General features: G+C 45.3%; 13 protein-coding genes and 4 long non-coding RNA genes across 72 annotated transcripts; 9 read left to right on the top strand and 8 right to left on the bottom strand.

Annotated features, from left to right (window-relative positions):
* The first annotated feature begins 73,080 nt into the window (after positions 1 to 73,080).
* On the top strand, positions 73,081 to 77,466 carry LOC149919258 (uncharacterized). The gene is made up of 3 exons (XR_016464855.1): positions 73,081 to 73,531; positions 74,013 to 74,179; positions 76,636 to 77,466. It is a non-coding gene; the product is annotated as an uncharacterized LOC149919258 (long non-coding RNA).
* A 1,622-nt stretch (positions 77,467 to 79,088) lies between these two features.
* On the top strand, positions 79,089 to 203,116 carry KIF13B (kinesin family member 13B). Of its 2 annotated transcripts, XM_031603832.2 has the most exons (41): positions 79,089 to 79,303; positions 91,607 to 91,700; positions 127,206 to 127,221; positions 129,235 to 129,295; positions 130,788 to 130,880; positions 131,545 to 131,725; positions 132,281 to 132,368; positions 133,722 to 133,856; positions 135,725 to 135,837; positions 136,261 to 136,372; positions 139,095 to 139,307; positions 142,002 to 142,112; positions 144,904 to 145,038; positions 146,788 to 146,918; positions 148,073 to 148,159; positions 148,943 to 149,133; positions 150,120 to 150,330; positions 151,405 to 151,567; positions 152,514 to 152,660; positions 153,139 to 153,288; positions 153,926 to 154,054; positions 155,363 to 155,533; positions 156,650 to 156,807; positions 158,161 to 158,293; positions 159,154 to 159,300; positions 160,802 to 160,831; positions 162,479 to 162,578; positions 163,500 to 163,626; positions 165,551 to 165,606; positions 166,762 to 166,886; positions 168,663 to 168,839; positions 170,383 to 170,475; positions 171,458 to 171,610; positions 172,666 to 172,743; positions 173,352 to 173,405; positions 174,357 to 174,377; positions 180,336 to 180,453; positions 181,253 to 181,386; positions 193,129 to 193,191; positions 194,708 to 195,731; positions 198,365 to 203,116. In XM_031603832.2, exons 1-41 carry the CDS (start codon positions 79,249 to 79,251, stop codon positions 198,658 to 198,660), a joined length of 5,874 nt encoding a protein of 1,957 aa, XP_031459692.2. In that variant the 5' UTR covers positions 79,089 to 79,248; the 3' UTR covers positions 198,661 to 203,116. The 2 variants fall into 2 exon arrangements, with proteins under 2 accessions (XP_031459692.2, XP_031459693.2); XM_031603833.2 differs by lacking the exon at positions 174,357 to 174,377.
* Positions 203,117 to 220,096: 16,980 nt separating this feature from the next.
* HMBOX1 (homeobox containing 1) lies at positions 220,097 to 334,203 on the bottom strand. 22 transcript variants are annotated; one of them, XM_090136583.1, is made up of 13 exons: positions 333,773 to 334,178; positions 329,463 to 329,572; positions 285,965 to 286,048; positions 277,841 to 277,938; positions 273,326 to 273,805; positions 271,233 to 271,318; positions 261,533 to 261,643; positions 253,636 to 253,789; positions 228,938 to 229,020; positions 226,945 to 227,040; positions 225,188 to 225,282; positions 224,851 to 224,982; positions 220,097 to 221,583 (listed from the first exon to the last, which is right to left on the bottom strand). In XM_090136583.1, the coding sequence occupies exons 5-13, from the start codon at positions 273,790 to 273,792 to the stop codon at positions 221,446 to 221,448; spliced, it is 1,362 nt and encodes a 453-aa protein (XP_089992709.1). In that variant the 5' UTR covers positions 273,793 to 273,805; positions 277,841 to 277,938; positions 285,965 to 286,048; positions 329,463 to 329,572; positions 333,773 to 334,178; the 3' UTR covers positions 220,097 to 221,445. The 22 variants fall into 22 exon arrangements, with proteins under 22 accessions (XP_089992709.1, XP_031459699.1, XP_089992702.1 ...); XM_031603839.2 differs by lacking the exon at positions 277,841 to 277,938 and having other exon boundaries at positions 333,773 to 334,175; XM_090136576.1 differs by lacking the exons at positions 277,841 to 277,938; positions 333,773 to 334,178 and adding an exon at positions 333,286 to 333,302.
* A 71-nt stretch (positions 334,204 to 334,274) lies between these two features.
* On the top strand, positions 334,275 to 405,006 carry INTS9 (integrator complex subunit 9). The gene is made up of 17 exons (XM_031603837.2): positions 334,275 to 334,412; positions 337,906 to 338,033; positions 342,701 to 342,761; positions 344,808 to 344,870; positions 348,061 to 348,200; positions 349,821 to 349,907; positions 354,618 to 354,738; positions 356,750 to 356,884; positions 362,823 to 362,934; positions 369,739 to 369,919; positions 371,956 to 372,016; positions 381,700 to 381,871; positions 386,942 to 387,066; positions 388,367 to 388,534; positions 399,463 to 399,561; positions 402,139 to 402,276; positions 403,434 to 405,006. The coding sequence occupies exons 1-17, from the start codon at positions 334,404 to 334,406 to the stop codon at positions 403,608 to 403,610; spliced, it is 1,977 nt and encodes a 658-aa protein (XP_031459697.1). The 5' UTR covers positions 334,275 to 334,403; the 3' UTR covers positions 403,611 to 405,006.
* Positions 405,007 to 409,675: 4,669 nt separating this feature from the next.
* On the bottom strand, positions 409,676 to 540,897 carry EXTL3 (exostosin like glycosyltransferase 3). 11 transcript variants are annotated; one of them, XM_090136565.1, is made up of 9 exons: positions 540,836 to 540,876; positions 539,771 to 539,901; positions 498,943 to 499,009; positions 439,341 to 439,464; positions 433,018 to 435,590; positions 415,198 to 415,325; positions 412,126 to 412,270; positions 411,215 to 411,343; positions 409,676 to 410,175 (listed from the first exon to the last, which is right to left on the bottom strand). In XM_090136565.1, exons 5-9 carry the CDS (start codon positions 435,163 to 435,165, stop codon positions 409,966 to 409,968), a joined length of 2,760 nt encoding a protein of 919 aa, XP_089992691.1. In that variant the 5' UTR covers positions 435,166 to 435,590; positions 439,341 to 439,464; positions 498,943 to 499,009; positions 539,771 to 539,901; positions 540,836 to 540,876; the 3' UTR covers positions 409,676 to 409,965. The 11 variants fall into 11 exon arrangements, with proteins under 11 accessions (XP_089992691.1, XP_089992696.1, XP_089992697.1 ...); XM_090136570.1 differs by lacking the exons at positions 539,771 to 539,901; positions 540,836 to 540,876 and adding exons at positions 459,186 to 459,286; positions 520,688 to 520,939; XM_090136571.1 differs by lacking the exons at positions 539,771 to 539,901; positions 540,836 to 540,876 and adding exons at positions 452,196 to 452,315; positions 520,688 to 520,939.
* Positions 486,922 to 494,689, top strand: LOC149919257 (uncharacterized). The gene is made up of 3 exons (XR_016464579.1): positions 486,922 to 488,708; positions 493,337 to 493,453; positions 494,510 to 494,689. It is a non-coding gene; the product is annotated as an uncharacterized LOC149919257 (long non-coding RNA).
* A 90-nt stretch (positions 540,898 to 540,987) lies between the features above and the next one.
* On the top strand, positions 540,988 to 545,627 carry LOC149919256 (uncharacterized). Its single transcript, XM_090136596.1, has 5 exons — positions 540,988 to 542,178; positions 542,546 to 542,772; positions 543,408 to 543,485; positions 544,311 to 544,400; positions 545,551 to 545,627. Exons 1-5 carry the CDS (start codon positions 542,168 to 542,170, stop codon positions 545,592 to 545,594), a joined length of 450 nt encoding a protein of 149 aa, XP_089992722.1. The 5' UTR covers positions 540,988 to 542,167; the 3' UTR covers positions 545,595 to 545,627.
* On the bottom strand, positions 544,202 to 596,259 carry FZD3 (frizzled class receptor 3). Of its 2 annotated transcripts, XM_090136575.1 has the most exons (8): positions 596,137 to 596,259; positions 591,426 to 591,928; positions 567,504 to 567,700; positions 565,719 to 565,875; positions 564,858 to 564,932; positions 548,932 to 549,080; positions 547,668 to 547,901; positions 544,202 to 547,381 (listed from the first exon to the last, which is right to left on the bottom strand). In XM_090136575.1, exons 2-8 carry the CDS (start codon positions 591,612 to 591,614, stop codon positions 547,168 to 547,170), a joined length of 1,215 nt encoding a protein of 404 aa, XP_089992701.1. In that variant the 5' UTR covers positions 591,615 to 591,928; positions 596,137 to 596,259; the 3' UTR covers positions 544,202 to 547,167. The 2 variants fall into 2 exon arrangements, with proteins under 2 accessions (XP_089992701.1, XP_031459712.1); XM_031603852.2 differs by having other exon boundaries at positions 564,858 to 565,875.
* Positions 596,260 to 596,377: 118 nt separating this feature from the next.
* On the top strand, positions 596,378 to 636,303 carry FBXO16 (F-box protein 16). Of its 3 annotated transcripts, none has more exons than XM_031603855.2 (9): positions 596,378 to 596,463; positions 602,485 to 602,627; positions 607,845 to 607,880; positions 614,843 to 615,049; positions 616,340 to 616,504; positions 617,355 to 617,560; positions 624,178 to 624,283; positions 633,385 to 633,610; positions 636,099 to 636,303. In XM_031603855.2, exons 2-9 carry the CDS (start codon positions 602,532 to 602,534, stop codon positions 636,242 to 636,244), a joined length of 1,188 nt encoding a protein of 395 aa, XP_031459715.2. In that variant the 5' UTR covers positions 596,378 to 596,463; positions 602,485 to 602,531; the 3' UTR covers positions 636,245 to 636,303. The 3 variants fall into 3 exon arrangements, with proteins under 3 accessions (XP_031459715.2, XP_089992690.1, XP_031459714.2); XM_031603854.2 differs by lacking the exon at positions 596,378 to 596,463 and adding an exon at positions 597,759 to 597,855; XM_090136564.1 differs by lacking the exons at positions 596,378 to 596,463; positions 624,178 to 624,283; positions 633,385 to 633,610; positions 636,099 to 636,303 and adding exons at positions 597,757 to 597,855; positions 619,614 to 619,727; positions 621,611 to 621,857.
* Positions 636,304 to 642,105: 5,802 nt separating this feature from the next.
* Positions 642,106 to 727,332, top strand: ELP3 (elongator acetyltransferase complex subunit 3). Of its 3 annotated transcripts, none has more exons than XM_031603856.2 (15): positions 642,106 to 642,253; positions 642,975 to 643,071; positions 644,298 to 644,436; positions 645,672 to 645,742; positions 647,553 to 647,616; positions 649,255 to 649,323; positions 650,996 to 651,150; positions 669,764 to 669,925; positions 673,458 to 673,584; positions 689,365 to 689,558; positions 694,735 to 694,825; positions 698,318 to 698,383; positions 704,011 to 704,238; positions 708,066 to 708,147; positions 726,881 to 727,332. In XM_031603856.2, the coding sequence occupies exons 1-15, from the start codon at positions 642,235 to 642,237 to the stop codon at positions 726,955 to 726,957; spliced, it is 1,641 nt and encodes a 546-aa protein (XP_031459716.1). In that variant the 5' UTR covers positions 642,106 to 642,234; the 3' UTR covers positions 726,958 to 727,332. The 3 variants fall into 3 exon arrangements, with proteins under 3 accessions (XP_031459716.1, XP_031459717.1, XP_089992686.1); XM_031603857.2 differs by lacking the exon at positions 726,881 to 727,332 and adding an exon at positions 717,306 to 726,869; XM_090136560.1 differs by lacking the exon at positions 642,106 to 642,253 and having other exon boundaries at positions 642,975 to 643,082.
* An 8,543-nt stretch (positions 727,333 to 735,875) lies between these two features.
* LOC116235612 (serine/threonine-protein kinase PDIK1L-like) lies at positions 735,876 to 744,778 on the bottom strand. 3 transcript variants are annotated; one of them, XM_031603860.2, is made up of 5 exons: positions 744,722 to 744,778; positions 742,595 to 743,222; positions 741,324 to 741,540; positions 739,656 to 739,908; positions 735,876 to 736,589 (listed from the first exon to the last, which is right to left on the bottom strand). In XM_031603860.2, the coding sequence occupies exons 2-4, from the start codon at positions 743,138 to 743,140 to the stop codon at positions 739,673 to 739,675; spliced, it is 999 nt and encodes a 332-aa protein (XP_031459720.1). In that variant the 5' UTR covers positions 743,141 to 743,222; positions 744,722 to 744,778; the 3' UTR covers positions 735,876 to 736,589; positions 739,656 to 739,672. The 3 variants fall into 3 exon arrangements, with proteins under 3 accessions (XP_031459720.1, XP_089992688.1, XP_089992687.1); XM_090136562.1 differs by lacking the exon at positions 744,722 to 744,778 and adding an exon at positions 744,507 to 744,601; XM_090136561.1 differs by lacking the exon at positions 744,722 to 744,778 and adding an exon at positions 743,822 to 744,417.
* A 4,867-nt stretch (positions 744,779 to 749,645) lies between these two features.
* Positions 749,646 to 756,917, top strand: PNOC (prepronociceptin). 3 transcript variants are annotated; one of them, XM_090136732.1, is made up of 5 exons: positions 749,646 to 749,745; positions 752,307 to 752,442; positions 755,232 to 755,384; positions 755,460 to 755,649; positions 756,685 to 756,917. In XM_090136732.1, exons 1-5 carry the CDS (start codon positions 749,660 to 749,662, stop codon positions 756,732 to 756,734), a joined length of 615 nt encoding a protein of 204 aa, XP_089992858.1. In that variant the 5' UTR covers positions 749,646 to 749,659; the 3' UTR covers positions 756,735 to 756,917. The 3 variants fall into 3 exon arrangements, with proteins under 3 accessions (XP_089992858.1, XP_089992857.1, XP_031459780.2); XM_090136731.1 differs by having other exon boundaries at positions 755,232 to 755,649; XM_031603920.2 differs by lacking the exon at positions 756,685 to 756,917 and having other exon boundaries at positions 755,232 to 756,448.
* Positions 756,918 to 758,925: 2,008 nt separating this feature from the next.
* On the bottom strand, positions 758,926 to 772,342 carry ZNF395 (zinc finger protein 395). Of its 2 annotated transcripts, none has more exons than XM_090136559.1 (10): positions 771,744 to 772,342; positions 768,348 to 768,555; positions 765,709 to 765,884; positions 765,248 to 765,360; positions 764,439 to 764,674; positions 764,251 to 764,351; positions 763,146 to 763,410; positions 762,660 to 762,752; positions 762,452 to 762,555; positions 758,926 to 762,308 (listed from the first exon to the last, which is right to left on the bottom strand). In XM_090136559.1, the coding sequence occupies exons 1-10, from the start codon at positions 771,881 to 771,883 to the stop codon at positions 762,197 to 762,199; spliced, it is 1,548 nt and encodes a 515-aa protein (XP_089992685.1). In that variant the 5' UTR covers positions 771,884 to 772,342; the 3' UTR covers positions 758,926 to 762,196. The 2 variants fall into 2 exon arrangements, with proteins under 2 accessions (XP_089992685.1, XP_031459721.1); XM_031603861.2 differs by having other exon boundaries at positions 771,755 to 771,846.
* Positions 772,343 to 778,733: 6,391 nt separating this feature from the next.
* On the bottom strand, positions 778,734 to 783,308 carry LOC149919255 (uncharacterized). The gene is made up of 4 exons (XM_090136558.1): positions 783,223 to 783,308; positions 783,053 to 783,101; positions 782,426 to 782,477; positions 778,734 to 780,021 (listed from the first exon to the last, which is right to left on the bottom strand). The coding sequence occupies exons 1-4, from the start codon at positions 783,306 to 783,308 to the stop codon at positions 779,564 to 779,566; spliced, it is 645 nt and encodes a 214-aa protein (XP_089992684.1). The 3' UTR covers positions 778,734 to 779,563.
* Positions 783,309 to 800,079: 16,771 nt separating this feature from the next.
* Positions 800,080 to 808,880, bottom strand: LOC116235616 (uncharacterized). 3 transcript variants are annotated; one of them, XR_016464574.1, is made up of 5 exons: positions 807,617 to 808,880; positions 805,452 to 805,580; positions 804,791 to 804,928; positions 802,501 to 802,579; positions 800,080 to 801,261 (listed from the first exon to the last, which is right to left on the bottom strand). It is a non-coding gene; the product is annotated as an uncharacterized LOC116235616 (long non-coding RNA). The 3 variants fall into 3 exon arrangements; XR_004168400.2 differs by lacking the exon at positions 805,452 to 805,580; XR_004168401.2 differs by lacking the exon at positions 807,617 to 808,880 and having other exon boundaries at positions 805,452 to 806,568.
* Positions 806,760 to 962,382, top strand: NCOA1 (nuclear receptor coactivator 1). 8 transcript variants are annotated; one of them, XM_090136546.1, is made up of 23 exons: positions 806,760 to 806,984; positions 823,455 to 823,504; positions 854,495 to 854,663; positions 906,345 to 906,447; positions 910,630 to 910,796; positions 929,338 to 929,432; positions 933,070 to 933,247; positions 935,882 to 936,061; positions 937,247 to 937,342; positions 937,971 to 938,111; positions 938,457 to 938,604; positions 939,342 to 940,683; positions 944,445 to 944,619; positions 945,704 to 945,889; positions 948,744 to 948,870; positions 951,999 to 952,167; positions 954,597 to 954,911; positions 955,110 to 955,211; positions 956,426 to 956,825; positions 957,734 to 957,908; positions 958,666 to 958,849; positions 959,709 to 959,798; positions 960,954 to 962,382. In XM_090136546.1, the coding sequence occupies exons 4-23, from the start codon at positions 906,362 to 906,364 to the stop codon at positions 961,119 to 961,121; spliced, it is 4,524 nt and encodes a 1,507-aa protein (XP_089992672.1). In that variant the 5' UTR covers positions 806,760 to 806,984; positions 823,455 to 823,504; positions 854,495 to 854,663; positions 906,345 to 906,361; the 3' UTR covers positions 961,122 to 962,382. The 8 variants fall into 8 exon arrangements, with proteins under 8 accessions (XP_089992672.1, XP_031459725.1, XP_031459724.1 ...); XM_031603865.2 differs by lacking the exon at positions 823,455 to 823,504 and adding an exon at positions 960,807 to 960,863 and having other exon boundaries at positions 960,957 to 961,094; XM_031603864.2 differs by lacking the exon at positions 823,455 to 823,504 and adding an exon at positions 960,807 to 960,863 and having other exon boundaries at positions 960,954 to 961,093.
* Positions 856,094 to 857,475, bottom strand: LOC116235617 (uncharacterized). 5 transcript variants are annotated; one of them, XR_004168402.2, is made up of 3 exons: positions 857,434 to 857,475; positions 856,822 to 856,913; positions 856,094 to 856,740 (listed from the first exon to the last, which is right to left on the bottom strand). It is a non-coding gene; the product is annotated as an uncharacterized LOC116235617 (long non-coding RNA). The 5 variants fall into 5 exon arrangements; XR_016464577.1 differs by having other exon boundaries at positions 857,430 to 857,471; XR_004168403.2 differs by having other exon boundaries at positions 857,388 to 857,436.
* Positions 962,383 to 962,792: the final 410 nt, after the last annotated feature.

The raw sequence follows: 962,792 nt of genomic DNA, 5'->3' as shown, positions 1-962,792 counted from the left end.
TACTCAATGTTCCCAGTGGCCTTCCATGCTGTATATGCTGCCTGCATGTATTTAAATTATGTCTCTTAAATCAGAGGTGTTCTTTGTTACAGGAAAAACTGCTTTGTCACCCATTGCATTCAGCTGCTTCATTTGTGAAGCTGACAGCAGCAGAGCAGGGCACTAAAGGATTGACACTGAGACTCCAAAACAGTGGTTAGAGCAGTGACAGATAGCAGGGCTGCTGAAGCATTTCGATTACAGCTATTAAGGGCAGGAAACAGTCTTTCATTCTGTGTTTGTATGGCACTTCACACACTGTGTTCCTGCTTCGGAGCTGGATCCTAAGTATTAAATAGTAATAAGCCATGATGCCACTTAACAAATAAAAACTGCTGGTTTACACAAGTGCTTAGTGCTTCTTCACTCAGTGGAAACAAAATACTTTTTTAATTTGTTAAATTTCCTTTATATTTCAGGAAAATGTGAACTATCCCTTTTTCTCATTCTAGAGGCTGAGATGGAAGAGTCTAAAAATTACACCGTAAATTTTTAAAGTTTTCGTACCAAGAATTTGCCTGTCCAAGCAAGCAGCAGAACCCAATTATCTTTGTGTTGATAATATACTGAGCTTCATGTTGAAACGTGGACTTCATATCTGCCAACACATGAATTGAATTAAGAAGTACAGCAAAAAAAGAAAAAAATCACATTGAAGTGCCTGCCTGTTGCTTGGATTCCCATTTAATAATCATGGTATTCCTAGTGCAACCATTTTACAGTGTGTGCTGAAGACCATCAGGAAATCAGTGTGAAGAAGAAGAAGGGTGCAAAGGAGAAAACAGGAAGAAAAGGGATGTGAACTTACCTCTGTCTTTCCAGGCAGAGCTATACACAGATTCCCAATCATTCCATTTTTTAGGAACGGGTCAAAATACAGTTGACATTTACTGTATATAGTCCTTGCTTTTAGAGCAGGATTTGCTCACCTTTTTGGATAATTGTTTTTCCAGTGTAGCAAAATTTGCTGTGTTTTGCAACCAGTAAAGCCCTTGTGACAATCCTCCCCCTACCCCAACCCAGCCCTGCTGCTGACTATCTGTTGGTAATAATACTGATTGTACAGCCAGGTTTCTGTTGCAGTGTGCATCTTCTGGAAGAGCACTGTTTCGGTTTTTGTTTTTTGATTTTAAAACGTGGCAATAGAGGATCCTCCGCAGGCTTTGGTGGTTTATTCAGTGTTAATTGCTGTTAGAAACAGCACTTTATTTTTAGTTCAACTTCCTTTGAATCATAGCTTATCTTTCCTTGCATGAAGAGATTTCTTGTTTTCTAATTCTGCAAGTATTGTCATTGCCCTTCTTTGAACCCTCTCCAGGTTTTTAGTTGACATATTTCCTTATTTAATTATTTATTTCATTGCCTAATCTGATGAAGATATGAATAATTAGTGCAGCATTCTGGTACTGGTCACAACAAAGCAAGTACAGATCTAATACAGTTTCCTGATTCCTGCTTGGTTTTGTGTTCATCTGTCCAAGGGCAGTCAGCATTAGCCTTGCAGCCCTGGAGTTATGCTACTGGCCAAGATCTCTTCAGGAATTTATTACCAATGTATAGAAATACATGGATTATGGCAAATATATAGGAAACTATGTTCTATGTCTTTCCTTGGCCTCCTTTAAATTAATAGGATAGTCTTCTACCAATTTGTTACTACCACTTCTGCAGTTTTTGGGTCAGCTTCTAGCAGTTGGAAATTACTGTCTATATTCCTCTATAATTGTTAGAAATGTCAAATAGTGGAGCTCAGAACTGATGCCTACATGACACTGCTGTAAACATGCCAACCCTGTGAAGACTGTCTCACCGCAGTCAGATTTTGTGACTAATTAGGTAACGAGATCTCTGAAAATGAACATATTTTCATCAGGACAAACCTGCTGCTTCCCCACTTTTAGCAAAGAGACATGAACTGCTTCTCAGGAGATTTTTCAATCAAGGGAGCTAGAGATTTTAAGTACCACAATTCTTTTTGGAAGTAACAGACATGAATTCCTGTATCAGCAGCTGTATCTGTTACCCAGAAGGACAGTGAAGATGATAATACAGTAAAGCAATCTGCATGAAACGCTTTCTAGAGAGAGGGGGGAAGATTAATCAGTCATTCACGTGCCTTCCATTTGTGATCTAGATGAGAGTTTGGATACAGATTAAGCTACATAAATTACACTAAAAATGGAACTGACGTGGAAGAGCCATCAGCATTGTACCTCAGAGTAGTGCGGTGATTTGGGATTTACAGAAGAGCATAAAAAACAAGGGACAATCTAATAGAGTACTGTGCATGCCAGAGAGAAGGCAAAAATGCAGGATACCAGCAGTGTGCTTATACAGGTTGTTCTTTGCTTTTTCCATTTCATCATAGCAATTATGTAAAAAAGCTAATGAAGCAAGTCTGCTATCTGCAAGTTTTCCTTCCTATCAGTGCGCATAAGCCTCGATTTTCTCTTTCAGTGAAGGTTCAGGATGCATCTTTACAGCTGATCCCAATATGTTCAAATAAGCCAGGGTGATGCAGGGAAGCATTCTGGGGTCTGTCCATCAATGTTTCTACGTGAATCAGCCTTAGAGCTCTCCCAATAACCAGGAGTTAGCAGCTGGCCAGTTTACAGATGTCTTCTTGGGTGGTGTGGCTTCTCTCAACTCTATAAATGTGCTGGGCTTAAAAGCAGTTACCAGCAGCTGAGGCTCAGCCCTGGGGTTTTTTTAATCATAATTTCCAGCTGTGGTACAGAGTACTCTGTAGGTCAATTCTAGTTTCTAGTCTGAGAGGACAAATTACTCAGCACGTTCAGTGGCCAGTGCTGCACACATCGGTTTAGATTTCAATATGGATTTCACCAGAAACCGTTGTGATAATGGCCCTTCCCTTGGTGAAATTATATTGTTGATGCATTTTTCAGTGAATATCCTCTGCATCTGTCACTTCGGAGTTTCTGTGTTTCTGTCCCCTTCAGTGCTAGTTATGCAGAATGGTCTTCATGGATAGAAATAAAGTGGGGCAGATGAGAACAGAAAAAAAAAAACTTTGGGTGCATCTGATATCATCCAACCTTAGATCTGGCATCTCATCCAAACTGAGCTTCTAAGCATCATCTATACCAAAGGAAGAATAATCTCCAGAATATAATTTATCCCTTCTTACAATAGCATAGGAAAGCAGATAGGCTGGACTCAAGTTTATTTCTTCTAGTTCACAGCAGAAGGTGCCCTGCTGAATAGCTTGGAACTGATACCTTCTGATAACCAGAATTAGATATGTTTTTTTCCTTTTATTTACCTAGAAAAAATGCAGAATTTTACAGTAAATTTTTTTCTTATTTTGTGCATTGACTTGCCATTCAAAAAAAAAAAAAAAAAAAAAAACTGTTTTAGCACAGTCTGCTTCATATCCCCCATCACAATGACTATATTTCATTCCACACTGTAAATTTTCCTTGTTGATCTCATAGCTCTCCAGAACTTTCTTCCCTCCTAAGGCATTTTCTTCCTGAACCACAAATTCATATTTGCTGATCTATTTGTCTTTTTTAAGTTCTTCCAAGTCCCAGAAAAGTCTTAAGTCCACTCATATAAATCCATGCAAGTGGCTGAAGTGTATTGAGATCTTCTGTTTGTTTAAAGTGGTCGTAGTGAAGTGCTAACTTGCAGCCTGTCCCTCTACTTGAGAGTAACCTTGCACTAGGGCAGCTGCTCTGTAACAGCTACCATGTGATCTGCCTTGCAAATGCGGACAAATGGAGTATAACTGGATTTCCTTCATAATCTTCCATAACAAGGAAGACCCACTTAAATTCTGCAGATAACATCGAATATCTCTGAAATCTGTAAAAACATCACTTCTCTAACCAATAAAGCAAGGGCGTTTTTTCCTATCAGGATGCCTTGTAATAGATTAGATAGCAGAAAATGTATTACTGCCATGTGTTTTTGGCAGCCTGCTTTGCTTATATGCATGGAAAAACACTTAATCTAAATATCGTGGCTCTCTTTGTGGTTGTTTTCATCTGAAGTTAAAGCCATGCAATTAAAAATAATAATAATAAAGCTAATGGAATCGATTAAGTTTTTTAGGTGGAAAATTCTGCCAGTGGAAGGTTGGAGCTGATGCATCGATATCCCATTCAGAAGATGCCATCCCTCGGAAATGCTCAGAGACCTCTGCAACGTCAACGCGGGCTGATGATGTTCTCTAAATGCTTTGCACAGTGTCTCATAGATTCCTTGGCTTTGTCAGCTGGTGCTGGATTGTATGCAGTAGCACTGATGACTTTATAAAAACAAATGACAGAGTTGTTTACACGGCTTTGCTAAAGGAAATAATCACATTTAATAGCACTGGTTTCCCATACAGGGCTTTAAAAAGGGGATCTCGTGCTATATGCTGTAATAAGCTTTTTATAAATGCGTTCATGTGGTGCTCAGTACAGCCTGCTGTGCTGATACTATAAAACCAAAGGGGAGCTTCATAAGCTTTAAGTGCAATCATATATTACTGTGCAGCAGCATTCCCTCTTATTAATAAAGTTTGTAAGAAATACCCAGGCAAAGATTAAAAATACATGTATGACACTATCCACGGTAATAAAAGCTGCTGTTGTCTGAACTGCTTGTTTATTTGCTAATGCCGTATGAGATGTTTTAAGGAGCACGGTGAATATGATTGAACAGATGAGCTCTTCCCTCGGGCCCTGCCTCGCCTGCCCAGCACCTTCCCAGGGATGCTGATGCTTCCCAGAGCTGGTGGCTGCTTCCTGAGCCCTCTGCTGGGCTCCTGCCTCCATTGCAGCAGGTCAGGAACGTGAGCTGCTTTCTCATCGACTTGCATAGGCAAAGCATGTGAAAGTAACATTAAACCGGTGCTTCATTAAAGGTGATGAGAAGTTTTCACTGTTTTGGCCACAGATATCTTATTTTGCTTCACCATCCAGGAATAACAGTGATTATTGAATTGCAACACGGAAGGCTCTTCTGGGAATAGATGCACAGCTCAGGTGCTGAGAAGGGCAGAGGTCCTATGTTTCAGATTGGAGAAATCATAATAGAACGGGTTAAGACACACCTCAAATGCAACCGAAATATCAAGGCATTTTCTGAGAGCACCTGGTCTCGTGAAAGAGAAATAAAGTACTAGATAATAGTATATTTGGAGGGAAAGAAGTTAACAGCATGTGTAAAACAGACCAGACCACATACTAAACTATTATACACCAACTATTGACTTTTAGATTCCATTTGTTAGTGGAATTGCTATGCATCATATTGCTTTGCAGCACGTGCAGGAAGACACAGGTCCAGATCTTCAAACATACTGAGGCATTGAAATTCTGTAGGCTCTCTACATATTTCAATCCTAGGGCAATCAGTGGGACTTGGTCACCTCTCCTGCCCCCAGGGGCTTATATTCCAAATGAGACAGAGTATCTCAAACCCATAATGAGCCCTGTGCAGGAGCTGATTTTCAGATGGAGTTTTACATAGTGATGGGATAGAATTACTAGACTAATTTAGAAATAGTGGTGTGAAGAGGATTAAAGTACAGTTCATTCACAGAAGTGTGTGTTTAGACAATTGTGTGGCATAAGGCATCAGAATGAGTGCAAAGCATTGCAAGTGAGACAGAAAAGTAGTCTATTATGAGCCTAGACTATGGAGAGGAGCAAAACAAGGTGAAAAATGGAACTTAGATATCTGCAAAACTGGATATAACTCTGTAGGTGGTCATTAGCAATATTTCTTACGGAGAAACTGGACGGTGCATAAGATAGGACCAGTGTACATGGATAAAACTGAGGTTATGACTCCCAGCCGCAGTGTTCTCAGACGATGAAGGGTCCTACAGCTGGAGTCATTAAAAATTCAGCATTTGTCATATCTCTGTAATTGCAGTCCCTTGGTATCTTCTATTCCGAGTGTGAGAGGTTATAAATATTGTTGATGGCTCAACATTTGCTTTAGACTTCTTCACAAGGCATCTTTGCGCCACTTACTCATGTTATTTTTATCTATGCAACCCTTCAGCTACATGGAGGAGATTTACAATGAAATCTGCAATTTGCTTTTGTTTCAGTTCATGCAAGTTTGGACCTTTCTTTCTTAAAGTGGCTTTTAAAAATCGCTTTCCCTTTCCACTGAAAGATGCAAAACAAGAAGACGATGGTACAGTTTTAACCTGTCTTTGGGAGGGTGTGTTCCTTCAAGTATTTTCCAGGATAGCTGGAGGCATGCAAAAACCCTCATTTGGGGATGAGCAGTTCTGGCACAAATACCAAGAGACGACACTTCCATCCTTAAAATAAGCCCCCCGACATAAGTGATAATTTAATATACATCATGCCATCTGCTTTCAGAAATGTGCAAGCTGCTCCTAGAGTAGTTAACGGGAAATGCATTTTTCCTATTATTTTCAACATCCCAAGATCTAACTTGATGTCACAAAAGCATGCATCTAGTCATCTTTCCCCAATGTAAAGTATAGCTTGCCACTGGATAGAATGATAACTGGTGCAAAACCCACTGCTTCTCCCCCCTTTTGCCCTTCACAACCTGCCAGAATTAAATACAGACGTTGCAGAGTGCTCTGCTGGTTAGAAAGGCAGATGGGGAAGAGAGAAGCTTTCAGAACCGTGAGGCTCAGAGGCCCTGGCAGCAGCTTTTCTCTTTCTCTGCCAACAGCTTCCACCTTGAGCACTTTTACTTCACCTATAGAAACATGTCACCAGGCAGGAGACATGCCAACACATGGAAGTAGTGTTCAAGGCCACAGGAAGGACTGAGCTCGCTGTTTCCCCTGTATAGCATCCCAAAGAAAATGCTAGGCCAAGCCTTGCATAGGTGTAACCTTAGCAGGGGGACCCAGTCTGCTGAGTAATCTTTTCTGAATGAGCCCACTAGAAAATGGTGGTAGAATTTTTCTTTTTTTGTTTTTTTTTTTCCTGTAAGCGTATGTTCTACAAGATGTGAGGGCACATAGTATAGCTTGGGTTGGAAGGGGCTTGTAGATCATCTAGTTCCAATCCCCTGCCATGAGCACGGTTGCCACCTGGCGTGGCCATGACTTACAGAGTTGCAATGCAACACTGGAGTGATGAGTAGATGGAGGGATCTTTGGAGGTCTCTGCTCAAGTCTGTGCTCAAAGGAGGGTCAGATTAGCCCAGATTGCTTACAGCCTTTGTTCATCTGGGCTTTGAGTATTCCCATGGATGGCAATTCCTTTGTTCAGTGTTTGATTACTTTATAGTAAGGATTCTTTTTCCGTCTGTCTAACCAGAACCACCCTTGCTGCTGCCTGTGTGCACTTGAACCTTGTTCTTCTCTCTGCACCTACAAAAAGACTTTGGCTCAATCTTCTGAACATTTCCATTAAGGCAGTTGAAGGTGGCAACAAAATCCACTCAGCCTTGTCTTCTTAAGATTAATCTCAGTTCCTTTAACCTTTCCTCATATTTTGTGTATTCCATTTCTTTAGGAATGTTGAGGGCACCAATGGACTCACTCCAGTTTGTCAACATGATTTCTGTGATGGGGAGACCAAAAACTGGATGCATTTCACCAGATATGGTCTTACAAATGTGAAACGATAGGTTTTCTTTTATTATTTTTTTCACTTCCTAACAGCTCCTAACATTCGGTTTATCATTTGGAGGGGAAAAGAAATCTTTTTATTTCTGTCTGAGCAATGGTTTTATGATGTTTTCATGGCCCTGTCTGCCTCAGCTCTAAGATCACATCTCCGCTGACAGCACCTCACTCAGCACCAGCACTTGTCAGAGTTTCAGAGCTGCTTTTCCCCGTGTGCTTTAATTTGCCATGACAGCACAGAACCTCAGCTGCCATTTTATCACCCACCTTCTCGGAGCTATGAGGTTTCTGCAAATGGTTTTCATTTGCACATCCTCAAATCATCAGCAAATAGTCGAGTAACTTCAGATTTGTCCAATAGTCCATGTCCCAGCACTATGATCCTGTTAGCCACCCCAGTCTTGTGAAAACACTTTGTTGTTCATCCTCTGATCAGTGAACGACTTTTTACCTCCTATAATAATCATGCCCATGGCCTCTTGCACTCAGCAGCTTTTGGTAGTGGCTTTTGAAAAGCTGCAAGGACAACACCAACCAGATTGGCACGATAGTTGGTGCTGCAGAGAGCTGACAGTTCTGTTAAGCAAGACTCCAGCCTGCCAAAGCCACATGGACTCTTCCCCAGTTTCACAAGGTCTTAGGCACCCTGCTCAGAGTGCTCCTTCTCAGGGGTGATTGGACCAGATGGACCCAGAAGTGCCTCCAATCTCAGCCATGCCATCATTCTCTGAGATGTGAGAAGTCCAGCAACATATTTGCCAATCTAGTAGTTTCATATTCAAGTTACTTTAGCATTATTTCATGCATCAACTGCATTCTGCAGACCTGAAGTTATTCACCATAAGCCTCAGTCCTCTGCTGGCTCTTCACACTGCCTGACAGGCTTTCTAACCCAGTCATATTTGAAAAAGGATTAATAATCTTTTCATGATGCTAGAAAGGTATTCTTCGAATCTTCTTATTCTACCTTTTTAGGAGAATACATGCTCTCTATTTTTGCCTTGTTTGAACACGAAGACTTCTTGTTTATAACAGTCTCCTGTGCTCTGATTCTTAACTACAGTAGCTTTCTTCTGGCTTTTTAAAAAATCTTTTCTGATACACACCATGTGTTTTCTCTGAGCCTTTATTATGGTGTCTTTAAACAACATCCATGCTGCTTGCAAACATTTCACCCATTCCTGGCTCCTATTAATTTCCTTTTAAAAAATTGCCATTTTTCATAGGTCTCTTTGCTAAATCCAGGCCTGCACTGGTGATATTTTTGGCTGTCTTCTTCCTACAACAATACCAAATCTCACTGCATTACAGCTTCTCATAAAAGCTGCTCTTTAATAACACCATAGCAAATGTAGGCTGCACAAGGAGTTCCTTCTCCAGTGATTATATCTCCAAGAAGTGGTTGCTCATAGGTGTCTATATATTTAGCCTCAGCAACGTATTTTGCCACTGTGTTTATCCAGTGTACATGACTTTTTCCCTTCTTACTGCATCTTATAGTCCCACAGCGTTCTTTTTTGGGACAGCTTGGACATAGTCCTTGCTGTGATCAAGCAATCCATCAATAAATAACCTTGTTACATTCTCCTCTTGGGTGTGGAACTGCAATCTATTGACATCACTGTTATTTATTGATACAGTTAACTTATTGATCTGCTGTGACTTTCAAGTTTTATTACTGTGATAATGCTCCTCCAGGAGTATACATTAATCCTGTCTAACTTCCAGTTTTCTCAATGGTGTCCTGATTATCTTCTTCCCAGTAATTAGCTATGATGCTGTAGTGGAAATGCTAAGTCATAGCTTGAAACAGTGACTGAACACCTAGAAGGAGGGCAGGGCCAACCCAGAGGAGATCAGGTGCAAGTAATGCACCTGAGTGACCAGAAGAGGTGGAGTTAGGATTCACCCCTTCCCAGACCTCATTTAAGGGTTGGCAGTGGAGGTAGTGGAGTCTCTCTGGAGATCTTTGTGTGCCTGTGGCCTTCCAATGGTAAGCAGCCTCTTTCCCTTATTTCTGTGCCCATGGCTGTTGCATTTGAGCAAATCCTCATTTCCTGCAGCCTGGAATTTTGCCGTGCTGTTGTTGTGCTTTCTATTGTGTTACACAACCTATGATGTTCATATCTGCACTCAAAGTGGACTATCCAGTTCAACTACCTTATCTTTTAGACCAGTGGTATTGATATGAGAAGCACATCAACATATGCCCCAGCTGCCTGCTTTCAGCATCCACTGAAGTAGGGGTTGTTATCTTCCCTGTTGTAGCTTTCTCACTTTAATTCTTATCATTCCAGGATACACAATTGTAGAATCATAGAAAGATTTGAGTTGGAATGGACCTTGAAGCCCACCTAACTCCAACCCCTGTCATGGGCAGGGACATCTCCCATCAGATCAGGTTGTCCAAAGCCCTGTCCAGCCTGGCCTTGGGTTCTGCCAGGGATGAGTAATCCTGGTTAATTCTTGGCCAAGATTCTACTTCTAGACAACCAGCCCCCTTTACATTCATACTGGGCCACTGTAATACCAGGAAGGATAGAGAGAACAACTTTACAGCTGGCAGCTGTTCCTGACTCCTCTTTATAGCAACTCCTGCACACAATTCCTCTGTCATGCCCCATAGACCTGGTCTGCCCATCATCCAGACCTTTCCCATGGGAATGGTGTCTTAAGCCATGTTCCTCTCCTCCAGAGCAGAGAAATCTAGTACAGTGCTGTCAGACTTTTCCCTACTCTTGTGATTTGTGGACTGAAGGCTCCCTCATGTGAAGATGCAGTGTTTCTTCTAACCTGGGACATCCTTTGAGAGCATAAGAAAAAAAGAGAAGATTGCTGCTTTTCTTTAATTGATGGAGTAGAGAAGTCAACCAGTTTATGGTAGACTCATGTTTGCTCCACTGAGGTCTTGAGATTGCAAAACAGACTTGGATTAAAATAAACCCAGCAAAAATATTATCATAATTATTGGTTTTAACCCAAACCAGGATCCTATCCTGGTTCACTAGATTGCCATACTTTGATTCTTCCAAAAACTGCCATACAAATGGCTACACTACTCAACTCAGGTACCTTGGTTGGATAAGCAGCATTTTTCAAGGTCTATGATTTCCTAATTGGCACCTTTCTCATGTTTTGGAGTGTTAAATCTTTCCTCAGTCCCAGTCCTACCAGACTTTGGAGGTGACAGCCACCAAAACCTTGTCAATGTGGATGTTCTTGACCATCATTAGGCTCTGGTGGGATCTAAGCATCCTTCTGACTCTTGTGAGAGTGGAGCTGCTGATTTGGGAATGGAATTGGAAAACATTCGTTTGCTCTGAGTTGTGCATGCTACTGCACAGCTCTTACAGGTGTGCTAATGAGAGACAGCACTCTGCTCATCACCAGCCGGAGACCTTGGAGAATATAAGTAAAAATGCCAATTTGCATGTCTTGGGGTTAATTGAGGAAATCTCCAATGGAAAATCTTGCTGTCACTTCTGACGCCTGTTCTGAATATAAATTGTGTGTCTCCGTGGGATATTATGAAAGCTTTTCAACTTCCACACAAACATATAGAAACAAGGAAGGTTGTTAGCTCCCAGAGCTCACAAAGAAGGACTTTTTTCACCAAAATTTAGTAGTTTCACTATTTACCTATCTTGATGTTAAAGCGGGACTTAGAGGCCAAGTGCATGGAACATGTGGGTTCTTAAACAAAAAGTACAACAAAGCGGCGTATTTTCTATCACCAAGGCCACAAATTTCCAAAGAAAAAAGTCATTTCTGCATGCACAGAAAAGCACTTATTTTCGAGTGAAGTATCCTTTAGTATATACCACGTTTCTTTTGGATAAAAATATTTAGTGGATTTATTCTGTCTTCTAAGAAGCCAGGAAGTTGTTTAACCACATGCAGTTGTCTCAATGAGAAAATCAGGAAAGTGCAAAAGAAAGGAAGTGGTTAATTCACTGAATACTGAGGATGAATCAATGCAGATTTGTATTATTCCAGAATCACTGCATGTTTTTTCATCACCTGATCTTCTAGGGGCAGGCTTCATTGCTTTCACAACTGTTTAATTATAAGCCACTATAGGATTACCGCCAATGGTGCAACGCACAACCAGAAATCCAGATTATTTCTGTGTTTAATTGCAAATGCTGTGTGATTCTCTGATCTTCCTATCAGCCTTTAGAAGATTTTATAAATGTCTTTCTGCACATTGTGTCTATATAATTAACTGTTCTTGTTGGAACACCTATTTTTTCTCAGTTTATGGAGAACACCGGGGAGAGGCATAAGTTTGATGCTGATTCTAAGTGAATCATTGCTTGGTTTTCAAAGTTATCCTTTAGTGATTTTGACATTCAATCTTTTTTTTTTTTTTTTAATCCTGCATATCCATAATGATAAAGAAATTAATTGGAAAAAGCAGAAAAAGAGAGCAAAAAGACCAAATTTTGCTTTCGGCAAGAGATCTACGAAACCCACTCAATTCCTGGTTACTCCAACAGGACAGGAAATTTTTACCAAATTCCTTTCACTTCCACTTTTTCACTTTTCTTATTTGAGCATTTAGATGTGGCTGTGCAACGCTGCTGATTTCAGTGTGTTGCAAAGGATATAATTAAAAGCAGAATCCTACTTTGATTATTGCTCCACTACATGCACTTACCATCAGCTGCAAGGTGATGAGCTGCTAAAACCATACAACCATGTGAAGCATTGTGGGTAGAACAGCATGCCCACATTTTTAGTGCCTCTCTAGATAGCTCCACAGAACTGCCAGCAGTAGGAGAGAGTCTTGGGGTGATGCCACCAGAAAAGCACCAGAGCTGGGTGTGAACACCTCGGCATTGCAGTGCCTTTCCCATGCATTCTTGGTGAGTTCCAATTTTCTATGCCTAAACACCACATGGGTGAAATGGGAACAAGCATCCCTCCTTCCTTCTCATGCAAAGACAATTAATAAAATTAATCCAGCAGTCCCTGAGATAGTAACAGTACAGAGTACGATGGTTAACTGCACAATGAGCACAGGTTTCAAGATCTGTCACAAGCTGCTGAAGGAGAAATACAAATCTTTTTTATTTCTTGCTGCCATTAACATGGGAAATGCAACATAGGCAGTCACTTTTGAAGAAAAATCAGGAATAAAAGAGAACACATGCAGAAAAATGTTACAATACTCAAAGCCAAAATATCCTACTCATTTCCTGTAGGAGGAAAGTCATCGAGAATTGGAAAAGGGAAAGCCCACATGATTAAAAGGAGAACAAGATTGGCTTCTCTCTGGCTGAAAGTCTGTGCATCAATGCTATTCTGTTTCAAGGCAGGCATGTTTGCCAGACAGTACAATCAAGGCAGATATAAACCTGCAGAAAGGCATAACGATGGGCATGGAAAACATCAAAGATTCAGCTTTTCAGTGTAAGAAAGAGACAGAAAATTAAGCTTCAAATAGGAAACAAGGTTCTGACCCTTGCTGAGACTGACCAGAGAGACAAGCCCTAAGTATGGTATAGAAAGTAGCCAGTCCGAGATTGGAAAAAACAGGGCATTGGTGTATTTTACATGGAACTTGCAGATCTGGCAAAGTGTTGAGTTCCATTTCTTTACCTTAGACACAAGGTGAGGGTGAGCTTGGTGAAGCCATGTCAAAGCTGTTGCATCCTAAAGTTTTACCCTGTAATAGAAAACTGAAGAAAAAGGGAATCCTCATTAGATCTTTCTTATGAAACAACTTCAAAGCTTCAATGATTTTTGCTGTTTAAATGAATCCAGAGGAGGGCCACAAAGATAATTGGAGGGCTCGAGCACTTCTTCTATGAAGAAGGATTGAGGAAATCAGGCCTGTTCAGCTTGGAGAAGAGAAGGCTCCGGGAAGACCTCACTGCAGCTTTCCAGTACTTGAAGGGAGCTTACCGGCAGGAGGGGGACCACCTTTTTGTATGGTCTAATAGTGATAGGATAAGGGGTAACGACTTTGAACTAAAAGAGGGGAGACTTAAGTTAGAGGATAGGAAGAAATTCTTTACTCAGAGGGCAGTGAGGCCCTGGCTCTGCTGCCTGGAGCTGTTGGTGCCCCATCTCTGGGGGTGCCCAAGGCCATGGATGGGGACCTGGGCAGCCAGAGCTGGTGGTAACCAACCCATTACAGGGGCTGGAACTAAATGATCTTTAAGGTCCCATCCAACCCTACCATTCTGTGATTCCATGTTGTGGAGGACTGTATCAGAAGCCTTTTTAGATGACACCAGTGACTCTTTTCCACTGATGCAGTTATGCTATCATAGAAGGCCATCATATTGTTTCTTGCTCATAACAAGTTTGGATTAGGGTGCAATAAAACTGTCTGTCCTTTCCTCACTTTGATTTACCATTCTGCAGTAAATCTAAGGGATACCTGCCCAGTTCATCAGCTGTGCTTCTATATTTATTTCTCAGTGACTTATAAGTATGTGGAATGGTGTTGGACTTTGTTTTGATCTGCATGAATCTTACATTAACATCCCTCCTTTTGACAGCAATCTCCTCTGCAGAGTGCTTTGTGAGATCTTCCTGTCCTGAATCCATTAAAAGCAGGTCTCTTTGACATTGTAGCGTAACACAGTGCAATGTAAATGCTTTATAGAAGTCCAAGGACAATGTATTTACTTAAAAAGCAATGTTCATTTTTTGCCTTGACTACCCGCTGACAAACGTTACAAAATTGTTGTCTGTCCGATATGATTTACCTGCACAGTGTCACATAGGAGGAGATAATCCTACCTACAGCAGGTTGTTATGCCCTCACATTGGGTGTGATAAAGCTGAACAAGCACTTCTGTATCTGCCCTGACCTGCAGGACATGATGGTGCACCTTGTTGTTGGAAAGCAAAATTTGGAAGTAAGACTCTCCCAGCTGGCATCAGGCATCCCAAATCCATGTGCTGTGTCCTGACGCTCTGTTTGGTACAGTGCTCAGACTAAAGACCTGGTTTTGTTTGATCTCAAAGCAATTTTACACAGTTGTCCAGCAATATATTGCTTTCCCCACTGAAATTATCTTCTTTGAGGAGGGCCAATGTCTCTGATCTATGCTCAAATACAAACCATTATGCTGTGATGGTGGTGGGCAAAACCTACCTTCAAGGTCTAGTTTTTCATAGCACTCAGAATGCAGGCTAACAAGAAGATCTCCTCTCTGCTGACAAATAAAACCATTAGTGATTTCTTCATTCTATGCATGGCAGCAGAAAACTGAGCAAACAGGGCCTATGTTCTACCCTGAAAGCCAGAAGAAGATACGGGGCTTATATTGACTTTGAGTACAAGTGAAATATTTAACATGAATGTTATATCAAATACACATAATTAAGCAGTGTTAACTTTTTGTGTTGAAAAGTCCTGAGATTAGTGCGAAGAATTATTATTGTACATCACGTTTTAATCTGAATGACTGGGTGTTGGAACTAGATGATCTTTGAGGTCCCTTCCAACCCGGGCCATTCTGTGATTCTACAAATAGTAAACACATTTTTTTATTCACCTTCTGCGTTTAGAGCTGCCACTCTGTAGATGCTCTGCAACTCCAGGAGATAAAAACTTGCATAAAATGTGAAAGTTGGTGTTTTCAAGCAAGGAGACACTGCTAGATCCTGGGAAGGTTCTCAGGATTATCTTTAAAATCCTGTGGTTTACAATAAAGTCGTGAGTGGTAGTGACCTCACATTTCTTTCTGGTAGGATAGTGTGTGCATTCTATATCCTAGGGTATAACAGTAAAATATTTCAAAAAGAAAATAAATGTAATGTATTCATAATTGCTAATGTGATTGAGAATGTACATTTAAGAAATGTAATGGCATAAACCTGAAGAAATCTAATTTTGAAAGGAAGCTGTCTAAATTTAGAGTGATGTAGTGCTAATTAATCCATTTAGCATTCCATTCTGGTTTCAGCTCTAGGAATGAATAAACAGAGGACTGCCCCTGGCATAGAAGGGGCAAGGAAAATGAAAAAGGTTAGATTTTTTTTTTTTTTGCTATCCAGTCAAAACTGTTCATCTCTAATCATCTCAGTGACAGAGGTACTGTTTCTGGGCTGATTTGCAGGAGCTGGGTTTGCAAATGCATTCTAACAAATTGAGGGTTAAACTTTTTAGTTTTCATGCAGGTAAAAGCTGTGTCTATTACTTCATTGAGCATTACTTCATTGAGCCACTTACAAAGATGTCAAATAACACCGGTCCTGGCACCAATCCCTGAGGAACGCCACTCATCACCAGTCTCCACTTGAACACTGAGCTGTTGACTGCAACCTTCTGAGCACAACCATCCAACCAATTCCTCATCCAGCAAACGGTCCATCCATCAAATCCATTTTTCTCCAATTTGATGACCAGAATGTCACGCAGGACAGTGTCAAACACTTCGCACAAGTCCAAGTAGATGTCCCTGTTCACTGGAAGGGAGTTGAACTAGATGACTTGTGAAGGTGTCTCTTCTAACTCTAAGGATTCTATGATTCTATCATTCTAAGATTTAAGACGAGATTTTTTTCTTTTGAAGATGGAGTCACTGCTCTCCAGGTCCAGAAGGGAGTAGTCTGAGTTTTGGCTTCACGGAGGAGAGATGGTAAATCCACATAGTGGTGGTACGGGGAAGATGGGATTTGGCCAAGTGTCTGCAGTGAAGTGGCCAAAGAAAGGTTCTAAGTCTATGCTGTCCTCTTCCAAGATGGGTGTGAGAATCAGTGTGTGAAGAGGGTCTGCTCTCCTCCCTTATTGCCATGGAAAAAAAGTACATATTAAGCAAGAAGGGAAAAGTCATTGGGACTATGGGACAGAAACAGAACCAAAATCCCTAGAAAATCCTGGTCTTTGAGCTATGAAAGCTTCCACATAAACAATACAGCGGGGAGGCTCCTGATGCAAAATCAACAGACATCAGTGATTTTTTCTACACTGAATGATGTCAGGTCCCAGCGTTTTTTCTTTCTGGAGGGCTGTGGAAAACATCAGCCTGGAGTTTAACTATTTTTATTCTTATTACTCATTTTTAACCCATTTCTCCCTATGGAAAACCCAATAATCATCTTCAAAACCTACCCAAAATCTGAACCAACAAGTTAAAGCAATGGTGTAATCTCATACAACTCTCAGGCATACACATACAGCTGCTTTCTCTATGAAAGATGTAGTAAAAAGTCACAGTATTCAGCAGTTGTGGACAGCATTGCTATTCACGGTTGTTTTTTATATGGTACAATATTTGGGATCAGACCTAAAAGATGCTCCTGACTTCATTATTATTATTGTTGCTGTTCTAAAGGAAGAAATTAAAGGAGGGAGTTGAAGACTAATGTGTCTTTTGAGTGCCTTGGCATAGACAGAAGGGACTGAGAAACTGCAGAGACAAAACTGTCACCTGAATTAAAAACATTAGGTGTCAAGGGATGGTACATTGAGATACTGGGGACACAGAGATTTTTCTTCCTGTGTTAGTCAGACAAGTAGCACTGCGGGACCTTGGTCCAGGCATGCGGAAAAAGGTGGTGAATACCAATTGGCCTCACTTGAGCCATCACTGCGACTGTATGTAGTGATAGAGTGAGAGGTAATGGCCTTGTGTTGTGCCAGGGGAGGTTCAGTTTGGGTATTAGGAAAAATTTCTTGGAAAGAGTGGTGATACAGTGGCATAGGCTGCCCAGGGAGGTGGTGGGGTCACTGTCTCTGGAGACGTTCAAGGAACATGGAGATGTGGCACTGAGGGACATGGTCAGTGGGCACGTTGGGGATGGGATGGGGTTGGGCCTGGTGGTCCTAGTGTTCTTTTCCAGCCTTAGTGATCCTATAATTCTATAGGAATGCACATTTTGAGTCAAGGCAAACCCCTCCCACCCAAATCCTAGGAGTAGGTCCACACTGGGTTGTGTGACAGGAAGTTCCCCTGGGGGACTGTGCTGATGCTTCTGAGTGTATTTCTTCTATGCACATCCATATCACTCTTCCCACGTGTATAAATATGACATTTGTTCATGACAGCTGTTACTGGACACCCATCCTGGCCTTCAGGCAGTCCAAAGCAGTGACTAGGCCCTGTATTTTGCAGAGGAATTCACCACTGCATCTACTTCTCGTGACCATGAAGTCCCAGGGGAGAGGGAGCAGCACCCAGAGCAACTTTGCTTGCATGATTTCACTGGAATTACGTAATTACTTTCTTCAAGCTAAAAGTATTTCAAGTGTTTAATTGCCAGCGCTACATAACAATCTGGAGTAATTATATAATTAACAAGAAATTGCAGCTCCCATTAGGTACTTAGAACAAGTCAAATTTAGGGTTGATTTTTTAAAAAGGTGGGAAGTTGTGCACATGTGGTTTTTTGCATAACGATATGACCTCAAAGTAATGAGTTGATTTTTTTTCTTTCCATAAATGAACATTTCAGAATTCGTTTAGAAAACTGTTGGAGTAAGACTTGGCTGCAAAAATCAAGAAATATATTGGAGTTGTTGTTTAAAAAGTTCATTGGCGTTGTTTCCTTACCGGAAAGCTCGCAGGAAGAGGTAATGCTGGATTTTGATATCATTTTGAATAGAAGAAGAATTGGACCAACCCCAGGGACAATGCCTTGCTGTGATGGAGATGGGAGAAGAAACCTGATCCTGTGCTCAGGTTGGTGTTTTAGCCACTGGGTCGTCATTCATCCCCACTAATGGGAGCTGCCCTCTGACATAACAGTGTTATCTGGTACTTTATAACCAGGACTGGAAAAAAGGTCTATCATGTCCTTGCCATATTGCTGATCCTGTTTTTCAAGTGACCAACATTGCATTCATTAAAGCCGCTGGAGCATTGCCATGCAGACCAGCCAAAATTTTCCTCTTTGAGCAAGCCCCCAACTCTCCAAACAACAAACAATTTCATCAAAGGAATGACACCAGCCCTCCTTAAGTGCAGGCAAGAAAGAAAAAATGCCTCTGCATTTTCCACCCAGATATGTAAAATGAAGATCCTGCCTAACTAACCTCTTTTAAAGTCTCAAGCATGGCCCGGGAGATATAATTGATCTGGAGTTTTTAAAAGCCGCTGCCAATTTCATCAGAAAGATGTCTTGTGCAACTAAAACCCACCGGGAGCCTGACTGAAATAATGGAATGGTTAAGTAACTTAGTACAGGCAGCAAGGAGAATTTGTAGCAGAAACTGTAGGCACGTTGATCTGGTGCCAGGCTGGGGAAATCAGTTATAGAACTGATTTCATTTGGTGCTGATGCAAAAACAAAGGTGCCAGACAAAGGAGGCAGGGCAAACGCACTATTCCTTCTCCTCTGGGTGGGGAAAGAGTGGTAAAAAAAAAATGGGAGGGGGGAAAATATGCTCAGATCAGTGCATAAGAGCTTGAAACCGTACCGCAAACTTCGGAAGCTTCTTTGTCACACAGGGAAATAATGTAATAGCCCAGCAGGCAGAGGGCTGTGTCTCAGCACAGAGTGGGTCTGAGCAAATTTCCATAGGAACTCCTCTATGGAGGCAATGGGGATCCTGCACTGAGGTTCGTTCTGCTGCAAACAGCAGAGGGGAAAGCATCCCGTGCTGCTTTATTATCAGCAGCCAGACAAGGAATCTGATGGCGGAGATGGCAAAGCGGGGAATGGGGTTTGGAGATAACCGGTGTCGCGCCATGGCGGATGTAAATCCCTTGGTGGGGTCTGGCCGCTCACCCCGCAAGGATCCAGCCCTTTGTTCCCCGCAGACTCCGGGATTAGTGGCAATGAAAAGAATAAAGAACAGACCTCATGAAGCTGCGATTCACCCGCACATTAATGTATGCGCATAAAAGGAGCGGCCACCCGGGCCAGGCTGGGAGAGAAAGGATGCGAAGGTCATTCAGGAGCAGATGTCACCTTAGTAGAAAACAAAGCAGTAAAATGAACAAGCCTCAATGGACCCAACGCCTTTTCAGGCAGGCTCCAGAATTCGTGTTCCAGTAACAGAAATAAATGTACAGGGAAAATGTGTGTGTTTGTTTCTTTCTTTCACAGCAATAGAATCACGTCCCCGCGTCTGTGCAGGAGCTCCTTGAAATAAAGCTAGAACAACACTTATCTCTTATCAGCACTTGGGATATGCAATAATGAAAAGATTTGCATAACAAATGCTCCTTCTCCTTGTTCTGGTTGGGATGGAAGTATTAATTTCCCTTAGTTTTCTATAATATTTTTTTTTTAAATATATCTACCTTTCCGTGAAAAATTCAGTCCCTCTTATTTTTAACAACTATCCAAGCCCTTCTGTATGACCTTAGCCTGCTGCACTTTGGGAAATGAAATGTATATATATTGCCCTTGTTTATATCTCTACAGGCTCTTACATGCTTTCAGAAAAAAATGAAGAAAAAAGATCTCCTCTACACCTTGCATGGCTCTGCTTTACTCCCATGTCAGTCTGTGGGCCTCTGCAGCCAGACATAGAGCAAGCCAGGCAAGAGAAGGTTCTACACCATGTAGTCAATTAATTATGAAGTCAATCAGGAGGTAAATATATGCATTAGCATTGTCGAGGGCTAGAGGGGATCTCTTCTGCGGTAGCAGAGGCTCTTTATGCATGTCAGCCTGCTCTGCCCTTTGATCATTTATGCTCCAGCCATGCCCCTCTGCAGGCTCATGTTGTATCTCCCAAGCTTTGCGCCTGGCCTGTCTGGAGCTGGAGGAATGATCTTCCACAGGCTCTCCTGGCTGCAGCTCAGCCTCTCCTTATATTGGGACAGGATCATAGAGACATCGAATCATTGAATCATAATGGTTAGAAAAGACCATTAAGATGACCAAGTTCAACTCCAACCTTGTTTAGCTTGGAGAAGAGAAGGCTATGGGAAGACCTCATTGTGGCCTTCCAATACCTGAAGGGTGTGTATAAACAGGAGGGGGAATGGCTGTTTACGAGGGTGGATAGTGATAGGACAAGGGGGAATGGTTTTAAACTGAGACAGGGGAGGTTTAGGTTAGATCTTAGGAGGAAGTTTTTCTGCCAGAGGGTGGTGAGGCACTGGAACAGGTTGCCCAAGGAGGCTGTGGATGCCCCATCCCTGCAGGCATTCAAGGCCAGGCTGGATGTGGCTCTGGGCAGCCTGGTCTGCTGGTTGGCGACCCTGCACATAGCAGGGGGTTGGAACTGGATGAGCATTGTGGTCCTTTTCAACCCAGGCCGTTCTATGATCCTATGATTCTACCCCCCACCACGTCCCTCAGTGCCACATCCCCACAGTTCTGGAACACCTTCAGGGACGGTGACCCCACCACCTCCCTGGGCAGCTGTGCATCACCGCTCTTTCTGGGGAATTTTCCCTAATATCCAACCTGAAAGTAGTAGATGAAGTAGTTCATCCTGCTCCCAACATGTGTTTGGCTCACTCTTCAACCCAGCTGTGGCTCTTGGAGACCTTCCCCACCACACACCAGAACTAAACCACAGCAAAGTGACCACTTGTGGCCAGGACCTGGTGAAAACATAGCATGAGACCTGTAAGACTTACAAGATTCATCATTCAAGTCAAAAATGCTCTCCTTGGAAAAGAAATCATACTGATGTATTTCTTTTTCAAGACCTTCAGACTTTCTTGAAAAAGGTCTCCTTCCACACTTACAGTGGACCAGCTTTTAATATCTAAGGTCAACCTTCCTTCTTCCAAATAAAGCCTCTTTCTTTCAGCCCTCTTTCTGGGAGACAACCTCTATTTTCTCCAGAACACCTTTTCTCCTAGTGGTACCCTTCTGATGTCCTGACATAATATTTTCTGTAGCAAACAAAGACAAAACAAAACAGAATAAAATCATTTTTATCTCTGAGCCTTTTCTCCTGAAGAAGCAAAAAGCATAAGATACATTGGAGGAATTCTCAACTCAAGCTCCTACTTGGGTCACACCTACAATTTGTCCTGCCTGTTTGGAGTGTCACATCTTTGTCACATCCATGCCTTTGCACGGAAGCAGTGCAGGAGCACAGTATTCAGCTTGGATGTGGGGCTGAGCAGCTTTTCCTTTGGGACTCTGCAACAAATCTCCATCTTGGCTTGCATGAAAGTGATGCTCTTGCTATTCCACTTTTTCTCCTCCACTAAAGCAGTGCATGGCAGCAAAAAGCTTTCTTCTGCCTTAATAATTCTTTGGATAAATCTTCTTTTTTTTTTTTTTAATATAACAAAGAAAGATCAAAGATAGTATTTCCAGTTGGGGCTTGAAGAACACAATGTGTTACTTGCAGTGTGACTTTCTGCATATGAACTAAACTCCAGGCATGACTATTTTGCTTTTCTGTTTTGAAAAGACAAAGTGCAGAGATAACAGACCGGCTCCTTTTAGTCAGATAACTAAAAGGAAAGAGCATTATTGATCTTGTTGTTATTCTTTTGTGTCTTTGGAAAGATCATTAACAAAATAATTTAGGCAGGAAAATGGAAGGCTAAGAGCTGCACTAAGAGGATGGTTAAGTTCCCTTGCAAACTCCTGGAACCACTTTACTTCACACCTTTTGCTGCTGCCTCACTGTGGAGTTTCTAGCCAACTAAAGGCAGCTGAATAACTGATTTCTACTTCATTGGTATCACTTGCAGTCATAGAATCAGAGAATCGCAGAGTCGCAGGGGTTGGAAGGGACCTCAAAATAGCATTGAATCCAACCCCCTGCTAAAGCAGCTCCCTACAATAGGTCACACAGGTCAGCATCCAGACAGGTTTTGAATATCTCCATAGAAAGAGACTCCACCACCTCTCTGGGCAGCCTGTGCCAGTGCTCTGTCACCCTGCCTGTAAAGATGTTCTTCCACATGTTTGTACAGAACTTCAAGTTCTAGGCCATTTCTCCTTGACCTATCACTACACGCTACCAAGAAGAGCCTGGCCTCATCTGTTTGTCTCCTACCTCCCTTCAGATATTTATCAAAAAGTTGCCTTATCAGTTTTCTTTTCCCCAGGCTGAACAGACCCATGTCTCTCAACCTTTCCTCATATGGGAGATGCTCTTTATCATCTTTGTAGCCCTGCACTGGACTCCTTCCAGAAGACCCCTTCTTTTTTGAATTGAGCCCAGAACAGGACTCAGTAGTCCCCAGGACAGAGTAGAGGGGATGGATTGCCTTCCTCTCAACCTGCTGGCCACACACTTTTTAATGCACCCCAGGATACCATTGGTGTTCTTGGCCACCAGAGCATACTGCTGGGCAAGTGTGGATACAAGAACACAGTCTTCTGTGAATTATTCTTGGGAAAAACCACAAAAACTAGGAGAAAGTTGGGTTTGTGGTCCAGCTCATGAGTGCTGAACTACACCTTTAGTTTGCTGCAAAATCATAGAACCATAGAATGGTTTGAGTTGGAAGGGACCTTTCAAGGCCATCTGGTCCCACCCCCTGCACTGAACAGGGACACCACAGCTCCATCAGTGCTCACAGCCCATCCAGCCTGACCTTGGCTGTCTGCAGGGACGGGGCACCCAGCATATCTCTGAGCAACCTGTACCAGTGTCTCACTACCCTTTCTTACTCATATTCTTGCTACAAAATAGAGACAATTGTCCATTTGCTAAAGCATCTGGCAGCTTTCTGCAAAGAGAGTGTCCTGTGGGAATTCTTGTGGGAATTTTGTGCTGTTTTTCCTTAGGATCACTTGAGAAGAGATGCCATGAGTTGTCTCTGGAAGACTCATTAGAATTTGCAACATTAAAATTGTTTCCTGAGGTAATCAGACTCTGTTCTGACATGAACAGAATCCAAGACAAAGTCCCACTTCATGTCATCCAGAAATCAGTGTATGACCCATGAGGACATTAATATGGTAGAGCAACATTTTCTGCCGAGGAGAGGAAATTAAAAATATTAGCATTCTTTCCAGTTCATTGTGCTGGAACAGTCCATACTAATGATATCCATTGGTCAAAAAGGAAGAGGAGGATGCTTCCTCATTCATGGACATTACGTAGAAAATTTAACAAGTCATTTCTTTATTTCTCTTTATTTAGGACATTCATGCATGCCATCTCTTATTTCGGGGCATTGTGCTTTTTAATTAGGACATAGCCTTTGTAATAAGCACATTTAAGAAGAATTGCTAAAGAAATAAAACCTTAGGACATTAAACTAAAGTGACAAGGAATTAAAAAGGCATATGATTTTCCTGATTTTATCCCCTAGGAAATATTTTGAGATTGTTGGGTGGTCAACAGAAGTTTTAAACTCAAAACACAAGAAACTTTATACTTTCCTTATTAAGGCAGGAGAGGGGGATGAATCCCTGCAACTTAATAAGCAGTCCTCAGCTCTCATAACTCTACAGTTATGGAAAGTATAATTTAACTACATATTCAGCCACGATTGTGCCATGACAAAGTCCATGTTCCTATCTACTAGGGGAAAAGATATTCTATTTTCATTCTGGCTGTTTGGTCATACAGGAAATGATGCCTGTCTTCCTCAATTTGTCCTCTTGACAATGAAGTGCCAAACAAAAAGCAGGAATAAAAAGATAAGAAGGAAAAGTTAACACCATAGAATTCGTCTTTTGCTTCTCACTTGCAGAGGAGTAATTAGAATGACAGGTGAATAGATGTGATTTTTTTTCTGCCAAGGAATAGGTGACAGAGAGGACAGTTGAAGGATCTTCCTATGGAGGCCTTCAGAGCACCTGCCTGTCTGCCTTGAGCAAGTAACAAGTATGCATTTATTTGGGGACAGGAACAAAACAGCGGTTGAACTCAATGATTCTTATGGTCTCTTCCAACTTGGGATATTCTATGACTCTGATAGGCATAGATTGAGTGCTTTTACAGAGTACATCTGATCTTACTTCTAGCTCTTGGAGCAGGAGGTTGGACCAGAGACCTTCTGGAGCTACTTCCAGCTCAAATCCTCCTTTGGTCCAGCACGAGAATGACGCCTTGTCAATCTTCCTTTACTTCAATCCCTTTGCACTGCAGTCTGTTCTCACCTTCAAACAGCAGTGTCTTTGGTGCCAGTTGGTGACCTGGGACATCCCACTTCAATCCCATCTTCAGCAGTGTTCCCTACACAGCTCTCCATGCCTCCAATCTCTGCAGAATAGAGGCACTGCTATGCTTGCAAGAGGCAGCTGTGAGTTTAAATTCATTAGAGATCACAAAATCTTAAATTCAGTGGTAACAAGGGCTGCAAAACAGGGAAAAATCTGACAAGATACTGATATCTGGTCTAGTTGCCTGGATACTCTCTCCTGCCACAGAGAATGCGTGCTCCAGTGCCACCATCACAAGATGCGAGCTCAGAAGTTGATTCACTTCAAGTTAGGATGAATAAACACAAAATAAAATATCTTCCACAGCAATTTCAGGGTCAGAACAATAGGAGTTAGGAGTTACCTTTCAGAGCTAAGGGTACCTTGGCTGAGATAGAGGAAGAAGATTGTCATTTTGCCACGAGCCTTGGGTTTGGAGCAGCTTATGGTTGCGCTGTGTCAGGAGCATCGTTTGGGAAACTTTGTGACAGACAGTCAAGATCAGCAGCCTACTTCCATATGGCCAAATTAATTTCACAGCTTCGCCATGGAGAGAAAGACGATGTGCCTCCCACCTTCCTTGTGGAGGGAGAAGCAACGCTCCTGCCAAGCAGCTTGCACAGGACAACAAATACAAGTGCTGTGTCCCCTTTGAACAGCACGGGAGCTTCAAATGAGGCTGCTGAGCCCTCCCATTGCTAGGCAGAAATCACAGTGCTGTGATCATCCCTTTTAAGTTTTGCAAGGACTCCATGTGTCTTTTCTTCATGGGCCACAGGAAAGTGGAACGAGGGCAACAAACAGAAAAGGAGCTCGGGGGAGACCTCATCGTTCTCTACAAGTCCTTGAAAGGAGGCTGTGGTGAGGTGGGGGTTGGTCTCTTCTCCCAGGTAACAGCGGTAGGATGAGAGTTAATGGCCTCATGTTTCATGAGGGGAGGGTCAAGTTGGATGTTAAGAACAATTTCTTCTCAGAAAGAGCAGTGCTGCACAGCTGCCCAGGGAGGTGGTGGGGTCAACGTCCTTGGAGGGGTTCAACGTGGAGATGTGGCACTGAGGGTTGTGGGCAGTGGGCATGGTGGGAGTTGGCTGGGTGATCTTAGAGGTCTTTTCCAACCTGAATTATTCTATGGTTCTAAGAGAAATTATCTCCTTTTTCTGGGGAAAGGTTTGAATGAGTCTTCAGCCTGTACTCCTTTAAAATTAGGCAAGTGTTTTCTATCTGCATTGCTAAGAATGGGTCATCGGCATAGCACTCTTCCTCAGGTTGTCTGATGCTGTTGGTGCTTGTCTGTGAAGAAGAACTTTCTTCACCAGCTCTTCTCTCCTGTTTTGTTCAGTGCCAATTTTCAAAGCCGTTTTTCATTCCTATCAACCTGACTCTGAATTTGAAGTTGTGGCGTGGAGGTTTGAAGTTCTGGATCTATGGAAATGTCATGAGTCACTCCCTCCCTCTTTGGATAACCGTACAAGGAATATCAAAAACAGGAATTTATAACATAATTAGTTTATTAATTACAAAGTCCTTTCAGAATACTTTGTGAAGGTGGCAAGATTGCATATGGCTTGGATCAAAGTCTATGTTTCCACAAAGACATGCCAATTAATCTCAGCAGAGCAACCAGTAGACATGAGTTCCCATAGCTATGACACTGTAGGAAGGATTTAAAAACTTTAGGGGCTGAGCAGTTTAAAAAACATTAAGAGCTGTACCTAAAATACCAGTTGCCAATCTGCAGGCACTGCAGCCAGCAGTAGATGTTAACATGCTTGTGCTTGACTGCTCAGCATTACAATTGCAAATGGCCTATACTACTGTTTCACAACATTAGCCTAGCAACAAATGAGCAGGAAAAAAACATTTACTCTGTAGCACATTTGAAATGCCATTCCATATCCATTGAACAAACTGCCCAGTATGAAACCTACGTGCTAGATCTACACACTGCACGGGATCTCCTCTGAAACTACACAGTGTCATTGCTAACAACAAAATGGCAGAGGTTGGACTGAGGGCTCCTGTAGTCCGTTAGGGGAAAGCTTGGCTTTTGTGAATGGACAGAAGGATGGACAGACGGACAGATGAATGGATGGATGAATGGACAGGCAGATGGGTGAGTGGATGGACAGACATTGGGTGGAAGGGAGGAAAGCTCACATCAAAAGCTCAGTTTTCAGCCTCTGAAGTTAAACTCTCATTTATACCGATCTTCCATAGTGCAAATTTAATCTTGTTTCCTGAAACATGGCTTTTTAAACTGTGCTACCACTTAGGTGCCAGACTTAGCATCTCTCAAAATACAAACATAAATCACAAGGCAACCCCTCTTCCAGTAAGTTTGTTATCAAAATCGGGAAGAGATACTCATCTTTAAGAGTCTGAGTTACCACTAACAGTGACAGCTATTAATTTTCTGGAGGACTGCATGACAATAAAGTGTTAGGGGCCCAAGTGAGTTCTGGTTCTCGGTCACACTGGACAATGTGCTGGTTTTATTAAAAGGACAATTGCCATAATTTTGCTTTTCAGATGACAGCATAGAACAGCAGGAGCAACGAAACTGGGAGAGAGAAGAGAGCAACTGGGGGAACATAACAGTAGGACAAATATATTCTAGTACCACTAACACTAGTTACAGTCCCCACCTAAGTAATCATTCAGCTGTACAATTCAGCTCTGATCAAGAGGTTCACAAAATCTTTTCTGACAGCCAAGAAATTTCATCCTCATCTACTGGTGGACTCCTTGCATCTTTTATCTGAAGTATTTAGCAGGCAGCATTTTGCTGAGGTTGACTTCAATCAGATAAGATAGCTCAGATATTCCTAAATTAAAATTCAAAATAAAATGGAATATGTCCTCTTGACCTCCACCCGGCAGATAAAACGAGGACAATAAAATCAATGACATTCACTTCAGCTCTCAATACATTTATCTCCCCAAAGCTCTGCAAGCAATGGGGGATGACAGGGAGCCTAACAGGAATAAAAATCCTGCCCAGCTTCTATGGAAGGACAGTCAGCCTCTTTTCTGTGCCAGACCTTGCAGGAGGGTTGGATATGCAAGACCAGGAGGCACAAGCAGTGTGATGTATCCTCAACCACCGAGTTCTTCTGGAACATTGTGAGCTAACACTCTGACTATCTGTGTATTTATTGCAGCTGGACAGTGTGAGCACTGCTACCATCACCTGCACAGCCACTCCTCTACCGTGTCCAAGCACATCATCACCATAGCCCTCTTCAGAGCTTGTGGCTGAGCAGGGAGCTGAGCTTGGTGTGCCATTCCCAGTGGCTTACTGGGAGCTGGGACTGTGCTATCCTGCCTGGCGCAAGCGACAAGATGGTAGTGCAATGTTTGCTCTTCAGAGAGGCTAATGACACAAAGCAGATGTGTCTTTGCTACAGACGTCTTTATTAATGAAGTCCAAACCCATGTTCTTATTCCTCACAGGGATCTCTCACTGATATCTCCACACATCTGCAGTTGAGGGGCTGCTAGGACAACTCCACAGTTTCCCTCCTGGCTCCATAGAATTCAAGCCTTTCCATCAGCAAGGGGTTATAAAGACCAAATCTTTGTGAAAGACTTGTTTTGGTCCCTTTAGAAAGACTCTTAACAGTGGTTTCAAAGGGAACCATCTCAAGCTTCAGTGAAGAAAGGATCTTTTCCATTTTCAGTAGTTTGCTAATTTCTTGCAGTTCATTTTTACTCACATAGTCAGTAAGCAGTGCCATTACTGAGGTAGCACTATGAATATCAAAAATGTTTTCCTATTTAAGGATCCTTTTTGGTCAGAGTGTGCCATCTAAATTCCTTAGCTTCTGCAGGTACATATGGGGATGGATGTCCAGAACCATATCCATTCAGGACAACTTGCCTTCTAAGAAGCACGAGGAAATTCAGACATGCCACCAGGCTGCACTTGTTGGACATGCTGGCACCAAACGTGGAACAGTCCTGGGTATCTCTGTGCTGCTGATGGCAACATCATATTGAGCACATACTGAGCTCAGCTTCTAATCATTTGTGACCAACTAAGGTGCCAGAACACGTGTTCTGATTATCAGAATTGACTCCAACACCCTGGCTGGGCTCTAACTTGAATAATTACAGACTGTCCTGGAATTTCTATATAGCATTTCAGTTCCATTTAGTGCTCTATGCACAGGGCCCTCCTTCTGGAGCATTTGAGATCCCATCTCATGATGTCCATGGCTAACTCTCCACCGTTAATAACAATAGAATTTCTTTAAATCAAAAAAAAACAAAACAAACTCTTTCAAAGCGAAAAGCTATGCTGAGCATGCAGGCAAAGAGTTTTATTTTAGCCCCAAGGTAGCAATGAGTCTTTATGTCTGTGTCCATGCTGTCTGACACATCACTTTTCAAGTCAATAAATGAAACACCAGCTCCCTGAGGACTTGCCTGAGATCCAGGTGCAATGAGAGCATAGGGGAGAGGACAACCTGAGGGCCAAGCAAGTTGTCTCCCCAGGAACATCACTGGAGTCACTCCAGAGACTGCCTCAGGAATGTACTGTCCTGTAGGAACCAAAGAGCTGTGGCCTGTGAGTGCTCTGCACAGCATTAGAGATGCAGCCCTGATCTCCCTAACCTCATCCTCTGGGTACTTCAGTGTACTTTATTTGACTAATATTTGTGAAAGGCTTTGAATAAAGGCACAGAAAGGGTACAAGGTGCACAGCACTACGGACGGTTGTTCTCTCAGTTATCTGTTCTTTGTACCTTGAGCTTTTGATGCATTTCTGTGCCACAAAATCTGCAGGTGTCTCATTGGTCAGTCAACCAAGTGCAGCAGCAATGAGTGGAACCATTTTTTTTAAACTCCTTTCCAATTAATGGAAAAAAAGGATGAACGCGATCTCCATCTCTGCTGTTCAGACATGAGCCAAGACAAGCCCTGCGTCATCACAAGGCAGCAAAGACAGCACAAGATACATTTTTCCCCTTCCCCAGCACCATGCTTTTAAGTTGGGAGTTGAGGACCTTGAAACATCCCTTCGTCCCACCTGAGCTCCCCCATAGGTGCAGATTATCCCCATGGTTTCTGGTTGGGGTCTGACTCATCATCATGTTGATGTCAGTGCTGCATCACTATCCTGCCCAGAACAGTACTTTGCACCCACTTTGCAATCACTTTGAGCACGTGAGGGCATCAGGTGGGAGACAGGCCGGGCTGGCAATGAGCAGAGACTCTTCTCTTTAACTGTCTGATATTTTCCAGTCTTCTCATAAGCAGGCAGCTCTTGTTTCCTTCCCAAAGAAGATATATCCTACAAGAGGCTGTTATAAAGCGCAGTGAATAACTTTAGATTGTCAGGTTTTCCACCTTAATTGACTGGCAGACAAAAATAAAACATCAGCAACAGTAACAGCTTCATGCTGTCTTTCACTTGAACTTTCCCAAGCACTTTGCAAGCCAGAATGAAATATGCTTCACAGCCTCTTCCGAGGCAGGTGGGGATGATACAATAGAAGGTAGAAGGGAAATAATTTTTTGAGGTTACCTAAGAAACTGAGATATAGTTTCATATCTCTTGACTCACCCTTCCATCCTCTAGGTGACAAGATGGAAACCAGCATGAAAATCAAGTGTGTGTTTGTTCAGTACTGGGGTGGACCAAGGAACATCATCTGCTTGCTGAGGGCTACCTTGGCAGTGAAGGTTTATTCTGTTTTTCCCCTTATACTGAACCTATCTTTATTGCAAGTCAGGTCTTTGCTTCCTTTACATAATTTCCTGACCTGTGAAAAGAAGACATTGACCTAGAATCATAGAACCACAGATTCACAGAATATGAGGAGCAGACCCACATGAGTCTTTGAGTCCAACTCCTGGCTCCACACAACACCACCCAAAATTCAAACCCGATGTCTGAGAGCAGTGTCCAAACATTCCTTGAGCTCCATCACCTTGGGCTGAACAAAGCAAGGGACCTCACCCACTCCTCACACACCCTGCCTTCTACATCCTCCCCCATCTCCATAGCCCTCCTTCGGATACTCTCTAATAATAAATGTCCTAAAAACCACATTTTCCCTCTAATGCTACTGTAGCGTGGAGACAGTGTTTCCAGGATGACTCGGGGCTTTGGAGAACCCAGATGGGTACTGCCCTCATGCTGGGGCCTAGCTGAAGGCGTAGGGGTCCCAAGATGGCCAATGTCCCCAGCACAGAGCAAGGCAGCAGCAGCCAGCAGCTCACGGCATGCCAGGGCACACAGCATGCCGAAAGTGGAGCTGCTGCCACCCTCTGGGAGAGCCGACAAAACATCTGTGACATTTGGGATCGTTCCAGGACGAGGGAATCAGAAGTGGATCCTGGAAATCTGCCTGTTACCCTAATGAGGATGTTTCCGTACGGTGGCAGACCGCTTGTGCTCGAGCCGAGGAGGTTGGCACATGGGGTGGGTGGACCAAGCGACCTCCTGATGTCCCAAAGGGTTGCCCCACACAACGGCCTTTCTGTCTTCTGTGTGAGGGATCGGTTACTGGATTGCATGGCGTGCTATTGCCTGTGTAACTTTGGCTCCCAGGAGGATTTTCCCATTAAGAGAAAGAAAAAAGAAAAAAAAAGCTTTGCATGGGCTTTTAAGCAAACAAAATGTGGAACATGTGTGCACACAAGATTTCACACCCACGCACAATTTCCCTTCTAACGTCGCAAATGGCTCGTGCGTGAGGACCTGGGGTAGTGCAAAGGATCAGCATTGCAGCAGAAAGAGGTGGGAAAAACAGCGAAGACAAAGGGAGAAAAAGATGGGCAAATTTCAGTTCCTACTTCATCTTGGAGAAATCGTGTAGGTTTTTAGCTCCCCAGAAGGCCTTATCTGATGCTTGATCCAGTTGAAAAGACATTGGCATTCCCTTCCTGTGCACTGCCACAAGGATACTGTAAAGCAGATAAGAACTTGAAATTGTGGTAACAGATCTGGGGTGGCAAGTGGGGATTGGAACCTGATGATCCTTGAGGTCCTTCCCAGTCCAAGCCATTCTATGGCTCTATAATTCTGATTCTAAGTGATTTTATATGGTATTTATTGCCACCAGTCAATCTGGGCTTTTGGACTCCCAAACGAGTGGGGAGGGCTTGGGGCTGCAATCACAGTGTGCCTTCTAAGGCAAAGCTCTGAGAGAGCTTCAGGCTTGTGCTTAAAATCTACCAGAGTCCTTATCAACAGCAGCAGGAAAACATCCTACTAGACCCAAGATTCTGGGAAAAAAGTACGTATATGAAAACTAGACTTTCCCTCTGCATATTGGACAGCAAACTTTTCTGCGTGCTTAAAATATCAGTACATATCCCTCGATGGAGAACTATGTGAAATAAGCCACAGCCAGGACTTGGAAACCATGCAAGAAGGTCAAGAGCACGCAGTGGTGGATCTTGCTGTAAGTGTCTACATGGTGCTACAGCAAATCAAAATGAGCTGTCTATAGACAGATCCTCTCTGTTGGCCATATGGGCGTGAGGAAGGCACTGTTCACTCCACCTCAGTGCTAAATTTCACAGCACCAGCTTGGGTCACCATCAAAATCAACTCAAGGCCATGGCATCGCTCCTTATTTCCCAGAGCTGGTTTCTCTGGTGTTCACTGAGTGTCCAAAAGCTTCTTCCCCACCACATCGGAAACACAAATGTGAAACACGTGGCTCAGCTTCATTAAAAATTATGCTAATGAGTTACATCATTTAAATTGCTAATAGGGTCGGCTGTTTCTAGTAAGACATGACAAACAGTCTGGAAAGATTTTTTGCATTTTTAAAGATCTCCTTTATTCCCAAAGGGAAGCAAGTTGTTTCAGAGGGGAAAATATATATATGTATTTACATATACACAGGCACTCACACACAAACATGCATACACACATGCAAATACCTTTTTTTTTTTTTTCCTACCTAAAATGCAAGTGCTACAAAACAGCTTTTCTGTTAGATGTGGGCCTGGGTGCACCAAGCTGAATCTGCTTTTGCCATGGCAGCTTCAAGCTTGGGAAAAGTCCTCTTGAAAGTTGGAGGAGCCCATGAAGGACTCCTGGCAGAAGATGCCAGGAGAGAGTCATTTCATTGCCTCAAACACATCCCCACCCTCCACCAACCACTCCCTGAAGACTAAAAGCTGCTCTTTGCAAGGAATGCGGATGAGCAGCAGGCAGGGGATATAAAAGCCACACGGATGGATAAAGATGAAGCCAGAAGTGGAACCAGGAGATTTGGTTTTCTCTTCCATTCCCTCCCTTCCCTGGGAAGGAATAGTTCTGGAATAGGTTATTTTTATAACACATTGGTGTGGAACCTTCAGCAAAGGGGAGTTAAATGGCTATGACATGTATTAAATGGGCAGGACACTTGGCTGTGCCATGGCTGGGCATGGTTTGCAGGTCTTTACATGCCACCAAGACAAATGTTTTCTCTACCCAGCAGCTGTAATGGGAAAAACTGTCCCCTGGGAGCATTTGGGAAACCCATCCCAAAGTGGTGATGCCTCTGGGTTGTGCAGTGTTGGGGGAACAGATGGCAGCTCAGCCACTGGGGACAACTCCAGTAACGTCACCAGGCTGCCGGAGGGAGAGGGCTTCCATTGGGAAGCACAAAGAGGAGAGAGAGAAGCATCCAGAGGCAAAGCCCAGCAGAAGGCTTTCATGAGAACCACTGTGAGGAGCAAACAGATGCTAGAGGACCACAGCTGAACTTTTCCAAGGGATCTGGATGCCTTCCACTGACTTACCAGCAGTCCTTCAGCCAGGAACGTCTCCATCTGATGTTACAGTGCTGACCACAGCAAGCAGAGAAAACGTGTTCTTTGCACTCACAAAAGGTGTCGTGGGTTTTGTCAAAATCTGAATCCAAGCTTCTCCCAAGCCTAGGTCGGGCTTCCTGGTAGCATCTTAGTAAGTAATCACTGCTTAAATGATGTGCGTTGTTACTTCATGATTTCAGTAGTTGTTAATACATTTCAGTTGTATAGGGAGAGCTGTGCATCCACTTCTAATTTTAGATGGCTTTTTTAAAAGACATTTGCACTGAACATGCCAGTTCTGCAGCCGTTCCTTTCAAACTTTCTGTTTAATCCGTGTTTACTCAAAGCCACAGAATGCATAGCAAAAACAGGAACAGCCTATATTTGGGGCTGTCCTTCTGCTGTTGGTTTGGAAAATGCACTTTAGCCCAGATAACTTCACTATATGGGATTTCTATGGGTGTTTGGATAGAAGTGGGTGCAGATACTACATCCGCCATGGCTCCAAGCTGATGTGAACCAGGCAGGAGCCCAGTTTTGCCCTGGTGTGGGCAGGAGAGGTGACCATGTCTCTCTTTGAGTAGGGCTGCCATGTCCCCAGTGAGGTTGTGAATGCCCTCTCCCTGGAAGCATTCCAGGCCAGGCTGGATGGGGCTGTGAGCATCCTGGTCTGGAGGGAGGTGTCCCTGCCTACAGCAGGGGTTGGAACTGGGTGATCTTAAAGGTCCCTTCCAACCCAAACTGTTCTATGATTCTATGATGTGTCATGGGAAAAAGAAAAAAAAAACAACAAAACAAGGGAACCAGCAGGCAACAAACTCCTGCTACACTTTAGTAGTACAGGACGTACTGGCTTATTCTGTCTCTGATGGAATATGATTACATCTGGCATACAATGGGCAGAAAAGCTACCCGACAACCATGCAACCATTAAATTAAATTTCAAGAGTCCAATTACAACTTTCTCACAACACAGCTTTAGAAAACGCAGCCAAAGCCCATCACAAAATAAATGCACAATAGCACTGGAAGATGGCTACTCTAATAACAGGCTAGAGATGCCAGCACATGTAACGGTAGTGCTAGGACTGCGTTTATCCTGGTAAAATAAAGACTGCTAGGGACTGCCCCAGCCCCAGCCCAGCTGGAGAAGTGCAGCACATCCAAGCCCCCCTATTCACCCAGGCAGGGTGATTACAAGCTCTTTAGAAGGGTGGATAGTGATAGGAGAAGGGGGAATGGTCTTAAACTGAGACAGGGGAGGTTTAGGTTAGATCTTAGGAGGAAGTTTTTCACACAGAGGGTGGTGAGGCACTGGAACAGGTTGCCCAAGGAGGCTGTGGATGCCCCATCCCTGCAGGCATTCAAGGCCAGGCTGGATGTGGCTCTGGGCAGCCTGGTCTGCTGGTTGGCGACCTGCACATAGCAGGGGGTTGAAATTTGATGATCACTGTGGTCCTTTTCAACCCAGGCCATTCTATGATCCTATGATTACATCCAGGCAAACTATTAAGTGTAATCTCTAACCAAAGCTAATATTGAGCCAGGAGTTGGATTCAGTGATCAGTATGGATCCTTTCTAATTTGGGATATTCTATGCCTCTGTGTTGCTCTGTGATTCTATGATTATCTTGGATTGGGGATTGTTTAGGTCAGTGCTACTTGCCCCAGATCAAAACCATGTCAGGGATGTGCTAGCAATGACCACTGGGTTCCAGCACCTGTTAAATTCACTAGTTTGGACAGACCCTCCTGTGATACAAATTCTGGTACCCAGGGATGTGACATTTGGGTCTTGCATCCAATCTGTGAGTCACTGAGGTGGAAGGTGATGAAGATGGAGGCCCCACATCCACACGAACCCGCAGGCGAGGGGAGAGCAGAGTCAAGTGGCACTGAACTCAAATGGGCTGCTTTGTGGAGAAACACAAGCATTAACATTTAGGCTGATAAGGCCTTTCCACTTGAAAATGTGCTAAGGCTCATTTGACTGTTACAGAAGGCGCTGAGAAAACCCTTGATATATGCTGAGAGGCTTTTACTATATGTAAGTTATATCCTAATGTTGATATGGATAATATGATACGCACTTCACTAAACAGGTGAAAGTACTTTACTTGCCATGTTTCAAGGGAATTTTGCAAGAAAAATGTATTTATTTATAAGAAGAGGCTGTTAAGAGAGAGCTTGTAGCCTGTGTTTCTCTTAAGAGGTTATGAAAAAGTGTCAGAGCCACCTTCAAAGTTCACAGCAGGAGCAGCGTGAAGATGGGTACACAGTGTTCAGCCATATATAAAAGGTCAGTAGGATCCTCCATCGCACCCAGAATTAGAATAAAGAAACACAATCATTCCAAGTGGAGATGGAATTATGTGCTCTATAAAATCGAGCTTGAAAGGATTACCTCACCTTTAGATTTATCTCAGATGTTAGATCGCATCAGCACAGGTTTGTACCAAGTGTGGGTCCCAAAGGGATGCCTCTATACTATACAAAAAAAAATCAACTGCAGTCCTCTAAAAAGGTTTTTACATTCATTGGGAGATGTGTACCTTCACAGCTCTTTCTTTTTTTACCTTTTGCTATACTGACTTTTAGAGATGTGCAGCCATACAGAGAGGCTGAAGCAACATGGAACGTGCATTGCAGAAATCTTCTACAGGCAACTTAAACTGCACTGCAGCATAGATCTGGGATGCTTTAGGATTACTGAGGACTGAGGGTAGAGCTCTACACAGAGCTCTGATCTCAGAGGAGGTTCCCAGACACATCATCTGTGTTGCACATCTTCAGGAGAGGTGGAAAAGGTCTTGTGCTGGGTGAATAAATCTGTTGGAAAACAGCTACCAGGCTGCTAAGATGTGGATGGAAACCCTGCACCACTCCCTGCATGGAGCAGGATGACTTGCTTCTGTGAGGCTTTAAGCAAGAGGGAAACTGGAAAACACCATTGTGCAATGGGGGTCATTTGTAGCAGAGGCCAACAAGGTACAGTCTCAGTGATCAGAACAAGTCCTCAGCATTTTCCCATGGCTCAGCTTCCCAAAATAACTCACAGCTCACAAAGCTCAGCAGCTGCAGCCACATTCAGCCAATTTGTAGACAAGGCTCCTGGAGCAGCGTAGGGTTGCGTGACATCTCATGGCCCTTGGCCCGAGTTGCCAAGGAGCTTATGTTAGAGCCGGCTTTAGGAGGATGGATAAGCATCTCACTGAAACCACGTGCAGTGGCCCACACATCACCACCAGCCGTGGGATGCTCTTAGTATGGCAGGACTCCACCAGAGTCGTCAGCCCCAACACCAGCCATACAGGGCCACTGGTTAACTCTCTGTCTAAAATCCAGACTTGGGTAAAAATAAGCTGCTCACTTATGGGATGTGCAGTACTGAGTAAATTAAATTTAAGTAAGCATCAGTAGAAATGTGACTGCCCTTCAGCCTGCATTAAGGTCTCATTATTTGTTACAGTTTTTCCCTATCTAATAGTCTGCAAGGAAAATTAAGCCATGGACAAGAAGCGCTTGGAGAAATCAACCTCTGAAACTCAGCACAGTCATAAGCAATAAGAGCTGCAGACCAACAGTGGTCCCCAGCCCATTCCAGAACCTGGAGACCCACTTGGAGCAGATACCCTGTTTTATTGCCATGAACACGGCCAGGATATGGTCCATGGTTGTGCTGTCATTTAGGTCAGGGAGAAAACCCCCACACCCCACACTGGATGTGTCTAGGACATTCAGGGGTGGGACTCAACCAAACAGGACCTTCCAAAAGCTAATTCTGTCATCTTGAGATGGCCTCCTCTTCCTATCTCTCGAATTGATATTTTTGAACATCCATATTTTTTAGTATCCTTCACTTGGGACCGGTGCTCTGTAACATCTTTATCAATGACATCGATGACAGAATGGAGTGCACCCTCAGCAAGTTTGCTGACGACACCAAGCTGAGTGGTGTGGTTGACACGGTTGAAGGAAGGGATGCCATTCAGAGGGACCTCGAGAGGCTAGAAATGTGGGCCCGGGTGAACCTGATGAGGTTCAACACGGCAAACTGCAGAGTTTTGCACTTGGGCCGGAGGAATCCCAGGCATCCCTACAGACTGGAAGGAGAGGTCCTTGAGAGCAGCCCTGTGGAGAAGGACCTGGGGGTCCTGATGGATGAAAAGCTGAACATGAGCCAGCAGTGTGTTCTTACAGCTTGGAAGGCAAATGGGATCCTGGGCTCCATCAAAAGAGGAGTGGCCAGCAGGGACAGAGAGGTGATTGTTCCCCTCTATTCTGCTCTTGTGAGGCCCCATCTGGAATACTGCGTCCAAGTCTGGAGCCCCCAGTACAAGAAAGACAGGGAGCTGTTGGAGAGGGTCCAGAGGAGGGCCACGAAGATGATCAGGGGACTGGAGCACCTCCCCTATGAGGACAGGCTGAGGGAGCTGGGCTTGTTCAGCCTGGAGAAAAGAAGGCTGCAGGGTGACCTCATTGCAGCCTTTCAGTACCTAAAGAGAGCCTACAAACTGGAGGGGAATCAATTCTTTGAAAGGGTAGATAACTGCAGGACAAGGGGAAACAGGTTCAAGTTAAAGGAGGGAAGATTTAGGTTGCATGTCAAGGAGAAGTTCTTTCCTATGAGAGTGGTGAGGTGCTGGAACAGCTGCCCAGAGAGGCTGTGGATGCCCCGTCCATCCCTGGAGGTGTTCAAGGCCAGGTTGGATGGGGCCCTGGGCAGCCTGGTCTGGTATTGAATGGGGAGGGTGGTGGCCCTGCGTGTGGCAGGGGGTTGGAGCTTCATGATCCTTGAGGTCCCTTCCAACCATGGCCATTCTGTGATTCTGTGATTCTGTGATTCTGTGATTTTCAGTGCACCTCCTATGGGTACCACTCCACTTCATCATCACCTCCCACAGCTCATCAGCATTACGTGTCTACCTGAGATTTGAGTACATCATCTTGTGACTCCTGACTGGATTCAGAGGGAGGAGTGGGTTGGCAGAAAACAGTTTGAGTAAGTTACTTTCCACGAGATGTTAAAAATGTGTTAGGAGGAATATGAGTTGTTGTGACTGTAATGGGAGGACAATCTCTGCTTCTTGAAGTGATATTCAGCTCCTATTCAGAACTAGACTGAAACTCACAAATTATATTAATGGGTCACCGCAGGAATCTCATTCTATTAGCTGAAAAAAAAAAAGAAAAAATTGGATCTAGGCTGAGGAATCCTGTCATATCCCATACCTCTATAGATGACCTACTTTAGCTTTGGTTGGATATGTGAAATTTCAGAGCTTAGCAGAGATGCTCACAGGCATATTTCCAAAGATATTTTAATTGGAAACAAATAATAGTTGAAAAAAAAAAAAAACATATGATTTTAAACCACTCATTTCATTGGATATTCAAGGCTTTATTTATAGTAACAAAAACAAAAACATGGATTTATTTCATTTCTTCATAGACAGTTTCTCTTTCCCTTTTCCCCCAGTCTCTTCTTTGATGAACAGGATTGTTTTTTTTTAACAGAATAAATATTTTCCGCAGATATTTGCCTTAGGTCATTGATCTCATGTATTCATACACTACGTACAATCTTAGTGATAGCACTTTAGCTGACTCAGTCTTGATTAGTTGCTCGTCAAGGTGAGGTTTTATATTCGGATCTACTCCTTAAGCAATGGTAATTGGTCCTTGCAGCAGTTTACAAAGAGTTGCAAGTACTTCTCCATCACTCAGTGCCCTGACGAAGATTACTCAGGAAGCTCAGCTACAACCCCAGCAGATCCATAAAGCTGCCCTTGGTGCAGTAGGCAGGCTGCCTGCCACAGGAATAGCATGAGAGATCGTAGATTTAGTAAAAGAAGCTAAAGGTGCAGCTCCTTTTGTGATTGGAGCATCAGCTCAAGCACATCTTGGCCAACGAATAGTCTTCAGGATCCCTTGGATGTACTTTCAATGCCCATGGCACACTGCACAGCACACATAGGGTTTTTCTAGGTTTGCCAAGTGGCCTCATGAATACCACAAAAGGGGTAACTATTCCATGTAAATTACCACTGTATCTTCATCCACACCATGGTCCCTTGCAAATGTAGCCATTCCATTTTCCACTGGGAGTGGCTATAAAGGGAAAACATCAAAGGGCACTCACAGCAGGGATTTAGAGATACAACAGATCTATAAAAACATTCGCACACACGAATGCATGTCTCAGCATAGGATCCCCCTTTGATGAATACAGATCAGGACCAAGACCCTGTGTTACAGAGCGTTCATCCATCAGTCATTAGAATTTTCTCACGTAAAGCACTTTGATGCTGGTACTATTAACAAAGAGAGGTATTTCAATGCACGCACTCATCATTTTGCACGTCAAGAGTTGGCCATCATCGTGCCAGTCTTGTCACCAGAAAAATCCCAGTGTATGGAGTATGCATTTAGATCAGTAAAGGGAAATATTGCAAGCACATATCTGAGAGGATCAGGTGCACAGTGACTGTAGAAGGGTGCAGTCAGGCTGCTCTGACAGCCCGAGGGATGCTGGAGAGGCATCTTCAGAGGCATGGAGAGGAGTCCCCCATCATGGGAGGCTGGCCAATCTGGTCTCTAAGTTTGAAAGAATCCCTTGATTCCTGCCATGTCTTTTCTAGCGGTACAAAACCTCATCTTCTGAAGGAAACAAGTAATGCTTGATAAGGCCTGAAGCCACATAGCACGGCCTCTTGTTTGTGTGACAAAAGGTCTGAAGGTGGAGAGGTTAAACCTAAGCATGTGGCACTGCTTGCCCTTAGCTCCGAGTGCTCTCTCCTGGCTTCCATTTTTGTTGTATCTCCCACTAATCCTTCCTCTCTCATGCCTGATGTAATCTCTTCAAGCCTTCTCCCGTATTGGTGGGTGCTCTTTAATCCAATTACAAGCACTGCTATTTTAAAACTCAAGCTGACTGATGCTCCAAGCTCTGCCCAGTCTTTTACCTGTCCCTGAGGTTTGCTGCCTTGCTGGCAATTCCAGCACGGGTTCATTTGGGGTGATGCACTCAAATATTATTCCTAAGATAAAGCCTAAATCCCCAGGCTCTGCTTTAGTCCCTGCTCAACACATTCACTCAGGAGCCTGGTCCTGGTCCTGACAGGTCAGGATTTGTGTGAAAGGGACTGAGTCCATGTCCCACTCAAATTCCCTTCCAAAAAGCCACTTGGGTTCTGCCTGCAACTGAAGAAGTGAAACACAAACCGCTCGAATTTCCTTGTCTGTTTTTCAACTAACAGCTGACTTCCAGTGAGGGAAATAAAACCCAGAATACCCACCAAACTTTCCTCCCACATTGACCAATTTTCTGCTGACATTGCTTACGTTTTCAGATTAGCGGCACTGAAAATAGTAGAACTTCTAATCACATAATCCAAACAAGATTGGTTTTGTCTCCTCTTGTTCTAGATTTTCCTTCTGGCCTCTCTTTAGAACCCAGAGTTTAACCAGTTTGTCTCTGCTGGAAAACAATTCCTGGCTGTAAAACCTTGATTTGATATTTATTTGGCCATGCTATGCAATACCCCAGCCCCGGTTCCTCTCCCAGCTGCTGGAAAACCAAAGCAAAGCTGGAAACCTTCTCCAGGTGCAGATACCAAAAGCAAAACCCTTCTGTAGGGCTCAGAGATATGAAATGTCCCTCCGTGCAGAGCCATATAGCTTAAAAATAGGCTGAATATATTTCTGGTCAAAACATGCTATAAATATTAAAATCTCGTGCTGCCTGCTGGCAGATTAAATTCAGCTGAACCAATGCAGCATAGAGGGGAGCCTTCGTGCACAGGTCCACGCTCCGTGGTGCCACCATTCATCTGTGGGATGCAGGGTAGGCAGGTAATGCCATGCTACTAACAGCTCTCTGAGATCCAGTTCCTGATTTTCTTCTCCAATCTGTGGCTTTCATCAGGATTTAGAAGAGAGAGAGCAAGAACACTCTGTCTGCTAATGAGCTCCTTCCCTCTCTAACCTCCTTGCTGCTTTCTGCTCTCCTGTCCCACCAGAGAACACAGAAAAACCAAACCTATGGGCATGAGAGCTGCCAAAAAAAAAAAAAAAGGTTGCCACGTGCCATTAAACATCTCTTCATTAGCAGAAGTGCTGCACACAGAGGATGAGGATCTGGATAAACAAGGTCCAAAAGCGACTCCCCATCCTGCTGGGATAGCACCGCTCTTCCTTTCTGTGTCAGTGCAGATCATTTACAGAATCACAAAAGAGCACTAATTTCAGATGAATGAGGTTGTGTAAGCTCATTAGCATCAACAGTGGCAAGTGCCATCCTTCCTCTTTCTTCACATCACACATGATCGACTTTGGCATTCCCTCTTCCACAAGCACAGTGTTGCTCGTGAGCGTGATTCTTCCTTGGTTGGAGGAAGATGCTCATGTTTTGAGCCAGCACATGCACCAGAACAACTGGCTTCATGTTAGTGATACATCGTGTATGTTCCAGACTGTACATGCGTACTGTGAATGTCTCCCAGAATCATAGAATCATTAAGGTTTGGAAAAACCATCTAGTCCAACCATCCAGCATTTACCCACATGCTATCGGTTACCATCCACAACTTCTTCAAGAACCCAGGCCAACCTGACCACCAAACAATGCTAAGTTGAACCTAAGTGACACTACAGTTCTGCTTGGAGTGATGAAAACATGAATAAACGATTCTAACTCAGCTTGTAGCACGAACATCCATATATATAGATAGAAAGTGGGGAGTAAGTTATTCTCTTCTTTTTGGTTTGGGTATCATCACCCACAATTGGATTCTGAGAGTCAAACCACAGAGGATGGAAGAAGCAGAAAGAGATTTTGATTTTCAGATGACCTGAAGCTTAAAGACTTGTAGCTCTAAGGAGGCTGCATAAAGTTCAGCTCACTACACAGGAGAATCGACTGCAAACCCCAAGATGTCTTTTTAGCATCATTTTAAATGGTCAACCTTCCCCAGTACAGTGAGTGCACCCAACTGATGGAGCAGGGAGAAATGCTCATCCACCTGCTCTTTACCTCTTGTGAGCCCAAGGCAAATCCAAAGCAAACTCAGAGCATATCACCCACAAATGTGTCCACCCCTGCACAGGGCACACACAGCCTTATTGCCATTCTACTACCTGCAAGACGAGGCCAACTGCCACCTCACCACAACCATCTTTCAGGAGTTACAGAGAGAGTGATGAGGTCTCCCCTGAGGCTCCTCTGCTCCAAACTGATCCATACCAGCTCCCACAACACTTGTGCTCCAAACCCCTCACAGCTTCACTGCCCTTTTCAGCAAGGAAGCTGAGATACCAAAGAAAGTTTCAACTGCATAAGTAGGATGGATTTTTGGAGCTTTTTTACTGAATTCAACCACTTTACATAATTATTGAATCCAAAGCAAAGTCGCAAGCACTGACTGGGGAGGCTGTTTTGCATTCAGACCCTCCAACCTGAGCTTACAGGACCCCAGTGATAAATCCCCCCATTGCATCTGTAATGCCTTTGTGAGGACAGATCAGAACAAAATTTGCTTTGGCTGCAACTACTAACAGGAAGGAAATGATTGTGTTTTCTCTCATCACGCACAGAAGCCTGGAGCTAAGGAACATTTGCTTTGCCACAGTGCTCTGCACACGATGCTCCACTCCGACCAGCTGCTCCCACATCACCACCCTGCTCAGAGAAAGCTGCTAGGACAAGAAGCCATAGCTTCAGAAGTATATGAAAGTCTTGCAAGAAAGCTTGCAGAGCCCGCAGCTATGTCATGCACTTCTGTGAGTGGAGAGATGAAGCAGCACTGCTCTGCCCACCCAGCACTCAAAGTGAGGTACAAGTGCTTATTTTTAAAACCCAAATGTTTCAAGGTCAGCGTGTGCTGGAAGACTCACCAGCACCACCAAATAGCACCCAGAGCCACAAACCAGAGGGGCTTAATGATCCCTTTGTTCGTACAGGCAAGCACCAAATCTAGTCCCATGGAGAAGCAAAACGTAGCACCTACACAAATCTATGTCCTGAAGATCATATGGGCTTTAAGGCTGAGCCTTGGGCTGAGAAGGAAATACTATGGGGATCACCACACACAGCAGAGCAGGTATAGGTCTGTAGACCCCATTTAGGTCATAGAACTGTACAATCCTTTGAGTTGGAAGGAAGCCTTCAAGGCCATCTGTCCCACTCCCTGCACTGAACAGGGACAGCCTCAGCTCCATCAGTGCTCAGAGCCCATCCAGCCTGACCTTGGCTGTCTGCAGAGATGGGGCACCACTGCCTCTCTCTCAGCCTGTGCCAGTTCCTCACCGCCCTTATTGTAAAACACTTCTTCCTTATGTCCAATCTATATCTCCCCTCTTTGAGTCTGAAACCATTTCCCGTTGTCCTATATGAAGAGGCCATGCTAAAGGGTCTGTCCTCTTCTTTCTCACAGCCCCCCTTTAGGTACTGAAAAGCCAAAAGGTACTGCAAAGCTGCCATAAGGTCTCCCCAAAGCTTTTTCTTCTTCAGGTTAAAATGGCTATGTAAAGTTTGGCTGCAAATCAGTGAAATCAGCTGAGTTTGTCTGCAAGGAGTGTAAATGAAGTCCTGCTCAACAAACAAATGGCAGAGGGATAATGCCATTAAAACGTACAGATATCCCTCACACCAAAGCTGGACATTTCAGAGCTCTGCCTTGTGCCTCAGTAATAGACTATGGGAAAGGAAAGCATTTCCAAACATGTAAACCTGAGATTAGAGTGTTCAATCCAGCTGAGTTATATCTGCATAACTTCCAATAAAAAAAAATATACCTTAGGGATAGATCCTAATATTAGTTTTAGGATGCTTTAAGGAATCTGCATTGCAACACCTTCCGATTAGCCTCAACTACACAAACTTTGTCTGATAAATTGGAGATTTATATAAGTGGAAATAAAGGGGAACGAGAAGAAATAAGAGGACAGGCTCTTTAGCAGGGTCTGTTCTGACAGGACAAGGAGAAACCGTTTCAAACTGGAACGGGGAAGATTCAGATTGGATATAAGGAAAAAGTTATGATGAGGATGGTGAGGCAAATGATTGCCTAGAGATGGATGCACCATACCTGCAGACAGCCAAGGTCAGGCTGGATGGGCTCTGAGCACTGATGGAGCTGTGGGTGCCCCTGTTCAGTGCAGGGAGTGGGACAGATGGCCTTGAAGGGTTCCTTCCAACTCAAAGGATTGTATGGTTCTATGACCTAAATGGAGTGGGACAGATGGCCTTTGTTCCTGCTGCACACCATGGCATCCCACCCCACCAGCACTCAGTCCCTGGAGCAAGAGGCTGAGAGGTGGGCACAGAGTGATTTGGAGCTTTCTCGGTTATATCGGAGTGTGGGGCTGTCAGGAATGGGAAAATATTCATGCACGGTCTGGTTTTTCTCCTCCAGTTAGCTGAGCCAAGATGACATTCAAGTGGGAAGTGGAATAAATATATGCAAGAAGTCTTTTCGCAAAGTTATTTAATTCACCAGAAGGGACGTTTAAACATACAGCAGCACCTTATTTACATTGAATTTCTCTTTTTGCACCCTGTAAACATCAGAAGCAATTTCTAATAAATTACAGTCCAGGGAGCAGCAAATCAACAGTATCACCTGAGTTGCTTAAACGAATTCATTACAAAACACATTGCCTTTTTCCCTGCGACTTTCTTCAGGTCGCATTTGAAAACATTATTCTTCTGAGTTTTCTTTTTGGGATACATGTGTGTAAAAATATCTTCAAGAAAGAAGAGATTGTATTTTAAACATTATTGCCCTTGACCTCACATTCCTTTGAATGTATTGTGGTCGGGCCTTTCTGGCAGCACCATGGCCAGTGGCACCTAGCAACAAACAGCCCAGCAGCAGGTAGGGGATGGCTCGATCTGAGATCACAGATTCAGCAGTGGAAGAGTTTGAAAAAGAAATCCTTAAAATTTCTATGACCTCTGGGCTTCTCTCTACCAGTAAGGATGTTCTCCATGAAGTAATAGGAAAATGTAATATTGTTTGCCAGTATAATTGGATGTGCTCCTGCGCTGTTATCAAAGCACTGCCTCTTGCTGATCATGAATAAGGCACGGGGTGAGAGTTGGTGCCGGTTGTTCGAAGGGAAAAAAATTACAGCAGCAATTTCAGACAATATGAGGTCAACTGGGACTTTTCCTTGACCTCCATTGCAGGTGCAGGGAGGGACTCTGAGGTTGGATGTCAGTCTGTCTCGTCCAAGTCTCCACTGTACTGAAAGTGGGATCAGAGGAAACCCCAATAACACAGTTACCAATGTTTGAGGTTAGCACTGATGATCCTCACAGCCCTGCTGCACTCTGCTGCTGCAGGCATCAGAAGAAACCACTGAAGAGAGGGATGAGGATTTGGGGATATTAGGAAGAGCAGCACTGAGGGCTGCTCTTGCTGTCCTGCACAGCCCCGACTGCTATTTATTACAAAACCAGGAGATGAAAGAGAAGAAAGGGGAATCTGGGGAGAAATGCTAAAGAAGCGGGTTCATCCACAGAAGCAAAGTCTTGTCCTAGCAGTTCTGAAAAGCTCCTGTAGGCCACAAATGGCCGGGTGGAGAGGTTCAAGTAGCTGCTGTCTGCCCTGCTTTCTCTTCCTTCGTTTATAGAAAGCCATGAGAAATATTTCATTTTCTTTGTTGAGACAGTTTCCTGCGCTCAGGCAGGCAGAACAAGTGCTCTCACTCCAGGACTTGCTGATGGCCCTGAGAGGCAACCGGGGACTGGGACTGGGCTTCAGAAATTCAGTGGTGAAGTGCTTTTGCATTGGGCGAGAATGAAGAGAGATCTTTAATCAAACAGCAGCGTGCTGGATGAACTCAGCTGCCCTCCAGAGCAGCCACGGCTACAGATAAAGGCTTTTTGACAAAGTAAAGTGGTCTCCCCTTACTTCCCAAGGTCAGCCATCCCTTTGGAGGCATGTAGCTGCCATTAGGCAAAGTCCAGGGAAACCTTGGGCATGCACCAACCTTAGTGGTACCCTGAGGATGCTGTGTTGACCACCTTGGTAAATCCCTTCATACAGAGGATAGGGAGCTGTTATAGAATAAAGAATCAAGCTGAGTTGCTAGAGCAACACAGGCTGATGAACCAGAAATCCATCCACAACCCGAAGTGTTGGATCACTCTGTTTTCCATCTCTCATTCACCCTAGCTGGGCCCAGAGCAGATGTGGAGGGCCTTGGTGATTAATCATGTATTTATTAATAAATAAGCCTGTTCCAGAGCCTTTTTCCTCATCCGTGAGGCCATGTCTTTGGGATGAGGTGGCTGTGACCATGGCATATGTGTGCAGTCAGGGTCTTTCTTTGATGACCCCAGAGAGCTGCCATCTTCAAAGCCCTCCTGGGGCAGATCTCAGCACTGGACAATCAGTAGCTCAAGTCTGGAGAGACAAATCCCATTCAGCTGTGAGCAGGGAGACTTGGAGACTTGGCAAGTGTTTCAGCTTTGAAGATGTGGCTCAGTTATGGCAGGACGCTCTCTCATTAAGGTCCCTCTCCTCCCTACACCTCAATTCTGTGTATACAAAACAGGGTTAGTTCTCCATCCCTTACTCAGTGTGTGAGTCTTAATTGACATTTTTGAAGAAACTCTCGGAAGACCTAGACCAGGGAACATTGCATCCTTCCAGGCATTTCCCAGAATCATAGGATTACTAAGGTTGAGAAAAACCTCTATGATCATGTAATCCAACAGACAACCCATCTCCACCATGCCCATTAAACCACATCTCCAAAACCATGTCCCAGCTTTGTTAACATGCCCATGGATAGCCCCAAGACATCAATTCCAGCTTTACCTTTTGCCTGTCATGGTAGGCAACTGTAAATGGCTTCAGACTACAGGAGGGGAGATTTAGATTGGATGTAAGGAAGAAACATTTTTTGCAGAAGGGTGATGAGGTGCTGGCACAGGTTGCCCAGAGAGGTGGTGGCGCCCCATCCCTGCAGACAGCCAAGGTCAGGCTGGATGGGCTGTGAGCACTGATGGAGCTGTGGGTGTCCCTGTTCAGTGCAGGGAGTGGGACAAGATGGCCTTTAGGAGTCCCTTCCTACTCAAACAATTCCAGGATTCCATGGTTCCAACTCCCCTGCCCTAAACGGGGACATCTTATGAACTGGACTTTTGGAGGAAAAAGCAAACTGTTTGGGAGGCTGATGTACCTAAGGGCCATGTATTTAAGGGCCAGGGAGCAAATATTACCCAATTAATAATCAATAACCGCTAGCAGAGTGAGATGATTCAGGCCAGATTGTTCCCTCATTGCTATTATTGCTATTCTGGTTTAAAACCAGCTCCCCTTTGACACTGCCACAAGTGATCTGAGGCGACGCATTTTCAATCTGGGTCGCAGGCACGCTGCAATCCATCACCTCGCCTCATGCCAACCCCAGCCAGGCATCGAAATGCTTTTGTGCTTTCGGTGACTGTACGCTAAGTCTATGTTGATTGCTCCGAGCATCATCTCGGGAAGTTAACTAGCGTTAAAGTGTTGATAATGCCCCACTTTGGCAATCATATTTGCATAGCGCACAACAGAGTTTTGCAGCAAAAATTATCTTAAGTGGTGTTTTTCATCAGCTCTGTCAGTCTCGCACTGTTTGCTCCGTCGTGGTGCGTGGGGCATTTGGTGACAAACGGCGACAACGGTTTTCCTCTCAGCATTACGTTCTCCTGTAGTCACCTCTGCCTGTAGGAAGAGGAGGGGGTGGAGTTGGAGCAGAGGAGAAGGAATTGGGATTTTATTTCTGTTTTTGGTTCTATTGTTACCCCCTCTTTGGCAAATTATCCCTAGTATTCCTAATGCTCCTTTCCCCTTCCCGTTGCTGAAGGATTCCCATGGGCACTGAGCATCCCATGCATCAATGCCCACAACGGGCGACTTCTCTTTGTCTGGGGCTGCCACCACCAAAGGCCTTCTCCTCCACATGACCTGCACAAGGTGCCCCGTACATCACCACAGCACGGCTTTTCCATTTCTTCTGAGCTCTATTTTCTTTAAAATGCAGCAATATTTTCCAAAGATCACTGAAACATTTCCTCAGCTTGGGCATAAAATCCTTCGGAGTTTAGGGATAAGAGATCTCCATAGAGATGTATTTCAGGGCTTTTTTCGGCATGTTTTTCCCCTTGGTCACTCTTCATCTCAGTGTTGTAACAGAATTTAGGGCACCAATTTTTCTCCTCACCTGCATCGCTCGGAACTTCAAGCCATCATTCTGCAGCTTCTACGGTGGCAAGTTCTCATTTCAGGCTCTGCTTCTGTCATGCAGAATAACGCACAGGGCAAGCTTTGCTCTTACACTGCTAAACACAGCGGTAATAAAGCTCAGCGTTATCACAGAGCGGGTGTTCAGCCCGCACACCCCCTCCATACATGGAGCAATTCACCCCCATTGCCATTAGGGATTCAGGCGCTGCGTTGCGGCGGGGGCAGGGAGGGATGCGTGGTGCTACGCTGCAGATTTCATGCCACGCAGGTCGCTGCTTTGCTGGCACAATCCTCCCGCAGCAAGGTCGGGAAGGGGGAATAAGTGGGGATTGCAAAATGGTTCCACTTCTACCACCCCACAGAGCAGGGCACGATCCCCTGGGCATTAATAGCAGCCCCATCATAGCAGAACGAATTCCTGCTCGCACGCATCCAGCAATGCAGCTCCTGCTCCCAGCACAGAAGCAAGGGAAGGAAAGCAGTGATTCCATCCTCGCGAAAACAAATTCTGTGACACAAATGCAAGCCGACATATGGTAAAAATTGCCTGCAGCCCTGCTGATTTACAGAGCTGCTTTCACTGGCGGAGAATTCATTAAAAATCATTTCATAATGGCTGTATATACATAAAAAATATTGACTTGTGTAAATACCAACCGGGAAGGTATTGCAGGTCTAGGTTTGGTTTTATTTTCCATTTCCTTTTCTTCGTCTATATTTTTTTTCCTTTTCGTTTTGACAGCTGAAAGGAGAAAAACCCTACAAAGCCATGGGATGGATGTAGGGGAGAGCAGAGGTATGCTTGGCACCGTTGCTGCTTCATCCGCTACCTGGGCCATCTGCTCCATGGGTCAGCGGTGTGCGGGGACAAAAGAAAATAGGGAAATGCTTCTACCCACATCAGGGCTCCCTCCTGCCCTACAGAACAATAATGGAATAACGGATACACATGGGGATGTCACTGGGAAGCAGAGGGGTTTCAAGGCCGAGAGCTGCTGTACTGAGAGCGGCTCAGAAAGAAAGAGCAAATTCCAGCAAGGCGAGGCGAGTTCTGGAGGTAATCTGCTTTGCAAATGGCCATGATGTGGATGTGGGGAAGACAGAGCACACAGCGGGCTCACAGATTCCTGCAGGTGTATCTGGGAGAGCACCAAAATCTCACAACCGTGCCAAAAATCGTATTCCCTAAAATATATGTTGTACTCAAAATGCTCAGCGGTGCTCCAAAGGATATCTGTCCTTCTCTTCCCTTCTTTTACTCCAAAATCACTTGCTTAAATACAACGCGTTACGTTAAACCCTCAGCACGGAGACCTTCGGGTGATTATTTTTCCCCCTCGAGGAGAACCCAGAAATACATCACTGAGTACAAGAGATGTGGGGTGGGAGGGCTTTGATGGCTTTTTGGTTTGGGGGTTTTTGGGTTTGGCGTTGCTTTTTTATTTGCCTCTCAGCCTCTATCCAGCAGATGAAATATTACTCATAGCGTGGAAGTGGTCTACGGTCCGCCAGCTCCCATCCACAACGACACAAAGCAGTGATGGCTGCGGGCTTGCAGAGGGATGCTCTGGGGGGGTTCATTAAGATGGAGAGGGCCACAAGCAGGTTTACATCCGATGGCTCCAAGGGGACAAAGTTTGGGCCCATTTCCTACATCAATCCCCATGAACGCTGCCCAAACTGCCCCACGGAGGGAGAATTTCCACATTAAGCTGAACCAGGAAAGGGGGAAAAGCTGCTTCTGCGCAAGACAAGATCTATTTATATGCTGCAGAAATCGACCTCCAGCCTGTTACCATAGATAACAGCATTATTTCTCTGCTGTTATCCCCAGCAGCTTCTTTTCCCCCCATCATTTTGCCCTGTTCCTGCCTATGGCCTCAGGAGCTACACTCTGGCTTTAGAGCAAATTACACTGGGCAAAGTGGGACAAGGGAGCTGCTCCCCACAAATGGAGTTTGGGTTCCCCACAAGCAGTCCTGCAGGCAGACAGCCGTAGGTGGCTGCGGCAACGGCGAGATGAATTTGACCTTCTGCAACCCCCAGCAGTTAAGCCAATATTTCCCATGGAAATTATCAAGATGTTCTTCCAGTGAGGTGCTGAGATTTTTGTTTGGAATCTGTCCCTAAATGTACCCAGTCCTTATTTTGGGGAGCTGTAAATGGAGGGTTTCCCCTCCTCGGGATGGGGAGGTAATGGGATTTGGTGCTCTTGGATGGGAACGAAGGGGGTTAATCCTTTCCTTTGTGGTACGTCCCAGATAAGCAAGTTAAAGCTGAAGTTTTTGGGGTGGGTTCTCTCCATTTATACTGCAGTGCTGCGTACAGGGATGGACACAACACCCCAAAAAGGAGCATCCTCCTTCCCCAAAGCTTTGGGAACCGTGTGGTCATTGCATGGAGAGCTCCCATAGCATGGAGAACCTGGGGCAGGAAAGAGATATCTGCGCCATCCGTTGCAACAGGGATTCTAGTGATGGGGCTTTGGGTTCCTCCCACCATGGAGGTGGAGCAGAGGAGGGAGAAAATGGGGAAGAAGAAAAGGCATCTCCAAGCTGAGCCGAATTCTCCTCGCATCCCTTCCCCATCCCAGGCTGCCGAGCGGGGCCGCACACATATGCCATGCCATATGGAGCTCCGTGCTCCTGGTCAATCGGATCTTTAGGAGTTTTATCGTTTAATTTCTTAATGTGCTAATAGCGCAAAGGGAGGGGATGGATGGCTGGGTAAGCCTGAGGATTTGTGTTTTTTAAGAGAGCGTAATGGATTTTCAAGCAGGTCGGGGTGGGCTCATAACCATGTCGGCAAACTTGATGGGGAGAATGCAAGAGAGTGAGACAGATAAGACCCAGAAAGAGCCTTGGGGACATTCATGCACTCCCCATGGCTGAAATGCCAGCTGAAAATTCTCAAACCCAAATACATGGGTTTTCACCCCACTGGCTGGGGGGAAAAACACCCTGAGGTGTTCAGAAGAGGCTCTGTCTCCACAGTTTGGCTCCACATACAAAAGGTCCCTGAACCCCTGATCCTCAGTTTCCCCATTGGTGGAAAGGAGGGATTGAATTTACCTCCCTCAGAGTCTGCGCTCCTGCAGAGTCCTGAAATGGGATCATGGCAGGGAAGATGTTAAGGAAGGATACTTAAAATAAAAAAAAAAAAAGCAGAAAACGATTTCAGGAGGCAACAACATCACAACTTTTTCCCTCCAAGTGCTACACAAATTTATTTGCTTTCCTTAAACCTCTAAGACAGCAGAAAACCAAAGAGATCCATCAGGCAGAGCACAGCCCCGGCCCAGCGCAGCCTCGGCCCCACAGCTCCGAAGAGATGCTCTGCTGCTGGCTGCTGTCAGCCAGACCTTGAGCATCCCTGTTCCTATTTGAATCACAGAGGGCTTGAAGCAGGTATATGGAAAATACGGGTAAATATGGATTATGTTGGTGGGGTTGTTTTTTTTTTTTTTTTTAAGCCTTGAGTAATATTGTGTCACATTTCTCATTGCAAAGGGCAGGCTGATGGGCTTGAGGGCTGCTAACGCTCCCCTGCGATTTTCATAGAATCTTAGAATCATAGAATGGCCTGGGTTGGAAGGGATCTCAGCATCAGATTTTGAGTATTTCCTTGAAAACTCCTGCAGTTCTGTGCGCTGGGATGAAATGCCATTAACGTAATGGACACAGAGCGATGCGGCGCAAAGGAGAAAGGGCCGCGGCTCGCGGCACCGACATTCCCAGCACATCACGGGGAGGGGGAGGAGAAAGGGGGGATGCTGCCATGCGGATTTTTCCCAGCAGCTCCTAGGCCTTAGGGATAAAAAAAAAAAATAGAAAGAAAATCAGCAAAGCGTTTCTCTTGATGCAGTCGGGAGGAATATGCGTGCAGCGCAGCGCTGTGCGTCGCCCAAATGATCTCAGTCTGCGCTGCTATCCCACAGAGGGCACATGCCCTTGGTAGGAAAGCACCCGGCAGGGAGAAAGGATTTCCTGTCTCTGCCTCAGGGGCTGAGCCTGGGTTATGCTTTGAGGTGCCCTGAGATGGGGATGGGGTGTGATGGGTGAGAGTGGTGATGCTGGGGGGGCACTGAGTGCATAGAACAGGTGGATGCACGCTTCATCCTTCTGTATATGAGTGCAGAGATACCCACATGGTGCATTTCATCCCTCTGTATAAACACAGAGAACCAACCCATGAGTTTCGTCCCTCTATATAAATATATGGATGCACAAAGCATGCGTTGCATCTCTATATAAATGCATAAATACCCAATCCATGTGCTTTGTCCCTTTCTATAAATGTAGAGATGCCCATTTCACGTGTTTCATTCCTCTGTATCAATATATAGACCCAAACCATGTGTTCCATCCCTCTATACAAATGTATAGATACCCAATCTGCCTTCCATCCCTCTATATCAATGCACAGATACACAAACCATATGTTCCATCCCTCCATAGAAGTACATAGATGCCCAAACCACGCATTTCACCCCTCTCTATGAATGGATAGATACCCATTCCCTCTCTATAGGGCTATGGACACCCACACCACGCACTTCTAACCACTGGACCTCCCCATAAACAAAACCCACGCATTCTTCTCCTTGAAATTCACCTTGAACACAGGGAGACGGGATGGGCTTCATCATCATCATCATCATCATCATCATTATTATTATTATTATAATTATTAATTTCCCCAACCGCCATCAGCAAAGAGGCTGAAAAAAGAAAAAAAAAACAAAAAAAAAAAAACAGGAATAATAATTAAAAAAAAAAAAAAAAGCCAAAATAAGAAAGAAATAACAAGGAGGCAGCAGCTGGGGAGGCACTGCAGCCCGCTGCAGCCCTGGGAGCTCAGCCCCACGCCACTGCAGTGATGTCAGCCGCACAACACAGCCGCTTCCACCCCCAGCCCCTCGCACACGCACGAGTCGCAAGAAGAAGAATTCATAATTACAGTAGCGTAGCCATGAAACCATCGGGGGGGGGGGGAGGAGGTGTTGAGGGGAGCGGGGGGTGGAAGGTAGAGGGGGAGTCTTTTTTTTAAAAAAAAAAAGACCTATTTTCCTATTATTATTATTTTATTTTTTTTAGGGCTGCACCCAGCTCTGCAGCAGCATCCTCTCTCCGCAGCGGGGCCGGGTGGAGGCCAAGGGGGGGCACAGCGAGCAGGGGGCTTCCCCACATCCACCCCCTCCCCATCCATCCATCCATCCATCCATCCATCCATCCATCCATCCATCCCCGGGCAGAGGGCGCAGGGCAGTGGGGGGATGGGGGGTGGGGGGGGGTTGGGAGGAGGTGTGGGGGATGCTGGGCAGGGCTGCGGGCTCTCTCCCGGCGGGGTCGCTCCTTGTTTTAAAAGGCGGCATTGCTGCGGACAACACCCGGAGCATCTCAGCGGGAGCGGGGCCGGGGGGTGCAGCCGCCCCTTGTTTTCGGCGCACGGAGTCAGCAGCTGGGATTTTTTTTTTTTTTTTTTTGGCTGAATAATCCTTTCGGGGAGGGGGTGCGCGGGGAGTGGGGGGGGGGGGGGGGGAGAAAAGGGGGGGGCTTGGGGGAGGAGGGAGGGAAAGTGGATCAACATCACCGAAGGAGGACAGCGAGCAAGATTAGGGCTGGCTAATGATAAATGAGAAGGCGCCGCTGACAGCTCCTCTCTCCGCGGCTCCCGCCCGGCAGCTCCGCGCTGCGCGCTCCGTGCGCACCTCCGCCCGCACCCGCGGCCGCCGCTTCGCTCCCCTCCGCCCATCTCTTCTCAGTTTTAATCTCTTTTTATTATTATTATTATCATATATATATATATATATATATATATATTTTTTTTTTTTTTTGTAATTTTCACCTCCGCGTAGCGCGCAGAGCGCAGTGGGGGGGGCTCCATTTTAACCCTCCCCCCCCACACACCTTCGCCCCAAAACCGCTTTCCTCGGGATTACGCCGCATCGAGGGACCGGAGCAGGGGGTATTTTCCTTCTTTTTATCGGGATTTGGGGTGGGAAGGGTTGGGGGGCTCAATGCGGGGGTCGGGATGCTCTGCGGGCACAGCCTCCCTTCACCCCCCCGGAGGGATGGCGATGGGGATGGAGGGGATGCGGGGCTGTTTGCCGCCCCCCCGCCCCCCACGCGGGTGACCTTTCCCATCAAAGCCCGCTCGTCCCCAGCAAGGTGCATTGGGGCAGCGGGCGGTGCGGGGGGGGGGGGTGGAGGGGAGAGGGCGCCGCAGCCGGGCTCTCCCCCTCCCTCTGCTTTCCCCCTCCCTCCTCCCCTCCCTCGCTGCTCCCTCCTCTCTCTGCTGCATTTTGCATGAGCTATCTAGGTCATTAGCATTTTAGCGTATGCAAGACTTGACAAAGCTGATGAGAAGCCAGATGGGCCCCTCTCCTCTCTTTTTTTTTTTTTTTTCCCTGCCTTTTTTTTTTTCTTTTTCCTCTCCTTTTTTTTTTTTTTTCCTTTTTTTTTTTCCTTTTTTTTTTCCCCTTTTTTTTTTTTTTTTGCACCACTTGGGATCCGAGCGAAAAGGATTTGACTGCAGCAGCAGCAGCACAGCAGCACAGGCGGACGGGGGAAGGCTCCTCGCGCTCCTCCAGACCCCTTTTTAGAGCAGCAGCAGCAGCAGCAGCGCAGCGCAGCGGGGCTCGGGCTGCAGGTAACGCACAGCCCCCCCCCAACCCCCCCCACCCGCTGCCTCCGTGCGGCTCCGTACCCGGGATGCGGCGGTGGGGAGGGCAGGATGAGAAGGCGGAGGGGGGGGGGGGAAATAGAGGGGGGGGCCGGGGGTTTATTTGGATTTCCCCCTCCCTGCCCATGGGCAGAACAAAGGCTGTGCTGCGCGGGGGCGGCGGGCAGCGCGGCCCCTCTCTCTCCTTTTTTTTTCCATCCCTCCCCCGTTTTGTTTTTTGGGCTTTTTTTTTTTTTTAATTATTATTCTTATTTTTCTTTTCTGCTTTGATTTTTTTTTTTTTTCCCTCCACCGCTTTCCCCCCCCCCTCTCTCTAAAAGACACATTTGGTTTTCTTCTTATTATTATTTTCCTTTTCGTTTTCATTTCATCTTTTCCTTGAGGAAAGGCCCCTCTCTCCGTGTTCACAGCGGACCTTGATTTAAATGTCCATACAATTAAGGCACGCGGTGAATGCCAAGAACGAGGCTGACCAGCATCGAGCCGAGGCCCGGAGGCCGTTCCGCGGCTTTTCCGCACCCCCCCTGCGCGGCCCCGAACCCCGGCGGCGGGGCGCGCAACTTTGCGCTGCGCATCCGCGCAGGTGGCACCCGCAGCGCTGCGGGGAGGGGGATGAGGGCGGTTTGGGTGAATGTGGGGGGTGGGAGAGCTTTGGGATAGCGAAGAGAGGATCGGGAGGGGGGGGGGGGGTGAAGGGGGTCCCCGGGGGGGCCCTTCCAGCGGAGCTGTCACTCGGGGTGACCCACGGGAGAGCCCCGGGGCTGGGCTGGAGCCGCCGCTTTGTGCTTTGCGCTTTTATTTTATTACTGGTTTGCCTTTTTCTCCCTTTTTTTTTTTTTTTCTTTTGCCCTTTTCTCTTTTTTCTTTTTTTCCCCTTTCCTCTTTTTTTTTCTTTTTTATTTCTTTGCCTTTTTTTCTCCTTTCCCCCCCACCCTTTTCTCCCCTTTTTTTCTGACTATTCATCCCTTTTCTTCTACCCGTTTCTCCTTTTTTTTTTTTCCTTTTCTCCTTTCATCCCCATTTCCCCCATTTTTCATACATTTTTCCCCCCTTCTTTTAATAATGCCTCGTTATTCCCCCTCCCACCCCCCTCCTAAAACCAAGGGGTCAGCGCTCTCCCTCCAGATGGGAAGAGGTTGGGGCAAAGCCACTTTTTTATTACCATTTCCCCATTTTAACCCTTCCTTCTGATTACCGCTATTTTTCCGGTGGCTGTTTATGCGCCTCTCCCCCCTCTTCTCCTCCCCCCCCCCCCCATGCCCCCTCCCCTTCCTTTAATCCTTATAATTTAAATCAAAAGTGTCGGGGATGCAGATGGGGGGAGCGCTGTGTCTGCAGGGCGAGGCCGGGCGTAAATCTCTCGGAGGGATAAACATGTCATTTGTTCCCTTTGTATGGTAATGCGTCCCCCCCACTCCCGCAGATGCCCCCCCCCCCCCCCCTCTCTTCACCCCCCAGCAGCTGCCCCGGCCATACATCCTCCCTACAAAAGATCCCAATTACCCATCGGCTGCCTCATTATACCCCTAACACAGAGGCGTGTGCGAGCTGTGGAGGGGAGGGCTGGGGGAGAGGAGGGGGTGGCAGCACCTGAATTATTCAGCAAATGCAAAATAAAATGAAATAAAACGAAATTCAAGAAACTGCAGAGAGGAGGGAGGTGGAGGGGACCGCGACCCCGCGGCCTAACGCTGAGCAATGCCCCTCAGAGCCCTGCAGCCCCGCGCTGCTCCGCCACCACCCCACCTTCTTATATTCTTCCTCCTTTTATATCCCTTTTTTTTTTTTTCCCCTCCACCTTTTTTTTTTTTCCCTCCTCTTGTAGGCAGAGGTGCCTGACAGCCCATCGCCTACCCTGCGTCCCACTGGGGCCCTTCTCCCATCACTTCTCCTATCCTCTTTCCCATCCTTTTCTCCCAAGCTCTTTCTCCTACCCAATTTCCCATCTCCTTTTCCATCCCTTCTCCATTCTCTTTTCCCATCCCTTCTCCTGAACATTTCTCCCATCTCTTTCTCCTATCCTTTTTTCCATCCTCTTTTCCCATCCTTTTCCCCATCCCTTTTCTCATCGTTCTCCCATTCCTTCTCCCATCCCTTCTCCTCATCTCTTTCCCCCATTCCTTTAACCCATTCCTTTTCCCATCCCTTTCCCATCCCCTGTCCAATTCCTTTTCCCATCTCTTTTCCCCATTCCTTTTTCCCATCCCTTTTCCGTTCCCCTTCCATTCTCTTCTTCCATTTCCTCTCCCATCCTTCTTCTTCCCATCCTCTCTCCCACCCCCTCTCTCTGCAGCTGGAGCCCACCCACTGCCCTCACCCCTCCATCCCACAGCTGACCCAGTGTTCCCAGCACTGGCCAAAGCCAACCCTTACTGGAGGTTCCTCATGGCCTGGGGCCCCCAAATCTCTTTGCAGCTCCGTGAGCAGACTTTCACCTCCACGATGGGAGCGGAGATGATGGCTCGGGGTCCGTGGGACAGCTCCTTGCACCCCCCTCCAGGGATGCTGCAGGTATTTGGGGACAGCCCTATGGGGCGCGCTGCGGATGCCGCAAGGATCCCGTCGGGTTGCGCCGTGCCAATAAAGCTCTTTTCGCTGCGGGTTCCCGCATCCTCTCCTTTGTTCACAGAGATTTCTCGCTCTTCTCTTTCCAGCCTTGGTTTCCCCACCAAGGTCCAGATGGGGGGCAAATAAATACCAAAAGCCTCCCCAAAATAAAAACCCGAACAAGAATTGGGCAACCCACAGTCGCCCTGCTCAACCCTACAAGAGCTCATCCTCGCCCTCGACCTCCAAGAGAACCCAAGGTCCTGTTTAAGGAATAACAGGGAGAATAGAAGAGATTTGGGGTCTCTTCCATTTGGGGTCCCTTCCACATGGAACCTCTTCTATTTGGAGGCCCTCCCATTTGGGGTCCCTTCTATTTGGGATCCCTCCCATTTGGGGTTCTTTCTATTTGGACTCTCTTCTATCTGGAGACCTTTCCATTTGGGGTCCCTTCATTTGGGATCTCTTCTATGTGGAATCCCTTCCATTTGGAATCCTTTCTCTTCGTTCTCTGCACACTGAGCATCAACGTCACCCTTTGGTGAGCCTGCTGAGCTGCTTTTCTATTACTGAGTACAGGAAATGCTATCAAAATGACCTCCCCTCCCTGCAAAAAATAACCCATTAATCCCTTGTAAAAGGGCTGGGATGAAGAGACACCATGAGCTCCAACCCAAACGCTTGGTACCACGCCGGGGTCCCACCAGGAGCTGCCAAGGAAGGGAAGCTCTTATTAATGTTAATCCCCATAATTATTATGGTGCCCAGAATAAATCAGGCCTGGGGTTTCTCCAAGGCCTTTGCTCCTGGGATGAGCTGCGAGGTGGCCCCTCCTCTCCGGGGTGGACACTTTGGGTATGGGAATGGCATGGGGTGGGGGAGGCAGATGCGTTCAGGTGTTTTTTTTTTTGCTGCGAGGCGGAGGAGGAGGTGGCATGGGTTTATTCTGAGCACATCAGCTCTCCATGTCCCCTCCTCCCTCCCTCTGCCCGCAGTCCGATGTAAACACAGCAACTCAAACCTGCAGCCCCAAACCCTCCTTGGAATACAGGGGGGGGGAAGCAGCACCATCACTGCAGCGATGCCCCCGGATAACCCACGGACATCCATCCCCAAGGTCGGGCACCAGAAGGGGACAGGGATGGGGGATAGTGGTGGAACAGGGATCCAAGGTGCGCAGCCGCATCCACCTGCAGTGCTGTGCCATTTTTAGCCCCCCCTACCCATGGCCAACCCCTTCGCCATCTGCTTGCGTTGGTTTGACATGATGTTGGAAATTCCTCACTTTCCTTCGTTTCCCTGGTCTCCATCGAGTCTCAGTGTGGCCCCAGGCAGCACATCCATCCACCCATGGATGATGGTACCCATGCAAGACGATGGGTTTCACACAGCAAAGTCTTCTCCTCCACGTCCCTGTAGCATTCAGCTTCTTTCCTGGGTTTATTTTTATGCCGGATGCCTCCTTGAGCAGCGACCCAACGCATCTCCTAGCAGCAGCAGACCAAGTGGGCGTTTCATTGGGAAAATCTAATCAGGATTCGAGGGGAAAATCCTTTCTAAATGTCTCGGCTAAGCAGTGAGCTCGATTCAATTGCCTTGGCTATAAAAAGGACCAACAGTCCCCTATTTTTTCCAGGACCGTTTTTCTGAGATCTGCAGCTCATTCCCAGCCACACACCTCCCAGGATCAGGGCCACAAATCACCTCCATCGCCCTAAATTTAGCCTGATGATGAGCTCATAAGCATTGATCTTTGGCATTGTCACATTACGGGGTCGGGCCGTGAAGCTGCATGCAATGCCCCAAGGAGAAGGGACAGCCAAGTCTGGCACAGTGGTGATGCTTCCACATAGCACCCCATCCCTGATATTAAAACATCTCCAAACAAAGCATCCCCTAAAAATATATGTTTCCCTACATCCAAAATGCCCAGAATCAGGCCAGTAATTAGACTAATCCCAACCAGAACCGTTGAGACCCAAGAGACTGGGTTTGCTCCAAGCTCACATGGGTGATGAGTGACCAAAGGAAGAAAACCTACAGCCTTTGCGCATTGTGGGTCTGGAGGGAGAGGAACTGGAAGGCAGTCCTCTGCTGAGGATGCAGGATGCTCTGTTTCCATGGCACTTGCAGAGTTGTGCATGCATGTGCACAGTCCCAAGCCGTGCAGCAATGAAGGAGTGGTGATGCTGCTACGGCATCCCAGTGTCTATAGGGCTTTTCACATCCTTTGCTCCACCGCCAGGGGACAGGGCTGAAAATCAATGCTCAGAGGGGAAAGGGAACCAGGAGTCAGCACTGCTGCGGTCCCGGGCTGGGAATGAGGCTGCTCTGCAAGAAGGGATGAGTCTGCTGGGAGATGAGTAAGGAAGAGAGATCCCCATGGCTCCCTGTTACAGTCCCACACACATCCTGACCTCTTCAATGGGATCAGGTTAGAGTTGTGTAAGAAGAGTTCAAGAGATTTTTGCCCTCATCCAGAGTTTTAATGGGGACACGATGCGAGATGTACAAATCTTTAATTGCTGTCAGTACTTGGAAGGGTATGACTGGAATCAGCACTCCTCATGTGAATCTGTACATCGTGGCACATAAATACATTTATACCTGTCCCAGAAACCCCGATCCCTAAAATATCCATCTTCTCATTCCATGTAAGCTTCATGATTTTAGGGCACGACACCATCCCAGCCCTAAAGGTCATATTAGGAGGATCCTGAGCCCTTCTCAACCCACAGCAAGAAAGCAGCATTTCCAAGTCAGTCTGGCTCACTCTCATGGTCTTTTGGGATCATTTCATCCACAGTGTGGGTTTTAGGTTAGACATTAGGAAGAAGTGCTTCACAGTGAAAGTGGTGAAGAGGTGGCACTGCTGCCTGGAGAGCTGAGGGTGCCCTGTTCCTGGCAGTGCCCAAGGCTGTGGATGGGGCTGGGGAGAGCTTGGGCTGTGGGAGATGCCCCTGCCCATGGCACGGATTGTAGTGAGGGGTGAACTGAGTGGCCAGCAGGGACAGGGAGGTGATTGTCCCCCTCTACTCTGTTCTTGTGAGCCCTAATCTGCAGTACTGTGTCCAGGTCTGGAGCCCCCAGTACAAGAAAAACAGAGATGTTGGAGAGGATCCAGAGGAGAGCCACGAAGATGATCAGGGGACTGGAGCACCTCGCCTACAAAGAGAGGCTGAGGGAGTTGGGCTTGTTCAGCCTGGAGAAAAGAAGGCTGCGGGGTGACCTCATTGCAGCCTTTCAGTACCTAAAGGGAGCCTGCAAACTGGAGGGGAATCAACTCTTTGAAAGGGTAGATAACTGCAGGACAAGGGGAAACAGGTTCAAGTTAAAGGAGGGAAGATTTAGGATGGATGTCAGGGGAAGTTCTTTCCTACGAGAGTGGTGAGGTGCTGGAACAGCTGCCCAGAGAGGCTGTGGATGCCCCGTCCATCCCTGGAGGTGTTCAAGGCCGGGTTGGATGGGGCCCTGGGCAGCCTGGTCTAGCATTAAATGAGGAGGTTGGTGGCCCTGCATGTGGTTGGAGCTTCATGATCCTTGAGGTCCCTTCCAACCCTGGCCATTCTGTGATTCTGTCTTTATGGACCCTTCCAACCCAACCTATATTGATGCACCCACATCTCTTGATGACCCTTTTCTGCCTTCCCAAATGTGTTAAGGATTTCAGCAGCACACAGAGGCTGGAAAATACCGCTTTTGCCCTGCCAGTGCTTCATGCTTGCTTTGTCCCACTAATGACAAATCAAAAATAAACCAAGAGCCCATCTTCCCTTCAGCATCCCCTCCTCCCCCAGGCACAAAGCACAGCACAAAGCATATCCAGATGGGGAAAGGCAAATGGCTGTGGAGGGAGGAGGAGGCTGGGGATGGAGAGACAGCAGCCATCAGTGCACAAACCTGATACAAATCCCTTGGCCACAGTGACATATGAGGATTTTCTCCTTTTCTTTTTTTTTTTTAATTCCTTTTTATGAACATTTGCTTATTTGTATGGAGATGATTTTATTTTAAACCAAGATGTGCTGAAGTGTTTCCATGTGGCAACAGCTGTAGAGATGAGCTAATACAAAGCTCAGCAATTTCCCCGTGAACACGGGTCTTCCTCTGCAGTCATCAAACTGATAATATCTTATACAGAGAAGACAAAAGTAATGCGTACGCGTGTGTAATTTTCAATGTCAATGTGTTCAACTGTGTGTTGGAATCATAAAAGTTATTTCATTTATTACAATCGTGCATAAAGCTTCTTAGAGCTGCAGACTTGGAAGAGGCAATTATGCCCATAGGTTAATAACATACAGCCATTTGACTGACAACTGGAATTAGATTTAAACACGGCAGAGTGGTATACTAAAGGCACTTTATTAAAACAGTGGCTGGGGATTTGTTCAAAATACCAGTCTCATACCTTTCCTGATAAGCTACTTATAAGCAGCACTATATCGTGGCCTGTTATATTGCATTTATTCTCCTTTCCCCTTCTACTTTGGGTTGTGCCTTATAGCGAGGGATTTGGCTGGTCGGGTTTTGCTGGAGAGAAGGCAACCTCTCCAGTCAATAAATTCAGCTGATGTTGTGTTTTTCTTATCCTGTTATCAGGAAAGTTTGCTTCATGAGTTAGTGCAGCACGGGGATGCATTGCCTGCAGCAGTGTTGGGATCTCTGCTCATGGAGGGTTTTATACCAGCTTAGGAAGACTGGAGGGCAAATTTCATCCTGGCTTGGGACAAGGGTTAGATCCACTATTTCCCAACATTCTTTGGAAAAAAGTAAAAACATTATGTGGTTTTAGAGATCATCAAAGTTTAGGGGTCATCAACATTTCTAGGGCTGGACCAAGTAGCATCTAAAGGTCCCACTCCAACCTGCATTATTCCACAAGTCTATCTAAAGTGGAAACTAGCATTAAAAACCCAAAGACTTTTTGCTCAATTGCCAAAAGACAAGACCCACTACATCTGAAATGCCCATAAAATTAACTCCTAATTCCCCTCTCTTGTCTCCTTGCCTTGTGTGCACGGGGTTGTAGACATCCACCTATCAAGAGTTGGCTTGTAACACAGCTCAGATCAGGAGTTGGGTCAAGGGTTAGAAAACACTGGTCTGAATGCACTGGAAGTGATTCATAGAATCATAGGATGGCCTGGGTTGAAAAGGACCACAGTGATCATCTAGTTTCAATCCTCCTGCTATGTTCAGGGTCACCAACCAGTAGACCAGGCTGCCCAGAGCCACATCCAACCTGGCCTTGATTCAAGGGTTTCTATTTAAAATTACAAAAAAAGGAAACATCCAGAGAGGAAGGGGCGACATGTTTCCCATGTCTGAAGCACTGATCATGTTTTGAATGCATTGAAGTCAGTCAGTGCAAGTAGAGTTCTAAGCTGGTTGTCAGTACTGCGAGGTAAAGGGGAGATCACTCATGTACATCACAAAAAAAACTTCATGCCCATCAGAGTGTATCTCCAGACTCCCATTCTTCTAGAACAAAACATAATGGTGTAAAACTGAAATTTAATCAGTAAGATTTTATTTGTATGAAGAAAGGGGAAGCTGAACGAGAGCTGCTATGGCTGAGCAGATGTGTCCCTTCTGTGAGCAATAGGTTCTCCACCAACTCCAGCCCCACATGTTGGTCCTACTGACATCTGCCACCAATCTGGAGACCAGACTGCTGATTTAAAGCACTTACAACCTTACAATTAAATGAAAATTATGAACCCCCAAGAACATCCTCCCTAGCCTGACCTGGTAGGGGTCAACCAGCCCACAGCAGGGGTTGGAACTGGACGGGCTTTAAGGTCCTTTCCAATCCAAATCATTCTGTGATTCTATGATTCATTCCCTATAAAAAAAATCACCCCCGTGCTTCCCATGCACTGAACTCACAGCTCAGAGCCTTGTGATGCCCAGCAGTGGTCCCAGTGCTGCCACTTGTCCCTCAGGCTCCCCATGGTCTGGCAGTGCCTGTGGTGAGGGTGGCCCTGCCCCCCCACACCCCCAGCCTTGTCAGCAGCTCTCTCCGTTGGATCTACAGTCCTGACAACAGCTTGGAAGGACAAAGTGCCAAGGGATGAATTCACCAAGGGATGAATTAAGCAGTGGCACACAAAGCTGCGTGGTGGTCACCAATTTGAGCCTCTCTTTGTCAAAACATCCATGAGAAAGCAAACTTCTTCTTCTGTAAGCTCTGAAAGATTTATAGTTTTTGAGTCACTCCTCACCCCTATCACTGATAAAACTCCTCTTGGCACGACTTCAGCTCTGGATCAGCCTTGAAGGCTCGGCAGAGATCTCTGTGATCTAAAGCCCTTGGCCCTAACCCAGTCTGCATTCAGCAATGGATCTGGATGTCTCAGGGCCAGGGGAAAGGATGTACGTGTAAAAGCCATGGGCTGGAACATGGAGGGCAACGTGGCTGAGCCAAAGTCTGCCCTCACATCTCAGTCCTAAGAAGACATGGAACAGCTTGGGGTATGGATGGCTTGTCGCACTTTCAAAGAGATGCCAACTCATGTTTTTATGCAACTCATTTAACATAGGTATAAATCCATGTAGGAATACATATGCATTACATATATGTCATTTTTTCTTAAATCCTCAGATCTTGTAGGCAACTGGTTTTCTCAAAACCTCAATTTTCCAGAGGTTCCAGGGATGAGCTGGGTTTACTATAGCCTCTTAAAAAAAAAAAAAAAAATAGGCAAATTTGGAGCACATTAGAAAGAGCACTAAAAATATGATTGAGAATTTCGAGGCAATTTTGGGAGATGGGGACTTCTGGCTGTGATTTCTGGTTGTTTGGGATTGGAGATAATGGAGCTGGGAGCAGAGGGCAGCATGTTTTCATTTCAGGATCAATACCAGGGTGGAGCAAATGGTGTATTTATCTGCAATCAGATGCAATGCTTTAAAGGTCTAATTGTGCCCTGCTTTAGTCTAATGCAGCTCTGTGGTACCACAGGTGCGTGCCAAGGAATCCAAAACAAGCTTGATTTCTAGCCTTCCCCTTGGTTTTGTCTTGCACTGCCTCCATCCTGTCTCACCCCACTGTGCATGGCTTGTTGGTGAGGTTATCACAAGGATGCCCAAAACTGCCCTCTGTCTCTCAATGCCTTCAAGATTCCATAAAGCACTAGTACTACCTTGGAGGAGTTTCTGCTAGGAAATTAGACCTCTGAATTGATCTTATCTGGGACAAAACCTCAAGGATGTACCTGGAGGACACCACAGGGAGCTGAGATTCCTGGGAGACCCAGCCCAGCACCAAGGACATGAAATCACCGTTGTCATTTGTGATGAACACCAGAGAGGGGAGCATACAGGAAACAGCAATTAAATCATTAAACCTTGGGCAGCTTCCCAGTGACCAACAGTCCTTATCTGTATCAATATCTCACACGACATGAAAGCAGCTATTCTCTACCCATTAAATGCCCCCTTTGACCTTCCATAGGGACAACAGGACAGAGATTTACACCAGATGCACCAAAATAGCATCTTCTCCTCCCAGCGTGGAGCAGCACATCTAGGAGGGGCTTTGGCTCCATTTTTGTGGCATTTCCCATTCCTATCTTGCCAATGCCACGTGGCACCAGTGGTCTCAGTGGTGGGGGAATGTGAAGAAAGGCAGTGGGTTGGCTCCAAGAGCACAATGGGCTGTTATTAATACATGTAAGCGTTAGGATAGAGCTTTTTTTGATTTAATTTGAACTTTTTATATTTGTGGTTTGTATCATGCCCAAAATACTATGAGCCTGGGTTCACCCCAGCTTGCAGCAGATATTGTAGCACCTGTTGTAATTACATATAATAATGTAGTACACACAAGGGCGCATCAGCAGAGTCAGAGAGGAATTGTGGCTCCCACCTCTCCATTACCCTCTGCACTAGGCAGGGACCATAGTGTTCTCCTGCAGTCTCAATGGAGATGTCTCTGCAGTGATAGGGTGCATAACGTCAAAGCCCCAGCTCTGGGATCCCAGGGATGATCTCTGCTTCTTTCCTTTCCTTAAGTTTCCATCCACCACCACAGCAGGGAAGGGCTGGAAGATGCAATAAATGCATCCACAAACAAGCAATAGAAGGGAAATCAAAGGAAACTCCTTTTCATATGGAAAAGTCCCCATACAGGGAAAGGGACAGCATGGCAATGGGATGGTTCCCAATAGACAATTGGGATGCAGAGGCCCCAGTAGAAGGGGAAAGCATTTAATAACCTTACCCTGACACATTGGTTCATCGCTTGCTAGTACAGATATAGCTTTAGGGGAACATTCCCAGCACATGGGGCTTCATCCTACCTGCTTGGTGCAAGGCACCAGCCATGCATAACTCCAGCTCATTTTGAACAGAATTGTTTCCTCAATGCTAAAGAGATAAATCTCTGGTAAGAAACAGCAGGGAGGTAATTTTTTTAAGAATGGATGTGTTCCCTGCAGCAAGAGACACGAGCACAGCTTTGTGCTGGTGCCCGAGAATCAGCCATAACTGGAAACCCTCTGGTTTGTTTTAATAGTCAAGCTGAGCAAAATGTAAAATAACTCGATTACTGCTGAAGAAATGTGGTCAGTAGTTACAAACAGTTGTTCTTTAATTATCCAGGGGGAATGCTCCTTGGGCTAAAATTGGAACAGGACTCATCCAAGGCAGATCCGAGATCATGCAAGACAAGTAGGACAAAAGTTTTCAGCACTCAGAAATTATTCTTGGCACTTACCAGCATGGCCACATGTTCTGCTTGTCGGGAGAGTGGTGATGTGGCTGGAAACCAAGACTGATTGCTCCATTCAATCTGGAGGGGTTTTGTGAAAGCGATCGACAGAAGGTTTAGTGGTGTTCACATTGAAATTGTAGGGTTTTGGATGCTGGGACTGCTTTGAGAGGTCTGAATGCACAACCTGCAGGGATGAGTGATCCAACACTGCCAGCTCCATCTGGGCTCCAGCACAACCAGATATTCTGTCTGGTTGAACCCAAGGCGGAGGTGCTGGCTTGCACCCCTGCATCAGCCCCATCCTCCCAACATCTCCCAGTTGGCCAGAAAACAGACCAGTACACCGCCTTGTTCAAGCCTACAACGCACGTAGAGTTACGTTTGCTGAGCTGCATGCTGATGGAGAAGAGGTGGATGTGCCAGTGGGGATCCTACACAACAGCAGCATTCCTCCCTTCCCAAAAGCCATGGAGTTGTGCTGCAATTTCTCCCGCAGTGAGGAGTGATGCTGCAGTGTGAGCGTGCCTGCAGGATGATGAAACACAGAGGAGCTGTAATGAGATTAAAACTAAAGCCAGCTTTCACCCTGGCATGCCTGCTCTGGATGAACCCAAAATGTTAGCAGTACAAAGCCCGTGAGCAGATGCGTGGTGCATCTCTAAAATAGGGAGCCTGGTGCATCTCTCCACATCCACATGCATACATCCACATACATATCTGAGCTCTGCCAGCTAAGGAGGACAAATCCCACATTGTAAACATCCCATCTAAATGAATAAACACCAGGAGCTGCATTGTGGGCATAAGGCAAATAGAAAGTATGCTATGGGTCCAACACCCTGTCTTGTAGGAAGCATGGATTCTTAGCAAATGATCTGATTTCGGCACCGCTTCCCAGAGACCAGCTGAAATTTGCAGCTCATATCTCAGCATCTCAGGACAGCAGCCACTAGAGGGAGGTCTCAGCACTGCACAGGCACACTGTCCAGCATTGGGACCGGGGAAATCCCTGCAGTTTTTGGGAAGGAGCAACCCAAAACCTGCATGAAGGAGGCTTGCAAGGAAGCAAAGCATGCAGGAAACCACAGGTAAGGTAAAGCAAAACGCCCATATGGCTCAGCCTCCTGCTGTCTCCAAGCAATATATCCAGTTGTTAAATACCCATGCGTACCTTTGCAGCAAGCAATACCCCTCTAACACTGAAAAGATCCTGAAAAGGAAAAAAAAAAAACACCACAACAACACCCAAAAGTAGTTTTTCAAAGCCGACTAACACAGCGAGAATTTGCTGCTTTTGAAACAAAGCTGCCATAAATGGCCGTGACTACTCTCTGCAGTTCAGCTTTGTGCTTTCTGTGAAAGAAGAGAAGCCTCAGCAATGGAAAGCTGCTGTGTCAGCCACGTGTTTAGGATGCTAAAGCTGTAAACCTGCAGTGGGCATCGCCAAAATTTCATTCCTGCGGTCCTGCCCACTCTGGGGGTGAATTATTCCAATGAATGCCATTCTTTGGTAGTTGTGGTAGTAGTAGCGTGTTGGTTTGTATTAAAATGACCACGTAAATGCAGTTGTCTCCAACACAATTTAAGCAGTTCAATAGCATATTGTTGAAGCATCACGCCAAGACTGCCATCTCACGCCTTTGTTTAGGGGTGGGGTTTGGGTGGGAACGACTTTAAGCTGTGGTATAACATCCCTGTGCATTGAAACTGTTCTACTATATCAATTCTAATGGGAAAATCTGTTTTTCTTCCCATCAAACCGCTGCATGTGTATTTTTTGGGAGCACATTCTCAGTGTTCAGTGCAGTACCGCACTGTCACACAGCAAAGTTTTGCATCCTCATTTTACACTTGTGTCACTGGTCCGTTGCAAATGCTGCCTTTCCATCACTTCTTCTGTACTCTCAAGCAGTTCCTCCTTTTATTTATATGTTTTTTTGCTTTCTCTCCCCTTGAATTCCCATTCCCCTGCACACAGACTTTATCAATGAGACAATTTGACAGATTTTCAGCCTTTGAATAGATACCATTTCTTGAAATAACTATGGTTTATCTTTCTGAGTTTATCTTTACATCAAGCACAGAGCCACCGGCTCCAGGAAGGCTTTCTCCTCTGCATACCCTGAAACCTGCTCAACAGGATGAGGTTTTTCTTGTCAAAGCTTTCATTGCAGTTTCAAATGGAAGTTAATTTATCTCCTACATCCAACTTGCACGGAATGAGAATTCCATTTGTATTCACAGCAGTGCTGCAGCCATCAGACATCAAGCCTACGACGCCTGCAAAAAACTCTCCTCCCATATGCTGTGTATGTATGTTTCTTGGGTTTTTCAGCAAAACAGCTTTTGCAGAGTGGTTTTTCTCATTGCTGCTGCACTAAGCAGTATGAAGGACAGCATTTAGGCTGAATCCTTCTGCAAATTTCTTCTTAAATGACCTCCTGCTGCCCTGTAACTCAGATTTTCAGCTCCAGCTCCCACTACAACCTCAGATTACTTTATCCATCCAAATATATCTTCTTGGAAGGAGTGGTGATGCAGTGGCACAGCTGCCCAGGAAGGTGATGGGATCATTGTCCATGGAGGTGTTCCAGAACCGTGGGGATGTGGCACTGAGGGACGTGGGCATGGTGGGGTGGGTTAGGATGATCTTAGAGGGCTTTTCTAACCTGAGTGATTCTATATGTCTTTGGCAAGGAAAAAAGAGGCCTGAGTGCAGTTCTGGCTAACGCATCACATCTGAGCTGGCAAAACCACACAGTATGTGCCAAATCCAACACAGCTTCAATTAACCAGGTGGAAAAAAGAGAACACTCACCCATATGTTATGGGTTAAGCCTAACCTTAGCTCACATAACTTCACATGTTCACCATTTGTGGATCAAAATCTTTGCCTGTGTCATTCTCAGAAGTATTAATGGTAGCCAGCAGGTGGGTAATGCAGCTAAGAGGTGTCATGAATGCCAGGAGTCAGAGTCATTACATAACCCATTCCTAGAGGAAAAGCAACAGGAAAACTACACCAGGTGCTGCACTGCAGATGTGCTCAGAGATGAAATGGACATCCAGGTTTCCTTGGATGCTCATACATGGGGCAAAGCATTGGCTGTATGGAGCAGAAGGAGCTGAGACTGGAGGAAAGGAGCTGCCTGGCACACAGCTGACAGCAGCCCTCAGCTTCGGTACTGAGAAAGGATTTGAAGGGGAATTTGAGCACAGATAAAAAAAGATGATATCAAAAATCTGCACTGTACCTTTTATTTGTTTTCTCTTCCTGATGGAGGAACCCAGCGAAGCCCAAACTTGTTTAACAGTTTGGCATTCACGTGAATCTTTGGGAAGCATCTGACATGCTGCTTCAATATGAATAACCATAAGAGTAACATATAAATTACTTATTTGGTTTCCCAATGGATAAGTAAATCAGCAAAAATAAACATCACATGGTGATGACTTATCCCTGTTTTCACTCCGTGTTTTTGTTTGTTTAATGAGTTCTTGATTAAATTCTTTCTAGCATTTGAACTAACATGATGACACATGATATAGTTGTTTAGAATTCGAATCTTCCTTGATTTCTCTTTGTTGTAAAGGAAGAGATAACAGCAATCTGGGCTCTGTGAGCCTGTTTTCCCTGAGTTGGATGTGTCTGTAACATTAGCTAAGCAGAAGATCTCATGTAAAGCCTCACTGCTTTGATGGCTTTATCTCACTAGGTAGGACGCTGCACAAAACATAATGTATGGGCTCCCCCTTCTGCCTCAGAACATCAGTGCATGAAAAAGCGGGGCCAGGATGAATGCCAAGGACTGACAGTTGCTTTGAAATACAAAGGGAAGAGTGCTGAGTGCCTCTGAGAAGCAGAGCAATGCGCTCCCAGAGTCACAGAGGTTGTTAATCCTATTAGTGCTGCTGGGGCAGGGGAGAAAAGCAGCTCCACCAAGCTCTGCAAACAGGCAGCAGCAGAGAATGTGTCAGATCTGCTGCCATAAAAATGGAAAAGGACCAAGGGTGCGAGGGGTTTCCCTTGAGTCGAGTTAAAAGTTAGATCTTCACTGGGCAGCTCAACTCTCCATATTCCTCTTACCTCCAGAAACAGGCAAAACGGTGATTCATCCCATCTCTTTTTTGATATCTGATGTAGGAAAGGAAAATTGCTCTCCAGGTGCTTCTCTCTGCAAAGACGTGCTGGATAACTACTGCTCATTGGATGTTAAAGCTTTAAGAGCTGAATAAGGTACATAAAGGTAAAATAAGGGTGATGAGGCAGTGGCACGGGTTTTTCAGAGATAAGTTGGAAGCCCTGTCCCTGAAGACCCCCAGGGTCAGGCTGGATGGACTCTGATCACTGATGGAGCTGTGGGCGTCCCTGCTCAGTGCAGGGAGTGGGACAGATGGCCTTTAAAGATCAATCTCAATCAGAGAAACTCAAATGTTTCTCTGATTCTGTGAATGAGTGAGAAATGAAGGTCCCACCTGTTCCCTGTCCAAACCTTCAGTAGGTTTTCGAGAACCCCTGTAAGATGAGATCAGAAGTAAACAACGTCACAGACAACTTAGATCTCAAGGGCAGAACAATCTGAAGACTGTCAGGAAAAACTAAACCAGTTCAAACTGCAAGTAAAGCTCCAGCAGCTCTACTTGCAGAAGGAATAGAAGGTTTGGGGAATTAACCAGTGTGCAAACACCTGGTTTATGTAATGCAGCAGGGTTAGAGAGTTCTGTACTGGCTGAAGGATTTATCTTTAGAGGCAAATTATGTTACGGGACATATCAAGGTGTGCTGCAAGTCTAGAAGCAATCACTCCAGCACTTCTAGTTCTGCTACAAATTCATGAGAGTGTGCTTCCTGCGTGGAGTGATTTGTTATTCTAAGCCATGTGAATATTCAACGTGCAGGTGTCTATTAGAATCCAAGTCTTGCCTCAGGTATGTGTGTGAACTCAGATGACTTGTAGAGAGGAAAGCAAGAGATGGCCACTTTCCACGCAGCAGAATAGCTGAAAGTGGTGGAGAAAAGGATGTGCAAAGCTGAAAGTAGTGGAGCTCCCATGGGAGGCAGAGGAAAATGTCCCCACTGACCTCTTAGTTTGTTTTTAATACTGACAGTTCGTTACTTTACAAAACCTAGCAGTGACTCTACAGTTAAACATTTAACACTACATGAGATATGGCTGGACCAGACTAGACGGGACTCTGAGCACTGATGGAGCTGTAGGTGTCCCTGTTCTGTGCAGGGGAATAGGACCAGATTGCCTCTTAGGTCCCTTCCAACTCAAACCAGTCTGTGATTCTATATCTCACAAGTTGTTCAGGGCTATGAGGGCTGGCAAAGCCTCACACACATCATTTCCATGGGAGTGCCCAAACACAGCTGTCACAAAACATCTACATCAGCCCCAGGACTTGTTAACTGGACGATTCTTCCTGATGCTTTACATTCTAATGCCTTTATTTGGCTTTTTATCATCATAACTTTGCAAGGGATAGAAACAAACTGGAAAGTCAAAGAACTGTGGTTGTGCATTGAGCGTGAGCAGGGATTTCTGTATGACCTGAGGGCTGTGTACACCTGAGATAAAGACTTTGAAAACTCATCTTTTTGCTACATCTCCACCAATGACACTTAATGAAGAGAAAAGGGAGATGGAGGCAGAGAAATGAGTGATTAGAAAAGCCACAGGGCAGCCTGCCACACTGCAAATCTGGGGGATGATTTTGTTTTTGGAGTCATATTTTCCAGATGCAAATTCTTATCCAATATTGTTCAAATATTAGCAATGACATTACATTATGTTACTGTCACAGGTTGCCCAGAGAGGTGATGGTGCTCCATCCCTGCAGACAGCCAAGATCAGGCTGGATGGGGCTCTGAGCACTGATGGAGCTGTGGGTGTCTCTGCTCATTGCAGGGGTGTTGGACCAGATGGCTTTTTAAGGGTCCCTTCTAATTCAAACAGTTCTGTTTGACTGTGGAAGAGCTTCTTATGAAACAAGTGCTAGGGAAAGTGCTGTATAACTGTACCAGAGGGATGCAGAGACAAGTCTTGGAGCTGGCTGGCTTTGTCCTTCTGGCAGCTGCACGTTGTTCCTTGCTTCTCTGCTCATAGTGCTTAGCCCCATATCCAGACATCACCGTGCCAGAGAGGTGGAGGGCTGGAAGCAGAGGCAGCAGCAAGATCCAAGAGGCAGAGCTAGGCTCCAGTTTCCCAGTAAGATGAAACAAAATGCTTAGACTCAAACTTCAAGCTGGGTTCCATCTAGAACACACTGAGATGTCAATAGGTACCTTAAGGAACATGTACTAACATTGCCACCAGGCAGTGGATGCTGTCAGGGGGATAAAGCACCCTTCTCAAACACAGTTAACAGGGATAGGATTAAAAATATTACAATTAGACCTGATTTATATTGCTCTTTAGCCACCGGGTGTCACTCTTGTCTATAGAGTCAGAAGGCGTTTTTTGGTCTGTTAAAATTCTATCTCGTGAATAAATTCTGCTGCTGCCAGTGGTGACAGCAGCATCGCCATTTATCACACTTTCCCAAGTTACAATATCAAATCACTGCCTTATTAAATTTGGGGGTATCTGGAGCTGGCATTTTAGCCTGCAGTGTTATTTGCCAAACACAGGCAAAACACATTAAAATGTTTTTTTCTCTTATTATGAGTGTAAATGCAGCTGGAAAATTCAGATCTGGGTTTGGATTAGGAACTTCAATTGTGCTGGGGGTGTCTGGCTCTCCATTACTTGTCTAGAGGCTGTGCAGCCTCTGCAGGGAGGGATGCTGAAGAAAGGAGAAAGGGTGGAGGAAAAAAACAGTGGATCTGGGGGCCTCTCCTTTGCAGTAACAGAACAGGAGCACCATGATTCAGCAGATGAAGCTATCAAATACTTCAGCCCTTGAAGCCATGGCAGCTCAGCTCTCACAGCTCACGTGTCTCAGAGGTTCCAAGAGGTAAGTGCTGCAAACATTGCACAACTCTGTGAATATGCATGTTGTGGTATACCAGAGATTGTCATCGTGCTGGCTTTTTTTTTTTTTTTTTTTAATTTATTTTCCTAGGACTGCATGCTTGTCTTGCAACTGCTACATTCTTCTGCTAATTTGGTATTTTTCGAGTTCTCTGGAGATTCTCCTCGTTCTCTAAAAATAGAAAATCCATTCTCTTTTCAAACAAATGAAATGAAGTGTCAAATCTTTATCTGGGGAAAGCTCAAATAAAATGCCACAGGGCTGGTAAAACCAGTTGCTTTGAATCACTCGGTATCAGCAAACCCAAGAGCTGATAAGAGCAATAAAGGTTTTTAGTCAATAGCATAGAGAAAATTCTCATTGGAGCCTCATCCAACAAGCCCATAAATTGCTGATATTACATGGCCTTGCTTTGCTATTGGAGGTATATGTGCTGAAATCTCACTTTGTGTGTTCATCCAAGCATGGATATAGGAAATCTCACTTCCGGGGTTTATGGAGACATCAGGGCTTGGCTATTGACTCAGGATCCACACTGGTAATACAGGAAGAAATGTTTCAATGTCATAGAATTTATGACCAGGACTTCGAACTTTGGAATAACAACAACAAAAAAAAATTAAAATGGAGGTAGGTGATCTACAAAAAGTTTGTTTCATGCTTTACTCTGCACTGCAACCTATTACAGCATGAAGACTTCAAGAGTCCATTTATTTGCATGTGGATACACTCACACTAAGCCCAGGATCAGTAAAAAAATCAGCTATCCATGACTGGCAATTACATATCCATCAGTTTTACAAAGGTACCTTTAAAATAATCAAGTATAGCAAGCAATTTGCCAATAGTAGCCTTCTGAACTTGCAAATTTGTACAAACTGTGTTGCACAAGAAATTTCAATAATTGCTTTAAAAAGGAAGGAAGAGAGGAAAGGAGGTAGGGAGGAAGGGAGGAAGGGAGGAAGGGGGGAAGGAAGGAAGGGAGGAAGGGAGAAAGGGAGGAAGGGAGGAAGGGAGAAAGGGAGGAAGGGAGGAAGGGAGAAAGGGAGGAAAGGAGGAAGGGAGGGAGAGAGGGAGGAAGGGAGGGAGGGAGGGAGGGAGGGAGGGAGGGAGGGAGGGAGGGAGGGAGGGAGGGAGGGAGGAAGGAAGGAAGGAAGGAAGGAAGGAAGGAAGGAAGGAAGGAAGGAAGGAAGGAAGGAAGGAAGGAAGGAAGGAAGGAAGGAAGGAGGAAATATTGAGAACAAGCAGAAATTTGATACAACTGATTTGGAAAAAAGCATATTCTGTTTTACCCAGAGTTTTTTACCTGTCATTATTTTCCCAGTTTCTAGCAAACTTGTGCATAATTACCAGCGTTATCCCAGAGACTGGATTAAAAAATAATAATAATCTATGAAGCATGTACAACATTAAGTCCTGTTGTGAGGATGTGTCACTGCACAATTCCTTGCTGAGGATGTGTTCACAGCAGCTGCAAGGCTGCAGGGTGCTCCAGATGCCTCCCAGTCCCTGGTGGGACTACCCTAGCAGCGTTCATCTTCCTTCAAAAGTGAATGGCAGTGACATTTCAGAGCTTCCATACAAATAACCAAACACTGATTACATCTTCTGTTTTAGTTTCCCAAAGCCTGAATCATTTATGGGTAGAAACTAGGTCTCCAGCAAATTCATAATTGATGTGTCTCTTCTGATACAGCATCTTGCAGATGAAAAAATTGATTTAAAATATGCTTGATTTGTTGCTTGTTATGGTTTAGAAGAATAGACATCCAAAAGTCTGCCACAATTTCTGGCTTGCCCTGAAATATAATTAATCTAGGTGATCTGAGGTCTGTTCATACCTTCATCTAGATAAAAAAGAAAACCAATCTCTTCCATTGCACACTCCAGGCATAACAGTCATGTGAAGGAAACCCTTATGACTTTGCTGCCTCTAAACATTCTTAGCTGCTTATAAAGTACTAAGATGAAGGATCCCGATCTTATTCTTCCCTTCCCTTCCCTTCCCTTCCCTTCCCTTCCCTTCCCTTCCCTTCCCTTCCCTTCCCTTCCCTTCCCTTCCCTTCCCTTCCCTTCCCTTCCCTTCCCTTCCCTTCCCTCTCTCCTTCCCTTTCCCTTTCCCCTTTCCTTTTCTCTTTCTCTTCTCCATATTACTGCTTTAATCCCTGCCATGGCCAGGTGGTAATAGCAATAACTCTGGCTCCTCAATCTGATGAAAATAGTGTTGCACTCAGAAACTCAATAAATGAATGGGAGGGACTAGCAATGCCTCCCCCCCAAGGATGTTTTGTTAATTAAATTAGCATTTAAATAGCCAGAGCAAATCTGGGAAGTCAGCCCCTCATTACAGTATCTAAGAAGGGGGAAAAGAGTTCCAGACAATTCCCTACAAGACAGGGTTAAGTTGGTGTTTCACAAACTATTTGCCAGGCCTGTCCCTCTCAAGTGAATGCTGCCATCCCCCCTCCTTCTTTCTCCCAGTATAATTAGCATGTTCCAGTGCTGTGAATGGAAACAATATCCTCCCTCCAAGCTGTGCCCCCTCCAGGGAGATGCTTCCCACAGATTGTGAAACCCTGAGCCAGGGAAAGGGCTAGTGGAGGAATTCACTGTGGGGTAATTACGCTGAGGTAGTCCGTGCCAGTGCAAGATAAGTTGCATTACTGTAATTCATTGCAGGAGACAGCAGCAGTGTAAAAGAAATGTCCACAGGCATAACTGCAGAGAGTCATGAGAAGTTATTGCTCCAGAGCCCCAGTAGGACTTGATGCAAAAGGACATCTAAGCGTTGAATGGGCTCTAAGGATGTCTCATGGACTTTGAACAAGTTTGGAGAAAGTAGCGGTGACTGCCTAAAAGATGCATCAATCTGAAGTTTCTCTTTGGCAATTGAAACTGAAATGCTGTTAATGGGGAGGGTTTCCATGCAAAAAAATAGTGCAAAGCTTGCAAAAATGTTATGTTTGCATTTGTTCTTGTCCATGTACACAGCACTAAAATCATGCTGGCACCTTTCCCTAAGAAATAAGGAGACACACACAATCTTTTCCCCCAAAGGACTTACTGTTTGATTTTATGCATTGCAGGGATCAGTGGTAAGGAGCTAATACCAGAGGAGAAGATGCATGGCAAAGGCACAGACTGGATTTGGGTCACACCTGCTACACAGAGCAGTCTGCACATCTGGCTGGCTTCATCTCATTTATTCAAATCAGACTCCAGGTGACTCAACCCTATGCAAAAACCCTCCACTGTCTGCTCACCATCTCAGCTGTAAAGCCTGGATTATATTTATCTCCATCACAAAACACTCAGTTTCAGAAGACATCGGTGCGGTTTGCTGAGGCCCCAGCTGGAAAATACCACAAGAAGTTCAAAGCCTGGTTTCATCCTGTAATCGGATCCTCAAGTTCACAAGTGCAAGAACCAACTGTGCAGGCTGAAAGTGGAACTCCCAGCTCTCAGCAAGAAACTGCACGCAGCACTGGGCTGAGCATGGCATGCCAAGGAGGAACCAGAGAATCATGGAATGAATTGGATTGGAAGGAGCCTTAAAGACCACAGAATCATAGAATGAACTGTGTTGGAAGGGACTTTAGAGACCACAGAAGTATTGAATGAAGTAGGTTGGAAGAAACCAGTTCCAACGCATGGTTGTGGACAGGGTCATTGATGAGTTGTTGCGTTCTGCTCCCACTATAAAATCTCAATTTGTGTTTCAAAAACTTTGGCCACTTGGTCTGACCTGCTGCTGCTATTACGATAATTATTATTGTTGATATTATTGTTATTATTTACCCACAAGATAGCTTGCTAACCTTTGCATGCACTTAGGATAGTCTGGCACTCCAGCTAGAAATATGGGCATTAATCCCTGTGCCAGTTAAATACCAGCTTAGTACTGATATTCTCCCTACCTTGACAAGATATTCTTCAAGTCAGTCAGCTATGAGATGGTATATATTGAGTACAATTCTTCTGGGCATAAAGTGCTACCTCCTGAAATCTTATGTCAAAACCTCTTGGAGCTGTGTTATTTATTTCTGTCACTGTCACAAAGCCTTGTCTCCATTTTCAATGTTGATGGGCCAGAGGATTACAATTCTGAATAATTTTTATCTGTCCATGCTGAAATCTGGCCTTTCAAAATAACACAGAGAGAGACCTTGTTTTGAACTAAAATAGCAGTGACAAGGTTTTTCAAGCGTGACCATTTAAATGAGATTTTGCATCTTTGCATAAGGGTTTTGTTGTTGGTCTTTCTAAGAAGTGGCTGTGGTTGAGCAGTTGGGACATAAAAGGAGGAGAAACTGTAATATTGTTCAAACCACTTCTGATTATTAAGTTATTTTCCTCAACTGCCTTTTCTAATAAAGCTGTAGTTAATGACCTGAAAGAAGGTTGTGGTGAGGTGGGGGTTGGCCTCTGTTCCCAAGTAATGATGATAGAATGAGAGGTGATGATCTCAAGCTGTGCCAAGGGAGGTTTGGTTTGGATATTAGGAAACATTTCTTCTCAGAAAGAGTGGTGATGCAGTGGCATAGCTGCCCAGGGACGTGGTGGGGTTACCGTCCCTGGAGGTGGTAAGGAAAGTGGAGATGTGGCACTGAGGGACATAGTGGGCATGGTGGGGTGCATTGGTATTGGATTTCGTGATCTCAGAGTGAATGATTCTATGGTTCTATGATCTTTATGTGACTTCTGTTATCTAGAAGTCCACAGAGCAGCAAAGCAAGGCCGTGGTGCTTCATTACTTGTAGAGTCAACCTTGCAGAGAGGTGAGGTTACGTCTCAATGCAGTCTCCTCACAGTGCAGCACTCCTAAGCTAACTCCATACAATAACTCCAAAGACAACTCCAGACAGTTTTCAGGCTTGGATGTTGCATCTTCATCACTGTGAATTCTCCCAGTGAACACAAAGTTATCATAGAATCACTAAGGTTGGAAAAGACCACTAAGATCATCTAGTTTTCCAGTGCATTATTGATTATCACATCAAACACGATCACATACACTCAAATAGGCCAATCCTCACACACAGCGCTCCCAGCACTCAAATATGAAAGAAAATATTACTTTTGTGGGGTTTTTTATAATATATGTCAAAACTTTTTTTCAGTATGGCTTAGTTCCAAGACCAAAGGTGCAGTTCTGCTACTTGTGAACTTATGCAATGCGTGAAGAGTTTGGAAAACGAGCAGGAGAAATACATTTAACACCCAAAGCAGCACACAGTGCTGCCTGCTTAAGGTAGAAAATCTCCTTATGCCCCTCAGAAGGCCCTGAGGCACTGCTGGGAGCCGAGCTGTGACACAGCTCATCCACAGCCACCCAGAGGACCAGTGGCAGAGTCTGAGGGAGCCCACCCTGCAGGCGCGCACTGAGTTTCACTGCGTCTCTGGAGGACTACATATCCCAGCATGCAACGCTCACGCTCCAACCCCGACCCGCAGGCGGGACTACAGCTCCCAGCGTGCAACGCGGCTGCCTACAGGGAGCGGGGGGGCGGTGCGGCGCGCTGCACGCTGGGAGCTGTAGTCCCGCCGGACGTTGGTCCGGCGCGGCGCCTCCCTCCCACTGCCGCCCGGCCTCGGCCCCCCGCCCCGCTCCGCGCTCCTCCCCGCGCCGCCGGCGGTTGTCCCTCGGTAGACGGAAGCCGAGGAGGGAACGAGGGAGCCGGGGAGGTCGGAGCGGCGCGATGGGGGATTCCAAAGTGAAGGTGGCGGTGCGCGTCCGCCCCATGAACCGGCGAGGTGAGAGCCTCCTCCTTCAGCGCCCCTCAGCCCGGCCGGCCCGCGGCGGGAGCGGCCCTGAGGGCGGCGGGTCCCGTCGGCGTCTGTCCGCGTCCGTCCGGTCTGTGTGTGGAAGCGTAGCTGTTACCGGGCGTGTGCGGGAGCAGGGATGGATGTGCTTGTGTCCGTCGGGTGGGTGAAGCCGGGCTGCCCCCACGAGCGGCTGTCTTCACTCCTGACACGACTCTGCTTCAAAACTGATCTCTTTTTTCCTCAACTCACCCCGTTTTATGGTTTTTTTTGTTTTGTTTTGTTTTGTGTGTGTGTGTGTGGACACCCCAGCCCACACCTCCTGCACCTGTTTTACAGCCAGGCCCTACCCTGTGTCGGAGATTTCTTCCTTCTTCCTGCTCCTTGGGGTTTTGGAGGAAAATAACACCATTTCTGTCTTTTTCCTGCACCTCCGTTGAGTAACTCCTCCTCTTTGCCCTCGTTGGGTGAGGGGTAATGTGTTAACCGAGTGAAATGTGGGGGAAACACACGAAAACAAACACGAAAACATGGAAGAGGAAGTGTGAATCAAGGAGAGGTTTTGGTGGTGTTTTGGTTTTTTTTTTTTTTTTTTTTTCCTCCTTCTTTTATTTTTTTTTTCCCCCCCTCAATGAAACTTGCCTGAGGGTTTTGTTAATCACACCGCGGTCTGGGCATCTGTTTAAATGTTTATGACTCGCCTTAATTAGAAAAACTTGCTCTAGATGATGAGGAAGCAAGTATGAAAAGGGAACTGCAGCCAGGGAGTGGGGAGGTGAAGAAGAAGGCAGGGATCCAAGAAACGTGTAAGGTTTTGTTTTCCCACATTCTCACAGAAGTATGCCAGTAATTCCTTTGGGGGGGATGGAGTGAAGGCAGTTTAATAGCTACAGCTAGTGATCTGAAACTAAATAACGCTTTTAGTTTGTTATGGTAAGTAGGAAGAATAAATGTTAATGTTGCTGCGTCAAGTATTTCCATGCCTTTTGAAATGGAGGTGTCCAGATGTGGAGTCCTCAGTACAGGAGTGACATGGAGCTGTTGGAGTGCATCCAGAGGAGAGCCACAAAAATGATCCCAGGGATGGAACAGCTCTCTTATGAGGACAGGCTGAGAGAGCTGGGGCTGTGCAGCCTGGAGAAGAGAAGGCTGTGAGGTGACCTGAGGGTGGCCTATCAGTATCTAAAGGGGAGCTGATGGAACTGTAGGCGTACACAGACTTTTTATCAGGGTCTGTTGTGATAGGACAAGGGAAAATTGATTTAAACAAAAAGTGGAGAGATTTACACTGGATATAAGGAAAACGTTGCTTATAATAAGGGTGGTGAGGCATTGGCATAGGCTGCACTGTGAGATGGGGGGTGCCCCATCCCTGCAGACAGCCAAGGTCAGGCTGGATGGGCTCTGAGCACTGATGGAGCTGTGGGTGTCCCTGTTCAGTGCAGGGAGTGGGACAGATGGCCTTTAGGGGTCCCTTCCAACTCATTTCTATGATGCTGTGAAATGTCAGACTAAGTTCATCAGAACTTTCAATTCTTACAAGTGAAGAAAAGAGATGGAATTAAGCAGATGGGTTAGGTGAGTTGAGAGTATTTTGACCAAAATCTGCTGTGGGTTTTTTTTTTTTTTTCCAATTGTGTGCAAAATTGAGGGAGAGTACATCCTTGTAGAGAGTTGGTGGGAGAAGAGTCAGGGACAGTGAGGTACGAACTGGTGTGGAGTGGACCTGGAAGGTGGTGTCTCGTTTCAGGGATGGAGTCATAGATTTGTTTGAGTTGGAAGGGATCTTTAAAGGTCATTTGGTCCAATTCCACAGCAGTGAGCACCAACAGTTCCATCAGCTTCTCACAGCCCCATCCAGCCTGACATTCAGTATCTCCAGGGATGGGGCACCCATCAGTTCTGGTCAACCTGTGTCAGTGCTTCACCACTCCTGTTGTAAAAAAAAACTTTTTTACGTATATCCATAGTTATATCCAGGGCTATATTCCTTTTAGCCTTGGTCTTTCTTCTTGTCCATGTCCTTTTCCTTTCATAGGTCATTTTGGCTGTGACCTAGATATCTTCTGTCTTGGTTTTTTTTTACTGCCTGGATTATGGGATTGTACAATAATTCAGGTTGGAAGGGATCACTGGAGGTCTCTAGTCCAATCAAATTAGATCAAATTGCAGGTGAAATTGGGCTGAGTTGCACAGGTTCAGTCAAGTATTGAATCTTCGAGGATGAATAATGTACCTTCCCCTTCTGTTGTATGTAGAATCACAGAATTGCCAGGGTTGGAAGGGACCTCAAGGATCATGAATCTCCAACCCCCCTGCCACACGCAGGGCCACCAACCATCCCACCTAATGCTAGACCATTTGTCATACAGCCTCTAGTTTGTGCACGTCTGGTGGTCTTCAATGTTCTTCAAGCTGTTTGTAACTAGGGACTGCATTCTGCACAGAGTGTATGCAGAAGTAATAGAGATGAAGTGGTGGAAATCAGGGGGGGAAAATGTGGCAGAAGATTATAGATTTAGAGGTGTACGTATTTGGGGGGCGAGGGGGAGTGTAACTTGTTATTAGAGCTATTTCATTCCGTAGAAAGTAAAAAAAAAAAAGGTAACAGACCAAAAAGGAGTGATGGATGTCTGAGGATCCAATACTCCCTGTTCAGGGGGAAGAAAGAGCACTTGTCCTACCGAAGCTGGGCAGTTGAGGAGTACCTCCTCCCTGTAAGAACTGCTTTGCAGCTATTAAGCGCCCTGTTATTTTGCATGCAGTACGTGAATTCACAGAATCACAGTGTGGCTTGGGTTGGAAGGGACCTTAGTTTTGTGTAGGTCCAGCCTAAAAGATGGAATTCCTTTCCCTACCCCAAACAAGATTTCCTGGAATTGTTTGTTGTTGTTGTTATTTGATTTGTTTTATTTCTAAGTGAGTTATTTGTCACAATCCAGATGTTATGGTTAAGTGATGTTTCTGATATTCCTAGAATTTACAGAAATAGTGATAAGCCTAATATTTTCTTACCTCCTTTGTGCTAAATTTAAGCATTTGTGTAGCTGCTTTTCTTAAGAGTCATCTAGTTGTTAAAGTTCTGTGGCTTTGCTTTTTTTAATAAGCTTTGAGATTTTCTTGGAAACCCTTTAGCATGCGCTTTGTTCTAAATAACATTTGTACCAAGTTCTGGGACTTTGGACGTGAAGCAAGTATTTGTTTTCTTCAGGGTCACGAGTAATGTTTTTTCCTTCCCCCTGCACCAAAGGGCTTAAAATTGCAAACCTGTCAGATGGCTGCAACTGTAGGAATTGAAGCTTTGAAATGTTTACTTGTGGCGGTGGTGGTTGTCTTTAGTGTTTGAATTATGAATTTCTTAAGGCGAGGGTTTATTAGGTTAATAAAAGAGGTATGTTTAACCATTACTAATTTATACAGCTCATAAAAGTATAATAAGGTCTATGTGGATGTTGAAGGGATTTCTGCATCAAATAGTTGCTTATGGTACTGCGTTTCGAGGCGATCGTATTGAGGGTCCTGCTCCAGTCTTATGTGAAGTGGCAATCTATAAAGTAAGCTTGCAGTACTAATTTGTAGCAGTGAGAGGAAGTGTTCCTAATTATACTTGAATGGCTTACTTTTTCAAATCTATGTTACTTTTTGCATTGTGCTTCAAATTAGGCCCAAATCCTATGGGCTGTCTATGGAAGCCATGCTTTTATAAAGCAACTTAGTTGTTATTTCACCTGAAGCATCACATCTGAAGCTGTAAGCTCTTTGAGTAGCGGTTATGACTTCTCTATTGTACTTCATAGAGTTGTGTGAGTTGGAAGGGACCCTTCAAAGCCATTTGGTCCCACTCCCTGCACTGAACAGGGACACCCACAGCTCCATCAGTGCTCAGAGCCCATCCAGCCTGACCTTGGCTGTCTGCAGGGATGGGGCACCCCCCATCTCACAGTGCAGCCTATGCCAATGCCTCACCACACTTACTGTAAAAATATCTTTTTCCTTACATCCAATCTAAATCTTCCCCTCTTTTAATTTGAAACCATAAACCATACTTTTGAAACCATACTTTGCATAAAGATCTCAGTTAACATGCTTTTATGAAATTGAGAGCTTTGCACCGTTTCATTTAAAGTCTTTCTTTTTCTTGGTTTTTTTTTTTTTGCAATATATCATTCACTAAAATATTTCCTAGTGTTCTACTTGCTCTATTTTTTTCTTTTGTAATAACCAGGGGCTTCTTTTGCTGTTGTTGGATTTTCCTTTATGAATATTGTCATTGGCTTCATGTATCGTAGAATCACAGAATCATAGAACGGCCTGGGTTGAAAAGGACCACAATGCTCATCCAGTTCCAACCCCCTGCTATGTGCAGGTCGCCAACCAGCAGACCAGGCTGCCCAGAGCCACATCCAGCCTGGCCTTGAATTCCTGCAGGGATGGGGCAACCACAACCTCCTTGGGCAACCTGTTCCAGTGCCTCACCACCCTCTGGCGGAAAAACTTCCTCTTAATATCTAAGCTAAACCTCCCCTGTCTCAGTTTAAAACCATTCCCCCTTGTCCTATCACTAGCCACCCTAATAGACAGCCGTTCCCCCTCCTGTTTATGTGCAGAGTTCAAGTCATACCATGAAGCAGAGTAAAAGACAGCTTGAGGCTTTTCAATACAGATTTGTTTTATTCAACATTTTAGTCTTGGGTGATGTTAGTGTGCAAACATCCCATAGACGTGTTCAAACCCTTGTGTTTCTCTTTGCCTTTAGTCAGTTGAATGTGGTGTTAATTAAAACGTAAAATCTTTATCAATACTGGCAAAATACGAAGGCTGCAAGGTGAACCTGATAGCGGCCTTTTGGTATTTAAAGGGGAGACACAGGAAAGAGGGGGACAGACTCTTTAGCAGGATCTGTGGTGGTAGAGCAAGGGGAAATGGTTTCAAGCTCGGGAAGGGCAGGGTTAGGTTAGATATAAGGAAAAAGTCTTCTACAGTGAGGGTGCTGAGGCACTGGCACAGGTTGTCCAGAGATGTCGTTGATGCCCCGTTCCTGGAGACTTTCAAGGCCAGGCTGGATCAGGCCCTGGGCAACCTGATCTAGCTGTGGTATCCCTATTCATTGCAGGACTGTTGGACTAGATGGCCTTCAGAGGTCCCTTTCAACTCTAAGGATTCAATGATTCTGTGAATTCCACTGAAGAATGTGGTCAGTGACACCTTATGCTAGCATAAACAGCTGAATCATTAAGGTTGGAGAAGACCTTTTAATCCATTGAGGTTGGATCAACCACCAAGCCATTGCCACCACGCCTGCTTAATGTTGCTGCACCTCTATTGAGTTCATACTTTTCTGTTCAAATGGGTCAGAAAGCTAACTGCAAAAAAAGTCACAGAATCATAGAATTATGAAGGTGAGGATCCTTCAGGAAAGCTGGGGAGGGACTTTTTATAAAGGCAAGTAATGACAGGATGAGGGGAAAAGTCTTTAAAATGGAAGAGGGTAGATGTGGACTAGATGTTAGGAAGGAATTCTTTACTGTCAGGGTGCTGAGACATTGAACAGGTTGCCCAGCGAGGCTGTGGATGCCCCTCCATGGAAGCATTCCAGGCCAGGCTGGATGGGGCTGTGAGCAACCTGGCCTAGAGAGAGGTGTCCCTGCCTACAGCAGGGAGTTGGAACTGGATGATCTTAAAGTTCCCTTCAAACCCAAACCATTCTGTGATTCTGAGACCATCTGTTTCAACCACCCACCTGTCACCACCATGCCCACAAACCCACGTCACTCAGTGTGACATCTGCCCTTTGTGTTGTAGTGCTTGGAAAGGCATCCCGAAGGAGCAGCAGCAGCACAGTGCAGGCAACCGGCTGCGGGAAGCTCAGGTTGGGTGCCCATGCCCACCTGGGTTTGTGCTGTGTGCACCCAGCCCTGCTTCTGGCAGTGCTATCTGAGAACACTGCTTTTGAAGGTTTGTGGCCTATGGCTTCCAGTGTAGATAGCTAGATGGCTTGTAAATGGACACTCAGGTATCTATTATGCTAATGTACATATTCATCCGGGCTAGTTTCTGTGTGCAGACAGGGATCCTTTGTGCTTTGATGATAAAGCATCTGTCTCCAGTGCTTGTCAGGAAGGAATTTGCTTCTCTATCTGTGTAAGCCTCTGGCTGCAGTGGTAGGTGCTAATTTTCTGTCCTGCTCTTTGGAGGTTGCACTCTCAGTCACTTGACGCATGTGTTTGTTTTGGGGGAAGGAAGCAGAGGTTGTTCTGTGTTTGTTTTCCCAGTGAAGATTACGACAGAAACATTCTATCTATAAATTGGAGTTTGTGCAAGCAGTCTTAAAAGATTAATTACGGCATTAGAGTACATGAAATGGCACCTGTTATATCCTGATGGCAATATATGAGCACCAGGCTTTTCTTCCCCATTGTCCTTGTGATAAACGGGCACCTGGGCTTTTTAGTATTTCCTGCTCGCTGTTGATAACCTATGAAATAATGTTTGTGGTAGGAGCACCCTGGAGACAGGGTGACAAATGGGAAAAGCAGGCAGAGTTCGTGTTTCACCCTGCATTCCTCAGGCAGGCAATTGTGTTTTAAGGACTCCTCGGGTGTTAGGAGTTTATTCCCCACTGCTGAAGAACCGGTGGGACTACCACACAAGCAAATGGGGATGCTACAAAGGCAAGCAATTCTTGTGCTAATTACATCTTTAGAGCTAGCCTTAAGTGCAGTATGAGATTACATTTCTGCTCTGGTTTCACCTCTGCTTCATCTTCACGAAGCCGACGAAGGATCGTGCTCGCTGTGAATAATCCCACGTTGGCTTTTAGTGGCAGAGCAAACGTTGCATTTCATTTGCTTTGAAGCCTGAAATAAAGCAGCCCAGAGTTATATGCCGAACTTCTCCCAGCTCGTTGCTGCATCTCAGAGTCACCCAGATGCTGTATGGTCCTCAATCCTCGTGAGCTGAGCAGCGCGTGCAGCAGCAGCACTGCCTGTGGGTAAGGTGAATGTCCACGTACACGTTGTGCCTGTCCACGTACACGTTGTGCCTTCACCACAGCCATTGGGCAAGCTCTCCTTTTGCAGAAAATGAAGCAACAGAAGGTAAAATAAACTCGTTACCTTTTGGGCAACGTAGCATTAACAAGTGAGGTGAGCTTGCTTGCATTCACTGTGCTCATGTGTTTGAGTTGACTTAAACTTCATCATCGAGATAGTATTGTGTGCCCTTCCAGATGTACTCATGCATATTTGATGACTTTTAATTGCCGCAAACTGAAAATTTCATGAATGATATTTGTGCAGTGAATGTATAGCAGAGCAGCTTGAAAGACACCTCCTTTGACTTGGTATTGGTAAGCATTAGGGAGGAGTCAAATTACTGCATTTTTGTCCCAGACTCAGTACAGCTTATAATGACTGCCCTAAGAGTGCTTTTAGCCTAACAATGTCTTTGTAGCTCTTAGCAGGGTCAGTTAGATCTAAGTTATTTTCACTCTCTGTTGTGTGGTCAGTTAGTCTTGCCTTTATTTATGTTGGCTTCTGCATAGCAAAGGGCAAAGAGAAAAGTCACTTTAAGGCAACAAACACTGGCAGGGAGATGTGAGGACCTGTTGTGCTTGAGCCAGCTTTCAGCTTGCTGAGAAAACAGCAACAAAAACAAAGGCCTCCGTTTTTGTTAGTTGGCTTTCACTTAGTATGATAAATAAACTTTTATATATTTTTAAAGTAGTATTTAAACATTTTGGAGTGATCTTGCTATTTGCTTTTTCTGACTGGAAAAGGCAAAAGGAACTGACTGCAATTTCTTACTCAGTGCAGCTTGAAGACTTATACTGCAGTCGTCTGCTTCTACCCTTCAAGGGAATGTTAAGCTCCAGAAAACCTATTGGCAGTTTAAAAAGTAAAATATCTATTGTCTCTGTCTCTACAGGAGATTATATTGAGCTGTTGCATTTGGGGCCAGTTTTGACTTATGAGTTTAGTACGTGCACTTTAAGCCTTTCACATTCTCCTTTTTGTACCTCAGTGCTGTCTGTGGGATAACTGAGGTGTCAGTACAGGTGCAGCTGCCCCTCACATCTGGTAGTGGGACCAGGAGAGTTCTGCTTCAAGTTTATTCAACCTGCCTTATAGTACCAGGCTTGCATGTTTGTTTCTGGGATCAAAAAATCTATCAGTCCTCAGAAACAGGAGCTTCTTAAATTGAAATCTGATGGAGCAGGTGATATGGAAATAAAGGCACTTGATGACTTGGGAAAGGGCAATCAGCTGGGATAGTTTAGTTTGGTGGCCATGGCTGTGAGATGACTTTTTGGGACAGTGGCTGAAAAGCCTCCAGTACGACTGCAGGGTAGTGCAGAGGGTTGCAGGGCAGTGCAGAGGGTTTCAGTGTGCCCTGGGTTTGATTCCAGACCCCTACCAGAGGGAGTGAGTTGGGAACCTCAATTTCCAACCAGTGTCGTCGTTATTTGCTGCCCATTTATGAAGAAAGTTCTCTAATTGATCTGAAAATGAAAGTGGAGATTTCCTAGAGTTGAAAATGTCCAGCATTTTCCAAAGTATTTCTCCTCTCCCCGTCCTCCAGGATTCACATACATTCTTTGTCTCTGCCCCAGGCCTATTCAGTACATTTTAAAGTTCTACCTCTGCTCATGTTTCTTGACACTGCTGTGGAAAATGTGCTGTGCTGAGTTTATGATTACCAGAGGTGTGACTGCTATTAGAGAAGGAATGGAAACTCCTACCTGTCACTGGGAGTGCACCATCACGTTGCTGGCCTGCTGAATCCACCATTAATCATGGTGGTATGTTGCTTCAGGGTCTGCTTTTCCTGCTCTCTCCTTTTCTCATTTTGTTCCTTATCTGGTGGTGGGTTTTTTTTGCAATGCTTATGAGGCTTATCAAAGGCATTTAGGGTTAATTTAGTCATTTAAGATTTGCATGCATGTAGGGTTTCACTTAAAGATCTGCATTGCTTGAATTGTTATTGTCACTTTTGTGTGGAGTTGAAAAATTAAGAGAAATGGTAGAGAAAAGCTGGGGTTTGAAGGAGGCCTTCCTTCTGACAAGTAAAATACAAAGTCAGTGGGGAGACTCTTCGAGTAGCTGGGATGCTCATGGCTTAACAATTAGCCTTGCACTTAGCCCAGCTTTGCTTAACACTTCCATGACTCTGAAATCACAGAATCACAGAATGGCCATGGTTGGAAGAGACCTCAGGGATAATGAAGCTCCAACCCCCTGCCACACGCAGGGCCACCAACCTCCACATTCAATACCAGCCCAGGCTGCCCAGGGCCCCATCCAACCTGGCCTTGAACACCTCCAGGGATGGACGGGGCATCCACAGCCTCTCTGGGCAGCTGTTCCAGCACCTCACCACTCTCATAGCAAACAACTTCCCCCTGACATCCAACCTAAATCTTCCCTCCCTCAACTTAAAACCATTTCCCTGCTGTGATGAAGAGTGATGAAGATAATACCTTTTTATTATTATGGATGTCACAATTCTCTTATGCTGAAGCTCTGAAAGACTTTTCCTGCAGTACACGTTTCTTGAGATTTAGTTTCAGTTTTTCCAAAAGCAATTAACTGATTGGTTTCCTGATTGGATGAAGCAGATGAGTAGTTGATTGTGTTTGTCTGGTGATGACTGAAGGTAGAAGAAGGTTAGCAATAATAATGGGTGAGATTTTAGGTCTTGTTGGTATAACGATGAAAAAACAGAGCTAGAGGATCTGTGATAAATGTCTGAAGTTTGACTGTGTGAGCCATCTGTGTCATCTTTTCACTTCTAAATTCCAGGCTGCCTTATCTGTGTCTGCAGTGGAAAGAAACAATACTGCCCAACCCTGACAAACGAGTCCTTGCTGCAAGATGAACTCATCAGTGGGTTTTGGATGTGCGTGCTTATCTTCTTACCTTGGCACATCCTCCTCATTGTTGTTCAGGAGCAGAAAGTGCTCTGCTTACCTAGGAGATACTGGAACTAGTAAAAGTAAGGGTGGGGTACCTGTACCTGTGTGATCGTAGGAGAAGAGGAAGATAATCTGTCTATGGGTCTAACCTGCTTTAGTAACAATGAAGACTTAATGAGGTTGAAATTATGGTAGGATTTGCAATAGTGGCTGATGTCAGATTCATCTCTAAGCCTGGAATCATTACAGAAGTCAGAAATCAGTCACAGAACATGCTTTGTAACAGAGAAAGAATTGATAGAAAGTGTATGATGTGCTATTGAAGCAGATTTTAAACTGTTTTTAGCTAAAAGCAGTGCTGTTCTGTGAAACTTTTGCCAGGGTAGGTGGAATACATGGCCTTAAGGGTATCTGATAAATAACCCAGCTTTAGAGGTTGATTGCAACTGTTTCTTGAGGTTTATTTCATGGGACACCCTAAGCTGATGTACCACCTCAGCCTTGGCCAGGAGATCTCCTTATTGTGCCTCCTCACTCCCCACTGGGAAGATCCACACTGCTTCAGATGCTCTTCAGACATTTCACTGGGCTGCTCTAACTTTCTGCAGTGGCTGAACGCATCCATTTTGACCACTGGAAGGAACTCCTGTATCCTGTCTGTGTGTGCTCTTGGAAGTATTTCAGAGAGATCAAATGAATGCTTGCAACACTTCTGAGTTTAGCAGTAGTCTCGGGCACAAAGCCTACTATCAGCATTCTCTCTCAAGAGATTGATTAAAAAACATGAGAGCAGCCATAGGACTTGTATACAGAATGAGCATGCCTTGTGCTTTCCATAAGGGAAGTAGCATGTAAAAACCTTCTTGAGTGGCTGAGGAAAAGCAGGTCACTGCAATACAGAGTGTTAATCACTAACCAGCCGGACCAAGATAGTGGTATGTCAGATCTGGGATGCATGAAGAATACTTTGAACTAAGGAAGCACGTATTACATACTAATGATAGGTAAATCGACTTTCAGGGTGTGGAGAGACATTAAAATAAACATCAGCTTCTGAAACTTGTCTGTCTGTTCCTTTCACAAAAGCAGAGTTTAATAACAGAGCAGTTCAGAAAGAACTGGAGTTTCATGTGACTGGTAAACTTGAGCTTTGGTTTTCTTTGTTATCATTCAAATAATGAAAGACCTATAACATCTCTTGCAACAAAAAGCCAATGAGAGATGGTTTTTCTTATGCTATTTAACAGTAGTGAGAAGCCAGCGAGGTGCCATACAATAAATTAAGATCTGTGGTCTTTGCGTGAGAGATTTGCAGTCTGAGTTTATAAGGTGCTGTGAGGTGATTGAGCACGTAGAGGTGACACAGAAGGAAAGAGCAGAGGTGAAGGAGGATGAGGATTATAATTAATGTGATTAGACGTGCATATTTGGGTGATTGAGGTGGGTGTTGGATTCCATATGGAGGTTATTGTGTGTAGCCTCTCTTTATCACAGCACGTGAGAACATTGGGCATTCATTGGGTGTGATTCGTGGGTCGTGGTTGTAGACATCAGCATTTGGGTGCACTTTCCAAGTTCTGCATTGGAACATAAGAAGATGGGAGTGGATTGCTTGTGCTCAGACCCATGTCTATAGGCAGTGATTTTGGTTGCAAGTGGCTGTTTGTTCTTTTGTATCTAATTCCATTTGTCATTGGGTGGATGCCTTGGGTGGTTGTCAGTGTTATCTGAAGCTTTTATTTTGCTTCCCCTGCCTCTACAGCTAAGAATTCTCATCCATTCCAGCTATTCTTCTTACTCATAGGATATATCTCATTGCTTAGCATCATTTGGAAGAGCTGGGCTTTCCAGCTGGCTTGGAGCCTGTTGGGAAGGATAAGCCCTTTCCTCCACGCTCATACCTAAATTATTTTTGATGGGACTTGAATTTCAGTGAGCAGGTGCCCCAGGACTGACAGCTGGCATGGTGTGCTGCAGCAGCACAAGAGTGGCCAGGGAAACGTGCTGCAGATGGCAGGGGCAGCCTTCCCTCCAAGCAGGAGGCATTGAGACAGCAATGAGAAGAGCTGTCAGAGTGGTACCATGCCTAATGGATCTTTCCCCAGAAGAAATTTCATACTGCCTTGTATGTGCTGATTGTCCTTCAGAAAAACCCAAGTGCTCTTTCTTGTTTTGAAAAGAGTGCATGCTTTAAAGCTGGACAAAATCCATCCCGGCAGAATATCTCTAGAAGTGGAATTTGGCAATAGTCCTGTTTCTATTCTCTAGCTGATGGGTGGCTGTCAGGCTGCATGAATAAATTTGGTGTCTGGAGGAAGTAATGGTGTGTATAATCCTAGTGCTTTAAGAGCAGCACTTGACACTTTCTCATTTCTTTATAGAGCTTGATCTGCATACAAAATGTGTGGTGGATGTGGATGCAAACAAGGTTATTCTTCATCCTGTAAACACCAACCTTTCAAAAGGAGATGCCAGGTAAGATTTTTGAATGAGGAAGGTCGGGTTTCGTAAATTAAATGAGGCAAACAACTGAAGCTTTGATAGAGGGTTTGCAGTTTAAATAAATTACATATATATATTCCTTCTGCTATGTACTTACTGTCATCTGTAAAGTAAGGCTGACTTTACTGTACTGGCAAGATGCTTTGATAACCAAGTACTTGCTGCATTTTAAAAATGAACGTTTGCCTCCTGCTATAAACAATGTGATAGCAATTAATTGATCTGTGAACTGTTTCATTTTCAAATGCTATTATGGGACTGAACGTATTTAAATCTGCAAAATAATTTGAGCAGGGCACGGTTTTGTCAATTTGGAATGAAATAAAGCTGGACAGTTATTTTCTCATAGTGGGCTTGTATTCGGTGTGTGGGAAGGGGATTAGAAACATGGTGGAGAGGTGTAGCTCTAGGAGGGTCTTGCCAGTGAGACACTGCATGCATCACAATACTTGGAGAGGTGGCCGAGGGCAGGAACTAGTTTGTGTAGGAACTGGCATCAATTTGTTAAACTACTGTGAGAAGTCCTGTAATGTTTGTTAGGGTTAAGGTTGGGACCAATTAATTTATTGCTTGTTTGCAAGGGGAGGAAATGTGAAGAATGTATGTGTGAAACAAAGTAACAGGAGTCCAGGAAAAGGCAGAACCCATTACTGGGCTTGTACAATCAATCATGGTCTGTTTTCTGGGAGGGAAAATAGGGGGGATGTGGTGTTAAGGGTGACACAAGTGAGAGAAATTCAGTTAAACACACAAAAGAGCTTTGTTTAAATGCAGCATATCATAGTAAAGCTACAAAGCATGCCAGTTATCAGTAAAAGCATTCTTTCCTGGTCCCTGCTAATTTAAACTTTATAAACCTCAAGTTGTAATACATGCAACAACAAACTATCAAGTGCAATAGATGCTTTATTGACTGCAGCCAAAAGACTTACTATAGGCAGTGGGATTGGGGCTTTAAGGAGATACTTAAAAATGGCTGTGTGGGGTGGAGTGTTTTTGATTGCATTAATATCCGCCTCCTCCAGAAACACGTGCTTTTGTTCAGCTGACAAATACCTGAGTTGATGTGAGCCTCTCAAACTGCACAAAATGACAGGTAAATGAGATTCTCAAAAGCCAACTTAGTGGTATGAAGAATGTTATTCAGAGTTTCTCTTAAAGCATGATGACCGAGCAAATGCTGCATAGTTCATTGTTAGAGATATGTTATAAAATGTTCATAGTGTAGTCAGGAGAGAATACGTCATGCAAATCATGCCCCCTGGCAAGGGAGGAATCGTTTGGCAATGGCGTTGACTTCCCAGACAAGATGGTGAGTCCTGTGTGAGAAACTGGTGTGCCAGGCTGAAGAATGGCTCATTTGCATTTTCACAAATACCCATTGCTAATCTAAGCAGCAAGCACAGTAAATTTATATGGGGTGATTAATAAAAGAGAGAAAAGTGGAAGCCCATTAAGTGCGTGGAAGATTTGCCTACAAACATTGTGACAACAAATCTCAGAAGCGTAACTGGAGTAGTGAGGACGTAGAACAGTCTTACCCAGAATGTGATACCCTTAAGATGGGCACCCACTAAACTGTCTTTGTGCAGCTCCGTCAGAGAAATCTTAAATATCAGATCAAGGAAAAAAGTTTGTTTTTATTTGTTTTTGGCTTAAGAAAAGTAGTGTTGTAAATAAACTCCGTAGAGACGTGCAAAGCAAACAGGATACATTTGAAAACCTTAACAGCTTAGCTTAATTTCTCATTAAGATGCCAAGGTCAGTTTAGGAACTGTGGATAAAATTTTAGAGGTAGAAATCTGTGTTGTCCCATCCTTGAGTATGACTCAGCTGTGCTCTGGCTGGGAGCTAAGTTTGTAAAAACAGCCTGTGACTTTTGGGAACATGCATGTTTTTCCATTTCCATCCTTTCTGGTAGGAACCAAGTTTGAGAGATGGGTAGGTGTGTAAGTAGTGAGCTTAGTAAGCAAAATAGGGCCATAGTTGTGTCTGTCCTGTCTCCCCAGCGTGCTTCTTGCAGGCTAAAGAATTCTTTATAATGTGTCTGTCCATCTGTAAAAAATGTCAGAGAAATCTTTTCCCTATCTGTTGTGTATTTTGACGATACCTAACTTGAGAAGTGTGAGACCTGACTTTTGGACATAGCAAATGGTGTTGATGCAATTGCCACTGGAACCATTTCAGGTCTTGAGAAAAAGAATCTGGCTTCTTCACATTTTCCATTAAAAATTAAGGAATTATTTGAAAACCCAGGTGACAGCTGGTCAGCCTCATTTTCTTCTGTGTCTACAAACTGAATATAATATTTTGCACATTTCTCTGGGGACTTGAGGATTAGCAAATGCATGTAAAACACTTGGTCACAAAAAAGGAAGTCTGTTTTTGTACAACTTCATAAATCTCGTGTCCTGTTGGTTTTCTTTAACCAAGAAATGACCTTTCTTGAGACAGAGAAGTTAATCCATTTCTTTTATGGAGTGATCCTTATTAGTGCTGCACTGGTTTCAGTAATCTGATCTTGTACAAAGGATCAGTTTTGGAACTGGATGACCTCCAGGCTGGGTAGGCTTTGTTCCTAGCCTTGGAATATTGAATTTGTGTTGGTTGAGTGGTGGTTTCTTGTATTGAAATGATCAGCCTTTTTTGAGTTGCTTTTCTAACGTAATTTGCTGCAGAGCCTGGAGTTTTGTCACAAGTTTCCCCAAATGACCTCTTTAAATCAAAATCTCCTCTTCCAAGGATATATGAACCTCCAGGGAGTCGGTATAAATGAGCAGCACCATCTGCATGACTTGATCACTTCTTTTTTTTGCTTTGTGTAGTTGTCTGTTCTCTCTGTTGCAAATGTCAGGGTTAAAGTTCGTCAACACAGGATTTACTGTGCACTGCAAAGTTGCTCAGAATATTATTACTTAGTGGCTAGGGCTTGAAAGAGAGTGTGAACTCGTTCAGATTGAAAGGAAGAGGTAAGTCCTACAACAACGATTGGAATGCCTGTAAGAATCCTTTTGAAAAACATTTCTTTAGGTTCTTCAATTTACCTTTCTTTTATTTATTTACTATCCATTTGCTTGTGCTGTGATTGTTACCTTTCACAAAAAAAGACCTATTAAAGAGACTTAAAAAAAAAAAAGTTATTTTGTGGAATGAGAAGAAGGACTTTATAATATACTGCAAGTGTAGCTGTAATTGGTGTATAATTGATAAATGCTCTGAAATTGAGTGTATCAGTCTACCACGTGCCTGTGCATGAGTTGTGCTATCTGTGAAACAAAGCATTAATCTTCCCAACAAACCATTTTTGAGCCTTTTTATTACGTGAATATGCTATAAAAAGATTAAAGGAATGCTGACTTCTGTGTACTCTTGTCTTAATTTGTGGTTTACAGATGCTTTACTTTTTACTGTAGATGCTTTACTTCTACACAACAGAGCAATTCCAGAATTGAGGCAGCATTTGGGTTGAAATAAACAATTCAGCATGTTAAATCTTTTAGTAGATCAGCTTTGGACTGAAGAGTTTTTTCCCCTTCAAAGCTGAAGAGCCCTTTAAGCCTTTTGAAGAAGTGAAGATTAGGACCAAGTGAAACAATTCTGTCGAAGACCTAGGAGCTGAAAAATGGGAACTGGAATACAAGAATCAGGGAGTCTCAAAGACCAAAGTGCCATCCGGTCATTCATTTTGAAGCATCAAGCATGCACTTGGATGAATAGCTGTAAATGTATGCAACCTCTAAATTACAAAAAATAAATAATAGAAGGATTGCAAGGGCTTACCAGTTGTCAAACACTACTGCTGTGGTCCTGATGTGGAAATTAATATATCTGTTGAGCCAAGCTTTGCATTGTAATCTAACTGGAAAGTTTATAAAATCCCTACATGCAATGCTAAATAATGACTACAATGCATAGAGCTTTTGCCAAGCTCAGAAAGTATATTTGGAACTAAACAAGATCTTATCAGAGTGTGCTTTTACCTATTCTTTGCTCAGCTGTTAGAAGGCAGAAGATGGCGTTTGCAGGTCCCTGTGCTGCAGTCAGCCTGGCGTGATCACCCTGCCTTACTGCTGGGCAGCAATGAGTGTTCCAAGAGGCAGGACAAGGTCCTGCCAGTGCTGCCTGAACACTTACACAGCTCCTGGGCCGTGGGCAGTGCAGGTGAAGTCAGCTCTCATCAGGCTGTGATGTGCTGTGTGACTGCAACTTACCTGATTTGATGTTTGGAGAGTTTCTGATCATGTGCTCTCTTGGTAACTATGGAGAATCTTAATGTAGCTAGTTATGTGGGAAGTGCCTGGATAGTGATGTGGTGAAGCTTGCACACAGAATCATCAAATCCTTAAGGTTGAAAAAGACCTCTTAAGCTCATCAAGTCCAACCATCAACCCTGCCCCCTGTGCCCACTCTTCCGTGATCCTCAGTGCCACATCTCCTTGTTTCTGGAACACCTCAGAGATGGTGACCACCTCCCTGGGCAGCTGTGCCACTGCAGCACCACTCTTTCTGAGAAGCTTTTCCTAATACCCACCCTGAATCTCTCCTGGCATGTATGTAGTTCTTATCCAAACATCTAGAAATGAGCAGTGTGTTGGCTGGAGAAACCAGTAGCAAGTAAAAAAATACTTGCGTTATTTGTTTAAATTTTCTCTGTGAAGAAGGATACGTGTCACTTGCACAATTCACTCAAGTATTTGATATACGTGGAATGGAAGGCAAGAACTGCAATTAAAAGAAGGTTTAGCAGAAGTTGAAAATACAGTGATCCTTTTTGTCTAGGCTGTAGTATTTAATTGTGTTGGTGCAATAATTATTTCTCTTTGTAACCTCTGGAACAGCAGGGAGATATTCAAGGTGCCCAGGGAGGAAATGCTGGCATGATAATATATGTGTTCATGTATTTATTTATAAATACAGCCTGGAAAAGCTGACTGCTAGAAGGAATGGGAACACTTTGGCTTTTAAAAATAATCTGTGGTAACAGGAGTGCATAGGGATGCACGCTTCAGTTGTTCTGCCTTTGGAAAGGATATGCATAATCAGTAAATGAGGAAAATGTATGAGTGCAGTGCTATACACGGAGTGAATCTGCAAAACTCCTTAGCCATACAAAAGCAGTGAGAGGCAATTATTGGTATGCATTAGTGGAAAAATGCACACATTTCTGAAAACACACCAGAACTGTGCCTGATGGTAGGTTGGAACCACTTGAAGAGCTGCCTCATCTTAGGCAGTGTTTTATGTAAGGGTCCACAGCTGTTCACACACTGTACTTAGAAGGATCAGCTGTTGGATGTAACCAGAAATTGAATATTGAGCTTGGTGGAGCATTTGCACGATGTGGTATGATTGCTGTTTGACAGCAAGGCAATTTAAATGAAGAAACATTATTGCATTTGAGGATGGGTGACAGCTAATTGCGCTGCGTGCTCCTTGGCCTCTCTGCATCATTCCTGGCATTGTGTTAATTCCTGCTGTGTTAAACTGCTTGGGATTGGAACAAATTAGCTTGGGATGTGAGTGCGTGGAGACTACATTAGTGGCAGAATTGGCTGTGTTACCCACTTAAGCTAAGGAAGAGTTGCTTGCCATGCAGCTACAGGCTTGTGTTAATATCTAAATATTCCTCTTCATCGCAGGGGGTTGGACTAGGTGACCTTTAAAGGTCCCTTTATGATTCTATGATAATAGAGACTGAAATTTTGGGGTTAGATGTTAGTTCAGCTTTGTCTCACAGGGAACAGATCTCTGCGATGTTTCATAATGCAGAAATGTTCCAGGAAGTCACGGGGGAGGGAGGGAGCATGTTTGTATTCTCCAGACTGATAGCTGACATCCAGAAGAAAGGGAAGCCTGCCTTTCCCAACACCCATAGTGGTGGTTTGTGAGTGCATGACAGCTCGGAGGAAATTCATGTTTGCAAAAGCAGTGCTGAGATTTTCCTATATTGCTGACTCTGTGCAATTCAGTTGCATCTGTGCATGCAGTGTTTGCTTCATGCATGGTGTTGTTCTTTGAAATGATGATTTTTTTATGGTACTCTACCTCAAGTCAGTGTTGCTGCAGGTTAGTGAAAAGAATTGGTGAGTGAGGGCCTTAAATTGTTGAAAGAATTCAGGTAAAACCATTACTTTTTCAGTGCGTTATCAGTTTATTGTGTAGGACATCATATAAAACTAGATTACGGAGCACATTCCTCTTCATATAGTTTAAAGCTGGACTACATTCAGCTGCCATCTATATTGAATTGCAAAATGCAATGTAGAAACCATCCACAAATTCTCAATGTGAACAGAAATGTTAAGCTCTATTAACTATCCTTCTAGCATGTGTGTGTCTCAATGTGCTTAAAAAAGAACTCGATCCTGTTTTATATTGTTTAAGGAAATTAAACAGTGAGACTTTGTTTACAACAGTGGGTTATTTTAAAGACAGTTCCTTGCCCTCCAGTTGGATCATGCTTACTTATTTCTACTGCTTTATGGCCAATATAGCCATAGCAAATTGGTATTATCTGTTGTTTATAAACTCTGTGCTCATGCTCTAAGTGAAAGCCGCTTTTAATCTGAGCTGCGTCCTCTTGAGGGGAGAATTAGGCAACCACAGCACTGCTAGCAATCATCCCTTAGATTGACCTTAGATTGCTTATATGAGAGAAGCTTTACCCAGTTGTTGCAGATCTGGCAAAATAGTTAACAACCAACTACACTGAAGACTTAAGATAACAGCTCAAGAATTAATTTGAATCACATGCCATGTGACACTGAAGTGTAGCTTCACCTTCTGTTTCTTGGCTTCCTAACTTCTGGCTCTTTTTCTTAGAACTTAATACATCTGTAAAGTACCTGTAGCCTTAATTCTCTGCTAAATTAAAAGACCACGTAGTCAAACAGCAAGTTCTGGAGTAGCCTTAGCAGTGTTGACCTGCCTGCTGACAGTGTTTGGAAGAGGATGCTGATAGTTGCTAAGCACCTTGTCCTTCACACAAACTTCTTTGGAGTTGGCAAAGGCTCCTGACTGTGAGTTATCTAAGGAGCAGACTTCTGTTGCAAATAGAAACCAATTAGCAGGTCATTCCCATTGCAACTTTCTACCAGCAGTAAGGGCCAGTTCCTTGATTTAAAAATAAATAAACAAATAAACTTGACATATTATGGCACATAGAAACTACTAGAATGATTGTGTTAAATATTTTGATAGAATGGAGATATAAAAAGAAAAAAACAATTTTGAGAGAACTGCATACAGGTTTACTTTTAAAGCCAGACTATATTCCTAACAGCCTGCCTGAAATTTGAAACAGTGCTTTCCAATTTACCCCAATAGTTTTGGGGTATTGTTTTGTTTTTTTTTTAATTTGTTTGTTTTTTTGTTTTTTTTTTGTTTTTTTTTTTTGCTGCAGTGCAAGTTTTTCTCTCTGATGAAATTTTAATTTAGAAATACATAACATTTGATTTGGTTGTAATAATTTAGAATGGTAGAAATGCAGTGAAAACTGCCTAAATGTGTGAAAATAAGGAAGTGACACTAACAAATTGTGTTCTGATAGCACAAGCAGAACAAAACACAGGATAAGTAATGAAAGCTGAGCTTTAAGTTTGAAATACTTATTTTTTATGCTGATCTGATAACTGAACACAAGACTTAAAGGTGCTAAAGTGTATTTCCTGTTTAAAACAAGTAGATTCAAGAGAGAGAGGAGCATGGCCCAGTGGCTGTAAGCTGAGTTGAGATGTGAACAAGGGTAGGAGAGCAAACCCAAGACCTGCCCTCAGAGCTGTGAATGAATGTTGTGCCTGTGAGCACTTCTGTGGAATGATTCCATCTTAATTCTCAGCTCTTCATGAGGTAAGACTATAAAATGGGTTTAGTGGTCAGAATCATGCTCCTGTAGGCTGCGGGATTATTTCAGTGGCTAGAGCTGCTGGGTTCTGTGGAAGGTGGCAGTTTAGCAAAGCTTTTACAGCTGCACAGGTAGGCAGTATCATATCATCTATCCTGCCCAGAGGAGCTGTGGATGCCCCATCCCTGGAGGTGTTCAAGGCCAGGTTCGATGGGGCCCTGGGCAGCCTGGGCTGCTATGAAATGTGGAGGTTGGTGGCCCTGCATGTGGTGAGGGGGTTGGAGCTTCATGATCCTTGAGGTCCCTTCCAATCCTGGCCATTCTGTGATTTCCCCAGCTCCTTAAGTTTTGGAAAATAGAATATAAAAAGCACCAGGCTTTGCTTTTTAAACTATTTATTGTCTTGTTATGGGAAGCAAACAAAAGGAGAGACCTTGTACCTTTTACTGTGTTATTGCCACGAACCTAAAGGATTTTGATCAAGTATTTGGAGTTGTTTGCATCACTTTGAGGTTACGTCTTATTATTCCCTTTGTTGTCAGGGTGGCAATTTTAGAATTGGAAGTTCAAGAGATGACACAGTTGACAGTCAGTTACCTTTAAAGCACTTAGCCTGGCTCTGCCAACATCTTACAATGCTGTAAAACTGGAATTAATGCTATTGAATTCAGAGAGGATAATTCCTCTTTACCTTCATTTTTAAGTGTTTACAGTAAGAGTAGGGGAAGCTGCAATTACCTTAGCACCTCATGATTTGCTTTACTATTTAATACTCTTTTACCTATTTAAATTTCAGATGGTAAAGACAGAGAGGCAGTTTTCTCACCTCCTCCTGTGAGGAGAAATCAACAATCAACATCTTGTAGGTATTGTTTTTGTTTTCCATGAGCTAGGCCTGCAGGAATGCAGCACCTGCTGCTGGTGCATGGGCAGCACCCTTCCCTCTGGGTTGGAAAGGCTGTTCTTCCTGGAAACTCTACAGCGGTATGGCTTTTGTGGCTTCCTCCTGGAGGCACTCTAAATGTTTGTTGTTGTTGTTGCATTTTTATTTAAGAGATACTCAACTATCCTCCTCTGGTTCTAATTTACCTTAAAATAACTTGTCCATTCTTTTGGACACTTGGGGCAGGAGAAAGCTGACTTCTCTTGTGCTGCTATGGTATGAGTTCAGCATTCAGTGTAGCCATCACTCAGCATTGACCAGACATCAGTGTGCTATTAACCCCACCTGGGCTGAAGCCAGGGCATGAAGAGGTACAGGGTTAACTCAAGTTATGGCAAGTAATTGTATGCATTTTGATACATTGGCTAAACACGCTCTGTGAACAGATAAAAATATGCAGCCTTGCGTTCTGTTTTGTAAAGGAATTTGAGAACAGGTTTCATGATTGCCAAATAATTATCATTTTTTTTGTATGTTTGAGACTCCATTTTCAGACAGCATAAATCCATGACCTTCACATGGTCGAATGGAAAGTATAGAATTGCAATCAGATATTCAACTCAAAAATCTGATCACCTCTCTCTACTGGACATTTATAAGCCATGTCATAGCAGTGAGAAATATCCCTCCCTCCATAGTCTGCACTTATTCACGTCACCACTTTTTGACAGTACATACATTTGTGAACAACTTTTCTCAAGGATGAGTAGAATTTCATCAAAAATCTCCGATGAGATCTTGAGATCTCAGTAGGAATTGCAACTACTGTAGTTAAACCATATATACTATATTACCTATACTATATTATATATTTTTTGAGAGCTGCTCTGAAGATAATACATCTTATTTTGTGATGTTGGCCCATGACATCAGAGGCCGATGTTGGTAGTATGGCTGTAGAGGTTGAGCCATCCCACCAGTAGCTCATCATGTTTTGATGCTGTGTGACAGATGGCAGCCGAGGGACATTCAGACAGAATGGCAGCTGACATGGAAGTGCAGATGAAGCAAAGGTGTGTCACTGAATTCCTCCATGCAGAAAAAAATGGCATCCATTGACATTCATCGACACTTTCTGAGCTTTGATGGAGACCAAACTGTGGGTGTGAGCACAGTGAGGCAGTGGGTGGTGTGTTTCAGCAGTGGTGACAGTGATAGTGGGTCACTTCCACTGGTTCAGGTTTTTATGAGTACAGCATACCGGCTCTTGTTCATTGCTGAAGAAAATGCAGAGCTAATGGTGATGACTATGTTAAAAAATTGTGGTTTGTAGCTGAGAATTTGCTCTGTCAAACAGTGTTGTCAGTTGTATCAGTTGTAGGAAGGAGGCATTACTTTCAGTGTGACCTGTGTGTATGTGGCCCAAGACACTTCTTCCTCACTCTGTGGCCAAGGCAAACCAAAAGGTTGAACACCCATGGAATATGTGATATCAAATAATATAATTTCAGTGCATTTAACAGCTTTGATAAGCATATACCATGTTACAAAAATGCACAGCATAATTGATAGTGAGCATTCCTATGAGGAGAACAGCAATCAGGTTAAGTAGTGATGTCTTTAGCTGAATGAATGCAAAGGAAAAGAGCTGACACTTTTATATGTGTGGGGAGAAAAGGAATGGGCTTCTGGTAAGGGCAGTGGTTGCTGGGGTGATATGGGGTTTGTCTCAGCTCTTCTATACACTTCTTACTTGGCTGAAGGAAAGTCAACATTGAGTTGTTTCTGGTTGTTTTTTTTTTTTTTTCTTTCTCCATTTGCAGCCTTTTGAACCCAGTATTTTTTTTCCTACTGATATCTAATGTAAGAAGGTTTCAATTAGGTCACATAGCACAGTTGGGCCAGAACTTGGGGCCTCTGTATTATTGGAGTGACAAAAAGAAACCCTACAGTAGGGAAGTTACACTTACTTTCATTTTTAGCCTTTTGCAAAGCATAATAAATTTTATTTCTTTCTCCTCAGGGTTCATAAACTTGTGCCAGCATTTTGTTCTGTTCTTCAGCAGAAGTAGCTCTACTGTGAGTGAAATGAGATTAGTGAAAAGAAGAAACAGGATATCCACCCAGCTTTTATCTGAATAGCCCTTCAGGAATGAACAGTTTCAGCTTTGATTTCTTTTTTAAGAGTTAGTTAAACATATGTATAATATGAATTTTATTTATACTTGCTAAAAATGTACTTTAAAAATCAACAACTTTAATGTGAATAACTGACTAAAAAGTAATGTAGCAGTTGTCTTATTCTCCTGCCCGGTCCTTTCCTGATATGAAGGCTTTCTGCTCTTCTGCATTCTTTGGCATTTCTCCAGCAAGGTTCCATCTGATAGCTCACACAGTTCTGGTTTCTTTGTGAAGATTCAGTGAGAGATGACTTTGCAGGCTTTGCAAACATGGTACCACAGGAAGGAAGATCATATATAGTGTGCAGAGCAGAAAGATGAAACACTTTGTAGGTGTGGAGAAAAAAAAAAAAAGAATAAGCACAAGCAAATTTTGTGGCAGAGAGAAATAGGGATGGTTCTGGGAGGAAGCAGTTATCTGGTTGATTTGCTAATCTACTGAAACCACTTTGATGCCAGTTGAGACTTACAAGCATCTCTACCGCCTCCAAACTATACAGCCCACAAGAGTGAGTAAGTCATGCACTAATTTCATGCTGCAACCTTACATCCTTGCTTTGCCCCTGCAAAGTTATTGCATGCAGTACTAAAATACCTTCTTTGCTGCTGCTAAGAGTTTAATCTAATGGCAGAAACAGCACTTTGCAGCACGCCCAGTGCTGGGATAGCAATCATAGCTACAGTAGTATGAGCGATCCAGGGTAGGTGCATTTCTGCATGCTGAATCATTGCTGCAGCACTGTGTCATTGTTTTGGGAGTAGACCCAGTCTCTGGTGATGACAAACAGCCTTGTGCTTGTGTAGTGAGGCATACCTGTGAAGACAGGATCAGAAAGGTAAAAGTGCAAGAACTTCATGGGTTAAGATAACAAGGAAAGAAGAACAAGAAACTCATTCACTGCTTCCCATTGGCATGCAGATGTTCTACCACTCTCAGGAAAGCAGGGTTCATCGTGTCATAGTTCTTTAGGAAGACAAATGCCATCACTCCCAACATTCCCTCCCCTCATTCCAGGTTTCATTGTTAAGTACAATACTGTATGGTATAAAATAGCCCTTTGATCAGCTGGGATCAGCTGTCCTGGCAGTGTCCCCTCCAGGCTCCTTGCTGGTCAGCCAGCATGAGTAGAAGTCCTTTGCTCTGCGTGATCCCTGCTGAGGAACAACTAAAACATTGATGTGTTATCAACATTCTTCTCATCAGAAATCTAAATGCATTATCTTGTGAGCCCCTAGGAAGAAATTTTAACTCTATCCTAGCCAAAACCATATAATCATAGGACATCTCAAGTTGGAAGAAACCCATACGGGTCTTCAAATCCAGCTCCTGACTCCATGCAGTACCACACAAAAATCAGACCGTATGTCTGAGAGTGTTGTCCAGGCACTTCTTGAACTCTGGCAAGCTTGGTGCCGTGGCCTCTCCCCTGGGGAACCTATTTCTGCCATTGGGTTAAACATGACAGCTCTTGAAATAAAATACATTGTGTGCTTTGTGATCAGTCATTTCCTCATACCTTTACTTTCCTTCTCTGTTCTAGTCTCTGTTGAGATTTCTAGGATGGTGCTCTCCCAGGTAAGGTCATGCCACCAACTCCCTTCCAGAAGATGGAGGTTACTGCCTGCAATTGGTTGAGGGTGGCAGAGACCCTTGATGTCTCCTGTTCCAACTGCCTTACTGAGGCAGGGTCTTCTAGAGCTGGTTGCCCAGATCATATCCAATGGGCTTTTGAAGCTCTCAAAGGTAATTTGTGTTGCTCTGTATGTAAAAAACAATTTAAAAAGCCCACCACCATAATTTGTTTGTGTACTTTTGAGTGTGCTTATTCAGAGTGGTAGACTTTGGAAAATGCCTACCTCACTGAGATGTGGTAACTGAACCTGCTCTATATAAGAACCTGCTGTCACTGTATAATTGTATCTGCAAACTGAAACAGGTTCATTTTCATGGCTGTAGTGATGTCAGCAGGTAATTGTAACATAATTTGCAAGAGGTTATTATGAAGATGGAAGTCTTAACCTTTTGATAAACTATGTTTAGTAGAGCATCCATCCAAGTAAATCATAATTTTGAAATGTTGACATTGCTGTGTTTTGTTTTTAATTTAAAACTTAGTTGATGCATCCATCTGCAATGGGACCTGAAGAAATTCCAAGCTGAATGCTTTTCCCTCAATTATGTTTGTTTCTTGTCTCGTAGCTGTGACTGCATTGACTCCCACGCAGGCAAGCTTTGAAGGAAGGCAAAAGTTTCAGCCTCCCTCAGCACTGGAGATGGGACATCCTTTGGTATTTCAATTGTGTACCTTATGACCAATTTCTCGTGTGGCAAAGATCCAGCATTTCAGTGTTCTGCAAACGCAGCTGGGGCAGCATCAGGAAACATTCTGGTTTATAAATACAGAATTTTAGAACTTCAGCCTCTAGCAAAATTTGCCACGTGCTCCAGATTATAGTGGAATCTTTTTTGCAGTAATATGGATCTCCATGTTCTGGGTAGTCAAGTAGGTCAGTCCAGAATTCCAAACCTGTCCATCTCCAAAACGGTGGTAAATGGCAGGGAGACTTGAAGATACAAGCCCAATTTAAATATCATGGATATTTAAATATTTCATATTTTCTCTTTGAGTTTTGAACAGTAGCTACTGCCTGCATCTTTGAACGTTGGCAGTATGGCAGATGTTAGTAAAACTTCTTTTAGGTCCTGTGTAAGTAACAAATGTATCACCCACCCTGTTAAAGGCTGGAACAGCTTCCTATATGAACAGAGGTTTTATCCAGGATTTTACACTTCTTACTGTACCACAGTGTTTATTGCAGGAGCTGCATCTTAAAACTAAAAGAACAGTCTGCCCCATAGCAGGTGCTGCTCACAATATCCAAAACCAAAGATGCTTAGTTATTGTACTGATGCCTGGAAAAGAGAAGCTATAGTTTGAGTGTCTTGTTAGACACAGCAGGTTAGATCTGGGCCTGATGAATTTCAGCAGGTTTTGTTCGGAAGGCTTCATTGGCACTACTAGGCTTGGTTCTTTGGGGAGATGTATTGAGGAAACCCATCCTTGCAGAAAAATGAAGTTAATTTTTACCACAAAAGAAACTAACTTGACAACTTAGTTTGTCCTGACACCTCCAGGTTAACAGGAAACTGATTACAGCATAACAGTCTCTTGCTGTCTACCCTCTACGTATACAGTAGTTTAGAAATAAATCCACTGAAATTAATAAAGTGGCTGTAACTTAAACTTCTTTGCTGTTTTACAAATGGTTATGATTTAGATCATGTCTGAAGGTTTTGGGCATATTTTTAATCAGTGCATTTGCAGAGGAATATAATGAAATTTAACAAATTTGTATTTGGGCTCAAAAAGAATCTGTTTGTACAAACTGGGAAAGGACCAGAAATCATACACTGAAGCAGCTGCTAAATATACTTTAATTGTGATTTAGAGCATACCATTCAAAGACCTAAAATTTGTTTTGAAATTCAGATTCCTTCGAATACTGCTTTAAAAGGAGACCTCTGTTTAATTCTTTGAATTCCCAACTGCTGTAGCCTGTTCTTATGTGATTCTCTTGCCACTGATGCTTGTAGGGAATCATTTCATTGCTAAATCAAGTGAATATATTCAAATTATAGCTTTTCCTTTGCTTCACGGCCTTTTTCTCATGCTGTATGCTAAACATAACAAGAATCATAGCAGTGCTGCACTGAATGAATGCTGGAGAAGGAGGATTTTCTCCCTGTTTGAGGTGTTTGATGGAAAGAGACCCCAAAATATCCTCAGAACCTCACCTTAAACTGACTGTGTTCTTTTGATATGGTGTTATCATTGTCTGAGATGCTCACAACGTAAAGCAAATCTGCCAGAATTACTTGTTGCTGTGTGTTCTTTACAGACAAAGGGCTTGTAGTCATCACTGAGGATGAAACAGTACCCATTTTTAAATGCATTCTGCGTGTGCAATGCAGAGCCTGGTTCAGGACGTGCCTCCTCCTTTTCCTCTACCCAGTCATCATGTTTCCTTTCACCCAGGTGGCTTGTTGTGCAAACATGAGAAAGCAAACTGCTGACTTTGTCAGTGGAAGAGCTATTTCTTTTTGCCGTTGGTACATAAATCCAAGTTGTTCATCCTTCTGAAGGCATGGGAACTGATGGAAGGACCACTAGACATCGCTCGTTGTTTTAATAGCACTTCTGTTTTGTACCACTGATGTCATACGTGCAGAATGTGTTAACGTGTTTTCAGTAGGCTTAAGGCAGTGGTGGAGCAGGTACATGTGGGATGCAGTGGCACAGCTGCCCAGGGATGTGGTTGGGTCACCAAACCTGGAGGTGTTCCAGAACCGTGGGGATGTGGCACTGAGGGATGTAGTGGGCATAGTGGGGTGGGCTGGGATTGGACTTGGGGATCTTGGAGGTCTTTTCCAACCTTGATGACTCTATGATTCTATTCTGTGCAGAGTGGTTGTTTCCTGAATGGTTTATAACCTTCTATGTTTTGTTTTATTTTGTTTTAAAAGTACTTAGTCCAGTAGTGTGTACTGCATAACAAAAATAAATGCTTGGATTGTTTTTCCCTATCAGGCAAAAGGAAGGAATGGCTGGAAAAGGAGCAAATTCTTTTAAATTGTTTTCTTATTATTGCTCTTTCCAAAGGAAAGGTAAAGCTTATGGAAGGTAAAAGCAAAAGTGAAGCACTGACTTCATGTTATTGCCCATTTTTTTGGACACCTTTGTTCCTTCAGGAACAAATCTCAGCAGGATTAATTCCTATGTGTATAAATCACACAAGGATAATATGTCATTTCTTGATCTGTGAAAAAGCAGAAAAATAACTGCTTTTAATTTCCTCCCTTAAAAAGAAGATAAAGTACTGTGTACTGGTCTAGATTCAAATATCCCAGATATTTTGCAGGATATGTTCTGCACTGCTGCATCACTAAGTCTGCAGTCATCTTTCCCTGTAGGTGCTGTGGGGAGCACAGTTCCCATTTCTGCTGAAGCAGTGTTCTTGTCTGGAAGATGAATTTTCTGTGAGAGAAGCTTAGTTTGCTGTGTTTATGGCTTACAGTCTGTTGTTGAATGCTGTATGGTAGTTGTAATACTCTGATGTATGAGGCTGTTTAGGAGGATTATATATATAGTCCAAATTTTTAAATAGTAAATGGTCTTCTAAGCTGTTCTGAATGGTACTGGGGAGAATGCCTGCTGTGGGAAGGAAGGACTGGGAAGAATGCCTTAGTGAGGGAGAGACAAACATCTCAGCAATCCTTTAGCATTCTGATATCGACTGTTCCTGTGGTTCCTGTTGACTGTTGACGAGAGTGAATAGTAAGAGGACAAGGAGGAATGGTTTTAAACTGAGACAGGAGAGGTTTGCGTTGGATATTAGGAAGAAGTTTTTCACCCAGAGGGTGGTGAGGCACTGGAACAGGTTGCCCAGGGAGGTTGTGGATGCCCCATCCCTGCAGGCATTCAAGGCCAGGCTGGATGTGGCTCTGGGCAGCCTGGTCTGCTGGTTGGTGACCTGCACATAGCAGGGGGTTGGAACTGGATGAGCACTGTGGTCCTTTTCAACCCAGGCCATTCTATGATTCCTGAGATGTGCTGCATCCCTCACATTGGTAAGGTCCACATTGTTGTGGAGGGTGTGTGTGTACATATGCTATATCATAGAATCATTTGGGGACCTTTAAAGTCCATCTGTCCCACTCCCTGCACTGAACAGGGACACCCACAGCTCCATCAGTGCTCAGAGCCCATCCTGCCTGACCTTAGCTGTCTGCAGGGACAGAGCATTCACCTCATCTCTGGGTACCCTGTACCAGTGCATCACATTGTGTGTCCAGCAGATGTGATGGGCATAAGCTTCTGCTACCTGTGCTTGTACCTCTGAAGCACATGTCCCTGCTCTTCTGAGCCAAGTCATTCACTTTGTATCACTTACTGAGTCTATATAGCACCTTTCCACCACTGAACTTCCAAATAGATGGTACCTATTTTACTACAGAAGGCCAACCCTGACCTTTAGCACTACCCGGGAATTATACAACAGAATCTTCTGTCATCTTGAGTGGCTCTCCCTTTTTGGGGGACAGATTCTCTGACTGATGCATGTGCCTAGTTTGGCTAAGGATGCTGCTGTTTCTGTAGTTGGAGTTACTTCACCAGTAACTCAGAATATTTTGTGGAATCAGCAGAGGGAAGCGAGTACGTGACATCCCTGCCTGCTGGCTGCCTTTTCTCCCTGGAGCTACTACGTAGCTGTAAGTCTTGGCGTTGTATTTTACCCCCCTGGAAAGTTTGTTTTACCATTTAACAGTTGGAACAATGCAGGCACGGAGAACTTCAAAGGGACTTTGCTTCTACAGCAGTGAGATCCAAGCAGAGCAGGTTCCTTCCTGTAAACACTCGCTTTTCATGGCTCAGATTCCTTCTTTTTCAAAGTGCCTTTATTTAGAAGCACCTCTTAATGCCACGTTCAGGAGTTTGAAGGTGTGTATGATCCTCCTGGGCTGTGCTTTGCTTGTAGAGGAACTAAATTCATCTTCTCATATGCTGAGAAATTATGATAGGCTGAATTGTTTTTCTGTTCGTTTGCTTTATAACTTCTTATTTCTGGTAATTAAATATAGGCTTTGCACATAGAACCAACACAAGTTATGTGCTTATCTCATGAATCACTGCTTTATCTACTTTGCTTTATCAGGATTTGAATCAGTAGTGGTTGAGGAGCTCATCCAGATAGAAACTTCATTGTTTCTCATCTCAGGCTGCTTATTGCAGTGGAAGGAAGTGGTGGATGCTGTAAGCACCTAATGCAGCCATAGGTGTCTGTGTTCATTGCAGGGGAGTTGGGCTACACAACCTTTAAGGGTTCTTTCCAAGTCAAACAATTCTGATTCTATGACTCTGTGATTCTAAGATCAACCACTGATAACTGCTGGGGTGCCAGCAGCAAAGTGATGCTGCCATAACACAGCTCCCTTGGACTGTGAATCTCACAGAATAAATAGGGGCATTTGAGTTCTTTGACACAACAAGGATATTTTCTAGCAGGTTAAGTGATACCGTTTCATTATTTTTTCTCTATTCTGCCTTATTTACTGATCTGCTAATCTGCTACTCAGGATTGTTGATACCATAGAGATTTGGCTGAGAAGGCTTCCTACTCTCCTTTGGGATTTCTTATTTAATTGGAGCAATGTTGGTGCTGTTTTCTTGCTATAGAGGATTTAGGTTAGGCATTAGGAGGAAATTCTTGACTCTGAGAGTGGTGATGCCCTGACATGGCTGCCCAGAGCTGTGGGTGCCCCATCCCTGGAGGTGCCCAAGGCCATGGATGGGCCCTTTGCAGCCTGAGCTGGTGGGGGCACCCAGCCCACGGCAGGGGTTGGGACTGGATGGGCTTTAAGGTCCCTTCCAACCCATGCCACTCTGTGCTTCTATGAAATACTAAATGGGAATGATGCATACCTTTTTTAATAGTGGGTACAAACTATTGGAGCCTTTTCACAGGGAGCTCTGATGGCCAAGCACAGGCTGGGGGAGTGATGATGCAGCTGATGTTAAATGGTCAGCTTAATCTGTCTTGCTTTAGTGTCTGTCTAGCATTAACATCTCTGAATATGGCAAGGATATGAAGATAACAATTTTACAGTGCTGTGCATGGTTGTAGTACAGATACAGAATGTAAATGGTGCATTGAATTGGCTCAGTTTTAGTGTTCCTTAACGTCAGTTTGACTGGAAGGAGGGCTTGCTCTGGTATAAGGCAGTGCAGAGTTACAGGTCCTAAGAAATAAAGCCTCCCTACTCTTGCCTTCTTTCTAAAGCTCTTGATGCAAGACAAAATGACTTGTGTTGTGAAAGCCTCTGCCTGAGATTGGCATGACAGGCAATAAACCATGCAGCAGGGAGGGAGATAAAGGAGGCCTCTGAGCTCTGTCTGCTGCCAACAAATGCAGCCTTGGATGAGTTGCCATTCCCCTTTATCAAATCCGTACAGTGGTGAACAATGCTGGAGCCTTCAAGAGACTCTCAATGCTTTTCTGTTATTTCAAATGAAAAAAAAGAGAAGCATCCCATTCAAATCATACCATTGTGAGTCAGCTGTGTGGTTTTTGATAAAGCAGGTACCTGAGCTTAATGCTGCTGAACCAGGTGACAGATGCACCCACAAACCCAGGCGCTGCCTGATCTAAGGTTTATAAAACACAGATATAGAGCTTAGCACTTGAACTAAAAGACCATTCCCACTGGAAAAAAATAACTTGGTGAGGATGGGAAGAGATCTGATTTTTTGCTACTAATCTCTGTTGGATTTGCTCAGTGATTTTGGGCAAAGTGAATTGTCTGAGTTCTGAAGGGAGCACTGGTCTTGCCACAAGCTTGGCAGATCTTACAGAAGAGCTTTGGGGTTTTAAAAACTTACGGTATCAGAATCCTACTTGAAACTGTATGCTGGCTAAAAATCATAATAGGTATTCCTCAAGTTTGCAGAGTGTATTTCTTACAAAGAAGCTGTGGGGAATCGCAGCATTGGCAGCCTTTCAAGCAATCTCTCACAATACAGCTTTATGCCTGTAACATATTTTCTCTTCCTTTCTTTTTGCAAGTCATGTTTTAACCAGATTTCTTTCCCTTTCAACTTGGAAGGCAAATGTGATGTTTAAAACACAGTGTTGTACTTGGAGAGGCTGTATTTTCCTCTCATTCTGTGGAACAATAAATGGAAACTTACATGTTTGGTATTGCACAGTCCAACTCTTCCTTTGGGAGCATTCAGTCGTCCAATTGCTGATGGGAAAATCAAAGTTCAAGGGAAAAAATAAAGGTATAAAGAGGGAGAGAGAGGCAAGGGAAAGTTTCTTCAGGTGCTTGCTTTTACCAGCCAGCCAAACATCAGCAGTGGGGTTGGAAGCTCTACTGTGTGAGCCAAGTATCTGTCTGAATTCTTTCTGTGCAGACTTCTGAATGCTTCTAAGCCTTTCTGCTTTTAGTATCGTGCTTACACCTGGCACTGTGTGGCACTGAACAGTGATATCAGCCAAGAAAGTGAACCTGCATATCTTCACGCTGCTCCAGCCTTGCAGAAATGGCATTTATGTTTTATTTTGTTCATTTATGGCTTGAATGCTGTGGACCTTTTGATTTATATTTGTAGCATTTAGGTAAGGCTCTTTACACTTCTGTTAACCAGCACGATAGCAGCAATGCATTTCTGTCTTCCATTCTCTCCCACACTGCGATAACCACAGTGGTGCAGGTTGGTGGCAAAGACAAAAATACTCTTCTCGTCCTATACGTGGTCTGGCAGTGACAGCTCATGTTGGTAACCCAAATCCTGTGAACAAGGAAACAGGACAGCAAACTCCACTTTGCACTGCTGTTAAGTGAAGTGTGAGAAGAAACTGCTATCAACTGTTAATTGCACAAAAGAAATGGGGTGTGGTGACTTGACGGTGACGCTCTTCTTTAAATTTCCTTTCACTGTCATTGTGCTTAAACCAACCCCTTAAATGTCTGCATGAGTAGATCCTTGTGGGAGCTAGTTATGAAACTGACACAGGTTGCCCAGAGATGAGGTGGGTGCCCCATCCCTGCAGACAGCCAAGGTCAGGCTGGATGGGCTCTGAGCACTGATGGAGCTGTGGGTGTCCCTGTCCAGTGCAGGGAGTGGGACCAGATGGCCTTGAAGGCTCCTTCCAACTCAAACCATTGAAAGAAACCACAGATTACATACTCTGAAAGCAGGGACACTTGTAACATGGTGATAACAGTTACCTGTAGAAGGGAATATTATTGTAGCATCCCGTTTTTGTAGCAGCAAATGACAAAATTGAATATTCAACATCTTTTCTGTGTTTGTGGTTATGCTTGGGCAAACTCATTCAATCAGCTGCATGAGTGAACATTTAAGGATTTTGTAAGCCAGAGTCACCAAATTATGGTAATTAGATGTCTTGTCTGTTTTGCTATACTGGCTGCAGAGCAGTAATGAGGTTAAAGGAATACTGTCAAGTTGATTATGGAACAAAAGTGACTTACCTAAAAGCTGCCATCATTCTCCTCTGTATATTTAAATATATGGATTTCAGTATGTCCTTTCTGCATGTGTTTAGTTTCATGTCTCTTAGAGGCAGACAGAATGGGCAGAATGGCAGAAATGTGTGGCCTGGTATGGAAGCCATATGAAGAAGTCATGTAAAAGAAACATAGAATATCCCAAGTTGGAAAGGACCCAAAAGGATCATTCAGTCTGACTCCTTGCTCCACACAGGACCACCCAAAAATCAAATCCTGTGTCTGACAGCATTTTCCAAGAGCTTTTTGAGTTCATTCCTTTCTTAAATGCTGTCAAATAACTTGGCAGTTTGCTTGATATTCACTCTATGTTTTAAAGGGACCTTGATCCTATTCTGTTCTATTCCTTTATAACAGTGTTTGATCTAGAAAATAAAGTGTTTTTGAGGTTTGCTTCTCACTGACGTTGCCACGCAGGTCATTGCCTTTTCTTTGTGCCTCTCTGACTGCATGCAGGAGAGATGCACAGCTCTCCCAAGGCTGTATTTTTCTGTAAAGAAAAATAATCGTGTTTACATAGCTGAGAATTTGATGCCTTAATGCCTTGTAGTTGAAGGTGCTTCTGAGAAAAGAAATGCTGGTTAAGTAACCCCCAAATTGGGTATGATAGCTTATCTGTTAAAATCAAGCAGTAGCTAAGCACAGCAAGGCAATATGCTGCAGTCTGATTTTACAGGGACTTACTCAGCTGGAACATGTGATCTTGATATGAATTTCCCTTTGCTCCTCTTTCCTCTTATATACTTTGTCATCTGTTATATTTAGTTCCTGTGATGTCCACTGGCTTTTATCTGAACGTCTGATATTAATTTCACATGTGCTGAGTGGTTTTTATCAAAGCAAGCTACTAGGTGCTTTCCCTTTGCAAAAAAATGCTGGAATGAGAGTCTTCTCTTAACCACTTCTTTCAGGGCCATGTTTGGAGGAAAACAACTGCTAACAAGTTATTTCTTTTGCAATACAGCTTTATCCTAGGGCAGCTGACCTTGGGTAATCTCCCCACCTGCCTGCAAACTACTGCTTCCTTCGTGTTTCCTGCAGGCAGGAGGAGGGAGAGAGAAGCACATCCAAACAATTGTTTTCAACCTGTGTCATTAGGACTGATGGTGAGAAGTGGGCATAAGTATCATGCACAGGTAATGAAGGGTATGCAGAAGAAGGAAAGTCAATTGGAAACCATTTATAAGTGACTGTAGTGGGAGTGATGGTGATGGGTTGAGAGTTGGACTGGGTGATCCTAGTGGTCTTTTACAACCTTAATGATGTTATGATTCTGTATAATGGCTAAGTAATGTTACTTGTTTATCACTGTAGCTCCAGCCATTGCCACCACAGTTTGCAGTATGCTCTTGCCAGCAAGAGTGAGGAAGTAAATGAGCTAAACAAAGTGGTATATCTCAAAAATAATTTCGGCAGACCTTATGACTTGGATTTTTATATTTGGATTTTTTATATATATTTTTTTCCTCTCTTCCCTCTCTACATTCAGTTTGGAAGTAATAACTGCATGTCTTCTAATTATTATTATTTTGTAAGGAAGCATCATGCAACTGGCCAACTATGTCTGCATTGCCTGGGGGGTACACTCTTAAGTGGAGATGAAGTCTGGAAATGAAGACAGTTGCATTTAGCTGATATACATGGTCTAACAGTGAAGATCTGCAGCTGCTAGCCTTTTGTTTTTCTCTGCTTGTACTATGTAGCTTGAAGGTTGTTTCCTTCCTTCATTGGGAGGGATGGAATATTTTTGGTTACAAACTGTTTCTTACTGCAAAACATTTTATCCAGTAATGATACAAATTGAAAGGGGGACAGCTGACTCAAGTTCCACGTTATGCTCCCAGCCAGTTTGATGGGGTTTTCCAGTCTGGGAACTTCCAACTGGGAAGCTGCTTTGTGAGTTCACGTGGGTGATCCAGTAGCCGTGGACTCCAGCAGTGACATTTTCAGAAGCACATATGTGATTAATGGTTTTTGTTTTGTCATTTCATATGAAGTATTGTAGGTTAAGTATTAGCTGAATTGTGCAGTTTAAAGCTAAGAGAAAACTTGGGGTTTGGCTACTAGTTACTCAGACTGGTCTGGTGTCTCCTTGATTTAGAGAAATAAAGTGTGATTAGGAGAGTTCTTTCAAAATGAACAAAAGTAGATCCTCTTCATCTACTGAAATTCCAGTGTCTGCCTATTCCTCAAGGTAGATCATAGAGTCACAGAATGGCTTAGATTGAAATGGACCTTAAAGTCCATCTAGTTCCAGGCTCTACCATGGGCTGGTTGCCACCCACTGGATCAGACTGCCAAAGGTCCCATCCAGCCTGACCTTGAATGCATCAAGGGATGGGACTCCTCCTGGCAACCTGTGCCACTGCTCTATGTAATTCAAAATGAACTGCAGCTATCATGCAGAATGCTTGTAATCTCTAAATTTGGTTTAGCTTTAGCAAAACTAATGCTTTCCTTGGTGATATGTATGTTTAATTTAAGTGGTACTTGAGATATGGGGAGGAACATCTGCTTTTGTTATTGTTTGTGGGACACTGCTGTGTATAGTGCTAAATCATGAATGTGCAATATAAAGTGCTTTTGCATATGCTGTCCCATATGAATCACAGTCAAGCAGGCAACAAATTGCATCAAAAAGCAAAAGTTTGTCGAGACAACCGGCAGGGAATCTCAAAGTTCAAAGTAAGAACTCAGAAGAAGCCATAATTTGACTCCTCAGTACATATTAAAGCCTTACATCTTGTTACTCTTTATGAATACCAGCAACTGGCTGTAGCCTACACTTGCAGCCTTAAAATAGCTTCTTCACAACACAGACTTGGCATCAGGAACTGACAAGTTTGATATCACCTTCAGGTGAGTTTCAGGAAAAGAAACGTCTCAGCCACGTAGGTGAAACTAATGGATTATTGTACTGTTTTGGAAATAATCACTGAGACCACAAAATATTAAACACTTTTCCACGTGGCACATACCACACTCTGTATCCTAAACAGAGAGCTGGAAAAGGAAAAGAGAAGCTTAAGTGAAACCAGCTGATTGCTGCTGGCAAGGATCTAGTGCTGGAGGCTGCTGTGGAAGAGAAAAGTAGGGCATGGAGGTAAGCACGAGTTCATGTTTGAGGTTAGAGTTGAAGTTTTTCTTTATTGTGTTTTAGGGTTTTTGACCTCCAGAATTTCAACTTTTTGCAGTGTACTGTGCTCAAAATATAACAGAAACCAGTGCAGATGCTACATATGCATTTACTTCATACAGAAGTTACACAGCATTTGCTTACAAGTCCAGGCTTTTGGTAACATTAGAAGTGTTGTGTATAAGGGAGCAGATTCTTTAGCAGGTTCTATTGTGATAGGACAAGGGAAAATGGTTTCAAACTAAAAGAGGAGAGATTTAGAGATTTATGAGAAAAAGTATATTACATAAGGATGGTGAGGCACTGGCACAGGTTGCCTGGAGGTGTGGTGGATACCCTGTCTCTGGAGATGCTCAAGGCCAGGCTGGATGGGGTTCTGAGCACTGATGGAGCTCCGGGTGTCCTGTTCAGTGCAGGGAGTGGGACAGATGGCCTTTAAGTTCTATGTTAAGTTCTATGATACTTGGAAGGAGAATTAAAAATACTGAGCAACAAATTTTACCAGTGTACAACAAGGAAATGTGATTGATTCTCTTCTTTCTGAACTTTAATTACAGAATTAAGGGAGAACTGGCAGATGACACTACAAAAGCTTTTTTTTCTATAGGCTTTTTGAAGAACGTGAAAACCACTCCTGTACAGAAGCTATTCCAAGAGTAAATTCCTCCCTCTTCCACAGCAGTGGCAGTTTTAACAAATTAATATTTTACAAGGCCACAGCACAGTGTCAGCAGTGAGATGTGAGCTATTACTGTGTTTTCTGTAGTGCCTGCGTTTGTGTTTTGTATTAATCATTCCTGGCAGTGGGAACCAGCACAGTTTCTAGGTGATTGATTACTCTCTTCATGTAAAGCTATTGTATTACAACCAAGTTTCCTGAAAAGCCAAACAATTGTAATTAGATGATCTTTAAGGTCCCATCCAACCTAAGCCATTCTATGATTTTATGAACAGCTTTTTCTTGAGAAATGGTGGTAAAAGAGCTGAAGGCTCCTTTTCAGGTTGATGATTATTTTTGCAGTGAAAGGTGTTGAAAGGGGTTTCAAAAGCCAAGGCATGCTGGGTTGATAAACGGCTCTGCTTAAGAGCAGTGCAGGAAGCAAATAGATGGTGTTGCTTGTGGGAAGCTCTTAGAAGTAATTAGCGATAAGAGTGAGGAAGGAGGAAATCTGACTGGCAGCTGCTGTGCATTCAGCTCAGCCTGACCTTGGCCTAGAGGTGCCTTCAGGCTGCTGGGGAAGAGAGGTTTACTGCAGGCTTTGCTGAAAAGCTTCAGGGAAGGTCCTCATGCAACTGCTCATCCAAAAGCCCTATATCCCATAGAATCATTCAGGTTGGAAGAGACCACTAAGGTCATTTATTTCAGCTGTCACTCTGTCACCACCATGCCCACTAAACCATATTCTGATTATTTTTCAATACAGGTGTCACAAGTTGATGAGAGATTCGAGGATTGCTGTTGGCACTTTTAGATGCCTACTGAGAGCAATGGGAATGATGTTGCCCTAGGGTGTGAATTGCACTGTCCTTGCAAGCAGCTCCTTGCCCTGCAGCAGTACAACATGAGAGCTGCTGAGAGCCAAGGGGCTGTTGGATACAGTCCAGAGCCCAGGAGATCGGTTGGCAAGAAACTACACAGTGGGATTTAGTCTGACACAATTTGTTTGGGTAAAAGGGATAACTGATGGTGTATAGTGCGTGTTTTACCTTGCTACGTCGCTGACCTCTTTTGCCAAGGCAGTGAAATGATAACTTAATCCTTGATTGCTTCTTTCAGTGCTGCAGGCCATAGCCTCTGGAAGAATGTTTTGTCAGCCAAAATGTACATAGAGCTTTACCAACCTCAGTTACAATGGCTGTTCCAGCTAGGTCACTTCTAAATTAACTTGTAGCCAGATGCTTTATATTATCTGCAATTGGTACCGCTAGTCACGCATCTTTTCCAATCCTTGTTCCTGATTTTTGTTTTCTTTTTTTTTTTTTCCATCATGAATAAACTACTGACAGTAAAGTACAAGCCCTTAAGCAGCTGCCCAACATGTTTTTGAAGGGAAGTGTTCAGTGAAGGGTCTGTCATATGCAAGAAGAAATAAAGATCACTGGAACAAGAAGTACAGAATGAAAGAGTATTCAAAATGACCTTCCCCATGAAATACTTCAGGATTATCTGATTCCCCAAATGAGAGCGCTCAGCTGGAACACAATGGGCGTGAGAGAACTGCAGTGCTTTGAAATAGTTCTGTGGTGTGGTGAGTCAAGAATAGTTCACAAGTATTTCCTACACTTAGAAAAGACCACAGCGATGTGCTAAGGTGGGAGGAAGAAGAATAGACAAAGCAGATGCGTAAGTTCTTCTTGCAGACAAAAACTGAATGTGGGAAATTGAAGGGCACGGGGAAATGCTACGGTGAATTGGTAGCACTGACTTAGAAATAGTTTGGGCTTTTCCCCACAAGTACTGAAGAAATAGCTGTTTTGCAAATAGAAGGAAATAAAAACACTGATTATGCTTGCACTGTTCTAGTCCTGCTCAGGACTGCAGCAGCTTCAGGCAGTGCCAACGTTGCAGCCATACATTCATCTGCTCCTTGTGTGGACTGTGTGCATCGGCAGCCTGCAAGGCTTTGACGTGTAGCCTTTGCGTGGGTTTGTCTCTCCTTTTCACTCCAAAGGTGGTTTTTGTTTGTGAAACACATTCGTTACGCAGATCTGTATGTTTTTGTGTAATTCTAGGTTTAAACAGAATGGAGTGTTTGCCTAGAGCACTGTGACGTGTTGCCAGCAGTCCCCAGCTATTAGCAAGGCGGATACAGGACACAGGAGCTGAGCTGTCATGGTGAAGGCTTGCCTGTAATTTTCATAATATGCTGTATTTTCCCTTTGCTTTTCAGCAAACGGGTCAATTATAGCTTACTCCCTCCAAAGGCTTCCCACCCATGTGGGAAAGGAACAGCTGATTCGAATGACACGCTGAGGATGAGGATTTCTTTTCTAGGTCAGGGAGCAGAGCAGCTTGGTGCATTTTACCCTGCAAAGCAGACAAGATTTTGTTTATTTTCTCATGCCATCTAGTCTAGTAACTTGATTCGAGTTCTGAGAGCATACTGTATTGGAAGAACATCAACAGCAAATAACTCCTATTCTTGATAGTAGTGGGGATATGGGTAGGTGAGGAAAGCAATCTCTTCTTAACATCTTTTTAAACATCTTCTGTGGCAGAACTATGATTTGAAATAAGTAAGGTGCTGGGCAAAAAGGTTTGAGATCTTCATGAAGAAAGAGTAACATATCACTGTATGCCAGATACTTCACATTGCTGACATTTAGCTGACATTGAATGTCAAAGTTGGTTGCTTCCAGCTTTATTGTCTTCATATTATTATCAGCTTGCTAAAATGGATTGGAGAAATATAGACACTACTGAAGGAGTTGAGCAGAGAGGAGGTTAGATGTGTAGTCCATGCTGTTGGGAAGAATAAAAGACAGTGTAACACTTTTCCTTACTGTGAAAGATATCAAACACTGTAATTTTACTATATAGCCAAATGCTTGAGACTTTCAAATGCACGAAGATTTTTTTTAAGTGCTGTTTTTAAGATGCCAGCATATTGACAAGCTGCTGTTGGCAGACTGTGTTTTATTTGAGTGGTTCAGACGTGTTGTGCTGTTCTTGTACCTTCCAGGCTCCTTGGATGTCACTGGGAGGTTAAGGTTGATAATACACAGTTGTTGTGCAACAGCCTCTCGCTTATCACTGAGACTGTGGAATGTGTATGGGCTGAAATAGGGAAATTCAGGTGGCTACTGAACCATGGAAGCAAGACTAATATCTTCTATGCTAATGACCAAACCTTTCTGCCTACAGCTCTTATGTTCATCCCCTGCACAGCTAGATCAATGTCATTTGTGCTTTCCCATGTGTGTTTTAAATACTACTTGAGTCTCTAACATGGAGCTGGATCCAAAATATGCTGTGTGTAGATTTGCCATTTGGAAATAACACTTTGTATCTCAGCTGCCTAGTTCAAGAGGCATCCAAAATGGCTCCAAGTTATGAACTTGTATGCTGTGCTTGTGCCCAGAGCAGCCCACTTGAACAGCTAGACACCCAGTGATGCTGAAACTGCACCCTGATTCAGAAACTAGACAGTATATCCAATGGAATTCCCCATAAACAATGTCATAAACACATTGTGTATGCACCAAGATTGAGTTTGTACAAAAGGTGTCCGTAATTATGTTCTCTTTTGAACTGCACCCATTTCACATGTTACCTGCTTGCTTAGTGGCTAGTGGGTGTGCTGAAAGAGGTGGAGAACTGAGTCCAGGTGTCTCCTCAGATTGGCATTCCCTTCAAGAGGTTGTTACTTCTGGCTTAAAGACAAGAAGGCACGTTTGTGGAACCAGAAGACAAACTGAAGGAGGCTGTTTGACTTGTTGGTTAGGCCACCAAGCTGGCAGGTGTTTCCTCAATTGCAGTTTTTGTAGCTGAAATAACTAAATTGCATGGGTATTCACTAGATAAATATAAGTTCTTTTGGGATTTGGACTTGACAGCAGACAATGTTTATTATTTCTTTTTATTTTTCTTTCTCTGTTTTCTTTCTACTTCAAGCTACCAGCAGACTTCCCTTAGAAATTTCTGTGAGTGTCAGCAAGTTTTTCTTCCTGAAGGACGAGAGTGCTGACACTTGTCACACCATGTACAAGGGCAGGGGGGAGTTACTTTGTGCACATTTCATCTATTGGTGGAGGAGATGCAGGCATTGCTTCGGCTTGCTTCCTACTTCCACCCTTCTGCTGTATCCGTAAGAGAAACCATCTTGCTTTAAGGAGTCATATTAAGCATTGAGATAAATCTGAAGTGAGAAGAGCAAGGCCAGTCTTTCCAAACTGTAGCTCCAGACTGCTATAGGTAGCTGAAAAACAGACGCTGTCATCTGTTTGAGCTCTTGTAAATCCCACCTGCTGCCCACAGATTTAAAGTAGGCATCTTAAATCATTGTAGAAGGGGTTAGGGATGTCCAAGCACAGCTCTTGATTCACATCTTATCTTTGTGTAAGGTTGCAGTGTTTGCTGGTGACTTGTTGACTTGTTCACAACAATCTAAACCAAAAAGCCTCAGGATGGTGGACTGGAGCTTCATGAAGTGGTTTCTGCATTGATTGCACATTCATTCTGAATATTGGCAGGAACTAGGACTAAAGGCATGAACAAAACTTTGAACTGGAAGTCCTGGATCCTTAGAAATGAGAGCTTGTGATCTGGGGAGGATGAAAAGGATAGGCTGAAAATGTACAAGGAAAATACTTATTGCTACCATTATGGAACATGTATTTTGTATTGGGGAAAAAAAAAGAAAAAAGAAAAGGAAAATAAAATGATTGTAAAAAGGAACAAAGAGCACCTTGATAGTTGAATGAGAAATTCTGCATACGTATGCCTTCAGGAAATAGTCTAATTGGGTGCTGCACCATTTCAGGCAGTTCTTATGAAACTCCTGAAGGATTCCAGTAGCAGTCAGACGGTCACAGGGTTGGGTTTTGTTTGTTTTTTTCCTCCTGTTTGCAGTAGGATGAGGTAATTCTAATGGCAGTGTTACCCTCCTACAACTGCTGTTTGTGCAGGCTCTGTTGTGCTACTGAAGAAGCCTTGTGAAAATTCAGACTGGCCTTCCCCCTTCCTGTAAAATACAATAATTGAAGTATCTTTACAACTTGTAATTATGTCCACATCAGGAAAGCTTTTCTACACAAACATCCCACTAGTGAGCCTACTGGATGTAGTGTTTTTCCTCTAATTTGTTAGCCTGTGGTACTGCTCTTTTTTCAGTGTATCCAGTAGAGAGATGTATCCTTTATGCCTGTGGCTTGCATGGACATTTCAATGATGTTTTTAAGTCTAACCTGCTTGCTTTGTATAGCATACCACATCTTATTTTAGGATTAACCACGTAGATCACTGACAGCTTTTTAGCCCTTTGCCTTCAGCTTAAGTTTGTGCTGAATGTGATCCTTACGCTTACATTGATGCTGTGATGCAGTTGAACAAGATTGCCACATGAGCAGTGTTTCCATGCACCTGTACATGTATGTATGCACACCCTGAGCTCTCTGCCTCATCACACCACTCCTGGGCTGATTGCTTGGGATTGAAGCCACTTGTGTGGCTGTCCCAGAGGCAGAAGGATTTAATGCCATGTCCCAGGCTGGGACCTTGGTGTGTCCATCTGGAGATCTCTCTGTGGAGCTGAAAGGCTGCCAAACTGTAAGGTGTTTCTCCTGCTACCTTCTCCAATGGTTAGAAAATATTACACAGAATCACAGAGTGGCCTGGGCTGGAAGGGACCTCAGAGATCATGAATCTCCAACCCCCTTGCCACAGGCAGGACCACCAATCTCCCCATTTAGTACTAGACCAGGCATCAGGCTTTATTAAAAAGCACAATGCACAATAGTGAATGAAAGTCTGGGTACTGGATGCTTACCAAACATTCTCTTAGAGCACAATAGCATCCCAACATCTAAGTGTATACAAACAAAAGGATGAAGTTGTAATCCCCTTGTCATACAATGACTTTATGGGATACGTGCACCATTTGAATGTGAGGAGATGAACATTATGGGAAATTTAGCTTTGACAAGAAAATACCCCAAACCCACAGAGCTCCTGTGCTGCCCAAATTCTTGTTTTTCAAGCCTTTTTTTTTTTTTTGAGTGAGCTGGCAAAAATGAGTTTTGTCAGTAGAAACTAAGTAACCACCAAGTATGCTTGGAATGCCTGCAGCACCAGAGGAATTTTCTAAGTAACAGTGATCACTTTTGTTCCTTTTAGCTACACAAATCTGAGCTCTGAACCCTCTATGCTCTTTTACATTTTCTTTGACATATTTGGGGACTTTGTTTTAAAGGGAGTACATCTGCTTGCAGGCTCTTTTTTCTCAAATAGGGCAGTGTGGTTTTCTGCCAGAGGTCAGTATTGGTGGGGAAGGAAAACTGAAACTCCGTAAGAGCTGTATTAATTGGTTATCATCTAGAAATTGGAGCAATCTTGTGGGGCACAACATTTTAATAGTACTTGGCCTATGTTAAGAAATGGGGAAAGAGCTTCTATAGACATAAGCACAACAACCTTAAGCAGTTTATATTCTGGAAAGTTTATTTCTAGGTATTGCAAGATAAAGGAGCCTGAAGTGATCAAAACCTGATTTAGTAGACATTTCCTCTCATTGTGTGTGGAAAAAAAAGCTTTGGAATTGTATTCATGTGATACGTGGAAGAAAAGGAAACAGCTTCTCAGTGAATTCTACATTTTCTTATCTGTTGCCATACTGCTGTATTTCAGTTATGTCTCTGTTTGACAACCCATTGCATTACTAAATTTAATTTTGCCATTAACTGGCTTTAGGAAAGAGATTCTGGAGCTGAAATGTAGAGAGCAAAAGTCATAACATTTCAATGTCAGAAAACCTCATTCTGAATCAGTTAGAAATATGCTTCCAGTTCAGGAATCTGCTCGAGAAAGATAGGCAAGCTCCCAAGCTTTGAACGTGAAGTTGTCTGCCTTGTGGCTTGCTGATGCCAGAGCTCTTCAGTAACGCCTTTACCTTATCAGCTTCTTCATGCTAGGAGGCTCTTGCAGTACAGCAGACAATTTATTTGCTTCTTCATGGAGATGGTAAACTTGAAAATCATAAGCTTGGCTATTCCAGAATACAAGACTGCAAAAATTGGTGTTAAATCCTGCCTCTCAGTCCAGACAGAGGTTTAATGCTGAGACAGCATGAGCGATGCAGAGGTCCTTTTGGTGTTCAACTTCATCTGCATCCAGTATTTACCCTCAGAGGTATGGCTCACACTTAGAAGTCTTGTTTGAAGGATGAAATTTTTGAAAAACCCCTTAGCCCACGAAGCCATTAACTTTTAACCCATTGCTCTTCAAACAGAGCCCACATTGGCTTATTGTGGCCATATGGGGAGATTCTGTCAATGTGAGATTTGAATTTCTTAGATGTTCCTAGCATCTTTCCCCCACTGTGTTTTTGTTGTTGTTGTTTTTCCAGATATGAGTTGGAGTGGGGAAGCTCTGTTCAGAGCCATGGGGACAATTAACCCTGCCCAGCATAGCATTAGTCACTTGTTCTGGGGACCAGCTGAGATGTGATACAAATAAGTCAGAACTCAATGTAGCTACTGCACTGCTTTTATTTACAGATTACTCATACAATCCCAGAAGGGCTGAGGTTGGAAGGGACCTCTACAGATCACCTGGCATTTGTCCTGTAGGTGCTGCGCTCGAGTTTCTTCACCTTGCACTGATCCTGAGACCAGCACTAGGGATGCCTGTCCCATGTTGAGATTCCCACATGTTGTGTTGAGATTCCCACATGTGCTGAGCAGAAGTGAAGGCAGAGTTACAACAACATTTCTCTTTCAGGTTTGTCTGGGAGCATGGAGTCCATGTCATCGTGGTATAATAGGGTCTGTAATTCAGGGACATTGACAAATTAGCTGATGGTAAGCTTAAGAAAACTCAAGAGTTGAATGGTTTGGATTATATCCACACGAACTTTAAAAAGAATAAAATATCTGCTAAATGGAGTTGTTCTTGCATCCAAAGGATGAATTACCGTGACACGTGATGCCAGCTTTACTTATAATAAAGCATGAATGAATACAAATCGATCTAAGGCAAGCAAGCTTGGCTGCCTTGGCAACTCCTCAGGAGCAAAGCTGAAGGTGTGGTGTTGCTGGGAGATGCCAAGAGCTTTCTGCTGTGAAGTCTACGTAGATTTTCCTCATCAGTTTGTTTTTCTGCTTGGGTCTTCAGCTTCTTTCTGGAGTTTCTGTTGAGCAGCTCCTGCTGAAAGGCACAATATGGCTCCAATTGGACTGGAATCTGATGTGCTTACTGCTGCAGTGGTTATGGAAGATTGAAAGTGGAAAGCAGTAAATGCTTCTGGGGGATTTTCCAGGACTTCCCCAATTCGTAGTTATTGTTGAAGTAGTTTCCTCTCCCTTTTTTTCTTTTTTTTTTTTTTACTTTAAATTGAAACTTTTTACTGTGCATTCCTTTTCCAGAATCTTCTGAAAATATTCAAATATTACATATTCATTCCATGAGAATAATCATAGCCTTGTGCTAGGGACAGTATCACAGAATCATAGAACGGCCTGGGTTGAAAAAGACCACAGTGATCATCTAGTTCCAACCCCTGCTATGTGCAGGGTTGCCAACCAGCAGACCAGGCTGACCTGAGCCACATCCAGCCTGACCTTGAATGCCTGTAGGGATGGGGCATCCACAGCCTCCTTGGCAACCTGTTCCAGTGCCTCATGACCCTCAAAAAATCACCCTCATCCAAGTTTATAGTTTGAATGTCACTACTGCTATTGAAAATGTTCTTTTTCAGAACAAAAAATAAAATAAAATACCCCTGGTTCATTACATGACATCATACAGCCTCCGTACCTCTTCCCCCTGCTGTATGACTTGCTGTCCCCCAGTTTTGTCCTCCTGCTCACCCAGTTCTCACCAGATTGCAGCAAGAAGCAGGATTTGCTATGAGTGATGCAGAGTATGTGCTGACTTGTCAGCTGGCTGCTATCTTTAAGCTACACAGAAAGATAAGTCTTGAGTTGTCCTTGCCTTTGCACACTCATCTTTCATCTCTCCTCCCTTCTTGTGTTGTTTTCCCCACTAAATTTGGGGGGGGAGGGGAATTATACTCATGTCTTGTCAGCGTGTCTTGGTCCTGCAGCTAGTGCAACATAAGAGCTGTTGGGATGCTCTTGGGTTTTGTTGCTTGCCTCAACCTTAACAATAGGCAGCATTGGTTGCTCATGGCTGGCAGTGCTTTGTGTAGGATGCTCTGTCTGCCATTGGACACAGTGCACTGTAGTGGGGCAGGGAGCCTCCTGGGAACACTCAGCAGTCTGGGTGCTGCTTCCTCCCATCTGTTTATTTCCCATGGGGTTTCCAGTTGGGCTGAAAATCATTTCATAGCTTGCTGGGCCCAGCTGTGGGATGATGGGTCAAGCTGTGCACAGCATGCTTCTCTGTGGTACAGTGTGCACCCTCCATCCTTTCCTTTGGGAAACATTTGTCAGATTTGCTCTTTTTTAGTCCAAGAGCATAGGACAGCTGTCTGTACCCTAAATACTGATGTCCTTTGATGCAAGATTTCCTTTTGTGTGCTCTTGCATTAAGTGTGACAGTGAAACATGGTTTCGTGTGTATGTGCACATCTTTAGAAAATGAGATACTCGTTTTAAGACCTTCAGTCTAAACTAAGCCTGATACATAGCCTAGTGTAATCCATCCTCTTAAAGTATGTGATAGGACTTTTCAGATTATATCCTTATTGCTGCTTTAATCCAGATGCTCAGTAATATGTGCTGTACCGAGGGCTGGAAAGGTCAAGTGTGCTGTCACAGGATAATCCTGCTGGGAATTGGGCTGGGACAGAGCAGAGCTGCTGCTCTAATCAAGGGCAGGGCAGCATGTCTGTTTGCTGAACTCATACACTGAGCCCAAGCTCCGTGTTTGCCTTGCTCTGTAGGAAGAGTGATTTTCCTGTAGGAACAGGAATAAACCTTCCTCACCAACAGGAGCTACCCTGCTCACTTGAATGACCCTGTGACGTGGCTGCTGCAGGGTAACATTGGCTGAAATAACTGCCACTGCTAGCCAATACTCTGCTCAGTCCTGGTAGGTGAGTTATATTCGTATCAAATTGAAGCCTAAGTAAAAAGAAATGATGGACTTGGTTTGTAAATAATAATTTTTGAGAGACCGTGCTGACATCACGATTCCTCAACTCACTTCTCAACCCAAGCAGCATAAAGTGATGCTACACAGCTCCTGCTCTGTCAAAAGAAAGAAATCAGTGATGCTTGCTGCAAGGCTTTGCTGATGGCAGAAACTTACCAATGCCATTTGCAAGGCCCAGGGCAAAGAGAGCATCACTTCTTTGTGGCTGTGTTTGCAGGGTTTCTTCAGCCCTCTGCATGAGAAAATGCTGCATAACATGGTGCCAGTGTCTGAATCATTGGTGCACTGACTGTTGCTGTGCTGTTGTCTTACAGACCGCTCTGGTGCTCACAGTGTTCTGTCAGAAAGTTTTCAGTTGTGCACATGACAAAGTAAAGGAGTTGCTATTCTCCTCTCATTTGAGGAAAGATGGAAGGAAAGAAACAAACTTTCTAAATGCAGTGCTCCAAAATGAGATATTAACAGTAGAGCAATTAAGCTGAAGTCCCTTTAGCTAACAATCTTTTTCTTTTGTCTTTCTTTTTCTTGCCCTGGATGCTGCACCGTATCCTTGCTGCTGCTTCTGGGAGCAGCAGGACCCAGCCGAAGGTAAGGACCCTTATTGATTTTGTTTGTGGTTCAGTCAGTCGTGTGTTAGCCAAATATTGAAAGCATTTCAGAAAAACAGCCCTGCAGCTGGTCAGCTGTTGAGTAAGAAACTCGAAGCATTTCCTTGCTGCAGAAGAGCACTGTGTAGCCTCTGCCAAAAGATGAGTCACGGGAACAAATGAGAACATACATGCTCAGCATTACAGGCTGTGAATGGGAGACTGCTTGTTGGTCTGTGGGTTTTTTAAAGCATTTTCTGGTATTTGTGTTGTAGCAGACTCATTTTGTTGATCCCATGACTTTGTACTTGGCATGCTGATATCTATCTTTATCCTGGCACACCGGAATTCAGCTTTATTGCTGTGGTCATATGTCCAGTGATGTCTTGGGATGTGTTACAGTAGTGTGTGTATATTTTATAAATTCAAAGAACCAAATAAAACCACACAATTTCAATCAGGGAAACAGCAGTTTGTTTATTTAGAGGTTGCAAAATAAACTATTTTGTTTTACATGATGCTGCAACATCGCTGTACTTTATAAAAAAGGGGGAGGGTGTCAAAAAAGGAATGCATTTTTGAAGATAAGTTGTTTAAATCTGAAGGATTTTGCTGCACTAAGCATTTTCATAGATGTAAATAGTGCTGGATATGTTGGTAGTCCAGATTTTCAATACTTGTATAATTTTTCTAACTTACTTTAATTAGCATAAACACTTGAGAAAGATTCTCTTTCCTGCTTTGTGAATCCTTAAATGATTTCTTCAGATACCATGATATGATTCATTACGGAATGGCATAACTGAGATCAGTCAGTACAGAATCAATATTTCTCTGGAGGGTTTTTCTATTATTGATGTAGATATGATGCAACATATTTTGTTCCTACAATCTTTACTAAATGAAAAACGTTAGGGTGCCTTATCTGTGTATACACTGCTGCATGGTTGGTGCCTTTAGCATAGACCACAGACTTCACTGAGCCTGAACAGGGAAATGTTTTAGCAGAGTTTCAGAAATAGTCAAACTGGCGTTCAGAAGGTGAATTTGAGATGTTGGCAGAGTGCACTTGCTCTGCTAACGTGATCTGAAGTGCTGCAGACATCAGCTCTGTAGCCATAACGAATGTCTAAAGGGAAAAGAGCAGCCTTAATTAAACTTAGATGAGGAGTAAGCAGGCAAAGTGCAACCCATGGCACTTTTCCCTATATCCTACAGAATGGATTTTGCCTGTTTGAAAGTAGACCAGCTCCTACCCTGGTTTTTTAATTTTTTTTTTGCTTACAAATGCACAGCCAGAGGCACTGGTTTGCAAACATCTATTTTTGCAGCCTGGGATCCTGGAGCAGGCACTGCCCTATTGGGGGTCAGCTGTCACAGCGAAAGATGCTTTTAAATGGGTTCAGTGCAAAACTGAAACTTTTCCATTTGAAAAGGTGTCAGCACTATTCCTCTAGTGATACAGCTCATTTGCTCATAGACTTTGGTGATGGCTTCTTCTGTTTGTCAGCAGTATATAAATACACACTGCTCATGTACAGAAGGGTTCTGCCCTAAGGCATGTTGTTAATTTATGCAGACAAGAAGAACTGGGAGGTGGTAGGCAGAAGCAGCCAGGGGACATCTGTCGGTTTGTAGAATAGCAGGTCTTGTGAGAAATGAATTGGAAGGATGGGACTGAAGAAAGATGAGGAGAGCTCCTTGACATCCACTTGGTTGCCTCGTGGAGAGCTGTTGGAGAACATCGACGAGGATTCACATAGCAGAAAAAAAGAAATAAAAGCAAGGAAAAAATACAACGAAGGAACGGGCCTTCGTGTAGGAAGATGAAGGGTTTGTTTTCAGTTGCTGAATTCATAGGAAATAAATAATTCTTCAGGAGTGCACACTGCGTTCAGAATGGGCCCAAGTAGCACGATGTTAGCCAACACAATACAGCACTATCAAAACTGGGATAACGTGTTTTATTTGGCAGTGGTTTCCATTAAATCCCCTCCTGGTTGTTTTTCTACAGGTGTTTGCTTACGATCACTGCTTTTGGTCTATGGATGAATCTGTCAAAGAAAAATATGCAGGTAATATTTGCTGTAGCTTTGCGAGAACAAATGGTCTAATTATAATGCAGTATTTGCTAAAGGGCACAGACCATATGGCATGGAATATCTTTCGCCAGTATGACTGCTTGTTGTCAAAAGAAAAAGGAAAATCTTAAATCATTCCTGTTTTTCTTTTCTAAAGATGATGATTAGGATAGCAATAGGCATCGGTACCCATCTGCAGTGCAGGAAATTGAGAAATCCATCACAATAATGGGTTACTCATATTTACATTTATATTTTGAATACTGTTCTAAGTGCATCATTTTAAAAGCATCAAGTCAGTTTCTTTCCAGGATATGAGGAATATTGCTATAATACACCTGTTTGTTTTCCAGTTCTGATGAGAGCATCTTATTAGAGCTTAATATTAGAGCTTTATATATTAAAAGAGCCTAATTTAATATAGGAGTATTTAATTAAGAGATTCTGGGGTATTATTAGCATATTTTGGCAAATAGATTTGGTAAGATCTGAAATATCACCAACTGTTAAGTTCTAAAATCTTTTCCTTTTTTCATCCTTGTTTTCTTTTAAAAATTGTATTTAGTTTAGCTTGTTTCCATGGATTTAAAAACAAATGAATAAAGGATCCCAATATTTGTAATTTCCCTGATGAGTAGTACTTCAGTGAGGAATTGAGTGTGATATACAGTGGGTTTATTTGACCCAAACTATTTAGATAGGCACAGCTATTCAGAGTTCTGATGGGAGAGTTTGTATGCATCAAGTCTTGAGTTGGCTTGAGTGTAAACTTATGGACTTAATGAGGGAAAGGAAAAGCAGTGTTCATTATGTGAAATTCATAGAATCACAGATCCCTTAGAGATGGAAAGGACCTTTAATGTCCACCTAGTCTAACTCCCCTGCAATGAACAGGGACATCACAGCTAGATCAGGTTGTCCAGGTCCAGCCTGGCCTTGAAAGTCTGCAGAGATGGGGCATCAACCACATCTCTGGGCAACCTGTGCCATCAATTCTTCAAGAAGTGATAACCCTACGTTTTGCTAATGCATGCATCTTGGTCTGTATTATTTCCCACGTAGAGGTGATTTCTTCTCTGCAAAATCACATTTGGCAATAGTTAAGATGTATGGGTTGAGGATATGTTGAGGTGCTGTCACTCACCAATGGGTGAATTCTTGCAGCTGGTAGTAGATTTTCTGCTGATAAAACTCTTGAGCATGAAGATTGCTAGCATGCTGTTATGCACACATATGCACAATAATCATAGATTCTGAGTTTTGTAGTAGTACACATCTGGAGCATATCTACCAGCTGATGTCCATGCTACTGTTAAGGGAGCATGCTACTGTTAAGGGAGTAAATACTGAATGCTAAATAATTTATTTAGGCAAGAACAGCCAAAAAAATGCTCTTTGCTTTTACATAATTATTGAAGAATTCAAAACAAGAAAAAAACACTCTCCTACCTTGTTAGAATGCTAGCATGTGTGTTTTATTTCTTAGGTCAAGATGTTGTTTTCAAGTGCCTTGGAGAGAATATTCTTCAGAATGCCTTTGAAGGCTATAACGCTTGCATCTTTGCCTATGGGCAAACTGGTAAGTCCCTTCAGAATGTATGCAAAACACATAAGTTGTTAATGTTCTGAGTGGAGACTTTCCATGGCTATAGTGACATTATTTCAGGAGAAATGCCTTACAACACAGACATTTTTATGTTGTGCAAGCATCAGAAAATGTTTCTTCTCTTTTCTAACATTAGATATGAGGTGGACAGGATGAGAAATGCTTGTATCTGTTGCTGGCTACCCTTATTTTTCACACTTTGGATTGTTATCTTTGATCGTGACCGTCCTTGAGTTCAGTGCATCACCCTTATTTTCTGCCTCTGCAGTCAGAATAAGCTTTTATAATCATCATTTTTAAAGTAATATGCAAAAATGAATATGCTTGTCCAACTGATTTTTTTTCGTTGTGACATGCATGTGGGTATCAGTGGGTTGTCCTCTACAGCAGAACTGTCTGTCTGAAAGTCTTCTCTGTCAGTTTGAAGTAAATTACTTGTTTTTCTTTTCTTTTTAATTGTATTGTTTTTAACTGATGATGTTCTGGTTGCTTTAAAATAGAAAACTGCACAAATGTCTTTCACTAAAATGCCAGGTTTATAATATTATTTTTTTGTCTACCTCTTCTCCACATTTGCCTTCCTCACAGCAAAAACCACTGTATTGCATGTTTACTAATTATAAATTCAATCACACAGGATCTGGAAAATCATACACAATGATGGGTACTGCTGACCAACCTGGATTAATCCCTAGACTTTGCAGTGGTCTCTTTGAAAGAGCACAGAAGGAGGAAAATGAAGAGCAGAGTTTTAAAGTGGAAGTATCCTACATGGAGATATACAATGAGAAAGTCAGAGATCTTCTTGACCCAAAAGGGTAGGTAATGTATGTGTGAACACTGTAGTGTGTTGCCATACACTCTTTCTTTCAACATACCAACTTCATTGAATTGTAGAGTCATAGAATGGCCTGGGTTGAACAGGACCACAATGCTCATCTAGTTCCAACCCCCTGCTATGTGCAGGGTCACCAACCAGCAGACCAGGCTGCCCAGAGCCACATCTATCCTGGCTTTGAACACATCCAGGAATTGCCTTAATGGATCCCCTCTAAGGCATTTGGGTTGGATGATTTTCTCTTCCTCCTCATGTCAGTGTCTTTTTATTTTAAATAAAAATAAATCAGTAAGGCTAAAAGCTTGGAGTAAATTCAGTCTAATGCCAGCTTCTATGAAGTGACAAAAATTTCTGTGTCAGCATTGTATGTGTAGACATAAGACTTCTTAGTTGCTTTACAGTCCTTGTTCTGTGCTTTATTTTGGTAACTGTAAGGCCATCATGTTTGTGACCTGTCATTGAGAAGCTGATTGTCTGTAAATGTTGGCTTACATCAGGCATGTGCTTATAAATAACTTTTTTTTTTTCCAACCAGAAGCCGACAGTCATTAAAAGTTAGAGAACACAGTGTTTATGGTCCTTATGTAGATGGGCTATCCAAACTAGCTGTTGCTAGCTACAAGGTAAGGATCAGTTTTATGAAAGGCTTGAGTTGGCATCCTGTACACTAGGGTACTGCCCTTAAGCAAAATTATTAACCTACTTCTAATTGCCATGGTGGAAATGTGGATTTTAGAGCAAGAGAGCTGTACAACTGTTGTACTGTGATCACTGGGGAAAACAGAGTCAGTAGCAGAAACTTATTTTCATTCTGTACTATTCAGTAACTCTCAAGGTCGTTGAACTATGTAATGAAACAGCTTTCCTCCCAAATTTAAGATGAGTCTAGCATGTATTAATGAGAGGTGTTGAGTGATTGATTACAGAACCAGCAGCTAGCATAGACAGGCTTTCAGTATCGCTCCTTGTCACTTTTTGTCACTTACAAATAGCATGCAGGCACACTGGAAATACAAACAAGTGGTTGTTTATATAACAGGTACTCATTAACATTGCTTGAAACTTTCCTATTGGGCAGTACTATAACTAATTGGGTAGCAAGTATACGTGTATGAATTTGTAAAATGCCCCAGTTTTTAAGAAGTATTGATGTACAATGGGAGAAATCATAAAATCATAGAATGGCCTGGGTTGAAAAGGACCACAGTGCTCATCCAGTTCCAACCCCCTGCTATGTGCAGGGTTGCCAACCAGCAGCCCAGGCTGCCCAGAGCCACATCCAGCCTGGCCTTGAATGCCTGCAGGGATGGGGCATCCACAGCCTCCTTGGGCAACCTGTTCCAGTGCCTCACCACCCTCTGGGTGAAAAACTTCCTCCTCATATCCAACCTAACCCCCCCCCCCCCCCCGTCTTAGTTTAAAACCATTCCCCCTTGTCCTATCACTAAAAATATGGGCTGGAATTCTACCATTTTAGCAAAACATGAAAACAGTGAAGTCCTTGCTTTTGTAGTCTCTCCATGTATTTATCTGCCTCTCTTTGGCAGTTTCTGTTTATAAAAGATACGTTGCATGCATTTCCGTTTTATGTTGCCCAGCAGCTTTGCATAATTCAGCATACCGAGTCAGAGTGTTCTGTGGTGTGCTTTTGTTCAATTGGTTTTGGTTTTCTTTAGTATCATCCAGCTAGGTGGGTAAATAAAAGGTCTGAAGAGGTATTTTACAAGTGTTCTAAAACACTAAAGCAGGGGAGCTACGTATTTCCCAAGTATCACACTAGCTGAATTTCACAACATTGTTTAATTTCTAGACTATAAAGGGAAGATAAAAATATTTGTTACTTACATTGTATGAATAAACAGTGGGAAATGTGGTGGAAGATGCTTGCTAGATTTCACCAAAATGAGATTGCTTTGGTAGATAACAGAAAAGCATGATAATGCAGGTATGCTTATGGCTGTGAAAATTGTGTCTAGGACATCGAGTCCTTGATGTCTGAGGGCAACAAATCTCGCACAGTGGCTGCAACCAACATGAATGAGGAGAGCAGTCGGTCCCACGCAGTCTTCAAGATTATCCTCACCCACACACTCTATGATGTGCAATCAGGAGTAAGTAAAACATGTTATAAAGTCCAAATGTTAAGTCTGGATACATGTCTTGTGCTTTAGTGTATTTCATGGACTATGAAAATGTTGAGTGGAAAAGATCTCTGAAGGTCTTTTACTGTAGTCTCCCATTCTCATTATTAGCACTGGACTAGATTAGCTGTGACCTCATCTAGCAGAGTCCTTGTACTGCTCATGTCTGGCAGTCAAATGTAGGGAAATCAGTTTTAATAGATAAGTGAAATGTGGTTTTTGAAATGGAGAGCAGAAACACAGGTCCAGAGTTGGAGCAGGCATACTAGAGGGTGGAGGAAGCATCTCCTAATCCTAGAATCTAAACAAAAGAAACTTGCTTTTAAGCAACAGTTTGCAGTACAGACTTGGAGGAGAAAGTAAATGCATAGTATTTAGATGGAAGACAGGAGTACAAGAAGAACAATTGAGAGTACATGTGGCAGTCTCCTTCAAAGGTTTATTTCATGTAAGTACATACAAAGGATCAACTTCATAAACAGAAACTCTTGCTAATTTCAAAGTGTGAAAAATACATTTATATGTAAATATTATTTAATCCCTTACTGAAAATGTGATAAACTAAAATTGAAATTGATCTCTGATACCAAAGCTTGTGCTCAGGCAATTCTTTAATGTCTCCAAAGCCTTGACAAAATGTTTGCTGTACCTGGAGCAAATATGAAGAGTGCACGTGTGTAAATATTGAGTACATTGTAAATCTGAAGAAGCATTTAGACTTCTCCTCCTCCTCACCTCAGTCTCCCATAATCCTCTTATGCAGACAGTTTTCCTTGTTCCCTGTTTCGAATTTTTTTCCCATTTGCACTTCAGAAAGTCAGTTAAACTATGCTAAACTGCCTGATTTGCCACAACTTGCCGTTCTGTTTTTCCTGTGGCAGTACTGCATACTGAATTTTTTGTGGTCCTGGTCAGTTTGGATGCAAGTTGGTCATTTTGATTGTATTTACTGCGTCTTTCAATGACCACTATGTAAATTTTTGGAATATATTTCTCTGGTTTCCTGTCTGCTGGTCATTTCAGTCCTGGAAATGACCATTTCAGAATGGCCTGACTTTACATTTACATTGTATTTTGAAAGACTTGGAGTAATGTTTTTGGAAGCATATTGATTGTAATTACTTTGTTCATTTAGGGAAATGTAGTACTTTGCAACTGTGATACTGAGGTACTTCAGTAATAGATCCTGCAAAGGAGATGATGTAACCAAGTGGTTCTCAATGACCATGTTAGCTCTTCAGCTGTGAATTGTTACATGAAATTTATGGAGTGTTTCAGAATGCCATTTTGGGTCAAGTGAGATAATTGGCAAGAATTATGAGGAATAATGGAGATTTATAACAAAATCCGTCACAGAATTGAAACTCATAGCAGATGCTACGTGTTAACTCAGATGCTGCTAACTGCAATTATAACCATTTTCACATATAATGCTAATTGTCACGTTCATTCCTGCTCACTGAAAATCAGGAATGAAACTTGATATAGAATCTGAGATTTTTTGGATGTTGTTTTCACAGTCAAACAAAGGCAGAGACTGTAGACCCCATAGATTCTTTTGATGTGGCTCCTTGGCCTGTATCCCCTCTGCACTCTTTCTTGATTTAACATTTGACTGATGTGCCCTATGTTCCCCTCCTCTGGAGATGTCTGGAAGACATCTGACTTCATACCCTCCTGTTTTCTGAGCTAGTGAGTTAACACACAATATTGTTCAAGCTGTAGCAAGGCTAAACCAAGAAATGAAGCTTGATTTTTGCTTGAAAAGCTGTTGTCAAACTATGTAACTTGATTTTAGTGGTGAACAAATGATAACTGTTCTCTGATTCCTTTTGCAGACATCAGGTGAGAAGGTGGGCAAGCTGAGTCTGGTGGATTTAGCAGGTAGTGAAAGGGCAACTAAGACTGGCGCTGCAGGAGACAGGCTGAAAGAAGGGAGCAACATTAACAAGTAAGAGTTGGTGATTATTTCTTCTCCTTTCATCTTTGTGACTGTGACTGCTAAATGTAGTATCTGAAACAGGATAAAATCAGTGTCAGCTTTTATAGCCTTCTTTCTTCTTCCCCTCTCTCTCCTCCTCCATCTTACATTCAGGACTCTTAGATGTTGAATGAGATCTCTGCCTATTTAAAATTGCTGGCATCTGTCTTTCTGTTCTTGTGTTCCTGCAACTACCGCTTAATTGCATGATTATTAAGGCTGAAAACATGTATTGAAAATGAGCAGTCGAGCTTCTGTGAGAAAAGAAGGGTTGAAACTGTATGAGAAGCTTTCCCATTGGAGCTCATTTTTTGAGAGAAAGGGGCAGTCTAAATATGCATTTGCCCTATGAATATTTACACTTGTTAATGGCTGCTTGTGTTCTTGGTGCAGATCCCTTACAACTCTTGGACTGGTTATTTCTGCCTTGGCAGATCAGGCTGCTGGCAAGAACAAGAACAAATTTGTTCCTTATCGTGATTCTGTGCTCACTTGGTTACTTAAAGTAAGTACTTCCATCTGTTTTTAAAAAGAGAAATAAGAGAGGAGAAGAGTCCCATTCACTGAAATAAAACACTATTGTTTTGCCTTATTTTCTGCTTTTTATTTTAACTATGCTTGTCTTTGGAAAAGTAGCGGGATAGAAGCCATTGGTACCTTTACAGACTGAATTTCTTGTCTTCTGCTGATATGTTATGGCCTAGAGAAGAAGGAATTTATCTTTTCTGGGTCAGTTAATGTACAACTTCACACAGAACCTTGGGGCTGATTTAATTTGGGTCATTGCCACATGTAACTGAATTTTACGTACTGGCATGGTTACCTTTGAAGATTTTGATTAAAACGACTAGCTTTTTCTTAATTGTCTAATATATTTACTAGTATACTCTACTTTTGCCAGAAGAGTGTAATTGCAGAGCATTGTCCTATTTACAACCTGAGGAACATGGCAGGAGGATTTTGCCATTATATTCATCCAAAATGGACATTGATTTCTCTTGCTTTGTAGGACTGTTTGATAATTTGGGGGGAAAATATAAGCCAGTAGCCTTAAAATCATGTAGCCTGCTAATTAAAGTTTTGGAGTGCAAGTTTGATTTTAGTCATAGAAATATACTGAATTTGTCCTGTTCTCTGAATGAGTGGCAAACACAAATGTAGCCACTTCTATGTAAAGAAAAAACACAAAAATCCAACACAAAGCACCTTCTAGTAAAGGTAGTTTTTCTTTTTTTTCATATTTTACTTGATGCACTTGAGTGATCAGAAGAGACTTAGATTTTGAAGGATCATTAAATGAGGTATGGTATATAGAGGACTTGTTATCAAATTGCATCATCACGAACCTCTTGTTCTCCCATTTTGCACAGAAGCTCTGTGTATTTCACTGACAGCTGCTATTAAAAATGTAATTTTGAATCTTTAGATTTTTATGTTTCTTAAACAGAAATCTTGATGCTAAATACTGGGCTAGCTTAGCCTTAAAAATAACTGCACATATGTATTACCATTCTGTTTGTATGACTGCAAGCCCAGCCTTTCCAGGGTGATTTGCAGACATTAATGAGAAGCTGGTTTTCTATTCATTTACCTTTCTTTCTTAACGTTAAGGAAACCAGTGAAATCAGCACAATGGTTTCATACACAGAACTTTATCACACAGTCTGTCTTTGGGCTTGAATAGCCACAGTACAAGAGAAACTTTACCCAACTTATAATAGGTGTATTGTCAATAAGGATGTATCACTATAACAGCTGCCTGAGAAGTGAGTTGTGATTTAGATGGTGAGTTAATCCTATTTTGGAGCCAATTAGTACAGTTGATAAGGCTTTATTTGGAAGCAATTTACCTGGCCAACTCCCCAGTACTCATCTTTTTATGGGGAACAGGGATTGCAGTTGCAGAGTGCCATTCCTAGTGTTTGGAAGCTGTTGGAGATGAGTCCTTTTTTCTGGAGAGACAGAAATCCCATTGAATGAGTTGTGCTCTTGTTGGGCTCTTTAAACTTTTCAGTAGATGCTTTGGAAAAACATTTCTGTGCTACAGAGTGAATCCCTGCAAGGCATGTAAATTGAAATAAGTTGAAATAAATAGTGGCTGCTCCTCAGATGCAGAAAATGTGGGAGGCAGCCAGTAGGCCGTTCTTTCTGCTTGACCTCTCTATAAATATCGTTACCTGCAAATTCTAGCCATGCCAGCATACCTCACTGTGCTGAACACAATGCAAATGGATTTATCTTCTCTAGCTGAAGAGATGACAGCACCTTTCCATGAGCAGAGGCAGCAGAGTTCTAGCAGTGCAGTAGTGAAGCAGCACCAGTTTCTGTGGCCAATGCTTATTTGACCACTGAAGCAGCCAGGCTGCTGTCAAATGGTTTTAGGAATCACACAGCAAAAAAGTGTCTTAATGACATACTTAAAGGGCTGTTTTAATGATTGCTGGGAAAAGCTGTGTGTGTGCTTTGTAATTGAAATGGTTAGACAAGCAAGCTAATGTAGTCACGTTGCTCTAATGGCAGTGCATGACCTAGGTTTCATGGGTTATTAAAGATGAAAGTGAATAGTGTGGTTCTTCTCAGAAAGGGTTATCGAGGAGAAAAAGGAAAATATAAGAACGACAGATTTGCTGCAAAATCTAAAATGAAATATTTTATTTTTTTGACTAGCCAAGACTGTAAAACGTAATTTTGCAGTCAGTACATTAATGGAATGCGTCTTTCCTTCCCCCACATCCTGACACACTGCCTTGCAGGAATGTGGTTTCACGCCCTTCTTCTGACAACCAAATTCCAAAAGGGCAATTTCTGACATAACTGGGTTCTGATTTGCGAGCTGCGTGAGTAGGGTGGAAGGGCCCATTTTGAAATGGTTACAGAAATAAAATCAACCATACTGTTAAGAGATCTTTAAGTAATTTAAATAAAACACGTATTGAATTCTGAATTTGTTATGATCCTTCCTGAGCTCCTTGAGTATGACGTTTTGTAAATGGGCCATGGAAAAAAAGAGAATTGCAAATAAAAATGTTACTTGATTTACAGGGCTTAAAATATTAACAGTGAACTGAGGAACTCAACTGAGGAGCTCTGAGAAGCACATTGATTTTACTAGTTGCTCCACTCCACTTCCAACCATTATTTGCTGCCTAAGTTCATTGACAGGTTGAATAAAACCAAAAACCAAGAAAACATTCTGTTTTAACTTCATAACCGTGACCGCTTTTCAGGACAGCCTTGGTGGCAACAGCAAGACTGCCATGGTAGCAACAGTGAGCCCAGCAGCAGACAACTACGATGAGACCCTTTCGACACTCAGGTACGCAGACCGGGCCAAGAACATCGTAAATCATGCTGTGGTGAACGAAGACCCCAATGCTCGCATTATTCGGGAGCTGCGTGAGGAGGTGGAGAAGCTGCGAGAACAGCTCACAAAAGCAGAGGTACAAATGTTTGTCTTGGCTAGTGTCTGAGCCGTGTAGACCTCATTGTCTGAGGTTCTGAAAGCAAAAGCCACAGAAAGTTGGTATGTGGTACCTACAGGAAGTCTCCCTTCGTGCCGCTTCCATTTTGCTTCAGGTCGATGTTGAAATATGGGTGATAACGTGAGATACCAGGTTCCCTTCAAACACTCAGTTGAGCTGTCTTGTTTTTATTAGGGGATACAGATCAGAAAAGCAGGATGAAGAGGGAGGCGTAGGGATGGAGTCTAAAGATTGTGTCATTTATAGGTAGAGCTTTGCTTGTGCATTTTAAGAATTCACTGTAGTTAATTCCTGCAAGATGTGAGTTGACTTGAATAACGTTTGCTTGCTTACTAGTTTTTATCATTCTAAACTGAGCCTCTTACAGGCATTGGACAATATTATGGATATCTGCATAGATTCCTCCTTGAAATTGTGAAGGCAACATGGACTAAATGCAAGAGCAGTGTGTGCTTGCAGCCTGGAAGGCCAACTCTGTTCTGGGCTGCATTAAAAGAGGAGCGGGCAGCAGGGAGAGGGAGGTGATTGTCCCCCTCTACTCGGCTCTTGTGAGGCTCCATCTGCAGCACTGCGTCCAGGCCTGGGACCCCCAGCACAGGAAGGACGTGGAGCTCTTAGTGCCCGGAGGAGGGCACTAAGATGATCAGAGGGCTGGAGCAGCTCTCCTATGAGGAAAGATCGAAGGAACTGGGCTTGTTTAGCTTGGAGAAGAGAAGGCTGCAGGGAGACCTCTTTGTGGCCTTCCAGTACTTGAAGGGAGCGTATAAACAGGAGGGGGAACGGCTGTTTGTGAGGGTGGATAGTGATAGGACAAGGGGGAATGGTTTCAAACTGAGACGGGGGAGGTTTAGGTTAGATCTTAGGAGGAAGTTTTTCACCCAGAGGGTGGTGAGGCACTGGAACAGGTTGCCCAAGGAGGCTGTGGATGCCCCATCCCTGCAGGCATTCAAGGCCAGGCTGGATGTGGCTCTGGGCAGCCTGGTCTGCTGGTTGGCAACCCTGCACATAGCAGGGGGTTGGAACTGGATGAGCATTGTGGTCCTTTTCAACCCAGGCCATTCTATGATTCTGTGATTCCATGAGGGCCAATAGCTAGAGCAATTCTGAGTTCTGTTCTCAAAAGTGGCAAAGCAATGTTGATATAATCCAACTGTTGTAATCACAATTTTTCTGCATTGTACAGTATTTGTCTCTTGAGATTTGCAGGGAATTCTGGTTGTGATATTACAAATGTCTAATAAATTTTGGACTGTTCCATTTGAGCTAATGAATGTGCAAAGCATCCAATAAGCGAGCATTGGTTTCTTCAAGTTATCTCATGTTAAATATTTAAGATTTCCCCTGAAATATTAACAGTGGATTCCTGAGAAATGCAAGTACTCCCTGTTTGTTTCATCTGTGAGCACTAATGCCAAAATAATGGCAGCTGTCCAAAACAATGAAGTAGTGTTTCCTAAATATGAAGTAATAAATATTTCCATTGCTAAGTATTCAGATCCCACCCCACTTGTCATCTGAGCAGCAATGACAAAGAGCATGGAAAAAACTGTTTAGTTTGCTATCAAGAGGCTACACAGCAAAGGTCAAAAAGCACATGTGCTTGTTCTCCTTTCAGTTTGTTTCATTTGTTGCCCATCAAATTGTTCTTACAGAAATGGTGCATAATGGTTCATTTTTAAAATGAACAAAAGCACTGCCTCATTATGATAGTCAAGTTACATTTTCAAAGCTCATTTCTAAATATAGAGGTCAATAAGTAGGGGTTTTTTTCTTCTTTTTTATGTCACTGTCCTTTTTGTTTCCTAAAGAGCCATGGCAGAACAGAACTTGACAGTTGACTTTTTTTTTCCCCTGAAGAATAAGACGTTATCCTCTTTTCCCCTTTTCTTTTTTAGTGCACTCATTTTGATCTTTTCTTGTTGGAATTAATGAAGAATGATGGGTTGATGGGCATTGCATAAATACCTACTATCCAAACAGTTCCATATTGTTGTGGTGAAATAATGATGTTAGGAAGCCCATAGGATTCTTGTTCAGGATAGTGCAGATAGAATAAGCCAGTATTGAGACTGGCAGAAGGGAAGATGTAGTGTAAAAACTTTGCCCTCTTTTATATCAGCTTTGGAAAATGCATATATAGAAACAGCTTACTTTTTTTCCAATGGAAAGAAAAAAATCATGCATCCCAGATCAGGTTATATCAAAACAGACAATAAAAATATTACGGTGGCATGGCTGTTCAAGGGACTGAGATGTTAGCTACAATTTAGAGGTTGTGCTTATCCAGATCAGCAGTATGCAGGACAGATTGTTTCAGATATGAGTCTGTCTGGAAGTTCACATTGGTACAGAAATGAGATTAGTTTGTGTTTGAATATCTTTATGCAAATTTGCCAGTATTGTGTAATTGGTTTGCATTAAAGTATATAAACTTCCCTTTAGCATCTGTATTTGAAGCTAATTAAACTAACTTTTTGATGGATTCTGCATTTGCATGCAATATGCATTTAAAACAATCCTTTACTTACTGATTGAGTCTGCATTGTGAGATGAGTAATGATATGTTTCCTTTTTGCCCCATCTGTGTGAGAGTGATGTGAAAAAAACAAAGCACAATAAGCTTTCTTGTTCCCTTTACTTTTATTTCTGCAGGCTATGAAATCACCAGAATTAAAAGAACGATTGGAGGAGTCAGAAAAGTTGATCCAGGAAATGACTGTGACTTGGGAAGAAAAGTTAAGAAAAACTGAAGAGATAGCACAGGTTTGCTGATTTTTCTTTTTCTGTATCTGTTTGTAATGCTTATAAACAATAGGTTTGCTTCCTTTGTTTGTGTGAATCTCTCGCGGTTATGGGTAAGTAGGTCAAGCTTACTGCCCTTGTAGAAAAACTTCATTTAAATCCTATGATAGCTGGCTCTTTCCCAGATTACTATTCTAGAATGACAATAATAAATTGTCATTCTATGCAAATTAAGAGGTTGTTTGGAAAAAAAAAATCCATGGATGAGAGGATTATAGGGATTTGGTATTCTTCAGACAGCAAAATTGTTGTTTCTGATGAAGGATGGAGCATTGAGAATGTTAAATGCAAGGCTATGTACAGAGTGCCTTAATACTGAAGGCAAAGAACATTCAGAATGTTAAAAAATAGAGTGTTTGAATTCCCGTTTGTTTTAATGCCTCTTACACCCCTATTTAATGCCTCAGAACATAATTGAAGATGATAGCTACGCTGAAAAATTGTGCAGGACACCAGGATTATTGCATGACACTTCCAATTCTTACCACACAAATGCTGATGTATATATTTGCAGTAGGGAACTGAAGGGGGAGAACTATTGAAAGGTGATGAATAGCTTGTAAGAAAATTGAGCCTCCAATACAAAGCCCTTTTTGTAGATGGCATGATCAGAATAGGCTTTGACTTGAGTTTTAAACATCCATTGTAAGAAATATTCCTTCAAATAAGAGGGCTTCCTGTCTTTCAGAGCAAAATCATACCATGGAACACCCTCTGTTAAGGGTGAAATTTAATAATAATGATAATAATAATTCTGATCTCATTTTACACTGCAGTTTGTAGGTGTAGAAACCCTGAGTATGCAAGGAGATTGATCAAAATAATGAGATCAACGCTGCAGAATAAATCTGCCTTGATGTTTGCATACAGCTACTTGCTTTGGCATTCTTCTTTATCTAAATTCTCAGCCTGCTCTGAGCCTTGCAGCTGTAGAGGAAGTGAGGTTTGTTCAGAGGAAGGATGAGGACCAGTGTGTGTGCAGTAGAGGGCTGTTTCAGTGCCATATGAAAGCCAGTGAAAGGAACCTTCTCACATCATCATCAGAACTTACATGAGCCCAAGGCTAAAGGCATTTATATTATGGTTTGTCATGTGATTTTATTCCTAGCCGGCCTCCACCACCATCTGCCTGACAAATTTCAGTGGTAGAATGTAAAGATAATTGTAAATCTTTGAGAAGGATCATTCCTCATGAAGAATAAGAAACTGCTGAAAAGGCACTTCATAGAGGTGAAGGGACTATAAGGGTTCAAAGCCTTAAAGACAAGGCAATTTTTTCACGTCTTCACAGAGTATTTGACATACTTCTGATGTATTTTACTCTTCAGTATTTTATTCTTCAGTTACTCAACAGTAGGTATTGATCAAAAGTTAATGGAAACTGGCTCATTTTCTTTATGTGAACCTTTTGAGTTTTAGACCATGAGCAAGGTCTCTTTTCTTTATCTGTGACTGTAGATGATACAGAATGATGTAAACATCAGAGCCTGGCACTGGTGATAGAAGAGGAAGCTTTGACATCACATTGCAGTTTTCCTCTGTTCTTTGTTTTGCTCTCTCTCACAAGCACACATGAGTTTTCCTTTCAAGGACGCTGTTGGTTTCATAGTGTGTAGGAAGACAGGGTAGAGAAAATAAAGAGGGAGTTGTGCTTGCCATTACTTGCAATTTTAATCTTGGTTAAAGCAGATAAAGCTTTGATGTTGAGCAGAGAATTATACTCAATACTATGACATGGCAAGTTTTTTAATGCAGTGCAAACTCATAAGTAAAGTTCAGAGTCATAATGAACTTCCCTCCATTATTCCTATGTAATCTCTTCTAAATATTTTTATCAAGTCTCAGTGGCACAGATAAAGCTGTTGTAAGTCTCTCATATTTTTTACTTCTTCGTTTTATTCTTCCATTTTTTATTCCACTCAGTAATTCCCTGAGGAATCTCCCATGTTTTTATTTATTTTTATTTGGTTTGCTGTTGTGGATAGGGAGTTTCATTTCACTTTCAGTTTCTATATGATCCTTGGATCAATTCTCAGTATTCATCTCTTTTTCTTTTCTGTAGAAGAATCCTTTTCTGTTTTGTTTTCTCTTTAAGACAGAAATGCTTAATGTTCCTATTTCCCTGCTTTAGTCTTCACCCTACCACTTCCCTTTGAAAGATGTACTTTTTTGCACAGTAATGCTTTGTTGTGGAATTCTATGAAGTCCATTGACAAGAACAAAACATCATCCAAAATGGTACTATTCTTATTCAGCAGGAAGTGTTATTTGCATTGCTTAAATAGAAGGTTGTCAGGTTTTGGTCGTTTTAATTTCTAAGGAATAAAAGATAGACGTGGAACTTGATTTGGCAGGGTGTTGACTTAACTTTGAGCCTTTTAGCTCAAAGGAGAAAATAAAGGGCTGAAGAGATGGCTTTGTGGTAATGCTTGCTGTTCAGTGAGGTCACGGAGAAGCTCCTACAGTACTGCAGTGTGCTGCCTTCAGCTGTTGTCATTTTTCACTGAGAGGATGCAACTGTGTGAGACCACAGCACGTAGCACTCCAAGTCCAGAGGTAGAAGGACCAGAGAAATTGCAGACATCCTGCTGTAAAATTTGATACAACTCAGGTTTTTGCGTCTCATCTATTGCAGAAGAAAGAGCTGCCTTTTTCAGGAGGAGCTGCTCTTCGTTTTGCCTTGTCATTTTTGGCAGGTAGGAATGTGTTTCCTAGGGATTGGACTGATTTTTTTATGGCAACTCTCTTACAGGAACGTCAGAAACAGTTGGAAAGCCTTGGCATATCACTTCAATCTTCTGGAATAAAAGTTGGGGATAATAAGTGCTTCCTGGTTAATTTGAATGCAGATCCAGCTCTCAATGAACTCCTGGTATACTATTTAAAGGTAAAAATCAATATTGATGTATTTATTTTTTTTTTAACAGAAGTAGGATTCTAATGCCATTGACACAGATGTACAGAGCATATTATTATAATGCATATATTAAAGACAAGCAATCCGTGCTATTCACTGCTTCATTTAAAGTAGTATGAATATGATCTTTTAACTTCAAATGTAGTTCTCTGTCACAGAGGAGGGTTTGGGATTTATATATATGTATATTTGTATTCATAGAATCATAGAATATCCCGAGTTGGAAAGGGACTCGTGGATCATTCAGCCCAACTCTGAAAATATTTATATATTTAAAGAAATTTCGAGGTGTTCTCTTTTATAAATTATCTTCCATTTTTCAAATGTCACAGAATTTTACCCAGAGAAATGATTTGTATGAAGATTGGCCATATCAGTAGTCAGCTTGCTACCACATGTGTAATCAAAATTCTGGGTACCGATTTCAGCTTATCAAATGTATTTTTATTCCTTTTCACGCAGCTCAGCAGGAGTGAAAATCAGGTTCTGTTCTGCCCATGCACTTCTGTGCACTGATGTGCAGTGTCCGTTCCTGATGTCAAACAGGAAATGTATGATGTGGCTTTTGGACTCTGCACTATGACAACTGGGCAGTTTGTTCTACTTTAACTAACCACGTAGATGTGATCTGGAGGCAGGATGTAAAACGAGAGGCAGCTCTTTGAAAGTCACAATTAGAATACAAATTCTAATAATCTGACAGCACAAAAACTCCGGCAGTTTAAGCTTCATATTAAATCTTTCTCTTTGAAGTGGTGTGTGCAACTCTCAAAGCAGCCACACATTAGCAATGGGGCTGGAAGATGGTTTTGTTTCAGTCTGTCTGTGATCCTCTTTTTTATCAGTCATCTTATTGTTGCTCTGTGGTATCACAGTGAGAGAAAGGGAAAACTTTTTCATTGTGTTCTCTGCTTTAAAAAAAAAAAAAAGCCAAAACAGCTGAGCTGAGATTTGGGAGAAAAACTGAAGGTGCTTTGCCTGTAGGTGTCCAGAGTGTGACTCAGGCTGCTAAATCAGCCTCAGCACTGACCACTATTGAAGCAGAGCTGACCTCTGTGGTGTTTGTTGAGAACACATAACAAGAACTCACTGCAGACTTCTTAAGTATCTTACTCACGTTCTCTTTGATGTGTTCTTTCTTATAAAAGCTCCAAATAAGAGCTTCACCTCACTTATCTATTGTGTCTACTCCTCAGCAATTGCTTACAGATGCTTAGAGATGCCTCAAAAAGAAATAGATGAACTGGAGCACGTGTGGAGTGCTCCTTCCTCTGCCAAGTTCCTTGTCCCTTGAGTGCTTCAGGGATTTACTAAGCCAGAGGATGATCTAAATGGAACCTGTGTAATAGCCCTGGGTCTAACCACTGTGAACCTGCCTTAATTCCTCTTTGAACTCTTTTATTCTTTTGGCTTCCACAGCATCCTGAGGCACTGAATTCTATGGTTTAATTATAGAAACTTCTTCGTATTTGGATGTAACTGTTAGCTGTGAAATTTCCTGTGTGCTCCCTACTTGTTGCTGTAAGGGATGTGTGCTGTGGGGATTTGTGTGCAATGTTTCGTTCCCCTTTTTCCCTTTACAGGAAGTATTGAACAGCTTTCAGATTTTGGAAGTTAATTTTGAAGTTACAGCCAGAAGAAAAATAGCTGTACACTACATTAGTGTAGCACTAATGAAACTTTACAACCCATTGCTAACATCTGAATTAATTTTCCTAGGAGCACACGTTAATAGGATCAGACAACTCTCAAGATATCCAGCTATGTGGAATGGGAATTCTTCCTGAACACTGCATTATAGACATCACCCCAGAAGGACAGGTTATGTTAACACCTCAAAAAAACACTAGGTAAAGGCACAGATCTAGCTGTGTAAGAATTGTAGTTTTATCTAGTACTTGGTGATTAGTGGGCAAAAAGATAACTGAAAAGCCACACTCTTCCAGTGGGTAGGAAGTAAGAAAATTTTGTCTCTTGTGTTTTGCTTGAGGTTTTGTTTGAATTGTTATCTACTCTTCTGTCAGCTCACGTATTTCATTCTGAAGAGATTTCTTTCAGTGATGGCATTTATAATCTAAGTTTTCAAAGAGAGGATGTGTGAATTGCTTATGCTTTCAGCAAGTAGATACACACTGATTTGCAGCTGTGTAGATTTAACTCTATCAAAATTTGAATTAATTTTCTAGGAAATCTGTTGATATGCAAAGAGCAGCTGAAGCATTTGTTGCTTTATTTGATTAAGTAGCAATACTTGAAAAGCAGGTGGTATATTCAAACTGATCACAAAATGACATGCAGTGTCAGCACCTCCAGTAATGTACTGCAAGAATCACGAAATTCAAGAATTTCACTTCTATCCTGGTTCATATTTGATCCTGCTCAGAGATAGCACGAGGTGACATCCTGAGATTCCCTTCAAATTTGTTATCCTATTTTGAGAGATCCTATTTTGGGGTTTAATCTGACTCTGAAATAGAGGTAGTTTCTCTAATTTGCTTATTGTCTTTAAACTGTTATGTACCAAAGTTCTCCAAAGGCTTATTCAACTATATGTCTGTATTTCAAAGCAGTGAGAGAAGTATTTATTTCCAGTGACGTTTATTTCCTGCTTTCTCATTTTTAAGGCCATGTCTCCAGACATAGATGTTGTAATATCTATCCAAAAGTAGTGAATTCTGTAGAGCTTTAACAAGCAAAAGAAGACACAGGGTAGATGAGTGCAGTTTCTTTAAATATAAGAAAGAAATTCTTCATTTTTAGGGTTTTGAAGGCTGTCCAGAGAATGTGTGTGTGCCCCATCCCTGGCAGTGCCCAAGGTCAGGCTGGAAAGGGCTTTGGGCAACCTAGGCTGGTGGGAAGTGTCCCTGCTATAGGATTGTAGTAGGTTGTAATCCACAAACCTGTTTTCTTGCTTTAACAAGCTACATTAAAGCGAGCAGAATAAGAAAATGCTTCCTATTGTGGTTTTACTATTGCTTTACTTTAGCTTTTCATCTTTTCACAGGACATTTGTGAATGGTTCTGCTGTTACGGGTCCTGTCCAGCTACATCATGGAGACAGAATACTATGGGGAAACAACCACTTTTTCAGGTACGAAAGAAATGAAATAAATTGCAAGTTTGAACCAGCTTACTTTTTTACTTCACGGTATAAGTAAAAATATGAATGGAGCATGCAGGCTACAGAGGAAGGTATCACACCCAATGTTTGATTTGAATAGTTTGCCCTTTGGATTTTGCATCAATTTCAGACCTGTGTTATACAGTGATCTCAGTCTTACAAGGTCACTGTGTTCTCTGTTCCCTGGAATTCCAGCTCTAGCCATACCTCAGACCTTCCTGTGTCAGACAGGGACACTGGCAGAAGTTTTCTGTGTAGGACTGTATGTGTGAGACCCTCTGTGGCTGGTCTGAAGTACCTTAAAAATCAGGGCATTTAAATGACAATCTAAAACATAATTGTTTGCTTTTATACCTGCCTCTATTTTATTTATATTTTTGTTTTTCGTATTTTATATTTTGTAATACTCAAGAATATGATAAGAGTAATATGTATTTAAGAACTTTTATCTCTATTTTTTGTTTCCTGTAAATTGTTTTGGTGCAGGAAAAAAATAGTAGTTATATAAGCTATGTGATTAGTGGTTTCAGGTACTCTACACTATCAGAGCATAATGTAAATTAGTTTTCTTTGAAGTCCCTTATTTACTCTGAGGAAAATTATGCTTCTAATCAACAGACAAGATCAACAGATTTCAAAAGGGAAAAATCTACAGATTTGGGTAACCTGCTTAATTTAAATGTGTTTTTTAAGCAAGCTTTTGTCTCAAAGATGACCATGTATTAGTTTAAGATTTTCTCCTTATTTCTAAAGGCTGAATTTGCCAAAGAAGAAAAAGAAATCAGATCATGAGGATGAGGAGCGAGACAACTCTATGAAGTGCAGTAATAGCGTTGAGCAGCTGGATGTAGATGGAGACAATTCCAGTGAAGTGTCCAGTGAGATTAACTTCAGCTATGAATATGCCCAGATGGAAGTCACTATGAAGGCACTTGGTAGTAATGGTAAGAAGCAACTGAAGTTATTAGAAATATGCACAGGGATGGATGCCCCATTCCTGGAAGTGTTTCAGGTTGGATGGGGCCCTGAGCAACTTCATCTGGTGCCTGATTGAATGGTTGGCAACCCTGCCTGTTGCAGGGAGGTTGGAATTAGATGATCTTTGAGGTCCCTTCCAGCTCAAGCCATCCTATGATTCTGTGAATATGAGGTTATATGTTCAGGGAATGTTTAGCACCAGCTTTCTCCCTTGTAGCATCCTACTGGAAATTTTTTCTTGTGAATGACTCATTGTAGCCATTTTTGCACTGGAGGGGAAAAACACCACCACAAAATATTTTGTTTGGCAGCTCTTGTTGAGGAAAAAGCTGAAACTGAAATGCTGGTGGAACTGCAGCCTCAAATCAGAATGTTTTTGCTTTGCTGGTTTTTTTTTTCATGTGTTATGTCTCACTCTGGCATTAACTATAGTGATTTCTGTCTCTGCATTTGTGTTCTTTAGTTCTTGTGGTCTTACATAGCTCCCCCAGATTGGCATTATTTTGGGACAGAAGTAGTTTTTTTTAAGACTGATCTTTTCCAAACTCTCTTAAATCATTCACCCTCTGTTCTGTGGGTCTTTATTTTGTTCCACGGTTCAGCAGCATTTTTTAAATATGCCTTACAAACAAATGCAATCTCTTCCTCCTCTTATGTGATACAGTACTATGTTTACTGTCTAGTAAACATTCTTCACAGTTGATCTCACTGGCCACTGCAGCCCCTGGCATGGATATCTGTAGGTCTATATGAAGTGAAGTATGAAGGCATAGTAATTTGTGCCTTGCCCAAGGCAGTGCAGAACATTAGTACAGAACGTGGGACAGAGCTTGTCTTTCCAAGTCTCCACTCTGCCACATATTCATTACTTGATTCCCTAAGTTTAACTTCATGCTCACTAGATATTCGACCCCAGAAGTTCTAGCCTCTTTATTTTTCATCACCTACCTAGATCCTATGCAGTCCATCTTGCAAAGCCTGGAGCAGCAGCACGAAGAGGAGAAGAGATCTGCACTTGAACGGCAGAGACTTATGTATGAGCATGAACTGGAACAGTTACGAAGGCGATTGTCACCGGAGAAGCAGCATTTCCGCAGCATGGACAGGTTCTCCTTTCATTCTCCCAGTGCTCAACAGCGTTTACGACAATGGGCAGAGGAGAGGTGGGTAATAAAATCTGACCAGCAGGATTGTTCATTTCAAGTTCCTTGGTGCCAGTGAATTTTGCAAGGTTTAAATTGCGTTGCACGCCTCTGTCAGCTTTGTGAGAAGACTCCTGCTGATGACTGGGGGGGACAGAGAGGAAAATGTTGGTTGAAGCACAATCAGATCACTAATGCTAGAAAGATTTTAAAGTAAGAATGTCTGCTTTGTTGTTAAGGAGAAACTGTACCAGCATTAAATATGAGTCTCTTCTTCTGTAAATTCATGACAGCTGCTGGAAGGTTCTTCCTTCTAACTTGTATCCAACTGTCTGACCAAGGCAGGTTCTGGCAGCCAGAAGATTGCAGAAAGAAAAGGGAGTAAGAGGGTGATAAAAAGAACTTAGATCCAGAGGATTGCAAGAGCTGTGTAACAATCACAGAGGAGTCACAGGCCTCTGCCTCTTCATAGACAATTGCACTGAGTGTATTATCTGCTTCATCTGAATGGTCTTTGCCAGCATTACTGACAAATGGAGCAGCTGCAGAAGGAAGATGAAACTTTCCCTAAAACAATAAATATGGTAAAAGATGTAACAAGGAAACACAGACCTAATTTAAGGAGCATCTTTTGAAATGCAAAGTACCTGAGGCAGTCCAACAAGGTGTTAGCTGTCTGTCTAGAATATTTTGTGGTGCTGGATTCCTGCACTGCACAGTTGGTGCTCTGATACATTTGCCAGGGAGGCCAGTGAGCATGTGGGTCATGATGTCTGAACAAATCTCCCGCTGTAAAATGGAACATCCACATCTGTGCTGGGAAAGCTCTGGAATAAGCCATATAAGCACTGACTATTCAGCAGATACATGGAGAAGTCTCCAAAGCTGGCTGTATGCTGATGTCCACACTACTAAATAAATTCATACAGACAACCTTCTTTTTCCAAGAGGAAATGCCATTTAATTTGCCTAATTTTTGTGTTAAAAAGCTGAGTATTGACTTTTTCCCTGTCAAGTGATCCTGTGCTTTGCAGTCAGTTTCAATATCTAAATGCCATTTTCTTCTGTCTTTCCATGCAACAAATTGCCTTCTAGAGAAGAAATGTTGACCCACAGCCTAAGAAAGCTGCGAGAGCAAATTGTTAAAGCCAATTTGTATGTGAGAGAAGCCAATTTTATTGGAGAAGAATTGGACAAGAGGACAGAGTATAAAGTCACCCTCCAGATCCCAGCTTCAAGCCTTAATGCCAACAGTAAGGTAATGTAGTTGTAATGGAACTAAAACATTGTTCATGTAGTTTGCCTCTTGGAATTCATATTCATCTTATTCTGACTTATGGTCTAGATAGTTTGCATTGATGTTGAAGTTCACATTTCCTTCTGTTTCGGAGTGACAAAGTCCATGTAGGTTAGGTGATAAAATCCATCATGGTGATAAAATCTATGTAGAATCCATCTACTAAATGTGTTTGCTGTCACCTTATGCATTTGCCTTTGCATCATGGTATTGAGGTGAGAAATTGCTGACATCCCTGTTGTACAGGGAGGAGCTGGAGCTGAGAGGATTTGGATGATTCCTTCCAGATATCTTAAACATTTTGAAAGGAGGGAACCAAACCCAGAATTCTCTGTTGCAGGCTCGCTACCTAAGCTGTCATATCCTTTCTATTCTTGAGACCAGCTCAAAATTTTGGTGATCGTAAAGCCATCATCATCAGTACAGTAGATGTATTTTAACCCAAGATTAGAATTGTTCTGCATTGCTTTAGAAATTTCTCTTGTTTGCTTGTTTTTCTTGCAGTCTTCTGGTATGTCCAGAAACAGGACATTAGTAAAGCCTGATGCATTTCCCCTCCATAAGTTGTTTTCAGGAGTTGAAATTTGCTTTATCTAGAACTTCAGGTTGCTGTAACTTGGGGATATTTGTGAAATGCCTGAATATTCCTATTTGTAACACTTATCTAAGGTGAACATCCACAGAAACTACTGCCTGTGGCTGGGATGAGACACGGCAGTTAGACTGAACGTGAATGTACTGTGACAGCCAAATTCAGGCTGTCATGCTTGAACTCAAATCATTAAGCTGTATTAAAAAAAATAGTCCAAACTTTGCAGAGGTCTTCTCTGTTTTTTTGTTGTTTGTAAACTATTTGTCATTGCTGTGACATAGGATCTGCATTAATCTCTCTTTAATTGTTTCTCAGAGAGGTGCAATTCTCAGCGAGCCTGCTATTCAGGTGAGAAGGAAAGGGAAAGGCAAACAGATTTGGTCACTGGAAAAGCTGGAGAATCGATTAGTAGACATGAGGGATCTTTACCAGGAGTGGAAAGACTGTGAGGAAGACAACCCTGTAAGTAAAAGTTACTCCACTACTGTACCACTAGAATTATTTTCCTATTCAATTTTTGGTTAAGTAGATGTAAGAAAATCTTCTGGTTCTGGAGGAATGGTGTGGAGAGAGGGAGGGAAAAGGCAGATGTAACACTTTCTCTTAAACTTTATTTTGCTAATACTGAAGCAATCTTCAGCATTTCATTAACCCTTATCTCATCACTTTGATGCTTGTTTGCATGCATAGCTCAGTGTAGTAAGGAATCATTATCAGAGCTGGGGCTCAGGCTGACTTCTCTGAATCAGACAGTGTTGGAGAACTTGTTGAGGACAGGCCTTAATACTTTGTCCAAAGTTAAAATCACGTTTCCATTCTTCTTGTGTCCTGATCTGGCCTCTAGCTTGCGTCTCTTTTTCCTGTTAGGGTAGTATTGTAACAATTGGAAAACTGTCATGAAAAATTTGTTTTTCTTACGTTTTTCTGCATTTGGTTAAAGGTGATGAGAGCTTACTTCAGACGAGCGGATCCCTTCTATGATGAGCAGGAGAACCACAGCCTTATCGGAGTAGCCAATGTCTTTCTTGAGTGCCTGTTCTATGATGTGAAGCTACAATACGCTGTGCCAATCATCAATCAGAAGGGAGAGGTTGGTTTTCCATAATCTATCCTTACTCAACTGCTTATTCACAGTCTGTGGATGATAATACCAGTATATGGTAGATATTTTCCAGTTTCTTGTGCGCAAGATCTGTGCTAACAGTTTGGGATTGTGCAAGTCCCATACTCAAGTTGTTGATGTTCAGATCCAAACTGTGAAAGACAAAAGCTTTATGTGTAACCTCCAAAGTGAAGCAGCCCAAAATACATATTAGAACCAGTATAAGCTACTGCCTTTCACTTACTGCTGTTTATAAAAGGCTGTTAAATATAACACAATAGAAAATCTTAAAAGACAGCTAGAGCAAACATTCTATGTGCCCTCTGTGCCTTGCACTTTGCAGACTCTCCAGAGACTGATGGGATGGTGAGTGAGATTGCAGTATGGTGTTCCCAAAGTCCCTCTAGTGCCTGATGATTTTTAAAAAAGAAAACTCCTTTACAGCAACAGTCTTTACTCCAAGCTTTCTTTCTCTGGTGCTACAAACAAGCGTTGCAAGACAACAGAAAGGAAGAAAATGTCTGCTGGCAGGCTGGGCTGGAGTCATCAGTCATAGTTATCTGAAAAGGGATGGATTTGTCACTGCTCACTGGCACACGTATCATTTGTACTCCTTTTTCATCAGGTATCTGGTCGACTCCATGTTGAAGTTGTTCGAGTGAGTGGAGAGATAGACGACAGGTTGGTTGGTGGTGAGGATAGTCCTGATTATTCCAATGAAAATGACACTCAGGAGAGAAAACTTGTCTGCAGGGTGAGTTCCAGATATACCCCAACCTCGTGAGTAACCTCTCTTTTCATCCCATCTTAAAATAACAAAGTCTCAGGTGCACTGGCTTCTGGACATAGATATCTCTGTGAAACCTTGCATGTAATGTTCATTCCCAGTATTCAACTACACGGAGAGAGTTCTGACTCTAAAATTGTTGATAAATAATATGAAATGGTACTGATGTTTCAGGATGAAAAAACAAGTGACAGCCATTTAGCTGTGTGGTATGTACAGAGTTCAGTACTTTGGCTGTTTTTGTTTTCATGGTCTTTGTTCCTTTCAGTCTCCATGATTTTTTGAAGTCTGCAAGGTATTCATTAAACTGTATTTATATACAAGTGCATACAATCTTATCCCAGACAGTTTTATTGTATTCTTAGAAAACATGAAAGATTTGTGTGCAGGGACTGGAGCTGTAATATCTAATTCAAAGGCAGTCAAAGAATCTGATAAGCTTCCTTTGTTCTGTGAATCATTCTCTCCATTCTTCTCTTGCTTGAATATTGAATATTTTGTGAAATATATACAGATGTGTTTTGTTTATTAATAATAAAAAGCAAGCAAGCAAGGAAGGTCTACTGGGAATTCTATGTGATAGTAAAATGCAACTTAGGCCAAGCACCAGATAGAAGTATATAAGGAAGCAAAAAGCACTGGAGGGAGTCTGACTTATTTGACCTTAATATAACAAAGAGGTAAATAGAAATTAAATAGAGGTAAATTACATGAAATGTGGTTTATGCAATGGTTTTGTTTAGAACAGATGTATCCAAAAATTGCAGGGTTTTTTGTTCATTAAAGAAGGGAAGGGGTGGGGGAAGATGTCTTACTTTTGAGTTGTCAGGGCTGTTTTAATGTTATTTCCAACATAAGGACAAAAATATCTTCAGAGAAGGGACTGGCAGAATAAGGGAGCTCACTTTGGTAGAAGTGTATGACTTGTCTTATATTCTTAAATTATAACTTTTGCTGCATCTCTCCCTTAAAAGTAACTTAAATAATACGGTGTATTTATAAAATTCACTGTGCTGGTTTTTATTCCCAAAAATACGTGATTGCTGACATCTAGTGGCCATTTTCAGCTGATGCACTCAAAATACAGCCTCCAGTGGATATCAGTGCAGAAGTACATCGTTAGTAAGCTTTTTTTTATTCCCAATAAACCTTCTTAGTTATCCTTTGCAGGGGAACAGAAGAACATTGTTCTATAAAATGAACTTCCAAATTCTGTGTGGAGAATTTAATCCTGATGGATAAGTTCTTTTCCTTTGTTTCTTATCTCTTCTCTAGATTAAAATACTTCAGGCAACAGGTTTGCCACAGCACCTCTCCAACTTTGTGTTCTGCAAATACACATTCTGGGATCAGCTGGAGCCAGTTAATGTTGCACCTGAGGTGGATCCTTCCTTATCCCCCATCAGCAAGGAGCCACGGTGCATGGTTGTCTTTGATCACTGCAACGTAAATATATATATTTTTTCCATTTTATTACTGGAACTGTTGGCAGGTAAAGCAGTCTTATGCTTGCAAAGCACTGTTGGTTGCACGTTTGCTCCCACTATTATACTTTGTGAGGCTGATACCCTAATGCCATTTTTAGTAAGAACTTTCCTTGTAGTACACAATTCATTTGTACGAAAATCACTGAAGGTGATGAAGTAAATTAATGAAGGAAGGCAGTCTGTTTGGCAGACTTATTAGTTTACCCAGAGTTAAAATGCAGCTGAGTATAAGTGGAAGTGTGATACCCTTCTAAGTATATGTCTGCATCTGACCTCATTACTCTCCATTGACATCAGTGAAAAGAAATGGGGAGTACTGGGACATGCTGCCTTTCATCTCTAAGTAGATGTTGAAGTTAGGTAGCATATCTTAGAACAGGCTGCTTCCTCCTTTTCACTTCAGAGCAACTAGCTAAGTGGAGGCATCTACAATAGAGATCTCAGAATCGTAGAATAGCTCAGGTTGGAGAAGACCTTAAAGATCATCAAGTTCAACTGGAACCTGACCATACTACCCTAGCTCTAGCAACCCTCCACTAAATCATGTCCCTGAGCACCACAACCAAACAGTTTTTAAACACATCCAGGGATGGTGACTCAACCACCTCCCTGGGGAGCCTATTCCAGTGCTTTACAACCCTTTCTGAGATGTCAGAAGTCAATTTAGATTAATCCCGGATGATCACCTGAGTTCTCTTCTTGTTCTTCCTCTCATTTGTTATTACACCGAGCATTGAATTCCATTCATTTGTAAAGTAGATATCGTAACCTCTGATGAGTTTGGAGTTTGATTCTAAGTTTTAGAACATAAGATATTTTTTAGAGGTTGGATCAGGACTTGGAACAGGATGCGGTCATCTTACAGCTTGCTCTGGAATTTTATTTTTAAGCATGTCATACATTGTTACCTTGCCTCCTCATTTTACAAATCGAAATGGCAGTTCTTCCTTTCCTCCACATTGTGACTTGGGAACTAGGGTAACTTTACTACATCCTTATGTTAAAGTCAAGACAGTAAGTCTCTAAGCCTAAGTCAGCATGTGGTTGCAGTCATTAACCTGTTTGTCACTTGCAGGAGTTTTCTGTAAATATTTCTGAAGACTTCATGGAACATCTCTATGATGGTGCTCTGGCAATTGAAGTATATGGGCACAAGCAGAGTGGTGACCGCAAAAATCCAACCCTGTGGGATTTGGGAATCATTCAGGCCAAAACACGGAGCCTTCGAGACAGGTAAATACAGAAAGTAGGGTTTTTGTTTTAAAAATCTGGAAAATCACTGTCTGAAGGGCTTAAGCAGGTTTGAGATAAGTAGTCAAGTTCTGAACTGAAAAATAAAAAGGTGTTTGAAACTTTATCTGTTAGGCTCTTAGAAAGAGCCTATTGTGAGAACGTCATGTGGTGTGTCAATAGGTTTTAAAAACTGAAAGAGGAGAAATGCTTATCTCTGTTTTAAATTAAAAGTGGCCAAACTCAAATGACTTGGAAGTCTCTTTTATTTAAAAAACAGCCATGTACATTAGTAGTCTTTTAGAAAGGAGAAGAAAATAGTAAGCTGATTAATTTTTGTTATATGGTTATGCTGATCTGAGCCAGAAAGAGCTATAAAGTCTAGAACAGCAAGACGGTTGTTCTGACTGTACAGTGATGTATTTATTCAGGGTCAGACTCCTGTTTGTTCTTGGACATGAAGTGTTATCACTGTAATGCTTCCATTGAAAGAGCTGTATTACTAATTACTTCTGTTAGGGTAAATATTGCAATAATACAGTCATTCAAACTGAAGGGTTGTGTATTTCTCTATTGGCAACCACTTCTCATCCTCAAACTAAGCTTGGTAGCATTTTCTTAAACATAAGTTGTTTTGCTCTTCTTACTGGAATACAGCTCTGAAACTTAATTTAGTGGCAGTTATTTCTCTTTTTATTTATTTTCGGCCTAAGAATTTGGTGAACATGTTGGGTATTAGGGGAAATACAGGAAAATTTAAAAGAGAAATCAGGAAGATGTGGCAAAGAGAAGCTGTGTGTTACGAAGTAGTTACATTCAGTAGCTGAGCAGTACCTCCTTCCTTCTTAATTCTGAGCTACTGAAAACTGGCAGAAGGAATTGAAGCTCTTGGAAGAACTTGACAGCAGGCAGTAGTATGATGTAGTTCAAGAAGATGCCTTCAGTCTTGAAAGCTTGTGAGACAGTGTCATTTTCATTTGACTGTCTTCTCTGTGGACTTGATAGCCATCAACAACACTGAATCTCTGTAGATCTGGTAGTTGAGACTGGAGCTTAAATGTTAGAATCTAGTAGAATTGGTTTTCATAGTATAGTGAAGAAAAGACTTATTTCTGATGGTTGACTAAAAGGGCTGTCAGTAGAATGTATTATTTTTTAAATTTATTAGCACACCTAATAACCCTGTGTGGCAACAAACAGCATCTATGGGAGTGTTCTTTCACTTCTTCAGTCTATGGTCAGGGCCAATAGTTGGGCTTTATTTTTTTTTTTCCTTCTCTCTTTTTCTTTCCTTCTCTTTTTCTTTGGGCAGAAAAAGAAAAGAAAGAAAGAAATGACATTTGATGTATTTTGCAGGTGGAGTGAAGTAACCCGAAAAGTAGAGCTCTGGGTTCAAATTCTAGAGCTGAATGAGAATGGGGAATACTGCCCAGTTGAGGTGACTCCTGCCAAGGATGTTTGCACTGGAGGCATCTTTCAGCTCAGACAGGTAAGGTGGCACGTGCAGGATTTCAGCTGTGAGTAGAGACTGTGGGAAACTGAGAGGGCTCTGTTTTGTGTGGATGGAGGGATGGTGTCCAGGTTGTTCTCAAGCGTAGACATTGAGTATGATCTTGTATACATGGACTCCTTCTGTGTTTTGTGAAACTTAATGAGTGTAAGTTCTTACGTAAAGCTTATCAGAGGCTTACCTGGGATTTTTTGAAGTCCAGACTTCCCCCTTAATTGATGCTTTCAGCCAACTATTCATTTTATTTTGAGTTGTACGTGCATTGCATTGTTAGTGCTCAGCTGAACACTTAACATTTTTAGGTGACAAGCTATTGCCAGAGTAACACCAGGAATTAGTGAAAGTTAGATACAAGCTGTACCTCTGAGTTCCCCAACTGATTTGATTTTTCCTATGGATTTTATTGAGGAAAAGTATTGATAGCATCAGCAGGTAGGCAACAATTTAAAGTCAAGGAGACCAGAGTCAGGAAAAGGTCACTTAAACTTCAATAGCTCACCAAATAAGGCTGTTTTCTAACAGTCTAATGGGTAAGAGATCCAAGTTTCTGCCTTCAGAAGTATTAAAAATTCAATAGCTACATGTTCTGAAGGATTTTCAGGACACGTAAACTGAGTTGCTGAATGCTGATTTTTTCCCCCATGAATACCTGAATCCTGTAAACATAAATGTTTGCAACAGAAAGGGTATCTCCTGTACAGCAGGTCACTGAGATTACAGTACTCACAAGAGCATAATAAAATGCTGCTTGCAAATGACTGCCTCTAGAGGTCTCTCTTTGAACATTTTATACTCTCTTGTTGTTGTTGACAAGCATTTCACATTATTCTCTTGGACAGGGGCAATCTCGAAGAATTCAGGTTGAAGTGAGATCTGTGCAGGAATCTGGGACCTTGCCACTGATGGAGGAGTCAATACTATCTGTTGGAATTGGTTGTGTTCAAATAAAACACGTTAAGTCACAAAAAGTACCTGAAATTTATCAGGTAAGAGTCTGAATATGTCTTATAAGCTACTCATATTTTCAAGGCATGTAAGAGCTTAAGGTTATGCCCCAAGTTTGTTACATCTGGAGGCAAGTGCTTTGCTTTCAAGTTTTAGTTGATTTGCAGCAGGGATAGGGAGGCTGTTATTTAATCCACTAGATAGATTTATATGTATGTAAAGCAAAAACAAGAATTGTCAGAATGTAGGTGATATTGTGAATTCTGCAGGATAGTCTAAGTGTACGTCTTTCAGAAAGTCTTAATCAAAAATGATTTTCTGTGACAAAAATGTTATTTGGAATGCTACCTTCTGGCTCTGTTCTGGACTGTGCTGCTTTTAAGGATAGGAAACACCCTTAGCACATTATTCAAGAAAGGAAAGAAAAAGCCAAACCTTCTAAAATTCTTTCAGAGTTTGTCCAATAGATTTTACTTCAGATATTAGGTATGACAGTGTGCCATGTCAGACAGAACTGGCAAAGCACAAAATAGTTCTTTCAAGAGGAAGGACTTCAGCTCCCCTTGAAGAAGAGCCTGAACTGCCTCTTTCCCTCATGGTAACCCACATGGGAAAGAGCTATTGAAAGCCATGTTATATTAGTTCTGCTGCTTACAATAGCTTTCTGACTTGAACATCTGGATTTTTAGTTCCCTCATTAGCATTTCTGTATCTCAAGTAAATCAGTATCTGTGGAATGTGAAAGATTTTCTAAAGAATTTGAACTAAGAAAATGCCTCTTCTATATGGCTTTTTAATTTTAGCTTAGCTAGATTTTTGCTTTCATTACTAAGATATAAAAGTAGACTCCAGTGGCTTGTTATTTCTTAAATAGATAAGTAATCACTTAGGATTGGAGACATTGCTGCTGTTCCGTTCCCTGTGCAGCAGTGGCAGTTGTGCCTGCTCTCAGTGCAAACAGGTCTGCTTGTGATGCACGTCAAGAACAAAAGGTGGTGTCTCCCATCAGAAAATAATGGCAATCAAAACGTCTGAAGTCTACTTTGTGGCTGCTGGTGTGGCAGACAGTACTTCCACCTCCTCAGCAATTGGCTGAAATGCTTACATTTTTTTCCTCTATATGCTACAGCAAAGTTGCCTTGAATCCTTTATGTCAGATGTTGTAAAATTCCTACTTAAGTCTCACAGGTAAAAAAAAAACAGGTTTTTCTTTGCTATCCAGGATCAATAGGTTTCAAGTTGTTCTGCTTTAACACTTAGATCTTTCTTAGGGCTACTTAAGTATTCCTCTTTCTTCCATATATGAAGAATTTTTAGCTGTGTTCATGTGAAAGGTACATTTATTTTTCAATTGTGTTTAGACACAAGCTGCTGATAGCAGCAAATCTTGGGGATGTCACTGTTTAATTCTATGGTCACTGCTAAACTCAGGCTTTTACAGATGATTGCTGATATAGCTTAAAGTAGCAGTACCCTTTGCATTAAATGTGTTTCCTGTTGTCAAAAAGCATTATTGATGTGGTTTTGCATGTTTTGTCTTAGGAAGAAGAAGATGAAATGGACAGTTACCAGGTAAAACTTCTCATATTACAAACTTGGGTATTTTCAGATTAAAGCATATTAAAGGAAGATCAGCATTTTATCTCTGCATTGAAAGCTTTTCCTCCGAAGACAGTAAAAAACTGAGACTTGCATTGGTTGTTATGCTACAAAGCCATATGGTGGATTAGAGAGAGAGAAACAAAAGAATAAGATATCTTAATCTGTATTTCAAAAGCACGGTCCAGTTGCTTTTCATTTTCTGTTTTGAGTGAAGGAAGGTGTCTTTATTTTGACAAATTATGGATAGGTTGAAAAGTTCTTAATGCAGACAAAGAGTAAGCACAGTGGTGTTAAAAAGGCAATCAAAATACTTCATACTGCTTCATATTTCGGATGTATGTGTGAGACCTGGAATAAACTACTGAGTAATCAAGCCCTGGGCATTCAAGAGGGGTTCTGTTCCTAGAACCCTAAGATGGCAGTGAAATAAATACAGAAATTTTCATGGTAATGGTTTGATTTCTTCTTAAATGTATTTAATATCACTGTAACATGAGCCTTGCAGGAGAACTGATGAGGTACAATATCTGTGATGTATGCTTCACCTTCTTCTGAATAACTTAAGCAAAAACACTTCATCATCATTGTAGATCTCAACTTAGTGTAATGTGAGCAACAAGGTATTTAGGCTTAATGCTCCCTGACAGATTCCTGCACACTTGCAAGGGTCTGCAGGTGAGTAATAAAAAGTTTATAATCTTACATCCACTCATTTTTCTTGACAAACAATTTGTTGTGGCTTGTTTTGGAATGAAAGTGAACTGTTACTGCCCTAAAAGAAGCTTCCCTAAGGGCATCCCAGAGTGGATAGCTCATCTGTGTGGCACCCAATATACTGCATGTGGAGTATCATACATCATTTCTGAGATTTCTGTATCAGAGACAAATGAACTGAGTGTTCTTGCAGATACATAGGTATTTTTTGAAGGACCTGGGCACTCAAAAATATTTTAAAAGGCTCGGGTGCAGATGTCATAGCTAGGGATAATGGCATGATAGGGGTTAGGAATGGATTCCTAATATAAGCTGCTAAATACTGAGCATGGGTAGTGAGCCATAAACATGAGCTGGAGTTTCCAGCTCTGCTACAAGGTCATGGCTGCCAAGTTTTAGATTAAGTTTGAGCAAAGAAGGTGGATAAAGTGAAGTATGCTCAGCTGAGCACTGGGTAGCAGAAAATAACAGCTGGAGAAAAAGCAATGCCTTAAGCTGGCAAGCTAAAATGCTAAGAAAGCTTTTTTACCGTAGTGGTAGTCAGACACTGTAACAGGTTACCCAGAGATGTTCTGGAGTTTCCATTCTTGGAGATGCTCGGATCCCAACTGGACATGATCCCAAGCAGGCTGCTGCAAATTGAACCTGCTCTGAGCACAGAGCAGGGCTGGATTAGGCAGCCTCCCTTCCAGCCTCAGCTATTCTGCATTGCTTTTTAAGCTGTCCTCTAAAAAAGAAGAGAGTAGAGAAGAGTGAAGTGATTCAGTGGAGGTTTGCTCTCTCTTTCTTATCTGCTTCTTGTGTACAAGATGAGCAGTAGGGTTGAGGAAACATTTAAGCCACAAATAGGAAATATTGGCTTTTCTGAGTCAATAATTAGTATGACTTCTTTCCTCTGTACAGGATAGGGATTTGGAGAGGCTCCGTCGGAAGTGGCTGTGTGCCTTAACAAAGCGTCAGGAATACCTTGATCAGCAATTGCAGAAACTTGTTGGGAAGCCTGGTAAGCAAAACACACTTGAGATAACAACAGTGGGAGGCTGAGACATGCACAGGCACTTTTAATGTATTGTAAAATCACTGAATCATGGAATCATAGAATGGCTTGGGTTGGAAGGGACCTCAGGGATCATGAAGCTCCAACCGCCCTGCCACATACAGAACCACCAACCTCCACATTTAATACTAAACCAGGCTGCCCAGGGCCCCATCCAACCTGGCCTTGAACACCTCCAGGGATGGACGGGGCATCCACAGCCTCTCTGGGCAGCTGTTCCAGCACCTCACCACTCTCATAGGAAAGAACTTCCCCCTGATATGCAACTTAAATCTTTCCTCCTTCAACTAAAATCATTTCCCCTTGTCCTGCTGTTATCTCCCCTTTCAAAGAGTTGACTCCCCTCCTGTTTGTAGGCTCCCTTTAGGTACTGAAATGCTGCAATGAGGTCACCCTGCAGCCTTCTTTTATCCAGGCTGAACAAGCCCAGCTTACTCAGCCTGTCTTTCTAGGGGAGGTGCTCCAGCCCCCTGATCATCTTAGTGCCCTCTTCTGGACCCTCTCCAACAGCTCCCTGTCCTTCTTGTACTGGAGTCCCCAAACCTGGACACAGTACTGCAGATGGAGCCTCACAAGGGCAGTGTAGAGAGGGACAATAACTTCCCTATCCCTGCTGGCCACCCCAAATCTAGAAAAGAAGGAAGTGAAGTGTTGAATCTCTGAATCCACAACTACTTCACTTTCAGTGAAACAAAAGTTAGAGAAGCCTATATAAAATTCAGTTTTTGATGCTGTGTGCTTCTTTGTGTGCTGAACTTCTGAACAGAGTGGGTTTGATTTTATTAAGATGGCATAGCATCAACACATGGTAATGGCAGTGACTCAGAAGTGCTCTGTGTTGTCCTTACTGACATATTGCTTCCCCAGATAAAACAGAGGATGATGCTGATCGGGAGGCACAGCTTCTAGAGATGAGACTAACGCTCACTGAAGAAAGGAATGCTGTAATGGTGCCTTCTGCAGGCAGTGGGATCCCTGGAGCTCCAGCAGAGTGGTATGAACATGCATTGCCACATGAAAGAATTATTGTAAAAATGATGCATGGCTTATTCCTGATTTGAATCGTTGCCATTTTGTTGCTTTCCTTCATCTGGACTCTACACTGCATGAGGAAAGTTGTTAAAATTAGGGCTCTTGCTTATATTATTTTATTAGGCTGTGTATCTGAACTCCAGAAATGCTATTTAGTAAACGAAACCACTATTGATCAGAGAGTAATTATGACCTTCTGAAGAAACGGAATCAATATTTATTATCAGTGCACTTACCATTTTAAAAAATTAGCTAATATGTTAATTACCTAGTTCATTCACTTAAAAGGCTGCTCTGTCATAATAAAATTGCATCTACAGGAGCATTTTGTTGCGCTCCTGGTTGAAGTGCAAAGTTTGTTTAGTCAGCAAGTGTTCCATGTAATTTTCTAAACATTAAAAATAGTAAATTACACTACACTGAGCTTGCCATACTGTAGCAGCTGTGAGTAACAACTGCAGATAAGGAAGCAAGGCTGCTTTGCTTCAAACCTCAGCATCGGTTGCTTTCAACTTTCTGCAGTGTTTTTCTGAGCAAAACTCTGATGATATTTATTGATGGAATTGACTGTCGCAGGGTTTTAAATGGAGATTTGTTAAAATTAGAATCATAGAATCATAGAATGGCCTGAGTTGAAAAGGACTTCGAAGATCAGCTAGTTCCAACCCCCCCTGCTATTTGCAGGGTTGCCAAACACCAGACCAGGCTGCCCAGAGCCAAATTAGTACTTCTGAAACATAAAGATGTCACACGGTTTATTGGAGTACCATTGTCTTTGACATTAAAATATTGGGATAGGTTTGCAAACTGTCGACCTGCAGGAAACTTCCTTGGGAAAGAATCTATTTTGAACGCAGTTTCTCCAAAGGAAGTGTTCAGTGTGGTTCTTAGTGTGACCTTATACGTCACATAAAAATCCAGCCTGCTCTTATTCACCATAAAATCATTAAGTCCAAGTTTGTCATGAGATGGCTACAGCCTTTCTACAGCTGTGACTGCAACTAGGCATCTTTTAAAATGTCTTTGATGCTTCGTATTACGTTTTAGTACATCATTAATGTTGTAGCTTTAAAGTGCAAGGTCACAGAATACTCAATTTTTAAAACAAACAGAGCACAACCTGTGTGGAAGGGACATCAAGGATCATGAAGCTCCAACCCCCCTGCCACATGCAGGGCCACCAACTCCCCTTTTAATACCAGCCCAGGCTGCCCAGGGCCCCATCCAACTTGGCCTTGAACACCTCCAGGGATGGACGGGGCATCCACAGCCTCTTTGGGCAGCTGTTCCAGCACCTCACCACTCTCATAGGAAAAAACTTCCACCAGACATCCAACCTAAATCTTCCCTCCCTCAACTTAAAACCCTTTCCCCTTGTCCTGCTCTCCCTGAATACACACCATGAAAAGCATGCCTTCTGTGGCTGCTTGGGCTCTGGGACAGATGTGTTTTACAAGACAGAGAAACAGTTGTGCACTGTGGCAGCATCAATGGAAGCTTGAGAACTTTGGTGCTGGATTTTCTGACCAACTCTGCTGTCTTCGCTGACATCAATAATGCAGAGGGGTTTGCATTTCATAAATGTGTATGTCAGAGTAAGTAAACTTAATTTTGCTATTAGCATTTTAGAGGGAGAAGACATTTCTGAAAGCAGAGGTCAAAGAATATAATAATAGTAAGAGAGCTGGTATAAAAGAAGTAGCAATTTAGTTGAGACTCTGCAACAGTAAATTAAAATAAAGCTGTTTGGCAAGGTTATCATTGGTCTGACTTGGAATTGCAGTTGTACTGAATGTAATATTCTGTGAGCTTTTATCATAAAGTACGTGTGCTGGGTAAATCTGCTGTAATTTAAATGCCGCCATTGTCACTGTCTTACATTTTAGGACTCCCGTGCCTGGTATGGAAACTCACATTCCTGTTATTTTCCTTGACTTGAATGGTAAGTGGCTCTTAAAAGGACAGAGTACTTTGAAACAAACTTTGTACAACCAGTGATGTGATAGAATTTAGAGCTAAGAAAATGATGAAATGCCCGGAATATCAGGTAGATCAATTTGAAATGACACGTTTTTCACTGAAACATATTGCTGGATGTTTCAAAACACACAGCGTTATGTATGGAAGGGACTGTGCATCCTAACAACCCTACTGCTCTGCAGATGTTTGATCAGTAAAAGGAAATAGTAAAATGAGCATACCCAACAGGATGAACAGCAGTAGATGATGTCATGAAAAAAGGAATCACTGGGATGCTCCTGCCGAGGCCTTGCAAGGTTATTATACTGGTGCTGTATTATGTCTTTATCAGTTGCTTGGAAAAAAATATGAAGTCACCATTACTAATGTCTGCATAACAAAAATAAATGCCGTGACAATTCAAATACAAGACCCATTGTGGTGTACTTGGTTAGATAGTGTTAGGAAAGATGGGTGAATCACAGACAAGAAATGGACAGCCCCAAATAGACCAGGGAGCCGGCAGTGCTTGATTGATTGAACAAATCTTTCTTGTGATGTTTAGAAGAGGGTTTGTGCTTGGGTTAAAAGCATCAGGTGAGAGTGGAGAGGTGGCATTCTGCCTGTGGGGATGAGGGTTTTGCTGCGGTGCTGTTTGCATTAAGGCTTATTTACTTCAAAAAGCCCATTGAAATATTGAAGGGCTTCAGAGAGGGGCGAGTTTATAATTCATTAATGGTGGGGGACTTAAGCGGGTTGAGCGTGTTCCTGAAAACCATGCTAAAGATTTAATCATGGCCTAAACATACCATACTTCTTCAACCAGCAGCTCTTCTTTATTTCAAAAGAGAAAGGAAAAATCACCTAGCTAATAAAACCAAGCAATGTACTTGGTATAATTGAGAAGCAGTGCTCAAAATAGAACGGAGGATATTTAAGGAATAAAAAGGAAGTGAAGGAATATTTACAACCAGAGGATTTTCCTGCACAAGAGAGTACTTTATGAGGCTCACTTTGCGTTCCCACGTTTTTCTTCACAGTTTCTATGTGGAAATGAAATGTAAATTAATAACTTGGGTGTTTTTAAAAAGGAAAATGATTTTATCTTCTCTCCTTCTGCATTCACCATTGATTCTAGCTGATGACTTCAGCTCCCAAGATAACCTTGATGACCCAGAAGCAGGTGGGTGGGATGCGACTCTTGTTGCTGAAGAAGAGGAGGAATTTTTTGAGCTGCAGATTGTAAAACATCATGATAATGAGGTAAGTAGAGATACAGATCAGCATATTTAGCTCAGAAGCCTTTTAGATGCTTTATACGTAGAAGGCCACTAGGTTGGTCGGGCAGGACTTGCCCTTGATAAGTCCATGCCGGTTGTCCCATATCACCCATCTCTTTTACATGCCTTAGCATAGTTTCCAGGAAGATCTGCTCCATGATCTTCACCACACAGGCATGAAGCTAACAGGTCAGTGGTTAATTGGGTAGTCCTCTCTATCCTTCTTAAAAATGGATGTGACATTGCCTTTTCACACCCATCTTTTAAGATATCACAGATGTCATATCATATCATATCATATCATTAGAATGGCCTGGGTGGAAAAGGACACAATGCTCATCCAGTTCCAGCCCCCTGCTGTGTGCAGGGTCACCAACCAGCAGACCAGGCTGCCCAGAGCCACATCCAGCCTGGCCTTGAATGCCTGCAGGGATGGGGCATCCACAGCCTCCTTGGGCAACCTGTTCCAGTGCCTCACCACCCTCTGGCTGAAAAACTTCCTCCTAATATCCAACCTAAACCTCCTCTGTCTCAGTTTAAAACCATTCCCCTTCTATATAGCCGTTTATACGCACCCTTCAAATATTGGAAGGCCACAATGAGATCCCTGTGGAGCCTTCTCTTCTCCAAGCTAAACAAGTCCAGTTCCCCCAGCCTTTCTTCACAGAGAGGTACTTTTTGTAGGGGCAGTTTTTGTTTGCAAGGGATATTTGCTAGAAGCTGAACCATGGTTTGAAAAATAAAATTCAAGAATCTTCCTTCATCTGAATCTCAGCCAATTAAAGTATGAAAGCCTTCAGCCGAAAAAGCAAGCAGTCTTAACTAAGGTTATGATTAACATGTTTAGCTGTGCATTGTTACGTGCATTACGTTCTCATTTTACCACATAGCTCATTGTTTTACATCTTCACAACTCTTGGTGGATAATTTCTGCTACAAGGTTTAGAATAATTGAATGTTTTTTTAAGTTAGTCTTCTACGTTCTTTTACGTTTATTATTCCTGTTGATTTTGATTGGCTTTGCTGTCTATTGCTGTTCTCCTTTGTTTTAAAAGCCTGTAAGGATAAATGCCAAAATATTTTTCTTGTGATTTCAACAAAAAAGCATTTAAAACGTCAGTAATAATAATTATGAAATTATTAAGTAATCATTTAGGGATGTGGTTTAGTGGGCATAATGGTGATGAGTTAGTGGTTGGACTTGTTCTTTGTGGTCTTCTCCAATCTATGATTCTAATGATTTATATTTTAACAGTCAAGAAGAGAAATTCCAGCTTTTGCTGTATTGACAGAAGTGTTTCAACAAAGTGTTTCAATTCTGTATTCTGAATATATGAGATCTCAAATACTGAGTGCAGAGGTTGTGTAGTGAGATGGTAGATTTTCACTGCAATCTCAGTTGCTGTCTGGCTTATCTTAATAAATTAGGCCAAATGGCCCTGCAGTTTTGCATATTTTAAAATTTATTTGCAGTGATCTTGGGTATTCAAAGGTCTTTTTATCAAGAGGAAATGTTCCAGAGTTTGAGCAAGTTGGCATTTTTAATCCCAGCATCTTCATTTGGCAAACTAATCTTGATTTCTTAAATGGCCTCTTCTAAAGTGCAGGGATTTTTCTTCATAGGGACTGAAATGGAGAAGCTGACTCTCAAAATTTATGTATTATGTATTTTTCTTAATTATGCTTAATTAATTACAGTTAATTATACACCTAATTATGCTTATTAGAGGATACATTTTTTTTTTTTTTTCCTTTGCAGGTGAAAGTAGAAGCCTCCTGGGACTCCACAGTCCACGACTGCATCCAGCTCAGTAAAGGAACAGCAGCAGATGAAAGAGTTTACCTTATTGTGAGAGCCACTGTGCAGCTCAGCCATCCTGCAGAAATGCAGTTGGTGTTGCGCAAACGCATCTGCGTCAATGTTTATGGCAGACAGGTATGTCTTCTGTAATCCTTCATGTGTTCACTCTGCCCTGTGCTTATCACTGCCTCAGGAAGGGAAGGCTGTGGTTTGTGCAATAGGACTCTGCTGTGACTGTTCTCTTTCATTTATACCAGAATGGAAGCATCATATTAGCAGCTTGCAGGAGGATTTAGGCTGCCATGTGGTTTTCATAGCATTTTTTACATTGTGGATGATAATACAGCTTTTTTTAAAGGCTTAATGGCAACTTAGTATATGGCAGACTTTGTTAGCTACTGAGTGACTGCTTTATCCCCATTCATTGAGCAAAGTAAAAGCTAACTTGTCCTGAGCTTGGAGTTCCTATTTTACAAAAAACTGCATCCAAAGAAACTTGGGTGTTTCCCTGCTCCTAAAGTATATTCACACATTAGTGCTATTTCTGTGTATTCATTCAGATATTTAGAAATAAGCAAGCAGTAGCTGGAGCAGAGATCCCTTTGTGTAATATCTCAGTTAATCACTCTTGGTCTAATGTGTTTTCCAGGTGTGTTGTATTTCTGATGCTGTGTAGTTGAGAGTAGGATGCTTCCTAAGTGGAAAGCAGAAGTTTGTTATTCCACTTGTGGCAATACGTTCTGACAAATATCTTATTCTTAACATGGTGAGGAAGAAGATTTTGTTCAGTATTGCCTCAGAATCCAGCTTCCCTTAGCAATGATGATGACAAAGCAAGGAGCCTGAATTGTTATTCTGTTTGCACTTCTGTAGTTAAAATCTGGAGCAAGAGCAGAAGAGGTGTGGTCACGCCCAGGAACCCTGTAGGCCACTGTAAACTGCTTTTACTGTTAAAAATATAAGAACTACAGCTCTCAGGCAACAGTTATTTCTCAGAAAGGGATCAGGGATTTTTAAGTAATACACAATGGAAGGAGTTTGCTGAGGAGGTTGAGCCTGCCAATAGTTATAACTGTGTTAAGTCTTCATCAATTCTGTTTTCTGCAGATTCTGTCAATTATTTCTCCTTACTGTTATCCAATACAGAATCTTTCTTGCTAGCTTTCTGGCTAACTTTCTTGCTAGCTTTCTAAAAAATCCTCATCGATAACCTTTCCCGGGCATTTGTCTCAGCAGCATCTTTGAATGACTCATCTCTGCATTAATTCAACAGTCCAGTTCTTAACCCTGCGAGGCGCCAAGTCAGCATAAACAATGACCATGCCCCCTTAAATCATCCTTCATAACGATCTCTTTGGTCAAGAATTTAATGCCTGTACTTGTCAATATTCAAGACAAGTCACCTAGGGCTCCACAAAAAAATATCTAGAACTAGCAAATGTATTGCGTGCTGGTTTAACAGTCACCTTGCAGTGAAGGAAGGTAATTCTTTTTCTGTATCTTAAATGCAGATGAGCAAATGATTTGTCTCCAAGTCAAAATCTTTGAATCTTAAGTATTTGTTGGCTAGTCTTTTGGGTTTGGACTTCTTTCTTTGTCAACTCTACTTACTTCACTTGAGTACGTTAAAACATTTTTTCCTTTAAGCAAGAAATATTTCTTTTCTGTCTCCCCACAGGGCTTTGCACAGAGCTTCCTCCGAAGAATGTCTCACCGAAGTTCCATTCCTGGCTGTGGTGTCACTTTTGAGATAGTCTCAAATATTCCAGAGGTGAATAAGAATGAAAATTATCTGAAATTGGCTGGGATTCTCTAATTTCCTGAATGTCCCTTTATTTTAAGCTTGTTTTTTCTTGCTGCTGGAAGCATGAAGTATGGTTCTTATAAAAGATTAAGCAAACTTATTTACATGTTTAGAGTTAGCAACAACGTGTGTCTTGTCAGTGTCACTGTGTATTTTGTTGAGTGAGCATCCATTTGCTTAAGTCCTTGAAGAAACATTTTAAAGGAAAGGGGAATAAATATAGGTAGCTGAAATACCTGATGTAGGGAATGTGATAATATGTTAAAAAAGCAAACAAGCAAACAAAACCAGCAATACAAACCAACAAAATATTAACCACCCCCCCCACACACCCTAAATTCTTCTATGTCTTAATGTAACCCTTGATTTCTGAGTATGTTCATAGTTGGATGCTAATCCCTTCCTTCCACACAGATGCTCTATCAGAGCACTTGTAAAGCATTAACACATGAAGAGCCAAAGGGCTGATTGCTGCCTGACTCTCTTTTAAGTTCTGATATATTTAACACCCTGTTGCAATGTTTCTCAAGCTATGCCCATTTTTTTTTTTCCTTCTGCAAGTCACTTGAAATTTTGTTTCCTTCACAGAGTAGAAAATGCCCTAAATGTGTTTGAGTACTTTATAATTACAAGATATCTGAATACAGCCCTTTAGCTAATCAATGGCAATGTCTTACTGTGAGACTCTCTCAAGAAAAAGAAAAAAAGAAAGCACTGGAAAAAGGGAATGAAAACCAACAACAACCATGTATAACTTGAGGTGGTGTTGATGATTTCTGAATATGATATGGCATATTTAGAAAAGTCCAGCAAGGCATATGAATCTCCCCCTGTATTTAAGGGAAAACAGTGTTGAATCTATCCTGCATATTTTAAAAATGCATTTTTCTCAGGATTGATGGAGGAGGCTTTTGTTCTTAAAGCATGTCATTTCTTTTCTTCTTTCCAGGATGCTCAAGGAGCTGAAGAGCGGGAAGCACTGGCCAGAATGGCAGCAAATGTTGAAGACGCAGCTTCAGCTGACTCTGAAGCCTATATAGAGAAGTACTTGCGAAGTGTGCTGGCTGTGGAGAACATTCTCACCTTGGATCGTCTGCGGCAGGTCTGATTTTAGGGCAGTAGCACACAGCAGGTTGTGTACTTACTCAGTACAGTATATGTCAGTGCAAATGTTTTCATAAGTGCGTACAGTGGCTGGCAAACCAAGACCCCCACTTCAGTGCATATCTCAGCTTTACAAAGTGTGCCTGTGGCAGAAGTCCAAAGAAGCAAATGTAGCTCACTTTACATAGATGTTCTCACTCGACTATCTGCAAGATGGGTGAATGAGACTGGGAGCTTTATATTACATGCACCATCTCTTATCCTTGGTTGGTTTTTAAGACCATGCATTGCTGATTATGTATCAGAAAAAGCAGTTAGGTTTGATGTGAGCTTTTGCTTTCTGAAGGTTAGGATTTACTACAGATTTTCCAAGTTGCTAGTAGAGCTCGTGTCATTTTGAATCACAGAATCATAGAATCATTACAGCTGGAAAAGACCTTTAAGATCATCTAGTCCATATGTTCATATTCTGCCTTGGAGCAACCAAACCTGTTCTCTTGAATATGTAAGACATTGATTGGGTTAATCTTAAGCACTGCGACTTGATCCGTGTACCAGGGAAAATATGGAAGAGAAAAACATTTATTGAAAATTGTTCTTCTGGATATAAATTATGCAAGCATAAAAGAAAGTTATGCAAAGCAAGCCAGAGTGTGTGCCTGCCCGCTATAAATTAATGGTGAAGTGCGATGCACTCGGAAGTATTGAAAGCAAGGTCCCTGTCATGTGTAATTAGTTTAAGGGATTAAAATAGGAGCTCAGCTACGAAAAGGAGCCTGTCTTCACATCTGTAGCAGTCATCTCCCAGAATCAGAATTAGCTGTAAAGTCCTATATGTGCCAATCAGCAAAAAACTTAATGTTTCTCCACTCTTGGACTTCTAACTGTGTTACATACAATTTTTAGATTACAGCAAACTTCACAGATGGGAGCCAGTGCTATACAGCTGTTTAATAACATTTTTCTTGTATAGACAAAGATGGGATGATTGGAGCTTGGATTCTGGCAAAACACGCATAGTGTTTTCTATCTTTTGCTCTGTGTGATTTGCAGGAAGTTGCAGTAAAAGAGCAGCTAATGGGAAAAGGAAAACTCTACCGGAGGAGCCTGAGCTCTCCTAATGTGAATCGGGTGAGTATTCCATGCTGGAGTCTGCAGCAGATTGAGGGCAGCAAGTGCATCTTTCAATTACCAATCGAACGTAGCAATAAATTTCCTTTTGCTTGACTGTTCTGTTTGTCTGTGCTATTTGTCATCCTGTAAATCACTGTGATAGACAAAATCTGCATGTTTTCATACTTTCACCCTACAGGTTAGTGTGCTTTAGAGTACCCGCATAAATCCACATCACTGGAAAAAGCAAAACACTGAAGGTTTTTCATCTAACTATCAACTTTTTCCCTAGAAGTTTTGAAAACAAGTTACAAGTATTTACTGACTTTAATTTTGTATTGTAGAAGCATTATCTTTTTCTTGATTAGTGCATAAGAAGAAAGAGACATTTCTGCTTTTCAACGTTTTAAATGAAATGCTTTGGCCGAGCTGATAATGAAAACTGATCAAATTTTGGCCACTCTTAGGTCCCTAATTGGGATTTCACCTTTCATCATCTCTCGACTTTCAGTTCTGCTTTAACTGAAGGCTTTACTTTCACCCTTCCTTGTGTTCGTCACGTTGCATATTTATCAGTTGTTCAAGTTTTTGTTATGAAGTAATTCTGCTTGCCTTGACCATTTCAGCTTTCTGCAAGCCGCCAAGATTTAGCTCCTCCTTATAACCTGAGCAGTAATCGGGTAAGTATCTGAAGCTCTCCTGGGAAATCTTCTATTGAAAAGGAGTAGCTACCATGACTGCATTACACCAGATGCAGGGGCATAGATGGGAAATATCCTTGAAAGATGAGACACACCCACGTGTTCCTTGTATTATTGAGACTGCTCATTGGAAATACTTGCTTTGTGCAGCACCAGACATCCCTGGGAAGGCTCCCAAGTTTTCATCAGCCACGTAGCACTGCAGCCAACAGCTGTGGGATGTGCAGTGGCAGGCCTGTGTCAAACAGACCAGGTTAAACATAGCCGTCCGTCACTTGGGGGTGTGCTTTTCAAGGGAAGTTTTCTCACTGTCTATCTTCAGAGCTCTTCCAAAGCTTTCAGTTGAATAGATGCAAACCTTTTGGGTAAGGGACAAATTTGAGCTCACGTCTAAGCTCAGGTTCACCTTCAGTATAGAATAGAATGCATTGAGTCTATGCCTTTGAGGGGAAAACCATGTAGTGGGTGATTTGATAATTCAGTCCATTATGCTCCTTAAAAATAATGGCATAGATCAAAAGTATTTCTTTAAAAAGAGAAAAATTAAATTTAAACTTATTTTCCAAAGCCTGGATAAACTAAAGGGCTCTCTCCTGATAGATATTCTGCCCAGTGAGCATGTAGTCATTTTAAAAGGGAGAATCTAGTGGTGACAAGATGTTTTAATGCATAATGCAGTTGCACGGAATAATAGGATTTTGATGTAGTGCTCTAGCATTGGTTGCTAAATCTGCTACATCTGATCTATGTAGAGAATACTAAAAGATGTGCAGGTAATCAAGTGCTTACAGCAACTTCTGGGTTTTTTTTTGGAGAGAACTGTGGAATGTCTCAATATTGTAGGTTTTTAAAGCAGAAATTAAAGACTAGAGTACTTACATTTTTTGTTTTTCTCCTCTCCTCAACAATTTCCTTCACTGCATGTTTCAGAGTCCAAAGGTCCCAGCAGAGGTAATGCATTAGGTCCACCTAATGAGTGGGATAATAATTTTATCTCACTATAAAGTTTATTTTGCTCACTTAAATGCTTTTATTCCTGCTTTGAAGATGCTGCTGTTGGTGTCTCATTTGCATAGTAGACAGCAAATGAGATTTTTCTATTGAAAAGCCTGTCATTAACGCCGTGTGAAACTGGTACAAGGAAGATTCTGCTTCTTGGGGCCATCTTATGGTTTGTTACGTTCTGCAGCTATTTGATGGCATTTCTCAGAGTTCTTTGGGCAGGGTGCAGGTATTTCAGAAATGACCCAGGTATTTCAGAAATGACCCATCTTTGCTTTAACAACTAAAAAAATACATATATATAAAAGCAAGCAGATATTTGCTGGTTGTACAGCCTGGAAATGAGATGAACACTGAGTGAGCGTTTCTTCCACGTCTTGCTCAGGCTGTCTGGCTTCAGGTGGTTCAGTGCTAACAACGTTGATTGCTATGAAAGAATGGATTGAAATTAACACTAGCACAATGGAAACCCATATTTAATCTTCTTATCCCATTAACAGTCAGAGGGATAACTATGTGTCCCCTTGACTGTACCAAGCTTTGGTTAAGCAGAGTTGATTGCTAGTGGTTTGCATGGGGTTTTGCAGTTCTTTGCCTCATTTAGGGTGGCTGCTGACAAATGCACTGTGCCACTGCAATGTGGGGCTGCAGCTTCTCTCCTTGCTTGCAGAGTACTTATTTTCAAGGCATCCTTCGCTCAGGACAATGATGGGGACTGATGCAGGGGCTCATTCCAAAGCTGGTTCAGTTTTCATAGAGAGATGAATGGAAGCTTTTGTAATCACAGTGAAATGTTAATCATATTCTTAAATGTTCCTGTAGCACACGTAAAGCACACTAGTGATGGCATCTTACGTATTTTAGAACTAAGGATCCACAAATGACTTCATTTTTAGCTAAGTTAGGTGGCTTTTATCACTTGGAAAGCAATTCAGTAGAAAAAAAAGTTTTCTCCAGCACTGATGAATCATAACTCTCCCAGAAATTTTTGTTTACAAGTGACTGTAATAAGCTGATCTCTAACAAGTGGTTTATTATATCACAAGAAATGTCAGTCCCAGTATAGTAATTTCATAATAAATTGGATACAGGACTTACCTGCCCAGCCTGTATATGTTAATACTACTGGACATCTTTACTTATTTCACAGTCTTCCTCTCTTTAACTTTTATTCCATTACTTCATTTCCCTCTCCAATTTTATGTTATTATTCCTGGCGTTGCTGCTGCCTTTACTGTGGATCTTAAGTTACATAGGAAGGCCTCTCTCATTTCTGTATGTAAAGCACTGTTCATACTGGGAAAGTCGTGAAAGTGAATTCTGCTTCAGTTTTCAGCAATACGAATGGCCAGAACACATCTTCCTGTAAAACAAAATATATTTAAAAAGAGTTAGGATAAGATGTAACAGTGGTGTAGGTGCAACTAAGGTAGGTAGACCAGAATTATAACCTGGGCTCCTCGTGCAGTCATAGCTGAATCTTTCTTGCTACATGTGGTCACACTCCCATGAAAAGCAGAAAAGCCTCATTTCAGGACTGGAGGAGAGGTGTGATGTGGCACATTTTGAAAAAAACCTAAGGAATATCTCAATGTATTGACACCACAGAGAGCTCCCAAAGATCAGGTCAAAGATTCCCAGCATTTAAATAGTTGCTTAGACTTAAAGTTTAGGTGTTTCAGTTAGTGAACACACAAAGCAGTAAGAGTGCTATGGCGTGCATATCTGAAACTTGGGAACTGTATCAATATAGGTAATAATTCTTACTTTTCTTTTCTTTTGAGAGGTTGATATTGGGTTATCTTTCAAACCAACTTAGTAAAATCTTTCATTCATCAACTGCCTTTTACCACTCTAGATTTTTAGCACAACACCTGACCCTTTCAGTTGTTCCCAGTATTTTCTTTTGCAGATATGTTTCTCCATGTGCTGCCATGATTTACCTACTTTATAATGGTAAATCGATAATGGTCAACTCAGAGTTGAGAGTCATATTGTCTCTAAATGTGTGTGACCTTCAATGTGAGATGATAATCTTTCTTCTCTAAAACAGATTATTTTTTATTTCAAAACCCAACGTGTTCTAAGTACCTGGCCAGACAAATACTGTTTTCAAGTGCACATTGCTGCTTGCAGGGCCAGTGTTTTATTTAGTCTGGTAAAATACTTAACATTATGCAGGAAATGTAGTCATCTATAATGTCAAGACTGAAGTAAAATTTCTTTAAGATCCTAAGGAAAATAAGTGTGTGTTTGTTTTCCTAAGGAAAAAGTCACTACATCTTGCCATTCTTTTTGTACAGGTTGAATCCTATGGAAGCGTTTTGCTCTGATTCATATCTACTCTCATTTTTTTGAATCACTCTTCAAACAGGTCTAGAGAGCTGATGTACTTGTCTGAATGATTTCTGTTGGAACAGTCAAGGAAGGGCACTTCTGACTCAATAAATCATGATTCACAAAATGATTCAGTTGCTCCTTACCTACGTTGAGTCAGTGTTCTAGTAAGTTTGCAAGCTTTCCCCACATAGTCTATTTTTGACATTTCTGTGGTATTGAGAAGCCCTTTAGACATGGCCTGTGGATAGAAAATTATTAGGACCTGCCACCTTTGTCCATTTTTGTAAGAGGGTTATCTTCATTAAAAAAAAAAAAAAAAGCTTTGCTATGTTGTCCAAAAAGAAGCCTTCAGATAGTTTCCCCTCTTCCTGACACCACCATCTACCAGACTAATGTCATTACCAGTCCTAAAAGTAACAAAACCAAATGGTTTTTTCACAGTTCATTTAGTCTTGTGACCATATCCCACCAAATACTCTACTTTCTGTAAACTTCTTTAGTGTCACTGAGCTCCTGCATCACAGGAGACTGAATTACACTGAGATTTTCCTCATCTGGGAATTTTGGCTCTCCTGCCAACTAATCCTCAGTGGAAACCAGCAAAGTAGACTTAAGGAAAAACTCAACATCCCAAAAAGGAAGACTTTGAGCATAGTGTAAAATCACTGGAAGTTTCCACTCTGGCTTTAAACACCCACTGCAGGTAAACTACTAAACTACTAAGGTTCCCACTATTCAAGGTACCTGCCCATGCCATTCCATGCTCTCTGCCACTATCCAGTCTTGGGGCTGAACATACCTGGAGGATATTCATAAATAGTTGTTTACCCTTAAAAAAAAAAAAAAAAGAAGCCTGAAATACATTCAATCAGCATAGCAATAGGAACATTTTGGTTTGAGCATTCCCACTTGTCTCTCCCATAGCCTGGCTCCCCAAGGAGACAAAGTAAAGAGAGAAATTATTAATAGTGTCCAAGATATGGTTCCTGAAGTACAAAGATGACTGCAATATCAAATACAAATACCAGGTTAGTCTCCTGACCAGTGTTACAGCATATAAAAAAATGATAACCTTAATCCAGACTCCAAAAATGGTAAACAGTGTATATAACAAGTAAGGTATTAAATAATATGGGTCCCTGAAAAAACTCTGAACAATCTCTGGAAAAAGGGTGGATGTGGACAGTGATAGGACAGGGGGGAATGGTTTTAAACTGAGACGGGAGGTTTAGGTTGGATATGAGGAGGAAGTTTTTCAGCCAGAGGGTGGTGAGGCACTGGAACAGGTTGCCCAAGGAGGCTGTGGATGCCCCATCCCTGCAGGCATTCAAGGCCAGGCTGGATGTGGCTCTGGGCAGCCTGGTCTGCTGGTTGGTGACCCTGCACATAGCAGGGGGTTGGAACTGGATGAGCATTGTGGTCCTTTTCAACCCAGATCTTCTATGATTCCATGAAAAGAATAACATTATGATATTAAGCTATTCTACCACTTAGAACAATTTTGTTTTAACACACACTGGTCAAATCTGTTGTTATCTGAACCCTTTGAGTCCCACATTGGGCACCAAATGGATGCACTCCAGGTATGCACCCATCACTCAGCAGCAACCAGCATATATATCAGTGTGTTGTTAATATATATATCAGCTGAAACCAGGACAACACAGTAAGGTCACCTAAAAGAAATCAGCACCAATTGAAATGCAAGATGGCAAAACCCACAGTAAGTGTTTCTGTGCAGTACAGTAGGAGAGACTGTTTCATAGGAGCTTTTTGTGGAAAGAATTTTCCAGACATAGGCATGGGTTTTTGATGTGTGTCAGATGTAAGAGTTGCAGGTCAACGATAACACTTAAGATGGGAGGTTTAAGGTACGGGTAGAAGAGCTCTGTCATCTACAGTGATAGAGCAGGAAGCTTTCAAGGAGGGCTTAAACTCCAAAGTCCTGAAAAATACAAGACTAAACAAACCCTGGTATTGCTGCTACTCCCAGCCTGGGTTACACCAGTTCTGACATCCAGGGTGACTGCCTCCAGTCAACTCAGACATCTGTTACCCTTTAGGTATCCCAAATGTTACTTCACAGAGAAAGAGCCTGTTGTCTCTACATGTGATAAAACAGCTACTCAAGCTGTGGAGTGCTGCTCTGCAAAAGTGTACATCACTTGCTATTCAAAGCAGGACAGTTTCTTTGGGACTGGCTTATAGATCCAAATGGAAACGATTTTTGCTCTGAGCTGCTCAGTGTGACCTTCAACCCATTGGAGAAATCTATTCCTTCTATCCTGGCTTACTTATTATTTGTGAAACATTAATGACTTCAAGTTACAGTTGAGATTAGTTTAGCTGCCTGTCATTTTTCTGTTTCAAGGTCAGATTATTTCCTTTTGTTCAACACCGTGAAGCTTCTTGATACGATATTTCCCTTCTCTTCCATCTCTCATGACATAAAATCTCTCGTCATGAGTGCAGCAGGTCTCTCCACCCATGGTGCATCCTTTCTATTATGTTCACTGTGCCATCTCATTGTGCAAGTGTTTACAACCACGATTCAGATACAGACACCCTATAATATAGAGAAGTAGAAACCATAGCATAACGTTTTACCAGCAGAGTGATCAGAGTTCAGTTTATATCAGTTTGGTTGCCTTAACACCATCCTGTCTTCACAACTTTTCATTTTGAAAAGGTGAAACTTTTTCTTATATTACAGTATGATAGAGATAGGAAAATATGATTCTGCTATTTAGATTCCTGAAATTCATGCACTGTTGTGAAGCGATAGCTTGGAGATTCTCTCTATTCACCAGGAAACTTTGTCACTGAACTGGTCACTGGTTGTCATTGGTAAGCTTGGGGTGATAGAAATAGAGTCATGGAATCATTAAGGTCATAAAATACCTCTAAGCTCACCCAATCCAACCCCAACCCACCCCACCATGCCCACTGCCCACATCCCTCAGTGCCACATCCCCACGGTTCGGAACATCTCCAGGGATGGTGACCCCCCCACCTCCCTGGCAGCCTGTTCCAATACCTCACCACTCTTTGTGAGAATAATTTTTTCTTAATGTCCAACCTGAAGCTCCCCTGGGCCATATCTGACCCTAGGCACTAAAATCCAGCCTTCAGGTCTGAGGTCATATTTACTTTCTTATTCTGAGCTCTGTCTGTCCTCACCCCTTTTCCCTGCCTCTTCATCTGGACTTTACTCATGAATGCTTCCTGAGCAGATACACAAAATATTTAGGAATTTGGGGCCAACAGAGCTGTTGTATTATCACCTGGTTGTACCATACACAACACCCAAAACAGCTGCACAGTTCAGTGCACTGTCATAAGTCTAAGGTCTCTAGGTAGATTCTTCGGGTGCCTTGCTGCAGATGGGAGCTGAGGGTGTTTATCTTTGCAGGACTGGGTGTTTCAACTAAAAGTTCTTTGGGGAAGGGTCTTTCCTCAGCTCTGCACGTTCGTAACGTTTCAAAGGTGCTGTGCAAGCTGGCATGGTGTGTAAGTCTTGCTGTGGTGTGCTAACTTTGAGAAATACAACTTTTTTTTTCTCCCTAGGGACGATGGGAGAGTCAGCAAGATGTATCCCAAGGTGTCACAAACTCCAGTAGGGGCATTAGTCCAACTCGTACCTCTCTGCCAGGCTCTGGGCAACAGAACCACTCCCCTGATGCAGGTAAGGGCTTTCCTGAAGATAAGACAGCTCTCATAAAGATGGAGTGAAGTCACCCCATCACTGTCAAAGCTAAGCAGCTTTCAGAGATACAGATTCCTCCTCCAAAGCAATGTCCATGCAGCTCCCTCTCTGTGATGGGCATGTTTAAAGTTGTCTTTGTTTTCTGAAGATGCAGTCTTGATCTCAGAAGCTCAGTTTCTAAAGCCTGAAGTTATCTGGGCTCAAAACATGTATCTCTTAGGTCATTAAAACATCCAAGACTAGAAGCCTACTAATGTTTTAGAAGATAGTTAGTACTAGAGTTGGAGGGCTATTTTGCAGCAAGTGTGCCTGATGTATAACTGAGAGTGGAGTGATACAGAGCGAGGTTTTCTTTCTAACTAGGTTTTCTGAAGGGAGAGCAATACTATCAAGAAGAGTTGAATGTCCATAAGTTTTTTCATTTTAGTTTGAATTTCCTCATCTTTCCCTCTCAGTAAGTTTTGTAATTGTTAGCAGAATTTTGTGTTGTCAGCATCTTTTTTCAGTTCTGCTTCCAGGTTATTTGTTTTTTTGCTTCTTCAAGTTGTAAGCAGTTCTATGTTCCTAACGGCAAGCTGCAAACTTTTTCACACCATGTGATGAAAAAGACTTCCAAAATCACCCAGATTCATATATCCTGTTCTAGGGAGGAGCAAACACTCACTGCTTTTCTTTGGCTAATGCACTGGCTACTGGAAGATGTAATTCTAGAATTCAAATGATAACATTTTTTTTCACCAAAAGCATATCTGTTCACACTGTTCCATTTTTCTAACAGGTCTGGGTAGCCTTGCTGCTTCCTACCTGAATCCTGTCAAGTCATTCGTGCCTCAGATGCCAAAGCTGCTGAAGTCTCTCTTTCCTGTTAGAGACGAGAAGAAGGGCAGGCAGACCTCACCTCTTGCACAGCAGGTAAAATTTTAAATGAAATTGGCTGTGCAGTAATATTGATGAGTGCTGTTAGACTTGCAACAGAGCGCTGTTTTATTTGCTGTTGTAGTGCAAACCCAACTCTTAGTCATCGTAAAGCCTTGTGATGCATTTCCCTTCCATTCTGTGCAGAGATAGTGGAGCTGTTAAACTTATTGATACACTCAGCCCACATGGCTTTTTAGAAGTGCCAAGTACTCTACCAGCATGATTTATGGTAATACCATTTGCAGCAACAATAGTAAAATTTATGAAGTGCACTTAGTGTTGTTTGTGTACTGCCAAGTGGAAAATGTAATTCTATTTTTAATTCTTTATTTCATTTACCATCTTCCTTCTCCCCTATCCCAGCTCGGGTCACCCTTTTCTACCTTCTGCTATGTACAGTTGCTTTTCTTCATTTTCTCATTTATTCCACATTTCAGAGAAGCTTTGATTTTTTTTTTTTAATTCTGTGATGCAAAACTTCATATGCTTCATTTGTGACTTCTGTGCAGTGAAAGGTAGGTTATGCATGGTCAAGCTGACTGCAAAACTCTACTATTTCCTAAAGAAAGCAGATGAGATAACACTCAGAGAATCCCACTATAAATGATATTTCTTCCTAATTTGAGAGACTGTCATTTATTTATAAAGAAAAAGTCGTCTTCTTTGTAAATGTGGAATACTTAAAAACTGTTATGAAAATAAATCTGGAGCCAGATCTCACTTGCTAAAGTGTATGGAAGCCCATGTGGTCCATGCCTTGTAAAGCATTCAGCTATCTCTTCATAGACAGAAACTTGTCTTCATCTGTAGTTTTGGAGGCACATTTTCTGTTAAGATAGACCTTTCTCATCTCTTCATGTGCAGACAGGTGTTTTAGAGGATGTCTTTCTAAAACAAAACTACAAAAAAATAATCCCCAAGCAACTCCCTTTTGTGGTTGGATCCAGGCATTCTGTCCTGTTGGTTGCTACAGCTGAAGAGCAGCTAAGGGGTATGCGTTGATGGTAGGACCAGATGATCTCAGTGGTCTTTTCCATCCTCTATGATTCCATGAGTACAAGGAATTGTTTTGTCATGGCAGAAGTACAGTGAAATGGTAAGAAGATAAATAGGCCAAAACCAAAGGGTTAAAAAAACAATTAAGATTTAGTGGAACTTACGACAGACATAGTACACATAAAAATAAAGCAAATTTAGAGCATTCTTAGTTTGACCATGACCATTTCTCTACGAAGTAAAATGAGCAAGTTTTACTCCCAGATGTCAACTAACTTTGCATTTCACGTTTTCATGTGGCCTTTTGCTTACAACAAGGTCAGTGTAGAATCTGAGATCGTGAAACCTAACACATCTGAGAAATGTAGCTGATTAAAATGAAGACAGTGACTTTCTTAAAGGTATTTGGGTATTGGAAGATGCAAATAGGTGCTCTTTACAATTGCACTCAGAGCCTTTCACCACTGCTTGAATTCTCACTGAATCAATGAGAGCTGAGCTGAGAAGCAAGGCCCAATTTCCTTCCTCTAGTCTAACCACCTGTTCCCACTCCCTCCTAGTGTTCAAGATCAGTCTTGCAGTTCTTTGCCTTCAAGTCAGTTTTTATACTACAAAGCTACCTACTTCAGGGAATTTTAATTTGTATTATGGATTACTATGGAAACTCAATCAGATCACAATCACAGCAAGTTTTAAGTAGGCAGGAATGCTATTTCTGATTTAAGGAAGAAAAGTTAATGTATAAAGAGGATTGCATGATGTTTCAACGCATGTTACAGGTCAGCCTGAAGTTTTCTGTGACCACGGAATCAGAATAACAAAATGAAATGTCAAAGTTAGTTTTGCTTGTACTTCTGTAATAGAAGTCAAGTCAAACACACCTCACTGATTCCAGAGCTGTATAGATATTCTTCAAAGCTCTCTCAGTAAGCACACGGCTTCTTCACTCCTGTTAGCAATCACAATGCACATAAGAGCAGAAACTGAAGGAGCTGTTCCAGAATTACCTTCCTCCGAGCAGCACAAGAAAGGAATGCGTGATGATGTATGCATGCATGTAGTAAGACTGGCTTGAGCATCCTAGAATCATAGAATTATTAAGGTTGGAGAAGACCTCTAAGGTCATCCAGTCAAACCCCAACCCATCCCCACCATGTTCTGTCCCTCAGTACCACAGAGTAAAAGGGCTGGTGCACATTAATGTGACACTGAAAAACTAATCATCATTTCTTGTAATCCTTCTTGCTGCTTCCTTTATAACTGCTTGAGGATGCAGAAGTGGTTGCAAGCGTTAAAAACTGGCCAGAATTCCAGTGGTGGCAGTGACAAATGGCTGTGTACTCGGGGGCCTGCAGTGGGGTCAGTGCTTGGCAGTCAGCTCTAGCACCTTATCGCTAACCTGTCCGTGTAAGACAGCATGCTGGTAATTCCTTCATGGCTGTGCCATAGTGCAGAGCAAGGAGGGCACAAAAATGACATTGCTGCATCTCAGAAAACACAAAACAGTACGGCTTAGTTCAGTGGAAGAATAGCACTTTGATACAGAGTGACAGGGGACATAACTGAGTGTGCAGGAGGAGAGTAGGCAGTGAACTACAAAAAGCTTACCAGGGAGATGAAGCCAAAAGGATATTTCAGCTGCAGTTTCAAAGGAATCTGACCTCTTAACAGGGAATTGCTGGATTTCTGTGACAGTAAACAACAAATTCAGAGATACAAATTCAGACTAAAGGAAAATGGAAAGATCTAAATCATTGTTACCTGGCTAAATGCAAATGAGCAGATAGGTGGTGACAGATTTTTGAACATAAACACCAAAAAGGGAAGTGGGTCAGTTGGTTCCTTTCTCCAAGTTCATCAAACAACTCAAAGAATTTCCAGAGTTCTTGTCAAGCTCTCATTTCAGTGCGTATCTGTCACAGCATTTGAGAGCATGTAACCATTTATTGTCATTAAAACCCACTCCATAAAAGTGCTGCTGACCCATACTGAACTAGATGGCTGCCCTGCTGTGCTATTAAATCCCTGATATGTTACAGTTCAGCTGTCAGGGTTAGGTCCCTGTGCATGTCTGCTCAGAGATGCATCTTGTAGGCTGAGTCTCACAGCTGATTGAAGTGCTTTAGGGAATCATTTTGAAGTGAGCAGCTCTTAATTATTTCTGCAAGTTTTGAAGTGTAGCTCAGTTGATCATGACCAAGCAACTGTCCAGGTGGATGTGTTACCAAATCACATCCCATGCCAGTAAACAGAAGATGGAGTTGTCATCACTTGTTTTGAAAATACACTTCTAATCTTATTATTTTAGCAACTTATTTCAATTGAGTGCTGTTGCTTGTGATCAATCTTAAAGTAGAATCAGAGAATCACAATATGCTAAGGTTGGAAAAGACCTCTAAGGTCATCTAGTCCAACCATCAAGCCATCTTCACCATGCCCACTCATCACGTCCCTCAGTGCCACATCCCCACAGTTCTTCAACATCTCCACCAAGTAAATCTTGTTGAGATGGTCTTTCCCAGTGCTGTTTTTGTTTGTAGTTTCAGAAAGGCAGAGCCATGCCAGGCAAGGTGGTGGCAGCTAACAAAATTGCTGTCTTTGACCTTCTGATGCAAGTTTAGTAACTAATCTGGAGAATAATGAACCGCAATTAATGAAATCTGCTCTCGTATTCAAGTGTGTTTCTCAGACAGCGCATAAAATAATTGAAAGAACTTCCTGCTCTCTAATTAGTTAGATTGAATTAATTTGGCATAATAGGATCCTTTATGTAACTAGCAGAACAGCTTCCGATGAAGCTGTTTATGTACCTAAAAGATTGGTTTCTGATGAAGCTGTTTATATACTTTTAAGTTAGAAAATGCCTATTTTATCAGTTATCTGCTGCCTTTCAATTAATTGCCAGTATTCTGTAAGTAAAAAATAATTAAATAAAACACAACAGTTTAAAACCTTTTTCGGATTACTGCAATTGCTTTTTATTTTCCTAGTCTATTCTTTAAAAAGCTTAGTAGCACAGCGTTCAAGATTTAAAGCCTTGTCACTCCTTATTGCTGATCAGGAAAAGTTTAAAATACTTGCTTGAAATATGCAGGTGGATGGAGAATCAGTTTCATCTGTCTGTGCATAATTACATTATGTGCACGCTCTCGACGCTTGTCTCTTTTATTAAGATGCTGAGGCTTTCACAGTGTGCACCAAGCAGAATTGCTGTTCTTTACCTTATGACCCTGTTGATCTCCAGGAACTGCCTGTGTAATTACATTTTAGGGCATCATTGGGTTCTGACATTAAAAATGTACATATTATATTTCACTTTCTGCTTTTTGACATTGTGGCTAAAGCAAACTCCTCTGACCAACATGGTTTGATAAGTGGTCACCTTCATACAATGCTTGTTGGATGGTCAAACGTCTTTCTTAGCACATGACTTCCAAGAGAGATCTGGAGTCACAGCTGTCTTAAAAAGAATAAATAAACTCTTTGAATTTCCATGCACTAATCTAATTCACTTTTGTTTTGTGGTATAGAAATGCAGACATGTGACACGGAGAGAGGACAGCTCTCAATTTGTTCTTTCACCTTCTGGTACAGACATAGTAATTAATCTAAAAAAATGAAATGCAGTTAATGAAAAGCTTTCTGAATTGAGAAAAGACTTTTTCTGGCAGTGGATTAAAAAGTAGCAGTAGTTTCATGGGTGTACATGATGCATTGCATAATTGCTAGAACGTGCATTCCTTAATCAAATGTAAATAACATGGCCTTGGAGAACCTTCTTTAAGGTCTAGAAGGCGTTTTTTTCACATAAAGAGCCATTGGGATGCTATAATCAGTATAGTTCAACAGACCTTCTGTGCCTGGCTGGGCTCATATGTGTCTAGATCTTGTGACTGAGCTATTTGTGTTTTGATTTCTTTATAAGTTCAGTTTTCCCTATCATCCTCTTTCATATAGCTTTTAACAAGAATGAGTATGGAAAACTGGCCTTTTAAACTGCTTAGTGAAAACCTCTGGAACTTCCTTGTGAACTAACTTGAAAATGGCAACAAATTGCCCTTTTAATCTTTCTGCCTGGAAATAACTGCATAGGAAATGATGCACGTTTAATTTTGCACAAAGTACATTAGGAATGTGGAATTCAAAAGTATTATTACAGGCTAAAATGTTCCATGTTAGGAAGGTGAAATAAAGAAGGTTTTAGTTTGGGTTAATATTTAAATATAGTTTCTTTAGGAAAAATAACAAACAAACAAACAAAAATACAACTTCTGAATTTTGGATCTCCTTGTGGATTGCAGATTTTGTATTTGAATGACTGATGACTTTAAAATGATTTTAAAATAGGGAGTAAGTAGGAATATTGGGCCCAGGTGGATCTTTATCACAGAATCACAGAATGGCTTGGGTTGGAAGGGACCTCAAGGATCATGAAGCTCCAACCTGCTTGCCACATGCAGGGCCACCAACCTCCACATTTAATACCAGCCCAGGCTGCCCAGGGCCCCATCCAACCTGGCCTTGAACACCTCCAGGGATGGACGGGGCATCCACAGCCTCTCTGGGCAGCTGTTCCAGCACCTCACCACTCTCCACTTTGTTGGCTTTGTTCAGAATTCTTACTGAATTGCTGTGTGTCTTTTGGAAGTATTTTATCCTGACTGCTCAAAACTGAATTAAATCCACATTTAATGAAGCAACTGTCATGCCCTGCTGGAGGAATTTCCAATAGCTGTTTGTAAATGGTGATGTGAATGTAATACTGTCAGACTGACAGTCCTTGAGCTCAGTCTGATGATGGTAAGGCAGAGACACCAGCAGTGGACTTTTCTGATAATATCCTTTTAGGACTGCATCAGTTATAACCTTGGCAGGTCTTGGAGAACGGGAAAGATGCCTGAAGACTGAAGGATAGCCAAGGTCACACCAGTTTTCAAGAAGGTCAAGGAGAGCGATCCGGGAAACAACAGGCGAGTCAGCCTCACTTCCATCCCTGGAAAGGTGATGGAACAACTTGTTCTCGATGCCATCTCTGAGCCATGGGAAGAGAAGAAGGTCATCAGGAGTAGTCAACATGGAAAAATGTCCGTTTCACCAAGGGGAAATCATGCTTGACCAACCTGATGGCCTTCTCTGATGTCATCACCAGCTGGGTAGATGGAGGGAGAGCAGTGGATGTTGTGTATCTTGACTTCAGCAAGGCTTTCCACACTGTCTCCCACAACATCCTTGTAAGAAAGTGTGGGATAAACAAGTGGACAGTGAGGTAGATTGAGAACTGGCTGACTGGCAGAGCTTGGAGCGTTATGGTAAGCAGCTCAGAGTCTGGTTGGAGGTCCATAGTTAGTGATGTTCCCCAGAGGTCAATACTAGGACTGGTCTTGTTCAACGTCTTCATCATCGACCTGGACAATAAGATAGAGTCTACTTTCAGCAAGTTTGCTGATGGTACAACGCTGGGAGGATTGGCTGATACACCTGAAGGCTGTGCTGCCATTCAACAAGACCTGCACAGACTGGAGAGTTGAGCAGGGAGGAGCCTGATGAGATTTAAAAAGAACGTGCATAGAGTCTTGTGCCTGGAGAGGAATAACCACATGCACCAGTATAGTTTGGGGGATGACCTTCAGAAAGGCACTCTGCAGAGAAGGGCTCAGGAGTCCTGGTGGACAACAGATTGGTCATGAGCCAGCAGTGTGTGCCCTTGTGGCCAAGAAGGCCAATGGGATCCTGGAGTGCATTAAAAAGAGCATGGCCAGCAGGTTGGGAAGGTGATCCTCCCCTTCTACTCTGCACTGGTGAGGCCCCATTGGACTGCTGTGTCCAGTTCTGGGCTCCCCAGTTCAAAAAAGACAGGGATCTCTTAGGAAGAGCCCAGTGGAGAGTCTCAAAGATGGTGAGGAGCATGGAGCATCTCCCGTACAAGGAAAGGTGAGAGACCTGGGACTCATCTGTCTGGAGAAAAGAAGGCTGAGAGGGGGTATCATAACTGTTAATAGATATCCAAAGCATTGGAGTCAAGTCGTTGGGAGCAGACTCTTCTTGGTGATGTGCAGCAATAGAACATGGGGCAATGGGCAGAAACTGGAACACAGGAAGTTTCGTATTAACACAAAGAATTTATTTTTTGTGAGAGTGACAGAGCTCTGGCATAGGCTGCCCAAAGAAGTTGTGGAATCTCCTCTGCAAATGATTCAAGACCCATCTGAGTGCCTTCCTATGCAACCTATTGTAGGAATCTGCTTTAACGGAGGGGTTTGATTCGGTGATCTCTGAAGTCCCTTCCAACCCTACAGTTCTGTGATTCTATGATTTCTGGAGCTTGGAGGGTAATTCTTGGATGCACTGGTCCACTGCTTACTGCATATTGCTTATTAACAGTGAACGATTTTCAACTGATAAAATCAAGGCTGAGGGCTCTGCACTGAATCCGTCAGCCATTGTCATCAGAATCATTTTACAAAATGTTTCATGACAGTGAAAGGCAAAATGTATTTTTCTGAGTCCTTTGAACAGGTTGCATTATATGTATGTACTACATGGGATGAAAAAGTCAATTTAGGGTTAATTTTAATGCTTCTGTAAGTGGAATGAGATACAAGTTTGCTTTTCAAGCTCACCAACATACCAAATTGGTCTCTAGATTTCATAGAATTGTAGAATTCTTAGAGTTGGGAGGGACCTTTAGAAGTCATCTAGACCAACTCCTCTGAAGTGAACAGGGACATGCACTGGTAAGTCAGATTGCCCAGGGCTTGATCCAGCCTGGCCTTGAAAGATTCCAGGGATGGGGCACCAACTACATCTCTGGGCAACCTGTGCCAGTGCCTCACCATCCTCACTGTAAAAGGTTTTTTCCTTCTATCTAACCTAAATCTCCTCTCTTTGAGCTTGAAGCTATTTCATCCCCCAGCTTGTATTGGCAGTGAGGGTTGCCTGAACCTAGGTGCAGAACTTGCATTTGGATTTGTTGAACCTCATGAGATTCACCCAGGCCCATTGGTCAGCCTGTCTGTGTTCCTCTGGATGACATCCCATCTGTCTGGTGCATCGACCACACCGCATAGCTTGGTGTCATCAAACTTCTCTCATCACTGATAATGATGTGGCTTTTGGTTACCCCAAAAGCACGTTCACTTTGGCCTCCAATCTGACCAGAAAATATTGTGCAAACACACTGAGAAATCTTTCTAAACTCACAGTAAAAGGAGCAGCTCCCAGGAAAAAGACAAATTTTATTCCACGGAGGTTCAAAGATGCTTTAAAGTGTATTGCTTTCATGTTCTCTCATACTCCACGTTTTGTCAGCTTGGTTGAAGGAACTGTGCCAAGAATTATCGCAGTAAAAGGGTCATGTTTTGCCTTTGCGTAAATGTGTCTGCTTTCACAGTCAATATCTGCACACGTTTTATGACAAAATTTGGCTCTCAGTTCAGAAATATTTTGCATCCAGTAAATGCCTTCACAGATAGTCAGACACGTTGTTTGGAATATCCCCCCCGAGTAACTTCACTACATTTCCTAGCAAAGATTTGTTTTAGTACCTTTGCTCCCCTCGTGAGGGTGTTTCTGCCCATCTGTTTCTTGTCAACACCAAAGTTGGGCAAGTGCCACTTCTCATAATTGCTTTTTTCTTCATGTTTTTCTAAACATTGCTTGGCAAAGTTAACATAGGAGTTTGGAGATTTGTCATCCTTTCAGGAGGAGAGCATCATCTTAGCAATTGATGAGGAATGATTAAAGTGTAACGGGTGTATTTACTTTTTAGATTGCATGGATTTACATGTTGCAAGACTTAAGGTGTTTGAGAGATAAAAAACCAAACAAACCCAACCACAAAGAATAACACTTTCCTCTGTTTGTTTGTTTTCAAGGGAGGAAAGGAAATCAAAGGAACAGAGAATTATCATTAAATGCTGCTTCTTAGTCCAATTCTGAGTCTCTCGTAATGATGCATCTCCTGGAGGTGGCACATATACTGGGACAAAATGGGGCAGAGGAAGGGATTTTCTTTTGTGGTACCAGCATGAGAGCTCAGAGCTAGCTTTGATTCTTGGTGCTCATTATTGAATCATAGGATCATAGAGTGGTTTGAGTTGGAAGGAACCCTTAAAGGCCATCTGTCCCACTCCCCGCACTGAACAGGGACACCCACAGCTCCATCAGTGCTCAGAGCCCATCCAGCCTGACCTTGGCTGTCTGCAGGGATGGAGCAACAACCACCTCTCTGGGCAACCTGTGCCAGTGCCTCGACACCCTGACTGTAAAAAACTTCTTCCTTATATCCAATCTAAATCTTCACCTCTTCTGGTCTGAAACCGTTTCCCCTTGTTCAGACAGACTCTGTCTGAACTGTCCGACTCCCCTTGACAGCAGACTCTGTCCCATTTCTTACAGCTCCCCTTTAGATACTGACCACCCTCAGGTCACCTCACAGCCTTCTCTTCTCCATGCTGCACAGCCCCAGCTCTCTCAGCCTGTCCTCATAGGAGAGCTGTTTCATCCCTGGAATCATTTTTGTGGCCCTCCTCTGGATGCACACCAACAGGTCCGTGTCTGTGACTCCAAATTCCCCTTCTATATCATCCCCTTTCTGTACCAGATGACACACAGTAGTGTAGAAGCAACAAGGACAGTGATTTTTCTTTACACAACCTTTCTGAGGTGCCAGAAAACAGTGTGTGGTGTGTTGGGCTGCGGAGGTATTTAACAGGGATTATCTGAACTCAAGGGCCTTGGCTCATGGCTGAGGTTCACATGTCCCTCTGCAAAAGATTTGAAGTGCTGTGGAAGTGCCTGCCTAGGGATTAGCCCTAATGCCTTGTGCCTAACGATCTCTTTTAATTAGAAGGTGATATTTAACAGCTTGGCTTTGTGCTGCTTTCCAAGATGGGCCAACCGTGCTTCAAAGACAGCTAAAGAGGAGAGCATAAGTGTTCTGCCAAGTACTCCAGCTGCTTTAACACGGTTATAAGCCTCTGTTACAACTAAAACATGCGGTGTATTCTTAGAAGAAAGTGAATCTCTCTCCTCTCTATAGTCTATGTAAAGTGAAACACTTGTCTGTTGTGACAGTTAAGTTATCCTTGCATGTCCAAGTGGGTTCTTCTGGGCACGTCAGAGTACTCACTGAACCTCATTGCTCTGAGCTGTTTCTGAGATCAGGTGCAAATCAGTGTCACAGTTTTCAGGTGCATGCTTTTGTCTTAGAAGATTGCCACTTTACTTTGGGCACGATGGCCGTAGGTTGGCAATCAGACTAAGTGATTTTAGTGGTCTTTTCCAACCTTTATGATTCTGTGATTTATGCCAGAGGAATCTGAGATTCTGACCCCAAACACCACTGGGTGATGAGTCCTAAATTTGTTTATTTTGGGGCTTCATTGCTTTCTTTGACTCTGGTTGCCCTCTGCTTCTAGCTCATGTCACAAAATGCTCATTCCTCGTGCATCCCAAATAGAAGCAGTGTGCTCTGAGCCCCACTTCAGTGTGCACTTCCAATCAGCAAGTTTAAAGATGAGCAGCCCCCTCCTCCTGCTTTCTTTTACTGAGCTGAAGCTTTAATATCTCTACAAAAAAAAAAAAAAAAAACCTTATTTTGATCCACTGTGAAGTTGTTGGTTTTTTTGTCTGTCTTTTGTCTTTTAGTTTTACTTTGAACAACTGTGGTTTTGTTTAATGCCTGGCAAATCTCTGCATAGCTCTTCTTGTCCCCCGTGGTTTTTTTTCTTTTTGGGGGAGGATTAGTCACATTCCTACTTCACTTTGCTTAGAAAGGATGCAAGAAAAGAGTACCTCACTCTTCAGTTGGAAAGTTTCAGTTCTGTAAATTGGATTCTGGAAATATGCCTTGGAGATGGGCACTGCCTGTGTGTTTCTGCAGAAGGAGTTCTCAAATGCCTCCGAGAGAGGAGAACAAGAAGAAAAGGAAAGAAGCAGACCGCTCCCTAATTGTGTATGTTGCCCTTACAGAGTTCTTTCCCTTAAGTATGAACCTACAATTGCAGCATGAAGAGATGCTTCAGCCTTTTTCTCCTCTCGTCTTCCTGTGTCCCACTCCCAAGGCTTCCATTGACTGTGTGGTCCCATTCCCTCCTGTGACAGCAGTGCGTGGCAGTGAGAGTCAAGTAACAGAGTTATGGTCACAGTTGGCTGCCGTGGTCTCAGGAGATGCCTTCAAGTGATTATTTCAAACCTTTAAAAAGCAGAAGGGCCAAACACTGAATGGGGAGCAACATTTGTAGTCAAAGCCTTCGTGTCAAAGCCCAGCTGTCAAAGAGAGGATTCAGTGGGAACACAGAAGCGGTCCTTCTGGCACGGGACCAATACGTTGTCATTAGCAAATTAGTAAGCATGGCTAAAATCTTAACTACATTGAGGTACTGGAGAAGGAGAAAGTTGTGGGGAGGGACTGAAGCTGAGGATTTCACCAAGCAGAGTCACCTCAGACCTCTTTGCCATCTGGTTGCTCAATGCTGTGCCCTTTACCGCTCCATAGAAGAAATGTCTGTGCTATGAATTTGTGCTTGTAGTTGTTTTTATGCTGAAGTTCAGGGATGCCTCTGTTGCTTTGATTAATGCATTTGTTTGCCCCTTCAGAGTATGTCAGCAGAACACGTTAGGATAGTAATGCTTGGTCCTTTTTGATAATCCCAACATTTCAGATGTCAGTTTTGACGTTTACCAGCTGGACAACATGTAACCCTTTATTGAATGATGCTCTGTTTTTCATTCCTGCAGGCTGTCCCACGGATTATGGTTCAGTCTGCCAGTATCGATGCCAGTGCTGCAAAGATAAAGCAGGTAAGCACACCGTATCATGTTAAGAAACAGTTTCTATATTCACATCACTGAAAACCAGAGGCAGCAAAAGCCACTTAAGCCTGTGGCACTTTTGCTGTCACTTCATGGTCACACAATTAAATGCAGTATGCTTTGCTGTGTTTTCTTAGGTCTTGCTTAAGTCTCCCCTTCTGGTGCTGGCTATGCTTCTATATTTAAAAACCTGGCTAATCATATGATTGTATTTGCAGTTAACTAGCTAAAATTTAGCTGTTTTGCTGCTTTAAAAGACAAATTGCTTTCCACTGATGCTTTCTATAAACAGAACGAGTCTGTTATTCTGAGTGCTGAGCTTAATTCTTGATTTTACATTTCAAGCCAATTCACGATATCGGCATGAAAAAAGGCTCTTGTAAGCAGGATAGAAAATAGACCCTATGATCTCCTACAGTTCAGCAGAACTTCAGTCTTGTGAATAGCAAATCAGCTTTCTCCCACTGTGCTTTTATTGTCTTAGTAAAATGTGTTATCTGAACACAGCTTAAAAGGGAAAGCCCAAAGAAAGAACAGAGTTCCAGAGTCCACAACTACAGCACCCGCTCCACAGAAAAGCTAGAAGTGTTTTCAATCCACTGCAACATTTCAAAAAACTTTTCTGTATTTTATCTTACTTGGCAATAGTTTTAACTCCTGAAGCTCTTGTAATTCAATCAAATCCCTCTTTCATCGAATGCCACTTAAGTTCCCAGTGAGAAAGGTATTTCAGAACAAGGTGCAAGTCCTGTTGTTAGGGACACTTTAGTATTAAATGGGAAGAAGACAACATTTTGAATAGTAAACAAGTATGTGCACTTGAGAGTTAACAGGTAGGTACACGTCTGCCTTCCTCCAACCACTTTTTCTTCTTCATATTAGCAGCCACCTCCTTCCCTCCCAAAGAGATTTAGAGACATCCTAATCTTTTAGAGTACATGAGCTGGCACAAGATATTGATCTATCAGATTTAGTAAACTTTACAGCCAAGAAATACATCACTAAAATGGGCTGTTAATCTCATGAGGTGCAGTTAATTTCATACCCTGGAAGTGTGTGGTGCTGGTGACAGTGAGGTGGGAATGGCATTTGGGAACGGGAACATAAATGACAGTTTAGCTGGAAAGCTGTGATTTATCAGTCCTGAAAGTTAAGCCAAATAACTGAGAGAGGCTTATAGATCATGACTGTTTCACATTTCATATAAATCCTGCTATTCAAACAGCAAATGACCATTCCTGCAATATAAATAATTTTTCAGTAAATACTGCGGAACGTATTTCTTTTAGTCAATGCTTTTCTTATTAATGGAAGAAATGAGCTGACAATCCTACCAGATTTGTAAAGCTGACTTCAGATCAACTTCATCTTCTGGAGACTGTGGCTACGTGGGGGTGTAGATATGCTGGAGGCCTTAGTGCTTCTCAGAGGCCGTGTTTCTGCCCTTTAGACCCAGAGAGTTTGGATATCAGAGTTCCATGGTCACTGTCCTCTTCTGTTTCAGCTGAACCAAGAGGCAGCAGGGAAACGACCATTTGAAGCTGCGGTACGGATATCAGAGGTGGAAAAGAGTCCCGAAAAGATGCCCAAAGTGCCTTTGCAGCAGCCCACGGGAGATGCCCAGGCACAGGACTCCCAGGAAGGGCCTCCAAGTCCTCTGAGCGAAGCCTCCAGCGGGTACTTTTCCCACAGTGTATCAACAGCCACCCTTTCTGATGCCCTCACATCAGGGAGCGATGCTGTAGTTCAGCCAGGGGGACAGACGTCTGCCCTAAGTGACTTCCCAGCTCCTGCCGTGGCTCAGGGATCTTCAGACATGCCAGGACACTCAGACAGTCCTTTAGAAAGCTGTCTCAACAATAAGGGGGAGAGTCTACCCACCCCCAGCCTTCCAAGCGCTCACACAAGATCAAAAGACAGCACTGAAGTGAATGGGAGTGATGCTTTGAAATCAAAATCTTCTGCATCTCCTGTGACTCATAGTGAGCAGGCAAATGATGCCTCTGTAGCCACTGATGCAAAAACCTTTCTTTCTACCTCTGCTCCAAGGATGGAGTCATCTAAACAATTGATGGAGTCAGCAGGACAGGCTGCCAGGAGAAAGGAAACAACTTCTGGGGCTTCCGAACTGGGGGTTCCCAAACCACAGATTCAGCCCAACCAATTGTCCCAGCCCAGCGTTGCCGCCTCCCCCTTCAAAATCCAGAAGGTCAAAACTTCAGAGCTCAAGTCCTTTACCAGCATGTTGGGGACTGATCCCTCGTGTTCACTAAACGCAGAAGAGGAGCAGCAAGAAGGAGAAAAGAGCGTATCTGCAGCACATGGCCTGAGCCATAATGGGTCAGAGATGGCAGAAGAAAAACTGGAAGTAGTTTCTGACTCTGAAGATGCCAATGAAATTCCCGAGTGGCTGAAAGAAGGAGAATATGTCACTGTTGGTGCAAACAAGACAGGCATCGTTAGATACGTTGGGCCCACAGATTTCCAAGAGGGAACGTGGGTTGGTGTTGAACTGGATTTACCTTCAGGTAAGACGTGCTCTAGATTGAGTGCAACATAGGCAGCATTTCAGAGTTTGCAGTGTTTGTTTTAATGTTGACCATCAGGAAAAAGAGGTGGTTAAAGTTTTTGTTCAGTTTCTTTTGTTATTCCTGCCTGACTCTTACTTTTAGGCTTCCCAGATTTTATATAACAAATAATTTTTAGAAACTAGGGTACCGTTCTTGGAGAAGATTTGCTTCCATGTGTCATTGGAGCATGATGCAGAAAAGCAATGACTTGAGCAGAAGCACTTTAAAACTATGGAGGTGAGAGGAAAGGAGGTGATAGCTGGCATTTGTTCTCTACTGAAGCCCCAGGCTTCACAGTTCCTTCCCTTTCCTTCCCTTCACAGGTTCACATCAGCTTTCATGGCACTCATTTTCTCTGTTATCTAAGAGCAGGCAGGATGTGACAGTGGAAGACTCAGGAGAATCATAGAATCACCAAGGTTGGAAAAGACCTTTAAGATCATCCAGTCCAACCGCTCACCCACCACCAGTATTGCCCACTAAACCACGGCCCTCAGTGCTACATCTAAACATTTCTTGAACATCTCCAGGGATGGTGACTCCACCACCTCCTGGGCAGGCTGTTCCAGCACCTCACCACTCTTACAGAGAAGAAATGTTTCCTAGGAAGTGACCCTTAGATGACATTGCCTTTCATAGTGAGAGTGGTTTATAAAGAGTGCTCAAAGCTCCTTATTTAAATTCTTTTAACCGAGCTGTAAAATTCCAAAGCTGCAATGCAGGCTGTGGTTGGTGAATCAGCACGTCTCAAGGAGTTGCCCACACTCTGCTGCATGCTTCTCTGAGATTGGAGCTGCTCCCCAAGATAAGTAGTGTCTCCAGGATCCAGGACTCCCATTTAAATGAGCACTTATCTTTCCCATGCATGGTGTGCTCGTAAAAGCTAAACTAGACGGCATGCTTTCAGCTGGGTACAGAAAACTGCCTGGATTTGCCATCCCAGAAAGCAAACTGTATCTCCAATCCCTCTGAAAGTTGTAGTCACTATTCTCTGTATTCATGCTTTATTTTAAGAATATATGTATTTATAGACTCACTGTAGTTTAGAAAAGTCTCATTCCCTCCCTGTCTGGTCCACTGACTACTCGGTGAGCATCAGCTTAGCCATCCTTGGAAGAGTCTTGTGGCTAAGAGATGTTGGTCTTGTTGAAGACTCAGTTACTGGTGTATACTTCTGTTTCCACAGAAATTTAGGTCCCGATTTCATAGAGACATAGAATGGCTTGGCTTGGAAGAGACCTTAAAGCCCACCCAGCCCTAACCCCTGCCTTGGGCTGGTTGCCACCCACCAGCTCAGGCTGCACAGGGCCCCATCCAGCCTGGCCTTGGGCACCTCCAGGGATGGAGCATGATTTGTTGGAGTACAGCTGTCTTCTAGCAGACCTGTAGCTTCCCTTGGGAAACACGGTCACAAGGTGGTGTCTTTGGGTTGGAAGGGAACTTAAAGCCCATCCAATCCCAAGTCCTGTCACGGGCAGGGATGAACCAAGGCCAGATCTGCTGCGGCTGCTTCCTATGATTTTATCTACTTGGATATAAAACCAGCTGATGGGTTTTTTATCCTATGCATTCCTCAAGGGGAGGCTTCTCCCACTTATCTGCTCGTCTGGAGCTTGAAGACTTCTCTGTTGAATTCATTGATCACAAGCTCTCGTTTTCTCTCATTGCTTAGTACTGATGGTGCTTGCTTTCCTGCTTGTTTACCTATTTAGAGGCAATACAGCATTTTGTTTTGCAGGAACAAAGTGCTTCCACTGTCCTCCTGTGTAATAGTTTCTAAGTCTGTCATCATCATGGTAGCTTTTATTTTCAACGAAAGTCTTCCCTGCAGCATGGCACTATCTTTCAGCACAGGCTGCTGTTGTTGCTCCTTTATCCAGCCACTTCTCTACTTCTGTAATAACCTGCATGGCTCTGCACGGAGCTGTTACTGAGCAGCTCAGCCAGGAGATTTATGCATTGTTTTTAACCTTAAAAACAAAAGAAAACCCTATCCATTTAGACTGACAAAAACTATAATTAGTATAGCCCTCTGGCATTATATTGTTCTCAGTCATTGTGTTAGTTCATTTCTTCAACTTGTCTTTAAGCGTTTTGTAACTGTGACTCAACCTTCAGCTGAGTCAGAATCAGCTCAGTTAAACCCCCATCCCTGTCCCTGCTGCTGATAATCACAGAATCATAGAACCATAGAATGGCCTGGGTTGAAAAGGACCACAATGCTCATCCAGTTCCAACCCCCTGCTGTGGTCACCAACCAGCAGACCAGGCTGCCCAGAGCCACATCCAGCCTGGCCTTGAATGCCTGCAGGGATGGGGCATCCACAGCCTCCTTGGGCAACCTGTTCCAGTGCATCACCAGCCTTTGAGTGAAAAACTCATATATATGCACAGAGCAAAAGCCATTTTGTGCAGCAGTGGCACAGCTGCCCAGGGAGGTGTTGGAGTCCTGGAGGTGTTCCAGAACCATGGGGATGTGGCACTGATGGATGTGGGCAGTGGGCATGGTGGGATGGACTAGGGTTGGACTTAGAGATCTTAGAGGTCTTTTCCAATGTTAATGATTCTATGATCTCTCTTTCTTTTCAAAGGGAAGAATGATGGCTCCATTGGAGGAAAGCAGTACTTCAGGTGCAACCCAGGCTATGGATTGCTCGTAAAACCAGGCAGAGTTAAAAAGGCCGTAGGACCAGCGAGGCGGCGGAGCACCGGTGTGAGGTTGCAGGGAGCAGCATCCAACGAGAACAGGAGGAGTGGCAACTTCTCTGCTTCAGCATCCAGCCTGGCTTCACTCACTGCCCTGGCTGCCAAGTCAGAAGGAGGACCCACAGTTCGCTTGGAGAAGAGCCAGAAAAACGCAGAGAACAGGAAATCCTGGGCGAGCTGAGAGTGGACTGCTGCAAAACGCCCTGCACCGTGGCTGTGGGCCCCCATCTTTTAGCTTCAGATGGCTAAAAGCAGGCCTGTGAACTTGTGGTTTGTGGCAAACACTAATGAAGGGTTTTTTCTCTGCTTTGGGTGACTGGCACGTTCATTCCTTGCCTTGCCATGGTCTACAGCCATAGTTTCCTGTTACATGTTGTGATGCTGAGGTGTAGGGGTGACTATGAGCTCTGCTCTCCTCCACCTCCCAGAGAAGGAGGAGATGAGGGTTGTTCAAATTATGGCATGACTTCTAGTGGCTACAAAATCCTGTCTACACCTCAGTGCTTCTCTGAGCACAGGTCCCCAAAAGAATCCATTCTGTATAATTTTCTGAGAGCTGTATCACATAGTGCATGGTGAAAGGGCAAGATAATGACTCCAGATGGGCAGAGAAGGGAATATAAAACTTAATCTAAAAATGAGGAACCCCTCAAAACTCTTTCATTTTTTAAAAAAAGCAGCCCTCTGGTTGCGTGGCCCAGCATCAGTGCCTGGTTTGATTTCTGTTCTGTTATCCTTCTGTGTAAATCAGCACAAACTTTATTGCTGATGGGAATGAGAGCAGGCCCATGATCCACTCTGTAATATTTTTGATCCCTTCTTTGTACAGAAGAGGGGAGTTAAACAAATTTGCTGTCTCCGATTCATTTAGTGTGTGCTCTCACCATGCTGTGCTCCTCTCACTGCCCCAAGCAATACAGGACCTTCCCTCTTTCTTTTGGGTCAGGAGGATTTTGGCAGAGATGGCACTGAAGTGCTCCCGTGTCCCCAGCCTTTTGTCAGGTCCTGCCTGCTGCTTGATGGAGCATCCTGCCCAACCTTTGGGTCTTTGCCCAGCCTTTGGGTCTTCACCCAACCTATGGGTTTTCATCTAGCCTTTGGATTTTCATCCAGCCTTTGGGTCTTCACTCAACCTTTTTGTATTTGCCCAACCTTTGTGTCTTCGCTCAACCTTTGGATCTTCGCCCAACCTTTGGGTCTTCACCCAGACTTTGGTTTTCACCCAGCTTTTCAAAGCAGAGGCTTGCTGCTCTTGTAACAGGATGAATCCAGTGTATTTATTTGTATTTATTGTGTTGAACTGAGCAAAGGTTGCGCTTTACAATCATCCGCCGCCCGGCGTTGCGCTGAGGAGCGCAGTGCTAAGAGCAGCCCAACCCAGTGACATGGAAACAAACCCACGAAAGAGTCTTCCCCAAACCAACCCCTCCCAGAGGTGGAGGGTTGGCCTGGCTTTTATAAAACTTGATTTTATTTTTGGTAAACCTTAGTAGTTTTTAACACCCTGTGGCACAAATTACATACCTGTATATACGTGTGCACATATCTGCCTACACTCATTTTCTAACAAATCAAGAAAGGCCACAGGCTTTTATATTGAGCTGTTTATATCTTGTTTAAGGAATCAGGGGGGGGATTGGACAGCTTGAGCAATAAAGGTTTTATCTACTTGGGGAATATTTAGGATGCTGAATTAATGATTTAACTTTAATACGTATCTAGTCTCTGTCCGTGCTGCATGTGGGTATCAAAGTGCCTTAGCCATCTGGTTCAGAGGTCCAAGGGAGAGATACATTGTCATCAGAGGAGACAGGGCTGCTTAGTGAAGGAGATAATTATGCTGATTTACTGTAATTAATATCATTTATGCAGAAGGAATAAAATTAAAATAGAAACTAATCTGTAGCTGAAGTAAGTGGGATGGGATACAGTGCAGCATGCGTAGTACTGCAGGGATTTGTATCTCCTCTCAGCTTTTGTTAGTTTCAGTGTTTCCTGGATTTTTGTAAAGAAATCTTAATATGAAATGTGTAGAGCAGCTTTTAAAGACATTTTTAGCATACAGTTTTTTCTCCTTTTCCTTTGCACGGAGCTCCTGTCCATGCAAGCCAAGGCGATGGGAGAAATTCAGTAATAAAGAGTTCAGATCTCAAATTCCTGGTTTTTATAGACATGATCCATGCAACAAAATGGCATTTTGCTTTGGGGCGTGATGACTCTCGCTGATAGAAGGCCACCCGCTGGTTCATATGACGCCTCTTACACTGCCCTGTCTGTTTTCTGAAATCCGCTTTTCATGTTTTTCTGATTGCACTCTGCTCTGATGTGCTACGCAGAGGTAGCCCATGGGAAGCAGCCCCAAGCCTACGGGTTTTTGTAGTCTCAGCATTTCATTACAGGAGTTAGGGCTACCTTCACAGCGTGCTGATGTTTGCATGTCCCCTTTGGGGGGATACGAAGGGAAGAAGCTGAGTCCTCCCACACCCCACTGCTCTGCTGAAGACTGCAGATGTCCAGGGCTGTAGAAAGCAGCAAAGGTGCAGGAGTGACAGGGTGCAGCCCAAGCAGCTGGGCAGTGGCTCACTATGGGTTTTACCAGCTGTAAATTCCTTTGCCTGCACTTGTATTACAGTTCTTGCTCTGTAGGGACGTATTTAAATGTCTGGGACGTGTGCTTGGTGGCTGCAGCCAGCTGGTGGGGGTGGGTTTCCTCTGCCTCTGCCCTTGGTTGTGTTACCACACTGTGCTGTACGGATTCAGAAGGGCACAAACAGCATTGACCTGCTACCTCCCCCCAGGGTCAGTTGCCCTGGAAGCAAATGTCTTAAATATGGCTGTGGTTGGGGTGTCTGCAAACATTGGTGTGCGATAAGGGGGGCAGAGCTGCTCTGTTCAGAGCACCACGTTGACCTCTGTGGAGGGAGGATTTTTCTCTTTTGCTTTTTACTTTCTTTTTGAATTTTGAATGAGACCTCCTCAAATTCCACCTGCCCCCAAAGGCTCGCTCTGTGGGTGAGTTCCACAAAGCCAAGCACATCCACATGGGCCACAAGGACACTCCTGGAGGACTTCTTCATCTCCTTCCTGCTCACCCCAACTTCCCCAGCTGCCCATTCCTTCTCCTGCTGGTAATCCAAGTTTGGGCTCAGTGAGCGCTCATCTCTCTGCTCAGAGCATCAGCTAAGCAGAGAACATCCTTTTAAGCCACAATGAGAATAATTTGATTTTATTTTTTTTAATTGGTAACTAGCATTAGAATAACTTTACCCTCAGCATAAAGGAGGAGGTGCTCTTCACTGGAACAGCCCAGCAGCTGAGGCTGGTGTGTTAATAGCTATGCATATTTCCCAATGTTTTTCATGCACTTTATATACAGGGAGGAAGAATATTTTAATGCAGGAACTGTGATTTGTTGTGATTCGAGTTTCTCATCTGCTGTGTTTGCTCAGTTCTGTGAGCTCATATGGTGTCAGAGAGCAGAGCTGTGTGGGTGGATCTGAGACGTGGTGGGATTTAGGCACACAGTGGCATTTGCTGCAAGCAGCCCAGGCAATGCTTTGGGAAGGGTGTTCTGTGGGTTCTCTCCAGCCAGGCCAAGACTTTGTACTGTATGATGCTCCCGATTCTCCTGGTGTTTTGATCTTGTCCCAAATAATACTTGCTCAGTTGAAGGGCCTTGGCTCTTTGCTTGTCGGCAGCATAGTTTATGTGAGGAAGTTAGAAATGATTCCTGCATGGGAATATTGCCCACATCCTTAAGAAAGAAGGGTTTCCCCCACATCTCTTCCTCCGCTGCTCAGCCTCAGAGGCTCAGCATCACTTTGCTCTGCTACGAGCTGAGAACCCTACTTTGTTCTGCCTCACAGGTCATCAAAACCCATCCAGAAAGAGCCCGGGCATCACACAGTGCTGCTCATCCCATAAGGGAGCTGCCCAAGAGTCCTTCCTGTCCTCACACATCATCCTTACTCCGGTACTGGCAGTTCTTTGCACAAGAAGTTCAATGTTTGCAGTGCCTTATCCCTGGGTCAGCAAATAACACAGCAACGCGTTGGGCTCAGCCTGACCTGGAGTCTGCATAGCTTGTAGGAAGTGATGCTACACCAAGGTGGTGCAGATGAGTTATGCTACCCTTGGGCTGGAGTTGCAGTAAGTGTCTTGTTCCTACATCCCCTTCATCCCTCCCTGCTTTGGGTTCTCGCTCTGTGCCATCCTGGCATTTCTCACCCACAGGGCACCAGGGGTTTCCTTTCCCACCCCCACTAACACCCACTGTGTCTTGGGAGCCTCTCCCAGCTCATCTTTCTGTTGATTTTTTTTTTTTTTTTTTGTAAATGTAGTGGGTCTGTATATAAAGAGTGGCTATTTACACTGTGGTATTATTACGTGTTGATTGGTGTACTTTAAATGAGCTAAAATCCAAAGACACTTTGTAATGAGCTGTAAAGTTTTTAATTATTTCTGTACAATACTAAATTGTAATATTGTGTTATATATGCAATGCAGCCTGCAGTACCTAAATAAACTTCTTCTTTAGAACCCATAAGTCTACACTTAGTTATCTTGTGAGCATCACCAAAACTTTCAGACGTGTTCGGGGCATCACAGTGGGAGTGCTGATGTTTGAGGGTGCTGAGATCCATCACTATAATCTCACACACGTCTGTTGCCTTGTTCCTTGCTGTATAGGGGTCTCCCATAGATACACACAGCACTGCTGGCCCCTCGCCTCCCTCCTCTTTGAGGTTTCAGACATCAGCCCTTCCAAAGGCAAAAGGGCTGTTGGTGCCCATCCTGCCCTTGGTCACAGCAGTGAGTTTTCTTTTCCATCTGCTCTTCAATGTGTTGTAGAGTCCCCTTCCTGCTCCAGGTTCCCGATGGCACCTTCACAGCCCCATGTTGGGCTCCAGCTCTCTGCAGCACTGTGGGGCCCAGCACCCCAGTTGTGACCTCAGCAGCATGCGATGCAATCCTTGGAGCTCATCCCTTTTTTTAGTTTCAATTTGTCAACACATTTTCCACCAAAACGCAGCTCAGCGTTGCTAACAAGAAGCCAGCTTTGGGCCCAGCTCTCACCTGTTTGTTTCTACAAGCAACAAAACCCCGCACCGATTCCACAATTCCTTGCTGAAAGTCATTTAGCAAAGGATATTTTTATCGGCGCCTTGCAATCAGCGCACAGAAATACAGCTGCCTGTCGTGTTGTTTTTTTCTACAGTCAATCTCCTTTCATGTTGTACCTTCAGAAAAAGCAAGAAGAAACGCCAACCTTCTGCTGGAGCACGGGCGCCTTTTGAAGTGCCGTCACTTTGTTGGAGAACCGCTCTTCCCAAAGGTGGTTCCTGCAGCTCCGCCGCGCTGCTCTGTGTTCTGCAGCCAGAGCTGCCTTCAGAAGGCAGCCATCAAAACAAGCGAGGGGAACAAACGCCCCACAAAGGATGCCTCCTCCGCTGCCCGCCGCCAATTAGCAGCGCTCTCACGGCCCTCACCTGTCCTCGTGCTCTTTGTCACAATGGAGTTGCCAAATTCCAGCTGGAAATGGAGGTTTGGGGCAGGAGACCTCTGGGTCCTCATGTGTTCATAGAATCATAGAAGGATCTGGGTTGAAAAGGCCCACAATGCTCATCCAGTTCCAACCCCCTGCTATGTGCAGGGTCGCCAACCAGCAGACCAGGCTGCCCAGAGCCACATCCAGCCTGGCCTTGAATGCCTGCAGGGATGGGGCATCCACAGCCTCCTTGGGCAACCTGTTCCAGTGCCTCACCACCCTCTGCGTGCAAAACTTCCTCCTATTATCCAACCTAAACCTCCCCTGTCCCAGTTTAAAACCGTTCCCCCTTGTCCTATCACTGTCTGGTGTTCCCCATCTTCTCCAAAAAACAAAGTGGGGGACCCAGGAATTTGAGGCCATCACTCATCCTCCAAAGACTTCATTTTTCTACGTTTTGAAGCTGTAGAGATGTGTTTCCTATTGCTCGTGCCTGAGGCTGCTCCAGGGCTGCCACCACCCTCAGACAAAAAGGACCATCAGAGAACTTTGTCTTTGTTGAGTTATACATTTTTATTTTCTAAGAGGTACAATACTAAAATAAACACAAATTAAAAAAAAAGTTTTATTAAAACAAAACTGTACAAAAAAGCAGTTATACTACATTTTAATTACAGAACAGTCTACTGTCCAAAAGGCACTAATCCAGAATAGGAGATACAATGATACAGGACTCATTTTAACTATTTTAATCAATACAATAGAGCACTTGTTTCTCTGTCCATTCACATACAGAAACAAGGACTTTTGCTACAGTCATTACACACTGTTATAAATATGAGCCCTACATGGAAAGGTGCAGTATCGCTCTCCCTGGACCAGAATTGGGTTCAGACAATGTTAGAAATTAAAAACGAAAAGAGCACAGAGGGCAGGAGGGAAGGAGCTGATACTTCTGAAGCACCTGCTGCCTAAGGAAGATGGGACAAACATGAACTGTCACCTTCATTCTGTAGATGGGAGCGCACAGAAAGGACCCGTTTGCCTCCAGGGTTTGCAGCAATGAAGGGGAAGAGAAATGTGGATCACATACATTGCAGAGCTTTGTGTTATTTCTCCACCACAGCCTGTTCTACACAGCTCTGCCCGGCAGTCCTCCACTTTACAACTCATAGAGACCAACACCAAGTGACAGAATGACTGCCCTCTCTCCTTACAGCAAAACATGGAGCAGATCCACGCACGAATCACAGAATTGCTCTGGTTTGGAAAAGACCTTCAAGCTCATCAGGTCCAACCACAACCTGACCATACTACCCTAACTAACAACTCTCTGCTAAATCATGTCCCTGAGCACCACATCCAAACGGTTTCAAACACATCTGGGGATGGATGGATCAGCACCTCGCAGCTAACTGCAGTGACTTAGAGAAGACTTGAGAAAAACTCTTCCTAAACATCAGTACCAGAAGGGCGCCGAGCCGTGAGAACAGGGACGCCGCGGCTGCTCCACCACTCGCTGCAATGCGTGCAGGTCGCACCAGCACTGCTGCCCACCCGGCCTCCTGACAGCAAAACCACTTTGGCAGCCGTGGGGAAGGTGGGGATGCTCATAGTGCACTGCAGCTTGCTGGCGGTACCTGAGATTCGCTCCCTGTGACGCACAGCGCCGCCTCCCTGCTTCGGCTGCCTGCTTACTGCTCATCCTCCCTCCTGCTCTGCACTGCTACTTGTTTCTTCCTGAAATTTCATGCCGAGGACCATAGCAAAGATACGACAGAGAACAGGCGGGTGAGAGCCCACCAAGTGGCAAACAACAACGCACAGCACGTCCACCAAATGCCAGGGATGGATGAAGGCCATGGGCTGAGCAGCCCGGCCACGGCGAGGAGCATCACCCAGCGAGGCAGGAGAGGGGTGGGACACGGCGGGAGAGGGATACTGCACCTTTGGAACAGTGTCATACACAGAAGACAAAGACAGGCATCTGGATGTTAACAAAAATAAGTAACAAAGAAATATGATTAAACAAAATCTCTTCTCACATCATCCTATACTACATCCTCCTTCTGCTTAGCAGAAAATTGTACGTACACAAAAATACAAATACACAATTTTGTAGAACAGTCTGATTTTAATATATTTATATATATTTATATTTATATGAGTGGCAGGTTAGTTCATTATATAGAGCTTTTTGCACTTTTGGCTCATACGCAACAAGGCTTTATAAATTCAGCTTTAGCTTTCATTCAGGTTTTATAGCTTCTCAAACATTTGTTTTCACATTTAAAGCAGCATCCAATTTGCAAGAGGAGTTGGTGGTGGCTACAGCAAGGATCGGGTCACGAGGTTATTTGGGGTGGGGGGAGAATATACATTCCAGTGTGTGTGCGCGCTAGTGCTCGTGTAAAAAAGAACAGAGTGAAGGTGTGACTCCAGGATACCATGTTTACCTCCTGAGGTAGGCACAACACCTACAGCAGATGAGACACAGGGGCGAGGCGCGGCGGGGCGCACGGTGTGGGGAACGAGGACGTGGGCAGAGGCAGCGGCAAAGGGACGGACCTGCGGGAGCGCTGGGAGCCGTGGGAGCAGCAGAGCTGGCACAGCTCATCCCCACTTAGTGATGAGTTGGAGACGTGGGGAGGAACTGCAGGGGATTGCAGCTGCCCCACATGCATGAGACCATGACAGCTCACGTCCACCACAGCGCTCAGCCCGGCGCTCGCATCCCGACGCGACGGCGGAACAAAACGAGGGTGCACAAAACCCCAAAATGGAAATCCCAACCCACAGCACGTCACACAGAGCCTGGGGACTTTGCTTTCCTCACTCTCCTCCTGTGCCCCACGTAGTGTTCCGTTGCCTTTTCACTTCTGGCTTGGACACGCTCGCTGCTAAGCTCTTTTCAATTATGACCACCGGTATCGACAATCACTTTGTTTAGGAAAAAAATCACAGTTAAAAAAAAAGGCATCTCTGGAGCAGGGGGACAGCACTACATCCAATGTACTATGGGCTCCATGAGCACTTTGTCCTCATCAGCACCCCAGCAATAGATTCTCCTTTGATCATTGCTTATACCAACACCCATCGACATCCTACAAGCTCACTTTCTGTTCTCTGCACAAGAGATGTCCTTACGGCTTCTCTTGCCAACAAAATTTCCTAGGCTTTCCTAACTCACATGTAATTAAGTTGTCACGGTGAAAACAACACTTTGTTACTCATGAAAAATAAAACATCTACGTATGGGTCGCTTTCATCTTCGGAACCCTCCAGTGGTACCAACACATCTCACCAGCGTTCCCTTCTTTTATTTTCCTTTCGCTATGGTCAGAAGAAACACTTTAATGCAATTTTTTAAACTAACATTGATATCTTTTGTTTTACCCACTTAAAATCCTCATTTTTACAAGTTCATGACCACCTGCCAATCATTACATTATTTTGACAAAATGTTTAGCAGGTGCCACTCTAACAAGCCTAGAAATAATTAAGAATAAAGGAAGAAACCGCCTCTGTGATTCCAAGAAGGGGTTATCATGGATATTGGCCACTCCTACCCAGACCCTCAGGTGTAGGGTTATCCAGAGATACGAGATGAATGCACAAAGCCATTCGCATCCGGAATCCCAGAAGCAGTTTCCTACCAAATTCTGCCCGAGCTTCCCCCTCCTTCCCATCCACCCTAAAACAGAGATTGCCACGGTTCGGCTGAGAAACACCGTCTGCTCAGAAGTTCCCCACCAACAAGTTTTAGGTTGGAGAATGAGGGGAGCAGCATGAGGAAAGGGATTTCTTCCCTGCTGGATTCTGCAGGGTTGCAGACTCCCACTGCTCCTCCGGAGGAAGCGCAGCGAGGGCTCTGTTCTTAGGAGGGAAATGAGGTCTAATCCTATTTCTCCAGCTCACTCTGGAGTCCTGTTACTCACTTAGGCACTTTTTAAATCGACACTAAGAAAAAAATAAGAATAATTAAAAAAGTACTGCACATATTTCACACTTCCTGGGCTTTTATGAGCCTTGGGAAGATCACAGAGACCAAGGGGGAGACAGCCAAGGCCATCAGTCAAAAAACAGTGCTCCCCGTGGACATAACCCACTTGTAATTGTCACCCTTTGACAGAACCGCTGCTGAACTAAACCTGGTTTGAATCTGTCACTCCCACACCATCCTTAAGGTAGAAGCCTGTCCTTGGTGGCTCTGCTCAAGCAGGGTGTGATGCCTGACTTCCAGGTGCTCCCCCAGTGGGATCCCCTGGTGCAGGAGGACGTGCTGCCCTCAGCCCCATGAGCCACCCTGACGGCAGAGGGAGGAGGAGCTGCTGATGCCATTTGGAACGGCACTGTTAACGTTACGGCAGGATCCCAGCACGGAAATATTTCTGCTTCTTGGTTTGTATGGCAACGAGGATGAAATGCAACATGTCCCCTCTCCAAAGAACAAGCACGGCTCTGGCCCCAGAGAACCGAGAAATAAGTGAAAAGCTTCAAGTCTCAACACGAATTCATGCACAAGCCAAAAAGAAAGTTCAGTGTATCACACCAAAAGATGGGAACTTCAAAATCCAATCCATTTTCACTATTGTACCTATTCAGAGAGGTCCTTTCATTTCAAGTTTTTTTTTTTTTTTTTTTTTAATCACCTTCAAATGAAAAACAACTTAAAAAAAATAAAAAGCTGCTCTGGCTGCCAAAGGAGATCCCAGGCCCTGGGTGAATGAGGCGATGTTACGCAGCAGGACACGGCCCCACGCACAACGCAACGCCATCACAGGGCCACAGAACTGCTCGGGTTGGAAAAGACCTTCAAGACCATAGAGTCCAACCTCAAAACCCGCACACCACCCATCCCGAAAAAAAGCAGGGTGGCAACACACTAACCAGGAAAAACAACTGCGCTGATTCACGCTGCTTCCAATATTAAGTGCAAGCAAAACATGGAAGAAAAATAACGCTACGACCTCGTCCCTCTGCTGACTGTGGTCCAGCACTTGCAAATACACTATTTCACACGGGAGGCTGCTGATGAAAAACCTGCTGTAAAAGGACTGAATTTATGAGTTCTTTTTGTTTGTTTTAAATGGTCTGAGTGAACTCTGGAGATTGTTTCATATTTATACTTTACTGTGGACAATATATATCTGAACTTCAAGTAGGCAACTGATACAGTGCCATCTAATAGGCAAAAGGAAAGATGAATCTATGTCGACTTGGACTGAAGTATTAAAGGAATTAGAAAACAACTAACTATAAATACACTGCTCGAAGTTGTGAAGGTAATAAAGTGCCTGTAGAGAAAAAAGACAAGAATGAGAAACAAGAGGAATGAAATAGAAATGGCAGAAATCACTGAAGGTAGAGAAAGGGCACGGAAAGCAACAAGTTAATCCTACCAGGACGGGGAGAGGCAACAGACACCAAAGAGCACAGAACTAAACAGAACAGGTAAACCTGAGCACCATAACCATGTGCAAGAAACACCAAATCAGTTCATTAAGAACGGCTGTATCTGTGACATACCTGTATTTTCCCAAGTAATTTGCTAGAATATCACGGAATAGCTACTGAAGTGCAAGGCCCAATACCAATCTTCCCAGTTAAAAAACAAAACAAAACAAACCATACTTAGAAGTTACTGCTTCCCTGATTTGGTAATCTAAGCATCAAAAGTAAAGGGAGGGAAGGGAGGAGCACTGCCATGCTGAAAACGCCCAGGGTCTTTCAGCTCGTGAAGAGCTCAAAGGATTTCAAAAACCTCAAGTATTACAGCAGACTGGTTTGTTATCAGCATGGAAATCACATCCATCGCTTAGCTGGAGACCAGACAAACACCGAGTTCAGGTCAGAGCATGTCTGTGTAGGAAAACCATCCGTAAACCAGGTAAAATAGGATTACTGAGGTGTGAAAGAGCTTGGATGAAAGACAAAAGTAACACAACTACAGTTTGGGATGAATACGTGTGACAAATTCTGTACCAACAAGAATCAGCTTCAGAGGAAAGTGAAAGGCTCAGAGCCGCTGAAAGAAGCATAGCTCGAATACTTGTCTGGAATTCCTTCAAGGAAACAGAGGTTCAGGGTAGGAAATCATTTCAAGAGCAGAGATGAGTTTAGCAAGAAGACTTCTGGTGGCTGTGATATTTTTGAAGCACTCTGGCAACAGATAAAAGCATTCGTATCAACAGTTTCTTGAGCCACTGCAGCTACAAGAAATGGTCATGACAGACCAACACTTTTTCATGGGAAATGATTCTATGTGCAGTGTGCCCTGGTAACAGCGAAAACATAACGACTGGGATTTGTGTACCCACATGCTCATACAGCAAATAGCAAAGAAGAAAATTAGGATTAGAAATTCAGATCAACCTGCTCTGGATTTTGGTTGGGTTCTTCTTTGTAGAAGAAGCAAAAATAATGGTTGAAGAGAATGATGTTGTTCCAGAGCTACCATAGCTGCTGATCACTGATGGGTGTGGAAGTACGTATCGTTGTTTCAGTAGGACAGATGGGCAGAATCTGTAAGACACTGAAGCAAATCTAAGTAATATGGCAGCATACAATAAACCACCTTCTATCAAAACAACATTTGCTTGATTCTCATCATGGCAGAAATACGAAGAGTAAAAAGGTTTTTATCATACTTAAGTGGAACTTGACATGGATTAGAGACATAAGGCACAACATTTCCTCTGATGGAAAGTCATACATTTTGAAGGAGTTCTTACTGTAGAGAACCACTCTACTACTCAAATCTCAACAAATTATTATATACTATGAACAAGTTATAGCTGTAAGAGTAGAAGTCTACCTCTTTGGAATCATAGTTTAACAATTAAGGCCAGAAGGGACCGATCTACCAGCTAAAAGGAGACCCTGCACATTACATGAGTTTCCATGTCTGATGCAAACTCCATTCTGCTTCAACCAGCCATTCAGAACTCACGTAGTTCCATCTAAACTCAGACCACCCAAACGATGCAGAAAGGTGAAATGCTCTCATGGCTACTTTTCACACCAAAATCTCACCAAATCTTTTGAACAAAAGGCAGCTCAAACATGCCAAGGGAGAATCTCTATCATTTGGTCTTGAAAAGATCTGCTTACATGCCATGAAGTATAAATTTGCACCCTGTTTTGGGAAAAACTGGTCAGTGAGTTGATATTCTGAGTTGTTGGCTCTGGTTAGCTTCTGAAGGACATTTTTAGCACTGTCACTACAGTACTGTTAGAGACAGATAGCAGCAACGTTACCAGCAGGCAGACTTAAAACATAATAATTAAAAAAATGCAAAGTCAAACGTACTTTGAGGAATGCAATATATGCTGAATATTCTTACTGGAATATATTGGGTGAGAAACATTAATTGATAATTTAATCATGTCTTTGTCTTGAGTGAATTGATGGATAAAATTTGTCAGTAAAATGTGTTTTTAAATCTCAAATGATGTAAAATACATCTCAGAAGGCTGATGCCAACCTCTTAATTACAGAGGTGTGTTATTTAAGCTACATATGCCATCTCACCATAACATGGAAGACTTTAATTAGTTAAGGAGGAGGGATGGGAGAGAAGGATAGGAAGATGAATTGAGGCCAGTGACAGCAGCAAGTTAGTGTCTTAAAATTCCTGTCCTAGGAAAAGAAATTCCTACCATTGCTACTGTGAGTGTAGGTACTACCAGTGGCAATGGTTCTGGAAGAACTAAGTACCCAAGACCCATAGGTCTGTTCTGAACCACAGTGACAATGGATGAGATCTGCAGAAGTAACTCTATAAAGAAGCTGAAAAGTAACTGAAGGATTTAGGCAAGAGCCTAAATAAGTTCCTAATTTCTTTGCAAATCTGTTGAAGTTAGGAACCTGCTATCTTTCCTAAATTTTACTAACTCTACGTATGCATCTTTACATAGCAAAAAGCTTCAGAAACTCATCTCGTACAGCAGGACTGTATCACTATGGAATACAGTCAAGAATTTACAGTCAAATATGGAGCACAAGCGCTGCAGGGCCAAAGGCAGATCCACAGATCTTGTTTTTCACAAAAAACTGAACGGAAAGGCACACAACACTTTATGACAAATGCTTTTGCAGAATCTAGCAACGTATCATGGAAAGATTATGATGTTAACGTAGGTCACCAGCACAGCTCCTCTCCTGCAGTATAGCAGGATAACGTCCAGCCAAGTACCCAGCTGCAGGCTCTTCTGAGATTTCTTAAGAAGAAGGTGAGCTAGCTTGTAATGCTAGACCACATCATATCACAGAATCATGGAATGGCTTGGGTTGGAAGGGACCTTACAGACCATCTAGTTCCAACACTCTGCTGTGGGCAGGGATGCCTCCCATCAGGTCAGGACACTGCAGACTACTTCAGGACAACACAGCTACACCCTTAGCAACAACTGCTGGCAACGCTTCCAAACTGAGACCATACAGGAGATGTGCTGAAGTGGCACAGAAGAGCCAGAATCACAGAAGAGCCAGCTCCAATTTGGAAACTGAAGGCTAAGTGCGATTGGCATTCTCCACCTGTGGGCAGGGTAAAACCAGCATGAGCAGATCAGTGCAGTCCCAGACCACAGCTAAACTTCCTTATCATCTCTACAAACAAGTGACAAATCAAGAAGAGCTAAACTAGAATGCAGGGTAATCTGTAATCACACAGTCACACAATTAAACGTTAGCTTTATTTCTAAAACCCACTAAGAAGAAATAATTTCCCAAAAGCACAAAAGGAAGAGAAGTAGTTTTGCATAGAAAACTAAACTCTGTTTCAGCCCCTGCTGCTAGAAGTTACCATTAGGAACAGGTCATTATTAAAGTTTACGAAGTAGAGCTGTTCCAAATGTCACCAGTAATGCTGGTTCTAAAGAAAATTAGGGGGCGGAAGATCTTCTGTTTTCAATCACAGAAAGACAGAAATCCTTTTAATTATGACCATGCCAATCCACATCTTTCTAAAGCAGCTAATTACATGTCAGGAGGACATCCAGCCATTCGCAAGAGCTGCCATTACTTTTCCTGCCATACTCTTATACATTTATCTACCCATCCCAATTACCCTGCCTCCTCTCTGAAAGGATTCAGCAGAAGCATGCTGGATGTTTTGATCAGCAGAATGCACCCGCTTCCATTTAACAAGAATAGGGGATAAATGGTGCAGACAGCCTTGTGCCAAGCCAGCTGAGAGTGGGATGCACTGTACATACAGAGCATCAAGGGCTGTTACAGCTCGCTCCACTTTCATGAGTCGCGTTTCCTCGCGCTGAAGCCGTTGGCTGGAGCACTCCAAAGCTCACTGCAAAGAACAGGGAAGAGCACAACACTGCAGTAGTCAAACCAATTAGTCAGTTTTCTTGATCAGCTTGGTTAAAGGGAGCGTCTAAAGTATGTTTTGTGAGTTTTCTCCCCACGCACCTAAAAGGGCAAATCCTTTTCTATCTCTCTGACACATCACCCAAATACTACGCTGATAAGCGCACCGTAAACATCACAGACTGCATCTCAAATTAATAACAAAAAAATTGTTTACTTGTTCCAGCAAGTACGAGCTAGGGTATGATCTGAATTTTCATAAGGAGCATGTGACAGAGGGACCTTAACAAAACGAGTACAGTTTGTACTGATTGTCATAACTATGTCAATGCCATCGTCGCTACTGCATCACCTCCGCCAAATGGACGGCGACATGAAAATAGGCATGAACAAACAATTCCAAGCTATTTTTAAGAGACAGAACCTAAGGCCAAGGTTAGCAATGAACAACTCTTGAGAGGTTTGAATTTTTCTCCCTATGTTTGTTCCACTGGTGCAACTGAGAATAATTTCATTTATTTAACTTGATTTATATTTGCTGGACAAAAACCAACATCAAAACGCTGTCCTCTGCCTGACAGCCCTCAAGACGATCGCATCCACTCTTCTAGTTACAACACAATTCTCACAATGGAGAAAAATATCTTTTGTATATTTTAAATTTGAATTTATAGCTGTCGCCTCTAGAATTTTTTTTTTTCTTCGATGTGCAATATCTTCAATTGGACAGTTCTAATCCCATTTATTAGACAAAATGAATAGACACTAAAATGAGAGGTTTTGGGGCGATGCTTTTCAGCTTGCCAAATGCCCGTTGGCCAATAACTGCTTCAAGATCCTGAGTAAAAATCCCAGCTGCAAAAAGGGGAAAGCTTTATTTTGCACCTTCTCTGCAATTCTTCTCCTTGGGAACTGGACGGTACCCATGGTCAGGCCATCCACCTTCCCTCCCAAGAAGTCACAGTGAAAAAGTTACTCCTCAAACTTCCATCCAATTGGCCAGGATTGTGATACAATCCCATTTACTCCTCCTAAGAGGCATTTAAACACACAAAACCTGCAGCTGTCTCATAAGAAGAAGCATACGTTAGGTCACTAACATAAAGCAAATTTTTTTCAAGAGCAACCCTGCCAATAAAGAGAAATGCTACATGAAACTCAACATTATTGCCTACAAGCTGAAGATTTCATTCAAAATAATATTACCAAGTCAAAGAACTACAAAGAGTGCAAGAGCTACTTGGGTGGGAAGGCCTGTCTAACATAAAAGCAAAGCTTATTTTGACACTAAAATTTGCTGGTAATTACCCAATGAACTTGAAAGAAGCTGATGGACCCATGGGAATGAGGGCTATAGAGTGATGTAGCTGGTACAGGCAGAGGAACAGAAAACTTCTGCTAAGAAATTTATTATCCGAAATGAGGAGAATTCCAGGCATAAAGGGGGAAAAAAATATTCCCCTACTAAACATCCACAGCTCAGTACTGAGAATTCGTAATTAACACTGAAATGCACGAATCCAGAACTGACATTGCACACGGTGAAAAAGAACCCCGTGTTGAAGTGTTTTAGAGGCTGCAATTTCGAGTTGCAACTCTTCCATCAGTTTTGGTTTGGTGGTGAAAAATACAGTGAAATCCTGTTTCCAGGACCACATACCTCTGCGTGGCTCAGCGACCTGGTGGATGTCATAGAATCCTAGAATCACAAGGTTGGAAAGAACCTACAAGATCATCTAGTCCAACTACCCTCCCATTACCCTTGCTACCACAATGTCCTACCAGCACAATGCTTGCATTCTACTTCTCTGCAAGCAGCATCTCACTGTTACACCACAGAAGGGATCTGAGAATCTTGAATTCATCTCTGTGTTTTCCTGCACCTTAAAGGCAGGACTGACATTTGGGATAGTGACTCCATGCTGTACCACAGTAGTGAACACCAACGTGATTTCTCTTTAAAATAACTTCCAAATCAGACCCCAAATCTGTCTCAGTATGTTTTTCTATTATTATTTTTTGTCTAGCAGGGGCCAACAGCAAACACAACAGGAAATAACATGAGGCTCCAAGCAAGTGCAGAAGACCTAGGCTACCAAACCAAATCTTCTGACAGTCATCATTTGAAGATTTACTGAACCCAAAAATTTTAGCATATCACAGTAGTCAACAGTGGGCTTAAGCTGAGTACAGTTTCTCCTCTCATCTGTTCAGCTATGTGAAATTTTTCAAGTCTACACTCACAGCAGCAAGACAATGAAAATTCCTCTTGAAGGCAAAAACGAATCTACAGCACAAACGTTATTGAAACATGGAGAACTTACCAGTTCAGTGTTAGCCAAGGAACGAAACAAGCTAATTCAAATATCCCTGAAGAACTGTGTAAACAGAGCAAATAATTAATGAGATTTATTCCTTATGGCTTGATTAGAACCTGGAGCCAGACTCTACAAATAAAGCTCATCTATATTAGGACAGGACAGAACTTTTAAACAATAGGTAAAATAACAGAATTTCTTTAAACAAGTGAACGTGTGCAGATGAGAACTGGGAAATTTCCCGACCAGAGAAGGTTTGTACAGAATCATACAAGGGCTGCTCCAAAAGTAATGCCTCCTATTTTTATGATGCTGGCCCACAACATCAGATGAGGATGTCCGTGGGATGGCAGTAGAGGCTGAACCTTCCCACCAATATTCCATTATGTTCTGTTGCTGTGTGATAGATGGCAGCAGAGAGACAGCCAGATAGAATGGTGTCTGACATGGAAGTGCATGTGAAGCAAAGTCGTGGAACTGAATTCTTCCATGATGAAAAAACAGCATCCACTGATATTCATCAATGCTTGCTGAATGTTTATGGAGACAAAACAGTGGATGTAAGCAGAGCAATGAGGCAATGGGCAGTGCATTTCAGCAGAAAGACAAGCCACATTCTGGACAGTCATGCACAGCTGTGATACTACTCAAAAAAGAGCATCTCCATCAATTCATCTATGCCAATAGGCAAATTACAATCAGAGAACTGTGTACAGAGCTGAATATCTGCTTCAATGACGGTGGCAATGCTGGAATACTGCAAAGTTTGCAGCAGACAGGTCCCATGAATGCTCACACAGGAATGGAAAGAACACTTGTATGCAAGTCTGTCAGGACCTACCGAAGTGTTGTGCACAGTTTTTTGGGATAGGAAAGGGGGGGATCATTCTGGATTTCCTGGAACCTGGATAAACCATCAGCTCAGACTGTTAGGTCACAACACTGACTAAGCTGAAGGCTTGAACTTCCACAGTCAGGCCAGAGAAGATGACAATCTTTCTCTTGCAATATGATAACGCCAGGACCCATATTAATTTGAAGACCATGGAGCACACTGCCATTCTCGGTTGGCCTGTCCAACGACACTCTGCATAGTCCAGATTTGGCACCTTCTAACTTCCATCTCTTCTGGCTGATGAAAGATGGATTGCATGGGCAACAACTTCCTAACAACAATACCATCACAGCAGCTGTGAAACAGGGGGTCGCCTCCACTGGTACAGATTTTTACAAGTGCAGCATGCAGGCTCTTATTCATCACTGGCAAAAACACATAGCTAATGGTGGTGGCTATGCTGAAAAACAATGTGTTGTAGCTGAGAATTTTCTCAATCAAACAGTGTTATTGTGCTCTTCGTAGCCATCGTACTTTCCATGGAAATAAACAGGAGGCATTACTTTTGGAGCAACCTACAAAGAATAATTTTGGTCGGAAGAGACTTCGGGAGGTCTCTGATCCAACCCCAGATCTTGTCCAGTTGAGTTTTGGATATCCCCAAGGATGGGTTTTTCCACTGCCTTTCTTGGCCCCTCTTCTACCACCCTCAGTATGAAAATATTCCTCTGAAAATTCCATCTGGAATTTTCCTTAATGTAATTTGAGCCCAACGCTCCTAATCTTTTTCTGTGTACCTCTGAGAAGAGCCTGGCTCTGTATTCACTATACTGTACTCACTACCAATTAGAACAATTAAAGAGCAAAATAAGATCTCCCCAAAGCCAATCCAAGCAATCTCAGCTCTGTCAAACTCCCACCACGTGACATGTGCTCCAACCCTCTCATCTCAGCAGCTGAATGATGGATTTACCACTGTCCAAAACTTACCACAACACTCCAGATAGGCTCCCACAAGTGAAGAGCAGAGGGGACATATTATTGCCTTCCCTGCTCTTCCTAATGAAATTCCTTTATCACTACAAGGGTGCACTGCTGACTCATGACCAACCTGCTCATGTCCAACATATGAGTAATGGGATTATGCTATAACAGTATCTATGCTTGTAGTGTATTAGATGTCTCTACAACTCTAGGCCATCAATGAATAATGTCTGCTATGTTATTACTTCCTTTATCAACTCATAATGCTTTTGTAACTATCTGGGATTTCAGAGTTCAGGAAAAAGACATAGAGAATTCAAAACAAAATCAAAAGAACAAGTAGAGGTAGAAATTGTTGCTTTAAGAAGACTGTCAGAGACAAGAACTCAAGTATAAGAACTTTATGAGCCACAAGATAACAGCCAGAATTTACTCTAAAAGTTAAATGCAATCTGTGCCCATCACAGAAGAGGAACATCTTGAATTATTTCTTCTCTATTCACAGAACAAAAAGGTAGACCTAGTTGCCACCAGACCTGTTTCAAGGGACCCCACACAAGAACAGACTGCAGTAGCTCCAGGTTGACTACAACAAAACTTGCCACTGAACTGCGACGTGACCAAAAAGCCAAACCCACCACCACCAAGATCATTTTCAAGAATCTCCAGAGACAAGAAGACACAAACAACATCCTACACTGCAGCAGAAAACCTAGAAAAAAAGTCTAAATCACAGGCCACGCTCTCCACCAAGTCTTTCAATCACTCTAGATCAGGTGCAGGTCTTCTGACGTCGTCACACCAGCATCTACTCCATGTAAGCTAATTCCTGTCAAAGCAGAAAGCTGTTAATCATCTGCAAGCTGTCTGCTATGAACTTTCAGAATAAGGGGAACAGGCTGCTGCATGCACCCTGAACTCCTACTCTTCCCTCATTCCTCTTGTAGATAAGTGCAAAGCAAGGTGGCAGAAACCTGAAACACGCCACGTCTTTTACTTTTTTTCAGCATGACTGATTCCTTGGTTAAGTAATTTGTTGTTTGTGCTGGTGAGACGATGTGAGAGAGCAGCAAACTGGTATTTACCTTAAAAGCTACAGACAAGGAGGATCTGGCAATTTCCAGCTGTTCACAAGTGGTTTATCTGATTAACCTTCATACTGGATATCGATGCCTGATGAGAGCAGCAGCTACCTGACACTGACAGACAGAATTATGGTCCGATTATTATATTATTATAAAGGACATCAGATGGTCTGGACATACAGTTTTAGGGGTGTTACTTTGATCCTGCATCACATGAACCAAAAAAAAATCAGAATATGGATTTTTATTCTTCCCTATTGCTTTAAAAAGGCGATGCTTGAAACAAAGACTTTTTTTTTTTCTCAAGATGCTATAGTAAGCAATATTTCTTCTAAAATTGCAGCTGTCCAACAGTTTGAGTCTGTTCTTTTTAAAATGAAACAGCCAGGACAAATGGTGGTGGCAAACCCAACATAAAGAGGCCATCGATTATTAAAATCTCCTTCCTATAAATCGTGGATGTTGCTTGTCAGCTTGGTGTGTGACTGCAGTATGAATAAGAAGGTAAAATTCCGCTAAGGCTACAGTTTGCTTGATCATTCTGCTGTGCAAAAATAGGGAAAAAAAAGCTCTCCCTGTCCTTTCACTCCTTAGTACCAAAACATTCACACACACATTAAGAAATAAACTGCAATGGTGCAACGGCAGCTGATCCAATTCTGTGTTTTCCCCGAGTCTGCCCTGATGCTACTTACAAATCTGCCTACTCAAGAAATGCAATAAAACAGAAAAAGACGGCTTCATTCTGCTTCAGTGATCTATACCTAAGGAAAGCACATAAATTTTCCAATGAAATCCATAAATGAAAGACGAGGCCAAGCCCTACCTATTTATCTTCAAAGTTACAGAGACAAAGAGGTGCCAGCTCTGCACCCTCTGAAAGCACAGAATCTCCTCCACACTTACCCAAGCAATTTTGGTGAGATGAACAGATGTGAGGATGATCTAAGTCAGCCTACACCCTGGGTGGGTTTAGGCTGCCTAAAAACCTGCCACAATTTGGGAGGTCACGATGCTAACTGATAGCTGTGCATGAGGAAGGGAGGATGAGGTCAAACCAAGTAAGTGTGACTTCCCTTTGTCCCCTCCACCTTCAGAAGTGGATGGGAGAAGAAGCCCATCCTTCAGAATTCAGCTGTTTTCCCCTCTTCAGCTATTCCCACGTAAATGGGGAAGATAGAAATGGAATGTTTTGGAAATACTATGGAAATTTTTATATATCTATATACAAAAATTTACATAGTTTGTTTTTTTTTTTTTTTAATTATTTTTGTTATTATTATTTTTTTTTGTTGGTTTTTTTTGTTTTTTTGGCTTTTTTTTTTTTGAAATGTAACACAGTCCTGCCTGTCTCTAACACTTCCCGTGCTGTTTCCATTGAGATGTTTCCTCTTACCGGCAGCAACATATCATTTTATCAGGATGCCAGGAGATCGTTTCCACACAATGCCAGCAGATGTAATTTTCTTAGATGCACACACAGTTCATCATTTAGATAGCAGATGACAAGGCGATCGCAGGGTGACTCTGTAATGCGAGTTTGCTGTTTGGCATTTTGAATTCTCAAATGATAAAAAAAGACTTATCAAATATAAATATCTTTAAGAAAAAAGTAACAAAAGTGCTACATATGATCAAGGAAAACAATTCCATTAGTTTCTGCTACTTAAAGTAGGTTTGCTTTACAAATATTACCACATCCATTATCAGTATGGCTTCCAATTATGAATTAAATTGCTCGTAGCAGTATAGCTTTCTCACATCTTAACAAGGACAGAGTAAAGAGAACACAAAACATTCACACCCCATTTCTCTGGTAAGAGATCCTCTTGCCTTTAAGCAAAGGCAAAAGCTCTTATTTAGGAGAATATTTATGCTATGATGGTTAAGTAGCAAAGGTCAGATGTCAAACTTCTTGAATAACCTTTCGGGCTAGATGTAGGCATTTGTTACACAGACGTGTAAAAAAAATCACTCACCCGTTTCATGACCTTAAAACCTTCTTGGAAAACATTGCTTTTGAAAGTGGCAAAGTGGAGAGGGGAATAGGGTGGGGACAGAAAAGGAAGAACAAAAAGTGAAATTGTTAGTGACAGATCAATAGAGTCTAGACCTCTTCTGAGCAGGCACTACAAGCCATGCCAAATAATGAATAGTGGTTTTGAGAGGTGGACTGTTGTCCATTAGACATTCAGCTCATTTTTCATATGATCCCAGGCTGGGCTTCAATCATGGTCCCAGAGGCAGAAGGCAGTACTTATCCACTAAGCCACACAGCTTGTGAGTAGAGGATGCCTGTGTTGAATATGTGAACATCAACTGAAATATGTGAATGTGTTTCCAATGGACATTCTTAGCACAGCACCCAAAAGTATATCAAGTCACTGTATGACCAGTGAGGCACAGCTTATTGCAGCTGGAAATCTGAATCAGCTGAAGTGGGGTTTCTAGTGTTCTTTTTACTCTCTGTTGATACTCCCAGTCTGGTGTCCATCGACCCTGTGCCACTACCTCAGCTTGCATCCTTTCAGTCTCAGAGAAGGAAAAGCGTACAGACTATTTTTTACACAATCTCTAAAGGTATCCAAGATTTTAAGTGTAGCCTAAGACTTGTAATTGAGGACTGTCTAAAATACCTGGAAGCACTTTGAATGCTAAGATAGAGCAGCAAGATTTTTCTAGCCACTGGGGCTGGGAGAGGGAGGTTGGTTGGTCGATTGATTATTTATTGGGAATTAATACTGAGAGAGTATACGCAAAGGCTGAGGGCACCATGCCATCTTCACAGAACAAGACCCTAACAGCTAACTGACGTACAAGAAACTGCAAAGTTATACTGTAAGAACACATATTAAGGACCGAGGAAAGTCTGCTAAGGTGCTACGTCTAAAACTAAGTTACTTCTTGCTTCGACCCTCCCCCTTCTTTAAATCAGTCGTCGTCTAGAGCCTCTGTCTTGATCTCGTTGGCTCCTTGCCGGGCCAGTGCCAAGATGGTGTGGTTTACCGCTGCCATTTCCACAGCTAATGAAATGGGGTCTTGATGGTCACTATGGCTAGTGCTGTCATCCTGCACAGGTGGAAAGGAGAAGAGAGAAGTGTGGTTATTACACAGGTAGAAAACCAGCTAACAAAAACAGCGTATAAAATGATGGCCTAGGGGCAGCAAACTGCACATTTGTTACAGGGGTACAACGTGAAAGGAGTTTACACAACTGATTTCCCTCAATGTGCAGACAAAGGTAAGAGGGGTAAGGAGTGGTGTACCAGATTTTCAAGAGAAAAATTTAAGCAGAGGGAATATTCTGAGGAAAACAGGAAATCATAAAGATAAAAGCAATATACAACATATGTCAGGAAACCAAACTAAGGTAGGGATCGTTATCCACTGCACAAATTCATGCTGTGCTTACATTTTGAATACTGTATCCAGTTCTGCTCATCCCATTTAAGGAGGACATAACAGAAGTAGGAAAAACAGTGAGAGTGGCAATCAGGAGAAAGAGTCAGGGGTTGGCTTCTCTACAAGGAGAGACTAAAGAGGCTCAGTTTCCTCGGCTTGGAAAAGAAATGGCTGATGGTTGATATGGGAAATGCTTATTACAAATAATCAGTAAATAGAGAACAACTGTTCGCTACTTCTGATGATCTAATAAGCAAGGGTGCTCACTGAAATGATGAGATAATACGTTCCAAAGCAAAAACAGGAAGCAGCTCTTATCACTGTTCAGTTGTAGGATTCGCTGATTTTTAGATTAGACAAAAGTAAATACGCCTTTAAACAGAGGGGTTAGACAAGTTCATGGAAAATTAGTCTACTATAACTATTAAAAAGAAAGTGGATACAGCACCTGGCTCAGGAAGTCTCTCAAGACTGCCTTCCAGAAGCTGGACGCTAATATAATAAAATCACTCTAGAATTATCCTATTTCTTTAAAAATACTTTTCCTGAAACAGTGGCATTGACCTCACCCAGACCTTTGGTCTGAGCTGCTGTCCTATGAAGAAACTGAATTCACAAAGGTATTGGGAAAAAGGTGCTGTAAAGCTTCCAGCCTGTTTAGAAAAACAGTGCAATGATTTCGTGGGACTGGAAATACCGTAATTCAAATATCAGGGTGAACCTCTGCTGAGTTCCCCAGTCTGCTGAACTAAGTGCTACATATTTCTTCATGCTCACTTTCTAAAGAGCAAGGTCTCTCAGCTGCAGGAGGAACACTGTGCTGATGGCTATGATGCTTGCCAAGCAAAACTAATCCAGGGAAACTAATGCTGCAGGCTTGCAGTGATACTTATAAAATCAAGGAAAAAAAGGGTTACCTTCTTAGGCACTTAACGGCCATACAATGTCAGATCAAATGTTTGACATAATTTTATAGTGAAGCGTGCATGCTTCTTAGTCTACATCAGGAACAGGGCTTGGCTTAAAATAACAGGAATGAGAAACAAAAATATCCAAACTAATCTCAACTGTCAAACAAATTGTGGAGAGATGCTGGGCAAAATCACAGTGTTTTCCTCTCTTTAAAATGAGGCACTAATAGTGACCACATGACAATTGTGCCATTAGTTTTACAGAAAAGAAATAATAATTATCAGTCTTCAACAGCCAGTGAGTGATGAACATGCACAATTTTAATGTTAGTATGTATATTTAAGCACTTTTAAATTAAGATGAGGGTGACAAATGCTGAGGGAGACAGAAAAGGCAAGATTTGGTAAAATCCTAGTTATTTGAAGGAATGCACTCATTTACAACAAATAGCAAATATTGTGATGTCACCTCAGTAATGTTTATTGTAAGAAATACAGAGTCCTGAGTTTTGTACTCTTAGTCATCTCACTACTATTTGGATGAACTCTGAAGTTTAAGTGTCGTTGTGGAAAGCAGAATTTATGGTTTTAACCACTAAGGGATATCAAATGGTCATCAGGAGAACTTGCCATTTATTCTGCTTCACTGCTAATGCCTAATTATACTTCATAGACAAGCCCAGCCAGATCATTGAGAAATGCAGATTTTAAGGACTCTAAACAAAAATCTTTACATTTTCTATCCAGTTTATTCATCTTTTCAAAGCATTTTGGATAACACACCAGAAAAATAGAGTTTGAGAGTCTAGATAACTCTTGTATTCAGTTCTGTATCTGACTGAAAAGGAATTAACTGCACTCGACAAGAGTTTCAAAATATTTTAGAACTGTCACAGAGCTGATCCTCATTATGTAGAGCAGCAAGGTTGGTTCCACCAAATCTACTGGTGATGACCTATAAAAAGGGCCTTAATGTCCATCAGAAGCAGACTGGGAATCCCTCTGCCAGAGATCTGTCACACTGGGCCACAGCCAAGCCTGCTAGGGACTCATTCCAGCGCTTTCCATTGCTAAAGCACTCCTTCAGAGAGGGAGACATCACTATTTCTCCCAAATGAGTCAATTAAAAATGATCTGCCAACCCCAGATGTTGGGTGTAGCACAGAACAGAGCTAATATCAAAGCCAGAACCAAACAAATGAACTGTTCTACAAGTCCCCTGGTGCCAAGCACACACATCCCTGATGGGTTTTGGCCAACACTGACACCTGAGGGAAAATTGGGAAGCGGATGCAATACCTGTCAGGAAGGTGTGTGAAGGAAGGGTCACCAACTTTAGGGTAGGTGAGGGCTCAGAGTGCGGGAAGGGGTATTCTTTTGCTGGAGAATTTAAAAAAGAAGTTGCTGTCAAGGGTTAAAAATAATCAAGAAAAATAGAGAATAGGCAAGAGTTAAAATGCAAAAAGAAAAAAAGATAATATGTAAACAACCCAAATAGTGGCACACCGTTGCAGAACAATAAGAAGCAGGTACAGGGCCAAATAAATGTCAAGCTTTAGTTAATCACATCCTCCCCCCACCCCTTCTCCCTTTGTCTGTCAGCATCTTAGGGAGTGATCCTGAGCCACCCTGAAAAGTGCTCCCAGGGATATGCAGAGGGAGCTCAGCACCTCACAGGAGGGTGCTCAGCATCTTGCTGAGCAGGGCTGACAAAAGGGATTATGATGAAGTGCACTGGGCAGGGGCTTACTGCTGTACTCATCTGGCTGCCAGATAAGCAACTCACAACAGCTGTACCACAGGCTATCACAGAGACATTTCTTGCATAAAGAAACAAAAGGTGACAGAGGGACACACATGCCTAGTTTTGCGGGGAAATAAGTTGGTGCCTGATACATCAGAGCAATTGTTAAAGACCTGTACATCCTTCCTCGAGGGTGGATTATTAGCACAGTGCCAGGGCTAAGGAAAGCTCAAGTTATGCACGGTGCACTGGTTAACACTCTCCTAACATTTTTCATACATTGCGTGTGGCGTGAATGGTGTAACTTGCTTGTTTGGAGCAGATCCTCCTGTCTTCTTCTACCTTCTCTGCTTCTCTGCCTCCCTCTGAACATCTTCCCTCCTCCTCCCCATTGCGTACTTGCCAAGTGTCCTGTTGTATGACAATAAATCCATGTGGGTGAATGCTGGTTGCTCAACATGTTCAAACAGGGGAGCTGTGCTCTTCCACTTTCCCCTTTACAATTACATCAAAGCAAAACAAGAACAAGAGACATCTGATTTTCGAGGCAGAGGGCCTCTGCATGTGTCACTGAACTCTCTCATTTGGGGACACATGGCTCAGCCACGATGCTCACCTGCTCTGAGTAGTCATTGCCATCAACGTCGTCGCTGTTGGAATGACCTCCCGGACTCTGTACATCTATTCCATGGCTCTCCAGGATTGCTGCTTCTTCGAAAAAAGCAAATGGATCCCTAATTTATCTGATGCATTAGAGTAATTAAAAGTTAACTATTTTTTCAAGAAGTTAGAATAAGTGGAAGAACAGAGTTAGTTTCTTAGCCTCTTCCTCTTCACTCTCCAGTATTTGGGAAGGTAGCACATGAACAGATACTGGTTTGCCTGAAATCCTTCCCTGTCAACTAACAGACTTGTTTGCGAGTAAGAATCCTTGTTTTCCAGCCAGTCCTATTAGAAATTAGCTTAATTTCTAATGCACTGGAGTGGCAAAGGCATTCCCTGTAGATCTTCCCACATAGTTTGGACTGGCAGGACTTGAGGGGGGCGGGGAGTGTCTGAAAATAGATGGAGAAATTTTTAAAAGCACTTAAGGGATTTAAAAACAATACATGTTCATCTTCCAGTAGGATCCATGCATCTAAAGCTCCCTTTAGATCTTTTCAATCTCCTTCCAACCCTCCTCCCCATACAATGCACACAACATACAGTACAGATAAAGCTGTAACACCACCCACCTTGGACTAACTTTGCTCTGTTCCCCCCCACTTAGACAGACAGGTTTCACTTTTGAAAAGTAAACACAGATCACATTTCAAATACATGCTACATTTCGTAGAAAGAACTTTTTCATCTTCACAAATACGACAGCAAGATGGCACTTTCAACATTTGTAAAAATAACAGTTAACATGCAGATATGGGCCTTATCTTGTCTACATGTTGCAAACTCAGTTCTGCACAGTACTTAGACTTGTGCACAAAACTTTGCCCACATGGCAGAAGTTTGTTGCTAATGTGAGTTTATTCTCATCAGAACATCTTGCATTTATCCATATGAGAAGGTCTATTTCTTATAAGTTCAGCATCACTTCTTATTTCCTTATGATGAGGCATTCAAGCACAAAAGGCCTGCAGGGCTAGTTTTTTTTCATTCTGATCATCAAGGAAAAATATTACTTTGTTCCAGCCTCTCAATGCTGTGCAACCCCACAGAAAGCAGTAGGGAGCACAGGTGTAACGTGAATAACAAGTTGGCTTGTGCAACCTTTGGTCCCTGTGGCTGAATCTGAGAGGTAAAACAACTCATCTGGCCTCTTAGATCCCTGTGAGGTCTGAGGGATGGCAGTAAGAGAGACAACCCTGAGTTTTGGCAGAAAAAACAAGTGCATTTCACTGGAACGCAGACACAAGGAAACTTACAACCATATAAAAGCTCCTCACTACAACCACTTCTCATTTAAATGGTACACTAAGGTTCTGAACTTGCAATAGTCTCAATGTCCCTTATTTTCAATGCAGACATTTTCAGGTTTTATTTCAGATTTTATCTGGAATGCCCAGGTGAGCCTGAGTACAGGGAATGTGATTCTCCCTCCACAAACTAAATTCTTGTTTGTGTTTTAAAAACTGACCTTCCAGGAAAACTTTGTAACTGCCTCATTTTTCCTGCATCGATGAGGGAATTTCATAAACTAAATTCCTACCTGTATTTGAGAAAAAAATCTGGAATAGCATTTCTTCTTCTTACAAAATTGCCCCACATTTCTATTATCAGAACCTCCCGTATTTTCAGTAATGCAATCTTGTGTAATTTTTATCTCTCCTGAGCAAGTCAATGTACTGAACCTTGAAAGCAGGCTCTCTGATACATTACCGATATTGGCTCGTCTCTTGATTTCCTTTCTTCTGTTGGCAAACCAGTTGTACACTTTAAGGGAGGTAACTCGCTCCAGATCTGATAACTTTTTTCCTATGAAAATAATGGAGGGGAAAAAAAAAGAGATAGGCAGACTACCCTTGTGCAAGTGATAAACTCCTGAAATATAAACAGCACTGAAAAGTTGTTAGAACTGAGAATGAAGCGAGTTTTATGTGAACCAGAGTACTGTGCTGAGATGCTATGGTAACAAATGCCAAATATCTCTCTAAAAACAAAGTAGCCTTTCTTCTGTTTTTAAAATGTGAAATACACAAATTTCTTTGCAGCTTCAATCAACCCGATCCAGAGCCATGGGAGAATAGAGGGCTCCTTTTCTAGTTCAAGCACAAAACTGAGATTCAAAAAACTCAAATTCAATTCACAGTCCTGCCATAAATCCCATACCCTTGGGCTAGCTCTCTTACTACACGCCGCAAGGGTGCAGTTCAATGATGTGCTTTCTTTGGTAGCAGCAAAATGAATGAAGGAATTTTGTCCCTCCTCAATCTGCTTTCCTTCTTCTCCACCAGCAGCTGCCATCGTGCTCCCACAGCACTCATCAGAGCCTCTCCATTCTGCCAGGACACTTTTTATCTTCTGGGAGATGGGGCAGGGGATGTTGGAAACCAGACCACTGGAATGTTACACAATCAGCAAAACAAATAATCCTAATAACAACCACCCAGCTACAGCAAAGAACTCTTTCTCCTGATGACTGGCCTAAAAAGGGAAGACATGAGAATCAGCATTACAGAGCCATGATGGAAACCTCTTAAGCTGGCTATAAGACTATCTGACGTGGCTGATAGAGCTGCAGTTCCCTGCAGCCTACACAGGGATGAGACCCTCACTATGTGCTTCTTACTTTCTCAAAGTTTATTTATTCAGCATTTCATACACTTGCATAATTACAGCAATCAGCATCTGCAAACTTAAACAAGAGAAATGGAATGAGTGAACGAAAGAAAATTCTGGAAATAGATACCTGTGCTGCTTCCTAATGCTCTGTACCAGTATCATTCACAGCATTTTACTAATCCTGAGACACAGTGCTTTGTCCAAAGTTGCTGAACAATCCAGTGGCATTGCCAGCCCTAAAATCCTAACCTCTTCAGCACTCTACCCCCTAGATCCTTCTTCTGACTTCTGCACTTGTTTTCTTCTGCATTAATTTTTATTCTGGTTAGATAAAATATAAACACACCCACACTACAAGTTCTGGAAATGTTTGGCTCATAAAACAAGGCAACAGCATGTGTGTCCACTAATCTGGGCTTACTAGTACTAAACTGAGCATTCGTACTCCTCTACAAAGTGCAATTTCTCTGTGAAAAGGAAAATGCAACTTGATGATGCAAATACAAGTTCTCCCATTAACACTGAGATTCTAATGCAAGACTGCTGCCTAGAAGTTCCAAAAAATCCCTGGAAGGTGGGAAGGTGGTTTCATTTTTTAACTTGATCTCCATCAAGCTTCAGTTTGTAAACCTAAGGTTTGCCATCTGTGAAACAGAACCAAGTAAAATCTCCTTTCGTGGAGTGTAATGAAATTGCCAGATTGTTCCTAAGTGCTTATAGAAGTACTTTGAATTAAGTGACCCGACCTTAAATAATGAAAGCCTTTCAGAGAATGTTTATCTTCTTAGCAATGTCATTTACAAGCTGTATAAATGAAATACACAGCTTGTATTTCATACCTCAACTGGTGAAAAATTAAGTTTCAGATATAGGTATTTTGGTTTGAAAACTGCATTGACTTTCATGTTCATCCCATTATTGGCAGCTCTGAAGAACGCAAGGCAAAGAAGGCTTGAGAAGAAACCTACAACTAGTTGAGAGTGCTGAATTATTAGTAATAGCCATAAAATTACATTTACTGAATTTAGCAGGAGATGCTGAAATCTAATTGTAATTGCCTTTGGAAAGGACATCGCGATCAGCTCCTCACCTGGCTTTTGTATAACTGCATTACAGGCATTGGCAATTTCTTCTCTCTTTGCCTCGTCAGGATATTGATTCTCATTGAAGTAACTGCAAGAAGGGGAGAATAAGAAAGTTTTTGTCAGAAACATTCTAACACAGCTTCACTAGAAGGTGTGAGCTGCCTGCTTATGCACACTCCTACAGAAGTGATACAGACACGGTACACTCTCTGTCAATCTGCATATGCATAAAATAATAACAGCATGCACTCATATACACAGTTACTCTTTGCAAAGTTCCCAAACACCTCAGATAACTCAGATTATCTCAGCATTTGCAGCGTCACCTTGGCATTCAGAATATCACAGTTGGAGATGCAGCAAAACAGGCAACGTTATGAATATCACAGTTATTGCTGTCAAGTGAAACACATTCTTATAAGACATCATAGGCCATGACTCTGCTTCTTTAATTACCTTCTTCCCCTGCATGCCCCTGAGGCAATGTCCTACAGGAGGTGTTCAGCATTTATTTGGTCGTTGGGTTGGTATATACACACATACATACAGTGCACACAAACACTGTGGGTTTAGATTGGCTGTTCATATTGTGCAGACAAAACTACACAATAAAAGAGTAAGATGGCTAGAGTCAGACTGGTTTTTTAAAATCATGATTAAAATAGTTTAAATCGAGCCCAAGACAAGATACTCTGAGTACAACATATTTTAACAATATTTTGCTAAATAATTATAATTTTATTGTACTTTCTACGCAGTAAACATCCTATAAAAGTTAAACTGTTTTTTTCTTTTACTTCGTTTAAGCGCTTTAAAAATTTTAATGAACTGATTTACATTGTAGAGATCTTATCAGATCTGCATTAAAAACAACAAAAGGAGTCCTGTTTACTTCAATGGACTCTGATAAGCAAGCCATAAGCAGGGACTACTATGTTTTTCTGTAGATTGTCCATAATGTAGAATCTTAAGAATTCTTTGATCAGCTTTGATCAGCAGCAGGTTCAGATGTTGGACAGCTGCTCTAGATTTGAAAAGAATGCATTTTCCTTTAGTTGTAGAACATTTACTAGTGGGAGAGCTAGGCCTTAGAAGGCAGTTATTGTTTTCCATGGTTGCTTTTCTGCTTCGGTGGATTGGCCCCAGCACAGTTGCTCTCAATGGAAACATGCATTCTGTTCCATATAGCAATTTTTCCTCCCAATCTTTTTTTGAACAAGTGGTGCCAACACAGATCTCACTCTTTCACTCCCAGCTTAAATCAATCCACTGCAAATACAAATTCTGGACATTCAGTTTGAATTCCATGTACTATTACCACATCCCATTGTTCTCTGTCCTATTTGCAGTCACAGCTACACAAATGCAGTCCTATTTCTACGTTGCTGTTCATTGACTAAAATAAATTACATCAATGCAGCTAGCTGCACTATTAATGTACTGCCACTTGATTTGGTAGCTTAGAAAGCAAAGAAAGCCACAGAAACAACTCCATGCTCACTAAAAGAGGGGCAAACTGTCTATAACGCTGATTTGGACATTGGAGGTAATCATTTATATATGAACTTCTGCTTCTTCCCCAGAACTTTCAGAGTTACTTCTATGAAGCAGGTTCTGAAACTGACCTGAACCCCCTCCAAAAACAAGGTGAGATTTTGCTATTAGATCTGAAGAAGAGGACACCTGGTTACCTTTACTTTACTGCAAGCATCGAGCACAGCACACTTCAGCTCTTTGCATGGCATTTTTAGAAGTATATTCTTTCATCTTGCAGATATATCATCCCTTCTGTCACTGTATCCTTTAATGTGATATATACCTATGTAAATTCTTCTTCAAAGGTGTGGTGTGCCGCACAAAACATTTTTAGAGAAGGGAAAGTTGGAAAGCAGAGTGGAAAATGGCTTTTCTAGTAGTTAGCCCAACTGACTCAGGACTGTGTCTCACCAAACCCACCTACAAAACAAAGATCTCTCTGCTCAGAGCCAAGAACTATTTCCTCTTTCAAGTGCTACCTGATAAAGAAAAGTCAAGACTGTTATTTATGTGACTATATCACGTGCACTGGAGTCCTAGTCAGGAAGCCAAATCATCATTATGCATACAAAAATTAACTCAGCAGATTTTACTACTCCTAACAGCTATTTCATAGACTCCCTTTGCTGAACATTATTTTCTTTGTTTCTAGATGCTTGTCAGAACTCAAGAACAAACTCCATGGAAGAAATATCATCAAATTTGAAAAAGTGATGAATCTATATGATGATGTAGTCAAAGCAGGTGAAGCTCTGGTATTATCACCGCCACGGATCTAGCTAAACAAATCAAAGGATCTTATCTTTAAATACCTGTTTTCGTGGCCAGTGCCATCACCAGAGCTTTGGTTTTTTTTGACAACCAAATGGCCAGGTTTGTGAGCACCAGACGGAGTTCACCCTTCTCAAAGGGGGAGAAGGGTCCTTGGGGAAAAGCTAGCAGGGCTGATTGGGAGGGCTTTAAGGTCTGAGTGGGTTAGTGAGTCTTCCCATGATATGGTGTGTGATGGCATAGCTAGAGGGACAGGGTGCTAGCAAGGGCCTTGAAGGACCTGCTGCCTGAGAGGTGTCAGCAACACTGCAGCACATACAAAATCCTATGATGATGAGGCAGTGACTGCTGGGGCAATAGGAGACAGCAACAAGGAAAATCATGAGAAACACTTAAAAAGAACTAAAGAGTTATCCTTTAAGTAGGGGACAAGACCAACTGCCCAGCTGCTACATCAATGTACACAGCTTTGGAAACAAACAGGAGGAGCTGGACGCTACTGTGCTACTAGAAGACCACAACACAGCTGCCACCACTGAAACCTGCTGGGGTGATTCCCATGACTGGAGTGTGGCTGCTGACAACTACAAGATGTTCAGAACGGACAGATGAGGAAGAAGGGGAGGGGGTGTTGCTATCTACATCAGGAAAGAAATAGAATGTGAAGAGGTGTCCCTAAAGAACAATCGTGAGCAAGTCAAAAGCCTGTGGGTGACAGCTAGAGACCACAGCAGCAAAGGGAGCCTTTTGATCAGTGCCTACAGGCCACCCAATGAAGCAGAGCCTGTTGATGAGGCCTTCTACCTCCAGCTACAGGAGGCATCACGACTGCAAGTGCTCATCCTGCCAGGAGACTTCAACCACCCAGACATCTGCTGGAAAAGTAGTGAGCTGTAGTCAACCCAGCATGTCAACCATGCTCCTGACATGCACTGAGGATAACTTGCTGAGTCAAGTAATTAAAGGCCCACCAAGTGAGACGCAATACTGTACCTGTTGCTCACCAGTGTAAATGAGCTGATTGGTGACAGCAGGATAGGAGGATGTCTGGGCTGTAGTGACCATGCTACAGTTGAGTTCATGCTCCAGAGGATATGAGACAGGTAAAGAGTAAAATTAGGATGCTAAATTTTAGGAAAGCTAATTTCCAGCTCATCAGGGTGTTAGTTAACTAAACACCCTGGGAAACTGTCCTCATGGGTAAGGATGCACACCAGGCAGATCTTAAAGAAAGCCTTACAGAATCACAGAATGGCCAGGGTTGGAAGGGACCTCAAGAATCATGAAGCTCCAAACCCCTGCCACATGCAGGGCCACCAACCTCCCCATTCAATACCAGCCCAGGCTGCCCAGGGCCCCATCCAACCTGGCCTTGAACACCTCCAGGGGCAGACGGGGCATCCACAGCCTCTCTGGGCAGCTGTTCCAGCACCTCACCACTCCCTCTGTAAAGAACTTCCCCCTGACATCCAACCTAAATCTTCCCTCCCTCAACTTAAAACCATTTCCCCTTGTCCTGCTGTTATCTACCCTTTCAAAGAGTTGACTCCCCTCCTGTTTGTAGGCTCCCTTTAGGTACTGAAGGCTGCAATGAGGTCACCCCACAGCCTTCTTTTCTCCACGCTGAACAAGCCCAGCTCTCTCAGCCTGTCTTTGTAGGGGAGGTGCTCCAGCCTTTCCTCAGTGTGCAAGAGCTCTCCATCCCCAGATGTAGCAAGTCAGGAAAGGAAGGCAAGAGACCAGTGTGGCTGAACTTTGGGGGGAGCAGTGGATGTAGTCTACCTTGATTTCAGCAAGGCATTTGACACTGTCTCCCACGACATCCTTATAACGAAGCTGAGGAAGTGCGGGATAGATGAGTGGACAGTGAGGTGGGTTGAGAACTGGCTGACTGGCAGAGCACAGAGGGTTGTCATTGGCGGTGCAGAGTCTGGTTGGAGACCTGTAACCAGCGGTGTTCCCCAGGGGTCGGTGCTGGGACCGGTCCTGTTCAACATCTTCATCGGTGACCTTGATGAGGGGGTAGTGGCCACCCTCAGCAAGTTTGCTGATGATACGAAGTTGGGAGGATTGGCTGACACGCCCGAAGGCTGTGCTGCCATTCAGCGAGACCTGGACAGGCTGGAGAGCTGGGCAGTAAGGAACCAGATGAAGTTTAACAAAAGCAAGTGTAGAGTCTTGCACCTAGGGAGGAATAATTCCATGCACCGGTACAGGTTGGGGGATGACCTGCTGGAGAGGAGCTCTGCAGAGAGGGACCTGGGTGTCCTGGTGGACGACAGGTTGGCCATGAGCCAGCAGTGTGCCCTTGTGGCCAAAAAGGCCAATGGCATTCTGGGGTGCATTAAAAGGAGTGTGGCCAGCAGGTCGAGGGAGGTGATCCTCCCCCTCTACTCTGCCCTGGTAAGGCCTCATCTGGAGTACTGTGTCCAGTTCTGGGCTCCCCAGTACAAAAAAGACAGGGATCTCTTGGAAAGAGTCCAGCGGAGAGCCACAAAGATGGTGAAGGGCCTGGAGCATCTCCCCTATGAGGAAAGGCTAAGTGAGCTGGGTCTGTTTAGCCTTGAGAAGAGAAGACTGAGAGGGGACCTGATCCAGGTCTATAAATATCTAAGGTGTGGGGGGCAAAGTGGCGAGGCCAGACTCTTTTCAGCAGTGTGCGGAGACAGGACAAGGGGAAATGGCCAGAAGCTGGAGCATAGGAAGTTCCGCACCAATGTGCGCAAGAACTTCTTTACAGTGAGGGTGACGGAGCACTGGAACAGGCTGCCCAGGGGGGTTGTGGAGTCTCCTTCTCTGGAGATATTCAAGACCCGCCTGGACGCCTACCTGTGCGACCTGGTGTAGGGATCCTGCTTTGGCAGGGGGGTTGGACTCGATGATCTCTGGAGGTCCCTTCCAACCCCTACGATTCTGTGATTCTGTGATTCTGTGAACTGGAACCTGCTGGTCAAATTGAAGAGCAAGAAAAAAATACACAGGCAGAGGAAACAGAGACAAGTATCTTGGGAACAGTATAAGAAAGCTGCCAGGCTGTGTAGGGATAGGGTCAAGAAAGCCACAGCCCAGCTTGAACCAAACTTGTAAAGGGATGCCAAGAAGAACAAGCAAGGCTTCTACAGGTACCTCAACCAGGAAAGGGAAGTCCAGGAGGATGCACCCACCCTAGTGAGTGACACAGGCAAGCTGGTAAAAACAGACAAGTAGACAGTTTTCTTGGTTCAACTACTCATTGCACAGTCCTCAAATGTTTGGTTTGGTAGGAGGGGGATGGGACCTGGTCTGGTATTAAATCTGGAGGTTGGTGGCCCTGCATGTGGCAGGGGGGTTGGAGATTCATCATCTCTGAGGTCTTTTCCAACCTGGGCCACTGTAAATGAAGATCAGGTTTGTGATCAGCTGAGAAACTTGAACGTCCACAAGTCTATGGGTCCCAATGAGATGTATCGAAGAGTCCTGAGGGAACTGGCTGATGTAGTCCCCAAGCCATTTTCTATGATATTTGAAAAGTCGTGGTAATCAGGTGAAGTCCCTGGTGAGTGGAAAAAAGGTAACATCACAGAGAAATCCAGAGAGTGGTGGTCAATGGCTCCATGTCTGGATGGAGATCAGTGACGAGTGGTGCCCCCAGGGGTCGGTGCTGAGGCTGATACTCCTTAATACTTTCATGAGTGACAATGACAGTGGGGTTGAGTGCACCCTCAGCAAGTTTGCTGATGACACCATGCTGTGGGGTGCAGCCAACAGACCAATGGGATGGGATGCCATCCAGTGGGACCTAGACAGGTTGAGCAGTGGGCCCAGATGAACCTCATGAGGATCAACAAATCCAAATGCAAGGTCAAGGCAACCCTCACTACCAATACAAGTTAGGGGATGAAAGGATTGAGTGCAGCCCTGCACTCAAGGGATGGTGAGAGCTAAGAGAGCTGGGGCTGTGCAGCCTGGAGAAGAGAAAGCTGGGGGATGACCTGAGAGTGGTCTTTCAGTACCTAAAGGGAAGTGAAAGGAAAGAAGGGGACAGACTCTTTAGTAGGGTTTGCATTGATAGAACAAGAGGAAATGGTTTAGGTTGGAAATAAGCAAAAAGTCTTTTAGAGTGAGGGTGATGAGGAACTGGAACAGGTTGCCCAGAGACGTGGTTGATGCTCCGTCCCTGGAGACTTTCAAGGCAAGGCTGAACCAGACCCTGGGCACTCTTATCTAGCTGTAGTGTCCCTGTTCACTTTAGGGGAGTTGGACAAGATGGCCTTCAGAGATCCTTCCCGAATCCAAGGATTCTATGATTTATAGCTAGTTGTGGTCATGAATTTGCTACACAATGCCTAACTTTATTGAAGAAATGAGAAAAGATGTAAAATTCAATAAATAGTATATATTTGAACTGGCCAGTCTTAATTTGATACAAGAAACAGACACTGATTAATTAATACAAGACACTGCAAGGCCAACTGGTGCCCCTTTTCTTGGTAGGGAGATAAATACCAAGCTGTTAGCAAGTCACTCAGTGCCATATGCTTTTGTTGGCACAAATAATAAAAAGGTCGCATTTATTAATAAGAAAAGTTATGTCATGACTACAGTGTACCATGGTAATGGGAAATCTTGATGCATGGGGTAGCTCAGAAATGGCTGACCGAAACACTTCTTACAGCAAACAGTTTTCTTTGTGTATTCCACTCATTTTTTGTGATTTAGAAGAATTCCCCACTGAAACAGTAATGCATACCTACACATGTTTTAAGATTGAATAAACTGAAAGTGTCTTTACCTTATTGAATCAAAGCATATTTTTCCACTACTGTGAAAATGCTTTCCTGAAAAATCTTGCAATGTAAGTATCTGAAAGCTTCCACAACAAAGCTGATCCCCACTTGAAAGTCTGAAATGATATTCATCCTGATAAAATGGTTTACAAAATAAATACAGAAAAATCGAGAAGTTTTTGGGCAGCTCTTCTGGTAATCAAGACACTTCCACGAAGACCAGAAAGCCAAGTGGGAACCAGAAAGGAGCTGGAAAAGAACTACCTTTCTTTTCTTCCACCTGCAGGCTTATTCCTCTTCCACTTTTGTGACACACCTCCTCCTTTCCTCATGCATTCAAGCTGCCTATGAATTCGTCCAACTCACGCTTCCTAAAATTGCACTTTCTTCTCTTTTGTTTCTCCTGAAACAAAAAATTCTCTATGGTTCTGTTTCTTCTCAGTCAGGTATGTCCAGGTATATCCCTGCCAAGGGACAGGGAAAGAACTTAGGATGTCTGAATTTCTCTTCCTATTCTAAAAGTCCATGAAAACTACAGATGAAAAATAAGAAGCAGTATGAACTTCAAAGAAAAAAAGAAAAATAAAAGGCACGAGTAAATCCTGTAAAGGCACACTGCTTTCTAGACAAAGGGCAGCTGTCAGCTGAATACCTTCAATGAAGAAACCAAATGATCTCTTTTGTAGAAAATGACAGTGGAGGATTAAAATGAAAAGTGGCCAAATAATTTACATGAGATGAGAATCCACATGATGGTAAAGAATGTAGATATCCTTGAAGCAGTTTCATTTCAATAACACTGAAGCCTAGAAAAATTGCAGATTCAGAGAAACCTTCTTTCTTTCAGGGATAATGTGCTTAGGACAATGACAGAGAGAGAATCTATCTCAGCCCTGGGTTCTGTAATGGAAGTTAATGCAATTCCTCCCCTCTTTACCAAGGTGCCCCTATCCAAATTCCTGCAATAGTTGCCAATCTTTTTTCTCAGCTGTATGGCTCTTGTTATCCAGGCTTAGATATCAGATGCATTAAGCAATGCCTCAGTAGTGCTCCTGATAATCTGCAGTGGAAGTTCTGCTGCTTTCTATCAGCTCTGCATCTGCCAGGGAACTGTTTGAAACAATCCAAGTCACAGAGCAGCAGGATGGCCACATTTGGGGTGTTTTCATAGGGCTGGATGTTAGGTTTAAGGATATAAAATCTAGCACTTAAAGAGCCCAAAGCTGGGAAAGGGCTGAGTTTCCAGCATGACATAATGGTGAAAGCGATGCTCAAATATGTTGCAGGTAACAATTAATTGTGGGTCAGCTGCTGGAGAATTAACCATGCTTAAGGTGAGGTAATTCAGGTATGTGTGTATCCATGAGAGCAGTCTGACTGAAAGAAGGATAATTTACCTTGCAATTAGCAGGAGGCAAGAACACACAGATGGATATTTATTGAAAAACAGCTGACAGCCTGCAAGTTCTCTCCCTCACTTAACTTTGTGTTTGCATCTCTGGGTTCCCACTTCTATTAATCAGGAAGCAGCTTGAGAGCAAAGCATCCCAGCACTCCTGCTGGGGCTCTGACTCTTCCACTGAAGACCATCTTCCCCAGACTCAGGCTGCAGTCTTGTTTAAGTGCAGACTGAAAGGGATGGGTCTTATCCTCTCCTTCATTCCCTTTTTGCAGGAACGCTTTCTGCCTGACTGGTCTGGCTTTCCACCTATGCCAGGAGCAGTGTTTGCACAGCCAAGGGATGCAGGGAGGAGATGGCAGAAATTGGAAACAGTTCCATCAGTGGCAGCTCACACTTATCCTCTTAAGCTGATGCTAAAAGCAAAGCTTGAGTGCTAAAGTTGTGGACTCGCCAAGGAATGTACAGGAAAAAATAGAACTGACCATTTTCCACAGCTCCCATCTGACCCCTGTTGATGAACAGAAGATCTTCCTGCCACCAGGGACCGAGCTGGCTGCCAAACACTCTGATGTCTCAAAATACACGAGAGTGCAAGCTGCTCTTTTGCCTCCGATAAGACTGCCTGTAATTTCAGCTCCCTATCTAGTTTCCCTTCAAACAGTACCTCTGCTTCCCTCTGACAGGTTACATAAAACACTCGAATATAGTTACCTGCTTTATCTCTCATTAGTATATTTATCAACACAGTATCACCCAGTGGCAAGAGGTCATTGTTTCAGTCTTTGTGGCTTTTAACAGAACTATCATTCAGGCTGTCACATCAATGGAAATATTCCTGAAGTTAGTCTGTCATCTGTGCCTGAGATCTTATCTCTGCGTGGCATGAAGCAGACTGTCAAAGAAGTGACATTCAAAGCATAATCTCATTGGAAATTGTAATTACTAGTTCATTTCCCAGTAAATACTGGCCAAGAATATCACTAAAGCCATTTTAGTAGGGCCAACAGACAACACTATCCATTTCATCTACTGCTACTTCTACAGATCATACAATAATGGCATGTGTGTCAACCAAACAGCGAATTCCACAGTACAGACAGCAAAAAAAAAAAAAAAAAAGCTCAAAGATTTTGTTTCTCAAGATAAATACCCTCTCTGGTGGAGAGGAGAATGCACTAAAGTCACTAACTTGTCCTTCCTCAAGAAACACAGAACGTACCCAACAGTTCAGATGCTACAGGATACATTTGCAGAGCCACTTCTGTGCTTGAGATCAGCCAAGCACAAGAACAACTGCTCTTGGGATGCAAGTGAACTTGAGTATAAGCACTCCTTCATCTCAACTGGGCTTTCTAGCCAAGCAAAAGATAATCCCAAGGCTTCCTTCTAAGGGGAGATGAGTTTAAGTTACCTACTGTAAGAGAGGTTGCATTCTTGTGCTTCTTTTCGTAGAAGGTGCAAATCAGGAGGAAGGATCTCAACAGGATTTGGTTACTTGCAGCACCAGACATGTAAATTCTGTTTGTTATTTTGCATGTCACTATCAGTTTGTGTACCTGTACTGATCTGATTGTGCAGTTCATATTAAAAAACTCAAACACACGGTATGGCTCTTTATCTTATTTGTACAAATCAGTGGCTAAAGACAAGGAATCATTCTACTGATGTTTCTTAGCAGCAATCTACTCTGCAGTAGAGATTAAAACATCAAAAATACACCTTGCATTGGAGTGTGTAGGACAGTATGACCTTCAAAGCTACTAAAACATCAAGAAGCTCCTAATTTTTTAAAAGTCATTTTCTTGATATTTTGACAGCAGTTTCAAGCACCGATACAATCCTATCAAGCTATTAAAATTATCCTAAAAATTCTTTAAAAACAGAATTAATTGATAATAGCTCCTAAAGCCTCATACTTGCAGAAGATAATCTATGCCTCCTAATCTATAGCACCCTACTGTTGAGATAATTAACAATTAAAATAAGAATAGTTAAGACATCGGAGGTAGCGATTTACTCTTCCTTGTAATTGGATTTGGTGATAAGAATATATTTGAAATTACAAAACAGCTGTCTTATGTGTAGAAAGATTTCAAATTTTTAGCAGTTTGAAACACACAGGTAGTTTCTGCTTAAGGCATCTTGAAGACACTGTCAGCACACAATGGCTGAAATTGTACAACTATCCTTAAGCTTAATGGTGTCCCAGAACTCCTAAAACTAACACAGCTGAATTGTTCACAAAAAAATGGCAAAACTGATGGAAATTTGTTTTTACAGGCAGTCACTAATGCATCAAGACATGATAAAGTGAGAATTATTCTGCAATATTTCACCAGCCAGTTGTATGAGCATATAGTACCTTCAAAGCTCTTCCTAACAAGATACCTAAGCATGAATAATGGTGTGAGCCTTGCTCTGCTTCATTTACTTGCAGCCTTTAAATGGAGACCTACACACTACGAGGATATTCATGTGTGTTTAATCCTTTGGGCTTAACTCCATGATAACAAGACCTTTGTGAAGACATCTGCAAAGCAAATGTCTCATCTACAGTTTTGAACTTTGTACAGGGGAAGAGTTATGAAGGTGCACCCTATGGATTACCCAGCTCTGGCAAAGTAAGCTAAGTCAGTTCATGGATGTAACATCACCAAAGAGTGATGAGGCTCTGCAGAAATCATCCCCAGCTCTTCAGTAAGTGCTGCTCAGTAAACCCAACTCTGTAGAGAGATGTACCACAATCAACATTGAGGTTATTAGAGACACGACTTGCAAAACAACAGAGGATTCCAAGGTTTTATTTGGCAACACATACAAGCAGAAGAGCATATAAATTGAACTGCACATTACCCAACCCCAAACTTCGCTTTATCCTCTTTCATAAACTGCTTAACTCTAACTTAAGTTAGAATCTGAGTTTGCTGCTCACCTAAAGTATTTCTACAACTGTAGTCCTTCCTTATCTCAAAATTCTGCTTAACTACGAAGTTCAGCACAGGGTCACAAAAATAAATGTGTATATGTACATATATAACATATATGTACAGAATGCCAAGTAAGCAGCAAGGTCCCCCAAGCTTCTATTAATTAGATCCCCCAAAGGTTATGTTTTTCAGAATTTTATAGTCCTTGTACCTATGAAGCTTTTAAGTCTCCCTTTGTCTTGTAAGAGAGAAAAATGCCAGCCATGACACTTGTGATAAAGTTCAAGATGAGCTGACAACTTCCTGCACACTATTAAATCACTGTCTTCCCCCTCCCCCAATGATCCACAAGTTTTTATTCACAATTTCCAGTACTGGACCTGACTCAGCTTAGCTTAGGAGGGCACAGACAGCCATCCCTGCTACTGCATTTTCAGGAAATAAGAATTGATTAAATTAATTAAAGGATCCTACAGAATCCAGAAGACTAGGTAAGGTCAATTCTTGCAAGGCATCCAGTGCATTAAGTCAAGAGGCTCAGGATCAAAGCTTCTGATTTTGCATTCATTACATGTACTTTTTTCTAATGGCTGGTACCTTTAAGATCTGGACCAGAACTCCTACTGCATTAAGTATTACACAGACACAAGGCAGAAAAAAGAATTTTTTTGATTATCAGATATTAATGTAAGAATTTAAGGCTAGGAGGCTTAAGAGATATGGACAAAAAAAAACCAACCCAGATACAAAACAGTGAAAGAGCCACAGCTTCTGACTCCTATACTTGTGCTCCATATCATGAGCTGTCATTTTTGCCATATGCTTCTTATTAAATAACACTGCTGCTTCAGTTCAGGAAAGCCATGCTCCTTGGGGACAGTCTCATCTTCTTCTCTTAGGAGGTATGACTAAAACATTACTGGTAGTAATACTTTAAAAGCAATTGAAGAGTTCTTGACTTTCTCTCTACGCCAAAGAAAATTAATCTTAGCAGTTTTGGACTTCAGTAAACCATTCGATATAGTGACAAATAGGAAAATATTAACAATATTAGAAAGGACACATTAGTACAATGATGAGACAGTTACCCTAAGAACTGGGCTGAAGATTGAAAATAATGGCCTGAAGATTGAAAACAATGGCCTGCAAGGAGATCATCAGTGACCTTGGGTACGATCTTTGGAGTATCTTAAGAATGAAAACACTCAATGATCTTAACACAATGTCTCAACAAGGTAATGAAATCTGCTGATGAGAAAGTCAGAAGCCATGCCAATGCAGGGAACTGGGGTATCATAAAAAGTAACAGACAAACCTGAGGGCAAGAAATAGAAATGTAAGAATGCAGTGTGCAAGGTCATATACTTTGGGAACAACAGCAGCTTCTTCTATACACAAAAGTACCATCAGCTGGAATAGAAAGATCATTGGCTGTTAAGCCACACTATTATAATAGCTGAACAAGACCACACCTGAACGATGTATAGCCTTGGTCTTCCTAGAATTTAAAACTGAACAGCTAAGAGAGCACTCAGGGTAACAGAGAAATGGAAAGCTTATCTTGCAAGAGGAACAGCTTGTTTTACCCGAACAAAACTCAAAGCTGAGATGAGGTTATGGTTTACCACCACGATGGTGGTCAACAGTGAAGAAAAGAGATGGAGGACAGGATCTACTCAGTTAAACAACGATACTGCTTGAGGAAGGACAGGTACATGCTGGTCACAAACAATCCCAGGAATACGGATTCCTACCTGCTGGAGCAATAAGAGCCTGCTGAAGTCTCCCAATAGGCTTTTGTGCCCTCAGCTACATCTGCCTGCAGCATAGAGAATTTAATCAGTTTCTTAAGAGGATATAATAAAGGTTGACTGAAACAAGAAGCTGGGCATGAAACAGGAAGTCCCAGTCCAATGCTCCTGGGATTTAAAGAATATCAAGGAGCATTCAGAAACTGAAAGAGTGCTGGCTTACGTACATAATAAGCAACAAATTGGATGAGCTTTTCTGTGTGTTTTGTACACATGTATCCTAATTTCTCATTCTTTTTTGTTTATGAGAAAATTATATCAAAAAAGCTCTTTGGAATAGTTCCAAACCTTCTATTTTTTTGACCAAGTTCCTTACAAACAGCATAGAATTCAAGACATTAAAACTTATGCGTGCTCCAAAGGAAAATCAAGCAAAAAAGGTCAATTGTGCAATCCTGGTCTACAAAAATGAAAGGATAAAAAAGAACCTAGGATGTGGTCGTGTATTTTGTGGTTAAAGCCCATATGGTTCTCTGATAAAGCATTCTTTTTAGTCTGTTTAAAACACTCCACAGGCTAACCAAGATCCCATAAATACATGATGTAACATATTTTAAGAGTTTTACTTAGGAATTTTGCTCCCTCATTTCTCCTTGTAATTGCTCTGTTTATTACTTGTACAAAGACCTCACATCTGTTACTAGATTGCACAAAATTTCCTTTCACTGAGGTAGGTTTGGACCTTGTTCAGAGACTTGCTGCAGTGAGAGTCAGCACAAACACTTTGCATACTTCTTGAAACAATAAACGTGCACATCCAACAGTGTGCTGAGCTGGACAGTGCTCATCCACACCCTGTGCTGCACGCTGGCTGCATCAAAATAAGAAATGACAAGGTGCCAACCTGAGTGCTAATTCCTTCCTCATTCTTTCCAGAGCACTCAAGATGTTAATTTTGTAATTCACTTAAGTGGGTTTACTCCATGGATAACATTACATACAGGTCAGGTAAATCTCACCCAGTGATGGCTATCTCTTTCAGGTGAGCTTGGACCTGGAACAACCCTCCTCAGCAGGTCAGGGTTTGTCTAGTTCACTCTCAGGAATTTAAGTAAGCTGAAAAAAAAGCCAAAGGCGATGATCACAGCTTTATGATCACTTTTATTTGTTAATGCAATAGCAAACATCTCTCCGGGCACTATCTGCTGAACTCCCCAGAAGTTTGCTGCCAAAGAGCTGAGTATAGTTCCCAGCATTGTCTCATTTGATAGGACAAGGAGGAATGGTTTTAAACTGAGACAGGGGAGGTTTAGGTTAGATCTTAGGAGGAAGTTTTTCAGCCAGAGGGTGGTGAGGCACTGGAACAGGTTGCCCAAGGAGGCTGTGGATGCCCCATCCCTGCAGGCATTCAAGGCCAGGCTGGATGTGGCTCTGGGCAGCCTGGTCTGCTGGTTGGTGACCTGCACATAGCAGGGGGTTGGAACTGGATGAGCATTGTGGTCCTTTGCAACCCAGGCCGTTCTGTGATTCTATGAAGCTCTTTCAGTACAGGCAGAGACAACAGAGCACAACTGTTACATCCTTGTACCTGAGCACATCCAAAGATATACCACCTTCACATGGGTTACAATAGGATCAGGCTGTTTTGACAGCCTACACTGAGTAGCCATTACAAAATAGCTACGTAAGATGTAAGCTGAATATACCATGGTGCAGTTCAGACAGCTTCTGTAACAAGTACGTCATGACTTTCTCTGCCTACTGAAATTAATGAGTAAAATACAATGGTGTAGCTAATTAATAGAAGCTTTTTCTTACTATGTGATCCTCTGTACTTAAAACAGAATAATCATAGAAAGAAGAATGCCAAGAATTCCAGTAAGTATAATGCTGGTATAGAAGAAAGCCATGGAGAGATTACCCACAGCACTGGACTTCATGGTAAGCAGCACCTAGAGATCTCAACATGACTGCAGACAGCCCACTGTGCAGCTTCCACACGTGAACAAAATACAAGCTTTGGCTCAAAGAAGTTGTGATCTAAAAAGATTGGCATTAACAGTTGCAATAAATAATGTTCTGGAAAGTAAATGATTTATTTTAGATACGAATAATGCAGATCACTGCTGTGAAATTCAGACATACCTAAACACTCCCACACAACTGAAGTTCATTAGATATCTTTGCAGAAATCAGTGTAATGCACACAGAAAGGAATATATTCAAAACTACTCATGTGCACCAAGTGGTTCTAAATTAGTTGTAATCATTCAGGAAAAACACACATCATTGTGGGCTACTCAAAGAAAACATACTTGCAATCAATACATAAGTCATCAGCAAAACCAGATGTTAGGCTGGGATCAGGGAACAACACAAATCTGATTCTTCTGTCTGTATAATCTTAGGATCACAAAATCTTACAATGGTTTGGATTGAAAGAGGCCTTAAAGCCCACCCAGTTCAAACCTGCTATGGGCCAAGGCACCTCCCAGCAGCACAGACTGCCCAAAGCCCCATCCAACCTGGCTCTGAGCACAGCCAGGAATAAACCATCCACATCTTCTCTGGGCAGCCTGTGCCATGGCCTCATCACTCCCTAAGTGAACTTATTCCTTACATCTAATCTATCCTTTTAGCTTAAAGCCATTATCTCTTGTCTAGTCAGTGCATGCCCTTGTAAGAAGTACTTCACCATCTTTCCTGTAGGCCTTTTTTAGGTACTGGAAGGCTGCTAGAAGGTCTCCCCAGAACCTTCTCCAAGCTGAACATCAGCTCTCAGCTACCTCCACAGGAGAGGTATTCCAGCCCTCCAAGCATCCCTGTGGCCTCCTTGGGACCCACTCCAACAGATCCATGTCTTTCCTGTATTGAGTACCCCAGGCTGAATGCAGTACTCCATCCTGGATCTCACGAGGGCAGAGTAGAGGGAGTCAATCACCACCCTGACCTGCTGGTCATACTGCTTTGGATGCAGCCCAGGATATGGTTGGCTTTCTGAAGCACAAACACACCATCGCCTCTTGCTGAGCTTCTCATTCCACACATCACCCAATTCCTGCTCAGGGCTGTTCTCAAATCCTTCTCTGTATTTGTGCTTGGGATTGCTCTGACCCAGCTGCAGAACCTTGCACTTGCCTCCGTTTAACTGCACGAGGTTTGTGCAGGCCCATGCTTCCAGCCTGTCCAGGTCCTTCTGGATAGCAGATCCCTTCCTTCCAGCACACCAACTGCTCCATTCAGCACTCAGTCTCACTATCTGTCACCAACAAAGATGTTGAATAGTACTGGTTCTGAGGAAGACCACTTATCACTGGTCTTCACTTGGACATTGCAACACTGACCACAACTCTCCGAATGTGACCAGTCAAACCAGTTCCTTATCCACCAAGTGGTCTATCCATCAAATATACATCTCAAGGATGTTGTTCAAGACAGTGTCAAATGCTTTACACAAGCCCAGGCAGATGTTGACAGCTGCTTTTCCTATATAAACCAAACCTATAACCCCACTACAGAAGACCACCAGATTTTTCAGGCATGATTTGCCCTTAGTGAAGCCATGCTGCTGTCACCAACCACCTTTCTGCTCATCATATGCCTCAGTGTAGTCTCCAGGAAGATCTGCTCAGTGATGTTGCTAGGCAGAGAGGTGAGACTGACTGGTCTGTAGTTCCCTGGGTCTTTCTTTTTTTCCCTTTTTAAAAACAGGGGTTGCGTTTCCATTTTCCAATCAGTGGTAACATCACTCTGGAAAAATGGTAATCAGTGCTGCTCCAGTGCCTTCTCACCTAACCCAGATCACTAAAAATTAAAATGCAGAATCACAGAAGTTCAGAGTTGTTGAGGTTGGAAGGGACCTCTGGAGGTCATCTGATCTAACCTTGCTGCTTAAGCAGTGCTACTGAGAGCAGGTTGCCCAGCAAAAACAAAAAAGGTCCAGAGAAGAGTGATAATACACGTTACTAGATGCAAATTAAAAGACTTCACTTGAGAACATTTAAGAGAAAGAAGGTTTAGCTCAGGGAGGAGGTAAGTAGTACATCGACAGTAGTGTATAAGATGAATGATCATGGGAAGATAAATGCCACGTTTTTATTTTTTCACAGATACTTGGGCAAAAGGGATCTCCAACTTTTCAAACACATTTTAGCATATAAAATTAAACTAGGTATAATTAGCTCTCCCAAGGTACCCCAAAGATCTTTGCAGGACTTAAAAGGAATTACATATTTATGTGAATAATAAGAATGCCCACAGCTGCAACAGCAGGATACTCTGAAAATCAGGATAAGGAAGCTTTTGTCTACAGCTATAAGATTTGTAGCCACATGTGAATTAGCCACTGACCAGAGAGGAAGATAAGAGAGAAAGACAAACACTGTCATCATCACCACCTGTGTTACTGCTGAGCCTCTAAGCTTCAGCTGAGACAGAATTCCACAGTGTTAGGTGCAGTACAGGGACCTCCTGTGCCAGAGAGAAAAGATAGAGCTGGAAAAGATGCACGAGGACAACATGGATGCTCTTTAATGAGTCTGACCTGGGCTGATAATAAGCAGCCCATCATTCAGTGTTCTTCAAACATTCTTTCACATACTCATGTTTTCCCAGAAGGAATTCAGGTGGAACTGAGGTTGCCTGTACACCACCCCACCTTACATAATGCCCTGACACAGTTCTACAATCAATGCAAGTGCAAAACAAGCAGTTGGGTGCTGCACCTGTTAAGAATCCAGAGGTACGCTCTGAAGTTGCCCCAGAAGGAGCCAACTGATGCTTTCAAAAAACAATATGTTAAGAGATCTCAGAGATCCTCTGATGCATTGGTGCTAGCAGAGCCAGCAAAAATGACATTAGCCTACGTGATACGTATCGATCATACCTCACTCAAAACATTTGGGTACAAACAGAGATCTCTGATGCCAGTTGTATGAGAATTGCCATGATTCTATGAGAAGACAATGGTATACCTTAGGATGAAATCCTGTTTTTTCACCTTCATGAGCAGGAGACGTAATACTGAAGCATCTACTGGCTCTAAAGAAATGCACAATATCTGGACTAGAGAAGAATTCCTGTTTTTAAAATATGGGCTTGCCACATGAGATAGTACTGTTACAGGTCAGACTGACAAGGCTCCCTTTGCAAATGTTGATTTCAGTTATTTTGACCTTGGCAAAAAATAAATAAAAAAAAATATCTGGAGTCTGTTGCAAGGAATTGCCCCTCCCACAGATCTCTCTTTTTAATACTAAAGAGAGAGAGAGAACAAAGATACAAAAAGCACCTGAGCTCCCTGAAGAAGAAAAGTAACTCATTAGCTGCTGAATCCTTCCAGACAGCAGTGCCTGGTGAGCACTTTGGACTCAGATATGCTACTACTACATTTTGCTGCGTGCTATCTGCCACACAACTGGGATTTGCTTACACCTGATTAAAATAGGAAGCTTGCATATTATGCATATCTAAGAGGGAATGTAGCTTGATCTAATGCAAAATAAGAAAGATACTGACTGTGTAGCAAGCAGAAAATGGCTGCTCTTGCATTTTATGAAGACATACAGCAATGACCCTGAGTTGAACCTCTTGAACTTTCCGACAACAAAATGATTTTGTCTAAGTTGTAAAATGAAATTCACCAAATGCCTTTGCAGAAGTGCCTGTACTCATGGATCTCAAAGCACTTCACAGGTACGAACAGAAAACAAAGATCCTAAAAAAAATAAAATAAAATTCCTTCCTTAGATCTCAGAGGACTTAATGCAGTTAAACCTCCCACTGTGACTTGCTGACTAACAAACACCTTAGAATAGAATAGAAAGAAATGGAAAGTAATGTGAAGAAGTCATCCAGCATTTCCCTCTGCACTGAGATCAAGTATATCAGAAAAACCCTGACAGGTTTTAGATAATTTGTTCCAGAGAAAAATTCCACAGTTTTTATAGATAACTTCAGTGCTCAACCATCCATAAAGCTAGGAAGTTTTGCCTAAGACCTAACACAAATCCTCCTTGGTAAGCTGAAGGTTATGGACTTTGAGCTCCTTGCTCAGCCCTCCTCCTTTGGTTTGGCTCAGTGTTTTACAGTCCAGATCACTGAGTCACAGAAAAGTTCAATGATATCTGAGGGTCACACATGCAGCAACACATAACTCTCAGCACTCCCCACCTCTCAGCACTGGCTCAGAAAAGCCCGAGGAAGGCAAGGAGAATTTCCAAGCCCACTGATGGATGTTGTTACACTGATGAGAAACTGATGTTCTGTTTCTAACAATATACAAGCCTAATGGAAGAGACCAAAAGACATTACTTCCTGCTCTGTTGTCAGCTTGAAGAGGGAGAAACACAATGAATCCAAAACTTACATCTCCTCCAAAGCCTCGCACAGGAAACTTAGATCCCCTATGGGGCTGGTATTAAGGTTCTGCTAGAAGACATAACCAAGAGTAATGGGATGAAATTAACTAAGAAAATTTCCTAACTGAATTTCAGGAGCTAATAGAGCTCTCATTTTCCCCAGGGAAGCTGTGGAAGCCCCGGCGCTCAGGAGAGCTGCAGTAATAGTGCTTTCACAATCGGAAGAATTTCTAATAACGCATGTCAGACCTGATATCACTCAGAGCCAGAACCATGCACAGGGCTCTGCTGGCTTGCTGGGACCGCTGCAGAAGTTGCTTCTTCAGGAGGATGGACAACAAAAATCAAAGGATATTGTTCAACAATGCCAGTGCAACCGCCAGCATGACCGTGCTTTCAGCCAGAGCAGGAGCTCATCTAAGTCAAACCAAAAGACAAAACTGATATGCAAACAAGAAGAATCATGGAAAATTTGTAAGGTTTCTTTTGGTAAGCCTTCCCTTCCCTTCGCTCTCAGTCATCCGTACCTGTCATTTGCCCTGCTTTGGCATGCCCTCATTGCAATGCAAGCTGAATCAATTCACAAAAATGGAGGGGGAAACACTGTTGGGTTTTTTTCTGAATCAAGCTGAATTGGCAGGTATTTCCATCCGACAAGAAACATATCTGGCACAATGCAGCATGGCAGGAGCAAGGAAACCGAGGAGGAGGAATTGAGAAGGGTGATGAGACAGGATAACACCTAAAGGAGGAGATGGTGACAAACTGTTAATTCAGCTCAGCTATATCATGAAACCATACCCTCAGTATCTTAGGAAATCTAAACTCATTTCTTTTATGAATAAAGCTGCCTTGGATCACAAAGCCAAGTGAAGCACCTGACTCCATTTTGCCATTTATGCAATGGGGATAATAGGTATCAGTATCATCTACTGCCTTTAATTTTAATACATCTTTACAAAAGGATGCTTCAAGAGCAAAGTAAAGTATTACAATTAAAAGAACACACGCAATCAAACCAAATAACCTTCAACCAGAAAGAAAAGCCCCTCCTTTCTAGATAACTGAAATACTTCAACTAATGGATTATTCATGTTGTCTAGAGCACAATCTATAGTTATTTTAATTTTTGGATAAAGCATATACTTAAAAAAGCCAACAATGCTCAGGCCCTCCCTCCCATCAGGGTTTAGTGGCACTTAACAAGAGTGCCTTAAAATGGGTGTATTGCCATCGATCCTGCTGCTGATCTCAGATCATTCTTCAGTAACAATCTGCCTGAAAGAAAAAGATAAACTTCAGCTGCAACATATGATTAGAGAAGCACAAATAACTTAAAGAAAAAAGACAGACAAGATGACACAGCTTCATTAAAAGAAGAAAAAAAGCCCTAAGGGGATTTTCAATTTCATAGTTCTAATGAGAGGGGTTGAAAAAGAGGTAAAGCAGAGGAAAAGAAAATCTTTAGGACGAGATGTAACGCAGAACAACAAGAAACTGAACCAGAAACAGACTTTCAAGTTTAACCTCAGGTTTGAACAGAAAGGACTGCTGAAGTCTTAGCTCTATTCCCAAAGGAGGGTAAAGCCACACGACAACATCACCACTCACAAAACTCAGCATATTTCATGAGTAGGAGGCTCAAGAAGAGAACAGGTCAAGGTTGATATCACTAGCACAGCAGTGAGAGGGAGCTTGCACTGCAGTTGTCTGAACCACACCTAGTCTGAAGTTAAATATAGAACTTTACTTTCTGGAACTATTGCTCCTCTTAACCTTCAGAACATAAATATTCAGAGCAATATTTGGAGAGAAAAAAAAAAAAAAAGGAGAGAGAGGGAGAACAAGACCTTCTGGATCTATTGTCCGAAATCTAAGCCCAGCGAGTAATAAACTACCCTGGGAGAATTTCCAAAAGAGCAGTAAAGACTGGAGAATTGAATTACAGAGACCGCAAGCACTATTCTGGAAATCCAGTGTAAACCAATTAGTTTCTTTAATACACACACCCCACAAAAAGACACTTATGCACATCAGATACTTCGATATATGTGCTGGTCTAACTGTAAGCTTAATTATGATATTGCTGCCAACGTGATGGAATTAATTGCATTGCAATTATTGTAGATTTGTGTTTTGAAAAGTCCTCGTCTTTCTTCTTCAGTACATGGGACAAATCCTGACTTGTTCAGTGCATTTTCGGTTGGGAAGCACTTGTCATTTTTACAATCAAATTCAGATTCTTTCCTTGAAGTGCTCTCAGCTTTGATACACTGACTTTTAGCAACCGCATTTCATCCCAACCGACTCTCAGTCAATAGCACATACCACAATTAACTCACACAGCAGCCCAAGACTTTGATCCTCACCAAAGCCTGTTTTGCTGCTTCACAGCAACATTTCAAAAGTGTACAAGAAAAAGTAGCTTTGCATCACCTACACAAGAGTTCCCATTAACGTCTACATTCGGCCCTCTTATCATTAGGCATTTAAATAAATCACTGAAGTAGGTCTTGTTGCAGAAGAGACCTCTCTTGTACTTAGGGAGAAGGGTGCCTAGAGAGAATTGCCTTCTGGATCCCTACTTCTCATTGCTGACTAGCCAGAAAGCCCAGGTGAACAAACACTTTATGGAGATACCCAAAAAAGAAGCTCAAAACTAGGTGCCTAAATCCCTGCATGCACCAACAGCACATTAAGATGCTGCAGGACATACAAATGCAGCACAATGAAACATGCATTTAATTAAGGAATATAGTCCATTAAAGTGAGTAAGATGCCTTTGCTCACAGTCAAAACTTAATCCTTTAGAGGAAAATGCAAATTACAGCTGAATGGCCCCAGTCCACACTCAATGCCAAACACTGGTTTGTGGGCCAAATGATGATTCCTAACCCTATGGCATCAAGCAAACCTGATCTGCTTGGGCGAGACAGCGGGAGTCTGGTTACCCTCGTGCTGACTGGTGCTTTGAGTCACATTACTGAAGAGCCTGGAGGACTTTGGTGACTTGGAAGTGAAGTTAGTCAGCCTCTTCATAGGGCTCCCAAGTGAGTGTTTTTCTCCCATCATTTCAAACTTGTCACATAAAACATCTTTAAGCTCAGCGAAGCCGATGAGCATCTAGCAGTTAAACAACCATATCCCAAACTTGCCTTTGTTTTATTGCCATACAGCTTTTACCACAGTTAGAGTTTACTGCATTCTTGCCTTTAGGTAAAAGTCTTGGCCATGCTTTCCAGTACCCACAACGTTGTGAAATTCAGTGTTTGTAGTGACCTAGCAAGGGTTTTGTAAATTATTTTTAAAGCCAGGATGAAGAGAACATGGCAGAAGCCTCCATTTAATTGACCAAAAAACAATAAAAGCCCTGCAGTAGAGGCCTTACAGAGCGCAAAACAAGACACAGTGAACAAAACCAAGAGTGGCTAAAAGAAGAAAGAGAGTAATACAAAATTAGATCAGGTGATTACATATCTGCATACAGTACTTGATGATTTCCAATGTCAGTGCTGACTTGCTTCCTTCAGTATACAAAAGGAAACCTTTCTAACAGACGTATACCAAACCACTGCAGCATCATCTGACATCAACAGTGTCACAGCAAAGACTGGATTTAGGAGAGATGTGGAGGAGAAAAGAACTTCCTTAACCATCTCCTTCTGCTCTGTGATTCCACAGTACCTTGAGTAAGGGAGCCTAAAGCACTGTCATAATGCAAACAGCAAATAACAGTAGGCAGGAAAACACCCACGGCCAAGATAGCTTTAATTCTACCTCAAAGCAACCAAATATTTTACATGCAAGTTAATAAGAGGATGGCATGGCCTTAAACGTACACAGAGCTGTAACATTTCTGTAATCCTTCACATGGCAATCAGGACAGCTGTACAAGCATTCTGAAGTACCAGACATTGTTCTCACACTGCAGAGGGGGACACACCAGGTAAATGCAAACCCCTCTGCTATCAGGACATTACACTAGATGGGTCTAGCAAAGCAGAACAGATTTTAAACATTTACAATATTTCCTTTGGGGAAATATTCAGCCAAAGCTGTGCAATACAGTGCCAGCACAGAGTATGGAAACAAACACTTAATTACTGGCCTCAGCCCTGCAAAGCTGCTGTGATGGCCTGCAGCCTCACCCACATATGTTCAGCTCAGTATTTTGGTATTAGGTAAGGTAGACACCCTCCTGATTTTAATCAGTTCCAAAGACCCTCGTGCAAATAAGAGGAAGGAGCAGCAGTAAAGAAATGGCAGAAGCACATCCTAAAAATCCAATGGCCAAGGATTCAATGGATTTGCAAACTAGGGTGGAACATAGTGCGTAAAGAACATCATCTAGTGCTTTCATGGAAAGGAGGTTCCTTACGCTCCTGGAGTTAAGAAAAGTCCTCCCTGTCATTTAGCTTTTATCAGAATTAAACATTCATCTCTGAACTATGTTTGAGTTCACTAAACCTCCATTATTATACGATATTACCCATAAAAGAGAGATTATTGTAAGGAAAGGGAAGGGAAAAGCACATAGGCAGCAAGGAGACCTGGCTCAGAGAGTGCTTCGTCTCCGCAGGAGTGAAGAGTAGGGAGCTCTAATGATCACCTACCACTCTGCATATGTATTTGAAATATCCACTTTGCACTGTACTGTTCCCAGTTCATGTAAAAGGGTTGTAAGAGCCTTTTTGGATAGGAAATCTATTGCTTGTTAAGGCAAAGTTCTGCATCCTGTACAATTACAGTGCTGCTGAAATGCCAGTATCAAATGTAAAATAACTTGAAACATTACGAGGCTAAACCAGGAAAGTGGGAAGGGGAAATGCAGAGTAAAAAGAGTGTGCAGAACTCCACCAAGAGAGAGGCAGGACTAGATTGGATGGAAAGGTTTCTGCAAAAGAAAAGGACGAACTGAATGACCACCAATGCTCTCACAATGAGCAATGGGAAAGACTCCTTAGCAGCTACAAAATATAATAGTGTACTCTCCAGAGGAGTACAGCACTTTTTAAAAACAAAAACAAGAGAAGGGCTGAAATAGTTCCTCCTACTCTATTATATGGAATTACGGTTAACACTTACTGGCATGTGCCATTCTAAAGTACACCCATGAAAACGAAGCTAGCAGGAAAAAAGGATATTTGCATTGGCTTTAAGTGCCCCTCTCCAGAGCCCCAAAATGACATACCTTTCCATAACAGCCAGGCATTCCTTTCTCCACGTGAACCGACTGCCTCGCCGTAGTCTGAAGGTCCCAGAGGTAGCTGTGACTGGGGGAGGTGTCTGTCTCCATTCTGGCTCTTCTATTGGGATGGGAGCTGGTCGCATGCTTAACGTAGCCCCTAGGGATAATAAACACTGCGTTTCCTAGTGGACTAAAAATCATGCCCATTTCCTCACTCCTGCTTGTGGAAAAAAAGACAAGACAGATGATGAAACCATTCAAACTAAATAGTAAAGCATCATCAAAAAAGATACCTTAAGGACACACAAAGCCAGCTAGAGTTCCCATTCCCAGCCAGACAAGTACCAGATACCCACAAACATCTAAGGATGACATAACTGAGCTTGTTGCCCTTGCTGAAGCCTCTTTGGAAGTGCTGTCTTGTCTTCATCAAGTGTCATAAAGAAGGGAGGAGCTGTACCACAACTGTCTTTATTTAGGCTGTGTTGCTACCACTCTGGCCACAAAATGGGAAATAATAATCAGCAGTCTCAGAAAGCACAGTGTAAGTTTATACCCCAAGATATTCTGACATGGCTGAAGAGCCAAGGAAACACTTGAAATCGCTCCACAGATAGAAGCACACACAGTGACCTGTGCAAACATGGGCCCGAGTGCCAGGCTGACTGCAGAAGTCACTGAAGGCAGATTAATATCACATCTTTCCACTTCAGCCCCCCCATCTATGGATATATTTCTCCTTTCAAGAAGCCGGAGCTGGAAAGCATCAAGAGAGAGATGGGAACTGGCACAGTGCCTTTAGGAAAAGCCCTTTGAAACTTACCCGAATCCTTGCACAACAGCCTCTCAGTTAATAAATCAAGATAAATCAAAACACAGAGACCAATCTTTCATATAGCCCTGGGTGAGGGGCATTTCTATGTGAAACAGGGGATGCTCTGAGAGACCTGTGCTCAGCAGCTACCCCTGGAGGGAAGGAAGAAAGAGCTGCTCTTACATGGAAAAAAATTCATACATAAATCATATGAAAAGCTAAATCATCACCCATATCCTATAAGCACCCTAAGCACAATTGGATTTCATGCATTCTAAAAGCCTGGTGTATTTTCCCTCCCCCAGAGTAGCAAGTGGCACCGCTCACACGAGGAGTGCTACTGTGTGCATGTTAAAGCAGGGCTGGGACAGGAGAGGCCTCTGGGTCTTGCTCAGAATGGTTAGGATTTAACCACGAAACCATACTGTTTTAGTAAAACAACATCACTCATTTTATAACACAGTTAAAGGGGTTAAGGGAACTTAAGAGTTTAACCAACAAGCAAATTCCTACAGCAAAAACCAAGGAATTAGCTATTTATGCATTTGGCTGTGCTTCTTTGCAGAAATGCCCAATGACTATTTTCCTTACTGGCACAGGGAGCAGAGCCCAGAAGCATTTACAAACTTTTCCCAGGAGAAGTCTACAGGAAGTGAATCCCATCACCTCTGCCTTGTGTGTACAAGGACAGTGATTCTTGCCAATTCCCAATTACTTCATTTTATTGACACATGAAATGTTTCCTATGTTGCGAATTCTTTTGGAGGCCATCGCAAGGAGAGTTCCCTATCTACTCTCTAATCTTTGCACGACTTGAGGTCTGGGTCAGCATCAGGTTTCTAGGCTTTAAATACTTCTCCACAATTAAAATATAAATATTATTCATTTATTTAAAAGAGCCTGGGGAGAATGGGACAAGGAATTAGCTTTCCCTGCACTGTCTTAGCTATGTACTGTCCCCACCTAAGGATTTCATTTGTATGTTCTCAAGAAAAAGGGGGAATATGAAATATCAGTGATGCCTAACATAAAGAGATGCAGAATAATTACATCAGATTTTGCAGACAAAGGCTGAAAAAACATCAGCATTTAAAGCATAAGTTTACTTCTGCTGCTGCCATGTTCACTTATTGAATTTTTATTTACTTTTTGTTGTTTGTTTAGTAGCCTTCCTATCAATTTACCTATCAATTTACCCATGTCTCTTTTCTACAGGGTAACATCAATATCAGCTGCTGATATGGGAGAAGCATGCTGTGCATTACAAGCAACTATACAACCCCTGTTTTTGCACATGAAGAGAGACAGAAGCACCTGAATGCATGCAGAGGCACAAGATATGCTGGGATCTATTTGTGAGAGTGAAAGTGGTGGATATGAGCACTGTTGCTGCATTTGGTAAGACAACTTGAGCTTTGTTTCACCTCCTGCAATTAAGTCAGCACTTTGGGATCCCATTTAGTCTGCTCATCCAAAGCTTCATTGCAATCTTCTCTCAGACCAGCTTCACTTCTTTACAACTTATTTTCCATCCCAGCTGCCATTTCAGATTCTTTTTACAAGCTCCTCAAACAGCTTCTAAGAAGCGAAGCTTCTCTCTTCTGCAGAACAAGCAGAGCAAATGTAAGAAATTTCTGTCTTGGTACATGCATCAAAAAGCAAGAACCTGTAAGTGGCGTAGAGGTGAATCATCTGGGAAGAACTCCTCTCAGGGAGAAAAAGGAAAAGTGCCATCTCACTACGTGCCAACACTGAGCACTTCTTGCAGCAACACAGAGCTACCTCTATACTGAAAGCTTCTCATGGCAAAGGCCTTCCTTCTCTTGGCATGTCCCAAGCAGAAGAAGAAAGAGAGCTGCTCTTAAAAGCATCACATGCAATTGCTGATCCACATCCCATCTCTCACACAGGCCCTGCAGTACGAGGGTAATGCACAGAATGGTTGGAGCCAGCCTCAGGGCATCTCCCAGCTCCAAGAAATCATTTATCAGCAAGTCTCTGCAACAAGTACCTACTGTATACTACACTGATAAGAAGAGATATCATGCTTCATTTTTAGCCAGACTGACCTGAGAGCACATAATAAACACCTTCCAGTTACTCCTGAGCCAAACTAGATTTGAATCAGCAGCCTGCACACCAAAACGTTCCTTACAGAGCTCACTGCTTGGCTGGGAAGGATCAGAGCAGGACTGTTGAAACTCTGTAAAACAGTAAATCACCAACAGTACATTTCAAGTATGAATCTCATGGGATATCCAGTCTCTGTTGTTTTGGTTGGGCGTTTGGTCGTTCAGTTTCTTTTCATGTTTTTCAGATATAGCTACAGAAGAGCTACTATGGGAGTAACACAAGAGAGATTACATCCTGGTAATGACTACTTTTCTTTTTTCCTTTTGCACAAGAAGGAAAAGCACAAGATGACCACAGCTGCCTTCCTGTTACAGAGGACTAGCTGAAAGAAAGCATGCAGGCTAACTGGAGGCAGTCTGTAACCATCTGCAACTCCAACACATCATTTTTAGGAGACAGCTTCAGGTTACAGGGCACGGAGGCAAAATAAATGCTCAAGTTGCTCTATAAGAAGCCTTCCACGTTGCTCAAGACCCAGTGCCAGCCAAACTAATCAAGCTAACTATCAGCATAAAAAGAAGTATTTATTTATTTAAAAGCCAGGGGCTCTAAAAAAAATAATCAGAACATTACAGGACTCAGTGCACTCACACACTGGCTTCTGAAACATATATTATTTATCTGCTGCCAAAATGCTCGTGGCCCTCTACAAAACACGGGAGATGTGGTGCCCTTCCAAAAAACTCCATATCTAAATGGAAACTATATCCCTGTTAATTGGGTTAAAGTCCTTTCAAACACTAGTATTTAGCATTGACTTCCTCCCCTCAACAAAAAACTGCCTTTCGCCCCAATTGGCAACTGCTTCCAGAAAAAATTACACTCACTAATACATTGGAGTTTGTAGCTATGCTATTAAGTTTGACATTACTCATACCAGGAAAACATTGATCAAGAAGTCGAGAAGTTTTTAAGTAAGATTATTGCATACGCAGAAAGATTTTTCTGTTATCTTTGAGCATTTGCAGCATTTGTATCTGCTGCTGCCTGAACAATGCTCTTTAATATATTCATCAATGACATCAACAGTGGGATTGAGTGCACCCTCAGCAAGTTTGCAGAAGGCACCACGCTGTGTGGTATGGTCAACATGCCCAAGGGATGGGATGCCATCCAAAGAGAATTGGACAAGCTGAGCAGTGGGCCCAGGTGAACCTCATGAGGGTCAAGAAATCCAAGTCTAAGGTTCTGCACCTGGGTCATGGCAACTCCCTCTGTCAGTACAAGCTGGGAGATGTAAGGATAGAGCACAGCCATGTAAAAGGACTGGTGGATGGCAAACTGGACGTGAGCCAGCAATGTGCCCTTGCAGCCCAGAAAACCAGCTGTATCCTGGGCTGCATCCAAACAAGGGTGGCCAGCATGGCCAGCAGCTGCTCTGTGCTGGTGAAGCCTCACCTGGAGTACTGCATTCAGTTGTGGAATCTTCAGTACAAGACAGACATAGACCTGTTGGAGCTCATCCAGAGAAGGGCCACAAAAACGATGGGACGGAACAGCTCTCCTGTGAGGACAGGTTGAGAGCTGGGGCTGTGCAGTCTGGAGAAGAGAAGGCTTCAGGGAGACCTGAGAGTGGCCTTGTATCTAAAGGTGGTTTATAAGAATGAAGGGGCAGACTCTTCAGCATGGTCTGTTGTGATAGGACAAGGGGAAACTGCTTCAAACTAAAAGAGGTGGGATTTAGACTGGATATAAGGAAGAAGTTTTTGCAATAAGGGCTGTGAGGCACTGGCCCAGGTTGAATATCTCCGTCCTTGGAGATATTCAAGGCCAGGATGGACCATCCTCTTAGCATCCTGATCAAGCTATGGGTGTCCCTGTTCATGTTCACTGTCACGGATTTTGACTAGATGACTTTTAAGGATCCCTTCCAACTCAAAACATCCCATGATTCTACGAACTGCCACCAAAGACAGGAGAAGTACAGTAACTACCCATGCAAACAAGCAATCAGAAGCAAGAAAACAACAGGCAGCATATTCTAGAGGCCAAAGCAAACTCGCAAGTAACAAAAGTGATGGAATTGCTGAATCGTTTTGGTATAGGAGTAACATCTAGCCATGTCTCAAAAATCACCCTCATGCTCCACAATACAAATTTCTCAGGTTAGCAGATGCAAGACTACTTGTGGATGATTTAGAGCATTACGTACTACTGTCACATACTTGAAAAATGAAAATGATGCATTAACAAATTATTTTTTGTTTCTTGTATTCTTTGAAATTCCTGGCAGGGTGCAGTATATGAGCAAAGTACAAGACAGTCCCTTTTGTGAGGGACTTTAGGGAAGGCAAGCAACTCATGCCTTGGGAACAATCTCACCTTTACCTGGTAAGTGGGAATTAGGAGCAAAGGCAAAATGACTTGCTAAAAGTTGTACAGAAAACTAGCAGAGCCAAGGAAAGACTGCAAGTCTGCCAAGTGATCTCTAGTCCTTCCCTCAGAAAGCAGCTTTTCTTTCTTTATAGTTTTGGGTATTGGGTGCCCTGGGTGCTTCAAAACCATTTCAATTGTAAGTGAAAATTATCTTCCTTTTACTACGCTAATGAATTCAGTCAGAAAATGAACTTAGTTTGGAGAATCCCAGTGTTAAAAACAAGGATTAAAGAACTGATAAACCAAACGTTCCCAAAGACCTCTTTTTGCCCACTGGTAACTCAAACACAAATGTGCTCCTGTGCAGAGAGACCCAAATCTATCACTCAGAGAAGAAGGTCCAAGATTTCGTTCTCAGTAGCTGCAATCATAAAGAATGAGATAACAGAAAGCCAATTTTCACTTCTTCATAAGACAACAAATAGAAAAAAACTTCATGCCACTCATTTAATGACTTCAGTTTTTATCAGAGGAGGGCACTCTTTTGCAAAGAGTGAGTAGGACTGCTGTGACCACTTCTGTATGAATATGGCAATTATTTTCTCCTTTTCAGATTCTAATGAAAGCAGCTGAATGGTCTGGGAATTACAGGATACTGTATCAGTGTCCAAACTTCAGCTCCAAATTGGTTCTATTAATAGTAATTTAAATCCAGGATGCTTCGGACAAGGTTGGTTATCTTCCTTAATACACTGTATACACTTGCACATATGCATGGTAATTATCTCTTGCCTGACCAGTCTGACCTGCAATCTAGTAGATGGCAACAAAAAAAAATAAGTGGATGATCCCAAAACAAACAAATACAATCACATTTTCCTCAAGCAGACTTTTCCAACAGCCACAGGAAAAGTAAGCTTCCCCACCCCTTACCTCAACCTCTAAAAATAAAACAAACGTTATCTGGTTCTGAAGGGAATTTAAATGCAGCCAAATAGTCTCCTGGTATAGGCAGAGGAGGCATTCTGCCTTTTACACCTCTTGAAAATGCTGCACAAGATCGCTTGTTTGCATTTAACCTTTTTTTCAAATAACCACTCTTACGTTTTCCCATGTGTGTATAAAGAAAAGTGAACAAGAACTCGGCAACACTGTGCACTAGTAACACAGAAGTTAACATCAATTCAATTATATTTAAGCTATGCTTCTCTAGGCTAAAAGGACAAAAAGATGTAAGCTTGTGGATAAAAAGAGAGAAAGAAGTACCAAGTTTGACAACTCTTATCCTGGTACAGAATACCAGAATACTATTTCCTAAACAGCTCCAAATGATACTGGAAAGAAAAGATGCAAGGACAGAAAAATCCATGCAGTAGTTTTCACTGCTAAAAAGGCATTTATTTCTTAATTACTTTCTTCTCTTTAAATGCACCTTCCAAAAAAGCTATGGCTTTCTCTGCTGTTTTGAAGGTAATATTCCCTAAAAGGAAAATAAATGGCTGAGAGTTGCTTCACGTCGTACAACAACTTCCAAAGAAGCTGGTAGCAAAAGGCTGCATTCAATGCCTTTGCTGACCCTGAGTATCACAATTTCAAATTCTATGAAAAATCAAGGCCTCTTAGGGATCCCTGCAGCCTGTTAGAACCTCAAACCCTTGGCACATTCACTCCTTAAAACAGCTTTCTAGATGCTTAACAGAAAGGACAGGCTCGACTCTAGCTTCAAACTCTCCCAACTTTAAGCTAAAATATTCCCAGGCCAATTGACAGCCAGAGCCTCCTGATATACAGCTTACACACAAAGCAGAAGTTTTGAGGATCTGTTTTTGTTGAAATTCTTTTCAACAGAATTTTGGATGTTGAAGCCAAGTTCATATTTGAGAGGCTACATCTTAAATTTCTTAAACAATTACACAGTTAATTTAATCATGCCAAATTAAATGAATAAAAAAGCAATTAAACGTAAATATTTTGATCTTTACAATAAGACTATTGAAGGGAAAATAAGAACTGTAGTCAAACAAAATCTATAGAGAAAAACAATGCAAGGAAATGTATTCAACTGTGATTTTGAAGATTATTTGTTAAAGACAATGAAGAGCTTTATTTCTCATTATATAGTAAAGATCTATTTTGAGATTTGAAGGAGGAGGTGGAATTTGAGAGAGACATCTCCATTTAATCATTGTAACTCTCCACACATCTCATCCATGAGCTCCAGCTACAACTCAAAACCTCTGAAGTTATCCAGCTAAGATGTACATATCTGCTCTAACTTCATATTGCACAGCCATTATTAGTGTTTTCTCCTTGTTCACTTTGAAGAGCCTCAGCATCTATTTCATGTCATCTGATTGTAACTCCACAGAGTGCACTTCTCATTCCCAGAGCTAGCCAGGGGTGGGAGGACAGGGCAAGTAGCCACAACCAAGAAGCTGGACAGACAGCTATGGGTGAGTCGGTCCTACATCTGTTGCTGCAAACAAAACATAGACCAATTCCTAAGAAACTAGTCAGAGGAAATACCTCATCAGTATATATACCACCAAGTGAATGACCAGTGATAACCCAAAGCAGTGACAAAAGGCTTTTTTCATACATCAAATGGTAAGAGATGTTTAGGCTAGATGTGTTTACCAGGATTTGTCTTCTCAAGCTGGTACCATCTGTAAAATGCCCTTTTCTTTTGTTCACTCAAGTCTGACCCCTGCTGCAAAAGCCAATGTGAGATCCGGCTCTGACTGATACCTGTAGGAAACAAAAAAAGAGAGAAAGAAGAAGAGAAAACTTGTTCTTTTAAAATATTTAAAGTGGTGTATATACTAATAAAAGGTGTTGTCTTACAAAGCCTGGAAATTCGCTGCTAATATTTCAACCATAGAAAACAGAGGGAGTTCAAGGCTCTTCCCCTATCCCTAGCTGCTTTACCTTCTTGTTTTTTGCAGCCTTACTCAAGATACATCCTGGAATCAGCACAATCAGTCTACAAGCAAGAAGAGCACACATTGGGAAGCCAAATCTACTACTCTCCAAATTGTCCCATTCTGAACCACAGCTCCCTTGCTTCTTAAATTTCTTCATCTGTGAAACAGGAACAAGTCCCTTACCCACTGTTATATATAGGAGATGATACTTTGGAGATCATTATCATTCAAGGCTTGAATTAAAAGGGAGATAAACACAGAAACAGTTTATGTGATATAGATCAAATCACCCCAGAAATGCAGCAAGCCACCTATCAGCTGCTATAACAACAGCAAGGAAACAAAACAGAAAGAGCAGCTGCCTGTCAGCAAAGCAAAGCAGAACACAGGCCCTACGTACCCAGGAAGGATTAGGGATGAAAAGACTTCTAAGAAAATAGTAAAAGGCAAAAAAAAAACCCTGGAAATTAATACTGCTATTTCCAAAGCGTGACACTGAATGAAGGATCAACGCAGCAAGGGAAAAGCAGTCATTAGAAGGAGAGGAATCAAATACAGGAAGAGGTTTAACGGTGCAGTAGGAGAACTAAAAATAACAAAACCAACTCGGTGAAGGAGTGAGGCAGTAACTCTGCTGGTAGGATTCCTTGTGCTCTCCGGCTGTCAGGAAGGGGTAACAACACAGAGACTCTCCCAAGAACTCAGCTTTCAGAAGGTGCTCCAAGTAACACCACACTGCTGCACGCTACCTGTGCCAACACCTGCTTGGTGATAATGCTCAGGCAGGTAGAAAGCTGGCTTTCACATAGAAATCCAACCACACCTCTCCCCTCATGAGATGCATCCAGGCTTTAGAAGATCTCATAATCATATTTAACTCATGAAAACAACCCCCTCCAGCTTTATCACTTCTAATAAAGGGTTTTTATTATGCTCCCTTTGTACTGAACGTGGAATTGAGCTAACTTTAGAATGATTTAGCTCAGATCGTAGGTGTCGTATTCGAGCACATTTAGGCCAATCAGTTTTTCAAAATCTCAGGGCTTACTCTCTTAACCATTCTTTGTCAGACAGGAGCCCTGAGCCTGGGGAGTTCAAATTGCCCTGTGGAAAAGGGATAGCTTTGTTTTGAGTACAGAAGCTTGGTGCCATTCAGCAGAACTCTGCCCACAAACATATCCTGGTTTGTTTTGGTTTCCTGTACATCTACTGATGATCTTAACACCCGTGTCCGTGCCCCATGGCTGAAAGAGCTCTGAAACAACTGGTGTGATCAAAAGCTGATTATCCCCAGAACATGTTAGGTATATAACTGGGTTTCTACCAGTGAAATTGCTCAGCCTAACACAAACTAATATTCCACCAATTAGCTATGGAAACACATGTGCCAATACAAAAAATAAATAAGTATCAATTGATAAAGCTCTCTGGCCTGAAATGAAATCTAGATGCCTGACTGTCATTTAAAGGACCAAGTTTTGAAAATCTGCATCTTCCCATCTTCTGTTATGATTTATAAAAGCCATTTCCTTAACACAGTGCTGTAGGACACAAATGGTTGTGTCTCACTGCTTCTGGATGCATGGCTCCTATTAATCAATGAGTTGAAGCACCATTAATCTACTTGTTTACCACAGTCCACTTACACTTATTGCAATGAATTAGTGTCTGTTGGATGTCTGCATAACAACATAAGGCATAAGATAAAAACTGTAAATTGAGCTCAACTATCTTCAAAAAGAGTAGTGGAAAAATCCAAATTCTGCCCCAGAGGTTCCCTGACCCTCCATGAGGTGGTACAGATATGAGCCACTTCAGGCAAAGCAAAGGAGCAGGAGCCAAATGATTCAAGCTGTGCACAGCTATGCACACATTTGATTCCTTGCGAGTCCTCTCAGTTCATAAGGTCATTTCTGTAAAACGGGGCTTTGTACAGGACATTGAGATGTACGAATTCAAAGACTGCGCTATAAATTCTCAATACATTATTGACTGTGGTATCTCACTGATGGCACTGCAGTCCATAGCATTTCTTGCATTAGTGAAACGCTCATAGCCAGTTTTGTTCTTTGGCTAGGAGACTTCTATAGTGATGCTGCAAACTCAGATCACGTGCACGAGGTGTGGCTTAGGCAGCTGATCTCACTTCTGTTCATAGGAATGCAGACCTGTCCAAGTCACTTCACATCCCATTTTCTATCACTCTTTTCTGGTTTTATTTATTTATTCTCTTTCCCTGTTTCAGAGACAGAATGAAAGCTGAGCTCCTTAAAGGTTCCCTCTACTTACAGCACTCCTAGAATCATAGAATCACTCAGCTTGGAAAAGACCTTAAAGATCATTGAGTCCAACCACAACCCAACCATCCTACCCTAACCCTAACAGCCCTCCTCTAAATCACATCCCTGAGCACCACTTCCAAACTGATTTTAAACACATCCAGGCATGGTGACTCAACCACCTCCCTGGGCAGCCCATTCCAGTGCTTAACAACCCTTTCTGTGAAGAAGCGTTTCCTGATAGCCAACCTAAACTTACCCTGGCACAACTTGAGGCCATTTCCCCTCGTCCTGTCACCAGTGAGAAGAGACCAGCCCTGCTCTCGCTGGAAGCACCTTTCAGATATTGGAAGAGAGCAGTAAGGTCTCCCCTCAGCCTTCCTTTCCCCAGACTGAACAGCCCCAGTTCCTTCAGTCTCTCCTCATAGGCCATATTTTCCAAGCCCTTCCCCGGTTTTGTTGCCCTTCTTTGAACCTGCTCCAGCACCTCCATGTCCTTTCTGTACTGAGGTGCCCAAAACTGAACACAGCACTCGAGGTGAGGCCTCACCAGTGCCGAGTACAGGGCAGGATGACTTTCTTGGTCCTGCTCACCACACCATTCCTGATCCAAGCCAGGATGCCATCGGCCTTCTTGGCCACCTGGGCACACTGCTGGCTCATGTTCAGCCGACTGTCCATCAGCACACCAAGGTCCCTTTCCATCAGGCAGCTTCCCAGCCACTCCTCCCCAAGCCTGTAGGGTTGCTGTGACCAAAATGCAGGACCCGACACTTGGCCCTACTGAAACTCACACAGTTAACCTTGGCCCATCGATCCAGTCTACCCAGGTCCCTCTGTAGTGCCCTTCTCCCCTCAGGCAGATCAACACTCCCTCACAACTTGGTGTTGCCTGCAAACTTACTGAGGGGGCACTCGATCCCCTCGTCAAGATCAATAGTAAAGGTGTTAAATAGAAGCGGCCCCAGTACTGAGCCCTGGGGGACACCACTCGTGACCGGCCACCAACTGGATTTAACTCCACTGACCACAACTCTTTGGGCCCAGCCATCCAGCCAGCATTTCACCCAGCAGAGCGTACACCCATCCAAACCGTGGGCAGCCACATATATGTATATAAATATTATGTATAAGACCCTGTCTCTGGAGGTGTCCAAGGCCAGGTTGGATGGAGCCCTGGGCAGCCTGGTCTAGTATTAGATGTGGAGGTTGGCAGCCCTGTCCGTGGCGTAGGGGTTGGGGATCCACGATCCTTGAGGTCTCCCTTCCAACCCAAGCCATTCTGTGATTCTGTGCTACTTTTCATTTATCCATCAGTTCAGTTTAGAGGCTCCAGAATCACACATGCCAATGGTTAGCGATTCAAGGTCAGGTGCAAAGTCAATAACAGAAGAACTGATCCAGATCGTCTCCCAGATCTTAGCACAATGTCTAAATCACAAACCCATCCTTCACCCCTTTCAATTAAAATAAGTCACATTAGAATTTCTTGCATCTCAAATAGATTTTGCACAGTTGACTCATAGGACAGTGACTAGAACCACCACCAGCGCCATCCTGTCACATAGGCTGTAATCATGCTACTTTAGGAAATTGCACTGGCAGGAAAAAAGAAATCATCCTGCTGCCAGAAGCAGATTAATGAAAGAAGATCTCTGGAGTACTGAAAATCCAGCTGTCTGGAGGAAATTCACTCTCAAAGTGAACCATGGACCTCAACGAGGACTGACATCCTCTGGGCTCAGGATCAGCAGGGACAAGAACACTCTGTAATGAGCACAACTAGCTCACTCACTGCAAAGAGTGAAGGAAGACGTGGTAGTCACAAAGGATTACAGCAAATCAAATGATCATCTCTTGTGTCACACATCACTCCTTCCCACAGCAGGTTACAGTTCATAATTATAAACTAAATGGAGATGACAGTACAAGCTTGCTCCTCTGGGCATGCCCGTTATCTCCTAAACAAATCATACATGAAAGAATTTTTGTTTACAGATACTTAAAAGAAATGGCAAAATGTGTCATTCAGAGAAGGCAATTGATACCTGCAGTATAAATCCACCAGTAACCCTCACAACTGCTATTCATTAAGTCTTTAAGTAACTGTTTTTCACCTTCACATACAGATTTGTTCAGTGACTCTACTTTGCATTTCTTTAATGTTTCTTTCAGGAGAGATTTTTAGAAGTACCATCAGATTTGGAGAGGCAATAAGTAGCAGTGTCTTAATTCTCCTGTTTGAAGGCAAAATACATATAGCACATGCTGGCAAAGGACATCTATCAATTGAAGAGATTAGCCAATGCTTCTTTACAGAGAATCTGCAAAGATCAAAACCATAAAAAACCAAACCTTTCCATAAGTTTTCAGGAGTATTAAAACAATAACGAGAAATGCTAGTTTCATCTCAGATGATCAGTAATTTTCTGAGTTTTCTTCACAACTGAACTAGTTCAATTACATTTGGTCTGTACTGGTGATTTGCTTGGCATCCCATAGCGTAGGTTCCAAACCTTAGGAGATGTTACAGGCTGCTCTCCACTGCATTAGGTGCTCTGTGGCACAACACAAAGCGAAGTCCTTCTCATATCAGTCTCGTATCAGCCTCATATCAGTTAAGACAGAGACAGAAGGCTGAATTATACACACAGAATAATCAGGAAGGTCAGCAGAACCACACACTGGGAAGTTCTATTTGTGGTATATTTTTCAAACAACAACAACAAACCAAAATACCAACAAAAAAACACCTGACCTCTGCATTTACTATTATTTATCATTATTTTTCACATGTGATAGCTTAGTTTTTATGGCACTGAGAACTGTGAATTCAAATTCCTGCCCTACCACTGACTGCTTCCACTGTGACCTCAGGAAAGTACAGATTTCTGTTCCTTCATTCCTCTCTATGTGTAAAAAATGGAAAAGTCAACACTTCCAAACCTTGCAGAGGCATCATCCATCAAAGCATTTGGGTTGGCTGCAAAGGGCTCATCTATGAATACTCCTCCCTCTGTCCTTTGCTGCGGTACGCAACAGAAAGGTGTCAGTTTCTGAAAACATTTCCCCCATTCTCCACCTACATTTGGAGCCTACATCAAGAGACAGCATCTCCAAACAAGCATTTGACTTCCCACCTTGTGCCCAGAAACAGTTCCGGTGATAACTACAACAAATTACACTACATGACTTCAAAAATTGTTTATAAAAATCTGGCAGCTCACCTGCCACATGTAGGGCTAAATACCTACCCTGAGTGAGCTGCAGCTATGTTAAAAGGAGCCTCAAAAAACAAGATAGGAAATTCAGCAGGAACTATTATTAGCTCCTGTTTATACTGTCATTTTTCTTATCAGTAGGAGATTATTTATACAGAGCCCAACCCAAGTGCTTCTTGTTTATCTTATTACAGACACCATTAAAAAAGTTTCTATAAAAAGCAGCTCCTGTATTTAGGACCAGCACTAATAAGTGTTATGCTAAGTTTTTTGCTTCTTATCAATCATTTCTTTATTTCCAAGTCACCATTTAATATTCTGATGTTACTATTTTCCAATCTGCTCTCTTCCCTCAGTACACAAGGCAGCCCTGTAGAATGTCTTCCAGGTTTAATTTTCCTTGTCAGATTCATTATCTAAATGACTTGAAAAGTTTCTGGTAATTTTATAAAGACTAAGAGAGCCTAAAAAAATTGTTCCACTGCAACAGCTGACTTTAACCTTCAGCTCTGCGTCTCCCTGTTACACATCCTTGGCCTCCTTCACTTCCCACCCCCTCTCAATGCAGCACAAGAGAAACAAAAGGAGAAGCAGTTTACCACTGCAGTGGCTGCAACTGAAAGCCTGCTCAGTAATAGTCCTCAGTAGTAAGGCTGTGGTTGATATAGGAATGCATCTCCTGTAAGTGCACTGCAATACTTGAATCAAGATGAGAAAAAGAAAGATTTTTTTGAATGAGATCTTAAGAGCCTTCAAGAATTTACAAAATCAGGCAAAAGCGAAGTTTGAAGTTGCAGAAGTTGCATTGGAGGTTCCTGCTCCAAGGACAGAAAGATGACAAAATAGAATGGGGACAAATAGGATTGTAAGTACAGGGTAAGCAATTCAGCAGCTCATGAACTAGATCATGACTTGCAATTCAAAGATCTACAAATACACTGTTTTAACAAATGCTTATCACTTACGTGTCCAATTAAGACAATATCATACCCGGTAATAATTAAGAAAAAGTAAGGTTTCAGTTTCCTAGCTTGAGGTCTAATACCACTAATCAGTTACTCCTTTCTTTCCTCCACACCATTCTCCCTTCCCATTACACAAATAAGCAGAATTTTTAAAATAGCATAGGAACAGGTAGAGACTGAAAGGAGCAAGACCACAGCACAGGCAGCTGGGTCAAACAGCTCCTCCTGGACAGAGCCAGCCATGGATTTTTCATTTCATTTGTTTCTTGCCTTTCTTCTCAAGGCAGAAGTGATGAATGATAAAAGCTGAGGCCATAGAATTCTGCATTTATTTCAAGTGTCAAACAAATGATTTCCAGCTGATGGAGGGTGGTAGCGGCTGGGGAAGTCAAATACACCCAACATCTGACTTGCAGCTATGTTTGTATTTAAATGAACGGTGATGAATGATGACTGGAGCTGGAAAGGAGTGCAATCACCCAGACCTAGCAGCATTCTGAAGAGGTATCACTTCCTACAGTCCTTCCCTATGTCACCCATTAGTGACCACTCTTTGACTTTTATTTATCTGTTTTTCTCTTATTTACTGAATGATTAGCAAAACAGCTTTACCAATAAGACTAAGTCTGTAAACACTGAGATGTGGGACCATACGTTCTGCAAAGCATCATGCTAGTCTGCCCAAATTCCTCTTCTGAAGGGGCCAAAAGTAGTTTCCAAACATTCCGTGGGAGATTGCATCACAGCTGAATGGGAAAGGATGATGGGTACATCTGAAGAACACAAAAGACAACTAGCATTCACCAGGTCTAAGACCAGTCTGGAAATGAGAGCCCTAGGACACATGCTTTCCACTCTGGGTCTCTGTCCTGAGATATTTTCAGCCACTCTTCACTGTTCCATGCCTTTGAAAGGAAGCTGATGTTTCCCCCCTTAGTGCTGAGTACACACTTTAAGCCAGTCCCTTCAATCTCCTTGAGACTATTTCTTTCAGATAAGTCATAACTAAGTACTTAATAGCGTCACATAAGTGCTACACATCTGCATACACAAGGCTAAGGGTTACTTTTAAAATGAACCAGCTCCTAATGACCTTCCCAGTAAGACCAGGAAGAAAACACTGCTCAGCTGCAAAGGGCAGCAGGAGGAAGATCTGTGCGTCATAGCACAGCACAGGCCTCACAGCTATCTTTGCTTAAGAAAGAGCATCAAGTTCAAAATATCACTTTATTTTCTTATTTGAAAGGTCCATTGGTCAGCTGCAAAAAAATACAGCCATTCAGCCTTTAGAGCTACCTGGGGTGCCATTGACTTCATGTGAAAACAAGACAAGATGATAGTGCCATTAGGTCAATCTCTGTTCTGTCCCACTGGCAGGATAAGACATCCAGCAATAGCAAAGAGTGCAGGATGAGGATGGAAGGACCAACATGACCAGGAGTGAAGAGATCCATCTTGACTTTGCTACAGCCTGCCTGGGTACTGAGATATGCACCAAGACATAGGAAAACAGATCAGATCCTTCTAGTGATACAGGCTACCTTAGATTTGGTATGGAAATTCTTATTTAATTGCATACAATAGTCTAAGTGACAAAAAAAAAATGCTGGTTTGTCTTGGAAATATTATCCTGCCACATTTTTTTTTTCCTCTTTAAAACACCTCTATTGAAGAAGGAGGGTAAGTTTGACATACTCAGGCTCAGAGGCTCTGTGCTGGAGACAGGAGTTTTTCTGTTGCTTGCCCTCATAATAAACTATACAGGAGGTTAATATAGAAATAAGCCACTCCAAGACCACGTTCAGGCAAGAACTTCACAGAGGTATGGGACTGACCCACAGTTCAGGTCCAATGCAACTAAGACAACTTAGCATTAAAATTTCTGAAGTACTAATGCTAACATCTGGTAAGGTTAGTAACGTTCCTTAGAGTGATCCAAAATGTTAATTTTGTACAAGTAATTTGCCCAAGATCACAGATGTGGAAGGAATTCCTGGCTCCATAGCTCCAGTACCCATTTCTGCCTGCCTACCTCAACTGCTAGCACACACAGTGTCTGCAAACCCAGATCTCCCAGGCAGATGGGTCCTCATGACATTTCAAACGCTGGAAATATCATAAAAGAACAACTTCCCTCCTGTTGGTTTGGCATTCCTAGTCAGCAAGGAACCTTAAAAAGGATCCATTCCAAGATCTTTAATCCAGCTTGGTTTTAAAAATGAATAGATGTGATAGATATAACATGGGATTGATCCATTTATTTATGAAGTAGAACTGATAACACGCAAATAGAATAAGAGGTATCAATGCTTACTTGTCCTGAACGCAAAAGAGAGAATGTAAAAGGCAAGGGGTTAAAACAGACCAAAAAAGCCCCAAACACCTTACTACTCCTTCTAGCAAAATCTAAGCTAAAATAGTTGCCCCTCTGTCTCACAACTCATTTTCACTGTTTGTGACTCAAAGACAAGCAATTGAAAAACTTCAAAACTATCACGAAACGACTGGTGGATGTAGTGATAGCAGTTATAGCTGTTTCTCCAGATTTCTCATATGCATTTTATAATACAAATATGTATTATTCATATCTCTATACACAGAGATGCAGATATGTATCTATTTACTACATTCAACAAACAATTTAAGAATTAAGGAAAATGGTTTCATTTTAAAGATAAAAACTTTGGGCTTATTATAATGCTGTAAAATAAAATCTGCTAGCACAAGCCACAAGAAAGAAAGAAAAAAAGAACAAGTGATTCACTGGGGAAGTTCCATGATGTGTGGGACAATGGGTCTTAAATCAAAGGCATACATTATCATGACTAAGCTGACAGATCTGCACTGCAATGCAGAAAGCCAAGCAATATTCCAACATCTGTACCATGCACACATAGGCAGTTAGACACAGTTTCCCAAAATGAAGAAAGGACTCCCTCAGCTCTTACCTGTTACCTGTGCAACAACTGCTTGGGAAATCCTCCGATTGGCTAGGAAGGCTTTGATTTCCTCCTTTATCACACTGCTGTCCCTCCTACCAAAACAAAAAACAAGAGCACAAAAAGAGAGAAAAAAAACAAAACAGACAGACAGACCAAAGTACACTCTGAAGATGCAAAATGGCTTCATTTCCTTTATTTAGGGGACAAGGAGTGGGGAAGGCAGGCATTAAAACAGTCAAAGTGCCTCAACAGTGGACACTTCTTTTAACTAGTGTCACGTTTGATCAAAGTATCCTAGCAGGAGAATGGATGGCTCATGTCCTATATAATTCATATTAGGTGCCATATGGAATGTGCAAAGTTTCATTACACGGGGATGAATAAATCTCTCACACCAGCATAAAATCCTCCGTCATAAAAATAAGGCACAAAAATAAAAAATAAAGGATAGCAGGGTCTGCGTGGTTAGCTGCACAACTGAATCCATGCACACAAACGTTCTGCAGCTATTCAAGGAAAAGAGCCAAAGGAAAAAAGATTTTGCAACCTCTATCCCTCTGCTGCTACTTCCCTCGCCCATAGCTTGCACTGAATGAAAAGCATCATCGCTTTGTATGATTTTTAAAAGGTAGCATCACAGAATGGCTTAGGTTGGAAGGGACCTTAAAGATTATCAGGCTCCAAGCCCCCCTGCTGTGGGTACAAAGGTATACTAAGATAATTCAGTAGGCACTGTGCTTAAAAGGTAAATAATTTTGTGGTTACATAAGGATTGCAATACACAGCAAATTTCAATTGCTGAAAATATATTTTTTCTTCTTTTTCCTCCCCTCTTCCCTGAAAGGTGCAGAGAAGTAAGACCAATCTTTATTAGGCCTTATTATTCAGTAATCTCTCTTCCCCTTCTCCTTTCCTGCCTCAGCAGCTCTTGAGGCAGACAATCCTTCAAAATGGAAAATAAATACCATGTTGTGCATTCATTTTTACTTCCATATTCAATTACCTTCCATATGTCGGAAAATAAACGTAGCTTCAGTTTACCTGAGACTTACAGGGACCAAAAACTCAATGGAATGATTAAAACTTCAGCCATGGGAACTCCTGCATACTGCTATATTCACCACCTTCCTGCATTATTCCATTAACCTGCAGCTGACAGTAAAGGAGGCTGATTGGCTTTTCCTGCTGCTCATCTCTAATATTCTCCAGCTGCACTTTTACACTAAATCTCCAAACTTATTTTCATTCTGGAGATTATGGATCCTAGTTCTCCCTCCCATAGGTACTTCTGATTTGTTGCAGCTTCAAGGAAAAAAGCATTCCAACATTATAACTAAAACAGTTTTGAGATTTTCTGCCCTTTCCCTGTATTTCTTTTTGCTGTCAAGCCCACTGACTCAGTCTTTCATCTTCAGTGGAATAATCCCCTCTTTTAATCTTTGCCATAACGCTGAAAAGGAAGCAGCTAAAAGTAAAGGAAGGTCAATCTAGAAAACAAAGAAACAACAAAATAAAATAAAAACAAGAATAAAAAACAACTAGCCCTCATTAAAGACTTCTGGTTTTTTGTTTTGTTTTGTTTTCCTGCACCAATCTGCAGACTGTGCAAATCCAAGAGGGAGTCAGCCCCTGCCACAAACTATGAACAGATAACATACATGCACTGCAGATCACAGCGGAAAGCATTAACCAAGCAGCTTCCCCACTCTGCCCATATATGGAAGGAAACTCAAGTGGTACACATTAGTGGAGGAAGACTCACGTGAATTGAGACTCAGTCAGAAGTCTTCCAAATAAGAGTAGGGTGGAAATTCAGTGAATAAGCATGAATTTCAGTCTTTGGTACAGCATGGAAAAAAATGTTTCAGCAGTAAAACAGCCTGTGGTATATCTGCACATGGGACTGTCTACACGTGACTGAGAGGCAGGTGAGAGGTACTGAGATATTGACCATCGAGAAACTAGCAGGGGAAGAGCTGTCAAAGCAATTCCTGCTTTCTTGGTAACACCTGTCACTACAGGTAATCCCACAGGAGGAATCTGCATGCTGAAGGACTTTTTCACCCTGACTTTCCAAACCTACAAAGACTTCTACTGACCTCATGAGTTCCTCCACTTTGTCATCGATGTCCAAGTCTTCTTCGGAAGCTTCAAAACTGTAAGACCTTTGAGCCAAGCTGTTTGCTAGCGGGTAGCGGGTGGGTGACATCTTCCCATTGAATGCAGACAACCTCTCGTTACTCTCCCTCCCATTCTGATTAGTAGTGCAAGGCTGTGGGGAGGTGTCATAACTGTTGCTTGGTGATGGGGACATCCCAGAATGCTGGGTCTGTGTTGAAGCCGTGGCTGTCGAGGAAGATGCTGGGACGTTGTTGGTACTGTTGCTGTAGGAACCACCTCCGTAGCTAGATCTTCTTCCAAATTTGTCACTATGCTCTTGATCAAGACGATCCAAGGTTTCCAGCGCATGGAGGATTTCATGTCTGGTCATTCCCGTACGTCTCAGGCGCTGAAGCAGGTCTATCTGCTCTATGGTAAATCTTGGTTCGTCTGTGTAGTGAGACATGGTTTCCAGCAGGCTGAAAACAAGGCGAGATGGAAAAGCAAATACTTCAGTTCAACACTTCTCTGTGATACAAGGAAAATATCTTGCAGGAGAAAAGACCGATTCCAGTCCGACACTTTAAGCCACACTTATGACAGAGATGGCAACCCAACAGTCCACTTCCAATTAAGTTCAGCATCTAGACTCTCACAAACAGCACTCTTGCTACTTGGCAGAAAGGCTCATCTTCTGCAAACTTTTCAAATAGCATTTCTCTCCTTCTTTTACTGCTTCTACAATGAACCAGCAGTTATTACTCTTTTGTTTTTTATAAACCTCTGTTACAGAGGGAGGATGGCTGTTCAGTAATTCACACCAAATTTTCCACAGTGCCAACTATCCACCAAACAGAAACCCCAGATTCCCAAACTGACCAGTTCTTTCAAGGCAGAGGTAGAGTTTTTGTGGAGAACTTTTAACCAGTTACGACATGAGATTTATGAATCACAACTCTTTCGAATCCGCAGTACAAAGGGTTCAAGTTGCCCTAACTTTTTGTTGCTGCCTTGAAAAAAAGAAGATAAAAACATACCTAGCGGAAATTCTAGTGGCCTGTGGGACCAAAGCTGATTTGACTGAAGTCTGATTTCTGAAGTTACCAACTTTTGAACCTGGAATGTTGTCACAGATTGCATGCCCTAAGAAGGAAAGTGCAGCACATCCAATTACTACAAGCTTTCATTTAAAGAAATGTCTGCTGCTTTCTTCCCTCTAAAGACAGGCTTCTGGTGTCATTCCATCAACGTGGTGGCTCATCAAAAGCTTTTTTTTAACTACTAAACTTCCAAAGGTATCAGAACAATGACTGTCCTATGAATTTGCTGCAAAGACAAGAAATGGAACTGGAAAAAGCACAGTGAGCTCCTTAATTGCTTTCCCTTCCTAAGTCTCCTTACAGCAGAGCCAAATGGCAAACAAATGACAAGATCACTCCTTCAGAACTCAGGATCTTGAGAAGGGACAGCAGATGGAGGGCAGAGAGAACTTGGGAAAGAGATCAGGGTATTTTGGAACCTTTTTGTGAATCTTCTCAAAGAGTCGAGGGTTTTTACAATTCCTGCAGGACAACACGGTAAAAAAAAAAAATCACTCAAACTCCATGACAGGTGGCAGAGCTAATTGTAGAATCCCTACAAACAAGAGCAGATGAAAAGTCAGGCAAGAATTACCCTATGAAAACCAAAAGAGGAAAAACAGCTTTGGGGATTACAGTAGGCTTTGCAGGGACTTCCTTCAGGTACGCGCATCATAGGAACCTAAACAAAGCCAGTAGGTTTTGGGGGTATGGTGATAAAATCTATTCAAACTTGAAAAATCTCACAACACAGATGTGACTAGGTAAGGAAATAGATAAGGTGTATCCTCAAGTCAAAGCATACAGCTATATCAATACTTGTAAAAATAAACAGTGCCAAGGAAGAAGCACTACAGTACCCACACAGTTATCTACAAGATTATTATACTGCCCTGTTTTTGCAGTTTTGGTCCAACACAGCTATTGCAGTCCTGACCAATTTGCAGGCATTATACAGGATTTTGCATAGACCAGAAACCACAAGCAAGGAGTTTGGATACAGCTACCCACTTTCAAGGCTAGTCCTGTAGCATGGATGTGGCCCAGTGGCCTTAGGACTGAAGAGCAGCCCTGAGAATTGCTCTGCTTAGTTGAGCTGTAGTTAGTGTAGCTATAGACAAGGTATACAAAACCAACATGAAAATAGCACATGCAGACTGGAAAGAAGCTCCTATCTCTGCCTTCCTAGAGCAAATACTGAACCCCTTTTATGGTTTTAACATTAGAAACGTGTATGCAGGAAAAGAAAGCAGGAGGACAATGCAAGGGGATGACACCCATCCAAGAAAATGACCGTGTGAAAAGACAGACTACATTCAGATGAGTGCTTCAGTCCAACAGGAATGCTGTGTCCTTTGGGGCAATTAATTACTGAAACTGTAAATGCCATTTTCAATTTTAAAAGACAAGCACCTAGACTGTTCTACTAAGAGGAGGGCACAGCAGCCAGTGCAGCAGTAGTGTGGAGTCTGACTGCAGCAATAGTCTAGTCTGACTGGAATTGTAGCAACTAAAATCTGGAAATTGCACTGCACTTTGAGCTGTTCTGGGCTTGACAAGGAGCATTTGGAAACAGACACTGTGTTCTAGGTCTGCCCTCTGTATTTGGGGTAGCAGAGATGCTCAGCCCTTTTGTCTCAACTTTGCAACAAGTGCCACATTGCCTTACTGACTCACGTCACCAACTGCAGTAAGAAAGCTCCCCATGTCAGCTCTAAGTAGCATGTTTTTCAAATAGGAAAATCTCTCATTAAACATCTGGCCTTGAGATTGCTTTCATTAGATATGCCAGCTCACCCCTCATTAGAGATAAACCCACCCTTGTCATTTCTTACCTGTACTTCTAACATCACATTTCCTGAATTATTTATCAATCAACACTACGTCCTCAGGTACTTTACTGAACTGGAGGATTTAATGAACCCGAGACTCCACCCACAACTACCTCCACTCAAAATTCCTCCTCCACTGACTCTTCAAGATTTAATACTGAAACATACTTCAGTTTATCTAGGTTCATCTTCAGTTTGTCACGGAACCAGAAGTGCAAAACTTTCGCTCTTCTCGTCCCATGAACCAAAAAACTAGTCTGACAAAAGCACGAGATGGCTTCAGAAATGTCAAGTAATATCAAGAACCTAACGTTCCCTGCAGAAGCTTGTGGACAGTCAGTCACTGCCTTTAAAATTTAGGTGTGACCACTCACTTATCTAAAATGTTGGGGCTCAGCTTCTAGACCTGGGTTATATGCAAGATAAATATTTTGCTTTCAGTGGTACAAAGCCATACGTAGGACAGTGATGTGGCTTCCAGTTTGATGTTGGTGCAGGGAGGATTCACTGTGCATGCATGGTGATGCACACAGGGATGCATGGGATACTGAACAAAGCCATTCTCTGCCATATATTCAGTGATATCCAACTTGTGGCCCACAGTACTGTTAATCTCTGGACTGCTCCCGAAACAGCTGCAGAAAAGAACTGAAGAACAAATCTGCTGCCAGATGAAATCATTATTCTGTAATTAACAGTCACTGCTAAAGATGTCCATGCAAGGCATTCTTCTAGCCCTCCAACCTACACAACTTCTACACTATGTAACTTTTCAACACTTAGGGAAAAAAAAAACAACAAACCAAAGTCATCCACAGCATCTCACTGATCTCACCAATGTCACATACAGAGTGAGAAACTCCTGTGCTTACAGCTCTAAACACAGCACATACTGTGTCTGACACAGATCCTTACTGGTCTTGAACTCTCATTCACATTTCCATGTGCTTTTCTATCTAATCATAAGATTTAGAAAAAATGCTTCTGAGTCAGCTTTGTGTATTGAAAACAACTTCAGGAGCTGGGAATTTTCCATTAAAAACACAAAACAAATATTGCAAAACTTCGTATTACTGAACATGTCCCAACATTACGAGCTATCTACCCTCTTTTAATGAATAACTACGCTAAGATTATTTAGAAATGTTATTCTAACAAAGCTCCTGTTATTTTCCATTTTCAACATATTTTTAATAAACTTAATCCTGTTTGAAGATCAATTTACAGTGCAGTTGAGTAAATCAACCATTTCAGAATCATCAAAATTTCATTCACCTCATTAATTAATGGATATCCTCTACTCTCCTCTCTCCCCACCCATACTGCTTAAGAGCCTCATATTCTCCTGAACTCCTCTAGCTAGCTATAATTCAGCTTGTTTTCCCCTCTTTTTTCCTTGGGAAATACAACCAACTGCAAAAATAACAAGAAGCAAAGTAAGATAGGGACAGGAAGAATGACTGGAGGTGTTCAGAAGAAAAATCAAGGCAGCAAATGTTGTTCCTGAGAATAATACTGTGATGGACTGCTTTGCTGTGATCAAATAACAAACTTTCTTGCCAATTTAGCAAAATATCCTCAGCACTAACATAGCTTGGCTTACCAAAACTCTCACCAGTCATGACAAGGTGTCAAATTTCCCTATGGAAAGAGCTGATAAAAAGGTTTCAACCAAGGAAGAATTGCCATGCGTTCATCCCCCTGAAATTCAAAAGAAGAAGTAATGAAGAACTAATTAAACTCAAAACTAAAATTAACCAATTTTCTAACAACTGAACCCGGTCCTTAAAATGGATTGAGCTTATTTAGATTCTGATAGGGAAAAAAAGACAGCTCAAAATATCTTATTTACATTTGTCACATTGAGTTGGCAGTCATGCCCCACGTAAGATGGCCCAATTCCACTTACTGCCTCTTGGTATCTGTAAGGCATTAAAGCTTCATGCTTATCTTTTGTGGCTCATCCAAAAGGAACCTGAGGGGCCTAAATTGAAGGGAGACTTATAAATGAAATATAAAAAAAAGCCCTTTTCCCACTCCCAAATCTACAGAACCTAAAATACTCAGCAGGTCCCAACCAGTCAGATGCAGCATCACCCATTTCCACTTCTAACACAACTTTGAGAAGTGAAGCCTGCTTGTTTAAGGACATTATTCTCAATAGCCTTTTCACTCTCATACCAAGAACATTCAAGCTTATTTATTGATTTTGTGTGAAGTTCTCCCTGTAAATATGGAGCTTTCTCCCCATTTTGAAAGCACTGATCTTGAGCAGGGGATACGTAGGCAGACACATTGGCTTTCCTCACCCACAACCACAACCCAAGCCCACACCAATTCAGGAATCATTTACCCAACACACGCCTTGCAGGCACTGAATCCAATAGAATAATCCCATAAGAACAACCAAGAGCAGAAAGTGGAGAACTCTACGTCCAACTGATCTTGCAGAAGTTCAAAGTAATTCAATTACTCATTTGGGAATAAGGCCAGAACACTGGCCTTAACACCTTTAGCAGTTGAGAAAATAGCTCTGGACTCCTTAAAGATCAGAAGAAATCATGTTTTCCTCTCTTCTACTTCGTGTACATAAATAGGAAGTGCTCGAATGATGCTGAAGAGATCCTTTTCTGCAGAGATCCCTTTCAAAATCTCCATTGCAATTCACTGCTTTATCTAATAGGCTCTGGAAAGCTCAAGACACTTAAAAAATCAGTTGTGCTTTTCAATATGAGACCTATATTTGATATAATTTGCGTAATATGGATATGGAGCCAAAGTGTTCAGAACAGGATCCCAGGTCTGGTAATTGGTTTAACAACGATTCTGATAAAAGTTGCATCAACTGTGGCAAACAGGATGGGGAGAGACATCAACTTCCACCCTCCTCTGATACACGGCACAAGCTGCTGGCAGGGCTGGGCCCTGAGCAGTGTCAGAGAAGGGCGAGGGGGAGAGTTAGGGAAAGAGCCTGTCCCAAAGGGCAGAGGACACAGCCCTGAGCTGCTGGAGCTCAGGAGCACTGACACACTGCTCTCAGCCATAGGGTTTGGGTGGCATTGTGTAACCTTCATATTGTGAAGTTGTCTAAGTCATGGCTTCCAGCTGAAGTAAATTGCCCAAAAGTATACAACCAAAAACCGACCTGCAACTAGTTAACCAAACACACTTTAATTATTACAGTTTCTCATAGCATGAATTTGTCAGGCTGTTTTTCCCTGCACATACAGTAGTGGTGAGAAGTGCCGTGCCTCCCAACTGCTGCAAACAGACAAGAACAGCAGTGCTGGCCTATGGTGTCCAGCCCCCATGAGGATGCAGCAAGGATCCTTGGCTGGCGTGACTGGGCTGCTACATTTCTCCTCTGCATGAGGTCTGGACAGCAAACAAAAATGGGTATTAAGTACAGCACTGCTATTCCCAAAGGCAATACAACATATCAACTGGACTGATAACACATCAGCTACCACTCCAAACACTTCCTCTCAGAACCAGCGACTACAATGAAATCCCACTTCCAGCTGTTACTTGTTTAACCACGCTTTACATTAATGTACGTTTGTTTTTCTCTCCATACATTTTTACAAGATCTAAGCACCCAAGTGCAGTTCCATTCACTGCCTCCTTTCCACATTTCACCATTACCCATCCAGGATGCAGCTGCTCCTTACAAGATGCTCGAGAGGCAGTTTCATTCTGAGCTTTGGTCATCCCACAAACACAACAGTTGATGTGCATCACACAAAGTAAGCACTGCACACCACGCCTGCAAGCTCAGAGGCTACAACTGTGAGACCATCAAGTACAGCCTTACAACCCTGTTGGAACACAGCTGGGACATTTAGGGCAAAGCTCTATCTCGCTGTCTGAAACTCAAGCACTGGCCTTTTCTTTTCTTGCTTAACAAGTGCATCTCCTTTTATTCACAGTCAATTTAAGCGCTTCAGAAACGCCCAAAGCTTTGTACCATATTAAGCAAAGCTGCCTTCAAAACAGTAGTTGATGCTATGAATTCTGGAGCGCAAAAGAGGATTAAGGATGTGACTCATCTGAGCCAACACTTATGCTCATCAGTTGCAGCTCCAGTATTTTCGGTGGAGTTGTACCAGTTTTCAGGAGAGGGGAAAAATATATATAAAAAAATTAAAAAAAAAAAATCAGGCCTCAAGTGCTCATCATGTCAACGAACACAGAGCCATCCTCACCCATACGTTAGCATAATTATCTCCTGCAGTTTCATCTCTTGGTTCTGATTTTCAAAGAGATCTCTACTCCCATTCATCCTGATTCACAAACAAAATGTAATGCTTGTATAATGACTGCTCTCATCCGAGGCAAACGAAAACCTCACTTTGCAAGCAAGGAGTGAAATCAGACTACAAGCTGATCTATCGAGGTTAAACGTCACCAGTTCTGTTTATGAATGCAAAGCACTGCCTTATGAATGCAGAACACTGCCATATGCTTTCGATCAAAATGGTGACAGTTAATAAGAGCAGCCTGAAACTTCTGAAAATAAATCCAACGTAATCAAATACTCACCGCTACACAAATTACAGAAGGCAAGCTGAGAGCAGAATATCAACATCGCATTTCTTCAGGAAGCTTCAAGATTTTCAGCTAGTTAAAGAACCCCAACCCAGACTCACTTTTTTTTATCTTAAGCTGTTTTTCCATTCAAGCCTTCTGTATTCTTCGCTGCTGATACAGTATTTTTTTACTGGGTGCTGACACACCGGCAGCAAGCAAAGCCCAGCAGTTTTGCCACTGATTCCACTTGGGTGTGTAACTTACTGCCCTTTATAGTAGCCACTTTACATCTTTGGAAAAGAGGGAGAGAACTCAAGATCAATCTTACAAGGGGAAAATATAATAAAAATGCCAATTATTGCCATAATCCAAGTCTTACAAAAGAGACTGACCTCTGACTAAGCATAGGGCCGGGTGCCAGATACTTCTGAATGCTACTCCAGGCACAGACTGATTCACACCAGCACCTTATCTGTCTAACCCTAATGTTCCCTACTTCTACAATCAGGGCTCCCAACTGTTGTTGCAAATGTACAGCAGTAAGGCAGGAATTTGAACTCTGAGGATGGATTCAAGGGCAGAACAAGGAATGAGAAGAACTGACACAGAGAGAAAAAGCAGAGTGGTGGTTGAGTGCTGAACTGAGACCCAAAGCTGTGACAAAAGAGCAAAGGAGGAGCTCTTACATCTGGGAGCCGAAAGAAAATTGCATATACATAAACTCTGTAACAGAATCAGGGCAGAATTCCTGTGTTTGAATTCCAGTTACACCAGTTCCTGCAACACACTGACATCTTTTCTTCAGTCCACACAAAGAAACAGCTATTGGAACAAGAAAAAAAGAAAGGAGACATGGGCCTAACCTAGATGTAAACTGACAAATTGTATTTTTCCAGATGCCAAAATTACAGAGGTAGAAACAGTGTTGTCTTCTGCTTCCTCTAGAAACCTGCAGAGTTCAACCAATTACAGAATAACAGAATGGCCAGGGTTGGAAGGGACCTCAAGGATCATGAAGCTCCAACCCCCAATGCATGCAGGGCCACCAACCTCCACATTTAATGGGCCCAGGGCCCATCCAACCTGGCCTTGAACACCTCCAGGGATGGACGGGGCATCCACAGCCTCTCTGGGCAGCTGTTCCAGCACCTCACCACTCTCATAGGAAAGAACTTCCCCCTGACATCCAACCTAAATCTTCCCTCCTTCAACTTCAAACCATTTCCCCTTGTCCTGTTGTTATCTACCCATTCAAAGAGCTGACTCCCCTCCTGTTTATAGGCTCCCTTGTATATCAAAATCAAGACAGAATCTCAAGTCAACGGTTCCACACCTGCTCACTGGAATATCTAAATGTTAGAAACACATCTTTCTACAGAACAATCCTGCGTGGCAGGAAAGTAATATGGCTAACTTTTGAAACTAAGAGCTCACAGAAAGGAACCAGCTTTCAAACAAGGCAAAATGGCTTGTTCAAAACGAGAGGCATTCTGCAAGAAGGCAGACCAACTGCTTGGCCAAAATTTGAACATCTCCTCACGTTCCACAAGGCTCATCTACAGCACCAGGCACAGCACTGTACACTATGCTTTAGTAGGATGTCATCATCAGGACTTCTACCACCTCTTTTCCACATGCAAGGAGGACGGTGTTCTTTAGTACGCGCTATGGAAACCTACATTCATAATAGTAAAAAAGTGGGCTTTTGGCTACAGCTGCTTCCATATTAGAGTTTTATTTTATTTAAAAGCATTTCAAAAAGAAACACACATTTTACTCTTACTCTTAAAGTAATGAACCTCTCAAGATTCCATCTAGGGAGATTTCCTCTTGTGCGACACAGAGAAGACCCAGTTTGCGTCCTCAGGGTAAATGCAAACTCTTTCTTTGCTACTCAGAGTAGGAGGAGAACACATCGAGATGCAAGTCCTGAGGTGCAGATGCTTGAGGGAGTGTGAGCTGACCTAAGAGCATCCAACAAGAGTGGAGGATCCCTTCTGACTCGAGGTGTTCTATCATTCCTGCACTTGGGGCTGGGTCCTGCTCTTCTGCCCTCCTGTAGAGATTCTTGGAAATCCCCAAAAATCAATTCAACCAACCCATCTTTAGCTAGCTTGCTAACCCAGGCAAAGCAAAGTATGTCAGCTTAGAGAAGGCTGTGATGATTGCTATCACCAACTCAACAGATGGGCCAAGCCAATTTAGCTAAAAACAGAGGAAGGCATAAGAGGCACACAGGGAACAACATTTCTTTTAGTCCCCCTTAGGTTGGGTTAACCACCCGTGAAATCGTGGATTAACCGATCTGGTTTATTTGAGAGTAAAACTAAGGGCTCAGACAATGTTTCAGTTATAGAAGCTTAAAATGTCAACTGAACATTTCTATAGCCACCAGCCATTTACACTATATCTTCTCGCCAGAAGACAAAGACAGAAAATTAGCTGAAGCCTCTTTCACCAAGGTTTAATTAAAGTGTTTTGAATCACATTCCAGGGAAGCTGGACAGTTAAGGCAGCTTAGCCATATGGTGACTTTCCAAGCCACCATGATGCAATGGCTATTTTTCAATGTGCTGATTTTGATACCATTCACATACTCGTTCCTTTCTTTCCATTGTTTTTCATAAATGATAACAAGACTTCAGTCTTTTTGTTCCATCTGCATTACTCACACTGATTTCTTTTCCACTCAGCAGGCTTTTACTTACTCCACACTCTGTCATAGCTGGCAGTTAGATCCATACACACAGACCTGACAATTCGGGTAAACTTTAAGAGGCAATGTTGAAACTGCCTAGTTCCATAGAGTTTCAAAATGCAACATAAATACCAATGGTCATATCTCACACATTAATTAATCAGTACTGTTGTGATCCTGTGAAGTACACGATATTGCTTCCATTGTATTTACGAAGAAACCAGTAGAGAGATATTCACGTTGGCTACAGAAGGACTTAATTTCAGATAAATAGCTAATTCTTGTGACACCAAAATCAAGTCTTGTGCTCACATAAGGCAAAAAATTCCTCTCAAGTACTCAATCTCATCCAACTGCAGATAAAAATAAAGTAGGTGAAATGGTAACTGCCTCCCTTGCTCTGCAGGCTGCCCCATGGTTGGGATAACCAAACTACTCTTTAACCATGGCAGCTTTAAGAGATTTATTAATGCAAACCAATCGTACTTTCAAGCTTGTTTTTAAAACCCTGGCCTGAAAATTGAATACCTCAGATGCTGGTTATAACTTCTTCACCTGCCCAGTGAAGTACGCCCAGGCATACTTTTTATTTTGTAAACAGTTATTACAAACATACACACAAGACGAGTCATGATTTCACAATAAATTACAGGTTGTGGGCTGTCAAACTGCTTTATCTTTTTTTTTTTTTAACTGTTTTTTTTTTTTTTTTTTTTTTTTTTTTTTTTTTTTTTTTTTTTTTTTTCCATTCTGATGCCCATTTACCTATTCAAAAAGTTATATATGGTTCAGTCCAGAAACTCTGCACCCAACTGGGTCATCTTGGACTGTTTCTCCTGATTTAAAGCTCTCTAACTCTGTCTAAATAGTTTCATCCCAGCTTTCACCCAGGCGAAAATTATTCATCTATACTTTTTATTGCCTTCTCGATGACTGTATTAACTGTACATACACTGGAATCAATGGAAAAAGTGACTGTTTTTGTGATGAAGGATGGCAGCTGATTAATACCACACATCAACATGCCACAGTGATCCCAAGAAGCAGCAGAATATGATATCCAACTAAAATTGCACAGAGGCAGGACACGTCTGAAATCTGGCTGAAGCACAGGAAATTAAGACTATATAATTCACTGCTTGGAAATTTATGTTATAAGTCTGATTCAAAGTTAAGGCTGACAGACTGTCCTTGTGCTCACACAAAGTACAGAAGAACTGTAAGATCAGCCTGCAAACTCTGCATTACCAGCATAATAAAGATGCACAGGGCAGCGCAGCCTTACCTCCAGATTCTTCCCTGCTGTGAACTAGATATTTAAGATTTCAGGTGATGACTATTTAACACTGATATCCAACATATTTGCAGCTAAAATAAAGAACGGGAAGCGACTCAGAGGAGTGTCAGAAGGGTAAGAACCACTAGTTTTGAGTGGAAGACTAAGACACCAGCAAAGGAAAGTACTTAATGGTCGTATCAAGAAGCCTATTTGAAGAATATTGGTAGTTTAATTTCCAATATATAAGTGCTTCTCTTGTCAGTGCTACTCTTTACTGTCACTCTCTACACAGAAGTCTGTGCTTGCATTGCCACTTGCCTTATGAGTGTCTGTGCACTATCTGAATAATCTTCATCCCAGAAATAATCTATCTTGGATTAACCTGACTGTATTCTCAGCACCCCACTTCCAACCTGCAATAGACAAGGTTTCTCTTTGTAACTCAGTTAGACAGAAGGTACAATCAGAAGCCTAGGGGTCAAAGCACCTCAAGAATCCGTTTGCTACTGGACATTTGGTCATGCCTATAAGAGGTACAAGGAACACTAAAGCAGGACTGTGAGAGGGATGCAGGACAGCACAACACAGGACAATCATTCCTTTCAGCCTGACAAGCTTCAAGCTTTGAAGTCACTTGCTTATTTATTGAAGAAAACAGAATGGATATCAATTACATTCAAGATTTGTAACAGAAGTCATTTAAAAGAGCAAACTAAAAGGCTCAAATTCAAACATCAGATTTAGCAGCAGTTGTGGCTTGAACCTGCACATTCACTACCAGTGTTAGCTATGCTAAGTTGTCTGCCTTTGATATACAGTGCTACACTTCTGGTGTACTCATCTCCTTTCACCAGGTCTGCAGTGGTGCTAAACTCTTACAGCTCTGGTATCCTTCTGCTATGTCATGGGGATGTATGGAGTACTCCAGCTTTTAACAGCACACTTCCTCTGATCAAGGCTGTTTCTAAGCACTTCATGATTTTCTCTCTCTTTCAGAGACGCTATCATTCAGACCAAGAGAAGAGCTATAAATTCCTGTTTCCTGGTTTAAATGTCTAGCAAATGCCGAACCAGTGGAACTCCCCAGTTTAGCAAACTGTTGATTATCATTGTAATCATTTCTTTGCATCTTTCAGGTAGAACAGAATAAACGCAATGCTCAAGATATCATCTTGTTGTAGTTGTTGTGTCATTGTTTGGGTTTTTTTGCTTGTACTTACACTACTGGAAAAGTTCTGAGCATACTTTACATGGGGATGGGACGTTATAAAGCCTCTTGGGGGTCTTCAGTGTTATTCACCATTCTGTAAGACACAATTAAAAGATACAAAAACTTCAGATATTTCAATGAAAGGCAAATTCATTCTGATTTCTTGTTGTCTGGCTTACAATTACACAACCAGCTTATCAAGGGCAACATTCTGGTAGTTTTACCAGGCAGTAGCCCCAAAACACACGTCATTAAGAAAAATACACAAGCCACTCCAGGATTCCTCTTGAGCACCCTATCCATCCTCCCTTAAAAGGGAAGGGTATCAATCACCATATATAATCATGGTTAAGAAAAATGCTCCCTCAAACCAGTGCAATTTTTTCTATCCACTTTCAATGTTTATGTTTCATCGTGTGGACTGTTAAAGCCTCACCCTCTTTCTTCTCTTTGCCTTAAGTGAGTGATGACATGGTTTGCAAAGGACCCATGGTCTTAAAGTCTAAGAAATAATCCTTTGCATCCAAGCACCCCACAGATGACTTCTGCTATAAATGAATGCTTTAAAGATCTAAACAAGGCCAAACAGCTGAATATTCTGAGCTTGTGTATACCAAATAGATTAAAAACTGCACATGCTGATTCACATTACTCTTCATAATCTATAACTAATTCAGATCCAAATAATCTGTACTAACACAGACACACTTCAATGCAGATTCCAGCTAGATTCCTAAGGAGAAAGTTGATGGCTGGTAGCGTAATCAGTTCACAGACAAAAATTTAAATTACAATTGATTTCTTTTTGCCACAAGTAAATTAATCTGAGCAATCATTTAGCCTTATGACAGTTACCTACCCTTTTAACTCACAAGAGCTATTAAAAGGATTATTTGGCTAACGTCCGCCAAGAGCTTAGAAGACAGGTACTATGTTCTGAAAAGGAATGACCTAATAGAAGTTTCTTCAGCTTGCACTGCTGACGTCTTTCTTCATAAACTAACAGACAAAGTGCTTCAAAAGTCAAACTATTAACCATTAGGAAAGAGAGAGGGAGCATGTTACATCCAGGTAGATGTGGGAAGAACTAGAGAGAATATTTACACTTCAGACTACGGGTGAGCATGAGCTGGAATAGGAAACAAGTGACTTGAGCATTAAGGGGAAGTGCACTGAATAATTTATTCTGCTCTGTAATTGCCCATAATATCAGCACCCAAGATTTGTGGATGAACACAAGTAGGCTGCTCTCATTGTTAAGCATGGTCCAGGTGCTACAGCATGGCTCTTCCTCTACAGGATTTGCTAATGGCTTGGGGGAAGATCCACACCTACTGCAAACAGAGTTCACTGTGCACATACAGACTGTACCAAGCTTGCTAGGTTATTTCTAGGGCCTTTTTCTATGCTTGTGAAAAGCTTTGGAACTCTCAGGACTAGGCCACACAGATTTCTCCAGAAGTAGCAGCTGACAGCTTCTGGACACCAGCTTTCATTGGGGGTTTACAGCTCACCCAGGTGTGGCAAAGGAAAGACTGAGTGTTTTGGGGGAAGGGAGCTGCTGAGGGATGGCTGCTGCCATTTCAACACTTCACAGAATCTCAGAGAGTGGAAGGGACCTTAAAAAATCATTGAGTCAACCCTTTGCTAAAGCACTTCCCTACAATAGGGCACGCAGTTTGGCATCCAGATGGGTCTTGACTATCTCCATAGAATGAGACTCCACCACCTCTCTGGGCAGCCTGTGCCAGTGCTCCATCACCCTTACTGTCAAGCAGTTCTTCTGCAAGTTAGTATGGAACTTCCTATATTCAAGTTATAGGTCACTGCTCCTTCTCCTATCACTGTGCACCAATGAGAAGAGCCTGGCCTCATCCACTTGCCTCCCACCTCCCTTTAGACATTTACAAACATTGATCAGATCCCCTCTCAGTCTTCTTTTCCCCAGGCTGAGCAGACCCAGCCTTTCCTCATATGGAGATGCTCCAGGCCCTTCATCATCTTCGTGGCCCTCTGCTGGACTCCTTCTAGGAGATCTCTGTCTTTTTTCAACTGAGGACCAAGAACTGGATGCAGTAAGTCCAGATGTGGCCTCACCAGGGCAGAGTAGAAGGGGAGGATCACCTCCCTCAACCTGCTGGCCACACTCTTTTTAATGCACCCCAGGATACCATTGGCCTTTTTAGCCATGAGGCCACACTGCTGGCTCATGGTCAACCTGTTGGCAACCAGAATACCCAGGTCCTTCTCTGTAGAGCTCCTCCCCAGCAGGTCATCTCCCAACCTGTACTGGGGCATGTGGTTATACCTCCACTGGTGCAAGACTCTACATTTCCTTTTGTTAAACCTCATGAGGCTCCTCCATCTCTCCAGTCTGTCCAGGCCTTGTTGAATGGCAGCACAGCCTTCAGGTGTGTTGGCCAATCCTCCCAGCTTTGTGTCATCAGCAAACTTGCTGATAGATTTGATGTACTCTATCCCTTCATCCAGGTTGTTGATGAAGATGTTGAACAAAGCCGGACGCAGCACCGACCCCTGTGGAACACCAGTAGTTACAGCCTCCATCCAGACTCTGCACCACTGATAACAACCCTCTGAGCTCAGTCAGTCAGCCAGTTCTCAATCCAGCTCACCATCCACTCATCTATCTCACATTTTCTAAGTTTCATAACAAAGATATTGTGCGAGATGGTGTCAAATGTCTTGGTGAAGTCAAGGTACACAACATCCGCTGCTTTTCCCCCATTTACCCAGCTGGTTATGGTATCATAGAAGGCTACTAGGCAGCTCAAGCATGAGTTCCCCAAAAAACTGGCTCTCCTGAAGTTCAGGGCAGCAATTCTACTTATTGCCTTGCTTCTTCCACACAAGACCTTGAACTCCACCATCTTGTTATCACTGCATCCTAAGCTTCCCCCAGTCATCACGTCCCTGACCAGCCCTTCCTTGTTAGTAAAAACAAGGTCAAGTAGCGCACCCCTCCTCTCTGGTTCCTCCACCATCTGCATCAGAAAGATATCATCAATGTGCTGCAGGAACTGCCTGGATCTTGTGCACCTGGCTGTGTTGCTTATCCAACAAATATCAGGATGATTGAAGTCCCCATGAGAACCAGTGCAGAGGACAGCAAGGCTGCTTCCAGCTGTTTGAAGGCAGCCTCATCCACTTCATCCTCCTGATCAAGTGGCTTGTAGTACCAACCCACAACAGTCCTATGCTAGCCCACCACTTAATTCTTACCTACAAGTTCTCCTCTTGTTCAAGATTCACCCCCAAGTGAAGCTTAATACATTCTAGTTCTCTCTCACATAAAGAGCAACTTCACCACCTCGCCTCTCCAGCCTGTCTTTCCCAAACAGGACATGGCCATCCATGACAGCATTCCAGTTGTGTGAGCTGTCTCACCCCGTCTGTGTGATTGCAGTGAGATCACGGCCCCGTGGCTGCATGCAGATCTCTAGTTCTTCCTGTTTTTTTCCCATGCTGTGTGCACTGGTATAGAGCACTTTACGGAAGCAGAGAGTGCAGGTATCTCTAGAGGATACAAGAAGGTTTAAGCTGGGTTATTGGCAATGTTTTCCTCTCTGAGAAGTCCTCACAAGATCCAATTAGACAACTGAGAGGCTTTTCTCCACAGATTACTAAAAAGGTAGCATTACCAGGCCCTTCTCTGTCACAACAAACTCCATCCCCTTCCCCCACTGAATCTAATTTAAAGCCCCAGTAATCAATCCAGCCTGCTTGCTTCCCAGAGCACTTCTGCCCCATCTGCTCAGTCGCATTCCATCTGATGCCCACACACCTTGTCTCTCAACGTCCTGCTCAAGACCATAGTACCTAAAACCTTGATCCTGACTCCATCAACCAGTAATGTACCTGATCTATCCTCCTCCTCCTTTCCAGGACCCAGCCACCCGTTAAGAGGACAACACTACATGCGCTCCCGATCCCTTTAGCATTTTTACAAGGGATGCAAAGTCCCTTTTTATATTACGTAGTTTCCCCATTGCAGCCTCCCACGGCCCTGCTTGAATGGCACCAAGCAGATAGTAGTCACCTTGCTTTATCAGATGCGGTAGAGTCTTCTTAATATCCCTGACATGTGCCCTTGGAACACAGCAAACCCCTCTGAAGATGTTAACTGGGTGGCCAATGGGGCCCTGAGTGGCTCCCAGGAAGGAGTCCCCAGTTATTAAGAGTATTCAGCCTTTTTTGGTGGCAACTGCAATTCCTCTGGCCTAAATCTAGGTTTTGAGTTGCCTTCCTTCTCATCCATAACAGGAGGACGCCAAGAGCAATATCAGACACAATGGACAATTCCAGCAGACCACAGCTCATGCTGTGTGTAGCCTAGGAAAGAAACCATGTTACTGGAGAACTGATGGATGGAAAACACAAACAGGCAGCTCCCTGAAGTCAACCACCCCAAAACCTTTCAAGATAGTTCTACACCACTAGACACCTCTCCATTAAATCTCTTAGCAGTTTTTCAAGCATTTTCTGTGGAGCAGTCACAAAAAAACTATGAGATCATGCAGTTGACTTATTGCCAAATTTTGAGTTTAATAGAGAGAACTGTTTTGTTTTCCAAAGAGGAAGAAATTAAATTTAAATAGATGCAAACTTTCTGAAGGTCGGAGAGGCTAACGGTAGAGAACTGAATTCCTCAGAGAAAGACTTGCTTTGAGGGTGAGAAGTGTGGAAGAACCAAAGGAAAAAAAAAAAACTCACAAAGGAAGAAAAGATCACTTTCCATCACCATGAAACACAGAATTAAAACTGGAACACGACAGAGCCAAAGAAAAGGCTGCAGTAATTCAGGTGTGAGATGACAAAGGCAGGACAATGATTTTAGTGATACTAATGGAAGAGGGAAAAAAAAAAAAATGGTGCAGGCTTCAGATGTTATAAAATAAATGAATAGCTTTTATGCAGCCCAGAATTGGGATGTGAATAGAGGAGGGAGAAGGAACTTTTCCAAGATACTCCAGATCTCTAAGATAAAGGGTACGATAGAGCAGAAACAAACAAGAGAGAGTTCACAAGTAAATAAGAGAAATTCTCAATTTTTTGCTTTGTTTGAGGCAGCAGTGCTACAGTGTGGCTACAATCACAAATAGTCACAGCAAAGCCAAACTGTAAGGCAGGTCAGTTTAACAGGCTGCCCAGTGAGGCTGTGGATGCCCTCACTCTGGAGGCATTCCAGGCCAGGCTGGATGGAGCTGTGAGCAACCTGGTCTAGAAGGAGGTGTCCCTGCCTATAGCAGGGGGTTGGATTTGAGTGATCTTAAAGGTCCCTTCCAATCCAAACCATTCCATGATTCTATGGTCAGGGAATCCTAAGGTCTGCCTTGGCAGCTGGAGTTGTGAAAGTAAATGAAGTTAAATGGAAAGGAGAGGAAACCAGCTGCTGAGAAGGGTTACAAATAGCCTTTGGTCTAAAGTTCAGTGGCACAGAAGCACCCTCCCTCCCCTGCACCCACATAAAGATTGCTTAAATGGTTTTCTGATTCAGGGTTCATCAGACAAATAACAAGCAATCCATCACCTATAATTTTAGGAAAAATTTCACCCTAGAGCAGGGTAAATGCAACCGACATTCTTAAAATTATCACTCTCCCTCTTTACCTCCTTCAGCATAAACCAAAGCAACAAACCAGGTTTGATCACAGCAGCAGAACAGGTGTCACCACAACCTGTAGTTGATATGCAAGTAAGAACTCACCAACCTTTGCCCTTTTCGCATTATTCATTAAATAATTTATCTGCTAACACAGGGAAAACACTACTAGTTCCATTCCTTTCTGGAACAGATAATAAAAAATTCAATATTAATATGGAAATCATGGCCACAGTTGTAGAATCAGATGTAATGAACAATCTTGTCCCCGGCTTAAGTTGCTATAAAGGAAGCTTAAATTTACAATGGATGAGCCTTAGTGGCATTCTGTTTTTCAGATATTAAAAATCTCATTTTCTCAGTGCCAAGGACAAGTGGATGTGTGAAGCAGTGGAGTATCAACTCTGCATTTGTCTCACTTGACATGAAATCATTCTCATTTTAGTTTAGATTTTTAATATATTCTTGGGATCCACTTCAGTTTTCTTCGTTCCTCACTGGATGCAATTAGATATTCTGAAGTACAGTTCACCCTCATCCACAGCACTCTGCAGAAGCAAGGAGGAAGTCACTTGGTAAAGATGAGGCTCATGTAACTTATTTGGAAAAGAAATTGATTTTCCTTTTTAATTTCTGAGTGAGTCACATAGTAAAAAATAACACCACCACTTTGTATTTCACTAATACCTTCCTTGGTAAGTTCTTAAAAAGAGCTTTACAAATAAATTAAAAGCTTTCCGTCCTTGAGAAAGGGGAACATCACCATTTTGTCACAAATAAAACATGAACAGAGGGGCTAAATTCTAGGCTCCCAACCACACCAGATAGTATCAGAGATGTCTGCCTGAGGACACGGGCCCCATGCTACTGTGCTACCAGCTATTGAAATGCTGGAGAACCAATTTCAGCTTGCTCATACACCTGGTTTGCTGCATGGTGAAAGAAAAAGAGCTCACAATAAGGCAGATTCCCAACCCCGTGCACGGTTGCAAGCCAACCCTCTCCTAGATGTAACAGGAAATTGCTCAAAATTTAAGTGCTTCACTTAGAGGTGACAGATAGCTTAAGGTCAGTAGGAATTGTCAGGCCAACCATGCATGTGTGCATACATACATGTCTGTAAACGTGGGCCATTACATTCCAATTACTTCACCTTCTCTATCCTGAAGCCAGTGTAAAGTACAACAAACCTGTTACCAGCTTCACTGTGTCCAGGACATCTTGCCTCACAGACCAAGGAGCCATCACTCCCAGGGTTCATTCCAGAGGTTGATCACTCTCTCCATTAAAAACATTCACTTGATTTCTGCTTTGAACATGTATTGCTTCAGATTCCAGATAATAGCTCCTGTTAAGCCTTTTTTGCTAGCACTGAGCCCTTTATTTCTGGGAGATGTTCAGACAGGCTGTTGTTTATCCAATGCTTTTAAAACTTCACGTACTGTATTTGTATCAAAACTGAAAACTCATCTGGGTGCGTGCACAAAAGTAGGACTAGCATCCAAAATACGAAAGCTAATCTAGGACTCTCTAGCCCATTTTCCAAAAATAGGCCTATTAGAAAAAAAAATATACTCTGCCATATGACTCAAAGATGTGTTACATTTGTGCCCTGGAAAGCAAGGTTAGGAACCTTCCCTGAGACCTGTCACCTCCTGAGCGTGCACTGCGGCTTGGCAGCGTGCAGCATTCTGTTTCACACAGTCACTGTACTGCAACATGAAGAGTTGCCTTTTAGGCCTCTAGGCTCTCATTTACTTAAATGTTATCACTTTAGTCAGTGCAGTCGTTTGTATCCTGAGCAAAGTCTTATTCAGGATTTGAAGAAAGTGCACAATTAGCTGTGGCCAAGAACTATTGCTAAACACAGCAGCCGCTGCATCTGCTGCAGCTTCCTTCTGGGTTACCTCAAGCTGCAAGCTTACACAGAGGACAATGGCTTGTGACATAGTAACGTGGCACAAATTGCTACGGCAGAGACATTATCTTAAGGAACAGCCTGTGCCATTCTAACCACAGAATGGTTGAGGTTGGAAGGGACTCAAGGAGGTCACCTCCAACCCTGCCCTGCTCGAGCAGCCCTACCTAATGGGTGCCCAGGATCGTGCCCACATGGGTTCTGAATTCTCTCTTCAAGGAGAGGAATTCCACCACCTCTTCGGGCAACCTGTGCCATAAAGAGTTTGAAGAGAACAAGAGAGCATACTTTTCACAAACAGAAATTACTGAAGAATCTGTTCAGAAGTTCCCTTCAACAAATTCTGGTTTCAGTCTTATCATGGCTGAGTTGGTTTAACAAATCCTTTACTCTACACTGTGTAAGAGAAAATACTATTTGGGGATTATGGTGAGGGAAAAAAGCAGCATCTTGCCAAGTTTACTGTAAAGAATTTTGATGTGATCCTCTTCTTCCTCAGACTGCTAACTGAAGGGAAACCACCAAAACAAGCCTTTTCCCCTTCAGAAAACTCATGCCTTGATCTTATGATAAAGAAAGCAACAGTTGGTGCCCTTAAAAAAGAAAGTAAACCACTGCTTCCACAAAATGCCCTGCAGTTGATCTCCACAAAACAAAAGGCCATTATTTCTCTTTCCCTTTCCTTTCCCAATCCCACACAAGAGGAGAACCCTTAACCAAACAGAGTGAAATTGCCTAATGACAAGCTGGAGGCCAGGCTCCATTTCAAAGCAAATTAGTAAATCATCCTCTCCCCCAAAAGACTGGAGTAACAAAACCACAGTTTTCTGAACTTCCCCAAGGCTGCCAGAAACACAGAGAAGTTGATCTGGATTCCACTGGAAAGCACCCCAAGCTATTCCAGAATTTTCAAGGATGCATTAGAAGCAAAGCAGTTGCAGCAGAAAGGCCTAGTTTAACGTTGCTTTGTCCTCAATAGCAGCTGGAAACAGAAGCTCTGTCAAGATACATCTCCAGACATGTTCCAGCAGAGAACCCCAGGTTTTATTTTCATTACTGCTTATAAACGAGTTTCAGAACTTCATGTCCCAGGCACCTACATTGTTGTATCTTCTGAATTTCAATATTTACCCCCTCCAAGCATGTCTGGAAACTTGCCTGGAACCAGAGATCAGAAGTGAATTGGCCTTCCTGTCATAATTAGGAGTCAATCTGTATAGCAGGAGGATGACACAAGACACACAGTCTCATGTCTAACTGTCATGTCCAACAGCTGCTACAAAGACTTCTGTCTCACTGGCCAAATAGATCACCAATCCGTCTAGAGCAATTCAACTGAGCATTGAAGTGGATGAGGATGAGGGAGATGGTCAGTCAAAAGACAGAACTTAAGGAGAGGCTACTCTCAGTGGAATGGTTCCATCCAAGGTCTTTTAGTTTGCAACAGAACAGAAGCTGTCACAGAATCAGCAATTACATGGTAGAAGGCAGCAAGCCTTCCTGCAAGAGCAGGGAGCTGCAGGAGCAGTCCAATCCCAGCTAGTTCCTATAAATCTCCAGTGAGCAAGACATATCCTAAAGTATCAAGATTTAAAGCACCTGCATGCCAATTTACAGATTATATCTTGAACTCTTTGGATACATAGTTATATATGTTAATCTGGACAACACTGCGGATGGGGCATTGCCAAATTTGAGTCCAAGCCTGGGCCAAGCGTACAATAAATAAGGGGCTCATTCAAAAAAGATCTCAATTAACGCTAATTACCTTAACAGATCTCTGTTGTGAACACAGTGATGTGGCATCAATGGATACGTCGACTGAAATGAGCTCCTGTTCTGCCAAGCATGTCTGCATTGTGCAAGCACTCCTCCACTGCGGGACACTGATTGTCCCATGTGAGCACTTCTGCTTAGAAGGCTCTTTAGCCACACTCACCTGCAGCCCAGACCTCTATGGTTTTGTCCATAACAATTCCACAACAAAGCACCCCAGCACACGGGTCTGCTCAAATGAATTACTCCACAGCATACTGTGGAAGCATTGGACAATCTGAGGTGCCCAAGTGTGCCATCTCTCTCAGCCAGCAGGCACCAAACGTGGGTTTTGGCACAGAGGAACAGCTCAGTCTGTTTGATTGCAATCTCCATGATGCAGACCAGGCATGCTATGCTCGACAGCGCACACTAAGAACAAAAGAGAATCTACTGCTATTACGGCCCACAGATCTCCCTTTTTAGCATTATTCCAGAAATTGTACTTGCCATCAGGTCACCTGACAGAGGGAGATTAATTGCAGGATAGGGGTACAACAAACCTTTGGCAGGCACAGAAAACTGCTACTACGAGATCCTACATGAATACATAAAATGCTCAAAGCAAGATGCTTGTATATTCAGCTGAACAACCTACACCCCAGCTGCTGACCTGACAAAAGCAACCAGAAGTTGATCTGCTGATCAGATACTTTACTGATTACTTGCACCAAGAACAGGCATGAAGATTTAAAAAAAAGCAATGTCTCATAATCCCTCAGTTTTGCATTGCTGTATGGCACAGAAAAGTATTACAATGTGTGCGTGGCAAACACACAAGACTTCAAAGCATGAACTGTCTTTAAAATAGGTTTCAGATTTAAAAATCACCTCCTTACTCCAAACAGCAAGAAGACTACATGCTGCACCAACAAGAAATACGTCAGCAACTTTAAAAAATACTCAAATATGTTCTAAAAGCTTTATGAGCTCTCGGTGGCCTGTAATAAAATCAGCATGAAAACCTTTCCCATTCCTAAACAAGTTTGAGTAAAGTCATTTTTCCCTCTTCTTCCTCTCTGCTCACCCTGATTTTCATCAGGCCCATCTGTAAGCATCCACAACTTTGCTTTTTCACATGCTTTGACAGAAAGCCTGTGTGGCTTTTCCACCTCCAGAGAGGTACATGGCTCAGCAGGTGCAAGTGAAAGAGGGCTACATAACGCTGTACTCCAGCAGATTTATTCTCTTGATACTCCATTTTACCTCTCCTTGCTGACGAGTTTAAAGGATGGGGAGATGACTTGGATCAGGGGACTGACAGCTCGAAGTGCTCTGGTTCCATTGGTGCTATGAAAACTAAAAAGGGAAGTTCAGCAACATGCTTTCATTGTTTCAGAATCTGAAAGGCACTGCTGTTTGGACTAGCATGCTGCAAAAGGAACAGTATCTCTGACCATGATAAGGAAGGTGTTTTTCAGTTTACTTATTGCCTGAACAACATATGAAGGGAGTTGAAGAGTCCAGGCCTTGCTGCTAGAAGTTCACCCTGCACAGAAATCTCACACTCATGCTTCTGTCCAAAACATAAATAAACACCTAAGTGCCTATCTGAAGTAGCAGTAACATCCAAGCAAACATCAGCTCCAGCAGGACAGCCTGGCAGCAAACACATTTCCTTCCCTTATTCATCCCCAGCTGCAAGAGCATCTCCAAAATTGGGATCATTTGTTGGTTAAATATTACTTTTGCAAAGACCTTCTTCTGCTTAACACATTAACAGGGATTTATGAAAGCGACTGTCTGGAACGCTGCTTAACAGTGCTAACAGCAGAGTTCCAAGAAATCAGTAGTTTGGCAACAATAAATACAGCAATACATGCTGAAATATGTGCTCATGCTTGCTAAACCTGTAATCCGTGGGTTTTTGTTGTTTTTTTTTTTCCTCCCTATAATAAGTGATTTAAATTTAGTGCAAATGATTCACTTGGTGCAGGTTTACTTGCTTTATGTATTTTTTTGTACTTTGAATCCATCCTGACTGACATCTTACAGGAAGAATAGAGGAGGGAGACAGAATCTGGCCGTCTAAAGGGAAGCCAGCCCATTAAATGCAGGACCTCCAATAATTTTGTTGTAAATTAAACATCTCTTCAGCTTGGCAATTCCCTCCTGCAATAAGCAGCAGATGTGGGCAGACACTTCCCCAGCTAGCACCCTGGTGCTTCCTGCACACAAGGCTGGGCTCAGGTCAAAAAAGACCCATCCTGTGGACCTTGAGACATATCCCAAGAAGGTTTGCTGCATCACCACAATCCATCAAACGAACTTCCTGTGCTGCTCTCTACCTAACTCAGCTAAAAAGTACCTTTGCCTGGCACTATCCAGGCTTGGGGGAAAGGAGTATGTAGATATTTGTGTGTTTTGCTTAAAAAAAAAAACCCTTACCTTGAGGCTCTGAGTATGAATACCTCCAATTGCATTGATGCAATCTTTTCCTGAAACTCAGGAGCTTTGCTGCAGACACAGAGGAATTAACAGAATCACAGAACCAGGTTCAGGCAAGCTGCATTCACCAGAGAGCATCATGCAGTTTAGCCTCTGTTCTTAACCTAGTCCAGAAACTGAAGCATGTCAGTGAAAGAAAGCCTTGTCCACAGATGCAGAACTCTGGCAGGTGGCTGGTGACGCACGCAAGGTAACTGGGAAGGGGGTAGGCAGGAGCACAGATGACAGAGGAAGCTTTGGGACAGCTCTGTAGGATTATTACAGCAAAACTTTTCTAAATATATCTGCAGTGCAAAGTAGGTGGGTCAGAACATACCTCCAAGAGAAATCCATATTTGGAACCACAGCCCAAGTGGCAAGCTATATGTTCAAAGTAGGTATAAACACAGCATAAGGGCTTTAAGCAAGAACACTTGAAGGATTTGGAGTCTCCCTTCTGTCTCACTGCCTTCTCTCCCCCCACGTACATATTCAGACAGAAGTACAATGCAAGTCTGCAATGTGAAATACTTTTAGGAAACAGGCCAGAAAACCAAACAGATGCACAGAGAGGTGAACTGACCTCCAGAGTCTTGAATGAAATTATTCAGCAAGCTTGGAACCAAATCAAGACCGAGCTACTGCTCTGAAGCCTCTTTACCTGTGACCAGGCGGGAAGCTGGCAATTAACTTCACATGTGAGCTGTAATTGGGGAGCTGGTTATGTCCAGAAAGCACAGTGTTCAGAAAGCTATCCAAAACAGAATGCTAGTCCCAATATCAAGAATCTAACACCAGAACTCTGAAAAGTGAATGAACTTTGCTGGGCTGTGATAGTTCTGCTGAATTCTCTTTGAGCAGGAAATCCAGCTTCAGCTGTGGGGATATATTGGAAGTGTTGATAAAAGCCAAAATTGCAGAACATTTAGAAATGCATAATTTAGTAGAGGACATCCAGTACAGATTCATAAAAGGAAGGTCATGCCTGACAAATCTGCTGAAATCCTTTTTATTATACGACCAAATCGTTAGGTTAGACAAGAGTGAAACAGTGGACATAAGTTATCAGTATCTCAGGAAAGCATTTGATTTTGTATCATTCAGACTGATTTACAAAGTTGTAAAGCATCATCCAGGGAAAAGGAACTGAAATGGATTAAAGAACATTTTAGGGACAGGAACCAAAGTAAGCCAGCGAGCAGGAGGAGTCTGAAACAGAGAGGTGTAAAGGTCATAAAAACAGCTTCAGTGAATGGCAAAACTTCTGCTCAGCTACTATTTTAGAGGCAAGAAGACCTGAATCTGGTGACATGGCTACAGAGGAGTATTTCTGCAGGCTGGTAAATGAGCAGGAAAATTGGGTGCAGCGAGATGGATGAGCCAGGCCTGCCATCCAAAAAAAAGAGGTGCAGTGCCAACCTGTGGGATTCACTGCTCCTGGAGCTGATGTGTGAAAGGACCTGCTGGCTGGAAATGCCTCCACTTTAAAGAGAATTCGATAACTTTATAGTCATTAATAAAATCTGCAGCTATGCATGTTGTGATGATACGGGTTATTAAATGTGAAGCTTCTGGGAATCAAGCTGATAGCCTGAAAGGGTCAAAAAGAAACCTCCTCTTGTACTTAATTACATGAATAGCTTTGCAAGCTGGACAGGTGCATTAATTGTCTAATACTGACCACTGCTTGACACACAACCCCACATTAAGTGAGCCTCCAGAAAGACCCAGCTTGACTCTCCAGGAACATGGCTGTGATTTCATGTAGGATACACCAAGAGTATCCTAACCAGGAGTATCCCCTACAGTCCTCTTGGGCCTGCATAGAACCAGTTCCTGCGTAGTTTCAGACAAAAGCACTATCAGTTATTCTGAGACATTCAGCGGAGTGTTGGAAATATCATCTCATGAAAACCATTTACTCTCATCTCTGGGAGACTCGAACTGAGCTCAGTGCCTTGATGACAAGGCAAGAAGTTTTTATCCTTGTATTATCTTTCCTAAGAGAGAAGAGAATCTTTACAACGTCCTTACGAGCTGGGGTAATATCCTCCAAGAGAAGTGAGCCGCAGCAACATGCTACCTGGCTCAAGGTCACCTGTGATAAAGATGAGAACAGAACGCGGCTCTTCTGATCCCTACGCTTGTGCCCTGAATACCAGGGCACAGTGCTGCTGCCGCCACCTGTGGGGATGGCCTTTCAGCCTTCAAGGCTGTCAAAACCCAGCAGCTTTTATAAGCACTAAAATTCACTTTAAATAAACTTCAGCTTGAAAAAAAAAAAAAAGTTACGGGAGAACAAGTGGACTCCTGCGACACCGGAATTCTTCAATGCACAAAGCATCTTTCATCTCACTGTTCTACACGGCACCTTTAAATATTCTTCTACATAAAAGCATGATATGCAAGAGCAAAAGAATAACTGAGAAACAGTAATCCCTAACAGATCAACTGTGCTTTATCTACACAGATTCCGCTTCCATAAAAGCACAGAGGAAAGGGGGGGAAGGAAAGAAGAGTACATTCGTATTGTTTTCTGAAGCTTAAAATAACCACAAAGTGAGAAAAATCAAAGCTGTTCCATAGAACAACTAGAGAAAAAAAAAAAGTCTCACTGAGCATTTGAGAAAGACAGCAAATGGCAGAAGGTGGAATTAGAGATTTTGAGAGTGCTATGGTCACCGTGCTTAGATCCTAAATTTGGTCTGTGCTGAAACCAGTGTGGTTTAAACGGGAAGCATCTGCTAGAATGTATGCGTCCCATATATAATTATAGCTGTCATTGGCAGCAAAGGCTACAGTTATGGCTACCATTACATACTCCACTTTCACTTGCTAACTTCTCTGAAAACTTTCTTTCTTCAGACATCATGCATAAGAATACATGCAGCTTCTGGAGGAAACTTGTTAACTGAGAGACACAGCAAAAAAAGGGGTGGGAAGGACTAGATAGAAATCATACTGAAGGCAGGCAGGGTTGCCATCAATTTATTCTTGTAGTTGATTGATCGTGGAGTTTTTCCTTTTGCAGAAATAAGCAGAAAACGTTTAATCTGCTGTAGTTTGTGAACCAAGTAACAGTTACACTGAGTCCAAACCCATGGTCCAGTCTGATGCCAGGGAAAGCAGCATGGAAGTGGCAAAAATCTATCTAGCAGATTAAACCTTCATTTACTCTTCACATTCCTTCCTCTGCTCCCCAGACATCACATCCAGGGTTTCTATGAATCCTTTCTTCTCAACCTACAGCCCCCCTTAACCAAAGAGCTACCTGCCACAGTACTGCTTATTTCCTAAAACCATTTCCACAAGCACTTTCTTGGAGCTGAACCCAGCTCCCTACCTCTTCACACACACAGTCTCAAGGCATCCATTTGCTCCCTTCCAAACGGGTCAGGCACCCACCAGCTCACACAGCAGCTCAAAAGGCATCAGCTCAGAGCAGAGTTGACTTGCCTTCAAAGCTGCTACCATGCTGCTGCACAGCGATAACACGATGAACAGAAGCCAGCTGAAGAATTATTCCAGCCCTGACTTTCATTGTTTCTAGACATGTCTTTCTGTTTCTCTATCTCCATGCTACAACCCATAAAGATCAGGGAAGAGTCTATAGCTCACCATGCAGATTACCAGAGGTTTCCTTTATTTATATTTAAATATTTTTATGTAAACACACACACAGTTTATTTTAAACCTAAACTATACGATGTCTATTCACCTCATTCCATTCAGTCCCACCACCCAAAACAACAGACGCTGGAAAAAAACCAAACCCAGTATCCTCAGAGCTCCACACACGTGTGTAATAAATGAATTGAAACTCAGGTGGTTACTGATTAAAAAAAGTCATAACAATTTCTGCTACAATTTTACCCTCTCTATTGCCAGCTGTAGTACACATGATTATAGACTGGATCGATGGGCCAAGGTTAACTGTATGAGATTCAATAGGGCCAAGTGTCGGGTCCTGCATTTTGGTCTCCGCAACCCCAGGCAACCCTACAGGCGTGGGGAAGAGTGGCTGGGAAGCTGCCTGATGGAAAGGGACCTTGGTGTGCTGATGGACAGTCGGCTGAACATGAGCCAGCAGTGTGCCCAGGTGGCCAAGAAGGCCGATGGCATCCTGGCTTGGATCAGGAATGGTGTGGTGAGCAGGACTAGGGAAGTCATCCTGTCCTGTACTCGGCACTGGTGAGGCCTCACCTCGAGTGCTGTGTTCAGTTTTGGGCACCTCAGTACAGAAAGGACATGGAGGTGCTGGAGCAGGTTCAAAGAAGGGCAACAAAACTGGGGAAGGGCTTGGAAAATATGGCCTATGAAGAAAGACTGAAGGAACTGGGGCTGTTCAGTCTGGGGAAAAGGAGGCTGAGGGGAGACCTTACTGCTCTCTTCCAGTATCTGAAAGGTGCTTCCAGCGAGAGCAGGGCTGGTCTCTTCTCACTGGTGACAGGTGGCAGGATGAGGGGAAATGGCCTCAAGTTGTGCCAGGGTAAGTTTAGGCTGGCTATCAGGAAACGCTTCTTCACAGAAAGGGTTGTTAAGCACTGGGATGGGCTGCCCAGGGAGGTGGTTGAGTCACCATGCCTGGATGTGTTTAAAATCAGTTTGGAAGTGGTGCTCAGGGATGTGATTTAGAGGAGGGCTGTTAGGGTTAGGGTAGGATGGTTGGGTTATGGTTGGACTCAACAATCTTTAAGGTCTTTTCTAACCTGAGCTATTCTATGATTCCACGATGAGGCAGAACCCTCCCAAAGATGCTTCAAGAGGCACAGTTTGGTCACCACAGGTGGGAACCACACCATCCCCCTTCTGACCTGCTGCCTTCAGCAAAGGGCTGCTGCAACACAAATTGCTTAGCTGGTTTCTAACAATAAAAATTCAAAAAGGCCTGTGAGATGATTAACCGTGTGCTGGTTACACCAACAAATGGCAATGCCGGCAGTAAGTTGCTCTTTTAATTTAGTCTATACTTTTAAGAACAACAAAAGAAAAAAGGGTTCTTAATGCATTATTTGGAATTTGATTTTGAGCTTTTAGATGGCTCTTCTTAAATGCACATATGTTGCTCAAACGCAAATTCAATCCACACAGAGGTATATACACCAAAATCCAGAGGGGAATTAACATAAAGTCATTCACAGAATCACAGAATGGCCTGGCCTGAAAAGGAGCACAATGCTCATCCAGTTCCAACCCCCTGCTATGTGCAGGTCACCAACCAGCAGACCAGGCTGCCCAGAGCCACATCCAGCCTGGCCTTGAATGCCTGCAGGGATGGGGCATCCACAGCCTCCTTGGGCAACCTGTTCCAGTGCCTCACCACCCTCTGGCTGAAAAACTTCCTCCTAAGATCTAACCTAAACCTCCCCTGTCTCAGTTTAAAACCATTCCCCTTGTCCTGTCACTACCCACCCTCACAAACAGCCGTTCCCCCTCCTGTTTATACGCTCCCTTCAAGTACTGGAGGCCACAATGAGGTCTCCCTGCAGCCTTCTCTTCTCCAAGCTAAACAAGCCCACTTCCCTCAAACTCTTCTCATAGGAGAGCTGCTCCAGCCCTCTGATCATCTTAGTGCCCTCCTCTGGACCCATTCCAAGAGCTCTGTGTCTTTCTTGCACTGGGGGCCCCAGGCCTGGACGCAGTGCTGTAGATGGGACCTCACAAGAGATGAGGGCTATTCCTATGAAGGCTTTCAGGCCTCTCAGGCTCATCTCACCCTTCTGCATTGAGCTGCAAAGGTAATATCTTCTCATCTAAGAACTGAAAGTTTGGAAACAAGTTACTCAACACAAGTATTCAAGCTTGGAAAATTGGACCTCCACCAGAGGACTGGAGGATACATAAATCAACACATCAGTCCTAAAATATAAAAGCTACTGTTTAATGCAATATGCCAAAAATAAAATGTGAGTTCCCCTAGACAGTCTGCAACAAGCAATTATCTAAAAAACAATTTTTCACAAAGTTCTGCACATTCTTGCTGACTAACAATTCTACTGCCAAGCACAAGAAACAGCAGGATGATTTTTTTTTTTTTTATTTTAACTTTTTACAGTTAGTTCTAAGAATATTATCCAAAATACTGGCTTACATAAATGGGATACTTTTAACTTCCATTTTTTAAGCAAACCTTTATGATTCTTTACATCCAGCTGATAATGGATTGCAGACTTATCAGTTACATCAAAGTCTGTCTCTGTCTGCATAAGGATATCATGTCTTAAGCCAGTTTAACCCCACACTTGAACCTAGCCTACCATTGTAAAGAGCTAGATTCCCATACCTGAGTTAGTCACATAATTGAAAGAACTCTGGAAGGCTTTTCACTGTTCCAGCAGTAAGATGCTGCAAGATCCTCCAGAGAAGAAAACCAATCAGCAGCCTCTGAGGCTGCCTAGAGACCATGAACTTCTCCAACCCTTCTTCACTTTCCATTTTTCTTAACCCTTTTTTGGGATGTAAGTGAATGCAAATTTTCTGAATGCAGCAGCTATGAACTATCTGCCATCAAAATGGATGGAAGTTCCTACATGCACTTTGTGTTAAAAACAACAAAGCAGTGAGCTTGGTGCACCATGTCACACTGCACACACTGTGACAGCAGCAGGGCTAAGACGACACTCATTTGGAAACCTCACAAAACTCTTTTAAGATCTTAGCAAGCAAATGGAGTGAGAGAAGTTATAGCCTAATATTACCTAAGCCTCAAACTCAGGACTCCTTGCTCTAGAAAATTACATTATATTATATTAGTATAACCTCCTCCCCTGTTACTTTATGGTAACATAAAGGCACTTCTATTGCTACTCCTACAGAAATGGGAGAACAAGCATAGTAAAGTAAGAGATCCTTCTCTATGTCAACACTGTCTCCCGTGCAATATTACGGTGTCAGCAGAAGCTGTCCTTCCCCTCCATCAGCACAGCTGACTGTATAAAGCCAGCCCAACAACCTGAGTCCAGAATTTGAAGACAACACTGTCACCTTGTCCCCACTTGGTGTATGTAACAAGTTCCATCAAAGCTCTGTGTAGCAAACTACCTCCAGAAGTTTAAGGAGGCTGTGCTTTTTCCCTTCAGGGTCAATACTGGATCACTGAAAGAGTTTAAGGCTGGAGAGAGCTGGTTGATTCCCTGCAGCTCACACCACAGACTTGTGACAACTGAACCATTTAAGGATGTGAAAAAGAAAAATGGAAGTGAGATAACTTTGACAGTTTGGAGTCTTTTAAAGTCTTTCTTTAGAAGCCAAATCAGAGAGTAAAACATCTTAGCAACTTTCTCACTGTCCTCACAGTCACAGCTAGCATTTGCTTTTCTTTAAGCTCTAGTTCCTAGAGTCAAATAATAGAGAGCAAAAAAAAAGCTGAGAAATGAAAAGCGAATAAATATATCTCATTCCCTTATACAGAATCAACTTCTTTGCTACACCAAATCATGATTTAATATCTTTATTTTTTTTGTATGTTGAGGATGCAATTAACAAGCATCAGTTAGTTTCAAATGACTACACATGCCTTGTACATGCTAAACTGGGACTTAGGAATTTAACTTTCTTGGCCACAAATGAACAAACTGAAAATACCAACCTGGGTAGGTATGGAGTCTGCTAACCCGTAAAGTGGAGTTTGGAGCCACTCTTAGCTATGACAGGCTGATCAGTGAAGAAGCAGCACGTGGTCTTACTGAGAAGAGCAGACCAGCAGATGGGCTGCAGAAAGCAGGTCAGGCAAAGTAGGCTCAGAGAGAAAACTCAGACCAGAGAGAGATGTGGGCAGGGCAGAAATGGGACATCTGACAGCCTAAACTTTGTCAGTCGTGAGACATGAAGCTGAAGCCATGAGCAGGTTCTGCCTGCAGCATCAAACCCCCTTCAGCTGCAAGGAATGGGCTGAGCTTCTGCAAGCAGCATTGTTACGGTAATCAGAGATCGGATACCAGGCTGGTCTGACCATCAGTCTGACCCAGCAAGGATATTATGTTCTTAAATGGCCTGGGCACAATTTATGTACAGCCATTCCATGAGGCAGAGCGCGTGAATGTATTATAAAACACGTTACAGCAGAACAGCCTCAGCTCTACATCTGCAAGGAGAAAACTGACACCGTAAGTCAACATCCAGTTGGCTGAGGAAGAGAGGGGATGACACATGCATACATATAAATGGATTAGATCACAGCCTTATGGCTGCTCTAAAGCAATCTAGCAAGATTTACTTCTAATATTCTTAAAATGTTTTTATTTTTGAAATATAAGACATGAAAGTGCCCCATTTTTCACCAGCTGAAGTCAAACATGAAATAACGAAACAGTCTAAGTAGTTAACAGACTACAATGCTCACCATGATTTCCAGTCAGGCTTACAGAGGCTCGCAGAGTAACACTGTGTACCCATTAACTCCAAGTCCACAATTTGGCCAGAATTTGTTTTGCTGCATTACAGCCAAATCACTTTTTGTGTCTGTCTTCCTCCTACGTGGGATTGCCTTAGCAGAACAGGATGCCAATGCTGAAAGCACTGACTGTCTCCGACTTTACCATCTTTGATTAAGAAGGCCCTTTTATTGCAGGATCACTTTGACTCACAGATAACTATTGCTGCATTGAGATGAAGCTACTGGCAGAAAAAGCCTACATCAACTCAGGGAAGAGCAACCAGAATATTAAACCTCTGCAAACGAGCTATTTCAAAAACTCCAGCATGGCTAGAAATTACTTGCTTCACATTCATTTGTTGCTGAAATTTAGCTCGACCACTTCTTGTAGTCCTTACAGTAAACAGAGAAAACAAACTTCTTACAGCAATCGTCACACTGGGTTTGAACATCTCTTGACAAGTGGATTATTAAGGGTTTCACTTCAGATTCCTTCACCCTTTCCCTTCATTGCGACAATACTCCCACAACTCATGTCACCTCCCATCCTTTCAGTGCAGTATATTCAGCTTCTATCCTATCCTATCCTATCCTCACAGCCTGTCACTTCCAGTCCTTTTCTCACCCCATTCTCATCCCACTTCTGCTTGCCTGTCCACCTAAGCAAGGGAAAGCACGTGCTACAGCTGGCCAAGGACCGTGCCCCCGCTGACTGATTAACAGCAGCCAAAGATTGCTAATCTGTTACTCCCATGGCCACATTTTTGAGGGATGAGCTCTATAACACCACCAGCAATCAGGTGTTTCACAGAAACTGGAAAGAAACTCTCCTCTTCTATCCAAGCTGGCACAATATCCTAAAGGATATCCTTTGTGTTTCATTTTACACCTGGTACTCCTTGTGTTCTGAATAAGGTAAATAGCACTGATCAATTCACTTCTCTTTGCCATTCAATATTTCTGTTCTGCCTCACATCACCCTTTTTTCTAAATGGATGCTCTAATACGCATAGACCAGCTCAGTACATCCCATCAGCCAGCAACTCACACTTTGTATTCAGACACGTGCCCAGTTTTTGGGGGAAGATAAGAGAATTAAAATCTAATTCAAGACATGGAAGTGAAGTACCCAAGGATGTAGCAACAGATGTTTCCAGTTGATGCTAAGACCACACATACTATTGCTTCCTCCTACCACTTTTACAGAACCAAACAGCAATAGCACTTTGCACTCATGCAGTTTTTTTTCCCTCACCAGGAACAGCAAGTATTTTCTAACTTATTAAACAAAGCTTAACATGTAAGAAGTGCCTGGTAAGGGTATTATTCTTTTCACTTCCAGCAGCAGTCATCTGAACGACGGAAGGTATTTATCACAGCATCACCAACAGCAGCAGATGAACGACCTGACAATGCAGAACTCAGGTGAAACTGAGTGACACAACGTTGGGAACTCACTTTTCTCCTTGATTTACAACAGAATGCATCTAACTCAACACGGGAAGGCATTTTAAGGTGTACGAAAAGAGAGAAGTACATTTTGAGGAATGTATTTTTGCCAAGGAAAAAGCAAGGCCCTGCTCTGCAGCTTTAAATACAGAGCTGGTCCTTTGGCAGCGTATGCGTGCTGCTCTGTAAGAAGCATCAGAGCAGGCCTGGTGCTGCAGAGGAAGATGGGAAGGCATCAGGAGTTTCACAACTGCTGTCTTTCTTCCTAGGCATGAATTTTATGCAGTGCCTGAGGATGCAGTGCAATAAGCAAACAGTTAATTACCAAAGGAATTAAGGTGCTCTTTAGAACTGAGACCAAACTGTCATCATACCATCAATTTTAATGAAATAAATATAATGGAATCTCTCATCTATTCTTATTTCATCTTCACTATAATTGCTCTAGGGCTTCAATAATAAGTCTTCTGACTTAGGGACAGAACACACTAGTGTGAAAGCCTTTTGTTTTCAGTCACAGAGAGGACTAAGCTGTGTTTGCTTGCGTCCTTCACTTTGTGAACATCAACAGTGACCACAGCACTTGAACTTCTCACAGAATCTCATAGAATCATAGAATCTCACAGAATGGCCTGGGTTGCAAAGGACCACAATGCTCATCCAGTTCCAACCCCCTGCTATGTGCAGGGCTGCCAACCAGCAGACCAGGCTGCCCAGAGCCACATCCAGCCTGGCCTTGAATACCTGCAGGGATGGGGCATCCACAGCCTCCTTGGGCAACCTGTTCCAGTGCATCACCACCCTCTGGCTGAAAAACTTCCACCTAAGATCTAACCTAAACCTCCCCTGTCTCAGTTTAAAACTATTCCCCCTTGTCCTGTCACTACCCACCCTCACAAACAGCCGTTCCCCCTCCTGTTTATACGCTCCCTTCAAGTACTGGAGGCCACAATGAGGTCTCCCTGCAGCCTTCTCTTTTCCAAGCTTAACAAGCCCACTTCCCTCAACCTTTCTTCATAGCAGAGGTGCTCCAGCCCTCTGATCATCCTATCGGCCCCCCTCTGGACCCATTCCAAGAGCTCTGTGTCTTTCTTGTGCTGGGGGCCCCAGGCCTCTCCAGTGGACACACTCTACATTACAAACAAAACAAAACCAACCCACAACAGCAAAAATAGAAAAAGGTAAAGCCCTTCAGAGTGGGAAAAAAAGAAGAAATTCAGTCTGTATTCCATGCTTAAAGCCAACTTAACACATCTTTCACCTCAATTACCAAATAGATTGCGTTCGCCAATAAAAAATGCCCTTAAAATATCTGTATACATATTGGACAGATTTCAGAAGGAAAGACAAAATGTTTTTTTTATTTACTTTTTGAATTCTCTTCTTTCAAAGGTCTCTTAACATTTTGACCAAAAACTCCGATGCATAAGCTGAAAAGCAGCGTTGTTTAAAGTTGCACGTAAAACATTCAGCAGATAGCACTAATGTGGAGGAAGGGAAGTAAATGAGACTCCTTCACTGGTGAGAGGTGCAGCACAAACACCTGGAAGCAGAGCCACCACTGCTCAGACACCTCTGCCCGCTTTTGCACATAAGCAGCATTTTGTTCAGTGCAGTTTATTCATCTAATTCATTTCAATGACTTTTTCACTGAAAAGCTGAAAAAACAATTGGGAGTGAGGAAAAAAAAAACAAAAAACAGCAAGAAAGCTTGTTTTCTCCTCTTCTAATCTGTGAATAAAACCGAGGTAAGAGAATAAAGATGTGCCAACTTTGAAACCTTGAAGGACACAGTATCCAGAAACAGCTCAGTTCATTAACTGCAGATAATGCTTTCTTTGTTTAATGAATCAGTTTTAAAATGTAAAACATTTTTAAGATGTTTTCCTCCGTTTTGTTTTTAACTGGCATTTTAAGACAGCTACATTTAAGCACAAATTGCAGAGCAGTGAGCTTCGGTTTTTCACTTTCAGTGCCAATCCTTATCTACACAAAGCTTGTTTGCCATTTCTGGAAAATATAAGCATTAGGAACTTAAATAAGGATTTGTTCAATTATGTTCCTGCCTAAAGACACGTTCCTGCCCTACTTACCCTGCTAGTCAAGCATTCCCCCCTCCTGCCCAAAGCAAAAAATTAAGAAATTAACTTAAGAGCTCTGCTTGTTTGCAAATAAACGTGCCTCAAATAGTTACCAGCCAATGAAAATCAACCTGTCTTTAGAAAAATAATGAAAGTACAATCCCAAAACAAGATTAAAATCAATGATTTAAATCAAAGCTCCCTCTTGCAGATGTAAATCAGTGATTTAAATCACCAGTTTTGATCAATTCACTCATTTGCATAACCTTGATCGTTTATCCCTTAAAACACCATCTTGGAGCCAGAGTCAGTTGGATGCTTCTTCAAATCTCAATTCACTCAGCATTAGTAAGGGTGGTTTTCTGGTTGTTTTTACTTAAAATATATATATATAAAATTTGCTGTCAACTAATTCGTTTCGTTACTGATGTCTAATCACACTGGAAGTGCTGAAGTGGTCTAAAAGACAAATAAAGGCACATTCTGCAGCCATCCCAAGTAAAACCAGAAATACATTTACAGCTGACGGTGGCTCTGAAGCTATCCTGTCAAACACATAAGCAAACCTGCTGATGGGACAAACAAGTGTTTACAAGACCCCTCAGCCCATCAATTATCTTTAATACAGTTGGGTAGCTAGGGGCTATTGATCTACAGTGGTAAATTTTCACAGCGTGCTGTTTTCCTGCATTGATCACTGGAGCAAAGCATGGATTAACGTAGCGTAGGCTCCGCTTCATTAAAGAAAAACTGCCTTTTCTAAAGGCAACTGAAACACCAGCCAGCACCTCCCAGCCCCTGTACTCATGGAAAAAGGTTTCACCCTCCAGTTCAACCTGACTTAGTTCAGCACTGCCTATACAAAGTATTTCTGATGTCACAGGATATCCTGAGATAGAAGAGACCCTCAGGGATCACTGAATCCAATTCCTGGCTGCACACAGGACTGCCAAAAATCAGTCTGTGTCTGAGAGCTTTGTCCAAAACGCTCATAGATCACCACCAGCTGCAATAATTTAGTCTGGTTTCCCCACCCCTCAGGTTCCCTATGTGAACTTTCAGGTGATTCTCATACTGCCCACATTCTCTTGCAAACTGCCCTTCAGAATACCTCCATTCCATGCTTTTGCCTTCTTCCTGCATCCTCTCATTCAGGAAAAGGAAACATTGGAGAAACTGGAAGGAGATGAGTACATTAAGGGAACTTGGATCTCATGATTCAAGTTCTTTACAGAGAGAGTGGTGAGGTGCTGGAACAGCTGTCCAGAGAGGCTGTGGATGCCCCGTCCATCCCTGGAGGTGTTCAAGGCCAGACTGGATGGGGCCCTGGGCAGCCTGGGCTGCTATGAAATGGGGAGGTTGGTGACCCTGCATGTGGCAGGGGGTTGGAGCTTCATGATCCTTGAGGTCCCTTCCAACCTGGGCCAATCTGTGATTCTGTGATCATACAAATTCTATTTAAAACTGATCAAGTACGCTGGGACAGCAGAGCAATCTACAACCAAGAATTGAGAAGATGCTGTGCATGCGTAACACCTCACACAACACACAGCTCTCAAAAACGAAGAGTAAACATTGAGTGCTTTTACCTTTTCATGTGTACACAGAAAAACAAGATAATCTTTGGAGTATGAAGATTATTATTATTTTTTTAAACCACAAACATTTTGACGCCCAAAGCTAATATCTAGCATGGTCATTTTGATCTGATTTCAGTATATGTAGGCTTAAAACATCACAGTACTTCAAAGATGGAACAGTACTACAACTTCTCTGCACTGGAGAATGCAAGGCCCCATGTGGGCTCTCCCACTCAGCAGTCAGAATGGATTTAGCAGGATTACCAGCACACTGAAGTGTTCTGGGGATCACTTCTCAAGTGATATCCCCGATACATATTCACTAAACAGAGTTTTCCCTACATCTGTGTACCCTCAAATCCCTATAGATAACAGACCACCATTTTCCTCCCCGAGCATTGTAAGAAGTAGACAAAGCTTAATCATTTTAGGAAGGAAAACAGTCCAGACACAGGAGTAGGAAAAGTTAATATTTTAAAAGGAGATAAAATGAAACTCTTATGGCACACAGACATTTCCTGCTTCAAGATTTCAGAACTTCATTCTTCAATACACTCAGAAACTGAGAGGCACCACAAACAGATACCTGCATTTGTTTCCCAACTTTGTTTTTTTTCCCTATTCCTCCCAATTTATTTTTAACTTCTGTACAGAAGTTGCATCTGTTAAGAATGCTTATTTTGCAAACTGAGCTCCTGCTCCAGCAATTGCAGGGCGACTTTCCTATCTTGCCTTCAGCGGAGCTCAAACCATTTCTTATTCTATGCACAAGTTCCAATTTTAGCACTTCCTTGCTGCAGCTCCGCCATCCACTCAAGACCCACTGCTTTGTCAGTAAAAGGATATTCTGCTGCCATCTTAAATAGCCCACGTGGGCTAGAAAGAAGGAGTCAGTAGGAGGAGATGCTCTATGTTTACCTTGCATTTAAAGCCTTTAGAAGTTAAAGGAGTACTATGAATAATGCCAGGGCAAGCATTATCTGAAAAGATAAACAAGCTGAAAATAGCAGACAGAGAGCCCTGCTCCACGGCCAGCATCCTGCCCTGAACCTTCCACAGAGGCAAGTTAAGCAGTTCCTTCCCTGAGACTCATCCTTATAATGCAGGGTAGGCACAAGAGAAGAAAACAAAATTCTATCATTTAAACAGCCGAAGGACTTCACACAGATGTCATCTTAAGAGCACGCTCCTCAGTGTGCTGCTTGTGGTGAGCTCTTTTCTGCATCAACTTCTAGGACACAAATGTGAACTCTTGGGTGCAGTGCTTTCCCCCAAAGCCCTGACAATGCCACACGACAGGATGTATCCACCATGGAATCCCAGAACACAGAATCACACAGAATGGCCAGGGTTGGAAGGGACCTCAAGGATCATGAAGCTCCGACCCCCCTGCCACAGGCAGGGCCACCAACCTCCCAGTTTACTACTAGACCAGGCTGCCCAGGGCCCCATCCAACCTGGCCTTGAACACGTCTGAGTCAGAAGGGACTTCAAATCCTGCCCAGTCCCAGGCCCTGCTGTGGGCAGGGACAGCCCCCCCCCCCAGCCCAGAGCCCATCCATGGCCTCAGGCACTGCTGGCACTGGGACACCCACGGCTCTCCAGGTAGCTTCAGTCAGTGCCTCACTGCCCTCATAATTAACAGTTGCTTCTTACTAGCTAGTCCAAACCCACCCCCAAAGCCGTTACCCCTTGCCCCAGTCACCAGAAGATTCTCTCCCATGGATGCACAGCACCATGTGACCAAGGAGACCAATATTAAATATATTAACAAAGCGAGTAAGATACATATTTTGCAAACATTTTACAAAGGCAAAGGAATATCAAGCCAGCGAACTGGTGGAAGTCACTTGGTAAGCACCAGAACTAGTGTTTGATTGAATGCCAGCCCATCTTTCAAGCAGTATCCTTGCCTGCAAGTACAAAAGAACAAACATTTTCTTTTTAACTTTGCTTATTTAGCTCAGTTCAATGAGTACAGATTTCAAAGTTGAGACACCAGTTGGGAATTCAAAAAGCAGGAAAAACAGTTCCTCGTTTTATTTTTATTCCTCATTTAAAAGCAAGTTGATGAGCTCCGCTAGTTCTATGTTTCTGAAGGGCAAGGTAACAAGAAATTAAGTGAAATTTACCTTTCACAGTCAAAACTCACTGCATTTGATAAGTTTATTTTAAAAGAAAATCTGTACTTTGACACAACTGTAACAGCCATAAAGCCAAGTAAAACTGTGCTGTCAATTGAATCCCAATTTCCATCCAAATGTAACTTGACATGATTTCGACATAAAAGCCAGCTGGGAAATATGACTAAACTAACTATTTTCTAATTCAGCATGTAATAAGTGTATGGGAAGTAATGCAATTGGTTAGGTTTTTGTAACACCTGTCAGGGAAATGAAAGATATCAATACAAGTCTACTTTTCTTTTACAATAAGCAAGAAATACATGTGCAAAACTAAGTTCAGTTATTCAACCCAAAGTTTCCAGCCTGCTATTTAAGCCATTTGATATAAATCAATCCCTGTGCCACAGTGCTAACTTTGACAATTGACACACTGGTACAAACAGCATCCTTCAAAGCCATCCTTGGGTTGATACACATCTGTGTGACACACTTCTGGGGCAGGAGAATGGCTGGGAGGTACCTAACGGATCAGACAAGTTAGGAATATTTACACCTACACCCAACAGGTCTGCCACAATTAACTCTCCAGGCATTCCCACACAAAGGCACTGCCTGCCTCATCTAGTGGCAATTCACAGAATCACAGAATGGCCAGGGTTGGAAGGGACCTCAAGGATCACGAAGCTCCAACCCCACTACCACATTCAGGGCCACAACCTCCACATTTCATACCAGCCCAGGCTGCCCAGGGCCCCATCCAACCTGGCCTTGAACACCTCCAGGGATGGACGGGGCATCCACAGCCTCTCTGGGCAGCTGTTCCAGCACCTCACCACTCTCTCTCTGTAAAGAACTTCCCACTGACATCCAACCTAAATCTTCCTTCCTTAAAACCATTTTCCCCTGTCCCCTTGTCTCTTTCTATGATACTAAGAGGGGGGGAAAAATCACCTTAATTACATGAAATTCAAACAAACAAAAGCACGCACCGTTCATGAAGGAACAAACAACAACGACACAAACACAGACCACATTCTTGTATCACACGGGACATGGAGGAAATGCTCAGACAGTTCTAGTAAGTTGTTTCTAAGAATTAAACCAGGCTTTGATCAGGCAAAGTTGATTACTGCCATTCTAGGAAGCTGCAAATGCAGCATCAATAGTTTGAGGGAAACATTTACTCAGTGACGGGAAGTTTTAGCCTGAATAAGGAATAAGAGAAGGCAATTGATGGTATTTCATATCAGACCTCGAGCCAATTCAAGACACCAGGATAAGCCGCCATGAGCCCACCTAGAGCATCAAAGCTATCGAGCACCACATGGTCACACAGAGCAGATGAGTAACTTGAACTCTGGCCAATCAAAGAGCCACTTCCCTGAGTTTAGTTTAAAACAAATGACCAGTGATGTGCAACTTTTTCATCCAGATACGCTTCCATACGAACCCACAGTTCCTGTGAGCTTACGTGACCATTGCTGTGCCACCAGCAATCCAAGAGCACAGCAGCACAGCACGGGCTTCACTATGCAAAGCCACACACGTGCACACTGCTTTCAGGGGTGTTTTCCACTGGCCTTGTCTGCACAAATTGGAAGGATTAGATCAAACCTCAGAGAAACGTACATAAATCTGCACAAGCTCAGTGTCACTCCACATGTGCCTTACCCTGTTTCATCTTAAATTGCTTCCCCTCCAACTTAAACTTGCCTCTCCCCGTGCAGGAGCTCCCATGCACAGCAAGGTGACACCCATGACTTGACCTGCAGCCACTACCATGCAAATAAATCAGAGTGATTTACACCTGGCTGTAATTTTATACATTGTAGGTTACCTATGTAGACAAGTATAAATCGTAAGTAGATGTAAATGCATTTGTTTGCATATTTATATGCACAAATCACCAATTGTGCTCCACATCTAAAAGCTTCTCCCAGCCATTCAATAAACCTTGCAGCCAGAACCAGACACACTTTGTTTTTATAAAGTCTGCAACCAAACCTTAAAATAAATAATAAAAAGGTCATAATTCATCATCCTGACATCAAATCAGCAGATTGCTATTTCAGTATATCAGAGTGATGGATACAGACTTCTTTTAAGTACAGTTTAGTCTGCATTATTACCAGAACATTTATTGTTGCCTTTAAGACAGTTTCTTTAAGATGCTACGCATGATAAGAGAAACACTAATTGTTCCCCCTGCTGCCTGGAGCTGTGAGCCCCCTGTTCAGCAAAAATATAGAGAAAGAAAAAAACTGTAACCTCAAAAATCATGACTAAGGAAGTGCCAGGACAGTAGATGCAGGAAAAGCAGCTTTTTCCTTCTTACTTATCTTCCCTTGCTTACCAGTTGATCTAATAACCACCTTTTATTGACCAGGAGTTAAATCCCTCTCAGCAGCCAAATTGCTCTGAACAAAGCCCCAAACACTACCAAATAACTCCACCCACTGCTCCTCACTTTGTCATTCGCTTCACCACATTCACTTCTGATGGGGGTGAGATAAAAAAAAAAAAAAGAAGCTATTCGTTTCCCTAAATGCAAGCTCTGATCTGATATCAAACACTGTTCAATAAATGCACGCATTCTCAGCTATAAGTCACACATATATTATTCCAAGCAATAGAGCCCAGGGAAAGCTATCAATTCTCATTACAGCCCTAGGTGGTGGCAAAACCCATCCCTTACAGATGGAGATACCAAGGCAGTGGGCTGCATCTGCCAGCTGCCTATGAAGTGCTACAAAACCTGCTATCCACAGCCCTTCTGTTGCCTAAAATGGTTTAAGTTCATATTTCTTAACTCTAAGAAAAAAACCAATCCAGCTTTCTGAGAGCAAACCCGTGCGCCACCTTGTAGCCTGCTACCACTTGCATTAATTCGTGGTAGAGTCATAAAACCATTAACTCTTTCACTAAAACTTATTCTTAATTCAGAATACTGATTAAGAAGAGCTGTAGTTCTTCAGCTTCTAAGACGAGGCTGGGAAACACCGACAGCAGTCAAGAACTAGCTCATAACCAGAGTCCAGAACACTTGATTTTGCTTAAACAAGGTTCCTTGGCTCCTGGGTTCTTTGTCTGTCTTCTGATAGCTTAGTTAGCTAGCCTGCAGGAACAGAGAAAACCCCCAGCAGAGAGTGAAGATGAAGATAAGCAGCTGGTAGGAAATACCAGTGAAGCCCTTGCCAGGGGATTGACCTGCCTTAAGAAGTGCCCCTTCTTTATCCCATTCCTTGCCCATCTTCCAGGTTACACACATCATTTCTTTGGTCACTGCAAAAACTGAAGGAGTTGTGTGCAAGAAGCAGCCTTCAGGCACAGCAGCATACACTCTTCATATGAAAAAAAAAAAGAAAAAAAAAAAGCAATGCTACCCAGTTAGATAACTGCATCAACCTCAGGAAGGGACTTTGTCCTTTCTGTGAGAATACCACTGCATATTCTTCAGAATATTTACAAGTAGGACTGTTCTTATCATCTACACAGGCCAGCAAGTCCCCGTCACTCCTTCACTTGGGATGGAAGCTCATATGCAAGAGTAGAAGTTTGTAAATACAGACACAGATGTGTAGAAACAGAGTAATAGATAAACAATTGTACCATATAAGGCCATAATTCCACCTATCAGGAAAGAATGGGAGTAACTCCAGGTAATGGAACTGTTCATCCATATTCACACAAATAATCTCAGCCTCCATCCTGACATTAATACAAGAACAGCCTTATGCAGCTTGAAATCTTCCCCTGGAGAAACAACACTGCAAGAGCAGAATGAAAGGAAACAATGTGCAGAAAAGAATGATTGTAGCCCTGCCTGCTATTTAAGCCAGGCTGATTAATCTTTAAGATCTAGCAGCTTTTCAGATTTTTGCCTCCCCTCCCTCCCTCTTCTTTTTATCAGTGGTTTAAAGTAACAGCATACTGGGCTCAACTACACCCAGGACATACACACACAAATCCCACAGTCCAAAGGCAACAGAGCACATAAAAACCAGCCCACCAGGGCATGTTTGAAGTGGAATAAAACTTAAGGGAAAACTGGCACGAATGGATCTCAAAGAGATACCTCAAGACGAGCAAGCACAGCCCTTCAGAAACCATGGGACAGCAAGGAATTTTGCTGCGTTACTGAACCAGAGCAGTCAAGGTTCACCCCTACAGGTTTTTTCTCTGCAAAAGTGAGATCCTGTGTCCTGGCAAGGTGGGAAAGAAAGGAAAGGAAATCAACATATTATCCAATGACAGTTTGCTTTCTTTCTTGTGCTCTGAAGTACGTGTGGCAAGGTGGAAAGGAAGGCAAGAGGAAGTTATTCAGTAAAGAAATATGAATGAACAGAAAGCCCTTATCAGGAGATTGCTCCTGTAATACCTACAGCAGGGCTGCTTTGTTCTCAGCAATGAGCAAACACACACAGACAGACCATCCCCTTCCCGGAAACAGCCTCCAGCCTGAAGCCCTAACTGCAAGGCTGGTTAAAATAGCCTCGGCCATGTTCTCAGGCCTAGCCCTAAGTGCACAGCAGTGCTCCAGCAGACCAGTGGGACCCCATTTATGTGGAACACACACAGCAGAACCATGCAAAAAACCACCCCAAACTAACCAAGAAATATGAATCACAGTGCTGAAGATTTGACATAGGGAAGGCAACAGAGAAGAAGCAGACCACCACCAATCACTGGCATACAACCCCACATCTCAGCTCAAACACAACCTAAAGCCTGTCTGCTTCTGCTAGGAGAACACCACCTACATAAGACAAATTGGTGCAATGTACACGTTCCACAAAACCCCAGCTTACACAGTAAAGAGAATATATATTTGCTTTGATCTCAAGCTGCCCCATGAATTTTTAATATCACAGCTGTAAAGCAGGAATCTTTGGATAGAAATGAGTGGAACTCAAGCATGCTACTCATTTTGGGTTAAGAAAATCCATTTCCAATACGTTCCTATTAGAACCATTAGCAGTCTCACGCAAGGAGGAATGCAAATGTCATTCACAGCAGTGTAGCTGCAGATTATTCTCCTCTCCTACCACTCTCCCTTGCTCTCTCCAAAACAGAGCAAGTAAGGAACCATTCAATCTATTTTGTTGTCATTGCTCCTATTAGCAGAGACGACGCTCAGTTCAGATGTTGCTGTCCTCTCATTTTGCTTTTTGATGGAAATAAGTCTCAATTTTTCTTCTCTTCCTCTCCCAGGAAGAACTTTAAACCAAAAGTCCTAAAGAAAAATACTTCTCTGCTATGTACCACAGATAGGTTACAGTTTCAAGTGCAAAGGGACAAAGAAACCAAGACATTTTTCTATGCATACATCAAAATAAAATCAGAAAAGATAAACATGTGGTAGAAGGTACTAACCCTTGTGCTTCCAATGACGTAACTAATGGAAACAACATTGCAGTGCTGTTTCTGGTTCCTTTTCCCTCAGTTAAAGAATTAGCACTGCTGCACTGTGTTAGAAATGGTGTTTGCACATATCCTGTATAAAAGTAATGCTTTGGGTAAACTGAGAGGCAGCCACGCTCCAAAACTCTGAGGCTGTCAAATACACATGGGGAGGGGGTAGTTAGGGTTAGGGGGGGCTGGGAAAAGAAAGGCAAGACTAGAAACTCTCTTAGAGAGATCACTGTAGCCAGGAAAACAGGCTCACACTGTAGCATTTTCATAGAAAAATGGGTTTCAGAAAATACAGTATTGAGACAGAGAGCATGATCCAACAGTGTGAGGGGACAGGAAAGAAGACATGACTGCAGTGCTAATATAGTGAGCAAGAGAACGGGAAGCCTACTGGGATCTAAAGGTGTATAGCTTATAAGGGAGGGAAATGACAAACAGCACTCACACCACACCAGAAAGCTACCAACAGGTCAGAAAACAAACTCAGTTTTCTAAAGGACAGCAGACTCAGTTCTCATGTACAAAGAGTACACAGAACAGGAGTTAAACAGTAACTGAGAGTCCTATAGATGTTTGCAGATAACCTAAAATGCAGAGACTTGCTGCTGTCATTCTGTAATGCTCGTGCTACTTTGGACACAGAGATGCAGTTTCCCAGACTTGCACGTGTCAGTGAAAAGCTGAGCTGTGCACACCTCTCCACTGCCACCACCCCTCAGGAGGCACAGCTTGTGTGAGTGCTGCCCACGTCACTGTGGGTAGAAACTGCCTGGGTCAGACCAGATGTGAAGCTGTGCACAGGTCTGTATTATCCCAGCCAACTTCTTGTGAGCCAAGTGTGTGACTGAAGACGGAGATCAGTGAGGATGGCAACTTCAGGAGGGAGGAATGGGCAGAGATTGCTTACTGTCCTGCAGAGGTGACTTAAATGACAGTAGTTGTTCACGCCTTAAGTGGTGGTATAAGATAGAACTGAACTGTGATATCAGGAAGAAAAGAAAAAGAAAAAAAGTGACTTGAAGGCATTTGTTCACTAGGAACTGAACTACGAAAATCTCACTCCACCAAGGGTACCCAGCCTCCAGGTATGCAACACTGCAATGGTCACAGCTGGGAACAGCAGCTTGTTTAGACAAAGGCTCCATTAAGGATTTAACTTGCATAGACCCCTCTTTGACTGGAATTGATGGGATACAAAAGCTATACTGAAAGCCTGAACCAGGCTGTGTGGATATCTTCAAGTACATACTGGTATCAGTGTTCACCCGTCCTAAGAGTCATTCCTCAGCATCCACAGCTGCACTGTGCTTTAGAGAAGGCAAACTTCTGACTTGACCAGCACTGCCTTTCATTTATTAAACCTGATTTTAACACAGCTTGGACACCACATTGTGATGTGTACCTCTGAAGTAAATCTTACCACGCTCATCCACTACATTCAGCAAAGCACTGTTGTTACTGTAGATCAGGGTCTTGCTTAAAGCTGTATTTTCAAGACATACACATACCCTTATTTTTAGGTGCACGCACCAATGCAGCAAAGCAGGAACCTCTTTGTGAAGCTTAATTCACAGAAATCTGCCATGTAAAACTCCAGTTAAACAACTGCCTTCTAACTCTCCCCAGGGCCAGTCACATTAAATCCAGCAGGACAAATCCATCTCAGAGCTACTATCAAAGACTTTAGAAGGCCCACCATTCAAAAGCAGGAAAAAGGGAAAGAATAGGGGACAGGATGAAAAATGCCAAGGTTTATCTATACAAAACAGTTATTGTAGTTTCTTCATTTTACTGAGTTCCCCAACACAGCACTGAATTGCTCAGGTTGGACTGCACCTCATTCCCTGACAGTGCAATTTTCCAGTGCAACTTGCTCTAAAAAATAAATGTGCAAGCACACGATGATCCACATGGATCTTGTTGGTACTGGTGCAACACATGGACTACAAAGACATTTCTTCCCCTAAGACAACGACCTTCCTAAGGACTATGATGTAGGCATTTTGATCTGGTGGCTTCAGGAACCTGAGAACATCACTAAATCAATTTTGTACTGTGGCTGATGAAAGCTTGAGTTAAAATGGGTTTTAAGCTTTTCTTATAACTGGAAACTAACTGCAAAAAGCACAGGAAGAAGTATGAAAAAGATTGTCCATAGGTGTCGGGAGAAGGGGTAAGAAAGAATCAAGATGCAATAGGAGAAATATTAATTGCAGCTTAACTGGATTCTGCGAACACCAGGCATTGACAAGACTCTCCTTAGTGCTCTGAATACACAGAGCTCAGGCCCAGCACATCCACAGCAATGCAGGAGGGCTCAGGACTGCCCAAATCGCATCTCTACACAATTGTACCTCAGAATTCATAGCTCCTCTCTTTAACATTTAAAAACTAACTTACATTTGCAGCCTCAATGTGCTGATAACACTGCAAAGACAGCAGCAGGGCCCTGAGCCTGCCGTCCTTTTTCAGAAGCAATTCTTAACAGAAGACTGAAGGACCATTCTGTTCATACAGTTGCTTGCAGGACATTTAACACATGCTGTTAATAAAAGGTCCACGCTACGGACTTGTATTTCTGGAGTGGGCAAGGAGAAAAAAAAGCGTTTCAATTCCTGCACTGTGCAGTTTTCTATACCCAAGAGATAGCAACCATAAAGCAGAGTTGGGAAGCAGCACCCAAGAGGGCACCAGAAGCAGATTTCCAAGCAGACTTTACCATGAAGGGCGGGGGGAAGGCTGAAAAGTAAATTGTTTCATCAAATAATTGCAGGAAGGGCCAATGTCTCCTTTGGAAAGTGGACAGTAAGCCCGTCAAAAGGAAAAACAATGGAGAATTAATTATGATTAAGTATGAAAGGTCTTAGAGCTCTGTGATCACTTGTTAATTAAAAAAGGAAATTTCCTTAATAGAGTTCCAGTTTAGTTGTTGCAAAACCCAGAGAGCACTCCCACCACCTCTAACATTTGTTATATCTTGTTTTAAAGGCTCGCACACAAAAAAGCACTGAAACTTCATGGAAATTAAAGATCTTCTGCAGTAGTTCTATTCCACACTTAAATACCTGAGCTCACATAAAACACAAGAGAACCCTCATCAACTCATGTTGTTTTAACAGGTTTGACAAATCACAGAAAAGTAAATTGCTTACTATCTAACCTTTGTTAGTGTAAAGGAGCTCCTTGACAGAAGTGTTGGAGGAGCTTAAAGAGGAAGGTTTTATTTTGTTATCCATTGGGTAAGAGGCAAGACACAGTTCTGATGTGCAAGAGGTAGAAGAAGCAAGGGTGGTGGCAGTCCTTCTTCATCTCCTGCTCCTCCCTTTCTGTCAAAGTGTCAACACTGGAAACTAAACACACCTTAAACTCCATTTCTGCTCCCACCTAACTGGTACATTTCGTGAGGGACAGAAGAAAATGAAGGCTTGCCCTGCCTACCTTTCCCACCCTGTTCTGTAAAACAGGGGATAGGAAAACCTTTAAGAAAAATGTGGATTTGTAGCACCCTGTCACAGCTGGAAGATCCATGTCCTTGCAGAAAAAGTTCCTTCCTCACAGGGTGTACAAGCTATTGATAAAGGAATCCACAAACACAGCATCTTGGACAGGGAGCCATCTAAAGTAGTATAAATGAAAGATAAAGCAGAACTAAAGGCTTTAAATCCACCTTTCCACTGAAGTGGGGCACGTTTATGTGGGGCTGAAAGTAGGCAGCTCCAGCATATCACTGTTCTAAGGCTTATAACACCTTTGCTTGAGTGAGGTTCCAGGCAGCAAGTCCTTTAGGAACAGGAGAAGCAGAGAAGGCAGCCACAACTGCTTCCCAGCCACTGCCCTCCTCATACCTGGTACCAAACAACTCCAAATTACAAGGCATATCTAAATAATCTGAGGCTTGAATCTGCCTCAAAGACACACAAAGCTCCTGCGTGCCCTATCCCATCCAAGATGCCATTTGTAGTAAAGCTTCTACTCTTGAAACTTGCATTTTACATTCAGTTAAAAAGGTTGGAGAGAACTTCATGTTGCAGCAGCTGAAAATGGAGTAGCTGCACTACAGCTGGTACCCTCAGACATTAGCCACATTGTTTAGAAAACAATTTTAAAATGCCACCTTTGTTTATTAAGAGTTTTAATAATTTTGAATGATACCTCATGTGCTAGATGCATAAAAAGGTTAAAGAAACATGGTTTGCATTTTAAAATGCTTCAGTGAAAACACATGAATTATCTTTATTAATTGAATTGAACCTTGTTGTGTCCTCTAATGACAGATTGTTGTATTAATCAACCTCATTCCGCATTTTTTTCCACCTTATCTTATGAGAGGGAAGCAAGCATTTTTGCATTTATAGCTCCTTAACTGTTTCTCAGTATGGAATTAAATAGCCTGTGATCTCAACTATCTGAATATGAAAATAAAGAAAATATTCTCTAGGCAAGAGTAGCTCCTGCTGTCAAAAGGTGGCTTTACTACTTCATCAGATTCTGGTTCCACGCGCTCAGCCAGCAGTGACTTCCATCACTCCACTGCCTTCACTTCACCTCAGATAGCCAAAGTAAAACCACAATGCCTAGATGTTGCTCAAATCCACTGCAAGAAACAGAGGCATTACAATAGATATCAATAATACATATGGTTAAGAAAAGGTATTTAAATATATACGTATATCTTTTCTCTTTTAATTAAAAAGACAATTTTGAAGCCAGGTTGTAAACACAAGTCTGTAAGAAAGCAAGCAAAATTACTGAGTGGAGATACTGCTTTTTTAGCTAACTGCTGTTCTATTAGCTAACTTAACCAACAACCTACTTTCATTCTAATCAAAGGTACTTGCATCCACCTGCTATTAAATGGATCTGCTGTCTACAAACTAGACAGAGTTTCCAGCCTCCTGATAAGTGGTGAATTCGGCCCTTCAGGATCATGAAGTGTCCGAGCACTGGAATTTTAACACCTTCTTGGAGCAATATTTAAACCGATCATCAGTGTAAGCAAAGGCAATCTAAATGGAGTGCCTTGATGGGCACAAAGTCTTTACCACCAGAGCTATCTCCCGTCTGCATACTTGTACAGTGCTTAGCACCTCAGGGCCCAGCTCCAGTAATGCTCTCAAACCGCAATCACGTCACTCTAATCTTCATCTTAAGTATTTTATCAGCAATTTATGAGCAAGCTTAACCCACCTAAGCAATCAAGTATGAAGACCGAAAAAAGAACTGGATCCCAGCTTTCCAGTTATACAAGCCTCAGAGCAGGGAAGATAACACCTAGCAAGTTCCACATTCCAAAAACAAAATTCGGTGAAAGAAGGGGAGGTTGGAAGGAGAAAAAAAAAAGAGGGATGAGCTTCTCATAGCACTACAATGCCACAGGAAAGCGCCACGTTTAATGTAATCAAGCTCTACATTGCAGCCATATGGAAACAATTTCAGTCAATAAACAACTTCTGCAAGAAGACAGCAGAGGAACAGAAAAATCAGATACCGAGTTAGCGAGGAGGCAGGAAAGCCGCTGTAAGAAATATTTATGTCCCACAAAACAGCACACATTTCTGAGCCTCTCTTACTTGCCTTAAACTTCCACTGGGCCGCACCACAGATTTTAAGCAGTAAAACAGCACGGCTCTTTTAAAGTACTTTTTCCAGCCTCCAAAACGCTGCGTCTCAGTCCTCCTCTGTTTCGTGCCCCCCTTCCAAACCTTTTTTCAAAGCCTATCTCTCTGGCAGGTTTCCCACCCAATCGCCAGAGAGGAAGCAGACATCCCAAACCTCAGATACGCGCCTGACCCCTCCGCGTTTTAGCTGACTGGACTGCAGGTTTCAAAACAGATGCTTTTCAATGGAGCAAGTCCCTTCACATACCTTTAAAGAAAAAGAAAAAAAAAAAAAAGAGAAAGGAAAGCCAACAACAACAAAGCTACCAACATCACTTGTTACTGACAATGGTAATGATTTAAATGGTGTTTAAATCAGGTTTGGTTTCAGGATCCCCTATGATACACCATCCTAAAAAGCAACAACATAAATACTGCCTCTCTACCAGAAAGAGACATTCATGAGCAGTACTGATTACAGCTGCAACATGGAGGGAGTAAAGGCTAAATCAGTTTGGCATAGGAAGAGGGAATTCAAAGGAACAGCCAAGTGAAGGCAGCTGCATTTTTAACAAAAAGTAACAGGGCACATTGCTACGAATAGAACAGAATTGACTTGAGTGTGACAAGGTGACACCAATATTTAACAGAATGGAATGAACTGAGGGCTAACTCACAAGTGTCTCCCAAAGAAGGCACCTGTAAGGGTTAGGAAGTTCTGTGCCCCCACCAGCTGTGCCATCTGCCAGAGACACACCATGCCATCCCTATGAGCACTCCGCTGTTGTACTCGTGGACATTCAGGAATAAAACACCATAGGATGCTCCTCTTACAATCAATTTTTTTTTAAATGAGGGATTCTCTGGAACCCACCATTCAGGATGGCTGCTCATGTTATGCTAACGCTCAAAAAGGGGATGGAGCAAACCCAGAGCGCTGTGCAGTGGCCAACAGCGTGCCAGCCCAGGCAAGCCAACAGAAAAAAGATTATCCCACTAAAGAAAAAATGCCTTGATAAAAGGCTAACTTCACTCCTTGAGATTACAAATGTAGTCAAACAGAATGAATTACGTGCACAGAGCATACTTGGGTTCCAGTGGAGATCCACGTCAGCTGCTCCATATTGACTGGTGATTTCTGAGAGCTGCCTGTTAGTGTTCTTCATGTACTCTCCGGTACTGCATCATATCAATTCTTTTTTGTCACTAAATTTAAAGTCTGATGCAGTTCACCGTTTTGCACTGCAGACAGAAATCTGTGACCGTCACCATGCCTATGGGAGCAGTACATCACTGTGAGGAAAGGACAGCCAAAGAAGGAGATCCGAATATCTGCTTTAACCGTGCCCAGAAAAGCAAAATGTATCTGAAAACAAAGGCAAATTTGTAAACTAAGAAATGCAAAACAAAACTGTTAAGTGGCAGACTTTATTAGGAAGAACCTCAGGGTCAAAGCAGGATTTCCCTACGCAAAAGGGGTCCTACAAACCTTTTAAACAGCTGCAGAGTATAAAGGGTCACTGCACCTTGATAGTCTGCGTGGATAAGAGGCAGACTGGAACATTTACCATGTTTGGTTTCCACTATGTTAAAAATAAATGGAGACCATGAAGAATCACCGGATGATCTGAGTGCTGGAGAAAATGCCTCAGAGTGAGACTTAAAAGCTCAACTCTGTTTCCTTATCAATTGACTAACGTGATTACAGAGTGTAAGTACCTCCATGGCAAGAAAGCACTGGATACTAAAGGGCTCTAATCTTGTCAGGAAAGTCATAACAAGAACCAGCGGCAGAAGTTAGACAAATTCAAATTAGAAATCAGCCACTTACTTTAGCAGTGAGATGGCACACACTACCAGAAGTGAGGAGTCTGAAATTACTGGAGATGGACATTCAAGGTTGGAAAGCTGGCCAAGCCTTTTTTTTTTTTTTTTGGCAAACATTGGTTACTGGTCTCAATTTCAGAGTAAATGATTAAAATTTAAAGACTTGTGATATAAAGCATATAAAACATATCAGACAAGGCGATTTAATTGTCTGTTCTCACCTTAAATTTTATGAATCTCCAATATGTTAACATCATTCTACTTCTACGGATAAGGAAATTAAGGAGGGAGGGATAAGTTTCAAGTTCAGTAAGTTCCTTCTTTTTCAGATCGCTGTCCTTATCACTACACAGCACTGCTCCATCAAGCAGATGGAGCCCCTGTGAAACGCAAACAGTCAGAGCAAAAACAACCATGAGGTCTGGAAACAAAGCATAACACAACTGGGCCGAGCAAACCTGTGATGAACTGCTTACCTCTCCCATCTGTGGCATGAAAAAAATCAGTATTAGCTTAAATAACTACTTCTTATTCTGTGTAAATACACTTATGTCATTCATGTTTATATTACCGAGAGCAGCACGCACCACCACCCAGCCAAGAATCCTCAAATACTTTAGGAACATGCAAACATCTCAACAGCCCTGAAAGGATTGTATTCATACTACATGCCGGTACACAGGCGAGTCAAGAAGTTTGCCCTGGGTCATAAAGCAAGACTTACAGCAGAGCCTAGAAACGAGAGAGCTCGCTGACATCTCACTGCCAGAAGAACTTTCCTTTTCAACCTTTGAGTACTACTTACATGTCAGAGCTGCTGCACACCCAGCAGCTCCAACTCCAAAGCCCCGCCAGTGAAATCACAAAGGGACTTCTAGTGAAAGCTGACATTGTAACCAGAGAATCTGATCATGGCGGAGAAAGTGTCCAAAATAAAGGTCAGAATAAATACCCAAGTAGAAACGGCGCTTGTATTTTATGAACTAACTAAATGCTTTCTGCTTCCATTAGTACTGCAGCACTGCTGGAAGAACAAAAAGCAGATTCAGGGCTTGCTTCAGAGCGCATAAGAAATGGGCAGTTCTAAATGCAGGAAATGACTATATGCTACACTTCCTAATTGATACGACATAGCTTATCAGAAGAATAAAACCAGCTGCTCACAATGCTCACTGAGAGAACAGCCCACGGTATTGTTTCAGTGGGAGTTGTTTTATTGACAAACTTCAGAAAGTGAAAAGAAAAGAAGGTTTCTGAACTACTAAGTTCAAAAGTGGAGAGGAAACCAAAGCCAGGAATTCAAAGCAAGAGAGATTGAGATGGGGGTATTCAGAACCAAACATAATTAATATATTTTGCATGCCTGGCTCGCAAATTACTTCCTTACTCCAATATTAATACTCATCTACAACCACAGCAGTGAATGGGATTTCTACAAATTTAATCTAACCTCCATAGATTCTTTACACGTACGGAGAACAAAAGAAGGCCCCTCCATCTGTGAAGCACATAATAAAATCTGTTTTCCTCTGGCTGCAAAAAATTCTTCCACAGATCTGAAAGCAACACCCAACTCACAAGGCAAATAGCAGCTGAAAGAAAGCATTGCCAACCTGCTGCAGACACACACACAAAGCTAAGACCCTGTCCAGCCAGACCACAGAAGTCCTTTTTGGTATATATACGTGTATAAAACCTGATTAGCTACACCTGCTGATGTGTTTCAGGACAGTAACTGCACTAAAACCACCATGAAATGAAGTAAACGTTCCTATGGAAATTCTGTAGGAGAAAGAGTTAACTGACCTTTCATACACTGGGGCTGCATGGAAAGATGAACCAGAATTCATTCTGTCAGAAGCACTCCACTACAGCAGTTCCCAGTTTTAAGAGCAGTCTTTAACTTCAAACTCTGCATGCAGCTTTGATTAAAAACTGGGAAAGGGAAGTCTGCACGCAGACAAGAAGAATAACCAGTCCTAGATTATTTAATGCATAAAGAAGCACATCAAACCTGCAACTGCTCAATATTTTGGTGTCCAGGTTAACACGGCGCTGAATCAAAACTGTAACAATCATGCACGTGCATTCTTGAGATAGATTTGAAGTCCAACACTGAAAAATTCCTATTAAACAAAGCAAGAAAAGAAAAGCAATGCAAGAAAAAGGTGCATCCCTTACGGTCTTATAAGAAAACTTATCCCAGTGCTTCTTTTGGTCTGATAGAAAGGGGGAAAAAAACAAAACACCTAACAGCTTTAAAAACAATAAAATTAAGAGAATAAACAAGGAAGACAAGTGTCAAACCACAGAAGTCAATGGAAGACGGGAAATTCTCCCATTGCTGTAAAATAAATAAACAAACCTCATTGACTCAGGCATTTGTGCTGACTGTATTACGAGATTAGCCAAGAAATTCCATGTATTGACAGCATATTAACGTATCACAGGTGTAAATGTGCAGCAGCTGGGGTACTGAGGCAGCTGTGTACAACTGCCACGGACTGAATGTGTGGCTCTGAGTCACCCAGCATTTATGCCTCAGTTTCTCTACCTTTAAAATACTGTGATCTTCATAAAGTATGTAAAGATTCACACACCAAGGTACAAAGTATTATTTTACCAGGGAGCACTAAAGGAGGAGGACAGTGGCTCAGCCATCATGAATCAAATCTGAACCATCAGAGTCCTGCTCCAGCAGTGCACCACACAAGTGGTGGCCATAAATCGATCACTTCTGATTAGGTTAGGCTTTACGATGCAGTAATTGTGATAGCAGCAGTTTCATAACTGTGAAACGAGCACTTTGCTCAGCAGCACATTATGCAGGAAGCCCGCATGAACAACGACCTTTTTGGTCAACCTGACTGAACCAGCACAGAACAGAAGCATCCCAAACAAGCAATATATGATTTTTAAGGTTCTCTACCATAAAAGCTCCTCCGTTTGCTTTCACGGCCGCAGGCTCAGCCAGTGGAGCGGGAGGAGAGGGGAAGGAAATCAAACAATGCAATTTTTAAGAAAGACCAGAATTCAAGCATTTCTATCTCTTTGCAGCAGGCACAGCACAGAAATAAATGCATTTCTCACAGTGGCAAGATGAAATTTTCACTTGGCCGGCAACTACAGAGCCCATTCTCTGCTCCTCTCTGCGGACCACATGACCGCCTCAATGCATAAGAACATTTTTTGTGCCAGCTTGCAAAGAAGACCACATAGTTAATAGTTTGCAACCTCCTTTCCCCCAGAAGATCTTCAGTGTTGAGTAACAAAATTCCTCACATGATTTCAATGAGAGGGTTCACTTGTCAGAGGCTGCTCCAAGATAGTATCAGATGTCAGGGAGGTGCTGTTTAGACGAAGCTTTCCAACCCTTTCCTTGCAAGGCTCAACTGAAAAAGAAAAAAAACTTCAGGCTATACTGTTTGAAACTGGAAGAAAGGAAAATAATCTCTAGACGTTATTTTTAAAATGTGGAAGTAAGCCAATTAACAAGGGGAGGAAGAAACACTGCAATTAAAACCCTGACAAACTGGAGATCAAGGACTGATTACTGCCACAGAGTCCATGCAGGAACCTGAGCATCTTAATCCCTCTACACCCTGGTTTGTCACCTGCAAAACCAAAAATAACACTTTCTTTTCATACCTTGTTATTCCTGCTTGCTTTGTTCCCCAATTTATAAGCACTTGTCCAAACACTCATCTTTAGCATCAACACTGGAAACGGCATTCATAGCTAACATACAATCAGTCTGCATGACTGAGTGCTCAAATGTGAACTCTTAGTATACTTGGCTGCCCAGCTGCCCTAATCTCTGTACATGTTAGAAAGGAGTTTTAGTCAATAGAGAAATGCTAGAATGCTAAAACACAGTTTATTAATAATCTAATATGTAAAAACGGCTCTCGGGATGGAAGTTGACCAAAAAAAAATTCCATTTCTCCTCATTACCTCCTAAAAATCCCACTATAATCCTGCCATTGGTCTCACTCCATTGATAATACGCAAGATAATATTATCAGCATAGGTATAATTAAAGGGGCAATCCCACGAGGGCTCACATGCAGATCCAACGCCTGCTCCATTAAAATCAGCATCAAGTGAAATCGACTTCAGCGACTTTAGAAGTGTCAAAGCTGCATAAAGGAAGGGGAGAAAGGAAGACACGCTCCTCTGCAGCAGGAATCTCAAGTTGGCAGCACCCATTCAAGAGCTCTATTCCAAATCCTAAACTTTGCATGAGATGAGAACTGCTCGCCACAGATCCCAGTGCTGTAATGTGTGTTTCTGTAGCGCCCTTAAAAGCTCCGCACAGAAATCACAGTAAAACACAAGTTGCTTTTTTCAGATTCAAACGCGCAGTTTGTTTGATGGAGATCTGTTCATGTCCTACTGTATACAACCAAACATCTTCAGAGATGCCTTTACGAAGCGGACAGCACCGGGTTTTTTATTGCTCGTGCTTCTGTTTCATTCATTCTTCCAATTCCTCTCCCAAACACCGTATCCTAAAAGCCCAAATCCCATCTCTGCCTCACTGACGTTCAACCAAGTGCAGTCCCAAAAGTTAATGACAGAAAACATCCAGAAATTCATGCTCAATGGAAATTAATTTTATTAAAAACCGTGATAAAAACAAATGGCAGAAGCCCCCATTTTCCCAGCTCCAGACACCAAGGAGAACACACATCAAACGCTTCCATGAACCACAGATCATCACTATAAAGTAAACGCTTCATAATAAATTCAATTTCCAAACACTGGACAGCTGTGAACTTCTAATATGGCTTTGAAAGAGACCCATAAGGCTCACACAGAAACTGGCTCAGAAGTAGCAGTAAGCTTTCTGCAGCACACTGGCTCCTAATTCTGTGGAATCACCGTATCGCAGTAGTGGAGGGATGCATGTTTTCTAGAAAGGTCAACAAAACATAAAAGAATTGCTCAAGACCGCTTAATAAAGTAGTTGTAGAGAGAAACAGGCCTCATCCACACAGTATTTCCTTGAAGATTTCCTTACCATTCTTTAAATACCCTGCAATTTCACCTCTGGTAGCATTCCTGTAACACAGCTGGCAGTCTGCATACCACAATGTCGTCTAGACCTGCTCTGAACAGAGTTGGATGACACAGGAGTAAAAATGCTGATGCCTGTTCGGGTGCCTGAGCTGTGCTGAAGGAACGATAGGAGGAAGAAGAGGCAGAGCTGAAAGAGACACAAGTTCCTTGTTCCTCATCTCACGCCCAGGCTCGTCAGACAATCCCATCAACCATACAGAAAAGTTGTGGCTGTCATAGGGCTAAAGAATAATCTTCACAGAAGGGAAGAAAGCATTCCAAAGCCCTGTTAGCTGATACAGCATCAAGCACGGCTCTTTCACAGAGGTCTCAGAATATGCAGCTAACAAACACAACCCTACCCTGCTATATCCCATTCGTTTCTCACTTCTCTCCTACTTCCCTCCCCCCCCCCCCCCCCGCGCCTCAGAAATGTTTTCTAAGCAATTTGGAAGAGAAATGGCAAAAAGGAAGATGCAAAACACAGAAATAAATTAAGTTTGTTCCCCGCTGTTGAACGATTTGGCTGTAGCATGACAAGAGAAAAAAAAAATGTTGAGAGTGATAAATCCATATATACCTACTCCAAACTACACCCGACATCCCGAGGGACCCGATGTAATGGTAAATAAATATAGATGCAGTTCCTACTAATGAGGTAGGGTACAGCAAGGCCAAAGCAAATGCAATCATCTCGGGGAAAAGAACTGCACAGGACTCCTCCTCTCCCATCCATGGAGGAAATCAAATACCAGCCGCACCATCCCAGGAAGAAAGCAGTGTACCTGATGAGCCCTGCAGCAAGGAGCTGCACGGGATGCAAGCAGGCACTTCAGGGCTCTGGGCGCCCACAGACCGTCTGCACAGCACCAAGCCTTTCTCCACCAGTTTTCCTTTCTCCAATGCAATGTCTTTTACACGCTGTCTTACAGGCAAATTGTAGTTTTTCCCCCAGTTTCCTTCCCCTCCATCCCTATATAGTTGGATCAGGGGGGGCACACAGCCGGTGTCTATCAGATCGGCTCCCACGTTGCCAAGCCCTGGCCATCAGGTTAACACTTTCCTCCCTGCAAAGTTGAAACCTTCCCAGCTTCAGCTCACGTGCGTTCTGTACTTAAAGCCACTTATCTGTAGTCCCAATGAGCACAAGAAGAAATTAAGATACACCCGGCTCTGCAGACGGCGTGCTTACAGCCTTTATTTTCCTCTTCCTCCTTCCCTCCCCGTCCCCAAAAAAGCATTTTGTCCCCTGCACGAGGGGAATGGAACAACACCATACATCCGCAGCTTTTTTCAGACCCACTGAAAAGAAAGGGGAACAAATAAATAAACATTCCAAAGAAGTACTCCACCAAACAACCGAAAAACCCACCAGAGGTGGAAGAACTCAGCCCAACCTGCCTCGTATTTGTGATCTGAGCCGAAAAAAACCGAGCAGAACAGTACAGAAGTCGGGTTGGCTCAGCCTCGGAGCGGGGCAGGTTGTGTGGGCAGCATCCCGTGTCCATTCCTCGACCACGCTGGGCTCAGGGCGCTGCTCAGCCCCCAACGAAGCCGGGCACCCACAACGCAGCACCGCAGCTGCTCTCCCCGAGAAGTAGGGAATAAACAAGCGGCTGACACCCCGCCCAAACCCTCCGCACACGTTTTGAAGAACGATTTCTCGCCGGGTCCTTTTCCCCATCCCGCACAAACGAATCCATTCGGGTCGACGCCTTCGCCCTTCCCGAAGCCCTCCCGCAAAGCCCCGGCAGCGGCATGCTCTTTCCCCCCCCCCATATATCCATAGGAAAGCAGCGGGGTTCCCCCAGAAATGGGTGATCGGTCCGTCAGGGGTCGGATCCCGGAAAGGAAAGAGGGGGAAAAGGGCTGAGAGAGAGAAGAGGGGGGAAAAGAGAAATGAAGGAAAGGGCCCCCCAGACCCGCTCGGGGTTCGCAGCCCCTCAGGCGGCCCCAGCTCGAAGTCGGCAGCCAACAACACCAAAACAAGCCGAAAAAAACCCCCAAGAAGAATAAAGAAATAAACGAAGGAGCCAGCACCCACCCAGCCTGAGGGGACTCCGCCGCCGCGAGTTCGTCCTCCCCACGCCCGGGAGCGGAGAAGGGGGGGGGGGGGTTGGGGAGAGAAGGACTGGGGGGGGGGGGGGGGGGGGGGGGGAAATCAAACACAAAACAGAATAAAAAGCCGAAGAAGCAGCAGCGAGCTCCCGGGAAGCGGGGGGCACCTTCCTGCCCGCCCCGCGCCGTCAGGAGCGGCGGAGCCGCGCGGCTGCAACTCGGAGCGCCGAGGGGGCTGCGCCCACCCCCGGCCCGCGTCCCCCTCCTCACGCACCCTCGGCTCTCCTCACGCCGCGAATCTCTCTCAGGCGGAGGGTGAGGAGGAGGAGGAGAAGGAGGAGGAAGAGGGGGGGGGGCCCTTCCCCCTCCCACCCTCCCTCCTCGCAGCCCACCCACCCGCCCGCCCTCTCCCCTCGCTCAGCCGCCCCCCCCCCACACACACACCTCTCTTCCCCCCCCGCACCCACACTCACCTCCGGGTGCCGGCGGCTCCTCCGCTTCACCATTGAACGGCCGCCCCCGGCGGGGACCCCCCCGGCGCGAGGGGAGATTAATGGGGGCGCAGCGGGAGGAGAACAATAGTGGGGCGGAAAGCTCTCGGCTGCCGGAGCCCCCCCTGAAGACAGGAGCCCCCCTCCCCGTCTCGCTCTCCCTTTCTCTCTGTTGGGTGTTGTTGTTGTTTTTTTTTTGGTTTTTTTTTTTTTTTTTTGGCTCGCTCACACCAGCCTGACTGTCTTTGTCTGTCTGACAAGCGCCATGTTGATATCAACATCCGAGCTCCCACCTGCTGCAGCTGTGAGACCCTGGGACTTGTAGTTCCCCCCTCCCCAGGGTGACGGGGAGCGCCGCCGCTCGCGGACTACAACTCCCAGCATGCCCGGCGGCGCGGCACGCCACGGGAGCGCGGGGCGAAGCGGGGCGAGGACTACGGCTCCCAGCATGCCTCGGGAGGAGCAAGGTGAAACGGAGGGAGGGCGGGCCCGACCATGACGTCATCGCGGGCCGGGAGACTACAAGTCCCGTGATGCTCCGGGGCGGGAAGGGGGAACGGGCAGGCAGGAAGGCGGGGGTAGGATTGTCCGCGTAAATAGAGCCGGGTGAAGCATGAAGCTGGTGAGTGGTGGTGGAGGGGGGGCTGTCGAGGGATGAGCTGAACTGAGTGGTGCTCTCTGTGCTGGTCGCCCTCGGGCTGTGGTACCCGGGGGGTGAAGGAGCTGAGAGGCGCTTCCCGCCGAGTTAGCGGCGCGCTGAGGGAGGGGGGGGCAACCGAAACCGTCCTCCCGCCCCTCCTGGGGTTGGGTGAGGGGCGGGCGGTGGGGTTTGGCGCCTGGAGGTGTTTCTACAGCCGTCCAGTGCCCGTGTGGCTTCTGTGGGGCTGCCCCAGAGGCACATCGCCAGGGAAATCGTGCTGCTTTCGTGTTAACGAGCGGCGTTCGTTGTATCGTCGAACATCTGATGTGTTTAACCTGATGTCCAACATAATGTTGTGGGTTTGAGGATAAGGAAGCTTTGTGGAAGTGAACTTGGATTGTTGGCTTGTTTTAAGACCTGTGAACTGATTGTAAAATTAGTTCAGCAGGTGGTGGTGGAAGAACTTGATCCCATGTGATGTGGGAGGTGGAAGTCTGTGTGTGTGGATGAAGGTCCTGGAGTGTATCCAGAGAAGGGCCAAAAGCTGCTGGGTCAGTCTGGGGCAGGGGAGGCTCAGAGGAGACATTATTGCTCTCTGCTGCACCCTGAGAGGAGGCTGTGGTGAGCTGGGTGTCAGCTTCTGTTCCCAGGTGACAGCGATGAGATGAGAGGTGTTGGCCTCATGTTGTTCCAGGAGAGGTTCAGGTTGGGTATTAGGAAACATTTCCTCTCAGAAGGAGTGGCCCTGTGCTGGCACAGCTGCCCAGGGAGGTATTGGGGTCACCATCCGTGGAGGTGTTCCAGAACCGTGGGGATGTGGCACTGAGGGTGGGCATGGTGGGGTGGGTTGGACTTGGAGATCTCAGAGGTCTTTTCCAACCATAACGATTTTATGAATGCTTCTGGTTGGAGAAACTGGGAAGGTGTTTCTGGGCATGGCTTTGGAGGCTGATATTGTAGTACAGTTTGCTTCTCAGTCAAGCAAACTGAGAAATCTGTAAATGAAGACTGTAGTGGAAATGTGGGGTTCCTTGTTTGTAGACTCTTCTACAAGATTAGGTTGAGGGGAGGGGTGTGGAGGGGGATTACAAGCTGTCTGCCATCATTTCAGTGTTTTTAGGTCTGTGTCCTCATTTGGGGACTGTTGTTTGTAAGAGCAGATTCTTCACTTTGTATTTGGTCTGGAGATAGGACTGAATCAAGGGGTTGCAGGGAAAGGGAATTGAATGCTTTCATCCTCCATTCACGTATATTTGGTTTGAATTTGGAAGAACAAGGCAGAGGTAACAGCATGCAGGCCTGACTCAGAATCCAGTGAAAAACTCAAGCTTCAACAAATTCGGTGTGCTTGGGTCCAGACAAATCCAGTTGAGATAACAGGATCCATAGTATAACACAGGAACAAAACGCTGCAGTATTTGTTGGCTTCAATTCAACTTCCAAAATTTGGAATGTTTTGGAGCTGCTAGCTTGAGATGTCATCTCTTTTTTTCTGTCATTTTGCCATGTATGAGCTCACCAGCAACGTTCCAAGCTGGAGAGCCCTCAGCCTGAGCCAGATGTCTGCTGAGAGCCAGTCTGTGTGAGGGCTTCAGCCCCTCACCTTCATCTATCTCTGTGCCCTGCTCTGCCAAACTGCCATCCAGTTTAGAGAGCAAGTCAGGGGAGCTGTGCACTGTGATGGGCACACTCATAGTCCTTTATGTTTTGTGTTTTTTCTTAACTGGTTTCTAATTAAGAGATAAGGAGCCTAGTGTGTCTGTTGCTTCGACCTTTCTTCAAAAGGGGAAGAGAGATGAAAGCAAATGGATCTAAAGCAGAAAAGGACTTGCACTTCAGTCCAGTCAAGAATGTTATTAACTGGGGTCTCTGGATCTGTTTTAGATGGGACGAAGCGTGAACTGGGTGAAAGAAATCAAATATAGTACATATATGCACCATTACATTTCTATATCAATTCCTAATCTAAAATTCTAACAGAGATACAGCCCTGGAAATGTCACATGCAAATAGCTGTACAGCATAGAAGTGTTGTTTTGGTTTGCTTTATGACTCTTTACGTGAATGTGATAGAAAGAGTCCATTGGCTCCCAGGGATCCATTTCCCACAGGGTGACAGCCAACTGTTTGCACACTCACTTTTTCACCAGCTTGGTTTATCAAGCTTTCTTAAACTTCGGTAACAGCAGACAAAATGTAATGTTGCTCCTTAATAATTAAGACTTTATGAACTTAAAACAGAGGACTGTGATCTGTTAATTTAATATGTGAGCGTTAGTGGGTTTTAATATTTAAATATAATTTAAAACAGCTTTGTGATGAATGTATGTAAACAGTCTCCTTGGGAGTTGTTAATTCAAACAGTTGCAGTCCTGCCTTAACATATTGTGAGTGGAGGCAGAGAAGGAAATGATTAATCTACCTTCTTTTCACTTGTGGAAAGCAAGCACAAGGAATAAACGCCTTAGAAAATGACAGTTTTTAGTGCAGTGCATGAACAACAAGTTGATACTTTTCATTTTAATTGACCAAACCTTGAGTTTAAAAGCTGTCAGACCACCTGAGAGTTGTTGTGCTAGGGGATGCCCGGACTTTGAGATGCAACACTTCTTATTCCTGAGGTCTTTGAAGAACCATTGAGTACCTAGTGGTTGCTGTCCTGTATTCAGACATCTCTGTTTCTAATCTCACATTTTAAAGATAGCATTTTTATTCACCTCTCTTCTTATTCAAAGCTTCAGCTGCTCCTGTGCCTTGTTAAATGCTTGCCACTCTCAGTACTGGAGATGGCTGCATCTCAATGATGCTGAAGTGCCCAGTACATAACCTGTTTACTGGCTCATTAACCCTGCAAAGCGCTGGGGATTTCTCAGTACACAAACTGTTCCATTCAGGTATGGTGGTCCATTCCCTAGTGTTTCCTGTTTGAGTTTAACAAGACAAAAAGCAGGTGAGAGCTTGCCCCTGAGCTGCTGCACTGCACGCTACAGCTTCCTCTGCGTGCCCTGCACCTTGCTTCTTTGTTGAGGTTAATTCCTTAAGGAAATACAACCTGTGCTCCTACAGCAATTCTCTGTTTCCACCCCAAGTAATTCTCAAACTTGCACACCAATTTCAGCCAAGTTTTGCCAGTAGGTCTGAGTTTTAAAGATTGCCCAGGATCTTTGTGAAAATGGGTGGTTGTGGAAGAAAGAGATTCTGTACGTGTCACAAATTAAAGAGAGGTGCTGCTTTATCCATTTGTCCTTTGTGAGCAGAAAACCTTGTGTGAAGAAAATCTGCGTCTCAATACCCTGACATGGGGAAATGCCAATGAATATATAGTTCTGAGACAGTAATTCATGTGAAACGAAGAGTTTCATTCTGGCATGCATGAAACTGCGTGTTTAAAAATGAGGGGGCAGAAGTCAATTTTCAGGGGGCTTCAGTCTATTGGTAAAGGTGATGAGGAACTCATTTCGTATTCTACTTTCAGTACTGCCTGTCGGGACATCCAACCTTACCATGCAACGTGCTCAAGTTCAAGTCCACCACCATCATGCTGGATTGTGGACTGGATATGACATCTACCCTCAATTTCCTGCCGTTGCCACTGGTTCAGAGGTATGTTCTGCAGCCTGTGAGCACTTAGTTTGCATCTTCTTGGGTTGCAGTTTGAGTGCTCTGCATGAAATGGTATATTGGAAGGAGAGAGGGGATGAGTACAAATGAACTGCATCATCTGATATCATAAATAGACTTTGTTCACTTAAAAATTCTCTTTATCAAAATAACGTCCTTTGGCTCAGTAGACGGAAGACATTTTATGGATTTATTGATTGGTTTTTCTAGATAATTTATTCTAAGCTTCAGTAAGGTATTGCTGCAACTGCTCAGCACAAGTGAGGTCACATATCTGTCATCTTTCTGGCTTCTTCATGCAAGATGAGATAAATGGGTAACTGAGATGGAGTGCAGGGAGCCGGGCAAGTACTGTTTAACCACCATCTTCTCAGGCTTTTTGTCAGAGCGTGGGCTAATGCAAAGAAAAATAGCACTTAACAGTCCTCCTTAGTTGACTTCATGGCATAATTGTTCCCTTTTAAAATTTAAATAAATAAAAGTGTAGTGCACACAGGAATGAAACAGCAGTGAAGCAAAAGTAGTTCAGGAAGAGAATCCTGAGATCAAAACTCCTCCTTCCGTGCTCTGGCTCACAAGTATCTTTACCTGGATTTGTAAATGGATTTGGATATTCAGAGTGATGTATGTCTGGCATTAAGTGGAACAGATTACAGAAACTCTAGTTTAGGAAGGTGGAAATAAGTAGCTCCTGGTGGTGTGATGCTAGCAGGAGTTTTCACAAAAGCCCTTTAGTAACTTTGATCCATAAAGAAGGAAGTGAGATGCATTCTGGGTTCAGAGGAGGCTGGGTTTAAAGGGCCAGAATATGACTGGGAAGGGAGCTTTGTAAGTGACCTAATGAAGTTAAAGCAGATGACCAGCACTTTGTACAATTTGCTGTTTCTTGGAGAGGAGAAACATAGACAACACAGGCATTATTCTGCAAGGACATGGAGTTCCAAGGTCTGTACAGTGAGCAACAGATGCCTAAAGACAGATCTGAGTGATAGTTTACTTTTGCTAACTATAATATTTAGGAGCAGTAGTAGATTTAGGAAGAATAAATAAAAAAAAAAATAAATAGGTGAATCCAGCTACAGGCAATTCAGTTCAATGCAATTGCCTTGCATTAGCTTCTCACTCACACAGAAAAAAGAAATTGAAAGGGGAACAAGTAGCAAAATTAGGTGATTGGACAAAGGCTTAGGAGGTTCTTAGAACTTCAGGCATCAGTGCTCCCCTGGGATATGCCAGCTTTGTCTACTGATAGCAGACCCTGGGAATGAACAGCCAAATTGCAGGTCGCAACCTGGAATTCCCCAAGTACCTCCAGAATGTCTGCACTAAAATGACTCAAACTCAATAAGAAAGGATGTCAGATTTGACCCCTGATGGCCCAGAGGAATCCGAGCAAACAGTTGGATTTAAATCCAATCAATCATGTCGGTAAGGTGATTGAACACCCCTTACAGCAAGGATTGTCCTAAGTACATGGACTTGGGCAAGTAATTGATCTCTTCAGTATTCTACAAAGCAGATGTCCTGCAGGGAGTTGTGGAAATGAGCTAGAAACATTATATATCTGGTCTCCGTTACCAGGATGTCTAAATACCTCTGAAACTGCAATGTGTATTATCAACATAATGTGGGTAGGTGATAGAGAGCTAATGTTATCGTCATTTTCCAGATGACAGACTAAAAGAAGGCCTGACTGAGATCTTTCATGATGTTTGTAGCAGAGCAGGAATTTGAAATATGTCTGTCAGACCTCAGGTTATTACCAGCCGTATTTCCTCTCATAATTAGGAGTGTTTCTTGCAAGTGGGCTGAGACAGACCCACACAAAACCACGACCAGAGGGGAGCTATGCCTCTCTGCTGTCTTTAAGCCAGAGTAGGATCCATGGATCTATGGAAGTAGGATCCATGAACTACTTGGGCTTTGCAAGTCTTTGTATGCAATCTGCAGCAGTGCCCTAATAGTTACCTCTGATATATTACAGTAGGTCTTTGCTATGCAGCTAGAGCCTGTGTCCTACCTCACACAGGACCCTCCTTGAGCAAACATTTTGAGAGCCTGTCCTTTAATCTGTGAGAGAGGAAAGTGCTGTAGTGTTTGTCTCTTTTAAAGATCTGGACATTTTTTTAGAATTCTTTGGTCTTCAGCCCATCAAAAGATATGTAATTGCACCCTGGAAATGGCAGTCCTTGTTCTCACCAGCACACAGAGCATGCACAAAGTGCAGTGGTTGCCAAACACTCCAAGTCAGTTCCTGTACTTTAAAGGAAGTTTGTCAACTGGAATTTTCTCCCCTGTACCAAAGTCAAATGCAAAACTGCAAGGTGAACATGTGGGAAGCTCTTAACCTTTCCTGTCTAGCCATGACACACTTGCTCATGTTATTTATGTGACAGTTCTAGCTATTTTGGATTAATCAATCACTCTATTACAATGTCAGAACTATGTCGGCAGGAACTGTGTTTCTTCTTGGCTTCAAGGTAAAAGTCCTTTCTGTCCTGTGTTGCATATTCCGCTTTTCCTCCCCCTCTTCCCTCCCTCCCCCCCCCACTGGACCCATCTACTAATTTTGCCTCCCTTAACAAGATTGTATTCTCTTCAGTGGATGCCAGGTTTAGTACAAGTTGATTGTGCTCACTCATTATTAAGGCAAAACCACATACAAGGCTAAATTAGAAGGGGCATGACCAGCCATCAAGAGAAGTTTATTCCTCTTTTCCTCATGCTGGAGAAAGCACAGATTGATCTCAGTTTGGACTCCCAGCTGAATGAGGGTGCTGAGAGACTTGAGAGGGTCTTCAAAGGAGGTCTGAGATGATTGGGGTTCAGAGCCCATGAGAGTTTGAAGAGTTGATCTTATTTGATCGAGCAAATAGGAGGCTGAAGGAGAAGCTAATAGTACTCTGCATCTACCTGAAAAGACAGTAGGAAGAATGGTTAAAATCTTCTCAGGTGATGGAGCTGGGGGGGGCAAGTAGTCATGGATTGCTACTTGAGAGCCTCAGATTGGACATTAGCATCTCAATGATGAAGTTTCTCTTAGTCTCACACTTCTAACCATTCCCAGACTCTCTGGAATCTCATCCTTCAGGCATTTGCAAGTTGTAGCAAAACAAAGCTGTGACTGACCCAGGTTGGCTCTGAGAGTGCACCACAGACCTGCTGACCTGCCCTTCCAGCCAACGTTTTGGCCCTCTCCTCCCTTACCTGCTACATTTGCTGCTTAGCAGGGTGGTTTGTTCTTGCTTTTTCCCAGCTCTTCCCTTTAGATCATTTGCTCTCCCTACAGTTTTCCCCACCCATCTCTGAAATACACTACGCAATCTGTGCTTTTGAGCATGTCTATTGGGAGTACATTTAGACACCTCCTCTTTTATATCATTAGGCTTCTTCAGAATTGCTCTTTATCCTCAGAAGAGGGTCACGCTTCTCCGGTATAGCATCTCCTGCTTCTTTATGACACCCTTCTGCTCTCACCTCTTACCTTCTGCCTTGACTCCTTGAATCTTTATTTCCCCTCTTTCCTTGTGCCTTATTGGAGTACCAGTTAGGATCAGGTTTAAACACAAGATTCCTCTGAGCCATTGAGTCACTTCTTCTTTTCAAGAACTTAAATTCAAAAGCCTTTATAGTGCATAAGCATTGTTTTCTTCAGAGTTCAGTGCTAAACACTTCCATGTTTCACTGCAACCAGGTTGTCAAGTTCTGTATCTGAATCTCAGGTTTTTACAGGCCTTGTTCCAGGCAGGTTTTAGTATCTCATTCTCTCAGCTTTTCTGGATTTCTGTAGATGTGCTTGAATCTGGGTTGACAGTAGTTTCAGATCTAAGTTATAGGCTCACACAAAAATCAGGTGCAACTGTGAAGCAGGGGTGCATGAAATGCTGAGGCAATTTGTACTGTAAGCTCAGGATTACACTGTTATCCTTGAAGTTACCTTATTAGCATTTAAAACAAAAAATATTTTAAAAAACAACAACAACAACAACAAAAAAGGTGGGGGGGCAGGGGCTGCTGTTGCTGTCTGGTTCCAGACCTGCCAACATAAAGCATGCAGTTACAGCAAAGCCTACTTGCTCCTCTCCTTCCAACACAGCTGCATGCTGTACAGATGTTGGTGTGGGTCTTCAGGGCATGAAACCATAGTTTAGAGGGCTATAAAATCACACCCTCTGTGTCCATCAGTGAGTGAGGCCCCAGTGTCAATCTCTGCCTTCCATTGCTAGTGTGACCATTTGTCATCTTCTGTACTGAAGCAGATTCAGTTTTACAGCGCTTTTGTATCGTTTCAGACATCAAGTTTTCTGCTGCCTTAATCCTTCTTGCATTTATACAGCCATTTCACCTAAGGCAACTTAAATAGCACTGCGCCTTTTTGAAATTCTCATCATAAAGGACTAAAATCAAACTCCCTGCACGTGTCGTTCTCTTTATTTTTTTTAATGTGTAAGTGTCATAATGATGACTTATGAAAGTCATTTCAGTGAACACTTAAAACACTGTGGAACTGTCTATTTTATTGAGATTGTTAGTTCCCCAAAACTGAGATGGTGTTCTTTTCCTGTCTGACAACAAACAGAAGCTCTGTGCTCAGTGAGTGACAATGAAAGTATTCATATTTCAATATATTTTCTTCTCTCCTTCTGCAGCCCCAGGCTGTCCAAACTTCCTGGATTAGTTTTGAAAGATGGAAGCACGTTTCTGGACAAGGTACTGTACTGATGGTTAGAATTTTCTTGCCATGCAAAAAGCCACCAGACAGATCAGGAGCTCACACTACATGAACAATACTATCATGCTGACTCATCGCCAAGGTTTCTGTGTGTACTGTTACCAGCCATGATGTAGAGCAGAACATTTTCAAACAAAATGTTAGCTGCAACTCTGAGGCTTTCAGTCTTCAGAGGTAGCCTGCTTTTTTAAAGTACCCTTTTAAAATGTGGAAATCATCAGTTTGAATATTTTCCTATTTCACCGAGCTACATAAATAACAGTACTTTAACTTGCAGAGTGCCTTTTATTCAACAGCCTTGCTTTTATGACAGTAAAGCTTCATAGCTAACTTGTAAATGAGGTTGTTATTATCCCCCTTTTTTAGACAGGAAAACTACAGGTGAATGGCTTGCCCGTGGGAGGTCTCTTACAGAGGAAGAGCTTTGGCTTCACTTGTGTTCTGCCACTGGATGTAGAAGGGAGGATTTCATCTCCAGCCTCCTAATTCTAACACACAGAACTGACTCAACTATGAGAGATGTGTTTGTTTTTTTTCTTTTTCTCCCCTTCTTTTCATTACAGTGGTTTTATAATGAGAATTTTTCTGGGCTTCAACCGAAACCAGGCACTGCTGCATCCAGCTGAATCTGCCATAGGGGAATAATGAACACAAAAATATGTCAGATGCTAGTAAAATAGATAGATACTTTACAAATGTGTGCAGCAATAGATATTGGTAGAGAAAATACTGTTTTAATAGATTGTTCTCAACTAGGTGAACATTAAAGGAAAACTGTAATAATAGCTCCTTTTGTAGGGGACTTCTGGGCTGATCTGATTCCTGCAGGTGAGAAAGCTGAAGGTCGTAGATTTAAGACCTGAATTTTCTTCTCATTGGAGACAAAAGAAACTATATAGGCAGTACTTCTGTAAGTAAAACAGTATTAGCTCTACTCAAAGCTTATGCTGACTGAGAATCACAGAGTTATAGATGCTCTGTGGCAGGAATGGAGTTACGCAGTTTAAATTTGCTTCTCCTGAACTCCATCTTTAGTCTCAGAGCCTTTAGGTTCTGTTCTATCTGAAGAACAAATAGGCTGTCAGTATATTTTGTAAGTGAGGTATTTACATTTCTTTGGTGCTCCTGCAGTGTGTGCTCTGGAGAATCAAACTTGCACAGTGTCAATGGAAAACATGTGTTTAAAAATTCAAAGGCAGCATCTCTTACCTTCACCTTGACCATCGTAACTGCTTGGAATGGTAAATACTTTGACCCATGCTGGAAAAAGGCAAGGGAAGGAGTCAAAGGCGGATGTTTTATCATGTCAGGTGGACGTTCTGTTATAGCACTCTCCGGATGACAGTTATAAAACTTACGTCCTGGAGAGGCATTGAAATTTGCTGCGATCTAGTTTTAATCATTTTGAACTCCCTTGAGATGAGGTTAGGAGACTTCTGCCACTAGATGTAATTGCTCATTCGTTATTAGTTGGCAGGTGCACTGTAATTATTAAGAATTGGATTCAATTTTTAATTCTCTCAGTCTGAAGCTGGCTTAGACCACTAGCTCTGGGACAAGCAAAAGAAGCATCTGTGAGACAGAGAACAGTGTGGAAGGTTGCCTACCCCTTGAGGTAGGTGAGGATTAGAGTTGAGAATGTTTCTGTTTGCTCTTTTCCATGCATAATGCTGAAGAATGTCACTTTTCATTTGACAAAGTCTTCTCATGTCACCTCTGGAAAAAGAGAAAATAGAGGACTAGAGATCCAATAGAGATAAATAGAACAGGAGTGCCATGTGAAACCTGGATCCCCAGTAGGTGGTTCATCAAGTGCCCTAAGATAGGGATTCATCTTCCACAAAACCAATTGCAGAAGATTTGCTTACGACGGATGATATCTAGAAGGGGAACAAATACAGTGTAGGAAAGGGTTGGAAATTGCCCGTGATAAAGAAAAGGTTTTGAAAGTACAAAATTCACTGTATTGGAGTAACACTGTGTTGTATTTTTGTGTCTTTTTTGTTAATGTGCTTTTCTCACAGGAGCTGAAGGAGTGCTCTGGCCATGTGTTTGTGGATTCTGTGCCAGAGTTCTGTTTGCCAGAGGTGAGTTAATTCAAAGCCTTACTTAAAAATCAGTCAGTGTGGGAGAAATTGGCTTAATTATTGTTATTAGCAGATTCCTGCTAATTTGTTGTTACTCTGGAAATGATAATACTAAAACCCCTGTGGTCAAGTGAAAGTACCTCTATGCCTGTGACACTGGAAAAAGGATGGAAACAGCTCTTTCCAACAATGGTTTGGTGTTACTGGAAGGTCTTGAACAGATCCACATCTCACAGAAGAATAAGAAAGGCTTAACTGTCCGTTGTCATTTGTCCTTTAAAGACAGTATAACTAACCCAGACTTGATTATGTCAGAAAATACATGATCTAGATAAGGGCAGTGAATGAAGAGGAGGAAAGTCTCTGGCCAGAGAGGCATGGCCTGCCTCTTGGAGCTCCCCTGAGGAGCCTGTGGTTAAGCTGCTGTTTGAAGCTGCTGGGCTGCAGTCAGTTCTGCTGTTCTGCCTGCAGCAAAAGTTTCACTGCATTTGTGCTATTCATCAGTGCCACTTCAAGCAAAGAACTGTACCTTCATATCCACATAGACATAGCTGTGCAAGCTGCTGCTGCTTTAGTTGGTTTGGCCAAGAATGTGTCATTTTACAAAAAAAAAAAAAAAAGGAAAGGAAAGCAAGGCTATTGAAAGTGTTTGAATTAACTGGGTTTACCTCTCCATAGGAGAGCTGAAAAAATAAGAAGGTGAGCAGAGAGTGGTGAGGATGAATGGTTGTGAATAGTCTGAGAACAGTATCCTCTTTCCTCAGCTGTGTTCAGGCTGTGATAACATCAGTTCTCTCATTTCATGTTAGGATTGCTTTTGGGCAGGGATTTTTTTTCTCCATTCTGCCTGGTCTTGTTGACGTGAACTGCAAATCTGTCTTGGAAGATTGCTGTCAGCTTGCTAGGTTACCAGTGGTGGTGTTTGTGCCTGTTGTCACCATGAAACCCACCTCAGAGCTTCTGGCTCTTGTAATCTTGATTCTTGAAAGTAAGGTGGCAGCTCTGATAATGGTTTTGGGGAACAGTATCAACAGGTCTCTGTGCAATTGCTGTTTACCCCCAACAGGAAGAAACACAATTCACTCACCAAAACAACCTAAAATGATACAAATGGGGGAGAAAAAAAAAGCCCACTCAATTCTGCATTGTTGTGTAATTTCTGCTTAATGTCCTGGAGAAGAGCAGGGATCTAGAAAGCATCTGTATGGGCAGAAAGTGCCATTATGTTTCAGATTTTTGGAAGATAAAGTGCAGTTTGAATTCCCTTTGGAAATGAGGCCATACACAGGAATGATTCCCTGCTGGAATTTAAGTGCTTCAGCTCACCTTTCTGATTACTTTATTTGGCTGCAAAATACCCCCATCTGTAGCTCAAAAATGGCTGTTGGGGAGCTGCAGCTCTATTATGCCAGTGCCATCACTGAATGTAACCATTTTCCAGCAGTCCTTGTAACTAGAAGATGGCAACCAGCTGCAGGTGTCAACATTTCAGGGGCTGTACAAATATCCTCTCAAATGCTTCAGTTCCCCAGGTTCTCAGCAGCTGCCAAGTGCTTGAAGAGAAAACTAGGATCGGATCTGATAGTGACACACAGCACACTTCTCTAGCTTTACATGCTCCCTTGCCTGCAGGGGCACAGCCTGCAGGCGCATCAGTAAAGTAGAAATGTTGCTGATGTTTGGCAGCACAGGATAAGAAGGAGCTTGTGTGAAAAAGGCTTTGTCCTTTTCTCGTTCCACATCACTACTTTTGAAGAAAGTTGTCTGCAAAAGCAGTTAGTTTCAGAATCACACTATCACTTCCAGGAACACTATTGCCAAAGAAAGCTGAATTTTGAACGTAGTCCAGAAGCCACAAGGTGATAAGAGGCTGTCTCAGCAGCAGAGTACACTTCCACATGTCAGAGTGCTGCCCTTTCTTTGCTTGGCAACCTTCTGATCTCTCTCACTTCACATTCAAGAAACATTTTTAAATCTCCTCATAGGCACTTTTACTGAGATTACTGTGAATCCCAGGGAAGATTTTACTTTGTTTTGGTTATGACACCCTTTTTCATCCTATTAGTAAATGCTTCTAGGATGCTGAGATATGGGACGCTTAAGCTTGGCAAATGGTAGTCTGTATCTTCTACCCCTACATGGCTTGCTGGTCTGGGATTCAGCTCATTTGATTCTCTATAGTCTAGACACAGCTGAAAACCAAACCATGAAGGACCAGCTTGGTAGGAGCAGGCAGCAGCAGACTCTTTCATACCATGCAGTGTATTTTTGCCTGGCAAGCTCTGTAAAATAAAAGGTGTCCTGTCATGAATTGGAGGACAGTGTTCACTTACTGTGCTTAGATTGGAGATCATGCTCTAAAATCAGCTGTGATCATGGATTGAAACCAGTTAGTTGTGAGTTAAGCAGCTTGTCACCAGAACACCATGTCAGCCCTCTGAAAAGACAAGTGACCTACTTTCCTGCCATTTTTATTCAAATTGCTGGACCAAGCCTTGTAATCAGATAATATGTGCTTGATGAGTGTTGAATTCCATTAGCTGCTCTATAATAACTGAGTTAGAGGTCATATATCTTGTAAATTTCTGGCTTGACACCATTTGTGTTATAGCATTACCAGTAAATATTTCTAATTAAAATTCCTTTAACAACGTGTGAAATCTTCTCCTTTCACTCTCTGAACTGCTGTCTTAACTGTCACATCAAAACAAATCAGACCCACCCATCTGTTTTGTAGTATCATATGAGTGAGCTTAATCTCTAGCTGTAGAAAATGTGGATGATGAAGATGTCAAGCATTTAGTCTGGGAAAATATATATAAATTGTTGTAAGCATATGAATAAATACAGTGTACATTCATCTCTCTCCTGGGGTGCTGTATCACATGCAGCATAAAAAGTATGAGACCCACTGATGAATTGTTAGTGAGGAAGTGATGGTGGTTGGACAGCCACCATTCCTCACTAAGGAAGTGCACCCATCAGTTCTTTGATAAGTGTGATCGTAATGCTTCTCCTGGCAGCAGCCATTTTGTTACATGAAACATAGGCAAACCCAGGACCTGGTTTCCTTTTTAGGTCTGAAAAGAGAATAATTATAGAGAGACTTTTAGTAAATCCAGGTTTTCCTGTCATTGCTTAAACTGGGTGAAAGAGTTATGCGTTGCTTATCTCTTTCTTCTGTTTTCAGACTGAGCTGCTTGACCTCTCCACAGTGGATGTAATCTTAATCTCAAACTATCACTGCATGATGGCACTGCCTTATATCACAGAGTACACAGGATTCACTGGAACGGTGTATGCCACTGAGCCCACTGTTCAAATTGGCAGGTAAAAAGGCCCTTGATATCTTCTGCTCCTCTTTCATCACTGCTAAGGAAAAGGTGTAAAGGATAATATGGGTAGAGGAGTGGTGTCTAATGTTCCAAAGAGGCTCTTAGGCGGTAGCTGAATACCATCCAAGTCCTTAGTGCTGAAAATGTGTTAACTCAGTGTTTCCCAAACTCTGGAACTGCCTGTCATTTACAGCAGATATTTTGCTTTGAGTCCAGGCAGATGTGGAATAGTAGATACTGGGTGGACAGAGATACCTTGAGCAGCAGTTACTGCATAGCCTGCTTCAGACCTTCAAGAAACATGAATCAAGGATCTTTCTTGTCCTCTCTACTCCCCTTAAACAGAATTCACCAATATTTTAATAAATGCTTTTAAGATTATTGCCTTGTAGTTTTTCAGCGTTTGAGATTCATACCAGTCTCTGTGCCATGGAAGGGAATTCAAACTGGCTTCATTTCAAATGACAGTTGAGATTCTCTCATAAGCTTCTAACTCAAAAGAGGAGTAGAGAGAAGAGGAGCAGAGAGAAAAGCAGAAAATGCAAGGTGTTCCAATGCTATCAAAAAGTTAACATTTGATTGTCTAATTTGGTAGTACTTTCTTTCAAAGTTTGTTGATCGAATAGGTCAATCCCAGCAAGTAAAGGCTGCAGATTTCTTCCTGGATATGTCTAACTGGAGTTGTGCTGTGTGCATTTCTCATGCAGAGCAGCTGCCATGTTCAATAGTTAGAAATCAGATTAGGCTGTGGTTTCTGAACTTCTGCTGTAAGCACTTTAGGGCAGGAACCTTTGTCTATTAAAGGTCCTATACAAAATTTCCACACCAGAATAATTCTCCCTTTGTTTAAAAACAAAAACTAAAGGTTCTTGAAAGAGAAATGAATTATGTAAATATGAAGTAGTAGATGTCTGGGCTCTTGCTGGCCCATAGCTGAAGATAACAAGCATAGTCTTGTTGGAGGGTAGACTCTGGTATGGTTCTCACCATCCCAAGTAAGTCAGGATACTGTTCTTCTGCAGTTAAATCTGTCGTTTCCTGCCTTCAGAGAAAAGCATGCGTTCAACTGCAAATGCTGCTTAGTTTTGGGCAGAAATCCATATGAACAATTTGTAATGACTGACGTTTTTCTGTGTCAAATACTGTACAGTGCATTTGTAGACGAGGAGGGTTCCCTCTGATAATAAGTGCTTGACTTCTCAAAGTGGTGAACAGAAAGACATCAGCTGACACGTTTTCTTAGTATATTTTTTCTCATTCCTTATGGCAAGCAGGCAGTAATGTAGAAATCATCTTGCGTAGCAGGAGAAATTTGGGAGTTCCTCCTGCCCTTCTCCCTTCCCAATAACCCGTAACCCAGTAGACTGTCACAATCAGTCAGATTTTTACTTTTACTGTTGCAATCAGTCAGATAGAATTGGACTAGCTGAAATTTGATGTACATAGCAGGAAAACAGGTAGCACTGATAATTGCTGCGGTGCCTCTGGAGGAAGAAGCCTTCTTTAAAACTGTTTGATGTTACAATTTGTGTGATATTTTGGAGTGATTTGGGACAAATCGGGTTATGTCTTACCTGAAAGACTGCAATTCCAATAACTTCATTATTGTTTTCAGACTTCTCATGGAAGAACTGGTGAATTCCATTGAACGTGTGCCAAAGGCTCAGTCTGCCTCCACATGGAAGAACAAGGAGGTACAGAGGTAAGAAACAAACCATCTGGGTAGGGTGACTGTCCTGAAACACTGAAACTCTAACCAAACTTTAGCATTAAGTGTAAAGACTGATCAGCTGCCACCGTTTGAGGTTTGATTTGCTAATGCCACTATGCAGCAAGGACAATTAAGTGGTGTACAGGAGCTAACAAGCTTGATTCTTGCTAGAAGACTTGGTAAGGCACATGCCTCCCCAATCTTCCCTCACGTAGTGTAGCTCCTATGATGGTAGATAAAAATGGAGGATTTTTGTGTTAGCATCATAAAAAGTTGATGAAGTTAGCAAGCTGTTTAAACTTATTAATGTTGTGTTGGAATAGTTTTAATTTAAAATAACATTTGTGCTCATGTTTGCCAAAATGCTAAGAAAGTAGACAATGAACTGTTGGAACTGGGAGCAAACCACCATGCAGTGCCATCTTTCTTCCCAGGTTGCAGCGTCTTTCACACTTGAGCAACAAAAAGATTTTGGGTTTTTTTTCCACTGTTTTAAAGTTTAGAAACAAATTGAAGCTTTAAAAAAAAAAAAGAAGGTTAATTGGAAACTCAAGCTCTGTTACTCCATGTATATACAAAACCAATATGCTCAAAAGTGAGATTTGAGGTGTTCAAAATTCTACCTCTAGAATTTTGGGAGCGTCTGTTATCCAAAAGTTTTCCTAATAGTTTGTTAATAGCAGCTAATGCTTTCCTTGGAAGTAAAGATAACTTTAGGAGCACAATATGTTCTACAGAGGAAATAGTTGTGTTGCTAGTGCATTTTAAATACAGACTTGGTTAAAGAAAGTTATTAAATGCTGCCTTGTGCATTTTAAATGATCTCTCATTTTTCTATTCTTAATTCTTAATGTGGTGTGATTTAAGAGTTTACTAAAAATGAATTATTTCCTAAGTTGTAAAAGTAGCATTTCAATATCACAAAGCAAGGAAATTAAAAATCCAAATTAACATATGTTTGGCTATATAGTGCACTCCCCTGCTGAGCATAGGAGCAGTCTTATCTCAGCAGAGTAACTCGCATTTCTGAAGGAGGCAAGCAAAGCAAAGATGTAAAACAAAACCAAAGATGATAAGGTTGATAAGGATTTTGTCCTGCTTGAGGTACACTCTGTCAGAGTGGTGTCTTTTAATTTTTAAGTCCACTGGCCTGAGTAGAATGACTCCTGAGGCTCACAGTTGTGTGATGAAAGAGTGCTGGAGCCATTATTCTCGTCACACTAGTGCCTGTGTTTTGTATGCATGGTTTAAAGGAGGATCATATATCTTAGAGCTCATTTAATGTCACTTTCCTGGTGGTCGTATTTTAGAAAAAGTGCTGGCTAGCACTTTACACACTGTTGACTATTCCACAAGTGTACTCAGAGATGTGATCTTTGTTCTGATTCAGCTGCCACAGGAAAAGTATTTTTTGTCTCCCTTTGCTTGGGAAGTGCCCTAACATCCACAGTTCCTCCTTTCTGTCAAGTGGGTGTTATAATGAGGTACCAGTGGAGGTGGGAGGGAAGTACAAGAGCCCACCCCCTAGGATAGACTGGACCAACCCTTCTGTGCCACTTACAGGATCTCTGTTGATCCCATAGCACTGCCACTGTATGATGTCTTGCAGAGAACCTCAATCGGACAACAGGTCCTTCAACTTTTAGAGGTAAAATGTACTCTTCTTCCAAATACAAGCCAGAGGCAGAGCAAAGAAATGGTATGAGGAGACAACCAGATGTAACTGGCAGCCCTGCAGCTGTTATAAATCTTCCTGTTCTAAACTCAGCCTTGAGGCTGGTATGAACCAGTGGTTTCTGTGAACTAGAACAGGATAGATCTAAATTCTCTTTCCAATTGAGCCCTGCCTGTACTATGAGTTTCCCCTCTTCACCTCCCTATGCTTCTGTTAAATGGAACTCCTACCCTCCATAATGGCTAACGGGGGGCTTAATTAATGTTGCAAGATGTTTTGAGATTCCTGGTGGCAAGTGTCATGCAAGCATGAATAGAACTGATTATTATAGCATGTGAGCAAACATCCACAGATCCACAAATTAATACCTGGCTAATTGCACATGCAGGGTTAGACTGATATCCATTACTTAAGAAAATGTGATTCTTGGTGGTTTTTTTTTTTAACTGTTGGCTGTTGCTTGAAGGGAGTACTTATTACTTTTGAGTCTAACTGTAATTTTTCAGGCTGATCATCATACTGCTTACAGTTCAGCTGGTTCTACTCTGAATAATTAGTATAAAACACAAAGTATTATCATCTTCATTAGATTAAGCATTGAAGCATTTTAAATGCAAATGCTGTGTAAAATATAATAAGTTCATTATTGCGGCTTACATTTTGCCATTATCTGATCCAGTCTAAACTAATTGCTTAGCAAGTTCTATTGCCATTGGTTTTTGTTTGAAATGAGCAGTCTTGTGGAAGCTCTCTACATGCTCAGACAGGTTATTTGTGGTGCTGATTAGGATTCAAGGGGCTAAACAGGAAGTTTGCCTTATGAAAGATGTTTTGGTGACTACTTGTTTGATGTTCTCTTGCATCTTTCTAAAAGTGTCTGAAACAGAGTATACCTGAAAGAGGGTAGCAGACAACAAGGGCACTCTTCTGATCTTTGCAGATGTCCAGTTAAGAATACAAGGCCCTGAGCTACTTAGGCATGATTTTTTTTTTATACTAAGGACCAGATCATACTGCTTCACAATACCTCCCTGTTCATGGCTGTAGGTTTCTGAATCTACCCATATACATCTGGTTGTTACAAGGTGATCTGAACAGGATGTCACTTTAGTGCACAGTAGAAGGAAGGGATGCCATTCAGAGGGACCTCAACAGGCTAGAAAGGTGGGCCTGGGTGAACCTGATGAGGTTCAACACAGCAAAGTGCAAGATTTTGCACTTGGGCCAGAGGAATCCCAGGCATCCATACAGACTGAAAGGAGCGGTCCTTGAGAGCAGAGAAGGACCTGGGGGTCTTGATGGATGAAAAGCTTAACGTGAGCCAGCAGTGTGCTCTTGTAGCTCGGAAAGCAAACGGTCTGCTGGCTTCCATCAGAAGAGGGGTGGCCAGCAGGGACTGGTGATTGTTCCCCTCTGCTCTGCTCTTGTGAGGCCCCATCTGGAGTACTGTGTCCAGGTCTGGAGATTCATGATCTTTGAGATACCTCCCAACCCTGTCCATTCTGTGATTCTGTAGTGTTAGTAGCTTCACTCATAGCTTTAAAATATCCTTAGTGGGTACAGATTTTAGAAATGAGATGACAGGTTGAGTGCAAGCAGGGGCACATCGGAGGAACCAGGAAAGAATGAAACAGCTTGGAGACTGGTCCCACTGGTCTCTGTTGGGAATCAGAGCATATTTACAGTGGAGCCACAGAGTCAAGGCTAATAGGAACTTGCTTCTATCACCAAAGGCAATTCCCCACTTTTCTCCATTACCTGGAGATATATTCTCCCCTTCCCAGAAGAGAAGCTCCTGAAAGCATCCAGCACTAAATGCTTCTTCTGGTAGGTTAAAGGCTTTTACAGGCAATTTGTTTCAGTGCAGTGGTGGACAACTATCCACGTTGTTTGGCCTTTTGTTGCTTATGACTTCCCAAAAAAGACCTTGAACGCTTTGTTTGTTTCCTTAAGCACAGTCTGCTTTCAGCCAGCAAGTGCTGGAATTACACTTATCACACTAGACCTATACAGCAGCCTTGGCAAGAGCTGGTCTTAATCCTTTCTTCACTATCTTAAATTATGGAGGAGTTCAGTGACCTGGTAGATATAACAATAAATTAAATTCTTTTAAACAAATTGATCAAAGAAACTTCACCAATTTCCATAAATCTTTGGAAATTGGTTTGAATTAGCCTTTGATTTACCATTGGTTTAATATACAAAAAAAATATATTTCTATTCTTCTTATGCATTTGGCAGCTGTGCTGCTTCCTGCCTCAGTTCATGTTGCTAAGGAAGATTTATTTCCCAGAAGTTAGCCATCTCTCTTACAGCCTGTGACATTTCAGTTCACTTCTTCCCTTGACAACGCTGTCCAGCTAACTTGCAGTGTCTGTGAATAGCAGAATGGATGGATTTTTCTTTGGTGTAAAACATCTTGAATAGTTCCGTGTAGGGGATCTCAAAGTGCTCTGCAGTGTCAGCTGATGTATTGTTACCACTACGCTCTGAGGGTGAGCAGGGTATCTGTGTTGAAGGCAAAGAATCTGAAATGCAAGGACACATGCTCCTATAGGACAGTGGTGTGTGTCAAAACTGAGAGCAGAGCCAGTGTTGGTTAATGTTCCAGTACTGGTATTTGAATCACAAGTTTGAAGCTTACTTTTGATTTTCAAATTCTTAGTTTTAGAATTGGGTTATGCAGAGTAGACGCTGATGGAAGTCATCTCTACCAATTCTAGTAGTGCGTTTCATGTTGACATCCTTCATCGGTGGCAAAAATAACACTGGAGTTGTTATAACACCTTCACCACAGCTACTGTGAAGAAGGCTGGATAGGATCAATAATAAGAAAGCCAAAAGTGAGGTAAAACAGACAATCTGATTCTACCTCTCAACATGCAGAAAGTCTTGCTTCTCACTTTGAAGCACATATTTAGAAGAAAAGGGAGGAAAAAGAGAAAATCGAATCTCTAAGGATATGAATGGGAAAGGTGATCTATCAGGAAGCTCTGAAAATGCCCAGACTCTTTTGACCTTTGCAGATTGCTACCAGCCCCTCTGAAAGATGCAGTGGAGGTGTCAATGTGGAGGAAGTGCTACACCATGCCTGAAGTGAATGCTGCTCTCAGTAAGATCCAGCTGGTGGGATATTCCCAGAAAATCGTGAGTATCAGCAGATCTTTCCTCAGGTCAACATTAACACCTTGATGCTTTCCAGCTTTCTCCCTACAAAAGCCTGAGAAATGCCCTTCCTTTTCGATTTTTCTTCTAGATCCTGTTAAAGATCTAGTTACTCTGACCTGAGAAAGTAAGGCAAGATTGTATATTATTGAAATGCACCCTAGTCTGCCTCCCAGGAAGGATTGTTGTTTGTTGAAAATCAGAGTATCCATTTGTCTCTCCTGTTCCCCAGGGGAGGCCAATTTTAAGGCATACCTGTGAATTTAGAATTGATGTCTGGCCCACTGAGGGCTTGGAGGATGTACCAAATGAATGTATCCTCTCTGTCTGTGAAGCCACATCCCCTTCTGAGTTACTGTATCTCACTTCTGGGAATCTTTTGAGTGCTTTAGCCTCCGCTTTCTTTTACAGAGCAAATGAGGGATTGTAAACAAAACCTAATGGTTCAACCTGAACTTCAGACACTCCTTTCCCTAGGTTCTCAGCTAAGGTTTGTTGTACCTAATGCTCTTAACTGTAATCCAGTGTAGTTTGTAGAATGAACTGGACCAACAGTTCAGTAGTCTGCAGTACATTCTTATGGGCAGCACGTGCACTGTGATGCCTGTTAGTGTTGCACACCAACATGAGGTAAAAAGGTGGATTATAGTAAGTTGTATACCCAGATTTTTTTGTTTGCTCCTTTTTCTTTACCGAAGGGCCGCTGAAGTTCAGAAACTACTGTTTGTATCTAAGACATTTTGAAGCAATAACCAGTGCAACTAGGAACTAAATTGGATGGGTTTGTGTTTGTGTGGTGCTGCATTACAGCTGGAGAGAAAAGACCTTGAGCCATCACTAATGTGGGTGCTGATGTGAATAACAGCTGCATTCTTGTCTAGCAACCAAACAGGTTGAGTGTACTTGAAATTCCTCAATGTCAGTGGGTAATTACTCTTCACTTTTGACTTTCCTCACAGTTTGGTTGAATCTCACCAAGTTTTAGATCTGTATCTCTGAGCTAATCATTCTTTTATAGTTACTGAGAGAGGGGGAAGAGACATTCGTAGAGCATTTTATCTCTTTCCAAAGATTACTTTTAAAACAATGAAAGCCTAATTAGTCAGCTAACCCCAAATGTGGCAACATCAAGAATGGTTTGTTGTCCATTTTCTGTCGCTTACGAACTCAGATGAATGGAGACCTTGTTTTGAGAGGCATCCAAGTATGTATTGGGATACTAGAAAAATCATTAGTATTGCATGAATGCTTGTTCTATTATTCAGTAACCAGAAAGTACAGCACATTAGTGAGGTATACATGGAGGCTTATTTTCCTTTCTCCAAACAATTCTAACACATTGCTGTGTACGGAAAACAATAAGCTTTCCAATAACACCTGGAAATGAGACAGTTAACAGGTTGCTTGTGCTCAGAGCTGAAACTGAAATTTGGATTGAGTATGAAGGGAATTGTTTTTAAATCACCAGTAGATAGTTAGAAATTTTTTTTTAATGCTAAGTCATTGGTAAAATTGTAAAGTGACTTTGTCTTTAAATATGCATTTTATACAGAAAAAGCTGTAAGTCAAACAGAGTTTTATATCAATACATAACTTGTTATGTTGCCCTTCCTGCTCTCCTACTGATAAAATTTGCCCAAGGAAGTATAAAGTTTTCGAAGATCTAAAGTTCCTACAAAGTTCCTCAGTACAATAAAGCCAGATGGACCACAATTAGTTCCTCCAATGAGAATTATGTTGCAGTGTGAACTCAGCTACTGGAGGATTAACATGGAAGAGAGACCTGATGAAGACTACCTCAGGAGAAGTTTTTCTCAGAGCTTGTGTTCTTCTAGATCTGGGGAAACTGAAACAGCAGACATAAGACAAATACCAGCTTCATAAAGGCCTTGAATAGCAGAACTAGGTTAAGTTGTTATTACTGATGATAAAATAACCTGTTCTCATTTCTCTCGGGCTCTCTCAAATTAATTTCTCTTCCTGTGTGTTTCAGGAGTTGTTTGGTGCTGTGCAGGTCACCCCGCTCAGCTCAGGCTACGCTCTTGGAAGTTCCAATTGGATTATCCAGTCGCACTATGAAAAGGTTTCCTATGTTTCAGGATCTTCTCTGCTTACAACACATCCTCAGGTACAACACTTCTGATAGATTTCTATTTAGGCAAGTGTCTTTGCCAAAAAAAAAAAAACCACCAAAAAACAGATCAACAAAAAAATCAACAGAAGGGCTCACTCTGCTGAGATCAGGCATAGCATGGAAACTGTACAGATGTACCTCTGTTAATAATTGGCTGGACTTTGGCCATTAGGAAGACATACCACCCTGGTAAGTGGGCATGTTACTAGAGAAGGACAACTAAAATTCTTTATTATTGATGATTTGGTGTTAACCTACTTTCTGCTGTGAAATTCTCCATCACCTTAAGTAGGAAAATTTCAACAGAGTTAAACAATAGACCATTAGTGACTCTCAGTAAAATATGGATTTTTTTTTTAGGAGTCTTTACAGACAGTTCGCAGACTGTTCTATATCACTTCTGAAACATCCTTCCTTGGGAGAAATGATAGCTTACTGGCTGCCAACATTTCCACCCTGCTCTGCTGAGGGCAAAGTCTTTATAGTGCTGTAGATGTAATTTCCAGTAAATTAATTCTCTCTAGATCCATAAATTTTTTGCGCAAAGAATAGCTTGAAGTTTGCAGTACTGTGTGCTTCAGAAGTTGTCAAAATAGTTGAAAGCAATATTAGCATAATGTATTTAAAAATAATTTAGAAAATGTGTCAGGTTCATGATCAGTAAGTAATTTCCCCCCAAGGTGAGTATCTTCTAAAGAGTGTTGCTTCTGAGCACCCTTCGTTTAAAAGCTTGATCTCAAGAATTGAACAACTACAATACATAATGTGTCTGTCTGTACTTAACCTGCACATAGTGCATCAGAGTCTTTCTTTTTTTCCATCATCTGCCTCATCCTGGTCTGGACAATGTTCTTTTGAGACCTTCTACAGAAGGAACACCAGCAATATTTAACAAGGCATGAATGTAACACTTCTGTGAGGAGAAACTTTGATCTATGAGGGACAACCAAGGCCCAGCCAGCATGGGTTCATGAAGGGCAAGACTTGCTTGACCAACCCCATCTCCTTCTATGATTGGGTGACCCACCTGGCAGATGAGGGAAAGGCTGTTGATGTTGTCTTCCTAGACTTCAGCAAAGCCTTCAACGCTGTCTCTCACAGTGCTGGAGAAGCAGCTGATGGCTGGGACAGGTATACTCTTTGCTGGGTAAAGAACTGGCTGCAGGACCTCCACTTTCTGGGTGGTGAATGCAGTCAAATCCAGTTGGTGGCTGGTTGCAAGTGGTGCTCTCCAGGGTTTGGTATTGAGACCTGTCTTGTTCAATGTATTTGCTGATGACCTGGATGACGGCATTGAGTGCACCCTCAGTAAACTTCCAGGTGAGGAGGTCAGGAAGAAGTGTCAATCTGCCTGGGGGTAGGAAGGCTCTACAGAGGGATCTGGACAGGCTGCATAGCTGCACTGAGGGTTGAAGTTGAACAAGACAAAGTGCTGGGTCCTGCACTTTGGCCACAACAACCCCAGGCAACACTGCATACTACAGGAATGTGGTTTAGTGGGAAATATTGGTGATAGGTGGATGGTTGGACTGGGTGATCTTAGAGGTCTTTTCCAACCTTGGTGATTCTGTGATTCAGTGGTTCTATAGGAAGTGGTTTGGACTGGACTGTTCATTCTACCAACACTATTTCTTACACCACATGGAAGATGAGAGCCTCATTTATTTATTTTTTAGCATACAGTCCACTGCACTTTGCATTATTTTTTACTAACGTGTAATTTGAAGGAATAGCTTATGAAGTAATTGCGAATGCATCCAGGTTGTCCTTTTCTTGTAATTCACCACATCACAAATGTTACAGGTATCAGATCACTTTTGTATCCAGAGAGGGTACAGAGTGGTCAATGGCTCGATGTCCAGATGGAGATCAGTGACAAGTGGTGTCCCTCAGGGGTCAGTGCTGGGACAGGTGCTCTCTAACATCTTCATCAATGACATTGACAGTGACACCAAGCGCACTCTCAGCAAGTTTGCAGATAACACAAAGCTGAGTGGTGTGGTTGACATGCTCAAGGGACGGGATGTGCCATTCAGACATGCCTAGATTAGCTGAGCAGTGGGCCCGGGTGAATCTCATGAGGCTCAATAAATCCGAGTGAAAGGTCTTGCAACTGAGTCTTGGCAACCCATGCTATCAGTGCAATCTGGAGGTTGTAAGGATAGAGCACAGCCCTACTGAAAAGTATCTGGGCATACAGGTGGATGGCAGCTGAATGTGAGCCAGCACAGTGCCATCACATCCCAGAAAGCCAGCTGTATCCTGGGCTGTATCGAAAGCAGTGCGGCCAGCAGGGCGAAGGAGAGGGATCGTGCCCCTTTACACTGCACTGGTGAGATCTCACCTGGAGCACTGCATCCAAATGTGGAGTCATCACTACATGGATGTATTGGAGCACTTCTAAAGTAGGGCCACAAAAATGATCTCAGGGATGGAATGCCTCTCCTATTAGAACAGGCTGAAAGAGCAGAGGCTGTGCAACCTGGAGAAGGGAAGGCTGCAGGGAGACAGAGCAGCCTTCCAGTAGCTAAAGGTAGGCTATAAGAAAGAGGGGAACAGACTTTTTAGCAGGATCTGTTGTCACAGGACAAGGAGAAAGAGAGTTTCAACGAAAAGAGAGAAGACTTATTCCTCTCTTCCTTCCAATTTAATTTCTTTACAGTCAGAGTGGTTGGGGACTGGCACAGATTGCCCAGAGAGGTGGTGGATGCCTTGTCCTTGGAGACACTCATGGTCAGGCTGGATGGGGCTCTGAGCAATCTGATCTAGCAGATTTCCCTATTCATTGCAGGACAGTTGGACTATATAACCTTGAAGTGTTCCTTCCAACTCAAACTATTCTATGATCATTTGCATTTCAGGTATTATTGTTATATATGTTCTTCCAGGTGGCTGTTGAAGACAGTGGACAGATTTTGACCTAATATTAATCCTCATAGACACCACTATGAGCTCCTAGAACATGATAATTCTACAATGACTAGTAGTTTTTGAGACCTGCCAACCAGCTATTCATCTGTTTGATATGTTTGACAGAAAATATATAGTGATAACAATATCTTTGTTGGCACACAGCCTAAATTTTGTTCAATAATCCAGCAGTTGTTCATCAAAATGAAAAGCTGTTTTTCTGACCTCTTTAGAATCATGGTGAGCAGTCAGTGAAACTCCAGTGTGTGAATGCAGTCACTGCATTTTTGTTGTCAGTTTTGTCTTTTTTAAAGATACCCTGTTAATCAGCATGCTTATGTAAAAACATATCCTGACTTTTGGAGTCACATTGAAGTCTTAGCATGTTTCCAGTCACCCGGAACTCCCTCCATAGTTATTAAAAATTAGTATAATGTCACCAGGCTTTCATCAGTAGTTTGTTTAAGATGAGAGGACACGGCTTATTTGGGCATACTAATGGGACAAAGCTTCTTCCTCTTTACACCTTCTCTGTTATATGCAGTAGTAGCCTTGAAAGCATTTCCTTATCTCAGTGTGTAGATGAGGATAATCTCACTTGAAGGAAACAGCCTAGGACCCCACCATCTTTCCCCTGTGTCCTTCTTCCTGCCAGCACTGGGATTTAAGTGCTGTCATGTTGGAGTTAGCAGCACAAGTAGGAATTAGGCACCGTGGGGAGGGAACAGAATTGCTTTTTTGGTATAAATCACAGCTTAGAGTTTTCGTGAAGTTTTAAGTTACATATAGATTATATCTATAATCTACAGAGTTATGCTACGTCTGAGAGTTAGGTTTGACACCATTAATTGTTCCCTTTACTTCTGTGTTCTGGCAAATGGTCTCTATTGGAAGTGTTGCCTCACCGTCTGCTGAGTCTAGAATTGACACCATTGCCTGTTGGCACTGAAGTGGAGAACTGGAGTTGACAGCACAGGTTCAGACGTGTCACTAAAAGCCTTTTAAGGCATATTCTTTACATTAACCCACAAAAATCGATGCAAGCCCTTTCAGTGCAATAGCAGCTGAAATTATGTGTATCTAATACGGCATAATCGTTACGTACATTATCACAAGCAGATTCAATATTATTTTTTATTGCATTATTGGCATTTCATTTTCATGGACACGCTATGGAGTGTCAAAGATTGTGATAAATCTAATGTAGTTGCTCTGGTCCAGCAAGGTGGTGCACAGCGTAAACTTCTATTGAAATTGGTATGAAATTCCCCTCCATGTTCATGAGAGCAAGATCTTAACTAATTAAGAATGGCATTAAGGGACAGTGAGTAAGGCAACTAATTGTGCAGTGATCTTCTGAGTTCAGCAGAGGAGATACCTTTGTCAGTCTCTTCTGGTAGAAGGGTAGAAATCTTTCTTGGTTGGTGAGACCAGATAGAGTCTATCAAGAATAAGTAACCATAAAATACCATGCACATGGCTGCAGTTGCCTTCCTTTGTTTGAATAGTAGCTGAGGGAGATGTATGCTGAAATTTAGCTTTTCCCCATAGCCGTACTTTGCCTGCAAGTGGATTTTGTCTCTTCTTGATTGAATTATGCTGAATGATGAGTATCAAGAATACAAATAATTTAGTATCAGGTCACACAAGAATAATTTCTGAATTTTTAGTGTATGTTTTCTAATAGAGAAAAGTAGACATACATTTTACATCTCCCTTTAATGAAATGCTGGTATAAAATAAGTCATATAATCAGCCTTAGTGAAGAAGTGCGCACCTCTATGCACAGTCAAAGTAGAAGCAATGTTTGCTTGAACATACTACCTACCAGTGGCCAAATCAGCGCAGTATTTCTTTGGGCTGTTAAATCATTGATACTTCTGTTACACCTGTGGACAGGATAGACAGTGCAGAAGTAAACTCCTCTGTCCTCAGGAAAAAGGCATGGCGTGGATAGAAAGTGTGCAACATGCTGCTTGTGATAACCACCCTCAGTGCTTTAAGCACATAAATGGGATTGTACCTGTGACCATAGGCCATTGGTACAACATACACAGCAAGGCCAGTGGTTGTTGCCCTATGAAGGTACAAATGTCAGTGTGACATAGTTAAACGTCTAGCACAGTCTTCAAAGAGAAATACAGGATAAAGCTGTTGTGCTGGTGTGATTCGTGTGTGGAAGGTGATAAGGCAAGTCGTGTTTTCCACTGACTTAAGAAAATACTTGTATGTTTGGCTTGATTTTGTAGCTACAGTTAAAAGTTGGATATATCAGTAAATATTTATTAAATAAAATTTATCAGTGTTAAGAAATCTAAACCAATGTATTGTTGGTTTATATATATATGTATAGCTACCAGCAGTAGCTATTTCCCATTTCACCAAAGCCATCTTCTGACAAGGCTTGCACAAACAGTCTTAAATGAGCATTTGAAAGTCGTGATTGTAATGCTATGAGTAGAAAAGCAGGATTCACAAGTCAAGGAAGGACCCCTGTGCTAAACTGAGATTCATGAGCAAAATGGAGAGCTTCAAGCCCAAGTCCTTTGCATCTCACCTCTTTCAAAGAAAACCCACTGAATTGTTGGGGAAAATTCAGCTGCACCCAACAAGACATTGAGCACTGGAAATCGAAGCTGACACTGTGATTTGCAAAAGGAAGCTGACTGGAAGCTAGTGCAGCCAAGATATGAACACAAGAATGAAACCCTTCCTGATTGCAGTGCTACATCCTCAACAGATGATTGTCTTTAATTGTTCAACTCATAAGGCCATGAAATGATTAGTCTATAGAGAATACCACTTTGAATCCAGTTACAGTTCCATTGCTTGTTTTGTACTGTAAATATACAGGTAAGCAATTGTTTTTATTAACTTAACAGATAAAGGGATTACTAGTTTAAAGTGTTCAGTGTGTTTTCCTTGTTGATCACTGTGTTTGTTATACACTGCAGTACTCTTGGTGCAAAGCAGAGTGATGACTGTCATGTAACTTATTTTATTTCACTGTACTCTGTTTCAGCCCATGGACCAGGCTTCTCTTAAAAACAGTGATGTTCTCATCCTGACGGGTCTTACACAGATCCCTACTGCTAACCCAGATGGCATGGTAGGAGAGTTCTGCAGCAACTTGGGTAGGTCATTGAGTGAAGTCTTGTGTGTATTTTATCATCTTGCTCATTGCTTTGGGTGGGAAGTAATTCTGAGATTCCTGGAATTGAATAACTTGTCCAGCCATATCTTCTGGCATAAAACTAGCTGTTTAGATTTTACGATGTGCTCCTGATGTCATTAATACAGTAAGTGCTTAGAGAGACACAAGCTGTACCTAAAATGTTTTGGAATGGAACGGGTATTACAAGATTTAATCATTTGCTGCTCTTGGTTTGCTAAGTATGTCACTTAGCTGCCAACAGACTGCAAGTTGCATCGGTACTGAAGATTGTTCCCATCTGAAATATTGCTATTTCCTTCCTCTATATCAGATAGTATAAAATCTTTACATGCTTTTTTATGACATTCAGTTTTGAAAACAAGCACATCTGCTTCTCTTCTTACACCTGATTTTTAAATATATCAAAAGCAAATAGCAGAATCTCTGCTTAAAAAAATATATCAAGATATATTTATAGACTCCAGAAATACAAAACCTAATCAGACGCTTTCACAGCTGGAAAAGCTGATAATTGCAAAGCTGTGATATCAGTGTGAATGGCAGCATTTTCCAGCCTGTTCAGAATGTCACATCCAGTTCAGTTCTCTCCTTCTCTCCCCTTCCCCCACCTCAGTTCTTCTGTGTTCTCACCCTTCTGTCACCAGGCCACTTTCTCATGCCTGTCTTGCTACGTGTTGCCTTTCTCAAGAGAACTAAAACACTCACTACAGGAGAACTACTAAAAAGATTATTATAAGGCATTAGAAGTTTAAATCAGGGGATCTTCACTGCAAGCATGTGTTCTGGTCCCCTTTGCACAACTGAGAGAAATTTGAGCTATTGCATTTAGATGACTTACCCAAGGTTGCAGGATAAAGATGAGAATGAACTGAAGTGTAAATAGTTCTTAATCTTACTTTTAAAATCTAAAAATATCCTTGGAGAATTAAAAAAAACCAAAAAAAACAAAAAAAAAAAAAACAAAAAAACTTTTTCTGTTTTTAAATCCTTGTGCATATTCACAGATGCTGAATATAATCATATTTCAGAGTCTCAGTATGGGACTGCCACAGTAGCGAAAGGGAAATAATAAAAGGGATGTGGTAGATTATTCCATCACCTGCCTTCTCCAAACGAAAATCAAATATCCCTAATTAGGTTGTGTTTTGGTTCAAACAGAAGCCTAGGTCCTAATGTGAGAAGTACAAGGTAAAATTGTGTGGGTTTTGTTTACGTGGAGAAAGTGAATTATGGGGTCAGGATGGTTAGTTGTGATATAAATACCTATTACAAAGATGATGATCTTGTGTTATACCAAAGATCCCATCTGTCAATAGCAGGGACTATAAGCAGATATGTAGAGAATAGTAGAAGACTAGGGTGAGATTGTATGATACTTTCCCCTCATGATCTCTTAGCCTTGAACTATTTTTGTTTCAGGAATTTCCTCAATCAGACATGGCTTTTTGTACAGTTAGTAATTCTCAGTGGATTTTATTTCCAGGAATTTGTTCGACCTCCTCTTGGAACTCTGTAAATTCTTAACACCTGTGACTTCCTTTCCTAAGTGATGCCTATGTTTACATATGTGTGTGTGTGCATTAAGGGCTGTGTTTTCATTGTTTATAAGCTTTGTTAATTTTATTTCAAGCTGTGGCAAATGAGCTTTGGTGACCTTGTGCTACGTGCAGATGTGCTGCCCTTCTCTGTCTTTTCTGGACCTTTATGGGGGCTGTTGTGAGCTGCCATCTGTCAGGGGGGACTTCTATCATCCTGAACCACCAAGGAGAGGCTGAGCAGCAGTGTTAGTCTTTCTACAGGAGAGGCTGAGGAGTGTTTGCCTTACTGCCATCTCTTCTGCAAGATATCCACCAAATCATGTGTTTTATCAAGCAGCTTGGTGGTCACTAGTGCCTTTAACTGCAGCAGCTGTTTGCTAAGTAAACAATAGTGAGGCTGTTGTTAATTAAAGTGCTTTTAAAATATTAAAGCTGTAGTTTGGGCCAAAGCAAAATCCGAAAGAGGAATGCATATAAATAAGTGTGTTACATATGTAGATACAGGTGGGTGTTTATCTGAGAAACATTCTGAACTATTTTGAAGATTTTGCAGTATATCTTTGAGCCAGATTCTATCTTGAAAGAGATAAATGCAGAGAAATTAGAAAACAATTGAACATGAAAGGAAGATAGCTTAAATTCTATAAGAATCCAGAATTTGTGTAGCAAAAAAAAAAATGCATTGACCTGAAGAAGTCATAGAGTCATGGAAAGCATAGAATGACTTGGGTTGGAATGGACCTCAAGGATCATCAGGTTCCACCCCCCACTGCCAAAGGCAGGGTTGCCAATTGCTAGTTCAGGTACTTGATCAGGTTACTCAGGGCCCCATTCAACCTGGCCTTAAACGCCTCCAGGGACGGAGCATCCATAGCATCTGTGGGTCAGCTGTTCCAGCACTTCAGCTCTCAGTAAAAAAAAAAAACTTCCCTGAACATCTAACCTACATCTCCTCTCCTTTAGTTTAAATCTATCTCCTCTTGTAAGAAAGTTGATTTCCCTCATATCTGTAAACTCCATTTAAATATTGGAAAGGCACAAAGAGGTCTCCATGCAGCCTTCACTTTTCCAGACTGAACAAGCCCGGTTCCTTCAGCCTGTCTGGACTCTCTCCCAAAGCTCTATATCTTTCCTGCATTGGGGGCCCCAGACCTGAATGCAGTACTCCAACTGGGACCTCACAAAGGCAGAGTAGAGGGGAATAATCATTTCCCTGTCCCTGCTGGCTGTCCCTCTTCTGATGGAGCCCAGGATACCATTGGCCTTCTGGGCTGCAGGCACACACTGCTGGCTCATGAGAAGTTTTTCATCCACCGGGACCCCCAAGTCCTTCTCAGCAGGACTGCTCTCAAGGAGTTCTCCCAGTCTGTATACATACTGGCATTACCTTAGCCAAAGTGGAAAAACTCTGCACTTTGCTGTGTTTAACTACATTAGGTTCACAAGCATTCACTTTTGGAGTTTATCAATGTCTCTTTGGATGGCATCCCTTCCATCTGCTGTATCACCTGCACTGCTCAGGTTGGTGCAATCAGCAAATTTGCTAAGAGTGCACTCAATCCCATCATCTGTTATTGATGTTAAAGAGTACCAGTTCCTAGACAGACACGTAGGGGATGCTGCTCGTTACGTAGAGCTGTTGACCACAACCCTGTGACCTTCCAACCAATTCCTTATCCATCAAATAGTCAAATCCATCTCTTTCTAATTTAGAGATAAGGATGTGGTGGGGGACCATTTCAAAGATCTTGCAGAAGTCTGCGTAGTAATTCTGTGAAGAATGCAGTGATGGAGCAGTCACTTCCCAGTACTACTTGCGCGTCTACTCCAACATCAAGAGAAGAAAACAGATCCATTTTCTTATAGATGAGTAAAGAATCATTAAGGTTGGACAAGACCTCTTAAGATTGTCTAGTCCAACCATCCCAGAAGTCCAAAAACCAGTCGGTTACTGTGAAAAGCAGTAATGTAGGCAAGCTGAGCACCATAGATTTCATGTTTTCGCCTTCCCAAAATGTTTGGCAAACTTCACAAGAAGCTCAAAATACACTTGGTAAAAAGATAGTCATTAGAAATTTATCAAAATAGTGTATCATAAGGTAATGTTAGTTTGTGACTAAGTGTGAAAATTTCACCTTGGTCTCTGTTTTCATCCCAGCACGTAGAGCTCTCCATGTTGTGTGTGCTGCACTGAAACACGCTTTGCCTTGTCACCAAGTTTAGCCCCAACCCCTTTTTATGGTACAGCACTGCCATACCAGCACTCTGCAGCTTCAGAAAAGCAGTTGTATTTTTACATTGCTTTGGGCATCATCAGCTAAATTACCAGACTATTGGCAAGGACAGTTTTGGGATATTTTGCGTGCGTGTTCGGTCATGCCTTTCTGTGTGCACATGTTTATATAAAGCATGAAAGAGCACAGTTTGCTTTTTAGGTGCCAACTTGACCTTGCAGTGGCAGCTGTTTGAAAAGCAAGTATCTCATTGTAGGCTGTAAATTGAACAACTTGTTATGGAGCTACTGAAGAAGACTAAATTTGAAATGCCAAGATTATTATACAACTTCTTTCAAGAGACTGCATCCATCAGTCACAGAGATAAATTGGGCTTTAAACAGCTTTCAAATATACGTGTCCTCTTACTGACAACTGTAGGAAGTTGTACAGAGAGCCAGATTGGACTTGCTACTTGCATGGAAAGCAGTGTGCTTGTACAGGTGTTCATCTCTGTTTTGGAGAAGCTGGGAGGTAGTCCTTCTCCCTTCACATAACCACAAAGAGCACCCTCAGTTATTAGCGCCCACTGTCTGTGGTAAGCAAAGACAAAGTTGCACCAAGGAACTGACTGGTAAAATTAAGTCAAAAGGTTGACACACAATCTTGCCAGGGGTGGGAAAGTTGTGTTGCTGTCTTCCCCTGTCCAGAGGATTAGGAGAATTCACCAGGCCAGTCTCAAAGGTGTATTGCTATTCAAGGGGCTGATCTGTGGATGGATGAGTATTCCACTCTTTGGATTGTGATTTTATTTAGTGTAAAATGCTAACCAGCTCTGTAATTTTCCTGGGGATTGAAGTTTGAGTTGGCATCTGCTCAAAGGCCTTACCCTTTATTATTTTCTCTTTGACCCCAGGAATCTTGAATGTCTGGTTTTCAGCAGAAAAAAATTGAGGTTCCCATAGCAAACCGATGGCTGCAGGGAAGGGAGAGCTGAAAATTCAAACTCTGAGGCTTAATAATGAAACCCACATTTTTCATAGCCTGCACAAATTCTTTAACCAGTCCATTATTGGATGAAATTTTCCTGCTGCCTCTTAAAATTGAGGAGTTCAATATTTGTCTTAACTGGGTGATTTGATGTCTGAGTGAAAGAAGAAGGTACCTTTTCCAAGGACCATCATAGAATCATTTAGATCAGAAGGGACCTTCAAGATCATTGATTTCCAATCCCCCTGTTGTGAGATGTTCACCCCATCACAAAATCAGGCTACCTATGCAGCACCTCCAGGGATGGGGCATCCACAGCCCCTCTGAGCAGCCTGTGCTAGTGCCTCCCCAGGAGACACAGATCTTGCTGTTTGAGGCAGTATCCTCATTCGGGGCAGAAGTGCAAACACACCTTTCCTTAGCATTGTCTACTGATCACTTCTCCACTCTGCATCCCCCTCTCTGTCCGTGCCGCATTCTTACAACTGTGGATACAGGTACTTATGGTACTTATCTTTCCTTTCTGTAGGTTTTTAGGTGCGTAATGAAGCAATGTCAATTCTGCTTCTGGAGCCAGAGGCTTAACTTTCAGCCCCCAGATGGCTTTGAAAATATCGTTCTTAATCTCCTCATTCCTTTCTTCACATCCTGTTTATATATGGGATCGTTTAGACTTGCCCATGTAAGAGGGATAATATAACACGTTGTTGGGATGTTTTGTAACTTCCCAAATTCTAGGAAAATGTAAAGCATTGCTTTTCAGATTCACAATTATTTTGATGGTAGGGTTTGTATGTGGCTCGGAGAAGACCTGAACAATAAACGCACGACACTGCAGATAATGTTGTGTAATACAGCTTTGATACAGGAGATGTCTTTGGCCAGTGTTGTTGAGAGCAACGTGTAATAGCACTGGCTCCTAAAAGAAGTTAAGCACCTAAATGCATGTAAAAAATCTCACTTTGGAGTCTGTGCATTTCCCTGGACTCCATAAAACCTTTAAACATTCAGCCATAAAAATCTTCTTTGAGCATGTAGGTGATGCAAAAAGACCCTTAATGTGCTAGATCCATACCCCAGCAAAGCTTGTCAATAACTGAAATCAAGGAAGTGATTATGGTGAGATTTAATATGTGCATTTTCAGGCTCTTTCACAGCTTTTTGTGTAATGCCTTGACGCATAATGTTCCTGCTGCTGCAATGCAATTAACATCAGTAGATGGTTTTACCCCATGACCACAGATGAAATCTTAGTGAGGCAGCTATTGCTGGACCAAGTATTTCCTCTTTCCCATAAGGTACAGCACTTTTGTAATTCATTTTGCTAAAGCCCAAAATATTTGCTCTGTATTTGCATTTATACTCAGATGAATCTCGATTAAAGAGATTTGCTTTTCCTCATCTTTTTCTCTTGTCCAATGCTGTCTACAACTTATTGGGGTTTTAAATTGCTCTTGTTATGTTGAAAAATATTTAGAACTTTCAGAAAGGTGAAGCACTCCCCTCACCCACTTCTAGCTCTGAGGGCTGTTTGTTTGTAAGACCTTCAGCCATTCATCTAGCACAAAGAAAACTGAGCACAGAACAGTTTACCATCTTTAGTGCTTTCAGGTGAGCCCTGTGAACTGTTGTCCTTTACATCTGGTGCACAGGTAATAGATGGAGCAGGGTTTATTTTGATGGTGGGAGTTTCATGTCACGCTGCCATTTGTCTTCATGTGCCAGTGCAAGACTGCCCTCTCGTGTCAGGAGTTTTACATCTGCTTGGTTTGGTATGTGCCCCCCAGCTAACGGAGCATTATAATCGTTCACCCTGCTAAGCCTGGAGAAGGCAGTAAATAAATGTATTTAACAATCAGAAGTGTTCCCCTGTTCATATGCATAACATGTTCTGCTAATTTGTGCAGTAGTTTTTGGTTTTTTTCTATACGTTATGCTAAAGGTACTTTTTCTATACATTGTACTAAAGAAACTCAGAGTTTTAATTTGAGCCCTGTTAATTGTTTTCTCTTTCTCCTTTAGCTATGACTGTCCGGAATGGAGGAAATGTGTTGGTTCCTTGCTACCCCTCTGGAGTAATATACGATCTGCTGGAGTGCCTGTATCAGTATATTGACTCTGCTGGACTCTCCAACGTCCCTTTTTATTTCATCTCGCCTGTTGCCAACAGCTCACTTGAGTTCTCCCAGATCTTTGCTGAGTGGTAGGTGTTAAAGGGCTGCTTTCTCGGGCTCGGTTCACACACTTGACTATGGGGAATAGATACGTGTAGGTTGTGTCTACCTGATACTTCATTAGAATTGTGAACATGTTTACAAAGGTGTATGTGCTCATGTAAATAAATCTTGTATAATTAGGGAAGCCTTGTTTCCTGTAGAACATGCAAACTCAAATAGTATGTGCTTTTTAGCACTTGCACAGGTGATTAAATGATATACATGACTTGAGTGATTTTTAAGTGTGCCTGTTTGCAAGTCTCATCCAGTACTCCCAAGATGATACCATGGTCTCTCTATATAAGGAAAATAGATTTTTCCAACTTAATTTTGTTGTGCCAACTTAATTTTTCTTTGCAAAGAAGGCCAATATTCTGGGCTGCATTATACATAAGAGCATTGCCAGCAGGTCGGGAGAAGTGATACTTCTCTGCTCAGCTCCCATGAGGATTCTTATGGAATGCTGTGTTTAGTTTTGAGTTCTTCACTACAAAAAAGATACGGTTGTACTGGAGTGAGTCCAGCTCTGGGTAACGAAGGTGTTCTTTCATGTATGTAGAGGCTGAGAGAGCTGGAACTCTCCAGTCTGGAGAACAGAAGGCTCAGAGGAGTGTTTTCAATGAGTAGAAATACCTGATGGGAGGAAGTTGAGATGAAGGATCCGTACTCTTCTCAGTAGTGCCCAATGAGAGAAGAGGTAATGGACACAAATTAAAGCGCATGGAATTCCATCTGAACAAAAGAAACACTTTTTTTTTTTTTTAATCTGTGCAGTGGGTGGTTGAACACTGGAACAGAGTGCTTAGAGATCTCCATTTATGGAGATATCAAAATCTTGCTGGATGTAATCCTGGACAAGTAGTTGAACATAGTTGAACAGAAGGTTGGAACAGACGATCTCAAAGTGATCCCTTCCAACCTCAGTTAGTCTGTGATTCTGAGCTGTGAAGAAGAGATCCCAACCACTTGAGATTGCTCCCAGTTTTTTAACAAATTAAGAGAAACTTTCCGTTCTTTCTCTGGTGAATTGTAAGGCAGCTCAGAGTGCAGTGCACCACTGAAGCTCTTCTTCTGCATGCTATGTCTAGCTGGGACAATTCAGCCACCCAAGTGTTCAAACCATTTACTTAAATTCTCCTTGGCTGTAGAGGCTAATCTTCAAAAGTCAGTACCAAAATTATAGCTGTTTTCCAAATACTGGTGTGTAAGGTAAACTTTTTACTTAACCATTTGAGGTCAGAACTGGGGCTGATTTTCAGGGATTCCAGCCTTTCAATTCTACTATTTAGTCATTTAAAAGAAATTTCCTATTCTTAATATCTATTAGTCGTGATTAAATTTAATTTATAATAAATTGAAGAATATATGAGAAAAGGGTAGTGTTTCCCAGAGAAAGCCACCAGGACATTGTCACTACAGATAACTGTAACATCACACAGACCTCTGACAAAAATCTTTGTTTGTCTTCTGTAATAGGATGAATGAGGGCTCTGGCTGGAGCTGATCAACAACTTTCAATATTTACTATTTAAAAACAAAAGATCGATGGAAAGTAGCAGGGAACAGTGAGCATTGTGCCGGGATGAAGGGCAGTTTGCCAACATTGTATCTGCAATAATAAAATGCATAGGAGAATTAGATTATAATGAATGAAAGGACTAAATCGTTGCTGAGAAGAAGGATGAGGCAAGTGGAATTTCTCTGTTGAAGGATAATTGGGAAGGAAAATTTGCTGGATGTTAGTTACAAGTTTGTTTTCAACAGCAGCAGGGCTCTGTTGCGTAATACTTTCAGCTGCCTTGCACTTTCTCCAAGTGATCTAGCTGTGACTGAGTCATTGTGTCCAGTAGGTGTTGGCCATGTAAACAGAAAGACAGAAGCAGCAGAGCAAATTAGTGACTTTGTTCCTGATAGCACGGGCAAGAGAGAGCTTTTTCCAGGAAAAGTTAAACAGTAGGTGGCAGCAGATACTGCAGGATGTTTGCAGCTCTCTAACCCTACTTATTTTCCTTTTCTTGTAAAGGTTGTGTCATAACAAACAAACAAAGGTGTATCTTCCAGAACCTCCTTTTCCTCACGCTGAGGTAAGTAAACCATAGCCTTGCTGTTTGCTAAGATCTGAGAGTGAGTATGTTTCAGGAATGCAGTTTCCTGTGGCTGTTGTTTTTCTGAGGAGCGCTATTTCTGAGCTTTGTGTCATTATTCATCCAAGTTTTTTTCCCTCTTCTTTCTGTGATTAATTTAGGAGCGTGGGAGCAGAGTGAATGATGGTGTTCCCTCAACTCAAAAATTACCATGATATTTATTTCAGCATATAACTTACGTATGCTTGCCTGTATTTCTTTGCCCACAGAAGGCTATTTGGTGTACACATGGATCGATGTTTGCTCTTATCACACTGCAACCACCAATATTCCCTTTGTCCACACAGTTTATTTCTGAGTCTGTAAAACTAAGAGCTTGTTATCAGAGACAGCTTAGTCATCCCGGCTCCTACCCCTTTAGCTGAAACAGGCACCATGATGTCTGCTGCAGGAGAAATGATATCGTGAAATAGGGAGCTGATATAAGAAAGTTGAAGCTTGTAGCACCGAGCAGTGCTGTTACTGGCAATTTTTATGTGAAATTACTTGAGCTAGCATCTTCGTGAAGAAAAAAAGAAGTAAGGTTCCTGTCTTTAAAAAGGATCTAACCTGCACTGCACTGTGGGAGCATCATTTCCGCATCAAAATACATAATTTGAGGGCCATCAGACATTTAAATAAACACAGCATAACTTTTGCTTTCAGTTATCTCACCTGTCAAGGAAGGAAATCTCCTGTTTCCTCCACTGGGAACAAGTAGATTTGTGAGTGAAGTAAATGAGAGGCAACTGGGAGAGGAAGAGATGGGACTGAGAAGAGATTTTAGCTAACTCCTACCTGCTCCTGTGAGACAGTGAACCCCTTGGGGTGTGTGATCTCAGATAAGTCTTTTTAGTTGACGAGATCAAAGTTTTCTGGTGGGATGTGGAGAGAGTAGCTTTTGCAGGTGTAAGAGACGAAATGCTTTTTTCCCTGTGAGGCAACTTGTGCACGGGCTTGTTCTGGAAATTGCCTCTACCTGTCATATCTATCATCTGTGGGTGCTTCAGAAGCACTGTTAGAAATAGGATCTGACCAGAAGCCCTTGCTCTTTCCACATGCTTGAATATATTTCAAGGATGATGCACAATGAATGATGAATACTCTGTTATCAAGAATAATGCAGATTGTAAGGCACCTCTTTCTTGTAATCAAAAATCTCATTCACGCCAGTAAATCAGTCCCAAAGCTTGATCTCTGAGTAGGAGTTTCTGTGGCCCTGCTGCTGGCTACGTTTTATAATTTCCCTTGCATTTCTGTTGTTCAGGGTATCCTTGCTGATCAACAGAGTCTTTGGCTCATTGACTCCTACATTTTTCTTAAGACATCGCTTCAAAATTTTAATTCACTGGAACTGGCAGATTTGAGTGAACACCCTTCCAAAAATGAGAAGCTCTAAGCCATCTTAAATGATGGGTCTTTGTGTTTATAGAGTGATAACTATGTCCTTTAATTTTTAGGACAGTTTATGTGCTCCTGAGGCTTTTTGATAATGAGATTTTGCCAAATGATTGTTTAGCTGTTGAATGCTCAGTGCTATGTGTATATTTAGGTAATTATCTAGGAAAGCACTCACAGCAGTGGATAATGGATCAGTTGTCTCCTGACAAAACGAAGTGCACAGAGGGAATGATGTGACTGTCACAGGTAGAGGCTTTGCTTGACAAGGCCAAATCATGCTATCACCCCCAAGGCTGGGGGCATTTTACCATGTGATGCACAAATAGCTTTATTTAACCCATGGGTGTAATTGCTAGGAAGCCAGCCTAAGGCTTCCTAAATTTTTGCCTAAATGACACAATAGTGTGCATCCACACCCTTGTGGCTCCCAAACAATTAAATGACTGTTAAATGCCTTTAAATTATTAAACTATTAAACACCCTTTGGCATTACAGTGCTGAGCTGCAGTCTGAAGTATTGCACATTTCACAGCAAGTCATCTAATACAACTGAGATTATCATTTTGAGTGGTTGCTTACATCTGCTGTTTAAACATTTGAAAGTGAAGCAACCTGCACTTGCCCCTCTCCTGCCCTGTGATGATCTCAGTGACCTAACTTCTCATTTTTTGTTCCTGATACATATTGCCTGTTTTGCAAAACCACTTTGTGTGTTGGTAGGCAGTGGCCCTGGGCACACAGCAACACCTTCAAAAGCTTGCCTAGCAGCAAAACCAAAGGAAGCTAATACCCAGGCAAAGGAGGACTGAGCCTGCTATTTCATTTTGAGGACATAAATCACTGAAGTTTAGACATGCTTGAGAGCACCAGATCAGATTGCTCCTTTCTGTTCTGTGAGATGCACGGCTTGGTTTTAAGCAGTCAAAACATACTGAGATTTCTGTAGATGACTGATACCTAACACAGCCCCACTCATCAACGCAGCACCAAGATGGCCATGTCAGGTAAGCAGTGCTCACCTGATGCTTATCATTCCTTGTTGCTGCTCTGCAGGGGACAGCTACCATCAACCTTTTCCTCTGGTGACTGTCAAGTGCTTTAGGTTGCATTACAGTGAGACCCACAGCTGGTAGTGGTTAATGCTGTTCTACTGCTTCCAAGGAGAGGAGCTGTGTTTCTCCTGTGAAATACAGAGTTAGAGCAAATGCTGTAGATGAGGGGGGAAGGCCACGCAAAATCTTGCAGCTAATGCTGTATATGTAACTTACATAATGTGAAACTTCTGTGTAACCTTTTCTCAGCACAATCTTTAACAAATTTATTTTTCCCCTGCTATGTCTATGCACACCAGGCTCAGCTGCAGTGCTGTTTTTGGTGTAATTTTACCAAGCAGAGTGGTATTCATAAGTATTCACCTCAATAACATGGCCATGGCCATACCATCAGTCTAGGAGGAAGCAAGAGCTTGGACTCCTGGCTTCCTGTTACTAAGCTGGAACCTGAACCAGCAGTCAGCCCTTTTTGTCGTAGGTAAATACTGTTTCAAAATCTGTGACTCCACAACCTCACAGTGATCAGTTTTGGTTTTTAACGCTCAAGGAAATTTTTAATGAGTACCAGGAACAGACAGTGAATGATCATGTCTCTTGGATAGGTTGTTAGTGGAGAATTGCCTTACATTTTTCAAATTAATGGTGAGCTTGTGCTGTGTAAACTCTGTGGAAATTGTCCATCATGAAAAGATTTGCTTAGCTGCTCACTTGTTGGAAGAAAATAAGGAATTACTCAAACGTGCCTTTCAGTTACTAGCAAGCATTAATAACGTGTCTGGCATGATGCATCAGAGAGGGACAGGCCAGGAAATAGGCTTCTAATTATCCACAGAACAGGTCCAGCCCAGCATGCTGTCTAGTCCTGAAATTTGATGTTCTTATTAGATGTACAAACAAAATTTAAAAGCAAACAAGGAAAAAAATCCTCCGAGCTGCTGATAGTCTTTTGCAGCAACGAGTTCCAGTGGTGCCTCATGCATAGCATGAAAGAGCATCTTATTCTTTTCTCTCTACTAAGCCTTCTAAAGCTTTTCATTCCCTTTGCATGGAAGATTTCCAGGTTTGTGATTTATGTTACCTGCTCTGAACTCATTCCTTGTTCTGCTGTAGTGAACGAAACCAGACACACTGTTCAACTCTGCAGAGAACCCAAAACACTTCTATTCCCTCCAGGTTTCTTGCTCTTTAATGGAGTAGTAGATGTTCAACATATCTCCTCCCACACAATCACAGTGCAAAATTTATGATTCTTTGGGGTGGCAATTTGTTTCCTAGCATCCAGTCTGAGTGAACAGGGAATATGCTTTCCCTCTGCACTGAGCAAGGAATGTGGGCTAAAGTGCTTCAGAGAGGTAGGTGGAATTTGAACATCAATTCTTATTAAAGTTAATATGAATGGGGTGTCCGAATTCTCACACAAGCTTTTGAAGTCTCAGCTGCAGCCAGTTTAGCTGGTGCACTGCTAAAAGGACTGCTTTAGGAAGGCATTCCTCTGTGATCGCTGGGGTGGGAGTTGCTGTGATGCTGTTGGAGGGAATTTAGGATCTGGAGTCAAACTACATTCCAGCCAGTGATTTCTCAGAAGAAAAACTGGAGAAATATAATGGAGAAACAGACAGGGAAGGGATGAATCTCTGTGGATGGCTCACCTCTATGGTTACAAAATAGTGGCAGTTCAGTTTTTCCCAGTAATTAATTATCATAGAAGGGATTATCATATGATGGGGAAGAGGACCTCCAAGTTTTAGGTTCCACTAACTGGAGTGCAGTGAACATAAATCAGCAATTTATTTTTTTAGGAATGTTATTATGTTATTCCAGTATTCCCAAGCCAATTCATGGTGAATCATAGAATCGCAAGTTTGGAAAGGACCTGCAAGATCATCCAACTGCCCTCCCGTCACCATTGCTACCACAAGCACTAAACCAAATCTTGTAGTTCCTCATGCAGATGCCTCTTGAACACTGCCAGGGACGGCGACTTCACCACCTCCCTGGGCAGCCATTGCAGTGCCTGACCACTCTGAGAGAAAAAGTTCTTCCTTATGTCCAACCTAAACCTCCTCTGGTACAACTTGCAGCCATTTCCTCGGGTCCTGTTTGTTGCTTGGGAGAAGAGGCCAAACCCCTCTTCACCACAGCCTCCCTTCAGGAAGTTGTAGAGTGCAATGAGGTCTCCCCTGAGCCTCCTCTTCTCCAGACTGAACAATCCCAGCTCCCTCAACTGCTCCTCATAAGACCTGTGCTCCAGACCCCTCACCAGTTTCATTGCCCTTCTCTGGACACACTCCGGGGCCTCAATGTCTTTCCTGTAGTGAGGGGCCCAAAACTGAACACAGTATTCAAGTTGCAGCCTCAGCAGTGCTGAGTACAGGGGGATGATCACCTCCCTGCTCCTGCTGGCCACACTATTTCTAATGCAGGCCAGGATGCCATTGGCCCTCTTGGCCAGCTGGGCACACTGTCGGCTCATGTTCAGCTGAGCATCAACCAACACCCCCAGGTCCCTTTCCTCTTCACAGTCATCCAGCCACTCAGCTCCAAGCCTGTAGCACTACATGAGGTTATTATGGCCAAAGTGCAGGACCCGGCACTTGGCCTTGTTGTACCTCATTCCATTCACCTCAGCCCAGCCATCCAGCTTATCTAGCTCCCTCTGAAGGGCCTCCCTACCTTCAGGCAGATCGACACTGCCTCCCAACTTGGTGTCGTCTGTGGTGCTTCACCACATCCCAGGAGGGCATGGGAAACCCATCCTAATGCAGCCACAGCTAAGGAATTAGAATCATAGAATTGACGGGGGTGGTTTAGGTTAGATCTTTGGGGGAAGTTTTTCACCCAGAGGGTGGTGAGGCACTGGACCAGGTTGCCCAAGGAGGCTGTGGATGCCCCATCCCTGCAGGCATTCAAGGCCAGGCTGGATGTGGCTCTGGGCAGCCTGGGCTGCTGGTTGGCGACCTGCACATAGCAGGGGGTTGGAACTGGATGAGCATTGTGCTCCTTTGCAACCCAGGCCATTCTATGGTTCTATGATCATTAAGGTTGGAAAAGACCACTAAAATCATCTAGATCATCAACCTGCCACCACCATGCCCACTGAATTAGTCACATCCCACATTTTAACAGGAACCACAGATCCATGGATTTTACATTCTGCACCATTCCTTTTGTGAAAGCAGAGACTATACAAGTGAATAGCAGAATTGTTCTCACAAGGCACACTGAGAAGCTTTCACTCGTTTTCCTTTCTGCTCATTGTTTACATAGCTGATTCCACGCTATGAGATAAGTGAATCCTGACTTTACAATGCTTCTCTAAATGGCTGCAACAGAAATATTTGCAAGGTAGTTTATATTGATCAGAATTTGCTGGTGAAGGAAAAGTTTGAGTTTACTGTCCTCTTTCGTAGGGTCTGTTAGCAACATCAAGGAGAAATGGCTATGAAAAGCCTGTTTTTCTGACTGAAAATAGCCAGGAAGGGAGTAATATTGATTCTGTGGTCTTAAATACTAGCATTTATCTTCTTTGTCTTTGCTTCCCTCTTCCATATAACAGTTCCTGCATATCGCAAACAATAAATACCTGGAACTAAATGATCATATATATTATATTTTGTTTAGCACTATACAGAATTAGGCCCCTTTTAGCACTGGTCTTATGAAGGGAGTGAGGGAGAGAAAGTCATCCACACATCCCTCATTCATTGATAAGAACCACATCTGTTCAAAATTCTGGATACAGAACACGCTCACAAAAACACACGGAGTAAATAGCAGTGTATTTTGGCTGACTTCAATAAAGGTACATGAAGGCTCTAGAGATTTATCCTGTTTATAGCAGCAGTTGCTGACCCTGTAAATCAAGTGTACTGCTTTAAAGGGAATAATAACCATTTGGGATTTAAAAAAACACAGCAGTCCTTTGTCTCAGTTCAGTGCTTTACCATCCCCTATCTCTTAAGCTTTCAGTCAATAAATGTTCTTTATGTACAACAAAATGTTCTGAATGTTGTTTACAGAAATCAGTCCCGTTTTCAAAATATGGACTGACTAAATGCCAGATATTGGCCTTGGCCCAGGCTTGGTTGGAGTTCTGAATGGGGTACAGTAATGACAGTTGTGCTTATACAACCCTTCTCATCTGTAGGTATAAAAGATCATGCAGATCATTACAGATTTAGTCCCCTTAATGATTTGTGAATTTTTGTTGGACTTGTTTTGCAAGTTCAGCTCCATATATTTTTGTTGGGTAATTAGAAAAGATTTTGCTCTAGATGATAAAATCTACCAGCTGCTTTATCACTGGAGTGAGTAGAATGTCTCTAAACTTGCTTATGTAGCCTTTCACCCCTGCTATGTCCAACTGTGAGAGGTGGAGATTGAGGGCTACAGTACAGAGCTTCTGGGGGTTTACCACTCAAGATTTTCTACTATTAAAAAAAAAAAAAAAAAAAGTTAAAAAGTCACCACGGCTCAGGAGATGGTGCTGAGGATCCAACATAACCATTTTTCCTCTTGACTTAGCACCCCACTTAGAAGCAGGGCACCACATTATGCTCAGTGATTTGTTGCTGAAACTTAAAAATCATTTTCAGTGCTCACAAAACCCAAAGTCCTGAAAACTGAATTAGTGGTCCTGTGTCTCTCTCTTTGAATATTAGGAAGGAACCTGAAGCTGCCATAATGCTTTGATAACAGTGCAGCTTTTTGTGTTCATAAACATACATTTGTATGGGTGCAGTGAAGTAGGTGTCACGTGTAGCAAAATCTGAGTGCTGCTGTGTGCAAATACGTGTAATGTTGAGGAAGCTGAGGATCAGGGTGCTGGAGGAACAGTTTGAGACTTTCAGAAGCATTATGTAAATGGCAGCTGTGAAGATGTCTTTCGTGTAGCTGCTGGTCCCTGACTTTAAGTTTAGACTTGTAGTGTCACATATCCCATTTGGTCTTTGGAATAGAAATTGCTCCCTTCTCCACCCAATTGAAAATGCTTTTGCAACTTTGATTTGGCACTTTTGACTTCCCATTTTGGCAAAAGACAAAATTCATGGGTCCATTTCCTTCCTGTTCTTCTAAATGCCAGTGTTTGGTTTTTTTTGTGGCATCAAAGTTGTTTTGCCCATTGTCTGCCAACCCGCAGTTCTTGTCACTGGAGCTAAGTTTAGATTCTAAATATTGCACTCCAGATGTGTTAATCGGAAATCTTTATCAGCCTTAATTGCAAGAATGTTTGCAAGATTGAGTGCATATTAACTGCCAGAGCAGTTATTGGATGTATTTTCAATTTTCCCTTTTGAAGACTAAATAGCAATCTGATGTTACTAGTAAGCTGCAGTGTGTAGTGGCCCAGCCTCCTCCTTTGTGACCCAAGGATCCACATGGCAAGAACAGGCTGTGTTCTGCATTTTCCAACTTGTGTCAAACCCCAGAAGGAATGATACCAGTTTTGTTCAATTCCAGTCATCCAGGTACTGTGTAGCAGTTTTAAACAGAATGAATGGGAAGCAAAATCACAGCAGAATATTTGCTGCTAGTAATTTAAAGTAGATCAAGCTCAAAAGAGAAAGATACAAATATTTGCAGCTGCGTGCAACCAACTTTCAATTACTAAGGGGTCATTGAGGGTAGGCTTCTACATTATCTGTTCTAGCACCAAAGCATACCTTTAGGTAGTGCCAGCTAGAAGTTGAGTGCAATAGGGTTGATATTCTAAATTCAATTCAGAACCTGCTGTGTAATAACCTTAAGTTCTAAAGTGCTTTGTTGTGCATTTGTTGCCTAGATGCTTAAAGATACACCAGAATTTTCAGTTTTCTTTTCATATCCATGTATGCATGTAGGTGCATAATCTGAGTTAGATCTACCGTGGCAAAATATAACAAGTAGAGGAGAATCTGAAAAGGTGAGATGCAGTTTTGAGAAACCAGAAAAGTTGCTTCTTTTAATGTTCATTTTTAGTTCCTCTTTTGGAAATCAAATATGCTACAATGAAGAGAAACATCTTGAGTGACAGAGTTTCAGCTAGAAAGTGATGATGCACCCATCATGTTATGACACGTAGTGAAGAGCATGCTGTTTGCTAATTAGTGATACTGTCTGGGGTTTCAGTGCACAACTGTTGCTGAAATGTGTTGCTGAACGTTGCATATGTGAATTCTGTAGTTTGGGCAGTGTTGCATGCATGGCAGGAGGCAGCAATGTATGGAGAGATCTTTGAGAAAGAGTTTCTTCTCCTATAAAAACTGGCTGGCAGAGAAAGTCTTGCTCCTCGTGTTTTCTTAGTTGTTCAGCATGTGATTTCATTGCTTTAAATCACATACTTTAAATAAAAATAATAATAATAATAAAAAAAAAATGTTTAAGATTATTTTCATGGTGAGGTTGGGAACACATATCTGCCAAGAAAATACATAATATTACGTGGAGGTGCACAACACACTAGACAACTGTATTGCTTTTATGTTAAAACTTGCTTTACAGATCAGAAAACAGAGGCAGGTGATATAAAGCAAAATTCTCCTTGAAATAGTGCCTGGGTAACTAAACTTCCTTATCTTAGTAAAGAAATCTGTTCTGCATGCATAGGGCATGCATGTATGTTACATTCTGTTTGCCACCTCCAGTGACAAGTACTTCTTATTGTTCATTGTTATTACTCACTTCAGTGATAGAAAGGAGGAGACAGTCTGTTCTTTCTTGTGCTTTTCCAGAGGATTTGGCTTTGTTTGAACCCGTTACACGGATGAAACTCACAACAACGTACTGCTGAGGACAAAATTGCCTGGTATTGCTGGGATGCAAGAAAACCAGGTTAAATGTCAGTACCCAGAGCTCATGGCAAATAGGAAAAAGTAGCTTGTTTGGAGTTTGGCAGCTGAGCACTCCGTTCACTCCAGGAAACTCTAAGCAGGGAGTGTTTGCAGTTTCCTCTCAGTTTCTTTACTTGTACCAAAGAAATGAGAGCAAGGACTTGGAGGCACCTGGCCCCATGCTCTGACTTCCTTTTCATAACATTTAGGACAGTAATGACTAAATCTACTGGAAAATCTAAGGAATATGCAGGAAGGGGCTCTACGGTGAAATACGAATAACCTGTGGAATATTTATAATCACATGTAAATAAACACTTGGAATTACAGGGCACAGAGGCATGAGAAGTTTGTAATGTCTGAATTTTTGTTTTTGTTTCAGCTGATTCAGACAAACAAATTAAAACATTACCCCAGCATCCATGGAGACTTCAGCAATGACTTCAAGCAGCCATGTGTCATTTTTACTGGGCATCCCTCTCTAAGATTTGGGGATGTGGTTCATTTCATGGAGTTATGGGGAAAATCTAGCTTGAACACTGTTATATTCACAGGTAAGTAAAATGTGGTTATCATTACAAAATTAGCAATAAGTTGTGCTCTGGTGAAGTGTGGCTACATCCTGGGAGCTTTTCTCATTTGTTCTGGAGCAGAAGTTTCTGACTCCAGTAAGAGCTATTTTAAATTAAAACCCCAGAATTGAGTGTAGTGACAAGTGTAATTATTGTGCCATTTAATTCATTTTAGCCCTGCAGAGCCAATCCTTTGCCATGCAGAGTCAATCCTTGCCATTTCTAAGCAAAACCTTTGTTGTGCACAGCGGTAAAATGCCTACAGGAAATTAATTTTTGGATTAGAAGCAGCTGGCTGCAAGTTAAGCTCAGGCAAGACCTGTCTCCATATTCCATTGGAATCACCAGCCTTTCCCCACACCTTCTCCTGCCCTTTCATCACAACCTCAGACTGCTGCTCGACTCCTTAGTAACCTTGTGCAACCAGTCTGCTTCTAAAGGTATTTCTGTACTGTCTGCTGGTCAGTAAGTGTTCACCCCATGCAGACCTAGCAGCAGTGGTTTATGCCATTGCTGTCTTGTGGTTGAACTTTGTTTTTCAGACTCCTCTTAGCTGATGGACACATCTGTATCTGAAGCTGAAGGTCCAGCTCCAACTGAAAACCTGGGGAGCTATTTCTCAATGATTCAGACTGCCAGGGGCACAACAGCTCCATCTTTGAAGTTCCTTCACTTGTCCCAGTATGTTTCTAATTTTAATGGATTTAATGAATCAAGCACTGTCCACCTCAGAGTGAGCTGTGGTCTCTGATCCTAAGGGCAGCTGCATCCCAGGACCATGCCAGTCATTAACAGCAAGACAAAGTATTTAAAAGAGAACATGAAGCTTCTGGGAGATCTAGCAAAAGGGATGCCTTCTACAGTTTGATCTTCTTTAGAAATGCTTCAGCACCTTCCCTTAAACTGACGTTCTGTTTGAGTGCCTCTCTTTATTCCCAGTGTGTCATCCAGACAGAACCCTGCAGTGGGCACTGTTCAGACATGATCATTAAAGCCACTGCTACACGTTTTATGTGGAAAGAACTCTATTATAAATAGAAGAAGTGTTAAACATAATTCTCAGTCAGATAAAAATGTTGTGAATTTCAGACTAGGACAAAAATAATTAGAAATGGGGAGGAGAACGCTGAGTAATTGATCAAACCTATTCCCACAGCAAGTGCATGATGGATTCCCACTGTTAAGCTTATTTTCCCCCTCTTCTTAGTGAATAGGGCTGCTGGGAAGCACGTAACCCTTCTAATGCAAACAGATTTGGAAAAGGGTTCATTCTTTCCTTCTTTTTCTCTAAATTAGTGATAGGCAAGTCCTTTTGACTCTTTTACAATATTGGTATGAAAACACATCACAGTATCGTGACACTATTATACTGGTTTGGAAAGGAAAGGTTATTGGTAGATTTAAAGCAGTATGTAATTAGTACATATTTCCCTCCTGCAAGGGGAGGGAAGATACAAGAGAGTTCCTGCTGAGCAGATTAGAAACTTCAGTCTCAAGGCTGTGTTTATGCTGGGGAATGGTACACAATGCCACAGCACTAACTTCATAGATGTTATGGTGCCCACCACTCCTGCCCTTTGGGGTAATGTCAGAAAATAGGCCCTAATTAGAGTAAGCAGTAAAAAAACAGTACAGATATAAATTATTTTGGAAATAGTGATTCCTACTCCATTTGGGACTTCAGTTAAAGCCAGAGCATGTATACCCTCTGCTGGGTTGTGTATTTTGTGAACTTTCAGGAAATCAGTGGCATTAATCATGTTGTGCAAGTGCTACCCACCATCAGTGAGGATGTCAGAAACCTGTCTTTAACGGCAAAACATCTTATTCTGTGCCTTCTTGTAGGAAGAGAGAATTGATCTTTCCATATCAAGCTAATCCTTCCATGAAATGAGGAAATAGAACAGGCTTCTATTAGAGCTTGGCTCTGGCAAATTGTTGAGGTTGTCCAAATGAAGGGCACGACAACTCATGGATACTTTAGATCATGGTCTTTGAGATTCATTCCCAATCTATACTTCAAGTAAATCTCCAGTTGGCATTTATGTTGGTTGTAGTGCCTGTGCCTTGGAGTGCCTGTGATTCCAGGCACTTCTTGTGGTTTGTTACTTAAAGTTGTCTGTGTCTTTTTGTCTTCAGTGTCCATCTCTGTCCATAGGCATATATACTCAGCAGGATGTTCCTTCTTCCTTATGACTGTCTCAGCTGGAACAAAGACTTACTTGTCTGCAGAAATTCCTAGTGGATTAAATTCTCCTGGTCCTAGCATCTCCAGTGGAAATCTGGAGCACTTCAATGAGATCTAGGATTTTTATTATTAAATTATTTAGCATCTCCTGTTTTGAGATAAAATTGCCTGGAGTAATGGGAGAGATACGGTCCATTGAAGGAGTATGTGACAGCAGGTCATGTTCTAACTTCTCCTGTTGAAGGCTCATTGTTTCTAGTAGTTAGGACCTTTAAACTACAAGGCAGTCATACGTACTAATTATGATAGTGCTTCTTTAGTCCACAGGAGCTAGCTAGTCTCCACCTTTCCAATTTAATGTAAGAAACAACTTCAAGAGAATACAGACTAGCACAGCAGCCGCACATAGGCAGGACACCAGCTGTGAGTGAGGTATAGAGCTGCTCTGCTTGCTTTTGTCATCTGCATATGTTACCACTGAAGCAGCATTGAATAGATTATTGATTAAACATGTTGAATTCCACTGAGCCACAAAGAAGTTTTAGAAAACATGATAGAAATAGTCCACTTCTTGCTCTCACTCTGGTAACAGCAGCGCATTAAAAACTGACTCCCTAGGAGATCTTAAAACAGCTCATGCATGCCACATTAGTGCTGTACAGTGGAAGATTTTATAACTGTGTCACACAGTTGTAAATCATATGTCTTAGGGAAAAAGCTAAAGAACTGTAATTCTCTCAGAAAACGTGTCCTTGACAAGTACTGCCTTCCATCATGCAATTGAATTCTGTTTTTTTAGTATCTTCAAAGTAGCAATTGCATTATATCACAAGTTCATATTAAGACTAGCTTCAGTTATGTTTTCACATGTTTTAAATGTTGGAAGTCCTGTGTTAGAGTTACAATTTCAAGCTTAGAATTTGGGTATTGGAATTTTTCACTTTTCCATGCCTACTTATGTCCTCATTGGTTGCTCAGAGAGACTGTAGATTTGGTGCCATTTTGGATACTTAGAGCAAAAAATACACATGTAGATTATCTGAACCTATTGATTCAAAAATATGTATTTTGAGTAGTTGCAGCCTCGTGACATTTTCAGAAATAAACAGTCAAATCTGTGTCATCCACACTGCCAGATGGGATAGAAAAATTCTCTTCTAATAACTTTTTAATTTACCGTGTGCGGTTTCATTGTACATCTCTAGCAGAGTGGTTGACTTAAGTTTTCTTTTTTTTTTCCCCAGCATATTTTAAAATGTCCTCTGGTTTAATCCTATTTGACTACTGATAGTTCTTCAACTTGTTACTTTTCAGTATTCTTATTATGCATTGCTATTTATTGCCTCTTTTCGCATTACTGTTTTTGGGCTTTGATTCATTGGCACTAACACATGTGCTTTTAACTAGGATGGCTGTTTGCCCAGTGTAAGTTCTGTTTCGTGTTTGGCAATTCATGGCTTTTGAGGCATCCAATAAGATATTTTCGTACAAGAATCATTTTTTGTTAATATTTCTCACTTAGATATTCCCAGGCAGCTACACTGATGCTTGCATTATAGTTAAATTGCCCCTTTGACAGTTCCAAATGTGTATCATTGGCTAATACTATTTTCTCTTCTCACAAGGTAAATATAACCACATCATGACCACTGATACTTAGATGTATCAGATTTTTAGGCTAGCAATTATCTTTACCAATCGAATGAGCTCCAGCACTGAATGTTGGATACCATTGGTGTCCATACCAATGATGGATGCTCTACTTCTATTAGTAAAATGTTAAGGTCATTATTTTTTGCTGTCTGCATGACAAATCTGGTCAGCCCTTCTCTGATTTGCCCCCTGCCCCAGCCAGGCCACCCAAAGCAGGGTGCCCATGTCCAGGGGCTTTGGAAGATCCCCAAGGAGGAGTCCCCACTGCCTCTCTGGTCCTTGTGCCACAGCTCCACACCCAGCACAGAAGCACTTCCTGATCCATGGATCCTACACCGTGTCATGTGTCAGACCTTGCATTTTTGATCCACACACCAAAAAACAGTAAAAACAGTATTATATTATGTGTTGTATTACTCTGTGTGAGTAAAAGTACATTCAGTGCGTGGATTTTTCCTGGAACACCACCAGTCTCATTTTTCAAAGTCGGTGCTAAAAGTACAAGGGGAAATTGAGACTTACTAGGTCTAGTAAAGGTATCAACTAAAAACATGATCACAGCCCATCTCAGCTTCTGGGTAGGCCCTAATGTAAGCAGCCTGCAGTTCATATTGACCTGTCTCTGCTGACATAAGTGGAATGCCCAATTGCCTGCCATTTCACCTTACAGGTCCTCTTTGGTTGTATTAAAATGCAGACCCTTGTTTTTCCACCTTGCACTTAGATAGAAAAAAAGATGCTGGAGAGAAAAAAGGGTTGCAAGGTAGTGTGTTTGCAGGAAGGGACATTTGCACAGATTTAGCCAAGATACAGTCTTTATGCTGCATTCCTGCCACAGTGAAAAACAAGCTGACATTTGGGTTACCTTATGATACCAAAACTTAGACATCTTGCCTTCTTTACAAGATCTGATTAAAAATAAGAGGTAATGGTTTTGCCTTGATTAAATTTGTTATAAAAGTCATGCAGTAATGTGTTCAGATGAAATAGTATTGCTCTGTAGCTTGATTAAGGTAAGTCTAATTGGGGGGTTAATTTTCATCAGATTAACTGAAAATATTGGATGGGGGAAGGAAGGAGGGAAAAGAAATCTGTAGCAGAATTAACTTTGCTATAAAACAGCTTGTCTGGACTGCAGTGTGGAATGAGAGATGAGCCGGCCACCTTTGTTCTCAGTAGGCATTCCATATTTTCAACATTTCTCTTTTCAGAACCAGATTTCTCTTATCTGGATGCTCTGGCTCCTTATCAACCTTTGGCCATGAAATGTGTTTACTGCCCCATTGATACAAGACTGAATTTTATCCAGGTGTCTAAATTGCTCAAAGAAGTCCAGGTAATGAAGTCTTGTTGCCTTTTCTTACGTTTCTCACACATTCATCTGAAATAAATAAGTTGATTGTGACTGTTATGTTAAATAATGGCAAAATAAGATAACACACAGGTTTTTTCTCTATAAGAGAGCACAGAGAATGACACTTTTCCATTATTCTTTCTCCTGCTTGTTTATATTAGCCTCTCTGTGTCTGATACAGTCTTAATATAAGGTGTACCAAGCGCAGATCATCCTCTGTGCCCTCAGCTTTAACCATCTCCTCCATGCCTGTAATTTAATACTGCACTTGATCCTTGCCATGATTCTGGCATCACTGCTTTGGAGTCTCACTCACATATTACTTCCAAATCGACTACTTTCCTCATTCCATTTGCACAGTCTGTCCTTCTTTGTCCAGGAAGAAGGGCAGAGCTTTCAGGTAGTCTCTGCTTCTCCCCCTTGGCTTTTTTTGCTTTTAGTGGCCTCTCCTTATCCATCCTATTTGTTTCTGCTAAAATTTGGTTTCTGACTCATGACATCATTAAATTAACACCCCATTTTTTTTCTGGCTGAGCTTTTCCCTTGGATTTGTCTTCAGCTCATCACACATACACAAAATGCATGTTCTTCCAAACCTCTTAACAATGTCTCAATCATCTTATCCGCTCATTCTGTGACCTGGTTTGTCACTGCACAACTGGTGGAAATTACATTGCCTGTTTTTCTTCCTCCATGTAACTACTGAAGTATGCTGTTCCCAAAGCAGCTGGCAGAAACTCTGTCATATCCTTTGGCTTCCTTAAATCCTGTGGTGATCCCTGTGGTAATCAGCTTGTTTATGCTTTGTTAATGCATTGCTGACAGGTCGTGAAAATTCAGAGTTGCCTATTTTGCTAATGTTTCTGCAGTCTTGTGTTTTGATGTGTTTGCCTCACTCCATGCCATTTTGTGATGGTCTACACCACTGCTGTATTTGCTTCCAATTTAGATGACAAGCATTTGGATGAACATTTTAATTTTTTTCTCTCCTTATGGCAGCTAACGTGACTGCTGATATTGATGTAGTGCTTAAAGATACAAATTCAGGCCTTGTTACTCTGGGCACCGTCTGTATAGAAAGTAAATACTGCTTGTTCCCTGGACTGTTTGTTTCAATCCTGATTGGATCTTCCGGATTTTATCTTTTTGATGTTGTTTTCACAGAGTTAAGTTAGCTTGCTAACATCAGTCTGCAGACCTCCTTATGGCAACAATTACTGATGTAGGGCAGTGGCAGAACCAACCAGGCATTTCTGTAAGTCACCACAGTCTTCTTTTCCAGCCTCTCCATGTAGTTTGCCCGGAGCAGTACACTCAGCCACCACCCTCCCAGTCTCACCGTACAGATTTGATGATAGACTGTCAGCCTCCACCAATGTCCTACCGCAGAGCAGAGGTCCTGACTCTTCCCTATAAACGACGCTATGAGAAGATTGAAATCATGCCAGAAGTAAGTAACAAAAGGTGGGGAAAAGATGTGGCTTCTGCTCATACTTCGAGCTGTATTTTAGTAGCCAATTTGACTAGACATACCCTGCATCTGTGATTTACTGTTGACTATGAACACACAAAGCATTTTTTGTCAAGTAGAGTATTAAGAAAGCATTTTTGAAGGGAATTTCATTCTGTAAATTAAGAAGAATTGGAGAAAAACGAAACATGATGGGCAAGTAAAAGGTATCTTCAAGTTAATTGTCCTTTGCAGGGACACATCAGGTCTCCAACTGCAGAACAAAAGGCAATCTCTGCTAGCCAGCTGTGAAGAAAACCAGTCATTGCCTAGTTAAATATGGGTAAGCAGAGACACTGCCGTTTGAATTAATAGTACAGGGCCATGGAAGGGATTGAGAGAGATTGGGAGTTAGTAGCCAGGGCTTGTCTTTCTCCTTCCCCAGCTGTACCTGCTGTGAGAAATACCCTATCCTTTCAGTAGTAGTATTCAGCTGAATGTTAAAGACACTGCAGTAAAATGGTGTATTTGTGTTAGAACAGTTTCAATAAATGGTTAATTCCAATGGACTCCCAAAATCCAACAGGTAATGAGTTGCTTGTAGCCATCTATAATGTGGACTGCTTATGGCTGCAACATCTATTAATAATTTATTAAGCCCATAAATTTGATACAAATGTGCTCATAATACAAAAGGTGATCCATATTCTAGCAGATATGATATTAAATATATATTTTTAACAATTCAGTCAACACAGAGGTGTCCTTGGATCAAAGATGACAGTGGCTTTTTACAAGAAGGTGTTACTGCCCTCTGGATATTGAATATACAAGTCTGCTTTTCATCAGAGAGCCAGCATGCAGCCTACCTGCTGTTTTGATTCCTCTGAAGCCATGGGTTTTTCCTTAAACTGTGAGGTTGTAAGTGAGGCTTTATATGTGAGCCTATTCCTTCTCAGCCCTGTGAAATGGGTGGGTATCAGCTTCTCTTGCAAACAGAATGCAGATCAGCACATATGCTAGAAATGAATATTTGCCAACCCTCGTGCATTGTGGAGTTCCTAATATAGGAGAGAGTTGTCTACATCATAGTTATGCTGGTGCATGGGTTTCGTGCTCTGTCAGAGTCCTCCTGGATGATTTGCACAAGTCCAAATATAAAATGCAACTGAAAGCAGAAAGGATGAGCACAAAGGCAGAGTTTCCTGGCAGAGTTTGTTAGTCCAAAGGCACTGCTATGCTCATGGGGCTAAAGCATCAGAAAACGACTCAGTGGTTCTTTTGCTGGGCTGGCTGTTTGCAGCAAGATCCCTTGCACTTGAAGCTCAGCAGGCTTTGTGGATTCTGCACCAGTGAGAATATGCCTTCTATTTCTCAACTCCAGATCTCCTTTTTGTGCCGTTTCTCTAAAGTGAAAGGATTCTTTTTACAGATTGTAGAAAAAATGGTACATGGAAATAATAGTGCTTCTCAAAACTGCTGGGATGTCGGAGGAAGGGTGCATGGTAGACAGTGTGGTTTTCACTAAGCTGGGACTGGTTTCAAAAAAGCATGCAGAAAAGAAAAGCAGGTTTCTGCTGCATTCACTTTAACTCGGGGTGTTCAAGCAGAAAGATGCATATATAAGAATATTGACAGAAACTGCCTGTTTTCTCCTCTATCAAATACGTCCAATTGCTTTCATGCAGGAGTCCTAGCTTCAAAGCTGTATGTCTACTCAGGGAATGGAAACATCTCTGGTTTTTCACATCCAGGTATTCCCCCTAGGTTCCAAAGCTGTTCTTCTCAACTCAATGCAACAAGCTACTTCGTGTATAATGGCTCTCCTAAAAAGGTTAAGATGATATAAAAATAGATCAGAAGGCTGTTGTCCTGCCACACTGGGGCACAGTGAAGGGAGGGAAGTACTTCCTTCCCGTAGGGTGTTCTTTGAGAGTTAGAACGTTTGTGATGAGAGCCAGGAAGTGATTCAAGGCTGTTAATAGGATACCATTCCCCAGCACTGAGGTATGCAAATCATCCTCAAAAAGAGATCTTGATCTTTTTTTTCCAAGGGAACTTGTTAGAGGAATAGTCATGCCAAATTTGTAGTGATCACAGACTGTCTCCCTGAACAATCTTTTTTTCAGCAGGTGTTCATGGCATCACTGTCTGAGGCTGATTTTTGCTTCCAGCTTGACCTGCAGTGAGATGATAAGGCAGAGGAGGGTTGGGATACTGTCTCCCACCCTTTCTTGCTTTGGTCTCAATCTCAGCAGCATAGCTGAAAACTGCTGAGAAGTGTAACTACGTATTCTCTCCTATTCTGTACAACAGTCAGTCCTAAAGGATTGGTGATTTTCAAGTAAATAAGAGAAGGATGTCTGTTTTCATTCCCTGTATTATCTTTAATGCTTACTACCTAAATAAACAGTGGTGCATTCTTACCTCCTGAATAATTTTTTTGTGCTAGGCTTGCCTCATTTTCTCTCCCAGCAGAAGGGCCCTGTTTGACTGTCCCTTTGTGCAGTGGGATCATTAGGACATTGGTATTTAGAGGCTGATATGAATAGGCTGTTGCTTTCAGGCAGGGTTTACATAGTGGTAGCAAAAAAAGTTAGCTGTAACTCCCCTATCTGCTGGGCTGGTTGTGCAAGTCAGGATTGCAGATATGATCAATGAAGTTCCCCAGTGGAGACCATTTACTGCTTTATGTTCCTTTTTCTGTAGTTTCATCCAGGAAAACCTCTTTAAGAGTGCCTGAATACATAGACTTTCTGTACTGCAAGGAAAGGGCATTTGTTTCACATGGGCTACCACCAGCTCTGAGGTTGTGAAGGCTTAGGTGGCAGCTGGAAATGACATGTCAGGGCTCCTAGCAAACCTTGTGAAGGCTTGTTATTTGTCAATAACACGTTAGCCAAAAATGAAGTCCTGACCAGGGCCCTCTCCTAACATCTGCAGTCCTTTTTCAGAAATAGAGATGTGTTCAAGGCTATGACTCAGTTTTTAGAGCTTTTGCAAACCAAACAGTTGGCTCAGCATGGTTTCAGTCACTGCAGACTGACAGCATGGTAGTGTGAAATTTCCTTACCAGAACTATTTCAGTGGTTCAGATTCTGGCCTGCCAGACTCCTGTAAATGTAGTGATGGGGCTGGAGCTTGTCTGCATTTCAATCACTTCACCAAAGAGCCAGGTCAAAGCAGGGCTGTTGTATGATAATGAGATTTACTTTCAGAGCAGCTTTTGTTTAGAGAGAGGTTTTAACAGTCCCAAGGCACCAGGCTGAAATGGCTCTCAGAGGTATTACAGAAGCCTTTACACTTCAACTAATTTGTTCTTTTTAGCATTTGCTTTTCACTTTAAAAAATAATTTTTTAAAAAAGACTGCTTCCTGGAAATTGGTAGGTATTGTCTGTTCACAGGAGAATGATGGGAAAATGGAAAACACCTTCTGGAGCAAACAGATAAATTAAACAGTAGTGTTTGAGCAAATAATGTGCCTCCTGTTTAATTAGAGCCGAACAATGGTGCGGATCATTTGATTTCAGCAGCAGACTGACTTCAGTGAGGGCTGTGTTTTTAAAACATCCTATTTGCAAGTTCTTCAGGACACAGGCCAGTACAGGAGAGTGTGAATGTGCAATGCACATTCCAACATGAAGTGAAATTACAGGGAACTGGTGCAGAGAAAACAGACACTTGGCAGCTCATTGCGGTTATGTAGGTTTCATTCTGTCCTCCTCCTGTCCTGACTTCTCTTTCCACACATGACCTTGCCAATTTCTATTTAAGAGAAAGAGTGGTGAAAAATGGCTTCCATCTTAGCTCTCCAGTTTCCCATTCCAGGCACTAAAAAGTTTGATTTCTGTCTTTCTGCAAGCCCTCAACTTATTTTGGTGACCTCACTTTATCCATTCTCCTGACTTCTCTCTTCCTTCCCCCCCAGCTTTTTCTACTTGTATAGGGGTGCTGTAGTCTCATTTATACAATAAATGTGCTTTCTTTCTTTCTTTTTTTTTTTTTGCTGCATCTTTTTCCTGCTTAGCCTCATCCACAGACTGTTCTATTTAGATTCAAATGAAACTCAAAGCTGCTTTTCTACTCCCTACCTGGATTTGCCTGCCCACATTAATATCTAGGTTTGTTTCTTCATTTTTGATGTCTGGCTGTAAGGTAACAGTCGTTTTTAATGAGGTACTCACCTCTTTTCTTCCAATAAGCTTCAACAATGTCACATTCTGACCTACAAACTGGTTACTATATTGTAAATGTTTTGATTGATGCCCTTTATATCTTTCAGATGACTCATCTTTTGCATCTATAAGCTAGTTGCCTTTGCTTTGAAGGTATTTTGTATCCTTGCTTGCCCTACATGTCATTTTTCATTCAGGTTTGGGGCTAATTTCTTCTGATGATGATTCCAGCTTCTACTGTCCTCTTCTGAGTGCCTCAGACAATTGTTTCCTGCCTGCTTCCAGGCTATGCAGCATACTGATGAAGTGCTTCATTAAACAGCCATAAATCTACTTCATTATACTTTGTAAATGGCTCCTTAAAACTGTCTCTAGGCACAGTATAAGCAAAAAGCTAGAGGTTAGCTTTTATGCTGTGACATTTTATACCTGCAATCCCACCCAGGATTGTTTCCTGTTGGTTGTTCTATGTCTTTCTGTTTTTGTCTCTGTGGTTTGGGATAAAGTTCATCATGTTGATCTGGAGCCCTGATCCATTAGTGGGACTTTTCAGTAGTGCATAAGTGCAAGCAGCAGAGATAGAGATGAGAGCTGCCTGCTCCGTGTGCATGGAAAAGAAGGGGTTTGTTTGATTATTCAAAAACACAGGAATACCCCTTCAGCCTCCCCTTTATTTCTCCACCAGATTTTGACTCTACTGAAGACTAAATTTAAGATAAAGACTTGTGCAAACAGTATCAACAACTTTATGTATTTCTGGCATGATCCTTCGTTCACTGAGGTTAATGAGACTTTACAGTGTGCTGCAGAGATCTGTCGCAGACCCACAGGGATGGAAAGGGTTCAGGTTATTTAACGACCCAATCATCTCATTTAAAGCACTTGAATTGTGTAAAATCTGAGGCAGGAACCCCAACAAGACATGATGCTGATAACCCACTAGTTTTTAGTTCTGGGATGTTTGCTCTTCTCTGTTGGAAATGCCCTTGTTCCATTAAACCTTGTTAGAAAGATTCCCCAGGTAATTTCTGTTCTGTTGCCCCATGGCTTACAGGATGCTTGTTACCTTGTTTAATATGCTAGTTGGTTCACAGGCATGTTTGAATCTCTAGACCTTTCTCATTTTGGTGCAATTGTACAACCACATATCTTTTTGTTTCCTCTGCAGGATCAAATACTTGCAGACTTCCTGCACTCAGATTCTGCCTGGTTTAGCAGATGGTACAAAGCCAAGGCTGAGCCTGTGTGATACGCTTGCCCACAGTGTAATCTCTTGTGCATTTCTCTGTCTGGTTTCAAGTGATTTGACAGCAGAGCTTCTGGCACTTCAGTAGTGAAGGGATAAGAAAAGGCAGGGAGGTAGGAGGTGAGGTAGATTGTCTTCCTTTCCTGACACAGCCTTCCAAATAAAACTGAGTGACAACATGAAGGCAATGGTTTTTTCTTCTTTTTTTTTTTTTCCCACAAAGCAGACTATACAGGTCCTCACTGCCCGTAAACAAAAGGTTATAATACAGATTTTAAGCATGTGGAGTATTTCTGTTTCTACTGAAGATATACTGGGAGAATGCTTTCTCGTGTGTAATGGATATCAGAAACTGGTGTGAGGTCTGAGGTGTGAGGGGCAAGGCAAGTGGAAGCTGAGTCAAGTTGTCCTTTGTTCATACTTTGCTGAAGACAACTTATTCTAAAAACTTCTGTGAAGCTGTTATCACTCAGCTCAAATGGACTCCCTCTAAAGGTCTTACAATCTTTGCATTTCTTTAATCCTTGGGACAGGATATTTTTCTCTCATGTGTGAATTGCATTCTTTTTAGGGACTGTGATCTAGATGGGAATTTTTTCACACCTGGCAAGCTCCAGGACTGTAAGCAACCATTTCCACCTAGAAGTACCCTCATGGGTTACATGGCCAGAGCCCAGCTGCAGTTCCTAATAGTGTTTAAGATGTGCCTCATAAGAAGGCAGGCACCAGCTTCCAATTGTGAAGACTTGTGCCCCTGCTGTTCCCACTAGAATGCTATTCAGAACTCCACAGTCTCTGCTGGCTGGAAACATTCTAATTTCTAGCCTACGCATATTCATGGCTGATCTGCACATACTTACTTTCAACATCATGTTTTAGCATAAATAGATTTTCTCTTTTGTTGGTGTTTTCCCTGTAGTGTTTATGTGCAATAATCAAATTCTGCTTTTAGATTTCTTTTGGATTTTCTTTTTACCAGGCTAAACAAGCTGAGATGATTCAGTTTTCTTCTTATAAAGCAGTTTCTCCTGCCCTAATCTACCCTTCAGTATATCCTGCTTAAACATAAATTACCCAAAATTTACAAGTAGTTCAGATGAGATCTTGCTGAGCCCTATGTAATAACAAAAACTCATCCTTCTCAAATTACCAGATATTTTCTAGAGATGCATTTTGCTTTTTCATGACTGTGTCACCTTTGCGACTTTGTTCTCCTGGGATGGACTAAAAAATGTGGACCCTTCACCTCTGGCTTTTCCAGCAGCTGACTGCTCACAACCAAAGTTCTGTATGAGCCCTGTCCATGGCCTTGCATTTCATGCTACTGAGTTTCGTCTTGGTTTTCCAACTCAAATTCTTGAGGTCATCTAACTCTTCCTCTATGATGGCCTGATCTTTCCAGTTAAGAGTGCCTCTGCAAAGTACTGAACACTCTCTTGTTCTGTACTGAGGTCATAAGTAAAAACTGGATGCTGGTAGGCTCCAGGCTGAGCCTTGTGCAGTTGCAGCAGCAGCCCAGTAGTTGATACCTTTCCTTTCACTTTCCCCATCTTAGGGCTGCTGAAGAAATCCCCAGTTCCCGTGTAGTGCCATGCCCAGTGCATTGTGAGGTGCAAACTAGGGCCAAGGAATGTATGACAACTTTATTCTTTTATAAGAATAATGTCTAAGGATTTGCAAGGTGTTGAGTTTATAATGCATCTGTCCTTCCCAGTCGGATCACAGCTCTATTTCATGCCTTTAATTTCTCTGTTTTGATCCAGAATTGCAACTCTTGGTGCTGATTCTAATGCAGAGATGATATACATTTCTGTACAGTTTGCAGAACTGGTAAATAGCACGTTTAATGCTGGTGTAAAAAAAATCAACTGTGCTCCTTTCTAAATGTTTGTGCTATCATCTGTTGTACACATCAGAGCATTTCAAGTCTTAAAACTTCCAGGGATTCTAATTACTGGTAACGGTGTTCCTGCTGATTTCCCTTCACTGTAGGCCTGGAGGGTGAAGATCCAGCTCATCTCTCTCAGCTATTCAGCCTCAATTTGTTTTTAACAGTAGGAGTTTCAGATCCTATCATTAGTCATTGTTAGCTCTTCATTGCCATTGGGAGACTTTTTTGCTGGTGACCGAAGACAGTGCCTGAACAGCAGTCCAGGGGGAGTTGTCCTTGAGGAAGGCTTTAGCAGAGACTTCAGAGTGTGACCTGGTCTGCGTGTGTTGTCCTTCTGTATAAACAACCATACTTTGGCCAGCTGCAGTCTTCAGGCTCGTGTGATACGCATCAAATCTCGTTTCCCTGTGGGAAATGTAATCCTACAGGAATGTTTCAGATGCAGTTTATGGTAAAAATGTTTTTTTCCTGTTAGGATGTAGATGGGGAGCTCTGGTCATAGAGAACTTAATGTGGCTGTCCAAGGCTCACGTGGCTGCACTCGTAACCAACACTTGTAGTTTCTTACAAGTGAGAGTTAATGACTTGTGCTTTTTGGTTAGTCACTATTTTAATCTTTGCTTAACAGGAGGTAATTTAAAAATTGAAATACGCAGTACACATCACACACAAGTTTGTCTGAAGGCAGTCCAAGTGCTCATCCATATGCATGGACTGATTAATGTGCTGTTAGTGCTCGGTGCCGTGCGGCTCTGCCTTCGTGGCTTTCCCAGTGCCATTATGTGGCATCACACTAGTGATAATGGCTGCAACGAAGAAGCACTTATTCTTGCATAGTGGGGGGCTTTTCAGTCTGAAAGACAAAGACATAACAAGATCCAGCTACTGAAAGTTGGACAAATTCAACCTTGAAATGAGACGTGGTTTCCAAGCTGCAAGGAAAATTAAAGTTTGGAACAGCTTGCAAGAGGAAATGGTGGAGTTGCCACTGCTTGGAATGAAGACAAAATTTGCTATCTCTCTGAAAAAGGTTTCTTTAATCCAGCATTTTGGAAGAGTTCTGTGACTTGAGATCAGTTGAAAGGAATACAGCAGCGCTGTCTGGTGTTAGTAGGTGAATGGCTAGGTGTGATTAAATGACCTTTTTGGTTTGGGTCAGTGGATTTCTATAACAAAGGGATTGGCAACAACATGGAGAGGGCTGTGAGATGAGGCAGTGGCTTAGAGGAGATAAAATTGGACATCTGTCTTACTGTCTTTTTGACTGTTAATAATTAAAGTGTTGCTGCTTACCAACTGTGTGGTTCAAATGTGCATAGATGTTAATACCGAAGTATTTCAGAGGCAAAAGGGGACTTTGATTCTGAGCACCTCTTTGTTTCTTAAGGGTCTTTGTCTTTGCAGTGTTTATCATTTTGCTGTATACTCTTCTTCATTAGAACCTATTTTCTATCAGTCCTCCTCTGGAATGTGGTGGGAGTGGAAAGTGCCTTTGACCATACTGAGTGCAGCATGTCATCTGCTGCAAGCTGTACTGGTTTTAGTTCCTAGGAGAAATCCAAAGCAATGATTATCATTGGTGGTTTTTTTTTTTTTCATTCTCTCAACCTTCAATAACAGACTGTGAAGGCTATATTCAGATTTCCTGCTTTAAAGGTTTTAAACAGAATCCCAGAGAGAGAGCTGTGTGAGTTGCTCCATGAAACTTTGATTTCAAAGATTCACTAAGTCCAAATATGTGCAAAATTCAGGAGATTTGAATGCAGCCTTAAAATGTCAGTGTTTTTCCAACACAAACACCTATCCAGTTGTTTTATTTCAGGGAGGTGCTCTCAAAATGAAGGCTGCATCTTTAATAGTGATAGGTAAGATTTTCAGACATCGTTAGAAGTTGAACTGTGCTGCTGCTGAAGCTAACAGAAAAGCCTTCTCCATTTTTTGATGGCAAAGGATTAGGCCAGTAGGAGTGCTCTTGGACATGATGTTCACTTGTTTCCCTGTCCGCTAGGATTAGTGCTTTGTAGTAATGCAGTAATTGCCTACATGATTGAAACTTCCATCAGGCACGAGTACTTGCAGTCAGGTACTGCTCCCTGAAGTTTCTTGGAAAGTGGAACGGTTCAGTTGTTCTGCTCTGTCACTTGCCTGTTTTGGATCCTGATGAAAATGTACTGCATGTCTTTTGGTAAAGAATTCAATCTTCCATTGCCTCAAGCACACTTTCTCTGAAATAGAATATACCATGCTTTTCTAAAACCCATTCAATTTCTATTCCTGCTTCATGCATCTGGCAATCTAAAGAGAGCTGGCGTAGCCTTGCTGCCAGGGCAGTGGTGATAGCTGGGACTCCAGAGCTCTGCACCATTGATGCGTGACAGTAAGTAGATGAAGTTTTCAGAGAGCTCCTTTACCATCTGGCTCCAACTGGAGGTGCCATGTGCTTGAAGCTAAAGGGCAGTGGAGTTCAGATGAAGATCGTCTTGTAGGGGCACTTTCTACTTGAAATAGGATGATGGACTGGGGGGTTTGGGAAGAATAGCCAACACTCTTTGCTTGTTAACTGTCTTCACAACTGAAAAGTCTTTCCACCCAAGTGGTATGAAGTGTGAGCCAGCACTTCTGTTTTGTGAGGCACCTGCAGTGTTTCCTCACAGACATAGAGCACATTTCAATTGTCTTTGTCTTTAGGGCTGCAGATAATAGGAGCATGCTTTACTGGGAGTGATGATTGGAAACTGCTGGGGCTGCTGGCCCTACATGTTGATAACTATTTGTTTAGGACTAGATTCTGGCTGCAGTCATAGACAGCACTCCGGGCACCTGGTGTCCAGTGAGTTGTCAACTAGAATGCCTTCCAAGAAAAGAACATCACCTTCCATGTTCATGAACACCCTTTTCTGCAGAGTTTCTTCGGAAGAATGACTGGAAGAGATGCTTCCCAGCTGCCCAACTTCTGCAAGTCTCAGCAGGTGCTGTCCTGCCCACTCCACGTGTACTGCCAACCCCTCAGTGCTGAGGATCTTGGAAGGTTGCCACTGAAATTTGAAATTGCAGCCAAGCCTAAATTTTATTTTTTTCAAATGAGAATTATATAGAAGGCAGTGGAAGAGTTCTTATGCAGTGTTGTAGGGAAAAATGTCAAACCAGTCAATAGAGCCAGTGTGTTTTTAGGACAAACTCTTCTTCGAACTGTTCTGCAGCCTGAATGCTGCAGCACTAAGGAGCTGAAAGGAAACCACTCTGATTAATGTTGTGTATCGAGGTAACAGAAATAACAAATGCTACTGAGTTAGATTGAGTTTTACTGATCAGAATTATTAATAAAGCAGTTGGTGTTCTTTTAAACGAGATTTCTCCCTAATTGCCTTGTTTTGGAAGACTTGCCCTAGTTGCTGTAAACCTTTCATTGCTCTGACAACATAACGTTCAGGAACTTAAGATCCAGAAGGAGGGATAACCAGGTAAGAGGAGCACTCTGTCATTGTACCAGTGGGTTTGTGTTTACAGTTCATTAGTCCACGTTTAAAAATATCCTTCTGCCAATTTAAATCACAGCTGGATTCATACGAGTTTTGAGATTATCACTTGCTGAATAAAATCCTTCTTTTGCTTTAGCTTGCAGATTCGCTTGTGCCCTTGGAGATTAAGCCTGGCATTTCCTTAGCAACAGTTTCTGCCATGTTGCATACTAAAGACAACAAGCATGTTCTGCAGGTACAGTATAATGGGAGAGGGAGAAAAATATCCTTGCACAGGGTTTCCTGCCATCTGGGACCCCAGCTGTACTCATGAGGCAACCCTTCTAACAACTCTTTCCCCACCAGAGCAGCATTCCTGTCAGATGCTTTGTCCTGGCATGTGCAAGTGAGGAATTACACTTGGAGGAGAGAGTGTGGTGCATATAAATCTCTCTACCCTATTTTCATTGGCCGTGTTCCCAGCTAAGATAAAAGGGAAAGCGAGATTATTCATGAAGAGAGGCTACACATCATGGCTGCTGTCTTCCATAACCTATACACCAGGATCAGCATCACCCGGCTTCTCACAGACTTAAAGTTGAGGGTCAGATGGGAAGGATGATCTAAAAGATTAGACACTTGAAGGGTCTGTGTTCTTTAAGTTGCTCTGTTCCCCAGGAATCAGATAGCACGTCCTTTGGAGTGAACTCCAAAGATTAAGTGAGGAGAAAATCCCTCTTTTTCTGCTATCTTCTTTACATTGCCATTGCAGTTCCTGGCATTAGTGCTGTACATGGAGATGATGCCTGGTGGAGCTGTTGAGCAGGAGATGCCTGGTCACCTTTCTCTGTTGATGCATGAAAGTGCAGGGAACTCAGTGAAGCCACATGTTTCATGATGCTGCCTGTCCCACTGGGCAGCAGAGCTTGGCTGAGCCCACAGCACTTGAGAAGAGGACCTGATATGGTCTTGTTGTTAGTGCAGGGACATGTTAGTGCAGGGTTAAAGATTGACATCAGTGCACAGCAAACAAGATACCTAATTTTTTCAGGTCAGTTCCCTAGATAACACTAGGCAGCTAGAAAAATTAAAGTATTAAAATGTGACAGGTCTGAGTCTGCTTCCTCCTTTATGTTTTGTTCATTTGCACAGGGAGGTTGTTGAGTCACCATCCCTGAATGTGTTCAAAAACAGTTTGGATGTGGTGCTCAGGGACATGATTTAGCAGAGGGTTGTTAGAGTTAGGGTAGTATGGTTAGATTGTGGTTGGACTTGATGATTTTTAATGTCTTTTCCAACCTGAGCAATTCTGTGATTCTCTACTCTGATTCCTGATGCCAAATTAACTTGGAGGTAGGCATAAACTTCAGGTAAACAGCATCTTTGCCTGAGAGCTCTAGAAAGCACAGAACCTGTGCGGACAAGCTCCAAAAACCTCATCCAGTCAGCACAGAGCCATGCAGAGATTCATGCATAAATAGCATCCTGCACGCACCTTGGTTCATCAGACTTCAGGATGAGTGGTTGTCTATGTAAAGTGACACCCTGTCTGTGGAACCAGAGCCTGAGCAGGCGGTGTTTCTTTCCCAGGGATGAAAAACACCCTTCCTTTTCTGTGGAAAGAAACAGATGGATATTGCAACAGCAGGTTCAGATATAGTGCTGCACACTGGGAGAGATGTGGAGTTGAGAGGAGCCCAGTCTGTCACCTGAAGTGTACAGAGCACAGCACAAGGCATCAGGACTGCCTCAGGCAGATTCACTGTGGTATACAGATGCATCTTTGGCAAATGGTCTTGCCAGCATTATGGAGACATTTTTTCCATCACCTTTTTCCCAAGGACTGAGTTGTTAGGTCACTGGGAAAGTCAAGTGCTGGTACATCTTCAACATAACTAGCTTGGCACAAGGCACGTGGACTTATTTTACAAAATAATTTCCTCACTGCTCTTATTCAGGAATCTATTCCTCATCTCCACGAAATGATCAGTACTCAGTTAAGAAGACTCCATGCCTGCGTGCACAGCATCATGCAGTGCCAAGTTAGCTCCCCCTCCCCCCATCTCCCTGCTAACAGAGGAGTCTCTCAGGGATGAGTTAAAGCAGATAGCTTCCTGAAGAACCTCAAAGTTATACCCAGATCACACTGCAGTGATTTTTCTGGCATTGCAGCATCTCTCGTGCCTGTCTGGATTCAGTTTTTTTCCTTATGTCTCATTTTTCTGAGGCCAGTGAGAATTAACCCATTTTCCTTGTTCTCCAAGTAGCTGCCTTGCTCTGAATTTGCCTGTTTCCCAGCATAGCATTTTTTAGGCTGTGATTATCATAGAATCATAGAAAGGCTCGGGTGAGGAGGGACCTCAAAGATCATCTAGTTCCACCCCTCCTGCCACAGACAGGGTTGCCAAACACTACATCAGGCACCAGATCAGGGCCCCATCCAACCTGGCCTCGAACGCCTCCATTGATGGAGCAGCCATATCTTCTCTGGGCAGTTTCAAGGCATTGACTTCTTCAGGGCTATTTTCATGGAAAATATTTGAGAGTACTCAAATGCAGAAAGCTGCAGCTCTGAAGTGAGTCACACAGAGCTTTATAGATGACAGAACTTTGATCTACCACTGCTAATTTGTTTCTATAAATGCTGTGCATGCAGAGCAGCAGTGTAGGCCATTCCCAGGGTCTTGTTTCCCCCTCAGCACTGCTGTGTTCCTCTTTGGTCACTGAAAACAATATCAATATTCCTTTTCTCTCTCATGTGCCTCTTACTCCATCTAAGTGATAATAAGCTGATGTGATACACTGCATTACTGTGCACCTTTTTGTCCATTAGCTCCCTCCAAAACCACCACAACCCCCCACCAGCAAGAAGAGAAAACGAGTGAGTGACGACGTGCCAGAGTGTAAGCCTCTGAAGCCATTGCTGAGTGGCTCCATTCCTGTGGACCAGTTTGTGCAGACACTTGAGAAGGTAATAAACCTTTGGTGGCAAGCAAGGTTCAAGGGGTTCTCTGCAGAGCTGAGAAATCTGCTGCTTTGCTAGGAGAGAGAGAAATAATTTTTGTGTGGCTTGAAATAGAGCAAGGCCAATGAGCTGTCGAAGTATTGCCAGAATATGTATCCCTGCAGTAAGAGCAGAGGAAATATTTCCCCATGGAAATGTCTTGGTGTAAGTGCTTGGTGTCAGTTATTTCCTCCTGGTTTCCTACAGAAGCTGGGCTTGTAGGGTTACTGGATGGGTGAATTTCCCACGTGTATCAGCTGATTTCCAGTACATTTCAACAGTGGAGAGGAGTTTTTAAATGCTGAAATTCCTAAAGTTCTTAAGTTCCTAAATTTGAAGTTCTTGATTTTAAGTTTTGTGAAAATGAGGAGACTGACTGAAGAATGATAGTCATAGAATGGCCTGGGTTGGAAGAACCTCATCCAGTCCCACCCCCCCTGCTGTGGGCTGGGCTGCCACCCACCAGATCAAGCAGCCTAGGGCTGCATCCAGCCTGACCTAAGAATCGTAGACTCATAGAATGCCTTGAGGTGGAAGAGATCCCAAGGGTTATCAGGTTCAAAGCCCCTTGCCACAGGCAGGGCCACCAACCAATGATGGAAAAACCTCCTGCAGAGCTTCAGGACAGGGTTCTGGTGGCCGAACTCCCAGGCATTGTATGTTACTGCCCTGTAGAGCCCAGCTTTCCCCTGCTTGGCCTCTTAGAGGAAATGGATAGGAAAAAGGGTAGAATTGTCTGTGAGGAAGTTTGCAGTGGGATTCAGTGGGTCTCTGTATCTTCTTGAGGCAGTAATGTCAGCAGATGTTCACTTCTGTACTTAAAGGAGTCTTTTGTCCTCTTTGCCTCGCAAGGTTTTGAAGTTGGTGATTGCTATGAATTGGTATAGTGGAAAACTTTAGCCTCCCTATGCTGTAGTAAATCCATCTGTATAATGAGGGTTATATTTCATTTATCCTGTGAGGGTTTTCCTCTGTTGATCCCAGAGATGCAGAATATCTGCAGTGCCACTCTGTATTTTGCAGGCATTCTTTCTCTCTCCTCCTCCCTGAGCTTACATCTCTCCCTGTTACTTACATTGCTGTAACATCTCTCTCTTTTCCTCTCTCCCCATTGCTGTATCCAGCACGGCTTCAGTGACGTCAAGGTGGAAGACACAGCCAAGGGCCACATTGTGCTCCTCCAGGAGGCAGAAACCCTCATTCAGATTGAGGAGGACTCCACACACATCATCTGTGACAACGATGAACCTCTTAGGGTGAAGCTGCGTGACTTGGTTCTTAAATTCCTGCAGAAATTTTAGCCCATGGACACCACACTGCTCTGCAGGGAGAGCCCTCAGAGCACCAGAGCAAAGAGCTTTTAGAGGGTGACCCCAGAGAGAGAGAATATCCGCATTCAGAAGCCAGAAACCACCTTTTCTTCATGCAGAAGCAACTAAGTATTTTTTTAATATCTTTATATATTTTTTATTTAATTTTTAGCCAGTTTTGGAATACTTCAGAGGGGATTCCTGTGCTGTAAAATTCCTTTCTGGAATCTTTAAGGAGATACAGATTGCAGAGTAAATAAATAGAGTGTATATTTAGGAAGTCAGGGTGAAACCATATGCAGGTCAGATGTGTGACTGCATCTGTGTGATGCAGTCAATCAGCAGTGTGTGCCCCAGCCCTTTATCCAACACAACTCTGCAAGAATATTCGAACAGTAGACTCAGATATTAAGAGATGATTGGTTTTTTTTCTCCCCACTGTATCTTCACTGCATCCAGTTTTCTGTCTGTGTGTATGTTTCCCTGGATATGGTACAAAGAGGAGCATGGCAGAGATCATAAAAACAAAAAGAAAATGGGGACTATGCTGGGCATGGCCAATAGCTTCAGAGTGCCCAGAGCACCTTCATTCTCCTAGAGCAGAGCTTGAGCACTTCAAAGCATTCACTGATGTTCACCTCACCTCTTAGGACCGAATTTGTCCACCAAGATGTTGGGTCCCTCCATCATCAGTGGGAGAGGTACCAACAGGAGGCATTGCAATTGCAGGCAGAATGGTTGGTTGCCCTTCTGTGCCCTATTTGTCTGTTGGCTGTTGGTGCTGAGACAGCTCCATTCCCATCTCACTGCTTCCATTGGGTGCATGAGGCTAAGCAGCATGAATCTGGGACCCAGAAACCCAGCTGGGAAGGGAGGCATTCTCATGTATGTTAAAGCAGTTAAACTCCCCCTGCTCACGAAAAACCCGGGAGATTTAAGTGCCTCACATTTCTACCTTCCCAAAATCTTTTAGCCCCCACATTCCAAATTCCTGTTGAAATTCTGATAGCCCTCTCTACAAAGCCATCTGTACTGCAGACTAGGGGGGCTTTTCCCTTTCAAAGTTGTGTATTTGGAGCCTAAACTTAGTTAATAGTACTGCTTTTAAAAGTAGCTGATTGATTTCTTGGATTTACTGCTGTTTTCTTGTTTTCATTTTTTTTAATGGGATTGTTTTGTATTTATTTGGTGTTAAAAATAAAAAGTGTAGTAAGAATGCTGAGGAGAAACCACATTCAGTGGTTTATAAAAGCATCTGCTTGCCTGGTCCACATCCACAGGTGCGTAAATATACATATTTGTAAAACAAAACGTCTCCAGTTTACAGCCTTGGGGAGATTAAGGCAGTGGGAGAACAGCTCTGTAATAAAAACTGTTTGCTGTTGCAGTTTGCACATCATATTTCCTACACATTAAGGGTTCCTGCTTGATTGGTTGTGCAGGCTCTGGCATCTGTACCGTGGCTTTCTGTGTGTGTCAGGGGCATGAGAGCAATGGTATCATTAGGGCAATAAAAACCTGGTTGCAGAAGCATGAATCCCAATGAGAGTTTACAACATCTGTGGTAGTTCAGCTTCTTTATCATCAGTAGCAAATAGAATAAAAGAACTGGGCATATCTCACCTGGCAGTTAAATCTGTATAAAGATTATTCTGAACACATGAAGGCCACTGGACGTAGGCAGGGTAGGAAGGAGAGGGACACGCATGCCTTATAACAGGTGAGTCCTTGAAGTGCCTCTCTCCTTGTTACCCACTGGCCCCAATGCTCCAGAGACTTCATTTTGTGAATGTGCTAATTTGCATTTATAATTACAGAGGATTTAAATCCACCTGAAGGTCCCAGTGCCTCCGTCAGATGCTGTGACAGCTCAGCAGACGGTGCAGGGCTGTGTGTTCACCAACGTGAGATGTAACCACACTGTGTGTTTCTCTGACTGCAGGTGCATGAGGGCAGGAAGGTGAAGCTTTGCTGCAGTGTTGCAGTCTGATCAGCTGCGCGTGTGAGGGGAGAAAACCTTCCTCATGTCCCATTCAGAAGAATGTTCAGCTGTTACACAGCAGGTCAGGTTAGACATAGAGGTGTTCTAGCTCTCAAGATACTCAAGAAATCTTTAAATAGGAACCATGAGACAGCTTGTGTCAGCTTCAGTGGCTACTCCACTGGTGTATAATTGGGCCAAACCAACCCCAGTGCTCTGAGCCCTGTGGAAGTCTCTCAGTGCTGCCCAAATTGACAGAACTGTAGAGCTCCAGCCTAGTCCTGCCCCATGGATGATTTTGGACATGTTTCTGGCTTGCTGCAGTCCAGTCCAAAAACATTTTGCTTGGTTCACTACTGCTGTGATTGGGGCTGTCACACCAAATCCTGTAATTTGGGGCACAAAGCCATGACTCCTATCAGCCGTGCTGATACTTCATCACATCACTGGCAGCTGGTGGATTTCCAAAGGCCTCGCCACCCCTCCTGGGAAAAACAATCAATGGGAAAGTGTTCACGTTTTTCCTCTTGTCGTTTTGGACAGAACGTCTCACTGCTCCAGTCCAGCATCTGAAAACCAGTTTGTTTCTTTCTTAGAAACAGACAGGTTGTGCCTGCTGGAAAAATAAACATACTGAGGGGATCCTTCAGATAAAAATTTTAATTAATCTCACAAAATAAGCTCTTGTTCGTTCTGCACAGAGGAAGAAAAATAAATGGCATTTCTTCTGGCTGGGTCAGTGCTGCAGAGGTAACCATGGCAGCCTGGGAGGGATGCGAATGGAGGGGGTGGAATTAGATGGATGCCAAATACATTTTAACTAGAGACACGCTTTAGTGGACAGACAGCAGCAAAGGCACTTGGGTTTGGCATCATCTTCCTTCTAGAAGGAAAACATCCTGGCCACAGTGTGATGTTTGTTGTGCCATGGCCCTGTGCACATGTGACTTTAATGCAGATAGCATTTGCAGCTGGTAGCAGATACTCCTAGGTGGAAAGAAGTATATTATATTTTTATTCTATTAATAAGAACCCAAATAAAAACAACTGGAGCAAGTCATTCCATTCCAGGCTTGCTGTCTCCCACACCGTGCCCAGGTGCGTAGGCCAGCCCTGAGGTCACATCAGTGTCCCTTCCTAGGGGACATGAGCACAATGAACCAAGGGCAGCCTGCGTCTGTGCCCTGTGGGCAGCACACATCTTTGGGAGGAATGGGGCTTTGGTTTCATCCATTTGTATTGGCATGGGTGGGCTCACCCTGGGGAAGCTAAGCCATGTGGAATGGTCCCTATTTACCTGTCACATGCAGCCATCTGAGTCCATCTGTGATCCCATTCCTTGAGCCCCACCAGCTGTGCTTTTCTAGTAGGGCTAAGGCTGTGGCTGAAAGCTCTTTGCCTTGATTAACACAAGAAATTATTCCCCCACTGTTTTTCTCCCTTATTGCCCCCAGCACTTGTTCCTCACCTTGCCCAGAGCCCATAGGGGTGATGCCTCCATCCTGAGCCCAACCCTACTGAAAGATGCTGCCATTTTGACTAATTTTTGTCATTGTCATCATGTTGGCAGCTCAGCATAAGAGCTTAAAAACTGCTATGCGTGAGAGTCCAGCCTGTGCCAAGCAGTGCCTGCATGAGGAGCAGCCAAAAGGCTTTTAACACCACAGCGGTAGGAACTCATCTCACTTGGGAGTTTTATTCTTGAATCAGAAATTGTTTTTTTTTTCTGGAAATAATAGCAAGAACAAATGCTCCCAGTAGGGACGAGCCTTTGCCCCAGGGCAGTTTGCTGAAATGGACACAGCTGCCCTGAAGGTGTTCTGCTGGACCAGAGCAGCTCATGGCTCTGCCCTTGCCCAGGGAAAAGGCAGGGCTGGGAAATGTTGGTTTTGGGGTGCCCCGAAATGAAGCTGCTGCATATCCCATCCCGGTCCCAAACCCTTTCTCACAGCCCCCAGCAAAGCACGGAGCCATGCTCAAGTTAAACTCTCCATTTATTGGATCCTTTTACAAAAAAAATCAACATATGAATATTGTGCTCGTGTTGAAGGAGTGTTCCTTTTTTCCTCCATTTTTCTTTGAACCCGGTGCCCACGGGGCAGTTGGCACAGGGCAGGGCGGCACCACTGGCGATGCTATTTACAGTGAACGGGAGAGAACCTCACTCCACACCCAGCTGCAGCCCCAGTCCTGGGATGAAGCAGCAGAAACATCAAAAAAGGGAAAAGGCCTTCCTTTGAGAAAGGTGCAGCCACTGAGGGACCCTCACTGGGATGAACCCCACAACCTGACCTGAGCTTCAGCATTGCCCCGGGACCATCACAAAACCCACAGCAAAGATGCCGGTCACAAGGACGATGGGGACAGTGGCAAGGGCTGTTCTCAGGGATGCCTCTCTCCTCCCCCACAATGAGGGAAGCCTGCAGGATGCCATTGGAGCAGAAAGTTGGGCATGAATCACAGATCCGTGCTCTGGATGGGCCCTGGTGTCTGTTGGGGCAGAGTGGGGTAATCTTCCTAGCAACAGAAGGCTGAGGGTAGAGATGGAGACAGCCCTGCACGTCCCTCCTGCCAGCAGCACATCGCAGCACCCACCCACCTTCACCCCAAATCCCTTTGGGGTTCAGCAAACAGGAAACCATCCTGCAACTCAGTCCCACCCCACAGGCACCCCATCACCAGGCATGTCCAAAAAAACCAACAGGCTGGGCAAGGGATGAGAGTGCTGAGAGCCTGGAAGAACAACGCAATTTTCCCTCACTGTTTCTTACTGGCCTGTGAATGAGAAGCCATGATGGAAAGGAAGAGCCCACCCAGCCCTGGGACTGAGGGCCTACATGGGTTTAGGTTTTGGAGTCCAGGAGGTGGGTGTCTGACAGCTGCCACGCACAGAGGCTCAGCAACCAGACCTTGCAATGCAAATGGCAACACAAACACTTCACGGTACATCCGCATCTTCCAAGCTCCATATATTACGGCCTCCCCAAAATAAGAACATTTTCCCCTAAGACTTCTGAAAATAAGCTGATGGGAAGTATGTATCTCTATTTATATAAAGTGCAATCCACAGCTGCCCCCACCCTGGCTGCCACCCATGCTCCAGTCCTCTATGTAAAGAGACTGAACCTTCACACGCTCTGTTTCCAGATGTTAAAACAAAAAAGAGAAAACAATACACAAAGGGAGAACCAGACGCCTCACTCCTTATTTCCCTGCACTCTGTGGTGCTGCTGAAGGTAGGTGCAGGAGAGCAGCCGTGTCCTTCCTCCACCCACAGGACCACAGCCAAGCAGAGCAGTGCGTTGAGCTGACGGCATCCGCTGTGTAGGGGAGGAACCAGCTCCAAACCCAGCTCCATGACCACAATCCCAGTTATGTTCCCCAGCCCACTTGAATGGAAGGTCTTTGTGGGATTAACCTTCAAAAGCAGCCCAGAGCCACACGTGTGTGCAGGCAGGATGAGGGTTTAAGGCAGGTAGATCCACCCCGGGCACATGTGTGGCTTTGCAATGGGGATGAGGCAGTGTGGGATCTCAGCAATCGCTGGCGCTTCGCTTTGGTGCTGCTTGGCTGGCACAAAGGAGGATGCCCATCTCTTTTCCCCACCCTTTGAAGCATTACATGATCTCAAAAGGACTGATACCTCTCCTTCCATCCCAGCAACACCAGCAGGTCAGCTAGGAGCACACGGGGCAGCTTGGTTTCCCTATGGCTGCAGCACAGGGCACCAGGAATAAGAACCACAGTGACTGCGGCACAGGGTCTGCTGCTGGGAGCTGGGTAAAGACCCACTGGGACCAACTTCTTCCTCACTCACCCCTCTTGGGTGGGCCCTGCGTGGTGAGCACAGCAGCAAAGTGCTCCTGGATGGATGAAAGCTGGAGTCCTCAGTTGTAGCTGTGAGGTGAGACGGTGTGTGAGAGGGGTGGGGAAGGGATGGGGCCAGCACGGTCACCAGAGCTGCCTTGACACTGGGAGAAACATCTGCAGCCCAACTCCTCCAAGCTGGCCTCGCTGTGGTGGGTCAAGAGGGGAAAAGGGGATGGGTAGGGAAAAAAAAAAGCCTCACGCGGCAAATCTAAAACACTTTCATTTTAAATAACAATAATTATAATTAAAAAGAATGGTCGCCCTTGGCCAGAAAAGGAGCAGATCCAGTAGCCAGCGCACCATTCCTCAGTGTACGATCCTAGGGAGCATCTTAACAGAACCATGAGGTCCCCGATGTCCCTCGTGCTCCGTGGGAGGAGACCGGAGTCCATGGCAGGAGGCATCAAGCATCGAAGCCCAGCTGAAGAGCCCCCCCTGCCCCACCCACCTCCAGATGGAGTTCGGAAGCCAGGGGTGCCCTGCTCCCTCCTGCTTTTAGATGAATTTGAAGCATTTTGTCTTGTCATGGGGCAGGCGGGTCTTGAAGAGGACCGAGTCCACGCGGAACTGGGTGTAGAGCAGGGGCATGTACCCATACACCTTGACAAAGAAATTGATGCACTTGTGCCGCTCGTGGAAGTGAGAGTCATCGTGTGAAAGCGCCTGGGGGCAGCCAGGGCAGCGGAAAGTCCAGCGGGAGGTCACCTGTGAAGGGAGGGACAGAGCCTTAGAAGGGGCACAGGGAGCAGCGCCTGCTGACTCTCTCATTGCTTAGGGCTTAAGAAGCCATTTCAGAGGGAAAGACTTTAAAAATGAATTTGTTTCAGTGCTACAGAACCACAGATGTATTTTTAGAGTAAGTAATTTGCCTCATGCTTTAGGCACTCACAGTGAGATGTTCTGAGGGGGCTCCAGCTTTCAGGAGCTGCTCAACAGGTGTCCCCCCTCATTGGTCTGGATGTGGCCATCCCATTGCAGTGCCCTCTGATTTGGGTCAGATTCTCTCAGATTGGGCACTGAGCTTCACAACCTCCCCTTTACAGCAGTTCCAGATGGGAGGAACACCACGTAGAAGAGCCCACCTGTCACATTCATGGCCCAGGCCCATCTCCAAGGCAGCTGGCCTGTGACAGCGAGACATATGTGGGGCTGTAAGAGCACTCTGCCAGCAGCCACAAAAAGAGGACTCATCTGAAATTCATGCTCAGAATTGTGACAGTCATTTGTCTCAATGGGGCAGAGAGACTTCAGCTGGGCCACAGTGTTTGCACCAAAAGCCTTCCGCACACCCGTGAGCCCAAATGCCTCCACAACCTTATACAAAAACAGCGAGGAAATAATTCCCACTTGTGCTGCACACCACAAAAGTAGGACATTTGGCTTTCAGGACTCAGCTGCCCTGCAGGGCCTCTGCTCACCCAGAAACCCGCTGCTCTAAGCCACAGTGTGAGTCGAACCCCTCCTCATCCTGCTTGTCATAGTGGCTGCTTCTAAGGGCTGTGCTCAGCTTTCACACCTTTTTGAACACACACTGCACCTCCTTGGGGATGGAGGGGACGTGTTAGCAGGTCCCAGCAGGTCACGCTCACAGCACAGCCATTTGGAGATGCACTGCAGTCAGAGCATGGTGAGGGAGGGCAGCAGCTGGATTTCCCCAAGTCAAGCAGCCTCCAAGCTGCACTCCGCACACCGCTGCACGTCTAAGGCATCCATCAAATCACCCAAGCCCTGCCTGGTGCCTTACCTTGATGGGAGGTTTCCTTGTGAGGTGTGAGACCAGGAAGTTCATGGCGATATCCTCGCAGTTGATGTACTCATCCACCATGTCGCGGATGGCCTGCGGCATCACGTAGGAGTACAGGTAGGCGTAGTACTGGTGAGGAAAAAAAGTTCTAACAATGCTCAAGGGGCCCCAAGCAGCGAGTGCTGCCCCAGCCCCCTCTGCTCCTGCTGTCTTTGCTGCTGCACAGCACTTGCCCAGCAGCAGGAGGATAACCTGCCCACCTCGCTAAGACAGCTCAGGACAACCCCTGTAAGGAAAGAGCCTGTCGGTTTCTCAAGGTCACCTATCAGTTCTCCCATAGAGAGAACACGTGCCATGGAGCTGCATTCTGCGCTGCTCCCTCCCAGCACAAACCACCCACAAGCTCTGCACACCAGGCAGCTACAAAAAACCACGACTTCCCCTGAAATTGCACATTGCAGTGCCTGGACTCTATAAGATTAAAGGTCGTTATCAACTCCCACAGAAGAGCTCTGGGAGACTCGAGTTGTAAATATGACACGGAATCTGAATCATACCTCCCATTCATAGACTCACTAAGGTTGGAAAGACCACTAAGATCATCTAACCCAACCATCAGCCCATCCCTGCGACTGCAAATGAGGGAGCATCTGGGTGTTCCTAGCTTGCAGAATCTATGTTTTGCCTGTGATGTGCCTCTGTTTGTTAGTGCTCTGTTTGGAAGGAGCCGGGCAAAAGGAGCAGTGTGCTGCAGTTTCTTCTTTAAAAATAAAAGCCCCACAACCACATGAACTCCAGTTAATCTGGGAAGGAAGGGAAAGCACCAGGCTGACTGTGGAGGAGCAACTGTGGACTTGATGATCCTTATGGGTTCCTTCCAACTTGGGATATTCTGTGATTCCATATCTCACCTTATGGAAGAAGGCAGCACCAGTGAGCACCATTGAGAGCTCACAAGAGTAGTTGGAGTTGTAGAGCCAGGACTGATGGGGGATGTCCCACGCATGGTAGCGCCCCGGGAAGCCGACGATGCGGTCCCTCGCCTCCCTCCAGACCCTGCAAACAGAAACACCAAGGTTTTCCAACAGACACCAACCTGGGCAGCACCTCTGGAGGCGAGCACAGCTCCAGCTGATCCCAGCCACACACAGGGCAGGACTGTGCCCTCAATACCAACAGAGCAGCTCCCAAGGAAGGGCTGCACGTGATGGAAATGCGTGCATTTAAGCTTGGTTATGGCTGCTTGCTTGGACAAGAAGAACAATCATTGTGAAAATATGCAATTACTGTGCTTTAAAGTTCAGGTATTTTATTTTTTTTTTACAAAAGCATGAAAGCATAACATGCAAAAGGTGCCTGTGTACGTAGGTTGTGCAGTGCAAGTTCACCCACTGCCCCAGCACCATCAGAAGGAGCAACCAAGTGACCACATGAGTTCCTCCCTGATCTCATGGAGTTGTGCCATACTGTACTGCAGGAAGGGGCTAGAGGCAGAAATTGTGGCAGGGATACAGAATTTGTTGAGCTTCTCTTGTTCTAAATATTGAGTGCAAAGCACAGCATCCCTTACCCAGTTCTGCCACACACAGCTGCGAGTGCAGAGCAGCACTGCTGGGTTTCTCATGTTGGTTCTCTTCCAGAGGCACCTTTGAGTCGCTTTTTCTAACTAAAAGGGTTGTGCTGCATGTTTAAAAGAAAACTTAGAATAGAGGCTGATAGCCCATAATTCATTTCTGAATTACACAGAGCATGGAAAGCTATGATCTCAGGTGAAAAGGCAGAGAAAGAGGCTGGGAAAGCCAGCGTGATGGGAAACTGCTGCTCCAGCTTCCAGCACGTGCAGGCACATCACCACAAGAAGCACCAGTGCTGCTTCTATTTCTTCTATACCCCAGAGCAGCCTGGGGTAATCCAGCCTCTTCCCAAGCTCCCTGGGATGTGGTATCTCCCAGCAGCTCTCTTTCTTCCTCCATACAGCAAAGACGATCAAAGCTCCCTTTAGGAAAGCTGCAGAGATGGTCAAGATGGGGTCTCCAAGATGAAAGGCACTAAGCTCCACTACCTGTCCCTATTTACAGACACTGCAGTGGTTACCTGCCCACTTCCATCCCAACCTGCACCCAGCAGCCTCCCCAGCATCCTTCACCCCAACACACGCTCGCAGTTGTTGCACAGGGAATTAATCCTGGGGTTCACATGTGAGAATGTGGGCTCGTTTAACATTCTGCTCTCATCTGAAGCTTGTTCTCCTCCAGAGAAATCCCACAGGATAGCTGCAATGCTGTCAGGAGTAATTAAGAAAAACGTCAGTGCTAAATGTCTAACCTGGAAACTAAATCCATCTTCCACATCGGGCTGATGGCTTCCTTCAGATGCACTGGTCTGACCTCACTAATGGTCCCAGCTGCACCTCCACACTCAAGTCACTCCATGACTACAAGGACCGAGCCCCAGGTAGGAGCCTGGAAGGGTTTTCCCTTCTCCCCAGCCACTACATCAGGCAGCAGGAGGCCTTCCCTATTTTCCTAGCATGCATGGAGCTCCTGGTTCCTCCACCCTCGGTCCCTTTCCTGCTGAGCTTCACAAGCAATGGCTGCAGGGCAATTGTGGGCTGCTGACAAAACAAAGTTCCTGAGGGCTCTGAGCCTTCATTACACTACTTAACACAGCAAACAGCAAAGATAGGTTTGTTGTTATGTCCTCAGTGAAATTAAGGAAACTCCAATATAACCTGGTAATGAAAACTGAGCAATTAACACTGCCCGCAGCTTCCCTGGCACCATCCTCCCAGCAAGCATTTGTGTGCTGAGGGTTTCTATCAATCCAATATGACTGTTTTGAAAAGCTGCAGCAGAAACCACTCACTCCCTTTCACTTCTCCCACATCCACATGAATGTGACGTTTCCTTTCCAGATCAGCAGCAAAACCCGGAGTTCCTCCAGCAGAGCATTTTGGTTGCACTCCTTGCTAAGGTTTGTTCCCAGCAAACAATCTCCATGCAAGGTGCTCCGGGCCTGATCAGTGCAGCCTCAGCCAGGCACTGCAGATGAGCAAAGGCAAACAGAGACCAAAGAGGGGGAGAAAATGGCCAAGAGCCCGCAATGGGGCATGGAAGGGAGCCAGGAATCCCAATGCCTGCTATAATCACTTAACACCTCATTTCTCACCCCTCAGAGAGAGCGCTTTCCAGGCATTTTGTGCCTTTCTGTCTTTGTCTGAAGCAAGAGCCAACCCATCTGGGAGGGAGAGGAGAGCTGCTGCCCGCCTCCACCCCCTGACAGCTGTCAGGAGCTCTTGGATTTGCAGTCAGCCCCACACCAGGCTGACAAGCTGCAGCCAAGTGAGGGTGAGCAGCAGCAGCCTGGGGAAACTCCTATGCAACCACTTTCTTCCCTGGGCTCATCAACAGGGAGCTGTGTGCCAGGGCAACGTCGAGGGAAAATGCAGGTGTTGGAACAGAAGAGTAGGAATGAGAGCAACCAGCACTCTGTGCAACATCTCTTTTCTCCATGCTCTGAGAGAGAGATGCTAGAACAGCTGTCACATCCCAGTGCCACACAGAGCACAGAGGAGCGATGACAGCCCGCTGTGAGCACACGAGCAATGAATCCCTGCAGTGAATGTCGTGGCCTCGCTGATGGCACACAAAGCATGGAGTGCAAAAGCCTTGGGTTCATTTTCCAGTTTTCTTCCTCAACAGGCAAGGAAAGCAAGTACTGCCAACAACATTAAGGGAACATTATCAGAACTGCAAAAGCCAAAGAGCTGAGGTTAAGACATGTGAGAATCAGGTTGCCTGGACAACCTGGAATCAGCCCACCTGCCTGCAACTCATTAACATGTAATGAATTAAAGAATTCATTAACACATGCTATTCCTGAACCGTGAAGCCACGGGAAGGGATGTGTTCATCCTTGGTCAGGCCCTCGTTTTAACCACGATGGCCACACTGCACAGAAAAGCTGCACCCCGTGCCACTCACCGGAACCCAAACATGATCTCGTCGTGGCGGAGGTGAGCGTCGTCGTCGATGGACAGGATGGCTTCTGTCTCGATCTCATCCCACGGCAGGAAGCGGTTGTTCAGGCTGTTCTTCTCTGTACGGACAACCTACCAGACAAAGAACACTGCAGTCACGGTGTCTGTAGAGGTGATGGAGAGATTTGGGGGCATGGTGACATGCTCCAGCTGCAGTCCTTTGGCTATCGCATTCTGGCTGTTGATTTTGGCACTGCTTTGCAGCCCCTGTGACAGATAAATGGTTTCTAAGCAGAAGGCACCAGCTCACCCCAGCCTTCTACCTGCTGCCTGCCTCTCAGACCTGGAGCCACACACCAGGTACCAGCTGCAAGTGCTGCCTTTGTGACACGGCTCTCATAACCATGCGACAGCCAGGGGGGAAACACGGCAGCTGCCAGCAAAGCAGCCCTCATAGCACTGCTCCAGCTCACTCCAAACGGAGCTGTTTCACCAAATATCCCTGCTTTGTCCCTCGGATGTGAGCCATTTGCAATACCTCCCTCTGAGAACATCTCAGCCCAGCTTCCCACCCCGCTCAGTCCCATCTCTCTGGCTCTCTGCTGGACAATCAACTCTTGCTTTAAAAATAAAGAGGTGAAAAGAATAAGGCGTCATGGCAATAAAACTCCATTAAATAAGATTACATTTGATCACATAAAAAAGCTCACACTGAAACCATTAACAACGGAAAATATTTGTATTGGGGATCTGCATGACAGCTGGTAGCATTAAATTCTCATGTAAAGCCAGTGTTAGTGCTTTCATCTGTCAGTAGCTACTGGGGGACAAAGAAATGGAATGTCTGACAAGAATACATTAAAATATCCCATGGAAGAGCCATCAAAAGCACGGACACTATTATAGGGAGGTGACAAATTCCACAGCTCCAAGCCACAGTGGATCAGGGTGGGAATGATAATAAGGAGGCACATGGGAGAGCAATTTAGGAGAGGCAGGAATCCAAAATCCAGGAGGTCTGGAGCACCTTCATGCCTGCTGACATGGGCAGGGGCTCCTCCAGCAAACTGCAGCCCACGTGCAGGCCTGGCCATCGCTCTGCAGCACGGTGACAACGTGGGTCTCAGTCCTGCCTGGGTGTCACAGCTCTGCTAGTAGGTTTGGAAATGTATTAAAGCCAGCACTGCTGCACCATTTATCCTTCCTTTTAAGAGCACACAACGCGCTGTGTCTCTGCTGTTACAATGAGATTTCCTCAACAAGCCTGATCTCATTGACACCTGTGGGTGGCTGACTCATTAGGATAGCAGAAGCTGGACCCAGTCCATTGCAAAGTGATTTAATGCTTTCCAGGCAAGGTCTTGCCCACGGATCACACCCAGCCAGCTGAAGATACATGGACAAAGAGCTGGGGCTGGGCAGAACAGGAGTTTTGCTGACAGCACCTCCTGGATTCTGCACCCAGGCCGCTTTGCGAGCTCCTGTGAGCAGCCACAACCACTGCCCAGGGCCAGATCTGCACTCTGGATGCCATTCACTCTCAAGGGAGAGGTAAAGATGCAATGCTCAGCTGAGAGGTCCTACGACCTCTGTTTTTCACCCCAGACATTGCATCTTCTTGGGCTGTAAAGATCTGGACAGGAAATAAAAGTGGCCCCAGCTGCCACAGCTGCATTTCGGGAAGCTCTGCACATCTGCAGTCAGTGCTTGCTTTGTGCTCTGCACAGAAAATAAGTGTGCTCCTGTTAAACAAGGTGCTGCCTTTCAACAGGGAGCATTTAAGATTAAAGCAGCTTGTAAATTGATGGATCCCAGGAAACACCTGGTAAACCTTATTGACTGACTTCTTGTTTTCCTGTAACTCGCTGACCACAATGCAGCTACTGCCAATTGAGAAAGAGAAGAGGATCCATCCTGAAACGTCTGAAGTTGGGATCCCAGAGGGGAGAGAAAGATCAGAGCATCAGCATGAAACTCTTCCCTAAAGAGACACAAGCTACAGAGAAGCCAAGTGCCTCCAGGACACAACGAGCACACTCAAATCATCACATTAACACAAAGGCAAGTTAGAAGCAATGAAAAGCTAGCACCTTTGATGGTTTCTTTTCAAAGCACCTGTCCTGTCTTACAGCATTTTTAGGATGCAGCTGAGTGCCATCCAACTTATATTCTCCTCTTATCCCTGGGCAGCTTCTCCAAGGAAGCAGCTGGGGACCTGCAGGCAGTGATAACTGAGAGATGATGATGAAGATGCCTGAGATTCCTATCCTCCCTCCCATTCCCAGGTGCTCAGTGCAGAGCCTGCTGCTGCTGCTGCCCAGGCAGAACTGGGATGCACACCCTGCACCTGAGCCACAGAAATAGGGGCATCACATCATTAGAAAGGAAATCTAATTCTTGAGAAAGACAGAAGTGAATCTGTCCGTAACTTCTTTAATGCAAGCAGCTGATCTTGTAGAAACAGGTTAGGGGCAACGGGGAGAGTCTTTGAATCAAGGATTTGAACCATTCGTATCTCTTCTCAAGTTTTTACATTTCAATGGGCCTCAGAAAACAGCAGATTTGTCAGGCATGAAATGGACTTTATGGACACAAATGCACTCTGTAGCTTATTAGGCTGGGTGAAAAAGGAAGGGTTATTATGCCAGCCAAGTGTAAAGGAAGTTCAACCCTCTCCTTCATACAGCATTAAGTGAGATTTAGCAATGTTTCCATGACTTTATCACAAAGTTAAGACACAGCCGAGTGGCATCCATCTCCACATGCACACAAGAGGCAAGGCATCCTCTGATCTCTGGGATCTGCAGGTCACAGGAGGCACCTGCACATCCCATGTGAGCTCTTCTCACGGCTGAGAGAGAGCGGGGCTGGTCTCTTCTCACTGGTGACAGGTGGCAGGATGAGGGGAAATGGCCTCAAGTTGCACCAGGGCAAGTTTAGGTTGGATACCAGGAAACACTTCTTCACAGAAAGGGTTGTTAAGCACTGGGATGGGCTGCCCAGGGAGGTGGTTGAGTCACCATGCCTGGATGTGTTTAAAATCAGTTTGGAAGTGGTGCTCAGGGATGTGATTTAGAGGAGGGCTGTTAGGGTTAGGGTAGGATGGTTGGGTTGTGGTTGGACTCAATGATCTTTAAGGTCTTTTCTAACCTGAGCTATTCTGTGATTCTCTGATTCTACACTTGTCTCTGGGAGATTCTCATCACAAGGCACAGCTCTGAGATCAGACATCATGGCACCAGTTGGTCTGCAAATGCTTTATGAAGCACTAATGGTAGATGGCTGGTGGGGTTGGTGGCTTTCAGTTAAGCCAAACGGGCTTTCCAAGTCACCTCCATTAACCTTCCTCTCTGCTGGTTCTTTTGGAAACAGGCTGAGCTCTCCATTTCTCACTCAGGGCTGTTTCTCCTGCCCCTCCATCATGTTAATGGCAGCTTCTGACACAAATCTTATTTCTCAACAGCTGTGAGCTGAGTGAAAACCCAAAGAAGGTGCTCTGTCGGCAAAGCATGACGTGTGCACTGCAGTGCTGTGCTCCTGCAAACAGGTTCAGCAGTGACCTTTACCCAAGGGGATTCTAATAGCCAGGAGGCACCAAATCCACTGGTGAGTGGAAAGACACAAAGGCACTTAGCAAAGAGCCACCTTGCCCTGTAGGGAACACGAGAGCCTCCAACACTGATCAAACACAGCACCAATGCCAGGACCTGCATGCAAACCCCAGCTCCTCCAGTCTCAAACCTGTCCCCTAATTTTGGTTATTTTTGGCTTTTCCTTGGGAGTGTTTTGTTAAACCCCCTTTGCCACCAGCAAAATTACCACGTGCAGCACTGTACAAAAAGATTACCATCACCCTCAGCTCCAAGTCCTGAATCCCCTCAAAGTTTGTAAACTTTGAAAACAAACCGCAAGACATGAAACACTTCTCACTGTGTTGGAAACATCTCCTCCTTTCAGCAAATCAAGGTGATTCGGTTCCACAAGTTTCCTTTGGCTCAAAGAGCACAAAACCCCAAAATTCAGTGCAAAGCTGTTTAGTACACCCATTTGCTCTTGGTGTTGTTCACAGTCATGTTGGCCAAACAGATCTTAGAAACATTAGCATTAAAACAAAGCATAAATCGATGGCCTGCCCAGCAGTAATGCCCCGACCAACAGCAAGATTTTGATTGGTTTTATACATAAATACAAACATGCAGTAAAATCAATATCTTCTAGCAATCTCCCTACTAGTGAGGCTTTATGCTTAAGCTTTAAATTAAGTGTCACATATAATTTGACAGTGAAAACATGAAGAATGTTTATGGCGCTGGAGAAATTCCGACAGCTCGACAACTGGACTGATTTCTGGGCAAAGAGCAAACGCAGCACAGAACTGGGAAGCTCATTGCTCGTGTCAGGCCTTCATCAGAAAAAAAAAAACCACAGATAAACAACCCACAAAAGAATGGCCTTAGGGGAGATGCCAAAGACAAAGAAGAAGCTTGCAGGAAAAGGATTCTTTTCCTTATTCCCAAATCTGTGCCAATTCAACTGGGAAAAAATATCAACGTAGCCAGAGCCAGGCTGAGGATACCACGAGCTCCCATGCACTGCACAGTTGAAAATTATGGTGCTGAAGACACAGGAGCCCAATACATCTCCCTCCTCTGCCCAAAGACTCGACCTCAATCTATAGTTGGAAGGAAAACAGCTCCTGCCAGCACAGCCTCTGGGGACAATATAGATGTACAGTGCTATCAATCCCTCTTTCTTGGCACCATCTCCTGCAGTTCTTAGTAGGACCCAGAGAAGCAAGTCACTGGTTTGCAGGAAGGAGTGCCCTAGCCCAGCATCAGCCCCTCTGCCTTCCTGCTGCTCAAAGGGCCACAGCAAACCCCCACAAAGTGCAACCTTGTCCTGATGGTGTCACCTGGGGACACAGACCCTGCTAAGGACACAACATTCCACTTTGAACATCTCAGAATGACCAAGGTTGGAAAAGACCTCCAAGGTCATCCAGTGCAACCACCCACCCATAATTCCCCACTAACCACGTCCCTTAGTACCACATCTAAATGATTCTTCAACTCCTCCACGGATGGTGACTCCACCACTCCCTGGACATGCAGGAGCCGTAGGGAATTGGCAAGGTCAGAACCTCACTGCAAAGAAAAAGGACCAAAGCATCTCCCAAGCTGTGGATAAGCAGTGCTGCTTGGTCCTGCTGGCTGACAAGGTAGGGAAAGCAATTAAAAATCAGTCACAATTATGCCTGATAGAGAGCACTCTATTAGTGGAGTTTGGGAGATCCAAACTCCAGCAGGGAGGGATCAACAGGCAGTAGCTAGAACGCCTCTGTCCTTACCTGAGATCATTCTGTAATCAGGACATGTATTTTCAGTTCTTAAGTTGGACAAAATCCAGATATCCCAGTAAAGCAACGTGTCCAGCTCAGTCCTTAAGACCCACTGGCTACTGGATGGACCAAATCACAAATGCTGAGTCAGAAGGTGATTTACAAGGCAGAAGGGGCTTCCTTATCATGGGTGTTGTGTACGTGCAAGGATTTGTAAGCACAAAAACAGGATACATCTGGGCTATTTACCAGGGCTGGCTCCATCCCTGCCCTGATGCAGCCAACATGACAGATCAGACTGGCATTTGCTTCTCTGCATTTGAAAAGCTGAGCAATTTTTAGGGAGTGCAGCCATCACAACAGGTTTGCACTGACCAGCCACAGAAACCAAGAGGTTGGGATGGTGGAGGGAGATGCAGCATGCTGCAAATAGCCCTGGGTACAGCACAGAGCTCAGATCCACCTGACTGCCCTTACCAGGGACAGCCATGATGGTGCTTAGTGAAGACCATGCTCTGCCTCCTGAAGGCACAGCACCACACCTCGCTGCCTCTGGCTCTGTCCTCCCCGTGCAGAATCATCTCCTCCTTCTGAGCTCAATTCCCTCCATGAGAACACCCTCCTACTTTGCAGAGAACAGAAATTCATCTCATTTCTACTGGCCATCATCCTGCTTTCCACAGCCAAAACCACACTGAAAAGCCCAGATCTAAGCCTGGAGCTCAGCCAGCAATTCTTCACTTAATGAGAAAGAAATCCATGCTATGCTCTGCAAGTTATGCTCATTCTTGCACACGGACAGGCTGTGGGGCACAGGCAGAGGATGGAATGCAAGTGTGCCATTCCTGTCACGAGGGAAGGCGTGAGGACATCCCCAGCACTGTGGGTGTATCTGCCAGCCCCCAGCTGGTTGTAATTCCAGGGGAAATTGCAGCTTTGCAATGCGTAAGTATGGTGTTAAAGCACCTTCCAGCAACGCTGCCAAACACCGTAAGATCTCAGCAGCCTGGCATTTTGTAAAGAAATAGATGCTGTTGTGATTGCCTTTAGGATAACTGAGGTTTAACAAACTTTGGGATGCAGTCTGCAACTGGGCTGGCTCCCAGCTTCTCTCCAGTGCAGCAAAACAAAGCAGCTGCTCCTCCACACCAGCTCCCACTGACCTCCTGTGCATTCACCTGCTCTGCTGCTCGATTCAGTGGCATTCACACCAGACACCAGCTCTGCGGAGATGCTCAGCAATGGGATTCTTCTTCAGTAGTCTTCATCTTTTTTTTTTCCCTTCCCTTTAATCTTCTCTTGTAAAGATGGATTTCAAAGTGACCATTATCCACTTTCTCATGTGTTAATTATCCTGCTGCTCCAGCCTCACTGCTTTCTTCTTCACCCCGAAGCAGTTGCACTCCCTCTGTGCCCCACACCCAGCCAGGCTCCAGGCACCAATGCTCTGCTGCCTCTCCTTTGGAGGAGCTTTCAAAATTGGAATGAAAAGGATTTGGAGACTATTTACAAACTCATCTCCAAGGGTACAGGAGCTTCACTGGAAGAGTACGGAGATGTGAAGCTCTCTGTCTCTCAGTGTCACTTGTGGTCAAGGCTTTCAAATACCTCATAAGTATTCTCCCCTGGTTTCACCTTACTTCCTTCTCAGCTTTCTGAAGCTCTGATCTGTACTTCATTAAGAACTGTGGGGCACGGGACAGCAAAGCTCCACACCTGACTGCCATAGGCACTTGTGGGATTGCATGTGAACAGATCACTGCCCTGAGATGAAGCCATGGGAGCAGGGAAGCACTGCCTCGCTGGGTTTCCAAACTGATCATCCCAAGTTTTTATAATTAAATCAGCAATATCTGAAGGCGTGAAGTTCCCACATGCAGGTGAGTGGTTTCTTTATCAGTGCTCTTCTAAGCAAGGCAAACATCAGCAACTTGCCCTCACTTGGAAAATCCTGTAATGATACAGCACACCAAACCAAGCTGTGTTTCAACAAGCCAGCACCATCTATCTTTTCCTAATCTCACAGGGCAGCTGTGATCAATGGACATTTGCTAACAACTCAAAGATCTTTGGATGGAAATATGTTGTTAAGAGGGTTTTCAAAGGTCAGTCCTATACAATGGGAATACTGCCCTTTCAGGCCCTGAGCAATGAAAATTCACAAATCTCACCAAATGCCTGGCAGCACAGCACCAATTAAGTGAACAAACAGCAGACGAGGGTACAACAGGCTCCCAGGCATTTTGGGGATCACAGGGACCCTGGCACTGAGCTGTGCAGCAAGCGATGCATGAGGCAGGGGTGTTACCAGCAGTCAGAGCTGCTGCACATTGGTTAGGCTCTAGAGCAGCAACACAAAATTTAGAGCAGCAGTGTTAGAACAGCCAGGAGAGAGCTCAGAGCAGGGCTACCCTGTTCCTGCACCTGAACCAACCACTGGAACACTGAAATGCAGATGAAGAAGAAAAGTCAACCAGCTCACAAAGGAACCAACTGGGAAAGCCTGTCCTGACTCTGGTAGAAGTATTCCATGCTCCAGCCCTGTGCTCCCAGCTGCATTACATCACAGGTGTGCCAGGAGATGTGCTGGGCCAGGTAAGAGTACAATGTCAGTATGCTTTCTTCTTTGGAAGAGCCATACTAGAGCTAAAGAAAAACACACAACAAGCAAAACTCAAAACTTCTTAAGTACTGAAGTCCAGATCTCTCTCAGCTCCTCACTCGTAAGAAAACTCTGCTAGCTAGCTCACCTACTCCTGCACTCATGGGAGTGGACACGTTGCTAGTCCCTTGGCCTGCACTGAGAAGTTGGGCAGCAAATGGCTTGAGAGCTCAGGGCTGGGTCTGAGAGAGGCTGTCACACTTCATCTGCAAGACAGAGCGTGTGAACAATCAGCATGGTGGGCTGGGAGCACCCTTGAGGGATCCTCTTCCTGCCAAGGTATCAGTTGCCATGCAGCACCAGGTCACCAGCACTGAAGGGAAGGAAATACAGAAACAGCCATTGTAAGGATACAGAAACACACAACAGAGTCAGAGTGTCTCCAATGGAAGAAGAAAGTGCTGGAAACCCTAAGGAGGATTACTGGAAATATCTTTTTTCTCTTCACCAAGTGAGGCAGCGCTTATCTTTCCACACTCTGCTCTTCAGCTGATAGCTCAGCTGCTTTAATTAACTTTCTTCAGTGCAAATCCTCAGTGTTGTGCAGATACTTCTTCAGCAGATTCCTTCTCTTTCTACGAGCTATCTATCAAGCAGGATTTCCATTACAACAGTATATTAAAAAAAAAAAAAAAAAAGCCCAGAAGAGCAGTTGCAATTATTTTTTGATTTGGTAAAATCTGTACGTCTTGCCAGCTTGAATACATGATGTTTAATGATGCTTGACAATGCCGTTCAGCATTTAGAAGTGGATGTGTCCCATCCTTGAAGGCTTCTAATATAGACATTCACATCTGGGGCCTCAAAGTGAACACTGTATCTCAATTAGTGGAGGAAGGAATGTGGACACACTACTCACAACTTAAGGAGCAGTTATTAAAACGCTGGTATATAAGCAAAGTCACGATGCCATTAAGTTGCAGGTAGGTTATTTTTGGTGAGGGGAGGACAGAGGATGCATTAATGCTTATGTTGCTGAGAGCAAGAAGCTTGGCCCCAGTTCTTCCAAGGAGGCCCCAGATCTTCCATGAAGAACAATCAGTCACGCACCTCCACTTCTGGCTTCCAGGTGCGCTGAGGATGAGAAGTTTTCTGCAGAGATTATGAAGTTGAAATCTCACTGAGAAAGTTCTGATGGTTGTGGATGAAATAAAGACTTTCTGCCGGCAAGCGTCCTCAAATCCATTCCCCAGAGATGAGAGCTCTTGCGTATAATGCTAGAAGAAAAGAACCAGCAAATCCGTACCACAATTCCTTCATCAGCATTTTTATCTCTCATTTTTCTCTGGAATGAGTACAGCTCATGGACAAAAGCAATTTCCATCAGCTCAAATATCCTAGAATCATAGAATGGCCCGGGTAGAAAAGGACCACAATGCTCATCCAGTTCCAACCCCCTGCTATGTGCAGGTCACCAACCAGCAGACCAGGCTGCCCAGAGCCACATCCAGCCTGGCCTTGAATGCCTGCAGGGATGGGGCATCCACAGCCTCCTTGGGCAACCTGTTCCAGTGCCTCACCACCCTCAGTGTGAAAAACTTCCTCCTCATATCCAACCTAAACCTCCCCTGTCTCACTTTAAAACCATTCCCCCTTGTCCTATCACTATCCACCCTCACAAACAGCCGTTCTCTCTCCTGTTTATACACTTTCTTCAAGTACTGGAAGGCCACAATGAGGTCTCCCTGGAGCCTTCTCTTCTCCAAGCTAAACAAGCCCAGTTCCCTCAACCTCTTCTCATAGCAGAGGTGCTCCAGCCCTCTGACCATCTTAGTGCCCTCCTCTGGACTCATTCCAAGAGCTCCACGTCCTTCCTGTACTGGAGGCCCCAGGCCTGGACGCAGTGCTGCAGATGGGGCCTCACAAGAGCCGAGTAGAGGGGGACAATCACCTCCCTCTCCCTGCATTAAAAAAGGTTTTTTTTTACAAAAAAAAGGGTTTTTAATGCAGCCCAGAACACAGTTGGCCTTGCTGGCTGCAAGCACACACTCCTAGCTCATGTCCAGCTTCTCATCCACCAGCACCCCTAAATTCTTCTTCACAGAGCTGCTCTCAAGGAGATCGTCCTCCAGTTTATATAAATACCTATAAAATATGAGAGAATAGAGTCAGGATATCACCCTGACAGGGGTCAAACAAAGAGGAAAGGAAGTTTCAGCAAACAGGCCGTTGCTGAGATAAATGCCGTATCACAGATGTGGCAGGGCCAGCTGTAACCAACAGGATTCCAGCCCTGTGTTGCTTTCTGAAGGTTCCCCCCTGCTCATCTGCAGATCTGGATGCTCATTCTCCAGGTACACATTACTGTGCAGACAAGCAGAGAGCGGCAGCAGCACCATCCCTTCTTTCCTAAACTTCAATTAAAGCATGAAAGAAAATCAGGGGGGAAACAAAGGCTTTCATCAAGAGGTTGTGAATGCATTACATAGATGGTTGGGATAAATGCAGGCAACCATAACCACCAACAACCCAAAGTACTGGCTAGGAATTAAGGACCTCTTTGTGTTAGAAATTACAAAGTTCACATTAATTAGGTATAATTAAAAACAATTCCTTTTTAAAATTCCCATAAACTGAACTTAATTATCGCCAGTGTTTTGAAACCACTGTACTTTGTCACCTGCATTCACAGCAAGAGGAAAATGAGCATTCTTACAGTGTTATCTAGCTTACAGCTGCTACACTTGCAGAAAAATGCTTTTGTTTTGTTCCCTGTAAGGTTTCTTCCATAGTAAAAGATGGTACTGCAGACACTCCGGACTCAAGGCAGTCTGGGAAACCGAAAATTTAGATGTTCAATATCCAACTTTTTTCACTGGGCTAACACACATAGGGTACCTGTAGTGAAACAGGATACAGCGGTTAGGCAAATAAATTGCAGCCCTTGGTTCAGAACTCAGCTCCTCCATCACCTTTCTTCTTACTGAATGGTTTCACAAGATGAGCTTCTTCCTATAGCACTGCTGGAAGGAGCCAGATGCTGCTTTTTGGGAGGTGAAACGCTCCATATTCACAGCACAGAAAGGAGAGCCATCATGCTTCATCACTAACCACAGAGCTGGATCGCAAGAAAACTGAAGAAAAAGCAACCATCAGACAGAGAAGGGAGAGCAGCGTCAGATTTCTTGTGGGGAAAGAGCTGCAAGTGTCCAGAAGATGAATAGCACTGCAGCTGCTGTGCCACTGCCAGCCACTGGTAAATCTGGGAATAAGGAACCATTTCCTGGGAATAAGAAACCATCTCCTGGTTGGAGGCTGCAATACGACGAGGCTGGCCTCTGCTACCTGCCAACATTTACAAGCTCTCACATGTAAGAAGCATCTGATTACACATACAGTTGTCTTCAGCGATGATTCCCTTCCTTGGTTTTCCTTCCTGATCCCCCAAAGCAGCTCCTTTCTCCAACCAACCCCATTTGCTGCATCCTAAGCCAAGGGAATCCCAAGGCAGGCTGCTGTACCATTTTGTCTATGGAAATGCTCCTGGCACATGGGAGAACTAAGCACTGGGTTGAGGCAATAGCAGTGGTGTACTGCAAGGCTGTCTGAGTTAATATTCAGTGTGCAAATCCCCGAGAGGCCGGAGCTGCTTGTTACATTATCAGCACACAGTCACGCCTCGCTGCACCCCTGCTTCGGCCCCAGAGTGACAAGCATCTGGGTTTTAGCAGCACAGGTAAACTAAGCAGCCAATTTGCTGGGATATGGTGAAAGTATAGAGAGAGACAGCAAATTCCCGGGGATCTGAAGGCTCACCGGGCTCCTCAGGCAGGCAGCAGGTGGTGCTACATGCCTGGCAGCAGCACAGACACAGCCAGCAAACACACAGCTGCCCTGCAAATCTGTGCTCTGCAAGAGCCACAGCGTGTCCCCAGTAAGAAGGGACCCACAGGGATCACCAAGGTCAAGCCCTGGCTCTGCACCACCCAAACCCTATGGCTGAGTGAGGTGTCCCGGTGTTCCCTGAGCTCCAGCACTGGGGCTGTGCTCACTGCCCTAGGAGCTGCACCATGCCCACTGCCCTCACTGCTCTCCCTCACTCCTCCTTGTGAGGCTGCCATGAGGAGCTGCAGGCCGCCTTGAGGCCTCCCCTTAGTCTCTTCTGGGCCAAACAAAGCTGCTCCTCATCCGTCTTGCCCTCTAGACACTTCACAATACTTGCAGCCTTGTTGCAAAGCTCCAACAAAGCAAAAGGGCATGGTAGCATTTCCCCCTGGCTCCTGATTCACTGGGGCAACTCAAGGGCCAGCACAACCCAACAGGTCTGCAAGGCATCAATGCTTTTGGATTTGAATTCTTCCAAAGATTATTCCTCCTTAAACAAGCTGCTAAATTGAATAAGCTTGCCCAGCCGGCCACCAAGCCAGCAGAAAAGGACGTGTCCACTGGGACAGGCTGCAGAGATCAAAGCTTGCTGCTTATTCTGCAACAAAACTCTAAGGAAAGGATTAGTCACTGCCCACAGCCACAGTGGCCGGCCTTGGCAGTGAACCCAGTCAAATTGCTCATAAATGCCTACAAGCAAATATCTCCTAACCCTGAGGAAAAGGAGAAAGAAAGCTGCTGCAGGGCTTTTCCAGCCTCGACTCCATCGCTGAAGGACCACAGAAATGGAAGTCAGTTATGGATATACAACTTTGGGATGAATAAGCTTTAGACTGCAGATTCATTGGTGTTCCACGCACGATGCCAGCACCCCTCTGCAAAGGCTGCCAAAACAAAGTTGATCAAACATTGCCAGGACACATGGAGAGCTGCTGCAGCACCTCAAGTCAAAGTAAAACCACAACACACCCGCGTAACCCTGATCCAAAACGCCCTCCTAGCAACACCCCCAACTTCAGGTCAGTACCAAAGCCTTGCCTAGCAGCTAACAAGGGCTCGTCTCACTCGTCTTCTGCCTCCAGCACACCCAACCTCCAGTGAAAACGGATGGTTAGCTAAGTTTGCATGCAGGTCACTGACGGTCCCCAGGCTTTCAGGTGTTGCCACTTCTCCCAGCTATGCATCCAAACAACGGATATGAGAATGGGAATGTCAGCACTGAGCCAAGAGCAAAAAAGGATAAGATAAATAAAAGGCAATGCAGCCTGGAAATGGCAGTGCGTGGCAGACGCACTACTGTAAGTGATGCACGAAGCATTCATCCTCATGAAGTCTTTCATCTTCTGTCTTTTCTGGGGTTGTTCAGAGCCCTTTGGCAAGCAGGGATGTGTGCAGCTGCACTACAGCACAAAGGCTCTGGAGCCCAAAATCTCTCCCTTGGGCTGGGAAACTCAAAAATTAAGAGACCTTCTCATGAACTGAAGACAGAACATAAGTGCTAGAAACGCATCTTGGCTCAGTTTCAGAGACACAGACTTGAAGATGCTGGAGTGGGATGGATGGAAGTGCATAGATGGGGGCCAAGTCTTCTTTGTTTGCTTGTTTAAACTTGAGATTAAAACCAAATTTAGGGCCCTTCTGAGCTGAGTCCTCTCTTTCCTAATCTCCTCAAGACACAGTGAGAAACGCAAAGAAGAAAAAGCACGCATCGAAGAGGGAAGGGAGGTGGAGTGCTCTGATTGCTTCCCTGCCTCAGGCTGCAGTCCTGGGGGGCTTTTAGGCAAGTTTCTGAATGGGAAATGGAGAATTTAATTGCTGCATTGGAGGATCTGTGGCTGTTTTGAGTGCAAGCTGCTGCAGAGTTTAATCACCTCGCTGTTTGGGGCTTTGTGTTCTCTCTGCTGAACACTTGCAGCACAGGTAGCCTTCTGAAATACTAAGTATGTTAAAATAAATTCCCTTCAACTACCTCTGGCTGTCCAAACTCAACTCTTTGCTTTAGGGTTGTAGGATTAAAATGAGACCAGAAATGAGAATCCTGTCCCCTACCACAACCCACGTCCTGCTCAGAGCCACATGAAGACAGGCAGTGAGCTGCTAAAACCATGTACTGGATTCATTAAGCATCAGGACTGGACAAACTGCTACACCACAGTTCTGAAGAGGAAGCACATGCATATGCCCTGCAGCCAGCAAAACCAGCACATCAGCACCAGAGCAGAATGCAGCAAGGTCTGAATCTTCTTGGGTGCATCTTACTGCCATTTGTGTGGGCTGGATGTGTGGTTTACTTGGTGTTTTGCTTCATTTGTTTAACTTTTATTTACGTGGGTGAAAAAGCTGCCAGTGAATTGCACAGCAACAAGTGAGGTTCTGTTGTCATCACCTGGATGTCAGTTAGAAACCCTGAATGTGGAGAGGCTGAAAGAGGAGGCTGAAGTTTCCATCCCAGCCTGAACCATGTCTTCTCCTTCGTGACATGTTCTTTGTCTTGCTGCTGGAAATCCTTCTGAGATTGATGTGTGCACACCATCTCACTCAAACCACCCGTTCAGAGCAGAGATTTAATGCAAGTCCCTTTTCCCTCTTACCTCACTCCAGGAGCACAGCTCCCAGGCAAGATGCACAACAGCATCTTCAGCACTGCCATCCCACCTAGCAGGTGACATGGGCAGGTTTTCATTCCTGGAGGATACTGTGACTGTGGCAGATGAGGGACAAGCAAACCACCAAGGTTACACAGCACGATGTCACCACAGTGTCACTGCTGCCAGGAGGTGCAAGTGAGGCTGAGATGTGGCTGTGAGCACGGCAGTGGTGATGCTCTGCAGGTTCTTCTGTTTGCCTAAGTTCTCCTAATGAAGTGCTACAGATGCAAACACTTGCAGAAAGGAAGCTTTTAAACCTGCACAAACAGAATACTCACTTGGAACCTTTGTGTTTTTCTGCTGCGGTGCTATTTAATGTGAGATGGGAACAATTTGCATAGCACAAAGGCACTTCAAATTCGAGGGCAATCTACCTACATCTGTTTCAAGGGCAACCTTGAATGACTACACACACATCTTTACATTAAATTATATTTGCACCCTGTCACTTCAAGCCCAGTACAGAGCCAGAATCTTTTAATTGCAGGCTCCCGCGCAGCTAAGGAATCTTCCCCAGTAACTGATGTGGTCAGAAGAACTCTATACCTAAATAAAAGATAAAACTGAAGAGAACAGATATATTCTGTAGCCCTGATAATCTCATTTTTCAGCCAGAGGGTGGTGAGGCACTGGAACAGGTTGCCCAAGGAGGCTGTGGATGCCCCATCCCTGCAGGCATTCAAGGCCAGGCTGGATGTGGCTCTGGGCAGCCTGGTCTGCTGTTTGGTGACCTGCACACAGCAGGGGGTTGGAACTGGATGAGCACTGTCGTCCTTTTCAACCCAGGCCATTCTATGGTTCTGTGATTACCCATGAAAGTGTCAGAGATCAAACACAGCCCCACTTGCTGCTCTTGCCAGCCCAGCAGGGAAACCATACAATGGTGATTCTTTACACACAAGAACAGCCAAGCACTTCCAAGCATCAACAAAGCCTGCTGCTAGAGCCAAAATGGTGGCAAAGCTTCGAGGGGCTCTTCTATGATCCACACATGGCTTTGTCTCATTATACTGCAATTAGCCTCAATCACCTTGGCTGCAGGTGCTGTGCTGTGGGATAACAGTCAGGCAGTGCCTGCAGCCACCACCTCCATTGCATTGGGCACCAAATCTGCCCTCAGCTACGTCTCTGCCCCCCAGCTTCCCTGTAAACTTTGTATTTAATCACAAAGCTCCGCACTTTGTGATTAAACTCGGAGCAATTCCTCTCACCCAGAAATCTCTGGTGCGTAGTTGTTATATAAGGACAAAGCATTGCTTCAAGATCTGAGAGAATTGGATATTCCCCATCAAAAGACACTTTTTCCCTGCAACAAAAACAAAAGCCACGGCCCTGCAGCTGTTTTCAGCATCAGCAGCCTGGCCTATGGGTTGTGTCCCTATGGCAGCGGTTGGGGCTGGGCGGGCTCTAAGCCCTCTGCCAACCCAAGCCACCCTGTGATTCTATGATTCTACACCACCACACAGATGAGTACTTACAGGCTCCTAGCATGATATAAGCAGCCAGGAGGCGGATATACAGGTTAGTGAGATGGATGTCTGGAAGCTGCAAAGGGTTAAGGCTCTTATCAGGGACCCAGAAAACATGGCATTTAGAAAAACTGGAGAAAAAACACACCTGTCATCAGAGCAATACTGCTCATTCTATAAAGACCTGACCGAAGCTTGCTGTGCTCCAGCCAAGTCCCAGAACTTGGCAACAAACACACCGTTACCATCCAAAAGCCCCAAATAGACATTTCTGGAGACATCTCCTTCTCTTGAGCCAAACGGCGCTGAACCTGGCTGCATACAAAGCCAAGCATGCAGCCACTCCGTGTGTCTACGTCCCTGAAAATCAAGTGGGACACCAACACTGTATATGGACAAATGAGAGCAGAGAGGGGGAAAAAAAAGCATTAATGTCCATCACCAAACATATTTTTCTTCCACTAATAACACCCATTAGCTACTCCAAAGAGAACAATCCCTGCGCTTCGGCTCTGAAGGAACACAGAGTTTTTAAGCAGGCACAACGGAAAGATTTTACAGAATTCAAGCATTCAACAGGACTAATGTGAAAGATTACTGTGCAATTATCCAAGCAATTTTCTCTCCTCATTGTCCCTGGACCATAAGGGTTTTTTAAATGCGAGCAGAAGGATTTATTCACCACAATAATAATAAAACAAAATATGAAATCAATGAATCTCTTTGCATGAAGCATAAAGCTCACGTTGCTATTAAGTTTAGCAGCATCCTGTCACATAAAGCACACGCAGTTTGCGTACTTAAATACCATCTTCCTCTTTTATTTTTCTCTTCCCTAATTCCTAACGCATTATCCCTCCATTTGTCCTCTAAACACGACTGGATTCAAACAACACAGCGTTGCTTCCTATCAGAAGCTTTATGCTTGTGCTCTAAGAGTGCAGTTGGAGATTTACATTTAATACTGACCAATAACTGCTGAAAATTACACTGAGATAACAGAGAAGCCCTAAGAGAAAGACATTAATATTAATTCAGGGAGAAGGAATTTCCTAAAACTAACAGAGCCAATATGCAAGTGAGCAGTTGGGCACCAGAAGGGACTTTGAAGCTCTTGCTTCTTCAGTGTGGCTGGGAAAGAAATCAGCCCACACCCAGCCCAAACCCACTGCAGCCTCCAGAGCACAGACACTCACAGTCACACTGGCCTTGGCTTACGTGTTCCCCCATCCCTTGTAATACAAAGTGATAGATGTCTTTTGAGGCCCTTAACACCTGCACAGCACAGCCTCAGTTGGTCCCTCTCTTGTTTTCATGAAAGATTTATCAGGAAAAGCAGAGAAACAGTCCCTATTTAGCTATTTATAAGGTGCCACCTGTCCTCACAGTGTGACGCTTCAACGCCTAAGCAAAGATTTTCAATAAAAAGGAACCCCTAGCTTTAAGCCCTGAGATTCCTATCAGGCTCCATACAAACACTTATTGCTTCAAGAGCACCACATACCCAGCACCTGCAAAGACCCCAGTTTTTTACCATTTAGACTCCTACCTATCAGCTCCTGAACTGCACAAGCAGAAGGCTGCAGATTGATTCCTCATGACAGCAGTTCATCTCACCTGAATTTCAAACCAGCATTTGGAGAAGACAAGCCAATGCATTCTCATGCAAACACCTAAATGGGCCAGATGAGTCATGCCTTTCATCTCCCTGTTTTTTGCTACAGATAAAGAGGCCAGATCAGGTACAGACATCTCCAAGGCTGCAAGATGAACGCTGTCCCAGATGACTAAGCTGCACTGACGCACTTCAGAGCTGCCACAGCCAGTTTGAACGCACAAATCCCACCAGGAAGCGAGCCCATAATATCAATATCTTTCTTACCATGATTGGGACACCAATGTCTGGCCATAAGAGATCCTCAGAGGGAAGCTTGGGAGAGTTCCACACTACCACAACTTTATTTAAGTACGGGAGACCATTGAGCCTTTCTAGGGAGTTCATCAAAACTTCCTCCCGCTCATAAGTTAGCATCACCACTGTGAACTGCTCCCGGGGGACGTTGCCACCCAAAGCAGCCTGGAACTCCTTCCCAGAGCCGCCTGCTCCTCCACCTATTGGTCGAAATCCAGTCCCAGACCCTAAAAACTTTGCTTCCGATGGCAAAACAGGGTCAAAGGGAGTATAGGGAAAGAGGTGAAAAGGCCCCGGAGCGGAATTCCAATTCCTGTAGATGTCCATTGCAGTGAGGGTGAAATTGCGGAGATATTTGGGAGATGCATAGGGTGGTTCTGTTTCCACAGGCCCCAAGTCCAGGTCACCGTTGTCTGCCATGTTGGGGTCTGTACCAGCAGCTTTGCCAGATCGGTGGGGAATCTCCACTGCAGTTTCTTCTCGGATAGGAGCAGCCGGGATTTGGATTCGAGTCCTTATGATAGCTAAGACTGTGCTGAACACATTATCAGAGGTGGAGAAGTAAGTCTCCCACAAGAAGCGGCCCTGCCTCCTCATGGCAAGGAGATCGTTGTCAGAAATGCTTCTCAGAAGAAAGTGCACTTCTGTGATACGTGGCTTTGGTATGATTAAGGCTGCCTCGTTCCACCGGATCACGTCGTTGTAGGGTAGCTGGACTTGCTCTCCAAGAACCACCGGGATGGCTCCGACTTCCAGAGCCTCAAACAGTCTCATGGCACACCCAGCGGAGATCACCAACCGGGTGTCCCCGGGGGTGATTATCAGTGCAAAAGTAGATAGCTTCAGTAGCTCTAGTCTGTCGTCCCTTTCTCCACACAGAGCCCACTCAGTGGGCAGACTCGCCTTAGGCTGGTTCTTACACGTGAACTCCACCAAAACAAAGTCCAGCTTGCTGTCCTGAACAGCCTTCAGGGTGGTGATAATGCGATCATCGTAGTCAGCCGGGGCGTTGCCTTCTATCTCCTCTTCGAAAGAGCGAACTTCTTGCAAGCTAGATCTGAGAGACTCAATCTTCTCCCCCTGGAAACTAAACAGATATTTACGCTTGACTGGCACCTGGGGTGGGATTTCTAGGAAGTTAGGTTCAGACATAGCATGGACCAGAGGTGACACCACAATATCAAACCCCGGTCGATACTGCACATCATAAAACGTGGACTGGGCAAGCATGGCACGCCCCGTGCTGATGTTGTAAAGAAAGTTCTGAGTTTCTGATTTCCTTGACAAATTGATGATGAGATGGTTATGTCCATCAGTCCTCCAATATGGCAAAGAGTGCAACTGTTGCTCTAGTTCAGTAGGTTTTGGCATTACGGGCTCTTGCATTTCCCCCACTAAAATTATATACACACAAGCAATATTTGCATTCTCAGTAACATAAACATTAGTTCTGACAGTCGCCTCAAAGGCTTGTTTAATTAAAGGGTCTAAGGAACTACCAAAAGGGTAATCGTCACTGTTGTAGACATAGACTGGAAAGCCAGATGTCAGCGGGCATCGCGAGTAGTCAAAACAGTTGTGCAGCCTGCAGTTCCGATTGGATTTTGGCAGGGGAAAGGTCGCATCGTCTTTGTCTGGCAGCAGCCGGATTGGCAAGGAGAGCTTTGGCTGGTTCTGAGCCATCAGTTCTTTGTAGGAATGCTCAGTCTGGCTGATGACGTTCTTCAGCTGCAGCAGGTCCTGCTTGGCATTCTCGATGCTCTTTTTGCAAGCCTCAATCTTCAAGTTGAGCTTGGCAATCTCACTGTTGAGCTCTTGCCTCTTGGCCTCCAGCTGCAGCAGCTCCTCGCTGACCGACTCGCGGATGCGGCACAGGTCTTGCACGTGCTTCACCTCGCACAGCTCATTGCCAGTCCGAGGGCCAAAGATGCGCTTGCCAGCATCATCTGCGTCATCGATGGTCGTCAGGTAGTAGTGGCCGATAAGGGGAAAAAAGACGAGGATGACAAAGAGGATGAAACTCAGCCAGGTAAGCCTGATCCGACTGGACCACCTCAACAACCACGGCTGGCCTCCGTTCCCCACTCCCCCATTCCGCAACATCGTATATCCAGTCATGAGTTCAACAGTCACCGCATGCCCAGTCACGTTGGATCAGTAGCCATAACCAGAAGAGTTCGTATAGCAAGTCTCCGCGAAGAAACGTTACTGTGCCTGCTTACTGAGAAGCCAATAGAACGGGAATTTCATCTTGTTGTGACGATGGCTCCTCGGTTGGACGTGACCATGCCCACACTCTGCCCACCCGTGGTCTGCAGGTAACCTGGTGGAAGTGTCACAGCGTTCTCATGGCGACTCAAAGACTCCACCAGCAGAGGAAAAGCACGACGGGATCAAGGCAAACTCTACCGCTGCTCTCGACATCCTGCATTATCATCATCCAATGAATATGCAGAGGCACCAGCCATTGTGGAGAACGAGCCAGAAGAGACTCGTACCAACGTCGGGTTCATCGCTGCTGTGTGGCTGATGCTCTGCTGTTCCTACAAGAGAACAATCACACATTCAGATAATGCAAACAAAACGACCCCACAGCGACCTGAGACTCTGCTAGTTTTTAAAACCAGCTGTCCTCTCCACAAAAGAGCAACCTTTGTGCATGTTTGGCACCTCTGGGGCTAACAGCAGTAAACCTGAGAAAGTGATGGGATTCATTAGATCTGGACACGTGGCCTTCTCTGAGCACTCTGTTTTTCATTAGGTTTGCACGCTTCAGTGGCCAGATCAGAAAATCACAGCCCCTGGATCTGGTTTCCTACTTCACCCACTGTCTTGCTGTGAAGCCTTGGGGAAGCTGCCTAACATCTGCAAGTCCCTGTCCCCTTCTGTACTAAGTGGGGATATCAATGTACCCCTGCTCTCTCTGCCCCCCTCTTAATGGCGTGTTGTGATTCTGAAACACAGCAGAGATGTAAATTCATGCTGCATAACTGAGCATAATCGCTCTTGTTCTGCTCTAATGATTAGAGCTGATAAGGAATTTTTAGACAAATTGTTTTCCTTTCCTTTCCTGCAGGAAAATTTTGATTTGTTGCGACAGAAAGTTTAAAGACCACATACGCAGTGTTGGCTATGACATCTCTGCAGGTTCACTGCACGTGGGAGAAAACTTCTGGCCAAAACTGGAAAAAGGTGCCTGTCTACAGTGCCTGGCTAAGGCTCTGAACTAGCAACATGGGCATAAAACCCACCAAGGCCTTAGAACACAGGGATGTGATACATTCAGCACTCGGCCAGATGCACATGCTGCTGTAAGAACTCTCCCTGCCTTTTAATTAGCATCATTCAAGGTACCCACATTTCTGAGATATTCTTTCATACATGGGAATTCCCACATCACTGATGAATACAGTGCTGGGCACAGCGTCGATTCCTGCACAGCCTCATGAGAAGCTTATTCATTTCCACTTCAATTTTTAATTAGAGGAAAGTCATCTCCATTGCTGATGGTCATTTTTCACTAAACCTGTTCATACTCCTCTCATTTACTCATTTGAGAATCGGCAGAAAGAAGAGAGAGAAGCAAACTGCAGCTACAAGAGGGCCAAAGCAAAACAGAAGTTCACCTTAAAGAAGAAGAGAATGAATAAATTTCAGTGTAGTACACAAATGTATCGGAAAAATGAAGTGAACATTTGATTTTAACCAGAAAAAAATTGTAACAAAAGGGAAGCAAGTCAGCTAACAGTGCACAGCTCCTAGGTCTGTTTTGTTACAAGGCTATTTGTTTGTGGTAATGTAATGCTGTAGACTAAATGAGAATCCTCCCCCAAACTGGACCTGCGACTGGGAGACGCATAGTAGTTAAAAATTAAAGCAGCTTTTAAATTCATAACATTGCCTGGCAAACGACACTGGTGTAAATCTCAGAAAGCAAGGAGGATAAAAGGGCTAAAAAGTCAGAAAAAGGCAAAATCAGCTTTCTCAGACCTTGGCAGCGCTGTCAGTGAGGGCAGATGGGGGAGGCTTGGGCTCTCTTGGCAGAACATTTTAATGCTCTTCTCTGTACAGCAGCCTCCATTTGCCTGGGCTGAGAGTGGCTGGTGATGAATGTAAATCCCCAGCTCTTCTGCACGAGGCTGTCAGTCAGACACGGGAAGCCCTGGCAGTAGCAGCGTGCTTGCATTGTGCCGCTGGGACCGCTGCTATACAACAGAAGGGTTTTAGCATGCACCAGTGTACAAAGCAGCTGACTGAGTGAGGCAAAAAAAAAACCAAAAAACTTTTAAAGCCTGTATTTTATTTTTAAGCTCTCCCCAGGAAAGGAAGCTCTTGCTGCTACTGTCCGTGCATGCACAGTCGGTCAGTCCCTGCAATTCCAACGCTGTCTCAAAGGGGCTGCAAAGATCCTAGAATTGCAAACACTTGTCTGCAAATAGCTGGCCAGGAGATGAGCGTTGCTCTATTAACGCTTCTGAGAGAAAAGCCAAAGCACATGCTCATTGGAACACCTGCAAAGCTAAGAAACAGCTCAACTTCAAGGTATGCATGGGAAAACAAGGTCTGCTGTTTCTTCTTTGGGGACGCCACTGGAGTGAACACAGTTAAATCCTGTGAGGTGCTGAGACAATACAGGAACAAGGGAACACAAATGTGACCAGAAAATGGTAGAGGAGGTGTGTGCATGTGCTTCTTCTGACTGGCCAGAATAAAAACATGGCCCCAAAGGCAGTAAAGGCAGCCCCAAGGACCATCAGTTTAGACTGCATCTAAACCTTGTTCCATTTTAGCAGCACTGCCTATTTACAAGCTCCAAACAGCAATGAAGTAGCAAAGTGGACTCCCTAAAATGGCAACTGGTGTCCTTGGAAAGCTAAATCCAGACCATCACCCCACACACGATCCTCTGCAGCTGTTCTGCCATCTAATCCTTCCAGTGGCTCCTCTGTTCCTGCTCCTTCAGTAGGCACACAACAAACTTTATCCTTCTGGCCTAAAAACGAGGGCTGTGAATTAAAACAATCTGTGTGCTCAGAAACCTGAAGCTGACAAATGAACTCCGCTCTTAGCTCAGAAAAAAACACACAGGAGAGAGCGGAGGAGGCTGCGGAGGGATATGAAATGCAACATGCATGGCTGGGGATCAGTTAGAAGTATTGACTATCAATATGAAATACGTGCTAGCGATAAAGAAAGCACTTTAGACACTCCTTCTGACTGTTCTTCATTACAAAGACTTCATTCCTCATCAACTAGATAGAGCCTGAGGTTGTAACACAGTGCTTTTAATTTATTTTTTTTTTAAGTTCTAGTAACAAAGTAAAAACTCAATCTGCTGTTTTACCAAGGGAGACTTCAGTGTTTTATTTAAAAGGAATAAGCTGCCCTGGTGAAAGATTGCTGATTTCCATAGTTCCCAAAAAGAAGTTTGGGAGGAAGAGAAAGATACCAGTTGCTGGGTTCTCCCTCCCAAGCACTATTTAGTCCCAACAGAGTCCCACACTGAGAAACTCCTGTTGACATTTTAACACGACGTTGCTGCCTTATAGTGCTAATTACATACACAAAAAAAGAGGCAAAGAAGAGCTCTTGGGAAATCAGAAGCTCAATAATTACCACAGCCTCTTCCCAAATGCCAATCTGACCGACTTCTTTGGCATGACATGCTTGCAAGCTGCAGTTCCTTCTCCCACAGCGCAGGGCTGCAAAACTAAATTGCTGTTCATGCATGCTGCCACATCTTTGTTCAAATCCAGGGATATTTTCCCAGTGGGTGTTCTCTCTGCCAATGTAGTTACAGGAATATTTGGGGTTCTCCTGCTTTTTGGATTTCTAGCAGAACGAGTCAGGCTGGGTGCTAGTGAAAGTCATTGCTCCCATGGCTCTGCAAGTGTTCAATAACAAAAGCCCCTCCGCAGACACATGAGCAATCCTGTCCCTCCTACTTGTCCCTCCTTCTGTCCATCTCCCCATATAATATGAAATATTGTCTCCTTGTCAGCATATCTGAGAAGAGAGTGGAAACGTTAAACTCACATTCCTCTCGAGCACACCTAGAGGTGGATCACCATGCAGAGTATGGTGACACAGGTACAAATGACTGCAACAAGCAAACCAGGTGGAAGACCTACAGGGATCCTACATCAGAGCTCCCAGACTCTGTGTGCACCTCTATCCATCCTCAGTCTCCTCCTGTCCCAGCTGATAAGCCTGCAGAGTTATCACTGCAGTGCTGTCACCAGAAACATCCCCCTGTGCTGGGGCTCTCTTTGAGGATGAACCTCGATACCCACCTCTGTCATGCAGGTTCCCTCCTGATGAACTGTGAAAGTCAAGGTGCTGTGTTAGTGGCTTCTTTGCTTCTCTCCTCTGATTCAAACAGACAGTTCCTATTGCCAAATCCCTTTTTCACCAGCACTAAAAATGAAATCAAATAAAAATCACATTTTTTTTTACAGCAGTAAAAAGGGTAAACCATTATCTTTCTGCTAAAGCAAGAAGATACAGCACATTGCCACCCTCCTTTCTTGGCAACAAGGAAGAGCGTTTCCAGTGAAACGGAAAAGAAATGAACACAAAACAGCCCTCCAGCAACGATAACTTTCAACTTCCTAATTCTCATAAAGAATAGGATTACACTCCAAATCTCCAATCACTTTTGGAACAGGAGCATTTAGAGGATTTTCCTCCTGCAACTGAACAAGGAAAGTAAATCTATTAGGTGCGTGCTTTAAGGTATGTTTGAGAGCAGATCTTTAAAAGCAGCAGATGGAAAATTCACTCTGAAATGCTTTGCGTGCTGCAGCCTAAAGGATCATCACTGGGGATTTGTAGCATCTCTGGAGCTCTCAGGTACAGAGAAATACTCCTAGGCAAAGATCAGCGCTGCGACACGTAACCAGCAAAAGATCTTGTAATCTCTACGTTTAGGGGATAAACTGCACCCTCTGCTTTATAAAGCTTTTATCCCAACCAAGAAAAGTTCCTGCCTCTGTGTGGAGCCAAACCTGCTACCAGCCTTGCTCCTAGCACACAGCAAAGTGGTTCTGGGCAAATACTCCCAGAGAGCCCCTCGGTGTCCTCTCCAGGAAGTAATCCATAGTAACTTGCTGTATTCCCCTTATATTCACAAAAGGGAAGCCAGACCACAGGCACAGGGCTCCTGGACACTGGATTATAGTTCAGCCACTTGACCAGGCTCTTACATGGTGTTTGGAGGCACTGTAGTGTCTGGAGGCAGAAAGAGACCCTACAGTTGAACTGGATAAAGGAAAGAAATGCAACCTAAACAGAAAACACAGGGATTTCAACAGAGGTATTTGGCATTCAAGGACAAAAATCCCAGCTTTCTAACCCTGTGTAGAACTCCTTAATGTTCCTTGTGGAGCCCCAGGTTCAGGATCAGACTTCCCCAAAAGCAATTTCCACTTCTGAAGGGCAAGACAATCTGGAAGAAGAATTAACAGCCAACTAACCCCAACAAGCAAGTCCCCACAAAGTAGCTTGGCTTGTACTTCAGCTGATGCTTTTGAGAGCTCATGACTGATGAATGGGGAAAAATGAACCCCAAAAGAGAACCGAGACATGGAAGTAAAACCAAGTGTTGCTGTGTCAAGGTCAAGTTGCCTCATCATCACAGGAAAGAAATGAAGAAAAGGAGAGGGAGAGTTGGGATAAGTGCAGCAGACAGCTGGGGAAGGAACAGGAAGGAAAGAAGGACCAAAAGGGTCACGGCTTCTCCTAATGATTCCTTGAAATCCCAAATCCCCCCCAGTCAAACCTTCCGGGGCCCCAGCATCAGCAGAAGGAACAAGTACACGGCCACTACCTGCTTCAACAAAGGGCAAAAAGACATTCACAACCCAGGTTCAGAGACTTCCAAGAGGTCCTCTCCAACCAAACCTACTGCATGACAACCTGTCCAAGGCCACTACAGAGCCTGTGCCAGCTCAGGATTCAATAGATATCTAACTGTCCTGTCTGCAAAACAGTCCACCTTCCAGCCTGCTTTCTTCCAGTGCTTTCCTTCTCCAGTATCTTCCTGCTTTTTGCATAATGCATTGTGCAATCTACTTAACATATAGAGCTTTTAGTTCTTAAATTTATTATTTAGTGTTGTTTTCCGGTAATAAAGCAGGAGTATTGTTTTATTTATTCTTGCAGGCTGCACACGAGCACTTCTCTCTACAAAGAAGTACACAGCTTACAAGTGAATCCTTTTATGTTCTGCAGCACTGAACGGCAGAACAACCTGAACACAAAACTCTTCAACTTCCCAGTCTCTGAGCAAGAAATCACAGGGCAGAGCTTTACAAGGAACCTGGTAAATACAGACAGAGTGGCTGCTGTTGTACTGCTCTCTGTGTTCCCATTTATAAAGTTCTAAAAGATTTTTGGGCACTTGGGAAGCAAACTGAGGAAGCAGCTACCTTGCTCCATTACGTGCACAACCTGCATGAGGAGTAGGTGCATGACTGCTATCTTGTTTGTTGCTGAAAGGGATAAATTAGGTGTGGGAGGAGGAGAAGGCTATTTCTGCTTTTACCTTGAAACAATGAATGAACAGGAACTCTCTGGAGGTAAAACCACAGCAAAGAGCCGGGCACTTCACAGAGAAGTACACAGAGGTGAGCTGCAGGCAGGAGGAATGGGCAGCTGTTCCCAATGCTGACTGTGAGACAGCTCCAGCACTCAGGATTCACTGTGGCTTTGGGCCCCAGGTAGCTGCAGTACTTTATTTTCCCCAGGGCTAAAATACAAACCTCTCTCACCTCTGTGACCACCACCAGCACTGCCTCCACGGCAGCAAACAAGCACACAGAGGAATTCAGGCTCCTGATCAAAGACAGATGCTTCAAGTTGTAATTAAGCACAATTTTCAACTTCTTCATCCTGGTTAAATTACAAGAAAAAGGCGATACTGCCTGAAAAAGCACAGAAACACAGTGCTTAACATCACCTCTCTCAGCAGGGAGGGCCACATCCCATCCCAAAGGGAATTTTGTAAAGTTGTCCCATTTTTTGCATGCGGGGTGAAGGCAGCATCTCCACGGAGGGGCTCTGAAGGAGGTCTTCCCACTTCTATCCGTGCTGCCATACACATCTCTCAGCATCCTTTTCCCTCCTCCCACAGAGGCCCCTGATGCACAGGGCGGGCAGCCCAGCAGCGAGCTGATGGCCTACTGCACTTTCTGGAGAATGTTTCATTGCCACGGAAGTGGAGGCCGCTCTGTTTCAGACAGCCTGATCAATCATGCCAAATAACTAAATTACCCGACGCGCTGTAATCACCCATATTTATACAGCAGGCGGATTCTTATCCGACACAGTTCATTACGAGGCAAACGAGAAATTCAGATGCACAAACACAACTATTGCCAGCACTCTATTAATTTGAGCTCGATTCAAATAGGGTCCCTGTGGGTAACAAACCCGTTTCTCAATATCAGACACTCCAGTCACACATTCCCAATTAGGCAAGGGACATTAAATGCCTTTCTGCTGCATTCACAGGTGGATAACGCAGCAGGAACGGTGGTCGAAGGAGTGAAGCATCTTTGCTGCCTGCAGAGGTTTCAGGAGAAAGATGTCACCAAATAACTGTGCCACCACCTCCACTGGGCTTGTTTGAACTCTGCCAGCATCCCAGCCACGCTGCCTTAGAATCACAGAATGGCCAGGGTTGGAAGGGACCTCAAGGATCATGAAGCTCCAACCCTCCTCCCACATGCAGGGCCACCAACCTCCACATTTAATACCAGCCCAGGCTGCCCAGGGCCTCATCCAACCTGGCCTTGAACACCTCCAGGGATGGGGTAACCACAGCCTCTCTGGACAGCTGTTCCAGCACCTCACCACTCTCATAGCAAAGAACTTCCCCCAGACATCCAATTTAAGCCTTTCCTCCTTGAACTGCCTTTGTCACACTGGTGGCACTTCTACACTGGTAGACCTGGAACCACATATAACCACATACATTTGTTCAGATATGAGAATGGAAATGAACTGTTCAGAGAAACTGAACTGGAGAAGTCACACTGCCAACAAAACCTGCCATCAGAGCAGGACGGGCTGGGGAGCAGCCATCCTGTTCTCATCCCAGGGCAGAAGGATTACTGAGTTTAAGTGCAGCTACGGGACAAAAATAAATCTATTCATGGAATATCCTGAGTTGGAAGGGACCAACAAAGATATTTCGCCCTTTCCTTTGCTCAACCTGAGAGCTCCACAGAGCTTAGGTCTGCCCAGCCATGCCACTGGTGCACAGTGTCCAAGTGCTGGCTGAAAGCAATGCATCCCACAGCTTCCTGCTGTAAAGACACTGCCATGCCAGATGAACCCCCCACCTGAAATAAAGGGATGCCGCCAGGACTGACCTCACAGTAAGATCTCTGCCAGCGAGAGCAATGGTATGATGGCTTAAAAAATAAATAAATAAATAAAAGCTAATTAGTGGAGTTGTACTTAGCAAAAGAGGAAGTCAGGAGGTTGAATGGAGCTGGGAGAGGCCATCACAGAATCGTAGAATGGCCCGGGTAGAAAAGGACCACAATGCTCATCCAGTTCCAAACCCTGCTATGTGCAGGTTGCCAACCAGCAGACCAGGCTGCCCAGAGCCACATCCAGCCTGGCCTTGAATGCCTGCAGGGATGGGGCATCCACAGCCTCCTTGGGCAACCTGTTCCAGTGCCTCACCACCCTCTGGATGAAAAACTTCCTCCTAAGATCTAACCTAAACCTCCCCTGACTCAATTTAAAACCATTCCCCCTTGTCCTACCACTATCCACCCTCACAAACAGCCATTCCCCCTCCTGTTTATACGCTCCTTCAAGTACTCCCACAATGAGGTCTCCCTGCAGCCTTCTCTTCTCCAAGCTAAACAAGCCCAGTTCCCTCAACCTTTCCTCATAGGAGAGGAGCTCCAGCCCTCTGATCATCTCAGTGCCCTCCTCTGGACCCGCTCCAAGAGCTCCACGTCCTTCCTGTGCTGGGGGCCCCAGGCCTGGATGCAGTGCTGCAGATGGGGCCTCACAAGAGCCGAGTAGAGGGGGACAATCACCTCCCTTTCCCTGCTGGCCACCCCTTTTAATGCAGCCCAGAACACAGTTGGCCTTCTGGGCTGCAAGCGCACACTGCAGGCTCGTGTCCAGCTTCTCATCCACCAGCACCCCCAAGTCCTTCTTCACAGGGCTGCTCTCAAGGAGATCTTCCCCCAGTTTGTATAAATACCTGGCATTGTCCTAACCCAAATGCAGCACCCTGCACTTGGCCTTTTTGAACCTCATTAGGTTTTCATGGGCCCACTTCTCCAGCCTGGCCAGGTGGTTCTGGATGGCTTCCCTTCCTTCCAGTGTATTGAGTGCACCACTCAGCTTGCTGCATCCTTGCAGAGCAGATGTTAGCAGCCCAGCCAATGGAAGCCTGGGCAGTGCGTATCCAGGGTAGGATGTGCAGATGCGGAAGTTAAAAATAAGCAAAGAACAAAACATGGTGCCTGAAGCTTGTGGGAGTGCATAACGAGGTTATTAACAGCAGAAAAGTGTACGATGGAAGATAAGCATTAGCAGAATGCACGATAATTAAATTTTTACAGAACAGAGTTGTTGCCTGGGTTTAAAATGCTGGCTAATTTAACACCTGCTGCATGCTGGTTTGTCAGTGGTGCCCATTTCTTTGCTTGCAAGACACACAAGCAGCAAGCCTAGTCTCAAATCAAGCTATGTGTTTGCAGAACACTACCACCCAGACCCCAAAAGGGGAAGGATGGAAGACATCCCACTCTGCCGCGCATTCAGGGAAAAGCAAGGACTGCTGCAATAATAGACAGGGGAAAAAATGGTCAGGAATGGAAAGACTGGGGGACACGTGCAGTAAGAAAGGGCTGCTGCAGCCCAGCTGTGCAGCTGTTCTGCCTAATGAAAGCCTAAGAAAGATCAGGGGAAGAAGGGTGGAAGGAACTTGGCCATCACTGGAGATGAAGGAAGGAATTAACTTTACACCTGCACAAGCGAGGCTCCATCACCGAACAAGATTAGATGGGCTTTGGCAAGCCACAGGTCATAAAAGTGGAGCTAAGGGTCAGATGGAGTCTGCCTAGAAATAAATTGCTAAATCAAATCTAACCAACTCACCACCTTTTTAATAACGCAGCTCTGTATCAGTGCACCCTGCAGCCCGTGCTGAGCTTCCCAGTGAGGTTCCCCTCTCCCTGCAGCTTCACCACTGCACTTTAAGCTTTTCTGATTACCTGAAACTGGAAAGTGTTTGGTTTTGGTGAGAAAAAGAAAAAACAACTCCTTAGTGGCAAAACTCCCTAGTTTTATCAAATTCCTGCCATATGTAAGTCTGACACTTTATTTGGACTTCTGTGGCTTCCAGCTTATGCCCAGAGCTCAAGAGGCACCACCAGCCCACCACACCCCAGGAGCACAAATGTGATTCTCCACTCACACTGAGATGCTCTCCATCCCCACATATTATGCTGCACATCCCTTACCAAACTCCTGCACCTCTGAGCTGCGCCCCTTCTCTCAAACACTTTGGAATCCTTCGGAGCGAAGGAATTCTGCAGTTTCAAAGCTGGGAACTTGGGGATATCAGGAGCAGTAAGACAAGGCTGCTACACGGCTGCAAACCTAATGAGCAGACGCAGCACTTCTTTTGACCTCAAAAATTACTTTTTAGGATAAAAGCGAGGAGAGGTCTTAAAATAAAAGCAGCATGATGAAACGCTTCCACCAATGGCACTGCACCATGGAGGCTGTTCCTTAGCATCCCAGAGCAGATGTGCTGCACTCAAAATGTCTTTGTCTATTAAAACTGTGTCAGCTTCAGAGACTCCAAAACTCCCCGTGGCATAAACAGAATTTCTAATGAACAGCTGCAGGATACAGGAGTAGCCGCACGAAATGCAGCTGCTGGTATCACTTTCTTTGCCTACCTCTGACCACCTTCACCCTGCTGCTGGCTGGATCCCACCTTCCCCATTTCAGCACCTCTGATGTTCCCAAACCTCTGCCTCCTCACTGTGCCTCTTACACCCCACACAGCTCAGCACTCTCAGCCCATATATTTGGCCCACCCACAGAACCTGTCCTCTATGCCCCTACCTCCAGTCTCCTGCTCCCCAGGAGGCTAGCAAACAGCCAGCAGTCCACAGGCAGGTGTATGGTGCCTGGTTCAGCTATTGCCATTCATCACTTCCAAAGCCTGTGAGCAGCACTCACCTCTTTAGAATCACAGAATCATTAAGACTGGAAAACACCAATAGGATCCCAAGTCCAACCATCAACCCATCAGCATGTCTACTAACTACGTTCTTAAATAGAATCACAGAATCATTCAGGTTGGAAAAAACCTTTAAGATCCCCAAGCCCAATCCCAGCCCACCCCACCATGCCCATGTCACTTGATATCACATCCCCATGGCTCTGGAACACTCCCAAGGGACAGTGACCCCACCACCTCCCTGGGCAGCTGTGCCACTGCATCACTGCTCTTCAGGAGAATAATCTTAATATTTAATCTGAGAGAGCACCTTGCACCAGGGACTGCCCGTGCTTGCTCTAACAGAGCTGTGATTCCCACGCAGCCCTCAAGCTTTGCTGCTGTTTTGACTGTTCACACTATGGGGAAAAAAAAAAAAAAAAAAAAAAAAGAGCAAAAGGGAGAAATAAAGGGGAAAACATTATCACGCCAAACCCTGTAATTCTGCAGAACATGAGCAATCCTCAGGGAAGGATTTAAGCTGGGTAAGTTGAAATCCACTAATGGAGCTTTTAGCTTCAACACTGCCTTGCAGGCCAACACACCAAAGCATGACTGTGAGATTTTGTTTTTTGTTTTTAAATCCTCTGCGTTTGAAAACAAAAACCTGCCCAGCATACAGCCTGGTCCAAAGGAACTTCCCAACTGCACTCCTCAACCTGTGTCCTGGTGGCTTGCTAGGGAAACAGCTGGAATGATGATTAATGTGCTCTGGCACTTTCTAACAGACCCTGCAATGCACAGCACTGTACTGGGAGAAAAATATGATCTGTTGTCTGAGGGCAGCACCTAACAAGTTCTTCTGGGAACACCAGCACAAATGGAACCTCAATTCCTACTGGCTGATGCCTTCAGGCTTTCACGGGGCTCTCTAAAACCCTGCAGAGAACTTCATTTTTTTATTTCCAGGGCATTTATAGGGAGTTAATGCTTTGGTGAGCTGTGTCCCCCTAATCTGAATGAAAACAGTTGATGGGTTCAGAAGTTATTGGAAGATGTAGAACTAGATGGCCAAGTCCCATTTTATTAGAACGCTGTAACAAGATTAAAGAATGCAATGCTAAGCAATACTGTCTTTTCAAAGAAATCCTTATAAACTATTATTGAACAAGCAGTCCAGCTGAACATCTTGTGGCTTTGAGACAATTTGTTTGATCTAATCATACAGTGCCCAAATGCTTTAGCTGTTCATCCACTGCAGAGTGGTGATACTGGGGCAGCTGCTTCAAACTGCCACAATTGTGCAAAGTTAATGGCTTTACAGCTTCTTGGAGCTGGCAGCAGGATGTGCAGAGCAGGTCTGAGAGCTGACAGGGTTTCAAAGAGTTAACATCACTAATGCACTTCTGTGGGCCAGGGAATAACATCCCACAGAAACCATGTGCCACGGATCTGGTGGATAGGCTCTGCATTAAAGGAACTGCCTCACTGATCTGAACCAGCACAGTCCCACCTGCCAGCTCCCAACAGAATCACAGAATCGTAGAATGGCCTGGGTTGAAAAGGACCACAATGCTCATCCAGTTCCAACCCCCTGCTATGTGCAGGTCGCCAACCAGCAGACCAGGCTGCCCAGAGCCACATCCAGCCTGGCCTTGAATGCCTGCAGGGATGGGGCATCCACAGCCTCCTTGGGCAACCTGTTCCAGTGCCTCACCACCCTCTGGCGGAAAAACTTCCTCCTCATATCCAACCTAAACCTCCCCTGTCTCAGTTTAAAACCATTCCCCCTTGTCCTATCACTATCCACCCTCACAAACAGCCGTTCCCCCTCCTGTTTATCCGCTCCCTTCAAGTACTGGAAGGCCACAATGAGGTCTCCCTGGAGCCTTCTCTTCTCCAAGCTAAACAAGCCCAGTTCCCTCAACTTTTCCTTACAGGAGAGGTGCTCCAACCCTCTGATCATCTTAGTGTCCAAATCAATCCAAATGCTAGCAGAGGAAGTATATTTGGAAAGGTGGAACTACTTCGGCTGAGAGGCCCCTGGCTTAAAAAGACCCCAGGCAGGAATCTCCAATGCACAGCAGCTGTTTTTGCTGAGTGAGTGGGGCCAAGTATCCTCAGAGCAGTTCAGAAACGGGCAGTGGGATACTCTGCCAGCCAAGCACTCATACAGACAAAGCAATGGCTTCCAATACTGCCTGCTAGACATCACCCCAAAGACCAGACCACTTTCAGCTCAGGCCATTCTCATACTTGCTGAATAGATGCCAAAAGGTCCTGATGAACAAGAATGCCATAAATCTCTCTTCTGGTCACTTCTATCAGTGACTATGTACAGGGGAGCAGAGTGAGCAGTCTCAATCTTCCCCTTCATGGCTTGAGCCACAAACAGCAACAGATCTGAAAAATATAGCGAAGGACAGCACAGCTATCTCCCTTTTATGCTTAATAGCACTGGCTGACTCCTAAACTAAATACTGTCATCCACTGGACAAAAGCTGCTCGTGCCCAGGGTAAGCACCTGGTGCCCAGCCACGAAAAGGAGCTGTTGTCAGGGCTTGGGAAATCTGCCTGAGAGCCTGGAACGGCTCAGCAAGAGAGCCACTAACCCTGCTGTGACCATGCTACTCAAACAGACATGAGGCATCAGCTTGGAACAAAGTCATTAAGATAGTCACAAAATCCACAACTTCATTTGACCACTGTACAGACTCCAGTAAAATAATAAAGAAGCACAAAGATGGCTGTATTACACCCAACCAATAATCCCTTCACTTCAGCCCTTACCCCTAAGTGCCCATTTCCAGCTGCTTTGGTGCTAAATACTCATACATCATAATCACAGAACAGCTGATTCAGAACAATTTTTCCCTAATCGCCAGAAAATAAGAGTTGTATGAGACCTTGAAGAAGAGAGCTTCTCACCAAAATGCTTTTCTGGAGCGATCAATCTCATACATTCTTATGAACACAAAGTCTGAACTGTTTAAAAAATAAGAAAGGTAAAAATGAAAACTACCACAAGCACTTGGGCTTCACAGCTTCCTGCAGCAAGGCATCCCATAGCTGAGCTCTGCACGTTAATTTCTCTCATCAGCTCCAAATACAAAAGCTCTACATTCCACCTGTGTGTTCCTTCACCGATGCAGTGTTGCACTGCTCTGTAGTGATGGATACAGCAGAAGCTGGACCCCACTCAGCACGCAGTAAGAAAGCTGCAGGAATGCAAACAGCACCTTCCAATCCCCTCTCTCTGTGCAATGTCCCACCACGTGCTTCTTTCTGAACTAGGCAGTAAAATCTCTCCAATCCTTGTGACCATTAGCACTGGCAGAGAAGTACCATCACAAGGACCCTACTGCCAAGAGACAATTTCAGCATCAATTCACACTCCCACTATTGTCTCACCCCCCTGATGGCTATTCTTGTTCTCCATCACACTCTTTTTGTGGAGTAGCCCTCCCTCTCTTTTATCCAATGTCCTCTATGCTCCGTTTCCATTCCAGTCATTTCCCAAATTTGTGCTGTTTTGTTTTTTTTTAATTGCTCTCAATATGTCACTCTGTATTACTCAACAGCAGATTTATTTAAACGTGTCAATGCTGTTGCTTAGCAGATCTGAATGTGCTTTACAATTTAAGCCTGCTTCAGAATCACGTTCCTCTTCCCACTGCTGGATCATCAGGAACTTTGAGAGAATTAAAAATCAGTCCTGCTCTACAGACACTCCATGGCCATGGGTAGGAAAGTGCCATTAGAGATCCATACAGGTAAGAAAAGAAAAGAAAAAAATAAATAAATCACAAAAAAAAACAGCCCAGGAGAGCAGGAATTCTGCCAAAAAGCCCACTCGATTTTTCACCTCTGTCAGGAAGCAGTATCAGATGCTATTTGTTTCCATTTTCTACCTTGTACCCATGAGCTTGAATAGGAGCCCATCAAGTAAATGATCTCTGAGAGCTTTGAAAAGAGTCCTAACACAGAGCTAATACCAGCTTTCCCCAAGCAGCAAGCTAATTTTATGTAATGGCCTTCACATGCTGTATGAAAGGCCTGAAAAACTCAAGTGAGAGCATGTTCTGACCTCTGAAATTAGGCTGAGAGAAGGCAGGTAACGTGCTACTAAATCACATCCACAGTGTTTTCTGCTTGGGCTTTTCCAGCTCTGTGAGTAGTAAAGGCACAGACCTGGCCGTTGCCCCCAGGCTCCCATCTGTACCTGCACAACATAAGCAAGCTGTGGGCACCAAGTCAGCCAGGACAGACAAGAGCTGTCCCAAAACCCTTCTGGAAAAGGCTGAGGAAAACTGAGAAGATGCCATTACCCTTCTGCAATGCACTGAAGCAAGGCGTAGTGCACATTCAACCCTGCAGCATGGCCATCACCAGCACCAAGTCTTCTGTATGTTCCTTCATGAGGGCATCTCTACGGGTTTATCCCAACTCCAGGCAGGCTCCACACACAGAGCTTCATCCTCTGCCCCAAGATCTTCAGCTCGGTCACCACTCGGTTTACTGGGAATTAAACCCCCAGATTCAGACTGCAAAACAAGCTCAACAAATCACCCCCACGTCCTTGGAAACTGATCCTACAAAGTGAGACAACCCAACCAAAGACAAAATTTGCATTAGGACCCGCCAAAACTGTCGCCGATGGGTTTCCAAAAATAACCCAGCTCTCTTTCAGCATTGCCTGATGTCCATTTACCTAAAAATAGCCCTTCCCACTTGGATCAATGAAGAGAGCTGTCAGAAGTGAAAGACCCCTCATCACTCCGCACAACCCACACTGGCCCCAGGAGAGCCAGCTGGATGAGCCTAATGATTCTTCTCTAGCAACAGCTGTGATTGAGTTTCTTTCCATTTCGTGTGATTAAAAGAGAGACAGATAAAAGGGAGAACAAAAAGTCCAAGAATTCAAAAGGCACTAAAAATAAAATAGTTTGTATTCACTTGGCACCCTACCTTGACAGCATTTTCTATGCTATAGCTAAGCAGTCCTCAATAACCCCAAAAGGAAGACAAGTAATTTATAGGCAGGGAAACAGAGGCACGGAAAGGTTAAAATAAGCAGAATCATCAATAAAATCAAGCAGTAATGTGTTTAAAGGGCAGGCACTCCTGATGCACCTCCCTGTATCCGTGCCCTAGGACCCCTCTCTGTTGATTCTTCATGCAGCCCAGATAATTGCTACCACTGCCTGGCACCAGTAAATCAATGCAGGAGAGCTCAGCGCTGCTCACCAGGAGTTACAGTCCATTTAGCTGATACAAGTTAGCTGGTTTGCAGAGCCTCTTTGCACCTCGCAAGGAAAGCATGACTTTGTCAAAATCTGAACGTAGTGTCTTAGCAGTGGGATGCCTGAAATTAATCGCTGCATTCAAACACACTGACAACTTAAGTGTCTCTAAGCAATTGTAAAGGCTGTATTAGCTAAGGCAGTGAAAGCCTTGGAGCAGCCAAGTCAAGATGAAGCCAACATTACCTGCATTAAGTTTCCAAGCATTAATTGTGACAAAAGTTCTGGAGAATATCTGTGGGAATGAAGAGGTTGGCAATGCAGCTGGAATGGCTGTACTCACCTTGCCCAGCCCCTAAATGGAAGCAAAAGCCTGTGGGCAAGGATGGATGGAATGAATCTTCCTGGAAGTCCTTTCCATGGCCAGAAAGGGGAACTGGGAACAGCACACATGTACATGGGTAAAGTGTACCTCACCAATTCAATGGCCCCATACAACAAAGCAATCTGCTTGATAGGTGAGAGGAGATGGTATTGACTGCCTTGACCTTCTGCAAGGTTTTTGCCATAGCCTCCCAAGAAATGGATAGACAAGGCAAAACCAAACCACTGGAACAGGAGCCTGAGAGGTGGCCAACCCTGCAGCTCCAGCAAGGGTCAAACCTCAACTAGACAAAGCCTCAAGCAACCTCACCTACCTTCATGGTCAGCTTCACTTTGACACTGGATTAGAGACCTCCAGAGATCCCTGCCAATCTGCTTTGTTCTATGATTTAGAGAGATGTCAAAGGGAAGTTGGAAGTCATTCCTGGAGGTATCTGAAATGGATAAAACTCTAATGCTTAGTTAAAAAAAACAAACTCTTCAGAAACTTTATTATAATTTGGTGACCTGGAGATGGGAGGAAATCTCCTCCATTTCCCCAGAGGTTAACAGAGGAAAGCACATGGTCAATTAAGGCACAAACACCACTTACATATTAAAATTCAAGGTGCTTCAGTGGTGTTGTAAGACTTAATACCTGTAGGAGGTGATATGCATCCATGACAGCAACACTCTGAGCTTAAATGGGCTGAGTCAACACTGAAGGACATTTTAAGGATTCCTCCGCTCCCATCTCTCCTTTCAACCACTACATCATCATTTCCCCAAATCCTTTCACGTATCCAACACAGAGATGTACCCGAGGTGTGCATCCCAGACTGGATTCCTTCTGGTTGCCTCAGCAGGACAAAAAAACAACTGCTCAGTCTCTGCTTTTAATTCAAGGTGACAGTAGGATTTTTGTTCTCTCTCTTTTTTTTTTTTTAAAAAAAAAAAGCTTTATTCTTCTCAAAACTCACTTTTGGATCCTGAAAGGAAATCAGGGAAATCAGTTCTTCTGTTCCCATCGGAAAGAACAACTATTGAGTTTGACTAAAATCTAAAGCTATTTTTTCAGATTAATTTTCCTTTCGGCTTACTCTATCAGATGTAAACCAAAATCCACAGAAGACAAAGATTTCTATAGCAAGAGGTATGCTGTCACTTTGAGAGTGAGTGTCCCACAGGTTGCCAGACCTTGATGAGATTGCTTGGTGCCATGTCTTACAGCAATACAAGCTGCTTACAACCTCTGAAAGCTCTTGTCACCTCACTGCAAGCACCTGCTCTTCTCTGCAATCTCTGGCCAGTTTTGGTGAAGATTCTGCTTCTGTGGATCCCCTCACACTGAACGAGCCTCCTGCTTCCCCAGCTCAAAGCTCCCTCTTGCCCAGGGTGACTCTGTAGATCCTGGGTGATTGGTCACAGTGACCACTGCTGGATGCACCTCAAATGCTCCTGCCTCTCTCCAAAGTCAATCCGAAGACACACCCTGACCTTGGGGGGAAAAAAGGGCTCTGATAAAGGAAAGCCATCTTAATTTCAACCAGTGGAGGGCAGTCACACACGTACACAACAGCCAGCATCCTACTGCCTGATACTGATAAAAAATGCACTTTTTTTTTCCATTCCCATTCATCAGAAGAGTTGCAGTGTTTCCCATTCTGCCTTATTTAAGTCTGTGCCCTTCTTCAGGACACCTGAGCAGCATCCCATGGACATGCAGAGTATACTCACTTGAAATTAGGCTACAAAACCTAAATTCCTCCAGGCCCCCTGCTCAGTAGTTCTGCTCTTCTTACCATACAGCAGGACCAACCATGCCTTACAAGCAAACCACATATCAGAAAACCAATACTTTCCACCTTGTATTTCAGAATTTAACAAAGTTCCAAATTACTGATGAATCTCCCCAGGTGCTTTTCTTCCCCAGATGTGAGGCTTAAATGTCAAGGTGCTACCCAAACTTTGCAAAAGAATACAGAAGCTGTGATCTAGCACAAGCAGATCAGCACCTAACATGCCTTCAAACAAGCAAATCTTACCCATCTAGGCAATACGTGCAGGACATGAAGGAAAAAGGCAAGTGAAGGCCATATAGGCCCTGTGCCAAACAAGCTAACTCACAGAAGGCAGCAGTGCAGCCCCCCCAGACAGCAGTTTCATCCGTGCTATCTGGAGATGAAAGGCTAAAGCAAGCTATTATCTTCAGAGCCTTGACAAAAGAGCAAACCAAATCAAATTATGCTTTAGCGAGAGGTAATCCAATAGTTGCAGCTGAGCAACTGTTTGAACAGTCATAGTGTTCTGGTACAAAGGTTGAAAATCAATAATTCCGAAGTCCAGCTCAAGGAGATCTTAAGAAAATGGAAAACAAAGCACTCATTTTCCTTCATCACCCCAGCAAGCTCAGATCCCTTTCTGAAGCCCAACCAAGAGAGCACATCCGTGCTCAGCTAAAGCCCAGCGCAAGCAGATCTGCAAGCTGTGTCAGCTGAACCCATCACCCTGCACTTGTAGGGACAAGTTGGTCACTGTGTGCTGCAGACCTAAGGAGAATACATCAGTCACAGTGAGTAACTTGGGCTCTGGAGGCAAGGAGCCTGCTTGTGAGCTGGCTATAAATAGTCAAGGTCTAGGGGTATTTTCTGCCCCTGATGCACGCCTGCCTGCCCTGCTGCACAAACCCTTTGAGGCTTGTATCAGACTGCCTTCATGGAAGCTCTTCTGATTCAAAAAAGCAGGAGATGGAGGGAAAGGATTTGTTCAGGAGAGCCCAACCACTCTAACTTCTATACCTTGGGGCAGGACATCCTGCAAGTAATGTCCTTGCTCAGTACTTAGCTGGAAGACCCTGGGAAAGGCAGATGTTCCTGGGAGAGACTCCCTTCTCTCCAGTTTTCAGGGATATTCAACTCTTCATCACAATTTTGTTCGATTGGAAAAGTCTCTTTAAGATCTCTGCTAATCTAGGATGCTGAGCATCATCATTTCCTGGCAAAATATCATTGATAAACAAGTACTAAAGAAGCAACAAAAAAAAAAGAGGGAGCCAGCCCAACAGACATCAGTGCTCTTCCTCTGACCTCCAAAGGATCCCCTGCACCCAAACCTGTTTTGGGCACGGGGTTCTTGTCGGGTGCAGTTTGCCTGTGTGTTCTGCACTGTGCCACAACAATGCACCAAACACCAGCAAAACCCTGAGGCCTTTCAGCCAGGAGCTCAGTCCTCTACAACCAAGCCCCACTTTCCAGTATCACTGGAAAAAAAGGGGAAGAGGGGCTATGTGGGTTTGGATGTGCCACCTGGTACTGCACCCACACCAGTGCATCTCTTAATAACAAATACATACCCATGAAATACGTGGGAAGATGTACGAAGGAGACGCTGAAGTGTCAAGGAACTTCACTTCCCACCTCTTGAGAGTATAATACGAACCAACAGAGCAGAAAGAAACGCAAAACATCATTTATCAAAGCAGCAACAGAATTCTCTGTCAAAGGCAAAGATTTCACAACAAAGATGCTTTTGGCATGGGTGAATTCCTGACAAAACAATGAAGCAACGTGAATGATATATGATTGTTTCTTTGCACAGACTGCCGAAAAGCTTTCAGAAGCTTTATAAAATCGGAGCTACTTATGTCTAACAGCTACAGTGTAAAGGTGGAGAGGGAGCTTCCCGCGTGCAGCTTTCATGACAGCACTCAGCAAGAGGCATGCTGCTCCTCCAGCACTCTCCCTTCCCTCCCACTGAGCTCAGGGTCAGCAATCTGCAGAGCTGGGTCCCTGCTTTTGTTCCCCTGCCTCCCTCACTTCCCCCATGTTTCTCCCAACCCCCCTTCGATGGAAAGAGTGATGATAATGCCAATGAGGTGATTTGAAGCCTTGCTCCTGGCTGCTCTAAATGCAGCCACATGAAGCAGCAGGATTCTGCTGGTGACATTTGGACCACAAATGAAGTCCCCGAGAGTAATAATCAGGTAAAGAAATCTGGAAAGAAATTACCCAGCACACCTCGTCTTCTTGGCCCCCACGAGATCCATATAAAATGTGTTAATGCATCTGATTATGATCTAAATTACATACAGAGGCTCCTGCCAAGCACTCGGTGAAGTTTCTTTATTGTTAAGTTGGAAGCTGTTTAAGAACGGTCCAGTCATCATGTTTCAAATTAGATTTGGGAAAAAAACATTTTCCTACTTCTGCTGGCTCAGAACACGGGTCTGTGGGAGAAAGTCGATGCGTGGTTTTTCTCTGCTGAAGTGAGAGCAGGAGAAGTGGTGACAGCACTAACGGAGCAAGTCAGCCTATTGCCTGTCCTTGTATCATGACCCGAGCTGAGCAGATTTACTGTACAATGACATGCCAGAAAGTGACTGCAAATGCAGCTGGCTTTTGAGATGTACTTTTCCTGAAAAGGGAGAAGAACCACCACGGTGCTTGTGCACACGCTACCTTCCACACACTATAGAACCTGGAAATAGTTTCTGAAAATGATAAGTTGGATAAGAATGGCTTGTAAAGCATCACACAAGACTTTCTCCATGCCTGCAAGGGGCAGCTTAGCTGTTGCTCTGGCCCAAACCAGCAAATCACTGTGTTGCTTGGAGGCAGGCAAGAAAGCTGTTTTTTGCCTCTCACTTGCACTTAAACCTCAGACCAGCCCAAGCTGTGTTATCTTCTGCTGACATCTGACTGAGCCTTCGCTGCACTGCTCAGCACCAGCTCTCCCCTCCACTGCTGGTTGCACATGTTAGAGGCAGAGCCAAGGTCACCTTGCTCAGGAAGTTGTTTTTTTTAAAAGCAAGGTCTACATATATTAAAGATCCATCTTCCATTTATTACCTCTGCCCTTCGAAACATACAGCTGTAACAACAACCACATAAATACAAACTGGAAGGGCCCGACAGGAAACAGCTAGCACATAATAGCTCTGAGACAGTTACTTTGCTCTACCCATACCTAAATATACACACCACAAATAGCTGCCTGCACCTCATCTCAAGGTGCACAGCTCATTGCCAGCATGGTGCATCACTTTCCATACTCACAGCCAGTGTCCAGCATCAGAGGCACCTGAAGGTACCTACCCCTCCCAGTCCCTCTGCTATGTGAAGACATCAGCTGGTACAAATAACTGCTGCCTGTAACTGATATTGCTCCATGGGATGACGTTAGCAGCCAAGCATCAGAAAGCACATTTAAGAGAAGCCTGTACTGCCCAGCACATGTGTGCTACAGCTCACGTTTGGGCAGCTCAGCTTTCACCTCCAGAGACCTACAACAGAGCAGCAAGGTAATGCAGAGACCAGGGGAGATGTTAGACCTGATGTTAGACCTGAGACATCCTCGGCCTTTTAGTGGTTTTTCCTAGAAGTATTAACAAGGCAATAAGGTTACGACTGTGAGCAGCACTCCTGCTTGCAGTGAAACTCAGTGTAAAGATGAAATTTCGGTAGTCAGCGTGTGCAGAACTCAGCCCAAGCCTTGTATCAGCAGTTCTGCAGGAAATTAGGGCTAGAACTTCCATTTCTAGCCACCGCTGTAATCCAAGGGTTTCAACACCAAAGATGTTTTAATGAAGGATCACAGGCTGGATCTCAGCCAGCCAACAGCACAGTGTTAAAAGGAAGTCTTTATCTCAACAAAACACTTACTGAACAACATGCTAGGTGCTTGAAAATAAAGCCTACGCTAACAACCAGATTTTAACCTGAAACTGTGCATGTTGGCATTCTCTTCTGCTGCAGGTATAACTGATTCCCTTACACACCGTGCTTATTTTCTCTCCATCTAAGGGGAAAAAAATAAAGAACTTTCTCTTTCAGCTTAACTTTGAGGCAAGATGGAAGACCACAGCCTTCCTCAAAGAAGTGAGATCTTTTGAACTCAAAGTCAGCAGGCTCTCACAGGAGCTGAGCTCGGGGGCTGCTCTGGAATAAATCAAAAAGGATTTACTCTTTCATTCAAACAAGGCAGAAAAAAATCCCCTAGATGTACAGATTTTCAGCTGGGGATAGGAAGATAGTTAATAGGTTAAAAAAAAATGGAAAAATGAAAAAAAAAAAGAAAAGACAACTTGCAGGAGTGCCATTATGGCTTAATTGCCATGATCCTGTAAGCTAAATGCTACCTACATGGCTGGATTTCCTGAAGGAAGTCATCAGCACAGTTGCTAAATCTGCTGGAAGCAGTTCAACCCAAGTACATGTGGAGCAGATGTTCCAAACTCGACACAAGGACACAGCACTCCTGGAGAACTCTGTGGACAGCAAGTCAAAACAGGGGCTTGAACTGGTCATGCATCATTAGAGATGCAGCTGTGATTTCTCACAAATTAGCAGAGTTTGAGGGCAGATGGCACCCTGAGAGCACCCAGTCTGCTTCTTGCTGTGTCACAGGCCATTACATTTCATCCAAGTTTTCCTAAGAGCAGGAGTTGGATCTGGCAACCTTAAGTAACTGTGTTCCCAGTAACAATTCATGTGCTATTTGCACCCTGCTGCCTCAACAGATTTGCCTGGGATACAACAGCCCTTTAGTGCCCTTGCGCCTTTGGCTCCTGGTTCAAGCCCAGATCCATCAGCAGTTTCATCAGTACTTCACAGCTCAGCGAGGAACACAAATTCCCATCCTCTGGCTTCATTACAGGAGTGACAGGAAAGTCGGGGAAGAAGAAATGTGCTGCTGGCAGCAGCTTCCAGCCTCTGCAGTGAGATTGCCCATGCTCCCCTGTCAGTCACACACCCCCACGGTAGCTGTGCATCAGCAGCCCATGGACTAACCCCTATATGGTGAGCCTCCCTTGGCTATGAAGTTTTCTGAGGTAAGAAGAGAAATGTTCAGATCACGCACATCGTTTCAGAGCCCAACCTCCCTGCAGAGCTTTGTGCCAGGATTGGGGTCCTCAGCATGCAAGTGAGCTCAGCCCGTTCATGACAACCAATGCTTCTTTAAAAAACCAATTCTTTAAAAAAGAATTTAAATTGCTGAAATCAGAATCTTGTGAAACATCACTTCTTCGCCTGCAGCTCTGCCAAGTGAAGTTGGCTAGGGCTTTTGGCAAATTGCAAGTGATTAAATGAAAGAGTGGGTGGCCAAACATATAAAGGGCTTGACTCAGATTCTGTGAGTGACACCGCACCAGTGCTGTCCAGCTTTCCCCATCTGTTACCATTACTGTCATGTGTACTATGAGAAGGGAAAACGGCGCTGGAAAATCACAGAGATGTTTTGGTAGATGGTTAAAATGCAGCAAGGAAGCAGCAATTTCATGGCAGGTATAAAGCAGACTGGTACTGCAGAGCTTGGCTGTGCCTCACCTTCTGCACTGCTTCTTGGCTCAGAGCTGTCCTGCATCACACATCAATCCTTCACTACTTTTCTTCTTTCCCTTAGTGTTGATCTCAAGGGTGCTTCTCCTCTTTAATACAAAAAACAAACAGAACCATATGTACTTAAGAAACACATTACCCATTGCCTAGAGGCATTGTGCAAGAGATGCTGCCTATTAGCATGTTGGCTAAAAACATGCATTCCAGAAGAGATTCGTGAAGCACCAATGCTCCCATGGAGCTGAACTGGGCTGGAGGACATGAGCCATGGCAACAGGTATACAGCAAAGGACACCTTGGGTGCCACGATGCCCCAAGCCAGGAGGAATAGCCGCAGAAGCGCAGCGAGAAGCGACCAGCACGTTTCATAAATACCAGGCTCTTAACAAGAAAGAAGGGATATTTCAAGTCTTTCATAGCTAATGGGAGGAGATGAAGGTCACCAGCTCTGTGCTCCATCAGCACAAAGCCAGCTTGCAGCAAACACCTCCAGGGATGGTGACAGCACTACCACCCTGGGTAGCCTCTGCCAATGCTCTTTCAGAGAATAAACTGTTCCTAATATCCAACGTGTTCTCAGCTCCCTTAGCATAGAACACTTCCACGACAGCACTTGGCAGCTGACAGCTCTGGAGTACACACACTCAACCATTTCCCACCAAAAAAAGGCGGCTACTTCACTCCCTCAATGCCAAGCGGAGCACCACAAGTCCCCTGCCCTGTTCCACAACACCCAGGAACTCTACCACCAGATCCAGATTCAAGCCCAGCAACTCCCAGTAATTCCTCATCCTTTTTCCCTAGCTCAAAACCCACCTCAGACACTCTTCTGCTGCAAATAATCATTTATACATACAGAAAACTGAAAGAAAACAAAGTACCTTCTGCTAACTGAAGCTTGAGGACGCAGGACTGCTGCTCAGCAGCCGATGTCTGTGCTGCATGTGGCATTCCCTTTTGTTTCAGAACATAAATGCTGTGGATCAGGGCCATGCCCATCCTGCCTCCATACTCCTACACAGCTCTGGCAGCCAGCACAAGCAGCACATCCCAAGTCTCCCTCTTCCCACCCTTACTGTTGCTAACGTGTTCCATGCTCACTGCCGAAGCTCTGCTGTCAGGGACAAGAATGGAGCTTTGGTGGCTCTGGCATTGAGGTTGGCAGCTGCCTATAAAAGCTCCTCCATTCTCTTCTGTTCAGCTGGCAAAATGCTTCCCAAGCTCCTGCATCTCTGAGTTGAGAAATAAACAAGCTGCAAAGGGAGCTCTTCTCTCTTGCAAGCTGCAAGAGATGGCATGTTTCCATCTGCAAAAGGCTATAAGATGTCTGCAGAAATAGGAACTAATAGCCATGGCCCCTCCAATCCCAGCTCCTCCCAGAACTGCAAACTCCTTCCAGAGTTCCTCAGAAACCACAAGTGATGGTGTTACTCAACAGCCACAGCCGAGGATTTTATTTCAACAAGTCCTGCAAAATCCATGAGCAACAGAACACAAGCCCAGCACCTGCACACTGCGCTAGCTGGCAAGGCTTTAGTGCAAGCTTTGAATGCACACAGTTCACAAAATAAAAACCTATATTGGTTAATTCTTTATTCTGGGTCTGTGAAACTCAAGACACACTGCTCTTGGGGCAAAGGACCTAAGAATGAGGACACGTACCAATGGTAAGCACCTTTTAACCCACTGCTCAATGGGATGCTCAAACTTGCATCAGCCAAACTAATCACTCTCCTGAGTCTTTCAAGCACAATTCTAACACAAAGGTGCTCATGGGATGAACAACACCTCGCAATAAAAGCAATGCCTCTTCTCTAACAATCTCTGTTTACCACATCATGTAAAAATTACAAGATATATTAATGACTGCAACCAGAGTACAATATTAACAGCAGCAATATTGCACTACCACCAGCTCACCCTAAAAGAAAGGCTGTTTCTCTCCCTACTCCCCATCAGAGATGCGATAGCAAGGAGCTGTTACGGCTACATTTTATTTTTTATTAGTTCTTACCAGCTAACTATGCTAAAAGGTTGCATCAGGAATTTAAAATGCAGTTGTCAGCAGAAGTGAAGGACATTGTGGGATCCATTTCACTCTAGCTCTTTTATTGCTCGGCTCCTTGGAGTGATTCAAGCAGCTGAAGGACTTGAGAGGTACTATCACAACAATACCTGGCCCTTAGCAAGCTGCCATTTAATTTAATTAAAAAAAAAATGCAACCAGCAGCCTTTACAGCACTGACTGGACCCACAAAACAAGAGTCAACAACTGCAGATTGCTACCAAAGTGCTCCCTGTGGGGATGTGCCTCCTGAGATGTTACTCGTGCTTGACAGAAGGGGAGGTGGTTCCACAGCACATGGGAAATGCTGATTTCTGCAGCCCTGCACACATCTGTGACACGATAACACGGCTGATTTCACCTCCCCTAGGCTAAAAATGAAGTGTGGGATCTGCTGAGGGGTGTGATGGGCTCTCCACTGCATGGACTGCAGAGGGATGGAACAGGCTGTAATTGGGTTTGGTGCGTCCTGCCCACTACTGCCCTATCACTCAGGTGCAGGTAATGCCACTTCCCTGAGTGCCAGTCTCCAGAGGTGAGAGCAGAGGGCTGGAATGCAGCATGACTGGCTCAGACCTAGGCCAGGAAAGACTCAAACAGGACTGGCACAAGCAGAAATGCTTTAAAGATTCCCAAGACAGCAAGCAGCTGCTTTTGGTCCAGGCACCATGTGGGGGTTCTGCTGGACTCTTCACGACTGACAATCAAAAACATGATTTAATTTGCATCAGTTATCCCTTCAACTTGTTGCTATGCACCAACTCAAGTGCTTGGAGCTGGAAGGGATGCTGATCTTCAGCCCTATCCAGCTCTGCTGGGCAGAGTACACCACGCTGCTCCAACATCTCTTGGCTGCCTGCCTGGCACAGAGCTTGCTCCTACATCCCATAATGAGAACTAACCTGGAAAAGGGAAGAGCACAGTATCTTGGGGGAGAGTGGAAGCACCACTGAATCCTAACACAGAAGACGACAAAAGGCAGCTGAACCCAGGTCATTGCTTGCCTGGGGCATGGGAAGAGGCAGCCCTGCTGTCTGCAGATCTCAATTACACCGCTGAGCTGAAGCAAGAGCCCAACCTATGTATCCTAAGGCAAAAGGCAGCTTTATTTGGTGCCTCCAAAGTGTCCCTGTTATGAAGGTGAAGTTTTCTGCAGGAACTGATGCTCTACAGGTAATTTATTTGACCTGCAGAGATAGAAACTTCAGCACAGTTTTCAACCACAAGAAATTCCCACACCAACAGCCATAGCAACTCCAAGATGAAACCAACCAACCCCCTAGCCCTGACCCCAACCACGATGCTGCTGCCTGCTCTATTGGAAAATAGCTTCTTGTCAGCTGCTAGCTTGCTGCAGGTCCCTCCATGTCACCCTCTGCACGTGCAGACACTGCACCAAGAGTTGCTCCAGAGCAAGAGCTACCCCTGTGCCAGACAAGCATGCCTTTAAGTCAGTGGGAAGAAACAGAATCTTTGTGAAGCATGGAATTTATAAGCAGAAATGGCTCTTGGAACCAGACGTGGGAGCAATTTTTTACTGCATTAAAAGTGCTGCAGGTCACCTTTGATGCAGAGAGTCACCTACAAGGAGGCAGCTGTCAGATGGTGGCTCAGTAACGCAGTATCTGCTCCTTACCCATGGGCTCAGAGCCTCATGAACCCCCGTGCCATCTGTACATTGCACGTTTGTACTCCAAGGCCTACAGACACTTCTTTGGTGTTGACCTTCGGTGAGCTGAAGCTCCTAAAAGTCTTTGAAGATAAAAGCAATATGTATAGAATTATATACTTAATGGCTAAGGATCCCTCCATTCCTTGAAACACGAGTTTTATTGTTAAAAAAAAGACGTGAATTAAATTGCATTTCAGTCTTTAATTCTCATTTATTTTGCTAAGCAAACAGGGCACAGATGGAGGAGAATGGCACACAGCACACAGGCAGAGCTCACCATCATTGCTGCTCACACTGCTGTCAGCCCTAACCCGGCTCCTGGTCGCTGCTGTCCATGGGAGGAAGGCAGCTCTCTGCTGCAGAGAAGGAGCACCAGTGAGCTTATGCACATGTAAGAATCACTTGGAAAATAAAAAGAGAGTATAGCTGCTTAGGGCAAAGCTAAGTCATTGAATATGTTGGACCAGGCTGGATATCAGAAAAAAAATATTTTCTGAGAAGTGCTGCAATGGCACAGCTGCACAGGGAGGTGGTGGGGTCAGCATCCCTGGAGGTGTTCCAGAACTGTGGGGATGTGGCACTGAGGGATGTGGCACTGAGTGGGGTAGGGTGGGGTTGAACCTGGGGATCTGAGAGGTCTTTTCCAGCCTTTAAGATTTCATGATTGTAAGAGGTGTTGGAGGTGGGAAAATCCCAATATAAACAAATAAGATCTACATCCTTCTGGAAATTAAACCCAGCACCTCAGATGCAGACCCAGCTGAGCTCACCTTCCATCCAGCAGGAACTGAGGATGGAGAATTTGCAGTCCCAGGTGGCTGCGAGCAATGTGCTTACCAGGAGCTAGGGAAAGCAAAGCCAGAAACCTAATGGCATTGTGGAATATTTGGATATATCAGTCCTCTCCTCTGACCTCCTCTCTTCTGCAGCTTGCTAAATGTGACCATTTTTTTCCACTTCTCCTTTCAGTATCCACTGAAAAGCTTTTACTTTCACCCTTCAGTACCAAAACCATCACAATCTGCTTTCATCTCATCTTCTCCTGACAATTACATCCACTTGCTTCCCTATTTTCTTTCAAGGCTTTCATCCACGCTGCTTTTTTATCTCACTTACCTGCCTGTACCATCATTATTTTCCACATTGTCCCACATGCTATTATGTACCTAAAACCTGCTTTCAGCATGGCTATTTAAGCCCATTCTCCTGCACTCAGGTAGATGAATATTTCTGTCGAACCTACAGCAGATCCTCCAACTTCTGCTGCACTAAATGCTATTAAGGAGATGCAAAAGTCCAGTGGAAGTTTGGACAACGCAAAACATTAAATAGAGCTCTTTGATATTTAAGAGCTGAAAGTTTTCCAGGCTAATGCAAGCAACGTCACATAAAACTGGCAACATAACCATCTGGGTCCATTAACTACACTTGGTCTATAGCATTTGCTGTCTGAATTGTTTATGCCTCGTTTGAGCACACAGACTATCCAGCATATTAATACTCTGGAAAAGAATGTGTGGAATAGAACTAGAAATGAGGGACCATTTGGGGTGCCTGTTGTTATGCCAGAATGATGATGAGGCACAGAGATGCAACTCTTGATCACGTGCCTTTAAATGACCAAGTGACTACTGAAATCCCACACTGACAAAGACCTCCTCTAAAAAATCCCTAAATTCCTTCCACATGCTCAAGTCAGCCAATTGAGTTGCTATGATGAGAGTTTTGTATAGAGTGGGGCTTGGTACGAGAAAAGGACAAGTGCACAAGGATGCTCAATGCAGAAATAAGGTGGATAAAGAGCAAAACAGTGCCAGGATTTATTTTTGCAGAAGAAAAACACAGCCAAGGAAAAAAATCCTTTGTAACACAGCAGGAAAGAGCTTTCAGATAGAAGCCATTTTGAACGTACTACTTATGCTCAAGAAGACATTTAGGGATAAATATTGGATCTTCCAATGAAGGTCCTCTGTGGTTGGCTTGTGCTGCTTTACCCAAAGTCATCCAACCCCCTGTTGGAGATATTACACATCCTTTTCACATTAGAGCAGTTGGGTGGCATGAAGAATTAGCATGCAAGCAGAGGGATGCTCAGCAGGGGTAAATTAGCTGCTTCAAAGAAAAGCAAGAGGCACATTAGAGCCTGTTCCAGCACAGAAGTCCTTCCCTGTGCTGCAGACAGATAATGCAGCAAAGCACACAGAAGGAGCAGCACTTCCCTTTGAGAGCATTTCCTAACCTTCCCATCAGCTGTGGAAATTTATTCAAAAGGAAGTGGTCCGAGCAAGAACTTCCAGCATTCTCCTGTGCAAAAATCACTCTTGCTATGGCATTTTGCTTTCACAGCAGAAACGATGGTAAGGGATTTTGCCCCCAGAAAAAGGGAACAGAAACTGCCTTTGCAGTGTCTCTGTGCAGAACTGTACTGGCACAAGCTGTTCAGAAGCTACCTTCTGACGTGGTCTGTGTTGGGACACTGGACTGATGCATCCCATGCCTTCCTTTGTGACCGTGCCACGGGCTTTCCGCATGAGCAGAACAGACTCAGCATCTCTGCATCTCAGCATCCCCACAGATAAAGTGTGTGGCTTCACGTCTTCCAGTGAACCCAAATACCTCCTTTTAGTCACAGGACATCCAAAGATGCCCAGAGCCTTGGTCCAGAGAGACAGAATCCATCCCCTCCTGGTCATTTCCTCCAATGCTCAATCACAGCAGTGCCTATCTCCTAACCTTCCACTCTGAACCACTCGAATTTCTCATCACCTCCAGCAGAGCAGGCAGTACCCAGCACTCTCTCCCCAAGCAAGGGAGTTCGGTTTTGTTTGTTCCTGCCACAGCAGGAGATTTAAGAAGTTAAAGTCCAGATCTTTCTCCCCTGCCCTGCTGCTGTTTGCACATGTTCTTTAGCTTTTCCCACGTCTATTTTAAAAGTACAAATATCAGAGCTATATAAGCTACTTCACCCATGTATCCCCATGGAATCAGCTTTGGGAAGTAAAAACACCCTTTTTTCCTATCCCCTAGTTGCACATCCATAGATGGCATTACTCATTGCTGCACCATCACTCTGGGAACTCGAGCAGGCTGGTGGGCTGGGACAAGCCCCAAACCTCTCCTCAGTGCCCACATCTCTCCAGGCAAAGCCTTTGTCCTGGAATGCTTCACATACGATTTGTGGGAAAGGTGGTTCATAAAGTCATCTGGATTACTCCGAGCCATTTATCATATTCTAATGATGATTTATGACTCCATCAGTTTTCTGAAGCCCACAGATTTTCGCAGCACCAATTCTGCACTTGATGAAGAATCATCAGAACAGCCAGGATGAAGTTATTACTAAGAATTACTATGTTCAAACTTAGTATGAACTACTGTGATCACATCTGCAGTGCTGCAGCTTTATCACGGCCTTTATGTGACTTTTATTTCTCATACTGGTAAAGAAATGAGCAGAGATGAGGGCTTAAACCTCCTTCAACAGCTCTGGCATAGCCCAGCCATTCAACAGTGAACTTGTGAACTGTGATATACCACAAGTTCACAGAAAGCACACTCCCACCTAAAAGCACAAGATATTACAGCCCATTTCTTTTCACTATGGAAGAATGAATTAAGTGGAAAAAAGTCATTCTTCAAAATAAATCTGTCTACTGACCATCAAACAAAATTAACTTAGAGAACTGGCCAATCTAAGCATAAGAATTTGAGAAGAGGGTTCTTTCAGCCTTATACATGAGGCTCAGAGGTAGGGAGGGACTGGGAACAGCAGCTTCTACTAACCTAGAGATACTTCAGACCTCAATGCACCCACATACAGATATACATTTTACTGCCTTCACCAACATACAACCATACATACACACATATTTTCACACACACACACACAGAGCACAAGCCCCACTAACCTTGCACAACCAGCTACAGGGTCTCCAAAAAGCACCCAGTGCTCTGAGAACAATACTCCCAAAGTGTGCTTCCAGCAGCTTCCCAAAATCACATGCACTGTAACAGCAGCAAGGAGAGGATCCAACTCCAGGGAGGCATTCAGAGATGCTTAAGCAACACAGTTTTTCTCTCTCCTGCTCCAACTCCCTGCCCCTATTCCCAAGCACATTTCCAAATTGGCTCAATTTTGCTGGATTTGCATGGGAACTGCAAAAGAGACATCTGCCAAACATCAAGTCATTGCTCCCAAGAGTGGGGGCAAGGCAGCTTAGAAATGAAAAAATGGTCACTGTGCTTTCAGTTTTATTTTTTTTCAGTGTAAGAACTGTGTATTTTCTCAGCCTCGTTCTCCACAACAGCTGAATTGTTTTCACTGGAGCATTCCCAAGAAGCACATCCCTTTGCAGACAACTCGCCGAAACGACGTTTGACAAAATATAAGGGACTGGAAGTAAGGTTTTCAAACACACAGCACCTGGCAAGCTTTTAATAATGACTATTTCCATCAGCCCCAACTGCACCGACCAGCAAAGTGCTGGCCAAACAGCAGAGAGGTTTTACATCAACAACCATCTATTCCCACAGGGAAATTGTGGCTGGAAGATGCTTAGAAACGTCACCGTTTACCTTTCCCACATGAAATCTGCATTGATCTCCTTTCTCTCATTACCTACCGTAATTAGCAGTTTTGTTTTGTTGCACTGTCTAATTAAGGACACATGTTCCTTTGGATAAAGATCTCAACATCTTGCTCATCCATAAAAGTTACTCAGCACGCAGACGCTGCTTTGCAAGCAAAACCATTGATTTTAGCCACAAAGGTACCAGTTTCACATGAGCACCCTAACAAGTGCATTTAAGCAAAATTCTCTTTAAACATCCTTGTGTTCATGCATGGATCCCTCACAGCAGGATTTCTGAGCGAGCAGAAGATGAATGCTTGTTGTGATACACAGTATTTCCATAATCAGGATTTCATGTTACTCAAAAGCAGTTATTTTTTTTTCTTAGAGTCTCCAGCAACCCCTGAAACACGTACAGCTTGGGACAAAGGAGATGGTGAGCAGTTGCTGATACCCTGTGGTATCTCAGGGGCTGAGATATATATCTGCCTCTCCATATCCACTGCCCATGAAATCCCATATTGCACAAACCCAGGGGCAGCTGAGCTAAACACACTGAGAGCATATAACAAAGAGACAGAGAGCTCTATGAAGGATGCAGATACAACCTGATACTGCTGGTCCTTTGGGCTCCTTCCTTTTGGCAGCAGGGGTCTCCATGAGGTCCCATCAAACAGAAATGACTCAAGCAAGTGATCTTCCTGAGGGTGATGGAGAAGCAGGGGCTCTGTAAGGCTCGGGAATAAGAACATCAATTCAAGGCCTGGGAAATCTGTGACACCCTTAGGAAAATGTCCTGGTAAAGTCTTACACTGTTAAGTCCTGCCTCTCTACCACAAACTCAATGGTGCTGAGAGAAGCTGAAGATGCAATGAATATCAACAACACAAAATCGGGGAACAAATCCTGGCATCCAGTAAACTGACCGATGCATCTGGACAGCAGCAAACTAATAGCAAGCTGGTGAGCTCCTGGCACACTGCTCTCAAGGCCTGCAGCTCCCACAGCAAGGCAACAGCAAGAGAGGATGGAAGGTCAGTTTGCAACACTGTTAGCCCAGGGCCAACACTCGTGTGCCAGCTGCCCTTCCACAGGAAGGTAGGAGCATCTGTGTTCATCTACAGCTTCCCAAGTTGTACTCCAAGGGCTTCCTTATATCTCATTTACAAGCAAAACCAGAGAGCAACTTTATGGTCACTAAGCTACCTGAGCATAGCAAGCGCTGCAAAATCTGCAAGGACTTCCAATTCGTTGTTATTAACACATTCTTTGTATTAATCTTCCCCAAGTGATCCATTGTGGAAATTTATGTATGACCCTCTATTGAAAACCAGGGTAACTCGCTCCCTGAACATACCATGGAGCTTAAACACATGAAAGCAGAGAGCCCGAAGAGGCTGATGAGAATCATTTGCCAGTACATTGGGAAGGACAATCTGGTTTTATGGGACATTTTATAGTTTGTTTTTCCAAATTAAAACTAAAACAGTTCCCAGATGGAAGCTGTACCATTTCAACTTCAACCTTAAAAATACTTTGTTGTTGTTGTTGTTGCTGTTGTTTTTAAAAACATGCAAGGCTTCAGGAAATCCGAGCCCACGGAAAGGCTGGCAGCTCCTTGCATTGCTCAGAGAAGACTCAGACATGATGGCACAAACCTTGACACATTTTTTTGGTCAAAGATTCAAATAATAAGGAAAAGTTAGTTTCAGAACAGCAGCAAAGTTTGCCCTTATTTCTACAATGCGTGCATCAGACTGTGGAAAATTTCCTTACAAAGCTCCAGGCATCTACACAGGCAGCTGGAGTGGGAAACGTATTCCCTTGCTCACAGTGTGCTAATCCAGTGACTCCGAGCTAAATAGCTTGCTTCTGCAAATTGATTATTTTATTTTTTGAAGTGTCCCATATAGACGAAACGTGGCTCTAATACACTTTCCAAGTCACAGCTTTTTCCCAGGAAGCGATGTCTAAAGCTTGAATGTAGCTTTTAATTTGCATCATCAATGCTTAACGCAGACAATAGTCTGGCTCATCCCTTCATGCTTATTCTGGTGCTGGAAAGGCAACAAAGAACAGAGTATTTTTGTCAAGCACTTGCAAATGCACAGAATTGGAGAAGATATGGGAGATGAAAGCAGGGTCTTTGCTTACTTCTGAGAGCATCCAAAGGCAGAAGTGCAGCCAGCATCTGGCTCCATCTGCGTATCACAGAATGGCCTGGGCTGAAAAGGACCACAAAGATCATCTAGTTTCAACCCCAATGCTATGTGCAGGGTCACCAACCAGCAGACCAGGCTGCCCAGAGCCACATCCAGCCTGGCCTAATTTGTTAAGGACAAATGCAGAAATAGTTTCACCTACAGGACCACAGGGATGGAAAGCACAGGTCATCTTCCCTTGACCAGGCAGCTCCAGCCACCTGCCCTCGTTCCTTCCTAATGCTTCTCATCCCATTCCTAATGCTGCCCTTACTCTGATTTCTGGCTCCTTCCCAAACCCTCTCTCTCCCCTCCTCCCTTCTCTTTGGTGTCGTCGCCAACACCCACTTCCAATCTCCATTACAGTTTCTGCTGGGTGCAGAGATCCTGTTACAGCTGATCACTACAACACTGCCTGTGCTTTGCATTAAGGGAGGATCGAGTTATGCCACAGCTCATCAAAGCCCACGACACTGTCAGTAACCATTACAAGAGCTTTCACTCTGCCTGATGGAAGAGAAAGCCGCCTTGGCCATACTAGAGAGGCCAGAAGGGAAAAGAATAGTTTTGTTGTAACAGGATCTCATAATGGAGTGAAAACTGTGCTGTCAACACAAGCAGGACCCAACATGCTGGAGAAGTTTTCCTCTTTCCAAAGGATTTCAGGCAGCGCAGTCACAAGCAGAAACACCACCTTATCCCACATCTGTTTGTTCCTCAAATTACTCTCCAAACATCTGCTCCTGGTCCATCTTCCTGGTGGGTCTATCTTCCCTGTACTCACAGATCTTCTTATAAAGTGATTACGAATGCTTATTTCAAACAGTATAATATTAATTCCAGGGACAGAAAGCTCTCAGTGGTTGCTATCTCCCTGCCACATGGTCCACTGGATTCACGCCACAGCGTCCCCTGAACCCATTCTTTGCTAGAAGGGGCACTGAGGGAGATCCATAAGCACCATGCTCCTAACTCAGGTAACAACTACAGAAAGTGCAGGTGCCCTGATTCACTTCTGCATGCTAAAAACCTCAGGACACTTCAAGACCGAAATAAGAATACCAATTACAGATATTAAATGCAATAATTTGACAGGCTGAGGGAGCTGGGCTTGTTCAGCATGGAGAAAAGAAGGCTACAGGGTGACCTCACTGCAGCCTTTCAGTACCTAAAGGGAGCCTACAAACTGGAGGGGAGTCAACTCTTTGAAAGGGTAGATAACTGCAGGACAATGGGAAATGGTTTTAAGTGAGGGAGGGAAGATTTAGGTTGGATGTCAGGGGGAAGTTCTTTCCTATGAGAGTGGTGAGGTGCTGGAACAGCTGCCCAGAGAGGCTGTGGATGCCCCGTCCATCCCTGGAGGTGTTCAAGGCCAGGTTGGATGGGGCCCTGGGCAGCCTGGGCTGGTATTAAATGTGGAGGTTGGTGGCCCTGCATGTGGCAGGGGGTTGGAGCTTCATGATCCCTGAGGTCCCTTACAACCCTGGCCATTCTGTGATTCTGTGATTTCAGAGCCAATTATCATAATGAACTCTGTCTCTTTCAGATAAGTAATTTCAGAACAATCAAGGTAATGGTGATAGGGCTGAAATAAAGAATAAGAATGTTGAACATTGATACCATGAACAGAGCTGGGGAATATCTCCTCATGATCCTTCCCCAGAAAAACATCCCCATTCCTCCTCCATGTACACAAAAGGAGGATCTGCCGTATTCACTATCTAATTTTTATAAAAGATACAGAGCAAAACCAAGTCCTGCAGCCCTGAAGATGATTTAATGGCAGAAGGGTGGTGAGGTGGTCTTTCTCAACACGCATTTGTGACATTTCATATAAATAGTTTTGTATAATGGCAAAAAATGTCACACAGGGGAAAAGAGAAGTCATTTAGGAAGTCAGCTGTGGGAAAAGGGATTCTTTATGACTTCTACCAGATATAAATTTCCTCTATCAAATCCAGCAGGAGAACACTAACGCTTTGTAGGATGAATGTAAGAACTTGCCATGGATGTGGGACAAAAGACCTCCACATTGCTGAGGCTGCTGGAGTGCTCCAACTCTGTCCAGCATAGCCTTGACTTTACCAGCCACTCTTGCAGCTCCCAGGAGTTACCGTAAGGCTGACCAACCTGCTGGGACACGGCAAGGGGAATTCAATCACAGAATAGGTAAGGTTGGAAAAGACCCCTAAGATCCTCTAGTCCAACTGTCCACCTACCACTGGTATTACCCACTAAAACACATCCCTAAGTACCACATCTGCCCTTCCTTAAACACCCCCAGGGGTGGTGACTCCACCACTTCCCTGGGCAGCCTGTTCCAATGCATCAACACTTTTTCTGAGAAAAAAACAGGAGGTAAAGCTCAGACTGCCAGCGTGAGAATGGGCTGATAAAGCTGTACCAGTTAATGAGGATTTCCTGCTTTTGAAGCTGCAAAAGCAGTTTGTTTTTTTTTTTTCTTTCTTTTCTTAGGAATTAACTCAAAATGTCAGCACAAGTAGCAGAAGAAGGAAGTAAAAACAAAGAAGAAAGTGCAATGGATTATGGCACATAACCTCCAACTACAGTCTGAACCTGTCTCCTCATCTGTCATTCCTCATTTGGCCTTCTTTTCCTCTGCTTCCAGCTCCATTCCTCATGCAGCTCCTCCAGCCTTGGTCCTCTCCCTCCCATCTGAAAAGCCTAACCCATGATTCAGAAGACACCAAGCACCAAGGATACGTTTCAATGAGCACCAAACTGATAAACTTACCTAAACGACACAGTTTAATTTCAAGACAAGATGGTTATACCAGTACCACCTGCTGGCATCCGGGCTGAAACAGGCAAGTCCTCACCTGTGAGCTGCCACATTAAACATGGCAGACAGGGGTGTTGCTGATTACTTCACTGTAAGACAAGAGAACTTCACCATCACTACCTTAATGCACAACACAGATTACCTGAACCTCTGGATATCAAGAAGCAGTAATTAGGTAAATTAAGGCAAGAAAGAGCTAAATAATTTGCCCAGGGCCACTGGACAATGACAGAGTAACGGGTGGCATTTAGGAGTCTCTTCTTTACAGCTCAGTCCCAAAGTCCTAATGCAACCCCAGAGATCAGTTCAGGAGCTGTCAGACAAAGCATCAGCATCCCAAAACGTGAGCATCTCCAAACCACCAGTGGGGAAAGCTGTGGAGCAGCCAAAGCCAACTTTCTCCCCGCTCCTTTCCTCTCCGCCCACAAAGCCAGGAGGAGTTCTGCTGGCTGAGTGATTTCAGGAGAGATGGAATGAATGGTTGACTGAGAACAGGCAGGAAAGCAAACAGAAGTCCCTCACCCCCTGCTGCTCAGGTCTCAAAGAACTGAAGGCTGCTGAAGAGTCACTTGTATGGCTAGGCTGCCTGAGACACGCTGTACAGTACAAGCTCCTTTGTGAGCAAGCAAAGCTGCAGACAGAAGGATAAAATAAAGCCTTGCAGGCACTGTGGCAGCAGGAGGCATTGCCAGAGATGTCACAGCCCAACTCTAGAAACCCTCTGCTGTGCATGGGATGAGGAAGCTGCCTGGCCCCCAGGTTTCCGGAGAAAGCACCGCAGGGAGCAGAGCAGAGCAGGATACACTTACAGGATCAGAGCGCCTACGGCTCAGGTATCCTGGTACTCCAAAAACCCCGGAGACAAGAGTAACTAATTAATAGGCAGTCATGGGATGTAAGTGAACAGTTAGATATTTAGGATTGATTTAATTACTTCAGCCTCAAACGCATCCCAAAATTATACCAGCAAGAGATTCTCTTTCCAGCATCCCCCTCGTACAGCAATACTCATTACCTGCCCTCAGCTCGGGTGCAGCTCTCAACATTGCCAACAGTAGAGCTTTCCTTGGGAGAGGTTTCTGGCAGCCTTGCTGATTTTCAACATTAGGATGTAATAAAAAAGGAAATTCATGAATTGGCTGCAGTAATTTGAGGAAGATTTGTGGCCATAGCAACATTACTATAATCTATGCTGCAGGGAACAAAAGGTTCTTTGATCCGTACCCTCTCCAACCCTCCCATAATGAGAGACATCAGCATCCAGACACTCTCCAGTCCCCCAAAAGCCCATGTGTGCTCTCACACTCGCTATTGCTGACTTGAAATCACTGTGCCAGGAGTAGGTAACAACGTAACTCTTGGCACAATCTCAACCTTATAAAACTATGTTTATTGCTGGCCTATGTCACACAGCTGCTGCCTTCTTTCCTATCGCTCACCATACTAGCTTAATCTCATATTCACATCTAGCATCTGGAATCTCACATTCACTTCATGCCCAGCCCATGTCCTAACAGGGGCCTGACCATCCTTCAGGCCTGCAGGCACTCCTGAAAGGAGAATAATAAAAAGAAATGCTGAGAAATAAATCCAGTGAGCTGCCTGCCTGCTCTGTGTGCCTCCTTCGTCTGCCCACCAAGCCGAATGTAGGTGGACATTAATGCCCTCCTTGTTCTTAGCTCTGCAAATCAGGGGTAGCTGCCTCATGCTTCCTGCCCCCCAGACACAACATCTGGGCTCTTCATGGTCATTTGAGCTCTTTTCCCACAGCAAGGAGCCTGGAATGCAGAAAGGTGGAGCACTGGAGGGGAAAAGACAGCAAACTTCCCAAATTAGTCGCAAAGAGCACAGGGCTGCAGTAATTCTACAGCTGGGACAGCTCAGCAGCAGCGATTGCAATCTGCCCACTTAATTCAGCCCTGCAGTTTCTATTATAGAAGCACGCTAGGAGGAAATTCCTGTACAGCAGTTACAGTGAGGGGTGTTGGGTGACTGGGGCTCTATTCCCAGCTGTGTCTCAGACCTTCTGTGCAACCTCAGGGAATTCGATTCATCTGCTCCAGTTTGCAGCATTCCTCAGGAACTCACAGGGGATCTCAACAGAATGCTACAAATAGCAACTGAGGCTAGGAATGAAATCAAGAGCAACTTCCTGTTCAGCAGGACATAAAGCATCTTACAAATTCGCCTGTAACAAGACCAAAGGACTTAATTACACAGAATTGATCCATCTGGTCCCCTCAACCATCCCTCTTGGATAGGAATTCAAGGAGACACTCGTGCCAAGCCATGCCCATAGCCCCACACTACCATGGAACTTACTTGGGAACTTATTTCTCTCAATGGTCTCAAATGATGACTTAGGAGACACGAAAAAGTAACAATAATAATCCAGTATCTCTTGCTGGCCAGGCTTAAATTATTTGTTAGCTTTCAAACTCCAATATAAAACCTGGGTGTGGGAGTGGGACATGCCAGGAGCATGCAAGAACTCTCTGTGAAACCCCCCTGGCCTCTCTTCTTCTATCAGACCCAAACCGCATGGTTCAGGAAGAAGAAAAGAATAAAAGGAAGGAGGAGAGGGGTGCTTATTTCTTGTACTTTGGTAATGCAGCTCTGGCATTTGAAATTCTGTTAGAATTGAATGTATCCTGGCACTGGGCACCTTCTTCTAGTTCATCTTTGAGGTAATCTGGAAAGAAAAGATGCAGCAGAAGTGGAAACCCATTGTCAGTATATGCACTCCCATCTCACTCTATGTATCCAAACCCACCTGCAGCACAGCAATCCAACGAGTTACTCAGCGTGTTTGTGTTACAGGATTCACAGCTCAGAGCTTTGCCAGATCTGCCTTTGGAAGAAAGGCAGAAGAGCAATGCCTCACACTCATTTCAACTATCACATGCCAGTCTGAAGGCAGAGCACAGCACTGCAGTGGTCAGAGAACAGACAAAGCTGTGCTTTGCTTCCAGGGCATCACGAGTACCACTTGGCAACACTGACCTACTGTGCTGTGCAGCATCTGACACCATCTCCTCCTGGGTTCCTGCTGTGCACAACTCCCACAGCTCTGAAATGGCTCTGAGAAATTCACTGTTAAGAATTACAGCATCGCTGGGGCTTTCCAAGACCACCCCAGCTGCCACTAAAATAATTGGTATTGTTGCCTCTGGATTTGGTGAGGGCAGAGCTGGAGCAAGGTGGAGTTTAGGAAATCCCCAAAGTCACCCCAACTCCTGGCTCCCCATCTATGGAAAGTCTGAAGTTAAAGGTCAGCCCTCATCTGTTTGTTTGGGCTTTTTTTTTTTTTTTTTTTTTTACACTTATGGCTTTGAGTCAAATTCAGAAGTTCAGTACAAAGTCACATTTTGCAAAAGGCTCCTTAATAACAGAAAGCTAAGCAGATGCTGATTAATTTACAGAGCAGCCCAGGATGCCCACCATTCCTCTTTCACAATTTACCAAAGTCTCTCTAGGAACAGATCCTGCACAGCACCACTTCTAAGCCCAGGAAGCCCAGCAGGGTTATCTTTTCCCATTTGCAAGCCAAGAACCTCTGCCAACTTTTCAAAGCAAAGTTTCCCAAACACCAGCCATGACTTCTGACTCAACACTCCAGTAGCAGATTCCTCCTCTACCCCAGCTGGTGGTGTGATGTCTCCTCACGTGCACAACACCTGCTCATCAGAAATGAAGCCCAAGTGCTTTATAGCATGAAACAGACTTTGCAAACACGTGAACTAACCATGCAAATGAACCATTTGTTCAGGCTCAATGCACACTGACCCATTCCTTGGCAGAACAGTGGTAAAAGGCAGGAGGTTCGTGGGGATTGCTGCAGGGTGGAGAGGCACAGCTGCAGCCTCTTCTACCAGAAGAGGGGTGGCCAGCAGGGACAGGGAGGTGATTGTCCCCCTCTACTCTGCCCTTGTGAGGCCCCATCTGTAGTACTGTGTCCAGGTCTGGGGACTCCAGTACAAGAAAGACAGGGAGCTGTTGGAGAGAGTCCAGAGGACGGCACTAAGATGATCGGGGGCTGGAGCACCTCCCCTACAAAGACAGGCTGAGGAAGCTGGGCTTGTTCAGCCTGGAGAAAAGAAGGCTGCAGGGTGACCTCACTGCAGCCTTTCAGTACCTAAAGGGAACCTACAAACAGGAGGGGGAGTCAACTCTTTGAAAGGGTAGATAACTGCAGGACAAGGGGAAATGGATTTAAGTTGAAGGAGGGAAGATTTAGGTTGGATGTCAGGGGGAAGTTCTTTACTGTGAGAGTGGTGAGGTGCTGGAACAGCTGCCCAGAGAGGCTGTGGATGCCCCGTCCATCCCTGGAGGTGTTCAAGGCCAGGTTGGATGGGGCCCTGGGCAGCCTGGGCTGGTACTAAACGTGGAGGTTGGTGGCCCTGCATGTGGCAGGGGGTTGGAGCTTCATGATCCTTGAGGTCCCTTCCAACCCTGGCCATTCTGTGATTCTGTGAAAAGCTTCAGCCAAGTCCTGGATGCTTCTCAACACTGTCCACCAGTGAGCTGCTTGGATGCATCTCAGCACCAACAGCAAAGTCATAATTAAGGAACAAGAACTTTGGAGACAATGCACACATGTGAATGAATGTTCGCAGATCAAATGAATTTACATTCCCCTTGATCCTAAAATCTTAAGCTTTCATAGAATCATTAAGGTTGGAAAAGACCTCCAAGATTACCTAATCCAATCCTCAACCCATCACCACCATGCCCACTACGCCATGTCCCCAAGCACCACATCCCCATGGTTCCTGAACACTTCCAGGGACAGCAACTCATGGAATCACAGAATCACAGAATTGCCTGGGTTGCAAAGGACCACAATGCTCATCCAGTTCCAACCCCCTGCTATGTGCAGGGTCGCCAACCAGCAGACCAGGCTGCCCAGAGCCACATCCAGCCTGGCCTTGGATGCCTGCAGGGATGAGGCATCCACAACCTCCTTGGGCAACCTGTTCCAGTGCCTCACCACCCTCTGGCTGAAAAACTTCCTCCTAAGATCTAACCTAAACCTCCCCTGTCGAACTCCATTAACAGATAACAGAATTGTATTCCATCAAAGTGCCTGCATTTCATACTGCACAAGGAAGCTCTGCATCTCCTTCAATTTAGCACTGTGCACTTTGCACAACAGACTTTTCCAAAGCCTCTGCAAAACTCCTGTCACATCAAAGGGAAACTCAGGAACTTTTACATGCAGGGACATCAGAGAGGGGCAATCTTATTAAGGATGGCAGGGACTAGATTAATTCAGGTTCAGGGTCAGTCTTCACATTCATTCAAACCGGGGACAAGAAACCCGAATCCAGACTTCAGTCAGATGCAGAATTATAGAATCATAGAATCACCAAGGTTGGAAAAGACCCACAGGATCACCCAGTCCAGCCATCCACTGATCACCAGTAGTTCTCACTAAACCATGTCCCTCAACACACACTTTGATTCCCAATAAATAACCCCCATGACTTGACTTCTATGCAAAACATTGAGTTTTGGTAGGGTTTAGTTTTTGTCCTTATTTCAAAAGTATCAGCATCTCCACTGACAATCAGTGGGGTCTGCTAACCAGAACAGACAGCAGACCTCTACACAGCACTTGCTGAATATTACACACAAGTACTTATGTCCATGCAAAGCTGCTCCAAGCAGTCACTTCCCCACAGTCCCATAGGGCCCTGGTACACAAATGCTGTCTGTAGCAGCTTGCTCCATGATTTTTTTTTATTAATTTATTAATTTATTTATTAACTAATAAGAAATGCACATATATGAAAGGCAACTCGAAGATATCAAAAGGACCAAAATAATGGTAATTTCCTGGTAATTTCACATAACTCTAGAACTTGCAGTACCTCAAGCAATCAGCACACACACTGGTCACACAGATAACAGCTGGTGGCTTTTAACTTTGTTATCTGAGACACCCTTTCCATTGTGCACATCTCTGATAAGCACCCAGCTGTTGCAAAGAAGAACCACGAGGCTGAAGTCTCAAGATCTCTTTTGATTTTATTCAGCTTCCAGTGGGAGCAGCTCTCCGGACTACACAAACTATGAAGAAGCACTGATGTGAGTAAAGCCAACAACAGAGACCTGCTTTCAGTGTGCAGAGCCCCACACCTTTTAAAGAAGAAATCACATCCAAGTAAGGTGCACGTGGAGGTTGGAAATACAGCGTTATCATGTGGATCTGAGCCAACAAGGAGACAAAATTGTGTTTGCAAATGGAAATTGAATATCCAGACTTCCATGGGAAATTCCTATTCAATAGTACAGAGGAATAAAAATACCCACTTTTCACACATTTTATCTGTTAGTCTCAACTGCATCTGGTTCTGCTAACACAAGATGTTTTAAGTGCCTCAAACATGAATTGCAAACAAGTTTCATTGTCAGGTACTTCAGAAAAACAAACACACACACAAAAAACCAAGAGAACACTAAAAAACAAAACATTCACTCAAAAAAAGAAAAACAACCAACAAAACAAACAGAAAAACCAACATTTTTTGTGAAGTCTTCAAGTTCCAGCCACAACATATGAAGAAACTGAGGCTGCCTCACAACCAGGACTTGTAGTCTAAACTCTCTGGTGAACCAGCTTGTTTGTTCTCATTTCACCTTAAGCACCAATTGCACTGGCAGGGATGGAATTTGCCAGGATTTCATCAATATTTGGAGGTACAGACAGGCAGGGAAAGAATCTGCCCTGTGATAGGCAAAACCAACACAAAAATAGAGTTTTAAGGCTGCTGACTGGGCTACAGAGCAATTTTCTAATGAAGGAAGACAAAGTAATACCTTCGTAGTAAATCCAACAAGAGAAACTATAACAGAGAACCTTGCAGAGACTAAATTATTACCAGGAATGGCAATACTGCTGCACACTGCAACACAGAGGTGGCCCCAAGAACATGGTCCCATCTGGGAAGACAGTGCCTCAGTGGGAAGAGCTCTGACCCTACACAGACCAATGAAATGAAAACACACAAGCAGTTAAATGATAGGGGCAAGGACCAAAACCAGTGCCTGTGTCTGCAGCAGTTTATTATATCTAAACAGAACTGGTCCAAACAGCCCCACGGTAAGGGTCAGGGAATGGCACAGGCTGGGTACCTGATGGACTTGAATTTTATGACCCTTAAGTGGACTTGATGACCATTAAAGGTCCCTTCCAACTCAAACAATTCTATGAAATGTCCCTTCCCACAAGCAAGTGCCTTTAAACAGCCTTCAGAGCTCATAGAGCTCCCTACTGCTCAGCTAGCCTCACATGAGGGACTTCCAGGTGAACTGCCCAGCAAGAAGTGCCTGCGGATGGATGTGGAGGCACTGTAAAATCATTAAGGTTGGAAAAGACCTCCAAGATCCCCAAGTCCAACTGCCAACCCATCACTAAACCATGTCCCTCAGTGCCACATCTCCACAGTTCTTGAACAACTCCAGGGACAGTGACTCCACAAACCTCTCTGGGCAGCCAGGTCCAATGCTTGGCCACTCTTCTGGAAAACAATTTTTTCATAATTTCCAACCTGAGCCTCCCTCAGTGCAACTTAAGGCCATTACCTCCCATCCTAGGAGAGGATGTTCAGGGAAATCCTTCCATCTTCCAAATACACGTGAGCTTTTTGAGCATTTGCTCATGTCACACTGACAAGAAATACACGAATTCCCTGTAAGAGAGAGAAAGAAGCTGCTTCACATGCTCCCTTTTGTGGGCAGTAACTGTTCTCTGGAGGATTAGACAGGACTGCACTTATCACCTGCCACACAGCAACCTACACGCTCTGATACCATCATGACAGAAGAAAGCATTCACTTCCAAGGCCCCTGCCAACAGGCCACCATTGATGACTGAAACACGCTTGATAAAAATCAAAGATTTGAGAAAATCTCTGCTTTGAGCAGTTCAGGAGGCACTTCAAGGTTTCTGTACACCACGTATTCCAGCTTTACTGCTGAGACACCGCAGCTTGAGGGAAACAAGCATTCTTGGTCCCAAGAGCTTTCAGCTTTTAACTGATAATTCCCTGTCCTCCTGCCTGCGAAAACACTTGACCTACAGGGCCATCAAAAAGTCCTGTCTTGAAGAACATAAGAGGAAAAAAAAATGAAGTGAATGCTTCTTTTCTTCCCCAAAATGCTCTGAAACCAACCCAGAGCACTAGGAACCAGAACACTGTCCATTCTCTTATCCACCATTTTAAGTCTCCCTGTTTTGTCTTAAAATGCTCACGGTGCAGCACTGGGTGCAGAGTGTTAACATTAACACCCTCTGGGAAGTCCTGGCAATGCAATGCTGTCCTGTATGGAATAGGCTCTGTAAGTGCTGAAAAGCAGCAGATGCATTTGACACATCACTGTAATTATTTTTTAGTGCTTACAGATGAGAGAAATTCAAGAAGGAACACAAGCTCCTGCAGCATGGTTTGCACAGCCTGAGGTGCTTCCTCCAGCACAAAGGGAGCAGGTACACAAACAAATCCAGCTGCAATCCCTTTAACAGCTAGACAAAAAGGACTGAGAGAATTGAAACATTTAAAATTTAAAAACCAGGTTCAGATCAATCTGAATCATCAGGCTGATTAAACCACATTTAATACACTCATTTAACCTTTTCTTAATAACTAAATAATAAACTCATTAGGGAAGGGAGTGGTATAATTTTAATCCTCATGACAAAAGAGCATTATCATGTCTGTGACAGCTGGTAACTGCATACAATGGCCATGCAACTCATGAGCTTCACATATCTACTCACTGCCTCAAACCAATGCTGAGACCATAGCTCTTGATGCAAACCAAAGCTGCCCAGACAAGTTAGAGGCATGGAAAGTCTCAGCTTACAAAACAATCCTCCACAATCTAAGGAGATAATCTGTTAAAGTTCTGTAACATGTTTCAGTAGATGAGATTGCTTCATGATAAAATATACAAGGTCTAACATTAAGAGAATGCATATGTGCTTTTTATAGAGAGAAATGTTATTTAATCTGTGATGCTTGAGCGAAATTGTAGGTCTCCCTCTCACAATCACGCACTTACCTAACAGCCATCTGCTGGAGTTCAGCTGGAGTACAAGTGCTCCCCTCCCAACAGAAATAGGAGAATGAGCAAGATTTTAAAAGTCAATACATAGAAAAAGAACAGCAGCTTGAGTTGAGGAAAATTGCTCCAATTTCATTTCTTCCGAGTGCCTGCAAAAGCAGCATCTCTGCCCTTCACTCAAAGATCCCTGCACTTACTTTTCTCCTTTATCTCCACTTATTGATTGTACAAGGAACACCAGGATGGGAGCACTCGCTAGGAAGGATGAATTATGCGTGGAGATTCAAGAGGTTCAAAGCCAACTTGCCCTGAGAACCAAGTTCTAAATAAGATTACTCAGCCTTGAGTACGTTCGCAAAATAAAAAGCATTTTCCAGGAGAAAACAGATCCACTCAACCTTTCATTTGGTTTTGAGTACTTTTGGAGCGTTTTCAAAACCTTTACATTCCACAGAAACGTTCGCTTTCTCTCCTTGTAGATTTCAGAAGACACACAAACAAAAATTGCAATTTCCTAAAAGCATAAAAGAAGCTTTTCTAATTTATTGCTTTATTACTCTGGGGAAGAAAAAAAAAGAAAAGAAAAAAAGAAAAAAAAAAGAAAGCAACATTATTGGGCTTAAAATAATTTTAAAATGAATAAATGAATCCAGCTCTCCTAGACTGGAGGCACCTTGCTGGGTAGAGGCACAGGAAAGGCAGATTTCATTTGATGATGTGGTGGGCTTGCAGTGCAGAGAACGAATCCAAGACACACAGACAGGTAAGTGATCCAAAACAGTGGGTGTGTGGGCAGGACACCTCCCATCCACCAGGCTGTGCAGGGCTCCATCCAGCCCAGCCTTGAGCACTGCTCTCATTGTAAAGAATTTCCTTATAATACCCAGTGCAAACCAACCCTCTTTTATTTTAGAGAGGCTATAAACGGGAGGGGAATCAACTCTTTGAAAGGGTAGATAACTGCAGGACAAGGGGAAATGGTTACAAGTTGAAGGAAGGGAGATTCAGGTTGGATATCAGGGAGAAGTTGTTTACTGTGAGAGTGGTGAGGTGCTGGAACAGCTGCCCAGAGAAGCTGTGGATGCCCCGTCCATCCCTGGAGGTGTTCAAGGCCAGGTTGGATGGGCCCTGGGCAGCCTGGGCTGGTATTAAATGTGGAGATTGGTGGCCCTGCATGTGGCAGGGGGTTGGAGCTTCGTGATCCTTGAGGTCCCTTCCAACCCTGACCATTCTGTGATTCTATTTTAAAGCCATTCACCCCTTGTCCTATAGATAAATGCCCCCAAGGTATCTCAGCCCTCTTCCTTGGGAGAGGTGGTCCGGTCTTCTAAGCTTTTTTGAGACCATCCCCTGGAAGGCCTTCTTCCTGACTAGTTTTAGATGATAATCATCTTTCCATCTCCCAGACAGCTGTATCCCCACAGAGCTGTGAACATATAGTGGTCTAAGGCTTAGAGAGCCTGCAAATGGAAAGCATTATAGGATACTTAAGGCTATTATACTTTGCTGTTGCCCAGAAGCCAGCCTTTAAGAGAAAAGTTGAGAAACAAAGCTCTTCCAAAAGAGCTCAGTGGGAGGTTTCTGTTAAAAAAAAATGGGAGGTTGGGGAATTGGGAAATACTAGAGAATAACAAATTAATCTTCCAAATTCATTTCACTGCACCAACTCTGTCGAGCGAAAAAGGCTGCTCAGAGGGCACGAATGGAATTAAGCACACCATTTTAGGGAAAACAACTTCAGAAAAGCAGACCTGCTAGGGAAATCAAAAGGCAACAGAGGTCAAGTAGAAGGAATGGACTTCCTCCCAGCTTTTAAAGTGAGGGGTGGCTGAATACCAGCTGAAGTTCCCGAGATACAATTCAGCAATTAAATTCAAGCCAAAAGGGAAGATCTCCAACAAGATCAAGTAAACAAGATAGAGATGGGAAAAGTCCCCCTCTAAATGCCATAATTAAGACATGCAGAAGGAAACAAATAATGACGAACTCATTTGGTGATCTCTGCTGATCCAGGAACAGAAAAGCCCCAGAGCTAGAAGTAGCTAATAGGCAGCAAAGAGAGAAACACGTGGCGATGGCTCCCTGTATCTGAAAGGAATTATGCAGCAATGATACACAAGGCTGTGCTTGGAACAACAGAACTGCAAATTCAGAGATGTAATTTTGAACCATCTTCAGATAATGAAGCTCTACTGGAACATTAAAAAGTCCTGTGAGATCGGGAGAAGGATATTTTTCAGCATTAAAGCCACAGGATGATGCCCAACGGAGAGGAGTTAAGCTCCTATCCCAGGGATGCAGCCTGACAGCCTCCTGCTTACTCATTTCACTCAACACAAACCAAATTTTGCACGTGAAATCCCTGAAGCTTGCTTCATTTCCTCTTCCAAGCTTGTGCTTGAAGCCTTCATTCCCCCACCCAAGGTGGCTGGTACCAGCTGCCCCAAGAGCTGCTTGCGTTGCCAGAAATGGGGCATGCAGTCAAGAGGAAAACAAGGGATAGAAGGAAAGAATCAACCTTTCGGAAACAGACATTGAAGCAAAACTGTTTACATATATCAAGCAATGTTTTCCTGACATTTCCCAAACAAACATAGCAAGCACTTTACCAGCACCGTGACCATTGCTCTCTGCACATCACATCCATGATGGAGAATAGGCAGTCCAAGCACAGCTGGAAACGTGGTGACAAGCTCAAGCCCTAACAGTTGCATAAAGGAGCAAGTAATTATTATGGTGTTCAGATGAGCTCATCTCTTGATCTCATCAAACTTGTTTGTTAAGTTATCGTTCACTCAATAATCTTCCATTCCCTCTTAAGGCATCAAAGCACAGGGAGGCAGTGCCGGGTTGTGCCTCTGCTACTGCTGTCCTCACCCAACAAGTATCACAGATTCCAGCAAGGATTGAAGCGCTTGCACCATGCTGAGATTTATTGTTTTAAAAACAATTACCGACACACTTGGCAGAATTCAGCATTCTCTTCCAGGGAGAAGAAAGCTTGCTACATTTTATGTGGGAGTCAGACAACTCTACTCTCATAACAAAGTTCACACAGACAAACATGGACACAAATCTTCATGAAGTCACACAACTCCCACACCCCTTAGTGGGAGCCAGAGATATTCAGTTCAATTTGGAGCATCAAATCCCTCAAGCCAGAAGCATCAGTGAACAACAGCATCCTGCCACGTACTCTGCAATGTATGACTTGGGATTTGATCAGGGAAAAACAAGTTATCACACTGTATTTTATTCCTCTGTTTCTTAAGCCTTTGCCAACAAGAAAAGAATTGGTCACAAAGAGCTTGCTCACTGTCCAACAGATGTGTGCAGTGGGACAGACTCCTGCCCACTCTCCCATCTCCGTTTGAAGAGCAAACAGGAGCAAGGGTTTAAATGCTGAAGCAACAAGATCCAGATCAACACATGTGTTGATGAAGGCAGCCATTACACAGCTACTCTTTGAGTGATTTTTTGTAGCCTTAATTCCCACACAGAATTATGAGCTTCAATGTTCAAAGACTTCAAATGATGCTTTGCACTTCCTTCAAGTTAAAATATATATATATATTAAAAAAATCTCTCATGCTTTTAAAGTCAAGATTAATGAATCCTTCCAAGAATAACAGCAATATCCACAGTTTCCTAAACTGTAGACTCATGGTGGTGTTTGAGGGTACTCAATTTTCCTAAAACCAGTTTTTCCATCTCTGCACTTCCCTTGGGGGCAGCCCACGGCCAGCCCACTTGAAAACTCACCCAAGCTTTGCAGTGTGCACACATTTCTGTGGCAAGGGCACATCAGGATGGATGGAGAAGCTGTGCAAGGACCCAGTCCCAAAGGAATTACCAACAGCAGTGAACCTCTTTGGGAATGGAGGTACTCCACTTGGAGGGTCAGGGTTTAGTGAGCACAGTGGGTTGAGAACTGAACTTGGCCTTTTCCACTACATTCATGATTCTATGATTCTACTCTTCCCATTTTACATCTGCTTAGGATCCCGTGGGGAAGCTGCGGTGAAACCCCAGTTGAACTTCTAACTTTTTAATCTGAAAGTTGGTGGGCTTAATATTGTTCTCTTGGAAACTGTAAATAAACTAAATTTGAGTAGCATTGACTTTTATAGGGAGACCTTCATAAGGTATTGTTAGCAATACCCTTAGCATTTGGAAAAGCAAAGCTGTAAGCCTTAACTATCCAGACTCACAGGAACTCAATAATATAAAAAATAATAATTAAAAAAAAAGACCCTTTCTCTCCTCCTCTCCAAGGGCATACCAAAAGAGGAGGGCAAGGATGACATGAGACACAAATAGTTCATGGCAGAAAAGGTTTTATTCTCTCCCCCAAATTTGGAAAGCATGCTATATTTTGCATAGAGATCATGGAGAATGAGTTGGGGGAAAGAGAATATCAAAATCAAAACAAGTCACAAGGCATCAACAATCCCTTGATGACAGGAGAGTAGTTTGTGTTGGCACGGCTCGCGACAGCTGGAGGAGTAATTGCAAAGCTGAGTGACGATGCCTAGAATATATTCTGCCTTTACATTCTCAGATGAAAGATGCTATCCACAAGCATTTTACTAAAGTTAATTAAATCCACACAGCCCGCTTTGGCAGATCAAGAAGTATTTATCCTTGTTTTGTAGAGAAAGGAATTAATCTCTCTGATACTTTTCACATCAGGTATCTACTCTTTTTACTTATGAAATACCCCATAGCATCAAAAGCACACATTACCCTTCCCAGTCCAGCAGCTGTCCCCAGCACATAGCCAGGGCAGGACTGATGATGATGATTCTGTTTTCCCCCTGCCTACTGCCCCAGCAGAAATGTTGACTTCACAAAGAAGCAAGCCAGTTCTGGCTGTGCAGATCAACAGCAGAGGTGAACACAAACGCTGCAGACAAGCTTTAAAGCATTACCACCCCTTTATGATTTGCTTAAAAACAAAAAAAAAAAAACAAAACAAAAAAACCCAGCAACTGCCTTTCCTTTGAGTTTCCTTTATCACAGCGATTCAGCCTTGCGAGACTTACAGGGCTTCAAGCTGTGAAATTTTTCCCTCACTTCTGCTCTATTCCCTGTGCTTCCCAACACTGCTTTACAGCCACCCACTGCTGTATGGTCACAGCCCAGGACACGTCCTGTGCTCTCGGGCCACTCACCTACACTCAGATCATGGGTTGCCAGTTCAAGAGCTCCACAGCAGGGAAGGGAAAAGCATGTCCTTGTCACCCCCAGCAACCTGCCTGCCGTCACACCAGCTCTGCTCTGTGGAAAGAGGAGGAATGCTTCCCGCATCTCCCCCATGCGATGCTCCAATTAGGGACTGGAGCCTCAGGTTTGGCTGAGTTCCTCCTCGCTGAGCCCCAGGCAAGCCCTGTGAATCCAGCAGCAAACAAGTTTCATCCACCCTCCCTCTAATAACACGTTGTATCAGCACGCCAAGTATTTGAAAGTAGCTTTATGCCTAGCCATCAACAGCAACTGCTACCAAGCCAAAGGAGCCACCTATTCTATATGGCAGTTATCTATACACTGCTCTTCAACATGATAAAATAAAAAGCTGTTAGTGCCAATGTCATCCAGTGTCCCGAGTGAAAGCAGGGAGAAAGAAAGACTGGTGAAATATTTATCATGAAGAGGCACTAAGAATTTGAGACACCTGCATTCCCAACTTCTGCAGAATAGAGCTTAGATTTAAAAAAAAAAAAAAAAAAAAAATAGTCATTAGCTAAAGTGACATGGAGAATTTTGTATTCAAGAGAAGGGTCAGTGTTTGGGATCTACAAGGAGAAGCTGGGAACATCTGCAGGAAAAATATGCATAAACACACAGTGTGAACTAAAATACACAGCGCAGCAATGCTTGCATTCTTACCATGAGAATGTGAATATTTGGAGTTCTTCCCCATCTAAAAATGCCCTTCAGAGAGTTGATTATGTATGTATTTCATATGGAAATGCATCTAATGATGTAAATGGAAAGGGAACCTAAGAATAAGTGGAGCACATCCAAAGACTTTAGATAGCAAAAGGCATAAAATCGACTACTTTTAAAACATTTCATTTCAACATACGCATAGCCTAGGAGAAGATTGGAAACGAGCACAGTGTAAAATATATAGCTTAAAACCTTGTTTCCATTTTAATTTCTTCTTTAACACTCGACAAAGACCCCTTGTGCCTTACAATGCTGCTCATGCAGCAGCTGCTGAGTGATGCCCATTGACCTCAGGCTGGACAAACACAGGTCCTGCACTTGCTACAGAGACAACTGATGCCTGAGTGAAGCCGAGTCCACCCCAAATCCCGTGGATGTACCAGTTCAGCAGCAATTACCAGCTCACCTATGAGGCTTACTACATGGTGAGCACATCGAGTTAAAGCATTCTTCAAATTAAAATACCTGTCAGGAAATAGGAGCTTAGGGATACAATGTCATTCAAACCATCCAGTCTCACTGTCTAGAATATTTTACTCAGATCCAGCATCATTCCAGACATGTTTTCCTGCACGCAGCACGGGAGGTGAGGACTTTTTCAACCTGTCCATCACAACTCTACCTGCTCTCTAACCCCACTTCTCCAGCAACATGGGCCTGCTGCCTAAAGACATGGAGACCCAGCAGAGGAGACACAAAGCTTCCCCTGGACTCATGGGCTGCCTGAGCTATGCTGTGGAGGAGCTGCAAGGCATAGTTTGCAGAACCAGGCTGCTATGTAGAGCAGCATACTGTGGCCATTCCTGAGAAGTCAGCTTAGTGGCTACTGTGTGGGGCACTGACAACCTTCTCTCTGCCAATCCAAGGCCAAGGCAGTGCCTAAAACAAGGAAAATCTGAAACCTGACCAAAGAAGCAGACAGCCAGTGGTGTAATACCAACATTACATGTGCTGTTACAATCTGCCACTGTGAGGAGACATCAGAAAAGTTCTGGGGTGGAGCCAGCAAATGTTTGCAGCTGCATTTGGTTAGCCCTTCTGACCTCCTGCTTTTGTGGGGGCCCCTATGTGCTCACTGCACCCAGCTCCAGCCCTGGCTCTTCCCATGCTGCAGGTTGTTTCCTTTGCCATCCAGCTCACTGCTGCTTCTCCAATCTGCTCACTGAGAAGGAAGGAAGGTAACACAGGAGTTAAAATAATGCGTCTTAACTGTATTTTTAGTGATAGAATCAATGGGTTTTTTTTTGCTCAAAATTTCACCTATGCCCTTGGCTTCTAGATAAATGAGTGAATACTGTGACATTATTAAATGCATCCACTGCATGCCGAACAAGTCCTGCAGAAATCTATTTATTTGCAGTATACCTCATCTTCTTGTCACCTTCCAACCAAGGCACTTCCAGAACTGCTGCTCTGTTTTAACACACTGCAATGTGATGCAGCTGCACTGACTGTACCTGGCTGCTCTTCTGGGGTCCTTCCAACAAATGCTCATGGCTTTGGAGCTCATTTGGCACATCCACCTCCCTGTGATGACCCTGCAACACAACATACAGCTGTGCTTGGGCTGATACTCGGGAGGACAGGAGCCGGCAGGGGGTACCCTTCTACTTTCCTGACACCAGAGTTATTTCCTTCTTTATGATAAGAGGCAGAGTGCATTTTTGGCCTTCCCACACATATCCATAGCTGCGTGACTGCCAACTCTTTTATCACTTCCTATCACCCTTGTTTTTCTTAAATTTTGCCCAAGGTTATGTTCAGTAAAGGTTTCTCCCTCAAAATGCTGCATTGAAAACATTATCACAGTCACATCTGGATACTGCATCAAAACCCTTCTTGGAAATGCCTTTTTTCCAAAGGGCAGCCCAGCTGAGCAGAAGAGCAGCAAATTCTTGCCCACTTCCCTTTGCAGGTGTAGCACTATCCTTTAAGTTGAAGGATTTTTTGCCCCTATATGTTATAACGTATTTACAGACAGAGGTACTAACCTCTCAGCCTGCCCTTCCCAGCTCCTCTGTTATCTCTTTGCAGCTGCTCAGGGGTAGTTGACAGCTCCTATAGCCAGGAAACGTTTCACACTTCAGAGAAGCAGCAGTTTCTTATAGGCAGACCATCCTTCACTGAGCCTAATGACTCTGGAAAGATCCCTGGGGAGGGAACACTGCTGCCAATGAGCTTCATTAAGTATCCAGCAAGAACGAGCAAAGCATTTCTTTTTTCATTCTTTTTCCAAGTTGGCTCTTGCACAGAAAACATCACAGAGCATATGCTGCATAAACAACGTGCCCACAATTCCTGTCCTTTTTTTGAAGCAAGGTGGCTGTAAGTGAAAACGACTATTTCCAGGGGAGCAACTTGATTTGGGAAAGCACCATAATACAAAAGCACTGCTTTTCTGATTGCCCCACACATCATTTCTCATGGGGAGGGGGTGGGTGACCATCCCTGAAGGTGTTCCAGAACCACGGAGAGGTGGCACTGAGGGATGCAGGCAGTGGTGGTGATGGAATGGGTTCGGGGTTGGCCTTGGTGATCTTGGAGGCCTTTTCTAACCTTAATGATTCTATGAGAGACAGCTGCAAATACCTTTCAAACACTAACACTTGAGACTTCACTTAGGATGTGATTCTGCGCTGTAGCTCAGCAGATCTATTGGCATCTTGCTCCAGAAAAGAGATCTCTTCCCCTACTTCCAAAGCCTGTGTCCTCGGTGAGCTGATTCAGGGAGTTAGGCTGGGAAGAATCAGGCACAGATCAGCACAAAAAGATCAGTGGGAGCACAACACTGGGAGCTGAACCTTCCTTTCCAGCAGCGGCTTGACAATGTATCAGTTCAGCTACAATGCACAAGTGCACTCTAAATTTAGATAGCTTTCTAACTATAAAGCCGTATCTCACATCCATTATTCCTCTCCCAACACAAGGATGAGCTATTCTATTATAAATGCTTTGATACAACCACAGAGCTCTCTACCCCACAGGAACAGACATCAATTGTCATTAAAGTGGTTCCGTTTCTGAACATAGAAAAAAACGGAGACAAAGCTAATGGTGGTGAAGGACAGGTTGCCCAAGGAGGGGAATGATCACAGGTTTAGGAGGAAAGGGAAAAAACCTATAGATGACTTTACCTGAGCTTGGGCTGCTGCTCATTAATGCTTCTGAGAGTCACTTGACAGGTGATGACCTACACTGCTCTCAGCCTATTCAGTTATCATCCATCTCAGACAGCACCAAATCCCTTTCATGTGCACAGTGTAATGGGAATGCTTAGTCTGAATAAAACAAACAGGAGAAACAAAAAGAAAGAAAAGAAACAACAAAACTGCAGGCCCCAATTTGCCTGAGAAAACCACCAGAAGACTCAGTGATGGCATCATGCATTGGATTTCACTGCTCACTTCCCTCAGCCACTCTGCATTTTCACCTTCTCTGTAAGAGGAAAGCCTCCCCGAGCACAAACTCTGGGCTGTGTGGGCAGAAGACACGGTTGTTTCCTCCTGTTGATATTTCTATCTACCCCCCGTTGGTCTGTGATTTCTCACAGAGCTTTTAAAAAGCTTTTCCCATTCAGGATTTGCTCCACTTTAAGTTTCTGGAGCGTGTGAACTCCGTGTTCAAGGCAAACACAGACACCCTTCTATTTCAGATATTCTGCTTCAGCAGCTAGCAGCCAACTTCTGTCCCATTTTTTTTTTTTTCTCCTAACTACAGTTTGAAAAAAAAAAAAGAAAGCAGCCATAAACCCTTCTTTATATATGCAAGGATTTCTTACTGTACTGAAATAAAATCCAACCAGACAATAATACATCAGTGCTATCTATCAGGGCTGGCAAGGGTGAAGTTATTCTGTCCCCACACATCCTAATCTGCTAGTGTCACTTGCAAAATAAAACTACTAATAATAATAAATAAAAGTTCCTCTGTCAAAAGGTTAAGGGCTGAATCCACAACTTGCTGAGAAAGCAGAACAAAATCAAACTTTGACCAGAATTACAGAACCATCCCATTTCAGGATGAATATTTTGTCAATATTGGAAAAGACCCCTAAGATCACCCAGTCCAACCCCAGCCCACCCCACCATGCCCACATCCCTCAGTGCCACATCCCCATGGTTCTGGAACACCTCCAGGGACGGTGACCCCACCACCTCCCTGGGCAGCTGTGCCACTGCATCATCACCCTTTGAGAGCAGAAATGTTTCCTAATATCCAACCTGAACCTCCCCTGGTACAACTTGAGGCAAACATCTTTCATCCTATCACTGCTACACAGGAGCAGAGGATAACCCCCACCTCACCACAACCTCCTTTCAGGGAGATGCAGGGAGGTCTCCCCTGAGCTCCTCTGCTCCAGACTGACCCATCCCAGTGCCCTCAGCCACTCCCCATAACATTTATGCTCCAGACCCATCACAACTTCATTACCCTTCTCTGGACACACTCCAGAACATCTTTCTTGAAGTGAGGGGCCCAAACAGAGCACAGTACTCAACATGAGTCCCACAGTGCATAGTACAGATGAACTATCCTGCAGGCTACACTGCTTCTGATACAAAAATCCCTCCTGCTCCATCATGCAGAAGATCAAGAACTGTGTTTACGGTCCCACAGCCAGCAGCAGACCTGATGAACAACCTCACTCTGCATCGCAAAGGTAGAAGCGTACAGCAACAGAGACACACTTGAATAGCAAACCCAAGAGTATCGGTATAAATTAGTTCCCCAGAGACCCAAGGCAGGCTTCCTTTCCCTCTCAAAGGCATCAGCTCTGCAATGCCTCACAGTGAGGGCTTTAGGCAAAATTAAAAGGACACTAAATCTGTCTACAGGGAAAGAGAGCAGCTGGATCAGCACAAGATGAATCAGAGGATTCAGGATGAATGGGAAGAAATGCATTTTCCCCTCCTTAGGGGCAGTTTCAATGTAGCAATGCATTCATCTTCCACTTCTCCCAACTGAAAACTCTATTCTGAAAGAGCTCTTTTAAGACTTGAAGCACACCTGTAAGATCCGCATCATCCAGAGCAGCAGCCACAGCTGGACATCTGCACAGAGGCTTGAAGCACTGTGCAATGCTGCTGAACCCATCCCAGGTCAGCCACCCACACCCTGACTCTTGTCAGAAGTGGAAATACTAACAGGTAGGGTCATAACCTGGCTCTTCAGTGATGATTATTAAAGATTCATGTTTCCAGGTAATTTTTCTTGCAGCACTGTCTAAAAGAGGTCCAGGCTGAAGCTTGCTCATAAAAGCAGAAATGAAACTTCAGCCCAGTAATCTAAAGGAAGGCAACAAGAAAGAAGGGCACAGACTCCGTAGCAGAGTCTGGCTCATGTTCTTCAGACAGCTGCTATCCAGTTCTTTCTCATAATGGAACACAGAATATCTGAAGTTGGAAAGCACCCTAAGGGTAATCAAGTCCAGTGATAGCGCCATGACTTAGGGGAGGTTTAGAGTTAGGGGAGGTTTAGGTTAGATATTAGGAGGAAGTTTTTCACACTCAGAGGGTGGTGAGGCACTGGAACAGGTTGCCCAAGGAGGTTGTGGATGCCCCATCCCTGCAGGCATTCAAGGCCAGGCTGGATGTGGCTCTGGGCAGCCTGGTCTGCTGGTTGGCGACCTGCACACAGCAGGGGGTTGGAACTGGATGAGCACTGTGGTCCTTTTCAAGCCAGGCCATTCTTTGATTCTATGATTCACAGGACAAAACCATTTCCAGAAGTGAAAAAATTTAATTACCTTATCTTTTTATAAGATAACAACATTGATTCCCACTCTTCTTCCTTTGATTTACAACAGGAGGAGGAAGGAGTACAAAGAAGGGAGGAACAAGTTGTTTAAACAACAGCTGTTACATCAATGCCGGCATAAAGGAGTCACAAGCATCCTGTTCTTGTCAGAGCTGTCGCTGTTTAAGTAAGAGCTATGCCTTTTGAAGAAGACTTTATAACCTCAAACACACACATTCAGCTTTATTTTCTTCCTAATCAGAAGTCAATTATCCTGCTGAGTAATGACAGAACAATTCCACAAAGTAAATCCTTTTCATATTGAGGCCTTCTGTGATCAAATTGCACTGGAAACATCCTCAATCACACAAAAGGAGGAGGATTTCACTCGTCCTTCCCTTATCAATCCTAGGCACCCCTCTTCAAACTTCCCTGCAAACCTGCAGCGTAGCAATGGCTCCAGCTGACAACATGAGATGATGTACTTTTATCCAAACTGAAACTTCACTACTCAATCTTTTATCAAGTCTGAGGCTATTCAGAAAGTGTTTACCTCCAGCTGTCTATAGATTTTACTCACAGAAGCAAATTAGTGCTTCTGGCAAACATTATTTAACTTGTTCCCTGCCTCGCAGTTGTTACTATAGTAATGTGAGACTCCTGGAGAGCCTCTTTAATACTTTTTTAACCACTTTGAAATAGCTTTGTTATTAAATAACCACTGGAACACTGTCCTATCACAGGCAAGTTATCATCTGTTTTCAGGTTTTGTACTTTCAAGTACTCCAGTTAACAGTCTGCAACACCACTCCAGTCACAGGTGCCAAAGTCCAGACATACATGAATTACATCCAATCAGCCTTGGATATATGAGTATTGCAATCAGGAGGCACTAAGGAAAGCCAAAGAGCCATACGTCACTGCTACAGTACCTGGGGTGCTTGAGGGAAGACAACAGAGCAAAGCAAAGCAACCATCTGACTACCAGGAGGACCACTGCTGGGTCAGGTCTTTGGCCTCCATCCAGCATTCAAGATCATCTATTATCCATATGCATTCTGGCAAATCTGGGTGTAATCTGGACTGATTCACCTGGTCAGGATGCAGGCTAGAGTCGAGGTATTCTTCAGTTTGCAGGGAAAGCCTCATGTCATCTCACAGTTGCTCATGCACTCCAGCTCTTCTCTACGAGACACAAGTCCTGAATGATATCTCTGCATATTCTGTATGTTTCTTCTTTTAGGATGGAGGCATAAGAGGAGCAGGAAGAAACTGTTCTACAGCTTGTCCCTGTAGCAGAGACAGCATGGCAAATACAGCTGGCAAACCTGCTCAGACACTGTCCCAGAAGCAGCTCAGCAATGAGCCCAGGAAAGAGCTTGGAGAAGATCAGCTGGGGAACAGCTGAACTTTGTGATTTAACACTGAAAAAAACAAAAACAAAAACAAACTAACACCGAGAGAATAGGAAGGATGGAGAACTGCAAATCTGCATACAACATGATGATTTTAGCTTCACTTGAGCTCTCCCCCTTTTACCCACTGTGGGATTCAATGAGAAATGTAAGCAGAAAAGAAATAAACACACAAACAGTGACTTATTCTACCTAAGTACAAACCAATTCCTGGAGGGGAAGGGAGGAGAACAGAACTGGGACTGATATTACAGGCTTAGCAAGCAGGAGCACTTCAGCACATACAGCTGGCTTTGTCACTGTGTCACAAAGGCTCCCTGTTACCACTCCACCATTACAGCATTGTCCCATGCAGCCTCAAGCCCAAAGTTCAATGGCTGTATTAAATGAAGAAGTAATTGGGTGATGGTGTAAGTTGGCTTCTTGGAGCTCCCCATTCAGAGCAGGGAGCCCAGCAAGGGCACCAAACCATCTCTTGCTCCAAGCAAAATGAGGACTAAAACTATATGCAGTGTCTCTACCACAAGTTATTTTCCTGTGCAAAGCAGAAGTGCAACACTAAAGTCAGTATTTTACAAGCCCTTTCCATGCTGGCCATATTATTCAGTCAGTGCACTATACCAGGACAAATAAACAGAGTGTTCCAGTGCCGTCCAGAAAGAGCTGATCTCTCGTAGAGATCGACATCTGGCACATTTGCACCCTGTAAGGACAGCGTAGCCAAAAATAACATCAAATCCTACAAGAGAAACAGTTATTTGGCTGTTTGGATCCTAACCACGTTAAAAATTCTCTCAATTTGCTATCTTACTAAACTATACCTGAAATTATCACTGTAGGCTGCCTGAAGGCTGCTAAGCTAGCTGCATGCAACTTGACATATGCATGTGTTAAAAGAACAGTGAGAAAGAACTGTTTTATACAAGAGCCCTGATCATCCCCTGGCTTCTGCATGCATCTCTCCTGCTCCTCGTGCCATGCACATCCCCTGTCCAAGGGAAATCCACTTCTAGGATGCCCTGGGACATGGAGATTCACACTGAATACAGGCAAACATTTCTCTAGATAGGTCACACAGCTGTGACTCAGTGCTGAAGAAGAAAACTGTGACTTGAGAAACCTGGCTTCTCAGCCTGACCGCAGGGCAGGACTTTAACCACACTCGCCGGAGCTGTGATTCACCTTAGAGTAGCACAAAAGCCATGCATGTGAGTCAGGGCTGAAATACAAAACCACAGAGCTGGCTCAGCCCCTGGCACGTCAGTCTGCAGACCATCACTGCAGACCTAGGACTACAACACTAAGATTTTAATCGAGTTGTGTTTCACTTCTACTTTTGGGAAGCCACAGCGCTAATAAAATAAACAGCACTTATGCAAAGCACAGGGGATGGAAGAGCATGTCTCTTCCTGGCAGAATCAGTACCTGTTTGATGACACAGTTCTATGTTTATCCAGATAAGAACTGTTCTCTTTTCTGATACAATTTCCCCTCTTAACCAATGGAGGGTGGGAGAGGTTTTAACATCCGAAGCACTTTGTGTCCCCGTTTAGAAGAGGCAGTGCATGCTAACAGCCATTTAGTTTCCTGAAATTGCTGCAGGATACAAAGATATGTCACATATCCTGGCTGACAGCTTCAGCACAAAGGCACACAATATCTGCCAGGGCTCTTTGTTAAAAACTATATTGTCCTAGTGACTCAGTGCACTGGAATGCATCACGTTTATTCATAGCTTTTCTGATAGTCTTTAGATTAGGCACAAATTTCTGCCTTTTAGAAAAAAAGATATCTATGGCTTATTATTATGTGGAGCACACAGAATTCCTGGCCTCTTTTCCAGGGTGATAAACACAGCGCTGAAACAAAAAGCCTGGCCCCCAAACCAAATGGCTCTTTCAAGCTTCTAACAAGTAAGATTTCAAGAACATTCAAGAGAGGAAAACCCAGATGTGCACCACAACCAGAAGTTCTTGTCAGAAGGAGAGAGGGCAAAAGAGTGGTGAAGATGGTCAAAGTCACTGAACATCTATAATGAGGATAGTTGAATCAGCTTTCAATCAGCTTTCCATCTTTCAGTCTGGAATACTAGAGTGCAATACCAAACCGCCCTCATTTGGCGTTCTTAACTGCTGTTGTAAGCAGAAAGAGGACAAGCATATCCACAGTGAACCCAGTGCTTGCACAGGAAGCATCAACCACATCCATTTACAGCAAGGGCCCTGCAATATAGCCTCCCCCAACACGCAGCTTTCCTGCCAAGTCACAAAGCCTCACGTGATACTTGAAGAGAAGCTTCCTAATATTCCAACCCCATCCCAGTTATTTAGACATTTAGTGTACAGTCTTGAGAAACAATGACTTCTTAAGGACTTCTTTGAAACAGTTTCTTTTCCCATTCTGAATGATGGCAATCAAAGACAGAGCCTGTTTCCAACATCTCCTCTGTTCCATCCCTCTGCCATTTCCTACTGATCTGAACCCATATACGCAGACTTCTTGCTTTAATCACAATCTTCTGCCCTACAAAGGGACTCCAGGCCTCAAATCCTTGTCTCCTACTTCTGTTCTTCATCAGGCCCACAAAAGTGTACCTGGTTCTGAAGGTCAATGCTGAGCCTGCCATACACAGCATCGGCTGAAATAAGCGTTCTGCAGGCCAAATTACGCCCTTGGGGAAGCCCACACAGCCCGGTGGCCTTCTGCAAATTGCACAGCTGTCAGGCTACAACTTACAGTACTCTCCCTAAGATACACAAGGAGAAAGAGAATTCAATGATATTGACTTATTTTAGCTCCTGAAGTCAGCGGATCTGACTCTAAACACACTTGGGATTAGACCTGTCGATTATGACCCTGGGGCAGCACTGTCCAATAGCAGCATCATTTGTTCTTCCCATGACCTCTCTGCTACTGCCAGTTTTAGCATTCCTCACGGCGTTCGCTGCAGCAGCCATTGTGCCAGCTGAGAAGGGAGTCCCCACTGTGTTTGGAACACTACAGAAGGTGCCAAAGGTAGAAAGACTGTCCTGAATTCAGAAGCAAACAGCTAACTGAATGGTGCATAAGGTAGGAACACATCATCTGAACCAAGGACATCAGGCATGTCTCATGATACTTGCCAGAAGTGAGAAGAAGTCATACATAAGAAAGCTTCTTTTTCCCCTTCTTGCAGAGAAGCACAAGCATTATCTGCCCTGCTCCCAGGACGTTTCTAAACCAACCTGCTAACACATTCCAGTTCCCAGGTGCACGATTTCCCCTTGTCCTTTGTTTATGAACACCTTCCGTTCTAAAATTCACCATCCCATCTTTAGGAGAGTGGCCTGCTAGGGTCATTACAATGAAATTAATTATGCAGTCGTCTCAGCCATCGCAGCTTCCACACTCACCTGCTGTGTCTGTGCCTGCGTTTTACATCCAAAAGCTGAGAGTCAGCTTGCAGATGCCTACAGTAGGCAGTTAACTATTTCAGCCTGGCTGTGCACCAGATGGGCCAACATGTTCCAGTTAACCAGTATGTACCAACTGAAGTCCCTCACAGTAACAAGTTTAACAATACTTGTAGACACCTCATAAAGCATAGGCTTGTTATTACAGCCCATTAGTGTGCGTGCAAGATATTTTAATGTGCAAGAAGTCCCCATGAAATAAGAATTTTCTCCTTTACTTTCAGGAGAAAAAAAAAGCCATCCTTGCCACATACTAGGCAGTGCTTTCTTCATACCCTTTCCATCCCACAAGTCAAGTCAAGCCTCATTTAACTGACTTCACAGCATGCCTCTAAGAGTAACCCCTGCATTCGAGCTCATCCTCTCTCCTCATCGAGTTTAGCAAGGCTGGAACAGAGCAGGTGAACTCTTGCTCTCCTGACCCCAGGGCCTCTTCTGCTCTGCAGCACAGGAAACCACACATGACACATTATTAAATTATGTGGCAACGCCTTCAGCATAGATTTCCCACAGCCTCCAACAGGTTCAAGGCACAACTGTATTGGTTCTTTGTTCTGCTGGAAAGTGCACACCACTGGAAGTGGGGTACGGGCAGAATGTAGCACTTTGGATAAAAGGAGCTAGAAACATCAACTTCCATTTCTCTCAAAACAAAAGTTAAGCCAAAGGAGTCTGTATTTCTATGGCAGTGTTGTCCAAATAAGCAGAGTTAATGCTCCTCTCCAGCAAAGTCAACCTGAAGACACTACACAGTGTCACAACAGTAGGCATTACAGAAAGTCCCATCCTACAAATGTAAGGGTACTTACTGGAAAGGGTGATCAAACAGAATCCATCTCTCCTCTGTAGCCAGCTGTCCACTCATTCACCTGGATCCTATCAGAGAGGAAAAAAAGCTGTAAGTATAGACAAAGTGACAGACCCAAGAAGTAGGTCAGCTGAGGAAAGCTGGGCAGATCCTCCACAATGCTGAGGTCAAGAACTAAGAATGCAGGCAAAGCTCAGAGCACTGCTGCAATGCCTGAAATCAGCTATGGACTGCTTGCCTCCAGAGGCTCTCAACAAGACCTGACCTGATCCAAGTGTAAAGCAAGATATTTACGTAATAGAGTGGCACCAATTGCTACAAAAATTGGTTGCTACAGAGAACCACGTCTGTTTGTGACACACACTGACCACCAAAAGCAACATTACACGTGTGCTCTGCCTATTACATGGGGAAACAAGAACTCCCTTAGCAAGATGCAGCCCAGAAGGAATATAAGGGCTGTGATCCAGCACACACTGAGGAGTGCCTTTAATAGACACTTTGGTTCAACAAATTGAACCCCTGTAATAAGGGGCCATTCAACTTCTGCTTAACCCCATTGTGATTAAGCAAAAGATTACCCCTGGAGTGGTGTTATGATGCAAAGAAAAGTAAAGCACATCACTAGCCATACATGTTAATGTACATCACACACAGACCATCTGTGCTTCAGAGAGACATTAAATCCACATTCAATTAACAGAGACCCCTCTTAAGTTGGGTATTAAATAATTCCCTGCCATGCACAGAGATAACTGGCCACTTCACAGAAATGGAATAGGAACCTCCTGCCAATAAAATCTCCATCGAAACTTGCCCTTAAAACAACAAGGGGTCAGTGAGGAGAGATGAGGGGCTGGAGTCACTACTGCCACACTATTGTATGCTTATATTAGAGACTCCTCATCAGAAAATTACTCGAAATGGATGTTGTTCATGTTTATCAATAACAGAGCTAATGGTTTTTATGTAAATGCCATTACTCTCAGTCAGATCTGCACAGGACTCAGCCCCATCTCCCCGCGTGAGCGACACCCCTTCAGGCAGCCAATCTAAATGCAAATTATAATCAAATGGTGAAACCAGGAGTTTTCTGGATGAGACCAAAAAGTTAAAATTAAGGACAAGGCGTACTTATTTTGAGAGAACATCCCTCCTTGTCGTAAATATAGAACATCTGCTGGGCTCACACCGCTTCTTCAACCCCAACATACAGAAAAATTTAAGCCTAACTCAACTCTCCTCCACAGCCCCACTATTTACCTATAGAGCAAAGAGCACCATTTGCAGGGGACGCGGCTCTCCTTGGCACAGAGCTGGAAGAAGGAGGTGGTGCCGTGGGATGGGTATTCGGAGGCAGAGATTTAGAGCTGCTGCCAGCAAGAAAAGCGCCTCTCTCATGGCATAAAAGCTTTTCAGAAGAGCACTTAAATCACAGCCCCCACCTGGAGGATACATCAAACGGAGCGCTTCGTCGGCACTGATTACAATAACACACTAATGACAAATTTGGTAATAAATAACATTAAAAACAGCGCTGTTTATTAAGCAGAATGCACAGAAGAGAAACTAATGATTAAAACAAAGGCCAGAAATCTAACAACATAACTACTGCACAGGTCTGTGAGAAAGCCCAGAGGGGACTGGTTCCTCAGCAGCAGAACACCAAAGCTCCCATTCCCCAGAGATGGACACGTCCTCAGAGGGATGCAGCCAATTAGTGATGGCTCAGACATGCTCGTTACACAGGCTTAGCACTTTGTATGGTTTGGAAGAGCAGAACACAGGAATATTCATAGAGCAGAACTTGGCTAATTAGCGTTAATAACTGAGAGACCTTTTCTGCAAACAGCTGGATTTTGTGGATTAGGCAGCGAGCGGACACACAGCGCTGGGGAGCAGAGAGAATGCAGCTCAGTGGGCACCTGGCTGCTATTGCAGTTAATGATTTATCCTTGGGCCTCAATGTCCACGAACGAATGAATGCACAGTCTGTAAATAAAGCACGTCAGCCTGTGCACAGCCCAGCTACATCTGACTGCTGGGGTTTGACTGCCCGTCAAAAGAGGTATTAAATTCAAAACCACAGCCCTGCCTGCCTTCCTTCAGAAGCTTCTCATGAGGACTGGCATCTCTGAAGTCTCAGTCAACTCCTCTTCTTCTTCCACAGCTGCTTTGACATAGCTTGTGGTTAAACAATTATTCACAGACCCATTGTTTTCTGCACTAAAATAAGACACAGACTTTCAGTCCTCCATCACAGCATGGAGCTGCAAAGGCTCCTTCCTCCTCTTCCTCCAAAGCCATGGTGAAGCAGCACAGCTACAAAATTCATCTTTGGCAAAAGGAGCCCCTACTTACAGCTGGTTACCACATCAAGGCCCACCTAGAATCATCACAGAATTGAGTTAGAAAGAACACACAAAAGCCACCTGCTCCCACTCCCTGCAATGAGAAGGAATTGCTCAGAGCCCATCCAGCCTGACCTTGGCTGTCTGAAGGGGACAAGACACCCACCACCTCTCTAGGCAACCTGTGCCAGTGCCTCACTACCCTCATTGTAAAGATCTTCTTCCTTAAGTCCAACCTAAATCTCCTCTCTTTTAGTTTGAAACCAATTCCCTTTGCCCTAACACAACAGATCCTGATAAAGAGTCTGTCCCTTCTTTTCTTACAGCCCCCTTTTCGGTACTGAAAGGCCACTCTCAGGTCTCTCTGCAGCCTTCTCTTCTCCAGGCTGCACAGCCCCAGCAATCTCAACCTCTCCTATGAAAGGTGTCCCATTCCATGGATCATTTTTGTGCCCCTTCTCTGGATGCATTCCAACAGGTCTGTGTCTCTCCTGTACTCAGGACTCCACATCTGGATGCAGTGCTCCAGGTGAGGCCTCACCAGAACAGTACAGAAAGGCAGGATCCTCCCTTTGTCCTGCTGGCCACACCGCTTTCGATGCAGCCCAGGATACAGTTGGCATTCTGGGCAGTGAGGCCACAGTGCTGGCTCATATTCAGCTGCCATCCATCATTACCCCCAGGTCTTTTGACAGGGCTGTGCTCTATCCTTATATCCCCAGCTTGTACCGATAGCAGGGGCTGCTGTGACTTCAGGTGCAGGCTCTGCACTTGGCTTTGTTGAACCTCAGGAGGCGGTCACATGCCTACTGTGAGCTGTGGGGGAAGAGGAAAAAATAGGAAAAAAAATAAAAAGGGAAGGAGCCCTTCCAAAATAAGAGCGTCTCTTCCCCCATTCACACACCTCAGTGCTGCAGATCACAGCCCAACCCTGCAACAGATGTCCTGCTGAAAGCAGCAGCACTGCGAAGCAAACAGGCGTTCAGGCACGGCGACTCAGGGAATGCTGCTCCAGGAACGTGGTGCATCGGGGACGGCGCTGCTCAGCCACCCGAGATTTCACGCACAGCCACCACCATAATCTGATTTCACAGGCGTCTCCTGACTTCAGCTGTCAAACCACAACCGCAGCCCATTCTCTGCAGCAGCAGCGCGCTCGAAAAACAGAGCTGTTCCTGGAGCAGAGCCATTTCCTCCCAGAAATTAAAGGTTCAAAAATCAGAGAATCTCACCCCAACCCATGGGGTGCTTTCCTTTGCAAGAGTTCAGGTTTACGCACACCAAAAGGGTCGGAGCAGCAGAGCCTTTTCTTGCTGCCTTTTGTGTGAGGCTTCACGCTAGGATGAATGGGTGGAAATGCAAAGCAGAAGTTCGCACAAAGAGAAAGCAGTGTGTGAGGTGGCTTCTTCTGAAAAAGAGAAGGAGCAGGAATCACTTGCTGCCTCATTAAAGAGCCCCAGGCTGCATTTTTATTAGATATATTTAGATGCCAGCGGTTAAAATAAACAAAATTTTTTTTAAAAAAAGAGAGGGGAGCACCTATATTCTTAAGGTATGGGCCTGGATAAGTCACATGGCTACAACTAAACCACAGCAGACACTCCAAACACAAGTGTGGAATGTTAATGGTGCACACAAGGACACAGAAAATCACCATCAATCTGCACAAAGGTGAAAGGACTCTGCTGCTGCAGGACCGTGCCTCTTCCCCACGTTCTCACACAGCAAATGCCTGCTCATGCCACAGCCCACAGTTACCAGTGTTGTTCTTTGTGTTTTCTTACCTCATTACAGCTTGTAAGCTGCTCAGTGCAATGAAAAGGCAAGTCAGTGGAAAATTTACTATCTCAGTGGTAAAACTGAGCCCATGCTCCAGCTGTCAGCTTTCCCACCACCACCTTCTATGGCACTGCACGATCCCATGCACCTCCTGCTGTGGCTTCCATCCTGCAAGCAACCTGCAGCTCCGAAGGAAGGCTTAGTTCATAAAACATCCCAAGTTGGAAGGGACCCATAAGGATCACCGCGTCCAATTCCTAGTTCAAAACATATTTCCTACATACATATCCCATGCATGTATATGTCCATGTATATAAGCATATATATTCTGGGCTCACAGTGCACGACTTGCTAATAACATACATGATATCTCCCTAGCTTAATGGGGATGATAAGTTATGGCTAATCCTGTACACTGGCACTGAACAAAGCAAGGCGGCACACCCAGAGCCAGCATGCCTCACAACCACTAAACACACATTTCTGTGCTCTACGTGGGCAGCAACTGCTGTCCAGAACATTTTAACAGCAGAAACCACACTGCTTGATGCGGGAGGAAAAAAATAAACCAAACCCAAATACGTTCTTCCTCCTCTTCAAAGCCAAAGCATAAGAAACAAGCAATGTAATTATTCCCACACAAGGGGAAGGAAAATAAACCAAAAGAACACACACATGAGGAAAGAAACAAGTCTCAAAAAAATGCATTTTCAAAATAGTTCAAGGGCTTCTGTGCAGGGCCATAGCCTTAAAGCAGGAGTCAGAAGAGCAGAAACTACAGAGAACAGACTTCAGGGCTGCTGCACCCTGCAGAGCCCCCAGCACAGTCTCTCCTGCATGCAGCATCATTCCCTGCCTCCTCCCCTGCTCAGCAGAACTCCCAGCCCAGCATCCAGCAGTGAGGAGGCCAGCTGTGAAAGCTGCTGGCTCTGTGTCTGTCCCCTGCTAGGGATCCACCAGTGCCTGCCCTGGGCAGCACCCAGAGGCCAGCACCGAGTCGGCAAGAGTGGGTGCCCTAAGTGCTGCACATCCTTTGGTGCCCATGGGGCACAGATTTTTCCTCCCAGAGCAGCCTCAAAGCCAAAGGCATCAGTTGCAGCTGTCCCATCACCTGCCTGGAAACAGCAACCAGCAGGTTGCCAAGAGGAGGCTTTCACTGCACCTGTCCCAGCATCAGGGCTCCCCAGCAAATCCTCCAAATCCTCCAAGACTGCAGCAAACAAACCTTTGGCAGGACAGAAGCAAGCTCTCACCCCGATGTGTTTCCTCCAGGGAGCAGAAGCTCGACTCAGACACAATCACTCTCTGCAGACACGTAAAAGCACTTCAAGGAAGGCTTCTTTCCCCTCCCTTCACTTTGTTTTAAATGGCTGAAGAATTTCCTCCCAACTGCAGCTCACGCAGAGTTATTTTTGAAAGCAGAGAACCAGATTTCTGAGAGTCTGAATGAGGAAATGCAAAGCTTTTATTAAGCAATAATAGCCCAGACAATGGTCACGATTTCCCAAGGGTCTGAACACCACAGCTGACAATAAGCTTGATTCCTATACAAAACCCCCCTTGCAGGCTCGGAGGGTTTGCTTTGTATGGTCTCAGCTCAAGCTAGAGAGTTAAAACATTTGCAGTGTGATTTCCTCCAGTAACATCTGACCAGAGATACAAAAATCACTGGGAAAAGCCCTTCATGTTGTCCCCTTCCTCCCTGTGATAGTACAAGTCCCTTTCCAAGCTTGCAACAAAGACATCTCCCCATCCAGCCGGATCATTCCTGTCTGGGCAAACCAGTCCAACTTTCTAGGATCAGGAGAGTGGGGGAAAAAACCCTTCAACTTCTTCACAGCAATCTGTATCACTGTATCATGATCCTCCTGGTAATGAGAAGAAATGGACCACAAAGCCCTGCCTGCCACCGTACAGCACAACTGGATCCGGCGATCACATCACCCCGTTATTTCAAAAGGAAGGAAGCTGCAGCTCAGAGGAGCTCACACAGCCTCTCGAGCTTCCCAATCTGGCCTTGTGCATGCCACTTCTCATTCAGTGAGATGTTGTTGGCCATGAACAATTACTGCTGCATGTGAACGAGCTTGATCTGGCTCTCTGTAGCTGGCAAAAGAAGCAGGCACTTCTAGGGCACATAAAACTTGATTGGTTCAAGATGTCTACTTAGGACAAGATGAATTGTCCCGCACAAACGGCTGCTTTTCTCTATTGACTACAAAGCAGACCTCAGGGAAAGAAAAGAAACAGCTTAGCTACAGACAGCTACATCTGTACAAAAGACCTAAATGCCTCCCATTCAAATGCTGTCCTCATCTTAAACAGTAAAGAAACTAATACCCTAAGTTCATTAGCTCTTCAAACCAAGCCGAGCCTACAGGAGCCTTCCTACTCCACCATCACTTCTCTCCCTCTTCTCCCTTGTCCCAGTAAAAGCGTGGTGTACCTGCACAGCATATCACGGTTACATTTAAGCTTTTCTGTCAGGCATGTTGGTTTCAACCCAATCATTTACCGATCAAGCTGACCACACAGCCAAGATAGAGACCTGCCTGCATATACAGGTGCTGACACTTGAAAATGGTTTCAAGTTTTTCTGCAACTTTATGAGGGAGAGAAAGCAAAGTTATTTACAGGGGTTAATAAAAAAAAAAAACAAACAGAAAGGATGAGAGAGCAGTACTGTGTGTCTTAATTTTACAGGCAGGGTTGAAGAGGGAGGGGATGAAGTGCTTGTTTCGTATTTCTTACCATTAAATTCAAGGACTCTTGACCCAGAGAATTCCCTCAAGTTGGCCTGAAACACCGCTAAAAAATTATTCATCATCTCGTTGTCTGTAAATGGCCATCCACATTACAGATGCAAGCCAGAGAGTGCTCTGTCCAGAAGAGCATGTAGAAATGCAGGATGTGTTCAGAAAAGGGATGTACTCAAATTAAGGATGCCAAACACACCCAGATACTGCCATTCAGAGACTCCACATAAGCACTTTTTGTGCAGCAACATCTGTAAATCAAAGCATATTATTTCCCACCCTCATAATAAAGAGATTTGCTAGATTATCTAGAGATCTGTCTGATGGTGGCAGACAAAGCTGCTGAACCTCATGCAGCTGCCTGAAATGGGCACTGAGGCAGAGAGCTCGCTCATGATGCTGAACAATGAACGCAGCCCCTTCAGTGCTCGCCTCCAATTAGCAAAACTCTGCGTGCAGCAAGGAAAGATTAAATCACAGTGAGAGGAGTGGCCACAGGTGACAAATGTGTGTGCCAACAGCCACTGCCTGGCAGATGAACGAGTCCCCATCTACCAAAGTGAGGATCGCAGGCAGGCAGAAAGAACTTCATCACATTCCATGAGAAGCCAGGAAGACTTGAATATTGCTAGCACAGACAGCAAGGCTTGAAACACAGCCTTGATAATAAACAGCTTCAGTTAATCCATATTCACAACACCTATCTCCAAAATGCTCCTCAGCCATTTAACTGTTGCTTCAAGTCATAGAATCATAAAATGGCCTGGGTTGAAAAGGACCACAATGCTCATCCAGTTCCAACCCCCTGCTATGTGCAGGTCGCCAACCAGCAGACCAGGCTGCCCAGAGCCACATCCAGCCTGGCCTTGAATGCCTGCAGGGATGGGGCATCCACAGCCTCCTTGGGCAACCTGTTCCAGTGCCTCACCACCCTCTGGCTGAAAAACTTCCTCCTAAGATCTAACCTAAACCTCCTTAAGTCATGGCATTATTGCTGGACTTCATGGGTGCTTTCCAACTTCAGATTTTCTGTGTTTCATTATGAGAAAGAACTGGGTAGCAGCTGGCTGAATAACACTAGCCAGATATCAGGACTGTGTACAGCTGGGCCAGCTAAATGCCCCACACTATGTAGGGCCCCTTCAGCAGGGAACAGCCACACACCTTTGAAAACATTTGTCCTGCAGCCATTTACCAATTGATGCTTCATCTTCAGGTTTGGGAGAAAGCAGATCCCAGCCTGTCTCATGGCTGAGAATATCATCTTTGCTATCTTTTCAAATTGTGTTATGCAGTGAGTAGTACACTCCAATACATGCAGGAGCAAAAATGCCCTTCAGCATTAATAGAAAGTCTAGATTACTGTAATGTTAATAGAAATAAGATCATAGAGATTTTGTTACATGACTCTGCAAATTACTTAAATGAAGCAAAAAAAAAAAAAGAAAAAAAACAAGGTTAAATTAAAACTTCTTTCCTTCTCTGTCCTTCATGCCTGCCTCAGTACACACAGTAAAATTAAAAAACAGCTGTGAACTTTCAGATGCAGTACAGCAGCTCTGCATTGGCCTATGGAGGATCCAAGCCCATATCTCAAGAGTGTCTGCCAAGGAGAGCTTATTTTAGGATGAGAGGTAATGGCCTTAAGTTGTGCCAGGGGCTGGATATCAGGAACAATTTCTTCTCAGAAAGAGCAGTGATGCAGTGGCACAGCTGCCCAGGGAGGTTGTGGGATCACCAAACCTGGAGGTGTTCCAGAACCGTGGGGATGTGGCACTGAGGGATGTGGGCATGGTGGGGTGGGCTGGGGTTGGACTGAATGGAGTTGGAGATCTTTTCCAACCTTAATGATTCTGTGATTCTATTTCACTCCAAAAAGGCACAGCTTTCAAATAGAGTGGCGACTGACCATTTTGGAAAGACTCAGGATTGCACTGTACTGAGCCATCTAGGACCTTTACAGTAATTTGATAAGCATTTTAGCATAGAATACATTTGCTGCATTATGTTTGCTCTCTGGACTACAAAGGATCAATTGTAGGCATAAAGCTTCCCTAATGCTGGAAGCCACTACAGAGACATTACTACCTGGAACAAAACTGCATTAAAAAGCTGCAGGGTTCAAAGAGAAGAGGGAGAAATAAACAAACATGCAGCAGCTCATCATTTCATACAATCGTTAAGGTTGGAAAAGGCCTGTATGATCATCTAGTTCAACCATCCACCTACCACCATTATTGCACACGTAACCACATTCCTAAGTACTACATCTTCATGTTTCTTGAACAACACCAGGGATCAGGGACTTTACCACCTTCCTAGCAGCCTGTTCCGCTCTTTCGGAGAAGCTGTTCCTAATATCCAATCTGAACCTCCCCCCGATGCAATTTGAGGCCATTCCTGAGCCTCCTTTTCTCCAGATTGAACCATCCCAGTTCCCTCAGGCTCTCCCCATAACATTTGTGCTCCAAACCCTTCACAGCTCTACTGCCCTTTTCTGGACACCGAAGATGCTTCACTATCTTTCCTGTAGTGAGGGGCTCAACACTGAACACAATACTCGAGGTGAGGCCCCACCAGAGCTGAGTACAGGGGATGATCACCTCCTTCCTCCTGCTGGCTGCACTACTTCTGACACAAGTCAGGATGCCACTGGCCTCCTTGTCTACCTGGGCACACTGCTGGTTCACGTCCAGCCTAGCATCAACCAACAGACCTTGCTTCTCCCTGCAGCTTTCCAGCCACTATGCCCCTAGCCTGCAGCATTACATGTGGTTGTTGTGACCAAAGTGTAGGACCTGGCATTTGGCCTTGCTGAACTTTGTGCCATTGGCCTCAGCCAAACCTTGGGGCTGTGACCAGCCACAGGCTGGATATCATTCCATTCACAACCGCTCTCTGGGCCCTGCCTTCAAGCCAGTTTTTACCCAGCAACAAGTATACCTGTCCAAATCATGGGCTGCCAGGCTTCCAACAGATTCAGAGTCCTAAAGCTGCATCTTTTTTGTGCTGAGTCCCAAAACCTCACTTACACCACCAACAGATCCCTTGGAGATGACAACCTGCCAGGAGGCTGAAGGCCAGGTTTCACCACGGCTCTGAAACATGAGGGAAATTGTTCAATTTGGCTTCTGTTCTGCCAGCAGCTCATTCCAAGGACTCATGCCACTTGATACCTCCTTGCATCTCCACTTCTAGGCTGCTTGGATGCACTTCATCATGTTGCTGCAGCATCTCAAACACGTGGAGGTGTCCATGCAACCTCAGCCCAGGGGCAGGAGAGGCCTTGGTGCCCTTCTGGATTCTCTTACCTTCACAGAAGGCAAAGCTTCCACAGAAGAAATGAAACCAGCAGATACCTGCACTGTGTCTGCTGATCTACACAGAAATCCCAGCCAGTCTTTTGTTTTTCAGATCTCATTTTCAGCAGATTAAGAAAGATTATCCCAGGGGTATGGCAACCGACCAGAGTGCAGGAGATCATTTCAAGACATCTGTAATAGCATGCAATTAACAGCCTCTCCTCAATTTTGTCTTGTGGCCTCATTCATTAGGGAGATGTTTTTTTTTAATCACCCTCGCACGACACCTTTACTAGCAACCCCTCTATTTCCATTACTGCCACTGCAGGCCTCGGGCTCCTCTTTCCTCCTCATGAAATAGATTCAAGGCAACATCTTCATTTCCACTCCTGCTCATCCACATTGAAACTGCCTATACGCACATGCAAAACAAGCACAAATTACACCATTAACTTCAGCTTAGTCAGCTCACACCACAGACTAAGTCAATATTTGACAGATATTTAGCAAGGACCAGGATTTATTTAAATTCAGCACATCGTGCCCACAAGAGCGGATTTAGCAGAGGATGAGACGCAACAGGACGCTGCTTGGGATTTGGAGGACAAAAACTTGCCACTTCATAACCACAGAATTCTTGCAGCTGGATGCCTCCTGTTGTCACAAAAAGGAGGTGAGGGAAAAGCAGGATCTGAGCTCAGTCTTCCAAACCCTGCGAGGAACAACCAGCTTTCCTGGGGGCAACGCTGTGTGAGAGTGAGGACTTCGCACCTTTCAGAGAAGAAGGGTTGCTAAGGCAATCCAACTAAAGGCCTGTCATCTGTACCAGCCCACAGCTTCAACACCAAGCACAGCATCAATGCAGCTCTGAGCTCTGTGCCAGCACAGGCCAGAATAAAGACTGTTGAAACCACGCAGCATGCCAAATGGGTTTAACAAAATAGCAAAGAAATAGGTTTACCCCAAATTGTGTCAGCTTTCATATGAATAAGACCAACATACATCCCTTTTCTACATAAAAATGTAGATAAAATAGAACCAAGAGCAAATTTTCCCCTTCCTCTATGGTTAAAGGCCGATACAAAAGCTTCTAGACCTCCCTAACCCTGTTACATGTGCTGGTTCTTCCCGCTGGCTGGCTAAGTTCTTACTTACATGAGCCCCTGGGAGCAGTGCCAAAACTGAAGAGTAAAAGGAACAGGTCAGTAAAAAATCCCAACAAACAGAGCATCACAGGGAGACAGGAATTAAAAATAAATAATGTTTTGATCAAACCTCCCTCTCTGCACTACCAAGGCAGAGCTGCCACCAGCAGAGAAGGCTGCACACTGCAAACAAAGCTACGTGTGTGTGAACTAAACGCTCCCTGCATTGTACTTAACAGTATGGGAGAGGAGGCCAAACACCAAATAAATAAACAGGAAACAGGTCCAGGTCCCTGACAAAGCAGGGAAAGGAAAAAGCAGGGAGAAGGACAGATGTAAGCACAGGAACAAAAGTTAACTGTAACAGGTTTGGTTTTCTGTGCTGTTTGTTAGCAGCTTCATTTGGAAAACAACCCATGTGCTCACAGATCCTCTCCAACAGTGCCTCCACTGCTCTCAACATAGGAAGTCAGTGGCCATTTCAACCATAGGCAGAGGAGGTTGAAGTTTCCTGTATCTTTTGAACAAACAGAAACACTACACTGCTCACACAATGGCCAGGCAAATACTTAAATTAATACACTTACAAATGGCCATGGAGTTTAACATGTGTCATGGAGGCATTCAAGGCCAGGCTGGATGTGGCTCTGGGCAGCCTGGTCTGCTGGTTGGTGACCCTGCACATAGCAAGGGGTTGAAATTAGATGATCATTGTGGTTCTTTTCAACCCAGGCCATTCTATGATTCTAACTCCTATTTGCCTGCCCGTCCACACACAGCCCCCCACCCAGCAATGCTGCAGGGAGTTTACTTCACTTGGCAAGGAAATGCACCCACAAAAATTCCAAACCAATAGAAACCCCTTTTTGTAGTGCTGCAGTTCAGGTGGCATTGTGCTTTTAGTCCCCGTCACCACGCAAAACTTAAAAAGATATAAAAGGATATAGCAGCTAATTAGCAGAACTTTTCTTGCACCTCTAGAGGTACTGCAGCTGCAGAAGCTGAAGGAAATCACACTGACAGCAGTGGACACACACATCCGTATCGTGCATTTGAAAGCACAAAGAACAAAGCTCTGCTCAATGTGGGAACTGGAAAGCCTGACAGATTTAACCCAGTTTATCCCGTGGCAAATTAGCTGCTGTTGAAACACAAGGCATTACATCATCTATTTGTGAGGATTTTTTTTTTCCAAGCTAAACTGCTGTGTTCACAGCTTAAAAAACATCATTTCTTCCTAACAGACTCAACAAAATGAAGGGGTGGATCAAGCTCTTTGCAGGGAAGCACACACCTAAACTGCTCTGCAAGTTCAAACAGCAGAAGATTTTATCTAGAACTTAGCAGGAAATACAGAGTGCCCCTTCAGGCCTATCTATTCAGATTCAATGATGAAAAGCCCATTTTTTCAAAGTTACGCTGTGCAAAATAATTTGGAATCACAGAACAGAATCAAAGAACAGCCCGAGTTGGAAGAGACCCACAGGGATCATTGACTGGGGGCTGAACTCACCCAGCTCTGCCAGACACTGATGTGATGACATGAGTGGTGGGAGCCCACCTGATCCTTCCTTCCATTTCTGTCATCTACCCAAATAGCTGCAGATTTCAGTCCTAGATGCCACATCACCTCAATGGGCCACACTGAGAGGCAGAGAAGGATCAGCTGCAAACTGAGCTGCTGGAGGCATCAGTGCCTGTTCTCTTGTTCAACTTGTAGACTTGTTTTCCCTCAATCCCTCCACATCTGTTGGTGCAATCTTGTTTTTCAAAGCCTGGCAGAACCCTAACTTCGCAGCACCTGCTTTTCAACACTTGTTTCTCAGAGCTTTCTTTGGTGAATCTAAAGGGCCAGGCTCTCACAGACTCTGTCGGTGCAGCTTTGAAAACCATGATGCAATGGGCTCTCACTGGAAAACTGAAAGCACCCAGTTGATCCGAGAGGTTTCACACAAGCCGGTGTTGCAGCTCGTCAAACTCAAGAGCTGTCAGATGTCAGAAAGTGGAAGAACGCCAGGCAAAGCATTTCAAAACAGCTAAAGTAGGAACCATTGGTCTTGTCCCCAAGAAGAGAAAGTTTTACACATAGATACACAGCTTGTGTGGATTGAGGACCTCTGATATGTTTGACATTCTCATATGTACCAACCCACGTTGGCCAGTGAGCACAAGGCAGGGCGTCCAAGCAAGGAACAAGATTTACAACAACTAAAACTCTGTAAAATAAGGATTCTCTTTCTAAAACTAGCACAGGTTGGGAATACAGCTCTTTCACCATCATGCCTTTAGATATTCAAAAGTACAGTGAGAAATTTTGTTTTAGATTTAAAAAATCTTAAAGGGTTGTTTTCGATAATGACAAGCAATGGGGGCTCTAAGAATAAAATACTCTACAAAAAGAAAAAAAAAAATAACAAAATTTAAGAAAACTCCATCTGTGGAAGTCCTGTTAAAGGTAAATTACCCTTTGAAACAGCCAGAACTGTAATAAACAGAGAAGAATGGGCTTTGCTGTCAGGATGTAATTAAAAAAAGAAACAAACAACAAAACCACTCCGCTCTGTTCCGTATGGAGATAGCCAGGAGCTGATTTGGGAGAATGTCAAGCAAACAAATTTTCACTCTGAGATTGCAAAAGGTCACTGCAAACAATTACTACAGTGCAATACTAAAAGCAACATATGCCTATGCTTTTTTTCCATTTAACAAGATATCTTTACAGCTTTAGTTATTACATGGAAGGAGTAACAACATTGAGGATTACACAGCCACGTTCAGCCATTGTGCAAATACCAGGGAACCATTACAATTGCATTTCAAAGTAAGCAGGCTGCACAAATGTTCGCTTCCTCTTCTGCCTCTGCTTTTGCCAACTGCAGTTCCCAAAACAGATCTCATCCGCAGTTAAACTGGGGCCAGAACCAAGACATTCCTTGCCATGTATGGGAAATAACGGAGGTTATTAATTTCACTTCTCAGAATAGAAGAGCAGAAGACACGGTATGGAGGCCTCGGGATAAAAAGTCAGGCAATAAAAAGAAGTGCTCAAATCTCAAAGATGTGCACCAACAGCACAAGTCTTCCCAGCTGTCTCCCTGCCAAGCAGCCCTCAGAATGGGGCATTTTCTTCTTTCAGTGCAACTCCAGTCCCCATTAACAGGGACTGCATGCGTCAGCACAAAACTTTTGCCCAGCAGCACACAGGAACTGAAAAATGAGCATCCTATTCCAGTGACCTTCACAGGCACACACAACAGTGAGCCATTCTTGTCCATTCAGCATGTTCATGTATAATAAGTCCCACAGATTCACTAAATTACCCTTCGTGGTCCTGAGCAGGCTCAGGATTTGCAATTACGATAAAAGAGGCCGGGAGCAAACCCCTGACACCAGATATGACCTCAATACCTGCTCTCCACCTGTCCATGCTTTACAGTGCTCAGCTACTCCTGCTGCTGCCAGAAGAGGCAAAGCATACATGTACCTTTCCTAAGGAGCAGGCACCCATTCCTACTCTCCTATTCAGCAGCAAAGGAGAAGCAAACCCAGCTTCTCTCTGTGCTGCCTCAAGCTTTTTGCCTTCTGAGGAACAGGCCAGCTGCTACCCAGCACCTCCCTAGCTCCAGCACTGGGATGCCATGGGAATGAGAACCTCTACTTCCTGAAAGTTAATGAAGCTTGGAACAAAGGGAAGGTGACAAAGGGGTCTGGTATAATCCCCTCTTCCCCCAGAAGGCTCCACACAAGCATACAGCCAATACAAACACAGTATGATGACTTAGCAATGCACTGCCTCAATACGCTCACACGAGCTTTTAGTAAACCAGGCTAAGAATAGGCACAGGGACAGCAACGCATCCAAATAAAACAGCCCTGCTCAGCAGCACGGAGCTCACTGGAAATACTTGCGGTGCCACTCCTGCTTCGATGAGTTTTAGGAAGAGGAAATTCACTTTGGTTCTTTTTATAAAACCTACTCTATTACGTCTGTCAAACAGCTGCCACTTTCTCTGCTCAATATAGCCACTTCCAGCAGTAACCAAAGGATCGCTGTGGCTGCGCATGTATTATGTATCAGAGATGCATATTAGAACAGACTGGAGATCTGTCTGGAGATTACATGTCTCTCCTCCAAGTCAATGGAATGATACCAAGACACAAGTCAGTGCAGAGCCCGGGCTGTACCTGTGTGAACTGCTCCAAAAGATGCTCTGGGCATTGCTGCCTGAGCAACGTCACCTGAAATGCGAGCTCAGCAAGGCAGACAGACGACAGAGAGAAAAATATCTTTTTCCCTGACACCTCCTTTTACAAGGAAGAAATAATTGCATAGCTTGGCCTTTCTAATCAAGACTGTCGTCCTTGTATTTTTAAAAGTCACTTGCAGAAAAAAAAGCAGAGCTGATTCCTAAAGAAAAAGAGCTAGCTTCAGAGCAAAAGCCTCGAGATACCTGCCAGCTCCAGCTCAACGGCTGCTCCCAACTGCACCCTTGAGACACTTACAAGAGACTTGGTGCTATTCTTCACTGCCACAAATTAAAAACAAAGTCAGCAAATCCTGGAGGCAAAGGGGGCAAGATTTCTTTCCATCTTTTATTATTTGCATCAAGTCTTAATTCCTGTTAATAAGTCTGAGATTTACATCAATAACAGCACACAGCAGTGTGTTTCAATGCAGCCCAGCAGCATTAAATCAAAAAGGTTCCGTGTGCTCCACTTTTAGGAAGGGCAGCAAAAGAAGCACCCAGCACACTGTGACCATGACCAGGTCACCTCTCACCTTCTTCCACACCTTTGTTTTTGTTTCCAAATGCACGGCTGAGAACCTGCAAGGGAAGTCTTAACACCAGTGAATTGTCAGACACCGCAGTAATTAGTGGCAGCATCCCAGGGCATCCATCTCTGGCCACGGTTCTGATAGCTGGCTCCTCCCCGATGCCCACATTAAAATCAAGGCACACAAGGTAGGCGGCAGATTCATTTACCAAGCGCTTCCCAGAAGAGATGCCTAAGGAAAGAAATATCTTACCTAACCAATGCCTGTTTGGTTTGTTGCTTTTTTTAAACCATCTGCTATGGGACTGCTATCTTCATTAATAATCTGAGAGAGATGTTAATGTGCCCAGTGACATAAAGTAGATGTACAGTGCATTTCTAAGAGATGCAGGACCCATGCTGCACGTATCCAGCCAGCAACTTACTGCAAACAGAAGAAGGCAGGATTGTGCTGCCCTGCCTTCTGCCCACCTGCTGCTTACACACCATGGCTGTGAGGTTACTGATGCACTTACACCAAAGAGTTTTGGTCTGTTTTATTTACAGACCCTTACAAGTTCCCTTGCAGACACAAAAGCTTTATGGATCCTCCAGAAGAAAACCCACAGAGCAGCTCACCCCATGCTCCATAGATCTGGGCTCTGCTCTCAGCTCACCACTTCTGCAGCTTTTCCTGTCACAAGCTCCAATGCCTTCATGCCAACCTTTTCCAGTAGTCATCTGCATGTCAGCAGTACTCTGCAGCAGCACCAACACAGTCCAGAACACATCATTTCCCACTAAGTGCCTGCATAGAGCAAGCCTGCAGTATAATTACTTCCTCATGCCTACAACAGAAGCACTAAAAGACAAGTACAAATCCCATCCCCATGTGCTCTTACATACGATGTGAAGGCATTTAATTGAGGAGGGAGAAGATAATCCTCCCCACATTCAGTGACGTGCTTGATTCCATCACATCCAAATCTGGACCCAAAGTGTGGCAGATGTATTAGATGAGGAAAAGCAAAGCAATTAGGATGTGTTGATGGTATGATGTAACAGAGGGTGTTGATGGCTTTAATTGTGTTGCCTTTATATAAGCAAAGGGTCCAATTTCTACAATAAGTTGCCAAATGAATTAATCTTGTCTTTGACTGCCCTTAGAAAGTACTCAACCTGCCATAAAGCGTCCCCTAAGGGAAACCACACACACATGGAACAACTTGTTTCCTGCTAGATGACATTTTGGCATTCCAACACATAGAATTCACTTTCAAACGAATACAGAGATGACCAACATACTGGCGCAGATTTGAGATGACTACACAGCTCCACAATCCCTTCGTGTGATACAAAGCAGTATAAAACAGTAAGAAAGCTCATCCTGCAAAGCCAGACATCAGGACGTGTGCTTCAGCACAGCAGTGCTCTCACCAAAACGCAACGGGAAGGGAACAATCCTCAGGCTACGTGTGCTGCCAGCATCCCCAAGAAGAATGTCAGATAAGAAGATACCTCTGAGTATTCTGAATCATGGGGAAGGCATTTTACGAAACAAGACAGGTAGAAGGTTAACCAGCTGGAAACTATGCAGGAAAAAAAAAAAAAAGAGGTACCTGTACAGACAGAAATGTTATTAGCATTTTATATTAGAAGAAACTTGAGAGGGTTTCCTGCATTCATGAGATGCTCCCATACTGCCCTCGATGTGCTTGCATCCATAGCAAAATGCATCAAAACTCATGGAGGGGAGGGGAGGGGACAGGCAAGAAAAGACACACAGCCAACTCCATCCAGTGAGATCCCAACCATCTAGGGAACTGATGGTAAGGGTGCAAGAAACTCCTTTACATCAAACTATCTGTACTCATAGAATGGCCTGGGTTGAAAAGGACCACAATGCTCATCCAGTTCCAACCCCCTGCTATGTGCAGGGTCACCAACCAGCAGACCAGGCTGCCCAGAGCCACATCCAGCCTGGCCTTGAATGCCTGCAGGGATGGGGCATCCACAACCTCCTTGGGCAACCTGTTCCAGTGCCTCACCACCCTCTGGGTGAAAAACTTCCTCTAAATATCTAACCTAAACCTCCCCTGTATCACGTTAAAACCATTTCCCCCTTGTCCTAAGTCATTAGGACAAGGTTATTAGGTCACTGTCATTAGTGGGAGCCTTGGGGTTCCCTTCCCCCAGACAAGAAGAAAAGATTAAATTTGCTTCATTGACAAGTCTCAGTTTTCTGTATTTCACTCCCTGTGACCAACAAGGAACAGCTCACTCTGTAGTCACTGTGAATGTCACACAGCCCTAAAACCCACCACCAGCCACTGCCAGTTAGCAGAGGCAGTAGAGGGAGCACAGCACACCTGTGCACTCCTAGCAAAAGTAGATTAAACTGTCAGCAAACACTGAATTAAAAAGCATGTATTGAAACTTGCTTTAAAATTGTCACAATCCTATAAGAAATGTCCAGCAAGCCAAGGAAAAAGCTACAAAATGCCCCTTCAAATACATTTGTAATAGATTAGTCAGTCCTCTAAATGGCTCCTGCTGGTAGCAGACATCAATTAGCTAACAGCAATGATTTCACAAAAATAGGATTGCAATCTGTGCTTCAAAACTGGGCCTGCGACTGCTGTGTAATAACACCTATTTACTGGTTGGCCAGCACTCAGGGCTTCCTACACCCCAGGCCAGATAGGGATCAATTAGCTGTGAGCCATAGAGTTATACATGCTCCTGTCTTCATCCTTCTTACCAAACCCCAAAACCTCAAACTGGCTTTGCACCTCTTTTCAGGCAATATCCACCTTATTTACATCTGAGAATCAGACATCCCAGCTTCAGGAGCCAACTCAACCACGACAATCAGCAGTAAACAGCACTTTAAAGTCTTCTCCCAGAAGATAATTGTGGGCTCTGCTTTTGAGGATATGTCTAAATTGCAACCACAGTGCTACAAGCACACTCAGGGCAGCCATAGCCCAGCAAGCACAATGGGAGTTGTATGGACAGCTGTCTGGCCCAGCTGCGTGCCTCAAATCCCATGCAAATGCTACCCCAGCAGCTGCATTCCAGCAGAGATACAACTAACATTACCAAAATGTCCCATGCCTGAATATGCACATGGATGTCGCTTGTCTTTTCCACAGACCTCCATGTATTTTGCTTGCTGAGTGGTTAGGTCATAGGAATCTCCATTTAGGTTAGGATTCATTCATTACAGCAATGCAAAAATTCCAGCTTGGGTTAAAACCCCAGTGTTAGGAACTGCTTTGGTCTGCGCATGACCCAAAAAGGGGTATTTAGCACAGATAACAGGTAGGCAAGTGAAACAACAAGCCCAGGGAAAACCTCTGTGCTGGTGAGGAGTTGTGATCTAGTGATCGGGTGGTCCTCCCCAGTTCTGTGTTTTGTGAGGTTTCCAAAGCTGAAAAACTGCCTCTGGACGAGGAACCAATTGACATCTGACCACTATGATCTTGGCTTCAAATAGCTGGCAATCTGGTTAGCTGCATCTCCCAGCCTGCTGGAATTGGCAAGAGAAGGGGAAGGGATGCCCCGGGGAAACAGGGGAAGGTGACAGGAGTCAAACAGCAAGGAGGAAAATCAGGCACCAGAGATCGTGAGTGGAGAGAACAAATACACAGAGCCAGAAGAAAAAAGAAAGGTAAACTCTAAAAACATTAAGATGATGATACTATGGGATTACAAAACTTAACAGTCACAGAAAGCAGATTTGAGGTGGCCTCTGGCTCCCCACAAGCAAACAAGCCCTAGTAATACATCTGAACAGTGACATGCTACAAACACCCAGGGGAAGATGATCTTTCCCATCCCACCTAAACAGCACACAAACAGCCTTCCAATTTTGCCATGTACCACTGAGAAACAGCCTAAACGACAGCATTTCAACAACTGTGGTTTTCTTGTTTTGCACATTTGCTGCTTTTGCTCTGATTTGACAACTGCCAAAAGCCATCCTCGCATGCAAACAAACATGAGAGCTAACACTCTCCACTTGCAAAACGAGAATATCAGAGAACTGTTTTGGACTTCCCTTCTGCAAAGAGACATCAAGAAGTTCAAGAACTGTCAGTACCCCAGCTGAGCTGCCAGAAGAATTTGGCTGTGCCACGCTCAAATGGAGACAGCCCATTACCCCTGCTCTAGAATCTCTTAACACTGAGCTGAACTGATGCAAACTCCAGTTTCTGGAATGAAAACTGAAAAGAAAAAAAAGAGACATCACTAAACCATTAAGTGAATATGGGTAAAGCCACATGTAACAGCAGGACCCTTTTATCAACTCTTTGAAAGGGTAGATAACAGCAGGACAAGGGGAAATGGTTTGAAGTTGAAGGAGGAAAGATTTAGGTTGGATATCAGGGGGAAGTTCTTTCCTATGAGAGTGGTGAGGTGCTGGAACAGCTGCCCAGAGAGGCTGTGGATGCCCCGTCCATCCCTGGAGGTGTTCAAAGCCAGGTTGGATGGGGCCCTGGGCAGCCTGGGCTGGTATTAAATGTGGAGGTTGGTGGCCCTGCCTGTGGCGGGGGGGTTGGAGCTTCATGACCCTTGAGGTCCCTTCCAACCCTGGCCATCCTGTGACCCTCAGATGGTACGTGAGGCCAGGGGAGCTTGTGGGGGGGAACACTTCTCCTATCACCCCAAATTCAGACTGTGGTTCATTTCTGATGCTACCTTTGTGTATAAAGAAGTTTTAGATTATTTACTACTTACTAAAGCCTGAAAACACACCCAATGTGCCAAGAGCCTTATTATCTCACTTATAACAGAAATATCAACCAAAACACATTTGCAACCCATGCGTCAGACTTCGACATCTCAGGCAGATTTCTCCACAAAAGCAGAAATAGCCGTCACAGCGACCTGCCCGTGACACCCGACTCAGGAAACAAAGTTATTTAATCTCCTACTTACAGATACCAGACTTGCCACACGGAAACCCAGAAATGTTGAAGCCAAGCTATCATATCAAGCTATCGAAGCATACTTATCAGATGCATGCATAAGCAACAAGAGACCAGAAACCAACCAGGGAGTCGCGCTCGCTGCTTGCTTTATAACACACGCAGCAGCAGAACGGCGCTCCTGCAGCGGATGCTTTGCTCCTGAACACCCACTGAACGACTTTCCAGCTGCAAAATCGTTTGGCTTAGGGCATAACCGGTGGGCTGGGCATTAATGTGCTAGTTAGCCCACGGTTTGTTTGTTTGTTTTTATTAAGGTCGAATGTTTTTAAGGTCGAAAGCAGCGGGGAACGCAGAAGGAAATCAGAGGGGGGGAAAAAACCCAGCACAAAGCTGAACTTTAGCAAAGAGCCGAAGGCTGAGCAGGGTGCTAGGCCTCGAGCCCCCAGACCCACCTCAGGCCGGGGGCAGCGGGGAGGCGGCGGCACAGCGGGACGAGGGGCTGCTTTAGGCCCCCTCGCAGCTCCAGCCCACCGCAGCCCCCCCCCATCACCGAGCTCCGACATGGAGTCCCGGCTCCCCGCTGGACCCCCACCTCCTCCCTCAGCCCCGACGGACCCCGCCCGGCCTTCCTCTCACGGAACGCTCAGGGTGTCCCCCCTCAGGGCCGCGCCGCCCCTCTCTCACACACGCTCCCCCCGCCGCGTGGTTCGCTCCAGCCTACCTCCAGATCCCCTCGCTTCACCCTCCCGGCGGAACCGCGGTGCCGGCGACCGCTGCGAGCGGCTGGGGGGGGAGCCACAGCCTCTGCTTCGTCTTCCCCCTCCGGCTGCCCTCCCCTGCTCCCCCCCCACCCACCCCCCAGGTCCGGGCGCAGTTGGTTTGTTCCGAAAAGCCGGCCGGTCTTCTACCCTAAACCGCTGGATCTCTCACGTCTTCGGCCATTTCCGACCGAACTGGCGGAAGTTGCCGAAGTGGCGGCGGAACTTAACGGCCCGTTCCGAAGGGTGAGCGGAGAGAGCCGAACCGCTGACGGAGATAGCCGAAGGGATAAAGGGGCGGGAGCCAGGACGGCGAAGGAGGAGACTTCTCTCCGGAAACTACCGAGAAGAGCCGAAGTGCCGCAGGAGGCGGAGCATCGCCGCCCTCCCACCCAGAGGGGCTCGCTGGCCACCGCGCGTGCGCACTGCGGGAGGCGCTTTTCCCGCCTAAAGGTGGGCACGTGCTGCACTCCCTGGTCTCCTCAGCGAGGAGCCGCCATGATGGGTCTGTGTCCTCTCAGTGCCGCACACAGCCCTTGCGTGGGCAAACACACTCCAGGCTTTAGCCACAGCACACCGAGTTGGCTCCAGCCATGCTCCAGCACCCCTGCAAGGCTGAGAGTACGCACAGAGAGTTCAGCCCTGTGGTGAAACCACCATGGGGACCGCAAAGGTTGGCACGTTCCCTGCACAGATGTCCAGGTGGCTGCTGGCAGAAGGGGTTATACAAACCACTGTGTTTTGGGATGCTGGTACGTGCAGGCCCTGCTTATGAGTGCTGCCAGACCACTGCAGATGGGATTTCATTACCAAGTTGCCTCAAGATCCAAGCTGGACAGTTTGGATTAATACTACAAATTATCACTCAGTCTGGACAAAGGTGATGTAGAATATCATTTCTGGTTTTAACTTCTTAACAGCATTTACACTGCCAACAGCATCTAGTAAGAGCAGTGACATCAAATTTATGCAGACCAAACATATCACGCAAAAGATGGGGACTGAAGCAAAATAATTAGAAAAAAAAAAAACCAAACAACAAAGCAGTGGGGAAATAAAAGGGAGAATAAAAGCAAGGAATGGTGGCAGCCATCATCCTACAAGAAAGCCAACTCCAGCAGCTTCAGTACTTCTTGTTTATTACTTTATGCACTTTTACTTTACATAAATATTAATGCCCCATGAAGGACTTCATATCTATGGGCACGAAGTCTCACCCCAAAACACAAAACCTGGCAGCTTGTGAGGGACTGGGGGATCTGAGAGAAGAAACAGGTTTATCTCCATAGGAGCAGGAAGGGTGGCAAATGTGGCGTATCTCCAGGAATCTTCGCTTTAATAAAACATGAGCACTTCAAAATTGCGAGAAACCACTTTTCCACCACTCTGCACTTTTTTAACAGTCATTTACACATGTGTAAAGCATGCAAGGAGAAACTAACTTTTATCCTGAAAAAATGGTGAGGGTGAGAGGGGGAGCAAGTCTACCTGTTGTTAAACACTATGAAATACAATCCCACAAGCAGGGGACAAGGGTGGAAGGGTAGGAATAGGTACTCTAAGGCTCTCAGAAACAGTATTTTATCTTTTCCAGCCCATCCAACCCAACCTTGAACACCTCCAGGGTGGGGACACCCACAACTTTTCTAGGCAACCTGTTCCAGTGTCTCATCACCGTCACTGTAAAGAATTTCTTCCTGATAGCTAGTCAAAATCTATCCTCTTCTAATTAATAGCCAATACCCCTTGTCCTGTCGCTACCTGTCCTTATAAAAAGCCTCTCCCTAGCTTTACGACCCTCCTCTGTTCCTGTTCCAACAGATCAAACCCTTTTTATGCTGGGGCCCTGAGAACTGGATGCAGTACTTCACGTGGGGTCCCACAAGAGCAGAAGGGCAGAATCATCTCCCTCAACCTGCTGGTCACACTTCTCTTGATCCAACCACCCCAGGATACAGTTGGCCTTCTGGGCTGCAAGCACAGCTTGCCGGCTCATCTTGAGCTTCTCATGAACAAACACTCCCAAATCCTCCTCCTCAGGGCTGCTCTCAAGCCATTCTCCATCTCCCCAAAGAAGGTGCAGGACCTTGCACTTGGCCTTGTTGAACTTCATGAAGTTGGCATAGGCATTGAGCCTGCCCAGGTCTCTCTGCAGCTGCAATTTAATGCCGTGGATGCTATCACTCCTTTGTGCCCTCTTCTCTGTTTGAGTAGTCTCCACTTAACCATTTTTCTTTAGCTGGACCATATTCTGCTTCTCAACCCCTTTGTAAGCTTTTCTCACTTCCAATACATTAATGTTTCATCTCTGCTGTAGATTACACCGAGTCGTTCTGAGCAGGTATTAAGGAGTTTCAGAGCCAGCTAGTGCACAGCCCTGTGGCATATTTCCATGGCCTGAAATAAACCTCAGAAAAACATCCGTTCCTCTTCAAGGGAATAACAGTCCAAGGGGAGGACTAAACTTGCATCTTTTTCCTGCCAGAAGGCTACAGTCCTTCTGGCAAAACTTTTTTAACCTCTTTCTCCTCCCTTCCACAGGAGACAGTACCAAGGCCTTACCACCTGCAGACTCCACAAGCCTCGTGGAATGTTTTTTAGACCACACTCCTAACCTCAGACAGTCCTATCAGATTTCATAGGATTCAGTCACTTGTTAGCCCCAGGGTGCTCTTGGTGCTGAACAGGTAAAACACATCTCTAATACACATCTCCCAGCCCCAGTGGGACGACTACACATACGTGATAAAGCTACATTTTCAGTTCTGCTGAGGATCTGACCGCTTTTGTCCCTCAGGTATCTCACAGTATGCTTCACAAGAGAGGAGTAATTAATCTGGAACGCTGGCCAAATTCCAGTTTAAATAATAACACTTGGATGGTTTACATACTCCCTGCAGTTTTGAGTGAATATGGATTGGTTTTTTTCTCCTTCCTTTATGCCATAAAAGCAGTGGTCTGGTACTGTTGGAGCAGCTGCCAGGCTCTGCAATGTAAGTAGTCGCATTTCAGCAATAGGCAAAGGCATCTCATTTGCTTAAATAAAGTACTATGAAGACCCCACGGGCACAAGAAGTGCTTTTAATAATGCACCCTACTGCTGGGCATAAAGTGAAGCAAGGGCTAGAGCGTGTCATGAAACTGTAATTGAAAAGGTAACATAAGAATGGACACAGGCATAAAGCACAAGAACTTTTTCCTTCAAAATGCTAATTCAGGCTTGGATCCAGTGCAGCTCCAGCTGTAATCCAAAGAGCAAAGACAATGAACTCTTAGCATCCTGCACAGGGAAACTAGATCATGACGGCAGGAGAAAATAAGTTTAAAAGCAGTTAAAGTTCTGAGCAAGATGCTGGGATGTCTGAGGATACAGCCTGGTAGTAAAAAGGCACAAGGAACAGAAATGTCTGTTCCCTTGTTCACAGAGGCCCGATCAGTGTTTTTTATTTTAGCTAGATATTTGAAAGAAAGAACATAAGAAGGAAAGAAACGGGGCAGAAGGTTTTAAGATGTAATATTATGGATCACACTCAGAGTATGTCAAGTTGCACTGCCACACATTTTATTAAGAATAAACATTCTAGAAAAATTCATTAAATGATTGCATTATGCTTTGTTTATAAAACTATACATTACCAGACTAAGTTATTATCCTTGGCGGACCACAGTGCCTAAAAGGGTAATTTCAGTATTTCAGCAACAATGTAGTTAAGAGAGATTAGGACAGTGGTTACAAATAAACTGTGAGACCAGATGGCTCAGAGGATGGGTAATGAGACATGCAGCTTTCCTCCTCCCCCAGCATGTCCCAGATCATTAGCGACTGAAAGCTGTTACTAGCACTGACTATTTTTCACAAGCAGTTTATTGACCCAAATATGGTTTTGCTCATCCCCAAAACTACAGGCAAACCGACTTCAGTATGGCAAGTCCCTCCAGGCTTTGGTGGAGCTACATAGCATGAGAAGGTAAAGGCAGAGAGTGTTGCCTTCCTACCTTGTGTGTCTGTAACAACTTGCAGCAATTCTACTGCAGTTTTGTGGACCTTGCCTGCATTTCCTTTGCATTTCTTTTACAGTTACCTCAAAAATGAAACGCTCAGAGTCACACAGAGTCATTCTGTAGGAATCAAGTCTATCCAAGTGAATTCAAGGCTAGGTTGGATGGGCCCTGGGCAGCCTCATCTTGTGAGTGGCAACCAGCCCATGGCAGGGCTTGGGTGTCAATGATCTTTAAGGTCCCTTTCAGTCCGAACCATTCTGTGATTCCAAGATTCGATGATTCTATGAATTACCAGCAAGTCCTCTCCCACCTTCACCTCGGTCCTTGTGGGATGTACACTTACTCACAGGAAGGTGAGTAAGCCATAAGATGCTACACATTGTTCTTTTTATTAGACTTAGCTCTATCACTCTGATTAAAAAAAAAAAAAAAAAAAAAAAAAAAAAAAGATGAGTCACCCAGCACAAAAAAAAAAAGTAACTAAAACACATCTATATAAAATTTAGATACAGAAATTAAAAACAAGGCACGTAGGCACATTAAAAGATGTTCATATCACAACACTCATGGAAATTTCAGTGACTGAATAAAGACAGGCTCCAAAGCAGGAAGCAGCAATCCATTTCTGTAAAATTCCCTTGAATTCCTGAAGTGCTACAGCTAACCATGCTTCCCCTTCATCTCCAAACAGATGCTTTGAAGTTTTCCAGAGACACCCAAGAAAGAAGACACGTCCAAATACCTAGACTACCCCCAAACTCCACCCTGTAACAGATGGTGAGGTTTTAAATACAGAAGCATCTGGTAACCACTGGTATGAAAAAGCTGGCAAGCCACAGCTTATTCTGTTCTACTAAATATTCCATAATTTGAACTATATTTAAACAGGGAGTTAAAAAGAAGCAATCATTTCACTTGTATATAACATAATCCCTAAACACCTACACACTGTAACTGCAGTGTGGTTGGGCATTGCACTCTCGCCTACCAAAAACACTTTTTTTAATTAAGCATTCAGCAGAATTAAAAATGAAATTAAAACTGAATGCAAAACAAGCAGCCCAGCCCCTCCTTGGTGAAGCACGAAGCATCGTGTTTAGCGTGTGCTTTGTTACATCAGGGCTGCCAGTTTCCAGTACTTCAGCTCATCCTCAAGTCCACACAATTTGAGGGGCCCTTACAACTTGCCAGATCACCAGGCGTGCATGGAAAGACAGAAGACTTGAAGAACTCACTGAGATCTGTGTGCTCAAACCAACTGCTTTACCTGTCCACAGGCTCAGCTGCCAAGTGAAAACTGGGAGATAATACTTCCTACACAGAGACACTGAATCATAGAATACCCCCAGTTGGAAAGGACCCATAAGGATTACTGAGTCCAACTCCTGCCTCCACCCAAGCCGACCCAAAAATAGAAAATAATATGCGACTGCTAGAAAAAACTCTGCTAGAAATTATTGTCAGAATACATTAAAGGTCAATAAACACATGCACACATGGTTAAAAAAGAAAGAACCCTCAAAACCCCAAACCAAAGCCAGACCTGAGCATGCACACTGCACGCACAGCCCCAAATGCGCGCTCCCCAAACTCTGCTTAAATAATCTTTTGGGACAATGCTCCGCAGTTCTTTCTGTGAGCTGAGTGAATCATCTGTGCTTGCTGGAAATCCAAAGCGATAGCATGCATAAAACGATCACCCTGGATTAGAGTCACTCTGGGAAAAGGCTGTAAAAGGCTGTCTGCCAAGATTGTGCTAGAGGTCCACTAGAGACTATGCCATCAGATTTGGAAGTGTGCTGAGAGCATTTTAAAGTGACTAGAGAGAGAAAGACGTACTCCTAGGAACTGGCTGATAAGGGAATCTTAAATTCCAGATCTAGTAGGAAGAACAAATAGTAACAGCAGGGCCCTAAGTCTTGGCTGTAATAGCTGACAGATTTCTTTACAAAATGATCACTGAACAAACACGAGGTGATCCTGCTGCAGACTTCTGGCAAATAGCGAGGATGTTATAATAATAGTTGCTTGTGATCACTCAATTCAAGCCCATTTGCCACAAATTGGTTCAATTTAAGCAAAACTGCAAGGCTCTCAATTCAAACAGAAAAGATTGTGAATCTGACCAGGTTGAAAGGCAGAAAGGCTCCAGGAGATCTTAAACCAAAGAACACAGCACCACAGAACCATTAAGGTTGGAAAAGACCGCTAAACCCAAGCCCAATCCACCCCACCATGCCCATCCCTCAGTGCCACACCGCCACCGTTCTGGGACAACTCCAGGGACAGTGATCCCACAGCCTCCCTGGGCAGCTGTGCCACTGCATCACCGCTCTTTCTGTGAAGAAATGTTTCCTAATATCCAACCTGAGACCACATCCCATCTGTCACATGCATCCTGAATGGAAGAGGTGAATAAAAAAGCACACAGAGGGAAGTTGTGAGAACATGCAGGAGACTGGACATAGCCACAGTCAGGCCTCTAGGCTTAACACAAACAGAAGCACCTGGTAATCAGATGGTTGCTTCCCTATTCAGCAACCCAAGCCATTCCATGACTACAGAGGGTGAAGGTGCGTTAGGAGGAAGCCTGCCTGCACCTCCCCAGCCAGGGGCAAGCAAAGAGAAAAGCTCTGTGCTGCTGAAACACCAAGGAAGCAAGGAATGCTCATAGTTTACACAAAACCCGACCCAAAATTCAGAATTATTCACAAGCTTAGAAGTGCTGGGATGATATTCACAAGCTAAGAAGTGCTGGGATGAACCTTCCCAGCCTGCATTTGAGAGTGCCAATGTGTGTTTGACACTCTCAAGAAGCAGCAGCATGACACACCACTGACACCAGCCCACCTCCACCAGCAGCTCCCTTATTGCAGAGGACTTCGTGCAGAATATCTCTGCTCAAGGAAAGAGGAGGCAGTGCTCAGAGAAGCTGTGGCATCAACCACACGCAAAACTTGAGGACAGAGTTTGAATTGAAACATAGCAGGCGTGGAAATACAGAGTGTAAAATGCACCATCGGATCCAAGTTACACTGTGCTAAAATAACTCAGCACCTGCCTTTGATAAAATAACTGGTCTCTTTTGACAAAAGGGTGTTCAATCTTATTTATTGGGATTTTAGCAAAGCAACAAAAAATCTGGGGAATTATTAGCAAAGGGGGGAAACAGGAATCGATGAAGAGAATGCTGAGATCGATAATAAACACTACTGTGCATTAAGAGCTGTAGGGTTTTTAAAAGCATCATTACAAAGTTAAATAATAAAAAATAATTGTCACCATTTTAAGCACAATCTATTTCAAGGACTGAAGTTATTATAATGCACCAAAATGATTTAAATGAGAATATCTATATCTATATATATATCTGGGCAGTGCAGGCCTGCTGCCAAAATCGACCATTAAAATAGGGCAGCGGTTGCCAACTGTGCCTTTCTCAGCACAGAAAGGGTACTTTCTTCTCTTCACAGTTCACTTAGTTCCACTGTTAGTGCATTAGAAATGGAGAAACCAACTCAAAGGTGAATCATTATGAAAATATTTCTTTAAATGAAAACCTTCTATGCTTTTGAAGTAAACCACGATGCGTAATCCCATTAAAACACTTTATTGTGCTCCGTCTTCATAGCTATCAGGTTGTTAACCCATTACACAATGCCTATTAGAAAGCTCATCAAGACCCCTTCGTTTGAAGACACTCTGCTCATTTCCAGCCTAAACTTATTCAGAGCCATTTGTTCTCATGCCCAAACTCTTAATTTAACTTAATTAACTCTTCTCCCTCTCTGGTGTCTACATCAGTGTATTTATAGACCAGGAATATCATTTTCCTTTGCCTGTTTTTGCCACTGGCTTACCACCCCGGCTCCTTTGCGTTGTGCTCTCTGCTCTGCACATCACTTCCCGCCGATTCCCTCCTTGGCATCATTTAGAATTTTGGTCAGTCTTCCTCCTGCGAGGCCAGGCAGGGATGCTCAGTACATTTTAAACAGTACTCCACCACCACCATCAGCACTGCACTGATTTCATTCACGTTTCATTGTCACTAGTGGAAACAATGTGGTTGACAAACACAATCCTAGCATGCATCCTTGTCACCCAGGAATTATCCTATGCTTGAGAAACATATTTCTGTACACCAGTATAGGGAACCTGACTTTGTATCAGAGCTTACACTATTTTCCCTTGCAGGCAAATAGTCCTGAAGCCATTCAATCTTCTTCCATGATCTTACTCTACAATTCTCTGAAAGGAGACTGTAGTGAAGTGGGGGTCAATCTGTTCTCCCAGGTAACGCGACAGGACAAGAGGTGATGGCCTTAATTTGTGCCAGGGGAGGCTCAGGTTGGATATTAGGAAAAACTGCTCCAAAAGAGCAGTGATGCAGTGGCACAGCTGCACAGGGAGGTGGGGGGGTCACCGTGCCTGGGGGTGTTCCAGAACTGTGGGGATGTGGCACTGAGGGACACAGTGGTCATTGGTGGGGTGGGCTGGGGTTGGGATTGGAGACCTCAGAGGTCTTTTTCCAACTTTAAAGACTCTATGATTCTATTATTCCTGGTTTGATGAAACCCCAAAATGTTAATTTTTGCTATTCCATCTGTTAATACAATGCATAACAGTAATGCTGGGACCAGTCCTTGAGGAACACTACTGCTAACTTGTCTGCCAATCCTTTTTCAGCCATCCTACCTGACAAGATTTATGGATGCAAAGCAATACTTTGCTCCTAAGTGATTGATTTAACCTGTCTTGCTTTGTATTTTTAGTCTTCTTTTTCCCCTTAATTAAAATCTGCCTTTTGCTGCTGGAAAACAACAAAGGCTCATTTCTCTGTAAATCAGGCCTCTGGATAACAGGAAAGCTGTCCTACTTCTACAGTTGGGCATTTGTATAAATTAATAAACTATGGAAGCTAACGCATTTTATGTTAAAAATGGTAAATGAAGTTTGTTAATGAGCAGCCTGACTTTTTAATTGTACTTACGATTTATGCCACAAACTTAAAAAAACAATTAGAATGCAGGAAAACAGCATGTAAGACTTGCAGTTAAATAAAATTAAGCTAAATGTGCTGAATACATAGTTTAAACTAAAACACTTTTATTGTACAAAGGAATTCTGCAGCCTATAAACAGAAACAATTTCATATATTCAGCATGTCTTCAGGTTTTCAGAACTCGAAACAAAATTAATTTCTATTCTCACACAAAGGACAAGCTGGTCCTAAAATAAAATGGACGCAGCAAAAACTCTTTCATTGAACTTTTTTTTTTTAACCCGGATCACTTCCATCACTCAGTTACACACTGGGTGTTGTTACCAACAATTCTATGAATAGACCGAAGGAAGAGCAACACCAGCAACATCAGCAGTAGATGGGAAGAGCAGGGCTGCTGATTGCAGTCCTGTCTTACATGTTGAGCAAAGCACGAGCACTTGATTCTTTTGGGGCAGTTTTGGGGCAGTCCTATGCTCTGGAGCTCATCAGAAATCCTGAGATCATCCAACAGATGGTAATACTCCTCTTTAATCAATACGAATCCATAGAGAGCAAGAAAAAAGAATAACTTGCCCTTCCAATTACAGTAATGTTCCCCCAAAACCACTAGGCTGAATTTTGAATTCATTCAAATTTAAAGACCACAGAATCACAGAATATCCTGAGTCAGAAGGGACCCACAAGGTTCAGTGAGTCCAACTCAAGATTAAGGAAAATCCCTTTTTTCTTTTTTTTTTAAATAGTGTGACAGAACAACACTGCACTTTCTTCTTTTGGTAATTAAAAAATTGGTTGAACTTTAGAAGTGTTATTATACTTGAAGCAGTAGAAAAAGCTGAATATAGAGCATCGTGAAAAGATGCCACTGGGATCAGTTAAAGCCAACAATGAAAACATTTAGAAGGAATGAAGCCAAAAACACAGAAGCAGATTGAACTTGGCGTACGCCATGGCAGGAGGCCAGGGGAAGGAGAGCTCACTATAGCAGCAGCCAGGATTTCTGAGGGATGCAACTCAGGCACCCAGACACCGGGTGCCATCAGCGGCTCAGCCAGGCAGACCAGCAAACAATGCCCATTTCAATGGCTGAGGCTCCATCCCAGCAGATCTAAACTTCCTACTCACTATACTAAGCTCTACCATTAATAAACATTGAGCTGTTACACACCATTTCCATCTTCAAAGAGCTCCGAAACCAACAACTAATCCACACAACCACCTCCTGGGGTGCAGGGAGTGCTTAAAGATTGGAACAAAGAAAAAATGCTAAAATCACTGGGCACAGCTCCTAAAAGGGAATTTTTTAAATCAGCTTGGCAGAAGGCAGGAATGTTGGGCTCCTAGTCACAAGGCACAGCTTCCTCTGAGGTTCTTTGGTGCTGGGAGGTGACCACAACCTCAGGTATTTCCCTCAAAACCCAGATTCTCATTTACGAAATTAAATTCTTATGTGGGTACAAAACTGATGGCAAGAGCAGCTCAGGAAATAAAATGGGCACAGTGATAGCATGTTGGAGATCAGCAGAAAGCTTTGGCCATTTACTTGCATTTCAGCTGGGCTTTAACCAAGGGAAAATAAAATAAAAAAGACAGACAGAAGCAGAGCCTCCTCGTTGGCCCATAACCCAGCTTTTCCTCCAGCAAATGGAATTACCTTGAAATTTTCAAGAAAGCCATGAAACAAGTTCAGGCTTACAACAAATTCTTGGAGGGAAGACGATATGGAAATGCAGTACATCTTTGTTACAGAGAACTGAAAAAACGATTTAAAAAAATGCCAGAAACAACAATATGTTCCTAAAGGGAGAATAAACCCAGCACACTTGTGTTTTTAAGCACCTTAATGCTGTTATCAATAAACCCAGCTGCATCCTTTTCACAATGCAGCAATGACAATTGACTCAAATGGATGGCACTTTGATAATGCGCCTATTTGCCTCTCAAGCCGAAACAGATAAAAATTCAAAGATTACACATCTTTGGTATTTGTATGCTAATATACACAGCTTTAGGGAAATTGTTGCAACTCAACCCACAATTCATTCTGTGCAGGCAGCGACATTCAAGTACCTACCGGCAATTTTCAGACCGCTCGCAGTATATCTTAGGGCTGTCATCAGTCTGATGCATTATCTGTTCTGCAAGAATCTGTCAGGAGCACCAGGCAGGCCTCCTGGGTGCAGATAGGCAGGATTACAGCTGACTCATCATCTTTTTTTCCTTCCATCCCAGTTTGTATAGTCTCACTTTCGATACGGTTTGCCCACGGTGGGTGAGGAGAAGGTGCCTGGTGCACATGTGTGCAAGGGACAGCACGAGACAATTTGATTTTAATCACAGAATCACACAACCATTAAGGTTGGAAAAGAGCTCCAAAATCATCAAGCCCAACTGCCAACCCATCATGACCACACCTACTAAACCACATCCCACATCTGTCCTCTTGTTAATGATCTCTTCTGCTTCATCTCCTCGGTTTTGTTGAAGGAAAACAACTGGGCTTGAAAGAAACCCTAATGGAAAGAAGCACTCACCATCCTGAGTCCTTCCTGAAGACTTTGGCTGAGTTTCTACAAAAAGCAGGCAAGCTGCTCCACTTCCCACAGAGCCACAGGTTTCTTCTAGGGCCAGTTCTTCCCAAACAACCACTCCACTGAAATGCAGAACAGCTTCTGCTGCCAATGAAGATCACCACCCACAGGCAACAAGGGGCTACACCTGCTTCCAGGTGACAATTCCTGCCCAGTGTCTGGTCATGCTGGCTAGCTCAGTGAGCACCTGGGCTGTCCCTCTGCCTGCTTCTCTTGAAAACTTGTGTAAACTTAATTAGCCCTGCAGACCTGTCTCCCTTCATCAGGCTTGGCTGAAATCTTCCAACAGGTTCAGGAGGGACAGGAGTGGTGTAAACATGCCTGGTGAGATTGGATGAGATGGAGTGTAACTTAGTAAGAAAACAAGGATGCCGATCACAAGGGCAAAACAAGGGAGTGCCACTGCAGAGCCAAGCAGAGAGCTCTCAGTGAGACAACCTAAAGCTTCTGGCATAGCCACTCAGAAAAAAAAAATAGTACTTGGATGTACTCGGGAATAAGGAAAAGTCCAAAATGAGACATTCATAAAAAACAACTTCTTACCCGGGCAGACAGTGACAGGACAACAGGGAACAGTTTTAAACTAAAATAAATGAAATTTAGGTTAGATGTTAGGAGGAAGGTCTTCACAATGAAGGTGGTGAGGCCCTGGCACAGGCTGTCCAGAGAACATGTGGCTGCCCCATCCCTAGCAGTGCTCAGGGCCAGGCTGGACAGCCCTTTGGGCAGCCTGGGCTGATGGGAGGTGTCCCTGCTTTGCTTTTAACAAGGCTTGGAAGTGTGATGAGAAAAGCACTCCTTGCAGGCTTGCCTTGGCATCCAGAGGCAGGAAGCCTGCAGTGTTAGGGGCCTCAAAGATGACCTGGACAGCAAAAGAGTACAAAAGCCATCTCTCGTGCTTCAAGCTAGCATCAAGAGCAAGAAGCTGAAAGACTCCTGTCAACTGACTCCTGAAAGTCAATTCAGTAGCAAACACAGCCTATACTCACCTATTAAACTACTCCGCACTTAAAAATTATACTCAATATTATGCAAATTACCTTGTTAACAGTTGCAGGGTGAAAACTATATGTGTTCGTGCAACAGTTGCCTGTGCACAGCTACTGGGCACTGTCCCAACCTTCTGCCTCTCTCCCAGCCCTGCTTCATCAAGTAGCTGGGCAAACTGATGAATTGCAGCGAAATGATCTCGCTGCAATGCCTTCTGCTGATGAATGAAGAATACCCTGCCAGAGCATCCTGATTTCAGGTGATAGATTTGAGCCCGGGCTGCAAGACAATTCCTCGTGGCTGACAAGCTCAGCTATTTTCACTCTTAATCTTTATAACATTTGATTGAATAGATCCAAGGTCATCATTTCCACCGAGGTGACTGTTCAAAATACCACCAGCTCTCAGATCATTTTTAACTGCATCTTGAAAAGTGCAGAATATTCACCTAAGAGCTGGTAAGAACTTTGTCCCTGGGAGATGCCTACACCTTAAGCACACATTTGCTGCGGTGTGAACAAGCAGCTAAGAAGTGGCATTTGTCATCCCACAGCCCAGAGCTCTCACCATCAGATCACAGGGACACAGACCCCAGGGAACAGACATTTCTCATCCTCCATCACAGCCCAGAAGTTTACTTCTTTTTCATGTTAGGAGTCCGATAGGAGGCAGCTTGGCTTTGAAGAAGTGAGAAGAAATAACCATTAATGTGCATTATTTCCTTATACAAACACTGTACAATAGGGGGCACCTTAAAGTCCCCAAGCCTGAGCCTTACAGAATACAAAGCCTTTTGGGATGACAATGGGAAAGAAAAACCATATTGCTTCTCTTACAAAAGCTCAGGTGGGAGTGCAACATTCTCCAGCCCGGCTGCATAGAACTTTCACATGGATCTCTGCACAGCATCAGCTGTGTGTGAAACATCAGTCACGTGTGAGACATTCCAGCACTTCATTGTGCAATCCCTAATTACTGATGTCTGCTCCCTGCATTTCTGCAGCGAGATCTGTAATGTAGCATAGGACACTTGACCTAGCACTCCCTCTAACCTACAGATGGGGAACCCCATAAATATTCTTCATCCCCACAACTTCTGTAGTCTCCAGTTTAAGATGCCAAGGAATGAGCAAAAAGAGGGATTTGGGAGAAATTGTTGTTCTCTGCCCCCACCACTGCCAGAGCAGCACAAGTGCCTTTCACACAATTCCCCTCTGTCACCAGGGGACAATACAGCCAGCTTTGTGCAAAATGTCACAACTCTATCTGGTTTAGAAGGATATAAACTGCACCATTTTGAGCCCTTCTGAGGCTGGGTGCAGGAATGGGGCTGCAGGAGGACATGGCTCCAGGGCTGATGCAAAACCACCATTGTGCAGGGCACCAGAATAGGAATGCTGTCGCTGAGTCTGTGCCATCAGAACCAGCAAGTGGGGATGGAAAAGTCTGGCAAGGGAGCAGCAGAAAACCTCTAGGGATACAGGGCATCACTCCTACATAGAACATCCAAATCAAACCAAGAAAGGAATTTTAATTCTCAAATTAAGATGAGTTTGGAGGTAAACGAATGGTTGGAAAGTCAAATGAAGCTAATTCCCTTCCTCCCCAGAAAAGGAACAGATGCTGCATTAAGCAGCCTGCAGGATGAGCAGTCATTACCCATGCTGGTGGCACACACGGCCCTTGCTGGTCTAACAGGGGTTAACAAAAAGGTTTGTGCTCCAGAAAACAGTCCTATTTATATACTCATGAATGTGTGCATACACATGCTGGATCACATCTGCAAATCTGGCTACAGTCTGCAGGATTTAAAAAAGAAATCCACACCCACTATTGCAAGAGTTGCAATAAAATCAGGCCTGCTGGTGCCAATGAGTTATAAGTGCTCACAGCAGCCGGGATTTGGGATTCCTCCATGTTTTGTTTCCTTGGAAGTAACTGCACTGTTATCAGGTGATGCAGGATATCAGTCTCTGACACTTGGCCCTCCAATTCATATACTGGAAGAAAGCAGATGTTTGATGGCATCTGCACTGTTGACTCAATCGTGTATCTTCTTTCTGATTCTGTCCTTGGAAAAGGGACATGGGGGGAAAGAGCTCTTCAAAGCAGCACACAGTGGGCAGCACGGCCTCACTTTGCTGTTTTGCCTCAAGGCATCACCAGTAAAACCAGGCAGATAACAGAAGCGCAACGCTGCCTCCATCCCACATCCACCAAGCTGAGGTTTTCAGCTCCACAGAAAATTGGCAAAGCAATTTTAAAAGAACATCCCAACTTCCCCACGTTTGGAAGACAACAGCATTCAAACAAAGGAAACCTTGCCCCATCTTCTCCCTGCACATTACATGTACCCAGCCTCAGAAAAAGGTGGAAGAAAAACACCTTCTTGTTGAGGCTCATCCTACCTTCTAGCAGCTATTCCAAGCTCTGTAATTTTTCTCCCCTGAGTTTAAGCTCTGGCACATCTTGTTTTCTTCCTTCTAGAGAACAAACAAGAAGAGCAGCAGCCCTGTAGGTAATGAAACCCTCCTCCAACTTGAAAAGTGCTGAGCTGTGAGCAAGCAGGTGACAAACAAGAGAAAATAGTACCTGAGAGGACAGTAATCATGCATGGGAGTGGTGCTTCCCAGCAGCAAGGCAGATCTCTGCCACGGCAGCCATCAGGAATGTCCACAGCCCCATGTGCCAGACACACACATGGGATTGCTGCCTACATCCTCCTCCTGCCATGCCTGGACCACTCCCAGCTGTGATGGATGAATCTCCCCCACTTTGGTCACAGGGGCTGTGAAACCACCTGAACTTAATATTGGACTATTTAGCAAGGAAAAGGTCTACAGCTGTACACACACATCTTTATCTCCACAGTGCAACCTAGGCTGGATTCACAGAATCACAGAATCGTTAGGGTTGGAAAAGACCACTAAGACCATCTTGTCCAACCACCAACCCACTGTCCAACTGTTGACCCATCATGTCAATCCATTTGCTGTTGACGGTATCGGAGAGGTTTGGCTCTCCCTCATGTCCTGGATGATATTTTGCTGGTTATGGGTGCAAACAAGACCTCAGGAACAGCCAGTCTGGGGCGAAATGAAACTCCCCTCCTCTGCCATCTTGCTTCCTGTAGGGACAGTGCAAGAGCCCTCCCAGAGAGATTCCCTGAGACCACGCAGTCAACCTAGGCCATGTCCACGTGGGCTCTGGAGGCCTTTGGAATAATCCAGGACAACAGCAGCTCCCCACAAACTCCAAGGATCTCCACAAGTGAAGAGGCAGCAACAGCATCACCAACACCAAGGTCCAAAAACCAAGGCCCAAAGGATCCAGAAGGTTCACAGCAACAAAAACATGCCTGGGGCTGAAGGTCTCAACACTTGGTGCCAGGCTGAGGCCTCCCTTCCAGGAGATTCGTGTCTCATCATGCATCTGCCTTGATTGAATGCTCTTCCAGGCTTAGACATGCAGAGAGACTGCTTTGGTGAGTAACAACCCATGAGCTCACTTCAACATTTCTGCCCATCCCCTCCTGCACAGAGTCTGTGAGCTTTCCTTCCCTCTGTGACCTCTGCTCCACCAAAAGCCATCAGAGACAGACAGCAGCAAGAAGTATCGTGGATTTTGGAAGCCACCTCCAACCAGAGCCAGCACCAACGTCACCCACTAGTGACAAACACTGCATCCACCTGCAGGGCTCAGTACCTGCTGAATTTTACCCATTCCAGTTCAACTCTGCTGTTTTATTCATCACAAACAGCAATTCAAGGCAGGACAGCTTTTCATAGAATCATAGGATGGTTTGGGAGACGATGGCAGTGTACAGCCATTAAATAAAATATAAACACCTCATCTATTCTTAACATTGGGTTTGATCTTCTCTGTTTCTACTCCCCTTTTTCAGGGTAATTTACAATTTATTTGGTTGCTTTTTGAGAAGCAAGAGTGTAGGGCAGGGCTGACTTACTGCCTAATCTCATTTTTGATCTATTATTAAACGTCTGCTTTCTTTTTACTTTTTCACCCTTCTTTAGGAAGCCAGAAGCCCCAGCAGAAATTACAAGTCCAGAAAGAAAGGTGAACTGCAAAATGAAAGCTGGGGAAAAAAGAATTGCTTGTGGGTTTTTTTTTTTGTGTTGGGATTTTTGTTCAGTTTTCTCTTTTTCAGCTTCAAGAACTCTCTGTAACGCCAGCCGAGTAGGAGAAAAAATGCTGAAAGTGACGGAAATGCAAAGTATTGGCCCCAGTCCCACTGCTGACACGTGGACAACCCCCGGCCCAGGCCAGTGCCTATGAAATTCCCCCATGGAGATGGTTTAAAAACAGGACTGTGCTGGTATGTCCTCGTACTTTTAGCAGCACTGCTGATTCTCTAGCAAATCCCTGGGCTCTGGGAACATGTCATGGAGCCACATGTTTGCATTTCCAAACGATGGCAGAGCTGGGATGCACTGAAAACTGGGACAGGGTGGTAGAGCCCAAGGCCAGAAGTCCTCAAGGAACCCACAAAATCTTTTGTTACCACCTTTATCAGGGACTTTTGTAGAAAAACACAATCCCTGCCAGGAGCTGACGCACACACAGAACATGCAGACAGGTACTGGGTGCTGCAGAGGTGCAGCAGCACTCAGTGCCCTCCACCTTCACTGCAGGGTGTTGTTTAACGGCTTTCTGATTATTTCCTTGCTTTCTCCTCACCCGTTGCTAAATAACAGTGCTTATGCCTGCCCTGCAAACCCACATGTGACTCCTTGCTCCAGCTCCCAGGGACAGATTTGGTTTCAAGCGAGCACAGCCAGCCCAAGCAGCTGAGCAATTCCCAAGCAGGTCCCTGGGATCTCGCTGCAGGAATCCCCACACATACACACACAGAGCTGTTTGCACAGATATGGGCTCATTTGCACAGGTGCACACATCAGCTGCACATTCCTGGCTTCCACCTCCTGGCCAGACCCACTGCACGGAGCTGGAATCGCTCGCTGCCGGCTCCTGCCGAGATCACCAAGGTACAGCCCCAGGGATGGCCAAGCGCTCGTTAGCATCTCCTATTGATTGATTTCATTACTGTAACCCTTTTCCTATTAATTTCCTATGACAGACATTTCATTAACTCACAAGAAGAGAGCCATCCCCCAGCCATCAGAAGCACAGCCCAGTGAGAGTCCCACGTACCGACACTATTCTTCAGAAGGCAGCGTAATGTAGAACTCTTTAGCTTGGAAGCGACCTTAAAGATCATCCAGTTCCAACCCCCAGTTTAAGAGCCTTTAAAGCACAGCTCAAACAGATGAAGATTTTGCAGTAAAACTGGGCAGGTTCAGACCCAATCTGCAGGAAAAAGCATTCTCAAGCCACACTCCATCAACAGCCAGAGTGAGATGTCCCTTCTGCCCTGCTGACAAACCAGCAAGACAGCCTTCTGGGCAGGAGTGAGGTCAGAAAGACCTGTTCCCAGGGATGCATTTCTCTTAACAAGCTTTTCTTACATGCTTTCTCATAAGGTGGAACACATTGAACAAACTGCACCAAATTTAAGTCTCAGCCATGAATCCTGCACTGCACGAAGCAACCACTGGTCCCCCATCAGGGCATAACACGCAATTTCAACTCAGGATTCTATTTCTGCCCCAATAAAACACTACTTCCCAGTGCCCCAGCTCTCTGCCATGCACCATGCAGAGCAGCTCGAGGGGTCGTAGGGAGCAGCAGCAGTTTTTTCACTTGGTTTTGCAGATTGGAAGTGAAGGCTGGAGGGGAAAGGAGGCATTTGGGGCTGCGCTGCCTGCAGCAGGGTGGGAGCAAAGAAACCCAACCCCAAGACAAGTTGATTTGCTTTTGCGGCCAGTCTCCTCTCCAACAATCACTTCTTCAGTGCTGCTCTGCTGAGAGCTGTATGCAAAACCCTGAATTTAAACAAGTAGTTGACAAGCATCCCAATATCTGCACCTTAACATCACACACATCCCCAGCACGTATACCCCCATATCTGCACCCCCAACATCTCCAACCCCGAATAACATCTGCATTCACCCCATCATAACCTGTACCCCCATATCTGCATCCCCCAATATCAGCATCCCAACATCATCTGCATCCCCAATAACATCTGCACCAAACATCAGCATCCCAACATCGCCCATATCCCCCAATAACCTCTGCATCCCCCAAAATCTGCATCCCCACCATCACCTGCATCCTAACACCTACATAACCCAACACCTGAAACCCTACATCACCTGCACGCCCCAGCATCCACATCCCAACATCTCCATCCCCAACATCATTAGCACCCCTCAACATCTGCATCCCCCAATAACATCCACACCCCAACACCCACACCCGATGCCATGGCCCAGCACCCCCATCCCGACACCCACAGCCCTCCCGCATCCCTGTCCCCATGCCAGGAGGAGGAGCAGCCCCTGCACACCCCAAAATCCCACAGCCTCAGATCGCACCGTGCCAGCAGCAGCCTCCCTGCAGCCCTGCATGGAAAGAACTCAGGAGCAACTTTCGCCTTCTCCTATTCCAGGAGCCGCTTTACACCGATGTTCGTCGCAGCATCGCTGTGCAACCAAAGGTGTTTCCCCTGAAATTTGCATTTCGGGGCTCAAAACCCACTGCCATCACCCCAACAGGCAGCAGGGAACCCCAAGGGGCTCCAGGAATAAGGCGATATCCCAGGGGGAGCTGCTGCTGGGTGTGGGGAGGGGGCAAAGGGAGATGGAGGGGGACAGTAATGGTGAAGTGAGGGAATGGGGGGGGAGGAACTGAGTGGAGTCAGTGAGGGAAAATGAAGTGAAGGAAACAAATCGGTGGAAGTAAGGAGGGAGAAAAAGATAAGGGGGGAAGGAAAGGGGGAAGGAAAGGGGGAAGGAAAGGGGGAAGGAAAGGGGGAAGGAAAGGGGGAAGGAAAGGGGGAAGGAAAGGGGGAAGGAAAGGGGGAAGGAAAGGGGGAAGGAAAGGGGGAAGGAAAGGGGGAAGGAAAGGGGGAAGGAAAGGGGGAAGGAAAGGGGGAAGGAAAGGGGGAAGGAAAGGGGGAAGGAAAGGGGGAAGGAAAGGGGGAAGGAAAGGGGGAAGGAAAGGGGGAAGGAAAAAAGAAAATAAACGAAAGAAAAAAAAGAAAGAAAAAGTAAATGAAAGAAAAGAAAAAAAGAAAGGAAGAAAAGAAAGAATAAATAAATAAAAGGAAAAAAAAGAAAAGAAAAAAAAGAGAAAAAAAATAAATGAAAGGATGGAAGAAATGAACGAAAAAATAAAGAAGAGAAAAAATAAAGGGAAAAAAAAAAAGCAAAACAGAAGAAAATGGGGGAAAAAAAAGAGAAATAAACGCAAAGAAAAAAATAAAAGAAAGAACTAAAAAAAAAAAGACAAAAAAAAAAGGGAGGAAAAAAAGTGAAGGTAAAATAAAAATCAATTAAAAAAAAAAAAAAGAAATGAAAGGAGCAAAGCGAAGAACGAAAGCAGTGACGCAGCGGGAAGGCCGGCCCGGCTCCCGGCTCGGACCCCCCTCGCCCCGTTACCTGCGGAGCGCCCCGGCCCGGACCCGCGCTGCCGCGGCCGCTGCCCGGCGCGGGGCGGAGCGGAGCGGGGGCCGCGCTCGCTGCATTGTGGGAGCGGCGCTGAGGCGGGAGCGGGGCGCCCCCTTGCGGCAGAACGAGGCTGGGCGGGAAACGGCGGGCGGGAAAAGGAGGGTGTGTGTGGAGGTGGGGGGGCTGTGGGCGTAGGGCTGAGGGGTAATTAGTGCGGCTGAGGGTAATTAGTGCGGCTGAGGGGCAATAAGTGTATGTGGGATGGGTCATTGGTGCAACTGAGGGATAGTAAGGGTGTCTGGTGTAATGAGTGCAGCTGGTGGGCATGTAGGGGGGGTAATTGGTGCGGCTGAGGGGTAATTAGTGAGGCTGAGGAGTAATTAGTGCGGCTGAGGGGCAATGAGGACATATGGGAGGGATGATTAATGCAGCTGAGGGGTAATCAGTGGGGCTGAGGGGCAGTGGGGACTGTAGGGTGAGTAGTGCAGCATGTGGGAGGGGTAATTAGTGACGCTGAGGAGTAATTAGTGAGGCTGAGGGGTAATTAGTGAGCTGAGGGGCAGTAAGGACACGTGGGAGGGTAATTAGCGTAGCTGAGGAGTAATTAGCACAGGGTGGGATAGAGAGGGTGTGTGGGGTAGGGAGTGTGGCTGGGGGGTATGGTGGCTGTGTGGGTGGGTAATTAGTGTGGCTGAAGGGTAATTAGTGCATCAGAGGGGTAATTAGAGCAGCTGAGGGGTAATGAGTGTAGGTGAGGAACAGTAAGGTCTTGTGGGGTGGGTAATTAGTGCAGCTGAGGGGTAATTAGTGCTGGGGAGGATAGTGAGGGCATGTGGGGTAGTGAGTGCAGCTGGGGGTATGGTGGGTGTGTGGGGTGGGTAATTAGTGCAGCTGAAGGGTAATTAGTGCAGCTGAGGGGTAATTAGTGCAGCTGAGGGGCAATAAGGACCTGTGGGGTGGGTAAAGGAGCCGTGTGGGGTAATTAGTTTGGCAGGGGGGTGATAAGGGTGTGTTGGGTGGGTAATTAATGCAGCTGAGGGGTAGTTAATGAGGATGAGAAGTAATTACAGTAGCTGGGGTGGGTAATTAGTGCAGCTAGAGGGCAGTAGGGGAATGTGAAGTAGGGAATTAGTGCAGCTAAAGGGTAATTAGTGCAGCTTGGGGGAGTAAGTTGAGGGTGTAGGGTAATCAGTGCAGCCGGGCTTGGGTAATATGGGTATGTGGGGTGGGTAATTAATTAGTGCAATCAGGGTGCGGGTGGTAAGAATGCAACTGGGGCAGTAACTGCAGCTGGGACGGGTAATAATGCAGCTGGGGTAATTAATGCTGTGGGGGTAAGTAGTGCAATGGGGTAATTAATGCATTTAAAGGGGTAATTAGGGCCGTAGGGTAATTAGTGTGGATGGGGTTGAATTAATGAAGCTGGGGATGAAATTAATGCAACCGGGAGGAGTAATTAGTGCAGTGGTTTAATTAATGCATGCGGGGGTAATAACTGTACTGGAGGGGTGGGGGTGTTAATGAGGACAGGTGGGGTAATTAGCGTAGCTTGGTGTACTAATTGCAGCGGGGCAATAACTGCAGCCGGGGGTTACTGGTGCACCTGGGCTGTAGTTAAGCAGCCCAAGCCCCGCTGTGCCGCGCTCGCCCCGTGCCCCGGTGCCGGGCGCTGCCGCTCACGTGGTGGCACTGTTGTGTTAGGAATGCACGCAGCCCCGGGATCGTGCTCTCGGCCGCCGGCTCCCGCAGCCCTGCCGGTCTTCAAGGCTCTCTTGTGGGGTTCCCAAAGCTCGTGGAGTCCTCAAGGCACCATGGTGCTGCCCACGGAGCTGCATCCCTCGTAACAGTGCTGGTTGCAGCTCTCCATAGCGCTGAATCCAGGAGACGTCCCCATCCTGAGCATCTCTTTCTGAGCATCCCTCCATCCCGTGAGCTTCCATTCATCCCTGTGGGCATCCCTCCTTCCTTATAAGAATCATAGAATGGCCTGGGTTGAAAAGGACCACAATGCTCATCTGGTTCCAACCCCCTGCTATGTGCAGGTCGCCAACCAGCAGACCAGGCTGCCCAGAGCCACATCCAGCCTGGCCTTGAATGCCTGCAGGGATGGGGCATCCACAACCTCCTTGGGCAACCTGTTCCAGTGTGTCACCATGCTGTGTGTGAAAGACATAAGCATCCTTCCTTCCCCTGAGCATCTCTTTCTCCCTCCAACCACCCCTCCCACCCCAACAAGCAGCCTCCATCCCCCTGTGGCAGTGTCATCTCTGCATCTCCCTTCTTCAAAGCTCCTTTCTGAGTCCCCCAGCCCCAAGACTCTCAAGAGCACTTTGTGCTTAAGGACAGAGAGCACAAATGATTTGAGAGAAGCCCCGCTGACAGTGGGAACAGAGGATGAGGTTCCCTGCATGCAACATCCCGAGGGCACTGGGAAAGCCCCCAAACCCACCTGCAAAGGCGAACTAGCCTAGGAGCGGCTGCCTCACCACAAATAAGAGCAAAGTTAACTTCTGTCTAATCCCATTTTCCTGCAGCCGAGCAGATGGTTTGCTTCTCTTGGCAGAGGCAGCGCCTTATCTGATCGCAGCGCTGGAACGGGGGAGAGCAGAGGGCTTTGAAGGCAGCGCGGGAGCCGGCAGAGGTATGTCGGGGCTGGCTGTTCCTGACAGCTCCAGGTGGGATTTGCAGGGCTGTGTTGCAATGCAGGGCCTGGGGGGATTTCTCAGCAAAGCCGAGCCCTGCGCTGCGTGGTGGGGCCAGCAGGCAGGAGCAGGGCAGGAATGAGGGGGATGCAACGCCTGCAGGAGGAGAACAAAGGCTGTTCTGTGCCTTCTAAAGCAAAACATGAAGAAGTAAAGTTTGCATTTGAAGTTTGTAGGCTCCCTTTAGGTACTGAGTGCTAAAAACATCTCCTCAGGTGCTGCTCAGGAGCAGCAGAGCTCAGCTCCCCACCTCTATCACAGAAAGTCTATCACAGAATGGCCAGGCTTGGAAGGGACCTCAAGGATCATGAATCTCCAACCCCCTGCCACATGCAGGGCCACCAACCTCCACATTTCATACCAGCCCAGGCTGCCCAGGGCCCCATCCAACCTGGCCTTGAACACCTCCAGGGATGGACGGGGCATCCACAGCTTCTTTGGGCAGCTGTTCCAGCACCTCACCGCTCATAGTACAGAACTTCCCCTGACACCCAACCTAAATCTTCCCCCCCTCAACTTAAAACCATTTCCCCTTGTCCTGCAGTTATCTACCCTTTCAAAGAGTTGATTCCCCTCCTGTTTGTAGGCTCCCTTTAGGTACTGAAAGGTCTCCCCCCGCAGGACCCTCTTCAGGGGTGGAATTCAAACACAGCAGAGTTTTGGACAACAGGACCGGGATTTTTACATGGTTTTATTAAAAACTCTTAAAGGTCTAAAATGAAAATGTACACCTACTACAGAATAACCAGTTTGTACACTCACAGGTAAAGTGCTAAAAATTAAACGTTACCGAAGCGACATGGGACTACTGGAACTGAGCCCACAGAGAGCTGAGCACAGCAGCAGAAATGAAGGTACAGCCCCAGTGTAAGCGTGGGATGAGCAACCAAAGCCCTGCAGCCGTGGGCTGCACAAAATGCACACAGAACATCCCGCCGTGTGCCACAATGAACCCCAGTCTGTTTATAAAACATTGGCATAGGAGGGGAATTTCACATTCAAGTCTACATTCGGTCGTTAGGGCTGAAGCACTTGGGGATGCTGTGCAGCTTCCCATTGCTGCTGCTTTGGGGTGCTCTGCTGCAAGCACCTCGCTGAGCTGTGGGCTCCTCCAGCAGCCCCCGGGGTTGGGAGCACCTGGCAGTGCATGCCCTGCTTCCAGCTGGATTCAGGACAGGCACCGATGCAGTCTGTCCTTGGGTGCTGTTTGTACAACCAATAGCTGAAGCCTGTGCTGTTAAACTGAGGTCTAGGTGCTAAGAAAACGCAGAGCACTTGAGAGCAGAGTAACTTACAGACAATTGAGGCTTTTTGCTGCAGTTTGGCTTTTAGGCTCCACAAAAGATTACCCCTGTGGACCCAACAGGGAGGTGGATCCATGCTGCCTTTCCATGCAGCACAAGCACAGCATTGACTCACAATTCCATGATGGGATGCTAACAGGAAAGCACCACCTAAACGTGCCCAGGTCACCCAGAAAGCTTCCACACCCTGAAATGCAAAGGTTTGGCAGCCCCAGCCCTGCGAGTGCATCCAGGGTGAGGCCATCTTCCCCCTGAAACAGGCTGTTGGGAAGAAGGTCTTTGAGTCCCAGGGAGGAGGAATGCTGTGCAGGAGCAGCGTGTTGGTTCAGGTTGGGAAGATAAAAGGAAAAGCTTGGGGTTACAGAGGTAAGGGTAACAAAAAGCCCAAGTTTTTCCATCTTAATCCCTTTTCTGGGTGACGAGAGCACTCTCCAACCACGTGTATACAATAGATGAGCAAGGGACTGCTTAAACACCCCACCAGGAAAAACACGGGGATTAAACCTCACAAATTAGCTAATTTCTGGGAGGATGTACATCAGACCTCCACCACTCCCCTCCCTGCCTCTAAGCAAGTCAAAGCACTGCTGCAATTAACAAGAAAGGAGCACTGGAAATTCAGCCAAAGAGATCAACGTTAACACTTGACCTTCATCAGTTCAGTGTTTACAAGAACTCAGATATTTGGCTTCTTTTGCAGATTCAGATTCCAAAAACTACCCTCCCTTTGAAGCAGAAAGTTAGTAAGTGTGTTTCTAAATCCACCGTGAGTCCCAGAGCAACCTGTGATCTCAAAGAGAGCACGGCTACGTGCCCTGCTGTTGTGTCATCAGCTGCAATTAGCGTGAGTCATCGCAGCGCTGCTCAGTCTCTGCAGTGTGCAGGCGCTTGTTGCCCTGTTGCTGCCCTCGAGGCTGTGCCATCTAAACATGTACAGAGGCTTCTCAATTTGCCTCAAGCAGGTGAAGGAGGGAATTATGCAAGGACAATGAAAAAGAGGCATTCGTATCCCAGCAGTGATCTGCAGTCATTACTGAGGTAGGTTTAGGTGCAGCCAGCGCTGCTCACGCTGAGCGGATCTGACAGCAGACGCCTCCAAAGATCAACTGTGCCATCAGGAACGCACCTTGACTTCTGCCTGCTGGGCCAGCAAAGACCTGCTGTACCCAACAAACCATTCACACACACAAAAGCCCAAACTGAGAATTCTCTGCTGTGAACCTATGGTAGGGAATGAAAAGAAAACAACCTGGAGTAAAGGTTGATCATGAGAGCACGGATACCTGCCTGCTCCTCCAGCAGCAAGGAGGGTTGGGCTCAGTGCCGTGCCCCAGTGCCCGACCTCAGCACAGAGCAAAGCCCCAGGAACACAGCCCAGCCCTGAGGGAGCTCCTCGCAGCCATTTCAGCCCCAGCATTCCTCACCTGCTCTGTGGGTCGGTCAGCAGGGTTTGTTCTGTTGGTGAGAAGGCTGCCCGGCCCAGTGTGGGGGACAAATTCAGCTCTTTCTGTTTTTAAATAGATTGGGAATGGGCAATCTCAGCTTTTGTACAATAATCTAAAAATAAGTGGCTGAATATTATCTAGATAACTGGTTTTAAAATTCATCTCTTCCTACATAAATTGTAAACAAGTAGAAAATTTAAATAGTATCTTGTAAAAAAAGCAAGGACAATGCAAGTTATACAAAAAGCGCCCTTCCTTGCCTCCTTCCTCCCCCTCCCTCCACCCATCCCCACAGCTGAGCTTGAGCAGCCCTGGGAGGAGCTGGTGATCCTCAGCCATCTCCTCTCTCCTCCCAAACGCTGCTCCTCCGTTGCATTTCCAGTGTTATCTGTTACAAACGCTGCCGCTACCTCCCAGACGTCCTTTGTACAGCACTGAGTACGGGCCTCTCCCTCTGTGAAACCAAGAATTTCTTTGTTATCGGGTCAGAGATGTGGAGGAATTCCTTCAATATCCAAGAATTTCCTTATGCCCATTAGAAAACACGTGGGTGTGACTGCCAGCGAGCTGTCTGTGGTGGCACCTGCTGATGTGACGACACGTCGGAGGGAGGGGAAGGTTTTTCTTCAAGAATAAGGAATTCAGCAACGATGGCTGATGGGTAAATAACAGTTATCAAATAAATAATTACCTACAGAGAGGCCCAAACGAGGCAGGCAGCTCGGTGCTCAGCGACTCAAGCTTGCTGAACACTAGCTCTGATGCAGGCATGAGAACGGTGGCTTCAGAACGGAGAAGCCGGCCTCGGCTTGCTGATGCGCGAAAGCAGCAGCTGCCCAGAGGCGCAGTAATGCTGAGCAGCGCCGCCAGGCTCAAGCGCTGGTCCCGTCCTCCTCGATGACGCGGTTCATGCTGGTGCCGTGTGTGATGTGTGTCAGGGGGTTGCTGCTCAGGTCCCTGATGCTGCTGTGGCGCGATTGCTCGTTGAGCCGATGGGAGCTGCTGTGCCGGGAGTGGTCGGTGAGCCGGGACATGCTGCCGTGAGGGAGTCTTTCCTCTATGCCTCTGTAGCTGCAGGGGGTGTACCTGGTGTGCAAACACAGGGGATCATTACTGTCAGCACGGCAGACTGGGAGAGCTCTGGTTTCCCATGTGTTAAGATCGCAGAATCGGAGTCACTCAGGCTGGAAAAGATCTGTAAGACCACCCCGCCCAACCCCAGCCCACCCCACCGTGCCCACTGCCCACGTCCCTCAGTGCCACATCCCCACGGTTCCTGAACACCCCCAGGAATGGTGACCCCAGCACCTCCCCGTGCAGCTCTCAGAGCTCGTCCCACTCCATGCACGACTTGTAAGAGAAGGAAACGCACCGGCCGTCACGTGAGCGGTGCAGGCTGCCATGGTAGCTGCTCACTTTGCTGTGCACGCTGCCTGCCTTGCTCCTCTGGTCGTCCAGCATGGCCAGCTGGGTGGAGGAGGCGTGAGTGGAGGTGCCCTGGGTGGAGGTGCCCCTGGACTTGCGGATGATGGGCGTGTTGGGGTCCCGCAGAAGAGACTGAGCGAAATCTGGCTCTTGCAGCACCTGACGGCTCTCGTTGACAACTCTGAATTAGGCATGAGGTTTGAATAGTTAATGTTAATTACTGCAATAAGAGGCGTAAGATGATCACAGTAACAGCACTACAAGTATTTTACAAGCAGGACTTACTCACATTATAATGGCTTTGTTTGCCTAATTCTAAAGTGTTTAGAATTTAGGTATTTCAGCAAAATTCATATTCTTGACTCCTTCACGCTCGCTGTACCTGATGTACTACATGTTGTTAGCCATGTGTGTGTCTTACCAGGTTCTCTTTTGGATAAATCAACATTTGCTCCAACTCCACAGAAGTCATTTTACTCAGCAGAGGGCCAGTTCTGCAATGGATGGCCAAACTAACACCATGGGGCAGCCACTCAAAGGCTTACTATGTTTGCAGATCTATTTTGAAACAGCCACTTATGAGACAATATTTATGATTATGAAACCAGGTATTCACGGCTATTATATAATCAAATACACTGTCTCTAAATTTATGCCATATCTCAGTCTAAATTAATTTTGGCCTTAAAGAAGCTATAACACAATCTTACTATAATTTTATCGGAGTGCTTGGGCTTTATGGTCAGATGCATATGGGAAAATTAAACGTAGAGACAATTGCTTTTAACTGCAATCATGGTGAAAACAGCTTAGGTTTAATTCCCACGTAACGATGTGATTGAGTGGACTAGATACTAGATAGGCACCTTTACAAATGACAGCCCTCAATTCCACTACTCTGTGTACAGCAGAGAAGCTGTTGTATTTAACTGAAACCTGATTCTCATTTTGAAAACTGACAGAACAATGTAAATTTGATTCTGGGACCAAAGAATAATAATGGCTAAAAATGTGACTGTTCTCCAGAGCTTTATTTTTGGAGCTGTTGCTTGTGCTGTCCTCCTTTGCTCTGCTCTAAATAACATCAGAGAAAGCTGACCTTACCTGCTCCTGGCCGTGTCTCCAAAGGATACTGATCAAAATACTGCCAGGACCACAAGGGAGGAGAACTTCAGACAGTACTCAGCTGGTTTGTCTGTTTCAGTACTCACTCTTTTTTCCTGCGTCCGTGGAAAAAGCTGGCCCACTCAAAACAGGTCTTTTTGCTTCCAACCCAGAAGACAGAGGGTATCCCAACTACCAAAGCCATGAGATATTTCATCAGAAAGAGGATCAGATCTGGACGACTCATCTGAGTGACCTGCAGAGAGAAAGAGACCAAAAAGAACATCATACAAACCACCATAGCTCGCTTCTCCTCTTATTAACTCATTTAAAATAACTGTCTGTGCCTTGAGCCAAAGTAAACATCAACAGGGTTCCTTTGTTTCATAGCTCCAGAGAGCATGACTGAATGTGACGTACGATCCACTGCGGAGTGAAACAAAAGCCCCAACTGCTGTGAGGTCCCAGCCTTTATTTGTACTTCTGGTCTTTTGTCTGTGCCCTGAATAACTGTGAGATACTTTCTAGTCTGCAAGTTATAAAGACTCATTTCTTTGACAGAACTAACCTACATAAAACCAGGTGTTACAATCACTGTTGGGAAAAATGCCAGTGAAAGGCTTCACGGGATGCTCAACGCTCACCCTTTATTCCCTGCCATCACGGAGGGCTTTACCCTTGCTTTCCTTTCCTTGGGAACATAAGGCATCACCAAGGTATGACGACCTGCTTATTGCCAACTCTGACCTCCCCACATTTATTCAACGCGACCAGATGAATTCTTGTGAATATTAATCCAAAAAGGAGTTGTTAGGAAACGATGTGGGAGCAAATCCGAAGACATAATTTCCAGACAGGTCTGTCATGCCACTCTAGAACAAATAGGTATCAAGGCCTTTTGTGGAGTCAACAACAAAAAGTGAGCTTCAAGGGCAAATCTGGAAGAGCTGACGATGCAGAATTTAATTTAGGAGCATCACAAGCATGATTCTATTTCTCAGAGTTCATCTCTGCATGAAATGGGATCAAGGCTCTTCCCAGGTGAGTTCTCTCCTCTGCTCAATGTATTTTACATCAGACTGCAGATCTCCCGGCCCTCTCATGCATGTAACCACACAGCACGAGTCTTCTGGGTGGCTTTGGAGCCATTGTGTGAGGTTTCACCCAAGAAAAGGATAACAGTATATTAATGGTGACCCAATAAAAACCTATCCAGCAAAATTAAGCTCTCAGAAATTAACCCTATTAACTCATTTCATAATGTGCAAATGTGGCATGAAGTGGAATAAGTGATGAAATTCATCACTTAATGTAGGCAATGCTTAGGTAAATTCTTGTGTTTCCACACCGTGCTGCCTGCTGGCCCAGCTCTCATGGCAGAGCTGCCTGCCTCAGGTGAGTGCAATTCCCATTCTCGTGCTGAAAATAAAATTAGAGTTGGAGCTCTGAAGCCCAGTGTGTGATGAGGTGCTCTGAAAGGGCATTTTTATGTCCTGGATTGAGCCAGACCGCTTTACGCTACAGTCAACAGAAACGAGGTGGTGTGTACAGCATGCATCCTTATCCCACTAAGGAACAGATATTACTTCCATAAAGACACTGCATCAAATCATTTGATAGCAAAGCCTCCAGCTCCACGCATTTGTGCAGGGTGTTGCAAATCATTCCAAGCAAAAGCTGAAATCAAATCACCAAATACCTCTGGGCGAAAAGAGGAGCACCCTGCTCTCGGAGCAAACTATTCCCAGTCAGTGTGCTCACTTCTCAACCACGAGCTTCTCTGCACGAAGCCAGCACTTTGAGCAGGAACACATGGTGAGCTCCCTCATCATTAATACTAAAGTGACTGCACCTGTTTTAAACAACATCTCTGCGGATTAGGAGACACTAATTGCAATTAACAAAGGAAAAATAAGACTTGAAATCACTGTTCCAGTAATATAAAACTGTAACTATCAGGTGCTTAAACCCAAAGCCTCCGAGCTCATTTCCAAAAAGTATGGCACTGATGTAATTGCAAACCCCAAACGCTGCCATTTTTTTTCATTAAGACAAAGAAATGATTGCACGGTTTTTAATAGCAGTAAAACCACTCAGCAGCTCCCTCGTGCTCACCCTTGGATTCTTGCTATTGAAATCCAGAGCACCTCCACACTTGCTCTGTCCATTTGTCTGGATGAGGAGCTACGAGATGTGCTTTAGTAGCTTGTGGTAGCAATGGCAGTGGGAGGATGGTTGGACCAGATGATCTTGTAGGTCCTTTCCAACCTTGTGATTCTATGCTTCTACGATTCTCTAGGCCTTCAGAGGCACTCAGCTAGCAGGGGAACGGGCTGAGATGGAGCTGCTCTGCTCTGCTGTGCTCAGGCACGTCCCGCCAGCAGCACGGGTACCGATGCTTCGCCGAGCAAAGACCAGCAAACAAGTTCTGTCAGCTACAAAGATTGCATACGTGATAGCAAGGCTTCACAACCCAGCCCTGCTCCCATCTGCCGGGCTGGTGCTGCAGCTGGGCTGGTGCAGGGTGTGAATCTCTTCCCTTGCTGAGCACAGAAAGACATCGGTGCGAACGCACCGCTTCCCTGCCGAACCCACAGTAGCAGGTGTTCAGCAAGGAGGTTAAAAACATCCATTTCAGCATTCCTCTGGGGAAAAACAATGCCTCTTTGTAGGCACACTGTTAATTTAAGATGCTTATATAACTAATTTCTGAATATTTTCCCCTTCTGCCCCTGAACGATCAATCACGGTTGCTTTTTAGTGACAGAGACCAGTGGCCTCTTCCTGCTGCAACGTATGAAATCACAAATTAATGAGCTTGCTGCACATGTGGAGTGAAAGCACAAACCCAACACCTGTCCCCCTCCTTTGGGGCACGGTTCCACAATAAGGCCGATCATTTGATATTTCCCTAAGGATGAAAAGCAATGAAATTCAAATTAACTCATCCTTTTGTTGAGAGCAGAGGAAGCAGGGAAAGACCAAAGGGAATCTGATCCGACAGTCTCACTTTCATTACCATTTCCATCACTGTCACTGCTTTGAAATTCAGAATATTATACACGTGCTGCTCATTTCCCAGCAAAATGCAGCTGCATTTCTCTCTCTGTAAAATCAAATTATTTTTTCAGTTCATTAGAATCTTGCCTGTTTTACTCCACAAGCAAATCAGGATCCATGCAACCCCCCTGGCTACGGGGCAGCACAAACTGAAGAACCGAGCGACTCCAAGCAATTGTGAACGGCCAACCTGATGTAGCCCTGATGTAAGAGCTGGTGAAGAAGACAACCCATCCATCCTTCAGCAGCTTCAGAACAGGTCAGGTCTGTGTGAAACAGTCACAGCAGGCTCTGGAGACATCCGAAAGAAAGTAAAGGAAGCTGTTCTGGCTCCAAATCACAGAATCACAGAATCACAGAATGACCTGGGTTGGAGGGGACCTCAAGGATCATGTAGTTCCAACCCCCCTGCCTAGCAGGGCCACCAAACATACACCTTTACTAGATCAGGTTGCCCAGAGCCTCGTCCAACCTGGTCTTGAACACCTCCAAGGACGGGGCATCCACAACATCCCTGGGCAGCCTGTTCCAGGACCTAACCACCCTCCTAGTAAAAAACTTCCCCCTAACATCCAACCTAAATCTTCCCTCTTTTAACTTAAAACCATTTCCCCGTGTCCTGCTATTATCAGCCCTTATGAAGAGTTTATTCCCCTCCTGGGAGTAAGTTCCCTTCAGATATTGAAAGGCTGCAATGAGGTCGCCCCGCAACCTTCTCTTCTCCAGGCTGAACAAACCCAACTCCCTCAGCCTGTCCTCATAGGGGAGGTGCTCCAGCCCCCTGATCATCTTCGTGGCCCTCCTCTGGACCCTTTCCAAAATCTCCATGTCTTTTTTGTACTGAGGGCTCCACACCTGAACACAGTACTCCAGATGGGGCCTCACAAGAGCAGAGTAGAGAGGGACAATCACCTCCCTATCCCTGCTGACCACCCCTCTCCTGATGGAGCCCAGGATCCCATTTGCTTTCCGGGCTGCCAGAGCGCACTGCTGGCTCATGTTAAGTTTCTCATCTATCAGGACCCCTAGGTCTTTCTCTGCCGAGCTGCTCTCAAGGACAACTCCCCCCAGCCTGTACAGGTGCCTGGGGTTCTTCCGGCCCAAGTGCAAAACCTTGCACTTTGCCTTATTGAACCTCATTAGGTTCACCCGAGCCCAGCTTTCCAGCCTGTCAAGGTCCCTCTGAATGGCCTCCATTCCCTCCACCGTATCGACTGCACCACTCAGCTTGGTGTCATCAGCAAACTTGCTGAGGGTGCACTCCATTCCCTCATCGATGTCATTAATAAAGATGTTAAAGAGCACCGGTCCCAAGACAGACCCTTGAGGGACACCGCTCGTTACCGGCCTCCACCTGGACATAGAGCCATTGACCACCACCCTCTGTCTGCGGCCTTTCAACCAATTGCTTATCCATCTAGTTGTCCACCCGTCAAATCCACTTCCCTCCAGTTTGGAGATGAGGATGTGATGGGGGACCATGTCAAAGGCCTTGCTCAGGTCCAGGTAAATGACAGAAGCCACATGGCAACGCTGTTCTGAGCAGAATAAATACCAACATTCAGGTCCTGCATGGCAGAACGGCTGAGAGCTGTCACACAAGAACACTGATGCCTTTTGTTTCTTGCTCTCAGTTGCACTTCCCTGCTTACTGCAGGGGCACAAAAGATCCATCCATTAACTTCGCCCATTGGATCACAGTAAAATATTTGTTAGAACAATTATGAGAAAACATTAGCAAATATTCTCCAGAATTACTTAATAACTACCGAGTTGCTGTATGCCCAGAGTGTAAACTAAAGCAGCGTGTTCAGTCTGTGCAACTTGGGCCAACCTGACCCAAGCTAATAACAAATAAAGCAATGCAATAAAAGCGTTCAGATTACCACCTCAATAGTCTGGAGGCCATTCAGGAGAAAACGTTCCCAGAGATGCCAGGTGTTGGCTCCAGCAATGCACATCTGTCTCACTATGCCAAATGCATCCAAAACACTTTTTTTTTTTCCCCCCAAGAATTCAACCTGTGTGCCTGAGAAACCCATCCTTATGAAAAAACTGCCTCTACAGTACCTCTGAAATACAAAGCATTATATTTTAGGAAGACTTCACTTGAGTTTCTCTGCCATGCTGAAATTATTCAGTCCATAGGAGGCTGTGGATGCCCCATCCCTGCAGGCATTCAAGGCCAGGCTGGATGTGGCTCTGGGCAGCCTGGGCTGCTGGTTGGTGACCCTGCACATAGCAGGGGTTGGAACTGGATGAGCATTGTGCTCCTTTTCAAGCCAGGCCATTCTATGATTCTATGATTCACAGAAGATCAGCAGTGGTTTTCAGTAGAAGCCTTTTGTCTGCATCGGAGCCTCATCACCTACGATAAGAACAGCTCTGGGTAACGCAGCAGACGAGCGGCTGCCACAGGGCTGCAGGCTTCTCATCATCCATCTCCTTGAAAAGGGCTCCCACAGGACAAGCTGAAAGGCCCTGACTCATGGCTGCAGCCTAACACCTCCCCTCCAACGCATCCGCCCTTCAGGCCCTGCGGTTACTCACAGTGCCAGCCAGGAGCTGCTGTTAGCAGGCGTGCTGCTGGCTGCTCCTGCCTGCACCACGTCCTGCAGCTACCTTGTGCCAATCCTAGGATGTGCTGATCTGCAGCTTCAGGAAACGACTGCTGGGAGAACAGGCCAAGGGAAAGCTGGCTGTCAGCGAAGCTGTTGGGATGTCGTGCAGTTGGTGGCTTTATCTTGAAATGAAAGACAGCGTTCAATCGCTGCAACGGATTTTTTTTAAGTACTAGCAATGGTTTGTAATTAGATAGACTGCCCAAGTGCCTGCGTTCTGATTTGTCCCAGAAGCTCCTGCTGCCATTCAGAGAAATATAGCTCCTCGACTTCAGATATTAGCACTTCACTTGGAATTAAACAGCGAGTCCAGAGAACAAACAAAAAACTGAATGAATCAGAAAATGTGATTCCTGTGACCACTCTGCCACTGACTGCATTTGGATTAAAACCAGCATTAACAGCCACTTTGGCTTTATATTCTCCTTCTTGAACATATTCAACCCTTGCTGCAGCAGCCAGCAATGGCACATGAGCCAGCTCAGTTCTGCAGCTCCAGCCTCAGCTCCTGTGTAATTCTCTCATTTCTAATTGTGCTTCATGCATGAGCACGTTACCACCCTGCCAGCACTGCCTTAGACTTTAGCAGCTATTTTCAGTCTTCCTTACAGTTTTGGAAAACTAACTGCATCCCTTCTTACCCTTCTGCAAGGCTATGCACACCCATACATCCTGCTTGGGTTTCTTTAGGAAAGCCCTATGCTTTGACCACAAGGCTTGGCTACGCGATGCCCACTGCTTCCAACCTCAGCTTTTCTCAAACAAGAGCATGCAACACAGAGTTATTCATGTCACATCTCTACCTAAAAACTGCTCTGAGTTCTCTCTCAAGGATTAGGGATGAAAGTGTTCTTGTGTCTTAAAGTTGAAAATCACACAATCATAGAATGGTCTGGGTTGAAAAGGACCACAGTGATCGTGTAGTTTCAACCCCCTGCTGTGTGCAGGGTCACCAACTACCAGACCAAGCTGAGCATATATAGTAATGCATTTTTAGAAAGACAGGTCCCAAACTTCAAAGATGAGCAGTAACACTGCGTGCTCAAAGCATTACCTCTGATTTGGGAATGCTCTCTATCTCTCTATTATCCTCCTATTAAGTACCCTTCTATTTGCAGACTACTCTGAACTTCATTCCATGACACCACCAAGCAATCTCTCAAAGTGCTCACAGTGGGAGCTGGACTTCATTGCACGTGCTGTGCCCTGTGGCACCACAGATACACTGTCTGGAATTACAATTTCCTGGAAAGCCAAAGAAACTGCTGTCAGTAGTAAAACCATCAGAGGTGTCTGTTTCAAAGCAAGTAACTCTTCTGAGACTGAGGTTTTAAATGTGCCTTAAAAACAATATAAGAAAAACACAAGTGAAAAAAAGGAAGAAAGGTAGAAATGCCATTTAGCATCTCTGAGCTGATAAGACCAACCCTACAACAGCCAAGAACCACCAAAGAGCACAAGGACAGCCATCCGACTGGAACCCACTGTGAGGCAGAACAATTAGGCATACAAACACCTGGGTTCAGCATCTGCTGAGATTTTGGCAGAAATGTACATCCACACCAAACCAAAGATGTTCAACCCAAGGAGGCTGTGGATGCCCCATCCCTGCAGGCATTCAAGGCCAGGCTGGATGTGGCTCTGGGCAGCCTGGTCTGCTGGTTGGTGACCCTGCACATAGCAGGGGGTTGAAAATAGATGAGCATTGTGGTCCTTTTCAACCCAGGCCATTCTATGACTCTGTGATTCTATGATACTTGCCAGCTGGCCCACAGCCATTTTGGCACGGCTGTCCAACACCTCAAAGCAACTTGGAAACCCAGTGAAAAGAGTCAGAATCATCAGTGAATGCCTGGTGCCAACCTGTGCGACCTACTGTAGGGGGTTGGACTCCATGATCTCTTGAGATTCTGTTTGTGTGAAATCAGAGCTCCAAACTCCATGTTTTTCCTATCCTTTTAATAGCAGTGAAAACTCAGTGGAAGGAAGAGTTCTTCCTTGATAATCAGAACTAAAGGCTGTTCTAAATATGAAAGCTGCTTATTAAAAAGAGAACAGAGTGAAATTGAGAACTCAAAAACAGCAAGATCTGACCTCCTTTGACAAATCACAGAATATGAAAAAAAAGGTGACCTTCAGCAGTCACACATAGGTACATGGACCACTCTGCCTGTCTAAAGATAATGGTTGAGAAATCAGCACTTCCCTTTGTCTCTAGCTCAGTCAATCCAATTAGAAAGAAAAAAAAAAAGACAGAAATGACTCACGTGGATGAAATGATTGCTTTCACTCAATATGTTAATGCACTGGAAATTATATGCATGTGAAGGTGAGATAAGAGAATACAGTGCGTAGTGTGTAGGATTAATCAGTCCTAGATGTGCATGGAGACAGCACTGATATTACTAAAGCTGAAGAGAATTCCAGGAAATTAGATAGAATATATAATTTTTCCTGGGCATTTAAGGCAGGAGGAGTTACCCGAAGCACTGCTAGGACACTGAGTAACACTGGGCTGAATGCTGCTTTTCAGAGTCGGCATTGATTTGTTTTTGGAGAGAAGTGCAGCTCATCATTCCCATTTGCTCGGTCTCTTCTGAGTAAACAGCAATAAGGAAAAGATGTTTTTATCTCACCTTCTTTTTTTTTTTTGAAGGCAGAATAATTGAATTCAACGAGAAGCAGTTCCTTAGGGCAGATTTAAGCAAATCCATTACCTCTTCTAAGAGGAATTCTAAACAACAACTAATGAAAAAGAGGGAGGAGAAATGAAGATTTATAGACATCTCTAAATCTATTCTCTTTATGCCTGTGCCACACACAAGCGGTGCTAAGACATCTCTTAACAAAGCCTCTTTTCTTTACCCAGCTTAGTGCACTCCCCCACATGTTTCTGAAGGCCCACTGTAACACAGATGGTAGAACAGCTGAGATTTGGTATTTAAAATATCATGGCAAAACCCCTGATTAGTGGAGGAAACAACAAAAACCGGAAAACGCACTGTATTGCTGCAAACTCAACTGGGGAAACTACCCAGCTTCAGCTGCAGGCCCAAAGAAGCAGAGCCTACAGCTCAACAATGACTTCTTGTCACTGTTTTTGCTAAGATGTCTGCAAGCCCCATCTTTTCTTCTCTTTGGTCTGCGTGTGCAATTGTCCTAAAGCACTTGTGCGTGAAAATAAAGCCAGTGTCAACAAGGGTTACCCTTCACCCACAGTGCAGCCATGGGAAAAGACATTCTGCTACGGGAGCGTTTCGGAGCTGCACGCAACTCAGCTTTACCTTCACACAGTTTAAATCCCCAGCACAAAATCACACGCCTAGCAGTAAGTCTGGGGGGGGGGAGGGGGGGGAGTCTGTGCTGTGTATGGAAAAAACAAACCCAAGCACGGGCTGCAAAACCTGGGCTGAAATGTCCAGCAGTTCAGCAATGAGGGAATGAAGGCAGATGTGTGCACGCTCTCATCACCTGGCTCACAGCCTACCAGCTCTTTACCACCAGCGTCGCTTCTCAGTTGGCACCTGCTTGTAAAAGAGCTTCCCTGTGTTGAAAGGGTTCTGCAAGAAGCCAAGCATGGTCTCTGGTTTCAGTGCTCCTGCAGTGTGTGTTCAGGGCACCAGGTGGAAAGCAAAGCAAAGACCAACCCGTGCCAAGTGGGAATTAAATGCACTTCAAAATGGTCCCCCCGCCCCCGTTACGTGGGCAGCTCTACAGAGGGATGCAAACCAAGCAGATAAAACACCTTATAACTGCTGGCCAACCAGGAGTCTGAAATGAAGAGATACTGATCTCAAAAGTTCATTTTGACACATCTAAAACCACCTTGGAAATTCACAGTAAAAAAAAAATGGATCGGATCAAAAAGTGTATTTGGGAAAAAGGGAAACAAGAAACCTGACAAATTCCTGATCCTAAAGCTGAGATAACTGCTAATATTAAAATCCAGCTCTTCAAAGTTAATTGTCAATCAATGCATTAACAGCTATCTATAATGCAGTATAATTTAAATATTAACAGATATATATTAGCAAGCCTGTACTTGGCTTCCTTTGTGCCTGTACTAGATACACACAACTGCCACCGACCGGGAAGAGGCTTCCTCCACAAAACATTCCTTCTTTTTAAGCTCTTGGTAGCTTAGGTAACCACCATTAATCCTCTCTTTTCTCCCTGACACCAGCAATAAGCAGAAGTGAGTGGGTGAGAATTCCCATCTTCAGTAAAAACCCATCTGACACTGTGCAGAGCAAGGCTGGGGCTTGGAATGAAACAGATCAAGCAGAGGGGGGGAAAGAAGTCGGGAGAGACTATTTGTGTTGCTGCTAGAAATGACAGTTGGCCCTACATCTTCTTGAAGCATCCCTCTTAATAGTCAACTGCTTCAAAATATCGTGGAGGTTCTAATTTTTTAAAGCCGAGATCACAAGGAAAATAGAAAAGACTTCAGAAGACAGGCAAGGCACAGGAACTGCTTCGAGAACTCGGTCAGAAGGACAGCAGCAAAAACAGCTGTGTTCTGCTCATGGTTCGTGTGAAAATCGTCTTCTCCATCAGTAATGGAAGCACATTTGCATTATGCTTAGCAAAGCAAAATGATGTCTGTGGGATTCCCAAACACAATCCTGTGTCCTTCCAAGCACTGTGGTCTTAGATTCTTATTTATGTCTTCTTTTCCAAGAAGAGCAAAAAACATTTTCTTGCAGGATCTAGAAAGTGTTTAAGGGGTGTTGATGCATATCCTCAATCTGAACAAGAGAAGCTGGAAAAAAAACCAACAAAAACCCATCAAAAAAACCCACCCCAAAACCCAACTTCTGTTCTCTCTGCCCCCAAAACATCCCTAGAATTTTCCAGCAAAATATCCTAATTATATTAGGATACATCTAAATAACAACAAATGCAACCTCTTCAACCAAGCAGCACATCAAGGCAAGGTACAACTCATCAGAACACAAACCAAGCAGTACAGAAGTGCCCCCTATCTCTGCTTCAAAGCAGAAAAGGAAGCTAGGAGAGCCACCTCAGCCAGAAACATCTGGAATGAGCTAACTGAATGGTGCTCAGTAACTGTACTTTCCATCTTCACATTGATTTCAATCTAGTATATGCCTAATATTTTACCTCTGAAATTGCACTGGCTTGCATGAGGTCAAGCCCAAAAGCTGAAGAAACGTACAACAAAGGGATGCAGACAGCATGCAAATGTTTAGTGCTGCTCTTAGGTTTAATCTGTTGCAAACAGTGTCTGAGTGGATATTCAGCATCCAGCACAAAACCGAGATCCTAATAGAAAATAAAAAAGAAAGTGAAGTTTCCAATACAAAACCAGACTTTGCAGTCTGTTCTGAACTTAGCCTGCCAGCAAGTCTTCCCCATCCACAGTGAATCAAATGTGCTACCCATATCTCCTTCCATCCTCCTAAATAACAGCTATAAGGTAAGCAGGGAGCACTGTGTTTACTCTCAGCAAGCTAAGCACTAAAGTGTTTCAACCCAATGAGTTTTGCCCACGTGGTTGGGCAAGTTGTGAATATCAGATCACAAGCAAAGATAATTCATAGCACTTGGTTTCATTTCTCAAAGACTCACTGGGATAGCAAGAGCCTTTGAAATAGTTTTTTTTCCTCTTGCTTCTCCTTAACATCTAAATTAGATGTCTTTCCCACCAGCACAGTGCTCAGCCCAGCCCTGAGGCATTTGAGAAAGCTGTTGGGAGTCTGGATACGCTCAGATCTAACAGGAATGTGCCTTAACTCAGGACCTTTCTGATTTTGCAGAATACCTGATTTTGTGGATCAGTCCAATTAACCTTTTCAGGCCTAAACCACTTCACACAGTTCAACTATTGGAGTAAGAAAAGAGGTAAAAGTTTTTAACATCACAGTCTGCCATTCCAAGAGAGCAAGCCCAGACTGACCATTTGAATGCTGACTTTTTGTAAGAGTACATTGCAATCAACCGTAGAATCACAGAGTCATAGAATGGCTTGGGTTGGAAGGGACCTCAAGGATCACAAAGCTCCAACCCCCTGCCACATGCAGGGCCACCAACCTCCACATTCAATACCAGCCCAGGCTGCCCAGGGCCCCATCCAACCTGGCCTTGAACACCTCCAGGGATGGACGGGGCATCCACAGCCTCTCTGGGCAGCTGTTCCAGCACCTCACCACTCTCATAGGAAAGAACTTCCCCCTGATATCCAACCTAAATCTTCCCTCCTTCAACTTAAAGCCATTTCCCCTTGTCTTGCTGTCATCTACCCTTTCAAAGACTTGAACCAACCTTGGAGACAGATTTTCTTCAGTATCTATTTCCCTTTGTAGCCAAATTTATGTCAGCTTTAAGACATACGTCCATAGATGGGAGTAAATCACTGTGTCCCAGGATGATTGCCTTTGTCACTCCCAAGAGGAACAAAAAGAGGAACTACAGGGGGTTGGTATGAAACATCTGTAGGGTCTCTTCCTTCCATCCCCCATGGTTCTATGAAAACTCTGCCAGTCTCTTTTGTTCTTTGTACATCTACATCCTGTAGATGTGATTATTTTATGATTGGATTCCCTGATCTTTTGCTTCAATACTGCCTCTTACCCTGATGCAAAAATGGTGCTACACTCTCATGAAGAAGATCATATATCAGAGATACATCCTCCGGGTCAGCATTTTAATGCACGCAGCCCAGCTCAAATGCTACATGTTCCTGATGGGAGTAGGAGGCACTATGGCTGTGCAAACTAATTTTATTTTCCACTACATGAACTCTCCTTCCAGAAAAACATTCATCTGTTTTTTGAGGCCAAGCATACATTTCTTTTTTATGGCCATGAATGGAAAGTGAGGAATCAACATAAAATTCAACTGCTCCTTTGAATACTGGTGTGTTGAAAGTAAATTACAAAGATATCATTTGCCCTCAAGAACAAGAAGAACGTCCCAACCATGATGAGAATGGAGAGGAACGGGTCAAGGCACTGTTAGGCTGCTGTGAGGAGGAATTTCAGAGGAGTGATCCTGACTGGAAACAGTTTACAGCACTGCAATTACTGTGAACGCTCCTTCTAGCATAAAATAATTATTTCTGGTAATAAGTTATTCAATTTGTCATCATTCATATTGAAAGAAGGAAGATCTAATATAAAGGCTTTAATATTTTAAGCTCAATTAAGAAATTTCTCCAGGCTGATACTAAACTCCCTGAGTGATTCACTCCCCAAAACCTGTCTAGGTGCACACAAGAAGTGCACTTTACCCAGACAGAAGTGGGGTTCTGGCACTCCTAGTCAGAGGCTGTGGACGCCCCATCCCTGAAGGTACTCAAGGCCAGGTTGGATGGGATACTGGGCAGCTTGATCTAGTGGATGGCAGCCCTGCCCATGGCAGGGGATCGGAACCAGATGGTCTTCAAGGTCCCCTCCAACCTAAGCCATTCTATGAAGTTGATACCCAGAAAATCAGTGCATCTCTCCTGTAATGGGAAAGTACAACTGCATTTCTTGTACATACCACAAATAATTACTACTTCTCAACATACTCGTTTTGTGTTGTTTTTTTGTTGCTACAGGATACTAAAGGGAACAATACTGCCTCCACTCAATTTCTGATGGATTAAGCTCTGTGCCCTCACAACCACAGCACAAGAGGGATGACTGCTGTCTGTTTTTGGCATTTGCTGCCCAGACTAAAGCTGCTACCTGACCTGCAGCAGCCAAAAATTCTAGAGAAATGTGACACCAGATGTGTTCATGAGGAGAGCTGCTGCACGCTTTCAGAAAACCTTCCCATGCTTCTTCATCTCTCCCAGGAACCAGAAGTGCAGAGAGGAGGCAAGGTAAGGTAACACTAGCTCCACTTTGCCCTGCATCTTCTCCTCAAAGAGAGGGAATATTGGAATATTTTCATATCTTTGTGGCCAAAAAAAAAAAAAAAAAAAAAAAAAGCTTTCATTGACATGCACAAGATTTACACTGCTCAGAGTAACAGAAATAGCAGGAATGGCATGGATCTAATTCTGTCAGGACAGACAGCAGGTAGAAGAGCTAAACATTTTGCAAGGTAAGCAACAGGTGCTTCCTGGATCCCACAAATAACACAATGATATGTAGCCAGCTTGACCCCAGAAGCACGCAGGTAGCCAGAAAATCAAAGCATAAAGATATCTATTTGCTTTCTCTAATTTGGGATCTTTCAGAAATTATTTTGCCCATTTTAACCAATCAAAGAAATTTGTCCATTTTTCACTTGAACCCCATTTGCTGAGGCTCCCTCTGGCTTGGCAGCAGCCAGGAGCATCTGCAGCACGATTATCTCCTGCACAAGGAGCCAACCAGGAGAGACCTGCTGGTATCAGCTGCATATTCCAACCCCCCATTAGCAGCTCTCCAGAATGGTTTACTGTGGCATCATCCTGTGATGACAAAGCTGAAGCAACGGTTGAATGGATCGATGAATTTTTAACCTCAGATTTGCTGCTGTTGGACAAAGCACGCCTGCACAAGCAGCAAACTCTAGTACAAACCCAGCTAAGTTACGCACAGAAAACCCCTATACTTACTGTGGAATCAACTCAGCTTAGGATAAACTTTTCTTCAAGCATGAAAGAATTGAAATTCAAATATTTGAAACTAGAGTTAAATAACATTAAGGCTGAGAAAAATACCGTCCTATTTCTAAGTGAGTGACACTCTCTAAAAAGCTTTAAGGTTCCTCTAATTTAATAATTTATTTCACTTGCACGAGCTAAGTAAGCATAAAATGATTTCTCCCCACTGCTTTGCTTTGTTCATCTGCTGCAGTTCTATGTCTGGGTAGTTTAAATGGAGAAGCATGTTCAGCTTAAGAAAAAAAAATGGAATGGGTTAGAAGAAAAACCTTTCTAACACTCCCAAGGGTCTACGGGTCCTTCAACCCAATTTGACATGAATGAAAGCATTATTGTTCTTTTGACTCCTGCTGAGCCATTATGTGAATGGTTTGTTAGAGACTTGAGCAGCCTTTTACACATGTTTTCATCATTCTACAAACCAGGATTCTGGTCCTGAGACATCAGAAATTTCAACCTTTAAAACAGTTTTTCTTCTATGTTATGAGAAAGCAATATACATTTCAGACAGACATATGCAAGGGCATTTGAAAACAACTGAGCGAAAAACACGTCTCTCTCTTTCTCTCTTTGTATGCATTAATCAATTGAACATATTAAAAACTGCAGCAACAAAGAGTCAATCAAGCAAATGAAACTGAACACACCCACTGACAGATATTTCCTGCCATAAAAATGCTCACACATTGGATGGGAGGGAAGAGTCACACCCTAATAAAATGTAACAGAGAAAACAATACAAAGGGTTAAAAGGTAATAAAAGGATTATTATCAAGCTACGTAAACTAAAAACCTCAAAGTGACATTTTACTGCATTAAAATGGGAGCTTTGATGATCCAGCTGGTGTTTCAACTGCCTTACAGCCAAAATACTGACTTTTAAAAAATCTTTACACCACCACCACGTAATAGATGGTTGCTGTACAGCCCTTCTGAATTAAAGTTGCTTTCAAATAAGTTGCAGAAGAAATATCATTCCAAATCCAATTCACCACTTTGGCTCAAAAAAAAAAAAAAGGAAAGTAGGATTTGAGTAATTAACACAATACTTCATCTACAACTATAATAGTGTAATAATTAAGTAAATGGTGGACAGCTTGATATCTAATGCTCTTAACTGCCTTCTGTCCCTGCGACAGCTCAATTAAACAGCAGGCAGGTACACGTAATTTTCTTTACAGACAGAACTGAAGAGCTGTAAGCTCTGACTTTTCTCAGGAGACATTTCAAATCAGATTGAAACACAGAGTTATTTCTGACATGTGCACGGATTGCTCTAAAACAAGCACAGAACATGTAAGCTGATCAAGGCAACAGAACTGTTAGGGAAGACCAACACAATCCAGAAAAAGCTTACTGCTTACTGGAGGATGATTACAGCTCAGCTTAAATGCCAACACTCCTACCACATCTCTAGAGACCAACAATAAACTCACTAAGATCTGTTCATCAAGTTGGTTTAAAACAGAATCTTTATAACCCGTGCAGGTTCCACACAGCCCAGAAACACCAAAGACATTATCTATAACAAAGAAGTACCAAGCAGCTGATGCAAAGCTCCAATTTTCCAATAATACTTAATCTTCCAGAAGGTCTAAGCCTTTATCCCAATAACTTGAGTAGGGCAAGAACTTCCCTTATGGGAATAGCACCACTTTCAGTAGAGATGACAATAAAGACTTAACACAGCCCCCCAACATCCAGTTTCTGCACTGCTGAACACTTTGACACTTGATATTGATTTCCTCACCTGGTAAGGACACGGGATGTGATATTCCCTGCAGCGTTCTTGAATCCACGTCGTCTCCCACACCCCTCGATAAGCCTGCTCATAGAAATAGCAGCCAATTACAACCAACAGTGGCACGAGGTACAGAACACTGAACACGCCAATCCGGATCATGAACTTCACTAGCTTGTCCTGGTTCTCTTTTTCTAATGGGATTTCAATGCGAACCCGATTGAGAGAGATAATGCCAGCTAGCAGAAGGGAAACTCCAACAACAACATACAGGCAGAGGGGTGCAAGTACAAAGTATCTTAATGCATCCACATCATAGAGGCCAACAAAACATACGCCGCTAATATTGTCACCTTCAATTTTATTCATTGCTAAGAGGACGATGGTTAGAGTTCCTGGAATGCCCCAGGCACTGGCGTGGAAGAGCAACGCTTTCTTCTCGATCGCTTCGCTGCCCCATTTTGGCACAGCTGCCAAGAACCACGTGATGGTAAGAATGACCCACCAAACACTGCCAGCCATGGTAAAGAAATAGAGCACCATGAAAAGCATGGTACAGGCTTTGTTGTGAGAGCCCTGTGTCACTGTAGAAGCCTTGTACTGGGCAGGACTAGACGCGTTACACGCTACTCGGTCTTCAAGCAGAAAGCCAATGAAGAAGATTAATGACACCATCATGTAACAGACGGCGTAAAATATTATCGGTCTTTCTGGATAGCGAAATCTTGTGACATCGATCAGAAAAGTTAAAAAAGTAAACAAGGTAGCAGAAAGGCAGACGATGGAGATCACTCCGATGAAGTAGCGAGCAAAGGAGAGCTCTTCACGCCGGAAGTACATATTTGGACAAGGAGGGGAACAGTCCCGTACCCTCAGGAAAGAGTAACCCAGATCGGGGTCTATTTTCAACTCTCGAGGACACCAAAAACCATAATCCCTCTGTACCGCCATGGGGGCCTCTTCTGTGGGCTCCCCACCCAAACTGAGGTCAACAAGACGAGGATATGGCTCATCACAATCCGGGAATCTAGAAAGTAAGAAAGAATGATTTACAAGAAAGACACGTGCAATGTGCAAAGGCTACTAGCCTCATTTACATGTCTGACTTTAGGCACAGCGACTGGAAAGAAAACAGAGGCAATCCACATAACAGGTAATCCACAAATTACTACGCCATACATAATCAAGCTTTAGAACTTACTGTCCCAGACTGCAGTAGATGTCGAAACTATAAAATACGTGTGAAAATAGAGAAACAAGTGGATAAGGGGAATGTTGAGGCCTTAAGCATAAAAGATACACAATTCACGTCAGGAAGTCTCTACATTTTGCTTTACCGTGCCCAAGGAAGAATGATTTTATAGAGCATGTAAAGCCCTTTCCCTAAACAACCCTACTAGCTGCTATCAGGCAGGATACCATGCTAGTTAAACCAAACATCCAACTAGCATTAATACTAGCATTAATATATTGAAATTAGGATGAAGATATTTCTACAATTAGGGCAAGGTGTGCTGAGATGCAATCTTACACTTTCAGTAAGTTTGGCTGTTTGGTTCCTCCCTCTCTTAGACATTACTGCCTCAGCAAGTGCAGCATAAACTAAACATGCTTGCTTCTGTGCCACAGTGCATGTTTTGGTGTACTGACACTAACAAAGCATGAATGAAGCTTTCAGAGTTTTATCTCCAGTTTTGAAATTTCACTACTGACATTGGTCTTAGGGCCCAGGCATTTGTTTGCAGCCCAGACAGAACAATCTTTGATCCTGATTATCAGGACCTAGAAACATCCTCTAACTTACTCTTTGCTAAAATAAAAGCTTTTCATTGCTTTCTATTCTCTCCTATTCAACCATAAGGGACTATTTCCTCTGATTGCACTCCTGAATGCTATTAGCTGTTAAGTCATGTATTCAAAAAAAAAACAAAACAAAAACCACTAAGAGATTGTTTTCCATTTCAGATACATCATTTCATATAAATTAGAACATCATGGAATACTTTGCTGTAACATTATTTCTGTAATGTAAAGCTGAAAACATCTTTCCATACAACATGAGGCAGACTCTCTGAAAACAGAGCTTTGAGATTTTAGATGTTCGTTGAATTCTGCCAGCTCCCCTCAGAAAAACTGACCCTTCATCTCCAGGCATATATAACTTTGCATGCCTCTCAGAAGAATTTAGCACCATGTATTCTACTTTGGTATTCCAGACAAAGCTAGGTCTGCATACATGATGAGGAAAATAGGTACATTCATTCATTAGAATGAGAATATGTATGCACTTCTGAGAGGAACTACCTATCTAAATTTTCAATTAATCTATTGGGTAGATGACAGAAATATGAATCTAGTTTCCTCACAGAATGGCCAAGGTTGGAAGGGACCTCAAGAATCACAAAACTCCAACCCCCCTGCCACATGCAGGGCCACCAACCTCCACATTTCATTGCAGCCCAGGCTGCCCAGGGCCCCATCCAGTCTGGCCTTGAACACCTCCAGGGATGGATGGGGCATCCACAGCCTCTCTGGGCAGCTGTTCCAGCACCTCACCACTCTCTTGGTAAAGAATAATATCTGTTTCAAATCATAAAATATCCCAGAAGGTACTAAAATTTCAGTCTGGGATTGTGAAACAACAGGTTTGCTCACCTGGTACACTCCATATCCTCAGGCCAAGAGACTCCAAACATCTCCATGAGCTTGGAGCATTCGCTGTACGCTCTTTGGCAGAGTCTGCGACATGGCAGAGTGACACGGCCATACTCCATGCACACGGGAGCGTAGAGGGCACAAAGAAATGGTCGAAAATCTCTGGAACATTCCAAATTCACCATCGGATGAAATGGCTACAAAAGAAAAGGGAGAATTCAAGAGCTTCAGCTAGCAGTTTTGTAGAACACGTCAGCAGGAAGCTGTAATTTGATTCATGAGGATTTAGGGCTTCCACAACCGTAACCATAACCTTCTTTTCCTGAACAATGCCTCTCGGAAGATGTGATCATCCTAATCCAGCACTTATGTTTTTAGGAAGACAGGCAATCAAGAAGCCTGGGGACAACAACAAAGACTCACAAGGGACATTTATGCATGCAATCTGCATCAGAATCAATGGGAATTAGATAGCTAAACACCTCTGAGGATTCGAGCTTAGACAAATATTCTCCAATAAACATCATATGAACTTCTTTATGTTGCTTGTTTAAATGACAGACATATTGTGAATTGCTAGCTGCTTATTTAGTAGGATAATATGAAAAACTCACATTCAATTGATGAGATCACAATCTGGGTAATACTGGATAATGCAAGACTCCTTCACAGTACAGAAATAAAACTGATTTTTTAAGATACAGTTTACTGATTAGATCATCTGAAAATCAATTCTTTCTTGAATTATTTTCAGAAGGGCTAGGTTCTTCATTTTGATTGCTTCTGTAAGATGCAAACACAGGACATTTTCCATTACATTCTTTCTTCATCATGTCTTCTGTTAAAATCTCAGCTCTATCAGCAGGGTGTATCTGCAGGCAGAAAGCAATCCCAACACGTGTGCTTCCTCAGTCACATACACTCATAGGCTCCAAGAATACAGCTGTAAGCACAGTGAAGCTACAACAAGTATGCCTGTCTTTACCTAACCAGAAAGCATCAGTAAACGAAAGCTTGAACAAAACTAATCAGAAAAATAAGTGGTATCTTGTGCTACTTCTTGTCTGATAACAGGTTCAAGTAACAGTGATAATGGTGATAGCTCCTTGGAAGCACTGAGGGAAAATCTATCACAATTAGCCAACATGCAGCTGTAATTAAGCATTTTGAAAGGTGAAATATAAGGAAAGAAATAGAGCAGGGATTTACAGACTTGTGAAAACTGATGCACGTTGATAAACCATGCTACCTTCTTACTATCATGTGGCCCTCCTTACTGTTATGTGGCCCTATTTTAGGGCAATCAAAATGATCCCAGGGATGGAACACCTCTCCTGTGAGGACAGGCTGAGAGCCTGGAAGAGAGGGGGGCAGTGAGAAAGGGCACTGACTTTAGCAGGATCTGCTGTAACAAGGCAAGGGAAATGGTTTCTCACTAGAAGAGGGAAGATTTAGATTGGACATAAGAAGTTGTTTACAGTAAGGGCAGAGAGGCACTGGCACAGGTCGCCCTGAGGGGCAGTGGTGCCCCATCCCTGCAGACAGCCAAGGTCAGGCTGGATGGGCTCTGAGCTCTGATGGAGCTGTGGGTGTCCCTGCCCACTGCAGGGCATTGGGCTAAATGACCTTTAAGGGTCCCCTCCAACTACATAATATCAAAACACATTAGAATACAACAAAACAGTGTAAGAATTATTGAATTATTCTGCTACCTCCAAACTGGAGAAGTAGCTGAGGCGCTTTAGTAAGCCACTTCTTTTTCTTTAATTTATATTTCAGACAATAACTTGAAGGGGAAAGGTGACAGTCCTTGGCCAATGGCAATACTAAAGGGTACACTAACGTGAACTCTAGGCAGATTTTTCTAACAAGTCCATTACATTCATCCCAGCCTCCTCTGCACAGCCTTGCAGGATTAGCAACACATCTAATCTTTGCACTGTGCTGCACTGGCAGGAAGCAAATGAAATGGCTATATATAGTAAAACCTAAATCTTACTGTAACCACAACTGAAGAGTAAGCTGCTTTGAGAGCTAGAAACATTGTATTTTTAACACCCTCTGCGTGAAAAACTTCCTCCTAAGATCTAACCTAAACCTCCCCTGTCTCAGTTTAATACCACTCCCCCTAGTCCTATCACTATCAGACTATCTTAAGGTGGGGACATCCACGTGCACCTGGACAATTTGATACAAGATCCATCCTCTGATGGGCACAGCAGAGAGCATGCAGGCTCTGTGCAGAAACTTGCTCCCATAAGGCATGGCAGCTGGAAGCTGGGTAGAAGACACTAGAACATCTGAAATAACACTGATATAATTGAATCTCCACTGGCAGAGTTCCTTGTGCCCTAGAGGGTATGTTAGCTGTGCTTAAGGTTCTTTATCACTGCAAAGAGCAAGTCTGGTTTTGAGTATGGTCTTGGCAAACTCCTCAAAAGACAGCACAAACTAAGGCCAAACAAAATGAATGAAATCTACTTAAATAGGTATAATTTAACAGGACTGCTCCACTACAGCTGGCTGTTCATTTCTCAGCAGCTCCAGGCCTCTCTCATACCATCCTGCCTTTTGTGCAAACGGCGATAGCACAAGGGAAAATAGTTTTAAACAAAAAGAGGGGAGATTTAGGTTAGATGTTGGGAAGAAATTCTTCAAGACGAGGGCAGTGAGGCCCTGGCAGTGCTGCCCAGAGAAACTGTGAGTGCCCCACCATAGCAGTGCCCAAGGGCAGGCTGGGTCAGGTCCTGGGAAACCTGGGCTGCTAGGAGATGTCCCTGCCAGTGGCAGAGGGGAGCACTGGTGGGCTTTGAGGTATCTCCTAACACAAATCATTCCAGGATTCTACAAAAATAGCACATGCAGATAGGCAGAAACCTTTATGAATTACAGCAATTTATTTTTGCAATCATAAAAAGACTAGACAGCAGAAAACTTGAAAACCATTCACGGGTGGATAGTGATAGGACAAAAGGGAATGGTTTTAAACTGAGACAGGGGAGGTTTAGGTTGGATATGAGGAGGAAGTTTTTCAGCCAGAGGGTGGTGAGGCACTGGAACAGGTTGCCCAAGGAGGCTGTGGATGCCCCATCCCTGCAGGCATTCAAGGCCAGGCTGGATGTGGCTCTGGGCAGCCTGGTCTGCTGGTTGGTGACCTGCACATAGCAGGGGGTTGGAACTGGATGAGCATTGTGCTCCTTTTCAACCCAGGCCATTCTGTGATCCCCTGGAAGACAGGGGAAGAGAAACTTTCTTGCTTTTGATCAGCAACAGCAGCACTTGTGCCTGTAGGCTGCTCAGTCTGTAAGCAGTCTAACTCTAAAATTATCTTACTCCTCCTTAGCAGCTCCTAGGATGAAAAGTCAATTCCAGACTACAGATTGTGCTTTTCACTGTTAAAAAGAAAGCCAAGAAGTTTAAGAGACTTTTTTATGATCTTGCCCAGGGAAGCAGTGCAAGTTGTAACATTCAGCCCTACCCCACTTTGGTGCCTGACAAAAGGCTCTCTGTTCAAATAGGTTGAGTTTTTGGAAGAGTGCATGTGGAACAACTCAACACACAGAGCAAAAAGGAAAAGGACAAGAGGAGATGCAACAGTCTAACAAATTTCTGTAGCTCAGGCCAAGCCAAGGGAAATCCAAAAAAGTGAAGAAATTAATGTTTAAGATGAGATGAACACTTGTGCTGCTCCTGAAGGCACTTAAGAATATAAAATATGCCAGATCACATAACTGAGCAGTATAGTTGAAGCTGCACACTCAGTGTTTCTTCTAACTCTGAGAAAAACCTTTACGACTGTGCAAATTCCCTCTAGCCCCATGATAACAACTGCATTCCCAGCTTGGCTTCTTTCAGGCTGAGTCAGTACTTGCATCCCTCCTGTGCAATGCCATGCAGGTGTTATGTATCAAATAAAATGCCATATTCACACATCACTGCTCTCCTCAGAGCAGTCCAACTTGCACTACAACCTTATCTCTCTCTTCTTTCCCTCCTTCTCAGAATTCTCTTTGCGAAGTTGCTTGAAGAAATATCCCAACTCATTCAGAGTGGCCCCAGCTCCTTCCCTCCCTACAGCTCCCACCTGCTGAAAGGACAGAGCCTGCCAATGCTGTAATGGCCATCTCCCACCTCTGCTCTTTTGCTTTTCAGGAGAAGATGAAGGACAAAGGAGAGCCACAAAGATGGGCATCAGTTTTTCCTCCTAAAGACATATATTTAGCAAATTCTCACTTGTGCTTACAAAGCAAGAGCAACAATGGCAGCTACAACTACATCATAGAGCTGTGGTACAGTTTCAGGCTTCTTACAGTAGTGAGAGATAATAACCCATTCTACCTTTCATTTTACACAGCAGTAGCCATTGAGCTGCCTTGTTGGGAAGCAGCAATTGTAAAATGGAAACAAGAGTGGTGAGAGATCACCTACATAATTTTCTTGGCTACATGTTCTTTTCTCTCAATATAAAAACCAAACAAGAAGCATTCTCATAAACTCACAGAAGGAAGAAGGGAAGTTTTCTCCCCCCAGGCTTGCGGGAAAGGAGCGATGCTCTGACTATCAATTACTGCTGCAATCCTCTGGTGGAAGCAAGTGCCTGAGGGCAGCCACACAGTCTGTTCCTTCTGGCCCATGTTGCCCGTTGTCTGAATTCAGTTTGCTATTTATTGGAAAAAATCTTAAACTGTATCTCAAAGCACCCAGGCAGCATTGCTTTCCAGGCCACGTCCCCGGGAGAATCACAGATGCTGCAGTTTCTGTCTTCAGATAACTGCTAGTTAGAGAGCAAACACGTTATTGCCTCCTGCTTTCGGTAACTACACTTCTCATCCTGAGTGGCTGGCACGGCTCTGACAGCACAGCAGCTCCTGTGAATGCTCTCCTGAGACAGTTTCAGGCAGAATTGGTTTTCTTGAGACAGTGGCAATTTGTTCTCTGATGGTTCTGACCTGCACGCTCCTCTGAATCTCTCTAGGTTTCCTGGAGCGTTTACCCCCCCAGTCATGCTGGTACACAAATGTAACCTGACATTAGCAGTGAGCTGCTCCAAGTTGATGCTCCAAGCTGAACAACGGCTGCAGTGCTTAAACTGCTGATGCCAGCTTCAACTGAGGCCCAGCTTCAAAGCCCTGACCAAACCTAATGAGTGCTTCCTAAAACTGAGGTGTGCACACACAGACAGCACAGAGCAGTAGCATACAAGAAGCAGTGAGTGAGGCATCTGCCTCTTCAGAAAGCACAGGGGATGTGACAAAAGCTCCTTCTTATTCTTCAGTTGTGCCTTGCGTTAGATAGCACCCCATTGTCATGTAAGCAATGGGTGCAGAAAGGCCAGGAAGGCAGACTGGGTATATGGGAAAGTAAATTCATTTCTTTTGGATACAATTTGCTCTTGCTCACTTTAAAGGGATTATGAAGTGCAGTTTCACTGCTCAGGTACTTCAGGTTGCTTTCAGAGGGCAGCAGACTAATTTACTTGCCAAAGTCTGCTTTTAATGCATAGCGCCAAGATAAATTTTGGGCAGAACTCTCAGCATAATCTACATCAAGAGCTTACCTCACTGTTAACTTCCCTGTCTGGAGAAACTTAGGGATTTTATTTTTAGTTTTGCGACGTGATGCAGGCATGAACAAGCAAAACAGAATCACATTTCTGGCCATTTCTGTTTAGTTTTCCTCCAGAGCAGGGATAAAGGATGTGCCCACATTTTCTGTGTGAACCTTTACAAAGCACACAGTCCAATAACCCACATGACAGGGTAGCAATCGTGCAACCCATCCTAAGCTCTCTGGTCTGCACACAGACTGCTGTGCAGCCTGGGATAATTTCTCAACTACAGGAGAAACAAAGTAGGATAAAAGATAAAAGTAGTTAAAAGACAGAAAATGACATCTATCTCTGTCTGTGTGACTAAAAGGCAAAGCCATCTGTTCTTGTTCTTTAAAGAGGTCTCTGCTTCATTTTAAATTCCAAAGTTCCTTTGGAAGACACTGAAAAGATGGCATCCATCTGTCAAACTGCACTTTTCCTCAATGTGATCTTTACATTTTAAGAACTGACGGATGCAGATGGGTGGCCCTGGTAACAAATTCCATTCGCAAGAAGTGTTAGTTTTTATAAGACAGCTGAGACTGCTTGGACTTCCTCCTTCCTCTCCATATGCCTGCTGTGATGGGCTTGGGAGAATTCCAAGGTATTACAGAGAAATAAACATACAGCCCTTTGGCCAGTATTTTAGACACCATTAAGTTAAGACACCGTAAAGCACGCTTGCCCAGACAAGCATGAGACTATACAGCAGGAGCCTTAAGTCTTGACAGAACCATAATTTTAATTTAAATAACACATTTCTATATCCTGTGGTCAAAAAGACAACCTCTCAAGTATGAGCTGAGCGCGATCGATGCTTTGATGACTGCCGAAACACGCTCCAAGTGCTGCTGTCACCGTGGGAAGGAGAGAGATACCCATTAAGAGAAGTGGAACACTAGTGATAACAACCTTTCCTCTCCCTCAGCTCTGCCACTGCAGCCTGATCTACACGTCAGGGACTGGAGGACTATTTCTGCCAACTCGAGGGAGGTCTGTCTTCCTTGAGGAGAACAGGAATGAAGGGTATAAAAATCCACTGCTGGCACAGCGCTCAAAAATTTATCGTGCTGAGCGAAGGAGGAAAAACATTTGGTATGAAGATTTGTTAGAAGACTTGACACTATCTTGAGAGAGCACATAATGGAGTCAGCAGCCAGATCAAGATCTTCAGAGTTTAAAAAAGGGAATTTCTAAAAATAAGAAACACGAGAAAAGATGCGGTTAAGACACAGCCAAGCTTCAAAACCCCCAGCAGTGCAGCTTTGTCTTTTTGATTTTCCTTCCATCAGCCAGAATGACAGCGTCTGCCACATAATAAACAACATAATGCCACCCTGCAGAATAAAAGCAGACAAGTTGGATTTCTAAAATATTATGTAAGGAATACTGAATGCTTCTACTTTAGTTCCACAAAAGCTTGATGGCTACTCCTTGTACAACAGCAACAGTTTCTTACACATCTAACACAGCAGAATATCTAAGAGCTCAATGTTACAAGGCAGCACAAACCACTGGGATGAGAAAGGAGGAAAACTTACGTTTTCTTCATTTTGACACTCAAGCCAAAGTGCATCCTGACAGATTAACAAGTGTGTCACCTCCCTTAAAATGTGCACTGCGGAGCTGTCACTGTCAGTCTCCTTTACAACTGTGAATTAAGGACAAATTAAAGTTGTCATTTCAGGCACTTCAGGCTGCAGGCTCACAGTAAGCCTACGTTAATGGGCCCCTGCCCTTTCCCCTGCCACTAGCCTGCTTCACATCGGCCTGGGCTTAAGACTGACTTAAACCATCCACAAAACTCACCTCAAAGCTATATGCACTGGCTTTGGAGTAGCTGCAGCGTAAAGAGCTGGAACAAGATCCTGAATGATGTGACCTTTAAGCGTCAGAATCTAAATATTCTTCCTGTAGGCTCAGCACACAGTTTTATAAGATCAATCAATTCATTTTGTCTAAGGTGAGCTTTTTGCAGGTGTAGCATTTCAGTAAGCTTCCAGTGAGTTTCAGCAAACACCCCTGCCAGAGTCCATTGTCCCGGAGCCAGCCGCATGCTGAATATATTACAAGGACACGTTTAAGTCAAACTCTTGAGTTTTAGAGCATTAGCTCCAAGAGACAGCAGACAAAGACTTTTTGCTATGGCAGAGAATGGCACTGTTAAAGGCCAGGAGCACAATCTTCTGCAGACAGAAGACCATAGAGGAAACACACAGATGAATTCAGGAAGCCATTTGCTGCTTCCCTGATAGCCAGGCTGCTGTGAAAACTCTCACAAGCCAAAAAGCTGGTGTCATAGATAATAATGTAATAGTGGATTCATGTTGAATGATTTTAAGGTTTGAGCTGTGTTTCATAGTGTTCTTACTTTAACAGTTATCTCAGTAAGATAGAAGTCCTCTGTTGTTTCTATACACCAACAAAAATACACAGACACATGCACAGTTCAATAGGAGGGGAGATTTGCATCTTCAGGCCTCAAAATCAGGGTATTCACAGAGTATTATTTAAAACCCATTGTCTACAACTCGTCAACTATTTCTTTTCTTCATGATTAATTTCCAGAAAGGTTTCACTATTAATCTGGTACACTAAGCTTGGTTTTGGTGCAGATAATTGTCAAACTCAGCAGGTTGTTTCACATGCATGAATAATGCAGGATTGATTTTATGGACAAACTCCACAGCCCTGCTGTCCCCTGCATGCATTTATTAGCATAGGATCCAACTCAGCTGAGGCTGCAGCATCCCAGTGCCAGCTGAGCAACAGCTTCTGCTCCATCTCACCAAGTTCCTCCAGCAGAGCTGTTGGGTTACCCTCTCTCATACACCAACTACACCTCCTGAGTATTTTGACTGAAAGGATTCATAGGGGATTCCATCAGGCTTTGTGATTATTTTAGCCATTTTTTAACAAAAGAAACACAAAGCTGTAGTACTCAGTAGTGTTGACACACATTCACTGGGGAGACATTGGCAGATGATATCATCTAGGCTTTACTGAGGAAACCTAATATATTTACCTGGATACGTGATTAAAAATACACTGCCAACAGAAAGAAAAGCCAACACAGCAATGCACCTCACCAGGGCTCTGTGCAGAATTATCCTGTACTGCTGGCTGTGCTGTCAGCAACTACAAAGGTGTTACCAAAATCAGAGGTGACCAGGCCAGCTGAACTGCTGGGTCAACTTTGTACACCTTGGCATCGTGCAGGAAATTCTTCCTGTGTGCTGTCTCTGCTGCTGGATACAAACACTGGGAATGAAGAGGCATTTTTGGAAGCTATTGGTCTCTGAAAAAAAGAGATTCATTATTTATTATAATTCCCCCAGTGAGTCTATATGTTCTGATCAAACCCCGAATCCAGTCATTGGGATTACTTTTGAAAAGCTTTTCAAAGAGGTTGTGCAGCCCAATATATACCTTATACATAACTACAGAACAGCAAGAGGGCTGCTGAATGGGCCCTTTGCTTCAGCAGGCTGTAAGATAGAAGAGAAAGACTGAGGAACTCACAATTTACTCCAAGATATTAAATTAAAACTGATTTCTGATCAAAATAGAAGCTTCAAGATAATTAGTGGCTGAATTTAATTTTAATAATTAACTGCTTTTTAAAAAAACATGGCAAAGCACAGCAGCTGCAAATTAAAATTTAAGATTCTTTAGGGGATACAGTCCCTCCTATTCAGCACTGTGTTAATGAGGTCACAAATGAACTCTACAGGGGAGGACAGAGAAGGAGAATTAAAAACACTAATTGCACTGACATAATCTTCCACTGGACAAAAAGCTGTTACAAAAAGCATCCGAACGACCAGTTCTGAAAGATTCAACAAAACTCTCAAAGTAAGAATCAAACCAAGCTCCTGAAGTTGATTTTTCTTCCCTGCAGTTAATAATTCACAAGATAAATATTTGACAGGAATTCCCACAGTGCCTCTGCTTATTTGTTTCGCCGGCATCCTAAAAGCATGCTTGCTTTTTTCTAAATAGATTAAACAATATTTTGCCCTCAAAGGCTCAGATGTTTCTTTACACCAAGGACAGAAGTTTGTGCCCAGTTCTCTGTACCACTAACACACTTTTAGGATACATTGCTCCCATGCTGCACGTCTTTGAAACACTACAGGCAAGTAGGGCAAGTCACAGCACAGTAACAGGATTAACAAGAGAAGTGGGAGGAGAGAAGGGACACAACTGGATGGAAACAAGAGAAGAGAAAAAGATTCTGTGGCTAAACATGAGCCCCGACACAGGGGGTTAGACCCCAACTCTTTGTCAGCTAAAGAAATAGAATGAAGAAAGGCAAATATCAGCAGTGTCTGTCAGTGCTGCTGGAGTACTGCACCTTCAAAAGGTGTCTGTCCAACAGTAAATTACACTCACACACGCTGGGAATGTATTCCATGTGTCAGGTTCTGCATGGAACACACTGCAGGGATGTTTGCAGCTAAGGAACGTGCAGAATGGAGAAAGTGGGATCAAACCATAAAGGAGAAGGTCAGATGAATCGGGAAGACTGCATTAAATTGCTTAGAGATGTGAGCAATCGAGGCTGATGCATGAGATAAGAGGGGGTGTGTTTTCCCACTGATGGCCTGTTTGAATCATTGCCTAACACTACAAAAATCCCTTTTATAAATAAATGTATGCAAAAGGATGGAAAAAAATCACTTGAGTGAAGGCCAGGTGTGGGGTTATGAGGTAGGGAAGCCCCATTCAGTTAGACACAGCAGGGCTCACCTGGCAGGACTCAGAGCTCTCAGAAGGCATTTCTGCCCACAGATCCATGGGGAGTTCATAGGGCAGAGCAGGCTTCACAGATCCTTTTGTCCCTTCAACCTCAAAAGAAGCAGGATAGGGATGAGAGAGCAGAGAGCAGCACATGCATGTGCATCTGTTAGTGCTCTATGATGAGTTCTGCCCAGTAGCTCCGTGCTGGTCTCACTCTTGGCCCCTGCTGCCTCCCACTTCAGGATGAGGCCTGGCATCATGCAGATCAAAAGTGACTCCTCTTTGATGGGCACAACAGGTTACAGCAGAGCAATCAGCCGTCCCTGCAGGAGAACAGCCAGCTGTGCATCTCTTCTAGCCCTGCCTTCCATTCAGTTCCCCTTTCCCAAGTCCCCTCTGTGACCCTGGCTACTAACAGCAACCAGTCCCAAGTGGGAGGGGAACAGAAGCCCAAATTTTAAAAGCCGGGAAACTTCCTCTCTCCAGACAAAAGCAACAGCCTCCCATTGTGTCAGAGAAAGTAACGGATGGATCTAAAGAATTAAGTTGCCTTTCTGTGATGCCACTTAATTAAGGTAAATCAAAGCAACAAGAATAATTTGCCTGGGATTTCAAAAGGAAGGATAAGAAAAATATCTGTGCATTCTTCAGAGTCTGAAGACGTTTAAGCATTTTAGCTGTTGGATTCTGCAGAAGTGCAGTTAGAGAAAAAGCTTCATTTCAGACCACTTAAGTGAAGCATTCCCTACAAGAGGTTGAAAACTATTTTTCTGTAAGAAGCAGGTAGACTTTGTCATGTGAAAAGCAAAAATGAAGGTCTGAAGACAAAGGAACATCACTGTTCTTTAACAAATTTATGTATGTAATACATTTGTTAAGTATGCAGATGAAGTATCATAAAGGCATTTAACTATCACGTGGTAGATGTTTGGTTTTTTGAATATCTTCATCCTTAATTGACAGCAAGCACTAAAACTCAAATCAAAGGCCCAAGTCTGTAACCACATTGTTCTCTGCATTCCCATCTCCACGATGCACCTGTACAGGTTGGAGAGCAGGATTAAAGCAGCACAGGAAGAAGACACAAGAAATGCTCGTCAGCATGGAAGTGATGGATGGGTCTGCTGATTCTGAGCCACAAGTATGCTGGCACTCCTTCAACAGAAGCAGCAGCTACTCCTAGACACCAGATCACAGAATGGCCTGGGTTGAAAAGGAGCACAATGCTCATCCAGTTCCAACCCCCTGCTATGTGCAGGTCGCCAACCAGCAGACCAGGCTGCCCAGAGCCACATCCAGCCTGGCCTTGAATGCCTCCAGGGATGGGGCATCCACAGCCTCCTTGGGCAACCTGTTCCAGTGCCTCACCACCCTCTGGATGAAAAACTTCCTCCTCAGATCTAACCTAAACCTCCCCTGTCTCAGTTTAAAACCATTCCCTCTTGTCCTATCACTATCCACCAGCCGTTCCCCTCCTGTTTCTATGCTCCCTTCAAGTACTGGATGGCCAATAAGGTCAGATAACTGACAATACCATCAATTCTTTAGGTGTTAAGAAAATTAATACACGCAAGTCTTCAAAAAAAAACCAAACATTAAAACATAAATGATGGTTTTGGACCAGCAGGGGGGAACAAAGCAAAATGAAGCAAAATGAATGGATGACTGATCCACATTCTCTCACCAATTTTTTTTTTTTAAAAAAAAGATGCTTCTCGTTGCTCTGTGCCACAAACGCGACAACTTTTGTTCTATAAAATCAAGAAACAGGGAATGTAAACAAATTTACAAATTGAAAGCAACTTCTAAAAGCTAAATTTCAGGCTTCTCCAGCGCACAAAGATGGACTGGAAGGAGCCTTCCTCCCTCGTTCAGATTCAAATGAGCCAAGCCTTTGTGCTTCCATTCTCCCCACTCCTCTTTTCAAATTTCCTTCCCCGTTGCCATGGGAACCCGGCCGGGAGAGCAGGAGAGCGGAGGGGGAGGCGGAGGGCGGCAGATGCCAGCCTTTGTCACGGCGGGGCCGGGGGCACGGCGTGGGGAGCGGGCTGGGACGGCGCACACAGCGGTAGCAAGGCAGGCAGGGACACCTCTGTGTCCTACCTGATGGAAGAGACAACGGGAGGATGCGGATGGAGCGGGTCTCTGAAGGTCGCAAGTGATGCAGAAAGGACAAACGCGGTCTGATTGTTCTTAGCACCTTCAGGACAAAAAGCCGGGACGCTACAGCAGCAGGTGGTTTGCTTGAAAGGAAATACGCAACGACGGTGAACGCTGCACAAAAAAACCTGAGCTGATGGTGCTGGAACTGCGCTCTGACCCGTGGCCACGCTGAGGGTCCCACATGGGTCCACCTCCTCCAACTTCATTTTTTCTAGACTGTTTCCTTCAGTAAATACGTTCTTTCCAAACACATTACTAACCTGTTACTGTGTTGCAGGTCTACAATGTCGGTAGATTGAAGAAGAATCTCAACTCATGAGCACTGCTTTTATCATCAAAGATGATTTGCAGTCCTTATCTCCTCCACTTCCTGCACGTCAGAGCAGTTTCTTTCCAAAAGCCACAAACCCTTCATAGAATCCTAGAATGGCCTGGGTTGAAAAGGATCACAATGATCATCTAATTTCAACCCCCTGCCATGTGCAGGTTTGCCAACCAGCAGACCAGGCTGCCCAGAGCCACACATTGACACAAACATGATACAAATCCAGGAAAGCCATCCTAAAATTCTCTGAAATTTCCACATATTTCTCCCAACACAAAGCAGGAAAGCGCAGCCTTACAAGCAAGACAATAATGTACAATTTATGACAACTCCTCTTTGGCATTTATTTTATACTTATTCTCTTACTGGTCTGCTGTGGCTTCTTCTTGAATCCAACTATCCTATAGTCAGAATAACCACCAGAAAATAGAGAAAATAAGGGGAAAAAAAGCACCATTTCCAGGTGACCAGCAGAATGAGAAGTACACCATCACCAAACCACAGAACTTTCCAGAAGTCTGTAATTACACTTTTCACTGCCACCTTCTTGCAGGAAAAACACGTTCTGGAAGGACAGTTAGTCAAAAGGACAGAAAACTCAAGAGCTTTCAATGTAGCTTTCAGCTAAGAAGGTAGACTTGAAAAGCTAAATAACATCAGGTGATCAGAAGGCTGGAGCACCTCACCTATGAGGAAAGGTTGAGGGAACTGGGTTTGTTCATGTTGGAGAAGAGAAGGCTGCGGGGAGACCTCATTGTTGCCTTCCAGTACTTGAAGGGAGCATATCAACAGGAGGGAGAACGACTGTTTACGGGGGTGGATAGTGAAAGGACAAGGGGGAATGGTTTTAAAGTGAGACAGGGGAGGTTTAGGTTGGATATGAGGAGGAAGTTTTTCACCCAGAGAGTGATGAGACACTGGAACAGGTTGCCCAAGGAGGTTGTGGATGCCCCATCCCTGCAGGCATCCAAGGCCAGGCTGGATGTGGCTCTGGGCAGCCTGGTCTGCTGGTTGGCGACCTGCACATAGCAGGGGGTTGGAACTGGATGAGCACTGTGCTCCTTTTCAACCCACGCCATTCTATGATCCTGTGATTAACCTCAGTGTCAGGAGAATGTAAAAGGGAGTAGGAAGAGCTCCCAGGAAGTCAGACAGAAGTGGTGGTTCAATTTTAGATGGGGTACTCTCAGATCAGTGCCCCATGAGGATGGAGTCCAACACATGCAGAACACAAGGCAGCTAATGCAGTGCTAATACAGCACACCTACCTCCTTGTCTGAGCTGCACACACTACTAGACATAAGGCTAAGTCTTGTCACTAACAAATACTAACCTATACTATTACAGCATCCAATATAAACTTGGGTTTTGTTCCATTAGAGGCAAGTGCCATGGAATCAGCTGGTAGATTATGATTAAGGTAGAGAAAAAAAAAAAAAGAATGACCACACTTGTGGTAAGGAGGTGATGAATGAAAAGACCAACATTCCCTTTACATTCTGGCACAGCACTCTTTTGTTCAAGTTTATACTTGTAGATCTGAAGCTACAACTAATGACAAAATACACTGTCATTTAACTATTCCAAATAAATTCATGTGTTCTGCCCTTCCTGATAATTCCTCTTTAAGCCTCCACCAGATGCTACAGAATTAGCCACAACGGAGAGCCATCTGCCTTCATGACCCTGAAAACAAGCCCACTGTGAATAGATGTTGATTAAGATGTAGATCATTCACTTAAAACTGGATCATTACATAAAACGAATGCTTTCTTACAATATGCTTGTATCAAACTGCTAAGGCTAAATTTTGTTTCAATATTTCTGCTTGATCATTGTTCCATATTCATCTTTCCTTTAAGAAAATATGAAGATGGTGAGAGTTCATCTTCAACACACAGGCAGTATTTTATCTATGGAACAACACAACAAAAATTCTACTCTTATTTTTCCCACTATTAGTCCACACTTTGAAAATAATCATGCTGCATTTTGTTCTCATTAACATGAAAGGCTAGAAAACTTCATTTCTGAAATTATTCTCTGGAGAAGGCCTGTTAGCCAGGCAAAGGAAAGTAAGGGTTGCTAATACCTGCTGCCTAGTTCTGCTGCATGAGCACCAATCATCTACACTGCAGAAGCTTTAACCCTTGTACTCTTTGGTACCCTGTTCTTTCATGCTGCTCTATAAAACACAGCACTGCAATACCTCCATCAGGTTTCTTCAAGTGCAGTGAGGCCCTTGGAGGAAAAAAAAAATAGAAAAAATCAGACTTACCATTGGGATTGCTCACACTGAACAAGCATCATTTTGTTGTCCTAGGATGGACCACAATCTCAAGTATGATTCAGGTCTACCAGGAGACCCAGAAGGTTGGATGTCAGGGGGAAGTTCTTTCCTATGAGAGTGGTGAGGTGCTGGAACAGCTGCCCAGAGAGGCTGTGGATGCCCCATCCATCCCTGGAGGTGTTCAAGGCCAGGTTGGATGGGGCCCTGGGCAACCTGGGCTGCTATGAAATGTGGAGGTTGATGGCCCGGCATGTGACAGGGGATTGCAGCTTCATGATCCTTGAGGTCCCTTCCAACTCAGGCCATTCTGTGATTCTGTTCCCAATCCATTCACTTTGCTAACCTGGATCCAGATCCCCCCGCACCGACTGTCCTCTTTAGGGCTGTACTTAATAGCTGTCAGAACTGCAGCACGCCCCCAAACGTAATACTGCACGCAGCAACAACCTGAGTCATCTCTTGTCCAAATAATGAAATCTACTCCTGGACATTACTCCACTGGTGTTCAAGTTCCTAGCCAAAACCCAAAAGACTTCTATCCCAAAATATGCCTCTTTTCCATTCTTCCTTCTTTAAGCCTCTGGCAACTTCCACACACATAAACATGTGCAGCCCTGTCCTTTAACTGAACATAAATTATTATCTCCTATTCAGCTTTTCTTCCTGTCTGGAGGTATTGAACTTCTTCTATCTTCACTAAATACTCAACATTCATCTTGATGTTCACTGGATCTGAGTGTGAAAAGGATAGGATCCATGGCCCTAATATGAGACCTGCAAGAAATCCATCCTCAGAAGCCTCCTGTTGTGAACAGAAGGTCAGAGCAGACTAACACGTGTACAGACCTCTCTGACAGTGTACAGCTCCACTTTCTCAAACTGGTTTTGCCCACTCAGGATTTCTTCCACCCCTGCACAACAGTCAAACCCTTTCCAGGTCAGAGCTGAAATAATAAACAGGTGGGTTTCAAAGAGACAAGCTTCAGATTTCCCAAAAGCAAGAATCGCTAAGCAGTGCGTTGTTATAAATGCCATAGCTCTGCCTGCACTCTGCAAGGTCATCTTGGAGATTCAAGCTTTCAGATAAACATTTTTGTTTAACAATAAGGCAATCTAAAAATGTTTACATGGTTATTTCTAAGGAAAAACCTGGAATAGGAAAACCTACAGTTAATGAAAAAGTTGGGTTTAATAAGCTGCTGCACAGCTTGCTTTCATATGATCATGCACAACTCCATTGTTCTGTAGGCATCATAATCTAATACACTAAAGAGAAGATTAATCCTTACTGCAAATTAAAGTCTAAGATTAGTACGCTTACACAACAGTAGCTAATTAAAATCTACTTTTCCATTAGCTTTGCATTCTTACACTTCTATATGTTTGAGTGCAGAGCTGAAGACTACAGAAAGCCAAGGAAAATCACTGAGATTTAGTGCATGGGCAAGGCAAAAGAAAACAAGGGATAAGAATGGACTTCAAGGAGGAAGAAGTTAAGGGTCTTCCATCCAAAGTTTATAGAATGGCCTGGGTTGAAAAGGACCACAATGATCATCTGGTTCCAACCCCCTGCTATGTGCAGGGTCACCAACCAGCAGACCAGGCTGCCCAGAGCCACATCCAGCCTGGCCTTGAATGCCTGCAGGGATGGGGCATCCACAGCCTCCTTGGGCAACCTGTTCCAGTGCCTCACCACCCTCTGGCTGAAAAACTTCCTCCTCATATCCAACCTAAACCTCCCCTGTCTCACTTTAAAACCATTCCCCTTGTCCTATCACTATCCACCCCCGTAAACAGTCATTCTCCCTCCTGTTGATATGCTCCCTTCAAGTTCTGGAAGGCAACAATGAGGTCTCCCCGCAGCCTTCTCTTCTCCAACCTGAACAAACCCAGTTCCCTCAATCTTTCCTCATAGGTGAGGTGCTCCAGCCCTCTGATCAACTTAGTGCCCTCCTCTGGACCCACTCCAAGAGCTCCACGTCAATCCTGTGCTGGGGGCCCCAGTATTTTTCCCATCCTTGCTGCTTAGTGGGAAATAAAATTCACTCTGAAGCATGAGAAGAGAAACAGAGCAGCATGAACTCCCAGTCTCAGAGCAGGCAGCCATCAAGCACACACATAAGGTCAGTGAAAACTGCATGTTTCTCCAGGGCTCTTATGAAAATCGAACACAGAGACAACAGTCCTCGTTGAGACCAAAATCCAACTACCTGAATTCTGTAGTAATGTATGCCTGATAGAAAAACCATTTGAGAAATGCAACTATAATGAATCACTGAAAATGTGACATACTTATAACAAAGCTGAGGCAGTGTGGGATAGATGAGTGGACAGTGAGGTGGGTTGAGATCTGGCTGACTGGCAGAGCACAGAGGGTTGTCACTGGCAGTGCGGAGTCTGATTGGAGACCTGTAACCAGCGGTGTTCCCCAGGGGTCAGTGCTGGGTCTGGTCTTGTTCAACATCTTCATCAATGACCTTGATGAAGGGATAGTGGCCACCCGCAGCAAGTTTGCTGATGATACCACGTTGGGAGGATTGGCTGACACACCCGAAGGCTGTGCTGCCATTCAGCGAGACCTGGACAGGCTGGAGAGCTGGGCAGTAAGAAACCAGATGAGGTTTAACAAAAGCAGGTGTAGAGTCTTGCATCTGGGGAGGAATAATTGCATGCACCGGTACAGGTTGGGGGATGACCTGCTGGAGAGGAGCTCTGCAGAGAGGGACCTGGGTGTCCTGGTGGACGACAGGTTGGCCATGAGCCAGCAGTGTGCCCTTGTGGCCAAAAAGGCCAACGGCATTCTGGGGTGCATTAAAAAGAGCGTGGCCAGCAGATCAAGGGACCTGCTGATCCTCCCCCTCTACTCTGCCCTGGTAAGGCCTCATGTGTGTCCAGTTCTGGGCTCCCCAGTACAAAAAGACAGGGATCTAGATCCCTTCCAACACTGGCCATCCTGTGATTCTGTGATCTCTTGGGAAGAGTCCAGCGCAGGGCCACAAAAATGGTGAAAGGCCTGGAGCATCTCCCCTATGAAGAAAGGCTAAGCGAACCGGCTCTGTTTAGCCTTGAGAAAAGAAGACTGAGAGGGGACCTGATCCAGGTCTATAAGTATCTAAGGTGTGGGGAGCAGAGTGGCGAGGCCAGACTCTTTTCCACAGTGTGTGGAGACAGGACAAAGGGAAACAGCCAGAAACTGCAGCATAGGAAGTTCCGCACAAATGTGCACAAGAACTTCTTTACGGTGACGTGACGGAGCACTGGAACAGGCTGCCCAGGGAGGTTCCTGGGCAGAGTCTCCTTCTCTGGAGATATTCAAGACCTGCCTGGACACCTACTTGTGCGACCTGGTGTAGGGAACCTGCTTTGGCAGGGGGGTTGGACTCGATCTCTGGAGGTCCCTTCCAACCCCTATGATTCTACAGTACTGAAAAAAAATGCTCCCTCCTGTCCCAGGTGCTGAGAGCAGGATGAGAACAAGATGCCACTTCTGCTCATTCCACCTTAGGTATTCACGGGGTCTCCTTTTCATCATTTTTAAGTGAGGGAAAAAGAAACAACATGATTCCTAAGACTCATCATGGTGAAGCGACACAAAGAAAAAACCCAAACAAAAAACAATACCATCACAAAAACCCCTCTGTTATACAAACAGAAATGCAGCCAGCAAAGGCGCGCAAATCTTGTGGCAGCCTCTCTGTTCAATGTTACTGCCCTGACTACCTCTCACAGTGCATAAAGGTGAAGCAGCTGCAGATTACTACTATTTCTCCATTTCCCCCTTGCATCTCTCACCCACACACCAGTAACCCTGGCGACAGTGCATCCCTAAACTATCCTACTGCTGTTTTTTTATATGCAAAATGGGAATGGAAGTTGTGAGGGAGCACAAAGTAACAGCATGTTATCTCCTCTGCCCAGATGGTGACTGCATCATTGCACTTCTGGAGCATTCCATCTCCAGTATAATCCCAGAAGACAAAGCTTCTGCACATACCCACAGGGGCCCTTTTAGGTCTCATCTCTATCTGTTGCCAGTCCTTTAAAGCCTCTTTGGTCCTTTAAAGCCTCTTTGATCTCTAGGAGCATCTGTGAGGTCCACTGAAATCAGGCTAAGGAGAAGGAAGGACTGATGGTGAATTTAACTGCAAAGTGGCTGGCAATCATCATATTAAATTGCTTCTTTTCATTGCTAACAAGTGCTCCCAACTTCCAAATTACCAACAGTCACATGTTCTCTATTAAAAAAATGACCACCAAAAAATGATGTTAAGGCTTACCATTCTTAAGCAAATTCTTCAAGGCCAAGAGAATATTAAGTGAAAAAGGGTTGGAAGATAATCCTTCACACTGTAGCAATAATAATTCAAAGGATGGGTAAGCAAGGTCAGATTCCTCAGGGGAATATTTAACTTCTCCACTGCCTCACTCAGCACATGATCTGTGTAACGCAACAGAAGAGCAGCAGCAGGGCAGTGCAATTGCTATGCTGTGCTGTCATCATGACCCTATAGAGAAGCAAGATTCAGCAGCACAGCAGAGTCACACTGGATAGCTACTGTAAGAACCACCTGCTTACAGATAACAGAACTCTGTCAGAATACCTTCCAACATGTTATGTGGTCAGAGAGCCAGAGGAAGGCCAGCACGGAGCCCTGCCCTGCAGTACTGTGGGGCAGGACAGCTCCCGGCAGCACACAGCCCTCAGCATGCATCATCTCCTCTCCATCCCCTCTAACACTGCTGCAGCAGAACAAGACAACACCAATGACTTACTTACCTTTATTCTAATTAAGGAATCCTATTAGCATAAAGGCTTAAAAAGGAAACTTACCGATTTTTGTGTTTTTAAAGAAGTATCAGTAAAGTTTGAACAGATCCTACAAAAAGCAAACAATGGCAAGGGAAGAAAATTATGATGAGTTCAACCAATGAAAAGACAACAGCTGTAATTCCCTTTACTTCACATGTACTCTTTACTGTAGTAGAAGCCCTTGTAAACTCTGATTATAGAAAGCAAGAAACAAAACAACAAAACCCAGCTCTTAAGTAATACAGTAATTCCATCAAATATTGTTTCATTATGGTATCCCAGTACACACCTCCTCATTCTCATGAACCAGAGGTAGCCCACAGCCCATCCCCAGGCAGAAGCCACTGGCCTACACTAATTATGCTGGCAGAATGGAGTGCTATACATACAGCCACAATACCAAATGCTCCCATGCTAAGTTTAAGAATGGCTGTGGCACTGAGCTAGTACCTGAACTGCTGCAACACGGTGCTTCACGCAAGTTAATTTATGCTATGAAGTTGAGCTTTGTGTCACAGATTGCAGAGAAGTAACGTTCACTTCTCATCTGTTTTTTTCTCCTTAGCAGAAAGCTATTTTACAAAGATAAGAGCAATTACAACAGCAATTCTGGCTCAGCCTGTGGGCCCCTATAATCTACTGCTCTGCTTCCTGCAGTGGCTCTAAAGAGACTATTAGGGAAAGCAAAAGTGATATTTTGACAGGTCTCTGAAATCATTGGTTTAACGTGAAGCAAAAGCCAGAAGAGCCACCACAATGTTGGCCATTTTTTGCAGCAAAAAGCATTTCATTATTTCTCTATGAATGCTCAGCATGCTCACAACTGGCATGGTGTGCCATTCTCATCTCTGCACCTCAGCTAGGACTGAGCTAGAGAAAGGGCCAGAGAAGGATAACTAACGTGATTAGAGGGCTGAAGCAGTGGAATTGCAAGAAGCCAGCCCAGACTGCTGGAAGACTTCAAATTGGAGAGGAAAAGCCTGAGTGTCTCCAGAAATCACAAGTGCAGCAGAGGGTTTAATTGCAGAACACCACTGCACAATACTCCAATAAAATGACGTTGAATGAAACTAGGAGGAAAATCATTTAGAACTGTTCAGAGAAAAAGTGCTCCCCTAAATGGTGCTAGTGAACTCCTGGAGCTTGTTCTCATTAAAGGGTAGGTCATCAGTACTGTATTCATACAACAGCGTAGAGAAATTTGCTGTCAACAGCTCCATAAAACCATTCTAGAAGGGACCAGGCAGAGAGATACCCTCTAGCATCTGTAATTCAGAACTGCACACTGGGGAAGCACCAGGGCAACACCACAGGCAATAAGTCAGCCTTGCATCCTTTAGGGACTTCGCTAAGCTCTAAGTCACCAGGAGACAAAGTACTCTGCAAAATGGACACTCCTCATGTTCCCTAAATGCCCCCTATGCTCTCTCAGTCTCCATCAATTTTCATGGCTTTTTTTTTCTTTCCTTTTTTCTTTCTATCTAGTCACCATGCTTGGCATTCTTATTAAGACTCCTCCAGTTGTTCACATCCACAGTGTTCTCTAAGAATTTCACAGCTCTTCTGCAACTATTTGAAGAATCTTCGCTTTGGCTTAGCTTCTACCAACTTCATTTGCTAGGGCTCTATTTCCTGTTCTGGATGAGACAGTGACACTCCATCTCTATAAACCTCTGCGTGCCACTAATGATCGTGGCTGTTAAAAATTAGGCTAAAGCAACCATCGTAGTCCAACCATAGTTCTTCATGGGGGAGAGCTTCCATGAAGGCTGGGGTCATTGTTCCTGTTCTTCTGCGACCTTACTCAGCCCCTTTGGGACAGCCCAGAACTTCACACAACACACCAGCTGGCAGTGAATGACAGCATTCCAGACCACCACCGTAATGGCTGGTCTATTATTTTCTTAATTATTCCAGGTGTCTGATTTTTCCTTTTTGCCATTTTACTGTTTTGTCAGGCTTTCAGCTGATATTTCAATACACAAATCACACGTCAAGAACACAAGCTGACCACTACTACTAATTCAATGAATGAGAATGGATAGTGATAGGACAAGAGGGAATGGTTTTAAAGTGAGACAGGGGAGCTTTAGGTTAGATCTTAGGAGGAAGTTTTTCAGCCAGAGGGTGGTGAGGCACTGGAACAGGTTGCCCAAGGAGGCTGTGGATGCCCCATCCCTGCAGGCATTCAAGGCCAGGCTGGATGTGGCTCTGGGCAGCCTGGGCTGCTGGTTGGCGACCTGCACATAGCAGGGGGTTGGAACTGGATGAGCACTGTGCTCCTTTTCAACCCAGGCTGTTCTATGAATATATTTCTACCCAGTACATACTTATCACTTTCCATTTCCTCCACCATTTTACATCTCAGTGCAGCTCAAATGCAATCAACTTCTTCACAATTCTTGATTCTGGTTTGGCTTCAGCTTTAAGTCGGCCTGTTTGATACTGTTGTGTATTTCTCATCTTACTGGTGGCCATCTAATTCTACCACCACTCAGCAACAATGCAACCCCACTATCAGCACATCTCTTTAAGTGAAGTCTCAGAAGCCCTCAATCCTCTTGGTTTCACCAACTCCTTTAATATCCTAGCTTCCAATTTTCAATTAGGAGATAAACTCTATTAATAAAGCGTCAACAATTAGTTATGTACCATATTAAACTTCCTTACTTGCTCCATTTTTCCTCCTTCTCCAAGGCCTTCTCCAAAGGCCTTCAGAGCTTACCAGGACCATCTCTAAAACAAACTTTGCTCCTGTTGCTGTGCATTTAGCATAACTGGAAGCCCTAGCCACATCCAAATCAGCAGTTGAAATGCAAGTCCACACAGTTCTTTCAACCACAGCAAATTTAAGGGTAACAATCTCTATTTCCTCCTTGCAGTAAAAAGCTTGTCAAGTCTGGTTCATAACCCTTCCATGGAAACATTATATAAAGCCTTGGCTTGACACTGATTTAATTGCTGTTGTTAAGTAATCTTATATTGTTGGGAAGATCATTCAAAGATGAAAACATATGATTAATCCACCTGGTCCACACAGCTTATCTACCAGCAAGGACTCCAGAACACATCAAAAATACAAGAAATCCATTAGCAGAAATCACATAGGGAAATATTTGGATAGGCTATTTGAAAGCAAGGCAACATGCCTAATGTTCTGTAAGCCCATCAGTTTTATCTTCCATTGCACAGAATAGCAAACAAGGAAACTTGTACAGGCAACAGCAGGATAGGGAACAGACTGAAGTGAACTTGTAAGTCTTGTATAAACCACATCATAGAGAATGAGAGAGAAAACACGCGGTTAAAGCCTCATCAGGAAACTTCTCCAAGGAGAGGTTAGACAATATCAGGAGAATTTTATGTTGTTTTTGTTTTTTTAAGGGAAGGTCATGATGTATAAATCCAAGACAGATTTGGGGGGGAATAATGGTAGCAGTAGTAAGGTACCATTGTAACACAGAAAGTGCAAGTATAAAAGCTTCTCTGCCTGGATATAGAACAGAAACATGTTAATTAAACTGCCTAGAAGACAATAGATATCCTCGTAGCTGAAGAAAGCAGTACTAACAAGTTAGCAATTTCCATTATTTTCATGGTCTCATTGTTTCACATCTTCTCTACACCAAATTTCAAGTAAGAAAAGGCCAAGTTGTACAAATCACCGAAGTCTTCAGAACTCCAGCCTTTGCTCAGCACACCATTTTCCTGGCATTCAGTTAGCTGGCAGACCATTCAAAATATACGTTCTTAGACTAAATATTTCAAGTAACATACCAACACATCCAGTCTATTTCACTCAGCTTTTTTCAATATTTTAGTACTTATTACAGTGCATGTTTTGCAAGTAGTGTTTGTTTCTATATTTAACCTTACAGATGTTTTTCATTTTTATTTCTAATGTAGTTTAGTTCTAATGTATCTTGTTAGCTCATGTTACAAACCATCTATCAATTAAAGGCCAAAATCATATGTGCTGATTAAAAAAAACATAGCCTTACCTCCATTGCTAATGCTGCTGTCTGCTGGTCATAGTGATTCAGAAGGTTAGGCATGAAGGTGGTGTTGTAAGGCAGATCCTGGCACATCCGCAGGATGATGGGCTCACAAGAAAATAAACTGTGCCCTCTTGTGCAGCCCACCAAGACATCCAAAAGCCAAAAGCAGCAGAACATCCAGCTAACAGCCATCCTTCCACGTCGTGAATGGGGCCAGTCCCTGAGCCCAGCCAGAAAGCTCTTCCAACTCTTCTCCTGCCTTCTGATTTTGCTTCAACAGCAGTTATTTGCAGTCCTGGTTTAGGTTCTTCAAAACTGGCAAACTCTCAGGGCACAGCATTGTTAGCTCAGTCCTGAAGATGATGCATTTGAGACAGACGTATGAGGCATTTTGCTTTACCACCGTGCATTAGGTTAAGGTATTCAGATGTTTAACCACATTCCCACACAATTGACTCCATCCTGATAGAACAGCAGCCAGGTTACATTCTTCCTCTGTCAGGTAGCTTAAGACAAAAAGAAAACACAACAAATAGAATACATTTAAAAAGCTCTTTCGTTGATTACAGTTTTAGTTTCAAAAACACCATCAGAAAAATTGCTTAAAAATTCTTGTGTGCAAGACTAAAAATGGCCAGGGGACCCTCTGACCTTCTGGTGGGAAAAAAAAAGGAGGTATGCTGCAAAACTCCACTTGAAAATGATGGTGGAAAGGCAGAAATCTATTTACTAGGAATAAAATATTTTTAGAGAAACCCTGCACTTTAACTTACAACCATGTAAGACTACAACCACTGACCACACTGAAACCAAGCTTCTCATGACTCAAGCTCCACCAGCACGTTCTCAGTGATAGCATCTTTACTTGCACGGCCACATAGCTTCTGCTGAATAACAAAACAAAAACAAAACAGTCACTGCCACCAATACACAAGTCTCAACCTGTACTGAGGACTTCTGCTCTGCCCTACAAGCTGCACTCATGGCTTGGCTAGCTGTGCTCACACCTGTAGTTTTAGCCCAGCTGTTGCCAATTTTCATAATCTCTAACCCATCTGAGACACACATTTCATATCTTGCACTCCAGAAACCATCGTAACAGGCACATATCAGCCAGAAGACAGCGTTTTTTGCCCATCCCTTTCTCCACATACTGCAAAAGATGGAAAACGCACAGGTAGCTAAATAGTGCTGTTCTGCCAGCTCCACTCTGCCTATAGAGCCAAATCAAACAGCAGTCATTCCCAGGGCTGGGTCCACATCTTCTCAGAGCACTGAGGGGATTCAGCATATTGCATCCATCTGCTGCAGGAAAACTCTGGAACTAGAGGCTAAAGCTTGGGAAAAGCTGACAGAGCCATGAGTCTTTTTTCTTAGAGCAATTTTGTTTTACAGCAATGGATTTGTAATATCCAGTCTCTAGCCAAGTGCTTTTAAAAGAATTATGGTTTGCAATGAAAGGTAATAGAAATCTAGAAATATTGCTTGAACCAGGAAACCCAAAGTGCTCCATCAGCGTTCCCAGGTGGAGGCATCACAAATCAGAGCAGGATCATTAATCTCAAGATTGAAAGCTTTTTCTCAGATGTTTGGGACGAGCCCTAAATTCTTCAAGTCCAAAAGGGAAAAAGGTTTTCCTTTCCCTCCAATGCAAACTTAGTGAGAGATCTGAAAGAGTTCACTGTCAGCCTTCTGCTAGTATCAGCTGGCCAAAAAAAGTTACAGAGAAGTATATATGTTTACATGGGCCCATCTTATGGTCAGAAAAATTAAACAACTTATTCCTCTAAACCCTCATAAACCTTGAGGGTTGGGCTAGATAATCTTGAGAGGCTCCTTCCAACCTCAACTATTCCACACTTCTCTTTAAGATCATGTGAGGCAATGGCTTTGGCTGCAGCTGTTCAAGACATGCTGGAAAAACAAACAGGCAAATAGTAAAAAGACCAAAGTGTTAAACACAACCACATTACATTCAGTTCATTGACAACTTTCTCCCACAGGCTGCCTACTCTTTCACAGCTACTGACAGGAAATCCATGATTGAAGCCACACTTTAGAACATAAAGAAAAGCACACAAAGAGTAAAAGTGTTCCAAACTACAGAAGAGGTAACATGACCAAAAAAAAAAAAAAAAGCTGGAAAATGAACTACCTGAACCCTAAGATAAGCAGTAGAATCAGCCAACACAGCTCAGACGACAGTCTTTTCTTTCATACTGAAGCAAGCAAGCACTGATGAGAAGAGCAGTCAACACATTGAATTTAAAAGACCAAAATTCACCACAACATTTAAGATGTGCTGCATCTAACCACACCTCATTTCCACCCAACTCCAAGCTCAAATGGCCATGAAAAGCTTTGTCCCCCTCACCTTCAAGAAATTTATTTTTCAAAGACTTCAGGCACCAACTCAAGAAGACTCCATCTAACAACTTCAGAGTGAACTCACGGTAAGGATTGGCTATTGCCTTTCTAGTGGGGATCCTATAATTCAGATGCCATTCCAGCAGCAACCAGAAGACAACACTTCCTAAGAGAGGTTCTGATGCTATATACTCACACCAACCACCCTACAGTACCATAAAGAAAAGGTTTGCTAGAGCCAGAAAAGAAGATCAGGCTACAGAGACTGGTCAGCTCATGCCCCTTCACGGAAAAGAAATAAGTGAAATTAAGAAAAAAGACAACCGTGCTATTGCAACAGGAGGTGAAAATTTCACAGACAAGCATATAGATGACCTATTAATTGGTGCAGACAGATGAATGCCATAACAAGCAGTCTTCAGCATCAAGATAATTCCTTACCACAGATCCAGTTCTGTACGTTCTTTGTTAAGCCTCTGCATATGGAATCCTGTGGTTATTTTTTATATGTACATAAAAACAAAACAAAACACCTTTGGTGACACCGGGATTAAAGAGGAGGGGGGTAGGTAGGCAGGCATCCCCTAAGGGACTGCAAAAGAAACCGTGGGCAAAAGGGGAAGGAAATAGCCTGTTTGTTGGTGTGGTTGCACACTTATACATTATTTATAATCATGCAAACCCATCTAATTCCTGCTGTAAAAGATACATTAAGACATGCAGAGAAGATAATGATAGAGAGTGAAAAGTCATGATGTGAAAGGATTGAATACCAAATTCATTTGTTTCTCCCCAAAAATTAATTTCAAAGTTAATAAAGAGGGCAGTAAGGGGAAGTAATGAGGGGAAAAAAAAAAAAAAGAAGAAACCAGCAGATTTTAGAAGGACACTCTATAGGTGAACACATCAATGGTTAAATCTGCTGGAGATGTGAGACCATACAGCAAACTAGATTTGCCCTGCACAACTGGGAGGACGAGGAGAAAATGTCACCCTAGCCATTCCCCAGCCAGTTCTGACCACGAAGACAGAAAAGCAACCTGCACATTGCATACAAGCACTGGCAGAGTTTCCCCAACCCATTCCCACCCACATGAAGGCACAAAAGCAGCATACATTATTCTCGTCACTCCATTTTAATTAGTCAGCGGGAAGGAAACTCCAGCGCTGAATTCCCCTGTTCCATTTGGGTTAGGGATTAAGGGAGAACCACAGCATAACTCCCACATCCTCCACGCCAACGAGGAGGCCATAGGGGAAGAAGGGCACACATGCTGACACCCCTCCCCATGGTTTCTTTGCACTGAGGCCAGATCCCCGCAATCTGCTCCCAGAAGAAATCCTTTCTGCCCTCAACCATGGGGTTCGAACATTCATTAAATCATTCAAGTTAGAAAAGACCTCTAAGGTCATCCAATCCAAACTCAGCCCACCCCACCATGCCCACATCCCTCAGAGCCACATCTCTGCAATTCTGGAACACATCCAGGTTGGGTGACCCCACCACCTCCCTGGGCAGCTGTGCCACTGCGGCAACACTCTCTCTGAGGAGAAATTTTTCCTCGTGTCCACCCTGAACCTCCCCTGGCACAACCAGAGGCCATCACCTTTCATCCTATTGATGATTACCTGGGAACAGAGGCCAACTCCCACACAGTTTTGAGTAGACCTGTGGGGAGCCAAGACCTGATGATCCTCAGGGTTCCCTTCCATTTGTGGCTATTACACTCATGTAGAAAACGGTTTCAAACTTAAAGAGGGGAGATTTAGATGGGATGTAGGGAAGATGTTTTTCACAACAAGGACGTTGAAGCACTGGAACAAGCTGCACAGAGGCACTGGTGCCCCATCCTTGGAGATACTCAAGGTCAGGCTGGCCGGGCTGTGAGCACTGATGGAGCTGTGGGTGTCCCCGCTCAGCACACGGAACGGGACCAGATGGCCTTGAAGGGTCCCTTCCAACTCAAGCCATCCTATGCTTCTATCCTTCTGGTGCCTCCCAGCCTGGGCTCATCTCTGCTCGGGGATCCCGAGGAACAGCTCCAGCACCTCCCTCCGCAGGAGCTCACGCCGAGCGAGCAGCCATCCCCGACGCAGCGCTGAGGGAACGAGGAGCCGCCACCGCCCGCCACGAAGCGAGGAGAAGGCGGGCAGGTGGGAGCAGCACCTCCCGCCCCCCCGGGGGATGCGCAGCCCCTCAGCTCGTTCCTCCGCCCGAAGAACGCCTCATGGCCGCCCCCCCCTACCGGGCGTCCCCGCTCTTTGCGAGCTCCGTAGTGGCAGAAAGCGCGACATCCCTGAGGGAAAAACCCCGACTGCTCCGCCCGGCCCCGAACCCTGCCGTTACCTCAGCGCGGGGTCCCGCCGCGGCAGCTCCGCTCCTTCCCTCAGGTGGCGGCGGGAGGCAACGGCCGCGCCTCCGTCCCGCCCGACCCCGCCGCAGCGCCCGGCCCCGCCCCGCGTTTCCGCCCCGCCCACTCTCCCACTCAGCCTCACCCCGCCGGAGCTCGCGAACCAATCAGAGCGAGCCGGGCAGGTTGCTAGGTAAAGACACCCCCCCCCAGCCCGTTGGCGGGATGTGATTGGCTGGCGGCCTCCCGGGCGGCGGTTGCCATAGCGACGGGAAGCGGCCTAGCGGGAGGAGCAGGCGGTGCCGCCCGCGGGAGGGGAGGAGGCAAGTGGGGGGCGGCCCTGGGCCGGGAGGGGACGAGGGGAGGAAGGATCCTACCGGACAGCGGGCGGGGGAGAGCGGGAGGGCATGGGGAGCGGGTATGGAGGCAGTAGTGCATAAATGAAGTGGGTATGAGGGGATACATTCCGTGGGATGTGGTGGTGCTTGTAGGAGGGAGATAGCGAGGCTTGAAGAGCAGAGCTCTGCCCATCTGCCTGCACTGCCAGGCCTGCTGTGGGGTTGCGTTGCTTTTGGGTGGAAGAAGTGCTCAGAAATTGTCACGTGCAAAGGGGTGTGGATGAAGAATTGGTCGGATGGTCATACGCAGAGGGTTGTTGTCAATGGCTCCGTGTGCAGGGGGAGGCCGGTCACAAATGATGTTCCCCAGAGGTCCATCGTGGGAGCAGTGCTCTTCAACACCTTTACCAATGACAGGGACAGTGCAAATTCACGGCTGACACCTGGCAAAGTGGTGCAGTAACACAGTAGAAAGGAACGATGCCATCCTGAGGGAGCTGGGCAAGCTCAAAAGGTGGGCCCATGAGAAGCTGATGGGGTTTAACAAGGCCATGTGCAGGGTATTGTACTTGGGTCAAGGAAGTCCCTGCTGGGAGCACAGCCTTGCCAGAAAGGACTTCCTGGTAGTGGTGGATGGCAGCTGGATATGAGCCAGCACTGTGCCCTCACAGCCCAGAAAGCCAGCTGTATCCTGGGCTGCATCCAAAGCAGTGTGGCCAGCAGGGTCAGGGAGGTGATCCTGCCCCTCTGCTCTGCTGTGAGGCCTCACCTGGAGCACTGCATCCGGATGTGCAGTCCTCAGTACAGGAGAGATATGGAGCTGTTGGAGTGCATCCCAAAGAGAGCCACAGAAATGATCCCAGGGATGGAACAGCTCTCCTGTGAGGACAGGCTGAGAGAGCTGGGGCTGTGCAGCCTGGAGAAGAGAAGGTGCTGGAGAGACCTGAAAGTGGCCTTTTAATTTCTAGAGGGGAGCTGCAAGAAGGGGACTGGCTCTTTAGCAGGGTCTGTTGTGATAGGGCAAGAAGAAATGGTTTCAAACTAAAAGAAGGGAGATTTAGATTGAATGTAAGAATCTTAAAGTTTTTTACAATAAGGGTGGTGAGGCACAGGCACAGGTTGCCCAGACTTATGATGGATGCCCCGTCCCTGGAGACACCCAGGTCAGGGTGGACAAGACTCTGAGTGTCTGATGAGCTGTAGGTGTCCCAGTTTATTGCAAAGGATTTGAACTAGATGGCCATTAAGGGTCCCTTCCAACTGAAATGATTATGTCATTCTATGACCTCTGTGATGTAGACAAAGAGAAAAGCAGTCAGGTACTCCAGCAGTGTAGGGAGATCACTGGGCTTATTGGAAGACTGGAGACCAGGAAAGGTACCAGTCCTTTGGTCTGAATGGGGAAAAGAGGAGTGGGGATGGATGTTAAAGCAATGTAGCAAGCTTGCTGGCAATGGCATGGAGGAGCACAAGGGGATTGGGGTCTGTGGGTCGGTGGAGGTGCTTCTGGTATGGGATATGGAGGTACTGATGGCTCAGTGGGCATTATGCAGCATGGAGAAATGCAACTACTAACTGCCTGGGAATTGCAGGTTACTCAAGCCTTGGTTTTTGGATATTTCTAGTACACTCTGGCAGGGGTAAGGGTGTTAGTCTTAGGCAGCACAGGCTGCATAGAGGTGTTGAGCTGGGGAGGAGCAGAAATGTCAGTGGCAGAAGGTGCTGCAGATGTCTAGGTTTATCAGTACTGTGGCAGTGCCATGCTCTGGGTTTATTGATCCCAAACCATTGCCACCACAGTGACCCTGGAAGCTAGGGCTGGCTCAAGAGAAGTGTTGGCCTCTTCATTGTAAATCATTTGTAAATCATTGCAAATAAGCAGTTAGCCTGCTGCCCTTCTCCTCTTGCCATCCTTCTCTGTGTTCCCCTCATATAAGTACCCGTTTCTCTTTACCTCTTCCCTCCAGACCTATCCTCTTGAATTGTTTTCTGTGCAGAGAGCCCTATGATTTGGCCTGTATTCTAGCTCTCTTTTCTGTTAACTTTGCCTTTTAGACTTCTGTTACTCTGCCTTTTAGACTGTTTCGTCCATGGCATTAATCAGTGCATTGTTTATTGGTGATAAACTAATTTACATTAAAAATGACTTACTTGTCTGAGCTTTAGATTCATGCATAAATCTGTTTATTCAAAGCAAAATACAACTGCACCATTGTCATCACATCAATTAATGTGATTAGATTCTTTCTCTGGAAAAGACATTCTTAAACCTCTGAGTACAGCAGGCTGTATTGATCCACAAGGGCTTATTGCTATAGAGGTGTGGTCCAAAACATTAATAAAATGGGTCTGCTTCTGAAGGATTTGTTTTGAGTATGGTTTGTACAAACCTCTGGAATGCCATTCTATAGGGTTAATCCAGCTACAGGGAATGATTCCAATGCCATTAGTTAATATGATACGATCATTATGTATGGCTAATCTTTCCTGAATACAATCGTACTTTTTTAAATCGAGGGCTTGACCAAACTTGTAGTGAAATCAGTGAAAGCATTTCTGTTGGCTTCAGCAGGACTTTGATCAGTTGTTAAACTATTTTGCTGTATTAGACAATGCCACTTAGGTTTTCTTCCCTATGAAACTCATATATGCCACTTCCAGACATAACAAAAAGCACAAACCTTTTGGATGCCCTCTCAATTTATCATGTCTTGTCAATTTATCAATTTATTCAAACTTGTATTTTAACCATTCCTAGGTACTCTCTAGCTGAGTAACCCATGCAGAAGTATCATCAAAACCTTGTTTTCTTTGCGTGCTTGTGAGGACAGCAAGTAAAGCTATCATAGAGTAATAGTGTCTTTTGAGTTTGAAGGGACCCTTAAGTGCTGGCTCATGTCCAGCTGCCCTCCACCAGTACCCATAAGTCCTTTTCAGCAGGGCTGCACTCAGTTCTTGTCAAAAGCTTTGAAGAAACTAAGACATATCATTAATTTCAGTGCTCTCAGGGCTTGTGGTCCCGCTGTAGAAGATCAGATTGATTTACACTGTTTCTTCTTGACAGATAAAGGTTGAATCTTGGACCCTCCTTATCACCCAGAGGTGTAGTTAAACTGTTTGCTTCAGAAGTTTTTTACAGGAGCTGGAGATAAGGTGTTCAGTGCACAGTTCTCCTGCTGCTCCTCTCCGTTTTTAACATCTGTGCTCTGCCAGGCTTACCTGCTTTCTGCAAATTGTGCAACACCATTACTTTGCAACAGCTGGAGATCCCTGAGCATCGTGCTGTGAAGTTAGTCAGACACAGCCAACATGTAAACATCGTGTATAGCCACACAACTTCATCCTTTGCCAGGCTTTTGCCTTCAAATCTCATTTGCACTGGTACTTACACCTGCCACCCACTCCTCACTTTCCTTTTTAGTTTTTGTGTTAGGATATCCTATATTTTTAGCATCATGGGTCAATAGCTGCCCCTCATTGGGTAATGAATGTTTTCCATGCATACATCTAAAGCTTGATTTCTTCTTAACATCATCTCATGTCTGTTGCTGGTTGGCCATTTCCAAATCAGCTGATCATGATTAATTTCATCTCAGGATACATGAAGAACAAGCTAGAGCAATCTCAGGAATGTTATTTTGGACAACCTGTCCAAAGATAACAAGTATTACAGGAGAAACATGGAGCCTGAGCTAAACAGCTTGACAAGCACAGGTCTGCACAGTGCACCAGCTGCTGTGCTGAGCTCAGTGAGCCACTGCTGCAGCCACCTCAGCATCATGTCACAGATTAACTCTGCTCAGAGTTACTCCATGCTGCTGGAGAAGCAGGATTTGCTGTTAATCCTGCTAAGGCTGGGGGGGTTCAGGGTGAAGACAAGAGCTACTGGTTTTCCTCTGGAGAACAGACAGAAGGAGAGAGGGATAGCATGCTAGCATGCTGTGCACTAATAGGTTAGCCATTTGGCTACGCTCATCTTTTTGCCTGATGGTACCTGCTTTTGCAGGCCTGTTCACACATTGGGCTCGAATACCAACTGCAATTCAAACAAACAGCTTTATGGCATATGCAGCAGGGGATGTGACTTCAGCCAGTTGTGTTGGGAGCTACATTTTTGGTACATCAGCAGCACAAGAGGGTCCAGAGGCACTGCTGTTTCTCTGGGCTATGGGGCTGCTTATGTGCCAGCTCAGTGAGATGTTGGCTGAATTGCAGCTGTTCCAACACCAAGAAAGCACTGCCTGCATTGGGGAGGCAAACTGGAACACGAATCCTGGCCTGGGAGTGTGCTGCAGTGACAACTGATGGTTTTGTGACTAATGTAGAAGGTTGTCCCTGAAAAACAGGACACGGTTGCCAGAACCTGTTTTTTTGGCAGAGCAGCTATTTCTCTAGCTCGTAATGTTGTATTTCTGTGTGTTGAAAAGGGCAGGGGCTCTGTAGAAAAACAAAACAACAACACAGAAAGTGATTGTAATGCATATCCATAATGCAACTAGTGAGTTGCACAAGAAGCTTCTAATGTTTGCCAACTACAGAATGTGAGGATTTGAAGCCTTTGTAAGTCCTTTTGCTTTTAACAGCTTTTCTGTCGGAAGTTAAAATTCCTGGGCATATCATAAGTTATTTCAGCATCTCTACCAAAAGAAAGAAAGAACTCAGACTCTTGGTAGGAACTTATTTTCTTACTGTGGACAATATTACATCACCAGAGGCAGATAGATATAAAAGATTTTTCACTTTTTCTTTAGATTTTGATTCCTAAAGAATTTAGGAAAAAAAAAAGAGGAAAAATCCAAAAAGGTGAAGTGCCCAGACAGCTCCTGCAGTGGGTTTTTGAAGATTAATCTCCCATTAATATAGATGGGAACTTTGTCTGGGTAAGGAAAGAAGGACTGGGCTTTCAGGGAGATGTATTATGTGAGCCTTAGAGCTGTATTAGCTATAAAGGTGTTTGTTGTATGGAGTTGGAGGTGCTTGGATACACAGGAGGCTGGAAACACAACGTTGGAGTCACTCAGTGCTGAGTTTCCTTTTCTTGCATTCCTGAAGTCCATCTTGCCACCGTGAACCTTTTAAGCAGTCTGAAGTTCTTGCACAGTGATTACCTGATAACTGTATGAAAGAAATTGAGATTTTTTTTTTTAATGTTAGTTAGAAAGAAATGACTTGGTTTTCAGGCAGCTCCAGTCTGGAAATTGGATCTCTGAGGTAAGCAATGACATTATCCTGCTGAATCCATCTGTGGTGTAGAGGATGAAGGAAAAAAGAAAGCTTTTCCTGGTTTTGGGCAAAAGTCTATGAAGAAATGGATTTTCTGACCAAAGTCCAGTTATTGGATTTCACAAAAGGGAAGGGAAAATTGTGTGAAATGCCCTATTTACTTCAGGTAGGAATTTTTGTTTCAAAGAGCAGCACAGTCAATATAAACCATCAAAACCAATCTGCCTGAAGACAGGATGCTGAGAAATTTCAGTTGATTCTGAATCATTCTGGATTTCATTCTTTCAGTTAAGTGTGATGGAAACAAATTGGCCCTTTGAAGCCTGGCATTATATGCCCATCAGAATCAGCAAAAATCTATCTGATGTCACTTAAGTAGGTGCACAGGCAATCTCCAGTTTTCAGTGCCAGCAAATGGGAAGAAATTTCATGTGCTTTCTAGCTCACTGCAAATAGCCTCTTGTGATTACTTATGCAGCAAAAAGCAAAGGCACGTTCAATAACATTTGTGATGGGAAAGACTTGCTTAATTATTAATTATTGATATCATGTTAGCACACAGACGTTTCCATCAGGAAATCTGGGCTTTGCTGTCAAGTTACTATGAGTGCCCAAAATAAAAAGAAGGCCTTACCCTAACTGACCTTCAGATAGTTTCACTTGCATCACTGCTATGCTTTGAAGTCACTGAATTGCAATCTGCAGTGATTTGCTTTTCACTAACATGCAGTAATGGAGTAGCACAAGGATAATGCTCGTCTTTGTTCTGTTCAATTGTTGTAGGGGTTGGTGCTTACAAGACATTGGTAGATTCACCATCTCACCTATCGATGGCATTTGCAACTTCTAAAAACATGAATAGCCCCAAGCTACAAATCAAGATGAGCACATGGACACCACTGAACAACCCACTCATGAACGAGCAGGTAAATTCTGTGCAAATGGGTCAAATTTGTGGAATCACAGAGCTGGTGAGTTTTGGAAAGGGCTTCTGGTGATAATTGAGTCCAACTCTTCAAGACAAAGTCAGCTGGAGGATTTGCTCATGATCTTGTCCAGTTGGGTTTTGAATATTCACAAGCCTTAAAGCAAATTCTGTTTCACCAACTCTCAAGTCTCAGAAAAAATTAACCTGTCCTTTTGGCTGTGTAAGTCATGAATAATGGAATCAGAACTTCAATAATTTGTTTAATATTAGGAATAAATGTATATATATGAAATACATAGTTTTTATGATATATACACATGTATAAAACCTACTATGTTCTGTAAAATCTGAAAGTTCTAATATTCAAAGCATATAAGCATTTAGTTGAAGTATTCTTATTTTGACAAGTAAACCATTTTTAAACAAAAAAATATGTATTCATTTCTTAGTGAAAGCCATTCTTTTCCTGCCTTATAAGACTTAGCCCCAGAGCAAACCCAGTGCCAGTGTTTCTGAGTGGCCAGTGCTCGACCACAATTTGCAGGAGAGAACTTAGTACCCACACCCTGACTGTTTTGCTAAGCCTGGCCACAGTGAGATTGCGTTGATATTTTGTAAATTGAAGTGATGCACTCAATTTATAAATAACAAGATGCATTTCCTGGTCTCCCACTCTGCAGGCTAAATCTGGGACCTGCTAACGCAAGGAAGGTATTTTTTTTATCTCATGCATCATCAGGAGAACATTCCTCCCTCAGAATTTAGTTAATATATCTGTTGATGATTCATTGAATTTAATCCAGAGTGGGCCATTACATTACACAGTGTGACTTCCTGGATTTCTCAGGCCCTCATTTCACACAGCTCTCTGTGCCTTGAGCTCAGTAACTAGAATTTGGCTATAATGTATCTTCCACAAAAGCATATAGAGTTCCTCAGGGATTATCAAGAAATGAAAATTTCATCACTTTGCTAACAATTTTTTTTTCTTGGCTAATCCTCTACACCATTAAAAGATTAAACCTTGTCTCTTGTCTGAATACCTCTAGCATAAGCTTCCATCATCTAAATCTTCCTCTGCTAGCTTATTAAACTCTTTTGTAATGAGGTTTTTTTTTCATTGTGGAAGTACTTTTACTCTGCTTCAAGCCAACACTTGATCTTTTTTTTTTGATAAACTAAACAGATTGAGCCCTTTGAAGTTCCTTCAGTTTGGCAGATTCTCCAGCCTTTGCATCATTTTAATGTCTGCTTCCTACACTCTTTACAACACATTTTTACAGACACACATCACGACAGGTACACTCTTGGCTGGGTAAGGAACTGGCTGGAGCGCCGGGCCCAGAGAGTGGTGGTCAATGGAGCTAAATGCAGCTGGTGACCGGTCACGAGTGGTGTTCCCCAGGGGTCGGTGCTGGGGCCTGTCCTTTTCAATATCTTTATTGATGACCTGGATGAGGGCATTGAGTGCACTCTCAGTAAGTTTGCAGATGACACCAAGATTGCTGGAAGTGTTGATCTGCCTGGGGGTAGCGAGGCCCTACAGAGGGATCTGGACAGGCTGGATAGCTGGGCTGAAGCCAATGGGATGAGGTTTAATAAGACCAAATGCCGGGTCCTTCACTTTGGCCACAGCAACCCCAAGCAACGCTACAGGCTTGGGGCGGAGTGGCTGGAAGATTGTGTAGAGGAAATGGACCTGGGGGTGTTGGTTGACGGTCGGCTAAACATGAGCCAGCAGTGTGCCTGGGTGGCCAAGAAGGCCAATGGCACCCTGGCTTGTATCAGAAGTAGTGTGACCAGCAGGAGTAGGGAAGTAATTGTTCCCCTGTACTCAGCTCTGGTAAGGCCGCACCTTGAGTATTGTGTCCAGTTCTGGGCCCCTCACTGTAAGAAAGACATTGAGGCCCTGGAGCGTGTTCAAAGAAGGGCAGCAAAGCTGGTGAGGGGTCTGGAGCACAGGCCTGATGAGGAGCGGCTGAGGGAGCTGGGATTGTTCAGTCTGGAGAAGAGGAGGCTCAGGGGAGACCTTATTGCTCTCTATAACTACCTGAAGGGAGGTTGTAGCGAGCTGGGGGTCGGCCTCTTCTCCTGTATAACTGGTGATAGGACTAGAGGGAATGGTTTCAAGCTGTGCCAGGGAAGATTCAGGCTGGATATTAGGAAATACTACTTCTCTGAAAGGCACTGGAATGGGCTGCCCAGGGAGGTGGTGGAGTCCCCTTCCCTGGAGGTGTTCAAGGAACGTTTGGATGTTGTGTTGAGGGATATGGTTTAGCGAGAACCATTGGTGATAAGTGGATGGTTGGACTGGATGATCTTATAGGTCTTTTCCAACCTTAGTGATTCTGTGATTCTGTGATTCTGTCTTTCTGTCATCCACCAACATCTTAATGTTGTTGTTTTAGGTAGGAAAGAACCTACCTCCTATCTCCCGGAGCTGTGATCAGTGATGAAATTCATGCTAAAAAGTGTTTATTTGCTTCTGATCCAGGTTTGAAACTCTTTCATTTATCCCTACAGCTCTCAGTGCTGGCTCTGCAGAGTTAGTAGAAAACAAATAGTTGCAACAAAAATATTGCCAACAGGTGAAATCAGGAAATAATCCAATTGATATATATAAGGTGTGAGAAGGTTTTATTTTCATACAATCCTATCTCTATTCATTTCTGCACTTTTGAGTGAAGACAAAGTCTGAAAAAGTAAAGAGTTTATAGAAAGAAGGTATGTGAAAAACAATGAGAAGATAAAAACAGAGAGAAAATAGATGCCTAAGAAAAATACTTCTTAGACAAATTGGCAATGAGGGGCAAGAATGGTGAGAATTTAGAGTTGGTCAATAGCATTTAAGCTCCATCTAAACAACTGCTAGGAGCAGGTTCAAAACAGTTAGTGTAAATTTGCCACCTGTCTAATTTGGGTTAATCCTGGGGATGCACCTTCTGTGGTTCCTGCAGATTTCCCTAGATCTTCAGATATGCTCAGGAGTGCACTTGTCTGCATTGATGTCAGGACCCAAGATGTCTCCTGCTCATTGTATATCCTCAGTCTTGTAGCCTCCATCTGTATTTTTCTGCCCTCACTGCAGCTGTCAGAGCTTGTCATGGTGTTACCACTGGGTCATGGGCAATCATTTCCTTTAAATTCAGAATCTCCAGCAGGAACAGACCAAAGTAAAGAAGCCAGAATTAGGAAACCTTGAATTAAGCAATATTCACACTCAGAAAACCAGAGGAGGAGCTGCATTTAAGGAAAGACTGGAAGTCAAGAGATTATTTGCCTTCAGTTAGTCAGAATTATGCAGTGGGATAAAAGAGCCTCAGTGGCATTTGCAGCAAAGACTGGAGGGATTTGCCAGACAGCCCAGAACTTGAGTTTATTTATAGCTACCTAGGAACACAGATGTGGGATGGCAGTTTGCAGGAGCAACCTGGGCTTTGAGCTGAATCCTAAGCCAGCCAACCTAGGTAAGAGATAGGTGTAACTTGAAGGCCTTGGAGGAGAAGACAGTAAAAATAGATCTGATTAGCTCAGTGGATGATTATACCAATCTGGGGCTATTCTGTTGCTAATTAATGCTTCCAAGTGCCTGGAGTAGGCAGAACTTTTCTAACAGAGTTGGCTTAGTTGTATCTCCAAAAATGCTGAAAGCAAATATGTGTCTTTCTTTGATCAAAGACCATTAAATTGCATTCAGTTACATAAATAGCTCCCTGCCTCACTTGAATTATCCAACTCAAAACTTAGATCTTTGACTATTCATCATTTGCTTGTGGCAAATCCCTTTCCAAGTTCAGCTTGTTCATCTTTTGTATTTTTTTCACTTTGCCAAGTGTCCCACATGCAAATAAAGCAAATAATAACTGTCAACTTGCAAATAAAAGAAATGTCACTTTTCACTCCTCACAAGAGACACTCCTGCTGAGAGAGACAGAGCTAATGCTGACGACTGCTGTACCAGACATCAGCACTGATAATGTCTTTCTCTGCAGGAACCTTCTTTGCAGGCTGTCAAAGCAATAACATTTTTGGAGTTTATAATGATCAAGCATGTTTTTCTAGTTGTGGTTAATAGCTGTTTTTATGTACAGTTATAAACTGGGCTTTTTCCTTGATCTGTCTTCTGGAAAAAAAAAAAAGAAGCAATACATCTATAGCATTTCCTCACTTGCAAGGTCATAATCCTGAGCATAAAGGCAGTCTTGTAGTAGTGGAAAGCCACGTGCTAGTGCTTTCATATCTAGCTCCCTAAGGATGAAGGTCAGCATCACAAATCCTCCGCTGTATTTTGATACCATTCATCCATCTTGTTAGTTGTCACTGTAAAGAACCTAGGGACAGCATGAGCCACAACAACTGGCCTTATTAAGCCATTGCCAGAGCTCTATGATAGCTACCCACGTTGTATCCATTCCATTACCCAGTTTCTCCAACTCAGAAGAATGAAATCTATTCAAAAAAGTAAATAAATATCTATGAAGGGCAACTCAGTACGGCACAAGCAACCCAGGAGGTTTCAGGAGTACTTTGATGACCCAGGTCATCGAGGAGCCAACAAGGGAAGATGTTCTGCTGGTCCACATTCTTATAAACAAGGAAGAATTGGTTGGGGATGTGTCTGATTCTGGACTCCCCCATAAAAGAAAGACAAAGAACAAGGAACAAACCCAGTGAAATATCACAGAAATGATCAGGAAGTTGGAGCATCTGACACATAGGGAAGAGTTGAGAGTTATGGGATTGTTCAGCCTGGAGAAGAAGGGCTCAGATACAAATCTTATCAGTGTATTTGGATACCTGATGGGAGGAGGTAAAGAACGCAGAGCCAGGTTTTTCATGGTAGCTTCCAGGGAAATGCCAAGAGACAATGGCTGCAAACAGAAATGCAGGAAATTCCAGTGACCATAAGAAAAAACATTTTTACCATGAGAGTGGTCACATACAAGTTACTCAGAGAAACTGCGGAGTTTTCATCCAAGAAAATATTCAAAATCCAGCTGGATGTGGCCCTAAGCAACATACTTTAGTTGACCCTAGCAGGGACCTGAAACTTAACCATTCTCCTTAAGTTCCTTCCAACTTCGCCCATTTTGTGATGCTGTTTCTATTTTCCAGATTTCATAGATTTTTTTTTTTTTTCAAGCTATATTTTTTCTTAGCAAATACTGAATCTCCTTAAAGTATTCATTTTTAATTGTGTGTTTATGTTTTACAGGTATTTGAAGAAAGAAGAGCCCTGTTCAGAAAATGGGTAAACTTTTTCCTTTATGTATATTTAAATACAGTTAGGTTTCTGAACTTATCAAGAGATTACTGTAATGAGAATGTATAACACCCTACTTTGAAAAAGGGATTCATTTTCCTGATAGATACGTGAAAGTGAACTTTAACTGCTCTACTTTTGATGAAGGCAAACGTATACATTTTTCTTGGTGCCTTATTTCTGTAAGTTTTGAACTTGGGAAATTGGATTCTTTTCTCAAAATGTTCTGTAATAAGATAAGAAGCCCTCAAAAAAGTCTGTGAAGTCTTCAGAAAGGATACTGGGTGTTCAGGTATTGCCTTTACCTGACAGAAAGTCTTTAAAGATGGTAATAACTGACACGATATCTACTAAGAGCACACACAGGGCCCCTAAAGCTGTAATCACTGACCATCTCACAGTATCATGCCATCAATATCTTCATAACTTGTGTATGAGTCAGGAAAGTGCTGTCATCCTGTTTTTGATTAAAAAATGAGGTATACAGAGACTTAAAACAGAATTTTCTGCTGCAGCCAGAGATCACTGTAAGATAGGCATTCAGGATAGGGTTTCTCTGGCCAAGTGTGTATGACTGAAACATAGGGATTTCAGCCTGACTGGTCTGGTCATCATAGGCTCAGTGTACAGTCAACAGAAAGAAAGCAGTGCTTCCAGAAGGTAATTCATCTCACTTAATGTAGGATGAAAGAGCAGCCCTCTAGAGATGCCTGTTTCTGTAGCCTATGAAGGGAGTCATAACTGGCAGCTGTAAAGGAATGCAACCGTAAGTGACTTACCCTGGAAGCAGATGGCACAGCATGCAATGGCAGAATATCAGCAACACCTGAGATATCACATTATCCTTACTCTTTTAGGAGTAAAAAACCTATATAATTATGGGAAAGTAGTTGTAATCTGCTCTGTCTCCTATGCAAAGAGGAATACAGACTCAATGATTTTATTGCAGTAAATGAGTGGATGTATTAAAGCAGTGACTGTATGGCTGAGCCTTTTGTACATCTTTATAAATGGAACCACAGAGCCAGGTACATTGTTACATATGGTACTCAGGCTAAGATAAATGTAGAAATAATGCTATTTGAGAAAGGATATTTGTACAGTAACTTTGTGTGAACTGTGATGCTTATTCTGTATGCCTACTAAGGCACTTGCGTGAAAGCTTTTTGCATGTAAACTGTTTCTTACAGACAAGCATTTTGACTTTAAGTTCATACAGATTATTCATCTTTATAGGAAATACGCTGTTCACATCTTGTTATTTGTGTGCCTTTTGATATCAAGGGTTTTAACAAAAACCAAGAAAACAAAATAATTGGATGATTGTTCACCTTTTAACATGAACTCATAGCCTTCAAATCTATTTCTTGAAAATTGATGGGTGATTTAAAATGCCTATGGTATATATGCTGGTAAAAAATGTTGTTGGAACCCCTACTGAAAGAGCCAAAATCTGGAAATAACCTTCCCCCAAACACAACACAAGTGCTGAATCATCTTCTGAAAGGTTAAATACCTGACCCCCATCTGACACTTGATCAGTACTTCTCACCATGCTCCTTTGGAGTTAATTCTCCTTGTGCTTCTGTCATCCATCATACCAATGAAAAGGGCATGGAAAGCACAAAAGCTGTTCTTAGCTCCCTTCAAAGTCTTTGGCATTATGTTGTATGCAAAGCCTAAGGCAGCCTGAGTTCGGGAGAAACTTTATCAAGAAACCACAGTGCTTTGGCAGGACTTTTACATTGATTCACACAATCCTCTCAGAGTGCACTCAGGAAGTATGGATTAGATGAAACTGCTGAAGATTGGCTTTCTATGGCTGGGAATCCACATTCAATGTAGTTACAAATGGGCTGAACTCCATCCTGAGTTTAGCAATGTTCATTTTTGGTGATATCTGAGTGAAGGAATGGAAAATACATATTCATTTACAGATGCTATCAGGCTGGGAGTGATTTCATGAACTTAGAAATGATGAACTTAGAAATGATTAGAAATGAAAATGAAAAGTTCTGCAGTTTGATAGGGACAAATGAAAAGTGTTATGAGTAAGAATGATATTTATGAAAACTGCAGATACAAGAAAACCAAAGTATGCTGCAATTCTGTATAAAATATACTGAGAATTATGAATATGACTGTCTTATAATGATAAAAATGGGGAAATATCCCAAAGAGCTGTCTGAAAGGCAGAGCCATTGCCAGTATTGTACCATGCATACTGAGAAAGGTGAGCATCAGCTGGAGGTGCTTCTGAGAATGGCCTCAGGTCCAGGAAATTTGAAAATGATCTGTTTACTCTAGGGAAGATGGAGAAAAGGTGCAGTAACATCTTTACAATAACAGATTAGAGCACACGAAAAAGAAGGGAATGATCTCTGTATTCACGTTGGATAGGATAAGAAATAATGGGCTTGTATCTCAATTATGGAGATACAAGTTAGACACCAGCAAAATTTACAGCTAATTCACAGCTGCAATAGCTTGCCTTGGGGGCTAAGGGGTGGAAACCTCCACTGCAGGAGTCTTTTGAGGACAGGTTGGACAAATATTTGTCAGGATTGTCTTAGGCAGGATGGATCCCTCCTTGCACTAGGAGCTGAACTAACTAACTGTTTCTCAACTTTTTTAAGCTGATGTCTGTCTCCCAGGCTGTTGTGGTCCATAGGACACAGGCTGAAAAGCAATGAACTAGGTGAACTGAAGGGATTTCTTCTCTCTGTTTCTGCATGGCTGAGCAGCCCCAAAGGGTGTAGGACCGGCTGTGCTGTCGCCTGCCCTATTGAAGAAAAACAGTGGGACCCTCTACAGGCTCTTGGCTGTCTCACATTGCACTGAACTCATCAAGGTACAACTGCAGTGCTAGTGTGTAGCAGCAGCAGATAGTCTGTCCTACATAGCTGTTCTCAGAGCTGTGTATTTGCAGGCTTTGATCTTGCTGGAGGCATTTGTGGTGAATTTCTATCACACTGCTTTAGTCAAACGCTTTCCAGATACATACAAAAGATAAATTGTGCTGCTATCTTTCAGTTGAAAACTTCTGGGAAAGAGTTAACATTTCTCAGTTTTCTTTTTGTTTTCTTCTAGCTGCTATTCTAGATTGCACCATTGCAGATGCCTTGATGGACTCCCTCTCAGCTTCCCTTTCTGCTCTGTTCTCAATACTGCAAGCCAAAACTTCCTCCCATTAGTCTAAAAAACACAAAATCATTTTGCTTTACTTTAACACTCAATGCTATTATGCTGACATGCAGGTTAGTAAGTAGACAATGAGGCTAGAGTTGAACTTAAGATTAAGATACCTAAGCTTAAATGCCTCCATGTGATCAGAGCATCTCAGCTTCTGCTCTAGCCAAATGAGATGTGGACAAATTGGGGAGCCCTAACAATGATTCAGTTCACCTCATGGGTTACATCTGGTCAGAGTTAATTTGTGGCAAAGAACCACTTGAGAGAAGTGAAGGTTCTGGGGAGACCTGAGGTCTTTTCAGCCTTTCAGTACCTAAAAGAGGCTGTAAGAAGGAAGGGGACAGGCTCTTTAACAGCAGTGGTGATAGGATCAGGGGAAATGGTTTCAAAATAAAAGAGGGGAGATTTAGATTTAATATGAGGAGAAGGTCTTTATGGGATTATGAAGCACTGGCATGGGTTGCCAGAGAGGTGGTGGTGCCCCATCCTTCATGTCAGGCTGGATGGGCTCTGAGCACTGATGGAGCTGTGAGTGTCCCTGTTCAGTGCAGGGAGTGGGACAGATGGCCTTTAAATGTCCCCTCCACCTCAAACAATTCTATGATTCTATGTATGGACACCAGGTGATGCCTCCTTTTCTTTTAACCCATGCCTCCAAGTAGATCACTGCACTGGGGCTGGGAGAAGGTGGTTGAGGAGGCAAAAATTGCTTCTGCTGAGCTGAACCATCCATCTACTTGCAAGTTATTCTACATTAATGTGTTCCAGAAGGGCAGTATTGACTTGGGAGTTCTGTGCTATGTTTGCAGAGCACAGGGCTGCCTGAGTGTGATTGTAACCCTATGAACTCACGTCAGTACGCTGGGTTGGAGGCAAGGATTATGTCCCAATTCAGTGGCTGGTTCAAGTCAGTAAAACAACCTGCCTGTTAGAGCAGAGTGGGGCCTCTTTAGGTTAAGCGGCAGAGCTTCTGTTCTTCAGCTCTGAGGTCCTGGGCTATCCCCTTGGTGTCAGGCTGCATTATTTGTGTGTGTTCACTCATGGATTAATCGTAAACTGATCGCAAGGAGTAGAGGCTGGGCACTCTGCATTCCCTGGTGCAACGGTCGGTAGCCTTATGTCACGCAGATCCCTGGGGAGACATTGTTCTCCAGGGCTTGGGGAAAGACACAGAAAAGGAAAAATGTTCCTGGCTGCGGATTGAGAAGGTGCAGTCCCTTGAAAAGGGGAATCCGGTCCGACTGGTTGGATTGCTGTAATCACATGCAAGGGGAGGAACTGTGGAGAAAGGCTGCCAAATGTGGGATGGGGACATGCTTGTTAATACTGGAAAAGAGACAAATTATGCCTGCTTAAATACTTGGTTGCTGCTGAATGCAGTGGAGGAGAAGCTGTGTGTTCCCATGCTCCTGACAGGGTGACACTGATTTAGTGTAGTCTCCCACGTGGTGTAAGGCTGAGGATGCTGGAAGGAATTGCTCCATTGCAAAGCAGTGGCAGAATGGGAAGAGTTAAACGGACGCAAATATTCTGTCTCTCTGAAAGAGAATCTATATTTCCTTTGATCAGTTCACTTAATCTCTTGGTGTGGAAGGGAGGAAGCCAGTTACCCCCTTGTCTCTGGAACTTATCCAGGAGAAATTTACCTTCGTTAACAGATGATTGCAGACCGTTTTAATGAGAAAAGGATGTAGCTGTGAACATGAATGAGGAGTCTGTGCAGCAGAAGCTCTTCCCCCTCGGTCACAGGACAGAAAAAAACCTTTCACATCAAACTGAAAGCAAGAAAGGCACAGGCAAAGCCTCCTCTGTCCCCCTGTGATGCATCTTCACCTGAATTTGTATTCTTAGAGGACACGTTCCTAAGTGCTGAATCCAAAGGTCCTGCTTCAGTTTTTGCTTAGCACTTTGCTAAACTCCATTAGAGGTGAAAGTCATATGCAAAATAGGGAGGGGAGGGAAAGGGTGTATTCCTTAATTTGCTGTTTGTATATGAAAAGATGTGGACATTTGGGAGCTTTCTTCTCTTTGGCTTTTTGTCTGGGTTCCCTGTTCCAGCCCTTCTTGTCCTTGCTGACCTACATGAAGGTCTTGTAAAGGTGTCTGCAAGAAGGAGCAGAGCTATTTACTGCTCACAGCTTATTGTCCAGTCCTGGAATTAAATACATCCAGGTAAAAATAAAGAAAGGAACAAAGAGTTCTGTAAGATGATCTGTGAAGAAATTACTTCTTCTTACTTTTCATCTGCCCAGTATATTTTAGACCATAATAATGCTGATCCTCCAGTTCACCATCAATTTTTGGTGTGGAAACAGAGGGAAAAAAAAGATTAAATTTGTAATTCATTTTATTCTCAGAGAGAAAGGAAAGGAAGGGAATTGGGCATTGAATCTACCCAGCTCTTCATAAGCACATATATATATGCACATCTCTATATGAAGATGCTCATATATATATATATACGAAGAGTTGCATGTTTTTTTTTTTCTTACTACTATTTTTAATTTGTGGAGACCATGTTTAAGTAAGTTCTTCAAATGCCCCTGGTGTTAAATGCAGAAATAACTGTGCTGTGATTTGACCCATAAGAGCAAGTTGTCAGCTGTGGAAAGCTGGCTTCAGGAAACAGAAAAAGGAACGTGTGTTAAAGGTATGGCCAGTGCATGAGAAAGAAAGAAGCAGAGGAAGGCAGCATTCCCCAGACAGGCCTGGCTCCTTAGGAACTTGCCCTTTGTAAGGAAGGGGAGTTTGGGTTGCAAGGAATCTGCATTCTGCCTCTGGAAGTCTCTGTACTATTCTGCTGCCAGCGGTTCCCACTGGGGATTCCTGTTGGCGCTGACTAAATGGTCCAGTGCCACGTCCTCCCTGCTGGCACTCTGTGCTGCCCTCGCAGCCAGGACTGCTCCTGCAGGTTTTGAGACAGATTGCACAGATTGTGGCGATGAGGTCAGTCTCCTCCCAGGAGATTCCTGCTGACAGGGCCCTTTCCATCCCCTGCTGTCAACACAGGCTAAACACCAGGTACGGCTGCCGTTGCTCCCACCCTGTTTACACAGCTCTGCTCCACTCTGCTCGGAGCAGTGCTGTTGTTGCTGTTGTATCAAGCGATACGTGTTTGTGTGGTTAAGTGCTCATTTCTTCCCACAGTGAGGTCCAACTGCTTTCCTCCTCCTCTTTAGATATCTGTCATAAGCACGGAAACGCCATGAAAAATCTGTTACTGCGCTGCCAGGTCTGTGTCACGTTTTCCTTGGGAGATGTGGGCAACTGGTGTAGTTTCTCTTTGCTCTGCTTCTTTGCAAGGCAGTGGGGATTTCTCTCTTGTGCAGACTGTGGGAATAAATACTTCACAAATTGTGAGGCACTCAAATACTGCAGTTTTGGGGGCCATATATGAGTCAGGATAGGTGAGGAAGCAGCAGTCAACTTAGGACCCAATCCTGCAAACACACACCTGAGTCTCCTTTTCATGACTGAAGCCGAGTTTCCAAACTGATCCTAGGTGTTGAGAATCTTGTGAGGATGACTGTGTCCTGGACAAGGTCATCCTGGATCCTTTGAGGATTATAAATCATACATTATGTGGCTTCAGAGTTTCTTTTAATGTATCCTCTCCATTTGTTCCCGGTTCCTACATGCTTTGTTATTGAGTGAGTCACCAAAAGCTGCTGTTTGGGCACTTTCCCTTGCCTTACATGTATGACTTATTTTAACAAGCCGAATCTCCAGTTTCTCACAACCTGGAACTCTTTTTTCAGTTTATCAAGTGGACAGATGGTCAGAGACAGAAGATCTTGGTGGATCAGTTGGAGCTCTGCTCCCTGTCCCTGCAGAAATTCTGTGCCAAGCAGCTTCAGGATCGAATTCCCATCGAAGCTCTAGATTTTACCATGAAGCTTCCTAGAGTGCTGTCCTTATACATCTTCTCCTTCCTGGACCCACGGAGCCTCTGTCGATGTGCACAGGTAAAAAAAAAACACATGCTAAGATTCAGAAAGTCAGATCAAGGAAGGTAAAAAAGGAAACAGCACTAGGTTACAATAAAGTTGTAGGAATGCAAGAATGCCTTGTGACCTGGCTTCCTGGTGCTATATGCTCAGCAACACTTGTATGAGATAGAACACAGCACTTCCCCAGATCCTAAATTAAATCAAATTGGCCAATGTTTATGAAAGCGAAGACTAATTTTGGGAGCTCTGCTCTAAGCCATTTAACATGTGGCACTTTACAAGGCTGATTGTTCTCAAGAAGGAGGCCTGGCGCTTTCTGAAAACCATATTCTTTAAAGTACCTTGCACAATGTGCAGAATCATTAATTGTTTTAATAAGTGTCAGCCCATGGTAGTTGTAAAGAAGTGCATACATTGCTTTAAGAAAAATAGTAAAAACCAGATCCATTAAAATACTTGAAGGTGAAGTGCTGAATGTGCAGAAGCAAAGAAGTTATTGATGTGCTTTTGAGCACACTGTCTAAGGATTTGGTCTGCTAATATGTTTTCATGGCTTGAAGTGATTCCCAAGCTAGTTCTGAATGAATAAGCTCAAATATGGGTGACATGATTACTGCACTAACAAACATAGTACTCCATATATTAATACTAATACATCAAAATCTCAGCTTGTTTAAAGCTTTCTCTAGCATTTCTCTCCAACAATTCATTTTTTATGTAGATGAATCACAGGTATTCATGCACAGACAGGGAGAAAATAGATTAGGATATGAGAAAGGAAGGTCCTTACAGTGCTACTTCTGTCATATCATTGAATATTTGCTGTTATAAGCACAATTGTGCAAATAGATGATGCTTGCCCTTAGGCTAGAAGAAGTATTGCATGCAAGGTGACTGTGCAATGGACTATAAAAGCAGAACATGAGTAGGGAGAAAACAGAATGTGTCTATCAGACCTGGGGGGGAGGTTATTTCTCTGTTTTTGTCAGCAAAATGCAATAAAGGGTTTGTTTCCACTCCTATGCACTTACTGGGTAGAAATGCAGGAAGTTGCCCTAAGTAGGTTGAAGTCTTTCCATTTGGCTAGTGATTTTTAGAGCATTTCACCCTGCACTGGAGATCAGCCAACAAACAATGAGCAGATCATGAGGAAATTGGGCTTTACATGGACTGTAAACAGCACTGAAGTACAGTGTCAGTTTAAGGAGCTGCATCCAGGGGAGATAAATCTCCAGCTGTAATCTGAGATGTCTGAAACCCCAAGATGTTGATCTACTCTTATATGTGGTTACTGGTCACCCACAGGTGAGCTGGCACTGGAAAAACCTGTCTGAACTGGATCAGCTCTGGATGAAGAAATGCTTGCGTTTTGGTTGGTACATCAACTTCATTCCAACCCCCTTTGAGCAAGGAATCTGGAAGAGACATTACATTGAAATGGTGAAAGAGCTGCATGTTACAAGACCAAAGGTATATGCTTACCTCCTCTGGAGGTGTTCCACACCAGTTATAATACTCTGGGCTAACAGAGTTACTAACTTTTAAACTTACTACCTTCCCCCACTAGTAAGAAGGAACACATGTAATTTAAAATTAGAATCTAAACTCATGTGTTACCATGTGGTCTGCTTTCTCTCATCCATCCCTGGTAAGAATGAGGGGGAATGAAAATCTCAGAGGTTAGGAAGGAAGCAGTCACCAAGGTTTCCCTCTCCTCCTGTCCTCTCTTCAGATTGTTCTGGAGTTAGCCTCTAAATTTCTCTCTCCAGCACTCCAGGCTTTCCCCCTCTCTCCTCCAGGTTACGGGGAATGTGATAGCCTACCTCAATCTGATAAGCAGGAGTGGGGAGCCCAGCATTTCTCCTGCTGAAGTTTCAGAGTCAGTCTAGCTGGTGGAAAGCTAAAAAAACCCCACACGTTCTGCCTGTTATAGGCTCGCTGTTGTCTCATCCTGTCTTCTTCAAAGGTGGCAGGGCCATTTTGGCAAAGTGGAACATTACTCAGTGGCAACTGTTTTCTCTTGAGATTTGTTGATCCAGACCCCTTGTTTGTGGGACTGTGAAGGCAGGAACCTTCTGGCTTCAATTCAAAACTCTGACCTCCAGCAAAACTCCCTCATAAGCTGTCTCTGAGGTCAGTGGAAGAAGCCAATGCAACTCACCCATCTAAATGCAGTGGGCATTGGGACGTGCACTGCTGGGGTGCCTATTTCTGTCCAGTGAATTAATACCTAGTTCTTACAGAGCTGAGGTTAGGTAAAATGAATCAAATTTTCACTAAAGGATAAAATTAATTTTCTTCTTTTAATGTCTCTCATTAGACTGCTTCGAAGGATGAGTCCGTAGTTACTGAAGTACAAAAGGTGAGAAGCAACACTCCAGAAGCAAAACCTTCTGCACCAGAAAAGAAGACTAGAAAGAAGAAAAAAGAAATTCCACCATGGCGTTCACCAGACAAGTGCCCTAAAGACACCATGCGATTCAACTGCCTCAACAACTACGATCCCATTGAACAGGCTAGGCAGGCGTAAGAGGCTTTGTCACTGCCCTTTGCTTTTTCTCTGCTAATTGAGTATGTCTGTGTCCTTTGCAAGTTCCCTCTGCCTGTGCTTCATGCTGCCTGGAAGCCTTGTAGCTCTCCAGCCTGGCTGCAAACCCAAGCTAGCACACTGTTCTGCCCTTTTGCCTTTTCTCATATTGATCTTGATCCTCTTCTGGTTGCAGCTTCACTGCTTTGCATCCTTTCAGCACTGTGCATTGGTAGATCTTGCTAGTGTCTGCCTGTAAAATAAGCTGTAGCTCCTGGGGAAGCTACACAGTTGTAAGGGGAAGAAATAGATCAAGAATTTGTTCAATAATTTTTTAATAGGCTTGTAGTTTTCTAAGCTACAAAGTTGAGAGGAATATGCAATTTATGCACAAAAGAAGAATGAATGAATGATGATACACAATTCTATCAGTTCAAGGATCTTCTGGCTGAAAAGAGATTTAGATGTTCAAATGAGTGTGCAGGTAGTAGAGTATGTATGTGTATATGTTCCGTATGATATGTGAGTAGGATTTGTATCTACACTACCTGGGATGGAGTGCTTAGATCCATCAGTTTGTAGGCTCCCAGAATTACCTGGTCAACAGCTGACAAAAGAAAGCATTTCTGCAACCCAGAGTAAAGTCTTGCACATTGACTTCTTTCCTTTGACATATCTGGCATAAGGTATTTTCAGAATCTCAGGTTTGTGGTCAGATTTCAGCAAGCACTGGCAGGAACAATAGCAAGGAGGCTGCGGTAGTTGTGTGAAGGAATTTGTCCATTTCTCATTTAAGGCTCTGCCACCTCTCCTTTTTTTCAAGGAGGTGCTCTCAGCAGTTACCTTCATTCAGCTGATGTGCAGTAACTTGTGAAACTGTGGTAACATTATCATTAGTCTGAGCCTGGTGCAGACGTAGTGGATTAACTTGACCATTGCCTCCTTCGTATGTGAGTCCCTGTGAAAAGGACTGCACATTCTCACCCAACCAAAAATGCACAGAGGAGGATATTCCTCTTCCCTGTGCCAGCAAAAACCTTGGGAACCATCTAATCCACAATGAATGTAACCAGGCTGTACATTAAGTAAATAACTGATATTGCTGAGGTGAGCACTGTGCACAGGAACAATCAAGCCACAAATTACCCCAGCCTAGTGATTATTTGGCTAAGCAGAAGTGCACTTGCACAGGTTCTTTCTCAATGTGATTAACTTTGCTGGACCCACCGTTCCTCTGGGGTGTTCCACAAAGTTCCCAGTGTGTGAGCAAAAGCCTTTTATGAATCATTTTTTAATCCGCGTCCCCTAGTTCTGGGATACTGCACTACTTCAAAGAGCATTCCAGCTTTCACCTCACCCTCTTTCTGTGGTGTGTTTCCAAACTCTAGCATTTTAGGTAGAGTTCTCTGATGCTTTTAACAAAATATTTTGACAAAATGCCTCTTGTTGAAATAGTTGTTCCAATATTATTTGTCAGTTGTGAAGCGTTCCTAAATAGCCTGTTCCAAAGACTTATGTGAGGTTTAGGGTTCCCATGTGCTGGTCATGAATCAGTGTCAAAAATAGGACAGTCCCTGTTCAAAGAGTTTGGAAGTTGCTTGTTCCAGCACTGAGCTGTAGATGCAGCTGACAACCAGATGCAAATGATTCTGAGTTGCTAATCATACAGTAAGCACACTGACTGTTTTCTTCTCCTAAGTAAGATTTGAGCCTCTATCCATTTGTGCAATGGAGGATATTTTAATGCCTAGTGATCTAGCAAATCTGGCTTTTATCCGTAATTACAGAGGATTATAGAAAGGAGAAAAATGAATTCTAAGAGATTTACTTGTTTATCAAGGATCTCCCTTTAATATCACTTAAGCTGAAAGTAATTGCTAGTGTGTAGTCTTGCCTGTAATGACTCTTATTTAGCAATACAGGTGTGTTGTTTCAGGTGCTGACCCAGCTACCCGCTCATGTAATGCTGTTTCTGCAGACAGTGTCCCCTCTGCAGCCCCTTTCCAGAAATCCTCCCACTAAGGTTCTGTATTGTATCCTCCATCCTTTCAGCTGCATGGGGACCTGGTCTTCTGCACCTCACCTTCTCCTTGTCTGCAGCAGGACTGGTGGGATACCCCATTCCAGGCTTGTGTTTTCCTCCCATGGCAGCAGCAGTGACAGCAAGTAAGCAGTTTGGTCAGAGATCCAAGTGGCCACAAAATGGTAAAGTGCTCAGTGCCCTTCTGTAATGCCAAGCTTTGTTTTGTTCTGCTGATGAAGGCTGCACTCAGTGAGTATGTAGTCGCCTGAGCAAGGAAAGGTAATGTGAGTGCTGTGCAAGCTGATCCATCATACTGCAGCCTACAGGCTCAGGCAGACCCTGCCTGACCAGTGTACAGGGTTGTAAAGTAGAACAGAGAAATGAGATAAAGATCTCTGACCCCCTAGGCTGTGTTAGGTATAGTTATTTTTCAGATTAGATGAATGCTTGGAGCTCAAGGGCGTAACATCCACTCTTTGTGTAGACTATATGTCAGAAGTAATGAAATCTATGTAAAATGAGATTCCTAAAACAATAGGAGTGATTTCCTAAAATATAGGGTTCTGCAGTGGTAGTCTGGGAGAGGTAATGAGTTTTGCTGCAGTCTGAATGCATATAGGGAGGAGCAAATATTTTCTTGGGGCAGGTTATAAGCATGGGTGAAAAGGTGCAGCAGAACTAGCAGAAACACAGCAGACAGCCAAAGTGATGGCTGAGAAAAAATAAACCATTCTTTCCATCTGTCTGTGTTGAGAAAAGCAGAACTTGTAGAAAATTCTTTGTGAACAAACAAGATTACATCAAAGGAATACCTGACGCCATCATCAAAGAGGTGTGTGAGACTAGTCACTGGCTACTTCTTTGAATCAAAGTCAATCTGCCTAATGCTGGGTTAAATCTTGCAGAATTTAAGAGGTAACAAAAAAACTAAGGATTTTCCTAGCTCCTGGAACCGACTAAAAATCTTCTCTATGCTCGCTTTCCGGTCCAAAAAGAGGAGAGAACTCTCCTGGGCATTGTAACAGGTGTCAACTCTGAAGCCAAAATAGTGTCATTTAAATAGTGGAGTCATCCTCTGTTTCTTTGTTGGTCTTTGCCAACAAGAGAAAGAGAGCTACAAACTCTCTTCCTCTGTTTTAGCTCCATGCTGCTGTCTACTCATAGCAGAGAATTCCTTGCTTAGCCAAAAACTGAACATGGAAGTGCAACAAGCAGCAGAGCCAATTCTTTCTTATGTAGGAGAGTGGAGTCAAACGGAGTCATAAAATCATAGAATCACAGGATAGTTTGGGTTGGAAGGGACCTTTAAGATCATGAAGTTCCAAGCCCCTGCTGTAGGCAGGGACACCTCCCTGTAGCCCAGGTTGCTCACAGCCCCATCCAGCCTGGCCTTCAATGCATCCATGGAGGGGCATCCACAGCCTCACTTGGCAACATGTTCCAGTGTCTCACCACCCTCACAGTAAAGAATTTCTTCCCAATATTAGTCTAAATCGTCTTTCTTAGACTAAGAGCCCTAAGAGATGTAAAACAAAACATGTACGTTGACCTATGAGACCATAATTTGGTGCTGGAACAGCTGCCCAGAGAGGCTGTGGATGCCCCGTCCATCCCTGGAGGTGTTCAAAGCCAGGTTGGATGGGGCCCTGGGCAGCCTGGGCTGGTATTAAATGGGGAGGTTGATGGCCCTGCGTGTGACAGGGGGGTTGGAGATTCATAATCCTTGAGGTCCCTTCTAACCCTGGCCATTCTGTGAAATTCTGTGAAATAATTGGGTATTTACTTTTGAGTAAGAAAATAAATACATTTCTGTAGAACAATTTGGTGGGTATTTTGCATGGTCAGTGCTGGTGCTTCATGTCAGTGGAAAGAGGAATTATAACACTGGGCCACTGCCAGATAGTGCTTGAAAGATGTTAGAATGAGGTTAATTTGCAATCTGGATGATAATTGAGTCTTGACAGGTTTGTTTTGTTTCGTTTTTGTCTTTTTTTCTGATGCTTTGATTTTTTTGCTGCTTGCTCAGGAAAGCATCAGAAATGACACCCAAGAACCTCAACGACAAATATCCCTGCAGAATTAGAGGAGCTGGGACAGCAATCCTGGAGTATGATCAGTACACATTTCTTGGTTCAGATGGGGAAGTGTGGGAAAAGCTCAGTCTCTGAGCAGTGAAATCAACAGCAGCGATGAGCAGATGCGTGGTCGAGGGAGTGGCAAGGAGATAGAAGAGAGATACAGACAGGGGTAGAGTTACAAATTGCCTGGAGGCCTTATCAAAATCACTTGCTAGAGTTATAGTGGTGGCTTTCAATGCTGCTGCATGTCTGTGAGCAATATATCACAAGGGTGATTTCTGTTTGGTCTGTTTTGTTTTCTGCCTGAATTGTCTAGATAATTTTTTAATTGCATGCAAACAGAGACCAGCGAGGATGGATTTGTCTCTTTGGGAATAAGAAGCAATACCACAAAGGTGAAATGAAGCATTTTTATCTAAAGCCTGGGACCACACTAGCAAATTTTCCCTGGGATTCTGAGCAGGAGGGGCGTTCCTTTCCGGCTGTGCACATCCAGTTCTGCTGGAAGGCATCTGGTGATGGTGCTGCTCAGTGCCAATAAATCAAAAGATCTGCCTCCCATTTTATCATGACTAATGAATCCTGATTCTAGCTGAGCGCTGGACCCCCGCCAAGATTGTGTGCTTGTGCCTCGAGAAAGAGCCCTGCTACTTCTCATGACAACAACTCAGCCAAAATGAAACCTCCTTCCCCCAGCCAGCCCTGCCTTCTAGCGCTAATTCAGTTAGATAATTTATGGACATGGGCAGGCTCTAAAAACAGTTGCATATTGTGCTGAAGTGTTTACCCAATGAGAAAATAATTACTTTCAGTAATTGTTCTGTCAGCAGCCTAGGCCTACTTTCTGACAAAACAGGGCTGGGTTGTGTGAGAAGGGCATGATGTTTCGCTCGTCCTCTGCATCCCAACGCCCGTGTCTTGCTTTTCATGTTTCATGAATAGCCAGCCCCATACTCCCTGCCTGTTAGGCTTGTGGGAATTTAAAACACTCTTTGGGAGAGAAAAGCAGGGTGAGAAGCACTGAGTTCAGCACTGGAGCAAGAGCTGCCTTGCCCTACTCAGCTGTGATGCCATCTTCCTTTGCAGTGTCTTCCTTTCCATCCCCACCACTCGTTATCCTGACTGTGGGGTGAGATCACACCCTGCTACAGGGGGATGCTCTGACACCAGGAGCATGGACTTTAGAATACAGCAATAGATTTTAAAATCTTAATTTGAGACTATAAACCAAGGGATATATTTGACAGGATATTGGTATTTTCTCCTTGTGTAAGTGGATCAGTGTGTTTGTTTTCTGAGTAGATGGGCTTATTCCAATGCTGCCACTGGACTATAAGGAATGGAGTCAGAGCCACTCTATACTCTTAGAACACTCCTAGCTGTAACAATGATTGGAGAGCCTTCTGTACACTGATTCTTTTTGGCAGAAGACTGCCGCCTTCTAAAGATGACCACATCATTCCCTGTAGTGTTTTGGCTTGAATTGTCTCTCTCAGATGTTAGTGTTTACAAAGAGATTGCAATTTTCCTCAATTTGCTATTTGAAATAATTTGTCTGATTTGTCTTGATGGTTTTTGATCTGCAGCTGGTCTGGGACTAGCGAATAACAGACTGCTTCTGGCTGCTTGTGAGGATGTGCACGTTATGCAGTGTGGCTCTGCTTCTTTGTTGGATGAGTGTTGCTTTCAAGGTTGGTTTCACCCAGTGAATTCATGATTTCATGTTCACTATTTGCTTTTTAGCATGCTTTCCAGGAGCCCAGACATGCTGGTGGTGGAGCTGGGAGGTGAATCCACACAGCACACAGAGTAGCTGCTTTAAATGTACTACATCTGTAAACTTAGCTGTGATTTGCAGAATGTGAATGTGGAAGGGGAATGAATACTTTGAGACCAAATGTGTTTGTGAACCTGTCCAAATCCCTAAAAAAACCTTCTTATAGTACTAATTTTAATCCTGATACTGAAGTAATATGACAACTGGCCATATTCACTTAATTTTCACCTCTGGAATATGCCTGTTCTGTTTGCTATCATATTAACTTTAATTATAGTTGTAAATAAAATCATTTACATTCATAAGAAAGTCTACTTGGCTATAGTAAAGATGAATAACTTGTTCAAAGGGAAGTCCTCTAACCCTGTTTATGTTGCAAGTTACATGGACTAAACTAAAAATTCAAACATTATTTAGCTAAATTTCCCTTTCTGTGAATTCCCTTACCCTGGTGTAGCACCAGTTATGTGTTTACCCAGTGATGTGTTCATACATCTGTAAGTGTCAAGGCAAGGACATGCATTTGAATGCTATGAAGTTATCATAATTTAAAAAATAGCAAGCTCCTCTGAGCCACAGAACTGATTGTGCACTCTTGGTCTGCCCCAGGTACAAGATAAAATGTATGAGCTCAAACCACGCCTTTTCGGGTGGCTTATCATAAGGAATTTTCTTCTTCTCCACCCCAGGGAACCAACTCCATAGCACTTGTTAATACTATTCTGTTCTACTCTGCAGGAGAAAGAAAGGAGGAGGGGAGACTCCGGACCTTAGCCGGCAGGCAGCTGAGAAAAAAAAGAAAGCAGGTTGTGGATCTAAGAAACTCCAGAAATCAACATCACTGGTGAGTATCACTGGTTTGTAATTATATTAGTCTGTTGTCAGTTACACCCAGGAATATTTTAGCTGAGAGCATTTACTTAACTTAGGCAACAGTGAAACTTTGCTCCTGACTACAAGCAGGCTGCCAGGCACATGTGCTGCCTATCTGGCTAGTAGTAATAAGGCCATAAGGAGGACACAAATCATGCCACATCTGCCTGCTCCAGGCAGGGGCAGTTTCTAGTTGCAGCCCAGACATAGCCCATCTGCCTGCAGTGAGAAAAAGGGACAGCAACTGTCTGTGTGTAGACAGTGATCCTGTTATCTGCTCCTTCCTCACTTTGCGTACTGCATGGCATTCTGACAGCCAGTTTCCACTGGATCAGTTCTCTCATGACATTTGCATCATTCCCGAAGCCACTCTTCCATTCCCACAACTTTTGATTATTGCAGTTTGAAGTTCTTTTATTACTTTGTTCATTGCACTGAGTCTGGGCAAGCAGCCCTAAGGTCTTAATACTGAGGATTCGTTGTGCTTATCACTGGTAAAATAGGGCATCCTCACATGAAAGGAGTCTTGGGAAGTCAGGCTTCCAGAAAGCATCATGGGTTTAGCTTTTGTAGATAGGGCAGCAAATAACTGCCAGAAGAAAGATGTGCTTGCAAGCGTATCAGGGCTTTTTGCAAACCTGGAAGCATGTTTCCCAAGCAATGAAAGCCAGGGAACAGCATGTGAGTTGAGCCAAAGAAGGTTTACATAAAAAAGAGGCATTGTCTCCGGAGATTGAGAGGCTTTCTCCTGACCCATATACAGCTTCTTTGAAAGGAAATAGATTCAGTCAGTGTTAAAGAACAGAAATATTATTTAAGTTATTCAACGTGTGTCTTAAACTTTCCATTCTCCAAAGGCTTCCTCTGTAGCCTTTAGATCAGAGAGACCTTAGAGTTTCATTCCTCCATGGCTTCTCATTTCAGATTTAAAGCTGTTTTATTGTCAGTACAGAGGTGAAAGAATTTTAGTTCAGGGTAGAAAGAGGTGGCTGATATTTTTTTCCCTAGGATTTAGAGCTTGTTCAAAGTTATTTAACCTGCAGCCCACAACTAGAAGGTGCAAACACCTAGTCAGAGTCCCAAACCCTCTTTCACAAATTCGGCATCAGTTTTTGCTATAAATTGCAGCAGTACAAGGTCAAGTTTATGCCTGTGTCACTTTCTGTTGGCTGTTCATAGGATCATAGAATCATGGAATCACCAAGGTTGGAAAAGACCCACAGGATCACCCAGTCCAACCATCCACTGATCACCAATAGTTCTCACTAAACCATGTCCCTCAACACAACATCCAAACATTCCTTGAACACCTCCAGGGTCGGTGACTCCATCACCTCCCTGGGCAGCCCATTCCAGTGCCTGACCACTCTTTCAGAGAAGTAGTATTTCCTAAAGTCCGGCCTAAATCTCCCCTGGAGCAGCTTGAAGCCATTCCCTCTAGATCTATCACTAGTTACACAAGAGAAAAGGACGACCACCAGCTCACTACAACCTCCCTTCAGGTAGTTATAGAGAGCAATAAGGTCTCCCCTGAGCCTCCTCTTATCCAGACTGAACAATCCCAGCTCCTTCAGCCGCTCCTCATAAAGCCTGTGCTCCAGACCCCTCACCAGCTTTGTCGCCCTTCTTTGAACCCACTCCAGGGCCTCAATGTCTTTCTTGCAGTGAGGGGCCCAAAACTGGACACAGTACTCAAGGTGCGGCCTCACCAGAGCTGAGTACAATCACTTCCTGTTCCTGCTGGCAACACAGTTTCTGATGCAAGCCAGGATGCCATTTGCCTCCTTGGCCACCTGGGCACACCGCTGGCTCACATTCAGCAGAGCATCAATCAATCAATGAGGTGGAAGGACAGCCTCCAAGCTTTTCTAAGAGAGGCGGTTGGCTCCACACTTGAAGATTGCCTCCTCCAGTAAAGAAAGGAGGGCGACTGCCTTCTAAAAGGAACTGAGGGCCCGATATGTCAGCCTGACCCCACCCAGAGGGAAGTATGCTGTCTTCCTAGGGCATGGGTCAGGGATATCTCTAGAAAGCTTCCTGGTCTTATTCGCCCATCTGACTACTATCCCTTATTGGTAGTTCAGGTTGGCAGTGATGATGCTGCTGAGAGAAGCCTGAGGGCTATCAAAAATGACTTCAAGGGACTGAGGGGGGTACTTAATGGAGCAGGTGTGCAAGTGGTTTTCTCTTCTATCCCTTCAGTGGAGGGGAAGGACACTGAGAGGATCAAAAAAACCCTGCTCGTAAATAAATGGCTTAGAGGTTGCTGTAGGCACAAGAATTTATTTATTTTTTTTTGACCATGGGGCAATTTACTCAGCACCTGGCATGATGGCTGCAGATGGAACTCACCTGTCTGTAAGGGATAAAAGGATCTTAGCCCAGGAACTGGTGAGACTCATTGAAAGGTGTTTAAACTAGGTAAGAAGGGGACAAAATGAGGGCCACTGGGGTTGAGTGGGTAGTTTGAGGCTCAAAACAGAGCTTGATGGGTGATGAGGGTGGAGTTCGAAGGGATGGAGAGGGGCAGGGGGATGCTGCTTCCCTAAAGTGTCTGCACACTAATGCATGCAGTATGGGAAATAAACAGGAAGAGTTGGAGATCTGCATGCGGTCGCACGGCCATGATGTCATTGCGATCATGGAGATGTCATGGGACAGCTTGCATGACTGGAATGCTGTCATGGAGGGCTATGTGCTTTTTAGGAAAGATTGGCTGGTGAGGCAGGGTGGTGGAGTTGCTCTTTATGTGAGAGAGCAGCTAGAATGTATTCAACTCCACCTGGGGGAGAGCGGTGTAGCAGTGGAGAGTTTGTGGGTGAGAATCGAGGGGTGGGCTGGTATGGGTGGCACTGTTGTGGGGGTGTACTACAGGCCCTCTGATCAGGAGGAGGAGGTTGATGAGGCCTTCCATAAGCAACTCACAATCCCAGGTGCTGGTGCTTATGGGGGACTTCAATTATCCAGATATCTGCTGGATAAGCAACATGGCCAGGCATGCGCGGTCCAGACAGTGCCTGCAGTGTGTTGAAGACAACTTTCTGATGCAGGTGATGGAGGAACTGATGAGGGGAGGGGTGTTGCTGGACCTTATTCTCACTAATAAGGAAGGGCTTGTCGAGAAAGTAATGGTTGGGCACAGCTTGGGTTGTAGTGGCCACAAGATGGTGGAGTTCAAAATCTTGAGTGGAAGAAGCAAAGCAAAAAGTAGGATTGCTACCCTGGACTTTAGGAGAGCTGACTTAGATCTCTTCCAGGATCTACTTGGAGCCATTCCGTGGGCTAGGGTGCTAGAAGGTAAGGGGGCCTGTGAGAGCTGGTTGCATTTAAACAGCTCTTCTTCCAAGCCCAGGATCGGTGCGTCCCTGTGAGCAAGAAATCAGGAAAGGGTGGCAGGAGACCTGTGTGGATGAGCAAGGAGCTCATACACAAGCTCAAAGGGAAGAAGAAGGTCCATGAAATGTGGAAAAAGGGTCTGACCACTTGGGAACAATATAGAAATGTTGTCAGGGCCTGCAGGGATGTGATGAGGAAGGCTAAAGCCTGACTGGAATTGAATCTGGCAAAGGTGATAAAGGATAATAAAAAAAGACTTTTTTAAAGTATGTTAACAGTAAAAGGAAGACTAGGGAGAATGTGGCTCCCCTACTAAGTGAGGGGGGTGTTCTGGTAATGGGGGATGCTGAGAAGGTAGAGATACTGAATGCCTTCTTTGCTTCTATCTTCAGTGAAAAAGCTCTCCCTCAGGAATCCCAGACCCTGGAGGTTAGTGAGAGGGTCTGGGGAATAGAAAATTTCCCTTTAGTCAGGGAAGAGGCGGTCCGAGAGCACCTAGGCAACACCAACGTTCATAAATCCATGACCCGATGGGATGCATCCAGGGGTACTGAGGGAGCTGGCAGAGGTGATTGCTGAACCGCTCTCTGTCATCTTTGAGAGGAGAATGCAGGAGGTGCCTGAAGACTGGAGGATAGCCAATGTCCCTCCAGTCTTCAAAAAGGGCAAGAAGGAAGATCCAGGTAATTACAGGCCAGTCAGCCTCACCTCTGTCCCTGAAAAGGTGATGGAGCAGCTTGTGCTGGATGCCATCTCCAGACAACTGAAGAAAAGGAGGTTATCAGGAATAGTCAGCATGGGTTCACCAGGGGGAGGTCATGCTTGACCAATCTGGTAGCCTTCTATGATGTTGTCACTGGATGGATGGGGGGAGAGCAGTGGATGTGGTCTACCTTGATTTTAGCAAGGCATTTGATACTGTTTCCCATGACATCCTTATAACAAAGCTGAGGCAGTGTGGGATAGATGTGTGGACCGTGAGGTGGGTTGAGAACTGGCTGACTGGCAGAGCACAGAGGGTTGTCATTGGCGGTGCGGAGTCTGGTTGGAGACCTGTAACCAGCGGTGTTCCCCAGGGGTCGGTGCTGGGTCCGGTCCTGTTCAACATCTTCATCAATGACCTTGATGAGGGGATAGTGGCCACCTGCAGCAAGTTTGCTGATGATACGAAGTTGGGAGGATTGGCTGACACACCCGAAGGCTGTGCTACCATTCAGTGAGACCTGGACAGGCTGGAGAGCTGGGCAGTAAGAAACCAGATGAGGTTTAACAAAAGCAGGTGTAGAGTCTTGCATCTGGGGAGGAATAATCACATGCACCAGTACAGGTTGGGGAATGATCTGCTGGAGAGGAGCTCTGCAGAGAGGGACCTGGGTGTCCTGGTGGACGACAGGTTGGCCATGAGCCAGCAGTGTGCCCTTGTGGCCAAGAGGGCCAACGGCATTCTGGGGTGCATTAAAAAGAGCGTGGCCAGCAGGTTGAGGGAGGTGATCTTCCCCTTCTACTCTGCCTCATTTGGAATACTGTGTCCAGTTCTGGGCTCCCCAATACAGGGATCTCTTGGGAAGAGTCCAGCGCAGGGCCACAAAAGCGTGAAGGGCTTGGAGCATCTCCCCTATGAAGAAAGGCTAAGTGAACTGGGTCTGTTTAGCCTTGAGAAAAGAAGACTGAGAGGGGACCTGATGCAGGTCTATAAATATCTAAGGTGTGGGGAGCAGAGTGGCGAGGCCAGACTCTTTTCCACAGTGTGTGGAGACAGGACAAAGGGAAACAGCCAGAAACTGCAGCATAGGAAGTTCTGCACAAATGTGCACAAGAACTTCTTTACAGTGAGGGTGACGGAGCACTGGAACAGGCTGCCCAGGGAGGTGGTGGAGTCTCCTTCTCTGGAGATATTCAAGACCCGCCTGGACATCTACTTGTGCAACCTGGTGTAGGGAACCTGCTTTGGCAGGGGGGTTGGACTCTATGATCTCTGGAGGTCCCTTCCAACCCCTATGATTCTGTGATTAATACCCCAGGTCCATTTCCTCTACACAGCCTTCCAGCCACTCCACCCCAAGCCTGTAGCGTTGCCTGGGGTTGTTGTGGCCAAATTACAGGACCCGGCATTTGGCCTTTTTGAACCTCTTCCCATTGGCTTCAGCCCAGCTCTCCAGCCTGTCCAGATCCCTCTGTAGGGCCTCGCTACCCCCAGGCAGATCAGCACTTGCAACAAACTTGGTGTCATTCACAAACTTATTGAGAGTGCACTCAATGCCCTCATCCAGGTCATCAATAAAGATACTGAAGAGGACAGGCCCCAGCACCGACCCCTGGGGAACACCACTCGTGACCTGTTGCCAGCCAGATTTAGCTCCATTCACTTCCACGCTTTGGGCCCTTCCAGCCAGTTCCTTACCCAAGAGTGCACCTGTCCAAGCCACGGGCTGCCAGCTTCTGCAGGAGAATGCTGTGGGAGACAGTGTCAAAGGCTTTGCTGAAGTCTAAGCAGACTACATCAACAGCCTTTCCCTTGTCAACCAGATGGGTCACTAGGTCATAGAAGATCAGGTTGGTCAAGCAGGACCTGCCCTTCGTGAACCTATGCTGGCTAGGCCTGATCCCCCAGTAGCTTTAGAGACATTATTCTTCCCATAGTAAATAGTCACCAGAAAGCGTTTAGCTGACATTAAATAGGGGTCTGCCATTCTCTGCCCACAAAAAGTTCTGGGAAGATTCTTAAAGCCACTGCATGCTGTCAAGGCCTGCCAGATCCACCATCCTCTCTCAGTGCCTCATAGGCAGGTAGGACAGCCTAACCCAGGGGTAAGCATCCTATAGCTCTAGTGGTCACAGCTCTGTGACATTAGCCCAGAACAGATCTTCATGTGTTCATGTTATGCAGTCTTGGTAGCACTATCGTCTTTTTGTGTTAAAATCTGGGGCAGTCCATGCTGTGTCCCTCTTTCCTAGACCTTTACATTGAAAATTGACTTGTATTTCTCTCGAGCAAATTTCAGCAGAAGAGCTGTGTTTCTCATCCTCTTTTGGTATTGCAGTGTATAATCCTGCTGTTTCACTGACCATTAATGAGCTAGATGACAACAAAAGTTAGGTTACAAAAGGCTAATGCATAGAATAAAGAATATATAGCTCACTAGGAATCATCCAGAATTAATTTCCATTTATTATTAGGGAAATCTTGTTGAAATTAAGACCTGTGAAAAGACTCTTACTTAATCAATTCCAAATAAAGAAGCTTAATATTCAAACCTTTTAGTAAATCCTTGGAAGAAGAACAGAATATGATGAAAGAATAAGTGCCTCAAGCATGCAAACATCAAGTCAAATTAAAGTGAAGCTCTTAAATAGATCAATGATTCAAGTGTAGAAAGCAGATGAGAATAAAGTATATTACAGCCAACAATGAAGATGTGAAAAGGGCCATTATACAGAGCTCTGAGCTCAGGAGGCTGAACAGCAACACACCAAAACAGAAGGAACATGTAATTAAAGTGATGACCTGAATCCGACGGCTCCAGTTTTGCATGGGGTGAATCAGGTCTCCTCCTCGTAAACTTGTGGTGTTTTGGAGTTTATTAGTAATCATGGAAGTAGTAGCATAGAATGTGACCAGGCTTACACTTAATTTACAATAAATTAAAGTGAATTATCTAAATTACTTTAAATAATGTGTTACAATAAATTAAGTTAATTAGGTCTCCGAACTAAGGGCTGCTTTCCTTCTTATGAGTATGCGTGCAACCACTGTATCTCTACAGTGGGATGGGAATGCCTGCTCTATCTTTATGAAGGGAAATGCCTTACACTAAAGACAAGTAGAGTTTCATTGTTAATCATCTCTTTCAGCACTTTGCTGGATCAAGGCTTTGTGGCTTGTCTTCACCACCTTGAGCAGCTACTGCCCCACTATTGTACAAAGCAAAGTGAAGAAAGCTCAGTGACTCAGCTGAGCTTTTGGCAGGCTGGGCATGGAAACCAGATCCCCTTGTTTTAGGCCACTGTTTCATCCCTCCTGTTCTTTCCGATGTGGAGCTGTGCTGCCCTGCTGTGATTCCCCAGCTCTGACCCTACAGGTCCCCTAGCAGGTGACAGTGGTGCCACATCGGTGTCCTTTACACAGTGAGGGGCTCCTCCTTGGAGGACTTCCAATAAGGAGTTTTGTGCAGCTTTCAGCAGAATAGGAAGCATCATGCCAAATCCTCCCTAGATGTCAAAAAGCACAGATACTTTATTAGAAAGGTAAAAATCCATCATATTGATGCTTTTGACAGCTTTGCAAATGACTGCAATGTCAGCAATTAGAGGCTGGTTTTGCCTTTCAGGCTGCCTGCTTGTTTCTGTTTGGGAGACTGCTCCACCCTCCCAGCTGTTCTTGAATTACTGACTTATTTTTAGTGCTTACAAAATAACATCTTTTTGACAGGATCAGTCATTCTTGCCTCACTGCCTAAGGTAGTAAGATTGCAGCATCTGAAGTAAGGAATAAATTATCTGATGACAGATACACAGGGAATTGGTGTTTGGAGAATGGATCCCATGTATATACTATGTGGGTATATCACACATGAAGATCCAGGGCTTTTGGCACTGTGACAAAGTCCTGTCCAGTGTATATTTACGTTACCTATATTCTGCAAATCTCATTTCAAATGTTATTAATTCATCCAAGAAATCCTGTTGAACCACTTGTGACTACTCCTGAGTGTGAAAATATTTTGGAAATTGAAACTCAGTTTATATGTGTCATTCTAATTTGAAGGCATGGCCTGGTACTCTTTGTCCTTTTAACTCTAAAACAGAACCACCCAGGACACAAGAGCTCAAAAGCAAGGTAAAGGCAGATCTGTGCTGCAGCTGCTACTGCTTCTTTGGTATTGTGCTTTTCTCACTAGGACAGAAAAACTGCACCAATTTGTATCACACTGTCTCTGTTACACGTTAAGTACTGCAGAGAACTGGGGCCACTTTAGGCACTTGTATAATCACCTCTCTTTCTTCTGGCTGATATCCAAAAGTTGCTGGATTGCTTATTTATTGTCAGACAGTTAGGTACGAAGCACCATATATTGCTGCTGCTGCCAATCCAAACAATGGAAAGGGGAACCAGGTGGGCAGGAACTGCAAAACCTTTCCATTTTAAAACCATTTTGCTGTGGACACTCAATTCTGCACAACAGAAGATATTGCTTTCTAATGAGTTTCAGTGTAAATGTTTGATTTTGTTGATGTTGGTTCACTGTTAGTACTAAATAATTTGTATCAGTTCTAAAAAGCCAAAGCTGTTGGTCTGCTCAACTGTGTTTTTCAATATTTGGACTCTTTTTCAATGAAAAAATCACTACATTGCTAAGATTCTTTTTTTTTTTTTTTGCTTAACTTTTATAGTGTTTAGTGAAACGTTCATTGAGCAGCATGTTAAAATAAACTTCATCCTTTCCACTGTGGGACTTCAAACAGCAAGACTGGGATTAGTTACAGCCATAAGCACAGGGGAGAATTCGTGCATTAAGAAAGGAGTCGATCTGGAGAATTAATTAATGTAGGTTTGGCTTTATTGCATCAATTTCTAAATGGATCCTTTTGTACTTAAGGTAAACTTAGATAAGAGCACAAGTCACAACAATGTTATGCTTGTATCATCATTATGAGTATCATTTAGAGTTTAAAGTTTTCAACAGACTCTAACGTTTTCAGCCCCTCTGTTAAGCTACTTACTTTCTTCTTTTGTAGCTGTCACTTACTGAAGATCTTGGGTCAACTCAAAAACGACCATCTCGCCCCAGCTGGGCCACTTCCCAGCCAATTGGGAACTTACCTTACAGAGAAGCAGCAAAGAACCTCGCCCAGAGCTCCCAGTTCAATGCTGGGATACGACCAGCACCTGTTCGAGCTCCAGTGCCAAAACCACGTGCAAGAGAAAAGAAAGACTTCACAGAGATGACCACCATGTCTCCATGTCAGTATACTATCTGTGCTCTGTGAAAGCTATTGCAGAGGTTGATAATACTCAGATTTTGTGCACAGAGGGAAGAAGATAGAGCTGTGGAGGTATATCCATACGTGAAGGAGAAGGCAGTCGTTCTGAATGGTGGGAATCCAGATGATGGCAATTCGCTGCCTCACTAGAAAATATACATCATTATACATCATGCAGTACACATTCGATCCAGGTCTTGCACCTGTGTTGTGGCAGTCCCCACTATCAGTACAAGCTGGAGGATGAAGGGATAGAGCACAGCTCTGCCAAAGAGGACTTACTGATATTGGTGGATGGCAGCTGGGATGAGCCAGCATTCTGCCCTTGCAGACCAAAACGCCAATCATATAATGGGCTGCATCCAAGGCAGCACAGCCAGCAGGGTGAGGGAGAGGATTCTGCCCCTGTGTGCTGTGCTGGTGAGACCTCACTGCATCTACATGTGGAATCCTCATTACAGGAGAGATGTGAACCTCTGGAGTGCATCCAGAGGAGGGCCCCTACAATGATCACAGGCATGGAACACCTCTCCTATGAGGACACCTTGAGAGAGCTTGGGCTCTTCAGCCTGGAGAAATGAAGGCTTCAGGGAGACATGAGAGTGGCCTTTCGTTTTCTAAAGGGGGGCTGTATGAAAGGGAACAGGCTCTTTAGCAGGGTATGTTATGATAGAACAGGGAGAAATGGTTTTAAGCTAATAGAGGGAGATTTAGACTAGATATAAGGAAAATATTTTTACAGTGAGGATAGCAAAGCACTGGCAAAGTTTGTCCAAAGAGGCACTGGGTGCTCCATCCCTGGAGACACTCAGGGTCAGGATGGATAGGGCACCTAAGTGAGCTGTTTACTGGTATCCCTGTTTAATGCAGAGGAGTTGGACTAGATGACCCTTAAAGCTCCCTTCCAACTCAAAAGATAGTATGATTTTGTGATATCTAGCACTTGCCAGACTTAACTGGCTGTCATGACTGTCATCTTGGTGTTGAACACTGTCATGGGCTTCACACTAGTTTAATTCCCTGATATTCAGTAACAGAGCAAGAGATCTTACAGCATCAATGGCAGTGAGCTCAGTACAGAGTCCATGAACTCTGCCATGCCCTGGATAGATGCCAGAAAGAACTGGTACTGAGCATTTAGAAAATCAGGGGATAAAGCAGTCAACTCCAGGGGCACAACAGCTGAGAATGCAGCTGGCCTATGAAGGCCTTCCAAAAATAAGGAGGCACACTCACACTGTCAAAACCAGTTTCATGCCATTTCAGTCTAGGGATGCCTTGGGCAGTTATTTACTGAGACCTCATCTTTCAATATACCCAGCATCTCCATATAGGGAAGAACTCATAAAGCTTAGGCTAGAGGGTTGAAGTCCTTCATATGAAGCTTGTGCAGCAATACAACATTCATATTAACTAGGGTCCTCATCCTGAAGTAGTACTGCATGAGCAGAGCCTTAGGAAGACTTCATGCAGGACTGGGGCCTAGTTAAGAAGAGCTAAGCATAGATCTGGGCCTTGGCTGTCACTGGCTTCTACCCTGCAGTCCAGGATGTACTGAGAAGTATCTCTTACATCTGGGAACCAATCTACAACTAAGATGTGGTTTATTGTTGTCAGAAAGGATGTGGGGCATGAAGTATGGGGAACTTCTGCATGGATGTGGCTACCCAGTTATTCTTAAGGATTCCAGAAGAGTGGAGAATGGTGCATGTAGGGATGTGCAGCATCCAGCCTGATCTCTGTCTTCTACGTGATAAGAAATGTTAAAACTGTGCATGAGGGAAGGGCTTTGGGCAGCAGGAAGCAGGCAAAAATGCAAGCTCCCTATAAACACTATTGCTGTAGTGTAGTAACTACTGAGGTAAATGAGCCTGAGGGATTGCATTTGAATTACAAATAATTTGTTAGGCAATACTTGTTGCAGATAGAAACGGCTACGTTTTACACTTCTCTGGTAAGGGAGAAGCAGGAATATATTTACTGATATAATATAGATACAATATAGTGATTTAATAGCAACAAGATTTGAGATGGCTGGATACACTTGATTACTGACTGCACAGAGGGAGGAGTTAAACACACGTACAGGAGACCCTTCCCTTGAGTCACAAAGTTCAGAGTGCAACCTCTTGCTTTCTCAACTCCTTGAACCACAGAGATAAGGAGCCTAGATGTGGCTGGTCCACTCCTTGTCCCAGACTTGGTCAATGCTTTATGTGAGGAGGTTCTCCCATTTGCAGGTTGTCAGAAAGGCAGGCAGGAAAAGTAAAGATGTTTCAATGTGATTATTTTCTCTGTAATGAGATGACAAAGGAAAACAGTCCATTCAATCTAGATTTGTAGAAGTATTTGAGATATTAAATGCAAATAAAATCCCAAGGTTTGGATTATGTACTTAAATATGTTTAAAATCTGAAATGTCTGGCTAAATTAATGACCAATTCTGATGTTTTTTCTCCTTCATCTAGGCTCTCCACAATGTGAGGCTCAGCCTGGGCTCATTCCTCCCTCAAATAACGATCTGGTACAGGCTAAGGAAGGATCTGAAGCATCCGTCTCAGTGGAACAGAAGCTTACCTGCCTGGATGGGGGAGACAACATCAGTGTTGCCTGAGTTATAGACTTTCATTACCTCACTATACCACGCAAATAAATAGGCATGCAGGTCCTACATTCATTCTCACTTATCTCTCCAAAAGAAAACTTGACTGCCTTGCTGCCAGTTTTGATGCTTTGTACTTTTTTGGAACTGCAGCAGTTGATGCGATGCCTCCTGCCTGCCTTTAGGTCTCCTGTTCCAAGCTGCAGCAAAGTCAAATGTTTACCTGATGTGCTTTTCACCCTGGCTTCGTGTTGCTGGTGCTATAATTCTCATTTTCTTTGGGGTATGTTGTTTCTGCAGAATTCACTTAGGCCTTTGATAACCCTTTTGCAAGTGCCTACTGCAGCTACTGGACACTAAGCTTGCCTGTGTCACTGGGACATCGTGGGGCACATCCTATGGCCTGAGCTGCTTTATGTTGCTCTCACAATGAATTGCAGAAACTGTGGGCAGTGAGGGGATTGTGGAGGACAAGTGAAGACTACTGGCCACTACTGGTCACCTGGCTGATGTAAACTGTATCCCCTGACAGAGTGATTTACAACCAATATTAATGTGCTCCTTTAGTTGTAACCTGCAGCACCTACCAAATCATCTGGACTGAAGAAAGCACCACAGCATCCAAGGAAAAAGCTTTCAATATGTGAGAGAAAGGAAGCTTGGGGAAAATGAGGAAAAGGCTACTTAGTGCTGTACTGAAGTCAGAAATTGTTTCTCATGCTGTACAAGGCAAGTCCATCATTTCAATCATGTTAGTGAGAATGAAATCAAATCCCACCCTCTGGATTACAGCATTGCACAAGGCAATGCGTGGGGAACTGGCACTGGTTTCATTATTTATGGCATCATTTTCCACAATTAAGGAAATGTAGCAAATAGCAGTTTTTAACAATAGGGGGACCAAATGCATAGCAACTGTAACATACTGCCTTATAACCCATACAGAGCTGAAATAAAACTGAAACTCTGCACACATTAGGAAGGGCCACAGCATCCCCATGAATTCTCAGCATTTATAGACTAGAAATCATGTCTCAGAGAAAACACCAGCCACTTTGTGATAAGGATTAGAAGAAGACTTCCACTCTGTGAACAGATTATCCCGTACTGTGTCACTTGAGGGTTTCAAGTCTTTTGGCACAGGAGACAATGACCACTGTCAAGACCAAGCACACCACACCATAGGTTTTAATGGAAGGCACAGAATCTGCCCATCAAGGCACTTGATTGAAAACCTCAGTCACAGATTGGCTAATTTAGCACATCTCTCTCCCCCTGATGTTATTTTGTGTTTCTAGTTGCCCCGTGTGCTTGGAAGAGGGATTTCATCTCAAAACAACAGCCTAAGAGCTTGCTCAGTTTAAGCTCTTCACCTCAGAAATGAGGTGAAATTAGCTGCAATATGAACATGCAGGTGGCAGACAGCTCTTATATCATCAATTATGCAAGAGACCAGAGTGACTAACTTAGATAAGACAGCTAACTTTTGGGTATGTGAAATTAGGTGGGGTAATTCCCACCCAAAGCATTTGCCAGCCATTTGCTGGTATTGCAGATCTCTCCCAACAAGTCTTTTCCCACAGAAACCCAAGTTAAAGACTGCTTCACAGATGTTTATGGCTTCTTAAGTCTAAATGGTAATGCCAGCTCCCTTTTTGTCTCAGGCACTGTGAAGTTTCCTGGGGCAGCAGTTCAGTGCTTTGTTACAAACAGCAAATGGCCATGCAAGGAAATGATGTAAACCTCCATCAATGGTGTTTCTTTTCTCACCAGTGAGCACACTCATTGGAAACGTAATGTTCCCAAGGTCTGGCAAGTCTTGGAGCTGAATGCTCTCAAGCATTGCTGCAGCAAATCGTGCATCTCAGATGCTCAATATAAGCTCAGGCTTCTCCAATTTATAACACTTTTATATTTATGATATTGTAAAATAACTAAGAGTAACATTCTCCAGGAAACTGCCAAGCCAAGTGGTCCATCCCTGGAGTAACAGCAGACCTGTATGAAGCCTGGATATAACTTCTACCAATTATGGATTTGGACTCTGTGATCCTTATGGGTCCCTTCCAACTCAAGATACTCTGTGGTATTAGGATAAAATGTATGTACTTACAACACACTCACACTTTACAAACATTTCTGAAGAATAGGTCAGACTCTGAAATGAACAGAAAAGAGTAAGTGTTCTCCACCTGCCTGTGTGGCTGTGCTGCTGCCTGGCTTCAGGCAGCCCTATCACCTTCCGTGCCCTGGGCTGCAGATCTGCACAGGCAGATGGTATTTACCCCCTTTATAATGTGTTTCAAGATACGCTGATAAGGAATTGCTAAACAAGAACAGAGGAAAGCTGTTATGCCTGTGTCGTTCCTTGCAGATGCACATTTCCCTGCACTGATTGGTATTTCCAGATCCGGTACCACTCTGATTAGCCACAGTGTTTGATTAAAGAATTGTAAGTACCTTTTAAACCCTAGAGGCCAATGAATCAGCGTTGAATTCCACCAGTACAAGCAAGATCAGAATGTGAGCCCTAGGCCCTGCTCAGATGTGGGGAACAAACCCAAACACGCCAGCCTCTTCTCACCCAAGGTTTACTATCCATTTCTGCCAAAAACTCCACCTGAATTTACCTCATGCTCCTTGCTGGAAGCAATGGCAGCATTTGGTACTGTAGTTTGGCTTTGTAGCCAAAACAAACCTTTCCTAATTTTTACTCTTCCGAGCTAAAGAAACAGCTTTGTTTGGGAGAAGGAATATGTGCAGCTGAAGGTGATAGGAGCTGCAGGTGGGAGCACAGTCAGATCAAAACAGGACTTTTGGAAATATCCAATTAGTGTGCTAGCCCCAAAGCTGAAGATAAGTGAACGTGACCAGACAGCTGAGCCTCAGCAGCAGCAATAGGACTCTAACAGACTAGAGATGGCTACAGAAAGTGTGGAGACCTCAGGGCAAATGGAAAGCAGCTGATGATAGCAGGTAAGTGCATGATAAAAAGTTGCTGTATAGGTGGATGAAGCTGATAACAGATGGAGAACGCAGCTCCTTTCACGTATCATAGAATCACAGAATGGTAGGATTGGAAGGGAGCTTAAAGCCCACCCAGTCCCAACCACTGCCATGGGCTGGTTGCCCCCTACCAGCTCAGGCTGCCCAGGACCCCATCCAGCCTGGCCTCACACACCTCCAGGGACAAGTCATCCACAGCTTTTCTGTGCCACTGCCTTACCACCTTCTGGGTAAAACATTTCCCCCTAACAACTAACCTAAATCTCTTCTCTTTTAGTTTAAAACCATTACCCTTGTCCTTCCATGCAACAAGGGGATGGGCAGGTGAGTAGCTGGAGTTGTGCTGGTGGCTCTGTGAGCTAAGGGAAGGGAGAAGACCACGAGAATCAGCTTGAAATCAATACCCTTCTCCCTGCCAGCATGCTTAAGCTGATCACCTTACTGTTTGTATAGCACAGACATCCTACCTGTTGTGTGTTCATGGCCTCCTGAACAAGAGACATCCTATGCTGTCTCAGATAAATGCTGTAGTGTGTGCACCACCAAGTAATTTTTAGGAAGGAATTGCTTTCATGACAACCCTTCATAGCGTTTTCACATCTGAAATGTCCTTTGCTGCACAGAAGCTGCTGCAGTAGGTTTGGGAAAGATGATGACAGGAGATGCATGACTGGATAGATGTCCTGTAACCAGTGGTGATCGACTTGGACTAGCTGAAGCTGGGGGTGCTCCATCCTTGGCACTGCCCAAGGCCAGGCTGGATGGGTCTTCAGGCAGCCTGGGCTGGTAGGAAATGTTGGGCAGGGGTCGGGGCTGGGTGGGCTTTAAGGTTCCTTTCGACCCAATCCACTTTGGGACTCTTTGGTAGACTCACAAGCAAGACAGCTGTGGAACTCCTTGCCTCAAATAGTTGTAGATGTGGAAGCTCATGTGGGTTCGAGGAATTACTGGGGGTTCCTGGAAGGATTTCATGTTAAATCAGAGCTGTGGGCAGAGGCATAGGGCTGCCCATCTTATTACCCATACAAAAAGAAAGTGGTGCTTAGAGCTCACCTGGCTTCATCTAGCACCAGTCGTGGGGAGCACTGACAGTGCTGACAATGTGGGGAGGTGTCCTTGGACTCCAGTGGGGGAAACTGGTCCTCAGTGGGACCTCAAATAGACAGAAGCCCATCATGGTCACAAAGCACTGCATTAGAACTATTTAGGAACTCTAGGAAAGAAAGGGACAGATTCTTTAGCAGGATCTGTTGTGACAGGACAAGGGGAAATCGTTTTGAACTAAAAGAAAAGAGATCTAGATTGGATCTAAGTTCTTTACACAGAGTTGTGAGGCAGTAGCACAGGTTGCCCAGACGGTGCCCCATCCTTGGAGACACTGAAGATGAGTCTGGATGGGCTCTGAGCACTGATGAGCTGTGGGTGTCCCTGCTCATTGCATGGAGTTGGACCACACGGCCATTAAAGGTCACTTCCAACCCAAACCATTTTTGTGAGTGTATGATTTTGAGCACATTTCATAGGAGCATGTAGAAGGATTTGGGCTGCAAGAGGCCCCAGCAGGGCTCCGGCCCCCAAATCCATCCCAGGCTGAGCAGGGCCCTTCCCACAGAGCCTTCAGTGTGATCCCTGGGAACAGCGCAGGCAGCTCCTCCTCATCGCTCCTTCCTCTCAGATTTGAAGCTTTCCATCAGGAGCTTGGAGGATTTTTTTGGATTTTATGTAAATGCTCTGCTACCATCTAGCGCTGGAGGGGAGAAGGGCTGGGGGGGAGCCTGGGCTCAGCTCCTGGTGTGAGTGGGGTCTGGTGGTCTGGGGCCTCCTGGAGCCATGCAGGTCCTGAATCATAGAATGGCCTGGGTTGAAAAGGACCACAATGCTCATCCAGTTCCAACCCCCTGCTATGTGCAGGTCACCAACCAGCAGACCAGGCTGCCCAGAGCCACATCCAGCCTGGCCTTGAATGCCTGCAGGGATGGGGCATCCACAGCCTCCTTGGGCAACCTGTTCCAGTGCCTCACCAGCCTCCAGGTGTGAAAAAAGAGGTAACAATTCAACAAAACAACAAAATACAAACAAAACCCAGTGCAAATGAAAGGCCTACAAAGAATAAAAGCAGCAACAAATGACAAAACTCAATAAATGATCAAGAAATCCCCTAAAATAACAAGAAAAACAGTAAGAATGACAATAAAATTCAATGAAACAAGAAGAAAATCCAGTAAAATATCAACAGAAATTGTAAAATATTGCGAAAAAACAGTAAAATACCAATAGATACAGTTAAAATTAATCAACAAAACCCTGTAGAAGTCAAATCCCTGTCAAGGATCAATTAAAAATATTATAAAAGTGACACAACTCAATAGGAGATCAAGAAAACCCAATGAAATATCAATAAAAGTAACAGCAAAACATCAACAGAATCCTGAAAATTATCAATGCTAACAGAAAAATATTACTAAAAACGGTTATAAATAGTAAAACATGAAAACCCAAACACAAAAACAGTAAGAATCAATAAGTCCCAATAAAATATCAGGAGAACTCTGTGAGATAGCAATAATGCCCAGCAAAAGTCTACAAAGCCCTGTAAAACATCAAGAAAAACGCTTTAAGCCAAAAAAGCCCCAACAAAATATCAAGACAGCCCTGTAAAATGTTAACAAAAAAACGGTAAAAGTCAATCAAATCCAATCAAATGCCACAAAATCCCAGCGAAGTACAAACAAAACAGCGACAATCAAGGAACCCCAATCAGAAAAGACTGAACGCCCCACCGCTCACTTCTGGGCTCTGCCGCACCCCCGTCCTGCCACAGCGCCCCCTGGCGGCTGGCGGAGTTACCGCGTAGATCTCTAGGCATGCGCAGCTCACTTCTCCTTCTTCCCCGATTGCTTTCCGTCGCTTTCCGGCAGCGCGACGCTTTTACGACAGGCGGTGCAGCTTTACGGTAGTGGTCCGTGTGTGAGCCGTGAGGGAGCGGAGGCGGCGGGATGGGGCAGAAGCGGAAAGGTACCGGGCGGGAGGGGCCGTGCAAGGCCTGGGCCCTGTGTGCGTGTGGCAGGGCAGTGCTCAAGGCCGGGCTGAATGGGGTTGGGAAGCTTTCAGGAGCTGATGGCCGAGCCGAGCCCTTCGCGTTGCATGCGTCACCGTGTGCTGTGCACGCAGCAGCAGCCGTCTGCTGGTGGGCCTTGAGGCAGGGGATCATCCTGCTTGGAAAAGGCTGTGAGATCACACAGGGGGTGGTGAGGCACTGGAACAGGTTGCCCAAGGAGGCTGTGGATGCCCCATCCCTGCAGGCATTCAAGGCCAGTCTGGATGTGGCTCTGGGCAGCCTGGTCTGCTGGTTGGCGACCTGCACATAGCAGGGGGTTGGAACTGGATGAGCATTGTGGTCCTTTTCAACCCAGGCCATTCTATGATATGATTCTACGATCACCAAATCCAATGCCAGCCATCCCCCCATGCCCACTGATCACATCTTTCAGTGCCACATCTGTTCCTCCAGGGACAGCAACTCCATCAGCTCCCTGTGCAGCCTGTGCCACTGCATCACTGTTCTTGCCAAGCAGTTTCTTCCTAATACCCAACACGAATCTCCCCTGGTACAACTTGAGGCCATCACCCCTTGTCCTATTGTTGTTACATGTGAGAAGAGGTGACCCCCAAGGTGGAATTTGTCCTGGAGCATCAATGGGTATCCGCATCATTGTTTATCTTGTTCTCATTTCAGATCTCAGCCATGCAGAGCTGATGATGATGACAATAGCTGACATCATAAAACAGTTAATTGAGGCTCATGAGCAAGGAAAAGATGTGAATCTGAACAAGTAAGTCACAAGTAAGACACCGAAGAGCAGGTTCATAAGTGTTGAACATTTCCTGTGCAGTCATTTATGTTCAGTATTGTTTTTATGGTGTTTTATTTTGATAGAATCATTTGAGTTGGGAGGGACACTTAAAGGCTGTCGGGTCCCACTCTCTGCACTGAACAGGGACACCCACAGCTCTGTCAGTGCTCAGAGCCCCATCCAGCCTGATCTTTAATGTTTCCAAGGATGGGGCACAACCGCCTCTCAGGACGACCTGTGCCAGTGCCTCATCACCCTAACTGTAAAAAAACATTTTCCTTATATCCAGTCTAAATTACTCCTCTTTTAATTTAAAACCATTTCCACTTGTCCTATCACAGCAGACCCTGCTAAAGAGTTTGTTCCTGTCCTTTTCACAGCCCCCTTTAAGTAGAAAAAAGCTGCTCTCAGGTCTTCCCTTAGCCTTCTCTCCTCCAGGCTGCACAGCCCCAGTTCTCTCAACCTTGTAGCAGAGGTGTTCCATCCCTGGGATCCTTTCTGTGGCCTCTGGATGTCCTCTAACAGGTCCATTTCTTTCTTTTCATAGGATAGTCTCGCTTCTTTTGCCAGTATCTGATGATAAAGATACTGAGATCTGCTAATTATTATCGTGACTTGAAATCATGCATTGCTTATTCATTGGTAGTGCCCAGAGTGCCACGTGAGTTGTATTAAAATAGATTATCTCAGTTGGAAGGGGCATTCTGAGATCATCTGGTCCATCTGCCTGATTGCACCATGGCTAGCCAAAAGTTATAGCTTACTAATGAGGGCATTGTCCAGTATTGCACTGTTGAAAAGCACTAAGAAACGTGTTGTTGCCTTTTGGTGTTTCCACCTGTGTTCAATCTTACCAATTCCAAAGCCAGTTCTACCAGGGAAGACACATTAATTTTTAGATAAAGTTTAAATCAAGCTTTCTTAGCAGTGAAGTTGCTGTTTAAAGAAATCTTTCTTCGTTATGTATGTAGAATACTAAAATATGTAAAGTAATCAAATGTTGTCCCAATGTCCTATGTCAACTTTCTTTGGAGTTTATTTTCTGTAACTTAAATACACAGCGCAGCAGTTGCAAGGAATTACACTCAGCTTTAAAGGCAAACTGGGTGAGCCCACCTGTCTCCAACAAACAGAACAGTAATGCTGTGGAATGGAGATACATAAGTCTGAATGGGGTCGTTAATGCAAGGCATTTTTGCTTTCAGGCTGAAAACCAAGACCTCAGCAAAGTATGGACTCTCAGCACAGCCACGGTTGGTTGACATTATTGCTGCTGTCCCACCACAGCACCGCAAGGCTCTGGTGCCAAAGCTGAAGGCCAAGCCTATAAGGACGGCTAGCGGGGTAAGCACAGAGCCATTCTCTCCATCTATCCACCAGCATCCTTCTCTGGTCTCAACTGTGGTCGGTTTAATTGTTTTCAAAGATATGGATATTGGATGCCCAGAAGCTTTAATGAACATGTGCTGGCTGCAGTGCCAGCTTCCAGCTTGTCTTCTCGTTGTTGTGCCCAAGGGGCTAATGCTTTCAAAGCATTTGGGAGAGGAGAAAGAAGAGTGGAGATTTTTATTTCAGAGCAGTTTGTCTAGCTTTTTACTTGCTGTAGAAACGTTGTGGCTTAGTTATTGTTAAGACCCTCTCAGTGCACAAAGGTGAAATGCTAGGGTCAGGTCTTTCAAATTGGAAGCAATAATGGAGTTACAGCTGACATTCAGCTGCATGCTTGTAAGTTTTCTGACTGTACATATAGCATAGCTAAGCTGAAGTTAAGAGAAAAAGAACAATGAAACCACCAGAAACCAAGATCCCAGAAGTGTTCCATTTTTATAAACCAAATAACTGAATTTTATTACAAATTTCTTCTTTGTGGTTTCTTCTTTCTTGTTTGTAGTTACAGAATATTTCATTGAGCTCTTACTCTAATCAGAGTTTCTGAAAACTGGAAATGTGGTATCTGAGATGGGTGCTCTGAATGAGAAGACACTAGAAACCTTAACTGTGTCGTATTCCCCTTGCTCCTGTAAAAAGGGAAGGTAGCTTCTTCTGTTACACTTACATTTGATGTGTGAAAAGCTGTGTGAGATCAGCCTGCAAAAAAAAAAAAAAAGGCTCATCTCAGTGAGGTGGAAGGAAGAAGCTATTTTTATTGTCCTTCTTTTGTCTTTTTCTTTCTTGTCATTTCCCCCATTTTCATCTTGCAGGTGGTGCTATTGGCACACTCTCACCCTTGCACTGTGTTAGTTGTGTGCTTGGTTGTCCTGCTCAATACCTGCATGTACACTGGGATATCTTTTCAGTAGGGTTGTTAATCACATTTCATAGGACACCTGGGTCTTCAGAATACACTACCAGCTTATTCTGAACTGTGAAAGTACTTAATAATAGGTTTCCTATTTCTTGATACATTTGTAATCTTCTTTTTCTCAAGAGTTGACGCGCAGATATTTTAGGTGGCAGACTGAGCAGAGAACATCTTTAAATAGCATCTCGCAGATGCACGTGTTTACGTAGCCATCATCATGCACTTCATTTTTGTAACTTCAGAAGCAATTACTATAATTTCTCTCTGCTCATTACAGATTGCTGTCGTGGCTGTGATGTGCAAACCACACAGGTGTCCACACATTAACTTCACAGGCAACATATGTGTGTAAGTATGACTGACTTGGGTGACCTATGAGAGGACCGTTTCTCAGTGGCTTTGTATAAGTTGGTATAAATTGCAGCAATAGTTTTAGAGACAGATTTCCTTTCTGCACAAGTGCAGAGTTGCAGATTGCTGATAGCTGGATGTCACACTACTGGTCAACCTGTTTACCATTTTTCCTTAAGCAGAAGACCTTTCATTAGCCAAACCCTACTTAGTAAATACACACCTTTGTGGATATAAGAATCAGAAGAATATGTGAATGACCCAATATAAGTTATAATGCTGTGGGTGTGTTGTGCTTGTGTGTAGGGTGGGTGTGTAGCAAGATAGGAGAAGGCTCAACAAAAAAGAAAAAAGGCATAATCTAAAAAGTTTGAGAACTGTCGAACTGAAACCCACCTGAGGAGGTGCAGGTGTTGTCTACCAACAAACCTGCTCAATGCTGGTATTGCTTGGCTCTGGAACAAAATGAGAGCACAGATGGAAGACCTGTATCTGCCAAGAGCTTGTGGTATTAAGGGAATAGTTTCAGAGTTTTATTTGAATTGAGGAACCCAAGCTCAATTTACCTTGAAATATGTTGCCTCTGTTTTTTGACCTACAAGTCTGTGCTCCTGAAGTCTCATCTGTTTTTTGTGGGTTTTTTTCTTCCTGAGCATATCAATTCATCTGTTTAAAAACACTGCTTTTCTCTTCCACTTGTGACTTCTGAGACGTCAGTGCATCTCACTACCAGCTGCCTAACAGAGCGAGCTGGCTTCATTTTTTCTTTTTTCACATGAGCAACCGTTGTGTTTGAGATGTTGCAGGTAATGACGTACATGAAATCTCTTCAGTTGAATTGCCAAAATTTCACCAGCAAATTAATTTGACCCTGGTAATTTGGTCGTTCATTTTATAACGGTGACAGATGATTTGGGTTGAGTTTGCAGGGCAGGCAGTAAGGAAACGAATCCATTATGCTCTGAATTACATATTTCTGGTTTGATGGAGGTGGCGTTTTGACAGCTCCGTTACCTGTCTGTTGGCTGTGTTCAGTACATGCACTGTCAGCCTTGCTGCCTCAGGTTGTGTTTGACTGCACAATGACTGTAGATGGGCCATTAATTCCATAGCTCTCAAAAGAAAGCTGAGGATACTTCAGAATAAATTTATTTTCCTTTTAATTACTGTCTGCCATCTACCAGTCCTCTCATTGCTAGCAGTCATGCTGTGATTGCTGTAAGTCTTTCTTGCTCTGTCAAACAGTTTCAGATCAACCTGTGGAGACAGCAGTTGTCATTTAATACCAATCATAGAACTGTTTGTGTTGGAAGGGACCTTTAAAGGCCATCTGTCCCACTGCAGTGTCCCTGCAGTGAGCAGGGGCACCCACAGCTCCATCAGTGCTCAGGTCCAACCTGATCCTGGGTATCTGCAGGGATTGGGTACCACCACCTTTCTGGGCAAGTTGTTTCTGATTATAAAACTGCTCTTTTAAAAATTGAATAATCTGTAACTATTTGTCCAAAACTGTAGTGCAGCTCCCTAACATAATTCCATGTTCCAGAGCTGTGCTCACTGTACACTTTGCTTCTAGTAAGTTTTACCAGCTTGTTTTGTGTGGCCGTAGTCATTTGATAGGTCTGGGTTGGTTTTGACTCCTCATTCTCATTGGTGTTCCCCTGCCTTTCTAATGAGAGTTGGGATTGTCAAAGCAGTGCCTGTTTTGCATACACTCTTCTATATTGTATATCATACTTCAGAAGGATAACAGTTGTTGTATCTGCATGAGTTTGATGTCTGTTTTTTGCTGTCTTAATATTTGCAGATACTGCCCAGGTGGCCCTGATTCTGATTTTGAATATTCAACGCAGTCTTACACTGGATATGAGGTATTACTTCTGTCTGCCACAGTGCTGTGCCTACTCTCTTTCTCAGCTTGGGGTAGGCTGCTCATCATTTCTACAGATTTACCTGTGTTTCAAGAATAAGAAAAAAAAACCAGACTTTGTAAATGCAGAGGTCTAAAACAGCTGAGCTACAAAACTGGAACTTCTTAGTTATTGCAGCAGTTGTTGTTGGTTTTTTTTTTCCCTGGCCTCACTTCTGTTGATACTGTTCTGTGTGTACTATGCTATAGAACAGCCTGTGACTCTGAGCAGGGCAAGTGCTGCTGCTGTACTGCAGCTGTGTGGGACCTGCTGGTGTGAGAACAGCTGTTAACTTGAATTTCCAGCTGTGGTAGGTGATGAGTGAGTAAGAGCAGTTGAAGGTGACATTACTGACTCCCCTGGGGCACTGCTGCATGCAGCTTGTAGAATCACAGCTAATATTCATTTCAACAAGAGTTATCAATCTGTGTCAGATTTTTCCTAACTAAACAGTCCAGCAGAAACACAGATCTTTGCCTGTGGCTCTGGAAGGGTCTGAGGGAAGGGCACAGAGCAGGCAGAGCCATATCCCTTGTTGGAGCTGCCCACTGGAAGGATGAGAGACAACAAGCATGTCTGGGAACATGGAAAATTGTGACTTAACGTAAGAATATTTTAACAGAGAGTCATCAAACGCTGCAGTAGGGATCCAGGAAGTTTTGGCATCTCAGTCCTTAATGGTACTCAGACATTAGCTGGACAGTGACTTGAGCATCCTGCGTTACTGGACCTGCCTTCAGTCCTGCCAAACCTACAGGACCCAAAGGTCAAGCTCTGGAAGAGAGCCACTTGTTGAGGTAGTGCCTCTGGAATTCCAGCTGTGCCCTTAGATTATCCTGATGTTAGAATGTGTCTCTGTGTCTGCAGTGATATCTCACTAATACGTTTAGTGAGCTAAACCAAAATAGCTCTCTCCTTTTGTCTGCTGAAAGTGTAACAGCAGAAGATGTCATTGTGACTAAGTTATTCTGACTACACAAAAGGCTCACAGCCATTACACAGATACGAAGTTGTAAAATGAGATAAAATGCTGTCTGGGTTAATTTGGTAACCGGTGATGCAGCATCCTTTTAGTATGATTTTTTTTTTCCAGTGGTTGTTCATTTTTCAATGACTTGAAATTCATTTCTTAAACATTAGCACAAAGCAGAACAATCCTGTATGTATGTAACTGCTTCATAATTCAAGTTGTTTTGGATGTGTTTTAGTCATTCGTTTAGTACCATCAGCATGTGGGAGTTGTGCAGGATTAAATGAGCCCTTATTGTTTAGAGCTGTTAATGTAAGTGATATGAAATAACAAACCAATGCATGATGTGCAGGGTTCTTTAGAACCTGATCTTTGAGGATTGCTAATAGGCTTCCATCAGCTGGTCATACAGAAGGGAAGTTAGGGGCTTCAAATGAAAGTATTTAGCTTAAGGAGTGTTTAACTGAGCTCTAGAGGAGTGTCCTTGGATAACTGTTGGGCGAATAAAGAGAAATTGAAATGAACTGTAAAGCATCCATTCCTATACTAAAAATTGTCTGTTCTTTTCTTTAACAGTCTTTAATTCCATTAACTTTTTTTTTTTTTTAATTATCTTTGTGTTTTTGTAGCCTACATCCATGAGGGCCATTCGGGCTCGGTATGACCCCTATCTCCAGACAAGACATAGAGTGGAACAGGTACATTTTTACAGTGAAAGGGGAGCATGTTGTGTTTGGGATGAAAATGATAATGATGCTTTGAATTGCCCCAAATGGTGCATGGGATGGGTTGTGATGAGCAGCACTTCTTCCAACTGGAATTGCTAGCAATATACCCCAGCTGTCAATAGAGGTTGGGGAAGATTTAGATTAGATATCAGGAGAAAATTTGCCACAGTGAGGCCCCAGCACTCAGAGAAGTGTGAGTGCCCCATCCTTGGAGGTGCCCAAGACCAGGCTGGCTGTAGTTCTGGGCTGCCCAAGGCAGGCTCTTGGGACTGGATAGACTTTAAGGTCCCTTCTAACCCAAGCCATTCTGTGGTTCTGTGACTCTGTGATGGTGGAGGCAGTGGTATTGGACCTCTCTGTGAATGAGCTAGATGTTGGGACAGAGCACACAGTCACCAAGTGCGCAGACAGCACAGCACTGAGGGCACCCAGCTGGGAAGTAGCATGGTAGAAAAGGTCCTGGTGGGCACCAAGCTGAAAGTGAGCAGTGCTGTGCCCTGGTGCAGAGAAGGCCAGCAGCCTCCAGGGCTGCATTGGAAGTGCTGCCAGCAGGACAAGGGAGGGATGCAGCCTCTCACCTCAACGCTGCTGAAGTCATGTTTGCTGTGTCCAATTCTGGGCTCCCCAGGAGAAGGCCATGAGGCTCCCTCTGAGCATGAAGTGTTCATGTGCTATGTGGGTGGTGGAGCACTGTCACAGGGACCCAGAGAGGCTGTGCAGTCTCTGTCCTTGGAGATCCTTGATGCCTGTCTGAACACAGTGCTAAACAAATTGCTGCTTTGAGCAGAGAGGTTGGGCTGTGTGACCTTCACAGGTCCCTTTTAACCTCAACTTTTCCATTTTCTGTAAATCTAAGTCAGCCTGATGGAGCTGTAGGTGTCCCTGCTCATTGCAGGAGGGTTGGACCAGATGACCTCTGCAGGTCCCTTTCAAGTCAAACGATTCTCTGGTTGATCCCCATAGAGGAATTATTTTCAGACCTCTTAGTTGTCTAACCATTGTTGTTTCCATTCGATAACTAACAAATTTTGAACCTCTCCTAAGGTGTCCTCTTTTTTGAACAGCACTTGATTACTGATGGGAGACCATATTACAACAATATTTGAGAGTTTTTATCCCACTTGCTAGTTCTTGATCATTATTTACACGTAGAACATATTTCTAAAAGTGCCTCCCAAAATGATTTTTTTACTTTTGTCTTCACTGGAGGATTAAAAGATCTGATTTTCAGTCCTATGATTCTCAGTCCTGTTCCATTTTTTCTGATTTGCTCTTTACCTCCAAATCATTGGAAAATTTGCTGTGGATTCAGTGCAGTCTCCTTTTTCCCCCACAAGCTTTCAAGGCCAATTCTACGTGGGGTGAAGCAGAAGTGAGGAAACTTCCTATGGCCATATTGAAGTCAGCTTCAAATTGGAACACTTAGAAGTACACTGGCAAGCTGCTGTGCTCAAATTACTCTGCTTTGTCAAGAAAGTCTGTTGCATGGCACAGAGTCTGTACTGTACAAGAAGAATCAACCCCTGGGTTTCTTGAGGGATTCTAAGAAGCCTTTACAAATGTATTAATGGTTTGTCATTGGTAGGGGATAGGACAGTTGTCCAGCTGAGTAACTGGTCATTTTTCACTGGTTCTTTTCTAGCTGAAGCAGTTGGGTCACAGCGTGGATAAAGTGGAGTTCATTGTGATGGGTGGAACTTTCATGGCCTTGCCTGAAGACTACAGGGATTACTTCATCCGAAACCTTCACGACGCACTGTCGGGTCACACCTCCAATAACGTAGCAGAGGCTGTCAAGTAAGGACTTTGGTTTTTGTGAATGTAATTATCTGAAAATATTCTTGAGCTGCTGTAAGAACAGAGGATACAAATATTTAGGTCTCATTTTTTTGACAGGCAAGATGTATCCCAATATATTTATTTAGGCACGGAATATTTATAGCTCAACTTCCAGCATTGCTGCGCGTCCTGCGTAGTGCTGTGGTTTATCTGTTTTCTCAGGTAGGAAGTGCTCAGCTTTTTCTAATTTTCTGGCATTCCGTCTGGACTTCAGCCTTTTATGCCTCATCACCTTGATTTGGAGTTGTGACGAATCACATTGCCATGGGATTTATTGCCTTTCACCGGGAAGGGGAACTGATCCCAGCTTGGAGGGAGGCCGGACGTCAGCTCCCGTAAGGGATGACTCAGCCCAGAGAGCGTCACTGCTCCGGAGCTCTGCGCCCCTCACGCTCTCCAACGCAGTTACCCTTGCAGTGATTGAGTGACAGGGAGATGTTCTTCTCATTTTACAGTAGATGAAATGAAAATCGGAGGCTGTTTCACGGACGCGTGCTTCGGTTCGTCAAATACACAACTTTCACTGCGTTTTGCAGGGTAGAAATGAGAATTGAAATGAGAAGGATATGATGTTTTGGAGCTGGTAAAACCAGGTGCTCGTCGCTGCTGACTGTCTGAGTTTGTTCACTGCCTTGTTGTCATATCTCAGCGCAGTGGTTTTTCCTTGATACCGCTGCTAGCTTCTGAAGCAATCAGTTTTAAAACTGGTTAGGACTAGCCTTTGTCTGGCCTCATGTCTGCCTTCATATTTCAAAGCTGTAATTTCATTTGGTTTTCCTCTGGAGGGCAGCAAATGCTTCTGCTCTTTTATTTTTTTCATCATCATAGAATGGCCTGGGTTAACAAGGACCACAGTGATCATCTGGTTCCAACCCCCTGCTATGTGCAGGTCACCAACCAGCAGACCAGGCTGCCCAGAGCCACATCCAGCCTGGCCTTGAATGCCTGCAGGGATGGGGCATCCACAGCCTCCTTGGGCAACCTGTTCCAGTGCCTCACCACCCTCTGAGTGTGAAAAACTTCCTCTGTTTTTTCTTCCATTATTCGTATCTGAGTTATTTTCTCATTCAGTGACCAGACAAAAAATGCTGTGCTGCTCTTTGCAAGAGGAGCAATCAAAGCCATAAAATCACTAACAGGTTGGGAAACAAACTGCGTTCTTTTGCTCTGATTGTGAGCAGCTCATTATGGGAGAGGGGAGGAGTTTGCAAGCTGGCTGTTCAGTTTGGTGCCATGCCTTTGTGTACATCAGGACGTGGTTATTCAGTGCTTTCTGCTGCAGGGGCCTCACTAATATTACTGGAGATGAAATTGCTTTTGGGGTAGTCTGTCCTTTGCTTTGCAGATGACTGAGGAAACTAATTATGACACAGGCTGTGTCACCAAGTAATTTTAGGTGCATGTAAAAACAAAACGACTCTGAAGTCAGTGTGCTGCCCTGCAAGTACACAGAGTGAGCAACGTGAGAAAACCTGCACTAACAATGTGGGTTTTCTTATTTTCCAGCAGATAAATAAAGCTATATATATATATTTTAACATAAAATTTATGTTAAATGCTCAGTAAATGGAAGTATGTGGGAGTTACTCAAGTTGCATTTCATAAGTATTGTAGAGGCACGAAAATCACGTGTGGGATGAATCAGACCTTTTTAAGCTTCTTACATACAGCTGTTGTACTGTGGCACTGCGGTGCTGTTTTGTGATGGTCAATGACACTTGGAATAGATAAATGCAACTTTGCATGTTTCTCTTTGTAGTTGAGGGTTCAGCCCTTCTCCTCACAGCTTCCATTAATAGAAGCCATATTGGTGATATTTTTTGTTGGTTTATTTGCCTGTGACCTGGGATCTGGTCTCTCACCCCTTCTTTTTAATGGGAGTATGGCAACCTTGAAGTTTTTCCTCTTCTTCAAAATTTTCAGATATTATATTATTTTCAGATTTTATACAGTGATCTCCTGCATGGGAAAAAGACCTTCAGCCAGGTTGGTTCTTCTAGAAGCATTTTTAATCATGACCTTTGATCAAACCATCATCTACCTATAAGGGCTTCAGTGCCCCCAGTTGTAAACTGTTTTCCCTTCAGTCCACTCATTTCTTACTTGTCCTAAACTCGTGCTCTGGTTCCACATCAAATGCTGTCTTTCCAGTGACCGTGGTAAGCTGACCTTTACTGAATTGTGCAGCATCAAAGGACTCATCCTCTTGACGTAATTTTGAGTTTTTCTTCGTAGAATACTTTGTCTTCACCACCCTACTGCAGCATGCAGTCCCAGGTAATCAGATAAAAGGGATGTGACCCCGTGTGGCTTCAGCACTGTGACTGCAGCCTGCCTGGAGGTATCTTCTGCTCCTCACAAAGCCAGCACTGCGTGTCCGACTGAAGAAATAAGTCCTCAGATTGTGTTGGCCTGTGGACTCCTGCAGACAATCTCAGCTGGCTCCTGGCTTGCTTGCAGATCTGGAGTCTTACAGTCAGTCAGGCCACATGGTAAGCCCCACAGCTGGAAAGCCAGCAATGCACATAGGGAGGGAGCTGTTTCAGGGTAATGAGGCTGCAGCCAGCTGCTGAGGGATAAATAAACCTCAAACCCTGAGTGCAGAAATCAGAACCTTCGTGGAGTGGCTCACAACACTAAGCAAGGTTGCTGCTTTAAACTGTTTATGGGTAGACTGGGACAGCTGACTTGGGAGATGTAAAGAACTCCACATCCGTATTTATAAAACAGTAGAAAGATCTTTTTTGTTCATAAATTGACCTGAAGTGAGCTTAGTTTTTTTTTTTTTCTTCTTTTCTTTTTGTAATGGATGAGCACAGAAGTGATCTTATTTATGTACAAGAACTGGTCAACCAAAAATGTAATTTCTAAACGATAAACGGAGAATCTGTGAGGCTTTCAGAGAGAATCTGTTCCAAGAGGAGGAAGGAAACAAATTCCTTGAGAAAGCGTTGCTGATATTTCTGCAGTAGCTTCCCATTGAGGCAGTGAACACTTTCTAGACTATTCAGAGAGAAGCCTTTACTCAAGGTGCTATGGTGTGCTTCAGAAGCAAGCTGGCCATGGGATGAGGAGAGACTATATCTGCCTTTGCTCTTTGGTGAGGACAATGAAAACACGAACCATGAAGGTGTAAAATCCACATGGAAATGAAAATAACTTCTTCCCAGCATTTTGTTCCTCTCACCTGACCTGTGAGTCACTAGAGGTGCTGGGCATATTTAACTGCAACTGTGACTCACCACTTAACCCTGGGGGCTGAGCACCTCTTCTCTGAGCCAGGATCTGACTTTTAATTAGTGACTGGGGCTGCAGGAGGACTCAGAAAGGTCCATCTGGACTGCGCTCCCATGCAGCCCCTTGCACTGCAGCTTTAAGCTTGGCTTCTCTCAGTGTATTGAAAATGCACAGGAAATATTTGTCAAATGCTGGTTTTAACGGCGTCCTGTTTTTTTTATTGATGTTCCATCTCCTTGTAAGTCATGTTCCTGGAGGCAAGGTAAGAAGGAATAAAACTGCTGGAGCCTCTCTGCAACGTGAGCATCTTGTATACCTGGTATTTATGTAATGGTATTTGGGTATACAACAGGCTTAAGAACTGTTTGCATAGCAGGACCATTAACCAAGACTAATTTTCCACGTGCATCAGCCACTGACACCCAGAACAGAGCTGGCTGTGTTGGGTTCTTTGTGGAACAGCTGCAGCTTCTGATGTTGGCCAACACTGTAAGTGCCTCTCTGCTCGGGTTTGTCATGCATTGCTTTTGCCTCTTGGAAAAGACCCAGTGGGTCTTACTGGTCCTATGATTTGTGTTTGCACCCTCAGCTGGGCTGGGGAACAAGCAGCAGTGCTTCCCTCTGTCACAGATATTTTCACTGTGTCCCTGGAGATCTGCTGTAGGCATCCTAACAGCCACACTGATGCTCTGGCAGGCTGGAAGCAGATGGATCCAGCTACTTGAGGGCCTTCTCTGAAAGAGAGGATGCAGATTTTAAATAACTGCTCTTTGAGGCTGGGTTACATCTCCAGTTTTGAGACCTGTTAGCCTGTCTGAGGGGAAAGAAATCTCAAACACTGGTGGTTGCAGCAGCACTTGGTTGCCCGGGGATGTGTTGGAGTCACTGTCCCTGGAGGTGTTCAGGAACCATGGAGATGTGACGCTGAGGGATGTGGGCAGTGGACATGGTGGGGGTGGACTGGATGATCTTAGAGGTGTTTTCCAACTTCAGTGATTCTGTGGTTCTGTGTTTGGTTTGATATGTGGTGCTCCTGATGCATTCTAAAACCCATCTGGAAGCTTGAGTGCACCAGGTCAGGAGAACCTATGAGAAATAGTTTTGGTTAGGTTATTAGATGATGTGCTTTCTTAAAAGATCCATATATTAGAATCAAAGTGTTCTAGAATGGTTTGGGTTGGAAGGGACCTTAAAGATCATCCAGTTCATGTATCAGTAATCGTAATAGAAGCTGCAATTTCTCTGCAAGAAATGGTGATCGTGCAAGCTGACTGCCTCTGAGCAATTCCTAATCTTGCTTTACAATAGCAAAGAATAAACCCATCTTTAAAAGGTCACTTGTCAAAGTTAAGGTCTGCTTTAAATTTCCCATTCTTAAGGCTTGAGGAGTTTTGTAAGATGCAGGTTTCTGCAGAACGTTGCTATAGTTTTAGCAGGGTTTAACTCGTCTCCTCTTGGTTGCCTCTTAGGTCACAGTAAGGCTGTGTAGGGTAACAGGTGAGTGTGTTGTGCCTATGCTGCTCACCTTGTGTGTATTTCTGTCTTCCCTTTGTAAGGAATTCTAGTTCACCATGAATCTTAAGGAAGGAGTTTTCAGCACACATCCCTTCCCTTGGGATTGGCAGTGGCTAAGGAGTACCTACAGCCTTGATGGCTCAACAGGCATATGGTGCTTGTTATGCTGATGTATCTAAATTGTGCTTTCTGAGTATTAATTGGGACTCCAGCAATGATGACTGAAGGCTTTGATTCATGACCCCCAGCGACTGATGTTGGAGTGATTCTGGAGGTCAGTGTTCTCCTTTATCTACCTCGACCCTCTGCTTGAGGTGCCCGCTTCCAAAGCAGTTCTCCACCCATCAGCTGGCAGAGCTCACCCTGTGCCAGATGAATGGAGCTGCAAATTGCCCTGCTGCAAATTGCCCAAATTGGATAGTCAGCTCTCACCTCTTCACTCACTGTAATGAGTGGGTGCTGTGACAGGTAAGCTCTTGCAGCTCCGACACAGGCTGCTTTAACTGCTGGTTTAAGCCCTATCGTATCTGGAATTTGGGCAGGAGGGGTGTGGGGATATTTTGCCTGCTCTGCAGCTCCCCTTGTGCAGCAGCAGCTCCTGGCAGAGCAGGGAGCAGATAGCAGGAGGCAGCAACAAATAGCTGTGGCTGTATCCATCAGAGCTTGACTGTCACATCCCTTCCTTTGCTGTGCCAGGCAGGAGATAACTGGCTGCTGGTTTGGTGCCAGATCATTTACAACAGAGATTCTGCCCAAATTTCCTTTCATTCCCGGAGATTTGGAGGCTGGTCCCTAATGTTTTAGAGAGGTAGGCGGATTTTCTTTGTTTCCTGCTTTTGTTGCAACTCTCCCATGGTGCAAAAGCAGCATTTGCTGTTAAAACCTGCTTTTTATGGAGAGTATCTACCCCTAAATGCCTTCAGGATGGCTTATATCCTTATATCCTTCAGGATGGCAGAATTTGAGGTGCACCCCAAAGTTAATTGACATTAATAGGTTCTCTCTTACTTCGGCGTTGCTTATTTCCTACTGCAAGTCCCCACTTCTAGCTGCAGAGGTGTGATTTGGAAGATGCAGGAGTGCAAGTCCTTCTATCAGATTGCATCCAGATCTTGCTACGAGAAGCTGTTTATCTTTTTCCTCCAGTCGCTATGGAAAGTGATTGCCTCTCCTGTTATCTGTCCTGTTCAGTATTTCCGCAGCATTTTTTTTCCAGTGTTAAATACTCAGATTTGTGCTTGAACATTGACTGGGGAGTGCAGGTGGAGGGATCCATCCCCACACGTTTATTCCTAATAGACACCAGAACTACACCAAATTCAGCCCTATTTGTAACCTGTATTTCTTCTGTGTCTGTGGAAAGGACAGTGGCCGTAGCGGTCATGACATTGTCAAAGCTAAATAATGAATTCCAGTATGCTTTTTTTTTTTTTTTGTCCATTTTCAGCAAATTACTGCTGAACACCTGCCAAAGGGAATACTTTTCTCCTTTTTGCTGCTTCGCTGCTGCGCCTGTGTAATTTGGCAAGCAGAACAAGTTCTCCGTCGACCCACGCTAAAATGTTAATGGTAGGATGGGATCCAAGCAGTCAGGTGGGATTGGGAACTGGGAATGGAGCCGATTCATGGCATGGTCACCTGTATGAATGTAATTTGGACTGTTTATTATACAGTTCTGGTTCAAATCCTGCTACTGGTCCAGAGGTAATGGCACAAAGGGAAGATGTATTGTGTGCTAGATCAGCTTTCTGCCTTAATCTCCTTGGGTGTCTCTGGCACAGAAAGCATCACACCTTCCTGGGCATCACAGAAGGAGCCACCCCTCTGCAGGAAGTTGTGCTGCCTGGATGTGGTGTGGAAGCAGTCCCTGGTGGGTGTCCCATGGCCGAGGGACCACTTGTGTGACCTGTGCTGCCTCTTCTCCATTTAGCAGAGGTTGCTTTCCCATCCAAATTAAAATGTGCTGGTAAAACTGAGCTGCTGTTTATCGTTTCCTCTGCAGTGCTGTGCTGGCCTCATTGGTGTTGTGAGCTGAGATCCACTGCCTTTCAACAGCACAAAACTAGTTTCAAAGATAAGTCATTCTCTAGTAATATGATGATGTGGCATGCATGCAAGAAGTGGCAGGTTTAATCTTCAGTTCCATAGAAAGATGTCATGAAGTGGTTTTCCTTTGACTAGTTAGCAGCACAGTGCTATGCAGAGCATGGCTTGTTTCCTTTGAAAACCTCCTGGAATGTGATGCAGTTAATCATAGAATCATTCAGGTTGGAAAAGACCTCTGAGATCCCCAATCCAACCCCAGCCCACCCCACCATGCCCACATCCCTCAGTGCCACATCCCCACGGTTCTGCAACACCTCCAGGTGACCCCACCACCTCCCTGTGCAGCTGTGCCACTGCATCACCACTCTATGAGAAGAAATTTTTTCTCATATTCCACCTTTTCTTTACCTCCTCCCGTCCCAAACAACTTGTGTAACACAAGTGTCCATTCACTAGCTTCGCTTTGCTTGTAGTCCCTTTTTCCTTGTTTTATGTGGTCTCTGCACTGTATTTATCTCGGTGTGATCCACGTTTGCCCTTTGCAGGGAGGAGGAGCAGTGGTAAGAAGCTAGAAACTGAATTACATTTCCAAAGCAGGGTGGAAAATTGCTCATTAAAGATCTGTAGCTGTTGGTTAGAGCTGTGACAGGTGACAAATGGAGCCCAGGAAATAAGTCTTGGAGTCTGCTGCAACAAGTGTTGTCTTGAACACGTCGTTGAGAAAAGAAAAGTAGGTTTATTTTTTGTAGCACCTTTTGGAGAGAGATCCTATTGCTGTTTTATAGGTGAGGGAGTTATTTTGGCAAGAGAAGATTAGCTAAACCACAGCTTTTTGCTGGCAGTTTTGGCTGATGACTGCTTTTTATTAGCTCTGTTTATAATTTGATTGCTCCGATTCCTTTGTTTCCTCAAAGCAGCAATCAAGCTGTTTTCCTTCCTCGAGCTCAGTTTTTATCAGAATGTCAGGCGGGGGCGAGATGAGCTGTGTGTGATGGCTTTGGTGCAGGAGCTACAGAAGGAGGTCTTCACCGGACGCTGCCTTTATGCGGCAGCAGCTCTTAGGGCATTTAGTTGTCAGAACTGCATGCAGCACAGTGACAGAAGTGCTGATGTTCCTCAATAACAGCAAGGAAGTGGTTGTTACTAAGAATATGCAACTTTCCCTAGGCCACGGTGAGTCAATATCAGGGCTGAAATTGGAACGGGATTTTTTTTAATACGCATAAGTCTGACCCAGTGCAATCTTTCTCATCAACTGTAGCAAGAAAAGCTTCGACTTCAGTTTAGATTTAATAAAAGAGAATGTCACATCGCTCCTTTCATCATTTTAGATCTAAGCTTTTTTCTCCCCAGCCCCTTTTTAGCCCGTGTCTATAACTGCATATTGACTATTCTGCGGTAAACTGTCTATATAATTATGACTTGATCGTTGTTCATATTGATTTGGTAACAGGCATTTAAATTGTTGTTCTTTCAAGTTTCCCTGAACTAAATTGCACAGCAGAGATGTGAGAAATCAAGAGCCAATCGTGGGCATCTCCCAGTGCGGGTTTGCTAACAGTTTTTGGCTGTATGGAGGAGGCTGACGAGCTGCCTGCATCTCGGTGTCACTGCGGTGACATCAGTTGTTGCTCGTGGGATGTGATATCTGCTTCTGTGTGCTTGGATGAGAGGAGAAAGAGACCTAGAGTAAAACGTGTCCTTTGGGAACAGCAGGTATCGATTGCCTGGGAGAGGTGGAATTTAACTAAAGGTCAAATGAAATTGTATTGGAATTCACATAAGGGACAGTTAAAATGGGGCTAAAAAGCCACTTCTATTTGGATTATCTGAAAGATACCAGAAAGACAACAAAAAAAGACCAAGATGAAGTATTAACCAAATATAGCCAACAGCTACACCTTCTGCTTTTCTCCCTCTGTGTGGATCAAGGCCACCATGCTGCAAAGGACTGATGCTTAAAACAAAGAGTGAGATTCTGTGACCTGCAGCCTGGCCATGGGGCCCTGAGCAGCCTGGGCTGGTGTTAAATGTGGAAGTTGGTGGCCCTGCATGTGGCAGGGGGTTGGAGCTTCATGATCCTTGAGGTCCCTTCCAACCCAAGTCATTCTGTGATTCTGTATTTAGGGTTACCCTGTGTTACTGGACAGAATTTCCCAAATTGTTCATAAGGAATGCATTTGGTTCTTTCTAAAACTTGATAGCTTGAAGTGTCTCCAGTTTTCTTGCATTGTACAGAATGTGTTTTTTTTCCAAGCTTTGATTCTGCGTCATAAACTGGCAAAAAGTGGTTTTGAAAATAGTGCTGTTTGGAGTTAGTGACTCTGTGGCTTTTTTTCCCCACTTCTGAAGACATCTACATGGTTTGGGTACCCTGGGAAGGTAAGTGGTTACTGTTTTCTTTTTCAAGTGCTGAAATTCAAAGCTATTTTCTTTTTTCAAATAGAACTCTAGTGTTTGGCACAGGAAGCCTTACCTTGTAGGAAGCCCAGGTCTTCATAATGCCTTCAAGCTTCTGGTCGTCTTAATCACTTATAGAACCATTAAGGTTGGAAAAGACCTCTGAGACCACCAAGTCCTACCCCAACCCATCCCCACCACTGCCCACGTCCCTCAGTGCCACATCCCCATGGTTCTGGAACACCTCCAGGTTTGGTGACCCCACCACCTCCCTGGGCAGCTGTGCCACTGCATCACTGCTCTTTCAGAGCAGAAATGTTTCCTAATATCCAACCTGAACCTCCGCTGGCACAACTTGAGGCCATCACCTCTTGTCCTATCACTGTTATCTGCAGAAGAGGTTGATTCCCACCTCACCACAACCTCTTTTCAGGTAATGATGAGATCTCTCCTGAGCCTCTTCTTTTTCAAAGCTCTTCTCCAAACTTCTTCCATAGCAGTTTTGTGAAAAGTCTTTATGGATTTCATTCACAATTTCCTTTCTTTAATTGTCATTTTCAGATGCTATTAGTGGTAATTGAAGGAGGTGAAAAGTTTGTAGAAGCATCCTGGGAGCAAGGATAGCAATTTTACAATAGCTGGTTGACTGCACAGGTAGCTCACCTTTATTGTGATCCACATGTGGTTCATAGAACTGGCTGTCCTGGCTGCTGGAAACCCAAGCTGGAACACTCAGCATGGCGTGTTGGGCTAGCTGCATCATCCATACATGTGATGGATGTGGTGTGGGATTCGTATTGTTTTTAACTAACATTCATATTTTAGTCTGAAATGTAAAGTATTTGGCTTATGATGAGGGTTGGATGGAGTTGGCAACCCTATCCATGGCATGGGGTTGGAACTGCACGGGCTGTTTGAAATGGCCCAAGGTTTCAATGGAACTTCTAGGTTGTAGTGGTTGTCTTTGAAGTGTTTGAAAACTATGTGAGAGTTCACGTGGATTTTCCAAAGTGATTTTTCAGTGAAGCCTCCTGAAGACTGTGGGGTGAGATTAAAGGTCTTGCATGCATTAATGATTATAAGAAGTTGAGAGGGAATAACTCATCATTTTTTACTACAGAAGAAAGTCATCAGTGTCCCAGAAGAATCCGTGCACGCACCTGCTGGAGACAGGCTTAAATAATCTGAAAAAGGTTGAATGCCAGAATTCACTGTGATGCTGGATTCTTTGCAGCAGTAACAGCAAGCTGCCTGCAGGGAGTTGTAGAAGGCCTTCTCCATGCTGACTGGGTGGGTGATGAGGGGACAGGTGAGAATCTGCAGAACAGTGTGTGTAAGGGTTCTTGTTTTGCTGCAGGACAACGAGCTTCAAGTTGGCCAGAGCTACCCAGGAGCCCAGGTAACCATGAGTAGCACAGGCATGTGATTCAGTATTACTTAAAAGACCAGCTCAGCGTGAGGAATTATAATGAAGAGAACTGGGAGAGTGGAATGGGAAGTATTGTTATGCTTCTGCATTGTTCAGCAATGTCTCCTTAAACTTCAGCAGGTGTCAGCTTGAACTATGCTTGGTTATTCCTTTTAACATTTAGACAGGGGGAAGGAAAATGATACTGTACAACGGGGGGGAAATAGCAGACAGTGATATAATAGAGGATCTGTGAAGTCTTGCCTGTCGTGGAGGTCAGATGATTATTGATCATCTCCTACAGCTCAAGGACTGGGACCCTCAGATGAAAGGGGAATTCAGGATGAAGGTGGCACTTCTGCATTGGAATGCACAGCTGGGCTGTGGGGAGTGACTGAACACATCTGTGGGGAAAAAAACCCTGTGCAGAGCTGCCAAGTGCTAATGATACCTACTACTACAGACATCCCTGGAGAGAAAATCAGAGGTATTGTAGGAAAGCACCACCGCAGCTTTCCCTGCTTGTGCTGCAACCAGCCATCGTTGCATGGAGAGCTGGGCATAGCCAAGCTTTGGGCTTGCCCAAGGGACTGTTGGTGTTACTGGAGCTCATTGCTCCCCTCTAGAGCAGGTCAGTGTGTTAGTGGTGTTCCAGCTGCTGTCTGAAGGCGGCTCTGTGGTTTGTGTCTCCATTGGCTGCAGTGCCAGGAGGCTGGCACTCATCCTACAGCCTGTGTTCTGTGAGAAGCATGAAGAGTTCAGCCTCCAGTGCTGCCACTTGGCTCTCTGCTCACTGAGAGAGGTTTGAGAGGGGCAGAGAGCTAGCAGAAGGGAGGAGGAGATAAGCACTCTCCTTCCCATTTAAGGCTTATTTCTAGGATGTTTTTTTCCCTCAAACCTTTAGCTTTGACAGAGAGGGAAAACAGAGGTTGTAACTTGGCTCTGGGTAGAGCCATGCATATGCAATTTTTCTTGTCTGAAATATTTCACTCTAGCATATCCTTATTCATCCTGGTGCTTTCAGTTACAGCTTGCTAGTAATTTGTAGCTGGCAAAAACATGATCTGTATTGCTGTCGCCTTGAACCTGATGGATGGGAGCTCACAACATCAGGCAACAATGTCAGAGGTCCTGTCAGGGTTCCTGCTCACAGCCTTTTTTATTTTTACCTCCTGAGCTAAGAAAAGTCTTTCAGGCCCTGCTCACGTGCCCTTTGGGAACAGGCAGTGATTATGGTGTTGGAAATAATCTTGCATGAGCCCCTTCACTCATTTCTCCTTCACCCACAGTGAAGGGTCTTTGAAAGCTGTGAGTGATGCAGAAATAAACCCAGTAATGACCACCATCTCCTCCATACCAGCATTGGTACCTCTTTGTTACAAATAGGTGTTGAAGCAGGAGGGAACAAAACTGCCTATGAGTTATGCATTAGTGGCAATTAAGGGGAGAAAAAAAAAAGAGACAAATATTATTCTAGCAGATATAAATACTGTTACATTATCAAAATTGGGAAGTTATATTTCAGTCAGTAAATTATTTTAGGTAACTAAGTTTTTTAGCATGTGAGATCTGAACCTTGTGGAACTGATGCTGTTAAGAAACCACAGCAGTATCTCACACTCCTGGTAGTGGTGATAAAGAAAACTCTGAAATGCTGTAGTGAAAAGGGAGCTTTATGAAGCCAAATAACTGGAAGTTGAACACTCGGAAATATCTGCTCTGGGCAGTCATCAAAAATGCAACTTCTGAAGGATGTCTGGTGAGTAAGCTGCCACTCTTTTGTTTACTAGCAGGAAATTGTAGACGCTGAATTAATTACTCTAGCTGTGTTTCAGAGATTGGCATAGTAATAGAATCATAGAATCACAGAATGGCCTGGGTTGCAAAGGAGCACAATGCTCATCCAGTTCCAACCCCCTGCTATGTGCAGGTCGCCAACCAGCAGACCAGGCTGCCCAGAGCCACATCCAGCCTGGCCTTGAATGCCTGCAGGGATGGGGCATCCACAGCCTCCTTGGGCAACCTGTTCCAGTGCCTCACCACCCTCTGGGTGAAAAACTTCCTCCTAAGATCTCACCTAAACCTCCCCTGTCTCACTTTAAAACCATTCTCCTTGTCCTATCACTATCCATCCTCATAAATAAAGCAGAGCTATTACAGATCAAGAAAAAGGAGGTCGTTAGAGAGCAGGTGAGCACGTGGTGTGTTGGGTACTTGTGTGTTTTATCAGCAGTTTGCTCTTCAGAAGCCATCAGTGTCACTTCTTTTGTCTAAATTTCATCTATATAAATGCCATTCCTATCTGGAGCACCTGCAGTTCAGGGTTCCTTTGGGCAGTGCTTCTTATAGTCAAACACACCGTTGGGACTGGGATGTGGAGTATGGAGCACCATCTTTTGTGGAGGCTGCTGCTGCTGAGTGATTCACTAGCAATGATGCTGATCAAGTAGTATGAGCAGCATCACTATTTACTCCATCTTCATCTTCAGCATGGTTTTCTTTGACTTTCGAGGTCACCCTGAAGTATCTGGCAGGGGATTATTGGGCTGGATGAGTTCTTCTCCATCCTTCCCTTACTTCCATGCAGACAGGTACACCTAAAAACTCCTTGCACTTGGTGATTGGCTCCCATTGGTGCTGCCCTTTAACTGTTTCTGTAGTTCCTTGTACTTCTGCTTTTGCCTCTCTGTGTACCTCCTTTTATGTACATTGCTACTTGGAAGCAAAGAAGTGGTTTAAAGGCATATGATTGCCACGCTGTGCACGCAGCGTGTTGACCTGCTTGCTTGATTCTTACAGTTTTTCTTTCCTGGGCACACTGGGACAAGATAAATCTTTCTGTACTGTATGGCATCCTGCCACTGCTGCCAGCCAGGGAGTTCGGATGCTGCTGTAGTGTGGATTTGTAATTAATTGATTCTTTGATGTTCGGGTCTCATAGCTGATGAGGCTTTTGTCTCCAGACCAAAGTTTAATCGAAGGAGAGCAGAGGCTTTGTTAAATGAGTTGTTTTGTGCCAGGGCTGTGCCATCTGTTTTTCCTCTAAATGAGAAAGTACCTGCAACCCTGTGTCAAACTGCTGCGTCTGGTGGAGAGGTGGGTACTTGCTGATCTAAAATCCCTGCTTATTTAAGAGGCAGATTCTGATCTGAAGTTCTATTTTATGTGCCAGCTTTGTCTGAAAATACACTCAATTATTCTCTAATGATTAAAATGAATAATTCTCTCCTGCACTTCATCTTGATTCAGACAGTTCTCTAATCACCCTGAAAACTCACTTAATTCTAGCTATGTCTGTGCTAATCTGAAAGTTTCTCTGGATCTCATTCCCTTCATTTGTATGGCATCTATTTTATTTGCACAATTCAGCACTATGGTTGGTCTGTTATTAAAATTGCCCCCCTGTAATCTTGTGCTACACGCTTATCTTGATTTCTGATTGTTCTTGCAGTGTGACAGATTTTCAGTTCTTACTTGGGATTCTTCAGCATTGCACAGGTAACAAATAAGACTGTTCCATGGAAGGAGAAGTACGGTGAGGTGTTTGCTGGGTGTGAAGTTAAAACTCCTTTGCACTCTCAGATTCTGGAAGAAATCCACATCACAAATCATAGAATCATAGAATGGCCTGGGTTGAAAAGGAGCACAATGCTCATCCAGTTCCAACCCCTGCTATGTGCAGGTCACCAACCAGCAGCCCAGGCTGCCCAGAGCCACATCCAGCCTGGCCTTGAATGCCTGCAGGGATGGGGCATCCACAGCCTCCTTGGGCAACCTGTTCCAGTGTCTCACCACCCTCTGGCTGAAAAACTTCCTCCTAAGATCTAAGCTAAATCTCCCCTGTCTCAGTTTGAAACCATTCCCCCTTCTCCTATCACTATCCACCCTCATAAGCAGCCATTCCTCCTCCTGTTTATACGCTCCCTTCAAGTACTGGAAGGCCACAATGAGATCTCCCTGGATCCTTCTCTTCTCCAAGCTAAACAAGCCCAGTTCCCTCAACCTTTTCTCCCTTTCCTTCCACCAGAACAAACCTGCATACCATGTGGACTTGTGTATGTGAGACCATCCTGAGGAGTTGGAGTTCTCAACTTGTTGAGTTCATCTGAGTTTTTAGGTCTTTCCTTATATCTCTTCTTTTGGTCTTTGGTTCATGACAGCTTTGCTCACCTTGGCCATCATCAAGGTCATCTTAAGCTCTCGTGACTGAGTATCCTGAAGTCACTCTTTTTGGAGCTATAGATATCAGCTTTTCAGCCTCTCTGCCTAGTTGGATAGCATCTGTTCCCTATTAATATGCTCTTTGGCTAGCATGCCATTCCTGCAGGATATGTGGCTAGATGTCTGTTGTTTTTAAAGATTAAGCAAAAGCAAATCCATCATCTCTATTATCATGATAAGTTACTGTATGCTGTTAGTGAGCTTACAGGGCTTTTTGGAACATTAAAGTGTAATATGCCTAAACTTCTCCAAGAGATTTGGCTTGGTGCAGTGAGATACCTTCACATTAAGAAAGAGAAGACAACAACATGTCACTGATTGCATTGGTTTTCAAAACAGGCATAGCAGAAAATTATTCTCATTGACCTGAATGATTTCTAATAGGATTCTGTTGTTTTTGCCTCTGGGCCTCGTGTTTAATACTCGTGTTAAAATAGTCATTTCTGAGGGTTGGCAGATGCTATCAATATCGGAGATGGGCAAATAAGGGATAAATCTGCATCCTATAGTAAGTTGTATATGAGCAAGCTGGCTACTTTATTATGGGAAAATGTAAAGCTGTTTTTCTAGGAATGGTGCAGGATTCTATTCCGAGAAGCAGCGAAATATCTAGAAAAGACTTTGGAGTTAAGTCACATTATCATGAGCTTTCTGTATGATTCAGCAGCCAAATTACCCTTGACTGTATAAATAGTGGAAAATTGGATAGGAATAGGCAAATTATATTCCATCTGGATTTAGTACTGGTGTGTCTGCAAAGTTCTCCGGCTGTTTTTGATATCAGAGGCAACAAAAATGCTTAAAAACTGGAGGCGGTGCTGAGCAAAGGCATGAAAACGATGCAGAGATTATAATAGATGCTCTTAATGAATGATATACAGAGCTCCTTAATCCAACCTGATGCCCTGATACCTGCTACAAGGGCAGTACAGTTGAGCACGATTAATTTAGTAGATTTCTGGAATGCGTTACGGTGATATGTTGAAATAGACCTTGCATGAGCCAACTGGGAGAGCTGCTCTGCTGGATCTGCTGCTCTGGGAGAGCTGAGGGACAACTTTCAGGTTCAGGTTGGATAGTAGGAAACATTGCTTCTCAGAAAGAATGGTGCTGCACTGGCACAGGTTGGTTTTAAATAGCATTTCCTGCCCCTTTCAGGTCTCTGAGCTCCCTTTTGTAGCTCACCATTGGCCCTTTCTATAAAAACCTGGCATTCAGTGTATTTAGTATTAGATTTCCAACAGAAGACAGTTGCTCTTTTTGCAAAAGGAAAACATGCTGAATATCCAAATGAGTGTTTGAAGTTCAAAAGTCACGAAGAGGGGGAACAAAAGTCAAATTCATTTTTCCCTGTTCGGGAAATGATAAAAATGTGTTGCCAGAACTGCCCTTGGGTGGTTGGCTGTCACATGTTTTTCTCTCTTTTCTGTTTAGCTGAAGGGAATCTGTAGTCTTCATTACATGTGGACCACTCAATTCAGGCTTTTATGCTAGTAAAATAAAGTATTAGACTGCACTCTTTGTGCTTACCAGTGTTGTTCTTTAAAGCCTTAGAGGCATTAAACCTAAAGCCAATGTTTGGCTGGGATCTGTCTTTGCAGGCATCTCCTGGTTAACATTTTGATCCCATGCAAGGAAGCTGCTGGGTCCCCAGGAGGTGCAGGGAGAGCTGGAGCACGAGTGGCTCAGGCTGGGAATGTTTGCTACTGAGAGAGGATGCTGATATGAAGATGTTCATTACTTTCCTCGTTAATCACAGAATCATTGGGATTGGAAAAGACCTCTAAGATCACGAAGTCCAACCCCAACCCACCCCCCTGTGCCCACTGACCACATCCATCAGTGCCACATCCCCCCAGTTCTTGTGCTGCTTTTCTAATCCCAGGTAAAACCCACTTCTTGCAGCATAGACAAGACAGCTTTTGCAGCTGTGGCACCAGACTTTCATCCTGCTGGTACTCTTAGTAGATGCTGTAATTTGGGGTCTGTTGGTGTATGTTAGATTCAGCGTTTTACAACTGTCATAAATTTGCTCCAGGGGGGAAATATAATTACTTTTGCCTCCCCTCTGTATTTCTAGCAATGATCGCAGGTGCTTAATACAAGCACATTTCATCTGGTGTAATGGGTGAGTTATCTGGTGACCTTTTTTTTCCCTTATCTAAAACTTGTCTTTCTTTTTTTAATTATTTGGAAACAAAATGTCTTTAAAAGCAAGCATTTTTTGATCTGCTGTTAATGAATCACACTTTGGCAATGTTTTCCCTGACATGATAAACAACGTTCTGGTAGTCTGTCAGATTAGTGAGCCACAAACTCTGAAATGTTTTATGCCTTTTTTGAGATGCCAATGTTGACAGCCATTACAGTCTACCCCCCAAATCCTAGGCTTTTTCAATCTGAATGGAATTAATATTTTTTGCTTTGGGGTCTGAATCTACCTGGTTTTTGTTGTGGCTCTGTGTGTGTGTGTGTGTCATATTGGACCTCCGTCATGCTGAAAGCTAAACTCTGGAGCTTTCCAGCCATCCAGAGCCAGCAATCAGTTGATGAATCCTTATAACATACCTAATAATGACCTGAAGTTAGTCGTCCTTGTGATTTTGGTGTGCAGCATTCTTTCGGGTATCAGCAGAACATCTCTCTTACTCAAGGTGTCCTCAGTGACATTTCATGTGAATACTGAGATCTTCATCATTTGGGACCATTAAAGAGGCCAGTGTGCTTCTCAGAGAGTCGCTGTTAGTCCTGCCCACATCAGGTTTGGTGCTTATCCAGATTATGTCTGCAGTTTCAAATGGCTTCAAAAGAATCACAGAATGGCCAGGGTTGGAAGGGACCTCAAGGATCATGAAGCTCCAACCCCCCTGCCACAGGCAGGGCCACCAACTTCCACATTTCATACCAGCCCAGGCTGCCCAGGGCCCCATCCAACCTGGCCTTGAACACCTCCAGGGATGGACGGGGCATCCACAGCCTCTCTGGGCAGCTGTTCAGCACCTCACCACTCTCATAGGAAAGAGCTTCCCCCTGACATCCAACCTAAATCTTCCCTCTCTCAACCTATAACCATTTCCCCTTGTCCTGCAGTTATCTACCCTTTCAAAGAGTTGATTCCCCTCCTGTTTGTAGGCTCCCTTTAGGTACTGAAAGGCTGCAGCCTTCTTTTCTCCAGGCTGAACAAGCCCAGCTCCCTCAGCCTATCTTTGTATGGGAGATGCTCCAGCCCTCTAATCATCTTTATGGCCCTCCAGAAGAGGAAATTTTCTTCTTACTGTGTATCTTCCCTATGCTACTGTCCTCTGTTACACAATCACTACATTCTGCTGGAAAGGTGACTGCTATGTTGGGGACAAGTGCAGTGCTTCTTACATTGAAATGAATATGACCCCTGCTGATGATGTAGGAGATTGTGTTGATTTATGGTTTCCCGGTGTGAACTTTGTTTCAAGTCTGCTTTGGATTCCTATTTTCTTTTGTTGTATTCTCTCATAGGTCAGTAACTTACCATTTGTCATCAGCAGAGGATTGTTACACTAGCTGGAACAATTAGTCTCAGTTAGACATCCAGTGATAAATGGGGTGGATGGGGAAAAAGGCTACCAATGAGTTTTGTTCCACCGTTAGGCTTCACTGAAGCCGGTAGCATGCGCCTCACTCAGAAATAGGGATGATGTGCATAGTTTTCATGGACCACCTGATATGTGACTTCCCAGTTTTAATAGAGGATGGCTTTTGTTGCAGGTATTCTGAACGAAGCTTGACCAAATGCGTTGGGATAACCATAGAGACCAGACCAGATTACTGCCTGAAGCGCCATTTGAGCGACATGCTGTCCTATGGCTGCACGAGGCTGGAGATCGGAGTGCAGAGTGTGTATGAGGACGTGGCCAGGGACACCAACAGGTGGGAAGGAGCTTTTTCAGCTCATTGCATGCTTTCTGGAAGCAAGTCTTAACCTGTTTATTTGCACACCTGTGTAAGATTGATATTGAAACACTCGTCCTGTTTCCATATATCTGTTAAGAAAAAATAAAAACTGCAGTGGATGCATGGAATTTGCTGTGGTCTTGTCTAGACCATGGCTTGAGAACAAATAGAGGTTTGTGATATTTTATTTTAAACTTATGATCTCTTCCTGTAGTGTATATTTCTCTCTCTTTTTTTTTTTTTCTTTCTTTCTTTTTTATTGCTTCATAAATAAATGCAGTATTGTGAAATAGAAAATATGCCCGGAGAGAGCTTGTAGTTCTTGTCCTACATAATTCACAGCTTTTAGTCTTGAGTAGATGCAATGTGGTATAATCTGCTGGAGGTCCTTCGCTAGCCAGCAGCCTCTTCTCTGTGCCAGATACCTTATTGGAGAGATGACACTGGCAAGTACAGTGGATGGGCACATCCAAAATCAGCACCTATTGACGGATGAACCACAGTCATTCTAGGTATACAGGATTTTAAGGGATAGCAAAATATGTTCACAGGAAGCTTGTGATTTATTCCTCGTAATCTCTGACCTGTAGCCAAAAGCACAGTTGTCCTACGTAGGAGTGAGCACAATACATTCTTCATCCCATCCCTTACAGGCAAGAAAGCTAATTTTTTTTTTTTTTTCCCCATTGCAAGTCTGATAATTCTGTAGATATTTTGAAAGAAGTGATTGTTCTCTTGATGTTTTTTTCACTTGAGACACTCGTACTTGCCTTCCTTCTTATTGTATATTCCAATCACCTAGCAAAGACCTTTGATAACTGTAATCATGCATAATGACAGATGAAGCGTGGTTCAATAAGCAGAACACATTTTTGATAATACTCACCTTAAAGGCAGTAGTGCAAAACTGAAAATGTTGGACATTTTCTTTTAGAGCCTGAAGGTAGGAATCTGAAATGAATTTCTTCCTGTGGGTTTAGCTGTAGTTTTGCTTGTTTGTGGAAGTGTAGGAAATCACTGCTATGAAGCAGTCAGGCTACAGGACTCAGTAGAGAGGAATGACCATTTATTGAGCAGCCCAAGAGTTAGCAACTAGCACTCATAGGTGCTTTTCTCCTGTAGATGTCAGAGCTTTCCAAAGGAAAAGATCCACGCTGGGGAATTTGGCTAGATCTCACTCTTAGGCTGGGTGTATCTGCTAATGGTTACTACTGACACATCATAAATTTAAGAAATCGTTTCTTTTAAGCTTCTTTCTTCACAAGCTCCTTTTAAAGATGTCCTGTCCTGAAGCAGAACTGTGAAGCTCCACTTAGCTCTCACTGCAGTCATCTTCAGCTTTCCTACAGCGTGCCAGATCAGAGCTGGTGCCATAAATCATTCAAAGCTTTATGTCACTTCTGGCTTGTGAATTGCCTAATGAACCCTTGCTTTCCTGCTGATGAACCAGAGGAACAATGAAGTTGTATATTACTATTTCACTCTGAAATAATCTTGTATAGAATTACATTTCTAAAGATTTTTGGTGTTTTTCAATCCTGCTTGCAGATTTCCTAAAAGACTTTGCAGGCTCTCCCAGGGCAGACAAAATACAGGCTGTCATTCATGCATCTTGCTCCAGTGTTTTTGAACAATGTATTGGAATACACTTCTAGAGGAGGGTGATGCAAGTTTCTCTTTCTTTTGAAATGACCTCATTTTGCTTCTGTTCTTCTACTTTGTGGGGGATGTGTTTTGCTTTAAACTTTTAATATTTTGCTTGTAGCAAAATGTCAGATTACAACCAATTAGGCTAACTGTTTGGAAATTACTTTCTATTATGTTCCATAAGTCATTAGTGAGGTTTTTGAGTGCCTTGGGTGGCTGTGAGGCAGAAAAAATATTCAAGAACAGATCTAGGCATCAAATAATCAAGTTATTGATGCAGCTCAGATTCCACTTCTAATAAGAAAATAATTTTTATTTATGAAGCAAGTCTCCCATTTACTTCCCTCAGGCTACTGAAGGTCTTGAGTAATTCTGTCCTTGAACACTCTTAGAAAATACTGTAATACTTCTGAAAAAAAATCATTAATAAAACTACAGTCATAAAACTACAGGTAGAGATTTAACAGAGGCAGAATATATAAGTAGAGAGAAAGAGAGGAAGAGATACTTAAAGCCAGGGAAGTAGCTGTTCGATTTTGTAGTATCTTGGAATCATTACGGTTGGAAAAGACCACTAAGTTCATCATTTCCAAATGTCAGCCCATTCCCACCATGCCCATTGACCATATCCTTAATTATTGGTTAATATTAGGTCTCAGCAGAAAGTGTGCTTTTGTAGAGATGCCCCACTGCACTGATTTTTCACCCAAAAGACCTTTGAGTAGAGGAAGAGCCACCTGCTGAGCTGTCCTGTTGACGAGAGGTAAACTGGTTGGAAGGTGTGATGTTAAGGAAATGGCAACTGGAAGAGAAAGAAAGTAGCAGGTGCTGACAGATAGAAATCTCCAGAGATGTCAGCCAGTGCTGGAAGAGCCTGCAACTGGGCAAGACCAGGAACAAGGACTTGTTTCCATCATGGAAAGGTTGGTCACCTGGGGTGGGAACCTCCCTGGAGCTGTTCAGTGATTCTCACTGCTCCATGGAGGCTTTCAAGAAAGTGGTCGATGTGGCACTTAGGGACATGGTTAGTGGGCATGGTGGGGATGAGTTGGTGCTTGGACTTCATGATCTTAGTGGTCCTTTCCAACCTTAATGATTCTGTGATACTGTGGGGAGACAGAAGAAGTCTCCTGAACCGTGGAAGATGGAAGGAGAGGAGTTTGCTTGAGGCTGATGAGCTAGGTGTGATTCAACCTTTGTTCCTGCAGCCATTCCCACTCTTGCCAAGCTCCTGCAGAGCAGATCTGAGCTCCTGTGATGTAATGTCAGCAACAGGGAACTCAAAATGTTACTTCCAGACTCCCAGTCCAACCTATGATTTGGAAGTTTAACATCTCTAAGAAGCCACAAAGAGTTTGTTTTTCTTTAAAGGGAGTACTTGAGAGTTTGTCAAGCCTGGTATAGAACAATTTTCTAACTAGCTGGCTTTATGTAGCTCCCATCCTTCTCCTTTTCCTGTTCTGATACTTCTGTTTCTGGTTACACTTGTTTTGATTATATGTTGCCCTCAGCACAGTATGCTCATGCTGTGGCATTTCCTTGTGTCACTGCTGCAAAAAGTGAATTTCAGCAGTTCCCAGAAATTCCTCAGGCTGTAGTTTGGAAAGTTGTAGCCTTAGGGTGGTTCACCTGCTAGAGAAGCAGCAAACTTGAGTACTGTTTGCCCTTAGTCTAGTTTATTGTAATAGAAGCCGTGTTCCAAGACTTGAATGGTGGTAGACCGATAATAAAACTCATCCATGCTCACTTCCTAGAGAATAATCTGAATTAAATATGTCAAAATGTGTCTTCTTCTTTGTGGCTTTGTGCTGCCTGTCTTGGCTGTTTGGGGCTCTAAATCTCTCTCTTTCTCTCTTCCCAGAGGTCACACCGTGAAGGCTGTGTGCGAGTCGTTCCACTTGGCCAAGGATGCTGGCTTCAAAGTGGTGGCACACATGATGCCTGATTTACCAAACATGGGGCTTGAAAGGGACACTGACCAATTTGTTGTGAGTATGGCTCAGGATATCCAGGAGTTTCTGGTTTGTTCCATCTAATGCTTTCTCTCTTTCTTAGCTCAGCTACTAGTTATGATCGAGGCCAGAATTGTTTCTTAAGGACAAACAATTTAAAATTCATTTTTGAAGGTGGAAGGTAAGAAAGATTTGTTGAACTACTTCATCCAGAAAATTATATCCCTGCCTCATGAAAGACTGAGTCACTCAGGTCTCTGTGGAACAGAGCTCTTCCGATATTAAGTAAGGCTCTTACTTTTCTCCTAGTTGGTTTTCTTTCCTTGGCTTTAGAACAGTACCTGTTTCAAAGTTAAAAGCGTATTATCTCCAAGGTAATTAATTGCAAAATAGAGTGTATAGGTGGATTATATAGCAACTCTGTTCCTGGCTCGGTGCTGTTCAATGTCTGTTTCAATGATGTGGAAGAAAATTTAAAATTATCTATAGAGAGATTGAAATGAGAAATGAAAGAGCAAATGGTAAACATTGTAGGGAATTAACCACTTTATCTGATAATGTAGATTTTTTTTATGATCTCATTATTGCAAAATCCAAATTCATCGTCCTAAAATAGTGCAGAAATTGCAGTCACGATGCAGGAATCACAGGTATATTTCTGTGCAAAGTCAGACTAGGTGCTTTCTGGCACTGAAAAGCTGTCAGTGCAATGGAATATATTGTTTAGAAGTACAGGCAGGAAACAGTGGGTTTTCATGGAGTGCTGCAGAGAGAGAGGTTTAGAAAGAAGCAATCCGATGTGCAGCAGTTCAGTGCAGGAAGGAAATTCTGAAACCTGTGGTGTGCACTTCTTGTAAGTGATTTTGTGCAGTATTCCTTGAGCATGTCAGTATCACAGTGTCACAGTACTTAGGAAATACTACGTTTGTGTGATAGTGTGAGAGGCTGGGGCAAAGCACTAAAGTGATGCTCACAAAACTAGGGATGTAACCAGTGACAGAGCTGAAAGTTAACTCAAAATTCCTGCCCCAGGTTCTGTTGCTTCTGGATTATCTTCTTACAGTGCAGAAGGAGATGGAGGGTAACAGTGGGCATCAAATTAGCCATGTTGTCATGTAATTGTTTGTGCTGAAGGGTATGGCAAAGCCTGACTCAATATCTACTGAGGTTGCAACCATAGTTCTGGGTTCTTTAATGGATCTGTCTTTACTGAGGTTGTATTAGGCTGGGGAGGATTTATGATGAAAGAACAGCAGTACTGACTAAAAGATTTAAAGAGCTAACCTTGGATAAGACTCAGCAAAGAGAACGCAGTAATCCCAAGTATTTGCAAGATGTAAGACTGGAGAGGGAGGAATTATTTAAAGCAGAATTACAAGCTTCCATGGAAAGTATTATTTTATTTAATGATGATTATTCTTTGCTGCTTCTCCATGATAAGTGGCTGAGGCTTTTTCACTGTAGAATCTGGAGCCACTCCTGCTTTAGTGTAGGAGCTTTGGGGAAGTATTTTTCCAGGAGTCTGCTTCAGAGGTATGGCTTCGTGTGATGCTGAGCTGCTCAGTGCAGCTGAAGGGCTGCCCTACTTCTCAGGGTAGTGCCATGCTGTGTTTCATCCATTTATTAAGGGCAGATATTGCAGAAGTAGAAGATGAAGAAGGCAAAGTCCTCAGGAAGAGAAGACAAGAACGTGGTGGAAAGGCAGGAATTTCGTGAGAAGGGATTGAAAGAAAGATCCTAGAATCATAGAATCATTAAGGCTGGAAAAGACCTCGAAGATCACCAATCCCAACCCACCCCCATCATGCCCACTGACCATGTAGAAGCTCATACTATTGGCCTCAGCCCATTGATCAGCCTGTCAGTATCCCTCTATAGGGCCTTCTTACCCTCAAGCAGATAGAGCTTAATATAGAAAAACAGGAGAAAAAAGCAAAGTGAAGAAGGTCAACTCATTTAGAATACTTTTGCAAGAGAGATTAAGAGCTGGAAATACAGCTGTGCTGATGGTGTGCCAGCTCTGGAACGTGGAAGGAAGGAATTCACATGTTGTGACTAGGAGGGACAGCAAGGCCAAGCAAGGAATGAGACATGAAGAGAATTAAGAAATCATTGTTCTTAGAAAAGGAGGTATCAGAGAATCATAGAATTCTCCAAGTTGGAAGGGACTTGTAAGGATCGTTGAGTTGAACTCCACACAGAACCATCCAAAAATCAGACCACGGGAAAGGGGTCAGAAGTTTGGGATGAGGGGCTGGAATTGGCTGGAGGACCAGGAAAGAAAAATGTGAAGCAATGGAAAAAGAAGACCTGATGATAGTTTAGGTTGGGGGATTTAGGAATGCAGAGGGTGATGGGGTGATTAGCTCAAACGACAGACAGCCACATTAATGAGTTCAGAAATCTGAAGCAGGACTCGCAGATCAAATTAAGATTGGATGCCAGCGAGTGTAGAGGTGAGAAGCTGGAGGATGAGTAATCAGTGTGGAGGATAAAGCCCTCAAGTAGTAATGTGAATGCTGCAGAGTGAAGAGGAGAAATAGGACTTGAAGGGGCGGGCTGCTGGAGAAGGGCTGAGAGATCACAGCAACACGAAGAATGATAGCCGTGTTGTTTTAAAGAGAGGAAAATCTGAGGAAGGACAGAAGAAACCCACGTGTGGGTCAGGAGAGACCTGCATTAAGAGGCAGCTGTGAGGTGGGTGCCCAGCAAGGTGATCACTGTGTGCTTCACAAAATGAAGCTGCAGGGGACGAGAGAGGAGAGGTTGTGGATCACTGTGACACGTTTCAAGATGGAGTGGTAAAGCAGGCATGTTTTCTGTTTCAGATTCTAGGTGCTTCTCAACCTGTCTTCAATGTTTTATAACTTCTTTTTGAAAGATCTTTTGTCTTAAGAGAAAAGAACCATTTGTTTTCTTTTGTTTTTCCCTGCTCTGGCAAACATAAGAAAAGTGCCCAGCAGACTGCAGTTCCTTCTATCTGGCTGAATCTCCAGGAAAAAGTACATTCTCTATCTCCTACCCCAAAATTTTATGTCATAGTTTTGAGTTGTTAAAAACAGCTTATTTTTATGTAGTGCTGTATAAATGTTAGCTCCTGCTGGTAAATATTTGGACACTTCTATTGCATGAAAAATACTGTGATAACAAAGAGAGGAATCAAATGGAGAGCATCTGTTGCATTCCTGCAAGAGTTCTGAGCTGCTCATCAGTAGAGTAGTGCTGTGTGACAGTTTGGGATTGCTTAATCCCCTGCTTCACAAAAATCTTTATCTTGCTACGAGATACTGTAATTTTGGAGGGACAAAGCCAGCTATACCTTGTCAAGGATCCCTGCAAATTTTTGCTTGTGTGGTATTTCTGACTAGGTCTAGAAATTTATTTGCTGTGATGCTAACTTCTCTTCTAGCCATGTGCTTTTCAGAGCAGGAAAAAGTAGGGCAAAAAGGAACCGAGATGACTTTAGAAGGTCTAAACACTGCCTTCATAACCAGTTGATATATTAAGGATAGAGGTTTCTCTTGGGAAGATAATAACTTGCTGATTGTGCTGACTGCGTACTAAAAATACTGGGTGCTTCTTCAAATTGAACAGGCAATTATGGTGTCAGGAGTAACATTGCTTCTGTCCCTCATGACCTATTGATTTGGAAGTGTAACCTGCTGCTTGCACCCAGCAACGAGGTCAGTTACTCTTTTGCAGGCATATCAAAGTTTTGTTTGTGTACAGCAACTGTGTTCCTGGAAAGCACATTTGTAATTTATGGATAGGAGTCAATATGTTAGATCTGCCTTTTGGTGTATGTACATATTCTCTCTTTGACAGTGAGTAGCAGGTGGGTGGCTTTCTGTCTGCCTTCATTATGAAGATTATTACTTTTTGCTTTTTAACCAGAGTGGGTGCGCCAGCTCTCTGTCTCAGCTATGTCGTGCTTCTCCACCCCTCCTTCCCCCTTATCCCATTTTTTTCCCCCATTACCACTGATTCTTTTTATAGCCTCAGAGGATTTCCTTTCCACTTCGGGTCTTCTCACTGCGTTCCAAGCACAGGAAGATGCTGCAGGAGGCAACATGCTCTGCTTCCTCCCACCACCCGTGTCCTTGTGCCAGGAAGGGAGGTAGTGTGCCCACATGCGTGCACACGCAGCCACACGCACACTCCGCTGCTCACTGTTGGCAAATGCAAGCAGAACAGATAAGACTGCTTTGCAGTGCCTCACGTAGCAGGTGGTCGGAGAAAATAATTAGAATAATAGCTAGAATAAATCAAGGGCTCAGCGGGAATAATGGAATTGTTACCAGAGCAGACACCTCATTCTGTGGAACACGATAAACACTCAGCTCTGCTCTTGTAGCACGAGAGAGATGAGGTGACTCTAGGGGTAAATGGTTGGGAGGATTCATGAATCACACTTGCCAACGGGGCTACCAAGCAGAACTTTAGGATTGAAGCAGAAACTTTAGGAGGCTGAAGAATTCCCAGTATACTGTTGCTAATTCCTTGTTCTGTATCTGCAGAGTCACTGAGAGACAAAAGAATAACCAACAAACTGTATCTGTTGTATAATAAATACTGCTAAGGTAGTAACATTTGTTAGTGTAGGATGTGTTGCTTTGTTTGCCTTCATTTTGTCAATGACCTTTGCCAAGGCACGGTTTGCTGTTGTGGTTCCTCTTGGTGCTTTGTGAGAGATGGTTGTAAGCCCATCTCAAATGATTTTAAAGGAAAAGAACAGGGAGGAGGACCAGAAGATTGTAGAATCATAGAATGGTCAAGGTTAGAAAAGATCTCTGAGATCCTCAAGTCCAACCCCAGCTCACCCCTCCATGCCCACTGCCCACATCCCCCAGTGCCACATCCCCATGGTTCTGGAACATCTCCAGGTTTGGTGACCCCACCACCTGTGCAGCTGTGCCACCGCATCACTGCTCTTTTGGAGTAGAAATTGTTCTTAATGCCCAACCTGAGACGAGAAATTTCAAGAGGGAGAGATGTCACAGCAAGTCACTGGCAGAATGTTCCAGCTCTGAAGACATGCACTGCATAAAGTTAGGAGGTGCTGGCCAGAAATGTAATGTTGGTCCTTCCATGCTGAGAAACTGTTTTTTTCATTGAGGAAATCCTTCAGGAAGCCTTTTGACTTCATTCTTTCCATCCAGCGTTTCATCTAAATAAAAATACGAGGGTCAGAGCACAGGGAGGGCCCATTACTGCTCAGTGCTGGGGACGAACATCAGACTGAAGAGATTTGGTTCCATTCAGTAGAGCCATTCTTGCAGTCTTTAAATAAAATGTAGTCATTGAATTATTTTGGTCCGGTAAAAAAAAAATCATCCTTTTCTTACAGTCATGTGTCAGGCTGCATTTTTTTTTTCCTAAAGGAATTGCTAAATAAGCACTTCTCAGAAATAGACTCATTTTAGTGAAGTGCCCGATGCATCCGAGCTTCAGTAAGCAGAAGGCTGCAGCCTCATTTTGCTGTGTTGAACGTCAGGGAGAAAAATAATGGCCAAGTAAGGCGACGGCTGTTCCTTCTCATTCTGATCTATTTGGTGTTGTAAAACTTTAAATACTGTTGTATCACCTTTAGCTGTAAATAAGGAGATGGTTTTCCCGAGGGCTTTCATTTTTATTAAGGAGCCGAAATTCATAATGAAGGTAATATATTACAGCTCTATCAGGAGCTTTTAATAACCGTAATAAAAAAAAAAATAGTTTGGCTGCTGATATCAATTGATTTTTTTTTAATTTTTTTTTTTTTTTTTTTACTCATTTGGGAAGACAATTATCTGTGTTTTTAAATATAGCTCTGAAATGTTTAGTGGGGTAAATGATTCTCCTTTCAATTCCTACTAAGCATCTCACTGAGGCATCACTGCTGGCAGGTAGCCAGCGTTACCTCTGAAGCTGCTTCTGTTTGGTTTTTTTTTTTTTTTCATGGGCACATTTGCAGAAACAGATTAGGAGATGTTTAACGATCAGCCCTTCTGAAACAGCTCCTGGAGCTTCTCCTGGAGGTTTGCTAAATGTTAGAACAAGAAAGCTGTTAGCTTCAGAACCAATTCTAGTTCCGTGAGCGATGGCCAACACCGTGGTCATTTTTATGTTAATGGGAATCGTGGTAGTAAGGAACAGGCTATGTTTAGAAGCTGTTGTCACAGATAATTGCACTGATATTTCTGTGGATAAAATACCCAGAGAAAGGCCCAGTGTGTGCTCGCTTCTGCAGATGGTCAAATTGTGTGCACAAAGCTGCCGTCCCTCTCCAGTGTCTGCGTGGAAGCAACTTGCATTTGCTCACTGGGTGTGTTTGCAGCAGCTCTGGGGACGCCGCCTCTGAAACACACCAGGTTTTGCTCTTTGCTTATGTGCAAAACAAGGAAAAAGTGAGAGGTAAAGCTGCAGCGTTCTGTGTGCTGATGTGCAGGAGCAGAACCAGCTGTGTAGTACAGCTGGTCCCTTCTCTTCTGCTGGGGACCCGCATGTAACATGTATGTTCCAAAGTGCCAAATGCAGAGGCTGAGGATTTTGGGGGCAGCACAATCTTAACCACACTGCATTGCACTGCACACACTGTGTGCTGTTCTACCTTTGTATGAATGTGATAAACTGCAAGTGTGTGGGGAAAAGCCACACTTATTATGGGTTTTGGATTGCTTCCTTTGTCTTTCTGAATTAGTATTTTGTCCACACACGCAATTTCCTGCAGTGTGCTGGCTGTAAAAGTTATGATAATAACCATTGCTATCTTTATAATAGCTTCCCATTCAGAAAAAGCTTCTGCTAAATACGAAGGTACAGATGAGACCCTTTTTCTACCCAAACTAAAAGATCATTTTGGCAACTTAACAATCCCCCAACAACTGCGGGTTGCGTAGGCTCACGCAGTTGCTCTATCTGTGCAAGAGGTGGTTTTCAAGCCAGCACGCTGCAGTTGTTTTCTGGGGCTCTTTTGCTAAGGCCCCTTGCTGCTGAAGTCAATAACGAGCATATGTCTGGGAACATAAAGCCAAATGGAAAGGAATGCATAACGTGATGCGTCTTGAGTAGGGAGTGCAGATTTTCCAGTCATTTAGGCAAACAGAGCATCGTTCAGTAAATTATGTATTTCAGCACAACTCGGCAGCAGCAAGCTTACCACCAGGGTGGGTAAACCAAGAAGTCCGAGTTAAATCCTGAAGGATTCCATTTTTTCTTTTCTCCAAAGCATACTGGAAAAACAGAATGGTTTTGCTGTGAATAATAATAGAGAGAATGTTTTGTAGGGCTGCATGGGGTGGAAGAGTGCACATGGTTGTACTGATGCTTGTTATGGAAAGGAGAGTTCTAATGAAGGAGAATTAGATTGTCAAAAACACTGTAGAGTTGCTGGTCTCAATGATTTTTCGGGTAGGAGACATTCTTTAAAGTGATCTATGTTGCAAAACTTGTGTACTAATTGAAGACAATGAAAAATGCTTTATTTCCTGTACTTAGCCCTAGGGGAAAGCTGACCCTCCCAGAAACGTGAAGTCCAGAATCCTGTGCTTGGTAAAAGTGAAGGTGAAACTTCACAGCAAATTGATTGAGGTATTCTCATGGGTTTCTCCAAAACTGCGTAATAAATGAAGAGTCACTTGGAGCACCTGCAAGATGGAGCAGATGGGGCTGCTCGGTGCGCTGAGCACAATCTGGAGAGACTTGTCTGGTGTTCACGTAGGTACTGTGTTCAGGAGTCAAAACCATGCTCCAAGGTCGTGCTGTTGATGCCCAAGGCATCTTCCAAATGTTAGACGTCTCTTTTATTATTGAGTTGTATTGCAGTGCCTGGGACTGTCATAGATGAGGATCATGCAGAGAGCGACTATCCAGCAGAGCGTTGGACAGGAGGCAACCTGTAGATCCAAACCAGGGATAAAAGTGACTCTGGGAGGTACAGGATGGCAGTCAGGTTCCTTGTTCACCTGGCAGCAGCAGTTCCCTGTGCTGTATGTAGAATTAGGGTATCTATGATACTGAGGTTCACAGTGTTGGTAAATAACTTACTGAGCACAACATCTCATCTGTGGACTAAATGCTCCTGTAAATTAGTCTGTCTCCACTATCATTGCGATGTTGCACTGCAAGCAAGAGTCGTTTGTTTCTGTGTTTAATGTGATAATGCTTTCTTACTGATACTGACTGTATGTCTGACTTGTGTTAGATACTGCTGGAAAAGTTCCCTTTGAAATATCCAACCAATAGTAGGAAACATTTCTTCTCAGAAAGAGCAGTGATGCAGTGGCACAGCTGCCCAGGGAGGTGGTGGGGTCACCATCCATGGAGGTGTCCAGTGTTCCAGAACCGTGGGGATGTGGCACTGAGGGATGTGGGCATGGTGGGGTGGGTTAGGGTTGGACTTGGGCATCTCAGAGGTCTTCTCCAACCTGAATGACTCTGTAGATTGTGTTTTTGAAGCTATCAGAGAAGGTGAAGGAATAAGAGCTTTCTACACTTTGAAGGGTGAATTACAACATCTTTTACAGTGTTTTCTCTGGACGTTGGCTGGCACACCCACTTTTCTGATTTGGAACTCAAAGTCTATGTATGAGGTGTTACAGAACAACCTCAGGTAGGCATGTAGGTTATTCTTTTTAGTGGCAACTAAAATGTACGTTCAACTTGAGCTATTGTAATAGTTCAGAGTGAGATATCAGGGTCCTCTGTGTGCTGCTGATAAAATTGTTTAATATTGCAAGCCTGTACCTGTAGGAATTCAAAGACTAGCAAAATGAACGTGCAAGAAATTTGCTGCTGTACTCCAATGTGCTTTTTTCTTCGGGTGCTAATATATAGCATTCTTGAAGAAATTGGCAGACAGGAGGGCTAAGGAAGGTGTTAGTCATAGTCACAGAACTGACCTTTTGTAGCAGATACGTTGGGCGTTACGACACTGTTTTCTTGGCTTAGCAGTTCCCAAAAATCATATTTTACATACGATATGGTGAAATTTGACAGCTTGAATATGTCAGGAACAGAAAAAGATTTTATTACATAGCTGTCAATAGGCAGGAAAATTATAACAATCAACTGGAAAATGGTCTTTGTTCTCTTCATTACAGAATGCTTTACAGCTGCCCTCCGGAGAGCTGAAAGTTGGGATCATCAGCTTTAGAACCTTTTTGCCCCATGGCCACATCTGTAGGTTTTGTCATGAGTGCAGACGTCAAGCACAAGTGACTTGGTTTCATTCAGCTTTAGGCCTGCCTCCCTTTGAATCAGTTTTATAGGGATTCATTATCGTATTTATCTGCATTTATGTGTATGTCAGTGTACACGTTTGAGGGGAGGTTAATTAAAAATGTTGCCACGTGTTGCTGTGTTTGCATCAGGCATCACTGACTCAGCAAGAGGGTTTGCTAATTGCAGCATGGAGTCAAGCCCCTGTTTGATGGACACCACGTCCATTCTCTCTGAGGATGGAAAACACTCCTGTACCTCACAGGTCTCACATTTCCTTCTCTGGAGATATTCAAAACCTGCCTGGATGCTTTCCTGTGCAACCTGTAGGGAACCTGTTTTTGCAGAGGGTTGGACTGGGGGCATCTCCAGAGATCCCTTCCAACCCCTGCTGTTCCGTGGTTCTGTGATTTGGCACGTGTAATTTCTGCATGCCATCTTTATATAAACCTGAGGCAAGTTTGGAAATTCCTAAGGTTATATTAGAAAAATATTTCAATTGTATTTTAATTATATGTATTTAAGATAAGTGCCTGTTAAAGATACCGTGAAGTGTGGGTGTGCACAGTCAGCAGAACAAGCTCCAACTTGCCATAGGTGAAATACTAGAGCGTTTGCTTTTCTCTTTTGTAGCAGACTGATGTGCCTTATTGGCACCGTATGTTTTGCATTGCCTTTGTGTCCACATAGGCTTGGCTGATTTAGCACGGAAGGTAGGTGCAGAGTTATGGCATGGTTGGGGCTGGAGGCACCTTTCTGTCCCTCTGGACCCCCGTAGCCCCAGCAGGGCCACCCAGAGCAGGGTGCCCAGCACCACAGCCAGGAGCTGTGGGAGATCCCCCAGGAGGAGCCCCCACAGCTCTCTGTCCCTGTGCCAGAGCTCTGGCATCCGCCCAGCACTGCAGTGCTGCTGATGTTGTGCCCTGAGCCCAGCTCTGTCCCTTTGCACCTCCTGTAGGGATTTATGGCCGTGGTGGGATTCCTGCTCCAGGCTGAGCAGACCCAGCTCTCTCAGCTCTCCTCTCAGCAGAGCTGCTCCAGAATACCACTAACCTCAGCAGCAGTGGTGGATGTTGGTGGTCTGGCAGTAGGGACTGAACTTTCCCATCAGTATCCCATTCTATCTTGTTGCTGTGTGACAGGTGACAGCAGAGAGGCAATCTGACAGCATGGCATCTGACATGGAAGTGCGTATGGAGTAAAGGCGTGGAATTGAATTCCTCCGTGCCAAAAAATTGCACCCACTGGCATATATCGACACTTGAGAACATTTATGGAGACCAAACAGTTGATGTGAGCACAGTCAGGCGATGATGGTGTATTTCAACAGTTATGACAGTGATGTGAAGTGATGAAGCCATGTTCTGGACAGTCATGTGCAGATAGTGTCATTTTGACAAACGTGGTAAAAAATCTGTTAATCGCTGGCAAAAAAAAAAAAAAAAAAAAGGTGGTGGCTGTGTTGAAAAACAGCGTTTTGTGGATGAGAATTTGCTCTATCAAATGATGTTACTGTGCTCTTTGTGTCCGTTTCCACAGAAATAAATAGGAGGCGTTACTTTCAGAGCAACCAACGTATATAATAGCAGCCTATTCCAGAATGCAGTAAAAAGGCACTGCTTGGTCTCTACTTCTCGGTCAGTAGGCCATTGTTAAGTGTCAGTGAATGCAGATCCTATCATTACATTTTAATTAGACCAGCATTTACAAGAGAGAGGGGAAAATGCAAATCTCAAGTTAAAACGAAGCCACATTTTTTGAGCCACGAGCTTCTATTAATGCATATAATTAAACTACTAAGTGATTGTTCGCTCCCTGTAGAGTTGGAAGTGTCACTCAACGCAGTAGCTTTCAAGTGTTACCACTATTCATAGTTATAAATAATACAGCTGGTGGAGATAAGGAATGCTGTAATATGGAGAGTGAAGATAATGTTCATCTTAATGCAGACGGGCGTGAATTTAATCATCTGCTTAATACAGGGACTATACTAAAGGAACAGTTTCAAATATGTTTATGGCATAAGACCGAGAGGCACGTGATTTCTAGTGGGGCAGTCATTAAAAAATAGGTTTTGGTGACCTTTATTTCTAACAAAAACTGACATTTTTTTCAAAATCGCTTAAGAAAAATTGCTTCACTTATCCTATATCCTATCTCCCACTACAGTTGAACATCTTGAGAGCAGGAAGATGAAAGGTGGCAACTGAATGTTTTGTAAGAAGGTGAAATGGAATCCCATAAAAAAATGGAACATTCTCTTTTTGGACCAAGGGGAAGAACTGTGGCTTTTGGGTCTTTTCAAAAAACGTTTCTAATTTCTCTGTGCTCGGCGCGGTACAATCGGATTAAAACAGAAAGATGCTATCTTTTAATATTGGCTGCTATGTGCTATGACCAAACTTGGAAATGGGACCGAACCACTGTGTGCTCTGATTGTGGTTCCAAATTGTTTGACCTTTCTGTTGCCGCTGTGAACAGATACATGATGGACTGACAGGTCTGTAATTTTAAGAGCTTGCTGCAAATGCGTTTGAAAATGAAATCTTTGAGCACAGGTCTTCATCTCCTTATCCCATCTCATATTCTGAGCTATTTTGGGGTTCAGGTTAGCATTACATTGACTTTACTTTTTAATGTCAGCAGCGTTGGACAACAATTACAGTGTCGTGCAATTTTTTGATGCTCAAAGCAATTGATGGGAGTTGAACAAAAGAATTCCATCGTGCACTTTGATACGTGTGCCTTGATGGAAAAATCAGTGGCTTCTTGGCATCTAAATGACTAACTTTACACTCATTGGGCCCTGATTACTCATAGTGGCAGGGAGTTTATGAGGTGCTGGATGAATGGATCCTACAGATGCCGTTAGCTTTAATAACAGGGAACTTTCTTCAACAAAGGTGTGTGCTAGTAAAATCAATTACCGTTCTCATAAAACATGTTAGCAGCTCACTTGTATAACCTTGTAGGCTGAATGTGTGCTGATGGGTTCTTATTAAGATTCATTGTTTGTAATTCGTAGAGCAGCTGTTCCAACGGGGAAAGTACGTTTAATGGAGCTCAGGTGAAACACAAAAACATCTGAATTCTGCTTATATTATTTGTTGTGCAAGAGTGCTTAACTTTCCTCTAACACTGCATAAATAGGGCAATGTTACGAGGGATGTTATTTAGGGTATGAAAAAATCTGTTTGTGCACCTCCAGGATTAAAAATTTTGGCTGATCTTAATTTTTATATGTTTGCATTTCTTAAAACACTGTGACCATCCTGTCTTTGCACACGCATTTTAAATTCAGCTCTAGCATCCATCTTCATTATAGGGGAAGTGTTAAGTGCTCCTTGGCTTAGGCTTTAGCTAGAGGGGGAGAAAACGTGAAGTTCAGAGCAAATGAGTTCAGTAGCTTTGAAGCTGTTTGTGTTTCCATTTGGAATATTCATGCGAGAGCGCTATGCCACATCCTCAAGTGATTGGAAAAGACTGGAAATAGACAGGGGTCCTTTCTCCCCAGGTCTTCTTTAACCTCTTGCATCACAGTGCGTTAGCAGACGTGGATTAAAGCACGACTGTGTGCTTGCTGGGCCCGATGGAAGCCCTTCTTTTGGACTCCAGAGGTCTTTGGATGGCGATCTCTGGAACAAATTTCATTCGAGGGATTTAATTTGTTATGGCTGGAAGCTGTTCTGAACACATTTATCTGTTGAAGACACTTTTTCAGGTGTGTAATTAAAAAAAAAAAAAAAAAAAGGAAAGGCTACAGTTAGTAGTAAAGCTTTGAATGTGTTGGCATTTTATAGTTCCTTTGTTTCGTGGGAACTGTGTACAAATGGGAAAAGGTGAAGTCTTTAAATGTTGGGATTTACAGAAACCTATTAAAGTTTACCTCTGAAAAAAAGGGGTTTAGGAAGGAAGGAGACACTGCTTTGCTGTGTTTTCAAGATTATTTCAAAAGTTCGTCTTGATGAATATATTGAGAAATAGTTTAGGAAATAAATATGGAACACTGTCACTATTTTAATGACGGTGTTACTGAAATACAGAGTAGCATTATCAGCTCACATAATGTATTGACATAAAATAAGCAGTTTGTAGGAAGTGGCAAAATTCATGCTGTGATTGGAAACCTTAACTTTGACCTTGCCTTCGACTGCTGGGTGATTTTAACTTCAGCTCTGTGTTGATGCGTTTGCCTTTAATCTGCAATGTAAATCAGCGACTGTTTTAAATATTCTGACTGGTGAATCATAGATGCTTTTGCATTCAGTTCAGTGTTGTTGCAAATAATAATGCACAGCCTCACTGGAAGCTTTTTTCCTTGCTGGAGTGGTGTATTTACCTTCCCGTGGCTCATTGTGGAAGCATCATTGCCTTCTTACTGTAATGTCTTGCTCTTCTTCAGTGCTGCTTGGCCACATTACTCCTCTCATTAGAGCAGTCATTCCTTACAAGATTGTCTCATTCTTTCTGTCGCAGTTGCTTTCTTTTATGCTAGAGCACCTCTAACCACCCACAGAAATATTCATAGAATTATACAATGGCTTGGGTTGGAAAGGACCTTGAAGATCATCCAATTCCAAGCCCCCTCCATGGGCAGGGTTGTGACCCACTAAATCAGGCTCCAGCTCAGGCTGCTCGGATGGGCATGGATAGCTGCCTTCTCAACCAGCAATATCCAACCTGTAACCTTGAGCTGACCTGTTGGGGCCAGGGGCCACTTTGGAAGAGTGCATTAAGCAGACATGCTGTTGTCATCATGAGCACAGATTTTATTTCTGATATCATTTCACCTCCGTTGTTCAATAGGCTGCTCTGGAAGCCCTGGCCATTGCTAAAACAAAAGGAAGGCTCTGCCCAAAACGCCTGCTGGCTCTCCTAAGTTGGGCAGGTGAGTCATCCTGGCTGGAAGCTGCAGATGGCAGGGTGGGGGGCAGCCCAGTGCCCCCAGGGCATCGTCTGTGTCAGAGATGATGACAAATTCACAGGGCTGGCCAGATGATTTGCCTGTCACCACCAGGAAGTGGTGTAAGAACATGCTTACAACGAAGAGGAGCATTATACAGAGTGCACAGAGAGTCGTGGCAGAAGGTGCACACCAGCCTTTTAACCTCTTTGATACTCATGCATGCTCCAGAGTGAGCACCGTGGTCTGGGGTCTGCACTCACCTGCTTCTGTCTGCCTTTGGCTCCCACCTTGGATACTTTTTGAGGAGAAAGGCAGGATTTGACAGCTCTGTAATTTTGCTGCAGCAGTGTGGGCTCAACCCATGGTCCCCGTCGTGTTTATCTCTCTGGCTGATGCCTTGGTAGTGCCCACGTGTCTGGGTGTGTGCCAATGGCTGAGGCTGCTGATGGCATTTGCTTCCAGCATCAGGGCTTTACACCCATCAGCAGCAGGAAATCTTGCAAAGTCTCCAGGTTGGGCTGGGACACATGAATGTAATGGGGCATTGGAGCTGAGTGGCAGTCAACACCAAGGCTAGCACAGGGCTGGCATTGCCAGCTGTCAGCTCAGCTTAAAGAACTTGAATTTCCTTTTGTTGCAATAAGAACACTGTTCTATAGAGGGATCAAGCTGTAGGTTTCAAATGTGCAGTAGTCTAATCCAGTGTTTGTAGCTGCTGTTAGAGGGCCATGCCATCCCTTAAGGCTGCTTAATGGTTAGTTCAGAGTTCCTTGCCTGTTAGTGGAGGGTGGATAGTGATAGGACAAGGGGGAATGGCTTTAAATTGAGACAGGGGAGGTTTAGGTTAGATCTTAGGAGGAAGTTTTTCAGCCAGAGGGTGGTGAGGCACTGGAACAGGTTGCCCAAGGAGGCTGTGGATGCCCCATCCCTGCAGGCATTCAAGGCCAGGCTGGATGTGGCTCTGGGCAGCCTGGTCTGCTGGTTGGCAACCTGCACATAGCAGGGGGTTGGAACCTAGATGAGCATTGTGGTCCTTTTCAACCCAGGCCATTCTATGATTGTTTTTTCTTGTTATTATTGCCATTTTAAAGTAATTTTAATTGTTGTTACTGAGGTTTAATCTGAAAAAAGAACCACAACACTTGCTGCGGAGTGTAAGCAAGCGTTGTTCAGTTTGCATCTTTATACAGGAATTTGGTCATAGGCATTAGCAGGAGATACAGTTTGTCCTCGTGTTCTCTGGGATTGTTGAGAACATCATTGTAGAATAAATCTGTTTTTCTTCATTGCTATTCAAATGATGTGTCCCAGACACATTGATTAATCTCTAAATGTGGCCTGCTGAGATTGAAGATAAGTACGCTCATTTCTATTGTTCTAATTCTGAGCAGAGTCTGTTACAATAAATGGAGCAGTATCTATTGAATTCATGCTGAAAGGTAGCAGTGAGGCAATGACTTGATTCATTGCATTATCATGTGCATTTTTTTCTTCAGCAGCTTTTTCTTTAAATCTATAATATACTTTTATTTCTAAAAACGTTGGAAACTGGTAAATACTGGGAATTCAGTGCAAGCCTGTCATCCGTAAGTCACACACTTACAGTGCTGTTCTAACAGAACCTGTCGTGAAATTCGTTTTGTTGGGGCACTGAAGCCCCAGGAAATCTAGTTTGATTCTCTCTGACTCACGCTTTCCTTCCACGTTTGCAGGAGTTCTTTGAGAACCCAGCCTTTCGCCCTGATGGCATGAAGCTCTACCCAACGCTGGTGATCCGTGGCACTGGGCTGTACGAGCTCTGGAAGACTGGAAGATACAAGAGCTACCCTCCTAGCACTCTTGTTGATCTCGTGGCCAGAATCCTGGCTCTGGTCCCACCATGGACGCGTGTGTACCGTGTTCAGAGGTAATTTTCTATGGTGGGCTTTGTGTATTGATTTATTGCACTTGGAGGGATTCTTGCTTTAATTACAGCAAGATCTGAGTCAGCCTGTTATTTTTTTTTTTTTTCAGTCGTAATCGTTAATGCACTAAAGATTTTTAAACTGCTTCCTATCTATTCAGAATGGGAAAGGCCATATAGAATGAGAAGCTATTTAATCTGAACTGCCTCTCTAATGCACCCATAAACTTCAAGATTTCTGGAGGCCCCATTTTCACTGCCAGTCAGATGAGCATAGGATGTGGCACATGTAGTACTCTAATGATAGTGATGGATAATTGCCTCTTGGCTGTGGGCGAAGTTTCCTATATTTATTACAGAAGCTACAAGACATTTCATTTTTTTTGGCTCTAAAGACTTCCTGTCTTCCCCCATGGGTGTTGCAGGGTTTTCATAAGTGTATTACAATGGTGCTGTTGTTTCCATTCAGAAGCCTCACTTCCTGAGGTGATAGGTGCTACTTGCTCTTGTGCTGTGTTTTCAGTGTGGGGTCCTTCTTGGATTATTTTTCTTCTGTTACCTCCTACATGTCTAATATTAGGAAGGGAGGCTATAGTGTTCTTACCTGGTTTTGCATGTGCAAACAGTACTGTGTTGGCTTCCAGCTGTATGAGCTGGAGGCAGTGCCAGTGCCTGGCTCTTTGAGAGTCAAACCATAGAACAGTTTGAATTGGAAGGGTCCCTTAAAGGCCATCTGGTCTCACTCTCTTGCAACGAACAGGAGCACCCACAGATCCACCAGGTGCTCAGAGCCCCGTCCAGCCTGACCTTGGGTGTCTCCAGGGATGGGGCATCCACTGCTATCTGGGCAGCCAGAGGAGGAAGTTTCTTGTGTTTTGGTCTGTAATATAAATAAGCCACTGTTGAATACAGCTTGGGAAAGCATTCTTTTAGGATGCCTTTTTAGAGACATAAGTATTAATGCAGACAGACTTTCATAAGACCTTATCTGAAATAATCCCCATCTTCGAGAAAATGAACTGCAGGGGCACGTCAGTTCTTTGTCTGAAGGACAGATGCAAACAGAAAACCTCTGCAAGCCTATAAGAGAAGGAAAATAACACTATAAGAAATGGGAAGATTGATTTGGGCACAGAACAAAATAGGAAATAGCCCTGTATAAGGCAAGGCAGGAAGCTGGGAATTTCTTGTCAACCAAGGAATGAGATTCTGGAGCAGCTTTGCAAAGTTATCAAAGAGGAATAGGACAAAGTATGAATGTAGCAAAGCTTGATTGGGTTGATAAGCATGGTAGTGAATCCAGCAGTCTGTATTAACAGAGACATGAATTAAGCTAGTGGCTGTAGCCAATCTCTAAAAGATGTGGTACTAATGAAGAAGGCAAAACATGTCTTATAGGAAACATCTACTTGTTGTTGCCTCAGGCTTTTCACGTCAGTCACAGAAGCATTATTAAAGACAAACTTCTGTCTTTTTTCTCTCTGCATGTCTGTCTTCCTCTCCCTGGTGGATTCCGGCATAGACAGAGTGTCCCATTTGTTCATGATGCTGTTACCATGCTGTGTGTCTGAAACAAATGGCTTTGTTCATAGAGGGCTGCAGGAGTTTGCTGCCTAGCAGAACTTCCTCTGAAGAACACAAGCTTGGAAGAGTGTCTGCTTGGCATACTGGTTTCCTTGGGCTTGACAGTAGGTCTCTTCAGTCACCAGCAGCAGCCTCCATCCAGCTGTCATCCAGCTGTCAGTTGTTATGCTCCAGCAGAATAACTGTTTCCTTGCTGACTGGCTCATGTTATCTGAAACTTGCTCTTGATGATTACAGATTTGTACACCTCCAGTGCAAAGTCCAAAATCTATTATTTTGATCTAAATTGCTTTCAGGGTCATTGTGTGGCTCTGCAGCACAATAACGAACAAAGCCAGATTTCTGAAACATTTGTGACCTCTTCCCAGCACTGCTTTGCTGAAGGTAGCGATAGGACAAAGGGGAATGGTTTTAAACTAAAAGAGGGGAGATTTGGATTAGTTCTTAAGGGGAAATGTTTCACTCAGAGGGCAGTGAGGTCCTGGCAGTGCTGCCCAGAGGGGTTGGGGATGCTTCATCCCTGGAGGTGCTCAAGGCCGGGTTGGATGGGGCCTTGGGCAGCCTGGTCTAGTGATTGGCAGCCCTGCTTACAGCAGGGGGTTGGAACCAGGTCATCTTTGAGGTCCCTTCCAACCCAAAGCTTCCTATGATTCTATGAAAACACTCTGGAATTCCTTCTGTTTCTGGAAACCAAATTAAAGGTGTACTCAGTGCAAGTGGCTGGTTGGAGGGGGATATTTCTTCATGGCTGCTTCGTAACAATTGGAGATGCTTAACACTGTATTTGTCCTGAATGTTTGTGAAGCTGATTGGCACCTAAGTCCTTTGTGTGGAGAGGTGTGAAATGACAGCAGCAGTGCCACATCTTGAGATATTTCCTTTAGTGGATCTCGGTGTTTTATGCAGATGTTGTTTTCACTGGACCACTGGGGACATGTAGGTATGAAAAAATAAAATACTTCACTGAGATCCTACAACAAGGATAGTAAAAATTTTAGAGTAGTGAAAATATCCCTGTTCGTTGCAGGGGAGTTGGACTAGATGATTTGTAAAGATCTCTTGCAACTCAAATGGTTCTATGATTAAAAAGGGACTTTGACTCCCACTGTCTGTTCCAATCAGCTGGCTAACAAGTGTCTTAAGTGATGCAGAATATTAGAAAAACAGAAGGTGAGATAGGCCTCATTGAGACTTCTGGCAAATGGAACACTAGCGTTAATAAGGTCAGGATGTAATCCCCCATATCCCTCAGTTTGTTTAGCATTTGAACAAGTCCTGAAATTGCTAGGACAACAGTTTGGTGTCTGTTCAAAGTAGGCTGTTATGTGTGTGCTAATGATGCACCCAGGGTATTTATTTAAATGCCCTAACCTGATTTGAATTGGTGATAGAAAACCTCTTTCTTGCTTTCTTTTTCTTAAAAAGCTTATTTCTCACGTTCATATTTTAATTTGGTTTGTTCCCTAGCAGGCAGGTGAGAGATGCTCAGGTTACCTTATCTTGTAATCTTTCATTTATTTACGGTAGATTATTTACTATTTCATATGCCACTCTGGATTTAGCTAAAGACTTGGTTCTAGAAGATGTCAGGGCATTTTATCTGTGTCCCTCCAGGGGAAATGCATACAGTCTGACTTCTTGGAGTCGATCCATAATTAGAAGAAAGGCGTTTTAGTTAGATTATCATTGTAGATCTAACATGCCCTGATGAAAATGCTGTTCTCCTCTGGTGTGTCCTTTAGTCACAATGTGAAGTGCTCATTTCCTCTAATTGAAGCTCTTTGAAGTATGTTGTGTTGGCTCTGTGGTTTCGTATTTACTCAAAGAAACTCACTGAATAAATGGACTGGTTAGTTAATTGTATTTCGCCTCAGCTTTTGGCACACGAGTGTAAGAGGTGAGAAATGTTTCATGTGTCTCTTGCTTCATAGAAAGAATATAGCAAGAAAAAAAGGATGGGGAAGCAGGTCCCAAGACCCCTGGGCTCAGCCTTATGCTGGAGAAAATTGTACTGAAATCAGAGTGTGATGCTGCCCAGGGTCACCATCCCTGGGGAGGTTCCAGAACTGTGGGGATGTGGCACTGAGGGATGTGGGCAGTGGGCATGGTGGGGGTGGGTTGTTGTTGTTGTACTTGGGGATCTCAGAGGTCTCTTTCAGCCTTCGTGGGTGCATGATTCTGTGCTGAAATGAGAGGAGATCCCTGAAGTCTGAAGCACTTCGTTTGCATTCTTGACGGTATTGGAAAATTTTCCTTTTCTTGCCCCCTTGCCAAGTGTCTCACACTTCTGCAAAACTAAAGCAGCACAAGGATGAAGCCTTTAGGACCCTTGAAGACCTTTTCATTTTATACAGCTGTTGCCAAAACCAGTAATTGTTAATGATTTGAATGCAAGTCCTCAAGGAACTGAATAGATCAATTAATACGTTTTACAGAGGTCATCAGACAGCTGCTAGATGGTGATGAGTTTCAATCACTACTGAACCAAGATGGATTAAGCTAATTACATTACCAATTCCCTGAACCATCCCATGCTCTGCGTGTTTTTGTGATACTCTGTTCTTTTCTTTGTCTGTGAAAACATTCAAAAGAACAAGAGGAAGAATACTGACCAAGAAATGTATATAAGCCACATTTTAAGACCAACCTGCTGTACGACTTACTGAAAGTCTTTCTCATGTGCACAGCCCTTGTTTCTCTGTGGAGGATCAGAAGGATTTGGAAGTATTTAGTAGTGCAGTTGGGTGGTGTTTCATCAGAAGTGCCATGGTGGAGCTTCAGCAGCAAGGGGGAGAAGAAGGGTTTGGAATTGCTGTGGAATACTGCATTAGACAGAAGAGGAGCGTGGTTGGGATGTCCCACTAATTGTCATGCTTCCTTTTCAGCTTTACTTGGTTGCATAAATCCTCCTCTTCCCAGAGGGACAATCTGACAGTGAAGGCAGTGGAGAAGCCAAATCTGCTCTTCCTTTCCAATTTCATTTTAGAACCTCCCTTGGAGAGCTCGAAGAGGGGGTCTTGCCATTTGCAGACCCACTGATTTACGTTCCCACAGGCAGACTGTAGGTTTTCTGGCTGGACTTTGCTGCCAATCATTGATTCAGAACAGAACTCTCTCTTTTAAGGAGCAAGCTTCCCAATATAAACATGTTGTAATTCTGATGAACTTTGCCTTACAGTCATTGAGCTCAGAAAGACGAGGTCTGGTTCCCAGTTGCTGATCTCCAGCAGAAGGCACCATGAAGAGTGACTGACCTGGAGACCTATGCTAGGCATGGGCTGAAAGATCCTTTTTTTTCTTTTTCCTCTTAGTGAAGAGCTAAAGGCAAATAATGACCTATTTCCCAGGGTTGTAAAAGCCTACTTTTGTCCTCAGTCTTTTTTACTAAGCTTTCTCCCTCCATTTTCCTCCTGCTTTCAGTTGATTTTCCCCTGTGTTATTTCTTGTTCAACCAAAGACTTGAAACAAATGTAATTCAGATAAGTTCTGTGCTCTGCTATTTGAGATCTTGGCCTAGGTGACCATAATGGTGCTTTATGGTGCAAGTCTGCTAATGCAGTTGCTTGAGGTTGTTTTGTTTTCCTTTCATACACAGAGACATCCCAATGCCACTGGTGAGCTCTGGAGTGGAGCATGGGAACCTGAGGGAGCTTGCCTTGGCCAGGATGAAAGATCTTGGGACACAGGTGAGGTGTTTGTCAATCAGTATTTGGGGAGAGCTGCTTGGTGACATCACACAAACATCACTTTTGAGAAGAAGTGATCAGAAGACACAATAGGAGCCAGTTTTATTGCTGAATTAAAACAATCTGCCAGCTTTTTTTAAAAAAAAAACAACCACCTTGATGATATTTCAGTAAAGCTGGACTAAAATTTGCCTATCTCTGAAGGCTCCTGGTAATAGTGTGTAATATTCTATTTTTTTTTTTTTGACAGGAGGAAACCTTTTAAGCTAGAGAGAAGGATTTATTTTTAATTTGTGCTATTAGAATTTCTCCTTCATTTCTTTTTCCCACGCATGCACTTACTTGACTGAACAATTGGAAGAAAAGCTCTTAGTCTGAGGCCAGACAAATCTTCCAAGAGACATTTCAGCACAAACAAATGAGACTTGATATTCCTGATATTTCTAAGGTCAAATAAAAATACAAGCAGGGGTGGGGAGAAGGAGGGGAAGAAGGAAGTGCATTTATCTTTGAAGTCAGAGGCAGATAGGAGGTTGCTGTGGCACTCAGCATTCACAGTGCCCCACATTGCCTGCTCTGACACTGCTTGCTGGTTGAACCTCTCTCCAAAACCCAGTCATCAGCCACAGTTTGCAGGTCCTGTAACTTCCAGTAATGTCCAGGCTCTGCCTTTTCTTGGGACAGCCAACTTGATAGACAGAGCATCATACAAACCCTGTGCTCCCTGTGTCTGTTCCAAAGAGCTTTCATTGCTTTGGTGTCCTGGTGCAGGGGCAGATCCTCATTGCAACAGTTCCATGCATCTGTGATGTGACTGAGTGCTCCCTCCTTCTGTCTCACCTTTCCTTAAAGAGGTTTTTAAGGCATTAATGCATCCATTGGAATGGGAAAGAGGCAAGAATGGGGTGACTTATTCTGTAGAGAGAACCTGGCTTTGCTAGGAGGGAACTGAAAGCCAAATCCAATTGTGTGGCCACGTGTGCTTCTGGGAATACTGAGTGAGTTAGATTTTGTGTAATTCCAATTGGGGCATGGGGGATGGGATGGAGAGGGTTTTGGGGAAAAAAAAAAAACCAACAAAACAAGTAAAGGAGTGGTGTGGGACAGTGCAGTAATGACAGTTTTTGCAGATGTAGCCTTTAATCTTTTTTGCTTAAATACCCAGGATACTGAAGAAGCGACAATAAAAGCTTCATCTCTTAGTAGCTCCACATAAACTTGTGCTGCTGAACCATGTGATTGGTGTTTAACGTGGATAACTCCTTGCTGCCTTTGCCATCTCACTTGATCTTGCAGCTGCAGTGCAAAAGATCAGCAAATAAACTGCAGCGTCTTCCTTCCTGCTGGCCTTTCTTTATCTACTTAATCTCTCCTAACCTGGCGCCCTGGACTTCCTCCTTAAATCATTCCTCACAATCTCTCTCCAGTAGCAAGCCAAGATTTGGCAGAGAGCTTTGCTGGCCACGAAAGCTCCCATCCCTCCTGCTGGCTTTTCACTTCTAAACCAGGCAGGGGAGACAACCTCCCTGCTGCAGCAAAGCCTTTTCAATTGAACTCTTTAGGGCTACTAGTGAACCCTTCCTGGGTTTGGTGCTAAAACCACATCATTTCATCTGAACTTGATCAAGACCAGCTGGAGAAGCAGGAATATCTGATCTATGGCACTGAGGGCTGAGCCCAGTAACGGAGCTGACCCATTAAGGGCTTGTCAAGCTGGCAGTCTTTGCTGTTAGAAGAACCAAATCTGTAAAAAATCGCTGCTGTGCAGATGATTATAGATTTTAATTTAGTGAGGCAGAAACACTGCAGCTGGTGGAATGAGAGAGCGGTCTGCTGCAATACAGCTTGAAATACAAGGTTCTGTTGTGATTTTCTTGTGTTGGGGGAGAAAGCGATAAATATGCTTTGTCCTTTCTTCCCTGAGCTTGGAAAAAGAGAGAAGGCCAAGGCAAGGACCTTCAGGAATTAAATATTTGTAGGCTCCCTAGTGGAGCTGAGCTGGTTGTGGCAGTTCTGGCTTATTCCATCTTTGGGGTATGGCTTAATGAGTTTGTTTAAAGGATGGGGATGTTATGCCAACACCACAACTGGTGTCTGTGAATGCTGGAATGGAGTTACTCATGAGCAGCTTTGCTGGAGGTGCAGGGTGCTCAGCCACTGGGTGCAACTGGAGATACGTGAACGTTGGATTGAGACACTGAGTTTTAGAACATCTTCCCAGAATATGTTGTCCTGAGGTTCCTCATGAAGAGTGGGTGTAGTTCAGCCTTACCGTGCTGCTTGTGTAGTCAAAAGTCATAAAGCAGAGAAGAGTTTGTCTGCTCTAGAATCCTGATACTCCAGTGAATCCCAGTTTCACCGTAGCCCACAATAACAACCCCACTTCTTTTCCTGATATTTGGGAGATTGTTGTTTTCTGTTGACAGTGGAATTCAAAAGCACTCAGAGAAGGACAAGGCATGAGATAGGGCTGTGCTTGTGCTGGGTATCCTGAATTTATGTGGGAACTGGATTTTGACACGTTCTGTTTCTGTCTCAAAGTCTGGCTTTTGGAAGTACGCAGCCAGGTAGGCCTCATTGCTGATAGAACGATTACAGCCCATTGGCCAAGGTTGTCTTCAAGTGCTGCAGCACCCGTGGAGTGAGCAAGCATTTGAAACAGCTGCCTTGAGTAAAAGTACTTCTTGGCTGACAAGAGTTGGATTAACCTTCACTTTGGATGTTAGATAAACCTGCTAAGATGTGCACGCATTTTGGTCTTTGCAGTAGGACTGCTTATACTGTCACAACTGTTCACTGACGTGAGTGGCTGCCAAATTACTCAGCTTCCACTGGTTTTGTTGAGGCATACAGAAGCTTATGCAAGCTATAACCCATCTCAGAAGCACTGAGCTTGGAGGTTTTTTTCCTCTTCTGTCTGACTTCTAAACGAAGAAAGATTTTGGTTGTCTTTGTTTTCTCTTTTATTGGTCCCAAGCATCTGTGATGCACTGTGGAAGCCAGATTAGCATTATACTTGGGCAGGATTTCCACAGCAGTTCCTGTGTGATCATTTAAGAGCAATAATAGGCTTGCTGAAAATCGCAAAAGGATTATTTGAAGACTTTAACACCTTAGCAGAAATTTGCCGCTGTTACACCTTTCAAATGTAGGGTAAAAATGAATTATGCCAAAGCCTTTCTCTGTTCTTTTGTTTGTGTTGACTTCCCCTCCATACCCTGCTAGTTGTGAATCAAAGGGTGCATTTCCTCATGATCCATAATGGTTGCTTAATGGTGAAGTTATTTTTTACCAGCATGTCTTTCCTTTTAGCATTAAGACCTCTTTGCAAGGTGTATTAGGGTCGCATTGGTGAGCATTTTCATTTCAAATTCATCTCTGTAACTACACGCTATTTCAGCTTAGTTTTGAGCCCGATGGGTGGCTGGAAATCTGTGCATTTCAGAGCCTAATGTATTTGTTCTTTGTGTTTCTTTCCCTTTCTCTTCCAAGTGTCGTGATGTAAGGACAAGAGAGGTTGGAATTCAAGAAATTCACCATAAAGTGAGACCATATCAGGTAGGTTTTGTCTCTTTCCTAGGAGCTTGCTTCAGACACAATTTTTTATGTGCATTTATGTGGAGGTGTTGGGACCCATTTGGTGGACATCCATTCCTGTGGTTTGCCTTTGTAGCTGGATCCAATTTTCCATTTATTTTCTCAGCATGTTTGGATGATTTTTCTTTAAGTGCTGTCATGTACTGAAATTTATGGACCACCATGTTCAACAAACTGACTGTAGTCACCAGTTATTTGAGTATTTGCACTACGACTCTTTCTTTTGCTTTTCAACCTTCCCTTTTCTCCCCCCTCATTTAAAAACATTATCAACAACAACAACAACAGATTTAGAATATACCAAAGCCACTCTATATGCATACTGAACAGGAATGAATATTTAGCAAGATTAATTCACAGCCTTTTGTGGGAAGGCTGTGTTTATGTAGGCAAACAGTGCATGTATAAATCCACTTCTGCACGTGTATCTATATATTTCTGAGTAGATGCATTTAGCATATGACACACATGCTGTGTTTTTCCTTCCTAAAATAGTCCACAAAAAGATTACTGTGCTTGTTTTATGGAAAGGAAAATATGTGCTGTTGAATTTCTAATATCCAATTCGGGAAACCAATTCTGTGTCTCTAATTAGAAGAAGGGATCTATCCTTCTGGAAAGTGGTCAGGATGTCCATGGCCATGTTTTGGACTCAAGGGGGTGAGCTTTCTAAGATCACATTGGCTTGGAATCCATATAGTAGAATCATTCAGGTTGGAAAAGGCTTCTAAGATCCCCAAGTCCAACCCCTGCCCAGCCCACCATGCCCACTGCCCACATCCCTCAGTGCCACATCCCCACCGTTCTGGAACACCTCCAGGGATGCTGACCCCACCACCTCCCTGTGCAGCTGTGCCACTGCATCACTGCTCTTTTGGAGAAGAAATCGTTCCTAATATCCAACCTGAACCTCCTGTGGCACAACTTGAGGCCATTACCTAGATGTATGCTGTGGCCAATAAATGCAGCATGGAAGTGTATAGTGATCCCTGATAAATTATCTTGTTCTTACCAACCTTTGTAAGAACTGAGGCTGTGCAGCTCATTTGCACATAGGCCATGCAGCCTTTCTGCTCTCTTCCACTTGTCTGATCTGTGGTCACTTCACAAAATATCTTCCAAAGATGCCCATTTTCAGCAGTGATCTAAATTGTACATTTCTTGAGTAGTTAGCTATTAGCTTATCACAGGGTTTTCAAAGCAAAGTTGTGTTGAATATTCCCTTTGTTAAGCTCATCTATCCGAATGGCAGAAGGATGTCATTATGTAGTTGCAGCAAAATTTATCATGACAACAAGCAAGAGAAATATTCTGAAAATGGTATAATTTTTCATGAGCTATAGACTAATGACAAGGTATGATGTTTTCTTGGCTTTGTAAGTAAACAACACATCTTCTTGATAAGAGAGGCTATCATGCCAGAACAAAAATGAATTAATTGTTTCCTGTAATTAGTTGCACTTTATGCAGCCTCTTTCTGCTAAGGATCAGTAGGCTGTATGTATTTTTGTAACGGCGATGGTGTGCCTGCTTTTAAAAGTCTTTAAAAGAAAAAAATAAATCAATTTGGAGTAGATTACTTGCCCATAGCTGCTTATTTACACAGCTGTCTCTCAGCTCCCTGTTCAATTAGTGGCATTTCTCCATAGCAGTGGAAGGTTGGAAGGTACTTGCTTGCTCTCAGAGTGGTCAAAGCGGTGCAGCTCTGTGTAATAGCCCTAAAAGTGCTCTGGTGAATTGTCACTGTAAAGAGATGTTGGACTGGCAGTTTTTGAAGGGCAAGAGGCAATAACACTTCCTGCTTTAACACTCGTGTAGGTTTGTATCTGTAACAGGTAGAAGCTACTGTTTCTGCAAAATATGGTTTTTTTTTTTCTTTATCAAGATAATGATCTTAATGTAGAGTGAGAGCAAGGCAGATTTTAGAGCTCTTTTAGATTGAGTGTAATCTGCACTTGGGTTTTCCCTTTATTTCTCAAGCTAAGTTTGGCAGTCTACCAATGGATGCCCCATCCCTGGAGGTGTTCAAGGCCAGACTGATGGGGCCCTGGGCAGCCTGGGCTGGTATTAAATGTGGAGGCTGGTGGCCCTGCATGTGGCAGGGGGTTGGAGATTCGTGATCCTTGAGGTCCTTTCCAACCCAACCATTCTGTGATTCTGTGAAAAGCCTGTGTATTGAGTATGGTAGATGTCCATATCTACCAGCCAACCTGGAGGTGACCCAGGCTGACTTTTGCCACGTTTCAACTACTATCTGTCTCAGAAGAAAAAGGCTTTGAGCATCTCATGATCAGTCCAACCTCTTTGAGGGGAATTTTCTTTTAATGCTAGAACCCTCTATTATGCCCAGAAAAGTGGGGAATGCAAAAGATTTTACTGAGTAGGGACTTATTTGAGCAGTTCATGTTGTCTGGTATGTGCTATACAATGCACATAATGCAAAGCCTGCTGGTGAAGGTTCCTGTAGGCTTAGTTCACTTCTGCCTACCAGAGCCTTTTGGATGAGCCAGGGCATGTGGGCACTACTGAAGAGCAAGCAACAGAGCCACATTTTCTGTATTTTTTTTTGAGTTTGCTCTCAGGAGAAATAAAAAGTTTTCCAATCTTGCCATTTTGAACTCTCAACATGACATTTTCTGCTTTGTTTTTGGAAACAGGCATTGAGTTGTTGTGCTTTTCCTCCCCATATGACTTGAACAGCAGAACCTGGTTCTTAAAAACCCTCATGCTCTCCCATCTCCCTGTATGTTTCCATTTTCCTCGTGGCATTAGGTGCACACCAGCAGACCTGGATCAGCCTGTGCCAGCTGTCCTCAAGCTGGAGCGTAGTTGTGCTTGCAGAGAATTTGGCATGTTGGGAGACATCTGTTTGGGCACTTACCCCGTGAGCTGTACGTCAGTGTCGAAATGAGCCTTGCTTCTGTAGTCAGTACAGGATTTAATTGCCAGTTGCCTTCACCCAGGCTTTGTCATGGAGCCGAGCAGGCAGGAGACAGGATCCCTTATGGCTTTTCTGTAAACAAATCTTTAATTCATGGGTTTCTATGTATTAAGGGATTTGTAGAAGAAATACAGGCATCCTTTGCTTGAGGCTTTATAGTAGTACTGGGAAGAGCATGGCAAGGTATACACGGGGATCTTTCACCTCATGAGGTTCAACAAATCCAAATGCAAGGTCTTGCACCTGGGTTGAGGCAACCCCTATTGCCAATACAAGCTGGGGGATGAAAAGGATTGAGTGCAGCCCTGCTGAAAGAGACCTGGGGGTGCTGGTGGATGGGAAGCTGGTTGTAAGCCAGTAGTGTGTCCTCCAGAAGGCCAACTGTGTCTTGGGCTGCATCCAAAGCAGTGTGGCCAGCAGGGTCAGGGAGGTGATCCTGCCCCTCTGCTCTGTGCTGTGAGGCCTCACCTGGAGCACTGCATCCAGGTGTGGAGTCCTCAGCACAGGAGAGACACGGAGCTGTTGGAGGGCATCCAGAGGAGGGCCACAAAAATGATCCCAGGGATGGAACAGCTCTCCTGTGAAGACAGGCTGAGAGAGCTGGGGCTGTGCAGCATGGAGAAGAGAAGGCTATGAGGTGACCTGAGAGCAACCTGTCAGTGTCTAAAGCAAAACTACAGGATTGAAGGGGACAGACTCTTTATCAAGATCTGTGGTGACAGAACAAGAAATAAGGAAAAAGTATTTTACAGTGAGGCTGGTGAGGCACTGGAACAGGTTGCCCAGTGATGTGGTTGATGCCCCATCCCTGGAGACTTTCAGAGTGAAGCTGAATCAGGCCCTGGCCAACCTGATCTAACTCTGGTATCCCTCTTCATCACAGGGGAGTTGGACTAGATGGCCTTCAGAGGTCTCTTCCATCTCTAAGGATTCTGTGATCAATTCTATGTGCACCATCAGGGAGTAACTGTTGGATACACCAGTGTCACATTTGTGCACGGGACATCCACTGGTATTGGTCATTCACATTTGAATTCCTAAAATTAAAGGAGTGTCTCAAAGTGATGGTGGCATAGTGATGTGATGGTTTTAGTTTTGCTCATGGGTTGGTTTTTGAAGCAAACGTTCTGATCATGAAAGCATTGGGAAGCACAAAGCCTTGAGGCCTTTCAGATAAATTTAGAAAGCACCTTCCATGAGCACACCTACTGTACACCATACATTAATGGGTGCTTAGTTCTAGGGGTGAGACTAGAACTGAAAACCCCCAAACACGTACTGTGGGGTCACCAGGTCCTCAGTCCCACAGGCTGGATGGGGGCTGCTACTGCTCATCTGATGGGCAATGTGGGAAAGAATGTTGGTCTGCTTAGCAGCTGGGTGTTGCAGGTGGGCAAGGGAGCCCCTGCAGCAAGGATGGGTATGTATTCCAGCTATAGCAGCTCAATTCAGAGCACGAATAGAGTGACTCATCATGTCACCACAGATGTGCCTTTATTATCATCAGCGACAGGATACATCAAATTAACTGAGTGAGAACTCTACTACAAAGAAATGCAACTACCAGTGTGTGTGAGATTGGATCAGGTCTCACCTTGCTGTAAGTCTGAACCTTTGTAGTTTCTTGGGTCCTGGGGCTGCTCCTTAGTGACAGAAGGTCACAACTATCTGAAAAAGAGGTTTTTTTCCTTCTTTCTGCTCCCTTCTCCATCAGTTATTCTTTATAGCTTCTAGGTGCTCTGCAGAACTAATTTCATCTACCCAAGCATGATCTATATTGTATTCTCCACAGTCAGTCAGCTCTCACCTAGCTTTTCCCTTCCAATTGTTGTGATCTTCACAACTGCCTTTATCTAGATAACTATCAAAACTGGCCAGCTCTTGGGGTACCTGTTGGGGTGGGTTTGGTGTCTCCGGTACCATCTGAAGGAATGAAAAAAACACTTCCTACAGATTCTATAGAAAGTACATGTGTAATTTATGATGTGTTGCAAAGAATTCTGGAACTCAGTAGGTGCTCAACACCTTTTCAGATCCACTCCTGTTGCAGTTTGCACTTGTAGTTACATCCAGTGTGTTTGCTGGAAGGAACCAGTTCATATTTAGTAAAGTTGGCTGCTTCACAGACACCTCAAGTCTTTTCTTTTGCACAGCAGCAAAGACATGGCCCTAAATGCAGGTTTGATGAAGGCAAATGCAACACTACTCACTCTACATTAGCTAATTTGTCTTTAGAATGGAAATTCACTTACAGCAATCCCTTGGATACTGGAAAGAGTTGCAGAAGCTCAGGTATCTTAAAAAATCTGGTTTTAGATTGCTGACTTACCAACAGATAGCCATGTGGGTTACCAGCCTTTCTGGAAAGCATGCAAATAGGCATTGAAGACTAGTTCAGACCCACTGATAAATACATTTCTATTAAAGTAGCCCATGTCTTTAGTTTGACTACAGGAACATCATTTCTTACCCAGTATTGCTAAAATCCATCTAGAATTAAATTGGCCTATAAGAAAGCACTTCATGTTTTCTCTGAATCATAATAGTACACAAAATTGGTTTTTGTCTTTTCAACGCGTTGCTGAAGTATTTTAACAGGTTTATCTTTTTTACTTCATATTCTTCATTACTTCTTCTCTTTGACCAGATTGAATTAATTAGAAGAGATTATGTGGCTAATGGTGGCTGGGAGACCTTCCTGTCCTACGAAGACCCAGAGCAGGACATTCTCATTGGCCTCCTACGACTGCGAAAATGCTCAGAAGAGTCCTTCAGACCTGAGCTGAAGGGGGGTGTTTCCATTGTGAGGGAGCTGCACGTGTATGGGAGTGTGGTCCCAGTGAGCAGTCGGGATCCTTCCAAATTTCAGCACCAGGTACCTCAAACCATCTTTATTTTTCATCTGTACGCCCTGCTCCTTCCACTCCTTCCAGTATAATTGGAGAAGGACCTTCATTCATTGTTTGGATTATAGTCCGCTTCTCCATCTCCAAGCAGTTGGAAGAGAAGGTTATCAGGAGTAGTTAACATGAATTCACCGTGGGGAAGCTGTGCTTGATCAGCCTAGTAGCTCTCTATGATGTCATCACTGACTGGATAGATGGGAGCACAGCAATGGATGTTGTGTATCTTGACTTCAGCAAAGTGTTTGACGCTCTCATAACATCCTTGTTATGAAACTTAGAAAATGTGGGATACATGAGTGGATGATGAGGTGGGTTGAGAACTGGCTGACTGACCGAGCTCAGAGGGTTGTCATCAGCAGTGTGGAGTCTGTTTGGAGGCTGTAACTACTGGTGTTCCCCAGGTCAGTGCTAGTCCTGGTCTTGTTCAGCATCTTCGCTGATGACCTGGGTGAATGGATAGAGTCCACCTTCAGCAGGTTTGCTGCTGATACAAAGCTGGGAGGATTGACTGATACACCTGAAGGCTGTGCTGCCATTCAACAAGACCTGAACAGACAGGAGAGTTGAGCAGGGAGGAGCCTTATGAAGTTTAACAAGAGCAAATGTAGAGTCTTGCATCTGTGGAGAAATAACCACATGCACCAGTAGAGGTTGGGGGGTGACCTGCTGGGGAGGAGCTCTACAGAGAATGACTTGGGGTCCTGGTGGACTACATGTTTGCCGTGAGCCAGCAGTGTGCCCTCATGGCCAAGAAGGCCAATGGGATCCTGGGGTGCATTAAAAAGAGCATGGCCAGCAGGGCAAGGAAGGTGATCCTCCTCTATTCTGCCCTGACAAGGCTGCATCTGGACTATTGCATCCAGTTCTTGGTCCCCAGTTGAAAAAAGACAGGGATCTCCTAGAAGGAGTCCAGCAGAGGCCCACAAAGATAATGAAGGGCCTGGAGCATCTCCCATGTGAGGAAAGGCTGGGTCTGTTCAGCCTGGGGAAAAGAAGACTGAGAGGGGATCTGATCAATGTTTGTAAATGTCTAAAGGGAGGTGGGAGGCAAGTGGATGAGGCCAGGCTCCTCTTGGTGGTGTGTAGCAATAGAACAAGGAGCAATGGCCTGAAACTCGTACGTAGGAAGTACTGTAGGGCACAGGCTGCCCAGAGAGGTAGTGGAGTCTCCTATGGAGTTTTTAAAGACTTGTCTGGACACTGATCTGTGTGAGCTATTGTAGGGAACTGCTTTAGCAGGGGATTGGACTCAATGATCTCTTGAGGTCCCTTCCAACCCCTGCAGTGCTGTGATTCTGTAATAAAAATGCAATTGAATTTGAGCCCCCTTCTTGCATTTCACATGCTGAAATCCTGCTGCTTCTGAGGTTTTGCTGCTGTGATAGTGTTTAGGCAGTTGCTACTGCTCTGAAAAAAAAAAAAAAAAGCATGGCTGAAAACTGTCTGCCTTATTCATGTCTGTACAGTGCGAGAGCCCATCTATGCTGGTGCTCATTTGGCTTTCAGGTGCTAAGCGTCTCTGGTTCTGAAGTGTGTTTCCTTTGATATCCTGTACTGTACATCAGACTTCACCGCAAAAGTAAAACAGAGGGGACGTGTCCACTGTGTGGGTGTATTTCCTTCTAAAATGGATCTTGTTCAGTAGAGAAATTTCACTTCTGAAGCCTGAAGTAGTTGCAGATGGGAAGGTGAGCGGTTTTGAGGCCTACCCAGTTTCCTTTCAAGGAACCATTTATTGAAGAAAAGAATGCCTATAATTCCTATTACCAAAACAGAAGAAACACAGCTTTGGTTCTGAGATGTTTCCTGGTGCAGGTGGTTTGGGGAGGCTTTTGAGTAAAGCCTCTTCGTTATGCCCGATGGTTTATTTTTGCTTCAGAGCCACTTGTGAGGCCATTTCATCTATAGCTTAAAAGCATGTGAAGAATGGACTGGAAAGCTGTGTTTCTAATTCCTCACAGCGAGACGTAAGAAAATTGCACATTATGCCTCTGCAGAGTATAACATGCTGTGGCTTGCAGTGAGCAAAAATGGGAATTACATTTTGCCCTGGTAGATGTTGAACCTTTCGAGTGAGCTTTTAAAAAAGCAATCAGTTTGTCCTCTGTGCCAGAACTGCTCAAGGCTGATGTTTTAAATTAACTTCCTTGTATTTATTAATCATTCCCTGAGTATATGTGCATTAAGATGCAGTTTGGCTAGACGCTGATGACGTTTAGCCGTGAGGCAGAGACTGTTTAAAAACAATAATTAATAAGGGAATAGTGAAGGCATCTACTGTAAAACGGCTAACATTTCAGAATTTTGGAAGGGAAAAGTGGCCATCCACAGTATTAGAGAATAATTTAAAAAGCAGTTGCCAACCACGAACATTAAAATAGGCTGGAAGTTGGAATGTCACGGTGTATGACGCACTGATGTTCATTTGCAATAGTCAGTTGTCGAGACATTAAGCAGAAAGGGTTCTTTGCAGTTATGGGGACAATTTCTGATTAGAGCAGCACTTCAGAAGACTTCACTGTATTACTTAAAAATGCCTGTAAGTGTTAAGTGTTTTTAGAATTAAATCGCATCCGCTTCAGTTTCAACGCAGCCCGAGTCTGTACATTTTGTCAGGAAAACAGATGAACAAAGAGCCAAGCGTAATTCCTGCATCCTAATGTTAGAAGTGAATTAATCCAATCAATTATCCCCAGATATATAGGACAACTAAGTTAAGTTAAATAGAGTGGAAAGGCTATTCCCTTGTTTCGAAGCGTTATTTTGATGGCAGTAGTGCTCATGCTGTGCAAGATTTCCGAATGTAAATAGAGGCATGGATCTGATCCAGAATATTAACGTGGTCTTCTACAATTCCTTTTGCTTTGGCATCTTCCATTCTATGAGCTGAGCCTCGTGGCTGTGCCCTGAGATCCGGAGAGCAGTGTGGGTCTGCAGAAGGCACATGGGTTTTGAGGATGGCCCCAGGTGGGTCCTGTAGATGGTAACAGCTCCTGGAGGGCGGTGCAAATAACAACTGTGAGGCAACAGGGCACTGGTTGTACCAAAAAGCCAGTGGTGTATCAGAAATGCCCATGGTTGTATCAAAAAGTCGGTGGTTATATTGGAAAGACCAATGGTTATGTCGGAAGGGTCAATGATTATATCAGAAAAACCAACGGTTATATTGGAAAGGCCAGTGGTTATATTGGAAAGGCCAGTGGTTATATTGGAAAGGCCACTGGTTATAATGAAAGGCCACTGGTTATATCGGAAAAGCCAACAGCAGCTCTCTGCCTCTGCCACAAGGTGCCATGGTGTAGCCACATCCATTGCAATTGATGGCAGACTTGCAATTCGTGAGCGTATACAACTGCATCCAATGCCTGTGCTCTGGGTTTGTTTAATTCCCAAATATAAACCCAAGTATAGCAAGACAACTGTCAGGATGGGTGATGGCATGATTGTTGTTTGGTAATTTGAGCAGGACAGACCAGCTCAGCGCCAACTTGACTGTCACAGGGTTTAACTTCATTCTTTTCCTGCCCCTGTGAAGCTGTCAGGCACTGGAGCTGCCTGTGAATAATTTCACAATTAGTAAAAAAAACACGAAACCCAACCCAATGGTGAGAAAGCTGCACTGTGAAATTCAGCATTAGCACATCTCTGTACAGTGCTCTTCCTCCACTAAGATTTTGGTCGTTCCTGTGCCTGTACATAAGAAGTCTCCTGGATGTGTTCTGATGCTTACAGTCTGACCTTGCTTATGCATTCTGTTTTTACAGAACTTATATTCTTGTTATTTCTTCTGCTACAGGGATTTGGCATGCTACTCATGGAGGAGGCAGAAAGAATAGCCAAGGAGGAGCACGGGTCATGGAAAATTGCTGTAATTTCAGGTATCTTTGCTTTATCCCCCCCCCTTTTTTTTTTCTCTTAATCTGAAAACAAATCCACTACAGCTAATGCCAACTGCTGTGACCATTGAAATGAGCATCAGCTTAGTAACTGAGTTGAATTCCAGCCTGGCTCCATCCAACGCAGTGCTGCCATGGTGAGCAGCGTGCCAAAGGATGCTGCAGGGAGTCATCCTGCTCTGGCTGCCAAGGAGCCATGGCCATGGGTGCCTTCCTGCTCCCAAGGCTGCTATTTCTGAGCTCACTGCTTTGGCCTCGTCACAGGTTGTTATTGCTGAAGGCTGACTTTCCAGAGCTTGTGAGGATAGAAAATTGCCAGCCTCCATTTTAGAGCCTTTCTGCAAGTGCCATCATTAGGGTGGACAGATGTGCTTTTAGGATACATTAAGCATTATCATGGAGAAGCAAGCTGTATAAGAAAGAGCTGCAGCCCTTTCTCCTGTTTCATTTGCAAGGCGCTGTGACTGAGGAGAGCAATGGCAGCTCACGGTGTGTGTGAAGTCAAGGTCAGAACTGCCTTTGTGCATTAATTTATTCCTATATTAGTGGTTACTGTGGCTATAGAAAGTTGTTGCAGGCATATAGGTAACAGAGGAGGCTGGCCAAGTGGGTGCTAAGGAACTTGGCCAAAAGAGCTTTAATACAGATTTACACAAAAATATAATCCTCTCCCACCAAAATAAACCACCGAAAAGCAAAAAACCACCAGTTTGATCCAAGCTGCTGAGTGCTGAATGAAGAACCTGTGTGTGTGCTTGCTGCTGGGTCCTGTCACGGGCTGTCAGACAACTGGAGGGGGCCATCTCAACAAGTGTCTGCAATGAGGGCCAGCATCTGAGTGAGGGTGAGGTGCAGGTCATAACCTGATGCTTAGCATGGAGATGTGGCCCCGAGGGACGTGGGTAGTATTGATGATGGGACAGCAGGTGGACTTGATGATCTCAGAGCTCTCTTCCAACCTTAATGATTCCATGATTCTACAATTCTGTAAGCTTGCATGGTGATGATGGGTTGGCAGTTGGACTTGATGGTGTTAGAGCTCTCTTCCAACCTTAATGACTCTGCATTCTCTGGGTTCCTTGCTCTTAAGACATAAGGCAATAACGTTTCTCTATTTGCTGCTGCAGACGAGTCAGTTTGAATCTCATGTGGTTGAGAAATGCCCATACCTGGTATTTCCTCAGTAAAACTGAGAAAGTGGAAACGTTTTCTTTTGTACGAACAACATCCTGAGTTGGGATGCGTGGGGGAATGCGTGGTGGTAATCCCTCTGTGATAAAGAACATTTCGACAGGAGCAGAAAATGTACAGCAATTACTAAAAAGAAAAAGAGATCTGTTACTAATTTTACCTGTAGTTTAGCAAACTGATACACAGAATGTTTTCTTTGCGTTGAAATGCAGTGCCAGAAGCCTGCCTTGGCTGCATGTAGTTTGTGTCATCGCAGGAAGATCTCAGCTGTGATTTTTATCTTCTTTTTTCCCCCAGACTGTAAAGTACAATATGGTACAGTTTGTCTTTATAACAGAATACTGCAGCATCTGCAAAGAGCAGTTTTCCAGCTGTTTCCTTGGAGATGTTATCGCTTGAATTTCAACTCTCCTCTAAGTTTTATCTGAAATACAAATGCAGCCAGAAGTTCTTTCTCCATTGGAGGATGAACTTGCTTTTGCTACTTCTGCTTTCGAAATTCATTTTTAATCTGGGAACCCATTGCAACGTCTCCAACATATTGCAAAATTTTCACTGCCATTTGGAGAGAAACACAGAAGAGAAATCTACTTCGAAGATATCTCTCATAGGGCCCTTTCTCTCATTTTTGTACTGCGTATTTTATTAATGCTTTGTTGCAGTGGTTTATTTAATGGTGTCCTTTCTTCAGCAGTGTTTTCCAGTGTGGCATTTAATGGCTACATCAATACTAGTTAATTAAATAGTACCAGAACACACAGTGTGTGGAGTGTGGGAAATGGGTATGTCAGGGGGCTCCTGGAGTCGTAGAACTACAGAATGGTTTGAGTTGGAAGGGGCCCTTAGAGGCCATCTGCCCCACTGCCTGCACTGAACAGGGACACCCGCAGCTCCATCAGTGCTCAGAGCTCCATCCAGCCTGACCTTGGCTGCCTGCAGGGATGGGGCACCCACCACATCACTGGGCAACCTGTGCCAGTGCCTCACCGCCCTTATTGTAAACAACTTCTCTGTATCCAATCTAAATCTCCCCTCTTTGAGTATGAAGCCATTTCACCTTGGAAACGCACTTAATTCCAACAGATTAAGATAACTTTGAAAGAAAGCATTTTCATACAACATCCAAAAGAAGTGAAAAACAGGAAAGGAAGGAAAGAAGAAAGCCCTATGCCTATATAGGAAAGAAGGAAAAAAGAAGTGCCTTTACAAGGAAAGAAGAAATGCCTGTAAAAGAAAGAGGAAAGCCCTATAATGTGCATTCAGTGAGGCTGCAGCAGAAGCACTGCCATCCTGCCCGGGCAGCTTGCAGCCCTTCTGACAGGGGCAGCAGTCACAATCCTGCCCCCTGCACTGAGTCCATCAGATCCTCACTGCTTCCAGACCTCCCTCCTCCACAGCAGCACATGTGAACTGCCACAGCTCATTTTCTTCTGTCCGGATGCCCTGGGGGACTCCAGGCTGCTTTCTTCCCACGTGTAACCCGGTCAGTGTTCTTAATGAAAGGTGATGTCACGTCCCCACAAGTGCGGATGTCCCTTTGCTCAATCAGGTGCTGTGTCTTGCACTTTGCCACATCTTGCTCTGAGGAGGGCTGAGATTCCTCCCCCTGCAGCACATTTTCATCTTCTCTATCAGGCACTGCTATCAAATCACTGATACAAACCTGCAGCTGAGAGACAAGTGAGTAATTTACGATTGCCTCCTGATTAAGATCAGTGGGACTGTGATAATCCACTTGGGGTGACTGATCCCAGCATCTTTCTCCTGAGCCAGGCACCCACAGTCATAAGGCTGTGAATGGAAATGAAACCAATCCCACCCGTTTTCTGCAGTCCCCACAAGAGATGAGGTGGTTCGTGGCTGTTGGTGTGACTCATCCCCCAGTCTGTTGGTGCTGCTCAAGCATACTGCCTCATGCATTTAAGGAAACTGCTACTCCTGCCTTTGCCTTTTGCAGTTACAGATAATAACAGAGGTTAGGAACTTTCTAAAAGTAAATCTGATGCATCATACCGGTGTTAAATTCACCTGCAAGGAGAAACATGAGCAGAGCTGGCGTATAAATCAGAGGGAAAGTTCTAGGGCACATTTGATGGTACTCTAAAGTATCTTAATTTGCTCGTGTAAATAGCCCTCTGGTCTCGCTGGACGTAATAAATCACTCAAGTAATCAGCATCCCATACTTTATCTTGGATGTTGATTTGTGGGCTGCCTCGGAGCTTGCTGACTGGCAGGGTGTGCTCTGGGGGCCATAGGATGGAGCTGTGAAGCACTGCAGGAGGATGGATGGGGTTCAGCAGGGCTCTGCTGCCATTGCGGGATGGTTATTGTTAGAAATGCCAATCTCACTGGATGTTAATAAGAGAAGAAGTGGCCTGAGATAAGAGGAACATGGGAATGGTAATGAATTGGCTCTGTGATGATTGCGTGCTTTAGATGGATAGTCTTTGGAAAGAAATTAATTAGATGAGTTTGGGAGAAGCCAAGGATAAACCCATGCTGGTGGATTGGTGCTATGGAATAGCTGCCGTGTAGTTCTTAATGAACTTCAGTTTAGAAGCTTCAGTAATGTAACAACTTTGAAAATAAACCCGATAGTGTCTTAACTGGGATTTCAGTGTAGGCATGAACAGGAATATTGTTCACAGAATCATATCACAGAATGGCCTGGGTTGAAAAGGACCACAATGCTCATCCAGTTCCAACCCCCTGCTATGTGCAGGTCGCCAACCAGCAGACCAGGCTGCCCAGAGCCACATCCAGCCTGGCCTTGAATGCCTGCAGGGATGGGGCATCCACAGCCTCCTTGGGCAACCTGTTCCAGTGTACATTGTTGTCCTTAAGCAAGAACACGGCTGCAAACCCCAGCATTCTGTGGTTTGGTAGGGAGCTCTTCTGTTTTTATATATGCGTACAGACACATGAAATATCAAAAACCTCTGTTTGTAGCCTGTATTAAAGTCGCATGGCCTAACCTCCATAGTACGAAGCAGAGACTTTCACCTTTCTTTCATCAGCTGTCCCAGCTGAACATATTTTGGAAAATGGGAGCCAGTCTTCGTTTATTATGGCTTTGTACATATGGACGGTCTGCAATCTCTAGGCAATAATGCATTGAGATAAGTTTTAAGTTTTGGAAATCTGATCAGTTCAGGCGTATGGAGCTTTCTGCCTGTTCCTTGCCTGCCTTCCTAGAATCACAGGATCATTCAGGTTGGAAAAGATCTCTAAATTCACCCAGTCCAACCCCAACCCATCCCAACACTGCCCCCATCCCCACAGTTCTGCAACACCTCCAGGGATGGTGACCCCACCACCTCCCTGTTCCAGTCCCATCCAGTTGAATGGATGGAGATACCTTCTTTATGTGCTCCCTTTCCCCATTCTCAACCCAAACGATTCCCTAGCCTACAGAACCCCAATAATAACGATCCCAATGACAGTGATATCAATAGAACACACACAGTGCGTTTGGGTTAGTCAGGATGTATTTAGAAATCAGACTCATGAAGAAATGGAGGTGACTTCCACTTGTAACGCACGGCGGTATAAATAGACCTGAATCAGATCTGTGAGCAAGAGCAGTTCTTAAGGATTTAAAAAGAAATAGTTTTCTTTCATGGGAATCTTCCTCTCTGACCAGCAGTGTTCCCGCACCGCCCACCGGTGCTAATCCTCCTTTTCAAGGCTGCAAGAGGTGAAGGGATTAAAGCTTGTTTTCAGTGAAAGCTTTGAGTGTAGGTTTCCTCAAGTCGTGGGTTTCATGGTTACAACCCGAATTTGATGTGGGCTCACTGTCCAGCTCTCCAACCGCTGCTTTAGGCGAGCATTACGTGTGCCTTCAGGCAGGCTTACCTGCAGCATGCAGTGCTCACTGCTGGAGGCTGATGGGGAATGAGGCCATCCTGCCTGGGGTACCAGCAGAGCAGGGTGAGGACTTCTCCCTTTGTCAAGAGCTGATTGCTCGTGAGAGTTAGCAGATTTTCTTTCTCAATTACATACAAACAAATGCCATCAGTGCCTGCATTCCTTCGGAGTACATTTGCTCGCGCTCCTAGGAGCAAATTTCAGTGCTTCCCAGCGGACTCCTACCAGAGTATTTTGTTCTCCCTGCTGTTCTTGGAATAAGCAGGTTCAGCTGAACCTGTCTTCTCGTAATGCATCTCTTTGCTCTTAGAGGTGTTTAATCTGCAGGCAAAAAGGGAAAAAGACGCAGCAGGGTTTAAGCGGGTTGCCGTCGCTTATTGCAGCGGTGCCTAAAAAGCATGCAAGGTTACTTCCAAACAAAGGAAAATCTGAGGTCCCCGGCGTTGGGAACCCAGGAGCCATGGCAGGCAGTGAGCCGGGGAATGATGCACGGAGCAAGCGGGGCTCTACAGCAGCTGCCTGACAGAGCGTCTCGTTAAATATCACTTCATTTGAAGAGGGCCGGTGGGAACGGCACATTTAATTGACTATGGAATCAATGAGTGCTTTTGTAAGGGAAGATGAGCGTTTGCAAGGCAGGAAGGGCACTTTGGGTTCTGGTACCACGGAGGGAAGTGATGGTAGCGATGTGATGGGGAACGAGAGAAGTCATTGCTTTGGGTGCTGGTGGTGCAGTGTGGTGTCTGAGCGTTTGACCAAGCAAACCAGAATCCAATCTTTGCAATAACGGGGCAGAGCCGGCGCTGCTCTCCCTGCTCCTTCGTGCCCCCCACCACCTAAATCAAAGAGCAAAGTAAAAAAAAAAAAAAAAAGCCAGTGCCTTGTTTATCATGAAGTCGTTGCTCATTTAAGGTAATTTTCTGCATGAGTGGTGCCTTTCTACTCTTCTGATGTGAGTAGTGTATTAGTATGCAGGCTTGGGTAGCTGAATGGTAGACCCTGGAGGCATCACTCCATTATTCAGAGCTCTGGGGAGGTCTGATCTGAAATGTCTGTTTTTCCATTTTCCAGTATTTGTAATTGCATGTGTGTTTTCTTTGCCTTTTGTTGTTGTGGTTTTTTGTTGTTGTTGTTTTTCGGTGTTAGTTTTTTATTTTCTTTTTCCTTCTAGTTGTACCTGCTTTGAATCTACATCTTTGTCCCCTCTAAAAAAGTCCCCTCCCCCCAAACTATACTAAAACACGTGTAAACACATTGCTTCTCTGATGTCCACAAGTCCTTTAGGCATTTTAGTTTGGAAACATCCAAACGTGGTGCTTGAGCCCAGTGGCTGGGCCTGGGAGCTCGCTGTGCTTGTCATCACTTCTCCCTTTCTAGCAGCAGTCAGTGCTTGAGCTCTGAGTTTGGTGCTTGAGTTCTGCAGTCAGCATTTCCTCTCCTGTTGGAAGGATGCTGCTCTTCCAATCCCTTCTGCTCCTGTTCCACCATCCGAGCGGCAGGTGGGATCCGGGTAAGTTCAGTGTGGAGGCTCTGTCTCCTGTTCTGCACTCTGCAGGTCTCAGCACTTTCCTTTGGGAGTCAGTGAAGAGCAGTTGCATGCAGTGACTCAACCGATTTTTTTTCGGTCAGAACGATGGGGGATGATTTAGAACAAACAAGCAAACTGAGCCCTTGTTACCCGTGTTCCTCCCAGCCCGCAGCGTAAGCATCGCACAGCCCTTGCACCTGTTGTTCCTCTGTCCCATGTGCAGCACGTGTGCTCCAGATCGTGGCTTTGCAGTGGGCCACATCAGTGTCATTTCTGACACTGCAGTACCGGGTGTCTGGGGAAGGGAAGAAATAGCAGGTAGGGATATGACATCTTCTTGCCCTCCGGCCGTTTGCTGCCCAAGGACTTCTGGAGTTGCAGAGTGCCTTTGTATTTGATAGCCCCCGGGGACTTGCTGCCTTGCCAGTCTGTCTGCCTGCAGCAGCTGATAAACTTCTCTCCTCATCTCTTTCCATTCTCCGTCCCTTTCTGTGAGCTTTCTGGTGTTGGTTGGAACGCTCGTGTTGTATCTTGATCTTGGGAGAGGTCATCCTTCAGACTAAGTCGAGGTGGACAAAGGACAGCCCTCTTTGTAGGTTTTCCTAGTGTCTCCTTGAGCATTTCCATTAGCATAATTTTGACTTTGCTGCTTGCATTCCATAAGTAGCCCCATGGATCCCTAGTCCTGTAAGCAGTTGTATGGGATGTGCATACCAGTGACTAAGGTAAGACGTGAGTTAGTGGGCATGGTGGGGATGGGTTGGGGTTGGACTTAGTGATCTCAGAGGTGTTTAACAATCTTAATCATTTTGTGGCTCTATGACAGTGAGACTGGAGTTTCTACACTGCAGTGCTTTGGTTTCAGGAGAATTTCATGTTTAAAGAATTACACCATTTCTTTCACACAGCACCAGCCATGAGCTCATGGAAAGCACTGTGTAACAAATTCTGAAATACCAGAAGTCCCAAGGGGCAAACGTGAAGGAGATCAAGGTTGGATGGGGCCCTGGGCAGCATGCTGTAGTGCCTATGGCTGGGGTTGGAACTGGGTAATCTTTGAGGTTCCTTCTGACCCAAGCCATGCTATGAGTCCTCCCCCTCCTAAACAGTAGAAGCGTACAGCTCTTGTCTTAGTGTGCTTGAGCAAATCCATCCACTACGGATCCTTCGTTTTCCCTTTAAGCACCAGCATGATGACTCTGTTGTCACACTCTCATTTTGGAGGCTGCCTTTTACAGTAACGATGACCAAAGAGATTGAAGCTGGTGCTTTACAACTACTTGAAACATCCGAGCAATAAAATTTCAAGAGCGGTACTCTTCTCTTTACAATACAGTAGTTACGCATCGTGCTGCAAAACAGGCAGCAGAAATGTTTCCCTACTTCCTTTTAAAAGGAAAAGAGACAGCCATGTGTTACAGGCTGCACGGGCAGCCTGGCTTTGTGCCACGCTTCTCTAGGCTCCTCCAAGCTCTGTGCTGTTGAGCTTTGCCATCTTGCCAAGCCCTTCATCTCACACTCTTCTTTGTGAGAAGGGTCGGGGCAGTGCCAAACCCACAGCCTGCCCTGACACTGTAGCACCTTGCTTTGACTCTGGGTGTAACATTGCTGCATGCTGTGGGCTTTTTGTTTTGTTTTAAAGGATGTGTCCCTTCCAGCCTCAGGGATAACTGCTGATACATGTGTGGTTTTCCAGTGGGATCATCTCAAAACACTAATTGCACCATCCAGCACTGCCTCTCTGTGCCCTTCACATATTCACACCCGTCTGCTCTGTGTGACAGCCACTGAACTTCACAGCAGTGGCACATGCAGAGCTCTGCAGCCACCAGCTGTGTGTCAGCACAAGCAACTGCCCCCACCCAACCCTGGACACGGCAGGGGCTGGGTGCCATTCAGTTGTGACAGCACTTGGCTTGTTGGTTTTACCTTCGCAATCCAAATTTCACCTGCTGAGATGAGGCTGTGACTGAGGATTCCTTTCATTCCCAGCAGAGGAACCAAAGGTATCCAGCTTCCTAATAGCTGTCTCCGTCCCCATCCACCTATCCTAAAGCAGCTGCTAAAAGGAGTCAGACAACATTATGCTCCTGTTTCATCCTTATGGGACTGGTGTCTTTCTGGCTGACCCTGGGGGCACGCAGTTTGCAGCAGGTGCCTGGCGTGGTGAACCTGGAAGCCATGATGCCGTAAGTGAGGCCAAGGGCAAGGGCCAGGAATGCACAGGCAAAGCAGTTATGTGTTGTGAGGACTGTAAATGACTTTTTCCTACGCTAAAAGCCAGCTCTATAAATACAGTGCTCCTGCACGGAAGAGCTTTTTCAACTGCAGCAGTTGCTGTGACGTCTGTCAGCGTTATCTGTTTATGCTGGCATCAGGAAAGCAGGCTGGCTTGGCTTGTACCAACAGGATTGTCTCCTTATCTCTGCACAGAAGATGCTTGTTTGGGAGGGGTGAGGGATGAGATTGAATTCCCCCACCGCAGGTGCTTGCCCTGTTAAAACCGAACACGCCGAGCTCCATTAACAACCACCCTTTCCTTTCTCCTTTCAGTGCAGGCATTTTGTCACCTGTACCTACGCCGTCTCCGCTCGCCTTTAAGCAAAACTCATCGATAATTTGCTCCCAGGCTGGGAGAGGCGTCTGGAACCACAGCCAAATCCGCAGCGGCACACCCCGGCTTCAGAAGCAGCTCTTTAATGTCTCCCTGCAGGGAGATTGCTCCGTAGCCCCGCTCGGTCCCGGTGATGTAGCAGCCTTATCGCGGCGTGGAGGTCTGGCACCGCCGCCGCTCCCCGCCGTAAGCTAATTACTATGCGGCAAGATGATCAGTTTTCCCCCAGACCAGGTTTCTATTTGTGTGCTGTCAAGTAGAAAATTAACATGGACACAGGCCAGGAATGTTTCACGCCCGAGTGCTCCGGGGCCGGAGGTGGCGAGGGGAAGTCAGGCTGGATTTCTGAATGGCGGCGGTGTGGGATCAGGTGGTGCCGGGTGCTTCTTTATGGGAGCAGCAGAGGAGCTGAGGAGATGGGGAAGAACCAGAGCAAAACGCACACAGCCCTCCTGAGCTGCCCGGCTCTGTCTGCTTTGTTCAGAACAAAGCCGGTCGGTGTTTCGTAGAACCATAGCATCGTTTGAGTTGGAAGAGACCTTAAAAGCTGTCTGATCCCACTCCTTGCACGAACAGGGTCACTCACAGCTCCATCAGTGCTCAGAGCCCCATCCAGCCTGACCTTGGCTGTCTGCAGGGACATCACCACCTCTCTGGGCGACCTGTGCCAGTGCCTCACCACCCTTAGCGTAAAAATCTCTCCTTACGTTTCCGCAGAGCAGCTGAGGGCTGAGGGCTGCACAGTGTTCATTCATCAGCTGTCACACAGACACTCCTCACATTGCAGAGGTGGGAGCAAGGCTGGGGTCTGGGCGAGCACCCCACTTTAAGGACTGGTATTGGGGAATTTGCAAGAAGTGCCCAAGAAATGAAGTTCAATCATAATGGAGTTTTCCTTTCCCAGTGTTTCTCACTTCTTGTTCATCAGAAGCGGTGTGTTTTGGAGGGTCTTGGTGCTTTTTGGGAAGAAGATGTCAGGTGGTAACCGGCAGGCAGAGCCACCACAGCTGCTCCCTGTGCCTGTTGCTTACGGGAGCCCATCGCAGGGATCCCTGCTGGCTGTGGGCTTGTCTGCTCTTTTCTCCCACTGGTTTTAGTCACCAGAGGTCATTAGTGTCTGATTGAGCTATTCAGCTGCAGCTCTGCGGCACCTTTTAGTTGTTCCTCAGACATTTGTGTACAACGTCCTCCTCCTGGCTCTGATGAGCAAGAAAGGGAGCTGATTTTCAGCCATTGCCTTCCTGAGCTGGGGCGGCTGCTGGAACTGAGTTTCAGCAGAGAGCTCCTTAGAGGTTCCATGGGGGAGGTGGGGGCACAGGTAGGCTGCAGTGCTAATAACTGGGCGCCTCGCTCTCGAGATTGCCAAGCATTCTTCCTCGGCTCTGAAAGCCTCCCAGGCCTTTGGAGAGAAAATTGATCGTGAATTCCTCCGGTGCTTGGTGAGTCATCCCAAATCCCCCGTCTCTCAGTAATACTTTGCCAGATGGGTTGAATATTTCAGTCAACCATCTCTGGAAGGAGCCTCAAGACATGACGCAGCCAGTGCATCTAACATCTCACAGACCTTGAACTTGACAAACTTGGGGTTGAGCGACAGAAACATTTCTCTGTCTGCATCTCTCTCAAAGCCTGGTGGCAGAGCTTTGCTCAAGTGTAAGAGAAGGGGTTGCATGTAAATATTTAATTGCGTGTGGTTTAAAGTCAGGAGATCCATGAGCTCTGGGCTTCATCTGTCACCAAAAAGGCAGTGCTGGCGTGGTGGCTGCAGACAGGGGATGCTGCCAGTGCAGCTGGGCCGGGCCAGGCCTGTGTAGTCATTAATGAAATGTTGCTTCTGCAATAAAGAGATCAATGAGATGGAAGCTCACCATCTGGAAGCTCCGTGATGGTTCTTAACTGATTTTTAAATGGCGAGTCTGCAGCAATAACCATAACCAGGGCATCTCCCATGTGCTGAGAGGCACCCCAGAAGTTGGATGCTGCAAAACCAGTGTTTTAGTTCTACCTTCTAGTATTGGTGACAGTCTTGGGTTTGAGATTTGCCTTAAGAACAAATAAGAGAGATCCATTTGGTAATATCAGAAAGCTGTAGTTTTCCTTGTAGAGACCTCTAAGACCAAGTCCAACCCCAGCCCATCCCACCATGCCCACATCCCTCAATGCCACATCCTCACAGTTCTGGAACACCTCCAGGGATGGTGACCCCACCACTTCCCTGGGCAGCTGTGCCACTGCATCACTGCTCTTTTTGGAGAAGAAATGTTTCCTGATAGCCAACCTGATGTCCCCATGCCATCCTCAGGGTCTTCCCACAGAGATGTGGAATGCAGAGCAGATAAGGGTCCTGCCTTAACAGAAGTCCACCCCTCAACCTCAGCTTTCAGAAGAAAAGCCTAAGACCTACAGGTTGAGTAGGTGGCTGATCCCAGGGAAACCTTTAACACTAGTTAAATGGTGAGACCAGAAATACTTCAGAAGAACTGCTCTTTAAAAGCAAACATTAAAAAGTTTCTTCAAACCCATCAGAAGTAAGGATGTTGATGCAACACTTTGCTTTGCTAAAACGTAATAAGCAGTTCACTGAGTTATTCTATCAAGATACCAAAATGCCCTTCCAGAGCAGCACTGCTGCATTTGCACCATGCAAGCACATGGGCATGCAGGGCTGTCAGGCTCCTTGCTGCAGCCCCTGTTGTCCCTCCAGGAGTTAAATACAGGGATTTGAAGGATGCAAAAGATGAGAAGCTTTTCAAATTAGCCAGATCCTAGACCAGGTGAAGGTCTTGTAAAGTTAAATTGGCTTCCATTAAATTAAAGGTGTGGTGCATGAAGAGCAGGCTGCAAAGGGGAGAACAGAGGTCTGCCTGTATGTTACCTGGAGGTGTTTCTCCCATCAGTTCTGTTTATTGAGCAGGAGGGCTGACCATGAGCTGGAGCTCTGTCAGAAGGGGGCTGATCTCTTTGCATTTGCGTCAGATCGGCAGCGCTCCTTCTGACGTGGGCTCTCCTGGCAGAGGCTGGATGTGACTGCAGGGAAGTCAGGGGGTGCTCAGGGCTTTGGGTTGTGCCTTCAGGAATAATCCAGTCTCTGATCTGAATGCGTTCTGTAGTAGAGAAGTGATTTGGGGAGCTGATGAAGGGAGACCCTGGGCTTCAAAGTGCTTCTTATCACAGCCGTGATTTGAGATCTCAGACAAATTACCCATCTGCCTGGGATCTCGGCTCTTCTTGTGGGACGTGGCAGTGACAGTACCTCCCTGCTAGGCAGAGGTGTTGTGAAAACAGCAATTTAACAATGCTGGGAAGCAATCTGTGCGAGAAGGAAGCGAGACTCATTTGACAGAAGAAACAGAGGCTTTCATGTGTGGGTTTCTCATCCAGGCCCCCAAAACAGCAGCACATGCACTAAACACAGGTTGGGGACAATTGCTGCTAGCGGGTTTGGTGCTGTTAATCACTTAGCCCTGACCAGAGAAAGGATTACGAAGTGCTTTGCATAATCATGTAAGTACATAAAGATGTATCTAAATCACAAGTCTAACTGCGCCGCTAATTAGCTCTTTGTGGCTGCTGCGGCAGGAGGAGGTCACGAAGTGCTGAACTCTCCCATCCTGTGCTGGGTCCCTCCAGAGACTGCTGAAACATATGGGAAGGATGGCTCTGTAGGAGCTCTTCCTATTTTCCCTTTGCATTTCTCGGAGCGTGCTTTCCAATGGCTGCCAGAGCGTTAGGAGTTCTCTGTAGTTCTCTACAGAATCTGCTGTTCTAAAAGAATTGAGCATGACTGTGCTTCCTCTCTCTGTTAATCTGAAAATGGAGAGTATCACATTTGTGAGATGCTGGGTAACGTTTCCAAACGCCCCTACTTGTAATTTCCAGAGGTTTTTATCTCCTAGATCGTTAGGAGCTTTTGAGAAATAAGTTGCCAATTGTCTAATCCAAAAAATCATATCTTTGCTGCGGGGAGTGATGTAAGGATTGTGCATTGGCTTCTTAAATTAATAATGTTTCTGATTGCTTTGAAGCGCTCAGGTTTCCTCAGCAATGTTCATGGTGTTGGTTCTTATCCATTTCCTTGGTGCTGATAAGGCATTGTGGTTATTTCACATCCTTTGCTTTTTCCCCATTGTTACCATTTGCAGCACTTGGTTGGTAGCCATTCACATGAGGCGGCCTCGTGTTTTCCCTGAAGATAAAAATCCAGCATTGTGGAAACTGTAAATGCCAAAGCAAACTGATCAGAGGTCGTGGATGGATGTTCTGTGCATTCTTAACTCATGTATCATTTTGGAAATGCGATGTGGTTTTCTTGGTTAGCATCCAGTACTTGAGAGAGAAGAAAAAGTTCTCTCATCTCTGCCTTCTGCAAGGTATTTGAAACCATGGGTTTGGCCCTTCCTCATTTAAGTAGGTCCTACTGATGTGAGGAAGTCCCTTTGCTGGGCTCTGGATGGTCACTGGGTGGCTGCCAAGTGCCATTAAATGCTGGCTGTCAAGCTTTGAAGTCAAGACTGAACAGCAGCAGATTTCACAATGAGGCATTTTCTTACACCCAGCCAAGTTTCTTCTTGGGTTTGGTGGAGGTCAAGGCAAGAAGTATAAAGAAAAACCTAAAACTTCTCTCTTAGAAGCAATCTTGAGTCTCCACCAATGGCCACAGGAAAGAAGGGGGTTGTGTTGGCTTGCACACCGCTCACATCACTCTCCAAGTCACCCGACCACGCGTCTTAAGAGTTCCAAAATGTGAGCATTGTGATCCCTGAATGATGGCCTTTGAATGCCCCTCATGTCTGGCAGCATCAGTCTGGTCACGGGAGATGTGCCTGGAGAACAAAGGAGGTTCTCAGAGCTTTGGCTGCCCCAAGTCCCAGAGGCTGGCTTGGGATTCACTGCTAGTCTGGATAAAGTTCATGACACTTCAGCAAGTACCATTTCCTGCCCCTCTGCCTGCAGGAACCAATAATCCTTTGCTCCATAGCCTTGAAGGACAAGCCTACCCAACAGAGATCCTGCAACCAATTCAGGTGCCACGATGTCCCTACCCAGCAGAGAACCTACAGCCAATTCAAGTGCCATGATGCCCTACCCAACTGAGATCATACGGTGATTCAGGTGCCATGATGCCCTACCCAACTGAGATTCCACAGCAATTTGGATGTCATGGTGTCCCTACCCAACTGAGATCCTACAGCAATTTGGATGCCGTGATGTCCCTACCCAACTGAGATCCTATGGTGATTTGGGTGCCATGATGTCCCTACCCAACTGAGATTCTACAGCAATTTGGATGCTATGATGTCCCTATCCAGCTGAGATCCTACGGTGATTTGGGTGCCCATGCAGTGAACCCGGAGCTCAAAGCAAAGCATGAAGCAAGGCAGTCAGTTCCATAAAACTTGGCAGAGCTCTCACTGCCAGCAAAACAGCAGTTGGCACATGGGTGGTTGGAGGCAATTTGGAAGGTTCAGCTGATGTGGTTTCATGCTGCCTGGCACGCAGGGCTCTGGTAACTGCTTCTAAGATATGGATTGAGGGGGAAGGAAGCTGTGAGATGCTACATGCCCTGACTGCACAGCTTCGGGATGGATTTCAGTGGTTGCCAAAAGATGTGGAGGCCTGTGTAGAGATAATTCTCTCGTGTGCCTCGGTAAGTCTCTGCTATGGAAATTTTATGAACTATTAGTTGCTCTTTAATGAGCCTGAAAACAATCTCATTTTCACTTAGTTCTGTGCCCAGCGAGCCATGCTGAAGGAATCTTTGAGGATACTCGGGCTCTGGTGTTGCACTGCAATATTTCTGTGTGGCAGAGCTGAGTCAGACGGGTGTATTTATGGGCTTTGCATAGCAAGGTCACGGGCAGGGGGCTGCATGTGGGCAGTGAAAGCTGATTTCCTCCATCCTCCTTCAGGGCCAGAAATGTTTAACCCTGACACCGCGCTCACCTTCCGCCGTCCTCTGTTTGTTTGTTTGTTTTTAATTTCTTTTTGCAGTTTAACTGTTACGGTAAAAAGATTCGGGGGGTTTTGTCAGTCTTCATAACTTCACTGTTATTCAGCCACCACCAAAAGGAGAGAGCAAAAGGCTCTGAAATGAACGGGCAGGCGGTGCCAGAAGATGTGTCATCAAAGATTGCAGCGAGGGATGCTTCCAAAAAGCCTCAGCTGGCCGTGGTTCTGCCCAGCAGGTGTGATCTGAGCCCCTGTGCTCCCAGATTGTTCAAACTGAACTCATTGCTAAGTTTGGTGTGGAATGTTGAATGTTTAAAGGGCCATTTGAAAGGCAACTGATGATGGCTTTGAAAGTCGAAAAGCTTCTTGTGACAGCTTGTGGCTGTACTCTTCCGTTCCTGTGTGTGACTTTGAGCTGTAGATACACGTGCTGTAAGTCAGAGCAGCAAGGTATCCCTGGGGGTGTTCAGGGATGGGGCCCTGCGCTGCTGCCTGATTTAGTGGTTGGCAACCCTGCCTGCAGCAGGAGGGTTGGAACTGGACGATCTTTGAGGTCCCATCCAACCCAAGTCATTCTATGATGATGCTATGATTGGGAAGAGAACTGGTGCCTTCCTTTCAGTATTGTTAGACATTATGGATTGTTTCTCCAGCCCTTACCCTGGCGTGACTTGTGAGCAGATGAAACGGCATGTTAGTTTAATAGCTCTCATTCCCTTACTTCTTGCACATTGATGCTGTCCTGACAGAAGCCAGCAGCATCGCCCTGCTCCTTTGTCTATTGTTTGGGCTTTGCGTTCATACAAAGTTGTGATAATCTCACAATGGAAATGACTTCTTCATGATTTATGGGCAGTCATTCGTGCCCCACGGATCTTTTATTCCATTCAGCAGTGCCTTCTGACTTCTGCTTCTCTCATGGGTGAAGGCAGCGTGGCTGCTGGCTGTCAGCCTGCTTTTAATTCCACGTTTCAACACCCCGTTTCTTTCCCAGTTGTGTCACACTGATTGTAAAACATCCTTCCTTCACCCTGGCTGTGATTTCTTGATATTCTCTGACTACAGAGAAGTGCCTTTATATTCATAGCATCCCAGTGAATTCTGTAGGCTGGGTCTGTTGCTGTTTGGGTTCTGAGCAGCTGAAGTGAATCCTGAGCTCGCTCCCAATTGCTGCGCATCGTTTTGCTTCACAGGGCTCTTGCTGCATTTCAGCACAGTTCCTTTCAGAGAAAACTAAGCTACAGGCTGTGTTCCAGAGGCAGATCCAACCCAGACACCAAAGTCTGAATGCACGGCGCTTTGCCCAGCTTCAAACCAAGCATGCAGTGGGGAAGAAGAGCCCAGGGAACCAAAAGTCAGCACAATGCAGATGCATGGGCTGAGCACCAAGGGATCCCATCTGCTGCTCTGCTCCTGCCTCACCAGGTTGGACTCTAAGAAATCTTTGTGCAGCAGCTCGTAGCTCCCACCAGCCTGCCTTCCCCCTTCCAAATGCAGATCCCGATTCTGCAGCACGATGGAGCCTCATGGATGGGCTCTGCCCTCTGTCCTGTAAGCAGCACGTCGCTGCCTTTCTCTCCCTGCTTTTTTTGCATCCATGTGTTGAATTTCCAGCTCTGCTAGGAACTGATGGTCTAATGGTCATAATCCCAGCTGCTTGGCTTCCACACTTCTGTACCTGAACCCAGTGGCTGTTTCTTGGGATATCTTCACGAGAGCTTTTCCCTTCAAAAAAAGCTTCTTGCCTTGAAAACGTTCCTGCAGTGCTGGAGCTAGCTGGATGCCTCCAAGATCTCATTGAGGCACCTCCTGCTTCATCTTTCTGAAACTGTGGATGCCCCTGGAGGTGCCCAGGGTTGGATGGGGTCCTGAGGAGCCTGATCTGGTGGGTGGCAGCTCTACCCATGATGGGAGTGGGTAGAATGTAAGGTCCCTTCCAACCCAACCATTCTATAGTTCAACTGAAGGACGGTGATTCTGTGCAAGAAGTTTTGCTATGAGCATGGCTTGATGACGACAGAGGTGCTTCAAGAGGCAGCACTGCGTGGGACCCCAGGAGCACGGGGCTGCCAACTGCATCATCACTCTTGTTAATGGCTCGAACCCATCGCCCTCAAACGAGGAGGAGCTGGCACTTCACTAAGGCCACTTAATAGCTCTGAGATTAATGGAGGCAGCACACAATGCTCCGCTGCAACCTCAGCTGCCTTCTTTTAAAATCCACACATTTCCCAAGAGCTTGAGGGGGGGAAAAAAGGAGGGGGCTGTTTAACCGCTTCTAATCGAGGTGGTTTTAAAACCATAATCTGAATTGCTATGTTGTCTTTAGCTCTAAGAGATTCTTCTTCAGCTTTGATTTCACTTTCACTTGAGTTCTGGGCTGCAGTTGGAGTGGCTCTGCTGTTTTATTGCCATTGTCTGTATGTCACATCCCAGTGTCTCTGCTAATGAGCCCTGGAGATTTGGGGGCAAGGTGTTGATGCAAGTGATGGTTTGCTGCAGGTCAGAGATCCGGCTCGCCTGGACAGGAGTCACAGAACTGTTTGAGTTGGAAGGGACCCTTAAAGGCTGTCTGATCCCACTCCCTGCACTGAACAGGGACACCCACAGCTCCATCAGTGCTCAGAGCCCCATCCAGCCTGACCTCGGCATGGTCATCCAGCACCTTTCTGGGCAACCTGTGCCAGTGCCTCACCACTCTGAGCATAAAAATCCTTCTCCTTATATCCAGTGTAAGGATCAGGAAGAGGAATTGACTGGAGCTGTGGTGCTCAAGCATCTTGTAAGTACTGCAGCGTGCACTGGGGAACGCATCACAGCTCTCCAACACGCTCCTGGTGGTGAGGTGGCCTCAGGTGCACGGGCAGGAAGGAGTTATGCCAGGCAGTGCATGGTGTGGACATGGCCATTCCTGGAGTGCCGTTTCCAAGTGCCACAGTTTCCAGGAACTGGCTGGAGGCTCTGAGATTAATCATAGAAGCATAGAGTGGCGTAGGGTGGAAGGGACCTCAAAGATCAGCCTGTCCCACCCCCTGAAGAGTGGGGAAGAGGAGGAGAGGGCTGCAGGGTCTGTCCTGCTATCCCTGCCCACCAGCTGCAGGGACAGCAGCGCCGTGATGCTGAGTCCTTCCTCTGCTGATGACTAATGTCTGCATATGTGAGTAATTAGATAAGGTGAGGGGGGAGGCTGCTGGCACAGACCTGTCCTGCTGCAGGATGCAGTGGGGTTCATTAGGAGAGGAAGACGAGGACCAGAGGCACACAGAGCTTCCATTCAATGAGGAAATTGGATTGCGGCTGCAGAGCCCACTTGTCGAGCTGGAGTGGAGCTGAGCTCATTTCTAGGAGCGCCGGGACACAGCCTGCTGGGCTCTAGAGCCCTTCAGTTCCTGGTAGAGGTGCTTGCAGCTGGGCTGCCTGCTCCTGGAAGCCCAACTTTGGTTTTCATCTGAGCTCCCAGATGTGGTTCACTGCCGTTTCCTTTTTCTCTCCCTTGCAGTTTTTCTCAGCACTGAGGACAGGACAGATAAAACACTGCATTAAAGCTCTATTGTTCTTCTCACAGGCGTTGGCACGAGGAACTACTACAGGAAGATTGGCTACGAGCTGGAGGGGCCATACATGGTGAAAAGGCTGCAGTGAACCCAGCAGGTCCTCATCCCACCTGCTGCAAGGAGAGGACGTGGCTGATCCAGGAGGAAAGCGCACAGTGCTGCCTGGAAGCTGAAAACCAAAGCCTGCCAGCTGCAAAGGATTTGTTTGTGCCCATGGCAGCAAATGGGGAGCACGGTTCTCCTGAGGTGTGCTTTGCCCCTGGAGGGGTGGTGGACATCACACACACATCCAGGGCTGGCTTTGCTGCTTTGCAATGTGGGACTGAATCACAGGTGAACTGAAGGGCACCCTATAAGGCAGCCTAGTGCAGAAAAGTGTCCATTATTTCTAGAATGCTGCCATTGGACTTTTAACATGCATTGAAATTGTGTGGGTTATTGTGCAACATAAGTGAATTTCTGATCTGTGCCTACTTACTTATTTACACTGCCACGGCTGCTTTTTGTCCATCCCAAGCAGTGCACTTTGATCAGGGTTGGAAGCCACTGCCCACCTTGCTGCCACCTTGCTGATGGTAGGGTTTGAGATAGAAACTTATCCTAAACCTCTGTGGGGTCACAGTCACATTCATTTCTCTGAGGCTCCAGTCCAACCTTCCTTAAAGCAGGTTCAAGCAGGTGAGGTTGCTCAGCATCCTGTTCAGCCAATTCTTAATACCTCTGTGGTGGAAAGCCTACAACATCTAGGTCCCTGTTTCAGTATTTGACCCCTTGTATGGTGAAAAGATTGGGAAAATAGCTTACAGGAGTTTGGCACTTTGAAACTTGTGCCACTGCCCTGTGACCTGTCACTGTGCACCTCTGGTCCCCCTTCTTCTCTTTTCACATTCTCCTCACCCATACCCTACACCATAACTGGCCTCTGTTGGCCTCCCTCCACTTCTGTTCATGTCCACACTCAATGTTCTGTTTCTCCATCCTGTAACTTAGTGACCTGGGCACAAGAATGCTGTGCAGCAGCAGGGGCAGAGGCCTTGTTCAGGGCAAGGTGTCCAGTACCCCTTGTTCTCCCTTATCCATGCTGCTTTGGGACAGGATTAATTCATCAGGAGATGATGAAAGGTGACTGGTAACTGGGGCACGTTAAGCTTCTCCTACCACAAAGCACAGGAGATGAAAACAGATGCACTGCAATTTCTGTGCTGAATCCTCAATGTTCTCCCCAGAACGGGGCTGTTCTGGTGCTGCCGTGCATTGTGAATCACGCTGACGTGCTCAGCTCCACCAGCCTTCATTTCCAGGTAAGCAAAGCTCAGCAACTCGGTATCTGAAAGCTCAGCCCTCTGGCAAAGCCAGGACATGCCTGGAGAGTGCAGTGGGGCTGTGGGCACCGAGTGGGGCTCAGCAGTGCCGAGCTGCTGGCACCAACCTCATTGCAAGGAGCTTTCTGTGCTCATGTTTTCAGCCAGGCCATTCCCTCTGAGGCATTAGTGCTGTCTGGTGACAAATTTCACACATTGAGGTGAAGTGCAGCTGTTTGGGACCCGTAATTTGCACTTTGCTGCCTGCCTGTCATGTGGGCTTCACCGCCGGAGGGCTCAGAGGAGATTGAAGGCTGCTTCAACACACATTGAAGCCTTTATGTTGGTATTAAAAGAAGCAAGCCTCACAGAAGCCTTTTTTCTGCAAAACAATGTCGTAAGATTTTGATTATGAATTGTAAATTTAATAAGCATGCACTGAATATAACAACACATCAGGTCTTTGCTAGCAGACAGCAGCACTGTGCAATAAAACTGGTGCTTAACGATGGCTGTGCTGAGGAGTGCTCAGTGCACAGGGACAAAGCATAGAGCAGGGAGCAGCACCCGAGGGTGGCAGTGTCCCCATCTCCCCCCAGTGAGGATTCTTTGAGTTGGCCAAAACATTCTCTTTCACATTACCCTGAAAGGTTGGGTCATTACATCACTTTGTTTACCCTTCGTTTGAGCAGTATCTGCGGCAGAACAGGTAGCTCCTTCCAGTCGGGGAAGAAATCAGCTAATTGCATCCTGCAATTAATTGCAAAAGGGAGCGATGCTTTCAAAGCCAGGAGCAGTCACACTTTGCTGTGTGACTGTTGTGGGCAGCCCTGCCTTGTCCTGTGGTGTCCCAGCACGGCACCTTCTGCATGGGACTCAGTGTAAGAATGCAGGGATGCCTGGAGGAAACAAAACGCATCGAGGTGAGTGGGGTGGACAGGCTGCAGCTCCCTCTCCCTCCAAAGTTAGAAGCAAAAGCATTAGGTTAAGCAAACAGAAGCTTAAGCAAACCAGTCATAAGTTGAGCAAAGTCAAGTAAATGGGATTTGCCTGTAAAATCAAAGGATACAGGCTGCTCCCACAGCTGTGGCAATGCAGCCCAGGGTAAGAAGGCTCCGAGTTGGATTTCTGCATGTTGAAAGGTAAAATCTCATCAACCCGTTGCAGCCTGGGTCAGGCAGAAGGGTTTCTGGGCTGATGCTGTCCAAGAGGAAAGCACCAGGAAGGGCTGTACCTCCCTACCTGCACCCATCACAGCCGATGGGAAAAGCAAGCAAGAAGCCATAAGGAAAGCAAGTTGTTAATGGTGCTGCTGGAGCAGCAATCATGTCCTGGGGTGCACGCACTGCTTCCCTGACTGCAGCTCTGTGCTTTCTCATCTGCAAAGCGGCCCTGCCAGCTTCAATATTTCTCTTGCTTCTATTTATATGCCTTTCTTCGTTGCTTGAAAATTACCTCCTGCCCTACCTGGGTAGCGCTGGAGCGCTTCACAAGTGCCTGCTAAGTGCACCTCTTTGCACAAGGGCTGCACAGTGGGTTCCTTTCCTGCTGCCCCCAGCTTTTGCCCCTGCTGTGAGCAAGCTCTGAATAAGCAGCACAGGGACAGGCAGGGATGTGCCTGTGTTTCTGCAGCAGCTCCAGGCCCCTCTGCTTTCTCCCTGTGTCACCATCACACTGAGCCACCCTGATGCTGCTGCTCTGCACTGCTCCAGTGCCCAGCCTGAAAAAACCCACAGGCATCACTGCAGCAAAGAAGCATGTGCAACTGCATAAGCCCTCGTGCTGTATCCCCGGAGCAGTGCTGTGAGCAGCAGGTTGTCTTGTTGGCTGTCATGGTGCAATACCCCTGCTCTGGAACAGGTTGCCCAAGGAGGCTGTGGATGCCCCATCCCTGCAGGCATTCAAGGCCAGGCTGGATGTGGCTCTGGGCAGCCTGGGCTGCTGGTTGGAGACCCTGCACACAGCAGGGGGCTGGAACTGGATGAGCATTGTGGTCTTTTTCAACCCAGGCCATTCTATGATTTTATGATTCTGTGATTCTCTCTGCCTGCAGCTTTGTTGGCTGAAGTGGTTTCTGCCCCCAGCTGCTCCCTCCAGCTATCTGCCAGGTGAGGCATGGGGAATGAGGTGAACACAGTGATCCAGCAAGCCTTTCATGTAAAGAGAGAGAGCAGCTCCAGGAGGAGGGTGTCTGATTGCACCCTGAGTAACACAAAACATAAGAGCAGCTGGGAGATTGCACCCGCCCCCCCCCAAAAAAAAAAACCAATTAAAACAATGGGATGTTCAAGCCTCAGGTGGCCAAGATGAAGAACCTCTTATAGAACATCCACAGCTTGAATAGCACAGCAGCACCAGAGAGCTGTGGGTGCCCCATCCCTTGAGGTGCCCAAGGCCATGGATGGTCCCTGGGCAGCCTGAGCTGGTGAGGGGCACGCAGCCCACAGCAGGGGTTAGGGCTGGAGGGGCTTTAAGGTCCCTTCCAACCCAGCCATTCAGTGGCTCTATGAAACAAAACACCATGTCTAAGGAGGTGACCACAGGAAGGCAGCTGAGCTGCTCTGCTGTCATTCACATTAAAGGCAATCTATACATGCAGCAGGCCCATCTATATTCGAAAGGGTTGAATTTAGCAGAACAAATGTTGTTCAGCTTGGGGGGAAATGAAGAATATCCATTTTTGGCTTCAAGTTGGCACCTCCTGTGTCCAGCTGGTCACCCAAAGCCACACTTAGCTGCACTGCTTCCTGGAACCCCAGCAGCTCTATCCATTAAGAAAAAAAGTGAACTGGAAACAAACAAATAGAAAAAAAAAAAAAAAAAAAAAAGACAACCCAGAAATACCTAAAGCCACCAGGCAGTGGGAAATCTTCTGCCCTAAAAGCAGCAGGCACTGAGTGCAGTATGAGCAGTGATGCAGGGCAGCACCTGACCTGTGCCCAAGGAGCGATGCCCTCCTGCCAGCGTGGGATTTGTTCTTTGTTGGCATCTTTGGTTTGGCAGCAGGAGGGGCTGCCTCCTGCCTTTGGTGCAATAAGCCGTCGCATCAGGGGCTCAGGGAATGTGCCACGACTCTGTAAGGAAAGAGAATTAAATGAAGAGGAGCAGGAGACAGAAAGGAGCTTGATTTAAAAAAAAAATACAGCAGTCACAATCAGCTCTGTTTAATGAGAATAGGAAGCAAGCAGTTTGAAAAAAAAAAAAAAGCAACAAAAACAAAGCCAGACCTGAGGTAAGCAGCAGCACAAAGTCCTTGGACTCCTCGAGTCCTTTCCCAGGCGGAGGAAGTGGTTTGCCATCGATTTATTGACACTGCTGCCTGTCTCCCCTGCCCTGTCTCAGGGGTGTGGGTTTGCTCAGGGTGATTCTAACAAATGCTGTAACACCCACTGATGTTTCTTGGGTGCCAAAGCCAGATCCCAGCCCCATCTGCAGCCCTGTGAGGGCTCAGTGCCTTCCACAGCCCTTTCAGATCTCCTCCTGGCTGGGGAAATTCGAGGTCTCACATCCTTCTGCAGGAGCATCTGTAGGAGATTCTTCCTCCTCCCCTTACACTGGGACCTCCAAGCCCCCCATCACTGCGTGTAGCAAAGCAATTGAAGGATTTTTTTTCCCATGGGTTTATTTTCTTGAAGTAAGTCCTGATGCTGTCTGGGTTGGCAGCTTCTCTAGGTTTGCTGGGATGAGGAGAGGTTGTAAAGAGGAGGTGGTAAGGGCACAAAACCAGGCCTGATCCCAGCATGGGGTGTCTGTGTCACCTGTTATGCAGGGCTGGAATCCATATCATAGCTCAGCTTACATGAGGCATCCACAAACCTAGTAGGAAAACTGCTGTCTCACTGATTTAAAAGATGCAAGAGGGAAAACACTGACAGCTGTGGGTATTAAACCCATGTCCTATTGCTACCACAACAGTACATGCCCAAATGGAGGCTCTCACCTCCCTCTGGCCTGGCCTGCCAGGCAGTAGGGCTACTAGGAGGTGTGAATAGTGCCACAGACTACACATTGTTTCCATTTAAAACCAATTTAATCTAAATTCTCTGATCCTGCAGCTCTGTGAGAATAAAGGAGAGCTTAAAGGGAGAAAACCGCTGCTTCCAACTTCAAAAAGCCTCAGCAAAATCAATTAAGAGTGTATGAAGAATCCTGAAAGAACAACAGGGACTGACAGATCGAACTATGCAGGCTCATTACCTTTTCACATCCAACTCTTGATGATGTTCCTGCACAACATCAGCCAGGGCACGTGGGTGTCTTTACATTTTGGCTGCAAGTACCTGTATCGTGCTTTGCAAATAGAATGCAAATACACTGGTTGTGTTTTATGTGCTACAGAAACAGACTCCTTTGAGGAGAAGGCAGTAGCTATTTAGTGAAACAAAGGAGAAACGTATTCAAAGTTGGGGAGGAGAGAGGAGTAACAACATAGCTCGTCTAAGAATGTGAACTGAGTGCCAAAGGCACGACTGCCTGATGAGGCTGCCACAAACACTGGCTTTCTGAGTAGGAAATTGCCTTTATCCTTCAGTGGATGAAGCAGCAAGGGTGGGCTTTGTTCCTGTGGTAGGTTAGGCCATACCCATAGCTAGCTGCCACTGCAAAACTATTTTTTCAGGTTCAGTTTGTGTACCACACACCTGGGTCACTGCACACACATTTGAATGCTTTCCTCTTACCTCTCCATCCCAAAGAAATTCAGTTGCTCACCTGAGCCCTCTGTTCAAGCAGCATTTCTGGCCGATGAATCAGGATCACACAGGGATGGGCACTTTGTGAAACAGATCCCAACAGCAGATGCTGGAGAATTGGCTTCGGCTCATCGCTCCCTCCTGCCCCGACTCCACGCATGGGTTGGCAGATCTGCTCTCCTTATCTCATCTGCAGCCCCTGCTGAGATGAGGCACTTAATCCAACCCACTCTCATGCCCTCTTCAGATGATGCATCTCTCAAGCTGCCCCATCTGCATGTTGGTTGCCTTAGATAACTGCTTGGCGACAGGCATCCAGAGCGCCTTCATTATTCTCTGTGATAAACAGACCTGGGCATTTATTTCCCCAGAATCTTCCCAGAAACTGTAATAGTAGCAGCTACTATGCTGTATTTAACAAGCACAGAAAAAAGACCTTCTGCTTCTGCTGGCTGCTGAGATGAGCTGGAATTTGTGATTAATGGAGGGTGCTGCTGATGAATAATTTGGATGTGGCATTTAATTTGAGAGAAAAACAGAATAGCATCAAACCAACTTCATCCTGACTGGGACAGTAGCAAGTATTTAATTCTTCCCTTGACAAATTCAGCCCCTAGATACCTTCTGTCTCTGTGAGTGGTGATTTTTGTCCTATTGAAAGTTAACTAGTCTGAAGCGTCCTTAACCCAAAGCAATCAATTTAAGCGGCTGCCTCTGATGGACAAATGGCATTCAGAGGCTGTTCTAACCAACTGCTCTGATGCACACCAGGCTTGTCACAGTAGAGAAAACTGAGGAACAACTCACCCATTTCTCCCAGTCACAGCAGAAGAACGAAGCTTCACCCTCACTGCCTGTTCTCCTGAAACACAATGCTGAATCATAGGTCCACATTCCTCTCCATTCTTTTTTCTTCAAGAGAGATTGACTGCAGATGATAAATGGTGCAACCTTAGTCACCAGCATCTGTGCTCTGACCTAGGGAAGAAACAACAGCACCAAAGCACACAAGCAGGGTGCTGAGCACCCACTGCAGCTCCATTACCCAGCAATACACTGGGCAGCACTGCTCTCCTGAGCGCACTTAGAGTCGTTCCAGCAGCTATCACCACCACCAAAGCAGCACCTTTCATACAGCCACAGCTACTCAGCCACAAGAGGAGGGATACATAAAAATATTTGGGGTTTGATGTTTTCTTGGGCTCCCCCAAAGTGCCTTGAGCAGGAAGAAGAGCTGTTTAGGAGCAGGGCACCTCAGAGATAGCAGCAGTGTAGGAACCATCTGAATGCGAGGGATTCACACAGTCCCATTTTATTTTGTTCCCTTCTGGTTACAGACATCGCACTTACCCTTCAGATCACTACTGAATAGCAAGCTTATTTCCAAAGAGCTACACCCAGCAGCTCTAAGATTCTCCCCCACCATCCCCAAGCAGTCATTTAAATTAGAGGTTGTCATTGCAGATGTTCATTTAGCAATTCACGAGGTGTGAGACCCACTAAATTGTCATCGCATATGACACTTTCTTTTTAAGAAGAGGCACTAAGTATTACTGTGTACTAATGCATTAGTAAGAAAACCACAACAAAAACAAGCACAAAACACACAGCATTTTATTAATTTATAAGGTACAGAGACTCAAGTGGTGTACACGTAGCTAAAAAAAACATCAACAGCCACGAGGATGATATCCTAGCATGGCAAAACAAGGAGGAAAAGGAGTAAATAACCATTCTCACACCCCACATTTTCTCCACATGGGGAAAGGGCACACAAACCTATCCACATTGCAAAGGGCCTGGAATCAAATTATCCTGTAAGGCCAGCAGCACTCACCTGCTCTGACAACAGGGAGCAGAGAACAGGCAATGGGTGCAGCAGTTATGGGACTGGCAAGAAAGAGAGGAAGAATTCATGCTTCAGAACAGCAGCTCTGCAGAGCAGGACAAGTGAAGGCTGCATCTAGGAAAACCCCACATACAGTTCTGACTTCACAGAGAGCAAAGATGAGTTGCAGATCAAGGCAACACCTAGAATTAAGGCAGCCTGGGTTGTTGTGTGGGTGCAGAACAAGGCAGATTTGGCTCCAAAGCAGCTGTCTCATAGCAGTGCTGGGACAGAAGCTCTCTCCTGAAGAGGGTCAACCAGCTCTTGGACAAGAGATACAGACCTCCACCTACAGGTCGCTTCCAGCCTCCAGCAGATGCCTCAAGAGCCAAACAAGCTTCAGAACACCCAGTCTTTCCTTGCTGCACACCCCTCACCCAGCAGCACCTCTGCATTAGGGATTCTCTAAATCCAAAAGTCAAGCAGAGTTTAATGGTTTAACTTAATTCTCATGTTCTCATAACAGCTGTTCTCAGGGAACACCATAGAGCCACCCATCAGTGATCTGTTACAGGGGTAGAGGTCAACAGCTGCTTGTCTGAGCAGGACAACTAAAGGCTGTATTTTGCAGTCTGGGGGAACAAGTGAGAAAACATTGCAAAGTCAGTCCTCACAGAAGGGCAGCACAGCCTCTGGACAAAGACATTGCAGGAGGAAAGATCCTCTCCATGAATTAGGCTTCTGACACTGCTTACAAGAAGCCTTCTCTACTGCAGTCACAATCTCACATGAGGGAGAAATATACAGCTAGCCAAGGTCTGCTACGTTGCAAAGAGGCTCACCAAGTCACCTCTCTTTGGGCAGTTTGGTCCTTTCCTAGAGGGGGAAGCTGTCCCTGAAGGACACTATTTCAGCTTCGCACAACAGAGGAGTACAGAAGGAAGCATTCAGGGGCTCCCAGCTTCTTAAGAAAAGAAAAGATCAGCAGTGGTTTACAGACTCATAAAAATACTTTTCAAACAGGGTACAAATTAGAGTCCCCATTTACCTGCCAAGATTCCAGTTCAGTCCTTTTCATTTCTCTTGTAAGAACAGCTGGCACAAGCAGCTAACACAGCAGGAAGCATGATTCCTTAAACTACTTTAAGTGTTAGTGACGCATACGTTCTAATCAAGAGTTGGCATCTTTAACATTCTTTGTATTTATTTTAAGAAAGCATTTTAGTTAATCTAAGCAAGAATATTCAAAAGTGAGGAAAATACATTTTTGTTTCTGTTCAAACTTTTCAGAGCAGACACCAAGCGCTGTGCCAGCTCATCCCACAGCCATCACTCAGTTACGTGGCCCAGCAACATGAGGAATCACACACACAGCTCCAATTAAATCTTGCAAAGACAACTCCTGTCTTCTGTGCCAAGGACAAGCAACGTAGCATTATCAGCACGAAGCCAGGGCTGAGAGCTAGTCAACACGCAGCAGGGCAGAGGTGACAGTCTTGAGACCATTTGTGCCCGTTTCCTTGGGTCCTCCAACAGGGCAGGCACAGAGTGGCAGCAGAAGGATGGATGAGGGTTCTCTTAAAGGAAACCACTTCAGAAACCCCTGTGCCATGTGTAGCCAAACAGGTAAGATCATCCCAGATCTTACCAGAGTTTCACCTATGCCACTTGCTGCATTAAAGAACACGTGTTAAAAAAGGAAAGCTTGCATAGAAATAAAAATTTTGTAGTTCTCTTAAAATTACTGTACAAATAAATAAAGTTACTGTCCATTTAAATAAAACCGTCTGGGGGAAACTGGAAGGCAGCAAGGTTTCTGTATCCATCTCTCACCATCATTCCAAAGGATATCAATTGTTCACCATCTATGAGGCCTCCAGAGCACAGTGGGACACAACACCTACAAATGAAACAAGCCAAAGTTGCAAACACCCCCCTTGGCAGGAAGAGCAGCCCAGCCCAAAGGTCCCCAGGTCCACCATCCTGCCTCAGTAGCGATAGCACACGTTCAGGGAGCAGCACAGGGCAGGTACACAACACCAGTTCTCAGCATTATTTAAGATAAAGACTCCTCAGATGATGGGCCATACCCATTTCCTTGTCTTTAAATTCATAGAACAAGACTCATGTAGAGTTTCAGGTTATTCACATCACTCTGAGATGCCCTACACCTTCCCATGGCCCTTTGGAAAAGTCAGGCCTAATTTGATCCATGCTTCCCCATGTGAGAGTTTATTCAGAAGCAACTAGATTTTGCAATATGAAAAACCCCACTGCAGCTTCTGTGCTAAGTTAAGGGAAGGAGGATATGAAACATGAAATAGATCTGTTTTCTGGACTGATGCACCCATGAGCTAGTGTCTAAGAACATTTAGGACAGCTCCATTTTTGGGAAGCAAGTTGGTTTTAACTTCCAGTCCATACTAACATAGCAACCAAAAGCATTTCAATGGCTTAAGAATGGTGTTGTGTGGCATAACACTATGCCACTGCTGCATTAACTCAGAATCCATGCCCAGAGCTATGGTAGGTAATCAGGTAACTTCCTGCCTAGTCAGAAAATTCCATCAGAAGAGGGGTGGCCAGCAGGGACAGGGAGGTGATTGTCCCTCTCTATTCTGTCTTCATGAGGCCCCATCTGCAGTACTGTGTCCAGATCTGGGGCCCCCAGTTCAAGAAAGACAGGGAGCTGTTGGAGAGGGTCCAGAGGAGGGCCACGAAGATGATCAGGGGACTGGAGCACCTCCCCTACAAAGACAGGCTGAGGGAGCTGGGCTTGTTCAGCCTGGAGAAAAGAAGGCTGTGGGGTGACCTCATTGCAGCCTTTCAGTACCTAAAGGGAGCCTACAAACAGGAGGGGAATCAACTCTTTGAAAGGGTAGATAACTGCAGGACAAAGGGAAATGGTTATAAATTGAAGGATGGAAGATTTAGGTTAGATGTCAGGGGGAAGTTCTTTACTGTGTGAGTGGTGAGGTACTGGAACAGCTGCCCAGAAAGGTTGTGAAGCCTCATCCCTAGAGGTGTTCAAGGCCAGGTTGGATGGGGCCCTGGGCAACCTGGGCTGGTATTAAATGGGGAGGTTGGTGGCCCTGCATGTGGCAGGGGGGTTGGGGATTCATGATCCTCAAGGTCCCTTCCAACCCTGGCCATTCTATGATTCTATGAAAATAAACTAAGAGCTTTGAGCAAACTGATATGGCTTTTCAGTTACACCTCCTGACTGTGCAGCCCATTTTCTTCTGAACCATGCCTACCTATGAAACTGGAAAGATCAGAGGAGAATGAACAGCAGGAAACCTGACGCTGTGCTGCTGGAACCACTTTGATTTGTTCTTACATATTCGTCTTTAGCAGCCTAACCACTTCAGGGCTGCCCTGCCAACTAGTGGCTCCACTGCTGTGGCAGTGCCAGGCCTCCTGGTGCAGGTGGGACTCCCCAGAACTGGAGATTAATTAAGTGGTTTTCAGCAACAAAACCTATCTCCTTAGGTACCAAGTAGTGCTGGTCTTGTCCTCAGAGATTTCAGCGAAGCATTTGCTGTAGCACCACAAGGCAGCATTAGATAAACAGGAGAGGACTGCAATTAGTAAAGAGGAAAACGTAAGGCAGTTAACCAGGCCCAAGGGAAAACTGAAATGGATAATTCAGAAATGAAGAGGCTAGAGCAGAGCTTTATCAAGATTGGCACTGGCAACAAACTTGTTAATGAAGTGCTTTCACAACCATCCTCAGCACAATAGGAAGTGAACCAATGACACAAAGCTGGAGGTATTCTGACTGTAAGAAAGGACAGAGAAATATTTGGGGTCATTCACTGTTTCTTCTAACTGAGAGGGGATGAAAGTGGGTAATCGAAAATATAGGTCATGCAGCCATGAACAAAGATCACTGCTGTAACCCAAACCGTTATTGATTTGAAACAACTCAAGTCAGAAAGGGCTTCAGGATACAAAGTAATTATAAGAAGATGAATACAGATATGAAAGAAGTGATTCTGGAACACATCAGGAGGAAGACTTCCAAATTAGATAGTAAAAGCTGATGTGCTTTACAAGGACCTGAGAGATTCATCTGCAGGTAGTGCAGAAGATAATTGCACGTAGCAGAGATGGAGGAGCCAGCCTTGTTGGAACCAACAAACCTTGGATGGGAAGTCTGCCTGCCATAGAAAACGCTACTGAGGTTACCACCGTTCCCTGTAAAGTTGTTCAGAATGGGTAAACACCTGGGAAGGAAAAAACACTTTGTGCTGGAGGACAAGTCTGGCATGTGGTCAAGAGCACAAAAATGATCAGAAACATTTCACTGGAACAGGTTGCTAAGGAGGTTGTGGATGCCCCATCCCTGGAGGTATTCAGGGCCAGGCTGGATGTGGCTCTGGGCAGCCTGGTCTGCTGGTTGATGACCCTGCACATAGCAGGGGGTTGGAACCAGATGAGCATTGTGGTCCTTTTCAACCCAGGCCACTCTAGGATTCTACAATATCCGTATTGCAAAGGGCCATGTCAATTGCAAAATGCCTTTAATCTGACAATTGCTATTATACTTGAACATACATAAGCTGCACAGCTACAAATGTGCTGCAACTCTGACCTTTTGCTCACTTTGGATTTTATTTAGTTACCAAATGTATTGAGAAATGAACCAGCACAGGTAAATGCTGGACTGATAACAAATCATTTATGGAAACTGTTGGGATTTAGGGTAAAAGACAGGCTGGCTCAGACACAGCTCAGTGCAGCCAATTCCCTGAACACACACCACTAAAGAGGCAAAAGTTTCTTTGTTAGAAGTAATTCAACCAAACATTTTTTTCTCCTAGTTGGACCACATCTATCTAGTGCCAAGTTTTCCCAACTGCTGCAGGTCACGTTCGATTTAGAAGGGCTTTGACCATAAGGCCAATGACAAGTCCCCTGTCTGCTCACACCAGGCAGAGAGGAGCTTGGCAGAGACACTAACCTGAGTGCCCTTTGTCTCTATGAGAGGGAGCGTTGGCACTTCTTGCCGTAGGAGATTTGCCTGATTCGGACTTCCAGCTGGAAGGAGTCCAATCTTTTCTTTGGGTTAAAAGCCAGCATATCGTGCAGGAGCTTGCAGAGATCATCTGGCATGGACTTCTTGTTCTTCAGAGGAATCTGTAACTTCAGGTTGGGATTCTCCAGCAATGCTTCCCCAAGAGGAATAAGCTCCTTGCCTTGGCAGATGTAAGTTCCTGAATACAGGTGAGGAGGAGTCAGCTTATACAGGAAAAGCCTACACAAAGCACTGCCTTGTACAGTACAGACAGACAGCCTGGGAAACAAAACATCTGAAAGATTACCAAAAAGATCACTTATTAGAAATGACTGCCAAGGCAAACACAGCAAGAGGCTGTTATTGGAACAAGCTTTAACTGTCCAAAAGTAATCAAGACGTTACTGTGTGCTGTGTGCATAACCACGGGTGGAAACAAATCTCAGCATGGCACGCTTGCCAAGCATTTACCAAAATGAACCTCCTCTATTTTCTGCTCTTTCATCCCCATAGCAGACCTGGAAGCTGTAGGAGAGGGAAGGAAGCAGGCTGTGCTTGGCTCGGGTGATTTGAAAGAGTTAAACATGAAACTTATTTGCTCAGTAAGTCAAATAATTTTCAATTAAAATGACAGCATATGCCATTTACCGTTAGCCAACTTCTCCTCAGCAAGATTAAGGAAGGGAAATGTAAATTTACTCCCGGTAATCTAAATAATTTCACCGGTTGTTGAAAATGATTAACCGACTTCCAAAACAGACAGCAAAAACAGCTTTGCTCACTCAAGCTGTTCTGCCCCTGCACCAAGCAAAGAATAAATGTTTCAAAGGCGGTGACCTGTCTGTGTATAGAAAAAGGTTGGCCACACAAACTCCTTATCTCAGGTTGGCGGGTTGCTATTTTAATGAAATCTGTTCGTGCTTCGGTCTCAGCTGCAACCATTTGCTTGTTTTTGTAGGCAGGAACTAAAACATTTATCAGTGTTTGGCATTTTGAAAAGAAATAAATAGTACAATTAGAATTGAGCCCATTAAAAAAAAATGTAAAGGAGCAGCACAAAAATCTTCTCAAAGATTCTGCACAGAAATTCCTTTCACGTTAAGAATTTAAGCACTTAAAAGACAGAGAGGTATTCTATGATCTCAGGGACTGGATAGATGTCTTGAATTATTATGCTAATGTGCATGACTGGCATCCTCTCCTCTCGAGATGGATTTTCCACTGCAATATACTTCTCTGAAATCATTTGGTACAAAGTATTTCAAGCGTGCATATATGTGGGGATTTGGAAGGAGGTGGATAGAGGAGGGCCATTGGACGAGTCATCCCTGTGAGATTTTGCATCTCTAAGCACAAGAAACTCAGGCAGAGAGCAGCAAAGCTCATCTAAACATCCTTTCCAAGTTTACAACTTGAAGCACTGGAAGGATGTTCCAAGGAGCCAAGTGATCCTGTCGCCTTGAGGAAAGGGAGACTGCTCTGCACTTGTGGGAAATTAATGCAAGATTTGTGCAAATCCCTGACAAGAGCCACGTGCTAAAGTGTGACTGGTAGAAACCTCCCAGAGGATCCCTACAGAACATCTACGAGCAACAGGACAGCACTGATTCTTACCAAGCAATTCCTTCTCAGTATCTCCATCTCGGAAGGTGATTCTCTCCACCATAGCCCAAAAAATGATCCCAAGGGCAAACACATCAGCCTTGGCTGTGTAGTGACCCTCCCACACTTCTGGAGCCATGTAGAAGTTTGACCCACACGCAGAGGAGAAGCGGTGCTGGTTCACATTCCCTTTCCCCCGACACACCTTGCTGAGGCCAAAATCTGCCACCTGCAACACAGGATGAGAAGAAATAGCAGCTACTCGCAAACACCAACTTCATAAAAGCACTTACAAACAGCAGCTCAATAAAATTCCACTCCGAAATCCACCATGTCACTAACAGCTATCAGATGGCAAGCTTAGGGTTACAGAGAGCTGGTATTCTATGTGAGGTGCCCACTCCCCACTCCTTCCCTGTTGTTTGCTTTTCTCCCTAGGATGAAGACACCCAATGTCTGGTTGTTATCTTTCTGAGAAGCTCATTCTGATGAAATCTAATTGGGCATTAACATATCTCCAACCTGCAGCTATGGGAAAAGTAGCTCTTACTGTTCCCATGTGAACACACCGAGTCTCTTCCTTTACTGTTATTATCCAGTGATTAAGATGACATTGATTTAAACATCCCCTGATGGCTCTCCAGGTCGAGGTATAAATACTACTATTGATCTAAGTGGTCAAGACATAAATTATCTGCAATGCACTGAGCTATTATTTTATGTCCAGCTACAGGAGCTCTTGGGACTGAAAGCTGAGCAGCAAGCTGGCTCCCATGTTTACAGCTGCTTTTTAGAGAAACGTAACAGAGTTTTAGTTTGGTGCTACCAGAAGTGCAGCTGGCTATCTTTACCTCAGTCAGGGCATCAACCCACACGAACTCCCCACCTCCCTGAACATCAACATGTGCTCGAGGCAGCAATATTGGAAGCATTAGCTGTTGTAACAGGACGGTATGTTCTTAAAGTTTAAGGGAAGAGAAAATATTGCTTCATCTTTGGCTGATCGTGATCTCTGTGATTATCTAGCGTGCAGAAGCAAGACAATCCTAAACTGCAACCCTCAGCAGCACAAGAAGTGTGTTACAGACATATGCCATCGTGATCTAAATGTCCTTCCAAGTCTCCTGAAAGCCAGCCCACACGTGACGTCAGATGTTCTGAATACATTTATTACAGGCTACAAAGTAGAGCATATCATAACATTTACCAAAGCCCGTTCCCCAGCATGTAATGCCTAAGCATGCAGATCACAAACTCGTTACAGCCAAATTTTATTCCCTTACCTTTACTATGGGATTCCCACGTTTATGAGAGATCAAAATATTGTCCGCTTTCAGGTCTCTGTGCACAATCTGGTTCCTGTGCAGGAAAGCCACAGCGCTGCTGAGCTGCTGCATGAAACTGTTATTCAGCTGGGCATCTGGGCTGCGGGACAGCAGGTACTCATTCATGTTGCCACCATCACAGAACTCCATCACAAACCACAGAAAGCAGGCCGATCTGGGGTCCATGCACCTCCGCCCTTTCAGACAGGTCTCAATCAGCAGCAAGTGGCTGTCTGACTTCCTGTAATGGTGACTAATGGGCTGAAAGACTTGGCCGTTCTGCAGGATACACTCCTCCAACTGGATCACATTTTCATGCTGCCTCTGGATGCTTTGCAGGGCCCAGAACTCTTGCAAAGCCAGCTCTGCGTTTTCAGGCACGTTGCATTGCATCCTTTTCACAGCTACTTTGCTTCTGGTTTTGTTAACAATTGCCTCATAAACCACCCCATAGTTCCCTCGGCCCACTTCCCGAATAATGCTGTACTTGGCTTCTGCAGCCATCCCTCACTTTGGCCCAGTGAACAAGCAAATCAGAGGGAAATGTTTGAAGTCATGACAATCAGTTGCCACCTGCAGCAAAATCCTAGAAAAGAAGAGGATAAAAAGCTTAGAACTCCCAAACCTAGCAGCTCACCAACGATCATGAGCAAATACTTCCAACTGGAGTCAATTTTAGAGGTATGTACATCATTATACACTGCAGCTGCACAAGGACTGACAGCCAGAGCAGGGTTTTAAGAGGAAGCCAATATCCATGGTAACTACAAGGCATTATCAAGTACAGTCCTGACTGCACAGTAGGACACAACAACATGGGAAGTGACATTGATCCATCCACAGTGGAGCAAGTTTTGTGAGAAAGAAAAAGGGCGACGTGGACACGTTCAGTGAGCAGGGAAGGAAAGGGAAGAGGAGACCTCCTTGGTAACAGCTGAACTGACTTGAACGGAATTGATTTTAAAGAAAAAGAAAAAAAGCAAGCCCAAACTCTCCTGTTTGACACATCTTTCAACCTCACTTTTCCCCACGTAACCAAACTGATCCATCAATGGAAGCAATGCCCCCCTGCATGTTCGCTACCAGTCCAGGCCCAGATGCCAGCCTCAAGTCCTTCATCTCCAACTTTTTAGCTCTTCCCACATCCCAAAGTTCCCTCCCCACCAGCTCAGCTCCCCCACACACCTGAAGACCAGTCTTATCCTGGCGATCACCCCCTAACCCACACTAATGCACCCCATCACCCTCCTGCTTATGCATGTCCTCCCTATGCTCACCCAAACCTCCCCTTTCAACCTCCTCAGCCACTGTCCCACATCTTCCCATCCCCAAGGCCTCATTCTCAGCAAACCCTGCTCTGTGTAAAAGCACCCTTCACTCCTTTGCTCCAGCTCTCACTCTTCCAGCCCCATCCATGATATCGTGCCATGTTTCCCCTTCACTTCAAGCAGCCTGTCCTACCTCAACTCCTCTCTCCCAGTCCATATACCCCACATTACTCTTTATTTGGGCCTCTGGGATTCTCTTGGTCCCTTCTCCAAGCTTTCCTTCAGCCTTACCCCCTCATAACCCCACTCCCTTTCCCACCCATCTCATCTCTGTCCCACCTCACCACCACCTCAAGTTCTGCTCTTTCTCCCTCGACCAAATCTTCCTCTGCTTTCCACCCACACCCCAAACATCCGTCTCTCAATCCCCACAACCCTCAGCCTTTACACCTACTACCCCAAACCCTGCCCAGACCCCAACAAAACTCCTATCACCTCCCAGCCCCCACTTCTCCCCTCCCCTCCAGGCCCCTTTTTCAAACCTCACCCAACCCTCTCCCACCCCATTCCTGCGCCCTCAGCAGTGCCACCACAATACAAACCTCGGCCTTTCCCCAAGCCCATCCCCACCACAGCGCCCCGAGAGCAGCAGCTCTGCTCCTCCTCCAGCCCAGGCCCTCCTCAGCCCCGAGTGCCCCCACCGCCCCTACCCCCCTCCCGGCCCTCACCATCCCCTCAGACCCCCGGCCCCATTTTGCGTCCCTTTTCCCCCTCAGACCGCCATCCCATCCCCTCCCGCCCCCACCTCTCTCCTCACCTCACCGCCGCCGTCGCAATTCCCGCCGCCGCCCCGCCGCCCCGCCTATTAGCCTCCGCTGGCCAATCAGAAGGGAGGAGACGCCGCTTGACCAATCACAAGACAGAAACGGGATGTCCGGCCTCTCTCCCGGACCAATCAGAGAGCAGTTCGCCAACCCGCAGCCCAGACAGGGATGTTCTGCGCCTGCGTAATGATGGGGCTTTGCGGAAGAAACTACAAATCCCAGCGGCCTCTGCGGCGCTACCGGTGCCCGTTAAAGACAAACCTCTGCAAAACGCGCGGCTCGCCCCCTGCAGTGCGAGGCAGTCTTGGAAGGAGTCCCCCAGCCCCCCAGTGCCCCCGAGGGACCCAGAGTCTCCCCTGCAGAACCTCTCTTTGGGGAATTTCTGGGGAGAACCGGCCCTCCTGGCTCTGCAGCACGGTCCTGGTGCAGCCCCCAAGAGAAGCTGGCCTCAGAAAGAGGGGGAGAAGGCTGCATCAAAATTTTGGACGATTTCATTGCCTCCATCACCCAGCAGCCCCAGTCTGAGCCATTCAGGGAAGGCCTGTGCTGATTTCCAGCCCATGTGCAGTGCCTTCAGGTGGTGACAATGTAAGGTGGTGTATGTGATGGTGTAACTGTGTCAACAGACAAGGGAAGAGCCACTGATGTCATTACCTGGACTTCAGTAAGGACTCTGACGTTGCCCCCACATCCTCCTCTACTCTAGACTGGAAAGATGTGGATTTGATGGGTACAGTGGATGAGGAACTGGTTGTGAGATCGACCCCAAAGAGTGGTGATCAGTGTCCCCATGGCCAGATGGAGATCAGTGACCAGAGGTGCCCATCAGAGACCAGTGCTGTTGGTGCTCTTGTTTATTGCAGAGGAGTTGGGCCAGATGGCCTTTAAAGATCCCTTCCAACTCAAACCATTCTCTGACTCTCTATTTTAAGGGAGCGAGCTAAATAAATAAAGATAACTGAAGTCAAATCCCAGCAGAGGGATTGTTAAGCACTGAACCCACCAGGGCAGTTTGGACTCTATTAAAACACACTGCACATCCCTCTGGTGACTCAGAAGTTTTATGTGCAACGACAACAGTGACGTAGCAGTTTTTTTCTTTTAGAAAGCACAACATGCCAGCATTGGGGTTTGGGGTTTCATGGCCCTTGGGATAGCACTGGGTGGGATGGGGAGAGCAGCGTTGCGTGGGATGAGCAATTTTGTGGATGCTGAGCAGAGAAATCCCTTATGGTTATTTATTGATTGGGGAATGCATTGTCTGTGCCTCGACAGCTTGATCCTGACCCCAAATCCTGACACCGCCCCAAGGACAGGTCATGGTCCTCAACACTGCAGGATCTGGTTCTTCATTTATGACTGTAAAAATGCTGTGTGGATTTTCAGGCTGATGATTTGTTTCATGGGAAGGAGCTTGACGTTGGGGATCAAACGAGGAGGTGGCTCTGACGCCCCCTATCCTGGTCCTTTGGGTGTTGGCCCCAGCATTTGAGAATAAACAGGGCAATTTTGGGCTGTATTTGTGAGGTTTTTGGAACCTGAGCCTGAGTTTGAGCATAAACAGAGCAGCTCTGGGATGAATTTGAGCATTTTTTGGACTCTGAACCCATACATGTGTGTGTGTATATGTGGACCCATGCTCACCACAGCACCTCCTGAAGTCCTCCCCTACAAAATTTCTTCCCTGCCCTGAAGCACTGGTAGAGATTTGCATAAATTCAAGAGGTTTTCCCCAAAAACTTCAGCATATGGTGCTTACAAGCCAGTTTCCTCTGCTCATCCCAGGCTCAGGCATGGTGACCCACTGTTGGCATGGAGTGGACATACAAGGGACAGTGTGTCATGTGCTGAAGCACAATCAGTGTCAGATCTACTTCTTTCTCACCCTGAAAATGGGATTGCTTTTGCATCCTCCATCCTCCCCTTGTCTCTTTGTTGTCTCAAACGCCAGAGCCAAAAACCAGCTGCAGCCCTCCCAATGGAGATGAATGGAGAGCAGCAACCCACGTCCGTCCATCCATCCATCCATCCATCCATCCATCCATCCATCCATCCATCCCCAAACCCAAATCCCAGCACTGGCATCCCTGTGGGCAGGAGGTGATGGGCTGCAGCTAATAAGAAGCTGCTGCACGCTTTGAGCAACAGCAAAATGAGTGTAATTGTGCTTTCCATAAAATGCAATTTGGAGTAAGATGACACAAATCCTTGTTGGTCCCACTGAGTGTGCGCTGGTGGTGGCTGTGGCGTTTGGGGATGGTGGGATTGAGTATGGAGTAACCAGGAGGAAGGGCTGTGATGATGTTGTGCGGAAGTTTTGGGGTAAAAATAACCCTGAAGATTAAATGGTATGATCTCAGAAGACGTCACTTGTCTTTGTTGCATGTATAGGTTTGATGCTTTGAGACCCTAAAACTAATGCTAGAGAAGGGATGAAGACTCCAGACCAACCCACAAAACAGACTGGACATTGGTGGAGAGTTTCTGGTGGGGTGTCACAAATTTCTTCAGTCTCCACGCCATCCAAGAGCCACCCCATCCACCCCATGGAGATGACCCCATCCTGTATCTCCTGAGGCTGAAACAAACCCCAATTTATTTGCTTATGTATGTTATGTATGGTTGTATACATTTGCATGTTTAAGAAGTGTCCTCCTAGCCCATTCCAGGTCTCTGCTGCTTTCTCCCCTGCTTTGCTCAGGAAGTCATGGGGAGGTGGGATGAGATCTCCTGGGGAGCTCTGGTCCAAGCCCTGCTAAAAACAGGACCAATCCCAATGCATCTGATTGGATGGTGATGTCCTGATTCTTCCATCCTCATCACAGCCCCTCAGAGTCTTTCCTGAGCTCACCCAACTCACTGAAGCAATGGAAACCCAATGGTTGGGTCTTCTCATGGTTAGATGAGGGGACAAATGGTGCCCGTGGGTTGCAAGGATCCTTCATCAGGTTCATCTTCACCCTACCAGGTGTCAGACTCCCAAAAGGATGGAAAGAGTGAGCCTTAATTCTGCCCCTGTTCTACAAAAGGGATGAATCCTCTCCAACCTAAACCTACTTTCTCTCATGAGATTTAGACGCTAGACTTGGAATTGCCACAAAATGGGCATCACACTTAGTGTGATGGCAACCCCTCCCAGCAATCATCTCCCCCCACCCCCAAGTTAATTAGCAAGACCCTGAGCATCGTCACCTGATGTCTTTTGCAATCAGCTCAGCCCCATCCAAATCACCAGCTTAAAATCCAGCCTTAGAGGTAATTTCCTCTCACCAGGCTACGGTGATTCCTCTGGGGGGGATCCACTGTAAAATTGTCCCCAGAGGAGATAAGGTGCCTGTCCCCTTGCAATCCCCTTCCCCTTCACCTTGGTTTGGTGAAAAAGCCCTTCATGAAAAACCACAGCAACCTGGATGGTTAAGGGAAGTCTGAGCAATAGGGTTATTTTAAAAAAATTAGCTCTCAGCCACGAATACAGCGGGGAGTGCTTCTCCCCTGGCTCCCCCAAGGCAGCTCTGCCACTTTTTAGCAGTTCCATAGGTTTCTGGCTTCTGATGCCCGCCCAGGCATGCACAGAGCAGAGGTCTCAGGCAGGACATTGAGCACGCTGTTTCAGAGCCAAAGCGAAAACAAAAGGAGCCGTTTTGCTCTGCTATGCAGCCCTTCCCAGGGAGTTGTTAGGGGGAATTACCGAGATATGATCTCAGTGGTGCTGCGGATTTGATTATTGAATTGCCAGTGTGGGGTGGTGAAGGATGCTCGGGGCAGTGAGGGATGCTTGGGGTCATGCAGGACGCTCAGAATGGTTTAGGATGCTCGAGGTGATGAAGGATTCTTGTGGTCGTGCAGGATGCTTGGGGCAATGATGGATTCTTAGGGCAGCGCAGGATGATTGGGTGGTATGGGATGCTTGGGGCAGTGAAGGATGCTCGGGGTGGTACAGGATGCTTGGGACAGTGAAGGATGCTTGGGGTGGTACAGGATGCTTGGGGCAGTGAAGGATGCTCAGAGTGGTACAGGATGCTTGGGTCAGTGAAGGATGCTCAGAGTGGTACAGGATGCTTGAGGTGATGAAGTATGCTCGGGGCAGTAGAGGATGCTTGGGGTGATTAAGGCTTCTTGGGGTCATGCAGGACACTTGGGGTGCTGCAAAATGCTCAGTGGCTTGCAGCAGGGTGATCCATGGGGTCAGCTGGATGGGAAAAAGGAGGCGATGCTGCTTGGGAAAGGGCTGGATGGTGGGAGCACTGGGACACACCTTCTTTGGGATGGACCCAATGGAGCACACATCCACCCCATTTTGGGGTAAGGGAAAAGATCCCCTTCATTTCCAAATGAAAAGTTTTAATTTTCCCCCTCTGTTCATTAAGCTGGGAATTGATTCTTCCCATCCTCCTGCCCGTGATCAATGCTGGTCATGCTCATTAAGCCTCACTGGAGCAACAAACCCAACGAGCCCCTTTGCCCCCCCCCAAAGCTGTTTTGGGGTAGGGGGAACCCCATTCCCATCTTGGGGCTGCATCAATGACAAAAAAGCAGCATTTTAAACCCGTTATACCCTAAAAAGAAATTATGGGGTGAATGGTGGTAGGTTCCCCCCAGTGCTCAGTGAAGGCTCCAGCTTCACACCCCACGGCTGAGCCCCCCTGCCCCATAAACCCCCCCAAATTCTGCTCCCTGAATTGTTCGAGGGCACTGCACTGGGGTCTGCCAGAAAGGCATAACTGGGGGTGACACAGCCACCCCGTATTCACGCACCGTTCCCAAAACGCGATGCCTGAGGACACCCCGCTGATGGGAACCGGTTCACGACACAGAGGGGCACGGAGGGGAGGGACACACATCCCCTGTCCCCAGCTGTCAGTGCTGCTTCAGCCCCCGGGGGTGGGCTCAGCCCACGTGCTGGGGGCCGGGCGGGAGGTGTGGGGACGGGTATGCACACCGTCTATATATACCACCAAAGCACCGGCGCCGGAGGAGGCACAGAGCAGAGGAGCCGGCAGCTGACAGCACACTGCAGGTAGGAGATGGGCTTCGGTTTGCAACGGATTGGGGGGAAAATTGGCTTTCTTTCTTTCTTTTTTTTTTTTTTTTTTTTTCTTTTTGCTGGGTTTTTTAGCCCGAGCATCATCGGCGAGGCTTCGATTCATCCCGTATTCCCGTTCCTCAGCAAGGGTTAAAGGCAAATATCTCCCCACAAAGCAAAATGCATGATGCTTGTCTGGGTGAGCACCTGCAAAAAAGTTTCACCTGCCCCCAAATATCCCTTTTTGGACCTAAACTGATCGAGGAACACAACAGGAGCCCGACGCACGGTGGGGCAGCGGGGTGGCAGGTGAGACATGAAGGGTTTAGGGTTTGATCTGACACAAAGCACCCGGCTCTGTGCCTCCATCCCTGTGCCGTTGGCCTGAAGGGAGAAACCACAGGGTTGGCAAACCCCAGATTACCCCTTGTTTTTGGTGTTTTTCTCTTTTTTTGGGGGGGGTGATATCCAGGATAAAAGGGATAGGGAACTTCACAACTTCAACACCGTGGGATGCACCGGGAGGTGCCTGGAGCAGGAGGCATCGCTCCCCCCTCTGACAAAGCACAAAAGGGAGGAAAATGGTTGGGTTTTTGTTTTTGCTTTTTTATTCTTGCCGTCCCCAACAGAAAGCAGGAATGAATGGGGATGGACGCGGGGAGCAGCCCTCTGCCCAAAGCTTTTACCTCTAAATCGCTCCGTCGCTGCCCCATCTGTGTTGATCATCTCGCCGCAGTCTGTAATTTTGGTCAATTATGGCCAATTACCTGATGGAGGGACTCAACAAAAGGAAGCGCTTGTTTTTCTGCCGAGCACCAGGGAAGCAGGGGGGGCTGCTTCCAATTCCCCCCAAACCACCAGCACAAAGATTTGGGGCACGCTGGCAGCATTGCTTTCCCTTTCGGCTTTTTCTTTTGCTGGTGGCAACTTTGCATTATTTTAATGCTGGAAGAGAGCGGGAGGGGAAGTGTTTTACCAGTGCCAGTGGGGGACACGGTTGGATAATAGTGGGGTTTGGGGCTGGAAGCAGGTCCATGCCCTCCGAATCGGGCCTTGCATTCAGCTGGAAGAGTGGGATTTGGGAGGAAACAGAACAATCACTGGGGGCTGGCTGAGCTCTGGGCACAGTGCTTGTTCCCCACGTGGTGGGACAGACCCTAGCCCTAATGAGAACGTTCCTGGGGACCACAGGGTTCAGCATCCCTGAGCAGCCCCATTTCATCTGATTTCAGCCCAAAGCTCACAACTCCGCAGAAAAACCCAATCAACCCGAATCGAATGAATGAAAACGCATCGCAGCAGCACCTGCTGCCCGTCCTCCTCCTCCTCTCCTCCCTGGTTATTGATGTCAGAGCCAGACCCGGCCGCTATCCGAACCACAGGCTGTATTTCCACCCAAATCCCTCCTTTTTACCCCAGTGCTGTCATTAATGAGGATAATTCACTCCATACTGGCGTACCCCAGAGCTGCGGGGCTCACAGCAACGTTTTGGAGGATGCTGTATCCCTCCATCCCCCCGGTACCATGCAGGTGCTCTGCTTCAGATGGGCTGATTGCATTTTCAGGGGGCACTGATATGCAGTGCCACCCCCTCATCCTGGGGCTCGCATCCTGCCTGCCCCATAGCATCTTCCAGTTGGTCATCCAGTAATTCTCCCAGGTTCTGCACTCCAGCCCTCCCAGGGATACTGGGACACCTCCTTCGGGGGCATTTTGGGGATATTGGGGTTTTGCAGTGGTTTTTGGGGGGGTTTGTCCTCTCCCGGGAGCATCCTGCCAATCCTCTGACTCATGCCACCAGCCAGTTTTAATGAGACTCGGCGAAGATTAAGCCTTAATTCTGGCTCCTTATCAGCTTTCCCTCCAGCAAATGACAAGCAGCTCCGCGGGGCTCTGTGTCACCGAGCTCGAAGGTGACCGTGACACCGTGCAGAGTCCCCAGTGCTTCTATTGCAGGATGCCTCCACCTTGGTGGAAAACATGAGCCCTGAGCCCTGCCCACAAAAGCAAACCCACCCTCAAATCCCCCCCAGAGTGCCCCAACATGCTGGTGAAGCACAGGTCACAAAGCCACCGCTGTCACTACCGAGGTCTTCTTTGCCTGCGATGGGCTGAGCTGGGCATGTGGTTCCTGGATACCCATCAGAATGATGGCAGAAGATTGGAAATCGTGGTTTTAGAAGGAAATGAGGATTTCTGGTCTGCTGGTGGAGCTTGAAGAAGGTTTTAGACGTGTTGCCCATTTCCTTGCCTAGGACATGGTTTGCATAAAGGGACCAAGGTGCCACCAAGGGCAACCCTATCTTTGCTGTCCCCGTGTTCTCAGCCTCAATGCTGGCACACAGACGTCCTGCCTGGGGACAGCCTGAGACGTGCCACCTCACCACGTCCACCTGCTAAATTAAGCCCTGCTGGTACTCGTGTCATGAGATAGCCTGGGAAAATGGAGCTGGGGGCGGGAGGGAGGCTCATTCCCATTATGGTGAGGGCTGAGCGTTGCTTCAACCCATTTAGGAGTAGCGCTGGGGCTCACAGGTTTTGTCTCTGGCTGCAGCCCTGCTGTTGTCACCATGAGGGCCGTGCTCTGGGACCTGCTGCTGCTTTGCCTCTTTGCCCGGGCAAGGAGTGACTGTCGAGGGGATTGCCTGCGTTGCGACCGCCACTTCTACCGGGACGGCTTCGACCTCCTCGTAAGTGCCCTGCACCCAGTGTGGGGTTTGGGGTAATGTGGTGGTAGGGCATGGGGAGCTGTGGGATGGTGAGGAGCCTCGAGGGTGCTGCTGTCCTTGTCCCTTCTCCTTGGGCGCATCGAGGGGATGGATGCATGTGGCCACGGTTGTCATTGTACACCATCAAAGTCTACCAAATTGTCCCCAGATTGGGTTGGGGAGCTGCTGGGAGTGATGACGACAAGGCTTTGATGGCTATGGGATGGAGCTGACATCGCTGGGGAGGGTCCAGGCCCTGCAACATGCCCTCCTGGCATCCCCGTTGCACGCCCCTGCCAGAGTCACCAGCAGTCAAAGGGCCACCCAAAACCTGTGAGCCCCATCAGGACCAAAGCCGTGCCCCGCTGGGGCTGCAGATGGATGGTGAGATGTAATATTTGGGGCGGGCAGTGATCTGCAGGGCTGCTGAGCCCGTGGGAGACGTGGTGACGGAGAAAATTTCACACTGCAAAGGGATGAATCAGCCCGTTCCTGCTTGTAATGCTTTCCTTTCCCCTCCGCTGAGCCGTGGCCGGACTCTGGCCAGGAGCATTTCTTTTCTTCCCATTCCACTCCACCCACAGGGAAGCACTGACCGCCTATTCATTAGCGACGCTGCAGTGATAAATCATGGCTTACTGTGACAGGGGAAGCCCCTGGGACTGGGAAATGGCCTAGAACCAGTGGGGATCAGACATTTGGTGGGGATGTCACAGCCGACCCAGTATCAGTCCACTGCTGTCCCAGTAGGGGCAAGATTTGGGGTGCATCACCCTGCGTTTGGCCCTAAAATTTGAAAGCATCAAATGGAAATGTCCAAGTAGTTTTCCAAGGGCTGCAGAGCTGTGACTTCAGGCTAGGAAGAGGAGAGCCCCCGAAGTGACTGGCATGCCTGCACCATTCAGGAACCAGGTCTTCAAGATGTGGATGATCAGCCTATGTCCTGGTCCCCAGAGCCATTGGGGGGTAGTGCCAACCCGGGGTGACACCACTAATGCCCATTGAAGTATGGAAAGAGCCTCGCCAGCTTCTTTTGTCATTGAACATGGAGGAGCACTGGGCAGCATTTGCCAACGATGCCCCAAACAGCATGAGTTGGCCACATCAGAAGATGTTTCCTTATGAATTAAGGCAACGGGGCGATGGCTGAGGACCCTCAGATGCTAGTGGGGCTGTGTTGTGAATGGGTGATAGGACTGCTGATGGCTTTCAAGACCTGAGTCACCTGGGGACAATTCTTTTTTCTTTTTGTCTGAAGAGCCTGGATGGTATCGGGCATGGACATCATGAATTGCTGGACAGTGAGATGCTTGAGCTCTCAGATCCTGTGTTGGGATTTGCAGAATCTCTCACCCATGGAAGTCAATGAACCCATGGCAAAGAGTGGTTCTGCCAATGATCCGCCTTGCAGGTGGCTATTCTGGAAGCTGTGAGATGTACACCAGCATTTTCAGCCATAGTATTCCCCACGCTGGCATCAAGAGATTCATCAACCCACCATGAAGAAAACAGTGAGATGGAACCATTGCAGAAAAAGGGAAGAGAGGCCCTCCCTCCTTGGATCTCCAGCTTCTTGGGATATTTATTGAGTTTGGCTCTTCAAAGACCTTCTCCTGGATGGTTTTCCCTGGGTGGTTTCCCCAGTTGGCTCTTGGAAAGGGATGGGATGTGGGTACTGAGGAAATCCAATGACACGGTCAGGTCACTTTTGGTGGCCTTTGAAGGGATACGGTGACCCTAGGGACTGAGGGACGGGCAAACTCACTCTTAACATCTGAGAAGCCAGGGGCTGGATGGCCTCACAGCAATCCTGGGGCAGATGGCAGAGAACAATGTCATCCTGGAGAGCTTTTCCAAACACACGAAGGACAAGAAGGTCAGTGGGAGCAGCCAGCATGGATTTATGAAGGGGAAATCATGCTTAACCAACCTGATCACTCTCTGCAGCGAGATGACTGGCTTCTCCTGACTTCTATCCTATGACAGCTTGGCACTGGTGAGACCTCTTTTCATCAGTAAAGGGACTGGAATGGACTGGAGTGAGAGTACAGAAAACCAGAACAGGAGAGAACATGGTTTTGCTGTGAGGACGGCCACATGCTGAGTGATTGTGGTCTCCAGCCTTGGAGATAACCCAACTCCAACCTGTCTGGGGTGCCCATGCTGGAAAAGGTCTCCAGAGGTCCCTTCCCACATCCACCATCCCACGGCACACTTGGGGATTTTGAGGCTCATGCCTGGCTGAAGAACCCCGCAGCACCCAGCAGGGAGAAGTGGGACAGGAGTCTGGATGGCAGTGGGGAAGGAGTGTGAGGGGCGATGTAGGTTCATGTGCAATTCCCCAGCATCTCCATCACTTCTGGGAGCCTGGGGGTGGTTGAAACCCTGAATTTGGGACGAAATGGTGACTGGTAAGAATTGATGTGCTCCCAGTGCCTTTCTATGGTGTCTTCCAGCATGTTAGTTGGGCTAGAGATGGAGAGAAGTCCAATGATCCAAGAGGTGATAGATTAAATTGAAAGAGTAAAGATTTAGATGAGGTAAAAGGAATAAATTCTTCATGATGAGGGTGGTGAGGCCCTGGAACAGGCTGTGGGTGCTCCATCCCTGGCAATGCCTGATGCCAGGCTGCATGGGGTTTGGGGCACCTGGTCTATGGCAGGAGTCCCTATGGCAGAAGTTGGGACTGGGTGAAACCTCAAAGTCCCTTCCCACCCAAACCACTCTGGGATTCTATGATCTGAAAATAGTCCCCCCATCTCCCCGCACAGGTCTGCATCCTGGAGTGCGAAGGCGAAGCCGTCCCGCGAGCCACCTGGGAGATGTGTGCCACCAGCATCCGATCTGCACCGCGTCCAGGTGCCACCGGTGCCGGCGTCCTTGGTGCCATGGAACCAGTCGAGGCGGTGGCGAGCCCGCTGCAGGTAAGCGAGCTGCTGCGGCGCCGGGACGCCGAAGACGGAGGTGCTGGGATGGCGCCGGGCGCTTTCCCATCGCAGGACGAGGACATTTCCCGGCGGCTCGGAGGTGGCTTCCCACGGGGGACACGCGGCTCGTGGCCGGCGGCCCGTGGGGTGCAGAAGAGATACGGGGGCTTCATCGGGGTGCGCAAGTCGGCGAGGAAGTGGAACAACCAGAAGAGGTTTAGCGAGTTCCTGAAGCAGTACCTGGGCATGTCGCCCCGCTCCAGTGAGTACGACATGGCCGGCGACCTCAGCGAGCACAACGAGATCTAGCCGGCCCCGCGGCACCGCGCCATGGACACGCGCGCCATGGCCAAAAAGTCAATCCATTGCCCCAACCCCAAAACCTCCGTTAGGAAGGGTTTCTCCAGGAAGCGATGGCTGCTTGTTTTTTTCTTTTGTTTTCTTTTGTTTTGTGTTCATTGTACCCTCAAAATACCATAATTTTACCCCTTCGGCCCCCCACCCGTTCTTTGCCCCTTTTGTTTTTTTGGTTGGCACATTTTGCCCGAGAAACGCCAATTTTGCTCCGCTGAATGGCGATGCTGGATCTTGGGATGCTCCAGTGCTGCGTTCCCCATTCCCAATGGGTGCACATCAAAAACGGAAGGGAAAAAAGTAAAGGCTTGGAAACACCAAGCCCTGAGGCTGGGCTGTGAGTCCCTACCTCAGTGACACCCCAGAAATATCCCTTTGCCACAGGTCACGTTGGGATGTTAGGCAAAAGGGTTTTGTCCCCAACACCATAAAAGTATGCAGAATGTTTCAGCCTCCTCTTCCCATTAAAAAAAAAAAAAAAAAAAAAAAACACAGAAAAAAAACGTCAAATAAAACCATTTCTTCTGTAAATGAAATGACTTTTCCCCAAAGCATCGCGTTGGCAAAACCCAGTGGTGAGTGGGGAGCATCCCCCTGGCCCCAGGAAACGGTGCCGGGATGCTCTGAGCTCCCACCCTACACCCACCCAAACCCCATAAAAGTGAAACGTAGTAGAATTTTTAATTTCCCCCCTTCTTTTTTTTTTTTTTTTTTGCTTTTTTTTTGTTTGTGTGTTTGTTTTTTTGCTGCTTAAGACCAGGGGATTCCTCCCCAAGCCTCGCAGCCCCCAGGGCAGAGCATCCTTGGGGCAGAGCATCCCGGGACAGAGCATCCCGGTCCCTCTCTTGCACTGCTCTCAGCTGCAATTATTATTATTTTTATTTTTTATTATTATTATTTTTATTTTTTCTGTTTTGTTTTGTTTTTGTTTTTGTTTTTGTAGCGTTCCGGCACCGCGTCCCGGCACCTTCCACCAGGCACAGGCAATATTAAACCCTGCTCCTGTCCACCCAAGCAGCCTCCAACCTCTCTCTGACGGACCCCAAAGCGCTTCAGACTCGCACGCGTCCCGAAATCATTTTTCTCCCTTCTCGAGAGCAGCCAACCGGGTGCAATTTAAGCCAGGACGGGAAAGGATGAGGCCACCGCCGGAGCGAGGAGTCGTGGGGTGGGGAGTGGGGCAGAGGACTTTGGGATTGGGGGGGAGGGGGGGACCGCCCCTCCAAAAAAAGAAAAAATACAAAAAAAAAATCAAAAGAAGGGATTTTGGCAAAATTTGCGCCCTGCTTGGCCATTGGGAACACCCAAGGTGGGAAAATAGTGATTTTAAAAGTTTTTGTTTTATTTGCCCTCCCAAATGGCTTTCGGGCATCCCCTCCCAGCATCGTGTGCCCCCCCCCCGGGGCTCCCTGCAGGATTTACCCCCAGCATTTGGGGTTTGCATCCCACCACGGCTCGGTTCCCAAAAAAGGGACCAGAGCACGACCCAGCACCCAGGGCTGGGCAGAAAACACCTGGAAATGGTGTTGTTTTTGTTTGTTTGTTTGTTTTGCTTTGGTTTTTTTGTTTTTTTGTTTTTTTTTTTTTCATTTAAAATAATTTTTATTTCGTAATTACTATTTTTTGAGTGCTTTCCTTGAGGTTTTCTATGGACTCCGGGGTTGACTTCTTTGCTCAGCATCGCAGCGTGTGTTTTCGTCGCGTTCCCCCCGGCATGTATTGTGTCCCCGCTGCCATCCCACCACCGGAGCCCTGGTCTCACACCCTTTGTACAAAATAAGAATGGTAATAATAATAATAATAATAAAATAAATACCCCACAAAAAGAAAACAAAACAAACAAGAGAAACAAAACAACAACAACAAAAAAAACCCAAACCCAAACACAACAAAACACAGAAAAAAACCAACTCAACCCTCTCCCTGTTCTTTTTAATTGTTTCATACGAAGGTTTCTCCATTAAACTTGTACATAGCAAAAGGATTAATAAATTAGTTTACTGTTTCTACGATATCAGTGCGACTGGCGACCGTCACTTGGGACAACGCTTACCCTGCTGCCATCCCTGAGGCTCAGCTGGGAAAAAAAAAAACAACAAAACACAGGTTTTTAGGGGAAAAAATGAGACTTTTTTTTTTGTCAAATTGCATGAATCTCAGCTGAGCTCTCCCCTTGCATGGGCTGCAGCAGCGTGGCAGGAGAGTCATCCCATTGCGTGCGTGCCTGGCAGCCCTTCACTCAAAAAGGGATGGACTGAGGGTGTTAATTGGGGGGATAAAAGAGCGTTTCAGAACTTAAGACAGAAAAGGGATGTGCCCAAAGGAGATGGAAATAATCCAATGGGGACACACCGAGGTCTGGGCTGAGACGGTGGCGGCTCACTGCAGTGATATCCCCACCCTGAGATACAGGAAGCTTGGGGCTTTCTTGAATGCCCCCAGGAGCTGATGGCAAGGCAGCATTTGTCCCCTGCAGGTGCCACACGGAGCCAGCTTCCATTTTGGTCACTGCAAGGCTTCAGCTTCACCCCACAGCTTCCCAATGGAAACACGGGGTTGGGACCAGGGGTGCCCAGGCTCCTTGATGGGGTTGGGACCAAGGGTGCCCAGGTTCTCCTCCCATCCTTTCCTCCTTTTCCATCACCTTGTGCAAAAACACAGAATTATTCAACGGATCATAGAACGGCCTGGGTTGAAAAGGAGCACAGTGCTCATCCAGTTCCAACCCCCTGCTATGTGCAGGTCACCAACCAGCAGACCAGGCTGCCCAGAGCCACATCCAGCCTGGCCTTGAATGCCTGCAGGGATGGGGCATCCACAGCCTCCTTGGGCAACCTGTTCCAGTGCCTCACCACCCTCTGGCTGAAAAACTTCCTCCTAATATCCAACCTAAACCTCCCCCATCTCACTTTAAAACCATTCCCCCTTTTCCTATCACTACCCACCCTCATAAACAGGATTCAGGCTCTGTGCACTGTGCACGTGTATTGTTCAGGCTTTCTGCAGCAGCAGAAAAGGAGAGCTGGCAGCCCCACGTTGAGGGCTCTGCACAGGACACGGGTCAGAACCCCACCGTGTTCTGCACGCACCCACCTCTCCTCGCAGCTTTCAGCTTGAAAACTTGAAGGACCGGGCTTTTTGAAGAGGAAAACCAACAGGAGAGGAAGGATGCACCATCGGTGAGCAGACACTGCTACCTAGTGGTGCCACAAGCCGTTGTGCCACGGGGATGGAACCTTGCAGGGCACCGAGTGCCTCCACCTCCACTGCAGGGCAGCAGGGACGCACGGCGCAAAGACCAGGCAGAGCCTGCGAGCTATCAGGCAACTTTTCTTTATTTCTTATAAAATATATTTCATATCGCTGCTGTAAAAATTACATTTCACATTTGCGTTTTTTTTAAAAATTTTTTCTTCTTCTTTTTTTTTTTTCATATTTTTTGGTGGTTTTTTTTTTTTGTTTGTTTGTTTTTTAAACAATAAAAATAATACTTGGAAGACAGCCAAGAAAAGCTCCAAGACAGAAGATAACATCCTCCCAGCCCAGCCGGGCAGCAGGGTCCTTCCCTGTGCCATCGCCCCCTGTCACCACTCCCAGCATCACCCGATGGCAGCAGGGCACGGTGACAGCGTGGGGTCACCCTGCACTCAGTTTGGGTGCCAGCGGGGCTGGAAAAGGAGAGCAGCCTCCAATTAGTGCCCAATTATGAGGTTCCTATTTACATACATACACACAGCAGACAGCTGGAGTGGGAGACGTCTCCAAGCTGAGCTTGTAGTCGGGGTTACCCAGAGTGGGTGGGATGGAGTTTGGTGAGACCAAGGCTGGAAGTGAGTGAAGAAATAATAAAGAGAGAGGAAAGGGAAAAAAAAAACAACACAGAAATGGGACACCAGCCAACCTGACAAACCACAGAATCATAGAATGGCCTGGGTTGAAAAGGACAACAGTGACCATCCAGTTCCAACCCCCTGCTGCGTGCAGGGTCGCCAACCAGCAGACCAGGCTGCCCAGAGCCACATCCAGCCTGGCCTTGAAAAAACGACACAACGCCTGCTGTCACTGCAGCAGAAATACAAGCTTTTTCCTTTTAAAAGTGTAAAAAAAAAAAAAAAAAATCCAAAATACTCCCAAATTGAAATAAAGGAAAGCCAGGAGCTAAAGGACAATTTTGTCCTATTAAATCCGTACCGCAAAAGCCCTCAGAAAATAAAGCTGTGTGCAACCCTGGGTGAACACCACCAGCACAGAACAGCCCTGTGCAGGGTGACCCTGGGGCTGTAAGTGCTATTGGCTGCAGAGTGAGGCACTGCACCCCGACATCTCCGGCGTCCCACCATGCCCTCAACCCAACAGGCATTCAGCCACTCGTTCCAGAGCCATTCCTCTCTTTTTCTTCCTATTTTCAATATAAAAATTACTTTTAACAGTAAGCAGAAAGTTCTTCTCATTTCCATTTGCAGAAATTCAAGTTCCCAACAGTGAAAAAATACGATTGACTACAGGAGGGGGAGGCAGTGCGGATTGTCAGACGCTACACCCTGGTTTGGGACAAAGCCCCGGGGGGGTGACACCCCCACATGGCTTGTGTGACATTTCCTGAGCAATGGGGACCCAAACGGGGTCACTGTTTGGGGCAGAAAGGACAAGAAGAGCAGGAAGGGAAAACTTCTAGGTCTGAGTCGTGGGATCAAAGGCACAAGGTCTGAGGGAAGCACAACTAATCCTTTTTGTTTCATTATTATCTCCATACTCTGAGCGACCTGCGCCTTCAGCATCACAGAAACCCATCTGTGCTGCTGCAGGGACCAGCAGCAAGTTTGGGAGCTGCCAGCTCTGCAATCCAAATGGTAGCAAATGCCCCAGGGGCTCTTTTTTTTTTTTTCCCCCCTAAATAAAAAATAAAAATCAAGAATAAATTCCTACTTTTGAGCAGTGCAATAACCCCAGCACACAACCCACTGCTACCAGGATGCAGAGCGTGAACCTGCAGAGCTGCTCCTGCAATAGACAGCTGTGGGGATGGCTGATGGCAGTGGGAGAGGAAAGGGCTTTCCCAGCACGGCAGCCCCAGCAGGGATGTGATCCTGAGCCAGCTGCTCTCCAGGAAAAAACACGGGCTTTGAATCAGACCTGCACAGACACACTTGGGATGCACCCTGGGGGGGAGTTTTGCTCCTGCTTCCTGATTCTGAATCCGCCCATTTGGTACCAAAGATCAGGTTCTGGAACAAGATACTGTTTAGATATACAAAATTACAAAAAGAGGTTGACAAGCACTAGTATTACACGTATACATCTATGCTAGAGCACCAACAGGGCGTGTGTCCATCCAGCAGCAAAACGATGCTCTCCCAGCCACACAATTTGCTTTTTGAAGGGAGTTTTTGTTACATCGCACGGTCCTGAATATCAGCCCAGGCTCGAGCCTTGTGCAGGGACCACTCTTAGTTGTGCCTTATGGGCTGTGATTATCAAAAATGCAGCAAAAAAAAAAAAATATCCAGGACACAGACTTGCCTGCCGCCAATGGGGTGCAAAAGCAAATTTTAAGATCGTTTGCCAAACTGGGGTCACACTGTGATGCTGAGGGAAAGCTCTTCCCAGTCCTCCCAGCTTGCCAGCTGTCTTTGCTGGTGAAATCAGGAAGATTTCTTTGTTTAAAAACGAACAAACAAGCATTTGCTCTCAGCCTGCTTTTGAAAGACACAGCGAGGGCCACGACATAGTTTTTCACGGAACTAAGCAGATGTACAAAGCCTAAAAGGAAAAGGAATACCTGCTTTTGCTTTAAAAGCTCTCAAAGCTTTCCTGATTAAAGAGGCTTCTCCCCCAGATGCCTCCGAAACGGACAAACTGGAAGCAGAGACACGTGCAGGCTCTAGAGCAGAGCGAGCAAAGAGTACATCCATGAGGCAACGAGCTGAGCCACCCCAAAAACCAGCCCTGCCTCGTGCTTTTAAAGCTGCAACAGTTCTTGATGCTTCAGGACACGAGTGATTTGCACTTCATAGACAGTGAAAGGACAGGGGAAGCTGCCTCTATGCCTCACACTGGCTGCACTGCAGCAGCTCGGGAGATCCTAGCGTTGACCTGGGCAATGCAGGGAGCTCTTTGGTCCCCAGATCACCTGCAATGTCCCCCGAGCACCGAGCCATGGCTTCCTCCTCCCAGCCCCAGTTTTTAAACTGTACGAATGGGAGATATTCTTCACGTTTTACAAAAACAGATTTGGGAAAAAAAAAAAAAAGAAGTGTTAAAAAACAAACCAAAACAAAACGAAAAGAGCAAACCCAGCTGATGTACAATATACAGGAGGAGGAATTTACACGCAGCTCTGGAGGGCTCTTCTGGAGTCCCAGGAGGTGCCTCCAAGGTCCCTGGGTGCAGCAGTGAGGGACTCCAGTGCTCCTTTGGGGAGGAGCAAGGAAGGAGGTGGCACTGCAGGGCCATGCTCAGTCCAGGAAGCGTTGGCAGGCTTTTTTCCACCGGCAAGCTGTGCACCACTGGTCCCGGTGCTCGATGCCGTACACCTTACGGCACTTCTTGGCTTCACCACGAACTTTCCTGCAAAGAGGCAAAGAAATAGAAAATGTACCCAATATTGCAAAGTTTCAGAGATTTGTGTCTTTGCTACACCTTGAGCATCATTTGGTTGACGTGCAGGAATGCATCCCTCTTGTGCTCACTTTGCACAGTGAGAGCCTCACCTGGTGCCAAGGGGCACGCGGGGAGGCGAGGCGACGATCAGGTGGGACTTGAGCATCGGCGTGGGAGGTTGGGGTTCACTGAAGCTGAGCGACCGGCTCCGCACCTGCGGGGACATTGAGGACCATGTGGGATAAGGCTGAGGATGTTTACAGCCAGTAGGGAGCCTGGGAACTCCCAAAGGCTCAGGGAGAAAGGATGAGGACTCACCGGTGACAGGGATGGGAGAGTCGAGGTGGCAGTGGCCCAGCTGATGCTGGTGAAGATGTGTGGGGATACTGGAATCTGGATGGAGGGCAACGCCTGTGGGGGGAGATGGGGAAGAAAGTGGTCAGCATTAAGCCTGGTGGATTTTGTTCACGTGTGCCCACGGGCCATCTCCTCCCTGCAAAGACCAGCTTGAGGCAGCCTGAGGTGCCTCCCTTGAGGTGGGGAAGGAATCCCCCATGCAATCCCTCCTCCAAGTGGTGCTGGTGAGCCACTGTGGCAGGGGACAAGGGACAGGGACCGCAGCTGGGGCGTCTCCAGGTTACCCAAGGTGCAGGATCTGGCACGGCCACATTCCATCCCCGGCTATCTGCAGCAGAAGGGTGTGTTGCATACCACTGCCACGTAACTGCGGGCGAGCTGTAGCCATCGGGCAGCCCCTGAACCCCTGCCCAGCTGCTAAGGAAGCAGGAGGTGGTACCAGCTCACCTGATAGGCGTGATCAGCCTGGATGTGCCAGAAGGAGCTGGGTGCAGACTGACTGAGCGAGCTGCTGGCCAGAGCAGGTTCCAGCATCGGTGGCTCCACCAGCAAAGCCTCCGGCTTGGCCAAGGCTTGCTGGATGATGATGGGTGCAGACACAGATGTGGGGCTGGTGTTGGTGGTTGCCTCTGCTGCGGGCTCCTCCTTCACCTGCACTTCAGTGTAGTAGAAATCCTCTTCCCGCTTCCGCTGGTCACAGTCAGCGCTGTCTCTGTCAGGGAGGAAAAGGGAATAAGGCTGAATATGCAGCTCCTGTCCCAGGGGAGGGAAGTGCCCAGCTTTGGAGCTCTCATGCTCTAAAGCTGGCTGTGATCAGCATGGCCCCTACTTCTGTAACAGCACTTAGCACTCTGAAGGAAGATCAACACATCTTTCAGCACCTCCAGAAACGCTGGCAGGGTGACCAGGCACTGCTGAAAGTCCCCTGCTTTCTCACTGAGCTCATTTAGCATGGCTGCAGACAAATCCTGAGGTTCTTCGATCAGGAAAAAAGCATAAAGGTTCTGACTGTTTTTCCCATTATGATTATCTGGCACTGGATGGCAGTCCAGCGCTGCCCACTGCACCACAGCCCTTCCACTGTCATCTCTCCTGAAGCATCTGAACAACTACAGAACCATAAAGGTTGGAAAAGACCTCTAAGATCATCAAGTCCAACCATCAAGACAGAAGCAGAAAAATGCATATAAGAAAACATGTACGAAAGCACAAGCAACGCTGCTTCCCAATTTGGTACCTAACAGACCTGAGCTAGGCAGATTAGCCCCAAGCACTCCAAGCTCTTGCCTCTGAAAATTTCCAGTCCTGAACTTCAAGCACAACCCCCAGATGTCCTGCAAAGCCCAGGGCTGCCTTGCTGCAAGGTAGGGATAGGTGACAGCAGTTCTAGTGGCTCTGAACAGCTGAGCTCAGTGCACTGGAACCAGGGCACCTCTGATCTTGGGGATATTTGCTGAAGGAAGGGGAACTGCTGGCTGCCAGCACATTCAGCACAAGTGTGCATGGATTTCAAGGTTCAGCAGGGGCTGAGGAGCTGAAACTTGTGCCTTACCCGAGGTGCTGGGTCTTGACGTGCCGCTTGATGCCAACGATGGAGCGCAGGACTTTGCCACAGTTTGGCCACAGGCACTTGTACATCACCTTCACTGAGTTCTGGAGAGGGAGACAGCCTGTGTCACTGACTGCACGGTGGCAAGGTCCCCTGCAGGGCCACACTTATGGTGCTGGGGTCCCCAGTACCTTTCTCTTCCGCGGAGCCGGCTCGTCGAGGAGAAAGGGATCAGAGTCAGTCTCAAAGCCATCATCAGCCGGTGGGGAGCTGAGTGCCTCGCTGGAGTGCTTGGGGCTGCCTTCAGGATGTGGGGGAGACGGGGTGGAGATGTCGCTGCCCCCACTCCAGTGCCCGCTGGTGGTGCTGCTGCCGCTGTCTGAGACGTCGCCGCTCTCCTTCCAGGGATCACACGCTGCCCGTGATGCTGAACACAGGGAACACACAGCCACCATCACCACAAGGCACTGAGAGCAGCCCTGAGGCTAGATAAACTATGGCAGCAGTTTGCTTCTAGTTTTAAATGTTTTAAGTGAAGCCTTTGCACCTCTGCTCAGTGCCAGGTCCCAGCTTTATCCCATTTCTCCATAAGCACAACCCTGCAGGGGACAGCCAGCACTGGGGCACGCACATTTCCCACGGCTCCCAGCTGCTATTTTTATCCCTTCAGCTCCATTTGACTCCTTGGGAATGAAAGAGCCTCTAAAAAAAGGAGCAGACAGGCGGTGCTCCCCAGCCCGGGGCTCCCCAGTCCCGCAGGAGGGTGACAGACAGCAGGGTCACCCCATTGGCACGGTCCCAAACAGCAACAATGGGCTCCTCCAGGAACCAGCGCTGCTTCTGTTCACCTCCAGCCCAGCACAACGTGTGCCCTAGCTGCTATTTGGCACTGAGCTTAAAGCACCAGCATCCAAAGGGCACGGTGTATTTCTCCACATCCCCCCCAGCCCCCCTTTTTTTTTTCCCTGGATCTTGTTTTTATTTTTCAGTGCACACTCACGGGGGATGCCACTCTCACTGGCAGGAGGGCTCTGCACCACAGGGCTGCAGGAGAGGCTCGTCAGCACCATGGCTGCAACCATCTCGTCCATCTCCACAGCTGCGTCAGCTTTCCTGTGTTGTAGATGGAGAATGCACGGAGGAAAAAGCAGAGAGACATCCCATTAAAAGCAGGAAAGCCAGTGTGCATAAGGGTGGTGCATATCACAGAGGCAGCGTGGCTCCCACCACCCTCTTGCAGTCTTTAAGTTTTCAGGAAAGACTTTTTTTTTTTTCTCCCCAAAGCAGCATTTGCAGAAAATAAATCCCCTTAATCCTGAGTGCAGCCATTCCCTGGATAACCCATGCTCTGGTAAGGCGGAGATATCCCCAATGACTCCCTCTGTCAGCATAAAACCAAGCATGAGCACTGCAGGAGCCCCTTCCCATCCTGTCAAGATACTACCAGCTCCAGGCACGAACCTCTTGGGGACGTCAATGCTGTTGGACACAGATCTCTGCAGTGCCTCAGGCACATCCTGCAGCCTCCAGCACGTATGCAAGCCCTGCTCTGGCTGCAGCACCTTCACTTTGTCGCTGGGTGGGTTGTGCTGCTCCACCAGCCCTGTGCACTCCTGCCCGCTGTAGGTGACAAGAACCTGAAAAACAGCCAAGGGGAGCATTATTGGTGCTGCGTCCTGATGCACAACCGCACTGTTCAGGTTCTTCTCCTGCAGCAGGGGGATACTGCAGGGTATCTGGGGGATGAAGGCTGTCCCAGAGCTGTCACAGAATCACAGAATGGCCAGGGTTGGAAGGGACCTCAAGGATCATGAAGCTGCAGCTCCCCCACCACATGCAGGGCCACCAACCTCCACATTTCATACCAGCCCAGGCTGCCCAGGGCCCCATCCAACCTGGCCTTGAACACCTCCAGGGACGGATGAGGCATCCACAGCCTCTCTGGGCATCTGTTCCAGCACCTCACCACTCACACAGTAAAGAACTTCACCCTGACATCCAACTTAAATCTTCCCTCCATCAACCTAAAACCATTTCCCCTTGTCCTGCAGTTATCTACCCTTTCAAAGAGTTGACTCCCCTCCTGTTTGTAGGCTCCCTTTAGGTACTGAAAGGCTGCAATGATGTCACCCCGCAGCCTTCTTTTCTCCAGGCTGAACAAGCCCAGCTCCCTCAGCCTGTCCTCATAGGGGAGGTGCTCCAGTCCCCCTGATCATCTTTGTGGCTCTCCTCTGGACCCTCTCCAACAGCTCCCTGTCTTTCTTGTACTGGGGGCTCCAGACCTGGATGCAGTACTCCAGATGGGGCCTCACAAGGGCAGAGCAGAGAGGGACAAAAACCTCTGTGTTCCAGCACACCAGCTGGGTGACAGCGTTCACCCCAACCCCACTGCTGAGATCTGCCCTTGGAGCACGCTCCCCAACTCTGTCAATTCCACATTCAGCTGCTTCTCTGAGCATCATGACTTTGGATGGACTTTTCTCCAGTGAATCTGTCTGCTTTTACTTTGCCTGCACGTCATGTTGCAGCAAGGATGCTCACTACTATCACACCCCCTGGGAAAGCATGTAGATGAAAAGGTGAAAATCCAGAGGAGAAAGAGGCCTCCTGGGTGCAGTCACATCCCAGTTCCTCCCATCACAGCTCTCATGACCAGGAGGAGAAATTCAAACCTCACCTGCTCCCCTCTCGCAGTGTCTCCCTTGCTCCTGTGGGCTATTTTCCAGCACAACCACCCATGAGCCTATTTCTGTTAATGGAAATGGATCTGTGTCCAAAGAAGTTACATGTCTCTCCATCTATTTATAGGCACAGGAGCATCTCTTTATGGAAATGCTGCGGGTGTCACACGAAGAAGCTGACATGGGATGGACACAGGCACCCATGCATTGACCAGGGAAAAGCACATGGGACCATTCCAGGTGAGACATCTAGCAGAAAGTATGATGTGGAAAAAGCCACAGCTGCTGGACCAAGGCTAAAAGAGTGAGTGCCAGATCAGTCTGATCTCACTCACAGCTTCCAAAATCCATATCCCTTATCCAATGATCCCCAAAAATAAGAGGCAAGGCTTCTTTCTGAACACCATCTGTCCCTGTGAGAGAGGCACTGCACAGGGAGGTGGCATCTCCTTTTGACACCAATCCCAGCTGTGTCACACACACTACTTTTAAGTCACTTCCAGCAGCAAAGCAAGTGAGCAGAATCCTCTGCATTGGAGCACATAGGAGAAAACAGCTCTCACTGTCCTGTTGCTTGTAAACACACGGCAGGAGGAATCTGCCCTTCCCACAGCACAGTGCTGGGCACAGGAGGAGCCAGAAAAGTGAACAGGGGCCTTATTTACACTGCCTTTCACAAGCTCTGCCCTTAGTAGCTTTTATAGCTCTGCAGATAGAAGACAAGAACAAGAGCTGCTCCCCACCCCAGGCAGCACGAGGCCGAAGCACAGCCACCTACAGGACTGGACAGGCATTCTGGGGGATCCACAGCACCCCACTCCTTTCCTGTTTCACTGGGGGGGTCCGTGCCACCAACCATGCCTAAGTGGGTCTCCACACCCCTTACCCACAGACCCTCAAATAGGGTGGAAAAGCTCTGAAGCTCAAACAGGTGATATGGGGATCAACACCTCCATAGCAAAGCCGGGGGGCTCCTTGGTATGCTGACATCATCACGGGTTATGGGACAAGCTTATGGAAAAGAAGTCCACTAGGAGACACTGCTGTATGAAAACCATCTCCTTCAGCCTCAAATGACATTCAGGCTGGATGTGGCTCTGGGCAGCCTGGTCTAATGGCTGGCAACATCCCCCCGTGTCAGGGTGGTTGAAACTAGATGATCATTATGGTCCTTTTCAACCCTATGACTGGGGAACACCACTGGGAAGTGTCCAGCCTTCTCTGGACAATCACTTTTGGCTGGGATCAGTGGCAAGAGAGAGATCTCTGCTTGAGGCAATGTATTCCAAACCCAACACCAACGCCCATCAGCAGCTCTCCCTAACGACAGCTCCCCCCTGGAGCTACAATTAGGAGGAGCCCCAGGAGTTTTCTCCCCCTGCCAACGCACAGCCCACATCCAAAAGCCTCCTTACGTACTTGTTGCCGGCGGCTGGGGCTGGGGAATCTCGGTGCCAGGCTGCTTTCCTCTGCAGGCTGCGTGCAGGACACGTCGTCTGGCAACACGGCGTGGATCTGGGGAGCTGCCAGGACCCCGTCAGCCAAAGCACCGGGGGCAGAGACACGGGTGCCGAGCAGGGAGCGCTTCCCCAGGCGCCTGGACAGCACGCTCGCCATCGCGGCCACGCTGCGGGTGACAAAGACACGATGGCATTACCACCAGTGCAGGATTGCAAGGCTCAAGCGGCAGCATCAACCACATCGGGCACGTGGGGATGGTGGCATCGCTTCCCCCATCCCACGGCTTTCATCCTTAGAGTCATCACAAAAAGCTCTTTGGAGAAAGGGGAGCAATGGGATGAGTTCCCACCCGAGCCTTCTCTTGATGCCTCCATTATAAAGATACAGCATGGAGACTGGGGGCACCCCCCTATGGCATCATACTGGGTTTTGCCCCCTTATCTCACGGGGGATACAACCACACTCCAACTCGAGCCCAAGTTGCTTCCCTCCTTGGCACCCTGCTGCCTCTCTTGGGGCTTTTGGGAGCCTCCTGCAAGCTGGCACCTCGCACCCAGAACCTCCAGAGCCAACGGAACAGCTGTTCATCCCTCCTACTATGAAGAAAGGTTGAGGGAACTGGGCTTATTTAGTTTGGAGAAGAGAAAGCTCTGCGAAGACCTCATTGTGGCCTTCCACAATGGAAGGCTTGAAGGGAGCATGCAAACAGGAGGGGGAACAGCTGTTTACGAGAGTGGATAGTGATAGGACAAGGGGGAATGGTTTTAAACTGAGACAGGGGAGGTTTAGGTTGGATATTGGGAGGAAGTTTTTCAGCCAGAGGGTGGTGAGGCACTGGAACAGGTTGCCCAAGGAGGCTGTGGATGCCCCATCCCTGCAGGCATTCAAGGCCAGGCTGGATGTGGCTCTGGGCAGCCTGGTCTGCTGGTTGGCGACCTGCACATAGCAGGGGGCTGAAACTAGATGAGCATTGTGGTCCTTTGCAACTCAGGCCATTCTATGAATCCCTTGAAAATATTGGGATCACATCTGCTTCCGGCAGACCCCGTGGCCTTTGAAGGCCAGATCCCATTTCGGTGCTCCAAAAAGCACAAAGCAAAGCAAGGAGAGCAGGCGCTGCATTCACCGCCGGCGGAGCTGCCCCGAGTCCTCCCAGCTGTTTGCAATCATGCACTGCAGGGGTCAGCGCCGGCACCGCTCCCAAATTCTGTCTCGCTTCCATGCCGGCTGTGCATTTTGCAGCTTCCAGCTCCGTGCAGCACAGCAAGGCCTGGGGAAAGGAGGCACTTTGCACGCGTCGTTTGGCAAACAAGGAAAGCTTCGTTTAGCCAGAGGGGAAGGTCTGGGACAGCAAAGCCCCGGCTGCTGCTTGCTTCAGGTTTGCAGGAATAAACTGCAAGAAAGGTCGCTGCTCCATGCATGCATCCGTGTGCATGTGCCTAAGTGCAGTGTGCATGCACGTGCACTATGCATGTGCACACATGCACGACAATTCCAGCACAGCCCAGTTTTCCTCCTTTTTCGTACAAACTAAAAAAAAAAAAAAAAGCAAAAAAGAAAACCCAAACAAACGCCAATAGGTTCCTCCAAACGCAGCTGAGCTCCTGCCACCGACCAGCAAAGCAGAGACCGTAAAATCCATCCTTTAAGAGCCTCGAAGCGCTACAATAAGTGATAATAAAACGCGACTTTTCCAGCCTGCTTCCAAAAGCCCCCCTGTGAACGCAGAGCTCTTCGACAAACCGCAGCACGACGTGGGCAGGGAAACAGAGATCTGCACGGAACGGTTTGCAAAGTTTGGGGTTTTGTTTAAAGAAAAAAAGCTCCTGAGAGCGGGAAGGCGACGGCTTGGTGCAGCGCCAGGACGTGCAGCACAAAACCCATAAAGCAACTCCGGCCAGGACAGCAAATTCCTCCTCCCTCTCCAAATGGAGCAACGATATTCTTTTGCAAAAGTAAACTAAGCGCGTGGGGAGCGCAGGCGGGCAGCAGTCCTGTGGGGTGATTCCCGAGGAAAACACTTTTGGAAGAGGCCTAAAAATGCACTTTCCGGCACTGGGAGGAGCACGGAGCGGCTTCCCCCGGGAAAGGGCCCCCGGGCTGGCGCTGCAGGGAGCCCGGCCCTGCGGGAAGGCGGCCAGGAAGGAAAAGGCGGCAGCGGCCGAGCGCAATTTGGAGCTACGATGCAGGCAGCGGGACGTGGTTGCAGCGGGAGAAGCGTGCAAGGGTGTGCAAGCAAACGGGAGTATGGGCATGCATGTGCGTGGTCATGCATGTGCACGGTCACACATGCGTGTGCAAGCGTGCAAGGCACGCGTGCAAAATGGCATTGCCGAGGGCAGGCGGTGTGTGCCCAGGCCTGCAACGGAGGGAGGCACCGGGTGGGGCACGTGTGCGTGGGGCGGGGGGAACACGAGTGGGGTGTGTGTGTGTGTACGGGGGGGGGCACTCACCGGGCAAGCCGGGAGGCGGGGCGTGCAGGCAGAGAGCGTTGCTGGGGGGGTGTGGCATGCAATGGGGTGCCTGCAATTGGAGGGGGGGGGGGGGCGCACATAGTGCAAGAGGGGCGCTTGCAATGCAAAGGGAGGGGGCGTGCATGCAATGCGGGGGGAGTGCGGACAGTGCAAGGGGGGCGCGCGCGCAGTGCAACGGGGGGGGTGCGCACATTGCAACGGGGTGCGCACAGTGCAACGGGGGGGTGTGCACAGTGCAACGGGGGGGGTTCGCACAGTAGCACGGTACAACGGGGGGGTGTGCATATTGCAACGGGGTACACACAGTGCAACGGGCTGCGCACAGTGCAACGGGGTGCGCACAGTGCAACGGGGTGCGCACAGTGCAACGGGGTGCGCACAGTGCAACACGAGTGCATGCAATGCCGGCGGGCGGAGGGGGGGTTGCAGCGAAAGGCGGCGCGGACTCGAAGCGGTTTGGCACCCGGGGGGAGGGGTTGGAGGTTCCCCCGTTCGCGCAGAGCGGGCGGGAAGCGGCAGCCGCGCCCCCCCAATTCTGTGATCCCCCCTCCCCGTCGCACTGTACCTCGGCGGGGCTCCCCGAACCCCCTCCCCCGGCCGTCCCCGCCGCACATACGCGGCCACCGGCGGCAGCAGCAGCGGGGCCTGGAGGGAGGGAGGCGCGGCGCGGCCCGGCCGGGCGGGAACCGCCGCTCCCGCCCCCTCCTGGCTTTTTTTTTTTTTTTCCATTTTATTTTTATTCTTTTTTTTTTTTTCCACCCCCCTCCTCTCTCCTTCCATTTTCCCTCCTTCTCTCTCCCCCCTTCCACGCCGTTTCCCCACCCCGCTCTCTCCTTTCCCCCCTCCCCACCCCCGCGGTGCTGCGGGCGCCCCGCTCTACCCGCTACTCACGCCGTCCCCGGGCCGTTCCTCGCGCCTCGCCGCCGGCCGGGTTAAAGCTCCCGGGGCCGGGCTGGTGTAAACAACCTCCCCACATGCTCGGCCCCTTCCTGCGCATTGGCTCCGCCGCGGCCTTTCCATGCACGCCCCCGCCGGGGCCGCGCTGCCCGGGGGAAGGAAGGAAGGGAGGAGGGAGCGGCTCTCCTTCTTTTTCTCCCTTCTTCCCGTCCCGGCGGTTCCTCCCCGAGCCTCGCGGGGCCGGGAACGGCTGGTGTGTTTTAAAACGCCTTGGGGAGATTTGCCTTTCGGGGGACCTCGGAGGGGTTTTCCTCCGCTTGAGCGGCTCTAATAGGAAGCGAAGGAGGAGCGGCCGGGCTGCGCTCGGCGTTATTGCAGCCTTATTACAGCGGAGGGGGATGGAGGAATCTCTCCCCTAAAACGCTTCGCTGGGCACCGGGCTTCGCTCACACCCCACGGCTCAGCCAACGCGGTGATCGCGAACGAAGCAAATAAACCCGCACCTCCGGCCGCCAGCCGGCTCTTCTCTTACATCCCAAACCCACCACTGCCCCTCCAGCCCCGCACCCCCCCCATAGCCGTCTCTTCTTCCTTCTCCCCCCCCCCCTCCATTACGGCCGTCCCTGGCGCGTGCCCCCCGCCCCGCCCCGGCGCTGAGCGGGAACGCCGCGTGCCCCCCCCCCGCCCCCGCCCCCGCCCGCGCTGACTACGTGCTGTTCCCCACGTGGAGGCCGCACGCGCCCCCCGGCCAGGGAACAGCCCGCGCCGCACGTTCGCGCCCCCGTCCGCCAGGCGAAGGAGGAGTAGGCGGAGGGGGGTGGGGAGAGCGGCCAATCGGCGGGCGGCGGGAGGGCGGGCGGAGAGCCACGAGGGACCAATGGGAGGAGACGGCGGGGAGCGGCGACCAATGGAAGCGCGACTGGAGGGGAAGCCCCGCCCTCCGATTCCTCTAGCGGGGCTGCGGACGAGCGAGGCGCCAGTGCGGGCCGGCTGTGGCGGGCGGGCGGTTCTGCTCTGTGAGGGAGCGCGTGTGGGGCCTTCGGGGCCCGGCCTAAGGCAGCTCGGTGAGCCCCTCACGGGGAAGGGAGGTCGGTTTCGCTTTTCGCTTCCTACAGGAGGAGGAGAGCGGCCCGGAGCAGCAGGTGGTGCTGGGCCCGGCCCGGCGCAGGACGTGCACGGGCGCGTCTGTGTGCAGAGACGTGGCTTCAGCACGGCGTTCAACCCGTCCTGCTTTTAACACGGCGTTCAAAGTGCCGTAAAGGAGCGAGTAATGAATGCGCCGATCAGCTGTCAGTCCCAAATCCAGCAGAATTCCTCCATGCCATCAGAACCTCTCGCCTTTGGGTGTTGTTTGCATCTCCCTCCGGCTTGGCTGCTGCTGGCTTCTATAATTCCTCATTTAGCGACGGAGTGTGGGGTGGATGTTGGGTTAAAACTGCTGGAACTAAACTGAATGGGATGGGCTGGAGCTCAGCCTGGGTGAGGAGGATCAGGACCCCGACCCTGACAATCCTAACCCCCGTCTAAGGGTTTCCGTGGTGTTTAATAGTGAGATGAAGAAGAAAGGAGGGAAGGAAGGAATAAAGGAAAAGCAATAAGAAGAAAGGAAGGAATAAAGGAAGGATAATGAAGAAAGAAAGGAAGGGGACAATGAAAGGAAGAAAAGCATTGTATTCCAGTGTTTAGTAATTTGATGAACAGGAATGAGAAGAGCAGCTCTTAGATGAAGAGCAATGAGAAATAAGAAAGAAGGAATAAAGAAAGAGAGGGGATGAAGGAAATGAAGAAACGTATTCCATAGCTAATAATGAGCTGAGGGAAGCAGTGAAAAAGAAGAAGGAAGGAAGGAATAAAGAAGAAGAAAGAATAAGAAAGGGGAGATTAAAGAAAGAAATGAAGAAAGGTGTGGCATTCCATAGAGTTTAGTAAGGAGATGATTAATAAAAGGAAGGAAGGAGAGAAGGAATAAGAAAGGAAGACAGAAAGAAAGGAGAGGATGAAAGAAAGAAATGAAGAAACATATTCCATAGCATTTAGTAATGAGATGAAGGAAACAATGAGAGGAAGGAAGGAGGGACAGAATAAGAAAGGAAGACAGAAAGAGAGAAAGGAGTGGATGAAAGAAAAAGAGAGAAATGAAGAAATGTATGGTATTCCATAGAGTTTAGCGGTGAGGTGAAGGAAACAGAGAAGGGAAGGAAGGCAGGAAGAAATAAAGAAAAAAATAAGAAAGGAAGACAGAAGGAAAGGGGAGGATGAAATAAAGAAAGAATGAAAGAAAGAAATGAAGAAGAGAGGTGTAATGCTCCATAGAATAATGAGATGAGGGCAGCTTTAGAAATCATGCATTGAAATCATTTCACACAGGGTAGAAGCTTTTCTGTGGTTAATGGTCCACTTTCAACCTGAAGAGCACCAGCCTATCATGGCTAATAGGACTAATGTACCCCATATCCATTAATTAATCAAATAGCCCCAATTTGAAACCTTTTCCTTTGCTTGGTCTCTGCAGCATCCTGCCCTGGCCAGTTCACCCACAGCCGATGTGCTACGTGAAAAAGTTGCTTCATCTTGTTTGCTTTGGGATTTCTTTGGTGTCCCCAGCTCTTGTCCTACCTGTATGCTGTATGATTATTCTTTAGCCTCCCTTGGAATATCCATGACTCAGGAGCTCTTTATCATGCCTGCCCCACCGAGCACGTAGTTTGCAAGTGTCCTTGGCTTTTTCATCTTCCCTGGTGCAGGAGCTGTCTTCTCTGTTGACCTCAGTGACCCTTCCCTGTAACCTGACTGGTTTGACATACGTTTTTGGAGACGGAGTGGACGGAACTGCATCAGTCATCAAATCTGGTGCAACATAGATTTATGCAGCAACATCATCGTGTTTTGGTTTCCCTTCCTTTCAGAATAGCTGCCAGCATTTGATTTGGCTGCTGCTGAGCGCTAAACTGATCTTCTCACAGAGCTACCAACAATAACCCCAGGCCTCTTTTCCTGAGAGGTAACAGCTGATTTAGAGCCTGTAACTTTATACGTATGATCAGTAGAATTTTTCCAAGATGGTCCTTCTTGACATGAAATCCCACCTGCCTTTGTATCTACTCATTGTGCTGTGCTGTGAGATCTTCCCCTGGTTTCAGGCACAGTTATTTGGGGTAATTTTGTCCTTCCTGTGAACATTGTCACGTCACTGCTTGCTCTTTGTTCAGAGCTTGTAACAGTGTTAAACAAGTGATCATCCAGTCCAGACCCATCTGCTAACATCTTTCCTTGGGGACTAGCAGTGAAACTGCTTATCCTGCTTGTTTGTTTGTTTATTTTCTAATGAACCAGTTACCTATGAGGCTTCCTTCCCCATCCCACAAAAACTTGGCATCTTGGACAGGGAATCTTGGTGAATGTCCATGAACCCATAAGTGAAAGATTCCAGTTGAAAGTATTTTGTGATGGTTTAGCCTGTTTCGTATAAGCAGAACCATGCCAGATTCTGTTTACTGGCTTTATAGCATTCCCCAGCACAGTGTTCTCATGTTGTGTTGTATGCAGTGTGAGCATACAACATACAACCCAATTTTTTAATGATTGTGCAACGTTTTAAAACAGATTGGAAAGAAAAAAACACAGTGGAGAGAAAAATCGAATACGTAGAGCTGTGTCCGCAGGATAATCATTAGTTACAGCTTTAATTTCAGTTAGTATTAGATGTTAGCTTGAGTCTAACAGTGCTTAGCAATTGAATAAGCTTGGCTTGGTTTTACCCACCCACTGCTCTGCCTAGCGTTGTGCTTTGGCCGCTGTCCCTCAACCTCAAGAGATTATTCATTTCTGAGTACACAAGCTCAGGATAAACTGCTTAACTGACATTTTGAGTCTATTAATATCGTTCATTTTGTTTTGGTACGAGATGAATCAGAGCCACGCCACCAAGACCAAATTAACCAAATAAACTGGAGGGTTTTTTTTTGCCAAATTTTCCTATGTGTCATTGACATCAGAAAGGACCAACGCGTACCGAGATCTAAGCAACTCCAGAGCATGAAAATCCAGATCTTAGCCTGAAAGTGACTCTTATTCTTGCAGTCCTGTTGCAAACATTTGGAATGTGCTGTTTTTCAACTCCTCAACTCATGGGATCGAGGGATATGGGGAAGGAATATGGGAAGAAGAAAATCATGTAAATTTATAGCTGCCAATGCTGTTGAACAAGAGCATGATATTTTCCTGAAAGGCATCCTCCATGGATCTGGATGCTTCTATCTGGACTTCATGAGGTGTTGCACTGTCTTGTGCAGCTCTACTGACCCTCCTTGCGCTCACCCTCATTCCTATCATGAGCTGAGAACAGCAGAAGAACCAAAGCCCTTGAGACTTGAGGTGCAGGCGTTCCTCTGTGTCATCTCTTGCTAAGGCAGTCTGGCCATGGGATCCTTGCTCTGACCCACAGGATCCATGCTCCGGCCCAGCTTTTGGGGTGTTTCATCCCAAAGGAACTCTGAGCTCATTCAGTGCCATTTCAGTGGTGAGGCCAGAGCCTCTGTGCTGGGATGTGGTGTCCGTTTTAGATGACCATCACCTCAAAATGAATGTGGTGTGGGGTGTGGTGTCCGTTTTAGATAGCCATCACCTCAAAATGGTTTTATGCAGTGCCTGATTCTGCAACTCAAATGATCCCAAGAAGCATCTGGACAATGCTCTCAGTCACATGGTCTGATTTTCCAGGAGTTGTACTCAATGATCCTTATGGATACCTTCCAACTCGAGCGATTCTGTGATTCTATGGATGGGATTTAGGAGGATTTTCTTATTTTACAGCGTATCAGCCACAGAGGCAGCAATAACATTACTGAATGCAAGTGGAATACAAATGTACAAATACAAATTTTGAATACAAAATACAGCACCAAGGTCTTGAGCACCACTGATCAAATCTGGCTGTATCCATGTCCCAGGAAAAGAGCTGCGTTCTGGAAGTTGTCCACAGCTGGTGCCAGCCCTGCCCCTGGGAGCCACCAAAGGAGGGGGTTTTGTCCGGTTATGTTCCATTTCCTTCAGCAGAGGAACAGTGAAGCTGGCACAGCTCTCCCAGCCGAAGCAGCTCACGTGTTAAAAAGCTCAATTTTGTCTTCTCATGGGAGGAAGAAAATGTTTGGAAATGTGATGCCAGGGCTCCCCAATAGCCTGAAAAACCAGCGGGGTCAAGCAGAAGCCATCGAGCGTGTCTGTGGTTGCACAAGCTGCTTGGCTCACATTGTGCTCACAGTTCTGGCTTTGGCATGCCCTGCTCCTAGCTTTTATATGCATGGGGCTGACGTGATGCAGATTTAACTGTTACTGCCCAGGCCACGTAACAGCAAAGCCCCCAGGCCAGCTGCTCTACTGCTCTGTTCCTCCAATGCTGCAATCCCATCGTTGATAATTCAGCTGGGGAGAGGTCACACGTTGTGGCATGGTTTGTATGCATTGGCACCAATGAGCTGGGTGCCAGAGCTGGGCACAGGAGTGGATCTGGGCAGCTCCTCTGTGTACTGGGCTGGCACACTGCTCTGCAGGTTGCTGTGCCGTGCACCCAGCTCCTTCAAGCACACGCAGCTGAGCCTCCCCCTCCCTGCAGCCCAAGCAGGGAGAAGCCAAGAGAGGAAGAGACACTCACGAGGTTTCCTTTTCTGCTCTTTGCCTCCTTATTTTTTTTTTTTTAATAAACTCTGGCCTGTTTGCTTTTCTTTTTTTTCCCCTCCCTTCCTTCTCCTTGCTCATTTTTAACTCTTTGCTTCCACTCCCATAGAATCATAGAACCTGAGTTGAAAAGGACCACAGTGATCGAGTTTAACCCCCCTGCTATGTGCAGGGTCACCAACCAGCAGACCAGGCTGCCCAGAGCCACATCCAGCCTGGCCTTGAATGTCTGCAGGGATGGGGCATCCACAACCTCCTTGGGCAACCTGTTCCAGTATGAAAGCTCTGCTCTTTCCTTTGCAGTGCTAGCACAGCTTCAGCAGGCTCCATGTGTTTTCCAGGAACCTTGCTTTTTTTTTTCCTTGCTTGTTCTTGCATCTCATCTTTGCTTATTCTGGGAGCTGAGAGGATCCAAGCTACTGAAATGTGGAACTCCAAGCTTGCACCCAATGGACACAAGCTGGAGCTCCTCTGTGGAGCTCTGTGTCTGGGTGGAGCCCAACATGGTCTTATTTAGAGAATATGATGGGGATGATTGGCTGTGTGGAGAAGCTCCTTTATGTGCAAAAGCTCTCCTGGGTGTGGTGCATGAGGAAAATGGTGATCCACATGGGCTGGGTGGAGAGGAAGATGGCAGAGGTCTATGAAATTGTGGGTGCTTGGTGCTGGTGAGTTTTCCTTCTCTATAAGGGTGAAGAAGCATGTGTGCTGTGCAGAAGCTGAAATCCCAGCCAAGCCTTCCTTGTCCAACCCTTGCGAAGCTGGAATACCCTTGTGGAGGATGTTAGCAAGTCTCCTTACCCAGATCTCCCTTCCCAAACTGGCTGGGAGCTCCATGATGAGCTGTTCACCACCCAGCCAGCCCTAGTTCTTCCCCACCGCTTCATTCAAGATAGAAAATTAATCATTAACCAACTTGTCCTTTGAGCGGCACGCAAAAAAAACCCGTAACACCTGGGGGTAACACCGGCCAAGGCACAGCCCTGGAGCCTGCTTGCTTTTGCTAGGGAGCCACTCCAGGATCTGACACTGCTCTGTCACTGCCTGGGTTGCATCTCTTGGGCAGCAATTTTGGGAATTCTTGTGAATATTCCCCAAACAGGCAACCTTTGGGCTACCAAAGCCTAATGTGAGCTTATAGGAGGACAACTGTATAGGAAGGGAGATGAGTATAGAGAGAGGTGTACATGGAGGCAGATGAACATGCATTCAGGCAGTGAGCATGTAGGAATGTAGGTGTGTTTAGGAAGGTAGACATGCATATAGGAGACAGATGGCTGTCGAAGGTGGTGAATGAGCATATAGGAAGGCAGATGAGTGTATAGGACAGCAGGTGAGCAACACCATTGTGTGCACTGGAAGTGATTATCTAACAGCTGAAAATGGGGCCATGCCCATATGTTATTGGGAGCACTCAGCACATGGACACTTCTGGAGTCTGCAGCACTGGGATTTCCCCCAGCACTGCCCTGCAGTGGCCGAGGGCACCTCCGGGAACATTAAGAAGTGCTGAGCAGAGGGCTGAGTAACGTCCCTGATTTCCCCTGGCTCCGAGAGCTCCCCAGATCTTGCACCAAAATGAGTCACCCCATGCAGCATGCCGCCAGCCACCGACACGTGAGAACAGAAACGTCCCCAGCTCCTGTGCCAGGAGTCACGTCAAAGGCGTATTCTTCTTAGGTTTTGTTTTTTTTTTTTCCTTTAAAGCAAAATCCCTTTCTGCTCCATCTGACTCAGCCCCAGCAAAGCCACTGCATGAGGCAGAGCAAAGCCCAGCCTGGTGACACAGGGAATTATGCTGTGTCTCCATGGGATGCAGCTTGGTATTTTGGGGGGAAAGCTCTGAGTTGCCATGATCTGAGAAGACCCTGAGTTGCCCATACTCCATCAGTGCAGGGTGAGCACCAAGCTGCTCCCAGGGCTGCAGGTGTGTGGGGACACCCAGCAGCACACTCAAAACTCAAAGCCAGTGTCTGAGAGCGGTGTCTGATGCTCCCTGAGCTCCAGCAGGTGGGGGCCGTGCCCACTGCCCTGGGGAGCTGTTCCATGCCCACCACCCTCTGGGACGGAACCTTTCCCTAGCACCCAGCTTTTTCCCAGTGTCCAATCCTGAGATCCCTCCATCCCATCCTACAGGATGTCGAAACGCTTCTCTGGCAGTGCTGGAGCTGCCTCTTCCTCGGGCTCGATGCTGTTGGGTACCATGTGCTGTGGTGCCCGGGACACTTTGCAGATACGAGCATACACAGGTATGGGGCTGCCCGGGCTGCATGGCTCCTCTTGCACAACAAAGCACTGCACCGGATCCCCACCGTCCCCACTGTCCCCATCGTCCTTATAGGGCTTCTCCAGCCCAGCACTGAGCTTCTGGGATTTGTAGCGGATGCTTTCATAGATGGGCCCCTGGGCATCCTGCACTGTGTCCACTGCAGGCTCTGCGGTGTCACCGGGCAGCAGTGGGAGCTGCCGGTGACGCAGGAAGTCTGGGGTCCTCGGGGGAGATTTAGTGGATGTGTTGGGGTGTGGTGACCCAGAGATGTCCGTGTTCCCCTCACTGCTGACGTCTGTCCTGCTGCAAGGCGATGCACCTGCAGGGAAGGAGAGGGAGAGGGTGAGGCAGGGGAAATGCTTGGGGGCACCCCCTAATTTCAGGGTAAGTTAGCAATGAGGAAATGTTCTTAAATGAGAGCTTTGGTGTGTTTCCTATTTCCTCCCGCCTGCCATTTCTATTCCTTCTCTTTGGTTTTTGCAAGAAATTCAACAGAAAGCAAAGGAAAACCCCATGCATCCTGTGCTTCCCGCCTTCCCTTGCTGCTCAAATATTTATTTAAGGAGGAGGTTCTGCCCCATGCGCAGGATCTGTCAACAGCAGGAGATGGCAGTGGGTGCCGAGCCGGTTTGTTCACCTCCAAGATGAAGGAGGCTCTGGAATAGGTTTCCTTCTGCATTGTGAGTGTTCCTCTTCCTGTTGTAAAGTTGCAGGGACATGGTGCTGTGGGACTTGGGGTGCAGGTTCCCTGCAGCAAGTGGTTGGGTGCAGGACCACGGGCTTGTGTTGTGGGGTCGGATCCTGGCCAGAGCCATGGCCTCCTTGCTGCCTTCCATGTGTGTCCTGAAACCCCTGCCCCATTCCAGTGTGTCCTGAAACCCCTGAGCATTCCAGTGTGAGCATCCCAACGGGACCCAGCATCAACACCCCAATGGAATCTCCAATGGAGATTCTCCCAAAGTGAACATCTCAGTGTGAGCACACCAATGGGAGCATCCCAGCATGAGCACCCCAGTGGACATGCTCCAATTGTGAATATTTCAAGGTGAGCACACCAATGGGAGCGTCTCAATGTGGGATCCCAGTTTAAGCATCCCAACCTGAGCACCCCAAAGTGGGCATCCCAACATGAGTATCCTAATGAAATCATCCATATGTGATCATCCCAACCTGAGCACCCCCAAGTGGGCAGTCCAGTGTGGGCATTCTAATGTGAACACACTAAGAGAAACATCTCAAGCTGATCACTCCAACATGAAGATCCCAAAGTGGGCACCTGAACCTGAGCACCCCAGTGTGGGTATCTCAGTGCAAACATCCCAATGTGAACATCCCAAAGTGAGCATCCCAATGCAAGCATCCCAACCTGAACGCTCCAGTGTAGGAACCTCAAAGTTGGCACCCCAGTGTGAGTATCCCAGTGCAAGCATCCCAGTGTGAGCACCACAACACTGAGTATTCCAAAGAGGACATCCCATCATGGGCACTTGAAAGCGGGCACCCCAATGTGAGCATCCCACTACAAGCATCTCCACGTGAGCACCCCCAACCTGAGCACCCCAAAATGGGTGCTCCACTGTGGGCAACCCCATGTGAGCACCCTAATACAAACATCTCAAATTGATCACCCCAACACAAAGATCCCAAAGTGAGCATCCCAACCTGAGCATCCAAACACGGGCACCCCAACGTGGGTAGCACAGTGCAAGCATTCCCATGTAAGCATCCCAAGTGAGCATCCCAACTTGAACATCCCAATGCAAGCATTCCCATGTGAGCATCCAAAATGGGCGTCCAATCTGAGCATCCCAATGCAAACATCCCAAGTGTGAGCGCCCCAACTTGAGCACTCTAAAATGGGCATCCCAAGGTGAGAACCCCAACATGGGCATCCCAAAGTGGGGACCCCAATGTGAGCATCCCAGTGCAATCATCCACAGAATCACAGAATTGCCAGGGTTGGAAGGGACCTCAAGGATCATGAATCTCCAACCCCCTGCCACACGCAGGGCCACCAACCTTCCCACCTAATGCTAGACCAGGCTGCCCAGGGCCCCATCCAACCTGGCCTTGAACACCTCCAGGGACAGAGCATCCACAACCTCTCTGGGCAGCTGTTCCAGCACCTCACCTCTCCCTCTGTAAAAAATTTCCCCATGTGAGCACCCCAAAACGGGCGCTACAGGCGGAGCATCCCCATGGGAGCACCTTAACGCAAACATCTCAAGCCGTTCACCCCAACGCAAAGATCCAAAGTGAGCACCCCACCCTGAGCACCCCAACGTGGGCGCTCCAATGTGAGCAGCAGCTCAAAGTCCCGCAGAGCCGCGGCTCCTCCCAGTCCTCTGAGCGAGCAAATCATTAACTGCTCCGGCAGCACCGCGCCACGGACCTTCGGACTGCGGTGGCACAGCGCGCAGATACGCGTGCATGCACACTTGTGTCTGTGCACGTGTATTTGCACGCCCGCAGGCAAGTGTGCAAATGCAATTGGCCGCGCGCGCACGGAGGGTTGCACAGAAGCGAGTTTGCGTGTGCACGTTTGCACGCGCGTGTTGCACACTTAGGCGTGTGCAATGGTTTGCTCGTGCGCAGCACCCGTGCAGGTGGCTGTGCGTGGGGCAGTAGGAGCACCCACAGTAGCAGGACCGGGGGTAGCGGAATGCCACCGCTGCCTGTCCCCATCGCTGTCCCCGTGTCTCTGTCCCCTGCCCCGTCCCTACCTCCCAGCAGCGCTGCTTCCCCATCTCTGCAGTCCGGTCCCGACAGCGTCACCTGCAGCAGAAACAGAGACACTCGTGCACCCGCCCCAAACTCTTGTGCAACACTCGTGCACGCCCACACGGCTCATGCCTGCCCCCCATTGCGCCTTATCGCCCCTTATCGCCCCCCAACCCCCCAAATATCCGCTCCGGCCTTTAGGGTTGCGCTGGGCTCAGTGCCTCTCAACCCCAAGCGAGATCCTCCCCACTCCCCCACCGCGAGGGCTGTCCCCGCGTCCCCCTGATGTTTTGGGTTTGTATTTTTTTGGGGGGGGGTTCGGGGCCGTTCCCGCTGTCGACGCTGGGGGGCTGTCCAAGCCCGTGCGACAGCGCTGTCCCCAAGGAGCGACGCGGCGACATCCGACAACGTCTCGTTTTGGGTAAAGAAAGGATTCGGTCATAGGGGATGGAGGCGTGCACAGCCCGTTTGTCCCCTTGTCCGGCTGCCCCCCGCAGGGACGGGTTGTTATGGGTACGCAACAGTGGGGACCGACTGTCACTGAGATGGGGACGTTAGCAGTGGGCACACGGGGACAAAAAGGGGAAGGGGACACAGAGCAGAGCCCCCCCCGGCCACACCGCTCTCACCAGCCCGGAGTTTCCTGCGGTGCTCTGGGTGGAGAAGCGTCCGTTCGCCCTGTAGAAAGGGAATGGTGACACTGATGTCCCCATGGCCGCCCTTTGGCTGAGCCAAAAACCATGGCACGACCCCCATGGGGTGCTGCGTCCTCACATTTCCCCCACTTGAGGGCACATACCTGGGGCAGAAGGCGCAGAGGAACAGCAATAGCAGAAACCCAATGGATGCAGCAGCAGCCAAACCCCACGGCAGCACCGGGGCCATCGATGGGAGCTGCTGGGGAATGGGCACACATCAGGCTGGGTGCAGGGGTGACCTCACTCTGTTTCCAGGAAGCTTTTCCCACACAGATTCCATAGGATTTCCCATCCCTTACTCCAACTACACAGCACTGTCCCCCTGCAGCTCAGCCCACAGAGGATTTGGTGTGATAGCAGTGTAAGCAGGGCCCTATGCCCAGCGTTGGCACCCATGGGCCGTGGTGCCTGCGGGCTGCAGGAAGCCGTGCCCCATCCCAGGCCTGGATTGCTGGCATAGCTGTGCCATGACACAGTGCTGTCACACCCTGTGGCGCCCTGCTCACCTCACAGCTTTTGCTCTTACTCAAACAGCCGTGTTTGGGGACTGCTCTCCCCACTGTGGCAATGGGGAGGGTGGGTGAAAAAGGGGCTGCATCCCACTGTAGCCCTTGTTAATCCTTCCTGCATCCCTGCTACATCCCTATTGCATCCCTATTACATCCCTGCTGCGTTCCATTGCATCCCACCACATTATTGTATCCTTCCTGCATCTTTCCTGCATCCCTGGATCTCCTCATCTCCCTGCATCCCCCTCTCTTGCATCCCTACTGCATCCCAAGTGCATTCCCACTGCATCCCTGCTGCATCCTCCCTGAAACCTTGCTCCATCCCTTCTGCATCCCCACTGCATTCCTACTGCACCCCTATTGCATTCCCACTGCATTCTGCTGCACATTTACTGTATCCCAGTGCGTTTCCACTGCATCCCTGCTTCATATCTACTCTATCCCACTGCATTCCCACTGCATACTACTGCATCTGTCTGAATCCATCCTGCATCCCTGCTGCACCCCTGTTGCATCCCTCCTGCATCTCCATTGAGACCTTGCTCCATCCCACTGCATCCCACTGCACCCCCACCTAAACCATTCTGCATCCCCCACTGCATCCCCACTGCATCCCTATGGGACACTTCTGAACCCAGGCAGCCCCCCTCCAAGTAACACATTCCCACCCTCCTCCCCCAAACCTCAGCTCTGTCTCCCACCAGACCCCCTGCCCAACACTGACTGGGGGCCGGTTGGGCTCCGCACAGGAAAGTTTCGGGGTGGGAACCCTGCAAAGAGAGCCAGGAGCTGCCCAACAGGCTGAGCCTGCTCTGCTGGCTCTGTGCCACCCTGCCCGGTGCTGGCACCCTATTGTGCCCCCCCTGTGTCAAGAGTACCCTGCGTGGGGGGCTGTTAGGGGTGAGTTGTCCCGTGTGTGGGTGCCCTCACCCCAGGGATCTGGGTTCAGTGGGGTAATGGGTCATAGCCTGGAGGGATTTTTCTTCTAAAACCCACTCAGTCAAGAACTTGTTCCTATTGGATGCTCCAGGGGAACACGGGTAATTTCAGACATTCCCCATCCCTCCACGCCCACCCTGCCTCAGTTTCCCCATCTGTACACTGACACCATCCTCAATGTACCCATGTTCCCCACAGCTCAGCCTCAAGGCCCAGGACCTCCCATACCCCTCCCTGTACCCCTCCCCAGGCTCAGAGACACTCACCCAGGTGCTGCCGGACCCCTGGGTGCTGCCGGCTGCTGCTCCACTCAACTTTGGCCGGGAGCAGTGGGTGGCACCCGTCACACCCCAGCTTCCTGCTGCTGCCTCACCCGGCCCCATGGAGCTCTGCCCTGGGCATGCGGGGAAACCCTGAGCCCCAGCAGCACCAAAACCAGCAACCTGGGGGGTGGGGGGGTCCTGAACACCCATGGGGGGTCCTAAACAGCCATGGGGGGTCCTAAATCCACTCCATCCAAGATCCCCTTTTGCAGCTCCAGGTAGGAGCAGCTCAGCCCTGAGCCCCCAGAAGAGCTGTCCCTGTTCTGTGCTATTAAGATAAATTCCTCTTGCAACAAGCTCATCTCTGCATTGTCACTCCATTAGGATCCAGACACCGAAGCACATAAAAAGCTGTTCAATGATGTTGGAAGTAAAAAAAAAAAAAATCATTTAATTACAAACTCCCCCAAACATGGCTGTGTGTTCTGCTGCACCGCTCAGATCCGTGACCCCAAACCAGGGAGCATCAGTGCCATTTGGAAAATTGGAGCAATTTGCTCAGAATGCAATACATGCTGAAGCTGAAATCTGAAAAAAAACCACCTTCCCTTCCCTTCCCTTCCCTTCCCTTCCCTTCCCTTCCCTTCCCTTCCCTTCCCTTCCCTTCCCTTCCCTTCCCTTCCCTTCCCTTCCCTTCCCTTCCCTTCCCTTCCCTTCCCTTCCCTTCCCTTCCCTTCCCTTCCCTTCCCTTCCCTTCCCTTCCCTTCCCTTCCCTTCCCTTCCCTTCCCTTCCCTTCCCTTCCCTTCCCTTCCCTTCCCTTCCCTTCCCTTCCCTTCCCTTCCCTTCCCTTCCCCCCTTCCCTTCCATCAGGAGCCCACTCAAAAGGTGCCCACATGTTCTGCAGAGGGCAACACAACATCGGTGTTGGACAATCACATCGTTCTCAGTGCCATTTCTAGGTGCAAATCTGTGTTTTTCAGCCAAGTGCTCAACGAGCGATCCCCCCTGTCAGTGCAGACTCCTTGCTGCCAAATTTCTTTACAAAAGGTCTTCATGAAATCACAGCTTTTCTACCTGGTTATGGGGACTGGAACAGGGAGGTGGTGGGGTCACCATCCCTGGAGGTGTTCCAGAACTGTGAGGATGTGACACTGAGAGACATGGGCAGTGGGCATGGTGGGTTGGGTTGGGGTTGGACTGAGTGATCTTAGAGGTCTTTTCCAATCTAAATGGTTCTATGATTCTACGATTCCCTTCCCAGGCTGGTAGTGCCTGATGGCAATGCAGCTCTGAGATTTTGGCACAGTGAGCCCATGCTGGTATCCTCCAAACCTGGGAGCAGTGGTGGCATTTGACAATTCTGGCCTGCTGCCATTTGTAATTAAGCTGTATGCCTCCAGCAGTCATTTGTCGCCCTATTTTAAGCCTGCTGGAGCTGATGTGCCATTCTGACGGTCTTACTTAAAAATTTAATGACTTTTAAAATTTTCCATAAGGCCAAGAAATGTATTCGTCACTCTACATCACAGCTTCACAATGCTACCAGTGCAATGCCACCTGCAGAGCTGGGTTTGCACCATTTTGGGCTCTTCCTCAGGGATCTCCCCTGGTTGTGGTGCTGGGCACCCTGCTCTGGGTGGCTCTGCTGGGGCAGGAGGAGACCAGAGGGACACGGGGATGCCTCCAGCTCCAAGCATCCTGGGGCTCTGTGAGCTGGGCACGGTGATGGATGATCTCACTGGGGCTCCCTTTTCCACTGAAGGTTGGTGATCCCTTGAGGTCCCTTCTCACCTGGACTGCTCTTTGATTCTCTTTACAGCTCCTAAAAGTGAATGCCCCATCCCTGGAGGTGTACAAGGCCAGGTTGGATGGGGCCCTGGGCAGCTTGGTCTCGTATTAAATGTGGAGGTTGGTGGCCTTGCATACAGCAGGGGTGATTAGAGCTTCATGATCCTTGAGGTCCCTTCCAACCCAAGCCATTCTCAGATTCTATGAATCTATGAATGAAAGCCATTCCCCTCCCATTTGATGGATAGGAAGGCCCAACTCTACCATATCTACCAGCAATGGCACAGCCTTTGAGCAGCATCACCACAGCATCCTCCACCCATGGATGCCATGCTGCGTGCCAACATCGCCATTCCCCCAGCCAGCCCCAGGCTCAGCTCTATGCTGTGCATGCTGCTCCTACGTGTCTCGGTATCTCCAAAGGGGCAGCAACCACACAGCAGGGTGCCTGCATTGGGACTGCCCTCTGAAATCCTGCCCGGCCATCGGGGCTCCGAGCCGCCTGGCCAGCGGCCAGCAAACCACTTAAGTGCGCACTTGGCTTCAGGCATGCAAACCCTTCCAAACAACCTTAAGTGATTTGTTGGATCCAAAACAAAGTTATTAGCACCTTGCAGCACTAAGCCTCTCCGGTGCATGTCATCAGCTGTCAGTGATGGGTAAACTGGGATTAGGGCGAAACGCTCCCGTTTCTTCCATCATCTCTCCTGAAGGCTTTGCCATGAACTCCTATGGCACAGGGACAGCAGCCCTTTGCATCTCCTGCTTCTTGGGCTGGCAGGCTGTTTGCTCATTGAGTTATGTGTGCCAATTCTGGATTATGTTTCTTTGGGTTTCTTTTCTAAAGCATTTATTTAACAGACTCCATTTTATTGGATGCCATATATTGTTAAGGATGCTAAGAGTTTTGCGCTCATTTACTTTGGCCATTTCTGAATGCATTATTGTACAATTCTGTGTCTCTCTATAAATATATGTATGTACATATATAATATAGCATATAGACATTTCTCTGTTTTCTTCTTCTTTCTCAGGACAAGAGGTGATGGCCTCAAGTTGCACCAGGGGAAGTTCAGGTTGGAGATTAGGAAACATTTCTTCTCCAAAAGAGCGGCGATGCAGTGGCACAGCTGTGCAGGGAGTGGTGGGGTCACCAAACCTGGAGATGAGAACAGCAGAGATGTGATCTGAGACGTGGTCAGTGGGCATGGTGGGATGGGTTGGGGTTGGACTGGGTGATCTCAGAGGTCTTTTCCAACCTGAATGACTCAGTGATTCTACAATTCTTTACACACACGTACGTATGCAAACACGCAGATGTACATAAAGTCTTGGCACATTGGTATGAGTATGGCAGTTTAAAGCTCCCTTCTTTGTTTTGGTTCTTCATGAGATGCACACAAGTTCTCCCTTCTTTTTGGCTGCAAATTCAAAGGAACTGGTGGGTTTGGATCCTTCTGCTTTCAAATGCCAAAATTAAAATAATGCTAATGCAGCCCATTGCTTTCAGGCTCTCACCAAACTGGGCACTAAAATGCAGGATATTTATGACTGATTTGAAGTTGATTAAACAGCATAATAATTCAATGCTCAAAACAAATGAATTTAGGTTACAAATCATTAAAATGAAACAAGGGGGCTCTCAGAAAATTTCAGTGCTTCTGAGCATTTCAGATCATCCTCCTCCCTGCAGAAACAGCAGACAAGGGAATGCCAAGCCATCAGAATATCAGTTTTCTTAAAAGATCTTTCCCTTCTCTCAGCAGATGTACAAAGCTTCACAGAATTTGGAATGAATTGGGCCACTGAATACTACCAGTTATGGATAGATTTTTCAGGCCCTTGGCTAAATCATCATAGAATCATAGAAAGGCCTGGGTTGAAAAGGAGCACAATGCTCATCCAGTTCCAACCCCCTGCTATGTGCAGGGTCACCAACCAGCAGACCAGGCTGCCCAGAGCCACATCCAGCCTGGCTTTGAATGCCTGCAGGGATGGGGCATCCACAGCCTCCTTGGGCAACCTGTTCCAGTGCCTCACCACCCTCTGGGTAAAAAACTTCCTCCTAAGATCTCACCTAAACCTCCCCTGTCTCAGTTTAAAACCATTCCCCCTTGTCCTATTACTATCCACCCTTGTAAAGAGCTGGGTCTCCCATAAAGCATAATGAAAGGGATTTCTAGGGTGAAAAGCTTACTTTTCCCCATTGGGTGGCCATGAGTTCCCCTTTTCCCTTTGAGGATCTGCAGTATGATGCTGAACAGCTTCCAGGGATGGGAGCACATGAGCCAGGATGCCAGGGAAGCACATGGGCTACATGCAAGGCTCACCAACTTGCCCAATGTCCACTGTCACCCCCAAGAGATGCATTAGGGCACTGCAATCAATGCACATCTCCATGGGTGTCAACTGACTTCTACCAAGATCAGCTCGTGGAAAAGGAGCAGGGCATGAAGACACCACTGTTCAGCTAAAATGCCATCACAGCCAGGATTCCATTGTCTCTCTCCTCCTTCTTCCTGGTCAAGCTTCGTGTCATCACAGTGCTGCTTAGCTTTGGCCCAGGATCTTTAAATATGCAACTTAATGCAGTATCAGTGGGAGTGTTAAAGCTCTCTCCATGAGGTTGAAGCACACTGGGGTAAATTTGGGGGTGTGTAGCTGACAGCCCACCTTCAGCTGAGCCCTTGGACAAAGCTTAGCCCTGGAGGTGGCAGCTTCAGTGTCCATCCCCATCACTTCCTCTGGGTTCCACCGTGGTCCCCATCCACACAAGACTCCCTCTTCCCACACCGATCTCTGCAATTTCACACCTTGCCAGAGATCCTGGGATTTTGTAGCATTTTGCAGCTTTCCAAAGAAGCCTCACTTCCTACAATGAGGACAAAGGGAAGAGGCAGCCAGCCAAAGGCATGCAGGCTGGGAGAGGGAGAGCAGCTGGAAATCATTATCCCAAGGACTCAAGCAAAGCTGCAGCACTCTGGTGGGGGACGTGTGTCCTGCTGAGTCCCCTGTGATGTTCAGCTCATGTCTGGTCCCCTGCAGCCAGAACTATGAAGGGATTTGGGAACGGGACCTGCAGTCCCCCATGTGTGGGATCCCATCAGCATCTCTTGGTGCAGATGTGTGGAGGAAAGTTGGTGTTGTGAAGTCAAAATGTGTCAAAAGCAGTTTGAAAAGGACAAAGTGGCACCATGCAGGGTGCAAGAACTTTTTCACAAAGTCCCCCCACTTCCCTGGAACATCACCAACTTTTCCCCCTTCCAGCTGTGGTCCCTGGGCTCTGCTGTTTGTTTTCCTGCTGCTGCATACATCCCAGTTACATTTTTAAGCAAAGAAGAGCCATTTTCAATTGACCCCACTAATCCCAAATTGTAGGCTTGGCTGGCAGAAGTGTAGTTCTGCCCAAAGGAGTTCCTTTCCCTCTGGAAGGAGGGGATGGATGCTGATCAGAAGCAGCCGGATGGAGAGATGGATTTTGGTATGGAAAAATTGAAAGAAAAGTCTTCAGAAAAGACAGACACCAAGAATTAGAGACCTTGCATGACAGCCTGATGGCTTCCTATGAGATGTTTTCCAGTAAAAAGTGGGATTGCCCATTGCGTGGATCCATTGGGTCAGGATAGAAATTTTGAATCTGTTCTGTGTCTGGTCTCACTGCACTGAGGCAATTGGAACAAAATCCAACAGCCACATATGGGATTGGTACCAATATCCTCTGGTGTTGTGCATCTTCAGCCAACCCCGAGGACACTCAGCCTTTGCTGTAGTGCCCGGGAAGCGCTAAACGATGGGAAGACAACTCAACCTCAGGTCAACGTATTTCAGGTTGAGTATTAGGAAACATTTCTTCTCCAAAAGAGCAGTGATGCAGTGGCAAAGGCTGCCCAGGGAGGTGGTGGAATTGCTGTCCCTGGAGGTGCTCAAGAGCTGAGGAGACGTGGCACTGAGGGACGTGGTCAGTGGGCAATACTGGATGGTTGGACTAGATGATATTAGAGATCTTTTCCAACACGAATGATTCTACGACCTCAATCTGAAGCAGAACTCCAGACCTGGTGTATAAAAGGGTTTAGAGAAAATGCCATCAGTGCCCATCGTGCTGAATGTAACGATGGGGATGTGCTCCGGATCCATGAGTGCATGGCCAGGAGCAGACACCAGCTCTGCCACCATATGGGTTTGTGACTCACAGTGCCAAAGTGACATCTCCTGAAGGTTCATTGAGTATTTGAGAGCCATCGCAAAACTGGCCAGGAGTTTTGCCCATCAAATGGCGTATTTAGGCATTTCTTTCCTTTTGGAAGTGCAGAAAGCAAATGTGCAGCATAGTTAAAGCGAGTCGGAGCTGGCAGGAGAGGGATGTAAAGTGAAAAAGAATGGTTTGGAGACGGAAGAGCGTGCGTGCGAGGAGCCAAGCCGACAGATCTGACAAGACAAGAGCAGATGAATGCACGAAACCCGAGACTCCTAGCGAGTGCAACAGCCCCAAACAATGCAGAATTGTTAAAGCAAAAAGCAAAGAGAGGAAGGAAAAAAAAAAAAAAAAAAAGCGACAAATAAATTCTGAGTGGTCAGATTGCTTGCCAAGAGCTTTTTTTCACGCGGCGGAATGTAATAAAATAAACTGTTGGCAGAGCTCTGCCTGGAGATGATGGCACAGAGAAGATGATGGCACGGAGAGGGGGGTGTGAGAAGTGACAGGGCAGGGGACATGGCTCTGAGGCCACCACACTGCTCCGTGTCATCCTCCAAATGGAGCCCAGGAAGCCCCCACGCCAGCAGGGCCATTCAGTGCAACCGGGGGCTGCGGTATTGATCTCAAGTGGAAAATATGCAGTGATGTATAGCAGCAGCGCCCGGCCCGCCGGCAGGATGAAGGGGATCTTTCTTACAAAAAGGAACAGCGAGAGCAGCAGCGGGGTGCACAGGCTGCACCCGCTCCCCGATGCCGCACGCGAGCTCGGCTCCGCTCCGTCTGCTCCGGGATGGTGGGAGGAGGAGGAGGAGGAGAGAAGCAGAGCCACCACAGCAGGCTGGTTTTGGGGAGGGATGAGGCACATGTGACCCAATTAAGAACATCTGCCGTGCATCCCCATCGGCGGCGCCGGAGCTGGCGTCCCACCCGGCTCCACAACCTCCTGAAGAAGAAGGGAGTCCCAAGGGTTTTTGACCTTTTACTGTGAAATCCCTATTTCCAGGCCTTTTTGTAAATAAAAAATGAGGAAAGGGAGGGGATTTTTTTCTATAGCAGCCAGAATGGTGCCTGCTGAGACCCTCGAATGCAATGCTGCATAGGGTGAATGCAGAAAAGATTGGAGTTGTGTGCGTTCAATGGGAGATGATGGTCTGAAATTGTGCCAGGGAGGGTATAGATAGGCTATTAGGGAGAATTTCTTCATAGTGAGGGTGGTCATTGGAAGAGGCTGTGGTGAGGTCCCCGTCTCTGTTATGCCTGATCCCTGGAGGTGCTCAGGGACAGGCTAGATGGGGCCCTGGGCAGCCTGATGTGGTTGGGGGCAATCAGGAGTTGGGGCTGGGGGGGTCTTTAAGGTCCTTTCCATCTCAGCCATTCTCTGATTCTGTAGTTCTATGATTTCATGATTCTATGATCTTTGGAGATATTTAGTAGATGTGTGGATACGGCAGTAAGGAATGTGGATTAATGATGGGACTTGGTGTGTCAGGTCAGTGGTTGAATTCGATGGTCTTGAAAGTCTTTTCCAACCTAGATAATTTCATAACTCCATGATTCCACTAGCAGCAAAGAGAGCAGCATCTGCGTGAGTGAGCACTGTAGGCTGGGACCTCGCAGACACCACTGGTGGCTCCCATCCATCTGTTCCATCTGTCAGGTGCCAACATCTGGGTGAGTGCTGCCGTGACAGCCACACGCATCCGGCCCCATCCAGCTGTGTGACAGCTGAGTGACAGCCAGCCAGAGATGTGCAGAACCATTTATCCCAAGGAGCAAGCCAATGGGAAACGTCTCGTCCTCGGGGATTCCCAAAACCCTCTGGCCATGATGCTGGGCACCCTGCTCTGGATGGTCCTGCTGTGACAGGGCATGGACCAGAGGGATCTGAGGCACCTCCAGCCCTACGCACCCTGGAGGTTCAGGGTTCTGGGATTTGTCAGGACAAATTTCTGAGGAGTGCGGATCCATGGTAGAGCTGGGGCAGGAGGGAGGATGGCACAGAATGAGAGCGGTTCCAGAATCAAGACAAAATACTGCAAAACCTTCGCTAAAAATGATAATTGCTTTTATGGGAGCTGCCAAGGATCTGTTGGCAAGGGACTGAAAATGAGGCAGAATAAAAGAGGAAAGGGAACAACGCAGCGAAGAAATTAATAGTGGGAGTGGTGTCTTTTCACATTTAATTCTCATTTTAAATTTACTGCTAGGAGCGGCTGTATTTTGAGGGGGATTCATTGATAGTGACACATTACAATTTTTTCCACTATGCGAGGCTTGAAACCATTTGCCCTTTCCATATCCTTATAAGAAAGGTAAATAAAATTATCCTCATTTCAACACTGGGTCATGAGGGCCAAGCCTCAGGCTGGGCAGATGAGGGTCTGCAGAGCTCGGCACTGCTTTGCATCATCTGAGAAGCTGCCAGGGTCACTGAGCCACTGCCCCCAGGGCTGGCTGATGCTGTGGTGAGGAGCCAGGAGATGAGCTATGGAAATCTGAACTCCTGCTTCTTGCTGTGAACTGAACTCCCACTGATCACAATGGAAATGGGGATCTCCTAAAGCCCCTGGCCATGGTGCTGGGCACTGTTCTGAGTGGCCCTGCTGGGGTGAAGGAGACCAGAGGGACCCCAAAGTGGCACAAAGATTTGTGTGTAGTAATGCACTGTTCCTTTTATCCTAAAACTTCAGGGAGCAGTCTGAAAGTGAGGGATAAGAAGGATGGATGACAGTGCTTGGCTCCTTTCTGTTGTCATGCAGACCCCAGCCTATTTTTTACACCCTAAGGGGATAAAGCCCTCCATTACCAGTGAAAATGCCCCATCAGGGTTGGTGCAAGGCTGTGCTGTCTGTATCCCCACAGACCATTCCCCACACCAGCCCTGCAGAGCCAACCCCACCCTGAGGGATTTGAGGTCTGATCTAGTATTAAATGTGGAGGTTGGTGGCCTTACCTATGGCAGGGAGGTTGGAGCTTCATGATCCTTGAGGTCCCTTCCAACCCTGGCCATTCTGTAATTCTGAGGATTGTAGCATTCTCCAAACACCCTCCAGCAATAGAAGTGCCTGGAATGCAAAATCCAAAGAACCCCCCAGCTTGTGGGTGTCCATGCTCCTTATCGTGGCAAAATGGCAACACATCTGCTCACTCACCTTGTTTTACAAAATATTTATTTATGGGAAACCTTGCCCAGCAAGATTTTCTCTGCTTTGCCCTTTCTCTAGCTACCTGCAGACTATCGCCCTGGTGCATGCCACACTCTGCAGAAAGGAGCAGAAGGAAATTTCTGCATACACAAACTGTACCCCCGATGATTTGCACCAATTCTGTATTAATACGATGTTTACATCAGTGTAACTATGTTGGAGAGGCTGTGTTAATGCTAAAATCTGCAGTGTGGGTTAGGACTGTTCAGATGGTCCTAATCTGATAGATAGACCCAAACATAGGTGGTCCCAAACACAGATGGTCCAAAAGAGATGGTTCCAAACATAGATGGTCCCAAACACAGATGGTCCGAAACAGAGGATGGGAAAATCTTTGTGTCAGTCTCCTTCATGCAGTCTAGCAGTGCTCCAACAACTGAAATCAGTGCTACCAGGTAGTTCTGCAGGTAACAGGGTGGAAAAAGGTAACACTTTGTGGAAGAAGGGGGAAATTAAGGAATTTCAATAAAAGCTTTTATTTGAACTTCTAAACCTGTTTCCAGCACCTGTGAGTTGATGGAACCATAGGATCCTCTCATGGTTTGGGTTGGAGGGGACTGTGAAGGCCATTCAGTTGATGATGAAGATCCTGTAGTTTCCAGGGAGAAAACCAGCATTTTTGCATGCAAACACATTGGTTTTATGGTTTGCAAGTACCATGTCACCACGCAAACACTAAATAAAGAACAACAACAATCGGGATCACTAACAGAGGGAAAACAGAAAGCTTCACTCCTCTGACATCCAGTCCCATCTCCAAGTTGCCACAGTTTTGGCAATGCTTCTACATTCAGGTGGCAAAGCCATGGGTGCATCTTGGCTGCGTGTACTCACCGAGGAGCTCCGAGGCAAGCCAGGCACTCTGCTGGCTTGTTTCCACTTTGAATTCAGCAACTGGAGAACTATTATTGGATATTTCATACATAGCAGATGGCTCTGCATTTGCTGAATCCTAAATGAAAATCACTAAGCCAGCAAGAAAATAATATTTCATTTTTCACTGCCCTTGGACTCGCTGCGGTCTCCCTGGGAAGAAAGCGGAGCTCCCCCGGGGAGGCAAGGCTCCCCACTTGAGCAGCACTGCAATGGCAAGAACAAAAGGGAGGGAAGAAACAATAAGTATTTCTGGGACGTGAAATGTTAGATTAATTTGTCATCTGCATGGGCAGGGCAAGTGCTGCATGGCTGCAGAAGCAGCAGCTCTCTGATGTAGGAGATCAAGTACAAAGAGGAGAAACAAAGCTTCTGTGGGAATAGGGAGGTTAGGTTAAAAAAAAAAAACAACACAAAAAGAATCCAACAAAAGGAAGGTGAGAGGTGTCAGAGAGAAGCCCTGAAGGAGAGGAAAGTTTCTTCCCTGGGTTAAGAAGCAATGCTGCAAAGGTGTGTGTTTTCTCATTGCTTTCACACTGCTCTGCCAGGATCTCATAGCACTATGCAAATACAGACTGCAATTGGCAATCCTGTTGTTCTTTCTTTAAGTACTGTATGAAGTATATTTAAGTGCTCTCTTCATTTCCATTAATGAGGACGCAGACAGTGGTGAGTTCAACAACTTCCTAGTTGTGTCAACCTCTATCCGCAGCTCCAAGGGGTCCCATTGCCACGTCCCAGCCTTGCCCTTCCAACACAAAACTTGTCCAACCCTCGCAGCAAAACAATCCCATGAGGATGATCCTTTCCCTTTCTCACTGAGCAAAAGATAAAGAAAATCCCAGCAAGTTTCACGGACATGCAAAATCCCAATGGCCCAAGCCCTCCAACTTCCATTTGGTGCCATCTTCTGGCATCCTCTCATCATGAAGATGGTTCTAATGCCTGCACAAGACCTTTAGGCAGAGAACATTCAATGGAAGGACATTTCCAATGGTGCACTGTTGGTTTTCCAATCTATATGCTATCATCTCTTTTGTGGTCTATTTCAGTTTTGCTTTTTAGGCTATGCAATGTCAACGTGCTCTTCGCAGTGAGGACATGCTGTGTCAGTAGTGGGAGTGCACCAACCTTTTCTAACAGTATTTTCTCTGGCTTTTTAGCAGGACAAACCTTGCAAAATGTTGGTGGGTTGGTTTGGTTTTTTGTTGTTGTTGTTGCAGAACAAGAGCATGCTTTCTAAGAAGTCAGTGGAAAACCCAACGCCAGCCTTGGTGGCTTCTTGGCCGATTTTTCCATCAGCAGGGCTACCCCAGCCAGATAAAAAGGATGATGTGTGACTTCCAGAAGCCTCTCACCTCCTCACAGACGGGTGTTGGTAAAGTGCTGCCTGATTTGTTTTTAAGGACAGAGCCAAAACCACTAATGAAGCTGGCATTCAAAAAATTGAATGAAGAAGTCGAAGCTGTAAGGAAAAAGAAAAAATTGCATTATGGTCCCTTTGGGCTTTTCTTTTTCTTTTCCTATTCTCCACTTTTGTTGTTGTTGCAATTTTTCTCATTTAATGTGCTTTTTTCAGGCTGGGTTTCATCTCTTTGCTTCTTTAAAACACTCTCAGTATTTGCACGTCTTTCCTGGCTGCCCTTTAAAAACTATTGTATTTCTCCCCACTCCATTCCCACCTTTGACCTCCATCATCTCTTTACCAGCACAGCACTCAAACTTGGTCATTTCTGAATTTCCCCTTACTAAACCCATATGGAAGAGAAATTCTGCTTTCCCATTTTGCTGATGGAGGTCTCTGCTTCCCACTTTCTGCATCATCATGCCATGGGCTTTTCCCTTCTTGTGCTTTCCCAGCAGCAGCTGGTCTGTCGGAGCTGGGGAACAGCTGCACCAAAAGGAGCTGGGAGACAAAAAGCACAAAGAAACGCCTGGTTTTGGTCTTGCATCTGCCATCATTGGTTGGCAACCCCATGGGGGGTTGGAACTAAATGATAAACTTTAAGGTCTCTTCCAATCTAGGCCATGTTGTGACCACAGCAACCTGTAATAGGGCAATGTGTTGAGTTTTTAATGCATTAAGTAAAATCTGACCGGGAGAGGAGCAGTAAGGCTGGGACTTGCAGGTGGGACTCCTGTTGGCAGTGTCTGGAGAAATTAGGCATAGTTCAGGGGAATTGATGCAAATCAAGTCAGCACACCACAGTGGCAGATGAAGTTGGTGATAATTGCAATGGAATATGAAGTGGGGGAAAATCTTCCCTTAAGCTCCATCTTTTGGGTAAAGGACAATGGCGGGCGCTGTGGGGTCACCCCAGTGGAAAGCTCTGCTCCACCATACCACTCTCACTCTCCCTCCTCAAAGGAAGAGGGGACAACACAAACAAAAAAGGGCTCAGGATTGAAATAAGCCACCTGCAGAACAGCTGCAGCTTTGGGTGATCGGCTCTTAAAACCTTTGCTGATTTTCAAACTTCATAAAAAGACTCCTTGCTTGCTGTCAGCCTTTCCCTCCTCCCTGTACTTGCTGGGACTCGGTCATGATTTACTCAAGAGATCGCATGTGAGACAGTTTGGGCTGTGTTTTATTATCCCTTTGACGTGTGTTTTACACCTCTGGCTGCACAAGACACCAAGCACACATCTCACTGCTATTTGGTGGGACCCCTGCCATGCATCTGGGAACCATGACCAGCCCATTGGCAGCACAGTGTTTCCGCCTCATCAGGAGCACAGGATTTTTCAGGCTGTGTTTCAGCAGGACCTCTTTAATTCCATGTTGCAGTGTATTTCTAGATCTATCAGTTCACATTACCAATCTATTGAGCTGTAATATTGAGTAACCATAGCAACTGGTAAATCTTTTGGGGTAAAGCAAATGCAGTCTGCCCATACATAGACAATTTGGCTGTCGTCTTTTTTGTATGCATAGTCTGAGCTCACATGTCTCCTAGTACCATGGTCCCATTTCATTTCCAGGATTGGAACTTAAATCAACCTGGACATCAGATTTTAGATACTAGATGTTGACGGGGATGGGTATTTTTGCAGGAAGACCTCATTTCTGGGAGAGCCTCCTGCGCTGTCAGCAATCTCACCAGCTGCACTTGGGTATGAGCACTGCTGTTCTCCAGTTAATCCTTCTTCTGTAAAAAAATACACTCATTTTTGTTTCTTTTGTCCATATTCTACGATCACAATATGACACTGCTCAAGTTTCATTCGTTTCCTAAGTGCCTTGTGTAGGCAGCTGTCTCCTATACCAAAGGAGTTAAAAACTCTTGGCTCATAAAGCAGTATCACTTTGGCCTCTCATAGTGCTGTATACCATTACACCCAGCACAGCCAGCAGCCTCTGCTGTAAATATTTCCTTTACTTCAGAGCCACGTTTTTACTGGACTTTGCCTTTGAAAGAAAAAAAAAAAAAGAAGCAAAATGCTTTTATTGTGGTGGAGCAGCAGGACACCCTGCTGCCTTGTTGCCACTGAGGGGAAGCCTTGCATTGCTGAAAGGACAGGTTGCTGCTTGCTCAGGGAAGATCCCTTATACCAAAAGGACAGAGACACAGTCCGAGCACTTCCCATTCCCAGTTTCAGTTTCCACTCTGTTGTGGGATTTTACATTCATTCAGTTTCAATGGGAATGTTATTCTTCTTTCACATCTCTGGTCACTCCGATGACAGTGCTCCACTGTAATTCTCATTTGCAGTAATTTTCAGCCAGTCAGAGCATGGACAACCTCTCCAAGTCAGGTTTTTGCCATTTGTACCGACTGCAGAGAACCTGCTTTAGCAGGGGGTTGGACTAGGTGGTCTCCAGAGATCCCTCTCAACCCCTATGATTCCATAATTTCATGATTCTGTGATTCTCTAACCTCACATAGGACCCTCATGAGCACAGTTTGGGTGCCAGCACCCCAAAGCATTACCAATCTCAGGGATCCAGCTTGCTACAGGAATAGCACAGACTGATAGCAGGAGACACACAGAGCTGCCTGTGTTTGAGGCTGGAACTGTTGCTGAATTGGACCAATTTTCCCTGCCCTCGCTCTGCTCCAGCTCCCTTTTTGCTCCTCTCTGCAGCCACAGCAGCTGACCAACAGGCAAAGTTGTTCCATATGCATAAATGGGGAAGAAAAGCAACCAAAGAAGAGAAAAAAGTTGAATCATGGAATCGTAGACTCATAGAATTGTGCAATGGATTCCCATTCCTCTTCTGTGCTACCTATGAAGGACAAAAAGGAGAAACTTTCATTTGTGATCTATAAATTTCAGGTTGTGACAAGGGTCTCCATTTCCCCTTTGGACCTTGATTTGATATGATGGAGTTCATCCCATTTAACTGCAAGCACTGCTTCCCACTTATCCTGCAAAGCATCACCTTTACCTCTTTCCTATCTCTTTGATTGCTTCCCGTGTTTTTTCTTGCATTTCTAATCACTACTGGTGCATCTGTTATCCAGGTTAAAGCATCCGCCTCTGCAGGAGTCTCTGCTACAAGTAAGGACCTAATTAACTTCACAAGATTTCACTGAGTCCTGGAGCTGAGCAGACAGAAGAATCTTTGAGGGATAAGAAGAATATTTGGGACAATTCATAACACGAGTGAATGATATTCTTTGGGGGAAAAAAATATTACAGAACCACAGAATCACTCAGGTTGGAAAAGACCGCTATCACTGAGGCCAACCCCAGCCCACCCCCACCATGCCCACTGACCACATCCCTCAGTGCCTCATCCCCACAGCTCTTGAACGCCTCTGGGGATGGGGACTCCACCATTCCATTGCTTTGAGGTGCAACTAAATGGGATTTAGTGTTAAGTGATCCTTGGCAGGGATAGACAGGACAAAAAGCCAGAGCTTGCTGTGGGGGTGCGAGGTCTCCGGCGGTATCCATCATGCTGTAAGAGCACTGATCAGTGAGGAAGCTGCTGGTACAGCATCAGCACAGGGGAAGCATCCATGCCCAGGGGAAGGGGCATGGAAGCCAGCAGGAATCCGGTGTCGAGAGCTGTTGGAGATAAAAGAGTGAAGGAGACGGACTGACAGATCTGTCTCGCTGCGGCAATTCTTGTGCGCCTCATGGAGCTGCTCATGGGTTTAAAAGTAAGCACTTAAGTGCCTATTGGCTGCGCGAGGGCTTTAGTGCTCTTCAAACTAGTGAAGCAGATGATACTTCAAAGGCATTAAAAGTAGGTTAAGGAAAGCATTTCGCAGACTGAGTAGACATGTGAATAAAACTGACAGTCTTTAAGTGCAGATGAGTAAATAGAGGGAGTTCTCAGTGGGATCGGCTCTGTAGGGTTAGAGAACAGCTCTGTTTTATTCCCTGTTCAGTGCTTGGTCTCTCCAGTGTGACTGCCAAAAAAGGAGAAGCTATACCAACTCTGATAGGAGATAATGTGCCACATACATACACACCAAAACAATCAATCTGTATTTTATTTTAATTTTTACACCATAAAGTCAGCAACAAATAAATTTTTGGGGGGGAAGGAAGAAGAAAATACTCTTTTATTTTCAGTGTTAGCCAATTAGCCCAGTGCCCTGCCTGTGCTGGAAGGAGCTGCTTAGCCCTTACCTTTCAGCCCTCAGTCACCCAGAAACACCACCTCAGCTTCCGATTGAAGCCCACTCTGTGGGGCTCTGAAGATTTTTAAAAAGGCATTTTCAAGTATTTTGTACTTTCGTGATTAGTAACACTTGAGAGGACTAAAACTGAACAAGTGCCTCTCCCCACCCCCACGTTTTACCCTTTTGCTCAGATGAGATAAAGAAATGAGGTTACTTGATTTCCCTTTAGAGTTTATAATCAGCCACACTATTTTAATAAATTGCATTTAGTTCCACTTTCTGTTTCTGAAACACGAGTACAATGCAGCCGTGTTTTGGTTACAAGCTCCACAGGAAGATGTTCCAAACGTCAACAAATGCAATCGCAATCTTAGCGTTATTATTTTTCCTTTTAAACGTCAAGCAATATCTCTACCAATGTGAACTTTTGTAAATCTTTTTCAAAGCAATTTTGTTTTTGATTTGAGCTGCCTAATATCAAGCATTAAGGATCAGCTTTTAAAAACTCACTGAGCAACAACCTGCTGCAGGAATCCATTGGCACTGAGTGCTACGCCTGGTAATAGATTTTTGCAAAGCCTGGTATTCCCTATGGTAGTAAATACAGAGTCTTGGCATCACTGATGCCAAATCCACGAGGTTCTGTGTCAGCATGTCTTCTAAAATGATTATACCTACACACAACAGGCAGTATTTCTTCTGCTGGGCTCAATGTTACAACCTCCTTTCTGCAAACAGCTCTGTCATTAACTTGTCCGGCGTCATGAGGAACGGCGTATTTACCCTAGTGAAGATAGGAATTAATAATAGTTACAATAATAACTTTAGTTAAGCAGAGAAATATAAACACGTTATTAATCATTAACAGAAATCAGCCCATTCATAACGCCTCAAAGCTCTCTCGGAGGAGGATTGTAGGAAACTGAGATTTCCTCTATATTTGAAATTGGGCGACTTGCTCTCTGTTAAACAAAAAAGTGATTGTTTAGGAAAAAATCTGTTGCTATTTTGCATGGCTGTCCCTCTTTGACACCATCTGTGGTCAGATTAAATGCTGAGATCTGAATCAACATCTCTGCCTTTAATCTCTTGTTGATATTTCTGTAGACTGAGAGGTAAAAAACAACGGCGGGGGCTGCCCACTTGTGTGTCTCAGTTATGCCAGCGCAGTCGTAATGAATTTCTTAAGTCAAATGTAAATATGACCCTGGAATGTGGAAGCATACATTTTTGGTCTCTGAGGTCTAATAAAAACACAAAAGCTTTCTGTGTGGTTCGACACAGCATTAGTAGTGCTTTGCGAGATACCCCCAGACCCTCTGCAGCTTCTGAAGCTGAAATTAAAAGCACTCTGAGTTTCCTGCGGAACATTAAGTGTTTTCCTTCTAATTGTTTATAAATTGCTCTGTGCTGTGCCTGTGCCTGGAACCAACGCCATAAAAAGCCACCGACAAAACCAGAGTGGTCTCTTTGCATCAAAAAACAGGAGAAATGCATGCGAGGGGCTTTCCTACCCACAGGCAATGACTCGATGTAGGAGACCCAGCAAAGTTACACACCGCATACTTTTGCCCTCGCACTGAGCATAAAATAGGTCACAGCAGAGAGACGCTGTGGCTTTAAGCATTGCCCAGCCTGAGCCGGATTATCATTAGGTTACGTAACTGCTGATGAGCTGCTTTTCATTAAGGCTTCCCCGAGCGGTGCTGGGAGCAGGCAGTGCCTCCAACCATCCCGGGAAGGATTTCCTCCCAGCGTGCTGCGAGCCCTGCAGTGTGCAGCCAGGCCAAGGTGCTTCCATCAACTGCATGGGCTTAGGAGGTGTCTGCACGTGCAACCACCAATTCACCTTCATGGGCTTGCGTGTTCATTTTGGCTGTACAACGGTGTTGTTGCAATGTTGTATAAATAAGGCGTATGGAAAAAGGGGTTAAATCAGTGTGTTAAAATGTCTAGCTCTTGGCATGGGGTTTTGTGTTAGCAAAGTGAATCCTCTGCTGAGAAAAAGCCAAAACTTTCACACCTTGTGGTGGTCTTAAAGACTGTCACACAGGAAATGATGGTACACTGTGGCAGCAACAGCGCAGTGCACCTGCAGAGGCCTTAGAAAAGAAGAGAAAAAGCTGTTTTCAGTCATACTGATAGGACAAGGGGAAATGGTTTCAAACTCAAAGAGGGGAGATTTAGATTGGATATAAGTAAGAAGTTTTTTTACAGTCAAGATACAGGTTGCCCAGAGATATGGTGGAAGTCCTGTCCCTGCAGACAGCCAAGGTCAGGCTTGATGGGGCTCTGAGCACTGATGGAGCTGTGGGTGTCCCTGTTCAGTGCAATCCATCCTCAAGTCTCACTTATTCCTCCACTGGAAGCAGCCAAGCAGTGCTGCTTCACTCCATGGAGAGGCCATCCCTGTGAGCACAGCTACACCTGTACTGCAATGACCTGCTTGTCTGGATGCCACCACTAAATGCCATTCCTGTACCCTTCTGCCATTTGTCCTTCTGCTGCTGCCACACCCAGCATTCTTAACCCTCAGTTAGACATTTCTGTGACATTTTTAACGGATAAGTAAGGTGAAGAGTTCCACATTCATGAAGGGCTCAGAGCGGAACAGAATCAAGCCCAAATTCAGAAGGCACGTGAAGCTCTAAGGAAGCATGCTCACAACAAGTGGATACAATACTATCATCAAAGAAATTACTTATTACAGCGCTGAATATGGCCAAGAAGCTTTAAAGGACTCAATACTATTAATGTTACCTTCTTAATGATTATACACTGGCTACTTGTGGCTTAAAGAATCTCTTAGAATACAATCACAGAGGGTGGATAGTGATAGGACAAGGGGAATGGTTTTAAACTGAGACAGGGGAGGTTTAGGTTAGATCTTAGGAGGAACTTTTTCAGCCAGAGGGTGGTGAGGCACTGGAACAGGTTGCCCAAGGAGGTTGTGGATGCCCCATCCCTGCAGGCATTCAAGGCCAGGCTGGATGTGGCTCTGGGCAGCCTGGTCTGCTGGTTGGTGACCCTGCACATAGCAGGGGGTTGGAACTGGATGAGCACTGTGGTCCTTTTCAACCCAGGCCATTCTGTGATTCTATGATAGAATCATGAAAACTGTAAAAGACCTCTAAGTCACCCAAACCAACCCCACCTCCCCATGCCCACTGCCCACATCCCTCAGTGCCACATCCCCGCAGTTCTGGAACACCCCTAGGGATGGTGACCCCACCACCTTCTTTGGCAGCTGTGCCACTGCATCACCACTCTTTTGGAGAAGAATTTTTTTCCTGATATCCAATGTGACAGAGCTGCTTCATAAATTGAACTACAACCTGAAAATGGCCTTTAGCCCAACTGAGTGATGCGCAAAACTGGACTGTTGGTGACAGCATGCAACAGGGACCAAGGCAACCAGAAAATCTTGATGCTGTTTAGGCTGGTGATCCCACAATTGCTCACTTGTTGCTTGACCTCCACTTAAGCCTCTTAAACACCCTTCGTAAATATAAAACAAAGATAATCATATCATCTTGTTTTACAAAGTGCTCAGGCGAGAAAGATCTCGCAACATTAAATTATTTGTCATTTGCAGTCAGCTGGAAATTAAAACTGCTCTCAGATAAAGTCTCACCCACCACAGCTTCAATTACCTGGTAGGGGGGGCCTTTGTTTTGGATTTAATTCCAGGCAGTTTTAAAATAATTATTTCATTTTACTGATGGATTTCATTTTTGCCATGTGTATTTGAATGAGACATTTAATCTTTTTCATAATACGTTTTGAAGTCTCATTCATTTAAATTGTCACAGCCTGACAGCACTGTAATGTACTTAAAAATGGCATTGTTTGTACCCGCATTCCATTTAAAAATTAACTTGCAGATTAAAGTAATAAAAATGGTTTTTTACTTCTCGGTGTTAATATCACCGAAAACTTTAAATGCCCCTCCTGCCTGAGATTAGCTCACAGCTATGTTCTCGTGAGGGATTCGTGGAAGGAAATATCCTAACATCAAGCCCTACGACTTTGTGTTAGCTGTGAAGGCTGAGCATTTTCTGCCTGAGTAAAGGCAAAGTGGGCACAGCCTGCAGAGGCAGTGCAGAGCTGGCAACTCGCAGAACTCGGGGACTTGCACAGCTTCCTCCCTCGCTGCTGTCACAAAGAGAGCAGGACCAGAAGGAATCTATTAGCACTTCCACTTCGATGTGTTGCAACAAAGGGTCATGCAGCAGCATGCAGCGGCACAGAACGTTGCCCCAGCCCCTACTAAGTATGCAATTAAAGGAAAATCAGAAGTGTTCCTTCGTTACCTCGCAGACAGTGTGAGTTCAGCAGCAGAGGATTTGTTCTGGGTGTATGATTGCAGGTCACTGCTCTTCTTTGCATTGTTTCTCTGCTGCTTTCTCACTTGTTTCAGTGCTTTTGTTCACGTACACGAGCCTGAAATCCTTTATAGATGAATGTAAACATATATATAAAGTTAATCAACAGTTTGCCTAGGTGAAGATGGGCAAAATATACACCATTTTATTGACAAATGCAGTTAACCATGCTGGAATATTAGCTCAGGAGAATCCTTCTTGATCCCCAAATGAGGGAAAACAACCAGCATGCCCAGCATCACCGTCCCCATGCCTTCCACCTGCCAGAGGGTTAACTCAGGCTCAATCTGCCCGTCCCAGAAATAAGGAGGCAGTTATGAAATACATCCGCGGGGCTTTCCTCTTTGGGAAGCAGAGAGGTAACTGCGTGGATCCCCCTCAAAGACGCAGGTTTCCAAGGAAGACAACATTCAGATGGTGTGGGTGGATGTGTGATCTCGTGTGTTCGGCTGGGCCTTTCAGGGCCGATTTGTTCTGCTGTAACAAATGCTCTCTCAAGTCCCCGAGGAATAAAGAGCCCCCACGGAAAAGAATGAGCCACCTGAAGCTCAGGCTTATTTTAACAGTTCAACCCATTGAGCTGTTTTACCTCGTGACACGTAAGGTGTTTGGGGATTTCACAGCTCCACAGAGACGATGAATAATGTAACAAGATACAGCCGGGATGCGATAAAACAGTTCATAGAGCAAGTACGGCTGCTCCACTTGCAGCAGCTTTCTGTGGAAATGGCAGAACACGAGGGTGAGGACAGCAAGCAGCGGTCACTCCGCAACCTTCTGCTGAATGTTTGGCTTTGGTAGCCAGCTGAGACAACCGCCAGAGGTTCTGGTGCCTCAGAGGAGAGGGATGTGGTGATCTGAGAGGTCTTTTCCAACCTTAACGATTCTGGGGAGGGTCTGGAGCATAAGTGTGATGGGGAGCGACTGAGGGAGCTGGGACGGGTCAGTCGTGAGCAGAGCTCAGGGGAGACCTCAGTGCTGCTACAGCTCCTGAAAGGAGGCTGTGGTGAGGTGGGGGTCAGCGTCTGCTCCTAAATAAGTGGTAGGATGAGAGGTGACGGCCACAAGCTGCACCAGGAGAGGTTCAGGTCGGATATCAGGAGCAATTTCTTCTCAGAAAGAGCGGTGCTGCAGTGGCACAGCTGCACAGGGAGGTGGTGGGGTCACCGTCCCTGGAGGTGTTCAGCGCGGAGATGTGGCACCGACGGATGGGCACGGTGGGCTTGGGGTTGGCGATCTCAGAGCTCTTTTCCAACCTGCTCGATTCTACGAGCATTGCAATGTTGGGAAAACAAACCCGGTGGGTGACCTCTGGTGCCAACAAACGCTGCTGAACCAACCCCGTGCCTCCGCGAGGCCTCACTGCGGGGTGGGAAGGCGGGGAGCCGTTCGGCCGAGCGCCGTGCCACGACACACGGGTCCCCGCGGCAGCACCCGCGCCTCACTTCGCGCTGAGGTGACGGCAGGGCCGCGCTGCCCGGAGCTCCGGCACAGCCCCCCCGCGCCGCCAGGCCCGCCCCCCCGCTGCCAAGATGGCGCCCGCCGCCCCCTTCCCTCCCCCTCCCGCCGCCGCGGCCTCGCGCCGTGTGGGGGGGTGAGGAGGGGGGGACACGATGGCGGCCGGCGGCCCGCCCGGCTCCTCCGCCGCCCCACAGCCCGAGCACCGCCGCGCCGCAGCGGGAGGAGTAAGGGGGGAGGAGGGAAGATGGCGGCTGAGAGGAGGAGGAGGAGGAGGAGGGTTGGGGTTAGGCCTCCTCCGACACCGCCCCCTCGTCCTCCGTCCCCGGCTCCGCCCCGTCCCGCCGGGAGGGATCGCGGCGAGCAGAGCCGGAGCCCCGCAGCCGCGCCGCGCCGCCCAGGCAGGGGGCCCCGGGTGCCCGGGAGCCCCGCAGCGGGAACCGGGGCCCCAGCAGCGCCCGCCGCCTCCTCCTCCTTCTCCTCCTCCTCCTCTTCTCATCGCTCATCGCTCGCGGCGGTCTCCCCCCGGGCCGCCCCGCCGCCCGCCTCCGGCCGGGGGAGTCGCTGTCGCCCGTTTGAACGCGGCGGCCCTGAGCCCGCGGAGCCGGGGCGGGGGGGGGGGGAACGGAGCGGAGCGGAGCGGCTGTCAGCCGGGCGGCGGCAGGTGGGTGAGCGCACGGGGGAACGGGGAGGAGGGAAGGCGGGAGGTGGGGGTGTGTCGGGCCCCGGGGGCAGCCCCGGGCCCGCGGGGAGGCGCAGCTGTCACGGCGGGGGCGGGCACGGGGCGGCACGGGGCTGCCATGGCGGCGGGCGGAGCGAGGCGCCCCTCCGTGTGCGAGCCGCGACCCTTCCTCGGGGAGAGGGAGGGAGAACGGGGGGGTGGGGTGGGAGATCCGCGGGTCGGGCGCTGCGGGGCCTAAACAGCCCCCATCCCTTCTCCTTCTTTCTTTTAAAAATCGTATTTAAATGTTGAAAGTGGATGGGATAAAGTGAGGGAAAGCAGCGCTCCCTCCCATCCCCATCCCAATTCCCATCCCCATCCCAATCCCCATTCCCATTCCCATCCCCATCCCCCCCCCCCCCCACTTCTGCGCAGCCCCTCGGAAGCCCGAGGAAGATGGCTGAAGGCTGAGTGCGGGCCTGCCGCCCCCGGGGCTTGGTGGCACGGTGACACGGCGCTGGTGGCACGGTGACGGGGCGGTGGTGACACGGTGACAGCTCTTTGTTTGCACGCTGCACCCCCTCCCACCCTCCTCCCCCCCCCCCCCCCCCCCCACCCTCTCCCCGGTGACCCACCTCCAGCTGCAAGTTGAGCGCTGACAGTTGGAGGGGTTGGAAAAGAAGCCGCGTGCTTCCCGATGGCTTTTAGGGTTCTGCGGGTGAGAAACGGTGCTGGATGTTGGAGGAGACGTGGCCGTGCCCCAAGTTTTGGGTCCTGGCTGTGCTCCGTCTCTCTCCCACTCGTGCAATGAGTGACCCCGCAGCGCCGGTGCTGTGCGTACGAGGGGGGGGGATGGGGGGGAGGACGGGACTGCCCGCTGGCATGTGACATTTAGCGGTAGAAAATCTGTTGCGGAAAAGCTGCTTCCTTCCTTCCGACGTCGGCTGTTAGATGTGCCGAAATCCCTCTGTTTCCGAGGTGTGCTCTGACCTTTCGGTAGTAAGAAGTGGGTCACGGCGATGCGATGCTCCTGCGGTTGTCGTGCGCCCAGCAGAGCGCGGTTTGGAGGCAGAAAGGCGGTGATTCCAGTTGGGTTCTGCTTGTTCTTCCATTGGAAGTTCAATCAGCCGGTGGTAGGGATATGGATTTTCGCCTTCTGAAATATGGCACAGCCCAAATAAATAAAGAAATAAAAGAGTGACACAGCAAAGTGGATTGTCACTGGAAATTTGGGCTGGCGTGGGTGGTGCCTTCGTGTTCTACAGCCCGGCTCAGGGCTCAGCTCTTTGTGTTGCTGGTTGGGGCTAAAAAAAAAAATAAAAATATATGGTCCTGTTTAGCGTGGGCTGGCAGGATATACGTGTGCGTGTAGGAAATTTGCATGTGTGTGTGTGTGTATGTATGTTATAGGTGAATGAAAGAGTGATGTACCTGGCATATTCCATGCAAGGTGATAGAATCATAGCATGGCTCGCGTTGGAAGGGACCTTACAGCCCCCCAGCCCCAACCTCCATCATGAGCTGGGTGCTCATCTGTGGCCTTGTGCACCTCCAGGGATGGGGCACCCAACCTTCTCTGGGCTGATAAACTTACATGAAGAAGAAAGATGCTCTGTTGACTTCTGTAGAGATGTGCCATCCCACTGCAGGTCAGAGGCTGTGCTCTTCTGCCTCCGTTACAATATACACACTCTAAAGGTCAGCTTGCTCTTGTATAAGTGGAAGTAAAAAGTGTATCTTAGTATGGAACTGTGTAGTGGTGCATAGGTAGCTGTATACCCAGAACTTTTGCTCGGGGAAACATTGTTAAGCCACAAAAGGGAGAGTTAAAGCCACACGTGTGCTGGGCAGCCCAGGAAGTGGTGAAGCCCTTCAGCTCTGTGTTCATGAAACTGATTAAAGTTTAAGTTGCCACTTCAAGGGACAAACTGCTCTCAATGGTAGATAATAAACAGTAGTAACTCTGGCAGCACCCTACCTGGCTCACAGCCGACGGGCATGATGAAATGTGAAATCTCAACTTATTTGCTCAAGATGGGTATCTGCTGTTTGGAAGATGTTGCCAAACAATATGGCAGGCACAAATGCCCGCTTCCAAAACAAACAGGCATCCCAGGAGGGGAGCAGGGGGCTGGGGAGGCAGAAGGCCTTTGCATCTTACTCACTTTGATTGTCGTGCTCATGTTTTCCCCGAGCCTTGCCCTCTGATAATGCTAAGACACATGCTCACAATTGCGTGACTAATTCGTAAAATTAGTCATACACTTCCACTCGGGGTTTATTGGAGTCGTATCGCTGTCATTCTCACATTGTAAAAGTCCACGTTGGGGAACATGTGCCCTCTGTTGACTTTCCTGCGGTCTCTCGGCACGGCTCTTGGGTGGGCTGCTTACAAATATTTGATGCCTTCGGGACGGTTAAGCTTAATTGTACAGGCATGTTTCCAACGAACTGATCTGCTGGAGATCAGCACCTCGTTGCATGCTGATCTGAGGGGGGTGATTTGCATGAGCTTGTGCAGGGATTGTCAGAAATGAAGGTGTGAGCGCTGCTGCTATAAATACCCTGTCCCCTGCATAAATAGTTTGCCAGCTGAAAAACAGTGTATTTTGTTTAAGGAAACTATTTATATTACAAGTTATTCTTGTTTTGCCTGGTTGACTGTCTTTCTTTGAAGCGTGGCTCTTATCTCTCTGATCAAAGAGGAGGAATTAAAACAAAATAGATTTTCAAGTTGGATTTTTCCTTTATAGACAGGATTTTCAGCAGGAATGGCATGGAGTAACAGGTAAATATTCTAACCAGGTATTCCTGAAAGGCCAATGTAGTGTGTGATATACCCAGCAGCATGTGGCCACTGCTTCTACGTACAAACTTTAATCGTTGGCAGATGCAAATAAGCAACTTTTAGTGCTTGTTATATGTTGTTTGTATTGCTGCAGCACCTGGCAGACCTGGTCCTGGTTTGCAGTGGGGTGGGATTAATGGAAAAACGAAGCAAAAGAGGGTTCTGCTTCTAAAAACTTACAGTTTAAACCAAAGGCAAGAGGTGGAGGAGCTGAACTGTGATGGGGCAGCAGCAGGGTAGCCAGAAGTCCCAGCAGATGGGCTGGGAAGTGTGAGTTGGGGCTGAAGTGGGATCCATTGGGACTGGGAGGGGATCCCTTGTGCCCAAAGTGGGCTGGGGGGTGTTCACCAGGGCCAAAATGGGTTGGGGGAGGAATCCCTTGGAGTCAAAGTGGACTGGGGAGGATTCAGATGAATGGCTGTGCTGAAGCTTGGAGGCGCAGCAGAATGCTGCAGGGCTTGTGCGAGTGTGAGAGCAGCCAGGAAGCTTTCACCTCTTCCCCCCCGTGCAGCAGGATCTGGAATAGTTTGTTTGCCTATAGCTGCAATAGTAAAAATGAAGGCTGGCTTGTAAACACTTCCAAAGTTTATGCACAGAGCCTTGCGTGTGAATCAGACCTTTGGAGAACAGGTTTGTACCGCTGCTGCAGCATCTCCTCGTAGAGGTGACCGTGTGAAATGCTGTGGCTACGGTGTGGGACAAAACTCAGAGCACTCAAGGGCTTCTGAGCCCTGGTCTGAGTGGAAGGGATGTGTCAGCACCACGCCATTTACCTGCACTCCTGTCATTTGCAAAGGGGAATCTGCTGAACTGGTTTGGAGGTTCTTGAAGCCTGAACTAATTTACCTGGCTGGGAATGTAGGTTAGAAACTAGGCTTTGCTTGGCTTTGGGCGAAAGCCAACGTGCTCTGCAGGGAAAATGCAGGCTGAATAACTTCTGTGCTGATAATCCTGCAATATTTGTCCTCCTCTTTCGTCTGCAAGGCAGGTGGGCTCTCATGTGCTCACGCAATTGACTGGGAAGCAACTCCAGCACGTCTCGGTGCAGGGAGCAGCAGGACCTTCCCCTCAGGTGCCCTTGGGTGAGTGTGGGGAGGTGCTTTGGGGAAGGGACGTGGCAGTGAGCATCCTCACCTGGAGTCAGATCCTCACCCCGACACGGTCACACTGCCTGAACGACGTGGATTTGTGCACCAGCATCTGTAAATCTGCACAGATATTCTTAAATCTGTTTAAACCTGGTTTATTAGGCTCTGTAAGCTGTCCTGGCAGTCAGGTTTAAACCAGTGTGTCCATGCAGAGATTTGCCTTGATTTAATGGAGCAAGCTGGAGTTGCAGGAAGGTGATCCAGGAAATGAAAGCAGTTTGCTGGCTTGCCTCAGTGAACTCTCCGGTATCCATATTTTGCTCTGAAGATCCATAAATTGTCTGCTTACAGCTGACAAGTGGAAGGGTTCTTGGATGTGACTGCACTTTTCTAGAGAGGAAAAAAAAATATCCTTATGCACCAGGTTGTGTTTTAAACAAGTGTCCCGGTCAGGGCTGATCCTGCAGCTGGCTTGGGAACACAAATCGTTGCAATGTCTGTGCTCAGCTATTTATGTGTATTTTGTGCTTATGTGGAATTATATGGCGTGGAATATTCTATGAAATGAGCTGAGACTTGGGTTTCTCTGGATTCATTTTTTTCTCCCCTTATTTTAGATTGATGTCTGAAATTCCAAGGGTCCCTTTATGAATTTTCAGGACGGAAAGACTCCAAAAAATAAAGCAGTGTTGCAGGTAGAGAAAGAAGTAGGCTTGTTTCTTGTATTCCTGTGATGCAGGTATGGGCGAGGGGCTGTTTAAAAGCCAAACAAATCAACAGCTTGCTTACATATGTGAAGTTCAGCTCTTGATTGTGAATAGAAAGGTACGTGTGCAGTCCCAGCCCTGCCTTGATTTGAAATGGTCTGAGAGTGGGTGAGTGCTGGTAATGTCACTTGCCTGACATCTGTGTTGTCTCCTGCATGCTGTTTTTGGGAAGTAAGGGCCTGGAGAGGGCAAGGAGCTGCCAGCCCACAGCAAAGCAGTGCCCCACCTCAAGGTCTCACAGTGCTGAGCTGTGTTTCAATACAAAAATAAGAGGGGACTGTAATTTTTCCACTAAAACTCTGCATTGGAGGCTTAAGAATGAAAGCTGAGCATCTTTCTCTATCTTATTTTCCCCTTTCTGTTAACATAGCTGGGCTGAATTAAAAAAAAAATAGAGAAAAGCCCTGAACTTTTCAGACCTTTAAATCAATTAAATTCATGCGTAGAGCGCACGAGGAATCTCACAGCTCGGAATTCTTCTCTTTCTTCTCCATTCTTGTGAGCTCTGTGCTCACTGCTGCCTGCCCTCTCCTCCCCCCAGAGCCCGCGCTCCGCTCTCCATCTCAGACTTTACATCCAGTTTCATCAACAGACTTCAAAGGTCTCGAAGAAGTTGAGAGATGAGCGTATTACTGGAAGTGCCGCGCAGCGTTTGGCTTTGAAGTTCTTTTAAAAGGAGGAAGAAAAAAAAAAAAAAAAAAAGAGGTCTGACTTAACCTGAAAAGGATTTTGACACGTGCTTGTGAGCGGTTATTTTAAATCGTGCTGGAAAAATTGTGCCTGAAAATAAACAACTCAGCAGAGCTCGACCTGTTGTGGGCTGAGCTGGGAGGCCTTGGGGCTGCTGGTCTCTTGGGGGGGTGAGCTGAGATTTGCAGCAGAGCTTTGCAGGATGAGTCCCCGAGGCTGCCTCTGTGTTCTGAGTTGTGCTCAGCAAAGGGCTGAAGCCCAGACACGTTTCTTGTGATGGTGGGAGATGATGTAGTAGGATTTTAGAGTGCTCTGGAAATAGAATGGCCTGGGTTGGGAGGGATCTCAAGGATCATGAAGCTCCAACCCCCCACCACATGCAGGGCCACCAACCTCCACATTTAATACCAGCCCAGGCTGCCCAGGGCCCCATCCAACCTGGCCTCAAACCAAGGATGGACGGAGCATCTACAGCCTCTCTGGGCAGCTGTTCCAGCACCTCACCACTCTTATAGTAAAGAACTTCCCCCTGACACCCAACCTAAATCTTCCCCTCTTCTTAAAGCCATTTCCCCTTGTTCTGCTGCTATCTGCCCTTTCAAAGAGTTGAACCCAGTAGGTTGTGCTGCATCCTTGTATGACTTGCATGTTCAAGCAGTGAGAAGCTGTGTGCATAATGCTGCAAAGTGCCAAACTGGAGTGTTTCAGAGCTCAACTTACTGCAAAGTTGAGCACCAAGTCCCAATGTGCACTGGAGTGTAATCAGTGTGAAGCCTCATTTTCTGTGGTATGAAGAGTTAGACTTTCCTGGAATGGATTTGGTGTGTGAAATCTCTCCAAATGTCATTTGAAGAACGCTGGTGTATGGAAGAAGTGAAGGATCAGGTGAAGCACCGTGTTCTATGACTCACTGGTTAGGAATAAGGACTGGAACTGGCTTGGCAGCAAGCAGCTCCTCTCTTTTAAGTTAAGGTTATGAGAATCCAGCATTTTAGAGCACACTTTGTGTTTATATTGTTTGCACGCCTTCTTTCCCAATCAGTGCCTTTCCCACCCTAGTGTCCACGCGTTGTTTTTTTCACAGAGGTCATTTTTAAGTGTTCTCTGTAAAAAGGTGAATGTTGTGTGGATGCCCCATCCCTGCAGGCATTCAAGGCCAGGCTGGATGTGGCTGTGGGCAGCCTGGTCTGCTGGTTGGTGACCTGCACATAGCAGGGAGTTGAAACTAGATGATCATTGTGGTCCTTTTCCAGGCCATTCCTATGATTCTGTGATATGATTCTGTGAACCTTCCCTGGGGTGTGCAACTGCATTCTCCATATTTTGGTGTAATCAGAATGTGTTCTGCGTGGACGTCCCACGAGCACAGCGGGATCCCAGCACTGCTGACAGCTGATGAGTAGTTACGTCCTTAACCTTTAAAGCAGTTTACCCAAACTTGACAGCGTTGGCATCAAGTTCTGTTTTTTGAAGATGCAGTGACGATAATCCCTTTGAAGGCCCAAAGTAAATAAAAGAAAAGGCTTTAATGAATTCAGAAATGTCACTGAAAATGGCGCTTGGCTTGATTTTACGCTTTTGTTGTTGTTGGAAGGAGAAACAATATTGTATATACAAAGCTTGCTGTATGGAAAAAAACTATGGGAAGAAGGTGATTTGCTTAGTTTAATTTTCATATTCAGTAAAAACAAAGGAACTCCTTAAATTGTATTAATTAGATCTGTCATGTGGCACAATGTGATGATTTCATATGGTTCTCTGGTTCTTCTGTGGATGAAGTATGTTTAAACAAGTAATACAGCAAAAAAAAAAAAAAAAACACAAACCAACCTACAAAACAAAGAACCCAATTTGCTCTTGCAGACTAGATCCCAAACCTGGCAAGTGTCATTAAATCAAAAAACCATCTAGTTTGTAACGCTGCACACTCTAAAGTTAGGAAAAACAGATGCAGCTGTAATTACAATTTTGTAGCCACACGATATTTTTCCATAGATGCTCCTCACTGTATGGGTTGGACTGGCAAAGTGGAACGGATTAAGGTTGCACAGATGAGTATAAATCCCTGACTCTATAATTTTTAGTGCTTGATTTTGCAACCTGCTTAATTTTCTTCTAATGTTTTTAGATGATAAGCTGCTTTACGCTGTTAATTTCTGATACGAGCATCGCATGTGCATTGGCTACATTTGTAATGCCCCAGCAAGACAAAAATACACGATCCCTTTTTTTACTCCCATTTCACAGGTGAATAAAACAGAACAGCAGACATTGAATGATTTGCCCAAGGAGCAGGGTGTTTGTGAGAGGTAAATGACACTTGACAGGTTGTTCTCAAGTACCCAGAACGGTCAGCTACTCTGCTTGTAGATGTGAATTTATGAAATTGGGTGCAACTTTCCCAGAGCGTGCCAGCAGCCCTCAGGCCTGGCTCCAGCACTCCTGCTGACAGGTCTGGTGGCCCTTGCTCCTTGCAGCAGGGATTCCCAAACTGTGGTGTGAGTGTGCTGGTTGGTGGTACGTGGCCTCTTCTCTGGGATAACAGTGATAGGACCAGAGGTGATGGCCTCAAGTTGTGCCAGGGGAGGTTCAGGTTGGATATTAAGAAACATTTCTTTTCATAAAGAGCAGTGATGCAGTGGCACAGGGAGATGGTGGGGTCACCAAACCTGGAGGTGTTCCAGAAGTGTGGGGATGTGGCAGAACTGTGGGGATCTGAGCAGTGGGCAACACTGGTGGTAGGTGGGTGGCTGGACTTGGTGATCTAAAAAGTCCAACTTTAATCATTCTATGATTCTATGAAAATGGGGCATTTGGTGATGTGAAGGTGTTAAATCCAGAGGCAAAGTAGGAGCGTGAAAGTATTATAGGACCCTTGGTGTAGGTGGGCTCCCATTATAGAGCTGTAACATCAGTGTTTGTGGAGATGGGATGTGTGTTCCTGAGGTGGGGTTGGGAAAGCACCAGGGTTCTTGTTTTGAGGTGTGGAATCTCAAAATCCTTGGGTGATTTGATTTGGAAGGGACCCTAAATTCCACCCAACCCTGTGCCCAAAGCCCTGTATAACTTGGCTTTGGGAACTGCCAAGGATGGGGCACCCACACTTCTCTGGTCAGCAGTGCCAGCACTTCCCTGCCCTCATTGCAAGCAATTTCTTCCTATCATCTAACCTAAACCCACCTTCTTTTAATTTAAAGCCATCATTCTATCACCACACCCCCTGACAAAGAGTCCGTGTTGGCCACATAAGGCTGCAGTGTGGTCTCCCCATAGCCTTCAGTCTGAACATCACATCCCTCAGCCTATCCCTAACCTCTGATCATCCCCATGGCCTCCTGCTCCAACAGATCCACATCCTTCTTGTGTTGGGGCCCCAGAGCTGAACACCCCCTCGGGTGGAGAGCAAGATGGCTGAATCTGGCAGGGGAGGCCAAATGTGTGTGTGTGTGTGTACTGCTGAAAAAAAGCAGAAGCAAACTGCAGCTGCTGGCCTCCCCAACCCATCCACTTTCATTTCCAAATTTCGAGCGGCCCTGCTGGTCCCTGTGCTTGTTGACTCACTGGTAGGTGTGCGTGGTGCTACGTGCGAGCAGAGCCGGATTCCTGCCTTCGGACTCTTGCCACAGAATGTGTGATTACAGAGATACCACGGGCTTCTTGAAAACAGCATTAAATAACTCCTGAAGGCTTTTTAAGGAGGTATTTTAAAAACAAGAAGCGTGCTTGGACTCTTGGATTTCCTTTGGATGCTGGAAAATACCTTTGCCGGGTAATTTATACGGTCCGTGTGCAACTGGCAGGCTGGAAATAAACTTTCTGGGGTTTGTAAAAACAGTTTAAACAAATCTGCTTAAACAAGATTGAAGTTTCATTGCAGAGATTTGGAGAGCAAGGGGAAAACGCACAGCACAGCCATCAAAAATTAAAACCACCAAAAAAACAAAGCAATACTTGCCTGGAAGTATTTTCCTTCTGTGGTGCCCATTGGTTTGCTGCCCAGAGAAACTGATACTAAAAGTGCTGGAGGGTGCTGTAGTTGGGTGTCTGGCAACATGGCCAGCATCACTGCACCGCTACATCTGCTCCTTGAGTTGTCTTGCTGCAAATTTGGGTTCCTTTGAGGACTCCTGCTTGCTGAAACCAAGCCCAGGGGCTGCCAGGGCTTCTGCAGAGTGTAAACCATGGGGTAGGAGGGGATTGCCATGTGGCAGCTTGGCACAGGCTTGTCCAACTTGGAGTTTGGAGCTCTGGCATTTGACTCTGCGTTCAGCTTTTGGGTTAAGTCTTCTAATCCAGTGCAGCTAGATGACTTCAATTCGTTTGCAAAGATATTCTTTCTGATGGGCCTCCCAGAGTGTGAGGCATGGGAAACCGCTGCTACTTGAAGACAGAGGAGCTGAGTTTGCTTCAAGCTGTTCAAATGCCGTCAGTTCGGAGATAAGCGCGTATTTTACATCCTGATCAGTGAGTTATAATGAGATTTAGAGCACTAAATGAGTTCTCAGCTAACCCACAGAATGATGCATGTGGCTCAGCACAGAGCTATTGTTCTCATCAGCCCTCGCTGGTGAAATAACACAGAGAGTTGTGATACGCTGCAGCCTGGATTTAATCAGCAAGTAGCTTCCACCTTCAGGAGATGAGTTAAGTAGATAGAAAGCATTTCTCAACGTTTGCAAAAATTTCTGCGTAAGGAAAGTAGTCCCAGCCATTCCCAGCAATGAAAAAAGGCTATCTGAAGCTTCAGCCACGTGAGCAGGCTGTAGGATTAAGTGTTCTCCGTTGTGACGGGTAGAAGTCGCGTCTCCCAAGTGCTGTTCTGTTTCTCCATTACTAGGAGATAAGGACCTGCACAGGGGAGGGTTGTGCTGGCCAGCAGAGGCATGCAGGACAGGTCCTGTGGGAAGAAGGTGGTCTGTACAGAAACACCACTGGGAGGCCAGTTGTTGGCTGCTGCGATGGAAACCTCTACTGTTTGGATTCCAACCCAAATGTGCTTGCAGTCAAGGCTTTGAATTCTTCACTGTATTTTAGCAGAGGTTCCTGGGACGGCCCAGGTGTTCTTCGGCTCTCAGGCTGCGTTCCACTGGTTCCTGACCTTCTTACAAGTAGGTCTTGAGGGCAATATGTGGTGGAGGTGGGATGAAACAGAACTGCAGCTAGGGGAGGCACAGTGATGCTTTCCAAGGGGGTAGATCACTTTTAGTAGAAAGGCCTGGAATTAGTATGGCAAAGACTGCTTGTCAGCCTCTGCTCTTCCTACCCCACCTGTTCCACAGCAGATTGTCAGCATTGGAGATGGTCTTTTTCCTCCTCTGTATTGTGTTTCCAGAAATGGCTTCTTCCCCTCCCACCCCCCCAGCACTGAAAACCAGCTTTGTTTATTCCAGCCTCATTTCCTACTTGCTGTGTAAGGCTACCACGTCTTCAGTTCAAGGTCCCTGAAAACACCATGAATAGTCTTATCTCTGTGAGCTGCTTGAATACATCACAAGTTTTGTATACCTGGCCGTTTTGAACCACGTCCTCATTAAAAAAGAAATAAAAGCCCTTTTTTCCTCTGAAATGACCCATTAGAATTCTCAGGTGGGAGAAAATTAGCATGTGGGGAGTCTCAGAGATGTGGCAGTCCAATGCACAGGCATGGATTTGCTTAAGAAACACAGCTGAGTGGGTAGAAATCATGGAATATTGCTGTCTGCAGAACAATTCATCCCGGTTTGTTTTTCTTTTCTTTTTGTCTCCCAGCTGGATAGAGCTCAGACCTAATTTTTAGTACCTATTTCAGCCATTTACGCTACGCAATGGTAAAAGGATCATTAGAATGTGATCTGCTAAGTCAGTGCAGGGGGGTTTGCATTGAGCTGCTTGTGTTCCTACTGAGGATGCCCTGCCACATTTTTTATCTCATTGGTCTGAGGTGGCTCGAAACCTGAAGTTTTGGCCTATAAAGTGATTTAGTTGTTAGTTTTTGATAGAAGAGTCACAAAGAACAAGTGTCTGGCTCCCCTGTATCAAGGATTAATTAGCTGATTGCAAAGCACTCTGAGCCTAAGTCATGTCACTTAACACCAAGCCTTCTTTAAAGGGAGAAGAGCTGAAGCTGCCTCTCCTTCCTCCCTCACCAACCAAGACTTGGACAGATGACTTCTCACAGTGAGTGCATCCTCCTGAGGGGTTTCCTTCCACCCGAGGACTGGAATTCTCCCTGAAAATCAAACACTTCTTAAAGAAAAGGAGAAAGCCTGTATAAAGTAGCATGGTAGCTCTCGCTTTGGAATCACACCTACTCCTGCTGTGCTTCTGAGATAGACTTGAAAAGGCATCTCTGCTTGCATTATAGCTTAACCCAAATAAACGTTTAGGAAGTAATAGCAGTAATTAGTATTTATAATGAGGTAGTAACATGCAACCTGAAGTAGCCCAAGCTCCTATTGTGCCTGAAACAAAACAAAAAAAAAAAACAAATAAGCTGCTTAGGGAGGGACAGCAATGATTCAAGTGCCTTTGTCACTTTTCCAGTCTAAATCCACTGTCACTGATACTCAGGACACTCTTTTAGCCATGTCAGCATAATATTTAATAATACACACTGTCTGCTTTTTCCTTCCCTCAATCCCCGTTGGGTTGAGATAGCCAAACTGTGCTCACAGCTGCCTTTAAATGCAAATAGTCCTTGTTGCAAGGAGCAGTGTGCATAGAAATGTCACGTAAGAACATCTGGGCCGTGGTCTTGCTTACTGCTAAAATGCTTGGGATGAAGAGTTTCCAGACTGAAATTATATCAGCAGTTTTCATAGACATGAAGTGTTGGGATAAATATTTGAGTTAACTATCTTGTATATACTTGCAGTTACAAAAAACAGAAAAGAAATAGGAAAAATCAACCCTCCTAAAATGAAGGGTCTTTTTGTTTTTTTAAAAGAAAAATGATGGAAAACCCCTTTTTTCTCTAACAAATTTTGTTTTACACTCTTCCTTTTCAGTTCGGGTTGCACTCTGCTGTTTGTTAGTGCAGCTGAAGTTTGGATAGAGGTCTTTGTAGAGCCACAGAGAGATGGTTCTTATGCAGCCACAACGGTGTACCAGAAGCTTGGAGGATATAATATTTCAGTATTCAGCCCTTTGTTATGAAAATGGCTTTGGGCAAGCTGTCTGCGTTCCACAGTGGACCCTTGGCAATGTCAGTTGTGCCACATCACTGTAAAATATGGCTTTTGTGTTGGTGTTTTTATGGGATTCATTCAGTTACTGCTTAGCCACTTCTTTAATGCGTGCTGCGTAAGTAGTGTGAATTACTTTAACAGTCAACTTGAGCATTATTAACTATTTTTTATGTAAGCCTAATTTATTGAAGTTGATGCTGTCTGTTAACCATCCATCCGCTGTCCCAGATGAGTCATTTGTGTTCGTGGCACAGAGCTCGGAGTGTTTAAGAACATATGTAAAAAAACCATTGCCTAAATAACATCGCTGCCTTTGCAGACATGCCCTCCTGGGTACCCAAAACACAGCAGTGCAGTTCTGCATTGGTTGTGCTGCAGCAGGGCACCCAACAGAGCCAGGACAGGATGGAGCTTGAGCACTGCTGCACTGGGTTTGGAGTTCTGTGAATTGCTTTGTTGTTTCTTCTGTCCAAACCAACTTTGGAGGCAGAAGTTTCACCCATCACATCTAAAAGTTTTGGTTTTTTTTTTTTCTTTAAAAGCCAAATCTCATGAGGGAAGATGTTAGGATGGACGTATTTAGTCTGTTTAAGTCTGGTTGTTTCCTAAGAATTGGAAGTCAGGCTGTCTAAGCGAGATGATGACTGAGCTGTATCGGGCTTCTTATCGCAGAACGGTTCTCCTGTTCCAAAGGAAGAGAGTTTTTCCTGATTTGCTGAACTGGCCTCGCTCGAGATCCTAGAGGATGTTTACCATAGAATCATAGAACAGCCTGGGTTGAAAAGGAGCACAATGCTCATCCAGTTCCAACCCCCTGCTATGTGCAGGTCGCCAACCAGCAGACCAGGCTGCCCAGAGCCACATCCAGCCTGGCCTTGAATGCCTGCAGGGATGGGGCATCCACAGCCTCCTTGGGCAACCTGTTCCAGTGCCTCACCACCCTCTGGCTGAAAAACTTCCTCCTAAGATCTAACCTAAACCTCCCCTGCTTATGGCAGTGCTGGAAACAGGTCCAAGATTTTACTCTCTAAGTGGGGCTTCCTGGGCAGCACCATCTGCCAGTCTCAAGTCATGACTGAGTAGCAACATTTCCTGGCTTTTTTATAACAGTTCCTCCAGAAAGTGGATACTTACATATACTGATAACTCTCTCCTGCTCAGTGAGTTGTGTGTATCTAATAGTGATACTTTGAGAAAAGAAATAGTGTAATTTTGACTCGGCTCTCTGCTTTTATTGTTGAGGCTGCACCTGAAGAAACGCCTTTTTTAATGAAAGAAACCAGTGTTTATTTTCCTCGGCATGCTGGCATGATCCCTGGTGTTGATGGGGAGTTCTAGTTTCTAATGAAGCTATTGAGCTGCTGCCAATAATTAGCATCTTTTTAAAATCTGGTTTTGCATTTGAATATCAAGAAGTGTAGAGGAAGAGGGGCTGCTGGCCTGAAACGTATAGAACACGACTTGCCATTAGGTTGTGTAAGCTGGCTCTCAGTGCAGCTTAAATTCACTGCTCACTTAGCTGACCTCTAGATGCAGCAAACATACCCAGGTGTCACAATTATGGGTGTTTTTTTTTGCTTTATTGGATGACTGCTGCTTAACAAGCAGAGTCTAGGGCTTGTCCTACAGTAAAACAGACCATCACAGCCCCCATCTCAGGACCTGACTGTATCTTTGGCACTATGTATTGAGGAAATAAGCAGTGTGGGATGGGATGCTCCCTCCTGCCAACCCAGAAGATCTGGGTTTGGATTTTGGCATCACACAGCAATTCCCAAAGGAGTGAGTGCTGCGTGCCGTGCAGTTGGATGGGCTGCTCCATTGCTCCCCATGGTTTGTCAGTGCTGGTGTAAATGCCTTCATAAAACCCTCGTGTAATCCTCTTAGTCAAGCTAAAAATATGCAGGGCTTTATTTTTGTGTTTATGAAGATTTTATCCTGGACAAGGTTGTGTTTGCTTCCAATAGATGCACGTGGTATCCATCTGTTGGGATATTTTTTATTGTTTTGGCAACATTTGTGTAGGGTATTATGCCCTATCAAGATCTCTGGAATCGACTGTAATTCCTGTTTGAAATGGTTTAAATGACATTTCTGCTCCAAATTTAATGGCTGTGCATACATTATATAAAGGCTGCTGAAACATCTTTCATGTTTGGTATCATGCTGAGATCATGGACCCGATGGTTTAGACTGGGGAATGGCTCTGAGCTCAGTGTGCAGCCAACAGGTTGGGGAATTTCAATCTGAAAGCAATGGGAAAGCTTCCCAATGGAATACAAAAGGTGTCAGCACCTGTTCCTAAGTGTTCCCATGCTGATGAAGCCATAAGTTGGGTTTTTGGGGTCTAGTGCAATAGAAGCTTCAGTTGTTGTGTCTAATGTGTATGGGGTTCCTTGTTTCCTGTACACCTTGATCTTAGCCCTTCACTTGGCATGAGGTGGCAGTGCTGCTGCTTATAGCCTCTGTGTGAGATGGTGAGGAACCTGCTCTGAAAATTGGGACAGGCAAATACCAAAAACTGAACAGGGCTGTATCAGAAATCTGCTTTTATTATTATTTTTTTTAAAGTCATTATCACAGATTGTGTTTTCAAATGGCACGAATCACTTTGTGTTTCTGTCCATTTCCCCTTATCTCAGCAGATGCATTTCCATGAGAATATTTGTTTTTACTGATTTCTCTTAATACAGAAAGAAAATTCCAACTCTTTGTATCTCAAGGACATTTCTGAGATAAAAAGCTGTGATAAGCTTTCCATCAGGAAAACCTTATGGCTGAGAGTCCCTGAAGCCAAAATATGTAGGAGGTGGGTTTAGGGGTGCAGCTTCAGTACTGAGAGCTCAGCTGGTTGGGCTTCATCACGTCTGTGTGTTTTGGACCTTGTGTTTCTTAAGGAATTATGTATCTCATGTCAGAAATGGGGCTGCAATGGGTTATTGGAAGGCAGATTTCTAATAGCCATCATCCTTGTCTAAGGCCAGTTTGGATGGGGCCCTGGGCAACCTGATGTAGTGGTTGGCAGCCCTGCCCACAGCTGGGGGTTGGAATGAGGTGATCTTTGAGGCCCCATCCAACCCAAGGCATTCTGTGAATCTCATCTGTCAGTGGGAGGCGGGGGGCTGACATAAGTATCAGAGAGAATTAATTACTGGCACTGGTTGAAGTGTTGGGGTTTGAGTGTGGCCACACAGAACGGGTTTGTTGAGGATGAGGGAGGATGATGGAGCTTGATGAAAAAGGAAAAGGTCAGAAAACTTAGGATTATCTTAAATACAGCTTTCCATACCCGTTCTCCATATAGGTTTTGTAAAACTGAATGTAGTGAGGCTCCAGTAGCTGATTCAGGTGTTTCAGCTAACTCTCATGTGTTGGAATCTCTCACATAAGTGCTATGAATTTCTCAGCCTGCTGGATGCAGGCTTGGACCCTGTGAGCAGAGCCTCTCACCCTGGCTTTGAGGTGGCTGTGCTGGGCTGGGAGCACCCAGGAAAGGATCCCCTCCAGCTCCCCTGCTTCCATTTTATGCCAGCAAGCTCATCTGAGCAGCTGAGGATCACAGATTACATCTAAATGGAGTGTTGGCTGTGCTGGTTTGAATCATAGAATCATAGAATGGCCCAGGTTGGAAGGGACCTCAAGGATCATGAATCTCCAATCCCCTACAACAGGCAGGGCCACCAACCTCCCCATTTAATACCAGACCAGGTTTGCTTGCAATCCTTCCAAAAGGAGAACAAAGTAGTTCATTCCAAGGCCACGTGCACAGCTCTGTGCTGTGGCTGCATCTCTCTGCCATGACTGTTGTGATCTGTTTGCACATCAGCACGCTTTCACCTTGCAGCTGGCCACACGGAGCCAGCAGCACCTGCACGCAGCTGTCCTGACTCAACAGCTTTCTGCTTTTCCTGCAGGATCGTCCCTTTTCCCTGAAGGAGAGGTGGTGGAGTGATGCACAAGCTGGGTGAGCACTGTGAGCATTAACTAGGTACTCTGTACTCACTTAGTGTTCTCATTTTCTTGCTTGCTCTTAAGAAAACAAATTCGTTTGCTGAGGTGACAGACTAAAGGACTGCTTTTCAGGGTCTGAAGGAATGGGTTGACTTTTTTTTTTTTTAAATCAAAGTGTAATTAAAATGAGTTTCAAGTGCTCTCTCAGCTTAATTTTGAGCACTTAAATGTTTGTTGAGGATTGGTTTGTTTAAAAAAATATATATAGAGAGAGAGAGAAAGAGCAGGGACATACTTAGAAAGGGATGCGATGAAAACTCTGAATTTAGGCAATTTTTCCTCTTCTGAAACTAAGATGAACTTGTTAGCTCCAGCTGATGTTTGTGTGGTTTAACCTCAGCCCAGGGCAGTTGGTTTTCTGTTCCTTTTCCTTTTGGACTCTCTTTGCTTCTAATGCTCTTAATACTATAACCAAGGTTCCTGGGCAGCCAACGTTTAATGTAAGATAACCAACTCCTTTCTTAGAAGTGAGGCACTGGCACAGGTTGCCCAGAGGTATGGTGGATGCCTCATCCCTGCATACAGCCAAGGTCAGGTTGGATGGGCTCTGATCACTGATGGAGCTGTGGGTGTCCCTGTTTGCTGCAGGGAGTGGGACAGATGGCCTTTAAGGGTCCCTTCCAACTCAAACGGTTCAATAATTCCATGCTCCTGACCCTGTGTTTTTGCACAAGCTGCCCTGTTGCTAACTGCATTGTAGGAATAGGATAAAGAATGGTCTCAGAGACTCATTGGAGCAGATTATTTTGGCTTCCCTTGCACTGCTGCTCTTCAGTGTTCTCCTCACAACTTGAGAGGTTCTCGCTTAGCTGAAGCCACATTGGAAGCTGAAGGTTGTTAAAATGTTGTTGGGCACAATGCTTCCCAGCTGTGAGTAGATCCATTTGCCATGCCAGCAGTGCCTGCTGCTCTTGTCTAGCTATAAAACCTTGTGGCAAGAGCCAGTCGGTGATGAGGAGACCAAAATTTGGGCAGCATGACTCCACGACTTCTTACCTATGCTCTGTCTGCAGCCACCTGCAAATTCTATTTCTTTAAATTGATTTAGAGAAGAACAAAGAAAAACCATTGCAGTACAGCTACAGGCTTGGCGTTCCAGATGGACGTGGAGCAAAAGTTAGATTTGGTCCCCATTACAATCTCAGCACAGGAGCACGATGTACTGATAAGCTCAGAAACTTCTGCAAGCAAAGCTAAACGGTTTGAGAAGGCAAAGCTCAGAAGTGTTTTCTTTTTGAAAAGATAGCTGTCAGTTTAGGTTGATAAATACTTAAACTCAGTCTTTATTGCACATAAGTAGGAAAGAATCTGCAGTGGGATCTGGCAGTCTTGGAATGCTTTGCTAAGCACCTTGGCTGCAGCAGGAATTGCTGAGTGCATGGGCTTGGTGGCTTGTATTGTTTGCAGATGCTGTCCAGGGACCTGCGCTCTGCTGTTCCAGCTGCTTACATTGTGGCATCGTGGTAAAGAAATCTCGGGGGTCCTGCATTGCCTTACCATGCTCTGCTACAGTGTATTTAGATGCAGGTTATTTCTTTTGGTCTAGAGCCATTCATTTTTTAAATAACGTTTCACTGGCATTTTATATATATAATATAGTGGAACCAACCCACATCATTCCATGGAAGGGACCTGTAAGATCATGTAGTTCCAACCCCCTGCTACAGGCAGGGACACCTCCCTCTGAACCAGGTTGCTCAAACCCATATATGTGTGTGTATACATCCATACATATATGTTAGTAAATAGCTAGGTAGGCCTCTGTAATTAGGACCATTAACACAAGAAGTAACCAGCTGCACAAACATTTTAACATTGATCCTTGTTTATTTGCAGTTTTGACATTAATAATGCTAAAAGAAAACCCAAACCAACTTTTTTATGCAGTGGGGACCCAGAGCTCCCTTTACATGCCCACGGGCAGGTGCTGTTTCAACGAAGCATCTCACCCCTCAAATGTACTGCTGAAGGACCACGTTGTTCAGAGTGCCACTGCAGGTCACAGAGGAGTGGTTTAGTAGAGGAAAGGATGCTGGCTTGATGATTTTTGCCTCTCTTTTGAGTGGGGAGGAAGCAAAGGATGAGGCAAAGCGATGTGCATCGTTATATTCAGAAATCTTAATTGCTCATCATGGGTGATGCTGAGCAGAGGGAGCGAGCAGAGCTTGGTCTCTCACGGTGGGCATTGGGTTAACAGTGATAACGATTGGAAGTGTTTCTGGCAGCCTGCTGCAGCCTCGCTTGTGGTCTTAGGGAATGCAGAGAGCTCTATTTCACTTCCCTTTCTGTTAGGCGGTGTAACAAGGCTAAATTACTGTGTGGCAGGTTTTAGTGAATTAACTCCACGTAAAAGCTTTGCAGGGCCTGAATACATCTTACCACACCTTTAGCAAATTGCATTCCTCTCCAGGTTCTTTTTCTTTGTAGCATCAAACCATGCTCACTTTTCTAGAAGCTTCACCCTCTGCTTGTACACTTCATTTTTCAGGTTTGACTTATTCAGATGTTTCGGTGCCTTGGGTAATAGTGATGATACAGGGTCCTCTTGGATGAAACCAGTCTGCTTTTAAACACAGTCACATAGGAAGGGCTGTGGGGAGAGGAGTGGCACAGCGCGTGCGGCTCCGACCGCGTTGTTTTTCAGCCTGCAATAGTTTCTTCTGACTTCACCCAGAGACTGCAGCGGTGATGTCAGCCAGGATCCAGCGTATGTTCTGTCTGTCAACTCGGTGATGGATTGCGCTGAGCCTTGCCAGAGTCATAAACTGCCTGGAGATTGTAGTCAGTCGGTGGTGGAATCTCGCAGAGAGGGAGCCAAAACCTGAGAACTTCAGGAGAAGCCTCTTGAGGAGTAATCTGAGGCTGAAACCTTCCTGCTGCCGTGAGATGTTCTGTGAGGTCCCATCCCTGGATACCAGGAGGGTGAAACTACTTATTCACGGCATGGAGGCATCACTGCCACTTCCAGTCCACGTGCTTGCAATGTGTTGACTCAACAGGTTTGCGTAATGATAGGGTTTGGGCCGTTGTAACTATAACACCATAAAGTGATTTACTTAGAAAAAGCTCTAAGAGAATCTCTCTCTGAGATTGCAAAAAGGAAAGACAGACACAATGCCATCAGTGAATAGGGTTTGTTTGTTTGTTTTTGATAGGACAAAGGGGAATGGTTTTAAACTAAGACGGGAGATTTAGGTTGGTTAATAGGAGGAAGTTTTTCAGCCAGAGGGTGGTGAGGCACTGGAACAGGTTGCCCAAGGAGGCTGTGGATGCCCCATCCCTGCAGGCATTCAAGGCCAGGCTGGATGTGGCTCTGGGCAGCCTGGTCTGCTGGTTGGTGACCTGCACATAGCAGGGGGTTGGAACTGGATGAGCATTGTGGTCCTTTTCAACCCAGGCCATTCTGTGATTCTGTGATTTTTAATCAGTGTTAAGACATCGTCAAATAAACTTTGATTTATATGGAGCTGCATTGGGTGTGAGGACTGCTTGGAGTCCAAAACGTGCCCCATGATTTTGGAGTTGAGACATTTGATGCAGTTAGCAAGGCGCTAAAGCCAGGAATATTTTTACAGCCTAAAATGAAATGCTCTGCAGAAGGTGCCTGCTAATTGTCAGAGCCAGTGCGTGCAGCAAGTGGAAAAGTGGAGCATAACTGCTTGCATTGCCTGTGAGGAGCAGGATGGAGGGAGCCTACAGAGGGGAGGGGAATCAACTCTTTGAAAGGGTAGATAACAGCAGGACGAGGGGAAATGGTTTTAAGTTGAGGGAGGGGAGATTTAGGTTGGATGTTAGGGGGAAATTCTTTACAGAGAGAGTGGTGAGGTGCTGGAACAGCTGCCCAGAGAGGCTGTGGATGCCCCGTCCATCCCTGGAGGTGTTCAAGGCCAGGTTGGATGGGGCCCTGGGCAGCCTGGGCTGGTATTGAATGTGGAGGTTGGTGGCCCTCCATGTGGCAGGGGGTTGGAGTTTCATGATTCTTGAGGTCCCTTCCAACCCAGGCCATTCTGTGATTCTGTGAGCTAAGCGGTCAGACCTGATGGGAGTGAGAGCATCAGGGTTGTGAAGAGTGGGCTTTGAGGTATTGGGGTGGTGGGAGCAGAGAAGATGGTCTCAGATGGGATAAGTGAGTCAGTGGATTCAGGAAGCTGCAGTTTTACCCAACGAGGTGCATCATGAGGAGCTCTGCAGGTAGGGGGGAAATCTGTGGGGATGCTGGAGGATGGAGAAGAGACCTAACAGCAAAGAGTGCAGAGAAATGCTCCCTGACTGAGGCAGCTGAAGCTGTTAGGCACCACTTGAGATGTTGCTTACAGCTGGATAGTGGGTTTTTAAAGAAGTTAAATTAACGGCAGCCTTCCATCATCAGGGTAAGATTCAGGTGGGGAGCAGCCAGCCTGTCCCTTAGCCTGTGTGCTTTGAATTTTTGGGATTGACGGTCCCAAAACAGAACATTTTTAGGTTGTTTCAGATCTTAGCTAAAATTCTGGTAGGAAGCACCGTGAATTTTAGTTGCGAAAGAACTTGAGAAATGCATTTGTCAAAACTTGTTTTAAAGCTAAATAAATTCTGGTGTCTCAAGTGGTGTTTCTAAAATAGTAAGTCTGGCATTAAGCCACAGGAGGTGTGAACTGTACAGAAACGAATACAATGGGAAAATAAGACAGGGAATGCTAGGACTGTTAAGAGCAATTAGCAGCTTTTTAGTAGTGAGGAATTTAAAAGTAACAATTCTGGCTATTTGCCTGCAAGATTTTGTGGATTGGGAGCAAAACAAACCAGCCGGCTCGGAATAGCCCTTAAACACACAAATCTTCATGTCTAAATTTATAGTGTATATAAAGTACAAGTTTCCTAACAGGCAATTTTATCAGCAGTGGAGGCTTCATTGCCTCATTTAACAAAGCACTCGTGAACAGACTATGGGAACAGCCCTGCTTTTGTGGTGAGATGAGCTCATAGAGATGTTCCCTCTCACATCTGCTTGTGAGTTATGTTTTCTGACAGACAGAGCGTATATATATGTTTTATAAAACATATATATATGTTTTATCTATTTGTCTGTCTTATCTATCCGGAGATCCATCTGTACAGAGATCCACCTCCCCATCTATGTGGAGAACCATCTGTATAGAGATCTGTCCTATAGATCCATCATATAGAGCTGCACTCCTGTATAGGTATAGGACGGGCCCCCCTCCCCCTGTCTCTCTAGAGATCCATCACTAAAGATCCATCCCCCCATCTCTATAGAGATTTCTCTAGATATCCATCCCTCCCATCTCTATAGTGATCTGTCTGAACAGAGATTCATCCTATAGAGATGGATGCCTGTATAGGATGGACTCCCTATCTCTCTAGAGATCCATCCCCCCAAATGTGTAGAGATCCATCCTATACAGATGGACCCTTCTATGGGATGGACCCTGCTATCTCTCTAGACATCACCTCTGTAGAGATCCATCCTCCCATATCTATAGAGATCCATCTGTATAGAGATACATCCTATGGAGATGGACCCCTGTATAGGATGGACTCCCCATCTCTATAGGGATCCATCCCCTCATCTCTATAGCAATCCATCCAGCCATCTCTATAGAGATCCATCTGTCTGCATATGAAGTTTTAATGAAGGGGGAATGCCAAATCAAAAGAACTGCTCCAAAATACTCCTGTCTTGCTGCCCATAACTAACCATCCTAGACCATCTTGATGAAAGCCCTGCTGAGCCCTTTCTTCAGCTGTCAGCATACAGAACGCTCTTGTTCTCGTTACAAGAGAACACTTAGAATCATAATCTTATCTCCAGCCAATATATATGTCCCAAAGAGGAAACTGGGATTTAATTCTGCACAGTCAACTTCCTGCAGTGCCCAACGCCATGGAGCAGCAGCCACAGCCTAACCCACTTCTTTTCAGCATGTTTGTGCTGAGCACACAAAAGGCGTCCCTGCTGTTTTCTTGCTTGCAGAATAGAGATGAGATGCACGGAAAAATGAGCAGCCAGCAAGATCTTGAAAAATGAGGAATTGGAAGGCGGCACGGGGAAGAAATTCAGATGGTCTGAGTGCTTTTAATTATTACCCCCATTGAAATCTCTCTGCAGCGTTTCCTTTGACTGATTCAGCACTCCCAAAAAGTTGTCCTGAATTAGAGCTGGGGGCTGCAAAGTGTGCAAAGATTTTGGATCAGGACCAGAACTCACTGCTGCCATATGGGAGCACCTCACTATTGAAATTATGAAATGGCTTTACAAAAGCACTTAGATGTTGAAGCTTTCCTACTCAAATCCCAAGCACTTGCAGTCCAGAGGCTGCTAAGGGGGTTGGAATGCTGTAATCATTGCTAATAAAATGATGGAGTTGTAATATTGCAGTGCTGCTGCTTCATTAGAAGAGAAGGAGGCTTAGGTCCCAAGCTGTCTTGTTGCAAGTCCTTTTCAAAACAGAGTGGAATAAAGTTGTGTGCTGGAGTCTCAATCAAAGGGATTCATATTTCAAAAGGAAGATACCCTGTAAATAGGTAGGGAAATCAATCATTTTGTGAGATAAATACACAACATCATTACTGGACCAAAATGAACCAAGGCAAAAAGAGTTAAAAAGAAGCAGGATAGATTTGCAGAAGGTCATGGAACCTCAACAAACTTGTTTAACCTCTGTGCGAAAATAAGGAAAACAGGGTAAGAGCCCAGAAATAATTGGCTTTAATCTTCAGGAGGCTTTAGATGGTAACCTAAGTCGTTGTTACACTGGTGTGATATGGTCTGCTGGTTTAAAAAGGCCCTTTTTAGAGGGATCTGGATGACTGATAATAAGCAGCGAGAGTGGAAACTGTGAGCGGTGCCACACTCTCAACACAAAAGGAGGAATTAAGAAGAGAGAAGTTTCAAGAGCCTGGAATGGGAGGTTGTAGCCAAAAGAGCTCTGTCACAAAACCTCCCTTGAGTGCAGAAGGCGTTCAGTGCATAAATCAGTGCTGAGAAATCCCCGCAGAGCTGAGTGCTGGTCTGGCACCAAAAAAATAAAGGGAAAAGGGTAAATATCTGTCCCTGATCATCTGCAAGTAACCCCTTGGCGTCGAGATTTTTTCTGTCTTATGGCAGGTGTCAGGCACCCTGACCTTTGGGAAGAGCAGCCTGTCCCTCTTGGAGAGCCCCCTAGTGTGGGAAGCCACTGGTGCTGCTATGGGGATGGCATCTGTATGGGCCTTGAGCAGCCTGTTCTGTGATCTCCTGGAAACCGTACTGCTTGAGGGGTGAGTGAGAGCTGACAAGTCCCTGCCAAGGCCCCATCCTTGGAGGCATTCAGGGCCAAGTTGGACGGGGCCTTGAGCAGCCTGATCTGGTGGGGAGCAAGCCTGCCCGTGATGGGGTTTGGAGCTTGGTGATCTTTAGGGTTCCTCCCAACCTAAGACATTCTATGAAGATGGTCAAAAAGACCATTTGCTGAGCTATTGCTGCCCCTATTTGTAGGGGTCTGGCAGCTGCCTGCAATGCCAGCTGGGCAGGAAGGCTGCAAGCATGGGAGGGTGCAGTCAGTAATTAGAGCATGGAGCAGCAGGTGGATGCTTCTGTAGGCACGCAGAATCATGGTGGAGCCTGGCATGTGGCTCTTGCTGCATCCACACCTCTGTTTAAAAGCAGTGACCCACTTTATGGAGCACATGGTGTTGCCACCGCTCTTCAGGACTCTGTGCCTTCCTTCCTGCTCCTGTGCTGGGGATCCATTAGATGATCCATGGATAATGACCCAACACTGGTATGTGCACTTTGCCCAGGGAATTCACAAGCTTGTCACACACCCATGCGAAGCTTGTAGAATTTATTCTAGCTTTCTTAATTCCAGTGACGAATATTTAATTGCTTGGTGTTTTCGGTTGCCCATACGGGTCTGCAGCACGCAGTCAAGCCTTGAAAGTATGGTTTCAAAATAGCAATCCCTTGGGGAAATGCCTGCTTGCTGCGCTCAGAGCAGAGCCTTGGTTTATGGAGCATGGGAGCCTCGTGCCTTTTGTAAATACGCAGAGATGCTTACTAAGCTGCTGCCTGCTTGTCTGCATAACAAAGACGGGAGTTATGCAGTGGGTGTAGAAAAAGGGTGTGACGCGCACTTTAACCTATTAGGCTTGCTAAATCTGGGGAAAGGGGCTTGTGCTGGATTAATCAGGGCAGCTATCTGCGTGCTGGGTTCGTCTCCATGGGTGCAATGCCGAATGTTTTACTGGAGGGCTTGAGCACACGGCATCAGAGAAAAATGAGATTTGATGGATGGAGAGCTCACTGGGTAAGGAATTGGCTGGGTGGTTGCACTCAGAGTTGTGGTCAATGGCTCAGTGTCTAAGTGGAGACTGGTGATGAGAGGCATTCCTCAGGGATCAGTGCTGGGACCAGTGCTGTTTAACTTCTTTGGAGGCGACACGGACAGTGAGATCAAGTGCACCCTCAGCAAGTTTGCAGATAATGCCAAGCTGGTTGGTGTGGTTGAGATGTTAGAGGGAAAGGATGCCGTCCAGAGGGACCTGGGCAGGCTGGAGGGGTGGGCCTGTGCCAACCTCATGGAGTTCAACGAGGCCAAGTGCAAGGTCCTGTGCCTGGGTCAGTGCAATCCCAAGCACAAATACAGGTTGGGCAGAGAATGGCTTGAGAGCAGCCCTGAGGAGAAGAATTTGGGGGTGCCAGTTGATGAAAGACTCAATATGAGATGGCAATGTGCGCTTGCAACCCAGAAGACCAACCATATCCAGGGTTGCATCAAGAGAAGTGTGACCAGCAGGGTGAGGAAGGTGATTCTGCCCTCCTGAGACCTCACCTGCAGTGCTGCGTCCAGTTCTGGAGCCCCCAACACAAGAAGGACATGGAGCTGTTGGAACAGGTCCAGAGGAGGGCCACGAAGATGATCAGAGGGCTGGAGCACCTCCCTATGGGGACAGGCTGAGAGAGCTGGGGCTGTGGAGGAGAGAAGGCTCTGAGAAGACCTTATAGCAGCCTTCCAGGGGCTTACAGGGAAGCTGGGAAGGGACTTTTTAGAAGGGCAGGTAGTGACAGGATGAGCTTTAAACTGGAAAAGGACAGATTTAGATATCAGAAAGAAATTCTTTACTATGAGGGTGGTGAGACTGTGAACAGGTTGCCCTGCAAGGCTGTAGATGCCCCTCCATGGATGCATTGAAGGCCAGGCTGGATGGGGCTGTGAGCAACCTGGGTAGAGGGAGGTGTCCCTGCCTACAGCAGGGGGTTGGAACTACATGAGCTTAAAGGAACCCAAACCATTCTGTGATCACTTCCCAACAGGTAGCGTTTGGTGGTTTGCAGGAGGGAGAATCCCAAACTATTGAAGGGTTTTGGTTACTCACCCATTCACATTTTGGTTTGGAAGACGTTACTTTCTCAATTTTTAGTTATTTTTTTGAAGCACCGAGTGAGAATCAGCGAGCCTATAAAAACACTGCCATCTTGATGGGGCTTTCTTATATGGAAGTTGTATAGCAAAAGGGACTGCTGGCAAAATCTCCTTCTGGTAATGCTCCAGATCTCAGGGTAAGTTTCTGCCTTTATCTTCTGATGCGTAGATAGCACGTGGTTTTCTTTGCAGCATAAGTGGTTGTAAGTGTCAGCCTTTCACACACAACTGCTTACTTTCCCCTAAGTTATTTTTCAGCCATCCCTGATGTTGTGCCTCTGTGTGAGTAATAGTATAGAGGTGAAGCCCGGGCAGAACAAATTTATTGTTGCAGATTATGGGAAATTAAATCAAGGCAAACTGCGGAGCCTAGGCTTCAGAAATTAAAATCTCCAGTTGCTGACTCAATTAGAACGTAATTACTTGAGGTCCTGGCAGGAAAGAGCCAGTTTGTTTTGTCGAGCAACAGCGAGCTGAGAAGTCCTCCGTGAGCAGCTCTGCGTGCGTGATTTCCATGCAGGATCCCTTTGGATGCTCAGTGGGGCTCCAAAAGCACGGGCTGTCCTGTCTGACCTGCTGAGCCACTTCTGCTTGCAGCCTTGGGGCTACGCTTGGCATTTTTTTAAGTGGATTTGTTCAATGATTTTCGAGATAGAAATCCATACTTCAGCGTCCTGGAGCCCGCTGCAGTTTCGCAGCTGCCTTTCCTTGTAAAGATCCTTTTTCTTTGCTAAGTTGCCAGCAATAAGCTCACTTCTGTTTTGTGTTAACGCATGAGATCTCTTTTTTCAGGAGAACAAGATTTTAACTATTTTATTAACTGGTAACACAACCCATGCTGGCTTTCAATAAGAAGAAACAAAAGCAAAATTACCGGTTAAAGTGAGTAAAGCAGCAAAAAAGAGTAGTGCATAAATGTGTTTAATACACCCGGTGCTGTAATGAAATATTCTAATTGCAGAGTCCCTGTTCCAGAGCGCGAGCTGTGTTGACATTTAACTCCCAGGTGACTTCCCAGTGCAGGCAGCTAAGGGGGAAAAAAAAATAGAGACTTGCAAGCTGAGCAGATCTGACATAAGTAAGGCAGAAGCAAGTAGTTCTGAACATAAGGCTGCACGTTAAATTTGCTTTTCTTTATGCACCCAGAGAGAGATTCATATGGTTTATCTTACTGAAACTGAGGGATCTTGGTCGCATTGTTGCTCTGGGGATTTGGCACCCGTAACATTCGACTGTATTAACCACACAAAATCCTCTGGCACGGGCAGGAGAAGATCCATCCGTGCTGCTCCACGAGCTGTGTCCTCACAGCATCCTTCCTCTCCCATCTGCTGCTGACTGGCAAGTGTGACCTGTGCAGTAGCTCCGTTGGAACCAGGTTTTTATTTGCGTGCTTTTGCAGCAGTAATAACATGGTATATGAGAAGTAGATGGGCATTGCATTTTTGTTCTCGGATAACCCGAGCTGTTACATTCCTTTATTTTGTGAAATTGTTTTGTTGTATGTTCCCTTTTCTTTGCTGTGCTATGCTTTCTGAAGCTCAACGTGTGCCTGTCCCACTGTGTGTGGCATGGGCAGCATGCAGGCAATGTCAGTGCTTCAGAGATCATAGAAAAGAATCATAGAATGGCCTGGGTTGAAAAGGAGCACAATGCTCATCCAGTTCCAACCCCCTGCTATGTGCAGGTCGCCAACCAGCAGACCAGGCTGCCCAGAGCCACATCCAGCCTGGCCTTGAATGCCTGCAGGGATGGGGCATCCACAGCCTCCTTGGGCAACCTGTTCCAGTCCCTCAGTGTGAAAAACTTCCTTCTAATATCTAACCTAAACCTCCCCTGTCTCAGTTTGAAACCATTCCCCCTTGTCCTATCACTATCCACCCTCACAAACAGCCATTCCCCCTCCTGTTTATACGCTCCCTTCAAGTATAGAAAGGCTGCAATGAGGTCTCCCTGGATCCTTCTCTTCCTCAAGCTAAACAGGCCAGTTCCCTCAATCTTTCTTCATAGCAGAGGTGCTCCAGCCTTCTGATCATCTGAGGTCATTATTAGACAGATAATTCGGATATGATTTGGAGATGGGACCTCAGCTGCTGATTTGCACTGGCATTAGGCTGTGATGGCCTCCTGCTATGGGATGTGTTTGTGGTGAAAGATTTGGTGGCCAGCTGGTCAGGCCCAACAGAGAAAACAACCAATGAACAAAGCATGAAACAATCCCTGTCTAAACCCACAAAACAACCCCAACCCCACAGATGGCAGCCTGGTGAGAAGCTGAAAGCAGTGTGGCTGTGAGAGCTGACTTTGGCCTTGCTAGCCCTTGGGGTTACCTGACTTTTTGATGTGTGTTTTTTTAGTTTTAAGTGGAATGCACTGGTTACTGGTGTTGGTCAGTGTTGACTGCAGGTATTGCAGGAGAAAGGATGAAAACACTGAACTGGGGTTGAAATGAGACTTCTGGGTTGCTTTTGGTTCCCATCTAAAGAAAGGTTGATTGAACGTAGGATGGGGAGAAGACAAATGACTGGAGGAGGCCTTGAGAAAAGGATAACATTAGCATGGTAGTGTGTATGTGGAAAATCTCTGGGTGTATCCTCATAGCTGGGCATTGTATCATTTCAGACTTTTCCTCCTATCTCCCATGCTATGTGTGGTAGCGTGAGCTCTGGGTGGTAGCAGCACTTGTGGTCCCTCCTTCACCAGCAGCCTCACGGTGCTCTGATCCAACTGCATGTCATTGACCATAGAATGCATCTACACTGAATGAAACAGAAGGGGAAATTAGTAAATAGTCTCAGCACAGCATTCCCACTGCAGAGCTGCTTGTCTTGCCTGCTTGGTTTGTGTGGTTCCATTACATCTGCATTACTACTGCCCTGATGAACAGACCTGCTAGGATGATTTCATATTCTTTTAAAGATGTAAAGTCTTTGAACAAGCCTAGAATTACAGTGATGTCAGGCTGCATTTTCATTATAGCACTCATACTTTTTTTTTTTTTCCCCCTGCAACACCAGAATTCAGAAAAGGGTAAAGAGAACATATTCTTGGCGGCTGAAGCGCTCGGCAATCTGGAGTTATTTATATGTTTGGAATGCAGAAGAATGCAATCGTAAAATATTAATACTGCTTTATAAAACACAAAGCAAAACTGTAGTTTTAATGCCGAGCAAAAGAAGAAATTTAGTTAGAAGACACCAAAAGGCTGAAACCAAAAGGATGTGGATGGAGAGGCCGTCAGGAAAATCAGTGTGGTGGTGGAATGGCATCTCCAAGGGGTTCAAAGCCTGGAGACAATTTGGGATGCCCCAGGAGCTCTGGTTCATTTGAAGCTGCTTGGGGGCAGGATCTCTTCTGCTCACGTCCTTCTGCTTTGCACTGAACAAAGATTTGTGCTCGCGTTTATCATCGTGTTAGAAAATTCGCAGTAGTTCTGTATCATCGGTAATAGTGCTTTTAAGTAGATTACATTATGGTGTTTGCACAGTGTGTTTGTCCTGGAGAATTGGTTCTGTCTCAGCCAGGCTCTGCAGCAGCGTGCTGCTTGGCATTCTGGCCTTCTGACTTTGGAGTTCCCAAGCAAGTGCCAGGCATGTCATGGAAACAGGCGCTCGCTCCAGGCACATCACCTGTAGTTCCAGTTGGAGGAGAGGCCCAACAGTCAGGGAGGCCTTTTTCATCCAAAAACCAGCAGCAACTGAGCTGCGTTGGGTTTCTTCCCATGTGTTTTCTAAGAAGGCGAGGACGGTGCGGTAAGAGCCCAGCAAGAAGCTGGGAAGAGATGGATGATTTTCAGCATCTGCTGTGGGTTTTGTGGGAAAGGAGCTGCTAAGGTAGGAAGTCCCAGGCATTCCCATGTTCTGATAAATGATGTAAATACTTCACGTCGGAACTTTTAGAAGCATAGTATTTTTCAAAAATGTTATTTCCATATAGTAATTTAGGTGATTGCATCCAATCCTCTTTTTTTCTTGCCTTCCCCAGTTCTTGGCTCAAGCTCGCTTCCATCTCTGGGGGACGTGAACCCTTATTTTTATGTTAAAAAAATTCTTAAATCACTTCTTGTGCTCAAAGCCTAAAATGACAAGGATTCGTATCTACACTTGTGTGAACAGAGGAAAAAAATGGCAAATTCTTCCACGGAAAAAAATAATGTTTTGCAAACAACTTGGAACTGTTTTAGGGGTCAAGCCGGCTCATCTTACAGGCTCACTGCCTCCCTTGGTGTTTAGGATTGGAAAGCTGTAGGCTGCTCTTTGTAGGATGGTGGCATGGAGTCTTCCACTTACACGTGTGACCATCCTGCAGCTGCTAATCCATGAGAACACCTCGGGGGTCAACAAAATCCGATTGAAAGAAAATTATATAAAATACCCTAGAAAGAGGAGTTTTCACCGTGTTTTGCTTCATATCCTGAAAGATCATACATCTGTTTCTGTGGACAGGGAGAGAGATGCCTGTTTCAGCGGCTTGGCAGGAGAACAGTGCCTTTTTGGGGAAAAGTACTTCATTTTGGGTAGATGGTTCAAATTAGAGGATGTGCTGAGGGCAGTGAGGCAGAGGCTGCCTGGAGAGCTGTGGGTGCCCCATCCTTGGAGGTGCCCAAGGCCATGGATGGGGCAGCAAGGACCAGTGGATTACATGTGCTGGTGCCCAACTTGAGTATATCTCCCCGTGTGGAGGAGCTTCGTAAGCTGGGAAGCATTAATTGAGTTGCTTCAATGGAGGTAGCCTATACACAAATATTAGTGTTACAGAAATCTCAGACCCGTGTTTAAGAATGCATTTGTTGGATGTCGCTTCTTGCTGATGTCAGTTTGTTGTTGTCCAAGAAATTAAACAAATTCTCAGTTCTTGACCTCTGCTCTTGTGAGAGAGGTCTCTGTCTTTGCTTGATCTCAACTTAATTCTCACATAATTAATGAAACATCCATTTGAGCCTGGGGCAAATGTTCTTCATTTCATCGGTTGGCTAAAGCAGGGCTGTTGGCTGCAGTCACATCTGCAAGGAGAGTTAACAAGTTCCAGGCGCTCATAGTGAGCCGCCATTTGCAGGGTATGCATGACTGTGAAACTGAACGGCCTGCATCCTGTACTTCACATGTTCCAGGCCGTGTATTTCCTTGGGAAGCAGATTTGTATGCCTCCCTTTCATCGTAGAACCATAGAATGGTCTGGGTTGAAAAGGACCACAATGATCATCTGGTTCCAACCCCCTGCTATGTGCAGGTCGCCAACCAGCAGACCAGGCTGCCCAGAGCCACATCCAGCCTGGCCTTGAATGCCTGCAGGGATGGGGCATCCACAGCCTCCTTGGGCAACCTGTTCCAGTGCCTCACCACCCTCTGGCTGAAAAACTTCCTCCTCATATCCAACCTAAACCTCCCCTGTCTCAGTTTGAAACCATTCTCTCTTGTCCTATCACTATCCACCCTCACAAACAGCCATTCCCCTCCTGTTTCTATGCTCCCTTCAAGTACTGGAAGGCCACAATGAGGTCTTCGCAGAGCTTTCTCTTCTCCAAGCTAAGCAAGCCCAGTTCCCTCAACCTTTCCTCATAGGAGAGGAGCTCCAGCCCTCCGATCATCTCAGTGCCCTCCTCTGGACCCACTCCAAGAGCTCCACGTCCTTCCTGTACTGGGGGCCCCAGGCCTGGACGCAGTGCTGCAGATGGGGCCTCACAAGAGCCGAGTAGAGGGGGACAATCACCTCCCTCTCCCTGCTGGCCACCCCTTTTAATGCAGCCCAGAACACAGTTGGCCTTCCGGGCTGCAAGCACACTCTGCTGGCTCGTGTCCAGCTTCTCGTCCACCAGCACCCCCAAGTCCTTCTCTGCAAGGCTGATCTCCAGGAGATCTTCCCCCAGTTTGTATAAATACCTGGGATTGCCCCAACCCAAGTGCAGCACCCTGCACTTGGCCTTATTGAACCTCATTAGGTTTTCTAGATTCCACGTGCATAATGTTGCAGCCAGGCTATGTTAAGAAGTTTAGGCTTATTATTAAGCAAATTGAGAAAGATAACATTATCTCCCAGTCTATTATTTACTATTTTGAGAATAAAAAGGGAAAAAAGTAATTACTGCTTCTCAGACCACATCCAGAGGGGGCTGAAATCTACAGGAAGAGACTTTGGATCTGGTTTCCATCCTGTCTCCGTAGCTGAGGCAGAACTGGCGTTGGATCCCAATCCTTGCTCCTAGTAAGTAGTGTTTGCTTAGAATAGCTTCTGGGTGTTGGTGTAGTTTGCCTGGCTCACTCTCTGGTGGCTTTGTAATGTGGATTCTTACTGAGGAGCACTACGTAGCCTCGCTCTTATTCTTTATGCTGGAATTTCTCCGAGATGATTTTCCCTGGTGGTGTGGATAGCTTGCCAGAGGTCAGCTTGAACACTGCATTTCTACATGGAAATAACTGCAACTATTATCTTTTAATCTGCTCATTTTAGGAAAGTTTTACGGTGAGAGCAGCGAGACACTGGCACAGGTGACCAAGAGTGGCAGTGGATGTCCCTGCAGACAGCCAGGGTCAGGCTGGATGGGGCTCTGAGCACTGGTGGGGCTGTGGGTGTCCCTGTTCAGTGCAGGGAGTGGGATGGATGGCTTTTAAAAATCCCTTCCAACTCCCAAGGATTCGATGATTCTATGAAAAGAGTGAAAAGCTCATTTGCTGCAACACCACTGACAGCACCCAACATTTTTGGGAAGTGCTTCCAGTCAATTTCAGTGACTCTTAGGTGCTTTCAAGCAATTTCTTTTGACATGTGCTGACATTGTGCCCCCATGCAAACACCTCTTTGTATGGGCGATACTGAGTTGTGTGACAAAACCTCTAAGGAACGAGAAAGAAGAAAAGATAAGTGAATACATCCCTTCAAACAGAGGCGCATCCTTGCAATATTTGTATATTTGTTGGTGTTTACCCTGACCAGATATTTTTAGATTCCTGGGGTGTTTTGATCACAAGGAGCTCTTGTTTAGGATTGATCTGAAAAAAAAGAAAAAAAGAAAAAAAGAAAGAACCCAACTTTTTTTTTCTTGAAGTGTGTTTTGCATACATTAGTATTTAGCAGTGTCTTTTATTTGGACTAGTGCCCTTTTGTCTGCATGTATTACAGCTCGGTAGGCTGTTTTTTAAAAATCAGCATTTATCTGTATCTTCTTCTTAAAAAAATGTCCTCATATCACAGAATCACAGAATGGCCAGGGTTGGAAGGGACCTCAAGGATCATGAAGCTCCAACCCCCCTGCCACATGCAGGGCCACCAACCTCCACATTTAATACCAGCCCAGGCTGCCCAGGGCCCCATCCAACCTGGCCTTGAACACCTCCAGGGACGGAGCAGCTCAAGTGGGGAGGCTCAATTTTCACAGTCTCCTCATTAGAGGAAATGAGCTTTGATCTTCCAAACTCCAAGGAAAGCTTTTTTTAACATAAGGGAATATTGATGTGATCGAAACCTCCAGCTCCACCGCTCCATCCCACTAATCTGCTGCCCGTTGTCAGCTTGAGAACCTGACAAAGGAACTGTTGAGGGCCAGGCATCTCTGTGTGATTGGCACATGTCACTGAGATGATGTCTTCATCGCAACATCCCAGGTTTGCAATTATCCAAGCGCCTCTTTGGGATTTCAGTAGTCTTTAATGCATCTTGGCTGTGTGCCCTGGTAGGGCAAAGCTGCTGCGAGTGGCGAGGAGCCCATGAGTGTGAGAACTGGGTGATCCCACAGCCATCCCAGTGAGCATTCCAAGGTGGGGCTGGGGGATCCCCCCACATCCACAGTGTAGCACGTGCCCATCTGCATGGCTCTGGGGTGACTCGCCTTCCGTGTTAAGAAATGATTCTCTCCAACCCAGAGATTAGGGTGCCTCTGGCACTTTTAGGAAGATAAGACTGCAAATAACAGGGGTGTGTAACTCGTTTTCTGTCTTTTAATTCCAGTATAGCACACCCACAGTCCCAGTTGGGTGGGACTGAGACCTTGCAGGTGAACTAGTTGCCTGCTCTGCCTTACACCTGGGAGGATTTTTTTAATGCAGAGTACAGGGGAGAGAAAGAAAGGTCATGGCGTGGGTACCAGAGGGGCAGGAGGATGGGAGCTATCAGGGTTTGGCTGCTCTGGGCACGTGAAGCAAGGCAGGGCTGGCTGCTGGATGGGACAATTCCAGTGTGGAAGTCACGCTGCTGTTTTGTCTTGCACTGATGGAGCAGCTGATATCTGAGCTCCGTTCTTCTATCGTGTGTTGGCATCCCCTGTGAAATAACATTTCTCTTTTTTGATACAGCTTTTGAAATGTATCTCAGAGGTGTTGTCATCCTCCTCTGCTCCGGGCACAACAAACCAAGGGACCTCAGCTCCTCCTCCCACCCCTTGCCTCTATGTGCTTCACCATTTCATAGCTCTTCTTGGGATGCTCTCTTACAGCTTTCTATCTTTATGCTGTGGTGCCCAAATTGTGTCCAGTCCTCCAGGTGAGGCCACACCAAACTATCATTTCTGTGCTGATTCAGATGCAGCCCCAACTTGTAACATCTGGGAATATCTTCATCCAGTGACCGTCTTCTCCACTAAAAGAATAAGATTCTTTCTCACAGCCTCAAATTCATGCTATCACTTTGCTAGCTGTCACTATTAGGTTGATGTTTTATACAAACATCTGCTATATCTCCCATTCTCTAACACAGTTCGTGTAAACTGTAAAAGTATAAAATTAAGTTTTACTTAAGACTTAATACATAATGTATATGAGCAGAAAAACAGTGGCTAATGTCATGAAATACTTAGAGGCAATAATGGAAAAATCTCTTAAATGCTTATAAACGGCTTTGGAAAAATAAGTGCTTAGTCCCATCCAGTCCTTGGTAACTTGCATGGAGGTAACCATGGAAATTTCATGTATAAAGCTCATCTCCAAAGGCTGATTTTAACAGCATCTCCTCCATATCCAGTACCAGCCCAGGCTGCCCAGGGCCCCATCCAACCTGGCCTTGAACACCTCCAGGGATGGACGGGGCATCCACAGCCTCTCTGGGCAGCTGTTCCAGCACCTCACCACTCTCTCTGTAAAGAATTTCCCCTGACATCCAACCTAAATCTTCCCTCCTTCAACTTAAAACCATTTCCCCTTGTCCTGCTGTTATCTGCCCTTTCAAAGAGTTGATTCCCCTCCTGTTTGTAGGCTACCTTTAGGTACTGAAAGGCTGCAATGAGGTCACCCCGCAGCCTTCTTTTCTCCAGGCTGAACAAGCCCAGCTCCCTCAGCCTGTCTTCATAGGGAGGTACTCCAGTCCCCTGATCATCTTCGTGGCCTCCTCTGGACCCTGTCCAACAGCTCTCTGTCTTTCTTGTATGGGGGTCCCCAGACCTGGACACAGTACTGCAGATGCAGCCCTCACAAGGGCAAACTCCCAAAAGCTCCTCCAACCCACAGCTCGGGTTGTGTGATAGTCCTGCAGCTTTGGCTGCCGATAAATGAAAGTCTCCCCACTGAAATGAAACACGGATGCCTTCCTCTGTGCCTGCTTACGTTTTGAGAATGTGACCAGGAGTTGGCTGGCAGGACCACTGGTGACAGGGATTGTTCTCAGCCACTGAACATCAGGAATGCTTGGGTTTGCAGGTTGAAGGCGAAGATATTAAGTCCAAATTACACAGGACTACTATTTCGACTTCAGCCACTGGTGTTGATATTATTCACGTGATTTATTTTTGCTGCAGAAAAATCTCTTTCCTCCGGCTGCAGGAGCAGCAGCTAACCCTTTGATTAGCCATCTGTTAGCATTCCTGTCGTTTCCAGCTCTGTGACAGTTTTTCAAAGTCGTTTGTGTAGGAGACACTGCCGCTCTGCAAAGAGAAGCGAGCAAATCTCACAGTGCTGAAGGGAAGGTGTTGGTGTCGATAATTCTCATTTTGCACCTGCAGAAGCTGAAGAAAGTGCAAGCTTGCCTGGGTTCCCTTGCCTTCCTTCTTCCTTCTCTTTTAAGCATGTGCTTTGATTCATTTTGCTGCTGCACGGACTGATAAAAACCTCGCTGGGGTGAGGACTGGTGCTTACTTCCAGGCTTACTGCATGTAACACGTTTGTTTGTTTTGATAGAATTGTGATGTTTCTGCGTAGTGAATTGCAGTCACACTGCTCTCCTGCTACATTATCAATGCTCTTGGAACAATATACAGAGAAAGAATAATGGATGCTTTAGTCAGCATACACTTTTTATGCTCTCTTTCTAGTTGTCTGAAAGAAGTGTATCATAGAATCTGTAAAGTTAGAAAAGACCACCAAGGTCATCTAGTCCAACCATCCACCTACCACTGCCCACATCCCTCAGTGCCACATCCCCATGGTTCTGGAACAGCTCCATGGATGGTGACCCCACCACCTCCCTGTGTCACTGCATCACTGCTCTTCATGAGAAGAAATGTTTCCTAATATCCAACCTGAGTCTCCCTTGGTGCAACTTTGGCCATTCTCCCTCATCCTAGCTGTAATTACAGACTCTTAGAATTTATGGCTTGAATGGAGGAATTGCCAGCCACATTCAGGACTATTAGAGACCTGAGGGTGCTCCTTCCTTCCCCATCCTTATGCCTTCTGCCCGAGTATCCCCAGTTCTCACTGCACTGCTTTTTTTTGCTCAGCACCTTTCAAGAGAAGGATGTGCAGTCATAGAGCCCTCTGTTCAGCTGGTGGCTCAGAGATGTGGGCTTGGAATGTACATTATGTGGGCTTGGAATGGATATTGGAGGTGACACTTGTGAATCCCTAGCTGTGCCATTTGCTTGTCAGAAGAGAGTATATCAAATTCTGCCCTCAGTTGGAGACAGCAAGGAGCAACCCGTACTGAAGTTTGAGTTGGAAGGTACCCACACAGATCATCCAATTCAACTCCAAGCTCCACACAGGGCCACCCAAAAATCATCTCCAGTGAAGAACCTCTTGGTATCATCACCCCCAATGAAGCTGTTCCTTGCTTCCAACCCCTCCTGTTAGTGCTTCAGTGCATTATTTTCTCAGGAACTGCCAGATGTGTGTGACTGAGGAGTTGCTGTCGGAAAAGGAGGAGGAAATTCTCCACTATAGCAAACCAATAAACAGATCAGAGCTGGGGCTGCGATTCTGAAAACAGTGTATTTCTGCTGCATAACGAGGAGGGATGTTGTATCCCAGGAACTGCTGAAATAACCCTTCTGTTTGTGTGCACTTTGATTTGTTTACCATCTGCTTTTAGTTCCGAAAATGGATTGCAGTGCTCAGGGAGCTTCACAGAAACGGGGCAGCTCCCAGTGCTGCTGGCTGCAGGTGGAAGCCCTCAGCTGAGCTCTCTGGAAGGGGCATTGGCAGCATGGAGCTTGGCTTTGGGTCTCTGTTTGCACGGTCTCATTCAGCTTCGAGTTGGATGGGGCCTCTGAAGGCCATCCAGTCCAACTCCCCTGCAGTGAACAGGGATACCACAGCTAGATCAGATTGCTCTGATCCAGCCTGGCCTTTAAAATCTCCAGGGATGTGGCTTCAATCACATCTCTGGGCAACCTGTGCCAGCGCCTCAGCACCCTTACTCTAAAAGGCTTTTTCCTTATATCCAACCTCAGTCTGCCTTCTTTAAGTACGAGAGGTGATGTGATGTGGTCTGACAGTGGGTGTCAGCAGGGCTGCCTGCAGGAGCCCACTGCTCACTGTTGCAGCATGGTTGGTCAGAGGGCGAAGCTGAAATGCTGACCAATATTCCCAGTTGATGCTGGGAATCAGACCGAGCCAAAATTGTGAAGGAAGATAAACTTACAGCAGCTTGAAATTGCTGATTTTGTTTGTTTGTTTGTTTTAATAAGAAAGCTGAAATAAATAATATGTACTAGAATGTGTTGCCCAGAGTAGCTGGGGGTGTCCAAGGCCATGGATGGGGCCCTGGGCAGCCAGAGCTGGTGGGGGCACCCAGCCCACGACAGAGGGACTGGAGCTCCATGATCTTTAATGTCCCTTCCAACCCAAGCCATTCTGTGATTCTATGTGAAGCTTTCCACTTAACAACAGCTCTTCTGTATAAACACAGGTTCTCTGTTCTCCTTATTAAAGATAAACCTTTAAATCTAAAGCAGCAGCGAGGCACCAGGCTGATGAGCACCCTGTCTGCAAAGCCTGGGCTCCGTGCCCTCCCTCAGCCTCTGGTACAGCACAAGGCAGGAGCTGCTTCCCAGCCTCGTTCCTTACCTGGAAGCCTTCTAGAAGCATTCTTACAGCTTTAAGTAATTTGGCTTTTGATAAAATCTCAGCTTTTTTTTTTTTTTTTCCCCCAAGTGCCGTACTGAAATAATTAAGAAGGGTAAACATGCGTTTTAAAACTGCTTGCACACTATTATGTTTTAATGTGTAGGAGCTCAGCAGTGATGAAGGTTTTGCTTTTTGTTTTTTGCTTTTTGTTTTTTAATTTTTTTTTTTTTACTCATTAGAATTCTCACAATTACCTCTTTACTACTGAATTTTCTTTCTGTAGTCACAACTCCCTATCCCTACATTACATATACATGGAACTGTGCGATTCCTTAATATGTGGAGTTACAATCCCAGCATAATTGTTCTTGTAGTATTAATATGCTTTGTGTTATTTAATCGGCAGTCAGGGATTAGAGTCAGCACGGTGCTCCTGAGCTCATACCCAGTCTGTTTATCTGAGCTATCTGCATTGTATAATAACCTCAGATGTGAGTAGTGGGGGCAGAGAGAGCCGTGCAGCTTTTCACATCTTGGAGTGCCGGTTGTTACTGAAAGTCATCTTTATTTCTTTTTTCCCCTTCATCATCCCAATATATTGAATCACTAAGGCATGACACTTAAGAAGTGTCAGAGAACATCCTAGAATTATTTCATCGGCTTTGCTTCTTAGTGAAGCCTTTTTTTTTTTTTTTTTTTGAGTCGGCTTCCTCGCAACCTCTAAATTGCCTTTGGATATAACGAGCTCTGCCACAGTTTGGATTCAATAAAGATGATGAGATACAGATCAGAAATCACGAGGCTGTGGACAGGGATGTTGATCCCATAGAGATGTGTCCACTTCATAGAATCATAGAACCATAGAATGGCCTGGGTTGAAAAGGACCACAGTGCTCATCCAGTTCCAACCCCCTGCTATGTGCAGGTCACCAACCAGCAGACCAGGCTGCCCAGAGCCACATCCAGCCTGGCCTTGAATGCCTGCAGGGATGGGGCATCCACAGCCTCCTTGGGCAACCTGTTCCAGTGCCTCACCACCCTCTGGGTAAAAAACTTCCTCCTAAGATCTCACCTAAACCTCCCCTGTCTCAGAGCACTTTGCTCTTGGGCTTACATAGCTGCCACCATGACTTCCTTTCCTCCTCCTGGATGAAGCCATTAGATTGGTGTGAGTTATATTTAAAAAGAGCTGCTGAGTGTGCAAACAGTGTGTTTGTGTTGGTAACATCTGGGGATGATTTGAAAAGGGGATCTACCTGGGAATGCCTATTGGGAAACTACCCTCACAGTATTTAAAGAGTCACAGAACCACAGAGTCATTGGAGTTGGAAGGGACTTTTAAATGCCATCTGTCCCACTCCCTGCAATGAACAGGGACACCCACAGTTCCATCAGTGCTCAGAGCTCATCCAGCCTGACCTTGGCTGTCTGCAGGGACATCCACCACCGATCTGGGCAACCTATGCCAGAGCTTCACTACTCTTGTTGTAAAACACTTTGTCAGTATATCCATGTTTTTCCCATTGTGCAGCGTGACCTCAGCCCTCATGAAATAATATGTGTGATGAAATTCCAAATTATTTTTTCAATTACATTTTTTTTTTTGCGGAAGAAAGCAAGGCAAGAACATCTGTCCCGTGGTGTTTGTTATTAAGTTCATTCTAATGAGGGAATAGCAAGAAAGTAAACAGTTTAAAGAACAGAACCGCATACTTGTGATCTGATGCACAGCTGTTGGTATCACAAAGGGTCAGTGTCCAACACCACTTGGTGTCTGAGCATCACTGTGGGTTTAGCTGGGCAGCCTGGGCTGGTGGTTGGCAACCCTGCACATAGCAGGGGGTTGAAACTAGATGATCATTGTGGTCCTTTTCAACCCAGGCTGTTCTATGGTTCTGTGATAGCTGCGCTGTGGTGGTTCCCATGCAGCCCCACGTTGAATAGAGAGATTAAAAAAAAAAAAAGGTAGAAAAGAGCAAAAAGTCAGGCCCACGTTGCTCAGAGGAAGGTTGTTCTTTGCAGGAGAACTCTGATTAATGTTGTTTTTTTTTTTTTTGAAGTGTGGTAGCAGCTGGTTTTGTTGGAACGGGGAACTTGTGACAGCTTAAATTCCACTTTCAAACATGCGCCTTCTTCGCAGCACATGGAATTAGCATTTGCAGAGCTCTTCAGACCAGTTATTCTCTTCTGTACGAGATCATCTCTGCTAGATTACTTAGAGATAGCTCTAAGTATAGCCCTTTGGAAACGCAGTGCAATTTCAGCGTTTCCAACGAGCTGACATCAGGAAGGCAAGCAGTTATCACCCTTTGGCATCGGTGACAAAATAGTTTGCAAATGACAGTAGGATCTTGTTGAGATAGCTGTTGAGTTTGGAGGAAGAGGAGCCTGAGCAATGCAGGGGTATTAAGCTGTGTAAATAATTATTTGCGCGTATTTGGCCGGCAACCAGATTCATCCTAATGAGAGAAAATGAATATTCTGGGAATGTGGAAGTTGTTCCAAAAATCAGGGTGATAGCTGAACTCACAGGGCTGATTCAGCCAGCGAGGGAGGAGGAAAGTCTGATCTAATCTATATCAGGAAGTTATTAAAAACTAATATGAAGTGTGCAGTTAAAGCAGTTAATGACTTGAGAGTTCTTGGCCATAAATCTGGTGGTTCTTTGGACCAGGAACAAGCTGCGGACTAATTTGGCAGTTAATAGCAAAAGGCAGTGAATGGGCACCCGGGCTGCTGGGCGCTGCGTGGATAGGAACGTGCTTTGGGTTTTGTAGGTTGGGGGACTTTCCCCCCCCCCCTTCAGGCACACTTCTGCTTTCAGCATGCCTCCAGCTCAGCTTTCTGCAGTAATTAGTGCAGCTCCTGCATTGCACAGCAGTCAGGCAGCTCCAGTGCCGCTCTCTGACACCTCACGGTTGGCACTTTGGGATTTGGAGCGCCGAAGGAATTTCTTAGCCCAGATTTCTGCAGTTTAAAGAGCAAACTGGAGTGCTGCTGGGCGTGCTGGAGGGTGAGGTGGGGGTTAGGGAAAGGTTCTGCCCCAGAGGGAGGTGGGCATGGAGCAGCTCCACAGGGCAGCGGGCACAGCACCAGTGCTGGAGCTCAGGGAGCGCTGGGACACCGCGCTCAGCACAGGGCTTGGGTTTAAGGGGTGATGTGTGGGGACAGGGGTTGGGCTCGATGACCCTTGTGGGTCCCTTCCAGCCCGGGATATTCTATGGTTCTGTGATTCAGAGCGTTCCAGCTGGGTGAATTCGACCAGCAAAGAGCTGTTGCAGGTTTGCAGCACCTGTGAAATCTTGAGCTGGGTTCGAAACAACGGTGATTTGCATGAAGATAAAAACTGGGAGCTCTGAGCCCTGCGTTGCGATGAGGCGGGTGAAAGAAGAAAAGCAGCAGTGCGGCAGCTTTATGGCAAGGTGAGCATTCGTGGGCACACAAGTCGTGTGGAGTCCTGCTGGAAGATTTTCCATGCTCCCACCAGCTCAGGCTGCCCAGGGATCCATCCAGCCCGACCACCAGCTCTCCAGGGATGGGGCACTCACAGCTCTCTGGGCAGCAGCACTGCCCTTTGAGTAAAGAGCTTCCACCTGCAGCCAGTCCCAGTCATGCAGGGCTGGTGGCTGGGGCTGTGCCATGTGCTGGGTTCGTGGGAGCGCCTGGTTCTCTGGGATCAGATCAGTTCCTGGGTCTGGGTCTGTAACAGCAGGAGCAATCTGCAGATGTAACTTGAGTAATAACATTGCCCGTCGTTATTGATTTGGCTAAACTAACAAAGCCAATCCATTTCTTCTTCAGATTTCTTTTAAAACACATTTTACACTTTCTGCTTTTCATTTAAAGCCCTGCAGTTCCAGCTAGGGCAAGCAAGATCCCTGCACAACCTGGCACGCGTTCAAAAACCTTGCAAGTACAGAAAGCTGTTTATTAAACTTCCTCATGGGCAGATAAGACAGCTCACTTTACTGGAACAAAGTTAATATATTTTTTGTTGTTGTTGTTGCCGCCTTAGTTGTGTAAAATTATTCTTTCCAAATACAGCGATTGTTTTTCTGACCTTTTAATTTGTGACAGTTAACTGGCAAACAGATTCAGCCCTCTTGCAAAATGGTTTTTCTCTCCATCTCCTGCAATACTTATTTGGTATTGGGTATAAATCAGGCGGTGGCACATGAAAAATTAGATAAGGAGAAAAAGAGGCTTTCCAGATGCATAAAAGCGTTTATGTGTTGTGAAGAAAATCCAATTTAAAGGGCACCTGAAAGTGAGTACGTTCACGGGGAGAACAGTGAGAATTAGCATTGCCTTCAGGCTGCTGCCTGAGTGTCCTAAATACCCCTAAAAGGAGGCATTCACACTGGTCCAACAGCACAGAACTGTAGCATCATGGAATTGGTTGAATTGGAAGGCACCCATCTGTGGTCCAGCTCCTGCACTGAACGGGGACACACAGCTCCATCAGTGCTCAGACCCCATCCAGCCTGACCTTATCTGTCTACAGGACATCCACTACTCTCTGAGTGACCCATGCCAGTGCCTTACTGTGTGCCAGTGCTTTGCTAGAGCTTGGTGTGCTGCTGCCAAAGGGAGCTGCATGCACTCACTTCTCCATCGTCAGAGTGGTTTTTCCCCAAAGTTACTTCTTTGCAAGATGTTTGCTCTGCAGCAAATAGCAGCTCTGCATTAACAGATAACCTCTTTCCAAAAGTGCAGCCTCCACGGGGATGTGAGAGCTGTCTGACACTTCCCCAGCTCTCTGGCCCCCGATCGTTTAACACCTCCAGGACTCTCTCAGCCAGAGATGATTTCCATCCCGCTGCTCCCCGCCGGTGGATCTTTGCTCTGTGCCTCATCAGTCCTCCCTGTGCTCTCACAGGCTTGCAGTGTGCACAGCATCCTTTGGCAGGGAGCTGCACGGCCGTGCTGGGTCGTGTGTGAGAAAAATGCTGCCTCTTGTTTGGGTTTGGACTTGCCACCTGCTACTTTCAGTTGCTGCTCCCTCATTCTTGCACCAAGCAAGAAGCTGCTAGCATGGAGCTACCCTTGCATCCCTTCTCTGCTACAGCTCATCTGGCTTGGAGAGAGGGGATCTGGCCCTGTTAGTTTGCAGACGATGATAAAGATGTACAACACGTTTGTTTGTAGTCACTTTGGTGACGGATGCTGATGTTGTGTCCTTTACCACTTGCAGCTGTAGGAGCCAGTGTGAATTGGAGATGCAGTGGCTTTTGCTCCTGACCTGTAGGAACATGAGTAATGTAGGGCACAAGGGCTGATTCCTCTGGGATTTCAGCCCGAGCACCTGATTAATGATGATCTGGTTCTATTTTATGACTTGTTACTTGGCCAATTATTAATCTATTTAATGTATTCTGTGTTACGTAATGCAATTCCAGTTACTTTGGAAATGCTGCTTTGCAAAGTTAAATGATTTACAGAACTCCAAGTACATTGCATCAGAGCTGTTAGGGTTTGCAGGCAGTCTTGCAGTCCTGCTAAAAACACACAGAACTGATCTGTGTTGATAAACATCAGTTATTTGCTTCCTGTGATTCCTAATCAGAATTTATAGCAGCGCATCCCTCGTCTTCCTTGTGATGTGAGCTGCACTGAATGCTCCTTGTTGCCTGGTCGTCCTCCTGGTGTTTAAAATCTTGGTACAACAGCGTTTCTTTGTGTTCCCAAATCTTCAAATTAACTCTTGCTGAGCAGTGGTTCAGAGGATTTCTTATGCAACTCCATCAAAGCCCCTGGGATACAGGCTGCCCGGAGTGATGGTGGATGCCCCGTCTCTGCAGACAACCAAGGTCAGGCTGGATGGAGCTGTGAGTGCTGATGAAGCTGTGGGTGTCTCTGTTCATTGCAGGGGGGTTGGACCAGATTGCCTTAAAGGTCCCTTTCAACTCTGAGGATTCTATGAAGATCTCCCAACTTAAAACGACCAGCTCTGTTAGCTGTTGTTTCACATCTGCCTGAAATGTCATTTGGAGAAGATGTTTCTGTATCATCCTGTGGCTTGACTATACCATCTGCTTGCTTTCTTAATTAACAAACAGCAATATTCATTGCATTCTTCTGCCGTTCCTGTAATACTGTTGGTAGCTGCTCAAATTCAGCTGGAATTTGTTGCTCCTGGATAATCAGTATAACTTGATAAACTCAAACCCACCAGTACTGTGGTTCTTCCTTCCTATCCCACTTGACTTCTCTTGCTGTTTTGTACCATTTCATTTCAGATACATTTTAATATGGGAGCAGTTGATTCTTTCTCACGTGTATCTCTCTATGCTAATCTGATAGTTGCTTTCAGTTTCATCAGAGGCAGCTTGAGGTGGGTATAAGAGAAGAACAATCTCCCTTCTTATCAGTAGGAGCCTGATTTTCCCCCAGCCACACACCTCGCTCTAGGGATCTAGAAAGGCATTCTCAGTATTTCCATACGTATTCATGGTTTTTTGTATTTTAGTGCTCCCTCCTTTGAATCAGCCCATCTGTTTATCCTAAGGGTGGTGAAAAAGGCCTCCCACCATGCTGAGGATGGAGGGTGTTGGTTTAGGTTTTGCCTTAATGAGAAATTTAGTTGTTACAAATGATTCCACCTTGTCCACTGCTTTCTGGCTTTCATCAGAATCCCTGTGTCTGCCATTTAAATGCTCCCTTCCTCTTCTGGACCATACCTCACTGGTGAGCTGAGCCACATATCTTATTTAGGACCTCCAAGATTGTTTCCTGTGGGTTTTACCCAGCTTTTAGACTGGGAGCCAGAGCCATATGGCTGTGTGAGTGCCATTTTTGTGCCCATTGCTGTGCATGTGCAGGGCTGGGTGTTTCAGCAGACATCCCCTCCCTGTGCCTTTGTCCTCCCTCCTTTTGCCTCCTAGATTTTTCGTGATTGAATTGCACTGAGTGACATATCATAGTCTTGTGTTGCTAATGACGGATGGCATTCTAATGACTGCATCCGTGTAATTTCTTTTGTAATGGCAAGAGAGGAATGGGTCTGATGCAGCGATTGTTCTCTCCTCATCTCACCTTAGGTGCTCGTATTTGGAGCCCTAAATTTACCCTCGTAATGCTGTAACCCTGTGAGAAGGAGAGAAAGAAAAAAGCCGTACCTTGGAAGTAATTTATCACACTAATGCAGACTCTGAAAGTGGTGGTTCCCTGGGGACTAAACCTGATCTGCCTGCTGCCTCTTCCAGTCCCACACCTGGCCTCACAGCTTGTCTGTCCGTCCTGCAAGCTGAGCTGTGTGTCAAGAAAAAAAAAAAAAAAAGAGAAGGCCACAAAAAAAAAAAAAAAAAAAGAATTTTCTGCCAGCTTTTATGATGGATTGGCCATTGGGGCAGCATCTCCTGTTGGAGCTGCATGTCCATGGGTCTGTGTGCCCATGGGATATCTCCATCGGGAACATGTGGACCTACTGCTTCTGGACTGCAGAGGGTCCCTATGGTTATGCACTTGAGTTTGCTATTGGCTCCGAGGTGTCTGAGGTTTCAGAGAATTGCCAGGGTTGGAAGGGACCTCAAGGATCATGAATCTCCAACCCCCCTGCCACACGCAGGGCCACCAACCATTCCACCTAATGCTAGACCAGGCTGCCCAGGGCCCCATCCAATCTGGCTTTGAACACCTCCAGGGATGGGGCATCCACAGCCTCCCTGGGCAGCTGTTCCAGTACCTCACCACTCTCTCCGTAAAGAATTTCCCCCTGATGTCCAACCTAAATCTCCCTTCCCTCAGCTTAAAACCATTTCCCCTTGTCCTGCTGTCACTCACCCTTTCAAAGAGTTGATTTCCCTCCTCTTTGTAGGCTCCCTTTAGGTACTGAAAGGCTGCAATTAGGTCACCCCACAGCCTTCTTTTCTCCAGGCTGAACAAGCCCAGCTCTTTCAGCCTGTCCTCATAGGGGAGGTGCTCCAGTCCCCTGATCATCTTTGTGGTTGATTAATCATAGAATCATAGAATGGCTTGGGTTGGAAGGGACCTCAAGGATCATGAAGCTCCAACTCCCCTGATGCATGCAGGCTACCAACCTCCATATCCAATACTTGACCAGGCTGCCCAGGACTCCATCCAACCAGGCCTTGAACACCTCCAAGGATGGATAAGGCATCCACAGCCTCTCTGGGCAGCTGTTCCAGCACCTCACCACTTTCATAGTAAAGAACTTCTAGCCTAAATCTTCCCTCCTTCAACTTAAAACCATTTCCCCTTGTCTTGCTGTTATCTGCCCTTTCAAAGAGTTGATTCCCCTCCTGTTTGAAGGCTCCCTTTAGTTTGCAATGGAGTCACCCCACAGCCTTCTCTTCTTCAGGCCAGCTCCTTCATCCTTAATTAAAATTAATTGCATCTTAGTGGATGCTTCCAAGAAAAGTTCCAGGGCACTACTGTGACTTGTGTCTCATTGATGGCTGTGCAGGGAGCGAGCTTGGCTGTAGAACTTGCAATGCATGGAGGGGCTCGGAAACCATTTTCTAAAGCTCATCTCTGTAGTTGTTTTTAAATGACTTTTCATGAGAATCCAGGCAGTACTTAGTAATACAAAGAGTACAGTTTTACTTTTCAGCCAAGTATTGCGGCTCTGTTGAAATAACCAGCGTTTGGATGGAGAGGAACAAGGCGCAGACCGGTGCGGCTCACAGGAGAGAGGATAGCAGAAGCAAATGGACATCTTGATACCTCCTCATAGCACGTTGTGCTTAGGGAGGGAAATATTTATGCTCATCTCGGGTTTGCAGGCTGCGTCGCTGTCGAAGGCGATGCCTCAGGTCTGCGGAAGAGGAGGGACTTGAGAAATCCCCTTGATCCGGATCTAGCTCAAAGCTTAGTAACGGCAGCAATTTACCATCCGCGCCTTTGTGAGGCACCGGGCGATCTCATTATCTCCGTGTTTTATGAGTTCGGTGGTGGTCTGCAGCCTGTTGCCTGTAAACACCGAACTGTAATTTTCTGGTGCTGGTTTTTATCTCCTCGTTGCATAGATGCTGTCTCGCTCCGAGATGTGCGCCGCGTTTTTCTGGAGGGTAGTCGTTACTCCTTAGGAGCGGCGTTGGCAAAGAGGGAGGGGAGAATGATGGATACAGAGTGCTCAGCTCTCATTTATTTTATTTCCCCCAGTAACTTGCAGGGTGAGGAACCTTGATGAGTTCTTTTTACAAAGAAATAATAATAATGAAAACCCTTCACAGTTTACAGCGTTGAGGTCAACGAGCCATTAGCGACGCTGCTGCAAATTAGTAGTTGACCTTAACTCTGCTGTTCTCCCACTTAAAATTGCACCTTTTGAATTACTTGAGAGATGATGCAGACAAACTGTCTTTTCCTTGGCAGGATTCGGGAATTGGTGCTGGGCCCCTATCAGAAGAGTTCATGTGAAGACTGCCCATGGCCGGCCGATGCCCGTGTGTGCTGAAACCCTAGGACCCTGTTGGTTTGCTGTTTAATCACCTGAAGAGCCCAGTTTTTCCCATGAACCATCTTTCACCTCTGGGAGATAGAGGTAAGGTTTCAGGTCTTTGTTTCTTTCTTTCCTCTGGCAAAAAGTGGTTTCAACTCGTCACGGGGGTGGCTTGTGCTGGAGCACCTCTTCATGTGGAATTAATTACTGACAATGCTGAAAGCAAAAGTCACCGTTTCTCTCTGTCCTTGGCTTTCCCTGGGTTATTTTCCATACATGAGATGTGCAGTCAGTCTAGCTTGCGTTCTTGGCTACGAGAGTTGCTTTAAAAGCTCATAAAGATGCAATTACTGCCCTAATCAACTGCGCTTTCTCAATATGTTTTGCAAAATGGAATAGCTAATTGCTGCGGTGACAGGGTGGTACGCAGAGGGTTTGTGCTGAAGAGTGAGATGAGGTGTGCAAGGGTTACATTGCGAGGTGACTTGTGGTACTCGTGGCTTCTGATCAGGTGAAGTGAGTCCAGAACTTGAGGATTCTATAAGCCCCAAACCTGGGAGATCAGAGTGTGTTACGGTGAGGATTAATGCAACTTGGAGAGCAAGAAGTGTGCGCTCAGCATCCTCGTAGCACTTAACTAGTTGATGCATGTAACAACCTGAGCACTCCTGTGGTTTGCCCACAGCCAGCAATATCTTCAAGGAAAATTGTTGTAATGGAATGGTAATTTGGAAAGACAGTAGAATATATTTAGAAATGAACAGAATGGTAAAAGCAAGAGGCAGTTAAAGGCTGGGCTGGCTGCAGCTGCTGTATGGCTGTGGGTCCACAGCTTCTCCCCTGCTTGTTCCTGTAGACCCGGAGTGGGAATCCTGTGAATTGCACCAGGCAGTCGGCTCTAACTAGTGCAGAAATGACATGCATCACTGTGGCTGCTTTTATCTGATGGACTTTTATATTGCTGGTGCCATAATTCTCCCTCTGAGTGAGCTGCAATTGCTTTGGACTGAGACCTGAGTTTGGCTGGAGTGCAGTGGAAAGCAGAAAGCGGTCCTGTGCTTGGCTCTGCCTCCATGGGGTGGGACAGTGGCAGGAATTAGGCTTGGCTGTGACAGTGTCATCGTGTTGGTGTCACACATTGTCACCATCAGTCTCCACACATCTCTTAAGCATCGAGGAGCCAACTCTGGGAACATTGCTTCTGGTTAATGATTAAGCTATGCTGGCGAACTTGTCAGATTAACAAACAGGTGAATTCAGGATTTTTTACCACAAAAAGCTCACCTTTCCCTCTGTACATAACAGGTACTTTTTGATTGGAAGTGGGGCAGCCATATCGCAAGCAAACAAAAAACCGGAGCTCCTGCTGCTCTTGAGATTTCTTTATTTTTCTCTCCAGCACCTGAACAGACCCAGGCTGTGGCAGGGTGACCTTGAAGCTCAGTTTGTAGGGTGGGCTGCCTCTGCTTTTTTCCCTTTTTTCCCCCAGCTATATCCCCAAGCACTGAGAACAGACAACGTGTGCTTGAGCTGAGACAGCTCCGAACATCAGCATGGCAGCTGCAGCCCAGCCAGGGGAAGGGCTGAATTCCCATTTGTGGGGTGTGCTGTGGGGAGGAAGGGCTCCAGGTGGATTGTAATTGAGATGGTCTGGATTTCCCCTAATTTAGGGGCTGACAAAGTAGCCCCCAGAATTCTGTGTGTGGGGAGCACTGCCTTTGTCCCACCTGGCACCTCCCATCCATTTCCTTTTCTCTTTTTTCCCCTTCCTACCGTGTTAAATTTCATTCTTTCCTCTAGCAAATGGACATTTTGGCTTTGTATTAAGTTAGTTTGATCTGCTGGAGTTCCCTTTCCCATTATCCTGCAATGGGACTTTGAGATGTAAAAGTGTAAATACACTAGTGGAGCCACTGCCTCCCCGCCCTAGCCCTAGGTCTTTGCCGTGTTGAAACTCCCTCTTTATTCCTTAATGATCATATTCATTCCACTTTAAATAGATTTCCTGCTGTTAACAAGGTTTTCAAGCGTTGCAACACTTCACAAAGCATCTCTCTGGTGAGATGTTTGCAGGAGAAGCAGCCTCTGGTTACCATTGGGAACAGGAGGGTGATGGCAGAGCCGGCAGCGACAGCACTCTCCTTTCTGGGTAGGTTCAGAGAGGGATGTTGTTTGAGCCCTGCTGATGGAAAGAGATGTTTGCAGCCCTGTGGAAAGGGCAGCTCCCAGGTTTGTCCCTGTTGCTGGCTGTTTGTGGTACCTGTTGCAGAGGTGTCTGAGCAGTGCTGCAGATGAAAGCTTTCAGGAAGGAGTTGATGGGATTTGAGGTGTCTGCTGGTGACGTTGGCTCCTCTGTAAGAAGTGAAGGGAGAATGGTGCTGCTATGGGAGCTGGTTGTAGTTTCACATCTGAGGGCTTTTTCTGTTCCTTTTTTAAAATCCTAAAATGCTGTCAGGTGCTCTCGTTTTCACTTGGAAGTGATAGGATGGCTTGGGTTGGGAGGGACCTTAATAATCATCCAATTCCAGCTCCCAGTAGTTCAACAGTCAGGTGCTGTATTTACTCAGGAAGTATTTGGGACACTTATCTCATGGAAGAGGTACAAAGAAAACATTTAAACTTAGAATCATAGAATCATTTGAGTTGAAAAGGACCTTGGGAGGCCTCTGGTCCCACTGCCTGCAGCAAACAGGGACACCCACAGCTCCATCAGTGCTCAGGGCCCATCCAACCTGATCCTGGGTGTCTGCAGGGATGGGGCACCATCACCTTTCTGGGTAACCTGTGCCAGTGCCTCATGTCTAAGTAAGGGGTTTGTCATCTTACAGTTTTTGCTCAGATCCAGGTGAGTTCTTTGGCCATACTCACACACCTGCTGCAGAATCCCTGTCTAGGTCTGCGATGTCACCGTCCTGCTGCTGTCACCACTGATGTCACGAAGTCCCAGCCAGGGTCCCTTTTACACATAGTGCTGCAATGGGAGCATCACCCAATGCCGGTGCCGCTTCTGCAGCCATCAGTTCACTGTGACCTGTGCATCACTGCAGCCTTCATACAAATATTTATCCTTTTTGGTGGTCTGTGAAGCTCAATTCATGGTCCCTCGTGCAGGTAGGGCCGGTGGTGCTGAGGGGATGGGCTGGAAACACACTGGTGCACGGGCTGAATGGGATCACAGTCAGCATCCAGCAGGGATGGAAAATGATGCTGGGCATCTTAATGGCTTTTTAGTCTGCTGGGTTCTCTGCTGCCCTTAAGGAATCTCTGCTTCCTGGGCAACAAAGATGATGTATCATTTAATTGAAAACCACACTCAAGTGAGCCTGTGCGTTTTCAGGGCTTAACGATTTGCTGTTCTTTGCCTAATGCAGTATTTGCTGCACAAGCCCTTCCTGTGGATAGAAGGTTATAAAGCGGTACCAATTTATTTTCTCCCATTGTTTCAGCTATTCTGGTAGCTCTTTGTTGGTGCTGTTAGCTACGTCACTGACACTCTCAAGGGCACCTCTTTGGTATGGGACCAGTTCTCTCTGTTAGAAATTTTGCTTTTCTTCTCTTCCAGCATTACCCAGTGATTGGTTGGATCATGTGCAGCTCAGCTGGAAAAGTTTAAGGAAAAGAACAGAGAATCACAGAATGGCTTGGGTTGGAAGGGACCATAAAGATCATCCATTCTGACTCCCCTGCCATGGCTGGGTGCCCCCCAACAGCTCAGGCTGCTCATGGTCCATCTGTGGTCTTGAGCACCTCAAGGGATGGGGCACCCACAGCTCTGGGCAGCAGTGCTGGGGCCTCACCGCCCTCTGAGTAAAGAATTTGCTCCTAACATCTAATCTGAATCTCCACTTTTAGTTTAAAACTATTTCCACTTGTCCTATTTCTATCAGACCACGTAAAAAATCAGTCCCCTTCCTGCTCACAAGCTCCCTTCAGGTCCTGGAAGGCCACAGTGAAGTCTCCTCGCAGCCTTCTCTTCTCCAAGCTGAACAAACCCAGCTCCCTCAGCCTGTCATCATAGGAGAGGTGCTCCAGCTCTTTGATCATCCTTGCAGCCCTCCTCTGGGCTTGCTCCAACAGATCTGCATCTCTCCTGTAGTGAAGGCCCCGGGCCTGGATGCAGTACTCCAGCTGGGGCCTCACAAGGGCAGAGCAGATGGTACACCCCCCCCACAGCCCTCTGCCTCCCTTCTTTTGAGGCATGTTAAAGTAACACAAACTAGGTGAGCTCATGTCCTGCAGGGATGACACATCCCCAAGGCACACTGGGATTGTCTCCATCCGGGAGAACTTTTCTCTTGCCACTCTGAGGTTCTGGGCTCTGTTGGAAGAGGTGAGGATATATGGAAGGGGAGCACAGGGCCTTCAGGATGCCTTCCCTTCCCTTGCTCTGTGCAGCAGCTTTGCTGGAAGATGTGGCACAGCAGGATACCTGGAGAGGCATCCTTTTATCTTCAAGAAATAACAAATAAACCTGCTTAGAAGCGCCTTTGTGTTTGTTTCGGTGCTTTTGATCCTCCTTTGAAAGAGGAAAATTTGAAAAGAGTTAAACCCTCAGTAAGGAGCACTCGTGCTTTCAGTTAGAGGCTGTTTTCTTTTTCCCCCGTTCACCACTAAAATCATTTTGTAGGGCTGATGCAAGTTGTGTAACCACTTGTCAATAATTCAGGGCGAGTTAGTTTCTGGTAAACTTTCAAAAGATGAACACAAAACCCCAAACCCACTGCTTGGCTGACAACAAGCGAGAAGAGTTTCTCTGTTGTTTTTACTTCCTTTACGAGCTGCTTGCGAGCGCTTTGCTCAGTGCCCAGCTCTGCTCTTGCTGTTTGCAGCAGAAGGGTTGCACTTAAAACGCTCAGATGCTCACGCTGCCATCACATCTTCTTTCAGATTGCAGGGAGCTGCTGCATCCGTGTGGAGGAGGTGGGAGAAGGGGCCAAAATGCGAAGCATTTCCTGGCCGTTCTGCCCAAGTATGGGTTTCAGTGGTGGTTATTTACCGGTGAGTCAGGTTGGGAGCTGAGACAGTGGCGTCATCTGCAGTCGTATGTTCCAAGAACCAGAAATGCTGGTAAATAATTTTCCTGACAGACGAGTGGTAGGGGCACACCGCCCATGGAATCCTGGTGATTAGGGATGCAAATGTGAATTCTGTTCCTCTTTGCTACGCGTTCCTCTGCCGTGTGCTGTCCTTGCCCTGCCGTGCCAGCACTTTGGATGATGCTTAGCAAATCCAGGCGTGCTGCTGGCTGTGTCCAACACGAGGTGGAATTCAGCATCCACAGAAAGCGTGGAGAAATTGCTGGCTTCAGCAGTGCAGTGGGATGGCTCTCAGCTGGGGCTTTGGCACTGCTGTAGCCCATTCACAGGAAGTCTTGCTTATAGGTGAGAAGGTAAGCAATGCTTTTCAAATAACCTTTTTCCCTGTATATTCCCATCACTCGCTCTCTTCCTGATATTTGCTTCTCTTTGAGAATGCTGAGTTAGGGGCTCGGGGAGCGTTGGCTGTTGCAAAGAGGCACAGGTGTGATTGCAAACTCCTCATCAGTGCTTTTTGCTTTCGTTTCCTTGAGGACCTCAGCCTCCCCTTGCAGTTTTCCAGTCTCCCAAGATCCATAATGTGCCTTTAATGTGCTCCCTTTACCTTGTTCTTTATACAATAAAAGGCATACATTTGTTTAATGGAGCCATCACAAATCCCAGCTATAGATGAGCTGCGGTATGTATATTAAAATATATTTTGAGAAGTTAAAATGAAATTCAGAATCAAAGGAAAATTGCCCTGATGCTTGTTACAGTTCGTATCCAAACGTCACCTGGGAGGAAGCATCCTCCTGTTAGAAGCGTGAATGGTTTGTTAAGAGGAGACCAGTCCTATCTGTGGGGAAATTCTCTGCTGTCTTAAGCCCAAGTGTGAAGAGCGGAAAGGCAAACTAATTAGCAAATTTTAATAACAAAGTAACAGGATATCAGATGGATTGTATGTCTTTTAGCTTTGGATTTATACGGTCGAGCAGTTTCTGTGTCTCCCAGAATGTATAACAAATGAAGGGAAAATCTTTTATTAAGATATCGGAATAAAATTCTGAGAGCAACAGGAACGTATTCAGAGGAGCTCTATGGCTGTGGCAGCTCTAATAGGAAGCAGTCTGGAGGCAGAACATCGGGAAAACCGCATGCTTGGAGTGGAAGGATTAACAAAAACCTGCAACAAACTCAATGAAAATCTGAATGGGCATTTCAAAACCCATAATTACCCAAATGAAAGAGCAACAGAGGAAATCAGTGCATGGGAAAAGGTCATTCAAGATCTGGATGAGGTTGAAAATAAATATAAAACTGAGCAGATGACGTGTTACGGACAGGTGATTGTTATCCAGGAGTTGGGCTCCATGTTGGCCCCATCTGCAGCACTGCATCCAGGCCTGGGACCCCCAGTACAGGAAGGACATGGAGCTTTTGGAGCGGGTCCAGAGGAGGGCACTAAGATGGTCAGAGGGCTGGAGCACTTCTCCTATGAGGAAAGGTTGAGGGAACTGGGTTTGTTAACCTTGGAGAAGAGAAAGCTCCAGGGAGACCTCATTGTGGCCTTCCAGTACTTGAAGGGAGTGTATAAACAGGAGGGGAATGGCTGTTTATGAGGGTGGATAGTGATAGGACAAGGGGGAATGGTTTTAAAGTGAGACAGGGGAGGTTTAGGTTGGATGTGAGGAGGAATTTTTTCACACTGAGGCTGGTGATGCACTGGAACAGGTTGCCCAAGGAGGCTGTGGATGCCCCATCCCTGCAGGCATTCAAGGCCAGGCTGGATGTGGCTCTGGGCAGCCTGGTCTGCTGGTTGGTGACCTGCACATAGCAGGGGGTTGGAACTGGATGAGCACTGTGGTCCTTTTCAACCCGGGCCATTCTATGATTCTGTGATTCTATGTTCCTTGTGAGTCCCTTCCAACTCAGGATATTCTGTGCTTCTATATGGGGGCTGTGGAACGGAACTTCTGCCCAGGGAACTAGAATGGGAGGAGTGGGAAGGGAGCAAGGGGAAAGACATCCTCCTGTGATGTGCTCCATGTCTCCAAGCCTTTTAAACGCATAACTTCTGCACAGCAGGAATGTGGCTCTTGGCAAAGGATGGATGCTGTAAATAGGAATTTGTGGAAGTTTACTGGGTGTGCCCTCCAGATCCATACATTGCCATCGTTGGGGCATAGAAAAAACCCTCATGTAGCAAGGCAAGATATGTTTAGTGGTCATGTAAGTGGTCAGCGGTTGAGTTTCATGAAGTTTCTCTTTATTGCAGCATAAGTGAGTGTGCTCCTTCGCTGTGTGTTTCTTGAGGGCAGCCAGCTGTAGGAAGTGGGAAAAGGATTGCAGGCAGAGCAGAGTTGCAGGAAGCTGTTGCAGGGCGAGCAGCAGGGCTCCTCAGAACTCCCTGTGTTTGTCATCTCAGGGATTCATTGAATGGTTTGGGTTGGACCTTCAAGCTCACCCAGTCCCAACCCCTGCCATGGGAACACCTCCTTTTGGGGCTGCCCAGGGCCCACCCATGGCCTTGGGAACTGCCATGGATGGGGCATCCACAGCTCTCTGGGCAGCAGTGCCAGGGTTTCACCACCCTTTGAGTACAGAATTTCCACCTTACATCTAACCTAAATCTCTCTTCTTTTAGTTTAAAACTGTCTCCCCACATTCTGTGATCTCATCTTTCATCCCTCTCTCCTGTGTCTTTAATTCATAAAAACAAGTAATTAGAGACCAAGCACATGTCAGAGTGATGATATACAGATACAGCTGCAGCATTTTTTCTTAAATATAATAGGATAATGTCACAAATGGGCTCCCTTTGCTCTAGATTTCTCCAGACTCCATCTATCTTTAGATGGAAATACAGCTGCGCAGCGGTCTCCTGGCTGATGGAGGAATGGGGAGGGAGCTTCTCTAGTTCATGTAAGCACATTATTTATGAACGTGCCATGAAGAATGGCAGTGCTGCAAAACACAATGCTAATCCTATCATATCCCTGTGCTTCATTACAATTAGATGGTGTTTGCTCGTTCTTTCCTTCAGACCTTTTCCACCCTGCTCTTGTCGATGCGCTGGGTCTGGGTTTTGGATGCTGCGGTGGTCTGTGCAAATGATGGGGTAATAATGGATGAATGACAGGGTAGAAGCAATCCAGCAGCTATTTTGCATGTTAAATATGAAGGACAGATAAATTTTACAGCTGTTAGCAATGATGAGAGCATTCACAGACAAGTAGATAGTCATGGAAAAGAATAAAGCTCACTCAGTGTATAGCACTTACCACCTATTGTCAGCGCTGTGACTATGCAACATGGGGTAAATAATTTCAGTAAGTACTGAAATCTTGTTAAAAATTTTAATTAACTCATTAGCAGCCTGATAAATATCTCCTGGCAGCTGATGGAACTTCTACTGTGAAGTGCACGAGGGGCACCCACCTCGGCTGCTCGTCCTGCAGATGTTATGGGAGCTTCCTTCTACCACTGCTAGGTGTTCCCATCCCAAAGCTGCCAGCAGGATGGAAATAAAGAATACACACACCAGCCTAATTCTTTGCTGGTTCTATGGGTAAGTCAGTGGAGGAAGTGATAGCCGTGACAGAAGGATAGGAATTGAGACTTACCAGTGAAATTACTCTTATTTTGTATTTTGGTGGTGCAGCATTTCTTGAAAACACGTTGGATGCTTCCCTCCTCCTATCTGCATGACTTCATCAAATACACTGACTTGTGTATCTTTCAAAGAGAGCCCCCCCAATGTGTGAAATATTGACACAGTTAAGGAAATGAGTTGCCTAGAGGGGTGGTTGGTGTCCCTACAGACAGCCAAGGTCAGGCTGGATGGGCTCTGAGCACTGATGGAGCTGTGGGTGTCCCTGTTCAGTGCAGGCAATGGGACAGATGGCCTTTAAGGGTCCCTTCCAACTCAAACAGTTCTATGATGCTATGATTCTGTGCATCCATCCTCCATCACCCAAGTGTGGCAGCCCCAGTCCTGCTGCCCCCATAGCACCGTGCTGCACCTGAGTCTTTGCGTGGCTTCGTTTGCTCAGGCTTCAATAATGGGAGAGGAAGAGAACTGTTCCTTATGTAACAGTGTGATGGCATCAGTAGAAAACAAGCTGCATCCTTGCAGTGCATCCTTGCACCAGGGTCAGCTTCGTGCTGAAGTGCTGGAGCCCTTGTATTGATGGTGTAGTTGGAGCAGCTGTAGCCATTGTGTGCACTTGGCTCATGAAACTCAGCCCCGTGTGCACTCACAGATCCTTGTGAGCTGATCATTTTTGCTCCTTCTTTAATGGCTTAGTAAATACCAGGTACTTTTTTGTGTTTTTTTTTTTTTTTCCAGTAAGTTTCATCTTCCCTTTTCAAAAAATGGTGCTAGAGACCTCAGCACTTTGTTGCAGAAATGTATTTGCAGTGCTGACTTCACAGTTGCACAAAGAATATGTTTGTTATCGTGTGCACAAGTTTTGTTACGTAACCTGGCCTTCAGTTTTTGCAGTCTGTGCTGTAAGATGCTTTATGTTCCACCAAATTCCCGTGGTGCTGGGCTGGGAGTTTGTAGCCAGGTAGGTTTTTCCTCCTATTTTTTTATTTTATTTTTTTCCCCCAGGTGAAATTTTCTTTAAAAAAATTGGGACTTGTGCTTGCATTCCTGCACTTTTGGGAGCTGCTTAATTCATTAGTGATGATTACTGATTGGTCGGACAAAGCAAGAAGCAGTGTCTCTGGAGCTCTGTTACAGTGAAGTATTTTAGGGGAGAATTCAGCAGAAGTGACACGGGGTTACTTATAGCTCGCAGCCCTTTGTCACCTTTGTGCAATCCTACGCCTTTCAAAAGATGTCCTACTTTTGGGAAGCGTGATGTGGAGCAGCCCAGCTTTTATGCCGTCTTTTCTCAGGCGCTTGCCTGTTTTTGTGCTATGGAAATGCTTTGTTTTAAGGGCTGCCGAGTAGGGTTGGGAAAGGATTTTAATGTCATTTCTCCTCTCTAACGTGTGGTTTGTTGCATTGCATGTGGCCTCGAGGCATGGCAGTGTCACCTATTGCCACCGGCGCTGTCCTTGGTAGCCGAAGGCAGGTTGTGTAGGTACAGCTGTGCAGGGTGTAGCACAGCACCCAAATACCTCCAAGGGTATTTGGGTTCCAGGGGAGCCCAGCTTGCTGGCGGGGAGCAGGTTTGTGCTTTCCACCCACACCTCAAACCGGTTGCAGACACGACGCCTTTGCGCACGAGATGCCACCAGCTGAACGGAGGGAGCGAAGTCATCAGTGCCCTCCATTTTAGCAGAGCCACTATTAATATCTGTGATTTAATAGCAGTGTTTTGGTCTTGTTTCTGCAGCCCTTGCCTCCTGGAGCTCCCCATGGCCTGTGCTTTTTAATTAGTTTCTCCTCACATTACTCCGTGGGGGAGCTGAGCTCCCTGACCCCTCCTGGTTTCCCCATTCCTCTGTGCCGTTGCGTCTACGCACTCCTTACAGAAGACTCCATTTTCCCTTTACCAAGATGCTCCCACCCATTTCAGCAGCATGAGATTGCCCTTTCCCTCCCCATTTAAATATAATTGATCACCACTCTTTCTTTTTTTAACACACCCTCTGTATCTAGGGCACAAGATAGTAGGTACCTGGTGCATAATTTTTCTGCAGTTCCTTGTAGCAAGGATATGGTTTGTGAGAGGTGAAACAAAGCAGCTCGGGATGTTTGTGTTTATTCCAGAGGCAATGTATAGGAAATGTGGGTACAAAATGAAACCCTGTCTGATTTTCCCTGCCAACAAATTAACAGCTTTTTATTTTGGAGCATCTCCCACTGGGTCCTCCTGAACTTTGAGTTTTGCAAGCTTCCTCCTGCAGATGCCTTTGTTGCAGAGGTAATGTTACAGGAGCTCTCTGCAGCTCGCTTCAAGGAGAAAAGCCTAAAGGAGAGTGTATGTAGGAATTACATAATGGAAAAGCAGATCTGACTTTCTATGGTAAAGGAAAAAGGAATGATGTGTTGGATAACTACTGCTGAAAGGCTGCCCCAGCACCCCAAAACACAAAGTGGTATTGGCACATGGTGCCAGGCTCGGGGTGGGTTCTAAGGACAGGTCTTTATGGAAAGCAAACGGAGGCCCAAAGACCTTTAAAATCCTTTTGTTCCTCCAATGCATTGCTTGGTGAATGCAGCTGAATGGGAGTGAGCAGTCAGGAAGGGGGTAGATAGTTGAGAAAAAACTGTCGTTGGTAGATGGAGTTTAAAAAAATGTGGCTTTGTAGTTGTTATGGATGGAATAGGACTTGGCAGCTCGAGTAACAGCTGGGTTTCAGGTGGACGGTGCCAGGGTTGGAGTGCTGTGGACCAGCAGAGCATCCTGTGGGGCTGAGGAGCATCCAGTGGAAATGTGGAGCATCCTGTAGGATCGAGCAGCGTCCTTTGGGAATGAGGAGCATCCTGTGGGACCAAGCAGCATCCTATGGGAATGAGGAGCATCCTGTGGAAATGAGGAACAGTGTAGGTCTCCCAGCAGCACCCACATCCGTGCTGCCCATTCCCCTCTAATCTAAAACTCATTGCCTTTATGTGCACTTGGTAGCTGGGTAGCTCAGAGAGCTTGGAGATGCCTTGCAAAATCACAGTTGTAGCATTGAGCAATCCCCTTTTTTCAATTTTTATTTTTGCACAACACTTATGAGAGGAAGTGCCTTTATGAAGAAGTCACGCACAGTTTCCATCTCCAGGATGCCCTGCAAGCTATGCCATGCAAAACTCAAGGAGAACTGGGCGAGGGCACCGTGCTTGCTTTGAGTTTGGTGAAAGGAAGCGCACGTGCTTCTCTTGCTGATGTACTGTTAGCTCTGCAGACGTGCATTTCAGTATTCCTGTTGAGCTGTAAAGTGCTGTCAGTGCTGGCAGACCTCATTATAAATAGCACAGCCCAAGTTGTGCATGCCTTATGCTCTCACTTCACTATGGAGCTGCAGAATTTCTTGCAAATAGTGGTGAACGCTACTTGTGCATGGAGTAGACTTGAAGCTGGAGGTTTGGCCTCGCTCATGGGTGCTCTGAATTTCTTTCCAAAGATACAGAGTATTGGTAGCTTCCCATACAGCCTTGTGAAGCCTGCTTAGCATTGTTTGGTGTCAGGCTGGTGAGTGCTGGGGAAATGATCCTCCTGGGCTGTGATCCCACTGCTGCTCCCAGGGCCACACGCAGCACTTGCATTGCTCTCTGAGGTTACTTCTTGGGAGCAGGAGGCAGTAATTAATGCTGCATCGAGCTGCTAAGGTTTTCCTTCCTGCTGTGATTCATATTTGTGCTTTGAGCTTCTATGTGGTGCTTGAGAGCGTGGTGGCAGTTCTTGTTCCTAGCAGGCTGGCATTTAAGGGCAGGATATTGCTGCGTGCTGTCCTACAGGGAATCAGATGTTATCTAGAGATTAGATTGCATTAATTTAGGGTCAGAAATTTGCTTTACCACAGATAATACTTGATCTCGGGCAAGGAGCCTAAATTCTCTTCCTGGTTTTGTTCTAAGTCTGTATTCTTTTTCCTTATCAGAATAGCAGAGCTTTATTTGAATCTGAGTATGAGATTTCAGCCGTATCCATACCCTCCACCCCTGGGCAGGCTCAGCAACCTCCTGGGTTTGTCACACACTTTTTTTTTTCTCATTAATGGTTCTCCATACCACTTCCTTAATGCCACTGTCTCAAGCTTGCTCAAAGTGGCCTGGGGAGCCACTATCACCCTTGTGTCCTGCTTCGAGCAAACAGCTTCTAAAATAGGATGGTCTGGAGGAGGGAGAAGGGTTTGTCTCCCACTTCTCTTGTGAGGAGGAACTGCAGGCAGCAGAGTTTGGGTACAAGGGTTTTTCTGCTCAGAGATGTCACCAGCACTCCTAGTTTTGGAAGACTTAAAGAACCATAGAATTATTTGAGTTGGAAGGGACCTTTAAAGGCCATCTGGTCCCACTCCCTGCGGTGAACAGGGACACTACAGCTCCATCAGTGCTCAGAGCTCCATCCAGCCTGACCTTGGGTGTCTGCAGGAATGGGGCAAGTTTCTGTCTCCAGGGGACAGGAAGGCATTTCCAGGTGAATAAGGTATCAATGTCCAGAGAAACGTTCCTGAAACAGCTGGAGTTTTGGGTTGACCTCAATGGAACATAAGATGGTGGCAGCCTCTTCCCACCATTACTGTGGGTGGAGAGACCTAGAGCATCTGGGATGGGTTGGGATGAGTTGGGTTGGATGTGATGGGATGGGTTGGGATGAGTTGGGTTGGATGTGATGGGATGGGTTGGGGTGAGTTGGGTTGGATGTGATGGGATGGGTTGGGGTGAGTTGGGTTGGATGTGATGGGATGGGTTGGGGTGAGTTGGGTTGGATGTGATGGGATGGGTTGGGGTGAGTTGGGTTGGATGTGATGGGATGGGTTGGGATGAGTTGGGTTGGATGTGATGGGATGGGTTGGGATGAGTTGGGTTGGATGTGATGGGATGGGTTGGGATGAGTTGGGTTGGATGTGATGGGATGGGTTGGGGTGAGTTGGGTTGGATGTGATGGGATGGGTTGGGATGAGTTGGGTTGGATGTGATGGGATGGGTTGGGATGAGTTGGGTTGGATGTGGTGGGATGGGATGCTGCCTTGTTCTTCTCTACAGCAAGACCAACCTGAAAGCTACAGACCACCTTTAGCTCACAATAGGAGGGGAAATTTTTCTGTATTCATTCCATGGGGCCTGAGGCACAAGACATTTTTCTGATGTCTGTTTCTATAAAATATTGTTTGTTTTCTATTGTTAGTTGTAAATAGGGAACATGCAGCTCTCTCCTGCCCGTGATCTTGGAGCTCTTTTTTCCAGTGTGTGGCAGAGCAGGCACCAGGCAGTTGAGCTTGCAGGGAAGTGTGGTCTGGGCAAAACTGTGGCCATTTTGGCAAGACAATGCGTCAAGAAACCACATGTATTTGTATTGTGTCAGAGTATGCTGGCTATTTTTACTCTAATTCTTGTACTTTTTTTTTTGAGAGGTAGCAGCTTTCTGTTTGTGGTTGGAAGGCAGCAGCATTCCTGCAACATCTAACTTTGCACAAGCAATGCTTCCCTTTGAGGAACCATTAACTTGTACTGGGGTTTCACAGGGCTTCACTCTGCCAAAGCTTGGAAATTTCCTCCTTTAGCCCATCCCTCTTTGACTCAGCAAAGAGAGCCTCTTAGCATTAACACCCACTGACTAATTAGTAGATCTTAAGGCACTGTGCTGGCTTAACTCATCTTGAGGGTTGTCTTATGGCAATGGGGAATGATCTTCAATGATGCTCCAGCAAAAGTAAGGCCAAACCTGGCACCGATGGGACAATCTTTTGGACAATCTTGTGTCCAAAAGAGCCACAGCCAAGTGCTTAGAGACAGAGTCAAGACAAATAGTGCTCAGAAGAGGTATTCATTGGTGTGATCCCAACCCAGAACCACGGGGTGGTTCGGGTTGGAGACACCCTGAGTCCCTCTGGTCCCACTTAGGTGCCTTTTGGTAAAATGCCAGGGTGAGATCCAGAGCTAACAAGAAATAAAAGCAGCGATGACCTTAAATTGTACCTGCATCCCTGGCGTGAACGGATGAAAAAGCCAAAAGGAGACTATTTACCTCAGCCATTGTGTTGGAGGATGCTTTTCACTGTCAAATTCAATTAAAACATCATTTTGATTGAGTGATGGAAGAATGGCCATTCCTGAAATTCCCATCAGGTCGGGATGTTGTTTATTTACTTATTCTACAGACAGGCTGCATGACAGTGGCAGCCACAGATTTTTGAACGCTTTCATACCTTTCTGCTAATGTCTGAAGTGCCAAATAGCAGACATAGCACTGTGCTGTGACCGATGTCCCAAAGTTTGACCAACTCTTGGTGCTTCCCCTCTCCTGTACCTGCCCCAGCTGGGTGCCTTGCTGCTGCCATTTATCGCCATGTTCATCGCCGTGCAGATAAGCTATTTCCTAGCACCAATTATTAGATCAGCAGATGCTCAGGGGAGTACTTATTAGAGAATGTCATGTTAGCAGTCCCAAGGTGTAATTATGCTTGCAGATTTCTCTTGCTTTAGCCGTGTTGACAACATGCTTAGATTAAGGAAAGGGGGAGGTGCTTTGTACAGCTGCGATGGGAGCACGAAGCTGTTTCCCTGTGAGCTCTGCACAGACCTGGGCATGCTCATATCTAAATGCAGCTTGATTTGTGCAGTGTCCTTCTTACCCTAAATCAAGGGGTTTCACTTCTGCCATTCTTCTAAGGTTGAAGTTTATGCATCTCTTGGTAGGTAATGCAAAAATGACTGCATGTGCGTGTAGATGTGGTCCATAGGGACGTGGTTTAGTGGGCAGTGCTGGTGGTAGTGGATGGTTGGACTTTTAGAGGTGTGTTCCAACCTTAATGACTCTGTGATTCCATGACTTTATCAGGCAATCCCAGTGAAATGTTAAGACTATTGCTTTGGATAAGTTGGCCTTAGAAGAATAAACAAAACTCAGCTTGCTTTGTTGCAAGTTTTAGGGTATGAAATGTCATTAAAAAAATACCCAGAGAAAAATGGGGATCTTGCTAGGGGATATTTAGAGCAAAAATTAGGGTTTTAGGAAAGAGCTTTTAGTGTGTGAAACATCAAGCTCCTCTCAGAACAGGCTAACAATGAATTGGTGAAGTGCTGAATTTCTGTTTAAGCAGGAACAAATGCTCAAAATATATTTTAAAGTATTTTGACAGATACTAAAGTAATCAGTGTGAAAGTTAGTAATTATCTTATGTCTCTGATTTTTAATTTTTTTTATACAGCAGGACCCCTGGTTGCTCCGTAATAAGAAACCTTTCTATTCCTTTTGATCTTCAATTGAGTCTCAGTAAAACACAATTATAGTTTTGTGGGGTTGTTTAGCAGTGTGTACAAATGGATGGAAACCCCTTATTCTGTTGCCTCTGAAAGCTTCCACATGATCTTGTAAATCATTACAGAGCGCTTAGATGATTCCCAAAGCTTGGAAATAGCAATTACTAACTGGGACAAGAGCCAGCTTAAATTAAAACTGGCTGTAGCCTCTTCCATGCATTGCTCTTCTGACAAAAGGTGTGTGAGCAAACTGCTGCATGGGCAGCCTGGTCTGGAGGTTGGCGACCCAGCCAATGGAACAATGGAATGGAATTGAAACAAATGATCTTTGAGGTCCTTTTCAACCCAGGCCATTCTGTGATTCTATCATTCTGTCGTTCTTTTGCTTATTGAAGTGCTTTGTGGAATGTTTTCATCCATAGGTTTGCGCATGAATTCTGAATCTCACTGAGGTTTGGTGCACTCCAAAGGGCTTTGCATCTCGGTGTCAGGTTCGGTGCTGAAATCCAGCACTGGATTCATGAGTGAATCAATCAATCAATCAGCAATAGTACTTGGCAGTACAGAAGACTTCTCACTTTGGAGTGTCAGCCCCTTTGGGATCATGTTCTTCCATCAAACCCATGTATTTGCTTTGTGCTGAAAGTGTCTGGCTAGCAAAAATCATGGAGGCGTGCGTACTGCTAAATAATACTACAAATTGTAATGATAATAATAATTTTAAATGTATTAGGATGTAGGGATTTCCCACTAAGGCCAGACCAGAGGCTGGCTGTGTTGGAACTCTGGACACCACACGTTGGGTTTGCCTTCCTTGGATGTGCCAATCATTTGAGTTGGAAGAGACCCTTACAAGTCTTCTAGTCCTGCAACAAACAGGGACACCTACAGCTCGATGTATGAATATTTCAGTTGGCCAACTCCAGAGGTAAGGCTGATCAGCAGCAATGCGACCAAGGTCTTCCCAAAGCCTCCATCACTGTTCTGTAGTCAGCTGCAGGGAAGGAGCCTCCATGGACTTCGTGTGACCTGCCTGAAAACAAATACACTGATTTTGCTCAGTGAACCCAGTTTGAGTCAAGGCAGACTTCTCTGCTCTCACAAAAAATAAAATAATTTGGTCTCAGGAAACTGCAAAAGAGTGATGGGTACAGTGGTGGAAAAATGAGAAAGGGAGGAGAACAAGATAAAATTAGAAGTAAAACAAAGGAAATGAATTGGAATCAAATGGTACTTACAGTCTGATTTCAGCATAGCAATGGATCAGTTAGGAATAAGATTTGCCTGTGGACATTGGCTGAAAGTGTTTGGGCCGGGTTGCTCCTGAGTGTGGCTTTCTTTGCTTGTTTTCCCCTGTTGTTTCCACATTCCCCCAATGCCTTTCCCGTTTTCACTCATATATTTCTCAGTGCTTTTTCTTCCACATTCCCTCATGCTCTTTTCCCCTTTTCTTTCCCTTTGGGACTGTTCTTCAAAACTAGCTTCGTAATTCTTTGTGCATCCTCAGCTCCAATGGGGAGTAATGTGTTCTCCATTTTCTCTGCCACGCAGCATTGCTTGTTACCTGGCATTTGTAGGTATTGATTACAGTGTGAAATGTGTAATTCATTACTTAGCTGTCCACTGTAATTTTAGGTTTTGCCTGAATATTTAATTGGGACACGAGCTTCTGATATTTCAGGATGTACTGAACAGAAATGTAATTGATTCTCAGGCTTGCCGCTGCAGCAGTGCCAAGTTATTATATCATAAAGGCAGGACACAAAACTGCCTTTAACCCAGTGATGGCTGCAGCCAGCTGCTGGGTCTGGCTTTGGCACCAGGCAGCTCCAATTTAGCAATTTCCCAGCCTTGCTGGAAATCACCCCATGGTAGGGTGTGCTTCCGCCACGAGCATCCACTTTGGATAGCTTTGCTGCCCATCCATCCAGCTGCTGCTTTTGTTCTCCTGGGTTTGGATCCTGCAAATCATCCAGGATATTTCTGGAATAATCTTCTGGTTTGGGATGAGGCTGAGGTGCTCAGAGCAGACAGAGGTCAGTTAGTGGGGTGAGGATGGCACAGAGCGCACCAGTGATGTGCAGCCCTTCTCCTGCCTGCTTCTGCTCACACCGCCTCTCTTCTGCTCACCTGGCTCTTCCTTACATTTTCAAGCCTCCAGAAAGCTGAGTTTATGGTTGTTTGTTTTTTTTTTTTGCTTACTGATAGCTTTTCTGACAACTTCCTCATGCTGGAGAAAATTCAGAATTGCAGCTGGGAGGGATGTGGCTATGATATAAGCATTCTCCTTCCTTTTCCACTGAATTGTGGTGACCTCAGAAGGATTTCCTCACCTGGGAGAAGGATGGGGATGAAACTGAGCCTCTGTTAGGAAGCAGCCTGTGTTTCTTTGTGCCATCTCCGCATTAATTGCTGCAGAAATAATGCTGGAGGGCATTTTGTATGAATTTTCTCCATTCTTAGGTAGAGAGAAACATCTCCTACATTGTGTTCCTATGACAGCAGAAGGGCAGGAGTCCAGCCTGGAGATAGCTGTGGTGCTTATGAGTTGGCCAACACCAATTCTTGGGGCTTCAGCTGATGTCTCCTACGCATTGTCCCTCAAGCTTGGGATCTGCAGTGGAAACAGGAAATATGCAAAGGCCACAAAATTTGCTTATAGTCTTATAGACTCTTGCATAAGCAAAAGAGTTAAGTATACACAGGTACGTTGGCTTCAACTTGCAACTTCCTTCTTCGAAGAAATGTTGTGGAGTGTTAATTCCCTGCTGAGGAATTCCAGTCCTGCAGAATTAAGCCTCTTGTCCTCCTGCACCCACGTGTTCCCTTGGCATCCAACACCACTGTCTCTGCACTCCGTGTGAGCTACTGCAGGCACAGCACAGATCCCTTTCATTTGTCTTTTCTTACACTGAGTTTATCTTTTTTCCATGTTCCTTCTGCTTTCTGGAACACTTTTCCAACTTTTCATCAGTCTATTAAATCACAACAGAATCACAGAATGGCTTGGGTTGGAAGGGACCTCAAGGATCATCAAGCTCCAACCTCCTGTCGCATGCAGGGCTGCCAACCTCCACATTTAATGAATGCAACGGTTGCATAGTTTGCATTTCTAAGGAGACTGATCACCAAGTGGTGGTCCTGTGTCCTGCTATGTCCGTTTTCACTGTTGTTTGCTTCTGTTTTTGCATCTTTTCCCATGAAATGGAGATCCTGACCCTGTGAGTGGCTCTGCCTCAGCCTCCTGTTGGGAGCAGCAGGTCATCCTGTGAACTTAGCCGTCCAAATCTTCGCAGTCATGTGAGGTATTCAGCAGGAAAACAAGGCAGAACACAGCCTTTCTCAAACTGAGCACTGGTGGGGAAGATGTCTGTGCTGAGCTGAGCCCACCCAGGGCCCCTATGAGGAGTGCTGGGCTTCAGCCCCGTGCCTGCCAAAGCTCTGTGAGCAGTGGGATGTGCACATTAGGTTGCAGAGGGAAACTGCATTGGGATTTCTGACCATCAGGGTTACCTTTAGCTTCTGGGTAGTCTTTGCAGTGGGGTTACAAAGGACACGATCGACTCTGATTTCTCACATTTGAAAGAGGAAATGCCAAATCTCTGCTGCCGGTGTAATTGCGCTGTGATTACCAAGTATGGAAACCATCTCATGCACATTTCTCATCCAGCCCGTTTACATCCAGGCTGTTTGCAGAAGCACAAAAGGAAGGAAGGCAGATGCTTCAGTTCTCAGGCTGTGGGCTTCTTGAAGACAAAAAAAAGTTACCTTGCATGTGAATTATTCAGTTGGAAGCACGTTGCAGGAAAAAAAAAAAAAAATCCACAGCTGGATCAGGCCATACAGTTAAGTTTAACCCTGTAACCTCTGGTCTCTGACTGGATTCCATGCCCCCTGGGTTACAGGGCTTTTGCTGGGGTGCCTGATGCAGTGACACCTCCTCGATGTGGGGTTGTGTCTCTTCCAAAAGTGGGAGCAGACAACAAACTTCCGTTTCTTGGTATTCTACGTTAGCTTTTAAGTCTTCCTTCCTTTTGTAGGGAGATAGAGTTCTGTCTCTTCCTCTCTGCTCTGCAGTAAGCATCTCAAAACCCACCCGGGGGCTTTGCTGTTTCTCTCTGCTCTGCTCACCTAACACACCAATCCTTTTCCCTCTGTAAATGCAATCCAGGGCTGCTCTCTATGTTCCTCAGCACCCTGACACCTGACACACAAATTAAACAGCCTGCTAATTATATGCTGAAAGCCAGCCCGGCTGCTTATTCAGGTCTCCACTCCAGCTGCGGAAAAGCATCCTTTAGCTAATTACACTCCTGCATCCGTCCCTCCTGAGCTGTTCCAGTGCCAAAGCAGCAAACCCTGAGAGCCACCCTGCTGCAGGGACAGGTTGGATACCTGGAAACATTTCTTCTCATAAAGAGCAGTGATGCAGTGGCACAGCTGCCCAGGGAGGTGGTGAGGTCACCGTCCATGGAGGTGTTCCAGAACTGTGGGGATGTGGCACTGAAGGACACAGTGGGCATGGTGGGATGGGTTGGGATGATGGTTTGGTGGCCACTTTGGTGCCACCTGGGGCTGCAAGCTTCAGCAGTCTGCTGATTGTTCCTGGGGTGGCTGGGTGGTACAATATGAAGTCAGTGTGAAGATAATGCTTCTGGCTGGCTTTGGATGTGGATCTCAATCACAGAATTACAGAATGGCCAGGGTTGGAAGGGACCTCAAGGATCATGAAGCTCCAACCCCCTGCCACATGCAGGGCCACCAACCTCCACCTTTAATACCAGCCCAGGCTGCCCAGGACCCCATCCAACCTGGCCTTGAACACCTCCAGGGATGGATGGGGCATCCACCATCGTCTGCTGGTTGGCGACCCTGCACACAGCAGGGGGTTGGAACTGGATGATCATTGCGGTCCTTTTCAACGCAGTCCATTCTATGATATGATATGACAGTGCATTGAAGGGGATTGGAAGCTGCTCCCTGTGTTCCTAGGATGCTGAATGCAGGGTGCTCTGCTTTGGTGTTCAGGCAGAACACCTCCTTTACTGGATATGAGGTGAAAATGCATCTCATGTCTGCTCACGTGTGAATCCCAGGGTCCCCTGAGCCTTCGCTTGTTGCACCATAAGCTGCTCGTGCTGGGAATGTCTTTGGGGCAGCCCAGCAGTGCTAAAATCTCTCTGCATGGAGCTGTTTGCAGGATCAAGCTTAGGCTGTACAAAACCCAAACTTATTAAACTTCGATATAAATGTGTCAAAAAAAAAAAACAAAAAAAACCCATGTACTTTAATGTGTCTGGAAACAGACCTTAGCTGAGCTACTTTTAAGCATTTGTGAGCTTACTCTAATTCCTTTGGTAGGATTTCTCACTCTGTCTCGGGCACAGGAGAAATGATGTTGATGCAGAATCTGAGGACGTGCCGTTTGGGAGCATCATAGAAATTCATATACACTCATAACATTTGGTTAAGTTGTGAAGTTTTTATGGTGCAGTGACTCCTTGGGAGCCACGGAGGTATTTTGGAAAAAGACATCATCTTTTTTTATAGAACGGTAAGCACTTGGAAATAGAAAAGCTCTTAAGAACACGTTTAGGTTTTAGCACGGCTTTGTGTACCACCTCGCTTTTGGTTTCAGTTTCTGAGGCTCCCAAGAAACGTGATATTTTTGGACTATAATACGAAAGCAATAGCTGGAAAATGATTGCAGCAATCTGCACAGAAGCCCTCAAACAAGAGGAGCATTTCTCGCCGTTCTGTGCTCATAGCGCTGCCAACAGTAACCATTTCCTTGCAGACTTTGTGAGGTGTCTTTTAACTCCCAGCCTTCCAAAGCAAGTTCTAGAATCTCTGTTTGCTCAGGAATGCTTGTGTTAGTGGAGCCCTCAAGCACTGCAGATGAGCAAAAGGAAATTCATGCTCGACTTTGGAATTGTTTCTTCCTAATCCCTGGGAGTTAGCAGGCAATGCATCCCCAAGGCAGGAGGGTCTGCACACCTTCCAGCTCCATGGGATGAAGATGGAACAGCTCTGCTAGGTGATGAAGGTGCCCAGGGGATGCTTGGCTGTAGGCAATGTTGTCCCAGCTGCTTTCAGCTCCAGTTTTGTCCCCGTGAGGCTGAACTGTGCACCTGAGCTGCATCCCCAAGCTGTTGGTGGGTCCTGTGCCCTGCACAATTTTGGGAGCAGGGTTCCTGGGCAAGCCAAACCCCACTGAGCAACTCAGACACTTGTCACTGCATTAAAGAGAGCTTCTCTCCTTGTCCCCCAGAGCGGTTTTCACCCACGGTTGCCTATTTCCATCCCCATGTGATAGGGAGTCTTTTTTTGCTCACGCTCCTGTGGGTGCAGCTGTACTAATCTCTGCAACGTGAAACCAAGTTTGGGGAAAGTGGCTTTCAACCCTTGATTGTTTTGACTGAATGATTACAGAGGGCACTTTTAGGGCCAGTTGTTTATAATATGGGAAGCACGGTGGAACACTGCCAAGGTCACGGGACCGAGCATAGCACCTTCCTCCGCAGTGCCCCTACCAATGGACAGTCCTCTAGGTCTGAAAGCACGGCCCAAAGCCCTCGTTTGCAAGTTCTGGAGCCATGGATGCATCGCAGCATGTGTCCCCAGTTCTCAGCTCAGGTATGAACAGCTCTGCCAGCAGACCTAAGCCTTGAGCCATCTTGCACAACTTGGGGAAATGTTGCAGGACCTGCTCTGCCAGTGCCTGCGGCTCAGCAGGGGGAATATCAAATTCTGGGGAGTTCTGCTGCGTGCAGAGATGGGAGAGATAGCACCTTGGTCTGTGTTTTCCTTTCGCTGCTTTAGCAGCTGCTGCTCATCATCCCTCCCCTCTGTACCTGGGGTTTGATCAGTCGGTGCCAAAATCAGCCCTTTGCAAACAGAAGGTGCTTTCCCTCCCTAAACTCCCCAGGACTTGCAGTGTGGAGGGGGCTGCCTCTCCCACAGTGCTGAATTCCTGTCTGCTTTGTTTCATTCAGAGGTGCTCCTTCCTTCCCAAACACCTTTTTGTGCCTCTGTGGTGAGTCCCTTACCTGGAACAAGATGTGGTTTTCCCCATAGGTTGGATGCAGTCTCATCACCCGCCTTTATTTTGTGGCACATCAGCTGGGAACACTGTTTTATGTCGTTGGTGAACCATTGACATCACACCATTTCCAGACGCTGAGAGCTGTCACATTTGGTGGCACAGCAAACCCAGGGGACAGCCACAAACCCAAGTGGCCCATTGTGTGCAAGGTCTGCACCGTGCTGTTCTCCAGCATCGTCACACACTGTAAATGCATAGCTGTCTTTGTGGACTGGGCTTCAAGTTTTTGATTTTGTTATATAAATATAATGCTCAGATGCTGCTGGCATGACATGAGATCTAAGTCTGGACATCCCAAACCCCAGGCTGGTTGGGGCTGGAGGCACCTGGGCTCTCTCTGACCCACTCCTGCCCCAGCTGGGCTGCCCAGAGCAGAGTGCCCAACACCACGGCCAGGGAGATCCCCAGGGAGGACCCCCCCACAGCTGTCTGCTCCCTGTGCTGGTGAATGGCTTTGGGTTGGGAGAAAATTAATGCCCACCGGGAAGGGAAGGCTGCAAGTGAGCTTTGTTCCTTGTTGTCAGCCACCAGCAGTGCTCCCAGACATGGCACGAAGCTGGTGGGGAACTTGCAAAGAGCTTGCTCATGGAGCTCATTATATTGATACTCTCATTAGCTATGCAATTTATTTGAGCGTGGCTTTCGGGGTTTTGCATGGCCCTTGCTGCTCATGACATGCAGTGACAAGGAGAGCTGGAAGCCAACTGTATGATAAATGGGGGTGTAGCTGACCTTCTCAGCAAGCCACGGTCCAGGTGACGTGCTCCTTTTTCATCCATGTGGGCTCAACACCAACTGTCATGGGAAAAACAAGCATAGGTGAGTGCTGAAGAAGTGCACCCAACCTGCAGAGACCCCCTAAAATCTCCCTGCATTAATCATTCCCTGCTCTGCCCCAAGCGTTGCCTTTGGGGAAGAAGTAGTCTTTTGTCTTCTTGCTGTTCAAGGTAGAGGACAGGAGTTGGTCAGGACATTTCCCACTATAATGCACTGCCTTTTACATTTGAGATTGCCTGCTGGAGATGCAGCCCTCGGCGCAGTGCAGAAAATGGTCAGTATTTTGGATTTTTTTGTGTGCACGGAGGAAAAGATTAAGCGTGTGTGTGTGTTTGAATCTTTAGAACATGATTAGATTGTGATCCCCAAGGGTTAAGGATTTCTGTATTTCCTGAGTTTTTGTCCCTTTCTGCACATGCCTGCCTGCCTCCTTCGGCAGTCTCAGGCAGCACTCCTCTGTAATGCAGCGATTTTTCCGAATTGCTCTGCCCATGGTGTATAATTTTGATCAATCTGCTGCTGATGGCAGTGTAAGGATGAGCGTTGGCGCACGTATCTTCCTTTTAAAATAATTTCTAATAGGCTGGGTCTGGTTCTTTGCATCCTTATGATGATGGATGAGTACAAAAATAGGGAATCGTGGAGTGGTTTGAGTTGGAAGGGACCTTAAAGCCCACCCACCCCAACCTCTGCCATGGGGACACCTCCCATAGACCAGGCTGCCCAAAGCCCCATCCAACCTATCCTTGGACACTGTGAGGCACTGGTGGATCCTAATGTTGCTGCACACCAGAGCTGGCTGCTCTCTCCAGCTCACCATCCCTAATTATTTGTGCTTGTAGCTAGAGACCTTAGAAGCAACATCAGCATTAACAAGTTTCTTGCCTTCCCTCCAGCTTAGCTGGAGAAGCATTTCTCACACTTTTCAGGCTGGAGAAGGAAGAGGAGTAGAGGTGGCCATACAAGTTTATCTCTGACTCTCTCTGTTTTATAAACCTTAATCTCAAACCCATGTTTTTTTCACATATTCCTGGGGCAAATGCTGTGGGGTAAGAAGCAAACTGGAATTAACATCCTCTAAAAGCACCACAAGCCTCTAGGTGTGGAAAGCAGGACACCCTTTGCCCCTTGGCACTTGATGGATTCTCCTGGCGATGCCAGAGGCGTTGGGATGATGGTTGGGCTTGGTGATCATGAGAGTCTTTTCCAACCTATGTGATGCAATCTCATCCTGGGCCACTCCAGCCCAGTGCCACCTCCTTTTGGGAGCCCTGGGTCCCTGTGTGCCCCTGTGTTGCCTTATCAGCATCCTCCAGGACTTCTTCCATCCCAAACTCTGCCCTCATCTTGTGTTCAAGAAACATGGATTTATGGACATGTTGTAGTGGATGTAGTAGGGATGGATTGGGGTTGGACTTGGGGATCTTAAAGGTATTTTCCAACTTCAGTGATTCTATAGTTCTATTTAGGGACGGTGGTGAGGGGTTGATGGTTGGACAAGATGATCTGAGAGATCTCTTCCAACTTTAATGATTCTGTGGTTTAACGGGCATGGTGGTGATGGGTCAGCTGTTGGATTTGGTGACCATAGAGGTCTCTCTCAACCTTCACGATTCTAAGATTCTGTGCCATGGTTCCATGATTCCAGTGGTTCCATGATTCCATGGTTCTACGATTCCATGGTTCTACGATGCTGGGATGCGTGCATCCTGCAGGCACAGCTGGCTTCCCAATTAAGGCTGGTTACCTAAGCCTTTACAGTTAGATAAGAACAACAAAGGCAAGCCATTTTTTAGAAGCAAGGCTGAACGCAGGGTGTCTCTTGATTGTTTTCTCTTGTCACGTAATTGAACCCTCAGGACCTCTCCGCTCCATAGGAGGGGAGTTATTTTCATAACCAGTTTGTAATTATTCCTGTTGTGGAACCTCTTACAAGGCATTAAAATGAAAACAAGACGAGCGGGGAGGTATTGATCCCTTCCCTGAGAAAGCGAGGGTCTGCTCATTGCATGCTGTTTCCAACACTTATAGGGCCAGAAAGTGCCCCAAAGTATTAATCACAGTGTATTTCTGGTGCTGGGAGAGCAAAGGCTGAAGGAGTATGTTATTGATTGGGAAGGGAGCAGGCAGCAGGACTGTGACCTGAGGGGCAGAGCCCATTAGAACAGCAGTGCGTGGTCCCCTGGGCAGTCCTGGCTCATTATGGGGCTTCATGGGCTCCTTGCTTTTTTTGTAGGTACTTGGTGGATGTTTCTGGAGGGACCCTACATGAGACACCTGGAGTCATCATTCATGTACACACATAGAAAATATGCATATTACTGTATATTATATATAAAAATCTAACTGAAAATACATACACACAATATGTGGTACAGTAACCCTTGCCTACTGACTCCATATATTTGCAGGAAGAAGAAATACAAATGTTCCCCAGTCTTTGTGCCCACCTCAGTGCAGTGCATCAAGTTCTTCCTCGCAGGCACCAAATGCATTTCAATGTCAGCTTTTGGCCATCTGGGCAAGTGTGTTTGTAAACAGCTCTCCCTATGTCCTCCTGGCCTGAAGTTAGAGGAGGAAGTTTCCTGCAGACTGTGGTTTTGCAGTCGTGCCCTGATCTGTACAATTCCAGCTTTGCCTTTGGTTTCCTTGGTTGCTGCTTCAAATAGCTGGGGGTCTGCTGTATGTTTAAATCCTTTTGGAGCAGGGCTTTTTAGGGATTTGGGGGGGGGGGGTACAACTCTTCTGTGTTGCTTTTTCTCCCCCTCACCCCCCCCTCCCCCCTCCTCAAAGTTTGTGCTTCTTTCTCCGTGCTGCTGAATGTCAGGATGGCACCACTGCAGAGTTTATAGCACACGCCATCCGTTCGGAAGAACATCTTTTGTTTTTGTCGCTTAGCAATTCCAGGCTGAGCTTCTATTTCACCAGCAAAAATTCACCCTTCCCTTACCCACAGCTTGAGGAGCTTTTGCATTAGAAGGTGTATTTTCTAGCCGAGAAGGTGTTGCAAATCACATATATACGCATAGATTGTATATGTGTGTGTGTCTGGCTATTCGACTGGGGAACAAACAGTGCTCGATGCGTCGCACCTGACTTACAGACAGCTCTAAGGAAGAAACAGAAACTCTTGGAAATCCTGGCTGCAGCCCAGCCTGAAATCTGGAGGAGGAGGCATCGCTGCAGGGCGTTCCAGCGAGCGGGGAGCCTGGTGACAAACCCAGCAGGAGGATGGCCCTGGTGTCCTACAGCTGACCATGGGCTGTTCGTCCCCAAGGAGCAGCACCCAAAGCCCAAAGGTGGATGCACGCAGAGGAATTTGCAGCTGCAGATTTGGGGTGGGTAGAAGGAAAATGGTAATTTTAGCACGGGTAAGCGTGTTTAACATTCAGCAAGGAGGGATTTGTTTGCTGGCCCAGCTGGTACTGAAAATAAGCGCCAGGCTGTTACCTAGTAACTTGGATTTTGAGTTGATTTATCAGCAGCATGCTGTAACGTTGGATTAGCAGCGTCCCAGGTACCCCCAGGAGGATGCACCATTCACTTCCCCTTCAGGAGAGAGCTCTTTTTTGGGACTTCAAGCCTTACACCTATGCTGAACTGCTCATTCTGTCATTTGCTTCAGCTCCCCACCCCAACCCTGCCACCGATTTCTCCTTAATAGAGGCAGCCTGTGGGCGAGGAGGAGACTGGGGCTTTTGGGGAGCACATTTGTGTCTCAGGGTTGGTAACACTAGAGCTGGGAAATGCATCTTGCTGATGGCTGCCCAAAAGAATGTAACACGCTTAATTAAGTTCAGTTTTTATTCAGAGTTCTCTCTTTTGAATTGGAGTAAATAGAAACATTAAATGCTGACAGTTGCTTAAAGTAGACATTTACCATGAGCTTTGTTTTCGAGATGCAGAAACAGAACTAATAACCTCATGAATTCTTCAGTTTCTTACAGCTTTTTTTTTTTTAAGCAATGGGCTGGAATATCCTGAATGTGCTGCCTTCAGCACGCAGGCAGGCTTAAACACACGTCTTGTTTTGTTTGCTTCTTAACCCAAAGCAAAAGCTCATAAGGATGATTTTCAGCAAGTAAAGGGCGTTGAGTCAGATACCATGGCCTGAAGTGGATGTTGAAGGGAAATGGGCTGAATTTATGTTGATTTTTTTGTTGATGAATGGTTTGTGTCAGATGCAGAGCTGTGCTGCCACGAGTCCAGGTGGGTGTAGGATGGGCTGTGGGATGCCAGCAGTGCTGGCAGCACCTGGTGTCTCACCAGAGCTGCTGGTGGTGCCCTGTCCCCTGCTGGGACAGTAAAGCTTTGCCAGGAGTGCTGCTGGCTGGTGTTGCTGCAGGCAGACGCTTTATTCCAGATGTTGTCAAATTAAAGCAACGTTTTCCACTTTTTCATTTACCCTGAAAATCATTTTCCATCTGTGAAATCCTCCTCCTGGAGCATCACCTGCTTAAAGACTCAGAGAGCCCAGGCCGTGCTTTTCACCCTGAACCAGGAATGCTCCAGAGTGCTGGAAGGCAAAAGGTACACGATGGCAAAATCACCACTGCTGGCGTTGGGCCAGGGCTTGTCTTTCTCCAAATTCTGCATACTCCTTCTCCACTTAAATTGGGAATTACCGATTGAATCATAGAATCATAGAACAGCCTGGGTTGAAAAGGACCACAATGCTCATCCAGTTCCAACCCCCTGCTGTGTGCAGGTCGCCAACCAGCAGACCAGGCTGCCCAGAGCCACATCCAGCCTGGCCTTGAATGCCTGCAGGGATGGGGCATCCACAGCCTCCTTGGGCAACCTGTTCCAGTGCCTCACCACCCTCAGTGTGAAAAAATTCCTCCTCATATCCAACCTAAACCTCCCCTGTCTCACTTTAAAACCATTCCCCCTTCTCCTATCACTATCCACCCTCATAAACAGCCATTCCCCTCCTGTTTATACGCTCCCTTTAATACTGGAAGGCCACAATGAGGTCTCCCTGGAGCTTTCTCTTCTCCAAGCTCAACAAGCCCAGTTCCCTCAACGTTTCCTCATAGGAGAGCTGCTCCAGCCCTCTTAGTGATCCTCCTCTGGACCCGCTCCAGGAGCTGTTTGCATGCTGAAGAGAGCTCAGATTTATCAGTGTTCACTGATCCTGTACAGGACCAGGCTCGAAGTGTTATGATGGGAGTCTAGGACATGATGCTGGTTGTTACAAAACCTCAGGTTTGTCATGATGCTGCAGCTCAGACCTACGTGTGGAGCACCCACACAGCCATCAATGTAAGGTGATGCATTATGACCTCAAGTTCTGCCGGGGGAGGTTCAGGTTGGAGATTAGGAAACAATTATTCTCATAAAGAGTGGCACAGCTGTCCAGGGAGATGGTGGGGTCACCAAACCTGAAGGTGTTCCAGAACTGTTGGGATGTGGCACTGAGCTACATGGTCCGTGGGCATGGTGGGGTGGGTTTTTTGTTGGACTTGGTGACCTTACAGTTCTTTTTTTATGATTCTGTGATTACTTGCAGGTTCTTTGTGGCTATAAGTCTTCAGTTTGTGCTGTTCCCTGCTCTTTCCCTACATCTGGCTATGGGTTGAGGCATGATATGATGCCATGGGTACTGCTGCTGCCTAGGAAAGAAAGCTTTGATCTTTTTGGGTTGCCTATATTACCTTTACTTAAAAGTGAATGTAAAGCTGAATTTTGTTTCTGGCTAGCCACCGTGTATGGATTGGATATTTGACCAGCTTTCACTTCTCTTTTGGTTCCTTTTCTTGAGCTGGAAGTTTGACACCCATCACGGAGTGCTGCCTTGTGATTCAAGAAATTCCAGTGGATGCCAAGGGTGGGAGATCATAGCATCATAGAATCGTTTGAGTTGTAAGGCACATTCAGGGGTCATCTGGTCCCACTCCCTGCAGTGTGCAGGGACACCCACAGCTCCATCAGGTGCCCAGAGCCCCATCCAGCCTGACCTTGGCTGTCTGCAGGACAAGGCACCACCGCCTCTCAGGGTGACCAATGCCAGAGCCTCACTACAAAACAACTTCTTCCTTAGACCCAATCTAAATCTCTCTTCTTTGAGTTTGAAAACATTTCCCCTTGTCCTATGGCAACAGACCCTGCTGAAAGAGTCAGACCCCTTCTTTCTTACAGCTTTTGGATGCTGAGACCCGGGGGGGGAAAAGTCCCTGAGTTAGGTCTGGCTGTGAGCTGGGTGGGATTTGCCCTAGATGAGCCATATGGGACCTTTTGTCTCAAAAACTGTTCTTGATTCAGGAGAAAACATAAAAAGAGCAATCATCACCGTGTCATGGGAGCAAGGTGCTCAGTGGTGTGATCTGATGGGATCTGAAGTCATAGGACCATCGACCTGCTTGGGTTGGAAGGGACCTTGGATTAATTGCCTTGAGGGTTTTGTCTTCAAAATTATATCATACAGCGAGTTTCTCAGTGTCCAGCATATCGACTAGCAAATATTTGGGGGGGGGAAAGAAAAGAAATCGGAGCAGACGAACGTGCATTTAGCTCCTCTTTTAGAAGGGGAGGCTGAAGGTCAGGTCCGGCTGTTGGTGATGGATTGGCAGCGCAGCAGCCAGCGGGGATTCACTTTCCTCCTCTCTCTCGTTTCCTGCAGGCTTATAATTAATCACCGTGCTCAGGAGAACGGGCAGGAGGAGGAAACTCAGGCTGACTGCAACAGTTCTGTAGCTTCTGCAAATTCGTCTTTGTACCGCAGAGCTTTTGTCTTGCTCAGCTCTGTGCGCGGGGGCTCCGAGGCACTGAGCGGGGGCTTGGGTTGCATCCTCAGCCTCCTGATCCTATGTTTTCTATGTTCAGAGGTGGAAGGGAGAATCCCATTCCTTGCTGCAGCTTTGGGATACACAAGGCAGCCAGGATGCAACGTAATGAAGACAGAATTTGCTGTTCCACCCAGGTTAGCAACAATGTTCTCGTGCGGCGCTCTGCTGCTGGAGAGGCAGATGCTGCCACGACAAAGGCGTCTATTAATCATTCATTTAACACAGCAGCTGTAATCAGATTCATTGCTGGAGCCAGGCCATTCCAGAACGGGTATTTTTGTTGCTGAACTCATAAAAAATGGAACAGCTGAAGGGGTGGAATTTGTTGGTAAACTCATGAAACTTAACCATATTCTTCATTTTTTTTGGCTTTCTATTACACGCTTACCAATTCCTCCAAGGACATGGGTGTTTTCCAGCAAAGGCAGCCAAAGGGTTAAGCAACAGCAGAAGAGATTCCAAGTCTGCAAAGAGCAGAAATATCCCTTCTGAGTAGTAATAATAATAATAATAATAATAATAATAATAAAGCTCTGCTTTGAAATAATTCCGATACTAAATCGGAAACGTGTGATTTGAGCTCTGGGCAGCCTGGTCTGATGGTTGGCAACCCTGCACGTAGCAGGGGGGCTGAAGCTAGATGAGCACTGTGGTCCTTTTCAACCCAAGCCATTCTATGATTCTATGATTTGGGTGCAGCCTTTGGTGCAGTTTGGGGGCTGGGTTTGGTGAGCCCCTCGTCTCCCAGCTCTCCCATCCCCTCATGCCATCGTCGTGCAGTTGGAGCACACTGGGTCTGCAGTCAGCTCTCGCCATTATTTATCCCATTGGTGTTGGTAGCTCTAAGTTGTGGTTTATTTTAAGTCATCCATGACTCCTTCTTTCTGCCTTTCTCCCTTTCTCATATATATATGTTTAAAAGTATTTGGACTGTTTTGTTCCCTGGTAAACACAGCTGCAGGGTTTGAGCACGTTCTCCTTTGCTGATGTTTGGGTAACTCCCCATCCCACCACCACGCACCCCCAAGGTTCCTCCTCCATGGCTTTCTGAGAGTGCTCTCCTTCTGTTCTTTGACGTCTGTAGCTGTGCAGGGCCAGTCCCTTCATGGCAATGATTCATCTCTGATGTCGATACAGAGAATCTGGAAACTCAGCTTTCTTCTGAAGCAAAGCACAAAACGGGGACAACAGAGGGAATCCCTTCTTTGGCGATGTCCCAGTGCAACGCTGGTGGCAAAACTGCATCTATTTGGACCCGGGTCAAACCAGCCATTGCACAGCCCAATCTTCAGGTTCCTCTTACTTACTTTCCTTTAGTAAAATAACTTCCAGAGCTGTGTGCACATTGTGACAGCATGGACACAGTGAGCTCTGCCTGCCTGATCTGGACACCACCGGCACATGGGGCTCTGGGAGCAGAGAGACAGGCCAAGGTGCCATGCAGTGAGTCCCCCTCCAAGAATGGAAATAGAAACACTGCTCTTTGTTGCAGAGGAGCCACAGGGCAGGAGGGACAAGTTTGGATCTGCAGAGGGCTTTGGGGCTATTTGGTCACACAGCGGCTTTCTCCATTCCACAGCACAGCAGTGATGCCTGCGTCACACACAGCTCAGATGCTGAGCTATAGGGACACACATGAAAAACCTGCCTGAATTAGAAAGAATCAAGCATTCAAGCAGTGAGTGCGTTGCTTCTGATTGCAAGATATCAAGAGAAATCAAGTCTCTAGGAGCCGTACCAGCCCTGCTTTTCATCCAGCCCAACAGCAAGCATCACCGCTTGCTTTCTCCCCCACCCCAAGCGCTGCTGTGCCATCACAGTCACCCACTGGGTGCCAACGGTGTCTCCTCCTGGTGTTCCCCCCCCCAGCATCGCATGGAGCAAACCCAGGAGAGCTCAGCAGCCAGCAGGTAATGCTGTCCCCCAGCCAGCAGGTAAGGCTGTCCTCCAGCAGCGTGCCCAGTTTTCAGGGCACTGCAAGTGATGGGCGGGTGGCCGCTCCCCGCATCTCCTCTCTATGTGCTGCTGCTGCAGAGGGAACCCTCATGGCTTTTTTTTTTTTTTAAGGCTTTTACATAAGGTGGCAAAGAAAGGCAGCTGTCCGGCTAATGGATTCTATTTGCATTTTCCAAGACTGCCTTCCCTCGGGCATTTTCTTTCTATCGATTGGTGTGAGCTCTGTGGGTGCCGGCGGTTCCGTAGAGCCGTGCACCTTGAGGATCATTGCGAAGGAGAGAGTGACGTGGCGCGGTGGTTGACCTTGGAAATCAATGTGTCAATGTTTAAGCTGGAAAGAGAGGTCTGGCAAGAATCCTCGCGGCGAGTCGCAGAAGTAAGGACATCAGTTTTATTTCAAAGAAAAAAAAAAAAAAAAAAAAAGGCTTCCTCATTAAGGGAGAAAAAAAAAAAATGCTGCTTAACGTTCGTTAATCATTGATGGGAGATTGAAAAAAGCAGTGGATGAAGTTAATGATTTCATGTGTGCGCGCGGGGGGGTTGCACAGTTTGCAGGAGCTCTCGCCTTGCTGGAAAGCTGTCGGGGGGTCTGAGTGCTGTTTTGTGCTTCGGACCTGAGAGGCTTTGAGTTGTGTGTAAAATAAAGCCAAAAACAGCCCTGTAGAGATAGGTTTAGGGGGTGGTTAATGGGAAGGCTGTAATGCTGGCAGCACGCGTGCACGGTGATGTTGGGCAGCCTTAGACCTTGCCTGGGTCAGGAGTTCTCCTGCTGCAACAGGAGCTGTGGTGGCACGGCTTGGTGCTTCACACTGCAGTGCCTGTGTTGTTGGCACGTTCAGGTGTGATGCACCACGTTGTTATGGGCTCAGCTGGTGGAGATGGGTGGTTAGCATTTATGCGAGGAGGTTGTAGCGAGGTGGGGGTTGGTTTCTTCTCTAGGGAACTCGTGATAGGATGGGAAGTAATGGCCTCAGGTTGCACTAGCAGAGATTCAGGTGGATTTAGGAAACATTTCTTCTCTGAAAGAGCAGTGATGCAGTGGCACAGCTGCCCAGGGAGGTGGTGGGGTCACCATCCCTGGAAGTGTTCCAGAGCCGTGGGGATGTGGCACTGAGGGACGTGGGCAGTGGGCATGGTGGGGTTGGACTGGGTGACCTGAGGGGTCTTTTCCAACCTGAATGATTCTGTGATTCTGTAAATTGCAGCCGGAGGCACTGCTGCAACCCCTGTGAGTGGCAGTAGTAAATTACCACTTCCAGACCCAGCTCTGTCTTTTTTCAGTTGTCACTTTGTCTCTGATGCTTCACTTAGTAACATGAGAATGACATCCAGTGTTTGGCATCATGATGCTGCACCCCAGCCTTGCATCACCCCTGTGATTTCAGAGTTGTTCTCTTAGCCCTTTTCTCTCTGTGTGATACATGTATAGGTCTTCCATCTAAAAGGGCAGTGGTGCACTAAAAGAGCTTCTTTTTCATGAAAAACTTATGATCCAGACTGGTAAGACAGAGCAGCAAAAGCAGTGTGTGTCTAGGAGATGTTAATTCAGTTTCAGAGAATTACAGAGAGATCGTGATGTGCTGAGACAGCCAAGAAGAGCTGAGATCTGAGATTGGATCCCCAGATCCTGGCCTCAGATCTGTCAGGAGATGGATGTTCTCTCTGAGGTTGGCTGTGCTTAGCTGGGCACCTCTCCCACATCCTCGAGGTTTCCTGTGCATATTGATGGTGATGGTGACCAGGGCGAGATCATGATGAACAACAACGTGTTGTGGGAAATAACCCATCCATATTGCATCAGCCCCAAAGCAAGTCTCAGTGCTAGACCTTCACACAGGGGAAAGTGATTGTGGTTCAAAGTGAACCCATCCCCAGGTGGATCTAACATAGCTGTGGGACCAGCAGACGTGTCCAGGACACAAGCTGCTCCCATCAGTCCCAAGGATGGGATGGAAGTGCCACAGTACCTGTGCTCCCAGTCCTGCTCTCAGATCCCTTTTCATACCCTTGGGTCAGCCCATGCACTCTGTCCCATCCCTGAGGCTCACCAGGGTTTTCCTTCTGCTTTTTGTCTCCACCTGAGCACCCTGACACACTGTGTGCTGATGTGCTGATGACCTGTTAGCCTGGCTATCACCAACATCTGCTGTATTTTTAGCCCTTTTTCTACTGTTTCTTCTTCTTGGCACTTCTACACCCACCATTCCCAGTCTGAATATTCATGGTTCTCCACAATTCTGGGAGCTGCTTTGATGTGGAAGTAAAACCAGGTTTTTGTTACTTTCAAGTGGGTGACCTTCGGCTCTGATGCTCAAGAGGTCACCCTGGGTGGGGTGGCATTGATGCTCATGGCATCAGTGTGTGGCGTTGGAGAGGATGTTGGATTTGCAGTGATGCCAGATGAGAGCCTCATGAAAGAGACCTTACAGAGATCTCCTGGGACATGGGTTGGATGGGGATTTGGGCAGCCTGGGGTGGTGAGAGGTGGCTGTTGCCCATGGCAGTGTTTGGGACTGGTTGAGCTTTATGGTCCCTTCCCAACCAAACCCTTCTAGGAGTCTAGGGATATAAGAACAGGTTTCTTCTTCTTTCATCTTGGATATTAGGAAACGTTTCTTCTCTGAAAGAGCAGTGATGAAGTGGCACAGCTGCCCAGGGAGGTGGTGGGGTCACCATCCCTGGAAGTGTTTCAGAACCGTGGGGATGTGGCACTGAGGGATGTGGGCAGTGGGCAGTGGTGGGGTTGGACTGGGTGACCTGAGGGGTCTTTTCCAACCTGAATGATTCTGTGATTCTATGAGCAGCGTTTGATTTCGTTCCATGAAAGCTGCCTGTTTGCAGGATCAGAAGTGTTTTTAAAATCTCCTCTTCCCACAAAACCCCATTTTAGTGCTGTGAGTTAATACTAAAAGAGAAAACCAACAGCCTTTGCACCATCATGGTTGCTCCCAGAGCAGCAGCAGGAAGGTGAGGCTGGGAGCTGCGTGCTTCCTAACAGCATGTCAGACTTTAAACATTTTCACACTCCATACTGTGGGCATGTTCATTGCTTAATTAGTTTGACTTTCATTATTCTTCCTGGCAAAAACCGTCAGAATCCAAAGGTTGTTCAAAGGGCACGAGGTGATGCAATTATTCCTGCTCCTTTTTACCTTTCCTAACAGGTTTGTCTCTCTGACATCATACTCTGGGGAATGCAATGCTACGACGTCCCCTGATGTGTTGCTTTGTTAGTGGATGGATTTGGCTGTGTTTTAGCTTGGCTGCTCTTGGAAGCGTTGCGATACTGAACGTGATGACTTTGGGATCTTGTAAGCGTGGAGATTGCCACGGCCTCTGATGGGAGCATCGCTGAGCATGCAGCTGCCCAAGGTGAAAAGAAATGCAGTTTCCAACAGTGCTGTTCATTGTGACAAAGTGTGTCTGTACATGAGGCTCAGTGCCTTCCCTGGGCGATGCTCTGCCACCTGGGGCTTCGTTAGTGAGCAGCTCTGTGCTGCTGCTCCCTGCGGGTCCCTCCGGTCCCCGTGCCCTCCAGGCAACTGCTGCCTTGCTCCCTCTGTACATCCGCCCCAAATGAGGATCTATTCAGGCAGCAGGGCTGCAGATGAGGGATTGGCTGGGAAGCGTAATTATCAAGACTGCTTTTAATTAAGGGCAGAGCTTCAAGCGTGAAAATAAACTGTTTGGGATGCGAGGCGCTGGGTACGACGCGGGCAGCCAGGAGCAGTGAGTTCAGCTCCAACCTGTGGGCATCCTGCTGGGCTGGATCCCTGCTGCCAGGCTGGATCCCTGCCACCTGAGGGCCCTCTGGGCTCTACCGTGGGCTCTGCCACGAGGTTTGGGTGCAGCCCAATCTCCTCTCTGCATCCCTGCTACTCAAGGTAGGCTTTGGAAGTTTGTCCTCTTTCACAGCAAAGCTTCCTAAAAGCAGGGTGCGTGGATGGGCAGCAGTGCTGGGCACCTTCTTCTCAGCTCCAGACCCAGGTTATGTCTCAATGGGGAATTTCCCCATTTCAAACACAGGCTGTGAGATGCGCTCTGCCTTGCCTTAGGCTCCTGGGTTAGTTGTCAGCTGCTTTTACGAGCCATCTCCGTGTTGATTTTATCTTTGCTGCTCTCTGGAGCCTGGCTGGGATTGGCACATTTGTAAGGAATGGGAGGAACATGTTGTGTGTATGTATTTTTTAAAAAGTAATAACAAATCTAGTGCTACAGGATGCTGTGTGTAGGAGCTGCCTGGGTCAGTGTGGTGGTTCCAGGGCATCCCTTGGCCACAGCCATGGCTCTTTCCCCCTTAGCATTTCACCCCGTGGTAGTAATCCTTCAATTCATCAATTTTGGCCTGTCTCAGTGCAGTGCTGCAAAAAAAGTGTGCATCCATCTGCTTGAGCATCTCCTGCAGTAGCTCCCTGTGCTGGTGAAGGCTGGGTTTTGTAGGGACCAGCATTATCAGTGGGGTGGGACATGGGCCAAAGGACGGTAGAACTGGAGGTTGGGTTTCCTCCTCTTGTTGCCCATTTGCTTTTTAAGATACTGGGAAGCATCTTTTAGTAGCATTGTCTAATGCTGTGGAGGAAGCATTTGCAAAAGATGCAGTCCTGGAGGCAAGCAGGATGCTGAGGGGTGTCTAAAGTCATGTAATAACTTCAAAGCGCAGGCACAGAAGATGTCTGAGGAGGATGAGGGACATAAAATCATGGAATCATTCCAGTTGGAGAGACCTCCAAGATCACCCAGTCCAACCCCAACCCATCCCATCATGCCCACTGACCACGTCCTTCAGTGCCACATCTCCATCAAACAGACACTGGGTGTAGTGGTGCTGCTGAGATGCACTCAGACACCAGATGGCTTCCAGAAATAGCAAGTCCCACAGTTTGTGGGCACTTCAATGTAAAATAGGTGGAACCTCTGCAAAGCTGCTGAAATTAATAGTTTTTCTTTCCCTTCCCTCTCCGTTCTGTGTTCACTACTATTTTATTTGCCTTTTAATTATATCACATCTTAATCGGGTTTGTAAATAGCTCAGGGTTGGGATCCCCTTATTTTGCAGGTGTCTGCTGCTGCTGTGAGCAGTAGTAGTAGAAGATTAATAATGATGCAAAAAGCTCTGCTGTGCTGCACTGTTGCTGGGTTTTTCCTCCCTTTTTCTCAGTATGCTTAGTTTAAAATATCAGCTGAAAAGGGGGGGGAGGTGTAAACCAAGGATGGAAAATAAAACCCTGCAATTTTGAATCACAGAATCTTAGAATCGTTCAGGTTGAAAGGACCAGTAAGATCATCTAGTCCAACTGTCAAACCATGATCGTGCTAGACCATGTTACTGAGTGCAACATCTGCCCTTTCTTTGGACACCTCCAGGGGTGGTAACTCCTCCTCCTCCCTGGGCAGACTCCCCTCCAGTTTGTCCTGTTCTTCTGTAGGCATGGATCTCTCCAGCCTTGGGTTTCATCCCTCTTTTTTTGCTGGCCCCTTGGCCAGCTGTTGCCGTGCGTTGTGACTATCAGAGCTTTGTACAGAGCTCTGCCTCCTGACAACATCACCCAGGGCTGCTGAATGGAGGCTTCCTGGAGATACTGAGCCAGCTGAGTGAGGCACTGACACAGGTTGCACAGAAATGAGGTGGGTGCCCCATCCCTGCAGACAGCCAAGGTCGGGTTGGATGGGCTCTGAGCACTGATGGAGCTGTGGGTGTCCCTGTTCAGTGCAGGGAGTGGGACCAGATGGCCTTTAAAGGTCCCTTCCAATTCAAACCATTTCTGTGAACTGGGCTACAAACCAGCAGCTTTACCAAATGCCCACCTGGGGAATCGCATGTTATTCGTCTCCTTCCCACTGCAGGCTCTGTTTTGGTGGTACCTACAAGAATGCAAAAGTTCTGGTCTGGCTCGCTCAGAGCTGAATCCTGAGTCTGACTCGAAGCTCCTGCTTGTCTCGGCCTGCCCTCAGACATACCATGCACAGCCCCGTGCTGCATTCCCCATGTGCTGCATTTTGCTTTGCAAACGCTTCCGGGCAGCAGCAGCTGTTTGCTCCCGCCGAGCCTGGTGCGATGGATCCCCGGCCTCACTCAGGACCTCTAGGTATTGCTATCAAGCCAATAAACGCTAAGGAAACCAAGCCATCTCCTAATTTATTCACCTTCGTTAGTTGCTTTTCCGTCAGTTTCTCAAAAACCCTTTTTTTTCTTGTACTCCGCCTACTTAGAGATGCCTGAATATTTGTAATCAGCACGAGCAAGCAGCTACGCTCCCGAGACTTGCTCAGGCATTCTCCTGCTCCGCCGCAGCTCCCGGCTCGTCTGCCTGGGGAGAGCAGGGCCACGTCTGGGGATCGGGCCATGGTCGGCTGGGGACGCTGTGCGGGGCTGCAGGTAACGGGATGGCGGTGCCATGGGCTGGGACTGGTGCCGTGTGGGTTGTGGTGTCAGTGCCGGGGGCATTGCCGTGGGGTTGGTTTCCGGAGCGAACCGTTCCTCAGCGATCTCCTCTGTAAAGGTAAACCTGTAGATGTCTCTTCTTCTCAAAACAGGATCCTTCTGTGGTTAGTCTAAACGATTCCTAGAATCACGGAGCCATAGGATCAGTTGAGTTGGAAGGGATGCGTAAGGGCCATCAGGTCCCTGCACTGAACAGGGACACCCACAGCTCCACCAGGTGCTCACGGCCCATCCAGCCTGACCTCTTCCTCTGCCTCTTGTGCTGTGCTCCTTGGGAAATTCCCAGACAACCTTCTTTTTCCAGGGTCAATAATTGTTTTTCCGAGATCGTATTCAGCAAACTGTGTTGGTTTAGTTTGTAAATCTCATGCTTTGCAGACCCACAGAGGATGCAGCGTGCGGCTCAGGCCTGCTGGGTGCAAATCACTTCTCCTTTTCCCTGAGCTTGGTCAGATTGTACACACTTTGCTGGCTTAATCTTTTCCTTTTAAATCCCTTTAATCGCTTTGTCATTCGCAGTGCTCTTTTATGACCCATTGTTGATATGGTTCTGCTGAGAAGGTGAGCTCAACTGTGCCTAATTCTGTTTGGTTAGCTAATTACTCAGAGATAGCTACTGATGCTGTCTCCAAACCTGAGCCATTCATTCTCCATGCTCTGCTGACTGTCTCCAAACATCCACGAGTGCTGCTATGCCACGGCTGCATTTTGCAGAAGTTCAATATTCTGGAGCTGGTGATAGTGCTGAGCAATGTGAAGTATTTAAAGAAGAAGAAAAAAGCCACAACACCCCCAAAGCCAGAGGCTGCAGGAGGAGTCCTGCAGTGGGGTGATCTCCTCCCTGTTGGTGCCTATTGGTGAGGAATGTGTTGAACTGTTTTCACTCACAGGGTGGTGCATTGGAACAGGTTGCCCAAGGAGGTTGTGGATGCCCCATCCCTGCAGGCATTCAAGGCCAGGCTGGATGTGGTTCTGGGCAGCCTGGTCTGCTGGTTGGCGACCTGCACATAGCAGGGGGTTGAAAATAGATGAGTATTGCGGTCCTTTTCAACCCAAGCCATTCTATGATTCTATGAACTGGGTTTCATTTTGTTTCCTGCTTCTATTTTCCAACTCCCTGGGTTGCTTCGCATTCAGCTTTTGTTCTCGGCAGTGGTTACAGCTCTTCCAAATCTTGTATTGTATGTAAATTTCAATAGCTCTCTGATCCCTATTTAAGTGATTAAATACAAGACAGCTGAGCAGATACCCTGTGAGTGCACTGCCAGCTCCCTCACACGCTGCCTGGTTGGATTCGAGGCTGCCGACCTCTCCCAACTGACAGAAGAGGAGCTCTTGCTGAGCAGTTGGAAGGACTGAGCTCATCCCTGCACTAAAACCAAAATGCAGCTTCAATGCAGCACGAAGCATGTTTGCACCTGAGTTCCAATCTGCTGGAGAAGGACATCTGGCATGAGGCACTGCTCATTTCTCACCCTGCTGGGTAGCTCTGTGCCTGGTGGGAGTCCTCTTCGAACTCTACTACCCTACCCCGACAGCAGCCTGAGCCCAGAGCTGCCTGCAGGATGTTGCTTCAACACCAATAATCCAATTACCCTTTTTGGTTTGGTTTTTTTTTTTTTTTTTTAAGCTGTGTTCTTCTTTGCGTGTGGTTTTATTTCTTTTAGCATCTTCCCGCACGGCCTTTTGAAAGATTGACTTCTGAAAAGAAAGCAACCAGAGGCAAGCAGGGTCCTGTCCAACATGGACATTTTGTAGAATCTTAGAATGATAGAATGGCCTGGGTTGAAAAGGACCACAATGATCATCTCATTCCAACCCCCTGCTATGTGCAGGTCACCAACCAGCAGACCAGGCTGCCCAGAGCCACATCCAGCTTGGCACTGAATGCTGCAGGGATGGGGCATCCACAACCTCCTTGGGCAACCTGTTCCAGTGCCTCACCACCCTCTGGCTGAAAAACTTCCTCCTAAGATCTAACGGCAGTCATTTTATAGAATAGTAGTGATGAATGGGTTAAAAATATATTCCTTGGTTTTCTTGTTTTCGGTGTGCTGGTTGAGTCTTGGGTCGCTTCGTGTTACACCAGCTCTGCGAGCTGACGCCCTCCAGACTTCTTCCATGGCAGCTTGCCTCTTTCGGAGCGGAGCTGTCAGTGAGGAATTTAGCATCAAATCTCATAAAATTGATTAATCTATTCACAAGGAAGCCGTGGCAGGCTTTTCAAACAAGCTCTGTAATGCGCTCTTTTGTTTTGGTCAGCACAAAATTCTCTCCAGCAGATAAAATGTCATCGTTTTGGAGACAACTGGAAGAGTTTTCCTGACTCTTGAGTTTTGTGAGTGCACGGAGCTGCATCAGGAGAGGGTGAGGTGGGGGTTAGGGAAAGATTCTGCCCCAGAGAGCAGTGGGCAAACACGGGGCAGCTCCCCAGGGCAGTGGGCACAGCTCCAGTTTTGGAGCTCAGGGTGTGCAGGGACACCACTCTCAGCCATAGGGTTTGGTTGTGGAGCCAGGGATTGGACTCGGTGGTCCTTATGTGGGTCCCTTCCAACGTGGGGCAGTCTGTGATTCTGAGAAGCCTTACAAAGGGTTTAGGAGAAGCAGCCCAGAGGAGGGGGGTGGGAAGCGAAGCTCTCCATGGGGGAGCAGCCGGCTGTCGGCACTGATTCTTGTCAGCAAGTGCCAGAAGCACCTGCGAGTCACTGCTGGTGGGGATGGCAGGAGGGAAGAGGAGTCCAACACACTTGACTGAAAGTAGGGCAGATGTGATTAAACAAAATATAGCAAGAACAAAAAAAAAAAAGGGGGGGGGAGAAAAAGACATTTCTGCTGGTGCAACGGCTGCCTGTTGGCTTTCTTCAAAGCAGGGTCCCGAGGTTAATCATTAGATCTGAAGTGCAGCCTTAACGCATTTTTGGCGTTTCTGTGCTTGTTATCCAACCAGTCAGGTTGGATAAGACCTCTAAGATCCCCAAGTCCAACCCCAGCCCACCTCACATTGCCTGCTGCCCACATCCCTCAGTGCCACATCCCTACATTCCTTGAACACCTCCAGGAACGGTGACCCCACCACCTTCCTGAGCAGCTGTGCTGTTCTTTGGGAGAAGAAATGTTTCTTAGTGGCTCTGTTTGATATAAAATCCCCATATGGTGTCTTTCTTTCCATCTGATCCACCAGCACTCCTGGCTTTGCTGAACTCATCTCCCAGGCACACCTTGACACCCCATGGGCTTCCTCCATCCAACAGAAGGATGCAGGAGGAAATAATGGCGTTTTTTTGCTGGCTTCAGCTGCAGTTGGCCCGGCATAAAGACAGGCGTGGTAGGCATCAATTGCTGGATTTCAAGGAGGAATTTTGGTTTGTATTGTTGCAGTGTGAATGCTGATTAAACACACTTCATGCTCCAGAGGGTGGAGTGGTTTGGCAGTTGGCTGGGAGCTGGCAGGGTTGCACTTTGACACCGTTCCCTCCCTAAAACGTGAGCTTCTGATGATGGTCACCAGCATCACTTGACTCTTAACCTGGCCTGCACTCTGGATTTAGCAACTTTAAGCATAGAAGAAGGAAGAGCCTCATGCAAATCCTGCACATTTTGAATAGAAGGAACCCGTATCCCCTGCAGAATAGGACTGTGCCCAGCATCACTCAGCTGCACTGCTGCTTGCAGTGCCCTTGTAACCCAGGCGTGCTCACGGTGATTTTTATGGAGCTGCATGTGCATGTGTTTCTACTGCAGTTTAATTGGAGTTACATGAGAACCTGATGTATTTGCACGTTCTGCCAAATACTTCATTCTCCCCATAGAGAAACTTGTGTAATTGCAAAGTGTAATTCACACACGTAATACGAAACTTGGTGTGTAATGTTGTGTGACTACGAGGGAATTAGTGTTATTTTTTCCTTTCAGAAGCTGTATAAATTAACCTACTTTTCCTGTCAGCTACTGGGAGAGAAGGTTACTGTTCTTGCAGTTGGGTTCTGTGCCTTATCTCTGCTGTAAACATTGCCCAGTGATCCTTGCTGGCTTTGAGGCACCAGCAGCTCCACCAGGAAGACTGCTCAAGGATGGCAATTAAGTTTTACATCCATTTCTGTTCATTCGAGGCTGGGTTCACATTGCTTTGTGTTTGCAGTGTATTTCCACCATTAGTGCAAAGAAATATTTTGATCTCTGTATCAAAAAAGCAGGCTTCCTTCCTGCTTTGGAGTGAAGCGGGTCCCTTCCCAGGGCGATGGGGACAGAGCTGCATGTTTTGCCCAAGTTCCTTCAGCACAGCATGGCAGAAGCAGATCTCTGGGACAGAGTCCTGCAGGATTTGCCTGCTGAGCAGAGCATGAGGTCTTGGTGGTCCTACAAGGGTGAATTTAGAGGAAGGGAGCAAAAGACTGAAGCACCTAGAGCATTCCAACAGTGGTGTTAACATTGTGCACACCTAACCTGGACTCACCTTCTCAGAGGGTTTCTTCCATCCCTGCTGCTGCTCTCTGCCACTCTGCAGTCACTTGTGTAACCTTGCTGCCAGCCTCGCTGCCTCCAGAAGTTGTTGCTGCACATGATGCAGCCCTGGGGGAGCAGAGGGGGGAAGCAGATCTGACTGCTGCCCCTGCACTCCTCCAGCAGTGTTTGGGATAACTCCAACAACGTGGCTGCAGAGAGGAGAGCCTGCTGATCTGCTCTGCTGCTCTGGGATGCAAAGCAGGATGGAAACTGCTGGAAAAAATGAGGCTGTTGCAAGAAAAGCAGCTGTTGGTGCTGTCAGTGCTCATCCCAAAATGAAAAATAGTTGAAATCGGAGTTGGACAGCACTTAAGTCCAGATTTTAGAGAGTGATGTAAGCCCTGCTGCACTGAGCATCACTGGGGTCTCCTTTGCGTCTCCTTTTTGCTATAAATCTGAACAGGAAGGTACTTGGTATTTATGTGACATTTAGCCCCGATTTTGCTTCTGGATTGCACAAAGGCTTGGGTAACAATACAAACTTGCATAAATGACGTGTTGTTGTTTTTCTTCTGTGACTTGGGCTGATTCAAACCGGAGTTTCCATTTATCATCCACCACGCATTGGCTGGGAAGCAGAGGGCACACGCACACAAAGGACCAACGTGGGCAGCCCTGCAGCTTCTGCCACCCTGTATGAGAGGCTTGTATGGCCTCTCATTGCAGCCACGTGGTTGGTGCCTCGGGTCTGGGTTTTGTGCATAAAGACATGGATGCAGACACTCCAGGTGTACATGCCAACGTTTGTGAGCAGCCCTGTAATGAACCAGTTGGTGTGTTTGGGGAAAACAGCTGGTGGAAGGAGAGATTTGAATTTCTATTGGTTTTTTTTTTTAATGAGGATGAAAAACAAAGCAGTTGGAATATTTGGAGTTCTTCAGGTGGGCTTGAAATACCTCGTCTGAGTTGTTTGCAAGGGAGGCTGATGCCCCCTCCCTGGAGGTGTTCAAGGCCAGGTTGGATGGGGCCCTGGGCAGCCTGGGCTGGTATGAAATGTGGAGGTTGGTGGCCCTGCCTGTGGTGGGGGGTTGGAGCTTCATGATCCTTGAGGTCCCATCCAACCCTGGCCATTCTGTGATTCTGTGATTCCGAGGCATGCAGTCATCCTTTTAAAAGGACTTTCTACATGTGTGTGTCTTGTGGTGGGGGGGGAGAAACTCATGGGATGACAGAATGGTTTGGGTTGGAAGGAGACCTGTAAGATCATGAAGTTCCAACCCCCTGCTGTAGGCAGGGACACCTCCCTCTAGCTCAGATTGCTCACAGCCCCATCCAGCCTGGCCTTCAATGTATCCACGGAGGGGCATCCACAGCCTCGCAGGGCAACCTGTTCAGAGTCTCACCACCCTCACAGTAAAGAATTTCTTCCTGATATCCAGTCTGAATCTGCCCTCTTCCAGTCTAAAGCCATTTCCTCTCATCCTGTCACTACCTTCCCTTACAAAAAGCCCCTCCCCAGCTTTTCTGTAGGCTCCTTCAGGTCCTGGAAGGCCGCTATAAGGTCCCCCCAGAGCCTTAGCTTCTCCAGGCTGCAGAGTCTCAGCTCTCTCAGCCTGTTCTTGTAGGGAAGGTGCTCCAGCCCTCTGATCATCCTCAGCTCAGCTGGTGCAGAATCACGAGCCATAGAGACCTACATTGAGCATAGTTTCCGGCTGCCCATCTTATCTCACACGCAGGCATCTGTCTCCTAAATAGCTCTATCTTTCACTGGCTCATTGTGCTGCTGGAATGGGGTTGGGCTTCTTTATGTCCAGGGTCTTGGCAAGAGACAAATGGAGAGGGAATGAGTAGCAGCCAAGCTTAGGTCTATACTGGGCATCCAACTCAGGGCTCCACAGCCAAGGGATCCACATCAAGGCCAGCCTTGGTGGCAGCATTCCCTTCTCCTCAGCCCTGAGGACACAGCGAGGTCATCCTGAGCACTTGGAGACAAAGCTGAGGTCAAGCAGGGAGGGCACTGAGCTGTCCTGTCTGCAGGTTTGGGTATTTTGGTGTCCCATGGCAGTGTGGTTCCTACACTGATCCTAGTGGGTTATCCAGAAGGATGGGGGATGCTGCTGAGGCTCTGTTGGTGAGAACTGAGCTTTTCCAGCCATTAACAAATATGAAAGCAAAGCACACATCGTGCTGTTTGGACAAAGCAACGTGAGAAGTCTGTTCTTGATAACACTGACATGCAGATTTCTCTTAGAAGCTTTTGTTGGGTTGTCATTTCAAACGGTAACGTTTGCTGAGGTGCTTCTGCTTGTTCCTATTATTTTGTTTCTTAAGTCAGGCACTTTAATGTCTTCGTGTGTAGCTATGATCACGTATCATCTCTTGAGTCAGCTATGGGAATCATCTTCTTGGGTCCCTCACTAACAGGAAGACATCAAGGCCATGCAGTGCATCCAGGGAAAGGCAGTGAAGCTGTGAGGGGTCTGGAGCACAGATGTTATGGGCAGTGGCTTAAGGAATGGGATGGCTTAGTTTGGAGGAGAGGAGGCTCGGGGGAGACCTTATTGCTCTCTGCAGCTCCTGAAAGGAGGTTGTGGTGAGGTGGGGGTCGGCCTCTGCTCCTGGTAACAGTAATAGGATGAGAGGTGATGGCCTCAAGCTGTGCCAGGAGAGGTTCAGGTTGAGTATTAGGAAACGTTTATTCTCAGAAGGAGCAGTGCTGCAGTGGCACAGCAGTGCAGGGAGGTGGTGGGGTCACCATCCATGGAGGTGTTCCAGAGCCATGGGGATGTGGCACTGAGGGACACAGTGGGCATGGTGGGGTGGGTTGGGGTTGGACTTGGGGATCCTAGAGGTCCTTTTCAACCTGAATGACTCTATGGTTCTCAGCAGCCCTCTCCCACAGAATGCTCAGTAGAACCTCCAGGACAAGGAGGCTTAGCAGGGAGTGCTGAGCCTACACACCAAGTTGATGGTAATTATCCAGAAGCATTGCAGTGCTCCAGAAATGAATGTGGAGAGGTCACGTGGGAGGCAGCATCTGCTAAAGGCACTGGTGGAGCTGCTGGGCTCCTGCCTGAGGCAGCAGCAATGGGGACAACAGCATGGAGTGCATTGAGCACCTTCTTGATTTTAAAATGAAGCAGAAGGAGAAGTGGAGTTGTCATGTTTTTGTCTTTTTCCCCATGATTGGCTTTATTTTCATTCTTAGCTTGCTTCCTGGTTGTTCTGGTGAACAATCTGAGAGCAACTTGAAAAGTAAACCCTGGGAAATTTGGGCAAGTGGCCGAAGCTGCTGGGCAATCATTTACTGGTTGACCTCCTGCAAGTCCTTCAGCGCTGCTCCCTGGCTCTGGAAGGACAGTTGGATTCTTACCAGTTTACCTTCAGGTTTGGGGTTTGGTTTTGTTTTCCTTTGCCCTCAGCTTGCAGTGCTGTCACTCTGCATGCCACGGGGCACGGAGATGCTGGGATGCAGCTGCGTTGGGAGCCCACATGGTACACCAGCCCTGCCCCACCAGTGTGCCAGCTAATTAAGACAGACAACAGATGGCTACGACAAACAGATGTGGGTGAGCACCAGGTAACAAGGAGATGATTGCAATTAGTGTAATAAGCAGCACATCGCTTACCTCGTGCCTGTTGTATTTTAGCTGAGGTGGGTTTTAAAGAGAGCTTGGGAAAATAACAGAGTGGCGTTGTGGATTTCCAGAGGTCTCCTCAGGCGTCAAATATTGATTTCCCACAGCTGGATTATTCGTTTTTGGAGCGCTAAGGCAGAGCCCTTTCCTACATTTTCCCATTCATTTGTAAAGCAAATTGGCTGCTGGAATTATCCCCGGGCTAAGGGGGAATGGCTGCTGTGGGTCTGTGAGTTGCAAACACAATATAGATGATCAGCGTGTTAAAATTCACAATATCTCAGCCTTCCGGACCGTCGCCTCTTTAAGGATGATGCTCAGTCTTCTTGATTTTTATACCCCTTCCCCTTCTTTTCCTGTTCTCTAGGTGTCAGACACATAAACAACGAGCACTTGTTGAACTTGGAGCTGACATTCAGCAGGCTTGTGCTCTCCACCTTGAGGAACTCACTTTGTTGTGTATATTTGTGTTTGTTGCTGTGTGCAGAATTACCTTCTGCTCCGTGGTTCCATTTCATTGACTACAGGGCTTGTGATAGCTTTCCAAAGCAAAATCATAGAATCATAGAACCATAGAATGGCCTGGGTTGAAAAGGACCACAATGCTCATCCAGTTCCAACCCCCTGCTATGTGCAGGTCGCCAACCAGCAGACCAGGCTGCCCAGAGCCACATCCAGCCTGGCCTTGAATGCCTGCAGGGATGGGGCATCCACAGCCTCCTTGGGCAACCTGTTCCAGTGCCTCACCACCCTCTGGATGAAAAACTTCCTCCTAATATCCAGCCTAAAACTCCCGTGTCTCACTTTAAAACCATTCCCCCTTGTCCTATCACTATCCACCCTAATAAACAGCTCTTAATATTTCTTGTGGGTAGAAGAACAAGCAATGGAGAAGCCTGAATTGGGAGAGTGAAGCTCATCACCTCTGTAGGGTGGATACGAAGGACTTTCTAAGTGTTCAGAATTAAAATGAGGAGAAGGAGAGGCACAGCGAGAGATGCTGGAAGGACGTGGGGCCATCATCCCATCAGCTCTGCTCCTCTGTAATGCAAACAGCCCTGCAGAACCTTCCTGGCAGGGCTTTGGACACGAGTGTGCCCTCTGCTCACAGGCTGAACCAGCAGGTGGGTGTGGGCACACTCGTGTGTTTGCTGGGGAATTGAGACCGTGGGCTTTCGCTCCACCGCATCCCCGAGCTGACAGCTTTTATTAGCCTGCTGCCTCAGCAGAGCTGTGATAATAAAGATTTCTGCACATCCCACTTAGCTGGGGGGAGGCAAAGCAAGCAGCAGCCCTGCAGGCACTGAGGGCACAGGACCACGGACGCTGTGTCTGTACGTGGGGATGTTGGAGCGTGATGCTCTGCCCTCAGCCTGATGCACTCCCAGTTGTTGGAGGGCTGGGAATATAAATCCTCATCCATCAGCTCCCTCCTACATAGCCCTGATGACTGCAGGCATAAAGGGCCCATGTGGCGTTGCTGAAAGCCTCCCAGTGACCTTCAGCGCGTTTTGTTGAGCCTTAAGTCAAAATGCTGGAGTCTTTGAGTTTGGATTGAGTTAACTGGATTCAGGTTATGAGTTTCATCTCTCCTTGCCTGGATCCCTGCATGGAAATGGGGGCTGCTCGATCCCCCCTGTAGTGAGGATCCAGGGAATGCAGGGTGGCATCGCTGGGGGCTTCAAGCACTGCACTGACTTAATCACCAGAGTAATAATTATTATAATGAGAGAAGGGCTGGTCACTTGGTGTCAGGAGGGGATGTTCAGGCTGGGATGGGCAAGCGAAGAGAAGACAAATCCTACTGATGACATTTCCTGTTGAAGTGATCTGCGACAGCAAGGTGAACTCACCACCAGCACAAACAGCCACGCTTCCTCCAGGAAGAAAAAACAACTCAGATCTCCTGCTGCTGGCTTTTATTTCCACCTTCCTCCCAGCTTTGCTCACCTTCTGCCAAAAACCCAGGCTCTTTCACATTCAAACTGCTCTTTGCAGGTAGGGATCGATGTCCCAGAGCCAAAGGCTCCATCTGGCAGCATCTCCAAGGGAGGCAGGAGGAGACGGGCAGGGAAATTGGGGTAAGGTAGCAAGAAAAGAGGATTTAGTTGCAAGGCAGACGTGTCTGCTGGACTGGTGACATATGGTGACATGGTGGACACGGGGATTTCTTTTCCAACCCCCAAAGAGCGTTGCAAAAAACAGATGTGACATTTGTTTTTGACAACTTCAGCAGCCGAAAAAGCAGCGTTTAATCAGGCTGTAAGTCTCTATCCCTTATCATTACTGTTGCTGGGGGAGGAGGGAAGTCAGAAAAAAAGTTTGAGAAAAGAAACCCCAAAGCCCAAAGGAACACCAGATGCAGTGGGTCAGTGAGTGACTCGCAGCATGGCTGGCACAGCCATTTCTCCTGTGGTCTGCAGGAGTTCTTTTGTTTTTTGCATTAAGGTTAGCAGCTGGTGATGAACTCGTGAGGGCAGCAATAGAGATGTATCCTTGTGACATTCTGAGTATGCTCTTAATTACCTCTAATTGAGACTGTGTGTGCACAGATGGGTTATGTTGTGCTGATAAATGGGTGTAATGTGAGGGACTTTTCCACCATTGCAGTTTCTGTAAAAGCAGCCCACAGGTTGTGCTTCTCTCCTATAGACGTTAGCAGGACTTTGTAAGCAGGGGGTTGGGGTCAAAGGTGGTTTCATCTGCCTGGCTGTGGGCCATAGGGCCATTGGGTATTACCAAAAAGTCATTGCTATACATACAGAAGTACACTTATAGAAGAACTGTGGGGATGTGGTTGCTGGGCATAGTAGGGATGGGTTGGACTTGGGATCTTGGAGGTCTTTTCCTACCTGAATGATTCCATGATTCTGGTGTTAGACCAAGAGAGACAGCCATGGAGCAATTGCTTTACAGGGTAGGTTTGCATCCAGGAGAGCTCATAGAAAGCTTGGAAACTACTGCCCTGCTCCTCCCAGGTGAACTAATTAGCTTGTTTTCATCACCGCCTCCATGCTCCTCAGCTGTTTCTGTTTGCTTTCCTAAGCGAGCAGAATATTAACATTTTTACAAGAAGTTGGTGTTTAGAAACCAGGTTTGCTGTGAAAATGCCCCACTGCGGTCTCACTGGGAGCACAACCCTTGCCCTTGTCCAGCAAGGCTCAGCTCGCCTATTTTTAGAGCAGATTACATTTTTGGCTTGTTCATCCTGGCAACTTTTGCTATTAAATAAACTAGTTTTACAATAAAAAGAAACATTGAACTTATTACATCAAGGGCTTAACGCAAGCCAAGGATTTCAGCTGAGGCTTCAACGTTGTCCTCAATTCACCTCGCTGGGGCATCTGGTGGCTCTGGCCGTGGTCTCGCAGCAGAGCATCCTGGTTGGGTGGTCGCCTTTACCTGCCCCATCCTTGGTCCTTCAGAACATTTGTTATTTTCATTTGGCTGCTGATAATGTGGGATCAGAACCTGGAATTGCGGCGTGAGTTAATAGGACCCATTGTTGCAGTGGGAGGACGTTACATTTTTAATGTCAGTATTGGGTTTTCTTGACCTGAGTGTGGAGATGGATCCTTGGGGTGGTCCAGAGCATTCCTGTTGCAGCAGGCATCTCTTGAATTGGCTGAATAAAATGAGTTGGCATTCTGAGCTGTGGAATAGTCTTGTTTTATAGCCATCAGTCGGTGCTTTAGTGCTTGTTAAAATTCCAGCTTTTAGAGAGCAATGTAAGAAACGAAGGGAACTGAGTTTAATAACTCAGTCCTTTCACTCCCTACCCACACAACAAAGTTCTTGTCTGGGGTCCCATGACGTTGTTCCCCAGGCATTGTGTCTTCTCACATTGCTAAAGATGCGAAAATAAATGAAGCATTTGGAGGGTAGCAGTATCTGGTATTGAATTATTGCAGATAATCACTGAACAACTCTAGGAAAGGAGGTGAAGCAATGTGCACAGCCTGATTCCTTCGTAGAGCAGCAGTGTCCCTTGGTTTGATGTCTTCTGGGAGTTTTAAACCTGTAGGAGACAGATTTAATTCCATCTGGGCTTGGCTGTGTTCTTGGCTCTTTGGCAAAATCCCTTCAACACAGCTCAAGGTGAAGATACAGAGAAAAAAAAAAAAAAAAAAAAAAAGCCTTAATTGACTTCCTTGCCCTTGTTGTGCTTATGTAGTATTTCATTCAGTTAAATAAAAACAGATAGTTCATAATTAATGAATGAGCATGTGGGTGGTGAGGCACTGAGGCGGGCTGATGATGTGGGTGCTGCAGTGCCTAAAGGCCAGGCTGGATGGGGCTTTGGGCAGCCTGGTCTATGGGAGGTGTCCCTGCCTGTGGCATGGAATGGAGATTTAAGGTCCCTTCTAACCCAGAACAACTCTGGGATTGTATGAAATGAAATGCTAGCAAACAAAACACTGAAGTGAACCCTTATAAGGCGAAGCAGATCTGGGGGGGACGTAGGAAAGAGCTCAGGCTGTGATGTAATGGAGATGACGTTTATGGTGAGGGCTTGCTTGGCCAAATGGTGACCGAAGGACACCAAAAGGAAGGTAATGTGATCAGTCCTTGTTTTCTCTCCACACCTTTTCCTCCACAAACGAGGCATCAGTTCAACAAGAATGACGTGCGTTGGGTCGGTCACCTCCTGCGGGTGGCTTGGTTCGTGTTTCCTGGCACTGTCATATAGAAAACCTCCCTTGGCTGCAGAACCCTCATCCTGACCTCGTGTCTCTTCATTTCCAGGTGCAAAGTAGGTCAACATGAGTGGCCTTGGGGACAGCTCGACAGACCCCGCCAACCCCGACTCCCGGAAGAGGAAGGGCTCTCCCTGCGACACGGCCCAGAGGTACGTTGTGCCGCGCCACGTCCAGCCCTGCCCCGGCTACTTTGTCATTCCGACGGCGTCGTTCGATCCCGTCTGCTCGAGCAGATGGAGCCTGGTTTCAGCCACTTGTAAACGTTCACACTTCCCACCAGAACTTCGCTTTGCTTTTATCGGTGGCTGCGGTGGAAGATGGAGCACGATGGAAACGCGGCTCCCCATCTGCTCCGCTTGTTGTTAGGTGGCAAACGATGATTAGAGGCTTGTTATCCAAGTTAACGTATTGATTTTATAAATTGAGAGCGCTCGATCGAGTGGAGGAGCTTTGAGAAAGTTTTGCAGGGTGAATTTGGAGCAGTTAGTTCTGTAAAGGGCAACAGTGGGGTCTGCAGGTCATCCCCAGCCTTCCTCCTCTTCCAGATTCCCAAGAAATGCATCTTTCATCATATTCAGAAACTTTGCTGGAGGCCCCTCTTGCTTCTGTCTGAAATATTTTCACTTGCTTGCTAGTGCAGAGCGCTTTAAAACTCAGCTCACTGCAACATTTTGCACCTTTCACTTAGGACTGAGCCTTCACGTGGCCAACTGGTTTCAGATTAACACGTCTTCGATCTCCCGTTCACAGGCTCTCTGTGAATCCTGTGCATCTTTTCCCATTGCAGTGCTGTCTCTTAGTAAGGATGGATTTCCAGCTCTGCAGCCTGGAACGCAGCTTTGCACAGAATATTGATGTGCTGAGCAAACTCTGCATGTATTTTCTGTCAATTACAGCTCATGCATGGCACAGTAGACAATAAGTGCAAAGGATACAGTGTTCCAGTAGCATAAGGGAGAGAGATATTAAGTGGTTGCTTGAGGATTTCTGTTTATTGCAGCTCTTGGTTGTCACAGGACCTCATTCACCCTCTCACAAAGGTTATGTAGTTCATGGCTTATCCGTGCCATTAAATGAGGAATAATCTCAGGACACAGTTTGATAGCACTTGTGCTGGGTAGCTCCCTTGCTCCTAATAAATACTTCACTGATCACATGAGATAGCTTCCCTTTCTGGCTGAGTCATTTCACACCTGTGTGAGTCAGAGCTCTGCAGCTCCTCATCCTCACCCCGGGATGAAGGCTCTATGCCTTGTGCCCATGCAGTTCAGCCAGGGGATCTCCTGGGTTTGGCTTTCTAACCACTGAGCACCCTGAGAACAGACATCAGCAATGTTCCAGCCCTGCAGGGTGAGGAGCAAATCAGTCTAGAAATGGTGAGTGAAGGATTCTCCATCCTTGCCCCAGCGCAGTGATTTTTGACATGGTTCTGATAGTATTTTTAGAGCCTGATGCCATCAGACAGCACACAGCAGGGCTGAAGCCCATGAATAAGGCTGAGGAGTCCTCTCCAAGGCTGCCCTTCCCTCTCTGTAGAGGAGCAGAGCTCTGGCTCCCAGCAAGGAGGGACCTCCCCCTCCCCCAGTCCCACCTACGGCCCCGATCCCATCAGAGCCAAGTGAACTTCCGAATGCCTCTGTTCAAACCGAGAAGGTTTGACTTGCTTTTGATGATACTTCGGTGTCATAAAGAACAGCCCACTGCTGTAATATTCTCATGATGCCTTTATGTAAGGAAAATTGGCCAATTCTCCCTCCTACAATTCGAAAGTTGCCACAGCAACAGCGACATTATGGCTTTTCATGAAATGAGCTCACCCACAACAGAAGGCTTTAAAAAAAAAAAAAGAAAGAAAAGCAATGTTTCCCTGTTTCCCTGCTATTTCTTTTCATTTTGCAAGGCAAGCTAGGGATTCATTTGACCTGAACTCGAAACCTCACTCAGCTCCTGTGAGAAGCATTTGCCTGCCCATTGCCAGGTAGAGCTGGGTGCTGGGTGCCATGACTCACCACCCATTGCTGCAGAACTCCCAGTACCTCCCATGGAAGGTCTTCTCCGTGGTCTTCATGCAGCTTGTGTCCTCCTCTCCCTGCAGCTGGCTTTGTGTCCAGCATTTCTTTCTCTTTCGATGCTGCTGCTCTGCTGAGTGCACGGGCTGCCAGCCACTCTGGGCCCAATGGGAGGAGGAGGCAATGGGCAGCTCAGAGTGCCTCTGCATTTGGGTCTGTCCCTGCAGTGCTACATAAATGCCATCAGATATTTCAGTGCATGAGCTCAAACAGCATCACAGTACTCAAGAGACAGAGCCTGCCTGTCAGGATATTGAGCTAATAACATGTTTGGAGTTAAGGAAGACTAAAGGAACATCCACGTAGCCTACTTGAGGAGCTCCTTGGAGGAGGGATGGTGTTGTCTCACCCCATTTGCTTGGATGGGATTATGCAGAGTTACCAGGGTATGTTCAAGGCCTTGTTGCTGTGCACTTGCTACGTGCCCCTATTGGCAGGGAAACCAAAGCAGACCTCTGTGAAGCATCCAGCTGCCCCCAGAGCTTGTTTTGTGCTGTGGCACAATCTCAGATGGGATGCAGCTTCTCTCTGGAGGTGGGTTTCTGACTCAGGTTGTGTGGCAGTGTTCTCTCACAAAGCTCAATGTCTCTCTGTTGGGACAGTGGGGCTTTGGAGGACCTGCCTTGCTGTCTGGAAACCCTGCTGGATTTTGCTTGCAGAATACTGGCCAGAATCATCCCATCATAGAAACATATCATAGGGTCATAGAATGGCCAAGGTTGGAAGGGACCTCAAGGATCATGAAGCTCCAACCCCCTGCCACATGCAGGGCCACCAACCTCCACATTCAATACCAGCCCAGGCTGCCCAGGGCCCCATCCAGCCTGGCCTTGAACACCTCCAGGGATGGACAGGGCATCCACAGCCTCTCTGGGCAGCTGTTCCAGCACCTCACCATCCTCTTGGTAAAGAATGTACCCCTGACATCCAGCCTAAATCTTCCCTCCCTCAACTTCAAACCATTTCCCCTTGTCCTGCCATTATCTACTCTTGTTAGAAGTTGACTCATACAACAGCTTCTCGGTGTAATTTTGAAGATTTTTCAGGCAGTGCTTTGTAAGATAGTATCTTTCACACAGTGTGTCCTGCAGAGCTTACAAGAAAGATTAGATGGCTTATTGCAAAAAAAAAAAAAACCAAAAATCTGATAAAAGGCATTTGTAGGCAGTATAGAGCCGAGTTGGGCATTTTGAGCTGTCCCCATTTCATCCCGTAGCTGCTGTAAAGGAATCATAAAATGGCCTGGGTTGGAAAAGACCACAGTGATCATCTGGTTTCAACTCTCTGCTATGTGCAGGGTCACCAACCAGCAGACCAGGCTGCCCAGAGCCACATCCAGCCTGGCCTTGAATGCCTGCAGGGATGGGGCATCCACAGCCTCCTTGGGCAACTGGGAAAACGCATCTGTGTCTCTTCCACGTGCACTGTTTTGGTGATTTTGATGCCTTCAGAGTCATGGGCCAAGGAAAATGTCACAGTGTCAAGGACAGATTTAACAATGGCTGTGCTGAAGCAGAAGCCATTCCTAGCAGGGAAAAAAGTTGATCTCATGAATATTTTTCACTTTGCTCTTGTCACCTTTTGGATTCTGATCTTCACTTTGGTGAACTCCAGTGGATGTAATTGGCCTTTAGGTATGAACTTAGGATTTAACATTGTGACAGCTGCAATAATGGCTTTGGTAAAGATATTTTTGAGAAGAAGACTCAAGTCTTGGATGTTGCAGATCTGTGTGGGATGGGAGTGGATGGGAGTATGGGCAGCCATATTAGACATACAGCCATAGAATTGTTTGAGTTGTTAGAGTTAGGGTAGTATGGTTAGGTTGCAGTTGGACTTGATGATCTTTAAGGTCTTTTCTAACCTGAGCAATTCTGTGATTCTTTCTATGATTCTGTGATTCTGTGAGTTGGAAGGGACCCTTAAAGTCCATCTGGTCCCACTCTCCTGCAGTGAACAAGGAAACCCACACCTCCACCAGTGCTCAGAGTCCCATCCAGCCTGACCTTGGCTGTCTGCAGGGATGGGGAACACACCACCTCTCTGGGCAGATCTTCCTTGATGTTCATTTTGACTGTTTTTATATGCATCAATGTAGACAAAAGCCTGAATGAACTCCCCAAAGTTTTGGAGATGTCCACATATAGTCTGGCCATGACTTTAGCCAACACTTGTAGGGCCTTGTTTAAAGTAGATGCGGCTAGACTGAGCAGTGAGAAAAGTCATTAACGTGGCATTTCACTGATGTATTTTCTGTAACAGCAATGAAAAGCGGCGGCGGGAGCAGGAGAACAAATATTTGGAGGAGCTGGCAGAGCTGCTGTCTGCAAACATTGGAGACATCGACACTCTGAGCGTCAAACCAGACAAATGCAAGATCCTGAAGAAGACGGTTGATCAAATCCAGCAGATGAAGAGGTTGGAGCAAGGTAAGGCAGCAACCTCGTCTTGTCTGAAAGCCTGGGAGGAAGAGGCTCCTCCCAGTGTGTTGTAGACAATAAATTGCAGCGAATAATCATGGCTTAGAAGCTGTTCATTTGCTGTTGTTGTCCTTCTCCTGTTTTATGAAAGGCTTAATATGAGAAAGTGCTTTTCACTGAGCTCTGGTTGGAGATGCCCTCTTCGTGTTGCTGACTGTGAAGTGGCACCTTCCTCACTGGTTGTGTTTCGGCCTGAAGTTGTTCCTTAGATGAGAATGAGAATAAACAGAAGTGCTTTTGAAGCTTTCAGGATCAGGCCCATTAAGCACTTATCAGCAATGCTGCTATTAGCTGTGTACAGAAAACCCGTTTTATAGCCAGATAAGATGAAGGGCGTGCTGTGCAAGATTTCGTGAAGAACCATTTACCCTTGTCAGATCTGTTTTCCTGCCAACAAAATAGATTAGAGGGGCATTAATCCACCTAGTGCTGCTGGACACGGGCACTGCAAAGAGAAGAGATGCACGGAAGGCCATATAAAGGTTAAAATTCACCTCGATGTGTGAACTTGGAGACCGAAATACGCAGGTCCAAAGGGCTTGAGGAAAAGAGGCGAGGTGTGTTAAGGTGTATACATGTCAGGGAGCAGGGTTTGTCCTGGTTCTTGCAGCCTTGACATCGTTCTCTGAGGCCATCTGCAGCCCGCCCCATGGGGTGGCCACAGTGGTACATGAATACGACGTCCTTTTTGCACAAGGTGAACAGCACTCAGCTCATATTAGCTCTAAGAGAGCACCATCAGTCAGGTGGGGCCTCTGCCAAAGCTCCTGCTGCACACTCTGGGCACGGTGGTGTGCCTGGTACCAGCTGCTAAAATTATCCAAAGCCCTGCAGCCCAGACCTGGGTGTGCATGCACAGCCACTCGCTCCATCATTTAGACACTTTGCTCTTACTGTAGGCCTCTGAGCTGCATAAACCAGGAGGAAGAGATGTTTGCAAAGCATTAGGCTTATATTGTTTGGGCTTCCTGAATAAACAAGGGAACAGCTTTTACAGAATCATGGAATCATTCAGGTTGGAAAAGACCTCTAAGAGCCCAAAGTCCAACCCCAACCCACCCCACCATGCTCACTGCCCACTGTCCCTCAATGCCACATCCCCACAGTTCTGGTGCACCTCCAGGACCCCACCACCTCCCTGGGCAGCTGTGCCTCTCTTTCTGAGAATAGATTTTTCCTGATATCCAACTGGAAATTCACGTTGGGGCTGAACACTGAGAGGAGTTTGGTAGTGGGTAAGGACTCAGTGGTTCCTGCTTGCTGCCACTTCACCTTTCATTAGTTTTCTTGACATTGCACAGCAGGGCTGAACATTAACTAGGACAAGCACTACTTAAAAATATTGTTCCTTGAGCTTTGCTCTGTATTGCAGGCTTATCTAGCACTACATGAAATTACCAAAGAAGAAAAACTTCACCTGTATTTGTTCTTCGCAATTTATTGCAGGAATGTTTTACATGGGGAGGTAGGAGAAATATTGCTAAATGGAAGGACATTTGTCCTGTGGTCAAAGACAGCACATGGCAGCACTCCCTGCGAAGCTGTGGCAGTAAGTTAGGAAGCCCACTCATGGGTGTTATTTCACATCCAAGAAAACCTGGAGTTTGGGGTTGCAGTGATGTGACACAATGCTCTCCAGGCACCCCAACACATGATGTTGACTCACAGAATTATGAACGTTGGAAAAGACCTCTAAGATCACCAAGTCCAACCCCAACCCACCCCACCATGCCCACTGCCCACGTCCCTCAGTGCCACATCCCCACGGTTCTGAAACACCTCCAGGTTTGGTGACCCCACCACCTTCCTGGGCTGCTGTGCCACTGCATCACCACTCTATAAGAAAAGAAATGTGTCCTAATACCCAACCTGAACCTCCCCTGGCACAACTTGAGGCTGTTACTTCTCCTCCTAACTCAGCCTCTTGTCCTTACTCAGCCAACAGCCAGCAAAACCCATTGGCACAACCTTGTAACAGAGCAGCAGAGGGGCTTCCAATGAAAAAACAACCAACGTTCTCTTATTCATTTATCTTAGAAAAGGTCTGTGAGAGGTGTGGGTGCCCACAGCAGGGAGGTGGCAGTGCCACGGGAGCAGGGATGCTGCTGGTGGCTCAGCCTGCAGCAGCTCACAGACAGCTTGCATGCGTGCACTGAGCCCGCGCTCCCATCCCCCTGCCTGCCGGGCTGCTATTTAAAGTACGAAGCAAATGCTTTTAGAAAAGATTCCTAGGTTTGGCCCCCTTCCAATGTTAGTAATGTACAGTTGGCAGAACAAGCCGTTTGCGGCTGTGGCAGCAACCTGAAATTCTTCTGCCAAGACAGCAATAAAGGCAGAGGAGAAAGGGGCCAGGCAGTTAATTTTTTCAGCGTTCATCTGTCCCACAGAAGTTTTTGGGTTTTGAGTTTTTTGGATGAAAAGAAGTTGCCCAAGCAGCGTGCAGCTTAGCAAAGAGAACACAGCTTTGAGCATCCAAGGCCAGGCTGGATGGGGTTTGGGCAGCCTGGGCTGGTGGAAGGTGTCCCTTCCCATAGCAGGGATTGGGGCTGGGGGGTCTTCAAGGTCCTTTCCAACCCAAACTGCTCTGGATTCCATAAATATGACGAGCAGTATTGAAACCAGTGCTGGATCAGGTGTGGCTCTGCAGCATGCAACCCTATGGGAAGGGGAAGGCTTTGGCATGTGGTGTTACTCCACATGCATTGGTCTCTGGTTTGCACAGCTCTACCCAAACCTGTATGCCTAAGAGCAGTGTCCCAGTGCTCCTGAGCCACTGCCCTGAGGAGCTGCTCCATGCCCACCACCCTCTGGGGCAGAACTTTTTCCCTCGGTAGAAGAAAAGTTCTGTCCCACCATCTCTGCACATCAGATGGCAACGTAGGAAGATGAGGCTGAAGTTGAAACCTTCAGATTTCTGCATGAGCTGGGCTAACTGGAGGGGCTCTCTGAGCTGATGTTTCTATGGGGGTCCCTCTGGGGCTCTCCAGCAGCTCTGAGCTCCCCATCACACCACATGCCCTCCTTTCAGATACCAAACCCAGGCAGCCCTCAGCACGTTGGTGGTGTGTCACAGCTACAGCGTCCTGTTTTAAATCCCACCATTTCTGCTTTCCTTACTGAAGGAAAATCCTTCATGTGATTCTAGGCAGAAATAAGGCATCTCGACTGTAGAGAGGAGGCTACAAAAGTGAGCAGAGATGCTGAAAATGCAGCTTTGACATGCAGAATGCTTTTTGTTTGATTTATTTTCTTTAAAATAACATAGTATATGATGGCTGCTGTACCATCACTATGGAGTTCAGAGCCTACACAGTGGTGTGGGTGTGAGCAGCTGCTTGGTGCTGTGGCTCTGTTGGAGCAGGGCAAGTGGTGGACTCTGTGGGGCTCCTGGAGTCTGCTGCAGTGCCTTCCAGAGCTCATTTGCTCTATTCAAGACTCCCCACTCCTGATTTTCAGTGTCAGCCTCAGTATATACTCCTGCTTGCCCCACTTCACTTTTTACAGCACGTCTGTATCCTTGGTGTTTACAACCTTCACATATTTGCTGATTAGCTCCCATGCCCTCCCCTTGCCACGGTGCTGCACGCAGAGGCAGCTGATGCCATCTTCCCAACCTGGCACCCAGCCTGATAGCTTCCCTTCCCACATTCTCCCCACTGACTCAATACTAGGATGGCAGCAAGTTTTCCCAACCCAAGCTTTGGGGATGGAGTGGGGTCACCCCTCCCTCAAGTTTTAGCATCCAAAGTCTCTGTAAGTGATGTGATGGCACATCAGCTGCAGGAGTTTTATCTCCTTATTCCCCAGAAGGATTTCTAATTAAATAGGAAGACAGAATCATAGAACTTTTTGAGTTGGAAGGGACCTTTGATGGCCATGTGGTCCAATCCGCCTGCAGTGAACAGGGACACCCAGAGCTCCATCAGAGCCCCTTCCAACCTGACCTTGGGTGTCTGCAGGGATGGGTGGCCCAACACCTCTCTGGGCAACCTGTGCCGGTGCCTCACCAAATTCTTCTGGTCTGGGAGCAGATAACCTTGGGATCGTGGGTAGGAGTGGATGACACGCAAAGATCCGATGGAGATGGGAACCATGAGACCCATGCTCTGGGTAGAGGGGTGATGTCTTCTCCCTTGCAGCCCTGCCTGCCTTGGCAGTGTCCTTCCAAGATTAAACCACCACATCTTTTTCCCCGGAGCCCTCTACGTTGAGAGAGTGCTTAATTTCCTTCCAAAGCAGGAGTGTAAATGTAGCGCTGTGATAGAACAAATCAAACAGTATTGAACTTTTCATTATGCTGCCTCCAACCCCAGGGAACCACTGAGGATTGCCCTTGAAACACCTCCACGTGGTCACAGCTCGGCCACCACGGGCATCCCAGGGCCCCTTCCATGTCCTTCCTGCTCCTGCAGGGCTGCATTATGTTCTCTCACTGCCGAAACTGATGCATAGAGCTGTTGGAGACCTGGCTGAGGAGCAGCTCCCATCCCCGCCAGGATGCCTGGGGTCTGCTGTTTGCTTTCTAGTCCTGCGAGGTCCAAAAGCCCCAGCAGATTTGCTCTGCTCTTGCCAAAATGAATGGATTTGTTCCCGTGATTCACACAGCTTGACTTTTCCAATGATGGCACCTGAGCTGCAATGGCCAGGGAGCTGCAGGACTGACTCCAGACCCACCGAGAGCTGGTTGAGCTGCTGAATTTATCTCTATGCGTGGACGAGGGGAAAAACCAGATCTCTAATTAATGCAGTTTTATTCCCTAATAATGGTACAGAGTACTGACCTGATTTCAGGACATTTTAAAGGGCAGTAGGTTAAGAGTAAGCTTCCTTTTCTGCACTTTGCCGCGTTAACTTGCAAAGACGATGGCCTTTAATTTTGAAGTCGAATTACTTTGGACAGAGAGAGGCAGAAGGCTGTTTCTCCAGCCTTTAGTTAATGATTTTCAGAGGGGCTGAGGGTAACAGCACTTCTCTCTCTTCTCTGACTGCACAACACCTCCACAATTTGTTTCCCCAACCAAAACAAAACCACAGAGGAGGTGCGTCCTCCTGACATCTCTTTATGAGGGTATTCCTGAAGTGTGGCCGTGTTCAAAGGCACCAGGAAACATCAACCAAAAAAGAAGACAGCCCTGTGTTTATGACCACCTTTCGTTTGTAAGGTAACTTACTTGGGGAAGTAATTTTCCTTTTGGGTAAATAGAGTGAGTTAATTAAGCAAAGTATATGAAATAGTTATTGACTTTGGCTGCTCTGTTGCATACGATCATTGGGCTGTCAGTGGCTTTCCTTTAATTAAGTTTCCCTGCTGTCTTGTCATATGCTGAGATTTTGAGTCTTTGGCCATGGATTTATTTTATTATATACATATAGAGCTTCTGGCACGGAAATGTCCTGTGTCCTCAGGGGAACATATAGAATCCTCCTCAGTATGAATACTGAGTTTCTTCTTGGGTTTGGAAATGCTGACATATGGTGAGCTCTAAAAACAAAAAGGCCTTGGTTTCGTGTTTAGCAGTGGCCAGAAAATGATGAACTGATGGCTTGCAAAGTGGTTTCTCCCCCAGCCTGTGATGTTGGAGAGGAGACCCTGTCGTTGGGCCCTGAGTCAAGAGCCCCTTCTTGTCCTAGCAGCCACTGGTGGCTGAGTGATGGGGAACATTAATGAAGACCATAAAATAGATACCAAGAAGAAATTCTTTACTGTGAGGGTGGTGAGGCACTGGAACAAGTTGCCCAGCAAGGTTATGGGTGCCCTTCCCTGGAAGCACTCAAGGCCAGGTTGGATGGGGCTGTGAGCAACCTGGGCTAGAGAGAGGTGTCCCTGCCTATAGCAGGGGTTTGGAACTGGATGATCTTAAAGGTCCCTTCCAACCCAAACCATTCTGTGATTCTAGTGATTATATATGATGGAATGAATCCCATGTAACCACAAAGCAAGTAATTGCGTGCAGCAGGTGGAGCCAGTTGCAGAGATGAGGTCTCTTGGAGAGCTTTACCCAAAGCAGAGGAACCAGTGTAGAGCAATTAAAGGCTCTCTGCTCCCTTCCTCTGGGCAGGATCTGGTGCTTTTCATTCAAGCTTTTCACAGTTTCCATTTGGTTTGGGAAAAGTAAGGAATTCCTGCTAGGTTATTATCTTGGGGGCTGTGGATGAGATCTGTCAGACTTCCCTGCAGCATGCATTTCTGGGCTCTGAGGTAGGTCACAGGGGACTTTAGGTTGGAAGGGACTCTGGAGGGCCCATCAGAACACTTTACTCAGACACACTGCTCGTCTTTTGGACACTGGAACAGGAGGTGGTGGAGTCACCATCCTTGGGTGTGTTGAAGAAGCATGGAGATGTGGCAGTTGGGGACATGGGTCCCCAAGAATCACAGAATCGTAGGGGTTGGAAGGGACCTCCAGAGATCATCGAGTCCAACCCCCCTGCCAAAGCAGGATCCCTACACCAGGATGTGGCACTTGCTCTTGTGCAGATGGGGAGGGAGGCCCTGGTGACTCTGGTTGCACCAAAAGCTAAAAGGAGAAGTTACAACGTGAAATTAAACTGCAGAGGAGTCTCGTATCCAAAAAAAGTTTGACGGGGTGAGGCTGGGAGGAGGTGCAGTGTGGCACATTCCAATGCAAGAAGAAAGAAGTTACCCAAACAGAAGTTTTTGTGTGCTGACTCAACACGAGGTCCTTCAGTGAACCCAAAAGAGGACAATTCCGCGCAGTGGAAGAGCAATATTTGCCTAGTCAGATAAGAGATGAAAACCCTGTTAGTTGGAAAATCATTAAACTGGAGGCTCGTGTAACAGCCCAAGCTCAGAGCATTGCAGCTGAAAGGCCAATGATGTCCCACAAGCTAAAGCTTAGCTCTCATGTTTGAGGTTTTGCTGAAGAGCAAAAGCAAGCAGCAGGCTGGCATCTGAGAAGCAACGCGAGTGTAAATGTCTCCTGGAAATGGAGTAAACGAAAACCGCTGTAAGGGGTTTACATTAATTAAAGGATTTTTAATTAATTAATTAAAACCACATTAAGGTTTGTGTCAAGTCTAAAATGAGACGGCGATCTCTTCAGGCTACAACTGTCAGCCTGGTTCTGGAGTCCCCTCTTTAAATGCATCGACTTTATCGGAGCTACCCTGATTTTGTTTGCTTGGAGGGAGGTCAGAAAACGAGAGCTTTGCTTTTGTCCTCAGGCAGTGTTCTGCAGACTCTGGGTTCCTCCCCAGGCTCAGAAAGGACCTCTTTGGCCACGGTGCTGATGATGGGTGTTGGCAGGTGCTGGACAGAAAATCTCTTTCCTGTTCCCGAATCTGGTGGTTGTTTTAGCCCTGCAGGAGTGGCTTCTTTCCCAAACCACTGCAGGAAAAGTCATGCAATTAGAAGGAGCATCTCTCACTGCTTTCATCCCATCTCAGGGGCCAATTTTTCACCATACATTAGAGGGCTACAGAGAAAGATAAACAAGCAAACCCTGGAGGCCAAATTAGACACCAGCAGGGAGGGGGAATTCCTCGTTGGCTTCGTTAGGTGCCCACTGGAAGCCCTGAAGTGTGAGGCTGATCCAAAGCAAACAGAGTACAAACAGATCCAGTCCTTTCAGCTGTGTAATATGGGCTTCCAGGAATTCGTTTGTGATAATGAAGAGAATCCTACTGCTAATTGGTGGGGGCAGTGGGGAGTGGGTGTTCCTGATGCTCTCCATCCAATTTGAAAATCACCGACCTTCCCCCGTTGTGTGATTTGCAAACACCTGCTCATTTTTGGTGGAGATGAGTTAGTGATCATTTCTCTACTTGCGTTGAGTCGCCCTTTAGTTTAGCTTGTTCTTCCTTCTCTTTGGCAATTCTTCCCTAATGTATTTGTAGGAAGTTGTCACGCTTCTTCTCCACCGTCGCTCAACCAGTCCATACACACCAGGCTCTCCTAGGCTCCTTGTGTCAAATAGCTATGCCTTGCCTTTCATTACCCTAGGAAGTCTTTTCTGTACTTCTACCAATTTAACTTCATTTTTCTTCATTTAGTTAGCCCAGACCATCACTATTTCTATTACTGGGTCTTATGAATAACATCAGGTTGTTGCTGGGAATGGCCGCTGTCATCTCCTATCACCTCCATTAAGCTGTCCCCAGCTTTTAGCCTAAACTCCTGCTCTGAAGTTGTCAATTTCACGATCTTCAAGAAGTGGAAAGTGGATGAAATTAGCACAGTTCATCGGTGCAGTTGGGTAATCTTTCTACCATTTGGGCAGATCAGCCCACCCTTGTGTTGGTTTCTCTCCCTGTGGACAAGTCAACCCACTCTTGTGCTGATGGGTGTTTTTTCCCTGTGTGACTAACAAACTTCAGGTGCTGGAGGAACACCAGTGGAGCGTTCCTTGTCCTGATGAAACATTTTGTTCTCAAAACTGTGGAGTTTGTTGGGATTCTGTGCTACACCCTGGTGCTGCTAAACGTCTTTGTGAGTGCAGAAAGAAGTGCAAAGTAATTGCACGTGCAGGGGGGTACCTGCAGAAGGGCTGGCTGGTGTCCTGGGAGATGGTACTTCTCAAGGAAACCTGGCACACAACATGAACTCCTGGTGAAAGACAAGGTGGGCATCTCCTGGGAGACACTGCACGTGCATGGACCTGGTGGGACAGTGCTGGGGCTCAGCATGGTGTCTGCACTGGGGAAAAGAAGATTGCAAAGCCCAGGGAAGGGGAGAGGAGAGCTGCAAGGGTGAATCAGGGGCTGCAGGAAATGTCTTGCAGCTTGGAAAGTTGAAGAGCTCTGTTGAGTGTATCCAGAGGAGTGGGAGCAGGCTGATGACACTGCATAAGCACTGACAAGAGTGGAAAATGCTGGCGACTGGAGAGGTTTTTAAATCCAGCATAACAAAGAATGACTCAAAGCTGAAGCCAGACAAAAACAAATTAGGAATAGGGCCCAGATTTATAACTCCGAGTGATTACTTTGGGAAGGAGCTGCCAGGGGAAGTGGTGGATTGTGCAGGTTGGAGCCAAACAGAAGTTGAGGGCTCGTTGTGGTAGAAGTGGGTGAACTCAGCGATGCTCAGGAAGTCACATCGGCCAATGGAGTGATCTCTCCTGGCCTTAAAGTCTGTAAATCTTAACATTTTGAGGTTTCATTTCCTGTGTCCTCTCAGCTGTAAACAAGCACGGTGTAATTCACAGCAGAGGCTGCGCCTTGCTTTGCAGGCAGAACCAACAAGTGAATGTAATGCAGTGCAGCAGTTGTTACACGGGATGCTGGGGTGGGTTTTTTTTTTTCCAGGAAAACTGATGTTCTTCCATTGCTCTCTTCTTCATTGTGGGACAGGCACGCTTTTCTCTAAGCAAGATGACTCAGGGGTGAATAAAACGCAGCATTTTTATCAGGGCAGCTAATTGCACCTCGCACACAATATGGGAAGGGTTCCTGGGAACCCATTGGGAATTTCACGCCCTCTCTTGTGGTTTGTTTCAATGTGAACTGCAAAATGGGTTCCATCTCTGCCTACACCCTCCACAGGCACTCGTGAAGTCAGTCGCTCTGTATCCACTAGGATCTGTTTTATATCAGGGATTGATTTCAGATACAAACTCCCCCAGGTCAGTGCTACATAATTCTCTGCCTGTGCAGTAATGCCAGGGAGCATCCCCTGGACGTGTGTATTTTATGGAGCTGTACCACCTACAAAGCATGTCAATAAAATTCTCATCCCTCTTCTGACAGTTTTAATCTAGCTGGCAGCTTAAATATAGAACAAGGGGAAGGGGAGGCTGCTAAGAATTGCACAGACCTCTCCAAACATTGCCTTTATTTTAACAAGTGAACATTTGGTTATTACATCCTCAAGCTTTTAAACATCTCACACTGTCAAGAACTAATAAATCCTTTAGCACCTAGCTGTAAGTGGAGGCTCTGATAGGATGTAACAGGCGTGCAGATCATGCAGAGAGTCATAAACCACCTGTAGAAATCACTCCTCCTCTTGCCTTCTGCTGTGCTGGATTAGCTTTTTCTTTTTCCCCTTTTTTTTACTCCTTCTTGACTCTCAGATTTAAGAGTGGCAGAAAACGAAGGGGAAAAAAAAAGAATTCCCTTCTGCTGAAGGTCCTTTATCCTGGATCACTGCAGCCTTCTTAGGCTATAGGCTATAGGCTATAGGCTCTCCCTATGAGCTGGCATCCTTTTGGGTGTAGGAGGAGAACGCAATGGAGGCATCTCATTGAAATGTGTCCTATGTGCAGAGGGGGCTCTGTGGCCCTGGAGCATCTTGGCACTGCCTGTTCCCATTCTGGGCCCTTTGGAGAGCCCAGGTGCCTGTCAGTGTGAGCATTGCCCTGCGTGGCAATTAATATGATAAGCCACTTCTCAACGGGGAAAATAATCCTTGGGTTGAGTATGGGGGGGTTGGCTGTGGAATCCTTCTGCTTTCATTTTGACTTTTCCCCCGAAGAAACTTTTACAGACTTTAATCCTCTCAGTGCTCCCGTGAGCAAAAGAAATAAAGCGAGATTTGTATAAGGAGACAAAAGCTTTTCTTAGGACAAGCAACGTGGTTGGACAAAGCAAGCAAACTCATGGGGACACGAGGGTGTAAGAGCCTGAAGGGCTGTCACCTCTCTTAGCAAAACGGTAGAATTTGTCCCCCGGTGCCCAGCAAGAAGCTGCTGAGCTCCTTGCCCAGTGCTTCCCTGGAGTTGTACAAATTCCTTCTGGGGCATTTTGTAGCACTTAGAGACAAAACCAGAGCCTTGGGGATGAGCTGGGGGCTCGGAGCCCAGCCAAGCCAACGATGCTGTTCAGAAGGTTTTAAGTGGTAGTTGTCACCCATCCTTCTGTGCTTCGTATTCAGAAAGGCAGCTTCCCTCCCTCGTTCCAAGATGTGTATTCATTAATTAATTAAGCTGCCAGTCTCAGCTAACCACCTTTTAAATCATTAAGTCCATATTACAGGGAACAGTGCTGATGAGTGTTGGAGTGGTAGATCGAGTTCCCCAGGCTGATATTTGCACTGGCTTTGGTGCAGCTGCTAAGGCTGGATTATATCTTACATGCATGGATTATGTCATATGAGAGGATGGAATAGTTTGGGTCATCCCAAAGTATCAGGCACTGGCACAGGTTGCCCAGAGTGGTGCTGGTGGATGCCCAGTCCCTGCAGACAGCCAAGGTCAGGCTGGATGGGGCTCTGAGCACTGATGGAGCTGTGGTGTCCCTGTTCAGTGCAGGGACTGGGACCAGATGGCCTCGAAGGGTCCCTTCCAACTCAAACCATTCTATGAAAGTTAATTTTGGAAGTGAGGTCCAGAGAAGAGCAGAGCTGGGACAGGAGTGAGAGCAGCATGGGAAGCGTCAGGTTTTGCATTGCCTGCACGCCTTGGCAGCTGTCTCCTTGCCTGTGCAGTTAACATATTTGACGTGCCCATGCAACTTGAGCATAAAGCAGATTTAGCAGTTGACATGAGTGAATTTTTAATAGTAACTTTGCATGGATTCGAGCATGCACAACACTGGAGCGTCAAGATACTGGCTATGAGTGTGATAGCAGAGGAGAGATGGTCTGATTCTTTGCAAACTTAATTAAATCAGGTCATTAAAGCCATGTTGCAATGCATTTTCTGCCTGCAGGAGAGGAACAAAGGCTATGCCAGGGCTGAATTAGAGCTGAAGAAGAGCTACACGTTTCCCTTCCTCATCTTTGCAGTTTTGACCGTGCACAGTTGACACAGCTTTTGAATGAATTAAGTCCTTCAAATTGAGATGAAAGTTTTTTGGTTTTTTTTTTTCACCCTCTGTTCCTCCCCCCGGTAAGATGGAGATGTTCTACCTGCTTGATCTCAGAGCTGAGTGTAAAAAAGTCTCAGCTCCTCGTGCCTGTTAGCTCCTGTCAGCGTTCAGCGCTCATTAATTTTGCATTCACTCAGCACCGTATAATTTTTCCTGACATTGTTCAGACAACCAGCCTATTTTACTTAAGACATCTCTACACCATTAGTGTTTAACTCTAAAAGGTGTGAAGGCAGAAGGAAACATCCTTCTCCTTCTGTTCTAGCGGCAGCGTGCTTCGCTCTGCTCTTTTTGCTGTTAAATGAGGGTTTGAACAAAGGCAGAACTGTCAACTTTTCCTTACAAACTGTGCCAAGGAAAGTGATGTTTGATGACTGCTAAGATCATCTAGTCCAACCGTCCACCCATGCCTGTGACTGCTCTGGGCCATGTCACAAGATGTGCTCTTGAGGGTCCACGTGGAGCCCCACAAAGGAGAACCACTGAACCCTACGCCATTGGTGAGTCATAGAATCACAGGATGGTTTGGGTTGGAAGGGACCTTTAAGCTCATGTAGTTCCAACCCTCTGCTGTAGGCAGGGACACCTCCCTCTAGCCCAGGTTGCCCACAGCCCCATCCAGCCTGGCCTTGAATACATCCATGGAGGGGCATCCACAGCCTCGCAGGGCAACCTGTTCAGTGTCTCAGCACCCTCACAGTAAAGAATTTCTTCCTGATATCCAGTCTGAATCTGCCCTCTTCCAGTTTAAAGCCATTTCCCCTCATCCTGTTGCTACATGCCCTTACAAAAAGCACCATGGTGGCTGAAGGCAGCACTGATTTCAGCTCCAGTCCTAGCGATCCTGTGCTGTGAAACCCTATGAGTGCTTGCACGGCGTGTTGGGGCATCTCAGCTCAGGGAATGTCAATGAACTCTGTAATCCACTCCAGCAGGAGCTGTAAGAGCATGTCTGGTTATGCATCAGGCTTCTTCAGCTGCACAACAGCGGCGTTAATGGGGATTAGTGCTGTAGGCTTGTTAAAAACAAACGTGCCTGGTGTCCACCCTGCTTGTGATCCTTGGCTGGAAGGACGTCACGGGTCGGCTGGGATGACTGCAATGCTGAAATATGTATTTGTGGTCTACAGAAAGACCCAAATGGGTTAAAACAAGACTGGTGATTCATTCGCGTTGCAGGGTCGTAGGGAACTTGGTTGTGGGTAGATACAGGCTTTAAAAAAGCTATTAAATCACTGCTTTAACCTTAATATAAATCCAGGGCTCCACCTGCAGATCCACACTGGTGGATGATTGGCACTGGCACAGGTTCCTTGGAGAAACTGTGGGTGTCCCATCCCAGAGGTGCTCAAGGCCTGGGCAGCCCTGGGCAGCCTGAGCTGATGGGGGCAAGCAGCCCACAGCAGGGATTGGGGCTGGCTGGGCTTTATAATTCCTTCCAACCCATTCAGGTTGGATATAAGGAGAAAGTTCTTCTCCAAAAGAGCAGTGCTGCAGTGGCACAGCTGCCCAGGGAGGTGGTGGGGTCACCAAACCTGGAGGTGATCCAGAACCGTGGGGATGTGGCACTGAGGGAAGTGGGCAGTGGGCATGGTGGGGGTGGGCAAAACCTGGTTGTATCTCCTTGTTGTTGAGAGGAAATAGAGGATAAGAGTGCCCTAGGAAAACCAACCCGATCTCAGAAATCAGAATAAATGGAGTGGTTCTCCTCTAAAAATGTCTTTTTCTTCTTTGCCCACAGAAGAGGCACAGATAGAGGAGCTCAGGTAGAGATGTCTCCATCACTGGGAGCCCCCCATGCTTGTCTCCAATGGGTGGCCATGAGGGGTGGCATCAGCCTAATCTGCACAGGCCTCCTTTGCAGGAGGGAGCTGTGCTTGATTCTGGAAGCTGAGATCTGCTCTTCTGTTTCTTGCACTGGTATTTTCAAGCTTTGAAGCTCCCAGATTGTATTTTTCCACAGTTTCTTAAATTCATAGATCAGATAATTTCCTTCCACCTACTAGAATAAAAAGTTATACAACCAAAGAGCTGCTGATTTCCATACAGTGTTCTGTAGGAATCTGGTGTTTTTGCAAGGGAAGACTCAGGGATGGGTTTTCTGCATCTGCCTCCATGTGAATGTGCTGATGTGCCTTAAGTGGGCAGTGGGCAAACCTCAGCTCCTGCAGCTTGAGTTTTGGGTTGTGGTGTCTCCAAAGAAGATGGGAGCCATTGCAAAAGGGCTGCAACTGGGAGCTTGGCTGGGCACTGTAATCAAGGTAGGAATGAAGTAAATCCCAAACGACCTTGTTGAGTAGGGGGAGCACCACTGGAAAAAACCATTTTGTGTATTGCTGAGTCTTCCTGTTTGCTTTCTCAGCCAAGAGGCAAATTCCTCCCAGCAAAGCTCCAGCCACAGAAGGGAGAACAAACTGGTTTCACATCCCTGCCTTTCATGGGGCAGCACAAATTGGTCCCATCTGTGCATGGGAACAGCTGATATTTAAAGAACATCACCTTCAGGCATGCAAACCTTCCTAAATCAGTAGGTTCACTAATGTCATAGCAAATGGTTTCCTCGTTTGGTTCTTTATCATAATGCTCCTCACCTCTGTGGTCCCCAGACACACATGGCCTTGTGTGCCAGTACCATGCTGAAGATTAACTCCTAACCTGGGCCACCAGCAGCAGCAGCCAGCAATACTCTTTCCCCTTAACCCCACAGATAGCCCTGGAAATGCCTTCTTCTTTGGACCCCATTTAAAACCACATGTTTTATGGGCTAGATCCCCTCACATGCTGCTTTCCTTTAATATTTTTCCTTTATTATCATCTTTTTTTTCCTCTCGTGGCTTCTTAAAATCAATTCTTGTTTTCTAGAAGGTGCGTGCTGTGCACTCAGAAAACCTTCTGCTGAGTAGTTTATTTTTATGGCAGTTTTTTCCTGTTGGGTTTACTGGACTGATGAGTCCCGTAGTAGGCACTAATTAATGGCATAGCTTTCTGTCACGCTCTCGATCCGTGGGTGCACCGAGTCTGTTCCATCTGATTTTAATTAACTAAAAATCAAAGCTCCTCATTGGGGAAATTACAGCTGCGGATTCAGTCGCCTTGCTCCTCTCTTATGAAGCAGATAGAGCAGAGCTGAGCTGCCATTGCCATCGGCTTCTCTGCCTTCCCCAGCATCCTCCCATCCTCGCCCCCCACCCCAAGGCTCTGCTACAGGTCCTGATTGCCCACCCCTGCACAAAGCCACAGGCTCTCTCAGGTTGAACATTTTGCCTTCAAGCTATTTATTTTTTCATAGCGAACTCAAAACCCAAAGAATTTTTGGTCTTCTGTCATAAATAAAAAAAACATGTTTCCCCAGGGAAATTAGGGGTTAAAAGAGAGCCCTTTGGCTAGGTGCTGGCAATGCTTACGGAGCTTCATGGGGTTTTCCTAGGGAGTGGCAGCGAGCTCCTCTTGAGTGGAGAAGGAAGCACTAAAAGCCTTCACGCTGGGAATGGGAAATGGTTGTCCAGATTTTTTGGGTGCACTTTGTCTTTTAAGAACACGAGGCTGCTGACCAGAACCCCTGTTGAGAAGACCCATTCGTACAACCATTAAGACCCAGTCATAGAACCATTAAGACTGGAAAAGACCTCAAGACCACCCAGTCTAACCATCAACCCATCACCACCATACCCACTCATGAAACCATTTAGGTTGGAAAGGATCTCTCAGATCATGGTTCTTTCCAATCATGGTCCCTTCCAACTCAAACAGTTCTATGATTCTATCACCAAGCCCAACCATCACCCCATCACCAGCCTGCCCACTAAACCATGACCCTCCATGTCACGTCTACATGTTTGTTACAGGTTTGTCATGATTTGGGTAAAATGGGATGAGTTAAGGCTTTTTTGGAGGCTTTTCCCATCGTATCCTTGAATGCTATAGTGATGGCTCCCACCCCTTTTCTCCATAATGCATCTTCTCACTTTTTTGGGTGCTTGCTTTGCCCCAGGTATGTGAGTGCAGGACTGAGTGCAGGATCCTGGACATCCCATTTCCTTGAAAATCATAGTGTATGTATTGTCCTGCCAAAGAGATGCAGCAAAGTCAACTAAAGATGGGTAGGTAGTCCAGTGAGTTGGTTTTTTGGCTTGCTGAGCGCTCATGGCTCCTACAGCCATCCAGGCACCCATAAGTCTCCCGAGCTGTCAGAAAATCAAGGCGTCATTTTAAGAATGCATTTAAAATAGCTCATCCTCCTTTGTGCTGCGAGAAGGAGCCGCTTTAATCACGTTCGAGGCAATTATGCTGTAATCAGGGCCATTGGTGTGCCTGACTTTTATGGCGCGATGGGGATTTACGATGCCAGAGGATGCCAAAGCCCCCGGGGCTGAATCCCAGCTGCCTCCCACGGTAGGAGAGCGGCAGATTTGTTGCTCCTGCTGGTTTTATTTTCCTGTGGATCTGTCCATCCAGCTTCATAATTAGATTACAAGCACCAGGGCTGCGGGGACCATCACTTTGCTCTGGGTTCTGTATTGAGCGCAGGGAGCGCTCAGCCCGCAGTGGATGCTCCCGTGCCATCAGCTCAAGTCATCGTGCAAGGCATCAGGTGAGGTGGTAAAGCAGACAGCTTTAATACAGGAAAAAGAAGAGCGAGACTAATGGGTTAAGGAGCAAAACAGCAGTTCGTGGTAATGTATTCCTTGTAGCTCTCCCGAGGTACGGCTGCTCGGGATGAGACGCTAAAGAGCTGCGTTTAAGCACATTAAGTTAAGTGCTTTGCGGGGTCGGGCTGACACTTTGAAGGAGTTTTGTGTGGCTGCAATGTGTCGCTCTGGAGAAGGTGAGCAGGGGCTGCTGCTTCTGCTCCCAGCCCAGCGAGCAGCCGGGCTGCAGGAGGCGAAGGAGACGCACGGGAGAGATGCCGACAGCTCCAGCTAATCCTCCCAGTAATAGGCTTGGTGATGGCATATGAAACTATTTTGCTAAAGTGGGAGGAGGATCCCACAGCCCAATTAAAGGATTAGATCTGAAAGCTAGTCCATTACCTCTAAGTACATGAATTTATAAAGAGCAGAAAAAAGCCGTTTCTCACGCCCTTTGGTAATAAGCGACGATGAGCGACTTCTGCTTGGAGCGCTGCTGCTGCTGCCTGTGCCGTGATGGGGCTGAATCCCTGCACCAGTACATGGGATGGGGGCACAGCCCAGTTCATGGATCAGAGAATCATAGAATGGTTTGAGTTGGAAGGGACCCTTCAAGGCCATCTGTCCCACTCCCTGCACTGAACAGGGACACCCACAGCTCCATCAGTGCTCACAGCCCATCCAGCCTGACCTTGGCTGTCTGCAGGGATGGGGCACCCACCTCATCTCTGTGCAACCTGTGCCAGCTGTCCAACCTAAGTCTCCCCTCTCTTAATTTGAAACCGTTTCCCCTTATCCTATCTGAAAAGCCTGTCCCCTTTCTTCTCACAGCCCCCTTCTCATTCTGGATTCAGCTAATTTATTTTCCAACAGCCCATGGGTGGGAGCAAAAGCAGAGGCAGAGATTGAGGGAAGCTCATGGCACAGCTTGGTCCTGCCTGAAAAGCAAATGCTCCTTGAAGCTTGCTGCCTTTCAGGCCCTGCTATGTGCCATGCATGGGCTGAAGAGCAGAGTCAGGGAGGAGTTTGATGGGGGCGAACGTCCCAGGAGGATGCGGGGGATGAAGTATGTCAAGTGACACATCTGGAAGGCTTGCAAATGTGATTTGATGTTGAGTAATAAAACTTGCCACTCGTTAATAGGATTAGATCTACACGCAAATGAATCACAGCACAAATGTGCTGCTTGCAGTAAATATTATGTCGAGTTAGACACTTTGCTGCTGAGTCTGATGCGCTGCAAAACACTAAATGCAATTTAGCTCTCACTTAGGGACGAGCTGAAGGGAAGGAAAGGGATAACTGGAACATCTGGCAGTGGTGCTCTGAGTGGATGTGGCAGCAGTGAGGTGGTGGCATCCACCAGGAACCATGGACACCCCATGGGTTGTGCCTTCGGTGTGCTCACCGTGGCCTCATGGAGGCTAAAAGCATGCACAGTCCATAATGTTCCTGATGTCCCTTACCCATTGGTGTCCCATCAGTGGGTTGAGCACATGGTTGGGGAAAGGATGGCTGCACGAGCTCCTGAGCCAAAACTCATGGAGTCACATGAGTTGGGAAGGGGCCTTGAGAACCACTGAGTCCAACTCCTGCATCCACCCAGCACCAGCCAAGACCCAGAGCTTGGTGTCTCTGCACCTTTGGCCGTGCTGGGTTTTCCTGCTGCCCGTCCTTTGGGAATCCCTCCTGCCTGTGATTTATTAACGTGTTGTCTGAAAAACTCCCCATCAAACACTGCAGCCTGCACTGAACTGGACATACCGTTTCCTTTTCAAAATGTTGATGTTGGATTTCTCTCTCTTCAGCCTTCTGCTTCAGATGGTTTTTCCTTCCTGCCAGTGGCAAATTGTGATCTAATTAGTGCCTTTATTTACCAGGATTAGAAAAGACATTGTGTTTTTTTCTTCAAGTTTTTTCCCTTCACAGGGCTGAGAGATGACACAAAAATGCCAAAGTCTATTGATGAGCGTCACGCATTGTCTGGGTGGCAGGATTTATGAAATCCAGCTGTCAATGCTTTGTTTATTATTGGTTATATTTCAGTAGGAGAATTACAGTTCTTTGGCTGTAACGTCCCTTTTCCTTTGCTACAGAGAAAGCAGCTGATGATGAAGTCCAGAAGTCTGACATCTCATCCAGCAGCCAGGGAGTGATTGAGAAGGAGTCGCTGGGACCTCTTCTGCTGGAGGTGGGTGCAGTAAGTAACTGCAGTGGCATAATTTGTGATATGGCACAGTCCATGGTCTGTGATTTCTGCTGGAAGCCAAATAAATAACTGACAGGTGAAATAAGAAATATTTTTTGAGAAAACAAGTGAGTCTAGGCTTCAGAATACCTGCAGCTACTGGTGCTTGCTGCATTATCCAAACCCAGTCTGGATCACCAGATTTCCTTCCCTGGAAACACCAGAGAAAGAAACATCCCTCTGCTTTTGGCTCTGGAGCTGTGGGATTCTCTGTGTGTTGCCCTGCATGGAGCCAGCACAAGGATGACATGCTCCTGCCTGCAGGCTGCATGTAGCATCTCTGGACCAGTGTGGCAGCCCCAGAGGCATACTGAAGATAGAATCATAGAATCATTAAAGTTGGAAAAGACCACTAAGATCATCAAGTCCAACCATCAACCTAAAATCCAAGTGTCAACCCACAGTCCAGCTGTCTTCCCATGGACCCATAGTCCAACCATCAGCTCACAGACCTAGAGTGCAGCTGTCAGTATGTTCTGGCATAGGATGCAGGGCATGACTGAGCTGCCAGCAGAGCAGTGTGGTGCTCACTGTAGGGCTTGCAGAAGAGTCCAGTATTGTGGTCTGGGTGGTAATGAAGATTGGAATTTGTTTGTAGTAGAGGTTTGGAAGGGCTTTCCAGGTTCTCCTTAATCTCTGCGCATAGCATGCTGCTCTTCTTTGAACCCTCAAGTTATGCTTTCCAAATTAATAAAACAGCAGAAGGTGACTCTGTAGCAGAGTTGTTAACAGCTCAGCATTTGGCTGGCGTGCTTCTTGCCCTTCATCTCCACTTCTTCCATCCTGTGGTAGAGCATCCCATCTTGGCTCCCTGCTGCAGCCCAGAGTTGTGGAGGTGGCAGATGCCTGGGAGCAAAGCAGCACATCAGTGTTACAAATGGCACTGAAAAACCTGTGCTCCTTATATAGAAAGGGAAATTAATTAAATCAGCTTGTTTGTGACCAAAAATTATATTACGTGCTGGTGTTGGGTGTTAATCAATCCTTTCTGCGGGAAGGAATACAGAGGTGTGTGGCTGTTTGGCAAATGCTGCTTTGTAAATAATCTACCGTGTATTGTTTGGCTTGAAATGCGTGTTTAGATTACAGTTATTACCCACACTGGCTGAGGAATAATTTCCTAATTGGCCTTTTCCCACACGAGTGCATGAAGCTCGATGGAGGTGGACGCTCCAAAGCCACCCTTTGGCACTGAGCCTTCTGCCTTGACCAGGATTGTAGAATCATAGAGTCATGGAATGGCTTGGGTTGGAAAGGACCTCAAGGATCACCAGGTTCCAGCCCCTCTGCCACAGGCAGGGTCACCAACCAGCAGACCAGGCTGCCCAGAGCCACGTCCAGCCTGGCCTTGAATGCCTGCAGGGATGGGGCATCCACAACCTCCTTGGGCATGTTGGGGATGTCAGTGTTGTTGCTGCCACCCCACAGGTGATCTTGCAGGATTTTGATGCCTGCAAGGCTGCTGCACAGTTTTTTTGCTGTGCAGATTGACCACAAGAAGCAATTTGTGGTTTTGCTGGTCTCCGAGCAGCACTCAGCCTCTGATGCTTAAAAGTATTCCTGACACAACTTCCAGTGTTGGGATGCCCTGGGCTCGGGCAGGGTGTGAAAGCACTACTAGATTTGGGGCTGGTAGATGGGACCCAATGCCCACTGCCCACCCCGGGTGCTATGCTGGGGCTGCGTGCTGCCACCACCAAACATAAGTTCCCCATTAGGTGTCAACTCAGAGCCCTCAAAGGCAGCATCTGCTGGAGAGAGGTGCAGAGGGCTTTGCCACCCAGCCTGGCTCTTTTTTGGGTTCCCCAAATGCAAAAGCTGGTTGTCTTGGCAACGCACCACAGCTGGGCATAAGGAAAATGGCAGTGGATCTGCCAGAACTATCTTGACAAAAGATTTCTTTCTGTCTTTTTTTCTTTTCTTCGAGGTTTCCTGTTTTTTTTCCATTCACTACTGCACAGCAAAACCTCACTTTTGGGGAGCACAGAGCAGCTCCCTCCTGGTGCAGGCAGGATGCTGTGAGTGGGCTCGCTGGGGATGCGAGGACCAATTTTGGCATCTGGGATGTGATGGGATTCCCATGTCCCTGTGCAATCTGTGGCAGCCTGAAGGGCACCTCGTGCTCTGATTGCAGGGTGGTGCAGCACGAGAGCTTGCTGGTTGTGATAGGAAAGGTAGGAATTAAACTCCAGGAAGGTGGAAATCCAATCCTGCTCGTACGAAAACATTTCAGCTGATGCAGCATGCCTGCAAGAGTGTAAATCAGCCATCAGCCTTCTCAAGGACTTCTCAACTCCGAGCTCATTGCAGAAGGCAGAAAGCTGAAAACCTTCATTGCATCCTCCTTAATGTGAGCAGAAGGGCTCCATGTTGTGTGATTGGGTCTGGTTCACTTTTGTCCTCATTGGCTCGATTGCAGGGACCGAGTTTTGCCACTTGCAACCTAAATGCACACACAAACACACACACACACAAAAAGTTATTCTGCAAGATGCTGGGGCTGTGCAATTCTTGGACTGTAATTAAGCAAGTTGGGCATATGCTTAACTTCAGTGTCTTGCCAAATCAGTCTTCCGGGCTGCTCTGGCCCTTTGAAAAGGTTTGTTTATATGTTGCTGGCACAGGACTCAGAAGCAGAGACGTCCTCAGCGTAGCTCGCAGACCTTAGAACATGTTTAAGCAAATGTGCTGTTATTTGATCTCTAGCAAAGGATCCACGGCGGTTATGAAATACCTCGTTACCATTAGTGCCCCTCGGCTAACCACAACACTGATCCTCATGTTTACTCCTTTGTGCCATCAAGTATGTGCAGCTGTAATTGTGCTGGTAGGTCAGCTGCTCAGCTTCATTCAGGTGGCCCTTGCCCGTGTCCAGGAACTTTGGGTGTGTTGAAAAACGGGTGGAAAACAGTTGCTGTTGAGGAGAAGAGGGAGAAAATTAACAAAAAAATGTTAGATGTCTCAGAAGAAGTGAAGTTACATTAGTTATGTGAGCATGGAATGAAGAAAAGTCGAGATGTGGCACTGAGGGACATGGTTTAGTGGGCACGATGGTGATGGGTTGATGGTTGGGACTGGATGATCATAGAGGTCTTTTCCAACCTTGGGCTGGAATGGCTTGGCTTGGGTTGAAAGGGACCTTAAAGCCCACCTAACTCCATCACCCTGCTGTGGGCTGGGTGCCCCCCACCATATCAGGCTGCCCAGGGCTCCATCCAGCCTGGCCTTGAATGCCTCCAGGTATGGGGCACCCACAGTTTTTCTGGGCAGTGCCAGGGCCTCATGCCCTGTGAGTAAAGAATTTCTTCCCAACATCCAATCGAAATGTCCTCTCTTTTAGTTTAAAACCATGATATTGTGCTTTCTGCTGTCATTTGCTCATGAGATGCCTGAGATCTGTCTTTCCTCATCATCTCCTGTTTGAGAGCTACGGTCTAAGATTAATATGATCTGGAGGGCTGGGGCAAGAGGCATGTGGAGGTTTCCCATGGTTGCAGAGTGGGTCCTCAGCACAGGAGCTGTCTGTGTTCCAGCACAGGGACCCAGTGACCCCATGCTGACCTCCTTTATCCCATTGCAGGCATTGGATGGCTTCTTCTTCGTCGTGAATCGTGAAGGGAGGATCGTCTTTGTCTCTGAGAATGTCACCAGCTACCTGGGGTACAACCAGGAGGAGCTCATGAACACCAGTGTCTACAGCATCCTGCACGTGGGGGACCACACTGAGTTTGTCAAAAACTTGTTACCCAAGTCTCTAGGTAAGAAAGCTGTTGGCCCAAAGCTTGGCCATCAGCAAAGCTGCCTGGTGTTTGTATATTGTTTCAAGTGCGCTGAAATTCAGAGCTGCACCCTACCCAGGTAATGAGCCATAAACTTCTACCTGCTGAAATACATCCTACCAGCGAAGAATCAATATTAGATTTATGAACAAATAGCAGTGCTAATGGATGGCGCTCTGAAAGTAATCTGTCTTTCACCACTAAGAAAACTTTTGCATTCGGTGCTGCAGCTCCACGAAGCTGCTCGAGTTGGAGCTGGGGAAGGACTTGCTGGGCTTTGTTTGTGAGTTAGTGTAAAGAATCCAGCCTGATCCTATCGACCGCTTGTTCGCTTGCCAAAATGCATATCGCTTAATCGGCGTTTAAGCTCATTTTTAAAATAATGTGCTTACTCAACGGCACTGTAATTTAAGTCTCAGTAAGAGCCTCTGCTTGCCCCCCCTGCCAGAGCCTTGGGCAGCCTCCATTAAACCCCCAGCTGCAAAGCTTTGGCTGTAACGGGGCAATTTTAAGGGGTTTTGTCCCCAGAGCCCATCATATTTTGCTAAGGGACGGGCTGCACTTTGGGAAGCTTTGCTACATAGATGTGATATGCAGCCCGACTGTATGAGTGCCTTCCATCAGCATCAGTGGTGTCATCACTTGGGTTGCTGCTGGTCATCACCTGTGTGTTGTAAGCTCACAGTGGTTCTCCATACTGGGCAAGTGGACAGCTGGAAGAAAATGCCACACGACAAAGGCACTTGCATGGCTCTGGAGGCAATTGAAAGAGCAGCTTTTATTCATTGACTCAATGCAGGCATCCTTCTGCAGACCCAAGGAGAGTGGTGCCGTGCAGTAGGGGAAGGAGCCACAAAGTCTTTGTGTGCTTGGAGAGTTCTTTGGTCATTGCTGAGCTGAAAGCACAAGAAACAGCCCAAGCTCAAAGCATCCCGAGCAGGGATTCATGACTGGTGCTGACCAGCAAAGCAACAGGACTGCTTTGCCTACAGCAGGGTTTGCCCAGAGGGATGATGGATGCCCCATCCATCCCTGGAGGTGTTCAAGGCCAGGTTGAATGGGGCCTTGGGCAGCCTGGGCTGGTATGAAATGTGGAGGTTGGTGGCCCTGCATGTGGCAGGGGGGTTGGATCTTCATGATCCTTGAGGTCCCTTCCACCCCTGGCCATTCTGTGATTCTGTGAAGGGGCTCTGCCAGCACCCTCCTCTCAGCACACTCTGCACACAGTCCCGTGGCACGGGGTTGTGCTGAGGTGATGCTCCTCTGCTGACCTGGGTGGATAATGCTGAATTCAGGCATCCCTGAACCGTAACGCCACATCCCCACTGACACCTTTGAAGATACAACCATTATTGTCAAAACGTGCCTTTTCCAAATAGTATGACTGAAAAACAGGGCCTTTTTTCCTTTTTTCTTTGGAATTCACAGTTGTCTTCCCTCTGGGTAAGTGCAATGATGTCTTAAGCCACCTGTATCTATGAGCACGCATCAGTTTGAGCTTATGGAGCTTCAGGCTTTGTCTCTTCCCTGAGGTTACCTGGGAGCAGCTGTGTGTTTTCTTTTGCTTGGATGTTACAAGCCCCTCGGCTCTTCTGGCAGAGCAGGCTGTACGAGAGCTTCACAGTCTGCTGGTGGCAAAATCACTTGGGTTGAACGTGGTTCTTCTAAGAGATGATTGAAAGGGTTAGCAACATCAGCCTTCCAACATGTGCCTGGGGAGACCTCGAATGTGCCACAGTGGTTAAACCACTTCTGAGGAAAGCCAGGGGAAGGTTTTCATTGCAGTGTGATGCACTGTTGTGGAATCATGCTGAAGCTTCTCTTGGGCTGGAGCCCCTTGTCCTTAGCCTGCTGCACCAGCACCAGGAGGTCTTGCTGCAGACAGAGTGGCAGTGATTTCCCTTTCTGTCAGCCCCAGAAATGAGAAGGAAGAAGTGAGAAGCAAAGAGAAAATCCAGCTCTATGGTATGCCCAGCTGGAAGCTGGCTTGCTGCATACACCCTAAGAGCATTGTTTCAGCATTTTCAGTGCAGTGGCAAAATTCAGGAGTCCTTCCAGGTGCTGGGAGTGACTCAGCCACCTTTGCCTCAGTTTCGCTGTCTATAAGATGGAAGTGGCATCATTAACAGCAGTGTGATGACTTTGATATGCTGATCTCACTGAGGGTTGTAGGTGCTTTTATGGCTCGTCTGGGATCACTGACTCATGCTTGGGGTCTTTGGCAGGTTTACCAGCCATCCCCTAAGAGAGAGTATCCCAGGCTGCAGCATTGCTTCTCCTCCAGCCTGAATTCAGCAGAGCTTTTTCCCTGTTTTTTGGCAAGTTCATTCACAGTTAGCAGTGTTTGGTGGAAGATTTGGCTGTGGTTAGGTGGGATCCCACTGACATCTCTGTCTGGATATCCTGTTCCAAGGCTTGTTGTGCAGGGAGCTGCTGTGCTGCCATGCTTCAGGATCACAATGGTTTAATAACACCCAGCAACGTGGGCACAGCAGGTCCAGCCTTGCACAGGCTTCTGATCTGCACTAAAAAGCTCTGATCCGTGGAGCTTCATCTTTGCAATGTGTCACAACTTGTAACACCCCTTCTCTTCCTTTCCCCCTCCCACCCCAGTGAATGGAGTTCCCTGGCCTCAGGAAGCGACCCGACGCAACAGCCACACATTCAGCTGCAGGATGCTGATCCGGCCACCTGATGAGCCTGGCACTGAGAACCAGGAGGCTCGCCAGCGCTACGAGGTGATGCAGTGCTTCACCGTTTCCCAGCCCAAGACGTTCAAGGAGGAAGGAGAAGGTAGGGCAGAGCCTTCACCTCCAGCCCTGCAATGGGAAGGGGATGGGGAGAAGGGGGCGAGGTGAAATCCTCCAGGATTTTCACCCAAAAACAGGCAAGCTGACTTTTGAAAAGGCTGTGACTCTCCAGTGTTATTTTTTGACACAGCTTGCAATCAGTGTTGCTGAAGGAAAGAGAAATCCCATGGATGCCATAGATGTGGCACACAGGGACGTGGTTTATTGGATGAACGATTGGATTTGATGATCTTAATGGTCTTTTCCAGCCTTCGTGATGCTATGATTACACGTAGGGAAATATTGTAGTGGACATGGTGGTGATGGGTCAGCGGTTGGACTTGATCTTGGAGATCTTATCCAACCTTAATGGCTCAATGATTCTATGAGTGGGCATGGTGGTGATGGGTCAGAGGTTGGACTTAGATGATTCTTAGAAGATCTTAGATATCTTCTCCAACCTTTATGACCCTATGATTCTGTAATTACCAAAGCTTTCTGGCTGCACAGCCTTTTCCCAGCAGGCTGCAAAGGGAAGATATTGTTGAGTGAGCCCGGGCTGTCATTGCACTCTAATTGATAGCACGTGCTGACCATCAGGAACATTCCCAGCCCCAGGAGCTGCTCAGCACCGTGCTGATGCCATGATTTTGGCCAAAGCAAATGCAGGATTTTGGAGGGGTGGGTCACCCTGGTAGCAGCAGGGCTGCCTGGTGTGAGGTCTCAGAGCAGGAGAGTGAAAGAGCTTCCTTGCAAATGCCGTAGCTCTCATCTCTGTGTACCAACTCTTATTTTCCAGCACATTAGCTGAATTAATCCATTGCGGTTTACACAGGAGATCACGACTGGAAGAAATAAATTATGGTATTTTATGACCAAATACTTTGCCTGAAGCTGACAGTTGCTGGCTTTTAGCGCTGACTTTTATTGTACAATACTGCCAGATCTGAAAAGCCTTTACAATTAATTTCTCCAAACACTGGAAACCTCTCCCAGCAAACTTCATATAGTTTACAGAGAGCCTCCTTGCTCTGAAGGGCCAGAGGACTGCTCGGGGTAAACACTTCCAGGGCAGGACGTGGCTGTCGAGCACCGCAGAGTTATTTTAATTAACATTCTGAATTGCAAGTGGAGGCTGTAACGTGTGACTTTCTCATTCTCCTAGTCTCTTCTCCTTCTGCTTTGGCAGATTTCCAGTCCTGTCTGATATGCATTGCAAGAAGGTTACCTCGACCAGCAGCTGTCACCCCTTCCGAATCCTTCGTGACCAAGCAAGACACCACAGGTAATGTCCATGCAATGCTGCTGGGGCTGTTGGGGCTCCTCCTGGCCAGCAGCATCCTTGCTGAGCTGTCCTTGTGGTGTGCATCCCAAAGGGTGCATCCCATCTCCTCCATCACAACGAGTCCTTGCACTCTCCCAAGGCTTTGGGCAGAGTGCTGAATGCTGGGTGCTGCTGCAAGTGCTGGATTTGGTGGTTTCCTCAGCCAGCAGAAGGAAAACTGCACTTGTGGTTCTCAAAGCGGGGTGCAGGACTGATCAAACGTATCACACATGCAGCCTCTCTCCCCTCCATTTGATTTCAGGGGATATTGAGGTTGCTGATCAATGGGAGTGAAGCACTCGTCACCATTCAGATTTGGGGTTGCTCTCATCCAAATATTGCTTTCTTCTTTATTGAAGCAGTTTGGTGACCTTCTTTCTGACAGTTAATCACCACCATGGACTTCCTTGCAACCTGTGAATCCTTAATAAGTGCATCCAGGCTCTCTGCTACCTCTCCATTGCTGTAATATCCTCTTTGCATGGCTGCCTGCTTTTCCTGACACCGGAGAGCTCTTTGTGCAGGAACATACACTGAGTGCACGTGTTCTGCTGTGCCTGAGTAACGTGGCTCTCCTCTCTCCACCCAGGTAAAATCATCTCCATCGACACCAGCTCCCTCAGAGCTGCCGGCAGGACGGGTTGGGAAGATTTAGTGCGGAAATGCATCTATGCTTTCTTCCAGCCTCAGGGCAGAGAGCCATCTTATGCCAAGCAGCTCTTTCAAGAAGGTAACAAGCTCCTCTCACTGGCTCTCTCCCTCTCGTGCTGAGCAGCAGTAGCTGCAATACCAAGTTGATGCATAGCCCTTGTTGCTGGCTAAGTGCTTTCTGGGAAAACAAACACTGCAATAGTAATTGCAGAGCACTGGAGGGTGAGGTGAAGCGGCTGAGCATTGCTGGAGGAGCTCCTCCAGCTGCAGAGCAGCAGAGCTGAGCCAGGTATCTGGTTCCCTTTGGGAACCCTTTGGGAAATACAGAATTGAAGAACATCTCCACAGGCCAGATTCGGGCATTACGCTGCTGTTGTGCTGTTGTTGCTGAAGATATCCCTGTGTTTTTGGTTGTCCCCTTCAGTGATGACACGTGGCACAGCCTTCAGCCCATCTTATCGATTCACCCTGAGCGACGGGACGGTGCTCAGCGCCCACACCAAGTGCAAGCTCTGCTACCCCTCCAGCCCAGAAGTGCAGCCCTTCATCATGGGCATCCACATCATCGACAGGTACGTTCCTGTACTGCTGCTGCAGAACCCTGCTCAGGTTGGTACCATGCCTGCATGTGATCCAGGAATCGAGGAACCCATCTCCAGCCCGTTCCAACCGTGGCTCATGGTGTTGTTTGGAGATGTGATCACAGAATCACAGAATGGCCCAGGTTGGAATGGACCTCAGGGATCATGAATCTCCAACCCCTTCGCCACAGGCAGGGCCACCAACCTTCACATTTAATACTAGACCATGAGGGATCCAGGTCTGAACACCAGCATAAAGCAGCTCTCGTGCATTTTATTGATGATTGCCACGTGGCAAAGAGCATGGGGTGTTCAGCTGGAGCTTTATAGACGTGCTTGAGATTTCTGCCTTGCCCAGAGAACTTAGGCAAAATATCTGGGGAGGGAGAGGCTCGGGAGAACTTGCAGAACAGGGTGAGGTGAGTCTGTGGGCCTGGGCTGTGTGGGAGAAACATTGGGAGGATGGGGTGGGGGAGAATGCTCTCTGAGCAGGGTCTTCTGGCCACGTGGGAGCACAGCACCCAGAGGAGGTTGTGTCCCCTTTCTAGGGAGGTGGTGAAGCTGCTGCACTCCTCCCACACTACTGAAACAAAGCTGGAGCTTGCAGGCTGCCGTTCTTCAAGCTTCAGATCTCTGCAGAATAAAAGGGTGGCAGGAGCTGTTTGGGGAATACCAAAAGTTTGGGAGAAGCCTCATGTGTCTCTCTGTTTCCCTTTTGTCTCCGGCAGGGATCACGGCATGCTGTCCTCCCAGGAGAACACTAACTCAGCCATGGCCCTTCCGCGGGTCAGCCCCTCTCTGAACCCCAACATCTCCCCAGGGCAAGGCATGGCCCTGCCGCCCTCCATCCCTCCCTCCAATGGCAGCATGCTGGCCACCCCTGGCAACCAGCAGCCCGGTGCCGGCCTCCACAGCAGCAACTCCAGCACCAGCCAAACGAGCTTCGGCTGTTCTCCTGGGAACCAGATAGGAGCCAATGTTGCCTTAAGCCAGGGACAAGCCGGTGCCCCGAACAGTAACCACAATTTAAACCTCAATAGCTCCCCTATGAACAGCCCAGGGATCACCCCGCCGCAATTCATGTCTCCTAGGCACCGGGTCAGCCCAGGACTGGTCCCCCGGCCCCGGGGACCCAGCAATCCCTTCTCCCCCACCATGCCCACCATGCACTCCCCCGTGGGCATGGCCAACAGCGGCGGGGGCGGCGGCGGCGGCGGCGGCTCCAGGTCCTTTCCCACCGCCCCCATAAACTCTTTGCAGGGGCTTAGCGAAGGTGCCAGCACACCGGTGGGCTACTCCACGCCACCCCCCGTGCTGAGACAGCTGGGCTCCCAGAGCTCGCCCGGCCGCCTCGGCATGCAGCCCATGAAAGCGGAGTCCAAGGACAGCAAGGAGATCGCCTCCATCCTGAGCGAGATGATCCAGTCTGATGGCGGTGCGGGTGACGGCAAACCGCTGGACTCGGGTGTGCTGCATGCCGGCGAGAGGCTCGCGGAGGGGGAGAGCAAGTGCTCCCAATCCACCAGCCACAAGCTGGTCCAGCTGCTGGCCAGCACGGCCGAGCAGCAGCTTCGGCACGCGGACGCGGACACGAGCTGCAAGGATTCGTTGGCCTGCGCGGGCACCACGAGCACACTGGGTGCCAGCAACCCGCCGAGCAGCACCTGTCCCTCCTCCCACAGCTCGCTGACCGAGCGGCACAAGATCTTGCATAGACTCCTTCAGGAGGGCAGCCCTTCTGACATCACCACCTTGGCCATGGAGCATGACAAAAAGGATAACGTCCCCAACCCCGCCACCACCCCGACAGCCCCGAGCCAGCTGCCGGGCACCCCGGACATCAAGCTGGAGTCGGATGCGATGAAAAAGAAAGACGTCAAGGATCACCAGCTCCTGCGTTATCTGCTTGATAAGGACGAGAAGGAGCTCGCCGCCACCCCAGCCCTCAGCCTGGACGACGTGAAGGTGAAGGTGGAGAAGACGGAGCAGATGGAGCCCTGCAACACCACCCCGGTGCCGCTGGCCAAGCCGCCGGCCGCAGAGGAGGTCAAGCTGGAGTCACAAGGCCAGGTGAGTGCAGGGATGCAGTGGCACAGCTGCCCAGGGAGGCGGTGGGGTCACCAAACCTGGAGGTGTTTGAGAAGCACGGGGATGTGGCACTGAGGGACGTGGGCTGTGGGCATGGTGAGGTGGGTTGGGGTTGGACTCAGTGATCTTAATGGTCCTTCCCAACCTTAAGGGTGCTTCCGTGTTTTGGTAACTCAGAGCTTCGAGGCAGTGCTGAGAGAGGAAGGAAGAAGCTTTCCCGAGCTGCATAAGAATGGGAAAGGAGCGGTGCTGCTTGCTGCAGGTGGCAGGCCTGAATGGGGAGGGGGCTGTGTGAGCCTTGCCAAGTGAAAGAGCTCTTAATTCTGCATCTCTGGGCACATTCAGGGCTCGTGTCCCCGGGAATTCTCAATCTGTTGCCCTCTTGTTGGCTGAGATTAGCAATTATACAGGCCTTTTAGTTATCCTAAAAGTATTATTAAATTGAATAATCCAGTGACAGATCTCCGCAATAGAGATTTGAGTGTATAAATATTCATTACATGCAGCTATGAATAGAAGAGATTTCTTATTTTTGAAAGCCAGGGGAGATGGTAACATGGATAAGGCTGCTTAATCCTTTTTAAGCAAAGAGAACAGAGAGGCTGACATTCAGAGCAGGGCTGATAGCCTGCTTACTGACTGTGTCAAATGGGGCTGAGAGGTGCGGTGTGAATAACAGAGAGCTCCCAAAGCCTCCAATGGCAACACGCAATGAGTCTCTTAATAAGGTTAAGGGCTCAGTTCTCCTGGGAGTTGTGGTCAGTTATCCTGCAGGCGAGTGGGAATCTCACTTGTTATCTCTTGCTGTGATCATAGAATGATGGAACGAGTTGGGTTGGCTGCCCAGGGATATGGTGGGGTCACCAGCCCTAGAGGTACTCGGGGATGTGGCACTGAAGGATGTGGTCAGTGAGCATGGTGGGATGGGCTGGGGTTGGGCTCGGTGATCTCAGTGGTCTTTTTCAACCAGAATGGTTCTCTGATTCCATGAATTGCCTCTATGTTGGTAAGACTCAAGTCAGGATGTGCCTGTCTTGGAAGGGAGCCGGCTGCCTTCCAGTTTTGGGATGCTCAGCTTTGGAGAACTTGGAGCCTGGCTGTGGTTATGAGCCCCTCTGCTCTGCTGTTGGAAGCAAGCTCACGTTTTTAGCCTTGCCCATGGCTTTTTATTTCCGAGTGTCTCTCCCCAGACAGCTGGAGAATAGCAAACCTATGTATGGGACCACAAGCACTCCTAAGAGTTAATAAGGGAGGCTGGAGCAGGGTTGTGGAGCCTTCACTTGCATGTTCAGAGGAGCAAACAGCCCATAATTGCTCAGATCTGAGGACAGAGCTCAGTGCCACATGATGTCTGCTAGCTGGATTGCTTCAGAGAGCCACAGGGAGAGGAGCTGCTATTGCAAATAAAACCAAGCACTTGCCTGGGATTTTTTCTTCATGTTTCTATTGAAATATCAATTGGGGCGACGTAATGGTGGGGCACGCTGCAGCTTGCCACTCACCTCACATAATTATTTCCTTTCCAACTCATCCTTGTGCTCATTTCCGAGAACACAACCTCACTTCCTTTTGCTGCAAGATGCCCTGTGCTCCTCCAGGATCTCTTCCAGGAAAGAAGGATGCTCGGGATGCTCAGCTCCGACTACAGCTCCTCTCTGTGCCAGCTCTCCCAGCTCTCCAGCTCTCTGTTTTGTCTTCCCCCCCTCAATTGGAAGTGGTGCCATTTGATTTCCCAGCCTTCTGCTTGCTGTTGTTGCTGGAGGAAGGATACCTCAAGAAGGGCATCCAAGTGGAGAGGTGCTGGCGTGGTCCTGCTTAGAGAGCACCATGGGCTGCTGTTTAATTGCATTCATCTCATCTGTTATAAGGGAAGCAACAATTTCCCTGCTTGAGGGCATCAGTTATGCCCAAGTGTGTGAGGATACCCTTCATTGCAGGGCTCTGGGTTAGGGTTGAATAGAAGGCATGCACAGGGGCACACAGCCCTGAATATTGCATTACAAATCCTGCCATCAATGCCTGCTGCTCACGTTACGCTGCTCATCATCAGTGTTGCCTAAACATCATTTAATTCTCAAAATGCCACTGTAAATAAAAAAAACCCCACACTGTCATGTGTGTTAACAGCCCCAGTTCATTCCTGCAGTACAGGCAGGTGGGGATGGGGACAGGGCCCTGCACAAGGTCAGGACAGAAATGTGACATTGGTGGGGATGTCAGAGGTGCCTGTGTGGGCTCAGCCTCCCCCCAGGATCCAACAGCATCCCTCCCATGTGATCCCTTTGTTAAGTGCTTGAGAAAATTGGGTGTTTTTTTTTTTTTTGTCCTTATTCAGAAAGGGGGAGGGAAAGCGAGAAGTAATGCAAGCAGACAGAGCTGTCTTCTGCAGTTGTTCTCACTGTAGTTGGATAGATCTGGAGATGACTTCTTTCAGTTTGGACCCATGGAGAGTGGTAACCCTGAAGCCCTCCATCATACACAAAGGTTTTTAGTGCACTTTCAGGTTGCCTGTTCATTACCCCACAGTTAGTGGCCTAACCTTCCCAAACACTGAAGGGTGGCTCTTCTGGAAACACAAAATGCCCTTAAATTTTGAAATATTTGACTTCCCTTTCTCATTTGCCAAAGCTCATTTATCTTGGACCCTTAAATCCCTACCTGTTGTTATTACATCCACCAGCACAAATCCCTTCCCCGTCACCTTTCCCATTTACTCCAGTCTTTGGGCTAAACATCTGCTCATCCACTCTCAGCCTTGATGAGGGCTGAAGGAGCTGGATGGCATTTTCCTTTCCATCAAGGTAATTGTGTGCCCCAAGCAGGCACAGGAGAGCACTTTGGGGCAGTTGTTCTCTTAATTCACTTCTCCTGGAATGAACCATTTTTTATTCTTCTCATTTCAGCATGAGCATATGTATATTAGCAAAGCAAATTATCAAGGGGGAGTGGTTTTAAACTGAGATGGGGGAGGTTTAGGTGAGATCTTAGGAGGAAGTTTTTCACACAGAGGGTGGTGAGGCACTGGAACAGGTTGCCCAAGGAGGCTGTGGATGCCCCATCCCTGCAGGCATTCAAGGCCAGGCTGGATGTGGCTCTGGGCAGCCTGGTCTGCTGGTTGGCGACCTGCACATAGCAGGGGGTTGGAACTGGATGAGAATTGTGGTCCTTTTCAACCCAGGCCATTCTATGATTCTACGATTTTGTGATCTCATGTTTCAAAACACTGTTGGTTTTATTTGGCCGTGTTGGTGGAGCTGTTCATAATGCTGCTCATTGCAGCACATGGGCTGCAGGCATGGATGGGGCTCAGGGGTGGGGAACCTGGCACCTGGGGGACCTGGCACCTGGGGGACATCCTTGTAGGGTAGGTGACTGGCACATATAGTGAGGTGGTGGGGTCAGCATCCCTGGAGGTGCTCAGGAACCATGGGGATATGGCACTGAGGGACGTGGCCGGTGGGCATGGTGGGATGGGTTGGTGTTGGACTTGAGGATCTTAAAGGCCTCTTCCAACCTGAATGATTCTGTGGTTCTATATGCGTTCATCTAGGATTGCCCAGAGATTATCCCAGCACTGCTTAATTCCATCCCAGTGCCACCACCCGCTCTGGAGTGGTTTGGATTTGAAGCATCATTGGTGCCCATTTCTGTGATTTGGGGCTGATCCTTTCCCACTGAGCTCATTTTTCTATTACTGCAAAGGAATCAAACTCACCAACCTGTGCTCTCCCTTCCTTCCTCAGTTTGCTGCTGAACTGGAGCAGCTGGACCAGCTCCTGCCATCACTGGAGAAAGCTGCCCAGCTGCCAGGCTTGTGCGGGCCGGAGAGGAGTGAAAGCGGCGTGGCTGTCAAACCCGAAATGCTGGCAGCCCCCCTGCAGCCCAGCACTGCCCCCAGAGCCCCCGCCGGCCTCAACCGTAGGTGTCAGCCCCGGGGTTTGTCCCCACGTGGGGTCTTTGGGGGGTGGGAGCACAGAGAATGCAAGAGGGATTCGGGTTCTCTCCAGATTGAGCAGTTTGATCCCTGGAAATGGAGGTTTGGAAGCATTGCTGTCACTTTGAAGCAGTTGGGACTGAGTGCACCCAGGTTTAGTGTCAGAACTGATAGGGAGGGGTTAAAATTGAAAAAAAACACCCTGCTTTTTCTCCAAAGTGAGCAGTTTCACCTGCTCCTGAAGGAATCCCTGAAGGGGCCCACAAGCAAGTGAGAAAGCCAGAGGCTCCAACTGTGGCTCCTTGGCTTCCCCGTGCTGGGGTGTGAGCAGCAAACAGGGCCAGCAAGCTTTTACAAGCAGAGCATGAACTTGGCTGTACGAATGCACCCAAGTTACAGTGCTGTTGTCTGGAGCCCATGCCATGTGCCTGTCCTGATCAGCAGCCCTGTGCCACCCTCACCAGTCCCCTTTAGTCCCCTGCCAGCCCCAATGCGAGCACAGCAGCCAGAACAGGTCCCATAGGGCTTTGTCCCCCCATGTATGGCTTTTCCTGGTGCACAGCTATAGTTTATTCCATCCCCTGCATCACTGCCCAGCAGAAATACAGAAGAGATGATCTGAGCATGAACAGAAGCATTTGCTACGTGCTCCCCGCTGGCAAGCTGCAGCTGAACTTGTGAAAATCCATGCAAATGAGAGTTGTAACGATGCGAGGCTTAACAGCATCGTTTTCCCATGCGGTTTTAATTGATTTAAAGCCAGCAATGCCCAGCAGAACATATCTGGAGTGCACACAGGCAGCATCGCAGAGCATCACTTGTACTACTGCCACTCCCCTGAGAGGAATCCCTGTTTACTGTGAAGGAATTGGTCCTCATCCTCTCTTCTACTGTTGTATAAAGCCTATTTATATACATCTTATAGATGCAAGCCTTCTCCCTTACCCCAGAGTACCCAGTATCAGCTTCCTGGTGTGGCACTGCATCCACCGGCGATGTTGCGATGAGCTCGTGGGGAGAGATCTGAATTTTTATATCTACGTGTTTATCTTTGTTTTCCAAACTCAGCTATCAGCAGCGGGCAGGGCATGCAGGCAGCTCGAGCCCCCTTTGAGTTCTGTGACCCACTGGAGCCAGCTCAGCTCAGGCCAGTTGCTTTCCCTGCAACCAACGGCAGCAGCCCGAGGCCCCGAGCGCCGGCCGAGCAGGGCAGGGGCACTGTGCCGGGACCAAACCCCTTCCCACCTGACACAGGTATGTGCTGCCATGGGCACCTGCTCTGCTCAGCCAGCTGTGCCAGCAGAAGGGGGATGTGGTGGGAAAGCTTTCTCTTGGAGGGCTTATTTGGGCCAGGTCTCCCCGTTACAAACGGAGAAAGCCAAGGGGAGGTCTTGAGAGGTGATGGCCTCGAGTAGGACTAGGAGAGGTTCAGGTTGGGTATTAGGAGGCATTTCTTCTCTTACAGAGTGGTGCTGCAGTGACACAGCTGCCCAGGGAGGTGGTGGGGTCAGCATCCCTGGAGGTGTTCCAGAACTGTGGGGATGTGGCACTCTGGCCCACTGGCAATGGGCATGGTGGGGTGGGCTGGGGTTGGACTTGGGGATCTCAGAGGTCTTGTCCGACCTGCATGACTCTGTGACTCTGTGTTCATGTTTGTGGGTTCTGAAGAAATGCAGGGTGACAGAACTGGGTTTAAATACGCCTCCTGTCCACCTTTTCTTTCTAAAAAGTCAAAAAATGCCATGAGAGAGCATGAGAGAGCATCTCCATCCCTATCTAGAGAAGAGCCCCACTTACATCTTAAGAATGCAAACCCAAGCCTTCCTCCTCTTTCCAGCTACATGAAGCAAGCCAGTGGCTCAGGTGTCTTGGTTTGGCTTGGAAGAGGTCTTAAAGCCCACCCAGTTCCAAGCCCTGCCATAGGCTGGTTGCACAGAGCCCCTTCCAGCCTAGCTTTGGTCACTGCCAGGGATGGGGCACACACAGCTTCCCTATGCAGCCTGTACCAGGGCCTTCCTGCCCTCTGAATAAGGGCCATACTAAAGTCAAAATTGATCTCCATGAAGCCTGGAGAGGATTTAGCATTGAGCAACACTGGAAGAAGAACTTCACAGAAGCTCTTCTCCTCCAGTGTGACAGCAAGGATGGTGTGGGATGGGACTGAGCTGCTGTCCCCTGGCATCCTCCATCCTGCATGTGTCACTGCTCACCTGTAAGCACAGCTCTTGCCCTGACCACTGCGTTAGGTGGACACACACCCCAACATACTGCTATGACGTTGACCTTCTTCTTCTGGCAGCTTCTCTTTCCAAAGAGTTTCATGTGCTGCACAGAGGGCATCTCCCTTTGTTGCTCAGATGGCCCCATGTCTGTGCAAGATGCACACGAGTGCACTGGCCCCAAATTTTCACTTTGTTCTTTGTGCCCATGCTCTGTATTTCCCCATCTGAGCTTTCCTCCTTCAGCAGATCCCTTCTTTTCTCAATGTTCATAGCCTGCTCAGCACTACAGTTTCCCAACCCATTCCAAGCAGTGCCCAGCAGGAGCCCTGCACCAGCTTCAGGGTCCCACCCATAACCTTCCCTCCTCTCGAGGCCGTTGTGCAGCTGCAGTATGACACCCGCCTTCATGACCATGAGCAGCTGCAGGCTGATGCTTTGATTGGGAAAAAACTGCAGTTTTCAGCAGAAACAGAACTGGGAACTGTTGTCAGGCAAGCAGGGAAGGCTTGGAGCTCTGCACTGCGGCTGCGCGGAGCCGGCCCCACTGGAGCTACTGCTGCCACTGCTTTTATCCGCCTGTTGCCAAGCAACCTTAAGGCTTTTTTCAAGACATTTCAAGAAGTAAAGGAACACCTCTCCCTGCTTCCATCCAAGAGCAAGCTTAGGGCTCTTGTGTTTTGGTGTCAAGCCCACAAAACAGGCTCATTCTGGGAGCTGTCATTGCCTGGAGCTGGGGATACCTCGGGACAACAGGGAAGACAGCAAGCAGTGCTGGGTTTGTCCCCAAATAGGGCAGTTCCCTGTTTTGGATGTGCTACCAAGTCACCAGGTCCTGTCTTCTGGTCCTCTGCCCTCCCTGGGCTATGCCTGGGATTTCTGTTCCATTGGGATGTTGGAAGCTCAGCTGGTGGCACCTCAATTCTCAGCAGTGCTGTATTTTATTGGGGAAAAATATCATCACAACAGAGCTTGGTGAAGTTAAAATAAAAAGATTCACATCCTTGGTAACCACCTTTGTAAGTATTTACCCTGCAAACCCATGGGATGGGCCACTGGTGGCATATCCTGAAGCAGCAATCACAACCTGACCAGAAGTGGGCTTATCCCTTGTGTCCATCTGCATGGGGATCCATGGCCAGCTTAGCCAGGGTGTTCTCTGATCTTCTGGAGGTGTTAAGAACAGTGGAGATGTGGCACCTGAGGACATGGTCAGTGGGCACAGTGAGGATGGGTTGGGGTTGGACTGAGTGATCTTAGAGGTCTTTTCCAGCCTTAATTGATTCTATGACTCTGATTCTATTTCAAGTTGGATGATGTAAAGTCTCCATCCACATAAATCTCCCTGTCCTGGGCTCAGGCTCCAAGTTGTGCTAAACTTAATCTAATTGCATTGGCTCCTTTCCCTGCACAAATTAACTTTTCTCCAAAATAGAGTCAGAAGATGCTAATGGGCATGTGCTATTTTTTCAACTGAAATCTCCAGTGCTAACAGCTGGGCTTCAAGAATGAGCCCTCTGACTTGACTAGATTTTGAGAAACTTGCTGGAAATGTTCAGAAAAGGGGAACTGAGATGGGGTCATAGCGTTGGCACCTATTGAGGACACATAGATCTGCTGGAGCAGCCACACAGGTGTTCACCCAAAGCCCAGGCTCATCCTTCAGGTTTGAGTATGAGACCAAGCTCTGAATTTTTTACATGTTATCTCTAACAGAGGATTTATCTGCAGAAAGCATCAATGCCTCCATGGCAGCGTGCCTTGGGCATGGGCATGGCACCTTGGCTGTGGTTTTGCCCACTCCCAGCATCTCTCTGCACATCCCCTGGGGTGACTGAGTCCCCTTGGCACGCTAACGCTTCCTCCCCCAACCCCTCTTCTCCCCACAGGGATGTCAGAGCTGGAGATGGGGGTGCCAGATCACCAGTTTGGGCAGCCAGGCATGGGTGAGCAGATCCCGTGGACAGATAACAGCATGGCGCCCATGAACCGAAGCACGCTGAGTAAACCTGAGGAGTAAGTATTGCAGCTCGGTGGCTTCCTGATCTCATCCAGCAGGACTCTGGGATGCTCTAGCAATTTCTGCCTCTATAAACAGGGCATGCACCATCATTTCTTGGTCCAGACTCAGTTAATCCCATATATCCACATTGAAAGTCCTCGCTAACCAATACTGCAGCTGGAATTCTCCCACATTTTTCTTTCTGGGGTCAGCAGTGGCATCTCGAGAGCCATGGGACAGTTTTGTGTCTTCATATCACTGCAGCTCTTTGCTGTCCCCATTTGCTTGGCTTCATCTGGAAGGTCCTCTTTAGGTTCTTGCCCTGTGGAGAAGCCAAGGAGTCATCACCTCAGCATGCAACATCATTTCTTGGCTGTAAATGCCATAGCAATGCTATTGCAGGAGCCTGGAGGTCAAGTATTTTGGGGCTGAAGGTGAGGAGGGCAGGGAGCCCTGCTGGTGGTGCTCTCTGCTTGATGCCATACAGGGGTCACAGGGTTTCCTAATTCAGAAGCTCTCCAAGGCATCAGCATTAGCAGTGTGGACAGAGGCTGAGTCCCTCCCCATGCCCAGAGGTCAGGTACCTGTTAGATACATGATGAGCTCTGGGAGGATCCTTCTGTGGCCCTTGCTGCCAAAATCCATGCATGGGTTGCTAATTAAATCCTTCACAGATAAGCAAAGCTTCTGTTCTCCTGCCACAAAGAGCAAATGTATAAGAATTGTATTTGAGCAAGGCATCTTTGGATTCATTTCTAAAAACTCTTCACTCAGCCCAAGAAAAGAATTGCCTAAGTGGTCTCTGCTGCTGCACATGGATCTTGGATTTTGGCTGGAAAGATTCAGCCTCTCATTGCTTGAAATTGCTGGGAGATAAAACCAATCCCTGTTTAAATGAGGAGCATTTACAGCAGCTCGAGTCCTTGCTGCAAGGAAGCAGCTTCCCTTTTACATCTCAGTGGTGTTGCAATTTCATCATTAGTGTGAGATCCGTGGGGCATATCCAGCAAAGGGCAGAGAAGTTCTAAAAATCAGTCTTGGTTTTAAGCTACAAATGTTCCTTAAAATACTGCTTCACTTGCTTTATCAGGGGAAAATGACCTTACCTTACTCAGCAGCCCTGTGCTCCGAGCACAGAGCCAAGCAGCCTTGCTGGTGCCCAGCTCACTTCCCACCTCACTTCCCTGCAGTAACTTCAGTAGCCTTATGTCTGATGCAGCTCCATAGGTGAGAACTGCCATGGCAGTCTCTGGAGCAGCACTTTGAGTCCCCAAGAGCAAAAAGCAGCCACTGTGTTGGAGGTAAGGCTTGCTTCTCAGCATCCCCTTCAAGAACTTGCTTCATCACAAGGAAGGGGTTCGTCAGCCCTTGCAGAGGTCTTCAGGCTCTGCTTTGGTACAACAGACTTGAAAAGCAACGGCAGAGAAACAGAAGAGAGCAGATTCCTCTATAAAGCCAGAGAGGAAGTCTAAAGTCAGAGGCTTGGCTGGGATCTGTGCACTTCCATCTAGTGGCACAGCCATAAACTGCACCGATAACATGCACGGGTTGTTCTGCATCGTGTGCCTTCAGCTGGTGTCCAGCTGCAGAGCAACTCCTCTCTTAACTCCGTTACCAGCAGAGCTTTTGCTTTAGGGGTTGTGAAGGTTTTCCAGCTGTAAGGTATGTATCCATCACCAGAGCTCCTGCCTTGCTCAGTGAGCTGACCCACCTGGCCAAGGGGAGCTTCCTTGCAAGTTCTCCTTGTCCCCGGTCCCTCTGGATCTTCAATTCTTGATCAAGTGGGATGGTTACAACATGTCCCCTTCTGTGCTCTGAGCCTAAGCGCTCTGTGTCATTGATGGAAGAGTGGTAGAGGCACTGTGGTCCAGGTCCAAGGCACCTTGAACCACATCCAGGGTGCTGCAGGCGGCTCTCACACATATTCCTCTAATCCCCCAAGATCAAGAATGTCACCCAGGGCCTGGCTTGATGGCCACAGCACTGGCATGTTTTGCCAGCAGAGACGCCCTCGGTGTCCAGGACATCTGTGCTGGGCAGGAGGCCTTTGGAGGCCATGCCAGAGATATGTTTTATAGGACTTCAAGCAGCATTTGACACCAAATTCCTCCCACCTGCCAGCATGGGGCTGACCTGCATGGAGTGCAGCACACATGGCGCTCACTGGAGGTTTATTTCCTATCTAAGGGTTGTATTGTCCCATGGTCTCCTTATAAATCATCCATGCAGAGGTCTGTGGTGAGCCGAAGAGACATTGCCAGCCTGCATTCATCCTCTCATTGCCTGTTAATGCAAAGAAAAACTTTGTCCCCCACTTTCTCTGCAGGATTGATGGCTTTGAGCAGCCAGCTCTGATCTTTGGCTTTGGCCCTCTGAGTGGTTCAGTACAAAGCAGCCAGTAGCAGAGACCTGGGCCTTAGGAAACCAGCCCTGCTTTTCACCTCCATCTCCCTGCTTCCCTCTCTGCCCCTGCTCTGTAGTGTAAGAAATCCCAGCGCCCAGTATTTCTTTCCCTGGATTAAACTGCGTGTGTTGGCTGCAGCACTCTCGGTCCCATTGGCTTCAGTTCCTTACTGTACATCTGGTCCTCATCTGGAGCTAAAAGGATAAACATGTCTGCTGCTTGGGAACTGCTGGCATGCTCCAGTTCTCTCCTTTGTGTCTCTCTGTGAGCGTGATGTGCCATGGCTCCCTTCATTGTGTCAGACCCGGCAAATCCGATTGACTCCAATTAGTCACGTCATTGGAATGTCTCTCATTACATATTAATCTTATTCCCAAAGAATATTGAGCGAGCTTGTCAGAAATCTTCTTTTTGCAACTAAAAGGTTCCCTCTGCCTTCAGCTGTTTCTTTTCCAGCTGTCCCATCTCCTTCCCAACCTCCCCGCTCCGCTCCCTGCTCACGTTGTGCTCTGCCTCCCACCGCCCTGCCCGTAACTCCTGCAGAGCAAAAGCACCAAGTGGTTCTCCAGAACCCCACTGAAGCACAGTGCTGGCTCCGTTCCCCGTGGGATTTCATCCTGGCAGTGGGGTGATGGGTGGGAGGCCAACAGCGCAGTGCGGAGCGGGATTTTCTATGGCTCAGCCCCGCTGCTGCTTTGACAACCCTTCACGTGTCTCCTCGGGCTTTTGTCTCCGCAGCCCCTGCATCACCTCGCAGCTGGATGAGCTCCTGTGTCCTCCCACCACCCCGGAGGGCCGCAATGATGAGAAGGCACTGCTGGAGCAGCTCGTGTCCTTCCTGAGCGGCAAGGATGAGACGGAGCTGGCTGAGCTGGACCGAGCCCTCGGCATTGACAAACTGGTGCAGGTAGAGAGGCTCAATGGGTTTGGAAAGAGGTCGGGGCCGGGGTCAGGTCATACAGTCATAGAACAGCTGAGGTTGGAAGGGACCTTAAGGATCATCCAGTTCCAGCAGATGCTGAGCTCTGACATGAGCGTGGAGGAGGATTTCCAACATCTGGTCACGGGAAGCCAGATGTGAGTGGGAAAGCGCATCAGATTCGGAGAGGATACTTAATCCTCTGCCATTCCACTGAGAAAAAAAAAAAAAAGTTGGAAAGCATCCCCATGAAATCCAATAGGCCGTTCTCGGCTTAAAAACGCCATCCCCCATGAGAAACGTCAGCCCTTCAAAGGGCAGCTCATGTGTCGGGGCGTGGGGAGGGCTGGCAGCCCGACCCGCTTCCCCGCCGCGCTCGGGGTTGGGGCGTGGAGGAGCCTTCCAGCTGGAGTCCCACAGGCAGAGATTCCTGAGCCTTAATTGTGCTGCCTAATAATATAGCTAATGGCCTGGCTGGTATGAGAGCCCGCAGCCCTCGCTGTTGAGATTGGCTTACACTGCAGCTGCCCCTCTCCTCTTATTTAACCGTGGAAAAAAATGACAGTTTTGCTCCAGCGTTGCCATCTGATTCAGATAGCACCAGGGCCCTGGCTACAGGCGCCCGTGCAGAGGCATCTGAAGGATTTGGGTTGTTCTAAATAACAGGGCATGGCCAGGGGGAAGCCTGAATTTAGGCAGAGAGTAAGGGACGTGGAAGATGAGATGCATTGCTCGGGTTTTTTTCATAGAGTGGTTTCTCTTTCCGCCCTGTGGTGCTCACGTGCTTTTTCCAAAACAATGAGCAGAACTGAAAGCCTGTGAATCACAGAATCATAGGATCATTCGGGTTGGAAAAGACTTCTCAGATCCCCAAGTCCAACCCCAACCCACCCCTCCATGCCCACTGACCACATCCTTCAGTGCCACATCCCCACAGTTGTGGAACACCACCCCCCAGAGATGGTGACCCCACCACCTCCTTGGGCAGCCTATGCAGGACGTGTTACTGGCAGGTAGGACTTCACATCCCTGGGGAGAGCTTAGGGATTTACTCTGACTTGAAGTTTTTGCATTTGAGGCCCAGATACTTCAGTTCCCATCCAGTGCTCTGGGCACTGGGCAGGCACATGGTTGCCCTGGAGATGCTTTGTCGCTTCAGGACATGAGTGGATCTCCTTGGCTTTCCCTGAGCTGCCTCCATCCTGGGGGGCTTGGGCTGTTTCCCTCTCCTCCACATTACTGAGGACATGGGGAAAGGAAGAGCTGCAGATATCTGCACACAGTTTCATCAGTAGATGGGTGGAAAGTGGGTAGTTTGGAGAGGAAAGATGAGAAAAGCCTCAAGTCTGGTTGTAGGCTGCTGTTCTATGAGCTTGGAACCCAGTCCTTGAGCCATATGTATTCCATCTTAATTTATGGAAGAGGGAAAAGAGCTGACTATGTCCCATGTTCGTGTTGATGCTCCAAGTGTGATGCTCTGCCCAAAGAGATGATGCTGATGAGGGCGGTGAGATCCTGGCACAAGCTGCCCTGAGAAATTGTGGGTGCCCCATCCCTGGAAGTGCTCAAGAACAGGGTGGATGGCTTTGAGCAACCTGGTCTGGTGGGAGATGTCCCTGCCATGGTTCCTGCCATGGTTGGGATTGGATGGGCTTTAAGGTCTCTTCCACCTCAAACCATTCTAGAATTCTGTGATTCCATGACTTTGTGGCTCCACGATTCTGTGGTTCTATGATTCCATGATTCCATGATTTTGTGTTCTGTGATTTCATTATTCAATGATTCTGTGGTTCCGTGGTTCTATGATTCCATGTTTCTATGGTTCTGTGACTTCATTATTCCATGATTCTGTGGTTCTGTGATTTCATTATTCCGTGCTTCTATGATTCCATGATTCTGTGGTTCCATGGTTCTATGATTCCGTGTTTCTATGGTTCTGTCATTTCATTGTTTCATGATTCTATGGCTCTGTGGCTCTGTGGTTCTGTGATTCCATGTTTCTGTAGTTCTGTGATTTCATTATTCCACATTTCTGTGGTTCCATGGTTCTATGATTCCATGATTCCGTGGTTCTACAATTCCATGATTCTGGGTTCCATGATTCTATGATTCTCTGATTTTATGGTTCCATGATTCCATTGTTTCCATAATTCCATGAGCATTGAGCACACCACAATCCATCACTGCTTTGGACACAGAGAGATGAACCCCAAGCCCGTCTCTAAGGACTTCTTTCCTGGGGTCCTCGCTCCAAAACAAGCCAGCAGAAATCACTCCCATCCCTCCAAGATTATCAGAGCCTTGAGGAACGATGGCTAACCCCACTTGGGATAGCTCTGGCCTTGAGCTGTGCTGGATGGGAATGGCTGCAAGCGGGGCTCCAGCATAAAGATTTTCCTCCTCCTTCTCCCTTCCAGGGCGGCGGGCTGGAAGCCCTGACAGAACGGTTCCAGCCCCAGCAAGCCACCCCTCCTCTGATGATGGAGCAGAAGCCCGGCATGTACCCCCAGCCTTACTCCTCAGCATCTCCCACCACCAACCTCCCTGCCGCCTTCCCCGGCATGGTTCGGCAGAAGCCGTCCTTCGGTCCCATGCCGGTCCAGGTCCCGCCGCCGCGCGGTGCCTTCCCCACCACCATGGCCATGCAGCCCCGGCAGACGCTCAGCCGACCCCCCACGGCTCCCAACCAGCTGCGACTTCAGCTGCAGCAGCGGCTGCAGGGCCAGCAGCAGGTAAAAGTCCCTCCCTGACCCCCAGCTGGATCCGTGGGTGGGAGGGATGCGGCGTCCTCCCCGTCCTGCAATGAGGGGAGATTGCAGTCGTAGTACCCTCGAGTAGCCGGAGGGTGGGTGGATGCTAAGGGAAAATATTGCTGGAGCATCTGCATCTGTAGCTGGAAAAGCTTCCTGACTGTCCTCCCTCCCCTGCAGCTGATCCATCAGAACCGGCAGGCGATTCTCAACCAGTTTGCAGCCAACTCCCCCGTGGGCATCAACATGAGGGCGGGCATGCAGCAGCAGATGACCCCGCAGGTAAGGGGGATGCAGCCTGGTGGCAAAGGCAGATCAGTCCCATCTGCTCATTCCCTGGGGATGGGAACATCACCCACCATGCAGAGGAGTGGCTCCAGATGTGCCTTTGTGATTCTTTTTCCTCCCCTTTTACTCCATTCCCTACACTTGGGTAAGGCACAAAGACCTCATTATAGCTTAGAGACAAACGTGCCAAGATCGTTAATTGAGAAGGATCTTTGGAAAATAGATGCCATCCTTTAAATACCACAATCTCCAGTGAAATCTTCTTAATGATCCTGCAAATCCCCAGGCCCTAAAGTTCTTGTTTCACTTCTAATAAAGTGGATAAAACATCTGCTCCCTGCAAGGAGGAGTTGGAAAGCGTAGCTGAGTTCTGGTAACTTTATTCCACTTCTCTGAGAAGCCTGCAAGTTTTGTTAAGCATCACAACATCTCTGGTGGGGAATATGAGCTGCAGACAGAGGGACCCTTCCATCAGAGCTGCATTGGCAGTTGTGATGGTTTTGTTGAGTTCTCTCTTGCTGCACTGCAGCTCCTGTGGTGATGGATGGGAGCACATCTGGCCCAGCAGCTAAGGAAGGAGCCCAGCGCCAGGGGAAATGTCATGGGGTGATTTCATGGGGTCAAGGTCAGAGATCCTGGTGTTGGGCACTCCTTGCTGGGAGCCTTCCCTGAAGGGCACAGGAGCAGGTTGCCAACGAGGTTGTGGATGCCCCATCCCTGCAGGCATTCAAGGCCAGGCTGGATGTGGCTCTGGGCAGCCTGGTCTGCTGGTTGGCGACCCTGCACATAGCAGGGGGTTGAAACTAGATGAGCATTGTGGTCCTTTTCAACCCAGGCCATTCTGTGATCCTATGAAGGGCACAAGAAGCGGCTTTTGCTGCATCCTCTAGAAGCGATGATCCAATAACAAGGCAATCACACCTGGTAGCAGAGCAATCATACAGGCTTTCCCATTTGCCTGGGGGACACAGCCTGGATGGGGGCCGATCCTTTGAGATCCTCAACCACTGATTTGTACAGAACATCCAATCTACAGCATTTCCCCAGTCGCTCCTTAGTGCTGTGCTCCCTTTTTTCCTCCCAGCTTCCCTTCGCCAATCGAGGCCGGTTGCCCCAAACAAGGGCACGGCTTGTCGTTCCCGGGGCTCTGAGCTGCACGCTGAGATGCAAAGAGGAGTTAACTCTTTTAACATCTTCCTTCCCCACAGCCTCCCCTCAACGCCCAGATGCTGGCCCAGCGTCAACGCGAGCTCTACAGCCAGCAGCACCGGCAGCGGCAGCTCATGCAGCAGCGAGCCATCCTCATGAGACAGCAGAGCTTTGGCAACAACCTCCCACCATCAGCCGGGCTCCCGGTGCAAATGGGGGCCGCCCGCCTCCCCCAAGCTCCCCCACAGCAATTCCCTTATCCTCCCAACTATGGTACGAGCCCTGGGAACCCTCCCACCTCCACCAGTCCCTTCTCGCAGCTGGCATCCAGCCCTGAGGCTGCGTTGGCCAACCGTGGTGGCATGGTGACCAGGGGGATGATGGGCAGCGTCGGAGGGCAGTTCGGTGCCGGGATGACGCCGCAGATGCAGCAGAACATCTTTCAGTATTCGGGATCAGGTAGGTGGGGATGGAGGGGACTGTGTGCCCTTCTTGGAACTCTTGGTCTCTGGGTAGGGGGTGGTTGGCAAGGGAATGGGCAAACTGGAGGGGTGCGGGGATAGGAGAAGAACAGGGATGACCCTAGAAAATCCACGTTTAGCAAATAGCACATGGGATGGATTTTGCTGCCGTTGGGGTTTTGCTTGCATTTACGCCAGTGGGGTAAAAGCAGTGGGGAAGGATAGGCAAAGGGCACAGCCACACTGCCACCATTTCGCACCGCATCTCACTACTCTGCACATCCCAAGCGAAGCTTTCCTGGTTGTATCCCCTTAAAAATAGATAATTTTGGCAAATGATTCATTTCTTTGTTCATTCTTTTCTGCAAAAAGGAAACTACAAAGCAGTTCTCTAAATTGTGCTTCCTTAAATTTATATGCTCTGGAAAAGTCCTTACTGTCGCTGAGATGTCTGAAATGAGCTGCAGCCAGCTCATGCTCCTTGCCTGGTCACAGAGCTCTGATTACATTGGTGAGCCTGTGCAGAGGGGTGCATGGATGATGTTGGGTGCTTGAAGCTGCTCCCATTCAGCAGCAGTGTGGGGTCTCAGCGTGGCACACGTAACCGATGAGCAGAGCTCTGCAGGAACAACCTTTGCCATTGTCTTGGCATTACCTTGGCTATTGTCCATACAGGTGTGGTATGAAATAGGAGCACCTGCTGGTGGAAACCACATGGTGGGGTGGTTTCCCCAATCATTCATCTATGAGTTATTTGAATTTGAGTGATAGAGCTGCTTGAGATGAAAACCAGAGACTCCAAGAGCAGAAGTCACGGGTTTGATGGCAGCAGTTGCAGGACGAGGAGGAAGAGGGGAGGCTGCTAATGGATCGCACAGCTGATGCTGTCTGTCCTTCCTTCTCCAGGCATGGGTCAGCAGAATGAGCCCGCCTTCGCCCCCTCGCTCAGCCCCAGCAGTCCCCTGATGTCACCACAGCTCCCTCCATCACAAAGCCCAATGCTGCAGCCAGCACCGCCTGCACCGGGCTATCAGTCACCCGACATGAAGACCTGGCAGCAGGGAGCCATGGGGAACAGCAAGTAAGGTCATCATGGTGTCATTGGGTGGGTTGGGCTGGAAGGGACAATAAAGGTCATCTAGCTCCTACCCCTACTGGGCTAGGACAGCCTGAGTGGAGAGGTGGGACGTGGGAAGAGCAGACAGGACACCAAGAGCAGGCATGGTGACACCAAGGGGACAGTCCCAGCCTGGCTGAACCTACATCCAGTGTTCTCACTCCATGTGCAAGTCAACCACTGACCCACAGCTTCATGCTCATCTTGCCTTGGGATGGCCAGAAGAACCCAGCACAGTGGTTTAAATCAGTGAGGAGCTCTTGGAGTGAGGTGGCTTCATTATGTCATGTGAAAACTGATAGACTTTGGAAGCGAATGGGAAGAGCCATCAGACTTCTGCTTGGTTTTGTGCAAGTCAGGTTGGAGCTTCAGATCTCCTGAAATGAACAGTTGAAAAGTTCACCTGGGGCTGTGTTGCTTTGTGCCTGCAGGTAGCTCAGCTGACCTTCCCTGGTCAAGCAGAGCTTGGTGTCACCTCACCCAGGGCTTTGCGTTGCTTCCTTGATGGTCCCCTCTCGTCCCTGTTGTCCCTCCTGCCCCACCACATCACAGTGAGGAGCAGAGGGCAGATGTTCCTACAGTAGTCACTGGCCTTACAGGGCTTCCTCAGGTGGCTGAAGCTCCTCTGATGACTCCATGTGCTTCATCCCTTCCAGAATAGGCAGGCAGAGAGCATCTTCCCACCAGCACCTGCCTAACCCTTTTCTCCCCTCTCCATCAGCGTATTCAGCCAAACGGGGCAGACCCAGCCAGCACCGGCCCAGCAGGGAATGTACAACAACATGAGCATCACCGTCTCCATGGCAGGAGGAAACACCAACGTCCAGAACATGAATCCCATGGCAGGACAGATGCAGATGAACTCGCTGCAGATGCCTGGGATGAACTCCATGTGCTCAGAGCAGGTCAGTGCCACTGCTCACGGCCTTCTCCAGCTTACTGGAAGGTTGCTTTCCTAACGGGTCTCCCCAGCTTTGTCAGATTCATTTGTTTCTGTAATTTCTTCATTTACAAGCAGTGCATATCCCAACCTTCACCTGACTGTGGGTTTAGTGCTGGGGATTTGCCACAATGCATTTCCCCTTTCCTGGCCCTTCCCAAGAGGGGCAACAGATGTCCCTGCTCCATTGACACTGCTCTGAGCTGTGTTAGACATGGGGGAGGCTGCAGCCTCTGTGTCCTTAGGGGAAGGCAGAGCATCCCCAGCACCTCCAGAGCTGCTTTGGCAAGGTTTTGGGGGTGGGTTTGCATATCTCCTGGTAGCTGTATCCAAACTGGGAGCATGGAAACCTGCACTTGGCTGACTGTGCCCGGGACACTGCCACCAGCCATGGCCGAGCACTGTGGCTGTTTGAGGCTCTGCCTCTCCTGAAATTTTAGCTGCTGGGGTTTGTTTCAGTGCCATTAAGCTCCTTGGAGCTGCTCTTGGCTCATTGGGTTTGTGTGGGAGTGCTGCAGGCTGGGGCTTGCAGCTTCCCCAGCGGCTTTTCGCCCTCTTGTCAAATGCATTTGGTGACATGCCACGCTCCCTGGAGACCACGTGTCCCTGGCAGCAGCCCAAGGCAAAGTGCAGGAGGTTGAGAGAGAGGCAAAAAGCATCCCAGCCTCAGAATGAGAGGACGCTGGTGCTGCCCCATGGGCTCCCCCTCCCCAAACCCACCTGGGCTCTGGGTTTCCCAGACCCACCCAGCTCAGCTCGAGGGGGTGATGAGTGCCCTGGGGACATCCAGAACCCACGTTGAGATTTGTTATTGCTTCTGACAGGTAAACGACCCGGCGCTGAGACCCACGGGCCTTTACTGCAACCAGCTTTCCTCCACTGACCTTTTGAAAACAGAAGCAGATGGGGCGCAGGTCAGTAAGAAACTGCTAAGCACATCTCAGGTACAGAGAGAGGAGTTTGCTGTGCTCCCAATAAAACTTGAACATTCTCCAGCCATGCCATGTCGGCACGCTTGGCACCGGGCGAGCTGTTAGCCAGGACTGCTTCAGTTTGCAGGGCTTGGTCTGACCCTGCTGGTCACCCTGAAAGGCAGTGGGTGTCCCGTCCCTGCAGACAGCCAAGGTCAGGCTGGATGGGGCTCTGAGCACTGATGGAGCTGTGGGTGTCCCTGTCCAGTGCAGGGAGTGGGACCAGATGGCCTTTGAGGGTCCCTTCCAATTTGGAGATTCTATGTGGTGCTTGGGGACCTCAGAGAGCTGCTCACTGAGCAGAAACTTTGCAGCCGAGCTGGGAAATAATTGAGCACAGGAGGTGCTCAGCACCATCCATCTCCCAGAGCAGCCCTGAGGTGACAGCAGCGGGAGGAGTTCTTTCCTAGGCTCAGGTCTTCAGTCTGAAAGATCCATCTGAAGGATGGAAGGGAAGGCGATTTGGAAGGGAATGTCCGGAGGGAGCGGGGAGGCTGCGGGGCGACGTCTGTCCGTCTGTCTGTCCGTCCGTGCCTGCCAGTCCGAGCGCCGATGCCCGCGGGCTCCGTGCTTTGCGCTCACGCCGCCTGATGAGTCTCCTCCTTTCGGACCACCCTTCGGGCTCCATCCTTGTGCTCACACACTCCGGCACATGGGGACGTGCCACCAACCACCACTCCTCATTTTGTAAAGCAGCTCCGGACCTCGCTTGCCTCCAGTCTGCCCCGTGCCGCTGCCTTATGGCTGCCCCCTCCCGGGATGAGCCAAGCTGATTTTTCCTCTTTTTTTTTTTTTTCCTCTTTTTTTCTTTTTTAATATTTTCCATTTTTTTTTTTCCCAAGTTTTTTTTTTTTTTTTTTTTTTTAATCATTATTATTTTTTTCCGAATGAGCAACGTGTGAACCTTGCCGAGCTCTGATCCGAATGAGTGCAGCGGTTTTCTTTTTGTAGGAAAAGAAGACAGAAGAGTTCTTCTCTGTGGTGGCTCCAGACTAGAGGAAGTCTCTAGTGAGTTTCCACTTCACGTAGTTCCCAGTCCGTCGCCGCCGGCCCCTGCCCCATCCCCGCTAAGAGCCCCTCTTGTCTTTTGTGTCCCAGCAGGTACAGCAGGTTCAGGTGTTTGCCGACGTGCAGTGTACAGTGAATCTGGTAGGAGATCCCTACCTGAACCCGCCGGCTCCCCTGGGCGCCCCGAAAGCCGCCGCGGTGCCGCCGACCCCGCAGGGCCAACAGAAGAGCCTTCTTCAGCAGCTACTGACTGAATAACCGCTTTTCGAGGAATGTGAAAAAAAAAAAAAAAAAAAAAGAAAAAGAAAAAAAAAGAAAAAAAAAAATTTAAATAATGAGACGTACAGAGATATATAAATATATATATTATATATTTTTCTGAGATTTTTGATATCTCAAACCGCAGCCATTCTTCAGCTCGTAGTGTTCGGAGCAAAAAGGGGGGAGGGGGGCTGTTTCATTTTGTTTGGGGGGTTCTTTTTGTGGGTTTTGTTTATTCCCCCCTCTTCTCTCCCTCCTCCCCTCCTTTTTTTCCCCTTCGGTTTCCATTTTTTCCCCCCTTTTTTTCCCCCTTTGTTTCCCTTTTCTCCCCATTTTTTCCCCCATTTTTCCCTTTTTTTCCCCATTTCCCCCTTCTCTTCCTCCCACCCCCTTTTTTTTCCTCCTCGTTTTTTTTTAGAAAACAAACAAACAGAAAAAAAAAAACAAAAAAAACAAACCAAACCACAAAAAAAAAACACAAAGCGTTGGGCGTTGGCGACGAGGCGGGACAGTCGGTTTCATTGAGCCAAACTTAGAGATGATTCTTATTTTTGTAATCAGTTCGCTGGCTTCTTAATCTGGACGAAGGTTTCTCGGGGAGGCGGGAGGGGAGGGGGAGAAGGCAGCTGGAGGACTGCGGCGGCAGCGCAGGAGGAGGAGGAGGAGGAGGAAGAGCGAGCTCAGTTTCAGCTGGATCTGTCACTGATGACGTCTCGGCACGGGGCACAGATGGGGATGGACGTTGGATTTCTGCAGACAAGGCCGGGTTGAGTCACGCTTCAACAACAAACCTTCTCTTCCCTCCACCCCGACCCGCTTGTGCGTACAATCAGCTTTTTCTAGCAATCGTGAGTTTGTCGGTTTTAAAGAAAAAAGAAAAAAGAAAAAGACAAAAAAAAAAAAAAGAAGAAGAAGCAACCTACGAAAGCAAAGAGTATTTTGACCCACTGTTTTTTTTTTGTTTTTTTTTTTTTCCATGTTTTCTGCTGGTTTCGGTCGCCCGATGGAACGGGGGGCTGATGATGTGTATATTGCAATGGGGGAAAAACTAATAGGCAAAAAAAAAAAAAAAAAAAAAGAGAAAAAAAAAAAAAGGCCAAAAAAAAAAAAAAAAGAACAGTTTGGGGCAAAAAACTGCAATAATTTTTAGGGGGAAGGATGGGGGGAGGGTTCTGTCAATTATTGTAGATAAAATTTTCTGATTAAATATTAAATAAAATTAAGCAGTCAGTTCTTTCTGCTTTGATTGTGTTTAACAGCTGAGGTAGCTTAAACTATTTAAAATAATAATAATAAAATAATAATAATAATTGAATTCTCTGTCGGGAGATAGCTTATTTTTTCCCTCGAGCCTGTCACTGTAAATAGCTCTGAGCTCTGTACAAATTTGTTTTCTTCTCTTTTAGTTGGGGGTCGCTTTTAATATTCACTGCTGACTTTTATGAGAGCGGGGGGCGATGGGTTTTTTTTTCCCTCTCTCCCTCTCCAATCGCGCTGGTGTGTGGAAAACAAATGTGTAGCTTTGTTGATTGACATTTGCAAGAGTTAAAGATGACAAAAAAAAAAAAGAAAGAAAAAAAAAAGAGAGAAAAAAAAAAAAAAAGACAAAAGAACCGGAGTTGCCAGCTGACGTTTCGTTGTCTCTGTGCCGAACGCATCCTTGGAGAA

The sequence above is a fragment of the Phasianus colchicus genome, chromosome 2 (assembly GCF_987193195.1).
Source record: "Phasianus colchicus chromosome 2, bPhaCol1.hap1.1, whole genome shotgun sequence".
In the NCBI taxonomy this organism is placed as follows: Eukaryota; Metazoa; Chordata; class Aves; order Galliformes; family Phasianidae; genus Phasianus; species Phasianus colchicus.
This window is presented reverse-complemented; position numbering and strand designations above follow the sequence as displayed.

Coding starts and splice junctions, on each gene's coding strand:
- LOC116235612 (XM_031603860.2), bottom strand. CDS start 743,140: ATGGCTGCAGAAGCCAAGTACAGCATTATTCGGGAAGTGGGCCGAGGG. Junction 741,541..742,594: donor GTGGGAATCCCATAGTAAAG/GTAAGGGAATAA, acceptor CCTGTGTTGCAG/GTGGCAGATTTTGGCCTCAG. Junction 739,909..741,323: donor TACTGAGAAGGAATTGCTTG/GTAAGAATCAGT, acceptor ACCTGTATTCAG/GAACTTACATCTGCCAAGGC.
- FZD3 (XM_031603852.2), bottom strand. CDS start 591,614: ATGGCTGTTAGCTGGATGTTCTGCTGCTTTTGGCTTTTGGATGTCTTG. Junction 565,876..567,503: donor GAGGATATGGAGTGTACCAG/GTGAGCAAACCT, acceptor CTTACTTTCTAG/ATTCCCGGATTGTGATGAGC. Junction 547,902..548,931: donor CACGGACGCAGGAAAAAAGA/GTGAGTACTGAA, acceptor TGCCTAATTCAG/AGTTGTCAACGAGAGCCGTC.
- INTS9 (XM_031603837.2), top strand. Junction 372,017..381,699: donor CTCCTTTTCCTCACGCTGAG/GTAAGTAAACCA, acceptor TTTTTGTTTCAG/CTGATTCAGACAAACAAATT. Junction 381,872..386,941: donor GAACACTGTTATATTCACAG/GTAAGTAAAATG, acceptor TTCTCTTTTCAG/AACCAGATTTCTCTTATCTG.
- FBXO16 (XM_031603855.2), top strand. CDS start 602,532: ATGGCATTTGCAACTTCTAAAAACATGAATAGCCCCAAGCTACAAATC. Junction 602,628..607,844: donor ACCCACTCATGAACGAGCAG/GTAAATTCTGTG, acceptor TATGTTTTACAG/GTATTTGAAGAAAGAAGAGC. Junction 616,505..617,354: donor TGCATGTTACAAGACCAAAG/GTATATGCTTAC, acceptor GTCTCTCATTAG/ACTGCTTCGAAGGATGAGTC.
- ZNF395 (XM_090136559.1), bottom strand. CDS start 771,883: ATGGAAAGGCCGCGGCGGAGCCAATGCGCAGGAAGGGGCCGAGCATGT. Junction 762,753..763,145: donor AGGCTGATCACGCCTATCAG/GTGAGCTGGTAC, acceptor CTCCCCCCACAG/GCGTTGCCCTCCATCCAGAT. Junction 762,556..762,659: donor CTCTCCCATCCCTGTCACCG/GTGAGTCCTCAT, acceptor ATGTCCCCGCAG/GTGCGGAGCCGGTCGCTCAG.
- EXTL3 (XM_090136567.1), bottom strand. CDS start 435,165: ATGACTGGATATACGATGTTGCGGAATGGGGGAGTGGGGAACGGAGGC. Junction 412,271..415,197: donor GAGATCATGTTTGGGTTCCG/GTGAGTGGCACG, acceptor TTCTGTTTGCAG/GGTCTGGAGGGAGGCGAGGG. Junction 411,344..412,125: donor GTGCTGCCTTCTTCCATAAG/GTGAGATATGGA, acceptor TTTCCTCACCAG/TACTACGCCTACCTGTACTC.
- KIF13B (XM_031603832.2), top strand. CDS start 79,249: ATGGGGGATTCCAAAGTGAAGGTGGCGGTGCGCGTCCGCCCCATGAAC. Junction 136,373..139,094: donor TGCTCACTTGGTTACTTAAA/GTAAGTACTTCC, acceptor ACCGCTTTTCAG/GACAGCCTTGGTGGCAACAG. Junction 159,301..160,801: donor AAGTACCTGAAATTTATCAG/GTAAGAGTCTGA, acceptor GTTTTGTCTTAG/GAAGAAGAAGATGAAATGGA.
- NCOA1 (XM_031603862.2), top strand. CDS start 906,362: ATGAGTGGCCTTGGGGACAGCTCGACAGACCCCGCCAACCCCGACTCC. Junction 906,448..910,629: donor CCCTGCGACACGGCCCAGAG/GTACGTTGTGCC, acceptor TTTCTGTAACAG/CAATGAAAAGCGGCGGCGGG. Junction 954,912..955,109: donor GGCTGCAGGGCCAGCAGCAG/GTAAAAGTCCCT, acceptor CCTCCCCTGCAG/CTGATCCATCAGAACCGGCA.
- ELP3 (XM_031603856.2), top strand. Junction 645,743..647,552: donor TTCACAGGCAACATATGTGT/GTAAGTATGACT, acceptor TAATATTTGCAG/ATACTGCCCAGGTGGCCCTG. Junction 704,239..708,065: donor CTTCCAAATTTCAGCACCAG/GTACCTCAAACC, acceptor CTTCTGCTACAG/GGATTTGGCATGCTACTCAT.
- HMBOX1 (XM_031603839.2), bottom strand. CDS start 285,987: ATGCTCAGAACTTTTCCAGTAGT. Junction 261,644..271,232: donor AGTTGTTGCACAGGTAACAG/GTAAGAGCTGAG, acceptor TGTTTCCTACAG/GTATCAGTCAGAGCCGGATC. Junction 225,283..226,944: donor CAAGAGACGAGCCAATATCG/GTAATGTATCAG, acceptor CTTTTTTCGAAG/AAGCAGCAATCCTGGAGAGC.
- PNOC (XM_090136731.1), top strand. CDS start 749,660: ATGCACACCGTCTATATATACCACCAAAGCACCGGCGCCGGAGGAGGC. Junction 752,443..755,231: donor GGGACGGCTTCGACCTCCTC/GTAAGTGCCCTG, acceptor CTCCCCGCACAG/GTCTGCATCCTGGAGTGCGA. Junction 755,650..756,684: donor GGGCATGTCGCCCCGCTCCA/GTGAGTACGACA, acceptor TTGTTTTTGTAG/CGTTCCGGCACCGCGTCCCG.
- LOC149919255 (XM_090136558.1), bottom strand. CDS start 783,308: ATGGCCCCGGTGCTGCCGTGGGGTTTGGCTGCTGCTGCATCCATTGGG. Junction 782,478..783,052: donor CCGCAGGAAACTCCGGGCTG/GTGAGAGCGGTG, acceptor TTTCTGCTGCAG/GTGACGCTGTCGGGACCGGA. Junction 780,022..782,425: donor GGAAGCAGCGCTGCTGGGAG/GTAGGGACGGGG, acceptor CCTTCCCTGCAG/GTGCATCGCCTTGCAGCAGG.
- LOC149919256 (XM_090136596.1), top strand. Junction 542,773..543,407: donor TCTGAGCATCCCTCCATCCC/GTGAGCTTCCAT, acceptor TTCTCTTGGCAG/AGGCAGCGCCTTATCTGATC. Junction 544,401..545,550: donor GCACAGCAGCAGAAATGAAG/GTACAGCCCCAG, acceptor CTTCTTTTGCAG/ATTCAGATTCCAAAAACTAC.